The sequence below is a fragment of the Heptranchias perlo genome, chromosome 18 (assembly GCF_035084215.1).
Source record: "Heptranchias perlo isolate sHepPer1 chromosome 18, sHepPer1.hap1, whole genome shotgun sequence".
NCBI classification, from domain to species: Eukaryota; Metazoa; Chordata; class Chondrichthyes; order Hexanchiformes; family Hexanchidae; genus Heptranchias; species Heptranchias perlo.
The window spans coordinates 42574605-43728037 of record NC_090342.1 but is presented as its reverse complement, the minus strand read 5'-3'; the positions used below and the strand labels follow the sequence as shown (position 1 = coordinate 43728037).

General features: G+C 42.9%; 9 protein-coding genes and 1 long non-coding RNA gene across 22 annotated transcripts; 8 read left to right on the top strand and 2 right to left on the bottom strand.

The window, feature by feature from the left end:
* Positions 1-32203: 32203 nt before the first annotated feature.
* LOC137334820 (actin nucleation-promoting factor WASL-like) lies at positions 32204-111116 on the top strand. 3 transcript variants are annotated; one of them, XM_067999820.1, is made up of 12 exons: positions 32204-32542; positions 64126-64260; positions 69358-69444; positions 73245-73341; positions 74238-74267; positions 81615-81780; positions 83673-83715; positions 84671-84824; positions 100981-100998; positions 103489-104027; positions 104615-104723; positions 106538-111116. In XM_067999820.1, exons 1-12 carry the CDS (start codon positions 32429-32431, stop codon positions 106597-106599), a joined length of 1554 nt encoding a protein of 517 aa, XP_067855921.1. In that variant the 5' UTR covers positions 32204-32428; the 3' UTR covers positions 106600-111116. The 3 variants fall into 3 exon arrangements, with proteins under 3 accessions (XP_067855921.1, XP_067855922.1, XP_067855923.1); XM_067999822.1 differs by lacking the exon at positions 32204-32542 and adding an exon at positions 62538-62560; XM_067999821.1 differs by lacking the exon at positions 100981-100998 and having other exon boundaries at positions 32205-32542.
* Positions 111117-126165: 15049 nt separating this feature from the next.
* LOC137334819 (leiomodin-2-like) lies at positions 126166-134388 on the top strand. The gene is made up of 3 exons (XM_067999819.1): positions 126166-126582; positions 130082-131494; positions 133802-134388. Exons 1-3 carry the CDS (start codon positions 126307-126309, stop codon positions 133826-133828), a joined length of 1716 nt encoding a protein of 571 aa, XP_067855920.1. The 5' UTR covers positions 126166-126306; the 3' UTR covers positions 133829-134388.
* Positions 134389-165605: 31217 nt separating this feature from the next.
* On the bottom strand, positions 165606-196695 carry asb15a (ankyrin repeat and SOCS box containing 15a). 3 transcript variants are annotated; one of them, XM_067999814.1, is made up of 10 exons: positions 196540-196695; positions 189756-189900; positions 189579-189631; positions 189354-189485; positions 188415-188573; positions 180708-180953; positions 180441-180612; positions 177196-177739; positions 173724-173877; positions 165606-167350 (listed from the first exon to the last, which is right to left on the bottom strand). In XM_067999814.1, the coding sequence occupies exons 2-10, from the start codon at positions 189866-189868 to the stop codon at positions 167172-167174; spliced, it is 1752 nt and encodes a 583-aa protein (XP_067855915.1). In that variant the 5' UTR covers positions 189869-189900; positions 196540-196695; the 3' UTR covers positions 165606-167171. The 3 variants fall into 3 exon arrangements, with proteins under 3 accessions (XP_067855915.1, XP_067855916.1, XP_067855917.1); XM_067999815.1 differs by lacking the exon at positions 196540-196695 and adding an exon at positions 194122-194201; XM_067999816.1 differs by lacking the exon at positions 165606-167350 and having other exon boundaries at positions 173758-173877; positions 177164-177739.
* ndufa5 (NADH:ubiquinone oxidoreductase subunit A5) lies at positions 196354-200649 on the top strand. Its single transcript, XM_067999817.1, has 5 exons — positions 196354-196796; positions 197206-197250; positions 199310-199426; positions 200079-200144; positions 200454-200649. Exons 1-5 carry the CDS (start codon positions 196776-196778, stop codon positions 200553-200555), a joined length of 351 nt encoding a protein of 116 aa, XP_067855918.1. The 5' UTR covers positions 196354-196775; the 3' UTR covers positions 200556-200649.
* A 4883-nt stretch (positions 200650-205532) lies between these two features.
* On the top strand, positions 205533-280703 carry iqub (IQ motif and ubiquitin domain containing). Of its 4 annotated transcripts, XM_067999811.1 has the most exons (20): positions 205533-205651; positions 206726-206818; positions 210328-210524; positions 213127-213243; positions 220625-220726; positions 235766-235912; positions 238131-238277; positions 239400-239540; positions 240882-241013; positions 241517-241651; positions 245515-245682; positions 247573-247751; positions 259098-259253; positions 263259-263469; positions 263772-263947; positions 265231-265401; positions 274977-275153; positions 278654-278902; positions 279608-279793; positions 280154-280703. In XM_067999811.1, the coding sequence occupies exons 3-20, from the start codon at positions 210332-210334 to the stop codon at positions 280316-280318; spliced, it is 2952 nt and encodes a 983-aa protein (XP_067855912.1). In that variant the 5' UTR covers positions 205533-205651; positions 206726-206818; positions 210328-210331; the 3' UTR covers positions 280319-280703. The 4 variants fall into 4 exon arrangements, with proteins under 4 accessions (XP_067855912.1, XP_067855911.1, XP_067855913.1 ...); XM_067999810.1 differs by lacking the exon at positions 206726-206818; XM_067999812.1 differs by lacking the exons at positions 205533-205651; positions 206726-206818 and adding an exon at positions 205681-205700.
* A 9731-nt stretch (positions 280704-290434) lies between these two features.
* LOC137334814 (V-type proton ATPase subunit S1-like) lies at positions 290435-338523 on the top strand. 2 transcript variants are annotated; one of them, XM_067999809.1, is made up of 11 exons: positions 290703-290776; positions 301706-301899; positions 307961-308087; positions 308184-308252; positions 312287-312468; positions 316776-316816; positions 318474-318559; positions 326401-326642; positions 328215-328277; positions 331936-332173; positions 336037-338523. In XM_067999809.1, the coding sequence occupies exons 2-11, from the start codon at positions 301868-301870 to the stop codon at positions 336244-336246; spliced, it is 1290 nt and encodes a 429-aa protein (XP_067855910.1). In that variant the 5' UTR covers positions 290703-290776; positions 301706-301867; the 3' UTR covers positions 336247-338523. The 2 variants fall into 2 exon arrangements, with proteins under 2 accessions (XP_067855909.1, XP_067855910.1); XM_067999808.1 differs by lacking the exon at positions 301706-301899 and having other exon boundaries at positions 290435-290776.
* Positions 338524-343872: 5349 nt separating this feature from the next.
* Positions 343873-416008, top strand: slc13a1 (solute carrier family 13 member 1). Of its 3 annotated transcripts, none has more exons than XM_067999806.1 (15): positions 343875-344593; positions 358975-359103; positions 359327-359463; positions 367517-367650; positions 367746-367869; positions 369661-369709; positions 384422-384579; positions 387664-387783; positions 390074-390172; positions 394120-394221; positions 398813-398898; positions 403406-403515; positions 405491-405652; positions 407733-407870; positions 411177-416008. In XM_067999806.1, exons 1-15 carry the CDS (start codon positions 344495-344497, stop codon positions 411312-411314), a joined length of 1785 nt encoding a protein of 594 aa, XP_067855907.1. In that variant the 5' UTR covers positions 343875-344494; the 3' UTR covers positions 411315-416008. The 3 variants fall into 3 exon arrangements, with proteins under 3 accessions (XP_067855908.1, XP_067855907.1, XP_067855905.1); XM_067999804.1 differs by having other exon boundaries at positions 343876-344593; positions 367466-367650; XM_067999807.1 differs by lacking the exon at positions 390074-390172 and having other exon boundaries at positions 343873-344593; positions 367466-367650.
* An 80824-nt stretch (positions 416009-496832) lies between these two features.
* On the top strand, positions 496833-1100461 carry cadps2 (Ca++-dependent secretion activator 2). Of its 3 annotated transcripts, XM_067999803.1 has the most exons (29): positions 496833-497414; positions 655418-655531; positions 696939-697271; positions 749872-749952; positions 751585-751821; positions 763688-763809; positions 813833-813944; positions 820753-820892; positions 895051-895117; positions 895899-896007; positions 897039-897251; positions 907354-907490; positions 928838-929025; positions 943311-943412; positions 948331-948394; positions 950460-950583; positions 969155-969258; positions 979062-979218; positions 996866-997007; positions 999721-999840; positions 1008503-1008658; positions 1014554-1014701; positions 1018246-1018260; positions 1021582-1021656; positions 1024363-1024446; positions 1027286-1027318; positions 1056814-1056921; positions 1091502-1091606; positions 1099502-1100461. In XM_067999803.1, exons 1-29 carry the CDS (start codon positions 497055-497057, stop codon positions 1099679-1099681), a joined length of 3930 nt encoding a protein of 1309 aa, XP_067855904.1. In that variant the 5' UTR covers positions 496833-497054; the 3' UTR covers positions 1099682-1100461. The 3 variants fall into 3 exon arrangements, with proteins under 3 accessions (XP_067855904.1, XP_067855902.1, XP_067855903.1); XM_067999801.1 differs by lacking the exon at positions 999721-999840 and having other exon boundaries at positions 496834-497414; XM_067999802.1 differs by lacking the exons at positions 999721-999840; positions 1018246-1018260 and having other exon boundaries at positions 496834-497414.
* Positions 1100462-1108245: 7784 nt separating this feature from the next.
* On the bottom strand, positions 1108246-1125527 carry LOC137335008 (uncharacterized). Its single transcript, XR_010966299.1, has 3 exons — positions 1125411-1125527; positions 1109914-1110084; positions 1108246-1109364 (listed from the first exon to the last, which is right to left on the bottom strand). It is a non-coding gene; the product is annotated as an uncharacterized lncRNA (long non-coding RNA).
* A 4600-nt stretch (positions 1125528-1130127) lies between these two features.
* Positions 1130128-1134024, top strand: fezf1 (FEZ family zinc finger 1). The gene is made up of 4 exons (XM_068000103.1): positions 1130128-1130971; positions 1131133-1131267; positions 1132787-1132919; positions 1133315-1134024. Exons 1-4 carry the CDS (start codon positions 1130171-1130173, stop codon positions 1133578-1133580), a joined length of 1335 nt encoding a protein of 444 aa, XP_067856204.1. The 5' UTR covers positions 1130128-1130170; the 3' UTR covers positions 1133581-1134024.
* Positions 1134025-1153433: the final 19409 nt, after the last annotated feature.

The window sequence follows — 1153433 nt, the reverse complement described above, 5'->3', positions numbered from 1 at the left end:
TTTTTTTTTATGGTGGATGATCCCCACTCCATTTAATATATTGGTCCCTATGAGTGCTATTAATCAGCTGTACATTAGCTCCTAGTCACACAGTTTCATGTTTCAGACAAACTTTATACTCAATTGCCTGTATTAATATAAATGGTTGGGGACATAAAACAGATCGCTGTGAATCTCCACTAGTCACTGCTTCCCAAACAAACCTTTTTATCATTATGTTCAGCTTATTATTGCAAAGACTATATTCAATCCAGGCAGCTATTATGCTATTAAATCTTTGAGCTTTAAGAGTTGATTTTATGAATTCGTGTTATTGGCATTAGTAGCGTAACTCAGGTGTCTGATCCCAATCAGAGGGCATTTCACTTGGAGTTTGCACCAACCAGAGTATAAATTCAGCCCAATGCAAAATCCCAATTCAAAAGTGCCCAAGCAGCCTGTTGGGCCTCCTGGGAACTTTTAAAACTTTGAACAGAATGTGTTTAATGCTACAAGTGACCAAACACTCCTGCCTCACTCTCCTAACATTGCAAAATAGCAGTTGAAAGGTCATCAACCTGGAACGTTAACTCTGTTTCTCTCGCCATAGATGCTGCCTGACCCGTTGAGGTTTCCAGCATTTTCTGTTTTATTTCAGATTTCCAGCATCCGCAGTATTTTGCTTTTGTATTACAAAGTTGCTGCCAGGGATTGGAGCTATATGAAGCATGGATGCAAGGGTCCCAATGTCACTGCACCTTGGTCGGTGTACAAAATACCATGGGTCTGCCGATTGCGCATTGCAGTCAGCAGATACCTGTGTCAGGTTGCTAGCTGCAGCCTGCAAGTAAGGCAAGTGTACAAATGTTGCATGATGTGGAGATGCCGGTGATGGACTGGGGTGGACAAATGTAAGGAATCTTACAACACCAGGTTATAGTCCAACAGTTTTATTTGAAAATCACAAGCTTTCGGAGCTTACCTCCTTCGTCTGGTGAGTGAGTGAAGGGTTATGCAATTTTAGAACCCTTCACTCACTCACCTGACAAAGGAGGTAAGCTCCGAAAGCTTGTGATTTTCAAATAAAACTGTTGGACTATAACCTGGTGTTGTAAGATTCCTTACAAATGTTGCATGGGTGCAGAAAGCTGTGTTTTTTTTGGTTGAGTCCAAGGAACACTGTTGGGTAAGAGCAGCCTGAATGTTACTCTGCATTTAACTGTGCAAACTTTGACCTACAAGTGCTCAATATTTACATTGAGTATCTAAAATGGAAAGCATTCCTTTTCCAAGCATGAACAACTCTCACCTAGATGAGCACAAAAATTCACCCAAAAGTGCAAAAGAAATTTCTGACACATTAGGTTGAAGAACAGCGATTATGGGAGACATAAAATCTATGCTTAACAGTGCAAAATAAAAGATTGCAATAATATCCCTCAAAACCTATGTAAAGTTAATAAAGAAGTTAAAAAAGTTAGTAAAGGCAATAAAGTGATTGACAATTCCATAATATTCAGATGACTTTTTAAGTAATGAGTGCTAAAATAAAATAGCCTTCCAAAAATCTGAATGCTGATGCTGAAAGGATTGAAAAGGATTTTAGTTAAAAAAAATTAAATCAAATTTTTTGGTTTCAACATACAACATTTTCCCACACAAGAGCCATAATCCTAAATAAGCACTTTAAATCAGTATGGGGTGGTGTCAAAGTGGAAACCTTGCTACCCTGGCCGAAGATTTAAGATTTGACGTGTACAAAAAAAAACACTGCTCGCTCCAAAATAAAGTAAGTGTCTGAGGGAAAGGAATTAGTTGGTGGCTGAAACCAGTTTTTCAGGACAAATGTTTACTGAATCCTTGTTTCTCACACAGTAGGAGGGATGGATATTTGGGAAAAAAGAAAATGAAGTGTATTAATTGTTTCAGTTTGCCAAACCCAGTCCAGATGTAAGGTACGTTTTCCTTTCTCCCCACATACTTGTATATGTGCACAATTCTCTACATGTAAAATCCATGTATGCACAAGAAAGTAAAAAAGTGCCTCAGAGGATTGTTTCAACTTGAAACTTTGTAGTTGAAAAATATCATACCTTACTAGTTAAAAGTGGCTCCCAGGCACAGGGCCAATTGTCATGACTCAATTATTTCAACTGAATAGGTTAGGGAGGATCAGGGGTCAAGCTTACAAGTTATGTAAGGGCAGAATGGATGTTAGGCGGTACTTAATTTCCCAGAGAATAGTGGCCCTGTGGAACAGATTGCCGGCTCGTGTGGTGAAAGGTGATTCACTGTATTCCTTCAAGCGAGAGCTGGATCTGTATCTGGCTGGGGCGGAGATCACCTCATACAAGAGATAGGTATCCTGTAATGTAAATCAGGATCTCCTGGACTAGCTTTGATTGCCTAAGGGGGTCATAGAATGGTTACAGCACAGAAGGAGGCCATTTGGCCCATCAAGCCTATGCCGGCACTTTGTAAGAGCAATCCAGTTCGTCTCTTTCACCATAGCCCTGCAAACTTGTTCCCTTCAAGTATTTATCCAATTCCTTTTTGAAAGCCACAATTGAATCTGCTTCCACCCCGGAGAGGAATTTTCCAGTTTTTTTCCCCTAATTGGCCTGGATTTTAATAAGGCATCACGGCAAAACGGGACAGGCTGCATGGACCAGTAGGTCTGTTCCTGTCCATCATTTTTGTATGTTCGCACTTATCATTATCCATTGCCTCCTATCTATGAGTGGACATTTGTTACAGAAAGGATTAGGTTAAACTACAATTACCCTCTACAGATTTTTTTTAATGTTAAAGTTTTCAACAATGAGCAAGTATTTGCGGTACAAGCTCAGTTAAGTATTGAAGTATTTGAATATATATGTGGAATGGGAGACTGTCTGGTGTGGACAGTTGGAATTACGCCTAATCCACACAGGTGGAACGACAGTCTTCTGTCTCAGCTGGCTATTGTATAAGATAAATATTTGCAGTACAGTGACTAGTGTTATAAAGGCAAACATGACAGGCATTCTGTCCCAGCAATTAGATAAACGACCAGCTAATCTGTTCTTGTTTGTGATACTCTTTGACTGTAAGGAGTCTTACAACACCAGGTTATAGTATCTGTGCCTTCTCAAAGCATGATAAGGGATTTTTAATATCCACCTGAACAGGTCACTAGGACCTTGGTTTAATAGCTCATCTGAAGGTGATACCTCCGACAATGCAGCAGTCTCTCGATACTTACTGGAATGTCTACCTTGGTGATGTGCTCAAGTCTTTGTGATGGACCCAAACCCACAGCCTTCTGACCCAGAGACAAAGTGCTAATAACCTGAGCCAAGCGATACGTGGTAGTTTTATTTAGAGAACTTATGAAAATACAAATACAGGGGTGAGCTATATACATACAGAAACTGGAAGAGCTACACCGAGGAAAATAAAATCAGCATGAAATGCAGACTTTAAATAATGATTAGAAACAATTTTGCCAGCAATTTCCTCTAAAGGGGGAAGTTTCCTGATCAGTCGCCATAACTTCGGAGGAAGATTGGCAAAAGCTCTGTTTACACGCGTAAATGAGGTTTCCACTGATGTTCTGCTGAAGACAGTGAGAGATAGTGAACCTGAGGAAGCAGCCTGGGAACTACAAAATCAGTTAGTCAAAATAAGTAAATGTATGGAATAATGGCAGATGAAATTTATTATTAACAAGTGTGAAGTACTACACAAAGGGAAAAAAATTAGCCTAATTTAAATTCACCAGGCGAGCTGCAGGTCGGCAAACAGGTGTTCCAACGCAGCTTGTCAGATTGAACACTGGAAATCGAACTGGAGTTGCCGCCAGCAAGGTAAGTTGTGGTCGGGGTCGCAATCACGGAGGGTGGGCATCCCGGTGCGGCAGCGGCCCAGATTCTTTCTGTGGGCCCTGGAGGAGAATTCCTGCTATTCCGGAGTCCACAAAAATAATTGAACGCGTACCTTTAGAGGGCCTCTTCTTTTCCAACACCCGTGGAACTGATCGGAGCCTGCACTGCACAGGCTCTGACCAGCTCCTATTTACATCATGGGACTCTGATTTCCATATTAAAAGGGGCCTATCGCCTGAATCAGGTGGGCACTTTGGACACCCAGCGGTAGGCCACTGTTAAAATGGAGCCGGCTGCATCGCCAATGTTAATAGGGCAATAAGACTACCAACCCCATTTTGAGACTGTAACCCCCCCAGTTAACGCCAGGCAAGGGCACTCACAATATACTCCAGTGGGACTGATTTTTTTCTACAGATGTAAATCAGTTCTAAACACTGGTGCAAATCCCACCTGATGGGTCAAGTACTAAATAGCAGTCAATTCCCTGGTCACTATGCTCATTAGCATAATTATTCACAGCACCAGGTTCAGACTCAGATGGGGCTAGGGAGCAAACTCAAGATGGGAAATGAAAATTGTGTGCAAGTCAAAATTTAAAGGAATGGGGTTAATTAAAGGGCAGTGCTCCAACAGGGGGTAAAAAAATTCTGCAAGTCTTTGGAGGGCTTAAAAAGGCATCTTAACCCATTAGAAGTCTTTGCCAAGGTTGAAGGGGCATAGAAGTGGCAGGCAAAAATTGAAGGGAAAGGAAACCTTAGGTGCAGGCATGAGTTTGCAGACAATTAATGAGCAGCATTACACCTGACTCACCCTTAATGGCTGAAGTCAAGGTGATACTGTATGAGGTGCTTGTGAGGAGGGTTGTCCTCTGTCACTCCATGATATCATCCCTATAAGTCAGCATTGCAGTGTACCTGCAACCAACTTTCAAACCACAGCTTCCTGTTACTGTCTCTACCATTGGGGGCTGTTGGCATAGCTTCTTTTGAGAAGAAGAATCTTCCCCAGCTTTACGTTTGCCAAAGCAAAGTAATTCACCTCTGTCTGCAGATGTGGGTGTGCAGGTACTGGTGGGAGGGCATGACATACCTCCTGGGCAGCCTAAACTCCCTGGAAATCCCTCCACTGGTCCTCTCTTCTTCCAAATACATCAGCTCAGAAGATTCCCATTGAGGAATCCATTGGTACCAGTAATGGTGCTAGGGGCAAAAAAAATTAACAACTGCCATACACGTTCATGAAAGCCCAAGCGCCAGCAGATTTTTAAAGGGCAACAACAGCCTAAAAATGGCCTAAAAACACTTAGTTTTCTATTGAGTGGTCTTTACTTGAATTCCCAGTTGATCCATCAGCCCTTATCAAATCTGGACATCAAGTTTCCTTGGCACAGGTTGCACCTAATGTACTGCATGCCCACATATCAGGAAATGCATTGCAGAATGTCCCTGATCCCTTTTGCCTGCAATAATCCTCTTCACTCCACCTTTAGCTGCAGAGCCTTCAGTATTCTTGGCCCACATTTTGGAATGCCTACCCTATACCCCCTGCCTCATTAACTTCTTCTAAAGCCACCTTGAATTTTACCTTCTTGACCATGCCTACAGTCATCATTCTTATTCGTTTCACCACGACTGCTTGGTAGCCGGTTAATTTTGAAGTGATTTGGGACATTTCAGGTCCGTTTTAATCCTTGTTGTCAAAAAGGAAAGCAAAAGATGATCTTGGGAGATGTGGTTTAAAAGGGTCACATTGCATGAGAAACTGTGAGTTTCACCCTGCATGCTTAATTAGGCCTGACCCAGGAAACTGGTTCTTACACAGCAGTTCGTGGGTGAAGTCTCGCCCAACCCACCTCCACTTTCTGGAGAAAAGTTGGTGGTTTCTATTGGTAATGTGATTGAACGTACAGTGGACGAAAGAGCAAATCTATATTATTCATCACCACTGAATTTGAAATCAAACAACACTGTATATCCAAACTGCTTAAAGCTAAAGGACCTCAGAATTTGAACAGTCCTTTACGACTGTACTTGTTGCTATTTCTAAGTATGATGCTATTTCTAAGTATGATGGCTTCGAGGAGTTCCTGACATTTACCTGAGGAAGGAGGAAGCCTCCGAAAGCTTGTAAATTTCAAATAAAATCGTTGGACTATAACTTGGTGTTGTAAAATTGTTTACAATGAGTAGACACAGAATCAACCTGAGTAAGAGGTTTGCAGTGAACTGCTCAAAAAGTGATTTGCAAAGTGCAACAGCACCAGCTGCTGGTCAACAACTGCACTGCTGTATAAGAACAAAATTTTTTTTGCCTCCACTATAAAGGCTAAGTTCTCACTCCATCACTGATCATTAAACAGCAGAAATCTGAATCTTTGCTGATTCTTAGAAGGAATGATTTACTTCAAAATTTACTCATCAAAAAACAAATCTCCCACTAAAATTAGTTGTTTTTAAGTGAGAAAGGACCATTTAAGTAAACTAAAATAGCTAAATTTGAGTAATTTACAGATTAGTGAGTTTTACCCATATGAAAAGAAAATTCAAATGTGTATATGCATAGATATCTGTTCACAGTTGGTATCGCTACTGTAAATACAGTGAAACCTGTAAATTAGGGACACCTAAGGGTCTTGCATCAGGTGTCCTTTATTTGCAGGTGTCCCTATTTTCAAAATGGTCATTGTATGTGCAGTGAACCAGATAAGTCAAATATCCCGGGATTGGCTGTGTATCCTGCAGCGTTTCTTCTTTTTTTTGCCCTCACTTGGGATCGTGCCTAATTCTGGAGCCCCGTGATTTCAGTTCATTTTCTTTTCATTGGGATTCTCAGTTCATTGCCATCCCGGGGTCCTTTTCCATTGAGGCAAGGGTATCCTGATACTGGGATCTGCTATGTTGGCAGCATGCACAGGGCGAGGTGGCTGCTGTGGGGCCAGAGTGCCTGGGAGATCCCAGCCAAAATTGGGGGGGGGGGCGGGGGTGATTAATGTCCTGCAGACCCACCCCATCCGGGACACCCGTCTTCTGTGTGCTGTATATGCTAATGTTTAAAGTATTGGGAAGTGGGTAGGGGGTAGCTAGCAGCATTTCAGTACCTGACGTACTGGTGGAGTAGGGTTGCCAACTCTGGTTGTAGCCATCATCATGTGATGTTCTGACCATATGACATCTGACTATGTGATGTCAGATCACATGACTTCTGACAAATGTTACTGGATTTACCTTATAAAGGTTGGGTTCCCTGTAATTGCAAATCTTAATTTATGGTTTTGCACCAGCAGCTGTTGTGTGAGAAGTTCCAAGAACCAGGAGGCCACCCATGAGCAGGCGAAGAGGGGAAGCTATTCTCTCCATCTCTCCCCGAGCCCCCATTCCCCAGTCTCCCTCTCCCCCCAACTTTTGAGCCCCCCCTCATGACGGCACCGAGCAGTAACCAGTGACAAGCTCCTTGGAAAAGGCGGGAAATTATTCTGTTTAAAATTAATGTGGTTTAACTCCCGACGCCAGGCTAACAGTTAATCATTATTTACGGTACCTTAAATAAGTGTCTGTTTTTCATGTGGAGTGAGATTTGATGTTGCCCGGTGCAGTTCCCGGCTTTTGTGGATTGGGGAGTTCTTTACCCAGCATCCATAGCGGCAGAAAAACCACTCTGCCATGCAAGCGTTCAATCCCAGAGACAGGGAGGTTCCTCTGGGATAGAGCCGTGCAAGCATTCAATCCCAGAGACAGGGCGGTTCCTCTGGGATAGAGCCGTGCAAGCATTCAATCCCAGAGACAGGGAGGTTCCTCTGGGATAGAGCCGTGCAAGCATTCAATCCCAGAGACAGGGAGGTTCCTCTGGGATAGAGCCGTGCAAGCATTCAATCCCAGAGACAGGGCGGTTCCTCTGGGATAGAGCCGTGCAAGCATTCAATCCCAGAGAGAGGGAGGTTCCTCTGGGATAGAGCCGTGCAAGCATTCAATCCCAGAGACAGGGCGGTTCCTCTGGGATAGAGCCGTGCAAGCATTCAATCCCAGAGACAGAGCGGTTTCTCTGCTACTACGGATGCTGGCAAAACAGCTCCTCATTCCCCAAAAGCCGTTTCTTTCATCCGCTGCCACCTTGCACTTACCTGTGTGTCCCATGTTTCAAGTTGTAAATGAACTTGGTGTATTGAAGGCGATCCTTAGTTCATAATTTGCGAGTGTCCGTTGTTTCAAGGAGCAGCTTGTATATTTTACCATTATTTGGGACTGTCAATGAGTGTCAGTTTTTTGGAGGTGTCCGATTGTACAGGTTTCACTGTATAATCAAACTGTTTAAGACTATAACTACTGAACTAGAGGACAAGTGTGTGACATGAACGAAGCAGTTCTGTCTCAATTTGGCTTTGTAGCAATTCCTTCCATTCAATCACTAATAAGGAATTTTTAAAATAAAAATTCTACAGCCAGAATCTTGATAAACTCGATAAGAATGTTGCAAGTTTTGTTTGTTGTGGTTTACCCTCTGCCCCAAGCAAGATTATGGCCTCTTATCCCCATCCCGATCCCCGCCCAGTGAACAAGATTTTCGTCCACCTGTCCTATGACAAACAAGATTTTGTCCCCCTCCTCTTCCACTCCTGCTGGCTGGATTTGTCATTACAACCAACCAACTGAAGCCGCTGACAGCCAATAACCTCCCCCCAACTCCGAATGGCTGCAGCTCCTCCTCACAGGTGAACCATACCCACTTCATATTTCCCCTCCTACAGTACCCCACTTCCACACTGGCTGTAATTCCTCTCTCCTGATGACTGGTTGTTCCGACTGGCTGAATCCCCCTAATCCCCGTCACTAATGTTAAGTTCTCTTCCTCAGCACACTCTTCTCCCCGTTTCCTTCCTCTCTTCCTCCCCTCCTCTTGACTACCCATGTGCAACGCCATGGGAGATCAACTAGTATATTAAATCTTTTGCATATAACGCCCACTTCCTGTAAACATCATACTTACTTTCTGTAACACTTTTCTCCCACATTATTTCCAAACTCACCTTTTCCATCATACCTGTCTGACACACTTTTCAGTCATAATTAAACATACCTGTTCATTTTATTTACCTCTGAGTCCTCCAAGCTTCTTCATGAAGGTAAGTGGTGCTGTTGCACATTTACCTCTGAGACATCCTAGCTTCGTCTCCATGATAGGTGGTGCTGTTGTCCACAGTGCCACATATCTTGGAGCTTTTAAAATCAGGCCTGTGGCCTGATGTTGCCTGTCTCCTCGGTGCTGCCACCTCTCGCAGGTGCCATGCCCCGCACTCCTATAATCCCACCTGCCCTCCATAACTGGAACTCACCCAATGCGACCAGATCCCGAACTCCAAATTACAAACCGAGCTGAGCTCGAGCCTCCAGCCGTGGACTGAGAAAAGCCACATTGCCGGCCACTACTGGGAACCAGCTTAAAGATTTTTAAGCACTTTCAGCGCTCTTGGCACAGTTAAAGAATTTTAAGCTGGTTTAGGTAATGTAAGGGAATACAGCTTTCCTCATTATGGAGGAGGGGGAGGGTGGGAGGAGGGGGAGGGTTGGGGGGGGGGTGGAAGAGGAAAACAGATTGCCAAAAGGGGTCTCCTAACCGTGCTTGGAGAAACCCTTATTATTTAAAATTGATAATGCTGAGTAACAGAGGTTTCCCTAGTTCAATTTTAAACTCAGTGCTTTTGGAATGAGAGTTTTGCTCTTCCTCAGATGACTACTGTTTGTGTCAGGGTTGTTCATTGAACCAGCAAAGCCTTTACTTACTGTTCCAAACAGCAGGGGAAAGAAAGAATATAAACACATATATGCAGTTGCAGTGTATAAGGAAAACACAATTTCTTTTAAAAATCCTGTAGATCTTCTGATCGGGAGCAAGCTCAACTGGAAATAGAGTGCAGCCCTATTTGCAGCACCCAACATTATGAACAAGGACCCTGCTGTCATTTCTGGGGATCAGCTCATTACGTTATTTAAGGCGAGCGCCAGGGATTGGAATTGCTTCTTACCGGCAGCTTGCCTGTTGGGGCCTGGCATGTGTTGCTGTAGGGTTTAAAGGCTTGCAGCAGCCTAAAACGAAAGGGATCATTAATAACAACAAAATTTCCTTTAATGTAATGTAAAGTGCCTTTAATGTAAAAACACCCCAAGAAACTTCACAAAATAGAAATAACTGAAAAAACATATGCTGAGCCTGGAGAGAGAGATTTGAAGGGGTGACTGAAAGCTTGAATGAAAAGATAGGTTTTGAGAAGATTTTTAAAGGTGGAAAGAGAGGTTGAGATGCAAACGGATTTAAGGAACAAGTTCTAGAGAGTAAGACTGAGGCAGTTGACGGCTCTGCCACCAATGGTGGGAAAAAGGAAGGAGTGATGGACATAAGGCAACAGTCAGAGGAACAAAGCATTTGGGAGCAAGTATAGGTCTGGAAAAGATTTCAAGGATTGGGTGGGATGAGGCCATGGAAGAACTTGAAGCCAAGGACAAGGATTTTAAATTTAATGTATTAGGGTACATGGAGCCAATGCAGCCATGCAAGGGAAGTTCCACAGAACTGAACATCAGAAAAGGCAATGCAAAGGGATGGTATAGTGAACAGAATCAAAGACTCCAGAGGTCGAGGAAGACAAGGAGGGATAATGCTACATAGTCACAATTAGAGGATGTCATTCATGAATTTAGCTGCAGCCATTTTGGTGCTGTGGGAAGGGCTAGATTTTGAAGGGATTCAAGCAGTGGTACGTGGACACAGAGGTAAGAGGTGATGACCCTTTCAAAAACTTTAGAGAGGACATGGTGGTAAAAAAATAGGTTGGTAGTTTGAGAGGAAGGATTGAGCGGAGGGTGAGCTTTTTGAGGAGGGAATAATGACAGCGGTTTTGAAAGGAACGAGAACTATCGGTGACGTGCAGTCAGGAGCAAATCCACGGCACTGTGGGAGACTCGGCTGCACAGGGGAGCAAAGGAAATGCAGTTGTTATAGGAGATTTGAAAGTCGGGGGATAGACAGGCGTTTCTGCAACTGCCAAGTGAGTTCCGTGTGGTGTGTTGTCTCCCTGGTGCCAGGGTAAAGGACATCACCGAGAGGGTGCAGAACATTTTATGGGGGGGGGGAAGGGGAACTGCCAGAAGTCATGGTCCATGCGGGAACCAATGACATAGAAAGGAAAAGGCTTGAAGTCCTACAGTCAGAGTTTCAGGAGCTAGGGAGGAAATTAAAAAGCAGGACCTCAAAGGTAGTAATCTCTGGATTATTCCCAGTGCCACACGCTAGTGTTGAGACATGGATTAGGGGAAGAAACAGTGTGAAGACTGATAGGGTCGAATAGCCACCCAATGTCGGAGAAGTCGAGACATGTCCTTGCCTAGCAATTGACTTCCTATTGTGTAGATGCAAATGGTGTCACTCGAGACCACGTCTAATCTCGTTAACTATTAAAATACCTTAGGCACCTTTGAACTTACTACTTGGTGAGAAACAATCAGAGCCATCAAGTCAAAGGGAAATGGGACAAACCACAGTGATCTGCATAAGATCAAGTTCTGGAAAAATACATAAGATAATTAGCTTTGAACTTGCTACTTGGTGAACGACAAACGGAGACAGCCAGTCTAGGAAACAAAGATGAATCAAGTACAGGGAAGTCACACTTCACTGTAGATAGGACACAGTAATCTGTGTGAGATCAAGCTTTGATGGGAGAAATGTCACACATGGTTCGAGTGAACAAAGACACAACAATCTTTGTGGGGAAATGGCCATACCAAAGCCAGTTGTCTTTAAGTGGTGTCTGAATTACAAAGACTCTCAGTCTATGTGTACTAGTTGGGTTTCGGTGGGTGTGTTCAGAGTGTGTGGAAGGGGGTAGCATAAAGGAACCATGCTTTGGCTGCCAGTGGTGTACAATACTGAAGCTGTTGTCTTTGTATCCAAAGGCAGGCTGGAATTAAATAACGCAAATCTATGTTTGATCGTACCCTGATTGTTAAAACTGCTTTTAATAAAGGATAGACTTTCTTTTAATTCTTTTAACTAGTGCTAATGGGGGAGGCTTTAAACTCAAGTCTCAGGCTTCTGACAAAGGAACCGGCCTCTGACTGAAGGCATTGTTAAAGGCATTTCACAGGCACTTAATTTGTTTAAAATAATGCCAACGTGTTAATTCTACAAAGTTTTTTTTGTGATTCAACGCAGTTAAATATTTGGAACACATAATTTATTCTCAGCGTTATAATGTATATCGTTTATTAATAGAGAACTGTGACAAAAAATGTATTTTGTCAGTATTGGATTATTTTCTGCAAGCTGGAGACAATCTACATTAGTCTGGCTATTATTCACACTTGAGGGAACAACGGGGACATGTACTTGGTATGCATAGTCCAGTACGCGGGTCTTTGAAGGTGGCAGGGCAGGTTGATAGGGCTGATGGAGGAGCATGTGGAATCCCTGGCTTTATGGATGAAGACACGGAGTGCAAAAGCAAGGAAGCTACAAAAATGCTGGATTCGAAATTGGCTCCAATCCTGCAGCCAAAAAGTTGTAGTTAGTGGATGTGGTTCAGCCTGGAGGCACATTACTAGTGGTATCCCTCAGGGATTGGTCCTAGGACCGTTACTGGAGAGGTGGGGGGAACTGTTTAGTCATGATGCTCCGGCCATCATGACTGTGGGGCAGGCTTGATGGATCAGCTGGTCTTTTCCTGCCCATCAATTTCGTATGTTCATAGGTTACTAATCTGGCAGGGGGGCGGGCACCAGGATGAAACATTGGAGAGGAGAAACAAGGTGCAGTGAGGACTGGGAGGGACAAAAGCACTAGAGTACAGAAGAGCTCAGAAATAGGAGGGGCCAGACAGAGGGCAAATGCAAGACAGACTAAGATGAGTTTGGAGTGCATGTGGGTAAATGAATGTAGTGCGGACTCGATGGGCTGAATGGCCTCCTTCCATGCTGTAAACTTTCTATGATTCTAAATAAGGTTGGTGAGCTGCAGGCTCAAGTCGCCAAATGGGACATGATACAGCAGCAATAACAGAGACCTGGCTCAAAGAAGGGGAGGATTGGTTACTTAAAATTTCCTGGCCACAAGACGTGGTGGGGGGGATGGTGGCAGTATTGATCAAAGAAACTATTATAGCACTGGAAAGGGATGATGTAGTTGAGGGGTTAAAGATGGAATCTATTTGGTTAGAATTAAGGAACAATAGAGGAGCTATTAAGCTATTGGGTAAATACTATAGGCCAGCAAATAGCGGGAAGGAGATAGAGGAGCAAATTTGTAGGCAAATTACAGAAAGATGCAAGGACTATAGAGTAGTGATAATGGGGGACTTCAATTATCCCAATATAGACTGAGACAGTAACAGTGTAAAGGGCAAAAAGCGGGAGGAATTCCTGAAATGTGTACAAGAGAACTTTCTGGAATAGTGTGTTTCCAGCCCAACCAGGAAGGAAACAGTGCTGGATCTAGTTCTGGGGAATAAAATGGGGCAGGTGGAGCATGTATCAGTGGGGGAGCATTTGGGGAACAGTGATCATAATATCATTAGGTTTAGAATAGTTATGGAAAAGGACAAGGAACAATTAAATGTGAAAATACTTAACTGGAGGAGGGCTAATTTCAGTGAGTTAAAAAGCGATCTTGCCCAGGTGGATTGGAATCACAAATTGGTGGGGAAAACAGTAATTGAACAATGGGAGGACTTCAAGGAGGAGTTGGTTCGGGTACAGAATAGACACATTCCCACGAGGGGGAAAAGAAGGGCATCCAAAGCTAGTACTCCCTGCATGACTAAAGATATAGAGATTAAAATGAAACAGAAAAAGGAGGCTTCTAGAGATTTACTAGAATGGTACCAGAGATGAGGGACTTCAGTTATGTGGAGAGACTGAAAAAGCTGCGATTGTTCTCCATAGAGCAGAGAAGGTTAAGGGAAGATTTGATAGAGGTATTCAAAATCATGAATGGTTTTAACAGAGTAAATAAAGAGAAACTGTTTCCAGTGGCAGAAGGGTCAGTAACCAGAGGACACAGATTTAAGGTGATCGGCAAAAGAGCCAGAGGCCACATGAGGAAACATTGTTTTACGCAGCGAGTTGTAATGATCTGGAATGCACTGCCTGAAAGGGTGGTGGAAGCAGATTCAATAGTAACTTTCAAAAGAGAACTGAATAAGTACTTGAAGGGAAAAAATTTACAGGCCAAGGGGAAAGAGCAGGGGAATGGGACTAATTGGATAGCTCTTTCAAAGAGCCGGCACAGGCGTGATGGACCGAATGGCCTTCTCCTATGCTGTACCTACTACGATACTATGATGTCAGCTAGCATGGGAACCAGAAGGGGGAGCTGAGTGATCAGGAGTTGAATGGGGGTAGGATCAAGAGAGAAAGAGATGGGTCTCATGGAAGAAATGAATGAGCTAGAAGAGGGCAAGATGGGAGATAGGGGAGAAACTGAGAAATGGCAACAATTCAGGGCTTGACTGGATTGAGATCTGGGAAGGAAGGGGAAGAAGATGCAGAGGCAGCTGACGGATAAGACTCGATCTTAGAGATGAAGAAATCCATGAACTCCTTATAATTAATATTGGTGAGGATGGAGGGGGTGGGGAAAGAGGTTTCAGGAGACAGCTACTCCTGGAGAAAAGGAGCCAGGGGTTGTGCTTGCCCTCCAGAATGATCCTTGTAGTAATAGGTGGTTTTGACTGAGGATAATGAAGCTTGATGTGGTTGAGTCAAATCTGGTGATTGCTGAATAGGTCATAGTGCCAGGTACGCTTGAGTTTGCATCCCACTTATTTGAGGGATTGAAGTTGGGGTCCGCATTGTGGATACGATAGAGGTCATAGATATTGATTTGTTGGGAACAAGGGCATCAAAGACAGGCGCAAGGGAACAGTTTGGCAGAGCAATAGCAGCAGAGGTGTTGTGATAAGTGGAAGGCCCAAGGAGACGAAGTTAGGGAATTGACAGCGAATTAGTGAGGGAGCTAGGGGAGAGATTTTTGCATGGGCAGATGGCGAAATGGTGTCATTGGGGTAAGGAGGGGGATGTGGTCAGAAAACGAGATGAGGAAATGGTCTGGCCTTGATAAGCCACGTTTCAATGCCAGGATGTCAGTAGATTTATGAATGACAAGGGTCTTGTTCACGAGGGAACAAACTTTCTGGAGAGGTGCAGTGATTGTCAATCTGCTGGTGGGGTCAGAGGGGACAGCATTGGAAGCAATGAGCGGGGTTGGGAGGAGGTTTAACACCTGAGAAGTTGCTGGATGAGGGAAGGATGGGCAGTTGGGGCTTTTTCACTGTGGGATAGCCACTGATTGATGCCACAGTGAAGAATGCCAAGGAAGGTGTAGAGTGAGGTGTTGGTATCATTTAAGAGGGACTTGAGTCTGAAAAACAGCGGAAGGATGTATGGTAGTTTGAGGAGTAGGATCAGGTGGGAGGAAGGGTAAAGGTAGGCATGGTGTTGGAGAAGGGAAAGGTGAAAGGGGCTGTGGCTTGGTGAAAGAAAGAGAGTGGGGCCAGGAATGGCTGAAAAGAAAAAATGAGAGAAAGGAGATTTGGGTTCGGGTCTGGATCCGGGTCCAAATAGTTCCTGTTTATGTTTAGGAAAAGAATGTCCGAAACCGGAGTGGCTGCCACAAGAGCGTCTCTCTGATAGGACAAGAGAAATACTGCTGCAGGATTAAGGCAACGGAAGGACATAGAGCACCGCAGGGCCTCAAAGAGAATCGTGTAGGGGCAATGGTAAGAGATTGATCGAGCAGTGAGGGCCAACCCCATCACTTAACCAAGCTGTGCCAAAAGGAGTTTAATGTCTTCCCAAATCTGTGCCCATCTTTCCCGCAGCTCCATGTTTGAATCCCTCCAATCAGATTTCCTCCCCTGCCACGGTACTGAAATGGCCCTTATCAAAGTCAGATATGACAACCTATGTGACCCTAGTAAACTATCCCTCCTCATCCTTCTCGACCTGTCTGCAGCCTTTGACACAGTTGACCACACCATCCTCCTCCAACACCTCAACTCCATCGTCCAGCTGAGTGGCACTGCCCTCGCCTGGTTCCATTCTTATCTATCCAGTCACAGCCAGAGAATCACCTGCAATGGCTTCTCTTCCCGCTCCCGCACCAAGGATTTATCCTTGGCCTCCTCCTATTTCTCATCTACATACTGCCCCTCGGCGACATCATCCAAAAACACGACGTCAGGTTCCACATGTACGCCGACAACGTCCATCTCTTCAACATCACTACCTCCCTCGACCCCTCCACTGTCTCTGATTTGTCACACTGCTTGTCCGACATCCAGTACTGGATAAGCAAAACTTTCCTCATACTAAATATTGGGATGACCAAAGCCATTGTCTTTGGGTCCCCACCACAAACTCCGTTCCCTAGCCACCGACTCCATCCCTGTCCCAGGCCACTGTCTGAGACTGAACCAGACTGTTCGCAATCGTGGCGTCCAATTTGACCCAGAGCTGAGCTTCCGACCACATATCCTCTCTATCACCAAAACCACCTACTTCCACTCTGCAACATCGCGTGTCTCCACCCCTGCCTCAGCTCATCTGCTGCTGAAACCCTTATCCATGCCTTTGTTACCTCTAGACTTGACTATTCCAATGCTCTCCTGGCTAGCCTCCCATTTTTCACCCTCCATAAACTTGAGTTCATCCAAAACTCTGCTGCCCATATCCTAAATCACACCAAGTCCCGTTCACCCATCACTCCTGTGCGCGCTGACCTACATTGGCTCCCGGTTCAGCAAAGCCTTAATTTTAAAATTCTCATCCTTGTTTTCAAATCCCTCCATGGTCTCGCCTCTCTCTATCTCTGTAACCTCCTCCAGCCCTACAACCCTCCAAGATCTCTGCACTCCTCCAATTCTTGCCTCTTGCGCATCCCCAATTTTAATTGCTCCACCATTAGCAGCCGTGGCTTCAGCGGCGTAGGCCTTAAGCTCTGAGAATCCCTCCTAAACCTCTCCGCCTCTCTCCTCCTTTAAGACGCTCCTTAAAACCTATCTCCTTGACCAAGTGGTCCTAATATCTCCTTATGTGGCTCAGTATCAAATTTTGTTTGATAATCGCTCCTGTGAAGCACCTTGGGACGTTTTACAGTGTAAAAGGCGCTATATAAGTGCAAGTTGTTGTTGCATGCACCTGTCATCACACGCATTATGAGCTACATACACCGGCATGACTTTATGTCATGGTAATAAAAGTTAATCCGCAATTTTTCCATTATTTTTCTAGAAGACAGCCCATAACACCAGAAAGAGAGCTGTAACGGGTAGAAGCCCTGCAAACCTCCAACCTTGCACCATCTATGAGGAATAAGCATACAGATCCCACAGAAGGTGACCATACAGGATGTCAGAGGCTGGGAAGTAGACCAGGTACCAGTTGGACATCTAGTGCTAGATTATGAACATTAGTACTGAGTGGACTAGAGAAACAATGAAAGGAGGATTCTTTCCCCAGAAGAGGCCTGAATATCAGTAAGAAAAAAATCAATCAACCCTGATATCTTTACTTCTAAAACGTAAAGGAAAAATTTGTTGTAACCAGTGAAAACTTTACAATATTTTCAACTTTGAGAAACAAATTATAAAAAGTTACATTACAGTATTTTGGTTCCAAATTCTTGTCACCCTTCTCTCCCCTCAAAAATATTTAAATATGTTAATTTGGGTTAGATTATTATTCTAGCCCTTTCTCACTAATCTGCAATTTGTCACTTAATATCTATGCTGACCGTTGTGCAAGTCAGTCTTAAAGAATGGGTACGGTTGGGCGCACCATGGAACCAAAATGAACTCCAAACAGCACAGAAAAGCCAGTAAAACAAAAAGAGAGCAAGAATGCCTAAAATGGTGAGGGTAATTTCAGGGCAGCAGCTCAACAGAAACGAATCAATTCTTCTGTGGAATTAAATAAAATGGTCTGAGATTCTTTACTTTGTGTCAACTTCCTTGTACAGTTCTTATTAAAACATTTTGCAACATTTTATTGACAATTGTCTTATGTTTCAAAACTTCTTATAAGCAACATGTTATAAGTCATATCCCACAAATACTTGAAAATTACTTGTTTGGTAAATATTCACCTTCATTTTCAAATGCGATTGATTTTTAAAAAAACTTCCTATCTATAAACTGAGATGAATAACACACCATAGTGCGAAGGACATACTGTGCATTACCTCATCCTGCTCAAGGTCAACAGAACACAGCACAAAATTAAATCATAATAAGCAAAGCATCTGGCACATAACAATGGCCTTGTCTCATGCAGTCTTGAGGGATAACAGACATTCAGGTTATGACAAAATGAACAAACTTTTTTAATTCCCCAATTTCAACACAGAGGAGTTCTAAGAGTTGATACAAGCAACTTTTACAAAATAGGGAATGGAAGGGAGAGCAAGACTCCGCACACACTTGAAGCATCAACACAGTAATAATGTGATGTGAATGAGGAAGCACGTAATGAAACACATGTTACTGATAATGAACAGATGACAGATATGAGAGTTAATGAGCAGGTATAGGGTAGAGGTCCAATGCGCCCAGAAAGCATTCATTGGAGTACAGTATTTTCTGCACCCACTTCATTGTCTGAGGTTTCCACCTTAGTGGAAGAAGAGGGACCTGGCTGAAGAAATTGTGGTCAAGGGTGAGGGAGGACTGTTCCCTTTACAAAGAAGGGCCTGCAGTGGAAGATGCAACAAAGGAGGGATTCAAGGAGCATGGTCCTCAGAAGCATGCAACATGGTGTCGAGGGATAGGTCATTGTGCAGGTCAATGTGGCGTCCCTGATTAGGTACATCATGAGTTTAATGAGCTTTACACATAACTACTGTGCAGGCTTGAAGCACTGGAAGTGTTTTCTGCTCATATTTGCATGCATGGATGGATTAGGCCTCACCCCATGATAATACAGGGCTCCAGCACCCAACACACCACAGCGTTATAGGTGCCTCCAATCGCGGCATCCCCTTCCCAATTGTGTTATATACTTTATGATGGTCCTGCCCCTATAAAGCAGCACATTCTCTGATTCATCATAAACAGCACTATGGGAAATTTGTCAGTAATATTATAAAAACAATACGCCTAGCTCGCAATTTCTGGTCATCTCACTTCTCTATCATACCCCAAGTGTCACAATTAATTATCTGTGTTACACTTCAAGTAAAAGTACAAAGAAACAAAACTCTCCAGGAACACAAAATCCCAGAACCAAAATTTCTGTACCTTTTTAATTGACTTTTGTATGAACTCACCCAGTGTTTACTTTACAGCAGCTTTTTTGTTGACCTCTGTATGAACTCATCCAGTATTTATTTAACAGCAATTAAACTAGAGACACATACCTATGCTTTACCAGAAGAATATATTAGGTAAGATTTTCTCCTTCAGTGCTCCCAATATACATTGAATGCACAGATGGGGACATTGGACACTACCAGTCTGTGTTTTTCCATCCATTAATTTTATTAACATGTGTTAGGAGCACCAAAGAGGAAAATAACTCCGATTGTGTTTTATCTGGCATAATGTTCCAGTCCTTATAAAACAGTGCACTGTCTGATTTACCATGAGTAGTGCCACTGGAGATTAAGTAATAACATATTAACACATGTAGACATCACAATGCCGCTGTCACTTTGTTACAGATGCAAACAATCAAGGCTGCTGTATGTTTCTGAGCTGAGTTCTGAAACTGACAAATACAGTTGGCGTGTATAGAAACAGCAGATTTTGCACTTAAAAACAGGCTTAAGGGGACCCTCCACTCCAGTGCTGTCAGAATCTAGTGCCATCCAATGCTCCCAGACCTCTCCCCCTTCATACCTAGGACACCCCAGTACTGATAAAACTAGGAAACCATCCACCATTATTGCCAGACTCGGGTATCACCCACTAAACCAAGCTCCAGGTTCCCCCACCACAGTCTTTCCATACCCCAGAACAATCCCCCAATGCTACCAACTTCCAGCAATCTCCATGCTGCTGCTAGATGCTCACGGAATTCAATGCACAAAGCACCAGTAAAAGTTCTATATACCATGTAATAAAAATGGAATTTGACTTATTCAGTGCCATAATAATGCTCGTGGGTTACATATAACACCTTATCATATCATAAAACAATATATCCTCTGACTCATCATCAACATTGCCAGTATGTCAGTATGTGCAGATGTCACGTTTCAGATGCAAAATAATTTTAAAATACTTCTGTACTACAACCTGAAACTGACAAGCACATTCCAATCTGCAAAGTTTCCTGACCAAACATCAATTAAAGTTTGACTGACCTCAAGCTGTCTTTAGTTTCTACAATGAGATGCTTTGCCTTAAAAGGAACAGTATAATACTGCTGTAATTATAAAATGGTATAATGAGTTTCACCGTGAACAAATTCACAGGTGATGCACTAATATAAATGTGGTATTTCGCATGCAATTCCTGTAAGTCACTTCCAGTGTCACACTCTGGTGATTAACAAGTGCTCTTTTTCTATTATAAATCGCTCACTTAGACAACATCTATTTACATATCTGTGATTTCTCTGCTGACAATTACAAAGCAGAACAGAAATTGTTTATCACGAATGTATTTCTTTTTCCCAGTTGAAAGGCTGAACATTTAATTAACAAAATCTCTCTCTTCTGAACTATTTTTGGGGTTTATTTTTTTTAAAATTAAAAACTGGGAAACTGCATAATCAATAACTGACCATTTAATGAGGCAGGAACTTTTTTTCTCCCCAATATTTTGATTTCATCTAATTTGGATTCAAAAAAAGATTTAGTATCCATTCCCATCAATGAACACATTAGTGCAGTTAACAAATTCAGAACAAATGCAATTTTCCCTTACTGTTCTTTTTCATCTGATTAAGTAGCAGTGTCATGTCCTTCCCAATATAGAACTGAGTTTTCAAATGACAATGAGAAATGTTGCAGACTTCGTTGTACGCTTTCCTTGGATTTCACATTTTGAATGACAGGCAGTCAGAAAAATCTATTCACTCTGCCTAAAGGCCAGTACATTCTTGTCTGGAGTGAATAGATTTTACAATTCTGTCATAATCAAAACGATTGTTCACTTATCTCTTGCCATAATTTATTGAAGAAAACTGGTACTCCTAATCATCTTAGGTAATTGGGCTATATACATTTTATGGTCTATTCCTATCAAGATAGCATTGTAGAATCATACAGCACAGAAGGAGGCTAATCAGCCTATCGTACCTGTGCCGGCTCTTTTAAAGAGCTATCTAATTAGTCCCACTCCGCTGCTCTTTCCTTAACAGTTTCTCTTTATTTACTCTATCAAAACCCTTCATAATTTTGGACACCTCTATTAGGAACATAGGAACAGGAGTAGGCCATTCAGCCCCTCGTGCCTGCTCCGCCATTTGATAAGATCATGGCTGATTTGTGATCTAACTCCATATACCCGCCTTTGGCCCATATCCCTTAATACCTTTGGTTGCCAAAAAGCTATCTATCTCAGATTTAAATTTAGCAATTGAGCTAGTATCAATTGCCATTTGCGGAAGAGAGTTCCAAACTTCTACAACCCTTTGTGTGTAGAAATGTTTTCTAATCTCACTCCTGAAAGGTCTGGCTCTAATTTTTAGACTGTACCCCCTACTCCTAAAATCCCCAACCAGCGGAAATAGTTTCTCTCTATCCACCCGATCTGTTCCCCTTACTATCTTATAAACTTCAATCAGATCACCTCTTAACCTTCGAAACTCGAGAGAATACAACCCCAATTTGTGTAATCTCTCCTCGTAACTTAACCCTTGAAGTCCGGGTATCATTCTAGTAAACCTATGCTGCACTCCCTCCAAGGCCAATATGTCCTTCCGAAGGTGCAGTGCCCAGAACTGCTCACAGTACTCCAGGTGCGGTCTAACCAGGGTTTTGTATAGCTGCAGCATAATTTCTGCCCCCTTGGACTCTAGTCCTCTAGGTATAAAGGCCAGCATTCCATTAGCCTTATTGATTATTTTCTGCATCTGTTCGTGACACTTCAATGATCTATGCACCTGAACCCCTAAGTCCCTTTGGACATCCACTGTTTTTAACTTTTTACCATTTCTATCCTTTTATGATCCAAAGTGGATGACCTCATATTTGTCTACATTGAATTCCATTTGCCACAGTTTTGCCCATTCACCTAATCTATCAATATTGCTTTGTAATTTTATATTTTCATCTACACTGCTTACAATGCCACCAATCTTTGTGTCATCGGCAAACTTAGATATGAGACTTTCTATGCCTTCATCGAAGTCATTAATAAATATTGTGAATAACTGAGGCCCCAAGACAGATCCCTGCGGGACTCCACTAGTCACATCCTGCCAATGTGAGTACCTACCCATTATCCCTACTCACTGTCGCCTTTCGCTCAGCCAATACCCTAACCAAGTCCGTACTTTTCCCTCGATTCCATGGGCTTCTATCTTAGCTAACAGTCTCTTATGTGGGACTTTATCAAATGCCTTCTGGAAGTCCATATAAATAACATCCATTGACATTCCCTGTCCACTACTTTAGTCACCTCTTCAAAAAATTCAATCAGGTTTGTCAGGCACGACTTACCTTTCACAAATCCATGCTGGCTCTCTCTGATTAACTGAAAATTCTCGAGGTGTTCAGTCACCCTATCCTTAATCATAGGCTCCAGCGTTTCCCCACAACAGATGTTAGGCTAACTGGTCTATAATTCCCTGGTTTCGCTCTCTCTCCTTTCTTAAAAAGCAGAGTGACATGTGCAATTTTCCAATCTACAGGGACAGTTCCTGAATCTAGAGAACTTTGAACGATTATAGTTAGGGCATCTTTCAATGTGCTCACCTACTTCCTTTAAAACCCTGGGATGGAAACCATCTGGTCCTGGGGATTTGTCACTCTTTAGCGTTTTTATTTTCTTCATTACTGTTGTTTTACTTATGTTAATTTTATTGAGTCCCTGTCCCCGATTCAATATTAGTTTTCTTGGGATTTCCGGCATGCTATCCTCTTTTTCTACTGTAAATACTGATGCAAATAATTGTTCAACATGTCCGCCATTTCCCCATTCTCAATGACAATATCCTCACTTTCAGTTTTTAAGGGGCCAACACTGCTCCTGACCACCCTCTTTTTCCTAATATAACTATAAAAGTTCTTCGTATTGGTTTTGATATCCCTTGCGAGTTTCTTTTCATACTCTCTTTTTGTAGCTCTTACTATCTGTTTTGTGACCCTTTGTATCTTTCCCATTCGCCAGGATCTGTGCCATTTTTTGCCTTTTTGTATGCCCTTTCCTTATGTCTTATACTGTCCCTTTCCTCTTTAGTTGTCCATGGCTGTTTTTTATGATAAGTAGAGTTCTTGCCCCTCGGGTATAAACCGGTTCTGTATCTCGTTAAATGTTTCTTTAAACATTTCCCACTGATCATCTGTCGTTTTACCCATTAACAGATTTGCCCAGTTTACTGTGGACAGTCTCTGTCTCATCCCATTGAAGTCGGCCTTACCCAAGTCTAGAATCTTAGCAGCTGATTCACTTTTTTCCCTTTCAAACACTACATTGAACTCGATCATGTTATGATCGCTATTGGATAGATGTTCACGCACAGTTAAGCTGTTAACTAAATCTGGTTCATTACTCATTACTAAATCTAGTATGGCTTGCCCCTTTGTTGCCTCTCGGACATACTGCTGTAGAAAACTATCCCGGACACATTCAAGAAATTCACTACCTTTCTGACAGTTGCTAGTCTGCTTTTCCCAATCTATGTGAAGGTTAAAGTCCCCCATTAAGACCACTATGCCTTTCTTACATGCTTGTCTAATCTCTGCATTTACAAAATCTAGCACTTCAGAGCTGGTGCCAGGGGTCCTATACACAACTCCCACTATAGTCTTAGATCCTTTCCTATTTCTCAATTCAACCCATAAGGTCTCTGTTGGCTGCTTACCTTTCGTTATATCCTCCTTTATCATTGAAGTGATTTAATCTCTAATCATTAAGGCTACTCCTCCCCCTCTTCCATTTTCCCTATCTCTCCTGTAGACCTTATAACCCAGTTTATTTAGTTCCCAATCCTGACCATCCTGCAGTCATGTCTCAGTAATAGCTATCATGTCATACTCTCCAATTTGAATTTGAACCTGCAGTTCATTTAATTTATTCCTTATACTCCGTGCATTTGTATATAGAACTCTTAGTTGGGCCACACATCCTAGCCTGACCTTCAGCTTTGATGCTGGGTTAATTGCCTTATGCCTTCTAGTTTTCACTATATCTGTATTGCCTAAAGTACACTTGCTTTCTGCTGCTCTACGCTTTTCCCTTTCACTTGTTCTTGAACAACTGTTTGTACTATTTGTATTGTAAATTTCCCCTGGGTCTTCCCCTCTCTTGCTGCTTTCAACTTTACTCCCTTCTGACTCCCCGCTCAGGTTCCCATCCCCCTGCCACTCTAGTTTAAACCTTCCCCAACAGCACTAGCAAACACCCCCACGAGGACATTGGTCCCAGTCCTGCTCGGGTATAACCCATCTCGCTTGTACAGGTCCCACCTTCCCCAGAACCGGTCCCAATGTCCCAGGAATCTAAATCCCTCCCTCCTACATTATCCCTGCAGCCACGCATTCATCTGGTCTGTTCTCCTATTCTGATACTCACTAGCACGTGGCACTGGTTGTAATCCTGAGATCACTACCTTTGAGGTCCTGCTTTTTAATTTATCTCCTAACTCCTTGAATTCACCTTGCAGGACCTCATCCCTTTTTTTACCTATGTCGTTGGTACCGATATGGACCACGACTACTGGCTGTTCACCCTCCCCCTCCAGAATGCCCTGCAGCCGCTCCGTGACATCCTTGACCCTAGCACCAGGGAGGCAACATACCATCCTGGAGTCATGTTTACGGCCGCAGAAACGCCTATCTATTCCCCCTACAATTGAATCCCCTATCACTATAGCCCTGCCACTCTTCTTCCTCCCCTGATGTGCAGCAGAGCCACCCGTGGTGCCATGAACTTGGCTCTTGCTGCTTTCCCCTGATAAGCCATCTCTCCCAACAGTATCCAAAGCGGAATATCTGTTTGAGAGGGAGGTGGCCCCAGGGGACTCCTGCTCTACCTGCCTAGTCCTTTTACTCTGCCTGGCGGTCACCCATTTCCTTTCTGCCTGCGTAATCTTTACCTGCGGTGTGACCACCTCACTGAATGTGCTATCCACGATAATCTCAGCATCGCAGATGCTCCACAGTGAATCCACCTGCAGCTCCAGCTCCGAAATGCGGTTAGCCAGTAGCTGCAGCTGGACACACTTCCTGCACACATGCTCACCAGGGACACTGGTAGTGTCCATGACTTCCCACATAGTGCGGGAGGAGCATATCACGGGTGCGAGCTCTGCTGCCATGACTTGCCTTAGAGTTACACTGCGTTCACCTCTCAGACTCTCCTCCCGCTCTCGGTCTCTCCTTTTATACTGTGCTCACCTCTCGGACTCTCCTGCCTCACCTGCGACGTTACACAGTAGTTTTCTCTTGTTACAGGTCTGCTGCTGCTTTTGTTCCAACTCTCGGTCTTCTGCTGCTCAGGTCCGCCGCTGCTCTGCGGAAAAAGTTAGGAAAAGCAAGGCAAAGCGGCACCTCCTTCCCCCACTTCACCGAACTCCCACACTCACCAAACTCTCAGCTGTTTCACTCAGTGCTCCGCTGCACTCCGCGCTCCAAAGAGAACAATCCCAGTCTCTCCACGTAACTGAAGTCCCTCATCCCTGGCATCATTCTAGTAAATCTTCTCTGCACCCTCTTCGAGGCCTTGGCATCCTTCCTAAAGTCTGGTGTGCAGAATTGGACACAATACTGCAGCTGAGGCCTAACCAGTGATTTGAAAGGGTTTAGCAAAACTTCCTTGCTTTTTCTTTTTTTTAAAAACAGGCTTATCAACTTGTTCTGCCACCTTCAAAGATTCGTGTATGTGAACTCCCAGGTCTCCCTGTTCCTGCACCCCCTTTAAAATTGTACTATTTAGAAGATAGAAAGCCTAGATTTTTTTTAACCTTACAGTCACCGTGTTTTCTCTCATTCTCTTTTTATGGATTGTAACTGCTGTTGAGTTGAACCCACATGCTTATCTGTATACTAGTGGTTTCACCAACAATGTATTCAAAGAAACTCTTGTAGCAATTGAATGTAGTTTAGTGTGCATTCATACCAGATTTTCCAGTATTTTTTAATATTGTACAACCTTGTCAACTGTTTCCAATTTAGTGGTAGGCCAAAATTCTGTCACAACAACACAAGAATGCTTCCTTAAATACATTAGATTCACTGTTTCTGATTATTCTGATCAACAGAAGCACCATTGTTCAATATATTTATTCCATTGTATTATTAACCTCATTGTTTTCAGAATACATGACTCAGTTCCCTTTTTTGACTGTTTTTTGACCAGTCGTTCACACTACATAATTCCTCATACTTCTCCAAGCCCACTGCAGTCACCAAAACATCTCTTGCTGGAATGTTCATGTCAGAACTATTACTTGATCACCTGAAAGGGGACTTAATTATTTTAACTTCTGACAAGGATTCCTTGGCTGAAATATGGAGATTGGAATCCTGTAATGTGCAATTTAGAAGTTGCTAGTCTGGTAGTAAAAATATACAGTAAATAATTTGAAAATGTCACTTGCTACAATCTTTTTCTCTCCTCTTCCTTCACCCCCCAAACCCAAGATTTAACTTCTTGTAATCATCATCTTATCCTGGATTTAAAGTATTAGCAGACATAAAAAAACAGCCCTTTGTTTTCTTTTTAATTCGCATTCTATGAATTAGGTGACAGATCTTTGCACCAGATAACAATTTCCCTCCAGCTGCTTCAGCTGTTGGCTTCCTAATTTTGAAACATAGAAAATAGGAGCAAGGGTAGGCCATTCAAAATGATCATGGCTGATCGTCTAACTCAGTACCCTGTTCCCGCTTTTTCCCCATATCCCTTGATCCCTTTAGCATTAAGAAATATATCTATCTCCTTCTTGAATACATCTAATGACTTGGCCTCCACTGCCTTCTGTGGTAGAGAATTCCATAGGTTCACCACCCTCTGATTGAAGAAATTTCTCCTCATCTCCGTTCGAAATGGCATACCCCCTAAACTGAGACTGTGACCCCTGGTTCTGGACTCCCCAGCCATCGGGAACATCCTCCCTGCATCTAGTCTGTCTAGTCCAGTTAGAATTTTATTTGTTTCAATGAGATCACCTCTCATTCTTCTAAACTCTAGTGAATATAGGCCTAGTCGAACCAATCTCTCCTCATACATCAGTCCTGCCATCCCAGGAATCAGTCAGGTAAACCTTTGTTGCACTCCCTCCATGACAAGGACATCCTTCCTCAGGTAAGGAGACCAAAACTACACACAATACTCCAGATGTGGTCTCACCAAGGCCCTGTGTAACTGCAGTAAAACATCCCTGCTCCTGTACTCAAATCCTCTTGCAATGAAGGCCAACATACCATTCACCTTCCTAACTGTTCGCTGCACCTAAATGCTCGCTTTCAGCGAATGGTGTACAAGGACACCCAGGTCTCGTTGCACCTCCCCTTTTCCCAATCTATCACCATTCAGATAATAATCTGCCTTTCTGTTTTTACAACCAAAGTGGATAACCTCACATTTATCCACGTTATACTGCATCTGCCATGTTCTTGCCCACTCACCCAACTTGTCTAAATCACATTGGAGCCTCTTTGCATCCTCCTCACAGCTCACGTTCCACCCCAGCTTTGTGTCGTCTGCAAATTTGGAAATGTTACATTTAGTTCCCTCATCCAAATCATTGATATATATTGTGAATAGCTGGGGCCCAAGCACTGATCCCTGCGGTACCCCACTAGTCACTGCCTGCCACCCGGAAAAAGACCCATTTATTCCTACTCTCTGTTTCCTGTCTGTCAACCAATTCTCAATCCATGCCAGTATATTCCCCCCAATCCCATCTGCTTTAATTTTGCACACTAACCTCTTGTGTGGGATCTTATCAAAAGCCTTCTGAAAATCCAAATACACCACATCCACTGGTTCTCCCCTATCTATTCTACTAGTTACAGCCTCAAAAAACTCCAGTAGATTTGTTAAGCATAATTTCCCTTTCATAAACGCATGCTGACTTTGTCCAATCCCGTTAATGCCTTCCAAGTGTTCTGTTATCACATCCTTTATAATAGACTCTAGCATTTTCCCCACCACTGATGTTTGGCTAACTGGTCTGTAATTCCCTGTTTTTTCTCTCCCTCCTTTTTTAAATAGTGGGGTTACATTTGCCACCCTCCAATCTGTAGGAACTGTTCCAGAGTCTATAGAATTTTGGAAGATGATCACCAATGCATCCACTATTTCCAGGGCCACTTCCTTTAGTACTCTGGGATGTAGATTATCAGGCCCTGGGGATGTGTCAGCCTTTAGCCCCATTAATTTCCCTAGCACTATTCTTTTTACTAATACTGGTTTCCTTCAGTTGTTCCCTCTCACTAGACCCTTGGTTCCCTAACATTTCTGGCAGGTTATTTGTGTCCTCCTTTATGAAGACAGAACCAAAGTATGTGTTTAATTGTTCTGCCATTTCTTTGTTCCCCTATTTAATTTCCCCCATTTCTGACTGTAAGGGACCTACATTTGTCTTGACTAATCTTTTTCTCTTGACATATTTATAGAAGCTTTTACAGTCAGTTTTTATGTTCCCTGCTAGTTTACTCTCATACTCTATTTTCCCCCTCTTAATCAATCTCTTTGTCCTCCTTTGCTGAATTCTGAACTGTTCCCAATCCTCAGGCTTGCTGCTTTTTCTGGCATTTTTTTACGTCTCCTCTTTGGATCTAATACTATCCATAATTTATTTTGTAAGCCACGGTTGAGCCACCTTTCCTGTTTTATTTTTGCGCCGTATTGAACATCCTCATCAAAGCTTATAAAATGATGAATTGTACTGAGTAAATCTAGATTATTATTTCAAAGTATGCCCAGAAAATAGGACAAGAGGAAATAAATGATAACTAATCAAAAGTAAAATTAAAAATTATATTTTCGAAATCATCTTCGAAAGGCAAGAAACCAAAGAAGCACAGCTTTATGCAGCACAGGCTTATCTGAAACTGGGAGAAGTGAGAATAGAATCTGAAAACTACTACGAAATCATCTTCATTCAGAATGATATTTTGAATAATCTATGAAGCAAGCAATAGAGGCAAAAACATCTAGATTATTCAAAATGCACTTGAGTACCATAATGTACCAGAGGGATGAGCTTCAGTGCCTTTTCGCATCCTTGCCTTTTCTTAGGCTAACATACGAGCATTACTTCACGTTTATGTGCATTAAACAAATAATTTACCAACGCACCTATTGAGTCTTGTCAGTTCATGTTGAATATCTGCCTCCAATTAGCTTCTTGGTATTCACACAAATTTTGTATGTTTTAATGTTCCTGTATAGGTTGTTTTCTGCTCATCATAAAGAGTAGATGTCCAAAAACTAACTTCTGGGTGTCAAGTCAGCATTCAGTCCACTTTGCTTTATCACTTTCATTGCAATGCTGTTATGAGGATAATCCATTAAGGTGGTTATATTGAGTACAACCTAGAAACTTTGTAGGATATGATCTACTATTCATAAATCCATAATGGCTCCTTGTGAATTCCTTCAAATAGTTTGTTATTGATGTCAAAATCACCAGCCTATCGCTCCCAGGATCATGGTAAAAATGTTAAATGTTATTAAAGTTTGGTGCCTCATTAAGCATCTTCCAGTCCTCTGTCTCCTCTCTAGTTTTTAAAAGCAAAACTGGACATATCTGTTGGCACTCCCCTGTTTTCTCTTTATTTCCTCTCACATCCTATCATGCCTTATTATCTTATCTACTTTTTTTTTAATAAACATAAGAACATAATAGGAACAGGAGTAGGCCACATGGCCCCTTGAGCCTGCTCCCGCTGTTCAATCAGATCATGGCTGATCTTCGACCTCAACTCTACTTTCTTGCCTGATCCCCATATCCCTCGAAACAATCTTGCATAAAACACATGTAACACATCTATTAATATCTTCCCTCTCTGTTCCAGTCATCAAGCATAATTACCTTTTGTAACTACTACCTCTTGAACTTGCATGGGTGATAAACTAGAAGGCAAGTATCAAAGGTGAGTTTTTGGTGAGGTTTGTGTGCTACAAATCTGCCATTTGTCATCTTCAATTGTGAAATGTAGTAGAGTAAAACTTGAGAGCATATTCCAAAAATTTACCTGCTACTGGATTTGAGATGGAAAGCTCTTATGAATCTTTCAATACATTTTCCTGAAGAATTACTGTTTAATAATTCATCTGATAGTTTCTCCCTCCTTCTTGCCCCAGTCTCCTCTTCTTTCTACCCCTTCCACTTTATTTCTCCCTTTTCCTCCCTTTCCCTTCAGTTCCATTCCTCCCCCGCCCCATCCATCCTCTCCCAGTCCTCCCCTTCCAAATGATTCCACTCTTCTCTCCTGCTTCTCTCTTCTCCTCCTTGTCCCATCCTCCCTCTCCTTCCACATTATTCCTCCCATCTCTTGCTTCTCTCTCCTCCTCCCATCTCCCTTCAGTTCCTTTCCTCCTCTCCTTTCCTCTCTTCATTCCACCAATCCTCTCCAGGTCCTTCCCCTTCTTCTTTTCCTGTACCTCTCTCCTCTGTAGTTCCCTTCTTCCCTCTCCCCATTACTCCTCAGTTCTTCACTCTCCCATCCCTTTGCTCCTCTCTCAGTTCTCCTCCTTTCTCTCTGTTCCTTTCCTCTGCTCTTCGCCCACTTCTACCCCTCTGCTCTTCGCCCAGTTCGCCCTCCTCTCTTCCCCCAGTTCTCCCCCTCTGCTCTTCCCCCAGTTCTCCCCCTCTGCTCTTCCCCTCTGCTCTTCCCCCAGTTCTCCCCCTCTGCTCTTCCCCCAGTTCTCCCCCTCTGCTCTTCCCCCAGTTCTCCCCCTCTACTCTTCCCCCAGTTCTCCCCACTCTTCCCCTCTGCTCTTCCCGCAGTTCTCCCCACTCTTCCCCTCTGCTCTTCCCCGAGTTCTCCCCTTCTGCTCTTCCCCCAGTTCTCCCCTCTCTTCCCCCAGTTCTCCCCATTCTTCCCCTCTGCTCTTCCCCCAGTTCTCCCCACTCTTCGCCTCTGCTCTTCCCACAGTTCTCCCCACTCTTCGCCTTGGCTCTTCCCACAGTTCTCCCCACTCTTCCCCTCTGCTCTTCCCCCAGTTCTCCCCACTCTTCCCCCAGTTCTCCCCTCTCTTCCCCCAGTTCTCCCCACTCTTCCCCTCTGCTCTTCCCCCAGTTCTCCCCATTCTTCCCCTCTGCTCTTCCCCCAGTTCTCCCCACTCTTCGCCTCTGCTCTTCCCACAGTTCTCCCCACTCTTCGCCTCGGCTCTTCCCACAGTTCTCCCCACTCTTCCCCTCTGCTCTTCCCCCAGTTCTCCCCACTCTTCCCCCAGTTCTCCCCTCTCTTCCCCCAGTTCTCCCCACTCTTCCCCTCTGCTCTTCCCCCAGTTCTCCTCATTCTTCCCCTCTGCTCTTCACCCAGTTCTCCCCATTCTTCCCTTCTGCTCTTCCCCCAGTTCTCCCCACTCTTCCCCTCTGCTCTTCCCCCAGTTCTCCTCATTCTTCCCCTCTGCTCTTCACCCAGTTCTCCCCATTCTTCCCTTCTGCTCTTCCCCCAGTTCTCCCCACTCTTCCCCTCTGCTCTTCCCCCAGTTCTCCCCTCTGCTCATCCCCCAGTTCTCCCCTCTCTTCCCCTCTGCTCGTCCCCCAGTTCTCCCCACTCTTCCCCTCTGCTCTTCCCCCAGTTCTCCCCACTCTTCCCCTCTGCTCTTCCCCCAGTTCTCCCCACTCTTCCCCTCTGCTCTTCCCCCAGTTCTCCCCACTCTTCCCCTCTGCTCTTCCCCCAGTTCTCCCCACTCTTCCCCTCTGCTCTTCCCCCAGTTCTCCCCACTCTTCCCCTCTGCTCTTCCCCCAGTTCTCCCCACTCTTCCCCTCTGCTCTTCCCACCACCAAACTGTATTCATCATACGTCAAACAGGTCGAAACCATTTGCGAACAGAAGCGCACCAATAAATAAATAAAACCACTATCAATATTCTCTCACTCCAATTTCTCGCGGATATTTATTTAAATAAGACAAATTTTGAAAAAAAACTACACAGACACGGAGGCATATTTTCACTGGAGAAAATGCGGGTGTAGTTGAATGAATTTTAATAAAAACGTACCATCTTCCCCCCGCTTGGTTGGTGTGCGCCGGGAGCCATGTTGGGTTTCCGTTGGGCAGAAAGTTGAAGAACAAGTTTGAATGTTTGAAGCCCGGCGGCTGGTGATGGTGAGCGTGCGGTGATTGGGATCGCGGGACGGACACGTACTGGCATCGCGCCCTGTCGGCCATGGTATCGAGGAGCAGCTGAAGGGAGAGGAGAGGCGAGGCCGGACCGCTTGTTTAATAGAGCGTCGAGTGTGTGAGGAATGATTTCCAACCAGCAGAGTGGCAACCGACCGCGGGCCACTAACAGCGGCTCGATGCTTCTCACCCCGCAGGAGAACGAGTGTCTCTTCAACTGCCTGGGGAGGAAGTGCCTGGTGAGTCCATGGTACTTGCAGGGAGCGGGGAGGAGAGCGGAGCTCGGGCATGGGCTACGGCCAGTCCCTGGTACCTGCGCTCTACTGGGAGTGCGGCTCGGGCCTGTGGTACCTGCAGTGCGCGGAGGCAGAGCTGTGGCCCTTATAAAAGTCCCTGAGCTAAAACTCGGGCCTGAGCAAACCGCGCGGAGAAGCAGGAGGATGATGCAAAAATAGATTCCAATTGCCGGTGTCGGGATGAAAAGAGAGAGAGGGCGGAGGCGGAGGGGGAGGGCGGAATTCGGTTGCTATGCTTCGGGTTAAGAGGGAGGGTGCTGCCCGGGGCCTCTCACAACAAACGTCTGCGACCACGTCAAGAGAGGAAGCAGTTCACGTGCAGTTGTGTTAAATAATACCACAAGCCAGCTAAGCTCGGTGAATTCCCGTGATCAATTTAAGAGCAAGCAGCTCTTCTTTAGTTATTGTACTGCGCAGTTGGGAGCTACGTTAAAATAATCTGCAAAGAAAAAACCGTATATTTTACGCACTATTATCAGTGAAGTTTCTGTTATGATGTGTCAGATGGAACACACTCCAAAAAAAATGCGCTTTTACAGTTCAAGAAGACGTAGTGTAAAAATTTCGTGCACGACTTATGCTTTACTGAAATCCTCGTAAGGTTACGAGTATAAATTTGGGATTTTCCTGTTGGGGTATCACGTTTTTTGATATTGTTTGACATGAGGATTCGTGTATTTGTTTACCGAATATCAAGAGGGTGCTATTTCATTATAAAATGAAATCTCAATAAATATAAACTAGTCACTACATAGCGTACTGGCATAGCTTTACTTTACGCTGTCTTTCAAAGAGATTTGCATCAAGTCGGTCTGTACAGTGTCCTTTTTACCTGTTAAACACCAGTGTCGAATTTGTGCCAACGGGAAGCTGGTCCTATAGGTAGATTGCCTTTTACAAAATACTGCAAAGCAAGAGGGGTAAATTCCTATGTCGAAGTAAAGTTGTTTTCAATACATAATAAACCATTTAATTTGTGTTAGCATAGTTTTTGCGAGTGCACTGTTAAGCAGTTTGCCAGATGTGATTGTAAAGTGCAAGATGTCATTGTAAAGTGAAGGTTTTTAAATATACATGGTTTGCTTCATAAATATATATGACTTGAATACATTGTGATGCAGAGAGTTGCAAAGAATGGGCCCATAAGTAATGTTATTTCTGCATCTTTCACTCACAGTAAAAGCATAGCCTATTAATACGTGGCTTCCCCAAAACCTAGTATGAGTGCACATAGAATGGCCTCCTTCTGTGTTGTAACCATTCAGCCTGTCGAGTCCATGCCGGCTCTCTGCAAGAGCAATCCAGCCAGTCCCACCCTTTCCCCATAGCCCTGCACATTTTTTCCTTCACGTACTTATCTAATTCCCCTTTTAAAGCCACGATTGAATCCCTTTCAGGCAGTGCATTCTAGATCATAAGCACTTGCTGTGTGTAAAAAAAAATATTTTCCTTGTTGCCTTTGGTTCTTTTGCCAATTACCTTAAATCTGTGTCCTCTGGTTCTCGACCCTTCTACCAATGGGAAGTGCTTCTCTCTATCTACGCTGTCTAGACCCCCTCATGATTTTGAACACCTCTATCAAATCTTCTCTCAACCTTTTCTGCTCTAAGGAGAACAACCCCAGCTTCTCCAGTCTATCCACGTAACTGAAGTCCCTCATCCCTGGAATCATTCTAGTAAATCTCTTCTGTACCCTCTCTAAAGCCTTCATATCCTTCCTAATGTGTGGTTCCCAGAATTGGACACAATACTCCAGTTGTAGTCGAACCAGTGTTTTATAAAGGTTCATCATAACTTCCTTACTTTTGTACTCTATGCTTCTATTTATAGAGCCCAGGATCCTGTGTGCTTTTTTAACCGCTTTCTCAACCTGTCCTGCCACCTTCAGCGATTTGTGCACATATACCCTCAGGTCTCTCTGTTCCTGAACCCCCTTTAGAATTGTACTCTTTAGTTTATATCACCCCTCCTCATTCTTCCTACCAAAGTGTATCACTTAGCACTTCTGTGCGTTAAATTTCATCCGCCCATTCCACCAGCCTGTCTATGTCCTCTTGAAGTCTATCACTATCCTCCTTACTGTTCACTACACTTCCAAGTTTTGTGTCATCTGCAGAATTTGAAATTGTGCACTGTACACCCAAGTCCAAATCATTAATGTGTATCAAGAAAAACAGAGGTCCTAGTACTGACCCCTGGGGAACACCAGTGTATACCTTCCTCCAGTCCAAAAAACAACCGTTCACCACTATGCTGTTTCCTGTCACTTAGCCAATTTTGTGTCCATGCTGCCACTGCCCCTTTTATTCCATGGGCATCAACTTTGCTGACAAGCCTATTATGAGGCACTTTATCAAACGCCTTTTGGGAGTCCATATACACCACATCAACTGCATTGCCTTCATCTACCCTTTCTGTTACTTCATCAAAAAAACTCAATCAAGTTAGTTAAACACGATTTGCCTTTAACAGATCCGTGCTGGCTTTCTTTAATTAATCCACACTTGTCCAAGTGACTGTTAACTTTGTCCCGATTATCGTTCTAAAAAGTTTCCCCACCACCGAGGTTAAACTGACTGGCCTGTAGTTGCTGGGTTAATCCTTGCACCCTTTTTTGAACAAGGGTGTAACACTAGCAGTTCTCCAGTCTTCTGGCACCACCCCTGTATCTAAGGATGATTGGAAGATTATGGCCAGTACCTCTGCAATTTCCACCCTTACTTCCCTCAGCAACCTAGGATGCATCCCATTTGGACTTTAAGTACAACTAGCCTTTCTAGTACCTCCTTTATCAATTTTTAGCCCATCCAATATCTCAACTATCCTCTTTTACTTGGCAGCATCTTATTCCTTGGTGAAGACAAATGCAAAATATTCAGTCCCTCAGCCATACCTTCTGCCTCCTTTTTGGTCCCTAATCGGCACACCCCTCCTCTTACTACCCATTTACTATTTATATGCCTATAGAAGACTTTTGGATTTCCATGAATGTGTTGCACTTCCCAATTTGCATGGGCTCATGAAGTGGATTTTCTGAGTCACACCCTTCACACCCACAGGCTCACACACTGTATACACTGTCTCATATTTGCCCAGTGCTCCCATGACCCAAAATTCCTCCAGTGCACCTATCCCTTACTACTTCCATGCCCTCAGTTGTTCCCAGCACACATTCCCACCTCCCCATTCTCCCGACCCCCTCCCTAACTGCCTACGGACCCCGAGCTCCGGAGTCCTCCCAATCTTCAAACATTCACTTTGAACGCTGCAAAGTTTTGTTCGCCTACCCTGAATGGTTCTCGGTCTGCCTGCCTGACCTGGGGGGTTCTTCGCTCATCTCGTATGCTATCTTGTCCACCTGCCCAGATTGTTCCTCAGCTTGCCAACTTATTTATTTACTTGCATTGAGTGGTTTCTGGTCCATTTGTCCTAAGTGCTTCCCAGCTTGCCCTACCAATTAAATACTACCCTGCTGCTTACTGTTATTCACTTTGGAAGGAACAGTTGAATATTTTTTTAAATGGTGAGAAACTATTAAATGTTCAGAGGGATTTGGTTGTCCTTGTACACAAAACACAAAGTTAACATGCAGATGCAGCAAGCAATTAGGAAGGCAAATAGTATGTTAGCCTTTATTGCAAGGGTGTTGGAGTACAAGGGTAAGGAAGTCTTACCACAATTGTACAGGGCTTTGGTGAGACCACACCTGGAGTACTGTGTACCGTTACCGAAGGAAGGATATACTCGCCTTAGAGGCGGAGCAACGAAGGCTCACTAGATTGAGTCTTGGGATGAGAAGGTTGACCTTTGAGGTGAGATTGAGTAGAATAGGCCTATTCCCTCTGGAGTTTAGAAGAATGCGAGGTGATCTCATTGAAACATATAAGATTCCAAGATGGCTTGACATGGTAGATGCTGAGAGGCTGTTTCCTCTGGCTGTAGAGTCTAGAACTAGGGGACATAGTCTTGGGATAAGGGGTCAGACATTTAGGACTGAGATGAGGAGGAATTTCTTCACTTGGGGTTGAATCTTTGGAATTCTCTACCCCGGAGAGCTGTGGATGCTCAGTCGTTGAGTATATTCAAGACTGAGATCGATAGATTTTTGGACTGTAATGGAATCAAAGGATATGGGGATTGGCGCAGGAAAATGGAGTTGAAGTTTAAGATCAACCATGATCTTATTGAATGGCGGAGCAGGCTCGGAAGGCCGTACAACCTATTCCTCCTGTTTCCTATGTTCTTAAGTTACCTTGTGTGCTTCATATCTCACCTGTCGGGCTTGAGTGTTTCTTGGCTTTCTCGTGTGAAAGAGAAGAGCTGAAGACAGTGAGAAGTAGAGACACATATACAGTGGTGAAAAAGGATATGGGGAGAGAGGGAGACGAGTGGTGGTGGGGGAGAAGAGAAAATGAAGTAAGTGGAGGGAGAGACTTTGCAGACCTACGAGTACCATAATCTTTAGCTAGAAGGATGAAGGCAGAATTGAGATGGATTTTGGAGGGAAGGAGGTAGAAGTGAAGTAATTTAGGGAGGAAAGAGCACCCAATGGTGGGCCTCAGAGCAAGAAGTTGCCTGGTATTACAGGAACAGAGGGTGTATACTGGTCTGTAATGCTGGAGGAGATTGCTACGGTAGGGTGAGGTGAGGCAATGGAGAGAGTTCAAAGTGTGGATGGCAATTTTGAAATTTATTTGCTGGGGCACAGGGAGCCAATGAAACAAACAGAAAATGCTGGAAATGCACAGCAAGTCAGTCAGCATCTGTAGAGAGAAAAAGACAGGTTAATGTTTAAGACAGCATCTTTTTTTTGATCGTGGGATGTGGGCAACACTAGTAAATGTAGCCTTACCAATCATCCCTGGTTGTTCTGAGAAGGTGGTGGCGGGCCTTCTTAAACTTTGTGGTGATGGTGCTCCCACAATAGTGTTAGGCAGGAAATTCTGGATTTTGACCCACAGCAATGAAGGAATGGTGATCTATATCCAAGTCAAGATGGTGTGTGAACTGGAAGACAAGTTGGAGGGATTGTTCCCACCACATTGCTACTCACCACATTGTCCTTGGTGGTAGAGATCGCAAGGGAGGAAGGTGCTGTCAAAGTAACCTTAGAGTTGCACTAGTGCATCCTGCAGATTGTACATACTACTGTCACAGTGCGCAGTGGTGGAGAGGTGGATAGTGAATCCAGTGGCTATGGCACCAGTCAAGCAAACTGCTCTCACCTGGTGTTGAGCTTTGACTGTTGTTACGACTCCAGGGGAATGGTGAATATTTCATCACACTGCTAACTTGAGACTTGTAGATGGTGGATAGACTTTGAAAGGTCAGGCAGTGAGTCATTTCTCGGAGTACCCAGCCTCTGCCCTGCTCTTGCTGACAGTGTTGACATAGCTGGTCTAGTTAAGTGGTAACCCCTAAAATGTTGTTAGTGGGGACTCAGCGATAATGGTGCCATTGAAGGTCATGGGGAGATTTCTGGTCTTTCTCTTGTTCGAGATGGTCATTACTCAACTACTTATGTCGTGTGAATGTTACTTGCCACTGTCAGTCCAAGCCTGGATGTTATGGAGGTTTTCTTGTGGGCTGGGATGGGGTTCTTCATTATTGGAGGGGTTGTGAATGGAGCTGAATACTGGATTTATCGAACAGCGCCGCTCCTGACGTTATAACAAGGGGAGGTCATTGAAGTGGCTGAAAATGATTGGACTGAGGATACTCCAGTCTGGAATTCCACCCCCCCCTCCCTCCCCCCCCCCCCCCCCCCCCCCTCCCCCAAAACAAAAACCTCTCCACCTCTCTTAAGGGTCTGCATCCCAAAATGTTAACTGGTCTGTTCTCTCCATGTGCTGCCTGATCTGTTCAATTACTCCTTTGCTTTCCTTGCTCCCTCCCTATCCGCTAACTCCCCATAAAGTCCAACTTTCCAAAACCCAGCTGCTGTAATCCTGTCTTGCACTAAGTCGTACTCCGCAATCACTCACATCCTCCCAATCTCCCAACACACTGAATTTAAAATCTTCATCTTTGTCTTCAAATCCCTCCAGGATCTTTGTGCCCTCTATCTCTATAAACCCCTCCAACATTGTTTCCCCTCCTGCACACTTTGATTCTTCAACTCTGACTTTTTGTGCGCCCTGCCCTTTGGTCACCCACTATTGGTAGCAAAGGCTCCCAACGCTCCCTCTTAGGCTTGACGCTATTCCTTGATTTTTTTTTTCTCTTGATCTCTTTGCTCTCTTCTCTCCTCCCCGCCCCCCTCCCCCAATCCACTGTAATGCAGTATGAAATGTTTTCTATGTTAGAGTGCTATACAAAAGCCTGATGGTGGTGGTGATGTCCATTCATATCAGGGACTACACAGTTTAAAACAAATCTAATTGTGTTATAATGTCTGTAATGTACAATCCATCATCTTTTTCAAAAAACCAGTAGGTCTCCTGCGGCATTGCACAAGTACAGTAATTAGGTTAAACACAGTTGGAGGGTGGGGGGATAATTGGACCATGGCAGGAGATGGGGAGGGGGAGAGCATAGGATAGGGGGAAGTGGGAAGAAGTGGGGTGAGGAGGACCAGGGGGCAAAGCAAGGAAGCTACCTCAGCAGGAAGGGGTGGCCCGAATGTTCACCTAAGTTGGCATAATTGGAGGTGCAGTAAGCCTTTTCTTCATCCAGGGCCCACAGTTGCTCTATATGGGAGGGGAGGGAATTTTGCTGAGTTACTTGTTTGATTTCCACCCTCCCACCCCAAGCAGATACATTTGTGCCACCTTTGAGCAGGAAGACAGTTGATAAGGGGAAAATCCTTCATTTCTCCCAGGATCTGATTTCCATTTGTTTTTGTGTGCAAGGGAGGAAGGTTGGCTTTCTCCCAGTACAGCCAGACTGCAGAGTCTGTGATTGATAGAGGTTTTACTCATTTCATTTAAGATTTCCTGCAAGCGAGAATTATTCATCTGATAATGGCAGCTTAAGGGGAGGGAAGCTTTTTAAAAAGTACACATTCTGAAAACTGTCAATAAAGTTGCACTTTGGAAGATTGAAGGGGGATCAGGCTTCGATGAAAGGGGGTGAGCCACACCTTGCGCTGTGCCGGGATGTGCGGCTAGGCTTTGAGTGCGGGTGGGAAAGCAACATGTTCAGCTAGCTGACAAGCAGCTGGCTGCTTGCCAATGTGTGGAACTTTAGATCGATTCACAAAAATCTCTTTCAATATCAGCAGCCACTTTACCTAATGTTAGTATGACCTATTTAAAATAGAAATCAACCATTTACATCGCTATCTACAGACATAACTGTTACTGCAAATATATGCTGGCAGTTTTACAATTTTTTTTTCTCTAGACAAAGGTCTGACATTGAGATTTTCAATGCATTTTGAAATGGAATCCTATAATCCATGCAACAGTTTTAATATATGTTACATAAGGGCTCTGACTTTTAGATCAAATCTAATTATTGTAGTCTAGTGTGATGTAAAGTTTATCACGTGATATTGCAACATCACAGTTGAGACTGTATTAATACACCTATGGTACAAATGTCAATCATCCAACTTTTATTGTCTTCATATCTACCTGCTAATCTATTCTACTTTTCCGTTTTTCTCTTTCCTCCCAATGAAGATTTTCTGCAGTATTTTTGTTCCTAATCAGCCACTTAGCTTGCTGTGTCCGTCTCTTGATCGGCTATATTCATGATTGCTGACTCAACTAATTCCACTGCCCACTCTCATGTTTTGCTTCTTTCTAGGCCATTGCTAATATTGCTGCAATGCTTCTGTTTTGCCTACCATCCTCCACACCCCTTGAAAATTGTATTAACAAACTCTGCTGCTTCCTTCTCCGATGTTATGTCAATACTCCAGCCATAGAATGGCTGAATCAGCTGCCAATGACTTGTGGGGTGCAGCATATTGTGATGTTGTGCCAACCATTCTGTCATCTTTGTGAAATATGCTCTTAGTTAGCAAAAAAAAAAGACATTTGAATATAACTTTGGTATTGCAAAACAGAATGCTCTGTTGTGGTGTTTAATCTTATATGCCAGTTTTATTTGCTTGAAATAAATTTAGAGTAATATATTAAAATTTTCGGTTACCCAATTTCTTAAGTCAGTTCAATATTTCCGAACTATAAATCTTTCACAACAGTTGAATCGCAGAATTAAATAATTGTTACACAGCTAGTATAATTAGTCGACTGTGATGTTCCATTAAATCTATGATTGCCACTTCATAAATATCTAGGCCATCTCAAAATAGGAATGTTGGGAGAGGTCAGGTTGTATTTTTTTGTAGCGATTGACTTTTTAAAAAAAAAGTTTGCTCACACTTTGTTTTGCCACTTTTCACTACAGAAGATCTCCCTTAACTGAGTAACTTCAGTTTGAAAATTAAGTGACTATAAATTCCCTATACAACATGCATTTATGGCTTGGGCAATGCATAATTCTGTTTTGGGCCCATTTCTAAATTCAAGTTGGTGCAAGCTATGCACAAAAATGTGCATATAAGAATGATTTGGCATTTCATTTTCCATTCATTTAGTGTATACCTGATAAAGTATGTATTTGTTAGCTAGAATTCACTGTGAGCAGTTTGACATTAGACTCATTGGGATAAAGTGCATAGCCCACTTATAACTGGATTTTTATTGAGTTCATGTTGTACCTGTTTGTTTAAGTAGACCCGTTGTTAGATCTGTCATGTTAAAAGTAATTGAGCTGATATTTTTCATGTATTTTACATGTCTGTCTTGCCGCCCTTCCCCATACTCCCACCAGACGTTTCAACCCTCCTGGAAATTATATGGACAAAAAACTGCTTTCTTGTAGCAATTCATGTCTGCAAAATATCTAACATTTATATAGTACTTGAGGAAAAGGACATTTACCTGTTTTACAAGAGGGAGAGATAGATGCTAAGTAGTAAATAAAGGACTTGTTGGTAGGAAGAAAGATTAAAGGCACAGAAAAAGTGGTATGTTTTTGGATGGCTTCAGAAGGCAGGTAGCAAGGCAAAGTGATTCTGGAAGAGTTCCAGAAGACAGGATTAGCCTTTGGTGGATTCCCTTCAAAGATAACGGTGAGGGAAACAGTTGGGAAGAATACAGGAACCTCCAACAAAAACTTTTTTTTAAAAGGCAGAGGGGAAAAGAGGGAACTAGAAGTGAACATAGCTGCAGAAGCTGAACACAACGGTAAGATATTATAGTAGTCGAACAGCAAAGCATGATCAAAGAAGAATTGAGATTCTTTAAGGATGAAAATAGGGTTGAATCTGAGGATGAACTAAAAATAGCTAACATACTCAATATTTACTTCTTGAAAGTATTTGCTGGAGAAGTATTAGTAGCGTGATATTCACCATAGGAGGTTCTACAACTAAACTTAGTGACTTTAATATCACTTGCTTGTACATTCTAAGCAGGTTTCAAGAGCTGCTCAAAACTAAAATCCCTCGAGTTCGGTGCTACGTACCCAAGAGTATTAAGTGCGATTGGGGACAAAATATGCAAAATGCTGACAGCCATTGAATTCTGGATTGGGAAAAAGCCTATTTTTAAGAAGGGTGATGAAATAAGCTCAGGTAACTACAGAATCATTAGTCATTCATTAGTAATTGACACAAGAATGGAAATGATCATTTGATATTATTCGGGAGTACCTATATGAACATAACCTAGCAAGTGGTAGCTAACTTGAGAAGAAACAGAATCATAGAATCATAGAAGTTACAACATGGAAACAGGCCCTTTGGCCCAACATGTCCATGTCGCCCAGTTTATACCACTAAGCTAGTCCCAATTTCCTGCACTTGGCCCATATCCCTCTATACCCATCTTACCCATGTAACTGTCCAAATGCTTTTTAAAAGACAAAATTGTACCTGCCTCTACTACTGCCTCTGGCAGCTCGTTCCAGACACTCACCACCCTTTGAGTGAAAAAATTGCCCCTCTGGACCCTTTTGTATCTCTCCCCTCTCACCTTAAATCTGTGCCCCCCTCGTTATAGACTCCCCTACCTTTGGGAAAAGATTTTGACTATCGACCTTATCTATGCCCCTCATTATTTTATAGACTTCTATAAGATCACCCCTAAACCTCCTACTCTCCAGGGAAAAAAGTCCCAGTCTGTCTAACCTCTCCCTATAAGTCAAACCATCAAGTCCCGGCAGCATCCTAGTAAATCTTTTCTGCACTCTTTCTAGTTTAATAATATCCTTTCTATAATAGGGTGACCAGAACTGTACACAGTACTCCAAGTGTGGCCTCACCAATGCCCTGTACAACTTCAACAAGACATCCCAACTCCTGCATTCAATGTTCTGACCAATGAAACCAAGCATGCCGAATGCCTTCTTCACCACCCTATCCACCTGTGACTCCACTTTCAAGGAGCTATGAACCTGTACTCCTAGATCTCTTTGTTCTATAACTCTCCCCAACGCCCTACCATTAACGGAGTAGGTCCTGGCCCGATTCGATCTACCAAAATGCATCACCTCACATTTATCTAAATTAAACTCCATCTGCCATTCATCGGCCCACTGGCCCAATTTATCAAGATCCCGTTGCAATCCTAGATAACCTTCTTCACTGTCCACAATGCCACCAATCTTGGTGTCATCTGCAAACTTACTAACCATGCCTCCTAAATTCTCATCCAAATCATTAATATAAATAACAAATAACAGCGGACCCAGCACCGATCCCTGAGGCACACCGCTGGACACAGGCATCCAGTTTGAAACACAACCCTCTACAACCACCCTCTGTCTTCTGTCGTCAAGCCAATTTTGTATCCAATTGGCTACCTCACCTTGGATCCCATGAGATTTAACCTTATGTAACAACCTACCATGCGGTACCTTGTCAAAGGCTTTGCTGAAGTCCATGTAGACCACGTCTACTGCACAGCCCTCATCTATCTTCTTGGTTACCCCTTCAAAAAACTCAATCAAATTCGTGAGACATGATTTTCCTCTCACAAAACCATGCTGACTGTTCCTAATTAGTCCCTGCCTCTCCAAATGCCTGTAGATCCTGTCCCTCAGAATACCCTCTAACAACTTACCCACTACAGATGTCAGGCTCACCGGTCTGTAGTTCCCAGGCTTTTCCCTGCCGCCCTTCTTAAACAAAGGCACAACATTTGCTACCCTCCAATCTTCAGGCACCTCACCTGTAGCGGTGGATGATTCAAATATCTCTGCTAGGGGACCCGCAATTTCCTCCCTAACCTCCCATAACGTCCTGGGATACATTTCATCAGGTCCCGGAGATTTATCTACCTTGATGCGCATTAAGACTTCCAGCACCTCCCCCTCTGTAATATGTACACTCCTCAAGACATCACTATTTATTTCCCCAAGTTCCCCAACATCCATGCCTTTCTCAACCGTAAATACTGATGTGAAATATTCATTCAGGATCTCACCCATCTCTTGTGGTTCTGCACATAGATGACCTTGTTGATCCTTAAGAGGCCCTACTCTCTCCCTAGTTACTCTTTTGCCCTTTATGTATTTGTAGAAGCTCTTTGGATTCTCCTTTGCCTTATCTGCCAAAGCAATCTCATGTCCCCTTTTTGCCCTCCTGATTTCTCTCTTAACTCTACTCCGGCAATCTCTATACTCTTCAAGGGATCCACTTGATCCCAGCTGCCTATGCATGTCATATGCCTCCTTCTTCTTTTTGACTAGGGCCTCAATCTCCCGAGTCATCCAAGGTTCCCTACTTCTACCAGCCTTGCCCTTCACTTTATAAGGAATGTGCTTACCCTGAACCCTGGTTAACACACTTTTGAAAGCCTCCCACTTACCAGACGTCCCTTTGCCTGCCAACAGACTCTCCCAATCAACTTCTGAAAGTTCCTGTCTAATACCATCAAAATTGGCCTTTCCCCAATTTAGAATTTTAACTTTTGGGCCAGACCTATCCTTCTCCATAGCTATCTTAAAACTAATGGAATTATGATCACTGGTCCCAAAGTGATTCCTCACTAACACTTCTGTCACCTGCCCTTCCTTATTTCCCAAGAGGAGGCCAAGTTTTGCCCCCTCTCTAGTCGGGCCATCCACATACTGAATGAGAAATTCCTCCTGAATACATTCAACAAATTTCTCTCCATCCAAGCCCCTAATGCTATGGCTGTCCCAGTCAATGTTGGGAAAGTTAAAGTCCCCTACTATTATCACCCTATTTTTCTTGCAGCTGTCTGTAATCTCCTTACATATTTGCTCCTCAATTTCCCGTTGACTATTTGGGGGTCTGTAGTACAATCCTATCAAAGTGATCTCTCCCTTCTTATTTTTCAGTTCTACCCATATAGACTCAGTGGGCGAACCCTCGGATATATCCCCTCTCTCTACTGCCGTGATGTTCTCCCTAATCAAGAACGCAACTCCCCCTCCTCTCTTACCTCCTGCTCTATCTTTCCTATAGCATCTGTACCCTGGAACATTGAGCTGCCAGTCCTGCCCCTCCCTTAGCCATGTTTTAGTAATAGCTATAACATCCCAGTCCCATGTACCCATCTATGCCCTGAGTTCATCTGCCTTGCCCATCAGACTTCTTGCATTGAAATAAATGCAGTTTAATCTAGACTTCCCTTGGTCTTTGCCCTGCTTTCTCAGACCATCTGTCCGATCATGTTCTGTACACTCTCCCTTACTGCCTTTTGTTTCTGTCACCACTTTATTTCCCACTGACTTCCTGCATCGGTTCCCATTCCCCCTGCCACATTAGTTTAAACCCTCCCCAACAGCACTGGCAAACACTCCCCCTAGGACATTGGTTCCAGTCCTGCCCAGATGCAGACCGTCCAATTTGTACTGGTCCCACCTCCCCCAGAACCGGTTCCAATGGCCCAGGAATTTGAATCCCTCCCTCTTGCACCATCTCTCAAGCCACGTATTCATCCTAGCTATCCTGTCATTCCTACTCTGACTAGCCCGTGGCACTGGTAGCAATCCTGAGATTACTACCTTTTGAGGTCCTACTCTTTAGTTTAACTCCTAACTCCCTAAATCCTGCCTGATCAACCTCCTTTTTTTTTCAGGAAGTGACAATCCCAAGAGAATAGTGGGAAGCCCTATGTTAGACTTCTGGAAAGCTCTTGATAAAATTCCAAATGGAACAGGCTGCTACACAAACTTGAAGCATTGGGTATCCTAGGTAAAAATTGGTGGTGGAGAAAATTGGCTGAAAGAGAGGAAAAGAAAGACTTGCATTTATATAGTGCCTTTCATGATGTCCCAAAGTGCTTTAGAGCCATTGAAGTACTTTTGAAGTGTAGTCACTGTTATAATGTAGGAAACGTGGCAGCCAATTTGTGCACAGCAAGGTCCCACAAATAGCAATGAGGTAATGACCAGGTAATCTATTTTGGTGATGTTAACGGATAAATATTGGCCAGGACACAGGAAAGACTCTCCTGCTCTTCTTTGAAATAGTGCCATGGGATCTTTTATATCCACTTGAGAGGGCAGACGGGGCCTTGGTTTAACATCTCACCCAAAAGACGGCACTCTCTGACAGTGCAGCACTCCCTCTACTGCACTGGAGTGTCGACCTGGATTTTGTGCTCGGGTCTTTGGAGTGAGACTTGAACCCATGACCTTTTGATTCAGAGGCGAGAATGCTACCAACTGAGCCACAGCTGCACCTAGGTAGCAGTGGGGGGCAGCTTTAACCTAACTGGAGGCAATAAACCATTGTGAGGAACCAGATGTAGTAGGAATAACCGAAACATGGCTCTATTTAAAACAAAAAGGAGTGGCAACCAAATATTGCATGTTATAACATAATCAGAAAAGATGGGGGGGGGGGGTGGAGTAGCTGTACTAATTAGGGATACTAATGGCTGTAGAAAAAGGGGACATAATTAACAGAAGGATAGAAACAGAATCCATATGGATTGAAATAAGATATGGGATCAATCATGCTAATAGGGGTATACTGCAGACCACCTACTAAGGCCTGTAAAGGATGTAGAGGAAGAAATATGTAAGCAAATATGTGAAATGAGTAAAGGACATAGAAGAATAATCATGGGAGATTTCACCTACCCCCCAAATAAACTGGCAAGAAGAGGTAGGTAAAGGGGTACAGGGAATGGAGTTTTTATAATGTGTGCAGGACTCCTTTCTTACCCAGTATGTAAAAAGCCCAAAAAGAGATGAAGCACTGCTGGATCTATTAATGGGAAATGAACCAGAGCAGGTGAGAAGTAAGTTTAGAGGAACATCTAGGCAATAGCGATCACAACATAATAAGGTTTAAGATAAAGATTGAGAAGGACATAAGACAAAGACCAAAGTAATAAATTGAGATAAAAAGCTGATTTTTAAGGGGATGAGAATGGAACTAGGGAAAATAAACTGGAAAAATTTACTGACAAAGAAATAGAACAGTAGTGGGAAACATTTAAAACAGTGATCAATAGAGTCCAAGAGAAATATATTCCCCTAAAAAGCAAGAACAAACTAGCCAGTAATGATACACCATGGGTAAATAAAGAAATACAGGCAAAATCGAAACTAAAGAAAAAGGCATATACTAAGTACATGGACAACAGAGGAGAGGATTACAAAAAGGTTAGGAAAGAAGCGTTTTAAAAAAAAATTAGGAAGGCAAAGAGAAACTACGAAATTAAATTATCAAGGAATATAAAAAGAAATAATAAAGTAGCCTACAGACACATAAATAACACAAGAAAAATCAGGATAGGGCCACCAAAGGATACACACAATACACTCAGGTAATGACAGCAAAGTGGCAGAAATATTAAATAATTACTTTGCCTCAGTATTTACCAGGGAGACTAACATGGTGGGTATGACGTTAGAAGAAGAGATCAAAAAAGATAAGAAGACATTTAAGATAGAAAAGGGGGAGATAATTGATAAACTAATCAAACCCCTGGTCCGGATGGAATTTATCCGCACATATTAAAAGCAGTTAGGGAAGAGATAGTAGAGGCACTGTTACATAGATATATAAAAAATCATTAGAAATGGGAATAGTGCCAGAGGACTGGCAGACAGCTAATGTGATTCCTATATTTAAAAAAGAAGATAGGACAAGTCCAGGGAACTAGAGACTAATTAACTTAATGTCGGTGGTAGGAAAGATAATGGAATCCTTATTCAAAGATGTAATAGAAAAACATCTAGAAACCGATAATATAATAAAGAATAGCCAACACAGATTTTAAAAGGGGACGTCATGCTTGACCAACCTTATTGTGTCCTTTAAAGAAGTAAGAGACAGGGTAGACACAGATAATGTAATACATTTAGATCTTCAAAAGACCTTCGATAAGCTAGCAGACTCATGACTAAGGTCAAAGCATGTGGAGTCGGGACAAGTAACAATGTATAGCGAACTGGCTACAAAACAGAAAACAGAGTAAGGGTCAAAGATAGTTACTCAGACTGGCAAAAGATGGGAAATGGTGTTCAACAGTGGTCCCAGCACCGATCCTTGTGGTTCACCATTTACTTAAACGATTTGGATTCGGGAATCAGAAATACAATTTCACAATTGGCGGATGACACCAAATTGGGGGGTATAGTTAATACTGAGGAGGACTGCAATAAAATACAGAAATACATTAATAAACTTGCAGAATGTGCATATAATTGGCAAATGAATGTCAATATAGATGTGAGATATTATACTTTTGGTAGGAAGAACAAGAAAGCCACATACTCCTTGGAAAATAAGAGTCTAAATGGGGTAGAGGAGCAGAGGGATCTGGAAGTACAGATACACAAATCGCTAAAAGTAGCGACGCAAGTTAATAAGGCCATTTATAGAAAAGCAAACAAAGCACTGGAGTTCATTTCTAGAGGGATAGAATTGAAAAGCAGAGAAGTTATGTTAAACTTGTATAGAAGCATGGTTAGACCATACTGTGTACAGTTCTGATCTCCATATTTTAAAAATGATATGGATGCACTGGAGAAGGTGCAAAAAAGATTTATTAGGATGATAGGCAAAACCTCTCAGTTTTGGTATCAGGAAAGATTGAAAAGGCTGGGACTCTTTTTCTCTAGAAAAGAGAAGACCGAGGTGACCTTATAGAGGTCTTTAAGATTATGAAAGGGCTTGATAGGGTAGACGTAGAGAAGCTATTTCCACTTGTGGGGGAGACCAGAACTGGGGCCATAAATATAAGATAGTCACTAATAAATCCAATAGGGAATTCAAGAGAAGCTCTTTACCCAGAGAGTGGTTGGAATGTCGCTTCAACTACACAAGGAGTAGTTGAAGCGACTAGCATAGATGCATTTAAGGGGAAGCTAGATAAACATGAGAGAGAAAAGAATAGAAGGGGATGCTAATAGGGTTAGATGAAGCAAGGAGGGCGGGGGCTCGTGTGCAAGCATGGACCTATTGTGCTGAATGGCCTGTTTCTGTGCTGCACATTCTCTGTAATTCTATGTATTCCGCCTGTCGGCAAACTGACGGGATTGGATGCAACACTGGCTTTACACCCTGCCCAATGTTACTGTACATTGAAGTCAATGGAGTAATATTGGGCCGAGTGTAAAACTAGCAATCAACCTGATCCGGTTTTTATGCCGCCTGGTGTGTTAGGTTAAAATTACCCCCTTGATGTCTGGCTGAGGAGATGCCTTGAGTGGAGTGCCTCAGGGATTGGTACTGCTCTACTGCTTCTGATCTACATAAATGAATAGCTTTGGAAAGAATGCAAGTTGGTGAGATTTGTAGATGTTGCTGAACTAGTGGAAGCAGTTGAGTCTTATGAAGTGGTCAAGGAGTTACAGAATGATCCAGACATTGTTTTGAAGTGGGCAGAACTATGGTTGATTAAAAAAATTGATGTGTATGGTCTTGCACATTGGAAGAAAAAGACTGGAGAATTTAATGAACAAATTGGACAAATTAGGGGAGAGGCTGAGAGATCTGGGAGTGCGAGTAAACTTGACCGACCATGTCAAGTCACTGCAGCACATGATATTTGAATTCCTACTGATTTCTAGAAGTGGAAGTTGGACCAATCAGAGCTGCTTCTGGGGCATAGTAACACTGCACCAGAAGCAGCTCTGATTGGTCCAACTTTTAGAAATCAGCAGGAATTCAAACATCCTGCTCTATGCTGAGTGCGCTCTATGCGAGGCAGCACCTGTATACACTTTTGCTTTGAATTTAAATTTAAACTGGCTGAGTTTCTTTAAAATGTAAAGAAATTCAGACTTTTGATGGACATCCTCTGGCTCTGGTGAGGTTGCATCAGAGGCTTTCCTTCTCGGCCAGCCTGTTCTCCTCACGGCCCTCCCCTGATATCCTTGTTGTGCCCCCCCCCCCCCCCCCCCCCCAGTTTGGGAACCTCTGCCATATGCTGTGATTACAGATGATGACCAATGTGTAAAAGTAGTACAGGTCTTAACGATGAAACGCTCACCTTTTTTCTTTCAAGAAGTTATGAACATAAGAAATAAGAGCAAGAGTAGGCCCTATGGCCCCTCGAGCCTGCTCTGCCATTCAATCAGATCTTGGCTGATCTTCGACCTCAACTCCACTTTCCTTCCCGATCCCCATATAGCTTGATTCCCCTAGAGCCCAAAAGTTTATCTAACTCAGCCTTGAATATGCTCAACGACTCAGCAACCACAGCCCTCTGGGATAGAGAATTCCAAAGATTCACAACCCTCTGAGTGAAGAAACTCCTCCTCATCTTAGTCTTAAATGGCCGATATCCTGAGACTATGCCCCCTAGTTCTAGACTCTACAGCCGGGGGAAACAACCTCTCAGTATTTACCCTGTCAAACCCCCTCAGAATCTTATGTTTCAATGAGATCACCTCATATTCTTCTAAACTCCAGAGAATATATGCCCATTTTACTCAATCTCTCCTCATATGACAACCCTGTCATCCCAGGAATCAATCTAGTGAACCTTTGTTGCACAGCCTCTAAGTTAAGTATATCCTTCCTTAGATAGGAGACCAAAACTGCACACAGTACTCCAGGTGAGATGATTATGATTTAAAAAGGAATGTTTTTAGGTGCGACTTATTACACACTGCTGTCAATTATTGTTTTCCTGCATTCCAAGATCATGTTTGAATGTGTTAATTGATTTATTATGTGAGTGAGGGGGTGGAAAGAGAATAACTTGGCCTTTTTCCTTCTAGCTGTCTCCTGTAGATTTCTGAAAGCACTGACTTCTTCCCCAGAGTACATTTCCATGACTTTTCACAGCCCTATGCAAGGAGATATTCTTCGTGGGAGCTTCTGCAGTGATTAGGTGCTATTTGACCATTAGTAGGTACTTTCGGGAAGTTTTTAAAATACAGTTTATTCCTGTTAATTCAAAGTTTTTTGTTCTGGGGGGAAAAAAATTTGGAATTATCCAGTAGTTCGAATAATTTGCCGGAGCTATCTTTTGAATAATTTCAATTTGAATTAACATATAATTTGAATTAAGCAACTTCAAATTAAGACAAGTAGACTATTAGCTATTTACCCATTTTGTGATTTCTTTTATAGTCCAAGATACATTAGTGCATAATAACAATTTGATTATGCATAACAACAATTAATGCATGCAAAGTTTATAAACGGTTTTTCAAGATTTCACACCATGTATGATTAGAAGAGGCATCTTTCATGTGGCTAGCAATTGACTTAGTATGTGTTGTTTCAGTTCCTGCTTTCCTGACCACATATATATGTACAAACCATTTGATGTGCTCTTCTGTGCATTTTATAGGAGTATGGCATAATTGTGACCTAGCACATTTAGAAATGTTGTACTCTGTGGTTATGAAAGGAAGTTGAGCATTGATCTCTAGGCCACTATTGCTATAGACACTTCTCTTGTGTGTTAGTTAAAATTTTAAGATGGTGATAGATGTACCACTCACTGCACTTAAAACAGAATTTTTAATGACTATAATTGGGCAGCACCCATTTATTTAAACATAGCATCTATATTCAAAAATATTTAGGAAGAACCTTATGATTACAAAATTCCAGATGTGATAGTCAGACAGCTTTATCATCAGAATATCATCCATGATCAAAGCACAAATTGTATGGGTTGTCTGAACGAGTGAAAATTGGATTTTGGAGGAGTCTCCTGACTTCGTATGTTCCTATTCTTTCAAATAACTGGCTATTGTGTAGGGAAGCAATATTGAAAAGTGATGGCAAAAATCTTAATTGTGATTTATAGAATACCAATCAATGCAGTATTGGCATACTTCACTCCATTATGCCCAGAATATTACTTGTCATATCAGCTTTACTGTAGGTTTTGCTTGAGCAATTTTATATTAATGCTTAAAATTTGGAATGAGCATATATTGTAAAAATAGAATATTGAAAATCGGATAAACCTCAGCCTTTGGTACTTTTCTTTTCGTCTGGTAAGTTTCAATGTCAGTTGCACAGTCTTCATTCTGTTCTGAATCCTTTTTACCTTGTCTCCACAACTGGAATACAGTGATCACAAAAGTGACAATTGTGGTGCCACAGGGGAAATACTGGACTTCCTCTTGTTTGAAATGATGATTACAAGGCACTTGTGTGGTGTGACTGTTACCTGACACTTGTCAGCCCAATGCTGAATGTTATCCAGATCCTGCTACAGGCTGGTATATGCTTCTTCATTATTGGAGGAGTTGGGAATGGAGCTGAACTGTGTGGAATCGTCAGCAAACAGCATCACTTCTGACCTTGTGATGGAGGGAAGGTCATTGATGAAGTAGGTGAAGATGGTTGGGCTGATGACGCTTCCCTGAGGAACTTCTCCAGTGATGTCCTGGGGCTGTAATGATTGGCTCTGACAACCACAACTGTCTTCCTTTGTGAAGAATGGGAGCCCACAGGAACAAATCAGAGCTAGCTCAGCATATGAGTGAAAAATTCCCAGCAGAAGAGCAAAAAACTGAGGATGCAGAAGCAGACCAAGTGCTAGCATAGAGGCAGACCAGAGAATACAGTCTCCGTAGAAAGTAGTGGCAAGGTAGAGGTCACAGTGAAGTCCAGAAGCCAGAGGAGAAATGGACTTTGACCAGGAGAAAGTGGATTTCTGTCCCAGACCCAACACAACAGAAGTTGAGAAGCCAGTTCCGATCTCAGCAGGAGGTAGGGATGGGTACTGTAGTCTGGAACAGGTTACCGTAAAACTTGAAGCGTGACTGACGGAGCAGAGTCACAGCAACAAAGTCTTGCAATGTAGTCCAGCAGAGTAGTGGTGTTATGGTGGCAGAGGAATCCAGGAAATAAAATTTGAGCAGAGTTCCAGCCATTGAAAAGAGCACAGTGAAAACAGAACAAACAGTGTCAGGGGATGGGCAATATGCTCTTTACGTAAATCGTAACAATAGACCCCTTGTGTGCAGGATACTATGAATTTGAACGTCCGCCACGTGTGTTGTCCTGTCTTTTTGGAAGGTAGATGGAAAAGTGCTGCAGTGAGATGTGGCCTATTTGTAAACTAACAAACTTACTTGGAGCACATGAATGAACAGAATACAGTTTTCCAGTGAGATGCACCCATGGAAAATGAGAGTTCTGTGTGAGAGGAGTGTAGAACATAATCAAGAGTTATACATTTGCTTTATAGATTTTTGAAAAGGTCTTCAATAAATTGAACTGGATCAAACTAACGGAGGTACCAAAGAATATCTGTATGAATTGAAGAGAGAGACGCCTGATTAAGGCTTTGTATATGGGACAAACTACAAGTGTTGGGGTAGCAGATGGAGAGTCTGAATCAGGAATGATAGGAAAAGGAATGTAACGGGTGCTGCTTGGTACCTTTGTTGTTTCAACATGTATGCAGAAGCAATGTTAGAAATGCTTAATCAGGTAGAGGAAGAAGTGAAAGCTGAAGGTTAGCTAGTGAAAGCTGAAGGTTAGCTAGTGAAAGCTGAAGGTTAGCTAGTGAAAGCTGAAGGTTAGCTAGTGAAAGCTGAAGGTTAGCTAGTGAAAGCTGTCGGTTAGCTAGTGAAAGCTGTCAGATTTGCTGATGACAAAGCTTTGGTTGTAAGTACAATGAGTGGGTTATGGAATGAAGATCAATGTAGGTAAGACCAAAGTTGTGCAGGTGAAAGATTGAAAAATTTAATAAGTGCGGAACAGTTGGATCAGGTGAGCCAATTTAAATATCTGGGAAGTATAATGACCGAAGATGGCAGATGTGCAAAGGAGGTGAGAGCTAAGATTACAATGGGAAAAGTTGCATTTAATAGAAGGAAGAGGATATTGACTGGACAATTGAATAGAGAACTGAAGAGTTTGCTGTGGTGCTGAAACGTGGACGCTGAGTGAAGAGATGGTCAGGCTTCTAGACAGCATTGGGATGTGGGTTTGGAGATGCATAGAAAAAGTAAAGTGGATAAATAAGAAAATGATGAGGTGTTGGCAATGATAGTAGAAGAACATCATTTGATTATCAAGAAAAGGCAAATGAATTGGATTGGGCAGGTGCTGAGAGGGGAAGGGATGTTGAAAGAGATGTTAGAAAGACTGATGGAAGGAAGAAGACCAAGAGGGAGGATAAGAAGGATGCTTCTGGATCACCTAAAGAATGGGAGATTGTATGGAGAATTGAAGAGAGAAGCAAAAGACAGTAGTTTAGAGAAGGGAGAATTGAGCCAGCACCTGCCTTAGGCAGACCACTGTTGGTGACACCCATTTTCTGTGGCTTCTCTTACCATGTAAAAACAATAAAATGCAACTTTGGCACTTAGACAGAACCAACTTACAAACTCCCTAAACTAGCTGGCCCCTAGATTTCCTGCCACAGGCTGCTCACGTTCATACCTCAGCCTGGAATTCCTCTTGAGACTGACTGCCTCAGACTTTCGTTGACAAACAATCCTTTTTTTAATTTCACTAACGCATGATGGGTATCCCCACGTTGATTTGAAAATCAAGGAGTCCGAAGACATTTCCTTGAGGACATGACCACTTGCCCCTGTGGCTTACCTTGTTGTCTCAAAGCCATAGTAATAGGCATAAATATGCTGTTTGGCTATTTTCTCTGAGACCCACTTAATCATTCTAAATGGTTTTGTATCTCTGGGAGTGGACCCCTTGTAAACTGAATGTGACATTGTATCAATAACATAATTCAGTATAAATTAAACCAAAAATTCCTTCCAGGCCAAAAAAGCCTTAAGATGTTACAGTAACTTGTACTATTACTGTGGGAGCTGTACTGGTCTGACATAACTTGGAAGTCCCAAACTAATATACTCGGGTTCAAATAGCTACAGCTTCTTGAATATCCCCCCAAAATTACCTAGATTTGAATAACTTGTCACCCATACTCGTAAATAACTGCCGGTCATACACAACTGAACATATTAGTTGTCTTGTTCAAAACCAGCTTGACTCCTCTCTCAAACTTTGCAGATTATTGATTACATTTGTATTAAGTTAAACTTGGGACAAGATTCTGACTGGTTAGTTATTTTTAAACTCCTTATGATTAGTGACTCAATTAAAGGACTTCTTTACAAAGCTGAAACAAGACAGAACTGCTTTCATTTTTGTCAGTCAATTCTGATGACCTTCAGATTACATAAACAGTGTGATACTAAATAGATGTTTTTCAGTATTAAATTACAGATTCATCTGGAGGGATAGAAACATAGAATCAGTTTCCAAAAGCTACAATTAATCAAAAACTGAGTGGCTAAATTTCCATTAGAACTAATGGCTTGTGGAAGCTGATATGATTATTTCAGAGACTATTGTTCTGCCAGATCTCCTTGTGCAGTCAGGGACCAAGGGTTTTGCCATTCTCCTTTCATTGCACACCCTCTCTCCATCTGGTCACACCCCTACTTTAGGCCAAGCCACAAATATGGAGAGTGCTGACACCACTTTCACATCCTTTAAAATTACATCAATTTGAATTTTACATTCTGCCCGGGGTGGGGGGGGGGTTTCCCTGATTGCAGCCCCTCGGTATACAATGGCGGGAAGGCTCTAAATGGTTGCCTTTCCCCACAGAGCTTTTGCGGCAGCCGCACCCATCCTCAGTGCATCCCTGAGACCTTGGAATGTGCCAGTCTGCAATATTCTGTCGAGTACAGCTCCGTGCACTGGAAGACCAGCAAGTTTCGGGCAGACCAAAAGGCGTCTTTCACCGAGTTGATGGTCTTCCAGCAGCAGTTGATGTCTGTCTCAGTGTGCGTCCCCGGGAACAGCCCATAGAGCACAGAGTCCTGTATTACGGAACTGCTCGGGACGAACCTGGACAGATACCACTGCATCTCTTTCCAGACCTTCCTTGCAAAGGCACATTCCAGAAGGAGATGGGTGACAGTCTCTTCTCCACCGCAGCCTCCTCGGGGACAGCGCACGGTGGTGCAGAGTCCGGGAGTGCATGAAGGATCTGACTGGAAGGGCCTTTCTCACCACCAGCCAAGCTATGTCTTGGTGCTTGTTTGAAAGCTCTGGCGATGAGGCGTTCTGCCAAATGACATTGACAGTCTGCTCGGGGTACTAACCGACAGAATCCATCATCTCCTTTTCCCACAGGGTCTCGATGACGTTATGTGCGGACCACTTACTGATCGCCTTGTGGTCAAAGGTGTTTTTTTGCTTGTTCCCTTAAAGATCTCGGCCACAGCTGACAGTCAAGTTCACTAACAGGCTGGGGCCTGATTCTTTGATCTGTGTGACCACCTTTAAAGTTATACTGAAACAAAAAGCTGTATCGCATTTCAGTGTTAAATAGATCACTAACCATTGACTGTGGAAAAGCTGTCTGCCATTTCGTTTGATCTGTCATAACTGGGAACTTAATGTCTCTGCATCTAACCTCATTAACATATGAGAACATCTTTCCTTCACAGAGACCATGCCGTGAAGCAAATTAATTGACCACCGTCTGTTGTAATGTGCATTTTCTTTGCAATGTAGACCCAGCTCACCAAAAAACACCATTTACCCTGTAATAACTATTAAAACTATACAAGTTAAAAAAATTCCATGCAAACGTAAAGTACAATTTTGACATGGGTGCATTATCCCACTCGAGCTTTATATAAAGTGGGGAGTGGGTTTTGGTTCATAGAAGACGTGCTCTGCTTCTCCGCTGGAGTTACTTTTCTGGAAGCGCGCCGGAAACCCCACTTGCGTGCGCAAAAAGGGTTTCCACAGCACTTCTGGCAAAGTAACGGAGCTGAAGCAGCTCCGAGAAATTTTCCTGCCAACATATCATCTGGTAGAGCCCATAGTTCATAAGTTATTAATTCTTAAAATGCTGGTCATTCTATTTGTTGACATAATCGAATGTATAAAAAAGTGTCAGCTTGATGCAATTCGTAGCACTCTGTTCTCAGAGTCAAAATTTGTAGATTCAAGCCCCACTCCAGGACTTGAGTTCAAAATCTTCGCTGACACTTCATTGCAGTATGGAGAGGGAGCTGCATTTTCAGAGATGCTGTCTTTCCAATGCAAAGTTAACTTGAGGCCCTCTGCCTCTTCAAGTGGGCATACAAGATGCTGTAGCACTTTTTGAAGATGACCTGGGAATTCTTTGCATCCTGGCCACTCTTCCTCCTGCAACTAACACAACCAAAACAATTTGGTTATTTGTTTGTGGGACCTTCCTGTGAAAATTGGCTATCACATTTGCCTACTTAACAAGTGACAACAATTTAAAAGTTATTCATCATCTGTGAAGTGCTATAGGATGTTCGGAGGGCAAGTTCTTTCTTTAAAAACTGGATCTGAACGTTTTTTCTCACTCTCTAGATAAGGGTTTAAAAAAAATCTCAAACGCTTCTTGGCCGTGGTTTTGCAGTTTCAGTAAAAGTTGAAGTATATAAATTAGACCCTCCAGGATTTTTTTAAATTTCACCATCATTTTCAGCTGTCTTCAGATTTTTTTTTAACTATTGAATTATATGCTCTCTTCATATAAAATCATTGAAAAGTTTTAGTAGTTTATATTACTACTTAAAATCTGATATTGAGACTGTTTCAGATCAAATTACTAAGATCAGGCAACATTCCAGGATGACTTTTACTCACTTAAAAACTATTGAGTGCTACTCCTGTGAGCTTAATTACATCAACTTCCCATGGGTAGATTTGTATCAAGTAGGTTTCAACAAGACTGGGGTTGGATATGTTTTTACTGTATACTTAGATTACCTAATATTTTTTTACAAAGTCTTACTATAGCACTTTGTGAAAGTTTTAGTATATGTAATGGTTTTCCTGTGGTGACTCAGGCAGAAGCAACAGTGTGGAAGACTTACTGACATTTATTCATTCTTAGCATTTCTGGTTGAATCTGGGCAATGGACCAGTGCACGCAAGTCAGGCTTCAGTAATGCGCATCTCCCATTTCTTCGCTGATCAGCAATCTTGTTTGCAGGAAGTGGTCAGGGTTTTTTCTTTTCCCCCTGAGAAATGTCAACTGTTTTTGGTAGGCACAAATGTCCAACTTACTAAAGATGAAACAGAAGGTCATTTGTCTTGATGAGGTGAAGTCACTTAATATACATTGTTTCTGTAAGTACCTGTAAAAATGTTAGCTTCAGGCCCAGATTTTACTGAACTGTTCAAAAATATGGGAACACTTTATATGGCAGACTTGGATGTCAGCAGACTGATGCAAAATTAATATTTTAAGGGGAAAAAATTGTCAACGGTAAATGTCAGCAGTTGAGACCAACACTGTCCTCTGCAAAAGGTTCTTAATTGTGTGTTACTACGTTCTGGAAAAAGTCCAGCTTGTAATACTTTAGGGATCAAATATACCATTGCTTCCCTATCATGTACTATTTTCTGGGAAGGAACTTAGGAACAGGAGTCGGCCATTTAGTCCCTCGAGCCTGTTTCGCTATTGAGATCATGGCTGATCTGCGACTTAACCCCGTATACCCGCCACAACCCCATATCCCATAATACCTGGTTAACAAAAATCTATCAATCTCAGATTTAAAATTAACAATTGAGCTAGCATCAACTGCCATTTGTGGAAGAGAGTTCCAAACTTCTACCACCCTTTGCGTGTAGAAGTGTTTCCTAACTTCACTTCTGAAAGTCCTGGCATACTTAGAATCGTAGAAACGTTACAGCACGGAAGGAGGCCATTCGGCCCATCGAGTCCATGCCAGATCTATGCAAGAGCAATCCAGCTAGTCGCTCTCCCCCACCCTATCCCTGTAGCCCTGCAAATTTTTTTTTACTTTCCAAGTACTTATCTAGTTCCCTTTGTGAAGGCCATGATTGAATCTGCCTCCACCACCCCCTCGGACAGTGCATTCCAGATCCTAACCACTCGCTGTGTATAAACGTTTTTCCTCAAGTCCCCTTTGGTTCTTTTGCCGATCACCTTAAATCTATTCCTCTGGATCTTGACCCTTCCGCCAATGGGAACAGTTTTTCTCTGTCTACTATGTCTAGACCCTTCATGATTTTGAATACCCCTATCGAATCTCCTCTCAACCGTCTCCGTTCCAAGGAGAACAACCCCAGCTTCTCCAATCTATCCATGTATCTAAAGTCCCTCATCTGTGGAATCATTCTAGTAAATCTCTTCTGCACCCTCTAAGGCCTTCACATCCTTCCTATAGTTCAGGGCCCAGAACTGGACACTATACTCCAGTTGTGGCCAAACCAGTGTTTTATAAAGGTTCATCATGACTTCTTTCTTTTGTACTCTATGCCTCTATATTTATAAAGCGCAGGACCCCGTATGCTTTTTTAACTGCTTTCTCAACCTGTCCTGCCACCTTCAATGATTTGTGCACATTTACCCCCAGATCTCTCTGTTCCCGAACCCCTTTTAGAATTGTGCCCTCTAGTTTATATTGCCTCTGCTCGTTCTTCCTACCGAAATATATCACTTCGCATTTTTCTGCGTTAAATTTTATCTGCCACGTGTCCGCCCATGCCACCAGCCTGTCTATATCCTCTTGAAGTCTGTCACTATCCTCCTCACTGTTCACTACCCTTCCAAGTTTTGTGTCATCTGCAACTTTTGAAATTGTGCCTTGTACACCCAAGTCCAAGTCATTAATATATATCAAGAAAAGCAGTGGCCCCAGCATCGACCCCTGGGGAATACTACTGTACACCTCCATCCAGTCCAAAAAAAGAACCATTCACCTCTTCTCTGTTTCCTGTCACTTACCAATTCTGTATCCATGTTGCTGCTGCCCCCTTTATTTCATGGCCTGCAATCTTGATGACAAGCCTATCATGCGGTACATTATCAAACGCCTTTTGAAAGTCCATATACACCACACCAACTGCATTGCCCTCATCTACCCTCTCTTACCTCATCAAAAAACTCTTATCAGGTTAGTTAAACACGATTTGCCTTTAACAAATCCATGCTGGCTTTTCCTAATCAATCCACACCTGTCCAAGTGACTGTTAACTTTGTCCCAGATTATAGTTTCTAAAAGTTTCCCCACCGCTGAGGTCAAACTAACTGGCTTATAATTGCTGGGTTTATCCTTAGACCCTTTTTTGAACAAGGGTGTAACATTTGCAGTTCTCCAGTCCTCTGGCACCACCCCCGTATCTATGGACGTTTGGAAGATTATGGCCAGTACCTCCACAATTTCCACCCTTACTTCCCTTAGCAACCTACGATGCATCCCATCCGGACCAGGTGACTTATCTACTTAAAGTACAGCTAGCCTTTCTAGTACCTCTTTATCAATTTTTAGCCCATCCAGTATCTCAACTTATTCTTCCTTTACTAAGACTCTGGCAGCATCTTCTTCCTCGGTAAAGACAGATGCAAAGTACTCATTAGTACCTCGGCCATGCCCTCTGTTTCCATGAGTAGATCTCCTTTATGGTCCCTAATCGGCCCCACCCCTCCTCTTACTACTCTTTTACTATTTATATGCCTGTAGAAGACTTCTGGATTCCCTTTTATGTTGGTCGCCAGTCTATTCTCATATTCTCTCTTTGCCCCTCCTTATTTCCTTTTTCACTTCCCCTCTGAACTTGTGTTATCAACCTGACATCTGTCACTTTTAAGGCTTTGTCCCCTAGTCCTAGACTCCCAAACCAGCTGAAATAGTTTCTCTCTACCCAATGAGTTCACCTTAATATCTTGAAAACTTCGATCAAATCATCCTTAATCTTCTAAATTCCAGGGGATACAACCCTAGTTTGTGTAATCTCTCTCCTTGTAATTTAACCCTTGGAGTCCAGGTATCACTCTAGTAAATCTGTGCTGCACTCCCTCCAGAGCCATTATATCCTTCCAAAGGTGCAGTGTCCAGTACTGAACACAGTACTCCAGGTCTAACTAAGGTTGTGTATAGCTGCAGCATAACTTCTACCTCCTTATGTTCTGGTCCTCCAGATATAAAGGCCAGCATAAATGCGTGACTCAAAGAATGGTGGGGGAGGAAGGGTTTTCGATTCATGGGGCACTGGCACCAGTACTGGGGAAAGAGGGAGCTGTTTCGTTGGGCGGGTTCCACTTAAACCAGGCTGGGACCAGCGTCCTGGCGAATCAAATAACTAGGGCTGTAGATAGGGCTTTAAACTAAAAAGGGGGGGAAGGGATCAGGTGAGGGGAAATTTAGAAATCTGATGAGAAAAGTTAAAACAATAGAACAGTGTAGTGACTTGGGTAAAAATAAGCAGAGTGTGGCAGGAAGGGACAGAGAGTTTACCAATAATAGTGCAACAACAAATATGATGAAAGCAGGAAAAAATAGTTTAAAAATCAAAATTACAGGCTCTTTGCATGCACGGAGCTTTCGGGACAAGATAGATGAATTAATTGCACAAATAGAGATAAACGGTTTTGACCTAATAGCCATTACAGAGACATGGTAGCAAAATAACCACGGTTGGGAACTAAATATTCCAAGGTACATGACATTTAGAAAAGACTAGCAGAATGAAAAGGGAGGTGGGTGTAGCTCTAAAAACAAAGGATGACATAAAGACAGTGGCGAGACAGGATCTTGGCTCGGTAGATCAGGAAGTAGAATCAATATGGGTGGAAATTAGAAATAACAAGGGGCGGAAAACGCTGGTGGTAGTAGTTTATAGGTCCCCGAGTAGTAGCAATACCATTGGACAGAGTATTAATCATGAAATAGTGGGAGAATGTAACATGGGAAATGCAGTCATCATGGGGGACTTTAATCTGCATATAAAGTAGGCATATCAAATTGGCAAAGGTAGTTTGGAAGACTAGTTCATGAAATGTATTCGAGACGGTTTCCTAGAGCAATATGTCATGGAACCAACCAGGCTATTTTAGATCTTGAATTATGTAATGAGATAGGGTTAATTAGTAACCTCGCAATAAAAGAACTTTTGGGGAAGAGTGATCATAATATGATAGAATTTCAAATTGAATTTGAAATTAATGTACTTAAGTCAGAAACTAGAATCTTAAACTTAAATAAAGCCAATTACATAGGTATGAGGGGTGAGTTGTCAAAGGTGGATTGGGAAATTAAATTAAAGGGTTTGACCGTTCAAAAGCAATGGCAAACACTTAAAGAAATATTTCAATATTCTCAACAAGTATACATTCTATTGAGAAATAAAAACTCCATGGGAAAAGTGATCCACCCGTAGCTAACTGAAGAAATTAAGGAGAGTATTAGATTGAAAGAAGAGGCTTATAATGTTGCCAAGAAGAGTAATAAGCCTGGGGATTGGAAGAGTTTTAGAAACCATCAAAGGACAACCAAAAAATTGATGATAAGGGAGAAAATAGAATATGAAAGTAAACTAGCAAGAAATATAAAAATGAATTGTAAGAGCTTCTACAAGTATGTAAAAAGGAAGAGAGTAGTAAAAGTAAACGTTGGTCCCTTAGAGGCTGACACAGGAGAAATTATAATGGCGAATCAGGAAATGGCAGATGTATTAAACAAATTTTTTATCTGTCTTCACAGTAGAAGATACAAAAAGCATATCAAAGATAGTGGGGAACCAAGGGGTAAATGAGGGTGAGTAACTTAAAACAATTAATATCACTAGAGAAAAAGTATTGGACAAACTAATGGGACTAAAAGCCAACAAAACCCCTGGACCTGATGGCCTACATCCTAGGGTTGTAATAGAGGTGGCTGCAGAAATAGTGGATGCATTGGTTATGATTTTCCAACATTCTCTAGATTGTGGAACAGTCCCAGTGGACTGGAAGGTAGAAAATGTTACCCTGCTTATCAAGAAGGGAGGGAGAAAGAAAACAGGGAACTACAGGCCAGTTAACCTGACATCGGGAAAATGCTGGAATTCATGCTTACCATGCTGCCTACCTTTTGTGTCATCGGCAAACTTGGATATGTGGCTCTCTATCGTGGATTTGGGAAGGCAGGCTGTGGTTGGGGAGCAGTTCATATGCCTTATGTGATCCTTCCTTTCTAGCTAAAGATAATGTGTAGTAGTAAGTAAGCTTTGTAGGGAGGTAAAATGTCTCAAAATTACTACTAAGTTAATAAATTGTCTATTGTATTTCCGTAAGTCAAATCTAACTCAGTTATATTAGAATTATTGTTCCTGACAATTTTGTGATATTTTCATAGCCAGCAATATATTTGGAATAAATAAGCACTTTTGTTCAACTTAGCCAGAAAACCAGGTTAACTTGCAACCAGACAATATAGATTGTGGTGGTGCTACAAAATAAAATGCCTAGAGACTCCGATTGTATAAAATTACTGGAGTATTTGTTGGAATGTAGTTCAACTTAAAAGGTGAAGATGTGGCTAGTTAATTTTAATATGCAGGCAAGACTGCAGCTTTAAGCTAGTCAAGTGTAGTCAGATGTATATTTGTAACTGTAATGTTTGATTTACAACTGCAATATTGTGATTGTGTTGAAAATATTTGCTAAATGTTTCCCATGGTTCTGTGAGCTATACTTTAATGAGCTCTCTAAATCGACTCCAAAATCTTTCAATATAGGTGACTGAGCAATCGTAAGCAATTCTTAATCCTTCCAATTGAGCTCACTCACTGGCTCAACATGTTGTATTTTTTCTCTCTCCATTGAGGAGCTGAGCTGAGCCATTTGGATCAGGAAAGTTCCAGGCTCATTGCACCATCTGTACTGAATCAGCAGATCTCAGCTGGGTAGTTCGACTCGGCACCCTTAAGTTAGGGAGGAGAAAATTGATCAGGGCTCTCACTTGTGTCTCTACCAAGCAATCCTTGCTGGAAGTGAAGTGCCTAGAGGTCTGATAAGGATAGGATCGGGTGTAGCTGTAATGCAGCCTATAGTTGAATACTCTGTGGACAGTCATGAATAATGGCCACTTGGCAAGGGAAAGAATATGTATTTATTTTTTGCTGAAAGGCTGAGAGTATATTGAGGGCTGCCTTGACGTTCAGACAGTTCTAAACTGTTCAGTTCACTGCTTCAATTTGATGTCGCCTGTCTCAGTCAAGTGTGTCACAATCTGCATGTGTTCCTGTCCATCTGTTATCCTTAAGCTACTGTTTCCTTCATATTTTTCAGAAGAACTTGCCTACCTTGCTAAACACTGACTTTACGTTTTTTTTCTTCCAGACATTATCGTCAGCTGTTGTTCAAGTGTTTGCAGCAGAGCGCAGTTCTCATTGGACAAAAAAATGCTGTGGAGTTGCCTGCCTTATCAAAGACAATCCACAAAGGTCTTACTTTATCCGAATATACGATATAAAGGTAAGTGCAGTGGCAGAGCAAGTTGGATCAAGCTTTTATCCCTGGGATTCTATCCAGACTAGTGGTATAAAAGAAGATATTCTCGAGCCTCAGCCAAGGATCTAATGGCTGTGGATTTTCAGATCAAAACTGCTCATAAATTGGCAAACACAAGATAGTTATGAATAAGGAAGGCCATTCAGCCCATCTTTCATTCATCTAGAAAGATCCTAAAGTCCCAACATTTCAGTATCGAATTGTTTCTTAAAAGATTTAAGTATTTGCCTCCACTACTTTTCCTAGAAGTTTATTCTATACATGGATCACTCTGTGAAGAATTATTTCATGATCTGAACCCAAAATTTACCTTTTACTAATTTGAATCCGTCTACTTGTCCTACTCTTACTATTTGAAGTAACATACTGCATCTACCTTTTCCATTTCCTTAACTATCTTGCATACCTCTAAGATTATCAGTTGCCTCCCTTCCAGGATGCAAAGCCTAACTCTCCAGCCTTTCCACATAACTCAGACATTTGACACTAGGAATCAACCATGTGGCTCTTTACTGCACTACCTCCGGTGCTTGACTCTCCTTTTGTCTTGCCAACCAGACCTAGACGTAGTACTCGAGGTGCATTCTGACCAGAGCACAATACAATTTGGTTATGACTCCCTGTGACTTGTGTTCTACAGTTTTGTTTTGGCTATGTAGTTCAACATTCTATTGTCTTTGTTAATTGCTGCTCTGTATTAGTTAGCCATTTATTAAAACTAGAAACAGCAGTGGTCCCCAACACTAAACCTTGACACCCTACTCTATATTTCTCCCTTCCTATCCTAATGTACTTCCTCTAATGACTACTTTTTGTTTTTTATCCATCAGCTAATTTATCCATTGCTAGAGTTTACCCTGATCTCCTAAAGCTCTGCATTTAACTAATAGTTTTTCATGTGGAACTTTGTCAAACATCTTTTGAAAGTCTAGCTACACCACATTGTAGGGCTTCCCATAATTCCACTTGGATTGTCACTTCTTTAAAAAGCAAGGAAATTGGTCAAGCGGGATCTTTCCCTTCTGAATCCCTGTTGACTGCTTTTTATCAGCTTTTTTTCGTTAGAGATAGTCCTCAAGTTTACTCATGATTGATTTCTTTATTTCACACTGAATGAAAGTAAGACCCAAAGGTCTGTAGTTGCTTGTTTTGTCCCCTTTTTTGAATATGGCCACCATGTTATCTTGTTGTCAATCTACTCATTTATATCAAAATGTGATAAGTAGGTTATCTGTTTAGGGAGGGCATGTAGTTGATGCCTTCCCATGTGAATACTTAGAGAAATATTTACTATTTTGTGTTTTCCTCAGTTTCAAGCCAGTTTAGGGTTTTCACCTCCTCTGACTATTTTAGTACTGAGAAAAAGAAAAAAAAATCAAATTTTGTCATTTCACTGCATGTCTAATTTGGGTCTCGCAGCCACTCTTCTGCTTGGTATCTTTTCTCTTCCAGTGCCCCCCCCACAAAATCAGAAATCTGTCACTGTGTTCAGTCTATACCCCATGTTGTGGCCCATGTCTTTTTTATTCGTTCATGGGATGTGGTCGTCACTGGCAAGGTCAGCATTGATTGCCCATCCCTAATTGCCCTTGAGAAGGTGGTGGTGAGCCACCTTCTTGAACCGCTGCAGTCCGTGTGATGAAGGTTCTCCCACTGTGCTGTTAGGAAGGGAGTTCTAGGATTTTGACCCAGTGACGATGAAGGAACGGCGATATATTTCCAAGTCGGGATGGTATGTGACTTGGAGGGGAACGTGCAGGTGGTGGTGTTCCCATCCGCCTGCTGCCCTTATCCTTCTAAGTGGTAGAGGTCGTGGGTTTGGGAGGTGCTGTCGAAGAAGCCTTGGGGAGCTGCTGCAGTGCATCCTGTGGATGATACACACTGCAGCCACTGTGCGCCGGTGGTGAAGGGAGTGAATGTTTAGGGTGGTGGATGGGATGCTAATCAAGCGGGCTGCTTTGTCCTGGATGGTGTCGAGCTTCTTGAGTGTTGTTGGAGCTGCACTCATCCAGGCAAGTGGAGAGTATTCCATCACACTCCTGACTTGTGCCTTGTAGATGGTGGAAAGACTTTGGGGAGTCAGGAGGTGAGTCACTCACTGCAGAATACCCAGCCTCTGACCTGCTCTTGTAGCCACAGTATTTATATGGCTGGTCCAGTTAAGTTTCTGGTTAATGGTGACCCCCAGGATGTTGATGGTGGAGGATTCAGGGATGGTAATGCCGTTGAATGTCATGGGGAGGTGGTTAGACTGTCTTGTTGGAGATGGTCATTGCCTGGCACTTGTCTGGTGCAGATGTTACTTGCCACTTATGAGCCCAAGCCTGGATGCTGTCCAAGTCTTGCTCTCGTGCTCTTTCTCACCTCTTTCCAAAAAGCTTCCTACCCATCCTTTTTGGCAATGCCAATGAGTCTTAAATTCCAGTGCTCACTCCATGGAGCTGTTCTGTACACTGCGTGAACTGTTCAATTGCATTTAAATGTATACAGACAAAAACACAAATCTAACTTGTACCAAATTTCTATAAGAAGTGGGGCGTCAACTTGAAGTGATTTTGAAATGAGGGCAGAGGGGAAGTTGGCTGCAGCACAATGTGACAAAATGCATTATTTCCAGCATGTTCTGTTTTTAGTCAGCAGATCAGGTAACGTCTGTGGAGAGAGAGTGTTAAGGTTTCAGGTCGATGTCCTTCTATCAGAACTGAAATGTTGGGCGTCATTTTAGCACCTGCTATCGGGTGCGTTCCTGGCGGGGGGGCTCTGAAAATCAGAGAATCCCGGAGCTGGACCGGAGCCCGCCCCGAACCCGCGCACTTCCGGGTTCCCCGCTGACGCGTCGGCGTGCGCGCGCAGCCCCCGCTGGTGGGAATCCCACAGGCAATTAAAGCCAGTGGGATGCCACTTGAAAGTATTTATTTAGGTATTTCAGGTCATTAACTGACCTGATTAAGGGATTATGTGAGGAGGGGTGGGATTTTAGAGCAAACTGGGACTGTTTCCCACACTGGGGGAAACACTCCCAGGTCAAATGGACGTGTTGCAGCTGTCAGCCTGTGGCAGCTGCAAAGGTCCATTTGACAGGTGGGGGGTGGGGGGAGACCCTCACCCATTGCAGGAGGCCACTCTGTCACTTGGGACAAAGTTTGGCCTCCACCACCCTCCTCCTGACAGTCAAAGTCACCAACCTGCACACTTACCCCAGGGTCCGGAGACATGTACCTACCTTGCGGACCCCCTCAGATGTACATCTTGCGGATGGGGGCCGCCGTAGCTGCAGTCATGACCTCCTCGGAGGGCGAACAGCCTCGCCATCCACGCCGTCCACCTCTGACACATGGAGCTCCACAACACAGTGCTGTGACACATCCACCTGTACAGCAGGAGGGAGGGCTACCGCAGAGAGAGATGCGTCGCAGAGGGCACTACCCTCGCCACAGGGTCCACAGACCGAGGCTCAGCCTCCTGGACCTCTCTGAGCAGCAGTGCACAAGGAGGCTCAGAGTCACCCGACATGTAGTAGTGGACATCTGCAGCCTCCTTCATGCCGAGCTGCTCCCGGCTGGCCCGAGCACCATCTTCTTACCTGTTGCTGTCAAAATCACCACTGCCCTCAACAACTTCTCCGCATCCTTCCAGGGTGCAACCGGGGACATCGCCAATGTCTCTGTCGTCTGCGCAAAAGAGCCCTGCAAATACACCTACACCCACTCTGCAGTGACACAATGGGTGGCATCAGTTGTGGGTCCTCATAGTGATCCTCAGGAGAGGGCATTATTGCACAAACCAGACAGGATTCATGAAGACATGGCAGTAGTGGTGCCAATATAATATGTAATGTGAGTTGGTCAGAAATTCAATATAAGTAACACCCATGACAAACCCTCAAACACCCTTGTGCATCCCCTTCATGCTCACGACACGTTTGCCTTACGCTGCCTACTGCACATATGTGATGCATGCCCTGTGGCTGCAGCACAGGTAGTGGCAGGTTGAGTGAGGCTGGCCGTGAAAGAGATGCATGAGAGGGTGAGTATGAGATAGAGCCATGAGATTGTATGAGGATTGTGTTGAGTGGTAGTGGCGGGATGAGTACTGGCGAGGTGAGTAGGTGCAGGTAAGATGAGGATGAGGTTTGAGTGGGTGCGAGGGGTGATGTGACAGAGTAGTGTTGGCAGTGCAGAAGGAGATGTGAGGTGGGGGCAGTGATGTGGCAGACTGAGTGTAGGGGAAAGACTACGTGTACTCACTTTGGCTGACCTACTGAGGTCATTGGAGCGCCTCCTGCACTGTCTGCAGGTGGGCGATATGTTGGTTGTGCTGGTGACCCCCTCTGCCACCTCGAGCCAGGCCTTCCTGGTGGCAGAGGCAGGCCGCTTCCTCCCGCCCGCCGGGGGCGAAGATCTCTGTCCTCCCCCTCCTCCTCACCCCATGTATTGATACCTGGAGTGAGGCATCATTAAACTGGGAGCAGCCTTCCTCCTGGGCTGCTCCATGCTGTAATTTTTGCTATTTGTTGCAGCATCTGTCAGTGGAGGACTGCCCCTTTAAATAGAGCTCCTCCAGCTGACAGATCTTACTGCGCATGCGCAGCCCGCCCGACGCGCAGATCAGCAGTGGGGAACCCGGAGGAGCAGGTAAGTGGATCTAATTAGTGGATTGTCTGCTACAATCGCGCGGGAAGCTGACTAATTTCACCGGGCGCGTTACCCACGCGCCCGATAGCCCCCCCCCCCCCTGCCGAGAACCCGCAGCCCTGCTAACATCGGGCCCGTTAACTCTGTTTCTCTCTCCACAGATGCTGCCCGACCTGCTGACTGTTTCTAACATTTTCTGTTTTTATTTCAGATTTCCAGCATCCGCAGGATTTTGCTTTTGTAGAAAACAAATCTACTTTGTCAACATTTACAATCTTTTGACTTGTACCCTTATTTTAAATCTAATTTAGTATGAAAGTGAGAAAGCTTCAGATTTCATGGAGAAAATTTCAATTGTCCAGACCCATATAGTACCAATTCTTCTCTCTGAAAATTAACAATTAACTAACTTTTGTTTTTGCCATAGGATGGGAGACTAATGTGGGAGCAGGAAATTTACAACAATTTTGTTTACAATCAGCCTCGATCATACTTTCATACTTTTATTGGTGACGTAAGTTATTCTTTTTATTGTTTTGCTATCTAATCTTGTGAAGAATATTTTTAAAAAGTTTCAGTGATAAACAATCATGCAGAATTCTGTGTGATGAGGATGAATATTCCTTAAAAACATGTTTTTCTAATTAGCCATGTGGAAGTGGTTATTCAAGATTGCATGGGTGGATTACTTTGGCAAGGTTAAGAGGTGTACAATAGTTTAAAAATAGAATACCATCCATCCTTATTGATATAAATGGCGTTGCCATTACTTTTTTTCATCTTTTTAGTATTAAAAGAAAGGAGAAAGACTTGCATTTATATATAGTGCCTTTCATGACCTCAGGATATCCCAAAGTGCTTTACAACCAATGAAGTACTTTTTGAAGTGTAGTCTCTGTTGTATTGCAGGAAATATGGCAGCGAAATTGCGCACAAACGTCCCACAAACAGCAATGTGAAAATGACCAGAAAATCTGTTTTATTGTAATGTTGGTTGAGGGGTAAATATTGGGGAGAACTCTCCTACTTTTCAAAAAAAAAAGTGCCATGGGATCTTTTGCGTCCACCTGAGAGGGCAGATGTGGCCTCGGTTTAATGTCTCATCTGAAAGAAGGCACCTCCGACAATGCAGCATTCCCTCAGTACTGTACTGAAGTGTCAGCCTCGATTTTGTACTCCAGTCTCTGGAGTGGGACTTGAACCACAACCTCTGACCCTGAGGCAAGAGTGCACCATGGCTGACACTCGTTAGTTGATCACCTAAGAATTAGCTCAGAGGGAACAAAATTTATATTTCTTCCTGTAACTGTCTAATTGTCTTCCACTCTAATTCTTTCCATCTTCTAATATTTCTATCTCTTTCCCACTCTTACTGGTTTGTATTGACTCCGTATATCCTGATCTTCCTTTCTCTGTCTCCCGCACTCTTCCTTTCACGTCCAGGCTGTGACATTTCAGTGCAGAAATAGCGTCTGTAGGTAGGAAACCACAGCTGTCTACTTGGGGATCAGCATGCTCCTGCAATTTCAAAAAAATCTGACTACAACAGCAACATTTAAGTCATATTATAGACCAGGAAATAGCTTCTATCACCACCTCCCATTCCTGCCTCCAAAATTGGCTGAACTTTTTGTAAATTACTTTCTTGGAAAATTGGGAAATGGGTTTGTGAGGGCTGAGAGGGCCCATGTTCATCCTGATCTTCCTGACGAGTCACGATGCCTGCGTTACTCAGCTAACTGAAGGAAGCTCATAACACAGTCATTTGAAGGCAAACGGCCGTTAATATCTCTCCCATCCGCAGCAACAGGCGCAGGAAGATAGGATTAGGAGTAGGCCATTTAGCCCCTCGAGCCTGTTCTGGAATTCAGTTAGATCGTGGCTGCTCTGTACCTCAACTCCATTTATGCACCTTTGCTCCATATCCCTTGATACCATTACCTAACAAAAATCTATCGATTTCAGTCTGGAAAATTTCAGTTGACCTCGCATCCACAGCCTTTTGGGGCAGAAAGTTCCAGATTTCCACTGCCCTCTGTGAAAAAGTGCTTCCTGATTTCACTTCTAAGTGGCCTAGCTTTAATTTTAAAATTATGCTCTCTTGTCCTGGATTCCCCCACCAGAGAAAATACTTTTTGTATCCAGCAAATCCCTTTATCATTTTAAAGACCTCTATTAGATCACTCGTCAAACTTCTAAACTCAAGGGAATACAAATCAAGTTTATGCAACCTGTTCTCATAATTTAACCCTTTAAGCTCTGATTCACAAGGGTATTAAGGGCTGTGGAACCAAGGCGGGCAGATGGAGCTAAAATACAAATCAGCCATGATCTAATTGAATGATGGAACAGGCTCAAGGGGCTGAATGGCCTACTCTTGTTCCTATGATTCTAATTCCCACATTACAACAGTAACTATACTTCAAAAGTATTTTGGGACATCCTGAGGTCGTGAATCTGTGCTTCCAAGGCCTGTATATCTTTCCTACGGTTTGGTGCCTAAAACTGAACACAGTACTCCAGATGGGATCTAGACAAGGCTCTGTACAACTGAAGCCTCACTTTTGAATTCCGGCCTCCTTGAGATAGTGGCTTAAATTCCATTAGTCTTTCTGATTACTTTTTGTACTTGTACACTAACTAGCTTTTAGTGATTTGTGTGCATGGACGCCCAAATCCCTTCGCTTCTCCACTGCTCTTAGTCTTTCACCATCAAGAAAATATTTGATTTGTCTTTCTCTGATCCAAAGTGGATGATCTCACACTTTCCCACACTGAATTCCATCTGCAGTAGTTTTACTCACTCACTTTCTCTGTCTATATCGCATTATAACTTCCTGCTCTCATCTACACAACTTAATAGTGCCTCCAAACATGGTGTCATCTGCAAACTTGGATTTAGAACTCCATTCTTTCACCTAAGTCATTAATATAGATGGCGCAAAGTTGAGGCCCCAGTACAGATCCCTGTGGCACCCTACTTGAGACACCCTGCCAATCATAGAGAAACTGGGCCAGGGAGTTTGGACCTGAGGTCACAGGTGGCCTGGGGTTGTGCATTGGGAGAGAGTACGTGGCCTGGAAGCCATTGTTCTTAAATAAAAATGAAGATTTTCCCTTTTTTTTAAATTAAAGACATTTTGTACTTTAAATTTGCCCACAGGTGTGCCTAGCCTAGCTCCTCTGCCTACGTGTAATGATGGGCAGAGGCAGATTGCTTTGAGTCAAGAAAAAGCTGGATGCCATTGGGTGGATTCTGAGGCTTTATGGCTGGAGTAATGCTAGTTACTGAGTACACTGCAAAACATTGGGGAAGTGAGACAGTTGCGCAGTCCCAGCTGCAGCTGCCCATTTTTAATTTTTGCTCCTTTTGGAAAATGGAAGAAAATGTGCTCCAAAAACAAGGCAACAAGGGCTGTGAAAGGAGTAACATTGTTTCCAGCCACGGAGGGCTCGCCACGAGTATTGTCTGGTTTTGTTGTCTGAGCACCATGGATGAGGGCTGTGTTCCCTGCTGAAAAACAAGGGAGTGATTTCTTCTGGAAGTTGTATTTGAGGTAGAGATTTCATTCCTTACTAGGGCCATATCTAAGGTTCTGTCAGTTTTGAAAAACTTAGAGGGGGAACAAATAACTAGGTTGTTCCTGGTGCTTCAGTTTCCTCTCCCTCCACTCCTAAAATCAAGGGAGATTGGATCAAGGACATTCCACAGCAACTATCTTTTTAAGGTTCAAAATCAATGAAGTACAGTATAAATTCAGTATGCAACTTCTCAGCCTGACTTCGGCATCAAAGGCTTTTCTTAAGTGTCGTGGCAGCCTTTCGTAGGCAGCAGAGACTTTTTGCCTGCACATGGCTGAATTTGAAAGTTCTCTGCTTCCTACATTACAACAATGCCACACATTGGCTGTAAAGCACTTTGGGGCATCCTGAAGTCGTGAAAAGCACGATATAAATGCAAGTCTTTCTTTTCTCTTCAGTAACAGTCTATTGCGCTACTACAGTGATTGGGATTTGTGGTCAATTCAGAAAAATACTGTGCATAGCTTTGTGGCGTCGTACAAAGTTGTTCACAGGGCCCTACAATTGACTGACTGGGCTGTGATTGCAGTCCTCGGCACCATCACAAACAACCAATGGCTAATCGTTATATGCTGCTTGAACCCAGAGATTATGGGAATCCCACGCGTATACACGCATGTCCAGTAGAATCTACTTTTGTGTAGGTTTTAATGACCGATGTGGGTAGATAGACTTGAACAGCATTACTTGCTTTTTTATTTAAACATTCGTTTTGCAATTACCTCCCCCCAGACAAGTCAAATTGGACTTAATTTTGCAAGTGAAGAAGAAGCAAGAAGATTTAGATTTGCGGTCAATGAAATAATTGGAAGACGCCAAAGGAGAACTGGTGCGTGTTCTGACTGTTGTATATGTGTTGTATTTTAATGGCATGGATAATGTGCTTTGGCAGCTGCTCACTTTTTTTTAAATAACCTTCAATGGTTCAAAATTGAATTTTTTTTTGTGTGGTGGTTTTGAGGTTCATGAGGTAGAATACTGTCCCCAATAATTGTAAGATTGATTATACTGTTGGACAAGAACTGATGAAATTCATTTTAAATTTGGGCTGCACCTCCCACTTCGTGTTGTCACTGAATCCAAACTTAAAGATGTTGTGGCGGGATTCTGCACAATTCTGTTTACGTACATTTGATTTTTAGATCAGTCGCCATACAATGGCTTAACAATTGGCCATTGAAGTGAATTCAATTCCCTTTGAGTAAGTTGTACACATTTTTTTAAAAACCTAAATTTATAGTTTCAATTTTATATTTTTTGTTATTTGGTGGTGCAATTATTTTTCTTTTAACAACTAAACCAAACTAGAATAGGGTACTCATCTGCTATACTTATAATAAACAATTACAGGTCCAATTGAAGGGCATCTATAACTTTTAAAATAACAAAACAAAATCTCCCTCTTTCTCCTCTTTACCTGCCAGTTTCAATTAAGGCTCCTTACCTTCAAAGTAATTTTCTCTCTTTTTAAGAGCTACTTAAATTTTCAACTTAATAGGTTGGCTTAACACTTTCGGAAATCAAATCTGATCTTGAATTGTGGGGTTTTTTGTGCCCTAAGGGGATAAAAGTATGTCGCTTCAGTTTTCAAAATGTTTTGGTGGGGCAATCAAATAGTGTTGCAACTATTTATAATGTATATAGAACTATACAATTTAAAAGTAGGCTCAAATTTTCTTTCTTTATAGATTTCAATATATCTTTAATTTGTTTTTGTTTCAACAGAGAAAAGACGAGATCTACCACCACTAAATGGTATGTATTTAACTCCTGGGGCCAAAGCATTAATTAATCTAAGCTAAAGCAAAACATTGCAGATTCTGGAAATCTGAAATAAAACAGAAAATGCTGGAAAACACTCAACAGGTCAGATGGCGCCTGTGGAGAGAGAAACAGAGTTAACGTTTCAGGTTGATTGATCTTTCATCAGAACTGGAAAATGTGAGCGATGAACAGCTTTTAAGCCAGCGCAAAGCCAGGGAAAGGAGAGGGAGTAGTAAAATAACAAAAGGTAGAGAGATCTGTGATAGGATGGAGGGCAGGAGTGATTAAATGACAAAAGTGCAAGGCAAAATGAGGTGATAATGAGACAAGTATAGAAGCAAAAGATGGATCCAGAGTAGATGTAAATGGCTACAACAGAGGAGGAGGAAGCATGGAGAATCTGGTAAAGAAAGGAAGGATCCCGTGGCCTGGTAGTTTCTCAGAAGAAAGGCAGGGAGACCTCGGGGGCGTGGACCACTCTGCCAGAAATCCCCATCCCAAGCATCAGCCCACACCTCCACTCCCGGTGGCTCTGGTGCAGCCAGCCTCCATTACCAGCACCTGCTGTCAGAGAAAATGGGAGCAGTGGTTAAGATCTAAAGTGGAAAGATGAGATGCTGTTCCTCGAGCTTGCGTTGAGCTTCATTGGAACAGTGTCGGAGGCCAAGGACAGAGATCAGAGTGGGATGGAGAATTAAAGTGCAAACGACTGGAAGCTCAGGGTCACGCATGTAGACTGAATGGAGGTGTTCAGCAAAGCGATCGCCCAATCTACGTTTGGTCTCAATGTAGAGGAGACCACATTGTGGGCCACAAATACGGTGTACTAAGTTGGAAGAAGTACAAGTAAATCACTTTCGCCCGGAAGGAGTGTTTGGGGCCCTGGACATTGGGAAGGGAGGAGTTGAAAGGACAGGTGTTGCATCTCTTGTGTTGCCAGGGGAATGGAGCAGGAGTTGGAGGCGATGGAAGAGTGGACCAGGGTGTCATGGAGGGAACGGAATGGTCCCTTCGAAATGCTGATAGGGGAGGGGAGGTAAAGATGTGTTTGGTGGTGGCATCGTGCTGAAGATGGCATAGGATGATCTGTTGAATTGGGAGCCTGGTAAGGTGGAAGGTGAGGACAAGAGGGACCCTTTCATGGTTCTGGGATGGAGGAGAAGGGGTGAGGACGGAAGCGCAGGAAATGTGACGGACACAGTCGAGGGCCCCGTCAACCATAGTGGAAGGGAATCCTCGGCTGAGGAAAAAGGAAGACATTTCGGAAGCTCTAAGCTGTTTGGCAATAAATTGCAAAGTACTCAAGGATAATTTAGAATGTTGAAGTTAAATCTATTACTCTTGACCCCTTTTGGTCAACTGGATAATACAGTTCTGGTTTTCATAGAGGCTTGCTAGACATCCCAAACTAAATATAACAACAACTTGCATTTATATAGCGCCTTTAATATAGTAAAAACATCCTAAGGTGCTTCACAAAATTTTAAATATGAATCCCAAGCCAAAAAGAGCTATGTGGTTGGTTAGTGGGGGGGTGGGGGGAGGTGTTGTAGTTGTAGGTTGAGTGAGTGTTTTTGGTTGAATTGGAGTTTATGGAGCATGGAGGAAGGAAGGCCAGCCAGGAAAACATTGTAACAGTTGAGTCTAGAGGTGACAAAGGAATGTATGATGGTGTCAACTGCAGATGGGCTGAGGCAAGGGCAGAGGTGGAAGTAGGCAGTCTTTGAACTAGAGAGGATATGGGATCGGAAACTCAGCTCGGTGTTGGAAGGACACTAAGGTGACAAACGATCTGGTTCGGCCTGAGACAGCAGCAAGGAGGGGATGGAATTAGCAAGCGTACGGAGTTTGTGATGGGGGCCAAAAATTTTATTATAGCTTCAGTCTTTCCAGTATTTAGCTGAAGGAAATAGCGTTTCATCCAAGACCATGTCTGACAAGCAGTCTGACAACACAGAGGCAGCGAAGGGGTCGAGAGACGTAGTGCAGAGGTCGAGCTGGGCATCCTCAGCATAGATGTGGAAGCTGACCCTGTATCTGCAGACTATGTAGATGAGGAAATGAAGGGGACTAAAGATAGATCCTTGGAGAATGCCAGAGAAAATGATGTGGGGAAGGGAAGAGTAGCCATTGCTGCAGAGATTCTGGCTACAGTTGGATAGGTAAGAGTGGAATGGAGCGAAGGTAGTCCTGAACAACAGAGAAGAGGCATGGGAGAAGGATGGTGTGGTTGACTGTATCAAAGGCTACAGAGAGGTTGAGGGGGAGTAATGTACCATGGTCAGTCACAGAGGATATAATTTGTGACTATGGTTAGGGCTGCTTCAGGCACTGTGGCAGGGGCCGGCTCCTGATTGGAGTGATTCAAACAGGAAGTTGCAGGAAAGATGGGCACTGATTTGGAAGGCAACAACACTTTTAGGGACCTGGAGAGGAAAAGGCGATCGGGGCAATAGTTTGCCATGACTGAGGGATCGATGGTGGAGTTTTGGGAGGGGAAGGTGATGGTGGTTTGAAAGGGAAGGGGACAGTACCTATTGTAAATGGTTCCCTCTCCATGTCGCCCAGCATGGGAACCAAGAAGGGTGTTAATTGTATGATTTATGTCAATTAGTGTTAATTGTATTCAGGTGGTGGGTATCAACTGGGGATACTCGTATCCTTTTTATAGGAGATGTGCGTGCGCATATGTGTGGTTGGAAGCAACTACATGCCAGGCTGTAGTATTTGATCCTTCACCACATGGCTATCCAACGTTATCAAAGGGAAGTAAGTGGTCAGTAGATTAGTGGGTATGGAATCAAGGGAGCAGGAGGTGGGCCTCGGGGACACTATGAGCTCAGAGAGGGTATGAGGGGAGATAGGAAAGAACTTTGAGTTATGGGCTAGAACAGGGGGAGGCTTGGCTTGGTTAGAATGGGGAAAGGGAGAGGAAGATGAACGGATAATCTCAAATCTTAGTAACAAAGAAGTCTATGAGCACTTGTTGGAAGTGTGGGTAGAGGGGTTTAAGGAAACTGCTGGTAGTGAAGAAAAGAAGCTGGGTTTATCTTTGCTCTCCAGGTTGATCCTGGAGTAGTAGATGGTTTTGGCAGAAGACAGTGAGGCCTGATAGTGTTTGATGTGATCCAGACAGATCTGGATGGCTAAACCAGCTGTACGCCAGATACGCTCAAGTCTGTACCTCTCCTGTGGGAGCGAAAATGCTGACCATACCAGGGGAATGATCAGGATACAAAAAAATTGTGTAATCATGCCTTCAGCATACGTTTATGAACTGCAACCAAATCTTTCTAAAATTAGCATCTGGGGAAATAATAGAGGGGATCCAAAACATACTACTTCCTGTTTCACTATTGAAATAATCCGTTAGCAGCAAAATCACAAATAAGCCTTGTAAATTACTGCCTACAGTGAAATAGAGAGAACAGTGCATATTAGAAAATAGCTTTATTGTAATCTAATTCAGGGCTTTAAAAAAACTTCAAATCTGCAAGAATAAGTATATAGCTCCCCATTTTTTTTGTGTTTATTTATGGAGGATGGATCGTCAAACAGGGTGCAGCAAAGAACAATATTTGAATTGCTAATTGGCCAAATATTGAAAGTGGTTGTGGAGGAGCATTTTGAGCTTTGCACGTGAATGCCACTAACCATGCATATCAGGAAATCATCAGCAGCAGTTTCTTTGCGTATGACTGGCGGGCAAGGCTCCTTGCTAGCAGTGCTGCAGAATTTATTTGTTAAGTATTACATCTATTAAACCCATACTATAGTTTGAGATGCCACAGTTTAATAAATTGCGTTTCAAAAGTGTGCATGGTACATGCTTTGATTGAAATGTCATTGAGAATATAGTTAGTGATACAAATATCAGTGTAGCATAAAGGAGCAGATGCTGAATTGATTGGAAACGCAGAAATTTTGCTGCTGGTAATTCTTAGGTCTTTGTTTTCTTGTTACAATAAATTGTTTATGTAAAAGTAGGTCCGAAAAATTTCCGAACAAGAATTTAAATCTCCAGTGACCTTAATGATCTTATACCAACACAATTTGAAGTGTGGTTATGGTTTTTATGTAGGAAAATGTGGCAGGCAATTTTCACACAGCAAGATCCCACAAAACAGAAATGAATGAATGACCAGTTAATCTGTTTTTTGGTGGTGGTGATTGAGGAAGGAATGTTGGCCAGGTCGCTGGGAAAACTCCCTGCCCTTCAATTAGTGCCATGGGATCTTTTAACAGGCATGCAGAGCCGTGGTATAACAATCTCCAAAAATGCAGCACTCCTTCAGAACTGCACTGAAATGTCAGTCTTGGCATATCAAAATCATGTGTTGTCTGCAATTTTCTGATGTGCACTAGTAGAGGGCGAAGCACTTCACCGACTCAGGAAATCTACCTGTACATGTCAAAATCTAATGTAATTTAGCAACCATGCAATTTCAAGAGATTTTAAAAAAATAAGCAGAATAGTAGGATAAGGAAAGATTAAGTTGGGCATTAACGATTATGTAAAATGTACTGATTTGTAATTTCCTAGGATTTACTGTTTTCTAAATGGTACAAGCCAACTACTTAGTCGAGTGCTCTGATAGAATAAGTCGGTGATTACATTGACCAGAGAAACTCATTTTGGAGCAGAACAATAATCTGATGCAGAATTATTCATAGTGAAAGGATCTTTATAAAGTCATGTGAGCCTTGTACTTCAGTGGCACCCCTGAGTCCATTGACCAAATCTCGAAGATTTAGTGTCTGGTTTAGAAATTGAGTGGCAAAATGTTCTGCAGCATTTTCTGCTACAGCTTCAGAGGATTTTGTTTTTGGTACCAGTAAGTGTTTCACACCTCTCTCGTGCCAAGTTATAACCTAGGATGAACTTTGTGCTACTGCCCTCCTCTTGTTTTGCGCTTTAAGTATCTGCTGAAAAAGTCCTTGGCTAATGATTGGAGGGGGGGGGGGGAAGTTGCTTGAGTAAATATGGATGATAGTGAATTACAATACTGCTACTTGTATCCCATATGCGCAGAAGAACAGATCTAAACTAAAAGGTATGCTTTCTTTATATTTATCACCATTAGTGTAATTTGTATACTCGTAGCTTGTCTTTTCACCAATATTGAAGCTTGCCAAGTAGTCAATCATACTGTGAAACTTTAATGTTCGAGGGACGTAAGTATCGTGGAAGTCGGTCCTTCACCATTTTCCCCTTACATTTGTTTTAATATGCACAGAAAAATTGTCATGTGCATTGGGTTGGCAGGGAATCTATTCTTGTATAACATTTTTCTACAATGAAAGTTAATTTTGCACTGAACAACTTGTTAACTTTTATTCCAATAGTAATTTGCATTTAAATAAAACAACCCCAATGAGCTTCAGAGGTAAAACTGGACAGTGGGTAGGGATGGGAGGAGAATTGGGTGAGATGACTGATGGTATGGGCCAAGGTAAGTTTTAAAGAGGTTTGTGAAGGAGTTGAGATGGGTAGCAAGATGGAGCGGTTTACGGAGAACATTCAAAAGCATGGGGCCAGGATGGCTGAAGGCTGTGCCATCATAAATGGGAAATGCAAAGGAACCTAATCAATGAGTGGAGGGCTCTTAATAATATACAGGGCTGGAGGACAGAGCAGAGATAGGGATGGTCAAGGCATGGAGGGCCACATACAAGGACAAAGATTTTGACTTTGATGCATTGAAGGAAAAGGGAACCATTGGAAATGGGTGAGAACAGGATGATGGTGAAAAGAACTTGTGTAGGATAAGATGAAGCTTATAAAATGCTTTGGCCTGTTCAGGGTTGAACTCTGGAAGCTAGCGAGGAATGTGTCAAGTGTTTGAACATGGAGGTGACAATAGTGGATATGGGTTTAAGTTGCACTGGAGATGAGATGACAGCAGAAATGGATGAAGCTGTAATAAATGTAAACAGGCAGTCGTGGAGGCAACAAGGATGAAGTGTTTGAAGCTCAGCTAGGTGTAAAACAGGAGATATGGGTTGCATTCCTTAAAACCCCCTCCCCAGCGGAGCATATATCAGGAACCCCCACCCCACAGAATAAAGAAACAGAAGAAGCCAGTATGTGCATTGACTAGCAGTATAATTGCCTGCAACTTCAACAAGTGGGGTGGGGGGGGGGGGGTGGATTATTCTCTTTCCCTTTGCGATGCAATGTAGCTGTTGTGCTGGTGTTTGGCTTGTCAGATTATACTCGGTCCAGCATTTAGCTGGAATAGATAACCTAGTGGCCTATTTGGCTCTCCACAAAGTCACTGTTAATGAGCAAAGATTGGATCCCACTACCTTGCAGAAGCAATCTGCAGTCACAATTTAGTCAATTACTGTGTCAGAACTTGATCATTCTGGTTGACAGTGTAGTTATAGAAATTTGATAACTGTTACATAAAGGTCTTCATTCCTAAATTTGATTTAGTTCCTACAAGGCATCCACTAATCAAGCATATAACACAAAATGTTCATGGTGTTCTACTACATCTGCAAGTCCCCTTTCAGGTGATCTTTCAATGTTGCTTTAAGACCCAATTTATGTGGAGATTTGCTTTTTACAACCCACTTTCAATTTTGAATAATTTGGTCACTTTGGTGCAGTTGCTGAATGTATTAAATTATAATTGAAATACAATTTTTTTTTTGTTTTTCTACTTCTGTATTCACTATATATGAACTAAAAAGCTCCAGACCATTTTTTTCTACCCTCCCCAAAACTTAATATACCGATTGTTCAAAGAGCAAATTATATTTTTTTGTATCACTTAGTATGGTGACTCTCGTACAATGAGTTTTTAATACTGTTATACAGAGGTTATATTTTGTTATTTTTAGACTTTAGATGTAATTTCAGTATTTAGCTAGGTTGTTCTGGAGGAACTGAAAGTTTTACAAAGGCTGAAGCTTTTTATCTTAAAGCTGTTTTCTGCAGTAACCTCAAATACTGGAAATTGTAACAGATTATTCTTTAATCTTTGGTAGACCCAAATATAAACTACCTTGCTGTCAAGGCTGCCTTATCTTAGAGGATAAATATTCAAAATGACATGAGTTTCTTGACTCTCCGCCAAGCTATTAAATGTCATTGTCTTCCAATTTCTACTCCTTATCTCTCTCACTCCTATTTCCCTCCACAACCACAATCATCAGCAGGTTCACATACACTGTGCAGCCAAGTCACTATGGGTGGAAGGGTTGAAAAAGTCTGTGTTCCAGATCATCCTTGCCCCCTTTTTCTGCCATCCATCGTTAGCTGAAGAAGGAAGTATGAAGGTGGGAAACCAGCAAGTTACTGATTAATTTCATGTTTTTTTTCCTTCTTAGGACCAGCTCTTCCTATGGCTACAGTTGACATTAAGAATCCAGAAATTACCAATGTTCGATATAATGCACAAGTTAACAACGTTGGATATCCCAAAGATAAGAAGAAAGTAAAAAGTAAAAAGAAAAAATTGACTAAGGCGGACATTGGCACACCAAGTAACTTCCAGTAAGCGTTCTTGATCGTTCAGTACTTCCTTAAAAATCGTTTCTGCATGTAGGCCTCAACAATTTTTTTTTTAATGATTCTGTGTAGAAGGATGGCTATACAGCGTAAACTATAATTGTTATGCTGGCTCAAGATTTCTGACGTGCACCTCCAAGCCAGCAAAGAACTCTGCTCGGCTGATTAATGCTGTAAGCAGTTTGTTTTGTAAGCTTTTCCTTTCTTGCCTCAGATTTTCTATTTGCAAAATGTTTTCAGCACCACTTTTAGTAAATTTAAATACATGTGAGCATCTCATAGCAGATAAAGAACAATGGGTAAAGTTGCAGTTCAGAAATTTAAAATCTTCTAGTCAGCAGGCATAATGGCAGAAAAACCTGCAAGTTGTAACTGCATTCTTGTAGATGGATATCCTTTTCAAAGCTAAAGCGAATACCGTGTCTAAATTTTTACTCCAAACAATTGTCAGGAGCAAATGTAAGTAAATGCATGTAGGAACTAACCCTTAAACAATTATTCACAATATAAATTGTTTCAAATAAAAATTATTGTTGATCTCTGTGCTCTGCAAATGCAGCATTCTCTAACTGTTCCAGCACACAAAATAAGCTGTGGCGTATACATGGTAATGAACTTCAGTTGTGGTTCTTACCATCTACTATTTTTGTGTATACCTCCACTTGCTTCACTGGTGTCCGATATCCATCATTACACGTCATCTGTATCCTAAACTTATTTAGATGTAATTTTATTTTTTTTTTAAAAAAGGGAGTTGAAATGAACTGTATGATGAAGTAGCAAATGGTGTAAAGAAAACCCATTGTTCCATATATGTGGTTTATGATTGTCAGGTTGTATATACAATTCTGACTACTGTTTGTCCATATAATGGCTGAGGACCACTTTGGGACTATAAAATTTTGCATCATTATACATTTAGTATGTATATTGAAAGCATGTGGTAGCTGATGGAAATTTATTCCATGACTAAGGTTACCTAATAGCCTATGATGGAACTCACATTGGAAATTAACCCTTTGTGTAACCCATTTAACGAATGGAGCTATTGGCTGTAGTGACAATTATTCATTGTCAAAATAATTATTGCATGGCTTTACTTCCATAATTTTTAGTTGTTTGTGAGGATGAGAAATGTATTAATGAAGAATTTGTTACTATTTTCTTTAACCATTTGAATAAGGTAAAATTAAAGTTCATGATTCTTATAAATCATCTGTTTTTTAAAGAAACACAAGCATTGGTACCACTAAAGTCAAAGTTGAAACTTCAATATGTTGAATTTTTGAAAAAAAAAATTGTTGGTCATGAATTTATACTAATGAAGTCTGACTGCTGTGATTGAAAGCAACATGAAAGAATGTTTTTACAATTTAAAAAAAAATCATTTATTTTTACCGAATCAATACCAACCAAATTGCCTCTACAGTTGAGCTAAGGAAGGGGAAAAAGTCGACCAAGGTTCCCACTTGTGGCTGCCACCCAGCTTGCTGTTGGTGCTAGGGTGCATGTGAGGATGCCACATGAAGGCAAGGTTGGTTTTTAACTCTGCCTCCAGTTCAGTTGCCCACCAACATGACTGTTGGACTTGCATGTGAAGGATAGCCACTTGGGGAAGGCACTGAAGAGCCACCATTATCTGTGGAATTGTACTGACCTGAGTCACTACCTTTAGAGAGGAGGAAAATAGGGGGAAAATTGGAGAGAAGAAATTATCCTTTTAAAAAGTTTGCTTGAATTCACATTAGTAGTTGTCTCCTGACTTGTGTTTATCTATTTCCTGGTGTCAGTGTTGCTTTAAAAAGACCTCTTTTAAATTACATCTCATTTTCTTGTATTGTAAATTTGTATATGATTTGTATCTGCTCTAATTACAGGCATATAGGACATGTTGGCTGGGACCCAAACACAGGTTTTGATGTAAGTAAAATGGTCTATTTTGAGTGACTTTTTTAACAAATTTGCAAATCTTCACATATCTAGATAACGAAGGGTTATTATCATGAACTCGCATAGGCATGTTTGCATTGTGCCCTGTTTGAAAGTGTGCTCAAAGGCATGCTGTTCCTGGACTTCATCCCTATGACTCCATGATTCTGTGCTCATGGGGAAAGCGAGGTGGAAAATCAGTCCTATCTCGTGACCTGGATGTGTGGCTCCCTGTTGGGATTGTAGAATCACCCCTAATGTGTCATGCAAAACGATGCCTGTTGGCCTTTTTGCTGAGGTTTTGATATTGATATTTTGATATTGGTTGCAGGCTCACTGCAGAGTTGAGACAGCAGCGATTCTTCCATGTGCTCAAGTTTTTGAATTGAATTAAACAGCTTATAAATGACCTAGGTGTCGCTTCCTGTGATTTTTTTTATTTTTACAGAAAATGAAGGAATTGATACTTGCAAGATGAAACCTTATGTACCCATTGTTCGAATTTGTACTTTGTAACAAGTTGCTTAAGTACATTATTTGCATTGGCTACAAGTACTCGGGAGACATCCCTGTTCTTGTCCCCAACGTCTATGTTGATTTCGTGTCCAAATGTAAAGTTGTGACTGGACAAAAACTTCTCTGATGTCGCAAAGCAGTAAACTAAGACAATTAGAGTGGTGAAAAAGGTTATACTTACAAATGAATATCCATCAAAAATTTGGGGTTTGATTCTTGGATAGGTCCTGTAGTGGATGTGCCTACTATATAAAGTAACCCAATCTAGCATTGTTGTGTACTTGGTGAATGCAACCTCAACGGTGGCACAGGATGAGAATAGGGGCCACGTATGGTGAAATGCAGTGGAACTCATTTTAATTTATAATCTGTATTTCTGTTGAATCGAGCATCATTGATGCCTAAATATCCATGCTGATTTTATTTGCAGCTGAATAATCTGGATCCTGAATTAAAACATCTGTTTGACATGTGTGGTATTTCGGAGTCCCAGCTGAAGGACAAAGAAACATCAAAAATTATATATGATTTTATAGAGAAAAAGGGAGGAGTTGAAGCTGTGAAAAATGAATTGCGTAGACAGGGTAAGTTAACTACCATATTCAACTGTATTTTCAGAACCAAAGTTTGTTGACAAATTTCAATGTGTGCCAATATTGAAACCAGAACAGTGGTTTATCAATGTTCTTTGAACTGAAATTTCACGTTTTGTAGTGAAATCCTTGCACTAGATTTTCTACCATACTGTGATCTTTATATTTCTTGGTAAAAATGTTCAGCTTCAAGTTCCATCCTAGCCGCTCTCTTGATTCTTTTCTGACCTGGGTGTGACATGTTGATTTTGTTGCACTTCATCTCACTCTTAATGTTACATTTCGGATGTTTTTTTTTCTACTGTTGCTCTAGATTTTTTTGACTCTGTATTTTGGTTCTCCAAACTCTCTCACCTTGGAGATTGCCTTCACTAGCTTTGGTGTCTATGTAATCTATCAGTAATGTGTTCTAGGTAACAAACTGAGCAACCTTGCTAGTAATTGATTTAGCTTCTGGAAAATGTCTTATGCCTCCAAGATTCTTCTCTTGCTTTTGAAAGCAAGAAAGCATCACATCAGATCTCATTTTAGTCTTAAACTATTAAGTAAATTTAAAAACATAAATAGGAACAGGAGTAGGCTGGACGGCCCCCTCAAATGTGCTCCGCCATTCAATAAGATCATGGCTGATCTTCTACCTCAACTCCACTTTCCTGCCCTTTCCCCATATCCCTTGAGTCCCTTAGTGTTCAAAAACCTATCGATCTCAGTCTTGAATATACTCAATGACTGAGCATCCACAGCCCTCTGGGTAGAGAATTCCAAAGATTCACAACGGAGTGAAAAAATCTTTTCCTCATCTCGGTCCTAAATGGCTAACCTCTTACCTTGAGACTATGACCCCTAGTTCTAGACTCTCCAGGAAGGGGAAAGAGCCTCTCATAATCTACCCTGTCAAGCCCTCTCACAGTCTTATGTTTCAATGAGATCACCTCTCATTCTTCTAAACTCCAAGAATATAGACCCATTCTACTTAATCTCTCCTCATAGAGCAACCCTCTCATCCCAGGAATTAATCTAGTGAATTTTCAATGCACCCCCTCTAAGATAAGTCTTTCTAAGGAGATCAAAACAGTACTCCAGGTCTGATCTCGCCAGAGCCCTATATAATTGCAGCAAGACCTCCTTACTCTTGTACTCCAACCCCCTTGCAAAAAAGGCCAACATACCATTTGCCTTCCTAATTACTTGCTGTACCTGCATGTTAACTTTCTGTGATTTGTGTGCAAGGACACACACATCCCTCTGAATATCAACATTTCTCAGTCTATCACCTTTTAAAAAATATTCTGCTTTTCTATTCTTCCTACCAAAATGAATAATTTCACATTTCCCCACGTTATACTCCGTTTGCCACCTTCTCGTCCACTCACTCAACCTGTCTGTCCCTTTGTAGCCTCTTTGCATCTCCTCACAGCTTACTTTCCCACCTAGCTTTGTATCGTCAGCAAACTTGGATACGTTACACTTGGTCCTCTCATCTAAGTCATTGATATAGATTGTAAACAGCTGAGGCCCAAGCACTGATCCTTGTGGCACCCCACTGGTTACAACCTGCCAACACGAAAATGGCCCATTTATTCCTACTGTCTTCAGACCGTTAACCAATCCTTAATCCATGCTAATATATTACCCCCAATCCCATGAGCCCTTATCTTGTGTAACAACCTTTTTGTGTGGCACCTTATCGAATGCCTTATGAAAATCCAGATATACTACATCCACTGGTTCCACTTTATCTACCCTGCTAGTTACACCCTCAAAAAAAACTCTAATAGATTTGTCAAACATGATTTCCCTTTCATAAAGCAGTGTTGACTCTGCCTAATCATATTATGATGTGGAGATGCCGGTGATGGACTGGGGTTGACAATTGTAAACAATTATACAACACCAAGTTATAGTCCAGCAATTTTATTTTAAATTCACAAGCTTTCACAAGCGTCAGGTGAACGATCGTTCACCTGACGAAGGAGGAAGCCTCCGAAAGCTTGTGAATTTAAAATAAAATTGCTGGACTATAACTTGGTGTTGTATAATCATATTATGAGTAACAGGACACTTAGAATCTATTATTAAGGACATATTTTCTAACCTTTTCCCTACTACTGATATCAGGTAACTGGCTTCTAGCTCCCTATTTTTTCTCTCCCTCCTTTCTTGAATAGCAGGGTTACAATTGCTACCTTCCAATCCATGGGGACCGTTCTAGAATCTAGGGAATTCTGGAAGATCAAAACCAATGTATCCACTATTTCTGTAGCCACCTCTTTTAAAATCCTAGGAAGTAGCCCATCAGGGGATTTGTCGGATTTTCGTCCCATTAATTTCTCCAGTACTTTTTCTTTACTAATATTAATTACTTTAAGTTCCTCACTCTCATTATAGTTCCCCACTATTTCCAGTATGTTTTTTGCTGCTTCTACTACTGTGAAGACAGATACAAAATATTTGTTTATTTGCCATTATAATTTCTCCTGTCTCTGCCTCTCAGGGACCCACATTTACTTTCACCAATCTCTTCCTTTTTACCTACTTGTAGAAGCTCTTACAATCTGTTTTTATATTTCTTGCTGGTTTACTCTTAAATGTAATTTTCTCCCTCTTTATCAATTTCTTGGTCATCCTTTGCTGATTTCTAAAACCCTCCCACTCCTCAGGCTTACTACTCTTTTTGGCAACATTGTAAGCATCTTCTTTTAATCTAGTAATATCCTTAACTTCTCTAGTTAGCCATGGTTGAATCACTTTGCCAGTGGAGTTTTTATTCCTCAAGGGAATGTATATATATTGAGAATTATGAAATATTTCTTTAAATGTTCACCATTGCTTATCTACCATCATATCTTTTAATTTCCCAATCTACCATAGCCAACTCACTCCTCATACCTACATAATTGGCTTTGTTCAAATTTAAGACCCTAGTTTCGGACTTAACTACATCGATCTCAAACTCAATATGAAATTCATCATATTATGATCACTCTGCCCAGAGGATCCTTAACTATAAGATTACTAATTAACCCTGTCTCATTACACAATACTAGATCTAAAATAGCCTGTTCCCTAGTTGGTTCCTCGACATATTGTTCTAGAAAACTGTCTCAAAAGCATTCCATGAACTCGTCCTCCAAACTACTTTTGCCAATTTGGTTTGCCCAGTCTATATGAAGATTAAAGTCCATCACAATTATTGCATTACCCTTGTTACATGCTGCTCTAATTTCCTAATTTATACTCTGACCAACACAACATCTACTGTTAGGGGGCCTATAAACTACTCCCACCAGTTTTTTCTGTCCCTTGTTATTTCTTAGCTCCACTCTTTCTGATTCTACATCCTGATTTTCTGAGCCAAGATCCTTTCTCACTACTGCCTTTATCGCATCCTTTATTATCAGGGCTACCCCCCTCCTTTTCCATTTTGCCTATCGTTTCTAAAAGTTAAATTTATGAAACTATGAACAAGCAAATATATAAACAATACAGGCATAGCAGTGTAACATTCTTTCATTTCCTGCAGCAGCTTTCCTGTGACTTTTGAATGAGGTTACAATATGAGGGCAGTTTTGTGGGCCCACATCCACAAGGAAATGGATTGAAGTCACCCAGTCTCATTTCATATAGGACATTTACAGGCAGCAAAGAGATGTGCTTTCAAACCAATTTGATCCCAGCTCCTAGAAAGGAAAGGCTAGTGTTTACTCTATTGTACTATTCAATCCTCTGAAATTCAGTATTTCGAACACATTAAAGCTAAATGTTCAACAGAATTTTAAATTATGCCTTTAAGTCAAACATTTAGTTTGAACATTCAGTAGTTCTGAGGGCCAGGCTTTGTGAATTATCATGGTACAGAAGGCGGCCAATGATTCTGTGATTTAATTCGGCCCATAATGCCTATGCCAGTTCTACCTTAGAGCTGCTTATTCTGATCCTTTTTCCTGCCCCATTCCCGTATCCTTTTATGTTCTTCCTTTTCAAATTTTGTCCAATTCCCTTTTAAATTGTTACACTCTCTGCCTCAGTACAACTTGTGAGGCTTTCCATATTCGAACCATGGACGTTTCTAAAAATAGAAGACTGCTTGGCCCATCATGTCTGTGCTGGTCTTTTGCTAGAACCATCCAAAATTAATTCCGCTACGTTGCAATCTTTTCCCCCTCCCCCTGACCCACATAGCCCCATATTGACTACTTTTCCTTTAAGAGGAATAATCTTTGCCACAAGCACTCCCTTTGACAAAGCCTTCTGTACAATATTCTGCATAAAGCAATTTTGTCTAACTCGTTGTCGTCAATTTTGAAATGATGATCTCTCGTCACTGACTGCCCAAGCTGAGGAAATTGTCTTTTCCCCATTCACCCCATCAAAACCCTACATAATATTAAATCCCCTTAGTTTTCTCAGCTCCAGTAGAAATAATCCTAGTATCTTCAGTCCCTCCCATCTAATAACAAATTTCCTGTCCCTGGTGAATCTAACCTGTACATTTTATCACTTTAATGTCCTTATTATAATAGTGTCCAAAAATGGACATAGTACTTTAACTGTGGCTAAACAATTGCCGTGTGTAAATTTATCATTATCTCTTTGCTCCTGTACTCTGTTCCTCTAGTCATTAAACTCAAAATGCTTTTTGACTGCTTTATCTACCTGCACTCATCTTAAGAGTTATATATTTGAACCCTTAGATCTCTTTTTACAACTACACTTGGGTGACTTTCCTTTGAATGTATTCCTTGTCTTCCACCCAAAATGCATTGCCTGCTCAACATTAAATTACATCAGCCACCTTTCTGTCCATCTCACTAATCCTTCTATGTCTTCTTGAAGTTTTTAGTCATTCTTTTTCAAATTTTCATTCTTTCACCACTGGCTGCATTACCTGTTCAAACTCTCCCTTTCCTCAGCACTCTCTTCCTCTCTCCTCTCACTGTCTTCTCCATTTCTCCTCCCCATCCCTCACTTGGGTACTATTATCCCCTAAATCTGTCCAACTTGAAAAATCCAAATTGGTCTTGACTACCCATGTGCAACATTAAAGGTGATCAACTAGATCAATTTTTGTAACACTCCTCTTGAGATACCTTATCAAAGGCTTCTGAAAATCCATTACATCACCTCAACTTCATTCTCCTTATCTATCCAATCAGTCATTTAAATAAAAAACACTCTCAAACATAACTTGCCTTTAACAAAACTCTTGATGTTCTTGATTACATTTTTAAATGCTCACTAATTTTACCTGGAATTTTGGATCCTAAAAGTTTGACTCCAACCGACGTTAAATTAACTGGTCTATTCTTACCTGGTTTATCCGTTTTTAACGCAAGTGTTGCCATGGCTACCATGCAGGCCCCTAATTTATCTCTGCCTCCACAAATAGATTTCTACCTTCATCTGCAAGTGATACAACCCTCTCTTTTTATTCTTTTACTTTTAATATGCTTATAAAAGCCATACTCTTTTTACTTTTATTATCTGCTGGACATTTTTCATATTCCCCTTTTAATCTCCTTTTTAATCTATCCAGTGCGCTTTCTATATTCTTGATTTTCTTTAGTACTGGTTCATCTCCTGTGGTGTTGCACATGAGTTGAGACCAAGTGCCGTCTTTGAGGGTAATTGGATTAGGGCTTGTAGATGATGATCCCCGTTATAAATTCTGCCATTGTATTTATATTTGCATTATGTAACTTCATGGGCTCAATTTTAAAACTGAGCCGCGAAGGGAGTGGGTGGATCAAATTGAGGGTGGGAAACCCATTAGTATGGGTTTCCCAGACGTCTGTACGATTTTGACGTAAGCACTTTTTTTTTGTCTGTTTCCCATCCGACTGACCGGCCTGATTGACAGGCTGGTCTCAGTCGGACGGGAGTCCAGCCAGGGAGAGGATGTGTTCAGGTAAGTCTGCAGGTAAGCCTTTTGTTTGTATGGATGACGGGGGGCATGGGTGGGCATAGCTTGGCACGGGGGTCGTGAGTCAGTCACTCGGGTGGGGGGGCGGTGTCTGTGTCGAGATCAGGGGTCATCGCGGGGGTCCACAATCGTTGAGGGGGAGGATTGGGAGTGGGAGGGGAGGGGTGGGAATCGTGGGTCCGCGATCGTTGCGGGGGGGCGGTGCAGGTAGGCTTGTTGGGCCTGGGGGAAGCACTCCTCCTCCAGACCCACAAGCTGTGCCTTTCTAGGCACCCACCAGTTAGTCTCCTTTCACGAGGCGTAAAACAGAAGGCCCAGGAATCCCGGCCCCCCGGGTTGAAATCGGGAAGTCCAGAAAAATGGAGGCCTGAAGCCTCCTTGATGGGTTTTAAGGCCCGACCCGCCTCCTGGGAGAGGTTTGGTCGCCCGCCCCGGTGAAAATCGGAAATGGGCGGGTCTGAAATGGGGCAATTTTCAATGCCTCCCGCCCCTCACCTGCCCTTTTTTCACTTTGAAAATTGAACCCCAGATGTCCACATTTGTAATGGAAACTGCCGAAATAAAAATGTCATGCTGTAATTACACACTCTCACCCGTGATGGTGCTGCAGCATCATCACCAAAGGGAGTGCAATTATAGCGTGAGCAGTTCCCATTATAAATCATAGAATCATAGAAGTTGACAACATGGAAACAGGCCCTTCGGCCCAACATGTCCATGTCGCCCAGTTTATACCACTAAGCTAGTCCCAATTGCCTGCACTTGGCCCATATCCCTCTATACCCATCTTACCCATGTAACTGTCCAAATGCTTTTTAAAAGACAAAATTGTACCCGCCTCTACTACTGCCTCTGGCAGCTCGTTCCAGACACTCACCACTCCCCTCTCACCTTAAATCTATGCCCCCTCATTATAGACTCCCCCACCTTTGGGAAGAGATTTTGACTACCTTATCTACGCCCCTCATTATTTTATAGACTTCTATAAGATCACCCCTAAACCTCCTACTCTCCAGGGAAAAAAGTCTCAGTCTATCCAACCTCTCCCTATAAGTCAAACCATCAAGTCCCGGTAGCATCCTGGTAAATCTTTTCTGCACTCTTTCGAGTTTAATAATATCCTTTCGATAATAGGGTGACCAGAACTGTACACAGTATTCCAAGTGTGGCTTTACTAATGTCTTGTACAACTTCAACAAGACATCCCAACTCCTGTATTCAATGTTCTGACCAATGAAACCAAACATGCTGAATGCCTTCTTCACCACCCTATCCACCTGTGACTCCACTTTCAAGGAGCTATGAACCTGTACTCCTAGATCTTTGTTCTATAACTCTCCCCAACGCCCTACCATCACTGGACATAGCAAGTTATAATGGAAAAAGTTGACAGGCATGTGCAGACGTAAGATTTTTAATATAGATTGTTAGCCTTGGTTTTATCATATGGCTTCTTTCTAAGAATCTGTTTAGTTTTAATCTCCATTTATCTGCAATCTGTTCTTTGTACCCCCTTTTTGCCTTATAGTAATGTATCTATTTTGTACTCCCTAGCTCAGATTTCAAGATTCCCCACTGCTGATCCATATACCCATTTGCTAACTTTTTCACCCAATTAGTTTGAGCAAGATCCTTCCTCATCTTACTGAACTTTGCCTTTTTCCAGTCTAACACTTTACCGTTGATTCTTCTTATCCTTTCTATTCTTGCATTGAACTTAACTATGTTGCGGTTGCAATTTCCCAATTGTTCTTCTACCCTCGCATTAGTTACTTGCCACCTTTTCATTTCCCATAACTAAATCAAGCAGAGCATCTTTCCTTGTCAGATTAGAAACATACTGATATAGGAAGCAATCTTGGATCCATTCTGAAAAGCATTCCCCACTTTGACCACATGCATTACCTTTGTTCCAGTCTATTTTGTTGTAATAACCCTATCATAGAATCATAATGTTACAACAAACAGGCTGTTTGTTCCATAAGAACATAAATAGAAGCAGGAGTAGGCCATATAGCCCCTCGAGCCAGCTCCGTCACTCAATCAGATCTTCAACCTCAACTCCACTATCCTGCTCGATCCCCATATCCCTTGATTCCCCTAGAGTCCAAAAATCTATCCATCTCAGCCTTGAATATACTCAACAACTGAGCATCCACAGCCCTCTAAGGTAGAGAATTTCAAAGATTCACAACCCTCTGAGTGAAGAAATTCCTCCTCATTTCAGTCTTAAATGGTCGACCCCTTAACCTGCAACTGTGCCCTCTAGTTCTAGGCTCTCCAACCAGGGGAAACAACCTCTTAGCCTCTACCCTGACAAGCCTCCTCAGAATCTTTTATGTTTGAATGAGATCACCTCTCATTCTTCTACACTCCAGAGGGTATAGGCCCATACTACTCAACCTCTTCTCACAGGACAACCGTCTCATCCCAGGAATTAATCTAGTGAACCTTTGTTGCACCGCCTCTAAGGCAAATATATCCTTCCTTAAATAAGGAGACCAAAACTGTGCACAGTACTCCAGGTGAGGTCTCACCAAAGCCCTGTACAATTGTAGTAAGACTTCCTTACTCTCGTACTCCAACCCCTTTACAATAAAGGCCAGCATGCCATTGCCACCTTCATTGCTTGCTGTGGCTGCATGCTAACTTTTTGTGGTTCTTGTACCATGACACCCATGTCTCTCTGGACACCAACATTTAATAGTTTCTCACCATTTAAAAAATATTCTGTTTTTCGATTCTTCCTATCAAAGTAAATGACCTCACATTTCCCCACATTATGCTCCATCTGCCACCTTCTTGCCCACTTACTTAATCTGTTTATAATCTCTTTGCAGACTCTTTGTGTCCTCCTCACAGCTTACTTTCGAACCTAGCTTTGTATCATCAGCAAACTTGGATATATCACACTCAGTTCCTTCATCCAAGTCCTTAATAGAGATTGTAAATAGCTAAGACCCAAGCACAGATCCTTGCGGTACCCCACTAGTTACAGTCTGCCAACCTGAAAATGACCCATTTATCCCTATCATCTGTTTTCTGTCCCTTAACCAATCCTCTATCCATGCTAATATGTTACCCCCAACCCCATGAGCCCTTATCTTGCGCAACAACCTTTTTATGTGGCACCTTATCGAATGCCTTTTTGAAAATCCAAATATACTACATCCACTGGTTCCCCTTTATCTACCCTGCTAGTTACATCCTCAAAAAAACTCTAATAAATTTGTCAAACACAATTTCCCTTTCATAAAACCATATTGACTCTGCCTAATCATATTATGATGTTCTAAGTGCCCTGTTACCACTTCCTTAATAGTGGATTCCAGCATTTTCCCGATGACTGATGTCAGGCTAATTAGCCTGTAGTTCCCTGTTTTCTCTTTCCCTCCTTTCTTGAATAGAGGGGTTACATTTGGTACCTTCCGATTCGCTGGGACCGTTCTAGAATCTGGGGAATTTTGGAAGATCATAACCAATGCATCCACTATCTCTGCAGCCACTTCTTTTAGAACCCCTGGATGTAGGCCATCAGGTCCAGGGGATTTATTGGCTTTTAGTCCAATTAGTTTTTCAGTACTTTTTCTCTATTTTCAAGTTACTTTTAAGTTCCTCATTCTTATTAGCCCATTGGTTCCCCATTATTTCTGGTATGCTTTGTGTCTTCTACTGCGATGACAAATACAAAATATTTGTTTAATGCATCTGCCATTTCCTGATTTCCCCATTATAATTTTTCCTGTCTCAGCCTCCAGGGGACCAACATTTATTTTTGCTACATACTTGGAGAAGCTCTTGCAATCCGTTTTTATATTTCTTGTTAGTTTACTTCCATATTCTATTTTCTCCCTTTTTTGTCCTTGTTAGTTGCTAAAACTCTCCCAAACCTCAGGCTTACTACTCTTCTTGGCAAGATTATAGGCTCTTTTAATCTCTTTAGTTAGCCATGGGTGGATCACTTTTCCTGTGGAGTTTTTATTTCTCAATGGAATGTATATTTGTTGAGAATATTGAAATATTTCTTTAAATGTTTGCCATTGCTTTTCAACCATCATACCCTTTAATTTAATTTCCCAATCTACTTTAGCTGACCCACCCCTCATACCTATGCAATTAGCTTTATTTAAGATTAAGATTCTAGTTTCAGACTTAAGTATGTCACACTCAAACGCAATGTGAAATTCATCATATGATCACTCATCCCCAGGGGATCATTTACTGTGAGATTACTAATTAACCCTGTCTCATTACACAATACAAGATCTAAAATAGCCTGTTCCCTGGTTGGTTCCATGATGTATTGCTCTAGGAAACCGTCTCAAATACATGCCATGAACTCGTCCTCCAAACTACCTTTGTCAATTTGATTTGCCCAGCCTATATGCAGATTAAAGTTCCCCATCATTACTGCATTACCTTTGTTACAAGCTCCTATTATTTCTTGATTAATACTCTGTCCAACGGTATAGCTACTATTAGAGGGCCTATAAACTACTCCCACCAGTGTTTTCTGCCCCTTGTTATTTCTTATTTCTACCCATGCTGATATTACTTCCTGTTCTTCTGAGCCAAGATCCTTTCTCACCACTGTCCTTATGTCATCCTTTATTATTAGAGCTACACCCCCTCCTTTTCCATTTTGCCTGTCTTTTCCATACGTCATGTACCCTGGAATGTTTAGTTCCCAAATTTGCTCATTTTGCAACAATGGGCCCGATATTACCATGGCGGGGGGTCGATTGAATCAGTCTGCCCCGCGCGCAATCGCAGGCTGATTGGATCCACTTACCTGTTGTTCCCGGTTCCCCGCTGCTAAGCTGCACAGCGGGCGGACTGCGCATGCACAGTAAGGTCTGTCAGCTGGAGGAGCTCTATTTAAAGGGGCAGTCCTCCACTGACAGATGCTGCAAGAAATAGGAAAAATTACAGCATGGAACAGCACACGGGGAAGGCTGCTTCCAGGTTTCATGATGCCTCACTCCAGCTCTTACAGGATGGGGTGAAGAGGAGGGGGAGGACAGAGATCTCTCCCCCCCCCCCCCCCCCCCCCCCCCCCGGGAGGAAGCGGCCTGCCTCTGCCACCAAGAAGGCCTGGCTTGAGGTGGCAGAGGAGGTCACCTGCGCCACCAACATATCGCGCACCTGCACACAGTGCAGGAGGCGCTGCAATGACCTAAGGAGGTCAGCCAAGATGAGTACACTTACTCATTCCCCTACACTCCGTCTGCCACATCACCGCCCCCACTCTACATCTCCTTCTGCACTGCCAACACTACTCTATCATGTCACTCCTCACACCCACTCAAACCTCATCCTCATCTTACCTGCACTTACTCACCTCGCCAGTACTCATCCCGCCACTACCACTCAACCCAATCCTCATACAATCTCATGGCTCTATCTCATACTCACCCTCTCATGCATCTCTTTCACAGTCAGCCTCACTCAACCTGCCACTACCTATGCTGCAGCCACAGGGCATGCATCACATATGTGCAGGAGGAAGCATGAGGCAAACGTGTTGTGAGCTTGAAGGGGATGCACAAGGGTGTTTGAGGGTTTGTCATGGTTTTTACTTCTATTTAATTTCTGAGCAACTCACATTACATATTATATTGGCACCACTACTGCCACGTCTTTGCGAATCTTGGCTGGTTTGTGCAATAATGCCCTTTCCTGAGGATCACTATGAAGACCCACAACTTATGCCACACATTGTGTTACTGCAGAGTGGGTGTAGGTGTATTTGCAGGGCTCTTTTGTGCAAACGACTGAGAGACGTTGGCGATGTCCCCGGTGGCACCCTGGAAGGATGCGGAGGAGAAGTTGTTGAGGGCAGTGGTGACTTTGACAGCGACAGATAAGATGATGGTGCTTGGGCCATCCGGGAGCAGCTTGGCATGAAGGAGGCTGCAGATGTCCACGACTACATGTCGAGTGACTCTGAGCCTCCGTGTGCACTGTTGCTCAGAGAGGTCCAGGAAGCTGAGCCTCGGTCTGTGGACCCTGTGGCGAGGGTAGTGCCCTCTGCGACGCATCTCTCTCTGCGGTAGTCCTCCCTCCTGCTGTACAGGTGGATGTGTCACAGCACTGTGTTGTGGAGCTCCACGTGTCAGAGGTGGACGGTGTGGATGGCGAGGCTGGTGATGCTGTTCGCCCTTCGAGGAGGTCATGACTGCAGCTACGGCGGCCCCCATCCGGAAGATGCACATCTGAGGGGGTCCGCAAGGTAAGTAAATGTGTCTGGACGTCGGGGTAAGTGTGCAAGTTGGTGAATTTTCTTGTTAGGAGGACGGTGGTGGAGGCCAAACTTTGTCCCAAGTGACAGAGTGGCCTCCTGCAATAAGTGAGGGTCCCCCCCCCACACACCTGTCAAATGGACCTTTGCAGCTGCCACAGGCCGATGGCTGCAACACGTCCATTTGAACTGGAAGTGTTTCCCCCAGTACGGGAAACTCCCAGTTGTTTGCAAAATCCCACCCCTCCTAAAATATCATGTTAATCAGGTCTCTAAACGACCTGAAATACCTAAATAAATACCTTAAGTGGCACCCTGCCGGCTTTAATTGCCGGCGGGAGTCCCACATGCGGGAGGCTGCGCGTGCATGTCAGCGCGTCAGTGGGGAACCCGGAAATGGGGCGGGTTGGAGCTGGGCTCCCGACCCGCCCCGGGAATCCCTGATTTTCGTAGCACCCCTCTGCCAGGAATGCACCCGATCGCGGGTGCTAAAATCGAGTCCCATGTCTCTATAATGGCTTTTAGATCAAACCTATTTATCTCTATCTGAATGCACGATAGATGAATTAGTTGCACAAATAAAGAGCCTTTAATTTTGACTTTTTACCTTTTTTTTTCCTGCTTTGACCTTACTTGTTGCTCTATTATCGATTAAACTCTCTCTCCCTTCCTGCCACACACTGCTTATCTTTATCCAAGTTATAGTCCAACAATTTTATTTTTAATTCCACAAGCTTTCAGAGGCTTCCTCCTTCCTCAGGTGGAAGCCTCCGAAAGCTTGTGGAATTAAAAATAAAATTGTTGGACTATAACTTGGTGTTGTAAAATTGTTTACAATTGTCAACCCCAGTCCATCACCGGCATCTCCACATCATCTTTATCCAAATCACTACACTACTCTTTGCCTTGACTTTTCTCGTTAGATTTCTAAATTTCCCCTCACCTGACCCCTCCTCTCCTCCTTTTTAGTTTAAAGCCCTAGCTACAGCCCTAGTTATTCGATTCGCCAGGACACTGGTCCCAGTCCGGTTTAAGTGGAGCCCATCCCAACAGAACAGCTCCCTCTTTCCCCAGTACTGGTGCCAGTGCCCCATGAATTGAAACCCCTGTCTCCCACACCACTCTGAGCCACGCATTTAACTCTTACCTTTTGAGGTTCTGCTTTTTAATTTCGATTCTAGCTCGTCAAACTCCCTCAGCAGAACCTCATTCTTAGTTCTACCTATGTCATTTGTTCCTACGTGGACCATACCAATTGGATCCTCCCCCTCGTGCTCCAAGTTCTTTTCCAGCCGCGAGGAGATGTCCTTAACCCTGGCACTGGGCAGGCAACACAGCCTTCGGGACTCTCGGTCGCGGCTGCAAGAACCATGTCTATCCCCCTGACTATACTATCCCCTACTACTACCACATTCCTTTTTACTCCCCCCACTTGAATAACCCCAGTGCCGTGGTCAGTTAGCCCATCCTTCCTGCAGTCTTTGCTCTCATCCATACAGGTAGAAAGTATCTTGTACCTGTTGGACAAGGTCAAGGGATGAGATTCTTCCATCACTAGATCCTGGGCCCCAATACCTGCCTGACTCGCAGTCACTACCTTCTGTCCCTGACCACCAAATTAATCTAAACTACTACCTAATCTAAGGGGCGTGATTGCCTCCTGGATCAAAGTGTCCAGGTAACTCTGCTCCTCCCTGATGCATCGTAATGTCTGCAGCTTGAGTTCCAGCTCAAGAACTCTGAGCTGAAGTTCCTCGAGCTGCAGACACTTACTGCAGATGTGGTTGCCGGGGATCATGCTGCTCTCCACAAATTCCCACATGCTGTGTTCCCACACGCCACCTGCCCTGCCATCGCTTGTTGAACCAGAATTTATTTATTTACTTTATTAGAGTTTTTAATCTCTCGCTATTCTTCGTTTTATTAACTAATTAATTCATGTAGTTTAAGTTATTTATTTAAGCTCTTAGTTAAACCTCTGCCCTAACTTAGAGAGGAAAGAAAACAGTAATACTCAGTAACCAATCACCTACCTGCTGTCCTGTGACGTCTCTCAGTTTCTGCCTGTGGTGAGTTGACTCGCACTGTGTAAGCTGCTGCTGCTTTATTGCCTCCTGCTCTCGCTCCACTTTCGCTCTGGCTGGCAGACGGCCTGAGAGTAATCACCTACCTGTTGTCCTGTGACGTCACTCCTTGATTTTTTTTTTCAATCCCACCGAATTTATCCTGAAGATTTACCGCCTCTGCTGCTCCAAGTGAGTTTAGGGCTTCGATCCCCGACTTTCATTTACCGCCTCTGCTGCTCCAAGTGAGTTTAGGGCTTCGATCCCCGACTTTTATTTACTTGCCTCTGCTGCTTTGGTCCCTGCTCCCACCTCGGCTGCTCTCAGAACTTTTCCTCTCTGTTCACTGCCATTCCCCCTCTCACCATCAAGTCTGCACCATTGTTTTACTCCATATAAGCAGCCTAGTCTAATCCCATTTTCCTGTTCATTCCTAATGCTCTTTAATCCTTTTTTCAAGCAGCTAATTCCCTTTTTGAAGAATTTATGGACTCTGCTTCAACAACAGTTTGTGGCAGAATATTTCACAATCAAATCAATTTCTACATAATAAATATTTCTCTAACCTTGTCTTTAATTCTGTGTGAAAAAGAATTGTTCTAACTGCTCCCTTCGTTGTTCTAATGATACTAAGTCTATAGCTCCAGTTACTGACATGACACCCAGTGGTAACAATCTATCACTACCTCCAAAACCATTCAATATTTTGAATGGTTGTGCATTAGATTGCCCCTTCATCTTCTCTGTTCCAGTAACAAAAAAGGCCCAATTTTTCACACCTTTCTTTATAATGATGAATCTTTGTACCTTTTCCATGGTTGTAATATCCTTCCTTTAACAGAGTGCCCAGAACTACACATGGAAATTATGCCCTCCCAGTGGTGAGCCGTGCTAGCATGGAGCATGGGTTGAAGAACTGGGGCCACAGTGTTGTCCTGTCTCTGACCCACGCTCCCTTCAAGTTGGGTTTTTCTCCATGGAGCATGGAACTAACCCTAATATCCCAGTTTAAGCCTAACAAATGTCATGTACAAATTTAATGTCACTTTCTTGCTTTTGTATTCAGTGCTGCTTTGTATAAATCTCATTTACCTTTTTTATGTTCTTTCCTACTAGTACACCTACCTTTTTAAAGATCAAGATATCGGCAGCTCTAGATTTATTTTCTCCTTCCACTGTTGGCGTATGCTTCCTTTCACTGTTTTTCTAAAAATGCACTACGTCACATTTCTCTACATTGAACTGCATCTGCTGTGTATCTGACCACTCCTCTAATCTGTCTGTCTTCCTCACAAATTATCATGCCCCCTAATTTGGTATCATTAGCAAATTCTGTGCCTATGTCCAAATCCATTACACACAGAAAAAACGAGAGATCCCAGTCCAGATCCCTGGGGCACACACTAACCACGTCTTGCGTGGCACCTGCTGAAAATCCATAAATACAACAAGCACCACATTTCCTCTCTCTAGGCACTGATTTTCTAGAAAACTTCAATTACATTAGTTGAGCAGATCCTGTCTTTTTACAAATCCATGCTAACTGACCCTGATTTAGCCAAAGCCTTTTTTAAGTGCTTACTTATTTTAGCCCATATTGTGGACTCTAGAATTTTACCTACAACTGAGGTAAAACTACGTGGCCTCTAATTTTCTGACTTATTCTTTTCCCCCTTCCAGCCGGGGTGTAACATTTGTTAACCTCCAGTCCTTTGACATAATTCCTCTTTCTAAGGAATCTTGAAAATTAAGGTTATACTTGGCTATCTCCAATTTCCTTGAGTATTCTGGGATACATACCATCTGGGTGGTCTTAATTTTTAGTCCCTCTAACTCTTTAGTGTCCTTTTGAATACTTACCAATAGTAGTGGATCTTAGCACAAAATAAGTAGTAATTTTTTCCCATTTTGCTTCTCTAGGTTCACCACAGTGGTTTGGTAGGTGTTTGGGCAAAAAGTGTGCGTGCTTGCATGCAGTTTCCTTTTTTAAAGTTTGCATAGATCAAAACATAACACGAAGTGTGTGTGAAAGGAATGCACTAACAGCTGGATTTCATTTAGAAGATTCCTGATTTCTGGCCTTAAAATACTTCATGTTAAAACATGCAATTTTTTTTCTTGATTACACAATAATTAGCTTGACCACATATTGGTTACGCTGGCTGATTTTGTCTAAAGTTCATTTTGTTGTGTGTCATTATTATCTTCCATGTGTTCTTTTTAGAAAGTATATTTTGTTTTGTTTTGGTTACACTGATGTACAATGTGGATTTCAATTCTATGCAAAACTGATTTAGCTATCAGCACTAACGATGTAGCCTAAAGATTAAGCATAGCCTATAATTAGTACACCAGTTCAGAATTGATGTAGACTTTGTTATTTTTATAAGTCCTTTGCAGCTTCCTCATTTGGTTATTTGATTCTTCCCACCCCCAGAAATTCAGAGTACTACCTGCTTAACCAGAGAAATGGGTACTGCACCACTTTACTCGAAACCAGATCCCCTTTGCAGAAGATGTTTTTGGAATTCTTTATTACAATATGTTGGAGGCCTATAACAATAAGAGCTCAGTTGCAATTTTGGCACTTACTGGGTAACAGCCGGGTCACTGGTTTTAACGTTTGTTGTATTATTGGCAAGATTTTACACTTATTCCTAGCCAGTGGATGGAAAATCAGCTCATGTACCTGTTGTATATCCCTATTCCCCAAGATGTTCAAGCACTAAAAGTAAAAATCAGGTTTTTCTAGTTTTTTTTTCAACACCTAACATCCCATTCCCTTTTTAACAAAAAAGGAACCTTCACTAGATTCACAGGAATGTCAGTTTCCTGTGCCAACTCATCACCAAACTTGAATGTTTCTCCAGATTTCAAACATGGCAAATATTATCCATTTGTCATGCATCAGGATTCCTTTTTAAGGTTATTTGAAGCAATCTGTGTCTTGCTTATACATTAGTAGAAGAAAAAATATTCTCATTCTCCATTGTGATATGCCTCACAGAAATTATCCAATCTTCATTTGGTTCTGGGGAATCACTTGTCTTTTGTTCTGATGCCACTGGGATTGTTCCCTAGGTGACCCCTTGCTTCTGCCATATGTAAAGGCCTGGGGTATGCGAGACCTTTCACCAACTACATTCCAGTTGCCAAGTGCGTGATCAAGCAAAATAAATCAAGGCTGTGGGCTGCTGACAGATTAGCTCTGCCTCTTCACAGGTTAACCTGTTTAATTGGGACTTTTTTTCAGTCCAGCATTGTGTTGAGACACCTCAGAGCTATTGTGCAGATTCTGGGCCTTTACACAGGGCAGAGCAGGGAGGCTACATGGAGAAGTGGCCCCTAGTTGTCATCAGGACAGTCAAGATTAGACAAGTTCCTATGGCTTGTAAAAGTTGCTATAATTCAAAGGTTTCCATTACATTTGATTTGATATGTGAGTTTTTTTGTCTGAATTCTCTGGTCAGATTTTTGATTCACAATCTTAGGGTAATCTAGATTCACTTCATACTTCAATCAAGCCGTAAACCTGTCCTTAGACTTCATTAGATTTCAACTTCATTTTTAAGGGTCTTTTTGTTTATATATTAAAAACTGCTCAGATGTAAAGTACATGTATTATGCTTTGAAACTAGTCTAAAGCACAACTGTCCTGCTTTAAAAATTCTTGAGAATGTGATGCTTCATATAGATACACACTTGCATACCTGTATACTACTTGTGACTTCTCAAATGTTACTTTTCTCTCTCTTCCCAATCCTCTCATCTCTATTAACACACTTGTAATACAGTGCCAGTGTGCTCTACCACACTCCCAACACTTAATTTGCATCTGTTCACATCTGATAACGCATCACGAGTCAATTCAGAGTTCTATAATTACACAAAACAAATGTTGATTTTTCAGTTTAATTTTGTAGAAGTACCTTACATTATCACGTTTTTATGCATTATAGAGTTAATATAAAGGGCTGTGAAATCACTTCATGTGATAACTAGTAGTTGGAAACAAGCATGAGTTCTGAATAAAGCTGAATGATGTGCTGTATGCTCAATAAATCTAATTTGATGTGCAAATAGTAGTAACCTCTACAAATCCCATGATGCATTATCGGTCAGAGATGGTCATAACTGGGTACAAATGTTCCTTTGGTAATTCAGATCACTAAGCTTCAGTTGTGTTATTAAAATGATCCTAGTATGTATTACACTTTAAGTGAAAGTTTAAAGTGGTAATTAAATCTCCATTTGAATTTTTATTAACTACATGAGATTTTGTTTTGTGTGAAGACCTCAGGCCTTATGACTACAGTATCCATTGTTTCTTTTTTAGTAATTCAATTAAATCTATGTGTTGGGGTCCTTAACCTGTATGATTCTTGAATTCATAGGATACTAATTGCTTGTTTTCTTGCTTTGTTACAGCTCCACCTCCACCTCCACCTTCCAGAGGAGGACCACCACCACCCCCTCCTCCACATAGTTCAGGACCCCCTCCTCCACCTCCTGTTCGGGGGCGAGGTGCACCACCTCCTCCACCCCCTTCAAGAGCCCCATCGGCAGCTCCTTCTGCAGCTCCCCCACCTCCACCACCTTCTAGGCCAGGTGTAGGAGCACCACCACCACCACCACCCCCCAGCAGATTATATCCCCCACCGCCACCTCTACCAGTCCCATCAGGTCCCCCACCACCACCACCTCCGCCACATCCTGCTCCTGGAGGTCCTGGTGCTGCTGGGCCACCCCCACCACCTCCACCTCCTCCACCTGGTCCTCCTCCACTCCCTGCAATGCTCACCGACAATGATGCTCTACCTTCACCTACTGGGAACAAATCAGCTCTTCTGGATCAAATCAGGGAAGGGACTCAGTTGAAGAAAGTTGAACAAAGCAGTCGGCCAGTGTCTTGCTCGGGAAGGGATGCACTGTTAGACCAAATACGGCATGGTATACAGCTTAAGACTGTAAGTAAATGTTCTGTGTGATCAATTAGTTGAAGTTGTGACTGCATATTATGAGAAGGTTTAATATTTTATGCACATTACTGGACTTGTGCTTTGCAGAGCAATGTAAATGCAGCCAAACGCCAACTGCAATGTAAGGATAAAACAGAACATGAATTGTTTTGCCACAAAATAGATTTTAATATCAATGAACAAAACACATCACTTTTTCTTCCAAAATATTTATGCCAGTCACTCATACTATTTGAATTGAATCTAAGGCCTAGCATTTATCTGCTGCAAGTTGTCTTGGGTGAGCTTTGATACTGTAAAATTAAACTAAATGTGTAAACTTGAGAGACTGATAAATTGCATCATAATTTCCCAGCACAAATGTTTTTTGCAGTCCCTTGTTGACTTCAGAATGTTAATATCTAGGGCAAAGAGTCAATGAATTCAAAATAGCCACTTTTGCTTGATTGCTGTTAGGACTTGCATTGCAGGTCATGTCAGTTAGGAAGTAAAACCTGCAAAACTATATTTTAACAAAGTTGCTAATGCATTGCGTGTTCTACACTTCAATAAATGATGTGTCAATTCCTTTACAGGTAAATGACCAGGATTCTTCTTCTCCTCCAACACCTACTCCTTCAGCAGGGATTGTAGGAGCACTGATGGAGGTGATGCAGAAAAGGAGTAAAGCCATTCACTCTTCAGGTGGGGTTTTTAAATAATCACTGACTGTCATCTCCATATATTATGTGTGACTTTTCAATACCAACTTTAACAATAAGCATCCAATGTGCAAGAAAAGCTGCGGCGGTAGTTGCTGTTGCTGTAGTGAAAAATATTGCGTTATTGCTGTAGACTAGCTACAGCAAAGAGGGTATCTTAAAGTTTCAGAGGTATGTGGCTAACATTTCACTAACCATCCAAGAATATTTTATTGTGGTAGCATGTGATAATGCTCCAAATTGTACACTAGCACTGAATAATGTTACCACAAATGTTGGGTTGTGTGTGCATCTTCATTTTTTTTAACACCATATAAGATATTAAGGGGAACGGATAGGGTGGATAGAGAGAAACTATTTCCGCTGGTTGGGGATTCTAGGAGTAGGGGGCACAGTCTAAAAATTAGAGCCAGACCTTTCGGGAGTGAGATTAGAAAACATTTCTACACACACAGGGTGGTAGATGTTTGGAACTCTCTTCCGCAAATAGCAATTAGCTCAATTGCTAAATTTAAACGTGAGATAGATAGCTTTTTGGCAACCAAAGGTATTGAGGGATATGGGCCAAAGGCAGGTATGTGGAGCTAGATCACAGATCAGCCATGATCTTATCAAATAGCGGAGCAGGCATGAGGGGCTGAATGGCCTACTCCTGTTCCTATGTTCCTATATAAGCATTTTGTATGGCCAATCTATGATCTTTGCTCAAAACGCCCCTCATTTCTGTATACTGAAACCCAGAAAGAAGTGGTACCATATTTGGTAATAAAACGTCTGCCTTTTTGTTCTTTGGAGTTTATGCATCATACAACTTTGCCCATGTATTTGCATTTCATGTAATGACCTTGGACTAAAATGCCATCCTAGATTCAATGAAAATCCATTATGCATTTTCACTCTGTCCGGCTGCTTGTCAGACATTCAGTTTTGGATGAGTTGTAATGTCCTTCATTAAGACCAAAGTAAACATCTTTGGTCCCCAACACACACTGTGTACCCTCACCGCTGACTCTCTATCTCTTCCCAGCTGCTGTCTTGGAGCTGAACCAGACTGTTCTTGATCACGGTGAAATGTTCAACCCCAAGTTGAGTTTCTGACCCCATATTCTCCATCACAAATATTATATACTTTCACCTCTAACATTGCCTACCTCAGCCCATCTGCCACTGAAACCCTCATTTATGCCTTGGTCACCTCTAATCTCAATTACTCAAGTGATCTCCTGACTGGCCTCCCAAACTCCACCCTTCATGTACTCGGTCATCAAAATTCTGTCTATTTTGTCCCGCGCCATCGCTTCTGTCCTCACTGACTTACGTTGGATTCCAGACCCCCAATACTTCAAATTTAATATTCTCATCTTTGTTAAACCCCTCCCTATCTTTCTAACCTCCTCCAGCACACAACTTTCCCCCACCCGTCTCTCCGTTCCCCTGATTCTGCCGCCTTCTATTTCCTCCCCTTCCACCATTGGCAGCAGTGTTTAGGTCCCATGCTTTGGCATTCCCTCCATAAAGCCCTCAATCCCTCCAATTCCCTCTCCTTAAAAACCATCTCTTTGATCAAGTTTTTGGTCACCCCTCCCAATCTTTCCTCCTTTTGGCTTAGTAATCGTTCTTCCTTATGCCTCTGTAAAACACCAGGGGTGTTTATCCTCCATTTAAAGGTGCTATATAAATGCAAGTTGATTGAGCCGAGGTGGTAAAATGAAATATCTTGAAGTATTAGTGCTGAAGAATGGTCGTCAAATGTTATTTTATGTTTATAAACTAATTACAATACAATAATGTTTTCAGATGAAGATGAGGATGAAGATGAGGAGGAAGACTTTGATGATGATGATGAATGGGAAGATTAGTTTTTCTTAGCAAGCAAGACCATAAACCTTCCTGTCTTTCTGAATCCTGTAAAATTGTCCTGTAAATGTTCTGCAGATTTTGCTGTATATTTTTGTTGCCTTTTGCTCTTTTTCATAATCTGTGCAATACCTCGTTTAATAGTACATTTGACAAAGCATTGTGGGTAAAGCTACTCCCTATGCAAAATTAGTGTTGGGACATATAAGGAACTGCATATGAATGTGTTCATTCCAGCAACAAAAAAAATTGAGTGCGATGGCGCAAAGTTGACATGAAGTTTAATTATGCTTGTTAAAGGCCAGAATAGTAACACTATTTTTTCAAAACCCTGCATTTTCTGTACCTAAGAAACAACTCATATTAAAACTTTGCATAGCACTATGACTTTTTTAAATACAGCTCTTCTATTTGGTATCGTCGGTGCTTCATTGTTGCTGAAGCTGGTAGAATTTTGCACACTTTTAAGTAATTCACTACAAGAATGCACAGCTTACAGGCAACTCATTTGTGTCTTATTGTTCAGCAATACTGTCCACCCTGTCTTGAGTGATTCTATACAAAGATGCACAGCAACTTATCTGTGATGAGTGTCTTATACTGTATGCAGCAATACTGTCTATCACAACTATTTTCAGTTGAAATCCCCTTACTTATAATGTCAGTTACATTGTTAAATATTTATACTCCTGGCTGCTTCCATGTCTGTTTGGAAATTAGGTCAAGTGTTTCAAATAGGAATTCAGGTCTTCGTGTGAAAACTCTAAACACAATTGGGGACAAAGATTTTTAACCCTTAAAGTGCTAAGTAATAGCATTTCTTCTAATCATACAGCATGCATATTTAGCAGTGTAAGGGTTAATGGACAATAGTCTCATCTTCAGTTTTTATAGAGGTGAAGGCTGTGATTAGGAATTTGCGTTTTATGTATTCATAAAGGGCTGTGCTTAATGCTTGTTAAACTGCAGTTTTGGGAATGTTTGGAATTTGATCTCATGTAATAATGAATGTTGATATCAGTATCTTTACATTATAGTCCTTTTGATGACCTTGCATCAGAATCAAAGAGCAAACTCTCAATACAGATTTGCAATTATGGAATGGAACTTTTAACTGAAAAGTATACCTAAATAAATGTTTAAAAATCACCAAAATCTATCTTTCATGGCTTTTAAGATTTATTATAAGGGTGAAGGTGCATTACTGATCACTGATGCTATTGTCGTTATAATCTTATAGCTGCTGTCATTGAACCTCATTATTGCCCACCACCGATCACCTTTCTCCTATGCAGACTGTTGCCTTCCATCCACTATTTCTCGGATAGTGCATGCAATGGATTGATTCCTGATTTCTGGGACCGCTGACACAAGTGTTCATTTAGGATCTCTGGCCATCTGTTGTGCATGCCAAAAGTATTGTGGCTGTCTTGTTTCAATTCTGTTCACCAGAATAATTTCCATATTGATGTATCTTCATTCTGCTGTCTGTAATATCTTCCACCGTCTTCCATAAGCAGAACATTCTGAAATGAAAAATGTTGTTCTTTTCCACATTTTTGTTTGTGCCTCACTTCCTTAAAGGATGATGGAGATTGAGACATTGATAAAGCCTTAGGTTGCAATGCTCTCTCTCTTGATTTTCAGATGGTATCCAGGATTTTTAACTGTTATAATGCAATTGAAAATCTCTGATGTCTCTTGAAAGTATCTACTAATCCCACCCAAAGAGAGAAAATAATTTACTCGTTTTAGTTGGTGATTCATTGTCCTGATGTGCATGTCTATTCTCTTTAATAGGCACTCAGTCTTTTCGTGGTTTGTACAGAGCCTAGTTATTTCTGCTTCAACTTTTGTTGCAGTAATAATCTGCAGGTTATCATAGTCATTTGTGACTAATGTTTAATCATGTACAGTTTGCCTGTGACCAGATTTTTATCATACATTGTTTATTTCAAGTATTGTATAGAAGAAATAAGGGAAAATGTTTTTGTTCATATTGTGGGATAAGTGTATGTTGTACGAGCACTGGTATCACTAGCTTATCCCTTTCTAAGTTTAAAAATGCTGTAACAATACTATTAACTAACATTTAAAGAAGCATGGTTACTGCAAAGTAATGAAAAAAAATTGCTAATGTGTTGGCATGATAATTGTTAAAATGTTATTGATGTCGTTACATCTCACATGACACATAAAATGATGGCTAGGCTTTCTTCCCTGCTCAAAATTGTGACTATCCCTAATATTTCCCTTTTAATGACCCCTCAGGTAGACACTTGGGTTCCAGTTGAAAATGTTCACACTTCGCCACGTCTCTCCCATTCACCTCCCTCTTAAGACAAAAATCTTTAGTTACTTGCCTTTTTAAACATGGGTAATAGTACAAACTACACTATTTTAAAAATAACGTACCCAATTTAGTACATTTGGCACAAGTTTTTAAAAAAATAAACACACACGGCCCTATCCATTTGCATGTCATGATGTTTTGTTTGCTTTTCGAATGATTTGTATAACACATCACAGCCCACACTGGGAGGGAAAGGAGTAAAACAGCATCAGCTCCTTCGTGGAAATACGATGCCACATTTACATGCAGATTTAATCCAGCTTAGTTGAAACACTGAAGCTAGATTTCGAAGCGCCACTGATTTTTGAATTTGAAGGTTCAAATTTCTTCCAATTTCTTCTCTCTGAAGAGGCTGACTTACTGAAGTATGGTTCTGTGGCCTTAAACGTGACAATTCTTCAAGCATGAGCACAGACAGTGAATGTTGGTCAATTATTAAACCGCAATGCTGCATCACTGCCAAGTCCAATTCTGTCTTCACCGTCTTTGTGTGTAGTTTTCCAGCAGGGGCCACTGGATAGCCCATTAAGTGCAGGAATCTTTTTCTTGTTTCTGATCCCACCCCTGCTCAGGGGACACAAAGGCCAATTATGTCCCCAATGCTGCCCTAGCTGAAGTCACTTGACTATACATAGACCTAGGACTTAACGTGCTCTGTAGGGCTCAATGTTATAGCTTGTGGTTTATTAACTAACTGAGCCTGAGTAACCCCAGGCTGAAGAATTTAAATGTTTTTAAAATTGGATAGACTAGCAAAATTGCTTTCTCTAAACTGATGTCTTTGCTGTTACTGCAGAATTTCCATTTAGTGTCCTTTTGATCCAACGGTCCTTTACTTAAAAATACATAGGATAAAATTACTTAGTAATACAATCTTCATTTACTACTAAATCAGGGATTCTCCAAGTTTAAGAGTCCATGTCGCTGCTGGGAAATGGCAGTGGGGGAAATCTTGTCTGGTGTCCTCATTTACTAAAGGTAAATTCCACATTCCTTTTCCACAGGTTGTACTCAACACATCTTTTTGGACTTTATTAAGCTCTTTTAAGCTTAGTTTTTGTCGCTGAAGAAAATTACTTTACTGGCTTTGACCTAGCAGAGAAGGTTAGTGAATTACATGTAGAATTATCTTTCGGTCTATTCTGGCCAAGGCAGTTTACAAAATCCAACAATCCTATATTCCTTTTTGCCTAAGATTGAATTTTGTTTGCCTCAGGAAATCAATCTGGCACCTTGAGTTTGTTTTTCTGTGTGGTCTTTAAAAGTGTTAGTGCTGGGAATGTAATTTCTACATTTCAGACAGTGTAGACACCATGGGTACTCCCAGGTCAAACAGAGCACATGAAGAGCATCCTGTAGTACACTAGTGTGACATTTATCCTATTTCTCACACCAGCTATTCTGTAGTTTCTCAGAGATTGCCAATTAGTGCCAAATTAAGGACAGTTTTATACTGTAGGTGCATACTTATGAGGATCTGGATGGAGACTGCCCAAATTCAATTCAGGTAGGATCTTTACAACTAACACACGAGACTTTCATCGCATCAGCCTGTGCTGGATTTAGACTTCAGTCCCAGGGGTGAAATGTTAGTATCAAACCCGCTGCCATGCAGTTCCCTCATTTTTATCCTTGAATGGGTGTATTTGTACAGAGAACAAGCCTTTTAAGTAGGATGGAAGGTACAGACAAATTTTTACCTTATTAAAGAACAAAACTTAATGTAATTCTGTTGACAAACTGGGTAGTGGTGTTTATATCTTTCTGTTAATTCACGGTCAGGCAGAACTTCTAAAGTTAAGAGGCCATTCCGTTTGTGCAGTGGCCATATCTTGGGCCAAAATGATGATCTGATGCAGTAATCTACAGAAGGTAATTTAACATTGTTTGATGGCTGCTGTCTTCAAAGATAATTAAGGATGAGGGAGGCTGTTCGACCCACCTGTTTATCCATGCAGAACCAACCATAATTCTCATTGGAGCATCCAATTGGTTCTTTAATGATTGCGGCGTTTTTGGCTTTAGCACTCTACCCTAGTAGACCATTCCAGGTATTGATCATTCTTATGTGTGAAGGAAAACTTTCTGATGTCAGTTCTAATTTTACCTTGAACCTGTGTCTCCTTGTCCTATTCACGCAATTTACATTAAAGTAATTTTTCTGAATTCTGGATTAATTTGTTTTTGAATACATTAGACAGAGGACAGTAGTGATCATTTTGTGTGAAATTAGACTGTTTAAAAGATACTTTATGCTTGGTTGTTTTGGGCTGTAGTGCTCTGGGATGGTTATGAATTTTGTGTGTAATAGCGATACACTTTAATGCATTACCTCTCGGATGAGCCCACCCTATAGCCTAGTTTACTTACCTGCAATTATGCCAAAATGCAAGTGGGCAACTTAATAGGCTACTGTAGCTAAATTTATTTCTAAATGAATTTTGTGTTCCACAAGGTGTGAGATATGTATGAGGGATGGAACCATTGTATTGTTGACAAATGTTGTTCTGTAGTGCATTGCTGAGACAGAAGTTAAGTGTTTTTATAACTCTTAGTGACAAGACATCCAACACAGGCTCTCCAAACAGTATTTCAATTTACAAACTTGTTTGATCGTCATAGCTTACTTACATACCAATACCAATGACACTAAGAGGTCATATAATAGACCTTAAATAGATCTCAGTACTCTAGTTTGAAATGTAAATGCATTTTTAACCTGTAACACTTTCTCCTGAAGGCAAGTTACACCTAACTGAATAAGTTACTTTAAGACTAACCTACTGCCAACTCAATAACTACCCCACAGTAGCTTTTTAATTCTCTCCCCCCCCCCCCCCCCTCCCCAAATATAGTAAATGATCCTATTGTGTCAGCATTCTGAGTAGTATACATATTGTCTATATTGTCATGTTTGAAATGCATCTACATACTTTCAGTGAGTTTCCAAATTTTTCAACTTAATTGTTGAGGACTCCACTCAGATCTTATAAGTTTATTTCAGACCCTTCATTGACAGAAGTTGAACTTCACTGCATGCCTCAGTTGGTGAAGTCACTAATACATAAAATCATAGAAAGGTTACAGCATGGAAGGAGGCCATTTGGCCCATCGAGTCCATGCCGGGACCAGCACTGATTTTATATTTCCTGATGATTCATAGGTAGATTAAAAGATAACACATCCCCAAGTGATACCTACGCTTTATTCCTGATTTGGCCCAGGATCTAAAATGTCTTCAAATTAAGTACCCAACTCAGACACAATGGCTGAGGTTTTGCACTTGTGCGCTCACAAGCTCATTGTTTTCCTGCCCATTAAAATTAGTGGGAAGAAAAATCAGAGTGGCTAGCGCACAAGCGGAAACCCCTGACCTATAAGTTAGAAACTAGACAACAAAGGAGTTTGGCAGTCTTAATGGTACATACCTCAATGCAAGGAGTATAGTGAATAAGGCAGATGAGCTAAGGGCACAGATAGACAAGTGGAAGTACGATATCTTGGGTATTACTGAAACATGGCTTAAATGGGCAGGAATGGCAGCTCAACATTCCTAGTTTATAGGGTTTTCAGACGAGATAGAGAGGAGGATAAAAAAGGAGGGGGGTGGCAATATTGGTTAAAGAAACAATTACGACTGTGAGGAGGGATGATATGTTAGAAGGATCATCAAATGAGGTCATATGGATTGAGTTAAAGAACAAAAAAGGGGCAGTCACACTTATGAGAGTGTACTATAGACCTCCAAACAGTCAGAGAGAGATAGAAGAGCAGATATGTAAGCAAATTTCTGAAGTGCAAAAACAATCGGGTAGTAATAGGGGATTTCAACTGCCCTAATATTAACTGGGGTACAATCAGTGCAAAAGGTATAGAGGGTGCAGAATTCTTAAAATTGCATTCAGGAGAACTTTTTTAGCCAGTACATAGCAAGCCCAACAAGAGGTGATGGGTGGGGGGGTCTGCATTTAGTTTTAGGGGATGAAGCTGGGCAGGTGGAAGGAGTATCAGGGGGAGAGCATTTTTGTGGTAGTGATCATAATTCAGTTAGATTTAGCATAGTTATGGAAAAGGACAAAGAATCAGGAGTAAAAGTTCTAAATTGGGGAAAGGCCAATTTTTAACTAAGCTGAGAAGTGATTTAGCAAAAGTGGATTGGAAACAGCTACTTGAAGGTACATCAGTGGGAGGCATTCATGGGGGAGATTCAACGGGTTCAGAGTAAATATGTTCCCACAAAGAAAAAGGGTGGGACTGCCATATCTAAAGCCCCCTAGATGACAAGGAGCATACAGGGAAAGATAAGGTAAAAAAAGGGAAGCTTATGTCAGACACCGAGAGCTCAATACTGCAGAAAGCCTAGAGGAGTGTAGAAAGTGCAGGGGTGAAATTAAAAAGGAAATTAGGAAAGCAAAGAGAGGGCATGAAAAAATACTGGCAAGTAAAATTAAGGAAAACCCGAATGTTTTGTAAGTACACAAAGAGCAAGAGGATAACTAAGGAAAGAGTAGAGCCTATTAGAGACCAAAAAGGTAACCTGTGTGTGGAGGCGGAAGATGTGGGTATGGTTCTTAATGAATACTTTGCGTCTATCTTCACAAAAGAGGGGGACGATGCAGAGATTGTAGTTGAGGAGGAGGAGGAGTGTGAAATATTAGATGGGATAAACATAGTGAGAGAGTAAGTATTGAGCGGTTTAGCATCTTTGAAAGTAGATAAATCGCCAGGCCCAGATGAAGTGTATCCCAGGCTGTTAAGGGAAGCAAGGGAGAAAATAGCGGAGGCTCTGACCATCATTTTCCAATCCGCCCTGGCTACAGGCATGGTGCCGGAGGATTGGAGGACTGCTAATGTTGTACCGTTGTTTAAAAAAGGAGAAAGAGATAGACCGAATAATTATAGGCCAGTCAGTCTAACCTCAGTGATGGGCAAATTATTGGAATCCATTCTGAGGGACAGCATAAATCGTCATTTAGAAAGGCATGGGTTAATCAAGGACGGTCAGCATAGATTTGTTATGGGACGGTCATATCTGACTAACTTGATTGAATTTTTTGAGGAGGTATCAAGGAGGGTCAATGAGGGTAATGCATTTGATGTGGAGTACATGGATTTAGCTAGGCTTTTGACATGGCAGACTGGTCAATAAAGTAAAAGCCCGTGGGATCCAAGGGAAAGTGGCTAGTTGAATCCAAAATTGTCTCAGTGGCAGGAAGCAAAGGGTAATGGTTGACTGGTGTTTTTGCAACTGGAAGGCTATTTCCAGTGGGGTTCTGCAAGGCTCAGTACTAGGTCCCTTGCTTTTTGTGGTATATATTAATGATTTGGACTTGAATGTGGGGAGCTTGATCAAGAAGTTTGCAGATGATACAAAAATTGGCTGTGTGGTTGATAGTGAGGAAGAAAGCTGTAGACTGCAGGAAGATATCACTGGGCTGGTCAGGTGGGCAGAAAAGTGGCAAATGGAATTCAATCCAGAGAAGTGTAAGGTAATTCATTTGGGGAGGGCAAACAAATGAATTACCGTTGGAACCCAAGCTGATCTTCAAACCCTCTATTGTATCCATCACCAAGGCCGAGTCTTTCATCTTAGCATTGTTGTCAATCTTTGTCCTTCTCTTTCGCTGTTGATGAAATCTTCATCTGGGTCTTCAATGCTTCCAGACTTGATTTCTCCGCTCCTTTCAGTAGTCTCTTGGGCTCCACCCTACCTAAAATCTTAACTCACTGCATTACGTCCCACTGCCCTGTTCTCACCAAATTTCATTAGCTCCCTGTCTCCCAGTGTATTAAATTCAAGTTTGTCGTGTTCATCTACAGATCCCTTTAATAGCCTCATACGTCTCTACCTCTACAACCTGCTCTAGTTGTATGTGGCAGTCTGTTCTCACTCTTCTGACGCTGGCTTCCTTTGCAACCTCCACTCCACCTCCACTTCAGTGGCACAGCTTTCAGCCATTTTGATCCGACACTCTCAAACTCTCTCCCCTAAGCCCCTCTACCTTCCGACCTCTCCACCTTTTTAAAAGCTACTCAAAGTTGTTCCTGGTGGCTCTTAGACCATGCCTTCAGTCACAACTTCTTGCATTTATATAGTGCCTTTAATGTAGTAAAACATCCCAAGGCACTCCTTTATCAAACAAAATTTGACATAAGAGCCACATAAGGATATATTAGGACAGGCGACTGAAAGCTTGGTCAAAGAGGTAGGTTTTAAGGAGCGTCTTAAAGGACGAGAGAGGCGGAGAGGTTTACGGAGGGAATTCCAGAGCTTAAGTGTGTTTTGGACGACTTACTGAGGGTGTAAGTAACTTCCCTCAGATCTTCACCTGGTACTTCTTGATGCCTTTATTGTGTCTTCATGAAGCACTTTAGGATGTTGTGCTACATTGGAAGTGTAATATAGAAAATAGGAGCAAGAGAAGACCATTCGGCCCTTCGGGCCTGCTCCGCCATTCAAAATGATCATGGCTGATCGTCTAACTCAGTACCCTCTTCCTGCTTTTTCCCCATATCCCTTGATCCCTTTAGCATTAAGATATATATCTATCTCCTTAGGAACATAGGAACAAGAGTAGGCCATTCAGCCCCTCGTGCCTGCTCCGCCATTTGATAAGATCATGGCTGATCTGTGATCTAACTCCATATACCTGCCTTTGGCCCATATCCCTTATTACCTTTGGTTGCCAAAAAGCTATCTATCTCAGATTTAAATTTAGCAATTGAACTAGTATCAATTCCCGTTTGCGGAAGAGAGTTCCAAACTTCTACCACCCTTTGTGTGTAGAAATGTTTTCTAATCTCGCTCCTGAAAGGTCTGGCTCTAATTTTTAGACTCTGCCCCCTACTCCTAAAATCCCCAACCAGCGGAAATAGTTTCTCTCTCTCCACCCTATCCGTTCCCCTTAATATCCTATAAACTTCGATCAGATCACCCATTAACCTTCGAAACTCCAGAGAATACAACCCCAATCTGTGTAATCTCTCCTTGTAACTTAACCCTTGAAGTCCAGGTACCATTCCAGTAAACCTATGCTGCACTCCCTCCAAGGCCAATATGTCCTTCCGAAGGTGCGGTGCCCAGAACTGCTCACAATACTCCAGGTGCGGTCTAACCAGGGTTTTGTATAGCTGCAGCATAACTTCTGCCCTCTTGTACTCTAGTCCTCTAGATATAAAGGCCAGCATTCTATTAGCCTTCTTGATTATTTTCTGCACCTGTTCATGACACTTCAATGATCTATGTACCTGAACCCCTAAGTCCCTTTGGACATCCACTGTTTTTAACATTTTACCATTTAGAAAGTACCCTGTTCTATCCTTTTTTGATCGAAAGGTAGATGACCTCACATTTGTCTACATTGAATTTCATTTGCCACAGTTTTGCCAATTCACCTAATCTATCAATATCCCTTTGTAATTTTATGTTTTCATCTACACTGCTTACAATGCCAACAATCTTTGTGTCATCGGCAAACTTAGGTATGAGACTTTCTATGCCTTCATCTAAGTCGTTAATAAATATTGGGAATAATTGAGGCCCCAAGACAGATCCCTGCGGGACTCCACTAGTCACATCCTGCCAATGTGAGTACCTACCCATTATCCCTACTCACTGTCGCCTTTTGCTCAGCCAACTTCCTAACCAAGTCCGTACTTTTCCCTCGATTCCATGAGCTTCTATCTAAGCGAACAGTCTCTTATGTGGGACCTTATCAAATGCCTTCTGGAAGTCCATATAAATAACATCCATTGACATTCCCCTGTCCACTACTTTAGTCACCTCTTCAAAAAATTCAATCAGGTTTGTCAGGCACGACCTACCTTTCACAAATCCATGCTGGCTCTCTCTGATTAACTGAAAATTCTCGCGGTGTTCAGTCACCCGATCCTTAATTATAGACTCCAGCATTTTCCCCACAACAGATGTTAGGCTAACTGGTCTATAATTCCCCGGTTTCCCTCTCTCTCCTTTCTTAAAAAGCGGAGTGACATGTGCAATTTTCCAATCTAGAGGGACAGTTCTTGAATCTAGAGAACTTTGAAAGATTATAGTTAGGGCATCCACAATGTGCTCACCGACTTCCTTTAAAACCCTGGGATGGAAACCATCTGGTCCTGGGGATTTGTCACTCTTTAGTGCTATTATTTTCTTCATTACTGTTGCTTTACTTATGTTAATTTTATCGAGTCCCTGTCCCCGATTCAATATTAGTTTTCTTGGGATTTCCGGCATGCTATCCTCTTTTTCTACTGTAAATACTGACGCAAAGTAATTGTTCAACATGTCCACCATTTCCCCATTGTCAATGACAATATCCCCACGTTCAGTTTTTAAGGGGCCAACACTGCTCCTGACCACCCTCTTTTTCCTAATAATATAACTATAAAAGTTCTTCGTATTAGTTTTGATATCCCTTGCAAGTTTCTTTTCATACTCTCTTTTTGTAGCTCTTACTATCTGTTTTGTGACCCTTTGTTGATCTTTGTATCTTTCCCATTTGCCAGGATCTGTGCCATTTTTTGCCTTTATGTATGCCCTTTCCTTATGTCTTATACTGTCGCTTACCTCTTGAGTTGTCCATGGCTGTTTTTTTTTTGGCAAGTAGAGTTCTTGCCCCTCGGGTATAAACTGATTCTGTATCACCTTAAATGTTTCTTTAAACATTTCCCACTGATCATCAGTCGTTTTACCCATTAACAGATTTGCCCAGTTTACTGTGGACAGTCTCTGCCTCATCCCATTGAAGTCGGCCTTGCCCAAGTCTAGAATCTTAGCAGCTGATTCACTTTTTTCCCTTTCCAACACTACATTGAACTCGATCATGTTATGATCACCATTGGATAGATGTTCAGGCACAGTTAAGCCGTTAACTAAATCTGGTTCATTACTCATTACTAAATCTAGTATGGCTTGCTCCCTTGTTGCCTCTTGGACATACTGCTGTGGAAAACTATCCCGGACACACTCAAGAAATTCGCTACCTTTCTGACAGTTGCTAGCCTGCTTTTCCCAATCTATGTGAAGGTTAAAGTCCCCCATTAAGACCACTATGCATTTCTTACACGCTTGTCTAATCTCTGCATTTATACAATCTAGCACTTCAGAGCTGCTGCCAGGGCTCCTATATACAACTCCCACTATAGTCTTAGATCCTTTCCTATTTCTCAATTCAACCCATAAGGTCTCTGTTGGCTGCTTACTTCTCGTTATATCCCCCTTTAATCATTGAAGCGATTTCATCTCTAATCAGTAAGGTTACTCCTCCCCCTCTTCCATTTTCCCTATCTCTCCTGTAGACCTTATAACCTGGTATATTTAGTTCCCAATCCTGACCATCCTGCAGCCATGTCTCAGTAATAGCTATCATGTCATACCCTCCAATTTGAATTTGAACCTGCAGTTCATTTAATTTATTCCTTATACTCCGTGCATTTGTATTTAGAACTTTTAGTTGGGCCACACATCCTAGCCTGACCTTCAGCTTTGATGCTGGGTTAATCGCCTTACATCTTCTAGTTTTTACTTTATCTGTAGTGCCTAAAGTACACTTTCTTTCTGCTGCTCTACGCTTTTCCCTTTCACTTGTTCTTGAACAATGTTTGTACTATTTGTATTGTAAATTTCCCCTGGGTCTTCCCCTCTCTTGCTGCTCTCAACTTTACTCCCTTCTGACTCCCCGCTCAGGTTCCCATCCCCCTGCCACTCTAGTTTAAACCTTCCCCAACAGCACTAGCAAACACCCCCACGAGGACATTGGTCCCGGTCCTGCTCGGGTGTAACCCATCCCGCTTGTACAGGTCCCACCTACCCCAGAACCAGTCCCAATGTCCCAGGAATCTAATTCCCTCACTCCTGCACCATCCCTGCAGCCACGCATTCAACCTGTCTATTCTCCTGTTCCTATCCTCATTAGTACGTGGCACTGGTAGTAATCCTGAGATCACTACCTTTGAAGTCCTGATTTTTAATTTATCTCCCAACTCCTTAAATTCACCTTGCAGGACCTCATCCCTTTTTTTACCTATGCTATTTGTACCAATATGGACCACGACTACTGGCTGTTCACCCTCCCCCTCCAGAATGTCCTGCAGCCGCTCCGCGACATCCTTGACCTTAGCACCAGGGAGGCAACATACCATCCTGGAGTCACGTTTGCGGCTGCAGAAACCCCTATATGTTCCCCTTACAATTGAATCCCCTGTCACTATAGCCCTGCCACTCTTCTTCCTCCCTTCCTGTGCAGCAGAGCCACCCGTGGCGCCATGAACTTGGCTCTTGCTGCTTTCCCCTGATAAGCCATCTCCCCCAACAGTATCTAAAGCAGAATATCTGATTGAGAGGGTGATGGCCCCAGGGGACTCCTGCTCTACCTACCTTTTACTCTGCCTGGCGGTCACCCATTTCCTTTCTGCCTGCGTAATCTTTACCTGTGGTGTGACCACCTCACTGAACGTGCTATCCACGATAGTCTCAGCATCGCGGATGCTCCACAGTGAATCCACCCGCAGCTCCAGCTTCAAAATGCGGTTAGCCAGTAGCTGCAGCTGGACACACTTCCTGCACACATGGTCACCAGGGATACTGGTAGTGTCCATGACTTCCCACATAGTGCAGGAGGAGCATATCACGGGTGCTGCCATGACTTGCCTTAGACTCTCAGACTCTCTTCCCGCTGTCGGTCTCTCCTTTTATACTGTGCTCACCTCTCTGACTCTCCTGCCTCACCTGTGACGTCACACAGTAGTTTTCTCTTGTTGCAGGTCTGCTGCTGCTTTTATTCCCCAATCTCAGTCTTCTGCTGCTCAGGTCCACTGCTGCTCTGCGGAAAAGCAAGGCAAAGCAGCACCTCCTTCCCCCACTTCACCAAACTCCCACACTTACCAAACTCTCAGCAGTTCACTCTGTGTTGGCCGCACTCCTTCTTGAATACATCTAATGACTTGGCCTCCACTGCCTTCTGTGGTAGAGAATTCCACAGGTTCACCACCCTCTGAGTGAAGAAATTTCTCCTCATCTTGAATCTAAATGGCATACCCCAAGACTGTGACCCCTGGTTCTGGACTCCCTAGCCATCGGGAACATCCTCCCTGCATCTTGTCTGTCTAGTCCTGTTAGAATTTTATATGTTTTGATCAGATCACCTCTCATTCTTCTAAACTCGAGTGAATATAGGTTTGTCGACCCAATCTCTCCTCGTACGTCAGTCCTGCCATGCCAGGAATCAGTCTGGTAAACCTTTGTTGCACTCCCTCCATGGCAAGGACATCCTTCCTCAGATCAGGAGACCAAAACTGCACACAATACTCCAGATGTGGTCTCACCAAGGCCCTGTATAACTGCAGTAAAACATCCCTGCTCCCGTGCTCAAATCCTCTTGCAATGAAGGCCAACATACCATTTGCCTTCCTAACTGCTTGCTGCACCTGAGTGCTCGCTTTCAGCGACTGGTGTACAAGGACACCCAGGTCTCGTTGCACCTCCCCTTTTCCCAATCTATCACCATTCAGATAATAATCTGCCTTTCTGTTTTTACAACCAAAGTGGATAACCTCACATTTATCCACGTTATACTACATCTACCATGTTCTTGCCCACTCATCCAACTTGTCTAAATCACATTGGAGTCTCTTTGCATCCTCCTCACAGCTCAAATTCCACCCCAGCTTTGTGTCGTCTGCAAACTTGGAAATGTTACATTTAGTTCCCTCATCCAAATCATTGATATATATTGTGAATAGCTGGGGCCCAAGCACTGATCCCTGCGGTACCCCACTAGTCACTGCCTGCCACCTGGAAAAAGACCCGTTTATTCCTACTCTCTGTTTACTGTCTGTCAACCAATTCTCAATCCATGCCAGTATATTCCCCCCAACCCCATGTGCTTTAACTTTGCACACTAACCTCTTGTGTGGGACCTTATCAAAAGCCTTCTGAAAATCCAAATACACCACATCCACTGGTTCTCCCCTATCTATTCTACTAGTTACAGCCTCAAAAACTCCAGTAGATTTGTTAAGCATGATTTCCCTTTCATAAACCCATGCTGACTTTGTCCAATCCCGTAAATGCCTTCCAAGTGTTCTGTTATCACATCTTTTATAATAGACTCTAGCATTTTCCCCACTACTGATGTTAGGCTAACTGCGCTGTAATTCCCTGTTTTTTCTCTCCCTCCTTTTTTAAATAGTGGGGTTACATTTGCCACCCTCCAATCTGTAGGAACTGTTCCAGAGTCGATAGAATTTTGGAAGATGATCACCAATGCATCCATTATTTCCAGGGCCACTTTAGCACTCTAGGCTGAAGATTATCAGGCCCTGGGGATTTGTCAGCCTTTAGCCCCATTGATTTTCCTAGCACTTTTTTTACTAATACTGGTTTCCTTCAGTTCCTCCCTCTCACTAGATCCTTGGTTCCCTAACATTTCTGGGAGGTTATTTGTGTCCTCCTTTGTGAAGACAGAACCAAAGTATGTGTTTAATTGTTCTGCCATTTCTTTGTTCCCCATTATAATTTCCCCCATTTCTGACTGTAAGGGACTTACATTTGTCTTCACTAATCTTTTTCTCTTGACATATTTATAGAAGCTTTTACAGTCAGTTTTTATGTTCCCTGCTAGTTTACTCTCATACTCTATCTTTCCCCTCTTAATCAATCTCTTTGTCCGCCTTTGCTGAATTCTGAACTGCTCCCAAATCCTCAGGCTTGCTACTTTTTCTGGCAATTTTATATGTCTCCTCTTTGGATCTAATACCATCCCTAATTTCTTTTGTAAGCCACGGTTGAGACACCTTTCCTGTTTTATTTTTGCGGCAGACAGGAATGAATAATTGTTGTAATTCCTGCACAGGTTCTTTAAATATTAGCCATTGCCTATCCACCGTCATCCCTTTTAGTAAAGTTCCCCAATCTATCATAGCCAACTCGCACCTCATACTTTCGTAATTTCCTTTATTTAGATTGAGGACACTTGTTTTGGATTCAACTACTTCACTCTCCATCTTAATGAGGAATTCTATCATGTTATGGTCGCTCTTCCCCAAGGGACCTCACACAACAAGATTGTTAATTAATCCTCTCTCATTGCACAATACCCAGTCTAGGATCGCCTAATATAAATGCAAGTCAGTTCTGATGCTGTGCGGTGCAATTTGATATGACTAGGAATAGCAACTCGAGAGAGTTTTTCAGAATGGAATCTGTCTTCTCAAGGCTTCAAAATGGCAACTAGTGTTGTCTCTGCTGCAGGAATCAAATCAATTAAGTTAAAGGTGCCTTCAACCAGGTGCAAATTGGATGTATCTAATTGAGAGTTGAATTGAATTGTGCCCAAAACTCGGCAATGTATATTTACAGACCTCATCAAAACTCCGTGTGGCCATCTTTAAAGGTAGTAGCATGGTATTGCTCAACCAATCATCTTTGACTAATTTAAAAGCAAATGCCCCTTTAGAAAATGATTTTTAAATATTAAAAAGGAACATTGTATGTATGTTAGGTCATCTTGCTGTGATGCACTTAAGTAATTCTATCAAAGACCATATTCTGATTTGTTGAAGAAAAAGATTTCATAGTTCTTTGTGAGAAGTATTTTGTTTCAAGATCTGCAAGGACAGCTAAAAAGAGACGGCAGTCTGGTTTATTTGCAAACTGTCTCTAGACCTCTAGTACTGTATCGTTGTTTCACTTCTTGCCTGCTTCTGTAAGCAATTCTATTTGTAAATAAATCTGATTTGATAAGTTAGCATGTTACAAAAAAATGACTCACGGCTGATATTACCTGGCTTTTGAAGTCTCCCGATGTGTTGGAATCCTATGTACTATCCATTAGCAATTTTACCACAAAAGTGTAGATCATCATCCCTGTAACATGCTGGTACCATTCACTGCACACTCTACAATCGGTTTTGGCTCAGAGGGTGTGCGTGTTAGCCTATAGAAATTGTGAAATTGTTACAATTTGGCTCAAGGCAAAGTCACAGCCACAGTTCATCCCTTTTATCTCTACCGTTGTCATTCTTATTTAGCTATTCCTGTAACATAAAATGCAAAACTTGTCTTGAGTGCAGCTCAACAGATTTTACTTGAATAATATTCAAAACAGTAACCTTGTGTGTCAACAAACACAGGACTGTGGTAGGATTGTGATCCCTCTCATTTTGTACCTTTTCTAATGTACTAGTCCATGATTAATTCACAATTTTATATAGACTATCTTTGCAATCTGGAAGTTGCAAGAATTGGAATCACTTTTGGCCCCAGTATCCCTATCGATGGCTTATAATGTCATCAAAATATACAGATATCGGTGGAGCTTCTGTAGGTCAAATACAATATCCAGTGCTTCATTTTTAACCTCTCGGTTACCAAGATATGGGACAAGTAAAGAAACAAAAGATGGGTCTAAAGGAGCTGTAAATGGCAACAGCAGAACCATTACCATCACCTGCAGTCCAAAAAAATGGGAGTAGTGGTTATGATCTGAAGTTATTGAAATCAATGTTAAGTCCGGAAGTTTGGAAAGTGCCTAATCAGAAGAGGACGTGCTGTTCCTCGAGCTTCCGTTGAGCTTCATTGGAACAGTGTAAGAGGCCAGAGAGGTCAGAGTTGGAGTGGGATAGGGAATTAAAATGGCAAGCGACCGGTAGGTCAGGGTCACGCTTGCAGACTGAATGGAGGTGTTCAGCAAAGCGATCACCCAATCTGCGTTTGTTCTCCCCAATGTAGAGGAGACCGCATTGTGTGCAGCGGATACAGTATAGTAAATTGAAAGAAGTACAAGTAAACCGCTGTTTCACCTGGAAGGAGTGTCTGGGGCCCTGGACAGTGGGAAGGGAGGCGGTGAAGAGGCAGGTGTTGCATCTCCTGTGCTCACACGGGAAGGTACCTTGGGAAGGCGGGCCAGTGTTTGGGGTGATGGAAGAGTGGACCAGGGTGTCGTGGATGGAATTGTCCCTTTGCAATGCTGAAAGGGGAGGGGAAGCTGTGTTTGGTGGTGGCATCATGCTGGAGATAGCATACCTTGAATGTGGAGGCTGCTGGGGTGGAAGGTGAGGACAAGGGGGACCCTTATCAATGGTTCTGGGAGAGAAGGGAAGGAGTGAGGGCAGAAGTGCTGGAAATGGGACGGACACGGTCGAAGGCCCTGTCAACTAGGGGAGGGGAATCCTCCACTGAGGAAAAAGGAAGACATATCGGAAGCACTAGTGTGGAAGGTGGCATCGTCAGAACAGATGCGACAGAGACGGAGAAACTGGGAGAAGGGAATAGAGTCTTTACAGGAAGCGGGGTGGGAGGAAATGTAATCAAGGTGGTTGTGGGAGTCGGTGGGCTAATAATAGGCACTAATACTGAATGGCGGTTCACTTATAAAGAACACGATAATCTTTTAAGTTTTTTTTCCGTCACGATCAATTTCATTGAACAAGAGCTCCCAACTTCTCCAGATGTTCCTAAACATTCCGACAAGGTCCCACAGATAATTGTTTTTTTCATAATTCTTTAAATGCAACGCCAAAAATTGAACAAGTTGAAATGTACAAAATTCGCCGGGTACTGGTGATACCCGGAGCTTGTAATTCAGAACAAACTGGCTAAAGCGGCTGAAGTTTTAGATTATGTTTAAAAGGACAACCAAACTTTGAATTAATTTCATCAAGAATAATGTTGCAAAACTTCGAGGTCTTCACTAACCCCGAATCTTCAGTGGCCCGATGTTAATTTCTTTGTAAAGGGAAAAGTCTGGATAGTTATACACCGCTTAACAGGCGCAGACCAATAAAGTCGTGTCTGTAACGGTTCCAATGTGAATCATTTTCCCATTTTCTAGACGAGGCTGAGCCGTTTCCAATTCTGCAGTTGCCACGTTGCTTCTCAGTTTACTCGTTGTTTCGAAACCCGGCATGTGAAGCCGCGTTTTATTTTTGGTGCCTCTCCGCGTCATGGTATCACTGAAGAGCAACAACCCCCAAATCCCAGTCTAGCGCAATTCGGCTCCAAATCCAGCCCGTGTGATCCGTTCGCTGCATCTTACCGAAATCTGTTGTCACATGTCTGCCATAATTTGAAGTTCGCGTGTACTTTGGATTTGACATTCTTTATACCCTATCGCATTACATCCTTCCAGCCCTGTTACACTGTGCACACACCAGTTAGTTAGTGACGGTGCGTTATTTACCTGAAACGTTAACCTTTTCTCCCTTTTCACAGCTGCTGTCTGACCTGTTGAGTGTTCCCATCCATTTTCTTCCAGTTATTTAGTGTTTGGCGTTTTATTGTCCAGCCGTAAGTTTATTGCATTTCAGAGTTGTGGCTATGTTAAGTGATCAGTAACGAAAATGAGAATCATAAAGCTCATAATATAACATCCCTAAATATCGGGTGTAAATATGCAAAATGTATAAATGTACAAAATATTATAAATATGGTTGGGGCCTGTAATGCAGTAAATCTAAAAAGACAGACTGATATAATGTACACAATCTATAAATAGCCGGAGTGTATGATAAATGGGTGGGGTTTAATGTACCAGGTCTTATAGTGAGGATTGCAATGTACAACATATATAAATAGCGGGAGTTGTGATGACCTATGCCCGGTTTCTATTGTACATGTGTAGGTATACGCCTGTTTTTATCACACCTCTTCATTCTCCTTCCCCCCATTTTCATCCGCCAGCCATGGTATTTTTTAAACCATTAAACTTTTTATAAGTTTTTCTTTTTACATTCTGTATTTCTAAATACGGTCTCACATTTTTGGTCTGATTTTTTTTTCTGGCGCTGGTCCTATAATTTCACTGAGACTGCCCAAAATCTTTTTTTTAAAAATAAAAATCTGATCTTCATTTTTTTTTTTGCTTGTGGTTATGATATTGTATTTAATTATATAAAATTACTGTAGAAATGAGCCAATAAAAGACGTTTTAAAGAGCCCAGGTGTTGGGTTTTTAATGGGGTTTGGAGTGAGGGGCAAGAGCTGAATGCTGAGAGTTGCTGCAGTAATTCAGGTGAAATGTATCCCTGGAAGCTGCTCGCACTGTATTTGGTCAAGGCCAGTGGACAATGCGGCCAGTGCTTGCTGTACCGCGACGTGCCTGGAAACGATGCTGTTCCTTTTCTCTTGTTTGAAGTGTTTCGGGTGACGTGTGTTACCCAAATCGGGAACATGCTTTCATACATTGTTAGAGCAGCGGGCACACGATGACCTCACCCCAGCAGCCTGCTTTAAAAGTTACCTGCAACAACCGAGAGACCCATCCAGCCGCTTCGAGGAAATCTGAGCGCAGCCAGAGCGCATCAGTTAGAAATACTTTTTAAAATCTTCTTCCATAAAATAAGATTTTGTTTTAAAATGTCGCAGTTCGGTTACAGGAAAGAACTGGCGAAGTACGAGGACATAGACGAGGATGAAATCCTTACTTCCCTTACTTCAGATGAGCTGAAACAGCTGGAGAGGGAGTTGGAGGATATGGACCCGAACGAATATGTTCCCATTGGGCTGAGGCAGAAAGACCAAACTGATAAAACCCCCCAAGGAACGTTCAGCAGGGAGGCTTTGATGGCATACTGGGAACACGAAACACAGAAACTGCTGGACAGCGAGAGACTTTCTGCCGCACCAAACCAGGTGAGCGATTAATCCAAAACTTGACATAAAGGCAGGGTAAGGACAGCTCCAGATCTAGAATCATAGAAACATTCGGTACAGAAGGAGGCCATTCGGCTCTTTGAAAGAGCTATCCAATTAGTCCCACTCCCCTGCTCTTTTCCCAAAGCCCTGTAAATGTTTCCCTTTCAAGTATATATCCAATTCCCTTTTGAAAGTTAATATTAAATCTGTTTCCTCCACCCTTTCAGGTAGTGCATTCCGAATCATCGAGAGTACCAAATCACTCCTTTGTATATTGTGCCCTCCTTTAAAAATCTTTAAATCTAGCTTTCAATCACCTCTCTTAACTTGTCTCCCGTGGCTCCCCGTCGCTTCCTCTTATTTCACTCTAAAGCACCGTGGGATATTTTGTATATTCTAGTTGCTATACAATTGCATGTTGTGTTATATCTTTGTATAGTAGTGCCTTGTTAATTCTTTCTGTGAGGAAGACCCCGTGCAAACATTGACAGGCTCCCGAGCACTCCCTACCCTAATCCCCAAAACACAGTGTTAGCTACCTAAAGGAATCTAAGTCATTGCAGAAAGCATGTTCTATTAACAAACAACAGCAAACTAACCTGCTTGTAAGTCAACAAATTCAGAAAAATCTAGAAATCTGATGGACAGACACAAACCGATGACCTTGGATAGCCTCTCTAGAGTGCAGGGCCCCAAATTTGATCGACTATGTTTTATAGTTGAGGATAAAGAATTTTCACTCATTGTACACCTCAATATGCAATTGGTGAATAATGTGAAAATATGAACCTTTATAGATAATCACTATGATCAGACTTCAGTATGTAACAATTAGGTTGTTTGCATCAAAGCAACAAAAATTCTTTGAATAATAATTGGTTAAAGCTTTCAATATGATATATTGACTTTTTAGGGGTTATCTATAATTGCAGTTACTGATTGCTGCTCCATGCACAAATCACTTTTTTACAGTACACTTTTGATAGGAGTACACAAGTAGTCTTTCACTAAGAAAAAAACCCATGTTATTGATGTGGCCTAACTTGACTGTTGTTGGTATATTTATATGTAGAATGACTGAAGTCAGAAGTGTAATATACAAACATATAAGAAAGGTGAGAGAGAGAAACCAGGACATTATCGAACTGTTAGGCTAACATCTGTTGTGGGGAAGTTATTGGAATCTATAATTAAGGACAGTGTGACTGAGCACTTAGAGAAATTTGAGCTGATTGGAGAGAGCCAACCTGGATTTGTGGTCATGTCTAATGAATCCAATTGAATTTTTTGAGGAAGTAACTAAAGTAATAGACAAGGGAATGTCTATGGATGTAGTTTATATGGACTTCCAGAAGGCATTTGATAAGGTTCCACATAAGAGACTGTTAGCTAAAATTGAAGCTTATGGAATTGAATTCATATTATTGACCTGGTTAGGAGGTTGGTTAGGCAGTAGAAGACAGAGAGTAGAGATAATGGGTATGTATTTGAATTGGAAACAAGTGACTAGTGGTGTCCCATAAGGATCTGTGCTGGGGCCTCAACTATTCACTATATTTATTAATGACTTGGATAACACAATAGAGAGCCATGTATCCAAATTTGCTGATGACACAAAGATTGGTGGCATAGTAAGTATTGTAGACAGGAGCACAAAATTACAATGGGACATTGATAGATTAAGTGAGTGGACAAAACTGATCATTTAGGAGAGAAGTTAGGAAACACTTCTTCATGCAAAGGGTGGTAGAAATGTGGAACTTTCTCCCACAGAGAGATCGATAGATTTTTGCTAGCCAAGGGCATTAAGAGATATAGAGCCTAGGCGGGTGGTTGGAGGTAGGATACAGATCAGCCATGATCTCGTTGAATGGTGGAACAGGCCCAAAGGGCTGAATGGCCTACTCCTGTTCCTATACGATAACAAAGGACAGGAAAAGACCAGTTGATCCATTGAGCCTTTCTTATACTATCAAGCTGTAACTTTTGCATACCATAATCCCTATCTGCCCTCCCACCAGCCACACAAGCTCCTGAGAGAGACAAAAAAAACCATTAGGCTAATTTAAGAAAAAACTGAGTTATTCCTCTCAGACCCTGAAGGCAATCAAAAAAGTTCCAGTGACTGGACTACACACCCACCAATACCCAGCTACCTTTTATCACATAGTTATGTTGGTCACACTCAGGATCTCATCCAGCTCCCTTTTGAATGTTTTCAGGGAATGCACACTCACTGCACAAGCTGGCAACTTGTTCCATAGGTTGCAACTCAGAGCCATGTTGAGATTCTCTGATGGCCCTTTCTCTATCAAAGTGCTGATATAAACTATCTCTAATGATCCCATCTAGCATCTTGCCTATAACTGTTGTCAAACTAATGAGTCTGAATCATTGTCCTTTTTAAATATTGGCACCACATTGGCCTCCCCCTACCCCAATCCCAGACTCCAGTGAGCTGTTAAATATATCAGCAAGGGGCTCGAAGAGCACAGCGCTCATTTCTTTGAGCACCCTTGGGTGAGTGCCATTAGAGTCAGCAGTCCAATCTCTTTTGAGATCCCTTATTCTAGCCAGGACTATATCTGCATCCAAAGCCTTGCTGCATCCAAAATCTTGCTGCTATGCAGTTCAGCACTAGAAATTGCAGTAGTTATAAGAAGTACGCACTGAAATATATGCTTGACCTTTCTCCAAACTTTATCTCTCACAATAGTTTCTAAAAAGAAACCACAATAAGAAAGCTAGCTAGACAGTGAGTGAACTGCTTAAAAATGAAGGATTGTGATGCAGGCTTAAGTTCCATCGCGTATTACAATAACACAATCAGGACAGTAGACAGCAAATTTAGAATAGTCCTTCCAGAGCATGTTCACCTGGAAATTTTGTATTAAAAGCAGTATATTCTAATTAATTTAATTTTTTTTGTTTCACAGTTGATAGATTTTTAATCTAAAAAAAATATAGGAAAGATAAATGACACTTGGGTTTATCCATATTTAACATTCCGGTTTGGTCTCTACCAGTGAGATTTCTGGTCTCAGAGAAGAAAGCAGCAGCATGATGCATGCTGATGACCATTGCCACACTAAAAATGATCAAGCAGCACAGGTCTCAATAATGAATAAAATTATATCATGGTAAATTTGGTCTTTGCATAGCTTGCACCTTATTTACAACAACGACATTGTAGAAATAATTAATCACTTTAAATATTAATTCTAGACACTGATATTGAGCAATATAATCAGTCAGTTTTGGTGGAGCATGAGACTAAAAATTAATATTTATGTTTATTTTAAAGTGCAATGAATTAATAATCCACCAGCAATTATCTATAACCAAATATAGAAAAGTTAGAAAAGATTTAGGGAAGTTAAACATTTATACAAATTGGGGGAACCTGACATTAATTCTAGGATGAAATCCAATAGAATGGCTGAAGCAATGTGTATTCTGTGTACTCATGGTATTTATTTTTCAATGTTAACTTCAGACACAAATCAATGAAGCTAGCAAAGAAAATACCGAAGAAGACTATGAAACAGAAAGTGAAGATGATCAATCAGAGAACGAAGTAGACATAGAAGCATGTGTGTCTGAAGAAACAGAAGATGAAGGTGAAATTGTAACGGAGGAAGAGGAAGAAGAGGAGGAGGAAGCAGTGAAGGAGAATGCACAAGAGAATGATGACAAAACTTTAGATACTAGATCAACTAGCAGTAATGGACAGGATGAATCACACACATGTAATGGGTACGTTAATGTCAGACCAGTCCTAAATGGCCATTGCAACAATGTTATGCAGCACAACAAAGAGAAAACTGAAGATGATCCAAATCTCAAAGTAATTGCTGGCCGACCATGTGGAAACACAACTATTATTGAAGATACTCTTGACAGCATCAAAAATAATGATTCTGAGAAAACAGAAATCAATCTGAATAACATTGAGAACATAAATACTGCAACCTTCATACTCTTTGCAGAAGCTCTGAAATATAATACGGTTGTCAAAATATTGAGTTTGGCCAACACACATGCTGATGACCGTGTGGCATGTGCACTAGCTGACATGTTACAAATTAACAGAAGCATCACCAATCTTAATATTGACACAAACTTCATCACAGGCAAAGGAATCTTAGCCATCATAAGAGCCATACAACACAATGGTATATTAACAGAACTGAGATTCCACAATCAAAGACACATATGTGGAGGGCAGGTTGAAATGGAAATAGCCAAACTTCTGAAAGAAAATACAACTCTTATGAAATTAGGCTACCATTTTGAACTGCCAGGACCCCGGATGTCTATGACAAGTATCCTAACCAGGAATCTAGATAAACAGAGGCAAAAACGCCTCCAGGAGCAAAAACAGCAACAGGAAATGGACAAACTGCTTGGTTTTGAGGGGCCAACAAACCCAAGGACGATCGCTTTGCAGAAAGATTCACCAAGATCCTCCCCACGTGCTTCTCCAAAGAGCTCACCCTGGTCATCTCCTAAAGTAATCAAAAAATTTAATTCTGAGAAACCTGCTGTTCCTCCTCCACCACCCCCTCCACCTCTTCCAGAGAAACTTGTATTTCCTCAGCCACCACCTCCTCCACCATTGCCAATACAGACTACCCCGAGTAGAAACATAGCTGAAGCCATTAAGCTTCAAGAGCTGACCAAGATGAAATTACAGAATGACCATCAAAATGCCAAAGTCAAGAAAAACAAAAGCAAAAACAAAAAACTAAACAAAGAGAACCACATTTTGAAAGAGTTCAAAAACTCTTTAAAACCAATTTCAGACAAAAGATCAGAAGATGGGTCCAGACCAGGAACTCCTCAAAGGACTTTCCATGATGAACTCATGTCAGCTATCCGGTCAAGCAGTATAAAACAGCTAAGACCAGTAAGTTATAACAAGGAGGAAAATGGTCTGTAGGACAAACATAAAAATAATAAGAGACAATTTATCTTACAGGTTTATATAACTGAATTCTTGTGCATGTACAGTTGGAAGTGCTGTTCAGTTTGGCAGGAATCAGAAGTTAATTGAAGATGTGTTAGCAAAGAATTTGGAACGCATTCTAATTCTTGTAACAACATTCTCTGAACAGGAAACTTTAAGCTATTTTTTATTTCAGTAATGTTTAAAATTAGTTAATCCCCCCACCATATTAACATGATTTAAATTTACTGTAACTTTCAATGAATGAGGTTGATCAAATTGGAATGTATGATGACAAAAGGGGTCATTTGCTTGTCTAAATATCACCTTCTGTACAATGGCCCTGCATTCATTTATTTAACCAAGTCATTATCACCAAATTTCACAGCCAATTAACTTCCTATTTTACAAAAAAAATTAAAATGAATGTTTTAAGAATGTTTCTGAACAAGGACATATGATATGGCTTGAAGTGAGGTTACCAAGATTCTATTGCAATGAGAGTCAGGTAATTGATAAATTAGCATGTAAATGCTTTAAGTTGGAAAGAAACCCAATTAGAATCATAGAATCTTACAGCACAAAAGGAGACCGTTCGACCTGTCGTGCCTGTGCAGGCATTTTGAAAGAACTACCAATTTAGTCATATACCCCAGCTTTTTCTCCATAACCCTGCAAATTAGTCCTCTTCAAGTACATGTATAGAATCTTACAGCACAGAAGAAGGTCATTCAAATGTAATTTTTAAAAAATAGTCTCACCATCCAACCAGAGACATATGATTAATTGAAAACTCAATTGGGGTTCAAATTGCATTATGCCATGTTAGAAATGAACATGTCAATACGTTTGTATCAAATTTCTTGGTCTACAATTTTAACAAATGTGTTAATCTGTTTACTTAAATAGGTTACAATGTTGGCCAGTGGAATTTTGTACAAACGCACTGATGCGTTTTTACTAATGCTGCACGTTGGAATTTCAACCCATTCATCCCCAATGTCTGTGACCTTTGACAGCTTGGAAATTTAACCTGCTAACATATTCTGTCCTTCTATCCTCAAGAATATAGTAAACCCTGGTTTCTATTATTTCTCCAATGCCAGAGAATTCATGAAAAGTAGATTTTGTTTTGTATTTTATTTTAAAAACATAAGAACATAAGAAATAGGAGCAGGAATAGGCCCTACGGCCCCTCGAGCCTGCTCCGCCATTCAATCAGATCATGGTTGATCTTTGACCTCAACTCCACTTTCCTGCCTGATCCCCATATCCCTTAAATCCCCTCGACTCCAAAAATCTATCTATCTCAGCCTTGAATATATTCAATGACTCAGCATCCACAGCCCTCTGGGGTAGAGAATTCCAAAGATTCACAACCCTCTGCGCGAAGAAATTCCTCCTCATCTCAGTCTTAAATGGCTGACCCTTATCCTGCGACGATGCCCCCTAGTTCTAGACTCTCCAGCCATGAGAAACAGCCTCTCAGAATCTACCCTGTCAAGCCCCCTTATAATCTTATGTGTTTCAGTGAGCTCACCTCTCATTCTTCTAAACTTCAGAGAGTATAGGTCCATTCTACTCAACTATTTTGTTCATAGACCATGGAGTGCACTAAAGTTTGATATATTAAACTTAATGAATAACAATCAAATTAACTGTGCTCACTTACAAAAATTGAACAAAAAGGGAGAAATTTCCAGTCAATCACACATCATAAGGTGATTTTTGTATTCTTTTTGTGGGCAGTGGAACATTTTTACTTCTTTTTGTACCTGTTATCAGCCAATACAGAGTAGAGCGCCCTTCACTTTGTGCCAACAATGTGCTTTAACCCCAGCCTCAGAAAAGCATCAAACGCTGCACCAGTGTGAATTTTCTCCTTTCCATATCAGCAATCCCCATGGCTACTCTGTTTGAGACTCCCAGATTATAAGCAGTTCTGTGCTGTGTGTACTTGTCCTCATGGAACAGGCTTGAGTCTGCCTGAATTCATCCGCTGCACCTGTCAGAGAGAGGTGACTCTTGACCTATCTGTCTGAGAGGTGAAAGAACAGTGCTATCAAACCCTCTGCACTATCCAGTCCCCTTGTCTGTAATGACTTAGTCTCTATTGTCTATAATTGGTCTCCATTCCTACAAAATGTTTAGACTATTCACAAAGAAATATCAAAAGGTGAATTCATTTTAACTACGTCATAAAAGTGAGTATGTGTTGTCTAAAGTAATTAATACAAATTTGATCATGTGCATTTTACTATTTTTTAGGTTGAAGTTCCAGAATATCTTCGGTGATTAAATAATTTGTCTATTCAACAAGAAGGAATGATTCAAATCTATTCAAGAATGGGTCCTGCAAAAGAAGGAAAAACTGCTGTTATTAAAAAGATGCCAGCTCTGATCTACTTGGAAGCTCAGTGGAGCATCGTGTGCACTTTCAGACTCGCAACTCGACAGTGCTGGGTATTCTAACGTGTGAAGTGGTCCTTGAGTTCTTTCTTTAGCTTTAGTCAATGGACGCAGAGCGTCTTAATGAAAGAATGACTATCATTGAGTAAACGTATTTATATGTAAATATGTGAGCATCAGATGGATTTTCTATTTAAGTAGATAATTTGCATATACTATAAAGTGTTGAATGGTGATAAATATTTTGGAAAATGATTTAAGAGTTAAGCATTGTAAACTGTACATCAGTGACTTTTAGATTTTAAAACTTTTAATGCGGATACATAACTAGTTCACTCTTCTGCCTGTAGAATAATTGTCTGATAAACATGGAATACATCATTTAAAATTCATTTTCATGCCTATGATTAATATTTAGGCAGCAATAAAGATGTCTCCGGGTAAAAGCAATGCCTACTTTTGGTGTGCCGTTGAAGTTTTGCAAGATCTGCCCTTTTTTCCTCTGGAGGTGCTGGGTCATACTATGGTTTGGTTCTATAAGCCCTGCCAGCCTTCTGGTACCTCATCTAAAAGGCTATTCTTTACATATGAGCCTGAGCAGTGAGTGATGGCAGTGTGTTCGGCCGTGGTGAGATTTGGAGGAGGACATAGCCAAGCATGATATTGTCTTAACTTGGTCAACCCCCATTTTGTGTGTCAAACCAGGAAGAACTGCTGTAGGAGTTGTCCATGACGCAAGCAACCCGATTTTACCTGGCAGTAACTAGTCTGCAGCAGTACAAGGGTTAAACGCAAGTTTTATTTCTCAGCAGTTCCTCATACAGTGAGCTTCTAATCCCAGCCAGACCATCAGGAGTCGACACCATACTTTCTCACACTGTCTCCCAGCACCATTCTTGTGCACCTTTTGATAGCTATTAACACAAGTACAAAGACGGAGACTTGGGACAGTCAGCCACTATTTTTTATAAAAGGGGTGAATATCATCTTAAGATGGGACAATAACAGGCAAAAGGCTTTAGTTGTGTTTCACTGCATAATTTCCAAAGTAAATCATTCAAAACCAAATAAATAATTTTTATCATGTTATAACATTTACAATATTACATTTTGCTTTTTGCCCAATTATTTTGGCTTTGCCCTTCATCTTGTTTGGGTTTATTGTCCTTTTTAAATCAAGTCTTAGTATTACTACTGTAATACTGCCCTAGTACCTTCTGCTGTAATGCAGAAGATGCTGCCAAAGTCACAGTAAGTGAACAGGTAGTTGAGATACTGGATGAGCTAAAAATTGATGAAGAGGAGGCACTAGAAAGGCTAGCTGTACTTAAAGTAGATAAGTCACCCGGTCCGGATGGGATGCATCCTAGATTGCTGAGGGAAGTAAGGGTGGAAATTGCGGAGGTACTGGCCATAATCTTCCAAACATCTGTAGATACGGGGGTGGTGCCAGAGAACTGGAGAATTGCAAATGTTACACCCTTGTTCAAAAAAGGGACAAAATTAACAGTCACTTGGACAAGTATGGATTATTTAAGGAAAGCCAACACCGATTTGTTAAAGGCAAATCATGTTTAACCAACTTGATTGAGTTTTTTGATGAGGTCACAGAGAGGGTCGATGAGGGCAATACAGTTGATGTGGTGTATATGGACTTCCAAAAGGCGTTTGGTAAAGTGTTGCATAATAGGCTTGTCATCAAAGTTGAAGCCCATGGAGTAAAGGGGGCAGTGGCAGCATGGATACGAAATTGGCTAATAGGAAACAGAGAGTAGTGGGTGAACCATTGCTTTTTGGACTGGAGGGAGGTGTACAGTGTTGCTCCCCAGGGGTCGGTATTAGGACCATTGCTTTTTTTGATATATATTAATGACTTGGACTTGGGTGTACAGGGCACAATTTCAAAATTTGCAGATGACACAAAACTTGATAGTGTAGTGAACAGTGAGGAGGGTAGTGATAGACTTCAAGAGGACATAGAAAGGCTGGTGGAATGGGCGGACACATGGCAGATGAAATTCAACGCAGGAAAGTGCGAAGTGATACATTTCAGTAGGAGGAATGAGGAGAGTCAATAACTAAAGGATACAATTCTAAAAGGGTCCAGGAACATAGAGATCTCAGGGTATATGTGCACAAACCTTTGAAGGTGGCACGGCAGGTTGAGAAAGCGGTTAAGAAAGCATACAGGATCCTGGGCTTTATAAATAGAGGCATGGAGTACAAAAGCAAGGAGGTTATGATGAACCTTTATAAAATACTGATTCAGCCACAACTGGAATATTGTGTTCAGTTCTGGGCACCGCACTTTAGGAAGGATGTGAAGGCCTTAGAGAGGGTGCAGAAGACATTTAGAATGATTCCAAGGATGAAGGACTTCAGTTATGTGGATAGACTGGAGAAGCTGGGGTTGTTCTCTTTAGAGTAGAGTAAGTTGAGAGGCGATCTGATAGAGGTATTCAAAATCATGAGGGGTCTAGTCAGAATAGATAGAGAGAAACTGTTCGCATTGGCAGAAGGGTCAAGAACCAGAGGACATGAGTGCTTGGCAAAGGAACCAAAGGCGACATAAGAAAAAACTTTTTTACTCAGCGAGTGGTTATGATCTGGAATGCACTGCCTGAAAGGGCGGTGGAGGCAGATTCAATTGTGGCTTTCAAAAGGGAATTGGATAAGTACTTGAAGGGAAAAAATTTGCAGGGCTACGGGGATAGGGCGGGGGAGTGGGACTAGCTGGATTGTTCTTGCAGAGAGCCGGCACAGACTCGATGGGCCAAATGGCCTCCTTCCACATTGTAACCTTTCTATGATTCTATGTAACTAGGATGTTTATATTTTACAAGTAGCATTTTGCGCACAGGCTATGTACAACTCAGACAGATTAATAGCTGGATGTACAATCAGTACTTTCATTATTTATTCTGGCTGCTGACTTAACTGAGGAAAATTTATCTGTAAACTACATATTCACTGAAATCATCTTGTTTATTTCAAAACAATCAAGTAGCATTTTACCCACAGACTTTGTATAACTCAGTGACAGATTTAATTATTCTGGTCGCTTACTTAACTGAGCCAAATTTATCTGTACATATAAAAATTCACCAAAATCATTCTTGTACTATTGCTATCAATGCTTCAATAATAAATGTTTCATTCTGGCTTATGATAAAGCATGCCTTGCAGTTAAAGGGTCAACGTCTACATCAAAAGTACTTCACAAACTTTTCTCCATTTCTTTTATTGATAGACACTGTATTGCGATATGTAAACACGCATTTGTAATGCGATAATATATTTTGCTATCTTTATGTTAAACGTTTGGTTTTCTCTTCCTCCTAAAGTCTACAGACTTTAAAGGCCCAAGCTCAGCATCAGTTAATCATACTTTCCAATTTATCTTGCTTTCTCTCCCACTCTTTACAGGTTCTCTGGTGTCCTGTACTACAGGCCCTGGCTCTTCAGTTAGGTTTCTCAATTAAAAAAAGACACACACAATGCACGATAAGTTGTAATAAATTACATTATCTACACTTTAATGTGTTTAATACTAAATGGTCAAACCCTGTGTGAATGGGAACAAAGGCTAAAGAAAGGTATTATTTGAAGATGAGGATCTGTAGAGGATGCCACTGTAAACCAATCCTTTAACAGCTATCATTGTGGGTAGTTATGTGTAAATTTAAAAACAACATGAGGCGCTTGCTGGCCACAGCAGTGTTTCAGCAGGAATATCTTCTGGCTGATTGTCAGTACCTTGCTCTGGTCTTGGCTATTGCACCTCTTCTTCTACCTGCTGTATTGTTGGGCCTCGTTGAATGGTAAAGTTGTGCAGCAAACAACGGACAGCAATATTCTTGGAGACCCTGGCAGAACTATGCCAGAAAATGTCCCCAATCTGTCCAGGCAGCTGAAGTTCTACTTTAAGATGCCTATGGTGTGTTGGATAATAATCCTGTCGGCTGCATGGGATTCATTGTATCTTCACCCTACTGTTGTCCATGGCTGTCTCAATGGTATCATGAGCGAGTGCTGATAACCTCATCCTTAATGTCTGCTCTGCTGCTTCAAATAGCACAGGCACAGAAGACTGACTTCAGATGAAGGCATCATGATTCCTGCCTGGGAAGCAGGAATTGTTTTATATGATCACAAACATGAGTACAGGTGGAAGAGGCCATTCGGCCCATTTAGCTTTTCCTTCCATAGAAACCTATGATCCTCCCCATCAAAGAATCTAATTGCTTCTTGAATCACTTCAGAGGTTTAGCCAGTGTACCTGCACATTGATGGATTAGAACCCCTTGGGGTTCTTGAAGGCTATGGGATTGTGAGCAAGAGCCTGAATGATCACATGGGTGTCATCATTAACACCCTGGTATTTGGGAAATCCTTCAAAATGAAAAAAATGCGTGGCACTCTCATTTTCTTGCTAAGGTTCAATGAAAAAATTAAGTCATTTGCCGTGGAGAACAATACATCAGTGACCCGTTTGATGCATCTGTGAACTGCAGATTGATAGATGTTGCTGATGTCCCCTGTGATAATTTGAAGGGAGCCTGAGATACAGAAGCCCTGGGCTGTAGTGACCTTGACTGCCACTAACAGTGTGCCTTCTGTTTTGGAGGTTGGAGGGCAGATTGAAACAGATGACACCAGCTAAGTCACTGTGTAGTAAAGTGGAACCTGGGAAGGCAGTTTCCTTTAGACATTCCCAGATAGGAATAGATGCCTGGGTCTATAGACACCACTGCATGAGTAAGAGCAGCCTGCATCTGGTGCAGTCAATAATGCTTTACGTTCCTCTTTTCATCCTCTTCTCCCTCTTTCAAATAATATGAAAAGAGGGGACTCTCAATTGGAATTCCAGATCCAGAATTTTATTTATCGTAATGATAAATCTTATAGGCAAAATCCTCCAAAAATAAACACAATGCTAAAAATTTCTTTACAATTCAGCTATGACGAACACAAAATTCAGGTCCATTTAAAAAAATATTTGGTCCAAATATGCTACTGGCTTTTTTAAACAAGTGACATCCTCAGGCAGAACATGCCTGACCCTGCTCACCTGTTTCACACAGGCAATCTCAGCTCATTGCCCATGAGGAAATCAGGGGCTCATATCTGAGCTAATTTCAATAATATTAACGTTCATTTTTATATTAAAAAGAAGCTGTGGCCCACTATAGCAAAAGCACTTTAGGCCGGTGTAAAGGGTTGATGCATGGCGCACAACTGGCGGAGTTATTGGTGAGAGTGATCCGTGCCCAATTTCTGGGCTCCTGATCAGCCTTTCCACTCCAATATCTCTGGTCCTATTATTCTGGCTGATTGTGTTGCACAGTGCCATTGGTTAAAGTCCATTAAATATTAATAATTCAAGATTTCTATTTCTCAGTGCTTTTATACTGCAGTTGTCTTTTCATTCCCGTGAGCTCGTGCGGATTTTATGTGGATCGTAGGTGATCCACGTTCCCATCAGTTACTGGGTAACATCTCAGGTCTATTCTAGCTTTAATTTGGGAAAGTGTTGCTTCTGATATCAGGCAGGATCGATTAAGTTTAAAATGGGAGCCCTTCTAGCATGTGATTTGACCCTGATAATTGAAATCTCTGAAGGAACATGACCAGATTGGCCTTCACTTAAAATATTAAATGAAATATGAGCTTCAAGTCAATAGCATCGTGCATGTTGGAGGAAAGCCAGGCCTGTATTTGGCAGGTCCTCCAACTCATTAACGTAGCTCTTTCGTTTTAAACCTCAAATACTCCTCACAAAATAAGATACATTGTGAGTGCTCTCATTTGAATTTTTAAGAAGTCCAAATTTAGTATTAAAATTATATGTAAACGTGCATATGAGTTGCTAAAAGGAAGTTCCTCCCCTCCCCCATTGTCTTCTTTTGTCTGTTGGAGCAGTGTGTGACATTTTCCTGCTCTCTATATCTTTTGCTGATTTGCTTCCTTTTCTCTGATGTGTTGCTCATATTGCAAGGGAAGTTTTTTGCCTCATTTGCTCCAGGTGAGCGAGGTTAGAAATAGTGCATTGGGAGAAATTTTCTCATCGGTATGTGTTATCGTACATGTGTGCATCCAGTGCCATGGTGGGGGGGGATGGATATTTTCACCAACTGTGAACTGACATCGCGCTCAGTTTTATGGCCAGGTTGTACTGGTTTCACGGACAGCCAGCCTCATTTATGGCTACAAAAATTATGTCCAATCTGCTAAGTTCATCCATGGTTCTATCTGTGTTGTTGAAAATCACCTCTGCCTTGAACTTCTACACAACTGATTCCTCTTAAGCTGCCTTGGATAACATCTGTTTCATCAGGCAGTCCAGGCACCGCTGAATACATCAGATCGCTAACACCTTGTTTGCCAGTGCTAATGACTTCATCACCATTCCCACGGAAAGCAGCAAGGGTGGGCTCGGCACTCTTTCAGGGTGGCCACGTTCCCATGAGTGACGGGCATCATTGACGGAACTCGTGGCCATATGGGATTCTTTCAACAAAGCTGTGGCACTTATGAACCAGGACAGGGCATTGTTCAATTAACGTACATGTGACCATCAGCACCACATGGTGCAGATGGATGTCAGGTACCCTGGTAGCTCCTAACTCTCCCACCATGGCTCAGCCTCCATTCCTTTATCCTATTAGTTATTAATCCCCCCTCACCCCACTTTTGATTTATGGGGCACTGACACCAGTACTAGGGAAAGAGGGAGCTGTTCCGTTGGGACGGGCTCCACTTAAACCAGGCTGGGACCAGTGTCCTGGCGAATCGAATAAATGGGGCTTTAAACTGAAAAGGAGGGGTCAGGTGAGGGGAAATTTAGAAATCTAATGAGAAAAGTCAAGGCAACAGAGCAGTGTAGTGATTTGGGTAAAAATAAGCCGAGTGTGGAAGGAAGGGACAGAGAGTTTAACGGTAATAGTACATCAGCAAATAAAGTCAAAGCATGGAAAAATGGTATAAAGTTAAAATTAAAGGCTCTTTATGTGAATGCATGGGGCATTTGTAATAAGAAAGACGAATTAGTTGCACAAATAGAAATAAATGGGTTTGATCTAATAGCCATTACAGAGACATGGTTGCAAGGTGACCAAGGTTGGGAACTAAATATTCCAGGGTACTTAACGTTCCGAAAAGACAGGCAGAATGGAAACGGAGAGAGTGTAGCCCTGATAATAAAGAATGACATAAGGACAGTGGTGAGAAAGGAACTTGGCTCGGAAGATCAGGAAGAAGAATCAGTATGGGTGGAAATAAGAAATAACAAGGGACAGAAAACATTGGTGGGAGTAGTTTATAGGTCCACTAATAGTAGCTATACCGTTGGACAGAGTATTAATCAAGAAATAATAGGAGCTTGTAACAAAGGTAATACAGTAATGATGGGGACCTTAATCAACATACAGACTAGACAAATCAACTTGGCAAAGGTAGGCTGGAGGATAAGTTCATGGAATGCATTCGAGACAGTTGCCGAGAACAACACGTCATGGAACCAACCAGAGAACAGGCTATTTTAGATCTTCTACTGTGTAATGAGGCAGAGTTAATTAGTAATCTCACAGTAAAGGATCCCCTGGGGAAGAGTGATCATAACATGATAGAATTTCACATTACGTTTGAGAGTGACGTACTTAAGTCAGAAACTGGAGTCTTAAACATAAATAAAGCCAATTACATTTGTATGAGGGGTGAGTGGGTAAAGGTAGACTGGGAAATTAGATTAAAGGGTATGACATTAGATAAGCAATGGCAAACATTTAAAGAAATATTTCAATATTCTCAACGAATATACATTCCATTGTGAAAAAAAACTCCACAGGAAAAGTGATTCATCCATGGCTAACTAAAGAAGTTAAGGATAGTATTAGATTAAAAGAAGAGGCCTATAATGTTGCCAAGAAGAGTAGTAAGCCTGAGGATTGGGACAGTTTTAGAAACCATCAAAGGACAACCAAAAAATTGATAAAAATGGAGAAAATAGAATATGAAAGTAAACCAGCAAGAAATATAAAAACAGATTGGAAGAGCTTCTACAAGTATGTAAAAAGGAAGAGAGTAGCAAAAGTTGGTCCCTTAGAGGCTGACACGGGAGAAATTATAATGGGGAATAAGGAATTGGCAGAGATGTTAAACAAATATTTTGTATCTGTCTTCACAGTAGAAGCCACAAAAAACATACCAGAAATAGTGGGGATCCAAGGGGCTAATGAGAGTGAGGAACTTAAAGTAATTAATACCAGTAGAGAAAAAGTACTGTCGAAACTAATGGGACTAAAAGCTGATAACCCCCTGGACCTGATGGCCTACATCCTAGGGTTCTAAAAGAGGTGACTGCAAAGAGAGTGGATGCATTGGATGTGATCTTCCAAAATTCCCTAGATTCTAGAACAGTCCCAGTGGATTTGAAGGTAACAGATGTATCCTCGCTATTCAAGAAAGGAGGGAGAGAAAAGGCAGGCCAGTTAGCCTGACATCAGTCGTCGGGAAAATGCTGGAATCCATTATTAAGGAAGTGGTAACAGGGCACTTAGAAAATCATAATATGATTAGGCAGAGTCAACATGGCTTTATGAAAGGGAAATTGTGTTTGACAAATTTATTAATGTTTTTTGAGGATGTAACTAGCAGGGTAGATAAAGGGGGATGAGTGGATGCAGTATATTTGGATTTTCCAAAGGCATTTGATAAGGTGCTACATAAAAGGTTGTTACACAAGATAAGGGCTCATGGGGTTGGAGGTAATATATTAGCATGGATAGAGGATTGGTTAACGGACAGAAAACAGAGAATAGGGATAAACGGGTCATTTTCAGTTTGGCAGGCTGTAACTAGTGGGGTGCCGCAAGGATCGGTGCTTGGGCCTCAGCTATTTACAATCTATATTAATGACTTAGATGAAGGGACCAAGTGTAATGTATCCAAGTTTGCTGACGATACAAAGCTAGGTGGGAAAGTAAGCTGTGAGGAGGACACAAATGGGTCGATATTAGGATGGCCGAGCGGGTGCGTTCGTGGCTGGGGGGGGGCTCCGAAAATTGGGGATTCCTGGGGCGGGTCCGGAGCCCGGCTCCAACCCGCCCACTTCCGGGTTCCCCAATGACGCGCTTAGATGTGCACGCAGCCTCCGCATGCGGGACCCCCGCCGGCAATTAAAGCCGGCAGGATCCCATGTAAGGCAACTATTTTGATAGTTAGCAGACCTGATTGGAAGGATATTTTAGGAGGAGTGGGATTTTCAGGTCAACTGAGCGTGTTTCCCGCACTCCCAGTTGAAACAGACGTGTTGCAGCCACCAACCTGTGGGAGCTGCAAAGGTCCATTTGACAGGTGTGGGGGGAGACCCTCACTCATTGCAGGAGGCCACTCTGTCACTTCGGACAAAGTTAGGCCTGCACCAGCCTCCTCCTAACACTAAAATTCACAAACTTGGAACCTCAACCCCGGTGTGCAGACACATTTACCTACCTTGCGGACTCCCTCAAATGTACATCTTACAGATGGCGGCCGCCATAGCTGCAGTCATGACCTCCTCGGAGGACAAACAGTATTACCAGCCTCACCGGCCATGCCATCCACCTCTGACACGTGGAGCTCCACAACACAGTGCTGTGACACATCCACCTACTCAGCAGGAGGGAGGGCAACCACAGAGAGAGAGATGCATCGCAGAAGGCACTACCCTCGCCACAGGGTCTACAGACTGAGGCTCAGCTTCCTGGACCTCTCTGAGCAGCAGTGCACACGGAGGCTCAGAGTCACTCGACATGTAGTCGTGGACATCTGCAGCCTCCTTGATGCCGAGCTGCTCCTGGCTGGGCCGAGCACCATCTTTTTACCTGTCGCTGTCAAAGTCACCACTGCCCTCAACAACTTCTCCTCCACATCCTTCCAGGATGCCACCGGGGACATTGCTGACATCTCTCAGTCGTCTGCACAAAAGAGCCCTGCAAATACACCTACACCCACTCTGCAGTAACACAATGGGTGGCATCAGTTGTGGGTCTTCATTGTGATCCTCAGGAAAGGGAATTATTGCACAAACCAGACAAGATTTGCAAAGACGTGACAGTAGTGGTGATAACAAATTTTAATGTGCTTTGCCAAACAAACGAAACTAAATGAAAAACATGACATTCTGTCATACACCCTTATGCATCCCCTTTGTGTTCACAAAACCTTAGCCTTACGTTTACGGGAATCCCTACGTGATGCTACCCCTTCAGCAGAGGTAGTGGCAGGTTGCTCTTGTCCATGCCCTGACCGATGAGATGCTTTGCACAGACGCCCTCTGGGTTTAGGTGCCTGTGAGGGCCCCCCCAAAGACTGCTCCACCTGCACCTGTGCAGGGGCAGACTCGGCCACCTGGAGAGGAGGCAGCATTGCGGGTACTGGTTGAGGGGGGGCAACGGGTGAGACGTGGAAGCGCTTTGAGTGGCATCCCCACTTCCATGTCCCCTTTCACCATCATCCCTCTCCTGGGCCAGGTCCACATCACTCCTTCCACCCTGCTGGACGACAGTTTGGAGGACATGTGTGAAGCCTTGGAAGGTCAGTTGTAAGGTATCTGTCAGCCTGTTTAAGGCGGCAGAATGTTGCTCACCCTGAATCCGAATGGCCATTGTCAGGGCCTGAATGGACTCATTGTTGAGCTGTGCTTGAAGCTTGATGGAGGCTAGCCTTTCCTCCATCGCAGACATTCCCGCACCTACCCACGACACTATCTCAGAGATGCCTTCACGTCCCTGTGACAGTATCTCGGAGATCCTCTCCTGTACCTGTGCCACCATTCCACTCATGCAGAAGTTGGACTCCTCCATCCTCTGCGCGATTGTGGAGAGTGCCCGTGGCAACTGTTCCAGTACCTCAGCAATGTGCTGCTGTCCCTCGATGACTCTCCTTTTCAAGGCTGGCCCCCAGGGTTCAGCATCTGGGTCCAGCTGAGCAGAGCCTGGAGAAGAGTGCTCCCACTGACGTGGACTCTCCACGGCTGCCCCTGCCACCAGGGTCTGCTCGTGCTCACATGTGCGTGGTGACTCACCATGTGCAAGCCCAACTAACTGAGGACGGGGACCCACCGAGGTGTGTGTATTTGCGCTGGTGGATCGCTGGCTCAGATGTGATGATGCACCCTCAGAGGCCGGCAGGTCCTCTGAGGAATCGCCCTCTGCAGTCACGGCGGTCGCAGATGGCCCTGCAAGAGAACAGAAAGCAATATTAAGCATGTGGAGATATGTTGAGGTGCTGCAGATGCCAAGTGATGTTAAGATCATTCGCTATCATGAGTGCCGAGTGTTAGATTTCTGTCACCAGCCGCTTGTGCGCTCCCAGTCTCGGCGTCCGCCATGGACAGGCACTCCAGCGTCTGGCTTAGTTCCAATGTCTGCTGCTCCGCGTCCGTTAGGACCACCTGGTGTGGGGAGCCCCCTCCGGTCCTTGCCCTCTCCCGGGCATTCTTGCATCTCTTCTCCTATCAAGGCAAAACACAGAGAGGCGCGATTGGGTGATGGTTGCAGAGTGACCGGCTGCATACATTGGTGTGGGTGGGGTGACCGTGAGGGAGATGCATGGGAGGGTGCGTGTGAGACATAGCCATGAGATTGTATGAGGATTGGGTTGCGTGGTAGTTTTCCAATGGGAACTGGGGCGGTGAATAAGTGCAGGCAAGGTGAGGATGATGGTTGAGTGGATGTGAGGAGTGATGCGAGAGCGTTGTGGTGGCAGTGCAGAAGGAGCTGTGTGGTGGTGGAGGTGATGTGGAAGACGGAGTGTGGGAGAATGCGTGAGTATACTCACTTTGGCTGACCTGGTTAGGTCATTAAAGCGCTTCCTGCACTGGACCCATTGCTGCTGCTGCTGACCCCCTCAGCCACCTCGAGCCAGGCCTTCTTGGTGGCAGAGGGAGGCCACCTCTTCCCATCAGATGGGAACAAAATTTCTCTCCTCCTCCTCACCCCATCGAGCAGCACCTGGAGTGAGGAGTCAGAGAACCTTGGAGCAGCCTTGCCTCTGGGCTGCTCCATGCTCCCAAAATGGTTCTTTGCTGCAGGAGGAGCATTGGAGAACTGCCCCTTTAAATAGGGCTCCTCCTGCTGACAGCCTGTGATGTGGGTGCGCAGTGCGCCCGCTGCGCAGGTCTAGAACGGGAAACCCGGAAGCACGCGTAAGTACCTTCAATTAGGCTGCGATTGCATGCGGAGCACACCAATTTCACTGGGCACGTTACCTACGTGCCCAGTTGACCCCCCCGCTGCCAACCCTCCTCCCTCCTAATATCGGGCCGAAAGAGTCTGCAAAGGGATATAGACAGATTAAGTGAATGGGCAAGAAGGTGGCAGATGGAGTATAATGTGAAATGTGAGGTTATTCACTTTGGTAGTAAGAATAGAAAAACAGAATATTTTTTAAATAATGAGAAACTATTAAATGTTGGTGTTCAGAGAGATTTGGGTGTCCTTGTGTTCGCACAAAATGTTAGTATGCAGGTACAGCAATTAATTAGGAAGGCAAATGGCACATTGGCCTTTATTGCAAGGGGTTTAGAGTACAAGAGTAAGGAAGTCTTATTACAATTCTACAGAGCTTTGGTGAGACCTCACCTGGAGCACTGTACAGTTTTGATCTCCTTATCTAAGGAAAGATATACTTACCTTTGAGGCGGTGCAACGAAGGTTCACTCGATTAATTCCTGGGATAAGAGTGTTGTCCTATGAGGAGAGATTGAGTAGAATGGGCCTATACTCTCTTTAGTTTAGAAGAATGAGAGGTGATTTGATTGAAACATGTAAGATTCCGAGGTGGCTTTACAGGGTAGATGCTGAGAAGTTGTTTCTCCAGGCTGGAGAGTCTAGACCTAGGGGGCATTGTCGCAGGATAAGGGGTCAGTCATTTGTGACTGAGATGAGGAGGAATTTCTTCACTCAGAGGGTTGTGAATCTTTGGAATTCTCTACCCCAGAGAGCTGTGGATGCTGAGTCGTTGAGTATATTCAAGGTTGAGATAAATAGCTTTTTGGACTCTAGGGGAATCAAGTGATAGGGGGATTGGGCAGGAAAGTGGAGTTGAGGTCGAAGATCAGCCATGATCTTATTGAATGGCGGAGCAGGCTCGCGGGGCCATATGGCCTATTCCTGCTGCTATTTCTTATGTTCTCAAAGTTCACTGTGACAGTTTCTATGTTAAATGAATTACGTAAGTGCAAATCGTTGCTGCAGTCTTTGGAAGCAAAAAGAAAGGCAGAGCCTTCAAATCTGGTGTAATGAAACAGTGGTTCAGGAGCAGCCAAGAACCCCACTAATTACTAATGCAGCTATGGAGGCAGTGAACAAAAGGAGGCTGGCCCTGCAGCAGAACACCACATGGAGCAGTCCACGGAGGAGGAGATGGCAGAAAGCGTAGATACAGCATCGGACACTCAGAATGTTTGGGAAGAATTTTGCTAGCTAGCCCCTGAAAATTTGCAAAGGTGCTACCTGGCATTTACCTGTGCAAAGTAGATAGGCAAAGTATGCACCCTCAAAGTGTTTCCTTTCAATTTGTTATACCTTGACTGAAACCACATGTATAGCCTTACATAGTTTCACAAGTTTGGCCATACTGAAACAGGACAAATCTTTCAACTGTAACTATTGTCACTTTAACATCTCTAAAGTTGAGTATTTTAATGTATGTTCCTCTTCTGTTCATATGCATATCCCCCAAGAACTAGCCAGAGAGAGCAGTGGCACAGAAGAAAGCCACACTTCACAGCACCCACTGTTACTCCATCTGTTTCAAGCACCAGCACAGGTACATCTAAGCTGGGGGATTTAGATAATCAGTTTGAGGAGGGAGGACTAGGTGAATCTCAGGGCATGAATGAGCAGGTGTGTGTGGTGATGGCAGTGGAGGAACTGGAACCTGCTGGTCAGAATGCCAGCTCATAGCCTTTCTCAGCTGCAGTTCCCATGGGACTCAAACCTCATGATGCTTGCATATAATAGATGGTTGCTACCTGAGCACAATCGTTATCTGCAATCATGTGCATCTATCCAAAGCACCATACAAGGTGCAACGGTGTCTGTGGAGAAGCCCACCTTCCACCTCTGAGGAGACTTGCACGATGGCTCATCGGCAGGATAAAGCAATAAAACATAGCAAGTTCAGGGGCTTCTACAGTTGAGCCTGCAATGATAGAGATATTTTGCACAATTGGTGTATCTCTCATGAACATTCACACTATTGCTAGCTGCCTTAAACTCTAAAGTACAGCAAGATTTCTTGTCTTTCTTGAACATGCTGAGGGGCCAGAATGAAAGAGCCATTACCAAAGATACGCCAAAAAGGGGGACAGGACCAACCAGTCGACACAGCATTGGTCATCTCGTGACTCAGTGACCCATCACCAGGAGGTACAGAGTGACGTCAGTCCCAGGAGATTCCCACTAACATCCAGCAGCCAGACACTTCACTTGCTTCTCCCACTGAGGAAGTACCTAGAAGGAGCATTAGGTTACATTCAAAAAGGTACACAATCTTACACCGTCACCATGGGAAGCACTGGGGTAAAACACATGAGCGACATCACTTCTACTAAATTTGGTTGCACTTTATTTCAGATTTATCTAGAGAGTTTACTTTTGTTGGTGCAGAATAAGAAAGCAACAGATCAAAAGGTAGACACAATAGTTGAGATAGTATGGAGGATAATCTTGGTGAAGGTGTAGTGGACCACTGCATAGTGCACATGCGCACACAATGTCTAATGAATTGGGTGACTCAGGTCTCATTTCTGAGAGTTTGGCCTACAATTTTTTCTGTCTGAAAAGGTGTTCCTGCAGAGATATCTTCATAGTCATTGTCAGTGTCTATGTTTATGGGTAAACCTCCTTCTCCATGTGTATGCCTCTGCGAATGGCAAAGTTGTGCATAGTGTGTAGTAGATAACAATAATCTTGGAGACTCTTATGGTGTATTGTACGACAACTCATCTGTCCATGCATCAGAAGCACCGTCATTTTTTTTGAGTTTTTTGAGGAGGTAACAGAGAGGGTTGATGAGGGCAATGCGGTTGATCTTGTGTATATGAACTTCCAAAAGGCATTTGATAAAGTGCCGCATAATAGGCTTGTCATCAAAGATGAAGCTCATGGAATAAAAGGGGCAGTGACTCCATGGATACAAAATTGGCTAAGTGACAGGAAACAGAGAGTAGTGGTGAACGGTTGTTTTTCAGACCGGAGGGAGGTTTACAGTGGTGTTCCCCAGGGATCGGTACTAGGACTACTACTTTTCTTGATATATATTAATGACTTGGATTTGGGTGTACAGCGCACAATTTCAAAATTTGCAGATGACACAAAACTTGGAAGTGAGGAGGATAGTGATAGACTTCAAGAGGACATAGATAGGCTCGTGAAATGGGCGGATATGTGGCAGATGAAATTTAACGCAGAGAAGTGTGAAATGATACATTTTGGTAGGAAGAACGAGGAGAGGAATTCATAAACTAAAGGGTGCAATTCTAAAGGGGGTGCAGGAAAAGGGAGACCTGGGATTATATGTGCGCAAATCATTGAACGTGGTAGGATAGGCCTACAGGATCCTAGGCTTTATAAATAGAGACATAGAGTACAAAAGCAAGGAAGTTATGATGAACCTTTATAAAACACTGGTTCGGCCACAACTGGAGTATTGTGTCCAATTCTGAGCACCGCACTTTAGAAAGGATGTGAAGGCCATAGGGAAGGTGCAGAAAAGATTTACTAGATTGGTTCCAGGGATAAAGGTCTTCAATTACATGGATAGACTGGAGAAGCTGGGGTTGTTCTCCTTACAGCAGAGAAGGTTGAGAGGAGATTTGATAGAGGTATTCAAAATCATCAAGGATCTAGACAGAGTAGATAGAGAGAAACTGTTCCCATTGGCGGAGGGGTCAATAACCAGAGGACATAGATTTAAGATGATTGGCAAAAGAACCAAGGGCGACATGTGGAAACACTTTTTTACACAGCGATTGGTTATGATCTGGAATGCACTGCTTGGGCTGGGTGGGGGGGCGGGGGGTTTGGAGGCAGATTCGGTTGTGGCTTTCGAAAGGGAATTGGACAAGTACTTGAAGGGAAAAAATTTGCAGGGCTATGGGGATAGGGCAGGGGAGTGGGACTAGTTGGATTGCTCTTGCAGAGAGCCGGCATAGACTCAATGGGCCGAATGTCATCCTTCTGTGCTGTAACCATTTTATGATTCTATGATCTCAAGATACCTCTATTATGTTTAGTAATAATTCTTGTGGGCCTTGTTATATATGTGTCTCCTGGAAGCCTAGCAGTCATCCTTCCAGTCAACCTTCTCATTCAAATAATCCAGGCACAGACGATCATCTTAAAATAAAGCAATTCTGACTGCTACCTAAGAAGTAGGCATTGACCTACATCATCCTGTGTCACTAATCACCTCCACATCGATGGAGTCGAATATCTTGCAGTTCATGAAGGCCATGACATAGTGTGTAGGGGCCTGGATGGCCACATGGATGCCACCAATAATGCCCTGGACTTTGGACAGCCCTGTAATGTGGAAGAATTGCAATGCCCTCTCATTTTTCTGTCGGTTTACCATGGGGAAAGTGATGAAGGTGTTTCCCTGATGAGCACCTTCATCAGTGATCTGTTTGCATTCGCTGTGTAAAAAAGCTTTTCCACATGTCGCCCTTGGTTTTTTTGCCAATCATCTTAACTCCATGTCCTTTGGTTATTGACCCTTTCGCCAATGGGAACAGTTTCTCTCTATCTACTCTGTCTAGATCCTTCATGATTTTGAATACCTCTATCAAATCTCCTCGATTGATGTTGCATTTGTCTGAGGTAGCTTGTAAGGAGCTGGAGCCACGAATGTTTAGTGTTGTGGTCACCTTCATAGCCACTGGCAATGCCGTCCCTGTAGTTGACATCTGCCAGTCAGATTCCAGCAGTTGGCACAACCAAGCTACTGCCTCCTTGGTAGCAAAGCCTGTACTCTTGACTGCATGGGTAAGAATGGATGTGGGCAGTCCTCCACTGGTGTAAGTAAACTTGCCTCACATCCATCTTCTTCCACCTCCAAAAGCTCTGAGAGGAGTATTCAATCCAACACCCAATTTAAGTATTTACCTTGTAGCAATGAAAAATCCAGCAGTTCAGTTTTGGGTGCTCACTTCCTAAAAGACCAAAACATAACTGGGTCTTTATCACATATTTAAAATGGGGTTGCAGATGCACAGCACACTCCCAATGAGAAGACCAGGAATTCACGTTATTTAAATACATTTTTAATTAAATTCCATATGATAATGATGGCTTTGCACAGAAGATGCGAGAGTGCTTTTGGCTGACATAAAAAGCCTGCCTGTAGATCACATGCAGCACAAATTGAGCAAGAATCTGGTGAAATAGATCCTGTCCAATTTCCCAGTCCTCTCTCGCCAATTCTGTGTAGAAAATACACACCGTAAATCAAATTGTAAGAGTGGATACATAAAGTATCTTTGTGTCATTTTACCGCTGGTTGACAGTTTTGGTTATAGTGAAGTGCAGGAGTTTATCTTTGTCTCCATTCCAGCTTATCTTAAAACATAGCTGAGATAATTCAAATAAAATTAGGAACTCTCGATATAACTGAAAGGGGAGCCCGCTGTTAATCTACTCCGCTATACATGTGTGTTACTTGGAAGTGCTCACTCCGCATAGATCCAATCTGTATCTGTTCCAAGATGGATAAAAATTAGATGTAAAATGAGTTATTGCTTGAAATTAGTGCATTGATTCTTCATTAATTTCCCAGTCTAGGAAAATTAAAGCATCCTCTGAGTGGCGTGTGGCATGTGACTGGTCAGTAATATCTGTAAGTGAAGTGCTATGTCATCACAAAACAGAAATAAATTCTTTATCTGTACTGAACTCAATTCTAGGCGCTGTTAGTAAGTGAAATGGTATGCTGTGCCTTTCTATTTGTCATGGATTAGATGAAGATAAACCTTCCATAGCTGTCTGATTTAGTCATTGCTTGCTTCTATATTGACCTCTCATGTAACCGAACTTTATAAAACAGATCCACTGCCCAAACATAACCAATATATTATGAAAGGGTTTGATAGGATAAACATAGAGAAGATGTTTCCACTTGTGGGGGAGTCCAAAACTATAATACAAGATAGTCACTAATAAATCCAATAGGGAATTTAGGAGAAACTTATTTTTCCAGGGTGTGGTTAGAATGTGGAACTTGCGACCACAAGGAATGGTTGAGGCGAATAGCATAGATGCATTTAAGGGGAATCTAGATAAGTACACAAAGGAGAAAGCAATAGAAGGATATGTTGATCAGGTTAGATGAAGTAGAGTGAGAGGAGGCTTATGTGGAGCATAAACATCGGCACAGACCAGTAGGGCTGAATGGCCTGTTTCTGTGCTGTAAATTATATGTAATACATAATAGTTCCTTTATATTAGCCTAACATTGAATTTTTAAAATTAAAATGCATATTTCTCCTCATTTCTCGGTTAACACATTGCAGTTTCTTTAAGATAATTTGTGAGATTATTTACCTTATTAAGCCTTTTTAGCATTCCATTCTATTTTCAGTACTTTACAAATATTATTGCTTGTATAGGAGAATTTTTGGGAAAGTAATTTTATCAAAAAACGTTATGAGGAAGGGAATGGGTGATGTAGTGGATAAGTATGGAAGTATTTATTTACATTATGGGGGAACAACAGCTGGATTGGGTTGCTGGAATGAGTGATTGAGCTCAGGAAACAGGACTCATTAAAGAAACAACTGCATGATGTAATGGCAAGAGGCTAGAATTTGTACTCTGGAAGGATAAGATTAAATGGGTTGAAGGGCCCTTTTCATCCGAAATTTTGTGAGGTCTCCTAAGTTGGTTGTAAGTGTCTATGGTTGGGCTTGGGTGGACAATACAAAACTACCCAATCTTCCTTAGAGAGGTCACAAGATTGGCTAGCTTGGGAAAGAGGAGTGTTATGCTAATGCAATGGGGAGTCTTCTTATGAGCTTTGAGTTAAATCACATAGGAACAGAGGAACAGGAGTAGGCCATCAGCCCCTCGAGCCTGCTCTGCCATTCAATTTGATCATGGCTGATCTGTATCTGCCTTGGCTCCATAACCCTTAATACCGTTGCCTAACAAAAATCTATCAATCTCAGTTTTGAAACTATCAATTGACCTAGCCTCAACAGCTTTTTGGGGAGAGAGTTCCAGATTTCCACTACCCTTTGTGTGAAGAAGTGCTTCCTGACCACCTCTGAACAGCCTAGCCCTTGTTCTGGACTCCCCCACCAGAGGAAATAGTTTCTCTCTGTCTACCCTATCAAATCCTTTAATCATTTTAAACACCTCAATCAGATCACCCTTTAATCTCCTATACTCAAGGGAATACAAGCCCAGTCTATGCAACCTGTCATAATTTAACCCCTTTAGCTCCGGTATCATTCGGGTGAATCTGCTCTGCATCTCCTCCAAGGTCAATAAACCACGTTGTTAATATTAAGGGGAACATTGCCATGCATATTATATCTGACTTGGCAAAGCTTGATGTTGTGTTCCATGCCTCAACTCTGAAATCTTTCACCTTGATGAGTACAAATATTGACCTAAAAAAATTAGGCTACAATTTTCCATGAAGTTTAGGTTTAATCAGGGATAATACTTCATTTTAGCTCGCGCATTTATGTGGGATGCAACTCAATTGGGGAAGTTCAGGGATGATCCTGAAAAATAAGTGGCAGTTGGGACCTCTGTACTTAGGTACTCATGGGACATTAAGTACATGAGAATTCAGAAAGTTATATGTTAATTGACTGAAAGTTGCAAAGATACAATGTGAATTATAGTAGAACCAACTGGTAAACAAGGAATTATTTGTTTATATTTGAATTCTGATATATCAGTTATTCTACCAACAAGAGTAAGAGCAAACATTTTAAATAATTCCACTGTATTTGTATAGCACGTCGACCTCTGGCCGCTAATCCACTTTTGACCTTGACCTGTGGTTGTCTTTGTTCAGTACGTGGCAGCAGATTGCTGGAGCCAGTCAGCAGCTGTCATTTCCGTTGACAGGACATGGTGTTACATTCCTTCACTTAACTTGTTTACTCAGCAGCACAAGCCAACTTTCCAGTGAAACTAAAGCCCACTAAAGTCTGAGAAAAAAGGATAAGTACTGAGTCCGTAATTTTGCACCCTTGAGGGGCATTAAAATTTAGATGATGGACTGCAATTTTCTCCTATGTGTATATCCATAAATTTTGTGCTCCTCAAGTTCACGGATTAGTGTTGGGCAAGGGAACATTTCTATTTCGAGTACCCAGTGGGAGAAGTTGGTAATGGGCGATAGTGCAAATTAAGTGGTAGCAAGTCAGTGGCCTGTTTTACACTCCGCCCAATTTTCCTTTCCACAATGCCGATTCACTATCGCCCATTTTGCCCAAGACCAATTTCACTCCCAAAGCGTCAGCATCAAGCACTAGAAAGTCAGATCCAGCACAGTTAGAAGTAAAGTTCCCTCCATTCTGCCCCAATAATGTGCCTCAGCCCCAACTTCAGAGAGCACCTCCTACCTGACTACTGTCACATTTCTCTCAGTCTGAGCTTAGATTTCGGAACTATTTTAATATTAGCGGTAACTGCTGGCATGAACACTGATTGGATAATCTAGGATTAGCCATTTTGTGGCCTGTCTGAGTGAGATTGCCAATTACTGCTGACTTAGGGACAGTTGTACCATGTGGACCCATGCCTCTTAGGAATTGAATTGAGATTGTCTAAACTCATTTCACATAGGACTCTTACAGACTGGCCTTTCACCTCAGGGATCAAATTCAGTACAGACTGATATATTTAGATTCATAACACAATCCTTTTCACAAAAAATAGACCCTGATTTCTGCATTTACAATGGAGCTTTTACATCCAACTGACAGGGTAGACAGGGCTTTGGTTTAACATTTCATCTGAAAGACAGCTCCTCCAACAGTGCAGTGCTCCCTCAGTACTGCACTGGAGTGTCAGCCTAGATTTTGTGCTCAAGTCCCTGGAGTGGGACTTAAACCCACAACCTTCTAACTGACTCAGAGGCGGGATTGCTACCACTGAGCTACACTGACACTGCAGATATTCTCCAAATCTGACAAAGTACAATGTCTGCGCATGCAATAAATTTAGTGCAACCAAAATTTTACGGTACTGTAGTCCCTTTTTGTGTGAACACCTACCCATTCCGGTGTGAACAAATTTCTAGTCCACTCTCTTCTTGCCAGGTGACAGAGGCTTTTGTTTTAAGCTGCAGCTCATGGCTCAAATGCCAAATCTCCAAGTCCCTGGACAAGTTGAATTTGCCATGTTCACATATCTCTGGGAATTCCTGCATACAGATATGGGAAGGAAAATATGGGAAATTGGCAATGTATGTGGAGATTGGCAGATTGTCCAGGTGATCATTAATATGTAAATACTCTGTAGGGATGTAGATTTCAAGTGAAAGTGCCACTTGTGTGTTAATGTGGGTATACATCAGCTGGAACTATTTCACATTTTACAGTTCAGAAAAAATACATCAACTGGATAATTCTCAGTTTTGTTCTGAATGGATTTCCACTCACTGACATACAGGGAAAATCAATGGAAAATTATCAGAGATTCAGGTAAAAAAAGTATATAGTCCACCAGAATAGGTTGTTCATGATTGGGCAACACTGGCTTGTCATAGAACACACGCCAGTACATGGATAGTTACGGGCTGCATGCTAGGAATTTCAAAAATGAGGTACGGATATTTTGATTTCATTGGGCAGATCATTGTACAGCTCTGGGAACTGCTGAGATTACTTTGTTGTCTGTTGCATCCTTGACAACAAGATAATACGTTGTGGCATTAACGTTGAACTGTCACAGGGCAAACAGCAGTCACACAAAATAAGAAGGCTAGACATTTTGTATTATGAACTTCGATCATTTTAAAGGAATATTTTGTAACAGCTTTAAAGAAATATCCTGGAAGCTGGGTATATTCTGCACTTCTTTTGCTTAAAGGAAGTGCGATTGTGGCAGGATTGTGCGGATTATTTTATAGATTATATTTTGCCTCACCTTTTAAGACTAAGCTGTGAGCCTTAGCTTCATATCAACACACTGCTACAGTTAAAGATCAAGGCCTTGAAATTACACTGTTCATATAGGAAAATAAAACCCAGATTCATATGAATTTCTGTTTAACATAGTAGTTAGCCTATTTAAAATAAAATGGACTAACGTCACCATTAACATAGAGAACTAAAGAATTTCATACAAATATGTCAAGCAGTCACATGTAGAATTTCAAGGTTTAAGTTTAAAATACACATATTTATATTTTATATTTAAATCTATAAGTGTAGAATGCAGTCATTTAAAAATTAAAAGTAACGCATAAAACATTTACATTTAATTTTTATCCTTAAGGACTGTTGGATACCAGGCTAAGGCTCAAAAATACAATTCTTGTGAGCCCTTTTTCATTATTCCTTTAAGGATTATATTAAAATTATAAGTAAGTGTTTGAACATAAACATTTTCAATGCAATTTTTTTTCAAATAGTATATATTAAACATCAGGTTTCTTTTTTTGTCTGAGGCAGAAGTTTTTTTGGTCAATTAGATGTCTGACATGAGCAGAATTCCATCATAATGTTTAAAAGTCTCCAAACCAAGCTACTGAGAATTTCAAACGGGTAAAGTTTATTGGTCCGCAGGAGTCATACCCCCACTTACCCAAGTCCAGAGAGTTTAGATGCAGGCCGGCAGGGCCAAGCCTTAGAGGCCCCAAGTGTGTGCAAGGTTATTGCTGTGGTTTAACCAGCTAAAACCGCACAGCTTACTAATAGACAGCACTGGTAAGCTTCTTGCTCCTTGATGACACAGGGCCACCCGACTCATTATGGTATTGACCTGCATGAATATTTCCAAGTGGGAAAAATCCCAATCTTCAGTGATGGAATTAACCCCTCCAAGTTACATTAATAAGCTAGGCTGGCCGGTCAATCATCAATAGTGGCCAGGAGTACGCAGACTTGCCTAGGTCAAGTATGAGATTATCTATGGAGGGTTGACTTGATTCTAAATGTCCATTGCCAGCATTCATCTTAGTGTCGCCTTGACCCCAAAGAGACCCACTTACCTCCTCCATACCCCCTACTGTCAACTGACAAGCTTAGATATGAGTCCTCGCTAGGTGGACAGCAGGTACCTGGAACTCCTTTCAAGGGGCATGGTGAGCAGTGCAGTGAGTACAATGTCACCATTATCCTGATCTAGAACATGGCCACAGTTAATACTCCATCAAAAGGTGGTTCCACAGTTGTAGGTGTGGAGCTTCAGCAGCAGTTGCTGGCCTCTCTATAATTCAATCATGGTAGGCACTGATCCCACGATATATGAGTGCACGGTTATGCTCAGCCTCCAGGTAATGCCCCTCAGAAGCTGTAGTTTCAGTCTCATCATCTATAAGAAGGATATCTGCCTTCAGAACGGTGAAAGGAGCCAGACAGAGAAGCTTGTAACGTGTCAGCCACCTTAATGTTCTAGATATCTTAGTCATCACTAATTGCTTAATACATGTCCTTTGTCAAAGAGGCATTCCTGCCATAAGCATGACTCCCCTTCGGGTTATTTGGTGACAGTTGGGTGTATGCAGGAGTCCTCCCTCCCTGCAGCTATATACCTTTTTTGCCACAAATCCACATGATAGTTTGGTCCGGGATCCTGTACACTGATTGATGGTAGCTCTTCTGTTGAATGCCTAGATGTTCTGAACCATGAAGGAGAACTGTTTGGGCACATGTTTTATATGCTACAAACTTAAGGCAGCATTTTGTTTCTCGTGGTGAGTACTGTGATGAGCTGCCTCCTTGCTCCTCCATGGCTTGGGATACTGGACCTGAGCTGCCTAACCAACAGGACCACTAATGAGAGTAGGTATAGATGTGTGCCTAGAGGATATGGAAGAAGCACTGAGTCTGAGTGTAGTTTTATTTCATGAGCTATAAAACTACTTTATTTCTTGTATTCTCTTCACAAAATGTTCAGTGATTCCCTCATGCCTCTTGTCACATTCTTTATGCCAATTACCTTTAGTCTAAACTTCCTCATGCTATTTGTCACCTCTCTAATATTCTGTATTGAATGGTCTGCTGTCATTTTACCCTTCCTTCTAATTCAGTGCTTACCAGATACATGCCTTTTTCTGCAGGTCCGGGTACTATTTCTCAAAGGTGTCAGTATAGCACTATTTACGACCATAATGGGAGACATCCAATGTGACATCTGAGTGTATCATCTGGGTTTTCATCACCATGGCGCAGAAGATGGTGAGGGGTTGATGCTATTATTTCATTTGTTCATCTGGATCTTCTGCTGACTGGTAGGGACCCTACGGATGGCAATGTGAAAAAACACATTAAGCTGTATAGTGTTCACCAAATTAGGGAAAGGACATTGATTGCTCCGCAATGGTGTGGTGTGTTAATGCATCTTCTGGTGTAGTACTGAGGCTTACATACTAGCAAGGTTCCCAGTCTGTGCTGAATTAACTAATTTCAACTGGGGTAGTATCTCTGACCAGGTATGGGGAAAATCAGACAAGGTTCTCACAACTGATTAATATCCAGTGACCCCCGCTAACATTTGATGTCTTGTGAGCACAGGATCGGTCTCAAGTACCTCAGCCTTCAGGAGATAAGGGGCAAAATTGAGGAGAGAAAAGGGTCATGCATGTCCTGTGTACTTCATGTGTTTTTTCTGTGGTGGTAACTGAAGCATTAATTATGGTACTCTGTACTCTCTCACATCCAGGCAATGAAATATTTGCAGCATCTGCATTAGAAATGGAGAGCTCACATAAAGATACTGGTTTGTCCTCTGTGTTTGATCCTATGAAAGTCTCCATCATACTAACACCCTGTTTCTGTTTGGCAATGGAGGAGGTCTGGGTGCAACATGCCCAAGAGCCTTCTCGGATACCTTTGCAACTCTATCAATAAACAGGTACGTTGCATGAAAAGGCCACTGAGATTATTTTTAAGACATCCCTCATACTCAGAGAATCATGTGTTTGCTTCGTTCAAAAGCTTGGGGATGCATTTACATGACAGGTTCAGTATTGGTGCGAGGCGGTTTCAGCTTTGCTATATTCCTGGAGTATAAATCAGATGGCAAGTCCCAAACTGACTCTGGGTCTCACTCCGTCTCGCTCCGGTGTCAGATCGGCCTCCAACTCTAGATTCAGGCTGCATTTACATTTCAGTGCAGCATCAGTGTGAAGCAAAACAACCTTGCACAGACACTGCAGTTGTAGTGTGAATGCACTGTAAGACTTACACAAGTTAACTTACATATCCATTGGTAGTCCTTTTAAGTTAAAGGTACTTTTCGTCTTTATTCTGAAATTTTTCACCAAATGTCTCATAAAACACCCATGTAGCAAAACATCACGTTACATTCATCCTGCTGTCTGTTTTGAAAGTCATTGGATCATACTATATGCTATAAATAAACTCTTGAATGGCTCACTTCACAGGTTTGTTTCCCAAAGCCCACCACCACCCCCCCGCCCACCCCCCATCACCAGAACAAAGCAACTCAGTAGAATTTAAATCAGAAAAGGACAGGAGGACATGTGTTATCATTGTGAGTCTGTGCCAGAGTCCTGGGAAGTTATAATGAGCCCCTGTGTGCCTCACCTGTCATCAAGAGCTGTAAAGGCACAATATGCTGTCATTTTAGATGTGAACTTGCAGGCCCTGTGACACTGCTGTCAGTAAAGTGAGACACTCATTTAACAGAATGTCAGCAGAAAAATTTAAAGCCAATATTTAGCATTAAAGATTCAAAATATTTCATTGCCATCTATTGAATGACATTGTGTTTACTTCACATCTCATTGGGAGAGTATGCATTTATAGAAACAGCTTCAGAACAGCTTCAGCTGTTTCCACAGTCAAAAAATAAGGTGTTTGAAATAACCTACCAAACTAGTTAAGTAGAAAAAGCATTAGGGGCATTCAAATATTACACCCTTGTTCAAAAAAGGGTGCAAGGATAAACCCAGCAACTACAGGCCAGTCAGTTTAACCTCAGTGGTGGGGAAACTTTTAGAAACGATAATCCGGGACAGAATTAACAGTCGCTTGGACGAGTGTGGATTGATTAGGGAAAGTCAGCACGGATTTGTTAAAGGCAAATGGTGTTTAACTAACCTGATAGAGTTTTTTGATGAGGTAACAGAGAGGGTAGATGAAGGCAATGCAGTTGATGTGGTGTATATGGACTTTCAAAAGGCGTTTGATAAAGTCCCGGATGGTAGGCTTTTCATCAAGATTGCGGCCCACGGAATAAAGGGGGCAGCAGCAACATGGATATAGAATTGGCTAAGTGACAGGAAACAGAGAGTAGTGGTGAACAGTTGTTTTTCGGACTGGGTGGAGGTGTACAGTGGTGTTCCCCAGGGGTCGGTGCTGGGACCACCGTTTTTCTTGATATATATTAATGACTTGTACTTGGGTGCACAAGGCACAATTTCCAATTTTTTTTTTTATTCGTTCACGGGATGTGGGCGTCCCTGGCGAGGCCAGCATTTATTGCCCATCCCTAATTGCCCTCGAGAAGGTGGTGGTGAGCCGCCTTCTTGAACCGCTGCAGTCCGTGTGGTGACGGTTCTCCCACAGTGCTGTTAGGAAGGGAGTTCCAGGATTTTGACCCAGCAACGATGAAGGAACGGTGATATATTTCCAAGTCGGGAACGTGCAGGTGGTGTAGTTCCCATGTACCTGCTGCTCTTGTCCTTCTAGGTGGTAGAAGTCGCGGGATTGGGAGGTGCTGTCGAAGAAGCCTTGGCGAGTTGCTGCAGTGCATCCTGTGGATGGTACACACTGCAGCCACAGTGCGCCGGTGGTGAAGGGAGTGAATGTTTAGGGTGGTGGATGGGGTGCCAATCAAGCGGGCTGCTTTATCTTGGATGGTGTCGAGCTTCTTGAGTGTTGTTGGAACTGCACTCATCCAAGCAAGTGGAGAGTATTCCATCACACTCCTGACTTGTGCCTTGTAGATGGTGGAAAGGCTTTGGGGAGTCAGGAGGTGAGTCACTCGCCGCAGAATACCCAGCCTCTGACCTGCTCTCGTAGCCACAGTATTTATATGGCTGGTCCAGTTAAGTTTCTGGTCAATGGTGACCCCCAGGATGTTGATGGTGGGGGATTCGGCGATGGTAATGCCGTTGAATGTCAAGGGGAGGTGGTTAGACTCTCTCTTGTTGGAGATGGTCATTGCCTGGCACTTAGCTGGCGCGAATGTTACTTGCCACTTATGAGCCCAAGCTTGGATGTTGTCCAGGACTTGCTGCATGCGGGCTCGGACTGCTTCATTATTTGAGGGGTTGCGAATGGAACTGAACACTGTGCAGTCATCAGCGAACATCCCCATTTCTGACCTTATGATGGAGGGAAGGTCATTGATGAAGCAGCTGAAGATGGTTGGGCCTAGGACACTGCCCTGAGGAACTCCTGCAGCAATTGCAGATGACACAAAAGTTGGAAGGGTAGTAAACAGTGAGGAGGATAGTGATAGATTTCAAGAGAATAAAGACAGGCTGGTGGCATGGATGGACACGTGGCAGATGAAATTTAATGCAGAAAAATGCGAAGTGATACATTTCGGTAGGAAGAATGAGGAGAGGCAATATAACTAGAGGGCACAACTCTAAAAGGGGTACAGGAACAGAGAGATCGGGGGGTATATGTGCACAAATCGTTGAAGGTGGCAGGGCAGGTTGAGAAAGCGACTTTTTAAATAGAGACATAGGGCTTCATTTTAGCACCCTCTATCGGGTGCGTTCCTGGCAGGGGGGCTCCGAAAATCGGGGAATCCTGGAGCGGGTCTGGAGCCCGGCTCCAACCCGCCCACTTCCGGGTTCCCCACAGACGCGCCGACGTGCGCGCGCAGCCCCCGCATGTGGGACTCCCGCAGGCAATTAAAGCCAGCGGGGTGCCACTGAACGGTATTTACTTAGGTATTTCAGGTCATTAACAGACCTGATTAAGGGAATATGTGAGGAGGGGTGGGATTTTAGAGACAACTGGGACTGTTTCCCACACTGGGGGAAACACTCCCAATTGAAATGGACGTGTTGCAGCTGTCAGCCTGTGGCAGCTGCAAAGGTCCATTTGACAGGTGGGGGGGTGGGGGAGACCCTCACTCATTGCAGGAGGCCACACTGTCACTTGGGACAAAGTTTGGCCTCCACCACCCTACTCCTGACAAGAAAATTCACTAACTTGCACACTTACCCCGGGCTCCAGAGACATGTACCTACCTTGCGGACACCCTCAGATGGGGGTCGCCGTAGCTGGAGTCATGACCTCCTCGGAGGGCGAACAGCATCACCAGCCTCGCCGGCCACGCCGTCCACCTCTGACACGTGGAGCTCCACAACACAGTGCTGTGACACATACACCTGCACAGCAGGAAGGAGGGCAACCGCAGAGAGAGAGATGCATCGCAGAGGGCACTACCCTCGCCACAGGGTCCACAGACTGAGGCTCAACTTCCTGGACCTCTCTGAGCAGCAGTGCACACAGAGGCTCAGAGTCACTCGACATGTAGTCGTGGACATCTGCAGCCTCCTTCATGCCGAGCTGCTCCCGGTTGGCCCGAGCACCATCTTCTTATCTGTCGCTGTCAAAGTCACCACTGCCCTCAACAACTTCTCCTCCGCATCCTTCCAGGGTGCCACCGGGGACATCGCTGACGTCTCTCAGTCGTCTGCAGAAAAGAGCCCTGCAAATACACCTACACCCACTCTGCAGTGACACAATGGGTGGCATCAGTTGTGGGTCTTCATTGTGATCCTCAGGAAAGGGCATTATTGCACAAAGCAGACAAGATTCGCAAAGACGTGGCAGTAGTGGTGCCATTACAATATGTAATGTGAGTTGGTCAGAAATTAAATATAAGTAAAAACCATGACAAACCCTCAAACACCCTTGTGCATCCCCTTCATGCTCACGACACGTTTGCCTTACGCTTCCTACTGCACATATGTGATGCATGCCCTGTGGCTGCAGCACAGGTAGTGGCAGGTTGAGTGAGGCTGACTGTGAAAGAGATGCATGAGAGGGTGAGTATGAGATAGAGCCATGAGATTGTATGAGTGGTAGTGGCGGGATGAGTACTGGCGAGGTGAGTAAGTGCAGGTAAGATGAGGATGAGGTTTGAGTGGGTGTGAGGAGTGACATGATAGAGTAGTGTTGGCAGTGCAGAAGGAGATGTGGGGTGGGGGCGGTGATGTGGCAGATGGAGTGTAGGGGAATGAGTAAGTGTACTTACTTTGGCTGACCTCCTTAGGTCATTGCAGCGCCTCCTGCACTGTATGCAGGTGGGCGATATTTTGGTGGTGCAGGTGACCTCCTCTGCCACCTCGAGCCAGGCCTTCCTGGTGGCAGAGGCAGGCCGCTTCCTCCCACCCGCCGGGGGGACGATCTCTGTCCTCCCCCTCCTCCTCACCCCATCTAATGATACCTGGAGTGAAGCATCATTAAACAAGAAGCAGCCTTCCCCCTGGGTTGCTCCATGCTGTAATTTTTGCTATTTGTTGCAGCATCTGTCAGTGGAGGACTGCCCCTTTAAATAGAGCTCCTCCAGCTGACAGACCTTACTGCACATGCGAAGCACGCCCGACGCGCAGATCAGCAGTGGGGAACCCGGAAGACCAGGTAAGTGGATCCAATTAGGCTGCGATTGCGCGCGGGGCAGACTGATTTCACCGGGCGTGTTACCCACGTGCCCAATAGCCCTCCCCGCCGCGAACCCGCAGCCCTGGTAACATCGAGCCCATAGAGTACAAAAGTATGGAAGTCATGATGAACTTTTATAAAACACTGGTTCGGACACAACTGGAGTATTGGGTCCAGTTCTGGGCACTGCACTTTAGGAAAGATGTGAAGGCTTTAGAGAGGGTGCAGAAAAGATTTACTAGAATGGTTCTAGGGATGAAGGACTTCAGTTACATAGATAGACTGGAGAAGCTGGGGTTGTTCTCCTTACAGCAGAGAAGGTTGAGAGGAGATTTGATAGCGATATTCAAAATCATGAAGGATCTAGACAGAGTAGATTGAGAGAAACTGATCCCATTGGCGGAAAGGTCAAGATCCAGAGGAATAGATTTAAGGTGATTGGCAAAAGAACCAAAGGTGACATGAGAAAAAACTTTTTTACACAGCGAGTGGTTAGGATCTGGAATGCACTGCCTGAGGGGGTGGTGGAGGCAGATTCAATCATGGCCTTCAAAACAGAACTGGATAAGTACTTGAAAGAAAAAAATTTGCAAAGCTACGGGGATGGGGCGGGGGAGTGGGACTAGCTGGATTGCTTTTGCATAGAGCCGGCACGGACTCGATGGGCCGAATGGCCTCCTTCCGTGCTGTAACCTTCCTGTGATTCTAGGAAAATACAATTAGGTTCTATAATGGCAGGATAGCTGGAAGATTTGAAGATATAATAAATGATTGTTTCCTTGCACATGTTAGTGAGGAAACAAGGGGTAAGCAGACACTAGATTTAATTTTTATAGTGGTACCGATGCAGCGTCGGACCTTCACATGGGGGAACACCTGGGTAACAGTGAGCACAATATTATTGGATTCAACTTGATCAGCCAAACCAAAGCTGCTGAAAATTTAATGCTAGTACCAGATTTCAAGAGGGCTAGATTTGCAAAGACGGAAGATAACTTGAACAGGTCGATTGGACAGCCCTACTATGCGGGGACATAACCAACACAGAAGAAAAATGGATGCTTTTGAAACTATCTTAATGCAAAAGGAAGCTATATGGTGGAACAGTGTTTCTGCCGAACTTCCGCCAAAGTAATGGCGGTGGAGTGGGAGAACCCCCAAAGAAATTCACTGCCTTTGGTACTGTTCCAATTGCATGATGGGATAGACTAACTGCACAGAACCCTGAATCCAAAATGGTGGGCCTAGCAGTGTCAAGGACACAACTGAACAATAAGATGGATTTCATAAAAGAAAAATTATATCAAACCCAAATCCCACCTTGAGAATGCCATTGTGTAGCTCATGCACGTTATCATAACAATGTGCAATGAATGTCAGAAATTATGCACAACTCCATTAAAACTGAGCAATTCACTTCCCCTTCCCAAAAAAAGCAATAATTGTTCTTTACAACTTGTTATAGTCAATCCACCCTCAAACTTCACCTGGAGGGCACAGTATACTTTAACAGTCTGGGTACTTATATGGAAAACAGTTTTTTTGGTAGGTGTTTATCTTCCGTCATATTACGATAGATTTGCTGGAGATTTTTTTAAATGGGCTCGTTTGCAAACTGTTTGTTTTTAATTACAATCTGTAGAAATACTGATCTAGGCATAAACGGTCCTGGCAAATTAGTTGTTGACTGAAATGTCCTGTGTTCACAGGAAAATGGGCACAAATCACAGGCAAATCAACCAACCAGCTCAGTTGTTGTTAGAACTAACATTCCAGGGAAAAGAATTGGTGCCTTTAAAAAAAGCAAAAATTAGGAAACAAGAGAAACAGTGATCGTTTAAAAAATAAAAGTAATTTATTTTGTGCTAAAGAGATTTTCTACATATTCTTCTTGACTACAAACAAGAATAATGAGAATTATACAGAGATATGGAGCAAGTTGGTAATTTACACAATTCCTTGAATAAACTAAAATGTTTTTTAAAAACAACATTCTTTAAGCTAGAAATATGTCTGCAATGTTTAAAGGACAAGTCTTGATTTTTTAAATGATTCCATCAAACAGTGTGGGCGTCTGGTATATAAAAAAAGACTAATAGTTCCTGTAGCCTATTAATCTCTCAGCATGACGCAAATGGAAATTCTTCAGAATTGAACCTGAACAAAGTGCGGAGTGATTTGCTAGGACTATACTGATATTAGGGGACCTGTTGAATGAAGGGACCAAATGGACCACAAGATATAGTTTCAGCATGGCATTCCAATGTCTGCACTGGTTGAGTACGTGGCTTCCCTACCAGCTCGAATTTTCATTCGTCCATTGGGTGAGGTCCAGCTGTTCTTGGCAAGATGGGCAGTAGGTCAAATGCCATCCCATGCCAGTATGGAAAGGGTGCAACCTTGCTGTTCTACAGTCAACCAGTGGGAAATGGCATTCAAGCATGGGAAAATTTATTGACAACTGGTTCATCAATATTAGTTATTGAATATCTTTAAAACCTCGTTATAAACTATTGGTACTACTGCCACACCAATACCAGTATAGAGGGACATGGGATGCTGGCAGACCCCAGTTATATTTCACACTCCCATGTCACTCTCCAGCCAGTTCCATATGAATGCAAACTGACCCCCATCACTTTGAGTTTTGATCATTATCCTGGCATATAAAGTGCTTGCTTGTGGACATCTGGTGAAGGTGCCCTCTACATCCCTGTTAAATAGACAGCCGATAATCACTATCAAAGCTCACACACCAAGACAAGGTATCAGAGGCCTGTGGACACCTATAGAACCACATTACAGCATGAGTAGTACTGCTTTCAGCAAAGAAGTGGAGAAAACTGGAAGAGAAAAAGAAATGGAGGGGCCAAATAGACTGGAAGATACAATTTCGGTACTTGAGCTGTCACACACAAAGCTTAACTTTGAAAATTGTATCAAAACATAAAAACATTCATCAAAACCTTTCACCAAATGAATGGGATTGTGTATGGCAGAGTAATGCTTATTAGTGAATCTCCAAGTATAAGTTATGCTATCTGGTCAACATTTAATGATGCAAAAATACTGATGTAGGTCTTTTCTGTTGGACATGCATGAGTTATCGTTTAAAGAAGGCTTTAAGTGCGCTCAGTTTAGCATTGGGAAAGCCCTATACTTTTAATCTTGTGCGATTTTCAAATACTGTAATTGCAAAGCTGTTCAACCAGAAGTCCTTCAACACTTAAAGCTGTGGAGATGTCATTTGTTGCACTAACTGTGTTGGCTTATTCAGCAAGATGAAGGCTCATGCGTTGCTGCATTTGGTAATCCAAAGCTTTTATGACAAATTATTTTCTTAAATTTTACAATGCATGTGAACCTCAGCACTGTACAATAACAACATTAACACACAAATGATTACAGTTCACATAAGCTAAGACCTCTTCCATATAGGTCATATTCCTTATACAAGATGTAGTCCGCCAGTATTGGTGGAAGAGGAAGCAATGCTAAACATGCAGGGCTTTGCAGTCGTCTTTGCCCCATGTGTTTACGTATCATCAGTCGGCACAAGTGCTTCAAACAGCGAGGGTTTTCTGCAAGTAAATCAAAGTTTTTTTCAATTTTGATCCCCAGTGAGTGACGTTTAAACAGTACTTTGAATACTTAATGTAGAAAAAGTGCCACTGAGACTCCAATAACACAGATCATAATCTGTAAGGTAGTATAATGTTCTTTGTATGTCTTTGAAAGCAAATTGAGGAGCAAGTATTGAATTCTTTGGTTTGTTAAAGCAGACCACACTGGCATTACAAGTTAAAAATATAACTTTAAATTCCCCTAAACAAGAGCCAGTGCTTTTTTGATGGCTTTAAAGGGGTCTGACATTTAATTCAAGCTGTGTTGAGTTTATTGGTCTTAGCAATGGCAAAGCTAGGACTGCAATGTAAGTCCTCAGTACCCCTGGTTGGGGAGGGGAAATGTCAGCTAGATGTCCTATACCCGTGTGCTACTCAATGACTCTGGTTAGTTAATGTAGGTGTGTGGAGGTTGGTTGAGGATAGGAGTGGACTGAGCTGTAATGCTCTTCACTGTTCAACAACCTGCTGATACTCGATCGTCTGAGCACCTGGGCAAGGTACCAGAGAGCTGCCATTAGCAGGAGTGCTTCCCCCCTCCCCGGCCCTTCAAGCATACCATCTGCCGCGATCTCTCCCCCTCCGTGATCTGCCGATTCCCCCGCGATCTCTATCTCTTCATCTCCACGATCTCTGTCTCTTCGCCCCCCGCGATCTCTGTCTCTCTCCCCCCGCGATCTGTCTCTCCCCTTCCCGCGATCTCTGTCTCTCTCCCCCCGCGATTTCTGTCTCTCTCCCCCCGCGATCTGTCTCTCTCCCCCCGCGATCTCTGTCTCTCTCCCCACCGCGATCTGTCTCTCTCCCCCCGCGATATCTGTCTCTCCCCTTCCTGCGATCTCTCTATCTCCCCCCGCGATCTCTGTCTCTCTCCCCCCGCGATCTGTCTCTCTCCCCACCGCGATCTGTCTCTCTCCCCCCGCGATATCTGTCTCTCCCCACCACGATCTGTCTCTCTCCCCACCGCGATCTGTCTCTCTCCCCCCGCGATATCTGTCTCTCCCCACCACGATCTGTCTCTCTCCCCACCGCGATCTGTCTCTCTCCCCCTGCGATCTCTGTCTCTCCCCTTCCTGCGATCTCTTTCTCTCCCCTTCCTGCGATCTCTCTATCTCCCCACCGCAATCTGACTCTCTCCCCCCGCGATCTGTCTCTCTCCCCACCGCGATCTGTCTCTCTCCCCCCGCGATATCTGTCTCTCCCCACCACGATCTGTCTCTCTCCCCACCGCGATCTGTCTCTCTCCCCCCGCGATATCTGTCTCTCCCCACCGCAATCTGTCTCTCTCCCCCCGCGATTTCTATCTCTCTCCCCCCGCGATCTGTCTCTCTCCCCCCGCGATCTCTGTCTCTCTCCCCACCGCGATCTGTCTCTCTCCCCCCGCGATATCTGTTTCTCCCCTTCCTGCGATCTTTCTATCTCCCCCCGCGATCTCTGTCTCTCTCCCCCCGCGATCTGTCTCTCTCCCCACCGCGATCTGTCTCTCTCCCCCCGCGATATCTGTCTCTCCCCACCACGATCTGTCTCTCTCCCCACCGCGATCTGTCTCTCTCCCCCCGCGATATCTGTCTCTCCCCACCACGATCTGTCTCTCTCCCCACCGCGATCTGTCTCTCTCCCCCTGCGATCTCTGTCTCTCCCCTTCCTGCGATCTCTTTCTCTCCCCTTCCTGCGATCTCTCTATCTCCCCACCGCAATCTGACTCTCTCCCCCCGCGATCTGTCTCTCTCCCCACCGCGATCTGTCTCTCTCCCCCCGCGATATCTGTCTCTCCCCACCACGATCTGTCTCTCTCCCCACCGCGATCTGTCTCTCTCCCCCCGCGATATCTGTCTCTCCCCACCACGATCTGTCTCTCTCCCCACCACGATCTGTCTCTCTCCCCCCGCGATATCTGTCTCTCCCCACCGCAATCTGTCTCTCTCCCCACCGCGATCTGTCTCTCCCCCCCGCCCCCCGTGATCTCTCCTACCCTCCCTCCTCGCTGCCGCGCTCCGAGCTCCCACCCCCTCCACCAACCCTCGATCTTCTCAATTGCCGAGGATCATCCCCAGCAGTCCCTGGCTGCGACCTTCTACAGCAGGCTTTCCCTCCCAGCACCCAATGAGCCGGTCAATCTGGCCGGCTGCCGTGTGGGAAACGGAGTAAAAAAATTCTAATAAGGTCCTGCCGTATTTCCGGGTTTGCCGGTGACACATGTCCCCGCTCCCTCCCTGCTTCTCTGTAAATATCGGGGCCATGATCTCTATTTCAAATCACTAACTCTAGTAGTGCATTTCACAGCTTCACACTGTGTGTAAAACATTTCTTCTGCTCTCATAGAGTCATAGAGTTATACAGCACGGATAGAGGCCCTTCGGCCCATCGTGTCCGCGCCGGCCATCAAGCCCTGTCTACTCTAATCCCATATTCCAGCATTTGGTCCGTAGCCTTGTATGCTATGTCATTTCAAGTGCTCATCCAAATGCTTCTTGAATGTTGTGAGTGTTCCTGCCTCCACAACCCTTTCAGGCAGTGAGTTCCAGACTCCAACCACCCTCTGGGTGAAAAAGTTCTTTCTCAAATCCCCTCTAAACCTCCCGCCTTTTACCTTGAATCTATGCCCCCTTGTTATAGAACCCTCAACGAAGGGAAAAAGCTCCTTAGTATCCATCCTATCTGTGCCCCTCATAATTTTGTACACCTCAATCATGTCCCCCCTCAGCCTCCTATGCTCCAAGGAAAACAAACCCAATCTTCCCAGTCTCTCATCATAGCTGAAGCGCTCCAGCCCTGGTAACATCCTGGTGAATCTCCTCTGCACCCTCTCCAAAGCGATCACATCCTTCCTGTAGTGTGGCGACCAGAACTGCACACAGTACTCCAGCTGTGGCCTAACCAGTGTTTTATACAGCTCCATCATAACCTCCTTGCTCTTATATTCTATGCCTCGGCTAATAAAGGCAAGTATCCCATATGCCTTCTTTACCACCTTATCTACCTGTTCCGCCGCCTTCAGGGATCTGTGAACTTGCACACCAAGATCCCTCTGACCCTCTGTCTTGCCTAGGGTCCTCCCATTCATTGTGTATTCCCTTGCCTTGTTAGTCCCTCCAAAGTGCATCACCTCGCACTTTTCCGGGTTAAATTCCATTTGCCACTGTTCCGCCCATCTGACCAACCCATCTATATCGTCCTGCAGACTGAGGCTATCCTCCTCGCTATTTACCACCCTGCCAATTTTTGTATCATCAGCGAACTTACTGATCATACCTTTTACATTCATATCCAAGTCATTAATGTAGACCACAAACAGCAAGGGACCCAGCACCGATCCCTGTGGTACCCCACTGGCCACAGGCTTCCAGTCACAAAAACAACCTTCGACCATCACCCTCTGCCTTCTGCCACTAAGCCAGTTTTGTATCCAAAGTGCCAAGGCACCCTGGATTCCATGGGCTCGTACCTTCTTGACCAGTCTCCTGTGGGGGACTTTATCGAAGGCCTTACTGAAATCCATGTATCCCACATCCACTGCGTTACCCTCATCCACACGCCTAGTCACCCCCTCAAAAAATTCAATCAAATTAGTCAGACATGATCTTCCCTTGACAAAGCCATGTTGACTATCCCTGATTAATCCTTGCTTCTCCAAGTGGAGACTAATTTTGTCCTTCAGAATTTTTTCCAATAATTTTCCTACCACTGATGTTAGGCTCACTGGCCTGTAGTTCCCCGGTTTTTCCCTACTCCCCTTCTTGAATAATGGTACTACATTAGCGGTTCTCCAGTCCTCTGGCACATCCCCTGTGGCCAGAGAGGTTCTGAATATATGTGTTAGAGCCCCCGCAATCTCCTCCTTTGCCTCACACAGTAGCCTGGGATACATTTCGTCCGGGCCTGGGGATTTATCCATTTTTAGGCCTGCTAAAACCGCCAATACCTCCTCCTGCTCGATGTTAATATGTTCGAGTATATCACAGTCCCCCTGCCATATTTCTATGTCTACATCGTCCTTCTCCATAGTGAAAACAGATGCAAAAAATTCTTTTAGAACCCCTCCTACATCTGCCGGCTCCACACACAGATTGCCATTTTTGTCCCTAATGGGCCCTATTTTTTCCCTAGTCATCCTCTTACCCTTAATATACTTATAAAACATCTTAGGATTTTCCTTTATTTTGCTCGCCAGTGTTATTTCATGGCCCCTCCTTGATCTCCTAATTTCTTTTTTAAGTATCCCCCTGCACTTTTTGTACTCCTCTAGGGCTTCCTCCGTCTTTAGCCTTTTGTATCTGCCAAAAGCCCTCCTTTTTTTCCTAATCCATTCTCGTATATCCCCTGACATCCAAGGTTCCCTGGAGTTCTTGGAACCACCCTTGACCTTTACGGGAACATGTTGCCATTGTATGGTCTCAATCTCCCTTCTGAAAGACTCCCATTGCTCCGATGCGGATTTTCCTACAAGCAGATGATCCCAGTCCATTTTGGCCAGATCCTGCCTTATCCTATTAAAATCGGCCTTCCCCCAATTTAGAACCTTTATTTCCGGCCCCTCCCTATCCTTTTCCATGACCACCTTAAATCTCACCGAATTATGGTCACTGTCACCAAAGTGCTCACCTATTAGCACTTCTTCCACTTGGCCGGCCACATTCCCTAGAATTAGGTCCAGTACCACCCCCTCTCTTGTAGGACTTTCTACATGCTGGCTCAAAAAGCTCTCCTGGATGCACGTTAAGAATTTTGTAACCTCTAAGCCTTTTACACTCTGAGTATCCCAGTTAATATTGGGGAAGTTGAAATCCCCCACTATTATTACCCTATTATTTGCACAATTTTCTGAGATTTGCCTACATATCTGTTCCTCTATCTCCCCCTGACTGTTTGGGGGCCTATAGTACACTCCCATCAAAGTGCTTGCCCCCTTTTTGTTTTTAAGCTCCACCCATATGGTCTCATTAGAGGAACCTGCTAATATATCATCCCTCCTTATGGCAGTAATTGATTCTTTAATTAATATTGCGACCCCCCCTCCTCTTATACCTCCCCCTCTGTCTCGCCTGAAGATTCTGTACCCCGGAATATTGAGCTGCCAGTCTTGCCCCTCCCTCAACCATGTCTCTGTGACAGCAACAATATCATACTCCCATGTGTTTATCAACACCTTCAGTTCATCCACCTCTCTGTCCTAAATCCCTCACATTTAATCTTATATCTATGTCCCTGCGTTCTAGACCCCTCAACTACTGGAAAAGTGCCCTGGAAGAGTTAATGAGCCCAATAATATCAGCGAGCTGAAATAACATCCGCAGAGATCGTCATGAGCCCGAGGTTTGTTACAACTCTGTTCTGCTGCTTCACAGGGATCCACTGAGCTAGATTCCCAAATGATATTATTAGGCACTCACTATTTGAATAAAAATATTCAAAATGGACCAATGAAAAACAATATTAATGCTAACTGTAAATATGTGATTTTGAAAAGAGCTTTGAATGGAGTGACACTCCTCAGTTTAATAACCATACTGCCAGCGCCTATGCTGGGAAAAAGTCCAGCTCTTTCAAAGAACACTCGTTTTACAGCTAGCTCATTCTTTTTCCATCTGGGAAAATATTCTATTTCTTGAATGGAAAATTATATGGATATTTTCATTGTCCTGCATCAAACAGTAACTCAAGATCAGAAAAAGGAAAACAAACAGGCAATACTATGACAGCATGGAGTGTGCAGATACAGGAAAAAAACAGATTTCTATTTAAAATGTTGATAAGACTTGTAAATGCAGGTGGCAGAGAATTGCAGGTAAGCTTCAGTAAGGTGCTTTTCTTGAATTTCCCTTTTATCATGAAATTCTAATTATCCTGTTTGATGGCCTAGTTGCACTGCAAGTTTGGTGCCCATCAATCTGGCATGGTACTGATGCCAATCTTAATGTAAAATGCTGCCAACTTCTGAGAGACTGGTAATTTGGTGTTGCTAGTGAGACTGCCTGAAAGTGATAGCCCTTGTACCACTAGAGCTGCTTATTAACTGCAGGATATTGACAGATATTGTGGTAAAGCCAAGCAATACAATCTTAAAAAAAAGAGAAACTACAAATACTCAAAACCTGAACTAAAAGCAGAAAATACTGGAAAACACAGTAGTTCAGTCAGCACCTGAAAGAGAAAAGGTAGGTTACTGTTACAGGTGGGGAGCTTTCATCAAAATCAGTTCTGAAGAAGCACCTCACTCAAAAGAGTAAAGCATTTTGTGTTCTTTTGCATGCTGTGTTTCTCCATCATTTTCTGTTTTTCCTCAGTCTGCATACCGCAGTTTCTGAGTGAGGATAGTGAATGAAACCAGATTTACCCATGATGTCACGGATCTCAGGCCACTCCTTTTGCTTCTCAAGAAGAGTTTTTAATTTCACGCAGAAGGAAACGTAATCCACGTAATCTATCAGCACGCGCACTACCCTGCCGACCAAATGACTCATCCAGGAAACGGTGATGAACTCGCAGAACTACAAACAAAATGAAAGAACAGTCACTTTGAGGGCATGTTAGTACATTAATTAGACAACAATTGACACTGAACCAAAGAAGGAGATATTAGGAGAGGTGACTAAAAGCTTGTTTTTTTAAAATTCATTCATGGGATGTGGGCGTCACTGGCAAAACTAGCATTTATTTCCCATCCCTAATTGCCCTTGAGAAGGTGGTGGTGAGCCACCTTCTTGAACCGCTGCAGTCCGTGTGGTGACGGTTCTCCCACAGTGCTGTTAGGTAGGGAGTTCCAGGATTTTGACCCAGTGACGATGAAGGAACGGTGATATATTTCCAAGTCAGATGGTGTGTGACTTGGAGGGGAACGTGTAGGTGGTGGTGTTCCCATGCGCCTGCTGCCCTTGTCCTTCTAGGTGGTAGAGGTCGCGGGTTTGGGAGGTGCTGTCGAAGAAGTACTGGCGAGTTGCTCCAGTGCATCTTGTAGATGGTACACACTGCGGCCATGGTGCGCCGGTGGTGAAGGGAGTGAATGTTTAGGGTGGTGGATGGGGTACCAATCAAGCGGGCTGCTTTGTCCTGGATGGTGTCGAGCTTCTCGAGTGTTGTTGGAGTTGCACTCATCCAGGCAAGTGGAGAGTATTCCATCACACTCCTGACTTGTGCCTTGTAGATGGTAGAAAGCTTTCTGGAGTCAGGAGGTGAGTCACTCGCCTCAGAATACCCAGCCTCTGACCTGCTCTTGTAGCCACAGTATTTATGTGGTTGGTCCAGTTAAGTTTCTGGTCAACGGTGACCCCCAGAATGTGGATGGTGGTGGATTCGGTGATGGTAATGCCGTTGAATACCAAGGGGAGGTAGTTAGAGTCTCTCTTGCTGGAGTTGGTCATTGCCTGGCACTTGCCACTTATCAGCCAAGCCTGAATGTTGTCCAGGTCTTGCTGCATGCGGGTACGGACTGCTTCATTATCTGAGGGGATACGAATGGAGCTGAACACTGTGCAGTCATCAGCGAACAGCCCCACTTCTGACCTTATGATGGAGGAAAGGTCACTGATGAAGCAGCTGAAGATGGTTGGGCCTAGGACACTGCCCTGAGGAACTCCAGCAGCAATGTCTTGGGGCCGAGATGATTAGCCTCCAACAATCACTACCATCTTCCTTTGTGCTAGGTAAGACTCCAGCCACTGGAGAGTTTTCCCCGATTCCCATTGATTTAAATTTTACTAGGGCTCCTTGATGCCATACTCGGTTAAATGCTGCCTTGATGTCAAGGGCAGTCACTCTCACCTCTGGAATTCAGCTCTTTTGTCCATGTTTGGACCAAGACTGTAATGAGGTCTGGAGCCAAGTGGTCCTGGCGGAACCCAAATTGAGCATTGGTGAGCAGGTTATTGGTGAGTAAGTGCCACTTAATAGCACTGTCGACGACACGTTCCATCACTTTGCTGATGATTGAGTAGACTGATGGGGCGGTAATTGGCCGGATCGGATTTGTCCTGCTTTTTGTGGACAGGACATAACTGGGCAATTTTCCACTTTGTCGGGTAGATGCCAGTGTTGTAGCTGTACTGGAACAGCTTGGCTAGAGGCACGGCTAGTTCTGGAGCACAAATCTTCAGCATTACAGCCAGGATGTTGTCGGGGCCCATAGCCTTTGCTGTATCCAATGCACTCAGCCGTTTCTTGATATCACGTGGATTGAATCAAACTGGCTGAAGACTGGCTTCTGTGATGGTGGGGATCTCGGGAGGAGGCCGAGATGGATCATCCACTCGGCGCTTCTGGCTGAAGATAGTTGCAAACACTACAGCCTTGTCTTTTGCACTCACGTGCTGGACTCTGCCATCATTGAGGATGGGGATGGTCACATAGCCTCCTCCTCCCGTTAGTTGTTTAATTGTCCACCACCATTCACGACTGGATGTGGCAGGATTGCAGAGCTTTGATCTGATCCGTTGGTTGTGGGATCGTTTAGCTCTGTCTATACCATGCTGCTTCCGCTGTTTAGCATGCATGTAGTCCTGAGTTGTAGCTTCACCAGGTTGGCACCTCATTTTTAGGTACGCCTGGTGCTGCTCCTGGCATGCTCTTCTACACTCCTCATTGAACCAGGCTTGATCCCTTGGCTTGATGGTAATGGTAGAGTGAAGGATATGCCAGATCAGAGGCAAATTTTAAGGAGGGTCTTAAAAGGAGGAGACAAAGGTGGAGAGGTTTAGGGAGGAAATTCCTAGGCCTAGATGGCTGAAGGCATGGCCGCCAATGGTGGGGTAAAGGAAAAGGGGGATGCACAAGAAGCCAGAGTTGGAGGAACGTGGGGTTCTCAGAGGGTTGTAGGGCTGGAGGATGTTACAGAGATAGGGAGGGGTGAGGCCATGTAGGGATTTGAACAAGAGGATGAGAATCTTAAAATTGAGTCATTGGTGGACCAGGAGCCAATGTTGGTCAGCGAGGCACATCTACCTGAGAACGTCTGAGGAAAAGTGCCTTCACAAATTCTGCTTCACCAGGGAAGTTAGCCTGCAGACAACCTTGACCAGGCCATTCAGGTCAGCACAGCCCTGAACTTTTCTGTCTCAGGATCATTCCAAGCCACCCAGGGGACATCAGCAACATCAGTTAACTTGCAGTGCACAGATGCTTTATTGCCAGGACAAGCAACTTCATCAGTTGTCAGCCTTGGCTCAGTATTTGCACTCTCGCCTTTGAGTCAGAAGGTGGTGGATTCAAGCTCCACTCCAGAGCCTTGAGCACATAATCCAGGCTGATACTTCAGTACAGTACTGAGGGAGTGCTGCACTGGTGGAAGTGCCATCTTTTGCATAAGATGTTGAATTGACACCCCATCTGCCCTCTCAGGTGGATGTAAAAGATTCCATGGTACTATTATTAGAGCAGGAGAGTTCTCCTGGTGCCCTGGCCAACTTTTATCTCTCAACCAATGCCACTAAAATAGTTTAATTGATCATTTTTCACATTGCTGTTTGCGGGTCCTTGCTGTGCACAAATTGCTGCCATGTTTCCCTACATTACAACAACGACTATACTTCAAAAGTACTTCATTGGCTGTGAAGCACTGTGGGACATCCTGAGGTTGTGAAAGGCACTATATAAATGCAAGTCTTTCTTTTATATAGAACCTTATCACATCTCAGAAACTTCTCAAACGCTTTACATGCATTGAATTACTTTGAAATCCAGTTATATAGGCATACAGGACAAAAAGTGAGAGTAAACATTTCCTGCGTTGCAAGATCAATTCATACTAAGGATTTACTATGATTCCTTTTTCAAAGCTCTTACCATGCAATACAAACCAGGAGTGGGTCACTTACTGAGGTGATAAGGGACTTTGGTTCAATCATAGGCTGGGGAAGAAACCTTCCAAAGCTTTCAGGGTGAATGCAGTCAAAACACATCGGCACATCGTAGCCGTTATTGAGCAAGAGCCTCAGCATCATTTCGTCATTTATAGCGTACATGATGGCAGTGGGAAAATGAGTATCGTTAATCAGCATGAAGTAGCTGTTGACATTGGCACCATGGCGTAGAAGCAAACGCACCAGTTCGTGATTCCCTGCTCTTACTGCTACAAGGAGGCAGGGGAGTGGATCTCCGTTTGGCAATGCGCCCTCTTTCAGCAGGAGTTCGGTGCATGCAATATGGTTATTAGACACAGCAAAAAACAGAGCGGTTCTCCGTTTATCGTTGTAGCTTTCGGCTATCTCTTCATCTAAAACTGCATTAACATCAAATCCACTTTCAATCAGTAATTCCAGGCACTGGGCACTGCCACTGTCAGCAGCCGAATGGATTGGATTTATCCCACTTCTCTTTATTGCAGATTTCAGAGTGACTGAAATGAGAAATTTCAGGGCCCTGCAGATAAAAATACAGCATCAAACACAAGTTTACAAATGAATTAGAGGTTGATCTTTGCAGAAAGAATTCACAAATTAACCTTTTCGTTATCAAATGAATTCCCTGACAACCGACAGCAAATTATGTCTCAATGATGTCAGCGTTACTATCAATCTTTTCACGTGCACTTCATTGTTCATCAATAACATGCATCTCACTGACAGCCCGTGCCCCTCCCACATCCACCGTTAATGCAGAAATGAATCCTAAGAGAATAAGACCTCTGTCAAAATGGACATTAGATATCAAAACAATACAGGATACTTTAGTGTAATATTAAGGTTAGAATCTTCTCAGGGATCGGGTGAGAGATATAAACACTTAAGCTTGACTCTCACTGTTTTGATAATCTGAAACCTCTTGATGAGATTACTGCCTTGCTTGTACTCAGGCATCCATTCTTATTTAAATGAAAGGGTTGAGTTTTTTTGCTCTATTTTGTTCTTTTTGCAAGTTGCACGTCACGTAAAAAAGTGGGATGGTGTTATGAGCCTCTACGTGACCGACTTTGATGAGCTGTGATTAAAGCTTATTGAGCCAATGGTGGTTTTCCCTGTCTCAAATCTTTCTTTCTGTGTGAGGCTTCACATAGTAGGATGAGCAAAGAGTTAATGACAGGGCTCCAACCCCACTGAGATAAATGGATTCAGGACTTGTGGAACCCACAACCTCCATCTCCTGACTCAAAACCTTTCTTTATTGTCAAAAACTGTGTTGAGAGACAAGAATTCTAAACCTTTTGCTGCTAAATTTCCTTTGTAATGTTAAGCACAACGTTGTCAGCCGTGGCCCAGTGGTAGCACTCCTGCCTTAGAGTCAGAAAGTCGTGGTTTCAAGTCCCACTCCAAAGACTTGAGCACATAATCAAGACTGACACTCCAGTGCAGTACTGAGGGAGTGCTGCAATGTCAGAGGTGCTGTCTTTCTGATGAGATGTTAAACTCAGGCCCTGTCTGCCCTCTCATGTAGATGTAAAAGATCCCATGGTACTATTTCGATGAACAGCAAGGGAGTTGTCCTAGCCAATATTTATCCTTCAACCAACACCTGAAACAGGTTAATTGGTCATTATCACATTGTGGTTTGTGGGATCTTGCTGTGCACAAATTGGCTGTAAAACACTTTGGGATGTCCTGAGGTCATGAAAGGTGCTATATAAATGCAAGCTCTTTCTTTTATGTAATGTAGATATAGGTGTATGTTGCTAGTGATTATTATTATTCCAATCATAGATGTACATGCTGATCTCCAGTCTGTTTGGTGGACGTACCACACTCGGAGGTCCTTGGCTGATGTCAACTAACAGCATCCACTGTCACAAGATACTGGCCTGAGGAGTAGCCTTCTGCTAAAGGATTCACACTCACAGATACGAGCTGATGATCAAATTTGCTTGAGTGAGACTTCGATTGAAAGTACCTCTTAAAAAAGCTGCATAATAAGTGAACCAACATCCAAATGAATTTAAAGGGCACTGTTTTTATAAAGAGTGTGGCAAACTCCCCCCCCACCCCCCCGCCCCCCGTTTATACATAATACAATGAGAGAAAATTCATTGAAATGATTTAGTGTGTCATTTGCGCATAACATTATTGCATCAAAGATGATGCAGGGTGACACTGGCTCACCTTTAGCTCAAAAATAAATGGTAGTTCCGCCAAACTTTAATAAAGGAAGAAGAAAAATGATCTTACTCAAGGGATTGGATAATACATTTCCCTATTCTGAATGTAAATTTGTTTCGATTGAACAAGCGATCTCTAAGAACACTTTATTTGTTACGTATAGGCATCCATCAGTGATACTGTTAAGATTCTTGTTTGCTTTACTCACGAATATATGCTTTTTGCCTTCTTGCCAGCTTTCACCCCTCTCTCCTCTCCTGACTGGTGACACCTGGCTGCGGTACGGTTTTGTGCCTCTCGTATGGCACCTCCCCTAGTGACCAGTCATCATGTGTGAGACATGATATGAGTTTCGACAAGCTTCTCAGTTACAGGGCATCAAGCCAAGCTCAGTCCTGACTTCACCCGACAAACTCATTCCAGTAGGGGTCACTGGATAGTTACCAAGAGTGGGAATCCGTGCCAAATTACTGTTCCTTAGCCCAGGGGAGAAGAAGCCAAATATGGAGTCCCTACCACCATCCCAACTAACCCAGCATAGGCCAAACCTGGGACCGTCCTGATTTGTATTGCTCAACTACTAACCGAAAGAACTCATTCAGCCATCAGAGGAGCACCCCACATTGTATGCATAACAATGTGGAGGACTCCAAAATTAGGGGCCATAAATATGATAGTCACTTAATAAATCCAATAAAGAATTCAGGAGAAACTTTGTTACCCACAGAGTGGCTAGAATGTGGAATCTGCTACAAGGAGTAGTTGAGGTGAATAACATAGATGCCTTTAAGGGGAAGATAGATTAAATATATGAGGGAGAAAGGAAAAGAAGAAGATGCAGAGAAGGTAAGATGAAGAAGGGTTGGAGGAGGCTTGTGTGGAGCATAAACACCAGCATAGACCAGTTGGGCTGAATGGCCTGTTTCTGTGCTGTAAATTCTATGTAATTCTATGTAACATTAGATAACCAGCTGAGCCAAAGTAGTGTATTGGTTTCAGTGCATGGTGCTTTAATGAGTTATTCCATTACTCACAGGTAATGTCCCTCCTGTGCTGCTCTGTGGATCGGAAGGTGGCCCGAGTTGTCTGGTTTGTTGGGATTGGCTCCGTACTCCAGCAGTACTGTGATACAATCTGGATTCCCACCTTCGGCTGCTTCATACAGCACTGAGGCACCATCATCTGCTTGAGCATGAATATCGCCTCCTGCAGACGAAACAAGGCATTCCATGATGGAACAAACAACCTGGATAAAGGTCACACTTCTTACAGGCCGTGTTAGTGACACTTTCTTATGGTACCTTTATGAATCAGATGCTCCAACACACTGCAGTGTCCAAATGCAGCGGCAGTGGCAACAGGAGTTACTCCATACCCATCCTTCTGATTAACGTTCCCATTGCTCCTTAGTAGCAGTGCCACCATGTCATCATGCCCTTGTTTGGCTGCTTCATGCATTGCTGTCCACCGTCTAACACAGGGCCGATTTATAAGCGCCCCATGTTGTAACAGCACTGATACCATCTTAAAAGCATTCTTCCTCACGGCTTAAAAATGTACAGCAGACAGAAACACAAGAAGAAATGTCAATTTTTTTTAGAAACAAGTAACTTTGAAATACAAAATAAAACTGAATAAATTCTAAAGTGAATTCCTAATAGATGAGTGTATAGTACAAGGTCATATCACACTTTATGGGACTGGATGATATCAGAAACAGCGACAGCAAAGCCTGAATGGTTAAAGACTGCGATCTGAAGTCCAAGAGTGTGTTACACTCAGACATTTTTAATTCTTTATAAAGTAATGTACATCTCCCTTAAATAAATTTGCATATATACCTGAAAAGCAGATTTTAAAAGGGACCAGTGAACCCATCCGAATCCCATGTACTCTAGGCGAGTACTGAGCGTCGACAGCACTTAACTATGCTTTAGCTTCCCCCTTGACAAGGATTTTAAGATGTGAAATGGAATAATCTTATATATTCCAGCAGCCTTTAGTACAAGTCCGAATACAGCCAAGTAACCAAGGCCCTGAATTCCAGTATGACATTCTATAATATGCTTTATGCTGGCCAGTGTAACACTAGCATTTTGTACTTTATGAGATAGGTATGCAAAGTAGTCTACATTCTCTAGAATCGTTCCATTGATGATTACTGGTTGGGGAGAAGCTGAAGTACCATAAACAGGGTTGTTTTTTATATGAGAACTTTGTGCTAAAATGTGTCTTTCTGGAATTGGTTTACAAAGACAACAAAATGCTCACCAAAGACGTGGCCAATCTTAAAACTCATTAAAAAAATTTTTAATGCTGAGAAACAATCTTACTTGCTTATCGAGGGATTGCTAAGGATATACTTTAGGAGGGAATGAGATAGCTCGATTCCTTACCACAAAGTACTTATGAGTGCTTTAATTCACACAGGGCTGTGGTATCAATAAACAAAGGCCTGGAATTGAAACACAGAAAATACAGCAATGGTCTGCCCTCTACTGGGTGATTTACAAATTCACTTATTAATCACGATCACTTGTCATGGTGATTCCAGTGTAAATACAAGGTTTTAGAAACCATTATAGACAACTGGGAGAACATGGGTTGAAGGATATATATTAATTATGGAATAGAACAGCTGAAAAAAAAATGATTTTTTTTGCTCAAGAGCTCCACTCTACCAAGTTGGAGATTCATCCTGAAAGAATGAGATGCCTAATTCCCTGTGCACTCTGTAGAACCTTCTGTTCCAATCAATAATTACATGAATAATAAATCTATAAGTTATGGTCCATATTTTTTCTGTAGAGTGTATGTATTCACATGCAAGGTTTGAAAAATACATTGTATGCTGTAACCTCCTGGAGAGGAAGGATGGTAATGCTGTAGGACATTTCCTGTTCAGACAATGAGCAAGGCTTCAGGTCCAAGATCAAAAAGAATAAAGCTACCCTTTAGCCCATGTAACGCAGCCATGGAATATTTCCTGCACCAAGGAAAAGATCACTATATTGGTAAGAAAAGCAGCTTTCAATGAATCTGGTAATACCAGAGGCCAAACAGCGAACTAACGGATGGCTAGATGTGGAATTTCTGATGCAATCCCATCTTTGACTTCAGATCATGTTTGAGCTTCACATTTAGAGTGTATGATGCCACCTCAATCTCTCAATGAGATTAATGCCTTGTAGTCCACGAACAGCTTTCTATTATCCTCCATGGTATCAGGAGCACTTTATCTTAAAGAGACACGAAGAAGCATATAGCAGCACTTTAACAACCATTAAAAGGTACATGGTTGCAAGCTGAAGTATTCCACAGAACTATTTGTACACAGAGAAACAAGAAATGGGGTGCTCTGAGTATTGCCTCACTGATACTGTCTGACCATTTCCATTAAATTTGTTTTAAAACTAAAATGAAAATAAAAACAAATTCCAATGCAAAAGTGTAAGCTGTGTCAGATGCAGCTTTTGCAAATTTCCCCGTGACCAAAAATTCAGGATTTGAATTTTCAGAACAGGCTTTCCCAAAATCCAAACCAGCCTGAAAATTCCGCAGTAAGGTGACCCTTTTAACTACCCGTTGTCATAATTGTGACAGGTTTCAGAAGATGGCTGGAGAATTAACCCTGTCCTTTACACTGCTGTTATTGTTCTGCAGTTGGTACATGTTCTACAGTTGTCATATTCCAGACTGTATTCACAATATTTGAGTAGATGCACAATCTCTCAGCTCATGTTGTTCAACATCACGATCTGATGTGGACAGGTGCAATGACTCAACCCTGTTCATTTTTAGAACAGGGTCTCTATTCAAAGAGTACCAGCTGCATTTAAATCCCATGGGACCTCAAATGGCACAGCAGCAATGGAACAAATTTCAGGCAGAGCAATTGCTAATGGTATTATTTTAGAATATATATGTATGGGACATAGAATTGCATTGTAATCAACTGCAAATTATTTCTGGATAAACCAATGGTAATGATGGTGTATTTGTTAATCCTCATCATTTGTTATCACATATCAAAGATAGCGGTCCCGATTTTAGAATGGAGGTGGGATGGCAGCCGGTGGGGGGAGGGAGGGTGAATGGGCACGTAGGTAACCCAACCAATAAAATATGTCCGTTTCCCACGCGATTGCAATTGAATTAGTGCCACTTAACGTGGCTTCCGGGTTTGCCGTCAGAAAGCTGCGCGGTGGGCGGGCTGCGCACCCACATCACAGGCTCTCAGTGGGAGGAGCTCTATTTAAAGGGCCATTGCTCCAGAAACCACAATGGAGCAGCACAGGGGCAAGGCTGCTCCAAGGTTCAGCAACGCCTCACTCCAGAAGCTACTGGACAGGGTGAGGAGGAGGGGGGAAGTGTTTTACCCCACGGACGGGAGGAAGTGCCCTGCCTCTGCCACCAAGAAGGCCTGGCTCGAGGTGGCAGAGGAGGTCACCAGCAGCAGCAACATATCCCACACCTGGATCCAGTGCAGGAAGTGGTTCAATGACCTAACTAGGTCAGCAAAGGTGAGTACACTTACTGATTCTCCTACATTCTGTGTTCCACATCACTGCCCCCCTCATCCCAAACTCATTCTGCACTGCCAACACTCTATCACATCACTCCTCACACCCAGTTAAGGCTCATCCTCTTACCTGCACTTCCTCACCTCCCCATTAGTCACCCCATCACTACCACTCACCCCAATCCTGATCCAATGTGATGTCTCTGTCTCGTACTCACCCTCTGATGCATCTCTTTCACGGTCAGCCTCACCCAAACCAATGCATTCGTCGGTTGGCCACTACACCATCACTCACTCACTCAAATCTGTTCTTTCTCCCCTTCTAGGAGAAAAGAGTGCAAAATGCACGCGAGAGGGCGAGGACTGGACGGGGGCCACAACGAATAGTGGTCCTCAGAGACGCAGAGGAGGAGGAGCTGGAAATCAGCCGCACCCTCGAGTGCCTGTCTGTCGGGGACGCCGAGACTGGACCCCACAAACGTATGGTGACACAACTTTAACATTCATCACACACAATATGAATTGATGTTAACAATACTTGCCATCTTGAACACCTCAGTATGCTCATCGCAACATGACACATCTGTGATGATGCTTAATATTGCCTTCTGTTCTCTTACAGGCCCTTCAGCGACCGCAGTGATGGCAGAGGGTGATTCCTCAGAGGACCTGCCGGCCTCTGAGGGCGCACCATCATATCTTAGTGAGCTATCCACCAGCGCAAACACTCACACCTCGGTGGGTCCTAGTAGTGAGTTAGTTGGGTTGGCACCTGGTGAGTCACCACACATAAGTGAGCACGAGCAGACACTGGTGGCAGGGGCAGCTGTGGAGAGTCTGCGTCGGTGTGAGCACTCCGCTCTAGGCTCTGCTCAGCCGGACGCAGATGCTGAAGCCCGGGGCCATCCTTTAAAAGTAGAATGATCAAGGGACAGCAGCACATTTGCGAGGTACTGGAACAGGTGCCAAGCACACTCTCCACAATAGCACAGAGGATGGAGGAGTCCAACTTCTGCATGAGTGGAATGGTGGCACAGGTACGGGAGGGAATCTCTGAGATAGGGTCGCAGGGACGTGAGCAATTCTCTGAGATAGTGTCTCAGGTAAGTGCGGGAATGACTGCGATGGAGAGAAGGCTAGCCTCCGCTGAGCTTCAAGCACGGCTCACAAATGAGTCCATTCAGGCCCTAACAACAGTCAATTGGACTCAGAGTGATCAACATTCTGCCGCTTTAAACAGGCTGACAGACAGACAGATGCCTTCCAACGCATCACACATGTTCACCACTCTGTTTTCCAGCAGGGTGGTAGGAATAATGTGGGCCTGGCCCGGGGGAGGGATGATGGCGAAAGGGGACGTGGGACTGGGGACGCCACTCAAAGCGCTCCCACGTCTCACCTGTTGCCCTCCTCCCAACCAGTACCCACAATGCTGCCTCCTCTCCAGGTGGCCGAGTCTGTCCCTGCACAGGTGCAGGTGGAGCAATCTTTGGAGGAAACCTCACGGGCTCCAAAACCCAGAGGAAGTGGGCTGAAAGCATCTAAGCAGTCAGGGCATGAACATGAGCAACCTGCCACTACCTCTGCTGCAGCCTCAGGGGATGCACCACGTAGAAGTAGTCGGAAGAGAAAGGTGAAGGTTTTGTGAGCACGAAGGGAATGCACAAGGGTGTCTGACAGACTGTCATGTTTTTCATTTATATTTGTTTTTTGTTAAAGTTACATTAAATGTTGTGATTATCACCACTCCTGCCACGTCTTGCCCATTCTTGACTGGCTTTTGTGATAGGGCCCTTTCATGAACTTCACCATGAATGGCGACACTTGATGCCACCCAGTGGGTCACTTTACAGTGGGTGTATGTGTAATTGCAGGACTGTTTTGCGCGGGTGGTGGGGGGCGGCTGGAGTTGACGCTGGTCTTTCCAGGTGCTCTGAGGACTGGACTCTTCTCACTTTCTGATGCTAGGAGAGCTGTTCACATTTTTTTAAAAATTCATTCATGGGATGTGGGCATCACTGGCCAGGCCAGTATTTATTGCCCATCCCTAATTGCCCTCGAGAAGGTGGTGCTGAGCCGCCTTCTTGAACCACTACTGTCCGTGTGGTGAAGGATCTCCCACAGTGCTGTTAGGAAGGGAGTTCCAGGATTTTGACCCAGCGACGATGAAGGAACGGTGATATATTTCCAAGTTGGGATAGTGTGTGACTTGGAGGGGAACGTGCAGGTGGTGTTGTTCCCATGTGCCTGTTGCCCTTGTCCTTCTAGGTGGTAGAGGTCGTGGGTTTGGGAGGTGCTGTCGAAGAAGCCTTGGTGAGTTGCAGCAGTGCATCCTGTGGATGGTGCACACTGCAGCCAAGGTGCGCTGGTGGTGAAGGGAGTGAATGTTTAGGGTGGTGGATGGGGTGCCAATCAAGCGGGCTGCTTTGTCCTGGATGGTGTCGAGCTTCTTGAGTGTTGTTGGAGCTGCACTCATCCAGGCAAGTGGAGTGTATTCCATCACACTCCTGACTTGTGCCTTGTAGATGGTGGAAAGGCTTCGGGGAGTCAGGAGGTGAGTCACTCTCCACAGAATACCTAGCCTTTGACCTGCTCTTGTAGCCAGAGTATTTATATGGCTGGTCCAGCTAAGTTTCTGGTCAATGGTGACCCCAAGGATGTTGATGGTGGGGCATTCGGTGATGGTAATGCCGTTGAATGTCAAGGGGAGGTGGTTAGACTCTCTCTTGTTGGAGATGGTCATTGCCTGGCACTTGTCTGGCGCGAATGTTACTTGCCACTTATGATGTTGTCCAGGTCTTACTGCATCATTATCTCACGAGCAGCCAGGTGAGCCGCTGCTCTGCCCATGGGTTCCTCCTCCTCCTCCTCCTCAACGTGGGTGGCAGATGTGGACGGGGCCTCCTCAAGCAGCACCCCTCTCTGTTGTTCCATGTTGTTAGGGCACAACTCACTACTATAATGCGTCCCGCTCTGTCTGGTGCACATTGAAACGCTCCCCCAGAACGATCAAGGCACCTAAATTGCAACTTGAGCAGCCCTATAGCATGCTCAATTGTACACCTGGTGGCGATGTGGCTGTCGTTATATCGACGCTGTTGCTCGGTGATGGGGTTCCTCAGAGATGCGTCAGTGGGGAACCCAGAAGTCTGCAGATTGGAGCCGGGTTCCGAACCCACTCGGGATTTCCCCAATTTTTGGAGCCACCCCGCCCCCAACACACCCGCACTTGGATTCGAAAATCGAGCCCATGGAATGACCTGATAGTACTTGTCATCTGTACTGACGGGTGCTGTCAAGTACAATTGTTTTTTTTAAATTTAAAAGGTTGGTCTTTTGTCAGAAATGTATTTCTAACGTTAAGAGTGCATTTACATTGCAAGTTTAGTACCTGTGTGAAGTAATTTCAGCTCCATACCTCTGCTAAATTGGTAGTGTAAATCTAGAGCCAGAGCCTAAGCCCTGAAAGGGGTAGTCTCTCCTCGTTTTGGCTTGAGTATCAATCCAGTATGGTGTCATACCTGCTTTATAAAGTGCTCACGAAGTCCAGGGTCCTCTGGATCCCCATGCACTTTGTGAACCCACTTAACCTCAATTAAAACGCTTCAGGAGCAGGGAATGTCCACTCCCCACTTACCCCTGGAATTTCCGTGGGGCTTCTCCTGGTCTAAGTTTGACGGAAGATCGCTGGAAACCCCGACGAAACTATGTAAACGGCCAATGAAGCTGTTTCTCCGGAGTTTCCACCGATCTTCCGCCAAAGACTAAAATGACAGTCTTTTGACCCCCGATTTGTCTATATTAATATGAGGCCCCACCTGAGCGGACCTCCAACGGGTAGTCAGCGTGTCAGGCCCCCGCGTGATTTGGGTCCCACGACCATCCCATTTTGGGGCGGTAGCAAAATGAAAATCATCCCGTTATCTTTTAGTGCCAGCTGAAGAAGTTTGCACAACATGCCAGAATATTATCTTAATCCCAGGTTTGATCCTTGGCCTATGCTAGGTCAGGTGATCTCAGCTAGATCAGTAGTCCTGGCCAATATTTATCCCTCAATGAACATCACTACAAAAGATTATCTGGTCATTATCACATTGCTGTTTGTGGGATCTGTTTTGTGTAAATTGGCTGCCTAGTTTCCTACATTACAACAGTCACCATATTTCAAAAGTACATTTCATTGGCTGTAAAGCGCTTTGGGATATCCTGAGGTTGTGAAAGGCGCTATATAAATGCAAGTTCTTTCTTTTCTTTTTAGTAGGGGTACTACTATTGGCCTCAGCATCCATGGATTAGGGAGGGGCAAATCGATAAGGAAAATCAGCCAGAGATCCCTGCTAAAAATGCGCATGAGTGGATGTTAGGTAAGAACACGATCAGGTTTGACATCGATGTGTCCCCTCCGCCAGCGTTTGATCCGTACCCCAGCAAGAAGTTAGGAAAGGAGGGGAGGGGGAAAATTAGTGAGTGGGAAAAATCTACTTACCAATCAGTAGTGGTGTTTCTCCCCTGTTATTAGTAACATTGGGACAGATTCGCTTCTCCAAAAGAGCCTGCACATTCCCCAACATCCCAGCTGCAGTAGCCAAAGTAAGTGGGGTATCACCTTCTTCAGTCTTCTGATGCCATATTGTTTTATAGGATGCTGCAATTAACAGCAAAGAAAATAAAAGCTTTAGTTTATATACCGTTTTAATCCAATCGTAATTCCCATTTATAATAACCAACATACAGATTAATTGAATCCTGGCAACTCATATTGGCTTGAAAGAGTGGGCACTAATATGCCATAAAAGACTATTCACAGAACAGGCACAACTGCCATGGCTTGGCAGTAACTTTAACCTCTTTGCTATATCACCGAAAAGACACCACAGCATTTGTTATACCCACAGTATTTGCCGAAATTTACAATTAACAGGTGGAAAATAATTTTATCCCAATCACTTGGGAAAAGCTCCATTTCAATCATAACACTATTGTTCCTCCTGAAGTAGAATACTATCCCTTAGCCGTATGGACCAGGAACGCCCAAGTTCGATCACTGGTTTGTGCTGAATTACAAACATTGAAATTGGCCTCAGCATCCCTTGGAAAAGCTGATGTGAGATTCTACTCCACACTGCTCTCCAGCACCCCTTGCTGGAAGTGCAAATGTGTGGACATCCGCTGCAGACAGGATTGGGCTCAGCTGTAACAGCCTCCATAGTGTGATACCTGTTGGCATTCACTGTCAAGGCTCACACATCAATAATGGCCAATTGGATGAGGCACTGGACTGCGATCTTGATCCATGAAACCATACTCAATATCTTCAAGAAAGGAAGGGAGAAGAGAAATTTGAAAATATATATATATTTTTTAAAATAAAAAGTCATTGGTAGTGTTCGACCACATTATGGCCTGATATCTAATGTCAACTTACAGTCCAGTACAATCTCAAGCACTTGCTGAATGGGCTGGACAGCAGCTTCGTGCAGTGGAAACCATCCCCTCTCATCTGCTTCATCGAAAGCAAATTTATGTTTAATCAACTGCTGTAGTTCAAAGACTTCTCCTAGGAAAAACGGGAGAAAAAAACTTCTTGCTGTTAGTGTTATTGAGATCTATAATGCTACAAACCACATAGCATGTAGGTCAGACACTGTACCTTGCCTGATTGATTCCACTATTTGTCTGTTTTCTTGACTGGGTGATAAAAACCTATAAAAGAAATGGCATGAGATGGGCAAGGTCCCTATTCTGGATTAATAAAAAATTAACTAAATGGAGTCAAAGTAATGTATCTTTTTGTTACAAATTTAGATTCTGCTCCACGTCAAATTACCTTTCATTATAATGAGGTGATGAATGATTATTGGCTTCGATGCTCTCTTGAATACTCAGCTGGATTGCATACTGAGTCAGATGGTCATTGACCGAGTCAGTGTTCACATCCATTATCTTGGAAATAGGACAATCTGCACTATGACCTAACAAGGAAGGGATAAAATAAAAGAGTAATGGTTAATTTATGTACAGGATAACAGATGCTTATCAGTGAGTTATGAAACTATAATTCAATTGAGAAGTCCTCTAACATTATACAAGAGCTTATAACAACAGGAAAAGACCACTTGGTCCTTTTTTACCTAAACTTATCCCACCTCTCACCACAATTCTCTCTCAAGAAATACCTCCAAGTGTCCTTTGAACCTATGTCTGCTTCAATTTAAAACCTATGTCTGCTTTAAAAAGTTCTATCTGTCTTATTTTCTTACAGTAATATCCATTTATATTTAATATAATGAAGTGTCCTAAAGCACATCATAGAAATGAAAATAATTGGATACCAAGCAGTGATGGTAGAAGAATTAAGTAAGGTGACCAAAGACTTGATTAAACCCCACCCTCTGCCCCCTCCAATGACAAATGGAAGGAGCTTATGGACTTCTTTGTCACTAAGTTTGAGACCATCCATTCGGCTACCTCTTCTGCTTCCCTCCCTTCCCTTTTCCCACCAAACCAAACCTTCTCCTACGCCCCGACCTGCCCTAGCCTTGAACCTGCATCTCTCTCTAATCTCTCACCCCTTTGCCCTCATGCCCTCTCTAAACTTATTTTGTCCATGAGATCCATCTCCTACTCCCTTGACCCTATTCCCACTAAACTGCTGACCACCTAATTTCCACTCCTGGCCCCCATGCTAGCTGATATTGTAAATGGTTCCCTCAGCTCAGGTATTGTCCCCCTCCTTTTAAAACTGCCATCGTTACCCCCCCCCCCTCAGAAAACACACCCTCAACCCTTCTGTTCTTGCAAACTACCATCTCATCTCCAATCACCCTTATCTCTCCAAAAGAAGATTGAACACAATACTCCAGCTGAGGCCTAACCATTGTTTTATAAAGGTTTAGCATAACTTCCTTGCTTTTGTACTCTATGCCTCTATTAATAAAGCCCAGGATCCCATATGCTCTTTTTAAAAAAAAACAGCCTTCTCAACTTGTCCTACCACCTTCAAAGATTTGTGTATATACATCCCCAGATCTCTCTGTTCCTGCACTCCCTTTAATATTGTACCATTTAGTTTATATTGCCTCTCCTCATTCTTCCTGCCAAAATGCATCACTTCACAGCATTAAATTTCATCTGCCATGTGTCTGCCCTTTTCACCAGTCTGTCTATGTCCTCCTGAAGTCTGTTAGTATCCTCCACATTGTTTACTACATTTTTGAATTTCATGTAATCTGCAAACATTGAAATTATACCCTCTTTACCCAAGTCATTCAGGTGTAGCAAGCAGTTAGGAAGGCGAATGGTATGTTGGCCTTCATTGCAAGAAGATTTGATTACAGGAGCAGGGATGTCTTACTGCAGTTATACAGAGCCTTGGTGAGACCACATCTGGAGTATTGTGTGCAGTTTTGGTCTCCTTATCTGAGGAAGGATGTCCTTGCCATGGAGGGAGTGCAACGAAGGTTTACCAGACTGATTCCTGGGATGGCAGGACTGACGTATGAGGAGAGATTGGGTCGACTAGGCCTATATTCACTCAAGTTTAGAAGAATGAGAGGTGATCTCATCGAAACATATAAAATTCTAACAGGACTAGACAGATTAGATGCAGGGAGGATGTTCCCGATGGCTGGAGAGTCCAGAACCAGGGGTCACAGTCTCAGGATACGGGGTATGCCATTTAGAACCGAGATGAGGAGAAATTTCTTCACTCAGAGGGTGGTGAACCTGTGGAATTCTCTCCCACAGAAGGCAGTGGAGGCCAAGTCATTAGATGTATTCAAGAAGGAGATAGATATATTTCTTAATGCTAAAGGGATCAAGGGATATGGGGAAAAAGCAGGAACAGGGTTCTGAGTTAGACGATTAGCCATGATCATTTTGAATGGTGGAGCAGGCCCCAAGGGTCGAATGGCCTACTCTTGCTCCTATTTTCTATGTTTCTATGTAAGTCCGGATCATTAATATATATCAAAAAGAACAGTGGTCTTAATACCGACCCCTAATGTATGCTGACAATACCCAGCTCTATCTCTTCACCACCTCTCTCATCCCTCCACTACCTCTCTGTTATCAGAATGATTGTCCAAAACCCAGTCTTGGATGAGCCATAATTTCCTCCAGTTATACATTGGTAAGACCAAAGCCATCACATGTGGCTACTGCCACTAATTCTGTACCATGCCCACTGATTGCATCCCCTTCTCAGGTTACTTTCCAATCCTCTCACTCAGCCTCTTTTGCAACCAAAATCCTCCCTATGCTCCAGCACTGTCTCTGTCCCTTTAGCTGCCTTGACCCCATGCTCTGGAATTTCCTCCCTTAACCACCAACTCCATCCCCCCACCCTAATTCCTCATTTAAGGCCCTACTTAAAACCCAGCTCTTTGACCAAGCTGTTGGTTATGCCTCTTAATATCTCCTTCTTAGGCTTGGCACCCACTTTTGTTCTTATGCCCCTCTGAAGCAATTTGGGACTTTCTTGTCATACATTAAAAGATATTATATAAATGCAAGTCATTGTGGAAAATAATTTTTTTGGGGGTAGAAAGTGATTGATGAGAGTGTGAATTAGAAAGCAGACACAACAGACACGTGACCAATCAAAACAAGGATATCTGCATATTGCTTTGCTTTCTCTGCATTTCCTGGAAATCTGATTTCTGACTTAACTAACTTTCTCTCGTGTTCCTGGATAGACAGAGTTTTGAAGTAATTATTTGATAACTTTGCTGTTTCGTTGTCCCCAGATTTCAGTAACCCACTGTCATTTTCAAGTGGACCAATGTTTACTTTCACCTTTTGTTTACCGTGAACCTATTTGAAAAACCATTTAATCCTTCTCGAGATGTTCTCAGCAACCTTACATTCAATGTTTCTGTTAGAGACTCCTGTTATTTTTTTCCCAATGCTCCTGCCCACTGGGTTCCTTGAATTTTTTTGGAAAGCCTTCTGTTTATCTTCCATACTATTCTTTACACTGCTACTAAACATTGCTGATCTCCATTTTCTTTTGTTTTTAAACTTAGCCAGCATGAATTTCAATTGTAGCTCACCAATATTTCCTTAAAATAAGTTCCACTTTTCTACTGTCAATCTCGCAACCATTGTGTCTTAACTGTTTAACCCCATTTTTATTGTCTCAAAGTTTGCTCTTTTGAAGTGCAATATTTTTGTGTCACTATCATTTTAGTAAACTTTCACAAGCCTTTCAATTCCAACTATATTATGTTTGCTACACCCCTGCTGCTCCCCTTCATCTGCCTTGGGTACTGCGCCTACATCATTACCAAAGCTTAGTTCCAGAATAGTTGCTGGCAACATTGGCTGTTTGACAAACTGCATAAGGAAGAAATTCTGTACCACCTCTGAACATTACCATAAACCCAAAATCAAAACACTGTTTTAAACTGTGTGACAGCCAATTGTCATTGTGTATACCACATTCTGAATAGTTTAATTTTTCTAAAAGCTTGTTTTTGTCTTTGTACAGTGGATGCAGTATGAAGTAGGTTGAAGGGAACAAAGATGAAGGACCTGAAGGTATATGACCATATTTATTGAAAAAAGATTTTTTTAATCAACAGATAATCAGTAAACAAAAATTAATACTAAAGTATACATTATGAATAACAAATCCTCTGGATTATATTGTTAATGATAGACTTCATTGCATTTGTGGGACTTTAAGTGCTTGCAAAAGGAAAGATTGTTATTAATTAGGAAAGTCAGGCTCATTATTATTTCCTCAAAAGCTAAATATCCTATGACAGATCTGAAGCAAAGTTACTTGTGATATGGATCCAGTTTTTAGATTGGTTTTGAATCAAGAACCCATTCAACTGTGCTAATAACTGAGGCAGCTTGTGCATAGCAACTGAACACTAATATTATAAATTAAGAATGGGCAATGTACCAACTGGACCAAATGTTTAAGCAGGTGTAGTCTGTGCTGACTGCGTGTTATGTGATGTCTCCTCCTCTTCTGGCATGGTGTTTCTACTTGTAAATACATGTATGTAATTAACATGCCAAATGGTGGTGATGGGATTTAATTTTAGTATATGTTATCCTTCTCTATATTTTCAAACAAATGAACCTCTGATTCAAAACAATTAAGTGAACATGCCATGTTTTATAATTTCATTGTTTAATAACCACAGAGTGAAGGGAAAACGTACACCCTGAAAATTTACCCTTTGAAGATCTTCCCGATTCAGTCCCAACAGTGCATTTGCCTATAGAGAGAACAATTCAGGCCAACTCTAGTCAATGTTGCAATAACTAGATGAACTATAGGTGGGTGTATTTTAGAAACACATTAGAAGATCTTGTGTGCCAACCTAGAAAACAAAAAGGTTGACAAATGGCTTTAAAAAATGCTTACAATTCAAACAGCAGCCAAAAACAGTCCTGATTCTGGCCATATAACCAGGACCACTGCCTTATGGTGACAGAAGAAGTTGATTTCCATTTTATTACATGGGATTCCAGGATTTTCACCAATGCTTCAGAATCACTTCACAATTTGGACCCTTTTTGACAAAAACTAAACCTAAAGATCTTGCCTATGTTGTTAACACCAGTGGTTATACAGAGTGTGCAGTGGGACATGAGCTGGTTGTAATTTAAGCTGTAGGTATACCCAATATATCCAACACTTGTACTGCAGGGAAAACTAAAGTACACTAAAATGCATACTGGATCTAGAAAAGGGACTACTTATCTCTAATTTACCTGTACATCCAGAAAATATTGACTTTTGATATATTTTCTAGCTTTTGGAGTGTACTGTGTCAGCCTTGGCTCAGTGGTAGCACTCTCGCCTCTGGGTCAGAAGGTTGTGGGTTCAAGTCCCACTCCAGAGACGGGGAAAGTGCTGCACTGTCAGAGGCCCCATCTTTCGGATAAGACATTAAACCAAGGCCCTGTCTGCTCACTCAGTTAGATGTAAAAGATCCTATCACACTATTTGAAGAGCAGGGGAGTTTTCCTTGGTGACCTGGCCAATATTTATCCCTCAAGCAACATCACCATAGAAGATTATCTGGTCATTTCTCATTGCTAGTGGGACCTTGCTGTGCGCAAATTGGCTGCCACTTTTCCTATATTACAACAGTGACTATACTTCAAAAGTTCTTCATTGGGTGTTAAGCATTTAGAACATTCTGAATTTGTGAAAGGTGCTATATAAATGCAAGTTCTTTCTTTACTGTCATTCAGCCCTTGAAGACAAATATAATTTATTTTGGAACATTACAGTTCTTACAAGTTACAATTGACTCGAGTTTTCTGCCATCAGAAGGCAAAACACAAGAGTATAACGGTTAATATTAATACAGATATACTTTTTTCCACAACAGCACAACATTGTTCTCCCAACCTCCATGCATGCCCACAAATTTTTGACATTTATTCATGCACAGAACTTTGATGGTTCATGCAACTTTACTGCTTCATTCATGTGGTGAAAGTTCCTCAAAAGTGCACAAATTTTCATCATTCGTAAAACTCCATATGAATGCAAGGAAAACACAGTGCATTCAGTGGCATCTTTAACAAAAAATGCCTCAGGCTGTTAGAAACAAATATGCTGATTTAGGTTAGCAAACGCTACCAGGGCTTGGAAACAAAGGCCTGTAAAATACTGATGTTTGGCATGTATGGAAGTTGTGTTAAAGTATTGGAGAAAGCAGGAAAGAAGTCGTGAAAGAGGAAGCAAAAAAAATGGTTCCTGCACCAACCATGGGAGGGGGTAAGAAGAAATCAACCCGTTCTTTAACCAAGGCTTAGATTTTCAATGTTACAATTCAGGTAAAATAAATTTTCCAAGGGGAGCCCTGATCAGATTTCACTATGAAATGGGAGGGAGGCGGGACTTCCACTGGGGCCGCCGCTCACTGCAGTGTTTCTCTATCAGATGATGTGGAGATGCCGGTGATGGACTGGGGTTGACAATTGTAAACAATTTTACAACACCAAGTTATAGTCCAGCAATTTTATTTTAAATTCACCAGCTTTCGGAGGCTTCCTCCTTCATTCACCTGAGGAAGGAGGAAGCCTCCGAAAGCTTGTGAATTTAAAATAAAATTGCTGGACTATAACTTGGTGTTGTAAAATTGTTTACAATTTCTCTATCAGAGGTTGGGCTGGAATTTCAGGAATGACATTTTGAGGAAAAGACCAGCTGGCCCCGCCCCGGGCCCGCCCTCCAGGGCAGACCCCGCCCCCTCTCGGCCCCGCCCTCCAGGGCAGATCCCCGCCCCCTCTCGACCCCGCCCTCCAGGGCAGACCCCGCCCCCTCTCGGCCCCGCCCTCCAGGGCAGACCCCGCCCCCTCTCGGCCCCGCCCCTCCCGGGCCGGCCCCGCCCCCTCTCGACCCCGCCCTCCAGGGCCGGCCCCGCCCCCTCTCGACCCCGCCCCCTCTCGGTCCATAACTCACGCACAGGTTCCCACATTCAACACAACGGGGACCGATGACGGGGACCGCTCACCCACCCGGCACTGACACCGATTACAGACCGGCCAGCGCCGGGCCGAGCGCTCCTGCTCTCCGCGGTTGTTAACAGCCCGTACTCCAGTCGCACTGACCCTGCCCGAACCCCGATCCTCACCTCCTCCAGGGGCACTCCCTTTAACAGCTGATCCCCTCTCCTCTCCCTTCCTGCTGCGGTCAGGCTCGGATAGGGCCCGGCCCGGCTTCACTTACTCCTCAAACTAAACCTCTGACCACCTGTCAGCGATCGCAGGCTCGGAGTTGCGCTAATCGGGTCTGGTTGCTGGGATATCGCGACAGCTCGGCACTCGTTTAAATGGGCTGGAGGCGGTCCCACAATGCACTGCAGCGACAATGGCTGGAGTCTTGAAAAAGGTGAGTGGAGGTCAAAGAGAAAGAGATATATAAATATATAGGAGAAAGATAGGGGGTATGATAGGGTGAGAGAGATACAGATACAGGAGATAGAGGGGGGGAGCGATAGTGGCGAGAGATACAGAAAAAAATAATAGATATATGGGGAGAGAGAGATGAATATGGGGCGAGAGTAATGGAGGGAGCAAGAGATATGGGGAGAGAGTGAGAGAGAGATGAATATGGGGGGGAGAGAGAAAGAGAGAGATATGAATATGGGGGGGAGAGCGATGGAGGGAACAAGAGACACATGAGGAATGATAGAAGGAGCGATATAGGAAAGGGGGAGAGAGATACATGGGGGAGAGAGAGAGATACCCTTGAGAAAACTTGTAACATATATTAATCTTATTTGTTTTCTTTCCTGCAGACCACTGGGTTGGTGGGTCTTGCTGTGTCCCAGAATCCACGAGAGGTATAATTTTTGTAAATTTTTGTTTTCAGTTCTGTAATATGTACAATTCCATGAGTTGTAAAATAGGACTAGAATGGGGTTTGATCTGGTACAGTACTTGTCATTGTTGAATTCCTTATCATGAAGCCTAGATGAGAATGACAAACATGGTTGGAATTAAAACATCAGCTTCCTTTTGAAAAACACACTTTATCAGTCTTGTAAACAATTTTACAACACCAAGTTATAGTCCTGATGTGGAGATGCCGGTGATGGACTGGGGTTGACAATTGTAAACAATTTTACAACACCAAGTTATAGTCCAGCAATTTTATTTTAAATTCACAAGCTTTCGGAGGCTTCCTCCTTCGTCAGGTGAACGATGTGAAAATGAAATCCTCGAAATGAAATCGCATTTATAATTCACAGAACAATGCTTGGTGAGTACAGACAGTTTTTTCAACTGCCCGTTGCCAAGGCAATCAGTGTGCAGACAGACAGGTGTTACCTGCCAGGTCTCTCAGAATATACAAATCACCAAAAAAAAAACAACAAACAAAAAAAAAACAGAGATAGAGAGGTAGAAACATAGAAAAGACAGCAACTGACCCGTTATATTAAAAACAGATAACATTTGTTCGCTGGTGGGGTAACGTGTAGCGTGACATGAACCCAAGATCCCGGTTGAGGGCGTCCTCATGGGTGCGGAACGGAACTTGGCTATCAATTTCTGCTCGACGATTTTGCGTTGTCGTGTGTCTCGAAGGCCGCCTTGGAGTTATAGTCCAGCAATTTTATTTTAAATTCACAAGCTTTCGGAGGCTTCCTCCTTCCTCAGGTGAACGATGTGAAAACACCTGATGAAGGAGGAAGCCTCCGAAAGCTTGTGAATTTAAAATAAAATTGCTGGACTATAACTTGGTGTTGTAAAATTGTTTACAATTGTCAGCCCCAGTCCATCACCGGCATCTCCACATCATGTTTCTCAGTCTTGGCCAAGGAGGGAGAGAGAAAACACTCTCTGTTGCATTGAAAATCACCTGTCTGGCTGGTTTTCAAGCTGTATTAGTAAACAAGTAGTAGCATGCTTTCCAATTAAAGGCTGAATCTGATATTTGCATGATAGCCAAAAGCTAGTGAATGCACTGGATGTCAGTGATACTTGAGTTATGTCATATGAAGAAAAGATTTTCTGTTGAACCTCAGGAATGTATTTCTTGTAATAGTTTGGTGTAATATATTAATGGCCTGGTTGCTGAATCATGGAGTGCTTTCATATTGGTTTCACTTGGTGAGTCCCTGCATGGCAATTTCTGATTTTGGTGAAGAAAAAATGGGAAGGGGAATGAGCCTGCTTTTTGTACCAGTGAAAGTTGGTGGCAGAAATCTGGGAACAGACAATCTTTGTAAAAAATGTAGTAAAAAAAAAACTGTATTTAACTGTAGAAAATTTAGTAAAAAGAACTATAAAATTGCTCTCCAACTCCCAAAGACAATCAAGCAAGCTATGGTAACTGATATCAATAATTACAGCTACCTGTCCAACTACCTTCTATAACTGGAGATATCAACTGTCAGGAACTTGACCAGCTCCCTTTTGAAGGACTGCAGTGAATCCATACTTGCCACATGTTTTGGTAATTGATGACTCTCTGTGAAAAATACTTCCTGGCATCTAACCTGACTCTGTTTTCATATTTAATCTTATCCTGCTAGTTTTTCCCATCCCTTTCTAACCTATCCACCTAAACCGAATCTATTCCCTTCATCATTTTAAAAACCTCAATTACATCACCTCAAAGTCTATGCTCCCTAATTTCAAACCGTACAGCCATTGGGAGGCACCAGAAAGAAGATGAATGTTTCTTGGGAAGAGGGAAAATTGAAGGCCAGTGACCCACGCCTTCTCTTGTAGCTTCCTGCAGACAGCAATCTGGTGGGACTGGCGGGAGCCTAGAATTTCAGGCCTACAGCCTATCCTGTCTGCCAGAGAAAGTGTGTGGTTTGGGGAGACTAAAGGAAGAGAAATTAGCCATGAAAGAGTCCATGCTGCAAAGGTTTTTGTTTTGTCTTCTTTCAGACATTGAAAATTCTATACACTAGGATCCTTACTGCCCTGCAATCCATGCCTCAGGATGCAGCCTACAGGAAGTACACCGAGCAGATCGTCAATGAAAGGCTTAACTTGATAACATCGGTAAGCTTGTTGGATTTAGCTGACTGTGGATGAGGTGTTGTTTGCCTAGGTTGATCTGTTATGTTTCATTTGAGTATTCCCTTATTTCAAGGCCTCTAACTGGCTTCCTTTTGAAAGACTTTGTAAGATTCATTGTATGTAAATATGATGTACCATTGTGATGCATTAAAAGAAAAATGAATGTTGTGAAACAAATTAGGGGCATCTGTTTGTTTTCATGTGTATTGGGACAAAACATTAATTCTGCATGCCTTACAGACAATTGCAGAGATCAAGTTTAATAAAGTGATACCTAAAACAATAGGTAATGGTATTTAAGGAATACTTTTCATAATTTTAGCTTCCATAAAAAAAATTGTAATGCTCATTTTACTGAAAATATATTTTCCTTTACATTTTAACTTGTGAAGGATTTGGTGAGCTACCCTGAATTTCTCTACCAAGTTTGACATGTTTTATGATGTGTAGCAGGTACAGATTTGGTTGTTTTACCCCCAGCAGTTTGATTTGATTCCCTCTGTCAATATTTTATTGGTTGTCAAAATCAGATAAAGGATGACACTTGTGTGATGGATAGTGTATATTCACAGGGAGTGAGACCCTGTATGCAGGTGGTCGTTTCAAGTCACCTCTTCTGTATCGTATATTGCAGGTGCATGATGTTCAAAAACTAGAAGACAAAATCAATTGTGGCCAGATAGAGGAAGTTATTTCACAGGTATGTCACTGCTAGAGTATTTAGGGTTCCACATGGAAATCCAAAGAATGTATTTATTGCAGACTTTGCATATGTTCTCAGCAGCAGAAGGAACCAGCAACAGAAGGAAATATCTGTAACTATCATGTTAGTTCAAAGGAGTTCCTCTCAAAATGGAGAACTCCCTTCCATCAATATCATTGCTGTCCTGTGTCTTGTTATGTTTTTCTTTGCACATGGTGGGGGTGGCGGGGAGTTGAAAGGCAAAAATCAATTGAAATATCAAAGTGTTGTGTTAGAAAATGATACTGACTTATATTTGAATTGCAGGCTGAGAATGAACTTTCTTTGGCATATAAAATGGCCAAGTGGAAACCTTGGGAGCCATTAATAGAAGAAGCCCCTCACAGCCAATGGAAATGGCCAATTTAAACTTATGTAAATTACATTGCTGTATTTGGCAAACCTTACTGGCTGTTTTGTCAATTCCAAGTTGTATAGATATTATTAAAATGATTATCTGAAACATTATTTGCATTGTTTTAAATTTTGCCATGCCATAATATTTGATGTGAAATATAAATATACCTTTTCTTTCCCTGCTTACACAACAGAATAATCATTTTTGCTGTGAACCAGCATTTTCCTTCTTTCTGCTAGTTTGCTCTCTCTTCTCACCTCCTCACACAAAGGCACTGGCCTATTGCTGGAGTGTGGATGCCAGTGACTCTCTGGTACCTTGCCAGAGTAGTCATTGTTTTGTGTGTGAGCCTGGACAGTGAGTGTCTGCTGGCGTTAACCACAGAGGGCATGTCAGTAAACCCATTCCTGCCCTCACTCAATATCCAGGTGCACTTAAAAGAGGGGTCACTAAATCATGTACTGCAGTGGGAATTATGGCTGTTCCCCTTTTCCTCTCCTTGACCTAGCAATGCCTGAAGAGAAATTTGGTTATTACCGGGAACTGGCTCGAAATTGGCGACATATTGAAAATGCACACCCAAAGGTCCGAGGCTCACTCCAAATTGGGCTGCATCTCCATATCACCAGCGAGCAACAGATGCTACTTAGGCATCTCCGTGCTACTTGTCGGTCTGGGACTTCCCAAAATCGTCCAGCTCTGATGCCATGCCAGCCTGCAGGTACATCCTGGAACGGTGGGGAAGGCAAATGGGAGGGGGTAGTATTGCTGTGGAGCCAGGAGAAGCACTCCCTTTCCTTCTAGCTCCACATTAAGGTAAGTGAAAACCGAAAAACTTACCTGTTCTTAAGCGACCAGTTTTTGCCTAATTTGGCAGTGGGATACTAGGCTCCTGATTAGCATATTGAAATGGTTAGTGCATGTTTTAGGCAGGTGCCCTGGGCACTTGGAAGTCGCTAACTGCCAATTTGGCAGCCGGTGCACTTCTGGAGGACAGCGGGCCCGGGGGTTTGCACTGGAAATTAGTCTCCCCCAACGTCCCTTTTGCACCCAAGAAACTGGTGCGATGTGGCCCAGTTTCCCCTACTGAGTCCAAATATAGAAGCCCGATCACTGACACATCTGAGGCCATTATACTCAGTACTGATGAGGGATCAAACCTGAGAACTTCCTGATCTGTATAATTCAACTATTCACTGCTTTGACTGGTTGAGCTGTACGGGGAGCCTGGACTAGTATTTTTAAATAAACTCCTGTGAAGCTGCAGACAGTAATTAGCTATCACCAGTGCAAGATTTCACGATTCAAAGTAACATTCATGAGTGGAAAGGATGCAGGTGGATTTAGATCAAGGTTATTTTCAATCCTCCATACCCAGGAAATTCAAACAGCCTGCAGAAGGTTATACGAGCATGCATACAGCGAAGAAAGAACCCAAAATCAAAAGCAAAATACTGCGGATGCTGGAAATCTGAAATAAAAACAGAAAATGCTGGAGAAGCTCAGCAAGTGAGGCAGCATCTGTGGAGAAAGAAACAGAGTTAATGTTTCAGGTTGAAGACCTTTCATCAGAATTGGAAGATGTTAAAAGAGTTAAAGTTTTGAGCAAGTACAGAGCCAGGGAAAGATAGGTAGGTGGGTGGGGAGGAAAGAACAAAAGGGAAAGTCTGTGATAGGGTAGAGGGCAGGAGTGATTAAATGACAAAAGGGATGATGGTGCAAGGCAAGGAAGCTGGTAATGGGACAGGTTAAGATACAAAAGATTGATCAAGAGTAGCTGTAAATGGCAGCAGCAGAACCATTACCAGCACTGGCTGACCGAAAAAATGGGAGCAGTGGTTATGATCTGAAGTTATTGAAATCAATGTTGAGTCCAGAAGTTTGTAAAGTACCCAAAACGAAAGATGAGGTGCTGTTCCTCGAGCTTCATTGGAACAGTGTAAGAGGCCGAGGACAGAGAGATCAGAGTAGGAGTGGGAAGGAGAATTAAAATGGCAAGCGACTGGCAGTTCAGGATCACGCTTGCGGACAGAGCGGAGATGTTCAGCAAAGCGATCCACCTGTCTGCGTTTGGTCTCTCCAATGTAGAGGAGAGTGCATTGTGGGCAGCGGATACAGTGTACTAAATTGAAAGAAGTACAAGTAAACCGCTGTTTCACCTGGAAGGAGTGTTTGGGGCCCTGGACGGTGGGAAGGGAGGAGGTGAAAGGGCAGGTGTTGCATCTCCTGCATTTGCACGGGAAGGTGCTGTGGGGAGGAGAGCAGGTGTTGGGGGTGATGGAATAGTGGACCAGGGTGTCGCGGAGAGCAGTCCCTTCAGAAGGCTGAAAAGGGAGGGAAGGGGAACATGTGTTTGATGATGGGATCGCGCTGGAGGTGGCGGGAATGGCGGAGGATGATATGTTGAATGTGGAAGCTGCTGGGGTGGAAGATGAGGACAAGGGGGAACCCTATCGTGGTTCTGGGTGAGAAGAGAAGGGGTGAGGGTAGAAGTGTGGGAAATAAGACGGACACGGTCAAGGGCCTTGTCAACTACAGTGGAGGGGAATCCTCGGTTGAGGAAAAAGAAAGACATATCAGAAGCACTGGTGCGAAAGGTCGTATCATCAGAACAGATGCGACAGAGACAGAGAAACGGGGAGAAGATAATACAGTCCTTACAGGAAGTGGGGTGGGAGAAAGTGTAATCAAGGTAACTGGGAGTCGGTGGGCTTATAATAGATATTTGTTGACAGCCAATCCCCAGAAGTAGAGGTAGAGAAGTCGAGGAAGGGAAGAGTCAGAGATGGACCATGTGAAGGCGAGGGAAGGGTGGAAATTGGAAGCAAAGTTGATGAAATTTTCAAGTTTGGGGCGAGAGCTGGAAACGGCACTGATACAGTCATCAATGTACTGGAAAAAGAGGTGAGGGAGGGGACCTGAGTAGGACTGGAAGAAGGAATGTTCCACGTAGCCCACAAAAAGGCATAGCTAGGACCCATGCGGGTTCCCATAGCGACCCTTTTTATTTGGAGGAAGTGAGTGGAGTCAAAAGAGAAGTTGTTCAACGTAAGAACAAGTTCAGCCAGGCGGAGGAGGGTGGTGGTGGATAGGGAATGGTTGGCCTCCGTTCAAGGAAGAAGCGGAGGGCCCATAGGCCGTCCTGGAGGGAGATGGAGGTGTAGAGGGACTGGACGTCCTTAGAACTGTTAAAGTGGCAGAGGGCGTCAGAAGAGTCGCGGATCTAGGTTGGAAGAGACTGGACAAGTGGAGAAAAAATAGTGTCAAGATAGGGGGAAATAAGTTCTGTGAGGCAAGAATAGGCTGAAACGATGGGTCTCCCAGGGCAGACCTGTTTGTGGATCTTGGGAAGGAGGTAGAAGCGAACTGTGCGGGGTTGGAGGACGATGAGGTTGGAGGCCATAGAGGGAAGATCTCCAGAGGAGATGAGGTTAGTGAAGGTCTGGGAAACTACGGCTTGATGTCTGGCAGTGGGGTCACGGTCCAGGGGGAGATAAGAGGAGATGTTGGATAGTGGCGTTCAGTCTCCGCAAGGTAGAGGTCTGTGGTCTGTTTGCCACACAACAACAGCGCTGTCCTTGTCAGCAGGTTTAATGACAATGTCAGGGTTGGACCTGAGAGAACGGAGTGCTGCGAGTTCAGAAGGAGGTAGGTTAAAGTGAGTGAACGGAGTAGAGAAATTGAGACAGCTGATGTTGTGCCTGCAGTTCGCAATGAAAAGACCAAGAGAGGGTAAGAGGCCAGAGGAAGGGGTCCAGGTGGAACAAGAATTCTGAAGACGGGAGAAAGGGTCCGCTGTGCGGGGTGATGACTCCTGGCTAAAGAAGTTGGTACAGAGGTGAAGGCGACGGAAGAAGAGCTCAGCGTCGTGTCGAGCTCGAAATTCATTGAAGCGTAAGGGCGTAAGAAAGAACCCAAATGGGCTTTGTGATGGTCGACCTTGGCCTGGATCTGGCCCCTGGCTATCTCTGAGGACGCTTTAATTTTAGAATGGATCCCTACTACTCTGTACTTTCGAACTGGAACTGCAGAAGACGGTTCACACTGGTTATGAAACCAATGCTCCTGGGGGATTTCACTTCTATTACTCTATTACAATCTGCTGTGAAATTGCTTGGCTGAATCTTTGTGGGACTTTGTTATTTGCAGATTTGCGGCCACACTTGCTTATATGAAAGACTGCACTTCAAAAGTAGTTTATTGGTTGTAAAACACATTGGAATGTCCCAAGGAGATTACGGTGTTATAAAAATGTAAGCTCTTTCATTCAAAGTGCACCCCAAGAGAAATTAATAACATCTCAGAACAGATTTCTGTTGCTGCACATTTTACTCCCACAACGAGTTAAAAAAACTAACAAAACTGACATTGATCGGACTTTACAAGACTGGCAAATAGCTTCCAACTGTGGGATAGATGTGCTGAAGGGATTTATTCACAATGTATCTCCAGAACATGCTGTCTGAAATTATTTTTAGGGTTGCAGGTGTTTCAGTTTTCTTTAGTGACTCCAACGCTATGTGGGGGAAATAAAAAGTGCTATTTCCCATGATCTTTCCCTTTTGCACATTTTTTTGTTTATAAACACATTTCTGATGAAGGGTGCACACCTGAGACAAAGCCTTAACTCCAAAAGATGCTAAATGACCACTTTTTTCCAGTTTTTGTTTCAGCATCATGGGCATTGTGTGTTGGTGATATTTCGAAAAAGGGGTTTAGGAGAGCCACCTTCTCCGAAAATTGCATCACTGCAATATTCATATATTTCATTTATATATATTTCAAGAATTTATTCGAAAGAGAAAGCCTTGTTGCCATAAAAACTGATTTTTCTTATAATCAAGCAGTGTAACTTGTACACTGGAGAGGATATATGAATTATTGTAGTTTTAAAACATTAGGCTCTGCGCTCAATACCTTGCTCTGGGGAGCGTGCAGACACAGCGCGCGCCCACTTTAACGACATTCGGCGGGCGGGCGAGCGCACGCACACAAGTCACGCGGCGGTTGCCATGGCGCCGCTGACAACAGCAGCTTGCTGAGGGGAGCACCTGGGCTCGAGCCTTTTTCACCGGACCGGATCGGGACGGCGCCCGCCTGCCCGCAGGTAGGAGCCACCGAGCGGGTACAGCGTAACCCGGACCGCCGTGCGGCAGGTCTGCATCTTCAGGAGCTTGTAGGGGTTCGTGTCTTCGTACCGTGGGTTTTGTCTCGGCCACATCCCCCCCCCCCCCCCCCCAGCAGCAGTCATGGTCCCGGGTCTCGCTTGTAAAAGAACATGTCTAGGGGCCTGTCAAGTGACCCCAAGTTCAAACCTATTTGGCGGATGTGGTCCTGATTGCTGGTTTGGGGTTGTCTACACCCCGGTGGTCCAGTGGCCTGGGGCTGTGCGTCAGTCCATTGGTCTAGGCCTTGGTGAGGGGGTTAGGCCTGAGCATGTCTGCTGGCTGGTGAACTGTTGCTGTCCGTCGTCTGGACTGCCAAGAAGTCAAAGAGTGCTTTTAGGGCCACGGGGTTTGAAGTAAGCCCGCGGCTAGAGAAGAAAGGTAGCGGTAGCAGTAGCAATACTGTGGCTGCAAGGAAGAGACCTAGCCCGCACAGGACGGTAGATTCACAAAGGCTGTCATTATCGCAGGCTAGGCATCTCCTGTAGATACTTGTCTTTATCTTCAGCGGCGCTCTGACCTGATCCCATGATGTCAGGTATCTGGGCGACGAGCACGTGTGTGCAGATTTGCAAATATGGTATAAGCCGATTTTAGCAGCAAAAAAAAATGGCCTTAGGCTGAGAACAGGCCTGAGACGCGTGGAGTGATTTGGAGAGGGACTGATGGGACAGTCACATGTTGAGGTCGGTGCGTGGAAGAGGGGCTGGATGTTGGACTCCCTGAGGATGAAGGAATCGTGGCAGCTGCTAGGGTATCTGGCGCACACATGAAGGAATCTCTTGCGGTGGTCACAGATGAGCTGAGTGTTGATGGAGTGATACCCCTTCCCGTTGATGAACAATCCTGGCTCGTGTGGAGGTGCTCGATTACACCCTGCACCTGTGGGAAGCCAGCCACAGCGTGAAATCCCACTGCCCTCTCCGTCTGCCTGAGGTCATCCATGGGGAAGTTGATATAGTGCGAGGCCCTGCGAAACAAGCCGTCGGTGACCTGCCTTATGCACTTGTGTGCAGACGACTGAGCGACCCCGGCGATGTCCCCGGTGGCACCCTGGAACGATACGGAGACGAAGAAGTTGAGGGCAGTGGTGACTTTGACAGCGTCAGGTAAGAAGATGCTGCTCAGGCCAGCCGGGAGCAGCTCGGCATGAAGGAGGCTGTAGATGTCCGCGACTACCTGGCGACTGACTCTGATCCTCCGTATGCACTGCTCCTCAGAGAGGTCCAGGAAGCTGAGCCTCGGTCTGTAGACCCTGTGACGAGGGTAGTGCCTCCTGTGACGCCACTCTCTCTGTTGTTGCCCTCCCTGCTGTTGTGCAGGTGCCTGTGGCGCAGCACTGTGTTGTGGAGCTCCACATGGCGGAGGTGGACGGCATGCCTGGCGAGGCTGGTGATGTTGCTCGTCCTCGGATGAAGTGATGAATGCAGCCATGGCGCCCCCCCCCCCCATCCTGACAGTGTGAGTTTGAGGGGGCCTGCAAAGTAGGTAAATGTATTTGCACTGCAGCGTTTAGGGTATAAATTAATAATTTTGAGCAGAAAGACAAAGATGTTGCAGCCAAAACTTTGTCTGAAGTGACAGAGTGCCCTGCTGCACTAAATGAGGTATTCCCCCCAACTGTCAAATAATCCTTTGCATCTCCCACTGGCTGCTGGCTGAAACACGTCTGCTCCAATAGGGAGTGTTTCCCACATCACGGGAAACACACTGAGGATCCTTCAAAATTGCACCCCTGCCAAAATCTCCAGCCAATGAGGTCTGTCAAGTACCTCAACTACCTAAATAACAATGTAAATTATCATCCCGACGGCTTTAATTGCCGGTGGGAGTCCCGCATGCGGGAGCTGTGCGCGCATCTGAACGCGTCATTGGGGAATCCAGAAGTGAGCAGGTTGGTGCCGGGCTGTGCACCCGCTCCGGGATTTTCGGAGCCCTCCCCCCGCCCCCAACGCACCCGCTCGGCCATCCGAAAATCGGCCCCAAAGTACTTGTTAAGTATCCTCGCCCATTTTAACTTAACCTCTACTAACTCATTATCGTCTCCTCTCAGATCCCACCTTACATTTGACAATTCCCTTTTCACTGTTCTTTTTAACATTTTTTTGAGCTTCTCTCCTCATACTGTTTTGTTGCTTTTGTTATCTCTTAACCTCTCCTTATTTTCTCATACTTCCTCATTTTTATTTTTATCCTACCTATAGACCAGTATGCCCTCTTCAGTTTTAGTTTGTTTCTAACCTCTTTACGGCATTCTGAAACTTAAAGTAGTCTCTTTTTTAATGGTATATATTTTGCAGCTCTGCAATCTCCTTTTAAAAATTATCCCATTATTGATTTATAGTCATGTGTGCCAATTTCTCTTCCACCTCACCTCAGCTGGCTCACTCCCCATCATTCTATAATCTGCCCTATTTCAATCTGTGTTGTACTAATTTTTTCCCATTCTATTTGGACCTTAAACCGTATCATATTATGGTCACAATTCCTGATCTCACATTTTACTCATCTGCCTGATCTTTTTTGTTACCCATAAGATCTAGCAATGCTTCTTTAATTGTAGGCATATGAACACAGTCCTTGAGAAAGGAGTCATGAAAACATTTTAGGAATTCCATTCCTCTTTCTCCATTTTTCCCTTACCTGTCCCAATCGAGGGGTGGATAATTAAAATTGCCTAGAACAATAACTTTCTTATTCCTACTCATCTGTCTGATCTACCTACAGATTTCCTCTTGTATTTCCCTCCCCAGTAAGGGGGTCTATAGTGCAACCAATGTAATAATCGCTTCTTTTTATATTTGATCTCTAACCATATTGAATCTGTCTGAACCTCTTTTTTGGTGTACATCAGTCCTCTCTACAGCATGTATTTCCTCCCCAGTGTTGCCCCTCTTCCTTGCCAATTTTGTCCCTCCTGAAAATATCAACGACTTAACATGTCTATTTTCCACGCCTGGCCAGTTTGCAACCAAGTTTCTGTTAGTGCTATTAAATCTATATCTTGACAGAAGTTAGGCCTTGTGATGGTGCAAAAACATAATACATGCATTTACAATAGGAGTTGAACAATTTCATAGGTTGAAATATTTTTTGAAATTTTTTAACTTTTTCATGTTAGGTTACAATTTTTACTTTTTAATGTTTGTTTAGTTGGCTGGTTGAGGAACAAAACTGGCAACAAAAAAAATTCAGATAGTATTTTGAACAGATTGATTTATTTGACTTCCTTTCATTGGTAGGTTCACCTGACTGATCACCAAGGATTGGTTGTTTGGCAGATCCTTGGTAATTTCTCATTTGTAGTTTTCCAATACTTGCCATGGTGTGACAGCTAAAGAGTGACAGGCAGGCAGCGTGTGTAGATATATGGATTTGACAATATAGATTATAGATAGATGGGGGCAGAGTTATGTGAGAACAAAAATGATGGCTATCATGCCACCTAAACTCCAAGCTGTGTTGCAGCTGTGAAACTTAGAGACTAATTTTCCTAACCTTTGCTCCTGGGGGCACTTATTCCCTGGCACAAAGGCTAGGAATAAGGGGGCAGAGCCCTATAACATCGAGTCTCTGCCCCCTTTGCCGTGCCCCATTATTTCTCAGGCTTCCTCGGGGGCATGGAGCTGGGCTTGTGCCGGCAGTAGGTGCAGGCCCGGCAACGGCATGTATATGAGGGAAGAGGGGACTTTCCTTGACTTGTTTTTCTTGTATCTGGATGCCTCATGGCCACAAGTCCAAGGGTGCTGCAAAAAATGGCTTTAGGTTTGCAGCGGGAACCCCCTCCGATGGGGTGGCTAGGCAGCTCAGCTAAAGAGGAGCCCGAAGTTATGTTTTCTCTACTATCCAAGCAGATCTTTAGGCTTTGGGGCCTCCTGGCTGCTGATGTCAAATTCCTGATTTCAGCGCTAGCTTCCCTGCTCTTTAGAAAGTAACGAGGAGACCAAGTTTAAAGCATTCTATTAGTTGAATAAATATTTTTCTTGGTATGACATCCAAACCTAGACTGGGAGACTAGCCTCAAAAACAATCAGGAGCTTTAAAAGCAGAGTTTTCAGAACAAAAATATCTTGTACATATAGTAAGGATTTTGGCCTGGCCAAATATCATGTTTGAAGTGGTTTACATGGTCCCTCCTGTGTATTGACCCTACCACACTGGTGACACATCTGCACACTAACTTGAGACAGCAATGCTGCAAACATCCATGCCTTTAGCTTTGAAAGGGAATAGCAAAGAAGAAAAGAAAGAGCTTGCATTTATATAGCTCCTTTCACGACCTCACGATGGCCCAAAGTGCTTTACCGAAGTAAATGAAGTATTTTAGTGAAGTACTTTTGAAGAATAGTCACCATTGTAATGTATGAAACTCATTTAGAAGAAGATTCATGCCTAGAATAGGCCTTGCAGAATTTCATCCCAATGGAAATATTTTGTTAATGATGTCTGGATTGGGGAAGTAGTTCCTGTTTCCTACATTTTAAAGGCACTGTGCCAATAGATGAATTGACGAGTTTATTCTAAGGCAGTACATATTATATTTAAAAAATTGGGCTGCACTTAGTACTTGAAAGAATGTAAGAGTTGTCATAAGGATTTAACCTTTCTTTTTGTGCAGACAAATGGCAGAAAATGAAAACCACAACCAGGAGACTGAAGAACAAAGCAATGCATCTGAGAAAAAGGAGGACCCTTCTGATCAACCCACAAAAGCTGTTCATGAAGTGTCAGCAGAGGGTCCTCCTGAAGAGCCAGCCGATGGAATAGCTGATACAACAGTGACTATAAACTATATTACCGTTGAGTCACCTGCAGGTAAAATTGAATATAAAAACTCTTAAACTTAATTTTTACTTACTACTAAAATACTTACTTGTTTTTCAGCTTTCAAATTACTTAGTTTTTCAAGGAACAATCTCTGTGATAATAATAGCATGTTACGTTGCTGCGGTGCAGAATCAATTGAATTATTTAAAAAGGAGATAGATATTTGGAAAATAAACGCCTTGAGAAATACGTAGAAGGGGTGCGCAAATGAGATAAAAAGAATAGATCTTCCATAGCTTACAAAATTGCAGAGCAGGCTTGACCAGGCCAAATGGCCTACTTCTGTTCCTATATTTCAATATCATGCAACCTGCAGATAATTTGCTGTGTTTTTACTATCCTACTCTTCTCCTTAATGGTGTATCTATGGAAATAATTGGCCTCCACATGATGCCCTCTTGCCCCTCGATAGCATAGCTAACAATGGGGAATCATGAGTGAAAACATGTACCTTCCTGCTGCTGCAAAGACTGCGAAAGGAATTTAATTCATTGGTCAGCAATAAAAAACTACTGATTTGTTCAATTTTACTTGTCATCCTTCATGTTACTGGATAGAACATTAATATTGTAAGTGCTAGTACCGCCACAATAAATATTACATTGGAGTAACAAAAGATTCCTTAGGTTTGTTTTTAAATTGATATGAAGCCTCATTTTGCTTTTTCAATTAATTTCTCCTCACTTTCCTTTAGGCCGTTTGATGCAATGTATTATTCCCCGACAAGGGACAGAATCAAGTGAACCATTTCTCATCCCCTAGGAGGTGCATGAGAGCCACATGGGATGGCTCTGTGAGGAAAGCAGAACTTTGTCTTATTTCAGTTGGTGAAAATTGCTGTATTGCCTTTTGTATATGCCTTTAGATGGACAGAATAAGGTGGTTTAAAATTTGGTTTTCATTGGCTATAGCAGATATATAGAGCTTTATTGTCTTTTGGCCCAAAGGTTTAGCTAATATGAAAAATTGTCTTATTTCAGTCGCATTTAACTGAAGCATCTGCCCAACTAGAGGGAACAATATCAAAGTTTGCTCTTCGCACCAACTTGCTGATGGTATGGGATATTGTGACGAGGACTATGAAAGCAGTAGGAAGACATTGATAGGCTAGAAGTCTGGACAAATTGGTAGCAGATGCAATTCAATATAGAAAAAAATATGAAGCATTACATTTTGGAAGTAATAGAGAAAGGAAATGCAAAAAGGCTTGTTATGTACAATCTCAAATATCTGATTATGTGAAGATGGCTCCTTGCAATACCTAATGGTCCAGGGTGTCTCTCTATTATTTCATTCACACAGTGGAGGGCTTAGCCAAGCAAACATTTGGGAGCTTCCTGATCCCAATTCAAAGATTGAGTTCTCATCTAAGGGGAGTAATTTCGATTGATATGTATTTCTGAGTCCCTTGCTGAATTGGTTGGCTGAAGCCCACTGTGATTGACAGGTCAGTGGGCAGAGCCTCCCCCTTGCACAGACTTAAGGGGGCAGTTCACAAAGGCAGTCTCCCTCTGTCACAGTGTTTTTTTTATAATTTTGCAGCTAGCAGAAAAAGACTGTATTTTACAGCCTATGAAAACATAGCACCAAAGAGTTAACATAAGAAATAGGAGTAGGCCATATGGCCCCTCGAACCTGCTCCGCCATTCAATCTGATCATGGCTGACCTTCAACCTCAACTCCACTTTCCTGCCCGATTCCCATATCCCTTGATTCCCCTAGAGTCCAAAAATCTATCAATCTCAGCCTTGAATATACAATCAGCCTTGAATATAGAATAAATGGTCTTCTGTCTTAGGACCCATGTTTGGAAAGAAAGAAAGTAAATTGCGTCTTTATTGTTTTCATAAACCAAGGTGCGTAGGGAAATATATGTATGTTTGTGTATCTTATGTAAATTAGTCATGGATCCAAAGTCTATGCCTCATCTCGATAGAGTTTGTATTGAATCCACGTCTGTAAAGAAAGGAGAATTTATACAGCAGCACGTTTTATATTTCAGTAGCCAATGTTATGGAGTAAGTATTCTTTGTTATGATTCCTGGGTCATGCTATTGTGTAACTACATATTGTGCAGAAAAAGGAGCACCTTGGATGGTAAGTAGACATATGGGAGTGACTGGTGACACTGAACTCGAGAATATCTAGTCTAAAAACTGAGATTTTGAAATAATGAGATATTGAAATAATGTCAGATAAATTTTTTGTACTGTACAAGGTATCATTTTTGTGGAATCATAGAATTTCAGTACAAGGAGACTTTTGGCCTAACTGTATGATATCATTTGTATTAAATATTTTTACATTCATTCTGAGATCAGGAACTCAACATGTTGGTGAATTTGAGCACCGATACATATTCTGTCACTAAATAGGACAATACATGCACCATGCCAGTGTGTATGCCAAACTACTGTGCCACTGGATTATTTTGTTCTGATGTGGTTGGACAATTTTTTCCCCAAATATATTGCATGCCAACAGCCATATATTTCTTCCAACTATATGTATGATAACCTATTTTTTTCTCTTTTTTTAACCTCCATACCTCAACATCAACACACAAACATAAATTGATTTGCTGGAATAGAAAGAAATGTAGGAGAATCTTCCGCATCTGCAGTTACTCTGATTGATGAAGAAACAGCAAATAAAACATCACAAGAGGCTGAATTACCAGAGGTTGCTGATATTATCAAACCTACAGGTATTGTTGATAGAATAAAATTAGTGTTCATTGACTAGTAAAGTCCTATCTTTCAAATCACCGTGACATTTCAGTTGAAAGGTTGTGTGCTGGCCTGCTGGTACTAAGTGCAGATATGTTGCGTTGCTGCCGTAGAACTTGTTTTCATTAATATTTTTCCACAGTTTTGTAATTTTTCCAACTGTCCATTTGGAACCCACATGTCTTGCACCACACCCCATTCATCTGTGGATAGGTGGTTTGTTTCCAGGTCTTAACCCTTACTGTGTAGTAACTAACTGCAGTAGATGCACAAGTGCACCCCAAAGTAGCTCACCTGATTTTTTTGGTAGGTCGTAGGCCTCTCCTCCGATGCTTCCCCCCTCCCAAATTTTGGCCAACATGAGGAGCTTGTGTGAAATCATGGGCTCAAATCTATGACACTGACTAGAGGTGCCACTGTGCAATCAATTGCCAATTTCTTTTGCTGCTGTCATTCAATTATTTTTGTTTGGCTGAGGATGGAGTAGACTTGAGGCTTGTTTGAAGAGATGGGTTATTTGGAGGCCTTTTAAGGTAGGGAGGGAGATAACAAAGTTGTTTTGTGCAAATTCTAGAGGGCAAGGGTATTATGACTGAAAGAGCAGTGTCCCTTGGTGGAGAAGAGGGACAGAGAACAAGGAGTAACCCTGGGCTCGATTTTAGGGTCGGGTTTCCTGCGGGTTTCCAGCGGGGGGGCCCCGAAAATCCCGATATGAGGTCACGTGACCAGATCGCGCCGCGATCCCGACCACTTCCGGGTTCCCCGATGACGTGCGGGGCTGCGTGCGTGGCCCCCGCTGGTGGGAATCCCGCAGGCAATTAAAGCCAGCGGGGTTCCACTTGAGAGTACTTACCTTGCTTGTTGAGGTCAGTTAATGAGCTGAATCAGCTGTCAAAAGAGGAAGTGTGGGATTTTACCTGCATCGCAGACTGTTTCACACACTGGGGGAAACAGTCTCTCTCCAACCAGGCGTGTTGCAGCCAGCAGCCTGTGGCAGCTGCCCAGGTGCACTCCACGGGGGAGAGCCCTCACCCACGCAGGAGGCCACCGCGTCACATAGGGCAACCCATGCCCCCCACCACCCCCCGCCAAGCCAGAGGACAGACCGACACGAAACCGCAGCCCCCGTCCGAGGAACCACCCACCTACCCTGCACAACCCCTCAGACCAACACCTGCCAGATGGGTGGTGCGTGGACACCCTCGGAGGACGAACAGCATGACCAGCCCCAGCAGCCTCGCAGTCCACGCGGTCGGCCGCAGAGACGTGGAGCCCCCCAACACGGTGCTGTTGCACGCCCACCTGCACAGCAGGAGGGAGGGCTACCGCAGAGAGAGACGCATCGCAGAGGGCACTACCCTCGCCACATGGTCCACAGACCGAGGCGAAGCTCCCCGGACCTCTCCGAGCAGCAGTGCACACGGAGGCGCAGATTCGCTCGACATGTAGTCGTGGAGATCTGCAGGCTCTTTCATGCCGAGCTGCTCCTGGCTGGCCCCACCACCAAGTGCTTACCTGTCGCTGCCAAAGTCACCACTGCCCTCCACAACTTCTCCTCTGCATCCTTCCAGGGTGCAGCCGGCTACACCGCCGATGTCTCTCAGTGGTCTGCGCGGAAGAGCCCTGCAAATACACCTGCACCTACTCTGCAGTAACACGATGGGTGGCATCAGTGGTGGGTCCTCATAGTGATACCCAGGAGCGGGCATTATTGGACACAACAGACAGGATTCGCGGAGACATGGCAGTGGTGGTGCCAATATAACGTGTGCTGTTTGTTGCTCTGAAATTCAATATAGGTAACACCCATGGCAAACCCTCCGACACCCTTGTGCACCCCCTTCATGCTCACGAAACATTTGCCTTACGCTGCCTACTGCACATATGTGATGCATGCCCTGTGGCTGCAGCACAGGTGGTGGCAGGTTGAGTGAGGCTGGCCGTGAGGGAGATGCACGAGAGGGTGAGTATGGGATAGAGCCATGAGATTGTATGAGGATTGGGTCGCGTGTTAGTGGCAGGATGAGTACTGGCGAGGTGAGTAGAATCATAGAATCATAGAAGTTACAACATGGAAACAGGCCCTTCGGCCCAACATGTCCATGTTGCCCAGTTTATACCACTAAGCTAGTCCCAATTGCCTGCACTTGGCCCATATCCCTCTATACCCATCTTACCCATGTAACTGTCCAAATGCTTTTTAAAAGGCAAAATTGTACCCGCCTCTACTACTGCCTCTGGCAGCTCGTTCCAGACACTCACCACCCTTTGAGTGAAAAAATTGCCCCTCTGGACCCTTTTGTATCTCTCCCCTCTCACCTTAAATCTATGCCCCCTCGTTATAGACTCCCCTACCTTTGGGAAAAGATTTTGACTATCGACCTTATCTATGCCCCTCATTATTTTATAGACTTCTATAAGATCACCCCTTAACCTCCTACTCTCCAGGGAAAAAAGTCCCAGTCTGTCTAACCTCTCCCTGTAAGTCAAACCATCAAGTCCCGGTAGCATCCTAGTAAATCTTTTCTGCACTCTTTCTAGTTTAATAATATCCTTTCGATAATAGGGTGACCAGAACTGTACACAGTACTCCAAGTGTGGCCTCACCAATGCCCTGTACAACTTCAACAAGACATCCCAACTCCTGCATTCAATGTTCTGACCAATGAAACCAAGCATGCCGAATGCCTTCTTCACCACCCTATCCACCTGTGACTCCACTTTCAAGGAGCTATGAATCTGTACTCCCAGATCTCTTTGTTCTATAACTCTCCCCAACGCCCTACCATTAACGGAGTAGGTCCTGGCCCGATTCGATCTACCAAAATGCATCACCTCACATTTATCTAAATTAAACTCCATCTGCCATTCATCGGCCCACTGGCCCAATTGATCAAGATCCCGTTGCAATCCCAGATAACCTTCTTCACTGTCCACAATGCCACCAATCTTGGTGTCATCTGCAAACTTACTAACCATGCCTCCTAAATTCTCATCCAAATCATTAATATAAATAACAAATAACAGCGGACCCAGCACCGATCCCTGAGGCACACCGCTGGACACAGGCATCCAGTTTGAAAAACAACCCTCCACAACCACCCTCTGTCTTCTGTCGTCAAGCCAATTTTGTATCCAATTGGCTACCTCACCTTGGATCCCATGAGATTTAACCTTATGTAACAACCTACCATGCGGTACCTTGTCAAATGCTTTGCTGAAGTCCATGTAGACCACGTCTGCTGCACAGCCCTCATCTATCTTCTTGGTTACCCCTTCAAAAAACTCAATCAAATTCGTGAGACATGATTTTCCTCTCACAAAACCATGCTGACTGTTCCTAATTAGTCCCTGCCTCTCCAAATGCCTGTAGATCCTGTCCCTCAGAATGCCCTCTAACAACTTACCCACTACAGATGTCAGGCTCACTGGTCTGTAGTTCCCAGGCTTTTCCCTGCCGCCCTTCTTAAACAAAGGCACAACATTTGCTACCCTCCAATCTTCAGGCACCTCACCTGTAGCGGTGGATGATTCAAATATCTCTGCTAGGGGACCCGCAATTTCCTCCCTAACCACCCATAACGTCCTGGGATACATTTCATCAGGTCCCGGAGATTTATCTACCTTGATGCGCGTTAGGTGGAGGTAAGATGAGGATGGGGTTTGAGTGGGCATGAGGGGTGATGTGACAGAGTAGTGTTGGCGGTGTCAAAGGAGATGTGGGGTTGGGGCAGTGTTGTGGCAGATGGAGTGTAGGGGAAAGACTTCGTGTTCTCACTGTGGCTGACCTACTGAGGTCATTGCAGCGCCTCCTGCACTGTATGCAGGTGGGCGATATGTTGGTTGCGCAGGTGACCCCCTCTGCCACCTCGAGCCAGGCCTTCTTGGTGGCAGAGGCTGGCCGCTTCCTCCCGCCCGCCAGGTGGAAGATCTCTGTCTTCGCCCTCCTCCTCACCCCATCTGATGATACCTGGGGTGAGGCATCATTAAACTGGGAGCAGCCTTCCCCCTGGGCTGCTCCATGCTGCAATTTGTTCCATTGGTTGCAGCATCTGTCAGTGGAGGACTGCCCCTTTAACTAGAGAGCCTCCAGCTGACAGATCGTACTGCGCATGCGCAGCCCGCCTGACGCGCAGACCAGCAGCGTGGACCCCGGAGGAGCAGGTAATTGATTCCTATTAGTGTGTTGCCTGCTACGATCGCGCGGGCAACCCACTAATTTCACCGAGCGTGTTGACCACGATCCCGAAACCCAACCCGCCGGAAACCCGCAGGCCTGGTAACATCGAGCCCCCTGAGTCAACAAAGCAGAGGACAAATCAGGAATATATAGCCAGAGAAGATTAAGATAGTGAGGAGCAGAGCCATTGCGATTTAATATGAGGACAAGGATCCTGATTTTCCTCAAATTAATTTGGCGGAGTAGAAGATTCTGAAATTGTAGAAGCACAGACAGCCTTTGGTGACATGAGAGTGATGGGTGTACGGGATTTAGTGCGGTAGAAGCTACAAGCTGGGGAGTTCTGGATTTGCTGAAGTTTATGAAGACTGAAGTTGGGGAGGTTGACGAGGAGAGCAGTTGAGGAATCGATCTGAGTGTCAACGCCAATTCACTGTGCATACTAATCCTCCCTATGATAAGTTTATTTTTGGTTTGATGTTGTTAGACAATTCCACCACCCCCCCCCCACCCCCCACCAAAGGAAATGGCATTCCAAGCAGGGAAAAGGGAGGGACAAAGCAGAGGGGAGGGGGTGGAGTTGGGAGGGTCCAGGAAGGAGGGGAATGTGGATAGGAGAACAGGGGTAGACAACCTATCTCACAAATGACAGGGCAACATGGTGACTTTTTCCCTTTTTGCAGCTGGCATGTAAAATGTGCACAATAGTGGATCAAGAAGACTAATTTGCCAATTTGCCCATACTTTATGTGGGGAAATATCTGACCTCTTCACCTTCCCCAACAATCCTGCTGAGATCGGCAAATCAGCTTGAAGAGACTTGTGAACCCATATGTATCCTACAACTCAATAGGAATGTATGTAATCCTGTCAGTTCCTGTGACAAGGCGTACAGCAACCCAGCATGCTAATCAATCACTCTGGTTTTATATGGTTAGATTATGTTTGCCCCAACTCAATGGCTTTCAACAGCTATGCATTTATTCTACTCATGATGTGGAGATGCCGGTGATGGACTGGGGTTGACAATTGTAAACAATTTTACAACACCAAGTTATAGTCCAGCAATTTTATTTTAAATTCACAAGCTTTCGGAGGCTTCCTCCTTCGTCAGGAGGAAGGAGGAAGCCTCCGAAAGCTTGTGAATTTAAAATAAAATTGCTGGACTATAACTTGGTGTTGTAAAATTGTTTACATTTATTCTACTTGTACAACCTAATTTTTCTCAAATTCATTTGATGGAATAGAAGAATCTGAAATTGTAGGCCACGATGTTGGGGAAGGTCCAAATGATGAAGTCACAATAGATATAACATTGGGAGAAAAGGATGTTACAACACAAGAGGCCATGTCACCAGATCATGCTGATATTACCAAACCAGGTAATATTGACATTCTCACAATGTAACTTAGTGCTCATATCCAGAAAAATACCATTTCTTTCCAGGATTACTCATTATCTTTCAAGTTACTTAGTGACATTTTAGTAGCAGAAGTCATGTGCTAGTGTCTTTGATTTGAGTGCAATATATTTAAAGATCTTTAAAATCAGTTCTTATTGCCTATTTAAAAACCTGTTTTTTCTCGGGTGCTTTTCATTTTTTTAGCATCAAAATCCAGGAGAAAATCAGTGGAAAGAAATTAGAGCCCCTACCCCCCCACAAAAGGATACATTTTGAGAAAATCAGTTTTTGTTTTGAACATCATTAAACCTCAAGAAAGCAAGCAAAAGACTAACCAGGCACAATTATGACAATCAGCAATCATCTACTCAATTCATGGACAATACTTTTTAATGTCCTCATTGGTAGTTCTGAAAGTAATGTAATATGTTTCCATGATCACAAAATACTGTCGAGCTGTTTTAGCAGTTAAATACATTTATAGTATTTGTGGCCGACTACACTGCAAAATCATCATGGTATCATGAAGCCAAAATATTTTTCAAGTTTGGCTGAAATGTGCAATAGTTAATGTAAAATTTAATTTTGCAGTTTGTGCAAAAAGTATATTGCAATATTGTATGCAGTGTATCCATTTTGTTAATAACATAGTTGTAGTCATTATCAAAACTCTTCAACTTGCATCCTGACATTACAATTGCAAATGTGTGTGCACCTCTGAACCTGAGTTTTGGTAAGAAAATAATGGAAAATTTCAGTGGATTTTTTTCAGGAGCAATCAATTTTTACTGCTTCACCACTCAAAATAAATGTTGGAATTTACCAATGGAAATTGGTAAAACCTGAAATTAAAGGTCTCTAAATGTACTGTGTTGCTGCTGTGGAACCTATTTTTTTTCATTAATGTTTTTCCACATTGTTCTGCAATTTTCCCTGTTGCTTTCTTTTGGTACCCCATGTTACGCACCATTCTCTGTGTGGGTGACTTATTTCCATTCCTTTACCCATTCTGATTAATAGTTAGCTGCTAGAAGATGGACAAGTGTGTGCTAAGGAGTATTGCCTGCTGACCTTTATTTCCTTGCTATGGGAATATACCTGGCAATATGAGGAGATTGTTTGGAATTGTAGGCACACATTTACTATTATTCCATGGTACTGCGCTGATTGACTAAGTAAATTTGTTGCTGCCATTGAATTTTTTAAAAATGCTTTAATTCCAGCAACTTTGCATTTCTACAAATCCCCTTTATTTCACTGACATTTCTCCCTTTTTCTCTTCTAATGTTGCCACCTGAAGAAATCAATATAAATTAATAGGGTAGAGTAGAAAGCCCTGTCACTGTGGAAAATAATGTTGGGCAACTTCCTGCACCTGAAATTACCCCAACTTAAAAGACTGACCAAGAAAGATGTTAATGTCCATGTCAAATGGCTCAAGCCACAGGTACTGTTGAATGCTGAAAGAAATATTCAAAGACCAAGTAAGAACCTAAGCAGGTAGATAAACTACCTCTTTGTAAATTGTAGGTAGAATACGTATGGGAAGCCTCCTGGCTTCAGCTTACCACCTCCCCCAGCGAGCCTTGCTGGGCACAAACACATATCCTAGCCCTCCACGAGACAGTGTGCACATCAACTTTCTGTGCTACTGAATCATTTTCTCGTGGTTACAACAATTTTATCAGGAATAAATAGCATTCGAACAGCTATGTATTTGTTCCGATCCACCTGAAATTGTACATGATGATGTTGAGCACCTTCCTGCATTTGCAGATACTCCAACTGATGAACTTTCAACAAAGAAAACTGAGGAAGAAAAGGATGATACAACACAAAAGGCCATGCCACAAAATCTTGCTGGTGTTATCCAAATAGGTAATGTTGATATCTGACAAAATATTCTCAAATTGGTGACATTTTGAAATGAAAGATTGTTAGCGAGTGCCTCTGAATTGAGTGCAGTACTTTGTGTTGGTATTATGGAACTTATTTTTCTCCCATTTTCTCTCCTTTCATTGCATCCGAATGAATAAATGTTAACTAAAATGGTATTGTAAAATGCTGTGTAACTGTAGAACATGATATTAGACAGCTTCCCAAGTCTAAAACTATTGCAACCTGAAACAATGTATAGGGGTGCCCTTGTGAACAGTTCTTATGAAATTTACTTAAACTGCAGGTAATGTTGACCACTGATGGAAAAGAAATTTGCATTATAGTATTGCTAAATTATTCAGTTTTACTAGTGGTCTTTGAGAATTTCATTGGTTAAGGGTTGTGAGCCAGTATCTTCAAAGTGAGTGCAGCATATTTCATTGTGATATCTTTTGTTTTAACTTGATGCCCTAACAAATAGTCCTTTTTAAAAAAAATACTGCCTCCTTCCCTCATTACATTGTAGGATTCCAAAAGTCCATTGTATTATTGGTCATATGAGTACTGTACCATCATTCAGGCCCCTTGAACAATGCTATAGCCTTCATGAACTGCAAGGACTTACATTTTATCAATGTGCAGGTGGTCAATGACCAGCAAAATAGGATCATACAGATGAATGCCTACTTTCCAGCATGTGGAGATGCCAGTGATGGACTGGGGTTGACAAATGTAAGGAATCTTACAACACCAGGTTATAGTCCAACTGTTTTATTTAAAAATCACAAGCTTTCGGAGGCTTTCTCCTTCGTCAGGTGAGCGAGTGTGGGATTCCATGGAAGGTTACCGCATTTATATTCAGAGAACAATACCTGGTGATTACAGATAATCTTTCCAACTGCCCGTTGTCAAGGCAATCAAAGTGTTCAGACAGAGTGATGTTACCTACAGGACCACCGAATACACAAACGGCCAGAACACAAAACAGAGAGAGAGGGAGAGAAACATCCGAAAGGAAGAGAAAGACAGAGAATGACCCGTTGTGTTAAAAACAGATAACTTTTTTTCGCTGGTGGGGTCACGTGTAGCGTGACATGAACCCGAGATCCCGGTTGAGGCCGTCCTCATGGGTGCGCAACTTGGCGATCAATTTCTGTTCGATTTTGCGTTGTCGTGTGTCTCGAAGGCCGCCTTGGAGAACGCTTACCCGAAGATCGGTGGCTGAATGTCCATGACTGCTGAAGTGTTCCCCGACTGGGAGGGAACCCTCCTGTCTGGCGATTGTTGCGCGGTTGAACGGACTATTGCAAAGAAGCATACTGACAACTGGACAACCAGGAACACTACAGACGGTTACCCGCAGATCCGACCAAGGAACACACCCACCAGCTCAACAAACTGATCAAGACCTTCGATCCAGACCTTCGAAGCATCCTACGCGCTCTCATCCCACGTACTCCCCGCGTGGGAGACTTCTACTGCCTCCCAAAGATACACAAAGCCAACACACCCGGACGTCCTATCGTATCAGGCAACGGAACCCTGTGTGAGAACCTTTCTGGATACGTCGAGGGCATCCTGAAACCCATCGTACAGGGAACCCCCAGCTTCTGTCGTGACACTACAGACTTCCTACAAAAACTCAGCACCCACGGACCAGTTGAACCAGGAACACTTCTCACCACGATGGATGTCTCGGCACTCTACACCAGTATCCCCCACGATGACGGCATCGCTGCAACAGCCTCAGTATTCAACACCAACAACAGCCAATCTCCAGACGCCATCCTACAACTCATCCGCTTCATCCTGGATCACAATGTCTTCACCTTCGACAACCAGTTCTTTACCCAAACACACGGAACAGCCATGGGGACCAAATTCACACCCCAATACGCCAACATTTTCATGCACAAGTTCGAGCAGGACTTCTTCACTGCACAGGACCTCCAACCAACGCTATACACCAGATACATCGACGACATTTTCTTCCTATGGACCCATGGCGAAGAATCACTGAAGAGACTACACGATAACATCAACAAGTTCCATCCCACCATCAAGCTCACCATGGACTACTCCTCAGAATCGGTTTCTTTCTTGAACACACGAATCTCCATCAAAGACGGGCACCTCAGCACCTCACTCTACCGCAAGCCCATGGACAACCTCACGATGCTCCACTTTTCCAGCTCCCACCCTAACCACGTCAAAGAGGCCATCCCCTATGGACAGGCCCTGCGAATACACAGGATCTGCTCAGACGAGGAGGAACGCAATGGACACCTACAGACGCTGAAAGACGCCCTCGTAAGAACGGGATATGACGCTCGACTCGTCGATCGACAGTTCCGACGGGCCACAGCGAAAAATCGCATAGACCTCCTCAGAAGAATAACCCGGGACGCAACCAACAGAGTACCCTTCGTCGTCCAGTACTTCCCCGGAGCGGAGAAACTACGCCATGTTCTCCGCAGCCTTCAACATGTCATCGATGACAACGAACACCTCGCTAAGGCCATCCCCACGCCTCCACTACTCTCCTTCAAACAGCCACCCAACCTCAAACAGACCATCGTTCGCAGCAAATTACCCAGCTTTCCGGAGAACAGCGTCCACGACACCACACAACCCTGCCAGGGCAACCTCTGCAAGAATGCCAGATCATCGACACAGACACCACCATCACACGCGAGGACACCACCCACCAGGTACATGGTTCATACTCCTGTGACTCGGCCAACGTTGTCTACCTCATACGTTGCAGGAAAGGATGCCCCGCAGCATGGTACATTGGTGAGACCATGCAGACACTGCGACAATGGATGAACGGACATCGCGCAACAATCGCCAGACAGGAGGGTTCCCTCCCAGTCGGGGAACACTTCAGCAGTCAAGGACATTCAGCCACCGATCTTCGGGTAAGCGTTCTCCAAGGCGGCCTTCAAGACACACGACAACGCAAAATCGTCGAACAGAAATTGATAGCCAAGTTCCGCACCCATGAGGACGGCCTCAACCGGGATCTCGGGTTCATGTCACGCTACACGTAACCCCACCAGCAAAAAAAAGTTATCTGTTTTTAACACAACGGGTCATTCTCTGTCTTTCTCTTCCTTTCGGATGTTTCTCTCCCTCTCTCTCTCTGTTTTGTGTTCTGGCCGTTTGTGTATTCGGTGGTCCTGTAGGTAACATCACTCTGTCTGAACACTTTGATTACCTTGACAACGGGCAGTTGGAAAGATTATCTGTAATCACCAGGTATTGTTCTCTGAATATAAATGCGGTAACCTTCCATGGAATCCCACACTCGCTCACCTGACGAAGGAGAAAGCCTCCGAAAGCTTGTGATTTTTAAATAAAACAGTTGAACTATAACCTGGTGTTGTAAGAGTCCTTACTTTCCAGCACATCTACTGTCATTTAAACAGCATAGCTGGATGTGCTAGATGTAGCTGTGGAAGCTACATCATTAGATAAATTTAAAACAGAAATAGACAGTTTCCTAGAAGGAAAGGGAATTAGGGGTTATGGGGAGCGGGCAGGAAATTGGACATGAAGCTGAGTTCGGATCGGTCAATGCCCTGTGGGTGGCGGAGAGGGCCCAGGGGCTATGTGGCCGGGTCCTGCTCCGACTTCTTGTGTTCTTTAGATTTGTGGTTGGGATCAGATCAGCCATGATCTTATTGAATGGCGGAGCAGGCTCGAGGGGCCGATTGGCCTACTCCTGCTCCAATTTCTTATGTTCTTATGTTCTTATGTAGTAGTACCTTGAGAGACAACAGCTTCATCTGTGCCTACTTTAGGCATTCCCTCCCACTGAGCACTCCCTCACCCTGTCCACTAATCTTGGCAAGATGAAGGGCAGAGACACCCTATGTAGAGGCTCTCTATCTGATTCCTCAACATGTTAAAGCCAGATAAACGAGCTTCCTGGAAACCGGAAGTCAAGGCCTCCAAAACGGCAGTGTGAGCACTCTCAAGATACTTTCACCATGGAAAAGATCTCTGTTACTGAGACTCTGTTGCAGAAGTCCCGTGGTAGATTGTAATTGATATTAGTGGTTATTTAAGAGTGCACCGATGGAGGTTGTGGACTCCATAGTTGCCATTAGACTTTGCAGCGTATTTTGCACATTCTCAAATCACTACGAAAAACATTCATGGTCAGATTGTAGCAGCCTTACTTTTAAATGCAGGTCCTGTGAGCCTCAAACCCCATGGTCTCGATTTTCGAACCCGCGACCAGGTGCATTCATGGCGGGAGGGCTGCGAAAATCGGGGATTCCCGGGGCGGGTCGGGAGCCCGGCTCCAACCCGCCCCATTTCCGAGTTCCCCACTGACGCGCTCACATGCGCGCGCAGCCCCCGCATGTGGGACTCCCACCGGTAATTAAAGCTGGCGGGGTGCCACTTAAAGTACTTGAACAGGTACTTCAGGTTGTTTACAGACCTGATTGACCTGTTATTTTAGCAGGGATGGGATTTTGCAACTAACTGAGACTGTTTCCTGTACTGGGGGAAACACTCCCAGTTCAAATGGACGTGTTGCAGCCATCAGCCTGTGGCAGCTGCAAAGGTCCGTTTGACAGGTGGGGCGGGGGGGTGGGGTGGAGACCCTCACTCATTGCAGGAGGCCACTCTGTCACTTTGGACAAAGTTTGGCCTCCACCACCCTCCTCCTAACAACAAAATTCACCAACATGCACACTTACCCCGATATCCAGACACATTTACCTACCTTGCAGACCCCCTCAGATGTACATCGTCCGGATGGGGGCCGCTGTAGCTGCAGTCATGACCTCCTCGGAGGGCGAACAGCATCACCAGCCTTGCCGGCCACGCCGTCTACCTCTGACACGTGGAACTCCACAACACAGTGCTGTGACACATCCACCTGCACAGCAGGAGGGAGGGCAAAAGCAGAGAGAGATGCATCGCAGAGAGCACTACCCTCGCCACAGGGTCCACAGACCGAGGCTCAGCTTCCTGGACCTCTCTGAGCAGCAGTGCACACGGAGGCTCAGAGTCATTCGACATGTAGTCGTGGACATCTGCAGCCTCCTTCATGCCGAGCTGCTCCCGGCTGGCCCGAGCACCATCTTCTTACCTGTCGCTGTCAAAGTCACCACTGCCCTCAACAACTTCTCATCCGCATCCTTCCAGGGTGCCACCGGGCGCATCGCCGACGTCTCTCAGTCGTCTGCACAAAAGAGCCCTGCAAATACACCTACACCCGCTCTGCAATGACACAATGGGTGGCATCAGTTGTGGGTCTTCATTGTGATCCTCAGGAAAGGGCATTATTGTACAAGCCAGCCAAGATTCGCAAAGACGTGGCAATAGTGGTGCCAATCTAATATGTAATGTGAGTTGATCAGAAATTAAATATAAGTAAAAACCATGACAAACCCTCAAACACCCTGTGCATCCCCTTCATTATCACGACACGTTTGCCTTACGCTTCCAACTGCACATATGTGATGCATGCCCTGTGGTTGCAGCACAGGTAGTGGCAGGTTGAGTGAGGCTGACCGTGAAAGAGATGCATGAGAGGGTGAGTATGAGATAGAGCCATGAGATTGTATGAGGATTGGGTTGAGTGGTAGTGGCGGGATGAGTACTGGTGAGGTGAGTAAGTGCAGGTAAGATGAGGATGAGGTTTGAGTGGGTGTGAGGGGTGATGTGATAGAATAGTGTTGGCAGTGCAGAAGGAGATGTGGGGTGGGGGCAGTGATGTGGCAGACGGAGTGTAGGGGAATGAGTAAGTGTACTCACTTTGGCTGACCTCCTTGGGTCATTGCAGCGCCTCCTGCACTGTATGCAGGTGGGTGATATGTTGGTGGTGCAGGTGACCTCCTCTGCCACCTCGAGCCAGGCCTTCTTGGTGGCAGAGGCAGGCCGCTTCCTCCCGCCCGCCAGGGGGAAGATCTCTGTCCTCCCCCTCCTCCTCACCCCATCCAATGATACCTGGAGCGAGGCATCATTAACCTGGGAGCAGCCTTTCCCCTGGGATGCTCCATGCTGTAATTTTTCCTATTTCTTGCAGCATCAGTCAGTGGAGGACTGCCCCTTTAAATAGGGTTCCTATAGCTGACAGCCTATGCTGCGCATGCGCAGTCCGCCCGCCGCGCAGCTTAGCAGCGGGGAACCCGGAAGAACAGGTAAGTGGATCCAATCAGTCTGCGATTGTGTGCGGAGCAGCCTGATTTCACCGGGCACGTTACCCACGCGCCCAATCTACCCCCCCGCCGCCATGGTAATATCGGGCCCCATGGTTCTGAAGCCGAGGAAGGATGTGAGCTGACCCTCCAGCCAACAGGCTCCTGTGCCTCCTGTCACCATCCCATGCTCATGTTGACTTTTGCTCGATGATTCTTCCAGTGTACCCTCCTCAAACTGACTAAATCCCCAGGGTGGATGTATCTGTGCTGTTATTTGGTGGAGTGGGTGATGCAGGGTGCTATGAGGTGCTAGCTTGCTTCATTTCTGTTACAGTAGTTCTTGGAGATCACCTATAGAAACAGGAGGTACATGTGTATAACAGGAAAAGAATGGTACCAGCCCTGAGCTTGAGGGAAGCCTCTGGTTTCATCTTCCCCACACCCTCCATGTTCTCCTGTCCCAGGATATCAAGAATGGTTTCTTTGAATGAACTGAAAGGTTTAAAGTTCCATGGCCATTGTGCTGTGCAACCTTGCTTCCTCCTATTATGTGCCACCATGTCCTGAAAGCAGAGAAGTAGAGTTAAGTGTTGGAACAGCATATAGAGTAGCACCCAAGTGTCTACCTGCATCCCAGTTAGTGCAAGAGCAAATGAACATGCATCAAGCTGCCAGATATTGTGGATAGATTGCTTTGTGAGCTTACCTGTACAGATGATAATGTGCCAATAGTTCCAGTTTTAATTTGCAATTAGAATGTTTGCCCTGCTGCAGCGTGAGCATGCATGTGAAGCTATGAAAGGTTGGATGTAACTGCTACAAACTGGACGGCCAGGTGGTGAAGAATAGAATACTAGAATACGCGATCCCACCATCAAACACATCTTCCCCTCCCCTCCACTTTCAGCATTCCGAAGGAACCGCTCCTTCTGCGACACCCTGATCCACTCTTCCATCAACCCAACTCCTGCTCTCTTCCCCAAGGCACCTCCTGTGCGAGCGCAAGAGATGCAACACCTGCCCCGTCCCACCATCCAGGGCCCCAAACACTCCTTCCAGGAGAAACAGTGGATTACTTGCACTTCTTTCAATTTAATATACTGTATCTGCTGCACACAATGCGGTCTCCTCTACACTGGGGAGACCAAATGCAGATTGGGTGATCGTTTTGCTGAACACCTCCGCTCTGTCCGCAAGCGTGACCCTGACCTGCCGGTCGCTTGCCATTTTAATTCCCTGTCCTACTCCCACTCTGACCTCTCTCTCCTCGGCCTCATGCACTGTTGCAATGAAGTTCAATGTAAGCTCCAGGAACAGCACCTCATCTTTTGTTTAAGCATTCCGGACTCAACATTAATTTCAATAACTTCCGATCATAACCACTGCTCCCATTTTTTCAGACAGTACATTCTGCTGTTGCCATTTACAGCTACTCCTGAAATCTTTTGTTTCTTAACCTGTCCCATTACCACCTTCCTTGCCTTGCACCATCATCTCTTTTGACATTTAATCACTCTTGCCCTCTATCCTATCACAGACCTTCCCTTTTGTTCTTTCCTCCTCTCCCCTCCCTCCACCACCGCCCCCCCTACAACTTCCCCTGGTTCTGAACTTGGTTAAAAACTTTGGGCTCGATTTTCAGATGTCCGAGCAGGTGCGTTTGTGGCGGGGGGGGGGCTCCAAAAATTGGGGATTCCCGGGGTGGGTCCGGAGCCCGGCTCCAACCCGCCCACTTCTGGGTTCCCCAATGACGCGCCTAGATGCGCGCGCAGCCCCCGCATGCTGGACTCGCGCCGGCAATTAAAGTGGGATCCCCCTTAAATCAATTCATTTGATACTTCAGGTCGTTAGGAGACCTGATTTGGAGGATATTTTAGGAGGGGTGGGATTTTCAGGTCAACTGAGCGTGTTTCCCGTACTGGGGGAAACACTCCCAGTTGAAATGGACGTGTCGCAGCCACCAGCCTGTGGCAGCTGCAAAGATCCATTTGACAGGTGGGGGGGAGGCCCTCACTCATTGCAGAAGGCCACTCTGTCACTTTGGACAAAGTTTGGCCTGCACCACCCTCCTCCTAACACAAAAAATCACAAACTTGCAACCTCAACCCTGGTGTGCAGACTCATTACCTACCTTGTGGACCCCCTCATACGTACATCTTCTGGATGGGGGCCACCATAGCTGCAGTCATAACCTCTTCCGAGGACGAACAGCATCACCAGCCTCGCCGTCCACCTCTGACACGTGGAGTTCCACAACACAGTGCTGCGACACATCCACCTGCACAGCAGGAGGAAGGGCAACCGCAGAGAGAGATGCGTCACAGAAGGCACTACCCTCGCCACAGGGTCTACAGACCGAAGCTCAACTTCCTGGACCTCTCTGAGCAGCAGTGCACACGGAGGCTCAGAGTCACTTGACATGTAGTCGTGGACATCTGCAGCCTCCTTCATGCCGAGCTGCTCCCGGCTGGCCCGAGCACCATCTTCTTACTTGTCGCTGTCAAAGTCACCACTGCCCTCAACAACTTCTCCTCCGCATCCTTCCAGGGTGCCACCGGGCACATCGCCGACATCTCTCAGCCGTCTGCACAAACGAACCCTGCAAATATACCTACACCTACTCTGCAGTGACCCAATGGTGGCATCAGGTGTGGGTCTTCATGGTGATCCTCAGGAAAGGAAATTATTGCACAAACCAGACAAGATTTGCAAAGACGTGGCAGTAGTGGTGATAACAAATTTTTGTGTTTTTTTTCAAAACAAACGAAACTAAATCAAAAACATGACATTTTGTCTTACACCCTTGTGCATCCCCTTTGTGCTCACAAAACCTTTGCCTTACGTTTACGGGAACCCCTTCATGGTGCTTCAGCAGAGGTAGTGGCAGGTTGCTCTTGTCCGTGCCCTGACCGATGAGATGCTTTGCGTGGACACCCTCTCTGTTTTGGTGCCCTTCAGGACCCCTCCAAAGATTGCTCCACCTGCACCTGGAGAGGAGGCAACACTGCGGGTACTGGTTGAGAGGGGGGCAACGGGTGAGACGTGGGAGAGCTTTGAGTGGCGTCCCCACTTCCATGTCCCCTTTCGCCATCATCCCTCTCCTGGGCCTTCTGGCATCTCTTCTCCTATCAAGGCAAAACACAGAGAGGCATGATTGAGTGATGGTTGCATAGTGACCCGCTGCATGCAATGGTGTGGGTGGAGGTGACTGTGAGGGAGATGCATGGGAGGGTGCATGTGAGACATAGCCATGAAATTGTGTAAGGATTGGGTTTTGTGGTAGTGTTCGAATGGGAACTGGGGCGGTGAGTAAGTGCAGGCAAGGTGAGGATGATGGTTGAGTGGATGTGAAGAGTGATGCGAGAGTGTTGTGGTGGCAGTGCAGAAGGAGTTTGTGGTGGTGGAGGTGATGTAGAAGACGGAGTGTGGGAGAATGCGTAAGTATACACATTTTGGCTGACCTGGTTAGGTCATTAAAGCGCTTCCTGCACTGGACCCAAGTTCGGGAGATGTTACTGCTGCTGGTGACCTCCTCTGCCACCTCAAGCCAGACCTTCTTGGTGACAGAGGCAGGCCACTTCCTCCCATCCGCTGGAGCAGCCTTGCCTCTGGGCTGCTCCATGCTGACAATTTGGTTGTTTGCTGCAGGAGGAGCATTGGAGGACTGCCCCTTTAAATAGGGCTCCTCCTGCTGACAGCCTGTGATGCGGGTGCGCGGTGCGCGCGGTGCGCCCGCTGCGCAGGTCAAGAACAAGAAACCCGGAAGCACGCGTAAGTGCCTTCGATTACGCTGCGATTGCGTGAGGAGCACCCCGATTTCACTGGGCATGTTACCCATGCGCCCAGTCGACCCCCCCCCCCCCCAGCTGCCAACCTGCCTGCCTCCTAATATCGGGCCCTTTAACATCTTCCAGTTCTGACGAAAGGTCTACGACCAGAAAGGTTAACTCTGTTTCTTTCTCCACAGATGCTGCCTCACGTGCTGAGCTTCTCCAGCATTTTCTATTTTTATTTTGGATATCCAACGTCCGCAGTAATTTGCTTTTGGTCTCTGTGTTGACCCTTTGTTTCACCTCTTGCTAAGGTGGATGGGAGAGAGAAGCAAAGGTGCCCTTCAATGCCAAATGGGGCAAATTTCCTTTTGCCCACTTCCTGAAAGAGCAGCTCCACAACTGCGTTAATAAATGAGGGATTTGTTGTGGGCATTATCATTTTTAAGAAACTAGAAATATTTCCTGATACTTTTTTGGTGCAGAAAGAAATCATTTCACTATTACATTGCTGCTGCAGCCTTTTAAGAGTTTCTGCTATGACAGATTCTTCCCTTTCCAACTAAACAATCTCCCAGCAAGAGGCTCAATCCAGCCCAAGACCTCATGTTGAATAGATAATTTGGCCAACCCTTTAAGATTCGAGTGAGTCAACCATTCTTAATTAATGTGACTGCACTGCTTTCAGATCCCAAGTATCAGAACAAGAAAGATTCCTCTAAGGATTGTGCACCTACCAAGATAGAAATAAATAAACTATACTGAAAAGAAAAAGGAAACATTTTGGCATTGTACTCAAGAGAGTATTAAAAAAGTTGTCTGAATTATGGAAAGTATTTTGGTGGATTCTAACAGAATGTTTGCAGCAGCTACCAGTGAAATATCTTTGCCGGTACAAAGTGTTTTTTCATTGGATCAGCATGGAAAGGACCAGTATTGCTGATGCCTAACCTCATAGTTATTGGCAAGATGTGACTAGAGATTAAAATCAGTCACTGACATCAATTGTTGAAAAATACATAAATATTGTAGATAACCTCCAACAAAAAAAAATTGATTGAATTGTTCAACTTTACAAGTTATCTTTCAAATTACAGAATCTCACAAGTGAGAGTTGTGAGCCATTATTTCTGTAGTGAATACAGTGTACTACGTCGATGTTGTGAAATGTTGTGGTAGTTTATTGTACAACTTAACTTTTTTTTATGTGCACCATTCCCTGACTGTGAAGACCATTTCTCTGTTGTTTTGTGACCTTGCAAGAATGACTTGAGCAACTTGCCATGAGAACATACCTGGCCTCAGGTATCATAAAATTCCCCCAATGTGTGGAATTACATCAAGCCCCCGGCACCACCAAGGTGCCTGGTTTGCCACAGTTTGCCACATTTTCTGTTCAATTTTATTCCAGCATTATACTTGAAAACATATTTTTCCTGTTTTGTTCTTTTGTTTTGCCACTAACCCTTGTAGCAGGATGTGACAATGGTGTTCCTCAAGGATCTGTACTGGGGCCTCAGCTATATATTAATAACTTGGATGAAGGAATAGAGAGTTGTATATTCAAGTTTGAAAATGACACTAAGTTAGGAGGCACAATAAATTGTGTAGATGGGAGCACAAAGTTACATAGGGACATAGACAGACTAAGCGAGTGGCAAAACTATGGCAGATGGGGTTCAATATGAGGAAGTGTGAGGTCATCCACTTTGGATCTGAGAAAGGCAAATTGGAATATTTTCTTAATGGTGAGAGACTAGGAGCTGTGGAGAAGCGAAGAGATTTAGATGTTTGTGCACACATCACTAAATGCTGGTGTGCAGGTACAAAAAGTAATCAAAAGGGTTAATGGAATGTTGGTCTTTATCTCAAGGAGGTTGCAATGCAAAAGAGAGGAAGTGATGCTTCAGTTGTACAGGGCCATGGCTAGACCCCATTTTGAGTAGTGCGTTCAGTTTTGGGTACCGAAGCTCAGGAAAGATATATTAGTCTTGGAGGGGGTACAGCACAGATTCGCCAGAATAATACTGGGCTTAAAGTGTTAAATTATGAAGGCAGGTTGAATAAACTTGCTGTCTATTCCCTTGTGTTTAGAGTGTTCGGGTGAAAATCAAGATTTTCAAAATGATGAAGGGATTCGTTGGGGTAGGTACAGGATTACTATTTCCTCTGGTGGGGAATCCAGAACAAGGGAGCATAATAAAATAATAGCCAGGCTGTTTAGGAGTGAAATCAGGAAGCACTTTTTCCACTTAAAGGGTAATCTGGAACTCTCTTTCCCCCAAAAGGTTGTGCGTGCTGAGATAGAGAGATTTTTGTTAAACAAGGCTATCGAGGGATATGGAGCAAAGGCAGATAAATGGAGTTCAGGTATAGATCAGCCATGATCTAGTTGGTGGGACAAACTCGAGGGGCTGAGTGGCCTACTCCTGTACCGACGTCCCCAATATGTTAGACCAGAAAATCAAAGTTACACATAATGCTAACTACTGAACGTATAGAATTTGATGCATACAAACTTACCACCAAAATAGTGTTGGACTAATTTTACTAGTTTTTGTTTAAATTATTGGTTAGAGTTTTATTTGTAAGTGTAGTCAACCAATATCCTCACATCACAGTGTGTTTCTATTGTGGAACTTCTTGATGGTTTGCTTATTTATGTTTCCCCTCATGTTTTAGTAATAGCATTTCAGCTATGCACCATTCTCCTGCGCGTTTTCAGTTGTCTGCCAGGATTGCCATGAAACCATGCAAGAATGGCACATAGTAATTCACTTGTTAATTTTTCCCTCCATCCCTGTAAAGAAACACCTGGGGCCCGATGTTAACAGGGCTGCGGGTTCTCGGCGGGGGGGCTATCGGGCACGTGGGTAACGCGCCCGGTGAAATTAGTCAGCTTCCCGCGCGATTGTAGCAGACAATCCACTAATTGGATCCACTTACCTGCTCCTCCGGGTTCCCCACTGCTGATCTGCGCGTCGGGCGGGTTGCGCATGCGCAGTACGATCTGTCAGCTGGAGGCGCTCTATTTAAAGGGGCAGTCCTCCACTGACAGATGCTGCAACAAATAGAAAAAATTACAGCATGGAGCAGCCCAGGGGGAAGGCTGCTCCCAGTTTAATGATGCCTCACTCCAGGTATCAATACATGGGGTGAGGAGGAGGGGGAGGACAGAGATCTTCCTCCCGGCGGGCGGGAGGAAACGGCCTGCCTCTGCCACCAGGAAGGCCTGGCTCGAGGTGGCAGAGGAGGTCACCAGCGCAACCAACATATCGCCCATCTGCATACAGTGCAGGAGGCGCTCCAATGACCTCAGTAGGTCAGCCAAAGTGAGTACACGTAGTCTTTCCCCTACACTCCGTCTGCCACATCACTGCCCCCACCCCACATCTCCTTCAGCACTGCCAACACTACTCTGTCACATCACCCCTCATACCCACTCAAACCTCATCCTCATCTTACCTGCACCTACTCACCTCGCCAGTGCTCATCCCGCCACTACCACTCAACCCAATCCTCATACAATCTCATGGCTCTATCTCATACTCAACTTCTCGTGCATCTCTTTCACGGCCAGCCTCACTCAACCTGCCACTACCTGTGCTGCAGCCACAGGGCATGCATCACATATGTGCAGTAGGCAGCGTAAGGCAAACGTGTCGTGAGCATGAAGGGGATGCACAAGGGTGTTTGAGGGTTTGTCACGGGTGTTACTTATATTGAATTTCTGACCAACTCATTACATATATTGGCACCACTACTGCCATGTCTTCGTGAATCCTGTCTGGTTTGTGCAATAATGCCCTCTCTTGAGGATCACTATGAGGACCCACAACTGATGCCACCCATTGTGTCATTGCAGAGTGGGTGTAGGTGTATTTGCAGGGCTCTTTTGCGCAGACGACTGGGAGACATCGGTGATGTCCCCGGTGGCACCCTGGAAGGATGCGGAGGAGAAGTTGTTGAGGGCAGTGGTGACTTTGACAGCGACAGGTAAGAAGATGGTGCTCGGGCCAGCCAGGAGCAGCTCGGCATGAAAGAGGCTGCAGATGTCCACGACTACATGTCGGGTGACTCTGAGCCTCCGTGTGCACTGCTGCTCAGAGAGGTCCAGGAGGCTGCGACACATCTCTCTCTGCGGTAGCCCTCCCTCCTGCTGTACAGGTGGATGTGTCACAGCACTCTGTTGTGGAGCTCCACCTGTCAGAGGTGGATGGTGAGGCTGGTGATGCTGTTCGCCCTCCGAGGAGGTCATGACTGCAGCTACGGCGGCCCCCATCCGCAAGATGTACATCTGAGGGGGTCCGCAAGGTAGGTACATGTCTCCGGACCCCGGGGTAAGTATGCAGGTTGGTGACTTTGACTGTCAGGAGGAGGGTGGTGGAGGCCAAACTTTGTCCCAAGTGACAGAGTGGCCTCCTGCAATGGGTGAGGGTCTTCCCCCCCCCCCACCTGTCAAATGGACCTTTGCAGCTGCCACAGGCTGACAGCTGCAACACGTCCATTTGACCTGGGAGTGTTTCCCCCAGTGTGGGAAACAGTCCCAGTTTGCTCTAAAATCCCACCCCTCCTCACATAATCCCTTAATCAGGTCTGTTAATGACCTGAAATACCAAGGTAAATACTCTCAAGTGGCATCCCGCTGGCTTTAATTGCCTGCGGGATTCCCACCAGCGGGGGCTGCGCGCGCACGCCGGCGCGTCAGCGGGGAACCCCGAAGTGCGCGGGTTCGGGGCGGGCTCTGGTCCAGCTCCGGGATTCTCCGATTTTCGGAGCCCCCCCCCGCCGAGAACGCACCCGATAGCGGGTGCTAAAATGACGCCCCTGGTCTCAAATCGGCAACTACTGCTGTAGCCCAAATGAGATCAAAAACTCAGTGGATGCAGAAGTGTGGGAAGAAATAAGTTTGCAGCACAATGTATGGGCCTATTTATCAGTCGTGTTACCGCATCACATCAGTTTACTATGGTTATCCAGGTTTATAAAAATCAACTTTTATTCAAACAACAATGTATCCTGTCAAAATTTCTTTTTAATTAACATTTTCACTTGCCCTCTTTTTTTTCTGTTGAACTCTCCTGAACAAATGAATACAAATAAAGATACGACAACAGAAGGACTTATAATTATAGATTGTAACAAAACTGGTGTGGGAGAAGATGCTATATGTTTGGGCCATACCAAATATACTACACCAGAATGTCCTCTCCCAATTGTTTCTGATGATCCATCAAATGAAAAGCCAGTAGGTAATGTACAATTTTACTTATTAGTTAAGTGCTTTTGAGTTGTTTGGTTTTACTGTAGTTCAAATTATTAGCAGAGATTTGTAAGCAAGGATTGTGAGCTTGTGTCTGCAGTAAGCACAATATATTCAATCACGACTGTGCAACTTGTTCATGAATTTTTCCACACGTAAAATAGTGATTTATGTGTACTTTTTCAATTATTCCTCTACATCCATTTCAGCATGCACCATTTTGCCAGAGAATAGATTGGTTCAGGTGTACTATAAAGATTTTATGGCACTTTTCTAAGAGCAGGGAGTTTTCAGTGTCTTGGCCAATACCCCTTTCTCAATCTACACCACAAAAAAAACAGATTGACCGCTCATTCATTTCATTGCTACTTGTGGGATCTCGCAGTGTGCAAAACGGCTGAAATGTTTGCTTACATCAGTACATTACAATGTAATTCATTGTATTGGAAGTATTTTGAAATGGTTCTAAGTGGCACGATAAGACGTTTCTGTTTCCAAGCATCTGCCCATGTAATTGTGCAAATACTCACTAGAGGATTCATGAGACATCTTTAGGGGCTTTGCTAGCAATTTTCATTTTCACCCTGTAGGGGGATGAGTGCTTGGACTTGCCCTGTCCAACTGGCCCTTCCCCCTTTGCTGAGCCCTAGAGTGATAATGTGTGGATATTGAAGCTTTGAAGAAAGTTAGACTGACCACAGCGTGTTTCTGTTGTGGAACTTCATGATGGTTGCTTATTTATGTTTCCCCTCTTGTTTTAGTAATTCCACTTAAGCCATGCACCATTCTTTTGCGTGTTGTCAGGAGTCATAGAATCATAGAATCTTACAGCACAGAAAGAGGCCATTCGGCCCATTGAGCCTGTGCCGGTTCTTTGTAAGAGCAATCCAGTTAGCCCCATTCCCCCTCTCTTTCCCCGTAGCCCTGCAAATTTTTTCTCTTCAAATATTTGTCCAATTCCTTTTTGAAAGCCATGATTGAATCTGCATCCACCACCCTTTCAGGCAGCGCATTCCAAATCCTAACTACTTGCTGCGTAAAAAAAGTTCTTCCTCACGTCGCCTTTGGTTCTTTTGCCAATCACCTTAAATCTGTGCCCTCTGGTTCTCGATCCTTCTGCCAATGGGAACAGTTTCTCTTTGTTTACTTTATCTAAACCCTTCATGATTTTAAACACTTCTATCAAATCTCCTCTCAATCTTCTCTGCTCTAAGGAGAACAACCCCAGCTTCTCCAGTCTATCCACATAACTGAAGTCCCTCATCCCTGGAACCATTCTAGTAAATCTTTTCTGCACCCTCTCTAAGGCCTTCACATCCTTCCTAAAGTGCAGTGCCCAGAATTGGACACAATACTCCAGTTGTGGCTAAACCAGTGTTTTATAAAGGTTCAACATAACTTCCTTGTTTTTGTACTCTATGCCTCTATTTATAAAGCCCAGGATCCTGTATGCTTTTTTTAACTGCTTTCTCAACCTGCCCTGCCACCTTCAGCGATTTGTGCACATATACCCTCAGGTCTCTCTGTTCCTGCACCTCCTTTAGAATTGTACTATTTATTATATGTTGCCTCTCCTCGTTCTTCCTGTCAAAATGTATCACCGGGGTTGCCGTGAAACCGTGCCCCAAGAAGTGTGCAAGAATGGCACACGGTAATTCACTTGTTGATTTTTTCCTTCCATCCCTGTAAAGAAGCACCTGGTCTCAAATCGGCTACTACCGCTGTAGCCCAAATGAGATCAAAAACTCATAAGTGCTTGGACTTGCTCTGTGCAACTGGCCTTTCCCCCTTTGCTGAGCTCTAAAGTGGTAATGTGTGGATATTGAAGCTTTGGAGAAGGTGCAGAGGGGAATGACCAGAATGATGCCTAGCCTTAGGGCTCTTACTTATGAGGATAGGCTTCAAGAATTAAGCTTACAAAATGCAGGCTTAGAGCAGATATGATTGAAGTTTTTAAGTGGATTAAGTTGTAAATTTTGAGTGGATGCAGAAGTGTGGGAAGAAACAAGTTTGCAGCACAATGTATTGGGCTATTTATCAGTCATGTCACCGCATCACATCAGTTTACTATGGCTATCCAGGTTTATAAAAATCAACTTTTATTCAAACAACAATGTATCCTGTCAAAATTTCTCTTTAATTAACATTTTCACTTGCCCTCCTTTTTTTTCTGTTGAACTCTCCTGAACAAATGAAAATGAATAAAGATACGACAGCAGAAGGACTTACAATTATAGAGTCTAGCAAAGCTGGTGTGGAAGAAGACGATATAGGTTTGGACTCGACTAAATATACTCCAACAGAAAGCCCTATACCAATTGTCTCTGATGATCCATCAAATGAGAAGCCGGAACGTAATGTACAATCTTACTTACTAACAAAGTGCTTTTGAGTTGTTCAGTTTTACTATAGTTCATATTATTAGCAGAGATTTGTAAGCAAGGATTGTGAGCTTGTGTCTGCAGTGAGCACAATATATTCAGTCACTACTGTGCAACTTCATAATTTTTCCACACATAGAATAGTGATTTGTGTTTAGTTTTTCAATTATTCCTCCCTATCCCTCTCAGCACACACTATTTTGCCAGAAAATAGATTGGTTCAGAGGTAATATAAAGATTTTATGGCACTTTACTAAGAACAGTGAGTTTTCTCAGTGCCTTGGCTGATTTCGCTCTCTTATCCTATACCACCAAAAAAAAAGATTAACTGATCATTCATTTCTATGCTATTTAAGCGATCTTGACATGTTTGCTTACATCAGTACATTACAAAGTAATTCATTGTACCTGAAGTGTTTTGAAATGTTTTTGAGAGGCATGATAAGGCATTTCTTTCTGTTCCCAAGCCTCTGCCTATGTGATTGTGCAAGTGCTCACTAGAGGATTCGTGAGAGCTCTTTAGGGGCTTAGCTGGCATTTTTTGTGTTCAGCCTGTAGGGGTTAAGTGCTTGGACTTGTTCTGTGCAACTGGCTCTTCCCCCTTTGCTGAGCACTAGAGTGGTAATGTGTGGATATTGAAGCTTTGGAAAAGGTGCAGAGGGGAATGACCAGAATGATGCCTAGCCTAAGGGCTCTTACTTATGAGGATAGGCTTCAAGAATTAGGCTTATTTACTTATGAGAAATGCAGGCTTAGAGCAAATATGATTGCAGTTTTTAAAATGCTGAAGGGATCGGACTTAGTCTAGTTAGTTATTTGAGATGGATAGGGATGGTAGGACTAGAAGGTGTGCACTGTTGGCTGAATGGGTCAAGCTTGATGGACCCTGATGGTCTTTACTCACTCTTTTTGTATTTTTATATATCTGTGAATCCATTTGCTAGTATGAACATACTACACCCCTGGATTGCCTTGGTTTGCTGTATCTGTCCATGTTACTCAAATTAGTTACACCAGCAACTATGGACTTTGCTTTCCTTTTGTTAGTTTTTATTAAAACTGTGTTGTTTTCTCACCTACTACTTTACCCTGTAGAGAGTCCAGTAATTGAACCTTCTGTAACTTGTGAAGAATTGAGAGAGAAACTAGAAGCACAGATGCTTGCTATCGAGGCTATGCATGGTAAAATAAAACCAGCAGAAACCGAGTCACCAGATCTTGATTCCAGAATAAAAGGTAAAGCTGACAACTGAAGGGCTTGTTTTTACAGCTCATTTATAAGCAAAATACTATTGAATTGCTCAATTTTATTGGCTATGTTTCAAATTATTTTTAGAAATTTCCACCGCAAATGCCATTTTCTAGTGACCTGTTCCTAAGTCAGCTCTACATTCAGATGCTTGGAAGTATCTGAACAGAATTATCAAACAAAATGTTTTTATTCATTTCTCCAGATGGTTCATGGGTGTAAATCTGCTTGCTCCCATTCCACACACAGTGCCTTGGCATACCCAGGTTACAGTTTGTCAAAAATTAATGTCAGTTCTACTTTATTCAAACTGCTTTGAAATGCTCAAATATGTTACAGATCGCAAATTGCCACATTAATTAAAAATCACCGAAACTATAGTTCTGGGAGGGAACTCTCAATCTGAGCCTTGGAGCCTAGCTGTTTAAAGCACTAGTGAATGGAGTTTGTGTAGATGAATGTAACTTCAGCAAATTACTGTACATTTAACAATGTCTGCTCAACTCAGCCACACTTTAAACAGATCAGCCACTGGGAGAAGAAGCTGAGCAGTGGGGTGACGTCAAAATGCCTGATTTTTATTGGAAGAAGCTAGCAAACTAGGCTTGATGTGCAGTACAAGGGGGAGGAGAGGCTGAGTAATGCATCAGAACTGGCCAGGTTGGCATCTGATCATTATTGTGTGCATTCAGCTCAGTGTCCAGCAAGTTTATTCAATGAGCAGTTGAGCTATACCAATCAAGCAGGTCCTAGTTTTGCTCCCCAAGTCTTCACTGAATTAGATTTTCTCCACCAGGACAATGATAGAAGCCTGAGAACCCTGGGTTAAGAATGGGAAAATCAGCCAGGGCTCCTGCTTCTGTTGGGACTTCCTATGATCACTGTATGAACATCTGGGAAGTACAGGATCAGGCACAGCTGTGACCTCTCCCACAGCTGAATAGCACACTGAAACTTTTAATCAAGACTCGCATATCAATAATGGTGACCAGTGCCCATAGAACTGTACCCCGGCAAGGAGTCAACTATAGCAAATAAGAATCTTTTTTTAAAAAAATAGAAGAAGACAACATTGACAAGAAAGAAAGAGGCAAATACAATGGAAATCTGATGTTTTCTGTTCATTTCAGTCAATTAGGAAAGGAGAAATGTATGAATTAATCATTGCAAAAAACAGTGGTAATGCAAAAAGCTGTACCATTCTCCAGTCATACGGACTAATGGGATACGAATTTAAGGAGCCCATCTCACTATATTGTACCAGCTATGTATTTCTTCATATCTGTTAAATTTTACATTATCTTTTTCATTTTCTCCCTGCTGTTCAGCTATTGAATGTTTGCTTTATCAACCTCCTACAACTGCCGCTGATAGAGACTTAAAAAAGAGATCGGTATTGCAGTCATATCCTGCACCATCAAAGACTCCATCACCAGACATTGCAAGTAGTACAGCCACAGGTAATGACTGCCAAAGGTTTGAACTTAATACTGAATTACCAGGTCGAATTTATGTATATTACATTAGTATCTGATTTGACAGCAAGAGTTGTAATTTTATTTCAGTATTTTAACTAGTATAATATATGGCTGTTGGGAGGTATATAATGGTTTGAAAGATTTGCCAAATTTTAAAATTTGCATAATCTGACTGAATATTCATAAATTCTGTACACCAGCAAGCTGATTAAAGAATGGTCAAAACTGTACAGAAGCAGAAGGATTTTGAATTCTACAAATGTGCATTTCCAGTTAATTTTAATTCTGATACAAAAGCTTTTTCTTAAATATGCTAATTTTTGGAGGGGCTGTTGCGGTAGTGGTTTTGTTAAGCAAGCTTATAGTATAAATAATGAAGTTTTGTTTGCTTTTAAACAATTCAAATGTATGGCCTATAGAACACTACTAAAAAATTATACCTTTTTTCAGGTGTGCAAACTAATTTATTGTATTTTTAAATTTAGTTAAAGTTGCCCTACTTCCTACTGGTGATGTTATGACAGTGGCACTCCCCATCTGCCTTACGGCAGGGAAGCTAAAACTGCGATTTGGAAAAGAATTGAAATTACCGGCGCGCATGCTGCAAATAACGTGTGACAGTAAGCCTGAAGCAAAAATAAGTCGCTGATATGAAAACACCTGACATGCATGTTTCCTGAATTTCTGCAAAATGTATTGCAGAGCAAATGTATTGTCAATCATAGAATGTTCCAGCACAGAAACCGTCCATTTGGCCCATCAGCCCTGTCCCAGTGTGCCACCTAATCCCACTCCTGCTTGCTCCCCAAATATTCTTATTCCATTTCAGACAACTTTCCACTTCCCTTTTGAAAGTACTCATGGTCTCTGCTTCAACAACAATATGTGGCAGAGAACTCTACATTCCAACCGCCTGTGTAAAGAATTTTTTTTTAACCTTCCATTTAATTCACTGGCAGGTTAAATTGTGATAGGTTATGATCGGTGAAAATAATTTTTAATTTTCGTGATGCCCTTTATCAGGTCAATCCCCCCCCCCAACCTTTTGCAACCCCTCAGATAATGAAGCAGTCCGTGCCCACATGCAGCAAGACCTGGACAACATCCAGGCTTGGGCTGATAAGTGGCAAGTAACATTCACGCCAGACAAGTGCCAGGCAATGACTATCTCCAACAAGAGAGTGTCTAACCACCTCCCCTTGATATTCAATGGTATTACCATCGCCAAATCCCCCACCATCAACATCCTGGGGGTCACCATTGACCAGAAACTTAACTGGATCAGCCATATAAATACTGTGGCTACAAGAGCAGGTCAGCGGCTGGGTATTCTGCGGCAAGTGACCCACCTCTTGACTCCCCAAAGCCTTTCCACCATCTACAAGGCACAAGTCAGGAGTGTGATGGAATACTCTCCACTTGCCTGGATGAGTGCAGCTCAAACAATACTCAAGAAGCTCGACACCATCCAGGACAAAGCAGCCCGCTTGATTGGCACCCCATCCACCACCCTAAACATTTACTCCCTTCCCCACTGGCGCACTGTGGCTGCAGTGTGTACCATCCACAGGATGCACTGCAACAACTTGCCAAGGCTTCTTCGACAGCACCTCCCAAACCCACGACCTCTACCACCTAGAAGGACAAGAGCAGCAGGCACATGGGAACACCACCACCAACACGTTCCCCTCCAAGTCACACACCATCCCGACTTGGAAATATATCGCCGTTCCTTCATCGTTGCTGGGTCAAAATCCTGGAACTCCCTTCCTAACAGCACTGTGGGAGAACCTTCACCACACGGATTGCAGCGGTTCAAGAAGGTGGCTCACCACCACCTTCTCAAGGGCAATTAGGGATGGGCAATAAATGCTGGCCTCGCCAGCGACGCCCACATCCCATGAATGAATAAAAAAAACCTTTTGAGCATCAGTGAAGAAAGCCCTAACTACTGAAGTCTATGTACATAATTATAAACCCTCATCCCTGGTATCTTTCCTATAACGTGTCACAGTCCTGACTGAAGAAATACAGACCAGACTAAGCCAAATTAAATGAGCTTGATATACAATTCCAAGTGGAATGCAATCCCACAAAAAATCTGCAATCTTTTTGGTGGCTTTGGAGCACAGTCGAGATAAGATTTTTCTCTCTTGGACCGGTAGCCATTTATACCGGGTCTCCATCCTGTTCATAGAATCATAGAAGTTACAACATGGAAACAGGCCCTTCGGCCCAACATGTCCATGTCGCCCAGTTTATACCACTAAGCTAGTCCCAATTGCCTGCACTTGGCCCATATCCCTCTATACCCATCTTACCCATGTAACTGTCCAAATGCTTTTTAAAAGACAAAATTGTACCCGCCTCTACTACTGCCTCTGGCAGCTCGTTCCAGACACTCACCACCCTTTGAGTGAAAAAATTGCCCCTCTGGACCCTTTTGTATCTCTCCCCTCTCACCTTAAATCTATGCCCCCTCGTTATAGACTCCCCTACCTTTGGGAAAAGATTTTGACTATCGACCTTATCTATGCCCCTCATTATTTTATAGACTTCGATAAGATCACCCCTTAACCTCCTGCTCTCCAGGGAAAAAAGTCCCAGTCTGTCTAACCTCTCCCTGTAAGTCAAACCATCAAGTCCCGGTAGCATCCTAGTAAATCTTTTCTGCACTCTTTCTAGTTTAATAATATCCTTTCTATAATAGGGTGACCAGAACTGTACACAGTACTCCAAGTGTGGCCTCACCAATGCCCTGTACAACTTCAACAAGACATCCCAACTCCTGCATTCAATGTTCTGACCAATGAAACCAAGCATGCTGAATGCCTTCTTCACCACCCTATCCACCTGTGACTCCACTTTCAAGGAGCTATGAATCTGTACTCCCAGATCTCTTTGTTCTATAACTCTCCCCAACGCCCTACCATTAACGGAGTAGGTCCTGGCCCGATTCGATCTACCAAAATGCATCACCTCACATTTATCTAAATTAAACTCCATCTGCCATTCATCGGCCCACTGGCCCAATTTATCAAGATCCCGTTGCAATCCTAGATAAACATCCCTGTTCCAGAAGCACTGTAGCAGGGATGTTCTAGCATCCATTAATTTGCAGCTTGAAGTCACAGATGGAAGTGGTATTGGCAAGATTACATTGCCTACTAGAATTCCTGCTAGTCCTGCCTCTGTGCCACCAACATGTTTTGTGTTTCAAAATTCTGAAAATGACCCGCTAACTCCATTACTTTGAAGTGGGGCCCACAAGATTTTTTAAAGCCGGTTTCCTTACAGCAGCTAGTCTCAAAGTGATCAGTGACTTTCCAACCTCCCAGCTGATACTGGCATGGGCAACTGCCCATTGTATGTTAATTGCCTGGAATTCCAATAGGGTCAGGCACATAAGTAAGTGGCGTAATGGAAGCCCTGCCCCTCCATTGTTACGATGACAAAGCAGGAACATGGGTTTTTGGGGCCAATGTCTTTTGTAGCCATGATTTTAAGTTTATCTATTTTTAACTGGTTTGGAGCTTCTGATTCTTGATAAATTCATGAAACTGCAAATCTGAACCCCCACTGAGATTTATGTATGGATTTATATCGGATCAGTTTGGTTCAGATGCAGGCTCATTCTTTTGCTCTATAAGGTTGAATAATCTCTGTTGATTTGTTTAGTGCATTTATGATGTGCTTGCCTTTTTCTGTCTTGAAACCATTTGCAGTGAGTGCCTCTGAGAGATTGTTGCTGCAGTATAGTGGGGAGAGGGCTGATTGGCCAAGAGCCACCCTAAATGCAATGCAAGCCTCCCTCCAGGACATCAATATTAATAATACTGTGGGGTGTTTTCATCATTCCTGCAGATTTTACCTGCGAGGATGCATAGAGGGTTGCTGGCAGGAAGGTACTTGCCTGCATGCCCAGCCAGTGATTTTGTGGTGGAGCTCTATTCAAGATAATGATTGTTTGAAGTTAGGGAGACCATGCCAGTTTTGCTGCTTGGAGAGTTGCAGTCTGCAGACTCATTCTTGGATGCCTCACTGCCGAGAGAAAACTGAGAGAAGTGTTTATTGGGGGCCCAAATTGTTGCGCTGGAAGCCCACACAGAGTATCTGGACGAAGGCAAGGGTGTGTATTCTTTGTAATGCTGCTTGTGCCTAGCAGAGAGATGGGAACATTTGCCTTATTAGCTGAAGTTTGAATCAGAGAAACCGAAGCAGTATTCTGTAGACTGTAATATTATGATAAATTGTTTGAAGGTAATAACTTACCAGAATTGCAATTAAAGCAATATTTTTTCAAAATGTTATGAAGTAATTAGATTTTGAATGTTTTCACTATATTATGAATGCTGTGCTATCTTCGTGTTGAATGAATGTATCATGAAATAGTTTTTGAACCTCAGCCTAGTACATATTCCAAAGGTTTGAGCATCCAATGAAAATTTGAGTGTTGATGAACTAACATTCTTTTCTGTTTTAGGCAGAACAGTTAAGGATCATGAAACACTGGTAGATTTAGGAGTCAGGCCACATGGAGCTATCCAGGTTGAACTGGCATCTACTGACCCTGAAAAGTACCCAATCAAACTAATCAGACCACAACAGGAGTCTGCCACATCTGATGTGATAACTGTCAAAGTTCATAAAGGTAGCGCAAAAGCAGCATCCCCATGGATATTACAGATTTCAACAAATCTATTCAGATTTATATAAGACTGCTTAGCTTAAAATGCAGTTACTGTTATAACGAAAGAGTTAAGGTATTGGAGAGAATGTCATTAATGAGCCAAAAGGCCTTTTTTTTTCATTCTTGATCTGTTGGCTCCATTTCCGTTTAAGATGTGTGGACGGCCTGACCCATGTTGTCAGCTCATAAGTGTCTGACCAGTTGCAAGAAAAATGGAGATGTGAGTGACGTAAGTCCCAGAGCCATAGTTGGCCCAGAAATTGCTCGGAGTCGCAATCCAACAGTGCTCACCGCTCCATAGATGTATACTAACCCATTAACTTACCCCGGTCTTTACTGGGTGCACTTCCTCTATTAGGAAGCAGAGAAGAGCCCAGCGTTAACTAGTACTCATGGGAGAAGCAAGAAGAGCACACTCTCCCCTCGACCAATCAGATTGCAGCATTTTTGACAAGCTGCGAACATTTTCTGCAAGCTGGAATGTAAAATCCAGGAAGCAAAAGGTACAACACTAAAATCATTTGTAAAAACAGTTATAGACAGCGAGGAAAAAAAAGAGGGTAAGAAATAATGGAATTAAATAAAAGATACAGAAGGGAAACGTTTTTAAAAAAAAATTTAATAACCAAAAGCTATTAAAATAAGAAGTAATGAGATGCCACATTTTTGAAAGTTAATATTTAGTTGTTTGGCAGTCATTAAGACTTACTGTTAAAACTTAGTTTAGACCTGGTATTTTTAAACGTACCTGTTTTGTGGCAATATTAGTTACTTTCTAGCTGGGTAGAAGAGCACGTCAGTGCTGTACATTGTTTCCACTGATTCTAACCAACGATATCCCTTTAATTTGAAGCAGTCATATTGCCAGCGAACCAGGAGGAGCAAGTTCCAGATTTCTGCAATTCACTGTGCATGTGCGAATGCCGAAACTTGTTCCTCGATTTCACCACTAACAACAGTGAGCGCTGTTGAGCTCACCGTTCTTTTTAAAGCAATTTCTGGGCCATTGTCTCACTATAGATATTTTAATCTCTCTGAGTAGCCAGTGGTATGCTATGCTAGTGTACTGACATGCTGTACCAAGGAATAGTAGAACATGGTCTCACACCTGCAATTCCTCACTCAATAAGCTTACAGTCTCAGCTGAGCTGTCAGCACAGTTTCATCTTTTACTAGAGACGGGAGGATGGTAAGGAAAAATCAAAGGGCAGGTTTCTCTCACCTACTCAAGCAGCACACGCAAGATGCCTGGGAGAAGGTTAATAACTGTAAAGCTATGTGCAAATACTTGATTGATAGATTTAATATTTTGTATTCAATTAATTATAATTGTTTCTGTGATAGAACTGAGATTGCACTGTTTTAAATTATACAATGTGAACATTATGGGGCCAATTATGTAGCCAGATGTGCTGCGAGGCAATTGGGGGTGGTATAGTCAGGTGCTAGAAGCCTTATTTGGATGGGCTAAATCCTTGATCATTTTCCCCATGGAGGACTGCACTTTTTCCATCTTGTAAGTTTTTCCTAAAGTTCAGTGCATTACCGATGGCTGCATGTGTCTAGTGGCCCCTGCCTCGAATTCCACAGTTATCCTGAACAGCACAAGGTTCCACACCATTAATTCAGCTGGTATATAATCATGTTCTTCGTTATAGTGAGGTATTTATTACAACTAAAACAAGAATGTAAGATGTCATTTATACATTCAATAAGTCTAGTATGCAAATTTCATTAAACCAAATTATTGGAGAAAAACAGACAGGATTAAAAGATTTGCATACAGACAAATGGATATTCTGAAAATGTGTTTTTTCTCAACAACAAAAAAGTAACACTAATTTCTTGTAGATGACAAGACATGTTGCTCTGTGGTGGTAGAGATTGAAAGACTTGCCTATCACAAGCCATTTTTGGGTGGCTACAAGCACAAACTTACAGGAACAGAATTCCATCATGCAGGAACACAGACCCCATCAAAAAGGAGAACAAACTGTTGTTCTGTGGAGAAGTTCTGCAGGGAGACGCAGGTAGAATGAAACCCTTTAGTTGTGTAATTTGTCAGATTTTTTTTTAAAACTTGCAACATTATCAGCTTTAATCTGCTATTTTGTTATGTAAGGACTTTATTTATTATTTCCTCTCTGCCTGTGTAATTTCTAGACCAATATGTTGAGGAACCAACTAGAGAACAGGTGATCCTAGACTGGATATTGTGCAATGAGAAAGGATTAATTAACAATCTTGTTGTGCGGGGTCCTTTAGGGAAGAGCAACCATAACATGATAGAATTCCTCATTAAGATGGAGAGTGAAGTAGTTGAATCCAAAACTAGGGTTCTGAATCTAAATAAAGGAAATTACGAAAGTATGAGGTGTGAGTTGGCTAGGATATATTGGGGAACTTTACTAAAAGGGATGACCGTAGATAGGCAATGGCTAATATTGTGTGCAGGAATTACAACAATTATTCATTCCTGTCTGGCGTAAAAATAAAACAGGAAAGGTGGCTCAACCGTGGCTTACAAAAGAAATTAGGGATAGTATTAGATCCAAAGAGGAGACATATAAAATTGCCAGAAAAAGTGGCAAGGCCTGAGGATTGGGAGCAGTTTAGAATTCAGCAAAGGAGGACAAAGAGATTGATTAAGAGGGGAAAGATAGAGTATGAGAGTAAGCTAGCAGGGAACATAAAAACTGATTGTAAAAGCTTCTATAAATATGTCGAGAAAAAGATTAGTGAAGACAAATGTAGGTCCCTTACAGTCAGAAATGGGGGAAATTATAATGGGGAACAAAGAAATGGCAGAACAATTAAACACATACTTTGGTTCTGTCTTCACAATGGAGGACACAAGTAACCTCTTGGAAATGTTAGGGAACCAAGGGTCTAGTGAGAGGGAGGAACTGAAGGAAATCAGTATTGGTAAAAAAAAATAGTGCTGGGGAAATTAATGGGACTAAAGGCTGACAAATCCCCAGGGCCTGATAATCCACATCCCAGAATACTAAAGGAAGTGGCCCTGGAAATAGTGGATGCATTGGTGATCATCTTCCAAAATTCTATAGATTGTGGAACAGTTCCTACAGATTGGAGGGTGGCAAATGTAACCCCACTATTTAAAAAAGGAGGGAGAGAAATAACAGGGAATTACAGACCAGTTACCCTAACATCAGTGGTGGGGAAAATGCTAGAGTCTATTATAAAGGATGTGATAACAGAACACTTGGAAGGCATTAACGGGATTGGACAAAGTCAGCATGGGTTTATGAAAGGGAAATTATGCTTAACAAATCTACTGGAGTTTTTTGAGAAGGTAATTAGTAGAATAGATAGGGGATTTTCATAAGGCTTTTGATAAGGTCCCACACAAGAGGTTAGTGTGCAAAATTAAAGTACATGGGATTGGGGGGAATATACTGGCATGGGTTGAGAATTGGTTGACAGACAGGAAGCAGAGAGTAGGAATAAACGGGTCTTTTTCCGGGTGGCAGGCAGTGACTAGTGGGGTACCACAGGGATCAGTGCTTGGGCCCCAGCTATTCACAATATATATCAATGATTTGGATGAGGGAACTAAATGTAACATTTCCAAGTTTGCAGACGACACAAAGCTGGGGTGGAATGGGAGCTGTGAGGATGCAAAGAGGCTCCAATGTGATTTAGACAAGTTGGGTGAGTAGGCAAGAACATGGCAGATGCAGTATAACGTGGATAAATGTGAGGTTATCCACTTTGGTTGTAAAAACAGAAAGACAGATTATTATCTGAATGGTGATAGATTGGGAAAAGGGGAGGTGCAATGAGACCTGGGTGTCCTTGTACACCAGTCACTGAAAGCGAGCATTCAGGTGCAGCAAGCAGGAAGGCGAATGGTATGTTGGCGTTCGTTGCAAGAGGATTTGAGTACAGGAACAGGGATGTCATACTGCAGTTGTACAGGGCCTTAGTGAGACCACATCTGGAGTATTGTGTGCAGTTTTGGTCTCCTTATCCGAGGAAGGATGTCCTTGCTATGGAGGGAGTGCAACGAAGGTTTACCAGACTGATTCCTGGGATGGCAGGACTGACGTATGAGGAGAGATTGGGTCGACTAGGCCTATATTCACTCGAGTTTAGAAGAATGAGAGGTGATCTCATTGAAACATATAAAATTCTAACAGGACTAGACAGACTAGATACAGGGAGGATGTTCCCGATGGCTGGGAAATCCATAGCAAGGGGTCACAGTCTCAGGATACGGAGTATGCCATTTAGAATCGAGATGAGAAATTTCTTCACTCAGAGGGTGGTGAACCTGTGGAATTCTCTCCCACAGAAGGCAGTGGAGGCAAAGTCATTAAATATATTCAAGAAGGAGATAGATATATTTCTTAATGCTGAATGGATCAAGGGATATGGGGAAAAAGCGGGAACAGAGTACTGAGTTAGACTATCAGTCATGATCATTTTGAATGGCGGAGCAGGCCCGAAGGGGCCGAATGGCCTACTCTTGCTCTTATTTTCTATGATTCTATGATTACTTTTATGAAAAATTCAACATACTTTTCAAAAGTCCTTTCCTGTCAGGTGACCCTTCAGGAATGGCATGCTGCTTCACTGCTAATTTCTCCACATCCATTTTGAATAGTGGCAGGAACTGTAAATCAAGTGGTGAGCACACTTGTGTTAGTTTTCCTTTCCCCAGATGGAATGCTGTATTCCCATGCGATATTCCATTGAGAAGCCCGGCCAATAAACTGTAAAGAAAACTTTTTACCCAACTGAGGCAGGTAAAGCGACAAGCAACTGTTGTTTTGTTTCTTTAAAGCAAACCCAATCAGAGCTGGAGTTGGAAATATCTCAAAAATATAATCAAATTGGGTTGAAAAAAAAGAGAAAGCTGAGGGGTGATCTAATAGAGGTCGTTAAAAATTATGATGGGGTTTGATAAAGTAGACATGGAGAAGATATTTCCACTTGTGGGGGAGACCAAAACTTAGGGGACATAAATATAAGATAGTCACCAATATTTTCAATAGGGAATTCAGGAGAAACTTCTTTACCCCAATGAGTGGTAAGAATGTGAAACTCGCTACCACAAGGAATGGTTGAGGTGAATAGCATAGAAGGGAAGCTGGATAAGCACATGAAGGAGAAAGGAATATAAGGGTATTCTGATGGGGTTAGATAAAGAGAGGTGGGAGGATGCTCGTGTGGAGCATAAATGCCGCCATAGACACTTGGTTCGAATGGCCTGTTTCTTTGCTGCAGACTCTATGTAACTACTCCTGGTTTTATGTGCAGCATTATAGGGCATGTAAGGCCAATTTTCTAATGTTTTTCATCAGTTACAATGTTGTTCTTGCAGGAACATTATCAAAATCTTTCTAGGTCCATCTAAAATGAGTGAATCTGTTAAGTCACTTTGTGGCCTTTCAGAGCTCCTTGTATTTGAAAGAAGTGTGTCATATTGGTTTCTGCTTCCAGTTGACCTTGCTGTACTTTGTTTGTGTTGAACTGGGACTCGGGACGTCCCAAAATGCTTTACAGCCAATGAAGTGCTTTTGAAGTGTAGTCACTGTTGTAATGTAGGGAAACACGGCAGCGAATTTGAGCATGGTAAAGTTCCACAAACAGCATTGAGAGACGTTACCAGATAATCTGTTTTTAGTGATATTGGTTGAGGGATAATACTGGCCAGGACAGTGGAAAAACTCCCCTGCTCTTTGAATACTAACATGGGATCTTTTCTATCCACCTGAGAGGACAGACGGGGCCTCGGTTTAACCTTTCATCCAAGAGACGGCACCTCCAATAGTTCAGTACTGCACTGGAGTGTTAGCCTGGATTATGAGTTCAAGTTTCTGGAGTGGGGCTTGAACGCACGACCTTATGACTCAGAGGCAAGAGTGCTACTACTGAGCGAAAGCTTTTAACTGTAAGTTGCAGCATGAGTGTGTAGTCTGCTGGAGTATGGGTATGCATAAAATGCATTGAAAGAGCTGTAAGGTTGTGTGAGGGCTTTGCATAGGTCAGCATGAAAACACAGAACAGGAGGATGGTACTGCTGTTTTGATAGATTCCTTAAGTATGCCTTCTACTTTTGCCTCTGTTTCCAGGTAATACAGGTATTGCTTTGAGCCTGGTCATCACCTTCTGCCAGGCATCATGTGCCATTGTTGTCTGGGGAGAGTGCTGTGGAATACAAAACAGGACAACCTTCCTTGCACTAACCTTATGAAGCAGCACCTCTACTTTGCCAGGCATTAAACAGGGGTCTAGTGCTGCATCGCTCCATCACATGTTGCAGACTTTTATGCTCCCACATTGGGTTTCAGTTACAAAATCAGGTCTGCCATAGATACCTTCTTGGGTTCAGTGGTAGCGGTTGTTCCTTTAATGTGCTGTGCATCTTACTTTTGTGGGAGTTGACTTGTGCTACCCTGTATCTACTTGCATAATAGAATCCAATAACCTTTGGACTGAATACTCATGTCGTTTGCATGTGTACTTCTTAAATCTCTCCAAAAGCAGATTGAGTGTACACTTAGTGAGATAAGACTATATTTGAATTATTAAGCAGCTATATTTTCCGTGAGGTGAACATGCAGAGCAACAATTATGATCTGATTCACTTATTTCCATCAATACAACTTGTTTTCACTTAACATAAAAATAGTACATATGTTATGCTAACCCACTTCATTGGGTCATCTTGCTTGACTTAAAGTTATTTTTTTTAACTCCTCCCTCCTGTATTTGATCTTTCTAGCAACCCTTTGCTGCCTGACTGCTTCTAGGTTCCACAGCTTTTTTTTAAAGCCTGTTTGCTTTTAATCAAACTGACTATCCAACCTCTTGCCTGCCTTGGCAATGGCTCATGCTGAGTTCAAATGATTAGGGTAAACGCAACAGCAATGAGTGGGAATGACCACCAGAATGTCAAACTATCTTCCATTGTCTCCAGCATGCTGGTCCTGTCTGACACCTAGGGCTCGAATTTAGCAGGCCTGCGGGTTCCCAGCGGGTGGTCCTCCGGGAGCGTGGAAAACGTGGACGGCTAATCGTGTGCGTCCCCCACGCGATCGCGGGATAATTGGACCGATTAAGCCCTGCTTCCGGGTTCTGCGCTCCCCAGCTGCGTGCCGGCCGGCTGCGCATGCGCAGTACCGTCGACGCGATGTAGGAGCTCCAGTTAAAGGGGCAGTCTCCCAAAGCCCCTCCTGCTACAAGCAAGCGGTTTGAGACGATGGCTCAGCAAAGGGGAAAGGCTGCGCCCCGTTTTTCAGATCTGGCACTGCAGCTGATGCTGGAGGGCGTGAGGAGGAGGAGGGAAACACTCTTCCCAGAAGATGGGCGCAAGTTCCCTGCCGCCGCAACCAGGAAGGCATGGGCAGAGGTGGCGGCGGAGGTGAGCAGCAGGGGCAACACCCCAAGGACTTGGGAGCAGTGCCGCAAGCGCTTCAATGACCTGACTGGGTCTGGCAAGGTGAGTACACCAACGCACCCTCCCACATCCCGTCCCCACCATCACGCCAAGCAGATCACAACCCCCTCCTGCACAGCCACCACTGCGCTCCATCAGCAATCCTCACAGCCACTCATTCACCATCCTCGCCGTGCACGCAAGTACCCACCATCCCTGACCCCACCCGAACACGACCACACACCCCAATCCCCATGCAATGGGATGGGCACGTGGCCCACGCTTCCTCCCATCCGTTCCGCGCCACGCTCAACCCAACCACACCGATGCTCGATGCGTCTCACGATGCAAGACACACCCACTCACACATCTGTGTTTTGCCTTCACAGGAGAAGAGAAGCAAGAACAATAGGGAAAGGGCACGCACCGGAGGTGGGCCGCCGCAAGTGGTGGAGCTCACCGACGCAGAGGTGGAGGCGCTCGACCTCGCCCGCACGCGACATTGCCTGTCGGTGGCCGATGGCGAGTGTGTCGCTGCCGAAACGGCCGGTAAGGGAAAGCTGACACTCAACACTCATGATCGCGAGTTACCGTCTCATCACCTGCCATCAGGCGCACTGTCAAGTTGGTCCACATGCCTCAAAGTGCCCTCTTTTCTCTTGCAGGTCCGTTTTTGGGTGAAGCGATCGTGGAGGGCGATTCCTCAGAGGACATGGCGGTCTCTGAGGGTGCATCGTCACATCAGAGCCAACCATCCACCAGCGCAGAGACACGCACCTCGGTGGGTCCCCCTCGCCAACTAGTTGGGGTAGCACTTGGTGAGTCACCGTGCACGAGTGAGCATGAGCAGACCCTGGTGGCAGGGGCAGCCGCGGAGGGTCCGCGACGGAGGGAGCACTCATCTCCAGGCTCTGCTCAGCCGGACCCAGATGCTGAACCCAGGGGGCCACCAGTGAAAAGGAGAGTCGTCGAGGGCCACCAGCTAATTGCTGAGGTACTGGCAGAGGTGCCGCGCGCATTGTCCACAATAGCGCAGGCGATGGAGGAGTCCAACTCCTGCATGTGGGCATTGGTGGCGCAGGCACAGGAGGGTACCGGCGACACAGTGTCGCAGGTAGGTGCGGGACTGTCTGCGGTGGAGGACAGGCTGGCCTCCCTCGAGCGTCACGCACAGCTCCAGATCGAGTCCATGCAGGCCCTGACAACGTCTGTACGGATTCAGGGTGAGCAACATTCCGACGCCACCAACAGGCTGAGGGATACACTAGGGGTGGCCTTGCAAGGCCTCACACATGCCATCCAAACTGCCGTCCAGCAGGGTGGAAGGGGTGATGTGGGCCGAGGCCAAGAGAGGGATGATGGTGACCGGGGACATGGAAGCGGGGACGCCTCTCAAGGCGTCCCCACGTCCCACCCGTCGCCCACCTCTCAACCAGTACCCGCAATGGTGCCTCCTCTCCAGGTGGCCGAGTCTGCCCCTGCCCCGGTGCAGGAGGAGCAGTCTGTGGAGGTGCCGTCACGGGCACCGAAACCCAGGGGCCGTCCGCCAAAAGCATCTACCCGGTCAAGGCAAGAAGACGAGCAACCTGCCACTACCTCTGCTGGAGCCACAGGGGTAGCACCACGTAGGGGTTCCCGGAAAAGAATTGCAAAGGCCTTATAATCACAAAGGGAATACACCAGGGTGTTTATTATTTTGTACTTTTTTTCTTATATAATGTCACATTCGAGATATTAAATAGTCTATTCTCACCACTCCTGCCACCTCTCGTCCATTCTTCCGCGGCTTGTGCAATAGTTGCGTTCCGTGGAGGCCATCATGACGGCGAACACCTGCTGCCACCGATTGGGCACACTGCTGTGGGTGCAGGATTACTGGCAGCACTCTTCAGTGGAGGGGGCTGGTATGGCCGCTCGCATGTGCAGGTGAGGAGATGCGAGCGCCTCGCAGTGTCTGACTCTAGGAGAACCGTTGACGTATGAGTGCCTCCCTGGCCCGGCGACCATCCCGGTGAGTCGCGGCTTGGCGCATGGGTCATCCAACATCCTCTGGCGCGTCCTCCTCCTCCGCCTCCTCCTCCTCCTCCGCCTCCTCCTCCTCCTCCTCCTCCTCCTCCTCCTCCTCGCCCTCGCCTTCCTCAATGTGGGTGGCGGGTGTGGATGGGGCCTCCTCCAGCGGCACCCCTCTCTGTTGGGCCATGTTGTGCAGGGCACAGCAGACAACTATGATTCGTCCCACTCTGAATGGTGTGTATTGGAGCGCTCCCCCAGAACGATCAAGGCACCTGAAGCGCATCTTGAGAAGCCCTATGGTCTGCTCAATTGTAGACCTGGTAGCAGTGTGGCTGTCATTGTACCGACGCTCCGGCTCGGTGATGGGGTTCCTCGGAGGTGTCATGAGCCACGTGTGTAGGGGATACCCCTTGTCGCCGAGGAGCCAGCCGTTGCCGGCGTTGGGTGCCTGCAGGATGGGCGGGAGGGCGGACTCCCTGAGGATGAAGGCATCGTGGCAGCTGCCGGGGTATCTGGCGCACACGTGTAGGAATCTCTGGCGGTGGTCACAGATGAGCTGGGCGTTCATGGAGTGATACCCCTTCCTGTTGATGAACAGCCCTGGCTCATGCGGAGGTGCCCGTATTGCGATGTGGGTGCAGTCGATTACACCCTGCACCCGTGGGAAGCCGGCCATGGCATGGAATCCAACCGCCCTCTCCATCTGGCTGCGCTCGTCCATGGCGAAGTTGATGTAGTGGGAGGCCCTGCGGAACAACCCATCGGTGACCTGCCTTATGCACTTGTGTGCAGAGGACTGACAGACCCCGGTGATGTCCCCGGTGGCACCCTGGAAGGAACCGGATGCGAAGAAGTTGAGGGCAGTGGTGACTTTGACGGCGACAGGTAAGAAGATGCTGCTCGGTCCATCAGGGAGCAGCTCATCGTTAAGGAGGCTGCAGATGTCGGCGACTGCCTGGCGATTGACTCTGAGCCTCCGTATGCACTGCTCCTCGGAGAGGTCCATGAAGCTGAGCCTCGCTCTGTACACCCTGTGCGGAGGGTAGTGCCTCCTGCGACGCATCTCTCTCTGCGGTTGCCCTCCCTCCTGCTGTGCAGGTGGGTGTGCCGCAGCACCGTGTTGGGGGGCCCCACCTCTCCGAGGCGGACGGCGTGGACTGCGAGGCTGCTGGGGCTGGTCATCCTGTTCGTCCTCCGACGATGTCAACGCACCACCCATCTGGCAGGTGTTGGTCTGAGGGGTTGTGCAGGGTAGGTGGGTGGGTCCTCGGACTGGGGCTGCGGTTTCGTGTCGGTCTGTCCTCTGGCTTGGCGGGGGGTGGTGGAGGGCAGGGGTTGCCCTATGTGACGCGGTGGCCTCCTGCGTGGGTGAGGGCTCTCCCCCGTGGAGCGCACCTCGGCACCTGCCACAGGCTGCTGGCTGCAACACGCCTGGTTTGAAAGGTACTGTTTCCCCCAGTGTGGGAAACTGACTGCGTTGAACCTAAAATCCCACACTTCCTCTTTTGACAGCTGCTTCAGCTCATTAACTGACCACAACGAGCAAGGTAAGTACTCTCAAGTGGAACCCCGCTGGCTTTAATTGCCTGCGGGATTCCCACCAGCGGGGCTTGCGCGCGCAGCCCCGCACGTCAGCGCGGTACCCGGAAGTGGCCGGGATTTCGTCGCGATCCGGTCACGTGACCGGAGATCGGGATTTTCGGGGCCCCCCCGCTGGAAACCCGCAGGTAACCCGACCCTAAAATCGAGCCCCTAATTTCCACCTGCAAGCCCTGCTTTTCTATGAATTTAACCCTTTAAGAACTTAGTTTAGCTCAAAGTAGCATTTTTAACACACATTACATCATGCTGGGATAGTTTGAAATTCCAAAATGTGGCAGATTCCTTTCACTTTACTTTTTAATGGCACTTCCTTCTGCCCCTGCCCATCCTATTCTGCCTTGGCAAAGGCTAGCCAACAGGTTCAAGTGCATGCGTGTGTGCTTTAACCTTTGTGCGTTTGTTGGTAAAATGGTAAGATAAAAAGCAGAATGTGCAAATGCTTTTGATTGCTGTGAGCTTTACTTCCTTGGTTACTAAATGGTGACAGATGTTTGTTAAGTAAATATACATGCAAAGTACATTTGCCTGTATTGCATTTGTAAGGTGTTTTCTACTTAAATTAGTGTATGTGGCTAAAACGGTGTCACCGTAGTGCCTAGTCAGCAATTTCTATCGGACTGCACAGCTAAGGATTTTTGCATCCCTATGCGGCCTTTAAGTGGTGGTATAACTTTAATTTGCAGCAACAAGGTGATTTCCAGTCCCAGTCATCAAGCTAGCTCTCTGAAAATAATTGTGGGAAACTCAGTGTGCTCCCAAATCCGTGCCCATCTTTCCCATCACTCCATGCTTGAACCCCTTCAATCAGGTTTCTGCCCCTTCCATAACGCTGAAACGACCTTTATCAAAGTCACAAATGACATCCTATGTGACTGTGACCGTGGTAAACTGTTCCTCCTTCTCGACCTGTCTGCAGCCTTTGACACGGTTGACCACATCGTCCTCCTCCAAAGCCTCTCCTCCATTGTCCAGGTGGGAGGAACTGCCCTCGCCTGATTCCATTCCTCTCCAGTCGTAGCAAGAGAATCACCTGCAATGGCTTCCCTTTCCACAAGGTTACCTCGAGTCCCCCAAGGATCTATCCTTAGCCCCCTCCAATTTCTCATCTACATGCTGCCCCTCGGAGACATCATCTGAAAACACATCAGGTTCCACATGTACGCTGACAACACCCAGCTTTACCTCACCACCATCTCTCTTGACCCCTCCATTGTCTCTGATTTGTCACGCTACTTGTCTGACATTCAGTATTAGATGAGCAGAAATTTCCTCCAATTAAATATTGGGGAAAACCAAAGCCATTTTCTTCGGTCCCCACCACCAACTCCGTTCCCTAACCACCAACTCCATCGCTCTCCCAGGCCACTGTCTGAGGCCGAACCAGACTGTTCGCAACCTTGGCGAGCTATTTGACCCTGAGCTGAGTTTTCGATCCCATATCCTCTCTATCACCAAGACTGCCTAGTTCCACCTCCGTAACATCGCCTGTCTCTGCCCCTGCCTCAGCTTATCTGGTGCTGAAACCCTCATCCATGCTTATATTACCTTTAGACTCGACTATTACAATGCTCTCCTGGCTAGCCTCCCACCTTGCACCCTCCATAAACTTGAGCTCATCCAAAACTCTGCTGTCCATATCCCAAATTGCACCAAGTCCTGTTCACCCAACACCCCTGTGCTCACTGACCTGCATTGGCTCCCAGTCCGGCAATGGCTCAATTTTAAAATTCTCATCCTTGTTTTCAAATCCCTCCACTGCTTCATGCCTCCCTATCTCTGTACCCTCCTCCACCCTGCAGCCCTCCGAGATCTTTGCACTCCTCCAAATCTGGCCTCTTGCGCATCCCCGATTTTAATCGCTCCACCATTGACTGATTGCCTTCAGCTGCCTAGGCTCTAAGCTCTGGAATTCCCTCCCTAAACCTCTCTGCCTCTCTACATCTCTCTCCTTCTTAAAACCTACCTCTTTGACCAAGCTTTCGGTCAGTTGTCCTAATATCTACTTAAGTGGCTTGGTGTCAAATTTTGTTTGATGATGCTCCTGTGAAGTGCCTTGGGATGTTTTACTATGTTTATTATGTACATAAGTGCACGTTGTTGTTGTTGCTTTTGGCTAGCATTGTGCTAGCTGCTTGCTGGTCCCAGAAAATTGGCCCTTGCATGCCTGGAGTTAATTAACATAATTATTAGCATGGTGAAGTATATTAAGAAATAAATTATTCATGTGAAAATCAGAAAATGGATTTGTGATGGGTTTGTTAGTTCTCCACAAAGTTTTAGATCACTGCACTTCTTGTAAAAATGTTTATTTTCCTGGTAAATTTAAATAATAAATGTTATCTTTTTTGTATAGACAGTTTCTGAGAAGAATCAGTACCAACAAACAGCAAATCGCACCTCCACACAGATGACCAAAATTGGCTGTTATGTGTCCAATATCACAGATAAATTGATTACACCAGGAAAGTATTTCACTGCTGCACAATACCATGCCCAGAGGTTGAAAGCGGTGAGTTATAGTTAAGGTTACTGGCTACATTGTAAACTTCTTTGCCAATATTTCATTACATTTCTAAATCAGACATACAGCTGCACAATTCTGGCACTCTATTCCCACAAATGACAAGTCAAATATCAATTTGTTGGTTTAGTTACACCAAATAATCTTCATGGATAACATTAATATAAATTATATTTAAAAGGGCTTCAGGGTGCTGCAACTATGATGTGTTGTGCCACAGTGCGGCAAAGTGTGGCTTTATGCCAACAATTCTCCTTATGGTGGGTTGGGGCGAGTGGGAGTTGAAAACAGTTGTTTTTTTCGGTCGCAACTGCAAAATTTTCGGACTTGGTGTTCCCAGTGGGAACCTGTACTTTTACGTGTTGACGTTAAACCCGGAAATAAAGCCGGGTTGCGGTCCCAACCCAAAAAGCAACTATTTTCAACTCCCACCCGCCCCATACCCACCCGTTCTTGGGGTTTAAAATCACCTCCCAAGTGATTCCACAGGATTGGAGAGTGTATCAGAGGACAACTCACCCTGTGCCACTCTTGTGCGCCTCCTCGTGGTCTTGCCTGGGGATGAGAACTTTCAACTTTTTGATAGACTTCACATTTCTCCCATCTTCCTTTCTTTGACTCTTGTTGCCTTGGAACTTCTGTTTTATTCTAAATTAAAGGAGTGTTTATGCAATGCTAGTATGCAGTTACTAGATGCTGCTGCTCCTTCTATTTACAAAGTAAAATAGAGGTGTAGTCATTAGAGGATAATATTCCCAAGCACGAGATGTACCACAGCCACCCTGACACTTTGGTACACTCTTAATCCCTGCATGCTGCAGATAAACAAACCTTTAAAGACAATAATAGCTGTGTGTTCTTCACATATTAGCCAGCTGAAAGCATCTGAATAATTGAACTGACAAGAATTAGATTGTGAATAGACTCAATTTGCTGAACTGTACTGTATGGTATTGTGAACCCATTTTTTTCTGCTCTCACTTTTATTTATTGTGCATTAAAATCTCTGATAACAAGGTAGTATTTTGTCTTTCATGAGCCTACTTCACTAAAGATGAAAATGGATGTCAAGTTCACCTAACATCCATATTCTTGTTGGTTGGTGAAATTGGTTTTGTATTGGGCTGGTTTCACAAGCTGGCGGGTAGGGAAACACAGCTGCTGCAGCCTCCAACTGTCACCATCTCTCCCATTGTGTAGAAATTGCCTGAAGAATATCTGAAGAAAAGTAATATTATTGCTCATACACAAGCTATTATGTGTAAAACATATTTTCTCCATTGTGGAAATGTGACACAAAAGATGAGTCCAAAATGGCAAACAGGAAATATTTTTGGAGCCACAGCTGATAGTTATCATTAAAAGAATTCTTCACAGCAATCAAATACTGGGATGCATCTCAAGAGTATTTGACCATGGATCAAAACAAGTTATTCTACTACAATAACTGCATTTAAATAGCACCTTACATACCTATTATACAGCTGTTTTAAAGAGGGCCTTAAAGGAGGACAGTGTGGTAGAGAGGTGGAGGGATTTAGGGAGGGAATTCCAGAACATGGAGCCTAAGCAGCTGAAGGCACGGCCGCCAATGGTGGTGCAAAGGAAGGGGGTGATATTTCAGAGGCCATAGTCAGGAAGTGAAGGTTTGGAGTGGGGATTCTGTATAGCTGGAGTTTACAGAGATTAGGAGGGGCAAGGCCATGAAGGGATTTAAACACTAGAATTAAAATTTTAAATTTGAGACGTTGGGAGACTGGGAGCTAATGTAGCTGAAGTGGATTTGCAGGAAAGATTGGCACAGATTTGGGAAGCAATATACATTCAGGAGCTTGAGAGAAAGGAAAGGTCAGAGAATGTGCATTATTGTGATGCCATATTTGTAATCTTGAGTATTGAGGGGATGAATGAAAACCTCCTGCATTCTGTCTTAAGAGTTCAGACCACAGCTATTCTTTGTGCAGCCCTTTGTGTTATGCAGCCTGCCTGCTAGTGCAGCGTCCTGTTTCCAAAAGCATGACTGCCTTTTCTGGTGTCAGTGATTTAATTGTAAAAGCATCTCAATCTGTATCAAAAAACATGTTCTCTCACAGACTGAGAGAGATCAAAGGGTTTTCCAACACAACACTGAGAGGTGTCTTTTCAAATACCCAGGCAAACTAATGAGTTGCTTATTGTCTCGGAGGCAAGCAAGTTCCAATTAGCAGTTTAACCATCTGCATTAGGTGTAAAGTTCTTTGGGATGTCCTGAGGTCGTGAAAGAGCTATTTAAATGCAAGACTTTTTTGTCTAGGTACCTCCTTTTTTTAAAAACTCATGAGAATGCCCATAGCTTTTAAAAGGTCATTATTAAAAGTAAATCTTTTTCCAACACCAAAAAATGTTCAAAAAGCATATTATGGTATGCTGCCAGTGTTCTTCTCAAGAGCACAAGAGACAAGGATTTAGAAGCAGCTGACCATATCTCATAATCCAGTGAATGATAACGACTTGGATTTCAGAAGGCTTCTTATAAAGTTCAATATGTGAAGCTCATCAAGGAAATAAAGGCTCGTGGAATTAATGGCAGATTCCTGATGTGTGCTGCTGGTTCCTTTTAATCCAGTGTGTGCTCGGGAAATTACCTTCCCCATAAGGCAAAACAAATTATTCTAAATCTGTACAAGTCATTGGTAAAGCCATATTTGCAATGTGATATGTATATTTAATAGACTACTTCCAGAGGAAAATTAATGGGTGGAAAAGGTTCAGACTAGAACTAGAGGGATAATTCTAGAATTTAGGGCTCAAATTCTGAATTTATTTTCATTGTGAAAATCAGACTAAGGAAGCATGACATGATTTTGGATTTATAAAATGCAAGAGTTATGGATCATGCAGGCAGGCGATTTATCTTGTACTGTGAGTTCGAAACCAGAAGATGCCAGTACCAAATTAGCAAGACTTAATATAACAAAGAACTTACCCTTCCTCACAGCACAGGAAATGTGGAACAGATTCCCAGCTGAACCATTAAATACTCTTTCATTTTAGACTTTTAACAAAAGTACTGGATAAAATCTCTGGTCAGGAATGGGATTGAGTGTTACAAGAACAAAGAAAAGATTGAATATCCAGAATTTTTGTTCAGAGCAACTTGCTTCTTTGTTAAATATGTAACTTTATGCCTAGTATTTAGAGCCTGATGGCTACCCTCAATAATGTTTTCTTTGTTTGTAAGTTTATTCATTTTCAGTAGCAAAATGGTTATGGAGCAAAAATGGATAAATGGAGTTGAGGTACAGATCAGCTATGATCTACTGAATGGCGGAATAGGCTCGAGGAGCTGAATGGCCTACTCCTGTTACCATGTTCCTATACAAAATATTAATATATAATGTGCAAATTAGTTGAGAAGGATTGTCTTAGTAGATTGGGAGTTCAGATTTTAATGTAGCTTTGGAGGGAAATTCTAGAATGAAAATGTATTTGAATGTTGATCTGAAAGGGAAGAATTTATGTGCTATTATGTAATTTTGTTCTGTTAATTGTGTTTGAGTGTTAATGTTGATTGAAGTCAGAAAATTATGGTCCCCTCCTCCAAAATCATGGCAGGTTAAACTACTAGGAAAATAATTTTTTTTTATTCGTTCATGGGATGTGGGCATTGCTGGCAAGGCCAGCATTTATTGCCCATCCCTAATTGCCCTTGAGAAGGGCAATTATTAAACATCATGTATTCTGTACAGATGTCTTGCATCGTGTAGAATCCAAGATAATTGTAATCTGCTTTTCCAGGTTTTGATCATCAAATAGAATTGTGGTATCTGATAAAATAAGAGTGGTTACGATAGCTGTAAAGAAAAAGCCTCGTCACCTTTACAAAAAGCTTTTTTTTTCTAGAAAATGTCAGCATTGATGGAAACCTACAATTTACTGATGCATTGTGATACTGTTTTTGTACAAAAGTCCATGTCTGATGTTTAGCTATAATGTTTGTTTCTCATGTTTCAGATAATTGTGCTGCAGACCTACTTTAGGCGCTGGTATGCTAAGAATTATGTTCAGCAACTGAGAATGCAAAAGAATAAGAGGCTGCAATGGGAGCAGGAGCATGAACTGAAATTTAAAATGGAAAAGCAAGCTTATATAAAGAAGCAATATGAAAGAAGGATGAATCCTAAGACAAAAGCAGATTTTGATCTACTTTTTCATGCATTGGAAAGTATGTTATGGCTTCAAGGTAGACCTTTATTGGTCTTGCTGCCTGTAGTGTGTACATAATCATTTATTGTTATAAATGTTATTGGATGTTTAAAATGGGAAATTTCAACTCTAGCCAGAGATGGCATTTACTTTCAGTTGAAAATTCTGATCATCTGGAGTTCTGAAGTGTTTTCAAATACTCTTTCTGATTGTTTTATTTGATCATTCATTCCTTGTGCTTACAGCAGAATTATATTTTCCAAGTTGCAGTGGGACTGAAAAATGAGGTGACCTTTATGTGCTTTGTCTGTGTATATTTAGTGTGGAAGCAGGAGCAGCTGAGTAACATAAACCGTTCTCTTACTGGACCAGAGAGAAAAGCTGCTCTTTACACGCTTCTGGAACAAGAAGCACAGCTCATTGCATCTATTACTCGACACAGAATTGATGCTACTAAGGAGACTGGGCCAAAGTTAATCCGGATCCTTTTGAATAAGGTCAATGTAGCAATATATTATTTATTGTGTTAAAATAATTTTGTATAAAATCACATTTTATTTGAATCAATTTGATCAATGTGCATTATTTGTCAGGCACTGCTGCAGGGAAATTAGATATTCTCTGAACTGTACCTCTGGTACCACTTGGAACAGTATAAAATCAAACAGCACAAGCAAAAAGTTCAGTTGATAGAGTTTTTCCAGATAATGCCATCTAGAACTCATCCTTGTATGCAAAAGTTTAAATGATTGTCACTTGCTAAACCAAAGTAGTTCAAACGTGTTAGTCTATCGAAAACTACTTTTTGCCCATTGGCTCCCCAGTACAGTTTGTCCAATTCTTTTTGTACTCCCAGCAACGAGCAGGGTCCAATTTATTAGATATCTTAATTCTAAATCCCTCCAGAGTACTGTGTGGTTATGAGCGTAATATTAAGAAGAAAATCCAAAGTATACAAATTAAGTATACTGAATAAGTGACAAAATTCATGCTAGTTCAGCTTAGAAATGAGGTTCAATTCTTGACACAAGAATGTGATAAAAGTCATCTTTTCATCTAATATATTTATGAAAAGATAGTCGGATTCACACCCTGTCTGCTTTGATAAATAATAGGATTCCAGTCTAGCCAGGATGAAAAGGCACACAGGACTGCTCTTGCATAAATCTTGCAAAAAGCCACACATTAATTAATTTCTTACAATGTCAGCCAACCACCATTTCAACATTGCAGACGCAGAAAAGTGTTGAGAAAGCCGAACTCTTCACCTTGCAACAATGGTAGAGCGGAAATAATGCTGAATTTTCCATGATTTCCATTAGCTATTATCTTAATAAGCGCCAGATATTTTGTCTTAATTTCAGTTTTCTTTCATCATCAGACGTTGGTTACTTTATTTCATTTTGCTTTGGCTCAAATTTTGTTAATCTATTGAGTGTTAGTGTTTTCAACTACCATCTGCAAAATTTTGTTTAATTAGCAATTTAGGTTAATAAAGAGTGGAAACTGGACAAGAATATATTGTACCACAAACATTTCTTATTTCTCTGTGTTCTTCAAATAAATGAAGTGTGCTGCTCTGTTACTCAAAGCATTAAAATAATGTGATGGTATGCATTTTATTCACCACAAGGTGTCGCCAAATTTGCTGTGTTTTTTTCTGTTTTCAAAGTTAAGTGTTGGAGAGGTTTTAATTATAAATACACTTGTGTATATTTTTTAAAAAGCACTTTAGTGTGAGTTGTGAAAAATTATTTTTGATATATTTTATCTGTTGTAGTGTGCAGACCCCATAAGGTGGAGAGCATATGATGGGAGAGTCACTGAAATGGACACACAGTTCACGATTCGGGCCAGAGAGCTGCGTGATATTTACAACAGTATTAACATGAAATACGTGACCCAGGATGAGAGGCTAGATGCTCTATTAACATTAAAACACACAGTCAAGGTAAGGAAATGTCTAAAATAAATATAGAACTGGTTATGTTGGTGCCTAACAGACAGTAAACTACTGATGTTGGGTGTTTTTTTCCAGTTGAATACTCAAAGGCAAGCCTGGAAAAGCGCTTTCAAGGATGAGCAGATAGGATGAGGTCTAAATGATTTTTAAAAACGAATGGCTGTTTCTGTTGGTTGAATTTACTGTCACTCTTCAGAGACCTATATTGAAAATCACATTTGAAATAACTGCAGATGTTTAAATTGGTATATCTCAGACTGTAAATGGGGCATTCTGGTTTTAGTTTTGGGCTAGATGCACTTCCACAAGTTTTAGTAATCTTGTGTCCCTAATTGATTTTATATAAATTAGGAATAAATACAAACATAAAAATTATTTATGCATTTTTTTTTGTAAGATACAGAAACCAGAGATGTCTGCCTGCCTAATTGCAGTTATGAGAAATACAGCTTTAATGTTCTTTGTTCTGATCTAACTTTAAATGAAAAAGGGCTATTTCTTTGCTGAATTGCTGTCCGTGTGTGTTGAAGTTAATACTTCACGTTTTAATACTTTCTTACCCATGTCTGCTAACAGTAGGATTCTTGCCAGAAGTACATTGGAGTGGGACATATATCTGCTGGGTGTACCCTAGGTCTGACCCTGGCTTATCTTCTGGGCTCAGGATAATTTGAATATTAGTGACAGGCTACCAGTGGTGTTTGTGGGACCGCTGTATCATCCGCCTTAGGTGGGAGGGGGGAAGGAAGGGAGAAAATACATGCAGCTCCTCAACGTGTAGCATCTTCACTGGTGCCAGGTAAAGAAAATCTTTTTTAAAGTCTCCCACGTTGCCGAGTGAAATTGATTGCTGTGCTATCAATTACATGGGGTAAGATAGCCTTTTATTCTGGAATTAAAACCTCTTAGCAAAATTGGATGTCACGAATGCCGCGCACATTCAATGTATACTGTCACTTCTGGCAGAAAATCCAGGATGTGGTGACAAACCTGAGGGAACCGGTTGAAGGACTCCCCACCACAATTCCTGCTCCTTCCACCCCAAAACTAGTAGGAAAAAAATGAAAATCTTGGCCCATTTCTCAAGCGGTGGACAGGAGAGTGACCAAAACTGTAGTATCCTATTTCACATTATTTTATAGTTTCAGAATGATCTGCACCAACTGTTAAAAGAAAACATTTTTTAAAAAGTAAAATAAGGCTTGTGCTTCTTTCATCCTCACTACTAGAGGTAAAACTGTTGTCTGAATAAATACTGGGAATTAGATATTTACAGTACAGAAGGAGGTCATTTAGTCCCGTGTCTCTCACTGCTCTTTGCTAGATCAATCCAAAACTAACCCCACTGCTCCGCTCTCTCCCTACAGCTTTGTATCATCTTTGACCAAATATTTATCCAATTTTCCCGTAAATTTTACAATGGTCCCTGCCTCAACCACTCACTGTGACAAAACATTCCATGCTCCAACAGCTCACTGCAAAAAAATAAATTTCTACTCTCTCCTTACTGTCTTAGTGACATTTTTACATTGATCACCTTTCATTACTTATTCCTCAACCAGATGAAAAAGTTTTCCCCTATTCAATCTATCAAAACTTTTAATAATTTTAAAAACCTCCATTAAATCTTCTCTTAGTCTTCTCTACTCCTAGAGAAATAGTCTCAGTATTGCAAGGTTCCTCAAAAATAATTTCTCAATGCGCCCTGTATGCTCTCTTTGTCCTTTCTATAATGGGCCATCCAAAACTGCACACAGTAAATAAGCAATGTTTTGCACAAATTTATCATCACTTCCTACTCCTGTGCTCTGTGCCTTATTTGTAAAAGGCGTAAATGCAGTTGGCTTTTTTTATGGCTTTATCGATCTGCATTTTGCACTTTCAGGAACTTGTGTACTGGTGTCCCTAGGTCTATCTGTTCATTCACACCTTTCAGTGTCTTTCCATTGAGTATATACTACTAGTCCTTGTTTTTCCTCCTAAAATGTATTGCACCACACTTAACCACAATAAATTGCATCTTCATGGTTGTCCATTCCACTAATCAACCTGTCCTCTTGAAATCTTTTACAATCCTCTTCACTGTTTACCAAACCCCCTACTTTTGTGGCATCAGCAAATTGAGAGATTGTGCTCCTTCTGCACAAATGCAAATCATCTATATATAAAATTAGAGCTAGGTCGTTCATGCGTGATGACAGGAAGCACCTCTTCACAAAAAGGGTAGTGGAAATCTGGAACTCTCTCCCCCCAAAAAGCTGTTGAGGCGAGGTCAGTTAAAAATTTAAAAACTGAGATTGATAGATTTTTGTTAGGCAAGGGTATTAAGGATTACGGAACCAAGGCGGGTAAGAACATAAAAAATAGGAGCAGGAGTAGGCCAAACCCTAAATGGCCGACCCCTTATCTTGAGACTATGACCCATAGTTCTAAACTCTCCAGCCAGGGGAAACAGCCTCTCTGCATCTACCCTGTCAAGCCCTCTAAGAATTTTATACATTTCAATGAGATCACCTCTCACTCTTCCAAACTCCAGAGAATATAGGCCCATTCTACTCAATCTCTCCTCATAGGACAACTCTCTCATCCCAGGAATCAATCTAGTGAACCTTCGTTGCACCCCCTCTAAGGCAAGTATATCCTTCCTTAGGTAAGGAGACCAAAACTATATACAGTACTCCAGGTGTGGTCTCATCAGAGCCCTATATAATTGCAGCAAAACCTCCTTATTCTTATATTCCAACCCCCTTTCAATAAAGGCTAACATATTATTTGCCTTCCTTATTGCTTGCTGCACGTGCATGTTAACTTTCTGTGATTCGTGTACAAGGACTCCCAAATCCCTCTGACTACCAACATTTCTTCGTCTCTCACCTTTTAAAAAATATTCTGCTTTTCTATACTTCCTACCAAAGTGGATAATTTAACATTTCCCCATACTATGCTCCATTTGCTACTCTCTCGCCCATTCACTTAACCTGTCTATATCCCTTTGCAGCCTCTTTGCGTCCTCCTCACAGTATACTTTCCCACCTAGCTTTTTATTGTCAGCAAACTTGGATACATGAGATACAATACTTGCATCTCACTCTCTAACCAGTATTCAGTTCTGAATACTGGAGAGGGAAAGGGTTGCTCTGCGAAGTGCAGCCAGAGCCAAGTCCATAGCACCATGATGGCTCAGCTGTACGGGGAGGGGGGGGCGGGAGGAGAAAGGTCAGGAGAGCAATAATGATAGGAGATTCTATAGTTAGGCAGCAGGCAGGCGTTTCTGCAGCCACAGACGTGTTTCCAGGATGGTATATTGCCTCCCTGGTGCCAGGGTCAAGGATGTCACTGAGCAGCTGCAAAGCATTCTGGAGGGGGAGGGTGAACAGCCAGAGGTCATGGTCCATATCAGTACCAACGACATAGGTAGAAAGAGGGATGAGGTCCTGCAGGCAGATTTTAAGGAGTTAGGAAAGACATCAAGAAGCAGGACCTCAAAGGTAGTAATCTCCGGATTACTCCCGGTGCCACACGATAGTGAGTATAGAAATAGAAGGATAGAGCAGATGAATGCGTGGCTGGAGAGATGGTGCAGGAGAGAGGGCTTTAGGTTCCTGGGGCATTGGGACCAGTTCTGGGGAAGGTGGGACCTGTACATGGCGGACGATTTGCACCTCAACAGAGCTGGGACCAATGTCCTCGTGGGTGCTTTGGGGGGGTTTTAAACTAATTTGGCAGGGGGATGGGCACCAGGATGTAGCAATGGAAAGGAGAAACAAGGAGCACAAAGGATCGGGGGAGAAAGAAAGCACTAGAGCAAGTAATAGTACAGTATTAGGTGGGATCAGACTAAGAGAGAGTACAAGAAAGTCTAAGACTCGTTTTCAGTGCATGTGTGTAAACGCATGAAGTGTGATAAACAAGGATGGTGAACTGCAGGCGCAAATAGCCACATGGGAATACGATGTTGTGGTGATAACGGAGACCTGGCACAAAAAAGGGCAGGATTGAGTACTAAATATTCCTGGATACAAGGTGTTCAGGAAAGATAGGGAGGGAAAGAAAGGAAGGGTGGGTGGCAGTATTGATTCAGGAGAATATTGCAGTACTGGAGAGAGAGGATGTCCTGGAGGGGTCAAGGACAGAATCTCTTTGGTTAGAGTTAAGAAATAAAAGAGGTGCCATTATACTACTGGGTGTATTCTATAGGCCACCAACTAGTGGGAAGGATATAGGGGAGCAAATTTGCAGGGAAATTACAGAGGTGCAAAAGCTATGGAGTAGTGATAACTGGAGACGTCAACTATCCTAATATAAACTGGGATAACGAGTGGATGATCCATCTCGGCCTCCTCCCGATATCCCCACCATCACAGAAGCCAGCCTTCAGCCAATTCGATTCACTCCACGTGATATCAAGAAATGGCTGAGTGCACTGGATACAGCGAAGGCTATGGGCCCCGACAACATCCCAGCTGTAGTGCTGAAGACTTGTGCTCCAGAACTAGCTGCGCCTCTAGCCAAACTGTTCCAGTACAGCTACAACATTGGCATCTACCCGACAATGTGGAAAATTGCCCAGGTATGTCCTGTCCACAAAAAGCAGGACAAATCCAATCCGGCCAATTACCGCCCCATCAGTCTACTCTCAATCATCAGCAAAGTGATGGAAGGTGTCGTCGACAGTGCTATCAAGCGGCACTTACTCACCAATAACCTGCTTACCGATGCTCAGTTTGGGTTCCGCCAGGACCACTCGGCTCCAGACCTCATTACAGCCTTGGTCCAAACATGGACAAAAGAGCTGAATTCCAGAGGTGAGGTGAGAGTGACTGCCCTTGACATCAAAGCAGCATTTGACAGAGTATGGCACCAAGGAGCCCTAGTAAAATTGAAGTCAATGGGAATCAGGGGGAAAACTCTCCAGTGGCTGGAGTCATACCTAGCAAAAAGCTATCTATCTCAGATTTAAATTTAGCAATTGAGCTAGTAACAATTGCCATTTGCAGAAGAGAGTTCCAAACTTCTACCACCTTTTGTGTGTAGAAATGTTTTCTAATCTCACTCCTGAAAGGTCTGGCTCTAATTTTTAGACTGTGCCCCCTACTCTTAGAATCCCCAACCAGCGGAAATAGTTTCTCTCTATCCACTCTATCTGTTCCCCTTAATATCTTATAAACTTCGATCAGATCACCCCTTAACCTTCTAAACTCTAGAGAATACAACCCCAATTTGTGTAATCTCTCCTCGTAACTTAACCCTTGAAGTCCGGGTATCATTCTAGTAAACCTACGCTGCACTCCCTCCAAGGCCAATATGTCCTTCTGAAGGTGCGGTGCCCAGATCTGCTCACAGTACTCCAGGTGCGGTCTAACCAGGGTTTTGTAAAGCTGCAGCATAATATCTGCCCTCTTGTACTCTAGTCCTCTAGATATAAAGGCCAGCATTCCATTCGCCTTATTGATTATTTTCTGCACCTGTTCATGACACTTCAATGATCTATGTACCTGAACCCCTAAGTCCCTTTGGACATCCACTGTTTTTAACTTTTTACCATTTAGAATGTACCCCGTTCTATCCTTTTTTGATCCAAAGTGGATGACCTCACATTTGCCTACATTGAATTCCATTTGCCACAGTTTTACCCATTCACCTACTCTATCAATATCCCTTTATAATTTTATGTTTTCATCTACACTACTTACAATGCCACCAATCTTTGTGTCATCGGCAAATGATATGAGACTTTCTATGCCTTCATCTAAGTCGTTAATAAATATTGTGAATAATTGAGGCCCCAAGACAGATACCTGCGGGACTCCACTAGTCACATCCTGCCAATGTGAGTACCTACCCATTATCCCTTCTCTCTGTCGCCTTTCGCTCAGCCAACTTCCTAACCAAGTCTGTACTTTTCCCTCGATTCCATGAGCTTCTATCTTAGCTAACAGTCTCTTATGTGAGACTTTATCAAATGCCTTCTGGAAGTCCATATAAATAACATCCATTGACATTCCCCTGTCCACTACTTTAGTCACCTCTTCAAAAAATTCAATCAGGTTTGTCAGGCGTGACCTACCTTTCACAAATCCATGCTGGCTCTCTCTGATTAACTGAAAATTCTCGAGGTGTTCAGTCACCCTATCCTTAATTATAGACTCCAGCATTTTCTCCACAACAGATGTTAGGCTAACTGGTGTATAATTCCCTGGTTTCCCTCTCTCTCCGTTCTTAATAAGCGGAGTGACATGTGCAATTTTCCAATCCAGAGGAACAGTTCCTGAATCTAGAGAACTTTGAAAGATTATAGTTAGGGTATCTGCAATATGCTCACCTACTTCCTTTAAAACCCTGGGATGGAAACCATCTGGTCCTGGGGATTTGTCGCTCTTTAGTGCTATTATTTTCTTCATTACTGTTGTTTTACTTATGTTAATTTTATTGAGTCCCTGTCCCCGATTCAGTATTAGTTTTCTTGGGATTTCCGGCATGCTATCCTCTTTTTTTACTGTAAATACTGACGCAAAGTAATTATTCAACATGTCCGCCATTTCCCCATTGTCAATGACAATATCCCCACTTTCAGTTTTTAAGGGGCCAACACTGCTCCTGACCACCCTCTTTTTCCTAATATAACTATAAAAGTTCTTCGTATTGGTTTTGATATCCCTTGCAAGTTTCTTTTCATACTCTCTTTTTGTAGCTCTTACCATCTGTTTTGTGACCCTTTGTTGATCTTTGTATCTTTCCCATTCGCCAGGATCTGTGCCATTTTTTGCCTTTTTGTATGCCCTTTCCTTCTGTCTTATACTGTCCCTTACTTCTTTAGTTGTCCATGGCTGTTTTTTTTGGCAAGTCGAGTTCTTGCCCCTCATGGGTATAAACCGATTCTGTATCACGTTAAATGTTTCTTTAAACATTTCCCACTGATCATCAGTCATTTTACCCATTAACAGATTTGCCCAGTTTACTGTGGACAGTCTCTGTCTCATCCCATTGAAGTCGGCCTTACCCAAGTCTAGAATCTTAGCAGCTGATTCACTTTTTTCCTTTTCAAACACTACCTTGAACTCGATCAAGGTATATGATAGTACACCTGGATAGACTGGCGGCCATAAAAGGGAATCCAAAAGTCTTCTACGGGCATGTAAACAGTAAAATGGTAGTAAGAGGATGGGTGGGGCCGATTAGGGACCATAAAGGAGATCTACTCATGGAGGCAGAGGGGATGGCCGAGATGCTAAATGAGAACTTTGCATCTGTCTTTAGCAAGGAAGAAGATGCTGCCAGAGTCTCAGTAAAGGAAAATATAGTTGACTTACTGGATGGGCTAAAAATTGATTAAGAAGTGGTACTTGAAAGGCTAGCTGTACTTAAAGTAGATAAGTCACCTGGTTCGGATGGGATGCATCCTAGGTTGCTGAGGGATGTAACGGTGGAAATTACGGAGGTTCTGGCCATAATCTTCCAAACATCCGTTGATACGGGGGTGGTGCCAGAGGACTGGAGAATTGCAAATGTTACAAAAAAGGGTGCAAGGATAAACCCAGCAACTGCAGGCCAGTCAGTTTAACCTCAGTGGTGACGAAACTTTTCGGGACAGAATTAACAGTCACTTGGACGAGTGTAGATTGATTAGGGAAAGCCAGCACGGATTTGTTAGAGGCAAATTGTGTTTAACTAACCTGATAGAGTTTTTTGATGAGGTAACAGAGAGGGTAGATGAGGGCAATGCAGTTGATGTGGTGTATACGGACTTTCAAAAGGTGTTTGATAATGTGCCACACGGTAGGCTTATCATCAAGATTGCGGCCTATGGAATAAAAGGGGCAGTAGCAACATGGGTACAGAACTGGCTAAGGGACAGGAAACAAAGAGTAGTGGTGAACGGTTGTTTTTCGAACTGGAGGGAGGTGTACAGTGGTGTTCCCCAGGGGTCGGTACTGGGACCACTGCTTTTCTTGATATATATTAATGACTTGGACTTGGGTGTACAGGGCACAATTTCCAAATTTGCAGATACAAAAGTCGGAAGGGTAGTAAACAGTGAGGAGGATAGTGATAGACTTCAAGAAGATATAGACAGGCTGATGGCATGGGCGGATACGGGGCAGATGAAATTTAAAGCAGAAAAATGCAAAGTGATACATTTCAGTAGGAAGAATGAAGAGAGGCAATATGAACAAGAGGGCACAACTCTAAAAGGGGTACAGGAACAGAGAGATCTGGGTGGAACAGAGAAGATTGAGAGGAGATTTGATAGAGGTATTCAAAATCATGAAGGGTCTCGACAGAGTAGATGGAGAGAAACTGTTCCCATTGGTGGAAGGGTCAAGAACCATAGGACATAGATTTAAAGTGATTGGCAAAAGAACCAAAGGTGACATGAGGAAAAACTTTCTAACACAGCGAGTGGTTCGGATCTGGAATGCACTGCCCGAGGGGTTGGTGGAGGCAGATTCAATCATGGCCTTCAAAAGGGAATTGACTAAGTACTTAAAAGGAAAAAATTTGCAGGGCTATGGGGAAAGGGCAGGGGAGTGGGACTAGCTGGATTGCTCTTGCATAGAGCCGGCGCAGACTCGATGGGCCGAATAGCCTCCTTCCGTGCTGTAACCTTTCTACGATTTTACATTACACTCAGTTCCCTCATCTAAGTCATTGATATATATTGTAAACAGCTGAGGCCCGAGCACTGATCCTTGCGGAACCCCACTAGTTACAACCTGCCAACCCGAAAATGACCCGTTTATTCCTGCTGTCTATTTTCTGTCTGTTAACTCTTTTTATCAGACAGATTGGTTAAGATACAGATCAGCCATGATCTAATTGAATTGGTGGAACAGGCTCGAGGGGCTGAATGGCCGACTCCTGTTCTTGTGTTCCCATACACTCAAGAACAAAAGTGGACTCAGTGCTGACCGCTGGGATACATCCTTCTCCAATCCCAACAATACCCATTTACCCTTAATCTTTGTTTTCTATCCATTAATGAACTTTCCATCTATGGTACTACATTTCCTGTTAGACCATGCACCTACATTTTTTCTAACAAGCTTTTTGTGAGAAGCCTTATCGAATGTCTTTTGAAAAGCCATGTACATTACATCCCCTTTATCCAATTAGTCACCTCTTCAAAAAAAACCTTATTAAAATTATCAAGCATGACTTGGCTTTAACAAATCCATGCTGGCTGTCGTTGATTAACCCATGCACGTCAAAATCCTCACTAATGTTAATGGGACCTTGGTATGTGCAAATTGGCTGCAGCATTTCCTACATTACCACAGTGACTATGCTTAAAAAATACTTTATTGGCTGTCACAAAAGGCCAAATGAAAGTGCTTTCTTTCTAATTTTATTTTGATTTATGGATTCTAAGAATTTGCCTGGTTTATCTTTTCTCCCTTCTTAAACAAAGGTATTACATTAACTATTCGGCATTTCCATGGCACAGTTTGAATTAAATTGTGACTATTTCAGTTCTAGTCTTCAAAAGCTTTACAGTGTTTAAGGTTACATCATCTGATTCTTACAGCCAAGCCCTAATATCAATTATTTTTCTTTCTGTACAGGAGCATGACTGTACGTTAACACATGAAATTGTGGAATTGATCGACAGAGAGGCAGATCTTCTCATGAGACAAGTAAAGGAATCTTACCTAGAAGGTCTCAGACAGAGAATATCAACACTCTTTCTTCAGTACATCAAAACACCAACATTTAACCCAGAAGTTGCCAGATTCCTTAAGGTACAAAAAAAATCCAGTTTGATTTTAAAGGGCATAGGTAGATTCAGATGTGACATTTCGTGCACTTATGCTCTTTTTTATTGTTGTAAAAGTGATCCCATATGCTTCACTTTCCAATGTCCGGCTAGAGGCAGTGGGAACCATGTTCACCGGGGCTGTGCAGAGTTGCACACACCTGACCCTGCTGAATCCTCCCGGGTCAGGCCTCAGTATCCATGCACGGTCAGCTGATCAAAGAGAGTCAGCATGGATTTGTGAAGGGTAGGTCATGTCTGAGTAATCTAGTTGAATTTTTTGAGGAGGTCACTAATATGGTGGATAGGGGAGTGTCTATGAATATTATCTAGATAGACTTCCAGAAGGCATTTGATAAGATTCCGCACAAGGAATTATCAGCAAAAATAAAAGCGCATGGAATTGGAGGTAACCTTCTGTCATGGGTTGGTAATTGGTTGGGAGGTGACAATTGGTACTCCCTAGGTCTCAACTTTTCACCATATATATAAACAACTTCGATGAAGGAATAAAGAGTTCTATATACAAGTTTGCAGATGACACTTGGTTACGAGGCACAGTAGGTTGTGTTGATGGGAGCAGGAAGTTACAAAGGGACGTAGACATGTTAAATGAGTGGGCAAAACATTGGCAAATGGAATTTAGCGTGAGGTCATCTACTTTGGATCCAAGAAAGACAAATCGTAATATTTTCTTAATGCCAAAAGACAAGCAACAGTGGAGGAGCAAAGGAATTTGGGTGTCCAGGTGCACCAATCAATAAAAATCTAATGCACAGGTAGAAAAAGTAATCAAAAAGGCTAATGGAATGTTTGCATTTACCTCAAGGGGGCTGGAATACAAAGGGGAGGAAGTTATGCTCAGTTGTACAGAGCCTTGGTCAGACCCCATCTGGAATACTGCATTCAGTTTTGGGCACCGTACTTCAGGAAGGATGATTACGCAGGACCCTCTCCAAAGCCAGATACACCAGAATGATACTGGAGTTTAAAGGGTTAAATTATGAGAACAGATTGCATAAACTTGGCTTTTATTCCCTTGAGTTTAGAAGATTGAGGGGTGATTTAATTGAGGTGTTTAAAATGATAACTGGATTTGATGGGGTAGACACAGAAACCATTTCTTCTGGTGAGGGAATCCAGAACAAGTGAGCACAATCTTAAATTAGAGCTAGGCCATTCAGGAGTGAAATCAGGAAGCAGATTTTCACACAAAGGGTAGTGGAAATATGGCTCTGGATGCTGTATCAATTGATATTTTCAAGACTGAGATCGATAGATTTTTGTTAGGTAAGGGTATCAAGGGATATGGATCAAAGGTGGGTAAATGGAGCTGAGGTACAGATAAGCCATGATCTGACTGAATGGGAGAACAGACTCCTGTTCTATGTTCCTCTGATCTTCCAACATGTAATACATCAGCAATTGGGAGCTCATTGTTTTGAGAGAGGAATGATACTACAGGAATTTAAAGTCCTGCAGCATCATTTTAAAGATTTTTGGTGAGCAACATAGTCAAGACATTTGAAAACAATGGCACAATGAAGCAGATGTGCGGACACAGAGCACATGGGAGAAGGTAATACTCCAAGTGAATGCTGTTTCCAAATCCCAGAGGACCTGGTTGCAAATTTGCAAGAATTTTAGAGACTGCTCCAAATCGTCCAAGGTAAGACTACCCACCCTTACCTTAAACCAAGTATGCATTACCATAAATCATTTCCTCACACTCACATTATCTTGCAGCTCTTTAAATGCTTACCATGTTCACCAATTCTGCAGCAGGACATGCATTGTATCTAGAATCTATGCCTGGAACTCTTGCTTCACTGACTTCCTTAAAGGGCTTCTAACAAATCTTTCTAACAAAATATAGCATTAATGTATGTATATGTACTGTGGTTAACAGTGGGCTGCAGGATAGCCACTTGGATGTCACCCTTTTTTCTCTTGACACATCCAACCTCTCTGCTTGAAGGACAAAGCACATAATAGCAGAAATTTGCTAATCAGAGGAGAGCCTGTAACATTAAGCCCTAGAGTTCCTTTGAAGCAACCAAACTGGGAATCATTGATAAGCAGCACATGGAAGGAGTGGGGTAGCATGAATTTGGAAGCACAAGTATTCTCTTGTTCTTTTGGTATGCCACAAGAAGCAGTTGCAGCTCCCACTGGCTCCCAAGAAGCAAGCACCCTTGCATCATTCATTCCACATGTCGCAAGCACCAACACAGGTACATCCTTCCTACAGGATTTGGGTAGGTGGTGGCAGTAATGGAAGAGGAAGAATCTGCTGGCTGGATGGCCAGCTCATATCCTTCATCAGCTGCAGAGCACAGGAATTCAGACCCCATGGATCCTGCATTTAAATGAAAGACGATATCTGAACACCAGTGTTTTCTGCAGTTAATGGAGAATATGCAAAGTATCTGCAAGGTCTGGCAGTGAGTACGTTCTCTGCACTAAAATCTACCATGGAGTGTAGGGCAACTCTGGGACTCTTGTAGCAGAGCCTTTGATGAAAGAGCTTGTGTGCCACATTAGTGGCTGTCATTAATGCTCACTGCTGCTTTAGAGGCCTTATACTTCAGTCTCCAGCAGAATGTTTTGTCCATTTTCAACATGTTGGGGCGATTGGATAGAGGGAGCCATTTTTCAGGGCTTCTCTGCTCATTGTTGCCCAGAGGTTTGTTCCCATACTGATCAATGCACACGCTAAAGAAATGCCCAGCAGCAGGAGCATGGCTTGAGTAGATACAGACAAGGTTGCTGTCTCTCAAGGTGACATCACATCTGGTCCCTCCTCAAATGGAGCATAAAGAATTCAGACCCAGACAGCCACTGCAGCAAGACTTCGTGGAAGCAGTTTCAGGGCTATCTCGTTTCCCAGCACAAGAGCGCAGGGGGCCACCTCAATCCCAAGAGGCTTGCCACTCAGGAGAGCTCAAGATTAGGAAAGTAAACATGGAAAACACATTATGACCAAGGGGAGCACACTATCACCAAGGGTAAAATACACTGAGCACTTGTAGGGAAACAAATTAGATTTAATTTCTTACTTCATTCAGAGAATTTCTTTCTGCCTGTTAGATTAAGGTGCCAACAAATGACCTGTTTTACATTGTAACAATTAAAGCATAGAATACAATGATTAGGATGCTTTCAACATAGTGCCCATAATGAAGGTAATTGTGGCTAGTCAAAGGGCAGCAACCTCTATAACTTCCAATTGGATGCCACTATTTGATTGTTGTATACTAAGATTTCCACAGCACTTTTATGCTAGTCTGTGTACACATGCATTGTGACAATCCTAATATGACTTCAATTTGGTATTGGAGACTTGTATTAGATTTATTCTTGGTGGAAGGTAAATCTGATCAGCTGTTTTGATGTTGCTTTTTCTTTTTTCTTTGGGTACTGTGGGAGGAGTTGAAGATTTTTTTTAGCTCTATATAGTGAACTTTTTATCTCTTTTTTTTATAGGTTCCACAGGATCCAATGCAGTTGCGCAAAAACATTTACTTCTGTTCTAGTTGTGGAAGTTACTTACCATCCACAGAGTTCCCCTTGTCACTAACTTCACAGACTCTTCGTATATGTCGACAATGCATTAAGCTGGATAATGAAGCTCGTCATCGTGAAGAATCGACCCAGTACAAACTGATTCTTAAGCGGCTGAGGAAAGCTGAGGCAAATTTCGGAGATGGAGCCCAACTGGCATTCTTATTGCAGGTACAAAATGACTTTTATTGCAGCAAATTTTAAACAAACACTATTGGGTACATTTTTTTCCACTTAATGTTAGTGGAAAAGTGTGTGAATATAAACCTGGTCTGCTCATTTTATACTCTCTCTAAATCAGTTTTCAAATGTTGGCAAATAGAGAAAAATATTTTCAATGGCTTGAGGTAACTGTAGAGGCATGTACTTTTAATGTAAAATTCATAATTTTACATCCCAAAAAGCAAAATACTGTAGATGCTGGAAATCTGAAATAAAAACAAAAAATACTGGAAACACTCAGCGGGTCAGGCAAATGCTGACCAACCTACTGAGAGTGCCCATCATTTTCTGGTGTTATGTCCCATATTCCAAAGGCCTGTATTTATAAAGCATCTTATCACCTCTGAAAGTGCTTCATGTACAGTGAATTACTTTTAAATTGCAATGGCTGTTGTTATGAAGGTTAACACGGGCCTTTTGCACACTACAGGATTCCACAAAGAGATGAATGGCCTGATATCTATTTTTTGTGCTGTTGACTGAAGGAGGAATATTGGCCAGAACAAGATTTCCTTTCTGCCTGACACCTCCATAATAAAATTAGTTATGGAACTTTTTTTTTAATAAAGATTATGGTTTAACATTTTGATCCATTATTTTGAGCAGCTATTTTTATTTTGAAATAAAGTTACAAACCAGGTATTATATTGGCAGGAACAAGATTTGAAACACCTGGTTGACAATATTTGGGGTACACAGTCTGCACTGAGTGATTGCGGGAATCTGAATGATCTAACAATGATCCGGTGGGATAAACTGTCTGAGTGGTCACCGTGGAACTGCATCCTCCTGACAGAAGAGGAAGCTGTGGCTCATCTTAAACTTGACAACATTGAAAAGGTACATAAACTAATTTCCCCTCTCTTTTTACCTGCTTATTCTTCCCATGTTTAAGCACTTGCTCGTTGCTCCTTCTAATCCTTTGCCTTTTCCCTGGGCTCATTTGCCTTACCTCTCTAGGTTTAGGGTCTCATTGCTTGCTTGTTCATCTAATGTTTCCCGTTTTTGTCATCTTTCCATGCACTCATTATCCTTTCATTCTGTACTCTCGTACTCTTAAATTAATTTTTAACATCCATGGTGCAAATGAAAAGTACAGATATATATTTACAATATGTCAATGAAAACCTCATCTATTAACCTTCAACTTGAAATCATCACAGTGACTGACATAGGTTTATGTTTTTATTCACCATGCAGGATTATGAGGCCACATTTATTCGCAAGATCAAGCACCGACACACTTTGGGAAAGAGCTATTTTTCTCAGATTCATGACATAGTGAATTATGCGCACACTTGCATGATGCAAGACTTGACTTCCAGGAATGACCTTGTAATTACAAATTCATTTCCTTCTAACTGAAAGTCATACTTCATCAACTTCTTCAATGGGCTATGTTGGACAACCTTGATCTCAATTAAAAATTACAACTTTTTGTTGAATAAAATGTTGCAATGGTATTCCATAATCATAGATTATAGGTACATTAACAAAAGCATCTAATTGAAATGATATAGTTTATGGTTAATTCTTTATTTTACATCAATCTCTTAGACTTGAGAAAGACAAATAAACTGAAGTATAACAGGAATAAAATTTGAAATCCTTTTTATATGAAGTATTCTTTATATAACCCAATGGTGTCCTTTACAATATGGACTTCTTTCCAATATTTGCTCAGCACAAGAGTCATTTCCACAGGCAAGACTGAAGCTTGATCTAATGCATGAAATATCTGGGATCGTGTTTTCATTTTAACTCTAGCCAGTTCAGAAAAATTATTCACCGAATTCCCATATATTATAAGGGTTATCCCTTGATCCGGCAGTCCCGACTGGGTGCGCATCTCAGGAAATTGCGTGTGTAGCCTGTGATTTTCCGTCCATTAATTTTAATGGATAGAAAATCACCAGTTGTTTCCCGAGATGCATCCCCTGCGATTGCAGCTTCTTGCTGGAAGTATGGGATCGCAGAATCAGCTCTAATATTTAATCAAAGGTAAATGAAGAAATACATAAAACAGTATTATAATTTGAACCAGGATGGAACTTCACCAGGTAAATTAGGATTTTTGCTGTATTGTCCCATGAACCTTGGGCAAGAATTTGCTGTCAAAATAAAGTGTTCAGAAATAGGAGGGATCAGACAGGGGGGAGGCTATGCAAGGCAGACTACGATGGGTTTAGAGTGCATGTGGGTAAATGCAAGGAGTGTTGTAAATAGCAGGTCAGAGGCTGGGTATTCTGCGGCGAGTGCCTCACCTCCTGACTCCCCAAAGCCTTTCCACCATCTACAAGGCACAAGTCAGGAGTGTGATGCCTGGATGAGTGCAGCTCCAACAGCACTCAAGAAGCTCGACACCATCCAGGACAAAGCTGCCCGCTTGATTGGCACCCCTTCCACCACCCTAAACATTCACTCCCTTCACCACCGGCACACTGTGGCTGCAGTGTGTACCATCCACAGGATGCACTGCAGCAACTTGCCAAGGCTTCTTCAACAGCACCTCCCAAACCCGCGACCTCTACCACCTAGAAGGACAAGGGCAGCAGGCACATGGGAACAACACCACCTGCACGTTCCCCTCCAAGTCACACACCATCCCGACTTGGAAATATATCGCCGTTCTTTCATCGTCGCTGAGTCAAAATCCTGGCACTCCCTTCTTAACAGCACTGTGGGAGAACCTTCATCACACGGACTGCAGCAGTTCAAGAAGGTGGCTCACCACCACCTTCTCAAGGGCAATTAGGGATGGGCAATAAATGCTGGCCTCGCCAGCGACGCCCACATCCCATGAACGAATAAAAAAAATAAGGTTGGTGAGCTGCAGGCACAAGTAGCCACATGGGATTATGACATAGACCTGGCTCAAACAAGGGGAGGAATGAGCACTTAATATTCCTGGCTACAATGTATTCATGATGTGGAGATGCCGGTGATGGACTGGGGTTGACAATTGTAAACAATTTTACAACACCAAGTTATAGTCCAGCAATTTTATTTTAAATTCACAAGCTTTCGGAGGCTACCTCCTTCGTCAGGTGAACGAAGGAGGTTCACCTGAGGAAGGAGGAAGCCTCCGAAAGCTTGTGAATTTAAAATAAAATTGCTGGACTATAACTTGGTGTTGTAAAATTGTTTACAATGTATTCAGGAAAGATAGGGAAAGAAAAAAAATGAGGTTGCGGGCCGGGGGGTGGGGTGTAGTATTGATCAAAGATTCTGTTACAGCACTAGAAAGGGATGATGTATTTGCAGGTTCAAAGACGGAATTTATTTGTTTAGAATTAAGGAACAATAGAGGAACTATTATGCTGCGGGGTGTATACTATAGTGTAGGCCACCAAATAGTGGGAAGGAGATAGAGGAGCAAATTTGCAGGCAAATTGCGGAAAGATGGAAGAACTTTAGTGATAATGGGGTCTTCAATTAATATAGACTGGGAAAATAACAGTGTAAAGGCCAAAGAGGGGGCGGAGTTCCTGAAATGCGTACAAGAGAACTTTCTTGATCAGTATGTTTCCAACCCAACAAGGAAGGAAGCAGTGCTGGATCTAGTTTTGGGGGAATGAAGTGGGGCAAGTGGTACATATTTCAGTGAGAGAGCACTTGGAAAGCAGTGATCACAATATCATTAGGTTTAGAGTAGTTATAGAAAAGGACAAGGCAAAATCAAATGTGAAAATACTCCACTGGAGGAGGGTTAATTTCAATGAGTTGAAAAGGGATCTAATCCAGGTGACTTGGAATCAAAGATTGGCAGGTAGAACAGTAAATAAGCTACTTACTCCTTCAAAGAGGAGATAGTCTGGGTGTAGACTACACACATTTCTAGAAGGGGGAAAGAAAGGACATCCAAAGCTAGAACACCCTGGATGACTAAAGATATAGAGCTTAAAATGAAACAGGAAAAGGAGGCTCATGATAAATGTCGGGTTCATAATTCAATAGAGAACCAAGCTGAATACAAAAAGTACAGGGGAGAACTGAAAAAGGAAATAAGCAGGGCAAAGAGTGTATGAGAATAGATTAGCAGCTAACATAAAAGGCAACCCAAAAGTCTTTTATAAATATATAAACAGTGAAAGGGTAGTCAAAGGAAGGGTGGGGCTGATTAGGGACCAAAAAGGAGATCATCTTGTGGAGGCAGAGGGCATAGCTGAGGTACTAATTGAGTACTTTGCATTCATCTTCACTAAAGAAGAGGATGCTGCCAATGTCACAGTAAAGGAGGAGGTATTAGTAAAGGAAGAAGTAGTAGAGAAATTGGATAGGATAAAAATAGATAAAGAGAAGGTACTAAAAAGGTTGGCAGCGCTCAAAGTAGAAAAGTCACCCGATCCGGATGGGATGCATCCTAGGTTGCTGAGGGAAGTATGGGTGGAAATTGCAGGCGCTGTGGCCACAATCCTCCTTAGATATGGGAGTGGTGCCAGAAGACTGGAGGATTGCAAATGTTACACCCCTGTTCAAAAAAGAGGAGAGGGTTAAATCCAGCAACTACAGGCCAATCAGCTTAATGTTGGTGGTGGGGAAACTTTTAAAGGCAGTAATCTGGGACAAAATTAATTGGCACTTGGAAAAATGTGGGTTGATAAATGAAAGCCAGCACCAATTTGTTAAAGGCAAATCGTGTTTGACTAAATCGAAAGCAAAATGCTGGAATTCTGAAACAAATACAGAAAATGTGGGAAATACTCAGCAAGTGAAGCTGTGGAGAAAGAAATAGAGTTCACATTTCAGGTCAATGATCTTTCATGAGAACTAGAAGAAGTTAAAGAATTAACAGTTTTTAAGCAAGTAGAGAGCCAGGCAAGGGTGGGGGGTGAGGAAGGGGAGGGGAGGAAAGAACAAAAAGGAAGGTCTGTGATTGGATGGAGGGCAAGAGTGATTAAATGACAAAAGGGATGATGGTGTAAGGTAAGGAGGATGGTAATGGGACAAGTAAATAAACAAAAAATGGATCTAGAGGACCTGTAAATGGCAACATCAGAACCATTACCAGCACCTGCTGTCCAAAAAAATGGGAGCAGTGGTTATGATCTGAAGTTATTGAAATCAATGTTGAGTCCGGAAGGTTGCAAAGTGCCCAATCAAAAGATGAGGTGCTGTTCCTCGAGCTTCCGTTGAGCTTAATTGGAACAGTGTAGGAGGCCGAGGACAGAGAGGTTAGAATGGGAATGGGATGGGGAATTAAAATGGCAAGCGACCGGCAGGTCAGGGTCATGCTTGCGGACAGAGCGGAGATGTTCAGCAAAGCGATCACCCAATCTGCGTTTGGTCTCCCCAATGTAGAGGAGACCGCATTGTGTGCAGCGAATATAGTATACTAAATTGAAAAAAGTACGAGTAAATCACTGTTTCAGCTGGAAGGAGTGTTTGGGGCCCTGGATGGTAGTAAACAGTGAGGAGGATAGTAACAGGCTTCACGAAGACCCTAGACAGACTGGTGAAATAGCAGACTCATGGCAGATTAAATTTAACGCAAAGAAGAGTGAAGTGATGCATTTTGGTAGGAAGAATGAGGAGAGGCAATATAAACTAAATGGTACAATTTTAAAGGGAATGCAGGAACAGAGAGACCTGGGGGTGCACATACACAAGTCTTTGAAGGTGGCAGGACAAGTTGAGAAGGCTGTTAAAGAGGCATACGGGATCCTGGACTTTATTAATAGAAGCAGAGAGTAGAAAAGCAAGGAAGTTATGCTAAATCTTTATAAAACACTGGTTAGGCCCCAGCTGGAGTAATGTGCCCAATTCTGAGCACCACACTTAGGAAGGATGTCAAGGCCTTAGAGAGGGTGCTCAGGATACTAGAATGGTACCTGGGATGAAAGACTTCCATTACATGGAGAGCCTAGAGAGTCTGGGGTTGTTCTCTTTAGAGCAGAGAAGGTTAAGGGAAGATTTGATAGAGGTGTTCAAAATCATGAAGGGTTTTGATGGAGTAAATAAGGAGAAACTGTTTCCATGGCAGAGGACACAGGTTTAAGGCAATAAAAGGAAATAAGGAAAGCAAAGAGGGGGCATGAAAAAATATTAGCTAGTAAGATTAAAGAAAACCCAAAAATGTTTTATCAGTGCATTAAGAATAAGAGGATAGCTAAGGAAAAGGTGGGACCTATCAGGGATGATAAGGGTAACTTGTGTGTAGAAGCAGAGAAGGTGGGTAGGGTTTTAAATGAATATTTTGTCTCCGTATTCACAAAGGAAAGGGATGATCCGGACATAATGGTTAAAGAGGAGAGATATGAAATATTGGATAAGGTAAACATAATGAGAGAGGAAGTACTAGAGGGACTGGAATCCTTGAAAGTTGATAAGTCACCAGGGCCGGATGGATTGTTTCCTAGGCTATTGAAGGAAACCAGGGAGGAAATAGCGAATGCTGTGAGGATCATTTTCCAATCCTCACTAGATACAGGGGAGGTACCAGAGGACTGGAAGTCTGCAAACGTAGTACCATTGTTTAAAAAGGGTATGAGAGAAAGGCCGAACAATTATAGGCCGGTCAGTCTTAGCTCGGAGGTGGGCAAACTATTCGAATCAATACTGAGAGATAGGATAAACTGTCACTTAGAAAGGCATGGTTTAATCAGGGATAGTCAGCATAGATTTGTTCAGGGAAGGTCATGCCTTACAAATCTGATTGAATTCTTTGAGGAAGTGACAAGGAGGATTGATGAGGGTAGTGCAGTGGATGTTGTCTACATGGATTTTAGTAAGGCATTTGACAAGGTCCCACATGGCAGACTGGTCAGAAAGGTAAAAGCCCATGGGATACAGGAAAATGTGGCGAATTGGATCCAAAATTAGCTCAGAAACAAGAAACAAAGGGTAAAAGTCGATGGATGTCTTTGCAAATGGAAATCCATTTCCAGTGGTGTGTCACAGGGTTCAGTGTTGGGTCCCTTGCTGTTTGTGGTATATATTAATGATTTGGACTTGAATGTAGGGGGCATGATTGGCAAATTTGCAGATGACACAAAAATTGGCTGTGTAGTTGATAGTGAAGAGGATAGCTGTAGACTCCAAGAAGATATCAATGGGTTGGTGGAGTGGGTGGAAAAATGGCAAATGGAGTTCAACCTGTAGAAGTGTGAGGTAATGCTCTTAGGGAGGGCAAACAGTAAAAGGGAATACGCAGTAAACGGGAATATATTGAAAGGGGTAGAGGAAGTGCACAGGTCCCTGAAGGTGGCAGTACAGGTAGATAAGGTTGTGAAGAAGGCATACAGAATGCTCTCCGTTATTAGCCGAGGTATAGAATACAAAAGTAGGGATGTAATGATGGACCTTTATAAAATGCTGGTACGGCCACAGCTGGAGTATTGTGCGCAGCTCTGGTCACCACATTACAGGAAGGATGTAATTGCTCTGGTGAGAGTGCAGAGAAGATTTACAAGAATGTTGCCAGGGCTTGAAAATTGCAGCTACGAGGAGAGATTGGATAGGCTGGGGTTGTTTTCCTTGGAGCAGAGGAGGCTGAGGGGAAACTTGATTGAGGTGTACAAAATGATGAGAGGCCGAGATAAAGTAGACAAGAAGTACCTGTTTCCCCTAGCAGAGAGTTCAAGAACTAGAGGACATAGATTTAAGCTGATTGGCGGAAGGATTAGAGGGGACATGAGGAAACACTTTTTTAACCAGAGGGTGGTGGGTGTATGGAATTCGCTGTCCGAATTGGTGGTAGAGGCAGGGACCCTCAACTCTTTTAAAAAGTACCTGGACCTGCACCTAAAGTGCTGTAAACTGCAGGGCTACGGACCGGGTGCTGGAATGTGGGTTCTTCGAGCTGGCGCGGACACGATGGGCTGAATGGCCCCCTTCTGTGCTTTATCTTTTCTATGGTTCTATGGTAATTGCAAAAGAACCAGAAGTGACATGAGGAAAAACATTTTTTACACAGCGAGTTGTTATGATGTGGAATGCACTGCCTGAAAGGGTGGTGGAAGCAGATTCAATAATAATTTTCAAAAGGGAATTGGATAAATACTTGAAGTGGAAAAATTTGCAGGGCTATGGGGAAAGAGCAGGGGAGTGGGACTAATTGGATAGCTCTTTCGAAGAGCTGACACAGGCACAATGGGCTGAAAGGCCTCCTCCTGTGCTTTATCGTTCTATGATTCTATGAAAATAATGGTGAGGCTAATGGCATTCATTGTTATTTAGGTGTAAATGGTACAGTAAGTTCAGGCAAGGGGCAGATGTGCAGTTCAACGTGGATATCCAGAAGTTGCTGTCCGAGATGCGCTGCTCTGCCGTTAGCTTTGTGTAAACGGCATCTCGCTGTCTACCTCACCATTGAAATGCATTGAACGGCGTGAGTTCCTGTATTTGCGGTGTTTAAACTAATGAATAGTCTAGACATTGTTCATATAGACAGATTATTTCAATCAAATGGTTTAGGGAGAAACAAGGGTCATGCATGTAAGTTACGCAAAGGTAGAATCAGGTTAGAATTCAGGAGGTTGTTCTTTTCCCAGGGGATGGTAGACCAAAGGAACAAGTTGCCGTTTCATGGAGTTGAGTGCAGATTTGCTACATACCTTCAAAAGAGAGCTGGATCAGTTTCTGCTTGGAGTGGAAATCACAGTATGCAAAAGGTAGGTGAGGTACTGAGTAATATTAATCATGGTCATAGTTTTGATCATCTTAGGGGGTCGGAAAGGAATTTCCCAGATTTCTTTTCTCCCGATATTGGCCGAGGAGATTACATGACTGCTAGTGGGTGGGCGGTGTTGGAATCATGATGCTAATATGACTGTATAGGGTAGACTCAAAGACCAGCTGAGAGAATATACTTACCAGGAAAGGTTGAACAGGCTGGGACTCTTTTCTCTCGGATGATGAGAAAATGATGGAATTATCATGTCCATCATTTTTGCATATTTCTTATGGCTACGAGGATTACATCGTTTTACATTCGGCCTAAGTGGTCTATGACGGCATTTATACTCCACATGAGCCTCCTCCCACCCCTCTTCTAACCCTATCAACATATCCTTCTATTCCTTTCTCTCTCATGTGCTTATCTAGCTTCCCTTTATATTATCTATGCTATTCGCCTCAACTATTCCTTGTGATAGCACATTCCATATTCTTACCACTCTGGGTAAAGAAATTTCTCTGAATTCCCTATTGGATTTATTGGTGATATTCTTATATTTATGACCTCTAGTTTTAGACTCCCCCACAAGTGGAAACATTTTCTCTATGTCTACTCTATCAAACCCTTTCATTATCTTAAAGACCTCAATCAGGTCACCCCTCGGTCTTTTTTCGAGAGAAAAGAGTCCCAGCCTGTTCAACCTTTCTTGGTAAGTATATCCTCTCAGTTCTGGAATTATCCTTGTGAATCTTTTTGCACTTTCTCCAATGCCTCTTCATCCTTTTTATAATATGGAGGCCAGACTGTGCAGAGTACTCCAAGTGTGGTCTAACCAAGATTCTATACAAGTTTAACACAACCTCTCTGCTTTTCAATTCTATCCCTCTAGAAATGAACCCCAGTGCCCCGTATGCCTTTTTTATGGCCTTATTAATCTGCATCGCTACTTTTAGTGATTTGTGTATCTGTACACCAAGATTCCTTTGCACCTCTACCCGATTTAGACTCTTATTATCCAAGCACTATGTGGCCTCCTTGTTCCTCCTACCAAAATGCACCACCTCACATTTATCTATATTGAAATTAATTTGCCAGTTACACGCCCATTCTGCAACTTTATAATGTCTTCTTGTATTTTGTCGCATTGTTCCTTTGTATTAACTACACCCCCCAATTTGGTGTCGTCCACAAATTTTGAAATTGTACTTCCAATTCCTGAGTCTTATTTAGTAATGTAAATTGTGAACAACAGTGGTCCCAGCACCGATCCCTGTGGAACACCACTTCCCACCTTTTGCCAGTCTGAGAAGCTCCCCTCAATCCCTACTCTCTGTTTTCTGTTTTGTATCCAGCTTGCTATCCATTCTGCTATCTGTCCCAATTCCACATGCTCTGACCTTAGTCATGAGTCTACTAAGAAGGCCTTTTGAAAATCCAGATTACATCTACTGCATTACCTCGTCTACTCTTTCTGTAACTTATTCAAAGAATTCAATAAGGTTGGTCAATCACGACTTTCCCTTTTAAAATCCATGCTGACCACTCTTTATTATATTTTCGGTTTCTAGATGTTTTTCTAATAATCTTTGAGTAAGGATTCCATTATCTTTCCTACCACCAACGTTAAGCTAACTGGTCTATAGTTCCCTGGACTTGTTCTATCTTCCCATTCAAATATAGGAATAGCATTAGTTGTCTGCCAGTCCTCTGGCACTACTCCCTTTGCTGATGATTTTTTATAAATATGTAATAATGCCTCCGCTAACTCTTCCCAAACTTCTTTTAATATGCATGGATGCAATCCATCTGGACCAGGGTTTTATCCTCTCTAAGTCTGATTAATTTATCAATTATCTCCCCCCTTTGTATCTTTAATGTCTTTATATCTTTTTAGTCTCCTTCTAATGTCGTGCTCATCTTGGTAAGCATGGTAAATACTGATGCAAAGTAACTATTCAATATTTCTGCCATTTCGCTGTCATTACCTGTGAGTTTATCTTTTGCATCCCTGAGGGGCTCTATCCCTATCTTGATTTTTCTTTCGTTATTTATGTGTCTGTAGAATACTTTACTATTTCTGTTTATATTCCTTGATAATTTAATTTCATAGTTCCTCTTTGCTTTCCTAATTGTTTTTTGACTTCTTCCCATTTCCTATTCCCTTTTGTCTTCCTCTCCTTTATTGTCTATGTATTAGAGAATTCCTTTTTCTTTAGTTTCAATTTTACCCTTATCCTCTTTATTCATCCGTAGTGTTTCATTGTTGGCTATCTTGTTCTTGTTTTTTAGAGGAATATATTTCTCCTGAATTCTATTGATCACCGTTTTAAATATTTCCCACTGCTGTTCTATCTCTTCGTCAGTTTTTTTGCCAGTTTACCTTCCCTAGTTCCATTCTCATCCCCTCAAAATTAGCTTTTTTCCAATCAATTACTTTGGAGCAATTATATAAATGAATCACTTCGAGGACAATGTAAGTATTTCTGCACCAAAATCAGAAATGTCACGAGCAGCAGATTTCTTCTGTACGCCAAGCGTAACAAAATCATGAACCATTTGCGAAGTACAGATTTATGATTTAATTACATATAGCGCACTGAGGAAATCTTCACCCCCAAATTTTTTATTTTAGTTTATTTTGAAAATATTATACATTTGTTATGGCTCCGTGCAACTCTCTAATTTCCCTTTATAGCATTCTCCCTTGAAAGATTCCAGAAAATCAGTTTAGAAATTGAGCACAAAAGGGAAGGGTGCATATTTTTGAAGCTGGTCTTGGTGATTAAAGAGTTAAGCAGTTTGTGTTCTCATTACTGATTGCAAATTCACTCACACCCTCGTTTTTGTCAATGCTCCATGACACATTAGTAAGGGTTAAATTATTTTTATTTTTTTTCAAAATGCCCTTCAATTACATTTTCTTTTCCTGCACACCCACTTGATCAGTGCTTTCTTCCTAAACAAGAAGATACCAGACGAGCCTGGTTGGCTCTGGACATCACAGATCTGACCAGCGGAGTTCCATTTTAAAAAAATATGTGCATTTTTATTTTCAGTGGCATTTAAACGGAGACGAGTCCCTCTGAAAGTGCCATGGGTCGAGATCGTTGCTGTTTGCATTTGCTGCTTCGCTGTACTTTAGCCAGCTTTTTTCAGGGTACTTTCGCTGTGGATCATGTCCCCGTACTCATGTGGTCGACCTTCAGGTGAGTTTGAGACCAAAATCTCATGAAAACAAAGGTGTTTTTCAGCCTGGAAAATTACCAGGTTGTAAGTTCTTTCTATTCACGGCAGCCTACCGTGGGCCAGCATTCTGCTGTAAAATAATGTCAGAGGAGGTGAGTTTTAAGTTAAAAAGTAAATTTCTCTTGGTGAGTAGGAAAGAAATTCCAAATTAGCTATTATCACGATTGTGTAAATGTGAGCTAATTTTCTTCAGGAAAATCCAAACACCAACTTCAAAATGTTGCCGTTAAAAATTTCTTCCTGTCTCATCGTATATTTCTATATTAATTTGGTTGCTTTTATTTTCTACATCACATTTAACCTAAATCAATCAATACAAAGAATAAACGGGCAGAAAATTACTATGTAACATTTTATTTAACATTTGAACTGTATATGGCCAGATGTTTGAACTTTCTGGCGATTATGTATTCGTTTTGTGACTGTTAAAACTGAAAGAGAAGATAAACCTTCTAGGTAGTATTTTTCAGCTTTTTAATTACAATCCTGTTCAGTATTTCCTTTTACGAGTCTGCTTCAGTTAATAGTACATTGCCAAATTACCTTATGTATTTGTATAGTATTGTCTGGTGCACAGTGAGTGGGCCAACATGCGTCAATGTCAAGGGTGCGTAACTAGAAATCTAAAATCAGCATTGAACACATAGATGGGAGTCCACTGCAAGGTTTATCACAGTTAAGAAATTCTGATTATGCAGGATATTGGAATAGTGATGGTTTGGTGTGGTCATCATAAATCATTAGTGAGTTATTATTGTTTATTTTTTATTTAGAAAAAGAAAAATCACATACCACAAATTATCACAACTCTTGGAACACCCCAAAGCACTTCATGTACAGTGTATGTCACAGTTGTTATGCATGTGAATGTGGCATCCATACTGTGCACAGCAAGGACCCACAAACATTAATGAGTTAATGACTCGTGATCTTTTTTGCTATTGGTTGAGGGCGGAATTTGGCCTTGACATTGAAAAGATTTCCTGCTCTTATTTGAATAATACAATGGGATCTTTAACATACACCTGAACCAGCAGATGGGATTTTGGTTTAATATCTGATCTGAAGGACCGTCTGATATATTTATATGATTTTAGAAAGACAGAGTAAATGTGAGTTAACTTTAGCCAGTGATCTCTCTGAATGAAGCTCATTACTTCTGATCAATTCATGTAACTCATGTAGCTCAATCAAACTGTGGCAATTGGAGATGCCTGTCCTGGTTGGATTTCCCCACAAGTTGTGCTCTCATCATGACTGTGGTACTGAATGGTACGGCTGTAATTTGAAAGGTTTCCCTTTGCATAACAATGCAGCTGTGCTTACTCAGCCTTAGTTCAGTGTGGAAATTTGAACTCCATTAAATTTGCATCATCCACATACAACTTCATATTACACAATAAATGGTAAGACATTGAGAAGTGTAGAGGAACAGAGGGACCTTGGAGTTCATGTCCACAGATCCCTGAAGGCAGCAGGACAGGTAGATAAGGTGGTTAAGAAGGCATACAGGATACTTTCCTTTATTAGCCGAGGCATAGAATATAAGAGCAGGAAGGTTATGCTAGAACTGTATAAAACACTAGTTAGGCCACAGCTAGGGTATTGCGTACAGTTCTGGTCACCACATCACAGGAAAGAAGAGATTGCACTAGAGAGAGTACAGAGAAGATTTACAAGGATGTTGCCAGGACTGGAGAATTACTGGAAAAACCAGCTATAAGGAAAGATTGGATAGGCTGGGATTGTTTTCTTTGGAACAAAGGAGGCTGAGGGGAGACTTAATTGAGGTGTATAAAATTATAAGGGGCCCAGATAGAGTGGATAGGAAGGACGTATTTCCCTTAGCAGGGAGGTCAATAACCAGGGGGCATAGATTTAAAGTAATTGGTAGAAGTATTAGAAACATAGAAACATAGAAAATAGGAGCAAGAGTAGGCCATTTGGCCCTTCAGGCCTGCTCCGGCATTCAAAATGATCATGGCTGATCATCTAACTTAGTACCCTGTTCCCGCTTTTCCCCCATATCCCTTGATCCCTTTAGTATTAAGAAATATATCTATCTCCTTCTTGAATATATCTAATGACTTGGCCTCCACTGCCTTCTGTGGTGGAGAATTCCACAGGTTCACCACCCTCTGAATGAAGAAATTTCTCCTCATCTCTGTTCTAAATGGCATACCCCGTATCCTGAAACTGTGACCCCTGCTTCTGGACTCCCCAGCTATCGGGAACATCCTCCCTGCATCTAATCTGTCTAGTCCTGTTAGAATTTTATATGTTTCGATGAGATCACCTCTCAATCTTCTAAACTCGAGTGAATATAGGTCTAGTCGACCCAATCTCTCCTCATACATCAGTCCTGCCATCCCAGGAATCAGCCTGGTAAACCTTTGTTGCACTCCCTCCATATCAAGGACATCCTTCCTCGGATAAGGAGACCAAATCTGCACACAATACTCCAGATGTGGTCTCACCAAGGCCCTGTATAACTGCAGTAAGACATCCCTGCTCCTGTACTCAAATCCTCTTGCAATGAAGGCCAACATACCATTTGCCTTCCTAACTGCTTGCTGCACCTGAATGCTCGCTTTCAGCGACTGGTGTACAAGGACACCCAGGTCTCATTGCACCTCCCCTTTTCCCAATCTATCACCATTTAGATAATAATCTATCTTTCTGTTTTTACATCCAAAGTGGATAACCTCACATTTATCCACGTTATACTGCATCTGCCATGTTCTTGCCTACTCACCCAACTTGTCTAAATCACATTGGAGCCTCTTTGCATCCTCCTCACAGCTCACATTCCACCCCCGCTTTGTGTCGTCTGCAAACTTGGAAATGTTACATTTAGTTCCCTCATCCAAATCATTGACATATATTGTGAATAGCTGGGGCCCAAGCACTGATCCCTGCGGTACCCCACTAGTCACTGCCTGCCACCCAGAAAAAGACCTGTTTATTCCTACTCTCTGTTTCCTGTCTGTCGACCAATTCTCAATCCATGCCGGTATATTCCCCCCAATCCCATGTGCTTTAATTTTGCACACTAACCTCTTGTGTGGGACCTTATCAAAAGCCTTCTGAAAATCCAGGTACACCACATCCACTAGTTCTCCCCTATCTATTCTACTAGTTACCTCCTCAAAAAACTCCAGTAGATTTGTTAAGCATGATTTCCCTTTCATAAACCCATGCTGACTTTGTCCAATCCCGTAAATGCCTTCCAAGTGTTTTGTTATCACATCTTTTATAATAGACTCTAGCATTTTCCCCACTACTGATGTTTGGCTAACTGGTTTGTAATTCCCTGTTATTTCTCTCCCTCCTTTTTTAAATAGTGGGGTTACATTTACCACCCTCCAATCTGTAGGAACTGTTCCAGAGTCTGTAGAATTTTGGAAGATGATCACCAATGCATCCAATATTTCCAGGGCCACTTCCTTTAGTACTCTGGGATGTAGATTATCAGGCCCTGGGGATTTGTCAGCCTTTATTAGAGGGGAGTTGAGGAGAATTTTTTTCACCTAGTGTGTGGTGGGGGTCTGGAACTCACTGCCTGAAAGGGTGGTAGAGGCAGAAACCCTCAATGCATTTGAAAAGTACTTGGATATGCACTTGAAGTGCCACAACCTACAAGGCTACGGACCAAGAGCTGGAAAGTGGGATTAGATTGGATAGCTCTTTTTTGACCGGCACAAGCACAATGGGCCGAATGGCCTCCTTCTGTGCCATAAATTTCTATGATTCTATGATTCATATCATGAAAGTCTCCAGAAGATGATTTCATCCAAAAGTTCTGTTGCTTATCAAGCTGTGTAGGAATTACACACTGAAAAATATATTTTTAACACCTGTGGACTGATTCTATCTTTATTGTTTTTTATTAACTCACTGTGTCTTAATGCCATTTGCATTCCATTTCTAAATAGATCTGACAATTAGTTTTAGTCCACACTTTGGTCTGACAGTGTTGCATATCTCCATTGTTTGAAAAATGCAAGTGGAATATAGTAGGAATACACTGTAATCTTCAGTAGCTAATATCATAATAAAATGGTCATAGTTACATTGAGTTTCATAGAATCATGGAATCATAGAATGTTATGGCACAGAAGGAGGCCATTCAGCCCATCGTGTCCGTGCCAGCTGAAAAAGAGCTATCCAGCTTAATCCCACTTTCCAGCACTTGGTCCGTAGCCCTGTAGGTTAGGGCACTTCAAGTGCTCATCCAAGTACTTTTTAAATGAGTTGAGGGTTTCTGCCTCTGCCACCCTTTCAGGCAGTGAGTTCCAGACTCCCACCACCCTCTGCGTGAAAAAATTTCTCCTCAGCTCCCCCCCAATCCTTCTACCAATTACTTTAAATCTATGCCCCCTGGGCACTGACCCCTCTGCTAAGGGAAATAGGTCCTCCCTATCCACTCTATCTAGTCCTGTCATAATTTTACATACCTCAATTAAATCACCCCTCAGCCTCCTTTGTTCCAAAGAAAACAACCCCAGCCTATCCAATCTTTTTTTCACAGCTAAAATTCACCAGCCCTGGCAACATCCTCATAAACCTCCCCTGTACCCTCTCTAGTGCAATCACATCTTTCCTGTAATGTGGTGACCAGAACTGTACGCAGTACTCAAGTTGTGGCCTAACCAATGTTTTATACGGTTCTAGAATAACCTCCCTGCTCTTATATTTTATGCCTCAGCTAATAAAGGAAAGTATCCTGTAAGCCTTTTTGACCACCTGATCTACCTGACCTGCTACCTTTGAGGATCTGTGACATGCACTCCAAGGTCCCTGTGTTCCTCTACACCTTTCAGTATTCTCCTATTTATTGTGTATTCCCTTGTCTTGTTTGCCTTCCCCAAATGCATTACCTCACACTTCCCTGGATTGAATTACATTTGCCACTTTTCTGCCCACCTGACCAGTCCATTGATATCTTCCTGTAGTCTACAGCTTTCCTCCTCACTATCAACCACACGGCCAATTTTTGTATCATCTGCAAACTCCTTGATCAAGCCCCCCACATTGAAGTCCAAATCATTAATATATACCACATAAGCAAGGGACCTCGCACTGAGCCTTGCGGGACCCCACTGGAAACAGCCTTCCAGTCGCAAAAAAACCCGTCAACCATTACCTTTTGCTTCCTGCCACTGAGACAATTTTGGATCCAATTAGCCATGTTCCCTTGGATCCCATGTGCTTTTACTTTTTTGACCAGTCTACCATGTGGGACCTTGTCAAAAGCCTTGCTAAAATCTATGTACACTACACCAAACATGTTACCCTTATTGACCCTCCTTGTTACCTGCTCAAAAAATTCAATCAAGTTAGTCAGACACCACCTTCCCTTAACAAATCCATGCTGACTGTCCTTGATTAACCCCCGCCTTTCTAAATGACGATTTATGCTGTGCCTCAGAATCGATTCCAATAATATGCCCACCACCGAGGTTAAACTGATTGGCCTATAATTACTCGGTTTATCTCTTTCTCCCTTTTTTAACAACAGTACAATGTTAGCAGTCCTCCAGTCCTCTGGCACCACACCTGTAGCTAGGGTATACAGCACAGAAATAGGCCCAACTGGTCTATGCCAGTGTTTATGCTCCACATGAGCCTCCTCCCTCCCTGCTTCATCTAACCCTGTCAGCTTACTCTTCTATTCCTTTCTCCCTCATGTTTATCTAGCTTCTCCTTAAATGCATCTATGCTATTCGCCTCAACTACTCCTTGTGGTAGCATGTTCCACATTCTTACCACTCGTTGGGTAAAGAAGTTTCTCCTGAATTCCCTATTGGATTCATTAGTGACTATCTTATACTTATGACTTCTAGTTTTGGATTTCCCCACAAGTGGAAACATTTTCTCTGCGTTAATCCTGAGCATATCTGTTATCTCAGACATACCATGTGTAAGGGAGCAGGTTTTGGTTCATAGGAGTTTCAGTCTGCTTACAGAAACTGCTTTTTTGCTGTGAACTCAAGACAAATCTGTTGGGAGAAAGCCCGAACCACAACAGACAGCACCTCTAACAATGTATCTGATGGGCCGAATGGCCTGTTTCTGCATTGTAGCATTCTATGATTCAGTGGAATGTCAGCCTTGTTTATATGTTCAAGTCCTGGAGTGTGTGTTAAACCCAAACCTTCTGACTCGGAGGCAAAAGTGCTACCAACTGAATCAAACTAATATGTACCAGCTGATTTCTAATATATCTTCTATTTATACAATATGAACAGTGTACTTTTGTTACCCTCTCAGTCTTTGTCTCACATTTTCAGCTTAATTTGCACTTTTGATTTCTGCCTTTTTCAGGTGGATTTAGCAATGTGGCTTTAAATAGAAGCCTGCACTGTTGTGATTGATGTGATATGGTCTTGAATGTTTCTGGAACTTTGTTTGCTGCCAGTTTAAACTGAACTGAGTGAAGTCAGCAAGTAGCAACTTTGTTTCGGTCATTTTTATGGCAGTAGTAAATTTAAATTTTAAAAAGCCATCCAATAGGAATTTAAATTGTACATTGTTCAGAGCAACAAATTGCTGCGTAAGGCATCATTGATATGGTAATTGATTATCAACAGTATTTTGACAAAATGGACATTTTCTAAGGTCAAACTGCATTTTGCAGTTGGTCGGCAATTCCTTGATCGTCATTCAGCCAATATCCCAAACTCCAATTCTCTATTCATAATTATACACACTTCTCACTGAAATACTGTCCTGACAAATTTCAGCTGATTCTGTTGTTCACCCATAAACTTATGGTATCACACCTGTAATGAATTTATTTACAGATTAAATGGAACATTGCTGAAAGAGTTCAGACCTACTGTGTTGAATTTGAAAATAATTTGAAAGTCACCTCATTGACTTAAGCAGTGTGTCCAGTGATAATCTGCTCTTATTACATAGACTAACATCCCGCCTGGGATTGGGTGCCGAAAATGGAGCTATCAGCATTGCAAAAATTCAGTATTGGTTGGGCACATCCCAGTAGCTGCTGATTCTGATTTACCCTCCCAGTCAGCCTCTAGGGCTGAGAAGAATGACTATCATTGTTGCTTATTAAAAGAACTGCTAACTGATAGTGCTATTCAATAAAATGGAACCTTTGCTGTGTCTGGAGACTTAAATGATAGGTGTCCATGAAAGGGCGTAAATGTTTTAAACGTCTCCACCGGGGTCTTTTAAAAATTTATTTTCTTTTTAACTTACCTAGATAGAAAGAACACCTTTCCTTGAAAGTACTCTTTCTCCCTCCCCCACACTGACCTTTACTAAATCGTGCCTTTTCTCATGGTTTCCCCCCACCTTTTAAAAGTAAAATAAACAGGATACTTATTTCCTCTCCCCTAATTGCTTCCCTGTATGCGTTTTGGGACATCCTGAGATCGTGAAAGGCGCTATATAAATGCAAGTCTTTCTTCTTTCTGTATAGATGCCATTATATTGTAGAAGGTGACTTCACTGTGATATTCCTGGATAATTCAGATACACTGGCTGTGGATAGCTGACCTTCGAGACTAGCTGACCTTTGAGAGTCCCACAGTCTGGAGCCGTGTGCTACCTATTGTGTTAAGCGGCACATGCTAAGACTTTGAAATTTTCAAATACCACTATGTGGGATCTTGTATGTCTGCTCTCCTAGCTCTTAATCTGCCAGTTAACAGGTGCACTGTTAGGAGACCAGCTTATTGTTTCCAATTTCCTTTTCTGAGGAATGTTGCCATTGTTGTTGATGGTAAAGCTTTTGAAAATTGGGCCCTCTGTCTTATTGTAACAACTTAATTATAATACCTTCATTAACTAATTTGAAACAATCAGTAATAGATTCTAAAATTGTTTTTTGAAATACAATGCAGGTCACCTTTCTTTTCTAAATAATTGCCAGTTAATGACCCATAACTGGTTCAATTCCTCTGGTTCTTTGTAAAACATACTGTTGACTGATTCTTATAAAGGCTTTTGTTGGTTAGCGACATTGAAAATTAGGGATAGACTACACAGGAAGCACAATGCAGTCTAAAGTAATCAAACCTGTGAATTCAGTATTGTAAGCCATGATTCTTGAACAAACTGATGGAATGCAATATATTCATCCAAGCTCTCCAAAAGTAAGCAGCCGATTTATCATCTATGTAGACTTTGTCTCAAGGTAAACAGGAGAACATACCAACAGTGCTTTTTAGGCTGGAGTCCTGTTTGAATTGTAAACAAGTCTGTATCCAGTTAAAGGAAGATTCTTTCCTGTTCAGTGTGGTTGTTTCAGCGCAGCCAGTTGAGTAACTTGTAACAGGTGGTAAATGTGTATTGTAACTTCTTTTACTGCCCTAAAACCTGCCCAGGAACCAGTGCATGAGGAACATATGGAAAGTTTGCCATGACCTTCATATGCACAGCTGTATGACTTGATACAAAAATATATCTAAGTATATAAGGTGGTAAGGCATGTAATTATTTTTTATTCGTTCATGGGATGTGGGCTACGCTGGCGAGGCCAGCATTTATTGCGCATCCCTAATTGCCCTTGAGAAGGTGGTGGTGAGTTGCCTTCTTGAACCGCTGCAGTCCGTGTGGTGAAGGTTCTCCCACAGTGCTGTTAGGAAGGGAGTTCCAGGATTTTAACCCAGCGATGATGAAGGAACGGCGATATATTTCCAAGTGGGGATGGTGTGTGACTTGGAGGGGAACGTGCAGGTGGTGTTGTTCCCATGTGCCTGCTGCCCTTGTCCTTCTAGGTGGTAGAGGTCGCGGGTTTGGGAGGTGCTGTCGAAGAAGCCTTGGCGAGTAGCTGCAGTGCATCCTGTGGATGGTACACACTGCAGCCACAGTGCGCCGGTGGTGAAGGGAGTGAATGTTTAGGGTGGTGGATGGGGTGCCAATCAAGTGGACTGCTTTGTCCTGGATGGTGTCGAGCTTCTTGAGTGTTGTTGGAGCTGCACTCATCCAGGCAAGTGTAGAGTACTCCATCACACTCCTGACTTGTACCTTGTAGATGGTGGAAAGGCTTTGGGGAGTCAGGAGGTGAGTCACTCGCCGCAGAATACCCAGCCTCTGACCTGCTCTTGTAGCCACAGTATTTATATGGCTGGTCCAGTTAAGTTTCTGGTCAATGGTGACCTCCAGGATGTTGATGGTGAGGGATTCGGCGATGGTAATGCCGTTGAATGTCAAGGGGAGGTGGTTAGACTCTCTCTTGTTGGAGATGGTCATTGCCTGGCACGAATATTACTTGCCACTTATGAGCCCAAGCCTGGATGTTGTCCAGGTCTTGCTGCATGCGGGCTCGGACTGCTTCATTATTTGAGGGGTTGCGAATGGAACTGAACACTGTGCAATCATCAGCGAACATTCCCATTTCTGACCTTATGATGGAGGGAAGATCATTGATGAAGCAGCTGAAGATGGTTGGGCCTAGGACACTGCCCTGAGGAACTCCTGCAGCAATGTCCTGGGGCTGAAATGATTGGCCTCCAACAACCACTACCATCTTCCTTTGTGCTGGGTATGACTCCAGCCACTGGAGAGTTTTCCCCCTGATTCCCATTGACTTCAATTTTACTAGGGCTCCTTGGTGCCACACTCGGTCAAATGCTGCCTTGATGTCAAGGGCAGTCACTCTCACCTCACCTCTGGAATTTAGCTCTTTTGTCCATGTTTGGATGAAAGCTGTAATGAGTTCTGGAGCCGAGTGGTCCTGGCGGAACCCAAACTGAGCATCGGTGAGCAGGTTATTGGTGAGTAAGTGCCGCTTGATAGCACTGTTGACGACACCTTCCATCACTTTGCTGATGATTGAGAGGAACTGATGGGCGGTAATTGGCCAGATTGGATTAGAGGAATATTAGAGGAATGGATGGAGTATTGACTAGATTAGGAAGGCAACTGCTCCCTCCCTTTTCCTCATGTTGTCTCTGACACTTTCACTCTATTTCTCTTCAGCAATTACTTTGTTGCTAAAATGTTTCTGCCTGTGTTTCTCCTTGTTTTAGGCCCTCCCAATCAATGTTTCTCCCCAATGTTTACCTGTTTACTATTTTTAAAAGCCCTGTCTAACTTTCCAATGTTTATTCCTCAAATTAAAACTGAAAGAAAAATCCTAAAAACACATAAAAATTGTTGATCTGTACCATAAACCAAAGTAAATATTTAAAGAGACGCTGGTCCGGAGTTTACTTGGAGCTGCTTTTGCTCTGCCGCCATAACTTCACCCTGTTTACGTGCATAAAACGAGGTCTCCAACGTACTTCCAGCGAAGTTACGATGGCAGAGGAGCAGCAGTTCCAAGGACATTCCGGGCCGTTAATTTCTTCACTGGAATTGCAATGTTCCACCATTTTCTTCAGCGTGTTGCTGCAGCAGTGTATTTATTCATTTATCAAAGTTGGCATATGCTGCGAAATACTTCGTAGAACTGAGATTTGTGTGAAATTCACCCGCATTTGCAAATGGTTTGATTTTTAGAGATAGGAAAAAATGGATAGGAATAAAATATCACAGTTTATCATATCGCTGAAATGTCTCAGAGTGCTTCACAGAATGAATTACTTTGGAGTGCAATGTTTATAAGGTTAATGATACTATTTAACCTCAAGAGGGCACCTGTTGGTATACTGGAATTGAACATAATGTAAATGGTAAGTGTCATCTTACATCAAGCTTCCAAAGTGCCAGCACAGTCTTCAATTGTTGCAGCACTTCTCAAAATACTAAACTTCCAAGCTTTGTGTTACATCTTCGCTTGAAATGTCCAAGTTTAAGTTTTGATAACTGTAAACAAAATATTTGAATTTAATGGAAGAAAGATCCTTTGCAGGACCAATTCTGTAACAAGTTAAAACTACATGCACAAACACTTCCCTAATCTCCTTTTACAGATATTCTGCTTACCTAACCCAAATACCAGTACATACTCCCACCTGTTCTCAGAAATAGAAGCGTCCAAATGAACAAAGTCCTCAACAGGATAATCATTTTGCCTCCTCCACAGAAAAGTACATCTACGAAGAAATAAACTCTCAACCTAGCCAGATGTTAAAATGCATTCACAACTATTTCCAAGTGACATGAGGTAAATTGAATGAATGCACATAAATGTTGAAAATTAAAGGATAAATTAACACCTTTCGCTACCAACAACAGCTTACATCTATCAAATAGCACCTTTAATGTTGAAAAATGTCCCAAAGCGCTTCACAGAGACTTAATCAAAAAAATGGTCACCAAGCCAAAGAAGGAAATGTTAGGAGAGGTGATCAATTGCTTGATCAAAGAGGTGGGTTTTAAGGTGGGTCTTAAAGGAGGAGAGGTTAGTGGAGAGGCAGAGGGGTTTAGGGAGAGAATTCCAGAGTGTGGGGTCTATGCAGCTGAAGGCACAGCTGTCAGTGGTGGGGGAAGGGTGGGGGATGCACAGGAGGCTAAATTCAGAGGAACGGATTATTTGGGGGGAAATTTGTGAGGTTGGAGGAGGTTATGGAGATATGAAAGGGTAAGGCCATGAGAAGGGTAAGAATTTTAAATACACGGCGTCGGCAGACAAGGAGCCTTTATAGGTCAGAGAGGACAGAGGTGATGGGCGAGCATGACTTCCGCACCAAGGATACGAAAAGCAGAGTTTTGGATGAGCTGACGTTTACAGATGGTGGACAATGAGAGGCCATCCAAGAGAACATTGGAATAGTCGAGTCTGGAGGTGAAAAAGTCATGGATAAGGGTTTCAGTGGCAGAAGGGTGGAGGTAGGCAATATTGGGAGATGGAAGTAGGCGGTCTTTAGGATGGAGATGATATGAGCTCTGAAGCTCAGCTTGGGGTTGAATAGAATGCTGAGATTGCAAACAGTCTGGTTCAGCCTGAGACAGTGGCCAGGGAGGAGGATGGAATTGGTGCCAAGAGTGCCCCATATCTGCAGCTGATGTCACCAAGGGACAGCATGTAGATGAGGAAGCAAAGGGGCCAAGGATTGTTTTTGGGGACCTGTGGAGATGACGGCAACAAGGATAGAAGAGAATCTATTGCTCAGGCTACAATCTGATAGCTAAGAGCAGAATCAAGTGAGGGCAGTTTCACTGAGCTGAACAACGGAGGAAAGACATTGGAGGAGGACTGTGTGGTCGACCTTGTCAATGGCTGCAGAGAGAACAAGAAGTGATAATATATCACTTCACAATCCCAGGGAATCTCATTTGTGGCTATGGTTAGGGCCAATTTGGTGCTATGTGTGGGGCGGAAACATCCTTGGAGAGATTCAAACATGGAGAGATGGACACAGATTTGGGAGGTGAAACATATTCAAGGACTTTGGAGAGGAAAGGGAGGTGGACATGGGGTGTTATTTTGCAAGCCCAGAGGGGTCGAGATTGGATATTTTGAGGAGAGGGGGTGATGATGGCTGTTTTGAGGGAGAAAAGGACAATACCTGAGAAGAGGGTAGCTTGTGGGACAGGAAGGGAAGTTGGATGGTCAGCAGTTTATTTGGAATTGGGGTCAAGGGAGCTGGATGTGGGTCTCAAGGACAAGAAGAGCTCGGAGAAGGCATGGGAGGAAATGGAAGAGAAATTAAACAGGGATGTGTTTAAGGAAAGCCTGGCGAGAGGTTTGGCTTGGTGGGCAAGGATAATGGGGGGCAAGCAGCAGAGGCAACTGAACGGGTGGTTTCATCTTAGTGATAGGAAGTCCATAAGGTCCTCACACTTGTTGTTGGAGGTGAGAATGGAGGGGGGCATGGGAGAGGAGGTTAATGAGATAAGGAGACAGTTGGAATTGAGAAAAGAACATTTTCCTTTCTTTACAGATGCTGCCTGTTTTTAGCATTTTCTCCTTTTGTTTCAGATTTCCAGCGTCTGCAGTATTTTGCTTTTTGGCAGAAGTTGCCAGCTACACATTGTGCTACCATTCTTAATGGGAATAATCCATCCAAATTGTTATTGAAATCAATGTTGAGTCCGGAAGGTTGTAAAGTGCCTAAATGAAAGATGAGGTGCTGTTCCTCGAACTTACATTGAACTTCATTGGAACACTGTAAGAGGCCGAGGACAGAGAGGTCAGAGTGGGTTTAGGATGGGGAATTAAAATGGCAAGCGACTGGCAGGTCAGAATTACGTTTGTGGACAGATTGGAGGTGTTCAGGAAACCGATCACCCAATCTGCATTTGGTCTCCCCAGTATAGAGGAGACCACATTTTGGGCAGCGGATACAGTATACTAAATTGAAAGGAGTACAAGTAAACCACTGTTTCACCTGGAAGGAGTGATTGGGGCCCTGGACGGTGGGAAGGGGGGAGGTGAAGGGGCAGGTGTTGCATCTCCTGCGCTCACACGGGAAGGTGCCGTGGGGAGGAGAGCTGGTGTTGGGGCTGATGGAAGAGTGGATCAGGGTGTCGCGGGGGCAGCGGTCCCTTCGGAATGCTGAAAGGGGAGGGGAGGGGAAGACGTGTTTGGTGGTGGGATCGCACTGGAGGTGGCGGAAATGACGAAGGATGATATGTTGAATGTGGAGGCTGGTGGGGTGTGAGATGAGGACAAGGGGATCTTACCATGGTTCTGGGAGGGAAGGGAGGGGGTGAGGGCAGAAACGCGGGAAGTAGGATGGACACGGTCGAGGGCCCTGTCAACTACAGTGGAGGGGAATCCTCAGTTGAGGAAAAAGGAAGACATGTCGGAAGCACTGGTGCGGAAGGTGGCATCGCCAGAACAGATGCAACAGAGACAGAGAAACTGGGAGAAGGGAATAGAGTCTTTACAGGACCAGAAACTAAACTGCACCAACCACATAAATACTGTGGCTACAAGAGCAGGTCAGAGGCTGTGTATTCTGCGGCGAGTGACTCACCTCCTGACTCTCCAAAGCCTTTTTACCATCTATAAGACGCAAGTCATTTGCCTGGATGAGTGCAGCTTCAACAACACTCAAGAAGCTCAACTCCATTCAGGACAAAGCAACCTGCTTGATTGGCACCCCATCCACCACCTTAAACATTCACTCCCTTCATCACTGGCACACAGTGGCTGCAGTGTGTACCATCCACAGGATGCACTGCAGCAACTTGCCAAGGCTTCTTCTACAGCACCTCCCAAACCCGCGACCTCTACCACCTAGAAGGACAAGAGCAACAGGCACATGGGAACAACACCACCTGCACATTCCCCTCCAAGTCACACAACATCCTGACTTGGAAATATATCGCTGTTCCTTCTTCTGGGTCAAAATCCCGGAATTCCCTAACAGCACTGTGGAAGAACCTTCACCACACGGATTGCAGCAGTTCAAGAAGGTGGCTCACCACCACCTTCTCAAGGGCAATTAGGGACGGGCAATAAATGCCGGCCTTGCCAGCAACGCCCACATCCCATGAATGAAAAAAAATAAAAGTGGGGTGGGAGGAAGGGTGGGTGGACCCATATGGACCCCAGCTGTGCCTGCCTTTTTGTGGGATACGTGGAGCAGTCCTTGTTCCAGTCCTACTCACTTACAGTTCCTCCCACCCCATTTCCTGTAAGGAGTCTATTCCCTTCTCCCAGTTTCTCCATCTCTGTCGCATCTGTTCTAACGATGCCACCTTCCACACTAGTGCTTCCAATATGTCTTCCTTTTTCCTCAACCGAGGATTCCCCTCCACTGTAGTTGACAGGGCCCCCGACCGTGTCCATCCCATTTCTCGCACTTCTGCCCTCACCCCCTCCCTTCCCTCTCAGAACTACATTAGGGTCCCCCTCGTCCTCACCTTCCACCCCAACAGCCTCCACATTCAATGTATCATCCTCCGCCATTTTCGCCACCTCCAGCGTGATCCCACCACCAAACACATCTTCCACTCTCCTCCTCTTTCAGCATTCCGAAGTGACCGCTCCCTCCGCGACACCGTGGTCCTCTCTTCCATCAACCCCAAACACCCGCTCTCCTCCCCACGGCACCTTCCCAGACGAGTGCAGGAGATGCAACACCTGCCCTTTCACCTCCTCCCTTCCCACCATCCAGGGCCCCAAACACACCTTCCAGGTGAAACAGCAATTTACTTGTACTTCTTTCAACTTAGTATACTGTATTCACTGCTCACAATGTGGTCTCCTTTATACTGGGGAGACCAAATGCAGATTGGGTGTTGGGTGATCGCTTTCCTGAACACCTCTGCTCTGTCCGCAAGCGTGACCCTGACCTGACGGTCGCTTGCCATTTTAATTCCCCGTCCCACTCCCACTCTGACCTCTCTGTCTTCGGCCTCTTACACCGTTCCAATGAAGCTCAACATAAGCTTGAGGAACAGCACCTCATTCCTCGTTTAGGCACTTTACAACCTTCCGGACTCAACATTGATTTCAATAACTTCAGATCATAACTACTACTCCCATTTTTTCGGACAGCAAATGATAGTAATGATTCTGCTACAGCCATCAATCTTTTGTTTCTTAACCTGTCCCATTACCACCCTCCTTGTCTTGCACCATCATCCCTTCTGTCATTTAATCTCTCGTGCCCTTTACCCTATCGCAGACCTTCCTTTTTGTTCTTTCCTCCTCTCCCCTCCCTTTCCCTGGCTCTGTATTTGCTTAAAAACTTTAACTCTTTAACATCTTCCAGTTCTGACGAAAGGTCTTCGACCTGAAACATTAACTCTGTTTCTTTCTTCACAGATGCTGCCTCACTTGCTGAGCTTCTCCAGCATTTTCTGTTTTTATTTCAGATTTCCAGCATCCGCAGTATTTTGCTTTTGAAAAATTTAGTCTCATTGCCTTGCAAAATCTAGAGGCCCCAAACCAACCCTTTGCACGGAGACTCCGCAAGGCAAACAATGGCCCTGATATTTATAGGGAGACAATTTAATGGCAGGATCTCAATATCATTTTTTAACTCCATTTCTCGCCCCACATTTGGGCTGGCGGACTGCAGGGCGGGAAAGCCAATGTTAGAAGGCCGCAGCCAAGGATCGTTGGGGATGGTGCCTGGTGACCGGGAAACGTTGTGGGTTGATGGGGAGGTAGAGGGTTGGTCTGGCAATTGGGAGGGACGGGGGACCGGGAGAGATCGTGGGTTGGTGGGTGAGTCGGGCTGTCAATTGGGAGGAAGGGGGGACAGGGAAATAGCGCAGGTTTGTGGTTGGGGGGGGGTCGTCCAATCGCGGCAGAAGATTAGCTTAGGGGGCCGTGGGGAAGCACTCCTGCTCCTACTGGCCCAAGAGCAGTGCTGTAAAAGCACTTACCTGCTGGATCTGGCAGCTCCTGCCTCCTTTTAGCTGCTGAGTTTTCAAGGCCTTGGGAAACCCGGCCTGCAGCTGTTAAATTTAAATCACTGTCAAAATATCAGGAACGGAGCCTCAATAACATATTATAATGATGGACCCGCCTCTCCAGAGCAGGTTACTCGGACGCCCTCAAACCTGCCGGGGTTAAAACAGAAGTAGGCCCGTTTGTGTCAGGTTGGGGTAAGGTTTTGCTAATTTGCCGATTTATCCCCCCTCTCCCAAACCTCTCCCACCTGTCGTGGAAGGGGAGGGGGGTAAATATTCCCCCCAATGTTTCTGACAACATGATAGGGCAGGCAAAAGTAGCCACAAGGAGATAATGCAAATGTATAGGCAGGCCAGGGTGGCTTTGAGAAACAGGTGCACACGATGTTTTATCAGTGGTTTTAACATAAGCACCAACTAAAAAAATGCATTTGTTGGGGTTTTAACAGTTAAACCAACTAAAAGGCATTGAGGGTCAAAGGCTAGACCACTGCCCTTGTGTATTAAAAATAAGGAGAAATACTGAGGCCATAGTAGAACTTTGGCACCATTGTATTGCAGGCAAAACTAACCTTGTCAAGGAATCAATCACAATTCAAGACAGTATGGGCTGCCTTTTTCAAGTCAAATCACAACATCTGGTACTCCAACATACTCAAGAAAATTTTACAATGAACTTAAAATGTTGATGTACAAGGGGGTTTGACATTATTTTGTACATATATTTGATTTTATAGTTAGAGTAAAAAAAAGAGCTAATTCATCTTTCTGGTCATAGCCAAGTAAAGTGTGCAAATGAATCCCCTTTCTGTGTATTCAATAATATTCATATGTTCAGTGCACTCTTTATAGCATCTGCATGAGAATACTTACACAAAACCCCTTTGAAATGTGTTGTGATTCACTTTCAGCTCTTTATGGAATCTGAGAAGTGCAACATACGAAGGTCATATCATTAAAAATCATGAACTCCATACATTCCTGAAACCAATTTTTAACCAAGGTTCCCAGATTGTTGTTCTCTTTCTTCAGAATGAGGTTAGTAATGTTTATTTCTATCATCAAAGTACATGACACAGTCTTTGTTAAATGATTTGTGATGTGTACTCCTTGACCTTTCCATTTGTTCCACAGCTTAGTGTCGAAGACTTCACACGCTATGGTTCTGATTATGGAGGCAATGAGACATTTTGCAATATCCAGGTAAATATAGTTATGTCATGCAGTATCCTACTATACATGAATATTAAATAGTATAAATGGGGTCCATGATAGCATTTCCTACATCTGATTCCACACTGGTAACTACAACTATTTAGATTAAGAAGAAAAAGCCATTTTCTGTCCTTCTAAGAAACTTCATTAAATCCCAATAAGGCATGACTACAATTCAACAGAATATAAAAATAGAAAGAAATTGCATTTATATATAGCACCTTTCATGACATCAGGGCACCCCAAAACACTTCACAGCTAATTAAATACTTTTGAAGCATAGTCACTGTTGTAATGTAGGAAAAGCAGCGACCAATTTGTGCACAGTAAGGACCAACAAACAGCAATGTGATAAATGAGCAGATAATCTGTTTTAATTATGTTGGTTGAGGGAGAAATATTGGCCAGGACACCAGAAGAACTCCCTTGCTCTTCTTTGAATAGTGCCATGGGATCTTTTACGTCCACCTGAGAGGGCAGATGAGGTCTCGGTTTAACGTCTCATTCTAAAAGACCGCACCTACGACAGGGGAGTAGTGCACTGATGTGTCGGCCTGGATTATGTGCTCAAGTCTGTGGAATGGGCCTTAAACCAATAATTTGCTGACTCAGAAGCAAGAGTGCTACCACTGAGCCAAGACTGACGCCTGGCCTGCTCAGAACTACAATTACAAGAGCCTCAGCCATTCTGCCACTCTGTTCTCTTTTTTTAAAAATGCTAGTTAGATACCAGTAAGGTCTAAAAGTGCGGCATACACCGACTTCCTGCAGGCCAGTATCCTGTATACGTAGGCTAATGTGTGTAACTGTGGATTTGGGGAACTGTTCACTGTTCCTTCCTGTATATGCACTCAACATCGGGGAAAGTTAGGAGTGAGATTTTTCATCAGTAAGAGTGAGACTGATTTCAAAAGGCACTGGAACTGCCTTTATTTTTTAAGAGTAAAACATATTGAAATAGGTGCATTTTTAAACAAAAATGAGTGAATTTAATTCCAAACAACTGAGATTTGGACTATTCTGTATACATGCTAACAAGTAAACACTGCACATCTAATTTACTGAAAAGTGACAGCTGATTATGTTGCAGTTATTCATTCTTGTTAGCATGCCTCAAATACATCAGACCCAAACTAATGTCTATGATGACTCCCAAAGAACTTACCCAAATCCAGAATAAAACTACTGCCATCAACTCAGCTTTTAAATGATAACAGACAATAAGAGTGATTGTATGTTGCTGTGACCTGATTACAGGGTTCAAGTCACTGATAAACCAAATGTCATTGGCAACGCAAAATAAGATTATTGACTTATCACAATTAATCTATGTTTAAACATAAGCTATAAGTGACTGAAGAGATTATTCATAAACTGCTGAATGTTGTATCAGTTAACTGTCTAACCTATCACAAACCATTAAAGCAGCTTCTATGTCAAAAGGACAATTCTTGACAATGACAACACGGGTAACTGGGGACACCTTTCCTTAGGTCAAGTTCTGTTTTGTGATGAGGTGTGACTGAAGTCTTCACTTTAGGGTGGCCTTTTTATATGTGGAGAAAAGAAAAAAACTTGCAAAATATCACAAAATGGCAATATGTCAATTAAAACTGAGCTCCTTGTGGCATATGGCAAACTAGGGGAAAATCAAAGAAACATTAATACTACTGAAAGGGTTTTCAATTGTTCATCCTTAATAGAATTAACCTGAGAGCTTTTATTAGGATTGATCTACAGACTAGGTCCCTTCTTCAGCTCAAAATGACTGACTCGTTATGAAGGGGAAACGAAGAGTTACAATTTCCTTTTTTAGGAAGAAAACTTTTCTTCTGGTATTTAAAAAAATGTAGTGATGATCATTCAAAATCAGAGCTGGCAGCAATTTCACTACCATTGTGTTCATGAAACACAAATTCAATTGTGGTAATGGGAAAAAGTAATCACAATGCACCGGAAATAACAAAAATATAATGAAAAAAAACTGCAAAGGCTGAAAACCCGATTGCACTGTCAGCACAGCTTTTAATTAATTTAGATTATGTTGGAACTTGCTGTATTAATTTGGTAATTTGACTTATTTATTCCATTTGTGCAGCAAAATAACCTATCAATCCCAATACAGCAAAATAACCTATCAATCCCAAAGCTGAGCCTTCATAGGAAATATGGAAAAATAGAAAATCTCAAGACCAGAAAAGACCATAGTCCACCTTCCTGTTATCCTAGCAGTTGTAACCCATCATTTGTTTTTCTTCAAAGATACTTGTCCAGTTTTACCTATTGAAAGATGGGAAATAACATTCTGATTTGTACTTTACACTTAATTGCTGTTGGTATAATATACTCATTAATTCACAACCATTAGAACTAATGATGTTCATGTGTGTAATGCTGTATATTTTCTGTCCAAAGCTGAAGGCTATAATTTACATTCTGAACATGCAAGAAATTAGGGAAACAATTGCTAAACATTTTAGATGAAAAGGAGGTGCTCCCCCAGGTATGGACACTGTGGATGCCTGTAATAAATGATTTAAAACGCATCAGATTGTGACCATACTCACAACTATATTTTTGTTCTATTATTGAAGGCAGCAGAGTAAAGGCTTCATGTTGACGATGTGACAATAAATACCGTTCAATCACTGCATTGTTATGACCTTCCATCATTTTTTGCTTCTTTTCTGTACCAAAGTCTTATTAAAATGAATGTTTTAATACGTGGAGTGTGACGCTATTTAAAAGTAGATTGTAAGCTGTGGAAATATCAGCAACATATTTATACATTTTTCCTTTTTTAACCCTTAATTCTGATCATGCCATCACAGTTGTAAAGCAAACACCAGCTACTGTAAGAAGCTCTGTCCTTTGCCCTGATGGTTTCTTCCGATGAGAGTCTGCCTTATGTTGTTTCTGTTCAAATACCTATTCCTTCCAGGTTGAATGATTTATTTAATTACTCCCAGATCTCTTATTTTCAGTGCTATCAGTCCCTAATCTATTCTAAACATTTTAAGTCAGCATATGAAACAGCTGTCAATCCTCAGCTTTGAACCATGTATCCATTACATATCTTTCCCAATACTTGGCCTTCAAGCTCCAGTAACTTGCTAGTGATATGAGTATTTATTATCGTAACTACTTAACTGTATCAATATTATGCTAATCCTACTATGTGGTCCTTCTTTATTCAGTAAACTTCTTAATTTGTTAACATCACCGCCCCTGTCACAGCCATTTACCCCATGGTTATGTTTTCTTCCATTCTCCATCTCATGCTTCTCTATCTTCTCCCTTAAGTTTTCTAGTTTAGATGTTTCCTAATCAGAATCGATCGGATTTTTTAGTTTAAGTCTATTTCCTCTAAATACCCCATGCTTTGCACAAAACCCAAACCAGATCTAAGCCTGAACTACCTAATCCATATGAACAGGTATGCACACACCACCAGATCATGTTCTTCAGGCTATTGTGTAAATTGCAGTGGTCATTTCCACCATCTTAATTCGTTAGAATGGATCGAAATGTCCTCCCCCTGTTCCTCTTCTACAAATGTATAACATGCAAACCTGTATTATAATAATAACACTGCAGGCCAACTGAGCAAAAGGCTTACTTGCCCTTCCTTTGTATTACTAACTCCTTTTTTTAAAGAATGCAAATTCAGGATACACTTTCTATTTACTTCCTCCCCAAGCATAAAACTGCACAAGTTTCTTAACAGAGGCCTTTCCAATAACAAGCTATGTTTATTCCACTACTTCCCTTGTGATAGACCGTGAGCAAAACTGAGATGCATAATAATAAAGGAACTAACTTCTGTTTAGTCGCATCTATATTCTGTTGCCATAAACAAGCAGAGAAAATTATACTCCAAAGTGAATTAAAATATGTAGGAAATATACTTTTTTCAGTGAAATTTTTAATATTATCGGATGTTTTAACTTTCTCCTTTACAGGCAAATGGACTTTTGAAGTTTATTCTCTGAATTTGATCAGTGGAATATCTTTCTTTCCAGCAATTGCTTGAATCCTCAAACTCGTCCTTGATTCTGCCAGCAGTTGACTGGAGGGCCATAAAACATCTGCAGGAAAATCTAAATTGGACCAAAGTTCAAATTGACCATTTTCAAGAGACAGAACTGGAAATAGATCCCTCAAAACCAAACCTGATTGTAATAAAATTAGCACCAGTCGACAGGTATGTGTTATAATACCTAACCTTATCTGCATGATACATTGGCATCTACTATTTAGATTGTGACTAGACAAAGAAGCATCTGACTGAGTCAGAATTGTTATAAACCATCCAATAAATTCAGTGAAAATCTTTCTTTGAATCTTTCATTATCTCTGAAAATAAATGTTGTTACTAAATAAACATGTGCATCACCATATTCTAACATGTTGAACCTAATGATAAAAATGCACTTTGTTCATTTGTTATCTGATTCCCAGTTGTTTCCATTGATCCATAATGCTAGCAGACTTTGGTCTAGAAAAAGGCTATTCCAGTGAGAAGGACATTCGTAACACTTACCCCAAAAGCCTATATTTTTAAGCATCCCCCAGGACAAAGCAGCCCACTTGATTGGCACCCCATCCACCACCCTAAACATTCACTCCCCCCACCACTGGCGCACCATGGCTGCAGTGTATACTATCTACAAGATGCACTGCATCAACTCGTCAAGGCTTCTTCGACAGCACCTCCCAAATCCGCAACCTCTACCACCTAGAAGGACAAGGGCAGCAGGCGCATGGGAACAACACCACCTGCACGTTCCCCTCCAAGTCACACACCATCCCGACTTGGAAATATATCGCCGTTCCTTCATCGTCGCTGGGTCAAAGTCCTGCAACTCCCTACCTAACTGCACTGTGGGAGTACCTTCACCACACGGACTGCAGCGTTTCAAGAAGGTGGCTCACCACCACCTCCTCAAGGGCAATTAGGGATGGGCAATAAATGCTGGCCTTGCCAACGACGCCCACATCCCATGAATGAATAAAAAATATATAATCTTTTGAAGTTCCCTCTAAGACATATTGCTGGGGAAGAAAAGAGGATGCATTATTTCTTAATCAAGTCCATGTCTAACCGACAAGTGCTTGCACACACAAAATTTATAAACTCTTCTTTGGCCATGATCTGCATGTAGCGTATTGATTTTTTTCTGTTTCAATGCAGTAGAATCTGCCGGTAATGATCATGCTGATATAAGACTTTCATCTTTCCTGGCAAAACTATTTGGAGCCTTCTGGCCAGATTTTCCTTCAGTTGCACTGATCAAGCTGTGATAAGCTGCTGGGCTGTTCTAAGCTGCTGGTTACTTTAAACAGCTTGTAAATCAGATGCTTTCCTTCTCCATTCACCTACTCCTCCTATTTATTTAAATACTATTGAATTGGTGCCATTCATATAATCCCCATCCGACATTGCCTGGAACGCTGCTCAGCACTATCCAACAATTTAAACAGCTGAATAGATTTTTTGTTGAACAGTAGATAAATGATGCTGAGTGGCTTTGGTTGCCTCCTATTCATTGAAGTAGCAAGCATTGTGAGCTTGACAAATATTAACACCTGTGACATATTTGTATATTTGTTATATTTAATGTAAGATGTTTGACAAGTAACTATTTACTTATCCAGCAGCAGAACCAATCAAACAAACACGCTTCAGTGTCTCTAAGTAGATCTTACAAACTTCTTTCCAAATTCTTTCATATGAAATGTGCACCCCTAACCCACTGCCACACCACAGCCCTCCCCCTTTGTAACAGTATAACCCAAGCCCATCACCACCTACTTCTCCTCTGCCACCCAACCCTCCATTTTCTCTCTCACTTCTGTGTCATCCCTCGCCTCTGAGATAACTTCCCTTCACCTGATCCTGGTACCTATCTCCCACTTGGTAAATCTTGCCTACCATCTTCTGTATTCAAAAAAGGTAAGGGATAAAAATTAAACACATAAGTAAAGGAAGATATACCGTTTTCACAGAAAAAATGGGGAGTTTGGAACTCAATCCCCAAACTGCTGGTAAAAATCTCAGCATACCATATAATATAAACAGAATTTGACTAAGTAAGTTGCCATTACTCAGTTACCCTGGTACTACATTGTGCATTGAATGGTGGAACACTTCTATTGTTAGTAAAAAGTGTCACAGTGGCTCCGCTAGTATATATGTTTTAAAAAATTGTATCAAGCACATATTTTCTGTATGACTTGTGCATTTCTGTGTCATACTTGCACCTGATTGGTTCAAATTTCATATTCATAAAACAGCAACATATCACAGCTAAACACCGAGGGAATGTACCAACCAGGGAGTAGGATACATGAATGAAAATCACTAATTATGAAGTTCAAAAAACTATGAACTAAAATGGGAAACTGCTACCAATAAAAGAAGGTGGCAAACCAATCAAATTGCTGAAAATATTTTTTGTGCTGCCATCTTGGATACTGCACTGGGCTGAGGACTTACTTTTTGAAAAGAGATTTGCAACATAATGACATAAAAATATATGATTAAGCCTATTATAAAATAGCATTTTCTGTGTTTTAGATGCCTATCACAATGTTTTCTGTCAGAGGTCTGTGCCTTTGTGAGAAGCTTCAGCTTGGAGTTGATAGGACTTCCCAGCGCCCTCACTCTAAGCTGAAAACAATCACCGAGTTGCAGGCTACAGATCCCAACGTGCACCTGCAATATTATTTTAGGAGTGACAGCAAGTCTGGCAATTCATAGAACACATCAAGACTTGCTATTTGTAAGCCCCATCCCTTCCTGCACTCCTGTGTATCAATGATAAATGAGTGCAGGCAGAAGTCCCCACGGTACCACTTTAAGAAGTAGTTACAGTCATTTCAATTAGATTTTTCTGCATAAAACATCACAAGCAATATAAAGCATGAACTCTTCAACTTTTTCCTGAGACAACTTTGAAAAAAAAATGATCTGTGCTATTGTACTAGCTGATCTTCTGCAAATATAGTACAATAAAGGAGCCAAACGCAGACACAGAGCTAAGAAGAAAATCAACAAGTGGGGAAAGAATTGGGCAGGTTTTTATATTTTATGATGTATTCTAAATGGATATAAAAGCTGCCTTTTATATATATATTTATTTTCAGAACTCAAGGAATTAATTGTTCGTATAAATAAGTAGCAAGTACTAGAAGGACTTTAGCATTATTTCAGTTTGGAGGAAGATTCTGAATAAAAATCCTGTATTAAACATGGAAATTTAAGTAGAACATTTTGGTAATTTTAAGTAATGCTACAGAGCCATTTGGTAAAGAAGCAAAGAAGCAAATTAGTTTAATCTTTTCTTAAGTTTTATACATTTCTTGATATTTCTATTTTCCTAAACTAAGAGAATAACCATAAAAAGCTTTTCCTCATATTACATACAGATATTTATTTATGTGAAGCTGTGGTTTTACTTATTTATGAATCTATTTTACAGCACATAAGAGAAACACAATTTATTTCCCAGTATCCCACTAAAAACATTTCACTGTCTCGGGGGAGAACTCTCACAAACTTCTACCCAAATACTTTCTGGGGAGATGTACAATCTTCCCAAATTCCACACCTCAGTATCCTCTCCATGCACCAGCGTTATCACTGACTGACCATGAGCAACTCCACAGGAGATCTTCTAGTATTTTTTGTAAAAAGAGCGTGATTTATTTTGGGTGAAGAGATAGAAGGAAGTGGACAGTTTTATATTAAAGCAATTTTTATTTGTTTTTGGTGATGGAAGGAGCATGTGGATCTCACCATGAACCTTTGAGAGTTCAGCTTGCTGGACCATGAGTTAATTCTACAACATAACCCTCAATGACTAGTAACAAAGGGAATGGAACAAATACTGCTCTCAATGGATACGAACATACGAAATTGACGGGCAGGAGAAGACCAGCTGGTCCATCAAGCCTGCCCCAAGCCACAATAGCCAGACCATCATGGCTAAACACTTCCCTCCTCCAACCTCCACCCACCACCCCCCCCACTCATCCCCTCAGCCATGTAATCTCCTGGGAGAGGCAAAAGTACAGAGAAAAAACCCAGGGCCAATAAGGGAAAAAATACTCTGTAAAATTCCTCTCTGACCCCTTCAGGCGATCAAAACTAGTCCAGAAGATCACATGGACCAAGTCTATAAAGACACTTACCTTCTATATGATGTGATCTCTGCCCCAGTCAGGAACCGATCCAGCTCCTTCTTGAAGGCATAGAGACAAGGAGAAGAACCGCCTAACATCCAGTCTATTCCTACTCTTACATAGTTTATATAGTTTAAACTGTGGTATAGATGGTACTTATTTGGCATCTACAATCTCCATTGCAGTGTAGTGTATTAAATATTACTTTTGCTATGTAGCAAAAAATAAGAGTGCAACTCATTGAATTATGCATAGCAATTGTGTTAATGATTGTCACAGTAGCACACTAAAGATATTAACAAATTTCTCTGTCTTAATGAACAGCACAAATAACTTGAAATTGGCACAGAGTCTGGGTGACAATGGTAAGACTGATTCTTATTTGTTACTTTTTCTTACTTTAAATATGGTAAAGACTGAATTTAAAATTAATGCCCACCCGGTGGGTTTTGATGGATGTACTCAAACATTTCACGGTACATGATGATTCCTGTACTATTGAAGTTAGAAGGGGTGGGGTTTTGTCCGTAGAAGACAACAGGCCAGGGTTAATAGTGGAGATGTGGGTACAGTTAAGTATTCCAGAGTTTTACTTCAGTATTGATGCACAACCTTCCCTCAGGATGAGGTAAAGTTTGTGGTGGAATAGATAATGGAAGCAGCTGGCTTGAAATGCTTTCTTATGTTGTTAAATAGCACAGTGTTCACGTGTCACTTTTAATTGGCTCTATCCCATTAAAAGACAATCATTAAAAAAGGAACTGAACAATGTTTAAAAATTGCTCCTTTTCAATAGTTCATTTGAAAAGCTGTTTTGCAGTGTTCTGATTTGCGTGTAGTACCTTTGGAAAACTAGGGATTGGATGTTGAGGTTAGCATCAAAGGACTGATGAACTTATTAAAAATGATTGTAGAAAACAAGAAGGTTTGGGAAGGAAATGAAATTAAAGTTTTCATGTTTCCAGTGTCAGATGAAAAGTGATTCCACTCCTTCAACTGCCTTTGGCAAGGTTTTAATATGTTTTATGTAGCAATTGTTATGGCATGAATTCATATAACTCCAAATGCTCTCTCAAACAGAAAGAAGTAAATGCGAAAATGTGTTTAGATCAGTACAAATTATTTTATGGTTAACTACTTATTGAGAAGTTTCTTTCTTCACAATGAAAATCGTTAGCAAGATCGACCACTCACAAGTTAAATTGGTGAACTATTTCCTGCCAAAGATTAAATGGTCTAATTGCAACTTTTGTTTATAATTAACTAGTAAATCAGCATTATTGTTCCACTTGTTACCTTACAAACATGTTTTGCTGTAATTCAGACACTCTGAGAAAGCTTAATGCACAAGTTAGAACTGGTTTCAACTGGTTGCCCACAGGTTAATTTTGAGTCCCATTTTTGGAAGTGTTCCAGGACAAGGTGGATTGCACAAAGATGGTATAGACCTATACCATGTTTCCACTTTGCACTGCACTTGTGTTATTTGTGTTTTGTAGGATATGTGTATGTTTGAGTGAATAAAACAGTGAGTGCTGTCTGTGTTTGCTTCATTCCAGATCTGTGTTCTGGAAGTGAATTTCGGTGATACATTTTAGGCAAAGTAGACAACCTACCAATGCTTTCCTTATCAGCATTGCTTTCACCACCCTCACCCCCCAAATAAAAATGGTAACAGCTAAAATCACATGAAAGGCTTAAACTTGCTATCCCATTTCATTCTCCAGCTGGGGGTGTCTAGACGGCAGTTGTCTCGATACGTCCCTGTGATCTGCTGACAAGAAGTCAATATTGTATTTTTTTCCCTTTTCTGTGGTCTAACCCAACCCTGTTAAAGCAGTGAGTGTTGGGTACCGTGCCTAATTTTAGATAAGCATTCATTCAGTAGTCAGGCCAGTATTCATTCCCCTCATATTGATGAATTAAATGTACTTCAACCATTTTGGAATGTTAGCGTTGACTGACCTTTTTTTCAAATGTGCATGTTTTGGATATCATAAATCATTTAAATTCCAATTCTAGATAAAGTAATTGGGATGACAACTAGTACTTTGAGAAGGAAAGGACTGAACTTTACTGGCATTTATACAGCTCTGAGACCTTCCGTGGTGAGTAATAAAACAGAAACAAGACTTCTGACTTTTAATTATGGCTGGAAATTCCTCCTTGCATTGCATTAACCCATTGGCCATTGATGGTTTATATGCTCTTTGTTAAATAAATGGCTTGAAATTTCTATCCTATTTCATTCTCTAGCTAAGTCTGGATGACAGATGTCTCAATGGTTCTCTGAGCCAACATTGTATTTTTTTTGTTTTCTCCAAATCTTAGTATTCCTTGGTATCCCATTTGAGAATGTATTGATTCTCAGAAAGATTACTATGATGTTGGAACAATTAACTAACCATTAAGGTTAGTACAAAACTTAAGTACAAAACTATTAGCAGCAATAGTAAAATTATCAAAGTGTTCACAAGATGAATAAGAGTGAGGAGGGTCATTCAATCTTAGATCATCCATCTAAAAAAAACTGCAGTAGCCCAATCACAGCATCCAATGTCTCTTAAATGATTCCAAGATTGCTGCCTCCACTATTCCACCTGGAAGGCCTTTTCACATGCTGATTACTCTTTATGTAAAAAAATACTCAGCCCTAAAAGTTGTCATTTTGAACCTATACCCCTTGAAGCAGTGCTCCTTTCAAGGCTGAGGAGGCCAAGTTTCTGCAGTGTTTTCTTATAACTCAGTCCTCCAACACTGGGATTCAGCCTCACAATTGTTCTCTGCATCACCCACTGGGTTTGAATTCAAAATTGCTTTTATTTGTTACCAGTATCACATAGCATTGTGTTTCCAATGGAATCTATGTTGAAAGCATTGGAGCCCTTAATATAAGCTGCGAAGGCCTGCATGATATTTTTATCTATAAGTGAAAATTCTACAGCTATAACTTTCTTAACATGCTGTACAAATGTAGATCAGACTTCCTCCCCTCCCATTCACCCTCCCCTCCCCTCCCCACTCCCCTCCCCTCCCCTCCCCCCCCATTCCCCCTCCCCCCCCCCATTTCCCCTCCCCTCCCCCCCATTCCCTGTGACATCTAAGATCAGCATCCTTCCCGGTCTTGGTTCTTGATCCTAGTTTGAAACCACAATTGATTGCTGATTCATAGTGAATACAATGAGAGCTGAACATCATTGGGAGTGACCTTATTCCAGCTTCTAACCTGACAGCTCTCCATCAGGCTACCTTGTACCCCAGCATGTTTGGAAATGCTCCTCACAAATGGGAGAAATTCAAATTGAACCTCTGTTTCACAATTATGAGAGACATATGACAGATTAACATCCACAATATTGTTCCCTTCAATCACATAATCCACATAAATGTCTTGTTCCACTATCATAAATTTAGCACGTTTTTTCCCAGCCTTTTTTTCCCGATATTAACATTTAAAAATGATATTATAATGAGTGAGTGTAGCTTGTCGTTGCACTGTTCATTTTAACATTGATTCATCAAACACAGTCTATATAGTCAGCCACTCATGTTAACCTGTTCAGAGAGAGCGCAAGGACATGAAGTATAGAATGAAAAAAGTCTCCTTAGTTCTTCAAACTTGTTCCTTCCAAGAAACATGGACAATTTACTATATTATAGATTCTGGCCAATTTACTCAATCTCTGCAAATAATCACAGTGAAATTTCCAAGAAGATGAAACTCTGAAATTTCACTTTGACCCACAAAGATAATTGAGTGAACCTACATGTATCAATCTAATGTTGCACACTATATTTTTCAGCCATAACCAGTTCTATTCAACAACATCGTTAATAATGCCAGCAGCACAGGAACTACTGTATTCTGTATAGTGTCAGACCATCGACGTCTATACTTGCAATCTTTAATTGCATCCTGCACCAGAAACTCATCCAGTTGTTCATTGAAGGAATTAATCAGTATAGCACTAACTGCTTTTTACTGGAGTCTATCCACTCATCTCCCCTAATTTCATATCCCATTTGAGGCTTGTTAATATTGCACTCATGTCCCTAAGTTCTTCAATCCCAATCTGTTAAATAACCTGTTAAGATTTACATTATCTGCATGCTTCACAATTTTAAAGCTGGGCCATGTCGCCTCTCAATCTTTTCTCCAATGAAAGAAATTTCAGTTCTGTGAGTCTCTCTTCAGAATTTAAACTCATAATCATCCTTGCCATTCTTGTCTAAAATCTCCAATATGTCAATGTCCTTTTGATGATGAGGTGCCCAAAACAATATATAATAATATTGACAAGATAATTTTAGTGAATGGTCAATTCTAACTCCAAAATTCTTTCATTTTGCACCTTTGCTGATAGTTGTCCATTCGTTCTGTGCAGAAGTTTTATATTTCCTTCTCTAATATGCATTATTCTGCATTTACCTACATTAAATCCATCTTCAGTTCATCACTCTATCTATTTAATTTGTCCACTGATCTGCTTTACACTAATCGCACAGCTTCATGCGTTCGGTAAATTTTACCATGTTACTCAAAGTGGTCTCTTCTACAGTATACAATAGGCTTCTGTGGGACTCAAGATATTCCCTTGCACTCCAAACAGGCCCCTTATCTATTTATCTTCACAACCTGCTTCCTGCTGCTAAATTAGAGAGTTCACTGGTTCCAGGTTTTGCCTGTTCTTCCTGGCAAAGTTACCTAAAGTCTGTTTTCTTGCTGTATCATGAAGCCAGACTCTCAGGTCACATTATTTATGGTTACTCATTAGCTAAAATAAACCTGCTGTTGTGAAGTATTTTGAATGCAATTAATAATTCTGCTGTTGTTATCCACTTGTGATTTAATTCTACTTATGAACCTAAACAGCAACAGCCCAAATCACAGAACGTGAACTCACACCTCAGTAGGGCATGCTGCCAACTGAAATAGGAATTTCTAAATACAATGGGATTTTGTTGCACGTGACTGGTCTTGATAGTCAAAACCATTGGGCATGGCCAGACAGGCTGTATTGTGACTGACTACAGGTCCCATTCTCAAACATTTTGTGTTTTGCTGTGCTGCACATTGCTTTGGAGTAAAATATAAAACTTACTCTCGAGTGATTGTGACTCTGCCTCTAACTGCTTGTTACATTGAAAATAATGGTCGTGAATGATTTGAATTTGGACACAGACATCCCAATTTGGACCATTGTTTGCTGAGTGACACTATTTGACCATTGAGTGAAAGCAGACATTGTGGCCCTGATATTTATGGGGAGGCGGGGAGGAAACGGGAGCGCCTGTCAGCGGCCAGGAAACCCAGAAAAACGGGAAAAAAGGAGGTCCTGCTGAATTTAACGGCAGGATCTCATTAGAATCTTTTTTACTCACTTTCCTGCCCGTCAGCCGGCCAGATTGGGAACCTGGCTGGCTGCTGGGTGGGAAGGCCTGCTGTACAAGGCCACAGCTGGGGACCGAAGAGGAGGGAGGGAAGGAGAGAGAGATCGCGGGGGGTTGGTGGAGGGGGGGTCGTTGGCCTGTAAAAACTGTAGAGATGCAGGAAACTTCTTCATTCCACTAAATGCTTTTTTAAAGATTTCTTTACAAAAAAGGTCTTTTACCGTTTCACCTCTCAATACTAGCTGCTGCATGAATCCAAGTGGCTTAATGTGTGATATTATCGACTGGAGCTGCACAATGCAGAGAACTATTAAAGTTTGCTGCACAGAAAGGGGGCATTTGGCTCATCATGTCTGGACTGGCTCCATGCTAGAGCAATCCAAATCTAAACCAACTTCCCTGCATTCTCCCCATAGCTCTGTTACTTCCTCTGCTTCAAATATTTATCCGTTTTTCCCTTAAAACATTCAATGCTCTCAGCCTCAATCACTCCTTGTGGCAAAACGTTCCATGTTCCAACAAACCTCTATAAAGAAACTTCTCCTAATCTCTTCCTTCACTTTCTTAATGCCAATTTAAAATTGATGACCCCTCATCATTTACCCAACCAGAGGAAATAGTCTTTCCTTATTCACTCTACCAAAGCTCTATTAAATCATCTCAGTCTTCTCCGCTCAGGTGGAAGTATCTCAAGTTCTCTCCACATAACTATAGTTTCCTATTCCCACCATCATCTTGATGAATCCACGCTGTATACTCCCTATGGTGCTTTTTATAATGTGGCACCCAAAACTGCACACAGTACTCTAACTGTGGCCTGAGCATGTTTTGTATAAATTTATTAATACTTCTTTAATCTTGCACTCTATGCTCCAATTTATTGTCCTCTTTTGTTGTTTTGTCGACCTGAACTTGCACTTTCGGGGAATTATGTATTGGAACCCCTGGGACTCTCTGTTCATCCAGACCCTTCAGTATCTTTCCATGGAGTAAGCTCCCATTCCTTGTTTTTCTCTCAAAGTGTATTTCCACCTATGTGTCCACTCTGCTAACCTGTCTATGTCTTCTTGAAGTTTTATACAATCCTCCAGTTTGCCAAACTTCCTGCATTTGTGTCATCAACAAATGTACAGATTGTATTCCCCATGCCCAGGTCCCAATCATATATGGGGAGCCTTGCTTTGGAGTATAGGTCAGAGAGTTGATTTTATAGAATTGCAGTGCTATCTATAACCTGTGCTCCCTTCAAATGGGGCTCCTCACTGCAAGTATGGGATAGAATATTTTACCTTCATATGACATCTGTAGTACTTCAATTATGATCTTTAAACCAAGTAAACATGAAATGGATTCATTTTAACATCTGAATTAATCGTCTGTGTTTTTATGGGTGAAGATAATTGAGGGAAGGTTGTTTGGGTTTAGTCCACATTGCGCAATAATCAACTCTCCATGTTAGCAACACATTTGGACTCAATTAAACAAAAGCAAGACTGCACAAATCTTGGGTTTTATTCTCCATTGATGGCATGGACTGAAAAATGGGAAAAATACATTGAGATCAGAAAAAAAAATCAGGAATAATTTCCTCAAGTCAGTGGTCTAGTTTGAAGAGAAGTTTGACTGAGTTGCAATAGGTGAATTTTTACACAGTGGATTTCTGGAATTCAGCAGAGTTGAATAAACTGACTGGTACTCACTGGTGCAAATTCCTGACTTCCATTTGTAAAAGATGGTCTCCTATACCTGCATTTTTAGTTTGTGCATTGTAAGATTTAATCAATGAAGCTTTCTTATTAACTTGACTTGGTCATCAGTCACAAAAAATATGGAATAGTTTCTTCAGTTTATTCAAATAGTATTGTTAAATAAGTAACCACATTACTGTAGTGGAACAATCTGTAATCTTTTAAAGGATTCACAGCAGAATGCTCTCAAATCCATATCCGGTACAAGTGAAAATAACTCTGGTTTGATAGCTGAAATGTAACGTGTTAGACCAGCAATGTACTTTGAGACCAATACATGATATTATAATTGTACTTTGAAAAGAGCTGACGTGTCCTCAGTGGGTGGGTGGAAGATCAATTTGAGCACTTGCTTGAACCTGGAAACTGTTGGGCCTGGGCACTTCAGTTAATACTGGAACAAATGGACACAGATGGCCCAAATCCAAAAACTTCAGGTCCCTAATAATCTGACTCTCCGATTTACCAGTCTGAAAAACAAAAATATTCACATGCAAGCCATCCAATATGCAGCTGAATTGAAATCTGAAGTTGGTCTTTTCTGGCTCCTCTTAATAGTATCTGCTTTATCATTCTATGTTTTCATCTATGCAATCACCATTGTGATTTCTCCAACAACAAACTATTTTCTTTCAACAATTGACTGATAAAAGATCCTGGCCCAATGATGGCAGGACCTCAACTCTTACTCTAATGTGAGGTCAACTCATTAGAATATCATTGCTTTGCTCCCAGCACACAGTGCCATAATACACTGGGATTACACCAGGTTCAAGGGGTCACTGTTAAAGCTGTCCTGCTACTGAAGAGAGGGAGAAATGGCTGTGGTAAAGGCCTCATATTAGAACAGCTCCATTGACTGATGCAACTTTGGAAGTCCTTTCTGATGCAGAGAGCCATTGTCCACCGAAGGCCAATGCCACAGCAGTGTAGCAGGATGGGACTGAAAAAGTGAATACTGAACCTGGGAGTAGGTGAGGAAGAAATTTGCTGCCTTAAGAAGGTTGACAAGGCAAGTATGCTCACATTTTGTTTAATTTTACAATGTTGCTGTACAATTCATCTTAAAAACACTTCAGTGTAAGCTTGGTACAGCGTTACAGAGCGTTACACCATTGTTGCATTTATTTTTCAAATGTTTCACCAGGACACTCTGCATTACTGCCATGATGGTGCTTTTGAGCTGCGAGCCATGAAATGTGGCCAGCACAAAGTACCTGCATTCTACATATTCACAGACTGGAATAAGATGGCTGCTGGACTTGGCATATGGGTGACAAACATCTTCTCCCTTATGCCTTCTTCCACACATGTTACTTTTCTATCTGCTTGCTGGATAAATTTGCACATATTAAGAGTGGGAGGCGGGGTGGGGGGGTAGGGGGTGGGTTTAGTAATCTAATCTAGGACTCTTAACTCCTCACAAGGAAAAGGCCCTGGAGATTCCGGGTCTGGAGGAAAAGGACAGAGTTGAGGAGAGGGAGGTCGGAAGTCTTCCCCACACTCATGGCTAGTATCATCCTTTGTTTTGCATCCTTTCTTTCCTTACTTAATCATTCACTCCTTGACACGTAGACATACAGTACAATGCTGCAGTAATACACACTACTAGAATGTCTTGCCCTGTAAGCTCCGTGTCAAGGGGTGACTTACTGTCAGCACTCTAACATATGTTCTTCTTTTGCCCCTCCAGGTGCCCAAGAGCAAAAGATGGCAGAGCTCAATTTGCAAACTCAGCCTACCACCTCACAGCACCTTACAATAGCAAGCATGAGCTCAGATATATCCACTCTGCAGGGATCAGTTAGTAAGTTGCAGAAGGTAGTACTTGGCAAAGCACAGAGCAAGAGTAAGGAGGAGCAAATGCAGATGGAATTGGAGCAGGATAACCTGGTGGCTGGAAGGTCTGCTTGAGGGCTTCTTCAGCTGCTAAGTTCAGGGAACCAGCCTGCACAAGGCCTGCCTACAAATGCATTTTAGGGGTTCAGCAATTGCAATTCATGCAGTTATTTGAGAGTGTGCCCAACAACCTGCACAGTTTAGAGGCATCTATGGAGGAATCTACAACTCACTTCTATGTAGTACTGGATGACTGCCTGACAGAGTTGCAGATCACTAGGGAGAGCACGGCCACTACAGGCCCTACTCCAGCGAGCTCATTGCTGCCCATTTTCTGCTGCTACACAGATCCCTGGCTATGCTGAGGGGCTGACCAGCAGCAGAGCTGGCGCAGATGACAGAGACACCACATCTGTAGCATGCAGCCGCCTCCCTCAAAAGACTGCAGACGTATCAGATTGCATATAAGCCCAGGCAACCACTGCATCAATCCCCATGGCAGCGGTAGTTGCAGGGACATCCACTGATCTAGCACCAGGAGATACTGGGCCACCTCCATCTCTAGATGCAGACACTGATACGCAGTTGTCATCCACCTCATTTCCTCCTCCCAATGGTGAAACACTTAGAAGGAGTGAATGGTTAGGCTGTAAAAGACATGCAAAGGGGAACACCATACTGAACACATCTACACCACAACTGGGGTAAAAAGAAAATGGTTTAAGTGGTCCTGTATTGTTGTGACACTTGATTTGGAATAGGCCAGAATAAGATAGTTGGGGAGAAATGGTGTTGTATTCATGAGTCCTGAGGTAAGCCTATGGACCATGGCAGTAATGGTTTATTCAGCCAAAGTAATGCATAGGTGCAGATGACTGGCGCATAAGTGAGTGGGTCGTCTGTTAGGCTCACCGGTTGCTACTGCCTGTCTTTAAATTGCTTCATCAGACATTCTCTTTTTACTGTTTCAGGTTATTAGAAGGACGACCGATGCAGCGATTCAAACTGGACGCCGATTAATGGGCACGGTTTCAACCAGTTCTGTTCCATACCCGCCCCTGAATGTAACGAACGGCACAAACACGTGCATTCTCTTTCATGCTGCCAGTCTGCAACTAACAGTCAATGGAACATTAATCGACTTGACCAATGAAACCTTTATTTCCAATTCAGTCGACTCCAGTAGCTCCATATGTTCAACCACTAATACCACGTAAGTTGAAGAAATCGCAATACTAAATGTAGATACCAGCTTCTTTAGGCTTGGCAGCTGATTTTTTTTCAAACATTTTGCAATGTAAGGCCGTATATGGTTTGCAAACCCTGTTGCTGATTGACTTTGTAACATGTGTCTGAGGCTTATTTTCAGCAGAGTGGATGTGAAGTTGTAGCAGCTTATGATGTAACTAGGTGTGTGGGGCGGGGGGGAGCTGGGGAAGATTCATTTTATTTTTCACCTTGTATTTTGCTAAAACCTCTAAGGTGTGTGAGCTCTTCCTCTATATTTAGAGCTCATATCAATGTGGTCAAACGAGCAACTTATTTATTGTATGTAGGGTATTTGTGATGTGACATCAGTGAATACAAGAGATAAGTCTGTATAACAACAACAACTTGCATTTATATAGTGCCTTTAACATAGTAAAATGTCCCAAAGCACTTTACAGGAACGCTTTCAAACAAAATTTGACACCGAGCCACATAAGGAGATATTAGGACAGGTGACCAAAAGCTTGGTCAATTCAAGCATTGACTTCAATTCAAGCAATTGGTCAATAATTCAAGCATTGGGATCATGTCACCAGCAGAATGATAACTTTTAGATGAGGTGCAATGGTTATTCACTCTGGGGTAGATAGTGCAGTCCTAGCACAGTGGCACCTGTGCATCAAGCACAGTGCACACTTGTAGAGCAACAGGCTGAGCTTGTGCTATAATGTGAGGGCAGCTAATTATATACCTGATGCTCCTAGTGCACAGAGCATGATGCACTGGGAGTGTTACAGGATGAAGTTCTAATTAATGGGTGCCAGCAGCGCTTAAAGGGTCACTGGTCACCCTTAAAAGCTGTCCTGCAACAAAGGGGGGAAAATGCCTGGAGGCAGACGATGGAGAGAACTGCCCCAGTTAGTTTGACGGGTTTAGAGGTCCTGCTGCAGGATATTCTACAGAGAGGTGATTGTTTTGGAAGTGAGGGCCACCTTGCAACAAAGAGCAGCATGGATGCAAGTGAGCGAACAAGTCTCACCCATACTCAGAACTTGGGAATAAATGAGGAACAAATTGTTGACATATACAAGGTTGCCAAGTGTGGTAATATGTGCATTGCATTTACAATGTTGGTTTACAATGCATCTTAACTGCATTTTACTCTGAACTTGGTGCACTATCACAGCAACCATGCGCTGTACTTTGCCAACTGTTTATCTTTCCAATTGCACAGGAATACTTACGTTCTTCCTGGGAACTGTGCAATGTTGCCTTGTCAGTGTCATTGCTGCACCCTCCCAGTGCTGCACTGAAGTGTCGACCTAGATTTTATGTTCTCAAGTCCCGGAGTAAAGATTGAATCCATATAACTGTTGGAGTATTACTTTTCAATAACAATTTTATTCTAAGTTCCCCAAATTTGTTGATTTTGTAGGACATTAGTCATTTCAGAGTTATCCAAACTGAGCTTTTCTTGTGTTTTCAAATTTGGGCAAAGATCTCTGAATTTCAATTTTAAAACTTGCTTTAATAAAAACACTTTATAAATCTCATCTTTTCATGTACTTTACATTAGGTTATCCCTCAAGTATTCACTACGAAAAAATCCAAGTATCAGCGTTAACACTCTGGAAATCAGGTAAGCCTGTACCATTTCTCTAAAGCGGCTTTTAAATTGTTCTTTTAATTCACACTCTGGCTCCTGACATTTATGTTGTTACATTTGTTTTCCCTGGTTCAGTGGCAGATTTAGAGACCTAGTGATATTGGTGAATCTGGACAGCAGGGGCCAACTGAGAAAAGGTGCATGTCCCAAAAACAGGGGAGCAGGTTTCAACAGGCAGGAGGCATGGAGCATGCTGATTGCCACGATGAAAGATGCTGAGTGGGAGGTGTGGCCTGAACGTCAAATATGAGAAGTGACCGGTGGACTCGGGTCAAAGTCATTAGGATTGCTACCCACTCAAGGCAGAGAAATAAAGGCCCAGATTTTGCTGTAGCAGGGCATCTAATGTCATCTGCTGTCAGTTAGACTTGCCCTTGCACGTTTAGGTTCTTAAATTTTTGGTGTGCCAAGTTGCTGAAGGTGCGAGCTGATAATGGGGCAGCGAGGGCAACAGGGCATCTGGGACCTGAGTGAACGGGGTAAGCAACTGGGTATCTCCTTAACCAGTCAGATTGAAGGATTGAGAAATGAACAGCGCAGAGACTAAGAAGGAAGTGTAAATTAGAGTGGGTGAATTCAATGTCAAATCAGGTACAGAAAGAGAAATAAAGAGAGGGAGAAAAAGATTGGATTAAGAGAGAGAGTGAAAGAGACAGAAAGAAAACGTTTTTAAAAATTATTTATAATTTTATGTTTGTAAATCTCCAACAACAGTTAATACCTGAAGGAATCAGACTCTACACTTGTAATAGTTAATTTTCAGTGCCAGAGGTTGATTGGCATAACTAACACTTATCACGTCGTTAAAAGGGTACTTACTCTTGAAATGACAAGACTTAACTTTCCGGGGCGAATTTAGTTTGTATCTAATGCGCAAATACAGCAACTTCACGCCATTCAATGCATTTCAAAGATGAGGCAGACAGCGATGGAGTGGTGCAAGTCGGACAGCAACTTTTAGATATTGGCATTTAAACATGCATCTGCTCCTCGCCTGAAGATGCTGTAGCACTTATGCATAAATAATGGTGAGCGCCATTAGCCTCACTGTTACTTTGACAGCAAATTCTGGCCCAGCATTTTTGTGGAGGCCTTTGGCAGTAGGCAATCAGTCGAGTGAGCAGCAAGTGATCAAACTGGAGACAGTCTGAGGGGAACGAGGCTAGAAGCTTTTGGAACCAGAGGTGGGAGAGGGGGGAATAAAAAGAAATAATCTTGAGGACGGAGACTGAGCTTGAGACACCACCCACAGTCTAAAGGACACCTCTGGAGCAGTAGGAAGGGTGGACAGGTTAGAAAAGGGCTGCCTTGAGACCTGAGGCTGCTGACTGCATCAGCGGCCACAGCACCATTAAATAACAGGGAGCTGCCGCTCAAAGCAGCAAGAAGCGATTTTTAAATCAAAAAAAAAATTATTTTCTGGGGGAGAAAATAAAGGATTGTTTGATATTATCTGACACTGCAGCACCTCCACTGGTGGGAATGCACAATTATAGGGTGAGAATTTTACAAGGGCATTTCCCATTATAAATGTGAACATAGGAATTTATTATGTAAGAAATTAATAAAAAGTGTGTTCAGATGCAAGATGTTTAATATATTGCTAGTTGACCTCCCATGATGCACATGGGTCATCAAGACCAAATGTAATCTTTAAGTGCAGTGGGGCTAAAGGGCAGGAGATAATGGGACCAAGGCTTGCAGACATAATTCAATCCCAATTTTAAAGTCACACAATTTATCCTTATTTTTACATAATACATTTATTTTATATCATCACTATTTAATATCATGGCATTTGCACACAATGGGCTCAATTTTAAAATCAAATTGCGGGGGCAATTAAAGCCGGCGGGATGATAGTTAAAGAACCAAATGTATCTCGTTGAGGAATTTAAGGTACTTTATTTCTGACATAATAGATAGTTAAAACGATTTTAAACTTACCTGGGCGGCTTTCCCATAGCTTCTGATTCATGCCTGGTGAAACCAGGAGCGAAGGATCGGATCAGGCAAAAATAAACAAAATAAACTAAATAAAAAACCATTGCACAAAGTTAAAAAACAAAATAAACCTGCCTTTCCACCCTGTTCTGATGTCCGATGTCTCTCCCTCCGACGTCCTTCTCCACCCCCACCCCCCCACGATGTCCCTCTCCAATCTCCCACCCCCCCCCCCACGATGTCCCTCTCCAATCTCCCCCCTCCCCCCCCCCAATGTCCGTCTCCGATCTTCCACTCTCCCCTCCGATTTTCCACTCTCCCCCACCCCGATCTTCCACTCCCCCCACCCCCATCTTCAGTGTCCTCCACTCTCTGTTCCAGCGCCGGATGACGCCTTGCTCTCTCTCTTCCCCCCCCCCCCCCCCCCCGCCTCTGCATTGCAGCTCCTGCCGGCAGCCAGTCTGTCAGTCAGGCTGGCTGCCGGGCTTCAAACCCGGAATGAACTTTAATCACCATCAATTACATCGCAATCGCATCGGAAAAGGTAAGTTTTTTTAATTTGGGTTTGCCACGCGTACCTTCACCCCCCCCCCCGCCCCACTGCCAACTCACCACCATTTCAAAATTGTGCCCATTAAGTCGAATGTGGTCCTTCCTTATCTGTTGCTTACGACTTTTTGTTTCTATTCCTCTCTGTCTCTCCTCATTTGCTTCTGTCTCTATCTTTCATTTAGGCTTCTCTTGCCTTAATCACCTTTTTTGCTCTCTCTGTCCTTTTCTTCTTTTCTTTGTTTTCAGGTAGGAAATGGTGGGGGTCGTATGGCGTGATATGGCGGGAAGGGAACTACCAATGGCTGTAGGTTGCAATGGGGGTGGGGGCTGCAGGGAAAATGTGGCCTTGAGTGGCTCCTTTCCTATCCCCTCCCTCAGTCACTCATGCTTCCCCCATCTCTCGTTCCCAATGCGACCCCAACTTTTCATTCCCTTTCTTACTACCCCCTCAATCCCAACCCTACCTCTTTGATTGACTACCTGAATCCCTGTATCCTCCAGTCCTCCTTGTTCTACTGTCACCCATCTCATCCTTAACCCTCCATCCACTCGATCCCCCCAAGGGAAGGTGGCAAGATGCCAGAAACCCACTCATCCTCAATCAATTTTCCTTCTCCCCTTCACCTCTTATACTTCCATCCTGTTTCCCTCAAAGAAGCTGTTTGCTTTCAAAATTCAACTTTTTTTTTCATATCAGATTTCAATAAGGAGAAAAAACTGCGTGTTTGCTTTTCTCTCAGTGTCTTTACTCAGAGTGTTAAATACTTGCTAAGATCTACTAGGAAATATAATTGAACCAAAGACATTATGGGAGTTCATGATACAGTTGTATAGTAGGCTGGGTAAATTGAAATACTAGAAGCACAATCTTGGGCCGAATGGCTTTTTCTCACCCTGATGTTTTCTTATATGTGCTTAATTTCTTCACTGTTTTGGTTTTCGTTGCCATTTGAAGAAAATCTGTCATGCGGGCCTGAAGGTTTTATCAATTCAATAATATTGCATCTGTGACATTAACAAGTTATTTTTGATGGTGTGTTACAGGAAAACTAAATTCTTTTGAACATATAATAATTTAACAAACAATAAGGTGTTGTAAAGAAATAATTGATGTGCATTTTGTTTTCCTTCAAAGGTTTCTAATGAGGAACAATTTCTACACTGGATCTGCTAGAAACTGGTTCACTTTGGATTTTGTTGAAATTGTGCAGGATAAGCTAAGCGTCGCAATGTTTAATGTGTCCAGTATCTCAGCACCACAGGAGTATTCTTTCCACTGTCAGTTGGTAGGAACCAGCAAGCTCTATGGTGCAACATTTATTGCAGCTAACAAGGCAGCCCAAGCCTGGAGCATCACCATTTCTGAGTTTCAGGTAAATAGGTGACATTGAAAGAAGCATTAGTGCAACCCTATTTATTATGAGCAAGTGCAATTGTTGATTGGTGATGGATATGAGAAATTGGAAAATGGTTGATTTTGTAACACTGCCAATCCTTGCAAAATTCACACCCCCTTCTAAAAAAATAATAAATTGACCTGGAATCCTAATGATTTTTACATTCTCATTATGTTGAGGATATTTGGAATCTCTGGCATGCAAGCTTGCCACTTAAATAATTTCCATGGGCCGTAACTGATTTTCAGGTTAAAGACCATGTTTTTGTTTCTTTTTCCTTTGCCTCTGTTTAATTCTTTCCTATATTGTACTGAGATGCGATGTGTATGGAATTAATTAAAAGAAAACTTTTTTTGAACATGGCTCCACTGTACAAAAGCATGTGTTAAATAAGCAAAACTTATCTGTTGGCAAGTGGTGGCAATTTTCCGAAGTGAACTGACTTTCAATATCTGAAGCAGCATCTGATTTAGGTGCAAGGGCTGATTTCGCTGAACGTATTTACATATCGAATTAAGATTCCAGATTTGCAGTTCACTTCCATTTCTGTACACTTCCCTGCATTCCTTTTCAGAACTCCCACCGCTTTGAGAGTTGTGGTCTCTGATCTCCCCCCACCTCCGAGAAATCAGAGGTGATCAATTCTTTATAATCTCAAACAAGAGCAGAAAATGCTGGAAACACTCAGCAATTTGGGCAGCATCTGTAATCCTGGAGGATAAGCAACCCTGCCACACAAGAGCTGAAGGATGGGGATTTAAACACCATTTTGTTAATTGTATCCATGTGATTTATATCAATTAATGTTAATTGTATTCAGGTGGTTTGTATCAATTGGGGCTCTTGTCTCCATATAGAAGAGAGCTAATCTAGGATGTGGTGTGGGTAATGTGGAGCTCTGTGAATAAAGGGTTGGAAGCAACTGAAGACCAGGCTCTAGTATTTTATCCTTCACCATTGAGCTATCCAGCTTGTAATATATTTCACCCTCCACTTCAATGAAAAATGACAGGGAGAAAAAATGTATTCAAAGGGGGGAAAGAAAGGCCAGCAATGGTTTTCACCACCTCATTCTCAAAATGACCTGATAATTCCCTCACAGGTAGGCTACAGACTTAGGAAAAGATTAAGCGATAGTCGGGGAGGAGGGGAGGCAAATGGAAAAATGAACTGATTGGAATAGTAAAGTTACCACAAATACTTACCTAAAATGGCTACTGCTGCAGTCAAAATACAAACAGCTGTTATTTGGGAAGTTTACTGCCTTTGCTTCAGTGCAGGCTAACTTGCTAGTGTAAACCCACCCCTGTATGCTGGAAACACTGATCCCCATCACCAGCCAGGCCACACCCCCAGCCCCTGTATGCACCCCTGTAAACCGGCCCAGCTTTAATCCTTCAAACAGACCACAATACTGACACCATAATCCACTTGCATGATAGTATTACAGATCTTCCAGTCAGTAAGTCTCCTCCTCCTCATCCATCACTAGGTGGTGAGTTACAGGCTTCTCTTCCCCCATTTAATGCTGGCACTCTTCCCCACCCCCCAGTTAAAGCTGACGCTCTTCCCCACCCCCCAGTGAATGCTGGCACTCTGCCTCCCCCCCCGCCCCCTCCCCCCCAGTTAATCCTGGCACACTTCCCCCAGTTAATGCTGGCACACTTCCCCCAGTTAATGCTGGCACTCTTCCCCACCCCCCAGTTAATGCTGGCACTCTTCCCCACCCCCCCAGTTAAAGTTGACACTCTTCCCCACCCCCCCAGTTAAAGCTGACACTCTTCCCCACCCCCCAGTGAATGCTGGCACTCTGCCTCCCCCCCCCCCCGCCCCCTCCCCCCCAGTTAATGCTGACACTCTTCCCCCCTCACACTTAGTTAATTTGGGCACTCTTTCCCCTCCCCCCTCAGCTAATGCAGACTCTCTTCCTCCCAAGTTAAAGCTTGTATTCTTCCTGTGTAAACCAGCCTGATAGTTTCACGAGTCCTCCACAATCGATAAATCTCCTACTCCTCGTCCATCACCAGGTGGTGAGTGACAGGCCGCTCTGTTTGCACCGCTTGATTATGTTAAATTACAATTGCGCTGTATAATCGGCATGCTCGTGCTGCTTACTGGCCCACTCACTTGTACTGAATCAGCACTGCAGAGGACTGGCCTCCACGCCCACACATCAAAGCAATGCCTCCTCTTGCTGGTGCACTGGCGCTGCCCATCACCTGTACTTCCCTATTTTCTCCTGGGTTGCTCGCAGCACTGCCCAGGCCATCAGTCCTTAATTGTGGGAAACTCCCGGACAATTCGGGAGGGTTGGCAACCCTAATTCTTGCCCAATCTGCTATGTTTAGCCTCCAGAACAGGGACAATGTATTATTGGCCTGTAGGGGCTGAGAAGTTCATTCGTATGTGGCCAAAACCCAAAATGGCAACCTGATGGCCAGGTCCCAACAGCACAAACCATTTATACTTGGCACTGTCCACAGTTTCAGTTGGAGGCAGCAGCTAAATCTTCATTCCATGACAGTTTTGCTGCGTTGGGTGATTTATACCCCTGAGTTGCCTTGAAAGGCACTCTCACTTTAGGTAATATGAGAGGACAATATAGATCAGGTTTCATCACTGCCAGTGAACAGACTGATCAGATTTCAGTGTTTGTCCTTTGTTACCTTGAGAAACTGTAAACAAGCTGCCCTGAATGATGACCCTTTAACCACCCTCAACAAAAAGTGAAATAATGCTATTCGTATACCTGCTGGTGTATTACTGACACTATCACAATGATGTGAGCAGGAGTCACCATTACACTGCCCCCTATGGAGTAGGAAATGGCAACTGCATACATTCTGACCCATGAGTGAAGCACAGCTTAGTGGTGTTGGACTGTAGTTGGTTTTTGGTGATTGAGAAGAACCGAAGACCTAGCTCTTCATAATTAAAGAAAGAACTTGCTCTTATAATGCATTCCACAACCTCTGGACTTCTTGAAATGTAGTCACTGTTGTAATCGCGGAAGCTAATTTGTGCACAGCATGATCCCACTAACAGCAATGAGATAAATGACAAGATGATCTGTTTCTTTTAGTGGTGTTGGTTGAGTGATAAATGTTGGCCAGGACACCTTCCCTGCTCCTCTTTGAATAGTGCCGTAGGATCTTTCACGTCCACCTGAGATAGAAATGGGACCTCATTTTAACATCTCATTGGAAAGACAGCATCTCCGACATTGCAGCACTCCCTCAGTACTGCACTGATTATTTGCTTAAATCTCTGGATTAAGGCTTGAACCCACAGCCTTCTGGCTCTGGGTTGAGAGTGCTACCACTGATCCGAGGCTGACACCTAAATTGGTCAAAATTGAAGCTAATTCTGTGAAAGACCAACTCCTAAGTGTTATTTTGCTTACACAGTGCAGGTCTGCACCAGCAGGTTTGTAAAGCACTTCTGGGATTAGTGTACTGAAAAGCTCAGTGTTGCACTGACACCAGTGCATTGTAAAGGCTGCATACATTATACTTTTTGTGTACAACCATCTTGGACACTAAAATTGATGGTCTCTTCATAGACAATAGTTACTTCCTGTTAGCAGGCTGATGTTAGAGTGACATTGGACTCTCGGGTGCACTATAAGATGACATGTATCATTATGCATCCAATTAAGCCTAAAGTAGGTTATGGAAAGACCTTAAACGAGGTCTCGTCTGAATCAAGCTTCCAAGCTAATTTACCTGTTTCAATTGCACAATGCAAGAATTGTTGCAGAAGCCAGACAAAACCTTTATTCACCAAACTTAATCTTGATTAAAATACTAAACTATTCTTATGTCCTTTTGCCTCAACAGATTCAAGGTTTCAATGTGGAGAACAACCTATTTGCTTATGCAAGTGACTGTACCTCATTCTTCACTCATGCAATCTGGATGGCCCTAGTGACATCGCTGGTTCTTTTGTGCATCCTTACCTATGGCATCCACATGATCATGCAGCTGACAACTAATGACCGTTTTGATGATCCCAAAGGCCAGGCTCTAATAGTTCCCCAGACTGACTAAGTTTGTGTTACTTGAGCTGAATCCACTAAATCTTCTTTAATTGTCTTTTACATTAGCTGAATCAAATTTACGCAACATAGTATTTTACAGATTTCACATGAGGTTAGTTATAATTTTAGAGCATTAGACCTCCAAATCCCATTCTGAGCTGATATTTATGCTGGAACTTCCAGCAGTTGATGGGGAAAATTGACCAGAGGAAACACCATCCAAAATGCTCAATCGCAACAGTTTTTGGACTACCACAGAGTAGGAATAAGAACAGCCACAAAAATGTTCACAGGTAGGGCTCTCCTGACCTTTTGACAGAGGAAAATAGTTTGGAGGCAAGAAAGTCGGGAGGAGATGGGGGATAAAATTACAAGAGCAAATATAGATGAAATGTCTCCGGTTGAAGCTAATTTGGGTCTGTAGTCAAGATGACAGTCTGAGGAACATGACATATCATGTTCCATCATTAAATAGGAGATAGGGAAAACAAACTGCATAACTCCAAAGTACTGCCCCCCACCCCAACCCACCTGTTTTCCCATTTAAAATCGTGGCCCTGGAGTGGATTGGCTTATTAAATAAATTCTAGTGGAGCCATAAATCAGTCAACATACCACATGTATAATTTAATCACTATTATTAGCAGACGCACAATGTTAGCACTGTCTTTGCACCCTTGGGATTTGGTTTCAAATCCAGTGCAGACAGGTGAAATTAAAATTCCATTCTGCAATGGTCTTAAGCACCATCAAATTTTGGCAGGTAAAATCCAGTTACCAACAAATGAGATTTAATTGCCCAAGACTACTCTGAGTCTATATTACTGCACTTCCACATTATTGGAGGTGGTCAATAATGCAGAAACCAGTGAAACAGAGTGTGGGAGGTTGACATTCAGTGCTGCAGGAGGGAGTGCTCTTCTATATTTAGTGGTTAATGGTCAGTCCAAGTATCTGAATCCTTAGATTGTGTTTGATTGGACCTATTTTAGATGCATTGCGCTGGTGTCACTGAGCCAGGTAGAATGATTTGTTCTCTAATGTTCTTGTCACCTTGGCAAGCACTCTTCAAAAAATGTATCTTGGTCAAATCATCTATTTGTCCTCCAAGTAAGAATGGTGAAATGTGTAAATGCGAGTGCTGTGTGGTTAATTTCTTTATGCAAGTTTAAATTTAGATTATGTATTTAAATAAAAACAATTTTAATCGAGTGGCTAATATTAGACTTTCAGTGCAGGTAAGGAGTGCTTTAACGTAGTATGGGGTGGAATGCTAGCCAAGCACCAGATGGATTTAATTTTAATAATGATTTTTGAGGCTATTTGGCATATTACAATGTAGATTCAATTGGAGCATTGCACAGCAAGATTCTTTTCTTAAAATTTTGATTGGAATTAAAAGCTTAATTGTCAATGCTGGCTCCAATCTCTGAAGTATCTACCTGCAATCCAGCATCTTATATATGTGAGACTAAACTGTTACAGATTTGAAGTGGAGAGAGCCATTGGCTGTATAATGCTATCCAGAGCAACCTGAGGTAAATTCATCGCTAAACTCTCCCTAAACACAAGTGGAACAGGTGGCACATACTGCATTTGCCAGTCTGATGTTTCTTTGTTTGTGAAGTTGACACAACAATCTGTTGGCAGAATGCTGGTACATTACACTTGTCAATCCGACCGCAAAATTAGACACAAAGATTCCAATTCACTGCCTTTTTACGTGATCGTTTAGTAATGTGGAGTGTAAGACTACATTTAGTAATTAAAAATGATGACAATTTGTAACTTTATTTTTCTGTTCTATCATAATTTTTTTAATTCACTGGCATATGGAGCTAAGATGGTGTTTGTTTTACAATTCTTATATAAATATAAACCATATATGAAGGAGCCTTAATGCCTCTGTGACCACTGCACAAAGTTGTTGGTGGGGGAGTGGTGGGGGTGGGAATTAGGCTGCACTAAATTTTACTTCCCTCAAATACGTAACTTTCTCTCTATCTCTGCAGCCATTTTTGAAAGAGAATTGTCCCTCCAGGCCCTCTTGTCCATCATCTGTCATCATTTGTGCCAGGAGTAAACCAGAGGGTGGGCCCACATACTAGTCTGTCCTGACTAAGGACTGGGCTGTAAAAGAGTGGTAAAACTCAATGCAAGTTCAATCTCATGCTTCTGTAGGGAAAATTAGAATTTGTGCTGAAGGAATTGGAGGTTGGAACATACTCAGAATGCCATGTCAACTAATGATTATGTTTTGCTCAGTAATAAATGTTTTGGCTGGTAATCTGTAAAGTAATGGAATTTATTTAAAGTGGAATCAATTCATGTGACTTTAATTAAGATATGACAAATAAAAGTAAATACTCAGATTTCCAAACCATCCTACTGCCAAATGGGTTATCTCATTTTTAAAAAATTCATTCTTGGGTTGTTCTTCGTTATCAAGGCCAGCATTTGTTGCTCATCCCTAGTTGCCCTGACAATTAGAAGTCAACCACATTAGTGTGGGACTGGAGTCATATATAGGTCAGACTGGGTAAGGGCGGCAGGTTTCCTTCCCCGAAGGAACCAGATGGATTTTTACTACAGTCCAACAGCTCCATGGTCACTTTTACTGATACCAGCTTTTCATTTCCAGATTTTATAAAAACTGAATTCAAATTCTCAAACTGCCATGATGGGATTTGAACTCACGTTCTCTGGATTATTAGTCCAGTAACATAACTACTACACTATCCTTTGTTGGGATGTAAACAATTTTAACACTCACCACATTTAAGGCAAAAACAGCAATATCAAAAAGAGGGAGAGAGCAAAACAAATGGATATCCTATTTTGCCAATGCAGACGTCAACTCAGTCCCAAATCCTCATTCTCTGCTTTACGATGATAAGACATTATCATGAGAATGAGCATGCTGACCTCACTAAAACCAGGATCTATGTCTAATTCTTTATTAAAATGACTGCAATGTTCAGGAACTATCTGCACAATTAAATGGAATTGCATAAAATCTATAGCACAGAAACAGACCTTCGGCTCAACTGGTCTATGCCAATATTTATACTCCACACGAGCCGCCTCCCACTCTAATTACCTCTTCCCACCCTGCTCCTGCGACCCTCTATTTGCTTCTCCCTCACGTAAGCCTTCGCTTAAATGTGCCAATGCTATCTGCTTCAACCACTCCATGCGGCAGTGAATTCCACATTCTCATTACTTTGTGTGTAAAGAAATCATTTGCAAAGTGGGTCTGGATACCAAAAGAATACTAAACAACTCAGTGTCTCCAAAGCATTGCATTGTACTGTCTTCTTAATTTAATCATGAAATTGGATCATAGCTTCCCTTCCTTCCTTCCATCATCCACATCTTCTGAAACCATTATTCTCATGAATATGAGAAGTGGCCACATAATGGTGATGGCAATGTTAAGTTTTAGAATTTTAGCAAAGGTGGAAGGTCGAGGGAGGAATGGAAGTGATTGCTAACTCACAGTTTACATGAAAGAGTGCACGCTGTTTATCAGCCCACCACTGTAAGTCTGAAATGGAGCTCTGAGGGGCCAGTGCTCCCTTTGCTGGCAAAAAACTGCCCAAAGAAAAGGAAAGTCTGGAGCAATTCCCTTCAGGTAAATTCACCGATCCTGCACTCCCCAGTTGGGAGCAACACTCCAAGTGAAGAACAGGGTTTGTTGAACCAGCAGTAGAGTGTTGTATCTCTGCCTCCAACTCGCACTCCCTTCAAGTGTGACTCCTTGCTGTGAGCATAAGACCAATGAATTTACCCTTGTATGTTTAGAAGCTATGGGATTCCCCTGTGTCAGACAGTAAAATGAACACGTGGTACAGCAACAGCAGCCTCCGTTCTGTTGCTTTCCACCATGATCCCTGCACCAGCAATAAAAAATAATTAACAGTACATTGAACACTGGAAAAAAATGGGAGAAAACACTACAGAGGCCATTTCCCAAATCTCCAATCCCAGAGTGAAGCCTTGCTAAATGGGAATGCAGATCACAGAATCAGTCCTATAGTGTTAGAGCTCTATAGTGTTATGGTCCTTTGACTGCAATCCCATCCATGCTGATGGCACAAAGGTAGGTAGGAAAGTAAGTTGTGAAGAGGACATAAGGAGTCTACAAAGGGCTATAGATAGGTTAAGTGAGTGGGCAAAAATTTGGCAGATGGAGTATAATGTGGGAAAATGTGAACTTGTCCACTTTGGCAGGAGGAATAGAAAAGCAGTATATTATTTAAATGAAGATGTATAGAGGGATCTGGGTGTCCTGGTACATGAATCACAAAAAGTTCGTATGCAGGCACAGCAAGTGATTAGGAAGGCAAATGGAATGTTGTCATTTATTGCAAGGGGAATGGAATATAAAAGTAGAGATGTTTTGCTACAGTTGTACAGGGCATTGGTGAGACCCCATGTAGAATACTGTGTGCAGTTTTGGTCTCCTTATTTAAGAAAGGACATAATTGCTTTAGAAGTGGTTCAGAGAAGGTTCACTCGACTGATTCCTGGGATGAGGGGGTTATGTTATGAGGAAAGGTTGGACAAGTTGGCCTGTATACATTGGAGTTTTGAAGAATGAGAGGTGATCTTATTGAAACATATAAGATCCTGATGGGACTTGAAGGAGTAGATGCTGAGAGGATGTTTCCCCTAGTGGGAGAGACTAGAACTAGGGGCCACAGTTTAAAAATAAGGGGTCTCCCATTTAAGACGGAGATGAGGAGAAGTTTTTTCTCTCAGAGGGTCGTGAGTCTGTGGAACTCCCTTCCCCAGAGAGTGGTGGAAGCTGAGTTAGATAGATTTCTGATTAACAAGGGAGTCAAAGGCTATAGTAGGTAGACAGGAAAGTAGGGTTGAGGTCACAATCAGATCAGCCATGATCTTATCAAATGGCAGAGCAGGCTCGAGGGGCCGAATGGTCTACTCCTGCTGTTAATTCGTATGTTCGTATCTAACCAGACTCCACACTGAGAGCAAGCCTTGCAAAATGTCTCCTTATGTTTCTATACATCATATAAAATAATATACTCTAGAGTGTGCTCATGGCAAGAAAACATCTTGGGGTTAAGATTACCTTGACAAACTGCTTAAGCTCCATTCTCGCGATTCTCAGTCTCTTGATGCTTAATATCTTTGTAACACACTGCAGGCTGGGTTATTCCATATATGATTTTTTTTTAAACAAAAGGCATAAATGTCTTTAAAAGTAAAAAGTGGTATCTTAAATTGCCCATGATGAATCATAGCTGATTATCTTTTTCAGTTGGCCACAGAGCTACACTATGGAGCCAACATGGTCTTCCATTTTAGAGCAGCAGATGAACTGGTGTGTCACAGGGCAGGCAAATTCACTAGGTGTCATCGGTATCAGTGCAATCAGTCCATTTATAGATCAATCATAAATAAGCGGTTGCTTTATTTGATCATAGTACCTCTACCCTCTGCATAGTACAGAAGTACGAGCGTAAAAAATATCACATTGAATTATTTTATCTGAGAGCACAAATCATTCTTTTTTTTGGAACTTTGTATCACAAAAATTATAAATTCACTCTTGCGGTATTGGTAAATCACTCCCTTTATCCCCAGAACATGATTTGTTTGAGACACACTGATCTGGTTCAAGAATGTCCCATGGATTAGCCAACTTTGGAAAATTCAGAAATGCTTATCAGTTACGTTTTCAGATTCCACCAAATAAAGAGCTTTTCTTTTGTGCAATCTGAGAATGTTTGGGAGAAAAAAAAATCTTAATTAATTTCACAACAGCACCTGTTGAGAAATTTCCCTTGGAAGAAATCCCAATTGGCCTTGAAATGTATTTTTTTAGGGATGTTACAGGTTCCACAAGATTGCACTGTACCAAAATAAAGACACTTTTATATGTACCAAAGCACACAGTGCTGGCTTTGTGTTCACAGTGGTGTCTGTGCGCATACTACCTACTTGTATCATGGTGAAGTTGGAGAAGGTGGAATCTGCTTTCTGATCCTGCCTGTCACAGCGATTGTTAACAAATTTTTCCTCAATAATTTTCTTTGTCAGTCTTCTCCCCTCACCTCAAGGCATTGACTCCTTGTTGGGGTATGATTCCACAAATTCCAGTTGCCCTCTTGCACCTTGCCCAGAGGTCGTTGTTCCATGTGTGAGCCTTGACCATGAGCAGATTATTCAATGGTGGTGGGGGGGGAGCATCAAAACAAGGTCCAACCCACAAGGCTGCTGATTTCCAGATTTTATGGAAAAAGAAATGGAATCATGGAATACCAAAACACCAGTAAAAACCCCAGAACACCATCTAATAATAGAAATTGATTTATTCAGACACTATAAACCAAAGGCCCAAATTATAAAATGAACAGAATCATTGAATGCGATTCCAAAATGGTGATAAAAATCCTGTGACGAAAAGAGAACTTCACTGAATGGGGGTCATTTTCTGAGCACTTTTCCAATTATGTGCTGGTAGCAGACGAGTCTGCCACTGCTGGGATGTACTCAGAAAGTTACCCCCCATCCTGTCACTGTAAAGCAGTGGACCCGATGATCAGGAGCAGGAACCCCAGCTGATTTTTCCCGTGTAACACAGGAATGCAGTGGCCTGTTGTAGTGCCCCTACCACCAACCTGGTTAAGATCAGCTGACTCAGCAAAAACAACAACAACTTGCATTTATTATAGTCCCTTTAGTCCCAAGATGCTTCGCAGACAGGTGCTAGAAACATGAATGCTGAGCCAGGAATTTTAGCAATTTACTTTTAATTGGAAGTTCCCACTATTCTATATTTTAGCCTCTGCACACCAATGGCATGAAGTCTGCTCCTTCAGGCAGAATGCTACTGCAGATTTGCCCATTTTATACTACAAATTTGGCATGAAATTAGTCCCCAAGACAACATGCATTTATATTGTGCCCTTAACACAGCAAAACATCTTAAGGGGCAGAAATGAACACCGAGAAGTAATAGAAGAATTAGGAGAGGTGACCGAAGGCAAGTCAAAGAGGTAAGTTTTGAGGAGACCTTTGAAGATGAGGTGAGAGGGAGCAGGGCAGAGACCTTTAAAGCTGAATTTCTAGAGTGTGAACCAAGGTGGCTAATCACTTTGCCACCAAAGGTGGAGTAGAGGATGGGAATCCAAAGAAGGCTGGAGTCTGAAGAGCGGAGGGCATGTACTGGTACTAGAACTGGAGGAAGTTGCATAGGTAGAGAGGGGCAAGGCTATGGAGCAATTTATACATGAGGATATGGATTTCAAATTCAACATATTGCGGGGCAGGGAACCAACAAAGATTGGTGAGGACAGGGGTAATACGGAAGTGAGATTCACTACACACATGGTGTGAGCAGTGGAGTTTTGTATGAATTGGAGTTTATATAGGATTGAATTTAGGAAGCTGATGAGGAGAGCATTGGAGTAGTCAAGCCTGTAGGTAATGAAAGAATGGATGAGGGTTTCAGCAGTGGGGGAGAGGTGGAATGCTTAAGGCAGAGGTAGGCAATGTTGCTATGGTGGAATTAGGCTAGGATACCGGCTTTGAAACTCAGATTGGAGTCAAATCGGACACTTCAGATTCAGCCTCAGTGAGCAGCCAGGGAGTGGGATGGAATTGGGGATCGAGGGGAGATAAGGTGCAGAGTTTATGCCAAAAGTACAGTATAAAAAAATATAGGAATTGCTGCATACTGGTGGCAGTGCATGTTGATGTAGATTCATGCCTATGTGTTCTCAATCATAATTTCTTAATCCCAGCTAGCCCATCACAGGTAATTAGAGTTAACATAGCTGTAGTATTCAAGAACTGTCTGCACAGTTGTCTGCAAAGGTGAACAGTGGGTGCTTTACTATATTGAGGGAAGGTACAATCAGCTAAGGCAACCCATTTTTGACATTCCCCAGCACTCAGAAATAGAGCTGCACAGAGCAACAGATTACATGCTTGTTTTCTTAACCCCCTCAAAAAACAGTTGGAGCATTTAAAATCCAGCGTTTCGACGCAGGTCACTGTTACCTATTTCAGTCAGACAGGTAATTTCAGTAATGTGAAATTTACAATACAAAATTTCACAAAATCCCCAATTAAAACAAAGTTACAAATCAACAGTGTTGCAATAAGCAACTGAGAAATCGTTAACTGAAGGTGAGGTGTTTCTTAAAGATTAACTCGTGGAGGACTATTTAAGCCTGTGAAGAGCCTGTCAGAGGCAGATAGAGCTTGTCAACTCATCTCCAGCAATGGGCTTTCTCAGGAATCTTTGGTGCTATCGGAAGTTGATAATCCTTTTACTCACTCCACTGTTGCTCCTGCCACTGCCTCTCATCATCAAGACTAAAGTAAGGGATTTGTTACCCAAATACTTGCTAGCCTGAATAGTTTTGTTTAGTTTTTCCTGCTTTTTTGTTAAACGGTGCTATTAATTTTGTCTGCAATATGTTGCATTGATCTTTCTGCATAGAGACTGCCAACACTTTCTCAGTTGGTAATATCAAAGCATGAATTTAATTTTCAATTGGTTTTATTTTGATTTCGCCTCCCTCCTCTTTGAAACATCTGTGCCAGTTCCCGGTTTGATAATTTCCTTTATTAGTTTATCCATGTTCAGTCTTCTTGAGACAAATTTTCCAAAGTCATATAGTTGGTGTGATGCAAAAACATCTCAAGAACAAAAACTATGAAATTAAAAATGTTTGGAGATCGTGCTCTTTAATTTGACCCTTTAAGTTTCTGATCCGTAGAAGCTGGAGCTACAAAAGTGCGTACCCTCTGTTATTCAGAAACAAGTATTCAAAAAGTTTTCACATTAGAAATCAAGATATCAGTCAAAGATGTTACTGACTGAACATTATATTGGAGGGGTCATGTAGTCGATAAGGCTTTTTAGCCAAATGTATGGCTGGACTGGTTTTAATGCTTGATTTTAATGTTCTCTATGAGGCACGCAATACAGTCTGTGTGTTGTCATCAAACGCAATATGTAATATTGCTGGAGTATAACTTTCCTTAATCATTCATCTCAAAATTAAGATGAACTAGCCAGCCAGTTCTTATTGAAAAAATAGAAATGTCTAACAAAAGAGTTATGTACCTTCTTTCCACTTTGCAAACTTTCTAAATTGAAGCATCTTGAATTGATGTGACACAAAAACAGTAACAGAACACAGAAAATGTTTGCGAGCAAAATATCTTGCATATGAAGAAAATGATACACGGGTGGCTATACAAAGCAACCTTTCTTTCTGTGAGGTTCTCATGATTTAATAAACTGCAAAACTGAAAGGAAACCAGGTTATACATTCCTGAATTCCTAAGTGTGAATTACACCCTTCTCCCAGGTTATTTTTCTGCTTTATATAACGAGATACTAATGTTTTAGTTCAAAGTTCGGTCCTGACTGCTACTCAGGAGTCTATCTCTATGCTGTCTAACTTAATGACTGCTGCATTTTTCCTTCAAAATATTTTTGTTTTATATTCTATTCTGTGACTGTCACAAAACCTAAGGCTCAGAAGACACAAATATAAGTTTAATTTGATGGATAAAGTCATTAAAAAAAATTGTATATTATTGTAATTTTTAATTATTTTCTCAATTTTCAACTTCCTCCTCTTCTCAAATGGCATGATCATGAGAATCTTATCACATTTGGGAAAAATATGCACCAACTTTAATTCTCGGCCCAATTTATTGCTACATCAACACATACATCAACTGTGTGCCATTCCGAAATTGTGATGTTTTCAGTTGGTATCTTTATTCAAATTTGGATTGATTTGGAGTGCTATTTGCAGTGATATAAGAGACAGAGTATAATCAAATGTGGCACTTGGTTAAATCTGTGTACTTCCATTGGGCACCTGGGTTTGAATCCTCCTTGAGCTGTTGGAATAAAATTGTCCTCTCTCTGTTGGCTCAAAAGGTCCCATATGAAATGAAGCTGAGAAAATCTATGTATACTACAAGTTTATTGTTGCCGTGAAGTGGGTTTCAAGTTCATACCAATGCTAAACTTGTATATTGCAAACCAGGTGTTACGGTTTGAACTGACTCTGAAACAAAGCGAAGTGAGACCCGTGATATGCTCCTCCCGCACTATGTGGGAAGTCATGAACACTACCAGTGTCCCTGGTGACCATGTGTGCAGGAAGTGTGTCCAGCTGCAGCTACTGGCTAACGGCATTTCGGAGCTGGAGCTGTGGGTGGATTCGCTGTGGAGCATCCGTGATGCTGAGACTATCGTGGATAGCAAATTCAGTGAGGTGGTCACACCGCAGGTAAAGATTACGCAGGCAGAAAGGAAATGGGTGACCGCCAGGCAGAGTAAAAGGACTAGGCAGGTAGAGCAGGAGTCCCCTGGGGCCATTTCCCTCTCAAACAGATATACCGCTTTGGATACTGTTGGGGGAGATGGCTTATCAGGGGAAAGCAGCAAGAGCCAAATTTGTGGCACCACGGGTGGCTCTGCTACACAGGAGGGGAGGAAGAAGAGTGGCAGGGCTATAGTGATAGGGGATTCTGTGGCCGCAAACGTGACTCCAGGATGCTATGTTGCCTCCCTGGTGCTAGGGTAAAGGATGTCACGGAGCGGCTGCAGGACATTCTGGAGGGGGAGGGTGAACAGCCAGTAGTCGTGGTCCATATTGGTACCAACGACATAGGTAAAAAAATGGATCAGGTCCTGCAAGGTGAATTGAAGGAGTTAGGAGATAAATTAAAAAGCAGGACTTCAAAGGTAGCGATCTCAGGATTACTACCAGTGCCACGTGCTAGTGAGTATAGGAACAGGAGAATAGACAGGATGAATGCGTGGCTGCAGGGATGGTGTAGGAGGGAGGGAATTAGATTCCTGGGACATTGGGACCGGTTCTGGGGAAGGTGGGACCTGTACAAGCGAGATGGGTTACAGCCGAGCTGGACCGGGACCAATGTCCTCACGGGGGTGTTTGCTAGTGCTGTTGGGGAAGGTTTAAACTAGAGTGGCAGGGGGATGGGAACCTGAGTGGGGAGTCAGAAGGGAGTAAAGTTGAGAGCAGCAAGAAAGGGGAAGACCCAGGGGAAATTTACAATACAAATAGTACAAACAGTTGTTCAAGAACAAGTGAAAGGGAAAAGCATAGAGCAGCAGAAAGAAAGTGTACTTTAGACACCACAGATAAAGTGAAAACTAGAAGGTGTAAGGCGATTAACCCAACATCAAAGCTGAAGGTCAGGCTAGGATGTGTGGCCCAACTAAGAGTTCTATATACAAATGCATGGAGTATAAGGAATAAATTAAATGAACTACAGGTTCAAATTCAAATTGGAGGGTATGACATGATAGCTATCACTGAGATATGGCTGCAGGATGGTCAGGATTGGGAACTAAATATATCGGGTTATAAGGTCTACAGGAGAGATAGGAAAAATGGAAGAGGGGGAGGAATAGCCTTAATGATTAGAGATGAAATCACTTCAATGATAAAGGAGGTAAGCAGCCAACAGAGACCTTATGGGTTGAATTGAGAAATAGGAAAGGATCTAAGACTATTGTGGGAATTGTGTATAGGACCCCTGGCAGCAGCTCTGAAGTGCTAGATTGTATAAATGCAGAGATTAGACAAGCATGTAAGAAAGGCATAGTGGTCTTAATGGGGGATTTTAACCTTCACATAGATTGGGAAAAGCAGACTAGCAACTGTCAGAAAGGTAGTGAATTTCTTGAGTGTGTTCGGGATAGTTTTCTACAGCAGTATGTCCCAGAGGCAACAAGGGGGCAAGCCATATTAGATTTAGTAATGAGTAATGAACCAGATTTAGTTAACGGCTTAACTGTGCGTGAACATCTATCCAATAGCGATCATAACATGATCGCATTCAGTGTAATGTTTGAAAGGGAATAAAGTGAATCAGCTGCTAAGATTCTAGACTTGGGTAAGGCCGACTTCAATGGGAAGAGACAGAGACTGTCCACAGCAAACTGGGCAAATCTGTTAATGGGTAAAACGACTGATGATCAGTGGGAAATGTTTAAAGAAACATTTAACGTGATACAGAATCAGTTTATACCCATGAGGGGCAAGAACTCTGCTTGCCAAAAAAAACAGCCATGGACAACTAAAGAGGTAAGGGACAGTACAAGACATAAGGAAAGGGCATACAAAAAGGCAAAAAATGGCATAGATCGTGGCGAATGGGAAAGATACAAAGATCAACAAAGGGTCACAAAACAGATAGTAAGAGCTACAAAAAGAGAATATGAAAAGAAACTTGCAAGGGATATCAAAACCAATACGAAGAACTTTTATAGTTACATTAGGAAAAAGAGGGTGGTCAAGAGCAATGTTGGCCCCTTAGAAACTGAAAGTGGGGATATTGTCATTGACAATGGGGAAATGGCGGACATGTTGAACGATTACTTTACGTCATCATTTACAGTTGAAAAAGAGGATAGCATGCCGGAAATCCCAAGAAAACTCATATTGAATCGGGGACAGGGACTCAATAAAATTAACATAAGTAAAACAACAGTAATGAAGAAAATAATAGCACTAAAGAGTGACAAATCCCCAGGACCAGATGGTTTCCATCCCAGGGTTTTAAAGGAAGTAGGTGAGCACATTGCAGATGACCTAACTATAATCTTTCAAAGTTCTCTAGATTCAGGAACTGTCCCTCTAGATTGGAAAATTGCACATGTCACTCCGCTTTTTAAGAAAAGAGAGAGAGGGAAACCAGGGAATTATAGACCAGTTAGCCTAACATCTGTTGTGGAGAAAATGCTGGAGTCTATAATTAAGGATAGGGTGACTGAACAGCTCAAGAATTTTCAGTTAATCAGAGAGAGCCAGCATGGATTTGTGAAAGGTAGGTTGTGCCTGACAAAACTGATTGAATTTTTTGAAGAGGTGACTAAAGTAGTGGACAGGGGAATGTCAATGGATGTTATTTATATGGACGTTATTTATATGGCATTTGATAAGGTCCCACATAAGAGACTGTTATCTAAGATGGAAGCCCATGGAATTGAGGGAAAAGTACAGACTTGGTTAGGAAGTTGGCTGAGCAAAAGGCGACAGAGAGTAGGGATAATGGGTAGGTACTCACATTGGCAGGATGTGACTGGTGGAGTCCCGCAGGGATCTGTCTTGGGGCCTCAATTATTCACAATATTTATTAACGACTTAGATGAAGGCATAGAAAGTCTCATATCTAAGTTTGCCGATGACACAAAGATTGTTGGCATTGTAAGCAGTGTAGATGAAAACATAAAATTACAAAGCGATATTGATAGATTAGGTGAATGGGCAAAACTGTGGCAAATGGAATTCAATGTGGACAAATGTGAGGTCATCCACTTTGGATCAAAAAAGGATAGAACAGGGTACTTTCTAAATGGTAAAAAGTTAAAAACAGTGGATGTCCAAAGGAACTTAGGGGTTCAGGTGCATAGATCATTGAAGTGTCATGAACAGGTGCAGAAAATAATCAAGAAGGCTAATGGAATGCTGGCATTTATATCTAGAGGACTAGAGTACAAGGGGGCAGAAGTTATGCTGCAGCTATACAAAACCCTGGTTAGACCGTACCTGGAGTACTGTGAGCAGTTCTGGGCACCGCACCTTCAGAAGGACATATTGGCCTTGGAGGGAGTGCAGCGTAGGTTTACTAGAATGATACCCGGACTTCGAGGGTTAAGTTACAAGGAGAGATTACACAGATTGGGGTTGTATTCTCTAGAGTTTCGAAGGTTAAGGGGTGATCTGATTGAAGTTTATAAGATATTAAGGGGAACGGATAGGGTGGAAAGAGAGAAACCATTTCTGCTGGTTGAGGATTCTAGGAGTAGGGGGCACAGTCTAAAAATTAGAGCCAGACCTTTCAGGAGCGAGATTAGAAAACATTTCTCCACACAAAGGGTTGTAGAAGTTTGGAACTCTCTTCCGCAAACGGCAATTGATACTAGCTCAATTGCTAAATTTAAATCTGAGATAGATAGCTTTTTGGCAATCAAAGGCATTGAGGGATATGGGCCAAAGGCAGGTATATGGATTTCGATCACAGATCAGCCATGATCTTATCAAATGGCGGAGCAGGCACGAAGGGCTGAATGGCCTACTCCTGTTCCTATGTTCCTATGACCCCCAAGTCTGGAGAGCCTTGCACTGCGTTACTCCAGTGTCAGGTTGGGCCCTGACTCTATCACAGCACTAGCACATAAGGATGTTCTAGGGGATTATGTTAAGACAGAATTTATATTGAATAGAGTCAAGGAATAGGAAGAGAAATGGTACAATTTTTGGTTTGCATTTCAGGCTACCGAACACTGGAGAAGAGATTGAGGTGGAGATTTGTAGACATTTCTGAAAGGTATACAAGAAAAAGCAAGGCAATAATGTTGGGTGATTTTAATTATCCAAAGGTGGACTAAGATAAAGGTAATGCATGTGGTCAAAGTTGGATACTCTTTTCAGAATGCTTTCAAAACTGCTTTTGAGATTTTCTTAGATATGCAAATTGTTTTGGAGATTAGAGGGCAGCCAATGTAACACATGAGTTTCAAGTCCAACAAGGAAAGAAGCATTGCTTCACTTAGTTCTGGAAAATGAGGGACAAATAATTGATGTGAGAGTAGGGAACAATTGGGAAATAGTTAGATTCAATGAGAAAATAGAGAAGAATAATGAAGAGTCAAAGATAAGTGTGTAGGATTGGAAAGGGCAAAGTTCAGTGAGATAAGAAGAGATCTGACCCAAATTGACTGGGTAGAGAAGTTAACAAACAGGATAATGGATTAGTAATGTGGAATCTTAAAATATGAGATGGATACAGTACAAAATAAATATATTCTTACAAAACAAAAATGGATTGCATGAAAGGATACCGTTCAACGGATAAATACTAAACTGAAACTTAAAAGGAAGACATATTATAAAATGAATGTCAACAATACTAACGAAAATCCTAAGCAATATATAGACAGTGTTATGGGAAGGTTAAAAAGATTAGAAGTGCTGAAAGGGAATATGAAAAAAGGCTAGCAGATAATACAAAAGGAAATTGTAATAGCTTTTGTAAACATATAAAAAGTAGATGAATAATTAAAGAGAGTATAGGATCACTCAGGGATGAGGGGACAATCCAGTTGTGGGCAATGAAGATATAATGGAGATATTAAATAAATATTTTGCATCTGTATTTACAAATGACAGTAAAAGTGAGAATGTAAATGTATTAAAGGAGAATGTGGAGCAATTGCAAGCGATAACTGTAGAAAGGGAACTGGTTCTGAAAAATTAGCAAAATGAAAAGTGGATAAGTCACTGGGTCCTGAAAGCAAGACTCGTGAGAGATGTCAGAGAGGAGATAGCCGAGGCTCTGCTGACAATTTTTCAATCCTAAGATATACAAATTGTGTTGGGGGATTCGAGGGCAGCCAATGTGATGGGATACTTTCCACTTGCCTGGATGAGTGCAGCTCCAACACCATTCAAGGAGCTCGACACCATCCAGGACAAAGCAGCCCACTTGATTGGCACCCCATCCACCACCCTAAACATTCACTCCCTTCACCACCGACGCACAGTGGCTGCAGTGTGTACCATCCACAGGATGCACTGCAGCAATTTGCCAAGGCTTCTTCGACAGCACCTCCCAAACCCATGAGCTCTACCACCTAGAAGGACAAGAGCAGCAGGCACATGGGAACAACATCACCTGCACGTTCCCCTCCAAGTCACACACCATCCTGACTTGGAAATATATCGCCATTCCTACATCGTCGCTGGGTCAAAATCCTGGAACTCCCTTCCTAACAGCACTGTGGGAGAACCTTCACCACACGGACTGCAGCGGTTCAAGAAGGCGGCTCACCACCACCTTCTCAAGGGCAATTAGGGATGGGCAATAAATGCTGGCCTTGCCAGCGACGCCCACATCCCATGAACGAATAAAAAAAATGTAACACCTCAGTTTAAGAAGGAAGAGAAAGATAAATTAGGTAACTAGTCTAAGGTCAGTTGTTGGCAAACAATTTGAAATCGATTGGTTAAATACAGGCCTGTTTGACAAATTTAATACAGCTTTTGAAGGAGTGACTGATTGTACAGATAAAGGGAATGCAACAGATATAGTGCATATGGATTTTCAGAAGGCGTTTGATGAAGTGTCTCACAGGAGGCTATTACAAAAATTAAAGCATTGATGTACGATGTTTGGTACATGTAACACCTAGAGGTCATATCTATGACTGACAAACTCAGCCTCCAGTAAAAGCTCAAGTGCAAATGTTAATTGAGACTGAGATGTGAGTCCAATGCTCAAATGCTGTAGTTACCTGGCCCATTGAACTTAATATAATCTTGTTTGTGCCATGCATAATAATAGGAGAAATCAAACACTGCCAGATTTGAAAAAAGGATGTGGAACCTTATTACAAGGAGAGAAGTTGATATAAGCTTTCTATAATAGAAGGAGCCATTTTTGTGTCATGCTGTGCTATGACAGAGAAAGACAATGTGGGAAGACTGTATTGATGGACAGCAGTTCTGATTGTACAACTGTTGTGCTAAAACTCAGGGTAAATGCAGTTTATTCTGCTTTTAAAATTACTTTTAATAAATGAAGTAAAAGTCATATAATGAAATAGTCATTCTAAAGAAGTGGGTATGGTCTTATATAAAATAACATTTGCATTGATATATTGCCTTATTACGTTGAAGCATTTCAGAGTGCTTCACACAACTAAAGTAGGGGCCATAATCCACCAGCAATAACTCACAAAAGGCAACAAAATGAATGACCAATTAGTTTTTTGTACTTCCTGCTCTTCTTTAAATAGTCCCATGGCATCTCAAATGTCTACTGAAACCATTGGAATAGGCAGATAGGATCTTGTTTTGATGTCTTGTCTGAAGGAATATTGGATTAAAAGGTGTGTATGTTTAAGATCCAGCTTTTACACTGCCTCGGAAAGTCGGGGGAGGTGGTTCAGCTTTTCTTGTTGGATATGGTAGCATAGTGGTTATGTTATTGGACTAGTAATCCAGAGGCCTGGAACAATAATCCTGAGTTATGAGTTCAAATCCTGCCACAGCAGCTAGGGAATTTAAATTCAGTTAAAAAGTTAGTTTCAGTAATGGTGACCATGAAACTAACGGATTGTCGTAAAAACCCATCTGGTTCACGAATGGCCCTCAGGGAAAGAAACCGACTGTCCTTATCCGGTCTGTATTATATGTGACCCCAGACCCACAGCAATGTGGTTGATTCTGAAATGGCCTAATAAGCCACTCAGTTGTACAATGCTGCTACAAAAAGTCATAATAAGAATAAAACCGGATGGATCACTAGGCACCAGACACGACAAAGGTTAAAGGCAAACCAAACCCAATCAACCCTGCAAAGTCGTCCTCACTAATATCTGGGGACTTGTGCCAAAATTGGGAGAGCTGTCCCACAGACTACTCAAGCAACAGCCTGACATAGCCATACTCACAGAATCATACCTTTCAGCCAACGTCCCAGACTCCTCCATCACCATCCCTGGGTATGTCCTGTCCCACCGACAGGACAGACCCACCAGAGGTGGCGGCACAGTAGTATACAGTCAAGAGGGAGTGGCCCTGGGAGTCCTCAACATTGACTCCAGACCCCATGAAATCTCATGGCATCAGGTCAGACATGGGCAAGGAAACCTCCTGCTGATTACCACTTACCGCCCTCCCTCAGCTGATGAATCAGTACTCCACCATGTTGAGCAAGGGCACAGAATGTGTACTGGGTGAGGGACTTCAATGCCCATCACCAAGAGTGGCTCGGTACAACCTATATCCTGAAGGGCATAGCTGCCAGACTGGGACTGTAGCAGGTGGTGAGAGGACCAACACAAGGGAAAAATCTACTTGACCTTGTCCTCACCAATCTACCTGTTGCAGATGCATCTGTCCATGACAGTCCTTGTGGAGATGAAGTCCTGTCTTCACACTGAGGACACCGTCCAACGTGTTGTGTGGCACTACCACCGTGCTAAATGGGATAGATTCAAAACTGGGCATCCATGAGGCGCTGTGAGCCATCAGCAGCAGCAGAATTGTATTCCATCACAATCTGTAACCTCATGGCCCGGCATATCCCTCACTCTACCATTACCATCAAGCCAGGAGATCAACCCCAGTTCAATTAGGAGAGCATGCCAGGGGTGGCACCAGGTGTACCTAAAAATGAGGTGCCAACCTGTTGAAGCTACAACATAGGACTACATGCATGCTAAACAGCGGAAGCAGCATGCTATAGACAGAGCTAAGCGATCCCATCACCATCAGATCAAAGCTCTGCAGTCTTGCCACATCCAGTCGTGAATGGTGGTGGACAATTAAACAACTAACAGGAGAAGGAGGATCCGTGAAGATCCCCATCTTCAATGATGGCAGAGCCCAGCACGTGAGTGCATAAGACAAGGCTGAAGCATTTGCAACCATCTTCAGCCAGAAGTGCCAAGTGGATGATCCGTCTCGGCCTCCTCCCGAGATCCCCACCATCACAGAAGCCAGTCTTCAGCCAATTCAATTCAATCCACGTGATATCAAGAAACAGCTGAGTGCACTGGATACAGTAAAGGCTATGGGCCCTGACAACATCCTGGCTGTAGTGCTGAAGATTTGCGCTCCAGAACTAGCCACGCCTCTAGTCAAGCTGTTCCAGTACAACTACAAGACTGACATCCACCCGACAAAGTGGAAAATTGCCCAGGTATGTCCTGTCTACAAAAAGCAGGACAAATCCAATCCGGCCAATTACCGCCCCATCAGTCTACTCTCAATCATCAGCAAAGTGATGGAAGGTGTGATCGACAGTGCTATCAAGCGAAACCTACTCACCAATAGCCCGCTTACCGATGTTCAGTTTGGGTTCCACCAGGACTACTCGGCTGCTGACCTCATTACAGCCTTGGTCACGTGGACAGAAGAGCTGAATTACAGAGGTGAGGAGAGAGTGACTGCCCTTGACCAAGTGTGGCATCAAGGAGCCCTATAGAATCAGAGAAAGCTTATAGCACTGAAGGAGGCCATTCGGCCCATCGAGTCCGTGCCGGATCTATGCAAGAACAATCCAGCTAGTCCCACTTCCCCCACCCTATCCCTGTAGCCCTGCAAAATTTTGCCTTTCAAGTACTTATCCAGTTCCCCTTTGAAGGCCATGATTGAATCTGCCTCCACCACTCCCTCAGGCAGTGCATTCCAGATCCTAACCATTCGCTGTGTAAAAAACTTTTTCCTCATGTCCCCTTTGGTTCTTTTGCCAATCACCTTAAATCTATGCCCTCTGTTCTTGATCCTTCTGTCAGTGGGAACAGTTTCTCTCTATCTACTCTGTCTAGACCCTTCATGATTTTGAATACCTCTATCAAATCTCCTTGCAACCTTCTCTGTTCCAAGGAGAACAACCCCAATTTCTCCAGTCTATCCACGTAACTAAAGTCCCTCATCCCTAGAATCATTCTAGTAAATCTCTCCTGCACTCTCTCTAAGGTCTTCACATCCTTCCTAAATGTAGTGCCCAGAACTGGACACAATACTCCAGTTGTGGCCAAATCAGTGTTTTATAAAGGATCATCATGACTTCCATACCTTTGTACTTTATGCCTCTACTTATAAAGCCTTGGATCCCGTATGCTTTTTTAACCGCTTCCTCAACCTGCCCTGCCACCTGTGATTTGTGCACATATACCCCCAGATCTCTCTATTCCTGAACCTCTTTTAGAGTTGTGCCCTCTAGTTTATATTGCCTCTCCTCGTTCTTCCTACTGAAATGTATTACTTTGCATTTTTCTGGGTTAAATTTCATCTGCCACATGTCCGTCCATGCCACTAGCCTGTCTATATCCTCTTGAAGTCTATCACTATCCTCCTCACTGTTTACTACCCTTCCAAGTTTTGTGTCATCTGCAAATTTTGAAATCGTGCCCTAGTAATATTGAAGTCAATGGGAATCAGGGGGAAATCTCTCCAGTGGCCGGAGCCATACCTAGCACAAAGGAATATGGTGGTGCAGATTGGAGGCCAATCATCTCAGCCCCAGGACATCGCTGTAGGAGTTCCTCAAGGCAGTGTCATCGGCCCAACCATCTTCAGCTGCTTCATCAATGACCTTCCCTCCATCATAAGTTCAGAAATGGGGATGTTCGTTGATGCTTGCATAGTGTTCAGCTCCATTTGCAACCCCTCAGATAATGAAGCTGTCCATGCCGGCATGCAGCAAGACCTGGACAACATCTAGGCTTGGTCTGATAAGTGGCAAGTAACATTCGTGCCAGACAAGTGCCAGGCAATGACCATCTACAACAAAAGAGAGTCTAACCACCTTCCCATGACATTCAACAACATTACCATCGCCAAATCCTCCACCATCAACATCCTGGGGGTCACCACTGACCAGCCACATAAATAGTGTGGTACAAGAGCAGGTCAGAGGCTGGGTATTCTGTGGCGAGTGACTCACCTCCTGACTCCCCAAAGCCTTCCCACCATCTACAAGGCACAAGTTAAGAATGTGATGGAATACTCTCCACTTGCCCGGATGAGCTCAGCTCCAACAACACTCAAAAAGCTCAACACCATCCAGGACAAAGCAGCCCGCTTGATTGGCACCCCATCCACCACCCTAAACATTCACTCCCTCCACCACTGGCACACTGTGGCTGCAGTGTGTACCATCTACAAGGTGCACTGCAGCAACTTGCCAAGGCTTCTTCGACAGCACCTCCCAAACCCGCGACCTCTACCACCTAGAAGGACAAGGGTAGCAGGCATATGGGAACACCACCACCTGAACGTTCCCCTCCAAGTCACACACCATCCCGACTTGGAAATATATCGCCGTTCCTTCATCGTCGCTGGGTCAAAATCCTGGAACTCCCTACCTAGCAGCATTGTGGGAGAACCTTCACCACACGGACTGCAGCGGTTCAATAAGACGGCTCACCACCACCTTGTCAAGGAGAATTAGGGATGGGCAATAAATCCTGGCTTTGCCAGCGACACCCACATCCCACGAATGAATAAAAAAAAGATAGTCAGTGCTTGGCACTTAGTTGGCACAAATGTTACCTGTCACTTGTCCGCCCAAGCCTGGATGTTATCCAGGTCCTGTAGGTGGGAATGGGCTCTGTCATTATTGGAGGAGTTGTGATTGGAGCACATGAACAATGCTAGCATTGGCAGGGCTATGTGGTGGTCATATTATCAGCTCCATTGTATTTATCAGTTGCATCTCCGTGGAATACAGGGGCTTCTTTAACATTTCATTTCACTGCTATATTTAGCTTAGAAAGAGCCAAACCTGATTCTACCAGGAAGGTTGTATTGGCTCTGGATTCACGCTCAACCTTCTGAACCCCACTGGACCCCATTGGGAAATAATAGTCACTAACATGATTTCCCTCCTCTATGTTAACCCTTTACCTGCTGTTTTTTGTGGTCACTTGCAGATATATAAAGATACATATATAAAAAAACACACCTTACAAAATAAACATTACATATTTCAAGTGCAATTTTTCATTTGTCACCGTGAGCAGCTGCACTCTTTTAAATTACATTTGAACTTATCTTGCTCTAAACTGTTCTTCAAACTGGAATTAATTTTTCTATTAAAGTTGTTAATTTCAGGGTTGTTCTCAAAACAACCTGAAATAAGATTTTTAATGTCAGGGGGGTAAATTTTCATCTTCACTGCATGAGTGGTAATCTGGTGTCCCGCCTTTAACAAAACCTGCCCAATTTTCATTCGATTGAGATCGGATCAGATTCCACAACGGGCGGGCGATCCCAGAATGTCATTTCCAGCAGTGCGTCAGTTTTAAATCTGTAGCAAGTTGAAATCATTCCGATCAGGCAGTTGTAGATGACCAGATACAAATCCCCACACTATCTTGCTGTACAACAAAGAACATGTGTTGTATGATAATGTGGCACTGTCTGATGTACGTAATGTTTCAGGGAATTGTTACCGCTGTGTCGATACTGACCAGGTTTTGCAACCAAGGAAAACAGCATAAATGAATCTGTGAACTAACTTTATATTTCATTCTACATTTCAGTCGGCATTTCACTGCCTGCAGTGATTGGTAGGCCAAGTACAAGTACATTCGGAACCGCTAGTATATCTTGCATCCATATTGTATGTGGACATGAAAAGAGAAAACTTCAACAGATTTGGATAAGGGAGGTCACTTTATGACAGCAATAAAACTCTGTTTTCGGAAGGGCAGTTAAAAATCAGGCACGGCTAATCCTGCGTAGTAGAAACTGATCAATTATCACCCAATGATTGACTAATATTGACAGCAGCATTGACCCAGACCTCTGAACGAAGGAAAAAATAAGTGAATGAAATTGGGGTGAGCCCAGGCATCAGAAGCACCTCTGATTTGGAAGGCGGCGGGGGGGGTGCAAGAACTAGTTTGCTGCTGGCAGATTTAAATGCCTGAAGCAACTTAAGGGGGCAGGCATCTCGAAAAATTGATTAGGAGCAAGTTGAATTTAAAAGTATTGCCTGGAAGGAGTAACCCCAGATAGACAGGAAAACGGGGTTTCTGCCGAAGTTATGGCGGTTGATGGGTAGAACCACCGAGGAGATTCCCAGCGGTATTTGGGAATAAAAGATCAACTTCATTGCCTCTTCGTATGCTTTGAACATGTAACTGTTGATGCTGTTTTTTTCCCCCTCTTCTGGTCATTAGGAATCAGAATGTGCATATACGATGCTTGTGGTCGCGATATATTGGCTCACGGAAGCAATGCCTCTTTCTGTAGCAGCTTTACTCCCAGCCCTCATGTTTCCTCTCTTTGGCATCATGCAGTCCACAGAGGTGAGTAATGGTACAACTTTCTTGGAAATGAACAGAAGTGTACATTCCAATAGATGCATCTTTTCAGCCTTTTTAAGTATTAGCTAATCAACGGTGACTTACACCACAGTTTTGATAATATCAGCAGTATATTTAAAAAATGAGTCACATGTGCACACTCTGCATGGAAGGACAGTTTTCTCCACAAAATTATTTCAAATAACTATTGGATGAATGTTTTCAGGTTGCATCTACCTATTTCAAAGATTTCCATCTCTTGCTGATTGGCGTTATTTGCTTGGCCACATCAATTGAAAAATGGAATCTACACAAGAGAATAGCCCTGAGGATGGTGATATTGATGGGAGTCAATCCTGGACGGTAAAGACTTGTACAGAGAATAATATGAGTTTATTTGATGATAGACAATAATAACGTTGACTAATCTTTCAAACTAGTGCGATGTTTATATCTTGATGCACAGAGTGCCCTCCAATCTTAAGGTTTTCACAGCTGCATGCGGGGAGAATGGCTTCTATTCTTATGGATGTGCAGGTCATTACCACAGATTACTAGCACGCATTAATCACCAAATGCAGCCAAGTGTTAGAAACAATTAATGTATATCACTGGACTATTAATCAATAAGCTCAGCCCGAAAATAGATGGCACTTGTCAGACACCACAGGTGGTCATCCCCATACTTTTGTTTGTGTTGGAACTTGCTGTACTGTACTTCCATCTCGCAAACTGACTGACTGACTAGTTCAGAGGACATTTTAGTTATGAGAACCTGACAGTTTTGATATACCAGTTAATTATGGTTTTGACCTAGGTGCAACAGATGCAGAACAAAATGGACTCTATGGGTAAGATACCTACTTAATTCCAAGAAAGACTGCAATCAGCATGCTATTACCGCACCCCCCCCCCTCCTTTCTACTGTCAGAAAATGGGTGTTATACCATGTCAACTTGTATCACAGCAATCGACAGCCTTTAAAATTAAATTTGTTACATGTCCTGAGGATCAGGTTGTGCATAAGAAATTGGTGGTGAATTTTCAAATACGTTGTTAAAAAGGTGCACTAAAAGAAGGAAAGCTGCATCAAGGGTGGTGAATCTTTGGAATTCTCTACCCCAGAGGGCTGTGGATGCTCGGTCATTGAGTATATTCAAGGCAGAGATCGATATATTTTTGAACTCTAAGGGATATGGGGATCGGGCGGGAAAGTGGAGTTGAGGTCGAAGATCGGCCATGATCTTATTGAATGGCGGAGCAGGATCGAGGGGCCGTATGGCCTACTCCTGCTCCTGTTTCTTATGTTCTTAGTACTACAACAGTAACAAAACATGGAATCAATCTAACAGGAGCCTGATAAAAACAACTTGCATTTTTATAACACCTTTAACATAGGAAATTGTCCTATCAGGACTTAAAAAAAAATCTTTCTGGGTTTATAGGTGTCACTAGCAACGCTGGCATTTATTGCTCATCCATTGTTGCACTTGAGAAGGTGGTGGTGAGTCGTCTTCTGGAACCGTTGCAGTCGGTATGGTGAAGGTGCTCCCACAGTTCTGTTTGGTAGGGAGTTCCAGGATTTTGACCCAGTGACCATGGTTTGCCCTCTCCGATAAGGAACCAGTCTTAATTCCCGGTAGTACTATTGATTATTGAACTAAGCTTAGCCTTAATATTGGGCCAGAATTTGCTGTCAAAATAACGGTGAGGATAATGGCATTCGCCGTTATTTATGGGCAAATGCTACAGCAACTTCGGGCGAGGGGCAGATACGTGATTAAATGCAGATATCCAAAAGTTACTGTCTGAGCTGAACTGCTCCACCGTCAGCTTTGCAAAAATGGCATCTCTCTGTCTGCCTCACCATTGAAATGCATCCTAGGTTGCTGAGGGAAGTTAGGGTGGAAATTGCGGAGGTACTGGCCATAATCTTCCAAACCTCCTTAGATACGGGGTTGGTGCCAGAGGACTGGAGAATTGCAAATGTCACACCCTTGTTCAAAAAAGGGTGTAAGGATAAACCCAGCAACTACAGGCCAGTCAGTTTAACCTCAGTGGTGGGGAGACTTTTAGAAACTATAATCTGGGACAGAATTACCAGTCACTTGGACGAGCGCGGATTGATTAGGGAAAGCCAGCACGGATTTGTTAAAGGCAAATTGTGTTTAACTAACCTGATAGAGTTTTTTGATGAGGTAACAGAGAGGGTAGATGAGGGCAATGCAGTTGATGTGGTGTATGTCGACTTAAAAAGGCGTTTGATAAAGTGCCGCATGGTAGGCTTATCATCAAGATTGCGGCCCATGGAATAAAGGGGGCAGTAGCAACATGGATACAGAATTGGCTAAGTGACAGGAAACAGAGAGCAGTGGTGAACGTTTGTTTTTCGGACTGGAGGGAGGTGTACGGTGGTGTTCCCCAGAGATCAGTGCTGGGACCACTGCTTTTCTTGATATATATTAATGACTTGGACTTGGGTGTACAGGGCACAATTTCAAAATTTTCAGAAGACCCCAAACTTGGAAGGGTAGTGAACAGTGAGGAGGATACTGTCTTCAAGAGGATATATGTAAGGAATCTTACAACACCGGGTTATAGTCCAACAGTTTTATTTGAAAATCACAAGCTTTCGGAGCTTACCTCCTTCGTCAGGTGAGTGACCTTCACTCACTCACCTGACGAAGGAGGTAAGCTCTGAAAGCTTGTGATTTTCAAATAAAACTGTTGGACTATAACCTGGTGTTGTAAGATTCCTTACATTTGTCCACCCCAGTCCATCACCGGCATCTCCACTTCAAGAGGATATAGACAGGCTGGTGGCATGGGCGGACATGTGGCAGATTAAATTTAACGCAGAAAAATGTAAAGTGATACATTTCGGTAGGAAGAATGAGGCGATGCAATATAAACTAGAGGGCATAACTCTAAAAGCGGTACAGGAACAGAGAGATCTGGGGGTATATGTGCACAAATTGTTGAAGGTGGCAGGGCAGGTTGAGAAAGCAGTTAAAAAGCATATGGGATCCTGGGCTTTATAAATAGAGGCATAGAGTACAAAAGTTAGGAAGTCATGACGAACCTTTTATAAAACACTTGTTCAGCCACAGCTGGTGTATTGTCTAGTTCTGGGGGCACCGCACTTCAGGAAAGATGTGGAGGCCTTAGAGATGGTGTAGAAGAGATTTACTGGAATGATTCCAGGGATGAGGGACTTTAGTTATGTGGATGGACTGGAGAAGCTGGGGTTGTTCTCCTTGGAACAGAGAAGGTTGAGAGAAGATTTGATAGAGGTATTCAAAATCATGAAGGGTCAAGACAGAGTAGATAGAGAGAAACTGTTCCCATTGGTGGAAGGGTCAGAACCAGAGGACATAGATTTAAGGTGATTGGCAAAAGAACCAAAGGTGACATGAGGAAAAACTTTTTTACACAGCGAGTGGTTAGGATCTGGAATGCACTGCCCAAGGGCATGGTGGAGGCAGATTCAATCATGGCCTTCAAAAGGGAACTGGATAAGTATTTGAAAGGAAAAAATTTGCAGGGCTATGGGGATAGGGCGGGGGCGTGGGTCTGGGTGGATTGCTCTTGCATAGAGCCGGTGCGGACTTAGTGGGCCGAATGGCCTCCTTCCGTGCTGTAACCTTTCTATGATTCTATTCCATGAATGGCATGAAGTTCCAATATTTGCGCAGTAGATACGCACTAAACTCACCACAGAAAATTAAGTCTTGTCCATTTTAGTCTAAGTACCCTTTTAAGGATGTGATAAGTGTTAATTACTGCCAGTCAACTTCTCTGGCACTGAAAATTAACTCTTTCAAATGTGGAGTCTCATTCCTTCAGATTATAATTGTTGTTCAAGATTTTAAAAGTATAAAATTTAAAAATGTTTTCTTACTTTTCCTTTCTGTCCCTCTTTTCTCTCTCTCTATTAATTCAATCTTTCTTTCCCTCTCTTTATTTCTCTTTCTGTACCTGATTTGATATTGAATTCACCCACTCTAATTTTCACTTCCTTCTCAGTCCTTGCACTGTAAATGACTCAGTCCTTGCAATCTGATTGATTAAGGAGATACCCAGTTGCTTGCCCCGTTCACACAAGTCCCAGATGCCCTGTTTCCCTCGCTGTGACGTTAGCAGCTCGCACCTTCAGCAACTTGCCACACAAAAAATTTAAAAACCTAAACGTGCAAGGGCAAGTCTAACTAACAGCAGATGCCATTAGATGCCCTGCTACAGCAAAATTATGGCCCATTAATTTTATGCTCAAGCCAAATGGCTTGATCACCAGTACTTCCAATAGGTCTTCCTTTTTCCTCAACCGAGGATTCCCCTCCACTGTAGTTGACAGGTCCCTCGACTGTGTCTGTCCCGTTTCCTGCACTTCTGCCCTCACCCTTTCCTCTCCTCCCAGAACCACGATAGGGCACACCCTTCTCCTCAACTTCCACCCCACCAGCCTCCATATTCATCATCCTCCGCCATTTCTGCCACCTCCACCGCCATCCCACCACCAAACACGTCTTCCCCTCCCCTCCCCTTTCAGCATTCCGAAGGGACCACTCTCTCCACAGCACCCTGGTCCACTCTTCCATCACCCCCAACACCCGCTCTCCTTCCCCCGGCACCTGCCCGTGTGAGCGCAGAAGATGCAACACCTGCCCTTTCACCTTCTCCCTTCCCACTGCCCAGGGCCCCAAACACTCCTTCCAGGTGAAACAGCGGTTTACTTGTACTTCTTTCAATTTACTATACTGTATCCGCTGCCCACAATGCGGTCTCCTCTACATTGGGGAGACTAACCGCAGACTGATCGCTTTGCTCAACACCTCCGTTCAGTCTGCAAGCGTGACCCTGACCTGTCGGTTGCTTGCCATTTTGATTCTCCATCCCACTCCCACTCTGACATCTCTGTCCTCAGCCTTCGACACTGTTCCAATGAAGCTCAACGGAAGCTCGAGGAACAGCACCTCATCTTTCAATTCGGCACTTTACAACCTTCTGGACTCAACATTGATTTCAATAACTTCAGATCATAACCACTGCTCCCATTTTTTTAAACAATTTTACAACAGCAAGTTATTGTCCAACAATTTTATTTGAAATTCACAAGCTTTCGGAGGCTTCCTCCTTCCTCAGGTGAATGTTGTGGAAATGAAATCCTCGAAACCTTCGCATTTATAAATCACAGAACAATACCTGGTGATTACAGATAGTCTTTCCAACTGCCCGTTGCCAAGGCAATCACAGTGTGCAGACAGAGAGTTGTTACCTACAAGTCCACCGAATATACAAACCACCAAAAAAAAAAGAGAGAGAGAGGCAGAAACATAGAAAAGACAGCAAATGACCCGTTATATTAAAAACAGATAACATTTGTTCGCTGGTGGGGTAACGTGTAGCGTGACATGAACCCAAGATCCCGGTTGAGGCCGTCCTCATGGGTGCGGAACTTGGCTATCAATTTCTGCTCGACGATTTTGCGTTGTCGTGTGTCTCGAAGGCCGCCTTGGAGTACGCTTACCCGAAGGTCGGTGGCTGAATGTCATTGACTGCTGAAATGTTCCCCGACTGGGAGGGAATCCTCCTGTCTGGTGATTGTTGCGCGGTGTCCGTTCATCCGTTGTCGCAGCGTCTGCATGGTCTCGCCAATGTACCATGCTCTGGGGCATCCTTTCCTGCAATGTATGAGGTAGACAACGTTGGCCGAGTCACAGGAGTATGAACCATGCACCTGGTGGGTGGTGTCCTCTCGTGTGATGGTAGTATCTGTGTCGATGATCTGGCATGTCTTGCAGAGGTTACCGTGGCAGGGTTGTGTGGTGTCGTGGACGCTGTTCTCCTGAAAGCTGGGTAATTTGCTGCGAACGATGGTCTGTTTGAGGTTGGGTGGCTGTTTAAAGGCGAGTAGTGGAGGTGTGGGGATGGCCATAGCGAGGTGTTCGTCATCATTGATGACATGTTGAAGGCTGCGGAGAACATGGCGTAGTTTCTCCGCCCCGGGGAAGTACTGGACGACGAAGGGTACTCTGTTGGTTGCGTCCCGTGTTTGTCTTCTGAGGAGGTCTATGCGGTTTTTCTCTGTGGCCCGTCGGAACTGTCGATCGACGAGTCGAGCGTCATATCCCGTTCTTACGAGGGCGTCTTTCAGCGTCTGTAGGTGTCCATCGCGTTCCTCCTCGTCTGAGCAGACCCTGTGTATTCGCAGGGCCTGTCCATAGGGGATGGCCTCTTTGATGTGGTTAGGGTGGAAGCTGGAAAAGTGGAGCATTGTGAGGTTGTCCGTGGGCTTGCGGTAGAGTGAGGTGCTGAGGTGCCCGTCTTTGATGGAGATTCGTGTGTCCAAGAAAGAAACTGATTCTGAGGAGTAGTCCATGGTGAGCTTGATGGTGGGATGGAACTTGTTGATGTTATCGTGTAGTCTCTTTAGTGATTCCTCGCCGTGGGTCCATAGAAAGAAAATGTCGTCGATGTATCTGGTGTATAGCGTTGGTTGGAGGTCCTGTGCTATGAAGAAGTCCTGCTCGAACTTGTGCATGAAAATGTTGGCGTATTGGGGTGCGAATTTGGTCCCCATGGCTGTTCCGTGTGTTTGGGTAAAGAACTGGTTATCGAAGGTGAAGACATTGTGATCCAGGATGAAGCGGATGAGTTGTAGGATGGCGTCTGGAGATTGGCTGTTGTTGGTGTTGAGTATTGATGCTGTCGCAGCGATGCCGTCATCGTGGGGGATACTGGTGTAGAGTGCCGAGACATCCATCGTGGTGAGAAGTGTTCCTGGTTCAGCTGGTCCGTGGGTACTGAGTTTTTGTAGGAAGTCTGTAGTGTCGCGACAGAGGCTGGGGGTTCCCTGTACGATGGGTTTCAGGATGCCCTCGATGTATCCAGAGAGGTTCTCACACAGGGTTCAGTTGCCTGATACGATAGGACGTCCGGGTGTGTTGGCTTTGTGTATCTTTGGGAGTATCTTTGTGTATCTTTTTTTAAACAGCAGGTGCTGGTAATGGTTCTGCTGTTGCCATTTACAGCTCCTCTAGACCCATCTTTTGTTTCTTTACTTGTCCCATTATCACCCTCCTTGCTTTGCACCATCGTCCCTTTTGTCATTTAATCACTCGTGCCCACTACCCTGCCGTTTAAGGCCTGTTTAGTTATGCGAGGTTAAGACAGTGTGTTGGATGGAGTGTGGAATTCCAACATAGCAGTGGTCCTTTTAAATCACACTGATCTACGTCATAATCTCCCTACTCTACATGCTTCTGGCATTCATTAGGTGTGTGTGCACAGCCACCTTTACCACGTGACGTTGGAATTGTGTGCGTGCATCTCGGACGCCATTTTCGGGGATTAGCGCCTACACATTGAGTGCTACGTGGCCCAATTTCGCCCCCATTTACTCCTAGTTCTAGACTCTCCAGCCAGGGGAAACCACCTCTCAGTATCTACCCTGTCACGCCTTCCAAGAATTTTATACGTTTCAACGAGTTCACCTCTCATTCTTCTAAACTCCAGAGAATAAAGGCCCATTCTACTCAATCTCTCATCCCAGGAATCAATCTACTGAATCTTCGTTGCACCACCTCTCAGGCAAGTGTATCCTTCCTTAGATAAGGAGACCAAAACTATACACAGTACTCCAGGTGTGGTCTCACCAAAGCCCTATATAATTGCAGCAAGACTTCCTTACTCTTATACTCCATCCCCCTTGCAATAAAGTCTAACATACCATTTGCCTTCCTAATTGTTTGCTGTACCTGCATGTTAACTTTCTGTGATTCATGTACGAGGACACGAATCACAGAACCTGGAGTGCCGTGACCTACAATGCTACGGACCAAGTGCTGGAAAGTGCAATTGGGCTGGGTGGTTCATTTTCGTCCGACGTGGACATGTTGGGCCGAATGGCCTCCTTCTGTGCCATAAATTTTCTATGATCCTATGTCACCCAAATCCCTCTGAATAGCAACATTTACTAGTCTCTCACCTTTTAAAAAAATATTCAGCTTTTCTATACTTCCTACCAAAGTGAATAACCTTACATTTCCGCACATTATACTCCATCTGCCACCTTCTTGCCCACTTACTTAATTTGCCTATATCCCTTTGCAGCCTCTTTGCATCCTCCTCACAGCTTACTTTCCCACCTAGCTTTGTTTCATCAGCAAACTTGGATACATTACACTCTGTCCCCTCATCTAAGTCTAAGTAGGGAAACATAACATTTTCCCAGATGCAAAATGCACCCTTTTTGCCATCAGTCTTTTTTGTTTTACAGAAACAAAGTGACTGACACTATTACTGCCAGGTGAAGTTTTCTGGAGAGCCTTTCTGGTAGTGGATCACTATGTTCTGTGTTTAACAGGTTAATGATGGGTTTTATGCTCAGCTGTGTTTTCCTCTCTATGTGGCTCAGTAACACCTCCACTGCAGCTATGGTAATGCCAATCGTCGAGGCCATTCTTCAACAGATTATGAATGCAGAAGCAGAGATTGATATCACTCAGAATGCTATGAATGGAGTCACTAACCAAGCCTTAGAATTGAATGGTAATGTATGGAAGGCCGAATTCAGTTTTATATAGAAACAGCAACATTTTTTCTTCAGCTATCTGGTTTTATTTGTGCACTCTTTTAAATCAAAGAAAAAGAACCCGAAATGAAGAAGCTGGAAGCAGAAGAAGAAATCGGATTTGAGCTGAACAAACAGGACATAATAAAGACAAAGGAAAATGAGGCGATGAAACAGGAAACCAAAGAGAGGGATGGGTAACGTATCTCTCTGCAACTGAGACTGTCTTATTAGCTCACATATTTATCCTTTCCCACCTGGGTGTGATCGAGTGGGGCTTCCTTATTTATATTCGAGCTTTATAAGGTAGCCCCACATCACAGCTAATGTTACCACGATACTTTGAGGACCAGATAGTCTTTTTGTAAGTTAGAATTTTGAATGAGTAAACTTCAGTTGCTAAACCATTCAGGGATTTTGCATATTTCTTCAGTTGGATTATTACACAGGCCGTAGGGACCAGCCTCTGTGTTGTTTCCATCCAGTTCAGGCCTCCTGAGCTTTTTCAGAATTTGCCTGTTCAAACAGGTCAAGGCTCTGATGGCCGAGTGCAGTGGTACAGTTCTATCGATAGATAACTAACATTTGAAGTTGCATTGTACCAGTCTTGGTCTAGAATTTAAACTTGGATGTCAGCAATATGTTCAAGTCATTTTTGTCAATATGTAACAGAAAGCCCAAAGTTTTCTTACTGAAAGAGGAGGACATTTTTGGGCAGAAGAAATTTGTGCCAAGCATCAGTGCAAATACAGTGATTGTGGTGATGGTTTAGGGGAATGAGACCTGCCACTCAACATTGAATACCCTAGATTTAAATTTCTTTGCCTTTTGGTAGCCAAAGTAGCATTGGAGAAAGACTAAAAGAATGTCTTATTTCTGCAGAAGCAGAACTTAATTTTAAGAATAAATCGAAAGCAAATAGCATCCTGACTCTGGAAAAGAAAATTCTGTTTTTAGTCATAGCAAATGCAAAAATATTTTGTAATGTTTTGGGAGAATTGGACACTTAGGTTTCTTTGCATCCTGCCTTCCTAGGTCTGGTCCTCATTGAGGTAGCATTGGAGATGCCCAATAATCATTTTAAAATCATAACAAAACTGGAATTAGTAGTGCCCACAGGTGATGCTAAGAGTTGTGTTTGTGTATCCAAGTGTAATTCCCATTTGATTGTATCACATAAATGACATATGTGCCAGACATAGATAATGAGGCCCAATGTGAATACATATTTAGAAAGCTGCACCAGAAATTGAATCTTTTCAAATGTCTACTTTTAATAACTAGCATTAAATGTTTGAACCTTTCCTTTACAACCAACTAAAGTCAAAATTACTACATAATTTCTTAAAATACAGCTATGAAAATAAAACCTATCCAGCTCGTGATTGATATTTACATCCAGTGCTTAAAGTTTTGCTTACATCTTAAATGTGTGGTTATAAACAGATTACATTATAGAGAGCATGCGATACTATTCATATCTCACTTACAGTACTGATCGTAAGTCACTCACATTTATTGACAGTTGTCAGGTCAACCCGCTCTTGAGCTACAAATTCTGTAAGATGTGAAGTTATTTGCATAAGTTATGGTTTAATAAATTCTTTGTTTCCATCATCCCCTTCCATACTTTTGGTATACCGTTATTCAATTTGTTTTATCTGAGAAAACATGGATTACGAAAATCCATGGTATTTCATTAATATTCCACTCGTGGGGCAAGGCATAAATTCACTCTCAATTATTGTTGCCTATGAGTTTTCCAGTCAGCCAACTCAGGTGATGTGCTGTGGTTGTCATACATTCATGATGGTTCTGTTTTCTCACACATACTGCTGCTGAAATTCAGCTTCAAGACTTAAAGTTAACACCTGCTGATTTGGAGTCAAAACACTCAGCCACTTGAACGACCGACCACACTATCCCAGATAATCTGCTAAAAAGTCATGTTTGCATCAGATGCCTCATTTCTATTTCTTTTCATCCAGCTATTACAGTGATGGGGACTTTCATGCATACAAGATAGAACCTGATGAGGTAAATCCCTTTATTATTAAAATGTTATTTAACTTTAACTACAATCACGTTCAATCCTAAAGATAACCACCTTGTTGCAGAATTACATTTTATGGTGTTCAGTTGTAATCTTGTTGGTTTAATTTTTTCCCAGCATCAGATTGCTTGTGCAACCAAGCATTCCCTCCTCTCCTGAAGCTGCTGACTCAAGCTGGTACATGGGTTCAATGGGTATAGTTGTCTTCAGTACCTTGTTCAAATAGCTATTAGGAACATAGGAACATAGGAATAGGAGTAGGCCATTCAGCCCCTCGTGCCTGCTCCGCCATTTGATAAGATCATGGCTGATCTGTGATCTGTGATACCTGCCTTTGGCCCATATCCCTTAATACCTTTGGTTGCCAAAAAGCTATCTATCTCAGATTTAAATTTAGCAATTGAGCTAGTATCAATTGCCGTCTGCGGAAGAGAGTTCCAAACTTCTACCACCCTTTGTGTGTAGAAATGTTTTCTAATCTCGCTCCTGAAAGGTCTGGGTCGAATTTTTAGACTCTGCCCCCTACTCCTAAAATTCCCAACCAGCGGAAATAGTTTCTCTCTATCCACCCTATCTGTTCCCCTTAATATCTTATAAACTTCGATCAGATCACCCCTTAACCTTCGAAACCCTAGAGAATACAACCCCAATTTGTGCAATCTCTCCTCGTAACTTAATCCTTGAAGTCCGGGTATCATTCTAGTAAACCTACGCTGCACTCCCTCCAAGGCCAATATGTCCTTCCGAAGGTGCGGTGCCCAGAACTGCATGATATAATATGTGTTAAAAATGTTACTTTGAACTAAACTAAGTTCTTAAAGGGTTAAATTCATAGAAAAGCAGGGCTTGCGGGTGGAAATTAGGTGTCAGACAGGACCAGTATGCTGGAGACAATGGAAGATAGTTTGACATTCTGGTGGTCATTCCCACTCTTTGCTGTTGCATTTACCCTAATCATTTGAACTCCGCATGAGCCATTGCCAAGGCAGGCAAGAGGTTAGGTAGTCAGTTTGATTAAAAGCAAACCGGCTTTAAAAAAAAGCTGTGGAACCTAGAAGCAGTCAGGCAGCAAAGGGTTGCTAGAAAGATCAAATACAGGAGGGAGGAGTTAAAAAAAATAACTTTAAGTCAAGCAAGACGACCCAATGAAGTGGGTTAGCATAATGTATGTACTATTTTTATGTTGAGTGAAAACAAGTTGTATTGATGGAAATAAGTGAATCAGATCATAATTGTTGCTCTGCATGTTCACCTCATGGAAAATATAGCTGCTTAATAATTCAAATATAGTCTTATCTCACTAACTGTGCACTCGATCTGCTTTTGGAGAGATTTAAGAAGTACACATGCAAACGACATGAGTATTCAGTCCAAAGGTTATTGGATTCTATTATGCAAGTAGATACAGGGTAGCACAAGTCAACTCCCACAAAAGTAAGATGCACAGCACATTAAAGGAACAACCGCTACCACTGAACCCAAGAAGGTATCTATGGCAGACCTGATTTTGTGGGAGCATAAAAGTCTGCAACATGTGATGGAGCGATGCAGCACTAGACCCCTGTTTGATGCCTGGCAAAGTAGAGGTGCTGTTTCATAAGGTTAGTGCAAGGAAGGTTGTCCTGTTTTGTACTCGCCAGCACTCTCCCCAGACAACAATGGCACATGATGCCTGGCAGAAGGTGATGACCAGGCTCAAAGCAATACCTGTATTACCTGGAAACAGAGGCAAAAGTAGAAGGCATACTTAAGGAATCTATCAAAACAGCAGTACCATCCTCCTGTTCTGTGTTTTCATGCTGACCTATGCAAAGCCCTCACACAACCTTACAGCTCTTTCAATGCATTTTATGCATACCCATACTCCAGCAGACGACACACTCATGCTGCAACTTACAGTTGAAAGCTTTCGCTCAGTGGTAGCACTCTTGCCTCTGAGTCATAAGGTCGTGCGTTCAAGCCCCACTCCAGAAACTTGAACTCATAATCCAGGCTAACACTCCAGCGCAGTACTGAACTATTGGAGGTGCCGTCTCTTGGATGAAAGGTTAAACCGAGGCCCCGTCCGTCCTCTCAGGTGGATAGAAAAGATCCCATGTTAGTATTCAAAGAGCAGGGGAGTTTTTCCACTGTCCTGGCCAGTATTATCCCTCAACCAATATCACTAAAAACAGATTATCTGGTAACGTCTCTCAATGCTGTTTGTGGAACTTTACCATGCTCAAATTCGCTGCCGTGTTTCCCTACATTACAACAGTGACTACACTTCAAAAGCACTTCATTGGCTGTAAAACTGGGACTCGGGACATCCCAAAATGCTTAACACAAACAAAGTACAGCAAGGTCAACTGGAAGCAGAAACCAATATGACACACTTCTTTCAAATACAAGGAGCTCTGAAAGGCCACAAAGTGACTTAACAGATTCACTCATTTTAGATGGACCTAGAAAGATTTTGATAATGTTCCTGCAAGAAGAACATTGTAACTGATGAAAAACATTAGAAAATTGGCCTTACATGCCCTATAATGCTGCACATAAAACCAGGAGTAGTTACATAGAGTCTGCAGCAAAGAAACAGGCCATTCGAACCAAGTGTCTATGGCGGCATTTATGCTCCACACGAGCATCCTCCCACCTCTCTTTATCTAACCCTATCAGAATACCCTTATATTCCTTTCTCCTTCATGTGCTTATCCAGCTTCCCCTCTATGCTATTCACCTCAACCATTCCTTGTGGTAGCGAGTTCCACATTCTTACCACTCATTGGGGTAAAGAAGTTTCTCCTGAATTCCCTATTGAAAATATTGGTGACTATCTTATATTTATGTCCCCTAAGTTTTGGTCTCCCCCACAAGTGGAAATATCTTCTCCATGTCTACTTTATCAAACCCCATCATAATTTTTAACGACCTCTATTAGATCACCCCTCAGCTTTCTCTTTTTTTTCAACCCAATTTGATTATATTTTTGAGATATTTCCAACTCCAGCTCTGATTGGGTTTGCTTTACTCGAGCTGTTCAGTCACCCTATCCTTAATTATAGACTCCAGCATTTTCCCCACAACAGATGTTAGGCTAACTGGACCATAATTCCCTGGTTTCCCTCTCTCTCCTTTCTTAAAAGCGGAGTGACATGTGCAATTTTCCAATCTAGAGGGACAGTTCCTGAATCTGGAGAACTTTGAAAGATTATAGTTAGGGCATCTGCAATCTGCTCACCTACTTCCTTTAAAATCCTGGGATGGAAACCATCTGGTCCTGGGGATTTGTCACTCTTTAGTGCTATTATTTTCTTCATTACTGTTGTTTTACTTATGTTAATTTTATCGAGTCCCTGTCCCCGATTCAATATTAGTTTTCTTGGGATTTCCGGCATGCTATCCTCTTTTTCTACTGTAAATACTGACGCAAAGTAATTGTTCAACATGTCCGCCATTTCCCCATTGTCAATGACAATATCCCCACTTTCAGTTTCTAAGGGGCCAACATTGCTCTTGACCACCCTCTTTTTCCTAATGTAACTATAAAAGTTCTTCGTATTGGTTATGATATCCCTTGCAAGTTTCTTTTCATACTCTCTTTTTGTAGCTCTTACCATCTGTTTTGTGACCCTTTGTTGATCTTTGTATCTTTCCCATTCGCCAGAATCTGTGCCATTTTTTGCCTTTATGTATGCCCTTTCCTTATGTCTTATACTGTCCCTTACCTCTTTAGTTGTCCATGGCTGTTTTTTTTGGCAAGTAGAGTTCTTGCCCCTCAGGGGTATAAACTGATTCTGTATCACGTTAAATGTTTCTTTAAACATTTCCCACTGATCATCAGTCATTTTACCCATTAACAGATTTGCCCAGTTTACTGTGGACAGTCTCAGTCTCATCCCATTGAAGTCGGCCTTACCCAAGTCTAGAATCTTAGCAGCTGACTCACCTTTTTCCCTTTCAAACACTACATTGAACTCGATCATGTTATGATTGCTATTGGATAGATGTTCGCGTACAGTTAAGCTGTTAACTAAATCGGTTTCATTACTCATTACTAAATCTAGTACGGCTTGCTCCCTTGTTGCCTCTAGGACATACTGCTGTAGAAAACTATCCCGAACGCACTCAAGAAATTCACTACCTTTTTGATAGTTGCTAGTCTGCTTTTCCCAATCTATGTGAAGGTTAAAGTCCCCCATTAAGACCACTATGCCTTTCTTACACGCTTGTCTAATCTCTGCATTTATACAATCTAGCACTTCAGAGCTGCTGCCAGGGGTCCTGTATACAACTCCCACTATAGTCTTAGATCCTTTCCTATTTCTCAATTCAACCCATAAGGTCTCTGTTGGCTGCTTACCTCTCGTTATATCCTCCTTTATCATTGAAGTGATTTCATCTCTAATCATTAAGGCTACTCCTCCCCCTCTTCCATTTTCCCTGTCTCTCCTGTAGACCTTATAACCCGGTATATTTCGTTCCCAATCCTGACCATCCTGCAGCCATGTCTCCTTAATAGCTATCATGTCATACCCTCCAATTTGAATTTGAACCTGTAGTTCATTTAATTTATTCCTTATACTCGATGCATTTGTTTATAGAACTCTTAGTTGGGCCACACACCCTAGCCTGACCTTCAGCTTTGATGCTGGGTTAATCGCCTTACACCTTCTAGTTTTCACTTTATCTGTAGTGTCTTTGTGCTGCTCTACGCTTTTCCTTTTCACTTGTTCTTGAACAACTGTTCTTCATATGTGAGCCTGGAGGGTGAATTGTGGCAAGCTATTCAACCACAGACGATGTATCATCGCTGAATCCAATCCAATCCTCACCTGAAGTCCACATATATGTACTTTCCAGTATTAATCAGGGGTGGAAACACTGTTGGATTTTTTTTTTCCCTCTCTGCCTGGTGCAGAATGCTGATCCCAATTACAATCTCCTGACCACTGCACTAGGTGAGATTAGTTAACTCAATACAGACCAGTGGTCAATCTGGGACCTCCCTGGTCTCTGTTTCCCAGTAATATGCTGGAGGAAGCAATGCATTTAACCACTGAGCTATTGAACGTGTTCAGCATGCTTATCGCCAGTTAAAGACAGTAACAGGAAAGTAAGCGGAACTATATACAAGGGTACAAATTAACTTCCTTCATCCCAATTATTGTACCAAACTGCTTTCAAAAACAGTTTTTAATGTTTATTGCTCTGCTGGTAAAAGAGTCCCATTTATACTTCAGGGCATTTTATCAGGATGAGAGCAATACCAGTGGTCAGAAAAGTAATGATGTCTACTAGGCTGAAAGCCTGAAGCCTTCTCATTCCTCTGTACTATCAGTGCAGCAATTTCAACAACAACGCTGTGCATTTAGATAGTTGTAAGGACTTGCACAACACCAGGTTATAGTCCAACAGTTTTATTTTAAATCTCAAGCTTTCGGAGCTTTCCTCCTTCACCACCTGACGAAGGAGGAAAGCTCCGAAAGCTTGTGATTTAAAATAAAACTGTTGGACTATAACCTGGTGTTGTGCAAGTCCTTACAGTTGTCCACCCCAGTCCATCACCGGCATCTCCACATCATTTAGATAATGCCTTTGATGTAGTAAAACATCTCTAAGTGCTTCACAGGATGTAATCAGACAAAAATTGACACTGAGCCAAAGAAGGAAACATTAGGACAGGTGACCAAAAGCTTGGTCAAAGAGTTACATCAAGTCTACAGCCAGAAACAGGCCATTCGGCTCAACTGGTCAATTCTGGCATTGATGCTCCACACAGGCCGCCTCCTCCCACCCCACTTCATCTGACCCTATCAGCATATCCTTCTATTCCTTTCTTCCCCATGTGCTTATCTAGCTTTCCCCTTAAATCTATCTATGCTATTTGCCTCATCATCTACTTGTGGTAGCGTGTCCTTACCACTCTCTGGGTAAAGATGTTTCCCCTGAATTCTCTATTGGATTTCTTAGCGACTATTTTATATTTCTGACCTCTAGGGCTATAAATTGGGCCATTTAGCTTTTAGCGTGATGTGCGCTGGACACCATCTTGATAAAGGCGTTTGCACACGCTCAGATAACGTATACCAGCAGCATTTAAAGTATTGAGAATCTGCGGTAGATCAGTGTGAAATGCTGATTTAAAGGGACAGATACGATTTTGGAACTCAACACTCCAGCACAGCTGAACAGATCTTAAACAGCATGGTGGACCCCTCCCCCCCCCCCCCACCCCGCCCCCCAACAACCCTATTTGAAGGGATCATGCAGGATTTACAGGTTAGTTGCTGGATTATTGCTTCTGGCTGCTGATCCATTTGTACCTGTTTTTGGAGGTCTCCTATACTTAAATACTGGACTTGGGGACATAGCCTAAAAATTAGAGCCAGGACTTGCAGGAGTGAAGTTAGGGAACACTTCTACACCCAAAGGGTGGTAGAAGTTTGGAACGCTCTTCTGCAAACGGCAGTTGATGCTAGCTCAATTGTTAATTTTAAGTGTGAGATTGATACATTTTTGTTAACCAATGGGGCTAAGCCGGGTGTATGGAGTTAGGTCACAGATCAGCCATGATCTCATTGAATGGCGGAATAGGCTCAAGGGGCTAAATGGCTTACTCCTGTTCCTATAATAAAGTTTCAACACTCTACAGGGAGTGGGCTGGCTCGCTGACAGGCAACAGCAAGGGCACTGGCAGAATGGCAGGAGTGGGACAGGAAAGCTGTCCTGTTGAGAGAGGACAGCAGGTTCATAAATCACAGAACGACTGCCACTTGCTTCCTCTTGTTTTTCGCCACCTTTTCCCGCAAGAAAACGGGACGTTTGTTGATGAGTGTCCTGCAGGATGTTTGGGTGATATGTCTGTCGTGGCCAGTGTGTGTGTGTGTGTGTGTGTGTGACCCGTGTGTGAGTTGTGGGTATGTGGCTTGCAACAGTGGTAATGTGTGAGGGTGAAATGAAGCATCTGATTGGAAGAGTTGAGTACTGATGGAAAGAGTTTGTTGGTATGTGGGTGATGGGGGTGTAGTGCGTGGAGCAGTGGATGCGGCTAGTGGTGCAATTGGTAGGAGATGCCACTTGACAGTTGACCTCACTCACCTTGACCACTCACGTCAAAGCATTGAATTTCTTCCTGCACTGCATCCATGTTCGTGGTGCTCTGCGCCTGGCATTGACTTCGTCCCCTACTGCCTCCCACTGCCTCTTGACCATATGTCTGGAGGGCATCTTGCCCTCCCTGCGGATATAGGATGCCCCTGCTTCTAATCACCTCTTGCACCAAGGCCTCTAGTACATCATCAGAGAACCTTGGTGCATGCTGTCTCGCAGGCCTGGTACAAACTCAGATCGGCAGATTGGTGAGGTCTGGCGTGCAGATTGGAGGATGTGGGATTTAGTAGTGCGTAACCTTTATTCAATTTTTTAACATAACTCAACAGTTTGTAAACATAGGGATGAGACCTGCATCTGTGTTTTATGTGTGCAATGTCTGATCTCCATTCAGAGTCCGTGCGGACCCATATCTTATATTTTGCAAATAAGAGGTGCAGGCTGCCTTTACGTGATGCTAGCCACTCGTGCGATATCAGGGGCCCCTGCTGGCATGCAACAATGCAGCTAGGCCTGGCTGCTCACAGATATCAAGTAAATGACCAGGCTGCATGAATCTCGCGTGCTGCCTGCACCTCAACATCCGGGCGCAATCCGCACCACGACCCCCATGCCCCCATTCGGGGGTTATCGAATTTAACCGCTCAAGTTTTGGACTCTCCCACAAGTGGAAATATTTTCCCAATGTCTGCCCTATCAAACCCTTTCATTATCTTAAAGACCCCTATCAGGTCACCCCTCAGCCTTCTCTTTTTTTCTAAAGAAAAGCCCCAGCCTGTTCAGCCTTTCCTGATAAGTATATCCTCTCAGTTCAGGTATCATCCTTGTGAATCATCTTTGCACCCTCTCCAGTGCCTCTACATCCTTTCTATAGTATGGAGACCAGAACTGTGCACAGTAATCCAAATGTGGTCTAACCAAGGTTCTATACAAGTTTAACATAACTTCTCTGCTTTTCAGTTCTATCCCTATAGAAATGAACCCTAGTGATTGATTTGTCATTTTTATAGCTTTATTAACCTACATTGCTACTTTTAGTGATTTGTGTATCTGTACCCCAGATCCCTTTGCTACTGTATCTCATTTAGACTCTTATTATCCAAGCAGTGTGTGGCCTCGTTATTCTTCCTACCAAAATGCACCACCTCGCACTTATCTATATTGAAATTCATTTGCCAATTACAGACCCATTCTGCAAGTTTATTAATATCTTCTTGCATTTTGCAGCCCTCCTTTTGTATTAACTATATTCCCCCCAATTTGGTGTCATCCGCAAATTTTGAAATTGTACTTCCAATTCCCAAATCCAAATCGTTAATGTAAATGGTGAACAACAGTGGTCCCAGCATCGATCCTTGTGGAACACCACTTCCCACTTATTGCTAGTCTGAGTACCTAACCTTAATCCCTACTCTCTTTTCTGTTTTGTAGCCAGCTTGCTACCCATTCTGCAATATGTCCCCTGATTCCACATGCTCTGACCTTAATCATGAGTCTACTAAGCAATATCTTATCAAAGGCCTTTTGAAAATCCAAATTACATCTACTGCATTGGCCTTGACTACTCTTTCTGTTACTTCTTCAAAGAATTCAACAAGGTTGGTCAAGCATGACCTTCCCTTTTGAAATCCGTGTTGATTATTCTTATATTTTCATTTTCTAGATATTGTTCTATTACATCTTTGAGTAAAGATTCCATTATCTTTCCTACCACCGACTAATTGGTCTATAGATCTCCGGACTTGTTCCATCTCCCTTTTTAATGTGGGAATAACCATAGCTGTCTGCCAGTCCTCTGGCACTATTACCTTTTCCAATGAATTTTTATATATATGTAATAGTGCCTCTGCTATCTCTTCCCTAACTTAATATTCGTGGATGCAATCCATTCGGACCAGAGGTTTTATCCTCTCTAAGTTTGATAAGTTTCTCAATTATCTTCTCTTTCCCCCACCACCCCCCACCCCCCGGCTTTGTATCTTAAATGTTTTAATAACTTTTTTGATCTCTTCTTCTAATGCCATGGTCACCTTGTTAGTCTCCCTGGTAAATACTGAGGCAAAGTAACTATTCAATATTTCTCAACATTTTGCTGTCATTACCTGTGAGTTCATCATGTGCATCCCTTAGTGACCCGATCCCAATGCTGATTTTTCTTGTTATTTATGTGTCTGTAGAATACTTTACTATTTTTATATTCCTTGATTATTTAATTTCATAGTTCCTCTTTGCTTTCCTAATTGTTTTTTGACTTCTTACCTAACTTCTTTGTATTCCCTTTTGTCATCCTTTCCTTTATTGTTCATGTACTTAGGGCCCGATGTTAGCAGGGCTGCGGGTTCTCGGCGGGTGTGCTATCGGGCGCGTGGGTAACGCGCCCAGTGAAATTAGTCAGTTTCCCGCGCGATCGTAGCAGGCAAACCACTAATTGGAGCCACTTACCTGCTCCTCCGGGTTCCCCACTGCTGATCTGCGCGTCGGGCGGGCTGCGCATGCGCAGTAAGATCTGTCAGCTGGAGGCGCTCTATTTAAAGGGGCAGTCCTCCACTGACAGATGCTGCAACAAATAGCAAAGATGACTGCATGGAGCAGCCCAGGGGGAAGGCTGCTCCCAGTTTAATGATGCCTCACCCCAGGTATCAATACATGGGGTGAGGAGGATGGGGAGGACAGAGATCTTCCCCCCGGCGGGTGGGAGGAAGCGGCCTGCCTCTGCCACCACGAAGGCCTGGCTCGAGGTGGCAGAGGGGGTCACCTGCGCCACCAACATATCGACCACCTGCACACAGTGCAGGAGGCGCTCCAATGACCTCAGTAGGTCAGCCACAGTGATTACACGTAGTCTTTCCCCTACACTCTGTCTGCCACAGCACTGCCCCCACCCCACATCTCCTTCGGCACTGCCAACACTACTCTGTCACATCACCCCTCATACCCACTCAAACCTCATCCCCATCTTACCTGCACCGACTCACCTCGCCAGTACTCATCCCGCCACTACCACGCAACCCAATCCTCATACAATCTCATGGCTCTATCCCATATATACCCTCTCGTGCATCTCTCTCACGGCCAGCCTCACTCAACCTGCCACAACCTGTGCTGCAGCCACAGGGCATGCATCACATATGTGCAGTATGCAGCGTAAGGCAAACGTGTCGTGAGCATGAAGGGGATGCACAAGGGTGTTTGAGGGCTTGTCATGGGTGTTACTTATATTGCATTTCAGAACAACTCACATCACACATTATATTGGCACCACTACTGCCATGTCCTCGCGAATCCTGTCCGGTTTGTGCAATAATGCCCGCTCCTGAGGATCACTATGAGGACCCACCACTGATGCCACCCATTGTGTCACTGCAGAGTGGGTGTAGGTGTATTTGCAGGGCTCTTCTGCGCAGACGACTGAGAGACATCGGCGATGTCCCCGGTTGCACCCTGGAAGGATGCGGAGGAGAAGTTGTGGAGGGCAGTGGTGACTTTGACAGCGACAGGTAAGAAGATGGTGCTCGGGCCAGCCAGGAGCAGCTCGGCATGAAGGAGGCTGCAGATGTCCACGGCTACATGTCGAGTGACTCTGAGCCTCCGTGTGCACTGCTGCTCAGAGAGGTCCAGGAGGCTGAGCCTCGGTCTGTGGACCCTGTGGCGAGGGTAGTGCCCTCTGCGACGCATCTCACTCTGCGGTATGTGTGGATGTGTCACAGCACTGTGTTGTGGAGCTCCACGTGTCAGAGGTGGACGGTGAGGCTGGTGATGCTGTTTGCCCTCCGAGGAGGTCATGACTGCAGCTACGGCGGCCCCCATCCGCAAGATGTACATCTGAGGGGGTCCGCAAGGTAGGTACATGTCTCCGGACCCCGGGGTAAGTGTGCAGGTTGGTGACTTTGACCGTCAGGAGGAGGGTGGTGGAGGCCAAACTTTGTCCCAAGTGACGGAGTGGCCTCCGGCAATGGGTGAGGGTCTCCCCCCTCCCCCCCCCCACCTGTCAAATGGACCTCTGCAGCTGCCACAGGCTGACAGCTGCAACATGTCCATTTGACCTGGGAGTGTTTCCCCCAGTGTGGGAAACAGTCCCATTTTGTTCTAAAATCCCACATAGTCCCTTAATCTGGTCAGTTAATGACCTGAAATACCTAACTAAATACTGTCAAGTGGCATCCCGCTGGCTTTAATTGCCTGCGGGATTCCCACCAGCGGGGGCTGCGCGCGTACGCCGGCGCATCAGCGGGCAACCTGGAAGTGCGCGGGTTCGGGGCGGGCTCCGGTCCCGCGCCGGGATTATCTGATTTTCGGAGCCCCCCCACAGGAAACGCACCCGATAGCGGGTGGTAAAATTGAGCCCTTAGTGTATGTTTTTTTCTTTAGTTTCAATTTTGCCCTTATCTCTTTATTCATCCATGGTGGTTCATTGTTGGCTAGCTTATTCTTGCTTTTTAGAGTAATACATTTCTCCTGAACTCCATTGGTCATCATTTTAAATATTTCCCATTGCTGTTCTATCTCTTTGTCTGTCAAATTCCACTCTCACCCACTCGAAATTAGCTTTTTTCCAATCTACTACTTTGGTCTTTGTCTTATTTATGTCTTTCTCAATCCTTATTTTAAACCTTATTATGTTATGATCGCTATTGCCTAGATGTTCTCCTATGCTTGCTTCTCTTATCTGCTTATTCCCTATTACTAGATCCAGCAGTGACTCCTCTCTTGTTGGGCTTCTCACATATGGGTAAGAAAGGAATCATGTGCACACTGTAAAAACTCCATTCTCTTTTCTCCTTTCCCTACCTCTTGCCAGTTTATTTGGGGATAATTGAAATCTCCTATGATTATTATTTAATGTTTTTTACTCATTTCATAGATTAACCCACATATTTCATCCTCCACTTCCCTTCCACTATTAGGTGGTCTGTAGAATATACCTATTAACCTGATCGATCCCTTCTCATCCTTTGTCTCAATCTATATGGATTCTGTTTCTATCTTAATGTCTCTTTTTTTTCTATTGCCTTTGTGTCCCTAATTAGTACAACTACCCTCCAACCCCCACCCCCCCACTTCTTCCTTCCCTACCCTTTCTAAATACGTTATATCCTGCAATTTTTAACTGACAGTCCTGTTTCTTATGTAGACATGTTTCAGTTAGCCCTACTACATCTGGCTCTTCGCTAAAAATTATTCCTCCAGTTCCCCCTTTTTGTTTCGAATGCTATGCACATTGCTGTACAGTTAATGTAATTTGTTTTTAATAATAGTTCCCCTTACTTTATTTTTAACAGTCATTTTGTACTTCTGTTCTATAACTGTATTTCTTGCCTGACCGTTTCTTTAACCTTTATTCCTTATCTTGGTCTGACCTCTAGTCTCATTTCCTATTTCTTTTATCTTTAGACTTATGTTATCCTTACCAGATCCCTCCTAAAAGGTAGTTTTCAAGCAGCGTCATAAAGGAGGAGAGGGAGGGAGAGAGGCGGAGACTTTTAGGTAAGGAATTCCAGAGCCTAGAGCCTAGGCGGCTGGCATGGTCGCCAATGGTGGGGTGAAGGAAGTGGGAGATGCAAAAGAGGCCAGAGTTGGAGGGACGCAGAGTTCTCAGAGGGTTGTAGGGCTGGAGGAGGTTGTAGGGAGGGGTGAGGCTATGGAGGGATTTGAACGTGAGGATGAGAATTCTAAATGTAGTTCAGCAAGCGCAGGGATGATGGGTGAATGGGACTTGGTGCGAGTTAGGATACGAGCAGCAGATTTTTGGATAAGCTTAAGTTAATGGAGGGTAGAAGATGGGAGGCTGGCCAGTAAAGCATTTGATTAGTCAAGTGTAGAGGTAACAAAAGCATGAATGTTTATATTGTTTATATTCCACAGCAGGAGAGGAGCAGAGATGAGCGATGTTCCGTCGGTGGAATTAGGAGGTCTTGGTGATGGAGAGGATGTGGGGTTGGAAGCTCAGCTCAGCGTCAAATAGGACGCTGAGGTTGTGAAGAGTCTGGTTCAGCTTGAGACAGTGGCCAGGGAGGGAGATGTCGGACAAGCAGCGTGACAAATCAGAGGCAGTGGAGGGTCGAGAGGTGGTGGTGAGGTAGAACCTGGTATCAGTGTGCATGTGGAATCTGTTGTCGTGCTTTCTGATGATGTTGCCAAGAAGCAGCATGTAGCTGAGAAATGTCACTCATACTGAGTATGCCGCTGTCACAATTAGAGTTTTTAAACCATATTTCTTCATTCAAATAGCCTGACAACAGTTTCTGTAAACAGATCACGTCCCTTACGATCTCAAATCTGCATCTTCTGCTCTCTACCCTTGCAGATATAACGTAGCCTACGCCTACAATTTAAGCCTGATTGTGGTAAATTGTATAATAGAATTTATATGGGATTGCCGTGGCATCTTCAGTTTATCAGATGCCAAAAGAAGCCAGATTTCTACATGCTAAAGTAACAAAACCTTTTATTAAACACCTAAATATTATATAGAAACATAGATATTAAATATATCCTAAAAAGTACGTGGAATTTTAAAATGAGTGCATAGATTATCCATGCGAGCCAATTGAAGCTTCCGTTCCTCCTTAGTCTTTTGGAATTAAGTAATATTGTGGAATTTGAACAAATACGATATCAGTAAATTATGGCGTTTCACCTGAAATGCATAGGTCGGATACTTGTTGAGTTCTTTAAGTTGAAAAGCCTTCAGAAATCAAATACGCAGTAAGGAACCACAGAAAAGTCCTGACATTTATTCCCCTAATTCCTTGAGGAAGAAAGCAATTTTATCGATGTAGGAACCAAGACATCTTACAAAGATATTATCCATCAGTGATACAATGGGGACGTCTTTTTCTGCAATCAGAATCCACCATACGTGCATTCACACAGAGCAGCTACTTTATGGAAATCACATTCTTGTCTGAGTTCAAACCATAAAATTCTTATAAATAAAACTTCAGACACAGAAATCTATTAGCTGTTACAGAGAACTAGATTTCACATGGCAGAGAACAATTCCTTACCTTATGTTTAAAAGCTGCCTTTACATTGACCTTAGAGAGGTGCTTGTGCCAATGGTTCCTAATGCATAAGACTCATGTACCTGGTGGTGACCCCTTGGTAATTTGCTAAGACCAGCCATTGGGAAGACCTGGCTTTTATCAGCAGTACAAATATCTCTCTAAGGCCAATGTAAAAGCAGTGTGAGGCACTTTTTATGTTAACCAGGATGGGGCAGTTGAACTACTTTTTGAAGTGGAGACAATAGGTTTAATTTGACTACTCACCGTTTGATATTTTTTGGTTTCTCATCCAGTGGCCTAGGGCTGTCATGAATTTCAGTCTTTGTCATATACCAGTGAGGGCACATTAGAAAGCAATAATTCCTTTGCCATTGCCAATTTTTAGGTTTTAACCAAATATTATCGGGAAGTCTTAATCAAAAACACACCCTGTATTTGACTGAACATCATTATCACTGCCATCCATAAATGGCAAAATATTTACATTTTGGAAGTGTGGACTGCTGTGTTAGCAAAGCAATACATATCCAAGAAACACAGACTGTGTAACATACGTTATAATCTTTACTATCAATTATCTGCTGTTTCTGATAGGCATCAAAAGAAGAAGCTGTGAGCAAATACAGAAATGAGAAAGATCACAATTTATGTAAAGGAATGTGTCTGTGCATTGCTTATTCTGCTACTATTGGAGGACTAACTACTATTACTGGCACTTCTACTAACCTCATTTTTGCTGAGCAGTTCAACACGTGAGTAAATCACAGTGTTTCTGTATAATTTTAATTGAACTCTCCCAGCCAGTGCTGTTTCCTTCCTTATTGTGGTCACATTTCCTTCCTTTGTGATATCCAGTGTCAACAGTTGATATAATTGCATGATAGATGGAATTTAGCCAATAAAACACACCACAAATGTGGCTGGTGAATGGAAGTGTTAGTTCTCCCCGTCTTGTGTTTGCAACCATGGTAATTTCTGATCAAGAGCTCAGATACTATACCTTACTTTGTGAGGGAACTGGGTGGCACGGTCAGTTAGATCCCTGTCCTTTAACTCCAGGATATGGAGGAGCATTCTACCCCGACTAATTTGATGACTGCTTGTTTTCTCTTTGCTGGCTATAAAGGTCCTAAGTGAAATGAATTTGGTACAATCTCAATCAAAGTGAGTGTGAATCCACAGAAAAAAGTCACTAATTTTCACATATCTGGCGCTGTTATTCGGAGAGATCCAAAGGATGATGGAAAAGTCATAGAAAGGAAAGAAGATGGAAATTGCATTTATATAGAACTGGAGTAGGGTTTGGGTTAAGTAGTGTTAAAACTGGATAACCATATGGTGAAGGAAAGAATACTAGAGCCTGGTCTTTAGTTGCTTCCAAGCCTTTATTCACAGTTTCCTCTTGCACCCACCCTAGCTAAGCTCTCTTACAAAAAGGATCCAAGAGAGTCCCCCATCGATACCCACCACCTGAATACAATTAGGCCCAATGGATACAAATCATACAATTAACAAGTAGTATGGAGTAATGTTGAATAAAGCTTTCTCCATATCTAACCTATAATGTACCTGACTCAATAGTTACCCTGGGTTCAAAAAATGGAAGTGTTCCAATTCCTCTGATAAACACAGATGTACTCTGCTTGAAAGTTTACACCATGATAATGCTGATAACAGTTACACAGGGCCTTGGTGAGACCACATCTGGAGTAATGTGTGCAGTTTTGGTCTCCTTATCTGAGGAAGGATGTCCTTGCCATGGAGGGAGTGCAACGAAGGTTTACCAGACTGATTCCTGGGATGGCAGGACTGATGTATGAGGAGAGATTGGGTTGACTGGGCCTATATTCACTAGAGTTTAGAAGAATGAGAGGTGATCTCATCGAAACATATAAAATTCTAACAGGACTAGACAGACTAGATGCAGGAAGGATTTTCCCGATAGCTGGGGAGTCCAGAACCAGGGGTCACAGTCTCAGGATACGGGGTATGCCATTTAGAACGGAGATGAGGAGAAATTTCTTCACTCAGAGGTGAACCTGTGGAATTCTCTACCACAGAAGGCAGTGGAGGCCAAGTCATTAGATGTATTCAAGAAGGAGATAGATATATTTCTTAAAGCTAAAGGGATCAAGGGATATGGGGAAAAAGCGGGAACAGGGTACTGAGTTAGATGATCAGCCATGATCATTTTGAATGGCGGATCAGGCCCAAAGGGCTGAATGGCCTACTCTTGCTCCTATTTTCTATGTTTCTATGAATAACTGAGAACCATTACTTGAATATGACATTAGGTGGCAATGTTTCTAATCAGGATTCAATATGTGTCTCAGTAGTACTCAGGTTCTATCGATACATGCTAACAATGGCATTTGCACGCCTGGTTCAGTCAGTGCTGCTATGTACCTCTTCACTGCTGCAAAATTGAGTACAGGTGTAAAAGCATGTGAAACTCTTCCAAAAATAGAAATGGTCTAAATCACAAAGGATGTGCTGGAACTTACGTGGCATAAATCAAAAATTGAATGTTGACACATAGGATGTAAAACGGTAGTGGGGAAAAAAAACAGAACTTGCATTTTTATAACACCTTTCATATCCTTAGAAGGTCCCAAAGCGCTTCACAACTAATGAATTACTTTTTAAAGCCATGTTGTTGCTATGTAGGCAAATGCAGCAGGAGGTTTGGCTTATGATGGAAAAGAGAATAAGGGCAATAGAAAGACAGATTTTGAGGGGATCAGGAACGAGCTAAGGAAATTGGACTGGACAGCACTATTACAGGGAAAAAGCATGGGAGAAAATTGGATTATGTTTAGAAAAACTACACAGTGTGTAGAGTAGATATAAACCTCTAAGGAAGAATATTAAGAGGGAAAAGACCTAAGTGGGCTACAATGGAAGTATTGCAGAGAATAAGGGCAAAAAATAGATTTTTCCCAAAGTAGAAAGCTACAGTTACTATGGTGGACTGAGGCGAATATAAAAACAAGGTAGAATAGGTTAAGAAACTCATCCAAAGAACTAAAATAGAAAATGAGGTAAGGATAAAAGGGAATAATAAAAGAAATATTAAGCATTTGTATAAATATTTCACAGCTAGCAGGTATAGAAGGAAATCATAGGGCTAATGAAAGATCCCAAAAGTGGCAAGATATCAAATGACAAAAGGATAGCAAATGTACCAAATGAGTTCTTCTTTTCTGTGTTCCATAATTGGCAGGACCTATAGAACCTACTCAAGCCTTGGATAACTGTGGGTTATGAAATCAAGGCACAACTTTGAGCCTGTCCAATTTTATTTTGTTTTGTGGCTTTTGTCCAAATTAATTTCCTTTATTTTTAACATTTCCTGTTGAAAAGGATGACTGGTTGGTACAAATAGAATCTTTTTTTGCCTCAGAATCATAACTAAACAATAGTTTAAGTCATGCAAGGACTGTTATGAATAAATGTCTTAAAATATATATCCATAGATATTTTAATTGAATTGTACAAAAGTTACACCCTTCATGGGTCATGGCACGTTCCAAATTCCATGGTAATGCAACTACATGCATTGAGGGTCAGGCAGCCCCATGCACTTGGGTGACAATACTTGCTGAGAAGGCTGAGCAAGATCTCATTATTAATAATATTTTCATGGCTGAATTGCTTTCTTTCATCATCCTTGGTACTCCAATCTGGTCAGGATGTTAAGAGAAAGTTACGTTTAATAAGCAGAATTCCACTAGAAATACCTGAACCAAATGAGTCAGTTGCGTTAAGCACACTTTCATTCTGACTGAATAGCAGTTGGTTGTTTTCACGTCCTAATAATGTAATTTCTCTCTCAGGCGCTACCCCAATTGCCACTGTATAAACTTTGGGTCTTGGTTCGTGCTGGTGTTCCCTATGACTGTGATCATTCTGCTTTTATCCTGGGTCTGGCTGCATGTGATTTACTTTGGCTTCAAGTAAGTAAACTGTTCTAAATTTACAGTCAGTTCCACTGAAGTGAATATCTGTGTAATAAATACTTGTGTCAATTGAATTGGGAAAAATTAATTTTCTATCCACACATACCAAGAATTGTTAACTGAATAATTATGGCACAAAATGAATGCTTTTTTTTCCATGAAATATATATTTTGTTATATTTACAACCCAAATTATTTCTATCTCTGATTAAAACATTTTGCATTCTTTCTGATATCTATGCAATCTCAAACAAGTTATAAGTAGCTTAATGAAGCAGTACATTTTAGACTAGTTGGTATGCCTGCAGGAACATACTGTATATGAGCATCAAGGAGAGGAAAATCCGCAATGTTGTTGGCAAGATAGGGGCATAATGTGGACACGTCTCAATTCTGAGGGTTGGGTTTTAGGGTGGGATACATTTCCACAAAGCTTATGCCCCATTTTCATTGTGAGTCAATTTCTAGTCTGGGTGGACGGAGCCATTTCTTCCACCTGCCCCTTCACCAGCGCACACGTGCAAATGAGATGGATAAGGTGTCGGAATTCCTGTCATTTCTGCCCCACTAGACATTATGCCCTTCGATGTAACTTACAAGCAGAAAAAAGAGACATAACCATCTCAGGAGCAGATCTATCCGATGGAAGTTGCCTGGACAACTTTTGTCCGTATCTCAGATTTGCCTCATCATTTGGTAATCTTATTTTTACTTTGGGAAGCTACAGAGCTTCATTTTGAACTGCCAGAGTGAAGAACTCTCTGGTCACCTGCACACTTTCAGCCCCCGCCCATAGAATAGCATGAGTTTTCTTATGAGGATTCACCAGTTTGCAAACTTGATGAAGAAGGAGGAGAACATAAAGAACTCATCAATATACTTTAACACCAATCTCAGAAGACCATGCCCCTACTGCATATATTACATCATTTAATGTTGCAATGAACTTTTTAAGCAGAGAATATTGGAACATCCAACTACTTCTGTTTATTACCCTATCATTCTTTCTGTTTTGTGGTGTCATGTACTCATTTTTTGGATTACACACCAAGAACCAACCTTCACTAACTTGGGTTTCATTTGTAAATGCAGTCTAAGCTTTTCACACCTAACATTACCTTTAACCTCTGACCATTGAGTCAATCATTCACTCAACCAAGGCAACTTGCATTTCTGTAGCACTTCAAGTCTGTTAATTGTATCCATGCGATTTATATCAATTGGTGTTAATTGTATTCAGGTGGTGCGTATCAATTGGGAACTCTCTATCCATTTATAAGGGAGCTGATCTAAGGTGGGGTGGGTGTAATGTGGAGCTCTATGAATAAAGGTTTGGAAGCAACTGAAGACTAGGCTTCCATCTTTCACCACCTGGTTATCCAGTTTATAAATGTAAGGAATCTTACAACACCAGGTTTTTGTCCAACAATTTTATTTTAAAATCACAAGCTTTTGGAGATTATCCCCTTCGTCAGGTGACGTTGTCATTCACCTGACGAAGGGGATAATCTCTGAAAGCTTGTGATTTTAAAATAAAATTGTTGGACTATAACCTGGTGTTGTAAGATTCCTTACATTTGTCCACCCCAGTCCATCACCGGCGTCTCCACATCCAGTTTATAACAATGTGCAGAGAGATGCCTCAAAATGCTTTACAGAGTAGACACCAGGAAAGGGATAAATAGGGGTGGGTGCTCAAAAGCTCCTTAACACCTGATTTACCCCATTTTCAACCCTACTCTCTCATTTGTTTAGTTCAAGAGAGAACATCTGCCTTCCCCCTTTTCTTTGCTCTTCTTTACATTTGAATTTGAGTTCTGTTTCTACTCTCAAATCCAACCAAACTCACTAATTCTACAAATCTGTTGTCATCATATCCTGATATGAACAAACCTTTCCCTGCAATTTATGCACACTATTGAACCATATGCTACCTGATCGCAGACCTGGTGCTATTATGAAACTATATCCCACTCATGCCTGATCTCTCCCACACTGTTCACCTCATTGCAAAAATTTTTAATCCTACAAATTACTGATGGTGATATTAGCAGATGAATGCTTAAGGCATTTATATAACATTTCTTTATCTGCTATTTTAATTTAGGCACCAGCCTATTTATTTTAAATGAGTTACTGCCTCTGTTAAGATCGAGGACAGAGAAAAATATCTTATGAGTCTGTTCAAGCTTTGTTCATTAATATTGCCAACAGAAGCTTGTCAGCTTATTTTTACACTACTAACTTACAGTATTAAACAATCTAACTGTTCTCTAAAATATCACAGCTTTTCAGACACATTTAAATTTGGCAAAGAAAAGAACAGCAGAGAAAAAGCATCAATAAAAGTGATTGAAGAGGAGTACAGGAAGCTTGGACCCATGGAGTAAGAAAGCTATTATAATAATTCATTTTAACTACTGATAAAGTAAATCATGTTCTTGAAATTATGCTGTGAGATAAAAGCATACAAATGCTTAACTCATTCGTCTGAAATTCATTTGTCTGCTAATCTAGTGGAGCCAATAACCCACGTAATTAAACAGATTAACGTCCCCACTCAATAATGGATAAAAGATTTTCGGACAGTGTGTTTGTGTGCTATTATCCCAAAGTGTAATTTCAGGGTATTTTTTTATTTTAGTGATCAAATGCATTCTCATTCTTATCTGAAGCTTTTAAGGTACGAGCCCATGGAATCCAGGGTGCCTTGGCACTTTGGATACAAAACTGGCTTAGTGGCAGAAGGCAGAGGGTGATGGTCGAAGGTTGTTTTTGTGACTGGAAGCCTGTGGCCAGTGGGGTACCACAGGGATCGGTGCTGGGTCCCTTGCTGTTTGTGGTCTACATTAATGACTTGGATATGAATGTAAAAGGTATGATCAGTAAGTTTGCTGATGATACAAAAATTGGTTCGGGTGGTAAATAGCGAGGAGGATAGCCTCAGTCTGCAGGACGATATAGATGGGTTGGTCAGATGGGCGGAACAGTGGCAAATGGAATTTAACCCGGAAAAGTGCGAGGTGATGCACTTTGGCGGGACTAACAAGGCAAGGGAATACACAATGAATGGGAGGACCCTAGGCAAGACAGAGGGTCAGAGGATCTTGGTGTGCAAGTTCACAGATCCCTGAAGGCGGCGGAACAGGTAGATAAGGTGGTAAAGAAGGCATATGGGATACTTGCCTTTATTAGCCGAGGCATAGAATATAAGAGCAAGGAGGTTATGATGGAGCTGTATAAAACACTGGTTAGGCCACAGCTGGAGTACTGTGTGCAGTTCTGGTCGCCACACTACAGGAAGGATGTGATCGCTTTGGAGAGGGTGCAGAGGAGATTCACCAGGATATTACCAGGGCTGGAGTGCTTCAGCTATGAAGAGAGACTGGGAAGATTGGGTTTGTTTTCCTTGGAGCAGAGGAGGCTGAGGGGGGACATGAATGAGGTGTACAAAATTATGAGGGGCACAGATAGGATGGATACTAAGGAGCTTTTTCCCTTCGTTGAGGGTTCTATAACAAGGGGACATAGATTCAAGGTAAAAGGCGGGAGGTTTAGAGGGGATTTGAGAAAGAACTTTTTCACCCAGAGGGTGGTTGGAGTCTGGAACTCACTGCCTGAAAGGGTTGTGGAGGCAGGAACCCTCACAACATTCAAGAAGCATTTGGATGAGCACTTGAAATGTCATAGCATACAAGGCTACGGACCAAATGCTGGAATATGGGATTAGAGTAGACAGGGCTTGATGGCCGGCGCGGACACGATGGGCCGAAGGGCCTCTATCCGTACTGTGTGACTCTATGACTCTCTATGACTCTATGATATCATTTAACATGTTAAACTAGTTTATGACTGGCCGCATTTTGTATCGACATTTTGATGTCAAAAGAATTACTTTAAAATTTATTTAAGATGCAAGTACTGCTTGAGACACACGATGACTGTGTAAAACACAATTTATTTTGACAAAGAATGCTATTTTCAAAATATTTGTGAAGCCAAAATGGTTTTTCTGGAAACTTTTTTCTCTCCCACATAGAAAAAGTTGTAACCAGGGTTTTCATACCAGTATCAGTGCTTTCTAAATGCAGGCCCAGATTAACACCAATGCTTTGCCTTGGATTTGCTTTGCTTGACTCTGACAGGGGAGGCAAATTTAATTTAACCTGCCCGTCGGGAAACTGATGGGATCGGATGCAATGCTGGTTTTACATCCTGCCCGATTTTACTTTCCACTGAAGTCAGTAGAGAGTCAAATCGGGCCGGGTGTAAAATTGGCATTCCACCTGATCCTATCAGTTTCCCAATGGGCATGTTAGGTTGAAATTGCCTCCATGTAGTCAGTACACTAATATAATGCTTCGGCCCTGTATCCTTCCTGTGCAACTGAATTCTAAGGGTCAGGGTCTGGAGTGGTAGGAATAATCCAAACTTTCAGAGTGCAGCCATTTTGGGTATTACTGCAAGCACTGTTTTAATTTGCAGAGCTAGGCTATATGGTTTCTATAGGATCCATGCTCTCTGTTCATTGTAATGTTCCCCCAGCTGTTTTTAGTTGCATTTTTGCTTAACCTGATGGAAAATGCTCTTGTGAAGGCAGGATAAAAGCTCAAAGTCCTTCTAGATGTTAAAGACCTGTGACTAGTGAGATGCCACATCGCGCAGAACCACTGAAAATAGCAATGATGCGCATTGGTCCACAATGCTGATTTTGTTGGTTACCAGTCTATTTCCGTGCTAGTGAGAATCTTCCTCCCCCCTCCCCCCCCCCCCCCCACCCCCAAATTAAACTTTAGAGAGAAATAATGCTCAGAAACTTGTCCAATATGATGAAACGATTGACTTTTCTAAGCATTCTCATTTGTGGAAACAGAACAGATGATCGATATTTAATTGGGTTGCCATAGTAGACAAAGCCTATGCCTCCAGTGTCTATCAGCTAGCTTCTCTTTTCGATGTATTGCACGTTTGAAGTTATTTGAGGTGTAGTACAAATTGTACGGTAAGGTAAAAATTAATGTTTGAGGTGAAATATGAAAAAGGAGTTATATTGGGAAGGCTGTGAGTAACAATCGTACATGAGAACTGTTAGTGCAGATGGTAGAGTTCCTGCTTCTCAACTCAACACTATAGTTAGTCATAGGCAGAACTGAGAATTGAATTTGTGGCTGTCATTAAAACTTATTGGCAGCAGTGGGAGCAGGGTTGCTACGTGAGATGATTCATAACAAGTAGGCAATCTATGTTAAGATGGGGTGGAAAATGAATACACTGTCCTCAGTGATCAAGTGCACCTCCTATTAAATAAACATAGAGTTCAATTGATGGCTGTCAAAAGAGAAATCAATGGCCAGGTTGAATGATCTCTGAGTGGAAAGACATTTTTATCATATTAAGTGTCTTGTGTTGGGATATAACGATGGAAAAACCTGAGGTCAAAATGAAGTTGAAGAAAGGTTTGTGCAGGCTTGTTTTGTATGGCTGGTGCAGCATCATTAGTGATCTTCATCTATCATTTTTTGTTACTGCCAGTGATGATATCCTGCATGGGTTTCAACAACAGTCCCAACATTCTAAAATGGTGGAATTGAAGAGATAAGAAAAAGATAAAATCATCACAAGTGTGGCAGACGGAGAATATTTTGTTTTCAACTGGTGTGATAAGCTTACAGTTCAATTCGTAAACTCAGAGGAATGGAGAGTTTGGAGTCGGGAATGTAACAGTGGAGAAGGTTATAGAGGTATGGGGAGCAAAACCATAGAGGGATTTAAACACAAGGATAAGAATTTTGAATTTGAAATGTTAGGGGACCAAGAGACAATGTAGGTCAGTGAGGACAGGGAAGATGGGTGAGGGGAACTTGATATAGGATATGGGCAACAGAGTTCTGGGTGAGTTGAAGGTTACCAAGGGTGAAGGATGGGAGACCGGCCAAGGGAATTAGTCCAGTCTGTAAGTGACAAATTTTTGGGTGAAGGTTTTTTTTAGCAGCAGAAGGATTGAGGGAGGCACATGGGGGGTATGGGGGGGGGGGCAGGAAGTTATGGTGGCCAATCGCTGGAACCCCCAAGGAAATTCCCAGTGTTTGTCTTGTACCTCATCCTAAACCCCTCTACATCTCTTCCCATCTTAAAATCTACCTCTTTGACCATACTTCTGGCCACTTCCTCCACATCTCACAATTCTGCTTGGTATTCTATTCCTCCCACCTTGTGAGCTACCTTGAATGTTCTGCTACATTTTAATGTCATAGAAAACAATAACTTCTGCTTATATCAGTAGTGACCAAAGAGAAACAAATATAAACCAAAGATTTCTTTTGTATGTTTCAGATATCAGGAGATTGTTACCCTCACTATCTTTTGCGTTATGGCATTGTTGTGGTTTACACGAGATCCTGGATTTTTCCCTGGCTGGTCCTTTCTCTTCCCACAGTAAGTGTAGGCAGAATAATGAGTTTCCACGTCTGAGAGCTATACAGATTGAAATTTTTAGATGAAATACGCGTTGAATAAGAGTGGTGAAGAAAACATGCTGTTTGTGCACCCAGAAAATCACATCCAACCATTTGTTATGATGATGTAGTGGAATCAATTAGACAGCTGGAGTGTGGTGCAGTGTTTATAATGCAATTTGTTTTTGACCACTTAAAACAAAGGAGCTGATTTTAATTCGGAGTGGGTTTTGGCTGAGTGTGACTCTGTGACACGAACCTTCTGTTCTAAATTTCAAACTGGGGGAATTTAACCCCCGGACCTTATTAATATCTGTCTGGTGGACTTCCCACCCGATCGTGTCGGAAACGTGAAGGCTGCCCAATTTCTGGGCATAATTTCCAGCGGGCCTCCAGGGCCCTATTTAAAGTGGGAATGCATCTCTTGAAGGGAGGCTGTATTTCCTGCTGGCTCATTGCTCTGTGAGATTGCTGCAAGAAAGTTTTCTGCAGAAATGAGTCGGAAGCAAGCCGCCAGGTTTTTTGAGGCCTCCTTGGAGGTCTTTGTGGAAGAGGTGGAGGCGAGGAGCGACAAACTCATTCCCATGAGTGGCAGGAAGATTGCAAAGATTGACATACCAGGTCTGGAGAGAGGTGGCAGAGATTGACAATTCCTGGACCTGGGTGAAATGCAGGAAATGTTACAGTGACCTGTCAAGAGCTACAAGGTTGAGTACAGCTCTTCATTTCTCCATCTCTCTCAATACCACATGGCAACAGTCCTTTCCCCCCCCCCCAACCCCACCCCACCCCCAGCACTCTGAACAGTTCCCTCTCCTGCATCACATTCTTGACCACCCATCACATGGATACATTATACCACCTCTCATTCTCATTCCAAACACACACTCACTCTTGCTTGTTTTCCTCACAGCAGAATTCTTTTCTCATTCTGTATCCTTTACGGAATCTGCAACTTCTCTCAAGGCTCACTTCATACTCCACAGACATGCTTTCCATTCAACACCTCCCCATCATCCTTGCATCTTACTTCTTCTCCCTCTCAGCATGTGCACCACAAGCAGAAGCTCCACACCCGTGCAGTGTCCTTTTCAGTAGCCACTCACTAGCTCTCATCCTCTCTGCAGGAGAAAATGGTGTCGAACACAAAGGAGAGGAGTGAGATCGAGAGAGGAACACCCTGCATCATGATCGTCTCCGAGCTACAGCAGCAAGCTGTCATGATCAGTGGCCCCTCGAGAGCTATCCGCATTGGAGATTTCAAGGTTGGGGGCTTATCCGAACAGGGTCTCTGACTATTACTTGTACCACATCATGTACTTCAGAAAAACACACATTCAGCCAGCTTGACAACACCAAGTTGCACGGGTGATGCCTGTTATCTGCTACTGTGCAACCTGTCAGTGCCAGGCTAACTCTTGTCTCTTTTCTCTATCCTCTAGGTCTTCCTCAGCAGCAAGAACCTCCAGAAGAAGACTCCTCGAAGAAGGACAGTCTTTCTGAGGAAGCACTGTCATGCGTTCCATCCTTCACCAGCACCAGCACAGAGATTGGCACTCCTAGTGGATTGGAGAGTGAGTTACAATGGTCTATGTGGTGACACACCCAGCACAAGTGAACAGGAGCAGGTAGTGGTGGCAGGGACAGTCCAGGAGACGGCTCGCTGGAGAGCGAGGTACTCTCCCAACTCTGCCGAGGGGGACAGAGATATGGGCTTCAAGGGCCCAGACTTCAAAATGAAACTGCTTGCCTCACATAGCAGTTATACAAGGTATTGGAAAGTCTGCCAAGGTGTTTCACCACCATGGCTAAAAGTATGGAGGTGGCCGCTTCCAACTTGTATGGTGCCATCTCACATGGCATCACCACTCTGCAGTCTACCTTGGAGTATGTGGCCAGTTTCTGGGATGCTGCAGCTGGGCCCACATAACAGGTTCTATGTTATCAGCCTTTGTACCTTTGGTAGAAGTTCAAATGGCTGCCATGCAGACTCTGGGCTCCACCTTGGAGAGAATAGCGGACCATATGGTTTCAAGGTGTCACTCATCTCCTGCAGTCTGCTATTCCGCAGATCAGTGGAACAGATGAGCTGCAGGCCCATGGGAGCAGCATTGACCCAACAGGAGCGGCACGCAGTGGCCTCCCTCAGGATGTCAGCACATCTGCTCCCTTGCCACCCCCTTAATCAATACCCTCCACAGTGCCAGAAAGCCAGCTGGGCCAGACTGCCCTGCCAGCAGCTGAGGTGCTGCCATCTGCAGCCAGGCCCCTCACAGGCTCGAACACCCGGAAATCACGGGCCACAATCATCTCAACATGAGCAACAGCAGACTTCCACCAGTTTATCTGGGAGAGCACCTCGTAGGAGTAATCATGCTGATGAGTGACCACTCGGACCAACACCAACACCAACACCAACACCAACAACAACAACAACAACAACAACAAAAACAAAAAACAACTTGAATTAAATAGCGTCTTTAATGTAGTAAAATGTCCCAGGGTGCTTTACAGCAGCGATTTTCAAACAAAATTTGAAACCGAGCCCCATAAAGCGATATTAGGGCTAAAAGCTTGGTCAAAGAGGTAGGTTCTAAGGAGCATCATAAAGGAGGAGTAAGAGAGAGGTAGAGAGGCGGAGAGGTTTAGGGAGGGAATTCCAGAGCTTAGGGCCTAGGCAGCTGAAGGCATGGCCGCCAATGGTGGAGTGATTAAAATCGGGGATGCGCAAGAGGCAAGAATTAGAGGAGCGCAGAGATCTTGGAGGGTTGTAGGGCTGGAGGAGCTAACAGAGATTGGGAGGGGCGAGGCCATGGAGGGATTTGAAAACAAGGATGGGAATTTTAAAATCGAGGCCTTCCCGGACCAGCAGCCAATGTAGGTCAGCGAGCACAAGGGTAATGGATGAATGGGATTTGCTGTGAGTTAGGATAAGGGCAGCAGAGATTTGGATGAGTTCAAGTTTTATGGGGGGGTGGAAGATTGGAGGCCGGCCAGGGGAGCATTGAAATAGTCAAGTCTAGAGGTAACAAAGGCATGGATGACGGTTTCAGCAACAGATGAGCAGAGGCAGAGGCAGAGGCGGAGACGGGCAATGTTAGTGGTGGAACTAGGTGGTCTTGGTGATTAAGTGGTATGTGGTTGGAAGCTCATCTCTGGATCAGATAGGATGCCAAGTTTGCGAACGGTTTGGTTCCACCTCAGACAGTGGCCAGGGAGAGGGATGGAGTCAGTGGCTAGGGAACAGAGTTTGTGGCGAGGAACGAAGACAATGGCTTCAGTCTTCCCAATATTTAGTTGGAGGAAATTTTTGCTCATCCAGTGCTGGATGTCAGACAAGCAGTGTGACAAATCAGGGACAGTGGAGGAGTCGAAGTAGGCGGTGGTGAGGTAGAGCCTCACGTAGTATACCGCAAAATGGTATAAGAATGCTCTTGTCATCCGGAGATCATGCTAAATATTTTATATCTCAGCAATGAAATGCCCATCTCTACTTAACCAAATGTATTGACTCATATCATGGTCTCCCACATAAAGATTGTAATTGGTTTTGAAGTATCGCCGCTGTGAACAGAAGGATTGCTTATTCAAGAAAGAGCAAGGCATTCACTCAGTGTTTTAGCCAAAGATTGCTTCCTCAATCAATAGCACAAAAAAACAGGATCAACTGGTCCTTCAGCTCATAGCTGTTCATGAGATGCTGCTGGTGCAGAAAGTCATTGGCAAATGTCTATTTAACAACAGTTATTGTGCTTCAAATTTAATTAATTGTGTGAAGAACTTTGTGGCATTTTGATATGATAAGTTTTATTATTTTTAGCTCTGACACTAACAACATTATATAATGAGTGTTTGTAGTTTCTATTTTAGAAGCAACTGTTGATATGCCTTTGGATGCCTTATGTTCAAATGTCTCAGAGATGGTTAACATTCAAATTATACACTGTAGAAAGAGTACAACATGCCAAATAAGAACATAAGAAATAGGAGCAGGAGTAGGCCACACTGCCCCTCAAGCCTGCTCTGCCATTCAATAAGATCATGGCTGATCTTCTACCTCAACTTCACTTTCCCACCCTATCCCCATATCCCTTGATTCCCTTAGAGTCTAACTGGACAGCTTGTGAGAATAAAGGTCGGTGCAGTGTGTATGAGCACCAATGTGCAGTGCCACAGAGGAACGGAATGTGAATTTATCCCCGCAACACCTTCCCTTCTGAGATGCCACTTCCAGCTGCATTTCTGTAGAGAAGCAGTGAGTGGAGGCCAGACACTATCTCACATGGGGAGCATAGATCCGAGGAAGAAATGTCACTGAACCGTTGTCATACATCAGTGGTCGCCCAGGACAGAATTGATAGACAGCTGTGAGCAGTCAGCCACCTGCCCTCTATACCATAGTTGTTTTATGGGATGCAGAATCAGATTGCCTTGATTTTTTTTTCCACATGAAGGTTATTTTAGAACATGCCATGAGATATTGTTGCTACTGTGATAGTTTTTAGGAGCAGGACAGTTTCTGTCAATTAGAAAGTCCCAATGCAAACTAAATGTAAATCGTTCTTCTGCAGGTACAAAGGTTTTGCCACAGATTCCACTGTAGCCCTCCTGCTGGGACTCCTTTTTTTCATCTTGCCTGCGGAGAAGCCTACTTCAGGTATAAAAAAAGAGTTGGGTTGTTAGTTCAAATTTTTCACTTTATTTATAAGTTTTCATTACAATCTGAGCAGGTTAGCATCAATTCCAACAACTGCTTTTCACATCTCAAAATTCAGGCTGTGATCAGGCCCACTGAAAGAGAATACCACAGGTCAACTGAGTTTCATTATGTACTGTATTTAGGGTTATTCACTAACTTGTTGTAAAGGGCCGCAATCTCAATATCTTGCATTCGGCAAAATCCCAAAGCTGAGGCCTATGGATGGAAGGTTAGAGACACAGGGAGCTAAGGGTCACAGGTGGGAGGAAGAGAAAATGTGACCTGAGCAATATTATGAGTCATGAACGTGGCTACAGAACCCGTGGAATAGAATAAAATTGTGTGCATCTGGACAATGTTCCATTGCAATAGTCTGCCTCCAGTTCAATCGCCCAAGAACTTGCATCTTGATACAATGGCATAATAGTTTACCAATTCAGATCCCAGTGTTCAAACAAACACATTTTAGCTTAGTTTTTAAGAGTGTTTTTGTATAATAACAGTGCTTTTATAGAAATGTTGCAGTTGAATTCTGCAGGATTCAATGTACAACAACTGCATGTGGCCAATAGGGATGATCAACAGTTAGCACTTCAGTTAACAGAGACTTCAGTTATGTGTAGAGACTTGAGAAGCTGGGATTGTTCTCAATAGAGCAGTTTTAGAGTTGTTCAAAATGATGAGGAGTTTTGATAGAGCAGATAGGAAGAAACTGTTTCCACTCTCAACAAGAAATTTAAGATAATTGGCAAAAGAACCAGGGGGAAGAAGAGGAGGATTTTTTTTACGCAGCGAGTTGTTACAATCTGGAAAGCACTGCCTGAAAGGACGGTGGAAGCAGATTCAATAGTAACTTTCAAAAGGGAATTGGATATATACTTGAAAAGGAAAAATTTGTAGGTCTATGTGGAAAGAGCAAGGAAGTGGGACTAATAGGAGAGCTCTTTCAAAGAGCTAGCACAGGCATGATGGGCTGAATGGCCTCCTTCTGTGCTGTAAGAGTCTATGATTCTATGAACTGGGACATTTTAAAATATGCCGCTAAATTAAGACATCACTTGTTATCAACTGTGACATTAACGTTAGAAGGCATTTTGAAAACCTATAAAGACTAAACTGGTATTAAAAATGTTGAATACTATAAGTATTCCCAGTGCCAACAGTTGGAAGACTTTAATCAAGGGGGAGGCAACATAGAGAAAGGGAGAAGTAAGAACGTTGTTTTATTTTATCTATTTGCATCATTATGGGAATTCAGAATCGCTGAATAACAAGGGTGAATGAAAGTTGAAAATGTCATGAACTGAGGCAGGTGCCTTGCTCTAACTGTAACTTCCTTCACATTCCTTCCATCCACAAAAGATGTCTGTATGAAGGATGAAAATTACACTGGGTCTTTTTATTTCTTAGCAAATGTTTCATTGATAAATTTATTCATAAAGACATTCTAATAAGAATAAAATTCATGTTTATGTTGGGGGTTCTTGCTTTTTAAAAATAAAAATTTCTGAGGGTATGTTACTTACTAATATGCGACCAAGGCACGTGACTTGTTACAAGTCCAATACCATTGTTGCACTGGGTTGTGTGCTAGGAAAGTACAAGATCAACATAATGCTGACTCTTTCTATTCCCCACCCACACACAGTAGAGGGCAGGCACTTAACTTTCACTCAGCAACTCCCACGGGTGCATTGAGCATTCCGTGAATCAGCCTGCTTCAACATGCTGCGTCAGTGTCTTTGCTTCTGTGCCAAAGTGTTCTTTCATTTTTTTTTTCTTATTCAGTTAACATATCACATTCTTGGAATAGGAGGGGGAGCCTCAAAGAACACTGTTAAACTAAAAAAGCAAGAAATTTTGACACAACTTATACACGAGTCATGGGTGATTTTCTCATGTAATCTGGTCGGAATCCATTTTCCATGAGGGCTAATGAGATCATAGAATCATAGAAGTTACAACATGGAAACAGGCCCTTCGGCCCAACATGTCCATGTCGCCCAGTTTATACCACTAAGCTAGTCCCAATTGCCTGCACTTGGCCCATATCCCTCGATACCCATCTTCCCCATGTAACTGTCCAAATGCTTTTTAAAAGACAAAATTGTACCCGCCTCTACTATTGCCTCTGGCAGCTCGTTCCAGACACTCACCACCCTTTGAGTGAAAAAATTGCCCCTCTGGATCCTTTTGTATCTCTCCCCTCTCACCTTAAATCTGTGCCCCCTCGTTATAGACTCCCCTACCTTTGGGAAAAGATTTTGACTATCGACCTTATCTATGCCCCTCATTATTTTATAGACTTCTATAAGATCACCCCTTAACCTCCTACTCTCCAGGGAATAAAGTCCCAGTCTGTCTAACCTCTCCCTGTAAGTCAAACCATCAAGTCCCGGTAGCATCCTAGTAAATCTTTTCTGCACTCTTTCTAGTTTAATAATATCCTTTCTATAATAGGGTGACCAGAACTGTACACAGTACTCCAAGTGTGGCCTCACCAATGCCCTGTACAACTTCAACAAGACATCCCAACTCCTGCATTCAATGTTCTGACCAATGAAACCAAGCATGCTGAATGCCTTCTTCACCACCCTATCCACCTGTGACTCCACTTTCAAGGAGCTATGAATCTGTACTCCTAGATCTCTTTGTTCTATAACTCTCCCCAACGCCCTACCATTAACGGAGTAGGTCCTGGCCCGATTCGATCTACCAAAATGCATCACCTCACATTTATCTAAATTAAACTCCATCTGCCATTCATCGGCCCACTGGCCCAATTTATCAAGATCCCGTTGCAATCCTAGATAACCTTCTTCACTGTCCACAATGCCACCAATCTTGGTGTCATCTGCAAACTTACTAACCATGCCTCCTAAATTCTCATCCAAATCATTAATATAAATAACAAATAACAGCGGACCCAGCACCGATCCCTGAGGCACACCGCTGGACACAGGCATCCAGTTTGAAAAACAACCCTCGACAACCACCCTCTGTCTTCTGTCGTCAAGCCAATTTTGTATCCAATTGGCTACCTCACCTTGGATCCCATGAGATTTAACCTTATGTAACAACCTACCATGCGGTACCTTGTCAAATGCTTTGCTGAAGTCCATGTAGACCACGTCTACTGCACAGCCCTCATCTATCTTCTTGGTTACCCCTTCAAAAAACTCAATCAAATTCGTGAGACATGATTTTCCTCTCACAAAACCATGCTGACTGTTCCTAATTAGTCCCTGCCTCTCCAAATGCCTGTAGATTCTGTCCCTCAGAATAGCCTCTAACAACTTACCCACTACAGATGTCAGGCTCACTGGTCTGTAGTTCCCAGGCTTTTCCCTGCCGCCCTTCTTAAACAAAGGCACAACATTTGCTACCCTCCAATCTTCAGGCACCTCACCTGTAGCGGTGGATGATTCAAATATCTCTGCTAGGGGACCCGCAATTTCCTCCCTAACCTCCCATAACGTCCTGGGATACATTTCATCAGGTCCCGGAGATTTATCTACCTTGATGCGCGTTAAGACTTCCAGCACCTCCCTCTCTGTAATATGTACACTCCTCAAGACATCACTATTTATTTCCCCAAGTTCCCTAACATCCATGCCTTTCTCAACCGTAAATACCGATGTGAAATATTCATTCAGGATCTCACCCATCTCTTGTGGTTCCGCACATAGATGACCTTGTTGATCCTTAAGAGGCCCTACTCTCTCCCTTGTTACCCTTTTGCCCTTTATGTATTTGTAGAAGCTCTTTGGATTCACCTTTGCCTGATCTGCCAAAGCAATCTCATATCCCCTTTTTGCCCTCCTGATTTCTCTCTTAACTCTACTCCGGCAATCTCTATACTCTTCAAGGGATCCACTTGATCCCAGCTGCCTATGCATGTCATATGCCTCCTTCTTATTTTTGACTAGTGCCTCAATCTCCCGAGTCATCCAAGGTTCCCTACTTCTACCAGCCTTGCCCTTCACTTTATAAGGAATGTGCTTACACTGAACCCTGGTTAACACACTTTTGAAAGCCTCCCACTTACCAGACGTCCCTTTGCCTGCCAACAGACTCTCCCAATCAACTTCTGAAAGTTCCTGTCTAATACCATCAAAATTGGCCTTTCCCCAATTTAGAATTTTAACTTTTGGGCCAGACCTATCCTTCTCCATAGCTATCTTAAAACTAATGGAATTATGATCACTGGTCCCAAAGTGATAGAAATCTATTGAGATCTGTTGCATACAATCATCAAGCAGTGGGGAGGGGGAGACTTCCTTATGCAAAATAAAAGAAAAAAGAAACTACTTCTTGGGAAAAAAAGGCAGTTTGCATTAAATTTGTCTGTAATTAGAACTGAATGATGGGTTTTAAACCAGACTATTGTTACAGAATGCATGTGTCAGCCAGGGTACCAAGGTTTTCCTATGTCTTTTGCCACCTGCTTTTGATCCTCTTACAGAGAAGAAGGAGTACACTACGCTTATTACTTGGAAAGAGTTCCAGTCGTGCATGCCTTGGGAAATATTATTACTTGTTGGTGGCGGCTTTGCCCTGGCAAAGGGTTCTGAGGTAATATGGTCTGTATATGTTTTCCTCTATAAAAGAGCAAGAGCAAAGCTCGAAGGAGTGATGAACTTCACCTGAAGCCCTTGATTAGATGTTAGCCCTGAAATCGTTTTCTGTGACGTGCTGTTATTTCAAGAGATATTTTACCTTGTTTGCAAATCTTGCTTTTGTCCATTTGTGCTGCTACATAGTTAGTGAGATAGCAATGTCGCACTGTCTGGTAAATATGGTAGCTGAAAGTAATGGTAATTGATATTCACTGTAGGGTATTAAACAATGTTTGTAATGCAGGTTGATCAAACAATAATCTGCAATCATGCAGGAACATTCTTGGATTCTCGTCTTCACGCTATTGGACTCAATGGAACGAAAATCCAGTGTGTTCCATAACAGGCGGGCGATCCGCTTCGCCACATTACTGCCCATGTGGTGAAGATGAAAATTTACCCCTCTGTCTTTAGTACATATAATTAATAAATGATCACACCACATGCCTGACAAAAGTACAACCTTTGTTGCATATTGCATTGTTATCCCAGCTTGGCTCAGTGGTAGCACTCTCCCCTCAGAATCAAAAGGTTGTGGATTCAAGCCCCACTCAAGGACTTGGCTGACACTTCAGTACTGGGGGAGGTGTCACCTTTTGGATGAGAAGTTAAACAGAGGCCCCATTTGCCTGTTCAGATAGATGTAAACGATCCTATGGCACTATTCCAAGGTGAGTGGTAGAGTTCTCCCAATGTCCTGGCCAACATTTGTCCCTTAACCAACATCACTAAAACAGATTAACCGGTCATTTATCTCATTAAAGCTGTGAGCAAATTGCCTATTGCATTTGCACACATAACAACAGTGACTACACTTCAAAAGTAATTCATTGGCTGTGAAGCATTTTGGGACATCTTGAGGACAAAAAAAGCACGATATAATTGCAAGTTCTTTCTGTATTCACTAACTACTATATTTATTGTAACTGGAGAACAGCAGATGGCTGATGGGGTGTAAAGGCTGGACAAAAAAATAGAGCAGTTCAGGTGAGGCCATAAACCACATGAGTAATGTTTAAACAGTCAGAAAAATGGTGATATTGTGTTACAGCCATAAATACTGTCCCCACCGCATATAGTGGGCGCCTTCGTGCTAACACGATTTGCCCGCTATACACATTGGGCGGTTTAAAGGGGTAGCATTATTACAGTACTCTACCATTGAACAAGAATGTAGTAGATCACTATTGAATATGCTACTGCAGTCAGTGCTCAGTGCAAGCTGTAACCCCACACCATTTAAAAGGGATCAGAGGGGATTACATAAGGTACAAAAGGTAATTGGTCCTTCAATGAGGTGCTATTTCTAATACTGCGGATGCTGGAAATCTGGGATAAAAACAGAAAATGCTGGAACAGCTCAGCAAGTGCGGCAGTATCTGTGGAGAAAGAAACAGAGTTAGTATTTCAGGTCGAAGACATTCCCCTCTGCAATATTAGGTGGCCTGGAATGCAGCTGGCACTGGCACCAGCTGTGTTCAGGAAAACCTGGTTTCTAACTTAGCTGAATGTGGAGTCGGAAGGAGCAGATGTGCCCCTCCCAACCGTACGTTTAAACCACGCAAGACGCTGCTGACTAATGCTCCCCCGCCAATCTCAACCTCGACCCCTGCCCTCTCCTCCAATTGCCACCACTACCCCTCCAATCGCCACCACTACCCCCCACCCCAGCAAACCACGGTCTCTGCCCATCCCAATCACTGCCTATGCCCGCTACCCACTCCCTCCCAGCCAACACCACCCTCCGGTAAATTTTGCCCTTTTTGTTGTGAAGGCACATATCTTCCACTGACACCTCTTTTTTTTTCAATGGGTGCCTATATTTCGCATGGGTGTCCAAAAGATGTACTGTAATGTACGGTGTACCAGCTATCCTTTTCTGATCAAGTCTAACAAAACATGCATTCGCTTTCCCCACCCTCCCCCAACAGGTATCTGGGCTTTCTTTATGGGTGGGAAGCAAACTGGAGCCACTTGGCAGCTTGCCAGTATGGGTCATCGTCCTGGTGTCCTGTTTGATTGTTACAAGTGTCACAGAGGTTGCCAGCAACCCAGCTACTATAACGATCTTCCTTCCAATTCTAGCTCCTTTGGTGAGTACTGCAGCTGCATTTTACATATTCTATTTCGAACTGTAGTTACCAAATGATACCCAGAACAGGTGAGTGGAAAAGTTACTGCAGGACTTGAACATTGAGGATACAGAGGCAAGCTGCTATTAATAAAACTAGATGCTAATTATGAAATCATCCAAGTTGAAGTTCAGATATTATAAATGAACATTAAACAGTCCAATTCTTGCAGTGACTGTGCTACCTATTTAGTTCACCATTCCTGTGTGCAGAACAAGAGAACTTTCTGGATAATATATTGCCCCAAGTTCTGTTCCAGTACAGCTACAACACTGGCATCTACCAGACAATGTGGAAAATTGCCCAGGTATATCCTGTCCACAAAAAGCAGGACAAATCCAATCCGGCCAATTACCGTCCCATCAGTCTACTCTCAATCATCAGCAAAGTGATGGAAGGTGTCATCAACAGTGCTATCAAGCGGCACTTACTCACCAATAACCTGCTCACCGATGCTCAGTTTGGGTTCTGCTAGGACCACTCGGCTCCAGACCTTATTAGAGCCTTGATCCAAACATGGACAAAAGAGCTGAATTCCAGAGGTGAGGTGAGAGTGACTGCTCTTGACATCAAGGCAGCATTTGACCGAGTGTGGCACCAAGGAGCCCTACTAAAATTGAAGTCAATGGGAATCAGGGGCAAAATTCTCCAGTGGCTGGAATCATACCTAGCACAAAGGAAGATGGTAGCCATGATGTGGAGATGCCGGTGATGGACTGGGGTGGACAAATGTAAGGAGTCTTACAACTGTTGGACTATAACCTGGTGTTGTAAGACTCCTTACAAAGGAAGATGGTAGTGGTTATTGGAGGCCAATCATCTCAGCCCCAGGACATTGCTGCAGAAGTTCCTCAGGGCAATGTCCTAGGCCCAATAATCTTCAGCTGCTTCATCAATGACCTACCCTCCATCACAAGGTCAGAAATGGGGATGTTCATTGATGATTGCACAGTGTTCAGTTCCATTCGCAACCCCTCAGATAATGAAGCAGTCCATGCCCGTATGCAGCAAGACCTGAACAACATCCAGGCTTGGGCTGATAAGTGGCAAGTAACATTCGAGCCAGGCAATGACCATCTCCAACAACACCTCCCCTTGACATTCAATGGCATTACCATCGCCGAATCCCCCACCATCAACATCCTGGGGGTCACCAGTGACCAGAACTTAACTGGACCAGCCACATAAATACTGTGGCTACAAGAGCAGGCTGGGTATTCTGCGGCGAGTGACTCACCTCCTGACTCCCCAAAGCCTTTCCACCATCTACAAGGCACAAGTCAGGAGTGTGATGGAATACTCTCCACTTGCCTGGATGAGTGCAGCTCCAACAACACTCAAGAAGCTCGACACCATCCAGGACAAAGCAGCCCGCTTGATTGGCACCCCATCCATCACCCTAAACATTCACTCCCTTCACCACTGGCGCACCGTGGCTGCAGTGTGTATCATCTACAGGATGCACTGCAGTAACTCGCCAAGGCTTCTTCGACAACACCTCTCAAACCCGCGACCTCTACCACCTAGAAGGACAAGGGCAGCAGGTGCATGGGAACAACACTACCTGCACGTTCCCCTCCAAGTCACACACCATCCCGACTTGGAAATACATCGCCGTTCCTTCATTGTTGCTGGGTCAAAATCCTGGAACTCCCTATCTAACAGCACTGTGGGAGAACCTTCACCACATGGACTGCAGCGGTTCAAGAAGACGGCTCACCACCACCTTCTCAAGGGCAATTAGGGATGGGCAATAAATGCTGGCCTTGCCAGAGACGCCCACATCCCATGAACAAATAAAAAAAATGTAATTCACAGGTGCTGCTGAAAATGGGCTGCTGGTTAATATTCTTCACAGAAAAATCTTGTTTACAGTTGCAATCTGAAAGCTGAGGTGTCCTAATTTCATCACTAACTGTACAATAATTTACAAATTTAATGACCAGGTATCGCTATTCTAGTTGTCTCATTTGCTTTTGCTGTTGCTTGGTACAATCTTTTAGATTGTTTTTATATTTTCTCTGACTGATTTCTCTTGCAGGCTGAGGCCATTCATGTAAACCCTCTTTATCTACTGATACCTTCAACTCTGTGTACTTCATTTGCGTTCCTGTTGCCAGCATCCAATCCTCCAAACGCTATTGTGTATGGTTATGGCCATCTCACTGTCATGGATATGGTAAGATTTTGATGCTAGTGTCAGCATTTTCTTGAATGATATTTTCTGCAAATGTTATTTGGCTCAACATTGATGAAGGTCAAACATTTCAATAATAGAGATAATTATAGTCCATAGCTTAACCAAGGGTACAAAAGTGCAGATTTTTGCAAAGTAATTCTTGTCATTCTCAGTTCAATTTCTTTTAGTCTGGCTGTAGTGTCTTTGTTGTGGGGTATAATATCCTCGGAATAGAGTGTTACAAATAGGTAGATGTGCGTGAACAGGCGAAGAATGTTGATCTTTATCGTAACCGGACTGCCAAACGCATTATTCACACTAAAATGTGCATTCCTCCCTTGAGCAAAGTGCTGAACTGCAAATTACAGAATGCAAAAAGGAAACACATACTCATTACAAGCCAGAGGTGCGCTACCCGCCATATTGGTGTGGGCAAAAAAATAGACTTCCAGGGCCCACGACAGAAGCAGGCGTTAGGCCCCTTTTTGAATATGCACTTTCCCCTCTGCAATATTGGGTAGCCTGGAAGGCAGCCAGCACTGGCACCATCTGTATTCAAGAAAACCAGGTCAACGTGCCATCTAACTTAGCTGAATGTGGAGTCAGAAGAAGCAGATGTGCTCCTCCCAATCCCACATTTAAACCACGCAGGATGCTGCTGGCTAACGCTCCCCCACCCATCTCAACCTTGACCCCCGCCCCCCCCTCCCCAATCACGGCCTCTGCCCTCCCCAATCACAGCCTATGCCCGCTACCCACCCCCTCCCAACCACCGCTACCCTCCCAACCCGGTTGGCCCCCCCCCCCCGGTCTCTTTTAACAACTTACCTGAGGGCTGCTGCTGGTGTTGTAGTGGCCTGATCTTTGATTCTTCTTCTCCGGCGAGCTGCCTGAGACGCCTATTATGTGTCCGCAGCTTGGCGTCTCATGGTAGTGAGGCCCGAAGCCCAATGTCACGTGCACCTCGGGCCTATTCATTCAACTGCAGAGATCGATCCCAGGGTCTCCTGCATTTTGAGTGTGCTCAAAATTCCAGGCCTTAATGTTTTAAATCAAATACTCACGACATCAAGATTAATAAGTGCAGAGTTGATTAATTCAGAACGTGAACACGAATATAAATTCAAGTCAGCCACTCTTTATTTGGAGAAATGAAATCCAGAGTGGTTAAATGACTAACAAAACTCCTGAAAAATTACACCACATGATCAGTCATCCCATCCATACCTACAAATGTCCTCAGCAATTAAAGACAGATAAAAAGGAACATCCCAGAAAATCAAGAACAGAAAAACCAAGAAGGTTGAATGAACCTGATCCCTAAACTTAAATTTTCTTTCTTTGCCGCAAGAAATTAATTATGGACTATTATTTCGATTCTGTATTTAGTTCAACAGAAATTAAGCCCAACTCCCCACCCACTCAACCATGCTGAAACAATGGGGTCGATATTAACCCCCCCCACTGGCAGGAGAGGGTCGGGTGTCAGGGGTGGGGGGGGTTAAAAATGCAAAATCGTGAAACGTGACCCCAACCCGCCGCATATGCGCCTGACACCACATTTACTGCGGCGGGTTGTGAGGCGTGTCTGTGACGGAACATTTCATTATAATATTTAAATCAGGCTCCCACAGTGCAGTTGAGAGCCTGATTTAAAATTAATGCTGGCCAGCCAGATTTCCCAGGGCTCAGGAAACCTGGCAGTTAAATGGACGACGTCAGGTTCCACGTGTACGCTGATGACACCCAGCTCTACCTCACCACCGCCTCTCTCAACTCCTCTGCTGCCTCTGATTTGTCACGCTGCTTGTCCGATATCCAGTATTGGATGAGCAGAAATTTCCTCCAATTAAATATTGGGACGACTGAAGCCATTATCTTTGGACCCCGACACAAACTCCGTTCCCTAGCCACCGACTCCATCCTACTCCCTGCCACTGTCTGAGGCTGAACCAGACCGTTTACATCCTTGGAGTCCTGTTTGACCCTGAGCTGAGCTTCCGACCCCGTATCCTCTCCGTCACCAAGACCGCCTACTACCACCTCCGTAACATCTCCCGTCTCTGCCACTGCCTCATCCGCTGCTGAAACCCTCGTCCATGCCTTTGTTACCTCTAGACTCAACTATTCCAGTGCTCTCCTGACCACCCTCTGTAAAATTCAACTCATCTAAAACTCTGCTGCCTGTATCCTAACTCGCACCAAGTCCCATTCATCCATTACCCTAGTGCTCGCTGACCTACATTGGCTCCCGGTCCGGGAAGGTCTCAATTTTAAAATTCGCATCCTTGTTTTCAAATCCGTCCATGGCCTCACCGCCCCCTATCTCTGTAACCTCCTACAGCCCTCTGAGATCTCTGCGTCCTTCAATTCTTGCCTCTTGCGTATCCCCGAAAAGCTCTGGAGTTCCCTCCCTAAACCTCTCTCCTTTTTAAGGCATTCCTTAAAACCTACCTCTTTGACCAAGGTTTTGATCACCTGTCCTAATATCTCCTTATGTGGCTCGGTATCAAATTTTGTTTGATAACGCTCCTGTGAAGCGCTTTGGGACATATTACTACATTAAAGGCATTATATTAAAGTTGTTATTGAGATCAGTGATTTCAGTTTTTGCCTTTATCTCTAAAATGTACATTTACAAATTATTTAAGTTGTCATTTTGAATAATAATGGAAACAACATTAGAGTGTCTTTAAAGCAATGAAATATCCCAAGGTGCTTCACAAAGTAGGATGGGGCAATCAGACACCAAGTAGGAGTATTTGGAGAATATTTAGGGGGAGCGGCTTAAGTCATAGAGGTAGGTTTTGAGGAGGCCTTTGGAAGGTAGAGAGAGATGTATCAAGGCAGATGAGTTTAGGAAGGGAATTACAGAGTGGCGTGCTGTGGTAGTTGAAGATTCAACAGTAGTCTGGACTCCGAAGGGCAGAGGTGCAAGCTGGGACATAGAGCCATCGGGTGTGAGGACGCTGCAGGGCTAGTGTGGTGGAAGATCATGGAGAAATTTGTACCTCAGCGAGGGACTCAACACCTTCAGGAGAAATGGGGAGAATATTAGAGAGGAAAAAGTAAACAAATTAAGTGGATAAATACCGATAGTATATGCAATCTTGATAACTGCAGCCAATATTTGTGAAAGTCACATTTTCTATAGTGATATTCAGAACCAAAATCAGATGTTTTCACATTTGATTTTGGGTTTTAGAAAATGCTTCACTAAAAGGATGACTATGAATAATAGGGAGATTTACTCAATGATCAAACTCCAGATGGATGTACATTTCTAACCTATGTTTTCTTCCTCAGGTAAAATCTGGATTGGGTGTTAATATAATCGGCATTTTAGTCGTGATGATTGCAATGTCAACTTGGGCTATCCCTTTGTATGATCTCAAAACATATCCTTCATGGGCACAAGACCTTGGAAATGCAACAATTCCTTAACATTGGCATAATGTACGAGCAGGTGAAACCTGGCTGAGAATCAGATTGTTAGTAACTTGAACGAGGAAAACTGACGGTGGGAATACAATTTCCTGCGGTAAATCTGGTCACCGTGTCGAATGCAGCAACTTGTCCAACAAGGATAGCAGCCTGTTCAAGTCCAGACAGTGTTCCAACTAAACGTGCAAACAGCAGCATAGAATTCAATGGAAATAGTGACTAGAAAACTGTACAGGAACACAGATGAAATTCAGATGAAGCTTTTTTAGGATATTCATTTAAGAAAATTGTACATACTAGATGCTGTGCAATATTTCTGTTGAGCTTTTGTGATAGCAGTATAAGATTTACAACTAGTTTTTATATATTGTGTAAGTTACATGAAATTCCAGCTTCCCAGACTGATGTAAGTCTTTTCCTGCTTAACCATGTCACATTTCACCATCTCTTTTGAGATTTCTCAGCAACTTTATTTAATCCATGAGGCTACTTATCTGAAGGTGCCATTATTTGCCTAGATTCTGGGACTTTGGGACATCCTGAGGTCGTCTAAGGTGCTATATAAATGCAAATTCTTTGTACCAATTATCATCTAAAAAGAATGTGTTGCATATCAACCAACTGTACCATGGAGAAGACTTTCATCAATGAGTACAGAGACAGAAAGACACAAGTGTAGAATTTTCTTTGAAAAAGTTGACTGTGTACATGGATAATTAGACGCTGCCATATTTAATTAATTTTTCGGCTTCTGCCAACACCAATGTACATTTAAATATCAGCCAACTGCTTGTTAGCTGTGACATATGATTTGAATAAGCTACATTATGTTAGACACAGCACGATATAGCAACGTTTCATTATTTAGCAGTTTGATTGTGTTGTTTTCCAATAATTCACTCAAAGCAAGTGCATTGAATAAAATAACAAATCACACAATAGAGAGAACTGTCAACATGTAAATGCAATCTGAACCAAAATATGGACATTCAGAGAACTCTCCAATTCTGGCCCATTGGTGCATTGGTTCCTGTAAGTAAACTTGCTTTATCTAGTCAAGGAATTTGACAAATGATGAAGTCAGCCCAAAGGGCATCACATTATTATTCTCTTGTGGCATTTAACTTGTCTAATGATGGAATAAATTATAATGAAATTAAAGTGCAAACAAAGATGAGCCAAGTGATAGAAACAGATGAGGTAACGAGTACCCTCACCTCGCTGGGTAAAAGTTGAACTGATCAAATTTACGATAATTCCTAAATTTTCTATGTTGCATTCCCCAATAGAAATATGTTTTTCAGCACATTCAGAAACAATCCTGGGCAGTGATGTCCTAAGAGCCATTCAGTTTCTGATGTGGCCTAATTTCTACATAGGCTTCCTCCTACACCTCCATGGTTAGGCCTCCTTAAATAGCAAAGATGTGGACCGTGCTGCAGACCAATATTACCTTGGGGACAATAGTGAAGCTGTGTTGTAAGACACTTCCTAATTTATGCAAGCATCTGAAGATGGACCAGTGGGAGTAACACTGGTTTCCCAGATGTCACGACAACAACAACTTGCATTTATATAGCACCATTAACGTAGTAAAACATCCCCAGGAACTTCACAGGAGTGTTATCAAACAAATTTGATACCGCGCCACATAAGGACAAGTGACCTAAAGCTTGGTCAAAGAGGTAGGTTTTAAGGAGCAACTTAAAGGAGGAGAGAGAGAGATAGAGCAGTTTAGGGAGGTAATTCCAAAGCTTAGAGCCTAGGCAGCTGAAGGCACGGCCACCAATGGTGGAGTGATGGAAATCGAGGATGTGCAAGAGCTAGAATTGGAGGAGTGCAGAGATCTCGGGTGGGTTGTAGGGCTGAAGGAGGTTACAGAGATAGGGAGGGGCACGGCCATGGAGGGATTCGAATACAAGGATGAGAATTTTAAAATCGAGGTGTTGCCGGACCTGGAGCCAATGTAGGTTAGCGAGCACAGGGGTGATGGGTGAACGGGACTTGGTGTGAGTTTGGAGAACTCTGCTGCCTGTATCCTATCATTCTCCAAGCACTCTCCTTTTGGTACAGTGCACTAATAAATTCAGCCAATCCACTGAAACTGAAATGAATTTCAGGTACCTACACCTTCCAGGAATGATCTATGATGCTGTGAATCCCTTGTAGGGTGCCCACCGGTCACAAAAGTTTTTGTATGAACCGTTGGAAACTGCATGCTTCTACTCGATGGCCACCTAAGCACATACAAATGCATCTAAAATGCATCTGAAGCAATGTATGCACATAGCTACTTGTTGGCAAATTCAGTGTGAGGTGCAGCTGGCAGTATAACTTGGGTCTGGCAGCTGAACATCACACTGTACAAATATACTGAAACTGATCTCTGTAGTACAATTTCAGCATTAATCATGAATAAAAACAGAAAATGCTGGAAGTACACATCTATTAGTATTTGAGACAGGCCTCCATTCAAAATGTAATCTGCCCTTTTTCTTTTGGATCCCAACAGATCTGCAGTGTAGTTCTAGAATTTTCCGTTTTTATATCAGATTTCCAGCACTGATTTTTTTTCTTCTCTTTTTTGCTCTTAATCGTTGCTAGGTAGTATGACTCTTAATAACTGTATTAGTTTCTGCAGCATTGGTCGTTCTGACACTCAAAAGGTGTTTATAAAGAGTCACCTGTGAATAGGATGTGATTTACTAAGAACCTGCTCCTGTTCTAAAAGCTGTTAACAGCTAAGGATTGCAACTGCTTGCTGAATGTTTCTTATGCAATGTAAGAAAAGCTTACAATAAGCAGAGAAGAACCTTTTCCCATTATAAATTGTGCAGATAATTATATTGTTACAGCTAAGCAGAATAAATATGAAGGTTGCTTATTTTTTGTTCTTTACTCTCCAGAGGAATGAAAATGTACTTGTGAGCTGTCTGATTGTTAATTGAGGTATATTGCTAAAATAGAATTCACCTGTAGCACCTGGTAGTTACAATTAAGAATGCCTGAATTTGGCCAAAGATAAAAATGATTCTTTTCTCAGGAAGACTAGCTGGAATGGGTGAGCAAAGAGTTTCTGTTTCTGGGAGGGTGGGCTAAAGCTCACTTCAAAGCAAGTACTGAATTGGTACCTCAACTGTACAAGAGCCCACTCACCCCCTTGGAATGTGACTGATATTGTAGTATGCAAGAAAAGTTACCAAGACTACAGCCCAAAATCTCTCCAAACCCGATGGTTCTCAAACAGTCTTCCTGCTCCCCCAACTCTGCCTCACAATTCACAGCCTTTGTTCCTGGATTTTGGGTACAAGGGATGGAGGGAAGTGGAGAAGAGAAAGATTAAAGTCAGGAAAAAGATGTGAAAGTTAAAAGTAAATAAACAAATGAAGTTGCTATGTGGTGGGTTTTTGACAGTGACTGGCACATTGCTGCTCAAGGTTGTGAACCTCAACCAATTGTTAGTGAGCATCCCTGAAAGATATATAGAAGTATATGGTCGAGTGTGCATGAATAAAATCTGTGGTTTCTACTTCAGTTTCACACTCTAGAGGCTGCACAGTTAAAGGAAATATAACAGGAATAGTTACCGTAGATCTGAGCTGTGCTACTGTGCCCCCTAGTGACACCGCATGAGTCTTCCTGCAAACTCAACTCCTAACCTCAGTTGTGTCACCAGGAGCAGGTAAGTGAGGAGCACAGCAGAAGCAAGACACTTCCCCAAGAAAGGGATATAGGGAATTCAAGGGAAAGTCTTTAATTTGCTTCTCTTATAAGGACTGCCTGCTTCCAGTACCTGGAGCACTGCCACTTTGCTCATCTAAATCCTTTAATGAGATGCTGTTGTACTAAGTTGTAATACATACAGCAGAATTCAAAACTCAAGATGAAAGCTGTGATGGTAATAATGGTCATTTTTAAATGTGGGTAGCCTTTGAGTTTTTTTATATTTAATTGCATCAAATAGTCAATTACAGATACCTAATTTCCAACAAAATCCCAGGAATGTTCATCAAAACAAACACTGTATAATGTTAAGTTAAAGCTTGAAAAATAAATTTGTTTTCTAGATGACAATGCATGTGCATTACAATGTATGCTGGGGTATGCAGTTTCCCCAGTAATGTTTTTTGCCTGTAATTGTAGTGTATGTAATTTACGGTACAGTGAAGGGAGTGGAGATATGACGTGTTAACTCAAAGGAACCTGGTGTCAGGAAGCTAACCTTACAGATATGCAGGAGCCAGATTCAAACCTGGATGGAGGATTTATCAAAATGGTAGAGTGTGCTTCATTTTCATGACCTAGCTCTCTTTATCTGCTGGGATCAGTCACTATAGTCTCATAGAAACAGAAAATTTTGGATGCAATATTTTACTGAATGCGGGCAACAGAAGAAATGCAAAATGAGACAATAGAATGATTGAAGCACGTGTATTGGTTCTTGATGTATTTAAGGTGAAGCTAGATAAACACATGAGGGGGGAAGGAATAGAAGGTTATGCTGATAGGGTTAAATGGAGGGGGGGGGGGGGGGGGGATGGGGGGATGGGAGAAGGCTCGTGTGGAGCATAAACACTGCCATTGACCAGTTGGGCTGAATGGCCTGTTTCTGTGCTGTAAATTCTATGTAATTCTTGTATTCGTCTGAACGAGTGTTAATGAAATGATAAATAAACAGTTAAGTCCCAGAGTGACCATGTCTTCAGGCACTGTTGCCAATTTAGAGGCACATGTTCACTAATCCAAACAAAACAGATATTTTGCAGAAAAATAGTTTTGTCATTAGCTGTGTAGTGGATAGATCAACTTCGATTTAAAAAAAATATTATGATAAAAAAAATTCCCATGGTAACTGCAGCTGTATGAATGTGAGCTCATTGCATAAATCCCAGCAGGATATTACATCCTGCATATTTATTCTCATGGAAGAAATCAAAAGAATTACAACACAATTTTTAGCAAATGTTTTTAATGCAGAATATGTTCAACAACACACAGCAAAACATACTGTAAGTGCTAACACATTAAGGATAGTGCCGTATAATTATATTTTGTTACTTCTAGCAATTTAGCGACTTCCTGCTGTTTCCTGACTGCAATAACTATCACTATACGTGACCTTTACTTGAGATTTCATGGCAAAGACCGCACATGATGAAGGGCAGGAAGCTTAAACCATCAGTAGTTTACGAGGTCTTCATTCAGTTGGTCTTTCATCAACACATGGTGAGATGTGATCTCTCGATTCACTAACATTTCGTTATGCTTCCTTAGAGTTGGCCATACCAATTTTAAATAAAACAATAATTACAACCGTTTGGTTTGGAATTGCAAGACCTCTGTCGCTCTTCACTTTTCTCCTGCTGCCCTGCCAGAACGCGAACCATGTGATGCTGCACCGTGCACACACCAACACTGAGATGCTGTGACCTGTGCAGTGATGTCATGAAGCGCAGGATCCCTCATTTTGTAAGCCCGAATGCAGACAAATGGTCCAAGCACTGGCTAGACAGTTGGTATGTATGCTCACACCTCAATCTGGGACCTGACCTCACTCCAAGCCTAAGTGCGAGCCTGGACCTTCCACCCAGGCCGCCTCCCACATCTGACTTCACAAATTTCACACTGACCCTAGCACCTGCACATCACAGCGTGATCTTTAGTCCAACAGCAATGCCATTGCAAGATCCATGAATAATAAATAAAACACTCTCTTAAGTAGTCCACTTGTAGTGATTTTTTTTATTCATGATAATTTCTATTACCTAATGCCTGCCTGCTTGCCCTGCTCCATTTCTGCTTGCCCTGTTTTGTGGTCTTAGCCAACCCAATTGTGTGCCGATTCACACAAAGTTTGGCTAATGACTGCCCACACCGTTTTTGCCAACTGGCATATGGATTCAGATAGCTTTCATCACACTGCACTTTGTATTGGCAGGGTCTGGTGCCGTGTACTTCTTTGCTACAAAATGGCTAACTTGTTACAAGCTCTAAGTTAAAATAAGAAAGTTGTTGGCTGTGTTTGTTCATGTTAAAGGTGGCAGAAACTGCTTCTCAAACCTGGAATGGACTATTTCATGACCTAAGCTATTCACTTTTAGAACAGATTAATGTTGGGATGTAAGACTTGTGTGAGAATGTATTGTTATTCAATATTATGAAAGATTGTGGCTAGACATAAGACATGGGATTGAAAAGTGGTAGATACCTTTTGAGAATAAACCTGAAAAATCTCAGCCATGCACAGTGAAATTGTCTGGATGTGGCCAGAGGGATGTATGTCCACAAAATGTAGTGTGTCCTCAATATTTCAGAAACAGGAATCATAGAATCATAGAAAGTTATGGCACAGAAAGAGGCCATTTAGCCCATTGTGTCTGTGCTAGCCAAAAAAAGAGCTATCCAGCTTAATCCCACTTTCCAGCACTTGGAAGGTAGCCCTGTAGGTTACAGCACTTCAAGTGCACATCCAGTGAGTTGAGGGTTTCTGCCTCTACCACTCTTTCAGGCAGTGAGTTCCAAACCCCCCACCACACTCTGGGTGAAAACAGTTCTCCTCAACTCCCCTCTAATCCTTCTACCAAGTACTATAAATCTATGACCCCTGGTTACTGACCCCTCTACTAAGAAAAATAGGTTCTCCCTATCCGTTCTATCTGGTCCCATCATAATTTTATAAACCTCAATTAAATCTCCCCTCAGTCTCCTTTGTTCCAAAGAAAACAACCCCAGCCTATCCAATCTTTTCTCATAGCTAAAATTCTCCAGCCCTGGCAACATCCTCGTAAATCTCCTCTGTACCTTCTCTAGTGTAATCACATCTTTTCTGTAATGCGGTGACCAGAACTGTACGCAGTACTCAAGCTGTGGCCTAACCAATGTTTTATACAGTTCTAGCATAATCTCCCTACTCTTATATACTATGCCTCGGCTAATAAAAGAAAGTATCCCGTATGCCTTTTTAACCACCTTATCTACCTGTCCTGCTATCTTCAGGGATCTGTGGCCATGCACTCTAAGGTCCCTTTGTTCCTCTACACCTCTCATCCTCCCTTGCCTTGTTTGCCCTCCCCAAATGCATTACCTCACACTTCTCTGGATTGAATTCCATTTGCCACTTTTCTGCCCACCTGACCAGTCCATTGATATCTTCCTGCAGTCTACAGCTTTCCTCCTCACTATCAACCACACTGCCAATTTTTGTATCATCTGCAAACTCCTTGATCAAGCCTCCCACATTCAAGTCCAAATCATTAATATATACCACAAAAAGCAAGGGACCTAGTACTGAGCCTTGTGGAACCCCACTGGAAAGAGCCTTCCAGTCGCAAAAACACCCGTCAACCATTACCCTTTGCTTTCTGCTACTGAGCCAATTTTGGGTGCAACTAGCCACTTTCCCTTGGATCCCATGGGCTTTTACTTTTTTGATCAGTCTGCCATATGGGACCTTGTCAAAAGCCTTGCTAAAATCCATGTACAATACACCAAACGCGTTACCCTCATCAACCCTCCTTGTTACCGCCTCAAAGAATTCAATCATGTTAGCCAGACATGACCTTCCCTTAACAAATCCATGCTGACTGTCCTTGATTAACCAGTACCTTTCTAAATGATGATTTATGCTGTCCCTCAGAATGGATTCCAATAATTTGCCCACCACCAATGTTAGACTGACTGGCCTGTAATTACTTGATCTATCCCTTGCTCCCTTTTTAAACAACGGTACAACATTAGCAGTCCACCAATCCTTCGGCACCATGCCTGTAGCCAGGGAGGTTTGGAAAATGATGGTCAGAGCCTCTGCTATTTCCTCCCTTGCTTCTCTTAATGGCCTGGGATACATTTCATCTGGGCCTGGCAATTTATCTACTTTCAAAGATGCTAAACTCCTTAATACTTCCTCTCTCTCACTAAGTTTATTCCATCCAATATTACACAGTCTTTCTCCTCCTTAACTACAATCTCTGCATCGTCCCCCTCTTTTGTGAAGACAGACGCAAAGTATTCATGAAGAACCATACCCACATCTTCCACCTCCACACACAGGTTACCTTTTTGGTCTCTAGTAGGCCCTACTCTTTCCTTAGTTATCCTCTTGCTCTTTATGTATTTATAAAACATTTTTGGGTTTTCCTTAATTTTATTTGCCAGTATTTTTTTATGCCCTCTCTTTGCTTTCCTAATTTCCTTTTTAATTTCACCCCTGCACTTTCTATACTCCTCTAGGCTTTTTGCAGTATTGAGCTCTTGGCATCTGACATAAGCTTCCCTTTTTTAACCTTATCTTACCCTGCATGCTCCTGGTTATCCAGGGCATTCTAGATTTGGCAGTCCCACCCTTTCTCTTTGTGGGAACATGTTTACTCTGAATTCTTTGAATCTTGCCCTCGAATGCCTCCCACTGCTCTGACACCGATTTACCTTCAAGTAGCTGTTTCCAGTCCACTTTTGCTCATCAAACAGGTCCTGGAAAGCCTTCAGAAGGCAGAGGGGAGGCCGTCGCAAAGCACAGTATTGTAGTTGTTGGAACTCCCTATACGTCCTGCTCCTGAGAGAAGATAATGGCTTCTGTGTTATAGGAAGACCCCAGACCAAAGTCCAAAAATAATAAAAGCAAAAAGTTCATTGTGTCAGCTTTTAGACCTAAAAAGTCGACTGACTTAACTTCTGTTTCTCCACAGATGCTCCTGACCTGCTTTTTCCAGCTCATTCTGCTTTTGTTTTCAGATTTCCAGCATTTGCAGTATTTTGCTTTTTGGATCGATAAATTTTGAGGTCTGATTAAACGCTAGGAATCAATTTACATTAACAGGTTTACAAGTTGTGGGGGTGTTGATAGAGAATTGTTGCGAAAGTTTAACTGCACCAGTTATAAAGGTGTGGGGTAAGATTTTATTTTTAATTGAAACATTTAGTTGAACGGCCAAGGCTTATATTGTGCCTGTCACCAAAGTTGCAAAGAATTGGAGAGAAGACAGAGTAAATCAAGAAATGATGGTTAAACGACGCCAAAGCTTGGATTTTAAAAGCATGTCGATTTTAAGGGAACATAACTACTTTTCTGCCATATCATGTCTCTCAGAAATGCCTCAACCTGCTTCTCATGCAATGAATTACTTTGAAATGCATTTATTGATTTTATGTAGGGAAACAGGCCAGTCATTTTTGTTTACAGCAAAATCGCACAGTCAGCACTGAGATGAACAAACAATTAATCTATTTTTGATGGTGTTTGTGAAGGGAACCATGCAATGATGATTGAATAAAATGGAGGAATGTCAAGTGGACAGTAAATGAAACACTATAAAATAGGCTGATGAATTAGATGTGGTGTATGTGATATTTTTAGATATATCTATCTCTTGTGGCAATGTTCATTGTAAGTCAGAACACTCATGCTCTCGGTTGGCTTCTGCTTTTACTCTTCTCTTTAGCTTAGTTCTTCTTCTCCTCTCTCCTCTCCTCTTTCCCCCCTCCTCTGCCGTTTTCTGACTTTTTGTTTTTTTATGCTTTGCTGTCTCTCTCCTCTTCCATCTTTTTGTGTGGAAGTTGCCAATCATGCCAAGGGACAAAAGCAATGTGAAGGAGGTTGCCATTTACCAGGGAGATGCAAATTGGCAGCTGGAAAGACTGAAAGGTAAGTATAGACGGGAGATTTAAATCTCACCAGGCATGACAGAAGTAGTATGATATGACCTTTCTGTAAGTACAGAAAATGCATGCTATACATAAAACTATTAAAATCGGTATGGCTGTTGCATTTCCATTGAAATGTCCGAGGTAACCCTTTTTCCTGTGATGCCTCTAGGTGGTGCTGTAAGAGGAGTTTTCCAGCTTATTTTAGATTGGGGTAGTCTTTTGGCTGTCACAAAACCATGTGATGCTTTGAAAACCTGTTTCATCTTGTCCAGTACAGTCAAACCAGAGGATATGGCCTGTGTTTGAAGAGGTTAAATTCGAAACTAATCTGCGGGACAATATTTCAATGAGTGAGTGGCCAATCTGGAACAGACTGTTTAGGTAGACAGTGGAAGCAGTTAGTATTGATTCATGCAAATGCAAATTAAATAGATTTCTTTCAGAAATAACATTTTGGGATACAGTATGTGAGTAATTTGAGAGATGACGTGTGGTAAGTGTAACATGCTTGGGAGGAACAGGTGACTTTGGACTTATGGTTCTCTTCTGCTGAGGTTTTCCTCGTGTCATGTCTGGATCTGTTGAAGACTAATTGATAGAGGTTGATTGCTATGATTAGTGAACAACTCTATTATCATTGTATCATGCGCCTGCCAGGATGGTAGAAGGTGAACTAGATGGACCTTGGTCTTTTTTCATTTAACAATTCCTATGTTCCTATACCATGGAGGTCAAGGAGGGTGATTTTTATTTCTTTTCCATCCTGCTTGTGCTTAAAAATGGGACGGGACCAAAATAAGGCAGAAGGTCGTTATGCCAACTTGCCACTGAGTTGCTTTCCATCCCAATTTTCAGGCAGACCTCCATTTTAGCACCCGGAGCTCCTGTTGGGAATAGATTGGAGGCTCATGCAAATATGCTAATTGGGGTCAGACGATGCTGTTAGGACCACCAGTGCCATTTTTGCCTCGGCCTGCCTGAATTTCCTGCTCCAGCCCACCAACCATAGGTGGTACAAGGCGCTTCACAGCAGCAGAATCAGACAAAAATGGATGCTGAGCCAAAGAAATTGATATTAGAACACAATAGGAGCAGGAATAGGCCATACAGCCCCGCAAGTCTGCTCCACCATTCAATCAGATCATGGCTGATCTTCGACCACAACTCCACTTCCCTGCCCGATCCCCATATCCTGTGATTTCCCTAGAGTCCAAAAGTCTATCTATCTCAGCTTTGAATATACTCGATGACTGAGCATCCACAGCCCTCTGAGGTAGAGAATTCCAAAGATTCACAACCCTCTGAGTGAAGAAATTTCTCCTCATCTCGGTCTTAAATGGCTGACCCCTTATCCTGAGACTATGACCCCTAGTTCTAGACTCTCCAGCAAAGGGAAACAACCTCTCAGCATCTAACCTGTCAAGCCCCCTCAGAATCTTATCTGTTTCAATGAGATCACCTCTCATTCTTCTAAACTACAGAGAGTATAGGCCCATTCTACTCAATCTCTCCTCATAGGACAACTCTCTCATCCGTGGAATCAATCTAGTGAACTTTCGTTGCACTGCCTTTAAGGCAAGTATATCCTTCCTTAGATAAGGAGACCAAAACTGTACATGGTACTCCAGGTGTGGTCTCACCAAAGCCCTGTACAATTGCAGCAAGACTTCCTTACTGTTGTACTCCAACCCTCTTGCAATAAAGGTCATCGTGCCATTTGCCTTCCTAATTGCTTGCTGTATCCGCATGCTAACTTTCTGTGTTTCTTGTATGAGGACACCCAAATCTCTCTGAGCAAAATTTAATAGTTTCTCACCATTTAAAAAATATTCTGCTTTTCTATTCTTCCTACCAAAGTGAATAACCTCACATTTCCCCACATTATACTGTATCTGCCATCTTCTTGCCCACTCACTTAACCTGCTATATCCCTTTGCAGACTCTTTGTGTCCTCCTCACAGCTTACTTTCCTGCCTAGCTTTGCATCGTCAGCAAACTTGGATACATTACACTAGGTCCCTTCATCTAAGTCATTAATATAGATTGTAAATAGCTGAGGCCCAAGCATTGATCCTTGCGGCACCCCACTAGTTGCAGCCTGCCAATGTGAAAATGACCCGTTTATCCCTACTCTCTGTTTTCTGTCTGTTAACCAATCCTCTATCCATGCAAATATATTACCCCCAACCCCATGAGCCCTTATCTTGTGTAACAATCTTTTATGCGGCACCTTTTGAAAATCCAAATATACAACATCCTTTACCTAATTACAGCCTCAAAAAACCCTAATAAATTTGTTAAACATGATTTCCCTTTCATGAAACCATGTTGACTCTGCCTAATCATTATGATTTTCTAAGTGCCCTGTTACCACTTCCTTAATAATGGATTCCAGCATTTTCCTGACGACTGATGTCAGGCTAACTGGCCTGTAGTTCCCTATTTTTTCTCTCTCTCCTTTCTTGATTAGCGATGTTACATTTGCTATCTTCCAATCCGCTGGGACCGTTCCAGAATCTAGGGAATTTTGGAAGATCACAACCAATGCATTCACTATCTCTGCAGCCACCTCTTTTAGAACCCTAGGATGTAGCCTTCAGGTCCAGGCAATTTATCGGCTTTTAGTCCCACTAGTTTCCCTAATACTTTTTCTCTACTGATATTAATTACTTTAAGTTCCTCACTCTCATTAGACCCTTGGTTCCCTGCTATTTCTGGCATGCTTTTTGTGTCTTTTACTGTGAAGACAGATACAAAATATTTGTTTAGCGTCTCTGCCATTTCCTTATTTCCCATTTTAATTTTTCCTGTCTCAGCCTCTAAGGGACCAATGTTTAGTTTTGCTACTCTCTTCCTTTTTACATACTTGTAGAAGCTCTTACAATCTGTTTTTATATTTCTTTCTAGTTTACTCTCATTCTGTTTTCTCTCTTTTTATCATTTTTTGGAGGTTAAAATATTTGGAGGGATAACTAAAACCTTGGCCAAAAATGTTGGATTTTAAGGAGGATCTTAAAGGAGCAGAGGTGGGTGGAGAAGTGGAGAGATTTAGGGAGAAATTCCAGAGCATAGGGCCTGGACAGCTGAAGACACGGCTGCCAAGGGTGGGGCGACTGGAGTGGGGGATGCACAAGCGTCAGTTGAATGCCGATTTCTCGGAGGGTGGTAGTGCTGGAGAAGGTTACAGAGGTAGAGAAGGGCAAGGCCCTGAAGGGATTTAAACACGAGGGGTCAAATAGGATGGCAAGGTTGTGAACAATCTAGTTCAGCCTGAGACAGTGGCCGGGGAGGGCGATGTAATCAATGGCAAGGGTATGGAGTTTAACATGGGGTTGAAGACGATGGCTTGGGTCTTCCCAGTGTTTAACTGGAGGAAGTTGCGCTTCATCCAAGACCGGATGGCATACAGCAGTCTGACATACAAAGGCAACGGACGGGCCAAGAGAGGTGGTGGAGAGGTAAAGCTGAGTGTCATATGGTGTTGCCAAGGGGCAGCACGTAAGTGTCCTAAAAGGGGACAGTTGAGTTTGGAGTGGGAAAGAAGGGCAACTTGGGAAAATATACTTCTCCCTTTTTATAAAAAGAAAGGTATTGATTTGAAGAATGACTCCTCTGAGGAGTACTATTGGTGCATTATAGGGTTGTTCTTGGGACAGCTGTAAAGCTCAGTGGCAGAAAGAAGTAGTAACAGTATGTGCTGCTGTGTTTTTTAAAAAAAGTGAATGCAAAAATTTACTGCAGTTGCACCGAAGCCTTGCTATGCTGTTTTACAGACAGCAGAAAGCGATGTTTCATATTCCAAGTGATGCTCATTATTAATGCATCGAGGTTAAATATCACTATTAAATCAGTAGTAAATTAAAGTCACCAATAAATCCAATAGGGAATTCAGGCGAAACTTCTTTACCCAGTGAGTAGATAGAATGTGGAACTCGCTACCACAAGTAATTGAGGCGATTAAACACATGAGGGAGAAAGGAATTGAAGGTTATGCTGATAAGGTAAGATGAAGGGGGAAGGCTTGTGTGGAGCATAAACACCGGCATGGACCACTTGGGCCGAATGGCCTGTTTCTGTGCTGTTAATTCTATGTAAATATATTAAATTCTACAGGCTTTGATCAACAGATGCTCAGAAAATGATACTGCAAATAATGGCTGCCTGATTTATTTCAAATTAACTCAATAGAGTGAGTCATTTTAAACTAATTAACTTGTAGACCCGAGTAATAGTTTTTATATGCAAATCACTCCTTTATGCGACAGAAGCTGGTGGTGCATTCAAGGACAAGACAGGTGTTTAACATTTGTGCTCCTTCAGTTGGTGGGAGTTAATGCTGGAGAATTTTGCACAGTGTGAACAGCAAGTGCTACAAGATTGGAAACAGCATGGGTCAAATAAAAGTTTCCTAAACTCTACCGCAACAAGTTGCCTTAACCACAATATCAGTGCATTCTCTCCTATACCGGGGATTCATTTCCCTTTCCTAAGCAAGACTTTCACTCCAGTCTGAATTAGTGCCAGATTCTAGCATTGTGGATCTGTGTCCATTAAGAATTGGATTAAAACTAATTAAATTCACTTTTTATGAAGACAATGCCCTTTTAAGGGTTACTTAAGGTAAAGAAAATTCACTTTGTTTTTCATCCTTCGGATGAGACATTAAACTAAGACCCTGACTGTCCTCTCGGGTGAATGTGAAAGATCCCATGGCACCTTTAGAAAAGCGTTGGGGTGTTTTCCCTGGTGTCCTGGCCAAGATTCATCCCTCAAACAACATCACAAAACCGATTATCTAGTCATTATCACATTACTGTTTTTGGCACCTTGCTGTGCGTAATTTGGCTGCTGTGTTTCCTTACATCGTCGCAAAATCGTCGAGCAGAAATTGATAGCCAAGTTCCGCACCCATGAGGACGGCCTCAACCGGGATCTTGGGTTCATGTCACGCTACACGTTACCCCACCAGCGAACAAATGTTATCTGTTTTTAATATAACGGGTCAGTTGCTGTCTTTTCTATGTTTCTACCTCTCTATCTCTGTTTTTTTTTGTTTGTTGTTTTTTTTTGGTGATTTGTATATTCTGTGAGACCTGGCAGGTAACACCTGTCTGTCTGCACACTGATTGCCTTGGCAACGGGCAGTTGAAAAAACTGTCTGTACTCACCAAGCATTGTTCTGTGAATTATAAATGCGATTTCATTTCGAGGATTTCATTTTCACATCGTTCACCTGACGAAGGGGGAAGCCTCCGAAAGCTTGTGAATTTAAAATAAAATTGCTGGACTATAACTTGGTGTTGTAAAATTGTTTACAATTGTCAACCCCAGTCCATCACCGGCATCTCCACATCCTTACATTACAACAATGATTACACTTCAAAAGTACTTCAATGGCTGTAAAGTGCTTTAGGGCGTCCTGAGGTCATGATAGGCAAGATTTAAATGCAAATTCTTTCTCTAATTTAAGGTATTTCTCCTATTTGTTTAGGTGGAGTTTGACACAGAACCTTAACATAAATCTGAGATTGTTATGCTGCAATTTTCTTTAATAAGTAATTTGTTGATTTTATTTTTGGTAACCAGTTTACTAAATTATTGTACTTAGGATTTGCCAAACATATGACCAGAGCAGTTCTTTCTTAGTATCTAATGTTAAAGTTTGCTTTTCCCTTTCCTCCTCCTAGTGTTGCTATTTACATTCAATTAAGTATCTTAGTAAATTTATACTCCAGACTAATTTAAAATATATATGACAGAAAAACGCTTGTCAGCTTTTACAAGTGACAGCTGCAGCATCTGACTGAAATATAGGCAAGTTCACTTAAAGGGGCATTGTCTTCGTGAAAAAGTGTCTGGCAAAACTTTTTAGCTTCCAGGAGCAGAAATGCATAGGTCGTTTTCATCATAACATTACATGCAAATGCTAATCTGATGTATTTTGCCATAATGTATACAGTTGCATTTTGAGATTGTAAATGAGAAATGGTTTCCCAAGACCTTTTCTTGAACAATGAAAGTAGCCGCCTTTAAACACAAATCTGCACCAAGTACAGATCAGATCATACTCTCAGTAATACTATAGTATTCTTATTAATCACCTGTTGCATAGCATACGCCTTGGAAGAGATCAGAAGTCTATTCATAAGGTGTTTAGAATATAAATTCTGGTAACACATGGCTATGGCTAACAGATTTTACCAATATTATGGCTGACAGAATTTGATTTTTTTCTTGTAACCTTCCTGTACAGAAGCATTTTTCAAAGGAGGATTTTATCTATAAATACAAAATTTTGGACTAACGTGCAAAATTATTTCCCAAAGAGCAATTTTTGGGGCAGAAGAATGTTGCATGCGCTGGAGTAGAACTGTAAACACTAAAAGCTGCCTGGTCTATTGCTGGGGTCAATAACCCTCTCAGGTTTAGAATAGCTATGGAAAAAGACATGGACCACTCTAAAGTAAAAATACTCAATTGGAAGAGGGCCAATTTCAGTGGGATCAGAACAGATCTGGCCTGGGTAAATTGGAATCAAAGATTGGCAGGCAAAACTGTAATTGAACAGTGGGCAGCCTTTAAAGAGGAGATGGTTTGGGTACAGTCTAGGTACAGTAAGATTTCAGTAAGGCCTTCGATAAAGTCCCCCACAGGAGACTGGTCAAGAAGGTACGAGCCCATGGAATCCAGGGTGCCTTGGCACTTTGGATACAAAACTGGCTTAGTGGCAGAAGGCAGAGGGTGATGGTCGAAGGTTGTTTTTGTGACTGGAAGCCTGTGGCCAGTGGGGTACCACAGGGATCGGTGCTGGGTCCCTTGCTGTTTGTGGTCTACATTAATGACTTGGATATGAATGTAAAAGGTATGATCAGTAAGTTCGCTGATGATACAAAAATTGGTAGGGTGGTAAATAGCGAGGAGGATAGCCTCAGTCTGCAGGACGATATAGATGGGTTGGTCAGATGGGCGGAACAGTGGCAAATGGAATTTAACCCGGAAAAGTGGGAGGTGATGCACTTTGGAGGGACTAACAAGGCAAGGGAATACACAATGAATGGGAGGACCCTAGGCAAGACAGAGGGTCAGAGGGATCTTGGTGTGCAAGTTCACAGATCCCTGAAGGCGGCGGAACAGGTAGATAAAGTGGTAAAGAAGGCATATGGGATACTTGCCTTTATTAGCCGAGGCATAGAATATAAGAGCAAGGAGGTTATGATGGAGCTGTATAAAACACTGGTTAGGCCACAGCTGGAGTACTGTGTGCAGTTCTGGTCGCCACACTACAGGAAGGATGTGATCGCTTTGGAGAGGGTGCAGAGGAGATTCACCAGGATGTTACCAGGGCTGGAGCACTTCAGCTATGAAGAGAGACTGGGAAGATTGGGTTTGTTTTCCTTGGAGCAGAGGAGGCTGAGGGGGGACATGATTGAGGTGTACAAAATTATGAGGGGCACAGATAGGATGGATACTAAGGAGCTTTTTCCCTTCGTTGAGGGTTCTATAACAAGGGGACATAGATTCAAGGTAAAAGGCGGGAGGTTTAGAGGGGATTTGAGAAAGAACTTTTTCACCCAGAGGGTGGTTGGAGTCTGGAACTCACTGTCTGAAAGGGTTGTGGAGGCAGGAACCCTCACAACATTCAAGAAGCATTTGGATGAGCACTTGAAATGTCATAGCATACAAGGCTACGGACCAAATGCTGGAATATGGGATTAGAGTAGACAGGGCTGATGGCCGGCGCGGACACGATGGGCCGAAGGGCCTCTATCCGTGCTGTATAACTCTATGACTCTACATTCCCACGAGGGAGAAAGGTAGGGCAACTAAAGCCAGAGCTCCCTGGATGATAAAAGAGATGGAGAGTAAGATGAAGTGGAAAAAAGGGGAGTATGACAGATGACAGGTTGATAACACAAGTGAGAACCATGCAGAATATAGAAAGCACAGAGGAGAAGTGAAAAAGGAAATAAGAGGGGCAAAGAGAGAGTATGAGAATAAACTGGCGGCCAACACAAAAGGGAACCCAAAAGTCTTCTACAGGCATATAAATAGTAAACGGGTAGTAAGAGGATGGGTAGGGCTGATTAGGGACCATAAAGGAGATCTACTCATGGGGGCAGAGGGCATAGCCGAGGTACTAAATGAGTACTTTGCATCTGTCTTTTAGCAAGGAAGAAGATGCTGCCAGAGTCTCAGTAAAGGAAGATATAGTTGAGATACTGGACGGGCTAAAAATTGTTGAAGAGGAGGTACTAGAAATGCTAGCTGAACTTAAAGTAGATAAGTCACCCAGTCCAGATGGGATGCATCTGAAAGTTGCTGAGGGAAGTAAGGTTGGAAGTTGCAGAGGTGTTGGCCATAATCTTCCAAACATCCTTAGATACGGGGGTGGTGCCGGACGACTGGAGAATTGCAAATGTTACACCCTTGTTCAAAAAAGAAAGCCAGCACGGATTTGTTAAAGGTAAATCGTGTTTAACTAACTTGGTCGAGTTTTTTGATGAGGTAACAGACAGGGTAGATGAGGACAATGCAGTTGATGTGGTGTATATGGACTTTCAAAAGGCGTTTGATAATGTATCGCATGGTAGTGTTGTCATCAATATTGCGGCCCATGGAATAAAGGGGGCAGTAGCAACATGGATACAGAATTGGCTAAGTGACAGGAAACAGAGAGTGGTGGTGAACGGTTTTTTTTCGGACTGGAGGGAGGTGTACAGTGATGTTCCCCAGGGGTCGGTGCTGGGACCACTGCTTTTCTTGATATTCAAGGGTTAAGTTACGAGGAGAGATTACACAAATTGGGGTTGTATTCTCTAGAGTTTAGAAGGTTAAGGGGTGATCTGATCGAAGTTTATAAGATATTAAGGGGAACAGATAGGGTGGATAGAGAGAAACTATTTCCGCTGGTTGGGGATTTTAGGAGTCGGGGGCACAGACTAAAAATTAGAGCCAGACCTTTCAGGAGTGAGATTAGAAAATATTTCTACACACAAAGGGTGGTAGAAGTTTGGAACTCTCTTCCGCAAACGACAATTGATACTAGCTCAATTGCTAAATTTAAACGTGAGATAGATAGCTTTTTGGCAACCAAAGGTATTAAGGGATATGGGCCAAAGGCAGGTATATGGAGCTAGATCACAGATCAGCCATGATCTTATCAAATGGTGGAGCAGGCACAAGGGGCTGAATGGCCTACTCCTGTTCCTATGTTCCTATGATATATATTAATGACTTGGACTTGAGTGTACAGGGCACAATTTCAAAATTTGCAGATGACACGAAACTTGGAAGGGTAGTGAACAGTGAGGAGGATAATGTAGACTTCAAGAGGATATAGACAGGCTGGTGAAATGGGCGGACACGTGGCAGATGAAATTCAATGCAGAAAAATGCGAATTGGTACATTTCGGTCGTAAGAACAAGGAGAGGCAATATAAACTAGTGGGCACAATTCTAAAAGGGGTACAGAAACAGAGAGATCTGGGGGTAAATGTGCACAAATCTTTGAAGGTGGCAGGGCAGGTTGAGAAAGGGGTTTAAAAAAAGCATACGGGATCCTGGGCTTTATAAATAGAGGCATAGAGTAGAAAAGTAAGGAAGACATGATGAATCTTTATAAAGCACTGGTTTGGTCACAACTGGAGTATTGTGTGCAGTTCTGGGCACCGCACTTTTGGAAAGATGTGAAGGCCTTAGAGAAGGTGGAGAAGACATATACTAGAATGATTCCAGGGATGAGGGACTTCAGTTACGTGGATAGACTGGAGAAGCTGGGGTTGTTCTCCTTGGAACAGAAAAGGTTGAGAGGAGATTTGATAGAGGTATTCAAAATCATGAAGGGTCTAGACAGAGTAGATAGAGAGAAACTGTTCCCATTGGCATAAGGATCAAGAACCAGAGGGCATAGATTTAAGGTAATTGGCAAATGAACCAAAGGTGACATGAGGAAAAACTTTCTTATACAGCGGTTATGAATTGGAATGCATTACCTGCGGGTGTGGTGGAGGCAGATTCAATCATGGCCTTCAAAAGGGAACTGGATAAGTACTTGAAAGTAAAAATTTTGCAGGGCTACAGGATTGGGGCGGGGGAGTGAGACTAGCTGGATTGCTCTTGCATAGAGCCAGTGCGGACTCGATGGGCTGAATGGCCTCCTTCCATGCTGTAACCTTTCTATGATTGTCCTGGAGTCTCCTGGAATTAAAGGTTCATCAGCTGGACACTGTTGTGAACAACCTGGGAGAAAATTCATAGGGGCAGTAAAAAACATTGTGTGTTTTTCTTCATTTTCATTGAACACTTTTGTTTATTAGGTATAAAAATATTGGAGATGGGTAGAAAAGGCTGTTTGACAGACTGGAATCTGGAACTCTCTTCCCCAAAAAAACTGTTGAGGCTAAGGGTCAATTGAAAATTCCAAAACTGAGATTGATATATTTTTGATAGGCAAGAGTATTAACGGATATGGAACCAAGGCGGGTAGTTGGAGTTAAGATACAGATCAGCCAAGATCTAATTGAATGGCAGAACATTCGACAAGGTGCCACATAAAAGATTATTGCTCAAGATAAAGAATCACTGGATTGGGGGTAATATTCTGGCATGGGTGGAGGATTGGTTATCTAACAAGAAGCAGAGAGTTGGGATAAATGGTTCATTCTCGGACTGGCAACCAGTAGCCAGTGGTGTTCCGCAGGGGTCGGTGCTGGGTCCCCAACTCTTTACAATCTATATTAACGATTTGGAGGAGGGGACCGAGTGTAACGTATCAAAGTTTGCAGATGATACAAAGATGGGAGGGAAAGTGGAGAGTGAGGAGGACATAAAAAACCTACAGGGGGATATGGACAGGCTGGGTGAGTGGGCGGAGATTTGGCAGATGCAATACAATATTGGAAAATGTGAGGTTATTCACTTTGGCAGGAAAAATCAGAGAGCAAGTTATTATCTTAAAGGTGAGAAACTGGAAAGTACTGCAGTACAAAGGGATCTGGGGGTCCTAGTGCAAGAAAATCAAAAAGTTAGTTTGCAGGTGCAGCAGGTGATCAAGAAGGCCAACGGAATGTTGGCTTTTATTGCTCGGGGGATAGAATATAAAAACAGGGAGGTATTGCTGCAGTTATATAAGGTATATGAGACCGCACCTGGAATACTGCATACAGTTTTGGTCTCCATACTTAAGAAAAGACATACTTGCTCTCGAGGCAGTACAAAGAAGGTTCACTCGGTTAATCCCGGGGATGAGGGGGCGGACATATGAGGAGAGGTTGAGTAGATTGGGACTCTACTCAACGGAGTTCAGAAGAATGAGAGGCGATCTTATTGAAACATATAAGATTGTGAAGGGGCTTGATCGGGTGGATGCGGTAAGGATGTTCCCAAGGATGGGTGAAACTAGAACTAGGGGGCATAATCTTAGAATAAGGGGCTGCTCTTTCAAAACTGAGATGAGGAGAAACTTCTTCACTCAGAGGGTAGTAGGTCTGTGGAATTTGCTGCCCCAGGAAGCTGTGGAAGCTACATCATTAAATAAATTTAAAACAGAAATCGACAGTTTCCTCGAAGTAAAGGGAATTAGGGGTTACGGGGAGCGGGCAGGAAATTGGACATGAATTTAGATTTGAGGTTAGGATCAGATCAGCCATGATCTTATTGAATGGCGGAGCAGGCTCGAGGGGTCGATTGGCCTACTCCTGCTCCTATTTCTTATGTTCTTATGTAACAGCTTCCAGGGGCTGAATGGCCTACTCCTGTTCCTATGATAGTCAAGAATCATCCAATCAGGTCTGTTCATGTTCTAATTTGGCATTGGAAGATGGTGCGGCGCAACGATGGACGTGTCGGGTGACCTGTGGGAGGTCATGTGATGAAACCTTCTGGAACATGTCCATGCCAGAGTTGGCAACTCTTTCTGTCGCATGGTAGAAAAGCATACTGTTCTCTTGTGACAAAAATGCGTGTAAGAGTGGGCAGCGTTTAATTAAAAAATTGCAAGTGGCAAGCAATCTTACTTAAACAGTTTTGACAGTGTTTTGAAGGATAAAGATTGGTTGATCCTAGTCTCACTAAGCCTAAAAAGTCCAGAGGGATGGAACTGGTTCTCGAGCCCAAAGGTCTGACAGAAAAATAATTTTCTTCATCTCCTTGGAGCCTTTTCGAAATGTGTTGGCACTTGTCGTGCTGTTAATGAATACAAATGCAAGAAAATACCTTGTGACTCCAATTTACCAAATGTGATCAGACAAACTGCGACAATGCAAATTAGATGCAAACAGGACCACAAGTGATGCTACTTGATATAATGTACGAGTCATAATTTCTCTGACAAGTTAAAGTCCATAGTCTTAAAAATTTGCAGAGTCTCCACATTAACCCTTCTGTACTTGGACACATACACTGTTTCAACAAACAATTTTTTTCCCCAATTTCTGCAAATTGGTATTTTTCTTGGGGGGGAAATGCAGTTGCATATATTTCCTAAATGTGCACAGAATCACAATAAAAGAATGGGGTATCCTGAATGATCATTGTCTGGGTGCACATTTTGGTTATATTGGTTAAAGCAAATTTGGAAGAGCAGGTTAGACTCAATAAAATCCAGATCTAATGGGTGGGCAGAGATCGCCACTCATATAGCAGCACAAATATCACAAATGAGACTGACTGAAATTTATGAGTGATCTGGTGGAGAAAGGATGAGAATGTCATTATCTTTGACACACATTCCATATTGGCTTCTGAGTGTTGTATGTAGCCATTATTTTTAGCTCTAATAAACATGCTAGTAAATTTAGAGCTAAGATCAGATGATCTAATGTAATTTAGAACAATTCTTGGATCCTTTGCTGAATGAGTGAGTTAATCCAATGAGTAATTAAGCCATGAGAACCAGAAAAGCTTCCTGTTTGATCCAGCAGTTGGTGCTGTGTTAGCTGACCTCAGTGAGGGTGGCATTAAGGGTGCTACAATTGACTTCAGTGCTAATGGTTTAGAGGGGAAAATCCATCATTGTTGCTCCTAATCTCTATCCAACAACCACTGTTTGTGGAAGTCAGTTCAGGATAGGTTTGGGCATGGCTGTAATGTCTTCCCATGGTGGAATAGTTTATATCTAGGTGACCTCTGTCTCTGCTGATGCACCAGAGGACAAAGTTTGAATTATCTATGAAATGTGTCCTTTTACACAGCTTGCAGTACTATTTCCAGAAACCTCCACTTCACCATTTAAGGTTGATTAGGTAGCATGGCAAGGTATACATTGAACAGAATCTCCACAGTGTTGCATTGGAATTCCATCGTCCTCTGCTATTGTATTGCTGATTGAATATTCCCTTTTCTGGAAATAAATGTAAATCAGATGTACTTGCTAACCTCTTATGCTGGTTAATTTTGCTGCTGTTGTTTCTCAGTTCCGAAAAGGAGAGCTCATTCTTTGCATTGTGAAGGCTGTTGTTCTCACTTATTTATTCTCTTTGTATATCATTTGCGCATTGATATTATGTTTTAAAAGGCAAAATGTTGACATGTGATGAGCATACTAGGGCGAGTAGCAAAGCACAAGCTTATAGTGCAAAGTTTTTTTTTACCATGTTAAGACAGGGAATACAAAATTCTGAGAAACTCTGCCTTTTTTGCATGCTCAACTTCTTAGGCTGGTCTGGAAAAATTGCTCCTAAACTGAAATTTTGGCTGAATGTCATACTTGGTGTCTAAGGAAAAAGATCAGTTATAGACATTGAAAATTGGACGACCTGTAGTGCAACATGAAGGAAAATGGGGTACATCAAAAAGGATTGAATACAAAAGCAAAGAGATGATGACTCTGTACAAATGATGGATAGGTCATATCTGGAATACTTGTGCAGTTCTGGGCTCCTCACTATAGAAGGAATATGGTAGCCCTGGAGAAAGTGCAGTGCAGATTTACAGCATGATATCATTTTTTAAAAAAAATTTTTTTTTATTCGTTCACGGGATGTAGGCGTCGCTGGCAAGGCCGGCATTTATTGCCCATCCCTAATTGCCCTCGAGAAGGTGGTGGTGAGCCGCCTTCTTGAACCGCTGCAGTCCGTGTGGTGACGGTTCTCCCACAATGCTGTTAGGAAGGGAGTTCCAGGATTTTGACCCAGCGACAATGAAGGAACGGCGATATATTTCCAAGTCGGGATGGTGTGTGACTTGGAGGGGAACGTGCAGGTGGTGTTGTTCCCATGCGCCTGCTGCCCTTGTCCTTCTAGGTGGTAGAGGTCGCGGGTTTGGGAGGTGCTGTCGAAGAAGCCTTGGCGAGTTGCTGCAGTGCATCCTGTGGATGGTGCACACTGCAGCCACAGTGCGCCGGTGGTGAAGGGAGTGAATGTTTAGGGTGGTGGATGGGGTGCCAACCTTGTATTTCATACTCCTTATCAGGGATAAGGAGTATGAAATACAAGGAAAGGCTGAATTATTAGGCCTATTTTCTCTCAAACTCAAAAGATTGACAAAAGGAATAGATATGATAAACATAGATCGATTATTTCCATTGGTAGGTAAATTTTGTGACTGCACATACATCTGCCTTCCATCCCTGAAGTTCTCTACTCTTTCCTCCAAATTGTCAAAGCCAGCCAAAATGGTTTCTGTGGACACAATGCGCACTATGTCAGCATACATCTGAGAAGACTCTGCTCCATGGCTCTCGCCAGTTGGCCTATATTGGTGGAGACCTGGATCACATGCTTTTGCATAGCTTCAAGAGCTGCACTCAAACTGTGCTCCATTGATCCAAATGAACAATGCGCACTGACAACATGTTGCCAGGGATCTGCATAAAGGTCTCCATCCCTAGGCAACACAGAGGTGGCAGCAGGTGACATGGACCTCTGCGAAAAGCCTGCCGCTGCCTTTGTAGACTGACCAGGGCCCACTTCCTGGCCTTTGCTGTGTTACCGTCACTGCGAATAATCTGGTCTTGCTAAGAAAGTGAAGTGCCCGAGCTCCTAGGACTATGAGAAGTGCTGTGCGAGAGTGACCGTTTTCTAGGGAAAACCTGATTTTTCAGTGATTCTTGAACATGGACAAAAGTCCAGCAAAGAAAGTCATCCTCACAGTAGTTTTGTTAATCAAAAGTAATTATTTAATGATGTTATAATTCATACAAGCATTCATGAAGCAAAATCAAACTATACATATGTCCTCACTCTACCCGTTATACATTTAGTAATTTTCAATGTTATTATTTAATAATTTAACAATTCATACGAACATCAGGCAAATCACATAATACATATACAATCTTAAACCAAGGGTTTTATTCATCAAGGCCTGAAGTGATCACTTTTCGGCATTTAAGGTTCTTTTCTTCTTCCTGTTGTTGGACCTTCCTATTAGCTCTTCGACTGCAGTGAGGGAGTGAGAGAGTGAGACTGGTTTCGTTGCAAAGTCGTCTTTTTATATTGTTTTGGACCAATGAGACGTTGAATTGGGAGAAAGTATCATTCTTTTTGTCCAGTCGTTCCATTTGTTACTAGGACTATGTCTCTTTGATGTAGTCAAGGCCATGTGCTCAAGCCATGGTATGTGGGAGGCCCCTTTATTATCTTTGTTTATGGCCTTTCATGCAGAGATCGGCCCTTCCATTTCTATACACAGACTTTCTTAATGGTCTTGACATCTTTAATTCTAGTTACTTCAGTGGTTTCAAATCCGTTCCTTATACCATTGGCTTTTATAGTATATCATATGCTGGATGCAACACTCTGATGTTTTACAAATCCCAATTCTTTGATCAGATTACCAGATAAGGATGAGAGGCCCATGCTCACAGCAATCTCCTTCTCTTTCATCACTCCCTGCTGTGATGAAAAGCTTGAGTTTTAAAAACCTAACAGCCCTTTAAGCTCAATATTATCCATCTAGTTTATTTATTTAATATCCGCACAAGTACAATGTCTTCGGTCCTGAAACTCATTCTCTTCAATGTTATCAGCGTCATTGAGGGGAAAGAACAGGATTTGCGAGAATATAGTTTAAACCAATTCTGTCTAAATTACTGTGTTTGCAGTTTTTCAAATGTCTTAGTTTAAAAGGAGCACAGTTAACCCTTTTCCCTCAAATGGTCTTTTGTTCCAGGGGTTTTTAACCCCACAGTTTGGATGGCTGTATACATGTGCCCATCTTTCCCAGGCTACTGGGCCACTGCCTTCATCTGTTGAAAGAGCACAAAAGATAGGAATAAGCAGTGGAGTACATGGCACAATGTACCTGCGGTTATAGAAATACCACTGAAATAGAAGAGAGATCTGCATGCTTCTGAAGGCTGAGTACACCTACTTTGCTCTTATCAGATCTACAGCATGCATCACAGCAACTAACCGAAGTTACTTCGACAGCACTCCCTCATTTGCGATCTGTGCCACCAAGAAGGACAAGAACAGCAATGTTGTGGGAACACCATTGCCTCAAAGTTCTCCTCCAAGTCTCACACCATCCTGATTTGGACATAGATCACCATTCCTTCAACATTCCTGGGTCAATATCTTGTAATTCCCTACCGAATAACATTGTGGGAGTACTGTGACCACAAGGACTGTAATGGTTCATGGAGAAGGCCTAGCACTACCTTCTCCGGGCAATAAATGTGGCCTTGCCAGTGCTGCCCACATCCTGAGCACAAATAAAAAATATATTCCACACAAACATTTGTATCTATGTGGTTTTGAACCATCATCTCCGGGGGTGGGGGGAGCACCCATGTGAGTGTTGCAGACCCACACCCACTGAGTGCATCGTTGATCTGTAGCAAGCAGAATGATGGCAAGATCACTGTAAGGCACATTATGGCATAAAGATCACACGTATTTAGTTACCTGTGTGTTGCTTTACCTAACTACCCTGCACCTATTCATATGGTTCCTGAAATGAAAACATTAGCTGACCTTCCCTGATCACATTGTGGCCCTATATATGCTCGAAGTCCTGAGCTGTATCATGCTGCACAGGTTTTCATAGATTATGATAATTTATATGACCCATTCATAAGTGTTGAACCCATTTCTTTATATGGTTCAACCAAGAAATTCAGTGCTATTGAACTGGTTCTGTGACTTCCTCAGGTTGTTGAAGTCACTTAGTGAGATTTGCTTGACTCCACAATCTCTTATCTTTATCTTTATTGATTATATAGTGGATGGCATCAAAAGAGAGAATCTTTTGCTGATGATACTGCCTTCTATAGAACAGCTAACTCCCAGTCTGACAGACAAGAATGACCAACACCCTACAATCAGATACAGACAGCATTGAACAGATAATGCTGTATTATCTTCAATGCTCAGAAGTCAGTCAATGATTCTGCCAAGAAAGGTAGCCCATCCACCTTGACCTCATAAATGTTGCAAGATCTGTTCAGTTACAAACATTCAGCCTATTGGCATAGTAATCACATGGAATCTTCGCTTCAACAAAGAATGGTGAAGATGACTGGAAAAGCCGCTACAATAATGCAATTCCTCACACAGATGCTCAGCCACACTTCTTTTTGGTAGCTTCCGGAAAGTCTGCATTTGCCCAATGATAGAGTGGTGGAGCCCTGTTCTGCAGGCTGCAGATAAAACCCATCTCTTTCTCCCAGACTAAGTAAAATCAAAAGACAGTTCAATGGCTTACTCAATGCCAAAATGTACCTTCTTCAACATCAGAGAGATATGGCTGATATGCTCTGCAAGATATGCTCTGCAAGACTATGACTGGGGCAGCACTACCTGAGAGCTAACGGTTGAACCAGACTCTGTCTTTACACCAGGAAGACAAGAGTTGCCACAGTTGCATTGTCCATCAATCCAAAAGGTCTGCACTCTGGGATAAATGTTTGTCTTTAGCTCTCCCGGCATACAACTTGGGAGTGCTGGGAGCAGATATTGGGAATTCTGATTTTCTGTCCATTAAAATTAATATCTGATGTGCATTCCTGAAGCTCCGCGGTGAAGGTGCTGAAGGTGAAAGTTTACCCCAGTGTGGCAGCCACAAAGCTTTCCACCTGCGACAGTCTTTCCCCCCCCCCCACCATCTGTGGAACTTCTAGCTACAATTCTGGCCTTTGTATGAAGAACATTAAGGTATTTGCCAGACCAAGGTCGCTGAAGCGTGCACTGGGCTAGGAGAAACCTGCAGCATGTTGGTGCCCCAGTACAATTTCTACTAATCTTTTTCCAATTCAAGCAAGCACCAAGGTGCATTTTGTAAGACATATGGAAATGACAGGCAGGAAGAGACCAGCCGGTCCATCAAGCCTGCCCCACAGTCATGACAGCTAGAACACATGACGAGACACTTCCTTCCCCACCCACTCCCCAACCCTCACAGCCATGTAATCTACTGGCAAAAAAAAAGAGGAAAAATCCAGGGCCAGTAAGGAAAAAAATACTCTGCAAGATTTCTCTCCAACCCCCTCAAGCATTCGAAATCAGTCCAGGGATCACATGGACCATGTGTTATCTGCAAAAGATACCTGTACTTGTTATAGTTGCCTATGGCTGCACCCTGATTTTAGCAAATTGTTGTCAGGGGCATTTTAAGGACAGAGCTACGGTTTGTGATGATAGATCAGCAGGAATGTAAAATGGTACGTGCATTGATCGAGAGTCAATAACAGAGACTGAATGGTGCCTGCCATTTCATTGGTAGTTGCCGCAGAATCACACTTTAAGCAAATAAAATATATAAAGACTTTTGTGAACAACAACCAGGGTATGATTTGTACTTTCTAGCTTTACCAATAGGTGGTGTAGTGTAACTATGGTTGAATGCCTTATGACTCAAACATTTCAAAAGTACACTCCTGTAAAGTGTCCAAATGGTTTTCTGTAATTTTCTGTACTCTTACTCCAGGCAAATACTTGAAAGTATGAGATGGTTATAAAACACACTGTAGTACAAGAACTAATTGATTTGGAGAAATGGTGGTTTTACGTTGCACCATCTGAAGAGCTTTATTTTCACTGGAATCTGCTAGAATCTAGTAGATGAACATTTAAGGGATTAGCATTTGCAATTTTACACATGTGGGTTTGCACTGCAAAATCATGCACATAAAAGAAAATTGTCCTTATATGTGTAAAACAAGTAGGTTTCCATAGAAACTGATTGATAGAGGAAAACTAAAGGTTTCAACACATTGTTTAATATAAGTATCTACTTATAGTAGATTAAGGGTGCATTTCTACTATAGTTGGCACAAAGCAGCTTTGGCTTTGCATTGACAGTAAATTGATGTGGTACAAGTCCGGTACTAAGGCCCTACCTTGTTCCTGAGTCAAGCAAAGTGACTTTATTGGAGCAGTGTATCGACTCTGCTTCACTGCAGCGTTGGCTTGGGCCCTGATTTCAGATTTAGGTTGCATTTACATCATAACTGTAGCATCAACAGGTATGGTAGTGTCGTGGTTTTGTTACTAAACTTGTCTCCAGAGGCTTGAATTCAAATACCATCATGGCAGTTTGAGAATTCCATTTAAAAATAAAAGCTGGTATTAGTAAAAAAAAAAGTGATGGTGAGGCTGTCAGATAGTCATAAACCCAACTGATTCACTAATTTATTTTTTATTCGTTCATGGGATGTGGGCATTGCTGGCAAGGCCAGCATTTATTGCCCATCCCTAATTGCCCTTGAGAAGGTGGTGGTGAGCCGCCTCCTTGAACCGCTGCAGTCCATGTGGTGAAGGTTCTCCCACAATGCTGTTAAGTAGGGAGTTCCAGGATTTTGACCCAGCGACGATGAAGGAACGGCGATATATTTCCAAGTCGGGATGGTGTGTGACTTGGAGGGGAACGTGCAGGTGGTGTTGTTCCCATGCGCCTGCTACCCTTGTCCTTCTAGGTGGTAGAGGTCGCGGGTTTGGGAGGTGCTGTCAAAGAAGTCTTGGCGAGTTGCTGCAGTGCATCCTGTGGATGGTACATACTGTAGCCACAGTGCGCCGGTGGTGGAGGGAGTGAATGTTTAGGGTGGTAGATGGGGTACCAATCAAGTGCGCTGCTTTGTCCTGGATGGTGTCGAGCTTCTTGAGTGTTGTTGGAGCTGCACTCATCCAAGCAAGTGGAGAGTATTCCATCACACTCCTGACTTGTGCCTTGTAGATGGTGGAAAGGCTTTGGGGAGTCAGGAGGTGAGTCACTCGACACAGAATACCCAGCCTCTGACCTTTTTTTATTCGTTCATGGGATGTGGGTGTCGCTGGCAAGGCCAGCATTTATTGCCCATCCCTAATTGCCCTTGAGAAGGTGGTGGTGAGCCGCCTTCTTGAACTGCTGCAGTCTGTGTGGTGAAGGTTCTTCCACAGTGCTGTTAGGAAGGGAGTTCTAGGATTTTGACCCAGCGACGATGAAGGAACGGCGATATATTTCCAAGTCCTGCTCTTGTAGCCACAGTATTTATGTGGCTGGTCCAGTTAAGTTTCTGGTCAATGGTGACCCCCAGGATGTTGACGGGGGATTCGGTGATGGTAATGCCGTTGAACGTCAAGGGGAAGTGGTTAGATTCTCTCTTGTTGGAGATGGTAATTGCCTGGCACTTGTCTGACACGAATGTTACTTGCCACTTATCAGCCCAAGCCTGGATGTTGTCCAGGTCTTGCTGCATGCGGGCTCGGACTGCTTCATTATCTGAGGGGTTGCGAATGGAACTGAACATTGTGCAATCATCAGCGAACATCCCCATTTCTGACCTTATGACGGAGGGAAGGTCATTGATGAAGCAGCTGAAGATGGTTGGGCCGAGGACACTGCCCTGAGGAACTCCTGCAGCAATGTCCTGGGGCTGAGATGATTGGCCTCCAACAACCACTACAATCTTCCTTTGTGCTAGGTATGATTCCAGCCACTGGAGAGATTTCCCCCTGATTCTCATTGACTTCAATTTTAGTAGGGCCGCTTGGTGCCATACTCGGTCAAATGCTGCTTTGATGTCAAGGGCAGTCACTCTCTCCTCACCTCTGGAATTCAGCTCTTTTGTCCATGTTTGGGCCAAGGCTGTAATGAGGTCTGGAGCCGAGTGGTCCTGGCGGAATCCAAACTGAGCATCGGTAAGCAGGTTATTGGTGAGTAAGTGTCGCTTGATAGCACTGTCGACGACACCTTCCATCACTTTGCTGATGATTGAGAGTAGACTGATGGGGCGGTAATTGGCCGGATTGGATTTGTCCTGCTTTTTGTGGACAGGACATACCTGGGCAATTTTCCACATTGTCAGGTAGATGCCAGTGTTGTAGCTGTACTGGAACAGTTTGGCTAGAGGCACGGCTAGTTCTGGAGCACAAGTCTTCAGCACTACAGCTGGGATGTTGTCTCAGCCGGAACTCAGCCGTTTCTTGATATTTCGTGGAGTGAATTGAATTGGCTGAAGACTGGCTTCTGAGATGGTGGGGATATCGGGAGGAGGCCGAGATGGATCATCTACTCGGCACTTCTGGCTGAAGATGGTTGCAAATCCTTCAGCCTTGTCTTTTGCACTCATGTGCTGGACTCTGCCATTATTGAGGATGGGGATGTTTACAGAGACTCCTCCTCCCGTTAGTTGTTTAATTGTCCACCACCATTCACGACTGGATGTGACAGGACTGCAGAGCTTTGATCTGATCCGTTGGTTGTGGAATCGCTTAGCTGTCTATAGCATGTTGCTTCCGCTGTTTAGCATGCATGTAGTCCTGAGTTGTAGCTTCACCAGGTTGGCACCTCATTTTTAGGTATGCCTGTGCTGCTCCTGGCATGCTCTTCTACACTCCTCATTGAACCAGGGTTGATCCCCTGGCTTGTTGGTAATGGTAGAGTCAGGAATATGCCAGGCCATGAGGTTACAGATTGTGCTGGAATACAATTCTGCTGCTGCTGATGGCCCACAGCACCTCATGGATGCCCAGTTTTGAGTTGCTAGATCTGTTCTGAATCTATCCCATTTAGCACGGTGGTAGTGCCACACAACATGTTGGACGGTGTCCTCAGTGTGAAGACGGGACTTGTTCTCCACAAGGTGGTCACTCCTACCAATGCTGTCATGGACAGATGCATCTGCGACAGGTAGATTGGTGAGGACGAGGTCAAGTACGTTTTTCCCTCGTGTTGGTTCTCTCACCACCTGCCGCAAGCCCAGTCTGGCAGCTATATCCTTCAGGACTCGGCCAGTGTGATGCTACCGAGCCACTCTTGGTGATGGACATTGAAGTCCCCCACCCAGAGTACGTTTTGTGCCCTTGCTACCCTCAGTGCTTCCTCCAAGTGGTGCTCAACTTGGAGGAGGACTGATTCATCAACTGAGGGAGGGCGGTAGATGGTAATCAGCAGGAGGTTTCCTTGCCCATGTTTGACGTGATGCCATGAGATTTCATGGGGTCTGGAGTCAATGTTGAGGACTCCTAGGGCCACTCCCTCCTGACTGTATATCACTGTACCACCACCTCTGGTGGGTCTGTCCCGCTGGTGGGACAGGACATACCCAGGGATGGTGATGGAAGAGTCTGGGACGTTGGCTGAAAGGTATGATTTTGTGAGTATGGCTATGTCAGGCTGTTGCTTGACTAGACTGTGGGACAACTCTCCCAATTTTGGAACAAGTCCCCAGATGTTAGTGAGGAGGACTTTGCAGGGTCGACTGGGCTTGGTTTGCCTTTGTCGTGTCCGGTGCCTAGTGGTCTGAAGCCGGGTGGTCCATCCGGTTTTATTCTTATTATGACTTTTCGTAGCGAGATTTTACAACTGAGTGGCTTGCTAGGCCATTTCAGAGGGCGATTAAGAATCGACCACATTGCTTTGGGTCTGGAGTCACATATAGGCCAGACCAGGTAAAGACAGCAGGTTTCCTTCCCACAGGACGTTAGTGAACCAGATGGGTTTTTACGACAATCCGGTAGTTTCATGGCCACCATTACTGATACTAGTTTTTTTATTCCAGAATTTTATTTCATTAATTGAATTTAAATTCACCAGCTGCCATGGCTGGATTTGAACTCATGACTCTGGATTATTAGTCCAGGCCTCTGGATTACTAGTCCAGTAACATAACCACTATGCTACCGTACTCCGGTAAATGTTCCACACCCCCTTAAATGTTCTTTGATGAAGAAAACCTGCCGTCCTTACCCGGTTTGGCCTTAATGTGAAACCAGTCCCACACCAACGTGGTTGACTCTTAACTGCCCTCAGTCATCAGGGCAACTAGGGATGGCCAATAAATACCAGCCTTGCCAGTGACATCCACATCCCAAGAATTAATTTTTAAAAATGAATCCTAAGCAAAACTGCTTTGTAAATGCCCCCCAATAGATATGAATGTCCCAGAAGATATATCAACGGCAGTACCTATTATTGTATTAGCAGGAATTAACCCAACATGTAAAATGGAGGATTTTACTTCTGCTGGCTGAGCACATATTGTGAAGCTGAACACAATTGCTGAGTGTTCTTTTGGTTTCTGGTGATATAATTTGAACTCCTTGTTCAATGTCATGTCCCTGTAACAATCTCCAAGCAACAACTATTTTCTACATTATATCCATGGCTGCAAGTTTACCGTGGAGATTTCAATAATGGGTGCCATGGACAATGGTTTTATGTCTGTGTTTAAGCAATGCCTGAATGCTCTCAGTGTCAGATTGGATGCAAAGTACTTCTGTAAAATCTCAATTGCATTTTATCTATGACATGAAGGTGAATGGAAGAATTGCCCAATTAATTTCTAACATCAATTAATTAAGGCATTGTCGCTTTTGTTTTGGGTTTTCAGTTAAGAGATGTGTTTGAACTAGTCATGTCTGATACAATTAAGAAAATAGAATTCTTTCCCTTAAATGGTGCAATTTCAATCGATGTTCTAAATACACACTATGTAAAAAGCAGTAAAATACTGTTCTGATTATTGGGGGTGTAGCCGATGGATGTTCGTAACTCATGCTACTGCTCTAAAACTCGTTCATTATACTTGGTAAGTCTTGGATGAATTCCAGAAGCAGAATAATTATTCAAAATATGCCTGTTTTATACGCCAGAGGGGGCAAATGCGAGGCAGTCTAAAATGAGATTGGAGTGCATATGTGTAAATGAATGTAGTTTGGTAAATAAGGTTGGTGAGCTGCAGGCTCATGTTGCTACATGGGACTATGATATAATGGCAATAACAGAGACCTGGCTCAAAGAAGGGGAGGGTTGGGTACGTAATATTCCTGGCTACAAGGTATTCAGAAAAGATAGGGAAGGAAAGAAAGGAGTTGAGGGGGGGGGCGGTGGGGGTGGCAGTATTGATCAAAGAAACTATTATAGCACTGGAAAGGGATGATGTAGTTGAGGGGTCAAAGACAGAATCTATTTGGTTAGGATTAAGGAACAATTGAGGAGCTATTACTCTACGGGGTGTATACTATAGGCCAGCAAATAGTGGGAAGAAGATAGAGGAGAACATTTGCAGACAAATTGCAGAAAGATGCAAAAACTAGAGAGAAGTGATAATGGGGGATTCAATTATCCCAATATAGACTGGGGCAGTCACAGTGTAAAGGGCAAAGAGGGGGAGGAATTCCTGAAATGTGTTCGAGAACTTTCTGGAATAGTTTGTTTCCAGCCCAACCAGGAAGGAAACAGTTCTGGATCTAGTTTTGGGGAATGAAGTGGGGCAAGTGGAACATGTTTCAGTAGGGGAGCATTTGGGGAACAGTGATCATAATATCATTAGGTTTAGAATAATTATGGAAAAGGACAAGGAACAACCAAATGTGAAAATACTTAACTGGAGGAGGGCTAATTTCTAGTGAGTTAGAAAGCGATCTTGCCCAGATGGATTAGAATCCAAAATTGGTAGGGAAAACAGTAATTGAACAATGGGAGACCTTCAAGGAGGAGTTGGTTCAAGTACAGATTAGACACATTCCCATGAGGGAGAAAGGAAGGGCATCCAAAGCTAGAGCTCCCTGGATGACTAAAGGGATAGAGATTATAATGAAACAGAAAAAGGAGGCTTTTGACGAATGTAAACTTTATATGACAGTAGAGAACCAGGCTGAATACAGAAAGTACAGAGGAGGTCTAAAAAAGGGAATAAGAGGGGCAAAGAGAGAGTATGAAAATAGATTAGCGGGTAACATAAAAGGGAACCCAAAAGTCTTTTATAAACATATAAGTAGTCAAAGGAAGGGTGGGACCAATTCGGGACAAAAAAGATCTTCTTGTGGAGGCAGAGGGTATGACTGAGGCACTAAATGAATACTTTGCATCCATCTTCACTAGAGAAGAAGGTGTTGCCATTGTAGCAGTAAAGGAGGAGGTAGTAGTGGTGTTGGATAGGATAAAAATAGATAAAGAGGAGGTATTTAAAAGATTGGTAGTACTCAAAGTAGAAAAGTCATCCGGTCCGGATGGGATGCATCCTTGGTTACTGAGGGAAGTAAGGGTGGAAATTACAGAGGTTTTGGCCACAATCTTCCAATCCTCCTTAGATATGGGGATGGTGTTGGAGGACTGGAGGATTGCAAATGTTACAATCCCCATTCAAAAAATGAGAGCAGGATAAACCTTGCAATTACAGGCCAGTCAGCCTAAAGTCGGTAGTGGGGAAACTTTTAGAGACAATAATCTGGAACAAAATTAATTGGCGTTTAGAAAATGGGCTAATAAATGAAAGTCAGCATGGATTTGTTAAAGGAAAATCATATTTGACTAACTTGTTTGAGTTCTTTGATGAAGTAATGGAGAGGGTTGAGGAGGGAAGTGCAGTTGATGTTGTGTATATGGACTTTCAAAAGGCATTTGATAAAGTACCATATATTAGACTTGTTAGCAAAATTAAAGCCCATGGGATTAAAGGAACAGTGGCAGTGTGGATACAAAATTGGCTGGATGAGAGAAAGCAGAGAGTAGTGGTGAATGGTTGTTTTTCAGACTGGAGGGAAGTATACAGTAATGTTCCCCAGGGGTCAGTATTAGGACCATTGCTCTGTTTGATATATATTAATGACCTGGACTTTGATATAGAGGGTATAATTTCAAAGTTTGCAGATGACACAAAACTCAGAAATGTAGTAAACAATGTGAATGATATTAACAGACCTCGGGGACATAGACGGACTGGTGAAATGGGCAGACACATGGTAGATGAAATTTAACTCAGAGAAGTGTAAAGTGATGTATTTTGGTAGGAAGAATGACGAGAGGCAATATAAAATAAATGGTACAATTTTAAAGGGGGTGCAGGAACGAAAGGACTTGGGGGTATATGTACACAAACCTTTGAAGGTAGCAGGACAAGTTGAGAAGGCTGTTAAAAAAGCCTATGGGATCCTGGGCTTTATTAATAGAGGCATACAGTACAAAAGCAAGGAAGTTATGCTAAACCTTTATAAACACTAGTTAGGCCTCAGCTGGAGTATTGTGTTCAATTCTGGGCATCACACGTTAGGAAGGATGTCAAGGCCTTAGAGAGGGTGCTGAAGAGATTTACTAGAATGGTACCGGGGATGAGGGACTTCAATTATGTGGAGAGACTGGAGAAGCTGGGGTTGTTCTCCTTAGAACAGGGAAGGTTAAGGGGAGATTTGATAGAAGTGTTCAAAATCTTGAACGATTTTGACAGAGTAAATAAGGAGAAACTGTTTCCAGTGGCAGAAGGGTCGGTAACCAGAGGACACAGATTTAAGGTAATCGACAAAAGGTGACATGAGGAAACATTTCTTTATGCAGCGAGTTTTAATGATCTGGAATGCACTGCCTAAAAGGGCGGTGGAAGCAGATTCAATCGTAACTTTCAAAAGGGAATTGGATAAATACTTGAAGGGGAAAAAATTTACAGGGCTACAGGGAAAAAGCAGGGGAATGGGATTAATTGTATAGCTCTTTCAAAGAGCCAGCACAGGCATGATCGGCTGTACCTACTATGATATTATGAAATTGTATATTTAAATAACGTCTTTATGAGGCTGTTGTTAGATGTTGAGGGATTAATTTTAGAATTTCTGCAATGTCATTAACTCTACATGTCCCACATAATTTGGGGTCTATTGAAATTTATTGACATTGCAATTAAATTCACAGCTTTGTAAAATACTGTATGTGTGCTGTGATCCGCTGCTCCAGCACTTTGGTAATGAAAGACCGTCCAAATAAAAAAAAAATAATTGCTCCCTATTTCATTCCAAATTCTTTACTGGTCATAAATTATTTTCCAAAGAAGGACGTTTCAGGCCAACTCTTTGGTGCAACACAATTTTTATCCAGTCACTAATGCTTCGCTTCGAAATTGGTAACTGACTTTTCCTGTACTGTGCATTGTTGTTCCTTCCTTTCACTGTGGCTAGAATTGGAGGCCTCAGTGCAAAACCACTGCAAAAGACCAATTATTTAAATATTGAAATAATTGCTGATCATTTTACAATCTAAAGGACTTGACATGGCTTTGAAATTCTTATCAATATTTTTTTTTATTCATTCTTTGGACGTGGGCATTGCTGGCAAGGTCAGTATTTATTGCCCATCCCTAATTGCCCTTGAGAAGGTGGTGGTGAGCCGCCTTCTTGAACCGCTGCAGTCCGTGTGGTGAAGGTTCTCCCACAGCGCTGTTAGGAAGGGAGTTCCAGGATTTTGACCCAGCCACGATGAAGGAACGGCGATATATTTCCAAGTCAGGAAGGTGTGTGACTTGGAGGGGAACGTGCAGGTGGTGTTGTTCCCATGCACCTGCTGCTCTTGTCCTTCTAGGTGGTAGAGGTCGCGGGTTCGGGAGGTGTTGTTGAAGAAGCCTCGGCGAGTTGCTGCAGTGCAACTTGTAGATGGTACACACTGCATCCACGGTGCGCCTTATTATGTTATGATCACTATTGCCTGGATGTTTTCCCACACTTCTCTTATCTGCTCTGGTTCATTCCCCATTCCCCAGCAGTGATTCCTCTCTTGTTGGGCTTCTCAGATACTGGGTAAGAAAGGAATCATGTGCTCACTGTAAAAACTCCATTCCCCTTTCCCTACCTTTTCTTGCCAGTTTATTTGGGGGTAATTGAAATCTCTCATGATTATTATTCAATGTGTTTTACTCATTTCATAGATTTGCCTACATATTTCATCCTCCACTTCTCTTCCACTATTAGGTGGTCTGTAGAATATACCTATTATTGTGATTGATCCCTTCTCATCCTTTGTCTCAATCTACATGGATTCTGTTTCTATCTTAATGTTACTTATGTCTCTTTATTTCTATTGCCATAATGCTGTCTCTAATTAGTACAGCTACCCCACCCACCTTCTTCCTTCCCGATCCTTTCCAAATATGAAATATCCTGCAATATTTAACTGCTAGTCCTATTCTTTTATGTAGCTATGCTTAAGTTATCCATACTACATCTGGCTCCTCGCTACAAATTATTGTCTCCAATTCCCCCGTTTTGATTTGGATGCTGTGCACATCGCTGTACAGGCAATTTAATTTGTTTTTAAGAATTGTCCCTCACACTTTATTTTTAACAGTCATTTTGTACTCAAGTTCTATAACTGTATTTGTTCCCTTGTGTTGCCTTTGTTCTATACCTTGGTCTGACCTTTACTCTCACCTCCTATTTCTTTTATCTTTAGACTTATTTTTACCAGATCCCTCCCCCTGTCTTACTAGTTTAAAGCCTCGCCCACAGCCCTATTTATCCTTTCCACTAGGACACTGGTTCCATTCTGGTTCAGGTGGAGCCATTCCGGTGGTCCACCTCCTTCCTGTCCCAGTTCAGATGCCGGTGTCCCATGAAATGGAACCCCTCCTGCCTACACCACTCTTTCAGCCACGCAGTCACCTTCTTTATCTGCCTATTCCTACATGATGTGGAGATGCCGGTGATGGACTGGGGTGGACAAATGTAAGGAATCTTACAACACCAGGTTATAGTCCAACAAATTTATTTTAAAATCACAAGCTTTCGGAGATTATCCCCTTCGTCAGATGAATGAGTGAAAAGGTTCTCAAATCGCATATCTTATACTAGGCTGGGACAGCATCACACCAATCAAAAGGTGTCGTTGTTATTCAAACAGGCCAGTCACGGAGAACAGCACGTCCCAGTACACTGGATATACATTGTATAAGATATGCGATTTGAGAACCTTTTCACTCATTCATCTGACGAAGGGGAAAGCTTGTGATTTTAAAATAAATTTATTGGACTATAACCTGGTGTTGTAAGATTCCTTACATTTATTCCTACATGGTTCGGGTAGTAATCCTGAGATTACCACCCATGAGGTCCTGTATTTTAATTTAGTTCCTAACGTCTGATATTCCCTTAGCAGGACCTCCTCTCTTTTCTTCCCTATGTCATTGATCTCAACGTGGACCATGACAACTGGATCTTCCCCCTCCCTTTCCAAGTTCCTCTCCAGTTGCTCCGAGATATCCTTAACCCTTGCACCGGGTAGGCAACACACCCTTTTGGACTCTCGGTCGCGACTGCAGAGGACGCTACCTATCCCCCTAATTATTGAATCCCCTATGACTACAACCTTTCTAGTCTGCTCTTCCCCCTCTTGGACTGCCTCCTGCTCCATGGTACCATGGTTAGCATTCTGGCTGTCCACCCCACAGCCTGCATCCTTATCCTCACAGGTAGCAATTACATTGTTGTTGTGGGAAATCACCACTCGGAGTCAGACTTAAAGATTCAACATGCAGTTTATTGAACAAAGCTTTGGGAGAAGCGCTTGGCACTCCGCAGTGCACGTAATCACCTTCTCAATTTTAAAATGGTCGTTGAGCTTCTTTTATACATTACAAGTACAGACATTTAGCAGTTATTACATTATTAGCCTTGGTTAGTTACACATTAGCCAATTAGGCCCCGACAGCAACAATAGACCTCCAATGACATTAAAACAACTGTTATAACTTAAGACAGTCTGGTCTTTGTCTGTTCCGTAGTTTTTATCAGTTCGTTGTGGAATGTCTTTGTCTAAGTCAGCACTTTTTAATGTCTTTTCACAGATTCCATTTTGTTCCACAGAATCCATTTTGTTTAGCAATACACTAACTTGTTAATCATCATATGTTATGCTTAAGCTTTTAATTATGGTTCGTGCAAGGCGCAGCTCAGTGTGGTCTCGGGGTAGCGACCGCAGCCATGCACACATTAGTCGCCAAAGGTCATCTTTGCCGGTTTAACCTAACAGCTTAAATTTTACTTTAACAGTCCTGCTTTTGGTCATGATTATGGCTTAATAATCATTTAGACCAATAACGATAGAGTTCATGCAACATTGGTCCAGCACTCAATACACAGCCTTTTCGGGTATCTACCTTCTGTGATGTTCTGTGCGTATGCCTAACCTGTAACTCACAGGTTACATGTTACAGATAGATGTCTTAAACATTCGATAACCAAGCATAATAAACTTTCAAATAACTCCCTTGTACATTCCTCCAGTGATACTGCCACCTCCCTAATGATTGATGGCCTCTAGGTGCTTATCAGCCACAGAGGCCTGCTCTTTTACAAGGTCGTAAAAAGCTTGTTTGATAAAGACAGCAAGCCCTTTATTCACAGCTAACTAACGTATATTTTACTTTAACATAAGGTTTAGAAAGCTTGTATAGTGAATCAGAAGTTTGTATAGTGCTTTTCTTACATTCCCTCCTGTTCAGCCTACAGGAAAATTCCTTTTAGGTTCATACCTTGGTAAAACAAACTGAGCAAGGGTTAGAAGAGAATTCTAGCCCAGGGATGTTGTCCTTCATTTTATACTGTTTCCATGCATGATTCGAAAGGGTAGATGTCCCTTTTTCAATGTTAGCATTGCATTGTTTCATTTCAGTCTTTCAATCTTAACCTCCAACAACCCCGGGTGACCTCACATGGCCTTATCTAATGTCCTTATTTTGTCAGCATCACCTGCCGATCTGAGCCATTTGCTCTTTTGGTCTATGTGGGCTGTGGACTTCCGACTGTCCCCAGAGGTTCTAATTTTGGGTGCAAAGTGCCCTATCTTTATTCTATTCGGCTGTTGGGGCTGCACATACGCATTTCTGTTGTAAATTATCCCACCCTGTGCTTCTGGGCTGTGTCCAACACTATGTGGACATACAGTGACAGCATGTCTAGTAACACATCCCTTTAATTTTATTCCAGCCAATCAGCTTAAATCTATGTCCTCTAGTTCTTGAACCCTCTGCTAGGGGAAACAGGTACTTCCTGTCTACTTTATCTGGGCCCCTCATAATTTTCTAATTTTGTATCCATCGTGTGGATATCTTCTAAGTATTGTTTCTCTCAATTTCATTGTTAACTGATGGGAACCTAACTCTGAATTTTGGAAATCCAAATTACTATGTCCCTCTTTACTTTAATTTCAGTCCTTCTGATTGGTACCAGTGTTTCCTGACTGTTTCATTAATTAGTTGGTTTCTCTATGGACCATGTGTCAGTGCCTTGTTTAAAAGGATTTCTCACTCGCCTGGACCACATTAACCATTTCATGTTGTGCTGTTGTCAAGTAACTGAGCCTGTCTGAGACTCATTCTTCAGTGTATCTTCTTCATGTATTTCCGCATACTAGCAACATATCATAGGTAGTGTTCTTGGATATTAACTTTCTGCTGGCCAGTCTCTTTTTCCTCATGGTATTTCCGAACGTGTTTTCCATGGCACACATCATATGTCCAGTAGGATTCAGTCCTGTAAAAGCAACTGGTTTGTTTAAAGAGTGGTTCCACTAGCTCACCAGGCCATAGGCCTTTGTAATCATGTTCTTCATCCTGGTCTCCGTTTCAGATGATGGCAACATACATTTGTATCTTTTATGTCCACTGTATCCATTCTTATGTTTTCAGGTTATCTTATCAAAAAGATCAGGGGTGTCTAGAGTGCTTATCTCCCCCTGCATGGTCCCGATGTCAGGGTAGTGGCCAGGCTGTTGAATGTAGCTTTCTCATTGTTCATTATAGGCAAGGACACACATATCTCCACGAGAACGCTATCAATTGACTATTCTCAACTACACTTTCCTGACTTTCACTAGATTGTATATTTATGAATTGTTGAGTTTTCTTAGCATTCTCAATGCGAGTTATATAATTTGTCAGGGAAGGTCTTCCCTCCTTGGTCAGATCTTGTATTGGAGCTACTATTCGTGAATAGTTTCAAATAAAATTGAATAGCCCCAGAACTTGTCGAACTTCCTTATCATACTGCGGCGGGGTAAAACTGATAGGCGTTTAGTACCCTGTGTCAGTACATAGCTCAAGTAATGGACTTCCAATTGTCCAGCCTATGCTTTCTCTTCATATGATTTGTTTTACATTCACCTTTCTTATCAATTTTTTTTCAGTGTGGCATTGTCTGTGTGGAAACTTATATCTCAGTCAATTGTAGCCTTTGGCATTTCCGAGTAATTGGGTCAATTTTAATAATATAACCTATACCAATTGTTACCTCGTGTTCACCTGTGTTCTGGGCAAGCCTCAGACAGTTCTCAACCGACTGGGTCATTTCTATCTGTTTGAACTGCTCTTGGCATGACAGTCTGGCTTCTTGGGATGGAAGGGGTTAACATTAACTGGCTCTCATGGTAGCAGTAATTTGATACTTCTCCCTCTGAGATTAAGTTTCCACATTCCACCTCCAAAATTTCTCTTCACACAGGTTTGACTGATTTTTTTTTCATTTGTGGATTGCTTTACACTATATTTTGCATACTATTTTTGAGATTTATTTTAATCATAGTGTTTTCTCCAATGTTTCTTATTAACCAACTTGTTTGCTTGCAGCTTCTTTACTTTCTTTTCAGACTCTGCTTTAGCTTTGCAAACAGCCTTTTCCCTAATCTTATCTTTCAGACGACAATTAAAATCCAATATGATCATTATCGCCATCTCTTTTTTTTGTTAATTTATAACCAGAGATCATCCTGAAACTGTAACTTGTAATTCTTTAAATCTGCACTTTATCTTTTCTTTTACAATTAAACCTCATTTTGTCTTGGTGAATTGAAAACAGATGTTGGTGTCCTTGGAAGGGGTTAACTTTTTTTTTCAGTAACAAAACGACGGAGCCAGATATCAGATTCACGCAGCGTTCTCAGCATACGTCAACGTAATTTTCACATAAATTCTTTTTTTTAAAATTCATACCGGGAAATAACATCTCCCATCGTACATTTTAGTTTATATCAACTTTTGTTTTAGGTACCCCTCAATTTTCACATTGCTTCGTAAGTTTTATAATTTGCTGTCCAATTCATTTTTTTTTACATACTTTTCGTGGGTATGATTACAACCAACTCTCCGAGCTGTTCCAGCTTTCCGACTTTTCCTATCACGGTGATACCAGATAGCTTTTTTTATCTGTCCCGTTAATTTTTCTTTAACCTTTTTTTTTAACCACAGCCAATCACAAGATAAAAATTCAAAATGCCAATTTTTTTGAAGATCCCATGTCTGGAATTTAACATGCTCACATTTTATAAGAACCAGAATTTAATAGGTCACTTAACCTCAATAACTCCAATTTTAATTCAACAATATCAGAATTAAACAGAAGACAAAACAGATACATTACACAAAAGAAGAAAACACATAAGACGCAGTAAGAAGGGGGCGTGGCCCACAACACCGACAGAAAACACTCACAATAAGGACAGGCTTTTTAAAGAGACAGTAAGACAGTACACTAAAAACAAAAGAACCTTTCTTTTCCGGGTCTCTGTCTTTTAAACATTTTAATTGATTCCTTTTTTTCTAATTCCCTTACCCTAGATTCTAATTTCTTAATTTTGTCCTTGTCTTCGCTCCACTTTTTAGTGGAAGCGGCCACTTGTCCCATTAGTCCAGTTAATTGATGTACTAATAATACCCCTGCCTTTTTTGTTTTGTCTCTCTTTTCCCCATCTACCCACTTTCTCTGTTGTTCTACGGTCTGAGAAACATCCCAGCCATCCTTTTGCATCTTTTTAATCAACGAGTGTCTGTCTGTCATATATTTATCAATAAGGAAACCCGCAGGTCCCCACTTAGTTTCCCCACCTGTTATACTCCCGGCCACGATTACCGACTCGGTAACGTGTTTTCTCCACCGGATCTACTTATACTCCCGGCCACGATTACCGACTCGGTAACGTGTTTTCTCCACCGGATCTACTTATACTCCCGGCCACGATTACCGACTCGGTAACGTGTTTTCTCCACCGGATCTACTTATACTCCCGGCCACGATTACCGACTCGGTAACGTGTTTTCTCCACCGGAGTCCGGCTCTAGGTCAGGGTGATCAGCTCCTTACCGCACCGTTTAAAACTTCAGACAGTACACACCGCAAATTCTTATACTCTAACTATCTCTGCGTTTGTTCGCCACTACAGAGTTTGATGCCGGATGGTCCTTACTACTTGTGCTTCACGATCCTAAGTGCCCTTGTGCCTCTACACCCACTTCATGGTCCTGACCATCGCGTGGGGGATCTCCCCTCTTAACAACCGGTCTAAGGCTGCGCGTTTGAGACAGGCACTTCCTTGTCCTTAGTCGATCAGCACAAGCAATCAATTCCTGTTTCTACCCATAAATTCCCCTAATTTTCACCCGTTTTTAACTGCATTGTTGGCTCAGTCTGACTCCCACAGTTCAATAATCTCTACTCCAGTTCGCCGATCGAGGCCAACCGATCAACTCACCAGCAGTGAGATCCTGCCGACTACGCCAATTTGTTGTGGGAAATCACCACTCGGAGTCAGACTTAAAGATTCAACATGCAGTTTATTGAACAAAGCTTTGGGAGAAGCGCTTGGCACTCCGCAGTGCACGTAATCACCTTCTCAATTTTAAAATGGTCGTTGAGCTTCTTTTATACATTACAAGTACAGACATTTAGCAGTTATTACATTATTAGCCTTGGTTAGTTACACATTAGCCAATTAGGCCCCGACAGCAACAATAGACCTCCAATGACATTAAAACAACTGTTATCAACTTAAGGCAGTCTGGTCTTTGTCTGTTCCGTAGTTTTTATCAGTTCGTTGTGGAATGTCTTTGTCTAAATCAGCACTTTTTAATGTCTTTTCACAGTGTCCATTTTGTTCCACAGAATCCATTTTGTTTAGCAATACACTAACTTGTTAATCATCATATGTTATGCTTAAGCTTTTAATTATGGTTCGTGCAAGGCGCAGCTCAGTGTGGTCTCGGGCCAGCGACCGCAGCCACGCACACATTAGTCGCCAAAGGTCATCTTTGCCGGTTTAATCCAACAGCTTAAATTTTACTTTAACATTGTAAATGTTGTACAGGACCAATGTCTGCAGGACCTCCTCCATTTCCCCTTGGTTCCCCTTGCCCTGCTGACTGACAGTCACACTCTCCCCTTCCTGTACCTGTGCTTTCCCCTGAGGCGTGACCGTACTCTGTTGAAAACTATCCAAAAACTTCTCCCCTTCCTTATGTGTCGGAGTGTCTCTAACTCGCACTCTAGCTCAAGGGCTCTGAGCCGGAATGTTTCAAGTTGGAAACATTTCTTGCAGATATTGCAATCTGGGACAGCCTCACTGTCTACAAACTCCCATATATTACAGTGCCAACACATAAGGCTGAACTGCCATTTCTAGTTTTAATTAATTATTGTATTTATTTATTAGTATTAATTTAGTTCTAGATATAGTACAATTACTTGAGATCTAGATTATATTTAGTAGATGGATTTAGCTTAATTTCAGATTAATTTGTAGCTAATTAGCTTTGTTTTTTGTTTATTAACTTTACTATTTCCTTAACTCCTATTTATTATTTATATATGCCAGATTTTAATGTAATGAAATTCAGAACCCTTTAATGTTAGTATCCTCTATTTAGTTAATTCTAACCCCTTAGATCTGATTAATTAATTAAACACCTAGTTTAATTATATAATAAATTAAACACTTATCTCATTTATATAGTAAATTAAACACTTGACTTATTTATATAATAATTTATATAATAAAATTAAACACTGCGCTATTATTCCTCCCTCTGCTCTGACGTCACCTTTTCAGATTCAGATTTATTTCCCCAGATTTTCCCTGCGTTTGTCTTACTGTGCTCCTCTCAGCCATTGCTCCTGTGCTTTCTGTGCTCCTCTCAGCCTCGCCTCCTGCACTTTATAGTGTTCCTCTCAGCTGCTTCACCTGCGCTTTATAACTTCACCTCTTCTTTTATGAAGACAGGTGCAAAGTATTGATTCAGTACCTCAGTCATGCCCTCTGCCACCACAAGAAGATTTCTTTCTTTGCCTCTAATTGGCCCCACCATTCCTTTAACTGTACTTTTACTTTTTATATGTTTATAGAAGATTTTTGGGTTCCCTTTTACGTTATCCACTGATATTTTCTCATACTCTCTCTTTGCCCTTCTTATATTCTCTTTCAATTTCCCCCTGCACTCTCTCTATTCTGCCTGGTTTTCTACTGTATTCTGTACCTAACATTTGTCATAAACTTCCTTTTTCTCTTTTATTTTAACCTCTATTTCCTTTGTCATCCAGGGAGATCCAGCTTTGGATGCCCTACCTTTCCTCTTTATGGGAATATGCTTGGTTTGTATCCGAACTATCTCCGCCTTGAAGGCCTGCCATTGCTCATTTACTGTTTTCTTGGCCAATCTTTGTTTCTAGTCGACCTGAGCTAGATCCCTTCTCAAATCATTGAAACTGGCTCTCTTCCAGTTGGGTATTTTCACCTTTGATTTTTCTTTGTCCCTTTCCGTAACTATTTTAAACCTAATTATATTATGATCACTATTACCCAGATTTTCCCCCACTGAAACACACTCCACTTGCTCCACTTCATTCCCCAGAACTAGATCCAGCACTGCTTCCTGCCTCATTGGGCTAGAAACATACTGATTAAGAAAGTTCTCCTGTACACATTTTAAGAATTCTTCACCCTCCTTGCCCTTCACACTGTTTTTTCCCCAATCTGTATTAGGGTAATTGAGGTCCCCTACTATTACTGCACTATTATTTTTACATTTCTCTGAAATTTGCCTACAGATTTGCTCCTTTATCTCCTTCTCATTATTTGGGGGTTTATAGAAAACCCCCAGCAATCTAACAGCTCCTTTTCTGTTCCTTAACTCTAACCAAATAGATTCAGTCTTTGAACCTTCTAGTATATCGTCTCTCTGTAGAATTGTGATATTATTCTTGATCAATACTGCCACCACCACCCCCCCTTGCCCCCACTTTCATTTTTCCTTCCCTATCCCTCCTGAATACATTGTAGCCAGGAATGTTTAGTTCCCATTCCTGCCCATGTTTAAGACAGGTCTCCATTAGAGCCACTATATCATAACCCCATGTGGCAACTTGTGCCTGTAGCTTATCAACCTTATTTGTAACACTCCTCACATTAACACACATGCATTACAACACCATGCTAGTCTGCTTTGCTTTTTTCTTCCATCTAATTCCTGCTCTTTTTATACTGTTCTATATTTTATATTCTGTTGCTATTTGCCCCTGCAAGTTTTCTATGCACCTCTCTGCTACTATGTCTTGGTTCTCCTCCCCCTGCCAAATTAGTTTAAACCCTCCCCCACAGTACTCGTTAACCTCCCCGCGAGGACATTGGTCCCAGCCCTGTTCAGGTGCAACCCGTCTGGCTTGTACAGGTCCCTCCAGCTCCAGGAATCTGAAGCCCTCCCTCCTGCATCACTTCTCTAGCCATGCATTCACCTGCACCATCTTCATGTTTCTGTACTCACTAGCAAGTGGCACTGGGAGTAATCCAGAGATTACCACCTTTGAGGTCCTGTTCTTTAATCGTTGTCCTCTCTCCTGAAACTGTCTGAAGGACCTCAACCCTTTTCTTACCTATGTCATTGGTTCCAACATGGTCCATGACTTCTGGCTGTTCCCCTTCCCCTCGCAGAATGTCCTGCACCCATTCAGTGATATTCTTAACCCTGGCACCAGGGAGGCAACACACCATTCGGGACTCACATCTGCGATTCCTGAAATGCCTCTCTATCCCCCTGACTATCGAAACCCCTATAACAACTGCATTTCGACACTATCTTGTGCTCCCCTGTGCAGTTGAGTCTCCTACGCTGCCTGCACTCCCCTGAGATATCATCACCTTCACTGGCACTCAACACTGAATACAGGTTTGTGAGTGCCACACTCCCAGGGTATTCCTGCACTGCCTGCCTCTTCCTCCTAGTCTGTCTAGTGGTCACCCGCTCCCTCTCCTCCCGAACTCTCTGTAGCTGCGGGGTGACCACCTCCTGAAATGTGCTATTCATGAAACTCTCAGCTTCCCGTATGCACTGTAGTGATGCCAGCTGCTCCTCAAGCTCAGAAACTCCGAGCACAAGCTTGAGCAGTTGGCGGCACTTCCTGTATATGTGGTTTTCTAGGACACACGAAGTGTTCTGGAGTTCCGACATGGCATAGGATGTGCATGCAACAGGTCCCAGCTGTCCTGCCATGTTAGCGAACAGTTATTTGAAACTGTTTGTTTAGCTTTAAGGCTATTTAACTGTTTAGCTAACACTAAAACATCGGTCAACATAGTCAACAATTCAAGACAAGCATGCTCATGAAACCAAAATAAGAAGGGTATTTGTGGGCAGCCTTATCAAAAGAGTGCAAACTAAATATAATAAACCTTCATTTTATTTATCTTCTGATAAAACATGAAATCTGAGACAACAAATATTGGCACTCAGATAATGATTTACATCTAATACAGTACTCCAAACATCAATCCCTTCATACCATTCTTGTAAGGCACATAAACATTGGTACTGTAAAGGGGATTGTCTGCATTGAATGAATATTTTGCTTAATACAGGTACATTACAGAAATTAATGTGGTTGAAATTTTGATAACATTGATTGTTTAGGTTGAACTTGAATGATAGAAACCGAAAACAGGCTAAAATCAATGAGATGTGTTAAGTGCTGAAGAAGAAAGGCAAACATTTTTAAACCTGAATAGCAGCTCATAAATAATTTTTACTGTGGAAAAAGGCTGTGAAGTGAGAGGGTTTCTGCCTGGAATCTTAAGCAGCAGAATTCTTTGGTGTACTTGAGTGACAAGGGAGGCTCCAAATGCTAGACTATACTACAGATGGATATAATCTGTAACTGCAACCATGGCGCATCATACCTCCTCCTCATTCTCTTTGCAGCCTTTGATACAATGGACTAGACCATCCACTTCCACCATCTCACCTCTGCTGTCCACCTTTATAGTCCTGCCTGTTCCTATGTTCTACTCCTGTTCCTATAAATTTTCAAGACTGATAGAATTTTGTTCGGTAAGGGTATCAAGGGATATTGGACAAACTATGGGCAAACTAATGGCCAACAAATTCCCTGGACCTGATGGCCTACATTCTAGGGTTCTAAAAGAGGTGGCTGCAGAGATAGTGGTTTCATTGGTTATGATCTTCCAAAATTTAGAACGGTCCCAGTGGATTGGAAGGTAGCAAATGTGACCTTGCTATTAAAGAAAGGAGGGAGAGAGAAAACAGGGAACTACAGGCCAGTTAGCCTAACTTCGGTCATCGGGAAAATTTGGAATTCATTATTAAGGAAGTGGTAACAGGGCACTTAGAAAATCATAACATGATTAGGCAGAGTCAACATGATTTTATGAAAGGGAAATCGTGTTTGACAAATTTATTAGAGTTTTTTGAGGATGTAACTAGCAGGGTAGATAAAGGGGAACCAATGGATGCCGTATATTTGGATTTTCAAAAGGCATTCGAAAAGGTGCCACATAAAAGGTTGTTACACAAGATAAGGGCTCATGGGGTTGGGGGTAATATATTAGCATGGATAGAGGATTGGTTAAAGGACAGAAAACAGAGAGTAGGGATAAACGGGTCATTCTCAGGCAGGCTGTAACTAGTGGAGTACCGCAATGATCGGTGCTTGGGCCTCAGCTGTTTACAATACATATTAATAACTTAGATGAAGGGACCAAGTGTAATGTATCCAAGTTTGCTGACAGTACAAAGTTAGGTTAGGCAAGCAAGCTGTGAGGAGGACACAAAGAGCTCAATTTTAAATTTCAACTGCAGGTGCGTGGGGGCAGGGGGACTGCGAAAAATGCAAAAATGCAGAGCGGTTTCGGAAGCCGGCTCCAATCCGTCAACTTCCAGGTTCCCCACAGACGCACCTGTGTGCTCGCGCGCTTCCTGAATCCGGAAGTTCCGCTGGCAATTAAAGCCGGTGGGATGATAGTTAAAGAACCAAATGTAGTTCATTGAGGTACTTAAGGTACTTTACTTGTGACAATTAGGTGGTTAGAACGATTTTTAACTTCCCTGGGCGGCTTTCCCACGGCTTCGGATCAGGCAAAAATAAACAAAATAAATTAAATAAAAAACCATTGCACAAAGTTAAACACAAAATCAACCTACCTTTCCACCTTGCTCCAATGTCCCCCTCTCCGATCTCCCCCTCTTCCCCCGATGTCCCTCTCAGCCCCCGATGTCCCTCTCCGATCATCCCCTCTTCCCCCCCCCCCCCCCAATCCAGATGTCCCCCGATCTTCCCCTCTGCACCCACCGATCTTCCATTCTCCCCCCCCACCCCGATCTTCTGTTCCAGCGCCGGATGATGTCTCACTCTCTCTCTCTTTCTCCACCCCCCCCACTGGCGTTACAGCTGTCATCAGGCTGGCTGCTGGGCACGAAACTCAAAGAACTTTAATCACCATCAATTGCATCCCGATCGCATCGGAAAAGGTAAGTTTTTTTTTATTCGGGTTTGCCACGCGCACCTTCATCGCGCCCTCCCACCACCTTTTCAAAATTGAGCAAAGGGATAGAGACAGATTAAGTGAGTGGGCAAGAAGGTGGCAGATGGAGTATAATGTGGGGAAATGTGAGGTTATTCACTTTGGTAGGAAGAATAGAAAAACAGAATCCCATGCTCAAGAGCATACAGGGTAAGATAAGGCAGAAAAGGAAAGCTTATGTCAGACACCGAGACCTCAATACTGCAGAAAGCCTCAAGGAGTATAGAAAGTGCAGGGGTGACATTTAAAAGGAAATTAGAAAAGCAAAGAGAGGCCATGAAAAAATATTGGCAAGTAAAATCAAGGTAAACCCAAAGATGTTTTATAAATACATTAAGATCACGAGGATAACTAAGGAAAGAGTAGGGCCTATTAGGGACCAAAAAGGTAATCTATGTGTGGAGGCCGAAGATGGTGTTATGGTCCTTAATGAATACTTTGCGTCTGTCTTCACAAAAGAGGGGGACGTTGCAGACATTGTAGTTAAGGAGGAGGAGTGTGAAATATTGGATGGGATAAACATAACGAGAGAGGAAGTGTCTTTGAAAGTAGATAAATCACCAGGGCCGGATGAAATGTATCCCAGGCTGTTAAAAGAAACAAGGGAGGAAATAACGGAGGCTCTGACCATCATTTTCCAATCCTCACTGGATACAGGTGTGGTTCCCGATTATTGGAGGACTGCTAACATTGTACCATTGTTTAAAAAGGGAGCGAGAGGTAGACCGAGTAATTACAGGCCAGTCATTCTAACATTGGTGGTGGGCAAATTATTGGAATCCATCCTGAGGGACAGGATAAACCGTCACTTAGAAATGTACGCAGTAATCAAGGACAGTCAGCATGGATTTGTTAAGGGAAGATCGTGTCTGACTAACTTGATTGAATTTTTTTGAGGAGGTAACAAGGAGGGTGGATGAGGGTAGTTCATTTGATGTAGTCTACGTGGATTTTAGAAAGTCTTTTGACAAGGTCCTACATGGCAGACTGGTCAAGAAAGTACAAGCCCATGGGATCCAAAGGAAAGTGGCAAGTTGGATCCAAAATTGGCTCAGTGGCAGGAAGCAAAGGGTAATGGTCGACGAGTGATTTTGTGACTGGAAGGATGTTTCCAGTGGGGTTCCACAGGGCTCAGTACTAGGTCCCTTGCTTTTTGTGATATATATTAATGATTTGGACTTAAATGTAGGGAGCATGATTAAGAAGTATGCAAATGATACAAAAATTGGCGCTGTGGTTGATAGTTGTAAGATTCTCAAAAATTCACAGATCCCCCAAAAACTCAGAGAAAAACCCTAAAGAAATTCACCTTTACCCTGAGTATGGGAAAACTTTGGCCATTGACTATAATCCTAAAATGGAAGGATAGTTGAGAGGTCACCAGACGAAATCCACAACCCACACGTGGAAGGTGGGAGAATTACTGCTTCAGACATGTCTCTGTTTTCATGCAAAACCGACCGCAGGGGGTCCACAATCACTCCCATTGAAAGAGGCAATGTTTTCCAGACTGGTGGGGCCGTGCTTTTGTTTTAATGCAAAACCTATCAACACCTAGGACGTTGGATACAAAAGGAAGCCTTATGTGACAAGCTCTAAATCAGAATTAAAACAATGACACATTGGGAGAAGCAATTTGCAATATGATTGGGACCATCAAAAGGCATCAAAGAACTTTGTAAGAACTGTTTAAACAGACCATTGTAAGAGAGACAGCCACAAGGCGAAAGCTCTCTCTCTCTCTCGCTCGCTCTCTGGCTTGCTGGCTCTGGTAGGCTGCTTGTGTTGGTTCTGCCTGTGTCTGGAAAGAAGAGCAGTTTGCAGTTTCCAGCAAACAACAAGGCGAGGGGAAGGCAGTTTGACAAGGAAGATCAGCAGCTCTAGAAGCAGGCCGACACACAAGAAGAAACTGTCTTGGTTCTGCCTGTGTCTGGAAAGAAGAGCAGTTTCCAGCAGACAACAAGGAAAGCAGTTCGACAGGGAAGGTCAGCAGCTCTAGAAGCACGCCGACACACAAGAAGAAACCAGAGCAACAGCCCCAGTGACCATCAGACACCTCGCGGCAACAAGGGCCTTACGAAACAACCAACCGAATATTACCACCAACCAACCGGGTAATATTGAGCCACCGCGACCAAAGAGAACCAACTCGGGAGAAAACCGAAGACCCGCAAAGTTTCCATTCTACAATCTATTTCTGACTTACCTCTGGGTGAATTACTGTCAAGGTTTCATTTGGTGAGCATTATCCCTGGTCCTTTAGAGTCCAACCTAGCTAGTGAAGTGGGATTAGGAGGGGTGAGGTATCCTTCTACTGTAATTTCCCTCGCGTGTACTGAAGTGTTCCCCATTTTATTAGAGTGTTAAGATTGTTGTGTTGTATTTCCTCTCTTGAATAAAGGTCAAAGTTTCTTGCACCAAAATCAGTTGTCTGCTGCACTTTGTCACAACCCCCAAATAAGTCCAAGGTCTAGAACCCAGGGAGTGGGAGCGATTCGGACCGCTCAGTAGTCAGAGGTGAAGCTGACACACACCACCACCCCCTACATAGTGAGGAGGAAAGCTGTAGACTGCAGGAAGATATCAATGGACTGGTCAGGTGGGCAGAAAAGTGGCAAATGGAATTCAATCCAGAGAAATGTGGGATAATGGGGAGGGCAAACAAGGCAAGGGAATATTGAGAGGTGTAGAGGAAGTGAGGGACCTTAGAGTGCAAGTCCACAGATCCCTGAAGATAGCAGGACAGGTAGATAAGGTGGTTAAGAAGGCATATGAAGGCAGAGGAGACTGAGGCATAGAATATAAGAGCAGGGAGGTTATGCTGGAACTGTATAAAACACTAGTTAGGCCACAGCTTAAGTACTGCGTACAGTTCTGGTCACCACATTACAGGAAAGATGTGATTGCACTAGAGAGGGTACAGAGGAGATTTATGAGGATGTTGCCAGGACTGGAGAATTTTAGCTATGAGGAAAGATTGGACAGGTTAGGGTTGTTTTCCTTAGAACAGAGGAGGCTGAGGGGAGATTTAATTGACGTATATAAAATTATGAGGGGCCTAGATAAAGTGATAGAAAGGACCTATTTCCCTTAGCAGAGAGGTCATTAACAGGGGGCATGGATTTAAAGTGATTGGTAGAAGGATTAGAGGGGAGCTGAGGAAAAATGTTTTCACCCAGAGGGTGGTGGGGGTCTGGAAGTCACTGCCTGCAGGATGGTAGAGGCAGAAACCCTCAACTCATTTAAAAAGTACCTGGATGTGCACCTGAAGTGCCGTAACCTACATGGCCATTGACCAAGTGCTGGAAAGTGGGATTAGGCTGGGTGGCTCATTTTTGGCCAGTGCGGACACAATGGGCAGAATGGCCTCCTTCTGTGCCGTAAATTTTCTATGATTCTATATTTTTTAAATGGTGAGAAACTACTAAATGTTGGTGTTCAGAGAAACTTGGGTGTCCTCATATAAGAAACACAAAAAGTTAGTAAGAAGGTACAGCAGGCAATTAGGAAAGCAAATGGCATGTTGGCATTTATTGCAAAGGGGTTGGAGTACAAGAGTAAGGAAGTCTTATTACAGGGCTTTAGTGAGACCTCACCTGGAGTACTGCGTACAGTTTTGATTTCCTTATCTAAGGAAGGATATACTTGCCTTGGAGGTGGTGCAACGAAGGTTCACTAGATTGATTCCTGGGATGAGAGGGTTGTCCTATGAAGGGAGGTCAAGTGGAATGAGCCTATACTCTCTGGAGTTTAGAAGAATGAGAGGTGATCTCATTGAAACATATAAGATTATGAGAGGGTGTGACAGAGTAGATGCTGAGAGATGGTTTCTCCTGGCTAGAGAGTCTAGAATTAAGGGATATAGTCACAGGAAAAGGGGTCAGCCATTCAAGACTGTGATGAGGAGGAATTTCTTCATGCAACGGGTTGTGAATCTTTAGAATTCTCTAACCCAGAGGGCTGTGGATGCTGAGTCATTGAATATATTCAAGGCTGGGATGGATAGATTTTTGGACTCTAGGGGAATCAAGGGATAGGGGGATCGGGCGGGAAAGTGGAGTTGAGTTCGAAGATCAGCTATGATCTTATTGAATGGCAGAGCAGGCTCGAGGGGCCGTATGGCCTACTCCTGCTCCTATTTCTTATGTTCTTATGCTATGGAGCCAAAGCGGGGAGTTGAGATACAGATCAGCATGATCTCATTATTCATTCTGCAGATGTGGGCATCACTGGCAAGGCTGGCATTTATTACCCTCCCCTGATACAACTGAGTGGCTTGCTAGGCCACTTCAGAGAGCAGTTAAGAGTCAACCATGTTCCTATGTTCCTAAACACAGATGCATCTTAGTAGCAGAATAATACAGTCCACACATTAAGTGGTATAGCACTTCTATTGTCACAAAGCAACATATTATCTGACTTCCTGTGATCTATACCACAGGAGATCTGCTGGTGATTATATCTAAATTAAGTGTATATTTTATTGAGGGTCTTTTGCAGAGCTTCACATTGGGGGAGGGGCTGCAGATTTTCTCGGTGTAATTTATTGAGTAATCAATCATAAACCATTTATTGATAAAGAGCAATGATTTCGTTGCACATGGTGCACTGAGGGAATCTAGTGTCATCTCCCTTTTCACAGAGCTACAGAGACTACTCTTATATTCAATCATACTTAATAATGTGATTTGCAAAAATGTAAATCTGCTCAGCTGCTCATTTATTCATATGTATGAAATATTGATTTATTAGAAACCACGAACAAAAAACATTCTTAAAATATGTGACCCGATACCTTTCTAATGCCTTTTTTTTCTCGAGGATTTCATTTTCACATCGTTCACCTGACGAAGGAGGAAGCCTCCGAAAGCTTGTGAATTTAAAATAAAATTGCTGGACTATAACTTGGTGTTGTAAAATTGTTTACAATTGTCAACCCCAGTCCATCACCGGCATCTCCACATCATTTCTAATCACAGTTGGTCATGTCATTGAAATCCTATTCAGTCAAAATTTGATCCACCTGATTTAAAGCTCTATGTTAAATCTTCTTGTAGTTAATGTGAATCCAGTTAATCCCGAGAGATTACAACAACAACTTGCACTGATATAGAGCCTTTTAACGTGGTAAAACATCCTAAGGCACTTCACAGGAGTGTTAAGACCAAAAAATGTTTGAAATGCAAAATAATTCTGGTAATAACATATTCCATATTGACGTTTTTTAATTGCATTGCTTTTGATATGTTATTCTTTTAGTCCCTTTTTGCTGTAGCAGATCTTTAATTGATTGACAAAGAGGGACAAGAACGGGATGTTGTTTGTCACTGCTACTGTTTGTGGCGTCATCTTGGGAATCCAAGAATTGCTGCCACTGGCCATCATTTCACGGATGGACCCACGTGTCTGGAGTTTTGAAATGAAGGGCAGAGAATAAGTCTGTTAATAATGGAACAACGTGTTGCCACTAAATATCAGAGAGAAAGTGCTTCAAGTACTGCAAAAGCTCAAAGAACATGTGATCATATCAAGGAACAGAAGACGAACTGGAAGAAATACCCACCGATGCCTCTCAATAACAGATTCACCTTGATTTAAAAATGTAGCAGCCTTTCATTTCAAGTGGATAGGAAAAGGGATGAATTATTTACAGGTTACATTTAACCCCATCCTTAAAAGCTGTGCGGAAGTTCATCTTGTTCTAGGTTAATTCTGGAAAGATGGAAGTCATTGCTCCAGGGGAAAACATAGTATTCTTAGAATAAATGTGATGCTCTGATTGAATTATACTTTCATGATGATCACAGTAGAGATTCAACCCCACTGCTTCATCGAGCTTAAAAGATTGAAAGAAAGTTGTTTCTTTTTTGAGAGGTTAACTCGCACTGGAGTGACCGAATAAAATGGAACGACAGAGAATGAAGGTGTGGAAAGATGATTTCTTTACAATATGACTTTCTAATTGGAGAACTACTGTAGAAAATAGACTATGCTGGAACAAGGGGAAGCACAGTTGGGAGTATTGCAGTTTTATAATGCTTGTGTAGAGACAGTGGGTGTCACTGCTACCTCCCAGGGCAAACTGCAGTCACAAAATATCTATGCTTACCACAAACCTTAGTTCCCTCATTACCAAAATCAGATGCAAATGCAGCTATGTAAATGTGGTGGTTTATTAAGATACAGATAATTCACAGCTCAGTCTGCCTCTCTACCTCTCTCCTTTAAGATGTTCCTTAAAACCTACCGCTTCGACCAAGCTTTAGCTCACCTATCCTGATATCTCCTTATGTGGCTTGGTTTCAAATTTTGTTTAATGATTCTCCTGTGAAGTGCCTTGGGATGTTTTACAATGCTAAGGGCCCTATATGAATGCAAGTTGTTGTTGTTGTCTTACCGCAGACTACTCAAGTACACTGTGCTTTCTCTCCAGGTTGGCTGTGTCAGATTATGCTTTGGTAAACGTTCAGTAAATGACATGCTTATACATCTCTTTCAGAAATATTCTGATTCCCAGCACAGCTCATAGTCAAAACATTGTAGTGAGCCCATTTAATCTGGATTTCTTCGCACTTTTTAAATGGTATTAGTCACCACAGATCAAAACATTGGGTTTCATCACACCGTGTGGATCCTAATGCAGCATTTCAAGCACAGAGCTTGATCAGATTTTACTACACATTCAAAACAGAACAGTCATTGCTACTGTTTTAAGAAGAATATAACATTTTGTGGATGCAATTGTTCTTATACTTTAACACAAAACCCAGACTGTTCGCAACCTCGACGTCCTTTTCGACCCCGAGCTGAGTTTCTGACCCCATAACCTCTCCATCACAAAGACAACCTACTTTCACCTCCGGAATACTGCCTGTTTACACCCCTGCCTCAGCTCGTCTGCTGCTGAAACTCTCATCCATGCCTTTGTCATCTCCAGACATGACTATTCCAATGCCCTCCTGGTCAGCCTTCTATCTACCACCCTCTGTAAATTGAAGGGTCAGGAGGTTAGCCACTGGCAGAGTTCCCAGTCTCTTTCTTGCTCTTGTTGCCATGGTGTTGATATGGCTGCTCCAGTGAAGTGTGTGGTCAGTGGTGACCCCTGGGTTGTTGATGGTAGGGGACTCAATGGTGGTGGTGCCGTTGAAGGTAGCGGGAGGTGACTGGGCCTTTCATTGTTGGGGAAGGTTATTGCGCACCATTAATGTGGTGCCAATATTACCTGCCACTTGGCAGCCCAAGGCTGGATGTTACTACAAATCCTGCCGTAGGCTGGCATGGGCTGCTGCATTATTGGAGGATTCATGAATGGTGCTGTACACTGTGGAATCATCAACAAACAGCCCGCTCCCGACCTTATGACATAGAGAAGAACATTGATGAAGCAGCTGAAGATAGTTGTGCCAAGGACACTGCCCCGAGGAACTCTGGCAATGATGTCCTGGGAATGTAATGATTGGCCTCTAACAGCCATTGACGTCAATGGAAATGAAAATTGGCAGAGATGTATAATGGGCAGCTGAATTGATTTTGCCCATTTTACATGATCACCTAAAGTCAAAATTATCCCCCCCCCAATAGGTTTAGCTCTTGATACAATCATTTTTAATAAACGGTTCATAAATTTCTTACTGAGAAATCTTCAGTGTTATTGTTCAACTTGTTCGCTTATAATCAGTTGCAGCCGCCCTTTCGGATAAAGTTCATTTCTAACACCTGTATAGTTAGCAAGTTTAATGGTTACCTCCTCCAGAAGCTGCGACCAAATCAGTTAGAATGTCGTTGCTGCACAGTTTTTTTTTCCCCATATGAACAAGTATCAAGAACAACATGGTCTGCATGTGAGATTCTGCAAGATGATGGATTCATGTATTTGCAGCTGATGTCATGTGATATAATCACCCACATGCCAGTTCTGATACCCAGCAAATCCATCCCAGTATGAAATCTCTACCCTTGATTTAGGGTCAGGAGTTAGGGTTGCATTCAAGATCAGGGTTAGAATTAGGGTTAAGGTGACTTTATTTGGGGTAGGAACATGATTTCATTGATGTGTGGAGCTTTATTGGCTTCATTAGGACAAATAAAACTCCACACATCAATGAAATCATGTTCCTACCCCAAATAAAATCACCTTAACTCTAATTCTAACCCTAATCTTGAATGCAATCCTAACTCCTGACCTAAATCTATGTCCTAACTGTAACCTCTAATCTTAAATCATATTTCTATTGCTGTGATCAGTGGATCATTCAGGGAACCTCACAGCATCTCACCATATGTTGTAGTGTCAGCCTTAGGCATTCCAACATTCTCATGTAGAAAATGAGTTGGCTTTGATGTGGAGGCCAAACACAATTCAATATGTGGAAGTCTTATTTAGAACTTGTTTTAGGACTAATGAGAATCCAACATAATAATCTTATCAATGTTCTAAACAACGTAGCCTACAGCAATGCAGTGTCTGCTTACACACTCTATCTAGGAATCTGTTACTTGTGCAGTCTGGATCTAACTGGTTGTTTAATGGATACATTGTCAGCCTCTGATTGTTAAGGGACTACCGAGTGCCCAGCTCTGTAAAACCTACCGGGGAAGAAAAAGAGGTCCTCTAAAGTAAGTCAAAACCTTTCGTTAATGGGGCCAGGAGGAGTAAGAGTGCTTCTCCAGGCCCCACAAGGTAAGTCTTGGGCTCTGCAGCCCCAGACTCCCACCCGGGAAACAGCTCTGATCCCCCCTTCCCCTCGGTGCAACGGGTGGCCTCTGAGCCCTGCCATTTTGACCTGCTCAAAACTGGTCAACTATCTCTTTCCACCTGTTTCAGGCGGGCAGCTGGCTGACCAGTTGCAAATGAGGCTCAGCCGTTAAAATGGGCAAAGGTCTCTCACGGAGACTCTCAGGCAGGAAGGCCATCGGAGCCTCCTCCCTCCGCCTGCCATGCCCCCACTTCTGCCCCCCCCTTCCCCCCTCCCGCCTTCCCACCCAGGAGTTAAAATCCACCCTTTAGTTTCTGTCTGTTGTTATTAGTTGTGTCCTCTTCCTTATTCTGGGGGTGGGGCGTTTGTAAATGCTTATGATGACATTGGGCTTAACCAATCCCACTAATTATTGATCTGCGCAAAACAAGTCACTTACTGAAGGAAGGGATTATCTCTAAATCACATACTCAAACTGAAAGGGCATTTTAGGTACATTTCACTTATTGTTTAAAGTGTATTAAGTAATTATTGTTTAAAGTGTATTAAGTAATTATTGAGTCACAGTCGCTCAGCTAGTTTGAAGATGCGATCAGAATAATATTGATTCATTAAAAACCTGGAGTATCTCTAAAGGATATATTACCATATTACTGTACATTGGTGATTGTGAGGGGGTAGGAGTCAGGGTCAGCAAAGCAAAAGTGGCAGTTGGATTTTAAAAACTGGACAGGATTTATTTGTACCGTGTACAAGTGATTTCTCCCTAACTATCAGCCCAGTACAGACATGAATGATGACCTCACCCTGCAGAACTGAGGGGGAAGGGGAGAAGTCTTAATTTTACAGCTGGCTCCAGTTATTGGGCTGCCGGCATACTCCCACCTAAAAACCTATTGGGGCGGGGTTTATACCACTCCCGACAGGACTCTCTCCAATTACATGAAAAGGATCAGCATACCCTTTTCAAACTCAATGAACACAATGAAACAACTCCGCTGCCCTGGACCGATTGGAGCCTGTTTCATTGGGATCCTATTTTAAAGCAACACTTTCCTTCACGGAGCAGGGAAGGAGGACCATTCTGGTGGTGCACTTCCAGCTCTGCATCAAAACATTGATGCAAACAACTTTATCATTGACAGGGAACAAACTATAACTTTACTGTAACATTAATGTAATGCTGCCAAAAATGTACATCTCTAAACAAGAACATTCCACAGAAACAGGGCTGATCATTCCATTCTCACAGAGTGATTTACCTACCCAGATACTAAAAATTTACTTGTTTAGTATTACTCAATTTGTGCACTTATATTTAGCCAGCATCCCCATACTAACAAGGTGAAATATTTATTAAACGTTCAATATTGTGTAAAAACTTTTTGTTACAAAATTGGAGCTCTTTAAATTCAAATACATTGAAATCCTTTAACAAAAAAGGTGTCATGTTTGGTAATGTGCATCTTAATTAAATAGAAAATGTTATCTTGAGGAAGAAATGTGGACGTGCACAGGTTACACTTGTCTCAATCACTTTAAGGAATTATGTAAGAGTTTTTTTGTACAATGCTAAATGAAATGTTTGTGTGGGAGAGACTTAAGCTAGAAAATACTTTTCAGAGAAACATATGACAAGACCCGACCAAACTTTTTTTACATTTGAGGCCTACTTCATGACGACTACAGGCATGGGTGACTAATAACAATTTTTGGTTTCTATGAGGCCTCATTAATTGATCTGTAGAGGTGTCTGAGAGGTCATGGAGCAACTTTGAGAGAGAAGCCTTCAGCAGCCATGGTTGACACTACATAAAAATGTTGGGTAACAGGTACTCACAGTCTTGTTTTGTCATCCTACAAACTGCTCTTTAATGGGATGGGTTTGGCCAGGAAGAGGTTTAGGTTCTGTGCTGTTTTGAAGGGGTGGAATGTGCAGCACCAGTGACGCCTCCTGTGGAGTTTGCCGTATGAGTAGGTTTAGGAGTAGAAGGAACAAAAAGTAGGGGGAGTGTAAGAATTCTGAGCTTTTTATTACCGTTCTCATTTGTTTAAATGTTTGTAGCTGCTGTTGTAAAGTTGTAGGGAAGGGAAATGTCTTGTTAGTAAGAACATCAGCCCGACAAATGTCAAGCCTGGATAGTCCTGACTTGCACACAGCTGTGATTTGACATTTGTTGCCACTGGTAATTTTGAAGTCTGGTTGCAGCCCTGATTAGTCAGTTTGCGTGACATGATAATTAAATGCCCAAATTAGAATGAATATTGTGTCAGTGACAGTGTGCAACTGCTGGAAGTCCCATAATTCACTCATGCAGCAACTATGATCAGGTTCTGAACGTCTTTCCCATGAGGGAATGAACAAAATGAATGCGTCATTGCCCCTTTTGGCATCCTGTTTACTTGAGGGGCATTGTTAGGCTGGGATTTAAAATAACTCAAGATCACAAAGCTGACACATTTTTGTTCTTCCTCAATTGTGTGAAATAAATATGGAAGACAGTACAAATAACATTAGTTTGCAGAGAATCAAAGTCTTTGTTGACTCCAGTGAAAAAGATACAATCGGCCGGATTTCCCTGAGCGGTGAATGAACGGCGCCCGCCACTCATTAGACTTACACTTGCTCATAGACTTTCATGGGCTTTTTCATGACAAATTCCTCTCATGGACCCTCAATCCAGAGCGGTGCTCTCTACAGGGCATCTGTGGGCTGTGTGAACGGGGCAAGCAACTGTGTATCCCCTTAACCAATCAGATTGAAGCACTTTAATTAGCAGCGCAGATACAGAACCAGGAATTGTAAGGTAGAACAGTGAATTCAATGTAAAATCAGTTACAGAAAGCAAAATAAAGAGAGGGTAAGAAATATTGAATTAATAGACAGAGATGAAAGAGACAGAAAGAAAAAGTAAACAAAAATAAAAATTAAAAAATGTTTTTTTTTAAATGTCCAACAACAATTAAAATGTAAAGTAATGAGACTCCACATTTGTAAAAGTAAATTTGGCAATCATTAAGACTTACCACACAGTTAAAATTTTGGTTACACTTTAAAAAGTTGACATATCTTTTTCTGGCGAGATCAGTTTGTTTTCCACAGGGCAGGAGAAGAACTTTGTGCCACTGCAGTCATTTCAACAGTGAGTCAGCCAGCAAGCGGTCCTTCCCATGAAGCTTCTGGAGAAGGGTCACATCTGGTAAAGGAACTTCTGGATTTCCGCATTTAACTGCGCATGTCCGGTCACCGGAATTTCCTCTACCATTTCTACTGAAATAACAAGGCTCACTGTTATTTTTAGAGCAAAATTTGGGCTATTATAATGGATTATTTTAACTTTTGGTGATAGTTTGAAATGGGCGATATCTGATTAGCTGCCCGTTATACATTTTTCCCAATTTCCGTTTCCATTGACTTCAATTTACACCATCGCCAAAAGTTAAAATTGCCCTCTGTGCATCCCAGCGCATAAATATTTTAATGAATTGAAGATTCTGTTTCCCACTTCCCTTCCTCTCCCCATTCTGCCCCATCCCAGTCCTTAAACTCAGGTCCCATCAGCCTGTTCAGATGGATGTTAAAGATCCCACTTCATTACTCAAAGAAAGGCAAGAATTCTGCTAGTGTCCTGGTCAACACTCATCCTTCAACCAACATTACTAAAAACATATTAACCAAGTTAAACATCTGATTGCAGCTTGTGAGATCTTGCTGTGTGCAAAATGGCTGCCCCCTTGCCTACTTTACAAGTCGCTGCACTTTGGAATAATTAGTTGCATGTGAAATGCTTTGAGATGTTTCTGAGAGACTTGATAAGGTGGTGTATAAATTAGCACAGTACTGAATGGAAAAGGGCAAATAATTTCAGCCTTTTAACCAACTGTTGCTAAGTACTAAGGTGAGATAACACATTGAATGAAGTGCAGAAATAACTGTAGTCAAAAAATAATCCTCCTATCTGTATCATGTTCTGGGAGTGTTATAATAGTGGAAATACTGCCAGGCTGGGGTGACTAGACATGGTAAGAGCAGGATCTTACTAGGGCTCAGTTTGAGGAAGACTTCCATAGAAATATAGAAAATAGGAGCAGAAGTAGGCCATTCGGCCCTTTGAGCCTGCTTCGCCATTCAATATGATCATGGATGATCCTCTATCTCAATACCATATTCCTGCTCCCCATATCCCTTGATGCCTTTTGTGTCTAGAAATCTATCCAGCTCCTTCTTAAATATATTCAGTGACTTGGCCTCCACAGCCTTCTGTGGTAGAGAATTCCACAGGTTCACTACCCTCTGAGTGAAGGAAGTTCTCCTCATCTCAGTCCTAAATGTCCTACCCCATATCCTGAGACTGTGACCCCTCGTTCTGGACCTCCCAGCCAGGGAAAACATCCTCCCTGCATCCAGTCTGTCTAGCCCTGTCAGAATTTTATATGTTTCGATGAGATCCCCTCTCATTCTTCTAAACTCGAGTGAATACAGGCCTAGTCGACCCAATCTCGCCTCATACGACAGTCCTGCCATTCCAGGAATCAGTCTGGTGAACCTTCTCTGCAATCCCCCTATGGCAAGTGTATCATTTCTTAGGTAAGGAGACCAAAACTGCACACAATACTCCAGGTGTGGTCTCACCAAGGTCCTGTATAACTGCAGTAAAACATCCTTGCTTCTGTACTCAAATCCTCTTGCAATGAAGGCCAACATAGCATTTGCCTTCCTAACTGCTTGCTGCACCTGCATGTTTACTTTCAGTGACTGGTGTACAAGGACACCCAGGTCCCTTTGTACATCAACATTCCCCAATCTATCACCATTTAAAGAATACTCAGCCTTTCTGTTTTTCCTTCCGAAGTGGATAACTTCACATTTATCCACATTATACTGCATCTGCCATGAATTTGCCCACTCACTCAACTTGTCTAAATCGTATTGAAGCTTCTTTACATCCTCCTCACAACTCACGATCCCACCTAGTTTTGTGTCGTCAGCAAACTTGGAAATATTACATTTGGTTCCCTCATCCAAATCATTGATATATATTGTGAATAGCTGGGGCCCAAGCGCTGATCCCTGCGGTAACCCACTAGTCACTGCCTGCCACCCCGAAAAAGACCCATTTATTCCTACTCTCTGTTTCCTGTCTGTTAACCAATTTTCAATCCATGCCAGTATATTACCACCAATCCCATGTGCTTTAATTTTTCACACGAACCTCATACGTTCGACTTTATCAAAGGCCTTCTGAAAATCCAAATAAACCACATCCACTGGTTCTCTCTTATCTATTCTACCAGTTACATCCTCAAAAAACTCCAGTAGGTTTGTCAAACATGATTTCCCTTTCATAAATTCATGTTGACTTTGTCTAATCCCGTTGATATTTTTTAAGTGTCCTGTTATCACATCCTTTATAATACTCTAGCATTTTCCCTACTACTGAATAGGAGAAGGTCTTCCAGCAAGACCTTCTCCTATTCCCTTAATGCTCTCGTAGCTAAGGATATCCATGGCGGCCTTTTCCATGGGAGTTGAGGGCTTGAACTTTCTGAGCCCGTCTCCAGTTCAGGGTTGTTCTCTCTTATGTGCCATCTTGCTCTGCAAGCACAGTAATAGTCTTCCGTGGTTGTAAATTGAAGACACACGTGTGCCTAACCTATGACCCATCCTGTGTGTCAGTAACTCACCAGGCATCATGCAGCTAAAGTGTTTTGAAAGGGTTTGCTGTGTGAAGCCCTTTTAAGATTTCAGTGTGGGAACAATGTTAGCTGTACGTTGCCACATTGCTGTAAGGCCATAAATGCTAAGTTGCTTCAATCCCCTTCCCTTTTATTAATTTCGGATGCAAGCCATTTGAATATCTGCAGCACTACTTTGAAATTCCTGTACAATGGGCATTAGCTCCCACAGGCAGCCCACTGTGCAGGAGGTAGCTTGCCTAGAATAGAAAATTTATTCCAATCGCAAATTTCTCACAAAAATGGGCTTGTGCTGGAAGTTGGCAATATCTCCCACATCACACTGATCTGCCAGAATCATAGGCATGCAGGAATTTCGACCCTGTAATCACAAATGAAGAGAATTTGGGGCATTTATTTATACTCGAGTCCACTTTTGTTTTGCATGACACTATTCGAGTCATGGCCAATATTTATTCTTCAACCAACACCTAAAACAGATGATCTGGTCATTTATTTCACTGCTGTTTGTGGGACCTTGCTGTGCGCAAATTGGCTGTCACGTTTCCTACATTACAACAGTGACCACACTTCAAAAGTACATCAATAGCTGTAAAGCACTTTGGGACATCCTGAGTTTGTGAAAGGTGCTATATAAATGCAAGTTCTTTCTTTTTTCAAAGCTGGGAATTTCAACCCTATTTGTTTCCTGATATTATTTAGATTCTCTGCTTCGTGCTGTCACCAATCTAATTGTTCTTGCGTTAAAATAACAGCTGGGAGACTATTTTCATTTGAGGTATTCAGTTGAACGATGATTGAATTGTGATTGCTGAATCACATTCTTTTCTTTAATAACACTGGCATTACTCCATGTCTTATTATTTAGAATCCTTGAATTTTATAACATGGAAGGAGGCCATTTGGCCCATCGCGCCTGTGCCAGCTCTCTGGCTGGTGACCCCCACAGGAATACTGTGTCCAAAACCTTAGTTTGAGCAGGAAGATAATTGCATCTTCTGTAAGGACACCTGCAACTAACCTCCGTCAAAGAAAAGGTGATGTTGGTGGCCGTCTAGGTGACCTTCACCCTCAACTTCAATGCCTATGACTCTTCCAGGCTCACAAAAGGACGATCTGCAGTATCTGCCAATTTGATGCCTACAGGGTAAGTGATGCATTGTGAGCAGGGCCAATACTTTAATTTCCCTTCTCACTGGCAACAGGAGCATGACATAACTGCCCGATTTCACTGCACTGCTGGATTTCAAATACAGGGGTTTGTCATGGCAACTATGTGACAGTAGTAAAGCAGGTTCCTGCCACTCCTCTGACACCATGACTTGTTTCTCCACACTTGTGCACTATTATTTACCTGCACCACCTCCTTAAGGTCACTTTCTGCCTCCTTCAAAATGTGTTTAGCTGATCACCTCTATCAGATCTCCTCTATAATGAAAAGAATCCCTAGTCTCTCGTAGCTAAAGCCTTTCATCCTTGACATCACCTTTGTGAATCTTTTCTGCTCTCTCCCCATGTCCTTGACATCCTTCTTAATGTACGACACTCCTAACTGCATACAAAGGAGTAAAAGTCCCAAAATGCCTATTCCTGGCACACACTGGTGGTGCGTATTGCAAAATTGTGCACTTCCAGCCTGTGATTTTCCATCCATTGAAATTAATCATGGGCTAGAAGTGCACAATTTTGCATTCAGTGCCCCTAGTGCATGTCAGAATCAAGGCATTGGAAGTTCCACCCCAATATTCTAACTACAGCAGTAAATGCAGGAAACATCCAGTGATTTCTGATACTACCTTCTCTTTCCACATGCAATAATATTCCCGTTAGAAAATAGCCTCACTTGGTAAACACATCCATGTAATCTCAGTCAGTTTTCATTAACCATACATTGAACTATCCAATCCAGTTCTTTAACATTTAGAAAGCTGCCACGCAAAGGAGATGTGATGGCAAAGGACTTTAAATTACTCTTGCTATGCTATTTGTTTAAAGATGATCATTAGCTGTGACTTTTGAGAATGTAATATCCTTGTGTTTTCCTCCTGATGGTCCAGAAAACTGAGAATGAATATGTTGTTGTTACAGTTGTGAGTGTGTGTCTGTGTGTGGAAGGGGAGCTGTATTTATTTGTACAATAGATGTAATGCATTAAATGTGGTAGTGTTGTTTGAATGTTCTTTTTCTTGCAGTGTGAGAGGGAGATGTATGCTTCCAGAGTGAAATTATGCTTATCAACTGAAAATAAATCATTGCTTTTATCACTTTGTCACCTTTTCTTATCATTTATTTAAGTTGAATGATCTTTAGCTTTTTCTCCTTATGGTCAGAGCTCTGCTTGTTCAGCTGTTTACACTGGCCTGGCCATTTTAAGTGTAAGAGCACTACTATGGATTTATATTTCCCATATAAAAAGAGTCCTCCCTCCATTCATGACAATATTATAACCTTAAGTAGTAACTTTAACGAAAGTGGTATCATGGGGTCATGCCTTGCACAGAAATGCTTCAGTCAACAAGCGATGCAGCCAAGGACAACCAAGACAAGGATACAGTTCCCACAATAAATAACCCTGTTATTTGTTGGGAGCACACAAAGATTTGGAAAAATCTTACTTGGGCACTATTTTTGTACCACATCCTAATGGATGTGACATATTCCCTGTGATTCTACTGCTGAGGCTTAATTTGCTCCTAAGCTGTGTGACTTCAAAGACTTTTGGTGTTGAATATAATTAGAATTGTTCTCAGCTTGCCAGTTGAAGTTACAACAAATCAGTAAAAAAAAATTAAAAATAGGTGCAATATAATTTTTATTATGAAAGAAAGAAGTTGCATTTATACAACGTCCTTCACGACCATAACGTCCCAGAGTGCTTCACAACCAATGAAGCACTTTTGAAGTGTAGGTACTGTTATAATGTAGGCAAATGTGGCAGCCAATTTGCACACAAGAAGGCCCCACAAACAGCAATGCGATAAATGATCAGATACTCTGTGATATTTATAACCCTTTTGGTCACCCCTCCTAATACCTCAGGGGTAATTTTGACTTTGTGCGATAGTGTAAAATGAGTGATAGTGAATCGGCAGCCCGTTTTACATCGCTCCCGATTTTTATTTCCGTTGTAGTTTTACCCGTTTCACACGATCACACAAAGTCAAAATTACCCCCTCCTTCTTTGGCTTGGCATCCACTTTTGTTTCATGACCCCTCTTCAAAGTACCTCGGGACTTTTTCTATGTTAAATGTGCTACATAAATGCAAGTTGTTTTTAAATTTATATACATGTAATTTTACAAATTAATATTCATGTAAATAATGACTATGGCCTGGAATTTCCTGGAACATTTTGGCTCAGCTACAGTTTAAGAGCGGCGTTGTGCGTATTTTTCCGAGGAAACTTGAACGTAACTGATTTGTGACAGCTTTACGCTGAAATATCGGTACGCACAAATTTCCTCGATTATTTGCGCCACTTCCAAGATATGTCTGCCAAAACCCTCTGCTGCTTATTTACCCCATCCCCACGCAAAAGACCAGCTCACGTGTGTTTCCTGCATTTACACCAGTATTGCGCTGGAATGTAGATTTACGAACAAACATTTGGGCGTAGAACAGCCCCAAGTCACCTGGTATCAGCATAACTGAGATTTCTGGAGTTTGATAGCGATTCTCTTTGTGATTTAAAAAAAAAATTCTTACGGAGACCTGCACTATACTGAACCAAGTGCGGTCATTCATCACACCCAAAATGTTTCGGACCCCTCCCCCCCCGCCCCCACTTCACCCCTCTGATGCGTTCAGAAGGACTAAGCAGCTGCAATGGCCTCTCCAATGAGAATACCCCTGTTCTGCATTATAATGGAAGCGGAAGAGCAGCAACAGAGGTTTTGTCTCATGTTTGAAATGCTGCAGAAGAATCCACTACTTTTAGCACGAACAATACAGTGAGTTCCATCCCCTCTTTGTGCTTCTTACTTTACTGCAACAAAATATTCTGAATATAAATAATTTTTTAACATCTAAATGCCTGAATTCATGGAGCATTTCCTGCTTTGTTCTATTTTTCATATTTAGAGAGGTACTGGAATTAAACTGAATTGTGATGGAGGTGACAGGATGCAATTCCAGAATGCCCAACATTATGAAATAAGCCTGGTGACACCACAGTTAAAGACATACACCGTTCTGATTAATGTGTTTAAAAGAATAATCTCTTATGCTTTTAATTATCTACTACATTTTGAATGTACTTTCTCCCAAGATGGTCTTTAGAAGTGGATCAGAGGTCACAATCTCAAGTTATGTAAGGGCAGAACTAGATCAGATGTTAGGAGGTGGTTCTTTTCCCAGAAAACAGTGGAACAGGCTGCCGGCTCGTGCGGAGAAGGCTGATTCACTGAATTCCTTCAAGCGAGAGCTGGACCTGTTTCTGGCTGGGGCGGAGATCACCTTGTACAAGAGATAGGTACCTTGTAACTTTAATCAGGGCCAGAATGGTCACCTGGCCTAGTTATGTTTACCTAAGGTGATTGGAGAGGAATTTTCCACATTTTTTTTTCCCTACTGGGCCTGGGTTTGTATCTGTTTTGTCGCCTCTCCCAGGAGATTACATGGTGGAGTGGGGAGTAAATGTATCGTGATGCACAAGACATCACAATTATATGGGACAGGCTGGATGGACCATTAGGTCTTTTCCTGTCTGTCATTTTTCATATGTTTGTGAGTCCTTCAAGCCTTTGTGTGCTTGGTCAAAAAGCCTGTTGTAATTATCAATGCTGATATAAATCTAAAAGACTGCAAAACCTGAAACCTTCAACCCAAAGCTTTCTCACTTAAGAGCGAGCAACCTGGTTTTAAGCAACATGCAATAGTCGGCCAAGCGATAGTTCTCCCAGGAAGCACAGGCAGTTTTCAGTGGATAGGATGGAGCAGGCAATCTGTGTTATATGAGCTGTGCTAAGTATTGTGCGACAATTTATTAATTGTGCACACCCAAAATACTTTAATTTGTCATATAGCCATAGACCATCAAGTGCCATCAATGATACAATTCGTAAAAAATACCAAATAAAAATAAACAACATATTGTTTCAGCAAACTGAAATTATAAATAAAATGAACAACAAGGAGTAATGTTTAACCTAAAAATAAACCTTTGCATGCTACTGGACTATGTAAGCTACCTACCCACAGGTTATGTGTTTGATCCTGCATGGCGACTGTTACTACTAAGTCACTTTGTTTGATTGTACCATATACTGGTCCGTGAATAGGTATGTTGCATTTATTATTAGCTTGGAACTGAGCCATATCTGTCCTGAGTTAGGTGATCTCGGCCAGTAGGAGAACCACTCAATTGTCCTTGGCATTCCTGAGCACTCAATTAGCCTCAACGTCCTGGCCAAGAATCAGCCAGTACCCACTCCTGATCGCTATTCGGTAACTCTTGTATTGAAAGTGTGGGCGTGGACAGAATTAAGTATGGGCTGTGATGCTCCATGCGGTCAAATAACCTGCTGATCCTCCATGTGTAGGCTCGCACGTGAAAGATGACTACTTGAGTGAGGGTGGGCAGTGCTGACGGTTTCACAACCCAGAGGGCATTATGGGGAGGGGAGGAGTAGGAATTTTTAACTTCATTTTGAAAATACAAATATTTTATGTTCAATATTTTTCTATTTGCTTGAAGTTTGATGGCAAGAAAAGTTAATGAATCAAACATTGGTGTACGTACTACAGTCGTACAGTGCCACACTCGACATCAAGCCCGTTTTATTGTAATTTTGCCACTGAGGACCAAAGACGGGGAGATGCAGGGAAACAGACTGACTGATTTTGAGGCTAAACTGAAGACCCTGCTGTTCAGAGGCCTGGTAAGGAATATCTCCAATGTTTTACTTTGAACAAGGTCCAGTTGCATGGGAGTTTATGCTATCTGGTTGAATGATAGTGCAGAGGGAACTGCTACCTTGTGATTGATGTCTGCATGCCAAGCTGTAACCTGCCAACGGGTTTCTGCGCTCGCCATGCTACCCAAGATGATTCTGAATGGCAGCAGCCGGGTTGTGGCATGCCTGGCACATTCTGGCCTCTGTGTATCTTAGGGCCAGTTGTTCTTGGCATTATTTAATGCCTGGATTTATGTTTGAATGCTCTGGGTATTGTTACATTGGTTGAGAAGGGATTTATTTTCCATTGGTGCATTATATTCTTTATCAGATTCCCTCTGGCATGCAGGGAGTATTCATTGTAGGAATTGGCTCTATGTTAACGAGGCACTAAAGTTGACTAATATTTCATTATCTTTGACAAACTGAATCAGTGTCAACACAGTGTAAGAAATTTATGTTGTTGATATGCCTCTCTCAAATGAAAACCATCTGGGCTGAGGAAATTATTACTGTAATCTATCACGGGATGATTGTATTTATCATTTTTACAGTAATTCTTGAATAATAATGTAAGCTAATGGATGATCATTTGGACATAAACTATTGTGTGTGTATTTTAGTGCACAAGAGAAATAATTGTGTGATGCTGGGAAAAAGACAGTTGCCCTGATAAAATCTAATAATTAATGGATAATCATGCATATTATTCCTAAATACCCCATTAAATGATGGTATTAAAACATTGGATGCTGGAAATTTGCTTTCTTTTTTGGATAAGCCAGTCGGATGGTCTCTCCAGTGTCGTCATGTTGTGAACACATATAAAGAAAGACTTGCATTTCTATAACGCCTTTCATGACCTCAGGACATCCCAAATCGCTTTAAGCCAATGATGTAATTTTGAAATGTGGTCACTGTTGTAATGTAGGAAACATGGTAGCCAATTTGCGCACAGCAAGGTTCCACAAACAGCAATGAGTTAAATGGCCAGATCATCTGTTTTAGTGATGTCGGTTGAGGGAGAACTCCCCTGCTCTTCTTCGAAATAGTATCATGGGATCTTTTATATGGAATACTTTCCACTTGCCTGGATGCGTGCAGCTCCAACAACACTCAAGAAGCTTGACACCATCCAGGACAAAGCAGCCCACTTGATTGGCACCCCATCCACCACCCTAAACATTCACTCCCTTCACCACCGGCGCACTGTGGCTGCAGTGTGTACCATCCACAGGATGCACTGCAGCAACTCACCAAGGCTTCTTCAACAGCACCTCCCAAACCCGCAACCTCTACCACCTAGAAGGACAAGGGCAGCTGGTACATGGGAACAACACCACCTGCACATTCCCCTCCAAGTCAGACACCATCCCGACTTGGAAATATATCGCCGTTCCTTCATCGTCGCTGGGTCAAAATCCTGGAACTCCCTTCCTAACAGCACTGTGGGAGAACCTTCATCACACGGACTGCAGCGGTTCAAGAAGGCGGCTCACCACCACCTTCTCAAGGGTAATTAAGGATGGGCAATAAATGCCGGCCTCGCCAGCGACGCCCACATCCCATGAACAAATAAAAAAATATATACACTTGAGAGGGCAGATAGGGCCTCGGTTTAACGTCTCATCTGAAAGACAGCACCTCTGACAGTGCAGTACCCACTCAGTACTGCACTGGAGTGTCAACCTAGATTTTGTGCTCAAGTCTCTGGAGTGGGACTTGAAACCACATCCTTGTGACTCAGAGTAGAGAATGCCATCACTAAGCCACAGCTAGTAGTAGCACACTGAAATTTGAAGAAAGCGGTCATGTTTTATGCAGGAATTAAGATAACTGCAATACAAATCATGTAAATCTGAAATCATTGGCATTATAAAAGTATCCAATTATCTTTGCACAATCCAAGAACATGTTTTTACCACAATCTCCAATATCCTCCAGTATCCCCCAGGCCTGGATAGCCTCCTCTTCCTTCCCCCGCCTATGATATTAATTTCCTTGTCGTGGATAAGAGGTGTTAGATGCTACGAGCGACATTAGATCAGTCCCCCTGCAGCCAGCATAACAAGAAGTAAAAGTGCATCCTAAGAGTCAAGAGTAAATATAACCGATAAATATAACCGATAAATATAACAAGATCAATGGAATGGCAGTGTTACATTGATGAGATTCCACAAGATTTAACTTATTCCAGTTCACAGACTTAAATCGATGAGAGATAGTTTTCGTCTCACTTTTTTCTTTGTTTCTCTAGAAGCAAAATATCACAATGGAACAGATTATGAGTTGGAACAGGAAAACTGGCAAACATTTAATAATGCACTGCTGTGTATTCTCATGTCGATATAGTACTGGTGTATATTTTCACGCTGATACGATACTAGTGTACATTTTCACGCTGCTTTAGTACAAAAGAATTCGCTACAATATTGTGTTTGGAATTAAAATCATCGGGGGAAAAATTGGATAAGGGCCATTTTTGGGCGGGGGTAGCGTGATGTGCTAGTACCCCTCCGCTACCCGCGCTGCTGAGAGGCTGCACGGAGAATGAGGAAGTTGGAAATGGGGCGTGCGCAGCGCACGTCATCAGCAGCCTGCACCTCTTAAAGGTGCAGGTGCACATTTCAAATGGCAGATGCACAGTTCACTAGGAGGAGGGAAAGATGGCTGCGAGGATAGCAGGACTGGCGCGAGAGAGGGCTCCACGCTTCTCCGATGATGTACTGGAGGCCCTGGTGGAAGGGGTGGACGAAAGGAGGGCTGACATGTACCCATAGGGTGTCAGGAGACCCTCCAGACTGCAGCTCTGCAGGCAGTGGCGCAGGAAGTCAACGCCAGGAGCACGGTACCATGCTTGTGGCTACAGTGCCGAAAGAAGTTCAATGATTTGACACGAGTGGTCAAGGTGAGTGAATGCAAGTGTCAAGTGGCACATCCTACCAACTACACCACTGCTCCACGCATCACACTCCCCGTCACTCACCCATCAACAAACACTGCCCATCCATATGCAATACTGCACGTGGCATGCTGCATCTCACCCACACATAATACCACACTTGCCGACCACACAACCACCACTCACAGGACACACACACTGGCATCTATTCAACTGCAACAGGCACATCACCCACACACCTTGCAGGATACTCACTGACACACTGTCCTCTGTCTTGCAGGAGAAGGTGGCGCATAACAGCCGGCAGCAGGAGAGACCTGAGGGTGGACAGGGACGCTTATACGTCCTCACCCCCCCCTAGAGGAGACAGTGCTTTGGATCATTGGGCGGGCCGTCAGTGCAGCCATGACAACATGCTGCGCTGGAGGTCCCGATGAAGGGGGTCTCTGCATATCTAATGCTCCTTCTCATTTCCCACATCTCCCTCCTCCCATAATCTTTTCTGACTCACATGCTGCAGATGCTGTCAGCACGCTGTCTTCCTTGCTCCTCTCCCCACTCCACAACTCAACCTGTTTCCATTCGTCATTGCAGATACCCAAGAACACGTGGCGGCACCATCCAAGGAGAAGGTGGAGGAGGGGGAGAGGGGTCACTGAACCCACACCGTTACTCGATCTGACACTTGCTTCCACCAGCTCAAAGAGTGACACTGCGCGTCCTTTAGAGAAGAGATCTGCACGTGGTGAGACACCGGGCATAAGTGCGCAGGAGCCGGGGCGGGGGGAACAGATACTGCAGGTGCCAATTCGCTGGAGGGTGAGGTCGCTCACTAGTTCTGCTGCAGAGGAGTCAGATGAGGACTTCGATGGGCCAGGCTACAGAAGACGGCTGATGGGCATACACCACCAAATGCTCGGGGCACTGGAAAGCCTGCCAGACAGCCTGCATGCAATAAGAAGGGGCATGGAGGAGTGCAGCTCCAACTTGGCACAGGGCTTTGCGCAGAGCATAGAGCCCATCCTTTCCAACATGGAATGGGTGGTCACCACCATCAGCACACATGTGGAACCCGCCATGATACAGCGTCTGATGACTGATGTCACAGCTTCCGTTGCAGCACAAACATCTGCCATCAAAGGTCTGACTGCTGCCTTGGAAGCTCAGACTGCTGCTATCGTGGCTCTGGATTCTACTGTGGAACGGGGCTTCCAAGGCGTCACAGCACTCCAGCAATCCGTTCTCCAGCTAATCACCAAGATTGCTGAGGTGCCACCCTGGGAGAGTGGCAGTGGCGCCATGGCAGTCGAACCTGCTGTCCTCTCTCAGGATGACAGCATTCCTGCTCCCACCCCTGTCATTCCGCCAGTGCCCCTGCTGTTGCCTATCGGCCAGCCAGGCCAATCTGCTGCAGCCTATGCTGAAATGGTGCAGTCTGAAGCCAGGCCCTCCTGGCCCAGAGATGCTCGAGGTCATCCTCCAAGGCCATCTGCACGCTCCTCCATTGAAGGCCAGCAGCCTCCCACCACCCATGCTCCAGCCACTGGGGAAGCACCTTGTAGGAGCTCTAGGATAGGTAAAGGCACACGAACAACAGGCACTAAGGGAATGCACAAGGGTGAATAATTCTGTTCTGTTTGCACAATTTAATTCATTCATCGATAAATGTGACTTTGCATTTGCGTTTGGTGGTGATTTTTATTTGTGCGATGAGCTGAGGGGGAAACCAATGTGCAATCAGATGGAGGGCGATTTGATTGTCTTGTGGGAGCGGAAAGGCAAGGAGTGTAGGGCTGTTGGTGAGTTGGGGGATGTAGTTGACATTATTGATAGCGGGCACGGATCAGGCGAGCACACAGAGCCCTTGCCGACAAGGCGTGTGGTTCCTGTTGCACCCTTGCATCTTCCTCCACTTCCTCTTCTGGCTCCTCCCCCTCCTCCTCCTCCTCCTCCTCAGCCACTTCCTCCTCAGCCTCCTCCTCCTCCACCTCTGGCTCAGGGTCTTCTCCGATCATTGGTGGCAAAGGCTGGTCCCTCATGATGGCGAGGTTGTGCAGCATGCAGCAGACCACCACAGACCTGCCCACCCACTCGGGATTACTGTAGGGCTCCTCCAGAGCGGAAGGGTCGTTTGAGGAGGCCTATGGTGTGCTCCACAATGTTGTGTGTGGCAGCATGGCTCTCATTATAGGCCTGCTGTGCACGTGAGCATGGGTTCCTGACCAGAGTCATGAGCCACGGCGTAAGGGGATAGCCCTTGTCGCCCAGTAGCAGCCTTGGACTTGCCGAGCGGGTGAAACATAGCTGGCACGTTGGATGGCCGGATGACGAAGGCGCCGTGACTGCTCCCAGGGTAGCGGGCATCAACCTCCATGATTTGATGTGCATGGTCGCACACCAGCTGCACGTTGAGGGAGTAGAAGCCCTTTTGGTTGACGAAGACGGCCGAGTTGATATGCAGGGCACGCAGGGCAATGTGCATGCAGTCAATGGCACCCTGCACCATGAGGAAGTCAGCAATGCGAGCGAACCCCCGTGCTTGCTTGTTCTGCTTATCTCTGTCAAGAGGGAAGGTGATGAACCTGTTCCTCATGTGGTACAGTGCATCTGTGACCTCCCTCATGCAGCAGTGCACTGCATACTGCAAGATGTTGCACATGTCGCCAGCAGAGGCCTGAAGTGATCTTGAGCCGTAGAAATTCAGCGCCACAGTGACCTTCACAGCCACGGGCAATGCTGTCCTCGCCCTGCTCTGAGGCTGCAGTTGTGGCCACACCAGTTGACAGATCTCGGTGACAGCTTCCTTGGTGAACCTCAGGCATTGGATACAATCCTCCTCGGTCATGTTGAGGTAAGAGAAATGGTCCCGGAAGGCCCTTATTGGGTACGGCCTCCTGCTTAGTGCCCTGCACCTCTTCGTCCTCCCTCTCCTTGCAGCTTGACCTGCTCTGCGTGGCCTCTCTGCATGCTCCCAGTCTTGCTCAATGCCCAGCGGGAGCCCTAGCAGACCACCCATGGTTGCTAGGAATGTTGTTCAACCACGGTTGTAACTTTCCGAACCGTAAGGCAGTACCTGCCAAAGCACTCTCAAATGTACTCTAGGAACTCTCAGTAAGTATAGGGAGCTTCAAAAAACACTTCCTACTCCACCAGCAGCCAGAAGCAATAATCCAGCAACTAACCTGCAACACCTGCTGGTCCCTTTAAATAGCGCTGGTCAGGGGTCCTTCACGTAAGACACGTTTGGATGGTCGGGATTAAGACTGTGCGTTGAGTTAGGTGTTAAGGTCCAAAATGGTGTCCGTCACTTTAAATCAGCTTTGCACACTGATTGCACGCATTTTCTCCATACTTTACATGCTTCCCGCATTTGGTATCTGCGCCTGCGCTAACTCCTATACCAAGATGGGCTCTGGCGCACGTCACGCTGGAAATGTGTGTGCGCAGCTAAGACGCTATCTTGGATGTCGGAGAGGCCGTGTAGCGCTGAAACGACAGGCGCTACACGGCCCAATTTAGCGCCCAGTATCTTGATCACATTTGGTACTTTGGTCTTTAGTTTCTTTTGATTGCAATTTGTTAGTCTGTATTGTTAGAATATCATTGATATAGAGGTTGGATGACTTGATTCTGTATTTAATGCAGAATCAAGGGAGTGATGAAGGGGTAACAAGAGCTGTTAATGCAGCAGAAGGACTTTTCTGTCACTTTTTGGGTAAGGGGATTGAGCAGGTTACCAAAAGGCCTCTCCAACCACAATGTGTTGTGCTGCCCCTCCTTCTTGTGCTTCTCCTGCACATTCATCCAATTCTTCCTTGTGTGGTGATGCATCTTCTTGCCACTGTGCCTCCTTCAACTCTAACCCACTTTACATTGTCAGGTTGTGCAGAATGTAACGCTGCAGCCCACTTTGTCTGGGCTATATTGTAGGGAGCCCCAGAGTGATCAAGGCACCTGAATCTTTGCTTCAAAATGCCAGTGGTATGCTCTATGATGTTCTTGGCGGTCCCATGGCTCTGATTATACCTCCTTTGTTTAGGCATGGTGGGATTGTAGAGGGGTGTCATCAGCTTTGTCCATACTGGATATCCCTTGTCCCCTAGCAGCTATTCTCTGACGTTCCTGGATGAATGGAAAAGTGGGGAGATGGATGAGTGTTGCAGGATGAAGACATTGTAGCAGGTGCCAGCGAAACTGGCACACACTTGCAATATCTTTCTGTGGTGATCACATACCACTTGCGCATTGATGGAGTGGAAGCCCTTCCTGTTCATAAAAGCCCTGGCTCATCTTCTGGTGCCCTGATAGCTGCATGAGTGCAGTCTATAATGCAGTAAACATGAGGGACACCAGCCATTGCTGCAAATCACAGAGTTCTCTCATTATGGCTGTGGGCATCCAACAGGAAGATAATGTACTGGTTTGCTCTGCAAGGAGGGCTTTGGTAACCTTCTTGATGGAAATGTGCACTGCAGACTGGGAGGTGTGGGTGATGTCCCCTGTAGCACCCAGGAAGGAGCCTGTGGCGAAAACATTAAGGGCAGTAGTAACTTTCAGTGCCATTGGCAAAGCATAGCCCCCTGGTCCAGCAGGCAGCATGTGTTGCTGCATAGATCAGCAATAGTCTCTCTGGTGAAGTGCAACCTCCTCAAGCACTGTGCTCCTCAGAGATATTCAAGAAACTGGCCCTTCACCTGTCGACCCTGTGGGCTGGGTAAGGCCTTCTAAGAGCAGCTCTCCTCATCTGCTATCTTTAGAAAGCCCTACCTGCTGCTTGTCCTGATTGTTGAGGCTGCTGTTGCTGCTCCTCTTCCTCCAACTATTCCTCCATCCAAAGGAATGAAGCAAAAATAGCACTCATGATGAGCAGGGAGTGCTTAATCAGTGTGAGTAAGGGAAAAAATCGGAAAGAATTAAACTCCAAGCTCAGAACTGCCTTTGAAGTCCACAAATCACAATAGCGCACACAGATCCTAATGCTCTGAGAGCGTGCAGGTGAGTGTCTCTTTAAATTCTGTTTCCAGTCATGTCAGCCAGTTTGCTGAAGCCAGTCCCATTAGGTTTTACTCAGCGGGTTTGTCGCTGGGCGGGACTTCTGACCTGCCCAGTTAAAATCGCGTCATGGTCCTAATAATGTGATAAGAGCCTGATTTACATTTATTAATGAGGCACTCATCTGTTTCCAGCAGGTGCTTTTGCTGCCTCAGTCTGCTGCAGATTTAAATGGCGGTCGTGGTGTTTCTGGGCAGGAACCGGCGGTAAGTCGATTTTCACTATTTTAACCACTCACCCTCCCGGTTCCCACCATTGGGTTAGAAATCTGGCTTAGGTTTTAATTAATTTTACTCTATATTTACTTACTTTTGAGCTTGTCCTTCTTCAGTACTGTTAGAGTTTAGTTTTTACACACACGATTTGGAAAGCAGCCCTGAAGTACCTTATAACAAGGGCAATATTATAGTGATATTCCCATATGTTCCCCATGGAGAGCAAGTTTCGTTTTAGTGGTCATTTGAAACCACCAGCACTCGTATTGAGATATTAATCACAGAAAGACTGGTGACATAATGCTGCTTCTCAGTGGGGCAGAGGGCAAAGGCTCTGTTTCTGCTGGGTCATGAGGCCATGCCATTACTATTGGAACCTTGGATTCTGTCCTGGTTGATTACTGCTATCCCTGTTCTGTAGTCTTCTTGGGGGATGCTGCTGAGAGGGGTGAATGTGTCATCATCCCGAGGGATCAAGTCCTTATCAGCCTTTCCTTCTCCAATACCCCAGCTGCTGCCTGCATCTTGTAGACAACAAGGGATCTGTGTGGTGACAGATTGTTAACCACCACGAATGGAATCGGAACCTACCATCAAGATGCTCTCAAGCTGATCCCCTAGCTTCCGTGGACCTGAAATGAGCCTCATGTGAGTTGGAGCTTATGTCATTATAGCAACAAACACATAGTTTGGTGAGCTAAGCTACATCAGCACTTAAACCTTCTGTCATTAGGGACTCCCCTGCAGGATACTTGAGAGTTCTGCTTGCATGTCTACACAGATGTCAGAGCAGCACTGCTGCATTTTGTCTGACGTTACATGTAGGGAGCTCTGAAAATTTTGAAAGGAGTGCATGAAGAGGTTCTCCTCATTAATGAATGCAGCTTGGATTAAAAGACTTGCATTTATATAGCGCCTTTCACAACCACAGGATGTCCCAAAGTGCTTTACAGCCAATGAAGTACTTCTGAAGTGTAATCGTTGTTGTAATGTAGGAAACGGTATGCAGCCTCTGTAAGGTACGAACGTGTAGACCCCGCAGAACCTGCCTGTCTGCCCTAACCCTTGTGTTACTGCTTATCTGCTTTCACCTCCACGTGCTCCTCCTCTTTGGTATGTATGATGTAGAGATGCCGGTGATGGACTGGGGTTGACAATTGTAAACAATTTTACAACACCAAGTTATAGTCCAACAATATTATTTGAAATTCACAAGCTTTCGGAGGCTTCCTCCTTCCTCAGGTGAATGTTGTGGAGAGTATCTTTGGTATGTAGTACTTCACTAGTATAGCCCTGTCTTATTCCCCTGGAATGAACGATTCTGGGCTGGTGCTTGCAGGGCCTGGAGTGTTTGTCAGCTGCTGGTGTGCTGGGGATGATTCCTCCTCCTTCTCCCGGTTGCTAGCATTCTTATCTTGGGAGACAAAGAAAATAAAGCAAAGTCTAAATGGTTTCTTGTCACAGAGGAACAAATGTGGTAGCCTCTCAGTCACTGAATGAGTGTTAGGTATTATCAGGAAGAGGAATTGAAGTGAGGCTTTGCATTGATGGGGTGGCAGTGAAGCCACAACGTTCTCACTCATCCACTCACTGGATGACCTCCTCTCCAATTATTTGAAGGGCTTGCTCCTCTAAGCAGCTGAGGAATTGTAAGTTGGTTGCTCTATGCTACTAATTATGTGCAGCCTTATCCTTTGAAAAAGAATGAAGAGACCCTTTGAGCGTCAGGAGGCAGTATGTGGTGAGCTCCAGTCAGCAGTCTAATTCCACCTCACGTGAATGGGTGAGAGGAGAGCATGCAAGTAGTTCTAGGGCCCAAGTAGTGAGCTGGTAAGAAAACAGGGTAGAGTTGTGTGAGTAAAAGGCAGCCTGTCCCTTACCAGCCATCAAGTTGGAGGCATAGCTTTAGATTTAGGATGTTTTAAGAAGCGAGAGGTGGAGCTAGTGCATTGCAGATGTGATAGTGTACTTTGGATTGACTTCCTGGTACATGCATAATCTAGTCATCTTCTGGCTTTTAGTGGGCATCCATTAGTGCTCCCTACCTTGGTGCTCTTCCTCAGTCCATAGAACTTTTTTCTCATTTGCTCCCATGAGCGATGTACTGAGCAGGCAATATTCACAAGATTGAATGCCTCCTGCCGTGCTCACTGTATGCTGGCTCTATTTAGAGGATTTCCCTCTGCCCCAAAAATTGACATTTTCCTCAGGACCACCTCCTCCAATAAAACACGCAGACTTTCGCCGAAGGGGGCCGTACTGGAAGCTCCTCCAACCATATTGTCTCGTAAGTCAGCCTCCAAAGAAAAATGCTGCCTCCATTTATGAGTGCAGCAGCCCTTTCAGAGCTGCTGCATTCTCAGCTTCCCATTCCCAGCTAACACAACACTCCATGTTTCGGAAAACCACGCAGGGAGCTTATGTAGATTATGTGACCTCACAGAATTCAGTGCGGGTGGCGCTGCACACATGAGCACTGGAAAAGTGGGCCATTTTTTCACCTGACCGTGGAATTTGCCCTAACTTTGTTATAATACAGGGTATCTGCCGACACAACATGAGCAATGTATGTGATTATATTTATATCATCAAACTAAAAATATTGTAAAAACTGGCCACTACATTTCTAATTTGTACCAATTTCTGTAACAGCCATTTTGAAAATGCTAGAACATTCTGTCCATCTGGGCTTTCGCTCTTCCCACTACTGCATTGCTCCTCTCATTCAATAGCTCTCCTCATCTTATGGAAATAATCATCATCTTAATGGAAATAATCTACTTCTAAGGTAAAAGTTAAAAAATATTTATGAAACTGAAGGCAGACCTACCATAGAGACAAATAAGACAGCGTATCGTGACATTATGACCAAACGAGCCATTTAACATTATTCAAATGTATCAGAAAATAATCTGACGAAAGTGCGATTTGTTTTTCCTTTGCTTGTGTAGTTGTAGTCGTAGCAGTGATTATACCAACTTTCAATGAGGTAGTTTAGGTTCCACTTTTATTGTATTCATTGGTGACATTGTGGTCGGCATGGCAACAATCACTGTTAAGCAATCCATTTCTCTAGCTTGCAGACGAAGGACAAACAACTGTTTCAAACTTGAACATTCAGAATATTTCCTTCTATAAAGAACTACAAAAAAAAATCCATAAAGAATCATTTATGATGGATGTTATCCCAAGGGCTAAGCAGCAGACCATAGACTGATCTCTCATACAAAATGTTCAACCTTTGCCTGTCAGCTCAATGGACAGCTAAAATCTTGACAGTCCCACACCCCATAAACACAGCCAGCAGCTCTGTTACATTATCCAGTGACCATTAATGAAGTGGTTCTGTAATATAGCCAGTACTGTGGCTTCTGCCCTCTTTATATTCCAGGTAGATAAATCAGATTTATAGAAAAAAGAACGGTAAATGTGCAAAGTTTGTAGAAAATTCATTCACGAAAACATTTTTTTTCAGTTTCACAAATCAGGCTTTTAAAAATGCATATTATTAATTTAAAAATACTTAATTTCACTCCACAAAAAAGAAATTAATCCCTGCAAATTATGTTGTGGAATTACAAATATAGCCGCATTTAAAAGATTAAAGATGAAGAAATAAGTTTAAAGGAATACAGCAGGGATGATTCACAAGAATTGTTTTCATCAGTCTTTCCCTGGTATTTTCCAGCGTATTAGCTAAAGATGGATGTAAATCTTATCTGGGTCTCACTTAGCTTTCCATTGTTCATGTACTACAAATGTATCCTACTTTTTGTATGTTTTTGGAGTGCTGCAGTTTCTCACTATTACCTGGGATGACTTAAAATTTCCGAAGGGAGTCCTTGCTCCACTGACTCAAACACAAGCAGCATTATATTGTACTTACTGATTTGAGACATGCTACAATTGATAAAAGGTCAGCAGACTTGAGTTATACTGCCAGTTCTGCATCACTCTCTGACAAAGGAAAACAGATCGTTAACATTAAAGAATCAAGTTTTAAAAAAATGACTAGCTGGGAACTTTTTAAATTGTGCTCTGCACCTACTATAGTTGTACTAGAGATGATGTGAAGCCAGGACGATGTACCACCAGGAGCTGGTCTCACATCACCTGCCTAAATGTGATTTAGGTAACTTTACATCCAAATTACACAGCACTGTTTTAGATTTGCATGGAAGCAAACTACATAATATCATTTTTCTATTATACTTTTACACGAGATGAAAAGTATTAATGGATTGTGCTGGGACTGCAACATATCTATGTAATAATATTTCATGTCAGATTAGAGCTAGCGATGAGCATATAGATTAATTGTCCAGCAGTTCCATACCATCCTGTGCCATTTTCAAATACCTTATCTTTCCACAAATGAGCAACTATTGGGCTTGCTCTGGCTGCCTGCCTCTCTTCCACAGCCTTGTCTGTGCCGGGTGGCCCTGGAGAAGGAGCAGGTGGTGCCCGCCGGTACGCTTGAGGCCATCCACAACCAGTGGGCACTGCAGGGACTGGAGGGCATAGTGGCTACAGGTGACAATATTATTATTTAATTTTATAAATTTCCTTTGTTTTATGGCGTAGACTTCTATTCGTTGTGCCCCTCCAAAAAGAGGGCACTTTTGTTTCTTTTTTTCCTTTGATGACACGTAGGGAATCCCAGTGTGTCCTTGTGGATTAATTAAGAAAAGGCAACTAATGGGCCAAATGGTCCTGATTTGGGATGATAACCATTGGAAACCTTAAAAATAACGCAGTTTTGCCCTTAAATCCTCTTTTTTACCAAACTAATTGTGAGGTAGAATTCTTATGGCACCAGATAATGTTCCCTCAGATGTTAAATGATATCACCCAGCAAAGTATTTGCTTGTAAAGAAGTAGATGACCATAGAATCATATAGCACAGAAGGAAGCCATTCGGCCCATCGTGCCTGTGCTGGAGGGATCACGTTTGGCACTTCAACTATATTCACATAAAAATGTTAATATAGTAAATGGCAGAGAAAAGAAAAATGTCATCCCATTATCTGACAATTTTCTTCTCTCTCTTGCTCTCCAGAAGGCATGTAATGACACAGGTTTGGATGGTCGCATTATTCATTAGTGATCTTAGACAGTGTACGTCAGCTGACTGTTCAAGTGTGTGTATGTGTGGTGGGGGGGAATCTTTGCCTGCTCCTGTCCTCACCGGATGGCCTCAAACATGCACTTGCTGCAGATGGTCACCAGATAACAATCAGGAACGGGAACCCTGGCCAGTTTCCCTCCCTCCCTAACCTGGGCCACTGAAACAGATTGTACCGTTGCTACGACCGCGCCAGCTGAGATCAGCTAACTGGGATTGAATCCGAGGAAAGAAAAATTGCACTCACAATGATATCGGTTCCATGGCCAGTGACAGTGACAGAATTCCAGAATGTATTGGATAAATATTTGAAGGGGAAAAAATTGCAGGACTGTGGGGAAAGAGCAGGGGAATGGGATTAATTGGATAGCTCTTTGAAAGAGCCGGCACAGGCACGATGGGCTTTATAGCCGCCTTCTGTGCTGTATGATTCTATGAATCCATGATTCTATTCCCCAAATCACCAACAAAAAAAATCCCAGAATCGGAACTGGATTAAGAATTTTTCAGGGCCCCTCCACACACCCCACACTAGCAAGTTTCATTATTAAATTTCTGACAGTAATATTAAATGCTGAAATATTTTGATCCAGCGGTTGTGTGTAGTTTTTCTGTGCTATGTTGAGTTTTACTGGGGGCCCAACATTTGCTCTGATCCCCTGGCGGGGGCCCCACATTTAGCTGGGAGGGGGGAGGTACCGGCCCTGTAGGCCCTGTGTCAATCCAGCCCTGCCTAGAATTGCATGTAATAAAAACAGATTTTGATAGTCAGGATCCCTGATCATTTCTCTTTGTGGGTACTCATCCACTATTCACTTGTTCTGTTTGCATTTTCAATACATTCCCTTTAATGACTAATTTTTTTTTTTAAAATGTGCTTTTTATGGCCAATATTTACCTTGTTCTCTGGATGAGATTTTTTAAAAATAAGGTACTTAGTGTCTCTGTCACCATTTGACACTTAAAAAGTTAATAGTAGATGGTTTTTAAATCCTCGCAGTCCTATTTGTTCAAGATGTGGAGATGCCGGTGATGGACTGGGGTTGACAATTGTAAACAATTTTACAACACCAAGTTATAGTCCAGCAATTTTATTTTAAATTCACAAGCTTTCGGAGGCTTCCCCCTTCTCCGAAAGCTTGTGAATTTAAAATAAAATTGCTGGACTATAACTTGGTGTTGTAAAATTGTTTACTATTTGTTCAAATCAGTAAACAGAGCCAGCTCACCTACTGCAGTGTTCTGGTCTATTTGTAGATTGTGTTCCATTGATATTATATTTTTTTAAACAAAGAACACACAGGTGACTTTTACTTCCAACTCGGTGGTATAGAGATAGGAGTGGGATGAAGAGGTCGGTGCTGGAAGTTTACTGATATTTGTGTGTGCTGAGCCCCACGTGTTGCACACTTGCCAAGCTACAGGTTGGGTACCTGTGACCGTGCTTCCTGCTGGGCTGGGAATCTCCATCTGTGATAGGTCTAGGCGAGCAAATCGTCCGGGAGTCTCGGAGCACCAACTCCGGTACACACCGCCTCCAAACTCCGCCCTATCTCAGGCTCCACTTTATTAAGAAGCAAGTGGAGAGAGAGAGAGACACACACACTCTCTCTCTGTGTGTGTGTGTTGTGTTAAACTCGGACGTGTCCACAAGCTGAAGTGAGGTCCCCTCAAGATCTCAGCTCACCTGGTGGTACCTCCTCCACCTTCTCGGTTCCTCTGGTTTTCTTTTTTTCTTCTTCTAGGGAGGGAGGGAGGGAGGGGGGCGATGTTGGACCCGTCCTCCAGCGAAGAGGAATCGGACGACTTGCTGGAAGGGGATCCCAGTAAGGACGCGCCGGTTGCCGGAGGGAGCGGCGGCAGCAGCGCCAGCACCGGCGCTCGGTCTCTGCCAACCAGCCGGGGCAGCGACGGGCGGGACTCGGGCCGATCGGGCAGCGCTCGCTCCGTCAGCCCCAGTCCGTCGGTGGCCAGCGAGAAGGAGAGGGAAGAGCAGGAGAGGATCCAGCGGGAGGAGGAGGACACGAAGAAGAGGAAGGCGCTGCAGCTCTACGTGTTCCTGCTGAGGTGCATCGCTTACCCTTTCAATGCCAAGCAGCCCACAGACATGGCCAGGAGGCAGCAGAAGGTGAGTGAGTGAGTGAGTGCCTTGGGCATAGGCGAGCTCCGCTTCCACTGCCCTCTGCTTTAACTCAGGTGAAACACATCCTGTTGTGCTGAGAGGGTAACAGGTGCTCCGGATCATTGGAAAGTCTGCTCAGCACACTTGGAGATTTGTTTTTTTAAAAAAAGTTAGGAGCTCTCGTTTTAGAATCATAGAAGTTTACAACATGGAAACAGGCCCTTCGGCCCAACATGTCCATGTCGCCCAGTTTATACCACTAAGCTAGTCCCAATTGCCTGCACTTGGCCCATATCCCTCTATACCCATCTTACCCATGTAACTGTCCAAATGCTTTTTAAAAGACAAAATTGTACCCGCCTCTACTACTGCCTCTGGCAGCTCGTTCCAGATGCTCACCACCCTTTGAGTGAAAGAATTGCCCCTCTGGACCCTTTTGTATCTCTCCCCTCTCACCTTAAATCTGTGCCCCCTCGTTATAGACTCCCCTACCTTTGGGAAAAGATTTTGACTATCTACCCTATCTATGCCCCTCATTATTTTATAGACTTCACCCCTAAACCTCCTACTCTCCAGGGAAAAAAGTCTGTCTATCCAACCTCTCCCTATAAGTCAAACCATCAAGTCCCGGTAGCATCCTAGTAAATCTTTTCTGCACTCTTTTTCTAGTTTAATAATATCCTTTCTATAATAGGGTGACCAGAACTGTACACAGTATTCCAAGTGTGGCCTTACTAATGTCTTGTACAACTTCAATAAGACATCCCAACTCCTGTATTCAATGTTCTGACCAATGAAACCAAGCATGCTGAATTTCCTGTGCTTATTTTGTCTAGTTTGGGTTTGCAGGTGTGAGAAGGAACCCCCTTTTTAATCCAATGTACATGATTTGTTTTCTTGGATTAATATACTCCTTCCCACTTTTATTTGAGGAGGTCTTGCCTATTTATTTGCTGTGCCCTGCTACTTCTAAGTGGAGAGACTAGAGAAGCTGGATTGTTCTCCCTTGGAGCAGAGAGGGTTAAGGGGCGATTTAATAGAGGTGCTCAAAATTATGAGAGGTTTAAATAGAGTAGATGGGGAGAAACTGTTATCACTGGCAGGAGGGTTGGTAACCAGAGGACAGATATAGGATAATTGGCAAAAAAAAATCCAGGAGGGAAATGAGTATTTTATGCAGTGAGTTGCTATGATCTGGAATTCACTACTGAAAGGGTACTGGCATCAGATTCAGTAGTAACTTTCTTTGCAAGGCTATGGGGAAAGAGCAGGGGAGTGAGACTAATTGGATCACTCTTTTTCAAAGAGCCGGCACAGACACTGGCCAAATGGCTTCCTTCTGTGCTGTATGAGTCTATAGGCTGCTCAGTGAACTTAGGTTAAAGCTGGATTCTGCTATGTGTTCAGTTGGGATTAGTTCCATAGATACTAAGTGGATCTGCCTTGTGAACCCTGCTTTAGTTGAATACATATCTGTATCAAGTGTAATTCTGTCAATTCATTCTGAGCAATGTAATTCAATGAGTAGCTTCTCAAGTGCAAGCTCATAATAACCTGCACAGTAACTTTAAATGCCTTTTGCTCTCTATTGTAGTTTAATAAATGTTGTCTCCATATTGTCATGGCATTTTGATTCCATTCAAGGCATTGCTTTTTTTTCCAGAACATCCAATCAATAGCAAAATATTTGCTACTTAGTAAACAACTGCACACTTTTCAGTGTAACTATTTCTGTACTGTTTATTACGATACTGCCTCTCGGAGTAGACAAATAGAAAACTCCACACCCAGGGCTTACCTTTTAACTATCATCCTGTGTTTAAACTTGTCAAAGTGCAGAGGTGGAGAAGGGTGACGTGTTATAACATTTTTTTAAATCATCAATTCTTTACAAAACATTGATATTTCTCTGGCTGTAGAAGCTGTATTTTGTTTTTTTTTAAATATAACTTTGAAGTGCTCCCACCAATCCAGCTAATTCTGCTTCCCCATAAATCATCTGAATTAATGAGATGTGATGGGCTCATAATCACATTAGACATCATACCAGATAGTGCCAGGGAAATGGAGCCTGGATATGTGCAGCTTTTAGTTTAGCCCACCCACAATCATTATGATATGTCCTGCCTTGACCATCATCACTACATGTTTTTTTATTAGCTGGGTTGTTGATGGCAAAGTGACACCCTCGTGGTGACATCATACGAATGTGTCAGCTTTCTTTTAACAAATACTAATGGGTCTCCTGCTGTATTGCTCACAATAATGTGCTGCTTTACAGGAACTGGATTTAATGCACAATATATTTCTTCTGCTAAGGTAGCTCTAAGGCTATGGAAGTTATTAAGTAAACAGAGCTTGGGTGATTTGGAGTTTAATTGTTTTGTGAGGGAATTATGCTGATTGGGAAGTACTTGAGTTTCAGCCCTCATGTCCGAAGTATTCAGCATTAAGTGACTAGCTTTTTTTTAAAAAAGGATTGCTTTGCATCCATAGCTAAGTATAATATCTGGTGCATGTATGGTGGGCAAAATGCACTGGATGTAATTCATAAACTTGTGGATTACTTTTTATAACTTTTTATAAATCTTGTTGAGGCATACTGTACTTCCAAGGTATTTTGAACTCCTGCTAGTTCTGTGCGGCCACATCTGTATCTGTGTATCTCCATTGAGTCACTGAGATGTTTTCTGATTGCCAGGTTTGGCTGTTTATACTTAACCAGCTGCCACCATGGAAGGAATCATTGCAGGTCATGTGCAGTGACTTCATTCCTCTCCACAGAGAGCAAATATCTTTTAGGTTTTATAATATGCACGGCAGCTTTTAATATGAATAAGAATGTCAAGGGACCATTACAAAAAAAATAAAACGGTATGATTCATTTTGGTGTTATAGAGGGTGATTTATAAATGGTGAGGCAGCTTGATAGTTTTTATACTTGTGCAGCTTTTTTTTTAACTTCAGTAAATCCTGTTGTGTTGACCTGCATAGTCTGCAGGGTGCTAGAGATAGGCTTGTTCGCTTTATCCCTGTACCCTTTGGGTGCTGCAGCAAACCAGCTGATTCCATTATGGCCAAGCTTGGATTGCAAGTGACCGAAAGTGGAGTGTGCACAAAAAATGACCAAACAAAGCCGGCAGTTAAAGTGGGCTGAATTTTTCTGGGTCTTGTCACCGGAATATATCTAGGTTTCAGAAGCACCACTTTCTTTACCAAAAAAAACTAAATCAACTTTAAGGTTTTTATCACATTGAGCTGTAAAATTTTTTAGGCTGAAGAGCCCTCTGTCCTGGCCATGGTTGGATACCTGGAGGACTACCTTGCTCTGGCAATGGATACTGATTTCTCTTTTTACCTCTTGCCTATGACTGGAATTTTAACCCTACTTGACTGGAAGGCTACTAGTTGAATAGTGATTACAAATTGTCCTCTGGAAGCTCAGTGGTGGTACTGGGCAAATAGATTTTTCCATTCCCAGGACCACTATTTAAATCACTCATCTTAACAGCAGGCTATGCCCTGAAATTTCAAAATACAAAGAAGATTCCTGTTTCTGTAAATGAATTGCCCCCAAACAAAATCACATTTTCAGAAATAGCAAGTTTCAAAGATGTAAATTTCCAACTATTTTGTCAGTGGACTGTTTAATTATAGAGAAAATGGGCACTTGCACCTTTTCGTTGAGAATTTTCAGCTCATGTGAACTTTTCAACTTTTGCAAGAGTTCAGCTGATTTAATGAGGGAGTTTCTTTGCCCACATACCTTTTTGAAAACTAAGTAGGTGAGCAGATATTGTGATTAACCACTAACTGGTTTTGGAATCGCCAATCTTTTTCAAATCACCCGCACTCCCGGCAATTCAACAAATCTATTGTTTTTAAATCTAATAGCAAGAATTTTCCGCTGCCATACGGGTCGGAGCTTTGGTTCTGGTTCAGCTAAGCAGATTTCAGCTGAGTTCCTGCCCATCTTCAGTCTGCTCCATTACCTGAACGTTGAGACCGTGGCAGAGGTTACAGACTATTTCACCACAGCTGAAGTGTGGAAGGTGGGAGTGCAACCAGCTGGATTGGAAGGGCATTATAGCGTCATCCTTTGGCTTTTACCCACATTGGAATATATTTTGCTCATTTTTGGGAGGGAGAAGGCATCCCACTTCATTTAATATTTTTTATTGTCTTTTTAAAAATATATCTTGCTTGAATTGTGGAAGCAACATTGTACAGTGCTACCTTGATAGGATTACTGAGCCCAACAATGCTGAACTAACATAGTATTCAAACGGCCAGATTGGCAAAACCGCCTGGGGTCATGTATGTACTGGCAACTGTCTCTCTCAATTAGGCTCAATAATTCTTCAGTCAGTTCTTCCTCCCATTCCCCTTTCACCTACTCCTGATGATTTTACCAACACTACTTAATCCACAAAAATAGACTCTTAAAAAGATGTTAAACGTAATCATTACTGCGACATTCTCCTTCTCTTCTGTAACGTTCCATACTTCTTTGCATCTTGAGACCAAAACAGTTCCAAAATGAACACATCCAGTGGTGTCAGTCCATGTAAGGTCAGAAATGAATTGCTTTCCAACATCACAAGCAGTTGTCTTTGTAATCCATCAATTCAGAAGAGTTAAGAATTCTGTTGTGCTAGTGTAATTCTAATTTCTGTTTTGAGCATTGGGTTGATTTTTTTTTCCCAGGATGTTTTAACTCACTGGCTTGAGACTGAGTTCCCATGAACAATATCCTGAAAGGGTTTCCACCTAGCACTGCACTGGAAACAGGGATAAGGCGGAGCCTCAATGAATTTTGTCAGTTCTCAGAATGCAAACTCTTTCACCAAATAGACACATTTTTTCTGTTGAAAGATGCACCATTGAAGGTGCAGGAATGGCTCTGTTGACTTCTCTCTAGATCTTGGAGCATTTTACTTCTCAATCAAGGGTCAGGACTGCAGTACCATAAAAATGCAATGATGTTTGATCAGTGGCATTACCTAGACATCAACAGACCACTGTTCAAATGATCTTCATACTTTTTTTTTCCCCTCCCCATCTCTCCTGAAATGTTAATGCCTTACTGGGGTACGATTCCAAAGGCAGCACTTGCCTGTTGCTACTTCACTCAAGTGGCCCTTACTTGTGCATCAGCTTTAGAGATGAATGGCATCAGGCTATTTGACCATGGAGGGTACCATGGCTGAGTAATAGCCCAGTGTTCACGCGAACATGCTTCCAACGAGAGTTGATGGACAGTGATTAGTTGCAGGAACCCTGGTGGATTTTCCCCTCACTATCGATAGCACTGCCTCAGCAGAGATCAGCAAACTTAGCACAGACTTGGGATCAAATCTAGGACCAAGAGGGCCTCAGCTACTTGCTATATAAATTCACGAGTCATCTGGAGAGTCTGATCTTCATGCTTTAATATATAAGAAAACTGTGTACATGTCCCTGAAGCATTTGATAATGAATAGATAGGGCCACAGATGGAAATGTAACCCCTAAAGAAAAAATTAATTCTGAATTCCAGGATTCTTGTCAAAATACTAGGAGTTTGCACATATAGTACGTGACATTCATACATTATGTTATGCAAGGAATTGTATTAACTCTTTCCCCAAAGAGTTCTTCCAGACTGCATCAGAAATCTTTGTTTGAAATAAGTGTGATTATCATAGAAAGTTGATACAGGAATCTGCTCATTCTCCTCCAGTTATAGTGAGACTTGAGAAGTTAGGACTTTTTTTCCACTAGAGCTGAGAGGCTTAAGGGTGATCCGATAGAAGTCTTCAAAATTATGATCGGGTAAATTTTTAGCCATGGACCATTTCCACTGGCGACCTAGTAACAAAAGGCCCCAAATTTAAGGTGATCATAAAAAGAGCTAAAGGGGAGGTTAGAAAAAAACATCTTTACACAAGATGGTGAGAATGTGGAATTCTCTGCAACAAATCATCATTGAAGCAGAGTCCATAATTATTACAACAATTCAGTTCTTTTTTTAGTAGAAAGAAATATTAAAGATTGTGGAGAGTGGGATATACAAGGTGGCGAATCAATCACCTGTTTCTGTTTGGTAACATTCAATGATTCTCCATAGTTTTAAACCTTTTGTAAGTTTGCACGTTTCATGCCTAAAGGAGAAGGAGGAGATGGGGAGAGGTGGTGGAAGAGAAAATGAATCTCTTCTGGCTTTCCTTTGGAATGTCTCTCCTTGTCACATGATGAAAACTGTCTCCTAATGCAAGGAGTGGTGGGCCCCATAGCATCATTGAACTTGGTAGTGTTATAACAAGCAAAACTTTTTTTTATAAAAAGTAACCGTATGTCTGGAGAGAGTTATGAGCAGTAGTAAATTTTGCGTTTCAAGGGTTCAACATTATTTGATGGTGCCTTACACAGTAATGGGTGGGATTGACACCACAAAATCAGCAGATGATCTTATGCAAGGATTCAGTGGGTGATATAAACCATGAGAGGAAAGCGGATTAGAGGGCACAGTGTTTAAATCTGAGACCAAAATAACTTTTGTATTCACTTAATTTTAAATAGACTTTAACATTTAACTATTTGCCGGGGGGTGGGGGGGAGAAACCTGACTTGTTCCTACAAATAGAAAAAACACCTTTTTGCCATTGAGTGTCATGTCCAACATTGATAGCAAAGGATGATCCAGTCCATCGATGAGTGATGTCACTGAAAAATTACATTATACCGCAGAAGCAATACAAAATTGGTGGTGGTTAGTCTACGGTGGGTTAGTGGCAGCAACATTGTTCTTTATATATCAATGTATGTGAAATATATCTCTTACCTATAACTTTCTATGCAATGAAATGCCATAGGAGTTGCATAAAACATTGTAACCTGACTCATGCTATTTATACATGTGTCCCATTTATACATGTTTTTTTTGCATTTTGTGCTTATGGTCCACGAAAGATGTAAGGAATCTTACAACACCAGGTTATAGTCCAACAGTTTTATTTGAAAATCACAAGCTTTTTCAAATAAAACTGTTGGACTATAACCAGGTGTTGTAAGATTCCTTGCATTTGTCCACCCCAGTCCATCACCGGCATCTCCACATCATGTCCACGAAAGATGATTGCTTGATGTCGTCAAGTTAATGAGTTTAACAACCACCTATTCAGATGTACTGAAATTTTGCTCCCATGGTATAATTTGTTTTTTTTATTTTCAAGGGTATTTACACAATTATTTGTGTTTTTAAAGTTGTATAATTTTAGAATAATCACATTTTGCTGATCATGCTGGGCCTGACCAAATAAAAGGAAGAATAATTTTGTCTTTGTGCAAAAATGATTTTGATTGCCAAGACAAAGAACCTGATTTTCCATTAATATGCAATTACGCCACAAATCAGATTCACATTATCTGTGTTCCTGTGAAGTAGTTGAAGAGCCAAAAATTCTGGGGTCCTTGGGGACCAATTCAGGGGTGTGACCCCCCCCCCCCAGCCCCTTCATTTGTAGCCTAGCAACCTGTCACAGTGAGTTCTTTTTGGCTAAGCTTTGCCCAAATGATGCAAAATGGGGGGGGGAAATTAAAATGCTAACTTAAGTTTTTTGATTGGAAACACCTTCCCTTGTGTTCTATAGCATTTGGGGATTGGAGAGATTTTTATTATGTTTCTTTGCATTTTTCCCTGCTTACTGGACGAGCGCAATTTCCCCTGAGTTTGAATCTGCAGAGGATAAGTGGTGTTGCAAAGGTCATCCTTCAGATCACCTGTTATTTAGGTCTGATTTTAGGTGTTCATTTGCAGGCTGCACTTTCTGTACAAAGTTGCAAATATTTTGGGGGAAAAAACATCCCCCCCCCCCCCCCCCCGTGAGTTTCTTGGGAAAATCTGCTGAGGGGTGATGCTGCTGTGACATCTAGGGCCACATTTAGATGACCATCTGATATTAAGCAGTGGAGTTAAAGCAGGATGTCTAGTCTGACATTGGTAACATGAAACACTGATCTCTGTTTTAAGCAGCCAGTCACTCAATATATTCTCATGTTGTTTTTTTTTTCCTCCCTTTTTTGGTGCCTGATATTGCTGTGGTTACTTATTGAAAATGATCCTGATGGTGGCATCCAGCCTTTTAAAAAGAGAATTGTTTCTTGGTTCCCTTTTTAATGCTTTGAGTTGTACATATTTATGTCTGTTTTTAACATTTTTTTGATTTAAATGATTACCAATAATATACATGGTAAATAGATTGTTAAAATAGAACAGGGTGGTTGTTCCCTAATTTTTTAAGAGGTCCTGATGCGACTTTAGTAGAGAAACTACAGTTCAGCTGTATTAGTACAGGATTACCTGTATGACTTTCCTTTGCCCACTATTTCACCAGACGTGTTACCCCATTTAAAGCAAGCATTTTAATGCCACCATTAAGATAGTGACAGATACATCATATATGAATGTTAATATTACAAATAGTAACATAGAAACTTGTCACACATCAAACTTGTAAAATTTAAGGAGAATAAAAGGTAAATTCAGCAATCCCAGCAGGGAGCTGAGCTCAAAATGGAGTGTAGGTCGGAGTCAGAGCTACAACACTCCCAACGCCATTCTCCATCACGTGCTCCCTTCGAGTGGTGCTCCCCACAGGGAGCGCCGGATCACTTGAGTTTACCCTTTAGTCTCATCCTTTCCAGCAGATAAGCATTGGATCAGCTATTGCTCTTTACAGTCCTATAGATTTAATTTGAAACCCATTGTATTGTTAAAATGACAGTCTCATTTAATATTTTGATTTATATCTGAACTTTGTAATTTTTCAATTTTTTTTGCAGAGGGTTTTGAATTGAATTTGCGATTGTGGTGCAAATTATGCTTAATTTACACTGAACCAATTGCACTAATTACAGCATCTGGGTGGCGGTTGCTATGGTAATGTCACATTCCAAATAATGCAACTACGTGCTGTTTAACCAGACTCTCTGTCAGTGTAAGGCAAGGACTGATGCTTGCAGTGAAAACATACCTACCTATTGTGACAGCACCTAATTCATATCCCAGCTTGGATTTAAACTGCATCATATCAAGCGTAGGCTGCCAGTAAATTTTGTGAAGAGCTAACAAAACCTGTATGTTCACCACCTTTCTTTATCTGGTGAATACTTAATGGATGGCTGTTGGTTTGGACAGCACTTGACTGTAACACTGAGCCTGGATTTTACCTTTTTTCCTTCTTTAAAATCTTTATTTTAGTATGGGGCATGGTTTGTAAGTCTGGTGCTAACAGAGATCAGGAGCAGGAGGTATTTTAAAAAAAAAAACTTTTAGCAAACTGTGCAAATCCTTTCATGTATCTTTTTTAAAAACTCTTGCCTCGCTGCCCCTTTAAATTATTTCACACCTTTTGATGTGTTACGATTATAGCAATTTACAGATCAAGGATCAGGATGCCACCAGAGGGCTATGCTTGCTGACACAGATCTCTGAACAGCTGGCAGTATTTTTGGTGATATGGGTACACTTGTGTTTTTACAGCGGTGTATGGACATGTGACCAGCAACTTCACTTCTCCCACTTTCTCTTTAAAAGCACAAGGAAACTTCTCTCTTGATATCTATGTGTCAAGGCAGCATGTAGAAGAGGCCTCCCTATCTCTGTAACCTTCTTCAGTCCCACAAGCCTCCGAGATCTGAGTTTCTCCGATTCTCATCTCTTGTGCATCCCCGATTTCCATCACCCCACCGTTGACGGCCGTGCCTTTAGCTGCCTAGGCTCTAAGCTCTGGAATTCCACCCCCCATCCCCTGCAAAATCCCCTCTCTTTCTCTCCTTTTTAAGATGCTCCTTTAACTCTGTGACCAAGCTTTTAGTCACCTGTCCTAATGTCTCTTTGTGGCTCAGTGTCAAATTTTGTCTGAATGCTCCAGTAAAGCACCTTAGGACATTTTACATGTTAAGGGCGCTATACAAATACAAGTTTTTTGTTGTGATACTAATGCATGTTAAGGAAACATTACCAGACAAGTGAGTTACTTTTTCATCTCTTGCCCATCCAAGGGCGCAGATAAACGTGGTGTTTTTGAATGCATTAAGTGTCACTGCACAACAGTGACTGGAGACAGTCTTCCCCCACTGTTGGCTGTGTCACTTGTCCACTTGGAAGACAGAGCTCACCAGCATCCAAATGCCTGTTAAATTTTAAGAGCAAATTGCTGACTGGGCACTTTGCTAACACTGAAGTCATTTTAAAAAAAAATCTTGTTTAAACAAGTGATTTTGGACATCCTCCTCGTTTTCTATTGGTGCTTTCTATTTTCAGCGAATGCTGTCAGACCATGAACTTGGTGACTCCACTTGAGTTACACAACAGATTTTGCATCCGCACCAAGTGGCATTGGCCTTGCATCAACACAATGTGTAGTACAACAATCCTATTCACTTCTTGTTTCCAATCTCGTGTGTTTATGATCTATGTTATACTCCAATTGAGTGTCTGTCAGTGGGTGACTGTAACTACCTGACTGGATTTCCGTTCTGTACAACACTCTGTCAGCAGCTTGTCATGTTGCTTAAGCAATGTATAGTAATCTATGAAAGACACTAACAAGTGTGACTGAATTATACAGCAATGGCTTGTTCTCATTTTGGATAGATTCTTGTTTTTTGGGGGAAACCATGTGAGTAATCTTTTAAAAGTAACATGAGAAAAGCTGCAGTAAACATTTAGCAACATCGCGTTGTAATAATGGTATCAAAAATGATTTCTATAGTGGAAGGTGCAGCTTGCCTGCGGAAAGTGATGCAGAGGATAGCGTTTTCATTGGAGGCGGGAGAGGAAAGATGAAGGGCCTGATTTGTGTTCCATTGATGAAACTACAGAAAATTTATTAATTCACAGTTCATCCACATGCCTAGAGTTCTCTGGGATTAAAAAACATGTTTTCAGTTACCTTCACAGAATGAGTTAAAACAAAATTGAACCGAGGAGTGAGAAAGGTGTCAATAATTGCGTTTAGAAGAAGCTTTGCTTCGAACACATGCCGATCAGAGGCAGTACTTCTACTTTGGTGCTAGATTCCACACTGGGAATCTTGTCGTTTTGTTTTACTTGCAGCAGGGCCCCTAGTGTTCTGTGGAACAGATTCTCTTGTTTTTTTTGGTACTTTGTTCATTTGCACCGTTGACGTTATCTTAGTTTGATTCTCACACTGTTGCTATTCAGTGTCTTGTCTTGCCCTGTACCCATAGGGTGAACCAACCCCAGTTAGAGAGGTTAGACAAGCACCTCTCTTTGCTGGCAGCTAAGGGGCTCCTCAGTGTCTGGGGTTCTTTGTCTTTTTTTTGTTTTTAGTTTCATTTCTGTTCCTGTGCAGAAATGTCTTTCCCAAGACTCCAACTTGAGATTGTTTTGCTAACTTTATTTTTCTTCCTCAAGCCAAAGCCAGCTCTTGACTGAGCAACATTCTAAAGTCAATGGAGACCCTGCAGTATGACTCTGTCTTTAAATAGTGTCCATGCACCAGCACTTTCAGCTGTGGTTGCTGGTTAAGGATTGATGGGTTATGATAGAATTTCACTTCTCTTAACCTTCTGTCAAGCTGAGGGACACTGAAACCAACTGTAGTTCCCCAGTGCTGCTCCAGCACAGACCAGGGATGCTTGCTGCTACCTTCATGACCTGTGCTGTACAATGTGGTATGTTTGCCCACTGACATTTACTTTGTTCAGTGTCTGAGCAAGCCATATGAAGTCAATGTTGGAGTGTTTATTTTGGCAAAGGTAAAAATTTAATTTTGTTGACCTGTTGCAGACTAAGTAATGTTACATTTGAGGGTGACCGTATAACTTGATTAAATGAGCTCCTGTTATGACTCAGTTGGTAATCGTGCCTTACAATGCATGAAGGTCCCAGGTCTGATTCCTGTACTGTTAGCCAGGACAACAATAGGAGTGTCTGAGTGATTTAAAAAAAAAGAGTTCCTGCTTCTGATTGCAATCCAATGACCCCTGCTGGAAAGTAGATATTGGATAAGGATAGAACCCCGGGAAGATGGGGGGATTGACTTTTTTTATGGTTGCCGCCATTGATCAAAAAGGTTGCTACCACCCAACATCTAGACTTGTACATTAAGATGTACCTGTTTACTTGAGTGAGGTGACGCAAAGCAACTAACTCCCATGGAATATTAACCCAATGAGAAGGGGTGAGATTTGAACATTGTCCTGTTTGGCCACTATCATCTTCATCTGGGCCATTTTGTACCTTGAAATAATAATTTTAAAATCCTTGTACTTTAACAAAGATTCCTGCTATTTTTCCAGGGCTCTTTCCATGAAAGAGTGTCTAATTTTATGGCAAAAATGGTCCAGGTAATGGAGATAAATTTGCAGTTGTCTGACTCTTACCTTTTGTCAATTGAAACATTTTTAGTCAAATAAATTTGTTACAAAAATTGAGTTGTTTTTCAACCTTATTTGTTTCCATGATGCACAAAGTTAGTGATGATTAATTCAGTGGATGGTGAGGCATTATGTTGTTAACGACATTGAGGTGGCTGGTGTTTCCATGGATACCCATAACTTGTAAACTAGGATGTAATGTTTCCTACTCATCCTGTTTTTTTTGAAGTAATGATCTTTAGTAATGAGTTACTGCAAAGTTTGGATGTTTTTAACCAATGGCAGACTAGTCACATGGCAACTTTATGTAAATAGAGCTATAAGGGTACAAAAGTGAAAAATGAAACAATGGAATGCAGCACGGAAAAGTGTGCCTAATATTTAATGTAAGGAGTCTTACAACACCAGGTTATAGTCCAACAGTTTTATTTGAAATCACAAGCTTTCGGAGGCTTCCTCCTTCCTCACCTGACGAAGGAGATAATCTCTGAAAGCTTGTGATTTCAAATAAAACTGTTGGACTATAACCTGGTGTTGTAAGATTCCTTACATTTGTCCACCCCAGTCCATCACCGGCATCTCCACATCATGCCTAATATTTAATGCAGTGTGTGCTTGACCACAAGAATTGGGCGATTTTTAACTCTATCCACCCGGCAGAAGCCAGATGGGTATATGTTTAAAATGCCCCGAATTACTTGACCACTCTAACATCGCCAAGGTCCCATCGGCGGTGGTTTTAACCTGCTCTTCTGAGCAGGCAGGAAGGACACCTGCCCAAAACCGGCAGGGTCCTTCTTTACACAAGCTTGTCAAGTCCTGATGGCGTCATTGGGACCCAACTGCAATTTTAACGCGGGCCTGACAACAATGACTCAATGCTGCCAACACTGAAGCAACTGAGGCTCTTTTGCTAAAATTATGATGTTTGTCGTTCAAAACTTCAATAAAATGGAGGCATAACCACGTAGAAAGAGTTGGAGGGGGATGCAAATGTCAGCAACAAATCTGGGATTTGGAATAGGCAGGAGAGAGGAGGACATAACCCAAGTCAAAGATATTTTTGGGGTTTGGTGGGAATACATTCTTCCTATACCTTCTCCCTGAGTTGAATCAGGAACTGGATTGAGACAGTTCAAACTCATTATTAGTTGAAACTTCAGGCCTTGGCACACTACCTGACAGTGACCTAAGGATGACTGAAATGAATTTCGACTGTCTGTCTAGTTTCTGGTGGACATAGCCACACAGCTTCAAACCGCTGCCTAGTCTGTACAAATTGGCACTAAATTGAATGTCGCACTTGAAAGCCACAGTATGAGTGTTTTGAACATGTCACACTGCTGTAGCCAGGGTTGCTCTTCTGAGATTGGGTCTGTGACATATCTGGGACAGAGCTGAATCTTTGCCCCAAATATGTGTAGAATTTCTCAGTCTCCAATGCAGGGTTAATAGTCAGTTGCTGTCCGTACGAATACCCAGACCAACCTTGGAGATTTTTTTTTACAATTTAATACAGCAGCAGAGAATTAAACTGCTTTCAAAAACATACTGGCTTCCAGTAAAGGTGAGCATAAAAGTCAAAAAGATGAACACATGACATTGGACTGCTCATTGGAAATTTGACAAATTACACTGTAATTTGCTAGAAAATTGAACAGACCTTCCCTCGCTCCAACAGATATTGTGCTCATCTTGCCAGAGCTGGATTGTAATTCTAAATTTACCTACGAACTGTGCCAATCCAACCAGGGTGGTAGCTTGTGCACTGCATTAGCCGCGAGCAAAGGACACTAGTTCTTCAGGTTGGAAAGGGGGAAGAATGAGGGCAACGTTTATTTCTCCCAGAATCCTAGCCATGCACAGCTTAAAGCTATCATAACTCCCTCTGAGTCAATCGATATAAACCAACAGGTAGGACTGCTTAACACTTCGCCCACAAGCAAGAATGAGCTCGTTTTCCGCAACTCGAACAAGATATGATTATCAGTGCATCAGAATTTGCTAATGTAAAATATAGGCAATTTGATAATGGAGAAACTGGTGAGTTCTGGCTGTGTACACTTCCTCTTTTGGTGTAAAAGATGTTGCACCTCTTGTTACTTTCACTTTGCATGGTCCCATTTAATCGAGATGTGGAGATGCCAGTGATGGACTGGGGTTGACAATTGTAAACAATTTTACAACACCAAGTTATAGTCCAACAATTTTATTTTTAATTCCACAAGCTTTCGGGGGCTTTCCCCTTCCTCAGGCGGTGTGGAAATGACATTTTCGAATCCTTCGCATTTTAAGATCACATAACAATGCCTGGTGATTACTGCCCGTTGCCAAGGCAATCACAGTGAGCAGACAGAAGGGTTCTAAAAGAGGTGGCTGCAGAGATAGTGGATACATTGGTTATGATCTTCCAGAATTCCCTAGATTCTAGAACGGCCTCAGTGAATTGGAAGGTAGCAAATGTAACCTGGCTATTCAAGAAAGGAGGGAAAGAGAAAATAGGGAACTACAGGCCAGGTATCCTGACATCAGTTGTCAGAAAGCTACTGGAATCCATTATTAAGGAAGTGATAACAGGGCACTTATGATTTTCTATGATTAGGCAGAGTCAACACGGTTTTGTGAAAGGGAAATCGTGTTTCACATTTATTAGTTTTTTGGGGATGTAACTAGCAGGGTAGATAACGGGGAACCAGTGGATGTTGTATATTTGGATATTCAAAAGGCATTCAATAAGGTGCCACATAAAAGGTTGTTACCCCCAACTCCATGAGCCCTTATATTGTGTAATATTAGCATGGATAGAGGATTGGTTAAAGGACAGCAAACAGAGTAAGGATAAATGGGTCATTTTCAAGTTAGCAGGCTGTAACTAGTGGGGTACTGCAGGGATCAGTGCTTGGGCCTCAGCTATTTACAATCTATATTAATGACCTTAGATGAAGGGATCGAGTGTAATGTATCCAAGTTTGCTGTCGATACAAAGCTAGGTGGGAAAGTAAGCTGTGAGCAGGACAGTTTGCAGAGGGATATAGACAAGTTAAGTGAGTGGGCAAGAAGGTGGCAGATGGAGTATTATTATGTGGGGAAATATGAGATTATTCACATTGGTAGGAAGAATGGAAAAACAGAATATTTTTTTAAATGGTGAGAAACTATTAAATGTTGGTGTCCAGAGAGACTTGGGTGTCCTGGTACAAGAAATACAAAGTTAGCAAGCAGGTACAGCAAGCAATTAGGAAAGCAAATGGCATGTTGGCCTTTATTGCAAGGGGTTTGGAGTGCAAGAGTAAGGAAGTCTTACTACAGTTGTACAGGTCACTGGTGAGACCTCACCTGGAGTACTGTGTACAGTTGGTCTCCTTATCTAAGGAAGGATATATTTGCCTTTTTAGAGGCGGTGCAACGAAGGTTCACTACATTGATTCCTGGGATGAGAGGATGAGTAGACTGGGCCTATATTCTGGAGTTTAGAAGAATGAGAGGTGATCTCATTGAAACGTATAAGATTGAGGGGGCTTGACAGGGTGCTGAGAGACTTTTCCCATGGTTGGAGAGCCTAGAACTAGGGGGCATAATCGCAGGATATGGGGTCAGCCATTCAAGACTGAGCTGAGGATGAATTTCTTCACTGAGGATTGTGAATCTTTGGAATTCTCTACCCCAGAGGACTGTGGATGCTGACTCGTTGGATATATTCAAGGCAGAGAGCGAGAGCGCGATTTGGACTCTAGGGGAATCAAGGGATATGGAGTTGAGGTCAAATCAGCCATGATCTTAAGAATAGTGGAGCAGGTTGGAGGGGCAGTATGGCCTACTCCTGCTCCTGTTTCTTATGTTTTTATGAGGACAAGCATGTCATGTTTGACATGAGGTCATATTGTATGTCAATGTTTTGTGTATTTATAAGCAAATGATGAAAGGTTCACTACACTTTCTTGAAGATGGTGCCCTTTAAGGAGTGAAAGTTAATTTTTGTTTGTAACATAATTACAGAGATGTAAAAAAAATATAATGAAGTTACACAGTTGATGTAGCTAAATCTCACTGCAAGGTGCTACTAGATGGAACATTTGTTTTCTCAGTGCAGGAGTGTCTGTTGTGCTAGTCCCAAGTGAGATTTCCTCCTTGCTCTTGAACAAATCCCAAATCATTTTCTTTTCCAGTATCAGTTTGCATACAACTGGGACCACTGTTTTTCTCTTGGAAAACACTATTCCTTGACAGCTTTGTTGTTAAATTCCTGAGATTGACATGTTGTTGCAAGGTGCAGACTTCTATACCTTACATTTATAAATTCCCATTTAAAAATAAATGGTAATAACCAGTAAACCTGACTTGCTCTGTCATGCATTATTAACTCATACAAATATTTTGGTGTTAATATCGGAATGGGTTTTGATTGCTGCACTGATGAGGTTGTATCAAGAGCAAAACCAATGTAAGTAACTGACCGAGAAACTGCATGGTGTTCTGGGTATGAAACTCCAAAATAGACTTTAGCAGCTAACAGTGACAGAATTTCATATCTGTCATTTTCTTTCTTTGTCACAATTTCTCCCAGTATCAAAATAACATTCTCTCAGGACTCTCTCCATTAATGCTAAAACATGGTGTCACAGTTCAGCATTGTTGGACCATTTTTCCACACAATGGAATGAGTTCTCTTTTACTGTCCTGTTTGGAAAAGAGGCTTAAAAAGCCACAGGCTACAGCACTGAGGCCTGAGAGTTCGAGGTGTTAATGTGCCAGGCACTGAAGAGGCCTTCACAATGACCGGGGATGGTAAGTAATTTGTTAACTTGTCTCAGATGGTCGACAAATATTCACACCCATTGCGTTGAGTGATTCTGTTCACGTGGGCACAGTGTGAGGTTTATGTTGGGAATTTATTCCTGAATGAGGAAGTATTCGATCTGGGCTCCAGGGCGGGGACCCAGAGCGGGAAGCTAAAATGTAGGAGGTCAGTTTTGCAGTTAGAAATGGTCTAGATGATAATGCCAAAAACAAGTCAGTCCATGAAAGGGATAGGCACATTTCTCTTCCATTTCTCGTGGAGAGAAACGAGATTTTGTAACACTGCACAGTTACTTGCTTAAATTGGCTTAATGATTCATATCAGGTCTTCTCTCACTGTTTCTCAGTCCACCTTCATAAAGATTGGAAAAGTGCATGTGAAGGCACTATATCCAGTACAGATCACAAGGGGGGGGGCCTTATTGTTACACCATGGACTACGTTATCATATAAATAGATATTGGGCAGTACGGGCACATTCCTGAACATAAGATGCTCTGATCACTTATGGAAGTGATTTGCGCCATTATACTTGAGAGACTACCTAAGACAAGCCCGAAACTTGTAACAGATAGTTTGTCACCTGAAAGCATTAAGTTAGACTTGTGTGTTTTGAACACATGCTGCTGGGACATGTTTGTTCAGAACATTTGTGTAGCAATGCACAAAGCATTCAAAACAATATTGGAGAGTTAGAAGCATTCATAATTGATTGATGTGACACAGCAGCTGTAACAGATGTGGCTTGGGTTTGGACAGAACTGGCAACTTAATATTCCTTGTTCTGGCAGTGTTAGTAAAGGATTCTATCAGCGCAAGAATATAAGTATGTGCTAGGTGCTTCCAAGACAGAATCCATATGGATAAGAATTAAGAAATAAAAAGGGAAATAGTGTAATTCTCAGTGTGCATTACTGGCCAACAAACAGTGGGGAGGGGTGGGGGGGGGGGAGATCTGTAGACAATTAGTGATATGTAAGAACAAAAGGACAGTAATGTGTGATTTTAACCATAGACTGGAATAACGGTAATGCACATGGTCAAAGTGGGCAATGCCTTTTTTTTGAATGTTGCTAGGACTGTTTCTTAGATCGGTATTTTTCTGGTCCAATGAGGAAAGTAACATTGCTTGACTTGATTCTGGGAAATGAAGTGGGGTAAATAACTGAGCTGCCAATCAAAATTACCATCTGGAATGAAATTCTGTCCCCTTAGGTGTGCGCTTAAGCCACCTGTTTGTCTTGTTTGGCCAAGCCCCCTGCTGGGCTCAATAAATCAAAACCCATAGATCATCAAGGTAAGAAATACCCAAGACCAGATCTTAATGACCCCCATTGTTATAAAGCTAATGTGGTGTAAAAGTAAACAATCTGCTGTCCATGATGGCTGGCCTGCCTGGTAATGCACCCTGGAAATCTTTCTATCTCCAAGGTGCGAGCTGGGATTGGATGCACTCGACAGCTTCCTATTGTTTCCTAATTAACAACCGAGCCTATTCGGATACATTTTTTAAAAAAAATGTCACTGGGAGTTAACACTTTGTAAGCGGAATCTAACCTTTTTATAGCATATTAAAACAAAGTGTTACAGTTGTCCAGTGGGGACTGTTGCATAGCGATTGGGAGCAGAAACCCTCACTGTTTTTCCTTCCTAACCCAGGAGCACTGAGGCCAGTTGTAGTGTCCCGACCACCACTGCCTGATATTGGGTCACTCAGGGCAGATTGGGAATTGAACCATTGGTTCAGCTACTCACTGGATAAACTAGCGAGGCATCACTGATTGCGTGGCTGAAAGAGTGGTGTTTGAAGGAGGCATTTCATTTCATGGGGCACTGGCACCAGTACTGGGACAGGAAGGAACTGTACCGCTGGAACGGGCTCCACCTGAACCAGAATGGGACCAGAGTCCTAGCGGAAAGGATAAATAGCAAAATAAGGAATGGTACTAATAACAATAGCCTAAAGATAAAAGAAACAGGAGATGAGTGTAAAAGTCAGACCAGGGTAAGGAATAAAGATAACACACAGACAAGGAACAAATACAGTTATAAAATAGAAATAAAAGGACTGTTAAAAATAAAGTGAAGGGAACAACTATTAAAGACAAATTAAACTGCCTGCACAGCAATGTACACAACGCCCAAAAATAAAATGGGGGACCTGGAGGCAATAATCCTTACCGAGGAACCAGATGTAGTAGGGATAACTGAAACATGGCTACATAAAGAACAGGGCTGGCAACTAAATATTGCAGGTTATTACATAATCAGAAAGGGAAAGAGGGAGGTGGTGGAATAACCGTACTAATTTTGAAATAACATAGGCAGTAGAAAAAAGGGACATAACTAACAGAAGGGTAGAAACAGAATCCATACGGATTGAAATAAAAGATGAGTGATCAATCACTCCAATAGGGGTATACTACAGACTGCCAAATAGTGGAAAGGAGGTGGGGGAAGAAATATGTAAGCAAATATGTGAAACGAGTAAAGGACATAGAAGAATAATCATGGGAGATTTTAACTACCCCCAGATAAACTGGCAAGAGGTGGGTAAAAGGGGTACAGGGAATGGAGTTTTTATAATGTGTGCAGGACTCCTTTCTTACCCAGTATGTAAAAAGCCCAACAAGAGAGGAAGCACTGCTGGATCTAATAATGGGAAATGAACCAGAACAGATAAGAGAAGTAAGCGTAGATGATCATCTAAGCAATAGTGATTACAACATAATAAGGTTTAAGATAAAGATTGAGAAGGACATAAGACCAAAGTAATAAATTGGGGGGGGGAAACTGATTTTCAGGGGATGAGAATGGAACTAGGGAAAATAAACTGGAAAAATTTACTGACAAACAAAGAAATAGAACAGCAGTGGGAAACGTTTAAAACAGTGATCAATAGAGCCAGAGAGAAATATATCCCACTAAAAAGCAAGAACAAACTAGCTAGTAATGACATGGATGACACAGAAATTGAAACTAAAGAAAAAGGCACACACTAAGTACATAGACAACAAAGGAGAGGATGACAAAATGTTCGGCAAGAAGTTTTTTAAAAAAATTAGGGAAACTATGACATTAAATTATCAAGGAATATAAAAATAAAGTATTCTACAGACACATAAATAACAAGATAGGGCCACCAAGGGATACACATGATAAACTCACAGGTAATGGCAGAAATATTAAATAATTACTTTGCCTCCGTATTTACCAGAGAGACTAACGTGGCGGGCATGACATTAGAAGAAAAGTGCAAAAAAGATATGAAGACATTTAAGATAGAAAAGGGGGGAGATAATTGATAAACTAATCAAACTTAGAAGATAAAACACCTGGTCCAAATGGATTACATCGGCGCATATTTGAAACAAGTTAGGGAAGAGATAGTAGAGGCACTATTACATACATTAGAAAAGGGAATAGTGCCAGAGGACTGGCAGACAGCTAATGTTCTATCTCTCTTTTTTAAATATAAGAATCACCAGTCCAGGGAACTATAGACCAATTAGCTTAATGGTGGTAGGAAAGATAATGGAATCCTTAATCAAAGATGTAATAGAAAAACATCCAGAAACTGAAAATATAAAAAAGAATAGTCAGCATGGATTTCAAAAGGGAAGATCATGCTTGACCAACCTTAGTGAATTCTTTGAAGAAGTAACAGAAAGGGTAGACAAGGGTAAAGTAGCTGTAATATATTTGGATTTTCAAAAGGCTCATGACTAAGGTCAGAGCATGTGGTGTCAGGACAAGTAGCAAGCTGGCTACAAAACAGAAAACAGAGTAGGGATTAAAGGTAGTTACTCAGACTGGCAAAAGATGGGAAGTGGTGTTCCACAAGGATTGGTGCTGGGATCACTGTTCATCATTTACATTAACGACTTAGACTCTGGAATCGGAAGTATAATTTCAAAATTTGTGGATAACACTAAATTGGGGGGTATAGTTAATAGAGGAGGGACAAAATACAGGAAGAAATGAATAAACTTGCAGAATGGGCGTGTAATTGGCAATGAATTTCAATATAGATAAGTGTGAGGTGATACATTTTGGTAGGAAGAATAAGGAGGCCACATACTCCTTGGAAGATAAGAGTCTAAATGGGGCAGAATAGTAAAGGAATCTGGGGGTACAGATACACAAATCACTAAGTAGGGATGCAGGTTAATAAGGCCATAAACAAAGCACTGGGGTTCATTTCTAGAGATCGAATTGAAAAGCAGGAAAGTTATGTTAAACTTGTATAGAAGCATGGTTAGACTGCAGTTGGAGTTCTGGCCTCCATATTATAAAAAGGATATAGAGGCACTGGAGACGGTGCAAAAAAGATTTTACTAGAATGATACCAGAACTGAGAGGTTATACCTATCCGGAAAGATTGAACAAGCTGGGGCTCTTTTCTCTAGAAAGAGAAGATTGAGTGGTGACCTGAGTGAGGTCTTTTAAGATTATGAAAAGATTTTGATAGGGTCGACGTAGGCAGGATGTTTCCACTGGTAGTGGCGACCAGAATTAGGGGCCATAAATATAAGATAGTCACTAATAAATCCAATAGGGAATTCAGGAGAAACCCCTTTTACCCAGAGAGTAGTTAGAATGTGGAACTTGCTACCACAAGATGTAGGTGAGGTGATTAGCATAGATGCATTTAAGGGGAAGCTAGATAAATACGAGGGAGAAAGGAATAGAAGGATATGTTGATAGTGTTAGATGAAGTAAGGAGGGAGGAGGCTCGTGTGGAGCATAAACACCGGCATGGACCTGTTGAGCCGAATGGCCTGTTTCTGGGCTGCACATTCTATTTTTTTTTTAAATCAAAAAATCCTATTAATTTTGTACCTAAGCATTGAGAATTGCATTTGTGGTTTGCAAATTTAAAATGTGATCTCTGCTGTGGGGATTTTCAAGAATTTTAGGCTGCCATGTTTTGTAGAGATGACTTGTGCAATATGATGCTCAGCAATAAACTGCCCCATAGCGTTTGCAATCATAATTCTTATTAAGCTAACTAGGAAAGAAAGCAAACCTGTTGCAATTACTTAAACATGTGTTACAGCATTTGCAACAGAGGTGTGTGAAATGAGCACTTTTCTTCCACATTAGAACTGCTTGTCCCTGATCTTTATCACTCTGGAGCTCTCTGAATTACCCCTCTCATAGTGGTAGAAACCCATTATACTGTGTCCTAAGTGTACTTTTTGTTTTTTGTCTTTTTCCCGTGGTCTGAAAATCATAAACTGTTGAGCTTTTTAATTGTGCCGTCACTCCCTGGGGGTGGGGAAAGGAAAGAGTGTAGCCATGGTCAGATCCAGATATGATATTACAATCCTACCTCACAGCATGCAGCCCTGTGTCCATCAATTGGTGAAAAGCCCTTTTTTAAAATAAATGTTTGTAGTCTATAAATGTTATCCAGCAAGAACAGTATTGGGCTCGGATGTGATGTCCTCGATGGTCAATGGCCTGTCTACACTTGCTGTTTGGATTAACGTAACAGAAAAGAAGCTGTACACTGCAATTCTTTTTCAAATATGTTTGGTTGGCTCCTGTTCCTTTCAGCCCCTCAAGCTGTTCTGCCATTCAATTAGATAATGGCTGATCTGTAACCTAACTCCATCTACCCGCCTTGGTTCTGTAACCCTTAATACCCTTGCCTAACAAAAATCTATCAATCTCAGTTTTGAAATTTTCAATTGATCTAGCTTCAACAGCTTTTGGAGGAGAGTGTTCTAGATTTCCACTACTTTGTGTGAAGAAGTGTTTCCTGATATCACCCCTGAACGGCTTAGGTCTAATTTTAAGTCCTTATTCTGGACTCCTCAACCAGAGGAAATAGTTTCTCTCTCTCTATCAACTCCTTTTTAATCAGCTTAATCATCTCAATTAGATCACTCCTTACTCATCTATACTCAACAAGTGCTCGAGGGCAGTAGAAAATCAATCTTTTTTTATTGCAACAAACCTTTTGCCGGAATTAAATAGATGCATGCAATCCGGTTACATTTTCTAAATATATTGCCTACAGTGGCTTGTTCGAAATGTAGGAGATATGTGGGATGTTCCATGTTTTTTATCATTTTAAAATTAATGACCGCTGTCTGAATTTACCAGACATGACATTTTAATCTGGGCTGCAGGGGGAGTTTTAATATGCCAATTAATGGAACCAATTTCAGATGTAGGTGTGATGAGATGGTAACTTGGTGAAGACTTTCTTTCTTTCCCCCAGGAATTGATGGGCTACCCTATCTTGCAGGCAAAATTCTTGGACTGGGGAGGGTGGTTCTGCTGTGGAGGGGAGGAAGGAATTTGGGGTAGAGCTGAGATCTGTCAGGGTTCAGCCCTGTTGGAAATTCCGCCGCTTTTGGGCTGGGTCCATAATACGTATGACCCAGGGTGGGTGCATTACAATCCAATTTAAATGAGGGGAAATATTTCATGTTTTTCCCTCAGTTACACTCTTAGCAATACTGAATGCCAGGGATCCCTAGGAGTCCTTGGTGAACAGCGTTGGTGAGGGAGGTAGTTTGTGAAGAAGCCAGCAGCACCTCATTTTTAAAAAAATGAAAATGATGCAGAGTGCTGCTGACCCTGTGCATTGGTGCAACCACAGGGCACCCCAGATGTGCTGGAAACAGCTTAGGCATCCACCTAAAATATTTTTAAAAGAGCTACACCCTGGGATTTCCAAGGGGGTCAGGAAAATCAGCAGTGGGCAGGCAGAAAATCTGCTCCACCCCAGATCCTTCAATGGCTGCCCCAGGAATTTCAGGGCACCGTACCTAAGCATCATTGGATGAGATTGTTGTCCTGCTGGGTGGCAATGGCTTCTCCCAGTTCCTGCACCGTTACCTCTGAAGTCCCTCCGAGGAGCTATCCTTGACCCCCTCCTATTTCACATATGCATGCTGCCCCTTGCCAAAAACACGAGGTCAGGTTCCACATGTATGCTGACAACACCCAGCCCTACTTTACCACCCCCCTCCACCCCCCCCCCCCCCGACTTGTCTCACTGATTGTCCGATATCCAGTATTGGATGAGCAGAAATTTCCACCAACTAAATATTGGTAAGACCAAAGCCATTGTCTTTGGTCCACGTCACAAACTCTGTTCCCTAGCCACCAACTCCATTCCTCTCTGGCCACTGTCTGAGGCTGAACCAGACCATTCACAACCTTGACATCCCATTTGACCCTGAGATAAGCTTCTGATCCCATATCCTCTCCATCACCAAGACTGCCTACTTTCACCTCCGAAACATCGCTAGTCTCCTCCGCTGCCTCAGCTCATCTGCTGCTGAAACTCTCATCCATGCCATTGTTACCTCTAGACTTGACTATTCCAATGCTCTCCTGGCTAGCCTCCCATCTTCCACTCTCCATAAACTTGAGCTCATCCAAAACTCTGCTGTCCATTTTCCTAACTTGAGCCAAGTCTCGTTCACTCATTACAGCTGTGCTTACTGAGCTGACAACGCCTCTTTTTTTTTAACAAAAAGAATTCTCACCTTTGTTTTCAAATCCCTCCATGGCCTCTCCCCTCCCTATCTCTGTAACCTTCTCCAATCCTCCAAAATCTCTTCGCTTCTCCAATTCTGGCCTCTTGCGCATCCCCAATTTTCATCGGTCCACCATTGGCGGCTGTGCCTTCAGCTGTCTAGGCCGTGAGCTCTGCAGTTCCCTCCCTAACCTATGTGCCTCTACCTCTCTGCTCCTACAAGGTGGATGGGTTGTACCTCAACAGGGCTGGGACCAATGTCCTCGCAGGGAGGTTAACTAGTGCTGTTAGTAGTTACAGTGGCAATAAGAGACTTGGCTCAAACAAGGGGAGGAATTGGCACTTAATAATCCTGGTTTCAATGTATTCAGGAAAGATAGGGAAGGAGAAAAAGAAGGGTGGGTGGCAGTATTGAACAGTATTGGAAAGGGATGATGTATTTGAGAGTTCAAAGACAGAATCTATCTGTTAGAATAAACAAACAATGGAGGAGCTATTACGCTGCTGGGTGTCTAATATAGGCCACCAAATAGTGGGAAGGAGGTAGAGGAGCAAATTGCAGAAAGATGGAAGAACTTCAGAGTAGTGATAATGGGGGACTTCAATTAGTCTAATATAGACTGGGAAAATAACAGTGTAAAGGCCAAAGAGGGAAAGGAGTTCCTGAAATGTGTATGAGAACTTTCTGGATCAGTATGTTTCCAGCCCAAAGAGGAAGGAAGCAATGCTGGATCTAGTTGTGGGAAATGAAGTGGGGCAAGTGGAGTATGTTTCAGTGGGTGAGCATTTGGGAAACAGTGATCACAATATCATTTTGGTTTAGAGTAGTTATGGAAAAGGACAAGGAAAAATCAAATGTGAAAATACTCCACTGGAGGAGGGCTAATTTCAATGTGTTGAAAAAGGATCTGGCCCAGGTGGATTGGAATCGAAGGTTAGCAGGTAAAACAGTAAATGAGCAATGGCAGGCCTTCAAAGGGGAGCTAGTTCAGGGGAAAGGAAGGGCATCCAGAGCTAGAGCTCCCTGGATGGTTAAAGAAAGAGATTAAAATGAAACAGAAAAAGGAGGCTTATGATAAATGTCCGGTTCATAATTCAGTAGAGAACCAAGCTGAATACAAAAAGGACATGAGGGACAAAGGATGTGTCTGAAAATAGATTAGCAGCCAACATAAAAGGCAACCCAAAAGTCTTTTTAAAAACACAAAAAGTAGATGCTACCAATATCACAGTAAAGGGGGAGGTAGTAGAAAGATTGGATAGGATAAAAACAGGTAAAGAGGAGGTACTAAAAGATTGGCAGCACTCAAAGTAGAAGTCACCTGGTCCGGATGGGATGCATCCTAGGTTGCTAAAGGAAGTAAGGGTGGAAATTATGGCGGCTCTGGCCACAATCTTCAAATCCTCCTTTTTAGATATGGGAGTTATCCAGAGGGCTGGAGGATTGCAAATGTTACACCCTTGTTCAAAAAAGGGGAGAGGGATAAAACCAGCAACTACAGGCCAGTCAGCTTAACGTCTATGGTGGGGAAACTTTGGAGACATCACTCTGGGACAAAATTAATTGGCACTTGGAAAAAATATGGATTAATAAATGAAAGCCAGCATGGATTTGTTAAAGGAAAATCGCATTGGACTAAATTGATTGAGTTCTTTGATGTAACGGAGAGGGTTGATGAGGGTAGTGCGGTTGATGTTGTGTATATGGACTTTCAAATGGCGTTTGATAAAGTACCATATAATAGGCTTGTTAGAAAAATTGAAGACCACTGGATTAAAGGGGCAGTGGCTCTGTGGATTGGCTGGAGTGGCTGCTGTGGCTCCAAAGCCATTGACTTTGATCCTCGCTGCAAACTCTGTTCCCGAGCTACTGACTCCGCCCTCTCCCTGGCCACTGTGGCTGAACCAGACTGTTTGCAACCTCTGCATCCTACTTGATAGAGATGAACTTCCGACCACGTATCTGCTTCATCACCTGGCTGCCAACTTCCACCTCTAACATTGCCTGTCTCTGCCCCTGCCTCAGCTCATCTGCTGCTGAAACCCTCATCCATGCCTCTGTTGCCTCCAAACAGGACTATTCCAATGCTCTCCTGGCCGGCCTCCCATCTTCCACCCTCCATAGTCTTGAGCTTATCCAAAACCCTGCTGCCCGTATCCTAACTCGCACCAAGTCCCGTTCTCCCATCACCTCTGTGGTCGCTGACCTACGTTGGCTCCCGGTCTGGAAACAACTCGCTTTTAAAATTCTCATCCTTGTATTCAAACCCCTCCATGGCCTCGCCCCTCCCTATCACTGTAACCTCCTCCAGCCCTACAACCCTCTGAGATCTCTGCGCTCCTCCAATTCTTGCCTCTTACGCATCCCCAATTTTAATTGCTTTGCTATTGGCGGCCGTGCCTTCAGCTGTCTAGACCATAAGGTCTGGAATTCCCTCCCTAAATCTCTCACTTTGGTAGGAAGAATATAAAAACAGAATATTTTTTAAATGGTGAGAAACTATTATGTTGATGCCCAGAGAGACTTGGGTGTTCTTGTACAAGAAACACAAAAAGTTAGCATGCAGGCAAGAGTAAGTATTACAATTGTACAGGGCTTTAGTGAGACCTCACCTGGAGTATGGCATACAGTTATGATCTCATCTAAGGAAGGATATACTTGTCTTAGAGGCGGTGCAATGGAGGTTCATTAGGACAACCATCTCATCCCAGGAATTAATCTATGAGGAGAGATTGAGTAGAATAGGCCTATACTCTCTGGAGTTTAGAAGAATGGGAGGTGATGTCATTGAAACATAAGATTCTGAGAGGGCTTGACAGGGTAAATGCTGAGAGGTTGTTTCCCTTGGCTGGAGAGTCTAGAACTAGAGAGCATAGTCGCAGGATAAGGGGTCGGCCATTTATAACTGAGATGAGGAATTTCTTTATTGAGGGTTCTGAATCTTTGGAATTCTGTACCTCAGTGGGCTGTGGATGCCCAGTCGTTGTATATATTTAAGGCTGAGATGGATAGATTTTTGGACTCTAGAGGAATCAAAGGATATGGGGATCAGGCGGGAAGGTGGAGTTGAGGTTGAAGATCAGCCATGATCTGATTGAATGGCGGAGCAGGTTTGAGGGGCATAGTCTACAAAATAAGTAAGTTATGCTAAACCTTTTTATTTAAAAAAAAACCAACTGTTTAGGTTGGAGTATTGTGACCAATTCTGGGTATCTCACTTAGGGAAGGATGTCAAGTCCTTGGAGAGAGTGCAGAGGAGATTTACTAGAATGGTAACATGGATGAAAGACTTCAGTTTTCTCATTCTAGTTTTCAAATCTCTCCATGACCCTGCCTCTCCCTATCTCTGTAACCTCCTCCAGCCCTACAACCCTCAGATCTCTGTGCTCCTCCAATTCTTGCCTCTTGCGCATCCCCGATTTTAATCGCTCCACCATTGGTAACCGTGTCTTCAGCTGCCTAAGCTCGAAGCTCTGGATTTCCCTCCCTAAATCTCTCTACCTCTCTCTCCTCCTTTTAAGACTCTCCTTAAAACTTATCTCCTCAATCAAGCTTTTGGTCACCTGTCCTAATATCTCCTTATGTAGCTCCATGTCAAATTTTGTTTGGTAACACTCCTGTGAAGCACCTTGGGATGCTTTACTTTGTTAAAGGCACTATATAAATGCAATTGCAGCCAGTTGTTATGGGTTGGATTTCTTGACCTGGCAAAATTGTTGAGTATTTGCTCCCGCAGCACTGTCCTAGTCCCTGGAGCAACAGCAGCATCAGGCAGCAGAGAGAGGGTTGGCATTGAAGGGTGGGTGAAATAGAGGGTTGGCATGTATATTTTGGTGATGCAGTAATCATTTATTATAAATGAGCTATTGCCCCTGTTAAAATAGTAGGCAGATGAATGCCACACACTCGTATCAGCACTAGTATTATCCAGACTTGGACCTTCAATGAGTTTTTTTTAAAAAATCCTTTATTTTTTTAAGAGTACTTGTGTTGAAATTAATATATTTATTGGAAACCTTTTAATTAAAGTCCTAACTGCAGGAATATTAGAAATGAAGCTATTCGGAAGATGATTTTGGCTCTGCCATCTGTCCTTATTTCACTTGTGCATCATGTCTGCAGGCTATTGTGACCTAGGACTGGAAATATGCCTGCAAGGGCCACTGGCAGTGCAGAGAATATGCTAGTTCCCAGAGAATGCTTGCCAAATTATCTCAACATTGTTGTTCACTGATTCAGAGTGTTTACCTCGACCAGGCAGTCTCCACACTCTCCAATCAGAGTCGGGGGTTTCTCTTGGTTTTCTCCCCCCTTATTTGAAGAGCCAACCTTATCTCCTGCTCTAGTTGTGCCTAGAAATTTGGCACTGCCTGTTTGCTGCAATCCAAGTACTTTTGATGTTTCCAGCTGGTAGGTCCTGGCTGAAGAGCCCCAGGATTCAAATTTAGGCCTTGAAATTAGGCTGTGAATAACATATGAATGCTTAATGTGTTAATGTATAATTATTTTGTTAGCTATTTTAAGAGTTATTGTAAAAATAAATGGGTATTATCACTCTTTACATAGTGGATAAAGGAATAATCTAATATAGTTATTGCTAATATTTGGACACTGTAATTTGAAGGCCTTTGTTGCCATCAAAAGCTTGTAATTAGAGGTCTGTTAAGTTTTAAAGTTGTACCCCTTTAAACTGCTTGTCTTGCTAGGAGCTGTTGTATAAATAAAACTTTAGAAAATGTGATCTGGCTTGAGAGTTCTGCTGTTAATATAATCATTCTGAACTGGTTGCTAAATATTGCACATACCCTTCCCTCTTAAAGGGAAAGGCAACTCCTGAAGTAAGTACTTAAAAAAAAAAAGGAATTAGTTATTAAGAAAAAAATCTTTTTTTCTTGACAGAATTGATATCTGGGTCATGCAAGTGGCTTGTCCAGGATGAGGCTAATCTAATGGGCCAAGATTTCTCCTCCCTTTATTCCCCCTCTCCCCAAGTATATTCATATTTGTTTCAGAGAATGTAAATATCTGCAAAGAATAATCGCAAGTGAGTGGGCATAACTGGCAGATGGAATTCAATGTGGGGAAGTTTGAGATCATCCACTTTGGATCCATGAAAGACAAATTGCAATATTTTATCAATGGTGAGAAACTAGGAACTGTAAGGGATTTTTGTGTCCATGTACACACATCACTAACAGATTTTGCACAGGTACAAAAGGCAATCAAAAAGGCTAATGGAATGTTGGCCTTTATCTCAAGGGGACTGGAATATAAAGGGGAGGAAGTTGTGCTTCAGTTGTACAGAGCCCTGGTCAGACCCCATCTGGTATTCTGCATTCAGTTTTGGGCATCGCACTTTGAAAGATATATTGGCGTTGGAGGGGGTTGCAATGCAGATTCGGCAGAATGATACCGGGGCCTTGAGGGTTACATTATGAGGACAGGTTGTATTCCCTTGAGTTTAGAAGGTTGAGGGGCGATCTAATCGAGGTATTTTAAAATGATAGTGATTTGATAGGGTAGATGCAGAGAAACTATTTCCTCTGGTGGGAGAATCCAGAACAAGGGAGCATAATCTTAAAATTAGAGCCAGGCCATGTAGAAGTGAAATCAGGAAACACTTTTTCACACACGGGTAGTGGAAATCTGGGACACTTCCCCTCCTTAAATTGCTATGGATGCTAGGTCCATTGAAATTTCCCAGATTAAGGTCAGTAGATTTTAGTTAGGTAAGGGTATCAAGGGAAATTGAGTTGAGGGACAGATCAGCCATTATCTAATTGAATGCTGGAACAGGCTTGAGGGGCTGAATGGCCTACTCCTGTTTCTGTGTTCCTACACCGTGCTGATGGGTGGACAGGCTGATGTGATCCCCTTGTACCTGACCATCTTAGCATATTTTCTCTGTACAGGCTGCCTGAAATAACAGGCTCCTAATGGATGGACTTATGTATTTTTCACATATGGACTTTATTGGAGGTAAAGGAGGAATTTTAGAGTTCAGCACTTATCGTGATGGAAAATCTGTTGGAATCTTTCCTTTTTATTTTAAAGAGGGCCCAGCAAATGTGTATGGAGAGGGTAGGGATACAATTTTCGACATTAAGTTCTCTCTGCTTCAAAAGCTGAAAAAGTTTATCCAGTGAATAGCTAATCCAAATAGACCAGGTCAATACCAGGATTGATTCCTGGTCTGTGCTTAGTTAGCTGATTTCAGCAGGGGCACAGTAATTGGGGTTACACAGAAGAAAATGGGTCTAGTTTACTCTGCCTGGTTGCTATCCAGTGCCTTCTGCTGGAGGTGTGTGAATGTCAGGTGAGGACAAGATGGGGTTTGTTTGTAATGCCTGCTTCATTCCAATAGAGCCGGCCGACCCTCTCTCCAAACTCATGTGAATAATGGCTAGTTGCATAGAAATTACAACATGGAAACAGGCCATTTGGCCCAATCAGTCCCTGTTGGTATTCATCCTCCACATGAGCAATAGTCCTAAACCCATGAGCCTGCCTTGTTCCCATATCCCTTTTATTCCTCTTTACTTCAACCATTTATTTCACCTACTAAAAGTTGACATGTTCTCTGCTTCAATCACTGACTCTGGTAGTGCATTCCATTGCTTCACAACCCACTGTTTCTCCTGCTCTCTGTCCTAAACCTCGTGCATTAAATCTTATATCTATGACTCCTCGTTCTAGAGCCCTCAATTGCTGGAAACAGTCTATTTCTATCTGCTCTGTCTCATACCTTCATAATTTTGAACACCCCTATCAAATCACCCTATCTTCTCTTTTCTGTTTTAATGAACATAGCCCCAACTTAACCAAGGTAATGGATGATGCCTGCCACATATCAAGTCCTATCCCAGCCAAGAGTCCGTTCAGAGAGGGGTGAAGTTAATGAGAACGGATGAAAAGAAAATGTTCTCTCTCGCTTTTTGTAATCTGGAAAAATGTCATACATGGTAGGTGATCTGTATTTTAATTCTCTCCCCCTCCTTTCTTTGGATCTCCATATACAGTTAGGAGCTCCCACTCTGGTATCTGAGTGTCTCCACAGAGAATCATACAGCACAGAAGGAGGCCATTCTGGATACCACAATATAGCCTGATCTGTCATCTGAGGCAGTCATACTGTCACCTAGTTATGGTACATGACCTGGAGTGGGGAAAAAGGGAGGGGAAAAAACTCAACTCTTATGAAAAAAAAATTACATTTGTAAATTAGATTAGTATCATCTCAAAAACTAGATTCAGATCATGTGGTAGAGTATATTCAAAATATTATTGCTCATTATTATAGCTTTGAAAGTTGGACTGGTTTGTTTTTTATTCAAACAAATTAAATGAAGAAAAACACAACGCCTGTGTCTGACAGCTGTAATCAATTAAAATGTTTACACTTTCGAACTGTCAGCATAACATAGTTGATAATCAGGCAGTTCTGACAGTCAAGACAGGACGAGTGATAATCGGGAGAAATAATTAGAAGCGTTTTGCTTCAAGTTTCAATGAGGAATGACTTTTTTTTAGCTTAATGCAGTTTCTGAAGTCCGTGGCACCACATAGCACTCCATAACTAATTGGAAAAGTATTTGATTTCCTATGTTCAAGTTACAATGATGGGTAAGTTAAGAATTGCATTTCATAATAGATACAGCACAGGAGGAGGCCATTTGGCTCATTGTGTCTGTGCCAGCTCTTTTGACAGAGCTATCCCATGCTCTTTCTCTGTAGTCGTGCATATTTTTCCTTTTCTAGTATGTATCCAATTCCCTTTTGAAAATTCCTATTGAATCTGCTTCCTCCACCCCTCCCTTTTTCCCCCACTCCAGGTCATGTACCATACCTAGGGTGATGGTATGACAGCCTGATCTGTCATCTGAGGCATTCCAGGTTATAACAACTTGCTGCATAAAAATAAATTCTCCTCATCTCCCCTCTGATTCTTTTGCCAATTATGTTAAATCTGTGTCCTCTGGATACTGACTGTCCTGATAGTGGAAACCGAGCAAATAAGGAGAAACTGTCAAAACCCCTCATAATTTTGAACACCTATTAAATCTCCCCTTAACCACCTTCTCTGCTCTAGGGAGAATAATCCCAGCTTCTCTATTCTCTCCACTTAGCTGAAATCCCTTATCCATGGTATCATTCTGGTAAATCTCCTCTGCACCCTGAAGGCCTTGACATCCTCCCTAAAGTGTGGTGTCTGGAATTGGACGCAATACTCCAGCTGAGACCTAACCTGTGATTTTAATAAATATTGCACATTGGCAGCGGGAAGAATCCAAGCTGGCAAAATTCAGTAGTGGACCAGTGCGGTTGTGCAGCTCCATACTATCAGTCAGCAGGGCCTTGAATAGTAAGTATGCACTACAACACCAGATGTCCATATCAGCACAGTATAATGCCCAACACTTCCAGATGGAGCTGTTTGTTTTCATGTGTGAGCCAAGCAGGTGTCTTGGAAGCTCTCACTGTCATTACTGGAGGGCAGTAATTGTAATGCTCTTGATGCAGAACTTAGAATATTTTAAGCCTTGGGCTGAAATAGTTGCTATAAAAAGTAGGAAGCCAATCTAGTCAACATGCAGCAATTCTTCTGAGGACCTGCACTTCCTTGGGTACAAAATGACTAACAGTATTTGTTTAGTCTGCAAAAAGGTACATCGTCTAATCTCTACAATTTTTGCCTGTCGCTGTTTAGTAGCAATAATTTGTGGTCCGTTTAATGAAGTAAGCCAAGTGGATATGTCTAACGCTTTAAGCTGTTCCATTTTGATGCTGCTTTAATTTTGAAAATAAGTCGATTTCTGTGCTGCTGGGGGCTTAATTTTTGCCAACCTGGTGAAGCTACAACTCAGGACTACATGCTTGCTAAACAGCGGAAGCAACATGCTATAGACATAGCTAAGTGATTCCACAACCAACGGATCAGGTCAAAGCTCTGCAGTCCTGCCACATCCAGTCGTGAATGGTGGTGGACAATTAAACAAATAACAGGAGGAGGAGGCTCTGCAAACATCCCCATCCTCAATGATGGCGGAGTCCAGCACGTGAGTGCAAAAGACAAGGCTGAAGCGTGTGCAACCATCTTCAGCCAGAAGTGCCGAGTGGATGATCCATCTCTGCCTCCTCCCGATATCCCCACCATCACAGAAGCCAGTCTTCAACCAATTCGATTCAATCCAAATGATATCAAGAAACAGCTGAGTGCACTGGATACAGCAAAGGCTATGGGCCCTGACAACATCCCGGCTGTAGTGCTGAAGACTTGTGCTCCAGAACTAGCTGCACCTCTAGCCAAGCTGTTTCAGTACAGCTACAACACTGGTATCTACCCAACAATGTGGAAAATTGCCCAGGTATGTCCTGTCCACAAAAAGCAGGACAAATTCAATCCGGCCAATTACCGCCCCATCAGTCTATTCTCCATCATCAGCAAAGTGATGGAAGACGTCGTCGACAGTGCTATCAAGCAGCACTTACTCACCAATAACCTGTTCACCGATGCTCAATTTGGATTCCGCCAGGACCACTCTGCTCCAGACCTCATTACAGCTTTGATCCAAACATGGACAAAAGAGCTGAATTCCAGAGGTGAGGTGAGAGTGACTGCCCTTGACATCAAGGCAGCATTTGACCGAGTGTGGCACCAAGGCACCCTAGTAAAATTGAAGTAAATGGGACTCGGGGAAAACTTTCCAGTGGCTGGAGTCATACCTAGCACAAAGGAAGATGGTAGTGGTTGTTGGAGGCCAATCATCTCAGCCCCAGGGCATTGCTGCAGGAGTTCCTCAGGACAGTGTCCTAGGCCCAACCATCTTCAGCTGCTTCATTAATGACCTTCCCTCCATCATAAGGTCAGAAATGGGGATGCTCGCTGATGATTGCACAGTGTTCAATTCCATTCGCAACCCCTCAAATAATGAAGCTGTTGACCAGAGGTCACCGGTTACGGTTACTGGCTTAGTACACCGAGCAGAAGAGTCAATTCTCTCTTAATTCTCAATTCGCTTTATTAACGTTGTTAGATCATGTACATATAGCTCATACGTCTGGTTAGATATAGGCACGCAGTTTACAGCAGGTTATACAGTTTTATACTCAAACTAGGATTTAAACGCACACCCACTAGGTTTCTCTGACAAACACTCCCTGAGTGGTCACAGATAGAAAGGATATTATATTACCCGGAAAGGAGAGCTGACGCTGGCCAGGCGTTCGGTTCTCTCTCTCTTTACGTCGTCTCTCCGTCCCTGAGGTAGGGTCTCTACTTCCGCGATGGTTAGTCTCCGGAGTCTCGCACACAAACTGGCACCAAGCCTGCAATTCTTCAGTCTTCTTTCCAAGTCTGTCTTTTCAAATGATGCTATCTTTATCCGGTTGGCTTAAAGTTCCTCGAGTGGTCGGTACTTGTATCCTCCTGGAGTGGGGGGAAGCGGTCCTATATAGTCTATCTGTAAATTAGTCCAAGGCCCTTCTACTGGTCTAGTATGTCGGAGGGCCCCTTTCTTAACATTTCTATCGGGGTTGTGTTGTGCACAGATCAAACAATTCTTGACAGTGTTCCACGTCACCTGTCATTCCGGGCCACCAACGCACCTCCTTTATCCTATCTAGGGTGCTTTCCGTCCCTTTATGTCCCCATAGGTCATGGTACCAGTGGATTATTTGGTTTTGTCCCCCCTCTGGCACCACAAATTTTCCTTCACACAAAACCACTGCATCTTGAATATAGACCCCCTTGTGCCTTTTGTATGTGTCTGACTCTGCTCCTCTATTAGTTTTTTTAATTCTCCGTCTTTCTTTTGCTCCTCCGTTAAATCCATTACTTTGACCTGCTTCTCTTTCTGGCCCCCGATTGCCCCAACCAGTGGCTGCCATTCCTGTCCACTTACAGCACCTCGTTTGGCTAATTCATCAGCTTTCCTGTTCCCTTTGGGCGATAGTTTTGAATGAGCTTTCACTTTTGTGACCCCATATCCTTTCCCCTGTGCTTCTTCAAAGATGTACCGTAATAGCGGGGCTGATGGAAGGGGCCTTCCATCCGCTGAGACAAATCCCCTCGCTTCCCATAGGGGCAAATGTTCTGTGAGGCTATTACAGACATACATGCTATCAGAATATATGACTGATCTGGGCGGAAAATATTCCGGGTGACCAACCACATATGCGACGGCTGCTAATTCTGCTACCTGCGCACTCAGTGTTAGGTAATTTCAGAGCCGCACTAAATCTTTCCTGTCCGTGGTCATCCTCCATGTATATCCCACAGCCAGTTCTCCTTTCCCCATTCTGTACTGATGAGCCATCCACAAAAATTTTAATAGGGTTCTTCCTTTCCTGTTTCTTTTGTCTTTCTGCTTTCAGGCCCCGTCTTACCCCCTCCCTTTTGTTTTGATACAAATGGGCCCTTGGGGTCATTTGTATCATCAGTTGACACTCTTGGTTTTTCTCCCTGATAAACTAAGTTGTCTGCTAACATAGTGGTGGTTTTTACCCCCTTTACGGTTATATTTCTCCCTTGCAGCAACAATGTCCATCTAGCGATTCTATTTTGGCTAACTGAACCATCCTTAATCCTTCCGTCTAACAGTAACTGTACTGGGGTGTGTTCTGTCAATATTGTAAGTGGATTTAGTCCCACTATATAAGTAAAATGCTGCACTGCCCAAAAGACAGCTAGCAAGTGTCTTTCGCATACCGTATACCCCTGCTCTACTGGTGAGAGCATACGTGAGGCGTACGCTACTGGTCGTAATTTCCCGTGTGTCTCCTGTAATAGAACTGCTGAGAGGGCGGTGTCTGTGGTAGCCACCTCCAATGAAAATGGCTCAGTTGGATTTGGGGTTTTTGGAGCAGGCGCGGCAGCTAGTGCTTGCTTTAGATCAGTCATAGCCTGGGTATGTTCTGTTTTCCACTCCCAGGCCACATTCTTTTTTAATAATTCCATCAGCGGGGCCGCCTTTGTGGCGAATCCATCAATATGGTCCCTGCAATATCCCACCAACCCCAAGAAGGACCTTAATCCTTTTACATCCCGCAGAACAGGGAGTCTACCAACCGTCTCTACCCTTCGCTTGTCAATGTCCCAATGTCCCTTTGTCCCGGCGTCAGAATCATTCCCAAGTAAGTAACTTTTTGTTTCATGGTCTGCGCTTTTTTAGGGTTAATCTTCAATCCCAATTCATGCAACAACTGCAGTAATTCACTTAGCAGTTGATAATGTTCCTTCTTGGTTTCAGTTTGTAGGAGTAAGTCGTCTACATACTGCACTAGACATTCAGGCCTCGCGAATCCTTTTAACCCTTCCCTCAGCCGTTGGTGAAATATGGACGGGGAATTGTGAAATCCCTGCGGCAGGGCGGTCCATGTATATTGCTGTCCTTGGAAAGTAAATGCGTATTTATATTGACGTTCTTTCTCCAGTGGAATAGACCAAAAACCGTTACTTATGTCCAAAACCGTAAACCACTGTGCATCCTCATTTTGTCGAACTACTGTCTCTGAGCTAGTTGCTACAGTAGGGGCTGTTAGCGGGGTGACTTTATTTAATTCTCTGTAGTCTATCGTTAGTCGCCAGCTACCGTCTGGTTTCCTTACTGGCCAAATAGGTGCGTTATTAGTAGAAGCTATTGGTCTTGGAGTCTGCTGCAGCAGACTCTGTCACCTTCTCTATCTCTTCTGCTTGTTTTGGGAAACCATACTGCTTCTGTGGTTTGGGGTCTGGACCTTGTATACACACACTCCCGGTCATTTTCCCACAATCGTGTTTATGTCGGGAAAATACAGTTGAGTTTTGTGCAATAATTTGTTGTACTTCACGATCGTTACTCATTTCTCCTGGTTCTATCCATATTTCCCCGATCGTGCATATCCTATCCTGATATTCCCCCACCGGGAGGAGTGTGATTTATACTGCCCATGCCCAAAGGCATTTGCCAAATCATACAATTAACAGGGTCGAAGCAAAATCCTGCTTTGGCCATATAGTCACTCCTTAATATATGTTCTTGTTCTCTAGGTAATTTAATCAGGACCACTGAATGCTCTATCACTATGTCTCCCACACCGACTTCCAATAGTACACTCACATATCCCACTTGTGAATCCGCTTAGAATAATTTTGTTTTGAATTTTCCAATCTATGTCATTGATCTGAGTGGTGTTAACGGTGGTTCGGGATCCCCCCGTGTCCCAAAGGAATGTAAGAGGGCGGCCTCTGACCCTACCATTCACCCGTGTCACCCGTCTCACACCCATAACTGAGAGGCCTGAGACCGTCATTGCAGTTCGGGGTACAACCCGGAACTCTGATATTTCTATCGTATCATACTGAGGACTTGGTCCATTTGGCCCTTCCACGGGTAGGCTCTGATTTCTTCCCCGACCTGCATTCTCTCGTCTCTGGTTCGGGCAGTCCCTTGCGAAATGTCCCTCTTGGCCACAGTTATAGCATTTGGACACCTCGCCTTGAGTTCTCCCCGTTCCCGAGAAGTTTCCTCTTCCACTACCTCTTCCCACTGTCTGATAAGCTGGAGGGGGTTCCCCCTGAGTAGGTCCCCTCCCTTCATTTCTCCAGGTTATCGTCTGATCTTTAACAGACATTGCTCTGTCCCCGGATGCCTTGGATCGTTTTGGTGTTTCCCTTTCCCATACTCTAACCATCTTCCTAATTATCCAGGGTTCCGTATGTGTGTCATCAGCGGGGTCAAACTGACCTAGTGCCTTCCTCGACTCAGTGCCATGCGACACTAGTGTTCTCAGCCATCGGTTCCTAACCTCCTGCTGTAAATTATTCCTGTCCAAGTCTGTGCCGTAGACCCCTTGAAACAACGCCCAAATGCGGGCCGAAAATACAGTGGGGTGTTCACCTTTTCTTTGATAGCATTTCATTAGCGCTTCCATTGGATCCCCTCTGTTATCGCCCATGACAGATAATACCTGGTCCTTTTTAAGGCCTCATTTGTGCCTCTACCAAGTTTTTGTTCCTCCAGTAGGGCGGAGTGTATATGTGGGTGTAGGCACATTTAGGATTAATTTTCTTTCTTCAGCATCATCTAAGCCGTGTATCGCTCTCTGTTGCCTGACCGCTAGGAACAACTCCCGAGGATCGTCCCCAGGCGCACACGTTCCAATATCTTTTGCAATAACCCTCAGTTCTTGTACCCCAGGTGGGGTGGAATATGTCATATCCTGGCCATCTTCCCCCATCTGTGCTCTAGTGGTTACAAGGGGGGCCATTGGGGCAGACTGTTTTTTCGGCTCTGGAGCATATGCTGGCGGTGGGTCCCCTAGTGGAGGTTCCCTATCACCGCTGCTGTATCGATCCGCCTCGTCTGCTTAAATCATCCCAATCTACATCCCCTAGACCACTTTCTTCACCTCTTCCGGGTGCAAAAGCACACAATATGCCCCTCTGTGCGGCTAGCTGATCTTGCAGCCTCCCTATCAGTTTCTGACACTTTGTGTGATCGCCAGTACTACTCCTCTTCTCCTGAGCTGATCTGTGAATCTCATTCATAGCAGTTTTTAAATCACTACATTGTTGTTTCCATCTCTCCACCTCAGCTTTAGCTGCTTGGGCTTCTCCCTCTCTCTTACTCTTTTCATTAGTTAATTTTTCACACTGTAACTGATATTGGTTCATGTGCATCAAATCTGCACTTCTCTGTCCCTGTAGATCAGTTACCGTCTCACTAAGGCGGGCTATCTCCTCACGGAGTTTTTTATTCTCTTCCCCTAATCCATCTTGGATTTTCTGATTTTCCTCCCACTCTCTCCTAGCCTGCTGTCGGCATTCTATCCATTCCTCAAGTAAACATCCGATCGCTACGGACTTCTGTATCTTTTTAAATTTCCTATCTGACATCTTTGTTTGCGCAATTCTCCAAAGGACCTCCCCAACAGACGTTCCCTTGTCTCCAATGTGACCCGCATACTCCCTGTATTGCGGCCACTTCCCGATTACGTATATTTGGAGGAGTCCCTTCCAGTCAAAACAGTCCAAGTCCCCAGGGCTTGGTGATTTCCCTTTATTCGTCATCTTATGTTAATAGCTATGAATTAACCCAAACTCCTGTTCTCTGTGTACTTTGCCAATTCGGTTCGGCTCGAGTCTCCCGCTGACTCAACGGAGAGATTTATACTCGCGCGCGCCCACCCAGGGACGCCAAATCTGTTGACCGGAGGTCACCGGTTACGGGCTTAGTAATAGAGCAGAAGAGTCAATTCTCTCTTAATTCTCAATTCGGTTTATTAACATTGTTAGATCATGTACATATAGCTTATACGTCTGGTTAGATATAGGCATGCAGTTTACAGCAGGTTATACAGTTTTATACTCAAACTAGGATTTAAACGCACACCCACTAGGTTTCTCTGAAAAACACTCCCTGAGTGGTCACAGAATAGAAAGGATATTATATTACCTGGAAAGGAGAGCTGACGCTGGCCAGGCGTTCCGTTCTCTCTCTACGTCGTCTCTACATCCCTGAGGTAGGGTCTCTACTTCCGCGATGGTTAGTCTCCGGAGTCTCGCACACAAACTGGCACCAAGCCTGCAATTCTTCAGTCTTCTTTCCAAGTCTTTCTTTTCAAATGATGCTGTTTTTCTCCGGTTGGCTTAAAGTTCCTCGAGTGGTTGGTGTCATCCCCTGATTGTATCTGTTCCAAGTGGTTAGGTAGCATCACCTCATTACTCCTTTTCTAAATAAGGACTGGTGTCTCATCAGAGCTCCTTTGTCCCTTAGAAGCGTAACTAATTCAAACCGGTTCCAGCCAGCTCAGACCAGTGACTGAACTTCAGATCACTTCAGTTCAAAAGTCAGTGTCTTTGTTAGCAATTCGAAATAAACTCAGTAGTTTTCTGCAGCCCCTGGCCTACAAAGCAGTCCGAGCCCGCATGCAGCAAGACCTGGACAACATCCAGGCTTGGGCTGATAAGTGGCAAGTAACATTCGTGCCAGGCAATGACCATCTCCAACAATAGAGTCTAACCACCTCCCCTTGACATTCAACGGCATTACCATCGCCGAATTCCCCCACCATCAACATCCTGGGGGTCACCATTGACCAGAAACTTAACTGGACCAGCCATATAAATACTGTGGCTACAAGAGCAGGTCAGAGGCTGGGTATTCTGCAGCGAGTGACTTGCCTCCTGACTCCCCAAAGCCTTTCCACCATCTACAAGGCACAAGTCAGGAGTGTGATGGAATACTCTTCTTGCTTGGATGTGTGCAGCTCCAACAACACTCAAGAAGCTTGACACCATCCAGGACAAAGCAGCCTGCTTGATTGGCACCCCATCCACCACCCTAAACATTCACTCCCTTCACTACTGGCGTACAGTGGCTGCAGTGTGTACCATCCACAGGATGCACTGCAGCAACTTGCCAAGGCTTCTTCGACAGCATCTCCCAACCCGCGACCTCTGCTACCTAGAAGGACAAGAGCAGCAGGCACATGGGAACAACATCACCTGCACGTTCCCCTCCAAGTCACACACCATCCCGACTTGGAAATATATCGCTGTTCCTTCATCGTCACTGGGTCAAAATCCTGGAACTCCCTTCCTAACAGCACTGTGGGAGAACCTTCACCACACGGACTGCAGCGGTTCAAGAAGGCAGCTTACCACCGCCTTCTGATGGGCAATAAATGCCGGCCTCGCCAGCGACGCCCACGTCCCATGAACGAATAAAAAAAAACTGAAAATTCTCGGTGTTCAGTCACCCTATCCTTAATTATAGACTCCAGCATTTTCCCCACAACAGATGTTAGGCTAACTGGTCTATAATTCCCTGGTTTCCCTCTCTCCTTTCTTGTATGTTGAGCCAGTGTATTGGGAGGGCCAGTTCAATGAGATTCTGCTCCTGATGGGGCGCTTCGCCTGTTGGGAGCACACATGCAGAATCCGGGCACCAGCTCCCCATGATTTTCTGTCCCTTTTCGTGAGATCATTCCTTAGATTTCCCCCACACACTATGCCACAGAGTCGCAGGATACACATTTGTGTCACCAATTCTACAGACTGCATGTTTTCAGATTGAATGTGCACTGACTGTTATATCCCAGTAATCAACTTGTGATCGTGACTATCATTAATCCCTCAGTTCAGACGTCATCACAACAGCTGCATGCAGGGTCCTAATGATTGCCGCATGGATTAACAAAAAGGGTTGGTATGGAATTTATGGAGCTGATTACTTCATATGTATCTTTTTTTTTAAATCGCTGAATGACACCCCAGGGGTGATTAGAAGTACATAATCATATCAAGGGCTTTAGATTAAGTTATAAACCATGAGACTGATGTTCAAATGGTTCACAATGTTTATCTGAACCCTAAGATGCGATTATTGCCTTCTATGCAATCTGGCAAAAGCGACAAATAAAATGGTGTTGAACCTCATCCCTCTACGATGCTTTCTGTAATTTATGATAATGACTCTAATGGATGATCCCTAAATTGTTTGGAACTTTTAGTCAATCTAATTGACATCTTACATTTCCTACATTGCAACAATGACAACATTTCAAAAATATTTCATTGACTGTAAGGCGCTTTAGGGATGTCCTGAGGTTGTGAAAGGCGCTATATAAATGCAAGTTTTTTTTGTGTCTCTGTCTGTCCTCTTTTTTTTCTCTCTCTGTTTCTGTCTTTCAGGCTCTCTTCTCTGTCTGTCTCGTGCGCTGTTTTTTTTCTCTGTCTGTGCAGGATTTTTAAAAATGTTTTGCAATAAACTTTAAGTAACAAAGCTCTGCAACACACTCTGAGACTCTGCAAGAGTAACTGATAAAGATACAAGTTCAAAATTTAATGGAATATTGAATGTTACATTGATGCCAAGTCTCACTATCATTTTTGGAAGACACAGCTTACAGGGAAGTGGAATTTCTATACCAGAGTTTTCAACACATTACTATCTAGAAAATAGTTTCAAATTTTTCTATGAGTGGGAGGTAAAACCTTTCACGGTGAGGTGCAACAAGAATGACTTGCATTTATGTAATAACTTGAACATGGAAAAATATCCCAAGCAGCTTCAGAAAGGAAGAGGTGAATGGGTTTCGGGCCTTAATGGGGGAAGTAAAGGAGTGACTGAAGGCTTGGTCAAAAAAGTGGACTTAAGAATACTTCTATAAGTGAAGAGTGGATCGAAGCAGAGGGTCTAGAGAGGGATATATTAAACATCGATCATGTTTTTATTTGAATGCAGGGTAAAAAGTGCAGAGAGTTCAGGAATACAACCCACTCCAATAGTATCATACAGCTGTGTTTCTGTCATAGTATTTTTCCCATAAAGTAAGTTGTTAATGGTGACTATACTGTTTGGACATGGACTCAGTGTAGGGGTCGTTTTTTTAAAATCTCCAGGCAGGCAGTGTGGCTGGGTGAGTGCGAAACACACTTGCTGGAGAAAATTTTAGACTCCGGCTATTATAACTACTGGCCTCATTAACCTGAACGGGCGGGAAGTAGCTGCCAACCTCCGGAAAATCGGATGGCCCTTGGCTGCCAGCTGGCATGATGTTCGTTGTGGGCAAGGGGGTTCCGGGAAGATCGTGAAGGAGCGGTTTTGGGGGGTGAGGGGGGGGTGGAGTTCTAGGCAGGAGAAGCCAAGACTTGTAGGGCACTCCTCCTCCTGGACCCACAAAGGTCATTTAAAAAAAAAAGTACCTGTTTGGGCCTCTTCGTCTTCCCAGTAAGTCCCAACTCTCTTCAGCCTGGCAGGAAAGCTGCATCGACTTTCCCGCTCAGGCCTGAGTTAAAATCGCAGGTGGGGCCTGATAATGTCACGGTGCCTCATCTACATATTTAAAGAAGCACCCCACCAGCTTAGGATGGGTGGCTTAGCTATCTAGAAGGTTGAGTGAAAATCGCGGTTGGCGGGATCTGCGTGGCTTTCTGGTAGGTAACTGCCCACATGCCCGGTTTCTGCCATGGGTGTAGGTTAAAATCGCCCCTGTGGTGTCTTTTTAAAAAAAACATTTCTGCTTCTGTCATGTTGAAAGAGATTAAACAGATGGGAAGATTGACTTTGCCATGGGGAAAATATACAGACCACCATTATAGCCTTGGTAGAATGTGACTAAATTAAATTGTGACTTTAGCCCTGTAAAGAGAGCATCTTAATCATAGTTTTTCCTCCCCTTCAATGCCAGTAACTATAGCATAGGAAACTTTAACTGCTGATCTGGTGTTGCTTTTAGTTACTGTAGGTTTTTGTGTGTTACAGGTTGACATCCACAATGTACTTCAGGCGACACGCTCAATGAAGGGAATGTTGGCTGCAATCTGCAACAATCAGACACTGCTTAGTTCCCATCGTGTTTCTAATTAATGTTCTGTGGATTGATTTTTACAGAACATTTGTTGTAGCATTTTGAGGTACTTGTCTTGACTAATGCCTCACAGCCCTAGAATGAGAGCGAGTTGCACAAAGTCATTATCAGCAGAGGAGTGAGGGCATCGTTCAATGCTGTCATAGAATTGTGTTGCAACTTGATGTAATTGTAGGGATTTGACTTAAATCTTGGTGGAAGGGGAGCCTGTCCTGTTGCTGTGTGTGTGTATGAAAGAGGCACTCGTTTCCTGGCAACGCTCAGTGGATGCTCAGTATGAAATACTTAATTGTTGTAATGCACTTGAAAGAAAATGTCACCAAAACTTGGCATCTCAATTCTGTTTTTGAAACAATTGAAGGAAATGGTTACAGTTCAGTATTTCCCCTTCACAATATGAACACAGACCAGGGCATTCCGTTCGTGACATTTTTTCACTGGTCTTGGATCTTTCTAATGATTTACAGTTTTTTCTTCTTGGTATACAGCTGTAGCTCGATTGTCTGAAAGTTGATTGCTGACAGGGTTGTTTCCTTGCAGTTGGAGCTCACTAATAAAATTGAGTTTGAATAGAATCCTGTAATGTCTTTATTGCTTAAATACATACACAGAAATAAATAAAAATGTGAGCATGGAATGAACAGATACCATCTGTGTGAGAAGAAACAACGTGTGACGATTTTCATGGTCTCATTCTCAATTCCATTGATTTTAGTCTCTTTAGTTGAACATCTCTGGCCTGATCCCACGATGAGAAAATGAGTTTTTTTTTCCTCTAAGAAATTAGCAATTAAAAATTATTGAAGTCACGTGTTTAACTCCAAAGATAGAAAAAATAATACATTTATACTCTGCCTTGTACGTTCGCTTCTGAAGCGTAGACTCTGCTATCATTTCTGCATATAGCAAAGTCCCACAAACAGCAAATGAGATGAATAACCAGTTAATCTGTTTTTGGTGGGTGTTGGTCAGGCTCCCATGAACATCCCCTGCTCTTGATGTTTTACATTCACATAACAGGCAGACTTGCTTAAAGTTTCATCTGAAAGATGGCACCTCCAACAATACAGTGCTCCCTTGATACTAGGCTGTGTTCTTAAATCTTGGAGTGGAGCTTGACCCCACAACCTTCTGACTCACATAAGAGTGCTACCAACCGAGCCAAGCTGACGCCCTAAAGATGGACTGCACTCATAGGGAATTCATGTGGATATAGCACGCTGCTTTGGTCCCGCAATTAAGGGGTCATTTTCCGAATCCATGCTTCTGACTGGAGTCTTTCTCCTCAAACTATGCAAATTGACTACTGCGTTTCCCTACACTTCAAAAGTACTTCATTGGCTGTAAAACGCTTTGGGATGTCCTGAGGTCATGAAATGCAAGTTTCTTCTTCACACAAAAGACAGTCTTGCATTTATATAGCACCTTTCACAACCTCAGGCCATCCCAAAGTGCTTCATAGCCAATGAAATACTTTTGAAGTGTAGTCACTGTTGTATGTGGCACCCAATTTGCACACAGCAAGGTCCCACAAACAGCAATGAAATAAATAACCAGATAATCTGTTTTAGTGATGTTGGTTGAGGGATAAATATTGGCCAGGACACTGGGAGAACACCCTTGCTCTTCGAATAGTGCCATAGGATCTTTTATATCCACCTAGGAGGGCGGGCGAAGGGGGCTTCGTTTTAACGTCCCATCCGAAGGACAGCACCTCTGACACTGCGGTAGTCCCTCTGTACTGCGCTGTTGTGGCAGCCTAGACTCGAGTGGGGCTTGAACCCATGACTTTCTGACTCTGAGACTGCTACCACTGAGCCAAGGCTGACACCCAGCGTGTAATTGGTGATGTGTTTCAAACCTATTTCTCTCCCTAATGGTTTACCTGTGCCAAAGGAATTTCTCTGTTACCAATTTTTTTTTAATGTCTTGCAGACATTCTGAACATTTGCTTTACATATTAGTTCATGTTTCTTTTGGGGAGAGGGAAACCTTTTCCAGCCGGCACCAGTACTTGAGCAGTGTTTGCCAGAGTTTATTGCTGTTCAGCTACGCAATTCAAAATATAACTAACTAGGTGACCGGCCTTCCAACTCCAGCAACAGTATGTTTAATTCGCTCTGTGCTCTATTCTTAGTGCATTTTTTTAACCTTTTTTGTCTTAAATTCTGATCTGCATTATTTTAATGCAATTGTTAACTAGTTTATTTTAACAATTAGTAGAGAATATTTACCATCCTATGTCCTTGCAGTTTTATAATGGACTGATTCTTCAACAGAAACTGTGACGAGAACCTTAAACATTTCAGTTGTGCCTTGTAAACAGCTTGATTGGAAGTAACCAACCTTGTAAAAGACATTACCAATTTATTTCCCAGCAACATTGTACTGAGCTTTACCACAGACTTTTCATGCCTATTGGTCACTTATTCCGCACCAAAGGGCAATGTCTTTGAGTGAGCTTACATAATATAAAACCTCTCCTCCTTGTGTGACTGCGAGCAAGATCACTCAATTAAAAATCAGAGGGGTTTTGTAGAGATCAAAACTTTCATGGAATACAGACATGCCCAGGCACTTGGGTTTGTGCAGTTTAATCCACAAAATGTAGAAAAATCTTATATAAATGAACAGTGCCCATGTCACTTACAAATCCAAAGGATCATTAATCCAAGGTGCCAGTCTGAGGGCTGAACATGAATTTGTTGATCTGGCAACATTCCTTTCACGTTATGTTCAGATTCCCTAGTTTAGTTTCTTTTGAGTTTAAGTATCATCTAAGCAATAACAAATGCCATTGGATAGATCAGCTGAAGAACTGATGTGAGAAAATACCCTCCCTCTCCAAAAACTGATATCACTGAGGACTAGTGCCCAGTGATAAGTGGCAATAACAACACAGCACAAACTATTGCCTGCTGATGTCTCGAAGCTCAAGTTATAACTTGTGCAAACTCAGGAAAACACTTCCTTTTTGTAACGCAAACTGTTTTGAGCAGGAAGATGGAACCATTGCCTTTCAGATTACAGAAGTGATTTCAAGCAGTTGGTCTTGGACACCCAGTCTGTAATTTTTGTATCCCATGGATAATAATTTCTCGCTGGAGCCCTTGACTTGATTCATGTATTTTGTGATGTATTGATCTTTGGAAGTTATTTCTGCTCTTAATTGAAAATGACAAACTCCCCTTCGACCACTTTTAAGCACAGTTGAGCTCAATTCAAACAAATACTGCTGTGTATTTGCTCTTCTACTCATTGATCTTTAATTCATGCCCAGGAGTTTCATTATTGTTCTCTCGAGCTGCCTGTTGTTTACTGGAATTGCATGAAATGGATGTCAGTGTGGTTAACACAGGAAATCCAGACCAAGAACCCAGCACATTGAAGCATCATTACTCCAGACTCCTGCGAGGACCATCCCTTGAAAGTGTCAGTTGCGGTTCAGTGGTAGCACTCTCACCTCTGAGTCAGAAGGTTGTGGGTTCAAGTCCCACTCCAGAGACTTGAGCACATAATCTTGGCTGACACTTCAGCGTAGTACTGAGGGAGTGCTGCACTGTTGGAGGTGTCTTTCGGATGAGACACTAAACCGAGATACGGTCTGCCCCCTTAGGTGGACGTAGAAGAAGAGCAGGAGTGTTCTCCAGCATCCTGGCCAATATTTATCCCTCAACCAACACCTAAAACAGATGATCTGGTCATTTATTTCACTGCTGTTTGTGGGAGTTTGCTGTGTGCAAATTGGTTACTGTGTTTTCTACATTACCACAGTAACTATACTTCATTGGTTGTGAAGTGCCTTGGGATGTCCTGAGGCTGTGAAGGGTGCTATAAAACTGCAAGTCTTTCTTCCCCTTGATCACAGCACAGCAGCTAGATAACTTTTCAGGCTGGGAGCATGATGTGCTTATGGTGTATCATGCAATTTACAGTAAAATTGTGCCAGGCAAAGATTCATATTAGTCACAATATATTATGGTCTATAAAATAAGGATTATATGCCAGTAATACTTTAAACAGTTGCTAGTAGGTGAACCAGAATAGGGCCGACCTCTTCTCAGCCATTTGCAAAAATCTGTGTTGAAGTTAGAAAGTGCTGGACAATATTTCTGGGCTACATTTTATTTTCTCTCCTCAGGGACTATCCATTGTCCTTTCAAAACTGTCATCATCATCCTCAAAAAAAAAACATTACTACTTGAGCCCGTGCAAATTGGCATAGGGTCAAACAGATCAGTGAGTTAAATGCGTGGCTCAAAGAGTGGCGTGGGAGATAGGGTTTTCAATTCATGAGGCATTGGCACCAGTACTGGGGAAAGAGGGAGCTGGTCTGATGGGACGGGTTCCACTTAAATTTGGCTGGGACCTGTGACCTGGTGAATCGAATAACTAGGGCGGTAGATAGGGCTTTAAACTAAAAAGTTGGGGGGAGGGATCAGGTAAGGGTAAATTTATAAATCTAAAGAGAAAAGTAAAGGCCACAGAGCAGTGCAGCAATTTGGGTAAAAATAAGCAGTGTGTGTCAGGAGGGGGCAGAGTTTATCAGTGAATAATGTCAAATCAGGGAAAAATAGTAAAAAGTTAAAATTAAAGGTGCTTTATCTTTGTCTATCTTGTTACGAATGCTTTATGCTTTTGTAACAAGATAGATGAATTAATGGCAGAGAGATAAATGGGTTTGATCTAGTAGCAATTACTGAGATGTGGTTGCAAGTTGTCCAAGGTTGGGAATTAAATATTCTAAGGTGCTTGACTTTTCGAAAAGACAGACAAAAATGGAAAAGGAAAGGGGGTAGCCCTGATAATAAAGGATGACATAAACATAGTAGTGAGAAAGGCTCTTGGCTTGGAAGATCAGGAAGTAGAAACAGTATGGATGGAGATAAGAAATAACAAAGGGCAGAAAACGCTGATGCGAGTAGTTTCTAAGGCTCCCAATAGTAGTTATACCGTTGGGCAATCAAGAAATAAGAGGAGCATATAACAAAGGTAATGCAATAATCATGGGGGACTTCAATCTTCATATAGACTGGGCAAATCAAATTGGCAAAAGTAGTTTGGAGGATGAGTTCATGGAATGCATTCGAGACGGTTTCCTAGAACAATATGTCATGGAACCAACCAGGGAACAGGCTATTTTAGATCTTGTATTGTGTAATGAGACAGGGTCAATTAGTAATCTCATAGTAAAGGATCCTCTGGGGCAGAGTGATCACAATATAATAGAATTTCACATTGAGTTCGAGAGTAATGGACTTAAGTCCGAAACTAGAGTCTTAAACTTAAACAAAGCCAATTACATAGGTATGAGGGGTGAGTTGGCTAAGGTTGATTGGGAAATTAGATTAAAATATATGATAGTAGATTAGCAATGGCGAACATTTAAAGAAATATTTTATAATTCTCAATGGATATACATTCCATTGAGGAATAAAAACTCCACGGGAAAAGTGATCCGTCCGTGGCTAACTGAAGAAGTTGAGGGTAGTATTAGATTAAAAGAGGCTTATAATGTTGCCAAGAAAGGTAGTAAGCCTGAGGATTGGGAGAGTTTTAGAAACCAGCAAAGAATGACCAAAAAACTGATAAAAAGGGAGAAAATAGAATATGAGAGTAAACTTGAAAGAAATATAAAAACAGATTGTAAGAGCTTCTTACAAGTATTGGAAAAAGGAAGAGAGTAGCAAAAGTAATTGTGGGTCCCTTTTTAGAGACAGACAGGAGAAATTATAATGGGGGATAAGGAAATGGCAGAGACATTAAACAAATATTATGTATCTGTCTTCACAGTAGAAGACACAAAACATACCAGAAATAGCGGGGAACCAAGTTCTGATGAGAGTGAGGAACTTAAAGTAATTAATATTAGTAAAGAAGTAGTACTGGAGAAATTAATTGGACTAAAAGCCGACAAATCCCTGGACCTGATGGCCTACATCCTAGGGTTCGAAAAGAGGTGGCTACAGAGATGGTGGATGCATTGGTTGTGATCTTCCAAAATTCCCTAGATTCTGGAACGGTCCCAGCGAATTGGAAGGTAGCAAATGTAACCCTGCTATTCAAGAAAGGCGGGAGAGAGAAAACAGGGAACCACAGGCCAGTTAGCCTGACATCAGTCATTGGGAAAATGTTGGAATCCATTATTAAGGACGTAGTATCGGGGCACTTAGCAAATCATATGATTAGGCAGAGTCAACATGCTTTTGTGAAAGGGAAATCGTGTTTGACAAATTTATTAGAGTTTTTTAAGGATGTAACTAGTAGGGTAGATAAAGAGGAACGAGTGGATGTAGTATATTTGGATTTTCAAAAGGCATTTGATAAGGTGTCACACAAGAGGTTGTTACACAAGATAAGGGCTCATGGGGTTGGGGGTAATGTATTAGCATGGATAGAGGATTGGTTAACAGACAGAAAATGGAGAGTAGGGATAAAGGGGTCAATTTCTAGTTGGCAGGCTGTAACTAGTGGGGTGCCGCAAGGATCTGTGCTTGGGCCTCAGCTATTACAATCCATATTAATGACTTTGATGAAGGGACTGAGTGTAATGTATCCAAGTTTGCCGACCATACAAAACTAAGTGGGAAAGTAAGCTGTGAGGACGACACAAAGCATCTGCAAAGGACTATAGACCAGCTAAGTGAGTGGGCAAGAAGGTGGTAGATGGAGTATAATGTGGGGAAATGTGAGGCTATTCGCTTTGGTAGGAAGAATAGAAAAGCAGAATATTTTTTTAAACGGTGAGAAACTATTAAATGTTGGTATTCCGAGGGATATGGGTGTCCTTGCACACGAAACACAGAAAGTTAATGTGCAGGTACAGCAAGCAATTAGGAAAGCAAATGGCATGTTGGCCTTTTTTGCAAGCGGGTTGGAGTACAAGAGTAAGGAAGTCTTGCTGCAATTGTACAGGGCTTTCGTGGGACCACACCTGAGTACTGTGCACAGTTTTGGTCTCCTTACCTAAGGAAGGATATACTTGCCTTCTGGGTGGTGCAACGACGGTTCACTAGATTGACTCCTGGGATGAGAGGGTTGTCCTATGAGGAGAGATTGAGTAGAATGGGTCTATATTCTCTGGAATTTAGAAGAATGAGAGGTGATTTCATTGAAACGTATAAGATTCTGAGAGGGCTTGACAGGGTAGTTGCTGAGAGGTTGTTTTCCCTGGCTAGAGAGTCTAGAACTAGAGTGCATAGGCTCAGGATAAGGGGTTGGTCATTTAGGACTGAGATGAGGAGAAATTTTTTCACTGAGGTTTATGGATCTTTGGAATTCTCTATTTCAGAGGGCTGTGGGTGCTGAGTCATTGAGTATATTCAAGACTGAGATATAGATTTTTGGACTCTAGGGGAATCAAGTGATATGGGGATAGGGCAGGAAAGTGGAGTTGAGGTTGAACATCAGCCATGATCTGATTGAATGGCAGAGCAGGCTCGAGAGGCCATCTGGCCTATTCCTGCTCCTGTTTCTTATGTTCAGCTCTCTGCTTTTTTCCGCCCCTCCCCCCCCCCCTCCTCTGAACATGTTCAAGGACTTTTTACTTCTTTGATCTGTGCCTATTCCTGCCACAACTCACACAACGTTTGAATCCCTCCAATAGTGTTTCCACTCCTCCTGCAGTACTGAAACAGCCCTAACCAAAATCATGTGACATTCTTGTGACTGCGGTTCATTATCTCTCCTCAACCTCTTTGCAGCTTTTGACTCACTCCTCATCCAACATCTCTCCTCCACTATCCAGCTCGGCAGGACTGCAATCGCTTGGTTCCAATATTGCCTATCTGATCGTAACTAGAGCATTTCTATCAAAGTCTTCTCTTTCCATGCCGTCACCTCGAGTTCTCCAAGGACCTGTTATTGGCCTGCTCTTCTTCTCTACCCACCTGCTGCCCCTTGGTGTCAGTGCTCTCTGGCATGGGGTCAGCTTCCACATGAATGCTGATGGCACTCTGCTGTACCTCCATTATCCCCCCGCTAACTCTTGTCAGTCAGACTGCTTGTTTGATGGCCAGTCTCGGATGAGCTGCAACTCCCTCCAGCTAAACATTGGGAAGACCGAAGCCAGCGTCTTTGGCCCCCACAACAAACTTTTCACCTGTGCCACTAAACTGTATTTGAACTCAAAGTTAAGCCTTAAGGTGGGCCTTAAAGAGCGGTCACCGAGAGCTTCATTTTAGTACTTAATATGTACCCCATTGCATTACATTTAACATGCTCAATTTCCAATGCAGCCCTGGAGTTGCCATTTGCTCTGTACTGGACTACATTTCTGTTAATGGTCTTGCATAGCTGCAGAGATGAAGGTAATGGACTTGTCCACAGTCACCACCAGACCTTGTAGGTGCTTTGATAACTGAAGCAAACCAGTGCTCAGACAGCATCTTTCAGTTAACTGTTAAACTGTGTAGGGTCCAGATTCCAGGGTTCTGCAGATTTCTCTAACCCCACCCCCGGCCATTTCCTGTGGCTCCACCATCTGCTTTTGCTCACTTGGGTTTGGTAAAGTTTTGGCCCAATGCGCACACTTTTTAGTTTAGATATAGAAGTAAACAACTTGTTTTATGTTCAGATTGTCCTCACGGCCACTCTTTAAAGATTTCCAGTTTGCCCTTTGCAAAGTATTTTCAATTAATGGCCATTGTTGAAGGCTAAATGCTCTTGATGGTTCTTTGGCTGGGTTTGACTTTCAGACATTTTTGGACAATTTGTTCTGAATTATTTCTGTTTAAGTAAGAGGAGACAGAAAGTGATTGTGCGCACTCTTATGGAAGATTTTAGCACGTTGAGATTCATTACTGGTGACAGAACTGTGGAGGGAGTAATAAGTGTCGCCAAGGTCAATATCTGTATAATCCACAACCCAAGACATAATCTATTAGCAGATAAAGATTCATTATGCCCATTGGAAATGAATTCTCCTCTTTTTTCCCCCGCCCCGCTTCCTGTTTTACTGATTCCTGAAGTGAGCAATTTATATAAAGCCTCAAGAATGAAGGTAATTAGTACCTTTTAAGTTTATCACTGTAATTTGTGTTGCATGTATATTAGGCTTTTGTGATTATGTCAAAGTGGAGTTTGGGCCATATTACATTTGTTCTGGGTATATCAATTGGAATTGCCCTGTTAGCGATCATTCCCTAGTTGTTTCTGTATTAGAGCTGGGAGCTGCAATATCTGTGGGGGAGGGGGAAGGAATGTCTCAAAGCCAAGTTTTTGATGTGTGGGAATTGCGGAACAACGATTGCTGATCACTGCAAAAGTTAAGAGGAAAGGGGAAATGGTGAAAGGAAGCTAAGTTTCCATTATAGTCTGCATGGTTTACTGTAAGTCATAGCAGATACTTTTAACAGTTGTACCTACAAAAGCCCACACAGCCCAAGCCTGATCAGTAAGGTATGAAATTGTGTGTGTGAGACTTTTTTTTCCTTGTGCTTCTGTGAAGGGTCTGGGATCTTTTCTAGGTTAAAGGAGCTACATTAGAAAAGCCTCTTTTAAAGGGAGCCAGGTATGGAAGTTCTATTCCAATATGTTGCATCGGCAGTTGGGAAAACTCTACCTGCTGCACTGCCAAATGCTGAATCATGGTTTCAAATAAAACATTTTGACTTTTTTCAAACACAAACATACCTGAAGAAATGCTATCCTAAATCTTTTGCCAGGACGTTGGTGCATCTTAAAACAAACTGTGCAGACACATTCCTTTAAAATTTTAATTGAGAAAATGTATTATTGAACAGGTTACAATGACTTCTTAACAATGGGCAACTTATTGAAATGGAACAAGCTATGTCGGTAGGGTTGCCAACTCTGGGTGTATTCCAAGAGGTTTCATCACAATACCTCCTGCTATTTGTCCATCCTCCAGGCACACTGCCTTCCCATGCCGATTGGGAAGGGAACAGACTCTTCGTTACCCGATTGGGGAAAAAAGTCAAGAATCACCCAATCTCCAATATGTTTATAACTAACAAATTAAAGTATTCAAAGAAAATGAAAAAAACCCAATAATTTTACTCCCGGGTTGCTTCCATCGGTGTCCTGGAGATTCATTATCAATTCCTAGAGACTCAGGACATTCCTGAAGGCTTGGCAACCCGATATGTTGTGGTATTTATACAGTGCACCTTAGGAGCACTGCTGCCTAAAGCTTAGGAGGCGTCAGTTAATAGCTCCTTCTGTAAGTGGTGCTTCAGTGGACACAGGATCCCCAGTGAATCTGAAAGGTTAACCGAGGTTATCTACATTTGATTTCTTTGTGAACTCCAATATTTATTTCTATGTCTGTCTTGAGGATCGCTTTGTAGATGCCTTGGCCTTTAAATTTTTTTTCTCTTTATTCCCCCCCCCGCCCCCCCACCCCGCCCCCACCAAAGACAATCGGGGCAGTTGATTCGGCAGCAGTGGAAAGCCTGTCAAATTTATTAGACTGACCCTGAACTTGGGAGCTCAGTCGGGGTTAGGGGCGCAAGCATAGGCGAGTGGAAATCCTGCCCTGCAAAAGTTACACCACCACTGTGCCCAGGAAGAAAATCCACCCGCCATCTTTTTGAGAAGGCACCAATCTGTTTCTGTTGAACAGGGTTCGTGCATTTGTTAAAAGAACAGCAAGAGGATTCTCACATGGACCTGTCCATGTATTCGTATGTTAATACCACGTAGTGCAATTTTATTTCATTTACAAGATTGAGGGGTAATCTGATCAAGGTGTTTTAAAATGTTAAAAGGATAGGGTAGATACAGAGAAACTCTTTCCTCTGGTGGGGGAATCAAGAATAAGGGGACATCATAAAATTAGAGCTAGGCCATTTAGGAGTGAATCAGGAAGCACTTTTTCCACAGAGGGTAGTAGAAACCTGAAACTTCCCCAAAAGGCTGTGGCTGCTGGCTCAATTGGAGGTTTCAAGACTTGGATGGATAGAATTTTGTTAGGTAAGGCTATCAAATAATATGGAGCTAAGGTGGGTAAATGGAGTTGAGATACAGATCAGCCATGATTCGATTGAATGACGGAGCAGGGTAGAAGGGCTGAATGGCCTACTCCTGGTGTCGCCACTGGGTTTTGTCAACATTAGAAAACTGATCCTCAGTTTTTTTTCCTCTGATGTAGGACACTTAATAACTGTCACTAAGTGTGCTACATTACACATCACCTGCACAATTTACAAAGCAAGTAGCAATTCTGCGAAAATATGTATCTCGCTACCGTGTCACCAGTCGGTACCACACAGCTGGAACAAAACCTGTCCCCTTCAAACTGTTTTGCCATAGAAAATGAAGTGATCTCATCTGATTCTATTTGCAGCTTCCAAACTCCAAATTTCATTTAAGAGTGTGCCCCTGTTGATAGAATGAAAGCTGTGCAGTGCTGATAATCTACAATAATTCACTTAACGTTTCAGTGTAGCAAGTCTGACTTACAGTGTCTACCAGGACACTTGAAATGAATTAACATTTCATTCTCCCTTTTTTAACCTAGAACAATTAAATACCTTGTCAAACGTTGCCTGGAAGGGGTGAAATCTTAATATAGTTACACAAAGGCTTGGCGAGTTATCATTAAATCCATATTAAAATGACAACCTTTGGGTGCTTTCCTGTTTTTTGTAAAATCACAAAATTAAAGTCTTATGGGAAAAATGCAATAGTTTTTACTTTTATATTTTTGGATAAGTTGGGCAAGCATTTCATCAAGTCATTAAATAAAAGATGCGAGTGCAGGTTGTACGTTTCCTTTCGTATTAAGTGTAGACTTTACTTGCCAATCTGTAGAGGACAAAAAGATGTTGAATGCACTCTGTGGGGTGCACACTACATCAACAGGTTTAGGGTTTGCCAGGGGACAGACCATACTGCAGGAATCCACTTTGTTTCAGTTCCAGAAACAGGCATTAACCTCTCCTGTTCCAAATGGGTTAACACCTCTGTTAAAGTAACAGAGAGAGGAATTTGTCACAAGCACGGTAAGTTTGCACAATAACACCGTGCGCGGTAAGTTTGCACAATAACACCGTGCACAGTAATTGCCATTGGGATACCCTTCTAAATCAAGGGTTTATTTCTAAATTGTACACCGTTTGTTACAGTTGGCACTTTGGGGTAATTTTCCAAGTCCACACTCCTGGTGGGGAGCCCCGGCTGACAGCTGGTAAATCGTAGGCTGCGTGCTCCTGATCCACACTGCCAAATGAGGCTTTCCTTCGAGAGTGAACATTTTCACTTCATTTAAATATTTATGCTTATCTAGATGGTGTTTTTCCACTTTGGGTATCCACTGTTGCTATCAAGCAGTCCCCAGGTCAGTTGGATGGGTGTGTTGGTTTTTTTTTTTTGGGGGGGGCGGGGGAGTGGTTATGAGAAGATGGGTTGGTGCTTGGGGTGGGGACTTGTGTGGTAACACTGTGCTGGCAGGGTGGTCTGCACTGCTTTTTTCCCCTTCTGTTGGAGCCTGCTCCGCTTCATCAGTTTTTCTTGTTTCCATTTCTACCTGTCTCACTCCCCACTGCGTCAGCTATTCACACGTTCTCTGTGGCTCATAACTTTTTAATTACTCTCATTGGACCTCCTAGTATCTCATGTTAATATCATTTCAGGTGTGTGTGTGTGTGTCTGTGTGACGCCTCTGTTCCTTCTGCAGATCCTGAGTGTTGCTACTTCTTTTGTGTTGTTGCAGTTGGACTTGCTTTGGCGTGAGCAAAAACTCACTAACAATTTTCTTTAAACGCCAGCCTCAGAGAAACAGTCCCTATTACATCAGATATCCCCTTTATATTGACTTAGTGGGGTGATAAGACCACCTTTTGTGCAGGTCTTGCACAGGGAGCAAAATCCCTTTGTAATATCAAAGTTCCTTGATCTGGCTGGTTTACTCTGGGTTTTCAAGCACTTTGCTGATTTAATGAGTAAGATGTCTAATTGCTGACACTGAGCAGATTCATTTGTGTTTTGTTGAGCAGTTAGGTTAAAAGAAATCAATTCAGTACTGAAGAATCTTTTTTTTTCCCCCAGTGTGTTTAAGTACTACAATAGGCCCAAACCTCATCTGTTATATAATGTCTTCCAAAAAAGAGGGAAAGCTTTCTACAAATATTTTACTGTCTTGGAGAATGTTCCAATGGATTCATAAAATCGAAATATTTAACCTTTTTACTTGAGTTACTATGACTGCTTTCCTTGATATATGTTAAGAACTTAGACTTTCTCCAGGGTCAGTGCTGGGACCACTGCTTTTTTTGATATATATTAATGACTTGGACTTGGGTTTACAGGGCACAATTTCAAAATTTGCAGACGACGCAAAATCTGAAAGGTTAGTAAACAGTGAGGAGGATAGTGATAGACTTCAAGAGGATATAGATAGGCTGGTGGCATGGGCGGACACGGGGCAGATGAAATTTAATGCAGAAAAATGCAAAGTGATACATTTTGGTAGGAAGAATGAGAGACAATATAAACTAGAGAGCACAACTCTTGAAGGGGTACAGGGACAAAGATTTGGGGGTTTATGTGTACAAATCATTGAAGGTGGCAGGGCAGGTTGCAAAAGCGGTTTAAAAAGCATAAGGGATCCTGAGCTTTATAAATAGAGGCATAAGAGTATAAAAGTAGGGAAGTCATGATGAACCTTTATAAAACACTGGTTCGGTCACAACTGGAATATTGTCCAGTTCTGGGCACCACACCTTAGGAAAGATGTGAAGGCCTTAGAGGGCACAGAAGAGATTTACTAGACTGATTCCAGGGTTGTAGCACTTTAGTTATGTGGCTAGACTGAAGAAGCTGGGGTTGTTCTCCTTGGAACAGAGATGGTTGCGAGGAGATTTGATAGAGGTATTCAAAATCATGAAGGGTCTAGACAGAGTAGATAGAGAGAAACTGTTCCCATTGGTGGAAGGGTCAAGAACCAGAGGACATAGATTTAAGGTGATTGGCAGAAGAACCAAAGGTGACATGAGGAAAACTTTTTTACACAGCGAGTGGTTAGGATCTGGAATGCACTGCCCGAGGGGGTGGTGGAGGCAGATTCAATCATGGCCTTCAAAAGGCAACTGGATAAGTACTTGAAAGGAAAAAAAATTACAGGGCTACGGGGAAAGGGCAGGGGAGCGGGACTAACTGGATTGCTCTTGCATAGAGCCGGCACGGACTCGATGGGCTGAATGGCCTCCTTCTGTACTGTAATCTTTCTATGATTCTCGTCTTCTCAATTACAGCAGATAATCTTCATACCATTCCTTGCTTTAACATTAATAATGGGCTTTAAATAGTCCTTTTGCTTACCAGTGCTTCCCCCACCTCAGCAGGTTGTATTTCTCAGAGAGCTTTGCTTGTAAGTCACATTGTTATGATTGGCATTTTACACTGCAGCTTTCTTCAAACTATTCCATTTTATTGATGGACTGAAGACTGGGATTGGAATCCCAGCTACCATCACTTAATTGTTTTTCTCTAGAACCAGCAGAATTCCCATGGAATTGTTCTTGGTAAGGTAGATGATGCACTGTTTTATAAGTATCTAGGGCTACAGATTCATAAATCAGTAGAAGTAGCTGTGCAGGTTAACAAAATCATAAATGCAAACAAAGCACTGGGGTTCACTTCTAGAGGAATAGAATTCAAAAGCGGAGAAATTATGTTAAACTTGCATAGAACCTTGGTTAGAACACTTTTAGAGTACTGTGCACAGTTCTGGTCTCCCAATTTACAAAAAGGATATAGAAGCCACTGGAGAGAGTGCAAAAATGATTGATAAGGATGATACCAGAACTGAGAGGGTACAATTTTCAGGAAAGATTGAACAGGCTGGGATTCTTCTCTAGAAAAAAGACTGAGAGGTGATCTGATAGATGTCTTTAAATTATGACGGGGTTCAATAGGTTAGACATAGAGAAGATGTATCCACTTGTGGGGAGTCCAAAACTAGGGGCCATAAATATAAGATAGTCACCAATAAATCTAATTAAGAATTCAGGAGAAACTTCTTTACTCAGAGTGGTGAGAAGGTGGAACTCGCTACCATGTGGAATGGTTGAGGTGAATAGCATAGACACATTTAAGGGGAAGCTAGATAATGAGGGAGAAAGGAATAGAAGGATATGTTGATACAGTGAGATGAAGTAAGCTGGGAGGAGGCTCGTATGGAGGCCGAATGGCCTGTTTTTGTGCTGTAAAATTCTACTGTTTTTTTAAAAAAAAGCACGAGTGTTTAAAACAGTGTCATGCATAATGTATTCTGCTGTTAAAGTGGAACTGTTCCCCTTTAAAGTCATGGTCTGTTTACTTTTCAGTAATCAGAGGCCAAGTTTATTCATGAGGGATGTCTGCAGATTGGAATGTGCTTGTATGCTTTGGCCTCCAGGTCAGAAGAATTCATCTTGGAATACATGGCATTTTTTTGCTTTGTAGATTTGATTTTGCATCTGTAACAGTATATGATACTTAGAAGCACCATGTCTGCGGTGTGATGTACATTTGCTGGGCATAAGACTTTAATCATTAAAAATCACAATGAGGAAAGACATCATCTGAGCTTAGTTATAGAACCCAAAAAAAGCTACAAGAGGTCTCATTCTCTAAAACAGACATTTTATTAAAAAAAAACTCAATTCAAGATTTTGAAAATTGCCCTCTACCTTTTTATTCAAATAATTTTGAAAAATTTTTGAGCAAAAACTACCAGAAGAATATTCCTCAACTGAACAATACTGATGCATCCTGGGAAAATGGGTACTCTGCACATATTAATAGTATTTCTAACTGGTTGCTGTTTGATTGGCACGGTCCAGTCCCGTTCAGTTATGATTTAGCTCAAATCTCATTCATAAAACAGCAGCAATCAGTTTCAAGTGTGACATAAAAATTTGCATGTAAAAGATATCTGAGGTGTAATGAACATCGGTGCACTTGAATTTGCAAATATATAGTTTTCTCTTCCCACTTTAAATGTTGTTGCAGTGTCCTTGTTTTGACTTTCATCGGTCTTGTTTTTTTACTCTATAATCTGTTGGTGGTTGTTCATTTTCTTAAGGGTCTGCTTTATAATCTATTATTTCTAAGATTTTTTTTTATCTTGTGATTGAAATCTTTAAAATAAATCTCTTCTCCCTCTGGGCCTGAAGATTGACTGATTACATTTTGAGTACCAGAGAGTGATTTTTAAAAAAAAATGTTACTTTAACTTTGCAGAACAGTGTTGCTTGAAATTAAACTTCAATTTCACAGCAGCGTCTTAGTTCGAGGGCTCTTACCCTTGATCCATTCATCAAAATCAGTGCAAAAACCAGAGAATTAACATTACATTCTTCAATAACCCACCCCTCTTCCCCGCAGTGCAGCTCTGCGCAGGTAACTGGGAAGTAGATGTGTGAGAGTAGCTCATTGGCAACTCTCTGTCCAGTGTAGAGGGAAATGTTTACTAGATCGGATATATCAAGATACTATTTCAGCTATTAGAAACTTATCCTTTTCATCTAAATGATTTGGACAGTAACAGATCAAACCTGTCATAGAGATCACCATCTAGCCTGAATTTGGTGTCGCAGTGTTGTGGTCAATGGCCACTTGCTACTGTATTAAAAGTAGTATCTCAAGTTCTAGACACTGGTAAATCTTGGTGTTATAATGTGTTCCAGATGGCTGGACAGTGTGACCACCTTCTGCCATGTGTTATATCTTCTGATTTTAGTCAACGCTTACTACCGGACTGGTTTGGCGAGATTTTTTTTTATCCGTTCATGGGATATGGGCAGCGCTGGCAAGGCCAACATTTATTGCCCATCCCTAATTGCCCTCGAGAAGGTGGTGAGCCGCCGCCTTGAACCGCTGCAGTCCGAATGGTGAAGGTTCTCCCACAGTGCTGTTAGGTAGGGAGTTCCAGGATTTTGACCCAGCGACAATGAAGGAACGGCGATATATTTCCAAGTGAGGATGGTGTGTGACTTGGAGGGGAATGTGCAGGTGGTGGTGTTCCCATGCGCCTGCTGCCCTTATCCTTCTAGGTGGTAGAGGTCGCGGGTTTGGGAGGTGCTGGCAAAGAAGCCTTGGCGAGTTGCTGCAGTGAACCCTGTAGATGGTACATGCTGCAGCCACGGTGCGCCAGTGGTGAAGGAAGTGAATGTTTAGGATGGTGGATGGGGTGCCAATCAAGCGGGCTGCTTTGTCCTGGATGGTGTCGAGCTTCTTGAGTGTTGTTGGAGCTGCATTCATCCAGGCAAGTGGAGAGTACTCCATGACACTCCTGACTTGTGCCTTGTAGATGGTGGAAAGGCTTTGGGGAGTCAGGAGGTGAGTCACTCACTGCAGAATATCCAGCCTCTGACCTGCTCTTGTAGCCACAGTATTTATGTGGCTGGTCCAGTTAAGTTTCTGGTCAATGGTGACCCCCAGGATGTTGATGGTGGGGGATTTGGTGATGATAATGTCGTTGAATGTCAAGGGTAGGTGGTTAGACCCTCTCTTGTTGGAGATGGTCATTGCCTGGCACTTGTCTGGCACGAATGTTACTTGCCACTTATCAGCCCAACCCTGGATGTTGTCCAGGTCTTGCTGCATGCAGGCATGGACTGCTTCATTATCTGAGGGGTTGCGAATGGAAGTGAACACTGTCCAATCATCAGCAAGCATCCCCATTTCTGACCTTATGATGGAGGGAAGGTCATTGATGAAGCAGCTGGTTGGCCCTAGGACACTGTCCTGAGGACCTCCTGCAGCAATATCCTGGGGCTGAGATGATTGGCCTCCAACAACCACTACCATCTTCCTTTGTGCTAGGTATGACTCCAACCACTGGAGAGTTTTCCTCCTGATTCCCATTGACTTCAATTTTACTTGGGCTGTTTTTTGCCAGGCTCGGTCAAATGCTGCCTTGATGTCAAGGGCAGTCACTGTTATCTCACCTCTGAAATTCAGATGGTACCTTCATTATTCTAGGAGGTTGCCACAGAAATCCTGATCAAGTCATATTAAATTGAGGCATATTGAAACTATTTCGACAAAGGTGATTCTATTTTTAAAAATAAAGTTTGGCATAGTAGTAGTCCCCACTAATGTGTCACAATAGGTATAGTCATTTTTCAAGGTAATATCAAATGATCTTAGGGGCAGCACATCGTGTCAGCAGAGTGCTGGAATCCTATTCAGAGGACCACTCAAACTCCTTAATGATTGACCTGGTTTCAAAGTCGCCTCATTAGCAGAGGAGGAAGGGCTGGTACAAATGGCCTTTCAAGCAGAAATTTGTGTCTTGTTGAGTGATTGTAGAGCAGCTGACAGCTCTGAGCTCCATTGTCCCACCGTCCTGAAAGAAGAGCAACAACCAGAGGAAGGAGTGAGAGGATTTGAGAGGGTAGATCAGTGTCATCTAATCATCCCATTCCTTAGCTATTAGTTACCTCACTTATAACTGGCGGGTTTCAGCATCAGTTCACACAATGATCCGAGCTGATGCTGACTGTGTTTGCTGTGGTGGTGGGCCATTCAAAGCTATGGTGTCTTTTTTTTCTTATCTTCACTCTCTCTGCCCTTTTCACCTTTTACTGATCTCTAAAAGAAAAGAATGAAGGCAAGAATGTGCAGAGACCTATTTGGGTGAAAAGCAACCCTAATTGATGTTTCTCTTACAAGCTAATTATTTTTAGCATGTTGGTATATCTAGATGGCATGATTTAAACTCTGGCCACTTGGATTCATGAATACCTGGCTGGTTTTTGAGTCAATGCAGTGACCACTAAGATGAATGGAGTAAGTTTTATTTTTTTTCCCCCTCGTCTTACCCATTATTCTGTCCTGAGGCTGGAAGCTTGTATTGGGGTACGGTTACATGAGTAGTATCACCCCTTTGGTAGCTTGCTCAAGTTTTTTTTTCCCACGTGTGACTCTAGATGTTGGAAGGCGGTTTGATCGTTGAGGCCATTAAAACTGGAGCTGACAATCAACATGTGCACTTTCAGCAAAGGTACCCGAATGGCATTTGTTTTTTTAAAATAAGAATTAGTTTAAAAAATCATTCACTTTGGGGATATGGGTGTTATTGCTCATCCCTAGTTGCCCCTGAGAAGGTGGTGGTGAGCTGTATTCTTGAACCACTGCAATCAATTTGGTGGAGGTGTTCCCACAATGCTGTTTGGTAGAGAGTAGCAGGATTTTGACCTAGCGACCATGAAGGAATGAAGATATGTGTGTGACTTGGAGCTGACCGTGTTCCCATGCACCTACTGCCCTTGTCCTTGGTGGTGGCGGTTGCCGGTTTGGGAGGTGCTGTTGAAGAAGCTTTGGGAAGTTGTTGCAGTGCATCCTGTGGATGGTACACACTGCAGCCCGGTACAGCGGTGGTGGAGGGAGTGGATGTTTAAGGTGGTGGATGGGCTGCCGAACAAGCGGGCTGCTTTGTCCTGGATTGTGTCGAGCTGCTTGAGTATTGCAGCTGCACCTGTACAGGCAAGTGGAGCGCATTCCATCACACTCCTGACTTGTGCCGTGTAGATGGTGGAAAGACTTTAGGGAGTCAGGGAGGTGAGTTACACACCGTAGAATACCCAGCCTCTGACCTGCGCTAATGGACACGGCATTTGTGGCTGGTCCAATTGAATTTCTGGTCAATGGCGACCCCCAGGATGTTGATGGTGAGGGATTTGGTGATCAGATTGGGAACACCCTGTTTCATTTTGTTACTCCCTTCAAGGCTAGGGGGTGCTGAGGTCAAAGGCAGCATCATCTGAGATCAAGCTAAATCATCACAAGAAAGGGATTGAACCTGGGACATCCTGGCTTTATTGGCTTAGTGCCCTATCACACTAGGGAAAGATTTCCTGTTTGTAGCAGAGCCATAAATGCGAGTATAAAGAACAGAGGCAGAGGAAATCTCCATCCTTTGTGCAACTACCTGCTAATCCAAAGAATCATGAAAAATGCAGCTCAAAAAACAAATGGTTCTTAAGAGAAAATATTTACCATAAAATTGGCTGCAAACCAGGCACTTGCATAACTTGGTCTGTTGATTATCATCATACAAAATGTGACTTAAAAACAAAACCTGTTTGCTATCAAGGGGATAATAAGCGGTAGTAACATGGTACTTCCACTCCCCTATTGATTCCGCTATAACAATGTCTGATAATCAGAAAGAGGTTGGCAGTGGTCCAAACAGATTAACCAGTTCCACAAGCTGAGCCGGAAGCTACGAATTCACATTTTGTGTCATGCACTGAGCTGTGTTTCTGTTGAGAAGCCACTTTTTTATTGTTTTCTCTTTAGATTAATTATTTGTCTGGAACTGTAAAAGGAATCAGTTGGCTTTGAACGGAGCAGTAAGAGCTAGAAAGGAGACCGGTGGAAAAGATTGTAGTGTCTCTGCCCGCAATTTGATTTATAACCTTAGATTGATCTAATTGTTGGCTGGTTTTGGAATTAAATTGGGCACAAGAGTTTCTGGCTTCAGTATTGCAATTTGATTCCAGAACCGGGAGAGATTCTAGTACCTTTTACAGTAGCCAAATGAATAAGGGAGGAAAAACTTGGATATTATAACTCCTATTTGCTAGCATCAATGCAGAGATGCAAAATATAAATTACATTAAATGTAATCTTCATAAAGCTGATGATTTTCACTTTCCTGCCACTATGAAGTATAATGCGGTAAAAAGAACTGCATTTATTGGTGAAACATTGGCCAGAAAGCCTCCCTGCTCCTCTTTGAATAATGAGTCCTGAGTCCCGTGGCACTAATGTACGTCTGGAATAGTCTTATCCGAAGGATGGTCCTGCCAACAGTGCTGCAGTACTACACAGGAGTGTCAGCCTGGATTGCTTACTCAAGTAATTTACTTTAACTATTTGGATTTGAGAATCGGAAATACAATCTTGATTTGCGAACGACACCAAATTGGGGGGACTAGTTAATAGTGAGGAAGACTGTGACAAAATACAAAGACATGAATAAACTTGCAGGATGGGTATGTAATTGGCAAATGAATGCCAATATAGATAAGTGTGAGGTGATGCATTTTGGTAGGAAGAATAAGGAGGCCACATACTGCTTGGATAATAGTCTAAATGGGGGAGAGGAGCAAAGGGATCTAGGGGTACAGATACACTAAAAGTAGTGATGTAGATTAATAAGGCCATAAAAAAGCAAACAAAACATTGGGGTTCATTTCTAGAGGGATAGAATTGAAGAGAAATTATGTTAGACCACAGTTGGAGTACTGTGCACGGTTCTGATCTCCATATTATATAAAGGATTATAGAGGTACTGGACACAGTGCAAAGAAGATTTACAAGGATGATACCAGCACTGAGAGGATATCCTTATCAGGAAAGATTGAACAGGCTAGAGCTCTTTTCTCTAGAAAAGAGAAGGCTGGGGGGGATGATCTTATAGAGACCTTTTTAAGATAATGAAAGGTTTTGATAGGGTAGATGTAGAGAAGATGTTTCCACTTGTGGTGGGGACTAGAACTAGGGACCATAAATATAAGATAGTCACTAATAAATCCAATAGGGAATTCAGGAGAAACTTCTTTATCCAGAGAGTGGTTAGAATGTGGAATTTGCTACCACAAGGAGTAGTTGAAGTGCGTAGCATAGATGCATTCAAGGGGAAGCTGGATAAACACATTAGGGAGAAAGGAATAGAAGGTTATGCTGATAGGGTTAGATGAAGAAGGGTAAGAGGAGGCTCGTGTGGAGCATAAACACCGGCATGGACCAGTTGGGCCAAATGGCCTGTTTCTGTGCTGTACATGCTATGTAAGTCCTGGACCAACAAAATGATCACGCAGAGGAAGGAGCATTGCTAATTAAGCCAATCTGATGCACGTGTAAAAGCAAAATTGAGCTGGTCGAACCGAGCTGATATCAGCTTGGCTAACTCCTTCACTCTCACTTGCGGCCTGAGCACAACAAAAGCAGTTTTTACATGAGCAGCTTGCCACGTGGTTCCTGTGTATTGTGTAGAACCATCCTGCTTGGAGTACAAATGAGGCATATCATTGAACAACCATTTGTCTTTAGAGTTACCTGCCAAGGTTTTGAGATTATATGCACCACCAGGTTTGTCAAATGACATACTTTGTTTTTAAAATGTAAAGGACGTTGATTGTGGTCAGCCTCAAATCAGGCTGGTAATACAGAAATAATGTGAAGCATGGAGGTGGCATTTGGTAATGAAATTGGGCTGTAATGGAGTTCACAAGATACTTCTGAAGAAGAAAGGCCAGTCTTAGTACACCCATCGAGTAAAACCCTACACTTCCTTTCCCTAACCCCCCCCCCCCCACCTCAACTACAAATTGCTGCATCTAGCTATTTCTTGGATGAATCTAGGGTTTTCGCCTCGAGCAGTGCCCCGGAGGTCCACTCCAAATGTTGATCACTCTGTGAGAAGAACAACCAGCTGATATCAGTCCTCAAGTTACCTTTTTACTAGATTGAACCAATGTCCAATTGTTCCGCTCCCACAGTTTTTAATTTAAAGTAATATTCCAGATTAGCCTTTTCAATACCAATGTGCAGTTTACAAGTGGAACACTTCGATGAAAATACAGAGGGTTAGGAACATAGGAACATGAGCCGGCCATTCAGCCCCTCGAGCCGGTTCTGCCAGTCAATTAGATCATGGCTGATCAGTATCTTCATTCCATCTCCCACCTTGGTTTCGTAACCCTTAACACCCTTACCTAACGAAAATCTATCTATCTTTTAGTTTTGAACTTTATAATTGATGTAGCCGCAACGGCTTTTTGGGGGAGAGTTTTCCAGATTTCCACTACCCTTTTGTGTGAAGAAGTGCTTCCTTGTAGGATATTTTGTCGAGATTTTTTTGCCTCTGGGATTTTCCTACGTAGGCATAACTGGGCCTGTATCTGCAATACGTCAAGGCCCTGTGTTGGTGTTCAAATGTGGCTGGAGGGGGAAATTCCTGGCCCTGCCACTTCACTTTCCTCTGTTTGCCTGAGGAGCACCAAAATAGAGGGGTACTCTCAAAAATCTGGAAGTGGAGCTTGCACTGGGACCCTCTACAGACTAGAGCCTGCAGGGGTCCCGAGAGCATTCCAAAGGCAGACAGGCGAGTGTCTCTTCCACTCCAGAATGACCTTGGGGTCCCGGGGAAGAGCAGCACCCAGAAGGCCAGTGGCCAGGAGCCTGTATGCGTACTCTTGTTTCCACCCAATCCTTCCCCCGCCCCCATTCCATTCCCAGTATAAGGCCCTGCGAGGAAGGGTTGCCAATTCTAGTCGGATATATTCTGGGAGGTTTCATCACATGAACTCCCGCCTCCAGCCACCCCGCCCGGTTAAATATCCTTTTTTCCCATCGCAATATTTTTATCTCTAATAAAGTGCTTAAAGAAAATGAAGAAAAAAACCCACTTTTAATGCCCCTATGATTTTCCTCCTGGGTTGCTCGCAGCAGTGCCGGGAGATTAATCTTTAAATTCTGGAGACTCCAGGAAATTCCTGGCGGGTTGGCAACCCGACTGCCAGGGTGTGGGACTGCAATGCTCCCTCGGCAGGTGTAACTCCAGTTTGCCGCATTGACTGGGCAGGAGAGGAAAATAGGCTCCTCTTTGTCAGTGTACTTATTTTGATGATGTGCTGCCCCCTCCCCGTCGTCACCAGCCTAGCTGTTGATGATTTAAATAACATGGCTAGAACAATTGCAAAAAGGCCTTTTTCTCTGCATAATAATTTAGAAAATGGCAGGATTAATGGAATTCTAGAACAACTTGTATTTACATAGCACCTTTTAAACATAGAAAAATGTCCCAAAGTGCTTCAGAGGCTTAATCAAAAAACAAAATGGATGCAGGGTCAAAGGAGGAGGTATTGGGGGAGGTGACCAAACGCTTGGTCAAAGAGAGATTTTAAGGAGGGGAGGGAGGTGGAGGGGTTTAGGAAGGGAGTTCTAGAGCGTGGCCCTGAACAGTTGAAGGCACAGCCACCAATGTTGGGGCAAGAAAGACTTGCATTTATATAGTGCCTTTCACAACCTCAGGACGTCCCAAAGCGCTCTACAGCCAATGAACTACTTTTTGGAATGTAGTCACTGTTGTAATGTAGGAAACACGGCAGCCAATTTGCACAAAGCAAGCTCCCACAAACAGCAATGAGATAATGACCAGATAATGTTTATAGTGATGTTAGTTGGTACAAAGTTGGGGGGGGGGGGAAGATTCACAAGAGGCTAGAGTCAGGGGAATGATGGGGGGTGTTGAAGGAAGTTAGAGATAATGTTGAGTATTAAATTATTGGGATAATTTTCCACCTGCTGCAGAATAAATCATTTAACATGTCAACATCTATGTATGTTCTCCCAGAACCCCTTTCATCTGGTCTTGCAGGAATTGTGCTAAATACAACTTGAAGATTCTGCACGTTATGTTTCCCAGTCAGGGCCTTTGGGCCTGTTGTTCTCATTGTACTCCTATCACCAATTGCTGCTATGGAGACAACGCAGCTGTGATTTCCCCAATCTACTTATGTTCTAACTTCACAGGACGCCATAGGTCAGTAGGGTTGCCACCTGGGGTTGGATGTATTCATGTAGGTTTCATCACATGACCTCCCGCCTCCAACCGTCCCGCCCAGTCAAACAGCCTTTTTTCTCCATTTCCAACTAATAAACAAAAATGAAAAAAAACACTTTTTTTAATGCCTGTATGATTTTTCTCTTGGATTGCTCACACCAGTGTCCAGGAGATTAGTCTTTAATTCCTGGAGGCTCCAGGACAATCCTGGAGAGTTGGCAACCCTAAAAAATGCAACTCTGTAGTCAGTCGACCTGCTCAAGGTAAATTTGGTGACTTCTTGTATAAAGGGACTCTGGCTGCCTTGCAGTAATCTATATGTGTGAGGTTAGTTTGACTATCAAGGAGCTATGCAGTGAAAATATAAATGGCAAAATATAGGTCAGAACTTCATGTAGTTTAGTAAGGTTAGAGATGCAGTGATTATTCTTTTCCCTCCCTGTTCCGGTTGTTGTTTTGTTCTGGTTAGACCCTTGTCAATTGGACGAGCACAATGTTACTAATTATAAACACCATATTTGTTAAGGAATTTAGCAGTAGTTAGAAAAGCAGACCAGGTGGGATACTTTTGTGATCTAATTGACCTGTAATGGGAAAGTGCAGTGCTAGGTAAATTGCAATCTGGTTCTTGGCAAAATTGACATAAACCTAGAAAGATGGATCTGTCTGTCACTGCCCCTTGCTGTCTGTGCTGCCCAATTTCAGTCATTTGAAACATTTACCTGAGGAAGGAGAAAATCTCCGAAAGCTTGTGAATTTAAAATAAAATTGCTGGACTATAACTTGGTGTTGTAAAATTGTTTACAATTTTAGTCAGACAGTATGTGGGGGGAGGGATGTACCATGGAGTTGCCAATCTCAGTCATGTAGTTCTATTGAGGAAAATCTGGAGGTTCTCCTAGAAAGGTGGAAGCACTGGGTTGGACCTCTTTTTGACCTGGGTTCAGGGCTCTATTTAACCCACTGCACCCATAGTGTGCCTTTTAAGAAGGGGAACTAATTGAGCCCGTGAAACAGGATCAGTCTTAAACTGCCAAAAGGGGCTTCATTTCCACATCTTGGTGGGTCTACCCAGTGAGCAGATGGGTAATACAGACCAGCAAGGTCTCACCAGCATAAACTAAGTTAGCTGATCTCAGCCCTGGCAATGTTGAGGCATAGTGATTTGCCTTAAATGAGGATGGAGATGTAAACCAAGGGGGGTTCGTGCTCCAGATAATTATCAGTGACCCCTGCTGGTAGTGTGCATGTATGGACATCAAGTGTGCACAGGATTGGGCTTGATTGCAATGACTCATGGAACAATAGCCTGGTAATACACTCATTCCAAGTCTGGCATGTGAATATTGACCAGTTGGTACTGCAGATTGCCCAGCCACCATGGACTATACCCCCAGCAAGGAGTCTACGCTTCCCACAGAGGAGGGGTGAAAATTGCTGGAAAAAGGTTGATTCATGGCAAATTACCTGCAGATTAACTTCCAACTTTGGGGGTATAAACCGGGTAGTAGTGGATTGGCTGCCCATTGTACACCTTGCCTGATTTTCCTTTCCATTTGTGTCTTATGCCCCCATCGAAATTGAAAGTTCCAGTAGGTGTGACGTCCTTGAGAGAAAAGAAAGTACCTGTGGAACTCCAAGGTGTTAAGTTGGAATGTCTCTCAAAAAGCGATCAACGCATGGAGTGGACTTGAATAGAGCAGTGTTGGTGAAAAACGTGGTGTCGTTTATAAAAAATAAATAAATTTAGGGTTCCAAAAAAACCCAAAAGACTTTAGGGGTCGCTCTGGATGGACGAACCAAGATGGACCAATGGCCTTCTGATCTGTATTTATCTTGTAATCTACATAATGGTATTTGGTTGAAGAAAGGGCTGTTGTGCCTGAATAATGTCGTTGGGGAAGGAGTGCTTGACAGATTAATGCAACTGCAGAATACATTTTGTGCCTCTGAAATGCCATTTGTTCAGTCACTTCAAATTAGGTTGGCAGTGATGCGTGTTGTGAGGCAGAGAGCTGGAGTGCACACAGTAACAGACTTAATTCAATCAGCTTTTGGACCAGATACATAAAGTGATTTAAAAAAAAATCTTGTCATTTACTTTTATCCAATCTAGACTGGGAAAGAGTCAGTTGTACACAAGTTTGGAAACAAGAAGGAAGGTTTAAGTATGGAAAATGCATATGGAGCTTAATAGTGCTGTAGCAAAAACAGCTATACTTTTGGAGATCATTTCTATAGTTTGTAACTTGAGAAATGCATTCTAAAGGGCCTGGCAACAGAGGAGATCATAATTTTGCCCGCAGCTTATTTGACCCCCTAAAATATTATGTGACTAATATGTGTCAGTGATGCGGTGGGGGCAGGTATTGCCTCGTCTGGTTCTATGGGAAGTGTTAGAAAAACTGGAAATCATAAATGGGGATTAATAGACTGCGCAAGGAGAGGTTTAATATGTTTTCATTGGTACAGAAAAGAATGTCCTTGCACTACTGCAAAAATAATGAGACTCCACTTAATAATGAGGTTGTTTGGCCACCGATCCAAGTTAGCAAGTTATATTCTATGTGCTGGATTGGACTGAGATGGATATCTCTCTTATTTATTTATTGATTGATTGAACACTAGTGAGAGGGGCACTGAAGTGAGGTGATGATGGGGATGTAATAGGAGGCTGGAAGGACCCTCAAGCATTAGTTTAAAGCTGCAGGCATAATGCCTATCTGCTTAGAAAGAGAAAAAGTTAGCAGGATAAAAGAAGGGCTACAAGATACAGTGATACTACCATTTTCACTTCGATGTGAATTAGTTTTGTAGGCACATTAATGCAAACCTGGCAACATAACTCTAGTCAGATCCCAACCTGACTCCCAAACATACTGAGAACAAGCAGTGCGACTACCCTCCAAGAGGTTGTCACTCATTGCTTGGGTTCCAACTCTGATTGAAAATAAGAATGATGCCCAGCGTGAAGCAGAGTTTAAAAAGTGCTTGGGACATCCGCTGAATCTCATGGGTAGTTTATAAACTTACTATTGAATTGAAGTTACTGTCCACTCTCCTAACATTAAAACTAGCTCCTGGCAGAGTGTAGTAGAACGGAGCTCTGTGTATGCATGTAAACAGGCACACGTGGAGCTCTTAGCTGGAAGAGTGTAGGTCACAGCCTGCAGTATAACTCTGATCTCAGTGGAACTTCTCACTCTACAGTGACCAGTTCCCAGGTATTCACCTGTAGGCTCAGTCTGTAGGCTCAGTCTGTGAGGACGGGTAATATGCCTATAAGTTGCTGTCTGATTATGGAGGAAATAATGTGCTGAATGTATTTTCCATGCAATTTTATAATCTTGAGCTGTGCACTGTACAATTTATCAAGTGAAGAAAAACTTCAATATTATTTGGACATTTTGAATGACCTTAAAACTTTTCATTTTTTTAATCATCCAAGCTTTCTGGGGTTGAAAAGTTAATTGTAGAAGGTAGCATTAAAGGTCAAATGATAGGCTTGAGACATTACACCATGAAGAAGGCACCAGTTTATATGGAGTTGGTGTGGGAGAGCAGTAAGGTAGCAATCTTCAATTTGTTTTTTTTAAACAATATTTTGACTGGGAATAATGAGTCACAAAGCTGCAATTTTTAAACTGTCTCTGTGGCAATTTAATTATATTCTCTGGGCTCTTAACGTCACTAGGCGCTTAATGGGAATTTCAATTAGGGGCCAAACCCTTCTGGAAAGAGCTGAGACATTTCATTAACCTATGAGGTATCAGAAAGCCCTCTGCCTTCATTATCCACATAAAAATCAATTTAAATGGCATTAAAAGATAGAAACTACATATTCTAAGGTGTTAAAGAGGAGAGAAATGTAAGCGGGGAGATTTGCTATGACATTGACCAGAACATCTTTGCCGATTTTCTCACTTGCCGCCTTTAATTCTTTCTTGAATTATTCCGTTTTCCTTTCTGAAATACTCTTCCCATTACAATAATTGATGCAATTGAATATCAGTGGCAGCACAGGCCATATGTCCAATTTTATATCCATTATAATATTGCCTAATCAGACCAGAACAAAATGAACTGGAGAGATTTTCAAATGAATGTTTCAAAAAAATAAACGTTAAATTCCAAAACTGTCAACTGATTGACAAGACTGACAGCCCACTTAACCAATCAAAATGAGATGCAGAAATTTTACTGTCGATCACAATTCTTTGGCTGATTAACCACATCATCTGTCAATCAAAATTGGACCTCACCATAATTGAATTGCACAGACTGAAAGCAAATTGTACAGTTGTCTCTTCAATTTCAGTTGACTTTTTTTTTACCTTACACTAAGCAAAATGTTCTCCTTGTAGATGAGGGAGAATAACAGAACAAAATAATTCTATCCTACAGAACTCTGGCTCGAGCTGCCAACTGTGATCCAGCTGTTTTTATTCTTCGGAAAGTGGCTAAGTGCTATTATATTAAAACGCTTTGATGAAAACTAGCTGCCTGTACGGTTCTAGGGTCCCTGTCTGCCCAGGGATTGTGCAAGGCAAGAGACTGCAAGTGGCAATCCTCAGGGATCGCATCCCCCCAAAAAAGTAGTGACTTTGTTTTGGCAATTGTAATACAAATTTTCTCTCCTTCCCTTCTTGTGCTTTTTTTCCCATTAACTACAACACCAGATATCATCTTAACTTAAATCATTCTCTGACCTCACTGTCTTCGGTCTCTTACATTGTTCCAATGAAGCTCAACGTAAGTTCAAGGAACAGCACCTCATCCTTCGTTTAGGCACTTTACAACCTTCCGGACTCAACATTGATTTTAATAACTTCAAATCATAACCACTGCTCCCATTTTTTCAGTCAGCTAGTGCTGGCAATGGTTCTGCTGCTGCCATTTACTGCTACTCCCAACCAATCTTTTGTTTCTTAACCTGTCCTATTACCACCTTCCTTACCTTGCACCATCATCTGTTTTGTCATTTAATCACTCCTGCTCTTGACCCTATCACAGACCTCTTTTGTTCTTTCCTCTGCTCCCTGGCTCTGTAGTTGCTTAAAACCTTTAACTCTTTAACACCTTCCAGTTCTGACAAAAGGTCTTTGATCTGAAATGTTAATTCTGTTTCTTTCTCCACAGATGCTGCCTGACTTGCTGAGCTTCTCCAGCATTTTCTGTTTTTATTTCAGATTTCCAGCATCTGCAGTATTTTGCTTTTGATGACATGACTATTGCCTGCCACACTTCATTTTAATTATTACAGGGGTCACTTATTGCTGACAAGTGGAAGATATTATTACCTAAATGCGGTGGGGAAAGCACTCACTCAGATGTGGAGCCATCTCTGGTCAGATTCTGTTCCTGTTGCCTTGTTCTGAGGCCCACCTCAGCCCCTGCCATTACCAGCAGCAGTCCTGCCATGTACCTGGGAATACAGTTTGGAATATTGAGTTTTTTCTGTGGATCTAGACATTGTAACAGTCTTTTTTGGTGACCAAATCGAAAATACTGGTGTTAGCTTGAAGATATCTACCCAGAGGAGTTGATTTAATTTCCCTCGGGATCAACTTCATTAGCCTTCCAGGCTTCCCTGACATATGGGCTGCACCATCTCCTTTTCTATCTGCTATCTCTTTTTTCTGAACACTTTATACCCTCATGTTGTATTAGCTGGCACCATCCTCTGGAGTCAGCCATGTTTCTGATACCCTACCACGTCATCTTTTCCTACAGCCTTGCAGTTCTGGCATCTTATTCCTATTGCAGCTAGCATTTGTAAAACAATTACCAAACTAATAAATTGGAAAAAAGCTGATTTTCAGGGGTTGAGAATCGAATGAGGGAAAATAAACTGGAAAAATTTACTGACTAACAAAGAAATAGATCAGCAGTGGGAAACAATTAAAACGGTGATCAATAGAGTCCAGGAGAAATCTATCCCACTAAAAAGCAAGAAGAAACTAATCAATAATGCTACACCATTGATAAATAAAGAAATACGGACAAAATTGAAATGAAAGAAAAAGGCATACACTAAATACATAGACAACAAAGGAGAGGATAACTAAAGGGAATACAAAAAGGTTAGGAAAGAAGTTGGAAAAACAATTAGGAAGGCAAAGAGAAACTACAAAATTAAATTATCAAGGAATATAAAAAGAAACAGTGAAGTATTCTGCAGACACATAAATAACACAAGAAAAACCAGGTTAGGGCCACCAAGGGATACACATGATACACTCACAGGTAATGGCAGAAATATTAAATAATTACTTTGCCTCAGTATTTACCAGGGAGACTAACATGCTGGGCATGACATTAGAAGAGGAGATCAAAAAGGGTATAAAGATATAAAGACATTTAAGATAGAAAAGGGGGGCAGATAATTGATAAACAAATCAAACTTAGAGAGGATAAAACCCCTGGTCTGGATGAATTGCATCCACAAATATTAAAAGAAGTTAGGGAAGAGATAGCAGAGGTACTATTACATATATATAAAAATTCATTGAGGTTTGGTGGACAGTTAATGTTATTCCCATATTTTAAAAAGGTAGATGAAACAAGTGCAGGGAACTATAGACCAATTAGCTTAACATGGGTGATAGGAAAGATAATAGAATCCTTACTCAAAGATGTAATAGAAAAACATCTACAAACCGAAGATATAATAAAGAACAGTCAGCACGGACTTCAAAAGGGAAGGTCATGCTTGACCAACTGTAGTTCATTCTTTGAAGAAGTAACAAAGGGTAGACAAGGGTAATGTAGTAGATGTAATATGTTTGGATATACAAAAGGCCTTTATTAAGGGACTAAGGTCAGAGCATGTGGAGTCAGGGGACAAGTAGCAGAATGGATAGCAAGATGGCTACAAAACAGAAAACAGAGAGTAGGGATTAAAGGTAGTTACTCAAACTGGCAAAAGGTGGGAACTGGTGTTCCACAAGGATCAGTACTGGGATCACTGTTGTTCACCATTTACACAAACTATTTGGACTCTGGAATAGGAAGAACAATTTCAAAATTTGCAGACGACACCAAATTTGGGGGGTATAGTTAATATCGAGTAGGACTGCGACAAAATACAGGAAGACATTAATAAACTTACAGAATGGACATGTAAATTGGCAAACGCATTTCAATATAGGTAAGTGTGAGGTATTACATTTTGGTATGAAAAATAAGGGGGCCACATACTGCTTGGAAAATAAGAGTTTAAATGGGGTAGAGGTGCAGAGGGATCTAGGGGTACAGATACACAAATCACTGAAAATAGTGACTCAGGTTAATGAGGCCATTGGGGTTAATTTCTAGAGGGATAGAATTGAAAAGCAGAGAAGTTATGTTAAACTTGTATAGAACCTCGATTAGACTACACTTGGAGCACTGTGCACAGTTGTGGTCTCTATATTATAAATAGGAGATAGAGGCACTGGAGAAGGTGCAAAAAAGATTTACTGGGATGATACCAGATATAACCGCTCAGTTCTATCAGGAAAGATTGAATAGGCTGAGGGGTGACCTGATGGAGGTCTTCAAGATTATGAAAGGGATTAATCTGGTAAACTTAGAGAAGATGTTTCCACTTGTGGCTGAGACCAGAACTATTAGCTGTAAATATGATAGTTACTAATAAAACCAATAGGGAATTCAGGAGAAACTTCTTTACCCAGAGAGTGGTTAGAATGTGGAACTCGCTACCGCAAGGAGTAGTTGAGGTGATTAGCATAGACTCATTAAAGGGGAAGCCAGCTGTTTCCTCTGGCTGGACAGTCTAGAACTAGGACATAATCTCAAGATAAGGGGTCGGACACTTAGGACTGAGATGAGGAGGAATTTCTTCACTCGGAGGGTCATGAATACTTGGTATTCTCTACCCCAGAGGTCTATGGATGTTCAGTCGTTGAATATATTCAAGACTGAGATCGATAGATTTTTGGACTCGCGGAATCAAGGGATATGGGGATCAGGCGGGAAAGTGGAGTTGAGGTCTAAGATTAGCCATGATCTTAATTAATGGTGGAGCAGGCTCGAGGGGCCGTGTGGCCTACTCCTTCTCCTATTTCTTATGTTTCTTATGAAGCTAGATAAACACATGTGGGAGAAAGGAGCAGAAGGATATGCGGATGGGGTTAGATGAAGTAGGGAGGGTGGAGGCTCGTGCGGAGCATAAACACCGACATGGACTATTCGCAGGTTGACAGGGAGCCAAGAGGATTGATTTATTCAGTTGGCACTTGACCGTTACAAGCACCCTAGGCCACTCTAGCTAATTAACTGCTACGTCACCCTGAAAAAAGCCAGCAGCATGCAAGCAGAGAGTGGCCATTAGCTTCACTGTAACTTGCAAGATTGTAATAACTCTTGGATGACTTATCGTGCTGTCCATACGTCTACCCAGACAGAGCTAGAAAACTACATGGAGGACAGTACACATTGTGGGAAAGGATATTTCCTTGATCATTACATTTTCTCTTCAGCAACTTACAACATTAACATATAGCCCCAAGCCGTCTCTGCAGCCTGACAACGGTTTGCCTTACCAGCTTTCATTGTGTTTGTTTAGCGTTAAGTCCAGGTAGAATCTGACTTCAATTGCTGCAGGGATTTGTTTTTTTTTAGAAGACTAAAATAGCACAGGAACATATTCTACATGAGCATACTTTACACTGTCTCATACACTCTGCCCCCCTGCTCATTAAGATATTCAGAGAGGAAAACTGCACTTGAAGTTTGCATTAACACTGGTTCGATTTGTTAAAGGCAAATCATGTTTAACTAACTTGATTGAGTTTTTTGATGAGGTAACAGAGGTTTGATGAGGGCAATGTGGTTGATGTGTATATGGACTTTGATAAAGTGCCAAATAATAGGCTTGTCACCAAAATTGAAGGTCATGGAATAAGAGGGGCAGTGGCAGCATGGATACGAAATTGACTAAGTGACAGGAACCGGAGAGTAGTGGTGAGCGGTTGTTTTCGGACTGGAGGGAGGTATACAGTGGTGTTCCCCAGGGGTTGGTACTAGGACCACTGCTTTTTTTTGATATATATTAACGACTTGGATGTGGGTGTATAGGACACAATTTCAAAAGTTACAGATGACACGAAACTGGGATGTATAATAAACAGTGAGGAGGATAGACTTCAAGGGGACATAGACAGGCTGGTGAAATGGGCGGACATATGGCACATGAAATTTAACACAGAGAAGTGCGAAGTGATACATTTTGGCAGGAAGAATGAGGAGAGCAATATAAACTAAATGGTACAATTCTAAAAGGGATGCAGGAACAGAGAGACCTGGGGGTATATGTGCACAAATCTTTGTAGGTGGCAGGACAGGTTGCGAAAGCAATTTAAAAAAAAAAGCATACGAGATCCTGAGCTTTATAAATAGAGGCATAGAGTACAAAAGCAAGGAAGTTATGTTGAACCTTTATAAATCACTGGTACGGCCATAGCTGGAGCATTGTGTTTAATTCTGAGCACCGCACTTTAGGAAGGATGTGAAGGCCTCAGAGAGGGTGCAGAAAAGAATGACTAGAATGGTTCCAGGGAAGAGGGACTTCAGTTACGTGGATAGACTGGAGAAGCTGGGGTTGTTCTTCTTAGAGCAGAGAAGGTTGAGAGGAGATTTGATGGAAGTGTTCAAAATCATGATGGCTTTAGATAAAGTAAAATAAATGGAAGCAGATTCCATCATGGCTTTCAAAAAGGAATTGGATAAATATTTGAAGGGAAAAGATTTGCGGGGCTATAGGGAAAGATCAGGGGAATGGGACTAGCTGGATTGCTCTTACGAAGAGCCAGCACGGGCTCGATGGACCGAATGGCCGCCTTCTGTGCTGTAGCCATTCTGTGATTCTATGGTTCGCAGCCAGATGTAAAAGAAAATGTGCAAAGCTAAGCACCAGCTCCATTAGCATCTTAAATCTGGTAAATGTAAAAAAAAGGTTCAATCGGGGGGCGGGGAGAATATTGTGCACCAAATCTGAGCGCTGGAAATGTACTGGGAGCAGGTTGAATGGTATTTCCCATTTGGGAGGCACTAAGGAGGGGGACTGGAAGCTTGTGCTATAGGAATCTGTGACCCTCAATAGGCCATCAAAAAATATGTAAATGAAGGTGGAGCCCTCTGCTTCACTTTCCCCCATGGTTTGCTCTACCAGATGGACGAAGTGTCTTCCTGATCATCTTAAAGCCGTGTGCATCCATTGGTTTTGTGGGTGATTGAGAGGTTATTTTTGGCCTTTTTGACTTCCTTTTGTTCAATTTAGTCAGTGCATTTTTTTGGCATTTTGGGTTAGTTTTGCCTTTTTTACTATTTTAAAAACTTATTCCCTCTTTTTGCCACCTACCATTCAAGGGCGTTTCAATGGGCTATAATTCCAAAAGTGTGGTAGCGAATTGGCAGGCCACTTCACACTCCGTCCAATCACTGAAGGCAATGGAAAAGAAAAATCGGGCAGAGTGCAAAGCAGGCTGTCTATTCGCTGTCTTTTGTGATTTGCAAAAGTGCTGCCCCCCCCCCCCCCCCCCCCCCCCAAGTATTCTGGGCATTCCTTTTGGAAATTCTTCTTGTCATCAGGGAGTCAGAGGACAAGGAGTTGCAGAAGGGAGGCACCTAAGGCAGATTGCCCAGACTCACCGATACCTAAGTAAGTAGGTCCACAGACCCTACCGGAGCTTCTTGGGCATCTCTGAGGCCTTCACTACCTACTCTTGACCAGGAAATCCTTTCTTCCAACTGGGAGTATGCCAACTTGTACAAGAAGTTGAAGGAGCGCATGCAAAGTGACAGACATTTACACAACCTGCATGTCAGTAAGTCATTGTGCAGCTGGTTGTTCAACAAAAACATGAGGTGTCGCACCCTTGCAAGATATGTGTGGCAAGCTTTTAATTGTATACTGCATCTTGAAGGTATGTGCTACTAAGAAATGGATGCATAGTTGTATGAGGGCCTGGCATTGGTGAGCAGCAGGCGAACTAGTCAACACTCTGGCATACAATCTATGTGATAACTGGCACCGTTGGGTAGTCTTTACTTACCAGATTCCTTTAAGTGTGCCACCTTCTTGTGCATGAGTTCCCAGGTTCTGCAGATAGTGCACAGTGTTGAGTATGACTACCGCCTGCAGTCAGGAATGGTGTACTGCTATCCTCTGGGGAGGACGGCCCTTAAGTTCCAAATAGGACAACCCTTGATGTACCCACCTCATGTAGCTGCACGCCCATTTGGCCATCCATCAAACAGAGCATTGGATACTGTAACACTCTGTCACTTGCCCACGGAATCAGTTTTGTGCCTCCACATCGGCCCTAATCTCTAACTTCTGTCCAATAATGGCAGCTGCACTCAATGGTCATACTCGCTGCTTATGGACAGTATTTGCATTCTTTCTGCATTACAAAAGTACTCCACCTCATCGCTGTTGCAGTCTTAAGAAACAAATTGAGAAATATTGTATTGTGATTGATCATTTGGGAAAAATCTCCAATGTGTCTTGTGACCTTGAAGCAATTAAGTTGAAGTGCTGCTGCATATAAAGGGCAATTGTACGCTCATTGATGAGACTCTTCCTTTTACAATAGGTGGTTGCTTATTTTTCTTTACTAGGCATCCTTAAATATTCAGTGATTCACTATAATTAAACATTAAATATTGATACTATTTACATATTTGCTGCAGTTGCTGGTGAGTTTTTTTACATGCTAGAACAAAACATAATTTCATATTAAGGCTTATTGCAGAATTCACTGGAGTGCAATACCTAATTTCTTTCCCATCGTACACACTGGTCATTTATCCTATTAGTAATCTGCAGCTTTTCATTTCTGAAATATTGACAATTTCCCAAATGTTTCTATCGACTAGAAACGACTACTGGTGATATTAGTGGATTAATGTTTATGATGTTCCTCTGTTATTTTTAGCAGAGGCGTTAATCTGTTCAACACAGGCTTTCACCTGTTTATTTTAAAATAGCAGATCGAGGAATGTTACAGAAAATACAGTTACAATTAATTTGCTTATTTTCTGTATTTAGAAAACGTTCAACATTTAAGTAACCGCTTTATTAAATATTTCTTCCCAAATATGAATGGACTGCTTTTTAAATAGACTTCTCTGTTCTACACATTCACAAATTGTGAACTTTAAGGCTCTCCGTATTTTACTGAAAACAGATCTGTTCAATGGTTAATGCCTCAAAAATTTGCTATGCAGGCACCATGGCTGTGGTTTTCCACCTCTTGCCAGCTCACTATTTTATGCCCATTCATTTTAATGGCCCATCTCACTAACGCCAACTACAACTCCAGGCACTTTGTAGCCTTCTGGCCTTAATATTGACTTTAATAACTTCACACCTTAACTATAGCTCCCACTTTCTCTGTGGCAAGAATTATTGGCAATGTGAAACGGGTGTGCCGGAGTTTCTGGGAATGGGGGGTGGGGGCGGGGGAGGGGGAGGGGGGGAGAGGTGGAGGGGAAGAGCAGGCTGGTGCTCGGGATGGGGACTCTTTGTTGGAACACTGCTGGCGGGGTGGTCTGCACCCTTGGTGTCGACCTACATTTTTCTTCTCCTGGGCTGCTGGAGCTTGCTCTGCTTTGCCGGTATCTGATGCTTCCCTTTCCACCTGCTTCATTCTTTCAACTCTTTTCAGTTTTCACAACATTTCTGATGGAGACCTTTTAACTTTTCCGTTCGCTTCCACGATGCTGCTTAACCTGCTGAGTCCTCCCAGCATTTTTTGTTTTTCTATCTATAACATATACTTACCTTAGCCAGTCAGCCCTCTTTTTCACTATGGAGAAGAACGACGTAGACAGAGAAATACGACAGGGGGACTGTGATATACTCGAACATATTAACATCGAGCGGGAGGAGGTATTGGCGGTTTTAGCAGGCCTAAAAATGGATAAATCCCCAGGCCCGGACGAAATGTATCCCAGGCTACTGTGTGAGGCAAAGGAGGAGATTGCGGGGGCTCTAACACATATATTCAGAACCTCTCTGGCCACAGGGAATGTGCCAGAGGACTGGAGAATCGCTAATGTAGTACCATTATTCAAGAAGGGGAGTAGGGAAAAACCGGGGAACTACAGGCCAGTGAGCCTAACATCAGTGGTAGGAAAATTATTGGAAAAAATTCTGAAGGACAAAATTAGTCTCCACTTGGAGAAGCAAGGATTAATCAGGGATAGTCAACATGGCTTTGTCAAGGGAAGATCATGTCTGACTAATTTGATTGAATTTTTTGAGGGGGTGACTAGGCGTGTGGATGAGGGTAACGCAGTGGATGTGGTATACATGGATTTCAGTAAGGCCTTCGATAAAGTCCCGCACAGGAGACTGGTCAAGAAGGTACGAGCCCATGGAGTCCAGGGTGCCTTGGCACTTTGGATACAAAACTGGCTTAGTGGCAGAAGGCAGAGGGTGATGGTCGAAGGTTGTTTTTGTGACTGGAAGCCTGTGGGCAGTGGGGTACCACAGGGATCTGTGCTGGGGCCCTTGCTGTTTGTGGTCTACATTAACGACTTGGATATGAATGTAAAAGGTATGATCAGTAAGTTCGCTGATGATACAAAAATTGGTAGGGTGGTAAATAGCGAGGAGGATAGCCTCAGTCTGCAGGACGATATAGATGGGTTGGTCAGATGGGCGGAACAGTGGCAAATGGAATTTAACCCGGAAAAGTGCGAGGTGATGCACTTTGGAGGGACTAACAAGGCAAGGGAATACACAATGAATAGGAGGACCCTAGGCAAGACAGAGGGTCAGAGGGATCTTGGTGTGCAAGTTCACAGATCCCTGAAGGCGGCAGAACAGGTAGATAAGGTGGTAAAGAAGGCATATGGGATACTTGCCTTTATTAGCCGAGGCATAGAATATAAGAGCAAGGAGGTTATGATGGAGCTGTATAAAACACTGGTTAGGCCACAGCTGGAGTACTGTGTGCAGTTCTGGTCGCCGCACTACAGGAAGGATGTGATCGCTTTGGAGAGGGTGCAGAGGAGATTCACCAGGATGTTACCAGGGCTGGAGCGCTTCAGCTATGAAGAGAGACTGGGAAGATTGGGTTTGTTTTCCTTGGAGCAGAGGAGGCTGAGGGGGGACATGATTGAGGTGTACAAAATTATGAGGGGCATAGATAGGATGGATACTAAGGAGCTTTTTCCCTTCGTTGAGGGTTCTATAACAAGGGGGCATAGATTCAAGGTAAAAGGCGGGAGGTTTAGAGGGGATTTGAGAAAGAACTTTTTCACCCAGAGGGTGGTTGGAGTCTGGAACTCACTGACTGAGAGGGTTGTGGAGGCAGGAACCCTCACAACATTCAAGAAGCATTTGGATGAGCACTTGAAATGTCATAGCATACAAGGCTACGGACCAAATGCTGGAATATGGGATTAGATTAGACTGGGCTTGATGGCCGGCGCGGACACGATGGGCCGAAGGGCCTCTATCCGTGCTGTATAACTCTATGACTCTATGACTCTTGTATATTGCTAAAATGAACATTCCGTCTGTTTGGTTGTAGACCGTCACTACTATTTGGCAGTTAAGGGGAAGATTACAGCTGAACCCAATCCTGGGCTCAACCTGTGACACCTTGTCGGAGGGGGCAGGCGGTGGAATCGCTTTGATAGTGATCAGGACCAGGAACTCTTGGCTGATATTTTCCCTTGTTAGCCCAAAAATGCTGAGGCAATAATAGTACCCTTTCTGTGGCCCTGCTTGAAATTGGGAAACTCTGCACAGACAGCATGTTAAGCCTAGGGCCTTTCCGGTCCCTATTGCAAAGTACCATAGAAAGTGGTGGAATCTCTGCAGAATGCGGAGAATCAGATCACCCTCAGTAAGGCTTTTTTGAAAAATAAGCTCTAGAGCACAAGTGAATTATTGAAGCTGTGTTACCAGCCTAATAACTACATCTTAAAAGAAAGAAAGGTTTGCATTTATATATAATAAGCATTCACATAAGAAACCTTTTTATGTTTACAAAATAAAATCAATTAATGAAGAGAAAAATTATGTTTTTAATGCTATATCTTTGCACCATAATCTTGATAGAAAAGCAATATCAATGTACTTACATGAGTGCATTTAGTAAATAGTAATATAATTCAAAGGGATGTTAAAGACACCAAGGGGCAAAGCATCATTGTCGTTGCAACTTTTTCTGCTCTTTCATAAAATCTTTGAGTCTGATGTTATATCCCAAAAACTAGATGTGAATCATAGAAATTTTGGTGCAGAAGGAGACCATTTGGGCCACTGTGCCTCACTGGAGTTTCCTAATCCCATTTCTCTCCTCTTTCCTGGCATCTTTTATCATTTTCCATCTTGAGAGTGATTGATTAATTCTCTCTCAAATGCTGTGATTTATTCAGCTTTAATAGCAGAGCATTCTAAATCCTAGTACCCATTTGTGTGGAAAACTCACTTATTTCCAAAATCTGAGCTTAATTTGGAAGAAATGTACAAATGTGAGAATTCAGACTTCCAGCCTGGTCCCAGCTTCAAGGAGCCCCACACGGGTAGATTTGATGTCCGGACTAATCTAGAAGTAGGAATGTTGACTTTGATTCATGGCTATATATTTTTTTCCACTTCTCATGCATACAGTATCATGCATAAATGATGTAGCTATGGAGATATCCAGCTGGCAACCAGAAGTACAACTGTGACGGTTCCAATCCATCTGCCTGCCAAGATTTGTGTATTGTGCCAGAATTATTTCTCAGTACAAGGAGAACAAGAATGGGCTCCTGCTTTCAGATACCTAGATCCAGTTTCAGTGTGGCAGACAGAAGTCAAGTTTGCTAGCTTTGTCTGTCTGGAACACTATAAATGTCCTCAACTCTACCAAACCTTTGAATGGGCCTGGATCTGCTTTATGCCTCCGACATGAGACGCATCTGAATCCTGGTCAGTAACTGGCCCTAGGCTCCACTCCCAAATGGCTAACATCACAGCTACTCCCATCCTTCCATAGCTGGCTTGCATCTCTGTTCAGTGATTTTAATCTTGCCCAAGGGTGGCAGTAGGACCGTGCAACAAGGGCAGTTACACGGGATTCCAAGCGGATCCAGTGCTGAGGATTTAGTATCATTGTGCAGTAAAACGTAAGGGCCCTGTAATGAACCTTTTGCACAGGGCCCCTGCAAGGCAAACACTGCCTTCTGACCTTGCCTTCTTTGGGCATTTTACAAGGCCAAGTCGGAAGACCTGGAAAAGAGCTATTGAGTGGGGGGAAACAAATGCACAAGCATTACACATCAATGGATGTAAGCTTAACACATGGCTTGTGCATGTGTCTTATCTTTTCCCTTTGTGTTTAAAAATTAAGTGGGAGCTGGCTTTGGGAGGACTTGTTATGGTGCGAATCAATAGCTCTTTTTCCTCTCGCCAACCTGTTGGCTCTGATGTAAATGGGGCAAGTTCCCAGTAAGCAGGAACATGGATGTTGGATTCATATGTAGGGGGGGCAAAAAAAGGCCCATCTGCACAGACATTACTGTAACATGTGGCACGGCACTACACTTAGTTTTACAAAAGTGGAGTTCTTCTGCCTTCAGAGGGTAACCATGTTCTTCAATGCAGGAATTGTTAAAAAAAAATTTCCCTCAAATTCTGTATCCACGGTTGGGGGGGAGGGGGGGGGGCGGCGGCAAGAGGCCCTCCAGACATATACTCAAAAGACAGTGGGAGGCAGCGGGGGACGAAGTCAATGCCAGGCGCACAGCATCATGAACATGGATGCAGTGCAGGAAGAAGTTCAATGCTTTGACATGAGTGGTCAAGGTGAGTGAGGTTAACTGTGAAGTGGCGTCTCCTACCAACTACACCACGGACTACACCCCCATCCCCCACATACCAATAAACTCTTTCCATCAGTGCTCAACTCTTCCAATCAGATGCTTCCTCCCGCCCTTACACATTACCACAGTTTCAAGCCGCCCACCCACAACTCACAGGCCACACACGCTGGCAGCTATTCAACCATGACTGGCACATCATCCAGGCACACATCCCGCTTTCTTGAAGGGGAAGGTGGCGCATATCAAGAGGCAGCAAGTGGCCATGGCATTTAGCCCCTCGAGCCTGTTCCACCATTCAATGAGATCATGGTGGATCTGTGACCTAACTCCATATACCCGCCTTAGCCCCATATCCCTTAATACACTTGGTTCGCAGAAATCTAACAATCTCAGATTTAACATTTACAAGTGAGCTAGCATCAACTGCCATCTGCAAAAGAGCATTCCAAACGTCTCCAAACGAGTGAAGCATTTCCTAACTTCACTCCTGCACGTCCCGGCTCTAAATGTTAGACTTTGTCCTAATATTCAGTGTAGGAGACCTCTAAAAACAGTTATAAATGTCTCGGCAGCCAGAGGCAGTAATCCAGTCACTAACCTGTAAATCCTGCAAGGTCCCTTTAAATAGCACCGGTGGGGGGCTCCTCCAGGCACTCTAAGACACGTTCAGATGGTCGGGGTTAAGACTGTGCCTTGAGTTGAGCGTTAAATCCCAAAATGGTATGTATCACTTTAAATCAGCGTTGCACACTGAAGCCATTTTCTCCCTACTTTACATGATTCCAGCATTCGTTCTCTGCACCTTCGCAAACTCCTATGCTAAGAATGACGTCTGGCGCCCGTCACGCAGGAAACATGTGCGCGCATCCAAGACGCCATCTTGGATGTCAGAGAGGCCGTGTAGCGCCGAAACAACGGGCGCTACACAGCCCAATTTAGCGTCCATATTCCCCATCCAGGAATCAAACCCAGGTCGCGAGGCTGAGAGTGCAGTATCCGAACCACTAAACCAGCAAGGAAGGCTTCGTGGCCTAGAAATTAAAGCAGTCCATGCACTTGAATGATGAGGCCCAAGGCGCAGCTGCCATTGGGCCTCGGGCCTCATTGTTATCGAGCCATCAAGCTGTGGACACCGAATAGGTGTCCCCAGGGAGGCAACACACCAGCTTGCTGGTGAAGAGAAATGGAAGATCAGACCACTGCGACGCCAGCAGCGGCCCTTGGGTAAGTATCATAGTAGGTACAGCACAGGAGGAGGCCATTTGGCCCATCGTGCCGGTGCTGGCTCTTTGAAAGAGCTATCCAATTAGTCCCATTCCCATGTTCTTTCCCCGTAGCCCTGTAAATTTTTCCCCTTCAAGTGTTTATCCAATTCCCTTTTGAAAGTTACTATTGAATCTGCTTCCACCACCCTTTCAGGCAATGCATTCGAGACCATTACAACTTGGGTGCGTAAAAAAAAAGTTTCCTCACGTCGCCTCTGGCTCTTTTGTCGATCATGTTGAATCTGTGTCCTCTGGTTACCGAAGAGTCTGCCAACCGTCTGGAAACAGTTCCTCCTTATTTACTCTTGTCAAAACCGTTCATGATTTTGAACACTTCTATCAAATCTCCCCTTAATCTTCTCTGTTCGAAGGAGAACAACCCCAGCTTCTCCAGCCCCTCCACATAACTGAAGTACCTCACCCTGGCACCATTCTAGTAAATCTCCTCTACACCCTCTCTTAAGGCCTTGATATCCTTCCTAAAGTGTGGTGTCCAGAATTGAACACAATACTCCAGCTGAGGCCTAACCAGTGTTTTATAAAGGTTTTGCATAACTTCCTTACTTTTGTTCTCTGTATGCTTCTATTAATAAAGCCCAGGATCCCATGTTTTTTTTAACAGCCTTCTCAACTAGTCCTGCTACCTTCAGAGTGCCCCCAGGTCTCAGTTCCTGTACCCACTTTAAAATTGTACCATTTAGTTTATATTGCCTCTCCTCATTCTTCCTACCAAAATGCATCACTTCACATTTCTCTGCGTTAAATTTCATCTGCCATGTGTCTGCCCATTTCACTAGTCTATCTGTGTCCTCCTGAAGTCTTACTATCATCCATTGTTTACTACATTTCCAAGTTTGGTGTCATCTGCAAACTTTGAAATTATACTCTCTATACCCATGTTGAGGTCATTAATATATATCAAAAAGAGCAATGGTCCTAATACTGACCCCTGGGGAACACCACTGTATACTTCCCTCCGGTTTGAAAAACAACCATTCCCCACTACTCTCTGCTTTCTGTCCCCCAGCTAATTTTGCATCCACGCTGCCACTGTCCCTTTTTAATCCCATGGGCTTCAATTTTTCTAATAAGTCTATTATGTGGTACTTTATCAAATGCCTTTTTGAAAGTCCATATACACATCATCAACTGCACTACCCTCATCGACACTCTCCGTTACTTCATCAAAGATCTTAATCAAGTTAGTCAAACACGATTTTCCTTTAACACATCCTTGCTGGCTTTCATTTATTAGCCCATATTTTTCCAAATGCCAATTAATTTTGTCCCAGATTATTGTCTCTAAAAGTTTCCCCACCACCGACGTTAGACTGACTGGCCTGTAATTGCCCGGTTTAGCCTTCTCCCTTTTTTCAAACAGGGGTGTAACATTTGCAATCCTCTAGTCCTCTGGCACCATGCCCATATCTAAGGAGGATTGGAAGATTGTGGCCAGCGCCTCTGGAATTTCCCCCCTTCCCTCAATAACCTAGAATGCATCCCATCTGGACCAGGTGACTTTTCTACTTTGAGTACTGCCAATCTTTTAAATACCTCCTTTTATCTATTTTTATCCCATCCAATATTGCTACTACCTCCTTTACTGCTACAATGGCAACACCCTCTTCTCTAGTGAAGATGGATGCGAAGTATTCATTTAGTACCTGTCATGCCCTCTGCCTCCACAAGAAGATCTCCTTTTTATATCCTTAATCGGTCCCACCCTTCCTTTGACTACCCTTTTACTGTTTGTGTTTATAAAAGACTTTCGGGTTCCCTTTTTATGTTAGCTGCTAATCCATTCTCGTACTCTCTTTGCCCCTCTTATTCCCTTTTTAGATCTCATCTGTACATTCTGTATTCAGCCTGGTTCGTTACTGTATTATGAACTTTACATTCATCATAAGTCTCCTTTTTCTGCTTCATTTTATTCTCTACCTTTTAGTTATCCGAGGAGCTCTACCTTTGGATGCCCTTCCTTTCCCCCTCATAGGGATGTGTCTATTCTGTACTCAAACCAACTCCTCCTTGAAGGCCTCCCATTGTACAATTACTGTTTTGCCTACCAGCTTTTGATTCCAATCCACCTGGGCAAGATCGCTTTTTAACTCATTGAAATTTGTCGTACTCCAGTTAAGCATTTTCACATTTGATTGTTCCTTGTCCTTTTCCATAACTATTCTCAACCTAATATTATGATCACTGTTCCCCAAATACCCTCCCACTGAAACATTCTCCACCTGCCCCACTTCATTCTCCAGAATTAGATTCAGCACTGTTTCATTCCTGGTTGGTGTGGAAATACACTGTTACAGAAATTTCTCTTCACTTGAACACATTTCAGGAATTCCTCTCCCTCTTTGTCCTCCTTACAGTGTTACTGTCCCAGTTTATATTGGGATAATTGAAGTCCCCCAATGTCACTACTCTATAGTTCTTGCATCTTTCTGTAATTTGCCTGCAGATGTTCTCCTCTATCTCCTTCCCACTATTTGCTGGCCCATAGTATACATCTAGTGGTATAATAGCTCCTTCATTGTTCCTTGATTCTAACCAAATAGATTCTGTCTTTGACCCGTCAACTACATTATCCCTTTCCAGTGCTATAATAGTTTCTTTGATCAGTACTGCCCCCTATCCTTCTTGAAATCCTTGTAGCCAGGAATATTAAGTACCCGACCCTCCCTTTCTTTGAGCCAGGTCCCTCTTATTGCCACTATATCATAGTCCCATGTGGTGACTTGAATCTGCAGCTCACCAACCTTATTTACCAGCTACGTGCATTTATGCACATGCACTCAACTCTCATTTGCCCTCTCCCTGATGTCTCTTATTCCTGAACTATTCTTTACACTCGTGCTACTTGTCCCAGTCCTCCGTGCACCTTGTTTCTCCTGTCTAATGTTTCATCCTGGTGCCCATGCCCCTGCTAAATTAGTTTCAACCCTCCCCCCACAGCACTAGTTAGCGTCCCCGTAGCGACATTGGTCCCAGCTCTGTTGAGGTGCAACCCGTCCATCTTGAACAGATCGTTCCTGCCCCAGAACTGGTCCCAATGCCCCAGGAATCTGAAGCCCTTGCTCCTGCACCATTGCACCAGCCACTCATTAACCTGTCTTTTCCTACTATTTCCTATACTCACTAGCACATGGCAGTGGGAATAATCCAGAGATTACTAGCCTTGAGGTCCTGCCTTTTAACTTCCTCCCTAGCTCCTGAAACTCTGGCTGCAGGACCTCAACCCTTTTCCTTCCTATGTCATTGGTTCCCACATAGACTACGACTTCTGGCTGTTCCCCTTCCTTCCCCCCCCCCCCAAAATGTTCTACACCCTTTGTGATGTCCTTTATCCTGGCACCAGGGAGGCAACACACCATGCAAGACACATGCTGAAACGCCTGTCTAACCCCATGACTGTCGAATCCCCTATAACAACTGCATTTCCTTGCCCCCCCCCTCCACCTCCCCCGTGCAGCCAACTCTCCCACGGTACCATGGATTTGCTCCTGACTGCACTCCTCCGAGGTGTCAAGACCCTCACTGATATTCAACACTGAATACTGGTTTGTGAGTGCCACACTTCCAGGGGACTCCTGCACTGCCTGCCTGTTCCTCCTAGTCTGCCTGGTGGTCACCCACTCTGGGGAGCGATGGCTGGCAGTACCACTCCTGCTCCTTCTGGCTCCACATTCAGTTAAGTATATTTTAAACACCTACCTTGTTGGTTGCGACCCCTTTTAAGGACCGCATGTTAGGCCACGTGTAAACCTAGTTCTCCTGAGTGCAGCTGGCGCTGACTGCCTCGGGGCAAACCAGTTTTGCAGTGCGGGCCTCAAACAGGCATTGGGGCCGTTACTTGCATTTGAAAGGGTCTAATTTGAAAGTTTCTGGCAATGGGCTCTGCACGTGATTTTTTTTTGCCTTTTACCAATATGGCAGGCAGCACACTTCTGGCTGGTAATGAGCGAGCACTTCCTGCCCGCCATACTGGCGGCTGAGGAGGCCGTTTCACGGCCAAAAAATGGGTGCTGTGCGGCCGAATTTCTGGTCTCATGAGTCTGTCTGGAAGGGGATTGTTAAATAAAATTGTTTAATTGAAGCAAACCGTTGTTTAAGCAGAACAATGTCGCCAAGACAGCCACAATGCAGCTATTTAATCCTGTCACTTGTATTTAAATAGGAATAAACACCTGTAATTAATCTCACTAATGGTTTCAGATGGCTTTTATGAAGAGCCAACTCTGCGGAAAATGTGCCTATTATTTTAAAATACAATTTGTGTATGCTTGGCAGAGTTTAGTTATATAACTAGAGGAGAAAAACAAAGCGAAGCTGCTGCTGGATCTGATAGTGGAGCGGCCTGTTTTAATGCATTGCCCCTTCCTTCTTCTAACATCCTTATTTTCTGTTGAGAAAGCCATTTTACTGATGCAACTTCATAGTTGTGCATTCTTTGTCAATGCTGCCTGGAAGGAGGACGTACAAATACGAAGAAAGACTTGGGTTTTTTTTCAGTTGAACAACTCCGACCATGGAGTAATCTGATAGAAATGTTTAAAATTATTAAAGGTTGGGGTCGGGTAGATAGAAGCAGACTGTTTCCAGCTGTTGAGGGACCAGGGATACAAGGTTAAATGTCAATGTCCAAGATTATCTACAAACATACGAGTATGTCAGACAGGAAAAGACCTGGTGCGCCATTCTGCCCCAAAAAGTCTTGACACCTTATGCATCATGTGAAGAGACTCCTTATTCCCCTAAATGCCATGTAATCTTGTGGGAGAGGGGTAAAACCAGATCAAAAACCCAAGGTCAATTGGGGAAAAAAAATCTGGAAAATTCCCCTCTGATCCCTCTCGGTGTACGAAATTAGTGCAGGGGATCACATTGACCAAGATTTGGTACCTACCTGTTATATGATGCGATCTCCGCTCTAGCCAGAAAGCAGTCCAGCTTTCTCTTGAAGGTATACAGTCAATCAGCACTTGCCAGCAACTCGTTCCTTAGATTGGATAGGTTTATGAAGGAGAAGGGTATGGGCACAGGGTGGGTAAACGTGATTAGGACTATTTGCTTGCGTGGACCCTAAACGTCAATATGGGCTGCTTGCATCAATGGCCTGTTTCTGTGTTGTAACTTCATTGTATTTCTAGCCCAAAATTTGGATTCAGCTTTAGACCAGGCAAATTTCATTCAGCCTGAAGCTGAAATCCAAACAGTCATCCCAATTTGTTAATCAAATTATAGCAATGTTTAAAAAAGCAGTTGATCCAACTATCCTGGGGTTTTAAATAACTCAGGATAGTCAATTGTATCTTAATCACAAGAATGTTCAGTTAAGCCTGGCTCTTGTCGGGAATTTGCATTTTCATTATACATAATCAATATTAAACGATGCAGTGGTAAATTGCTCTTAAAATAGATTTTGTTGTTAACAAAGATATATCCAGTAAAAAAAGAAATTTATCGTAAATGTAAAAATCCTCAGTGACATGAAGGGAGAAATCCAGGAATGCAGTTACGCAGATCCTTAACAGGATTGCAGATGGAAAAAGCCAGTGTTTTTCTTTAAGAAAAGGGCATATGGGATTTTGGATTTGATGTATCGGGCCATTGAAGATAAAAACCAAGGTGATGATGAACCTGTACGTGAAATTGGTTAGGGGATAGATGGAATACTGAATGCAGTTTTGGGCAACCCATGATAGAAAGGATATTGGAGCCATGGAAAAGATGCAATACCAACTGATTAAGATAATCCCAAGATTGAGAAAATATTATCGTGGTGAGAGACTTGGTTGGCGGGGGGGCGGAGTGCGATGGAAACTGGGACTGTATTCACTGGAGCAGAAAGGTTACATGGATATCTGATAGGATTGCTAAGTTTTAAAAGGGTCTGAGACAGAAATAGTGAAAAATTATTGGTGAATTGTTAAAAAGAGGACATCAAATTTAGAATTCGCACTAAAAGCATGAAAGGGGAGGTGAACTTTTTCAAGCAACATTCGAAAATGGTGTGCATTACCACAAGTGGCTATTGAAGCTGTGTCAGTCACGGCATTTGAAGAGTAATTATGATAAACACTTGAAGCCAAAAAGTATTAGAATACAAGGACCGAACTGGGAAAAGAGATTAGAGCTGATAGCTCGATGTGGAGCTGATTCTGGCACAGGCACAATGGGCCAAGTGGCTTCCTTCTGTTCTGAAATGTTTGTGATTCTATGAGTACAGTAGGATTGTGAATCAAAGGTTTTTTTTTCAAGAGAGCTGAAAGTAGCATAGAATTTGGTGCCATAAACTACAAACAATGCAAAACACAAACAAAATATCTTAATATCCAATTTAATGTGAAATGGAGAGGCCTGTCTCATCTGGATCAAATGTATCACTAGCAGTTCATGTATATCAATGAGCAGAAGCTTTGTCAGACAACTTAAAAGCTTAATCTTTACCACAATGTTTTGTATTTGGTGTTCTTATTACAGTGGCTCTGGAGCATTTGATTTTTTTTAAAAAGTAAACTGCATTAGTGAAGGGCTGTGTATGAATAAATTAATAAATACTCATCAGTTAATGTTTCTTGCTTCTAAAGAAACAGCATTATATGAAAAAGGCACTTGCTTGCTGGTGCATTTGTTCATTAAGTACCCCAGGACTTTTCTTTCCTCACTTGCTAAAAATCAAGCTTAGATTTAAAAAAAATTGATCCTCAATGGACCAGACAGTTCACCCCTCCCCCTGATTGATTCAGCTGTTGTGTTTGCGCTCTAGCGAGCTCCAACCACACTCTATTGTTTCCGCTACTTCTCACTGATGCATTACTTTGTTCTCAAAGGTAGACTTCCTTTGTTCTTCTCCCCCAAGGGTCCCCAGACTCCCCACCAACTGCGGTCCCAGGAGACTTGCTCCTTGTCACCACAGAACTATAGCTGACCGTTAGAAAGCACTTGGATGACAATTAGATGACTCTCCCTCCTACTTAACCTATGCTTAGTGTCATCCTACAGTGAGGCAGCTGATATTGAGAGCTTGTTGGTGTAGGATGATGCAGCCTACATTTTGTTGTTCATGGAGCACTGTACCCCAGATCTTTCACTGGGATCTGGAATCTAAAATAGCGATCTCTCAAAATTTGAACTTGTTAGCACTCCAATCCTTGTAGCCTGACCTTTTCTTTCACAAGAAAACAGTACCAAATATAACCTGATGACCTGTATAGACATCTGAGGATGCCAGCACTCACGCATACAAAAGACGAATGAGGAACAAAATGAAAATAATTGGCATGTGGGTGAGTGCTTGAAAGCTGCAGAAGCCCTTTTCCAGTGTTGTCCCTACTGAGTTTGACAAGTTTAATAACTTCAAACTCAACTAAAACCATGATTGCTGTACAATCAGAGTGAGTAGTACATTTCAAACTTTTTTTGAAAGAGGAAAGATTTAAGATTGGCCTTCAGATGTAGAAGGATGTATATTATGACTTGAACACTGGGTCATGGAAAGGAATTGTGCAGCTTTTTAAAATCTTTAAAGCTGTAAAGATGTGCCTTAAATAGACTTGCTTCAGTTACAACACATGGAAATTTGTCTGTAGAATAAAAAGCTCCATGGTAACCTTCCAGGAACTACAATTCTAAAGCGGATGCAGGAACAGAGGCATCTGGGGGTATATGTGCACAAATTTTTGAAGATGGCAGGATGGGTTGAGAAAGCAATTAAACAAGCATACAGGATCCTGGGCTTTATAAATAAAGGCATAGAGTACAAAAGCAATATGTTGAATCTTTATAAAACACTGGTTTGGCCACAACTGGAGTATTGTGTCCAATTCTGGGCATCACATTTTAGGAAAGTTGTGAAGGCCTTAGAGGATGCAGAAAAGATTTACTAGAATGGTTCCAGGGATGAAGGACTTCAGTTAGACTGGAGAAGCTGGGGTGGTTGTTCTTAGAGCAGAGAAGGTTGAGAGAAGATTTGATAGAAGTGTTCAAAATCATGAAGGGTTTAGGTAAAGTAAATAAAGAGGAACCGTTCCCATTGGCGGAAGGATTGAGAACCAGAGGACACGGATTTAAGGTGATTGGCAAAAGAACCAAAAGTGACATGAGGATAAACTTTTTTACGCAGCAAGTAGTTATGATCTGGAATGCGCTGCCTAATAGGGTGTTGGAAGCAGATTCAATCGTGGCTTTCAAAAAAGAATTGGATAAATACTTGAAGGGAAAAAATTTGCAGAGCTACGGGGAAAGAGCGGGGGAATGGGACTAACTGGATTGCTCTTACAAAGAGCCGGCATAGGCTCGACGGGCCAAATGGTCTCCTTCTGTGCTGAAACCATTCTATGATTCTATGATCTTCAAGGATAAGTGGTGCATCGAGCCCCGCCATTATTTCTTTACAGTACATGTGCAGGGTAATGGCTCCCCCAAAAACTGCATGTTTTGACTTTTATTTTGTATTTCTGGCATTGGGGGAGGATTTTCCCTGGGCACAGCGTGGAAGGAAATCGTGAACCCGTTTATAAAGGATTGTGTTATATTTAGTTCAGAGGAACTACTTGTTTTCACAGGTCAGGGCTGTTCTTGAATTGTCAGTTTTTGCGTGGTCAGCTTGTACTTGTAGGTTGATTTGTATGCTTCAATACTAACCACATTTTGTTGAATAAACTAACTGCAGCGTATATTGAACTCCATTCCTGCCCAACGTATCTTTAGGCTTTTAACCATACCCTCTCCCTCCACATACTCCGGACTAGTTACAACCTCTGGGTTCTTCTTCACAAGTGCAGTTCTGTGAAGTGGGCTTTGAAAGGGGTGCTCTTTGTTGGACCTTGATGCACTGAACACCAGGGTCACTTTCGACCTAAGAACAGAGAAAAATAGAAAACCTGGAGTTGGGTTTGTACAATCTTCACCAGGATGTGGAATATGTGCCACGATCAGCGTGGACCAAGTGTCTGCACTGAAAACTTATGGCTGATTTCAGCTCAACGTTGTGTATTGAGTATCATAAACCTTCACGGCTCACTTAGTTCCAACAACTCTAGGCAGGGAAGATTTCTTATGGGAAGTTGCTTCAACAACTGTAAAATTTACACGCTGAAACATGGAATGCTTTGCCACAGGGAGTAGTTGAGGCAGAGATCATTGAATCTTTTATGGGAAAAATGGGCAATAAATATTTGAAGTGGAGGGATATAAAAGGCTCTGGGGAGAGTGTTTGGCAGAGGAGTTAGTTCTCGCAGACACTGGTCGGAATAGACACCTTCTGTACTATAAACTTTAACTTTAAATTGAAACCAGAGGAAATCTCCATGCGGTGTTTATAATGTCACCAACACATAGCAATCAGAGGAAGTCTTCCCCCAATGTGTTTACATTTGTTTTAAAGAAACACACATCTGTATAGATTGGGTTTGCAATCTATCTCACTGCATTCAACAGTGTGACCTTGGTCTTATTGGCATCCACAAGTGAAAAGTTCAGTTTTCTCCGTTCCTCAACAGCCGGACATCCTATTTTATCTCCAATAATAGTGTATACATCCATCAGCACACGTGCTGCGATCAGTGTGTAAAACATTTCAAGATAATAGGGTTTTTATTCACAAAAGCCAACACTGTGCAGTACTCTGTATGCATGTGATGAATACACGGTCTCCGAGGCACAGACATTACAACAGCCTATTGGCCGTCATTTGTTTTGTGTTCTCTTCTTACTTTAAATCACAATTTATTGATTTCCTGTAAGTAGGGAATCACTTCATTTAAACGTATGATTAACTACTTTGGATTAGACACCTGAGACCTCTTAAGTGAGGTAATGACTTGTCAGTTTGAGTTTGCGTGATCCCGCATCTCCACTTCATGTTGCTTGACATCTGAATGATGGAAATCTAAATCCGTGTCCCAAATGGGGCCTCTATCAATCACTTCCTGCTTGTTCAAAATATGGGTGTCTGCAGGCTAGCTTGTGAGATTAGATTGGAGTTTTGTTCATTTAAACTGGGTAAGAGCAGCTGATACTAATCTGACTGTATTATCTCCCACATGGCTTCATTTCTTCACTGAATCGTGCCATTTCTCATGTATCCCCTTGACGCCTCATTTAGATTCAACATTCTGGCCACCATTGCATGCATTGGGTCCAATGAAAATCAACAACGGACCACTTCTCAGTAATTGGTCCTTCAGTTATTGCGTACATTCTATTTTTGTCCCTTTTTTTCCCCGTACCTTTCCTTTAGACCTTGTAGAAAGATTTACTGTGATCTATTCTAGGGCACATTTGATTCCAGGCAATTTTTTTGAAACTTTCCTATTTAGCAGTTGATCCAATTGTTGCATCTATTGAAAACGAGGAAAACCTATTCTTCAGCTACATTTATCCAGTGTTATATAAGAAAACATTTTTCATGTGTTTATTTCAAGGGAATGCTTGCAGTTGTTCCTATTCAGTTCGTATTTAAATGACACTTAAAAAGGCAGTAAGATATTAGAAGAGGATGTTTTTAGATGTTTTTAATGAGAATGATACTTGAGAGGATGAAATGTTTGTTTAGTCACTGGAAACATGGTAGGATGACTGTGTTGAGCACTCTGGTTCTTGGGAAGCGAGTGTTTCACTAGCTACTGAGTTGTTAGATCTGGCTGTAGCAGCCTCTCCAGAAAATGTTATTTTCCCACTGACTGTTGGCTTATCTTTCATCATGCACTGTGACCAAACAGTCCCCTTGTGCCCCATCCATTAACGTCTCTGTTTCAAGAGACAGCCTCCCTTTGCCTGCCTGCACAATCCCAAACTTTAAAAACATTTGATTTCTTTTTGTGAATTTTTAAACAGGTATAAACTTACATAATTCTTTTATTTCAACCAGTTTTCAGAATGCTTTGTCAGGCATTTCAGTCTTGCCGTCCTTTAGGGATTTGCTGCACGCATTCGAAAACGTTCTAAAGCATTCAAAGACAACAAATAACAAAATAAGTAAATGGTGGTTTTAAATGCTGTCGAATCAAAGTAACGACCATTGGGGAGTGAATTCAATCTGTCCAAGCCGAGCAATTGGTGTTCTCCAAACCCTAACAAGAGGTGCTCGCTTTTTCAAATGAATAAGAGGAATGGTCCAATTTGTGATTTCATAGGATAAGGAGGATATACATTATTTGACTGCATTGTAATAAGGGTACTTTCTTAGATTTAGACTCAGAGTCTTGTACGAAAGTACCAAGAACAATGCTACGTGGACTTTGAACTTTTTTTTGTCCACTATCAGTTGAACCTAGTTATGGTCAGCCCCAGGGAGAAAGATGCATGAAATTTCTGTAATCTTCCAATTGAGACCAATTATGTTCAGTCGGGTATGTGGCGGTCAATTTGCTGCCATTAACAAGTAAGTATGGAGACTCCAGCAGTGGTGTGTTGAGAGGATGATTGCTAACCTGTTGTAAACTAAACTGTTTTCATTCATTTCTCATGAAGCTGCTGATGAAATTTAAGAGTTTCAAAGCTTGCTTTCCTGCAGTGGATATCTTTTATGCACTACAGATTATCCGTGAGTGACTCATTCTTCAGTTTAATTCAAATCGAAAGTGACCTTGCTTGATTGATCAATCTGTAAGAAATTACCTGCACTAAAGTCAATCAGATATACCACTCAAGGCAATATATTTTAGTGCACAATCAATGTACCACTTGAATGTGTTGTTGGAAATGACATTGATCATCTGTGTAGACACAGCTTCCTGATTTTATTTTTGAGAAAAAAAAATTCCTAAATTATGCATGTTAATCTTGATTAGTTAGAACAAGTTAGCTCTTGCAAAGCTTACCAACACCCAAATAGTTTTTATTATAGTATCTTGCAAGTTCTCTGCATGCCCAAACATGCACCCAGATTTATGGATGATTCATCCAGGTCAGTGATTTTTTTTTTGACTAATTATGTAGGGAAACTTAGCAGTCAATTTGCACATAAATAACAGTGGGATAGATGACCATGTAATTTTTTTTAGTGGTGTTGGTTGAGGGGTAAATGTTGGTCGGGACATCAGGAGAACACCCCTACTCTTCTTGGAATAGTGCCATGGGATCTTTTACATCCACCCAAGCGGGCTAGCTGAGTCTCGCCTCATCCGGAAGAGGGCACATCCCACCATGCAGCACTCCATCAGTTCATGTCAGCTTAGATTATGTACTCAAGTCTGTGGAGTGGGACTTCAATCCACAACCTTCTGACTCTGAGGCGAGAATGCTATAACCAAGTTGAAGCTGACACTTAAGTCTAGTTCTCTTGTATATTATTAGGTTTGATTTGAAAGCTACAGTCAGCGTGCTTCACTCATTCATGCTGGCATAATCATTTCGACCTTTTGTTAGGTGGATACAACACCAAACATGTCAACCTATAGTACTAGCATAAGTTGACACAGCCCCTAAAGAGCTGACCACACAAGAACAGCTCTGACAAGTGAAAGCAAGGAGTGACATGGGTTTTGTAAGAAGCAGCAGGAGTACAACATATTGGAGCAATAAAAAAAATCATAAGGCTGAAGGAGAAATCTGAATGTCTCAAAATCGCTGGTACATTTCTGGAGAGGGAGAGGTCTGGGGATATGCTACCCTGGGAAAATTTGGATTTCTTGCATTTCCAAATGGTGCATTCTTCTTAAGTGCTTTTATATTTCATAATCACTAGACTTTTAATCTTAAATAAAGAGAAAACAAACTGACATTTGGATTTTCAACAGACGAACCAAACTTGTCCCTACCCCAGTGGTCACTGTCACATCCAACCGCCTCCCACCGCAGATCACATCTGCACTTTACACCCTCCCGATCCAGTCTAGAGACGGTACACCCTATGTAACGCCTCACTATTTCACAGAGGCACTGGGGTAGATTTTCCTTTTCAGTGCTGGGACAGAAGAATGTAGTAGGGCAGAAGCTCGTTATCACAGAAATTGGGCACAAGCTGCACATGATTTTCAAGCCATTAAAAGGAAAGCAGAAAATCGTGAGCAGTTTGTGGCTGATTTTGCAATAAGAGCAAAGAGGACGCTGAAGAGGAAAATCTCCCCTATTCTCTTCTCCTCCAACCTTCCCAGTTTATGCTGGCACTCTCCATCCTAGCTTCTTAGCTAATGCTGCCAATATTGTTCCTCTCAGCTCAAAATGCTGCTATTAGCATCTCACCTCTTCCTTCCCTAAAGCACTGCACCCAGGTTCTGTTTCCCCTCCCCTTCCTTACCAATCATTTCTCCCTTCCCTCTATTACCATGCATTTATTTTGTCTTCCATTCCCCCTTCCCCTCCACTTCATTTCTCCCCCTCCCCTCTATTTCCACCCATTACCCTCTTCCTGCTATCCATTCTTCCCATTTCCCCCATGCTAACCATTCTCTCCTATCCCTGTCATCCATTCTCACCCCCTCCCTTGTACCAAATATTCTCCATCCCCCTCCCCTCCTTCCCCTTGCCAGCCATTTCTCCCAGTTCCACTCCTAGATGAGTCAGTTGGATTATTCACTGGACAGTTCCCGTATCACCTGCCAGCGTGCTTCTGATATTAATGGCCCAGGTTGCCGCCTCTGTCTACGGTGCATAGGAACTTCTGTTCTCGCAAAGAGTTCCCACCTACAGTATGTAGAAGTGGCGATTTGAACAGTCAGTGCTGGGAGTGTGGTGACTGGAGAAATGGGGCCTGTCTGGTGTCTATGCCAACGGACATAAAAGGACCAGGGACTGGACAGGATGAGCAGGACCAATGGGGCAGAAGGGTCTCAGTTATGCTGACGAGTCGTCAATCATTGACTAGGCCTCAAATGCTGATTGTGCAAGATGCTGATGGTTGGCATGTGTGCAACATTCACAGTCTGCTTGAGGCTAGCAATTTCCCCAACATAATTCATATCTAATGTCAATGGGAGTAGCAGTATTTTAGACATATGAAGATTCTGTCAAAATTGGCAGTAGGTTAGGTAATCGTAGTAATCTTGCTACGGGCTGTGTTTTAAAGAGTAAGTGAGGTGAGTGTGGTGTTCTTTCTCTGAACAAATTTGTTTTGTTTAACTTTGAAAGACTGAGGCATTGTATCTGTATGTGATAACACTACGATCAACAATGCTGATGACCTGTTTAGCTCTGTGCTAATAAAGCTGTCCGTGGCTAGTTTGTCGAAGTATGACTTGCACCTGAATTGAGATGTCAACTTAATATGGCTCAAGCTGAATAAAACTGTCAGATTAGCAACAGAATGCATTAGGGAGCCCTCTAAGCTGTATTCATACCACACATTGGACTTAATTTGGTGGATGCCAAGTTGAGCACTATTCATTTTTGGCAGTCTGTACTAAAGGGCTGAGCAGGTTTAACATGAACGGTTTGGTTTCTAAATGCAAATTATGAACATTCGACTCGCATTCCAATTTAGAGGAGGGTTTTATGCAAAGGAAGTGGCACATTCACTGCCAGGTCAATCCATTTAAAGGTCAGGGTGCAAAAAAAAAATCGCGATGTCATTTTATTAGTTACTGCGCTCTAGTTATAATCCAAAAATTGCCAGCTTCTAGTCCTTTGACTTCAATTGTGTAGAAGCAGTGTAATGTGTCTCAGTCGTTGACCGAATCAGTTATGAACTGTTTAATGCTGAACCATGCATTGACTCAGCTTTACTTTTTTAAAATATTCATTTCAGTCTTTGAAGATCGCAGTCCTGTTTTGTGACATCGGCAGTTACTTTCAGGTCAGGTTCACACCTAAAGAAGCGGAGAACACAGCACTACCTTTGGAGCAGGGACTCTGTGCCAAGAAAGCAGCTCCAGTTTCTCATAGAGCTCACACTTGGGGGGTGATTTTAGGAGGCATATGTGGGTGCGTTTGGGGCAGGGGGTTCTGAAAATCACAAATCCCATTGGGATTCGGAAGCCGGCTTCAACCCACCGGCTTCCGAGTTTCCCAGGGACCCAGCTGGGTGCGCGTGGGTGACCCAAAACCGGAAGTCCCGCCGGCAGTTAACATCGGCGGGATGACAGTTAAAGAGCCTAATGTACCTCATTGAGGTACTTAAGGCACTTTACCTGTGACAGAGTAAGTGATTAGAAAGATTTTTAACTTACCTGGGCGGCTTGCCCACTGCTTCTGATTCATGCCTGGTGAAACCAGGGAACAAGAAACAAAATAAATTAAACCTGCTCCGATGTCCTCCTCTTCACCCTCCCGATGTTTTCACCGCCCCCCCCCCCCAGTCTTCCAGTCCAATACTGGATGACGTCTCGCTTTCTCTCTTCCCCCCCCCCCCCCCCCCCCACACCTTGCGTTGCAGCTCCTGATGGCAGCCAGCCTGTCAATCAGGTTAGCTCCCGAGCGCGAAACCCGGAAAGGACGTTAATAACTATCAATCAACGTGCGATCTCTGAAACCGTAAGTTTGGTTCATGCGGGTTTGCCTCACGCCCAATCGCCCCCCCACTGCCAACCTGCCTCCTTGCTAATATCGGGGCCTTGATGTCAGTTGAATTTATTATATTTATCCTTTTGGCTCATAACTGCCAGCAACTTAAACACTGGTACTACTGGTACTCCTAATATAGTGAAATGCGGCAGAAAAGAATCAACTATAAAAAGGATGTGGTTTTTATGCCTTGTCAGGGATGGGGCATTGTACTGGCTGCTTTTGAGCTTTATCAGCTTCAGTGGCATCTACAGCTTTCATCACTAAAAGAATAGAACTAATCTGAGGGAAAAAATGCATCTTCCCAGTTGGTTTAAATTTTTGAAAGCTTTTATATAACGGCCTGCATAGCTTGAGGTTGTTCACTGAAGAAGGCACTGTCTAAGAAGGAGTAAAGCCTCTTTAAAGTGACAATATAAGGATATATCTTTACAAGCCATGAGTCCTGAGGAATACAGAAAGCTACATTTATTGTACGATATCTATGCTGTGTTGTTTTTTCAGGGAGTGGCGGGATATCTGAGACATTGGTGGGAATTTTAACTCCCGAGCAGTAAAGCAGCCCAGCGAGCAGCCAGCCTGTCTGGGAGCAGCACTGGGAGGTCCAGGCCCATTTTAATAGCTGGGCCCCATTAACATACTGCTGGCCGACTTTTCACTCAAATGGGAGGGAAGTCGGCGGGTAGGCAGGCATCCCGGAGGCTGCTGGCTGGGTTCAAGGACAGTGCGGGGATGGGGGTTCTAGGATGCTCAGTGGTTTGTGAAGGGAGCGGAGTCTGGGGCAGTGGAGGCCTACATGTTCCTTGTGGGCCTGGACCTGCAAAGGAAAGTTTTAAACTTCCCTGCAAAGGCCTCTTCGGTCTTCAGACCTGGTCGTAGCTGCCAAGGTGGCCGCTCCACATTTGACCTCCTGATTTCAGCCATGGCAGCAATAAGGGCACTACTGTTGGCAGCACCACCCCTTGGTTAGGGAGGGAGATGTGGACCATGGTATCTGATCTTGATCACACTGTACAGTGGCTCCTGCCAGTGACTGTGGAGGTTTATTGAGCCCCAGGATCAGGCCTGACTTATGGTTTCTCCAGTAGTGAAACACCCTGATGACTCACTCTGTCGAAGCTGATATAAGGAGAATGGGTATTTGAATGAGATACTTAAAGGTTATGACAACATGCTCTGGCAGGGAGTCAACGCTATCAGGAGAGGAGAGAAGAAAATTGGAAAGACAAGTGGGGAAAAAGAAACCAGCTGCTCGGAGTTGCAGGGAGAACAACCGGGAGAGGAGTCGCAGTAAATTAAACCTTAATGTGCCTTATTTTTAACTTTTAAGAGTGCTTTTTTTCTAAAAACAGTGTTTGTCTCGCTGAGTTCAGGACTTCAAGCTACATTATTGGCCCAGACAGTTGTCTTTAACAATGGCCACAGACCAACTTCTGCCTTGCCTCCCTTCACTGCTGGTTCTATCTCCTGAAACTCATGGCTAATCATCAATATCACCTGTTCTCTTCCCTCCTTCCCCATACTTTCCTATATATACAGGGAGGAAGAGAAGGGAAAATGTGGTCATACCCAGTTTTTCTACTGTACTGTACCAAGTTGAAATCGAGTTCCTGCCAGTCATATCACCTGGCTGGGCATTGCCTTGCTGGAAGACTGAATTTTGTGATTAAATTTACATTGGCAAATAGAATTTAATTACAAATTCAGTCTTCCAGGAATGTAATTTTTCATGATACACTGTGTCCCCGAAAAGCAGAATTCTAAGCACACTGCTGTTTCAATTAAGTTACTGACTGGCTGCTGTCTGTATTTCAGAGTCAAACCTATATTCCATTATCCTGCCTCGAACATGAAACACGATTTGTAGACTGACTTTATTCCCCAAGGTTGTTTGTGAAAATTTATGATCTCTTGCAGCCCAGTGAATGCAACCAAGTCTTGCATACAGTAACTGACCATTGTGCAGTTTACCATGTCCCGCAGCACATCTGATTCACTTGAGTTTGGTTGAGCTAAGATGGAAAATAAAATCTTTTTAAACAATTGAATGGTTGTCTGAGGCTGAAACAGGAGACTTAGCACGTCCATTTTGTCTGTAGATTCTCAAACAGGAGTGTTCTCGGGAGTTCTTCACATTTCTATCTGGGTCAAGCATTTTTCATATCGTGGGTACAGTGCTTTGAGAATTCTGTATCACATTTTTTTGAGCTATATTGACTTACAATCACATTATATCTGTTGCATAATAAAACATTTTCTGCACTGTGTATTCTTTTGGGTAGCCAACATTGCCTTTTGGAAGTTAGGACAGAGATTATGCAATTTTGATGCATGCAAATATATATACTTGCATTGTTTCTGGGGAGGGCTAGGAGTATTTCCAGGGGGTTGTCAGGAATGTATTGATACTTGTGGGGTCTCTGATCGTATTAATGGTCCCCCAGGACTGTGTAATCATTTGCAGTGGGTTCACCAGCAATGTGTTGACATTTGCTGAACACTCTGGGAGTGTTCCAGTATTTGCAGCAGGTCTCCCAAGAATGTGGAAGTATTTGGTGGTCCCATGGATTGTGAAAGAAAGAAGAAAGAACTTGCATTTTTATAGCGCCTTTCACAACCTCAGAACTTCCCAAATGCTTTACAGCCAATGAAGTACTTCTGAAGTGTAGTCACTTGTAATGTAGGAAACGCGGCAGCCAATTTGCGCACAGCAAGTTCCCACAAACAGCAATGTGATAATGACCAGATGATCTGTTTTTAGCTGTTGGTTGAAGGATAAATATTGGACAGGACACTGGGGTGAACTCCTCTGCTCTTCTTCGAAATAGTACCATGGGATCTTTTACGTCCACAGGATAGGGCCAATGGGGTCTCAGTTTAACGTCTCATCCGAAAGACAATGCAGCGCTCCCTCGGCATTGCACTAAAGTGTTAGCCAGGATTATGTGCGCAAGTCTTTTGGAGCGGGACTTGATCTTGTATTGTGTAATGAGACAGGGTTAATTAGTAATTAACCCTGTCTCATCTGGGGAAGAGTGATCATGATATGGAATTTCACCTTGAGTTTGAGAGTGACGTACTTAAGTGTGAAACTAGAGTCTTAAACTTAAATAAAGCCAATTACATAGGTATGAGGGGTAAGTTGGCTAAGGTAGGTTGGGAAATTAGATTAAAGAGTATGATGGTTGAAAAGCAATGGCAAACATTTAAAGAAATATTTCAACATTCTCAATGAATATACATTCCATTGAGAAATAAAAACTCCACGGGAAAAGTGATCAACCCATGGCTAACTAAAGAAGATTATAAGAAGAGGCCTATATTGTTGCCATGAAGAGTAGTAAACCTGAGGATTGGTAGAGTTTTAGAAACCAGCAAAGGACAACCAAAAATTTGATAAAAAGGGAGAGGATAGAATATGAAAGTAAACTAGCAAGAAATATAAAAACAGACTGGAAGAGCTTCTACAAGTATGTAAAGAGGAAGAGAGTAGCAAAAGTAAATGTTTGTCCCCTAGAGGCTGAGACAGAAGAAATTATAATGGGGAATCAGGCAATGGCAGATACATTAAACAAACATTTTATATCTGTCTTCACGGTAGAAGACATAAAAAGCATACCAGAAATAGTGGGGAACCAAGGGGTTAATAAGATTGAGGAACTTAAAGTAATTAATATTAGTAAAGAAAAAGTACTTGAGAAACTAATGGGACTAAAAGCCGACAAATACCCTGGACCTGCTGGCCTACATCAGAAGGTTCTAAAAGAGGTGGCTGCAGAGATAGTGGATGCATTGGTTGTGATCTTCCAAAATTCCCTAGATTCTAGAATGGTCCCAGCAGATTGAAAGGTAGCAAATGTAACCCCGCTATTCAAGAAAGGAGAGAGAGAGAAAATGGGGAACTACAGGCCAGTTAGCCTGATATCAGTCATTGGGGAAAAGTGCTGAAATCCATTATTAAGGAAGTGGTACCAGGGCACTTAGACGTTATATGATTAGGCTGAGTCAACATGGTTTTATGGAAGGGAAATTGTGTTTGACAAATCTATTAGAGATTTTTGAGGATGTAACTGGCAGGGTAGATAAAGGGAAACCAGTGGATGCAGTTTATTTGGATTTTCAAAAGGCATTCGATGAGGTGCCACATAAAAGGTTGTTACACAAGATAGGGGCTCATGGGGTTGGGGGTAACGTATTAGCATGGATAGAAGATTGATTAATGGACAGAAAAGAGAGTGGGGATAAATGGGTAATTTTCAGGTTGGCAGGCTGTAACTAGTGGGGTGCCGCAAGGATCGGTTGCTTGGGCCTCAGCTATTTACAATTTATATTAATGACTTAGATGAAGGGACTGAGTGTAATGTTATCTAAGTTTGCTGATGATACAAAGCTAGGTGGGAAAGTAAGCTGTGAGGAAGATGCAAAGAGCCTGTAAAGGGATAGGTTAAGTGAGTGGGCAAGAAGGTGGCAGATGGAGTATAATGTGGGAACATGTGAGGTTATTCACTTTGGTAGGAAGAAGAGCAAAACACAGTTTCTCACCATTTAAAAAAAAAAAATTCTATTAAATATTGGTGTCCAGAGAGACTGGGTGTCCTTGTACAAGAAACACAAAGTTAGCATGCAAGTACAGCAGGCAATTAGGAAGGCAAATGGCATGTTGGCCTTTATTGCAAGGGGGTTGGAGTACAAGAGTAAGGAAGTCTTACTACAATTGTACAGGGCTTTGGTCAGACCTCACCTGGAGTACTACATACAGTTTTAGTCTCCTTATCTAGGGAAGGATATACTTGCCTTAGAGGCGGTGCGACGAAGATTCACTAGATTAATTCCTGGGATGAGAATGTTGACCTGTGAGGAGACGTTGAGTTGTATGGGCCTATACTCTCTGGAGTTTAGAAGAATGGGAGGTGATCTCATTGCAACATATAAGATTCTGAGGGGACTTGACAGGGTAGATGCTGAGACGTTTTGTCCTGGCTGGAGAGTCAGGGAGCATAGTCGCAGGATAAGGGGTCGGCCATTTAGGACTGAGATGAAAAGGAATTTCTTCACTGAGGGTTGTGAATCTTTGGAATTCTCTACCCCAGAGGGCTGTGGATGCTCAGTGGTTGAGTATATTCAAGGCTGAGAGATTTTTGGACTCTCGGGGAATCCAGGGATATGGGGATCGGGCAGGAAAGTGGAGTTGAGGTTGAAGATCAGCCATGATCTGATTGAATGGCGGAGCAGGCTCGAGGGCCCATATGGCCTATTTCTATTTCTTATGTTCTTATGAACCCACAACCTTCTGATTCAGAGGCCCAAGTGCTACCACTGAGCAAAGACTGATACCTAATGTATCAGTATTTCCCCAACCCACCTGCTCCACAAAAGAATTTGAAAACCACTGGCTTTATCGACCTTGTTCTATGAGGGATTAACCACAAGACTTGAATTGCTTTGCTTGGACTGCAGTGTTTCATTTTATTGAGTAAAATGTTGTGGTATTTTTAAGATGATTCAACACTGTTAATGAAGTGACAAAATAGATAGAAGTAGGTTTCATTACAATCGGCTGAATCTGCCACACAAAAAAAACTGAGGTGATCAAATCAAACATTTTGAATGATTTAAAAAAAAATAATTGTGCATGTGGTATCCAGGCCAGTGCAAATAGCTGCAGAGTTTTGTAAGCCTCCCAAGAACTTGCTGGAAGCAAAGATCATGTTAAACATGGCTATTGATGTATACACTTCCCAGGGACTTGTACTGCTATATTTGCTGACTTTCAATTGGGGAATATCAAAATGAACCCGAGCACTGACTGGATGCTTTAAACATTTATAGTAACATACTTCTTCTGTTGATCGTGTGGGCTGAGTCCGTCATTTATATCATGAGCGTGATACTGTCAGTCAAATTGTATTCTTCCTCATCGGTGATATGTTTAAGTCTTTGTGATTTTTCTCCTTTCTAATCACAGATTATACAAAGTTATTTGCCTTAATTTCAATTTTCTCCCCAATTACTTTGTGGGGCACAGCCACCATGACAGTTCCTACCACACCCACTACATACCCCTGAAAATAAAACGAATCACATGACAAACAAGGCTATGAACTTGCCTATAAACCTAGCTCCACTCCAGCTACTTCCCCCACCCCCCACCACCCCCGCAAGTGTTCCACAAAAAGGACATGTGTTGCCGGACCTCAATTCTGAACTCCCAAAACATCATCCTCCTGCCTCACTCCATACTTCACAAATCAAGTGGTTTCTGTAACACTCTGTCACACTTAAAAACAGATGATCTGGCCTTCACCACATTTGTTTGTGGGACCTTGCTGTGTGCAAATTTTCTGCCGTGTTTCCTACATTACAACAGTGACTACACTTCAAAGTACTTCACTGGCTGTAAAGCGCTTTGGGACATCCTGAGGCCGTGATAGGCGCTATATAAATGCCACACGTGCGCGCACACACCTGATACCCTTTACCTTTCATTATTAGGATATGAATGCATTGCTAGAAGTGGCCAATGAAGTTGAGTCAGTCCTGACATTTAAGAAGGTATTAGACACACACTCATCAAAAAATATTAAAGAACGTTGGGTTCAGAGCAGATTGCTGTGAAGTGGAGCTGGCACTGGCATAGCATGATGGGTGAAATGGCCTCCTTCTGTGCTGAAATTTCTTAATACTATGATTTTTTTCCCCATTTAATTGAATAGTATAGTGAGAGACATGTATTTGTGCAATGAAAACCTCCTAATGAGCTATTCATTCCTTTTTTTTTTAAGTGACTACCTCTCTTCCAAAACATTTTGACATTTTTATCTCACTGTGCCAAATCTGCCCCCATTTACAATACAAGAAAATTCAGCAACTACAGGACATACTGCACATGTGTAAGACTTACTAATGAGCATTTTCCCACAGTTCCAGGCTTTTCATCGTTTGTGAACTGAGACCTATTTTTGTCAATCATTTTAGTTTCCACATTTTTTGTGATATGCTGTCTCTTTTATCTAATTTTAAAGGATTAAATTCTATTTTCTGAAAGTAAACTCCTGGAGCTTTGTATGAAAGATAATCAAATTTGACTGTAATAAACATCATTTTAGATGATTCTTTAATGGAGCTGAGGTGGAATTTTTTTTAAATGTTGAAAGTAATAAAATCGCTAATAGACAGGAAAATCATTCTGTTTCATCTCGCCGAGTGGATCAGTCATCTTTTGAAGCAACTTTTATAGCAGTGCAAACAAATAAAGTCTGAAAATGAGAGGGAATTGAGATTGATAGATTTTTGTTAGGTAAGGTTGTCGAGGGATGTGGAACAAGGGCGGGTAAATGGAGTTGAAGTACAGATCAGCCATGATCTAATCGAATGTCAGAACAGGCTCGAGGGGTTGAATGGCCTACTCCTGTTCCTGTATTCCTATCACCGTAGTTCTTTCCTGTATTTTAGATGAGTACTTATGGTGCCCCTCTCTTCTCAGCTGAAAGATACTGACCAAATGGGGGCGAATGATGTGTGTTTATATTTTAAAGGGGTACTACCTCTCTCCCTAATTCATTCCCCCCTTTTTTGGTTCCTCCCATGCTGGATAGCTGATAAGCCATGTTGGCAGGGGCTGACTGCTCTCCGCCCACTGCCAATGCTGGCTGATTCCACTCTTTAAATATGCATTGACCCCCATTCATATTGGAATAGTCCAGGAAATGTTTGTGGACATCAAATGATACCCCCGCTGGATGCAAAGCTTAAGAATACACTTCAAAGCCCCATTGGAGGTACACTCTGATGTACCGTAATCTCCTATGACATCACTAAGGCACAGCTCTTCCTAATAGACAAAGTATTTGAAGTTGTCTCTGTGACATGTTCCATTTGGCATTGGATTAGGCACAAATTCTATTTCTCAGATATGTGAAGGAAAGAAATGAAGATTTGTATTTATATAGCACTGTAACACTTCATTGAACTGTATCAAAATGTATCACAGTGGAGTGATTTGTTATGTGGGTGGATGTGGGAGTAAAGTTCTGCAAACAGTGGTGAGATGAATGAACAAGTTAATCTGTTTTGGATGATGCAAGTTGAGGGAGGAATGTTGGCCACAACATCAGGAAAACTCCCAGCTCTTCTCCAATTAATGAAATCTTTCACACTTACCAGAACGGGTAAACAGGATTGCAGTTTAACATCTCAGCTGAAGGGTAAATTCTCCAACAATGATGCACTCCCTCAATGCTGCACTCTGGTGTCGGTCTAGATTCGGGCTCCCATCCTGGAATGGTGTTTGAACCCACAGCTTAGGGATGAGAATGCTACCAACTGAGCCAAGCGCCATACTTGTTTTGTACTACAGAATTTGCATGTCATGCTGAATTGTTGATTTCTGTAATGAAACTGATGTTTTTCACCAGACATACAGAACATATGTGACCACTAAACAAATTTACAGGAAATTAGGAAGGAGATGCTTTAACACCAAAACATTGAGGCTAGAATCAGAACTGAGTTGGTTGGCCACATTTTGAACAAGTGCCTTTTTTATATGGAAGATATCAAATGTGAAATTAATTTGCTCTTAGGTTTATTGCAGCTAGATCACATTACATGGCTTTTTGTTTTTTCCCAAAATAATATTGGAATTACAAGAGATTAGATTAACACATCACACATTGATCCCAGTACTTCCTCCTCTTTCCAGCACTAAGTTGCTAACCTGTCACAATTTTCCCCTGGCTTTTAAATGGAAATAGCACTTCACTCATGGAGTCCTAATAACCTCCGGGTGTTGATATTGGATGTATAGCAGCACATTTATAATGCATTGACTTTCGCATAGATTTGTTCAAACTGCCATGAGACACAGATAGGAACATAGGAATTGCTAGACGAAGAAAGACCAAGCTCCATCTAGTTCGCCTCTACCATCCTGGTAGTTGTACAATACAATGATAATGGAGTTGTTGACTAGTCATGGCAATCAATCTCTATCAATTAGTCTACACGACATGACACAATTCCTCCAGTGTTGGAGAGCTTGGGGAACTATAGGTCCAAAGTCACCTGTTTCTCCCAAGCGTGTTACACGAAGCACATGTCACATCTCAAATTACTCATATACTGTATCCCAAAATGTTATCTTCTGAAAGAAGTCTATCTAATTTGCTTTTGAATGAACCAACACTCTCTGCTTCCACCATCTCCCTGGGGAAGCCTGTTCCATAGATTGACCACTCACTACCTGAAATATTGGCCTGGATTTTAACATCGAGGTGGAAACTCAGTAGGTGTGTGGATTTGCGTGTGGGGAACCCAGAAGCAAGTGAGTGCGTTTAAATCGGTGATTGGATCTCGATTGAAGTCATTTATCTTTGATTCCGCGTTTCCCATGTGACGGCTGGCTGGCTGGCAGGCGGGAAGGCTGGGGATTGGAGAAGAGGGACGAAGGGATCGTGGGCCGTGGAGGACATAGGGAGGTGGGGGGGTCTGATGCCGGGGGTGGAGGGTGACTGATCCTGGGAGGAAATCGAAGGCAGATGAAGAGCAACAACTATAACCTGTCTTGACAGCTGATGAAGATATTTGTTTAACTCTCTCCAGAGCTGCTATCAAATGACAGGACTCCGACCTCCACCTTCCAATATAATAGCTCCATCCCATAATCAATACAAATCCTCCTAGTCAAACCTGTTGCCATATCTTCAGGAGAAGAGATCAAGGGCTCGATATTACCAGGGCAGCGGGTTCGCGGCGGGGGTTCTATTGGGTGCGTGGGTAACACGCCCGGTGAAATCAGTCTGCCCCGCGTGCAATCGCAGGCTAATTGGATCCACTTACCTGGTCTTCCGGGTTCCCCGCTGCTGAGCTGTGCGTCGGGTGGACTGCGCATGCGCAGTAAGGTCTGTCGGCTGGAGGAGCTCTATTTAAAGGGGCAGTCCTCCACTGACTGATGCTGCAAGAAATAGGAAAAATTACAGCATGGAGCATCCCAGGGGGAAGGCTGCTCCCAGGTTTAATGATGCCTCACTCCAGGTATCATTGGATGGGGTGAGGAGGAGAGAGAGGACAGAGATCTTCCCCCTGGTGGGCGGGAGGAAGCGGCCTGCATCTGCCACCAAGAAGGCCTGGCACAAGGTGGCAGAGGCGGTCACCTGCGCCACCAACATATTGCGCACCTGCATACCGTGCAGGAGGCGCTGCAATGACCTAAGTAGGTCAGCCAAAGTGAGTACATTTACTCATTCCCCTACACTCTGTCTGCCACATCACTGCCCCCACCCCACACCTCCTTCTGCACAGCCAACACTACTCTGTCACATCACCCCTCACACCAACTCAAAGTCCATCCTCATCTTACCTGCACTTACTCACCTCGCCAGTACTCATCCCGCCACTACCACTCAACCCAATCCTCATACAATCTCATGGCTCTATCTCATACTCACCTCTCATGCATCTCTTTCACAGTGAGCCTCACTCAACCTGCCACTACCTGTGCTGCAGCCACAGGGCATGCATCACATATGTGCAGTAGGCAGCGTAAGGCAAACGTGTTGTGAGCATGAAGGGGATGCACAAGGGTGTTTGAGGGTTTGTCATGGTTTTTACTTATATTTAATTTCTGACCAACTCAGATCACATATCATATTGGCACCACTACTGCCACGTCTTTGCGAATCTTGTCTGGTTTGTGCACTAATGCCCTTTCCTGAGGATCACAATGAAGACCCACACCTGATGCCACCCATTGTGTCACTGCAGAGTAGGTGTCGGTGTATTTGCAGGGCTCTTTTGTGCAGACGACTGAGAGACGTTGGCGATGTCTCCGGTGGCAACCTGGAAGAATGTGGAGGAGAAGTTGTTGAGGGCAGTGGTGACTTTGACAGCGAAAGGTAAGAAGATGGTGCTCGGGCCAGCCGGGAGCAGCTCGGCATGAAGGAGGCTGCAGATGTCCACGACTACATGTCGAGTGACTCTGAGCCTCCGTGTGCACTGCTGCTCAGAGAGGTCCAGGAAGCTGAGCCTCGGTCTGTGGACCCTGTGGCGAGGGTAGTGCCTTCTGCGACGTATCTCTCTCTGCGGTTGCCCTCCCTCCTGCTGTACAGGTGGATGTTTCAAAGCGCTCTATTGTGGAGCTCCACGTATCCGAGGTGGACGGCGTGGCCGGCGAGGCTGGTGATGCTGTTCACCCTCCGAGGAGGTCATGACTGCAGCTACGGCGGCCCCCATCCGGATGATGTACATCTGAGGGGGTCCGCATGGTAGGTAAATGTGTCTGGACCCCGGGGTAAGTTTGCAAGTTGGTGAATTTTGTTTTTAGGAGGAGGGTGGTGGAGGCCAAACTTTGTCCCTCCTGCAATGAGTGAGGGTCTTCCCCCCCCCCCCCCACCCCGCCTGTCAAATGACCTTTGCAGCTGCCACAGGCTGATGGCTGCAACACGTCCATTTGAACTGGGAGTGTTTCCCCCAGTACGGGAAACAGTCCCAGTTGTTTGTAAAATCCCACCCCATGTAAAATATCTCCTTAATCAGGTCTCTAAACGACCTGAAATACCTAAATAAATAGCTTAAGTGGCACCCCGCCGGCTTTAATTGCCTGCGGGATTCCCACCAGCGGGGACTGCGCGTGCATGTCAGCGCGTCTGTGGGAAACCCGGAAGTGGGCGGGTTGGAGCCGGGCTCCTGAACCGCCCCGGGAATCCCCGATTTTCGGAGCCCCCCCCACCAGGAACGCACCCGATAGCGGGTGCTAAAATCGACCCCCAGAGGTCGGGTGAAGAGTCAGAGGAAGGGTGATGTCCACCATGGCGGGGGGGGCGTGGTCGGCCAGTTGCGCCAGATGAGCATGTTGCATCTGGATAAAGCACTCCCGCTCCTCCTGGCCTACAAGCAGTGCAATAAAGGCACTCACCTCATGGGTCCGGCCCTTCCCACCACCTCTCAGCTGATGAGAATCAGAAGCGATGGGAGACCCATGCAGGTAAGGTTAAATTTATTTCACCTTTTATAATACACAAAAAAATTAAGTGCTTCAACTATTGCAATGAGGTGTATTGCCCCTTTAACAATCCACCCGGTGGCATTAAGTGGAGACAGGACTTAAGGCTTTCCAATGAGCGCATCCAAACCCGCAAGTGGGTGTTTTGGAGCCGGGTTGCGGTCCCACTTCAAAAAACTAATTTTTTTACCTCCCATCCGCTCCCAACCCATTCTTTGGGGTTAAAATTACCCCCGTTGTTTCCGCAGATTAGTTTTGAATTTTGTTCCTGTACAGCTTTAGATTCTCAGCTGGGAGCCTGGAATTAAATTTCAATCTTTGTTGCTATTTAATAAAGCAGGGTTATTGAATAGCTTTTAACTGCGGGCCAAGGACTGATGTGATGGCTCGTCACAAGGTCACGCTCTGTGTCCTGTAGGAAGACCATATCTAGCAGTGAATGCTAAACATTCTACAAGGTTTCCTTGAAACTGCAGTGCTCCTTCGCTCTACCACACAGTAGTCTTATCCATAACTGTCCAGTTCCTGACGTCAACTGGCCGATCTATGGCAGACATTGAGCAGAGAATTGGCAAGGCCTGGGAACTGATCAGCCACTCTGTCAGTAGTGGAGAGGGGGTGGGGAAAGGCAGAAAAAAGTTAAGTGAGAGAAGAAAAAAATGCATGACCCTCTCGAGAATTAAATATTTCCCAGGTACGATCTTTGACAACACAATAAAGATGAGGCAGGAAACACTTTGACTTCCTGTGCTATGGAAAGCAAGCTTTTTGTGTATTATAGGTCCCACATGAGGCTTTAAGAGAAAATTGGGTGAGAGGACCCTTTTCACATTGTTCTATTGTGATTGCTAATTGGTCAGTGAAAGAAGTATGTTGTCAACGGAGAAATGTTTGGGGTTTGAACCTTTGGAAGAATTTTTCAATGTGGGGGACCAACCAGTGTGGGAGAAAATAGGGAAACCATTGCCACTGTCCCTCCTTCCCTCCCAAAAAGCATGTTTACCGATATTTGAAGCGTGTTGAATTAATAGACTGACAGTATACCAGACAGATAACAAAAATACATATTCCCCATCCATTCTTTCTAAATATAAACTTCATTTAACTTTGTGCAGCTGGCCATCAGGGCATGACAGATAAAAGATGCTCTTTATGCTTGGCCATCAATTTATTCAGCGGAATATCTCAGACCATAAGGAGGCTCATCCAGGGATTCAGCTTGACTCTTTAATTATAGCTGTCAAATTGATAGTGTGCGAAGCAGCCATTCCATTCTCATATAGCTTCTTGCAATCAACTCAGGACAGCCAATGCATGAATTAGCCAAAGAGATATCGCCTCAAATCCTTTTTATTTGACTTATTAGAAAAGGACCCGGTGCATCAGCTTTGAAATGATAAAAGCTGAAAAGCGTTTTTCCTAATTGCTTGGCTCTAAAATTGTTCTGCACAATACAAGTTATTGGTTTGTGGAAGGAATCACCTGTGGCTGTTTAGAGTGTAAAATGTCCTATGGGAAGATCAGACTGGTGTGCAGCACTGACTCTCTGAGCTTGGTTCAAAAGCTGTTGGCTGTTCCAGGTTCACCAACTGTTGTTTACAAAATATATTTAGATTGAATGTTTCATTTGCTGAGGTATGGTCATAGGACAGCTCCCAACTCCCATCAGGATCATTTTAGAATTGTTCCAAATAAATCTTATTCGCAAACCTGCCATCATGGCTTAGTTTTCTTGAATAAGACTTGTTTACAGAAGGCCTGGCTGCCTATTTTGCACCAAGGGTCACATAGATTTCCTATCATCTAGGATGTCACTCAACTTGGAAAACTGTTAAATAATACATTTCCAATTGCCTGTCAGGAACATGCAGAAGGCAATATATCTTCTACGAGTATAGAATACGTGTAAATCATTTTAGTCAGAACTGAGGTGTAATAAAATAAAGCAAATTATTACCAGTGCCTCTTTACATGTAATGTAGTGTTTGTAATGGTTGCCAGTTTAATCAACTTGAGGTAGGTATCTTTGTGAATGAAAGTTTTTGCTACTTATTTACGCTTCTTAATTTGGCCTGGGAAGTGAGAAACATACAAAGAGAGAGCGAGCGAGAGAGAGAAAGAAGAAACGAACCATCTACAAGGGCAAACAATCGGGATTTGCCCGAGGCTCCAGACCATGGGGAGAGGGGTCATGTCTGCAAGGGGGGAGAGGCCCACATCTGAGCCACTGCCCAGGGCTAAGTTCTAATGCCGGCAGAGAGAGAGAAATGTACATTACTGGTAGACGTGCAGAGTCTGGGAAAACAGGAGAGACAGAGAAGACAAGAGGGCTATAAAGTCTTGTTGTCACCCTCTTTCCACAAGAAACGAGAGGTACAGAGATGCCAATAAGAGAAAATGTGTGAGCATCATAGAGAAAGAAATAGGAGACTAGCAGGGCAAAGAAAAAGATGTAGTTTTGTTTTTAATTTTATCTGTCAGCAAAATAATGAGGTCTACCAGTTTAGAGTAAAAATTTGCTAGTATCGTGTTGACTGTTGCACATTGAACTCACGACTTCCTCTCCTGCAGCTGTTGACTCTCCTGCTGGGATGTGATTCCACAGATGACAGTTGCCGTCTGGTACCTCATCCAAATAGCAATTATTCATGTGTGAACCATAAGTGTGGAGGACATGACAGTCAAACTCCATCCTGTCTTCACCTAATGTCCGCACACAGACACATTTCCAGCAGGGGTCAGGGGGTAGCAATCAGCATCATGGGTGCTTGCTGATGTTTCCCTGCCCCCAAAGTGGTACTGAGGCCAATTAAAGCCACCCTGGCTGAGATTAATTAACTCAACACAAGCCAGGGACTTAGGACCTTCTTGCTCAGTATGGCTCAGCTACTTGCTGGATAAACTCATTTGAGTGATGGTGGAGCATATTCCTGCATTACAACAGTGACTACACTTCAAACGTACTTTATTGGCTGTAAAGCGCTTTGGGACATTCTGAGGTCATGAAAGGCACTTTGTAAAAAATCAAGTTCTTTTATTGTGTTGCTGTCACTTTCTCGGCAACTCGAGGCTTTGCCACACTATAAGCAAGAGGACAGATGGGCAACCACAAGCCTCAGCCAATGCCACTCTTGAACCAGCTGCTTGGAAGAGGAGGAGACGGTGACTTATCTACCGGGTTTCCCATCTTTTGATGCAAAGGCCTGAGCTCTGCTTGGTGTCAATACCATCGCATCGCAGGCACAAAAACGTGGATGTAGTCAGGCTATGCTGTGACATTGGCCTTTCCTCTGGTAAAAATGAACTTGCCATGCAGCGGTGAGAACGTCCGCTGCTCTTAATGCTATAGTTGAGAAAACTGACTTATTTAATCATGGATAATATTTGGCAGGGGGTCGAAATGCTGCTGTCATGAATCCACAGCACAAATTGGCCCACAATTTGGCACATAACTGGTGATGATGAAAAAAAATGTTATTAAAGCTTTCATCTGTGAGGTAAGATTGTAACTTCATTGGGCTTAAATGGATTTTTTTTTCAAGTGCAGCTACGACATAAATAAGACCACATTTATCTGTCATACAATTACTGCGTGCTCCATGTAGTTGAAGTGCTGCGTGATTGCTGCACTATACTTTAACATAGAACATAGACATAAAATGTACAGCACAGAAACAGGCCATTCGGCCCAACTGGTCCATGCCGGTGTTTATACGCCACACAAGCCTCCTCCCACCATTTCTTCATCTAACCCTATCAACATATCCTTCTATTCCTTTCTCCCTCGTGTTTATCTAGCTTCCCCTTAAATGCATCTATGCTATTCGCCTCAACTACTCCTTGTGGTAGCGAGTTCCACATTCTAACCCCACTCTCTGGGTAAAAGGGGTTTCTCCTGAATTCCCTATTGGATTTATTAGTGACTATCTTATATTTATCGCCCCTAGTTTTGGTCGCCGCCACCAGTGGAAACATCCTGTATACATCTACCCCGTCAAAATCCTTTCATAATCTTAAAGACTTCGATCAGGTCACCCCTCAATCTTTTTCTAGAGAAAAGAGCCCTGGCCTGTTCAATCTTTCTGGATAGGTATAACTTCTCAGTTCTGGTATCATCCTAGTAAATCTTTTTTGCACCTTCTCCAGTGCCTCTATATCCTTTTTTTATAATATGGAGACCAGAACTGTTCACAGTATTCCAACTGTAGTCTAACCAAGGTTTATACAAGTTTAACATAACTTCTCTGCTTTTCAATTCTATCTCTAGAAATGAACCCCAGTGCTTTGTTTATGGCCTTATTAACCTGTGTCGCTAGTTTTAGTGATTTTGTGTATCTGTACCCCCAGATTCCTCTGCTTCTCTATCCCATTTAGACTCTTATTTTCCAAGGAATATGTGGCCTACTTATTCTTCCTACCAAAATGTACTACCTCTCACTTATCCAAATTGAAATTCATTGCCAATTATACACCCATTCTGCAAGTTTATTAATGTCTTCCTGTATTTTGTCGCAGTCCTCCTCAGTATTAACTATACCCCCCAATTTGGTGGTTTCTGCAAATTTTGAAATTGTACTTCCGATTCCAGAGTCCAAATCGTTTATGTAAATGATGAACAACACTGGTCCCAGCACCAATCCTTGTGGAACACCACTTCCCACCTTTTGCCAGTCTGAGTAACTACCTTTTAACCCCTACTCTCTCTTCTGTTCTGTAGCCAGCTTGTTATTGATTCTGCTACTTGCTCCCTGACCCCACATGCTCTGACCTTAGTCATGAGCCTACTATGGTGTACTTTATTGAAGGCCTTTTGAAAATCCAAATATATTACATCTACTGCATAACGCTTGTCTATGCTTTCTGTTACTACTTCAATGTATTCACTAAGGTTGGTCAAGCATGACCTTCCCTTTTGAAATTCATGCTAACTGTTCTTTATTATATTTGCCTTCCCCTCTGCAGCCCTACAACGAGCCGTACAAAATTGAAGTCCATTGAGCATCGTGACAGCCCACAGCACCAGAAAGCTTTCATGCTTTCAATTCCTACCTTTTTCTTTCCCCCTCCACCTCTTGTACATTTATTTTATGCCTCTCGTTCCCTTGAAGTGTCTATGCGGCGAGTAATTTATTTAAATTACCTGTAATGTAGAATGGCAAATGGTGGTTTGTAATCGTTTAATTGACAGCAAGTGTTTGAGATAATGGCTTAATCAACCGAGAGGCCATGCAGTAATTACCGTGTTGTTCATGAGGGCACAAGCTGATTACTGCTTGCTTTCCTGTTGAAAGTGTCCTGTCAAAATGATGACAATTGATCATTTTTATGTATCATTTTACATAACAAAATTGAACAATGACCAGCACACCCTTCTCCACCCCCAGAGAATCCATGCGGATGGCAGTTACGGATGCCCCCATATACTTGCGTAAGACTTTATTCAACAACAACAACGTGCATTGATGTAGCGCCTTTAGATTTGAACGTAGTAAAACATCCCAAGGCACTTCACAGCAGCATTATCAGACAAAATTTGACACCAAGCTACATAAGGAGACATTAGGACAGGTGACCAAAAGCTTGGTCAAAGAGGTTTGAAGGAGTGACTTAAAGGAGGAGAGCTAGGTAGAGAGGCAGAGAAGTTTAGGGTGGGAATTCCAGAGCTTAGGGCCTAGGCAGCTGAAGGCATGGCCGGCAATGGTGGAGCAAAGGAGATCGGGGATGCACGAGGCCAAAATTGGAGGAGCATAAAGATCTCGGAGGTGCCTTCAGTCCTGTACATCTGTAAGTCCTGCCAACTGTTTTCACTTTTCTATTTTTAATTTTCTCTTTGATTTTATTTTCCCTGCTGCTTTCTCCCCTGATGTGGAGATGCCGGTGATGGACTGGGGTGGACAAATGTAAGGAATCTTACAACACCAGGTTATAGTCCAACAGTTTTATTTGAAAATCACAAGCTTTCGGAGGCTTTATTAATAGTGATAGCTGTGACAGAGTGCCGACAAGGCCATTGGACAGTGGCGAATATCACCCCCAGGCCCCAGTCTGTTGTTATCTGATGTCCACGAAAGCACCCTTTCCAACAAAGGTCGGTGGACAGCCAACAGAAATGGGATCTGTGCCCTGTTTATTTTTCCCCTTCCTATCCAGGATCACAACAACCATTAGTAGCATCCCTACTACCAGCATGTTGATGATTGATGATTATAATTGATTGATGATGAGGAGGAGGAGCATTTATATAGCACCATGTTAATATACAAAAATGTTCAAAGGCCCTTTACACTAGCTTCATCAGACAACAATAATAGACCAAGCCAAAGGAGGTTTTAGGAGGGGTGACTAATAGCTTAGTCAAAGAGGTGAGTTTTAAAGAGGTTCTTCACGGGGGAAGAGGTTTAGAGAGGAAATTCCTGAGCTTAGGGCTTAGACAGCTGAAGGCACAGTCGTTAATGGTGCGGCAAGGGGAGTGGGGGATGCACAAGGGGCTAGATTTGGAAAAACACAGAATTCTTGGAGGAATGTGGGACTGGAGGAGATTAGAGATGCGGCATGGTGAGGCTATGAAGAGATTTGAACGTAAGAATGAGAATTTTAAATTTGAGGCGGCGGGGAACGGGGAGCTAATGTGGGTCAGTGAACGCAGGAGTGATGGATGAGTGAGACTTGATGCAGGTTAGGAATTGGGCAGCAGAGCTGAATTTTATGGATAGTGGAGGATGGGAGGTCGGTCAGGAGAGCATTGGAGTAGTCAAGTCTGGAGGCGACAAAGGCACTTTAAGACTTAAATTTTTTAACTTAAGTCTTATACTTTTCTGTGCGTGAATCTCCAGACCTGCATTAGAATTTAGCATTTCCTCAGTTATGTTTTACTGTAGAATTCATCCAACGAAGCATGTAAACCATGATATTTCATGCTTAATAGCTGAACTTCTTTGTGAGGTGAGGATCAATCAGATACTGATGTGTAGCCATGATTCTCCAATAGTTTGTGAAATTCATTTCAGTAGCTGCGAGCGTTGTCAAGTGTAACCATGGTGAAGCAACCAGTTGGACAGCTGCTTCTGCACAGTGAAGACAAATGAGTGTTACCCACTATTCCAAACTGTACACATTGCTTATTTCTTCTCAAAGTATTTAAAATTGGCATTTTTGTGGAGAACTGGCATGTTTGCCACATGTTGGGCATTGATACTTTAAAAGTTCTTTCTGCAACTGGCATGTGAAACTTTTTCCAACATGTTTGGAACACAGACGGTGCCTTGGCAAAATCTGTTGTCATTACAGCTCATTTGATGAATCTCATTTCAATTGTAAACAAACAGTTTGACAATCCCCCTTTTAAATTGGAAGTGGTTGTCATTTGAAAATAACCTCTTATTATTTTCAGCATTTTTAAGGATTTGTAACCTGCAATTTGTATAATTTTATTGTCAGTGCAGTTGGAGAACAGAATAATTTGGTTTGTTTAGCACGTGCTTTTCGGGTGGAAGAAAATGTGGGAGGCATTTAAATGCATCTCAATGTTTTAGCTCGTACGTCTCTGCTTTGTAAAAAGAAATAATGAATGCTCTACAATTTTTATCGTGCTGTGATAATTCTATTTAAAAGAATATATTTTAAAATCTATCATAGTTCAGTATTAGCAACTGCAACATTATTCTTTGCACTGTGGTGTTGTTTACCTCTCACTCTCCTTGGTCCATCTCACATAATAGGGTAGATCTTAACTTTGTGAGGTAGTGTAAAATGGGTGATAACGAGTCGGCAGCCCATTTCAAATCTGTACACTGACTTCAATGGATATAAAAATTGGGAGAGGTGTAAAACGGGCTGCTGACTTGCTATCACCCATTTTGCACTATTGCACAAAGTCAAGATCTACCCCAGTGTCTCATGGAGTATGTTTCCACTACAACTGTAGCATTGGTGCAGTTATATGGTAAATGCAGCTTCACATTGATGCTGAAACTTGGGAGTGCAAATCGGGTGTGAAAGCCCAAACTGACTCTGAAGAGAAATGGAGTGAACCTTTATCCCAGAGTTTTACTCCACTGTGTTCCGGTGTTAGGTTAACCCCTGACTCTAGATTCAAGCTGCATTTACACAATAGTTGCAACCCTGATGTGGTGTTCTCATTGATTAAGCAGTGAGAGGAAGGTTTCCCTGATGATTAAGCAAGTTTATCCAGTGCGTCGCTGTGTCATGCAGATTTGGAAGGTCCCAGGTTAGATCCTGGTTTATGCTGAATTGGCTGATCTCATATGGTGCAGCGGATGGTTCACAGCAGATGGCTCAGATGCTGCTGGCCTAGGAGGGGAAAATGGGCCAGGCCGGCTTCTGATCGTAACTCAGCAACCTCGGCTGGATCCGTAAACTTGAGCTCATCCAAAGTTCTGCTGCCCGTATCCTAACTCACACCAAGACCCGTTCACCGATCACACCTGTGTTCACTGACCTGTCCAGCACCAGATCCCAGTCCAGCAACACCGCAAATTTAAAATTCTCATGCTTGTGTTCAAATTCCTCCATGGCCTCGCCCCTCCCTATCTCTGTAACCTCCTCCAGCCCTACAACCCTCCGAGAACTCTGCTTTCCTCCAATTCTGGCCTCTGGTGCATCCCTGATTTTAATCACTCCACCATTGGCGGCCGTGCCTTCAGCTGTCTCGGCCCTAAGCACTGATATTCTCTCCTCCTCCTTTTAAGACGCTCCTTTAAAACCTACCTCATTGAGCAAGCTTGTGGTCACCTGTCCTAATATCTCCTTATGTGGCTTGGTGTTAATTTTTGTCTGATTATACTCCTGTGAAGCATCTTGGGATGTTTTACTATATTGTGCTATATAAATGGGTGTTGGGTTGAGGACAGGATCAGGCTTGACTATGACATCTTCCCCCATGGGGAATAGTCACTTGAAACACTAACACACGAAGAATCGCCACTTGGGTAAGCTACAGGAGAGAGACCTGTGCCCAGAGAACCATGATCCAGCAGGAATCAAGGCCTTCAAGACAGGAAGGGAGCAAAATGGGAGAGAAAAGAAAATGTAGAAGAAAAGTGGAAAAATGTGACAACAATAGGGTAAAGTTTTTCTTGCAGTTTTCAAAGAACTGCAGTTCTGGCAAAAAAGTTTTTTTTTTAAGACTACTCCAAACTTTAACAGTCACAGCATTACCTAGTTCCTGGCGATTGTTTTTATTTTTTCTGCACAGTTTAAAAGATGCACTTACTGTTGTGGCCACCATGAGCTATTTTGGAGCAATCAGCAGGACCCGCCCACCAGATGATGTCACTGCTTGCTGCTGGCTGCTGAAGTGCCTGAAAGTCTAAAACTCTCAACGTGGGAGATGTGCTATTTAGTCGGGAGATTTTGCAGATTTTTTAACTTTACGGAAGTATTTCTGGCCAAAGAGTTTTTAATGTACAAATGACGGCCTGTTATGTGGGTTGACTAATATTTCCTAACAGTCTCGTGAATGCAGTTAATAAGTTTGAGGTGGTGCATTTTGGCAGGAAGAATAAGGAGGCTACATTTTGGATAATAAGAGTCTAAATGGGATAGAGGAGCAAAGGGATCTCGGGGTACAGATACACAAATCGCTAGAAGTAGCAATGCTGGTTTAAAAAGGCAAATCAAACACTGGGGTTCGTTTCTAGAGGGATAGAATTGAAAAGTAGAGAAATCATGTTAAACTTGTATGGAACCTTGGTTGGACCAGATTTTGAGTTGAGCATAGTTCTGGTCTCCATATTCTGGTAAGGATATAGAGGCATTGGAGAGGGTGCAAAAAAGATTTACAAGGATGATACGAGAACTGAGAGGATCTACATAGCAGGAAGGGCTGAACAGACTGGGGCTCTTTTTTCTCAAAAAGAGAAGACTGAGGGTGACCTGATAGAGGTCTTGAAGATAATGATAGGGTTTGATAGGGTAGACGTAGAGAAAATGTTTCCACTTGTGGGGAGTCCAAAACTAGAGGTCATAAATATAAGATAGACACTGATAAATCCAATGGGGAATTCAGGAGAAACCTCTTTACCCAGAGAGTGGTAAGAATGTGGAATGAGCTACCACAAGGAATAGTTGAGGCAAATAGCATAGATGCATTTAAGGGGAAGCTAGATAAGCACACGAGGGAGTAAAGAATAGAAGGGTATGCTGATAGGGTTAGATGAAGTGGGGAGGCCGGAGGCTCGTGTGGAGCATAAATGCCAGCATAGACCAATTGGGCCGAATGGCCTGTTTCTGTGCTGTAGTTTTGATGTAACTCGATGATGTAATGATTTCTGCTAGTTACTTATCCCTCTTCCACCATCAGAGGGTGATCTTTGAGCCACTAAATCCTTCTTCCAAAATCTTCCAAGCCCACATTGTACTGTTAATTCTCTCTCTGCCTTTGTGTATTCCTAGGTCATAAAGCCAAGGCCAACTGATTAGCATAATTTTCTGGCAGGTGGCAGTGGCGGCCTCCCCTCATTCCATTCTGAATGGCCGCTGGATGGCTGGAATGCGTTATGGGTCTGTTGCCTAATTTGCATAGAGGTCTAGCCCTCCTTCACCCCCACCCCACATGGGCATGCTGAGCACCTAGGGCATGTTGTAGCCTGTAGTCTTCTGCAACTGATAATATGGTTGAGAATGTGCCCAATGTATTCCATCAATTAGGGAACGTGCCATCATATCTCCGCCCCCGCCTCCCATGAAATGCTTTCATTTCTCTTCATAAGATTTCTCATAGGAGAAGTGGACTTTCATGAGTGGCAATATATGAATGCATGTTGTATTGGCTAATTTGGATACATCTATTTTAAACTTTTTAAAAAATCATTTTGTCTATTTCTCTAAATGGAACATCTGCATGCATCTCCTTTCTTTCACGGCCTGGCATTCACTTTGTTGATTGGGCTAACATTATAACAGCAGCCATTCTAACCTGAGGAGATAGGGAACATGTGAATCAAAAGCAAAACAAGTGGCTCGAACCTGCCAATGGAAAACTCCCAAGAGCTTATGAATCTTGAACAACCAGTCAGGAGAACCTACCAGTAACAGAAAGGAGAAAGCGAACCAATCAAAGCACTTAAATAGTCCTTGAATTTTTTTTGTCCGCCATTTTTTTCCTTAGCCTGCTGACCACACGCAAGTATGAAATGCAATTTACAAGAAATGTTTCAACTAGCTCCTGTTAGAAATGTTTCTCAAGTTTTAGGCTGCATATTCCTGGCTAGAATGGAGATGATTGGGTAATCCACCCGTCAATCATGCCTGGAGAACGCACTGCTGTAAGTGACAGGGATTGATTTTACATGCATAATTTGTGTCCTCTAACTATCCTCCATTTTGCTGGAGAAATAATCAATTTGTATTGTGTAACTATCGTCCACTCACTGCATTTTGCTGAAGAAATCACCCAGCTTTTATCGGGAGAAGTTGCTGTAATTTTGTCATAAGTTCTGTTTCCTCTAATTGGTAGAGACTCTGTTTAAATAGACTCTGTAGTCTGCTGTAGTATGCTGTTTAAATAGACTCTGTTTGCTTAGTAGTAAACTCTGTTTGCTTTGTTGTTTGGTAAGTAAATAGACTTTGCTGTAAAATAGACTGCAAAAGTCCTGCAAATGTAAGGAATCTTACAACACCAGGTTATAGTCCAACAGTTTTATTTGAAAATCACAAGCTTTCGGAGATTATCTCCTATGTCAGGTGACCTGACGAAGGAGATAATCTCCGAAAGCTTGTGATTTTCAAATAAAACTGTTGGACTATAACCTGGTGTTGTAAGATTCCTTACATTTGTCCACCCCAGTCCATCACCGGCATCTCCACATCATAAGTCCTGCAGTAAGTCCTGTCCTGCCTCCACTCTAAGTTTTGACCCCTTAAGCCTAACCTCTTTCGGGGGCATAGGGCTTGAGTTGCTGTCCCAACACACACACTTCCCAGCCTACTGTGCTCTATTTTTGACACGTTCTGACCTGCTCTGGCCCATTCCAACCTGGTGCATTCTTCACTTGCCAAGCCCACTCCTGACCTATTATGCTGCCCAGAACCATTATGCCAGATTCCCTTTATGCCATACTGTATAAAACGCGAATAGGACTGAAAACCCTTTCAGGCTGGCAACGGCCGAGAGGCTAGAAACGGGTCAATACAGGGCCAAGCAAAGGCTTGGAACTAGTTTGCGAGGGATTGGAGGCCAGGTAAGTTGGCAGTTTGTGAAAGTTGGAGCAGTAGTTCTTGTCACAATCAAATAGTTTTGTTGATCTTTAGGAACTATGAACAATGGGGAAAATCACCCAATAACAATCTCTGAAAGCCTAGGGTTTAAGTTGATATTCTTCCCAGAGCTATCATTTTGTCAGTTGAAAGATTTAAAAACTGTACCTATGCTTGACATTCCCATGATGTTGCCGTCTGCATGTGCACTGTGGAGAATCATCCAGCATGCATCAGTGCGATAATATTATCTAATCTGTACAACAAATTGAAATGTGCCTTTCCTCGGGCAGTAACGATAATTGAGTTGGCTTGCTTTTTCAAATGATTTCAAAACTAACTAGGACGTGAACTTTACAACCCTTCTGAAGTAAGGTTTGATGGAAACTATATTCAAATGTTCATTTTTACTCAGGAGTGTTAGTGGATTTTCTCCTGTTACTGTCGCAACTATGGGTTGTTAATCCATCAACAATAATCTCCGCTTGATTCTAGCCCGAGTGGTTATAAAATAACAAGTTTAATAGACTGACATACAAGAATTGTATTACAGCTGTCTTCAACATTACTTTCAACAACTGTCTATAGATTACATTAATGATAAGCAATCAATACAGCCTGATCTGTCCGCTGAACCTAAGTTGATCAGACCTGACCTCTGCGGACCACCCTGTGGCAGTGGACTTCCGACCATCCCCTCTTGAGAGCTCTAACTTTTGGAAGGGAGCATGCACTATCTTTATACTATTCGGCCACATTGTTCTGTACGTAAGCACCACTGCTCTTATCTCCTGTTCGTAAACTATCCTACTGTGCTGACTCTAAAACAAAAACTACCAAGGATTGTTTAATGTTATAGTGTTTACATAGCCTTTTACTGTTATCAGGTCTTAGTATGTTTATACTAGGTTAGGACACCCTGATCGTGAATCTTACTGTTCTTCACTGGAAGAGTGTTGGGGGCATTAGAATAATGGGTTTCTGTAAGTTATTTTCCTCAGAGATACAGATCTTTGTCCTCCTATTTTCTATGCTTGTTTTAAACCATATTCTTGCAGGGAGGGACAAAGAAAAACAGAGGGAAGATGGTTTCCTTTTCTGCCTATTTTCTTAATGAGAATTTGAAGAAAAAACACATTATTCACAGAACAGATCTAGTAATGCAGCAGTGGTATCTATTTATTTAGTTAATTGCAGGGCTGAAGAAAGCAATAATTATATATTTTCCAGGAAGTAATCAAAAAACACTTACTTCACTGTCTCCTGGTAGAGCACGTACAAAAGGCAGTCCAAATGCTTCCTACTTGAACATCTAGTACCTGGCCCTCGGAACATAACCTGTGGATCACCATGAGCATTGCCACAGGAGTTCTGCTAATACAAATAACATTTATAAGAACATTGACTAAAGGTATATAATTTCAGTATAAGATACACAATTCATAAAATCTATTGTAGTGACGTGATTATGTGCATTATAGGGATACAATCTATAATTTTGTAGACATAATCTATAGACATATACATTAGACAGACATACATTAAATGCCCTTCACTGAGACACAGCTTCTTCCATCAGGCACATGTTTATTCGGTGCAGCATTATCATCTCAAACTCTCTCATAAATACAAAATTCTGCATCCCACCACAAACCTAATTATCTACTAATTCTTCCACATAACATGAGACACAGACCATGAGAGGGGGCACAGGTCAAATTCCAAATTTTACAAAACAAAAGTTGCTGAATATTTGAGTTTCTCCACAATTAGAGACTCAGTATCAAAATTGCGCAAATATGCAGCTTTGAAATTCTGAGAGTCATTCTGTTGGTGTATTGTTAATTGCAAGAAAAAAAACAGGCATTCTCCTATTTTGGTTGAGAGAAATATCTTCCTTATTTTAGCACAAGGCAGGGAATATAATTCATATAGTATGAAAGTCATTAAAAATAATATTTAAGATTTCAACTCTTTAGAGGGTAACTTTGCATAGCTCCGCTCCCAGTGTGATAACGGAGATAGAGCTACAATGCAATCCATATTTAACACCATTAAACATCTTGCCCGTGTTTGTTGCATAACACCTCTCAAAGATGTCACACTTGAAATTTGGCCCTCAGAGGCTTGACAGCTCCAAAGTGTTGTACCTCAGGGTGTTGCACCTCTGGGCTTCATCCCAGGCCTGTTAAAAATTGGATATCCAGGTGGTGCAGGCTAGAATACTAGAGCCTGGTCTTCAGTTGCTTCCAAGCCTTTATTCACACAGCTCAACATTACACACCCTCCTATAAATGGATACAAGAGAGTCCTCAATTGATACCCACCACCTGAACACAATTAACACTAATTGCTATAAATCACATATACAATTAACATCCTGGATTATGAAGGATGATTTGACCAATTGCTGGTCATTGGACTGCTCAGTGGAATAAACCTCTGGGCCAGCCCAATGATGATAAACTACAATTCCACTTTGGAAAGCAAGAGAGAAAAATAGATCTTTTTTATATCACATAAGTAACTGAGTAACAAGGGAGGTTTTGGAGAGGTAGGAGGGGCAAACTACTTGCATACTTGAAGAAAATATTCCAAATCAACAATAGGAGGTGGAATAAAAATATTTTAGAATGTAAATAACTGGGAATGAGATTTTTGGCAAGGAAGATTAATCCTAATTACTTGCACCTTGAGTAAATTTTGAAAAGTGATAGGTAAATAATATTTCAAATATAATACTTGTGTGTGTGTGTGTGTGTGTGTGTGTATATCTTTCAGTATCAGGAAGCCATGTAATGTGTTTTCTCTGAGCCAGTAAATTTTCTGTATTATAGTGATGGATAAACCACCGATGTGTTTAGACTGCATCGGGATCACAGTAAATTTTGTGGACTAACCATGAGCAAAGTCATGGGAGATCTACAAGTGTAGATATATAAAATTTACAAAAAAATGATTAAACTTATACTCTATACTGCATTTGAAATAGCTCAGTGTTTTTTTATTGGAAGACTGAGGTTCTCTGCAAAGCCTGAGGCGTTCAAATTTTTGATCTTGCTTTTGGTCACCACCATTAGTCCTTCTCCCTTCCTTTCTTAGCTCTGGTAATTTTTGCCTCGTGAAATACTGTGGGATGTTTTATTACGCTGGAGGTGCCATCTAAATGCAAGCTGTTGTTGCCACAACATGCTGTGCAACTTCTTCTGCCTGAATTGTTGCGTGGAATTTTACTTTGATGGTCACCTTTGCACCTTTTTATAGTTGGCCAGATCCCCACCTTAGAGATTGCGGTCTGTTTCAGCCTGACAATATATTCTTCAGAATCGTGCGGTACATCCCAAATCAAATTGTCTGAGGCCAGCACTGTTTGACGCGGAGGATGCAGGTAATCCTCACACCAGTGGTATTTGTTGAATAAACAGCAACTCATGCATTGAGTGTAACAAATGCTGTGATCATTGTGTAAACTAATAAACATCTACCCATCAAAATACCTGCTTTTTTCACTTGTCAAGAATTGTTCTGTAGAAAGGTCTTTTATTACCTTAAGGGGAAGCTCAATTGGTTTTTCTTTATTTTTTGCAGCAAAGGATCAGTAGGTTTGTATTAGATTGTCATTACCAGGCACAGTTTGCTACATTGCGTCTCTACCCATCTGTGCCACATAGGCACAGAAGAAGCACCATATGCATGTTAATCTGGAAACAGACTTTGAAAGCCAGACGGTTGGAGTGATGGACTCGCTACAGTGAAAGTCCTGGGCTCAATTCTATTCAGCTGTATCTCATTTAGTGTTAATGGAATGTGCTAACTTGGGTCAGCTCTGTGCTGATTAAAGCCTGACTAGAAAGTAATACAGTAGATTCTTAGATGGACACAAGTCGTGGTGAGAAGTGACACTCGAATAGCCAAAGATGTCACTGGTGCTATCTTAGTGACTGAAAAAGAACATTGTGTCTTCTGTGGCTCGCTGCTGATGAAACATAACTTCATCATCCCAAAAGACCCTGGTTTGGAATGGGGCCTTTGTATTTGTTGTTAAAAATAAATCCATCAGCTGATGCAGCCCACTTAATTTTTGACAGTAAACTGTCTTATTTTGTTCTCTTTTTCCCTTCTCTCCCTCTCTCTCAAGTCCTACTGGCTGTGCACACCCAGGCCTCTGCCAGCATTACTCTGTACCCAGCAAGAGCAGCCTGTGGGGAAGTGCCCATCCTTTGTTTGGTGCATGCTTCCTTGGTGCTTACCACACACAGGCCTACAGGTCTGTAGCTGCATCCTTTCATGCTGTGCCCCAGTGCTTTGCAGCACCAATGTGACATCCCAGTTGATGTTTTCATGTAATCTAATGAGAGTGGCTAAATAATTCACTTTTTTGACAAACTGGGGAGGGAGTAAATGTGGCATAAGAGTGACATTTTTAACAACTTGATGATGTGGTACCTAAATGGTGATGCCATATGGTTGAATCTTGCCCCCCCCCCCCCCTCCATTTTGAATTCTTTTGCGTGAATAGTTGGAGTGTAAAAATTCATGTTTTGTACTCTGGTGTGAAAAATAAACCACTTTGGTAAAGAAACGTGACAGCTGATTTGTGCACAGCAAGATCTTACAAACAGCATCACCAGAAGAACCTAGCAAGAAGTGGCAAGAACCTTTTACATTCACCTGAAAGGGCAGACTGGACCTGGGTTTAATGTCTCATCTGAAAGACGGCACAGCTCTCCCTCGGTACTGTGATGTGTCAGCCTAGGTTGTGTGCCCAAGTCTCTGGAATGGGACTTAAACCCACAACCTTCTGAATCACAGGTGAGAGTGCTAACACTAAGCCATGGTAGACACTTGTGGTTGTCACAGCCCAAAAATGGTGTATTAAGGTTGCTATAACATCCTTCTATGAAAGTAAGTCCTCGCAAAAAGACCAAGATTTGCTCCCATATTTCCAATTTTTTCAGTTTTTTAAAAAAAGCACTTTTTGAGTGCTGTAAATGAAGTGACAAGATTGTGGCTTCTCGAATGAACATCTCATTGAAATGTTTTCAGCTTGTCTTGTGACATTTAATATGATGTGGAGATGCCGGTGATGGACTGGGGTGGACAAATGTAAGGAATCTTACAACACCAGGTTATAGTCCAACAAATTTATTTTAAAATCACAAGCTTTCGGAGATTATCTCCTTCGTCAGATGATTGAATGAAAAGGTTCTCAAATCGCATATCTTATACGATGTTGGGACAGCATCACACCAATCAAAAGGTGTCGTTGTTATTCAAACAGGCCAGTCACGGAGAACAGAACGTCCCAGTACACTCGATATACATTGTGTCTTTTACACAGGCAGGCAGAAAGAAACTTAAAATGGCAGAGAGAGAGAGAGAGAGAGAATTTTAAAAAACATATAAATTTTTTTTTTTCCCCCTTTTTGCTGGTGGGGTTACGTGTAGCGTGACATGAACCCAAGATCCCGGTTGAGGCCGTCCTCATGGGTGCGGAACTTGGCTATCAACTTCTGCTCGACGATTTTGCGTTGTCGTGTGTCTCGAAGGCCGCCTTGGAGAACGCTTACCCGAAGATCGGTGGCTGAATGTCCTTGACTGCTAAAGTGTTCCCCGACTGGGAGGGAACCCTCCTGTTTGGCGATTGTTGCGCGGTGTCCGTTCATCCGTTGTCGCAGCGTCTGCATGGTCTCGCCAATGTACCATGCTCCGGGGCATCCTTTCCTGCAACGTATGAGGTAAACAACGTTGGCCGAGTCACAGGAGTATGAACCATGTACCTGGTGGGTGGTGTCCTCTCGTGTGATGGTGGTATCCGTGTCGATGATCTGGCATGTCTTGCAGAGGTTGCCGTGGCAGGGTTGTGTGGTGTCGTGGACGCTGTTCTCATGAAAACTGGGTAACTTGCTGCGAACGATGGTCTGTTTGAGGTTGGGTGGCTGTTTAAAGGCGAGCAGTGGAGGCGTGGGGATGGCCTTAGCGAGGTGTTCGTCATCATCGATGACATGTTGAAGGCTGCGGAGAACATGGTGTAGTTTCTCCGCTCCAGGGAAGTACTGGACGACGAAGGGTACTCTGTTGGTTGCGTCCCGTGTTTGTCTTCTGAGGAGGTCTATGCGATTCTTCGCTGTGGCCCGTCGGAACTGTCGATCGACAAGTCGAGCGTCATATCCCGTTCTTACGAGGGCGTCTTTCAGCGTCTGTAGGTGTCCATCGCGTTCCTCCTCGTCTGAGCAGATCCTGTGTATTCGTAGGGCCTGTCCATAGGGGATGGCCTCTTTGACGTGGTTGGGGTGGAAGCTGGAAAAGTGGAGCATCGTGAGGTTGTCCGTGGGCTTGCGGTAGAGTGAGGTGCTGAGGTGCCCGTCTTTGATGGAGATTTGTGTGTCCAAGAAAGAAACCGATTCTGAGGAGTAGTCCATGGTGAGTTTGATGGTGGGATGGAACTTGTTGATGTTATCGTGTAGTCTCTTCAGTGATTCTTCGCCGTGGGTCCATAGGAAGAAAATGTCGTCGATGTATCTGGTGTATAGTGTTGGTTGGAGGTCCTGTGCAGTGAAGAAGTCGTGCTCGAACTTGTGCATGAAAATGTTGGCGTATTGGGGTGCGAATTTGGTCCCCATGGCTGTTCCGTGTGTTTGGGTAAAGAACTGGTTATTGAAGGTGAAGACATTGTGATCCAGGATGAAGCGGATGAGTTGTAGGATGGCGTCTGGAGATTGGCTGTTGTTGGTGTTGAGTACTGAGGCTGTTGCAGCGATGCCGTCATCGTGGGGGATACTGGTGTATAGTGCCGAGACGTCCATCGTGGTGAGAAGTGTTCCTGGTTCAACTGGTCCGTGGGTGCTGAGTTTTTGTAGGAAGTCTGTAGTGTCGCGACAGAAGCTGGGGGTTCCCTGTACAATGGGTTTCAGGATGCCCTCGACGTATCCAGAGAGGTTCTCACACAGGGTTCCGTTGCCTGATACGATAGGACGTCCGGGTGTGTTGGCTTTGTGTATCTTTGGGAGGCAGTAGAAGTCTCCCACGTGGGATGAGAGTGCGTAGGATGCTTTGAAGGTCTGGATCGAAGGTCTTGATCAGTTTGTTGAGCTGGTGGGTGTGTTCTTTGGTCGGATCTGCGGGTAACCGTCTGTAGTGTTCCTGGTTGTCCAGTTGTCGGTATGCTTCTTTGCAATAGTCCGTTCTGTTCTGTATGACAATGGCTCCTCCTTTGTCCGCTGGTTTGATGACGATGTTTCGGTTGGTCTTGAGAGCGTTGATGGCGTTGCGTTGTGCTCGGGTGACATTCTGGACTGTCTTCTGAGTGCGCCTGATGAATCTGGCATTGACGCATTTCCTGACAGCTTGGGCATACATGTCAAGCTGAGGGTAGCGACCCTCCGGAGGAGTCCAGTTTGACTCTTTCCTCTTCGGTTGCTGTACCGTGGATCCCTCTGTCTGCTGTTCTGGATCATTGATTGTCTCATTGGGTTCACTGTTGAAATCTTGGGGTTTGTGGTAAAATTCCCGGAGCCTCATTCTCCTGATGAATTCCTCTGTGTCCGCCGCGAGACCGATGCGGTCCATTTTGGTGGTGGGGCAGAAATTGAGCCCTCGGCTGAGAACCCACGCCTCCACTGCTCGCCTTTAAACAGCCACCCAACCTCAAACAGACCATCGTTCGCAGCAAGTTACCCAGTTTTCATGAGAACAGCGTCCACGACACCACACAACCCTGCCACGGCAACCTCTGCAAGACATGCCAGATCATCGACACGGATACCACCATCACACGAGAGGACACCACCCACCAGGTACATGGTTCATACTCCTGTGACTCGGCCAACGTTGTTTACCTCATACGTTGCAGGAAAGGATGCCCCGGAGCATGGTACATTGGCGAGACCATGCAGACGCTGCGACAACGGATGAACGGACACCGCGCAACAATCGCCAAACAGGAGGGTTCCCTCCCAGTCGGGGAACACTTTAGCAGTCAAGGACATTCAGCCACCGATCTTCGGGTAAGCGTTCTCCAAGGCGGCCTTCGAGACACACGACAACGCAAAATCGTCGAGCAGAAGTTGATAGCCAAGTTCCGCACCCATGAGGACGGCCTCAACCGGGATCTTGGGTTCATGTCACGCTACACGTAACCCCACCAGCAAAAAGGGGGAAAAAATTTATATGTTTTTTAAAATTCTCTCTCTCTCTCTCTCTCTGCCATTTTAAGTTTCTTTCTGCCTGCCTGTGTAAAAGACACAATGTATATCGAGTGTACTGGGACGTTCTGTTCTCCGTGACTGGCCTGTTTGAATAACAACGACACCTTTTGATTGGTGTGATGCTGTCCCAACATCGTATAAGATATGCGATTTGAGAACCTTTTCATTCAATCATCTGACGAAGGAGATAATCTCCGAAAGCTTGTGATTTTAAAATAAATTTGTTGGACTATAACCTGACATTTAATATGACAGTAAGAAGAGGCTGTAAGGAAAACACTTCAACACACAGGTTGTTATTTTTTCACATTCACTGCATAAAAACTTTAGACTCCTACCTCTGTTTTTTCGGAAACTCAAAATACGAAAATATAATGAAAATAAATGTCTGTTCTCTCCCATTGGGCAAGGTGCCAAGCCAAATACGATCCCATGGTACCCACATAAATGATGCCTACTTAAAGTAATCATGTCATTGTGCTTAAATTAGAGCAGAATAATTCTGCACTGGTGCATGAGACCTGAAAGTCTCTGATAATCCTCTGAGATTCCACAAAAACAAAGTGTGAGCCTGATTTCCATTGTACATTTTCTGAAAGTTAGACTCTCTGACTCTTGCCGATTAAAGTTGTTACTTCATCATTGACTTTTCTATGTTTGAAAGAAATCTTTAAAGAATTAGTTTTTTTTGGTCGGGCAGCTGTTTAACACTTTTGGAAAACCTTCATCACTTTAGAGTTTCCCAGCTAAACTACCAAGATTGCCACATGGATAGTGCTTACATTTGCCTGTTACAGACTGCCTGCTCTCTTCTGCTCCCCCCCTCCCCCAACCACCTATAGGGGAGACCATGCATCTAAAGTCAGAGAACTCAGCCTTGGGTTGGCAAAAGCCTGGGCCAAGAGACCTCCCCTTCCTTTTCTATTTCTATAGTTTAACCAGCTGATAAGCTTCCCAATGCTTGTTCAGCTATGGCCACTCTGTCCATTACAGTATTGGCTTGCAAGGTTATCTGGAGCTGAGTGGGAAGAATCACAACTCTTAGTCAACTCCTCAAGGTCCCATTAGTGAGCCAAGCTGGCTAGTTAAACGTCAGCAGTACCCTAGAGTACTGTGGACCTGCCTGGCTCAGGTACCATGGATTTTTTTAACCATGTATTAAAAGAAAGAACTTGTAGTTATATAAATATTATACTTTAGAATAAATCTTTGATATACTAGTGGATCTTCTGTGTTATTGCTTCTGGTAAGTCAGAATGTTTTCATAGAATCATAGAATCATAGAAGTTACAACATGGAAACAGGCCCTTCGGCCCAACATGTCCATGTCGCCCAGTTTATACCACTAAGCTAGTCCCAATTGCCTGCACTTGGCCCATATCCCTCTATACCCATCTTACCCATGTAACTGTCCAAATGCTTTTTAAAAGACAAAATTGTACCCGCCTCTACTACTGCCTCTGGCAGCTCGTTCCAGACACTCACCACCCTTTGAGTGAAAAAATTGCCCCTCTGGATCCTTTTGTATCTCTCCCCTCTCACCTTAAATCTGTGCCCCCTCGTTATAGACTCCCCTACCTTTGGGAAAAGATTTTGACTATCGACCTTATCTATGCCCCTCATTATTTTATAGACTTCTATAAGATCACCCCTTAACCTCCTACTCTCCAGGGAATAAAGTCCCAGTCTGTCTAACCTCTCCCTGTAAGTCAAACCATCAAGTCCCGGTAGCATCCTAGTAAATCTTTTCTGCACTCTTTCTAGTTTAATAATATCCTTTCTATAATAGGGTGACCAGAACTGTACACAGTACTCCAAGTGTGGCCTCACCAATGCCCTGTACAACTTCAACAAGACATCCCAACTCCTGCATTCAATGTTCTGACCAATGAAACCAAGCATGCTGAATGCCTTCTTCACCACCCTATCCACCTGTGACTCCACTTTCAAGGAGCTATGAATCTGTACTCCTAGATCTCTTTGTTCTATAACTCTCCCCAACGCCCTACCATTAACGGAGTAGGTCCTGGCCCAATTCGATCTACCAAAATGCATCACCTCACATTTATCTAAATTAAACTCCATCTGCCATGCAACTTTAATTTTAATCAGTTTTAAAGTACTGGTCTTGGGCCTCTCAGCCTGCCTAAAAGTGAAGGAGATTTCCAGCTTACTGTATAGGTTACTGTAACAGCTACACATATTGTTGGCTCGGTACTCTACATTCTAGTGCTTTAATCCAAATTCTCATTTTGAACAATTCCAATGAGCTTAATGCTTTCTGTCTATATGGCCAGCAGTAACTGTAAATAGTGTGGATAATTCATGCCCCTCCCCCCTCTCTTCCCACCCTCCTTCTCTCTGTAGAAACAAACCTTAGAAAATAAGTTTTCCTGTCAAAAGTTACCTCAAAGTTGATGCTTTATCTTGTTTTGAGGTCTTTAGGAAAAACAAATTCACAATTACTGATATTGCCTGTCTTTCTTAAGGCTTTGTGCTGTGCATGGATTGCCTGAAGAGAATCGTACTGATGCGTGCTGGGAGTTCTTTGCAACAAGGCTGTGGTCTAGGGGGAATTGAAACATCCACTACCAGGGATGGCTCTGGGAAATCCATGAAATCGAGCATTAGGCTTCTCAGAGATATAGGCCTTTGATGAGTGATGACCTTTGAATGTTGCTAGACACATTTTCAATACTGAAAATGTTGTTGTATATGTGAGCTTAATCTTTTTTTAATGATGTTACCATATTTTTAGTAAATTTCTCAGCTAGTGAATGTCTGAAATGGTGTCTAATGGAAATATTTTGAGTGATTTTAATTGGATTGCCTTTTCTGTTGCTGCCTGCCCATTTTTAATTCGTACTTTTTTAAACTTGACGATGAATGGTTTCCATTCTTCCTTACTACTTGTTAATTGACACATTTCCTACCTGTTTTATGATTTGTTGCTGTTTTTATGTATATGGAATTGTAGCCAAAGTGTGACAAAAAAAATTTGCCTGAGTAACTGTGTGATGCCAAAGTGTGACCGATAATATGTATGCTAAAGATACTATTAATGTTATGTTGATTATAGATAGATTTATTATTGAACCAAAGCAACTGAACAGTTAAACACTCAAATCAGAACTCATACAGGAAAATGTTAACAAACTGAACCATTGAGCTCTCCATGGAAGATGTGATGGGCACCTCCAAGTGGCAAACAAATTGGTTGAATTTTTTTTCTTCATTGCTAAAGGTATTTGTACATCACTTTCCAATACAGTACGGCACATCCGATCTGTGGACTCGGGGTCCAGGTTGCAATGAGATCCTGAAATTTTTTGTTTTATGTGTGTGAAGTCCTCCGGCAGCTGGTCTTGTTAACTGTGAGCCTCACAACTTGTAAAGTATGGTTACATTCGAAGAGCAGAATTTGCTGGAACCTTTTTCAGATTCCCAGCTAGTCACAGACTTTAGTGCTGCAGTCTGTATTGCCGCTGTGTGATTCCTTCTGATGAATTGTGATAGCAATGGCAATATTGGGAAAGGTTTATTTCTTGCCTGAAACCTATTTCATTACATGGATAGCTTATTGTTGTTTGGGGAAGGACAGGCGAGTGGTCCATCTGATTTATTTTTTGCCAGTTTTTTTTCCCTTGTCCCCTGAAGGGTCCATATTTACTCTTTGGGGTTAAGTTCTCCGGCTGTAGAACCTCACACGTGTGTGAGCCTTGATGGTGAGTGTTGGTTGGCTTTCCACTCTGAGAAGAATCACAGCTGTTCCCAATCCTGTACAAATCCAATGTCAATACAGATGCACGTCCAGCAAGGGTCACCGGATAAGGAACAAGAACAGGTGCCTTGGCTGATTTTTTTTTTTCGCCTCTCCACTTCTTACCCCAGCAAGCTTTAGTATACTGATCATTGCCCTGTTCAACTAACTCAGCACAGACTGGGTTTGAACTAATCGTCCTGATCTGTATAGCTCAGTTGCTCACTAGATAGGCTATGGAGTCATTGGGAGAGCAGTAGATCTGAGTTAACTGACAGAAGTGAGAGTTGATCATTTTTTTTATTCATTAATGGGATGTGGGCATTGCTGGCAAGGCCAGCATTTATTGCCCATTCCTAATTGCTCTTGAGAAGGTGGTGGTGAGCCGCCTTGAACCGCTGTAGTCCATGTGGTGAAGGTTCTCCCACAGTGCTGTTAGGTTGGGAATTCTAGGATTTCGACCCAGCGACAGTGAAGGAACGGTGATATATTTCCAAGTCAGGATGGTGCATGACTTGGAGGGGAACGTGCAGGTGGTGGTGCTCCCATGCACCTGTTGCCCTTGTCCTTCTAGGTGGTAGAGGTCGCGGGTTTGGGAGGTGCTGCCAAAGACGCCTTGGCAATTTCCTGTTTTGTTCCTGTCTTTTACTCTGGGCTGCCTGTTGGTGATAGGGAAATGAGATAGTTCAATTACTATTGAGTTATGGGCTACTGTAACTCTCCTGGGTGGGGACACATGAAGGTTGGAGAGTAGCACAGATATTGGAGATAAACAGCAAATTCTGAACCTAAAGCCATCCAAATTGACTGATGTTTTTGGGTCAATTTGCATACTGCTGAGATTAAGCCCAGTTCAGCAGCTTTAAATTTGAGTCTGTCTGTAACTCCTTTCCCGAACAGCTGGAGAACTAGAGTCCTTTCATGAGAGCAACAGCTAGGAAATTAAAAACAAATAAAAGCATTTTTAAGCTAGAATGACCAGAAGAGTAATTTTGCAAGGCTTCAGGCACGAAGCCTCACTAGATGGAAGTGCCAGAGTAGTATTTGGCCCTGTAGTTGTAAGGCCTATCTATCGACCATCCCTCATTTACCTTTTAAAACAGTGACTACACTTTAAAAAAAATAATTAATTGACTGTAAAGTGCTTTTGAGATATCCTGAAGGCACGAAATGTTCAATATAAATGCAAGTTTATTTGGTTTTTTTCCTTCCTCCCCTCCCTGCTTCCCTTTCTTTCTTCCTTCCTTCTTTCTTTCCCTATTCTTCCATTCCATTGAGGCTCCATAGTGGGAGTGAAGCCTTTCAAAATTCTGTTACATTTGCTGTATTGTCCTGATTTTGGGCCAAATGTGATCATAAACCAGCATCTTGAATAAGAAAGGAGAAAGCCTGTGTGCCCTGTCTACCCGTAGTTACCTTTGTGCTCATGGTATTTTTTTAACCCTGGGTTTTATGTGCTGAGTTTTGAGGGCACTCACACTGAGTTTTAGTTGGAAATTGTATCTTCAAAATTTATGAAGCATTTGGTCACAGTGGAAATTATAGTTCAGTGAATTTTATCTGTAGTAATAAACTTGGCATTTATTCAAGTCAATATTGCATTTATGAAGACTGTACACGACTGTGGGCTATACCAGCTTATTGAAATGCAAAAATTTGAATAAGCTGCAACCTGTATTCTTAGCAAAATGGTGCTGCGACTCCACGCGTGTGGGACAGAAATATTTGGGTGAGACTGACTGTACATTTACAAAGAGGGCTAAGAGGTGTTTGTTTAAGATGATTAGAGTGATAAACTGGATTCTTTACCCCTCAGTCTGGTTCAGCAAACACTGAGTCGAATACACCTTTAAAGTTCAACACAACTTTAATAGCAGGACTTGATCTGCAGCTTCGGTTTTGACTCCCGATGGAGTCTTGTCGATTCTGACAGAGTAAGACAACTTACGTACAAAAGTTCGCATTTTTATACAGAATCAGTAGAGGTTGGAACATCCTTAACGAGGGTCAACACCAATCATAAGCTGGCCATAGGTTGGCCATGCGGGGTTACACCAATCATAGGTAGTCCATAGGTAGTCCATGTGCTGATCATGCCGCAATGACCTCAGCAGAGGGGATACATCCTTATCTTCTCACTAGGAATGTTCTCCCCTGTCCCTCCTGTTCCTTATCTCCTTGCTTGGAATGTCTTTTGGCCTTGCTAAGCTCGTTACCGATATTGATTAGCCCGTTGCATGGAGACACCCAGACCAGACCTGAATCATATCAAAGATTCCTACATTGATGAGACAATGCAGGCCTGCTGACTACGCAAACATGTGGCCTAGAAGGGGGGCCCACTGTTCCAACTTCAGCTACCAATTAATTAACCCTTGCCTAACCATTGCATTCTGCTACTTTGCCACGTAGGCATTTTAATACTTTACTGGACACTGACCACATAGGGATTCTCAAGAGGAGTTGATAGGGTAGATAATGGAACAAGGAGGCATAACCTTAAAATTAGAGTTAGGTCATTCAGGGATAATGTCAGAAAGAACTTCTGCACACAAAGTGTAGTGGAAATTTGGACTCACTTTTCACCCCTCTTATCCTTCCACCACCCCCCCCCCCCCCCCAACCAAAACAGCTGTTGAGGCTAGGTCAAATGAAAATTTCAAAATCGAGATTGACAGATTTTTGTTAGGCAGCAGTATTAAGGGTTATGGAACCAAGGTGGGTAGATGTTAAGATATAGATCAGCCATGATCTAATTGAATGGCGGAACAGGTCTACCCCATTCCTATTATGGCGTTGATTTCCAACTTTCCGCCCAGGTGTAAATCTGGCGTTGTGGATTGGCCTTCTGTTATCATCTTGTACCATTTTTATATTGAGACCTGGTGCTGCTTATTCTGTATTTTTGAGGGTAAGAAATTTCTTTGAGATTGGAAATGGAGTCTGTTTACCTGTTTATACTGACTGACTCTGTCTGCCAACCTTGGCTGGATTGTGGAACCTTGCTCAGAAATGGAAGTTGCAGGTGATTTATGAAAGCGTTTTGTTGAATTGAGATTCAGCTGCAATTTGGGAAGTTTAAGGTCCCATCTTCTGCCAGGAGCTGGATGATTGTGCCCTTCTTCCAACTCTTTCCATCCCCCCTCCCCCAAAAAAAGTGGAACTACCATTTAATAGATTAGAAATTAAGTAAATGCCAAATTAATCTAACATCCTGTGGTCAGTTTATATGTACTGTTAGACTGTGCCACCAGCTCTTTTTTATGTTTTGCTCGAGTGTTTTAAAGCTATGACAATGAGGATTATTGACAATGAAATGAGGCTCATTTGCAATTTACGTATTACATGTTTTATACTCCAGAGGCCCTAATGTATTCATTTTATTTTTCACCTGGAGGCAGTAGAAGGTTGACTGTCTGTATTAATCCAACAAATTTATTTTAAAATCACAAGCTTTCGGAGATTATCTCCTTCGTCAGATGATTGAATGAAAAGGTTCTCAAATCGCATATCTTATACGATGTTGGGACAGCATCACACCAATCAAAAGGTGTCGTTGTTATTCAAACAGGCCAGTCACGGAGAACAGCACGTCCCAGTACACTCGATATACATTGTGTCTTTTACACAGGCAGGCAGAAAGAAACTTAAAATGGCAGAGAGAGAGAGAGAGAGAGAATTTTAAAAAACATATAAATTTTTTCCCCCTTTTTGCTGGTGGGGTTACGTGTAGCGTGACATGAACCCAAGATCCCGGTTGAGGCCGTCCTCATGGGTGCGGAACTTGGCTATCAACTTCTGCTCGACGATTTTGCGTTGTGTGTCTCGAAGGCCGCCTTGGAGAACGCTTACCCGAAGATCGGTGGCTGAATGTCCTTGACTGCTAAAGTGTTCCCCGACTGGGAGGGAACCCTCCTGTTTGGCGATTGTTGCGCGGTGTCCGTTCATCCGTTGTCGCAGCGTCTGCATGGTCTCGCCAATGTACCATGCTCCGGGGCATCCTTTCCTGCAACGTATGAGGTAAACAACGTTGGCCGAGTCACAGGAGTATGAACCATGTACCTGGTGGGTGGTGTCCTCTCGTGTGATGGTGATATCCGTGTCGATGATCTGGCATGTCTTGCAGAGGTTGCCGTGGCAGGGTTGTGTGGTGTCGTGGACGCTGTTCTCCTGAAAACTGGGTAACTTGCTGCGAACGATGGTCTGTTTGAGGTTGGGTGGCTGTTTAAAGGCGAGCAGTGGAGGCATGGGGATGGCCTTAGCGAGGTGTTCGTCGTCATCGATGACATGTTGAAGGCTGCGGAGAACATGGTGTAGTTTCTCCGCTCCAGGGAAGTACTGGACGACGAAGGGTACTCTGTTGGTTGCGTCCCGTGTTTGTCTTCTGAGGAGGTCATCGATGACGACGAACACCTCGCTAAGGCCATCCCCACGCCTCCACTGCTCGCCTTTAAACAGCCACCCAACCTCAAACAGACCATCGTTCGCAGCAAGTTACCCAGTTTTCAGGAGAACAGCGTCCACGACACCACACAACCCTGCCACGGCAACCTCTGCAAGACATGCCAGATCATCGACACGGATACCACCATCACACGAGAGGACACCACCCACCAGGTACATGGTTCATACTCCTGTGACTCGGCCAACGTTGTTTACCTCATACGTTGCAGGAAAGGATGCCCCGGAGCATGGTACATTGGCGAGACCATGCAGACGCTGCGACAACGGATGAACGGACACCGCGCAACAATCGCCAAACAGGAGGGTTCCCTCCCAGTCGGGGAACACTTTAGCAGTCAAGGACATTCAGCCACCGATCTTCGGGTAAGCGTTCTCCAAGGCGGCCTTCGAGACACACGACAACGCAAAATCGTCGAGCAGAAGTTGATAGCCAAGTTCCGCACCCATGAGGACGGCCTCAACCGGGATCTTGGGTTCATGTCACGCTACACGTAACCCCACCAGCAAAAAGGGGGAAAAAATTTATATGTTTTTTAAAATTCTCTCTCTCTCTCTGCCATTTTAAGTTTCTTTCTGCCTGCCTGTGTAAAAGACACAATGTATATCGAGTGTACTGGGACGTGCTGTTCTCCGTGACTGGCCTGTTTGAATAACAACGACACCTTTTGATTGGTGTGATGCTGTCCCAACATCGTATAAGATATGCGATTTGAGAACCTTTTCATTCAATCATCTGACGAAGGAGATAATCTCCGAAAGCTTGTGATTTTAAAATAAATTTGTTGGACTATAACCTGGTGTTGTAAGATTCCTTACATTTGTCCACCCCAGTCCATCACCGGCATCTCCACATCATGTATTAATCCATGTATTAATCTTTTTTGCCTAGCATCCCACCCAGTGAACAGCATGCAAGCTCCAGGAAGGAGATCTGTATTGCTTTCTCTATTTGTCTATGCTTTCTGCAGCCTTGACAGATTAAGGGCAAATGAATGTCGCAAAGCTTAGAAATTATGTGGCAGAATATCTGTTCCTAAAGATGGTCTTTGGTAACAGCCCCATGCTGGCAGCTCCAGTTTGGAGAAGATGGACATCATAATTAGAGAGGCGAAGATAAGAAACAGTCCTGCTCTGTGCTGTTGCTTCCTGCTGGGCCTGTGATTAACTGTTCTTCCTGCAATATTGGAAATTAGAAGCAGATGGAACAAAGCAGGGAAGAGTCACAGGTTTGTTCGCTTTACAAACCTGTGGCTGAATTTGGAAATGTGAACTTGTAATCATTCTATTTCAGCTACCAGTATTGAGGACATTAGTCATGAATTTATTCTTGACAAATATTTTAAAACCTTTTTGGTCCTCTGGTTGGGTTGCAGACATGCACTCCACACCCTTGCACAGCCATAGAGGTGAAATGTGGTTCTGGCCTATTACTGCCTTCTATTGGTCTGTCCCATCAGATGGAGGTGATGAGTGGAAGCTGGACTTTTTCCCCCACTGGGAGGAAAGAAAAATCATCTCAAACTTTTGCTGGCCCACCCTTTTGGAGGGTGAAGGGTGTCTGGTGCTGTGGGTGAGTGCACTGACCTTTCAACTCCAACACGTGTTTGAATCCATCTCAGACTGATGGCATGAAAGTCTCCTCTGTCTGTTGGTTATAGGAGTTGTATGCAAAATGGGTTTGTGCAGTCCGAACACATCTTCTAATGGGCATGGGACTTTGGCATAAAAGTGTCCCTGAATTGGCAATTTCATCAAGGGATGCCACAAGGTAGCCAGTGTAGAAAATTAAAAATAACATGCCAGTGCAGTAGGGTATGTTCTTCTGAGGTGTGAGTAAAGCACATTGTTTAGAGAGAGATGCGGTAGCTTTACTTTGCATCTGTGTTATACCTGACCTGGGTGTGCTGGATGCTGAGACTGGGGTGCCTGAAATGGACATGTGTTCCAGTTTCCAACGCTAATATCCCTTACTTTGATACACACACAACCTCCCATTGGTTTCCTTACTAACACCCCTATCTACCTTTTCCTAATAGGAACTCATCCAGTTCTTTTTAAAATAATCCAAAGTGTTTTATTCCGTCAACCCCTGCTGACGAGTAGCATTATGGAACGTAGTTAATGGTCCGGATTTTGTGCTGAGCAGTGAACGAATGGTGCCCTTCGCTTGTTAGATTTAAATTTATCCACGGGATTTTGGGCATCAACTTACTGCAATGGGGAGCCGAAAAAAGTGCAGCGTCCCCTCCCGGGCATGTGTGAGCAGGGAAAGGAACTGTGTATCTACTTAATCAATCAGATTGAAGCATTGTTAACCAGCCGCGCAGACACAGAACCAGGAAGTGTTTGTTAGAATAGTAAATTCTATGTAAAATCAGTTAGAGAAAGCAAAATAAAGAGAGAGTAAGAAAAATTGATATAAGAGACAAAGGAAAAGTTTATAAAAAAAATTCAAAAAAAATTCCAAAGAACACACCCACCAGCTCAACAAATTGATCAAGACCTTCGATCCAGACCTTCAAAGCGTCCTATGCGGTCTCATCCCACGTACTCCCCGCATGGGAGACTTCTACTGCCTCCCAAAGATACACAAAGCCAACACACCCGGACATCCTATCGTATCAGGCAACGAAACCCTGTGTGAGAACCTTTCTGGATACGTCGACGGCATCCTGAAACCCATCGTACAGGGAACCCCAGCTTCTGTCGCGACACTACAGACTTCCTACAAAAACTCAGCACCCACGGACCAGTTGAACCAGGAACACTTCTCACCACGATGGACGTCTCGGCACTCTACACCAGTATCCCCCACGATGACGGCATCGCTGCAACTGCCTCAGTACTCAACACCAACAACAGCCAATCTCCAGACGCCATCCTACAACTCATTCACTTCATCCTGGATCACAATGTCTTCACCTTCGACAACCAGTTCTTTACCCAAACACACGGAACAGCCATGGGGACCAAATTCGCACCCCAATACGCCAACATTTTCATGCACGAGTTCGAGCATGACTTCTTCACTGCACAGGACCTCCAACCAACGCTATACACCAGATACATCGACGACATTTTCTTCCTATGGACCCACGGTGAAGAATCACTGAAGAGACTACATGATAACATCAACAAGTTCCATCCCACCATCAAACTCACCATGAGTTCCATTCTTGGACACACGAATCGGTTCCATTCTTGGACACACGAATCTCCATCAAAGACGGGCACCTCAGCACCTCACTCTACCGCTAGCCCACGGACAACCTCACGATGCTCCACTTCTCCAGCTTCCACCCTAACCACGTCAAAGAGGCCATCCCCTATGGACAGGCCCTGCGAATACACAGGATCTGCTCAGACGAGGAGGAACGCAATGGACACCTACAAACGCTGAAAGACGCCCTCGTAAGAACGGGATATGATGCTCGACTCGTCGATCGACGGTTCCGACGGGCCACAGCAAAAAATCGCATAGACCTCCTCAGAAGACAAACAGGGGATAAAACCAATAGAGTACCCTTCATCGTCCAGTACTTCCCCGGAGCGGAGAAACTACGCCATGTTCTCCGCAGCCTTCAACATGTCATCGATGATGACGAACACCTCGCTATGGCCATCCCCACGCCTCCACTACTCGCCTTCAAACAGCCACCTAACCTCAAACAGACCATCGTTTGCAGCAAATTACCCAGCTTTCAGGAGAACAGCGTCCACGACACCACACAACCCTGCCACGGCAACCTCTGCAAGACATGCCAGATCATCGACACAGATACCACCATCACATGAGAGGATACGGCCCACCAGGTGCATGGTTCATACTCCTGTGACTCGGCCAACTTTTTCTACCTCATATGTTGCAGGAAAGGATGCCCCGGAGCATGGTACATCGACGAGACCATGCAGACACTGCGACAACGGATGAACGGACACCGCACAACAATCGCCAGACAGGAGGGTTCCCTCCCAGTCAGGGAACACTTCAGCAGTCAAGGACATTCAGCCTCCAATCTTCGGGTAAGTGTTCTCCAAGGCGGCCTTCGAGACACACGACAACGCAAAATCGTCAAGCAGAAATTGATAGCCAAGTTCCGCACCCATGAGGATGGCCTCAACCGGGATCTTGGGTTCATGTCACGCTACATGTAACCCCACCAGCGTAAAAAAGTTATCTTTTTAAGACAACGGGTCATTCTCTCTGTCTCTGTCCCTGTCTTTGTCTTTGTCTTTGTGATGTGACCCCTTGTGTATTCAGTATTCTTGGATGTAATGTCTCCCTGACTAACCTGTCTGAACACCATCCACTCCTTTGATTGCTGAGAGTATCTCTCTGCTGAGGTGTGATAACGGGCAGTTAGAAAGATTATCTGTAATCATCAGGCATTGTTCTCTGACTATACATGCTGTGCCTTTATGGAACCCTTCAATCACCTGACGAAGGAGCAAAGCTCCGAAAGCTTGTGATTTCAAATAAAGCTGTTGGACTATAACCTGGTGTTGTGCGAATCCTTACATAAAAAAATAATGTGCAACAACAATTAAAATCTGAAGGAATGAGACTCCACACTTGTGAAAGTAAGTTTTGTTTGGCAGTCATTAAGGCTTACCACGCCTCTCAAAGTTTGGTTAGACTAAAAAAAAACTGGACCTACCTTTTTCAACTTCGCGCTGGTCCATTCATTCCAGTCAGCCGGCGAGATCTCCTTCCCACGCATCTTTCGGGGGAACAGGGCATCTGGTAGAGCAACCTCCGGATTTCTGCGTTTGACTGCGCCTGCGTGCTCGCGGATGCTTCATCATTTACCCTGAAATAACAGTGACCCCTGTCAGGATCGCCGTTATTTTTAGAGCAAATTCCGGGCCACTGACTTTTCAGGTTCACCTTGAACTGCTATTGATCAATTTTCTGTTTACTTTGTAGCAATGTCGTGTTTTTAACCTGACTTACTGGATTTAAATTCAGACAAAACTGACATGCCTTTTTGTAAAGTAAATGATACAGGCTCCATACTTCTGAATTGACCTGGATCTAACTCAACACTGTCTAAATCCTGGATCAACATAAAAGGTTTTGTTGGGGGGGAGAGTGTTTAGTGGGTCCACAAGCTCAATTAAAGGAAAGAAAGACTTGCATTTATACAGCAATTTCACGATCTAGGACGTCCCAAAGCTCTTTACTGCTAGTGAGGTACTTTTGAAGTGTAGTCACTGTTGTAATGTAGGAAATTCCCATATGCAACGTGCCTAAAAAGATAACTGCCACTGCCTGGCCAGCTGCAGGTTTTTCCTTGCAACCTTGCCCCACAGGGTATTGTTTTTTTTCCACCTCCATGAATCTCCGTGTTCTCTGCCCCACGAAATTGCTGGAAATACACAGCAGGTCAGTCACCAACTGTAAATAGAAAAATTAGGTCAATGTTCCGGGTATAGCCCCTTCATCACAGTTGGGAATTCTGGTGAAGGGTCTGCTCCCGAATCATTAACCAATCTCTTTCTCCCTACAGATGTTGACTGACCTACGTATCTCCAGTAATTTCTGGTTTTATTTCAGACATGGTCAGTGACCACCAAGGCCATTTCCCACTACATGATTGTTCATGAAATACAACAATGCCTTTTTAATGTAGAAAATATTCCAAAGCACTTCAAGGTGTAAGGAAAAAAAATAGAAGTGAACCAAAGAAGGACATATTAGGAGGGATGACCAAAAGCTTGGTCAAACATGGTCTTAAAGGAGGAGAGAGAGGTGGAGAAGCAGAGCGGTTTAGCAAGGTAATTCTAGCGCACTGGGGCCTTGATAGCTCAAAGCACAGCCACCAGTGAAGGGGCGGAGTGGGAGGAATTGAGAGTTTGAGGGGTTGTGGCGCTGGAGGAGCTTGCAGAGATGGGGAGGGGCAAAGCCATGGAGGGTTGTATGTGCAAGGAAGAGAATTTTAAACTTGGGGCATTTAGAAATCAGAGCCACTGTAGGTCAGCGAGGACAGAGTTGCTGGGCGAGCGGTAATTGGTATGGGATGAGAGATGGGCAGCAGAGTTTTTGCTGAATTGAAGTTTACGGAGGGTGAAGGATGGAACGCTGGCCAGGAGACCATAGGAATAATCAAGTCTGGAGGTGACAAAGGCATGGTTGAAGGTTTCAGCGGCAATGGGCTAAGGTAGGGCCAGAGGTAGAGAATGTTAGAGATGGAAGTAGGTGGTCTTTGTGATGTAGAGGATAGGGGTCAGAAGCTCAGCTTAGGGTTGAATAAGACACTGAGGTTGTTAACGGTCTGGTTCCGCATGTGACAGTGGGTGGTGAGGATGTGGAGTTTGTGGTGAGGGCTGAAGATGATTGCTTTGTTCTTTCCAATGTTTAGCTGGAGGAAATTATGGCTCATCCAAGACCGATACTGGACAAACAATCTGACAGCACAGAGGCAGTGCAGTGGAGGAGAGGTGAAGCTGGGTGTCATCTGTGTACATATAGAAGCTGACCCCGTATCTGGATGATGTCGCCAAGGGGCAGCATGGAAATGAGGAAGAGATGGGGGCCAACAATCGATCCTTGTGGGATTCTGGAGGGGATGGTGCGGGGACGGGAAGAGATGCTGTGGCTATGATTGGATAGGTAAAAGTAAATCCAAGCAAGGGTAGTCCTATCAAGCTGGACAGTGGAGGAGAGGCGTTGGAGGAGGATCATCTGGCCGACAGTATCAAAGGCTGCAGAACGGACGTGAAGCACAAAGAGGAATAATGCACTACGGAGGCTGTACCAGAAGAATGAAAGGGATGGGAGGCAGTGAAGGTTTTTCTGGGGACAAGGGCATCAAAAGCGGAGGCGAGGGAGTGATTGAGCAGATCAGTAACCGCAGAGGTATTGTGGTGAATAGAGGGCCAAAGGCTGGGCTGTTGGGAATTTGAAAGTGCAGCTGCAAGTGACTTTTGGGGAGAGTTTTTTTTTTGTCCGGCATGGAGTTGCAAGGGAGTAGGGAGATGTTGGTGTTGAGGGACACACGGAAGTGGTCAGAGCAAGAATGCAGACATGTGTGAGTTCTGCCATTAGTATCAGTGGTGAACAAGTTACTTGAGGCCTGAAATGTTGTAGTTGTGGCTTGTTTCATCTCTAGTTTTATGGTGTTGACAGTTGTGAAGGCCACATTGCAGTAGTTTTTGTGGCTTCGAGGCTTATTTCATTTCTGTGAATTGTTTTGAGACTCATTTTGTCAGCTCCTTTGAGGCCTATAGTGCCATTTATGATTTGTTCTGAAACCTGCATTACAGGCCCGTTATATAGTGGCTTTGAGACACGAGGTCCACAATGTATTGGTACCTATAATATACTGGTTCGAATGATTGCATTTAACAGAAATATGTCACATTGTACTAGTATTTAATTTACAATCATATTGACCTGTAACTACAATAAATTAAAGCCATAACAGAAGCTGAATTGATAGTGTTCTAAAGCACCAACCTTACAAACTAAATGAGCATGTTATATGCGGGACAATTGATTGATGTCTTGCTATCCTTAGGGATTAAATCAGAAATTCGGTGACAGTGTTAAATTGACTCTAGACCCATGAACCAGAGGCTATTTTGCAAAATGAGGACATGATGACCCCTAAAACACTGTATAGTCCTACCCACTCCTCTCAAACCCGTTTGTCGTTATAAGGTGGACTGTCGACAAAAAAAAGTGAAGTCCCGGTCCCATCTCCGCACATTCGTACTAAAGACTTACCGTTCGTCTCAACATCGATATAAACTCTGGCGCTAACAGCATTCAAGGCTTATATCTACAAGCATACTCTGCTGCTCTGACATAAGTGGGCAGGACTGTGCAAGTTACCGAGCAGTGGAGCAGCATATGGAACGGCCAGTGTACAGACCCCCATGGATGTGAAAGCTGCTCGTCCTCCTGTTTTGAAGTCAAAATCATTTGTCTGCCAGTATATTTGACGTGCACATTTGACTCCCAATACCAGAGCAAGGTGGCCAAACAGCTTTCAAATGTCACATGGTGAGTGTTACATGGTGAGTTCCCGATGTGCCAGGAGGGCAGTGGGCCGAGGTTGGGATTGTGGGGTGGGAGGTAAGGTTACCATCTGTCTGGTTTAGAAGAGGACAGTTCAGGTTTTCAGTGGGCTTTTGCAGAAATTTCTAAATGTAAACTGGAAGTCCAAAGTCTGTTTTTATAAATAGCCCAGGAATGCTTAACATGTTTGTATGACTTCCTCTGTCTGCTATTTGAATGCAGGGTTTAACTTGAGGTCCACAGCGTCGCCCAACTCTGCAAGTGTCTCGTCAGAGCTGTGCCAAACAGTGACTTTTAAAACAGCTCCTACGCGTGCCTTCCATGCAGGCATCACCGTGTTTATATGTAACTAGTTTTTATACCAGTAGAGGCGTTGTCGCACTTTGTAATTACTTGTACGGTGTGTATTAAACCAGAGCTATCCAGAAGTCACCCCTGTGATGTGATTCTCAAACAGTGCAGTAGGAATCGCGAGGTGGCCATTTCCTGGCCAGCCTTCCACCTTGCACTCTCCATAAACTTGAGCTCATTGAAAACTCTGCTGCCCGCATCCTAACTCACCCATCACCCCCTGTACTTGCTGACCGACACTGGCTCCCAATTCGGCACTGCCTCGATTTTAAATATTCTCATCCTTGTTTTAAAACTCGTCCATGGCTTTGCCCCTCCCTATCTCTGTAACCCCCTTCAGCCCTAGAACTCTCAGTATAAATCTCTGCACCCCTCCAATTCTGGGCTCTTGCGCATCCCCGATTTTAATCGCTTCATCATTGGTGGCTGTGCCTTCATCTGCCTAGGCCCTAAGCTCTGGAATTCCCTCCCTAAACCTCTCCACCTTTCTCTCCTCCTTCAAGACTCTCCTTAAAACCCACCTTTCTGACCAAGCATTTGGTCGCCTGTCCTCACATCTTCTTGTGTGGCTCGGTGTCAATTTTTATCTGATTACGCTACTGTGAAGCGCCTTGGGACACTTGACTATGTAAAAGGGGCTATATAAATGCAAGTCGTTGCTTATTTTAAATGGGTTAACACCTCCTCTAAAATAGTGGACAGAAGAATGATCTACAAACTTGTTAAATGTGCTTAGACTAATAGCAGCTGTAGTCATTTTAAGGCTCATATATTCCATTTGTTTCTGTGTCTTATGATGCAGAGACCTTCATTATCAAGAGACGTCTTAATAAATGTTTGCAAGAATATAACCCATACTTTTGCCCTTCCTCTGCCGCCATCCTATTCTGGTCTCCTAGAAAAGTGGGCAATCCTTTTTGGAGGGGGTGCAGGAAGTACAAGTTGGGCATTTCCATGCTGGGAGGTAGGGAGCAATGCAGGACAAGTAAGCCTGAAACATAAATAGCTACTTAACCAGGAGATAGAGGCCCTGGTTAATACTTTTGGAAAATCCATAATTGCTAGAACTGTATGTGTGGACTGGATAATGACTCATCCAAATTTGATTGAAAGGGGAGTCTCCTTTCTCTTCAGAAATACTGATATGTGAAATGAATTTGACAAGTCACAATCCAATTTGTTGTGGTCATGGTCCCACAGTCTAAAGCTGCACCTATTTTGGTACTTGTATGTCAAGAGAGGCCACAGGACTGACAGTGTGAGAAATTCAAACAAGGTCACACTCACGCAGTAAGAAGTGCTCTTGTAAAGTTGAGGCAAGAGTGGAGGGAGCTTTATGTCACGTAGCGGTGCTATACCTGACATGGAAGTGCTTAATGCTGATATTTGCAGGTAGAAATTGGATTGCACTGGCCTGGCCGATCGTAATGTCAGGGCCTCATTAACATAAAAGCTCCTGGACTCCCACCCGACACCTGGCCCGATCCACTACCTTGCCGCTGAGTGGGAGTGGGAGGAGGGGTCTGGAGGCAATCGGTTTTAGGGTGGTGAGGTTTCCACTGCGATCGGGGGTGGGGGGGGGCGGGAGGCCGGGGCTAGGGATGCCCAATGACTCCTTGCGGGGTCTGGGGGAGCGCACCTGCTCCTCCTGGCCCACAAGGAGTTCTAAGAGAAGTAATATTTTAAATCTTACAGTGGCCTCTTCTTGGTTCTGCTGCTGGGCTCCAGACAGTGCAGCACTCCCCCAACTTTTAGTTGAGATGATGTCGCAGCGCTGATGACGTCATCGGGCTGCGACTTTTGAATCTTAAGTAGCTCCCCGCCAGCTTGTAGCGGGAGCCTCAGCAACTCGAAAGCCAGCGAAGATAAGATTGCGTCGAGCGGGAACGGAGCTACCTCAAGCTCGTAAATCCACTCGGCCTAATTTTAACCCACTCCCACGCACCATTCTCGCTGGGTGAGGTGGGTTAAAATCGAGGCCGATATATTTCTTTAGAATAATACAAATTATTTTCATTCCCCAATTTTATTTTGAAGGTTATTTTTCGCTTCCTCCTTTAATTCCCTCATTCCTTTGGCGTGCAATATTGCTGATGGTCCAAGCAGCCCTGTGTCCCATGGACCTCCCAATATAAATGGGAAGTACAGGATTGCATGGTGGCTTGGTTATGTATGTATAGGGCGCAGGTGCCTTTCCCTTCTGGGTTACATTTTGTCAATGGTGACTGTTTTGGACATATGCCATCTTATTGCTTGGTCTGTAAGGTTGGTAATTTCATCTCTTTCAAGATTAATCTGGGCCACAATGGAGAAGATGAATGTACGTTTATAAAATGTTATAGGTTTGGCAGATAGCCTTTAACATCTTGCAGTTTATAGAGTTCTGAGATATTTGTAAGTACATGGAGAGTACTCAATCAGAAGCTGGTGAGTATAGATTAGTTCAAAGCGAGGGGAACGGACTAACTTAATATACAAAATCCATATTCATTGGTTGAGTAACTTAATCAGAAAAATAATGTACTACTGTATAAATTTAATTCTGGTCGTCAGTAAACTGAAACTACTTAAGCACTTTCTATTTCTTGTCACCTCTCTCGAAGATTTTGTCCATCATTTTAAAAATCCATTTGGTGGTGATTAAGGTAATATATTATGGCAGTAACCGACTTTAAAACAGTCGAGATCATATGCCCAAATTGCTGATTTTGCTGAAAGTGATGATTTTGCCAATAAAATCATCAACCTGGAATTTTGTCACACAACTTGTGATCATAGAGAGAGTTTAAGGGTGTTAAATTAGGCCTCGTAGCACCCATTTTTCAGGTACTACATGGCCACCTAAAGCTCCAAAAAGGCGGGCAGGAAGCGCACGAGCACAAGTCCGACTGGAAGTGTGCTCCCCGCCATAGACGGTAAGGACAAACAAGAGGTGTCCTTTACCCACTCCTGAAGCAGGCATTGGGCCCTTTGCATATGCAGATGAGGGGCCTAATGCCTGCTTCAGGTCCATGCTGTAATATTGGTTTGCCCCGAGGCAGCCAGCGCCAGTATTGGGAAAACCAACCCTAAACATCGCCTACACAAAAAAAGATAAGTATTTATCACCAAACACCATCACAATCGCCGCTGCTCCCGGCCCCAATCTCCCTTCCTACCCCCCAATGCCTCCCTCGCTGCCCCAAATTCGCACTCCCAAATTTTTCTCTCTCACAAGTCTGTGACTCTGATGATACACTTGTCAATCTATCTGGTGCTGGGGTGTGCCCTACTCTGTCAATAAGAGGCACATGCTCTCTGTCTCAGTCCCTGCCATTTTAAGATACATTTTGGGAGGCTTAGCATTGCCAAGGTGGGGGCGGGGGGGGGGGCGCGCTGAAGGGGTAGCAGTGCTGGGCATAATTAACATCTGTGATACGATAGAAATTGCTTTCAGGTAAAAATTTCTGAACAATCCATTAGTCCACAAAATGTCTCCATTTCTTTTTTCTCCTCAATTAAATCCTAGAGGCTGACTGCTATTAACACCAAAGATTTCTTTTGAAAAAAAGACTGTCTTAATTACCAGAAAATATAATAGAGATTGCAGAATGAAGAGATTGTACAGCTGGTGCTGGATTATGTGTTACTGATGTGTGACTGGAGCACCAGAAAGTAACTGTCTTTGCTGCTTCCTTATAGGTTGATCCAATAATGTACTTTTTTTTTGTAGTTTTAATTAAAGTTTGATTTCAGTCATGACTGAATCGCTCAGGCATGTAATTTAACTGTTTTAAGATGAATTCAGTATTACAAACATGAAATGAGGGGAACAAGTTTGACCATTTTCAAAATTTCCTCATTCATTTGGCTTCACAGAAACATGAACAGGTTGTCAATACAAATTACAAATCATTTATATAGAACTCCATTTACTTGGCATTCATCTGTTTTCCATGTTTTGAAGCAAATGGTTATCATGGCAATCCGGAGCTTACATACCCTATGGACTTGAGGACAGTGTCTATTTTAGTAGACTCTTCGTTGGTCAAATATAAAGCTAGGTTTCTTAACTAGTGAGCTCTGGCCTTGTTTGTTCTGGTTTTACTCCACTGTGTAGTTACTGAAACCACGGAGACTTTAAACTTGCCATTGGGATAGCTTATTGACACCTTTGATTATAACTTGTAAGCATCGTGTTTTTTTTTTGACAACCTGTGCATTGTGACCGCTGACTCACGAAATGAACTGTGGTTAAAACTAAATGACCTGGTTCGATGGCTGGTTTAGTGGTGGATACATTGAATAAAAATTCCTCTCAGCACATTGCAACATCTCTTTCTTGTCTTTTAACAAAAACAATCCCCCTTCCTGGATTGTGATGGGAGTAAAAAGGTGACTTTGGACCTGTGGTTCCCAAAGCTCTTCACCACTGGGATTTTCCTTGTGTCATGTTTGAGTCTGTTGCAGACGAACTGATTGATTTAAAAACAGAAAATGCTGGAAATACTCAGCAAGTCAGGCAGCATCTGTAGAGAAAGAAACAGAGTTGACATTTCAGGTTAGAGACCTTTCATCAGAACTGGAAGATGTTAAGAGTTAACGTTTTTAAGCAAGTACAGAGCCAGGGAAAGGTGGCGAGGGAAGAACAAAAGGGAAGGTCTGTGATAGGGTAGAGGGCAGGAATGATTAAATGACAAAAGGGATGATGATACAAGGCAAGGAGGATGGTAATGGGACAAGTTAAGAAACAAAAGATCAGTCTAGAGGACCCATTACCAGCAGTTGCAGTCCAACGAAAAAAAAAATGGGACCAGTGGTTATGGTCTGAAGTTATTGAAATCATGAGTCCAGAAGATTGTAAAGTGCCTAAATGAAAGATGAGGTGCTGTTCCTCGAGCTTCTATTGAGCTTCATTGGAACAGTTTAAGCGGCTGAGGACAGAGAGGTCGGAGTGGGACAGGGAATTAAAATGGCAAGCGACTGGCAGGTCAGGGTCACACTTGAGGACTGAGTGGAGGTGTTCAGCAAAGCGATCACCCAATCTGAGTTTGGCCTCCCCATTGTAGAGGAGACCGCATTGTGTGCAGTGAATACAGTATACTAAATTGAAAGAAGTACAAGAAACTGCTGTTTCGTCTGAAGACAGTGTTTGGGGCCCTGGATGGTGGGAAAGGAGGAAGTGAAAGGATAGGTATTGCACCTCCTGTGCTCACATGGGAGGGTGCCGTGGGGAGGAGAGCGGGTGTTGAGGGTGATGGAAGAGTGGACCAGGGTGTCGCGGAGGGACCAGTCCCTTCAGAATGCTGGGAGGGGAGGGGAAGATGTGTTTGGTGGTGGGATCACGCTGGAGATGGCGGAAACGGCGGAGGCTGGTGGGGTGGAAGATGAGGACAAGGGGGACCCTATCATGGTTCTGGGAAGGAGGGGAAGGGGTGAGGGCAGAAGTGCGGGAAATAGGTCAGGCACGGTCAACTACAGAGGAGGGGAATCCTCGGTTGAGGAAAAAGGAAGACATATCTGAAGTACTGGTGTGGACGGTGGCATCGCCAGAACAGATGCAATGGAGACGGAGAAACTGGGAGAAGGGAATAGACTCCTTACAGGAAGTGGGGTGGGTGGAAGTGTAATCAAGGTAGCTGTGGGAGTCGGTGGGCTTATAATAGATATTGGTTGACAGCCTAACCCCAGAAATGGAGATAGAGAAGCCGAGGAAGGGAAGAGTCAGAGATGGACCGTGTGAGGGCGAGGGAAGGGTGGAAATTGGAAGCAAAGATTGGAGGTTGATTACTGTGATTAGTCAACAGCTCCATCATTGTTGTATTTTGCGACTACCAGTATGGTAGAAGGTGAACTAGATGGACCATGGTCTTTTCTCGACCAGCAATTTCTATGTTCCTATTCCTCTTCCAAATGTGTCTGTGAATATCAATAAGCTGCAAAATTGTGCTGTACATGTTACATATCTCCCATATAATGATTGGAACTCTTTCAGATTTTTGATTGATGTCAGGATGTGGTGGTGAGCCATGTTTGCCTGGTTGCTGGACCTCAGTGTTACTTTTCTTGTTAGTAAAATAGAATGACCTGGTTTAAAAGCCTATTGATGTCTTGTCTTTTCTTTAAATTGCTTGCTTCCCCTCTTTCTTTGGGTCTCTATTGCTACTTCCATGTGCCATATTGAGATCAGCTAATTCAGTATAGATCAGGGATGAGCAGGGTCTTAGGTTACAGCATTTCTTAATTGACCAATAAAATTGTATGCAAGGAAGGTCACAGCTAATGAATTTGCTCCTACACCCTGCCCCACCACCCCCCTCCCCCTCCCCCCACCCCGGCACCCAAGCAACATTTCTTTTGGGCTTCCCACTTATAGAAACATTTCAAAGCACTTTCGAGGACAGAGGAAACAAGTGGACAGGAAACAGAAGGGAAATAGGAAACAAAGAAAAGGTTAGGGAGAGGCATGGTCGAAGGGAAGTGTTTTTATTAGCCTTTTGAAAGCAGGGAGGTGGCAAAGCAGGAGGCTTTAGGGAGGGAGTTTTTATGGCAAGGCTGACCGACTGGCTGACCTGGTGGAATGGGGAAGAGCTAGTAGTAATCGAGGGTGCATGTGTGATAGTTGGTCGCTTGGGTGAGGTGCCAGAGGGCTGCCAACCCCAGGAGAAGTGAGTGTCTTCAGAAAAGGGAGACAAGATCTGAAAGAAAAAGAAAATATTTCATGCTTTGTGTGGCTATGCGGATCAGAATTATTACATCAGCAATTTGTACCTCAAAGTACGATTAGAAAAAGTCATGCCTTTTAAACCATATGTTTAAAAAAAAATTCAGCTTTATTTTTTATCTAATTTTTTTTGGTCAAGGATTGACAGAGTAATGTTATGAACTTTCTCTTTTGCAGCTGAACAAACAACAGCTCCAGACAGTTAAAGAACGATTTCAGGCCTTCTTGAATGGTGACACACAGATTGTTGCAGATGAAGCATTTTGGAATGCAATTCAAAGTTATTATGAGGTACGTGAGAAGCTTATTAATTTGCCTCTTTAATTGCTGGGTCTTTGGTTGTCTTGCAAGTCTTCCCTCCCTTCCTCTCCTGTCCTGAAGGCATTGATGCTCTGCTGCTTGTGGTTTCAAGGTTGCCCTCTGGTACCTTACCCAAGTGGCCATTACTCATCTATGGACCTTTGACATTTGAGTGTCAACTTTGGAGGCTGAGCCTGATCCTGTTCTCATCCAACATTTACATATTTGCACTTCCTGCAGTGGTTCCTGGATAGCATTCAGGAACGGGAATCATGGATCATTTCCCCCTCCCTAAACCAGGGCACGAAGGCGAGTTGTAGCACCCCCACTACCACCTGGCTGCTATCAATTAGCTCAGCACAGACCTGGGATTAGATCTGGGACCTTCCTGGTCTGTATGGTTCACCTGTTCACTGAACCATTGGGGGCGCAATTGCCACCTTTTACTTTGCAACTCCAATCATTTTGTTAAAAATATATTGTGTGGTAAATTTCAGCAGAAGCTGCACATGTAATAGGAGATTCCCTAAGTGTCAGCAGTGGTTAAAGGAAAATCAATGGCTGATCTATGTCTGGAATGTTTTTGAAAAATGCCTCCAGAGGGATTTCTACCAAAGGTTCTACCAGTGGAATCGGAAGGAGTGTTCTAAGCTGGATATGAAATTAGCTGGACACTAAATCTGGAGGTTAGTTATAAATAGGTATATTACATGTGGACGCAGTCTTTTATAATGGGAAAAGTTGACCGGAAGTGCCTGTAATCGCAGGATTTTTAATATGTGAGACGAAATGTATAACGAAACTCTTCCCTTTCAAGAGAATCCTGTATAGAATTGCTGTCCTGTTCCCTCCTGCCTTTATTGGTATGGAGATAGAGGAAAATTTACAGCTCTGGCTATGGACATAAGATTGAAGAATCCAAACCCAGTTTTTGTTAGTTAACAGCACTCGTTGAGCTTGTGGCAGACATCAGGTTTAATTGGAATCTCACCTATCCTGCAGTGTTCGGTGGTTTCACGGGGCAGGGCAATGATCCTCCTCACAATTTCCTCTATCAGAATGGAGGTTTGTTAAAACTTGTATGTGGTAAAGCATAAAGAGGAAAAACACCATTCTTCAAAAGTATGTCCATTAGACTCCCCCTGAGTGCACAGCCTCTGAAGTCTGTTGTAGATTTGTTTCTTCAGAGAAATGTGAATCTGGTGCATAAGTTTCTAAGATCTAATATTATGTGATCCATATGTTCTTGATTTGCACCAAATATTAACGGTATACACCACAGATTTACCCTTGCACATTACAGCTTTCAATTAGCAGAGAGTCCAACTGATGGCAGCTAAGAAGGAAGTTAATTCTTTTTTAAACAAAGCTTGGTTTTAAAATGACCACCATTCCAGTTTCCTTACCTGAAGATTAGGAGTTTCTCCAGTCCTCTCCTGTGTTGGCTGGGTGGTGATAGGATGCTATCACTTTAGTTGTTGGTCAGGGTTTAGGATTTTTTTTTTAACCGCGCTCTGCTATTCGTGTTATTTTAAAATGCAGAGCAATATTGAGTTTGGTGGAGTTCAAATATGTGATTGTGACCTGCTCACCCAATTATGGGTGAATTGGGGAGTTTAAAATGGGGCCATTGTCACAGGAGGGAGAGCGTGCTTCCCACTTTTCCAATACAAAAGCGGCTGTTTCCACACATATTCTACATAATTTCTGCAACTGTTTTAGTATCTTTTCATTTTTAGTGCTTTTTTTTCTCTACCTTTCTTCCTTCCCTCTCTCCCACTTCCTCCCTACCACTATTAGGCACAGGAGTCAGTAGTTAAAACAACTACTTTTATTCAGCCACACAGTTGGTTTTGTCAAGACGAGTCCAGCACTGTTTGGAGAATAGATGTTTCCTCAGGAAGTGTGTGTGTGTGTGAGAGAGAATTCTCTCTTTATCCGACACGTGCTACATAAACTAAAGCTCAGGACCAGGATAGAGCTCTCTGCTTAAACCAAGTTTTTCTTTCAGTTCTGGTCACAGCTTTAAACAATAATATTCTGCCTTCAGGGAGAAAAGTTGGCCAATAGCCAATGATCCCTGCTCGATGTACGGATGTTAGCTGAGCATAGGATCTGGCTCCTCTGCGATGTGTCCTGCAGTTGAATAGTTTGCCGCGACCCATGCTTTCACATGAGGAATTGCAGCTGGCCGAATGACATCCAAAGGAGTCTAAAGAGAATGTTGATCAGTTTTGAGCTTGGGTCTCCTCGGTCAGAGTCCAGCGCTGCAGAATTATACCTATTGCACTGCCCAAAGTGTATTGGCTTAGAAAAGTAATTTAACTAATGGCTTCACTTTTACCCCGTTTGAAATATATTTTGCAATTGATCTAAAGCATTTGCTTGTGATCTGTCAAAAATTGTTCTTCTAACTGATGGGCTGTGCTGCAAAATGTTGCCTGCATTGAGCCAATTGGTGGAGAGCTGCTATTAATATGAAAAACTTCTTGTTCAGTATTTCAATATCACTGCTTCACAAAGCAGTGAGCAGAAGGAACAGCCAGACTGCCAGTATAAGTCACTTCTAACACGGTCACCCAGCAAGCTAGAAAATAACAGTAATCGCCATAAAACAGAATTACTCATTTAACGTTGTCCATATCATTTGCTGCTGTGGTATCATTAAGCATTTTTTGTACATTTTAAGATTTTGTGGTTGAACTGAACCAAAATTAATTGCTCCAAGTTGGAATGAAAGATCTGTGGAGGCACACACACGAGTGAGAGAATACCAGAAGCTTTCAGTGAATGTTATCATCTCCCTGCTGTGAAACATGGCAGAAGGAAGGTTGGTGACCTATTATAGTTGGGTTTAGTGTGCACTGGTGCAGTGAAAATTATGTACGCTGTGGGACCTGCTTCACTTCACATACAAATGTGTCTTGGAGACTAAAATGACTGTCATTGCCAAGAACATTAATTGACCATGGTTTAATTTATCTTCCTCATTTGGGATGATTTAATGCCAGAAAACTGGAATGAGTAATTCTGTTAATCCCAGTTCTAAAACCCAACCCTGTGTGTGATGTGTGAATTTTCAAAAGGACTATAGAGATTATCCTACCCATTTCAAATTGGATCGCGGCCCACAAGTGCAAGAGCATTGCGGCTCGCAATCTAGGAAGAACTGACTAGCTTCACACATCTGTTGTTTGCACACTGACTTTTAAAGAGACCATTGCTGTTGATATGAATCCCAACAATAGAAATTGTTTTCATATTTTTCCTAAGTTTCACCATTTTCACTTAAACCCCCCCCCCCCCCCCAGCAGATGTTTCAAAGCTTAGTGAAACTTTGAAAGTTTGGCCTTTGAAAACTAAAATTCTTTCAAATGTAGCACTTTGGACACTGAAGGAAACACCGTTCAGGGGACAAGTAGTTTTAAAGATCAGATGGCAACAATCCAGGAGCAACGAATGAGAAACTGGTTACAAAAATAAAGCATCTCCTGTACCCTTTTCTGAACTCAGTGTGTTGTGGCAAATTAAACTGTGATTTCAAATTGGATCAGTACGAAGCTAAGCAAAATGGGCAGCCTTTGTCCAGCGTTACCAGAGATGCACTGATGTGTCTGGGCCCTTTTCCGAACTCAGTGCAACTTGGTCTATTTTTTCCCCCCTTTCACCAACAGAAATCTGCATTTGATTTTAAATATGTGAGACCTGAATGAATACTTTCTGCTATCCCCACAGTTCAACATTGGTCACCCTGTTCTGGTCCAGTTGAATAGTCCCTTGCAATTCATATTAACTGTCATCTCTGAATAAACCTGTGCATTTAACCATCGTACAGTGGCTAACCCTGTATCCATCGTGTTTCAACATTATGGAGCATGCTGGCCTTCGCTATGTGCTATCGGAATTGATGTCAGCAGATGGTCTAGTCATGTGCCATGGAGCAGTGGGATGTGAATTTATGTCTGGAATCCAACGTTCTACTGAGTTGCTTGTCTTGATCATGATACAGTGGGCAAATGCTAAGTAGAGGGAGGCCAGCTGTTTCCCAGGGGGGTGAGGAGGGAGTGCTTAAAGGCTGTAGCTGCTATTTAAAGGGCTGCTTGATTGTTTGCCAGACAGAAAACTGCAAATGGCTGCCAAACGATGCAGGGCACTTCCATGTTCAGACACTACTGCAAGATGTGATGCAAAAGAGAATCGCCCTGGATCGCCCAGGGCACTGTTCACACAGGAGAATTATACACCCTGCTTGGCAGGAGGTGGTAGATACGGTAAATGCTGTGTCAAACAGCCAAAAAATGTGGGAACAAATTAGAAAAAAAGGTTAATAGTGTCAAGTAGTCTGCCAAGATAGGGCTGGAGAGTATTTTGCAACACAGGCAAATGATGTCTGTTAGGGTTTCCTCTCATCCTGCTAAGCTATGACTTGAGACAGTACGCTATACCCTCACAGCAAATCTTTCCAAGATTCACATGCAAACCCGTACTATAGCAATCCATATTTTATTATTGTCTTACAAAATGGGAATGTGGTCAGTTATGATCTTGGTGGCTACATGGGCCTTATTGTATTTTTCCATTGCTATTTGTGGCTGAAAAAGGTCATCCTGGAGGCCATCCTTGCTGTCTGCCTTCACGTTCAAATGTCCCAGGTTCAGAGATTAGGGCCTGGATTCTCTTAATTACCATCCAATCTGGAGCGGTAAACACAGTAAGATGCATTCTTACGGGTAACCTCCTCAAATATACACCTGCATTCCCCTCCCAAAAAACCACCAGTTCCCTTTTAAGGCCCGCCACAAGACAATCCGGCGACATTTAAATGGAGCGTGACTAGCCCTTTGCCCCAATTCCTTCCACTTTACCCCAAACCCGTCCCTAATGATTACCACCATTTATATCTGCTGTAAGGTATCCATGAAGGGGATACCACACTGAGGAGGCCATTTTGTGTGCTGCTACTGAAGCTGCTGTTTCTTTGCCTGCATAGGGCTCTTTCTAGTACTTTGGAAATTGAGTCGGAGCTTTTGCTGCTACTTTTACTTAGCTCTGCTCCAAGTACTGCTATTGCTTCTAGGCATGGGTTTCTCAATGGGAATCCTGTTGTTTTGATGTGGAGAATAGGCGAGGTTAGAGTCTTTTAAAGTCAGTGATCACCAAAGATATCTCTTCCCTACACTCGCTCACCAGGGTCTACAGATCAAGTTGATCTTACTTGGGCATCCTCACAGCAAGGGGAGGGTGCACAAGGAGGAGAAGAAATGGAACAGTGGAGCCAGCTGCCAGAGCAAGGAAAGCACAACCGATGGCCAAGAACTTGTAGCAACTAAAGTCACTTAACACCCGCCTATTCACAACCCACTCTCTGGGATTCCTTTAATAAACCCTTCCATGTCTGCACTCTCCTTAAAACTCATCTCACCCCTCCTAAAATTGTCATCTTTGGCTTAGCATCCATTTATTTCCGTACGTTTAGATGCATTTAAAGAGAAGCTAGATAAACACATGAGGGAGAAAGGAATAGAAGGATAGGTTGATGGGGTTAGATGAAGAAGGGTGGGAGGATAAACACGGGCATGGATCTGATGGGCTGAACGGCCTGTTTCTGTGCTGTACATTTTATGTAATCTCCATGAAACGCCCTGGGCCATTTCTCTGTTAAAGATGTTGTGTAAATTCAAATTGTCACTACGTGTGTGACTGTATCCTGATATTACTGGCAGAATGGAGACACTCCAGATTCTATTGTAAAATGATTGTTTACTAAACTTTCTCACCCCCTTTATACCTGAGAACCATGACCAGAACAGCAACTCAAAAGCTGGGTGCTGGTAGCACCTTTGGCTCTGGAGGGAGGGAAGAAAACCACTTTGAGACAGTGATCCCTCGTACGACCCCTCTTATATTATAGGGCTGCTTCATGTGACAGTGTTGTAATATAATCTGAGTTTTAACTAATTCTGCTGTAGCACAATAAACTAATTCCTTTATTCTGCTCTCCTCCTGTGAATCATGATGCAGTAATACTCTAGCTGTGCTGATGACAAAATACACTCCTAGATTTTTTTTCACACCAGAAGGAGGGGAAGGAAAAAAGCGGAAGGTGTTGTTTCCTTGCTGAGATCGGTTTTCAGAGGTGCCAAGCATCCTCCTCTACCTTGCTCAAGTAATCATAATTCATATGTCAGCCTTGATGGTGAGAATTTATGGGGGAGGGGCATCACTGCCAAGCCAGATCCTGTCCTCACTTGACGTCAACGGACGCACTTCCAGCAGCTAGCAGGAATCTTGGCCAGGGAGTTGTGGGGAAGATGAGCACGGATTTAGGAGGTGACAACACATTCAATGACTTTGGAGAGGGAAGGGATGTTGGAGATGAGGCAGTAGTTTACAAGGATAAAGGGGACAAGGGTGGGTTTTTTGAGGAGGGAGTGATGAAAGGGAGGGGGACAGTACCCAAGAAGATAGAATCATTTTTGCAATGTCAGCCAGCATGGGGACCAGGAAATGAATTTGTGTAGTCAGCATTTCAGTGGGAATGGGGTCTAATTTAGTGTGAGCTGGGTGGGCCAGGGGCATGTTGCAGTTCCAACTTTTTGCAATGGTTTCTTGAGAATAGATATTCACTAATATTCAGAGTTCAGATGATGCCCATCTGACCCTTGACATGAGTTCTGAATTGCTGGAGTAAATAATATTTTTACTGCTGCTCTATTGTTATCATGCTTGTTTATTACTCCTATCTTCCTACTCAATCTTGTGTTACAGGCTCTGTTCTAGCTCTTGAATGGCATTGTCTGGTGTACTAATCACTTTGTATCTCTGATAGCCATTTCACTAAAACTTGGCCTGTTAGTCACACCCCATATTTGGAGAACTTAAACCAGACAGGAAAATCTGATCTACCCACCAGATAATAAGGCATATGTACCAGGCAGATGGTTTCCATTAAATATTTATTTTTTGGCAAATGCGTAGTTCTGATTCTGTGAAAAATAATGAGCATTAATAAAATTTATTAACGAGAGCAACGCTGTGTACTTTCTAAGTGCCTTCGAGAAGCTTTCTGCTGCCAGCTACACTGCTTCTGTGCTCTTTTGAAAACAGAGCCATTGGCTATGTGCTTTCTACCAGTTAATCAGCATCAATGAAAAAGAAAAAGTGGCTGGCTTGTGTTTGTGTGTTGAATTCGGATGTGGAAAAGTATAAAATGTTTCTGACCGTACAATGCATTTTTGTACCATTTTTTCCTTGAGCAAAGCTTGGGAAGGATCCAACGTGTTCACCCATCAACAGAACAAGGTTTCTAACTTCCATGGAAATAAAAAGAAAAGAAAGATTTGCATTCATATGGTGCCTTTCACAGACTCAGGACACTGCAGCCAACACTGAAGCACTTTACAGTCAATGAGGTACTTTTGAAGTGTAGTCACTGTTGTAATGTAGAAAACACGGCAGCCAATTTGCACACAGGAAGGTCCCACAAACAGCAAGGTGATAATGACCAAATAATCAGTTTTATTGATGTTGGTTGAGGGAAAAATATTGGCTCGGAGACTGGGGAAAAACTCCCCAGCTCTTCTTCGAAATAGTGCCAGGGGATCTTTTACCTCCAACGACGCACACTCCCTCAGTACTGCCCGTACTCGCACCAAGTCCCATTCACCCAACACCCTTGTGCTCGCTGACCGACATTGGCTCCCAGTCCAGGCACGCCTCAATTTTAAAATTCTCATTCTTGTTTTCAAATCCCTCCATGGCCTTGCCCCTCACGATCTCTGTAACCTCTTCCAACAACTCTGTGCACCTCCAGTTCTTGCCTCTTGCGCATCACCGATTTTAATCAGCAGCCATGCCTTCAGCTGCCTAGACCCTCCCTAAACCCCTCTGCCTCTCTCTTCTCCTTTAAGACTCTCCTTAAAACCTATCTCTTTGACCAAGCTTTTGTTTACCTGTCATAAGATCTCATGTGGCTCGGTGTCAGATTTTGTTAATTGCTCCTGTGAAGCACCTTGGGACATTTTACTACGTCAAAGGCGCTGCTATAAATGCAAGTTTTTGACTGAAGTGGGACTTGAACCCACAACCTTCTCACTCAGAGGCAAGAGTGTTAATGCTGAGCCATGGCTGACACCTGAAACGAAGGCCATAGGAAAGGTGGAGGAAAAGAAGTAAAGTGCTGTGTTTCTGCACACTACTGGGACTGAAATCCATGCTCATTGTGCAGATCTGTAAGGACTCACTGAATAAGGCTACCCCATTTAGTCCACTGCTGCAATCTTTACCTAAATGCACATTTCTGTCCCCACTTAGATGACAGGCAGACTGTGTGGGAGTTGGTACAGAGTCGATGCAGTATAGGGGAGGTAGGTATGCAGCCACGGCAGAATGAGACTGTGACCCGACAAATTATTTTCTGTTTCATTGTCTCCTGAATTGGTCCAAATGTGAGATTGAGCCTAGAAGTTGGTGCTCGAAGCTGGGGCTAAATCACAGCATGTAGTTTCTTGTGTTTGTGCTGATTGGTTCTATGCCATAACTGAAATCTTAAGACAATTACACATAAATGCTCGAGGAGTCCTGGGGTTAAATCTGCCAATTACCTAGATGTTTGGAAGACAGGTGCATGCAGGAGAGATATGCTGGACTGGGTCTCTGTGTGAATGCCTATTTACTGCCAAAGGGAGTAGAGCTCATTTGTATGCGTTGGCACAGCTTAACTATGATGTACTGTGATGCACAGATTGTGAGGGCAAAAGAGGCTTGTGTGCACAATTTATGTAAACACTCTTGCTTCCTGCAGCATATGAATTCCCATCCATCATTGGCAAGAAACTGTTTATTGCATCACAATATTTATCTTGGAGCAGCTGTACGCATGAATAAGTGAAGTCAGAAGGTTTCTACTTAAAATCACTGCATTAAGAATTACTTTTTAGATTCTTGGTGAATGTTTTTTTTTTGAGATTATGATCACTGGTTGATTATCCTCGCTATCACCGTGCGTGTTTTAATATTATAATAGAGAGACCGAATAATTGCTGTCTGGGTGTAAGTTCCAGGCTGATACCTAAACTCTGGGGTTCATGTTATACCTTAAACTGTAAGACCTGTTTATAATAGTTAACTGAAAACAGAAATTAGATTTCAATCAAGTATACACTCTGGTACATTTTTTTGTTGAATGCATTTGGTTCCACTCATTTGTGTGCTGTTATTTTTGACTTTGGGTTTAGTGAACTCCATTTATTTCAGTGGAAGTGGACAGCGCCCATTACTTTATTGGTTTCCAACCAAGGATGTTGATTTGTTAGGACTCACTTAAAGAGCATTGTTTTTTAAAAAATTTAATGATTAGATTGATTTACCAAAGTCCATATAAATTGTACATTCATACTGTCACTTGGGGGAGGGGTGTTCTCTGTGTGTTGAAAGTCTAGTATCTCAACATTTTCGCTTGCAAGAATTGGCTTACCAGTTCCTTGCCAAGTGACTCGAGTCAAGAGACTACACTATTAACACAGAGCAAACCAACTCTAGATAATTATGGAAAGTTTTTATAAATCATTTTACCATCATGACTTGGATATGTTTTTTCTAAATTGTTGGTGCAGTAACTTTTTACCAAATGGGTTTAATTGTAATTTTGAAGGAGCACAGTATGAAAGGAAATACAATGAATGGCAAGTCTTTAGCTTTAAGGTGTGTTGACTCTAGTTATCATCTTTGAGGAATTAATTTTGGAGACCCATGTTACTTGTTAGAAGGTAAGATGTATAGAATCCATGAGAGTTCTACAAATGGAATTAACGATGAAGAAAAAAAGACTCATGACGTTCTGTCGTACCTGTTGTAGTATCTGGAACTTCATTCAGTAAAATGGCTGAGTGCTGAAGACGTCGTTTGTTCATGTTTCTAGTGCTTGTTTCTAGTCTAACACCTTGGCTCAGTGGTAGCACTCTCGCCTCTGAGTCTGAGGTTGAGGGTTTTAAATTGCACTCCAAAGTCTTAAGCACATAATCCAGGCTTGGCACTTCATTGCAGTACTGAGGTGTAACTGCACTACCAGAGGTGCCATTTTTCAGATGAGACGGTAAACTGAGTCCCCGCCTGCCCCCTCAGGTGGATGTAAAAGATCCCGTGGTACTATTTCAAAGAAGAGCAGGGGCGTTCTCCCTAGCCAATATTTATCCCTCAGCCAACATCATTAAAACAGATTATCAGGTCATTATAATGATGTTTGTGGGACCTTTCTGTGTGCAAATAGGCTGCTGCGTTTCCTACAATACAACATTGCCGACACTTCAAAAGTACTTCATTGGCTGTAAAGTGCTTTGGGATGTGCTGAGGTCATGAAAAGCACTATATAAATGCAAGTTCATCTTCTACTTAATAGGTGCTGGTTTGCTGAGCATCTGCGATTGCCTGGATACAGAGTGCATGGCTGCCTTGGAGGAAAAGTGGCACCTCCTGTTTGCTGAATGTACTTGTGTTTGAAGCAGTGGTCGGATACTGTTTGTGGTGGTGAGCTGATGGACTGTGCCACAAAGTAATTATCCATTAATTAAAATGTTTAAACTCTTGAGACTATTTTGTGGAATAAGTAAATATTACTTTTTATTGATCACAAGTCAAATAACACTTCAGAGTAAATCTGGAGTCTTCTAAAACAAGGATTAAGGAGCACATCGTCCAAAATTTATCATCACCGATTTTTTTTTTTGCAATAATTTTGTCACTTGATGAACACTGAGAGCAGTTTCTGCAGCAACCTTAATCAGCACTGGACTGCTATGCAATGTATCACACTGGAACACTTGGGTATTTGCCCAATTATAACACATTTTGTCCTTTCTCTAGACAGCTGAATTTTAGATGTAATCAGTGTAATGTGTAACAACTTATTTCAAAATCTTTGAGCAATATACTGGATTAGTATTTAACGCAGTACTCTCATGAAAATCATTTTGCTACTTGAAATATTATATATCAGAACACTGTTATACTGACTAAATAATTTAACCTATGTTCTAGAAAACTAAGGATGATTTGTTTAGGTGATCAACAGAAGTGCAGTACTTGGCTAATAGCAAGCTCTGTAGCCAGGCAGCAGAAAACACATGCCAACAAGAGTTCTGAAGAGGATTGGGTGAAGGAGTGGGGGTTAGCATACTGTCCTTCCAATGTTGGAACCTGAGCTCAAATGCAGGGGTGGGGGGGCGGCATGGGAAAGGAGAGGAGAAGGAAAGCTGGCTGTATGCAAAATGAGGATGGCTAAACTCATCTCCATTCCTTCTGCAACTGAGTAGACTGCACTAAAGGAGAGCTTTACTTGGAACGGCGCACACAAACACTCATGAGCATTACTTGTGTTACAGGCATGTAGAGGGGACCTCCTGATACTTTCTGAGGTCCCCTTATTTAAATAATTGTGTAATGCTCCCAGCACTGATGGGAGTATGGTGGTCAAGGAGGGTGGAATTTCTGCTACAGAAGAGCTGCTGCTGCACCTCAAGCAGTACTCCCTGTGCCGTTAAAGGGACCTGGGCATTGTTTGTTTTTCTGGATTGTTAGAGGAGCCTGCATGGGCTCAGGAAGGAGGGAGGATTGCTTCCTTTTCAGACTGTGCCCCAGGGGTCCTGCTCAGTGAGGTGAAAGTAGGGGGGTTGTGATCTTTGGGCTGAAGGAGCATCCTTCTCTAAAAGGTGGCTGTCTGAGATGTGTGGAAAGAGGTGGCAGAGCAGATAAATACGGTGTCTGTAGCCTGGAGCTCATTGTATTGGCTGAAGAAATGTGTGACAAAGAACATGTTGCAGATTGCAGTAAATGCTACTTACCATTGTGTTTCCGTAGGTGTGGCTGAGGAGCAGTGGTATTTAGAGCCTGGGACTGCAGGGGCACCTACCTCACAATGCACTGAGGCACTGGGCTCGATTTTAGCGTCGGGTTTCCTGCGGGTTTCCAGCGGGGGGGCCCCGAAAATCCCGATATCCAGTCACGTGACCGGATCGCGCCGAGATCCCGGCCACTTCCGGGTGCCGCGCTGACGTGCGGGGCTGCGTGCGCAAGCCCCGCTGGTGGGAATCCCGCAGGCAATTAAAGCCAGCGGGGTTCCACTTGAGTGTACTTACCTTGCTTGTTGAGGTCATTAAATGAGCTGAAGCAGCTGTCAAAACAGGAAGTGTGGGATTTCAGCTTCAAGGCAGTGAGTTTCACACACTGGGGGAAACAGTCTCCCTTCAACCGGTCGTGTTCCAGCCAGCAGCCTGTGGCAGCTGCCAAGGTGCACTCCACAGTGGGTGGGAGAGCCCTCACCCACGCAGGAGGCCACCGCGTCACGTAGGGCAACCCCTGCCCTCCACCACCCCCTGCCAAGCCAGAGGACAGACCGACGTGAAACCGCAGCCCTAGTGCGAGGAACCACCTACCTACCCTGCACAACCCCTCAGACCAACACCTGCCAGATGGGTGGTGCGTTGACATCCTCGGAGGACGAACAGCATGACCAGCCCCAGCAGCCTCGCAGTCCACGCCGTCCGCCTCGGAGACGTGGAGCCCCCCAACACGGTGCTGTGGCACACCCACCTGCACAGCAGGAGGGAGGGCAACCGCAGAGAGAGATGCGTCGCAGGAGGCACTACCCTCCGCACAGGGTGTACAGAGCGAGGCTCAGCTTCATGGACCTCTCCGAGGAGCAGTGCATACGTCGGCTCAGAGTCAATCGCCAGGTAGTCGCCGACATCTGCAGCCTCCTTAACGACGAGCTGCTCCCTGATGGACCAAGCAGCATCTTCTTACCTGTCGCCGTCAAAGTCACCACTGCCCTCAACTTCTTTGCATCCGGATCCTTCCAGGGTGCCACGGGGGACATCACCGGGGTCTGTCAGTCGTCTGCACACAAGTGCATAAGGCAGGTCACCGATGGGTTGTTCCGCAGGGCCTCGCACTACATCAATTTCGCCATGGACGAGCGCAGCCAGATGGAGAGGGCGGTTGGATTCCATGCCATGGCAGGCTTCCCACGGGTACATGGTGTAATCGACTGCACCCACATTGCAATACGGGCACCTCCGCATGAGCCAGGGCTGTTCATCAACAGGAAGGGGTATCACTCCATGAACGCCCAGCTCATCTGTGACCACCGCCAGAGATTCCTACACGTGTGCGCCAGATACCCCGGCAGCTGCCACGATGCCTTCGTCCTCAGGGAGTCCACCGTCCCGCCCATCCTCCAGGCACCCAACGCCGGCAACGGCTGGCTCCTCGACGACAAGGGGTATCCCCTACACACGTGGCTCATGACGCCTCTGAGGAACCCCATCACCGAGCCGGAGCGTCGGTACAATGACAGCCACACTGCTACCAGGTCTACAATTGAGCAGACCATAGGGCTGCTCAAGATGCGCTTCAGGTGCCTTGATCATTCTGGGGGAGCGCGCCAATACACACCATTCAGAGTGGGACGAATCATAGTTGTCTGCTGTGCCCTGCATAACATGGCACTACAGAGAGGGGTGCCGCTGGAGGAGGCCCAATCCACACCCGCCACCCACATTGAGGACGGCGATGAGGAGGAGGAGGAGGAGGAGGACGACGCGGACGCGCCAGAGGATGGTGGACGACCCATGCGCCGAACCACAACTCACCGGGATGCTCGCCGGGCCAGGGAGGGACTCATACGTCAACGGTTCTCCTAGAGTCAGACAGTGTGAGGCGCTCGCATCTCCTCACCTGCACATGCGAGGGGCCATACCAGCCCCCTCCACTGAAGACTGTTGCCAGTACTCCTGCACCCACAGCAGTGTGCCCAATGGGCGGCAGCAGGTGTTCGCCGTCATGATGGCCTGCACGGAACGCACCTATTGCACAGGCCGCGGAAGAATGGACGAGAGGTGGCAGGAGTGGTGAGAATATAGTATTTAATATGTACAATGTGAGATAATATAAACAAAAAGTGTACAAATTAATAGACACCCTGGTGCATTCCCTTTGTGCTTATAACGCCTTTGGATTTCTTTTGCGGGTACCCCTACGTGGTGCTACCCCTGTGGCTCCAGCAGAGGTAGTGGCAGGTTGCTCCTGTTCTCGCCCTGACCGGGTAGATGCTTTGGGCGGACGGCCCCTGGGTTTCGGTGCCCGTGAGGGCACCTCCACAGACTGCTCCTCCTGCACCGGGGCAGGGGCAGACTCGGCCACCTGGAGAGGAGGCACCATTGCGGGTACTGGTTGAGAGGGGGGCAACGGGTGGGACGTGGGGGCGCCTTGAGAAGCGTCCCCGCTTCCATGTCCCCGGTCACCATCATCCCTCTCGTGGCCTCGGCCCACATCACCCCTTCCACCCTGCTGGACGGCAGTTTGGATGGCATGTGTGAGGCCTTGCAAGGCCACCCCTAGTGTATCCGTCAGCCTGTTGATGGCGGCGGAATGTTGCTCACCCTGAATCCGTACAGACGTTGTCAGGGCCTGCACGGACTCGATGTGGAGCTGTGCGTGACACTCGAGGGAGGCCAGCCTGTCCTCCACCGCAGACATTCCCGCACCTACCCGCGACACTGTGTCGCCGGTACCCTCCTGTACCTGCGCCACCAATGCCCGCATGCAGGAGTTGGACTCCTCCATCGCCTGCGCAATTGTGGACAATGCGCGCGGCACCTCTCCCAGTACCTCAGCAATTAGCTGGTGGCCCTCGACGACTCTCCTTTTCACTGGTGGCCCCCTGGGTTCAGCATCTGGGTCCGGCTGAGCAGAGCCTGGAGATGAGTGCTCCCACCGACGCGGACCCTCCGCGGCTGCCCCTGCCACCAGGGTCTGCTCATGCTCACTCGTGTGCGGTGAATCACCAAGTGCTACCCCAACTAGTTGGCGAGGGGGACCCACCGAGGTGCGTGTCTCTGCGCTGGTGGATGGTTGGCTCAGATGTGACGATGCACCCTCAGAGACCGCCATGTCCTCTGAGGAATCGCCCTCCTCAATCGGTTCGCTCGCAGACGGCCCTGCAAGAGAACAGAGGGCACTATGAGGCATGTGCACCAACTTTACGGTGCGCCTGATGGCAGATGATGATACGGTCACTCACGATCATGGGTGTTGAGTGTCAGCTTTCCCTTACCGGCCGTTTCTGCAGTGACAGACTCGCCATCGGCCACCGACAGGCAATGTGGCTGCGGGCGAGGTTGAGCGCCTCCACCTCTGCGTCGGTGAGGTCTACCACATGCGGCGGCCCACCTCCGGTGCGTGCCCTTTCCCTATTGTTCTTGCTCCTCTTCTCCTGTCAAGGCAAGACACAGATGCGTGAGTGGGTGCGTATTGCATAGTGAGACGCATCGAGCATCGGTGTGGGTGGGTTGAGCGTGGGGCAGATGGATGGGAGGATGCGTGTGCCACATGCCCATCCCATTGCATGGGGATTGGGGTGTGTGGTAGTGTTCGGGTGGGGACAGGGACGGTGGGTACTTGCGGGCACGGCGAGGATGGTGAATGAGTGGCTGTGAGGATTGCTGCGGGAGCGCAGTGGTGGCTGTGCAGGAGGGGTTGTGATCTGTTTGGCGTGATGGTGGGGACGGGCTGTGGGAGGGTGCGTTGGTGTACTCACCTTGCCAGACCTAGTGAGGTCATTGAAGCGCTTGCGGCACTGCTCCCATGTCCTTGGGGTGTTAGCCCTGCTGCTGACCTCCGCCGCCACCTCTGCCCATGCCTTCCTGGTGGCGGCGGCAGGGCACTTGCGTCCATCCGCGGGGAAGAGCGTGTCCCTCCTCCTCCTCACACCCTCCAGCATCAGCTGCAGCGCTAGGTCTGAAAAACGTGGCGCAGCCTTTCCCCTCGGCTGAGCCATCATCTGTAGCCTACTGATTGCAGCAGGAGGGGCTTTGGGAGACTGCCCCTTTAAGTGGAGCTTCTACATCGCGTCGACGGTACTGCGCATGCGCAGCCGGCCGGCATGCAGCTGGGGAGCGGAGAACCCGGAAGCAGGGCTTAACCAGTTCAATTATCCCGCGATCGCGCGGGGGACGCACGCAATTAGCCGTCCGCGTTTTCCACGCTCCCGGAGGACCACCCGCTGGGAACCCGCAGGCCTGCTAAAATCGAGCCCACTATCTCCACCTGCAGAAAGCACCAGCCCAGGGATAACCACTCTGGGGTTTCAGCTTCAGATTTGGAGTGAGTGAGGGGAAGCAAGTGCAGAAGAGCAGGAAGGAATTGGGCAGAGGGACCAGTTCAAGGCCATCCTCAGCTTCCAAGTTCTGGGATGGGTACCTGGTGCCCAATTTTCCATAGCCAGTATGAAAATGCACTGCTGGTGCATGAAAGCAGAAAATGTTCCCTTAAATTGGCAGTCACACTCTGACAGGCAATAAGGAGAATACATGGGAAATGGATGTGCCATTAATGCAGTAAGGTAGCTTTCCTGAGTATGGGCATTAAGGTACATTGTGGGGGCAGTGTGGAGGGAGAATTGCTCTGCATTTGACTTGTGAAATGCCTGAACCATCTCTAGCATCAATAGCTGAAAATTCACCCTCAAGCAAATTTATTAAACTATGCTCCAGACAGAACATTATTGTAATTAATTATATCAGTGGGCTGTAGACTACTTTGCAAAGGCTTGAGGAATCCAGTTCTCACTATGCTGGCATAAAACCAGACTGATATCAGTCCTGAGTGTCGATGAGGCTGTGAGCTCATGTGCAGCTACTGAGAAAGATGACACTGAAAGCTTCTCTTGGGGGGGGGGGGGGGGGGGGGGGAAACAATTAAATGAAATGGTGAGAAGATTTTACCTGTCGAAATGAGTTAATAGGGTTTCAACTTGTTTTTGCATTTAGGAAGGAGTGGCTTGAAAGTGAATGTGCAATATACATATTTTCTTAACCCTTACTGCTGCTGTGAACAGGTGGAGAAGATTTATTGTGGTCTGTGCCAGGCTAGATTTATATCTTGTTTATGCTCTTGAGCTACTGACTGGATAAATTGGTGGCTCCATTGGGAGAGCAATTTTCAAGGGGTTTTGACAGTGCTGACCTTCAGTTTGGCTCCACTTCACATCATTGCAAAATGGAGCTATAACAGTGACAAAGACACTAGTGTGTGCAGCATGTTACTGCATGAGGAACTTTTATAAACTGATTGTAGAGCCCATGAGTGTCTGGATTGGTAGTACTATACATTTAGAGAAGTCGGAATGAACAAGGCTCAATGAGCTTAATTTCTTCTGAACGATTTACAGCATAGAAGGAGGCCATCCAGCCCATTGTGGCCATGCTGGCTCTTTGTTAGAGTGTGCTAATATTAATATGTAGTACATATTGAGGTATACAGGAGATGAATCATTCACTTTTTAAAATACTTAGTTCCTATTTGCTTCTGTAAACAAGGTATCAATTTTCGAACCAATCTTCTGTCGGTTGGTATTTTTGACTGGAATATCTGACAATAACATCTGCTGGTGACATTAAAAGGTGAACCTGTAACGTGTTGATAGGATATTCCTCTGTCCACCACGATAACGGAGAGAAAAATATCACCAACAGTAATTTACAGGTTAACAACCTTTTCTATCATAGCTAACCAATGTTCTGAAAACCAGTTAAAGCAGGGTCCAGAATAAGTAACAACAGAAATCTTTTTAATTAGACCTAACTAGTATTTTGCTGGAACTTGTAAAAAGTTTAATTGTAAAATATACTACAAAAGCCTTTTAACAGAAGCACATTAGTAGTGTGCAAAATGTCCCCTTTATCCAATCGTTACTGTTAAAAATACATGATATCATGTATTTTTATGTCTGTGCATGTTTCATTTACATACAGGACACATGACAGTGAAAGGTTCAATTTGTACTCACATCTTAATTTTTAGGGGGAAGAAAAGAACTAAACAAGAACATTGAAAATTAACAACACTGATGTAGAACCTTCTTGGTATCAGTGTCACTAGTTCACATAGTTTATACATCTGTAGAAAATATTCAGCTTGGTAAAGACCTCTAATGGTAGGAAGCACTAATTTTAAAGTCAGCTCATTGACTTGATGTGCAGTAACAGAGGGATTGGCCCAGTACTTGACTGACTTCATATTTTAGTATGAGAAGCAGAGCTGAAAAATTGGTTATAAATAATCAAAGACCAATAATTTAATTGATATTTTTCCATCTGCTGATGCTGGGATTGAGGTCGGCGGTCATTTCACCCAATCTAGAATGGGCCTAAGAGAAGTTCCATGAACAATGGAACTCTGAAAGGGTCTGAAGTGTTTTAGCCTTTTTTTTGTTTTGCAGTGCATTTTTAAATGTAGGCTTTTATTAATTTAGAATCATAGAATCTTACAGCACAGGAGGCCATTCGGTCCATTGTGCCTGTGCGGCTGTCAGAAAGAGCTATCCAATTAGTCCCACTCCCCTGCTCTTCTCCCATAGCCCTGCAATTGCCTCCCCTTCAAGAATTTATCCAATTCCCTTTTGAAAGTTATTATTGAATCTGCTTGCACCACCCTTTCATGCAGTGCATTCCAGATCATAATAATTCGCTGTGTAAAAAAAAAAAAATCTCCTTTTTAGGAGTCTCTTTTTATCCCCCCCCCCCCCCCCATAATTTGGAACCTAAACTCGTCAATTATTGCCTTTTGTTTTACTGGAAAACTGTCTGAAACTGAAGCATTCGATAAAACTTTACCAGGACAGGAAGAGCTGAAAAAACAGGACATGAAAAGGAATTCTTGTGATACAAACTGTTTCAGGGAGCTTCCATCTATTTAAGTGAAGTTGAAGTGACACAAGATAAAAGAAGGCATACCAGGCCCCAGAACTCGACTGCCTGCACATACCATTATGCCATCAACTGTATTTGCAGACACTGGCACACCTATTTGGTAATGGCTCTAATTGCCTCTGCAGGCTCTGGATGAGCATGGAGCCAGTTGCAGATCTGTACCATCTGCTGTACTATCAGTGACAATCAAAGTCACCCCTCCTGCAACTGCTTTGCTGCGATTTCCAGTTAGGCAGGCTGCGCTGTGACCCTTTGAGGAGAATGCCAAACAGGGCAACCCTCGTCACACTCACCTCACACAACAGCACCTTCACTTCACCAGCCATCTAACGGGTGGTTAGGCTGCTCTGTCACTTATCCATAGATTCCATTTCCTGCCACCGTATTTATTTTGTCAGCCACTTTTGTGTTCTAAATAACATTGGGAAAAGCTGAAATATACAGTAAAAACATTTACAGACTTTTTCAAGGATAAACTTGTTTGTCCCCATATGTGACCACTTAGTTTAACTTCCCTTTAACTTTCCCAGGAGCCCTTTAAGGGCTGCTGGTGCATGTAACTTCCTGTCCTGCTCCTTTAGTGAGCTCCTAGTGCCAGCCCCAATATGAGCGGGGAGATGAGTTCAAACCCACCATCTGGTTACTCCCTTCTCAATTCTGCATTGAACCACCGGAGGTCAAAAGATCAGGGGGGGAAAAAAGTTTGTTGGCACCTGGGACCTGAACATGAGCTCATACAGAGTGGCATTCTATTTAAAGGCACACTGTCTTTGCGAAAAGTGCTTCGCAACCTTTTTTCACTTGTTTACAAATATATTATGAGTTGTATTGAAATGCATCATTGTTTTCCTTGTGTGTGATGCCATCATGGCAGTAATAACCCCTGGCTATTTTGATTTTCTCCCTGCTCAAAAAAAATTAATTGCCAAACATTATTTCATGCAGATAGTAACCCTTTAAAAGAGCAGGTTATAGAGTCATAGAGTCATAGAAGTTTACAACATGGAAACAGGCCCTTCGGCCCAACATGTCCATGTCGCCCAGTTTATACCACTAAGCTAGTCCCAATAGCCTGCACTTGGCACATATCCCTCTATACCCATCTTACCGATGTAACTGTCCAAATGCTTTTTAAAAGACAAAATTGTACCCGCCTCTACTACTGCCTCTGGCAGCTCGTTCCAGACGCTCACCACCCTTTGAGTGAAAAAATTGCCCCTCTGGACCCTTTTGTATCTCTCCCCTCTCACCTTAAATCTATGCCCCCTCGCTATAGACTCCCCTACCTTTGGGAAAAGATTTTGACTATCTACCTTATCTATGCCCCTCATTATTTTATAGACTTCTATAAGATCACCCCTTAACCTCCTACTCTCCAGGGAAAAAAGTCCCAGTCTATCTAACCTCTCCCTATAAGTCAAACCATCAAGTCCCGGTAGCATCCTAGTAAATCTTTTCTGCACTCTTTCTAGTTTAATAATATCCTTTCTATAATAGGGTGACCAGAACTGTACACAGTATTCCAAGTGTGGCCTTACTAATGTCTTGTACAACTTCAACAAAACATCCCAACTCCTGTATTCAATGTTCTGACCAATGAAACCAAGCATGCCGAATGCCTTCTTCACCACCCTATCCACCTGTGACTCCACATTCAAGGAGCTATGAACCTGTACTCCCAGATCTCTTTGTTCTATCAGGTTGCATTCTGATCTGAATTAGGTAAGGTTTGGATCTCCAGCATCTCTTCCCCCCCCCACCCCCGAGGCTGAATTGGAATGAATCTGGACTCAACGCTTCAGATTTGCACTCAGACCAACTGATTGATGATGGCACTTCTTTCTGCAGTTTTGATGATGTTTGTGTCTTTTCACTGAGGGATTAGTCTGATTTCAAAATGATTAATTATGCATTAAAATGAATTTGGAATATTCCATGTCAGATTCAGTACATTTAAAAAAATAAAGACAATTGCTGAGGCTAAAATTGACCAACACAAGTAAATTGAGAGCAGGGACCACGTAAATGGTTAAATATTTCACTCAGCATCATGGCAATGCAAGCCTGATTATCACAGTTGTGGGTAGCTGATTAATTAAAACCTCCTCTGGTGCAAAATGGCCACCCAAGGCAGTTGTTAGCAGTGCCAGTTACACATCACTCACCATTGCATAATTGCATATCTCAAACCACTCTAAAATAATTCTGTTTGCCCGCAGTATATCCTGTGGTTACAAAATTGCTTGGAAGTTCAAATAAAATAACCTTTCCTGGTGCCCAGCCACCCTGCCATTCATGCAAATAACTGCTGCTTCACAGCAATTTAGAAAACATCAGGGAGTGCGGTTTCACGCTAGCTGGCATTACAGTGATCCAGCAGGAGCTCGCAGCCTGCAGATCTCTAGGTAAAGGCTGCTTTGGGGATGGTTTGTTCTGATGCTGAAGACCCTTTTAAAAGTTTTTCCAATAGGTTAAGTACGCATGGAATGGAAAACCAAGGGGAGGCCAACTGCATTCCAGTTTTTGAACCTTAGAAGGAAGAAAGAAAGAACTTGCATCCACGTAGTGCCTTTCACGACCTCAGGACATGCCAAAGTGCTTTACAGCCAATGAAGTACTTTTTCAAGTGTAGTCACTGTTGTAATGTAGGGAAACGCAGCAGCCAATTTGCGTACAACAAGGTCCCACAGTCAGCAATGAGATAAATCACCAGATAATCTGTTTCTAATAATGCTGGTTGAGGGATAAATATTGGCCAGAGAACTCCGCTGCTCTTCTTTGAAATAGGGCCATGGGATCTTTTGCATTCACCTGAGAGGGTAGACAGGGCTTCGTTTTAACTTATTCGAAAGACGGGACCTCCAACAGTGCAGCACTCCCTCGATACTGAGGGAGTCTAAAGTGTCAGCCTAGATATTTGTGCTCAAGTCTCCGGAGTGGGACTTGAACCCACCCCTTCTAACTCCAAGGCGAGAGTACTACCAACTGAGCCACAGCTGAAATCTTAGATGATATCCCTTTTCAGTGAGCCATAACTCACGATTACGGAAGTTAAATAATTTGACAGTTGCCATGTAGTCTTGAGTAATGAGGCAAACTTTGGTGTTGAAGGGCAGAGGCCATACAGGATCATATACACTTGAAAAGTACATGGTGACCTCCTTGACCTATCCCTCTTCATCCTTCTCTACCTGTCTGCAGCCTTTGACACGGTTGACCACACCATCCTCCTCCAACGCCTCCTCCGTCATCCAGCTGGGTGGGACTGTGCTCGCCTGGTTCCATTCTTATCTATCCAGTCGTAGTCAGAGAATCACCTGCAATGGCTTCTCTTCCCACTCGCGTACCATTACCTCGAGTCCCCCAAAGACCGATGCCATTGTCTTTGGTCTCTGCCACAAAATCCGTTCCCTAGCCACTGACTCCATCCCACTCCACGGCCATTGTCTGAGGCTGAACCAGACTTTTTGCAACCGTGGCGTCTTATTGGACACTGAGATAAGCTTCCGACCACATTTTCACTCCATCACCAAGACCGCCTACTTCCACCTCCGTAACGTCGCCCCTGCCTCAGCTCATCTGCTGCTGAAACCCTCATCCATGCCTTTGTTATTTCTAGACTCGACTATTCCAATGCTCTCCTGGCCAATCTCCCCATCTTCCACCCTCCATTAACTTGAGCTCATCCAAAACTCTACTGCCCGAATCCTAACTCACACCAAGTCCTGTTCACCTATCACCCGTGCTCGCTGACCTACATTGACTCCAGGTTCAGCAATGCCTCGATTTTAAAATTCTTATCCTTGTTTTCAAATTGTTCCATGGCCTTGCCCCCCCATCTCTGTAACCTTCTCCAGCTCCACAACCCGCCGAGATCTTTGCACTCCTCCAATTCTTGCCTCTTGCACAACCCGATTTTAATCGCTCCATCATTGGCGGCCGTGCCTTCAGCTGCCTAGGCCCTAAGCTCTGGGAATCCCTCTCCAAACCCTCTGCCTCTCTACTTCTCTCTGCTCCTTTAAGACCTTAAAACCTACCTCTCTGACCAAGCTTTTGGGTCACCTGTCCTAATACTTCCTTATGTGGCTCAGTGTCAAATTTTGTTTGATAACGCTCCTGTGAAGCGCCTTGGGACATTTTACTATGTTAAAGATGCTATATAAATGCAATCGTTGTTGATATTGACCTGCATCCCAATTTGACTTAAGTCACTGAGGGAGAGTGTTTACTCCTCAGCCAGATGTTGTGACATTCCACAGATTTGAGGAGTGTACCTGATGAGTTCACTGGGCAGCTGGCACCGAGGAGAACTTTTCCTGGCAATGGCATTGGAATTGACTCGCTGGAGTTGCTGCAGCAATGCTGGTGCCTCCTCTTGACAGTTTAATGTTGACTATTTAATGAGATATATTTGTATGAAGTTTTCTATTTACAAGGATTATCCAATAAGATATAAGGAAGCCTTTTACAATTTAGTTCCACTGAACAGAGCGTGATGAGAAAGAAACAAGATTGTCCAAGTTGAAAAGATTGCCTATGTATCAGGCCTGGGTCCATATGGTTCAGTTTGTATCAGTGGGACCGTGAGTTCCTGTTGAGTCAAGTTCCTGATGTTAACTGTTTAATGGGGAAGTACATGAAGCTTATGAAAAATTATTTGGCATGTCTGGTAAATTGTGCTGGCAAACTATCTTTTGTATTCTTCTTCCCTAGTGATGAAGACAGCTCTCCTTTTAAAAGGACTCTTTCAATCGGACCTTTGCATGAGATGTGATTTATCATCCAGTTTAAAACGTGCAGCAATGGTATTGCTGGTTTTAGGTAGAAGTAAAAGCTTTGCATTTCTTTTAGAAGTGCAGCAACAAAAATGTGAGAAAAAAATAACTTTAATTCCTCTGGAGACAGATTTTTAATGCATTCTTGGAAGGCAAGCACAAAGACTAGTGTTAAATAATGTAAAGAACTGTTGATAGCTGTAACATTCAACAATTGTGTGGGTATTGTTGCCATATGTTCAAGCTGTGAAAATCTACTTGCTTTCCCCAATTTCCTGTCATTTTTGTTCTGCTTGGTTGCTGCTAGTTATCAATAGGGTGTTAGTCATAGAATGCAACAGTTACATAGCACTTAGTTTCACCATTATTTGATTAAATGAGTGCTCATTCCTGAACTCTAATTATGTCTAATAGCATTGTTCCCATAGTTACTGGAGGGGGTACCTTTTGTTCCCATAGCTACTGGAAGGGGTACCGTTAGTGTCCCATTAACTAGTTTGGGAGTGATTTAAATACTGGACTCCTGCTCAGTGGCCACTATGCCTCAACTCTGACGCCCCCCCCCACCCCCCCGTTTGGCTTGTATCTGCAGAGACACCTCAACCCTGCTTAGGAAATGCCCACAACTATGTGCGTAACTACCTTTGGGTATTTGTGAATGCCACATGACCGTACATATACTCCAAATCATCTAGATACATAAAAGCCACAATGTACTTGTGTATGAATGCTATGTAACACTAGATGAACCATGATGTGGAGATGCCGGTGATGGACTCGGGTTGACAATTGTAAACAATTTTACAACACCAAGTTATAGTCCAACGATTTTTATTTGAAATCTACAAGCTTTTGGAGGCTTCCTCCTTCCTCAGGAACATTTACCTGAGGAAGGCGGAAGCCTCCGAAAGCTTGTAGATTTCAAATAAAAATCGTTGGACTATAACTCGATGAACCATGACCTACCTGGATGTATAAAATGTATCTATTTGAGTGATCTTATGTGTTCCATGCTTTATCAAGATATGCATACCTTGCAGGTAACAATAATCTAGCCAGAAATTACTGCTGATGATACCTCTTTAAAAGCCTTGCCATTTTAAATGCTAAAAGAACAAACCCAATTGCTTAGTTGCCCAAAAGGCTTGGAACTGCCTGCCAGGGATAATTAGTAGCCTACCCATTGCCACATACGAGATTTAAAAAAAAATAGCAAATGTAGTTTTCATACCCACATTTAGCACATTATCTTGCCTTGAAAGGGTCTCTCTTTTTACACTAGTCAAATTACCAGTGATCTATTTCCACATTACCATGCTGTTGACTGCTGTAGAGCTTTAACCATATTCCGCACTTAACCAGTCAGCCCATCAGAAACTGGTGCAATCTAGTCAACATTTTCAGATGGCAGCACCACATGCGGAGGCTGGGGATAGCCCCTGGAATTTTCCAACCCCCGAGAGAAAGAATGCCAAATATTCAGAGCAACAGCTGCTTAAATTATGTTTTGTGATAATTGACACCTAAAATGTACAATTTTATTTACCGGCTCCATCAGCGCTGTGACAATAACCGACAGTTTAATTAGAGTCAAGAAAGAGTCTTACTGATGCTGGTGCTGTATGTGGTTTTTAAGGCAGAAGATGTATTATTAGCTTTTGTCCTGCGGCTGTGGGCTGTGTTGTTCCCAATGGAGGTCTTTGTACAGGAACTGAAGAGCAGCTGCAGCAAGTTGGAGGGAGTATTGGAAGAAGCCATTACAAATCAGCTTGTCTGTCACACTTAACATCAAGCAGGCGTTTGAGTTTCAGCGGATGTTAAAGCAGCAGTTGACATTTTGTACTTGCAGTGTTGTCACTGGTTATTAAGCGTAGTCATATCGATGTACTGGAGGGAAAACTTGTGCCAGTGCGTTTCATTGTTGTGCCAACTCGCTATTCTTCACTCGCTATATCTAATTGATCCGATAACTAACTACCACCAGCAACATCTCTCAGCCGAGCTGCTGGTTTCATCTCTTTGTCAGTCGGTTTGCTTACATCTTCCCTTTACAGCTGGGTCCCTTGAACAACCTGAACTGCCAAATACTTTTTTGTATCTTCGTCCTCTTACTGTTGAACTTGCCAGTCTAAAACCAGTGATCCAGCCCTTGAGCTGACTGGCTTTTAAGCAACAGCTGCTTAGATCAACAGCTGATTTTAATACTACATTCATGAGCTGGCTCTATCATGTACGTAACCTGTTGGCACCAGTGATTCTGGCACTGTCCAACTTCCTTACTCAGCTGACGGTGCTTTCCTATTGACTAACATACCCACTACGGTTTGTCTAATAGGAAATTCTTATAATGAGAATGATTGTGGTCTTCCACAAACATCCTCCTCCTACATCACTCAAAAAGGATGTGGAGATAGTTGGTGTACAAGGAGTGCTCTTCAAAGGTTGGGATTTAAGGCACAATGATGAAGCAGAAGAGAAGGTTAGTCTGTAGCTGGTTCATGCTCTAGGAACTGCTTGGTGCTGAAATCACTTAATACATGCCTCAACTTTTTTTCATAGAAATTATCAAAGACCGAAATCGCATCCCAAAGTGGAAAAGTGTTTCATAATTTCAACAATGAAGTCCCATATCTTGAACAAAAATTCCATCCCCCTAAAAAGAAACAACAAATGAAGGAGGTGTACTGGCTGGTACTAGAACGGGGAATATTTTGGTATATCTTCAACAGTTTCATCCAGAACTGATTTTAAAGTAGCTCCTCAGCAGTGTTTAGTGAGCTTCAGAGATGGGCAAGCCTGAGCCAACAAACCATGGTCAGTTGGGAGGCAAATGGCTTATCACCTGACCCATCTGTCTTTGTTCAGCACTTTAATGTTTTTGGGACTGCAGTTTTGTTGTCTTTAAATAAGCGCAATGCACCTTCTACATCCCCAATTATCCTATCACATTAGCAAACAATCGCTACCTTGTCGGGGTATCCTTAGGCAAGTTGAACTGACCTTCATTAACAACAGAGTACAGCTTTTAATATTCAAAGCAGATGTTACAGAATTTAATATTAAACAGTTTGAAGTCCTTCCTTTCTGACTTCTGGTTATGTATTAAAGGATATACTGCAAAATTAATGACAATGAGTCACTACTTTTTCTAAGGTAATTTGCACGTTTGATTGAAATGTAATGAATTGGAAGTAATTCTTTTAAAAACACACACATTGTTAGGAACAGGAAATGGCCAATAGGCCCAATTAGGCTTGAGTATTTTCACTGGGCAACCACACCTAACGACAACAACAACCAGAACAACTTGCATTTATATAGCACCTTTAACATAGCAAAACATCCAAGGCACTTTACAGGAGCGTTATCAGACAAAATTTGACACCGAGCTGCATGAGATATTAGGAAGGGTGACCAAAAGCTTGGTCAGAGGTAGGTTTTAAGGAACGTCTTAAAGGAGGAGAGAGAGGTAGAGAGGCTTGGGGCCTAGACAGCTAAAGGCACGACCGCCAATGGTGGGGTGAAGGAAATCGGGGATGCACAAGAGGCCAGAATTGGAGGAATGCAGAGTTCTCGGAGGGTTGTTGGGCTGGAGGAGGTTACAGATAGGATGGGGCGAGGCCATGCAGGGATTTGAACTCAAGGATGAGAATTTTAAATTTGAGGCATTGCTGGACCGGGAGCAAATGTAAGTCAGCAAGCACAGGAGTGATGAGTGAACGGGACTTTGTGCGAGTTAGGATACGGGCAGCAGAGTTTTGGATGAGCTCAAGTTTAATCCTCTTTCCGGAAATGCATCCAGTTGTGTCTCGAACCCTCTTACACTGTGAACTTCCTCAGTAACTTCTTCCACCACTCTATATTACTCATTGGATGTAAAAATTTTGCCTGACTTCCTTTCTTCCTCCCAACCTTCTAATGTCCTCAAGTGTTTGAACCTTAGGCCACAGTGAATGATTGTTTGCTTGGATCAGTTGCCCATTCTCGTTGTATTCTTGAAGATTTCAGCCAGATCACCTTGAAGTCCCCTCTTTTTTTTCTTTCCGGAGAGTTGTAATAAAAAAAAATTAGATGAATTAATTTGTGAGGTGGATTTCCTAACTAATATTTGAACATTCTGAAATCAAAATCTCTTGATGCAGAAGTCAGTGAAGCCTCAAATGTACTTTTTAATGCTGCAAGTTATTTTTTTGCTATTGAATAGCGTTTTTATATGTATGAGCCTTTTGTGCTGACATTGGATTAATTTGTTCAGTAAATTATTACAAATCATTTGCCTTAAAATTAAAAAAAATATTCCAGTTGGTTCCTTTTGATCTGTTTAATACACCTCGGGGGGAGATAAGAAAAATCAGGGAAGAGAAAAGGCTATTTGGCCCATCAAAGCTCATCCCTCTGATCCATTAACTCTCCCATCATTGCATCTGATTGTATTTTGAATAACCCCAGTGCTTTTGCCTCAATTACCTTGCTTGGCAGATTGCTGCGAATATTTATCACTCCTTAAGACTATATTTTCCGATCAACGGCACCCACAAAGTGGATGTCACCAATCAGAAAAATGGGCTTCATCCAATTCTTTTGGTCTGGTTCCAGAACTGCCCCCCCACCCCAGATTGGAGTTAATTGTATTAAAATTAGCCCCTAATGATGTAATTCAGACAGACATTCACATTCTCCTGGTGTTCAAGCTTGGTATAGCACACGTTTATCTACTCACCTTTAAAGTAACTGCCAGGATATGCTGATTACAAAAGTACATTTGAAGGATGCTATACTAAGATTTATAGCAGAATTTTAAGGATATTTCTTGACTTTTTTTTGATTCTTTCCCATTTTCATTTAGTTGGTGGGGGCTTTGTGCTAAATATTTTTTTTATTCGTTCATGGGATGTGGGTGTCGCTGGCGAGGCCGGCATTTATTGTCCATCCCTAATTGCCCTTGAGAAGGTGGTGGTGAGCCGCCTTCTTGAACCGCTGCAGTCCGTGTGGTGAAGGTTCTCCCACAGTGCTGTTAGGAAGGGAGTTCCAGGATTTTGATCCAGCGACGATGAAGGAACGGCGATATATTTCCAAGTCGGGATGGTGTGTTACTTGGAGGGGAACGTGCAGATGGTGTTGTTCCCATGTACCTGCTGCCCTTATCCTTTAGGTGGTAGAGGTCGCGGGTTTGGGAGGTGCTGTTGAAGAAGCGTTGGTGAGTTGCTGCAGTGCATCCTGTGAATGGTACACACTGCAGCCACTGTGCGCCGGTGGTGGATGGGGTGCCAATCAAGCGGGCTGCTTTGTCCTGGATGGTATCGAGCTTCTCGAGTGTTGTTGGAGCTGCACTCATCCAGGCAAGTGGAGAGTATTCCAGCACACTCCTGACTTGTGCCTTGTAGATGGTGGAAAGGCTTTTGGGAGTCAGGAGGTGAGTCACTCGCCGCAGAATACCCAGCCTCTGACCTGCTCTTGTAGCCACAGTATTTATATGGCTGATCCAGTTACGTTTTTGGTCAATGTTGACCCCCAGGATGTTGGTGGGGGATTCGGCGATGGTAATGCCATTGAATGTCAAGGGGAGGTGGTTAGACTCTCTCTCGTTGGAGATGGTCATTGCCTGGCACTTGTCTGGCACGAATGTTATTTGCCACTTGTCAGCCCAAGACTGGATGTTGTCCAGGTCTTGCTGCATGCGGGCTCGCACTGCTTCATTATTTGAGGGGTTGCGAATGGAACTGAACACTGTGCAATCATCCGCCAACATCCCCATTTCTGACCTTATGATGGAGGGAACGTCATTGATGAAGCAGCTGAAGATGGTTGGGCCTAGGACACTGCCCTGAGGAACACCTGCAGCCTATGAATCTACACTGCACCTACACTGTACCTATTCCATTGCTTTTATAGCCTTTCTATAAAGGGGTGCCCAAAATTGTACACAATATTCTTAACTATGGCCTAATTGATTGTTCAAGTTCAACGTTACCTTCTTGTTTTTGTATTCTATGGCTAAGACTCGAGTTATGCTGACGCCGCGGCATAATTTGTGTGGAATTTTGCAGAGATTCCTCTGCGAGTTGCTCCGGCAGCTTGCCCCCGCCATTTGTGGCACTTTTTGCTGAGGCGACCTCAGCCGTATAATACAGCCAGCCAAATATAGATGGCTGATTATAATTACAAACAATCGATGGAAGTATGTCACACAATGTATTTCCTGTCATTCATTCCTTGGTGATGCAGAGCTGAAAGGAAGCTTGTTCATTCCTGGCATCCAGCATTGCTATGGACTGTTTAAATTTTAAAGAAGCAAAAAACCATTGGAATTCATTGCAGGGTATTTGGTTGCATATGCTTAGATGCACTTGTATTGTAGCCTAGAAATTACTATTGGTGATAGTGTGCTTAATGCCCAGACTCTCTCCTTTCCTCTACATTTTGTCTTCCATTGGGCTTTGCTAACCAATCCTTTTTGCCTCTTTAGAAATCCAAAACAATTTAACTCCCCCGCCCCGCCCCCCCCACAGCATGCAGCCATCTAACATTAAGAAGGCACCTCCTGTTAAATTTTGGCAGTAGCCCTTCAAGAGCTGCTCCAATTTGCAATTTCCTGTACCCCCTTTGGTGAGGTCGCAGTGCCAGGGTCAATATCATCCAGGAGCTTGCCATGAATAACTAATTAATCCCTGCCTCAGGAAACCTGGCCCAGTGCAATTTCGGCAAACACTAGTGTCTGCATCAGAAAATTCAACCTAAATGCTTTTGTGGCTACTGATATTGTAGTAAAATTGGAAAAGGAGTGTAGCTAAAGGCAGGTGCTGCACACTGCACCCTCTCCCTACTGTGATTTTTAACAATTAAAATAAATGTTGCCAGAGCTTGAAAATTGTAGCTACGAGGAGAGATTGGATAGGTGGGGTTGTTTTCCTTGGAGCAGAGGAGGCTGAGGGGAGACTTGATTGAGGTGTACAAAATTATGAGGGGCCTAGATAGAGTAGACAGGAAGTACCTGTTTCCCCTAGCGGAGAGTTCAAGAACTAGAGGACATAGATTTAAGATGATTGGCGGAAGGATTAGAGGGGACATGAGGAAACACTTTTTTTTACCTAGAGGGTGGTGGGTGAATGGAATTCGCTGCCCGAATTGGTGGTAGAGGCAGGGACCCTCAACTCTTTTTAAAAAGTACCTGGACCTGCACCTAAAGTGCTGTAAGCTGCAGGGCTGTGGACCGGGTGCTGGAAGGTGGGATTAGAATGAACACGCAGTTGTTCTTCGAGCCGGCGCGGACACGCTGGGCCGAATGGCCCCCTTCTGTGATGTATCTTTTCTATGGTTCTAAATTTGGGCACATCCATTTTGGGTGGGGGAGGGGGAGGCGGGGGTATTCAGGGATCGATCCATATGCCTGAACGGTGAGGCCTGAGGCGCCCTTAATATTGGGCCTCATTTCTATCTAGCTGGTGAACTGGAGAAAGCAACTGGTAGCTTGCTGGCGAAGTGCGATGGAAGATCGGACCACTGCTGACATCAGGAGGTAGTGGAGGCCACTGAAGAGGGGACGGTGGCAATCGAGGATTGCTTGTCGGGAGTGGCTTGCGTTATTTGAATGTGGGGTCGAGAGGTGCATTCCTGCTCCTCCCGGCTCGACATCCAGGTAAGTATATTTTTAAAACCTACCTTGTTGGTTGTGGCCTGCAGCAGTCCCTTTAAGGACTGCATGTTAGGCCGCGTGTAGGTCTGGTTTTCCTGAGTGCAAACCAGACTTGCAGTGGGGTCTCAAACAGGCAATAGGCCCCTTATTTGTATATGCAAAGGGACTTAACGCCTGTTTCAGGCATGGGCACCGCACACCAATTGTTTGGCTCTTACCAATAGGGCAGGCAGCACACTTCCGACTCAATGAGCATGTGCTTCCTGCCCACCATATCGGAAGTTTAGGAGGTCATTTAGCAGACTAATTTCTAGGCCTCCATGTTTTACTCGGGTCAAATTTTCAGTCAATGAGTTTAGTGCAGAATCACCAAAGGAGTAAATAGTACATAACTTGGTTAGAGTAGCTGTTGGCAAATATTGATGATGAGGAAGAGTGGCTTGTAAGGACAGAGGATGTGGGAGGGGAGTGATTTACAACAAGTAAAGACGGTGGGGGTAGGGAGGACCATTGCATAATGAGTCTCAGGCTGACTAGGTAGACTGTAACTGGGGTGTGGACCTGTGCCACAAAGTTCCACAGGGACAGTCAACCATCTGCTACACACTGCCAGTGGAAGTGAAGGTCATTACTGCCCTTAAATTTATGCCCCAGCTTTCTAGCTACTCATGGGATACCATGGAATCAGCCATTTTGGCTTCTGGACAACTGATGATTTAATTTTCTGCACAATAAACTTTTAGTCAGTGCTTGTGGTGTACGTTTTTCATGTGTTTTGCCGCCAGAGTATCGTGAACTTCATGTTGCTTGTGAGTATGCCCATCTACAAAGTGCTCCACAGTTCAAGAAATAGCAGTGGTGAGAAGCCGTGCAGCCAGTTGGCGAACTGCAGGGGGTACGGGAGGCCTGCTACCTGCATTGGGGTATCACAACTGTTGTTGAGCCGTTATCCTCAAATATCCATTCTGCTGCTGTGTTAATGAACTTTTCGACACTTAGACTGGTTAAATGGCTCATTAGGTGCTTGAGAAGTGTTAAGGGATTATTATTGCGAATGTGTTGTGATAGGCTGTTATCTAATTGCGAACAGAGCATTCCGGCAGTTTTGTTAATGGGTTGTAAATTGTGACGACGAGCAAGTATTTCTGCTATTTTTTTTGATAAGTGGAAAATTTGTATTCATGGTGACTGTTCTTTGTCAAAGTAAAGGTTGTTGGCATTGGGAAATGGAATGGCTTTTCCTCTTCTATCATCTGTCAACATCAGGCACTGCAGGCTCAAGTACAGACTGACCAATGAGAGTGCAAAGTTCCCTGTGCTCTGGTGCAAAACTATGCCCAAAACCCAAGCTCAGAAGAGTACCCCCTACTATATCGAACCAGTGGGAATGTTTCCACTCTCCACATGGATCTTTCTTGTGACAGCTGAGTGGGATTTCTGATGTAGTTCACAATTGTGCTTTGTGTCTATTGCTTTGATCCCAGGGGTGAAAGGAGAGTGTGCGAACTCGCTACCCAGCGGTAAATTTGATTTTTAAGCTTACTGAGGAGCATATTCTCGATTAGATTTTAATACAGAAGATATGTGCCCAGATTACAACTGTTAAAAACACATTCCTTCAGTAGTGGTACTGGGTTGGAATCCAGTGCAGCAACTGAGATGAATGTCTCTTCATTTTGCTGGCTGTGACAGAATAAAGTGGTTGATTAGCATTGATCCATTTCCTAATGGACATTGATTCGAGATTAAAGAAACTAACCTCAGAATTACCCATTGGTATTATTACGCCCTAGCCCCTCCCCCACCACTGGGCTCAAAAATGTCTCAACAGTTTTTCAAATCAAATGTGCGACTTTCAGCAGTCTGAATGATTTAAAATGTCTAATTATTTGGCCCATTATATAGAATTCCATTTTGCATTCTTGAGCATATCCTTATCGCTGCATTTTGAAAGGCAAGATGTCAATTTTAATCAGATACTGCGCTGAGCTGGAGGCATATTGAAAAGCAGCAGGTGACAGATTGGGTTCAAGTAGCACTGCCATACTGAGCTAAGGTCTAAGTTGTTGGCCACTTCTGGATTCCATCATGTGATAATTTAAACAGCTATCAAACAGCTATGAAAAGTTTGTTTTCTGCACAGCACCAAGGAAATTTAGTTAAACAAAGGTTGCTAGCAGTGAATCTTGTATACTTATGGTACTTTTAACATCTACCTTATGGTTTCCAGGATCATGGTGATCTACCAACAGGTTGCCCAATTTCTGGTCTTCCCTCAATCTTGCTTGTACTGAGAGCAAGAGCAGGAGGAAACAGCAGTAGGAACTATCACAGTGGGAAGGCGACACAGAATCATATATGGTAACTAGGAGCTCCCTATTTGTTGGGCATTGGCAGTCCAGGTTCTCAATAACAATGTCAGGGCGCCCTGTTTATATCTGCACTTGTGTAAGAAAAGCACTATACAAGCTTTCTACATTATTATAAACCTTATGTTAAAATAAAATACATGTTAGTTAGCAGTGAACAAAGGGGTTGCTGTCTTTATCAAAACAAGCTTCCTACGTCCTTGTGAGAGAGAAAGCCCTTTTGGTTAACACGTACCCAAACCATCTTAATGGTGGTATCACTGGAGGAATGCAAAAGGGAGTTAAGATATGGCTGTGGGAATCAGAAACAAGTGTTGCTATGCCAAATTTGGGAGGAAGGAAGTGGGACTGATATCCGCCCCCCCACCCTCCCTTCAAGACTGAGAGGATGATTGATGGGAAGCTTATACAGACATACAGAGCTTATTGTGTTTGAACATGTATAAGTGAGGTGCTTTTTGGGAACGAATCAGAATGTTCTCTGGGCACAGCTGGACTGCCCATTAAGATCAGGCCTTGAGTAGGCTGAAAAGGGGCAGAGGAATAACCACTGTGTGGACACAAATAATAAGAAATTAGAGATTGAGTTTATTGCAGATTTGATTGAGTAATAAATTACTGCTGGAATGCTATTACTTTAATTTACCAGGGCAATGATATTACTAAGATTTATATATTTTTCTGCTTTATCACTAGTTTGATATTACCTGACGTATTTGAAAGAAAATCAAATAATAAATTCCAGCATTTTGTCTACAAGCACTCAGTTTAATAACCGTTATCTGTGCGATCTATGCAGAGCGCAAACTAAATATTAAGGCCATTTTTCAACCAGCACAATTCTTGATGCATCGTTTAGATATTCTTGGAGTTGATGTGCTCATTCCCACCCCCACCACCCCCTGGCCAAAACATGGACACTTCTGCATACGAATTTTAAATGATTAAAGTGCTTTTGCCCAATTAATCAACCTTTCCCCTACTATGACTATCAAGTACCCTAATCCATGGGTAAAAAGAGTTAGATATGGGCAACACGATGCAGCAAGAATCAATTTGATTGCCAGACCAACCAGCACAGACCAAATTTCAAGCTGACCTTCAGGTTAAAGGGCCTTTGGTTTTTTAAATTGTATTTTCACCAACAGAAATTAAGTTTATCTTGATTTTAATGTTTCAGCCTTTCAGATCGGCATAAAGTTATCCGATTCTGTGATGTATTTTAGCAAGCTGGCTGACCTATTGCTGAATCAGTGAATAAGCAACAGGTGTTGATGTACAGAATGTGAGAAAATATGAGATGGACAGAGTACAAAATAGATTTGTTCCTATATGACGGAAAGGACGTGCTTCAAAGAATAGAGTTCTGCAGATAAATAGATTAAAACGTGAAGCAAAAGCATTTGATAAAACTGGACTAGCAATGTGAAAGAAATTCATGATGAATATAGAAAGTGCAGTGGGAGGTGTAAAATAGATTAAAACGGGTACATTTGGGAAAAAAGGTCAGATAACATAAAGGGAAATCATTAGGGTTACATAAGAACATAAGTAATAGGAGCAGGAGTAGGCCATACAGCCCCTCGAGCCTGCTCCTCCATTCAATAAGATTAGGGCTGATCTTCAACCTCAACTCCACTTTCCTGCACTATCCCCATATCCATTGATTCCCTTAGTGTCCAAATATCCATTGATCTGTCTTGAATATACTCAATGATTGAGCTCCACAGCGTAGAGAATTCCAAAGATTCACAACCCTGAGTGAAGAAATTTTTCCTCATCTCTGTTCTAAATGGCCGATCCTTTATCTTGAGACCATGCCCCCTAGGATGTAGGCTGTTGGGTCCAGGGGATTTGTTGGCTTTTAGTCCCATTAATTTCTCCAGTACTTTTTCTTTACTAATCTTCATTATTTTAAGTTCCTTACTCTCATTAGACCCTGGGTTCCCCACTATTTCCGGTATCTTTTTTGTGACTTCTACTTGAAGACAGGTGCAAAATATTTCTTTAACGTCTCTGCCATTTCCTTACTCTCCATTATAATTTCTCCTGCGTCTGCCTCAAAGGGACCCATGTTTATTTTTGCTATTCGTTTACTTATAGAAGCCCTTACAATCTGTTTTTATATTTCTTGCCAGTTTCCTCTCATTTAATTTTCTCCCCTTTTATCAATTTCTTGGTCAACCTTGCTGATTTCTAAAACCCTCCCAATCCTCAGGCTTACTACTCTTTTTGGCAATATTGTAAGCCTAATTTTAATCTAATACTATCCTTAACTTCTCTAGTTAGCCACGGTTGGATCATTTTTCCCGTAGAGTTTGTATTCCTTAAAGGAATATATATTCATTGGGAATTATGAATTATTTCTTTAAATGTTTGCCATTGCTTATCTGCCGTCATATCTTTTAATCTAATTTCCCAATCTACCTCAGCCAACTCGCCCCTCATACCTAAGTAATTGGCCTTGTTTAAATTTAAGACCCTAGTTTCGGACTTAACTACATCACTCTCGAACTCAAAATGAAATTCATCATATTATGATCACTCTACATCAGAGAATCCTTAACTATAAGATTAATAATTAACACTGCCTCATTACACAATACTAGATCTAAAATAGCCTGTTCACTAGTTGGTTCCTCACAACATTGATCTAGAAAATTGTCTCTAATGTATTCCATAAACTCGTCCTCCAAACTACTTTTGCCAATTTGGTTTGCCCAGTCTATATGAAGATTAAAGTCCACCACAATTATTGCATTACCCTTGTTATATGCTTCTCTAATTTCCTGATTTATACTCTGTCCAACAATATAACTACTGTTATTTAAAAAAAGTAGTTAAGGAGAGGGTAGGGCCACTCGGGCTGGGGCTATCGATCACCTCTCTCGATCTCTCCTTTGGTTTGGACTCTGTTTTCCTCACACCTCTATGAATCACCTTGGGACCTGGTTCTACATTAAATCAATGCACGTTATTGGGAAAACCTTGTGAAGGGTGAAGATTTTGGTGGAAATCTTAAATAAATATTTAGCATCAGTTTTTACAATTGATGGTGGAAGTGATGTAAGTGAGAGAGCTTAGGTGCAGGTTGACAGAGCCAAGGCTTGGGTTCCGCAGGTAACCAGAGGGTATGGCTGGAGTTTAATCTGCTAAAGCCATGTAGCTTACCAGCACAGAGCACTGGGAAGCTTCCTGCTGCTTGTCAAGCTAGGGCCATTCTAGCCTTTAAGGGACTGGTTGGCAGGATTATCTGGAGCTGAGTGGGAAGAATCCTAACCTCCTTTGAGAGGCCCACGCCTCCAGATTCCATTAGAAAGCCAGACTGGCTGGTCAATCATCAGTGGTGCCCTGAAGTACTGTAACCTGCCTGGTTCAAATATTGGATTACCAATTCTGGCACAAAGGGCTAATTGATTCCAAACTTTCATCACTAGTCAAGTTATCTTGAACCACTTTGACATCAAAGAAACTTTGTTTTCCTCCTCCCACCTAAGGAGGATATTCACTAGTTGGTTAATGGATAGCTGACAAAAGTAGATTTGAACCCTTGCTAGGTGGACAGCAGGTACAGTGAGTTACAAGTTGAACAGTACAACATACCATAAAATCTGTCAGTCCATTGCCAGCATCCACCTGATCACAATGATGAGACATACCGTAACCCATGGAATGATAACTCCACCAGTTGGAGATGCGGATCTTCAGTGGCAGCTGCTTTCCTCTCTGTAACCCATTCATGACAGGCACCACCTTGGATATGTTAGTGTGTGTGTTCTTATACCTGGCCCCCAGGTAATCTCTTCCACCAGCCTTTGTCCCAAGTCTTCTGCTCTATCTTCCGCTGCTTTCCAAAGATGCATGGCCTACATTTTTGGGTTTTTGCACCCGACTTTTTCCTTTACCAGCTATACGTAGTCTTTGAAATAATGTGCGTAGCCCCTCCCATTGTGCCTTGAGTGTAGTGCGCTGTGCTTGGTCTGCAAAACTAGAAGTCAGTGTTAACATGGAAACACCATTTTGTATTTTTAAAACAGGCCTAATTTCCATTTTGAACACTTTATTGGCAACTAGTTTGAACGGTCCAGATTTTAGAGTAGCCCCGCCTATTTTGCCATCCCACACAATTTCAGATACAAACTTTTAGTAGTGATTGGCCTCCCTTTAAGACAACAAGTGTTCATATGCTGACCATATAATTGTAGAGTTTAGATTTAGCACAGAATTAACAGAGCTGTTATGTCCACAAAACATCCGGTTATGTAAAGATTTGCCCACAACAACGGTCACTGCAGTTCAAAAGTAATTCATTTTGTGAAAGGCTGTGAGATGTTCTTGGATTATAGGTGCCATATACATGCAAGCATTAATAAAACTAGCTAATGCTTACTTTTTAAAAAATAAAACAGGCAGTTACAACAGAATTCTAGTATAGAGGGTTAAGTACTAAGATTTGTAGTGCTTATTCCAAGATGAGAGCCAGTCATTTTAAAATTTGAATCTATTGGGTTTAATTAATCCTAGTTACAAGGCTTTTCCCCGGCCTGTTGTTACACAGCGCTGGAAACAGATACTTGCTCTAATTTAAACAGGCGGTGTTTGTATTTGGGGAAGGCAACAAGTGTTATCATCATACCAGCACATATTGAAAGTGTTAGCCTCAGCAATCATGAAAGTATTTGATTCCTTTTCCAGTAGTTGTCCCATTGAAGAAAAATTGTAGTATTGGGTTAAAATTTTAGAACCATTTTTTAAAAAAAAACAAAACCACATGTGCCCTTTTTATTTGTTTGAGAATATCGACCTTATTTCCTGCATGGCCCACCCTTCATTTGACTGGTGCTGGAGTCATCTTGTGCTCCTCAGGCTCAGGTGAGAGACTGGGCTTTTCACTTCGGCCACTGAAGTGTTGCCACGGAAACGGCATGTGCCAGGCAGCAGCCAGCTGCGGCATCCATACTACAACTGAGCCAAAATGGCGCAACCAGGAGCAATCCAGGCAGGACCTCATTGAAAGGGAATTTCAGTGCAAGGACAAGTGCTTAGAATTGTAGGGAAAAAATTCTATCAACATGATCTTGTGTGCTGTGTAATAAATACTGACTGGAGTCTGGGGTGAAAAGACTATCCACAGTTGTTTTTTAACAGGCTGATAGTGTTCAGGGTTGTGTTAAGAAATGAGCACAGTATGAAAGAATGAGTTTGCCCCTTTTCACCTCAGCTTGTCTGCATGCATTGAAATGGATGAATATTTACAGGACTTCAAGGAGCAAACCTTGAGGATGGGACAAGGGAGCATTAAATGATGTGTGCTTTCTCCACCCTTTCCATTCTTGTGTAACACAACGGGCGATGGAAATGCCTTGTAATTATGATTAATTTAAAACTAATAGATTCAAATTTTAAAACAATTGGTTCTGATCTAGGAATAACAAACCTTAACATTTAACCCTACAAATCAAAATTTCTTTTTAATTGTCTTTCATTTTAAAAAGTAGATATTATTAGTTTAATAATGTTTGCATTTATTTAACACCTATAATTCAAAATGCCTTGAGAATTTCACACAATTAATTACTTTTAAAGTATAGTAACTTATTAAACGGGCTAATTTTCATATAACTGTCTGTGATAATAGCAATATTAATTCTCTACTATGTCTGTGCATCTGGGTTTGTTAAATGTTAGCTGTGGAATCAAATAGTCATAACCTATACATCATCCATCTGTTCACCTACTGTCTTAAAGGGTGGTTAAATGCTATTATACCTATACAGAATATTACAAAACTGCAGCACGCACTTCCTTTTTTCATTATAAATTCCTATGTCCACGTGTATAATCAAAATCATCTATGTAAACTTGTGACACTAATTACAGCGCCACCACTGGAGGCAAGTGTAGCACCTCAGTTTTGTGTCTCCCAGCTCCTCGGCTTGCACTGCTGAGAAACTCCTGTACTCTGACCAACTCTACTTCTGTGCTTCTCACCTTGACATTTATTGATATGTTTTACTATTTAACCGTCAATCATATAAAATCAAAAGTATTTGTAAAACTAGGACAAAATATATAACATTAAAATAAGGATGGAATAACGCCAGCATGCCCTGGTCCAATTATCCCTGGACCTTTAATCCCACTTCACCTGAATATTGCACTTGTTCTCGCTATGGGAGACCCCTATGTCTTCAAACAAAAAAAAAGCTGGAAATCTGGATTGAAAACAGAAAATGCTGGAAACTTGTAGCGGGTCTGCCATCATCGGTTAGGAGAAAAGACAGTTCATGTTTCAGATATATACACTTCATCAGAACTGAAAGAGAAGAAAGCCCCTAAATAGCGATGAACACGAAAAAGGGGGACAAGGACGTTAACTTCCACTGAAATAGGACGGTTTTTTGGCCTTTTTCCTTATGGGCTGAGTTACATTTTTGGGTATTTTCTATGGGAGATTTTACAGTAGAATCAGACCCATAGGTGAATCTCAACACTCTGACTTCAGGAGTAACTTCACGATCCTTGATGGCTGAGCAAGCTTATGGTAATCTGTCCAGGATAACAAACAGAACAACCTTTCTGATCATTTTAACTACTGGAATTAACCTGTGGCTGCATTGGATTCTACCCTTGTGTTTGATGAGGGGTAGACTATCATAAGTCAAACCTCATTGTTAGGTTTAAGCTGTTAAGTGAATTTGAACTCGCTACCACATGGAGTGGTTGAGGCGAATAGCATAGATGCATTTATGGGGAAGCTGGATAAGTACATGAGGGAGAAAGGAATATAAGGATACCTTGATAGGGTGAGATGAAGTAAGTAGGGAGGAGGCTCGTGTGAAGCATAAACACCGCCATAGACCTGTTGGGCCGAATGGCCTGTTTCTGCGCAGTAAACTTCTATGTAGTTCATTGACAAGTGAATTAATAACTAATATAACACATTTACAGTAGAAATAATACTATCTAGCTCCTCAAAAGGAAAAATCATAATAGGTTGTATTCACTACACTAAATAACCATTCTTTTGAATTAACATTTTATCTACACAGGATTCTTTTCTTCAAACTGTACTAGCCTGACTTGACACTTGGAAATTGCAAGTAGTTTCAACTCAATTCCATTCAGCTCAATTCAGGCACATGTATATTCCACAGCAGTTGTAGATTTAAGTAATTGTCAACTGGATTCAAAAATAACTGGCTGTCATATAGAGAACTGAACAAACCGCAAGGTGATGTGTCCATTTGAATGTGGCTAGTCTTCTCCCCTCAAGCCTACAGTTCAAAATCCGGATTGAACTATTTCACACAACACTTATCTTGATCTAGTCTGAGACATGGATTTTAAAACATTAAAATTAATTGAAAACTGGCTTTTAAACTCCTTTTTATATTGTGACTGGATTTAAAAGGATAGCCACCAAGCCAAAACTAGATAAGAATACTTTCAATTTTTTCCACAGGCCTTTCCCGTGTCTTTTCAGCACCTTTTAATATCCTTTCATACCCTCACTAAGATAATCTTTTGTATCATTTACCAGTTTCCTGCTCTTCTGATAAGTAGTGTGCAGACATTTCAACCCATTAACTTATTTTGCAATTGGAATACTTATAGTTTCTCCCCCTTTTTTGAGTTCAATACTCAATACCTAGAGGCTTTTCAGTTTTCAGTCTGACAAAAGATCTATACCTGAAACGTTAACCTGTTTTTTTTTTATATATCTCTTTTCTGATAATGATGATGATGATGAACCTGCTCTGCATTTCCACCATTTTCTGCTGCTTGCTGTGTGTTTATCCTGTTAGTCATGTGCTGCTGCAATTTAATGTAGAGTATTCCTTTTTTCCAAACCAGATCTTTCTCAAAAGTGACCGTGTGTCGAGGATGGTTCACAGCGGAGGGTGCTCTGCAAACGACTTTCGAGATGTCTTCAAAAAGAATATTGAAAAACGTGTCCGCAGTTTGCCAGAGATCGATGGCCTTAGCAAGGAGACCGTGCTCAGTTCCTGGATGGCCAAGTTTGATGCTATTTACAGAGGGGAAGAGGATCTGCGCAGTAAGCCTGCCCGAATGGCCTTGAGTGCTGTGTCTGAGCTCATTCTCAGCAAGGAGCAATTGTATGAAATGTTCCAGCAGATCCTTGGGATTAAGAAAATTGAACATCAATTGCTTTATAATGCTTGCCAGGTAAGCTGCTAAACCAGTTTTCATATTGACCTTAAAAAAAAGCTTATTCTCAAGAGGGAATGCAACCCAGGTCACACATACTATATAATGCACCAGATTTTGCTGTAAAGATAGCGCTCACCGTTATTTATGTGCAAATCGAACAGTAACATCCGGTGACCGCATGTGCGCAGTTAAACGTGGAAATCGGGAAGTTGCTGCTTGAGATGCGCTGCTTCTCCAAAAGCTGCGTGAAAGCAGCATCTCGTCAGCTGACTCACCATTCAAATGGATTGAACGGTGTGAAGTTCCTGTACTTACTTCATAGATATGAACTAAACTCGCCACAGAAAGTTAAATCAAGTAATTTCAAGTCTAAGTACCCTTTCAACGGCATGGCAAGTCTTAATTACTGACAAGCAACTAATCTGGTACTGACAAGCAACTAATCTGGTACTGAAAATTAACTTTTACAAGTGTGGAGTCTCATTCCTTCAGATTTTAATTATTGTTGGACATTTAAAAAAAATTAAATACAATTTTTTTAACTTTTTCTTTAGAGGGCACCACATCGTTTGGCTGTCCCGTTGACAGTAACTTGCCGTGCAAAAGCTCATAGAAAGTCTATGGGTAAGTGCAAGTCTAATGAATGGCTGGTGCCATTTGTTTGCTGCTCACAGCAAAATCCAGCCCCATATCTATTACAGCGATGATAGATACATCCTTACGGTACCTATGATGGGTTTTATTTCCCTTTATAGTTCAGGCTCACCACCACCTTCTCGAGGGCAATTAGGGATTGGCAATAAATGCTGGCCTTGCCAGCGACGCCCACATCACATGAACGAATAATAAAAAAAGTAAAGTAAAAGTTCATGTCGTGGCATTTTGTATAATATCACTTTCTTGGGAGTATGGTTAAAATAAAGAAAGGACTTGTATTTTTAAAGCGCTTTTCATGCATCCCAAAGTGCTTCACAGCCAATGAAGTACTTTTGAAGTGCAGTCACTGTTGTAATGTAACTGCCAATTTCTGCACAGCAAGGTCTCACAAATAGCAGTGAGATAAATGACCAGATAATCTGTTTTAGATGTTAGTGAAGGGGTAAATATTGGACGGAACTCCAAGAGAAATCCCCTGCTCTTCTTCAAAATAGTGCGGTGGGATCTTTTATGCCGACCTGTGAGGGCAAAGGGGACTTCAGTTTAATGTTTCACCCAATAGGGAGCGCCTCCAACAGGTGACAACGAGAGGAGCACTTCATCGTGCACTGCAGCGAATCTCCCTGCCGCAGAGTCAAGTCTTTCCTGGGTTGGGCACTGGGATGACGAGGGTGGGAATGCTGGGTCCTGGGGCCAGCAGATCAGCTGTGTTAGCAATTGCTGAAGGATCCCGTGAGTGCGCATGCTACACTGGTTTAGCAGTCGCTTCTGTTGCTGTTGCACTGGTTAGAGGAACTGGAGCAGGTTCTTTTAACATCGAGCCTGTTCTTCTCCTGGTAGGCAGGTTGACAGATCGGGGACTCCAAGGGGTGGTGGTATGTGGGGAGATGGTGATTGAGGTAAGGGGGAGCAGCGCATTCAGGGCAGCGGTTTCCATAAAGGAGTGCTTGCTGGGTTTTATTTTCTGGCTTTTCGGAGATGCCATAGTCCAGTAATGATATACCACCTTGTCATTTGTCCAGTTCTGTGAGTGAGAGTAGGCTTGCAAAAATTGACGTTGCGGCCCAGAACTCCTGGCTTAGGCTGCTGGGCCAGGTCATGATGCCCTGGAAGTCTGCATTCTTTGTTTTTCCAAAGTGATTTTCTTTGCCAGCAGTGGGTGAGACAGCAATTAGTTACGGGTGACAGGCTGCTGTGATTGAACTGCATGATTGGAAGTGCTGTGCTTTTATATCACGTGAGCATCCCTAACTGTGCCAGTGTGAATTAATCCCACACCAGTCATTTTTGAGGCCTGTCAGACTGAGCTCACTAATTGCAGTGCCAAATTGTGGACAGTTTTACGCTGTGGGCTCCTGTAAACTAGGCACCAGGTTCCAATTTCCTGAGCTCATTTCATTTAGGATCCTTGTAGCGGGAATTTTTTGAGGAGGTAACAAGGAGGATCAATGAGGGTAGCGGGTTTGATGTAGTGTACGTGGATTTTAGCAAGGCTTTTGACAAGGTGCCACATGGCAGACTGGTCAGAAAAGTAAAAGCCCATGGGATCCAAGGGAACGTGGCTAGTTGGATCCAAAATTGGCTCAGTGGCAGGAAGCAAAGGGTAATGGTTGGCGGATGTTTTTGTGACAGGAAGGTTGTTTCCAGTGGGGCTCCGCAGGGCTCAGTACTAGGTCCCTTGCTTTTTGTGGTTATATTAATGATTTAGACTTAAATGTAGGGGCATGATTAAGAAGTTAGCAGATGATACAAAAGTTGGCTGTGTGGTAGATAGTGAGGAGGAAAGCTGTAGACTGCAGGAAGATATCAATAGACTGGTCAGGTGGGCAGAAAAGTGGCAAATGTAATTCAGTCCAGAGAAGTGTGAGGTAATGCATTTGGGGAGGGCAAACAAGGCAAGGGAATACACAATAAATGTTAGGATACTGAGAAGTGTAGAGGAACAGAGGGACCTTGGTGTGCATGTCCACAGATCCCTGAAGGTAGGAGGACAGGTAGATAAGGTGGTCAAGAAGGCATACGGAATACTTTCCTTTATTAGCTGAGGCATGGAATATAAGAGTAGGGAGGTTATGCTAGAACTGTATGAAACATTAGTTAGGCCACAGCTAGAGTACTGTGTACAGTTCTGGTCACCACATTACAGGAAAGATATGATTGCACTAGAGAGAGTACACAGGAGATTTATGAGGATGTTGCCAGGACTGGAGCATTTTAGCTCTGAGGAAAGATTGGATAGGCTGGGGTTGTCTTCTTTGGAACAGAGGAGGCTGAAGGGAGATTTAATTGAAGTTATAAAGTTATGAGGGGCCGAGATAGAGTGGATAGGAAGGACGTATTGCCCTTAGCAGAGATAACCAGGGGGCATAGATTTAAAGTAATTGGTAGAAGTATTAGAGGGGAGTTGAGGAGAATTTTTTTCACCCAGAGTGTGGTGGGGGTCTGGAACTCACTGCCTAAAAGGGTGGTAGAGACAGAAACCCTCCTCGCATTTAAAAAGTACTTTGATATGCACATGAAGTGCTGCAACCTACAAGGCTACGGACCAAGAGCTGGAAAATGGGATTAGGCTGGATATCTCTTTTTCGGCTGGCAGACACGATGGGCCGAATGGCCTCCTTCTTCTGTGCCGTAAATTTTTATGATGCTATGAGATGCTACTTGTGCCAGTTTCTGTGCAGCAGTCGGGGAAGAAGAAGGCAAAACCCCTTGTCAGATGGGTGAGGTGGCTTGTAGAAGTTAGATGTGCAGGTCCATTACTGTTTGGCACATGTAATAGGATGGCTTTGGTATCATCAGGTAAATGTTTCACATCGTGGGTACAATTCCATGCTGACAACGGTGGAGAGTGCATTTTGGGAAATTGCTCAGCTCCAGACCGTGATTTGCAGCCCATTAAAATGAATCTTCATTTTCTGCTCCTGACTTAGTGCGTTTCTTCCTTCTTTCCACTTTGTCAGCTTTGCAATGAGAATTTTTTAATTCCTGAATTATGGCCTTCCTTTTTTCTTCCTCACCAAATTCTATCCTGCCCTTTCTTCTCTCTTGCTCTTTCCCTCCCTTTGTTGGCTGTGCAGCTATAGAACAGCCATTCATCTGGGCACCCCATTATAGGAAGGATATTAGAACCATGGGAAGGGTGCAGTGAAGATTCACTTCAGTGCAGTTTTGATGGAGTGCAACAGTGTCAGAGGTGTCATCTTTCACATGAGATATTACACTGAGGCACCATCTGCCTGTTCCAGCGGATGTTGTAGATCCCAAAGCACGATTGGAAGAAAAACAAGGAGTTCTTGCCTGCCTGCCCTGGTCGATTTCTTCTTTAACGAACACCACCAAAAACAGGTTAACTAGTAATTCATCATCTCTTGATGTTTTTGGGAATCTTGCTGTACATAAGCTGACTATTCTACTTGCCTACATAACAGTGACTGTGGTTTGGGATGTGACAAGTTGCTACAGGTGAAACAGAGAAGATTAACGGGGATTGAATAGTGCTTGTCGGGATTGTGAAAGATATATACAGGGTAAATTGAGAAAGTTTGATTTCATTGGCTGGTAAATTGGTAATAAGGGTGCATAGCTCAGGGTTATTGCTGGAAGACTATAGGGGAAGGTTTTCACAGAGGGTCATTGGAACATGCAATGCTTTACAATAAGTGGTTATTGAGGCACAAACTATAACATTGCTTAAAAGGAATTAGATAAGTATTTGAAAAGTAAGTATAAATGGTAAAAGAAGGGAAATAGGATTAGAGTAGATAGCTCCAGTTGAAAAGCTGAAACTCCACAGGTTCGATGGGACAAATGGTCTCCTTCTGTGCTGTAATTTCTATGATTGCCTGGGAAATTGAGTGGAAGGTTTCAAATTATTATGCGGGGGGTTAAGACTTCACAGCGCAAATGTTCTCTTTTTGGCTTTCTTCTCTCCCTCCATCTCACTTTAAATTATTATTAATTGAACATCAAGTATCAACACTGCTGATGAACTAGCTGTATAATGATGTCTTAATGAATGAACACTTACTTCAGCTATTCTTACTTTTCTGCATGAATGTATTGATTACGGTTTAATTTCTTACTGATTAAATAGATTCTGTGCTATCATTTACAGGCTACCTAGTTAATTTATCTCAATGAAATTTGCATCTTGCACATCTTGCTTGTAAGTTGGGAGTCCTAATTAAGTGCCCCGCAAAGACATTATAAGTATCAGAAACTGGAAGATGAATCGCCTTGACAATTAATCCACCATCTATGTTGTGGAACTGCTTCTAGTGACACTGCTTCCGCAATAGGATCCGGGCACTTTAAGAATTCACGCTGTTTCACTGTGGGTTGTGAATGGGAACAGCAACAACTTACATTTATATGGTCCGTTTAACATGGCAAAAACTTCTCCAGGTGCTTCATAGCTTGATGTCGAGCCCAAGTGAGAATGGGAGGGAATGGTTTAAAGGACCTGGCTGAAGGCATGGTCAAAGAGGTAGAAGTGGAAGAGCGGAGATTGAAAAGATAGTTGAATGCGATTGAAGAGGTGAGGAGTTAGCAAGGCCATGAAGAGATTTGTAGACGAGGATGGGGATTTTGAAGTTGATGTGCTGAGGGACAATGGAAACCAGCTAGGGCAAGGTGAGCAGGACTGGGCACGCAGCAGCGTTCTGGATGAATTTGAATGAGGGTTGGATTTCGGGAGGCTAGCGAGGAGGGCTTTGGAGAATTCGAGTCTGGAGCTGACAAACGCAAGGATGCACAAAAGTCATATTGTCACAGTCACATTTTCCAACTTGGGGAAAGGGGGGACGGGGGTTGGTCGTGAAAGTCTGTTTTGGTCAGCATTATGAAATCTGCATTGCTGACCAGTACTGGTGGGCTGAGAGCTTAGATTAACATGGTGTCACTGACGCCTGACAGCTAGCAGCAACAAATCAAGTTCAGCTCTGAGAGTCTTCAGTGTATTGCTTTCCCTTTGAAAACATCAATTCTAGATTAATTATGGACTCGGATGATTAAGTACTCTATGCTGATGGGGCTTGATGGGGTGCTGGTGTCGCCTGTGGATGAAAGATGGTTAAAGTGGAATAATGGAGACATGTAACGATAGAAGTGCCTTAACTGCCTCATTATCTTCTGGGATCAGGAAGCATTAATAACAGATGGGGTAAAGAATGTGATGGATTGGATTGTAACTGGCCTATAGAAGTGTCCTAGCTTCCTTGTGTTCTCGTTGCTGCTGACAGTTACAATTCCATGGCATAGTTTTGATGTTACGATTTATTCAATATTCTCCTCTCCCTGTTGATGATAGTAAGGAATTAGATAAGAAGGGGTAGCATGAGTTACTTCAAAAAAATCAATTAGTTTATGTATTAGTTTCCGTGTCAGTTTTGGCTCAATGGTAGCACTCTAGCCTCTGAGTCAGGAGGTTGTGGGTTTAAGCCCCACTCCAGAGATGTCAGCGCATAACCTAGATCAACACTTCAATGCAGTACTGAGGGAATGCTGCATTGTCAGAGGTGCTGTCTTTTGGATGAAACATTAAATCAAAGCCCAGTATGCCCTTTCAGATGGATGTAAAAGATCCCATGGCACTATTTGAAGAAGAGCAGGGGAGTTGCTTTGGTGTTTCGGCCTACATTTATCCCTCAAGCAACAACACTAAAACAGATTATCTAGACATTTATTTCATTGCTGTTTGTGAGACCCAGCTGTGAGCCAATTAGCCGCCACATGTGCCTACATTATACTAGTGACTATGCTTCAAAAGTACTTTATTGGCTGTGCAGTGCTTTAGAACATCCGAGGTCATGAAAGGTGCTTTATAAATACAAGTTCTTTCTTCTTCCTAACTTAGCTGTATTTTGCTTGATTTCTTCTTGTTATGAAGTATATCAAAACCTCCAAGGTTTAACATCCTCAAACAGGTGAAAGTAGCCTGGTGGTTTTACCTTGGCCTCAAGTTAAATTGTGAAGTGAAATCAGCTACGCTGCCAGTGGCATCATTTTAATTATCGCTGCTAATGAGCAATGTCACCATTTGAGACTATTGATGCTGATGATCTTTAACGTGGATGAAAAGCTGCAGAATTCGGCACCAATTGTCTTTTGAAGAGACGTTGACAAAGGCCACAAAATGTCAGACGCACTGGGCTGTAGCTACTGTTGCGTTTCAGCAGATGAATGAAAAAGCTATTCACTCCCACAGGAAGCAGCAATTACCTTGGCAAGAATCGATCTGTAACCTTAGACCCAATAATTGGCGGTGTGACTATATTCTAGTTAATGACAAATTACTGGCAGGTCGCATGATTTACATTTCTTGAATCTATATTTAAATTGTTAATTGAAAGGCAGATTGCCTGACAAATATTTTTACAGGATGGACGCAAATGATTTATTCAACTTTTTGGACATAGTGCTCAAAGACATTCTATCGGAGTCCAGCTTTTTTTTTAGTTTCTTAAAATAGTAAATTACTATGTCACTGATACATTGCATTTATGCAGACTTGCATTTATATAGCGCCTTTCACGACCTCAGGACATCCAAAACGCTTTACAGCCAATGAGGTACATTTGAAGTGTAGTCACAGTTATAATGTGGGAAACGTGCGTACAAACAGCGGTGAGATCGTAACCATAACAATCTGTTATTAGGTGTTGGTTGAGGTAAAAATATTCGTCAGGACACCAGGGAGAACGCCCCTACTCTTCTTTGAAATAGATCTATGGGATCTTTTATGTCTGCCCGAGAGAACAGATGAGGCCTCGGTTTAATGTCTCATCCAAAAGACGACACCTCCATCTGTACTGCATTGGAGTATCAGCCTAGATTTTGTGCTCAAGTCCCACAATGTGCAATCTTCTGACACAGAGGAGGGAGTGTTACCACCAAGACACAGCTGACACATGTTAATATAGCAGCTTGTATATATCATCATACCGATAGATTGCTGCCATGGAGCCTGTTACAGTCATTACATCACATTTGGTTGCTGGTCTGGATGAGAAACTCCATATTACCAGACTCATCAAGTGGTCATGAATTACAGGCTCACTTTGCTAAATACCGTCACACATTTTTAATAAAAAGAGTCCACTTTTTTCCTCCGCTGTTTTACACCCTCATATTTTGAAGGTGCTGAGTCTTTCTGAGATATGGTTTCACTGTCGCCAGTTGCCATTTGGTACTTGCTGAAGTGGCCATTTTTGAGTGTCAGGAAAACTGTAGAGTCACGGTGGGTTAACACAGTCCAGTCTCATCCTGTCCTCACCTGATAAACCACTCATGCACTTTCAACAGAGGTGCCTGGGTAGTGACCAGGAATAGGATCCCTGACAAAGTTTCCTTTCTCTAGCCCCAGGCTATTGAGGCCAGCTGTAACATCTCTACCACCATCTAGGCTGAGATCAACTACCTCAGGACAGACTGGAGATCAAGTCGGGGACCTTCTGTTCCGTATGGCTTAGCATGTTGAAAACCTAAGCCAGCTAAGCAGGCAGCCGACCTGTTTACCCACTAGGCTATTGGAGAATTTGGGAACAGCATAACTCCATCTCGGATTCTTTTACAGGGCCTGTTAATTGGAATAAATCCTGACGTAACATTGATATCCATTTTCAGCGGTACAAATAGAACTGCCTTTTAAAATGCGTACTCCAGCCTAAAGATAGAAATGGCCCTGGGTGTAGACACAGGCTGTTGGCGGCAGTTGTTTTTCATAGATATGGTGATGGTGATGCAAGGTTCCACAGTGCTGGCAGACCTCTGGTACCTTGCCCGTGTGTCTCATTTTACTTTTGTGAATCTAGACAGTAAGGATGTGGAAGGTAATTTTACTGTGGTATGCATCACAGCTGATTCTAAAACTGTCCTTAGTAGATATCTGCGCTCACAGTTCTGGCCAGAGGTGGTATTTTAATGGACATGAGCATGAGTTCCTGGCTGATTTTTCTTTTCTCCTTTTTGGCCTGTGAGTGCCCAGGTATTTGTTACATTCCCACTGCTGACTTGGCTAAGATTGACTAAATCAGTACAGTCCAGGAGCTTTTAGCCTGTGATTATCCTAGTCTGAAATAAAAACAGAAAATGCTGGAGAAGCTCAAGAGTGAGGCAGCATCTGTGGAGAAAGAAACAGAGTTAATGTTTCAGGTCGAAGACCTTTCATCAGAACTGGAAGATGTTAAAGAGTTAAAGGTTTTAAGCACCTACAGAGCTAGGGAAAGGGAGGGGAGGGGAGGAAAGAACAAAAGGGAAGATCTGTGATGGGTGGAGGGCAACAGTGATTAAATGACAAAAGGGATGATGGTGCAAGGCAAGGAGGGTGGTAATAAGACAAGTTAAGAAACAAAAGATTGATCAGGAGTAGCTGTAAATGGCAGCAGCAGAACCATTACCAGCTGTCTGAAAAAATGGGAGCAGTGATTATGATCTGAAGTTATTGAAATCAATGTTGAGTCTGGAAGGTTGTAAAGTATCTAAACAAAAGATGAGGTGCTGTTCCTGGAGCTTACGTTGAGCTTCATTGGAACACTGTAAGAGGCTGAGGGCAGAGAGGTCAGAGTGGGAGTGGGACGGGGAATTAAAATGGCAAGTGACCAGCAGGTCAGGGTCACGCTTGTGGTCAGAGCGGAGGTGTTCAGCAAAGCGATCACCCAGTCTGCGTTTGGTCTCCCCAATGTAGAGGAGACCGCATTGTGTGCAGCGGATACAGTATATTAAATTGAAAGAAGTACAAGTAAACCCCTGTTTCACCTGGGAGGAGTGTTTGGGGCCCTGGACGGTGGGAAAGGAGGAGGTGAAGGGGCAGGTCTTGCATCTCCTGCGCTTGCACGGGAAGGGGAGGAGAGTGGGTGTTGGGGGTGATGGAAGAGTGGACCAGGGTGTCACGGAGGGAGCGGTCCCTCTTCTCTCCCCTCCCCCATTTTCCTGGCCCTGTACTTGCTTAAAAACTTTAACTCTAACATCTTCCAGTTCTGACGAAAGGTCTTTGACCTGAAATGTTAACTCTGTTTCTTTCTCCACAGATGCTGCCTGACTTGCTGAGCTTCTCCAGCACTTTCTGTTTTTATTTCAGATTTCCAGCATCCGCAGTATTTTGTTTTTGATTATCCTGGTATGTATGGCTCTGCAGTACGTGGGGTGATACATTTATACCCATTGAGCTATTAAAGATGATATTTGTGTCAATGTCCAAATGAACATTGTCGAACAGTCTGGATTATCGAAGACTTGCCCACAATTTTGAGTAGGTTTGAGATGCTATTCAAATGTTGGTGATGGGTAACTATACACAACTTGTTTGTTATCTGAATCCTTTTCTCTTCCGCCCCCCGCCATCTTGTTTACCATAACACCTTGCTTTGTATTCATTAGATCTCCTATCCGTAAGGTACTTGTGTGTTGATCTAAACGGTGAGACTTTTGCTTTATGCCATATTTAGGGAACAAAAGCTTAGTTAAATAATGAGCAATGTAACATGGCTGTTGCAAATTAATTATTTGTGTGATTCTCAACTGGGGTGCTTTCTCATGTTGGTTGCAGCATTCATTAATGATCACTGGCTGAAAAGCTTGACCCTTGCTGTTTACCTTTTGTTGCTGTTTATTCTGGTGAAACGATCTGTGCAACCAGTGCTCGTTGCAGCCTGACTGCAGTAATCTGTCAGATGTAATGTATTTCCAGAGTGAAGGTTTGCTACTACTATTTGCTTTGCCTGACCCTTTTTGCTGAGCAACGTTGCAATGTAAATTCAATAATAAAAGTAGTCGATTGCTGTATAAACTAATAGAGCTCCGAGCAATGGGATTGCAATGCTGTTGTCATTCTTGATTGAGTCACAGTCAGCCACATCTCGAGTGTGGCAAGTAGATGATGAATAAGAATAAAATATTGATTATATCCATGCCTGGAATTTTTCATAAATGATGCATGCTTAGTTTGGACTGAGATGATAGTCTTTGAAAGTTAATTCTGCAGCCCAGCAGAATTGCAATCAAACTAATGCACAATCCCACCACAGAGGAAGACATCATCCCCGAGAAAGGACACTTGAGAACAAGTTAATCAAAGCCCACACAACTTATAACCAAATGAAGCATTACAGCTTCCAAAATACACCAAACAAAATCTGCGATGCACTGTTGTGAATTTCCATGTACTCATATACTATGCTCTGAAAGTTGGTGAAATCACTAATGGCAAAATGCATAAAACTTCCAAAACATAACAGGAGATATCCAAACCCACTTTCCCCCAGGTGTCTAGAATATATCTTTTTCTTTGTATAACATATTCAAATTAAATGCTTATAAAAGAGATGCCTCTATGTTGCTGCCACAGACTTACGTAACCTTAGCAAATGAAGATTTGTGTTGTTAAAGCACTTTCAAATAACAGTTCTATAAACTAGTGATTAATAGAAAAATTTGAGAGTTCAATTTTTTTTGAAGTTATTTAAATGGTGTTACAGACCGCTATTGTTAAAAGTGGTGTTTGTCTCACTTTTGAGAGAGTTGGTTCTGTATTTAAAAAAAACTCATTTACAGAAATAGACATCATTAGGCTTTAGTTCAAACTGCTCTACTTGTTCTTACAATACGATAAGTCGAGGGATCGTCCTACAATAACTTCAAGATTGAAATTGACATGAACTACAATTAAAATGGTCCATCACCAGATGATGTGTCCTGTGTGTCACAATGAGCTCTTTTACTCAACGGTTTCTCTCTAAATTGTATTCTGAAATGTTGTGGTTTTTTGCATATCACTTTTTTTTTAAAAATGCTCTTTCAAAAGTGAAAGAAGTTCAATATCCTTGTGGTGAATATAGATGTTTAAATATTAGGGGGTGGAGAATTTTGGAAGATCATAACCAATGCATCCACTATCTCTGCAGCCACCTCTTTTAGAACCTTAGGATGTGGGCCATCAGGTTGAGGGGATTTATTGGCTTTTAGTCCCATTAGTTTCTCAAGTACTTTTTCTTTACTAATAATTACTTTAAGTTCCTCACTCTCATTAGCCCCTTGGTTCCCCACTATTTCTGCTATACTTTTTGTGTCTTCTACTGTGAAGGCAGATACAAATTATTTGTTTAATGCATCTGCCATTTCCTGATTTCCCCATTCTAATTTCTTCTGTCTCAGCCTCGAGGGGACCAATATTTACTTTTGCTACTGTTTCTTTTTACATACTTGTAGAAGCTGTTACAATCCGTTTTTATATTTCTTGCTAGTTTACTTTCATATTCTATTTTCTCCCTTTTTATCAATGTTTTGGTCGTCCTTTGCTGGTTTCTAAAAACTCTCCCAATCTTCAGGCTTACTGCTCTTCTTGGCAACATTATAGGCCTCTTCTTTTAATCTAATACTATCCTTAACTTCTTTAGTTAGCCATGGGTGGATCACTTTTCCCATGGAGTTTTTATTTCTCAATGGAATGTGTATTTGTTGAGAATATTGAAATATTTCTTTAAATGTTTGCCAAATGCCTCTATTTATAAAGCTAAGGACCCTCTATGCCTTTTTAACAGCCTTCTCAACTTGTCCTGCCACCTTCAAAGACTTGAATACATATACCCCTAGGTCTCTCTGTTCCTGTACCCCCTTTAAAAATGTACCATTTAGTTTATATTGCCTCACCTCATTCTTCCGACCAATATGAATCACTTCACACTTCTCTGCGTTAAATTTCATCTGCCATGTGTGTGCCTATTTCACCAGTTTGTCTATGTCCTTTTGAAGTCTGTTACTATCCTCCACATTGTTTACTACATTTCTGAGTTTTGTGTAATGTGCAAGCTTTGAAATTATGCCCTGTATACCCAAGTCCAGGCCATTAATATATGTCAAAAAGAGCAATGGTCCCAACACCATTGCACACTTCCCTCCAGTCTGAAAAACAACAGTTTACCACTACTCTTGGCTTTCAGTCCCTTAGCCAATTTCGTATCCAACAACTTGCATTTACATAGCGCCTTTAACGTAGTCAAATGTCCCAAGGCACTTCACAGAAGCGATATCAAGCAAAATTTGACACCGAGCCACATAAGGGAGATATTAGGACAGGTGACCAAAAGCTTGATCAAATAGGTAGGTTTTAAGGAGCATCTTAAAGGAGGAGAGAGGGGTAGAGAAGTGGAGAGGCTTAGGGAGGGAATTCCAGTGCTTAGGGCCTAGGCAGCTGAAGGCATGGCCACCAATGGTTGAGCGATTAAAATTGGGGATGCGCAGGAGGCTAGAATTGGAGGAGTGCAGAGATCTCGGAGGGTTGTAGGGCTGAAGGAGGTTAGAAATAGGGAGGGCCAATGCCATGGAGGGATTTGAAAACAAGGATGAGAATTTTAAAATCGAGGTGTTTCCGGACTGGTAGCCAATGCGGGTTAGCGAGCAATGGGTGAAGGGTGAACGGGACTTGGTGCGAGTTAGGATACAGGCAGCAGAGTTTTGGATGATCTCAAGCTTATGGAGGTTGGAAGATGGGAGGCTGGCCAGGAGAGCATTGGAATAGTCAAGTCTAGAGGTAAAAAAAGGCATGGATGAGGGTTTCAGCAGTAGATGAGCTGAGGCAGGGGCGAAGACTGGCGATGTTTCGGAGGTGGAAGTAGGTTGTCTTGGTGATGGAGTGGATATGGGCTTGGATGCTCATTTCAGAGTCAAATAGGACGCCAAGGTTGCGAAAGGTCTGGTTCAGTCCCAGACAATGGCCAGGTAGAGGGATGGAGTCAGTGGCTAGGGAAGGGAGTTTGTGGTGGGGATCGAAGACAATGGCTTCAGTCTTCCCATATTTAGTTGGAGGAAATTTCTGCTCATCCGATACTGGATGTTGGACAAGCAGCATGTCAAATCAGAGTCAGTGGAGGGGTCAAAAAAGATGGTGGTGAGGTAGAGCTGGGTATCGTCAGTGTACATGTGGAACCTGGCGTTATGTTTTCGAATGATGTCGCTGAGAGGCAGCATGTAGATGAGAAATCGGAAGGGGCCAAGGATAGATCCTTGGGGGACTCATGAGGTAACAGTGCGGGAGTGGGAAGAGAAGCCATTGCAGGTGATTCTCTGGCTGCGATTGGATAGTTAAGAATGGAATCAGGCGAGGGCAGTCCCACCCAGCTGGACGTCAGAGGACCAGCATTAGAGGAGGATGGTGTGGTCAACCGTATCAAAGGCTATAGACAGGTTGAGAAGGATGAGGAGGGATGGTTTACCATGGTCACCGTCTCATAGGATGTCACTTGTGACTTTTTTCATGTCATTTACTTACCTAGCTTCCCCTTAAATGTAGTATTGAAATGGAGTATTTGATGCTTTCTGCCTCAAATACCCCTTGTGGGAGTGAGTTCCACATTCTAACCAATCTCTGGGTAAAGAAGTTTCTCCTGAATTCCCTATTGAATTTATTAGTGACTATCTTATATTCGTGGCTTCTAGTTTTGATCTCCCCCACAAGTGGAAATATCTTCTCCATGTCTACCCTATCAAACCCTTTCATAATCTTAAAGACCTCTATCAGGTCACCCCTCGGCCTTCTCTTTTCTAGAGAAAAGAGCCCCAGCCCGTTCAATCTTTCCTGATTGGTATAACATCTCAGTTCTGGTATCATCATGTTGCACATGCTCAGTAAAATCCTGACCCAGAAGGTTGAGCTGACATTGGGCATTGATCTTGTCTTTCCATAACAGCTGAGGATCAAAAAGGAGAATGGGATTCAGGTTTCAGGTTTATACTTGGCTTTGCTTTATCTGAACAATACCAAGCACTCTTTAAAGCCAGTTCATTCCTGTCAAGATTGAATGATGCCTTCATACTGGTTGATGAAAGACCTGTGTGTTTACATTGACAACCAGACATCAGTCTGGACCTTATTTTGTTGTGTACAAATGGGACTTAAAAGAGACTGTGTAGCAGCAGAGGACTAAGAGTATGTGGGATGTCAATACAATTGGAAGACTTTTGATTTTGGGATTGCTGAAGTAGTGATTCAAAGCTGCCAGTCTTGTTTCATGACTACAAGTGAGATTTTATGAACACAATGACCAAATTGGATTTCAGCTCGATATGGATGCTGAATAGAGGCTTTAATTTCCAGTGAGTGGGATAAGAGGTACAGCTTACAGTTGAAAATAGCATCAGACCAAAATAAATGAAGTTGAAGTACTTTCTGTTCAATTTCATCTATTAAAAAAAGAAAATTGTAACATTCATTATATTAGTGCAGAATTACATTTGCAGTTCTCAGAGAAATGGCCCTTTTGAGAAAAGGATCTTTCTTGACTTGGAGAAAGGTGGGTTTTTCTTAAAGGCTACTGTTTCCTGAAACGAATTGTTGATTAACACTAGACATTGCAAAACAGAGAGTAAAACCTACATGGAGTATTCCGTTCATAATGCACTTGAAGTAAAGCACTGATTATGAACTTGCCTTGCTTCACATGCGGTGTAGAGCTGTCACTGCAGTCAGTAATCGGAATGCATGACAGGTAACCACCATAATGAAAAAGGAAAAATCGGCTGAGAGATCTGTGATCAGAAAATGTCTTTTTTCTGATGATGGATCCTGTTCATCCTACCTCTTGCTTGTTGTACAAAGTATGATATTTTATAGAAGAATTCAAACCGTAACAATTACCTTCACACTTCCACTATTAGATGTTGCCCTTGAACTTTCACAAGAGCCTCACACAATGTTGGTGATTTTATTTTGTAAAATTTTCCACCGAATATAAAATGTACAGGACCGCAATTGTTATATTCTTGGAATAGGGTATGGCAGCATAGTGGTTATGTTACTGGACCAGTAATCCAGAAGGCCCAGACTAATAATCTGGAGTCGTGAGTTCATATCCTGCCACGGCAGCTGGGGAATTTAAAGTCAATTAATGAAATAAAATAATTAAATAAAATCTGGAATTAAAATACTAGTATCAGTAATGGTGTCGTAAAAACCCATCTGGTTCACTAATGTCCTTTTAGGGAAGGAAACCTGCCGTCCTTAACCGGCCTGGCCTATATGTGACTCCAGACCCACAGCAATGTGGTTGATCCTTAATTGCCCTCTGAAATGGCCTAGCAAGCCATTTAGTTGTACAATCTCGCTTAAAAAAAAAGTAATAATAAGAATAAAACCGGACGGACCACCCGGCATCGGACCACTAGGCACCGGACACGACAACGGCAAACCAAGCCCAGTCGATCCTGCAAAGTCCTCCTCAGTAACATCTGGGGACTTGTGCCAAAATTGGAAGAGCTGTCCCACAGATTAGTCAAGCAACTGCCTGACATAGCCACACTCACAGAATCATACCTTTCAGCCAACGTCCCAGACTCTTCCATCACCATTCCTGGGTATGTCCTGTGTCACCGGCAGGACAGACTGACCAGAGGTGGCGGTACAGTGGTATACAGTCAGGAGGGACTGGCCCTGGGAGTCCTCAACATTGACTCTGAACCCCATGAAATCTCATGGCATCAGGTCAGACATGGGCAAGGAAACCTCCTGCTGATTGCCACCTACCGCCCTCCCTCAGCTGATGAATCAGTCCTCCTCCATGTTGAACACCACTTGGAGGAAGCACTGAGGGTAGCAAGGGCACAGAATGTACTCTGGATGGGGGACATCAATGTCCATCACCAAGAGTGGCTCGGTAGCACCATTACTGACCGAGCTGGCCGAGTCCTGAAGGACATAGCTGCTAGACTGGGCCTGCGGCAGGTGGTGAGCGAACCAACACGAGGGAAAAGCTTACTTGACCTCGTCCTCACCAATCTACCTGTCGCAGATGCATCTGTCCATGACGGTATTGGTAGGAGTGACCACCGCACAGTCCTCGTGGAGACGAAGTCCCGTCTTCGCACTGAGGACACCATCCAACGTGTTGTGTGGCGCTACCACCGTGCTAAATGGGATAGATTCAGAACAGATCTAGCAACTCAAAACTGGGCATCCATAAGACGCTGTGGGCCATCAGTAGCAGCAGAATTGTATTCCAGCACAATCTGTAACCTCATGGCCTGGCATATTCCTGAATCTACCATTACCAACAAGCCAGGGGATCAACCCTGGTTCAATGAGGAGTGTAGAATAGCATGCCAGGAGCAGCACCAGGCATACCTAAAAATGAGGTGCCAACCTGGTGATGCTACAACTCAGGACTACATGTATGCTAAACAGCGGAAGCAACATGCTATAGACAGAGCTAAGCGATTCCACAACCAACGGAACGGATCAAAGCTCTGCAGTCCTGCCACATCCAGTCGTGAATGGTGGTGGACAATTAAACAACTAACGGGAGGAGGAGGCTCTGTAAACATCCCCATCCTCAATGATGGCGGAGTCCAGCACGTGAGTGCAAAAGACAAGGCTGAAGCATTTGCAACCATCTTCAGCCAGAAGTGCCGAGTGGATGATCCATCTCGGCCTCCTCCCGATATCCCCACCATCCCAGAAACCAGTCTTCAACCATTTTGATTCACTCCACGTGATATCAAGAAACGGCTGAGTGCACTGAATACAGCAAAGGCTATGGGCCCCGACAACATCCCAGCTGTAGTGCTGAAGACTTGTGCTCCAGAACTAGCTGCGCCTCTAGCCAAGCTGTTCCAGTACAGCTCCAACACTGGCATCTACCCAACAATGTGGAAAATTGCCCAGGTATGTCCTGTCCACAAAAAGCAGGACAAATCCAATCCGGCCAATTACCGTCCCATCAGTCTACTCTCAATCATCAGCAAAGTGATGGAAGGTGTCGTCGACAGTGCTATCAAGCGGCACTTACACACCAATAACCTGCTCACTGATGCTCAGATTGGGTTCCACCAGGACCACTCGGCTCCAGACCTCATTACAGCCTTGGTCTAAACATGGACAAAAGAGCTGAATTCCAGAGGTGAGGTGAGAGTGACTGCCCTTGACATCAAGGCAGCATTTGACCGAGTGTGGCACCAAGGAGCCCTAGTAAAATTGAAGTCAATGGGAATCGGGGAAAACTCTCCAATGGCTGGAGTCATACCTAGCACAAAGGAAGATGGTAGTGATTGTTGGAAGCCAATCATCTCAGCCCCAGGACATTGCTGCAGGACTTCCTCAGGGCAGTGTCCTAGGCCCAACCATCTTCAGCTGCTTCATCAATGACCTTTCCTCCATCATAAGATCAGAAATGGGGATGTTTGCTGATGATTGCACCATGTTCAGTTCCATTCGCAACCCCTCAGATAATGAAGCAGTCCATGCCCACTTGCAGCAAGACCTGGACAACATCCAGGCTTGTGCTGATAAGTGGCAAGTAACATTTGCGCCAGACAAGTGCCAGGCAGTGACCATCTCCAACAAGAGAGAGTCTAACCACCTCACTTTGACATTCAACGGCATTACCATCACCAAATCCCCCACCATCAACATCCTGGGGGTCACCATTGACCAGAAACTTAACTGGACCAGCCACATAAATACTGTGGCTACAAGAGCAGGTCAGAGGCTGGGTATTCTGCGGCGAGTGACTCACCTCCTGACTCCCCAAAGCCTTTCCACCATCTACAAGGCTCAAGTCAGGAGTGTGATGGAATAATCTCCACTTGCCTGGATGAGTGCAGCTCCAACAACATTCAAGAAGCTCGAGACCATCCAGGACAAAGTAGCCCGTTTGATTGGCACCCCATCCACCACCCTAAACATTCACTCCCATCACCACCGGCGCACAGTGGCTGCAGTGTGTACTATCCACAGGATGCACTGCAGCAACTCGCCAAGGCTTCTTCGACAGCACCTCCCAAACCCGCGACTTCTACCACCTAGAAGGACAAGAGCAGCAGGTACATGGGAACAACACCACCTGCATGTTCCCCTCCAAGTCACAAACCATCCCGACTTGGAAATACATCGTCGCTGCTTCAAAATCCTGGAACTCTTCCTAACAGCACAGTGGGAGAACCTTCACCATACGGACTGTAACGGTTCAAGAAGGCGGTTCACCACCACCTTCTCAAGGGCAATTCGGGATAGGCAATAAATGCTGGCCTCGCCAACAACGCCCACATCCCATGAATGAGGAAATCTTTGTGTTTTTCTGTTCGAATCCTTTACGGCTGAAATCATTTCTAGTTCAAGGTGCAGTCAACTACAATTCTTTTTTGTCAAATTTTTCACTTGAATGAAAAAACTTATCAGAATTTTCTTCTGGCAAGAGCTTAATTTAAATATTTAAATCAGTCAAAATAGGATGCTAATGAGCACTGACCGGATTGCTCGATTTTCTTGCGGGAAAAGTACATTGTGCTCCGTTTGCCAATAAAATCCGTGAAGGAGGTCAGATACTTTGTGAGCTCTCAGCAAACAAGTTCTTAAAGGGATACGTGGATTTTTGACAGGAACACTTTTAATTGTGACTAACCATCTGCACATTGAAGTCCATGAAGGCCATGGCATTGTGTCCCAAAAGGCCAGATGGGTGCTAACAATAATGCCCTGGACTTTCGGGAAACCTGTGGAAAAACTTGACAGCTCTCTCGTTCTGCTGCTGGGATTCCATGGGGAAAATGATGAAGTTGTTTATCTTGGTGAACAACGCATCAGTGATCTGCTTGATGCATCCTTGCACTGCAGATTTACTGGTGACGCTGATGTCCCCTGTGATGGCTTGGAATGAGCCGAGGCCTTCTAGGTTCATGGCTGTGATGACCTTCACTGCCACTGGCACTCCATATGATGGAGGTTGTCTGCAGGTTAGATTCCAGCAGATGGCACAACTCTGTCGCTGCTTCCCTTGTAAAATGGAAGACGTGAAAGCAGTTGTCCTCAGACAGTCACAGGTAGATATGCCTGAGTCTGTTGAAACTGCTGCATGGGTGAAGTGGATATGGGCAGTCATGCTTCTCCTGACCCCATAAAAATCAGTGCCACAGTGTTTTTTTCCCCCATTTTTGGAGCGGCCTGCAGCTGTCCATATCATCGCTCAAAGCATGCTCTCCATCCAGTGCCATACCAAAATTGCATCGGGATCCTACATATGACGTAGGACCCTGATTTGCATATTGAAGTGGGCTCTTTGTTGTTTTGAGTGGGCCTGCTCGCCTGCTTCTCGACCCACTCCAGAATTGTGACCACCCTGGCATCAATGGGAATGGGGCACTAAGTGCCTGGCAGTGATCTTTGACCTGCTACTGCCCCGTGCCTGCCTGAAAATGGGGAAAACGTTCAGATCTCAAGATACGTGCAATTACCAGAATCATTATTGAGCGTGCTTCAGGTAGCTTATAAAATCGGGGGATGTATTACACAATAAACCAAAAGGATCTCCAAGATTGTCATTGTCTGTTGAATGCTGCACAACTTTGCTGTGGAGAAGGAGGAGGAGGTCCAACTGCAGCAAAGAAAAGAGCGCATCCAACTACATGTCGCATCCACCCAAGCATTAGCAGTCCTATCTACATGTGCACAATGCAGCGGCACAATACATCTTCACACATGAAATTTCCTTGGATGCCCATCCTTTGAAATGCTAATGCCTTATTCTGCACCGTAAGAAGAAAATTCTGTGGATACAGTTGAAATAAAGTTACATTTTTATACACTAAATATGATAAAGGTATGTGCCTAATGTGTTTCAGATTAAAAATAAAAGCTAGGTCAAATGTGAAGAGTATGTGAAAGCTACAAAAAGGAAGATTAGAAAGGCTAAGAGGAAGTATGAGAAAAAATTAGCCAAAATTCATAAAGGGCAATAATAAGGCATTCTATAAGCGCAATAGCATTAAGAGCGTAGTCAAGATGGGACACAGCTGATGAGAGATGAAGGAGGTAGACTTGTAGTGGCGAGTGAGGGCAATACTGATTAAGAACTTTGCCTAGATGATTATAGAGGAGGGGGATATTGGGATTGTAGAACCACCAGAGATGGGTGTGGAAGAATTAGTTTGAGGCTTCTACTTAAAGACAAATGATTCATAAGGCAACCCATTTCTTCTACTACTGTCTATCCAGGGCAAAATATTTGACTCCATTGGAGTATTATCTTGCTTTACATCCGGCAGATTATGGTTCTCCACAGTTGATGTTTATATTTGCAAGTCTGCACCAGACTCGTCTTGTCCCTGGGTTGTTTCTGTTTTAAAAAAAAAGGCATTTTTACATGGACGAGTTGCTAGCCTGACTCACAACCCCCTACCAGGTGGACCAGCCTTTAGTCTGGTCCTCCCTTTCAACCTCTCTGGCTATGATGGCCATACCAGGAGTTATAATCCCACCTGCATAGGTCTCCGGATCATAGGAGCATGCAAACTTTCCCATCATATCAAGATGCATTCCCTAGGGAAGGTTCTTTCATAGTGGCATAAACAGAAGTTTTGAAATGTGACACCATCAATAGTTTTCACATCTGTATAGGCTGGTCGTTTCGATAGGCTGGTCTCTGGTTTCGTTCAGGTTTAGTACTCTTGTGGTGTAGTAAGAATGAGCAAAATGTTGTGTTTGTTCTTCACTGGTTGTCTTCCAGAATTCTTGAGTGATCCAAGATTAAGATTTGTTATCCTGCACTCCATCACTAACCTGGCTGTGCTGATGCTCTCATTTGTGTCTAGTAGCAAGATGAATTTCATTCTCAAGCTGCTTTATGTTTCCACCTACGTGTAAAGTTGAGTTATAACAGAGCAGGGAAATTGGAGCGCACTATTAACTTGATGAGAATGTTCAGTGATTCAGTGCATTGTAGGAACCACTTCTGCATCGGAACAGCAGGAAGTGTTCGATAACAAAGTGTTTTTTTTGGCACTTATGATATAATAGTCCCATTAAATAAACCTCCCTAAACGTGTTTTAGTGGATCTCAGATAATTAATTGGGAAAGTAATTCTGTGATATAAAACTCCAGGATTGACCATCTTCCAGTCACCATCAGGAATTGTACCTTATTTCTAAACAGGCCAAACAAAAATCATGTCTCTAGAAAGAAAGAATGAATGAAAGGCTTGTAGCACCTATCTTGACCTCAGGAAGTCCCAAAGCTTTTTACAGCCAATGGTGTACTTTTGAAGTGTAGTCACTGTTGTAATGTAGGAATACATTTGTAATGTCAATAAATTATTTAAGTCCCTTTAGAAAAAACATAGATAGGTGAATAAAAGACAACGGGACCACAGAGAGAGGCAAGAATGAATTTGATAAATTGCAGTGTAAATAGATTTTTTCTTTGAATAATATACTGTGTGCATTACATCATGTTTTCAATAAACTGTATTGACTAACCACCTAAATCAATACAACTTCAAAATGTAAAAATTTCAATTTTCCAGGTTAGTCCAGGTAAACATTCCTTTTGTTTTCTTTAATATTTGTGTTCTTGTCAAGCTAAAACATTTTAACAAGTGGCATGCCTGGTTTATAGATATGTTGCCTTTTTAAAAAAAAGTGCAGTGGCATGTTTTGTATGTGCATGTGTTCTGGTAATATAGATTGTAAAGGGGTCCTCTCCTGGTGAGAATGGTGTGCAAGAATGCCCACAGATCCTTGAGATTACAAAAGGAAAGGCTAAGGTTGCTGAGCTCCTGGTCTTGGGACTTCATCTTTAAACGGGCTCTTGTTTTTGGTTTGGGATGGGGGAGGTGGGGTGTTGGGTGGGGAGAGGATGCTTTGTGCTTAATGATGTGAATGTGTTAATGCAGCAGATGGGATTTGAATTTTGCACAAATAGAATTCACTGCACAGTAACACTTGAAATTCACATCAAAAGCATACAACTGGAGACACTGAAGAAAATGTATTACAAAGTTATGAAAGTACTTGCACGTTATTATCATCATAAAATTGCATCTACAGGCTGGTCCACTTAATCTTGATGAGAGTAGAATCCTCTCTGAAAGATATTTGCTCTTTATGATTAAGGACAGAGTGACTGAGCACTCAGAGAAATTTGAGCTGATTAGAGAGTGCCAACATGGATTTGTAAAGAAGTTTCTCCTGAATTCCCTATTGAATTTATTAGTGACTATCTTATATTCATGGCTTCTAGTTTTGGACTCCCCCAGAATATAAAAGGGAAGAAGTTTAGCTACAGCTATACAAAGCCCTGGTTAGACCACAGCTGGAGTACTATGTACAGTTCTGGGCACGCACCTTAAAGTATATATTGGCCTTGGAAGGAGTGTAGCGCAGATTCATCAGAATGTTACCAGGGCTCCAAGGGTTAAATTATGAGGCAGCTCAGTGAGGCATCACAGGGAATGTAAACTCTGGCCAATTTCACTGAGTGTCACAGTCTGCAAATATCAGTCTGAGACTATAACTGCAACCAAATTCCTCGTAAGAGAAAAGTGTTCCTCTCCAGGGATGAGTTATTTTTTCTCCCATGTTGCAGAAACCAGACTGTGATGGCAAGCAAACTAGTATTGTCTCTGAGTAAGATGCCCAGCTGAGGGCTATCTCAAATTTTGCTGTGTTGAATATGTTTCTGCATTCTGAAACACCATTTCAAATCTATACCTCAGGTCAGATGTCGATAAGCGTCAGTTAAATGGTGAATCCAGAGAGGTGAAAGTGTTTCCTCAGCAAATTGAGTATCTTCCTAACTGAAATCAACTATATTTTCCTGTGTCCTATTTGTAGCCACTAACTTGGTCAACTCACCACTGCCAGTGTGAAGACGGGGTTAAGTAGAATTAGGGTATTTCCTGCAGGGAATAGATGTTTCTGTGATAAATATTTTAATTTTATCATTTTGCTTTCTCTTTACTAAACGTTGCATGTAATCTTACCTGTGCAAGTGAAAGATCAAATAAGACTTGCAAACAATCACTTCGAAAATACAGAAATAACGATGAAGCATTCAAGTTATTTTCATGTTCCAGTTTTAAGATGCATTTGGTTTAAGATGTTTGTCGATTTGATTTATGTTTTTAGTTTGGGATATTTGTGGATTTGATTTTCCGTATCTCGTTTTGAGACATCAGTGATTTTGATTTCTAAGTTTTGCTTTGAGATGTTCATAGATTTGATCTCCATAACTTGGTTTGATATGGCTATGACTTTGTATGAGATGTTTGTCGATTTTGAATTCCATGCTTTGGTTTAAGATGTTCATGAATTTGATTCTGTGTATTGGCTTGAGACATTCATGGATTTAATGTCTAGGCTTAAGGTGTTTGTGGATATAAAGTACAAATAAATGAACATAACTTTTGGTGGCATCACATTCCTTCTTCTAAATTGTGCAATACATCTACAAACAGTAATGCTGTAAATTGAAAAGGCTGCAAATCCAATTATTCCACCTATTTCTTATTACCTATAGCCTTCAGGAAGCTTGGTTGAATGAATACCATATTGCCATTTTATCACCCCTGACTTGGATAAGTCTGTCTTTAAGGTAAGACAGATAGAATAATTCCAGTCCAATCTACCTTTTATATGCACATTGGCACTTCTATTATAACATTGAAAATATTATCCTTTGTTTTATGAAAAAAGATTGTAAGTAAGTGAGTTTTCCACAGCTAATTTTCTTGTCCTTTTCTGCCACACATCTGAGCCTTTTGTGATACCACATACAGGAGACACAAAGTATAAGCCAACCATTTCCATCCTCGCAAAGGACCTGAGATTGGGTTGCAGTTTTGCAGACACTTAAATCCCCAATTCTATATTAAATATGAAGCTGGGAAGCCCTTGGCAAGTGATGCAAGATGAATATTTCACATCATGTTGTGCAAGCCACTCTTATGCCACACTAAGGGATGCAGTACCCATTCTTTTCATAGCAATATGAAGGTAGAAGTGTGTTTCCACCATCCACATCAATCACTGGTGAAGTTCATTGAAGCATGGCGTACTGTTTGACTTCTGACTTCTAGAATCATAGAAAGGTTACAGCACGGAAGGAGGCCGTTCAGCCCATCGAGTCTGTGCCGGCTCTATGCAAGAGCAATTCAGCTAGTCCCACTCCCATGCCTTATCCCGGTAGCCCTGCAGATTTTTTCCTTTCAAGTCCTTATCCAGTTCCCTTTTGACAGCCATGATTGAATCTGCCTCCACCACCCCCTCTGGCAGTGCATTCCAGATCCTAAACACTCGCTGTGTAAAAACGTTTTTCCTCATGTCCCCTTTGGTTCTTTTGCCAATCACCTTAAATCTATGGTTCTTGACCCTTCCGCCAACGGGAAAAGTTTCTCTCTACTAACTCTGTCTAAACCCTTCATGATTTTGAATACCTCAAATCTCCTTGCAACCTTCTCTGTTCCAAGAAGAACAACCCCAACTTCTCCAGTCTATCCATGTAACTAAAGTCCCTCATCCCTGGAATCATTCTAGTAATTCTCTTCTGCACCCTTTCTAAGGCCTTCACATCTCTCCTAAAATGCGGTGCTCAGAACTGGGCACAATATCCCAGCTGTGGCCGAACCAGTGTTTTATAAAGGTTCATCATGACTTCCTTACTTTTGTACACTATGCCTCTATTTATAAAGCCCAGGATCCCGAATGCTTTTTTGTAAAACCGCTTTCTCAACCTGCCCTGCCACCTTCAATGATTTGTGTACATATACCCCCGATCTCTCTGTTCCTGTACTCCTTTTAGAATTGTGACCTCTAGTTTATATTGCCTCTCCTCATTTTTTTCAACTGAAATGTATCACCTCACATTTTTCTGCGTTAAATTTCATCTGCCACGTGTCCGCCCATGCCACCAGCCTGTCTATATCCTCTTGAAGTCCATCGCTATCCTCCTCACTGTTCTCTACCCTTCCAAGTTTTGTGTCATCTGCAGATTTTGAAATTGTGCCCTGTACACCCAAGTCCAAGTAATTAATATATATCAAGAAAAGCAGTGGTCCCAGCATCGACCCCTACACCACTGTACATAAGAACATAAGAAATAGGAGCAGGAGTAGGCCAATCGGCCCCTCGAGCCTGCTCCACCATTCAATAAGATCATGGCTGATCTGATCCTAACCTCAAATCTAAATTCATGTCCAATTTCCTGCCCGCTCCCCGTAACCCCTAATTCCCTTTACTTCGAGGAAACTGTCTATTTCTGTTTTAAATTTATTTAATGATGTAGCTTCCACAGCTTCCTGGGGCAGCAAATTCCACAGACCTACTACCCTCTGAGTGAAGAAGTTTCTCCTCATCTCAGTTTTGAAAGAGCAGCCCCTTATTCTAAGATTATGCCCCCTAGTTCTAGTTTCACCCATCCTTGGGAACATCCTTACCGCATCCACCCGATCAAGCCCCTTCACAATCTTATATGTTTCAATAAGATCGCCTCTCATTCTTCTGAACTCCAATGAGTAGAGTCCCAATCTACTCAACCACTCCTCATATGTCCGCCCCCTCATCCCCGGGATTAACCGAGTGAACCTTCTTTGTACTGCCTCGAGAGCAAGTATGTCTTTTCTTAAGTATGGAGACCAAAACTGTATGCAGTATTCCAGGTGCGGTCTCACCAATACCTTATATAACTGCAGCAATACCTCCCTGTTTTTATATTCTATCCCCCGAGCAATAAAAGCCAACATTCCGTTGGCTTTCTTGATCACCTGCTGCACCTGCAAACTAACTTTTTGATTTTCTTGCACTAGGACCCCCAGATCCCTTTGTACTGCAGTACTTTCCAGTTTCTCGCCATTGAGATAATAACTTGCTCTCCGATTTTTCCTGCCAAAGTGAATAACCTCACATTTTCCAATATTGTATTGCATCTGCCAAATCTCCGCCCACTCACCCAGCCTGTCTATATCCCCTTGTAGGTTTTTTATGTCCTCCTCACTCTCTACTTTCCCTCCCATCTTTGTATCATCTGCAAACTTTGATATGTTACACTCGGTCCCCTCCTCCAAATCGTTAATATAGATTGTAAAGAGTTGGGGACCCAGCACCGACCCCTGCGGAACACCACTGGCTACTGGTCGCCAGTCCGAGAATGTACCATTTATCCCAACTCTCTGCTTCCTGTTAGATAACCAATCCTCCACCCATGCCAGAATATTACCCCCAATCCAGTGATTCTTTATCTTGAGCAATAACCTTTTATGTGACACCTTGTCGAATGCCTTCTGGAAGTCCAAATACACTACGTCCACTGGTTCCCCTTTATCCACCCTGTACGTTATATCCTCAAAGAATTCAAGCAAATTTGTCAGACATGACTTCCCCTTCGTAAAGCCATGCTGACTTTGTCCTATTAAATTATGTTTATCCAAATGTTCCGCTACCGTCTCCTTAATAATAGACTCCAAAATTTTACCCACCACAGATGTTAGGCTAACTGGTCTATAATTTCCAGCCTTCTGCCTACTACCCTTTTTAAATAAGGGTGTTACATTAGCAGTTTTCCAATCTGCCGGGACCTTTGCCGAGTCCAGAGAATTTTGGAAAATTATTACCAAAGCATCCACAATCCCAACTGCCACTTCCCTCAAGACCCTAGGATGGAAGCCATCAGGTCCAGGGGATTTATCCGCCTTGAGTCCCATTATTTTACTGAGTACCATCTCTTGAGTGATTTTAATCGTATTTAGCTCCTCCCCCCCGAGAGTCCCCTGTTTGTCCAGTGTTGGGATATTCTTAGTGTCCTCTACTGTAAAGACTGAAACAAAATATTTGTTCAGCATTTTTGCCATCTCCATGTTTCCCACCATTAATTTCCCGGTCTCATCCTCTAAGGGACCTACGTTTGCCTTAGCCACCCTTTTTCTTTTTATATAACTGTAGAAACTCTTGCTGTCTGTTTTTATATTTTTTGCTAATTTATTTTCATAATCTATCTTCCCTTTCTTAATCAATCCTTTCGTTACTTTTTGCTGTCTTTTGAAGACTTCCCAATCTTCTATCCTCCCACTAAGTTTGGCTACCTTATATGTCCTTGTTTTTAGTCGGATACTATCCTTAATTTCTTTACTTAGCCACGGATGGCTGTCATTTCTTTTACACCCTTTTTTCCTCAGTAGAATATATATTTTTTGAAAGTTGTAAAATAACTCCTTAAATGAACACCACTGTTCATGTACCGTCTTACCCTTTAAACTATTTTCCCAGTCCACTTTAATCAATTCCACTCTCATACCATCATAGTCTCCTTTATTCAAGCTCAGTACGCTTGTTTGAGAACCAACCTTCTCACCCTCTAATTGGATATGGAATGTAACCATGTTATGGTCACTCATTCCAAGGGGATCCTTAACTAGGACATTATTAATTAATCCTGGCTTATTACACAGGACCAGGTCCAAGGTTGCTTGCCCCCTTGTAGGTTCAGTTACATACTGCTCAAGAAATCCATCCCTAATACACTCAATAAACTCTTCCTCAAGGCTACCCTGCCCAATTTGATTTGTCCAGTTAATATGATAGTTAAAATCCCCCATAATTATAGCTGTTCCCTTATTACATGCCCCGACTATTTCCTGATTAATATTTCTTCCAGCAGAGTTGCAACTATTAGGAGGCCTATATACTACACCCACGAGTGTTTTTTGCCCCTTATTATTCCTTATCTCTACCCAAACTGTTTCATTATCCTGATCCTTTGTCCCAATATCTTTTCTCTGTATTACAGTGATTCCTTCCCTTATTAACATAGCCACCCCACCTCCCCTTCCTTCCTGCCTGTCCTTCCTGATTGTTAAATACCCTGGCATATTTAATTCCCAGTCGTTGTCAACCTGCAGCCATGTTTCTGTAATGGCCACAAGATCATACCCATACGTCGTTATTTGTGCCGTTAACTCGTCCATTTTGTTACGAATGCTACGTGCATTCAGATAAAGAACTTTCAAATATGTTTTGTGACACTTAGTTCCTGCTTTTTCCTTTTTTAACATTTTACCTTTTACTCCATACCTTCTGTCCCTTCCCGATACGCTTTCCTCTATCTCCCTGCTCAGGTTCCCAACCCCCTGCCACAGCTTTGATGCTGGGTTAATCGCCTTACGCCTTCTAGTTTTCATTTTATCTGTCGTGCCTAAAGTACCTAAAGTGCCTAAAGTACACTTTCTTTCCGCTGCTCTATGCTTTTCCCTTTCACTTGTTCTTGAACAACTGTTTGTACTATTTGTATTGTAGATTTCCCCTGGGTCTTCCCCTCTCTTGCTGCTCTCAACTTTATTCCCTTCTGACTCCCCGCTCAGGTTCCCATCCCCCTGCCACTCTAGTTCAAACCTTCCCAAACAGCACTAGCAAACACCCCCGCGAGGACATTTGTCCCGGTCCTGCTCGGGTGTAACCCGTCACGCTTGTACAGGTCCCACCTTCCCCAGAACCGGTCCCAATGTCCCAGGAATCTAAATCCCTCCCTCCTACACCGTCCCTGCAGCCACGCATTCATCCTGTCTATTCTCCTGTTCCTATACTCACTAGCACGTGGCACCGGTAGTAATCCTGAGATCACTACCTTTGAAGTCCTGCTTTTTAATTTATCTCCTAACTCCTTAAATTCACCTTGCAGGACCTCATCCCTTTTTTTACCTATGTCGTTGGTACCAATATGGACCACGACTACTGGCTGTTCACCCTCCCCCTCCAGAATGCCCTGCAGCTGCTCCGTGACATCCTTGACCCTAGCACCAGGGAGGCAACATACCATCCTGGAGTCACGTTTGCGGCCGCAGAAACGCCTATCTGTTCCCCTTACAATTGAATCCCCTATCACTATAGCCCTGCCACTCTTCTTCCTCCCCTCCTGTGCAGCAGAGCCACCCGTGGTGCCCCGAACCTGGCTCTTGCTGCTTTCCCCTGATAAGCCATCTCCCCCAACAGTATCCAAAGCAGAATATCTGTTTGAGAGGGAGGTGGCCCCAGGGGACTCCTGCTCTACCTGCCTAGTCCTTTTACTCTGCCTGGCGGTCACCCATTTCCTTTCTGCCTGCGTATTCTTTACCTGCGGTGTGACCACCTCACTGAACGTGCTATCCACGACAGTCTCAGCATCGCGGATGCTCCACAGTGAATCCACCCACAGCTCCAGCTCCGAAAGACAGTTAGCCAGTAGCTGCAGCTGGACACACTTCCTGCACACATGGTCACCAGGGACACTGGTAGTGTCCATGACTTCCCACATAGTGCAGGAGGAGCATATCACGGGTGCGAGCTGTGCTGCCATGACTTGCCTTAGACTCTTAGACTCTCTTCCCGCTCTAGGTCTCCCCTTTTATACTCTGCTCACCTCTCGGACTCTCCTGCCTCACCTGTGATGTCGCACAGTAGTCGTCTCTTGTTGTCGGTCTGCTGCTGCTTTTAATCCCCAATCTCAGTCTTCTACTCTCAGGTCCACTGCCGCTCTGCGGGAAAAGTTCGGAAAAGCAAGGCAAAGCAGCACCTCCTTCCCCACTTCACCGAACTCCCACACTTACCAAACTCTCAGCAGCGCACTGTGTAGTCTGCACACCGTACACCTCCCTCCAGTCTGAAAAACAACCGTTCACCACTACTCTCTGTTTCCTGTTACTTAGCCAATTCTGTATCCATGCTGCTACTGCCTCTTTTATCCCATGGGCTTCAATCTTGATGACAAGTCTATTAGAATCATAGAATCATAGAAGTTTACAACATGGAAACAGGCCCTTCGGCCCAACATGTCCATGTCGCCCAGTTTATACCACTAAGCTAGTCCCAATTGCCTGCACTTGGCCCATATCCCTCTATACCCCTCTTACCCATGTAACTGTCCAAATGCTTTTTAAAAGACAAAATTGTACCTGCCTCTACTACTGCCTCTGGCAGCTCGTTCCAGGCATTCACCACCCTTTGAGTGAAAAAATTGCCCCTCTGGACCCTTTTGTATCTCTCCCCTCTCCCCTCTCACCTTAAATCTATGCCCCCTCGTTATAGACTCCCCTACCTTTGGGAAAAGATTTTGACTATCTACCTTATCTATGCCCCTCATTATTTTATAGACTTCTATAAGATCACCCCTAAACCTCCTACTCTCCAGGGAAAACAGTCTCAGTCTATCCAACCTCTCCCGAAAAGTCAAACCATCAATTCCCGGTAGCATCCTAGTAAATCTTTTCTGCACTCTTTCTAGTTTAATAATATCCTTTCTATAATAGGGTGACCAGAACTGTACACAGTATTCCAAGTGTGGCATTACTAATGTCTTGTACAACTTCAACAAGACATCCCAACTCCTGTATTCAATGTTCTGACCAATGAAACCAAGCATGCTGAATGCCTTCTTCACCACCCTATCCACCTGTGACTCCACTTTCAAGGAGCTATGAACCTGTACTCCTAGATCTCTTTGTTCTATAACTCTCCCCAACGCCCTACCATTAACGGAGTAGGTCCTGGCCCGATTCGATCTACCAAAATGCATCACCTCACATTTATCTAAATTAAACTCCATCTGCCATTCATCGGCCCACTGGCCCAATTTATCAAGATCCCGTTGCAATCCTAGATAACCTTCTTCACTGTCCACAATGCCACCAATCTTGGTGTCATCTGCAAACTTACTAACCATGCCTCCTAAATTCTCATCCAAATCATTAATATAAATAACAAATAACAGCAGACCCAGCATCGATCCCTGAGGCACACCGCTGGTCACAGGCCTCCAGTTTGAAACACAACCCTCTACAACCACCCTCTGTCTTCTGTCGTCAATCCAATTTTGTATCCAATTGGCTACCTCACCTTGGATCCCGTGAGATTATTGTGTGGCACTTTGTCAAACGTCTTTTGAAAGTCCATATACACCACACCATCTGCATTGCCCTCATCAACCCTCTCTGTTACCTCATCAAAAAACTCAATCAAGTTAGTTAAACACGATTTGCCTTTAACAAATCCGTGCTGCCTTTCCCTAATCAATCCACACTCGTCCAATTGACTGCTAATTCTGTCCCGCATTATCGTTTCTAAAAGTTTCCCCACCACTGAGGCTAAACTGACTGGCCTGTCGTTGCTGGGTTTATTCTTGCACCCTTTTTTGAACAAGGGTGTAACATTTGAATTTGAATTTTTGAAAAGAGTTGATGAGTTTATGAAAAATTAATAAAAGGAAATGTGAGCATAGTGTTAAAACCACTCAAGTTTGTTTTCTGGTTTAATTTGAAAAGTTGCCTTTTTGATGGGAGTCACACCAAGTGCTTTATTATTGCAACTGTTGCACATCATTTGTACAGGACTACTTTTTCCAACTGGTCTTGTTGCCAGTCTCTCAGGTATACATATATAAATTTAAAACTGCACTTGTAACATTGGTTGTATGCACCACGCAAAAGCATCATTATCTGGGTGCAGAGACTCTGCTGAACTCGCCCTCTGTCACTGAGACAAGATCGGAGGTTTCCAGCTTCCCAACCACTGAAGACTGCAGGCCTTTAAATCCTGTCACAAAGGCCTGTGTCAGTGCATTGTGGTGAATGTCACATGGTTTGAGATATGATTTTAATGCCCCAGTGACATGCAGGCAGAAGTAAAGAAGCAAAAATCTATGACTCTGTCCAATTTTCATTTATGGAGCTTTCTAAATGCACCCCTGTAGCATTCGCCTTCTCTGAAAGCAGTGTTTTGTTGAAGTCCATTATCGTATACATCATGCATCCAGAATTTTTGGGTTATTTCAGTTGAACATTCAATCATTTACAAATTGGAATTGAAGGCTAGGATAAAGGTTGACACCAAATTTATCACCAGTGTGCTCGCCTTGCTCAGGGATGAAAAATATCCTGAAATACTTTGTGTGTAGGGCTCTAAAGGGCATTGAAATATACGCCTGACAAGTCCCTCGATGGTAGAAAGCAATTTTTGTTCATCATTTTTTTTCTAGAGCTGGATTAGTGCTGGATGTTTTGGGTGCATTTGTGTACTCTTAAATAATGAGAAAATGGAAGTACTAATGGATGAATGTGTGATCCTGAAATTTGTAACACTGGTCTGTCATCAATTTTTGAATCGCACTATGTGCTATGAGGAATTGTACAGGAAACTGTCTGTTTCAGCCATAATGTACAGTGAGACATGCGTGGACACATACTGGTTTAAATTTTGACATGTTTCACAAAACCAAAGGGATTTCAAAGCACAGATTTACATGGTCTGGAGCAGTACACTGACAGTTTTTGAATATGGGCCCTGCTTCCAGTGATAGTTGCCAACACGCAGCAACTTCACACTGTGATGCTAACAAAAACCTGTTGAAATGTCACCATTTGTGGCACCATTGAGAGAAGATTTTCGGAAGGTTTTTCACTTTCCAAATCAACACCACCCAACTGTTTGTTTCAGTAGGCCTTTCGTATCACTGACATTTTAATGTAAATGAAGATGCTTGATAAATACAAATTATACGTAGGTTTAAGCATAAAACGATGCTTATTACAATAAACAGCCAATATAACCGACCGCTTTTTTTATGGTAATGTGCTGAGCAAAAGTTTTTTTTTGTCGAGCGATGAGGCATGTGCCACTCTAGTCATGATGTGATATACAAATGATGTATTGCTGCTTTTTGATAGAGTTTTATCACTACATCAGCTGACCAGAAAGCACCAGGAAATGTTCTTTTCCGAATACTTTTGTCGAAGTAGTGCCCTTTAAAGAAGAGGTTCGTGCAAGTGTGTGTGTCACTATATAGTAACTCTGCCCCTATGAATTGATGGGTTGTTCAAGTACTCACCCCTCATGGATTACTACACTTCAGACTGTCCTAGGACCGGAGGATTGCAGGTTTAGGAGTGAGTACCATGAACTGAAAAAACTCCATAGCTCCAATTCTGACCCTTGGCGGGAACGGTGTGGACGGGGGCTAAATTGGTTAAATTGTGTCTGGCAGGCTGTAGATAGAACCTACTTTTTTGCCTGAGCTGATTAGAGCCCAAAGCTAAGCACCCATTTGTCTTAATAAAGATGGCTAACTCAATGCCAGAGTCCATCCCCTGCAGGGGTTCAAATGCTGGTTTGAGTTTCACTTCACTCCCAAATGTAGATTTCACCTTCACATACTAAAGCAACCACTTCCAGCAACCACTGGGATCACCTGACCTCCTTATAGTTGCCTCTGGATGCACCCTGTTATGCCATCTCATACACAGGCATATGCAAAATGACTGAACGGCATTGTACACAGAATAGAATTACAAAAGTACACAATCAGTAGCCTAGAAGTTATGCTGCACAAATGTTACCATACGCACATTTGTATGAAATTTGAGCATTATTTTAACAGAGCTATTAATCATCAAGATTTTGCAGATACAGATAGAGTCTTGAAAATGAGTAACTTCCTTTGAGACTTTGACAAAATGGTGGATCTGTCTTTGTAAATGAAGCACTAAGAAAATGGAATTTTGGGTGGCCCTGCTTCAAATGTATTTGAGATGCTACTGTTTCATATCTGATATATTGGTGACATTTTTCCTAATGCACATGGAATGTTCCAAAATGCCTTGAAGTATATTCAGGATTTGTGCAGGTTTCAAAAACATAGTATAAATTGAATTAGACAGTTGGGAGACATTCAGATGATAACTACCTTCAGTATATATCAGGGCTATATGCAAATTATCATTTCATATACATTAGTAATAACCCAAGGCAAAAAATTTACCGATTCTGACACTTAATAAGTTTGATAGATGATTGCTGTGTGACGATAACTATTTAACCCTTTCAACAGCATACATCTATATTTAGCTTTGAGCAAAGAGACGGGCCTAGATCTGTTCATACCACTGGCTTTAAAATCAATAGTTTCACAAGCGTGAAACATTTCAGAACATAGGAAAATAGGAACAGGAGTAGGCCACTTAGGTCCTTGAGCCTGTTCCACCATTCAGTTAGATTCTGGCTGATCTGTGACCTAACTGCATGTAACTGCCTTAGCCCCATATCCCTTAATACCTTTGGTTAACAAAAATCTATCAATCTCGGATTTAAAATTAACAATTGAGCTGGCATCAACCTCTGTTTGCGGAAGAGAGTTCTAAACTTCTACCACCCTTTGCGTGTAGAAGTGTTTCCTCACTTCACTCCTGAAAGTCCTGACTCTAATTTTTAGGCTATGTCCCCTAGTCCTAGACTCCCCAGCGGAAATAGTTTCTCTCTATCTACCCTATTAGTTCCCCTTAATATCTTGAAAACTTCGTTCAAATCACCCCTTAATCTTCTAAATTCCAGGGAATACAACCCTGGTTTGTGTAATCTCGCCTCGTAATTTAACCCTTGGAGTCCAGGTATCATTCTAGTAAATCTACACTGCACTTCTACCAAGGCCAATATATCCTTCCTAAGGTGCGGTGCCCAGAACTGAACACAGTACTCCAGGTATGGTCTAACCAGGGCTTTGTATGCCTGGAGGATGACTTCTACCCACTTGTATTCTAGTCCTCTGGATATAAAGGCCATCATTCAATTTGATTATTTTCTGTACCTGTCATTCACATTTTAATGATCTATGTATATGGACCACTAAGTCTCTTTGGGCCTCGATTGTTTTGAGCTTTTCACCATTTAAAAAGTACTCTGATCTATCCTTTTTAGGTCCAAAGCAGATGACCTCACACTTGCCTACATTGAAATCCATTTGCCACAGTTTTGCCCATTCACTTGATTTATTAATATCTCTCTGTAATTTTATGTTTCCATCTACACTGCTTACAATGCTGCCTATCTTTGTGTCATCAGCAAACTTGGATATGTGGCTCTCTATCCTATCATCTAAGTTGTTAATAAATACAGGGAATGGTTGAGGCCCCAGTACAGATCCCTGTGGGACATCACTAGTCACATCCTGTCAATTTGAGTACCTGCCTATTATCCTTACTCTGTCTCCTGCCGCTCAGCCAATTTCCTAACCAGGTCAATAATTTGCCCTCAATTCCATGAGTTTCAGCTTTAGCCACCAGTCTGTTATGAGGGACTTCATCAAATGCCTTCTGGAAGTCCATATAAATAACATCCATTGACATTCCCCTGACCACTACTTTACCTCTTCAAAAATAATTCAGTCAGGTTCGACAGGCATGACTTACACTTTACAAATCCATGCTGGCTCTCTGATTAGCTGAAAACGTTCGAAGTGTTCAGTCACTCTATCCTTAACTATAGACTCTAGTAATTTCCCGACAACAGATATTAGGCTAACTGATCTATAATTCCCTGGTTTCCCTCTCTCACCTTTCTTTAAACAGCGGAGTGACGTGCAATTTTCCAATCTAAAGGAACGGTTCCTGAATTGAGAGAATTTTGGAAGGTTATAGTTCGGGCATCTGCTCTAAGGGAATTGGCTGAGCGGCAGGAAACAGAGAGTAGGGATAATGGGCAGGTACTCAAATTGACAGGATGTGACTGGTGGTGTCCCACAGGGATCTGTGTTGGGGCCTCAACTATTCCCTGTATTTATTAACAACTTAGATGACGGGATAGAGAGCCACAAATCCAATATTCTCACCTACTTCCTTTAAAATCCTGGGATGGAAACCATCTGGTCCTGGGGATTTGTCACTCTTTAGTGCCATTATTTCCTTCATAACTGTTAATTTGCTTATGTTAATTATGGCTGTTCCCACCCCTGATTCAAAATTAATTTCCTTGGGGTGTCTGGCATGCTATTCTCTTCATCTACTGTAAATACTGATGCAAAGTAATTATTTAACATGTCTGCCATTTCCTTCTTTTCATTTACAATATCACCATTATCAGTTTTTAAGGGGCCCACATTGCTCTTGACCACCCTCTTTTTCCTAATGTAATTGTAAAAATTTTTTGTGTTGATTTTGATATCCCTTGCAGGTTTGTTTTCATACTCCCTTTTTGTAGCTCTTGCTGTCTGTTTCGTCACCCTTTGCTGTTCTTTGTATCTCTCCCAGTTGCCAGGTTCTGTGCTATTTTTTGCATTTTTGTATGCTTTTTCTTTTAGTTTTATGTTGTCCCATTCCTCTTTTGTCGTCCATGGCTGTTTTTTTGGCAAGTAGAGCTCCTGCCCTTTAGGGGTATAAACTGGTTCTGTATCACGTTAAATTCTTTTTTGAACACCTCCCACTGAACTTCAGTCGTTTTACCCATTTACAGATTTTCCCAGTTTACTGTGGACAGTCTCTGTCTTATCCCGTTGAAGTCAGCCTTACCTAAATTTATAATCTTAGTAGCTGTTACAGATTTCTCCCTTTCAAACACAATGTTGATCTCTATCATATTATGATCGCTATTAGATAAATGTTCATGCACCGTTGGCTCATTACTCATGATTAAATCTAATATGGCCTGCCCCCTTGTTGGTTCTAGGAGATATTATTGTAGAAAGTTGTCCTGAACACACAAGAAATTCGTTACCTTTCTGACATGAGCTCGTCTGCTTATCCCAATCTATATGAAAGTTAAAATCCCCCATTAAAACCACTCTGCCTTTGCTACATGCTTGTCTAATCTCTGCATTTATACATTTTGCCACTTCATAGCTGCTACCAGGGGGCCTATACACAACTCCCACTACAGTCTTAAATCCTTTTCTATTTCTTAATTCTACCCATAAAGTTTCCACTGCCTGCTATCCTCTCATTATATTCTCTCTTATCCTTGAAGTAATTTCACCCTTAATCATTAGGGCTACTCCTCCCTCTTTACCAGTTTCCCTATCCTTCCTATAGACCTTATAACCTGGTATATTCAGTTCCCAATCCTGACCATCTTGCAGCCATGTCTCTGTAATGGCTACCATGCCGTACCCTCCCAGTTGAATTTGGTCCCACCTGAACCCTGGTCCCAGCCCGGTTCAGGTGGAGCCTGTCCAAATGGTACAGTTCCTTCCTGTCCCAGTACTGGTGCCAGTGTCCCATGAAATGGAACCCCTCTCTCCCACACTACTCCTTCAGCCACCTGTTCACCTCCCTAATCTTCTTAGCCCTACACCAATTTGCTCGTGGCTCGGGTAATAATCCAGAGATTATAACCCTTGAGGTCCTGTTTTTTAATTTAGCTCCTAGTTCCTGGTACTCTCTGAACCTAGGAATTCACAATAAGCAAAATATGGTGCTATTCTGTGGGCATCTCCAAAACTCAGAACTGACCAGTGAAAGGGTTAATAAGAATTTGAGGGAAAAGCAGTAAGGCAATGGATCTCAGGAAGAGATCTCAGGAAAAGAATGCAGGGGGTTGGTACTGTAATTAAGTCCTTTGTCTGCACTATTTACCCCATTTTCTGAAATTTTTTTTGAGCTTCACTTGGCATAACACACAGATTTTTTAAAATCAAACGTCACCTTTAAATGTTCCTGTACTTCCTTAAACAAGCATTTAGTGCACAAGAGGCTAGGGTTTCTTTTGGTGAATCTTAATTACTGTAGGGGAAGGGAAGTGAAATGATCATCAGAACACAGTGTGTACCCTTGATCATCATTAGCCTGCTGGTCCCTTTCTTTTCACATCTGTGTCGTACCTGACTTCAGCAACAACTTGTGCCATTAATGTACCATTAATATAGCGCCATTAATGTAGCAAGACGTTCCTCAGAGAATGGGGAAAATTGAACTGAGAGTAGGAACTGAGAGAAGAGGAAATGGAGGTGATTAAAGGCAAGGTGAAGAGAGATGTAGCAAGGTGCAGGGTAATTGGGAGAGAATTTGCGTGCAGGGCCGTGATGACTGAAGGTTCTGCCACCAACATTGAAGCGGAGAGAAGGAATTACATATCATTCATGAGGTGGCCATTGAATAGAACCCCTCAATGCATCCAAATAACACATCGTGCCTTTCTACAAGGTGATTGCTACGATATGCAGTAGATTAATAATGGGCTGCTATTCCAGAATCACAAGTGAAAGGGGAGAAGTAATATGAAATAATATAACATAAAGACCAGCTAAATATAACAGATCTAATTTTCAAAAATTACACGGATACCTCAGCTACCACACTGACGTGTTTCTATCCTGAACATTTTTGTGTCTGATAAACAAAATACTGAGGCAAAATGCATGGAGGATGATTTCATAGATATTTTAATAATGCCATAATTACTAACCTGTAAGCTTTAGTAGTTCAACAGTCAGCAGTGCATCTCATCTTCCCCCCTCCCCCCGCACCTTCCCGTGTATGATAGTCTGGGGTCTTCATTAAGCAGCACATTCAGGGCTACACTTTTTTTTAAAAAAATTTGTTTTAGGAGTATTGATGCATGAACAATATACCTGTAGTAAGACATTCCTATAACCCATGAGGGCAAGGTCAGGTATCACCCAATCAGGCTAGTTATACAACAACATTGTGGGGTAAATTTTAATCCCCAAGAACGGGTGGTTTGGGGGTGGGTGGGAGGTTAAAATAACAGCTTTTTAGAGCAGGGCCACATCCCGGCTCCAACTCGCCCACTTCTGGGTTTAACCCAGGCAGGTTTGTGTGCGTGTGGAGAACAGACACCAGGAAATCCAGCCCCCACTTAAAGCCGGCAGGCCGATACTTAAAGGGACAATGTACCTCATTGAGATACTTGAGGTACTTAATATTTTGTGTATTGGACAATTAAAATGCATTTAACCTTAACTATTCGGGCTTCCCATCACCTCCGATTCACGTCAGGTGAAAGCAGACGGGAAGGGCCGGATCTATGAGGTGAGTGCCTTTATTGCATTGCTTGTGGACCCGGAGGAGCAGGAGTGCTTCTTCCAGGCCCAACAAACTCACCTGGCCGACAGGACCCTGCGATTAGCCTCCCCTCCTCCTCCGTCCCCTCCCATGGTTGACCCCCAACTACCTCCAACTCTTCACCCGACCTCCGACCTCCTCCCCAGACCGTGATCCCAACCTCCCTCAGATCCCTGGCTGCGGCCTGCTGCCTCAGGCCTTCCTGCCCGACAACCAGTCAACCTGTCAATCAGGCTGGCTGCTGGGCGCAAAACCCAGAAGTAAAATTGATTGGCCTCACAATCACGACCTGCTCACTTTACTTCCGGGTTTCGCACCCGAAAATCTTCCCTCCCCACTCCCTTCCCTGCTGCAAGTTAAAAGTTACCCCTCTAAGTCAATATTTTGTTCAAGTGCGTAATTACAGCACTAACCATGTTTTCATTTCTTTTTTGAAGGGTAAATTGATTTTTGCGACGGGTTGACAAGCCGTTAATATGATGGTTTAACACTTACATCAAATAGGAAATGTTGTTTCAGTTTTTGAATCTATGATTAAAGGGGTGGATTAGTTTGAAACGGCTAATTACTAAACACAATACCGATGTTGACTCCTCAGAACTGCCTCACAAATAGCCCATTTGATCTGCCATGGCACTCTTTTTTGTGTATTGTTTAGCTCTGTTATCTGGTGCTGTCATTAGAATCCATGTTAACAAACCTCACTCGTGGCCTTTTCTCCCACATAACTAATTTATCAATTTATACCAAAATGCCCCTGCTCTCCCATCTGTACTTTGGTAACAGGTATTGACTTTGATCTATCAAACAATTCAATCAGAATTGAGTTTCAGCTTTGCAGAGACCTTCAAAAGGAAAGTCTGATGATGGGTGATTGAACTGTTACAATGATGTAGGCATGTTACGGCTGAAATTGGAATCATTCGCTTATTTCAAAGCTTTGTTAAATCACAGTGTTTTCTCTGATCAGTTTTTTTTTCTCTCCTGAAGGCATTGATCCCTTGTACCTCATCCAAGTGACCAATATTCGGTGTGAGCCTTGGGAGTGATCATTGACAGGTTGTGAGGGACATCACAACCGGACCTGATCCTATCCTCACTTGACTACCACACACATGCTCTTTCCAGCAGGGGCCACTCACTAGTGATCAGGAATCGGAATCCTGGCACCTATTCCCCTCCCTAACCCAGCGATGCTGAGCCCAATTGTAGTACTTCCTATTCCTGCTGTAGGAATTCAGCACAGACAGGGGATTCAGCCTGTGACATTCCTGGTCTTTATGGCCCAGCTATTCACTGGACAAGCTTCTTGAGCCATTGAGGGACCCTTAAATAATACTGCTAATTGCCAGTGCTGCTGAGTAGTATAGCAGTAGTGTAAGACTGGAAGGCCTCCTCTGTCTTCGTATAACTGGAGTTTTTAGATGCCAGTTCTTTCAGCTGACCTTGGTAATCTGTTTATCTAATTGGGTGAGCTCGATGGATTCTGATTGGGAGCATTTGGAACATCTGTAGGAGCTTGGGTAGGAAGTTCATTGTGAGAATAAGGACCCCTGACAGGAGCCGTTGGTGAGGATGAAGATTGTGGAGGTTTTGTTGGTAGTTACTGTGGATATAGGGCTCATATAGTGGAGGGTGATGAACCTGTCACTGAAACCCATTTCATTAATATTCTTCTTGGGTTATCCCTTTCCACAATTGAATGCTTTTTCTGGATCCAGGGCCATCACAAGGCTCAGTGCTTTATGGGGGAGGATGTGATGACAGATGTTGAAATGCTGGACATTGTCTACTAAGTGTATCCGTTAGATATTTCTGTCCTCCTTATCTCTCTCAAAATTCCTCTAAACGTATAGCTCAGTGATCCAATATATACTAAAACAGAAAAAAATTATTGGCAGTTGCTGGACATTGTTTTATTGAACAAGTCTATTTATTATCTCACCATAAGCAAACTGGATAGCTTTATATAAAGAGCTTCGTGTCCTTTTAACTCTAACTGCATATCTGTTACCAGCTAACAATTACTGAAATGGGTTTATTATGGATGGGTTTTGTTTATAAATAGATATCAATGTTCTTAGAGTTGTGGTTTTCCTTGGCAACAAATAACAATTTCATTAGTGACCGTTGCCCTTTGGGTTTAAATTTCTCTGATCGAGAATAAAAAAAAGTACTACTTTTACTGCCATGTAGCTTCAGCAAGCTTTAATTTACAGGAATCAAACCTGGGGCTGCATTTTCTATTGTCTCCACATTCTTTTCTTCCACCTCACTTACCCTTCATTTCATGGGTATCTATAATTCATGAAAGTTATACCTTCTACTTCTCAGGAGTTTAAGCAGCAGTAGATGATTCCTGTGCTAACCAAATACTGGGGAGGTGGGTCAAAGTGCCGAATGTGCCTATTCCTTTTTCTATTGGTGAAAACAGAGACCCTGCGTATACACAAAAATGGACAAATTCCATGCTTAAATATGTTAGTACTTTTAATTAGTGTCAAATCTGAGGCATTCTGCGCAGTGTGATCTTGAGAAGGAAACTTCCATTTGTTTACTTTTGCCTGATTTCAATGCAAAAATTAACAACACTGCACCTTTGATCAAAGCACGCAAGCTTTTTGCTGCCAAAAAGGCATTGAAAGGATGTGGCAGGATTATTTCATCAACCTGTTCAGACCATCTTTGGGAGACGCTCGGTTCTAATTATCTTTTGACTATCCCCAGCCCACTGTACCACACATCCCAAGCGATCCACTTAGTCATCATCAACAACTTTGGCATCTTCATGTCCTGTACAGAGCCTGAGTGCTTGCTGATGGGAGTGGGGCAAACTTGATTTGTTTGTGCTGCCTCTATTACTACAAGCTGTCATCCCTGCCCTTATGTGTGCTGTGCCATTGCATCCATCTTCTGCCTTGACACTGCATTTAGAGTAAGGCAGCTGCCAAATACCCAACACAAACACATTCAGTCCTTTGCACTATTTTAGTGCCAAGATTATAGCAGATACATAATATCACATCAATCTTGCAATCTCACAAGGCATATAAAATCTTCAGTAAATAGAGCAGAATCAAGCTTCTAATAGCAGTGTTCAGTCTACTCCCAATGTTAGCAAATCAGTTAAGTCTTGCACACATTGTTTCCTACTCCTATCCTGCACGTATGTAATGGTGCCCTGTTGTTGCTAACTGCGCAACAATTTAGCAATCATCGCCAGTGTCCAAAAGGTACTTATGACATAGCTACCCATTGCTGTGTTGTTACATAATTTTGCTTTACAACCTATTCACAATTAGAGCCAACTGTAATGCAAGATAGACCCCTCAGCAAGGCCATTTTTTGGAGCGACCATAAGTGAAGAGAATGTTTTTATACGGCTTCTTTGTTAGAGAGTAAGCTATAACCATGCTTGTTACAGTAGAGACTATGATCTAGTAACAATTCCTCTAATGAGTGTCACTTTAATCCTGTTGTTAATTTGTATATCCATTATTGCAGTGTTTTGTTTTTCTCTGTTTTTTGAGATGCCATTTCATTTCAAATCATGACGTCTATGGGCCCAAAGTTCCGGGGGGCAGGGAGGGCATTCAGCAGGTAAATCACCTGTGGAGGGGACCACAGTTTGGGGTGGAACCTGAATCGGTCAGGTTCCAATGTGTCCAAATATGTCCAAAATTCCAGTTAGGGGTGGGGGGAAGGGAGGGTGGGACAGGTGAGTCTTCTGACCACCCACCTCATATCAGAGAACTGCTTTGGAGGTGTCTTTGGGGAGTCCTCAAGCTTCTCAGGGAATTCTGTCCATTACATTCGGCCTAGGCCCAACAGAACTCAAGCCGGCTGAGAGCAGGTGTGAGTTCTATTGTGGACCTAGTAAAGGCCCAAGACTGACCGAGAAAGGTAATCCATCCCAGAGAGGATCGGTTACTTTAAGAGGTCTACCCTGTTGGGATGATGAAATTTTAAAAAAGTTAATTATGCAAATAGTCATAATTATTCACAGGTACATGTTTGGGAGGATTGAGGGCTATTAGCACTTGACCTTTCAGGTGTTATTTGCATCGGTTCTTAACCATTTAAAATTGACTTACATCAGTAGACTAAAGTTGGCGTCATTGCGCATGTGAAGTCGCACTTTGGTTTGTTGAAAGGGAGGGCTCGTTAATGGGAGTGGCCCTTGACGCTGAGCATAAGAGTAATATCTGGAGTAAACATAACAACCAAGTTATGACCTATATTTTTTGGACATGTTATAGATGAATCATTTTTTAATCTGATTTACAAAGGATCTCCAAATCTTGCATGCTTTTGGGAGGGGTGAGGTGTAACATTTATCAAATTGGATAAAAATGATCTTGCCCGTGAATGTGGGATTTTGTACACACAACTAGGAAAGAACATTAAAAGTTGACGGTATACACATTGAGTTTTTTTTTGGGGCGTAATATCATTAGGGTTCTGAGAGGTTGTTAGGAGAAGCTACTGACCCTGACCATGGAAAGAGGCTGAGTTAACATCTGTACAGAATAAGGTTTTTAACCCAAGGTGTGTCACTAAACCTGTTATTTATCTGTATCTGACGATTGAGCTCCTCATACAGTCAGGCGAGTAATTCCTTCAGCGTCACGTCTAAACGAAGATGAATAGAAATATTAACAAATAAAAAAAAATTATCACGACCCTCCAATTCTGAGTTTTATGAAGAATCCCATTTTAGCCCCGTCATGCGATTGACCTAAAAATGTAACCCATTTTGACGTGTTTCACAGCTCTTTCTGTTTAAATGGGTTTCTGCTCTGTTTCATTCTTTGATCATAAATCTCGCTTGTAGCATTCACCAAGATTGATAGCTCTGCTGATGGTATTCAGATAGTGCGACTCATCTTTAAAGCTATATACACAGTGAATATTTGAATTATTATTAAGTTCTAGAGGATTTACAGAAACCTTTTGATTTATATGTTAGGAAAGGAAAAATGCATCAGAGGAAAAAAAAGACTTTCAATTCACAATACTTTAGTCTTACATAATCAGGAACAGGAAATCTATTCAGACCAGGGTGCTATAACTCATTTCAAGTAATGGCTAGCTTGAAGCATGCTTGCAGTGGTTGTTTGTTCCTATGGATGTATAAATAAACTATATGCAACGTGGGAATGTAGTTAATTATCTGCATCATCAGTGCTATCAATCTGACCCCATGCCTTGCCGTTTTTATTCAGAAAGTACACATTAGGAACACATCGGTTGATTCATTAAGGATTAATCCCCAGGCATTTCAGATGCACACTCTCTAGGCATGCTAGTTAATGTTAAATTATTTTATGTTTATTTTGTGACCATTAAGTATGATTAGCGCTTGAGTTTCAGAATCCAATTTGGAAATAATCGGATACCTAATATTACAGACTGTACTTTGGCAGTGTGAGAAGTGTACAAATTTAATAGTCCAATATCTTCTGCCAAAGTCAATTTATAAGTTGATTCTGGCAAGATATTTGTCTTTTTTGGGGTGGGGGGTGGCGATAGTACACCCTTTTTGTCAGTCTTGGCTGAGTAGTAGCACTCTCACCTCTGGGTCAGAAGGTCAAGGGTTCAAGCCCCATTCCAGAGACTTGAGCACATAATCTGGGCTGACACTTCTGTGCAGTACTAAGAGTGCTGCACTGAAGTGGGTGCCGTCTTTCGGATGAGACATTAAACCAAGGTGGATGTAAAAGATACCATGACACTATTCGAGGAAGAGCAGGGGAGTTCTCTGACCAATATTTAACCCTCAACCAAAAACAGATTATCTGACCATTTATCTCACTGCTGTTCATGGGACCTTGCTGCGTGTAAATTGGCTGCCATATTTCCCTACATTACAACAGTGACTACACTTCAAAAGTGCTTAATTGACTGTGAAGTGCTTCGGGATGTCCTGAGGTCATGAAAGGCGCTGTATAAACAGAAGTTCTTTCTTTCTTCAACTGTTTGGCATATGTGCAAAAATGTTATTTTGCTACAGGGACTTATGTTTGAATCCTCTCCTAACAGGTGAGGTAAAAGTCTTTTCATTCTCCTTCTCTTAATTATCTTCAGTGAACATATATGCAGTTCATAAAGTTTCAGGGCTATAAATTGGGCTGTGTAGCGCCCATTGTGTAGGTGCTACGTGGCCTCCTAGGAACCAAAATGGCATCCGGAATGCGCACGAGCTTCTAGCGTGACATGCGCCGGATGCCAACTTGGTAAAGGCATTTGCGCACGAGCAGATAACTAACGCCGGCAGCATGTAAAGTAAGGAGATCAGAGCATTAGATCAGTGTGCATGGCTTATTTAAAGGGACAGATACGATTTTGGAACTCAACACTCCAGCCCAGTTGAACGGGTCACAGCGAGCCTAGAGGGACCCACCAGTGCTATTTAAAGGGATCTTGCAGGTTAGTTGCTGGATTATTGCTTCTGGCTGCTGATGCATTTGTATATGTTTGTTGAAGCTTCCTATACTTGGAGAAAGTTGCAGTAGTCTACAGAGAGTGGTCTGGGTGGTCATGCAGTACAGTTGGTGGCATTTACAACAGTGTGTTTTTTTTATTTGTTCATGGGATGTGGGCGTCGCTGGCGAGGCCGGCATTTATTGCCCATCCCTAATTGCCCTTGAGAAGGTGGTGGTGAGCCGCCTTCTTGAACCGCTGCAGTCCGTGTGATGAAGGTTCTCCCACAGTGCTGTTAGGAAGGGAGTTCCAGGATTTTGACCCAGCGACGATGAAGGAACGGCGATATACCTCCAAGTCGGGATGATGTGTGACTTGGAGGGGAACGTGTAGGTGGTGTTGTTCCCATTTGCCTGCTGCTTTTGTACTTCTAGGTGGTAGAGGTTGCGGGTTTGGGAGGTGCTGTCGAAGAAGCCTTGGCGAGTTGCTGCAGTGCATCCTGTGGATGGTACACACTGCAGCCACAGTGCGCCGGTGGTGAAGGGAGTGAATGTTTAGGGTGGTGGATGGGGTGCCAATCAAGCGGGCTGCTTTGTCCTGGATGGTGTCAAGCTTCTTGAGTGTTGTTGGAGCTGCACTCATCCAGGCAAATGGAGAGTATTCCATCACACTCCTGACTTGTGCCTTGTAGATGATGGAAAGGCTTTGGGGAGTCAGGAGGTGAGTCACTTGCCGCAGAATACCCAGCCTCTGACCTGCTCTTGTAGCCACAGTATTTATATGGCTGGTCCAGTTAAGTTTCTGGTCAATGGTGACCCCCAGGATGTTGAAGGTGGGGGATTCGGCGATGGTAATGCCATTGAATGTCAAGGGGAGTTGGTTAGACCCTCTCTTGTTGGAGATGGTCATTGCCTGGCACTTGTCTGGCACGAATGTTACTTATGAGTCCAAGCCTGGATGTTGTCCAGGTCTTGCTGCATGCGGGCTTGGACTGCTTCATTATCTGAGGGGTTGCGAATGGAACTGAACATTGTGCAATCATCAGCGAACATCCCCATTTCTGACCTTATGATGGAGGGAAGGTCATTGATGAAGACACTGAAGATGGTTGGACCGAGGACACTGCCCTGAGGAACTCCTGCAACAATGTCCTGGGGCTGAGATGATTGGCCTCCAACAACCACTACCATCTCTCCAGCCACTGGAGAGTTTTCCCCCTGATTCCCATTGACTTCAATTTTACTAGGGCTGTTTTTTGCCACACTCGGTCAAATGCTGCCTTGGTGTCAAGGGCAGTCACTCTAACCTCACCTCTGGAATTCAGCTTTTTTGTCCATGTTTGGACCAAGGCTGTAATGAGGTCTGGAGCCGAGTGGTACTGGTGGAACCCAAACTGAGCATCGGTGAGCAGGTTATTGGTAAGTGCCGCTTGATAGCACTGTCGACGACACCATCCATCACTTTGCTGATGATTGTGAGTAGACTCATGGGGCGGTAATTGGCCTGATTGGATTTGTCCTGCTTTTTGTGGACAGGATATACCTGGGCAATTTTCCACATTGTTGGGCAGATGCCAGTGTCGTAGCTATACTGGAACAGCTTGGCTAGAGGCGCAGCTAGTTCTGGAGCACAAGTCTTCAGCACTACAGCCGGGATGTTGTCGGGGCCCAAAGCCTTTGCTGTATCCAGTGCACTCAGCCATTTCTTGATATCACGTGGAGTGAATCGAATTGGCTGAAGACTGGCTTCTGTGATGGTGGGGATATCGGGAGGAGGCTGTGATGGATCATCTAATCGGCACTTCTGGCTGAAGATGGTTGCAAACGCTTCAGCCTTGTCTTTTGCATTCACGTGCTGGACTCCGCCATCATTGTGCTGAACAAGATTTCTGCCAACCGTGGGTGGCATGCTCGTGCTCCTGCTGGGCATTGAAAACGACTGGGAGCATGCAGAGAGGCCATGCAGAGCAGGTCAAGCTGCAAGGAGAGGGAGGGGGAGGCACAGGGCACTGAGCAGGCCAATGAGAGCCTTCAGGGACCAATTCTCTTACCTCAACATGAGCAAAGATCAGTGCATCCAACGGCTGCAGTATACAAAAGGGGTTGTGACGGAGATACGTCATCTGCTGCAGCCTCAGAGCAGGGCAAGGACAGCATTACCGGTGGCTGTGAAGGTAACCATAGCGCTGAACTTTTACGGCTCTGTTTCCTTTCAGGCCGCTGCTGGCACTATATGCAACATCTTGCAGTTTGCAGTGCACTGCTGCATAAGGGAGGTCACTGAGACACTGTACGAGCTACGCAACAGATTCACAATCTGGCTTGACACAGAGAAGCAGAATGAGCGAGCATAAGGCTTTGCTCGCATTGCAGGCTTCCCCATGGTGCAGGGTGCCATTGACTGCATGCATATTGCCATGCTTGTTCATCTGATCTCGGCCGTATTCATCAACAGAAAGGGGTTCCACTCCCTCTGTGCAGCTGGTATGCAACCACATGCATCGCATCATGCAAGTCATTGCCCGCTACCCTGCCAGCAGTCATGACGCCTTCATTATGCGCCAGTCCTATGTCTCACCCATCTTTCTACCGGCATGTCAAGTCAAAGGCTGGCCACTGGGCAACAAGGGCTATCCCCTCATGAGGTGGCTTATGACTCCGGTCAGGAACGCCAGCACGCACACACGCAATGTAGGCCCACAATGAGAACCATGCAGCCACACGAAACGTCATTGAGCACACATAGGCCTCCTAAAGCAACACTTCCGCTTGGACCGTTCTAGAGGAGCCCTGCAGTACTCCACTGAGCAGGTGTTAGGAATCGTCGTTGTATGCTGCATTCTGCACAACCTCGCCAATGTGAGAGGACAGCCCTTGCCACTGGCAAGACCCTGAGCCAGAGCCCGAGGAAGAGGCGAAGGAGGAGGAGAAAGAGGAGGAATAAAGGAAGAGGCAGGAAAGCAACAAGGTGCACAGGCCCCGTTTGTCAGGGCTCTGCGTGCTCACCTTATGAGCGGTATCAGTGACCTCATCAGCACCTCCTGAGTCACCAACAGTCCTACACTCCTCACCTTTCCTCTCCCAAATAACCATCAAATTGCCCACCATATGATTATACATTGCTTCCTCCCGCAGCTCATCACAGAAATACAAACCACCACCGACTGCGACTTCAAATACAAATTTATAAATTTGAACACTGAAATCATGTATACAACATTACACTATTCACCCTTGTGCATTCCCTTAGTGCCTGTCAATCGTGTGCCTTTTCCTTTCCTTGTGCTACTACGAGGTGCATCCCCAGTGGCTGGAGCATGGGTGGTGGAAGGCTGCTGACCTTCAATTGAGGAATGTGCAGATCGCCTTGGAGGACGACCTTGAGCAGTTCTGGGCCAGGAGGGCCCGGCATTAAACTGCACCATCTCGGCATGGGCTGCAGCAGTCTGGCCTCGCTAGCTGACATGCAACAGTAAGGGGAGTGGCGGATGAGAGCAGGAATGCTGTCATCCTGAGCGAGGACAGCAGGTTCGACTGCCATGGCACCTCTGTCGCTCACACGGGATGGTGCCTCAGCACTCTTGGTGATCTGCTGGAGAACAGATTGCTGGAGTGCTCTGACGCCCTGGAAGCCCAGTTCCAGAGTGGTACCCACAGCAACGATTGCAGCAGTCTGAGCTTCCAAAGCAGTAGTATGAGCTCCAAATGAAGCATGCAGACCTTTGATGGCATCTGTTTGCGCTGCGATAGAAGCTGTTTGTGTGACGGCCTGCCCAATGATCCCCAGCACGGTCTCCGGGGGGTGAGGACGTGTCGGCGTCCCCGTCCTCTCTCCTGTCTTTCGGTCTGTCGGCTGTTATGCGCCACCTTATCCTGCAAGACAGAGGGAATTGTGTCAGTGAGCAGTGAGTGTCCTGCAAGATATTTGGGTGATGTGCCTGTCATGGTCGAATAGCTGCCAGTGTGTGTGACCTGTGAGTTGTGGGTGTTTCGATTGCAAGCGCGGTACTATGCGAGGGTGAGATGCAGCATCCGAAGTGCAGCATTGCGTACGGATGGGAAGCGTTTGTTGGTGGTTGGGTGACAGGAGATGTCTAGAGTGGAGCAGTGGTGCAGTGCTCCATGCAGGATGTGCCACTTGACACTTGCATTCACTCACTTTGACCACTCGTGTCAAATCATTGAACTTTGTCCTGCACTGCATCCACATGCGTGGTGCAATACTCCTGGCATTCACCTCCAGGGCTACTTCCTCCCACTGCCTCAGCATCTGTTGTCTGGAGGGTCTCCTGCCACCCTGTGGGTACAGGATGGCCCTCCGTGTGTCCACCTCATCCACCAAGACCTCCAGTGCGTCATTCGGAGAACCTCAGTGCACGCTTTCTTGCAGGTCTAGCCGTTCCACTTGTCCTCCTCCACTGATTGCATTGACAGTGCACCTCCCCTTTAAGAGATGCAGGCTGCTTTTAAGTAGTGCTGGCCACGCCCCACATCGGGCCCCTGCTGGTGCGTGCAACCACTCATCAGCACAGTTAGCACTGGCTGCACACACAAACCATGGAGATGATTCGGCAACACGAATCTCTCGAGCTGCCTTCATCTCAACCTCCGGGCGTTGGTTAATCGCGCACCACGAACCCCGCGTCCGGATTCAGGGGTTATCGAATTTAACACCCTCGGTCTCATTCTCATTGGAGAAGACAGCACTTTGCAGACGTTCAGCAACACCACACTGATGTACAGCCGACCATTCGTTTAAGAGGTTGGGCTTCTCAAACTGAGTTAATTCTTCTCCCTGTATCGAAACCTTGCTGTCCGGGAGTCCGAACCGGAGAGTCGGGCATGGGCATCAGTGCGCTTGATTTTGTGGTCTTTAAAATTTCAGACTGGAGAAACGGAGGAATAAATAGCATGTGCTGGTCTCCACGTCCAGTTCTTCGATCTGCACTCCTAGCAAGTCAGGGTCCGTGCCAGGAGCCTTGTCTGGTTAAATTTACCCAATGTCGATCTAAGAACGGGGGGAGCCTGTAAATTTTCAGTGTTTTCTTTTTGTTGAACCCTCCAGTTCATGATGAACGTGGATAACAGTCAGGCTGCAGTTTGGTTTACTTGTTGATGAGGTGAGAATGTAGCATCATGGAAATCTCAGCTCAAGAGGAGGTCATTTGGTCCATTGAGCCCGTGCTGCTGTTAGCTTCCCCCATCCGGACCATCTACTTTAATCACATTTCCCTGCTTTTCCCTTGTACCCTTTAAATAATTTTCTTTTTCAGTTGTTTGTCAAATTTCCTCTAAATGGATTTGGTTCAGTAGCAAAATCAGCATTTCCGTGTGGCGCAGTTGGGTTCAGACTTAAAGAAACTCAGCATCCCCCCCATACTTTCTTAATGTGTGTGAACAACATGTATTTTTAAGAAAATCCATTTCCACGTTCCAATTAATTGTCCAATTGTTGCCTGCCATCCTACTTTGGTGGAAACTTATTGCAGACTTCTTCAGTGTCTGTGGAAGATTGAACTCCGTGTTTAAACTAAAATGCCTTTGGTTCTGTGTACATTTAAATATGAATAATAAAGAATGTGATACACAAAATTATTCCATTTGTTGGTGAATGAAACTAACATTTTATATTCTCTCCACCTAAGAGAGGACATCTGGACTAGCTGGAAGGCAAGCTAACCCCTGATGAAAGGTCATCGACCTGAAATGTTAACTCTGTTTCTCTCTCCACAAGGGTTGCCAACCCTCCAGGATTGTTCTGGAGCCTCCAGGAATTGAAGATTAATCATCAGGGCACAGCTGCAAGCAACCCAGGAGAAAAATCAGAGGATCATTTAAAAAAAAATTGTATTCTTTTTCATTTTCATAGAATCATCGAAAAATCATAGAAAATTTATGGCACTGAAGGAGCCCATTTGGCCCATCATGTCTGCGTGGGCTGAAAATGAGCCACTCGGCCTAATCCCACTTTCCAGCACTTGGTCAGTAGCCTTGTAGGTCACGGCACTTCAGGTGCACATCCAGGTACTTTTTAAATGAGTTGAGGGTTTCTGCCCCTACCACCCTTTCAGGCAGTGAGTTCCAGACCCCCACCACCCTCTGGGTGAGAACATTTTTCCTCAGCTCCCCTCTAATCCTTCTACCAATTACTTTAAATCTATGACCCCTGGATATTGACCTTTCTACCAAGGGAAATAGGTTCTTCCTATCCATTCTATCTAGGCCCCTCATAATTTTATACACCTCAATTAGATCACCCCTCAGCCTCCTCTGTTCCAAAGAGAACTACCCCAACCTATCCAACCTTTCCTCATAGCTAAAATTCTCCAGTCCTGGCACCATCCTCATAAATCTCCTGTGTACCCTCTCTAGTGCAATCTCATCTTTCCTGTAATGTGGTGACCTCAAGCTGTGACCTAACCAATGTTTTATACAGTTCCAGCATAACCTCCCTGCTCTTATATTCTATGCCTTGGCTAATAAAGGAAAGTATTCCATATGCCTTCTTAACCACCTTATCTACCTGTCCTGCTATCTTCAGGGATCTGTGGACATGCACTCCAAGGTCCCTCACTTCCTCTACACCTTTCAGTATCCTCCCATTTTCCATGATCACTTTTGTTTTAGTTATAAAAATATAGGAGTTGGGGAAACAAGGCTGTTTGACAGTCGAAGATCATCCAATTGAGTCAAGAAGAGTCTGTTCGCTTTCCAATTGGCGAGGGAAGGTAGTGTGCCATGAGGATGGATGTGTTGGGCAACCAATGGTGGGAGCATACGGGTGGGCCAGTGGGAGGCAGGACATCATGTAATGAAACCTCCAGGAATACATCCGACCAGAGTTGGCAACCATACTCTCCACAGATGCTGCCTGACATGCTGAGTGTTTTCCCACCTTTTCTGTTTTTGTTTCAGATTTCCAGCTTCGGCTGTATTGTTTTTTTTATGCGCTAACTCCAGTGATGTGTTCTGTACTTTAGCTGGACAACGCTGATGAACAAGCAGCTCAGATTCGCCGGGAGCTCGATGGGAGGCTGCAGATGGCTGAACAATTGGCCAAAGTAAGTGTTGTCTGAAAATTAATGTTTCGTATGACCATCTAGTGCCATTAGCCTGTTAGCTATATAAAAAAATGTAATTTTGCACTCTTTTTGTACACTTATCTGACACGTGGCGTGCAAAAGTTTCAGCGATTGTGTTTTGGGATGTTTTCCCATTGAGATGACTGAACATCTATCTATATGTTATTGAAGATGGTGGATAAGACACACACTTCCTGTCTACAAACATTACTTCCCTCATGTCTATAATATTTGACGCAAGCCATTTGGGAAAAGCTAATCGGGCTGATTTTTCTCCCTTTTGCATCTGAGAATGCTCAGTTCCCCAGGTGCAAAGCAGAGAAAAGGTCAGAGACCCGTTGCACCAGGTCTCTGCCCCCCCCCCTTCACATTGCCCAGTGATTTCCTAAGGATACCCCAAATGTGGGTAGAGTGGGTACACCCCCAGAAGGCTCCGCCATGCTGACAAGGTGGCCGGGGGTTGTAAAATGCCCTACCGCCTCAATTTCCTCACTAACACGGGAAAGGTGCCTATTCACCCAAAAGAAATTGGCCCTGGACCCCATCCCCAGCCCCACTCTGGTAAGTAAGTCCTTTTTTGTTTCTGGGGCAGTGGGACAGGCATCCGAGATGGACACCTTTGGCTGCTGTTTTCAAGAGCAGCCAAAAGGCCCCAAATATGTTGCCAACTCTAGTTGGACGTATTCCTGGAGGTTTCATCACATGACCTTCTGCCTCCAACCTCCCCACCCCCAACCTCCTGTCATTGGTCGCTTGACACTTCCATCCTCACAGCACACCTTCCCGTGCCAATTGGGAAAAAAATAGATTCTTTGTTACTCGATTGGATGATTTTTGACCCTCAGTCAAATAGCCTTTTCTTCCCAACTCCAATATTTTTATAATTAATAAGAGAAAGTTTTGAAAGAAAATGAAAAAGGCCTCTTGAGCCTGCAATAGTGGTTCCAATTTGTCCTATTCCCAGGCACAGGATCCTGCTCTGTAACGTCCTCCAGCCCTACAACCCACCGAGATCTCTGCGTTCCTCCAATTCTTGCCTCTTGCACATCCCCGATTTTAATAGTTCCACCATTGGTGGCCGTGCCTTCAGCTGCCTAGGCCTTAAACTCTGGAATTTCCTCCCTAAACCTCTCCAGCTCTCTACCTGTCTCTCCTTCTTTAAGATGCTCCTTAAAAAATTACCTCTTTGACCATGCTTTTGGTCACCTGTCCAATATCTCCTTATGTAGCTCAGTGTCAAATTGTGTTTGCTAATGCTCCTGTGAGGTGTCTTGGCATGTTTCACTATGTTAAATGCAAGTAGTAGTTGTGGTTGTTGCCAAGGGACAGGCCTGTGTCTAGGATATATTGGGCTTAGAGTAATGAATTGAAGCTACCAATAAGGGCATATTCAGGCCACATTAGACCGAGCACACTTCGGGTACACTTCTGATGAGCACCCAACTGCAACTGGAAGTGGGGGATGGGTAAACTGGCCCCACTGTCTTTGTTATATTAGTATTCCATTCAACATAAGCTATACTTTCCCTTTGCCACATAGAGAATGTCAGTGGCACCATGATGTGCATCACATCTAGATTAGTTCTTATTCTACTCTCAATGTTTTTAAAGGAGCGAAAATTTCTCAAGTTTGTCCAGAAGGATATGGAAAATATGTACATCGAAGAGCTGAAGTCTTCTGTCAACCTGCTCATGGCTAACCTGGAGAGCCTGCCAGTGGCTAAGGGAGGCCCAGAGTTTAAACTTCAGAAGCTGAAGCGGGCCCAGAATTCCTCCTTTTTGGACATTGGAGATGAAAATGAAATTCAGCTCTCAAAATCGGACGTTGTGCTGTCATTCACACTGGAGGTGAGTTAATTGTCTAGCCCATGGGAATTCATATGTTGTTGTAATTTTTAATTCGCTTCTGCCAGATTGTTGAATGATTTGTTATCGTGTTGACATTTATAGCAAAGAAAGGATGAATCTGCTCTCTTCTGAGGTTTTGCTATATAACCCGCTGACAGCTGTGTTTGAATGAAGCTGAGAGAATGGAGACAAACGTGATTCTTGGATTTGGTTTTGAAATGGTCGCAAGTGAAACAACTTATTAGTCACGATTCATTTCTCTTTGAATAGAACCACGGATTTGACATTTTTTGGTACTAATTTGATAGTCAAACTGTCGTAAGCTACAGAATGGAGAATGTGAAGAATGGAAGTTCCACTTTTAGCCCAGCAGAAGGTGGTCTTCCAGAGTTTGAAGTGAGGTGAATTGTCAGGAGTGAAAAGGAGGAAAGCCATCAATTGCAAAGGCTATTTAACTGTGTGATTCTTCATCACCCAACATTCTAGCAGGGGTTGCTGGATAATGGTTCGAAACAGGAACCCCCTCCATAACCAATGGGTATTGAGGCCAGTTGTTGCACTCTTACTGCTGCCCCGCTAAGATCAGCACAGACGAGGGTTCAATCCTGGGGCCTTCCTGCTCTCCTGGTAAATTTACTGAACTGTCGGAGAAGCCCCAGAACATCATTTTTTCTAAGCATGCTGAGGACTAATGACACCAAATAAATGTGAGACTTTTGTTTTTGCATTATTGTGCAGGCTGAACCATGTTTTCAAGGTATTTCTTTGTTTTATTCATAATCTGTTCAACAGTCTTAGAGGCAATGTTACAAATAAAGATAGAAGTAGCTTAGTCATCACATTTTTCCAATCCTTAATGATAAATAATATCACAAATGTTCTTGATGGAACATGATTGAAAATAACCACGCTTTTGTCTAAAATACATACGATTTCACCCTTTTAAATTGAAGTTTTAGTTCTTTCCACAAAGATAATGCACTTTGAAAATATTGATCCTACATATCATCACAGCCACACTCAAATGCTAATAAATCTGTGGAAAGTTCTCCAGTTTGTACATGCAATGGGTAAAAAAAAGTTCTAAAAATGCATTCAAACACATTCATACGAAACTCATGTAGACTGCTCCACGTGTAGGACTTTTCTCAAAATATATTCAGCAAAACTGCAAAAGAGATGGGGAGAAGATGGAGGGTGGAGGAAAAGTGTGTTGGATAGCCTATTTGCAGCTTGGGAGGAACATGATTGGAAAGTTCAGCAAAGCCATCGTTACATTTATGAAATGAAGAGACATGGGAGGTTTTGATGGAGAAAGTGGGGTGGAGGTTAGATGTGAGAGAGGACTCACCCATCAGACAAAAAGAGAGTGGATCTTGAGCCTCCATCGCTTCTCAGTGCAATAGTTCAACCATAGCATAGTGATCTCCTCATGCCCTTCATTGGGGCAAGGAACAACTTCTTCAAAGGTGTTAGCCATGGAATTACATTGTGATGTTTCTCAATTTTCTTGCATGTACAATCTGAAAACCTTTTTTTTTCCACCAGAGTGTGGCGGGTTAGGACTCCTGCCACAAATATGACCCCGCAGTAACCCCATTCTATTTTCCTGGGGCAGAGCTAGTTTGGTGTGCAGGATTTGCTTACTGTTGCTAAAAATGAAGGAAGGGAAGTGCTTTGCTGCTGCAGTGTGTAAAAAGCTGTGAATGCTTAAAAGGGCAGATGATTAAATCTAGGAGGCATAGACAGTGCAGAGAAGCCTGCAAAGGTCTGAAGGAGGAGCAGCTTCAAGTGTAGCAGCTGTGGCCAGATCCCTCAGTAGACAACCTCATGGTAGAAATAAGGGCAGTGGCTCCTAGAGCCTGAGGAGAAGGAGCCCAACAAAAAAGTTTGTATGGGTTATTGCATGACTTGGGAGGGAGGTCCACCTCCTTGTTTTTATTCCTTCTCTTCCATCCTCCATAAACTTGAACTCATCTAAAACTCTGCTGCCCGTAACCTAACACGCACCAAGTCCTGTTCACCCATCACCCCTGTGCTCGCTGACTTACATTGGCTCCCAGTCCGGGCACGCCTCGATTTTAAAATTCTCATTCTTGTTTTACAAATCCCTTCATGGCCTCACCCTTCAGTATCTTTGTAACCTCCTCTAGCCCAACAACCCCCCGAGATCACTGAGCTCCTCCAATTCTTGTCTCTTTCACATCCCCGATTTTAATCGCTCCACCATTGGCAGCCATGCCTTCAACTGCCTAGGCCCTAAGCTTTGGAATTCCCTCCGTAAACCTCTCCAGCTATCGTCCTTAAAATCTACTTCTTTGACCATGCTTTTGGTCACCTGTCCTAATATCTCCTTATGTGTTTCGTGTCAGATTTTGTTCTGTGAAAGCTCCTGTGAAGCGCCTTGGGACATTTTATTATGTTAAAGGCGCTATATAAATGCAAGTTGTTGTTGTTGTTACAGTCAGTTTTCTCCAGCAACCAGAGTACAAGAAGTGAGAAGTTCCTATTGTCATGGTGACATTCATTGATGGCCAAATTTCAATATGCAGGCCAGAGTGGCTGCCCCTGACACTTGCATGTTGCAATAGTATCCTTTTAGTTTGAACGAATGTAAAGATGTGGGTAAAGGAACACTTCCCGGTGTAAAGATTGGTTTTACAAAGTAGATCTTGCAGTATAAAGGGCATTCGTGATGAGCATTGAAAATATTTTAAGATAGTATAATATTATTTGTAAGTGCAATGCTTACTACATGGCATTTGTGGAAGGTAATGGTTTCTTTCGTGTATCTTGGCTGACCTGGTAAGGTCATTAAATTTCTTTTCTACATTGTCACCAAGTACACGGTATGTTGTTAAGTGTTGACACTGGTGTACATCACTTCACATTCCCCCTGGGCTTTTCCTCTTGGGGTCTGCTACAACACGTAATATCCTCCCCATCAGCAGGTGAGCTTCCATTCATGGTTGTTTTCCCTGAATGAAGCTTCCGTACATTATTCAAATGGTGCAGGCCCTGGAAATACATGTGGGATTATAATGCAAGACTGTGGATGGGTGTGATTCTTGCACCGTCCCACTTACGTTTCAACTTGCGCCTAATCAGAAGACCTATGATACCCGCTGCTCCTCCAGTGCATGAAGTTGCCAGGCTGTAGTCGTGTTACGCAGTGACCTAAAATGTTTGCTGTTGATGAGTCAGCACTTTATCCACCACTACAGGTACAGCCTCAACAGTAAAACATGCTTTCCTGAATCAGAGAGCTGTCACAATCTTTCCCTTTCCACCATTCTCCACAGCTGTTTCAGTGGCTTCAGGCTCTTTTATCACTGAAGGAGCAAGTTTTATCTCAGAAATTTATCCTAGCTCTTTCCAGGAATCGACTGCAGTAAAGGACAACTTGTATCTTTAACTTCTTTAGTTAGCCATGCATAGTGCGTTCTTCCCCTAGAGTCATTCTTTCTCACTGGAATGTATCTTTGCTGAGTGTTACAAAATATCTCATTAAATGTCTGCTACTGCATCTCTACTGACCTATCCCTTAATCTAATTTCCCAGTTCACTTTAGCCAACTCTGTCTTCATGCCCTCATAATTGCCCTTATTTAAGTTTAAAACACTCGTCTTCGACTTACTCTTCTCTCCCTCAAACTGAATGCAAAATTCAATCATATTGTGATCTTTAACTAAGGAAGTTGAAGATAATATCAAATTGAAAGAAAAAGCGTACAATTCCGTGAAAATTAATGGCAGGTCAGAAGATTGGACAGAATATAAAAAACAGCAAGGAATGAGTAAAAGAATAATAAGGAGGGAGAAATTAGAATACAAGAGAAAGCTAGCTAGAAATATAAAATACAGATAGTAAGAGTTTCTAGAAGTATTTAAAAAGTTAAAGAGTAAGTAAAATGAGCATTGATCCTCTAGAGAGTGAGTCTGGGGAATTAAAAATGGAGAATAAGGAAATGGCGAATGAATTGAACAGATATTTTGCGTCTGTCTTCACTGTAGAGGATACAAGTAAGATGCCAGAAATAATTGTGAATCAAGAGGTGAAAGGGAGGGAGGAACTTAAAACATTTACAATCACCAGGGAAAGGGTTCTGAAAAAAAAATTAGAACTAAAAGCTGACAAGACCCCAGGTCCTGACTGACTTCATCCAAGGGTCTTAAAAGAAGTGGCTGCAGAGATAGTAGATGCATTGGTATTAATTTTCCAAAGTTCCCTAGAATCTGGAAGGGTCCCATCAGATTGGAAAACAGTGAATGTAACTCCTCTATTCAAGAAAGGAGGGAGACAGAAAGCAGGAAACTACAGGCCAGTTAGCTAAACATCTGTCATAGGGAAAATGCTAGAATCTATTATTAAGGAGGTTATAACAGGGCACGTAGAAAATCTCAATGCAATCAGGCAGAGTCAACACGGCTTTGTGAAAGGGAAATCGTGTTTGACTCATTTATTAGAGTTCTTTGAGGAAGTAACAAGCCATGTGGATAAAGGGGATCCTATGGATGTCATGTACTTGGTTTTCCAGAAGGCTTTTGACAAAGTGCCACATCAAAGGCTACTACACAAAATAAGAGCTCATGGTGTAGGGAGTAACATATTAGCATGGATAAAGGATTGGTTAACTAATAGGAAACAGCGAGTAAGCATAAATGGGTCATTTTTAGGTTGGCAAGATGTAATGAGTGGAGTGCCACAGGGATCAGTGTTTGGGCTTCAACTATTTACAATCTATATCAATGACTTGGATGAAGGGACCGAATGTATGGTTGCTAAATTTGCTGATAACACAAAGATAGGTAGGAAAGTAAGTTGTGAAGAGGACATAAGGGGCTCAGTTTTCCCGGGAAATTACAGGTGCGTTGTGGGGCGGGGGGGGCTCCGAAAACTGGGGAAATCTCGATCGGTTCGGAACCCGGCTCCAACCCGCAGACTTTCGGGTTCCCCATTGACGCTTCTGGGTGCGCGCGCCTCCCGAATGCGGAAGTCCCACCGGCAATTAAAACCGGCGGGATGATGCTTTACACGGTTGTTGAAATTGTTTAAGTAGTTGAACTACTTAATTTTGTTCACTTTAAGGCAGGGGTGCGATTTTGAAGCATCCTCAGCGTGTTTCCCGTGCAGTGGGAAACACTGTATGTTGCAACAGACGTGTTTCAGCCAGCAGCCAGTGAGACATTCAAATGCTTATTTGACAGATGGGGAGAAAAAGTCACTTATTGCAGCAGGCTTTTGCAACAAAGTTTTTGCTGTAAGATCGTTGTGTTTTCACTGAAAATTTTTAATTTCCACTCAACATTCTTCTGTTCAAACATATGTAATTATTTTGCGGACCCCCTCAAACTCACACCGTTAGGATGGGGGAGCACCATGGCTGCATTCATCACTACATCTGAGGACGAGCAACATCACCAGCTTCGCCAGGCACGGCGTCCACCTCCGCCACTCAGAGCTCCACAACACAGTGCTGCGCCACAGGCACCTGCCCAAGAGTACAGAGGGCAACAACAGAGAAAGCGACGTCACAGGAGGCACTACCCTCGCCACAGGGTCTACAGACCAAGGCTCAGCTTCCTGGACCTCTCTGAGGAGCAGTGCATATGGAGGCTCAGAGACAGACGCCAGGTAGTCGCAGACATCTGCAGTCTCCTTCATGCTGAGCTGCTCCCAGCTGGGCCGAGCAGCACCTCCTTACCTGTCACTGTCAAAGTCACAACTGCCCTCAACTACTTTGCTTCCAGATCATTCCAGGGTGTCACCGGGGACATCACCGGGGTCTCTCAGTCGTCTGCACACAAGTGCATAAGGCAGGTCACCGAAGGCTTGTTTCGCAGGGCTTCGCAGTATATCAACTTCCCCATGGACGACCTCAGCCAGACGGAGAGGGCAGTGGGATTCCACTCCATGGGTGGCTTCCCATGGGTGCAGGGTGCAATCGATTGCACCCATATAGCAATACGAGCACCTCCACACAGGCCAGGACTGTTCATCAACAGGAAGGGGTATCGCACCATCAACACTCAGCTCGTTTGTGACCACCACAAAAGATTCCTTCACGTGTGTGCCAGATTCCCTGGCAGCTGCCATGATTCCTTTACCCTCCGGGAATCCAACATCCCGCCCCTCTTCCACACACAGAACACCTTTAGGCTGGCTCATCAGGGACAAAGGATAACCCCTACACACGTGGCTCATGACACCTCTGAGGAACCCCATCACCGAGCAACGGCGTCGATATAACGACAGCCACATCGCCACCAATCTACAGTTGAGCATGCTATTGGGCTGCTTAAGATGCGATTTAGGTGCCTTGATTGTTCTGGGGGAGCACTTCAATACGCACCAGACAGAGTGGGACGCATTATAGTGCCCTGCACAACATGGCACAACAGAGAGGGGTGCCGCTTGAGAAACGGTTAGAACTCATCTGCAACCCACATTTAGGAGGGGGAGGAGGAGGAGGAGGAACCCATGGGCAGAGCAGTGGCTCACCTGGCTGCTTGTGAGGCCAGGGAGTCACTGATATGTGAACGATTTTCCTAACATCAGAGTGTGAAAAGTCCAGTCCTCACACCACCTGGATAGAGCAGCGCCCACACCAGCCCCCGCCTCCCCCATTCCTCCCTGCACAAAACAGTCCTGCAACGACACATACACCCAGAGTGATCCAATGGGTGGCATCAAGTGTCGCCGTTCATAGTGAACCTCATGAAAGGGCCCTATTACAAAAGCCAGTCAAGAATGGCCAAGACGTGGCAGTAGTGGTGACAGTCATAATAATTAATGTGAGTTTAACGAAAAGCTAATATAAATAAAAAAACATGACCAACCGTCAAACACCCTTGTGCATCCCCTTTGTGCTTACAAAACCTTCACCTTTCTCTTCCGACTACTTCTACATGGTGCATCCCCTGTGGCTGCAGCAGAGGTAGTGGCAGGTTGCTCTTGTTCATCCCTGACCGCTTTGGGCCTATGCCCTCTGGGTTTTGGTGCCCATGAGGGCCCGTCCAAAGACACTTCCACCTGCACCTGTGCAGGGGTAGACTCGGCCACCTGGAGAGGAGGCAGCATTGCAGGTACTGGTTGAGAGGGGGGCAACGGGTGAGACATGGGAGCGCTTTGAGTGGCGGCCCCAGTCCCATGTCCTCTTTCGCCGTCATCCCTCCCCTGGGCCAGGCCCACATCATTCCTACCACTCTGCTGGACAACAGTTTGGAGGACATGTGTGAAACCTTATAAGGCCAGTGCTAGTATATCTGCCTGCCTGTTTAAGGCAGCAGAACGTTGTTCACTGTGAGTCCAGACGGCCGTTGTCAGGGCCTGAAAGGACTAATTTGTGAGCTGTGCTTGAAGCTCAATGGAGGCTAGCCTTCTCTCCATTGCAGACATTCCCGCACTTACCCTTGACAGCATCTCAGAGATTCCCTCCCTTACCTGTGCCACCATTCCACTCATGCAGGATTTGGACGACTCTATCCTCTGTGCTATTGTGGAGAGTGCGCGTGGCACTTGTTCCAGCATCTCACGAATGCTGCTGTCCCTCGATCATTCTCCTTTTAAAGGATGCCCCCCAAGGTTCAGCATCTGTGTCCAGCTGAGCAGAGCCTGGAGAGGAGTGCTGCCACCGACCCGGACGCCCCGCAGCTGCCTACTGCCACCAGTGTCTGCTCGTGCTCACGTATGTGGTAACTCACCAGGTGCCAACCCAACTAACTGAGGACTCGGACCCCACGAGGTGTGAGTGTCTGCGCTGGTGGATGGCTCGCTAAGATGTAACGGTGCATTCTCAAGGCAGGCAGGTCCTCAGAGGAATCGCCCTCTGCCGTCACCGGTCGCTGAAGGCCCTGTAAGAGAACAGCAGGCAATATTAAGCATCATCACAGATGTGTCATGTTGCGATGAGCACTCTGATGTGTTGAAGATGGCAAGCATTGTTAACATCAATTCATATTGTGTGTGATGAAAGTTAAAGTTATGGCACCAGACGTTTGTGGGGTCCAGTCTCGGCTTCCCTGATGGACAGGCACTCGAGGGTTCGGCTGAGCTCCAGCGCCTCCTGCTCCGCGTTTGCGAGGATGCTGATTTGTTGCGGCCCCCTCTGGTCCTCACCCTCTCCCATGCATTCTGAGCTCTCTTCTATAAGGGGAGAAAGTACAGACGCGTGAGCGAGTGATGGGTGACGTGGCCAACCGATGAATGCACTGGTTTGGTGCGCCTGACCGTGAAAGAGATACGTTAGAGGGTGAGTATGACACAGAGCCATGACATTGTATGAGGATTGGGTTGAGTGGTAGCGGTGGGGTGAGTAATGGGGAGGTGAGGAAGTGCAGGTAAGTTGAGGATGAGCTTTGCGTGGGTGTGAGGAGTGATGTGATAGAGTAGTGTTGGCAGTGCAGAATGAGTTGGGGGGTGGGGGCAATGATGTGGAAGACGGAATGTACGACAATCATTAAGTGTACTCACTTTGGCTGACCTAGTTAGGTCATTGAAGTGGTTCCTGCACTGGATCCAGGTGCAGAATATGTTGCTGTTGCTGGTGACCACCTCTGCCACCTCGAGCCAGGCCTTCATGGTGGCAGAGGCAGGCCGCTTCCTCCCGTCCACCAGGTAAAACACATCCCTCCTCCTCCTCACCTTACCCTGTAGCGAGGCATCATTGAATCATAGAGCAGCCTTGCCCCTATGCTGCTTCACTGTGGTGTGTGGGTGTTTGCTCCTGGGAAAGCCATTGGAGGACTGCCCCTTTAAATAAAGCTGCTCCAGCCGACAGCCTGTGATGCAGGTGCGCAGTCCGCCCGCCGAGCAGCTTTCGGAGGGCAAACCCGGAAGCCACTTAAAGTGGCACCAATTGACTCGCGATCGCGTGCAAAATGGACATTTTTTATTGGGCGGGTTACCCACACGCCCAATCACCATCCCACCTCCATTCTAATATCAGGGCCAAGGAGTCTGCAAAGGGATACAGATAGATTAAGTGAGTGGGCAAAAATTTGGCAGATGGAGTATAATGTGGGAAAATGTGAACTTGTCCACTTTGACAGGAGGAATAGAAAAGCAGTATATTATTTAAATGAAGAGAGATTGCAGAACTCTGAGGTACAGAGGGATCTGGGTGTCCTGGTACATGAATCACAAAAAGTTCGTATGCAGGTACAGCAAGTGATTAGGAAGGCAAATGGAATGTTGTCATTTATTGCAAGGGGAATGGAATATAAAAGTAGAGATGTTTTGCTACAGTTGTACAGGGCATTGGTGAGACCACATCTAGAATACTGTGTGCAGTTTTGGTCGTCTTATTTAAGAAAGGACGTCATAGCTTTAGAGGCGGTTCAGAGAAGGTTCACTCGACTGATTCCTGGGATGAGGGGTTATGTTATGAGGAAAGGGAGGACAAGTTGGGCCTGTATACTTTGACGATTAAAAGAATGAGAGGTGATCTTATTGAAACATATAAGATCCTGAGGGGACTAGAAGGGGAAGATGCCGAGAGGATGTTTCCCCTTGTTGGAGAGACTAGAACTAGGGGCCACAGTTTAAAAATAAGGGGTCGCCCATCTAAGAGGGAGATGAAGAGAACTTTTTTTTTGTAGGGTCGTGAGTCTGTGGAACTCCCTTCCCAGAGAGGGGTGGAGGCAGGGTCATTGAATATTTTTAAGGCTGGGTTAGATAGATTCCTGATTAACAAGGGAGTCAAAGGTTATAGTAGGTAGACGGAAAAGTAGGGTTGAGGTCACAATCAGATCAGCCATGATCTTATCAAATGACAGAGCAGGCTCGAGGGGCTGAATGGCCTACTCCTGCTCTTATTTCGTATGTTTGTATGTATTTGTAGAAAACCGGAGCTTGAAGATGATTTGGTCAAAAGACAGAAAGAAAACCTACAGCTGGTGTCAGTCAGCACATTTAGATAATCTGCATGTATCTTCTTTTAGAACAGGTGCCCCCTCACAGAGATGTTAGCAGTACTGTGGAGAAATACACTGCCCTGCTCTGTCGGGTTTCCTGGTTCGATGATTAGAAAAGATTAGTGGCCAAAGTGAAAAGCAGAGGTAAAAATTTAAATGGAGTGAACAGCAAGTAGGAGATTTCTATAGTAATGGGAGTGGAACTGGTAAATAAAAACAAAAAATGCTGGAAATACTCAGCAGATCAGGCAGCATCAGTGGAGAAAGTAACAGAGTTAACCTTTCAGGTTGATGACCTTTCGTTAGAAGATCTTTTGACCAGTTCTAACGAAAGGTCGTTGACCTGAAATGTTAACTTTTTTTTCTCCACAGATGCTGCCTGACTTGCTGAGTATTTCCAGCATTTTCTGTGTTTATTTCAGATTTCCAGCATCCGCAGTATTTTGCTCCTGGGAAACAATTAACAATTCTCAAAAATTGCGGCATTTGGATTCTGCAGATTAAAAAAAATTCACTCATTGTAAATGTTGTACCTCAGCCCCTATCGGATCTTTCGCTCCGCAATCACTCGAAACGGAAACGTGTACATAAGGGCTGGTAACGCAACCTTTGCACAGCACTTTTGATGTCAGTGTTATTCAGGTGCTACCCTCGCCCACTAGCATGAGGCCAGCTTATTTGAATAATTTTCTGGCATCTCCGAATGCAACGCTCATGATGCACCTGAAGTGCCAGGACCAGATGTTCAGGTGCCAGCTGCTGGTGAAGGGTCACTGGATGCCCATTCATGAGGACTTCTCGGCAGGAGTCGGGGTGGGGGAGGGGTTTCGGGTACTGGGCAGGGTTGCCAGGATTTTGGAACTTTTAAAATTATAGCTGGAGTGCTGTTCAGGCTGCAGCCACACAGTTTCAAGATATTTTTGGGGACCTAATGAGGCTTGTGCTGGACACTGTGCGCACGTTGCGGATCTCTGTGCCCGATTTATTGGAAATGAGTGCCCAGTGTGTTGGGTGCCTGCCATCAGTCCCATTTTGTACACGAGCAATTTAAAATTTGAACCCTTGTCTTCCAGTGACATTTCTCAGTGAACAGGCTTTACTGTTGTGAGCCTAAACCAAACTGGATCATTAGGGTCCATTTACTCAGATCAGGAAAATAGTTTGGTGCATTGGATCACACTTTAACACTTAAGTTAACTGAAGGGACTAATATTTGATAGAAGCAACATTTCTGCTGTTTACTTTTCTCTGACAGCGTGTATTTCCATCTGAGATCACTTTTACAAATTAAAAATCAACCTATGCCTCTGGGAATGAATTTATTGAGCAGCTGAGTAATTAGCTTTACTCAATCTACCCTCTCCAGAACACTTGATATTTGAAATAGATCACCAACAAATGCAGTTAATGCTGTATCTATCAACACGTTTCAGAATGGTATGAGTATCTCGTTATGAATGACATTGAGGGATATCATGATAAGTACTGATAGCGACACATGCCTATTGAAATTAGATGATTCCTAAGCTGCTGGGGATGATAGAAATGTCAATGCTAAGGAAGGAAACTGGTCTAGGCTATATGACATAGAATGCAAGGTTCAGTGGAAATTCTTTTAGGGCATTTTCATATTTCTGATTGGGCTCAAAGATAGCCCCACTCAACTAGAGGCCTGTATCCAGGCACTGCTATCCCCTTTTTACTGCAGCTGTGTGCCACTGTTCCTCATTGGAGGGTTGGTAGAAAGAGGCCAGTGCTTTCTGTGCCTCCAGTCTCAGCACCCCTAAAAGTCAAGTTCTGGGTACCATCGCTGATGTGGACCTCAACTCCTTTATGTAGTAATGTGTAGGATTACTGTGCTTCAGCCAGTGCCAGACTTAAAGTAGCTCAAAACCTTATGTTTTCAAAGATCTTACCTTGCTGTTCCTGAAACCTCTTTATTGCATTTTTAGATTGTTATAATGGAAGTTCAAGGATTGAAATCAGTGGCTCCCAATCGTATTGTGTATTGCACAATGGAAGTGGAAGGTGGAGAAAAACTTCAGACTGACCAGGCAGAAGCCTCGAGGCCACAGTAAGTGTTTCTGTTTTGACCTTGCACATTTATTTTGTATGCAGTGAATTTTGAACATCAACACCCAACTGTTTTTCTTGTTGCACAAACTCAGACTTAGATCAAATTTGTTGGTAGAATGCCAATTGAATCAGGCAAGGATTTTGGCTCAGTCATACATATAAGTGTCACATTTGCAAACTGCGTGCCATGATTTTTTGTAAACAATCGTTATATCATTCTCAATGCATTGTACTCTCAAATGTCACTTGCTTTGCTATAGTGGGCCTACATGGTGCCCTACTTTACAGTATTCATGCACTGGAATTCTTAGCTACTGCGCCGTGTACCATCACATACATATCTTTGTTCTTCAACCATTTTCTGCAAGTTTCTCTTGAAGAAGTTGACTCCTTGCTGTATTATGGTTCCATGGATGTCCGCCAGTAACTTGTCCCCCCACCCCCAACCGTGATCGTTGTTCATATGTGAGCTTAGGCAGTCAGGGCAAGCAGGCAATTCAACTGTGCCTGGCAATATAGTTGAGCCTGATCCTATCCTCACTCGATGTCCAAGCACAGACTCTTCCAGCAAGGATAAGGGGAGCACTGATTGACTTCATCCTTCCCAGCCAAGCTCCCACAGGCTACTTGTAACAGCCCTACTGCCGCCCTGGCTGAGATCAGGTAGCTCAGTACATAATGTACCTGGGACCTTTTTGGTCCGTTTGGCATAGCTACTCACTCGATAAACTTGCTAAGCCATCAGGCGGACAGCAATGTTTGTTTTAAAAGTGGCCAGAAAACATACACCTGCCAGCAATTGCGCACATGATGTTCGTGAGGGAAATAAACCAGGAACAGGTGTAAAGAGGAGTCTTTCATTTATCAAACATGTTCATAATACATCACAGCTTTTAAACTGTGCAGCAATCTCTTTTTTAGTCTTAATATACTGCCAGGAGAAAAGACCTCTAAGGCTTTGAAAGTTCAGTGGATTAGCTTGTAACATACACCAGTTGAACAAAAGGTGCTGCTGTGTTGTTCTCAGTGTTGAATAGAAACAGAAACCACAGCAGAGATGTCAGCTGAATCATTAAAGTTCAATATTAAATGTAAATTTACTTTTTATGCCTATTCTTTTTATAACTATAGCTTTTCAGAATGATGCAGTGTAAATATGGCCCTCTCTCTATCTCAATACACAAAACAAATCCAGCTTTTGGGAAAGAAAGAACGATCTAATGGGACACTAATAAGTATTTATTTAATTGCTATTTTCATCAGTAGCCTGCAATCAAAATAAACATCTTCCATTTTAGGTAATTAATAATTTTGCTGGTGCATTTTGCAAGCCTATTGAATACATTTCTTTTTAACATTTTTAATTGAGAAGACTAGATGAAGTGCGATCAAGGTTGTAAAGAACAGGAAAGATGATGAGGAAAATCAGAAAGTGAGTGCAGGTTTAAAAAAAAACTTTAGGGTGTCTGAGGAAGGAAAGACTGAGGGAGGTAAGCAGGCCTACAGTTTGAAGTGCTGGGAGAGAATGAGATGGAATAGGAAACAGTGGAATGAATCTTGATTTCAACCCCTTGAGTTGCACGGTGCAGGAATGCGCAGGATGACTTAGTTGTAAGTCTTCCATGGCTCACCATGAGTCCACAAAAGTTTCAAATCCAGAAAACAAATGACCAGGGCCAGAGAAAGCCTTCGCCTGATTGTGATAGAGCAGACCAAAAGAAAGGTCAGAAGCTGGGTATTCTGCGGCGAGTGACTCACCTCCAAAGCCCTTCCACCATCTACAAGACACAAGTCAGGAGTGTGATGGAATACTCTCCACCTGCCTGGATGAGTGCAGCTCCAACAACACTCAAAAAGCTCGACACCATCCAGGACAAAGCAGCCCGCTTGATTGGCACCCCATCCACCACCCTAAACATTCACTCCCTTCACCACTGGCGCACAGTGGCTGCAGTGTGTACCATCCACAGGATGCACTGCAGCAACTTGCCAAGGCTTCTTCGACAGCACCTCCCAAACCCGCGACCTCTACACCTAGAAGGACAAGAGCAGCAGGTGCATGGGAACAACACCACCTGCACGTTCCCCTCCAAGTCACACACCATCCCGACTTGGAAATATATCGCCGTTCCTTCATCGTCGCTGGGTCAAAATCCTGGAACTCCCTTCCTAACAGCACTGTGGGGGAACCTTCACCACACGGACTGCAGCAGTTCAAGAAGGCGGCTCACCACCACCTTCTCAGGGGCAAGTAGGGATGGGCAATAAATGCTGGCCTCGCCAGCGACGCCCACATCCCATGAACGAATAAAAAAAGTGTAATTTAACCCCACTTACTGGGGCAGTATGGTGTGGTTTATTATTTTCTTTATTACCAGGAGGAACTGAAGATAAAGTGCAGTAAGGTGAGATTTGCCATAACTGTTACTCTGTGCACGCACTTACTGACTGTAAAATGATGCGGCTTAATTGACCATATCTGCCCTTGTCTCATAAAGTGTTAATTAGCCTGCTTTTTGGAAGATTGGAGAAGTGCACAAGAGGAGAACTGCAGAATGTTATGGTATCCAGTCATATAAGTGGCAGCTGTGGCTCAGCGGTAGCCCTCTCGCCTCTGAGTCAGAAGCTTGTGGGTTCAACTGCTACTCCAGAGACTTGAGCACCGAATCCAGGCTGACATTCCAGTGCTGTACTGAGGGAGTGCCGCACTGTTGGAGGTGCCACCTTTTGGACGAAACGTTAAATCCATGCCCCGTCTGCCCTCTCAGGTGGACGTAAATGATCCCATGACACTATTTGAAGAAGAGCAGGGGAGTTCTCCCCTGTGTCCTGGCCAATATTTGTCCCTCAACCAATATCACTAAAACAGATTGTCTAGTCATTTATCTCACTTATGCTTATGGGACCTTGCTGTGCGCAAATTGGCTGCCACATTTCAAAAAGTACTTCATTGGCTGTAAAACGCTTTGGGGTGGCCTGAAAGGAGCTCTATAAATGTGTCTTTTTTATTATATAGCATGAGGGTCTCATTATTAGTGCCCCAGATCACACTATCGTATATCTAGATATTGGGTAGTGAATGTAAAATCCTTGTTTTACGGGCGAGGCCGGCATTTATTGCCCATCCCTAATTGCCCTTGTGAAGGTGGTGATGAGCCACCTTCTTGAACCGCTGCAGTCCATTGATGACACTTAACCGAAGAGAATATCTCGAGCAGACCCAAAATTTGTAAGACCCATTTATATCCCACTTCTGTAGTTGGCTCTAACAATTGTTCCCTGGCCTCCTTTTGTACACCTACATTCTCACTTCCACCATCAAGTGTAAAAACAGGTGCCATTTTCTTTTTTAATATCACTGCCATACTTCCATTCTCCAAAAGTAGATTTTCTCCTTCAGCTCTCCGAAACATCTTAAGGGCTTCACAGTGAATTACTTTGATGTGCAGTAACGGTTGTTGTGTAAGCAAACACAGTAGCTATTTTTGCACACAGCAAGTTCCATAAATAGAAGAAAGAAAAGAAAGAACTTGCATTTATGTAGCACCTTTCACAACCTCAGGACATCCCAAAGTACTTTGCAGCCAATTAAGTACTTTTAAAAAAAAAAATGTAGTCACTGTTATAGGAAAGGTGACAGCTAATTTGTGCACAGCAAGGTCCCACAACCAGCAGTGTGACAATAACCAGATAATCTAAGAAATAGGAGCAGGAGCAGGAGTAGGCCATGCGACCCCTCGAGTCAGCTCCGCCATTCAATAAGATCATGGCTGATCTTCGACCTCAACTCCACTTTCCCGCCCGATCCCCATATCCCTTGATTCCCTTAGTATCCAAAAATCTATTGATCTCAATCTTGAATATACTCAACGACTGAGCATTCACGGCCCTCTGGGGTAGAGAATTCCAAAGATTCACAACCCTCTTAGTGAAGAAATTTTTCCTCATCTCGGTCCTAAATGGCCGACCCCTTATCCTGCAACTATGACCACTAGTTCTTGACATTCCAGCCAGGGGAAACAGCCTCTCTGCATCTACACTGCCAAGCCGTCTAAGAATTTTATACATTTCAATGAGATCACCTCTCATTTTTCTAAACTTCAGAGAATAAAGGCCCATTCTACACAATCTCTCCTCATAGGACAACCCTCTCATCCCAGGAATCAATCTAGTGAACATTTGTTGGACCGCCTCTAAGGCAAGTACATCCTTCCTTAGGTAAGGAGACCAAAACTGTAAACAGTACTCCAGGTGTGGTCTCACCAGAGCACAATATAATTGCAGCAAGACCTCCTTACTCTTATACTCCAATCCCCTTTTAGTGATACTGGCCAGGAAATAGTCTTATTGACTTTGTGTGAGTGAGTATGTAGTCTCACAGACTTGGTTAGGACACCGGAGAGAACTCCTCTGCTCTTCTTCGAAATAGTGCCATGGGATCTTTTACGTTCACCTGAGAGGGTAGACGGGGCCTTAGTTTAACGTCTCATCTGAAAGACGGTCCCTCTGACAGTATAGCACTCCATCACTGCATAGATTTTTTGCTCAAGTCTCTGGAGTGGGCCTTGCACCCACAACCTTCTGACTCGGGCGAGAGTGCTATTGCTGAACCATGGCTCTAGAAATGAGATGAATGTTCAGTTAATCTGTTTTTGGTGGTGTTGGTTGAGGAAGACGCTCTAGCGAGGGCACCAGGATAACCACCTGCTCCTCTATGTATAACTAATAGGGATTTTTAACTGCTCTGGTACTTAAATCCTATTTTACTTCAATGTGTCAGATAAATATTTGAACTATTTAGGGGAGATTCTGTGTCTCTGATTCTCCCAATGTTCTGCCTGTAAATCACATGCTGGCGTGCTCGGTTTCCCAATGTGTGCTCCTGGTGGGTGCAGTTCAGAAGTGGGAATGTCCAAGGTGGAAAATCTCCCCTATATTCGTGTCACCATGACCGTTATTCTGAGTGGCATTGCTTGACGATAGCAAAAATTTAACACATTTTACTAACCTTAATGCTCTACGTTGGATGCGTGAATATTTTTCTTTACTCAGTAGATGCTGATAACTTCACCAGGGGCACTGCTTCAGAGGGATCGCTGTGTGCACAGCATGGGACCTTCATTAAGTAATACAGCTGCAATGACAGGATTGCTAAAGCAGCCTACCTATAATGATTGTGTCATCTATTGTCAATTCAACTCCTTCACATTCACTGACTTCTCCAAAACTATATGTAATAGGGGGAAAAAAGCCGACAGAAAATTACTTTTTAAAAAAAATGGTTTTAATGAGCCACCTCCTTTAATGTTCCTTTACTATAGAGGAGTTTCCTTATATACAGTCTCAGGAATCTTGCACGAACCAATTCAGCTTCTTTTGTGACTGATTTAGTTTCGGCGTCCTGTATCACTTATTGTCATGATATCCTGAAGGATTAAAATGATGTGAAATTTGTTGCAGCTGCAGTTTTGTATTCTTGTTCGCCGAGATTACAAACTGAGTTAAGCCACACCTAGTGAGCACAGCCCGTGTGATCAGTACAACACCGAGGCTTTAACCTGACTTTGCCAAAGCACATAGAAAGAAGGTGACCTTGCATTCATAGAGCACCTTCTTGTCCTCAGGGCATCACAAAGTGCGTCACAACCAATGAATTGTTTTTGAAATGCAGTCACTGTTGTCATGGAAGCACCAACCAACCCGTAGCCAGAAAAAGAAGGCACAAGTTGTGACTTTGTATATGCACAATTGTTTGCCTACTGCTGGTGGTAGTGTGAAGTCTGGTCTGCCGTGTAAATGGGACATATTCCACAGTGCCAGCCATCAAAGCTATGACAGAATTGCTTCAAGTAGAATTCCATCACATTAGTCACTGATAATACTAGAATGAGCTACTGAGCAGCAAACCCATGGCTGAGAATGGAGACTGGGGCCGAATTATCACCCCACCTGCACAGCCCACCCTTCCTGTGCCCTCAGAAAATATCGACAAGTCCAAAAACACCCAAATCTTATGCTAACCTCTCAGTCTAAAGGAAGGTCGGTACCTCCTTGAAAGTCTTCTCAGCTCTCTCAACACTCTTTATTTGGCACAATGGGAAGCTCGCAGGAACAGTCCCCTCAAGTGGATTTAGAGTCCGACATAAGAGAGAGAGTGATCACCAGACTAGGTGGGTCCTTCCATGAGAACCAAATTGTGCCCTGCCACCTGTTAACCCCAAACATCATCTCAATGACCAACATGATTATCTGCAGAATTCAGCATTTCTTTGCAGTCACCAATGTGAGCTAACTCCCTGGAACTCTTCTTTCACTATACAACTGACCCCAACAGACACATCTGCACCCTGTGCACAATGCTCACATCCATGCAAACCTGAAGGGGGGCCTTGGAATGATACCTTGGCCATCAGTTAATAAGGAAAGAGAGCGGTACGGAGAGAAACCCTCAGCACCAGCACCTGAAATAAAATGCACAAGGGCTAACTTAAGATCATATGCTACTCAAGCTCTAGAAGTTTCACCCCACCATACCAGACTATTGCTGAAGGGGCTGAGGCCAGAAGGGTAACATGCTGCACATATTCTGGTCATACCCGCACATTCAGCATTCTGGAATGCAACTATCGAGACCAGGGCTGGCCTTGCAATTGAGCAATATCCAGCTCTGTCTGGGAGGTTGTAGCCTTCTGCCAATTTCTGCAGTTGCAGAAGTGACCATTCATCTATATTCGCAAGAGTTACAGTTTGGAAACGGGATTGGGGGAGATACCTTCTTGGCATTCTCGGAATTCTTGCACATGAGTCTTTGCAACTGAATTTTGAACACTGCATATAGCAAAATGTTAAAGTGCTAATTACAAAACATTAGATCAGCCATGATCTAATTGAAGGCGGAACAGGCTTGAGGGGCTGAATGTCCTAGTCCTGTTCCTATTTTCCTACCCCAAGCCTGTATGCTTGTCCCTCCTTACTATTCTGGTGAAGAGCTTGTGATTTGTCCCATTCTATTTTTCTTAATAGATAAATTAATGGTTAAGTATTGGATTGGGTATTTTCAAGGACAGATACTTCTATAAAATAGAAGTGTTGATTCCACTTCAGCTGGATTGGAGTTGAGAACTGTGTTAGAAGGCATTCAGGATGGGTTTGTTGTACCGATAATTGGCAGTAGTGGGAAGATGGTGAAATGGTTTCCAAGATATTATGTGCTCTTCACCTGTCAGTAGATGGCACGGTTAAACTTTCAGTGAAATGAACAAAGCATCAAAGGAACCTGAGGCAATTTTTATATTCCTATTTGAGGAGTTTTACAGTGGATGCAGACTTGGGATCAAGGGGAGTCGTTCAGGTTCCCTACCTCCATATTTGCTTCTTAATCTGGTCTCGTTCTTATTCAGTCATGAACAACGAATTTAGGACCTAAATTTGTCCTAATTTGATTTTTTTACGTGCATCTGGAGTCAAGTTGTCACTTTTATCTGGAAATGCTGCGTCATTGCCTGCTGTTAAATTTGTTCATTAAACTGATTATAACTGTGAAAGCAAACCTGTGCATGTTTGAAATTTTTATTTTGAAGCAGAGGCTCAAAATTAATTGTTAGTTCATCAAAGGATCAATTAAAACAAATATCATTGCCATGCTCTCCTGTTGCATAGATCTTTTAAGCAGAACCCTGGTAGCATTCAATTTGTAAATAAATGAAGCACTTTTTTTAATTAGAAGCCCAGGGGAAAGACAAAGGCAGGATATCACCAAGTAGGAGAGAAGATGAAGTGGATCAATAAATAGTAATTTGGTGAAGCCAGGCTTGGGTTTAAAAGCCTGTGAGGTCAGAAAGAGTAAGGGAGGCAAGGAGCATGGTTAAGGAGAGTTTTCATCCTGCATCAAATCAGAAAACACTCTGTCCTATATTATTTTCCACCTGGACTTTAGATAGACATGGCATATGTAAATGAAAAATTGGCTTCAGGCAAGAGCAGCTGAAAGAGGACTTCAACAACAGCAAATACTTTCATTTATATAGCGCCTTTAAAGTAGTAAAACATCCCAAGGTGCTTCACAGCAATGTTATCAAACAAAATTTGAAACCGAGCCACATGAGATATTAGGACAGGTGACCAAAAAATTGGTCAAAGAGGTAGGCTTTAAGGAGCGTCTTAAAGGAGAAGAGAGAGGCAGAGAGGTTAAGGGAGGGAGTTCCAAAGTTTGGGGCCTAGGCAGCTGAAGGCACGGCCATCACTGGTTCTTTGTCTTTGTGACAGAAGATGGCCAATGCACAAAACTGTCCTGCGCCATTCAAATTTTGAACAACAAAGAAGCTAGAGGTGGATTTTACTGTTTGTTGCACCTTGAGAACACTTAGTTCCCAGGCAAAGCAAAGAGATTGTAGGGGCAGAGATCCATTACACCAGTTCTCTGTCGCCACTGCACTGCCCCTGGAATTATTGGGCTTGCCAAAGGTACAAAGAGCAAGGAAGTGAGACTAATTAGACAGCTCTTTCAAAGAGCTGGCACAGGCACGATGAACCAAATGGCCTTCTTCTGTACTGTAAGAGTCTGATTCTACATTAAGTGGCCTGTGCTTGGAGTGAACGTAGGCCCAGCGTTACAATGCTAATAAGGCGGGTAGGGGTGCTCACGACCTCTGACCTCAGCTGACAATTGAGTGTCACAGTGGTGGGGCACCTGAAGAAACCTGGCAATAGGGTTGTGCTGGGATGCATTTGGACTAGAGGGTCGATTGGGGTCCTGGAGTTAGGCTAAAGATTGAAGAGGAGACTGGTGCTATAAAATATTAAAGATTGACTCACTTTCCAACCCCTGGATAATCTTCAGCCTGTAGCTGGGCTCTTGTTTCCTTTAGGCACTAAGCTCAACCAGGGGGCAGTTCTGTGCTGTGAAAATGACGTAGGCAAGGAAATCTGAGTGCTTCCCTCCTCTGACAGGCGCAGTGCACCTCAGCTACAGAGTGTCTGTCGGGCATCCAGCACAGGGTAGCGGCTCAGAGGAGAATCAGCGCTTAGGATTTCCTCTTCCGCCATAAGACCTGGACAACATCCAGGCTTGGGCTGATAAGTGGGAAGTAACATTCGCGCCAGACAAGTGCCAGGCAATGACCATCTCCAACAAGAGAGAGTCTTACCACCTCCCCTTGACATTCAACGGCATTACCATAAGATCATAAGAGATAGGAGTAGGCCATTCGGCCCCTTGAGCCTGCTCCGCCGTTCAATGAGATCATGGCTGATCTGATTTTTACCTCAACTCCACTTTCCCGCCCTTTCCCCATATTCTTTGACTCCCTTTCTGATCAAAACTTTGTCTAACTCAGCCTTGAATGTATTCAATGACTCAGCCTCCACAGCTTTTTGGGGTAAAGAATTCCAAAGCTTCACAACCCTCTAGGAGTAGAAATTCCTCCTCATTTCCATCTTAAACGGGCGACCCCTTATTCTGAGACTATGCCCCCTAGTTTTAGATTCCCCCAGGAGAGGTAACATCCTCTCAGCATCTGCCCTATCGAGTCCCCTCAGAATCTTGTATGTTTCAATAAGATCTCCTCTCATTCTTCTAAACTCCAGTGAGTATAGACCCAACCTGTTCAATCTTTCCTCATACGACAAACCCTTCCATACCCGGAATCAACTTGGTGAACCTTCTCTGAACTGCCTGCAATGCAAGTATGTCCTTTTAAATAAGGGGACCAGAACTGTATGCAGTACTCCAGGTGTGGTCTCACCAGCACCCTGTACAGTTGTAGCATAACTTCCCTGCTTTTATACTCCATCCCCCTAGAAATAAAGTTGTAAACAATTTTACAACACCAAGTTATAGTCCAGCAATTTTATTTTAAATTCACAAGCTTTCGGAGATTTTCTCCTTCCTCAGGCAAATGTTTCAAGAACTCCTTGAAGCCTACGCATTTATACATATAGAACAATACATGGTGTTTACAGACTGCCCCTGCAACTGCCCGTTGCCAAGGCAATCACCGTGTTCAGACAGAGAGGTGTCACCTGCAGAACCCCCGAATACACATTCAACAAAAAAACAAACAGGGAAAAAAAACAGAGAAAAAAAACACAGAGAGAGGCAGAAACATCCGGAAGGCAGAGAGAGCCAGCAAATGACCCATTATATTAAAAACAGATAACATTTTTTCGCTGGTGGGGTAACGTGTAGCGTGACATGAACCCAAGATCCCGGTTGAGGCCGTCCTCATGGGTGCGGAACTTGGCTATCAATTTCTGCTCGACGATTTTGCGTTGTCGTGTGTCTCGAAGGCCGCCTTGGAGTACGCTTACCCGAAGGTCGGTGGATGAATGTCCATGACTGCTGAAGTGTTCCCCGACTGGGAGGGAACCCTCCTGTTTGGCGATTGTTGCGCGGTGTCCGTTCATCCGTTGTCGCAGCGTCTGCATGGTCTCGCCAATGTACCATGCTCTGGGGCATCCTTTCCTGCAACGTATGAGGTAGACAACGTTGGCCGAGTCACAGGAGTATGAACCATGCACCTGGTGGGTGGTGTCCTCTCGTGTGATGGTGGTATCTGTGTCGATGATCTGGCATGTCTTGCAGAGGTTACCGTGGCAGGGTTGTGTGGCGTCGTGGACGCTGTTCTCTTGAAAGCTAGGTAGTTTGCTGCGAACGATGGTCTGTTTGAGGTTGGGTGGCTGTTTAAAGGCGAGTAGTGGAGGTGTGGGGATGGCCATAGCGAGGTGTTTGTCCTCATTGATGACATGTTGAAGGCTGCGGAGAACATGGCGTAGTTTCTCCGCTCCGGGGAAGTACTGGACGATAAAGGGTACTCTGTTGGTTGCGTCCCATGTTAGTCTCCTGAGGAGGTCTATGCGATTTTTTGCTGTGGCCCGTCGGAACTGTCGATCGATGAGTCGAGCGTCATATCCCGTTCTTACTAGGGCGTCTTTCAGCGTCTGTAGGTGTCCATCGCGTTCCTCCTCGTCTGAGCAGACCCTGTGTATTCGCAGGGCCTGTCCATAGGGGATGGCCTCTTTGACGTGGTTAGGGTGGAAGCTGGAAAAGTGGAGCATCGTGAGGTTGTCCGTGGGCTTGCGGTAGAGTGAGGTGCTGAGGTGCCCGTCTTTGATGGAGATTCGTGTGTCCAAGAAAGAAACTGATTCTGAGGAGTAGTCCATGGTGAGCTTGATGGTGGGATGGAACTTGTTGATGTTATCGTGTAGTCTCTTTAGTGATTCCTTGCCGTGGGTCCATAGAAAGAAAATGTCGTCGATGTATCTGGTGTATAGTGTTGGTTGGAGGTCTTGTGCAGTGAAGAAGTCCTGCTCGAACTTGTGCATGAAAATGTTGGCGTATTGGGGTGCGAATTTGGTCCCCATGGCTGTTCCGTGTGTTTGGGTAAAGAACTGGTTATCGAAGGTGAAGACATTGTGATCCAGGATGAAGCGGATGAGTTGTAGGATGGCTTCCGGACATTGGCTGTTGTTGGTGTTGAGTATTGATGCTGTATCAATACTCAACACCAACAACAGCCAATCTCCGGAAGCCATCCTACAACTCATCCGCTTCATCCTGGATCACAATGTCTTCACCTTCGATAACCAGTTCTTTACCCAAACACACGGAACAGCCATGGGGACCAAATTCGCACCCCAATACGCCAACATTTTCATGCACAAGTTCGAGCAGGACTTCTTCACTGCACAAGACCTCCAACCAACACTATACACCAGATACATCGACGACATTTTCTTTCTATGGACCCACGGCAAGGAATCACTAAAGAGACTACACGATAACATCAACAAGTTCCATCCCACCATCAAGCTCACCATGGACTACTCCTCAGAATCAGTTTCTTTCTTGGACACACGAATCTCCATCAAAGACGGGCACCTCAGCACCTCACTCTACCGCAAGCCCACGGACAACCTCACGATGCTCCACTTTTCCAGCTTCCACCCTAACCACGTCAAAGAGGCCATCCCCTATGGACAGGCCCTGCGAATACACAGGGTCTGCTCAGACGAGGAGGAACGCGATGGACACCTACAGACGCTGAAAGACGCCCTAGTAAGAACGGGATATGACGCTCGACTCATCGATCGACAGTTCCGACGGGCCACAGCAAAAAATCGCATAGACCTCCTCAGGAGACTAACACGGGACGCAACCAACAGAGTACCCTTTGTCGTCCAGTACTTCCCCGGAGCGGAGAAACTACGCCATGTTCTCCGCAGCCTTCAACATGTCATCAATGAGGACAAACACCTCGCTATGGCCATCCCCACACCTCCACTACTCGCCTTTAAACAGCCACCCAACCTCAAACAGACCATCGTTCGCAGCAAACTACCTAGCTTTCAAGAGAACAGCGTCCACGACGCCACACAACCCTGCCACGGTAACCTCTGCAAGACATGCCAGATCATCGACACAGATACCACCATCACACGAGATGACACCACCCACCAGGTGCATGGTTCATACTCCTGTGACTCGGCCAACGTTGTCTACCTCATACGTTGCAGGAAAGGATGCCCCAGAGCATGGTACATTGGCGAGACCATGCAGACGCTGCGACAACGGATGAACGGACACCGCGCAACAATCGCCAAACAGGAGGGTTCCCTCCCAGTCGGGGAACACTTCAGCAGTCATGGACATTCATCCACCGACCTTCGGGTAAGCGTACTCCAAGGCGGCCTTCGAGACACACGACAACGCAAAATCGTCGAGCAGAAATTGATAGCCAAGTTCCGCACCCATGAGGACGGCCTCAACCGGGATCTTGGGTTCATGTCACGCTACACGTTACCCCACCAGCGAACAAATGTTATCTGTTTTTAATATAATGGGTCATTTGCTGGCTCTCTCTGCCTTCCGGATGTTTCTGCCTCTCTCTGTTTTTTTTCTCTGTTTTTTTTCCCTGTTTGTTTTTTTGTTGAATGTGTATTCGGGGGTTCTGCAGGTGACACCTCTCTGTCTGAACACGGTGATTGCCTTGGCAACGGGCAGTTGCAGGGGCAGTCTGTAAACACCATGTATTGTTCTATATGTATAAATGCGTAGGCTTCAAGGAGTTCTTGAAACATTTGCCTGAGGAAGGAGAAAATCTCCGAAAGCTTGTGAATTTAAAATAAAATTGCTGGACTATAACTTGGTGTTGTAAAATTGTTTACAATTGTCAACCCCAGTCCATCACCGGCATCTCCACATCTAGAAATAAAGGCCAATATTCCATTCGCCATCCGGATTACCTGCTGCGCCTGTCTGTTGACTTTTTGTGTTTCATGGATGAGGACACCCAGATCCCTCTGTACCGCAGCAATTTGTAGTATTTCTCCTTTCAAATAATATTTTGCTTTTTTATTTTTCCTCCCAAAATGGATGACTTCACATTTTCCCACATTATATTCCATCTGCCAATTTTTTGCCCATTTGCTTAACGTGTCAATATCCCTTTGCAGACACTTTGTATCCTCATCACAACTTGCTTTTCCACCTATCTTTGTATCATCAGCAAATTTGGCCACAAGACACTCTGTTCCTTCATCCAAGTCATTGATATATTTGTTGTCAATAGTTGAGGCCCCAGCACTGAGCCCTGCGGCACCCCACTAGTTACAGATTGCCATTTTGAAAATTACCCTTTTATCCCGACTCTTTGTTTTCTGTTAGTTCGCCAATCCTCTGTCCATGCCAGTATATTACCCCCAACACCATGAGCACTTATGTTATGCAGTAATCTTTTATGTGGCACATTATCGAATGCCTTTTGGAAATCTAAATATATGCTTCCATTGGTTCCCCTTTATCCACCCTGCCCGTTACTTCCTCAAGGAACTCTAATAAATTTGTCAGACATGATTTCCCCTTCATAAAACCATGTTGACTCTCCTTGATTGTATTGAGTCTCTAAATGTCCTGCTACTGCTTCCTTAATAATGGATTCTAGCATTTTCCCAATGACAGATGTTAGGCTAACTGGTCTGTAGTTATGGGCTTTCTGTCTCACTCCCTTCTTGAATAGGGGTGTTACGTTTGAGGTTTTCCAATCCGCTGGGACCTTCCCAGAATCTAGTGAATTCTGGAAGATTACAACCAATGCATCCACTATCTCTGTAGCCACTTCCTTTAAGACCCTCGGATGCAAGCCATTAGGTCCAGGGGACTTGTCAGCCTTTAGACCCATTAGTTTACCTAATACTTTTTCTCTAGTGATAGTGATTGTTTTTAGTTCCTCCCTCCCCTTTGTCCCCTTGATTTTCTACTATTATTGGTATATTATTAGTGTCTTCTACTGTGAAAACGGATACAAAATACCTGTTCAATTCCTCTGCCATTTCCTTGTTTTCCATTATTATTTCCCCAGTCTCATCTTCTAAGGGACCAATGTTTACTTTAGCTATCCGTTTTCTTTTTATATACTTGTAGAAGCTTTTACTGTCAGTTTTTATATTTCTTGCTAGTTTACTCTCATAATTTATTGCCTCCCTCTTTATTATTCTTTTAGTCATCCTTTGCTGGTTTTTAAAGTTTTCCCAATCTTCGGGCATACCAGTAATCTTTGCTACGTTGCATGCTTTTTCTTTTAACCTGATATCATCCATTACTTCCTTAGTTAGCCATGGTTGGTTCACATTTTTTGTGGAGTCTTTCCTCCTCACAGGGATATATTTTTGTTGCGAGTCATAAAATATCTTTCTAAATGTTTGCCACTGCTTATCCATCATCATACCATCTAATCTACCCAGTCCACCTTAGCCAATTCCACTCTCATTCCTTTATAATTGCCCTTATTTAAGTTTAATACGGTAGTTTCAGACCCAAGATCTTCGCTTTCAAACCAGATGTGAAATTCTATCATGTTATGATCACTGCTTCCCAAGGGATCCTTTACTTTGAGATCATTAATTAACCCATTACCAGATCCAAAATGGCCTGTTCCCTGGTTGGTTCCCCGATGTATTGGTCTAATAAACAGTCCCTAATACACTCTATGAACTCCTCCTCAGGGCTATTTTTGCTAATTTGATTTGTCCAATCTATGTAAAAGTTAAAATCGCCCATGATTATTGCATTAACTTTTTTACAAGCCCTTATTTCCTGATTAATATTTTGCCCTATAGTATAGCTACTGTTAGGGGGCCTATATACTACTCCCACCAGTGATTTCTTTCCCTTGCTATTTCTTACCTCCACCCAAATTGATTCAACATCTTGATCTTCTGAGCCAAGATTATTTCTCACTATTATACCAATTTCATCCTTTATTAACAGAGCTACCCCACCACCTTTACCTTTTTTCCTATCCTCCCGAAATGTTAAATAACCCTGAATATTTAGCTCCCAACCTTGGTCACCTTGCAACCATGTCTCTGTCATGGCCACGAGATCATACCCATTTGTTTCTATTTGTGCCGTCAATTCATCTATCTTACGAATGCTGCGCGCATTCAGATAAAGAACCATTAATTTTGTCTTTTTACCATTCTTTCCTACCCCGGCCCCATTTGCTAGTGCACTCTTATGTTTGTAGGCTCTGTCCCCTCCTGACACACTCTGTTTATCATTACCCCCATCACTTTCCTGTACTACTTCCTTGTCTTTTCTCTTTGTTAATCTAAACTTCGCCGAATCCCCCACCATCAACAGCCTGGGGGTCATTATTGACCAGAAACTTAACTGAACCAGCTGCATAAATACTGTGGCTACAAGAGCAGGTCAGAGGCTGAGTATTCTGCAGCGAGTGACTCACCTCATAACTCCCCAAAGCCTTTCCACTATCTACGAGGCACAAGTCAGGAGTGTGATGGAATACTTTCCACTTGCCTGGATGAGTGCAGTGCCAACAACATTCAAGAAGCTCAACACCATCCAGGACAAAGCAGCCCGCTTGATTGGTACCCCATCCACCACCGTAAACGTTCACTCCCTTTACCACCGGTGCACTGTGGATGGAGTGTGTACCATCTACAAGATGCACTGCAGCAACTCGCCAAGGCTTCTTTGACAGCACCTCCCAAACCAGTGACCTCTACACCTAGAAGGACAATGGCAGCAGGTACATGGGAACAACACCACCTGCACGTTCCCCTCCAAGTCACACACCATCCTGACTTGGAAATATATCACCGTTCCTTCATCGTCGCTGGGTCAAAATCCTGGAACTCCCTAGCTAACAGCACTGTGGGAGAACCTTCACCACACGGACTGCAGCGGTTCAAGAAGGTAGCTCACCACCACCTTCTCGAGGGCAATTAGGGATGGGCAATAAATGCCGGCCTCGCCCCCGACGCCCATAACCCATGAATGAATTTTTAAAAATTGCCTCCAGAATGGTTATTGGTGGGTTTTAGACAGACCAAAATAGAAATGGGCTGCTTACACCTGATATGTTTCTCCTAATTAACATAACTTCAAGTGCAAGTTTTGAGAGATTTAAGGAGAAGACTAGTGATGCATTTAAGGGAAAGCTAGATAAACACATGAGGGAGAAAGGAATAGGAGGATATGTTGATGGGGTTAGATGAAGTAGGGTGGGAGGAGCCTTGTGCGGAGCATAAACACTGGCATGGACCTGTTGGGCTGAATGGACTGTTTCTGTGCTGTATGTTCCATGTAATTCTATGCAAGGGGAGCATTGAGTCTGTCAAAGTTAAAGGGATGTGGACAATTAAAGTGATTGTCACAATAGAGGAACAAAAATTCAAAAAGCCTTTGGAAAGCTTTAGAAGGTAGCCCAGCCTATCAACAGCCTTTGCCAAAAGACTGAATGTGTAGGGTACTAAGAAGAAGTTGGGGGAAAGATGAAAGGAAAGAGAACCCTTGGTGCAAGAATGAGTCTGCAGACAAGTGATGGAGCAGCTTAGTACTTGATGAATGCCTGCTGAAGTGGACATAGTGCTGCATAAGGTGGCTGCGAGAAGGTTTGCCGTATATGCCATTCGATGGTATCATCTCCATAGATCAACATTGCAGCCTCCCTGCAAGGAGATGCAGCCCATGGTGTCACTGCATGTGCCTGCTCTATGCTGCATGGACACAACAGGTGTCCTTGCAATAAACGTCACAACACTGCATCTGCGTCTCTGCTGACGCAAACCCTGACAAGACAGGTACGTGTGCCAGGTTGGTGGGTGTGGCCAATTAGGCAACACTGGCTATTGATCACCTTGTCATGCCTCCTTTAATGGAGTGCCACTGAAAGCATGACATTCTGCTATTGGGGTGCATCTGAGGAAGCACCCCAATAGCAGAATGTCATTAACAACATTATGGTTAGTCAGACATTCACATACCTTAATGATCCATTCGGGGTCTGCTAGTGCAACTTCCCTTGGGAAGAGCGAGCCTCCACCAACATTGTCTGCCAAAGCTAGGTTATTTCACCTCTGTCTATTGATGCATATGTCCATGTACTGGCGGGTCGGAACAGAGCATCCGTTATGCTGCCTGACCTATCTGGCATACATCCATTGGTCTTCTCCTTTTCCAGACATACGAGACATATCAGTGGAAAACCAATTGGTGTCGGGAGTGATGCTAGTGATAAAAAATAAATAAGTTACGTCAACTGGCACAAAGGCTCAGAAGACGCTATGTGCCAAGAGGGAAGAAACATGAAAATTAGAGAAACTAATTAAGAAATGCCAAAAATACACTTGCCTTTATATTGTGAGCCCTTTCCATGACATCTTGGTTGTTTACTGCTCCTAGCAACCCTGAAGATAAATTTAGAATGGACGTTCTTTACATCAGGCATCCGGCACATCCAGAAATGGGAAGACTGGTGTGCAGATCTAATGACCCCAAATTAATATTCAAATGAAGTGCCCACCTGTTTGAGGCAGGCGCTTTTAAAACTGCTGGTCTCGCCCACTGAAAAACGCATGGAGATGCTAAGCTGGCACATTTCTGGCAGGGCAGGACTTCGCCATATTTACTGCATCCGGCTGCCCAATAACACCCAAATATTAAGGTAGTAAGAGGAGAAAAATCCTGCCTAAGATGTCTGTGAGAGCAGGCAGGTTGTATAGTAAATGTTTTATATATATATATATATATATATATATTCTGGATTCAGAAGCTTTGTTGGAGATAATTGAATTAATGGTCCCATGAAGGACAATGGTATTAGGTTTATAAACTCAAACTCCTGTCCATCAGACATTAGAAATGGTTCTGATTCCTGGAAATGATGACATGTATGAATTTGCAGTCTGGGAGAAATGAGCAAATACATTATGCTTTGTGGTTGACTCATTAGAGAATATACTTCAGAATAAGATGGCTGATATCTCAAGATTAAACACTTGTGGCATGAAAGGCTTCTTTTGGCATAAAGGCATTACCATAGCTGCTTCATTTTAGTTCAGTCTTTAGTATCTTCATCTCAGCTTTCGTTGCAGTTTCTGGAAATAGCACTTGGACTTCATGCAATGGATATTACTCCTTCCCATGTACAAACACTGCATCAGGGAGTCAACAAAAGACTATTTCCTTCCAAAATTGTGGGGATAATTCAACTGTGTTAAGAATTACATTCTGAAGAAAATACTTTAAACTCTTGTGACTGATTCATTCTTTATTGTTTAATTGTTTATCACCAGTGTTATGCTGTGTTTTTCTGATCATGATACTTTTATTTACAAGTGAAATAATTAATATTAGTTTAGCTTGAATGGAAAACCCTGACAGTGTGGTTATTACCCACTTTTGGAGTAGCCATAAAAGGACAGGCATTCCATAAGATCTCCAGGGTGTCATACCATAATTGAAGGGTAATTATTTGTCTCATCGTACACTATTCTACTCACAGCACTTATAATGGTGCAGATTTTGTATAGCTCCCTTGGTTACAATTATGTTGTCTTTCTCATAGTGTGTCTCAGAATAAATGTGGATGTTAGTGTTCTATACATCTGTGTGTATATATGTCTTGTGCATCTTAGTGTGGTACGTTTGCAAAATGTCATTTTTCCTGTCACAGTTGTATTGTCTCCGATGAGAACATTTCTATCTACACATTCCATTGAGCATTCCAGAATGCTTTGCATGGTAGACATAAGATCGAACACATGAACTTGCATTTATAAAGTGCCTTTTACGATCTCAATGTCCCGAAGTGCTTCACAACCAATGAAGTAGTTTTGCACTGTAGTTACTGTTGTAATGCAGTAGCCAATTTGTTCACAGCAAGGTCCCACAAACAGCAATGAGGTAAATGATCAGGTGATATCGGTTGAGGGATAAATATTTTGTTTGGACTGCGCCTGCAGAATTCCCCTATTCTTCTTTGAATAGTGCTGTGGGATCTTTTACATCCATCTGAGAGGGCAGACGGGGCCCCAGTTTAACATCTCATCCAAAAGCCAGCACTTCTAACTCTACATTACTCCCTCAGTACTGCACTGAAGTGTCAGCCTAGAATCTGTGTTCAAGCCTCTGAAGTGGGGCTTGGCCCCCATGAACTTCTGACTCAGAGGCGAGAGTGCTATCACTGAGCCAAGGCCGACACCATGACATGACATCAAGCCATATCAGCCACAAATAATTGATGAGAATTCAGAATATTGTAAATTTAAAAACTCAGCACTGCCCCTGCACAAAGGGGCCCCTAACTCCATACCATTGCCAACCAGCATCTGTCCTATCTGGATTTGAGTAAGTGGAATATATCTCTACAGGAAGAGAGAGTGCATTCCATTTTGGGCAAATAGAATGGGTATCGTAATGTAGTGATTATGTTGCTGTAATAGTAATCCAGAGACTTAGACTGATAATCCAGAGAACGCGAGTTCAAATCCCATCATGACTGTTTGAGAATTTGAATTCAGTTTTTTAAAAAAATCTGGAAATAAAAAGCTGATATCAGTAAAAGTCATCATGAAGCTGCCGGATTGTCGTAAAAACCCAACTGGTTCACCAATGTCCTACATAAATGCAAATTGTTGTACACAAATGTATTAAAAAGAACAAGTAAATAGTAACAGCAATGTAACGTTTTTAGAAAATTATAAACCGTTCACAGCTTCCATGCTAATCTGTGATGTAATTCATTTTCTTATAAAACAGTACTTTCCCCTTTTTCCACCAACTGCAAAAGTTATCTTGCTTGGTTAACTCTTCGGAAGTTCTAGGCCGACTCTCTTCAAAGACTCCAGATACTGACTGATTTTCAGAAGACAAGTTGGTAAATACCTTAGGAACAGTTACCAGGACCAAGCAGAATTTAAAGAACTGTCTACTCAATTTTAAACGAGCTGGGACTCAAAAGCTGATAAGCCTCCCTGTCCCCTCCTCGATCATCCCCATTTACCAAAATATTTCTGCCTTTGGATGAAAGCAACACACCTTTCGTTGATTAGGAGTATGTACCAATGTGAATGCCAGTATCTTTAGTGTGAAATGTGGCACTCTGTAGCATTTAATATTTTGTGAGCCATGATGATGTCCAGATCTTTTGTCTAATATAAATAGGATGCCAGTACAAAATAGCAAATTCCCTGGGTTAAGTTGAGGCCCATGAGCTACTTGTGCTTTATGTTTGTCATTTCTAACATCATTGTAATTCCTTGATTATCTTACAGTATTATTGCTTATTCCCAACCATCAATGTGTTTCCTGAGAAACCATAATCAAGTACCTCAAATGTTTCAAACATATTTGAAATGTGTTTAACATTTAAAAGAAAAATAGGTTATTAGGTGAGTGCCAGCCATCTTAACGAAGAACTGATAATCCACATTGATGATAGGGGCAAGCCAATAATTGCTGCATAACATGGGGCCCTTGTCCCCTTTAGGTATATACAGTCACTGTTACTACCTTACCCCATTACTTCAGGGTAGTCAAGTTCTTTCTCACCAATGCCTCATTTATAAGTAACTTATCTATGAAACATATATATTTTTATTCTTGTATCAATTTTTGACCTTCAGTTTGATATTTATTGGAAGTGAGATTTTTATGCTCAGCAAGGTTGTGGCGTCATTGCTGGGAATGTAAGATTTTACTATTTTTGCCACCCAATGCTAGCATCAAACAATTATCGGTCAGGTATGTCACAGACTGGAGGAACTTGTATTCATATAGAGCCCTTTACGACCTCAGGACAACCCAAAGCATTTCACAGACAATGAATTAATTTTGAAGTGTAGTTACTGTTGTAATATTGGGAAACATAGCAGCCGATTTGCGGATAGCAAGGTCCCACAAACAGCAATGAGATAATGTCCATAATAATGGTCTGGAAATTCGATGGTGCCGTGCCCGTTTTTCAGACGCAAAATGGGCACCCGGGCATCCAATATGGTGGGTGGGACATGCTTGCTTATTACTCGCCGGAAGTGTGCCATCCGCCACATTGATGAAGGCAGAAAAAGAGGCGTCCAGGGCGTGCACCTGAAATAGGTGTTAGGTCCTTTGCATATACAGATAGGAGGCTGAATGCCTGTTTGAGGTCCTCTTTGAAAAATTGGGCTGCGTTCAGGAGAACTTGATCTGCATGCAGTCTAACCAGCGGTCTTTAAAGGGACCACTGGAGACCTCCACCAAAAAGGAAAGATTTTTTAAAAATACTTAACTGAATGTAGAGCCGGGAGGAGCAGGAGTGCTCCTTCCAGCTCCACTGCAATGCTGAAGACTGTTGCCAGGCCCTCCTCAGTCCCGTCCCGATCGCTGCTCCCCTCTTCTACCGATCACTGCTCCCCCTCTTCTACGGATTTCCCCCCCTCCTGATTGCTTCTGCCCTCCCTCCCGATTTCTTCCACCCCTCTTTCCCGATTGCTTCCACCCCTCTCTCCTGGGACCTACCTGACAGCTGTTCTGGCCCAAGGCCTAATATCAGCTGGGCCTCGGGCATTTCTGTTCTGGCCCAGGGATCGTTCCCTGTGCTCTTGTTTGTGCCAATAGGTAAGTCTGTTTTAGTGATGTTCGTTGAGGGATAAATGTTGACCAGGATACTGGGTGAACGCCCCTGTTCTTCTTCGAAATCCTGGCATGGGATTTTTTATATCCACCTGAGAAGGCAATTGTGGCCTCTGTTTAATGTCACCTCGGACAGTGCCGCACTCCATCAGTACTGCACTGAATTATCAGCCTAGATGATATGCTCATCTCTGGAGGGGAGCTTGAACCCACGACCCTTTGACTCATTGGCGAGAGTGTTACCCTGAGCCAAGGCCGACAACTAGTAAAGCCGTTGATACTCCCTCCCCCACCCCCTCCCCCAACCTCACGAGTACCCCTTACTCTGAGTTTATTTTCCATTTCCAGTGCTAGCTATCCTTCTAGCCTTCCTGAGTGGATTGCTGGTTCAGTAATAGTGCATTTCTGATCCAAAGCACTCCTCTCAACACTAATTGTGGTTAAGTGTCTTTCATGATGTTTGCTAATGGTGATTTTTTCAAAAGCATTGGCATGTATTCGGTGGGAGACGCCTCATGAACCCCAATTATAGAAGCTGTCGTGCTTTTTTTAAGGCACTTTGCCATTTCCCGATGAACCCTTGTAACCTTTTCATTGGAATTGAAAGTAGTCTGGTAACAGCGGCGTGGTCAGAGTGATGGATGAGAAGAATCAAATCTTGTTTCACGTAATATGTAGGCTTGTTGGAGCTGTAACCTAAAGACATGATAATGCAAATGTAACATTGTGCTTCTCAGGTAATGTTATTTTTCTTTTGTTGACCATTTCCCCCCCCACTTTTAACAGGTTATTTATATGACCGTTGATTCAATCTATTTGTGTGCACATTGAATCTTGACAGCTAAAGGTAGTTTAAATGGCATTTAGATATGCAAACCTGCTGGAACAAATGAAGCTATTTTGAGCTACAGGGGTTAGCTTTTCAGCAGATAGAGCAATGAATGGATTTAGTGAGAAACACCCATTATGGAAAAAATAAAGCAGAAGACAAGTTCATACATAGTTGACTATTATTTTAAACCGATATTTCAGATTCCAACATCTTTGAAGATTTTAACTGTTTACAATGAGTACAAGAAAGGCAGTTGCATGTCTTGGTTATTTTTACCCCAGATTGTATGTGAAAACAAATGGAAATGAAACTATATAAATTCTGTGACCTGATTGCAACCTGAATTTTTTTTAAATTCAGTCTCGGAACGTTGGTGTGGGTGGCAAGGCCGGTATTTATTGTTCATCCCATAGTTGCCATGGATTTAACTTAGTGGCTTGTGAGGCCATTTCAGAGGGCAGTTAAGAGTTCACTGTTCACATTGTGATGCCTCTGTGAGGGGTGCTCATGTTTCTTTCTAATGATGTAGGAGGGATATTCAATCCTGTTAGTTTGCAATGTTTACGATTTAAACCCATCATGATTTTTTTTGGGCAAATGAAGAATAAATGTGTTTTCTATCACACAATTTCAAAACCAATATTATGCAGATCTAAAAGGTGGAATGTAGCTAGGTTTTGTGTTGGCAGGAACAATGCAGGACATGGCTTTACAGCAGCAAAGGTTCCCGTTAAAATGCAAGCCTTGAAAATCCACAGGCTGTGATGCCAGTTGTTGCATCAGGATTGTGCCTGCTGGTGTCTTCTATTTGTGGGATCAGTGGGAGGGCACCTAATCTACATGAGGCCGATAGATACCCATAACATGTTCCCTCGGTGCAGCCAATGGTGGGGGGATGGGGAGTTGCCTTCCCCTCCCATTTAAGACCCTGCATAAGGGGGCCAATCATGAAATTATAAATTAAAAGGAAGATTCCATTCATCAAGCGTTCAGGCTGCTTGCCTGGCCCTTCCCAGTGGGGCCCATTTCCACCGACCTGGAGGTTGGTATACCTCATCTCACCAGGTATATCAGCCTCCAGCAGTACCCTGGGTCCCAAATGAGCTCAGAAAGCAGCAACTGCTGACATAGGAGGTGCAATTTTAGATTCTAGCATAATTTGGGTGGGTGATGGGCAGGACATGTACTCCGCTCGGCCGCAAGAGTCGGCGTGGGCCCCATACAAATTTTCTTGGTTGGGCCTCATTTAAATGAATTCAGCAAGCTGCCAGCTCGGAAATGTGGGGGTGAGAAGTCCAGTCGGGCAGCCAAATTTGAAAGGCCTGCAGCAGCCCCTTAAAGGGGAAGAGGTGGTAATGTCAGGAGTGAAAGGAAGCACCAGTCTTGAGGGGGAGGTAAAAACTTTGGTAGTACCTATAGCAGCAAGGATATTAATTACAGAATCCTTTACTCCTCAAAACCCACAAGCGACTGTCGAACAAAAGTGTGCAAAAGCTGTATCTGGTTTTTCTTGACAGCAGCTGAGGAAAATTACACTCTTTAATTTACACTCAAAATTGGCACTTCCCAACTTCTATCACCCATGCTTGGTGGGCGGGAGTAGAAACCAGCAGTAATCCGGTGAGCAGAGACGAAAATGGTGGCGGGGGTTGTAAATACGTCACCTGACCCCACTTACCATATATTCATGAGGCTCTCAGCTTTATCCGGCAGGAGCTGTGGTCACCAGGATCGGGGTCCGACCGAAAGTCAGAACGGACGGCACCTCGGGTGGTAAGTCGGCCCTTCTGTTCTTCCGTTTGCCTTCCCATTTTGGGCCCACTATTACTCCATTTTTAGGTGCAACTGAGGTGGTAGGGACATGGAAATTGCTCCCGGGGAGTCTCTACTCCCCTGACAGCATTTGCATTGCAAAGGGTCAGTGGAAGTTCCAGCCCTTACAGAGCAGACAGCAAAATCCAGGAAGGCTTGATACAACCGGGTCGTGCTGTTTTCCAGTGAGTTACGACGGTCTCTGGCTGGAGACTGGCGGAGCCCTCAAGCTAATTCGGGGCCAACATTTTCATCTTCACTTTTAGAACTATCGGCCTACCAAGTTAGTTGTTCTAAGGTAGCCAAAACCAAAACAGTTTACATCATTACATCTCAGTCGCTGTAAATTTAAAGGACATCTTTTTTTCAAGTAAGGAAAATTTTAGAGCTAATGGGCCAGAATTTACTGTCAAAATAACAGTGAGGCTAACAGTGCTCACTGTTATTTATGTGCAAATCATACAGCAACTTCAGGCTAGGGCAGATGTGCTGTTAAATGCAAAAATCCAGAAGTTGCTGTCCGAGATGCGCCACTCCGCCTTTAGGTTTGCGAAAACGGCATCTCGCTGTCTGCCTCACCTATTGAAATGCATTTAATGGCGTGAAGTTCCTGTATTTGCACGGTCGATCCGAACTAAACTCGCCACAGAAAGTTAGGGCTTGTCCATTTCAGTCTAAGTACACTTTTTAACGGCGATAACTCTTAAAACAGCCCCTTTGGCAGTGAAAATTAACTTTTACAAGTGTGGAATCTCGTTTCTTCAGCTTTTAATTGCTGTTGAAGATTTTTTTAAAAATTAAATTCCTTTTTTTTACTTTCTGTCTCTATTTTTCTCTCTATCTTAATCCAATCTTTCTTTTCCTCTCTTTATTTCACTTTCTGGTCCTGATTTGACATTGAATTCACTATTCTAACTTACACTTCCTGGTTCAGACTCTGCGCTGTGCAATCCTCAATCCTTCAATCTGATTGATTAAGGAGATACCCAGTTGCTTGCCCTGTTCACACAGGTCCCAGATGCCCTGTAGAGAGTCCTGTGCTGTTTCCATCTCCCACTTACAGAAACTTGCAGTGCAAAATCTCATGGAAATTAAACGGGCAAGGGCAAGTCTAACGAATGGCGGGCGTCGTTCATTTGCCGCAACAGTAAATTCTGGCCCATTCATTAGAATTCCATAAATTTTCAAAACGGGAAGCAGTGCAGCTTTTGGAATAATCGTTCTGTGCTCACTCACAAAGTTTTATATACAAACTTGCTTGTTTCTCATTTCAAAAGAAACTTTTCTTTAGTGTTGCAACTTGCATTTGCAGAGGAGAATCAATGTTTTAGCTCTAACCCCAGCCATTTTGGTTACTGTAAAACAAGCTGACAAGCTCAACAATGATATTGGTGGCAGACATCCTTAGTGGAGTCGAGAGTTGCCGTGGAAACGCAAAGAAAGGTACCAGAAGTACAAATTTCCTACTAAAGAATTAATTTGGATCCTTTTAGATTAATCTAATAGCAGCTCAAAATAGCTAGCTGACTTTTGAAATGATATAATCTCAGAAGCAAATGAAATACGATTTATTACGGTCACTGGGTCTGGAAACTAAAAGACATGTCAGGACCACAGTATCAACCTTCTCTAACGTTAATGAACTCTCATTTCACAGCAAATCAAGCACTGTACCGATAAATTTTTTATTAAGGTTCAGTGAGCACACAGCCCATTAGAACTGTCATTAAGCTCTGCTTTTATTATAAGGTTGCTTCCCAGCAAGGGATTACTAATAACCGGTGCTCTGCATTGGACTCAGAGAGCTTGCTGCTTTGAGCTGCAGACTTCTGAGCTTCACTAACTCAAAGGGGCAATTTTTGATCCTTAAATGCACAATAGCAGGCTATTAAATATGCAATGAATTCTTAAGTTTCTTAGTCTCGCCTTGCTTTAAATGCTTGGTCTCCAGTGGCTGGTAGGCAACATGAGGCACAGACAGGGGAAAGAAGTGAGAAAAAAAATACGATGAAATTAAAGAATGACTGGATTATTTAGAGCATATCTATTTTGAGCATTTTAACATTTTGGTGCTGGCATTAAGATTTTAATTTGCTATATTTAACTTCTAGGTGCATTGAGAAAATGTATTTCTACGGCTGAAGTGACAGAGTTTTTATTTTTCCTCAATGATAGTCCAGGATCCTTCATAATTAAAATGTTCTGGCCCTCTGGCATGTATAAAGGTCTGCTTGGCATGTTAATGCTGCAGTACCAGCATTGGGCCGGTGCGGGCATTTGGTTATGTAAAAATAACAACAACAATTACTTGCATTTATATAGCGCCTTTAACGTAATAAAACGTCCCAAGGCACTTTACAGGAGCGTTACCAAACAAAATTTGATACCGAGCCACATAAGGAGATTAGGACAGTTGACCAAAAGCTCAGTGAGTGAATGGCATGGCCACCAATGGTGGAGCGATTAAAATCGGGGATGCGCAAGAGACAAGAATTGGAGGAGCGCAGAGATCTCAGAGGGTTGTAGGGCTGGAAGAGGTTACAGAGATAGGGAGGGGCGAGGCCATGGAGGGATTTGAAAACTAGGATGAAAATGTTAGATTCGAGGCGTTCCTGGACCTGGAGCCAATATAGGTCAGTGAGTACAGGGGTAATAAGTGAATGCGACTTGGTGCAAGTTCGGATACGGGCAGCAGAGTTTTGGATGAGCTCAAGTTTATGGAGGGTGGAAGATGGGAGGCCGGCTGACTTGAAATAGTCTAGTCTAGAGGTAACAAAGGCATGGATGAGGGTTTCAGCAGCAGATGAGCTGAGGCAGGGGCGGAGATGGGCAGTTACGGAGTTGGAAGTAGGCGGTCTTGGTGATGGAGCAGATATGATGTCGGAAGCTCATCTCAGGGTCAAATATGACATCAAGATTACGAATGGTCTGGTTAAGCCAGGGAAAGGAATGGAGTCGGTGGCTCGGGAACGGAGTTTGTGGCGGGGACCGAAGACAATGGCTTCGGCCTTCCCAATATTTAGTTGGAGGAAATTTTTGCTCATCCAATACTGGATGTCGGACAAGCAGTGTGACAAATCAGAGACAGTGGAGGGGTTGAGAGGTGGTGATGAGGTAGAGCTGAGTGTCGTCAGCATACATTTGGAACCTGACGTCATGTTTTTGGATGATGTCGCCGAGGGACAGCACGTAGATGAGAACCAGGAGGAGGTCAAGGATAGATCCTTGGGGGACTCCAGAGCTAATGGTGCGCGAGTGGGAAGAGAAGCTATTGCAGGTGATTCTCTGGCTACGATTGGATAGATAAGAATGGAACCAGGCGAGGGCTGTCCCACCTAGCTGGACGATGGAGGAGAGGAGTTGGAGGAGGATGGTGTGGTGAACCATTTCAAACGCTGCAGACAGGTCGCGAAGGATGAGGAGGGATAGTTTATAACAACTCAATGTGGCAAAAGGCTATTCAGCCCATTGAGTCTACTATTTCCACAGTTGATGTTCATCTATGAACTTTACCCCATCCATGTAATCTCCTGAGTAAATGCTCCTTTATGGCCAAAAATAATCAGGCAAAGCTGCACAATATTTATCCTGCTCCACAATATTTATCCATCCTGACATCTCTGTTATGCAACCCTGCCCTGTTGCCCCTCCCCATGGATAACAACCTTCCAGGCAAAATTAAAAGGCATTTTGATTTACTCTTCCGAGTCTTGCAGCTGCTTTCTAAAGGGTTTCTTGCTCCGAGGAATTTTCCATCATTCTCTGCAATCAGTTATTTGCACGAACTATCCCATCCCAAGGCTGCAGCACTCTTTAACTGAAGAAAATAACAAGTCAGTATTGCCAGAAAAAGCAGCAATGTTTGCCCCTGACTGCACAGGATTTGTTATCGTATGAAAATGTAACAACGCCATCCAGGTGAACATAGAGGGCAAGACAGTGTGAAAAAATAAAATGACAAGGTTTAATTATACGATTTAAAAATGGAATGCAACCTTTATTTGAAGGGTCAATTCCAAATAACAGTGTTTAGCGTTTTGTGTGCTGAACGACTTCTGGCATCTTGCTTAATGAATCCTTCACTGCAGTGACTTGAGTTAATCATGTGTTGCTTTCTGTAAACTGTAAGGGAGAAGAACTTTGTAATAAATCACCTGATTGTGCCAATTTTAAATACATTAGGAAATTGGTCATCCAGATAAGAAAAATGTTTAGTAATGTTAATTTTGTTTTAATGACTCATTGTCCTAGAGGTAATGCAAACAAAAGCAAATTGGCCACATTATTATTTTAATCCTATTAAGTTTGGTTTTATATGTATATGTAATTTTTCTTGTGCTTATCAAGATGATGGACATCAGTGCTGGCAATGCAACACTTCTCCACTTGAGGCATCCAAGAGTAGGTTTTCAATTGATGGCGGAGGAGCAGATGGTGCGGATGATGGGAGGGCTGAAACAGCTGGCGGCATTCCCTATTGCAAGCTCTCAATCCATAACATGCCATAACACGTGGGGGGATGGGGGGAGTAGAAGACGACAAAAATAGGTAAAAGTTTCATTTGAATATTAAAGTGAACTTCAATCATGTGCTAATGAGCGCGCACAATTTCCCATGATCTTTGCCGGGAATAGGCTGTGCATTAATTTTCCCCCCTGTATATTGGGCGCTTCAAGGAGGCCCCATTCTGTGCTGACAGGAAGTCAGCATTTAAAGGGAGGCCCATGCTTTTTGATTGCTGGAAATGGAAACTGCAGTTTAGGTAGTTATTTGTTAGGTTATTTTGACTGCTTTTGTTGCCAGGTTATGTTTGTAGGTTTCAGGCCACAACTTTTGCCTGCAGTATTTTTAGTTGCACCATTTATCAGGGAGATTTTCTGCTTTCATGCCGCTAGCCTATGCCAGGAGTTCTGATGTGGAAAATCTCCCATGTAGTTTACAACGTGGGCATCCCAATGAGAACTCCATTATTTTTGTGTTGTTTGGAGGAAAGGAAGGAGGAATGTCGGAGATTATTCCTGAGACGGACTGCCCGCATTCACCGCTATCCATAAACCGATATTTGAAGGCAGAGGTGCACACCTACCCTGGCATGTGGGAGGGAAAGTGTCTTCAGAGGCCAGGCTTCACTTGAGAGGCAGGAACCAGAGTTGTCTTCTGCTGGAATCTGACTTCTAGCTGCACTCCTCCAAATGGACAGCACTGTCAGTGGCAGTTAAGGTCACCATGACCCTGAACTTTTAAGTCTCAGCTAATTCCAAGCTACCAGAGGGAACATCAGCCAATCTCCCGTGCATCTATGGATCAAACAGGTCACTGAGGAGTTGTTCACCAGGACAAAACCTTCATCACTTTCCTCATGAATATCTAGCAGCAGAATGTGAGGGCTCTGTATTTTTTTCTCCAACATCAGGGCATCATCAATAATATCCAGCTGGCCCTATGAGTTTCTGCACACTCCCATCAATATGCAGGCCATCTGTGACCATCAAAATAGGATCATGCAAGTGAATGCCTGTTCCCAGGTAGCAGTTAGAATCATAGAATCTTATAACACAGATGGAGGCTATTCTGCCCATTGTGCCTTTGCCAGCTCTTTGAAATAGCTAACCAATTAGTCCCACTCCCCTGCTCTTTCCCCAAAGCCCTTCAAATATTTCCTTTTCAAGGATATATCCAATTCCACTTTGAAAGTTGCTATTGAATTTCTTTCCACAACCCTTTCAGGCAATGCATTCCAGATCATAACTGGCTGCGTAAAAAAAAAAATTCTCTCCATCTCACCTCTGGCTCTTTTGCCAATTATATCTATTTTCTCTGGTTACCGACCCTTCTGCTAGTTTCTCCTTATTTACTCTATCAAAACCGCATGTTTTTTTAACAGTTGGGATGCCTTCCCTTTAATGTAATCCACCATGCTGGGATTATTTGAGCCACAAAGAAGAGTACAAAGTTGGCTTCTAAGAGATCTCTTGAGCCCTGAGACAGCCATAAACAGCAGCAGAGCACTGATCCACCAAGGCCCATGTAGCCACCAGTAACATAGTCAAGCACACTATAGGCATCTTGAAACAGCACTTACAATGTCTGGTCACATTGGAAGATATCCTACAATACAGGTGTGTCGAGGTATCCAAAATCAATTATAGTGTATGACATGCTGTGCAGTTTTGTTTAGGTTTATGACCTAAGAGACATAAAGATGGAGGACATCCACCTGCAACCAAGAACCAAACAAGAGGAAGATAAGGAGTCTGAAAGGAGTCTTGCTGAGCCATCTTTCCAGGCGGCTGCAGCAATACAGCAATTCACTCAGAGGGCTGTGGATGCTCAGTCATTGATTATATTCAAGACTGAGATCGATAGATTTTTGGACACTAAGGGAATCAAGGGATATGGGGATAGGGCGAGAAAGTGAAGTTGCGGTAGAAGATCAGCCATGAACTTATTGAATGATGGAACAGGCTCGAGGGCCCATGTGGCCTACTCCTGCTCCTATTTTTCATGTTCTCTCCCCAACGTGCCTCATCCACCCAATGCATTTTCACTTGTGCCATGCAGTGGCCAAAAACATACTCACCAACAAGGGCTTCTAACTTAACCACCAAGGAAACCATTCTTCTAAATCTGCTAAAAGGGTGGTAGAAATTTGGAACTCCCCAGAAGGCTGTGGATGCTGGGGCAATTGGAGCTTTCAAGACTGAGATAGATAGATTTTTGCTAGGTAAGGGTGTCCAGGGATATGGAGCAAAAGCAGGAAAATAGAATTAAGGTGCAGATCAGCCATGATCCAATTGAATGGCGGAGCAGGCCTGAGGGGCTGAATGGCCTACTCCTGTTCCTAAATCTGTATTCTACATCCCAAGAAAACTCTCTAGACACAAGTGAAATAAATTGTGACTAAATATAGTTTTCTCAAATGAGTAATGTGTGTGGGTACTGTTCCCCCCCCCTCCCCACCACCCAGTGCTCCCCCTTGGTGACGGTGCATGATTTGTGTGCTCTGGAATCTTAAACCAGTACTCTTCTTCAGTACTCCCTGGTGTAAGTGAGACAGACAACTACACTGGCCTCAGTGGAAACCTCTTGAGATTGACTTGGCTCCCGCCTCCTTCTGGGTCACGAGATGGCCTGCAACTGTTTCTGCCAGACCCACTGCTGCAGTGGCTGCTTGGTACAGCTCACGTTTTGACATATCTACTGCCATTTGAGTGGAATGACTAGAGGAGTCTGGTGTTACATCACCCTAAAAAGCAGCAGCATCATTCATGTCTACTCTAGCCACACCTGGCCTTTATGCTTTATGCGCTGTTCAGTGATCTGTGTGGGAGCAGACCTATTGGCAGCAATGGAGGCAATGAAACCGTGCGTAATGTCTTTCTTCATCTGATTCCCCAAGTATGTTGGAAGATGTACAAGACAGTCCCTCTAGACTGGAACACAAGACTTTTATGTTCATGAGGGCTACTTTGAATGGACTGGGGTCTCTGCTGCAGATGGCTGTGGAATTGCCACCTGCTCCACTAGCTGCATCTGTGCAGTTGTACTAAAACGTTTTGGACGACTGCACAGATGTTGTTAGCAGACTGCCCCACACTGGCCATCAGTCCTTGCAACATAGGTAGCTCACTTTCCAATTACTGCCAAAAATGTTGGTGAGATCCATATCCCAGGGCTCTGTAGCTGAGGATGAATGTGAACTCGCCCTCTGCTCACTTATGCTCTCAGGAAGCATCAACAATACAGTTAGGCATTCACGTATCTTTGTGGTGCCATCAGGTTTGCTCTCCCAGCTTCCTTTTGGTCCAGCAGCCTCCGCCCGTACTAATTGTTTGCCAAACTAAAGTAACTTCACCTCTTGTCTGTAGATCCCAATGTGCGGATATTACTGGGTCAATACGGAGCATCTCTTCTGCAGCCTGACCTGTCTGACATTCCTCTGTTAACCCATTATTCTTCCAAACACCTCGGATAGGGGGAAATACCACTGGGGAAACCATTGGTGCTAGTAGTCTTGCTGGAAACAAAGAATAATTAATTTACAACAATTGGCACAAAGGCTCAAAAGAAGCTGTATGCCAGCAAAGCACAAAAATTAAGAAATGCCTGAAATTCCCCTATCTTAACATAACTCTGTTCTTTCCATGACTTTCTATATAGTTAGCCCCACTTATCAACCCCGGATGCCATTTCACTTGGGTATGACTTGCAACAGGCGTTCAGAGCGACAAGAAATAGTGTGCTGGATGAGCATGCCTCCAGATTAATGAAGCACTTGCATGTTTGAGGTGGGCCATTCCACTTCCACCCCTGAATCTACACCAAGGCCATAAGGTGGGTGGAGTTACAGAGGGATGGAACTTCTGCCTATTTTGTTCTACCTGACGGTCAATTTATGATGCAACAACAGGCAGCTGGCCTTGGAAAATCCAGGCCATTAAATCGGCAGAGCAGTCCCAGAGGCTTTAGCTCTGGCTAGAGATTCTTGCGTGTACCATAAATTTTTGTCATCAATGAATAACATGGCATGGAAGGTCCATGAAAGATTGTTTCATCCAAAAGTACCATTGCTTTTCAAACATTTTAAAAAGGGGTATTTTTAAACCCCCTACGTACTGATTCTACCTTTATTCTTTTTACTGACTTAAAGCACTTTACTCTTAGTAGGTTGCTGTCTCATACGGCGCTACATATTATTCAAACTCCAGATAAATCTTTGTTTTACCCTGCACACATTGATATGACAGTGGTATTTTCCATCGTTCAAAAGAGTTAGTGGTGGGCATCCCATGTGATCTCCAGTGGTCGAAACAATTAGGAATGTAGGAACAGGGGTAGGCCATTCAACCCCTTGAGCCTCCATTCAGTTAGATCATGTCTGATCTGCACCTCAACTCCATTTACCTGCCGTAGCTCCATATCCCTTGATACCCTTATCTATCAAAAATCTGTCGATCTCAGTCTTGAAAGCTCCAATTGTTCCAGCGTCCACAGTCTTTTGGGGGAGAGAATTCCAGATTTCTATCACCCTTTGTGTGGAAAAAGTGCTGCCTAATTTCCCTCCTAAATGGCCTAGCTCTAATTTTAAGATGATGCCCCCTTGTTCTTGATTCCCCCATCAGAGTAACTGATTTCTCCCTATCTACCCTATTGAAGCCTTTTGACATTTTAAACCAAGGGTAATTATGGGGTAATTGATAATCCTGGCTGTACTGTCACAGGTTTTGGATCACAATGGTTCTCCAATTGCTTGTGGAAGTTGTCTTATAACTGTGTGTACAAGGCAAAATATCAGGGGAAAGACTGAACTCCAGCAGACTGTATTAATATTGTTATGGCACAATTTGAGCTGTGAAAACTATTCACAATCTAAGGCCTCACTTAATAGACCACTGAATAAAACCGTATGCAGTGGAACTCATTTAAAGGTCAACAGATACAAGACCACTTCCCTATTACAGATCAGTTTTTGCCTAGGAGATGCCATGATTTATTAGTATTAGTTAACGGGGTGATTTTCTGAATTTTAATGGATGCAAAATTGTGGTTACAGTGCGCCTACGATTTATCTGATGGGCAGTGCTCCTACGATTTCTCTGATGGGCAGTGCGCCTACGATTTCTCTGATGGGCAGTGCGCCTACGATTTCTCTGATGGGCAGTGCGCCTACGATTTCCCTGATGGGTAGTCATCCTACGATTACTCTGTGGGCAGTGTGCCTACGATTTCCCTGATGGGCAGTGCTCCTACGATTTCTCTGATGGGCAGTGCGCCTACGATTTCTCCGATGGGCAGTGCTCCTACGATTTCTTTGATGGGCAGTGCTCCTACGATTTCTCTGATGGGCAGTGCGCCTACGATTTCTCTGATGGGCAGTGCGCCTATGATTTCTCTGATGGGCAGTGCTCCTACGATTTCTCTGATGGGCAGTGCTCCTACGATTTCTCTGATGGGCAGTGCTCCTACGATTTCTCTGATGGGCAGTGCGCCTACGATTTCCCTGATGGGCAGTGCGCCTACGATTTCCCTGATAGGCAGTGCTCCTACGATTTCCCTGATGGGCAGTGCGCCTACGATTTCTCTGATGGGCAGTGCGCCTACGATTTCTCTGATGGGCAGTACGCCTACGATTTCTCTGATGGGCAGTGCGCCTACGATTTCTCTGATGGGCAGTGCGCCTACATTTTCCCTGATGGGCAGTGCGCCTACGATTTCTCTGATGGGCAGTGCGTCTACGATTTCTCTGATGGGCAGTGCGCCTACATTTTCCCTGATGGGCAGTGCGCCTACGATTTCTCTGATGGGCAGTGCGCCTACGATTTCTCTGATGGGCAGTGCGCCTACGATTTCCCTGATGGGCAGTGCGCCTACGATTTCTCTGATGGGCAGTGCGCCTACGATTTCTCCGATGGGCAGTGCGCCTACGATTTCTCCGATGGGCAGTGCGCCTACGATTTCTCCGATGGGCAGTGCTCCTACGATTTCTCCGATGGGCAGTGCTCCTACGATTTCTCCGATGGGCAGTGCGCCTACATTTTCTCCGATGGGCAGTGCGCCTACGATTTCTCCGATGGGCAGTGCTCCTACGATTTCTCCGATGGGCAGTGCTCCTACGATTTCTCCGATGGGCAGTGCTCCTACGATTTCTCCGATGGGCAGTGCTCCTACGATTTCTCTGTGGGCAGTGCTCCTACGATTTCTCTGTGGGCAGTGCTCCTACGATTTCTCCGATGGGCAGTGCGCCTACGATTTCTCCGATGGGCAGTGCGCCTACGATTTCTCTGATGGGCAGTGCGCCTATGATTTTTCTGTGGCTACAGTGTGATGTTTCTGCTGCATATATTAAAAGGCAAATGGTTTGCACCCTAAATTTGAGAAAGAACGGCTGTTTTCTTTAAAGAATTTAATTTTGAAAAAAAAATGCATGCATAAATACAGTTTATTAGAATGTGGTCCCTAATAGTTGTTTAGTTTACAACAGTCAGAATTTCCTAAAAATTCTTTGATATAAAGGAAGGAAGACTCTGACATTAGTCTTTATTTGGCATAAAGTGCCTTATAATTGTGATGTTAACCATCCGCCCCCCCACCTTTCTGTTTCAGATAGCCAGGCAACACTAGATCAGTGTGGCAACCACTGCACAGACTCTGCAATCTATCAGAAGGTTTGTTCAAATTGAATGCTCCGAAAGCCTTCAATTTCTGAACCTGCAAGCCTATATTTAGTCATCCTTACTTTTGATAGTTACTTGGCTTCTCTGCTAGTTAGCTGAAAAAACTGTTAATTGTCAACAAAGTACAAAAGCAAATGTAATAGTCTTGACATTATTTGAAAGCAAAATATTAGTCGAATCAGGGCTACACAATGCAGAACATCAAGATAATGAATGTAGAAGGGCACGGAATCTGTTTTGTACTCTGCCAAAAAGGTTCCTCCCCCCTTAATTCTAACTGATGACCTGAGCCAAAATGTACATCTGCAGAGCCAATCACATTTATTCCTTTGCTTCAAAGTATTCTCTGATGGGCATTCTGAGCTTTTGCCTACAGTGGCTGGAGCTGTGTGATTGATAGGTATTTCAATGCCGCACACGGTCATTTATTTGTACCATTACGTCGACGGCTTGTACAGGTGCTTCAGCTGTTAGTGGGGAGAGGAGCTCAGCTCCAGGGAGAATGCTTTACTGGCTACTGGTGAACCAGCTCAGCAATCCTGTGTTGAGCTCCGAGAGCGAAAGAAAATTGCATTTGAAACCAAAATTGACAGAGTGACTGCAATTTCTCTGCCTGAACCAAACCTTGTTGTTTACTATAATTTCCAATGCATAAATTAATTATCCTGTATGCTGCTGGAAGGAAATGGAAATAAAGCATGCCTCGCATAAAACACAGTCCAAAGTGATGTATGTTGAATTGTGCAGAATATGAACAGTTTTGCCATCGCTCAATATCTACATAAGCGGTGTTGAAACTATAAAATGCGATTTTGTGAAGGGAAAGGAGATTTGATAAGGTTGACATTCTGGATATTGGAGTTCTTGTACTATATTGAAGACGAGTGATTCTGTTAACCTTTTATTGAGTACATGAGACATGTCAGCCGATCAGTATAAGTTTTTCTACAAGGTGGCAGCAGGTTTGGGAGACTTCAGAAACTCGCTCCACGGTGTCACCCAGTGCCCAGAGTCTGCAACTACATCATGGCAATTGACTTGGCAGAATTGAATGGGTGATGTTCACTTAGATACTTACAATGATAAGTGTTGACAGAAAAGTACGACTAAAAATGTTTTGAGAACGGACAGTAAAGGTTGTGGACAGAAAGTGGGTGCCCAACGCTCGATTTTAATAATATATCGATATATGATTTTTGGCCTACTCATTCATTTGGAATAATTTTATTTTCCACACGGAAATATGTCATCTGACCCATGGAATGCCTGAAGATCATGAATATGCTGCAAATGTGCTTATTATTTTACTTTGGTTCTGAAACTAAACTTGGATGAGGTAAAAATTGGACAAATTTTGTTTGAACATTGCTGACTCATTTGTCACATCTTCCAGCAGGGGCTCGATGGGCCAACTGGCGGCCTCCTGTGCAGTAACCATTCTATGATTCTAGCTATTCATTTACCAGCCATTTTATGCATCATATTTGCTTGACAGTATGGTAAGGGAGGGGGGGGGAGGGATTTTCGACTTCCGCCAGCCGTCCCTTTAAGAGCCGCCTTCCAGGCTGCTCACCGCCTGGTACAGCGGGCACAGTATGCGTGGCGCACGCTTTGCCCGTTTGTACCTGAAAATAGCAAAGAGGATCCTGCAACTGACGTAGGACCCCAGTTTGCATATGTGAATGGCGGGCAGACGTGCTGCTCACCTATTTACAGACCCGGCTGAAAAATTAAATCAGTCGAGTTTTGGGCATCAGTGGATTTTGAACTGTTCGCCTGTTTATCGCCTGAAAAAACAGGCGGCTGGCATTTGAAAATCGCACCCTGTACCTCTTTGGACAATTGGGTGGGTGTTTGGGGCTGGAATACAATTTTCTGTAAAACCAGCAAATCTCTGATTCATACCACACAGCCGTGTCAGCCATGACTCAGTGGGTCGCACTCTCGCCTCTACGTCAGAAGGTTGTGGGTTCAAGTCCCATTCCAGAGACTTGAGCACAAAATCTAGATTGACACATCAGTGCAGTACTGAGGGAGTGCTGCATAGTCAAAGTTGTTGTCCTTTGAATCAGAGGTTAAACTGAAGCCCCATCTGTCCTCTCAGGTGGACATAAAAGATCCTGTGGCACTATTCAAAAATCAGTAGTAAAAGATCTTTTCTGTGGAAATGAAAACTCGACACTCCTGAGACTCTCTCCGTTTGTTGTCAGCCTTATTATACAGTCTGTGAGCCACCTGAATTTAGTTTTAGATGCTGCCTTACTCATGGATTAAATGCTGATTCATGAGGAAGAATTGACATTAATACATCCAGATACTCTTCGTCTAACGGCTTGCTAAATGTCACCATTTCCATAATAAGCTGAAGTGTCTGCAGACACCTGAAATATAAAGACAAGGTTAGAAGAACTTTATTTTTGCTTTAAATTCAGCTTGCCTGTCATCAATTTTTTTATTTAAATCGTTATTCACTGTATTTTGTTTTACCAGGAAGGATTAGTAGGCTACCTTAAATCCCAGTGACCAAAAGTTGTTGCCTTGATATTCCTCTCCTAAGTACCTGGGGATAGCTCAATTTCCAAGTGCAAATGAGAGGAAAAGGGGCAGAGACTCTGTTGACAGGTCTCCGCCTCCTTTACGTTGCCATGGACATTCTGGGTCCACCCCTGCACCTCGAACAGGTGCCGACATTGTAATAAAAAGAAAGACAGACTTCATATAGCGCCTTTCATTACCTCAGGGCATCCCAAAGTGCTTTACAGCCAATGAAATACTTTTGAAGTCACTGTTGTAATGTAGAAGATGCGGCAGCCAATTTGTGCACAGCAAGGTCCCACAAACAGCAATGTGATAATGACCAGATAATCTATTTGTGATGTTGGTTGAGGGATAAATATTGGCCAGGACAGCGAGGAGAACTCCTGTGCTCTTCCTCGAAATAGTGCCATGGGATCTTTTATGTCCATCTGAGAGGGCAGACGGGGCCTTGGTTTAACGTCTCATCCTAATGACAGCACCTCCGACAGTGCAGCACTCCCTCAGTACTGCACCGGAATGTTGGCTTAGATTTTGTGCTCAAGTCTCTAGAATGGGACTCGCACCCACAACCTTCTGACTCAAAGTTGAGATTGCTCCCAACTGAGCCATGGCTGACACCTCATCTAGTCAATACCACTTTTTCCTGTGAACTCTCAGGCCTATTTCACAAACGTAAAAAGAGAACATGTGCATTCCTTTAACCTGTGCTGCGTGTATCATTTTAGCTCAGCTGATTTGCTTGGTCAAGACTGCATTAACTTGCACATAGTTCTGATTTTACCTGTTTCATAAATATTCATGTTCAGACGAAAACTAATCTATCATCTCTACACGCCAGAGTGCAAACCAGTGGCAGTGAAGTCAGTGGCTGTGCTCCCTCATCAATGTACTGCTGCCTTGATCTGTGCTTTTTAACACCTTGTTTTTATTTTGCTTGCATATGATGGTGCAGACGAGCCACCATAGTCCCCAGGACTAATGTACTTTCAAACCGGGTGAGCCAAGCCTTCGCTAAATTATACAGGCCACTGAACTTCACAAAAGACGTGATGATTTGCATGGTTTCAATTTCCTCTTCGGCTGGTGTCTGTGAATTGCCGTGCTAATCAGTCAGCCTTCAAGTTGCTGACCCACAATTCAGCTCGTCTTATTCCGAGATGGAAGGCACACCTTTGTACTGCCACACAGACAACTTTATCACAAATGACAAGTCAATTACAACGCTCCCGTTTTCATAGCCAATTTCTTTCACTGCTTTGCATTCAGTCCAACAACTCGCAGCTTATAACAGGGCCAGTGACAAACCCAGGAACAGCTGCGGCTCGATTCCCCGAGTACTGCAAGTATTTGTGTGTCTGCCAGAGAGCAATGTGAAAAATTAGATTAATGTACAGTGCATGTTACGAATCCGGGCAAGTTCAATCTACAATATGTAATAAGGTAGTAAGGATCGGTTCTAAGTCAAATTGTGGGCCAAGTTTGACTAGTTTCACTTAACCAGACAAAAAATGTTTGCAATTTAGAATCATACAGTCTTGTAGTGCAGGAGGCGACCATTCAGCCCGTCGGCTGTTTGAAAGAGCTATCCAATTAGTTCCACTCTCCCTCTCTTTCCCTGTAGCCCTGCAAATCTTTCCTTTTCAAGTAAATATCCAATTCCCTTTTGAAGGTTACTATTGAATCTGCTTCCACCATCCTTCCAGGCAGTGCATTCCAGATTACCTGCCTGTTTAAATAGAAATGATAAGCACCACACTGGCTCAGTAGACAACTGCACACTGTGGCGTGGTACCAACCCAGGAAGGTGCCGCATTCCATTGTTGGCCTCTTCTAGGCGCCACAGTTGGGTTCTATATCTTTGGATTGGAGGTTGGAGAAAGTAGCCAGGTATCCTGGTCAGTATCCAACAAATCCTGAAGAAAGGACTAGATTTGTCTGTGATACTTCCCTTGGCCAAGTAGCCTGCTTCCGGTAATTGCCAATGGTCACTTGTGAAGAGTGAGTGTTTGGGCATACAGGCGATTGTGATGTTGGCATTTTCAGCATTGTTCCTGTTTGTGGTGAGGGCTACTTCATTGTAAAATTGTGAGGCTAGCCCTGCCTCTAATTATAATAGGCTCTGAGTGCCTGGAAAATGGGTGCTGGGAGTTAAGTCCAGGAACCAGCATCACTCTAGGAATGGTTGGTAAAGAAACTATGGAATAATGCCAAAATGACAGCTTCCACAATGAAATAATCCAATGAATGGAATAAAATGCCACTAATTTGCCCATTTAATAAGGGCACGGCAAGCTCTGCGGGCATAGCCCGCCTAAGCACCTTGAGTTTTGATGTGGGACCTCATTAACATAGCTCCTCCTCCGCTAAGGAGGTGAACGTTGCCCAGCAGCATCGCCTCCCTCCGTCCCACTTATTTTCCTGTTGTGAACTACAGTGCGAAGTGAGGTGGTGCACACCTGTACGTGCCCAGAATCCCCATCTGCACTCGGCTGGGGCGAGGCGACGAGCCACCAGTGGGTTTTTGGCATTTTGGGGCTCGGAAGCCAATAGAAGTCTGGGAGAATGATGCACCGAGACCATTTTAGCAGGGCTTTCCTGGGATTGATCGATTAGGCAACAGGGACTCTGGATGGTGGAAAAGGCCCTGGTGAAATATGTATGGAATATTTTATGTTTTAAAATTAAATATTTAATTGACGGTTGATTACCCAACATCCCAAGTAGTTAGGGTTGATAACTCTGGTTGGATGCATTCCTAGAGCTTTCATCACATGACCTCCTGCCTCCAATCGCCCTCCCCAGTCAAACAGCCTTTTTGTCCATTTCCAATACTTTAATAACTAGTAAGCAAAAGTGTTCAAAGAAAATTTGGAAATACACAATTTTTTTTAATGCCTCTATGATTTTTCTCCTGGGTTGCTCGCAGCAGTGTCCAGGAGATTAGTCTTTAATTCCTGAAGACTCCGTTGGCAATCCTACAAGTAATCTAGTGGTACATATGTGTCCATTTTCATTGCTCGTGCAAGTTAGTGTGCTAGAGATGGGGTGTATGCACGCAAATCCTTGTGGCCCAGGGGTACATAGGAATCTGTGTTACCCTGTTATCTAGTGCAGAAAAGTAGAAATGTCTCTTGTCATTTAACGAATATCTTATGGACGATATTTTACTGCTCATGACTGTAATTTTGTTTCAACTGAGAATGTATATAGTAGATGTTTCACTTGCTCCTTAACTATCTTGGAATCCTATAGTGCTGGCCATTTGAAAGGAATATAGCAAAACAAGTGGAATTGTGAATCTTTTAGCCATGATTCTAAATAAATATTAAATTAAGAATGATGATGAGCAATCTTAAAAACAAATCTCCCCAAAGAAAGGAAACTGTTTCAAAAATTATTATTCCAGAACTCCCTTGATAGCAGCTCAGTGGGTAAACATACATTGTATGGTGTTCTGCTGAGCCATACAGACCAGGAAGGGCCCAGACTTAATCCCTGGCCTGTAGTTTCCTGAGGTGGCAATAGAGGTCAATACAGGTGGCCTCTGCTGTAGATAGGAAGGGTCCAAATAGGCCATAGTTTGCTACTTCTGGCTGACAACCGGATTGGGCTCCTTGGTGAAGCCTATTGTGGTTGAATAGCCCACTGTTGCTCACTGCCTGGCCTTGCACATGAAAGAATGGCCACGAAGGTGAGTTGCCAGAGAATTGCTGGCACCTGCGAAACAGGGCCTTCATGACTATTTGTTTAACAAAAAGAAAATGATTAGCCTATCAAGTCTTTCAAGCTGCAGCCCATTTAGCACTGCCATTGACTACATGTTTGTAAGCAGCTGCTATCAAAGGTACCATGACAAAGCCTCATCGAGAATGATTTCTCAATTCCGGCAGCTATCGGCATGATCACAGAATTAACGATGGAGCTCTGTGATGGCGTTGTTGGTTTGATCTTTTTAAGCTAGTTGCCTCCAACATGGTTCAGCACTTAAAAAATTTGAAGCGATATAGATTCTGACCAATCTATTGATTCCTATTTTGAAGGCTACGATGTGGGTAACACAGAGGATGATTCATAGCAGCAAGAAAACTGACACCTTTAAAGGCTCTTAAGCTGCTAAATCAGTAAAATAACTATGGTCTTTGAAGTCTAAACATGACTGGGAGAGGCACTGAAGTCTGGCACCCGTCAGCAGGAACAATTTAGTTGCCAGGCTTGTGCAGTGACATCACAACTCAATTGGAACACCCATCCAGCTTTGGGCTACAATTGGATTCTGATCTAATTGTAATCATTAAGAACAAAATCACTGTTCCCAATGGGGTGCCGGAATAATCTACATTTAGCGCTCTCATTCTGGTGTGTCGCTATAATTGTACACTACTAGTCACTTCAATCTCCAGTTAAACAGCACAGTGTTCACATACTTCATGGACAACTGTTACAAACTCAAGAATGTGGCTGGAGGTCCATGGGCTGGATTTTGATTGAGTGAGATCAATAACATTTTTAAGAGAGTCCCCTGCTGACTCCAGTGATAAATGCACTGCTTGGTGTAGCCGTACAGAAGTGCCCCCCAAGTCTGTGCAGAGCTACCTGATGGCAGCCACAGCAACAGTGGAGGTGCTGCAGTTGACCAAGGGGCTCAGGATCCCTTGGGTTAGAGAGGGTGAAAATCAGCCAAGGTACATGCTCCTGATCATCAACTTGTGAAAGTGCAGGTAAATAACATCAAGTAAGGATAACTTTAGGTTAGCTGAATTGCCCCTACAGGTTAAATATCCTGCCAACACCTACTGTCTAGGCTCTGACTTGGAGAATGACCACTTGAGTGATGGGTGCCCAAACGTGAGTTAGTATCTTCAGGGGAAGAGGAAAGGAAATTGGGAAATATAGAGGAGGAAGGAAGTTTGGATCCCAATTTTGATTGTCATTCGATCTAGTCTTCTCTCAGTGGATGAATTTCACGAAGACAAACAATCCATCTAGCTCATCCTTCCGTATAAACCTACAGTCTCATCATCATAGCAACTAACTGCCTCTGATTCCAGACCTTTTGCCTCTATTACCATAGCTAGAAGACCACTCCAGGTATTAAACACTCTTTGCATGAAGAAGTTCTTCTTTACATTACCCTTAGCTTGGGTGCCAGTTTGTGTATATATCCCCTTGTCCTGCAATTGTAGTTTAACATGAAATAGTGCTCCAGATCAACCATTTTTGCTCTATTCTGTATCTTGTTTATCTCTGTATGATTCCTTCTCATTCATTTCCTTTCATGACAGAAGAGCCTATATTTTGCTAGCCTTTCATCAAAACAAGATCCTCTGAATTATCGATCAGCCTTAAGGCTATTTTCCGTACTACTTCCAGGACCTAGATGTTTCCCTTGTGTCTTATTGACTACAGTTTCCGCGTGACAGTGTAAGACTTATAATCTAAAGAAAGAACTTGCATTTATATAGCGCCTTTCGTGACCTTAGGATATCGAAAAGTGCTTTACAGCCAATGACGTACTTTATGAGATGTAGTCACTGTTGTAATGAAGGGAAATGTTCCAACTAATTTGCGCAAAGCCAGGTCCCACAAACAGCAATGAGATAATGACCAGATTATCTGTCAAAGTAATGTTGGTTGACACCAGGGGAGAACTCCCCGACTCTTTTTCAAATAGTGCCATGGGATCTTTCATATCCACCTGAGAGGGCAGATGGGGCCTTGGTTTAATGTTTCATCCAAAAGACAGCATTTCCGATAGTGCAGTGCTCCCTCAGTATTGCACTAAAGTTTCAGCCTAGATTATGTGCTCACATCTCTAGAGTGGGACTTGAACCCACAACCTTCTGACTCAGAGGTGGGAGTCTTACCACTGAGCCAGGGCTGACAGCTACTGACTTGGCAGTATAGCTCAGAATTCTGTTTGCTTTACTGATTACTGCTCTGCAATGACTGGACATAGTATTGAGTCTTCTATTCACCAATTCTTAGACGGGCAGAGTACTTCATCTGGAGTGGAAAACATTGGAGGCAATCTGTTTCTCTCACTTTAGCATTGTATTACTTGCGTCCAACTCTTGTACATGTATATTGTAAACAAGGTAATTTGATCCCCACTGTAGCAGAGGGGGCAGTATAAGGGAGCGTGCAAAGCTGTTATTTATTGATATCGCATCTCCGATTGGTACAGTGTATAAATGGCATGCACAGCTCCTGTATGAAGCTTGTGTGATACACATATTAGTGCAGGCTTCTATGCAGTGTGTATGGGAGTGGATACAAAATAAAACTGGCAGAAACTGTCATGGGGCAAGATGAATTGCTTGGATGAAGCAAAGTCAGCTCAGATGTAGACTCCCAGTTGAACAAACCAGGCATTAAAACATATCCCTTCACTGATTTATCACTGAGCAGTGTGGAGATTTTTCTGGTCCAGTCTAAGTGTGACAGGAATGTGCTGGTGGGAGTTGGCACTGACAGTTTGAAAAGGTGTTGTCTATATGATTTGTTTTTAATACTGTAGCGGAGGGGGCAGTATAAGAGAGTGTGCAAAGCTGATATTTATTGGTATCGCATCTCTGATTGGTACAGCTGTATAAATGGCATGCCCACCTCCTGTATGAAGCTTGTGTGATACACATATTAATGCAGATGAGAAAGCGTTGCTCAGCATCTCACTGTCAACTACACATATAGAGAAAAGCATCAACTCAGCTTCGAATGAGAAGTGTGTATACACATGAACATCAACAAATGACAAATGCACGTCATCTCTTTCAAAAACAAAATCTTGCCGGTAGAATTGCCAGCACTTTCTTTCAGTATGTTTTGTAGATCCTAGATCTACTAAACATACTGAAGTAGATTTCACAACTTGGTGCACAGGATTCAGCAACATTATATTTGCAAAATCTAACTATTGCTGTTGTGTAGGGCTCCTCAGAAGTGATATCTCAGCCTCTGTAATGATGTTGAAAAGTTAATTTGCCATGCTGTGCTGAGTTGTGTTTATTAAGGGCACTGTATCTTCCTTTAGATGATTGATGTGGTGAGACTGCATATTTAAAATGAAGAAGACTGGAATCAGGGACCTAGATGTTGGCCATTGATATTAGCTAGCGCTGTATTATATTACTATGGTCCTGGATGCTTTCAAATTATTTATATTGAAAAATGAGTTTAATCTTGGCTGGAAATAAAGTGCTTTTTTAAATCTATGATGGCGACTCGGCATGAAGAGTTTGATTGCATTTTTCTCATAGAATTTTTGGAGGAGGCCCGTCAACAAGCAAGATAAATAGAAGGATATGCTGATAGGGTTAGATGAAGTAGGGATGGAGGAGGCTCACGTGGAGCATAAACACCGGCATGGACCTGTTGGGCTGAATAGCCTGTTTCTGTACTGCACATTCTATGTAATTCGATGTAAATGAAGTGATGACACAAGTAGCTTCATAAAACGCTGCATGTGGCTTCTCATTCCGCTGGAGTGTGAGAGGCAATCTCTTCACTTCGAGTATGCTAACAACAAGTTGCATTTATACTGCGCCATTAAAGTAGTAAAACATCCCAAGGTGCTTCACCGGAGCATTATCAAACAAAATTTGACACCGAGCCGCATAAGGAGATATTAGGACAGGTGACCAAAAAATATGATCAAAGAAGTAGGTTTAAAGGAGCGTCTTAAAGGAGGATAGAGAGGCGGAGAGGTTTAGAGAGGGAATTCCAGAGCTTAGGGCCTAGGCAGCTGAAGGTACGGCCACCAATGGTGAAGCGATTAAAATCGGGGATGTGCTAGAGGCCAGAATTGGAGGAGTGCAGAGATCTCGGGGAGTTGTAGGGCTGGAGGAGGTCATAGAGATAGGGAAGGGCAAGGCCATGGAGGGATTTGAAAATGAGATGTAATTATGCCACCAATGGATTATAATAAATGGGTTTCTCCCAGAACACTCCCTGTGCAGAACCAGCTGTTAACAAATGTCTTTGTGGGTGAGATTTTTTGTTGAACAACTTCCCAAGTTTAAAGCGAGCCCCACATTGAAACCTTTTTTTTTTATTTGTTCACGGGATGTGGGCGTCGCTGGCGAGGCCAGCATTTTATTGCCCATCCCTAATTGCCCTCGAGAAGGTGGTGGTGAGCCACCTTCTTGAACCGCTGCAGTCCGTATGGTGACGGTTCTCCCACAGTGCTGTTAGGAAGGGAGTTCCAGGATTTTGACCCAGTGACAATGAAGGAACGGCGATATATTTCCAAGTCGGGATGGCGTGTGACTTGGAGGAGAACGTGCAGGTGGTGTTGTTCCCATGTGCCTGCTGCTCTTGCCCTTCTAGGTGGTAGAGGTCGCTGGTTTGGGAGGTGCTGTCGAAGAAGCCTTGGCGAGTTGCTGCAGTGCATCATGTGGATGGTACACACTGCAGCCACAGTGCGCCGGTGGTGAAGGGAGTGAATGTTTAGGGTGGTGGATGGGGTGCCAATCAAGCGGGCTGCTTTATCTTGGATGGTGTCGAGCTTCTTGAGTGTTGTTGGAGCTGCACTCATCCAAGCAAGTGGAGAATATTCCATCACGCTCCTGACTTGTGCCTTGTAGATGGTGGAAAGGCTTTGTGGAGTCAGGAGGTGAGTCACTTGCCGCAGAATACCCAGCCTCTGGCCTGCTCTTGTAGCCACGGTATTTATATGGCTGGTCCAGTTAAGTTTCTGGTCAATGGTGACCCCCAGGTTGTTGATGGTGGGGGATTCGGCGATGGTAATGCCGTTGAATATCAAGGGGAGGTGGTTAGACTCTCTCTTGTTGGAGATGGTCATTGCCTGGCACTTATCTGGCACGAATGTTACTTGCCACTTATGAGCCCAAGCCTGGATGTTGTCCAGGTCTTGCTGCATGCGGGCTCGGACTGCTTCATTATTTGAGGGGTTGCGAATGGAACTGAACACTGTGCAGTCATCAGCGAACATCCCCATTTCTGACCTTATGATGGAGGGAAGGTCATTGATGAAACAGCTGAAGATGGTTGGGCCTAGGACACTGCCCTGAGGAACTCCTGCAGCAATGTCCTGGGGCTGAGATGATTGGCCTCCAACAACCACTACCATCTTCCTTTGTGCTAGGTATGACTCCAGCCATTGGAGAGTTTTCCCCCTGATTCCCATTGACGTCAGTTTTACTAGGGCTCCTTGGTGCCACACTCGGTCAAATGCTGCCTTGATGTCAAGGGCAGTCACTCTCACCTCACCTCTGGAATTCAGCTCTTTTGTCCATGTTTGGACCAAGGCCGTAATGAGGTCTGGAGCCGAGTGGTCCTGGCGGAACCCAAACTGAGCATCGGTGAGCAGGTTATTGGTGAGTAAGTGCCGCTTGATAGCACGACACCTACCATCACTTTGCTGATGATTGAGAGTAGACTGATGGGGCGGTAATTGGCCGGATTGGATTTGTCCTGCTTTTTGTGGACAGGACATACCTGGGCAATTTTCCACATTGTTGGGTAGATGCCAGTGTTGTAGCTGTACTGGAACAGCTTGGCTAGAGGCGCAGCTAGTTCTGGAGCACAAGTCTTCAGCACTACAGCTGGGATGTTGTCGGGGCCCATAGCCTTTGCTGTATCCAGTGCACTCAGCCGTTTCTTGATATCACATGGAGTGAATCGAATTGGCCGAAGACTGGCTTCCGTGATGGTGGGGATATCGGGAGGAGGCCGAGATGGATCATCCACTCGGCACTTCTGGCTGAAGATGGTTGCAAACGCTTCAGCCTTGTCTTTTGCACTCACGTGCTGGACTCCGCCATCATTGAGGATGGGGATGTTTGCAGAGCCTCCTCCTCCCGTTAGTTGGTTAATTGTCCACCACCATTCACGACTGGATGTGGCAGCACTGCAGAGCTTTGATCTGATCCGTTGGTTGTGGAATCGCTTAGCTCTGTCTATAGCATGTTGCTTCCGCTGTTTAGCATGAATGTAGTCCTGAGTTGTAGCTTCACCAGGTTGGCACCTCATTTTTAGGTACGCCTGGTGCTGCTCCTGGCATGCTCGTCTACACTCCTCATTGAACCAGGGTTGATCCCCTGGCTTGTTGGTAATGGTAGAGTGAGGAATATGCCGGGCCATGAGGTTACAGATTGTGGTGGAATACAATTCTGCTGCTGCTGATGGCCCACAGCGCCTCATGGATGCCCAGTTTTGAGCTGCTAGATCTGTTCTGAATCTATCCCATTTAGCACGGTGGTAGTGCCACACAACACGTTGGATGGTGTCCTCAGTGCGAAGACGGGACTTCATCTCCACGAGGACTGTGCGGTGGTCACTCCTACCAATACTGTCATGGACAGATGCATTTGCGACAGGTAGATTGGTGAGGACGAGGTCAAGTAAGTTTTTCCCTCGTGTTGGTTCGCTCACCACCTGCCGCCGGCCCAGTCTAGCAGCTATGTCCTTCAGGACTCGGCCAGCTCGGTCAGTAGTGGTGCTACCGAGCCACTCTTGGTGATGGACATTGAAGTCCCCCACCCAGAGTACATTTTGTGCCCTTGCTACCCTCAGTGCTTCCTCCAAGTGGTGCTCAACATGGAGGAGGACTGATTCATCAGCTGAGGGAGGGCGGTAGGTGGCAATCAGCAGGAAGTTTCCTTGCCCATGTTTGACCTGATGCCATGAGATTTCATGTGGTCCAGAGTCAATGTTGATGACTCCCAGGGCCACTCCCTCCTGACTATATATTACTGTACCGCCACCTCTGGTGGGTCTGTCCTGCCGGTGGGACAGGACATACCCAGGGATGGTGATGGAAGAGTCTGGGACGTTGGCTGAAAGGTATGATTCTGTGAGTATGGCTATGTCAGGCTGTTGCTTGACTCGTCTGTGGGACAGCTCTCCCAATTTTGGCACAAGTCCCCAGATGTTAGTAAGGAAGACCTTGCAGGGTCGACTGGGCTTGGTTTGCCGTTGTCGTGTCCGGTGCTTAGTGGTCCGATGCCGGGTGGTCCGTCCGGTTTTATTCTTATTATGACTTCGTAGCGAGATTTTACAACTGAGTGGCTTGCTAGGCCATTTCAGAGGGCAATTAAGAATCAACCACATTGCTGTGGGTCTGGAGTCACGTATAGGCCAGACCGGGTAAGGATGGCAGGTTTCCTTCCCTAAAGTAGAAGACTGGCTGGGCTTGTGTCAGGAAAAATTGCACCACTTCATCTCTTTTTTTGGCACCTGTCTGTGAAGAACATCATGCTAACAATAACAAAGGGGCATGATTTAGCTGTGAGTTGAGGAATCCCTGTTACAGCAATTCTTCCTGAAACTCTGTTGAAGACTTAATAAAATGAAAGAGGAAACTAGAGTACCACCAAAATGAACTGTTTCCCTCACTGGTTCATGGTTCCTGTTACTAGTGTGTTAAAGCCTGTTGGAACTTCATCCATGTCTTCAATGTTCTGTACATTGGCATCTTCCATGCTCTTCAGATGAATCCAGGATTTTGGCAACCTTCTAATGGCTGGTGTGAGATTCAGAGGAAAATAATGTGCCACTTGCTGCGGGCAAGCATAACTCTGCTGACACAAATGAGGTTCTGCCGGGTCATGTCCATCCCTTGCAACTGCAGCACAAATTGTTCATGTAACCGGATCTGTGTTGGTCTGGTAAAATATTCTTCATGTCTGTGAGGTGAAATAACAGTGTGAAATTCTGGCCATACTAAATCTGTAACTGTTAAACGTATTTCTAAAATGGAAAATCACTCTTTGTCTTCTATCTGTTGCAGGTGGGGCACTCAGGGGGATTTTACCACCACACATCCTCGTCCAGTTGTCAAGATTAAACTCTTCACAGAGAGCACAGGAGTTCTTGCCCTGGAAGATAAAGAACTGGGGAAGGTAAGACTCGTTTTTATAGTTGGGATTTTCATTTTTGTATTGAAAATCCTGGGCTTTTTTTGTGCAGTTGTTCTCTTGATACATAATTAAAATGGCTGCACAAGGCAAGCTCGACTTTCTGTTTACAAACTGAAGGACACAAAATCCCTTCAGCATTTTCTGCTTCTTTCAACCAGAACTCTTATGTGAATAGCAGGCATCCGGGGATCACACGATAACTGCGCTCTACGTTGAGGGGATATGGCTCAATTGTTGACAATCCCATCATACTTTTCTCTTCCTCCTAATAAGCTCAGAAAAAAGAAACTGATTTGTTTGCCTGGCATTTGGAATAGAAACAGTGACCCCAGCTCAACTACTGCATCTTGTGAAAAATGCTTCAGATGCCTGATAGAAGGAAACTAGTGAGAGGTAGACAATGTCACTAATTGGGACTTCTCGCAAACCGCCATCGGATTGCAGTAGCAGTCAATATTGAACCGTAATGAGATTTGGTCATTTAAGGACAACTGTTACTTAAGGACAGTCCTCATGCTGTTTTTCTGCTTCGACTTTACAACAAAGGATTTGTAGAAAGATATTTTTCACATTGAAGAAGGGGCGTTGCATAGAAGCTGAGAATGCCTTTGAGTGTTCAAAGGTTTGTGAAAGTAGGAAAAAAATGGAGGTCAGACAAGCATTATCTTAAATAACTCATCTTAATGTCCACATCAAAACTGAGGCATTTACTTAGATGTAGCATCAAGATTTTGCAAATCAATTTTCCCTCCCTTTGGTTATTTCTTCCTCTCCAGTTAATTTTTTGATTTCTCCCCCGTGCCACTTACTAATCAACAACCAAACAAATGGGCTTTGTTAGCAACTGTACGTTCTAAGTGACTTTTAGATCTGCACAAGCAGATTATTAAACTTAAATTATTTTAAAGGTGTTCTGCCCAATGTCTGAAATGAATGGAAGCAGGAATTTCAAAACTGTTGTCTGCATTGCTGAGGTACAAATAAACCCCCATACAATCCCAAGTCTTCTGTCTATCTATCGCACATATATTGTGTCACGCCTTTTAAAGGCATCACTTCTTACAGTGTCATACTTCAGAGTGACACACCTACTAATTAAAAGTAATATTTATAGCTTAACAAACATATAAAACATTAAACAATTAATGCCTAAAATGCTTATTCCTAGTCATGGAGCCGCTTGTTTTCCTGCAAAAGCAAATTCCCATGTCGGGAGCATGTGGCTTCATTTGGAGTATTCAGTTTTGAGCTTTAGTTAGCGAGTTGGGCTTTGTTGACCATTTGTTGTCTGCAAATGCCTTGGCCCCGCCCAGGACCAAAGCCAATCACTGCAAGTCACTTCCCTCTTTGTTTTGGCTCCACCCCACACTTCAGTTGAATTTCAAAGGCCCAGCCTGATCTGACCTGTCTGGAGTATTTTCCAACCTGCCAGCATCCTCTTCCAGACCCATCTGCAGTTCTTGAAGTTTGGTCTACCCTACCTGGAGTTAATCTTGGCCTGTGCTGCCCCATTTATATGCTTTGAAGAGGCTTTTAAAAGAAGAGAGAGAATTAGCAAAGTGGGGGAAGAGTTCCAGAGAGTAGGACCATGAAGGTTGAAGGCTCTGGCGGTGGAGTGAAAGGAGGGGGGATGCCAGGCAAGAAGTGCAAGAAACCAGAACGAAGGAGAGTGAAAAGCGAAGAAGGAGATCAAGGTGAAGGTGGGGCGCACTCTGGCGAGCCACCTCCATTGTATTCGCAGCCAGCTTCTGTTCTCCATGCTTGGGTATAGCCTCTCCTGGAGAGGAAACAGAGAGTCCAACAGAAAAAAATGATAAACAGATCAGGTAGAGTAAAATAAACACCAGAAAGAGCAAAATGTGTTACGACACCGAGAGAAAGAGAGAGCGAGCGAGAATTAAGGAGTGGGAAAGAAGAAAAACATTTTTAATCTGTGAACAGTAGGACAGGACAGTTTGAAGAAGCAAAGTATTTGGTCAATGGCTCAGGTTAGTTTAGATTCTTGCTAGTGCTGCTAACTAGGGTGAGCCTGACCGGGTGAGGCATGAACAGATCCACAGAATGTGGAGTCTGTGCAGAGAATAGTGGCTAGCCTGCATTGCTTCACTGAGGATGCACACATGTTTATGATCTCTTAAAATGTTTTCCCTGATTTTCCCCTTTCTTGCTCCTCCTCTCTTGAAGGTGCGGACGCTTGCTGTGGTTATGGTTCCGTAGGCCCTCTGGTATCTCACCTAAGTGACATGCTGCACAGACAATGTTGGCAGCTGGGAAGTGTTACAAATTTACAACACCATAAAAAAAAATTCTAAAACAGGTTCAGAAATAATGTACAGTATGAACAGGAGAGTGCCTTTCACTTTGCAATATTGTCAGCACAGACTCTTACTGAAAACAACCATGTGATGTAGATTGCCAGTGTGACGTAGCAAAGTATTATATTTGAAGTATCATATACTCATACTATTTAGCATGGCTAATCACAACTGCATATATCTTAAAAACTGGTATCTGCCCAGACCGCAATCAAATCAACTGAAGACTTAGTTATACGAAATGAATAGAGGAATACAATAGACTGAATCAGTTAGCTTTTTTTCTATGATGTTCAACAATTTGCTCAATTACTCAAACCCATTTGCTAGTTCTTTAACATTAGAGCAATTTGCTAGTTCTTTAACATTGGAAAGGGAGTAACTTCTAACTCAAGCAACTTGTACAGTTTCAAGGAGGCCCTCAAAAATGATATTTCCTGCGGTCTGCCATATTTCATGATGCACGTTATTGGGCTAAGATCCACACCTTTTGCCAAGTTGGGCTCAGATGTTACTCGTTAATGAATTTGAAAATCAATGCACTGTTGCCATTCTTGGACAATTTTCAATTTAGGAAGGATAGCGTGTTTAATTTCTAAAAATGGAATGCAATAATATGAATTTAGGATATTGTCTCTTATTCATTTTTCACATCAGGATAATACAATATAATTATGCTGTAAAAGTCATCTGAGGTAATTGTTAGCTTGCTATGATGAGGTTGTCAGTAATAGTACCATTCTTACTAATAGCTGAGTTTTGTTAGTGTATTTTCTATAGAGAGTGAAGAGGACTACTGAGATTCGAGGTGTCTGCTCAGCGGTACACCCTCATTTCTCAACTGTCAAATGTGTGGGTTCCTGTTGTGCTGTTAATCCAGTCTGAAGTGTCTCAGGAGGAGAACTTGTTAATGGGTAACGTGAAAACAACAATTTGTCAGAAAATAAATGAGTCCACATTAAAAACACATCTGTTATCCATTTGATGAAGTCAATGGGTTTATTCGCCACGGTAACTACACTTACAGACATGATATAAATGAAATAAGACATGGTGACTTATTCAGTTGGTCACAGTATGATACATCCAGCTGGTGCTTTGTTTGTTTACAGCTTTTTTTTACATTTGATATGTGCATATTCTTCTATTGTATAGCCAAGCTGTATTGATTACAGATGACTTACAACAAAATTATTTGCACAAGATACATTAGTAAAGCTGTGTCCTGCCCCTTTCCTCTCTGTCTTCCTTATGTGTTCTAGTTGAAAATAAGTCACATCTGTCCATATATCGCACATTGTCTTTTTATGAGATTGGTTGAGTAAGATCAATATATAAATTATAATATATAAATTATACACTGGAATAGAATTCTTGGAACTGATGTCATCACCAAGATAGATAGATATATATATATATAGATATAGACAGACATAGACACACACACATTGGATATCAATACACATTGACATTAGGGTTAAAGAAATCATAGAATGATACAGCACAGAAGGAGGCCATTCGGTCCATCGTGGCTGTGCCGGATGGTGGACTTGTCTTTAAAACTTATCCAAAATACTTCATTGCTAAAGGAGACACCATGTGACCTGAGGTGTGCCTGCCTCTCACATGATAGTCAAGTTTAAAGACTATTTATGTTTCATTGTTGACTGCTGTAAGAGAAATCAGTGAGTTGGTGCTCTCTGCCTCTGGTGCTGCAGGAGCCTTGGATGCTGCGTCGCTGTGAAGCTCATTACCTTCATTGCTTGGTTGCAGGATGAACTTGTCTGCTTGTCCGTGTGGTAAAAACCCTTTGAGATAATCTCTTCTGGCTTTAACATAAATAATAGCACTAAACAACAGATACATTTTCCAGTAGAGCAACAGTGGTTAATGGATTCTAGTACAAAGATTTGCAAAGAAAATTAAACAAACAAACCTTACAGATGTTAGAAAAAAACTCTTTAGTAATGAGAAAACGCTTTGCTGAATTTTCAATATCTTCGGGCATGAGATATGCGTCTTAGAATGATAAATGTACTCCTAATAAAAATATTCGCAATTACAAACCAACCAAATTAATTTTTACCACCATTATCCTTTGGTTTACGGTACTTATATTTTATCGTCATCTATTCAGTGAAGAGCCCACTTCTGTATTATTTCAAAATGCATAAAGCTTATTGTCAGTTAGATTCTGAATTTATTAAGTTCAGTGAATGTCAAAACAAGAAGACTCATTGTTGCTTTATGAATAATGTTTTGCAAATGTATACTTTTTTCTGCAGTTTCCAGTAGTTCATCACTTTAATTCTTCACACAACGAGCAGCTGTTTGAATAAAATGGATATAAATGCACCATTTTTAAGACCAATATCTAGGTGTTATGTGCATTTTTAAGAGCTTCAGAGGACTTTTTAAATTAACATGGTTGTTGAGAAAGTTTATTACCACACGCTCGCTTGAAGAAGACAAGATGTTTAAACATATTCTGCACAACATATAACAAATGATCCAGCATTAGATATCATATGATCATAGATTCTAGCCTGGACACTCCTACTGGTCATAAGTTTACTACCCAGTTGTTTTTTTTTTAACCAGTAATATTGCTGAAATGATTTGCTGTTGGCAGCAATTGGCTAACACGAAAGCATTAGCATAAGGCAATTAAACCAGGGTTTGTAGAATTCCTGAGCTGCTTCTTAATTTTCCATCCATAGCAATTTGCTAACCAGAGATTAGAGATAACTTCGCAACCATTTGTTTATTATTTTAAGCAGCCTGTCACCTTGGATACAACTGATATGGTGCTGTGTCCTCTTAAGAGCAGAGCTCTAACTATGCTTTCAGGTGGTGAAAAGGAAGGATTGCAATAAAGAAACATCCCCTCTTGCAACCTGATGCCCTCCTTATCTACTCAAGTAAACTTATTGCCTTCTCGTACCTCCTGTAGTTGTCCTAATTCTGACCTGGGTACTGTCAGAATTCTGGTGGGTGGACTTTGGAATATTTTATACCCTCTCCACCCTCTCCCACCACCACATCTGATTTCCTTGTCCTCTACGCCTCCTTCAATGTTCTCTCCAAACATGGCCAATCCCTCATCACACGTGTCTTTGAGACCTTTGATCACTTCTCTATCAGTGCCATACTTCCTTATTATCACCTTCCATCCCTAAAAAAACTAACCCTAACTCCCTAACCCATGCCCTTTCAAACTTTAATCTTGTCCAACTCTGATCCACCATCCAGGATGATAGCAATGCTTCTGTTAATCTCCTCCACAACGGTCTTGATGCTCTTGTTTCTATAGTATCCCAGCCAGCCTCCCAGCCCTATGACTCCTCCGGATACAACAGCCATCTCTGCAGTCCGGCTACCTCAAGTCCTTAAGTTGTAAGCTTGAATGTACATAGTGAGCAACCAGCCCAGCCAGAATGGATACACACCACCTTTAGCTCAATTGTCACTCCCTTTCCAATACTACTCAAAGAACATCCTAGAAAGTAGGAATAATTTCAAACTTCTCTTTGCTATGGTATCGTCCAATCACCTCTCACTGGACCCGCCATCCCATCTCTCCCTATTCGAGGCCCTTGAGTCAGGCTTCCACCACGCCCACAGCATTGAGACCATGCTGGTCAAAATCTTCAGTAACATCCTGTGTAACCATGACTCTGGCTCGCTGACCCTCATCATTTTTCTCAACCTCTCTGTTCTCTTCGACACCATTGGTCACTCAATCCTCCTCGAATATGTCTCTGTCAGTCCACCTCCATGGCACTGCTCTCCCATTGTTCAACTGAGACCCACATCCCCATCACCCTTGTCCTTACCAAGCTCCACTGGATCGCTATGCCCCAGAGAATTGATTTGTAATATCCTCACCGGCAAATCCTTCCATGGTCTCACCTTTCTCTACCTCCACAGTCTCCTCCAGCCGTATGTCCCTTTTTGCACCATCTGCCCTTTCGACACCAGCCATCTTCTCATTTTCCACTGAACCTTTGGTGGCTCGTCCTTCAGCCATTACACTCCTGTCCTCTGGGACTCTCTCCATCATCAACTCTGCCTTATCACCTCCCTCCCTGTTTTCAAAGCCTTCTAAAGAACCTTAAGTCAACCGTGCTTTTTTCCACATCTAATCCCTCTCTTCCTCCACCTTATTGTCTACTGATCCACACTCTGTAAAATGTCCTGAGACATCGCTTTACACGTGTGGAGTGCTATAGAAATCTACGGTGTTGTTAACATGATGGTTATTGCCAGTAGCCCAAAATGCAGAAGGCAGCCAGATTTGCTGCAGGAATATTAACAGCTGCTAAAAGAAAAATATCCATCTGAACTCAGCTTGACTTTCAGTGAGCTAACCAGAAAGGGTGAAGATGGGGCCCGCTTATTATAGCAGTACAGTCATTAAAACATGCTTTCACCTGCACTGATGTGAAGCTTGTCCATGTATTTTTGTCTTTCAGGTAATTCTTTATCCAACTCCAAACAGTCCAAAGACACCAGAATGGCACAAGATGGTCATTCAAAAAAATAGCCAAGATTCGGATTTGAAAATAAGATTAGCCGTGAGGATGGATAAGCCTCCAAACATGAAGCACTGTGGGTAAGTCACATTAACAGTACTTCTGACAAGTTTTGGGCAAAGCTGCACATTGGCTCAGGCAGAACTGACTTTAGGTACTCACAGAACCTATAGAGGGAGAAGGGAGGTGAGGGGGTCAGTCCAGTGATGAAAGTGTTCACACCAGGATCAGCATACTCTCAGTAGCAGCCAAATCCAGGGCTTTGGCTATTCCTTGTTATAGCTTAGGGTGTATATAATGTACATAATGGGATGATCCATCGTTCCAGGTAGGAGATTCAGCAATTTATAAATAACAAATACAGCCTTACTGTTAATGTTGGAATATGTGATACGGTGTCAGTTTTCCATTGTGTGTGCTGGGACTTAGCCTCCCAATATTTAACTCATCAATTTCTCAGATCTCCTAATGAAATGAAAGACCAAGAGATCTCTTCTCAATAACATAGCAAGTATAGGAGCAGTGGGCTTGTGATTAAGCATTATTTTTCAAACGATGCCTTTTTTTCTTATCTCCACTCCCCTCCCCTCCCAAAAAATTGTTTGGAAATAAGGAGCTGTTAAATTAGGAAAAGATGCAGAGAAAGAGGCAGGCTGAGCAGGGGACCCTCATGATTAACCTTGCTAAGGGCTCCCAAAATGCTAAAGGTGGGCTGTCGCTCAGGGGATTGCTTGTAGCACTAAGACTGGAGATTGTTTGTGACACTGTTCTGTCCCACACACACACTCCTACTGTAAGCATTTATCACTGTGATCAGTACAAAAAGACTGTAGAACTTACTATTCTTGTGCCAATATTTTTTGCACTTGTCAGCCGAGCTTCCAAAGTAGCCATTTACAGAGAGTGTGACAGGAAGCGGAAGTTAATCTGTGATTTTAAATCTACCATACTGTCATGTGACCACCTCCCACCCGTGCACAATTAATCGGTTCGAAAGTAAGCTGCACGCATCTCAGTCTTGTGAAAACCAGGTTCACTTTAGATTTATTATAGTAATGATTCTGTGCTCCCAGTTAGAAGCCACCCTAGAAGGGAGTGTGGTTCAGAAATCAGAGATACAATACTGCATCCCAATCTCTGACTCACTCTCCCTGGGATTGCAGCTTCCCACTGCGATGGGCAGGATTGCAGAATCGCCCCTCGTATCAATAGATAACCACAAGAGTTTTTATTTTATTAGTAATGCAGGATATCTGGACTGAAAGATAATCAAAAGATGTCAGACAAGCGATGCGGTTAGGTGGGAGTCTCCCTCAGTCGTGAGAGCAAACAATAAAAATGGTTTGGTTGCACAAAGTAACTGTTGACTGACTATCAGCCAGGGAGTCCCAACCGAGAACGAGGGGAGAATGTAGGTGGGAAAACATTTCTAAGAAGCTTGTAGCTCAAATTGTCTCAGACTCCAGAGGTGAATCACAGGATGGTTCTGCAGGAAGAATGTGCCCAGGATACATGCTGGGGAATTATAGTTTACAGAAAACAAATCAAGGAGCGTGGCGTCTAATCGCCTACAAGCGACACAGGTATGAGTGAGTAATATGCCCAGCTTCATGTTGCGGATCAGAATCGTAGCAACTCTGGGACATGTTGTTCTAAAATTGGTGCTAATTTCTGGTAAATATTTTTAAAAATATAGCACTGAATTAGCCTTCTTGTTGCTTTATGTTTCTAGTTCTGACATGCAATTCAGTGAGCTTGGAACTTGCTGAGCATCATTTGTTGAGAGTAGGCATGGCGCTGCTCTTTTGTCAAAAAAAGGAAAGACTAGCTTAAAGATTACTGGTTTGGAGTTTTATTCATTACTGTGTACGTTGTGTATAAGGTTATAAATATAGGTCACTGTAAGCAAATGAATATAGGTCACTGTTTGGGACTGAAAGTCTCATATTCCAGTCATTGTGGAACATGGTTCTGTAGCTTAGTTTGGGCAATGACATCCTGCCCCAGTCCCGCTATCTCTGTTCTCTTCAGAGCCAGTCACCTCTCTCGGACTAATGGGGGGTAATTTTAACCCCAAGAACAGGTGGGTTGGGGGCATTTGGGAGGTAAAAGTAGCAGCTTTTTGGAGCGGGACCGCATCCCAGCTCCACTTCCGGCTTTGACCCAGGATGTACGTGCACAACAGAAACCCGGAAGTCCTGTCCCCACTTGAAGCCAGCGGGACGATATTTAAAGGGGCAATTCAGGTAGTTGAAACACTTTAGGCACTTAACGTTTTGTGGATTCTGCAACAGAAACGGATTTCATAACACGCCATAGAAACGGATTTCATAACACGCCATTAAAACGGAGGTGAGTTGTAGCCAAAGCTCATTTGGTCTTTAAACCAGTGATTGAGACATCTCAATAAAAGGAGCGTTATTGCAGCTGGGCACTCAGTTCCCTCAGATAAACATTTGGCTGGGAGTTCTTTGTGTTTAGACTGAGATTTCTTTGTTGAGACTGAAAATTCTTGTGTTCAGACAAATTTACCTGCATTTTGGAGCCCCTCAAACTGACAAGATCAGGATGGGGGAGTGGGGGGCAATGGATCTATTCCGCAGTACGGCTGAGGAGGAGGAAAATGAAGATGGGGATCCCATCGCCAGAACAGCCGCGCACATTGCCTAAGATGCCAGGGATCCCTCATCTCGAACAGGTTCTCATAATGAGATGTGCAAATTGAAGACTTTGAAATACTCAGGCCGCCTGGAACAACCACCAATCCCTCCCTCCCCCTCGTACAAAACAGTCCTTCAACCACACATACACCCATTGCACATGCGGCTTGGCATTCATGATGAAGCACATGTAAGGGTCAATTCACAAAAGGGACTCAATAATGGCCGAGACATGGCAGTGGTGGTGATAATGATTAATGTGCCATAACAAAACAAACATATAAATTAACAACATGACAGCTCGTCAAACACCCATGTGCATACCCTTGGTGAATAACAATTGCATAGCCTTTCTCTTTCTACCGCTGCTATCCCCTATTGCATCAGCAGAGGTAGTGGCAGGTTGCTCAGATTCCTACCCTGATTGCTAAGATGCTCTCAGCCTACAGCCTTTGGGTTTTGGAGCCTGTGAGGGCCCCACCAAAGACTGCTCCATCTGCATCTGTGAGAGGAGGCAGCATTGTGGGTACTGGCTGAGATGGGGGGGGGGGGGGGGGCAACAGGTGAGAGGTGGGAGAGCTTTGAGTGGAATCCCCACTTCCATGTTCTCTTTCGCCATCAACCCTCTCCCAGGCCAGTGCAACATCACTCCCACCACTCTGCTGGCCAGCAGGTTGGTGAGCAGATCTGTCGCATTGTAAGGCTGCAGCTAACGTATCTGTCTGCCTGTTTAAGGTGGCAGATGTTGGCATCCAGAGGCTGCACGGCCGTTGTCATGGCCTGCATGGACTCATTTGAGAGCCGTGCTTGAAGTTAAATGGAGGCTACCATTCTCTCCATCAAAGACATTTTCGCACTTACCTGTGCCACCAAACCACTAGCGATGGAGTTGGACTCCTCCATCCTCTCCGTTATTGTGCAGAGTGTGTGTGTCACTTTTTCCATTACCTCAGAAAGTTGCTGCTACACCTCTATCATTCTCCTACTCAACAATGACCCCCGGGGTTCAGCATCTACGTCTAACTGAGAGAGCTTGGAGACGACTGTGCCTCCCGTCGCAGACTCTCCACAGTTGCCCCTACCACCAGTGTCTGCTCATGCTCACTTGTGAGTGGTGAATCACTAGGCGACAACCCAACTAACTATCTAATATGACCCACCGAAGTGCGAGTATCAGCGCTGGTGCATGGTTGTATGTCCTGTGACGGTGCACCTCAGAAGGAATGTGCTCCTCTGAGGAATCGCTTTCTTCCATTTCTGCTGATTCCTCTGAAGGCCCTGGAAGACACAAGAAAGCGATATTAATGATTCATTGCAAAAGTGACAATCTTTCCACTGACCAAACTGAGGTCTGGCACAGTTATATCATTGATAAAATCAATTCACCATTGTGAGTAAAAGATGTTAAAATTCTGTCACCAGCCACCTGTGGATTGCCAGTCTCTCCATCTCCAGGCATGCGACAATCCGACTTATTTCCATGGCCTCCTCCTCCACATCTGTCACCTCCACGATGTGGTGGGCCACCTCCAGTTCTGCTCCTCTCCCTTGCGTTTTGCGCTCTCTTCTTCTCCAAGGGGAGAAAGAACAGTCCTGTGAGTGACTGAAGGTGACGTATTCACCCTATGAATGCATTGCTTTGGGTGAGGCTGACCATGAAAAGTTGCATCAGAGGGTGACTATCAGACAGATACATCACATTGCATCAGGATTGGGGTGAGTGGCAGTGGGGGTGAATAAATGGGTAGTTGAAGAAGTGCATAGAAAGTGAAGGATGGTTGCTGCTGCTGACACTTAAGTGGGTGTGAGGAGTTATGTGATGGTATATGCGTGCCAACATAGAGTGAGAGGGGAGGGGGTGGGGGGGTGTTGAACAACACAGGGTGTGGGTGAATCAGTAACTACTCCATTTCCTGACATGGTTACATCATTAAAACGCTTCCTGTACTGAACCCAACACCTGGACACCGTGCTCCTGCTGCTCACCTCTTCTGCGATCTCCAGCCAAAGATTTTTGGTTAGAGCCAGGTTTCTTCCTGCCATCCACTGGAAACATTACCTCCCTCCTGGCTCTCACTGCAGCCAGCAGTACATCCAGGAAGACATCATTAAATCTAGGGGCAGCCTTTGCTTTCCTGCACTCCATTTCTCCTTTCTCCTTCAAAATCCATTCTTGGACTGGCCCTTTAGATAGTGGGCTTTAAATCGCATCATTCAGGTGTGCAGTATGCCCGCTGCACAGCTTGGAGACGCGAAGCCCAGAAGCAAAGGTAATTGACTGCAGTCGAGATACGATCGCAGATTTAAACACACTCACTTTGCCTCCGGGTTCCCCATGCGCAAATCCACTCACCCGCTGACTTCCCACGGTAAATGTGAATCTTGCTGGAAAGTGTGCGTGTGTTTGAAGACAGGGCTGAACTTAGGTCTGAATGCCCCCCTCCTCACGCTCAAATGACTTCCAGTGTTTAGGATTCCAGCTTCACGTATGAAAAATGGGTGAGGTAATTACATAGAATTTACATAGAAATTACAAAAGCAAGCCATCCGGTCCAACTGGTCTGTGTCAGTGTTTATGCTTCCACATGAGCCAATGTAAGTGATTTGTTTAGAGGTTGGATCAGAAACAGGATGCACACATGTTCTGGGGAATATGGGAGGAAAAATTGTGCCAATGGGAAAGAAAGTCATTGGAAACCGATAGATCACACACCTGGTATAAATTGTGATACATTTGTTCAGTATTAACATTAATTCTGGGGTAACCACTGTCCACACTGTTAGGACACTAGTTACTGATCTGTAATTAGTCATTCAGCAGAGAGTTGATTTTGCTAACTGGTTTAGTTTTAAGGAATGGATAAGGTGGGGCTTAATTTGGATTACCTCGGTACAGTGTAAGGCTGCCAGTACACTATATTACACTGATCTGAAACCTGTATCTGTAGAGTGCAATGCAATGTGCAACAGCAGACTTGAGTTATACTTCTAACTGCAGCTCGCTGGGGGCAAAACTGAGCTTAGTGATAATGGAGCCCTCTACGTGTGTGCACAGAATCTGCTCCCAGGTGACTAATCTTTACTCTTAGTAGAATGGGAGTGTTCAAACAGTAAAAAAGACTCCATACTACTTTTAAAAAGTAACTTTTAAAACATGGCTTTGACTTTGTCTGGAGTTATGCTGCACTTGGTGGTGTGAAACCGGAGCACAGTGAGACTTCCTGATTGGAGTAGTCTTTGGTTTTATTGCAGTCTGAAGTCAGATTGGGACCTGACTCACGATTTGTATTGCTGCTTTCGAGTCAATGTGAAGATGGAACCATTTCACATTCACTCGAATGCCCAGATTTTCTTTTCAGGACTTGTTGTCAGGAAGCACTGTTCGAGTAGGAACAGGCAACATCGGTTATTTAAAATTTCACGTTTTCATCCGTTTAATGCAAAGGACTGACTCACCCCTTGGATTTTGCAGCTACCTTTAAGTTGCTGACATACATGGCCATGTGTTTAACTTAGTTCTTTCACTGGTGTCATCCACCGTTCCAACGGGCTGTGGAATTAAACTTCCAAAGTTAGTGGTCAAGGCAGAAACTATGGTCAACATTCTAAATTAGATTAGATAGATCGATGATGGGATATGGAAACAGGGTGGATAAATGTGATTAGGACTATTTGGTCCTGTGACGAGTAAATGCTGACATTAGCTGGTTGGGCTGAATGGCCTGTTTCCATGTTGTTAACTTCTATGTATTTCTGCGTATTTATGTAAATTCTCTTTTGCTCCCATACAATTAGTTGCCACATTGATATTTCCTTACTTGTGATCGGTTAGCCCTCTGTACCAGTGAAAGTCTGTAATGGTTGAGCTCAGAAGAACTTGTTCTAATTGTTTTTCAGGATTTTTTCCCCCTAGCAGATGTATACTGCTCAATTTAGTACCAATTACTTCCTCTGACCTCAGTCAACTGTCATCTCTCTTCTCACCTCTGATGCAAGTGCGTTAAGCTCAGTGATTTTCTTTGCATTCAAAACTTAAGCTATCTGTTCAGCAGCCTCAGCCTTTGTCTCATTATGCATTGTGAATCTTTTAGTCCCTGCTATTTATCATGCATCATGTGTATTTTATGACGGAGAATGTTTGAGAATCTATCCAAACAGCATGTCCATTCTTCTTCGAATAATGTGGCCTTCCACCACTGTGACCCAAGATCTGTAAGACTTTTTTCTATTCTCTTCTTGCAATTTCTTTGCGATATTTCTATGCATTTGTTTGCATTGGTTTATCAGAAACCTGCAAAATATGTAACGCTACTTATTGGAAAAATATCGGCACAGACTCGAGGGACCGCGTGTCCTCCTCCTATGCTGTAATCTTTCTATGATTGTGGAAAACCACTGCAGATTGACAGACAGTGAGAAAAAAATGACTTTTAAAAAAAAAAATTGGTCCCAAAATATGTGTGAAAATATTCCAATAAGACTTTTTCCCCAAAATAGACACCACCATACAATTGAAGACTGAAGTGTTTTGCTGAGATGAACATTGCCATCCTTATCCTCTGCTCACTGGTTTTCACTTGCATTCCAACAATCTTTTGAGTAAAAAGTGCTGAAAACCGTAACAATCTGCTGTAATGTAAAAGTGGGTACTGGGCTGAGGATGGCAGATAAAACAATAACACAGAAAGAAAAGCCTTCCATTTATAGAGTCATAGAATGGTTACAGCACAGGAGGCTGCCATTCAGCCCGTCGATTCGCGACGGCTCTCTGCCAGAGCAATCTGGCTAGTCCCACTCACCTGCACTTTCCCCATAGCCCTTCAAATTTTTTTCTTTCAAGTACTTATCCAACTCCCTTTCGACAGCCATGATTGAATCTGCCTCCACCACCCTTTCAGGCAGCGCATTCCAGATCATAACCATTCACTGCGTGAAAAAGTTTTTCCTCGTGTCGCCTTTAGTTCTTTTGCCAATCACCTTAAATTTGTGTCCTCTGGTTCTCGACCCTTCCGCCGATGGGAACAGTTTCTCTCTATCTACTCTGTCCAGACCCCTCATGGTTTTGAACACTTCTATCAAATCTCCTCTTAACCTTCTCTGCTCTAAGGAGAACAGCCCCAGCTTCTCCAGTCTATCCACGTAACTGAAGTCCATCATCCCTGGAACCGTCCTAGTAAATCTTTTCTGCACCCTCTCCAAGGCCTTCACATCCTTCCTAAAGTGCAGTGCCCAGAATTGGACACAATGGGGATGATTTTAACGGGTGGGTTGGGGGCGGGTGGGAGTTGGAAATAGTTATTTTTTGGGTCGCAACTACAACCTGGCTTTATTTCCGGGTTTAACGTCAGTGCGTAAAAGTACAGGCTTCCCACTGGGAATGCAAAGTCCAAAAACTTTGCAGTTGCAACACAAAACAACAACAATTTTCAACTCCCACCCACCCCCAACCCACCCGTTCTTGGGGTTTAAAATCACTCCCAATACTCCAGTTGTGGCCGAACCGGTGTTTTGTAAAGGTTCATCATAACCTCCTTGCTTTTGTACTCTATGCCTCTATTTGTAAAGCCCAGGATCCCGTATGCTTTTTTAACCGCTTTCTCAATCTGCCCTGCCCCTTCAATGACCACGTATACCCCCAGATCTCTCTGTTCCTGCATCCACTTTGGAATTGCACCCTTTAGTTTATATTGCCTCTCCTCGTTTTTCCTATTAAAATGTATCACTTTGCACCTCCCTGCATTAAATTTCATCTGCCACTTGTCCACCCATTCCACCAGCCTGTCTATGTCCTTTTGAAGTCTATCACCATCCTCCTCACTGTTCACTACACTTTCAAGTTTTGTGTCATCTTCAAATTTTGAAATTGTGCCCTGTACACCCAAGTCCATGTCATTAATATATATCAAGAAAAGCACTGGTTCTAGTACCGAGCCCTGGGGAACACTACTGTACACCTCCCTCCAGTCTGAAAAACAACTGTTCACCACTACTCTCTGCTTCCTGTTACATAGTCAGTTTTGTATCCATGCTGTCACTGCCCCTTTTATTCCATGGGCTTCAATTTTATACAGCGCCTTTCATACCTCAGGACTCCCAGAGCGCTTTACAACCAATGAGGTAATTATGAAGTACAGTCACTGTTGTAATGTAGGCAATGCGGCAGCCAATTTGCACACAGCAAGATCCCACAAACAGCAATATGATAATGACCAGATAATCTGTATTAATGATAATGAGGGTTAAATATCGGCCAGGATCCCTGCTCTTTTTCAAATAGTGCCATGAAATCTTTTGCGTCCATCTAAGAGTACAGACGGAGTCTCAGTTCAACGTCTCATCTAAAAGATGGCACCTCAGACAGTGCAGCACTCCCTCAGTACTGCACTGGAGTGTCAGTCTAGATAGATTATACGCTGAAGTCTATGGAGTGTGACGTGAACCCATAACCTTCTGACTTAGAGGTACGAGCGCTACCACTGAGCGAAGACTGACAAATAAAGGCTGGATTTTCTTCCATGATCCAGCAACGGTGGAAAATGGGGCAAAATTGGGCTTCAAGGCCTATCACTGTCTCCCACCCCGACCTCAAATTCCCTTCCCATCAGTACGTCACTACTACTGCTGGCCCTTCCCCACTCGCCACATGCAAATGCCGGTGGGAAGATGGGGCCCAGCTTCCCTACACATTTCAATCCTATGCCCCTCCTCCTCTTGCTGCCGCTCCCAGGATCATCGAGTGAGGCCTGCGTGTAGTCCTTAGGGTAGTGGTGGGAAAGTCAGTTGATGGCGGTAGAGTCCCCAGTAGGAGTCCCTCCATTTCAGCCAGATCCCATACCTGCTGAAGGCCTTGGCGTTGGCTGAGGTCTTCTGTAAATCAATGTACACAAATCTTAAGGGCTCGTCTTTTAACAGGCCTTCTGGTGTTTCAGCAGAAGTCCCGCTGCGCCTGGGCTCCACCTTCGTGGCAGGGATCCTGCCAGGAGACAACCCTGCTTACCCCTAACCTAGAAAAATGGGCTGGGGGTACAGTGGGGTCACAGTGGTGGCCAGAAGTCCCTGCCCCACTGCAAAGAGAAAATCCAGCCCTAAAATTGTTCTAAATTGAGGAACAGCTCAAAATGGACTTTTCTATGGTGTGTTGATACTAGGGTTGGAAAGGCCAGCAAATTCCCAATTGCCTTTTTTGTCTTTGGTATGTCAAGTACATAGTGTGGTACAGTTTTGTCAGATTCTACCTGGGCTAATAAAGACACATTGACTGCAGTTGACAGCTATTGACCTGTGAGTTACAGAAATGATAAGAGCGTGTAACAGTGTGCAGAACTGAAGCCCGGTGAGATTACTATACACTTGGTGTTGCTTTGAAACTAAAAGTGGGGGTGGGGAGAACCAGTGTATCAGTTGTAGCCTTAAAAACATCAGCTCATGCTTATTTTATTATAACCAATGAGCCTTCCTTAATAGGGCAGCTTTCTTCAGCTGTTTAGAACAAAGTTGATGTTTTGTAAATGTTGGAGGAGGAGGCAGTAATTTCCAGATGTTGCTGCAGACTGTTAGCTGCTGAATACTGAATCATGCAGTGCATTGTTCAGTCCATGAGACATCTCGATTGACACTTTACTGGTGGCAGGGGGTAGACTATGGTCTTTCCGTTTACAACACAGCCTACCTGCAAGTTTCTTAGTTGGATCTGCCCGATGGATATTTATTGTAGCAAATAAAACCCTGAGTTTTTCTGAAAAAAGAACTTTTTACTGTTTGCATAATATGGTTTTTTCTTTCAGGATTATGTTCACTCAACGATACAATAATTTTTAACCTTAACCCTTTCACATCAAGTTACATTTTGTCCCTATGATTTAGGGGGTAATTTTAACTTAACCCGTCCAGCAGTAAAGATGAGTTTTACACCCTGCCCGACTTTACTTCCCTGCGCTCTTCTCCTAGGCCTCTGCCAATGTCCCCACTAGCGGGCTGCCAGGAAGTACCGGAGACCATCCAGACATGATTCTCCCCCCACCACCTCTGCCTACCCCCCCCCACCCCGACCTTCCCTACCGCCTGCTGGGAGATCCCGCAGGTTATACTCAGTTTCCTCATCAGTCGACTCAGCTCAGATTAGGAACTGAGCAGAGCAGGACTTAAAACCTCTCCCATTTCTTCTCTGATGCACCAAGTTGTAGCATACCAATGCTCAGCTATTTATGTTTTAATGTTTTATTTATACATGGAGAGATAGATATTGCTGAGATGACAAATTTGAATGAGTTACAAATCCTGACAGTGTGAAGGATTTGAATTGATACCAGTACAGTTATTAATTCGGGGCATTTCACAACTGTATGTGTTGATGCGAGGGGGCTGAATTTGTGCCATTACAACTGTGTCTAAATTCAACTTCCTCACATATTACAACAGTGACTACACTTCAAAAATACTTTATTGGCTATAACGTGCGTTGGGACACCCTGAGGTCATGAAAGACGCTGCATAAATGCAGGTTCTTTCTTAATGCACAGTTGTGGTGACATGGTGACTGAATTAATGGCGGTACAGTTTTTAATTCAGCTCCTTCATGGTGTCGGGCTTCATAATTTATCCAAGCCAGTTCATTCTAACGCCAACAGCACTCAAAAAATTTAAATATTAAATATGTGATGAAACAAACAGAAGGGGGATGGGGGGGGATGATAAAGTTTATGACAATTTATTGAAGCTATTTGATTTGATGATACAAAGGTAGGTAGGAAAGTAAGTTGTGCAGAGAACGTAAGGAGTCTGCAAAGGGCTATAGATAGGTTAAGTGAGTGGTCAAGAATTTGGCAGATGGAGTATAATGTGGGAAAATGTGAACTTGTCCACTTTGGCAGGAGGAATAGAAAAGCAGTATATTATTTAAATGGAGAGAGATTGCAGAACTCTGAGGTACAGAGGGATCTGGGTGTCCTGGTACATGAATCACAAAAAGTTATTATGCAGGTACAGCAAGTGATTAGGAAGGCAAATGGAATGTTGTCATTTACTGCAAGGGGAATGGAATATAAAAGTAGAGATGTTTTGCTACAGTTGTACAGGGCATTGGTGAGACCACATCTAGAATACTGTGTGCAGTTTTGGTCTCCTAATTTTAGAAAGGACATAATTGCTTTAGAGGCGGTTCAGAGAAGGTTCACTTGACTGATTCCTGGGATGAGGGAGTTATCTTATGAGGAAAAGTTGGACAAGTTGGGCCTGTATACACTGGAGTTTAGAAGAATGAGAGGTGATCTTATTGAAACATATAAGATCCTGAGGGGACTAGAATGGGTAGATGCTGAGAGGATGTTTCCTCTTGTGGGACAGACTGGAACTAGAGGCCACAGTTTAAAAATAAGGGGTTGTCCATTTAAGACGGAGATAAGGAGAATTTTTTTCTCTCAGAGGGTCGTGAGTCTGTGGAACTCCCTTCCCCAGAGAGGGGTGGAGGCAGGGTCATTGAATATTTTTAAGGCTGGGTTAGATAGATTCCTGATTAACAAGGGAGTCAAATGTTATAGTAGGTAGACGGGAAAGTAGGGTTGAGGTCACAAGCAGATCAGCCATGATCTTATCAAATGGCAGAGCAGGCTCGAGGGGCCGAATGGCCTACTCCTGCCCTTAATTCGTATGTTCGTATGATTTTTAAAAGGATTTGTGATGAGGAAATTCCCTCTTTTGTACATTTCTAAACAGCGATATTAACTTAATCCCCTGTTTATTAGCAAGTATACATTTTTTTAAAAACCTTGAAGAATAAACTCAGCCCTATTTGGACGGTGGAAAGCATCTGCAGGGATGACCATGTGCGGTAAGGCTAATCAACAGCTTAATATTGCCTGATACATGGATGAGGCTCATTCTGTAAACTGCCTGATTGGTACTGCACACAGCACAAGCACCTGGTGCGATCTTGTTTCCAGTGTGACAGAAGGGACCATGTGGAATTGATTGACTGATTAGTTGGGCAATGGGATGGTTCCTGCGTCAAGCATCAGCAGGCTGCTTCAGTTATTAATCCTGCACCATTTCCTGTTCCTGCTGCTTTATAACTCTAAACCCTTTTAATTTTGTCTCTGTAATTCAATAACACAATGTATTATGATTTAAATAGAACAAAATGTTCATGCCCCCGACAGGTTTTGTTATAAACACAGCGTTAAACATGAGGGAAAGATTTAAGACTGCATATCAGAAAAATTAAAATCCATTTTTCTGTCATTTATTCTGCACTGTGGTCTGGAGAGGATGATGCATCAAAAAGCTTTGTCTAGAAATTTATTTTGAAAAAGTTTACAACTTTGGTGCCAAAAGTTCAGCCATCTGAAAGGTGGCTGCCCCATGTTGAAAGTACATCTTGAAGCTGTGATTTGTATGGGTAGTCAGGAATATTTCAACTGTAGACTTTTATCGGAGGGAAGCAGAGCGGGAACACTCAGAGGCCTTATCAAATGTTTTACCCAATATATTGAATAAAAGCAAGTCTCTGTACTGTTTCCTAAAAGAGTTTCAAGCTATAATCATTTTCAGCTCTGCCGCCAACTAAAAACAACATGTGGTCATCACTAACACAATCTCTGATGTCCCACAGTATGTGACATACTATTGAGAGGCCTTCATTAACAGCGAAACCTAATCCTCTGACCCTACATGGTAACTGGTTCACTGTATTTCTGCTACACACCATTTTATTGAGGCAACCTATGTAACATTAATTCACTACCAGTGATATGCACTAAGGCTGTCAATGAGTTGTGCAAGGTGCAACACTACTGCAGTTGCATGTTCCTTAATTTAAATTTCAATTACTATCAAAACAATTGTACAAATTGCTAACAATTGAATGATGTAGCAAGGTGAATTCTTATGCTAAAGCTTAGATAGACATTCCTAGACAGCACCATCTGGTGCACAGGCTGAGCAATTACCTGGGCCTGCAATTATAGAAAGCTCCAGCCACGGTGAAAGCTGGGAGGCCACTTTTCTGAGTTTTTGCCACCAGGGACGGGTGCAGCCTTGCCTGCCGACGGTGCATATTAGGAATATTGGAGGGTACTGCCCGTGAATTCTTGTCCATTTAGGCCTAGAAATATGGGCAGTGCACTCCACTTTCCTGATGTGCATGGTTGGCAGACGAAGCTCCCCTCTGGCATGTGAATTGGAAAAATGACCCCTGAGGCAGTCTTGTTTGGAAATAGAGTCCCCTGACTTCTCCTTCATGAAACAAAGCATCAGAGGGGACAGACAACTGACGACAGACAACTGACATCCTTTTGGACAACTTGGTTTGATTGCTTTTCATTTTGTCAAGAGCTTAAAAAGGAAACGGCACAATTACGAACAAGGTATTATAACTCAGGGAAGCAAACACAACCTAAAGGTGCAGCTTCAGTTACGTGAACTGCAGGGTGCCTCTCCAAAAAGAAAACTCAAGATGAGAAGAAAGAAGGCCCTTTAAGCAGTAACTTTTCTAGGTGCTGTAAATCCCCAGTGCACTGACTGAATTGTCACTCGCAACACTACCTCAGAGTCAACACTGTGGAGAAGAATGCTGAAGTTTCCTTTGATGCAATATAATAATGACAATCATACACAACACAGTAGAGTTTCCCTCAATCGGGAAATTGCGCCCCAATTGCACTGGTTAGGTTACACTTCAAATTTCTGCCATAATATATTTGCATAATCACAAACGTAAAATCTTCTATGAACCAGTGTAATCAGGCAGCGCAATAGAACGTAATTGTTTATTTTTTTTCTTTGCATTAAAAACTATTCATTGATATATTTAAGAATGGTAACCTGGTGCAGTTTTATTAATACAGATGTAAATGGGTTTAAAATCAGCATTTTTAATAAGCGCCCAGTCCTCCAACTGTGAGTAACCTGATTTTAAATCACTGAAAATGACTTTTAAAAAATTATGCTGAACCATTTAATAGTTTCATTGGTGTATACTAGTCAGTTTCTTAGTAAATTAAATATGTTTTGGTATATAAAAACTTTTAAAACGTGCCTACTAGTGCCTTTGCGCCTAAGAAAATGAGCCTAATTTGAAGAGCCTTCCCTAATCAGTGCAATCGATGGAAACTCGCAGTGTTGATCTTGGGGCATAGCCATTTTTGTGGCCGGGGCCTGATTTGGGCGAATTGAATCTTAAACCAGCATAAAAGATCAAGGAAAGCACGAACACGAGTGGTTTTGGGCGTAAGTCAGAGTTAAAATTCCCCGACCCTTTGCGCTGGTTCGGCCGATTGTGCTGGAACCTGAGTGCAAAACTAGTGGAAACAAGCGGAAACTCCACCCCCACATGTTTAATGGCTGTTGCAGCTTGTAACCAAACTTCATTGATGTGTGGGAGAAATTCCAGCTGAACTGAATTCAGAAATGTTGAGCCAGAAATTGTGCACAGCGACTTGGCAAGGCTCTCCGCACGTCCTGTGAGAAAAAAGGAACGAATATACTTACTGCGGGGTCCATGACGTCAACTTCCTCCATCTTGAAGTTTTCTCAAGCTGTGTGTTATCAAATCAACGTAAGTATGAGACAGGCTGTGGGGATGGAAGCCACGCCCACAGAATCTGTCAGGAAGAGAAGTCACACCCACAAGCAGGCAAATAGAAATCATTCATTTAAAGTAAACTTCTTTGTAAATGTAAATAAAAATTTACAGTGTACAGTCAGTGTAAATAAAAATTTTACTTTTTTTTATAAAAAGCCAAGCAAATAATTGCATTTAATTTTTAAAAAAACAGAAGTTAAAAGTTTAAAAAAATGTTTTTAGCTTTTTAATTTTTAATTTTTTTAAATAAAATGATCAAAAAATATTACAATAAGAAGTAATATGACATTCCACATTTTTAAAATTTAATGTTTAGTTGTTTCTCAGTCATTATTAGTCATTCCACTTTTAAAAAGTGGTGTAGACCTGGTATTTTTCAGTGTACCTTTTAGTGGCATGAGTATTTTCGTTCCAGCTGTGCAGATGGTCAAGTTTACGATTTTTCATGGATTTCCGTGATTGTAGCGTAGCATGCCCCTTTAATTCACAGCTGTCAAACCGCCGGCAAATCAATGGGAGCAACTTCACGATTTCCAGGTTTTAGTGCGCATTCGTGAACTTACTTCATCGATTCGCCAGCGGAGAGAGAGGACGACATTGAGGGACAGCGTCCCGACGTGAGTAATTTCTGCTCCAACGTGTTAATTCACGAAGAGACACTTAAAAAAACAATTAAAATAGATGTGCAACTGAAGATGAGAGAAACAAGAAAGCTTCAGTGGCAAGAAAACCTCCAGCAATGTCCATTGGATTTTACAGGCTGCCACAGTGTTTGCGTGGTTATTCACTAACTGAAAATCCAAGTTTACAATACATTATTCAAAAGGCTTTGAGGTTTGTGGCCCGTGATTGAAGTAGTTAGTAGCCCAACATATGTTGTAGCACACTTGCTGCCGTGTTAAGCCGCTCCTTAAAACCGACCGAGCTTTTGATCACCTGTCCTAATATCTCCTTATATGGAATGGTGTCAAATTTTGTTTGATAATGCTCCTATGAAGCACCTTGAGATGTTTTACTACGTTAAAGGCGTTATATAAATGCACGTTGTTGTTGTGTTTGTAGGTAGCATAAGTGATTCGAACAGCACCTTGTTGCTGAGGAATCACTGAGGCACTTGCAGAGGCTAGTTCTAGTTTGGCCATTCTGCTGCTGAAGTGTACATATGAACATACGAAAATGACGGGCAGGGAAAGACCAGCTGATCCATCAAGCCTGTCCCACTTACATGATCCCTGGAGCATCGTGAGTAGACGCTTCCAACCACCTCCTCCCCCCCCACCTCCAGCAGCCGTGTAATCACCTGGGAGAGGCAAAAAAAGAGAAAAAAACAGGGCCAAAAGCATAATTTTGAACAAATAGAAACATAGAAAATAGGAGCAGGTGTAGGCCATTCGGCCCTTTGAGCCTGCCCCGCCATTCAATACGATCATGGCTGATCCTCTATCTCAATACCATATTCCCGCTCTCTCCCCATACCCCTTGATGCCTTTTGTGTCTAGAAATCTTTCTAGCTCCATCTTAAATATATTCAGTGACTTGGCCTCCACAGTCTTCTGTGGTAGAGAATTCCACAGGTTCACCACCCTCTGAGTGAAGAAATTTCTCCTCATCTCAGTCCTAAATGTCCTACCCCATATCCTGAGACTGTGACCCCCTCATTCTGGACCCCCCAGCCAGGGGAAACATCCTCCCCGCATCCAGTCTGTCTAGCCCTGTCAGAATTTTATATGTTTCAATGAGATCCCCTCTCATTCTTCTAAACTCGAGTGAATACAGGCCGAGTCGACCCAATCTCTCGTCATATGACAGTCCTGACATCCCAGGAATCAGTCTGGTGAACCTTCGCTGCACTCCCTCTATGGCAAGTAAATCCTTTCTTAGGTAAGGAGACCAAAACTGCACACAATACTCCAGGTGTGGTCTCACCAAGGCCCTGTATAACTGCAGTAAGACATCCTTGCTCCTGTACTCAGATCCTCTTGCAGCGAAGGCCAACATAGCATTTGCCTTCCTAACTGCTTGCTGCACCTGCATATTTGCTTTCAGCGACTGGTGTACAAGGACACCCAGGTCCCTTTGTACATCAACATTCCCCAATCTATCACCATTTAAATAATACTCTGCCTTTCTGTTTTCCCTTCTGAAGTGGATAACTTCACATTTATCCACATTATACTGCATCTGCCATGTATTTGCCCACTCACTCAACTTGTCTAAATCGCCTTGAAGCCTCTTTGCATCCTCCTCACAACTCACGATCTCACCTAGTTTTGTGTCATCAGCAAACTTGGAAATATTACATTTGGTTCTCTCATCCAAATCATTGATATATATTGTGAATAGCTGGGGCCCAAGCACCGATCCCTATGGTACCCCACTAGTCACTGCCTGCCACCCTGAAAAAGACCCATTTATTCCTACTCTCTGTTTCCTGTCTGTTAACCAATTTTCAATCCATGCCAGTATATTACCCCCAATCCCATGTGCTTTAATTTTGCACACTAACCTCTTATCAAAGGCCTCCTGAAAATCCAGATAAACCACATCCACTGGTTCTCCCTTAACTATTCTACCAGTTACATCCTCAAAAAACTCCAGTATGTTTGTCAAACATGATTTCCCTTTCATAAAGCCACGTTGACTTTGTCTAATCCCGTCGATATTTTCTAAATGTCCTGTTATCACATACTTTATAATAGACTCTAGCATTTTCCCTACTATTGATGTTAGGCTAACCGGCCTGTAGATCCCTGTTTTCTCTCTCCCTCCTTTTTTAAATAGTGGGGTTACATTTGTCACCCTCCAATCTGCAGGAACTGTTCCATAATCTATAGAATTTTGGAAGATGACAAATAATGTATTCACTATTTCCATGGCTACCTCTTTTAGTACTCTGGGATGCAGATTATCAGGCCCTGGGGATTTATCGGCTTACAGTCCCATTAATTTCTCTAGCACTATTGTTTTACTAATATCCTTTAATTCCTCCTTCTCACTAGTCCCTTGGTTCCCTAGCATTTCTGGGAAGTTATTTGTGTCCTCTTCCGTGAAGACAAAACCAAAGTATTTCCCTGTTCCCCATTATAAATTCTCCCATTTCTGACCGCAAGGGACCTATATTTGTCTTCACTAATCTTTTTCTTTTTACATACTTGTAGAAGCTTTTACAGTCCACTTTTATGTTCCTTGCAAATTTACTCTCATACTCTAATTTTCCCCTCTTAATCAATCTCTTGGTCCTTTTTTGCTGAGTTCTAAACTGCTCCCAATCCTCAGGCTTGCTACTTTTTCTGGCAACTTTGTATGACTCCTCTTTGGATTTAATACTATCCTTAATTTCTTTTGCTAGCCATGGTTGGGCCGCTTTTCCTTTTGTGTTTTTGTGCCAGAAAGGAATGTATAATGGCAATGTCTCTGCCATTATACCCTAAGAACGGGTGGGTTGGGGGTGGGTTGGGGGCGGGTGGGAGTTGAAAATAATTGTTTTTTTGTGTTGCAACCGCAAAATGTTCGGACTTTGCATTCCCCGTGGGAAGCCTGTACTTTTATGCACTGCGTCAAGCCCAGAAATAAAGCCGGTTGCAACCCAAAAAACAACTATTTTCAACTCCAACTCACCTGTTCTTGGAATTTAAAATCACCCCCACAGTGTTTTAAATGTGGTTCCGAGTCAGAGAATAGAGTAGGAACTAAAGAAAGCACATATAATAGTAGTCCTGCTCTTAAATCACTTTCTAATGACAGCCTTTATTACTCACTATCATTTTCAATCCTCGTGCTTTACAATCCATCATCATTGTTGCCTGTGCCACTGTGACTTTCGTATACTATTCATCTTGGGATCTAGTTTCAGAATGCTCTGACGACATACTAAAAGCAGTTTGTACAGCCTCAATCACCCCAATGGGAGCTGCACTGATGACTAAGCCTTGAATTTCTTCCTCTCTGAAGAAAGTGACGAGCCTCTGGTCAGTTCCTCCCACGTTGTACGGCCATAATGAAAACTCAGCATGTGGGGATATCATCGGCCTGTACCTATTGGAATATCCCAGACTTGGACCTATTAGGTAGGCTGTCATGTGGATGAGTCTGGAGGGGTAACAATGGTGTGAAACTGTTTGGCTATCATAGGCGTGAACCTATTGGGGTATCTTGGGCTTGAATCTATTGGGCTTTTAATGGATGTGAACCTTTTAGGGTATCCATGGGCGTGAACCCGGTGGGGTATCCATGGGCGTGAACCCGGTGGGGTATCCATGGGCGTGAACCCGGTGGGGTATCCATGGGCGTGTACCCGGTGGGGTATCCATGGGCGTGTACCCGGTGGGGTATCCATGGGCGTGAACCCGGTGGGGTATCCATGGGCGTGAACCCGGTGGGGTATCATGGGCGTGAACCCGGTGGGGTATCATGGGCGTGAACCCGGTGGGGTATCATGGGCGTGAACCCGGTGGGGTATCATGGGCGTGAACCCTGTGGGGTATCATGGGCGTGAACCCGGTGGGGTATCCATGGGCGTGAACCCGGTGGGGTATCCATGGGTGTGTACCCGGTGGGGTATCCATGGGCGTGTACCCGGTGGGGTATCCATGGGCGTGAACCCGGTGGGGTATCATGGGCGTGAACCCGGTGGGGTATCATGGCTCAATGTGACTCAATGTGTTGGTGCACCAGTGCACTGTGTAAAAACAACATGGCAGATTTTACTTGGGAATAAAGCATCTCCTGGTTGGAGTGCAAAAAGGAAAATTGGGCTGGGAGGATCGCACGCCCACAACATAGCCCAGCCAACTTTCTGTCCGTTAATGTAAACGGACGGAAAATTGAGTGAGCTGCATTATGGAAATGCAGTCTTCCCTGCCCAATTTCTCTCTTTACCATCCCTCAGACAATGCTTTATGTCCAAGCATTAAAGAGGGAAATCTGCCCCAGCATTGCCACTCTGTTTATGCATTCTTCAAGAGTGAGAAATAATGTACTGATAAATCCTCCAGAAAGTAGCAATATTGCCATTAACATGGCTCTTGGCTAATTGGGAGTTCTGGCAAAAGCTGATTGATCTGGCAGTCATTCTCCCTTTGTGACAGTTTTTGATTGCTTTAATTCCTTTAGATGGTTAACAATCTAATGCACAATTTCTTTAATGGATTCTTTAATCTGCAGATGGCTGCAGAGCAGGCTGTGCAGCCGATGAATGATTGTGTGTGCAGAAAATGATGGATTTACCAATTCGTAGCGCTCGCTGTGGTGCCCAGCTGTAATGTTTTACCTCTCTCGCTCATTCAGCTGTTGATTGCACAGCAGCTGATGTTGGTGGCCCACAAGGACAGGCCAGTTGCAACTGGAGTAACCACAAGGGGCAACTACGCTAGTGTTTTTTTTTGCTAGAAACCCATTCTCAACCAAAGTAGCTCTGAAACTGCACGTCCGCCTGTCAGTTTAACCCCACTAAGAACCAGCCTAATTCTCCTCTGTGCACCTTCATTAGTTATTGAATGTTAAAGGCAGGCTCCAGCCGATATTAATACCCTTTATCGGAAGTCTTCCCGGGGTCGCAGGAAAACCCAGTGGTGCCGCAGCAGCTGAAAGGGCAAAGTTATAGGACTGGATATCCCCCCTCCTGGGATTTCCCTCCTCCACCTGGCCCCGCCATGACCGTAGCCCAGTTACCTGGCTCGGGGGTCATTAGGCAGTCGTGAGTTGTTGGTGGGATTCTCATCAGCAAGTCCGAGTCAGCCGGACCGCCGCTGCAACACCAGAAGGGGTGGGAGCTGCATTAAAGGAGGAGAAGAGCCCCGGAGACTTAAACAAATCTCTCTCTGAAGGCCTCAGCCAAGACCCAGGCCTTCAGCAGTTAAGTGCTGCGGGGCGAATTGGGGGGAGAGGAGGCTGCTACCATCCCCTTTTCCTGTCAGCTGGGGACCTGGGTGGCCTTCCTGCTTTCACCCCAGGGACTACCAACATGCCTCACCTGACAGTCCGAGTGAGCGGTGGGAATAGGGGGCGTACAGGAGGAAAATGGCCGGGTATTTCAGGCGGAATAGCAGAGGAAAATACAGCCTATACTATCACATCAAAAGTCTAATGCACCGAAATACAGCATTTCAGAATTTCAGACAATACAAGGCTGGATTTTCCTCTTCTATTGCACTCGAAATTATAGCAGCAGAAAAGAGGGCAAAATTGAGCGAAGAGGCCTACCACTGCCTCATTGCCCCAACCTCAATTCCACTGCCTCCCAGGACGGCCCCTTGCTGTTCCTTCCCTCCCTGCCCCCCCCACCCCCTGCCTGCAAATGCCAATGGGGAGGGGGTAAGAGGCAGGTCCCGGATTCCCAGCACATTTCTTTCCTGTTTTTCTCTCTTCCTGCCGCTCCCCAGGATTGCTAGATGAAGCGAACAGTAGTTCCTGGCAGGAAGGCCCTGCAGTCTTCTAATGGAGGGAATTGGTCAAGTAGCAGCCTCCTCTCTCCTTCCATTTTTCCTCTGGCATTTTCCTGCTGAAGGTCTCATTCTTGGCTTGCTGGGGAGAATCCCACTGGGAACCATCCGTCAAAATTTAATGACCTACAATCCAACCCTTCGTGTCTTTTCCCATATTCTTGCCTTAGAAATCCAAATGTACCAGTTTGAACTAACAAGTATTTGGGATTATTGATGGCTGTGATTCTTAATCAAGTGAAAAACACTTCATTTAATTGAGAGGAAACTAAAAACAACAAAGCATGCCACAATAGCTCACACAGACCCCTACATTCACAAGAACAAAGAACTAGAAACAGTCACAAAATGATCAACCTGCTAAACTCCTGTAACTATGTGGATGAGAATTTTAAATTTGAGACACTGGGGGACTGGAAGCCAATGTAGATCAGCGAGGACAAGGCGATGGGTGAGTAGGTTTTGGTGCGGGCTAGGATATGGGCATCAGAGTTATGCATGAGCTGGAGTGTACAGAGGATAGGGGATGAGAAGCCGGCCAGGAGAGTGTTGGAATAATCGAGTTTGGAGATGACAATGGCATGATGAAGGTTTTAGCAGCAGATAGGCTGAGGTAGGGATGTAGAAGGGTGATGTTACAGAGGTGGAAGTCGAGCTGTACTTGTGAAGGAGAGGCGATGGAGTCAGAAATTCAGTTCAAGATCGAATATAACGCTGAGGTTGCTAACAGTCTGGGCCGGCCTGAGACAGTGGCTGGGGAAGGGGATGGAGCTGGTGCAGAAATTGTGCTAAGGTCCAAAGATGATTCGTCTTCCCAATGTGTAGCTGGAGGAAATTACAGCCCATGCAAGACTGGATGTCAGAAGATAGCATGGAGGTAGTGGAGGGGTTGGGAGAGGTCGAGCTGTACATGTGGAAGGTGACCCCATGTCTGTGGATAATGTCATCAAAGGCAAAGCATGTAAATGAGGAGGAGGGCACAGATGGATTCTTGGTGGACTCCTGAGGTGATGGTGCATGTTTCTTAGTTGCAGCCATCTTGATCTTACTGCATCAAATACCATCTGCAGATGACCACCTATGTGCAGGAAGTACCACAGTACTCTTCAAACCCTCTTTGTTTTGCAAGTGTTCCTTTTGTTGACCGGAGGTCACCGGTTACAGTTATTGGCTTAGTACAAAGAGGAGAAGAGTCAATTCTCTCTTAACTCTCAATTCGCTTTATTCACGCCGTTAGATCATATACATATAGCTTATACGTCTGGTTAGATATAGACATGCAGTTTGCACCAGGTTATACAGTTTTATACCCAAACTAGGATCTAAACGCATACCCACTAGGTTTCTCTGACACTCCCTGAGTGGTCACAGAATATAAAGGATAATACCCGAAAAGGAGAGCTGATGCTGGCCAGGTGTACCGTTTTCTCTCTCTCTCTCTCTCTCGACGTTGTCTCTACGTCCCTGACGTAGGTTCTTCCACTTCCGCGATGGTTGATCTCCAGAGTCTTCGCTCTGGCTCCACGCCCCAGGTTCTTCATTCTTATTCCGAATCTTATCTCTTCAAGCTGTGCTGTCTTTCTCTCTTTGGTTTAGGCTTGCTCGCCTAGCCTGTGTCTTCTCCTCATTGGCTCTGTCCCAAGGATTTAGGTAGCATTACCTCATTACTCCTTTTCTAAATAAGGACTTGTGTCTTATCACATCTTCTTTGTCTTTCACAAAACTTAGTTAATTCAAACCGGTTCCAGCCAGCTCAGGCCAGCGACTGAACTCAGGTTACTTCAGTTCAAAAGTTGCTCTTGCCTGTGTGTCAGCAGCTGATGTCTCAGGTTCTTTCTGCAGCCCCTGGCCAACACTTTGCTCACAGCTAAACAGTTGGGAAAGCCCATATTCTTACACCCAATAAGGAATGCGTTTTGAAACTTGTAATGTGTTCCATATGATGGGACGCAGTGTCTTCACTCTCTCTACTTTCACCTTAAAGAAGAAACGGCCCACAAACAAAGGCAAGGAAGTAGCACCTCAACCCCCCCCCCCCCAAGGCTCCGTCAACCGGCCACCTCAGAACCTGCTGCCTACTATGGAAAAGAAGGAGACTAGGATTCAAAGGCCCACAATAGGAGGCACCAAAGGGAGATACGGGGTGGGGGAGGGGTGAATTGTCACTTTTACCGCTGGGCAGAAAACGGGTGATAGCGGATCGGCCGCCCATTTTACACACTGCCCAATATTTTTTTGACTTCAATGGAAACGAAAATTGGGCAGCGTGTAAAATTGTCGGCAGATCTGCTACTGCCCAATTTGCACTTGGTGGCAAAAAAGTGTGAAGGTTGTTGTCAGATTTGTTTTCACGGAGATGTTTTGTTGTTAACGGGGTATCTGTGGAACGGATTCAAGTAAAGATGCCTATGTGTAGGAGTAGCAGAATCATCACAAGACAGGAATCTTGATAGTTGTGGAGGAGAACTACATGTTAGCAAGCAATTGGAGTTGAGTTTGTTGCCAAATGGGAACCATGATGGCAGGACTCATTTGGCAATGGGCTTGGGTCTTGGTCAGCTGAAGGTCTCCCTCGTGAGTCTGTGCTACAGCTGTTTGGTAGCTGGAACAACTCAATTAATGCTTTGTGAGGGAGGCAGTGCCTTCTCAAGCATTGCCAAAAGGTCACAAAGTAGCCCCACCATGGATCTGCAGACAGGGAAAGGTGGGTACCGGCAGGGAGGGGCTGGAGGCTGCCTGCAATGCCCGTTCACCCTGGTGTGTCTCTGCAGTTGTTCTCCTGATCCTCCTCATAGCAGAGAAATGGAGCTGGACATCTAAGGGAGACCAAGGTCCAGTCTGCAAGCTTAAACTTGAACACTTAAAATGATCTTTTAGAAGAAACTTACTTGCAGCTTGCTCCACGCTGCTTGTGGCCTTGAGGAATAACAATTACCTGGATTTTCCTCTGAAAATAACGGTGGGCCTAACATTGCCCACTGTTATGTCAGTGCATCTGGTACACCAACTTCTGGCAACTGCACATGCGCAGTTAAATGCAGAAATCTGGAAGTTCTCCGACCAGATACCCTGCTTCTCTGGAAGCTTCACGAGAACTGCATCTCACCAGTTGACTCACCATTAAAATTAATGCAGCAGTGGAGTTTCCTGCACTGACCTGATGGAAACGTAGTAATCTTGCCAAAAAAAAGTACGTTAAGTTTTTTAAATCTAAGCAAACCTTTAACTGGCACGGTAAGTCTTAATGACTGCCAAACAACCTCTCTGCCACTGAAAATTAACTTTTACAAGTGTGGAGTCTCATTCCTTCAGATTTTAATTGTTGGACATTTTTTTAAAAATATAATTTTTTTTACTTTTTCTTTCTGTCTTTTTTATCTCTGTCTTTTAATTCACTATTTTGTTATTTCGCTTTCTGTACCTGATCTGACATTGAATTCACTATTCTAACTTCCTGGTTCTGACTCTGTGTGGCTTATTAACATGCTTCAATCTGATTGGTTAAGGGGATACACAGTTGCTCGCCCTGTTTAGACAGCTCACAGATGCCCTGTAGAAGGTGCCGCGTTGGATTGAGGGCCCATGAGAGGAACTTGCTGTGAAAAAACCCATGAAACGTCTATGGGCAAGTGCCAGTCTAACGAGCGACAGGTGCCACTCATTCTCCGCTCAGAGCAAAATCCGGCCCATTAATTTTGGTTATTATTGATCATAATTGTGAATACTCCTGGCTGTGGAGCAACTTGCAAAAAGCTTCCATTAACAGAACTCTTTTTGTCTTCGGCTCCTTTGGTTGCCAGAATTCCTGTCTTCAGTGAGTGAGTGAGGTGGGCAGTCGCAGTTGGAACAACTCACTTCTGTATTTACAGACTCTACACTCACCACCCCCTCCCCACCCCCACCTTCCTTGCCCAAATGGCACAGTCAAAACTGGTTCCATTTTAGACTGTGGCTGTTGCATTCTCCATTCTGAATGTTTCTTTCTCTTCCCCCTCCCCCACCACCACCCACCCCCCGCCCCTTGCTGCATGGCCCCTGGACATCTTGAGAACTACTGATCTATGCTTATAATCTATGGAACAATCTTTACGATAGCATGGGAATAAAATGCAACCGATCAGCCTCGAATAATGTCGATTGTGCTGTTAGGTGGACATTTTAAGGCATTTGTTTGATTAATTTGGAGATTTAGGGGAAAGTTCAGAGAGTTCTCAACTCTGGGAAGTGGTTATTGACCCTTTCAGAAAAACATAGCTACCTTCAGGAGCTGAAATAAATCAGGAGAATTCTTCACGATTGAATGGAATGAGTGCGATCGATGAGCTGAATGGCCTTTCCTTTTATATGTGACAGATTACTAATGGAAATAGGAGACTAGCCCTTGAAATAGTCATGAACTGACTCAAGCATGGTGTAAAATTAGATGTTAAATTATGCAGAATGATAGAATTTTTAATATATTCTGTTCTGGCCTTTTTCAAAAAGCCTCCATATTGGTCTGGGTACTATCCATAAGAAGCTATGCTTACTATCTGTCTTAACAAGACAGCTAGAACCTAGCCAGCTTTTGAACCTAGCTTGCTGTAAGAATGCTGGCATTGGTACCCTGACAAGGATATTTATCAAAGGGTACTGGATAAATACTTAATCCCTCACCGTAACTGCTCAGTCTAGGGTTTAGTGCCCAGCCTATGCCTGGGAGAGAATGACAGCTACAGTGGACTTGCCGGAATGTCTTACATCAACCAGCTCAGATTATATTAACAGTTACACTACCAACCTCCCATCAGGATATGCATAAGCTACTGAGCGAATGAATTAACCCTTTCTTGCCAAATGATCAAAAAAGAAGCCAGACATAAAGACTGGAAGTAATATTTCTGTATTAACTTCATGATCAAGCAGCACTTTTACTTAGACATTAAGTATGCAAATTACAGGGTTAAGTGACAGAATGGATAACAGAAGTTACAAAGGTAGTTCAGTTATGTCATCGTAATTCAGCATTAACTGGCTTGCTCAGTACAAGTTGACAGTTAAGATTATTATCTGGAATTAATATAAATTGGTGAGATTAATTTATGATTAGACTCTCTTGACTCGCTGACAAATTAACAGCATTAGACAGCAAGTCTATTGAATAGATTAAAGTCTCTATGATCATAGTTAGCAATGTTTCCAGAACTTGCATGATCTTGCCTCTCTCTGAGAGTTCAGTGATGAATCTCTGTCTGTCGAGCTGATATCTGCTCCCTCTTGGATCCTGTGCATCTAGGTAAATTCACTTTCTGTGCTGTTAGCTGTATCTGGATTAGCTGTCTTAAATCTCACCTCCCTTAGGGAAAATTGTACATCTAAGTGACATCTAAGTCTACCTGTATCTTGCTGCTACAGCCCTAACATTTTAACTTCTGTTATCAATCAGTCCCAATCTCTGTCTGCCTGTTCTTCTCTCTCTCTTTGTCTCTGTCTCTCTTTCTCTTTTCTTTCTTTGTCCTGACAGAGGATAAGGGCTGACATTTAAGGCATATACTTAGGGCAATTTTCCAGGAAATCAGGCTTCACTGATGCCACGTAAAGGCAGCCGGCACCTCTTAAAGAGGAGGTGCACTCTGGCTGTAGACAGCAGGGAAACTTTGCAAGTGGAGAAATGGCTGGCCACTAGAGTAGGTGCCTGTAATTGTCTGCAATGTTCTTTGATAGTGGGCTATATGCATTTAGCTATTTAAAGATGGAAGCCAATTACATGATTCTGAGGAGTACGTGTTTAATAGCTGCTCAGTAATGCTGGTAATTATTTAGAAGACACCAAAATAAATTGGACAACTTGTAATCATGTAGGTATGCCAGAAGGAAACCCTTCAACAGTTAGGGCTGGATTGTTCATTTTAATTCCCCTACACTGTGTGGCATTCTTTATAACCTAGAGTTACTTTTTTGTTTTTTGTCAATAGTTGTTCAGTGGCTGTGATGCTGTTCTTACCATAAACTAGACTGTGGGAAATATGTTTGATGTCACTGTTTTTTTGTTTCATTTGAGTTAGCTCAGTGCGATGGAGAATGCTAAGGAACACAAGTGCTGTGCCATATCACTCGGATACTTTGGAAACTGAGTTATGGAAAACCTTTGCATTGTGTATATCAGGTATTCATTAATCTGACTGTTGTGTCATAGGATGTTGTTACATTATAGGTGCCATGTTGAGCCTTTTTGAACGTGACCTGGCGCCAGCAAAACCAAGTCACACTATCGGCTCTGTGTCACCGGATTATAGAAATTGGAAAATATGTGAGCTCCTTAGTAGGACAGGGCAAAGGAAAAGGTGAGAGAGAGAAAACAGGAGGTAAAAGTCAAGTCAGGAATGCTGAGTACTGTCAAATAGAGGCAGTTATTGGGTTAAATGGTTGGTAAATAGGCTTTATAAAAAGCTAAAAAGAGGTCCAAATTGATGGATGATAGGTAATAAACATCTCAGTGAGGCAAAATGGAAATAGCTAAGTATGGCACAGGAAAGGCACTCAAGTACCCTACACAAACACACCTTGCATAACTACCCTTATTGTTTCTGAAGCTTGTGTTGCACTTGGTTGGAACAGGGAAAGAGGCCAAAGATGGAAAGGTCAGAGGTGGACCTGATGTTGTGAGCCACAGGGAGGTGAGGATCAAATTTATTAACAGAATGGAGATGTTCAGCAGAGTGGTCACCCAATCAACATCCAAATGAGGAAATGGTCTTTCTGGAAAGCAGAGAGCTGAGGGGAAAGGAAGATGTGTTTGGTTGCGAGACCATGTTGTACATGGTGGAAATGGTGGGCAATAATCTGGTGAATGCAGGTACTAAAGGGTTGAAAGATGAGGGTAAGAGAGACCTGTCTTTGTTGTAAAAAGAGGGAGAGTGATGAAGTAAGAAGCCACAGAAAGTAGGATAACTTGGTCAAGGTATCTGATCATCACAGCTGAGTGAAAACCTCAGCTGAGAAAAATGGAAGACATTTCAGAAGTTCTGGTGTGGAAAGCAGAATCATCAGAACAGATATGGAGACAGAGAATCTGAGAGAAAGGAATGGAACTGTTACAGGAAGCAAGATGGGAAGAAGCATAATCCAAGTAATTTGATAATCTGTGGGTTTGATGTATATGGCGATGGAACGCCTGTTGACATCGATTGATAAAGAGAGAACTCCTGGAAAGCAAGGGAAGAGTCAGAGATGACCAATAAAGATAATGGATGGGTGGAAACTGGAAGTGTCAATTAATTTTTTCAGTTTGAAGCAAAAGCAGAGAGCTCCACTGACATGGTCATCAATCTAGTGGAAAAGAAGGTCAGGGAGGAGGACTGAGTACAATTGGAAAAAGGAATGTTCAACATACCCTTAAAAAATACAGGTATAGCTGGGACTTGTGAGTTGACATCTTCTGTCTGTAGTTACGAGAAGTTGTTCAGGATGAGAATACGCTCAGCCAAGTGGAGGCAGGCGATGGGATATGGGGACTGGCTTGGCCATTGTTTGAGAAAGACCATCATTTGTGATCAGTAAGTAGAATCATAGAATGGTTACAGCATAGAAGGAGGCTATTTGGCCCATCAAGCCCATGCCGGCTCTTTGTAAGAGCATTCCAGTTAGTCCTATAGCCCTGCAATTTTTTTTCCTTCAAGTATTTATCCAATTCCCTTTTGAAAGCCACAATTGAATCTGCTTCCCCCACCCTTTCAGGCAGCGCATTCCAGATCATAATACTCACTGCATAAAAAGGTTTTTCCTCATGTTGCCTTTGGTTCTTTTACCAATCACCTTAAATCTGTGTCTTCTGGTTCTCGACCCTTCCGCCACTGGGAACAGTTTCTCTTTATTTACTTTATCTCTAAACCCTTCATGATTTTGAACACTTCTACCAAATCTCCTCTTAACCGTCTCTGCTCTAAGGAGAACAACCCTAGCTTCTCCAATCTATCCACGTAACTGAAGTCCCTCATCCCTGGAACCATTCTAGTAAATCTTTTTTGCACCCTCTCTATGGCCTTCACATCCTTCCTAAAATACAGTACCCAGAATTGGACACAATACTCCGGCTATGGCCGAACCAGTGTTTTATAAAGGTTCAACATAACTTCCTTGTTTTTGTACTCTATGCCTCTATTTATAAAGCCCAGGATCCCGTATGCTTTTTTAACCGCTTTCTCAACCTGTCCTGCCACCTTCAAAGATTTGTGCACATATACCCCTGGGTCTCTCTGTTCCTGCACCCCCTTTAGAATTGCACTATTTAGTTTATATTGCCTCTCCTCATTCTTCCTACCAAAATGTATCACTTTGCATTTCTCTGTGTTAAATTTAATCTGCCATGTGTCCGCCCATTCCACCAGCCTGTCTGTGTCCCATTGAAGTACAATTTTGTCTTTTAAAAAGTATTTGGACAGTTACATGGGTATAGAGGGATATGGGCCAAGTGCAGGCAATTGAGACTAGCTTAGTGGTATAAACTGGGCGACATGGACATGTTGAGCCGAAGGGCCTGTTTCCATGTTGTAAACTTCTATGATTCTATGATTCTAAGTCTTGAAGTCTACTTGCTCAATTGGCCCATTCTGGTGTGGAGAGACTGGATAATCTAGGATTGTCCTTCTTACAGCAAAGAAGGATAAGGGGAGATTTAATAGAGGGGTTCAAAATTATGAAGGGTTTTGATAGAGTAAATAAGGAGATGCTGTTTCCTGTTTGCAGAAGGGTCAGTAACCAAAGGACACAAATTTAAGACAATTGACAGAAGAACCAGAGGGGAGATGAGGAGAATTGTTTTTTACAAAGCGAGTTGTTATGATCTGGAATGCACTGCCTGAAAGGGTGGTGGAAGCAGATTCAATAGTAACTTTCAAAAGGGAATTGGATAAATACTCGAAAGGGGAAAATTTGCGGGGTTATGGGAAAAGAGCAGGGGAGTAGGACTAATTAGATAGCTCTTTCCGAGAGCTGGCACAGGCACAATGGGCCAAATGGCGGCCTCCTGTGCTGTAAAATTCTATGATTACTATCCTCCTCACTGTTTACCGCACTTCCAAGTTTTGTGTCATCTGCAAATTTGGAAATTGTGCCCTGTGCACCCATGTCATTAATATATATCAAAAAAGCAGTAGTCCTAGTACCGACCCCTGGGGAACACCACTGTATACCTTCCCCCAGTCCGAAAAACAATCGGTCACCATTACTCTCTGTTTCCTGCCACTTAGCCAATTTCATATCCATGCTGTCACTGCCCCTTTTATTCCACGGGCTTCAATTTTGCTGACAAGCCTATTATGTGGCACTTTATCAAACGCCTTTTGGAAGTCCATATACACAACATCACCAGCATTGCCCACATCAACCCTCTCTGTTACCTCATCCAAAAAGTCAATCAAGTTAAACACGATTTGCATTTAAAAAATCTGTGCTGGCTTTCCTTTATTAATAATTGTCCAAGTGACTATTAATATTATCTCGGATTATCATTTCTAAAAGCTTCCTCACCACCGAGGTTAAACTGACTGGCCTGTGGTTGCCGGGTTTATCCCTGCACCATTTTTTGAACAAGGGTGTAACATTTGCATTTCTCCAGTCCTCTGGCACCTTATCTAAGGAGGATTAGAAGATCATGGCCAGCACCTCTGCAATTTCCACCCTTACATGCCTCAGCAACCTAGGATGCATCCCAAGTGGACCGGGTGACTTATCTACTTTAAGTACAGCCAGCCATTATAGTACCTCCTCTTTATCAAATTTTAGCCCATCCAGTATCTCACTTAACCTCCTCTTTTACTGTGACTTTGGCAACATCTTCTTCCTTGGTAAAGACAGATGCAAAGTACTCATTTAGTACTTCAGCCATGCCTCCATGCGTAGATCTCCTTTTTGGTCCCTAATTGGCCCCACCCCTCCTCTTACTACCTGTTTACTATTAATCTGCCAATAGAAGACTTTTGGATTCCTTTTATGTTAGCCGCCAGCCTATTCTCATACTCTCTTTTTGCCCTTCGTATTTCCTTTTTCACTTCTCCTTTGTAATTTCTATATTCAGCCTGGTTCTCACTTATATAATCAACCTGATATCTATCATACGCCCCCTTTTTCTGCTTCATATTACTCTCTATCTCTTTTGTCATCCAGGGAGCTCTGGCTTTGGTTGCCCTACATTTCCCCCTTGTGGGAATGTACCTAGACTGTACCCGAACCATCTCCTCTTTATAAGCCGCCTATGGTTCGATTACAGTTTTGCCTGCTAATCTTTGATTCCAATTTACCCAGGCCAGATCCATTCTCAACCCAGTGAAATTGGCTCTCCTCCAATTAAGTATTTTCACTCTAGATTGCTCCTTGTCCTTTTCCATAACTAATCTAAACCTTATGATACTATGATCACTGTTCCCTAAATGTTCCCCCACTGACACTTGCTCCACTTGACCCACCTCGCTCCCCAGAACTAGATCCAGCAATGTCTCCTTCCTCGTTGGGCCGGAAACAAACTGATCAAGAAAGTTCTCCTGAACAGACTTCAGAAATTCCTTCCACTCTTCGCCCTTTACACTAATGGCGCCTCTATTGTTTCTTAACTCTAACCAAATAGATTCTGTCTTTGACCCCCTCAAGGATAGCTCCAGCACTGTAATAGTCTCCTTAATCAATACTGCCACCCCCTCCTTTTCTTTTCCCTATCTTTCCCTGAACATCTTGTATCCAGGAATGTTTAGTACCCAATCTTGCCCTTTTTTTGAGCCAGGTCTCCATTATCACCATTACATCATATTCCCATGAGGCTATTTGTGCCTGCAGCTCACCAACCTTATTTGCTAGGCATCGTGCGTTTACACACATGTACTCTAAACCTATCTTAGACCTTCTCGTATTCTCTCTTAGTCTGATCCCACCCAATACTGTACTATTTCTTACTCGAGTGCTATCTGTCTTTCCCAATTCTTTGTGCACCTTGTTTCTCCTTTTTAATGCTACATCCTGGTGCCCATCCCCTGCCACATTAATTTAAGCCCTCCCCCGCAGTGCTGGTGAGTCTCCTCGCGAGGACTTTGGTCCCAGCTCTGTTGAGGTGCAACCCGTCCGCCTTGAACAGATCCCTCCTGCCCCAGAACTGGTCCCAATGCCCCAAGAATTTGAAGCCCTCCCACCTGCACCATGTCTCTAGCCACGCATTAACCTGCCTTACCTTCCTATTCCTGTACTCACTAGCGTGTGGCACTGGGAGTAATCCAGAGATTACTACCTTCAAGGTCCTGCTTTTTAAACTTCCTCCCGAGCTCCTGAAACTCTGAACGCAGGACCTCATCCCTTTTCTTTCCTACGTCGTTGGTACCCACACGGGCCACGACTTCCGGCTGTTCCTCTCTCCCCCCCCCCCCCCACAGTATGTTCTGCACCCTCTCCGTGATGTCCTTTACCCTGGCACCAGGGCGGGGTGGGGGGGGGGGGGCAACACACCATGCAGGACTCACATCGACGGTCACAGAAACACCTGTCTGTCCCCTGACTATCGAATCCCTATGATTACTGTATTTCTACACTTCACTGTGCCCCACTGTGCAGTCCTTTGCCCCATGGTGCCATGCTCAGGACTGCACTCCTTCGAGGTGTCGACACCCTCACTGGTATTCAGTGCTGAATACTGGTTTGAGAATGCCACACACCCAGAAGATTCCTGCACTGCCGGCCTCCTCCCACCCTTTCGGATAGCCACCCACTTGCTATCCCGAACCCTCTGTGGCTGCGGGGTGACCACCTCCTGGAACATACGATCCAGGAAACCTTCAGCCTCCCTTATGCTCTGCAGTGACTCCAGCCTACCTCAAGCTCAGAAACCTTCAGCTTGAGCTCGAGCAACTGGAAGCATTTCCTGCATATTTGGCCCTGCAGGACACATGAAGCGTCCTGAAGTTCCCACATGGTGCAGGAATTGCAGCAATGGGTCTCAGCTGCCCGTCCATTATATTTAGAAACCTTATTTTTTTAAAACTCGTTTTAGAAACTCGATTATTATTAATTTACTTCGTATTTACTTACCCCAATTAACCTACCCTTTTGTTCCGGGCCTCTGAGCTCCTCCTCTCTTCACTGTGATGCCACTCTCTCTGTTAGTGAACGGGGAATGGGCTCCTCCCCTGGAGCTCAGCGTTGCTCCTCTCGACTCCACTCTGCTGCCGCGTTTGTCCTGATACCTGGGGCTCCTCCCCTGGTGCTCAGCACCACTTCTCTTGACTCCCAGGCCCGCTCTCACCGCCGCTCCTCTTGTTCTTCCTGTTGTTGCCTGTTTATTGATCCAAGTGTGCTTGACTTTTCTGTTGCATCAGTTCTTCTCTGGCATTCAATCAATTGGTAATATTCACCAGTAATATTCCATGATAGTTACTGATCGAGACACGAGCATGCTTTTTTCCATTCCCATGGTAACACTGTTGACGGTATATTGTGATATTAATGAGGAATATTTAGCCAACTGCTCGAAATGCTGGAACAAGAGCACCATCTAGGGCACACCTTCCTTCCTACAGGCTTCTCAGTACAAATGTCTTTGTGTTTTGCCGCTTAATGGTTTATTCTGCCACTGGAACTTTTTGAATGTTGTTTACAAGTATCGCACTGATAAACATTCAGCCAGAAAATACTTCGAAAAATATAACGATGTCAATTATAGTACAAATTTGATGATCTAGAATATACTTGAGGCACCAGGTTTTCACCCATTGAACCAACGACAAGGCACTTCTTAGGCCCGTCCCCGTAATGCATCCCCATAACCTTGCACATCTCGGGGCATTCCCAGGCTGCTCCAGAATTCCGCCCAGCTCCCTCCCGAAAAGCCCAGTGGGTTCTACACCTTGGAGCAGGCATAAGGGCCCTTCTGGATCCGAACAAGGCCCCATCAAAGCAGAAAACAATCACTGAGGGGAATGTAAAGATAAAATTTGTTGCCTCGTTTCTTTGTCTTGACTTGGGTTTTGGGTGCCCCTCCTCAGAACAGGAGGGTGTCCCTCCAGTTTCTGCCTCCTCAGAACAGGAGGGTGTCCCTCCAGATCCTGCCTCCTCAGAACAATAGGTGTTACTCTAGATTCTAGCTCCTCAAAACGGAAGAGTGTTACCCCGGATTCTGCCTGAGAACGGTGGGGTGACCCTCCAGATTCTGCTTCCTCAGAACAGTGGGGTGTCACTCTGGATTCTGCCTCAGAACAGTGGGGTGTCACTCTGGATTCTGCCTCAGAACAGTAGGGTGTCACCCTGGATTTTGCCTCCTCGGAACAGTAGGGTGTCACTTGGGATTCTGCTTCCCCAGTTGCAGCCCAACAGGTGCAGGCGCCCTCCCAAGTATTTAAATGATCCCGTCCCCAGGATGTGGGACAGGGCCAGCGTCAGGATGCGCGCCTATACCCTTTGAGAGTCCACAGAATTTTCACCCTCTTTACTTTGGAATGTTGTCTGTGACACTGGAGTAAATTGAATTATGGAATCATACAGCACTGGAGGAAGCCATTTGGCCCATTGTGCCTGTGCCAGCTCTTTGAAAGAGCTATCCATTTTAATACAACTTCCCCCTGCTCTCTCCCAATAGCCATGCAAATTTTTCCTTTTCTCCCTCATCTTTGCAATTGAACTGTGGCCTAGAAATCCCACTGTGTGAATTTAAAGCATTGGTATCAAATTCCTCTTGACGGGTATTTGGACAGAGGTGTGAGCCCATTCATTTGAAGTAGGTTACCAGCTCTGTTAAATAGCAGACAGAGGAATTTGATAAGCCTTTGTAAGTTGTCACATGTCGTAATTCCCTACAGTTTTATTGGAAATATTTGTTACAATATAATTTTTGTCAGAAGGTGCTAAGATTTGTCATTTTATCAAAACAAACTTGTGATAGTTTTTTAAAAAACTGTAGAATCAAACAGAAGACCGTTCTGCAGGTGAATGCTCCTGACACCATGCTCTCATTCAATGAGCAACTCTCCGATTTTACCTTATTTTCTTTCTCCCTTCTCACCAAGTTCCTTCCCTTCTCCCCCTACCTGAAAGTATTTTCTCTCTGATGAGATACAGTTCGGTGGGAATTGGTTTCCCTCCATTATCTCGCCCAAAATGACCATTGTGTGTGATCCTTTACAATCAGTGTTAGCAGGCTATTCACCGTGTAAAGTATATAGAGCCGAGTCTAAACCACTCCTCACATGCTGGGCACATATTCACTGGAGGTTATTGGGTCACGATCAGGAGTGGAAACCCTGGCCAATATACTCCTTCCCCAACCCAGGGGCACCAGTGCCAATTGTAGCACCACCTACTGCCTCAGCTGAGATCAACTAACTCAGCACAGGCTGAGTGAGAATCGAACCGGGGGCCTTCCTGGTATGTATGACTCACTAGATAAACTCTTAACCAACATGGTGGCCGTCAATTTTTGTTTTTGCCACATTTCAATTTGCTAGCTTTCCCAGAGCTGCAGTGGATGCAGATACACTAGAGTGACAGAAGGCAAGGAATCTCCTTTAAATATTCCAACCAGAAGCATTGGTGCTGGTGTTTACAGTCTCTCTGGACAGTAATCGTATGATTTCCTTTCCCCACTTCACAGCTAAGTACTAAAAGCGACATATGGGTAAGTTGGTGTCACTGATCATACGTACCTGGGGAAGTTACCTTCCTTTGAAAGAGAGATGAGGTACCCGTGCAAGGAGTCAACCCCTTGAGGACAGGAAGAGAAACTGTCTGAACAGAGCAACCCTCCTTCCCTTCATTTCCATGTTTTCCAGTGGAGGTCCAATTCGACATCAGATTCCTGGCAAAACAAGGGTAGCTCTGTGCAGCAGTACTGATACTTAAATTTGGGATTCAGTCGATCAAAAATGTGGACTCTCAAAGTTGAAATATATAAATATTAATTCCAAGCGATGGGGATATCTGATTTATGATTAGGACAATGAAAGATCCTTGTAAATCAGTGTCCAGTGTCAATCTGCGTATGAAACGGTTGATAGTCTGAAAAGACTCATTAATACCAAATTGTAGATGGAAACCAACATTTTGACACAGCCGAGGTAGAAAGATTCTTTCCCATTGTGCTAATTGCAAACAAAGCAGTACCATGACCCTGGCGAATGCTCAAGAGTCAGCTTGACACTAATTATACCCAGAAGAATTGTCATTCTGTCTCATTACTGTAATGGGAAAGGTGTTGAAGTGCATCTACATCAATGAAGTAATAGTTACATTCCTGTGCTGTACCAGCTTGTATTAATAACTCCATCAAGAAATTATTTTTCAGTGTCACAATATGTCAAAAACAAACTTACCCACTGTCCTCCCTTCATTTCAGCTTTATGAACAACATATAGGGCCACAAATTACTCACCCGAGGAGGCCGTCCTCTTTGATCGCCAGCGAATCATTGGAGTAAGTTCGCGAATGTGCACATGCGCAGTAAAACCCCGAAATCGCGAACTTGCTCCCATTGGATCGCTGGTGAGTTGACAGTTACAAATTAAAGGGCCACCTATGCTACAAATCAAACACAATCAGGAAGCAGTTGTAAACTTGCCCAGCTGGAACGAAGATACTTACACCACCAAAAGGTACGCTGGAAAATACCAGCCCTATGCTACTTTTTCATGACTGAGAAACAACAAAAATTAATTTTTAAAAATTTGGAATGTCAAATTACTCTTTTTTTAATGATCAAAAAATATTAAAAATTTTTTTAAAATTTTTTTACTTTTAACTTCTGTAAGTTTCATTAGATTAAATCATTTCCTTGGCTTTTTATAATATGTTACATTTTTATTTACACTAACATAGAGAGGTTCACTTTAAGTGTTACTTGCCTGCTTGTGGGCGGGGCTTCCATTCTCACAGCCATTTCCCATGTGCAGCAGCTCACGCTGTTCAAAGGTGGGCTGGTGTCACGATTTCTTTCCAGTGTTTTAATTCAAGCAATTCCATGCCACGGATCTGAAGTAAGTTAATTTGTTCATTTTAGTTGTAGGGGCTGCTGCAGAATTTGGCACACCCATGTGAACAATTTCCAGCCCGTAGTATTTCTGTCTTCTGGACGGTTAAATTTTTAAAACAGTGAGATAATCAACATAATGGGCCAGATTTTACTGTCAAAATAACGGTGAGGCTAACAGCGCTTGCTGTTATTAACGCACAAATCGCACAGCAACATCAGGCGCGTGGAGATGTGAAAATCCGAGATGTGACGCTCCTCCATAAACTGCGGGAAAACGGCATCTCACAGTCTGACTCACCATTCAAATGTATTGAACAGCGTGAAGTCCCTGTACTGACACCATAGATACGGACTAAACTCACTACAAAATGTCAGGGCTTGTCCATTCCAGTCTAAGCATAACTTTTGACAGCTTGCTAAGTCTTAATTACTGCCAAACAACCTCTCTGGCACTGAAAATTAACTTTTACAACTGTGGAGTTTTATTCCTTCAGCTTTTAATTATTGTTGGAGATTTAAAAGAAAATGTAAGTAAAGCATTTTTTTACTTTTTCTTTCTGTCTCTTTTCTCTCTCTCTTAATCTAATCTTTCTTTCCCTCTCTATTTTGCTTTCTGTACCTGATTTGACATTGAATTCACTATTCTAGTTTACACTTTCTGGTTCAGACTCTATGCTGCTCATTAACGATTCTTCAATCTGATTGGTTAAGGGGATACATTTGCTTGCTTTGCTCACAGGAGGTCCCAGATACCCCGTAGAGGGCACCGCGCTGTTTGGATCTCCCGCTGACAGCAACATGGCGTGCAAAATCCCCATAGAAAGTCTATGGGCAAGTGCAAGTCTAAGCCGTTCATTCACCACTTACAGTAAATTCTGGCCTAATAAGTCTTGTAATACAATCCAACAGTGACATTTCCAGCAAATATCTGGATAGGTAAAGAAAGACTTGCATTTATATAGTGCCTTTCACAACCTCAGGATATCCCAAAGTGCTTTACAGTCAATCAAGTACTTTTGAAGTGTAGTCATTGTTGTAATGTAGGAAATGCAGCAGCTAATTTGTGCACAGCAAGGTCCCACAAACAGCCATGTGATAATGACCAGATAGTCTGCTTTAGTGATGTTGGTTGAGGGATAAATATTGGCCAGGACACCAGGGAGAACTCCCCTGCTCTTCTTCAAAATAGTGTCATGGGTTCTTTCACATCCACCTGAGGGGGCAGACAGGACCTTGGTTTAGCATATCAACCGATAGTAAAGCTCTCCCTCAGTACTGCACCAGGAGTGTCGGCCTAGATTCTGTGCTCAAGTCTCTGAAGTGGGAATGGAACCCACAACCTCCTGAATCAGAGGCGAGAGTGCTCCCCACTGTGCCACGGCATCATCTGCAGTGATAACAGCTACAATTTGAATGATATAAGATATGATAATATCATCTGTTAATGCAAGACTATCGCCCAGAATTTGATGTCTGCAAGATGTTAACTTTTCATATACCTGTGAACATAACTACATTTAATTTCTAAGAGTGCTCTGCTGGGCTGTGACCACTTTTACATGATTAGTTTTGGATAAGCCTGAAGTTTTAAACTTCACAATGCACCATAACTTGCTGGGAGTGCGAGCTGATAAAGGTGCAGTGAGGACAACAGAGCATCTGGGACCTCAGTGAGCGATAGGACAAACAATGTATCTCCTTAACTAATGAGATTGAAGGATTGAGAAAGAAACAAAGGAACTACAGAGAAGGAGGGTGAATTAGAGTCAAATCAGGTACAGAAAGAGAAATCATAGAAATAAAGAGAGGGAAAGAAAGATTAGATTGAGAGAGAGAATAAAGCGACAGTAAGAATAGAATTTAAAATTAGAAATTTTTTACATCTCCAGGAAGAATTTACTACATGCAGGAATGAGACTCAAGAGTATAAATTGTTCCCTTTCTGGATCGGAGAGATTGATTAGCATTTTATTAACAATTATCATGTTGCGAAAGGGTACTTACACTGTTAATTATGAGCCCTAACTTTCTGTGGCAAGTTTAATGGGCAATTAATGTGCAAATCCACCAAGTTCTTAAAAATAACAGGGAGGTTAAGGGTGAGATGCTGTTTGTGCGAAGCAAATGGCGGAGTGGCGTAAATCAACCAGCAAGTTCTGGAGTTTTGCAACTCACGGTGTATCTTTTCATCCCTTGAACTTGCTGGCCGATTTGTGCATTAGTAACGACGTGGGTCATGAACTCGCTGTTATTTTTTCAGGAAGATTTGTCCTAATATGTTTATTGTAAAATTAATTGCCCATGTCAGGTTAGGTGATTGTGTTGCATCATATAATGCATTCTGCCATGACCCACCTGTACGGGCCTCAGACCCCACCCCACAATTGGAGAACCACTAGATTATTCATGATAAAGTGTTTGCAAGCCTTTTCTTAAAATTTCATTTTTTAACTCCCCACTGTTGCCAGAATAGCTGTAAACAATTCAGGACTCCGGGTAGCTAGACTATCCCATCATGCAGTTTAAAAAAAATCATTCTCAGGATGTAGGTGTCGCTGGCAGGGCTGGCATTTATTAAAAGTCAACTAGGTTGGTGTGGGACTGGAGTCATATATCGACCACATATCATGCAGTTGGTAGATCAACATAAGAGCTTGTATTTTTAATTTGGATGCAGTGGCTCTCACATGGTGTTCCTCATGGTAAATCAGAGGATGTGCTGTTTTGTATGGACAGGAGCATTAAACCATGTCATGTACAATGTTTTATTCTGCTGCTAACATGTAGCCGTGTGCTTTGATTGCGTTGCCATCTTGAAATCGATGCTCAGATCTGTTATAGGTCAGACTGCAGCCTTTTAAAATAAATTTATTGTAAAGGAAGCAGAGGCAAAGGTGGCTCAGTTTCATTTTTTTCAGCCAGGTACATTTTGCAGACTGGGAAGTGCTTGTCAATTTTAGTTGCAGGTCAAAAGCATCCAGCATTAAGTTGCTGGGTGATTGTGACCTGCACCTTCTCTTTTTTTTAAAGATTGTTTTTGCAGCTGTAACAAAATGTTACATGTGTTCTGAGCTGATACACCATGCTTAGTATATCACTCGGGCTTCCCCCGTGGCATTGCTCACCGTGAGTCAGAGACTGCACTGCTTTGTAACAATAGGAGTGTCATGCCAAGTAGCGCACATTGCTACTTGGCAGGACTACTGATTTATGAGTGGCCTTAATGCCAATGATAGTTATATGTCCCTTGTCATATGTATTTGATTTTTGTCTCTTGCCATTCTTAAAGCTCAGGATAGACGAGAAGTTGATAAGCAACGTGCAGCAGATCGGATGTAGGTATGTAGGGTTTAATGGTAGTGGAGACCACTGTTGGAGCAGTTATGGGGAATGTTGGGCTTTGATAACATTCAGGGCGATTCTGGAAAATGGCAGTATAGTGGTGGAAGAACCTGTGGTTGGATTGTGGGGTTTAAGATGCAGTGCAGGGAGGTCCTGGCGTCTGTCATCACTGGCAGCAAGGATTATCAGGGGGTGCCAACACTGGAAAGAGTGCTGGGAAGAGGAGCACTGAGAGAGTCCCTAGAGTGTGCCAGAACAGGTGGGGCAAGGGACTCATGGTGGCAGTATTGCTGTACTAAGGGAGGACTCAAAATTGTTCCGGGGGGATTATCCCAGAATTGGGGAGGACTGGGAAGGGAAGTTCAGAATCTGATGCTGCGGGGAAGAGGTATGGGTCTGAGCGCATTGGGAAGGGGAGTTGGGGTATTGGAGTATTGACAGGGGGTTCGTTACCAGGATCTCAAAGTGCTGGGAGGGCTGGCTTGGCATCTGTGAGCAAAGTGAAGGATGTACCCAAGTCTCTGAGCACTGAGAAGAGATCCTCAGTTCTGGAAGCTCATGGGAATGGGATTCTGAGATCCAGGAACATATGGGAGTGGGCTCCTTAAATCCAGCAACATTTGGGGGAGCCAGGTTCTGGCAGTATTGAGGTGGCCATTGTCTGGTAACGCTAGGGGGATCCCAGACTCTGTCCGAAAGCATTGGGCAGGAAGGATCTGGCGCCATTGGGGGGCGTAGGATATGGCATTATTGCAGAGGGGAGGAGTATTAAGGAGGAGGAGGGGCTAGGAGAATCTAAGCAGAGCTGCCCGATAGACACCTCCCACCACTGATCCTGGCTTGAAGCTGGTTTTAATTGTGCATTAATATGGTAGATGCTGCCAGTTCAATCATTCCTGCCCTGTCACCTTTTCTTTCACCCTCTGGTCATGTCCCACTGCTGGTTGTGTCTCTCTAACTGGCGCTCCACATCCTCCGTTGTAAAATACAACCTGTGGCCTATGTCCCATCAACTACTCACCAGCAGCAACCTACAGCCCAAAAGACACCTGTGACCCGCTGGCCTGTGCCATTGGCCAGACGGCTCCCTGCCCGGCTCCCTGCACCAATCACCACAAAATGCTGGTTGCTCTGCTATACCACACACCACCTTCAACAACAACAACTTGCATTTATATAGAACATAGGACATAAGAAATAGGAGCAGGAGTAGGCCATATGGCCCCTCGAGCCTGGTCCACCATTCAATAAGATCATGGCTGATCTTCGACCTCAACTCCACTTTCCCGCCCTATCCCCATATCTCTTGATTCCCTTAGTGTCCAAAGATCTATCTATTTCAGCCTTGAATATACTCAATGATTGAGCATCTACAGCCCTCTGGGGTAGAGAATTCACAACCCTCTGAATGAAGAAATTCCTCCTCATCTCAGTGTTAAATGGCCAACCCCCTAACCCAAGACTATGCCTCCTAGTTCCAGACCCTCCAACCAGGGGAAACAGCCTCTCAGCATCCACCCTGTCAAGCTCTCTCAGAATCTTTTATGTTTCAATGAGATCACCTCTCATTCTTCTACACTCCAGAGGGTATAGGCCCATTCCACTCAATCTCTGCTCATAGGACAATCCTCTCATCTCAGAAATTAATCTAGTGAACCTTCGTTGCACCACCTCTAAAGGTAAGTATATCCTTCCTTAGATAAAGAGACCAAAACTGTACACAGTGCTCCAGGTGAGGTCTCACCAAAACCCTGTACAATTGCAGCAAGCCTTCCTTACTCTTGTACTCCAACCCCCTTGCAATAAAGCCAACATACCATTTGCCTTCCTAATTGCTTGCTGTACCTGCATGTTAACTTTCTGTGTTTTGTGTACAAGGATACCCAAATCTCTCTGAACACCAACATTTAATAGTTTCTCACCATTTAAAAAATATTCAGTTTTTCTATTCTTCCTACCAAAGTGAAGAACCTCACATTTCCCCACATTATACTCCATCTGCCACCTTCTTGCCCACTTACTTAACCTGTCCATATCCCTTTGCAGACTCTTTGTGTCCCCCTCACAACTTACTTTCCCACCTAGCTTTGTATCATCAGCAAACTTGGATAAATTACACTCGGTCCCTTAATCTAAGTCATTAATATATATTATAAATAGCTGAGGCCCCAGTACTAATTCTTGCAGCACCCCTTTGGTAACAATCTTTGGTAAAATGACCCGTTTAGTCCTACTTTCTGCTTTCTGTCCATTAACCAATCCTCTATTCATGCTAATATATTACCCCAGCCCCATGAGCCCTTATCTTGTGTAACAACCTTTCGTGTGGCACCTTATCGAATGCATTTTGAAAATCCAAATATACTACATCCACTGGTTCCCTCTTATCGACCCTGCTAGTTACACCCTCAAAAAACTCCAATAGATTTGTCAAACATGATTTCCCTTTCATAAAACCATGTTGACTCAGTCTAATCATATTATGATTTTTTAAGTGCCCTGTTACCACATCTTTATTAAAGGATTCCAACATTTTTCCGACAACTGATGTCAGGCTAACAGGCCTGTAGTTCCTTGTTTTCTCTCTCCCTCCTTTCTTGAATAGCGGTGTTACATTTGCTACCTTCCAATCCACTGGGACCATTCTAGAATCTAGGGAATTTTGGGAGATCACAACCAATGCATTCAGTAACTCTGCAGCCACCTCTTTTAGAACCCTAGGATGTAGGCCATCAGGGCCAGGGGATTTATCGGCTTTTAGACTCATTAATTTCTCCAGTACTTTTTCTTTACTAATATTAATTACTTTAAGTTCCTCACTCTCATTAGACCCTTGGTTCCCCACTATTTCCGGTATGTTTTTTGTCATCTACTGTGAAGACAGATATAAAATATTTGTTTAACACCTCTGCCATTTCCTTATTTCCCATTATAATTTCTCTGTCTCAGCCTCTAAGGGACCCACGTTTACTTTTGCTACTCACTCCCTTTTCTGCATACTTGTTGAAGCTCTTATAATCAATTTTTATTCACATCTGTATGACTGAGAGACAGAGACCTTTCAACCATCAGTATCATTGATAGCTGGTGTTCATTTCAAGCTGGGGGGGTGGTGAGGCGGGCGTGATAGGTTCTTTACGTGGAGGTGGCAATTTGTTAGGAACTCGGTCCACTCTAGGGACTTGAGCACAAAATCCCGGCTGACACTCTAGTGCAGTGCTGAGGGAGTGCTGCACCGTCAGAGGCACCGTTCCTCAGACTAGACGTTAAACCAAGGCCCCGTCCGCCCACCCAGGTGGACGCAAAAGATCCCATGGCACCATTTCGATGAAGAGCATGGGCGTTCTCCCCAGTGTCCTGGCTAGTATTTATCCCTCAACCAACACCCACAAACAGACTATCTGGTCATTATAATCACATTGCTGTTTGAGGGACCCTGCTGTGTGCAAATCGGCTGCCACGTCTCTCACACTACAACAGTGACCGCACCTCAAAAAGCACCTCATTGGCTGCAAAGCACCCTGGGACGTCCTGAGCTTGCGAAAGACGCTATAGAAATGCAAGTCTTCCTTTCTTTCTTCATTTATCATGCTACGCTCTAGTTCGAGCAAATATTGGTCCTGGCAGGTCACTATCCATCTTTTGCTGCACAACATCTCTTTCTCTTCCTTTCACCCCCACCCCTTGAGAGTCGTGTATATTCTCCTGTATACCAAGAACTGATACAATTCCTTTAATGGTTTGATAAATTGCTTAAAAATAAAAATTGGGGAAGTGTCACAAAACTGTAAAGAATCCTGGTGGTGTACTGGGGGTAGCAGTGTTCTTTTAATCTGAAATACTAACCCCCAACCCCCAGAAATGTTACAATGTATATTTGTGATATAATTTGAGCCCCACTATGTTGGATCTTCCGATATAACGCCTTTAATGTCCTAAGACGCTTCACAGGAGTGTTATCAAACAAAATTTGACACCGACGGATACAGATATTAGGACAGGTGCTCCAAAAACTCGGTCAAAGAGGTAGGTTTTAAGGAACGTCTTAAAAGAGGAGAGATTGGTAGAGAGGCGGAGAGGTTTAGGGAGGGAATTCCAGAGCTTAGGGCCTAGGCAGCTGAAGGTACGGCCGCCAATGGTGGAGCGATGAAAATCAAAGATGCACAAGAGGCCAGAATTGGAGGACACAGAGATCTCGGAGGTTTATAGGGCTGGAGGAGGTTACAGAGATAGGGAGGGGCAAGGCCGTGGAGGGATTTGAAAACAAGGATGAGAATTTTTAAACCGGGAGCTCATGTAGGTCAGCGAGCACAGTGGGGGAATGGGTGAACGGGACTTCCAACCAAAAGGACACGAGAGAAAAACTGAAAAAGAAGACAAACTAGATGGACCTTGGTCTTCTTTCGTCTAGCAATTCCTATGTTCCTATGTAAATTAGAAACAATAGTGGTCCCAGTGGTGAGCCCTGAGGCACCTCACTCGGTATTTCCCCCTACCCTTCAACCAGTTTCTTATCCATTCAACACACTTTTATCATTAAATTTTTATTTCTTTCTCCTTTTTCACCTCTCTGGGCCTCGATGTTGGGCGCCATTCTGCTGTTGGGACAGTGTCAGGTGATCGGTTCCCAGTGCCTCTTTGAAACCGATCACTTGGAGGTCTGTCGATGGTTTTGTAATGAAGGCTGCACGGGCCTGGATGTTAACATGGAGCTGGGGAGAGCGAGGGTTGGGGGAGGAGGAGGGAGTTTTTCCGACGTGGAACCCGGAAGTGAAGTGAGCAGGCGTAATGCACACCCACATGATGTGATCTGATGTCCACTATTTACAGGGCCAATGCAAAAATGGATTTTGGAGGAGAAACGAGGAAGTGAAGCCATGGATTCACATAGAGCAAGGCCAGCACCCAGGTTCACAGATGCTTCCCTTGGAGCACTGCTGTGTGCATTGAGGACCAGGAGGGAAAAGATTAACCCCAGCAATGGGAGGAAGAAACATGGTTCTGCTATCAAGAAGGCATGGCTGGAGGTAGTTGAGGAGGTGAGCCGCAGGAGCATGGTGCCCACTCTTGGTTGCAGTGCAATGACCTAACCAGGTCATCAAAAGTGAGTACAGTTGCTGATTCACCCACATCCTGTGGTGTACAGCACACCCCTTCTCACTCTGTCTTGCCAAGCCTACTCCATCACATCATTCCTCACACCCACTTAAGTTTCAGCAGCATCCATCCTTCACTTTCTACACACTTCCTCACCTCCCCCATGTATCCATCCGTTGCTACCACTCACCCCAATCCTTATGCAATGGGATGCATCTGTCTGATAGTCAGCCTCACCCAAAGCAGCGCATCCATCGGGTGAATACATGATCTTCAGACACTCACAGGTCTGTTCTTTCGCCACTTGTAGGAGAAGAGAGCGCAAAACTCAAGGGAAAGGGCGATGACTGGAGGTGGCCCTCCACAAATAGTCCAGCTCACAGATGTAGAGGAGACACCATTGAGATTAGTGGCACATCTGAATCCCTCTCAATCGGAGATGGAGAGACTGGGAACTCGCAGATGTCTGGTGACAGAATTTAAACATGTTTCACACACATGCTGACTTTATTTCATCACTGACTGAACTATGAGAAGCCTGAGTATAGTGATTGGCAAGATTATTACTTTGCCAGGACTAATTCATATCGCTCTCTGGGGCTTCATGTGTACAGGAAGAATCAGCGGAGATTCATCACAACGATTCCTCAGAGGATCTCATTCCTTCTGAGGGCACACCATCACAGGTCATACAGCCATGTACCAGCGCAGATACTGGCATTTCGATGGGTCCTGTTACTGAGTTAATTGGGTTTTCACCTGGTAATTCATAACTCACAAGTTAGCACGAGCAGACACCAGTGGCAGGGGCAGCTGTGGAGAGTCTGGGCCAGAGGGTGCACTCCTCTCCAAGCTCTGCTCAGTTGGACACATGCTGAACCCCGGGGGCAATCATTGACAATGAGAATGATTGAGGTACAGCTGCAGCTTTGCGAGGTACTGGAAAATGTACCACGTGCATTCTCCATAATAGCAGAGAGGATGGAGGAGTCCAACTCCAGCATCAGTGGATTGATGTCGCAGGTAATTTTGAGAATGACTGCCATGGAGAGAATGGCTGCCTCCTTGGAGCTTCTAGCACTGCTTTCAAATGAGTAGGCCATGGCCACGGCCGTGCAGACTTTGGAAGCCAGCATGTCTGCTGCCTTAAACAGAATGACAGATACCTTATCAGTGGTCTTACTGATGAAAACTCCTGGATCATGTGATGGTCCTCGGATTGCCATGTGCGTGCAATCAGTGCCCCATCTTCACCTTGCTCACCATCCTCCTCCTCCTCCTGTTCTTCAATGTTGTTGTCATCAGAGGATGATTGACGAGCGCCTTCGTCGTCCTCCGCCTGTAATCCTCTCTGCTGCGCTATGTTGTGCAGGACGCAGTACATAACTATGATTCTTGACACCCTCGCTGGCGAGTACTGAAGGGCATCTCCAGACCCAGCCAGGCACCTGAAGCATATCTTCAACATGCCGATGGCTTACTCAATGACACACCCGGTGGTCATATGGCTCTGGTTGTAGCGGTCTTGCACCTGGTTGGTGGGGGTTCCTCACAGGTGTCATTAGGCAAGTTTGAAGGGGGTATCCCTTGTCTCCTACGAGTCCTTAAATGTGTCTCCTAGTAGGAAGAGGTCTGGAATGTTGGACTGCTGCAGTACAAAGCATCATCTGGCACACACCTGCATGAATTTCTTCTTGTGGTTGCACATCAGCTGTGCATTGATGAAAACTCCTGGATCATGTGATGGTCCTCGGATTGCCATGTGCGTGCAATCAGTGGCACCCTGTACCTGTGAGAAGCCAGCCAGAGAGGCGAAACCGACGGCCCGCTCATTCAGGCTATCGTCTTCGCAGGGGAAGTTCACGTAAGTGGACAACTGGCAAACAACCCACCCGTCACCTGCCTTATACACTTACATGCAGCCGACTGACACACCCTGGAGATGTCTCTGGTGGAGCACGGGAAGGAGCCAAAGGCAAAGAACTTGAGGGCAGTGGTGACTTTTACAGCGACGGGCAATGCATGGCCACCAGGTCCAGCAGGGAGCAGCTCTTCTTGAAGAAGGCTGCAGATGTCAATGACCACCTGCCAGCTCAATCTGAACCTGTGTAGGCACTGCTCTTCAGATAGGTCTAGGAAGCTGAGCCTCTGCATGCAGACCCTCTCACGTGGATAATGCCTCCTGCGACCTTGACCCCTTTGTTGCTCACCTCTCTGCCGTTCTCTACTTAGCTCTTTTTTCTGCTGTTCTCCAGATCTTTGTTGTGCACCTGCAGGTCCTAACACAGCAGAACATCGCTGCCTTGGATGGACATTTTCTCCCTCCTTAGACGTCCCCTCGAATACATCCATTGCGTTCCCCCCCACCATCCTGATCTTGTCAGTTTGAAAGACTCCAAAGTTTTGAAAAAGCTTTATCAACACAAGAACTCTCTGCCAAACGTTTGCCAGACATCAGGTGTAATAACTGACCTTTTATTCAGATAGGGCAATCACTAGTTTAAATACCCCCATGAACTGCAGCTCAATCTCGCCTCCGTTTCACTGGCGAGATTCACGAGCCCTGGGAAACCCATGCTGGAGACGTTAAATTTAAAGTTCAGTCAAAATCAACTCAACAAGTCCTACTTAATGTTTCACGAGGATGTTAATTGCTGTGATAAATACCCGCCCACCTGAACTAATTAAGGTCCCAACTGCGATGAGTTGGTTACTCGCACGCATCCAAACGTGCCTGGGTTAAATCCGGAAGTGGGTGCATTGGAGCCGACTTGTGGTCGCACTCCAAAGATCAAATATTTTAAGCTATCTATCCACCCCCAACCCACCCGTTCTAGGGGGTTAAAATTCCCCCCCACGGTTCTCCCACCACTGATGGCACACACCAATATAAAGCTGGGGTCCTCTGGAGATCCAGCGACATTGGAGACCTAGATGAACTATCATCTGTCTACACGTGGGTCTTAATGGTAAGACTTTTTCCATGCCCTGCAAGAGAGAGTGACACAGAACCCACGGGTCTTCGGTGGAGTATCGCTCTCCTGGTTTTGTATATATTTGAAAGAAAATTGACTTTTGTGCACTTTCCTCCAATTTTCTTTGCCTCCCACCAACTCCACCAAAATTAGATGAACTGGTCGCTCAGTCGTTTGCTGTTTGTGCCACACTGTTGTTTGCAAATAAGCTGCACAAATCGTAGACTCTGCCCTCTTTTTGTAGCTTAATTTGCCTACATAATTGTGCCTGCACTTCAAAGGTAATTTGTCGGCAGTGAGGCACGTTCAGATGTCCTGATGACACTGTAAAGTACGATATAAATGCTGAAATCTGGAAAACTCTGCGTTGGAAATCGTTGACCTATGATCTGCCACTTCGTGGTACAACTGTGGGAGTCGCAGAATGTTCCAGGTTGGAGAAAAAATGTTAAAAGAATCATAATTATTTGCAATAATTCAATTTATTAGAGCCTATTTTCCAGCGTAGAGCGTCACCTGCTCACTGACTATGATTTTCCACCCATTAAATTGGTTCCACACCAAGTGCAGCAATTGAAAAATCGGCCTTACCGATTATGGCAACCCTCTCCTAAGGATCAGTGAGGCAGTATAATTGAAAAGCTCGTGATGACTTCACTTTACATTCTCTGGCTACTTAACACATAAAATTCCTGCAGTGAAAATCAATCCAGAAATGAAAGCAATTGCTTTGATTATTTAAGGGATCACTTTAGTGTGGTCCATTGACTACGCCAGTGTAAGTATCATTTTTGTACCACACAGTGGCAGCAGACTGCAAATCATTTCACTGCCTAGCTTTACAATTTTGCACCTTCTAAAAGACATGTAAGATCCTATTTTATCAGTTCAGCCCAAAGGCTACAAAGTACACAAATCTGTAACGCACAGAAGAAGTATCAAAAATGTAATTTTGATTTCAATTGAATACTTTTTCTCTTGGGAAGCAAAATTGTTTTTCAAATATTGGGGCACAATCCGTGTCACAACCCAGCACTGTGTCATTAGTGAGAGATATCACTGTGACAAATTCACTAGCCTCCATCCACAGTACGGTACTTTACTCAGAATGTTGAAAAGAGGCTGTTGGAGGTAGCTTGAAAATATTCAATTTAAGTGCAATTATGCCAGTGCTCATATATGTACAAAGAAAATAATATCTGATTTCTGCAGCTTAGTGGCTAGTTTAATATTAAAATATTTGGGACTGTTTTAACATTGCCCCAGTTTATAAACCACTTTCAGTGCATTTCATCAATGAGGTATCAGATCACCAAAGCAACCATTTTATAACCCGTTTAATTTTGTAATTCAAAGGTAGACGGTATGTATCTAGATAGGATGTCTTTTCACTCTCAAGGCATACTTGTGCTGTACCCACAGTGTAGCCAATTTATGATATTTTTTCAGTCTAAGCACTGCTTTGTGCATTGAAATGGATTTACAACTGATCAGTATAGGATGTGAGTTAATATTAACTCTAGCGCTCACCTATCAAGGGTCTCATGGCACAAAAAAGCACCTTCCACATGTCATTTTAGACTTTCTTTCATTTCTGGTGCTTGTCTATATTGTCTGATCAAACCCCGTGCCACCCCAGTATTTTCTATTGAATCCCAGTGTTGTCCACAACAGTGGCAAGCTGAACCCCAGTGGCATCAATAACATGGAGAGAATTAGAAAAAGAATAAAAGAGGTTGTTTTTCACATGATGGCCTGCCAGAAATTTCTCATCATGCACTATTAATATTAAAGGGTTTAAGTGCTGAACTTTTCAAAAATGCCATTATTCCAAAAAGTCATTGCAGTTTCAAGCTTCCATCATAATATTTAAAAGTACAGTTTGATTATTAGCATTGAATATTAATCCTAGATGAAGGCATTAAAAAGAATTTCTCATACACGGGCCAATGCGCGATGCTTGACATGCTGTATTATTGGACACAAAGGCCTGAGGCCTACCACTCGCCTGGTGAGCTCCATTTCCTCCAGTGCGGGATCCCAGCTCTCAGCCTGCGCATAAACTGTGCCTAACGCTAGTTAAGGTCCCAAGAATTATGCAAATGAGGGACTGTCCCATATTGCAACTGGAGCATGTGAGTCGCACTCCAGATACACAGTGCCTATTCCTAATGGGTGCTGAAGAGGACCTCAAAAAATGTTAATTTTGATTCGGGTTGGACCTCTCTTTACAGGGTCACCTTTCCTTATTTGTCGCCTTCAACGGCCAAATACCTGCAGGGAATCCTAAATACCCACTGCATTGAAGGCCCAAACAAAATGCAGGCTGTTGATACCTGATATCCTGACCTCCAATCCCCATGGCACTCTGAGCAGTTCATGCTCCCTGCACTGGGAGCAGACAAAAAATATTTAAATGAGGTGGCCATGCATTAAGGTGCTTAACATCTGTATGTACTACAGCTCATAGCACACAGGAGTGGCCAGCGCCTCATAAGTGGATGTCGGCCCCATTGCATCATCATCCAAATAAAATAGTGGCTGAATATTTGAGAACCCCCTTTGTTGCTTAGTATTTCAGGAAAAAAAACTAAGAACACTTTTTTTCCAAAGCATTGTACTAAAAGAAGAAAAATAACACTGGTTGAATAATATTCAGAAAAAAACATTTTGTGGTTAAACTTTGGTTATCCCAATTACATAGGTTTGCCCTCGTGCTTTCTCTTCTGATAATTGGCTGAGCTTGGCTGCAGTCGTGACCAAGAGGTGGATGCCTCTTGCCCCTCTCACAGAAGGATGGATGGCTCCCCCTTGTGGAGGTCAGAGGAACATCACTGATGTGCCTGCTGTCTTCTCTGCGTGGGCCAGCATCATTGGTAGAAGCCTGGCTCGTGTCCACCATCTGCTCGTCTGGTCTCCCATCCAAAGCACGTATCCACACGGTCTTTGCAAGAGAAAATTTCAGAATTGTTGAGGGGGATGAAACAATCAATTAACAAGTGAATGTATTAAGGGCTCCATCAGGGAAACAAATGAGATTTGACTGTAGGCTGAAGGATTGTTAAAATGCGTTCCAGCTATGTATTGAGGCTGCAAGCACCCAAACTGTCAAAAGTGATGGTGAAAATATGAGGACAGATGCGAATGTCTGTAGCGTTGGTCCACAAAGAGACTAATAACCTCATTTTGTGCTTCATTAGAATGTTGATGCAGATCAGTGAGAATGGGATGCAGCCTGGCAGCTGAACTGGTGCCACGAGGTGCCAGATTATATATAGAAAGCGATTCATTAGCATCCTCCGTGCCATTTGAATATATCATGCCAAAATGATTAGTATTTTAGCCGTTTAGTTTAAAAGTGGTTGTAAAATATTGGTTTGAGCTCTTATTTTGTGCACAGTTGAATACTCCTAGGTTAATTATGAATGTGCCTGAGTACAGCCAGTTCTAACAAACTTATAATAATGCTTATTAAAAACGCTCACAATTTTTGTCCTTCAGCACATGCTAAATTATTACAATCTTTTTCTCCATACACTTTGGCATTGATTTAAATATTTCTCAGTGATCTAAATGTCACCACTGCGAATGAAGATATTGCTTTCGTTAGACTCCCTCTTTGTTTTGCTTTAGGACCTGTGTAGGTTTAGAAAGTCCTGCAGAAAAAGAATGAGGAAGGAACTCAGTGATGAGGAACAGGGCGGCATTGCTGTTCCGTTTTTACTTTTCCCCCCTTACAAACAAGGAACAACAAGAAAAGTAGCTGTAACAGAAAACTCACAACGACCACTATGTGGCAGAGCATGTTGGAAATGGAAGCCAGATTCGAGGATGCTTAACATCTGTCCATACTAGAGCCTTGAAAACAAGCGCTGAGCTGTTATGGACAAGTAACAGAGAGGAAAGATTAACTTTCATTTTTAGTGCAACCTCATTTCATCAGACTAGCCTGTCCTCTTTGGAGTTTCTGATTGCCTGTTTAGCTCTGTGGCAACAATTGTGTGAATTTTTTACATGTAATAACAACTGGCCAGTAGATTTTTTTAAAATTTCAAAATATACTTTATTTCATAAAATTTAAGGATAGTCATAGTTCAATATAAATATCATAATTACAATTCAAAACAATACAATACAGATCGTACACACTACGATCCCATTATTACAATTCAAAACACAGAACATAGCTCCAAATACATAGTGTACATTTCAAAGATAGGATGGCCTTACATGGTGGCCTTTCCCCATAGGGTCTTTGCATAGGCTGCACCTCGCTTCAGTGCTTCTCGCAGCATATACTCCTTGACCTTCGAGTGTGCCAGTCGGCAACACTCGGTCGTGGACAGCTTCTTCAGCAGGTTTCAGGTGGATCAAAGAGCCTCCTTCACCGAGTTGATGTTCTTCCAACAGCAGGTGATATCTGTCTCAGTGTGTGTCCTGGGGAACAGCCCGTACAGCACAGCATCATAGAATCATAGAAAATTTACAGCACACAAGGAGGTCATTGGGCCCATCATATCCGCACTGGCTGAGGAACGAGCCACCCAGCCTAATCCCACTTTCCCGCATTTGGTCCCTAGTCCCGCAGGTCACGGCTCTTCAGGTGCACATCCAGGTATTTTTTAAATGAGTTGAGGGTTTCTGCCTCTACCACCATCTCAGGCAGTGAGTTCCAGAGCCCCACCACCCTCAGAGTGAAAAAACTTTTCCTCACTTCCGCTCTAATCCTTCTACCAATCACTTTAAATCTATGCCCCCTGGTTATTGACCCCTCTGCTAAAGGAAATAGGTCCTTCCTATCCACTCTATCTAGGCCCCTCATAATTTTGTACACCTCAATCAAATCACCCCTCAGCCTCCTCTGTTCCGTGGAAAACAACCCCAATCTATCATCATAGCTAAAATTCTCCAGTCCTGGCAACATCCTCGTAAATCACCTCTGCACCCTCTCTAGTGTAATTACACCATTCCTGTAATGTGGTGACCAGAACTGTGCGTAGTACTCAAGCTGTGGCCTAACTAGTGTTTTATACAGTTCCAGCATAACATCCCTGCTTTTACATTCTATGCCACAGCTAATAAAGGAAAGCATTCCATATGCCTTCTTAACCACCTTATCTACCTGTCCTGCTACCTTCAGGGATCTGTGAACATGAACTCCAAGGTCCCTCACTTCCTCTACACCTCTCAGTATCCTCCATTTATTGTGTATTCCCTTGCCTTGTTTGCTCTCCCCAAATACATTACCTCACACTTCTTCGGATTGAACTCCATTTGCCACTTTTCTGCCCATCTGACCAGTCCATTGATATCTTCCTGCAGTCTACAGCTTTCCTTCTCACTATCAACCACACTGCCTATCTTTGTGTCATCCGCGAATTTCTTAATCATGCCCCTTAAGTTTAAGTCCAAATCGTTAATGTATACCACAAAAACCAAAGGACCTAGTACCGAGCCCTGCGGCACCCCACTGGAAACAGCCTTCCAGTCGCAAAAACACCCGTCAACCATTACCCTTTGCTTCCTGCCACTGAGACAATTTTGGATCTAATTTGCCACATTCCCTTGGATCCCATGGGCCTTTATTTCTTTGACCAATCTGCCATGTGGGACCTTGTCAAAAGCCTTGCTAAAATCCATATAGATTACATCAATTGCCCTAGCCTCATCGATCCTCCATGTCACCTCCTCTAAAAATTCAATCAGGTTAGTCAGACATGACCTCCCCTTAACAAATCCATACTGACAGTCCTGTGTTACCGAACTGTTGGGGATGAACCGGGACAGATACCAACGCACCTCTCTCCACACCTTCTGTGCGAGGGGGCAGTCCATCAGGAGGTGGACGACGGCCGCATCCCCACTGCAGCCTCGAGGCCATCTCGCAGTGGCATTAAGATTACATGCATGTAGGAAAAACCGCACTGGGAAGGCCCTTCTCACCACCATCCAAGCTACATCCTGATGTCTGTTGGTCAGTTCCAATGATGAGATGTTCTGCCAAATGGCTTCAACCGTCTGGTCGAGGAACTGCCCGATCGGATCCACCCTCTCCTTTCCCTGCTGGATTCTCAGAACATTTTGTGTCGACCACTGTCTGACGGCCTTGTGGTCGAAGGGGTTCCTCCTCAGGAACTTCTCCACCTGGGACAGGTGCTGGGGTACGGCCCAGCTGGACGATTCACCCCGCACCTGCTCGGCCAGCGTGGCCAGACCCAACCATCTCAGTGTGTTGGACAGGTAGGAACTCAGCATGTAGTGACACTTGGTGTTTGCATACTGGGACTCTACACATATCCTGAGGCAGCCACACACAAAGGTGGCCATCAGGATCAGGGTGACATTCAGGACGCTCTTTCTCCTCCCTGCCCACCCCCCACCAACCCTTTGTCTGGGGGCTTGTACGTGGTGGCCCTGCGGACACAGTCTATCTTGGACCTCCAGACAAAGTGGAAGATAGCTCGGATGACTGTGGCAGCAGGGAATGGGCCAGACCTTGGCCACGTAGAGCAACACCGTGAGCACCTCACACTTTATCACTAGGTTCCTGCCAGCCATGGAGAGGGAATGCCACCAACCCACCCACCCCCCAACAATATACCGCCTCTGTTTGGCCTTGGCGACCCGTTCCTCCCTGTTCTTGGTGCAGGCCTGGGGCCCCCTGAACCAGATCCCTAGCACCTTCAGGTAGTCGGACCTGACGGTGAAGGGAACAAAGGATCAAGTCTCCCACCTGCCAAAGAACATGGCCTCATTCTTACTGAGGTACACACTAGCCCCCAAGGCCAGCTCGAAACAATCGCAGATGCCCATTAGTCTGTGTACCGACTGCTGATCGGAGCAAAAGACGGTGACGTCATCTATATACAGGGTGGATTAAGCTGAGAGCCTCCACTTCCTGAAATCATCACCACCACCCCTGATACCTGCGTCCTTCCTGATGGACATGGTAAATGGCTCGATTTAACACATGAACAAGACCGCGGAGAGAAGACAGCCCTGCCTGACGCCAGATCTGATCAGAAAGCTCTACGCCTCCCAACTGATGATTAGGACTGCGCTACAGATGTCCCATAGAGCTGTCAGATCCAATCATGGATTCCATCCCCAAACCCCATTTTGGAGAGCACATCCATCATGTACGTGTGGGATATTCTGTCGAAGGCCTTCTCCTGGTCCAGGCTGATGAGGCAGGTGTTCACTCCCCTGTCCTGTACGTAGGCGATCATATTCCCAAGTAGTGCAAGACTACCAGAGATTTTCCTGCCGGGTACAGTACAGGTCTGATCCGGGTGGATCACCAGCTCCAGAGCAGGCATGAGCCTGTTGGTGATGACTTTAGACAGACTCTTGTAGTCGACATTTAGCAAAGAAATGGGTCGCCAATTTCTGATTTCTTCTCTCTTCCCCCTTCCGCTTGTAGATAGGGTGATGATGCCTTTCCTCGTGGACTCTGACATGCTGCCTGCCAGAAGCATACCCCCGTACACTTCTAGTAGGGCTGGGAATATCCAGTCCCACAGAGCCGAGTACAACTCGACCAGTAAACCGTCGCTTCTGGGAGTTCTACTCTTCTCAAAGGATCAGGCGGCCTTTGTCTGCTCGTCCAAAGTCAGCAGCCAATCCGTGTTCTCCCGCTCACTGTCTTCTAAGACCTCCGTGATAGAGGACAGGAAGGATTGGGAGGCCGTGCTGTCTGTGGGCTTCGCGTCATACAACCCGGCATAAAAGGATTTGCTGATCCTCAGTATGTCAGCCTGTAAAGACGTCAGCGAGCCATCTTCCTCCTTCAGGCTGCTGATCACAGAGTCTCTCTATGCACCTTCTGGAAGAAGAAGAGCGAGCACTTCTTGTCCTGCACAATGGAGTGGACTCTGGACTGGAAGACGATGTTTGAGGCCTTCGAGGCAAAGAGCGAGGTTTGCTGGCCCTTCACCTCTCAGTTCCTCCCTGATATCAACCTCCATCGATTGCAGCTGGAGCAGATCCTGCATGCTTTTCTGCAGCTGGGACAATTCCCTCTGTCTTTCTCTCACCTTCTGATTACCCTTGAGGATGAAGAACCTCTTGATGTTGGCCTTGATCGCTTCCCACCAGTGCAGCGTGGAGTCAAAGAGAGGTTTCACAGTCCTCCAACCTGTGTAATCCCTCCTTAGTTCCTCAATATTCTCTGTGGTCAACAGTCTCACGTTCAGCTTCTATATCCTCCTGCCCGCCTTCTGGTCCTCTAGCAATTGACAGTCGGCTAGTAGGAGGCAGTGGTCAGAGAAGACCACTGGCTGGACATCGGTGGATCTGACCTTGAGCGTTGGGGACAAAAATTGTAAGTTTATCCTGGAAGGGACAGGCCCCCAGCTGCCCTGGACCAGGTGTATCTCAGCGGCGCTCCATCTGCAGCGTTGTTGAAGACGTTGTGAAGCTTTGCATCTTTCACCGCTTCCTTCAGGAGTTTGGACATGGTGTCCAGTACTCAGAGGGCCCTGCCGGATCGTCCAGCCGCATCAATGATGCAGTTAAAGTCTCCACCGAGAACTTCCGGCATGGAGATCGCCAACAGCATCGTCGAAGTGGGGCATGCTTATACAGTAGATGGCTCTTTATCATTTATTTATCTGTTGTAAATGAATTGATACCTGAGTTTTCTGGCAAACCATATACAGGATATCACCTTTAAGCAAGGGTGGGGCAGTTCTCTTGAGTGCAGCAGACCCATCCATCACTTAGTGCTGAGATCCAGCGATTTGTTTCTTTTCTCAAATCAAAGACTAGCTTCAGTTAACGGGAAAGGGAATCTCCACACTGTGTTTCCTAGTGTCCCTGGGCAAAATTCTAAAATGAGACTTTTGAATGTATGTGCATCATGCACTGCTATTATCCAGTAAACTTAAAATATGGAAGATCAGCATCCTGTGGGTAGAGTGTAATAATTCCAATCATGTCTGTAGTGTATGTTTTCCAGATGGAAAAACCTACGTGCCGCAACCAACTCTGAAAGCCACATTGTCATTTTCTGAGCTGAATTTTTGCCTTCTGATGCTTGTAAAGACTGTATCATGTTTGGTGCTGATTTTAAATGTTTGTGACAGGGATAATAGGCATCTGCGCTTCTGTACCAGGAGCTGACTTTGAAACTTTTGAATGGGGTGATGGGTTAACAGGTTGATACTTCTTGTGCCACAGTGTGAGGTATTTTTATTTGGCTCCAGTAGTGAATTTGATCAGTTCTCAGTATCTATCCATCCATGCACACTTCCCGCTTGACCGTCCTTTGACAAACTTCAGCCCCCTGCTAAACTACAAGCCCTGGGTCCAAATGTTGAAACAATTACAGCACCAATAAAGCTCTCAGTTGCTTTGTGTATTATTTCTGGATAATCTGTGTGTTTAGAAATTTTTTAACGCCTTCTGAGTCAGAAGGTTGTGGGTTCAAATCCCACTCCATTGACTTGAGCATAAAATCTAGGCTGACACTCCAGTGCAATACTGAAGGAGGTGCCGTCTTTCGCATGAAACGCTAAACCGAAACCCAGCCTGCCCTCTCAGGTGGACGTAAAAGACCCCATGGCACTATTTCGAAGAAGAGCAGGGAAATCTCCCCCATATCCCTCAACCAACATCACTAAAACAGATGATCTCTTATTTATTTCATTGCTGTTTGTGGGACCTTGCTGTGTGCAAATTGGCTGCTGTGTTTCCTATATTAAAACAGTGACTACACTGCCAAAAGAAAAGTACTTCATTGGCTGTACAGTGCTTTGGGACATCTTGAGGTTGTAAAAGGTGCTATATAAATTCACTTTTTTTTGGTGAATCTTTGTACTTATTAAGACGAGGGTTGTTAGGGCTGGCAAATAAACTTTTTGGGCAGCAGTGTTAACATCAAACACTCCCAGGTCCAATACAGCACTCTTAGGTGCATGCTAAAACTTTTATTCTCCCCAACAACCTATCTCAATCCCAACCTTGGAATAGAGCTCCCTCCTATGCCACTGTGACACTTTCTGTTTCCCACAACAGCCATCCTGAGGCCTCTCTGAGTGAGATTATCGATTTTGTACTAATTTTGGTCAGTTTTGTGCTGTGAGCCCACACTGAGTGGAATTGGATTGAGACTGTCCAAACTAATTTCACATAGCCTGCAAACAGAAGAGTTTTTCATCCCATCAGTCTGAGTTGGAGTTGAACCTAAATTCCAAAGGTCAGTGGCTAATCTCCAACCCTCTGCAACACCCTCTCCTTGGGTGTACTATTTTGTATATACTCTGGTGAAACCAGAACTCACCAAGGGATTAGTTGTACTAAATGTTGTTTTGTGGCATGAGCATTGCAGGGACTCAACATTCTCCTTGAAGACACTTAGTATGAAACAGCCTTGCAGCAAGTGCAGAGTTGAAAAGAACTAAGTTTCTGTCATGCTACATGTGAATCCATTGTAGGCCCACAAGCCTAAGTCTCTAAAGGTAACACCCATCCGATACTTCTATTAAGTTGCGCTGAAGTTTGGAAACAATTACTTCTGTCAAATTGTATGGACATGTGGAGTTAATTTGAAATCTATGGGACTAGGGTACGGTAGCGTAGTGGTTATGTTACTGGGCTAGTAATCCAGAGGCCTGGACTAAAATCCAGAGTCACGAGTTCAAATCCCGCCACGGCGGCTGGTGAATTTAAATTCAATTAATTAAATAAAAAATCTGGAATTAAAAATACTAGTATCAGTAATGATAGCCATGAAACTACTGGATTGTTGTAAAAACCCATCTGGTTCACTAATGTCCTTTAGGGAAGGAAACCTGCCGTCCTTACCCGGTCTGGCCTATATGTGACTCCAGACCCACAGCAATGTGGTTGATTCTTAATTGCCCTCTGAAATGGCCTAGCAAGCCACTCAGTTGTAAAAAAATCTCGCTAGGGATGGGCAATAAATGCCGGCCTTGCCAGCGACGCCCACATCCCGTGAACGAATAAAAAAAAAACTAGAATTGCAGCAATGGAAATTTCCTTGGATCATGAAAGTCACGTTATCTGAACAAACAAGCTCGTTGCAGAAGTCACAATTTATCATTTGGTAGTAGTTTGGGAGAGGCCATTGGACCACCAGAAACCTGATAGATAATTGTGTGGAAATGAGCTTCTCCTGTGAAGCCACTTGGGACATTTTACAATGTTAAAAACTCTATATAAAGGCAATTTGTTATTTTAATGCCTCCAAAAAGCAGATTAAAAAGTCAACAACAAGCTTTCTAACAAGCTCAAGCCAACATGCAGTTCTGAAAATGCCATCAGGCTTAGAGCGGAGATGTTGCAGGACTTGGAATATTGTATTTTTGTCTCACTCTCTTCCCTTTTTGAAGAAACATCGCAAGCTTCTTATGACACTGCACCCCATCATTTTCAAAATTTCTTGGAATCAAAATATGTCACATGGTCACTTTGCAACAGAATTGCTTTTTTGAAATGACTTTCATTCCAATCCCAATGAAAACCAAATGCAAGAACCCTTTTAACAGACGTTATTCATGCGTTCAACAGTTCAACATGCACTTACTGTCACTCTCTGAACATGAATCAATATTTAGTGAGCCTATTATTTAGCATCAACAGGTTTTTCACACAGATCAAGACCGCTGCCCTGAAGTATTATGATACATCCATATAGCTTATAAGGATAAGCAACTGGAAAATGAAAACGCCTATATAGATCAGCATAGTGATGGTATCGGGGGGTGGGATGGTCCTTGAGTTGGAGGTTGGCTGCATTATTACAGTAATGCAAGTGATCTTAAGTGTTGCCTGTGACCTGAGCTGGCAGTGCCTGATATTGCCACTAATTACAGCTCAGCAAACATTTCCATTACCCAATACTGTTATCCCTCATTTTGATTTGAATAATTGAAAACAAATTTCTACCATCAGTGCCCATTTAAAACATCAAACCATTGTGAAGATTTGAGTTTTTCTAACAACATTTGTTTCTATATTGAGTTTTTTGTTGTTGAATTTTTGATCTTTTGAAAATGAAGGCTACTATTCCTGGAGAATAAAACACTTTAGGCACTCAGTGTCAGCACTGAGAGCTCTCAATCGGGTATCGCAAGACCAGATGCAGAGTAACTCAGCTCAATAATGGGCCTTCACTGAAAATCTCAGACAATTGCATTGGACCAGTCTGGATGTTTCCATTGCCCACACCAGCCCTCCTTATGATTTCAAAATCACAATACTAGTTTTAGGTGCTGCAGGTCCATCTTACTTAGAACTGGGCTAATACAACCTAGACTCCTATTCCATTAGACACTTAATGCCAGCAGAGAATGGAGACTTTCATTTCATTGGTTTGGGCTGGATTGGAGCCCAGCTTCCAGAGGTAAAAGAAAAACAGTGTGCAAACCCACTGTACCACCTAGTTATTTTTAAACAGTGACTGCCAATGACTATATTCAGAGAATTTGTTTGAAGTAATTAGAGAGCCTGATGGTGTGAGAAAACAAAACGAATGATCATGCAAATAAAAGGTTTTAGTGCTGGCAAACTTTGTGATGGAAGCTTAGCTCCATCCTGATGCAAATGATAAAATTGTGATACATGTTTTATTTCTCACGTTCCTTTTATATATATTTATGAAAAATGTGGGTCCTACAAATGGAATATACCTACCTTTGCTCCTGATCTGACTTCACTGGAACAAATGATTTGGAGAGGATCTACCTGCAGTGCATTTGGGTCTGGAATGGCACAATTGATGCTGTGTGTGGCATGGATCATGGATTCCAGAGTCTCGAAGTCCTTATATTCAAAAAGAAAATTAGGAGAGGCGGGATAATTGTTCCGAAGGACTGATTCCACAACTGGGCTATCAATAAAATGGTGACATGAGAAAAAAAGAAAGCCATCTTCCTAACCAGTCAAAGTTAAACCACAGAGTTTTTTTGAGACGTACCATGTTTGAAAATGTTGTTGCACAGCTGACATCCATTTGTTAAGTCAATTATATTGATAAAAAGTAACAGATTAGCTTGCTCTAATGACTGAAAAATTGTTCAGCCAGCCAGACTTTGATTTTAAATAACTCAAGAATGTGTAATTATAGATCAGTTAATGTGGGTGTGGAAACCTTTCAGCATTGCATTATTTTTACTAATCTGGGATCAGGCTGCTGTGTTACATTGATGCTTTTACAATGTTCAAGTGGCGAATGAGGAATGGACAAGGTGGACACTGCTGGAGCAAGCAACGACGATAATTCCAGGCATGAGGAATCTAGGTTATGAGAAAAGGTTCAGGAAGTTGACCTTCCTCCCAACCTCTCCTTCCTCATACCTCTGTGAAGTACTTTGGGACATTTTTCCACGTTGAGGCCCTACGTAAATGCAAGTTGTTGTTGATTCCTTTGGAAAAGAGGAGACTACAAGGTGAAGTTTTCAAGATTAGAAAGGGAATTTTCAGCATTGATCCAAGCAAGTTGTTCATTATGATGAATGGTTAAAATGCCAGGAGATGTTGGGAGTAAGAAGGTAAGTCAGACAAAGCTTTTTTGCACAAAGTGCAATAGAATTGTGAAGTAAGATACTAGGGAAGTCCACTGAAGAGGGCAGTATAAATGGTTGAAGAGATAAATAGATGGGTTTCTGGAGAGAGAAAGGGTTGAAGGAATGATGATAAGATGGACAGGTGGGGTTGATCATGAAAAAATGGTCAGTAAATGTTCATCCTAATGGCTTTTTCTGTTTCTAAAAGTTATTAGTCTGGATTTTCCAATCGCCATCAAACAAAATGGGTAACTTCCAGCAGTGGGGTAACACCAATTGTCAATCTAGGCTTTTCTCTTCTTTTATTTTCTGATCTGAGTGCCCTTGTGAAAACTGGTTGAGACCCATAATTATTATCTTTCTTTGCAAATTTAAAGGTAAATTTATTTTAAAGTTCTCTCCAATCATCTATTAGTTTTGAAATAGAATACTAATATTTCACATATTTACTTTGTTTAAACCTTTTAAAAACAGTGTAGTGCCATTTAATGAACTATGAAAGCTGCAAGCAAACTTCATTACAGGGATAGTTTGACGTTAATTCCTCATAACATGTTACAGGTTGAATCTTACTCACTTTTTAAAAGTTTTCTATTTCTGACAGACACTGCATGTGTAGAAATGGTGGTGTTGATGTGTTGTGGTAATCAGATCTAAGGAGTGCTGGTGTAACTACTACCTAGGAGGGTTGGGATAGTCCTGGCTAACATCTAGTGGGAATTGTAAACAATTTTACAACACCAAGTTATAGTCCAACAATTTTATTTGAAATTCACAAGCTTTCGGAGGCTTCCTCCTTCCTCAGGTGAATGTTGTGGAAATGAAATCCTCGAACCCTTCGCATTTATAAATCACAGAACAATACCTGGTGATTACAGATAGTCTTTCCAACTGCCCGTTGCCAAGGCAATCACAGTGTGCAGACAGAGAGGTGTTACCTACAAGTCCACCGAATATACAAACCACCAAAAAAAAAGAGAGGCAGAAACATAGAAAAGACAGCAAATGACCCGTTATATTAAAAACAGATAACATTTGTTCGCTGGTGGGGTTACGTGTAGTGTGAAATGAACCCAAGATCCCGGTTGAGGCCGTCCTCATGGGTGCGGAACTTGGCGATCAATTTCTGTTCGACGATTTTGCGTTGTCGTGTGTCTCGAAGGCCGCCTTGGAGAATGCTTACCCGAAGGTCGGTGGCTGAATGTCCTTGACTGCTGAAGTGTTCCCCGACTGGGAGGGAACCCTCCTGTCTGGTGATTGTTGCGCGGTGTCCGTTCATCCGTTGTCGCAGTGTCTGCATGGTCTCGCCAATGTACCATGCTCCGGGGCATCCTTTCCTGCAATGTATGAGGTAGACAACGTTGGCCGAGTCACAGGAGTATGAACCATGCACCTGGTGGGTGGTGTCCTCTCGTGTGATGGTGGTATCTGTGTCGATGATCTGGCATGTCTTGCAGAGGTTACCGTGGCAAGGTTGTGTGGTGTCGTGGACGCTGTTCTCCTGAAAGCTGGGTAATTTGCTGCGAACGATGGTCTGTTTGAGGTTGGGTGGCTGTTTAAAGGCGAGTAGTGGAGGTGTGGGGATGGCCATAGCGAGGTGTTCGTCGTCACTGATGACATGTTGAAGGCTGCGGAGAACATGGCGTAGTTTCTCCGCTCCGGGGAAGTACTGGACGACGAAGGGTACTCTGTTGGTTGCGTCCCGTGTTAGTCTTCTGAGGAGGTCTATGCGATTTTTCGCTGTGGCCCATCGGAACTGTCGATCGATGAGTCGAGCGTCATATCCCGTTCTTACTAGGGCGTCTTTCAGCGTCTGTAGGTATCCATCGCATTCCTCCTCGTTTGAGCAGACCCTGTGTATTCACAGGGCCTGTCCATAGGGGATGGCCTCTTTGACGTGGTTAGGGTGGAAGCTGGAAAAGTGGAGCATCGTGAGGTTGTCCGTGGGCTTGCGGTAGAGTGAGGTGCTGAGGTGCCCATCTTTGATGGAGATTCGTGTGTACAAGAAAGAAACTGATTCTGAGGAGTAGTCCATGGTGAGCTTGATGGTGGGATGGAACTTGTTGATGTTATCGTGTAGTCTCTTTAGTGATTCCTCGCCGTGGGTCCATAGAAAGAAAATGTCGTCGATGTATCTGGTGTATAGTGTTGGTTGGAGGTCCTGTGCAGTGAAGAAGTCGTGCTCGAACTTGTGCATGAAAATGTTGGCGTATTGGGGTGCGAATTTGGTCCCCATGGCTGTTCCGGGTGTTTGGGTAAAGAACTGGTTATCGAAGGTGAAGACATTGTGATCCAGGATGAAGCGGATGAGTTGTAGGATGGCATCTGTAGATTGGCTGTTGTTGGTGTTGAATATTGATGCTGTCGCAGCGATGCTGTCATCGTGGGGGATACTGGTGTAGAGTGCAGAGACGTCCATCGTGGTGAGAAGTGTTCCTGGTTCAACTGGTCCGTGGGTACTGAGTTTTTGTAGGAAGTCTGTAGTGTCGCGACAGAAGCTGGGGTTTCCCTGTACGATGGGTTTCAGGATGCCCTCGATGTATCCAGAGAGGTTCTCACACAGGGTTCCATTGCCTGATACGATAGGGCGTCCGGGTGTGTTGGCTTTGTGTATCTTTGGGAGGCAGTAGAAGTCTCCCACGCGGGGAGTACGTGGGATGAGAGCGCGTAGGATGCTTTGAAGGTCTGGATCGAAGGTCTTGATCAGTTTGTTGAGCTGGTGGGTGTGTTCCTTGGTCAGATCTGCGGGTAACTGTCTGTAGTGTTCCTGGTTGTCCCATCTAGCGGGAGCTGAGTTGTCAATTTTCCGCTCCTTGACCTTTCTGTCTTTGTGTATGTGTATGTGTGTATACGTGTATGTGTGTGTGTGTGTTTATATGTATGTGTATAAAGTTCTGCTCCTCCACTGGAAATGTATTCCAGGTGCAGTGTCAACTTGGCTCATTTGGTAGCACTCACCTCTGAGTCAGGAGGTTGTGGGTTCAAACCCCACTCCAGAGACTTGAGCACATAATCTAGGTTGACATTTCAGTCTAGTACCGAGGGAGTGCTGCACTGTCAGAAGTGTCGTCTTTTCGATTAGGGCTAGAAATTCAGCCAAGTAATGCCCGTTTTTTGGGCGCTAAATGGCCTCCTAAGCCTCCAATAAGGCGGGCAAGCAGTGCACGCTCATTACGAGCCGGAAGTGCACCACCTGCCATATGGGTAAAGGTCAAATAATCGGAGTGCAGAGACCACGCCTGAAACATTCAGCCACCCCAGTAATTTTAATGGGTAATATTGGAAACGTCACGGTACCAAGGTCAGACTATTGTAAATGATGAGTATTCCTTCCTCAAACATGTAAATCTTTTCAAATGAACATACCTGTAACCTTTCTTTCCCACTATTTGGTAGTCAGAGAGAAAGAACTGTCTCACCAAAAAGAACTTGAACCGAGCCGCAACATATTTGAAAACAAATTCCACTTTCATGTGGAACCAAATCCTTCAATGGTGGAACAAAAATAGAATGAATTAATTAAAATCCCAAATAAGCACTCTGAGGTGCTTATTTAACAGGATGATGTGCACACTGAAACTTTGAGCTACTGACATTGGCATGTGCTGCAGTGGAAGATTTATTGCTTTTATTTGTTTGTTTGACTCTTTATCGGAGGCTGGGTCTGACTGGTTCTCAAAACACATATAGCCTTTTTATTGCGCTTTTTTCAGAAGTCTTCCTCCCTGGCTGGATGAGAGATCTGCCATCCTCCCCTCAGGTTCCCCTTGTGGCAATCCAACACTGTAATAAACAGGAGAGAGAGAAAAGGAAGTGAAGGGAAGAGTGAAACACAGAAGTGAGAGGGAAAGACTGACAGAAACAGAAAAGAGACTCTTTTTTTTTGCAACCTAGCCGACCAGTATCCTTAACTAGAGGGATTGAGTCCAGCCGAAAAAAAGTTTGAGAATCAGTGAGTCAGATAATTTTGTTCACATTTATTGTTAAGAATGACAATTGGCTTGACTAATTTGAGCAAAGGTATGTGTGCGGGGGCTTATGCGTGGGTAGGCCTCTTGTGTCCCTACCATCATTTTGTCAGTGGTTGCTAAGAGACAGTGGGAGAGCAGCTCATCAAGGGAACCTTGAAAGTGAGGGGTTCATTTTAAAACTCTGTTCTCTTAATGGAAGTGTCACAACTAGTTTTAAGGCACATCCTCCTAATTTAAAAATATAATTGCATATGGCTAGCTTCTGAGCAAACTATTTTGTTCCTGAAAGTTTATCTCAATTTTCTTTCTGACAGCAGTTTGAATTTTTGAAAACAGTTAAATTATTTGAGTGTTGATCATCCAGTCTCCTGGCCTTGTTTATACTATGAGTTCACTTCTCTCTCTCTCTCTCATTCTCGCTTCTGTGTCGCTGCATAAAGATGAAAATGGCTTACTTTAGCAGCAGCGAAATAAAAGAAGGAATGTGGTATTTGGTTGGCTCCTTTCATGCACGAAGTATAGAATGTGCAGTGAGGACTGAAAGTGCCTCTGGCCGTTCGGTCCCCATTGGCTCTGACACTGAATGCTGCGATGCCCAGAGATATCTTGTATTGTTATCAGCTAAATGGGATCATGAGAGTCTGAAAGGTGTTTGAGAATGAACTGAAAATCATTTTCACAAGTGGATGATTACTTTTGCCAGCTGTTAACTGAACTCGATCAGAATGTCCTAGATTTCTTAGACTGCATTAATTGCTCTTTGGACCTTGACTGAGAATTTTCTTTAAGGGAGCTCTTACAGGGGAATATAGCTATATGTATTGATTTCTATATGCATTGATTTTCAGTGCATTTTTCTTTCATTATTTGAGCTTATGAAACCTTGCACAAAAAATGAGCTAGTAATTCAAACAAGATTGCTGCATTCCTCAGAAAAAAAGGCCAGCTCAAATAAAGATCTACCTTCTCTTTTTTGCAATACCGTAATAATTTTGTTGCTAATCAGAGAAATATATTTTAAAATTCCAACATTTTTTTTATTATGAATTTAACCATGTCTCATCTTGGTGTGAATCAATCCATCAGAAATCAACCTTCTCTAATGGTGCACTTATATAAAAAAATAACTTGAAAAAACAATAATACAGAGCTATCCAACCGACATCATCAGCCCTTTTAAATGGGGAAAAGAAAGAAAGAACTTGCATTTATATAGCACCTTTCACGGCCTCAGGACAACCCAAAGTGCTTCACAGTCAGTGAAGTACTTTTTGAAGTGTAGTCGTTGTTGTAATGTAGAAAATGCGGCAGCCAATTTGCGCACAGCAAGATCCCACAAACAGCAATGTGATAATGACCAGATAATCTGTTTTTTAGTGATGTTGGTTGAGGGATAAATATTGGCAAGGACACAGGGAAGAACTCCCGTTCTCTTCTTCGAAATATTACCATAGGATCTTTTACGTCCACTTGAGAGGACAGACGGGGGCTCAGTTTAACGTCACACCTGAAAGACGGCACCTCCAACAGTGTAGCACACCCTCAGTAGTGCACTGGAGTTTATGCTAGATATTGTGCTCATGTCTCTGGACTGGGACTTAAGCCTACAACCTTCTGACTCAGAGGCGAGAGTGCTACTACTGAACTATGGCTAACACACTTTAGAAAGAGATTTATTTGCAAAGTTAACTTCTGAGGGAACCCTATACAACAACATTTGGGAGAGAGTCCTGGAGTGAACCCTATCCAATAATGATTGAGGGAGAGTCCTGGAGTGAACCCTATTCAGTGATGATTGAGGGAGAGTCCTGGATTGAACCCTATCCAATAATGAATTGGGAGAGAGTCCTGGAGTGAACCCTATTCAGTGATGATTGAGGGAGAGTCCTGGAGTGAACCCTACCCAATAATGAATTGTAAACAATTTTACAACACCAAGTTATAGTCCAGCAATTTTATTTTAAATTCACAAGCTTTCGGAGGCTTCCCCCTTCGTCAGGTGAACGATGTGAAAATCACATCGTTCACCTGACGAAGGGGGAAGCCTCCGAAAGCTTGTGAATTTAAAATAAAATTGCTGGACTATAACTTGGTGTTGTAAAATTGTTTACAATTGTCAACCCCAGTCCATCACCGGCATCTCCACATCATGACTACCATCAATAATGAATTGGGAGAGAGTCCTGGAGTGAACCCTATTCAGTGATGATTGGGAGAGAGTCCTGGAGTGAACCCTATCCAATAATGATTGGGAGAGAGTCCTGGAGTGAACCCTATCCAGTAATGATTGGGAGAGAGTCCTGGAGTGAACCCTATCCAGTAATGATTGGGAGAGAGTCCTGGAGTGAACCCGATCCAACATTTGGGAGAGAGTCCTGGAGTGAACCCTATCCAATAATGATTGGGAGAGAGTCCTGGAGTGAACCCTATCCAATAATGATTGGGAGAGAGTCCTGGAGTGAACCCTATCCAATAATGATTGGGAGAGAGTCCTGGAGTGAACCCTATCCAATAATGATTGGGAGAGAGTCCTGGAGTGAACCCTATCCAATAATGATTGGGAGAGAGTCCTGGAGTGAACCCTATCCAATAATTGGGAGAGAGTCCTGGAGTGAACCCTATCCAATAATGATTGGGAGAGAGTCCTGGAGTGAACCCTATCCAATAATGATTGGGAGAGAGTCCTGGAGTGAACTCTAACCAGTAATGATTGGGAGAGAGTCCTGGAGTGAACCCTATCCAGTAATGATAGGGAGAGAGTCCTGGAGTGAACCCTATCCAGTAATGATAGGGAGAGAGTCCTGGAGTGAACCCTAACCAGTAATGATTGGGAGAGAGTCCTGGAGTGAAACCTATCCAGTAATGATAGGGAGAGAGTCCTGGAGTGAACCCTAACCAGTAATGATTGGGAGAGAGTCCTGGAGTGAACCCTATCCAGTAATGATAGGGAGAGAGTCCTGGAGTGAACCCTATCCAGTAATGATAGGGAGAGAGTCCTGGAGTGAACCCTAACCAGTAATGATTGGGAGAGAGTCCTTAGTGAGCCCTACTTGATTTTGAGTAGAAGAGAGATTTGGAGAAAATCTATCTGACTTTGATTGAAATTCCATTTGTGAAGCAGTGCATATCCCCTCAACTTGTAATAGATTTGAAAAAGGATATGTCATAGGTATGTCTACAGGTGTAACCTCAGAGTAATGTCAGAGTGCATGAGAGGCTGTGGTGGGAAAGTTACACTTCATATATCTGGGCCGTACCCAAAGGTCCAGCTGTACTGGCAAGAGTTGCTGCATGACATCAGAAGTACTCCAGCGACACCAGATAAGGCAGACAGCTTCCTGGGCTTCTCTATAGTGACCCCACCCCCCAGGCTAAGTATGGGGAAACCTTGTGTCTCCTCTGAACGGCTTAGGATTGGTCACAGTAAACTTCCTAATTTTCAGGGTTTCAAGCTAAAGCCTATATAAACCACAACATACTCTCCTACTATCTACAGTTTAGACTTTCCTGAAAGGTTTAACTGACTCCTTTAAAAATAGTTTGTGAGAGTCCAGGAGAACTTGCGTGAGGAATTGCAACTTTTGCACAGGTGCCAGAACAGAGCAAGTTGTTCTGCATGAACATTTCATTTCAGTACCATCAAATGTGCCACTTTACCCATGTTACTTCTCCTGTGCAAAAACGTTGTACTTTTGCTAGACACTTCATTTGCACCATCTTGGGGATGGGGAGAGGGGGAGGGGAAATTTTGCCCATCTCACGTTAGCTGTGATTTCAATAGCTTTGCACTGGTTAGCGAAAGGATTTGAATGCTGAAATTATCTTGCTATGTTGATACTAACTTTGAAAATCCTAGTGCTGTAAGGCTGTGAGCCGTGTTAAATCCCAGCTTTGTATCAGTGGTGCTAATTTCTTTGTCAGCTAATCCTGTGTAAAGTAAGCAGATTGCAGGCTTTAAGCAGGCTGCCATTTGGAATAAATGGGCACTTGAGACCAGTTATCTTAATCAGCTGGCAAACAAAGGACAACGGTAATGTAGGACTGCTTGGAATTACGAGCTGGATCTGTCTAACGTGCGGCACGTACATTTAAATGGCTTCACCACCTTTGAATTGCACACAGATTGGGGTTGCACCTCCTGCTGCTAAGGGAGCTTTTGGACATGTTTGGCTCTTCTGGCAGCCAGGACCACCTGCTCTTTGGATGCACTAGTCACAATGCTATGCAAGGTAACCTTGAGGTGTGACACCCAATATCTCCTGTTGCAGTGCAAACTTTTAAGGAAATAAAGATGGTCATATTATGTGACAGAATGTCAAGAGCAGTTTATACAGGAACTGCCCTCAGCAATGTGCAAATCCTGGTGATTAACTGAACTACTGGAGCAAACCAAAGACTGTTATGGCTGCTGTTAGGGACAAGCAGAATCCAGCGCATGTTGTTTGATATAAATAGAAAATGATCAGTGCATATTTGCTTATAGAGGGCCCAGGCTACCTATATTGTATTTTATGGTGCTCTAATTTAATTTATTTCTTTGTACATCTCCATCTGACTGTACAGTTACCTCATTTACACAGCTCATTAGCCAATGTTTATTTTTTTTTAACAGTCAAGTTATTTCAGGTTACAGTGCCTTTCATGGAACTGAAAGTGTCTGTGACAGGATGATAGTGCACCTGTCTTTCCCATTTTGGTTTACATTCAGATTATGGTAGAAGTGACGTGTCGGCCCAGTCCACGTGTCCAAGATAATGCGTATTGGAGCTGATTTGCATCACTGCTGCAGTTTAATCCTGGTTAAGAACTGGTGCAAACCTAGCCAGAATGATATTGTGATAATGGCACACAGTTTTCCAGATCAGATCATTTGCATAATTATTCACAGCTCCAACTATACATTTGGGGAGGTAGCCTTATGGGAGCAGAAAATTGTATGTGGGTGAATTTTAAAGGGATGCAGAATTAGGGAACAAAAATCCTTTGGAAAGCATCAAGCGGCATTTTGACCCATTGATGGCCTTTACCAAGGCTGAAGGGAGAGAGAGCTAAGAGTGACAGCAAAAATGAAGGGGCAGGAAGCCCAAGGTGGAGGCATGAGACTGCAGGCAAGTGATGGAGGAGCCCAGCATCTGACCGCCTGTTTGATGGCAACTGAAGCAGAGTTAGTGCTGCATGAGATGGTTGTGAGGAGCACAGCTCTACTTGCTTCTCCATGGTGCCATCCCCATAAGTCAGCATTGCAGCATGCCTGCAAGGAGATGCAGGTAGGTTTTATGAGGCCACAGTTAACCGATATCGTCACTTGCTGTGCCAGCCCTATGGTGCATGTTAGCTGCAGGTGACCTTGTGGCAGATAGCACAGGTCAACATCTGATGGTCTGCTGACCAGGACCCTGTGAAAACGATTCCCCATGGTAATTGCCAGGTAGATGTGACAATGCCTGCAGATACGCTTGATATCACCTTGGCTGGTATGTCCAAGTGGGTTGCTATGGCTGTTGGTCACCCTGGCATATCTTCTTTCATGCAGTGCCACTGTAAGCAAGACATACTCTGATTGGGGAGCTTCCAAAGAACCGATATTATTACTATTAAATTTTTCATTAGTTAGGCCTTTGCATGTCATATTTGTGCTAGCGAGCCTGCTATCAGAATCTAGTCTAAGAATTGCAGCCTTTGTATGCACTACTCTCTGCCAAAGCAAGGTATATCCCCCTCTGTTAGTAAATGTGGGTGCGAAGGTACCAGCGGGTGGATACACAGCACCTCTTTTGCATTCTTTCCTACCTCACTCCAATACTCTATACCTCTTCACCCTCCAGAAAGTTTACAGACGGTGGTCATTCCCATTGGGAAACCCATTGCTGTCTCTAATGGAGATGTAGATTTTAAAAAAGAGCAAGTTTAGAGCAATTACTACAAAGGCTCATAAAATCCTAAGTGGCAGCAGAAAAAAAAATGTAAGAGAACGCTCCAGAAATAACCTTAGAGCTGCTAACAGAATCTTCTTGTTACGTCCTTTATTTGAACTTTCATCTACAGCTAATCCCTTAGGAACCCTAGACACCTGTCGTATATTAGCAGGATTTCACCTGACGTTCTTCATGCTCAAAGTTCGGAAAGCAACGTACAGGCCAAGATGACATCATCTCAGTCTCATTTTACTATTTTAATGAAACTCTTGCTAATTTCTGGTGTGAGCTTTCTGGCTTTTTTTAAATGTCAGCGGAATTGTGTACGATGTGCAAGCAGGACGGAGACCCAGCATAACCGCTCTTGGCACCTTTTTGCAGCCCACTATGCCCCATGTTTATCAGTTCATGAAGCAGGATGGGCATTAAAGTCAGAGTGTCATGTCTTAGATCAGCAGGGTAAGATACCCACTCTCAATATCGTGGCTGCATTTGGTCTATTGTTGGACAAATGGAGCGAGTGATTGTGATATGAAACTTGCCTTGTACAACAGTTTATTACACACCTAGTTCTTCAGAGCTGTAACTGTTACTGCGTCTGTCAATATATTACAAATGGCAGTACATTTTGGAGCCTTAGTTCAACAGATAGGTGCACCAATCCAGCACGACAAGGAATGATATATCTACCGACTCACACCTGTAATTTGATGCATGACAAGTTCCTAATCTCATCCGAGACATTCATGAGAGGGAGAAAGTGCTTCAATGAAGCAAGATGCTTTCCTACAAGGAGAAAGGGAAAGCTAGAGAATAGGCCCCTGCAGACTGCTCTCAGCGGACATATATTGCGAAGAACTAGTCAGAATGTCCCCAACTACATAATTGGCTGTGGTATAACATGTGACGTGGAAATGGGCCTAATTAGAGAAAGGTGCCAGAAACCAACTGGAGAGAGAAAATAGTTAGTATCTCCGAAAATGTTGCTGTGTGTTTTGGAATTGTGTCGTAATGCATAGCGATAGTAGCTGAAGGTACAGTAATTGGCTGAAAAATATTATTTTCTGTTTTTGTCTCTGTTTTTCTAACCTTTCATGATAAATATGATACATCTTAATACACAAAAATGGTGCTGTGATCCTCCCAACTATCAATTTTTTTAGCTCACCAATTTTCTCCACTCCTGTTCTTTCTTGGAGATTTTTGATTTCCAATTGTTATGATTCAGGTGTGCTCCAGGTACTTTTTCTTTTTCTCGTGTCCAGTGCAAAGCACTGCTCCCACAGGCAAGCCCACACTTACTATGAACTAAAACATGACCTTCTGCATTAAGTAATCTTGGAAATAGCCTGTCCAGGGTGAACATTAAACCCCTCATGCTACTGCTATTGTATGAGCACTCTCTGATTACTTTGATAGATCAGGAACCCCAGCCGATTTTTATTTTTTTCTCCTAATCCCTGGGGCATTTGTAATTGTAATGGCCCTACCAATGCTCTGATTGAGATCAGCTAAATCATCATGGATCGAGGGTTAGACCTGGGACCATCGTACCTTGTACAGCTCAGCTACTCACTGGATAAACTCCCTGAGCCATCGGAAGACCCCCCTCTCTTTCTCACTGTGACATAAACAAATGCAGTTGGATTACTCTAAATGACCTATTGGGTTTTTTTTCCTTGAATAATTCCTCTTATTTTATATTGTGTTGAAAATGATTGTTGTCTACATAGAGTAAAATCTTGTTTCTTGACTGAAGGTACCTTTATGCACTTGGACAGAAGGTTTGGAAGAGGTGGAAGAAGCGATACTTTGTCCTGGTTCAGGTTAGTGAGTGACTTTTTCAGGTTAATTCATCATTCCTTCTAAGTTTGCCATGGGTTTGCAGATATCTTTGACTTTGTGAATATGGAGAAGGGGAGTAGTGGATTGAGTTTTTTCCCACCACATTCATGAGCAACAGAGTAATTTCAGCACAGCCATTGGTGAGAAGGGATTTAGACCTGAAACCTCAACCGACTTGTCGGATTCTGTCTGATCTGCTGACTGTCTCCCGCGTTTTCTGTTTTTGGCCATTGGTGACCCGGGCTCAAAGGAAGCACAGGTTGGAGAACAGGCACTACAGTGCTGTAACTGTATCGCTGACCCACTCTCTTAGGCTTCCTGCCAGAAGTGTGGTTCTGCTGAATTTACTCTAACATCTCGAAGAGTGATCATTCTGTGCCTTTCAAGATCATGATAAACAGTAAATGCTGTCCTGAGGGAGTAGGAAATGTTTATTAAAAAGGAGGGTCTGGATTCAAAGATTCTTACAACTTTTTAACCACTGCAGTTGTAAATTTAGAAGAACGGAGTAGACTGGAGCATTAAAGCTGCTTTTATGGAGTACGAGTGCATTACACCTTCGTACATAAACTCCGCCAGTCAGATGATCTAACCCAAGAAGGTGTTCTTGCACATAATAATTATTCCAGTACTGAGCCTTAAAGCATTCCATCTAATTTTGCAAATAAGTAAATAGTCCTGTATTTATGTGTTGTTATATATGAATGTGGGATCTGGTGTAATATGTCCTTGTGGTTAAATCTGCCTTGCCTGTTGTTTCAGGTTAGCCAGTATACGTTTGCTATGTGTAGTTACAGAGAAAAGAAGTCTGAGCCCCAGGAATTAATGCAACTGGAAGGATATACAGTGGACTACACAGAGCCACAGCCAGGTATTGCTGTCAGAGGGGAAGAAACGAATGACTACTTTGTGCTTGCGAATCAGAATGTTTTAATGGGATGGAAGGGGGATGGAATACACTGTGGACTTGGCTTTCAACAAGTGTGTTTCTTGGTGTAGGAGGCATGTGGATTACAGTCAGGCTATGCAGTTTCTGTGGTAAAGTGCAAATATGCTATTTTCAGCAGCTTTACACTTTTTGTTTGCTGCTGCTGTTTTTGGATCTGTTCAAACACGCACATTACAATAAAGAAATGCAAATAGCACATCTTGTGATGCTTCAAGTCAAATGTGTCCTTTTGTTTTCAATTGTACCAACTAGGGAAGGAAAAAGACAGTTGCAAAAGTGGGACTAATTGGATAGTTCTTTCAAAGAGCCAGCACAAGCTCAATGGGCCGAATAGCCTCCTTCTGTGCTGTATGATTCTATGAAAAGTAGAGTTGGGTCAGGCTTTATCCATCAAACCTTTCCTTTAATAAAAGCCTTTCTGGGTGATATAGTATTAAAGGAGCTGTCCTTCCAAGAGTACATTACTAAGGGTCTTAGCAACTCTATACCACTAATGGTGGAAAAAAGCGAGTCAAAGTTTACCTACTCACCAAGCAAAAACAGAAATTTCAATGAATCAAATTCAATTAGCACAGGTAAACTTAAGGCATCGCACTATCACAGTCTTTACAAAGTGGAGAAGCAATTATAAAACACTAATGGAATATGAGGTTATATAGTCAGAGCAGTAGAATACATATTTACAGTGGTTATGCCAAGGGTTCACAACGCACTAGTCAGACTGAAGTACTATGTTCAGATTTGGTCAGTGTGCACAAAATGTACTTGAATTAGAAAGGGTACAAGAAAGGACAACAAAACAGATCCCAGATACAATTGGATGAATGTTGAGGAAAGATTAGAAAAATTTAAGCTTTCCAGCCACGAAAGCCAGTCGGGAAGAGTTGATTCTTTAAGCAAGAAGTGAGCATGTAAAAGGAAGCTATAACTTGATCCTGGTAATTTAATTACAGGTCTAGATGGTGGCCGGGCATTCTTCAATGCAGTTAAAGAAGGTGACACAGTAGTGTATGCGAGTGATGACGAACAGGATCGAGTGCTGTGGGTTCAAGCTATGTACAGAGCTACAGGCCAGTCCTACAAGCCTGTCCCTCCGTCCCAGGTCCAGAAGCTGAATGCCAAGGGAGGAAGTGCACAGCTGCCAGATGTGCCTATCTCTCAGTTCTGTGAGTATGCCAGAAACAATTTAATTTGAATTCTAATTTGGATAGAAGTGGCGCTGTGTCACTGTTTTCCAGTCATACAATCCTTACTGTCCAAATGGCATTGGAAAATAAGACTCCTGTAGTCTTTTCAATAGTGCCATGTTTCAAGTGTTAAGGTTTCCACGTTTAGTCATCATGGCTGTAATCATTGCTATTGGAAGCGATTTAAGCTGTTCCTGATTCAGCAGTGGGTAAAAGGATAGGTATGAGGGTGGGAGGGCAATGGAAGTGGTTTGCACACGCCCTGAATGAGGACCTAAAGGAAAGGCAACCTCGATGGATAAAAGTTTCTTTTTCTCAGTCTTTTTTGTCCGAAGCTGTTATCGTAACACAACCCTTCTGAACAGCATGATAGTTCACTGCATACTTCAGGCTGCACTTTATCCTGTTGTGAAATATTGGAGTTAAGAGATGAAGTTTTGTGAACCTGTATTCATAAAGGGGTATTGTCACTCAGTGAATGTTTCTTTCTTTGTGTTTGCAGACAAAACAGTATGTTAAGATAAAATTGTCTTGTCACTTTGTGTAGCAATATCATAAATATAAGATTTTCTGAGTTTTTATTTATTTTTAGCAAAGTCGTAAATGTGTGGATTATAAGCTCATTAAGATATCGTCAGATATATTTGCCATTCACTAAGGTGCAGGTGTGAAACAAGCAGGACCAGCATATCTGGCTCAGATCCATATAGCCAGAACTGTACCACTTAAATTGATGGTGGCCATGTTGCCATCTTGCATCCCATCCTGTGTGTTAGTCAGTGATCATCAGCAAGGTTGTCTTACAGTGCTTTTATATATGAAGCTCTTTTAGATGTGAGTGTGCCAATACTATTGGTCGTAAATTGCAGCTTGAATTTGTTCCCTGCTGGAGTATGAGCATGCATGATAAATCGCAAAAGAGCGTTTGTGTGAGGGTTTGGCTTGGGCTAGCAGTACATGTCGAACAGGCTGACGTAACATTTTGCAGCATGCATACTTGGGCCATCTACCTAGTAAATTGTACTGTTGGAAAGTCTTATCTTGGAAGTCTCCTTAAGATGTGCCATTATCTTTTGCACCTATGGTTTAAGTGTTTGGAGGAGAGGGCAGGGCTTCCAGGAAGGGGCCTGGACTATCCAGGCTTTTTGTATCAACTGTGATTTTGTTTAACTTGTACCCAGCAAAATCATGAGGTAATCCCAGGGCGCACATACCGTTGGTACAGTACCCATTACTTTGTATTTTATATATTTTGTAGCGACAGGTCTTGATCACAGAACTATGGCTCACTATTTTTCACACTTCTGATATAGGTTTGCTTCCGATTTTCCCATTTTAAATTCCTCCTCCCGTGTAATGGTAAATCTCTGGACTATATGGACACAGGATCTACATGTCTATAGTATGCTTTTGTTTCAGAAATCTGTTTTGTAGGTAATAGAATTTGCTTAGGCAAGTATTGTCTAATTAGCATTGTTAAATAGTATCCCTACTGGCGCATTAAATATACCATTCAAGTTCATAAGAGGACATTTCTTGAATTATTAAAGAAAAAATGGAGGAGCTTTCATCAATACACCTAGTATTCCCTTTGTTCAAACATTTCCCTTTTGCGCAGGTGAAGAAATATCAAAACCAGTTTCCTGCCAGTGTTATAACCTCGATAAAGTTCTCAGCCATACCACACACCAGGAAAAAAATCCACAGCAGCTAATCTATCTGCTCATCCTTCAGAGAACATATAAGCTTCTATCCATTAGTGCCTTGTGGCCTACATACCAGGTTCAGTGTCTGGGAAACAGAATTGGCATCTACCAGTTGATATCGAGCTCAAGAAAGCTCTTGCTCATCATATCAGTCAGCACAGCAAACATCACGGGTACCTTTGGTACCTTTGATCATTGTGATCTCAGTACTGTGAGCATGAAGAGAAATGGACTGCAGGGTCTTATCCAGGGAGTGGCGGGAGAGGTTGCTGCAGAGTCATCCATGAAGTGGCAATTTCACTTGGAGGGAAGACAAGAATGGGTCGTTTGAAAAATAGAATAATTCACACTGGTGCAGTAGGGAGGTTCTCTAATGATATGATTTCCTCTGGCCAGTACTTGTATCAAAGTCATGAATTTATAATTTTGCTGCAAAGCACAAAGAGGAAATCTCTCACTGTTGTTTGGAAGTGTAGAGGCAGCTTTAGGATGCGCCTCAGCCTGATCTTGTATGGCACATTACGGCACTTCTTGATATTGACTGGAGGCTAAATGAAAAATAAACTTCCATTTACCAACATCTGATAATCACCAAAATCACCACAAAACGAAACTTTGAGTTTAAAAAAAAACTTTGCTGACAGATCAGAGGTAGTTCTGTTGCTTTCTGCTTCTGAATGTTTGCATGTTCCTCATGTCTTGTACAATGTTGACAATGATGCAAAGAAGCAAGGGGTTAGATTTTTCCTACATGCGGTTTCTGGACGGGGGGTTGGCAGAGTGCGCCAGCCAGCTGCCCAAATAGTGCCTACAGAGGCCCAATCCATTTTGAGGGCCAGGCCCCATTAACGTAGAGCCAGTGAGCTGCGGGCAGAAAATGAGCATCCCAAGACTGCCTGCCAGCTCCTAGCTGCCACAATATTGGGCAGCCTCCTGACCCCACAAAAATAAATAAGGACTTACCTATGGGCTCCTCTTCAGCTGGACTGCCAGCTGTTACTGGGTGGAATGTGTACGGCGCACCTGCCATCCAGTTGAGCCCTAAAATGGCATGGTGGTCCAGTTGACATCATGGGACACCGATTTAAATACCTAAATTAGCTGTGCAATTACTTCAGGCTGCCCCCTGGGCTGCCTATTCCAAGGACCCTGACAAAATGGCGATGGCCACAGCAACGGCAAGATTGGGGCAGTAAAGTTCTTCCCCGCGAATTTCAGGCACTATCGCTCGGGTTCTGCTGGGTAGGAGGCCACAATATCTCCCCCAAAATGTGCTAAGCTGTACTGTCTTAAAGGCCTTATGTTTACTTATTTCTGTCTAGTGCAGTGTTTCGGTAAATAAATATACTGTGTTCATTCTTTTTAATGTATCTATGTTTCACCCTCTCCATTTCTAGGATCTTGCACCACCTGTCAGTATGTTTGTGCATCAGTCAAGTTTGAAATTTAATTTTGGTCCAACAACTTACCATGGAATTGAATCTTCATTCAGTTAATGAGCTAGTTAATTGTGTATTACTATATAGTAAACTCTCCTAAAAATGATGCAATCTCCGGTCTTAATGGGTTTTCTATTCCTGTGCAATAATGTCACACCAAAGGCATCCTTCGAATTCCATATTTTCAGCCAGGACAGATCTAAACCCAGAATGCATTTGGCTGTTTGAATTGTTGAAACCGTCGTGGCAGCATTTTTCTATGTGATACGTTTGAAATATCCAGGCCCAGTGTGTGTGTATGTGGAGTATTTTATCTCACCTGTCATCATTGGCTCAGTGACGAGCTCAATAATTGTTTTTGTGTTTCTTTTTCTGTCTGTCGGTGTTTACAGGGGCAGTGCTACTCAGTAGGGGAGTGTCGGGCAGGATTCATTTCTGGACCAGCCCAGCAAACATTCTGTTGCATCGCTGCCTTGTCGTACACTGTGACAAGTTTGTTTTGGGCGATATTGTATCTGTGTCGTTTGTGCATTTTAATCTTAGTTTTGTCTTAAAACAATAAAAAATAATGATTTTATGGTGCCAGACGTGATCAGCAACTGGATGCCATAACATCTGGCTCTTCATTGTAGCCGCCTCTGTCCAAGGACATGTTAAAGTGCTCTGCCAAACACTTCAACCTGACACCGAAGACCTTTAATCGGTTGCATCAGTTCTGTTTGATCGGCACAGCCCTACATCTGTGTCCTTTCTACTGTCGATTTGTTTCACCTCAATATGCTTTATTCTCCTTGCTTTGCTAACATGTAGCCGGAGCCAAGGGTAAGTGCTAGGCGTACGCTGCCAACTGTCTCTCTTGAGTGGGCTGTGTGAGCTGTCATTATAGGCTCGTGCTAACATCTTGCTTTACCACTGTCTGCTAAACACTGCATGTGGCAGAGTCCGCTCCTTCACGTGTCTGCGTGCCGTGGCCCTCTGCCTTGTCACATTTGTGCTTTTAACTTGCTCATGCAGAAAGCTTGTTTGCAACCGAAACCCTTGTGGCTTTTGCTTTGGCCGTCAGTGCAGATCCTAATGGAGAGATACTGAATTTACTCATGATCTATAAAGAACGGTGGCAGTATTAATGTGTCGGTTGGAGAGCCTTGTTTAGCGTAGTGTTTTCATTGCTGTGCAATTTTTTGGGAAATATTCAAATTCCTATTGTTATAGATGCAGCCAGTTCCAATTTAAACAAACCTAGAAGGAGTGAGCATTCCAGGAATATTAATGGAAAATTTATTACTTTAATTTCTTTAAATATGAAGGAAATATACAATTGTGCTTATGAGTGAATTAAGACCAAACCATCAGGTAGGCTGCATCTTAATATATTAATTCAAATACACCAGATAAAGGGATCTGACATGACTGGAGGAGAAGGACCCAGCACTGATATACCTTCTAATGTGCAATAATTGTACAGGGATCGATGAAGATGATCCCAACTGAAGTTTGCTCAGTAAGTTCATAACTTCTGAAAGAAGAGAGTGTGAAATACATGGGATGGGGGAATGGGAGTAGAAGGATCCCTGAAATAATGAGGGCTTTTTCCCAATAAGTTTATACGTGTCTTGGAATATTGGTAAGTCTGATGGATCAGATTACTGCCAACATAGCTCCATGAGGAATGATGCAGGTCTCAGAATCCATTCTTGTCCAGAAATGCCTTCGAAGGGTAGTCAGAGGTTCAGGAAGGTATCCTGAATTTGTCCACCATTTTCTGTATTCCAAGAACGGAGTGAAGGGAATACATGACTCTCTTGGATTGGGCTGATTTTCTGGAGCATCTAGCTGGAGTATTGTATCCAATTCTGGGCACCACACTTTAGGAAGGATGCCAAGGCCTTGGAATGGGTGCAGAGGAGATTTACTAGAATGGTACCAGGGACGAGGGACTTCAGTTATGTGGAGGGACTGGAGATGCTGGGATTTTTCTCCTTAGAGCAGAGAAGGCTACTTGAAGATTTAATAGAGGTTTTCAAAATTATGAAGGGTTTTGATAGAGCAGATAGGAAGAAACTGTTTCCACTGCAGGAGGGTTGCTAACCAGAGGACAGAGATTTAAGATAATTGGCAAAAAAACCAGGGGGAGCTGAGGAGAATTTTTTTTACGAAGCGTGTTATTATGGTCTGGAATACACAGATTCAGTAGTAGCTTTCAAAAGGGAATTGGATATATACTTGAAAAGGAGAAATTTGCGGGGCCATGGGGAAAGAGCAGGGGAGTGGAACTAATTGGATAGCTCTTTCAAAAAGCCTGCACAGGCACGATGGGCCGAATGGCCTCCTTCAGTGCTGTACGATTCTATGATCTGGATCTAGTCAAATAGTGTTGGCAACACTATCTGATGTCACTTGATCAGCAGTTTCACCCATTTAACGTAACGTACATCCACCGCATCCAATTGATGGCAGTTCTCGTCTGTACCCCGAGTTATAGGTGAAAGCTTGAACTCCATATTTAGACTTTCCACTGATTTCCATTGACCCTCGATGTGGCCTCATGGCTGATGATTAAAGTCCAACTTTCTTTTTCCCCCATCCAGTTTCAGCAAGTGTTCAATTAATTTTGAGCAGTTAAAGTGACGTGTTTATAACACAAGTGAATAGATTAGCTTTTGCAAAGGTGACAACAGTGGGTATTAATTTGCTGTATTAAGTGTGTATTGTGCGTAGGAATTGCCAAACTATGTGCTTAACCCTTTAACTGGCACAAACCTGTATTTAGAGGTGAGAAAAATGCCTCCTGCACAGATTTCGCACGTCGCTCTGCTTGGCCTGCTATCTCTTGTCTTTGTTCAGTCGCTGAAATTTGACACCTTAGTTATTCATATATTAATATAAGACTCAAAGGAAGCAGGGCAGAGGCTCTGGTGAGTCAGATGTAACCCAATATTAATTTAATCCCCTGAACCTCGGTAATTAAGGAGAGAGAAAGAAAAATAAACCCAGCCCTTTTGTAAAATGCTGGGATATTTGATAAGTCAAGGTAACATCCCAGTTTGTTCTCGTGGGCCCCACTTGTTCTTTAGCAGAATTATAGAGTCCACTGTTGAAATCGAGGGGAATTGCTACAGGGACGTCTCACTAAAACCACGGGATAAATTTTGAGTTAGCTTCTCAGTGCAACACCGAGCTTCATTGACGGGAGAGCAGATTGGCAATCAGATGCGGAGGTCAGTTTACCCGATTTGCAGGCCTCCTGATTTTTCGGCCTTTAAAATCAATAAAGGGAAAATTGGGGAGAGCTGCAAACTGTCATAGCTGACCTCCCAATCATTTGTCCGATTTACCCTCCAGTTGAGTGAGTCTCTTGCTGGGAGCGCTAACTCATAAAATGCACCCCCTTTATCTGCAAGTCCCAGCTAGTTTCATCAATTGAAAACAATTAGGATTAAGTTTGCCTCCACTTTAGTTTATAATTCACAAACAACTGTCCCACATTTCATTGAAGCCATCTTAGGGATTAGAAATCCTCGGGTCGCTAGGTGCAGTGATGTCGTAATTACATTTGTGAAGACTACTGACAAAATCGTAAACTTTCTTTTAGGAATGGGATCACTTCTTCACTAGAAATCCTAAACAGAGGAAATCATCACAAACGTATTTACTATGTCATTGCACACAACCAGCAGAGGATCTCTTACCCCAGGGACTTTCCATCCTTCTGTTTGGACGGGGGAGAATCTGCTGGTGCCCGTACAATGCCGCCTTTTTTTTTCTTTTTCAGCCCCCTGTGACTTAAGCCCCCTTACAGGATTTGGCCAGTGAAGGCTGGGAAAACAGCAGCAACAAGGAAGGTGGCCCCATATTAAGGAGAAGGCCAACCAGGAGCAATTATTTTAAAATTTCCGCCTCGTTCCCCTTCCGGGCTCCCATTAGCTTTCCTTGAAGGACCCATTCCAAATGGACACTTAGTGTTCAAGCGCTCCAGTCACATTCTGAGATGAATTTTGTGCACAGGCTCCCAGTCTGCTCGGCTCTGTGCTTGATAGACCTCAGGCCTCCATTCCTTATGTGTGAGGTTTAACAGCAAGGGGTCAATATTGTACTGGCAGGCAAACGCTGCAACCCTACAGGTACCTGTCACCACCACATTATCAGCCCCTCTATGTTGAAACTCTTACTAGAATTACAGCTATTTGGGTGAGGTGCTGGAAGGTAACTGACATCTGTTGAACCTTATCCCAGCAAGAAGTCAACACATTCATGGAGGGAGGAGGGAGTAAGAGGAGTAGAAAAAAACATCTGTGCAATAGGTAACCCTGATGTCATTGGTGTGTTTAGTTTCAGAATTAAAACCAAATGGGTGCAAATATCAAGTCAGAACTTGTTACAATCTTATGGGGACCAGCAAAGGAACTCTTCTGATCAGGTTCATCTGATCAAAGTTTGATCTCCCTCCTAATGTCTCAGTCAGGGCCAAAATTAAAGATGCCCCCAGTTTGTACCAATGACTAACAATGCAATGAATCCATAATTCAGTGGAAACTCCAAGGTGGGAGTTTATTGCAGAGTCCTTTGGTGCTCCGTGAAGACTTGCTAATTCTGAAATGTTCCCTGGACATGATGTGCTGGGAATGCTGTGGGGTTCGGGGTTGGGCTTTTGGGGGCCAGCAGCTTGTGAAGGGCTGCTGGTGCCTGTACAATGCCACCTTTTTTTTCTTCAGCCCCTTGCGACTTAATTCCCCTTGGAGGATTTTGCCAGTGAAGGCTGGAAAAACAGCAGCAACAAGGAAAATAGCCCTATGTTAAGGAAAGGGCCAACCAGGAGCAATTATTAAAACACTTCTGCCTCTTCCCCCTCCCTGGCTCTAATTAGCCTTTCTTGAAAGACCCATTCCAAATAGACACTTAGGGTTCAGGCGTTCCAGTCACGTTCCGAGGAGAATTTTGTGCACACTACAGACTGAGTTGGGCAGCTTGGTTACTTCACGTGTGTCCTTTTTTTGTTTGTTTGTTTAAATCACCAAACCTGCTGGTCCTAAGATAGATACAGAGTATAACTAGTACTGCTTGTGTTTTCACAGACTCATGGTCATACCTGAAATCCTATTAAGCTCTGCTGTTAATGCCGTCAGGAGCTGTTACATGCTACATCCGCCTTTGAAAGATCTGTCACATAGATTTGACTCTTGCTTTGACGCTGCAAAGCTGAGTAGGATGGATCATTTTGTCAGTCCTTTCAAACACGTGACACTGTGGATCCTTCAGATTGTATTACACATGTCCTCCATCCTCCCTTATTGCTGAATGTTGGACTTGACATGGATCAATATGATCTGGGGCTAAATTTCTAAAAGTGACTGAATATGTTAACATCACATCTACAGATCAATAATAAGTTTTATCATGAAATTCACTGTTACTGGGTTTTATCTATAAGCTTTTGTCTCCATTTCTGAAGAATATTTTTGTCAAGCAGTTCAGTGCACTTGCATTAAACAATTATCTTGGAATCCAAACTCGCCAAAGCTGCACAAATACATTAAGGATTATACATTTTAAGTAATGAACATAAATTGACCTACTTTGGAATTAAAGGAAGAAGGACTCAAGTCAGCATTGAAAGAAAGAAAAATCAATTTGAAGCTGATCATAAATTGCCTTATGGTACGATAGACCCAATAAGAGATGAGATTCTTGGAAATAGCTGGCCCCTTTTAAGCAGCAGTGGAATGCTTTTCCCTCTCTGTGAATTGGTTGACAGATAAAACACATCTGAATTGTGGACAAATAGGTGATGCCAATCAGAACAATTACTGTGATTCGCTTTTTTGATAAACCCGCAGGGGCTGAAGACGCCCGAAAATGTATCTTCAAAAGACACAAAATCAATGGAAATGCGCGAATGGACAGTCACTCTGGGCAGCTGTAGGTCAAAGGGACACTGTTGATGGGAAATCCTGATTATAAACCAAAGGCAATTCAAAGGATCTTAGACAAACTAAAAAAAAATATTATTTTGGAAATTAACTTAATAAATGGGCAATAGATGGCCTGAGCTTATTATTTCCTGGTCATCAGCTATGAATGGTACTCTTGACAGGGTTTGTGGCTTAGAGAAGTTACAGAGTTAGGCAGTGCTGGAGAGATTAAAAAGAAATCATATCGTCTGGAGAAGTACTTTCAATTAAAAAAATCCCCTTTTTAAAAAAAATAAAATTACTAACTGTTAGATTGTTACCTGCACCCCAATCCCAATTCCCATCCCCATCCCCATCTACTGAAGCAGACTCAGATTAGTTAAAGGTTTTTGGTGATGAGTGCCTGAAAGAGATTTGCATCCATTTTATTCTTCAGTGCCAATCCAGAGCTGCAATTAAGTTCCTAAACCACTCCCAGAGTAACTGAGCAACAGCAGACCCTCTAACCAACGTGAACACCACATCGACGAAGGTGGGGACTGACGTTACTTGTCACGTTGCTGCAGCATCTCCTGGCTGTTCGCAATGGAAACGAGGTTCAGTGTTGCACGTGATAGGCATTTTGTGCTTAATGGAGACCAGGTTCCATGAGTAATTACTCCCTCAATAGACCATGTGGCAGAGGGGAAGTGACTTTTATAGCCTCAACATCACAAAGGTGCATTTTCCCAGAAACCGTTGCATTCGAGTCATCCATCCAGTTTATATTAGGTTTTGTGTGCTTGCAGCAATAGTTAAAGAAAAGTATAAATCACTGCCGTGCATGTGACATCACCTGTGCTGCTCCTCTTTAGATGTAAATACAAAAAAAGGCCCCCCCTTTATAAAGTAAACAACAGCTTTGAGCATTCCAGATAAAGATTCTGCTTGTGAAAAGATTTTTTTTTTAAATCAGTGCCTGCATTTGAATCTGGATTTAAAACAAACATGCCACATACTGAATACCATTTTGCCATTACTTCTGCAGATGCAGATCGAGCTCAGAAGCATGGAATGGATGAGTTCATCGCTGCCGATCCATGCAAGTTTGACCATTCGGCCCTGTTTGAAGTGCTTCAAAGGAAAACATTAGAGCACAGGCTGAACGATTCATATTCCTGTCTGGTGAGTAACCTGCTGAGAGAAGGTGGTTGGGACAAAATGATTCATCCCACCAGGCTTGTCCTTTTAAAAACCTCCCACCAGGATTAAGGATTCTCACCAATTGGTTTCAGACTTGAAAATTATACACTTGAAGGCAATTACTGCGTCACTGAATGGGGAAGAGAATCGAGCAAAGACATGATGTACTAGCTAGACAAGGTCCTGCATAAGGACAGAAAGCTTTTAATGAACACACAAAGTGCAGACACTGGCTTTGCAAATATTTGTACAGGTGTTTTAAGACACAACCCTTGATCAGCAGATGCCCTATGTCTACATCTGCTATAACCCTTTAGTCAGAGACTTCAAAAGGGTGACAAATGTTATGTGGTACCATCCCTGTAGTTGCTGCAGGATATAACATGCATTTACTTACCATTGAGGAATTTTGTTAACGTGAGGAAGTCTCCTCGGATCATGGCAGCTGGTAGAAGTCTGGTTGCTTTTTGGTGTCACTCATCTCTTCTGGTGAAATAGCCATTTTCTAGGAGACTGTAAACATTGTCCAAATTTTCACTGAGTTCTAAAACACACTATCTCCCCCCACCCCTATCATCATGACTGCTCACTGACAGCAAATACTTCGTCTGCAACCTTGTTTAAAAAAACAACTTTTTAACTGGTCCCAAAAGTTCCATTTTCTTGTAATTCAGTTTGTTTATTATGGATAGCAGCGAAATGCTCAGCATACCTGTGAATATAAAATGAATCAATTTTCAATCGGTAAAACCACATGGATGATAATCACAAAATAATTAAACACGCGGAGAATGTCAGCAATCAGTTTTTAACTGCTCAATGAGATAGCTCATTTTGATTTGTCTAATATTGTTCATTTGAAGTATGTATTAAGTCCAAGTTTTCTTTAAGTTATAGCACTCTATAATTTAGAATATCCAACAGTATAAACAGGATCTACTAAATGGAGACATGAGGAAAAGGCTCACCAGAGGGACCATAAACCTCTATCATTTAGTATGTCCTATTGACGCTGGGGGAATGGGCAGATTGTCCCCTCTGATTGTGCTCCCTGGGTCTGAGGCAGAGGCATCTTTCAGTAATCTGTATCTTCTAGTGTTACTGTATTTAGCACTTTTTAAGTCTCTGATTTCTTGTCACTGTGAAGATGTTCAGAGGTTGCAGTGCCTCTTTCTCTGAGGCCTCAGAGGTTCTACTTTATCTTGTAACAAGCAAATCTGCTCACATTTCTGAATGCACATTAATAGCGATAGCAAATTCTGTGTCCTCATAATACTGCTCTTGCTCAGCATTTCTTGTATCTGCACCATCAACAGTTCAGTGTTAAAAATACAGTCATCTTGGAATAATTTTTAAAGTAATGCAATGTTTCTACTTGCAGTGCTTCAAATCATAGACATTAAATTTTGGTTTTCTTACAATCCATAATGTAGTTTTTACACTGTTAAACGTGGCTCATTAATTTCATAAATTATTTGCTATAGGTTAACAGTTTTGCCACACAGTGACATCAGTATAAGTCATTGGGTACCGCTCAGCCACTTGCCAAAGCATAACGTGGGGTGCCATTATACTGCAGACTCCAGTCATGAGCTATATAGTGTTATGTGTAGCCAGCAGACCCGTGTTAAGCTGCTGGCTATGAATCTCACAGCAGCAGAGTTGCACTGCATAGCCACGCTTGTTTTAATGTAATTAGAGAAACATTTACAAAGTTCCAGGTATGCCAACTGGAAAGGCTACCTGAGCACCTTTAAAACATGACTGTGCACCATGCTGGAGTTACAATGACCCCTGTTTGAAACCCAAGTTATGTGAGACTTTCTATTAGAGATGGTCTCACATCTCCTGGCTTCATGTTCTTAAGACTTGGATTGCCTCCTGACTCCTGAGAAGCACAGATAGCCATTCATGCATCAATGTGCATCCAAAACTGCTTTGCATGTATGTAAAAGTGATAATATAAAGGCATTGTAATACGTGTGTAATTTATATTTAAATGGCATGAACACGGTAAGGGTAAATGAATGGATTGAAAATTGTCATGACTCAGTCATGCAGCTGAATTCTTAAAATGCATAAAACACCAGGAGCCCTCGATGAAAATTTACCATGTAGTTGATTTCTTTGGAATAGCATATTTTGTGCAATTTGTGAAATAGAATGGTGATGGACAACCAGGCAACTAATTGGAGGAGAAGGGTCCAGAAGTGCTTACAAGCATCTTCAGCCAAAATTGCTGAGTAAACAATCCTACTCGGCCCCTTTTCAAGGTCCTCACCATCAGAGATACCAGTTTGGTTCACTGTTAAGAAGTGGCTGAAAGGACTGAACACAGCAAAGGGTATGGGACCTGACATCATTCCAGCTATAGTGCTGAAGACCAATGCACCAGGGCTAGCCGCTCCCCTAGCCAAGCTGCTCCAGCGCAGCTATGCCACTGGCATCTGCTTGATAATGTGGAAGATTGGCCAGGTATTTCCTATTGACAAAAAACAGGATAAATCAAACCCAGCGAATTACCCCATCAGTAAAGTGATGGGAGGAGTCATCAATAATGCCATTGAGCTACCCAACTCACCAATAACCTTATCACCAAAACTCAGTTCGAGTTCCACCAGATCAACATGGCTCCAGATTTCATCATAGTCTTGATCCAGACATGGACACAAGACCTGAATACCAAAGGAGAGGTGAGAGTAGCTTCCCTCGACATCGAGGCAACATTCAACCAAGTGTGGCATCAACAGTACTGATGAAACTGAGGTTAATGGTGGTTAAAGGACAAACCTTTCAGTGGCTGGAATCATACTTGATGCAAAGGAAGATGGCTGTGGTTGTTACAGGCCAATCATTGCAGCTCCAGGACATAACTGCAGGAGCTTCTCAGACAGGCTTCCTTGTCCCAACCATCTTCAGCTGCTTCATCAGTGACCTTTCCTCCATCATAAGGTCAGGAGTAGGACAGTTTGTAGACTATTCCATAGTGTTCAGCACCATTCATAACTCCTTTGACAAGTGGCAGATAATATTTGTGCCAAATAAGTGCCAGGTAACGGCCATCTCGAACAAGAGAAAGCCGAGCCATCTCCCCTTGACCTTCAATGGCATCACCATCGCCGATTCACCCACTATCAACATTTTGCGGGTTACCGTTGACCAAGAACTAAAGTGGACCAGCCATATCAACACCATGGCTACAAGAACGAGATAGAGGCTGGGTTTTCTGCGATGAGCAGCTACCTCTCAACTCTAAGTGTGATGGGATACTCACCACTTGCCTGGATGGGTGCAGCCACCACACTGAAGAAACTCAATGCATCCAAAACAAAGCATCGTGCATTGTGACTGCAGTATGTACTACCTACAGGATGAACTGTAACAACTCACCTCACTTAGTTCAAGAGCACCCCAACTCTGCAACCTTTACCATAGAGAAGGGCAAGAGCAGCAGTGTCATGGGAACACCATCACCTCCAAATTCCCCTCCAAGTCATACATCATCCTCACTTTATGTATATCACCATCATTATCATCTCTAGGCCAAAATCCCAGAACTCCCGACTGAACACTATCATGACAACACCAATCAGCACAAAGACTAGCTGTTCAAGAAAGGCCAACTGCAACCTTCTCAGGCAGCGAGAGTTAGGCAATAAAAGAGTGCACTGTCAGCGAAGCTCATATCCCTTGAAAAAATATATTAAAAAAGTAGCTATTCTTTGTGTGTAATATTTAGTTAGGTTCAGTAGTATAAATATTAGGGCCTACTGAAGGGGAGACTCATCTAACGGTCGTACATGTGGAGAAATTGCAAGCGCACTGCCGCCAATGTGCGGTACATTCATTTTAACAGCCAGAAAGTCATGGGCAGCACATCCGCAGTCCCCCAGTTGGTACATCTGGGGGAGGAGAATAGGGGAATGTCCTGTCTGTAGCACACCTCCAGAAAATCAGCCCCATGGGTATCCAATGGGGTTGTGTTTGTGTACAGTATATAAATTCTTGAAATGGTTACAGGAGGCAGGTAAAAGGAATACACATTCCAATATTTCATTAACACACTAACATGCCCTTCAACAAACTGATTGATTAGAAAGTATTTTCAAACACAGCAAAGAGGAGGTCTCACGTGCAGTCTTCAGAAGGTTAGTGTTGAGGTTGAGTCTCATTATAGCTGCAGCCTGTTCTTGTTTTTTCACACTTTTATTTGTTTATATCAGGAATAATCATCACTTCTTAGAAATTCAGAACAAAATGTTTGTATAACTATCCTTTCATTCAATTTTGTACATATTTTAAATGTAAAGAAATAATTCTGTAAATTGTTGCTTTTAGTTTGCTATGCTGTAAAAATAATAAAGTTATGCATCTCATACATAAAAGTGACATGGTGTTGTTTTGAATGCCAATCCAGTCAGAAAAGTATTAACACATCAGGAATTTATAGCCAGTATAATTCAGGTAATGGATGTAGACAGAAAAAGGGTCTGGAATTTCAGCCTCTACTCACAAAAGAGAAGCATTCATTTATCAGGTATGGACTTAAGTGGAGGGGACTGTATAGTTTTCCAGAACTAAAGCAAAAATGGCCATGACTTAACTCTGGGAAGCACAGTAGTGCATTGTCCGGTTAGCCACTGGAAGGCCCTCGGGCAGGTGATAGTGAGTTAGCAGAAAGCAATTGTCACTTTTCAGAAAGCGCTTATCTTCTCAACAATGGAACCACAGGAGAGGAAATCTTTTCTTTTTCCCCCCATGTTGGGATTCACATTCTTGTCATCGTTAAAGTACTAATGTTACAATCCCCGTTTACATGGCAGAGAGAGTTGAGAGCCACTCGGTCAGAAATAACTTGTTACACCTCAATTCCCAATGCATTCATATGGTAAGAGCTCAGTTGGAATCTGGAGAATTGGGCCCCTTTACACTTTGTGCAATTTATTGCAATAGTCATTGGACCCAAATTTGCACATGTTTCCTGCCCGATTTTCACCTGTTGGAAAATTGTTGCAGAGGCCTGAGGCTATCAGGTACTAATGCAGTCAACGTGTGTGATTGCCTGGTTGTGCTAGTTATTGCATAATTGAAAGAAAGACTTGCATTTATATAGCACCTTTCAGAATCTCAGAATGTTCCAAAGTGCTTGCTGCCAATTTGCACACAGCAAGGTCCCACAACCAACAATGAGATAATGACCACATAATCTGTTTTAGTGATGTAGATTGATGGATAAATATTGGCCAGGACATTAGGGAAAACTTCCCTGCTGTTCTTCGAATAGTGGCGGTGGGATCTTTTACGTCCACCTGAGAGGGCAGACGGGGTCTCGGTTTAACGTGTTATCAGAAAGACTGCACCTCCAACAGTGCAGCGCTCCCTCAGTACTGCACTGGGACGTCGGCCTAGATTTTGTGCTCCAGTCTCAGTTTCCAGTCTGGAAACAAAGCCAGAATTGAAGGCAGACAATGACGGTGAGGATGCAGATCTCAAAATACCAGTGCAACCAGGCTGACTGATGCATCAGGTGTTCATCTAAGCTACATATGGCTCAGTAATTGAACTGCCCCTTTGAGGAATCCTTCTGTCTGCATATACCAAACCACCACGCCAATGCTGTCCTCTGGACTGGCTCAATGATCATTCTTTGCTGTTCTGGTACATTATTCTGCAAAAACACAAAAGACCTTCTCAGCATAAAATGCACATTGATGCAGCCAATTTGTTTTCTACTTTGTGTAATGTGTCAGTGATGTCGGTGTGTTTTCCCATAGTAGTTCCCCATAGTACTGGTGGATTGTGTTCAATGCTTAGCCTATTATTTATAAGTAATTTGCCTGAGGAAGGAGTACATGGGTTTCAGGGTTTCAGCCAGTTAATATTTTGGTAACCCAATATCTCCATGGACTATTTCTTACAATGGCCATGCAACTGATTCAGCCACATCTGGTGCTGTACCTGGCAGGTTCTGCCTGCCCTCTGACACATCAACGATCACTTGAGTAAGGACTACCCTGAGTGAGCTGATGTGTCATCGCCCAGGTGACAAATCTAGGAATGGCCCTGCTGGGCACTCCCTAACCAAGGGTTGCTGAGGCCAATTGTAGATCCCCTGCCACCACTTTGGCTAAGATCAGCTAACTCAGTACTCATCAAGGACTTAACCTGAGATCTTACTGGTTTGTATGACTTGGCTAAATAGAGCCATTGGAGAATGTAATACTAATTTAATCCATTATGGATCTTACTGCCTTGCAATCACTTCTGAGGATGCATTGTTGCTCTGTAAGTCATATAATATGTATATTTTATAAGGTGGTGCATTCCATTTTTGGCCTGTTTGTCTCTAGTGCCAATCATCGATGAAGACAGTGTTATTAACGTACAATGTTGATCCTACTATCATTACATATTTGTTGCACATTTATCAGGAATTCACTCTTGACTGATTTCTATAAAATTCTGTTTGTGTCATATCCCAGACTTTCCACAGTTTGCTAAGTGGGGAAATTTGGATTCTACCTGGCTTTATGAACAGTTGAGCAGGATTATAAGAACATAAGAAATGGGAGCAGGAGTAGGCCATACGGCCCCTCAAGCTTGCTCCGCTATTCAATAACATCATGGTCTATCTTTGACCTCAACTCCACTTTCCCGCCCGATCCCCATTTCCTTTGATTCCATTAGGGTCCAAAAATCTATCGATCTCGGTCTTGAATATACTCAATGACTGAGCATCCACAGCCCTCTGGGGTAGAGAATTCCAAATATTCACAACCCTCTGAGTGAAGAAATTCCTCCTCATCTCAGTCCTAAATGTGTGACCTCTTATCCTGAGACTAAGTCCCCTCGTTCTAGACTCTCCAGCCAGGGAAAACATCCTCTCAGCATCTACCGTGTCAAGCCCTTTCAGACTCTTATACGTTTCAATGAGAGCACCTCATTCTTCTAAACTCCAGAGATTATAGGCCCATTCTACTAATCTTTCCTCATAGGACAACCCTCTCATCCTAGGAATCAATCTAGTGAATCTTCATTGTGCAATTTCTAAGGCAAATATATCCTTCCTTAGGTAGAGATCAAAACTGTATAGTACTCCAGATGTGTCTCGCTGAAGCCCAGTACAATTGCAGCAAGACTTCCTTACTCTTGTACTCCAACCCCCTAGCAATAAAGGCCAAATACCATTTGCCTTCCTAATTGCTTGCTGTACCTTCATGTTAACTTTCTGTGTTTTGTGTACAAGGACACCCAAATCCCTCTGAACATCATCATTTAAAAAATATTCCGTTTTTCTATTTTTCCTACCAAAGTGAATAACCTCATATTTCCCCACATTATACTCCATCTGCCACCTTCTTGCCCACTATCTAAACCCGTCTATATCCCTTTGCAGACTCTTTGTGTCCTCCTCACAACTTACTTTCCCACTTAGCTTTGTATTGTCAGCAAATTTGGATACATTACACTTGGTCCCTTCATCTAAGTCATTAATCTAGATTGTAAATAGCTGAGGTCCCTGTGGCACCCCACTAGTTACAACCTGCCAACCCGAAAATGACCCATTTATCCCTACTCTCTGTTTTCTGTCCGCTAACCAATCCTCAATCCATGCTAATATATTACCCCCAATCCCATGAGCCCTAATTTTGTGTAACAACCTCTTGTGTGGCACCTTATCAAATGCCTTTTGAAAATCCAAATATCCAGTGGTTCCGCCTTATCTACCCTGCTAGTTCCACCCTCAAAAAAACACTAATAGATTTGTCAAACACAATTTCCCTTTCACTCAGCCCAATCATATTATGATTTTCTAAGTGCCCTGTTACTATTTCCTTGATAATAGATTCTAGCATTTTTCCTACTACTGATGTCAGGCTAACAAGCCTATAGTTCCCTGTTTTCTCTCTTCCTTCTTTCTTGAATAGCAGGGTTACATTTGCTACCTTCCAATCAATGGGGACCATTCTAGAATCTAGGGAATTCTGGAAGATTAAAGCCAATGCATCCACTATCTCTGCAGCCACCTCTTTTAAAACCCTAGGATGTAGGCCATCAGGTCAAATGGTTTGTCGGCTTTCAGTCCCATTAATTTTTCTAATACTTTTTCTTTACTAATCTTAATTACTTTAAGTTCCTCCCTCTCATTAGACTCTTGGTTCCCCACTATTTGTGATAAGCTTTTTGTGTCTTCTACTGTGAAGACAGATACAAAATATTTGTTTAACGTCTCTGCCATTTCCTTATTCCCCATTATAATTTCTGCACTAATGTTATTAAATGTTATTAAATTTTAATGAAATATCTTTCACTGAACTGCATGATATTTTCATTTATATATTTACAAGTAAACATTACAAACACATTGTTCTTTTGGTTAATTTATTGGAGTCTCTCATACAGTTTCTTTGCATTTTGTGACAGTTTTAGGTACATCAATTAGAAGTAAGGCAGCTGTGGCTCAGTGGGTAGCACTCTTGCCTATGAGTCAGAAGGCTCTTGGTTCAAGTCCCACTCCAGAGACTTGAGCTGCTAATGCTGGCTGATACTCCAGTGCAGTACTGAGGGAGTGCTATGCTGTTTTTTGGATGAGATGTTAAACTGAGGCCCAGTCTACCCTCTCAGGTGGATGTAAAAGATCTCATGGCACTATTTGAAGAAGAGCAAGGGAGTTCTCCCCAGTGCCCTAGCCAATATTTGTCCCTCAACCAACATCACTGAAAACAGATTATCTGGTCATTATCTGGTCATTATCACATTGCTGTTTGTGGGACCTTGCAGTGCGCAAATTGGCTGCTGCGTTTCCTACATTACAACAGTGACTACACTTCAAAGTACTTCATTGGTTGTAAAGCACTTTGGGACGTCCTGAAGTCATGAAAGGCGCTATCTAAATGCAAGTCTTTCATTCTTTCTTTCGAACTGCAGACTCAGGTTTTGCCCACAACTAGGACCTGCTGTGACTTTCCAAACATAGCTCCTCAGTGGATGGGTGTCCTGTGGTTTACATATAATTACATATAATCTACAGCACAGGAACAGGCCCTTCAGCCCAACTGGTCCATGTCGGTGTTTATGATCCACACGAGCCTCCTCCCACCCCTCTTCATCTAACCCAATCAGCATATCCTTTTAATCCTTTCTCCCTCAATGTACTTATCTAGCTTCCCCTTAAAGGTATCTATGCTAGCCGCCTCAACTATTCCTTGTGGTAGCAAGTTCCACATTCTAACTACTCTCTGGGTAAAGAAGTTTCTCCTGAATTCCTTATTGGATTTATCAATGATTATCTATATTTATGAACCCTAGTTTTGGACTCCCCCTCAAGTGGAAACATCTTCTCTCCTTCTACTTTATCAAACCTTTAAACACTTTAAACATTTTCCTCCATTATAAAAAATGAGAGAAAAATATGTGCATCTTTCCTTTATTAAAACTGTGTTATTTCTGGAAGTGAGTACAATGTGGGCAGTGCAGACGTGAAATAGTACAAATGAGTCCATGCTCATGACTCCTCATGCATTTAGTTCTCAATCTCAGCCATGCATTTGGAGGGAGAGGTGCAAGACAGAATTTGAATGCTCTTGTCTGGCAATGGATGGAAAATCATTTGAGTCCTTTACCCCAGGGCTGTTGCTGCACTGCTCATAGTGATTGGTTTAAAAGTGGCATTCTCAAGAGTGCTAGAGATTACTTGCCCTGCCTGTGCCAAGGAATAGTGCAGTGGGTAATCAGTGATGAGAGGTCATCAATTTAAAATTGTAACTATGAGAGTGAGGAGAGGGGTTAAGAAAAATCTCTTTACGCAAAGGATTGTTCAAGTGTGGAATACTTTGACACTGGTACTGGTTGAGGCAGTGATTATTGTATCTTTTAACCAGAAATTTAATAAATACTTAAAGTAGAGGAAGATACAGGACTATGGGGAGAGAGTAAGACAGTAGGATTAGATTTGGATTGCTCTAGCAAAGAGCCAGCATAGACATGATGGGCTGAATGGCCTCCTCCTTTTGCTTTAAACATCCATGGTTCTATAGTTCTCCAAAGGCTTTAGTTGCCGCTTTGCCTTGATAGGTGTTTGTGCTAAATATGGGTATGTTACCATCCTTTACGAAGGGATTTGGCAGGCTGCTGAGAGAGAAGGACATTGGACGTATCTGGGATGTGTGGGTTAATTAGATTTGCCCAATAATGCGTCATAGCGAATCCTGCTTTCCTGAAGCTTGCCTGATTAAGTAATGGAATTGGAAGGAATTTCTCACGCGTTTTTCCAGAAATTGGCCATAGTTTTTTAATTTGCTTTCCGCAGGAACTAGCATTACTCACAGTTGTGCTGTGCAAGTTTCTACCGTCTAGTGAATAGTGTTAACATTGTTGGACCTGATGGTCTTTTCTTGCCCTTTTTCTATGTTTGTAAGAGCCATAAACAGGTTATTTTGCAACAGTCAAATGAATTACTTCCAACTTTTTAGTCAATAATTGCACATCATTTCAATCAACTTACCATTGGAGGCTTAACTTGAAAAAGATGTAAACCAACAAGCTCAATTTGTTAGAAAATTCCTTTTTTTGGTTTGGCAGCAACTCTTCAGTGTTACCAATCAGCTAAAAGTACTTAAACACCCACTAATTTAAATAACCACATGTGGCTCAGTGGTAGCACTCTTGCCTCCGAGTCAGAAGGTTGTGGATTCAAGTCCCACTCCAGAGACTTGAGCACATAATCCTGGCTGACACTTCAGTGGAGTGCTGCACTGTGAGAGGTGCCATCTTTCGAATGAGATGTTAAAACGAGACCCTGTCTGCCCTGACAGGTGAATGTAAAAGATCCCATAGCACTATTTCAAAACAGAGCAGGGGAGTTCTACCTGGTGTCCTGGCCAATATTTATCCCTCAACCACATCATTATCTCATTGCTGTTTGATGTGTGCAAATTGGCTGCAGCATTTCCTATATTACAACAGTGACTACACTTCAAAAGTACTTAATTGGCAGTAATGCACTATAGGACGTTCTAAGGTCGTGAAAGGCACTGTATAAGTAGAAATTCTTTCTGTTCTTTTATATATTCTTTAAAGTGTGTTGCTTTTATCATTTTAATTTTGGCATACAGTCCATCTTGCTTGATGCAACAGGCAAAGTGGCTTCTTATACTACACTTGTGCTGCTGTCTTCAAAGTTTTGTTCCTGCTTCCATTTCTCCAGAGCTGACAATTTTATATGATGTGTTTTTCCCCTAACTGTCATAGTATAACCACAGAAAGGAACCATCAATGAAGCAGCAACTGACCATTCAGCAGTAAACCTTTCTCCATTTTGTGGCAAATAGTGCATATGTGCACTACTTTTTTAATAAGGTCCTTTCAAATGCAATGCATCACTTAGTTGAATGATTCAACACATGAATCAACCTTTTCTTAAAGGCTTGAACATTGAAAGTTCTTAATTCAATACTTTCCTGCAGAAAAGTTGATGAAAATATATATATTCTTTCTCTCCTACTGCCCTTGGCATATAAGGAAAGAGATAATAGAGATTGCTCTATTGATTGCGTGTGTGAGTTGATTGTATTTTTCCTCAATATGAATTGCTCCCATGGAACAATTCAGAATCCAACCAGAAAAACACTATTACAGATATGCGGACCTCAGCATTGTGAATAATAGCTCTTTCCAGATACTGTGCCCTTGCTTCTTTTGTACCTGGTATGAGGCTCGTGCTGTTTACTTGTGATTTTCTTGTCATTGTGTCCCATTTTCAGGTTTGTCAAGGCTGGGATTCATTGCACAAAGTGGATTGTGCATGAAATAAATAAATGACTAAACTGAATATTGAAGTCACTATGTATTGTGGAAACTTTTTACACATTGAACAAAAGAAGTTTTGGCTTATTTTTCATTTTTTGTCTTTAAGTGTATGTTGTGCTAACATTGTAATGATCGGGAAGTTTAAGACTTCATGTTCTCATTCCCACAAGACCTTGCATTTACTCGGCATTGACTCTTCTTGTAAGTCGAATATTGGTCCATGAGAAAATGAGTATTACTAATGCTTTCTCTCAACAATTCTGATTCCTGGAGAATGCTTCTAAGTAGGTATTTTACCAGGTCTTGCTTCTAGTACATGATGTCCCGGAATGTTTCTAATTATTTTGGGATCCTCATTCCATGATTGTGTCCATTTATAATCGGGATCGCAGATATATTGGCTGCAAAGCCCTTTAGGACGTCCTGAGGTTGTGAAAGGCGTTATATAAATACAAGTCTTTCTTTTTTGAATGTCAAATTTCAATTACACAAAATGATAGGGGTTGATTTTACTGACATAGGAACATAGGAACAGGAGTAGGCCATTCAACCCCTCGTGCCTGCTCCGCCATTTGATAAGATCATGGCTGATCTGTGATCTAACTCCATATACCCGCCTTTGGCCCATATCCCTTAATACCCTTGATTGCCAAAAAGCTATCTATCTCAGATTTAAATTTAGCAATTGAGCTAGTATCAATTGCCGTTTGCGGAAGAGAGTTCCAAACTTTTACCACCCTTTGTGTGTAGAAATGTTTTCTAATCTCGCTCCTAAAAGGTCTGGCTCTAATTTTTAGACTGTGCCCCCTACTCCTAGAATCCCCAACCAGCGGAAATAGTTTCTCTCTATCCACCCTATCCGTTCCCCTTAATATCTTATAAACTTCGATCAGATCACCCCTTTACCTTCTAAACTCTCGAGAATACAACCCCAATTTGTGTAATCTCTCCTCGTAACTTAACCCTTAAAGTCCGGGTATCATTCTAGTAAACCTACGCTGCACTCCCTCCAAAGCCAGTATGTCCTTCCGAAGGTGCGGTGCCCAGAACTGCTCACAGTACTCCAGGTGCGGTCTAACCAGGGTTTTGTATAGCTGCAGCATAACTTCTGCCCCCTTGTACCCTAGTCCTCTAGATATAAAGGCCAGCATTCCATTCGCCTTATTGATTATTTTCTGCACCTGTTCATGACACTTCAATGATCTATGTACCTGAACCCCGAGGTCCCTTTGGACATCCACTGTTTTTAACTTTTTACCATTTAGAAAGTACCCTGTTCTAACCTTTTGTGATCCAAAGTGGATGACCTCACATTTGTCTACATTGAATTCCATTTGCCACAGTTTTGCCCATTCACCTAATCTATCAATATCCCTTTGTAATTTTATGTTTTCATCTACACTGCTTACAATCACACCAAATCTTTGTGTCATCGGCAAACTTAGATATGAGACTTTCTATGCCTTCATCTAAGTCGTTAATAAATATTGTGAATAATTGAGGCCCCAAGACAGATCCCTGCGAGACTCCACTAGTCACATCCTGCCAATGTGAGTACCTACCCATTATCCCTACTCTATGTTGCCTTTCGCTCAGCCAACTTCCTAACCAAGTCCGTACTTTTCCCTCGATTCCATGGGTTTCTATCTTAGCTCACAGTCTCTTATGTGGGACCTTATCAAATGCCTTCTGGAAGTCCATATAAATAACATCTATTGACATTCCCCTGTCCACTACTTTAGTCACCTCTTCAAAAAATTCAATCAGGTTTGTCAGGCACGACCTACCTTTCACAAATCCATGCTGGCTCTCTCTGATTAACTGAAAATTCTCGAGGTGTTCAGTCACCCTATCCTTAATTATAGACTCCAGCATTTTCCCCACAACAGATGTTAGGCTAACTGGTCTATAATTCCCCGGTTTCCCTCTCTCTCCTTTCTTAAAAAGCAGAGTGACATGTGCAATTTTCCAATCTAGAGGGACAGTTCCTGAATCTAGAGAACTTTGAAAGATTATAGTTAGGGCATCTGCAATGTGCTCACCTACTTCCTTTAAAACCCTGGGATGGAAAGCATCTGGTCCTGGGGATTTGTCACTCTTTAGTGCTATTATTTTCCTCATTACTGTTGCTTTACTTATGTTAATTTTATCGACTCCCTGTCCCCGATTCAATATTAGTTTTCTTGGGATTTCCGGCATGCTATCCTCTTTTTTTACTGTAAATACTGACACAAAGTAATTGTTCAACATGTCCGCCATTTCCCCATTGTCAATGACAATATCCCCACTTTCAGTTTCTAAGGGGCCAACACTGCTCCTGACCACCCTCTTTTTCCTAATATAACTATAAAAGTTCTTCGTATTGGTTTTGATATCCCTTGCAAGTTTCTTTTCATACTCTCTTTTTGTAGCTCTTACTATCTGTTTTGTGACCCTTTGTTGATCTTTGTATCTTTCCCATTCGCCACGATCTGTGCCATTTTTTGCCTTTTTGTATGCCCTTTCCTTATGTCTTATACTGTCCCTTACCTCTTTAGTTGTCCATGGCTGGTTTTTTTGGCAAGTAGAGTTCTTGCCCCTCAGGGGTATAAACCGATTCTGTATCACGTTAAATGTTTCTTTAAACATTTCCCACTGACCTTTGACCCAGGGCCCTGAGATTTGCAGGTCCATCAATCTCATGCAAATGAGGTGGAGAGGGGCATTCCCGACCCTCCTGCCTCAATTTCCTATTCTCTTTTTGATTGAGCATCCATTTTCAGAAGAACCCAAAGAAGATGTTGGACCTTAGGGGATCTGAGGGGGTTCAGCAGCAAGGCCGAAAGGTACGTACTCAATTTTTACCTCGAGGCCAAGATTCATTTTTGGGCCGGGAAATGGCTCCTGTTCTTCATTAGCACTCCGAATGTCCTGAGACCCCCTGTTAGTGCCCGGGGGCTTGGACAGGCACAGAGCATTTTGGGTGTGCTGCTCCTGTCCATCACCAGGGCTGGGGGAGGAGTGGGCCAGAAAAAATCAGCCTATTTTAAGTTTTTCATCAGTATTTTGAAGACCACATTGTGCGATTATATCCATTTTTAACTGAAAACCACAAACATTGCTATTTACTTATGACAGTTCATATTTAAATGCAATTTTTTTGTTCAGAGAGGAATTGAACATTCTTTTCCAGTTGGGACTCCTTTCTTGTAGACAGAGCATTCACAATATTCTCAAGTCAAGGATGCAGTTTTTTTTTTTTATTCGTTCACGGGATGTGGGCGTCGCTGGCAAGGCCGGCATCTATTGCCCATCCCTAATTGGCCTCGAGAAGGTGGTGGTGAGCCGCCTTCTTGAACCGCTGCAGTCCGTGTGGTGACGGTTCTCCCACAGTGCTGTTAGGAAGGGAGTTCCAGGATTTTGACCCAGCGACAATGAAGGAACGGCGATATATTTCCAAGTCGGGATGGTGTGTGACTTGGAGGGGAACGTGCAGGTGGTGTTGTTCTCATGCGCCTGCTGCCCTTGTCCTTCTAGGTGGTAGAGGTCGTGGGTTTGGGAGGTGCTGTCGAAGAAGCCTTGGCGAGTTGCTGCAGTGCATCCTGTGGATGGTGCACACTGCAGCCACAGTGCGCCGGTGGTGAAGGGAGTGAATGTTTAGGGTGGTGGATGGGGTGCCAATCAAGCGGGCTGCTTTATCTTGGATGGTGTCGAGCTTCTTGAGTGTTGTTGGAGCTGCACTCATCCAGGCAAGTGGAGAGTATTCCATCACACTCCTGACTTGTGCCTTGTAGATGGTGGAAAGGCTTTGGGGAGTCAGGAGGTGAGTCACTCGCCGCAGAATACCCAGCCTCTGACCTGCTCTCGTAGCCACAGTATTTATATGGCTGGTCCAGTTAAGTTTCTGGTCAATGGTGACCCCCAGGATGTTGATGGTGGGGGATTTGGCGATGGTAATGCCGTTGAATGTCAAGGGGAGGTGGTTAGACTCTCTCTTGTTGGAGATGGTCATTGCCTGGCACTTATCTGGCGCGAATGTTACTTGCCACTTATCAGCCCAAGCCTGGATGTTGTCCAGGTCTTGCTGCATGCAGGCTCGGACTGCTTCATTATCTGAGGGGTTGCGAATGGAACTGAACACTGTGCAGTCATCAGCGAACATCCCCATTTCTGACCTTATGATGGAGGGAAGGTCATTGATGAAGCAGCTGAAGATGGTTGGGCCTAGGACACTGCCCTGAGGAACTCCTGCAGCAATGCCCTGGGGCTGAGATGATTGGCCTCCAACAACCACTACAATCTTCCTTTATAGAATCATAGAATCATAGAAGTTACAACATGGAAACAGGCCCTTCGGCCCAACATGTCCATGTCGCCCAGTTTATACCACTAAGCTAGTCCCAATTGCCTGCACTTGGCCCATATCCCTCGATACCCATCTTCCCCATGTAACTGTCCAAATGCTTTTTAAAAGACAAAATTGTACCCGCCTCTACTATTGCCTCTGGCAGCTCGTTCCAGACACTCACCACCCTTTGAGTGAAAAAATTGCCCCTCTGGATCCTTTTGTATCTCTCCCCTCTCACCTTAAATCTGTGCCCCCTCGTTATAGACTCCCCTACCTTTGGGAAAAGATTTTGACTATCGACCTTATCTATGCACCTCATTATTTTATAGACTTCTATAAGATCACCCCTTAACCTCCTACTCTCCAGGGAAAAAAGTCCCAGTCTGTCTAACCTCTCCCTGTAAGTCAAACCATCAAGTCCCGGTAGCATCCTAGTAAATCTTTTCTGCACTCTTTCTAGTTTAATAATATCCTTTCTATAATAGGGTGACCAGAACTGTACACAGTACTCCAAGTGTGGCCTCACCAATGCCCTGTACAACTTCAACAAGACATCCCAACTCCTGCATTCAATGTTCTGACCAATGAAACCAAGCATGCTGAATGCCTTCTTCACCACCCTATCCACCTGTGACTCCACTTTCAAGGAGCTATGAATCTGTACTCCTAGATCTCTTTGTTCTATAACTCTCCCCAACGCCCTACCATTAACGGAGTAGGTCCTGGCCCGATTCGATCTACCAAAATGCATCACCTCACATTTATCTAAATTAAACTCCATCTGCCATTCATCGGCCCACTGGCCCAATTTATCAAGATCCCGTTGCAATCCTAGATAACCTTCTTCACTGTCCACAATGCCACCAATCTTGGTGTCATCTGCAAACTTACTAACCATGCCTCCTAAATTCTCATCCAAATCATTAATATAAATAACAAATAACAGCGGACCCAGCACCGATCCCTGAGGCACACCGCTGGACACAGGCATCCAGTTTGAAAAACAACCCTCGACAACCACCCTCTGTCTTCTGTCGTCAAGCCAATTTTGTATCCAATTGGCTACCTCACCTTGGATCCCATGAGATTTAACCTTATGTAACAACCTACCATGCGGTACCTTGTCAAATGCTTTGCTGAAGTCCATGTAGACCACGTCTACTGCACAGCCCTCATCTTTGTTCTAGGTATGACTCCAGCCACTGGAGAGTTTTCCACCTGATTCCCATTGACTTCAATTTTACTAGGGCTCCTTGGTGCCACACTCGGTCAAATGCTGCCTTGATGTCAAGGGCAGTCACTCTCACCTCACCTCTGGAATTCAGCTCTTTTGTCCATGTTTGGACCAAGGCTGTAATGAGGTCTGGAGCCGAGTGGTCCTGGCGGAACCCAAACTGAGCATTGGTGAGCAGGTTATTGGTGAGTAAGTGCCGCTTGATAGCACTGTCGATGAAACTTTCCATCACTTTGCTGATGATTGAGAGTAGACTGATGGGGCGGTAATTGGCCGGATTGGATTTGTCCTGCTTTTTGTGGACAGGACATAAAATATTGGACCTGCACCTAAAGTGCTGTAAGCTGCAGGGCTACGGACTGGGTGCTGGAAGGTGGGATTAGAATGGGCACCTGGTTGTTCTTCGAGCCGGCGCGGACACGATGGGCCGAATGGCCCCCTTCTGTGCTGTATCTTTTCTATGGTTCTGTATCTCAGCATGGAACATAATGAATATTTTGTAACTTTCTTATGTCCAGCAGCTTTATCAATCATGTCAGTTTAATAGTTAACTCAAAGATCAGGGGGTAATTTTAACCCCAAAGAACGCGTGGGTTGGGGACAGGTGGGAGGTAAAAATAACAGATTTTTGAAGTGGGACCGCAACTCGGCTCTAACCCAGTTTAACCAAAGTGCATTTGGATGCGCATACATCCGAAACCCGGAAGTCCTGTCCCTACTTAATGCCAGCGGGCGGATTGTTAAAGGGGCAAGTTACCTCATTGCGATAATTGAGACACTTAATTTTTTGTGGATTATAAAGGTAAAACATACTTTACCTTACCTGCACGGGTTTCCCATCGCTTCTGATTCACGAGAGGAGGCAAGAAGGGCCGGATCCGCGAGGTGAATGCCTTTATCGGATGGTAGACCCCCCCCACCTTAATAGCCGAGACCCCCCAATGACTGACCCCTGCCTCCTCCTCTGATGTGAGGGAACCTCCCCCCCGTCCCCGATAACTCTGAACCCCTTCCTCTACGATGTCATCGATCTCCCCCTCCTCGGCAAAGTGTCCGAACCCACCTTCCGATGTCTCCGACCCCTCTCCTCCTCCAATGTCATCAGCTCCCCCTCCTCCAATGTCACTGACCCCCCCCGCCCCGCAACGATGTCTCCCCCACCGATGTCTCCGATCCCCCTCCCCCCACGATGTCTCCGACCATCCTCCGATGTCTCCAACCCCCCCATCTCTGATGACTCCAACCCCCCCTCCACCAAATCTCCGAACCCCTTCCTCCGATGTCTCTGACCCCTCCCCCTCTCCTCGGATGTCTCGAACCCCTCTCCTCGGATGTCTCCGACCCTTCTCCTCCAATGTCTCCGACCCTCCCTCCCCGATGTGTCGGCCTTCCCCACCTCCGATGTCTCCAACACCCCTCCACCAAATCTCCAACCCCCCATCCTCCAATGTCTCCGAACCCCCCTCCCCTGAGGTGTCTCTGTCCCCTTCCTCCGATGTCTCCAACCCCCCACTCCGATGTCTCTGACCTTCCTTCCGATGTCTCTGACCTTCCTTCCGATGTCTCCGATTCCCCCTTCCGATGTCTCCGACCCCCCTCCACTGAATCTCTGACTCCCCCTTGACCGATGTTTCCGACCCTCCCTCCCCATGATGTCTCCGTCCCTCCCTCCCCATGATGTCTCCGTCCCCTCTCCTCCGATGTCTCTGATCACCCTCCCCCTCCGATGTCTCCAACCCCTCTCCCCCTCCGATGTCTCCAACCCCCCCTCCAATGTCTCCGACCAGCCTCGTGATGTCTCCAGCCTTCTCTGGCCTCCAACTGTTCTCCGGACCTGATCACCTCCCCACTCCCCCCCCCACCCCCCCCCCCACCCCCCCCGATGTCGTCCATGGCCCACAATCTCTCCCTTCCTCCCTCCTGTCCAATTCACGGCTCCTTTCCCTCCCACCTTTCCCTCCCACCTGTCAATCTGGCTGACTAGCGGGGGGGAAAGAAGCATAAATAATTACCACCAATTGAGTCATGATCACAAATTGCGACGCACTCACTTGACTTCCGGGTTCTATGAGTGAAAATTGTGCCCCAGCAGTTTACAACACTAAAGCCTAAGTTTCCTGAACAACACCTAATGTTTTGCATCTTCAAACAAGAAGACTCCTGTTGTTTGATCATACCTTTGCCAAAGGCATCATCTTTGATGTTGGGCGGAGTTTTGGAGCTGTCCAGCAAAAGCTACTGCACAGATCACCCTTCAGAAGAGTGTAGCTGAGTGGAAGATTAGCCTCCCTTAGTCAACATTGTCATATTGGGATCCTCAAGATATCCTGCCTGCCTGCAGAAAACATTACAAAGTGCCAGCACATTCTGAAATGCATCAAGATATCAGTGAGGTGTCCATCTACCATCAGCCCCTTCGGGTTTGTGATACCCCTCTTTATTGTCTGTCTGACGCTCCTTAAAACCTATCTCTTTGACCAAGCCTTTAGTCACCTGTCCTAATGGCTTTTTTGGCTCGGTGTCAATTTTGTTTTATTACACTCCCATGAAGCGCCTTGGGATGTTTTACTACGGTAAAAAAGCCCTTATATAATTGTAAGTTGTTGTTTCTTAACAGGAGGGAGCTTTACTGAGATATTAGGTCAGTCCTCACTGTGTTAAAAAAAACCGAGCTTCTACTTTCCTTGGGACAAGATTTCCTCTGTATGCTATGTGTAATGAAATCATAAATCTGTTCTTTATAAAATAGCCTTTCAAATTTCCTACACGTAGCACACAGAAGAATCTCTGCCCATCCCCCATCACTGGATAATGTATTCACACTAAATATTGATTTGTTGATCTGGATAACTCGCACATCTTACCCCAGGACATCACTAACTCATTTGCACCGTGATCAGGGCATTTGGCTGCATCATTGTTTGTATCATTCTAATGGGTAATACCATTCTGCCAAATATTTCTGGTTAGTTGCTAAAAAATATTATGAATTTGAGCAATCATAATGGGATTGTTACTATGCAATGTATAAATCAGTTGGCCAATTCTGAAGTGAGCTCATAAGTATAAGCATATGAATAAGTCCTGTTTATAGAGAGGGTGTATTATAAATATACTATTAATTGGGAATGCCTAGGTTTGGGCTAATCTTACACTGAGTGACACTGTTGATGAGGAGAATCACTGTTTTTGTTACTGTTGAGTTTCATGCTGCTGCTGTTGCACAGTTTACTACTTAGATGGTTAAGGAAATTTATCTGACTGTTATTATCCCTGTTCTAACTTAGAAGCTGTAGACAACTCTGCATGTGTTTGAGTACATGGAAGAGTGTCCTGAAAAACAGTTGGTTCTCCAATATTAATTGAGCCCTGGACTGTAATAATTATACAGATTTTGTTTATTATTGAGGACTTGTTGTGGTTTTTGTTAGGTTTGATTTTCTTTTGTGTTGCTGGTATGAAAAAATAGAACAAGGTCCTTCACTAGTTATAGCGGTTGAAATATTTCGATGATTGGCGAGTTTGAATCCTGGAGTTCTCGGACAGCCGGATTCATGCAGTGGTTCGGTGGGTTCTGTCAATCATTATCCAAGCCTCAGATTGTGAATAGTGCATCTCGCAGAGGCACCAAGCTGGTCTTCTTGTATTTGAGTTATATCTGTCATCAGCAAGATCAGCATTCTTGCCTTCCCTGCTGGAAAGGGGTCCATGGTGACAAGTTGCCTGTACACAGAGAGAAATGAAATGATTGGAAAAAATAATTTATCTAGTATGGACCTCAGCCAGTTAAAAGACTTTATTGAAGAGTACTCCTAATAATTTAAATGTATTTTTAAAATGAAATTATTGTGTTTGAATTTGAGGCTCCAGATTTGCTGTACAGTCAGATTGAAACACCCAAGATTAATTCTAAATTGTAGCACTCTTATAATTTGGAATTGTATTCTATTTCCCCCCCAGGGTTGGTTTAGCCCTGGCCAGGTGTTTGTGCTGGATGAATACTGTTCTCGCTACGGCCTACGAGGTTGTCATCGTCATCTCTGCTATCTCAAGGAGCTGATCGAACGTGCAGAAGGTGGTGCAATGATAGATCCAACGCTGCTGCATTACAGTTTCGCTTTTTGTGCCTCTCACGTCCATGGCAACAGGTAATTTTAGAAACCAAAGCTCAACGGCAAAGACCAATGGTAGTGTGCAAAAAACCCCACAACAATACAGTTCCAAGAGCAGGAAGGACTTACGATTCCTCCACCCCTGCGTATTTGACTGATTGTACAACTGATAGTTGTCCAAAGATTGCTGCACAGTTGTGTGATTTAGAAGTGATTAGTACGCAATTGTATTGTTTTATTCTTCACTTAAATTCCAGTGTGGATTGTGGGTGCTGTACTGCACCATGACAGCCATTAACAAGAAGGAAGAAATAATAGTAACCACTGGTAATAACTGCATTGTCCAATAGCCTAATGACACTCACTGTCAAGGCTCACAGATAAAGATTGGGCATTTGGGTGAGGTACTGGAGACTAACCAGCATCATTGAAACTGTACCCCAGCAAGGACCCACGGCCTTCAGAGAGGAGCTGAGAAAATTGGTAGCGAAAGGCGAATTTTGTTTTAAAAAAGCAGCAAGGAACCTGGCATGTTATTTTTCTGGGTCAAACATGTACTTCCGAGAAACAAACCCAAGCAGAATTCACAGGGGTCTGTAACATATTATTTGCCCCTGCTCTTTGTTAAGGAACGGTCCATTCAATTGGCAGACCTAAAGATATGGAGAAAAATAATTGAGCTCACTCTCTCTTGCTTTATTCCCCACTTTTATTTGTACTTAACGTTTATTTGATTGACTGGAAGAGAGAATCCTTGGTTAATTTTAAGGCTGACTCTCCAATCAGGTGCTCCCAGTGAGGAGCAGTGCTTATAGGGAATGTTGATCAGGAAATTGTGGGCCTGCAGCACCTAATTTTCTGTTCATTGTAAATTAATGCAATTTTTGAGCTGCCGTCCCACAACTCCCTGAGTAGTGGCCCTGCAGTTTCTCACAGAGAATGCCCAAGTATATGATGAATAATAGGTCTGTGGGGCAGTAATGGATAACTCATTGAAACCATCAGTACAGTGTGTGCCAGCACTAAAGCGGACAAGGAACAGCAACAACTTGCATTTATATAGCTCCTTTAAGGTAGAAAAACGCCCCAAGGCACTTCACGGAGGCTTAATCATACTAAAGCAGATGGCAAGCTAAAGAAGGAGATATATGATGGGGTGACCAAAAGCTTAGTGAAAGAGGAGGGTCTTAAGGAGGAGAGGGAGATGGAGAAGTGGAGGGCATAAGGGAGGCCTAAACGGCTGAAAGCTGCCAATAAATGGCTGCCAATAGTGGGGCGAAGGGAGGGGAATACATTAATGGTCAGTCAGTGGAACAGAGAGCTTGGGATGGTTTGTAGGGCTGGAGGAGTTAGAGGTGGCTAGTGGCTAGGCCATGAAGGGATTTAAACACAAGAATTTGGTGCAGGATAGGATAAGGGCAGCAGAGTTTTGGATGAGCTGTAGTTTACAGATGGTTGAACGATGGGATGCTCCTCCGGAGAGCATTGGAATAGTAGAGTCTGAGGTGACAAAGGCATGGACGATGGTTTCAATGGCAGATGGGTGGAGGCAGGTGATGTAATCAAGGAGGAAGTAGGCGGCCTTTGTGATGGAGAATAGCTTAGGGTTGAATAGGATGCTGAGATTTTGAGCATCTGGTTTAGCCTGAGACAATTGCTAGGGAGGAGAATGCAATCGGGGAGATGGAGTTTGAAATCAATGGAAATGAAAATGGGGAGAGATGTATAACGGGCAGCTGAATTGATATCGCCCGTTTTACACTATCATCCAAAGTCAAAATGACCCCCATTGAGTGGTACAAGAAATAAGGGGCTAGATCTCCTCCTTTTTCCCTTTGGGCATAAATAATCACCTGGATGGAGCACATAGAGGAAAAGCAGATGAGGAGGATCACACCCCTGTAAAGGAACCTGCCCAATTATCCATCCATTCATTTAAATGAATGGAAATCAGGCAAGTTGACGGACGGACCACAATGGTCTTTCCAGTCCTGTAAATTCCTGGTTCTTCAGGCTCCTAATCCTACAATTGTATGAATTTCATTGCTTGCATTCTCCAGTGTTCACAGCTCTGAAATTAAAGGAATGTTTTTTTTCTTGTATGTCAAATATAAAAACAGGAGCAGGTTGTAACAATCACTTGCAATCCAGAAGTGATTAAATAATGTATTTGGGGGTCAAGGTGATACCTATGTCTCGTGACTCTAAAGAGCTGATTTTTTTTCTGACAGCAAGCTCCTGAAGTGGGGCCTCACCGTCTGGTAGCACAAAAGCGCAGTCCTCAAGGTTTTCAGTTTATTAATGGGATCAGACCCACAATTTCCTGATGTACACTCATAGTATGTGAGGCTGCATGCCAGGAGCATGCATTTGGAAATCTGGCCATTATAAATGTAGAGTTTTTCATTCCAGCTTTAATTGTGAGGTGTAGCTGTGATCAGCTGAAGTGTTTTAGCGTATTGTAAGCAGACTCCCTTACTGCATTAAAGGAGTAGACTAACAAGAAATAAAGGAATAGGAAGTGTTTGGAGTTCAACAAACGGATTATGATTTCTAATGATGTAACCAGATTTCACTATTTATGATGGTATGCCGTTAAAAGCCTATTTTTCCAATAAAGAGACCAGCAATTAAAAAATCATACCTAATGACTGCAGAAGTAGTAATATTTTCAGAACAATGCGTGGTACTGAAAGACCATAGAGATCTTATAAATTGATTTGCTTTATTAGGAAATGCATCTAGTTGAAGGTAACAAAAAAGCACGGTGCCGTTAAACAGACAGGATTAATCCTTTTCTGCTTTAGTCTTCTCCATACAAATCAGCACAATAGTGTGAGTAGTGCCTATTGTGTTGGATGTGTGCCTATAATCGACTAAATATTTCGCACTGGTTTGAATCAGAATTAAACGTTTTGTTTGGGGATGAGCACTGAATTAATCAAGAGTCCAAACGGAGCTAGAATTAATGCACATTTTCCCACCGTATGTACAGAATAATGCATAGCTCAGGGAGGTCTCCATGATAGCAACAAATCCAGAGATTAAAACAACATACTGTATTTGTGGTAGAAAAGCCTCGGAGAGGCATAATGGACAGCGAGCAATGGTGGAAGAGTTAGGAGAGTTGGCCAAAAGCGGGAGTAGTAATATTTTTAAAGCATGGTCAAAAACATAGGTTTTGAGGAGACTTTTCAAACAGGGGAGAGTTAGTAGCATGGCTGAGGGGTTTAGGGATCGTGCTTCAGAGAGTGGGGCTCAGCGACTGATGGTGGGTGGGGGGGAGGAAAGGCATAGGAAGCCAGAGTCAAAGGACAGAAGGCCTGGGATATCAGTAGGAAATTGAGAGTAGCGTGGGGCAAGACCATGGAGGGATTTGTGAAGGAGGACTGGAATGTTGAATGCATTGAGGGACAGGGAGCCAATGGTGGACAGGGGTTATGGGCAAGTGGCAGTTAGTGTGGAATGGGATGCGGGAGATATAGTTCTGAATGAGTTGGAGTTTGTGAAAGGTGGAGTTCTGAAGTCCAGAGAGGAGAACATTGAAGATGATGAGACTTGAGATAACAAAACAATCTCTAGCTCCATCCTGGTGGGGAAGAAGGGTGTGCGCTCGAAGGGGCTCTTAAAAAAAAAAAGAGAAGTAAGAAAGTGGAGACATTGAGGCATATCTCCTGAGTGTCCATTGCTGATGGGGAGGGACATCGTCTAGTAGCACATACTGCGGCATCATAGGCGCACTCCCCATGATTTTACATCCATTTGTTTTAATGGATTGAAAATCATGGCGAGCGTTCCCACAATCTCCCGATATACAATCCTGGCAGGCTTGGCTCTCCACCATTGGTGCACATTCACAAAATCAGCCCTCATAACTAACCCTCGCCCCTCTGCCCCCCCCCCCCCTCACCTCCCAAAATATTTTTTTAAATAAAGATAATTGCAGAATTGTACAGTTCTGACGCTGCAGTTTCCTACATTACAACAGTGACTACACTTCAAAAGTACTTAATTGGCTGTAAAGCGCTTTGGGACGTCCTGAGGTCATGAAAGGCGCTGTATAAATACAAGTCTTTCTTTCTATTCTTATACCTAATGCGTTCTATTTCAAATTAATTTCCCCATGCATTCTTTGTCAGTTAAAAAGTACAAACCTCTCTGGGTTCTGGAAATAAATTTCTCTTCGTAAATAGTGCAGCGGTGTTTCATAGTTTCCATTACAGAAAGCTTGGCTTCCTTATGCGACATGACAGCACTTGTCTGAGCTGCTATCCAACTCTGCGACTGAAGTGACAGGTTCTCGACCGTTTACTGATTCTCGTTTTAAGTGCAGGTCGTCAGAAGTGACATCTTCCTGCAATCACCTTTTTCACCTAACTGGCTCTTGGCAGCTGTGGCTTAGAACTATCACCTGCTAGAGCGAGCTTGAATATGACAGATTCCTCCAGCATCTCAGCACTGACTCCAATCTGCTCTGACAACTCATGAACAGAGTGAACGTTAGTCAGGGATTACCATCTCATATCTGTCATTGCCATCTTGTCTGCACAGGGATATCAAGGAGATGTTACTCACTAATTCATGTCATATTTATCTCAAATTGTTTTGATATAATACACAGATCCTCTTGCTCTGATCCCATCACTGCTGTGCTTTCACATCCTAGGTTCAACCTTGTCAATCTACTTTGACCTAGCAGGTCAATAATTTCTGAGCGAATGAAAAATAAAAAAAAGAAACCATTTCTTTGCATTTAAGATAAGTTTTGCCATTAAAAGGTGACAACCTGTGCCTCTAGCAATGGCTCGCATGGTTTTAAGGCACGTTTATATCACTGTAACCAGTTAATCTGGCATGACCTCCTTTGATACTGGGTCACAGTTGTTCTGACAAGACGACTTGGCTTCACTTCACTGGGACACTTCTTTGTGCCCAACTGTTGGTTCTTTGCTGAGGGATTCTAACATGTGCAGTGAAGCCTTCTGTGAAGGACGATCAGATTTGACTGTTACGTGTGGTTTGTCTAAATCTGCATGAATTGGTATTCATTTGTTGAGCAGTGTTCATCCAAGCACCAAGATTGAAGTCAGAGATTCAACACCCGTTTATAATTAATAAGTTTTTTTGTCATGAAATAATAAGATCATTTTTGACAGACACGTTACACTGTGATCTGTTGAAACTGATTATATTTTTTAACGTGAGGAAGGAGGTCTAGATTATCCTTTAAAGTACTGAAATCTTCATAGCTGCCCAAATTATCCAACCTATGTTTTTGGGTTGGTGTCAAGTAAATGGGTTACCGCCAATCAGAAAATCTACCCTTTCATGTTTTCCAGATGATCTTTGCCCATTTTTGTTCATTCACCTCAAGATCCTCTTTAAGGAGTTAACCCTCTGCTAACTCACTCAAGTAGCCATGGTTCACATGTGTGCATAGAAGCGAGTGCCAGTCGACTATCTGCCCATGAGAGATGTCACCGTTGAGCTTGACCTGATGTTTATGTTAACTTTCCAGCAGGAATCACTGGACAGACATTGGGAGCAAGGAGCCTGACTGGTTGTTTTCCCCCTTCCTTAGCTCAGGAATGCTGAGGCCAATTGTAGCGCCCTAGCTCTTGTCTGATTGAGATTAGCTAACTTGACACAGATTGGGAGTCAAACCTAGGACCTGCCTTTTCTGCATTACTTTCTGCGACACCGGGCAGTGCCTTTATCCATTAGGTCATTGGCGGAGCTCGTTGGATTCCTTTGTGCACCATTTCGTAACAGGTGATCTGCTACCAGGCTTTGGGAGCTGCTCGTGTTGTGTGAGAGTGGTTTATGGGTAATTTGGCTGAAACACTTTTCCCTCTTGTTCATATCTGCTCTCCATCTCCCCTGGCAGATTGGATACTCACAAACTGCCATCCCACAGTGCAGCAGAGCACCCATGTACTGTACCACCTGCTTGCCCATTAATTCTGAACAGCAGAGTGCATAATTTATTGGGGCAATGGTCTGAGATTTAAACTGATGTATAATTGTTTTTTTATTCATAAATTGACTGCTATTGGGCATTTACAAATAAATAACAGTAAAATGTTCAATTTATATTTGGTTAAGTATAATGTTTTGTGCTGCAGACATGGGAAAACATTCTTAAAGTCTTCTTTTCAAAAATCACTATTGTTGGGCACATTGAAAAGAAAAAATGTTAGAAACAATATTCAGCTGCATAACCTTCTTCAGGAGGCCAGGTGGAAAACAACCAATTGTACCTATTTGTATTTAACAGTTTCTTTAGATTATTAGTAGGAGGAATAAGGAGGCCACATACTCCTTGGAAAATAAGAGTTTAAATGGGGTAAAGGAGCAAATGGATCTAGGGGTACAGATTCACAAATCACTAAAAGTAGCGTCGCAGGTTAATAATGTCCATTTCTAGAATTGAAAAGCAGAGAAGTTCTGTTAAACTTGTATAGAACCTTGGTTAGACTACACTTGGGAGTAATGTGAACAGTTCTGGTCTCCATATTATAAAAAGGATATATAGGCATTGGAGAAGGTGTAAAAAAGATTCACAAGGATGATACCAGAACTGAGAGGTTATGACTGTCAGGAAAGACTGAACAGGCTGGGGCTCTTTTCTCTAGAAAAGAGAAGGCTGAGGGGTGACCTGATAAAGGCCTTCAAAATTATGAAAGGGTTTGATAGGTAGATGTAGAGAAGATTTTTCCACTTGTGGAGGAGTCTAAAACTAGGGGTCATAAATATAAGGTAGTCACTAATAAATCCAGTAAAGAATTCAGGTGAAACTTCTTTACCCTGAGAGTAGTTGGAATGTGGAATTGGCTACAATATGGAGTAGTTGAGACAAATAGCGTAAATGCTTTTGAGGGGAAACTAGATAAGTAAATGAGGGAGAAAGGAATAGAAGGATAACATTAGATGAAGTAGAGTGGGAGGAGACTCGTGTGGAGCATAAACACTGGCCAGTTGGGCCGAATGGCCTGTCCCTGTGCTGTAAATTCTATGTAATTCTATGTGATTATAATCTTGTCCTCTGGCTCTCTTCCAGTTTCAACCAATCAGATTCTGCAACTCCTTCCCCCAAATATCCCTTTGAACATCCCTGATGATTCAGTCAGGCTATCCAGTGAATAGCCATGCCACAAACACCAGGAAGACCCCAGGTCCAATCTTTGACCTGCACTGAGTTAGCCTATCTCAGCAGGGTGACAGTGACAGCGCTAGAACTGGCCTTGGAGGCCCTCGGTTAGGGTGGGGGAAATCGGCCTGGGTTCCTGCTCCTGACTGCTAATGTGTGGACATTCGGTGAGGATGGGTAAGGTTTGGTTATCATACCACTTTGAATGAACTGTCCACGAACGCTCACTGTCAGAAAATGGCTGCTTGGCTGAGGTACTAGAAAGCGCTCAGCACCCGTGTATTCTGCCAAGGAATCCGATAGCTTAAGCGGGGGAGAAAATTGGCAAGAAAACAGTTTTATTCAAAATTGTAAGAGTTATTATGAATATGGTTCATATAATTAATACTGGTTTATGTTCAGAAGTAAAGTTCAGAATTTCACTATTGCACTTTAACAACTAATCGATCTGTCTTATTTATGGTCAGGGTTTCTTCTGGAATTATAAAAGTCATTATCAAACATTTAAGTTTAAATTAGCAAAAGCTCATTAGGCCTACTGTACTGAGGTTTTATCTTTCCACTTGGTAAAGGTTTTCGTAAAGACTTCAGATTAATTATTCATGTATTTCTGTCTGTCTGTCTTCTTGCAGAAGTTATTTCCCTAAGTTTAACACACCTCCAAATTTAAGTGTAGAATCACTGTCAATAACTGTTCCATGCAGACTGATGAAATAAAGTCACACAGCAGCATTAAAAGCAGAAATTGGGAAAAAGTAGTTGGTATGTTTTAAAAGGATCGCAGTGTATTAGAAAAATAGTCTGACAGAAGTTCTGAACTATTATGCACAATTTTGTATTGCAAGCCAGTCCTAATCCGTAGTCCATGTCTGAATTTGTTTGTGAAAGAAAGAAAACTAAAAGCAATTGGAGCCTTGTTGACCCGGGTCCATTGTGCTGCCATTCTACTGTTTCCAAGCTTTGGAGAGCAGTAGAGTGACTCAGAGTTTCATAGAATCATAGAAAGTTATAGCACAGAAGGAAGCCATCAGCCCATCTTGTCCATGCCGGTCGAAAAAGAGCACTTTCAAGCACTTGGTCCGTAGCCCTGTTGGTTACCGAATTTCAAGTGCACATCCAATAACTTTTTTAATGAGTTCAGGCAGTGAGTTCCAGACCCCCACCATCCTCTGGGTGAAAACATTTCTCCTCAGCTCCCCTCTAATCCTTCTACCAATTACTTTAAATCTATGCTCCCTGGGCACTGACCCCTCTGCTAAAGGAAATAGGTCCTCCCTATCCACTCTATCTCGTCCCGTCATAATTTTATATACCGCAATTAAATCTCCCCTCAGCCTCCGATGTTCCAAAGAAAACAACCCCAGCCTATCCAATCTTTTCTCATAGCTAAAATTCTCCAGCCCTGGCAACATCCTCGTAAATCTCCTCTGTACCCTCTCTAGTGCAATCACATCTTTCTTGTAATGTGGTGACCAGAACTATACGGCGTACTCAAGCTGTGGCCAAACCGATGTTTTATACAGTTCTAGCATAACCTCACTGCTCTTATATTCTATGCCTCGACTAATAAGGGAAAGTATCCCATATGCCTTTTTAACCACCTTACCTACCTGTCCTGCTACCTTCAGGGATCTGTTTACATGCACTCCAAGGTCCCTTTGTTCCTCTACACCTCTCAGTATCCTCCCAATTATTGTGTACTCCCTTGCCTTATTTGCCCTCCCCAAATGCAATACCTCACACTTCTCTGGATTGAATTACATTTGCCACTTTTCTGCCCACCTGACCAGTCCATTGATATCTTCCTGCAGTCTACAGCTTTCCTCCTCACTATCTACCTCACAGCCAATTTTTGTATAATTTGCAAACTTCTTGATCAAGCTCCCCACATTCAAGTCCAAATCATTAATATATACCACAAAAAGCAAGAGACCTAGTACTGAGCCTTGTGGAACCTCACTGGAAATAGCCTTCCAGTCGCAAAAACACCCGTCAACCATTACCCTTTGCTTCCTGCCACTGAGCCAATTTTGGATCCAACTACCACTTCCCTTGGATCCCACGGGCTTTTACTTTATTGACCAGTCTGCCATGTGGAACCTTGTCAAAAGCCTTGCTAAAATACATGTAGATTACATCAAACGCGTTATCCTCATCGACCCTCCTTGTCACCTGCTCAAAAAATTCAATCGGGTTAGTCAAACACGACCTTCCCTTAATAAATCCATGCTGACTGTCCTTGATTAACCCATGCCTTTCTTAATAACGACTTATGCTGTCCCTCAGAGGTTCGATTCCAATAATTTGCCCAACACCGAGATTAGACTGACTGGTCTGTAATTACTCGGTCTATCTTTTTCTCCCTTTTTAAACAATGATATAACGTTAGCAGTCCACCAATCCTCTGGCACCCCCTGCCTGTAGTCAGGGAGGATTGGAAAATGATGGTCAGAGCCTCCGTTATTTCCTCCCTTGCTTCTCTTAGCAGCCTGGGATACATTTCATCCAAGCCTGGTGATTTATCTACTTTCAAAGATGCTAAACCCCTTAATACTTCCTCTCTCACTATGTTTATTCCATCCAATATTTCACACTCCTCCTCCTTAACTACAATCGTCCCCCTCTTTTGTGAAGACAGACGCAAAGTATTCATTACGAACCATACCCACATCTTCCACCTCCACACACGTTACCTTTTTGGTCTCTAATAGGCCCTACTCTTTCCTTAGTTATCCTCTTGCTCTTTATGTATTTATAAAACATTTTTGGGTTTTCCATAATTTTACTTGCCAGTATTTTTTCGTGCTCTCTCTTTGCTTTCCTAATTTCCTTTTTAATTTCACCCCTGCACTTTCTATTCTCCTCTAGGCTTTCTGCAGTATTGAGCTCTCGGTGTCTGACATAAGCTTCCCTTTTGTGCCTTATCTTACCCTGTATCCTCCTTGTCATCTAGGGGGCTCTAGATTTGGCAGTCCCACCCTTTTTCTTTGTGGGAACGTGTTTACTCTGAACCCCTTGAATGCCTCCCACTGCTCTGACACTGATTTACCTTCAAGTAGCTGTTTCCAGTCCACTTTTGCTAAATCACTTCTCAGCTTAGTAAAATTGGCCTTTCCCCAATTTAGAACTTTTATTCCTGTTCGATCTCTGTCCTTTTCTATAACTATGCTAAATCTAACTGAATTATGATCACTACCACCAAAATGCTCTCCCACTGATTCTCCTTCCACCTGCCCAGCTTCATTCCCTAAAACTAAAGATTTGGAGGGGTTTGTTTCACAGCGGGCTGCTGTTTGGGAGGATGACCGAACGGAACATGTACAGCTTCCACTTTAAGGGCTCCTGAAAAGGGATTTACTTTTCACTGTGTACAAATGGCCAGAAAATCTCCAGGCAACATTGCACCTCTTAAATAACAATGCCAGTGTGGAGCGGCCTTTTCTTAGGAAAGGATAAGAATTCAGCTTCCTTTTTTCTTCAGCGTGGATTACAGTTCCCTTTTGAATTGGTGGAAGGCTCCTCAGTTTATTGGCAATCTGAAAACATTGATTGGAAAACTGCATGTGAATACACTAGAAAATTACATACACATTAGAAAATTAAATGCAGCATGAAGTGAGATTCAGCTGGATAAAACCCTGGCTAATTCACATGGGAAGAGGGCCATTTCCTGTTTCTGTTCCTATTTTCCAGTCTGTAATGTGAGGCACACTTTCTAAGTGAAAACAATCCATAGATTTCAATCTTCTCCTGCCTGACCTGCTGAGTATTTCCAGCATTTTCTGTTTTTATTCCATCGATTGCAAGTTGCATTCACCTTTTAAAGATGCTAAAATTAAGATATCCAGCACTTGCTCATTTTACATCTCTGTCACAGCAGAAGATTAAGCCCAGCTCAAAAAAAAGTGATCAGTCTTCATGTCCACTGAAGACCATTTATGGCCTCTGCTCAAATTGCCCTTGATCTGCCCTGCAAACCCACGTGACCCAATTAAGTTCCATCCTGATGTCCTTATGATCCATGTTAGTGAGGCTGCTTACTCAATGTGCTCTACACTGACATCAGTGCATGGTTAACATTCATGCCATTGTGATGTGTGTGAAGCAAGCAGCTAGTTAGACTGATTTTTTTTAAGAGATGTGGTCACTTAAAGCTGAGTGGTTGAATTTTAATTGAAACAAAATGTCTCCTTTCCAGAGACTATAAGCAATTGAACATTTTCTGCCACTCTTCCCAAAGCCATTTTGGAGAAGTTATGCAACCTTTCAGGTCCGATTAGCAGGAGAGGCACAATAAAAAGAAAAGTTCGATAATTTATATATAACTTGATATTCCATATCTTTTAGACTAATGGCGCATTGGTACATACAGAGGACAGAGAAAAATTGGCCAATGTTCTGAATGTTAATACCAAAACTAGTGCATAGTGAACGTGTGTGTGTGTGCGTGTCCCTTTTAAGCGTGACAAGGATGTAAGTTGCAGCTTGAAATGTGTGCCCTGCTTTGAGTATTGTAAACAACAGACGAGCAGTAATGTCTGAGGGGTTTGCAGGGCCAGTAGCATATGTGTAGCAGGTTGGAAGACAACATTTTGTGGCACACATAATTAGTCCATCTATCTGGTATATGGTAATATTGGGTAACATTACTTTGCTCCTTTTCCTAACTTCTGCCATCTTTTTTCACATCTGTTCCCAATGACCTGCTTAATGCACCTCTGCACTGCTAATTGACTAACGTTACAGATGTCCCTTGTCGTAACCCAACGTAACTGAATGACATAGTCATTTACTGGCATAGGACGGGTTGTCGTTTGGGCAGATGCCAGTCACTGGGCAGATGCCCATCACTGGAAGGGCTCCCTCAGCTTACAATATCTTGAGACTACATCTCTGCATGATGCCAAACAATACAAGGAGCAGATCCTTGAACTGGAGGAGGGTCCAGAAATTACAGACTTTTGACCATCTTTGAGATAGCCATTCTTACCTATAACACCAGTAAGAGAGTAGCGAAAGGTGAAGCCAAAAGTTTTCCCCAAACTAAAGGACTAGTACCACTCTACCCTTATATCTTGTCATGTTTATCACTCATGCATACAAAACCCCAAAAACATCACATTTAGTATCTCTCAAGCTCCATTTAGAGATATCGCTTTGTCATTCGGAATAGCAGTCTGCTAGTGGCCCAGAACAAGTCAGCACATTGCTTGCTCATCGCAAAACAGGGCAAACTGGTGACATTTGTCTTCTGAAGAAAACATCAACTTGATGTACCTGCTCCCTGCTAATTGACTAATGTTTCAGATGTCCCCTAAGATAACCTGGAAGGAACCAGATGCATAGAAGTTAAGGACATTAGTCACCTTTACTGCTACTGGCAGCATTGTGCCTGTGGTGGAAGCAGTCTGTAAGTCGTTTTCCAGCAGATAGAACAACTCCATCACTGTCTCCCTAGTGAACCTTAGTTTCAGTGTCCTCACTGCCATCTTTGACAGACGATCACAGTAAGTTGCTTCAAACGTGTTGAACATGTTGGTCGAAATATATTACTCGCTTTTACTGAAACAATCAAAAAGTTCAACTATACAAGCTTTCAGGATGCCATAGGTTTGATTAGCAGAAGAGACACAGTAACAAGAAAAGTTCAAGAATTTATATACAATTGGATATTTTATATCTTTTCACTATTGAAGGCAATGATCCATGCAGAGGACAATGATAAATTAGCCAGTGCTTTGAGTGTTAATACCAAAACTATTGTACTATGAACGTATATACGTTGAACCTGTGGGCTGAATATGTGGAACTGCACAGCAGCAACTTGTAAGAGCAACACTAAATATAAGATAATCAAACTCATGGTCAGTTTGGGCTGTTCTACACTTGTGGGACTGAGCAGTCAATTGGTTGTAATACGATGTTTACCACATACGGCACTGGATCATGCATATAATCCCACAGGTTGTAGATACACATTGCAAAAACATGCTTGTAATAGTTCTTTCTCTTTTTTATGCACACCATGAAAACTAGCAAAAGCTGACAAAACCTAAAAAAAAACTGCAACTCAAAAACAGCCCTGAATTTAGTTAGGCTGAATGTGCAGTAGGATACAGGCTTGTCATAACTTAAGCTGCAGGTATAGCCAACATTTTATCACTTGTATAGCTGAAGATTGTAGGAAAAGAAGCAGGATTTTATTATTTCTTGCCAAAAAAAAATGGATTATTGTGGATATGTACTGTTACTCCCTGTTAAATCTGATTGTTGCATTGTTTGAAGTTGTTTTTATATGGTTGTCACAGTGACACAGAGGCATCTGCACCCCCTACTCCCAGTTCACAGAGCCACTTTTCTTCTCCCTTTTCACTCCCTGTTTGCAGTGGTGCTCATCTTCCTCTCCCCTTTAGTTCCTCCTGGAAGTCTTATCTCTCACCCCCTTCAACTTAAATAGGCACTCTTTCCCCATTTCCCTCAATTCAAACAGTTATCAAAAATAAATGCAGTCTTTGAATGCTGAGTATGATGGGATGCAACAAGTGGTTTTAACAAGCTTTTTTTTTTTGTCCTATTCACTCACTTAACAAATGACCAATCATTAGGAAGAAAAAAGTCTATTTATGCAGGACTCTTGTCAGTGAACCCTAAGGTGGCAGAAAGAGACGAATACAACAAATAAAATAGAAAAAGGAATTATCGTGCCTGTTTCTTCAATTTGTTTTCTTAAGAGGAAATGGATGAATATCTGTTTCATGTAATTATTTCATTTAAATGTAAGAAAACCCAGGGCTTTTCTTTAAACTGATGCTTTTAATTTAAAATTCTTCTATTTTTCGTTTGAAAATCCGCTAAAAGAGTATTGGCGGAGTTTTCCGATTTTTCTTTCTTGACCTGGAGCCTTCAATACTGAGAGCGTAAATCAGAAATCTGGACGTGCAAGCCCTTGATTTCCTGATCAAAACTGTTGGAAGATTATGGGGAGCATCTGCCTAAATTTCTGATATGTTGTCGATTCTGTTAGCAAGCGAGGCTCCCTGACAGGAATCCAGAATTGTAGAATCACCCCTATTGTTGCCAAAGAGTATGTATAACATCAATGACGTTTCTTATCACTAAGTTTCTGTTTTGATCAATTATGTAATAGGGTACCTTTTCTTCTCTTTTTCAGACCTGATGGAATTGGAACTGTAACAGTTGAAGAGAAAGATAGATTTAATGAGATTAAAGAAAGACTTCTGTGCCTCCTTGAAAATCAGATCACTCACTTCAGGTAATCTGGTTTCCGTTTGTGGTACCTGATGTTATATATCACTGTGTTATACAGTCTTCCTGTCTGGATCCATTAGCCCCAATTTTAACTCGGGGTGCATTCGAGGCGGGCAGGGTGTACCACATGGACTTCTCAGCGTGAGGCCCAGGCCTTTTTAACTCCCAGGCCTCATGTGTCTGCACTCTCTCCTGCCCGAAGCCACAGGAATGACATCCAGACCGACGGGTGGGAGCAGGAATTGGGGCAGGAGCCAGCATCAACCAGGGTCCAAGGGAATGGTTCCCTCCATAAAGTAAATGCTGCGGGGGTGGGGGTGGGCGTGGGCAGGGTGGTTGTAGATCCAATGCCGGTCATGGGAGTGCAAGGCAAGATTGCAGCAGGAGAGGCCCAAGGAGTCTATGTGGGGCCCAAAGCACACCTGCTCCTCTTGGCCCCCAAGGAATCTTTCCGAAAGCTAAGAAATTTCACTTACCTTGGCCTCTTCTGCTGACTCCACTGGGGAGAGGGTATAATTACAGCATGACAACTTTACGCAGGGAGTTTGCATTATAAATACGGACATAGGCATTTATTATACAGCTGCATGCCCTGGTCCAATTATCCCCTTGCCTTTTACCTCAGTTCAGTTGAAGACTACACTTGGTCTTGACTGGCTTGCCGGCGCCTTCATCTTCGGAGAGGGTGTGTAAGGTGGATCAGCGGCTTCTTATACACCCAGCCCGAAAATCAGGCGTGTTGTACAATGGCGCCCGATCCGATATCACCAGCTTTACACGCCCGCCAAAGTTGAATGTTTCAGTCACTGTGTGCGACTCTGCAGGAGATCAACTAGTAAGCCTAGAAATGACATTGTGAAATATTGGTGCATGACTGTTCAATGCAGTCACACAAATTACTTTGTTCAGTATTTTAATGAGACTTTTAAAGCTGGGTTAATGCATCTGTTAAAATAGCAGACAAAGACATTTCATACAAATACGTTTTCACTCATTTTTATAAAACCACACACTTTAGACAGAATAGTACACCTTATAGGGGCACAGTTAAATTGACAAGCCTCTCCTCCAACACTTTCCCTGGCAATTAGGCCAGTACTCTGCTCCATTTCCAATTAAAAATAATGACAGTTGCTGAGGTCGCTGCAAGTAAAAGAATTAGCGTGAATTGGTGAGGATTTAATGTTGTGGGTTTCTCAATTTCTGTTCATTTGATCTCAATTCAGTAATCTTTAGGAAATGAGCTTCGGTTTGGCCCTCTCTTTAAATCCAACATTTTGCATCACATGAATGGATTTTTAATTCTAGCTATTTTAATAAAACCACCAGCAACTGGCAGATTCAGTTTGATATGTTATATATTGCTATGACTGTATTCATCTGTAGCCTGTAAATGGGCCGTGAGATGTGCATGAATACAACACAATAGCCTGTAGCTACCGTCAGCTACTGCTTATATTGTTAATACCTAGAGTGGGTTGAAATAATATGTCATTTATGAACACCAGTAAAGATACAAGCAAAAAGTGGATTGGCCTCGCATTGCTTGATATCATTAAAATTCAATCAATTTTCAGAAAATTGTTTACCCATTACATCATCAAGAGGTATTAATTTAGTGCAACTGTTCAAATACATACATACAAAAAGACGGGCAGAATAAGAGCAGCTGGTCCATTGCTTCTGTCCCATTCAACCATGTTGCAACTAAGCAACACGACCATCAATAGTCCAAACCCAGCAGCAACCATGTAATCTCCTGGGAGAGGCAAAATAAATATTTTTTAAAACCCTAGGCCAATTCGGGAGGAAAGAGAATTCTGGGAAGTCCCTCTCCAATCCCCAAAGGCAATCAAAATCCAGTTCCAGGAGACAATAGTGACCACGAGGTACATTACCCAACATCCCACCTACCGTTTGTATGCAGCGATATCAACCTCCTGTAGAAACTTGTCCAGCTCCCTTTTGAACGTTTCCAGTGAATCTGCATACAGTGCATGAGCTGGCAACCTATTCTACATGTCAATAATGCTCTGGGAATAAAATAGTCTCCTGCCACCTACTGAGGACATCTCTTCACAAGGCACGCCATTCTGTCTGAGCACAAATCAGTGGGCATCTATAAGGTCTTGGACTCCCTTCTTTATGGCTACTTGTAACCATTCTCCAAGTGAGTTGAAGCCAGTCATGACCTGCATCTTGGAGGTTGGATCTGAAGCCTCCGCAACAGCAGTGGAAATGTTAATGAGAGATACTGCTGCTGTCCCTTTGGCCCGTGTGACAGAGGTGTCCACTGAAGATGCCACTGGTGTTGCCACATGCTGAACAACAGATTGCAGTGCAGGGAACCATTAATAATAAAACAGGGGCCAATGCAAAAATAAAGAAAGTACTTAAATTTATATAGTGCCTTTCACATCCTCAGGATTTCCCATATTTGCAGTGTAATTATTACCAGCCCACTAAGATCACAGCTTTGATGCTGTTACCAGCATGGCTTCCTGGAGAGCATAGTATGTTGCCTGTGAGAAATAACTGCTCCATTAATCAATGTCAGTTCCACAGTACAAATGCATACTTCAAAAGTGCACTGTTTGGTCACTGGTGAAATGTAATGCAAAGAGCAATATAATTCTTTTAATATTTGCATGTACCATTTAACGTTTTTTTTAAATGCTGAGATAGGGGAAAATTGCCAATAAATGATTTTTAAAAATCAATAGCTGAAGAGTAAAGCATCTGAACTAAATTGTCGGCGGGAAGACTAAGCACTGATTTGATTTGTGTGATCAAGGATTAAACCTACGCAGAAAGCAGGCTGTGCTATTTACATAATCATCAAATGTTGATCAATCTCCAGAACATCCGCAGTGGGACCTCTTTTATTTGCAGTAGCACGCGTAATCCCTGGGACCTGTAGCATTCAGTCAGACATTGTATCTCCCACAGGTTAATGGGAGCAGATAATGGGCAAAACAATACACAGATGCATCTCTTCTGCGGAAAACCAGGCTAGAGGAGGGAAACACAACAGCAAAACATGTAGCTCATTTATATAAAAAAAGATTAATTGAACAGGGATGCTGATTAAGGTTATTTTACTAATGGGCTAGTACTCCAAAGGTTGGTGATGCAACTCGAGGATGAATAATAGATACAGACTTGATTGATTAAATACATGACAGGAGTCTATAATAGATATATATTGATACTGATACGAGATTTAACATCATATACAGTATTTGATGGGAGTTAATCCTAACATATCTTTCACTGATCACTACATAAATTGCAGATTCTTGAGCAAGTTTGACTGGATTTAGAGTTGTTCTTTATTCATTATTTTGTTGCAATCTTTCTAACTCTGGTATGTGTGTACCCATTTTATTAAATCAAGTTCTAATGCAATAAGTATAGTCTGTGTTATGACATTCTTCCCCACCCAATTCTGTTAACTGGAGGAGAAGAAATTGCACAATAAAACTGAAAATGCGTCCTCCTTAGGACGGGATTACAGCTTTGCTACACAAAGTGTACAATGGAAATCCCCCCTGTAGAAGGGGAAATGATCAGAGAACCACACATTGCAAAGCAGTTAGAGATATAACAATGGATGTGGCCCGGTATATTAATTAATCCTTAAATTGCCACCAATTCCAGAGAAATAACAGTCTCCCTGAGCCAACCAGTTTTATAACTTTTCAGCTCGCACACTGAAATTCATACTTATTACGGTAATAAAGCTGCTCAAATATTGTGCATGGCTTTATTACTGTAATTTTAACCCTAGCCATCAGCAATGTGCATTTAAAATATAGTTTTAAATAAAAATATTTTAAATGTTTAACCACTGCTTGCTGTGTCTTTTGGTCCCCTAATTCTGTCTACTTTCCCTCTCCCTATAACTTGAATTTTTACTTTTTTATCTAATCTAACCTAATCTGTCCATTCTAACCTTTTTTCTCCTAAAAAAATAACTTTAAGCCATCGTGCTTTTCATATTTCAACAACAACTTGCACCTTTCATGTAATAAAAACGTCCCACGGCTATTAATTTCCTTTGGTGTCCTGTTCCCAAAGTCCATTTTGGATGTGGGAGCAAATTCCAAAAAAATCAGACTTTCATTAGTTGAAAACTAGCTCCAAAAGGTATTTGGTTAGTCAATGTAAACCTCAAAGACTGATGATTGATGCAATGACCGTTAAACACTGATCTCACACTTCCAACAGGGAGCCACAATCAAAAAGAACACAGGTCAGAAATAGGAATACAATACCGTAGCTCCCATTCTCTGATTGGCACTCCCTTCAAGCATGGCTTGCTGTTGGGGGCACTGAATTTGTCCTATAGACTCAACAAGACTAATCTTTCACACGTAGAAATATGTCAAATGTGGAAGGGCTGCTAGCAATTGATTTGAGTTGCCAGCTCGATAAGGGTTTTAAGTTTGGCGGCATGTGAAGACTTGAATGCACGTAGAGTCTTTCAGCCACCAAACTGCAGTGAGGTATCACAACACTGTTAGAGCTTTGAATGGTGTGACTTTACACTACTGTTTTAATTTTTGCATTATTTTCAGATCCATGTCACTATTCCGTCTCTTGGGTTGCAGCCCTTCAAATTGGTCACTCCAGGAATTTATCAACCAGCTTTAAACCGCATCTTATTTACTATAATTATCATGAACTTAATGCTGAGAGTTACAAAAAAAATTAATTCTGCTATATATATGTAAACAAAAACTTAATGCAGTTTTTTTTAAACCAAGTCCAGTTTGTTCTTCACCTATTCAGTATTGGCCATTTTGTGGAAGCCTTGTAACGAGTCATGTTTTGGGTCTGTCCTGTCCTATGATGTTATAGAATTGCACTGTATTGATGTTTAACTTTAAAGACTTCTAAATCCTTTGTTACTGTCCCAGGTACTGTTTCCCATTTGGACGGCCAGAAGGTGCACTCAAAGCCACTCTATCGTTGCTTGAAAGGGTACGTTCAAATTATAATGGAATGTACTCTTAATTCTTGGTTTCTCAACATGTTTGTCTTTTGTCGCTTGCAATAGTTAATCATTTACTAGAGGAGGTTCAAAAAACATTGTAGTTATTGAGATCTGTTTTTTATACTTCAAAGCTGCTTACTAGCACTGTGGCAGGATTTCTATCATGAGTTTGGCCAGGGTTGTTCATCTTGACGATCCAGATATAGATGGGAAGGGTTCCAGCAGTTCAGAAGCAGACACTTTGCTGGGCTCCACCAGCTGGAAGAATCTTCCCTTTCTGGCTATTGGTTATATCCAATGAGGCAATGTGCCTTAACCAGATTTTTCTTCAGTTAAATTCAGGTAGTCCCCCTTTACCCATTATTGCAGGCATCAAATTCAGGGATTCTATGGTGGCCATTTTTGGTTTGTCAGCCAAAAATTGACAAGTAAACATGAAGTGACACAGAAGTGTTCAAAGGGAACCATTTTGTAACACAGTAAGTACATTTGGCACTTTCACAGTTTGCTGTAATTCTATGGAGGTTTTCATTATTTTGACCATTAAGGGAGAACTGTGAATGATTAGCTGGTTGCATTTGGCAGGTGTGATGGGAAAAAAAATGTATTTATTCATGAGGCTATAATATATTCATGAACATGTTCATTGTAAAGTGATAATAGTGGGACAGGTCAATAAAACCATCAGCACAATGTACCCAGGTTGTTAAAAAAGCAAATGAAATGTTGGGATGCATAGCAAGGGGTATGACATAAATCAAGAGAGATCATTTTAAAACTATATTTGATCCTGGTGAGACCACATCTGGAGTACTGTGTGCAATTTTGGTCTCTTTATTTCAAAAAGGATATTCAGTTATTGGAGGGGCTACACGGTTGATCCCGGAACTTAAGGGAACGATGTATGAGGAAAGATTGACTCCCCTGGGTCTTCTCTCTCTTGAAAAGAGAAGACAGGGAGGGTATATGATAGAAGAGTTTAAAATTATGAAAGATTTGGACAAACTGGATCTAAGTAAGCTTTTCTACCATGTACAGAATTTAAACACAAGGGGCCATGTTTTCAAATTAAGGACAACAAGAGAAAATAGGAAATGCAGATTGGACATTTTTATATAAAGCTGGAAAGTATGTGGAACAGATTACCAGCACGGGTGGTGGAACAAGAAACCTTAATGTGTTTCAAGAAGGAACGAGGCGGGTTCTTGTCAATGAATGGGATTCAGATTATTAAAAGTGCACCAAAGGAATACTGTAGATGGGTGGGCTTGATGGACCGAAGGTCTTTTCCTGCCTGAAACTGTTGCTATGTTACTACCTGAGGAGTTTGTGACACTCGCAGAAGGAGGGTGGAAGTTAAAAATGGGCAAGAGAAATGCTCCTATGGATTATAAATTGTATTCAGTTTCTGAGTTACATGACATACACTTCTTGAAAAGACTGGCAGCAATAATTAGCTGCTCAGATATTGGCATCCTCATAAAAAGCAAATTTATGTAACTGAACTTTTATTTACTGAACTTCTGTTTACCATCAACCAGTCAGAGTAGAAGTTATCCTTAGTTTCAAGGTACATCTGGGCTGGTTCTTTTTCATACATTAAAATGAGAATGTGTTTACTTGATTCATAGTATAGAAGCATAATAATAGGACCATATTTACATGGGGTCTAAGCAGTTAGAATTTTTTTTCCAATTTTGTTCCCTTCCCTCCTTCTCCTCTCCTATAGATGTTGACTCCATATTGGGGTACACTTCCATGGACACCAGCTGCCCTCCACTACTAACGTGTCCATCGGCCATTCTTAGTTTTGTGAACCTGGACAGTATTCAATTGCACTGGGTATCACAATCAAGTCCATTCCTGGCCTCACCTAACTTCCACACATGTACATTTCCAGTAGGGGTCACTAGATAGTAATCAAAAGAGGAAACTTGGCACAAATCAATCTTTTCAAAACAGCAAAGAAGAAAGGGGGAGTGACGTATTGGGAGAAAAGAATAGGTGCATGTAGTACAATTTTTATGGATTTACTGATTTTCTTTGATAAAGGTTCTGATGAAAGACATAGCCACCCCTATGCCACCTGAAGATGTCAAGAAAGTGGTGCGTAAGTGTCTGGAGAAGGCTGCCTTGATCAATTACTCTCACCTTTCAGAGTATGCCAAAATAGAAGGTTGGTGCATTTGATATAACCATCCATGTAGCAGAGAGCGCCAATTGGGTCCATTAACTGAACACTTTGTGACAAGTCTTTCTTTCCCATTGAACAAACCCAAGACTCTGCAAATGTGAATGCCTCATTAAAATCTCAGCTGGTGAACTGCAGAGTCTTTTTCTATTCATTGCTTTAATCTGCCTCCTGGGACCCCCTTCCAGCACAGAAAACCCTTCAGTAAAGCTGTTCTCTTTTCCAGTCCCTTGTGAAGCCTTGTAAAATAAATGGTTTTATTATTTTACATGGATATTTAAATTATGTTTTTTTTTGCTCACTAGCTAATTTACTTTCTCTTCTTTCTACTCTATTTTGTCATTTCAAGCAGCCAGTGGAAAGGAACCAGGTAAATGGATGCATGCATCAGTTGGTGGTTGATTCTCTTTAAACAGATTCCATTATGTGACAATATCTCTCAGATACTTGTCTTACATTGTCATTCAGCACGTCTTTTTTTTCTGGAGGAAGATTGTTGTTATTCATTTGATTTGCACCCAAATATGTTGAAAAATGGTTAGTTTTCCTTTTTAGAAATTCTGCATTCCGTATTTAACAACTTAAAGGCACTTTGTCGTCTTGTAGGAAATGCCTGCAAGACAACCTGCTCCATTTACAAAAACAATACATACAGTAAGATTTCTTTCAACCTACGTGGCCAGATGGTGCATATCCAACTCTTTCTGATGGAAGTTATGGTGGCGAAAGCCACAAGTATTGAGGCAAAGGCGCACTAACATTTGCACTCACAAAAGAGGAACCAAGGTACTGGGGATTGAAAGTTGGGAAGGAAGTGATTGATTTGGATTTTTTCAAGCAAATAACAAATTGTATTGAGAAAGGAATTGTGATTGGTTTTAATTAAATTAAATAAGGAATGAGTATGGGCATCTTAAAGAGGAAACAACATTTTGGTGTAATGCATTGAATGATAAATGAGGGAGAAAGCTGTATTTTAAGAGAAACTGAGGAGCAGTTGAGCAGAAGCCATCATACTGTCATTAAATTCAGTATTATCACAAACAAGAGGCAATAAGATGAATTGCAGGGAACTGGTTTTAAGGATAAACTGGGAAGGAAAAATCAGGAAGTGGCTTCAATCCAAACTGCTTCCCCCCTCATAAAAAGAACACTTAAAAACATGTTTTTATTTTTCTCCTACCTGAATTGCCTTAAAACATGTGTTGGAATGTAGCTATGAGCACTTGATGAAATTAGGTTAAATCAGAGGATGTTATGGTGCAAATGCCTCATTGTGGTACATAAAAACTGGGAAATCTAACTGGTCATATGTAATCTTTAGACAAAGGCCAACATTATGATCCTACAAATTTACTTGACATCTATATTGTAGTCTGATCATTATTGGAGTCTTATCATAGTACCATAGTAGGTACAGCACAGGAGGAGGCCATTCAGCCCATCATGCCTGTGCCAGCTCTTTGAAAGAGCTATCCAATTAGTCCCATACTCCTGTAATTTTTTTCCCTTCAAGTATTTATCCAATTGCCTTCTGAAAGTTACTATTGAATCTGCTTCCACCACCCTTTCAGGCAGTGCATTTCAGATCATTACAACTCGCTGCGTAAAAAAATGTTTCCTCATGTCGCCTCTGGCTCTTTTGCCAATCACCTTAAATTTGTGTCCTCTGGTTGCTGACTCTTCTGCCACTGGAAACAGTTTCTCCTTATTTACTCTGTCAAAACTATTCATGATTTTGAATACCTGTATCAAATCTTCCCTTGACCTTCTCTGTCCTAAGGAGAACAACCCCAGCTTCTCCAGTCTCTCCACGTGACTGAAGTCCCTTATCCCTGGTACCATTCTAATAAGTCTCTTCTGCACTCTCCCTAAAGCCTTGACATCCTTCCTAAAGCGTGGTGCCCGGAATTGAAAACATTACTCCAGCTGAGGCCTAGCTAGTGCTTTATAAAGGTTTAGCCCAACTTTCTTGCTTTTGTACTCTGCGCCTCTATTAATAAAGCCCAGGATCCCACATGCTTTTTCAACAGCCTTCTCAACTTGTCCTACCATCTTCAAAGATTTGTGTATGTGTACCCCAGGTCTCTCTGTTCCTGCACTCACTTTAAAATTGTACCATTTTAGTTTATATTACCTCTCCTCATTTTTCCTACCAAAATGCATCACTTCAGACTTCTCTACCAAGAAAATAAATAAAGTCAAATCAAAATGAGATTTTGAATGATGGGTCACATCTTAAAAATACATTATTGGAGTCTCTTGAGGATGTAACTGATGGTAATAACGTTGCTTTCAAAATGCAACCAATGAGTTCCCCCACAAAAGACTTGTGACTAAAATCAAAGTTTGTAGGATTGAGAAGGAATTGTAAATTTGGTAATGAATTGGTGATATAGAGGGTATTTATCAATACTTGGATAGCAATGATCAACAAATTCTCTTAAGGCTTTATCAAAGAATTATTAATATTCCTGACAGCATAAAGATGAATATTGGAAGTAGAGTACAACTATATAATGTATTGGTAAACAGGATGTTCTGAGGAGAGATAGATAAATGAACAAGATCTACAGAGACTTAACAGCTAGGCATATTAATGACATCTCATGAGAAATGTAAGGTGAAACGCATTGGGGCTAAAAATAGTAAATGTGAATACACAATGAAAAATATATTGTTGAATAATGGGAACAAGAAAAAGACTTGGGTGTGCTAATTGGCTAAAAGCTGAAAATGTTATCAAATTATATGTTAATGATTGTCAAAGCAAATAAGAGCATCGCAATATATTAATGAGTGTTAACTCACACTCTAATGCATTGGTGAGACAATACTCATGAGTTTAATATCCTTTCAGCTTATTTCTTTTCAGGTTTGTGTAATGTTGCTTTGCACACTATTTTAGCTCGCTCGTTACCCTATTTACCTTAAACTTTTTAATGTTAAAATACGCCACAAAGGAATTTTGACCACATTAAGCTCTGCACAGCTAGAGAAAATTAAAACCTCTAAAACCTTTTTTCCCAGCTTTTCCCAACATGCAAAATGCACAGAAACACCAGCAAACAATTCATAAAAGGATCTCAATGAGTGATGCGTTTTGGAAGGAAGAACAAGGAGAGGCAATATAAACAAAAGGTACAATTCTAAAGGGGGTGCAGGAACAGAGAGACCTGAGGCTTCACATTCACAAGTCTATGAAGATGGCAAGGCAAATTGAAAGGGCTGTTTTTAAAAAAAAAGCACAAGGGATCCTGGGCTTTATAAATAGAGGCATAGAGTACAAAAACAAAGAAGTTATGCTAAACATTTATAAAACACTGGTTAGGCCTCAGCTGGAGTAGAACCTTGGTTAGACCACACTTGGAGTATTGTGCACAGTTCTGGTCTCCATATTATAGAAAGGATATAGAGGGTGCAAAAAAGATTCACAAGGATGATACCAGAACTGAGAGGATATACTGATCAGGAAAGGCTGAACAAGCTGGGGCTCTTTTCTCTAGAAAAGAGAAGGCTGAGGGGTGACCTGATAAAGGTCTTGACGATAATGAGAGGGTTTGATAGGGTAGACGTAGAGATAATGTTTCCACTTGTGGGGGGAGTCCAAAACTAGAGGTCATAAATATAAAATGTCGCTAATAAAGCCAAACGAGAATTCAGGAGAAACTTCTTTACCCAAAGAGTGGTTAAAATGTGGAATGCGCTACCACAAGGAGTAGTTGAGGCAAATAGCATAGATGCATTTAAGGGGAAGCTAGATGAGCATGAGGGAGAAAGGAATAGAAGGGTACACTGATAGGGTTAAATGAAGTAGGAACAGAGGAGGCTCATGTGGAGCATAAATGCCGACATAGATCAGTTGGGCCGAATGGCCTGTTTCTATGCTGTAGTTTCGATGTAAATTCTGGGCACCACATTTTAGAAAGGATGTCAGGGCCTTGGATAGGGTGCAGAGGAGATTTATAGAATCATAGAAAGGTTACAGCATGGAAGGAGGCCATTTGCCGGCTCTATGCAAGAGCAATCCAACTAGTCCCACTCCCCCGCCCTTTCCCCGTAGCCCTGCAAATTTTTTCCTTTCAAGAACTTATACAGTTTCCTTTTGAAAGCCATGATTCTGCTTCAACCACCTACTCTGGCAAAGCATTCCAGATCCTAACCACTCGCTGTGTAAAAAAGTTTTTCCTTATGTCACCTTTGGTTCTTTTGCCAATCACCTTAAATCTATGTCCTCTGGTTCTTGACCCTTCCGCCAATGGCAGCAGTTTCTCTCTATCTACTCTGTCTAGACCCTTCATGATTTTAAATACCTCTATCAAATCTCCTCTCAATCTTCTCTGTTCCAAGGAGAACAACCCCAGCTTCTCCAATCTATCCATGTAACTAAAGCCCCTCATCCCTGGAATCATTCTAGCATATCTCTTCTGCACCCTCTCTAAGGCCCTCACATCTTTCCTAAAGTGCGGTGCCAAGAACTGGACACAATACTCTAGTTGTGGTCGAGCCAGTATTTTATAAAGATTCATCATGACTTCCTTGGTTTTATACTCTATGCCTCTATTTATAAATGATGTGGAGATGCCGGTGATGGACTGGGGTGCACAAATGTAAGGAATCTTACAACACCAGGTTATAGTCCAACAGTTTTATTTGAAAATCACAAACTTTCGGAGGCTTTCTCCTTCGTCAGGTGAGTGACTCACCTGACGAAGGAGAAAGCCTCCAAAAGCTTGTGATTTTCAAATAAAACTGTTGCACTATAACCTGGTGTTGTAAGATTCCTTACATCTATTTACAAAGCCCAGGATTCCGTATGCTTTCGTAATTGCTTTCTCAACCTGCCCTGCCACCTTCAACGATTTGTGCACATTTACCCCCTTTTCAGAATTGTGCCCTCTAGTTTATGTTGCCTCTCCTCATTCTTCCGACCGAAATGTATCACTTCGCATTTTTCTCAGTTAAATTTTATCTGCCATGTGTCCGCCCGTTTCACCAGCCTGTCTATATCCTCTTGAAGTCTATCACTATCCTCCTCACTGTTCACTACACTTCCAAGTTTTGTGTCATCTGCAAATTTGGAAATTGTGCCCTGTACACCAATTCTAAGTCATTAAAATATATCAAGAAATCCAGTTGTCCTAGTACTGACCCCTGGGGAACACCACTGCACACCTTCCTCCAGTCCGAAAAACAACCCTTCACCACTACTCACTGTTTCCTGTCACTTAGCCAATTCTGTATCCATGTTGCTACTGCCCCCTTTATCCCATGGGCTTCAATTTTGATGACAAGCCTATTACGCGGTACTTTATCAAACACCTTTTGAAAGTCCACATACACCACATCAACCTCATTGCCCTCATCCACCCTCTCTGTTACCTCGTCAAAAAACTCTATTAGGTTAGTTAAACACGATTTGCCTTTACAAATCTGTGCTGACTTTCCCTAATCAATCCACACTTGTCCAAGTGACTGCTAATTCTGTCCCGGATTATCATTTCTAAAAGTTTCCCAACCACCGAGGTTAAACTGACTGGCCTGTTGTTGCTGGATTCATCCTTACGCCCTTTTTTGAGCAAGGGTGTAACAATTGCAATTCTCCAGTCTTCTGGCACCACATCTAAGGATGTTTGGAAGATTATGGCCAGTACCTCTGCAATTTCTACCTTTACTTCCCTCAGCAGCCTAGGATGCATCCCATTCCACCCTTACTAGAATGGTACCAAGGATAAGGGAACTTCAGTTACATGGAGAGAACCTGGGATTTTTCTCTTTAGAGCAGAGAAGGTTAAGGGGAGATTTAATAGAGGTGCTCAAAGTTATGAAGTCTTTTGAGAGAGTAGATAGGGAGAAACTGTTTCCACTGGCAGGAGGGTAGGAAACCAGAGGGCACAAATTTAAGATAATTGACAAAAGAATCAGAGGGGAAATGAGGAGAAATTTGTTTACACAACGATTTGTCATGATCTGGAATACACTGCCTGAAAGGGTGATGGAAGCAGATTCAATAGTAACTTTCAAAAGGGAATGAGATATATACTTGAAAAGGAGAAATTTGCAGGGCTATGGGGAAAGAGCAGGGGGTTGGGATTAATTGGCTCGCTCTTTCAAATACCCGGCACAGGCACGTTGGGCCAAATGGCCACCTTCTGTGCTGTATGATTCTATGAGTGGATAGTGATATTTAATCTTCTCTAATTGGGGAAAAAAAGTTTAAACAGGAATGGGTAAGGACTTAGTGTATAAATACACTTTAAAAAAAAAATTGTTCTCAGAATGTGGGTCACACTGGCAAGGCCAGATTTGTTGCTCCTCCAGGGTTGCCCTGAGAAGATGGTGTTGGGCCTTTTCTTCGAACCGTTGCAGTCATTGTGGTGATGCTGCTCCCACAATGGTGTTAAATAGGGAATTACAGGATATTGACTCATGTGATGAAGGCATATGTGTCCAAAAGTCAGGATGCTGTGTGACTTGGGAGAGGAATTTGTATGTGATGGCAATCTTGCTGCGTTTGTTCTCCTTGGTGTGGCACTAAAACATACAGACTATAAAGTTACTTCTCCATCTGTGTTGAGTTAGCTGACCATAGCCGGGATCACAGTGGTGTGCTCCAATTATCCTCAACGTCCTCTTGACTATTGAGGGAAAAGTCAGCCAGAGCTTTTGTTCCTGTTTGTTGTCCAGTGACCCCTGATGAAACCTCAGGTGATGACAGGATCGTGCTCATTTGTGATGCTATTTGTGGTCGAATCAATGTTGCCCTCATTGTTTAGGCTCAGACATGAAGAATGCCCACGAGGGCAAAGTATGGGAGGACTGCTGACACTTGTGGAATCATGCAGCTATACAAAACCCTGGTTAGACCGCACCTGGAGTACTGTGAGCAGTTCTGGGCACCGCACCTTCGGAAGGACATATTGGCCTCGGAGGGAGTGCAGCGTAGGTTTACTAGAATGACACCCGGACTTCAAGGATTAAGTTACGAGGAGAGATTACACAAATTGGGGTTGTATTCTCCAGAGTTTAGAAGGTTAAGGGGTGATCTGATTGAAGTTTATCAGATATTAAGGGGAACAGATAGGGTGGATAGAGAGAAACTATTTCTGCTGGTTGGGGATTCTAGGAATAGGGGGCACAGTCTAAAAATTAGAGCCAGACCTTTCAGGAGTGAGATTAGAAAACATTTCTACACACAAAGGGTGGTAGAAGTTTGGAACTCTCTTCCGCAAACGGCAATTGATACTAGCTCAATTGCTAAATTTAAATCTGAGATAGATAGCTTTTTGGCAACCAAAGGTATTAAGGGATATGGGCCAAAGGCAGGTATATGGAGTTAGATCACAGATCAGCCATGATCTTATCAAATGGCAGAACGGGCATGAGGGGCTGAATGGCCTACTCCTGTTCCTATGTTCCTATACTTCAGCACCCTCAGGGTAGGACATGAAAAATGGGACAGAGTTGGGAAGGAAAAGCAAAATTTAAAAAATGAGAGCGAGTGGGGGGTGGTGAGTGGACGGGACGTAGTGTATAACTGCATCATGTGGTGTGGTACCAAGACATTGAGACCAGGGGCATTCCCAGGTTTGCTTCTCGATCCATGCTAAGTAGGCTGATCTCAGCCAGGCAGCAGTTAGGTCACTATAATTGGCCTTAGCCTAGGAAGGGGAAAAATTTGCCATGGTTCCTATATCCAATGAAGTGTGTGGATGTTGGGTGAGGACAAGAATTGGCTTGGCTGTGATGCTCTTTGCAGACGAATGGTCTACTGACACTCAATTATCTAGGCTTACACAATATTTATGTTTTCTTACTTGTGGGCTACTTAATAAACTAAATGATACTGTGTCTTTTGTGGGATTATATGGCTGACATTTTCATGTTGGCCTGGTTAGGTGTCAACCCTACAATGAATGCAGACTCAGCTAAACCATTCAAAAAGGAAATGAACAGATTACCGATTCAATAGGGAAATAGAAAACAATGGGGGAAAGAAAATTGGATGGGGCCTATTATTGGGCGGGGGTAGCGCAATCTATTGCCCCGCGCCTAAAGGCCCCTGCGCAGGCAGGGCGAGACTTTTGTCAGGCCTGAGGACTTACCAGCAAGCAGCGTTCCAAATCAACGTTGAACGAGGATTCAATGCAGTTCACACTTTCCACTAGCAGGGGGAGCTCCAATCTCTTAAAGGCAGGCTGTTCCTTAAAAATCTCTTAAAGGTAGCTGGTACCTGTGATTTGCTGAAAATAACAGTCTGTAGTCTGAACGGAGATCAGACATCACACATGCAAAACACAGATGCAGCTCCTATCCCTATGTTGACAAACTGATGAGTTATGTTAAAACATTGAATAAAGGTTGCCCACTACTAAATCCCACATCCTAAAATCTGCATGCTAGACCTCACCAATCTGCCGATCTGAATTTGTACCAGGCCTGCGAGAGTGCGTGCTCCAAGATTCTCTGCTGATGCACTAGAGGCCTTGGTGCCAGAGGTGGTCAGAAGGAGGGACATCCTATATCCGCAGGGTTGGGGGGTGGGGTGGGGGCAAGAGGCCCTCCAAACATATACCCAAAAGGCAGTGGGAGGCAGCGGGGGACGAAGTCAATGCTAGGTCAATGCTAGATGCACAACATCATGAAACATGGATGCAGTGCAGGAAGAAGTTCAATGCTTTGACACGAGTGGTCAAGGTGACTGAGGTCAACTGTCAAGTGGCGTCTCCTACCAACTACACCACTAGCCGCATCCACTGCTCCACGCACTACACCCCGATCACCCACATACCAACAAACTCTTTCCATCAGTACTCAACTCTTTCAATCAGATGCTTCCTCTCACCCTTACACATTAACACTGTTGCAAGCTGCCCACCCAGAACTCTCAGGCACAACTCACTGACACAAACACTGGCAGCTATTCAACCAATACAGGCACATCACCCAGACATGCGACCCGCTTTCTTGCAGGAGAAGGTGGTGCATATCGGAAGGCAGCAAGTGGCTGTGGCATTTAGCCCCTCGAGCCTGTTCCGCCATTCACTGAGATCATGTTGGACCTGTGACCTCACTCCATATACCTGCCTTAGCCTCATATCCCTTAATACGCTTGGTTCACAGAAATCTATTAATCCCAGATTTAGAATTCACAATTGAGCTAGAACCAATTGTCGTTTGCGTTCGAAAGAGTGTTCCAAACTTCTCCCACCCTTTGCGTGTAGCAGCGTTTCCTAACTTCACTCCTGCACGTCCTGGCTCTAAATGTTAGCCTATGTCCCCTAGTCCTAGTATTCAAATCTAGGAGACCTCCAAAAACAGTTACAAATGTCTCGACAGCCAGAAGCAATAATCCAGCCATTAACCTGTAAATCCTGCATGGTCCCTTCAAATAGTGCTGATGGGGGGGTCCTCTAGGCACTCTAAGACACGTTCAGATGGTCGGGGTTAAGACTGTGCGTTGAGTTGAGCGTTAGGTCCCAAAATGGTGTCTATCACTTTAAATCAGCGTTGCACACAGATTGTATCCATTTTCTCCTTACTTTACATGCTTCCGGCGTTCGGTATTTGTGCACACGTTAGCTCCTATACCAAGATGGCGTCCGGCGCACGTCACGCTGGAAACGTGTGTGCGCAGCCAAGATGCCATCTTGGATGTTGGAGAATCTGTGCAGCACCGAAACAACGGGCGCGACACGGCCCAATTTAGCGCCTGATGTGTTTATGTAGATCGTAAAACCAGAAGCAATGCAAATTATTATCAGTGGTGTAACAGGACTAGCTGTATAACTCTATTAAGAATGTTATATTAGCATTCCTTTATTGTTCACACTTTGAAATATATCAACAGTAATTTTTGAAGTAACTTAAAATTGATAAATGTTAGCATTGTTAGCAGGTATTTGAGGAACTTCTGGTTGTAGGCAAGTACAAAGGTCTAAATCTAAAGGGTCAGGTGCTTTACAGTGAGATCTATAGCCTTCTTGGTAGCAGTTAAGACAGATCCCTCAATAATATTACTACCAAAGAGAATGATCTTTGGGAAAAAAAAGTCATGTTAAAAGTAAGTTTACGTTTAAATTGATTTTTGAGTCTTTACAGAAAAGACGTAACACAGTGACACTAGTTTGAAAATCCGCGTTAATCTTCAGATGGTGCTGCAGCTATGAGAGGAATCACAATGGTTAAATTGCTAAGATAGTACTCTAATGTTATTTGGAAGGAAATAATATCCTCATTTGGACTTGGAATTCCAAAATATAGGATATACTGAAAGCAGGCTGAAGATCCATAGGATGTTGCCCATCATCGGATCAATACTCTGGAACCACACCTTCCTGCTTGTACACTTCCAGTGTTTTCAAAATGAAAGAATCTCTCTCATTAGTTGCTGGACAGTAATTAGTTACATTGAACAGTGTTTGTTTTGTGCAAATAAATGCACACAAAGAGTAGAGTAAATAATGTAACTAACTCGCCTGAAAAGGTGAAACTTTGGCTTAGTGTAAGTTTTTTTTCCACTTATTTTGTATTTTGTTTTACCTTTTTGTTATAAATCAATTTTTTTTTTACTCCTCCTTTAAAAATATAGATATATTTACTTCTCCCCACTCTTCAGACTGCCCTGCACCATTCAACCTCCCCAACAGAGAATGGGCATTTGATCTGCCTCTAGACCTTTGCTCTTTTCAATTTATAATGGCCAGTAGATGGTGCTTGAGACTGGCCCTGATTGACTTGCTCTCTGATTTTTCCCTCCCCAAGATTTCCAGTTGAGATAGAGAACTCGCCACGTAAGAAATCCTGGGAGTGAAAATACATTGTGATGCCTCAGGTTGGTTGCAACCGCAAAATTTTTGGACTTTACAGGCTTCCCACTGGGAATGCACTTTTACACGCTGAAGTTAAACCCGGAAATAAAGCCGGGTTGTGGTCGCGACCCAAAAAATTACTATTTTCAACTCCGACCCACCCCCAACCCACCCATTCTTGGGGTTTAAAATCACCCCCCTATTCCATGACAAAATGGCTGCAAATTACAGTCAAACTTCAAAAATGAATCCTTCTTAGAAAAATATAGTAAAACCATTTTCTGTATATAATATGGCTACAGAACCCAAAGTGGCAATTAAAACCATTCTAAAAGTCTATTATGGAGTCCACATACTTTCGTCCAGTGGCACTCTTAGGGAAACTTCACAGCCCCATCATCATTTTACATTGGGTCCAAGTAATTTTGCATAGATTTCACATAATCTAATAGTTAGGGTGGAATGTATTAAACTTCAAGGTATGTGTAATCCTGTTCGTATCACAAGGTAAGATGTGTGTATATATATGTATATATACATCATGCTGAGAAATATTTCCCCCTTTGGCAGGCATCTCATCTGCGTCACACAGCTCAGACAGCAGCGGTATTCTATCGTGTGACTCACGCTGCAGTCTTGTGGAATATATTGAGTAATATTGGAAAGTAACATTACCTTTGTACTTATTCCAAGGTTGATCAACCACTTGAGCCTCGCTGTCACAGTTTATCGTTTCAGCTGCACCTTTTGAATTGTGCTGCAGCCTTGTAATGTTCTCTAGCTTGCCTGTTGTTCTGTAAGGGTCATCCATTTGCACATTTAAATGCTTTTTTTTTATTATTTTGTCTGTGCTTGTGTCTGAAGTATTCACAATAATTGAACAGCTATATTGAGACTCAAATTTCCATGAATATATCTATTCAAAGTGCCCTTTTACCAACACTCCATTATATTGCCGGGGCTGTTAATTGAACTGCTGTGGATGCCTGGAGCCAGTGGCTTTAGTACAACTCAGCAAAGTGCATTCTTTTTAAGATATTGTGTGTTTATGCCTCACTGCTTGCCTTTGCATCAGCCTCTTCATTATTCTATTACATGGTTATTGTTTGTTCTCTCTCTCTCTCCCTTTTTTTATATATTAAAAAAAAATCATCTGCGCCTGAATATCACAGTGCAGTCACCCAAGTCTAAACAGCCTCCATGGCAGCTTCTGCCAGCCAAAAAGCAGACGAGTGTGTCCGATCTGAAGCAAAGTGGAATTTCTAAACAGAACACAAGTACTGTAATTGCTTCTTTCATGTGTCCGGCAGCCGTTGACTGTGCAGTTGGTGTTATTGTGTGGTTGATTTGCGTGGCTTCTGCATGTCCATGATTCTGCACCCAGTGGCTTTCTTCATATCCCATTTTGTGGCAGAAAGCCACATTTTTTGCGAGGCATGTGTCAAGGCTGTCCACTCTGCTGTTTCTTTAGTTTTATTTATGACAACAAAATCTCAGGGAGATCTGTTAAAATCAATTTCTGTTTAAAATGAGCTTTTTTTCTCTGGTGCATAAGAATCGACCCAAAGAGGGCTCCGCTCTCCCAATCTTCCATTGAAAAGTATTTCTGGGAACTAGATTTTTTTTTAAAGGTTAGTGTTACCAAGCTTGCAATGAGCAGAGATAATTGGATTTTAAACCTGTTGCTAATGATGCTAAAATGGAGGTAAGTGTCAAATATGTAACACTCTCGCTAGAATGTGCCTTTTGGGAGCATAGCATTACTCATCGTACTTTATAACCAAGGTCAGTGCTTATTTCATTGCTCACACTAATGGTTTCTTTGTGACTTTTTAGCAGTGGGATTGATGCACTGTGACTAGGTGTCTCTTACTGACTTGGAATAGCTATGCTAAGAGCCTGAGGACTAAATACGCCAGATATAAAGAGCTACAGAGAGTATTAACAATAAGAAAGGAAAGAAAAAAGCAACACTTGCACGGAAAAAGGGACATATCACATTGTTAAACATCTCAAAGCATGAACAGTATTGGAATAAGCAGTGCTCAGGCTGGCTCAGAGTCTTGGGATATGTTTTTCTCTGTTTAGTCAGTTTATTCAAAAAGTAGAGGGGAATGTAAAGCACTCTTCCCTGTACATATATAAGCAAAATATAGTCCACAAAAATCACTGTGAACAAAAGCACATGGAATGGAAAGCTAATTGGCTTTCCAGAACATTGCACAGGCAACAGAACAATTTCTTGTTTGCACTAAGACTAATTTTGCGAGGCGAGACAAGGCTGGCTATATGGAACCTCACTAGGCAGGAGCGTGAGTCAGTGATAGGACTCTAATACTATAGGGTCCAATTCTGAGACCATCACCCAATCCAGCAAGCCTCCATGCCAGGAGTGGAGTCTTGCAAAACTTGCCCACCCTGTTTTAGCCTTTTCAATACATTGAGTTCTATTTGTAGATAACCACAGTGCATAAATCTCTTTGCCGAATAAAAGCTAATAATCAACTAGTGGGAATCAGTGCAACAAGCACATCATGGCTCATCATCTTCTAACAACGGCGAGGAAGAGAGGGAGGAGTAGCCACAAAAAAAATAGATCCTAACAGTCAGTAGAAATTTACAATAAAGCAAAACATGTTGGAAATGCACATCATATGAAAGAGAAAAAAAAAGATGGATATAAAAGATTGATTGTACAGTCCCGAGGTCATTTTAAAATGTTATTTAACTGTTTCAAGGGATGATAACATGAACAATTCTACACTTGCATTAAGTTGTGTGTTACATTGGTTCTAAAAATGCCGTACTAACAATTCACCGAACACAAGCCCCATTAACTGCAGGTCAGTGTGAATGTTTGGATTGCTCTTGGGCACTCCAGTAAAACCTGGCTCCTGCTGTAATTCTGACAGAACATTGAGATTCCTAGTTTGAAAAGGGGAATGTTATTCCTTACTATGAAAAAAAATATTGACCTTTTTCCTCCTAGTTTTGCAGATTTAATTCAGCCTTGTCACTTGACCTTTCATTACATTGGTAGAATGCTGTGTACTTGAATAGCTAAATGGAGGCATCGCAGGGATAGACTGCATGTTGGGTTGATGCACTTGGAATGTCTGATATATTTAATGCATGCTGCTGTGTGTTAATCCTCTTGCATGGCAATTCTGTTTGTCATTTTTAGTTTGAATCCATTTTGCCTTAACACGAATGGTCTTGACGATTGTAGCAGGTAGTTTTTGATTTCCATTATCTATAAAGGATGTTGAATACGGTACTGAAGTGAAAATCTGATGCATCAGTAGTGATAGTGTACGTTAGAAATTGCAATTCTGAAATAGCTAAACGATCAGCAAAGGTTCCAAGTTAGAGGTGAGGTGAGTCCCTCAATAAAGAAGGGAAAACGCAAGTAAGTGATCCATGGCCACTTGAGTGTCTCTAGGTAGCCAGTTAGATAGTATCAATGGCAGAGGCTTGGTAATAGGGCCTCTCCACGTCCCCTCTGAGGGAATTGTAGATAGATGGGGACATCAAAAGCAGAAAAAAAAGTTTGCTTTTATATATTATTGAATTGTAGGCCTTAAAGGGTTAAAAAATATTCTCTAAATACAATGAACTGGAAAATTCCAGTTCTGTGAGGCTTTTGGACAATGTGCAGAGATTCTGTTATAGTCCTAAGAAGTATAAATGGAGACAGATTCCTTACACCGTCAAAAGGTTAATGATCATTATATAACTAGAGCTAGATATTTTAATGAGACAATATTTGTTTAGCTCATCTAATCATGGATTCAAACCTGTCAGAAACAGATATTCAGAGCACACTTTATTAAAAATGCTTCAGCTTTCCTAGCAGCTCCTTTGGAAATTCATTTCCCTTGAGTATAGAAGATTAAGGGGTGATCTGATCGAGGTATTTAAAATGATAAAAGGATTCGATAGGCTAGATACAGAGAAACTATTTCCTCTGGTGGGAGAATTAAGAACGAGGGGGACTTCATCTTAAATTGAGAGCTAGGTCATTTAGGAGGGAAATCGGGAAGCATTTTTCACACAAAGCGTAATGGAAATCCGGGAACTCTCACCTTAAAGGCTGTGGATGCCGGGTCAATTGGAGTTTTCAAGGCTGAGATTGATTGATTTTTGTTTGGTAAAGGTATCAAGGGATAAGGAGCTACGGCAGCTAAATGGAGTTGAGGTACAAATTAACCATGATCTAATCTAATTAAGCAGGATCAAGGGGCTGAATGGTCTGCTCCTGTTCTTATTTCCCACACTGCAGTGTAAATATTACAGGCTTGTGAACAAAGCTGATGGTGGGTGATGTTTTCCAGTAATGTACTGATAAAACCACTCAGTTGACATTGCTGGATAAGGAACTACTAAGTTTTTCCATTACCTGAAGCTCAGATTCCTCAATGTGGGATGACCTTTGTAAGTTTGTGGAGGTATAAAGTGGGTGGGAAGGTTGTGTTTCTCTCATCTCTCAGTCTGCATGCCTCCCATTGGCTGATCAAACAATTGCAGTGGCTTTTGGAGTGGTAGAGGAGTAGGTGATTCATGTGTCTACCCTGCCAGCTGAAGAGGAACCAAGACACTGCAATGTAGATTTGACAGCAGTTTGGAATTCTTGATGTTCAGGCTTGCCTGAAGCTCGGTACGATTCACCAGCTCTGAACAGGGCTACTAGATGGAACACCGTGCAATACCAGAATGCCTTGGGAGGGGGAGATGGATAAAGCATTGAAAGAATCACTCCCAAAATACAGAAACATTGAAAGAATCACTCCCAACACACAGAAGCATTGAAAGAATCACTCCCAACATACAGAAACATTGAAAGCATCACTCCCAACACACTGAAGCATTGAAAGAATCACTCCCAAAATACAGAAGCATTGAAAGAATCACTCCCAACATACTGAAGCATTGAAAGAATCACTCCCAACATACTGAAGCATTGAAAGAATCACTCCCAACATACTGAAGCATTGAAAGAATCACTCCCAACATACTGAAGCATTGAAAGAATCACTCCCAACATACTGAAGCATTGAAAGAATCACTCCCAACATACTGAAGCAGTGATACAGCAAAGACATTTCAGACCCAGAATGTCCTTTGCTTCCAACCGATGGAGGCTACATGGCAGTAAATGGGACCAAATAAAAATGGTAGAGGAGTGGTAAAGTATAAATGGGAAATTAAAGATAATGATAGCCGGGTGTACTAGGAGATGGTCCTGTGCATTTAGGATTCGACTTTAATATTCTGTTGTTCCTGGGACCATGTGCTAACAAAAATCTGAAGGCACAACAGATTTTTTAGTGTGGTGGGGAGGAGGGAGAGTGGGGGCACAAATGAGTAGAGTGCAACATCCAGTTATTCATTTATGGAAAAGCCTTTTGATAGAAGTGAGAATCGAGCCTTTTATGATGAACATTTGTTATATTAGCCTGGAAGTTCCTGTGAGTAAAAAGTGCTTTTGTCAGTGAGAAATGTGTGTGCAAGGGATTGAAAAATGCGATATCTCAACTGACGTCCTTTCCACTCGTTCTAAAACTTTAAATTTCTGACCTGTTCGTCCATACGGAATGTGTAAGAGCAGCATTAGCAGTTCAAATCTCATTCTAACTGCTGCATAATAGAGGAGCCTGTGACTTTTCTGGATTCCTCCACCACACATGCAGTGCACTAAAACTTGCCCATTTTAAATGGGCATTGAAGGCCAGTCAGTGTGTTTTGAGCAGATCCCTCAAAGCTGCATTCCTCATTCCTTTTTGCTGCCACAAACTTGTACGCTATGGGGATTTATCTCATTGCTGCTTCATATTGGATTTAATAGAAAAAGATGCAGAGGAGCAAAGAATGGATGCTGGGGAGATCAGATGGTACCAATGACAAACTAGCTGCACTCGCCAATGTAACAGCAACTGTATCTGTAGGCCCAGACACAGCTGGCAATAACGGAACTGTCTTCATATGCTTTGATTCACCCAGGATGCAGTTATAGAACTTTGCGATCTGCTTCAAGGAGACCTGCAGCCAACCTGCACCATAGGGACAACATTGCCAGTGGCAGTCAAGAGGACCACAGCCCGTAACTTTTTTGCCTGATTCTTTCCAGGCTGGAGAAAGGGACATCAGCAGTGTCAGCCAATTTGCTGTCCATAGGTGTATCAAGCAAGAAACTGATACACTGTTCAGCAGGGCCAACAATTCCCTTTCCTTTCTCTCTTAATGGCAACAGCATACAGCTGCTCAGTTTCACTATACTGCTAGACTTCCCAAGGTACAGGGTATCATTGATAATACTTGTGACCATTCAGACCACTAGGCACAATGCTATGGCTGACATGAACAGATAGTGGTTTGACTCTTATCAATGTCTAGCTGGTCACTGACCACCAACACCATATCTTGCAGGTCAGCGCTTACCATCCAGGCAGTAGCCACAGTGTTTTCTTTTTAAGACAACCACCAATGCCAGACTTATTCGAAGGCTAAGCTAAACCCTCCTTGCAGACCAAGCCTTTCCTTTTCAGCCCTATTTATTATTTTATTTTATTCATTCTTGGGATGTGGGCATCGGGGGCAAGGTCAGCATTTATTGCCCATTCCTAATTGCCCTCGAGAAGGTAGTGGTGAGCCACCTTCTTGAACCGCTGCAGTCCGTGTGGTGAAGGTTCTCCCAAAGTGCTGTTGGGTAGGGAGTTCCAGGATTTTGACCCAGCGACGATGAAGGAACAGCGATAATATTTCCAAGTCGGGATGGTGTGTGACTTGGAGGGGAACGGGCCTGCTGCGCTTGTCCTTCTAGGTGATAGAGGTCGTGGGTTTGGGAGGTGCTGTCGAAGAAGCCTTGGCGAGTTGTTACAGTACATCCTGTGGATGGTACACACTGCAGCCACAGTGCACTGGTGGTGAAGGGAGTGAATGTTTAAACATAGAAACATAGAAAATAGGAGCAATGTAATGTCATTGAATGTCTAGGGGAGGTGGTCATTGCCTGGCAATTGTCTGGCGTGACTGTTACTTGCCAAGGAAGGTGCCCTTCAGTGCCAAAGAAGGCAGCCCTCTTTTCACCTCCCTTCATCTAGTATAAGCTCCAGTGAAGCATCTGGCAGTTCATGGGTGAGAAGCTTGCAATGTGCAGGAGTTTTGCAAACCCCTTCCCTCATGTTGTAGCCAAGAATCGATCCACTGTGTGTGAGAGCTCGCACAGAGAAGGTAATCTATGCAATCCCGAAAATCAGGAGTAAACAACCATGGGAATGCAGGCAGCGGAAGCGCTTCCATCCACTTCCCGGTGACTTGCACACGATCAGGAATTTCCCGGCTGTTGTTGCTGCTTCCTGTCCTTGATAGGTAGAGTATGACATATAGGATGGTGGCCAAGTACCTTTATATTTCCTTTGGTCCTAAAATGTTAGCTTCCAACAAAGCATTGGAAGAATGTAAGGGGCCTGCACAATATTGAATTCTTCATTGCCACTGAAGTATTGCCATTGTAGGTTAAGTGGGAAATCTGTTCAATTTTCTGGCACACACCCAAATAAACAAGCAACATTTTGCTAATAATATTCTTTGTATTTTCAGGCAAATTAAAATATTACCATGATACGTCAGTAAGTTGTTGCTTGTGCAGTTTTATACTGAAGTTTTTGCTCGCTTGTGCATGTAACACCATATACCTAATATCCATAAACAGATGTGTTGAAGTTCTTTTCATTTGATGACAACAGAGACCTTAAGCCAGGGAACTCCTGCCAGAAGACTGGAAGATGTGATTCGGCTGGCAGAACTGTGCATTGAGGTACTTCAGCAAAATGAGGACCACCATTCAGAGGTGAGGTTTATTTTTTCTCAACAAAACAGATATGTCATTAACAAGAACACTAAACATTTGTTATCTAAATCTTGCTAATACCTGACACAATTTCTATTTTAGAAAAAGTCCTTTGACACCATGGGCTAGATTTTCAACTCGCTGCTCGAGTGTAAAACTGTCTACAGATCGGCAAATTTTCATTTCCATTGATTTCAACTAAAATAAAAATTGGACGGTTTCTATAAAGGCCGGCCAATCCACAGCGCCAGTTCGATACCCATGTGGCGAGTTGAAAATCTACCCCCTATCCTGACTAACTGCAGTAGTAGCTAGGAACAAGTTAACTTATTCAGAGTATTAATGGCACTCATATTACAAGTTATGGTTTCTCAGTTTGATTTGAATCCAGCAATTCTTATCACTACTATTAAAATGACTGACTCATGCATTAATTCACCCCCTTGCCTCTGTGTTTCCTGCACAGTAACACATTATTGGCTCCAGGCTCTCACTTGTAAGCTGTCTTGTTACTCATGATGTACATAGAACCACGGCTATATCCATGTGCAGTTATTATAAGTAAAACATCTCACTGGTAACTTGAGTTGCCATTACTGGGTTTCATGTAATTGGGCACCTCGGTCCTGCAAATGGTTAAGATGTTTGTTTCACATCACTCTGCCTGCCACATTAGTCCATCATCCATAGCTTTTTGTAAGTTCTTAGGAAGCTAGCAAATGGCCTTGCAAAAGCTAAATAACTTACTTCACTGGGGAAGGGGAGAAGCACAGCGAATTGGCCAAAGAGCACTAATCCTCACTCTACATCTCCCTTGCTGCCATGTTGTTCAATGTAGCCCAATTTTCATTTTTAAGATTCAGTTGGTTCCTCCTCAAATATATGTTAAATGTTTGTCACAATGAAGCAAAAGGATTTAAAATAAATATGCCTAGATGCCATCAAATTTTAAGATATAATGAATTGAAAATACTAGACATTAATGTCATTTGCTCAAAAATATCTTCATAAAACCCCATTTATTATTAAATATCTACATGATAGGCTCAACCCCCTTGAGTACTGAATTCCATTTATACCTTTCAGAATCCAAATGCATTTTACATCAGTATAAAGATGGTGTTAAAATGATGTTTAGTACCACTGAACCTTGTGGTAAATTATATTTTTCCTTGTGATTCTTTACTTTCCTACTTTAAGGACAGGCTAAAAACAATATTTGAACAGGTAAAGGAATATGCATTTTGATACATCAATGTTTTGAGCAATTTTTAATTACAGCTCTGTCAGCTGATACACCTTTGATTTGAAGTTGAGATGTCGGAGCACTGTGCAACATCATTAGTGTCAATAGTCTATTCCCAAACCATTGTACTGTACTTACAAAGCATAATGAAGTTAATCACATGCTTTATTGCCTTATTGGGGATTTGGATCATGGAAAGCAAGAATGAAGGTTGAAATACTGCTGAGCTAATCCCAAATCAGGATTTTGATTGATGGGGATGACATGTATTTCTGTGGGTGCAGCTATTGATCTGAAGAACATGTCCAATGGGGCTAAAACATCCACAAGCAACTGGCCCCCGCTGACTCAAATTAAGAACTCAAGCCAGCCACTGCAACCATAGAATATTATTTCCCCCTTCATCCCTCCATTCATCACCATCAGTACTGAGTTTTTTCAATTATACAGTTTTTATACCAAGCAAAAATTATCCTGGTTCTGTGCTGGTAACAGGGTCATTTACCTGAACCAAAATTTTCAAAAGATCAATATTTACAAGATCGCAGATAATTACAGATGAAGAAGACTATTTGACCCATATTAGTTCATCTATCCAGAAACACCCTACAGCTCCCTGCCTATTGCAGCATCTACTTGTTTCTTAAATGATTCCAAGGTTTTCGCATCCACCATTTTACCGGGAAGTCCATTCCAAATGTTGATCGCTCTCTATGTGAGGAAGAACCTCCTGATATCAGTCCTAAAGTTAACATTTACAAGTTTGAAACTCTTGTCCAACTCTCACAACTTAACTTAAAGTAACATTCCTGATTTACTTTTCCATACCATTTACTATCTTATATAGCTCTGTAAGATCACCTCTCAGACACCTTCTTTCCAGAAACTAAAAAGTCCGAGATTCTCCCATCTTTCCTCATAACTCAGACCCTGACACCTGGAATTGGCCTTGTGGCTCATCTCTGCACTGCTTCCAGTGTTTGAGAGTCTTCCTCTGTCTCGGCAATCAGAACTGGATGCAGTTTTCAAGGTGTGGTCAGATCAGAGCACTATACAGTTTAATCATAGCTTCCTCTTACTACGGTGCTGTGCAGTCTATGTAGTTCAACCTTCTGTTGGTTTTGTTGATTGCTGCTTTGCATTGGTTGAACATGTTGAGCATCGAATCTACTAAGACTCCTAGGTTTCTTTCCACTTCACCTGTAACTATTGAGTTTCTGAATCCAGGTCATTTATATAAATGAGAAACAGTGATGGTCCCATTGCCTCGCTCTGGGTCACCCCTCAGTGCTACCCCGTCCTGCCCATCTCAACATAACTCCTCTAATGAGTACTCATTTCTATCTACCCTTCAACCAGTTTATTGTTCGTTCCCAGGGTCTACCCTGAATCCTCACAGCTTTGAGCTTGAATAAAGACGTTCATAAGGGACTTTATTAAATGGCTTTTCAAAGTCAAAGGGCTTTCCACAGTTGGGATGTTACTTGCTCAAAAAAGTTAAGGAGGTTGGTCAAGCATAATCTTCCATTAGTTTTACATGGAATGGATGTGATACTGTACCTATTATATCCCTCTTTTTGCATATGGACATGACATTGGCATGTCTCTAATCTACTGATACCTCCCCAGTATCCAGTGATTCAGTCATAATGGTTGTCAATGCCTCATCAATCTCCTCCCTAGTCTCTTTCAACACTCAGAGCTAAATACCATCTATCTCTGTGACTTATTTGTTTTGAAACTTTTTAGTCTGCTGAGGACTTCCATCTCATTTATATCAAAGTTGTTGATTTTACTTTGGTTATCTCTGTATTGGGAGGGCATGTTACTCATGTCTTCCCTTGTGAATATTTGGAGGAAGTAATCATTCAGGATATGAATTATTTTGTGCTCTTCCTCATTTTCAAGCTCCTTTGCATCTTTTATCTCCTCTCTGACTACCCTTTTGCTGTGTGGTACTGAAATAGTTTTTTACTCTTATGATGCTTAACATCAGCTGCTTTGCTTTCTTCCCAGGTCTCTCTCTGCCTGTACGATCACCTTTTTAACATGCTCCTACCAAACCTTGTATTCGTCCCAGTGGGCCCCTTCTCCTTTCACCCTGCAGGATCTGTACATGGCGTTCTTCCGCTTTACCTCACTTTATATTTGTTTGCTAATCCATTTAGGGTCACGTTTGAGATCGTCGGTTTTGGGAATGTATTCATCCTGCTTGCTGAAAGGGTTGAAAGTCCAGATGTCTTCGCTGTATTGGAGTTCTAATTATTGTTCATATCTGAGCCTTCTGAGGCAGGATACTATTGTAAACAAGCCATCTGACTGAATGGGTTATCTTGTGGAGATGCATTTTAAGAATCCTGGCTCAGCTGGTAGCGCTCTCATCCCTAAGTCAGAAGGTTGAGGATTCCAGCCCCACAACTACAACAACAACTTACACTTATACAGAAACTTTTCCATAGAAAAAATGGCCCTGATCGTTTCACAGAAGGGTAATCAAAGAATGGATGCTGAGCCACGGGATATTAGGAGGGGTGACAAAAAAGTTGGTCAAAGAGGTGGATTTTAATGAGAGCCTTAAAGAAGGGACGAGGGGTGGAGGTGTTTACGGAGAGAAGTCCAGTGCATGGGGACTACAGTGACGTTAGTCACTAATGTCAATGGTGGGGTGAAGGGAGAGGGTCATGCACAAAAGGACAGAACCAAATGAATAGAGAGTCTTTAAAGGTTGTAAGGCTGAAGGTGGTTAGAGAGATGAGGCCATGAAGGGATTTGAACAAGAGGATGAGAATTTTACATTTGAAGCATAGGGGTACCAGGAGCCAATGTACATCAGCAAGGTGAGTGGGTCTTGGTGCAGAATAGGTTAAGGACAGCAGAGTTTTGGATGAATTGAAGTCTATGGAGGATGGGAATCTGGCTGGGAGAGTATTGGAATAGTCGATTCTGGAAGTGACAAAGGCACAGATGAGGGTTTAAGGAACAGAGGGGCTGAAGTAATGGCAGAGGCAGGCAATGTTATGGTGGTGGAAATAGACAGTCTTTATGATGGATAGATTATGGGTTGAAAGCTCAGCTCGGGGTGAATAGGTTGTGAACAGTCCGATTCAACGTGAGACAGTGGCCAAGGAGAGGGATGGTTTTGGTGGAAAGGGTACAGAGTTTGTGGCGATAGCCAAAGATGATGGCTTCGGTCTTCCCAATTGGAGGAAATTGCAGCTCATTCAAGACTGGATATCAGATAAGCAGTATGACAACAGAGGCAGTGGAGGGGTCGACTGAGCTGATGGAGAGGTTAGAGTTGGGTGTCATTGGCGTACACGTGGCAGCTGACCCCATGTCTGTGGATGATGTCGCCAAGCAGCAGTATGTAGATGACAAAGAGTATTAATTGTAGCTACAAGAGCAGGTCAAAGGCTGGGTATTCTGCGGCGAGTGACTCACCTCCTGACTCCCCAAAGCCTTTCCACCATCTACAAGGCACAAGTCAGGAGTGTGATGGAATACTCTCCACTTGCCTGGATAAGTGCAGCTCCAACAACACTCAAGAAGCTCGACACCATCCAGGACAAAGCAGCCCGCTTGATTGGCACCCCATCCACCACTCTAAACATTCACTCCCTTCACCACCGGTGCACAGTGGCTGCAGTGTGTACCATCCACAGGATGCACTGCAGCAACTCGCCAAGGCTTCTTCGACAGCACCTCCCAAACCCACAACCTCTACCACCTAGAAGGACAAGAGCAACAGGCACATGGGAACAACACCACCTGCACGTTCCCCTCCAAGTCACACACCATCCCGACTTGGAAATATATCGCCATTCCTTCATCATTGCTAGGTCAAAATCCTGGAACTCCCTTCCTCACAGCACTGTAGGAGAACCTTCACCACACGGACTGCAGCGGTTCAAGAAGGCAGCTCACCACCACCTTCTCAAGGGCAATTAGGGATGGGCAATAAATGCCGGCCTTGCCAGCGACGCCCACATCCCATGAACGAATAAAAAAAAGTATAAATAAATTGCATCAGTTGATGAATGATTAGGTTCAGGTGTATGAGCAATTGGACACTCTGTCTCCCATATATAAGGGAGTAGGCTTGGGGAGAGGGATGCATTGGGTGTATTGTGAATCTTAGGAAATAAAGTTTATAAGCAACTAAAAGTATTCAGTTCTTCACTGTCTGGCTATCCAGTTTTAACAAAGAGGAGGTGGCAAAGTATAGATCCTTGGAGGACTCCAGAGCTAACGTTGTGGGGGGTTGGAAAAGAAGCCATTGATTGGAGCTGGAAAACAGAGGAGAGGAGAGGAGAGGGAGGAGGATGGTGTGGTGGATTGTGTCAAAGGCTACTGAAAGGTCATGGAGCGATATTGCACCTTGGTCACAGTCACAAAGGATGTTATTTGTCATTTTGATTAGGACTTTTCCTGTGCAGTGGCAAGGGTGGAAACCTGATTGTACAGATTCAAACATGAAGTTGCGGGAAAGATGGGTACGGATTTGGAAGGTGATCACACGATTAAAGATTTTGGCAAGAAAAGGGGGGTTGGAGATGGGACAAGGTTTGCAAGGACTGAGGGGCTGCAGTTGCATTTTTTGAGGAGGGGGATTTGAAGGTGGTTTTGAAAGGACAGTACCTGAGGAGGGAAACCATTTAAATGTCAGATACAATGGACGTCATGAAGGGAAGAAACCTCCAAGACTTGAGTACATAATCCGTTCTGACATGTCAGTGCGGCAGTGAGGATGTTCTGCCAATTCTGCCTGTTTCAGTGGTTCAGATGTACATTAAAGATCCCATGGAACAATGCTTCTGGTGTCCTGGCCAACATTATTCCCTCAAACATGATCAATAAAACAGATTCATCTCATTGCTGCTTGTTGTGCAAAATAACTGCTGCTACAAAGCAATGACAGCAATTCATTGTATATGAAGCCCTTTAGGATATTTATGAGAAATGTAATACGGTGCTATATATGTGCAAGTTATTTCTTTCTCAATCTAATTTTGAACGTTCTCTCTCTATCCAAAATTGATACTTGTAACTGTGAAGAGGAGATAAAAGTAGACATTCCTAATTGAATTCAGATCAATTCAGATAAATCAACTTCTCCCTAAAATGAATAGCAAATGACCATTTAAAAACATAGGCTGTTCATCCTGCAATGTATCCCTGACATTTGTCTTGTTAAAGGGAGGAAATGTATCCTTTACTGTAGGACCCCTGTGGAACTTGTGAAAAGTCTTCCTGCTGCCCCAGCCGGTGTCTGCGATTGTAACATCATCCAAATTAAGGCAATTAATAATGGAAGACAAGTATCCCATGCAGTTTTTGTGCTTTCAGTTGGAGTTATAAGTATGGCATCTGCTGCCCCGTATTTAAAGCGAGACAATGTTGACATTCCAGAAATAATTAGCCTGGATTGTGCCTAATCTGATTCACATTTAGGTTTTCTCTGTCATTAAATTTATATGGCTAGAACGAGCCTCGGAAATTTGAAGACAAAGAAACAAAAATCCAAATTAGATTAGGCACAAGACAGGCTAATTATTTCTGAAATATACAAAACTTGCATTCCTTTATAAGCACATAGCAGAATATTGTAACAGCAAGAAGTTTCAGCCATGACTCTTAAAACTAGATTAATGATGTTGCCTATATTTTAGTTATTCTATTATACAATAATTAGTGTTGGAAAATGATTAAAATTTGACAATGTCAAGAAGCAAATAACTTTGCATTTTGTTGAAACTGTAAAAGGAAATTCAGCAAATATCAGAACTATTAATGGAAAATATTCATTACATTTCTTGGCTGTTAACACCTCCTCTGCGTATACAAGCTGCAGAATAGAACTGATTAACTGTGCATTTTGTAGGAAACGTGCATGGGGGTTAATTACATTATGGGTAGAGCATGAGTGCTTTTTCACACAACACTTCATTTGTAAGAGCTCATAGAACAAAGTTTCTGAACAATTGGATCAATGGCTGGACTTTGGGTGGACAGAGAGGAAGATGCAAATACAACGTTGGTTAATGGATGCACGTCTTGTGTTTTCAGGGATATATGACGTGATTCTCAAATGACAGTTATTAACTTTTGTTTAAATGTTTGGATTCTTTTTTTTATTCAACAAATACTTGCACATGTGCGGACTCATAAAGGGAAGAGAGGTACGTGACCAGCGGAGATTCCGCCATTGGGCATGTCTTCACGTTTGCTACCATAGACGAGGCATGCATACTCTTTACAATCATTTTAAAAAGGCAATACCTGAGCAAGGAAGTAGTCTTCAATATCCTTCCCCTTGTTTATGAAGGTGGGGTATCCCACAGTTGAAATTTTAAATGCATTTTATCCTCAACAAAAACCGTATTGCATGGAAAATTTTGAACTGAGACATTAATTGGCCCGTTTTAAGTTTGATTTCAGCTTGGTAAGTACTTCACTGGTGAAGAACATCTGAAGGTTAATTTTAACTTCTCTTACGCTAATAAATTAAACTTTACTCCAAATTTTATTATGGATTTCAACATGTGCAAGTTGCGTCTTACCAAATGACGATTCTTATTAACGAGTAAGGGTCCCAATTACAGATTGTATTTTCAGTAAGCATGAATCTGCATTTTCCCCCACGTTATTATTCCTGTCTCTTTCTCCCCTCCCCCTATTTTCCCCATTAGGGTATGGAATGCAATTGTATGGGATTTATGGGAAACAGTAAATGGGAGAGGGAGAGGAAATAAACAATTGTCAGTTCAATTGCCCCTTTTCTTATTCCTGTCTGCAGACTCCTGGGTATATGTAAAGCTCATTGTGTGTCTCAGATATTTCAGTATGTGAAAAAAGGTTGACACTAAAAGGGTGATGCTTTTAGTCTGTGTCCTAGATTTTCTGAAAGAGAGTTACTTGTACTAGGATCCTTCATGGCAGAAGATTTCTCATTTTTTCCAATTGATCTCCCTGAGTTAAATTTAGGGAGATAACAAAAACTGAGTCTCAGTGTCATCCATTTTTCCCTGTTTGTGGCTCTATATTTTCCTAAACTGACCGAAATAGAATATGTACCTAGATCTTAGTCCCTATGATACTGTGTTTAAACAGCTTTTGATATGAATAAACATAGAAATTTTCAACAGCTCTTTTGTTGAGATCAATAAAATCATTAAACATGGTTGATCATAACTGATCATAAATAAAATGCGTTAGTGTACATTTTTGGTCTAAGAAACATAATTTTGTTTGCAGTTCTCTCTAGTAGCAGTTTCACCTGAAAGAATGTGTCAGAAAGGCCAGTGACTATCACAATGGCGCCTTAAATTCATCAGGAAATGTGGCCCACCAAGGTGGAGGATGAGATTCTAAGACCTGGATCGTCTGTGCAAATTCAGGCAATTTTGAGGCATAAGAGCGAGCATAATAGTTCCAAAATGTTCCACCAAAAGAATTGCCAGTCGGTATTGCTGCCCACCCAACCTTATGTAAATTCCCACCCTACCTCTTCAACTCCTCTAGCTCTATACCCAGTTTTCACCCACTGCTCTTCTTGGCATCGCCCACTTTCGTCTGTGCCAGCGTCATGATGCTCTACACTCTGGAACTCTCTTTATAAACCCTTCAGCATTGCTACATCTCTCCAACCACATGTTCAGTCACTTCCCCACCTCTTCTAACTTACAATCAGTGTCTATTCTTCCCCTCCCCTTGGGACGTTTCACTATATTAAAATTGAAAGGAGCTATACTTGATCTCTCCCCAGTTCCTGCATAGAAATACCAATATAGCACATGGCCGAAAATAGAAGCCACTTATACCAGACTTAGATCTACTTTTTGTATTTATGTCCATAGGGTGGGGAGAAAGGGCCGGAAGGGGATGTAATTGGAACGCTAAAATTCTACAATGCGAAGTACTTATGTGGCACACAATGTTTAAACCTCCTGCCTAATATGGTGCTAAACTGAGGAAACCAGAATGAGAGTAAAGTTATTGCCTTTTTAACCTCCTTTTCTAGCCAAACCATTGTAACAGCCAGCCGACTACACTTAGGAAGCAGCTGCCATGCACAAATCAGTTGCTAATGCAGTATATAACTAAATTTTAATCTAGTTAACTGCACAATTACATTTTGTGTATGGTGCTAATCCCGTGATTGCCGCACTATCATGCATGATGCATTAATGAAATAACTCAGACTTTTTTCAATAGCCTCCATGTAAGGCCAGACAATTTCCAGTCAAGGAAACGTGACAAAAGCAATGAGGGCGGGTTGTTCATATAAAGTGTTGTAAAACTGGGAGCTGCTGCTTGGAGCTTTGGACAACTGAAAACCACAATTATGTATTTGGTTTTACAAATTTTGAAGGATATACGCACTTCTGATGGAAATTTTTAAACGGAGGAGCATTTTACAGATCCCCTCATTTCTTTTAACGTGAGCTATTTGCAAAAACAGCAGGAGAAGTGGCAACGAGGAGATCGGATCTAAGAATTGTCTGGCCTAATTGTCATTTTATAACCTTTTATCTGAGGTTTTCAAATTGTCTCGTAGGCCTTTGCCTGGTGGCCTGATCTAATGGCGGAGCATGCAGAGATATTTTGGTCACTCTTTGCTGTTGACATGGATGCGACCCTTGAAGCACAGCCCCCAGACTCTTGGGACACCTTTCCACTTTTTCAACTTCTCAATAATTATTTGAGGAACGAACGTAAGTATCTGTTGGATTTCTTCTTTTTCCGTAGTTCTGATTTGATCTTTTAAGATTTGCTGTAGCATCTTTACATAAAACCTTCTTTTCAAAAATATTGTATATATCTTGAATTATACTTTGAACAGTAGTAATTTCCACGTAAAGGTAGATTTTACGTGCTGACGCTCCAAGAACAGAGTATTGCCCACTGGGAGGACATAGCAGAATTTCAAGCTTTGGCAATTAGCTGGCCCCACAGGATTTTCTGCCCATTAAAATCAATGGACAGCAAATCCCGTGAGGCCCACTGATCTCTACAGCTCGAAATCCCAATCTTGCACTCCTAGAGGCCGAAGATTCTTGCCATTTGCGCACATTCGTAAAATCTACTGAAATACATTTTGTGTGCTATTTGAAAATAAAGAGGCTTACTTTTTGAAAACTGAGAAGACATTTCACTCCTCAAAGGGACAAGCTCGTTTGAGATCAAATTCCAGTCAGCACAGCAAAGTAACCATGTGCTAGAAACTGAATGGGTCCTTGTTCTCCTATTAAATGTTAGACCTAGACCTCAGTAACTTATCAAATTAAATATTGTAGCAACAGCACTTTGAAGAACCAACATGTGTTGCCCTGGTGTGGAAGCCCGGAGTAGAGAGACACTGATTCCAGTCCGCTAGATTTGGGATCTTTCCTGCACTGCTACAGAGATTCCTTCCAAATAATTAGGATCTTATGCAATGGATTGTCAGACTGCTGTGCCGACAATTTGAAGTATTATTGAATAAGAATTCTGCTGGAAAACCAGTGTCATTGTACCAAAAGTCCCACAGCGGTTATGGTTTGTTACTTACAATCTTACAGAATTTGCTTAAAAGCCTGTATCATGTGTTAAGGATTTTAAAGTGATTTTCACATAAGCGATGCTTGCAAGTTGGATGAAATGTTTTGTAGAAATGCTGAAAAGAGGAGCCAATATACATACGAATTCCTGTGGCATTATCATCATAACAACCAAGATGCATGCAATATAGTAAAAGTAGAACGGTGGCTGCAAAGAGCACATGAAGCTCATATTCTGGGTGTACTTTTGTCCTCATACTGGTGTATAATTCAATTAATCTGTAGTATTACTTAAAACCTTTACCAATGCAAAGATCATATTTAAATAATATATATACACACAATAATACATACAAAAATCAAGCCAATGGAAAGCAGCTAATTAGCAATTAATATGTGGATGGTCAGGATATCCAAATTGTCTCTGTAATTTTTAACATGTGAAACATGATTTTGATACATAATCCAAATTAATTAACATTGGAAAGGCCGAAGCCATTGTCTTCATCCCCAGCCACCAATTCTGTTCCCTCGCTACTGATTCTTTCCCCTTCCCCAGCCATTGTCTCAGGTTGAAGCCGACTGGTCGTAACCTCTGCGTTCTATTCAGGATAAGGATAGGGCCACGAAGGGATACACACAATACACTCACAGGTAATGACAGCGAAATGGCAGAAATATTAAATAATTACTTTGCCTCAGTATTGACCAGGGAGACTAATAACGTGGGCATGACATTAGAAGAAGAGATCAAAAAAGATATAAAGACATTTATGATAGAAAGGGGGGAGATAATTGATTAACTAATCACACTTAGAGAGAATAAAACCCCTGGTCTGAATGGATTGCATCCATGAATATTAAAAGAAGTTAGGGAAGAGATATCAGAGACACTATTATATATATATAAAAATTCATTAGAAAAGGGAATAGTGCCAGAGGACTGGCAGACAGCTTTGTGATTCCTATATTTAAAAAGGGAGAAAGAATGAGTCCAGGGAACTATAGACAAGTTAACTTACATCGGTGGTAAGAAAGGTAATGGAATCCTTACTCAAAGATGTAATAGAAAATCATCAACAAACCGAAAATATAATAAAGAATGGTCAGCATGGATTTCAAAACGGAAAGTCATGCTTGACCAACCTTAGTGAATTCTTTGAAGAAGTAACAGAAAGGGTGGACAAGGGTAATGTAGTAGATGTAATATATTTGGATTTTCAAAAGGCCTTCGATAAGGTACTGCGTAGTAGACTCATGACTATGGTCAGAGCATATGGAGTCAGAGGACAAAGTAGCAGAATGGGTAGCAAGCTGGCTACAAAACAGAAAACAGAGAGTAGGGGTTAAAAGTAGTTACTCAGACTGGCAAAAGGTAGGAAATGGTATTCCACAAGATCGGTGCTGGGACCAGTGTTGTTCACCATTTACATAAATGATTTGGACTTGGGAATCGGAATACAATTTCAAAATTTGCAATGACACCAAATTGGGGGGGTATAGTTAATACTGAGGAAATCTGCAACAAAATACAGGAAGACATTAATAAACTTGAAGAATGGACATGTAATTGGCAAATGAATTTCAACATATTGTGTGGTGGTACATTTTGGTAGGAAGAATAAGGAGGCCACATACTCCTTAGAAAATAAGAGTCTAAATGGGGTAGAGGAGCAGAGGGATCTCGGGTACAGATACAAAAATCACTAAAGTTAGCGACAAAGATTAATAAGGCCATTTTAAAAAAAGCAAACAAAGAACTGGGGTTCAATTCTGGAGGGATAGAATTGAAATGCAGGGAAGTTATGTTAAACTTGTATAGTACCTTGGTTAGACCACACTTAGAGTATTGTGAACAATTCTGGTCTACCAGAACTGAGAGGTTATACCTATCAGAAAAGATTGAACAGGCTTGGGGTTCTTTTCTCTAGAAAAGAAAAGACTGAGGGGTGACCTGATAAAGGTCTTTAAGATTATAAAAGGGTTTGATTACGTAGACGTAGAGTAGGTGGGGGGAGACCAGAACTAGGGGCCATAAATATAAGATAATCACTAATGAATCCAATAGGGAATTCAGAAGAAACTTCTTTACCCAGAGTGTGGTTAGAATGTGGAACTCGCTACCACAAAGAGTAGTTGAGGCGACTAACATAGATGCATTTAAGGGGAAACTAGATAAACACATGAGGGAGAAAGGAATAGAAGGACATGTTGATGGCGTTAGATGAAGAAGGGTGGGAAGAGGCTTGTGTGGAGCTTAAACACTAGCATGGACATGTTGGGCTGAATGACCTGTTTCTGTGCTGTACATTCTATGTAATTCAATCTAAGTTGAGCTTTCAAACCCATATCCACTCCATCACAAAGATGCCTACTTCCACCTCCATAACATTGCCCGTCTCATCTCCTGCCAAAACCCTCATTCGTGCTTATGTCACCTTTGAACTCAACTATTCCAATGCTTTCCTGGCTGACCTCCCATTCTCCACAATCCGTAAACTTCAGCTCATCCAAACTCTGCTGCCCATATCCTAACCTGCACCAGGTCCCGCTCACCCTTCTTGGCTCCCAGTCGCCCAGCCCCTCCAATTTAAAATGCTTATCCTTGTGTTCAAAACCCTCCATAACCTTGCCCCTCCCTATCTCTGTGAGCTATTCTAGCACTAGATCCCTCCGAAAACTTTACATTCCTCCAACTCTGGCCTCTTGTGCATTCCCCACTTCCTTCGTCCCACCATTGGTAGTCGTGCCTTTAGCCTCCTAGACCATAAACTCAGATAAAAAGTAAAGAGAGCGCTCTTCATTTAATATTTGGAATTGCTAATAGGGTATTAAGGGTTATGGAAACAAGGAGGGTACTTGAAGTTAAGATACAGATCGGCCATGATAAGGGGTTGACCATTTAGGACCGAGATGAGGAAACATTTCTTCACTCAGAGGGTTGTGAATCTTTGGAATTCTCTACCCCAAAGGGCTGTCGATGCTCAGTCATTCAGCATATTCAAGATTGAGATCGATAGATTTTTGGTCTGTAAGGGAATCAAGGGATATCGGGATAGGGCAGGAAAGTGGAGTTGAGATAGAAGATCAACCATGATCTTATTGAACGGCAGAGCAGGCTCGAGGGGCCGTACCACCTACTCCTGCTCCTATTTCTTATGTTCTTATGATCTAATTGAATGGCGGAACAGGCTTGAGGGGCTAAATGGCCTACTCACGTTCCTAATGCAAGAATGGGATACATTCATAGATTCTTTTTGTCCTGTTGATTGTAATTTCTGTGCTATTTTTATGTCTTTATAGAACCAATGTTTTCTGCACAAGTACTGATTAAGCTCTCAAAATTAGACCGGGTGCACATTAATAAGTGTGTAATTGGGTATGAGTGCAACTTATTTGAATAGCTCTTGTCAATGCAGCATGACCGCAGTTAGTTCCTGGAAGATGTTCAAGTGTTGAATGGGATAACCTTATTTTTCCATCCTTCCTTTCTCCCTCAAGAGAAATGGGGAGTTACCTTGGGAACAACCGGACGTAACATGAATTTGCAATATGCTCCATTCTGTGGTACACCCCTTTTTCTTTTAACTATTGTGCAGTTGAGTCAAATTATTATAAACTCGAAACCTTTTCATCCATTTGCATCCTTGTCTGAAGATAACATAATCAACACAACTTAGTAAGATCTGCAAATTACTCAAATATTTTCTAAAAGCAACATCAGCCTTTAAACCAGTGGGTAATTATGCAGTTTTAAAAAATGATGAAACGTGCAATTGGTTTTCTAACATTTTCACTGAAAATTAAAAAGTGGTTGGGAAGAGCTTTAGATTTCTGTTCTTTCGCTATATTCAGGAACCTTGGACTGCTGCGTTTTACTAACTGAAAGCACGTAGCAGGACACGCTGTTTGCAAGCATCAAATGACCATTCTGGAGGGAGTTAGCTCCCACATGTATCCAACTGGAAGACTCATTCTCTAATTAAGAGATTTTTATGTAGCTAGAAAAAAGATCAATGTAACTTTGAAGGCTTAGCAGATAAGAATTGCCAGAACAGATGTTCATCTTTTATGAAGCATTTTAAAATCAACATGCTTGGCTTTCCATTGAAGCATTTCTCTTCAAAAAAAATATATAAATAGGTGAATGACAGAATGTGGTCTCAGGACAATAAAAAGGCTAGTGTTAATAATTAGCAGGGATAGTGAAGTGGAATCAAATTAACCATAATAGAGCCCAGAGTGACTGAGAAAGTCATCTCTCATCAGACTCGAATTATGAAATGAAAAGTTGAGGCTCTCAGTGGATTACTTTTGCATTGAGTCCATTACAGAGATATTGGGGCAGAAATTGCTCGGAGCAGCAAAATAACGGTTACCGCTGCTCCGTAATTTTAAATCAACGAACTTACTTACCGCTGATTTTACTTCGGGCACTTCCTCTAATAGGAAGCGGAGAAGAGCCCAGCATAAGTTCAAGCAAAGGTAGAACCCATGAGAGAAGTGAGAGGAGCGATCTCTCCCCTCAACCAAACAGATTGCAGCATTTTTGACAAGCAGCGAAACTGTTTCTGCAGGCTTGGAACGTGAAAACCAGGAAGTGAAAGATACAACCTTAAAATCATTTTGAAAACAGTTATAGACAGTGAAAAAAAGAGAGGCTAAGAAATAATCAAATTACATTAAAGAGACAGAAGGGAAAAGTAAAAAAAATTTTAATGACCCAAAACTATTAAAATAAGGAGTAATGAGATTCCGCATTTTTAAAAGTTAACTTTTAGTTGTTTGGCAGTCATTAAGACTTGGTTTAGAATTGGTATTTTTAAGCGTACCTGTTTTGTGGCAACATTACTTACTTTCCAGCTCTGCAGATGAGCAAGTTGGCCCTTTTTCAATGATTTCACTGATTGCAGCCTGCGATATACCTTTGATTCGAAGCTGTCACATCGCTGGCGAACCAGGACAAGCAAGTTCCGGATTTCCGTGTTTCACTGCGCATGCGTGAACACCGGAACTTGCTCCCCGATTTCGCCACTAACAACGGTGAGCACTGTTGAGCTCACTGTTCTTTTCCAAGTAATTTCTGCCCCTAAATTTTTTCAAGTTGATTCAGCTTGAGATTCCAAATCAGAAAACTGCACGAGGAGATTTCGCAAACTCTCGATGCAGAACAATCCTGCACTCTTGACACCATGGCTTCAATTGAGGTATTACCAATACTGCCTCTCTTGTGGGCTCGAAGAATGAGCTTTTGGGACTGATGCTCAAATTAAGACAGTGAAATACAGAAGGAGTTTGACAACGCATATGCAGACCGTGTGAAAGAAATAATCCACTAATGATTTCAAAGTCAGTCTGAGCAGGCATTCATTAAGGTAAATTACTGCATCTATTTGCCATGACAGGTTATTGGGTGGTAATATGATGATGCCCATGGCTAGTCACATGATGCTAATCAGTATCTGTGATAACCATATATATTGTTACAGTTTTCAATTAATTTGCAATTTTTCCCCTTCATTTCATTGCTCTTGAGCCTTCTATAAAAGTGGATACTGTTAACTATATCTGTTGAAAAGCACATTCTTTTCAGTCCTGTGCCAATGTTGTTATTTGAAGTCCCTATTCAGTAGAAGTAAAAGTATTATTCCACATTCAGTTTGATTTTTACAGCATCTCAAAGCAATTAAAATGGACAGTAGTGTAAGAATAAAAATTATTCAGTGTATAAATTTTATGACAATTATTATTCAGCCACATTTCAGAATTTTGGATTGACAAATGATCATTTTCTCATTAAGTAAACCAGTCCAAATTCATTAACATCAATTTTTTATAACCGTTACTGATTATGTTGCAGAGATTGTTTATGATAGAAAAATGCATCTGGTATATTTTTAACTTATTTACTTAAAAGCCAGTACCATTTATTTTAGACTCTGCATGTATTACTTGATTTTGAAAGTAAACAAATTGGCCTGCAATAGAAAGAGTAAAATTATCATTTGAAAGAGCAGGGACACCCGTTAAACAAACAAGGAGATCAATAGAATGTCTAGAGCCCCCCATACAGAAAACAAGGAAACCAGTAGAAAGAGCAGGGCTGCCATTAGAGAGAGCAGGGGCATCAGTAAAGTGAGCAAGAAACTTAATAGTTAGGGTCGTCAAAGTTAAAGATCAAGACAACTCTAACAATACAAAATAAAAAATACTATACTAGCCTTGTACAAGGTCTTGGTTAGGCCTCATCTGGATTACAGTGTCCAGTTTTGGGCCCCTCACATGGTGGGTGATATAAAGGCCTTGGAAAAGGTTCCGAGGAGAACCACTAGATTGATACCTAGTTTACCACAACAGGCTTAGAGAGTCGGGGCTTTTATATTGTAGAAAAACATAGATCTTTAGGAGATTTGAATGAGGTCTTTAAAATAATGAAAGCATTAGATTCGGTCCAGGTGGATAGGCTATTTGAGTTAGGTAGGTTAGGAAGACCAGGGGACATGCATATAGAAACATAGAAAATAGGAGCAGGAGTAGGCTATTCAGCCCTTCGGGCCTGCTCCGCCATTCAAAATGATCATGGCTGATCATCTAACTCAGTACCCTCTTCCTGCTTTTTCCCCATATCCCTTGATCCCTTTAGCATTAAAAAATATATCTATCTCCTTCTTGAATTAATCTAATGACTTGGCCTCCACTGCCTTCTGTGGTAGAGAATTCCACAGGTTCACCACCTTTTTGAATGAAGAAATTTCTCCTCATCTCGGTTCTAAATGGCATACCCCGTATCCTGAGACTGTGACCCCTGGTTCTGGACTCCCCAGCTATCGGGAACATCCTCCCTGCATCTAATCTGTCTCGTCCTGTTAGAATTTTATATGTTTCGATGAGATCACCTCTCATTCTTCTAAACTCTAGTGAATATAGGCCTAGTCGACCCAATCTCTCCTCATACGTCAGTCTGGCCATCCCAGGAATCAGTCTGGGGGTAAACCTTCGTTGCACTCCCTCCATGGCAAGGACATCCTTCCTCAGATAAGGAGACCAAAACTGCACACAATACTCCAGATGTGGTCTCACCAAGGCCCATTATAACTTCAGTAAGACATCCCTGCTCCTGTACTCAAATCCTCTTGCAATGAAGGCTAACATACCATTCGCCTTCCTAACTGCTTGCTGCACCTAAATGCTCGCTTTCAGCGAATGGTGTACAAGGACACCCAGGTCTCGTTGCACCTCCCCTTTTCCCGATCTATCACCATTCAGATAATAATCTGCCTTTCTGTTTTTACAACCAAAGTGGATAACGTCACATTTATCCACGTTATACTGCATCTGCCATGTTCTTGCCCACTCACCCAACTTATCTAAATCACATTGGAGCCTCTTTGCATCCTCCTCACAGCTCACATTCCACCCCAGCTTTGTGTCGTCTGCAAACTTGGAAATGTTACATTCAGTTCCCTCATCCAAATCATTGATATATATTGTGAATAGCTGGGGCCCAAGCACTGATCCCTGCGGTACCCCACTAGTCACTGCCTGCCACCTGGAAAAAGACCCGTTTATTCCTACTCTCCGTTTCCTGTCTGTCAACCAATTCTCAACCCATGCCAGTATATTCCCCCCAATTCCATGTGCTTTAATTTTGCACTCTAACGTCTTGTGTGGGACCTTAGCAAAAGCCTTCTGAAAATCCAAATACACCACATCCACTGGTTCTCCCCTATCTACTACTAGTTACAGCCTCAAAAAACTCCAGTAGATTTGTTAAGCATGATTTCCCTTTCATAAACCCATGCTGACTGTGTCCAATATTTGTTACGTAAGGATATAACTGGGTTAGATGTCTGGTGGTTTTTCTTTTCACAGAGGGTTGTTGACCTTTGAAACAAGTTGCTGGCTTATGCAGTGAGTGTGGATTTGCTGCAAGTATTCAAAGGGGAGCTGGTCATATCCCTAGCTGTGGCTGAAATCACCATGTACAAAATGTAGGTGGGGTATTGGGCAGTGTGTCTCCTAGAACTTGTTTGATCATTTTCGCAGGGGGGTGCGGGAGAGGATCAGAAAGGAATTTCCCAGATTTTTTTTCCTTGAATTGGCCTAGGATTTTTTCTCTTTTTTTGGCTCTCGCCAGGAGATTACGTGGCTGCTGGTGCATGGGAGGAGCAATGGGGGGTTATGGTGTTAAGTTGCACCGTGACGGTATAAGACCGGCTAAATGGACCAGCTGATCTTTTCCTGTCCGTCATTTTCATATGTTCATATAATGGGTAGCAGAAAGGGGTGAGTTCTAGTCACCGAACAAAAGAAGTTCGTAACAAGGAAAAGTCTTTCAGCTCATCCAGCTGACTTTTAGCTGCTTCTATATCCTTTTAATTTGGATTCCGGGAACCCGGTGTCTGGGAGCTGACTCTCATTTATCTGTTGTTTATTGCTGTGAAATCCACTTTCTGTAGCCTGGCACCAGACTCTTAGGCCCGAGTAAAACAAACACTTGACCCCAAGAGTCTGAATTAGAAGAGCACTACAAAAGCAGCTCGGTTCATCACCTGCTGAGGTTACGTTCATCTCTACCCTGGCTTGTAACTAACTGTTCTATCCTTGGTCTTTATACATGATAAGAAAATATATTACTGATTCCATCCTTGTGCATTGTGGTTATAGCAGCCTTTGAAAATATTTCCATCGTACATCTAACATATGCATTATGTACGAGCGCACACACATATTAGCTTATATTTACATGTCTGTGTTACAGTAATATACCATACAGCTATCGTCTTCCATGCTGCAGATAATTACAATTGTGAAGCACATGTCCCTGATTGATGATGACTCCACAAAGTTATTTTATTCCGTACACTGATTGAATTATATGGGTTTATTTCAGTTTTTTTGAAGATTTAGCAGATCATAATGAGGCCCTCTTAATGACTGCGAGCTCCTGGCAGGAAGCCTTGCCTGCTGGGAATGCGTATCAAGAAGTCACAGGTATGCTCCGAAAGATTTTCCATCTATTAATTCATAATGGATGGGAAATCATGGGGAGCAGGCCTGCCATTTCAGCAAAGCTGGATATTTCAGCAAAGATTAACTCATTGTAACTGATAGAAAATGTTGGCATCAGGCAACACCATTTTCAGACTGGCCTATTTCTACATGTGACACATGATGCTCACATGTTTGGGATCCAAAAAAGTACTGATTGATGACCGGAAATAAATCACTGATGTTCAGTCCATCTGTGTGATGTGCTAGAGCTTCTGTCCATTGCCTGTGAATGGGCAGTGATTCCAGCCCATAATTTTTACATTCATTTACACTCAAAGTGACAGGACAAGGCTCTGAGAATGTTTGTGATTAGGAATTCTTAAGTGTAGACCTTCTAAGCGTACTAGTACGATAACGCTCCAAGTGAGGCATGTTTGAGATGGATCCCAAAACAGACACGGCGGGGAGGGGAGGGGCAGGAGGATGTCATTAATATGCTCCTGGTGCAGTGCTGCCAGGACCACTGCCCCTCAGGTGCTGTGTATACCTGCGCCCAAATGAGCAGGTAATGCCAGATCAGCTCATTTTAGTGGTGGTATCAGCATTTGGCACATAATGGAGATGAGTGGCCAGAATGTCAGGCATCATGGCAATGGAAGGGTTGCTGGTTGTGTACACAGCTGATTTTTTTTCCACAATATGTGGATCAGAGCACAATGATTCCTTTCAATAAATGGCCATTGAAGACCAAAGAAGAGACGTAGCACACAGAAAGGCTGTATCCCTGTTGGAAGGAGAGGAACACACCCTGTGGGCAAAGTAAGTTCCTCTTTGGTGTGGGCCTGTCCTCGAGCACCGTTCCAAACGAGCGGCGTGCATCTGAAGCGCTGTTCAGATCCCCCACGGACATTCTGGGGAAGGCCCCTCATTTGAATAAAAACCAGGGCCCTTTATAAGTTTAGCTCATGGAAAGTGCACATTGTAGCACAACAAGTGAACACCACTGAGCAGAACTCAAGCTTCTGAACCCCATTGCACAGGGATGTCAGTGACTGGAGCTTGTCAGTGCTACAAGCATAGAGTGTTGCATTATCGCACACTGCGAAGTGATACATTTCAGTAGGAAGAACAAGGAGAGGCAATATAAACTAGAGGGCACAATTCTAAAAGGGGTACAGGAACAGAGAGCTGGGGGTATATGTGCACAAATCATTGAAGATGGTAGAGCAGGTTGAGAAAGCGGTTAAAAAAAGCATACGGGATCCTTGGCTTTATAAATTGAGGCATAGAGTACAAAAGTAAGGAAGTCATGATGAACCTTTATAAAACATTGGTTCGGTCACAACTGGAGTATTGTGTCCAGTTCTGGACACCGCATTTCAGGAAAGATGTGAAGGCCTTAGAGAGGGTGCAGAAGAGATTTACTAGAATGATTCCAGGGATGAGGGACTTTAGTTACGTGGATAGACTGGAGAAGCTGGGGTTGTTCTCCTTGAAACAGAGACGGTTGCGAGGAGATTTGTTAGAGGTATTCAAAATCATGAAGTACCTAGACAGAGTAGATAGAGAGAAACTGTTCCCATTGGTGGAAGGGTCAAGAGCCAGAGGGCATAGATTTAAGGTGATTGGTGAAAGAATCAAAGGTGACATGAGAAAAAACTTTTTTACACAGCGAGTGGTTAGGATCTGGAATGCACTGCCAGAGGGGGTGGTGGAGGCAGATTCAATCATGGCCTTCAAAAGGGAACTGGATAAGTACTTGAAAGTAAAATATTTGCAGGGCTAAGGGGATAGGGCGGGGGAGTGGAACTAGCTGGATTGCTCTTGCATAGAGCTGGCCTTCCATGCTGTAACCTTTCTATGATTCTATGATCAGTCCCTAAATTCACTCCAGATTCAACACAATTTAAATGGGGATCCAAAGTAAAACTTGAATTAGGTTTTCCACAGCAACAATTTGCATTTCTAGCGCACCTTTACCATAGTAAACCACCCAAGACGCTTCGCAGAGGAGAAACAGATGCCAAGTGGTAATAACAGATGACCAAAAGCAAGGTCTGCAGGAAGCTTTTAAAGGAAGGAAGAGGGTAACAAGGTGGAAAGTTCTGGGGAGGAAGTGTCAGGGAACAGGCCTGAGGCAGCTGAAGGCTCTCCTACTATTGATGGAGTGAAGGGTTGATGGATGTGCACAGGAAGCCAGTCAGATAGCCAACTGGTACTGGCTGGGCCATGGGATTGGAGGAGAATGCAGAAATAGTTAGCGGTGAATCCATTTAGAGATTTCTAAGTGAGGGCAAAGATTTTTGAATTCAGTGTGTTTGGGGGCTTGAGGAACTGACTATATAAAAATCCCCTATATCCACTCTGGGGATTCTGATTAATTTTTTAAGGGTTTATTACCATCTACAAAGTATACATTTCTGCATGAGTTACTGTGCGTATAGGGTCACGTGACACAAGCTTTTTATGTAACTGGCAGAGGAATGACATATAAAATCATAGAGAACTCACACTTTGTAAACGTAAAGTCGCACATCATTCACAAACATCTAAGAGATAAATATACAGATAGATATTGGATGCATTTAGATTATAGAAGTGCAGCTAACTGCAGACCCACAGGCTGCACTCCATCGTGGCAATGAGCCCAGGTTCCAGGAACCGACAGTGGTGTAATCCCACAAGAATGTGAGTCTGCCGTCGGGATAAGGAAGCCGGTTTCAGTTTTGGAAATACAGGAAGTTGCTACTGTCGGTTGCTGTCTGTGTGGGTGTCCATCGTAAACCCAGCGTGCCGACGGAGACCGACTCCCCAGTCCGATTGTACAGGCGGAAGAGCACTGCCTGAAGGCCATTGCCCCAAAATGGGATTCAGTGATTAGCACAAGCACCTTTAGACAACACTGTGAACAAAGGTCTCTGGTTGGTTGTCAGTTGGCTAAGATTCAGCTCCACGTTTTGCCCTAATCTGCTGCCAGGGAAACCGAAGGGGGTGACTGAAAACAAGACGTTTAATTCCGTCGGAGCAGATTGGAAATGGACTCCTCGTTCGCCTTCACACAGCGCAAGTAACATCTGTGTAGAAAATAAAGTGTGCCTACTCTGCAGAAGATCTTGTTTTGCTCGGTCTTGAGGGATGTGATAACTAGTTAGAGCAACTGTGAAGGCAGTGCAGCAGTCACAGTGTCTCAGTGGGTGGCAATGGCAACAGTAATGACAGTGATGCTCGCTGAAACACACAAAGCACATACAGTGTGCTTTTGTAGAAACAGCCTTGTTTTTGTAACAATGAGGCGGTGTGCTTTTACTGCCAGTGCATTCAGAAATGGAAAGTAGCACCTGAGGAGGTTTGGGGACTGTACGTGTTATCTTTTGTGTAGCCACATATCTCTAACCCCCACAGCCGCACTAGGTCTGTTGCTAAATCTGTGTTTTTTCCCCCCGAACTTGTGATGATTATCATGAAACAGGTTCTGGTATAATTTAATGAAGGCGTCAGTAGGCATGATATAATTGGCAGTGCGGTAATGATATAAAAACGATCACAGTATATTAAAAGTATCCTCAAAATGTAGTTAATATATCCAAGTGAAACGTTTCATTATGTTTTAATCCATTTACTGTTAGATCATCAGGATTATTGCAATTCTTATCATGTTTAATTACCAGGACATGATATGTACCAATGTACTTAATATGAGGTTTAATGTACTTAATAGATCTTCTAAGGCTGCCTCTTTCCAACTTGGATTTTTTGTGATTAATTTTGATTTATTTCATTCTTTAAAAATAAACAATGGTTGAATTATTTAAACGGGCTTCTGAACTGCCTCATTCATTCTGATAATAAATCACACACATGACGTTTTGTCAGCATGGCCCCTCTGGGATAGTATGTTTCTATTTTACAATCGATTTAGCCAGCAACAATACAGTGAGTGCAGTACTTCAACATGAGGTGTGTTGCACTGTTTGTAATTCGACTTCTGAACACAATCACACAACCGTAGGACTATGTGTAAGACTGCAGCTATCAATTACAAACCATTAGTATTGAATCTGCACATTAAAAAATACCACAAGATAGTGATATATGCATAAAAATAGCAGGTACAGCAACATTGTGACAAGTTCATAGCCACAACACTGGAGTGTTAGACCTATTCAAGTTGTTGTTGTTGTTATTCAAGTTTAAATCCTAGTCGATATTAACACACCGCTCCCAGTGGGGCACAGAGGCCATTAAAATCGATCAATCCGACTTACTGCCCCGTTCCCACTGTCATCGCGCTGGCCACCATTTTAACTCCTGACTTCCTTTAGATGGCTGAGGCACCCGATTTTAACTGGGTGGTTCAGCGACCAACCCGCTGAGTAAAACCGCGTGGGATTGGCTTCAGGCACTGACTGACTGGAAGCACTTTATAAAGGGGCACTAAGCTGCGGGCACTCGTAGGGATTTTTGAATTTGGAGATAGCTTGTTTCAGTTTTTTATTCCCTTCCCTACTGTCATTAAGCTCTCGCAGATAATCATGGGTGCCATTTTTGCTTCATTGCTTTTGATGGAAGATCATTTGGAGGAAGAGAAGCAGCAGCAACAGCTTCAACAATTAGGACAAGCAGCAGCTGGGCCTGTTAGAAGACAGTAGGTGAGGGGATCTGCTGGTAGAAGGCCTGACCCAGCCCACAGAGTCTCTAGGCCAAGAGTCACTTTCCTGGATATGACTGAGGAGCAATGCATCAGGAAGCTGTGCTTTACCAGGCAGCCTATTGCTGATCTATGCAGCCTCCTGCAACAGTATTGCCAGTGGCTGTCGAAAGTCACCACCGCCATTAACTTTTTTGCCTCAGGCTCCATCCAGGATGTTACAGGGGACATCACCCACGTCTCCCCATCTGTAGGGCACAGCTGCATCTTTGCCAGGACAACCAATGCATGACCTTTCCCATGGGCAGCAACACTCATAATTAAAGAGCTCTGGGATTTACAGCAGTGGTTGGTTTCACTCGTGTCCAGGGCGTTCTACACTACACTCATGTAGCCACCAAGGCACCAGAAGACGAGTCAGCAGCTTCCGTCAACAGGAAGGGCTGCCAATCAATTAATGTCCAGCTTGGTGTGTGATCATCACAGAAGGTTCATGCAAGTCTGTGTGAGTTTTTCAAGCAGCTGTCACGACACCTCCATCCTGCAACACTCATTTATCCGCCCCACTAATCCACCCTTCCAGGAATGTAAGAGGATGACTGCTTGGGAACAAAGGCTACCCCCTGCGCACACAGCTGACAATACCCCTCCGCACCCTACCACACCTGAATAGCTCATGGGACCACCAGGAGCATCATTGAGCAGGCTATTGAGCTATTGAAGCAAAGGTTCAGGTGCCAGGTCTGGGGGCTCCCTGCTGTGTGCCTACACAAAGTCTGTTGCATCACTGTAGAATGCTGTGTGTTGCACAACATGGTGAAACAGAGAGGATTGCAGTTGGAGGAGGCAGTGCAACAGGAAGAGTAATCATCTGATGAGGAAGAATTGAAGGCGAGGGAGAGCAGAACAAGGAGGATGGCACACCGAGGAGCAATGAAAGACGTTACTGATTCTGCAAAGGCTACCAAGTGAAACCAGGGAGGCTTCAGAAAACCCTGGGGCTTGCCTGCGACTCATTTCTGACCAAGTCCACTGCCTTCCCGAAACCTGCTCCAGGTTAAAGTTGACCCCATAGTCCTGACTAACGTTTGAACTTGGCCTTCCTTGTGATTGAGTTTCTCTAAGTCTTCCAGGAGAGGCTGTTGATCATGAAGTAGTCTTTGGTTGACTTACCAAAGGCCTTATAGGTAAGTCAATCATAGAGTGGCATTCTGGATTTGATTCCGAGCTAGATCATCACTCCACACCAAACCACCAGAATCACATGGTTAGAGATGTAGAGAAAAAAGGAATTGGCTAGGGAGAAAATAGGAACAGGCGTAGGCCATTCAGCCCCTCGAGCCTGCTCTGTCATTCAGTTAGATCATGGCTTATCTGTACCTCAACTCCATTTACCTTTCTTTGTTCCATATCCCTTGATACCCTTACCTAATAAAAATATATCAATCTCAGCCTTAAAAATTTCAATTGACCCAGCATCCAGAGCCTTTTTGGGGGAGCAAGTTTCAGATTTCCACTACCCTTTATGTGAAAAAGTGTTTCCTGATTTCAGTTCTAAATGGCCTAGCTCTAATTTTAAGATTATGCCCTCTTGTTCTAGATTCCCCCATCAGAGGAAATAGTTTCTCTGTATCTACCATATTACATCTTTTTTATCATTTTAACTACCTCGGTTAGATCACCCCTCAAACTCCTGATCTGAAGGGAATAGAGGCCAAGTTTATGCAAACTGTCCTCATAATTTAAACCCAGGAATCATCTTGTGAATCTACACCGAACCCCTTTCAAGACCAATACCTGTATATCTTTCTTATGGTTCTGTGCCCGAAACTGAATGCAAGTGAATGCCTCCATTTTTTATCTCTTTTGTTTAATGACCATTCAAAGGTTCAAAGAAAAAATATTGTTCCTAATGATGAGTTGTGGCATTTTTTAAAAACATCTTCAAACTCATTCAAAAGCAGCATATAAATTGACAGAAACAATAGACTAAGTAAATGGATAAATAATCGGCAAAATACAAAATCTGAGGGAGAAACAAAGTCAGGCTACCCACTAGCCAGGATTTTAAAAAAGCATATTGAAATATCAGATAAGAGCACAGTAAACAAAAGGAGAAAAGCAAATGAAAAGACCGTTCTTGGCTTCTTGTAGGAAATGCAGCAAGTGTGATTGTTACCAGCACTCCAGGGCAGCACACAGCACTGTAAAACCGTATATGTACAAGGCAGTCGGGCCAACTGAATGAAAATCCTGATGTCGCGATCTGTAAAGAACAAAGGAAATAGCCTGGAGCTGGGGGACATGAAACCAAAGCCTGGAAATTACTGTCAGTGATATAATTGTGCGAATGCTTAATGTGCTTCTTTCAAATTCCTTTCTCAGTTGTTTTAATGAAGGTCCTAACCTGTTTACTTGAAATGGCTTCAATCTTCCGCTAATAAAGTGGAGAGAGGAATTTGATGCAAGTGCATTAAGTGTTCATGGAATTTACGGCACAGCAACAAGCCATTCGGCCCAACTGGTCTATGCTGGAGTTAATGTCCTACGCAAACCTCCTCCCACTGTGTTTACTTCCTCTCACCCTATCAACATATCCTTCTATACATTTCTCCCTCGTGTACTCATCTAGCTCACCGAGGTGGGGGTGGGGGAGGAGCTGTATTGTCACACTATTAATAAGTTTATTTTGGGGCAGATCAATATGAAGCTCTGAAGGCTCAGATGTGAGACCTTTGAACTCTCAATGAACTATCAGTTGTAGTACAACTTATTCAGACATTGCCAAAAAAGGGGGGCTATGCTGTAATAAAATAGTCTGTTGTGAAATGTTTCTCTGTTTAAGTCACACCCTTGGTGAATGCTCATAAAATTTGTTGGTTGTATGAGCTTGGCTTATAATAAATCACAGGCGAGGTAATGGCATCTGTTGGACTTGCTCATCTCAGAAGTGTTTTGGTTCTAATTTAAACGCTTGCAGCTTCTCTGATTTCAATTCCAAGTATAATTAAGCTGCCATGTTTGCCTTATGATCCCGAGTGGAGATATGTTTCTTTTGCAGTTGTATTCATTTAAAAACTTTATTTCCATAGATCCAAATGATGCATGATTGCATTTGTACTTAAAATGTCTATTCATAAATCTACAATGTAATTAATTTCATTTACTCTTCTTTCAAAGCTCATTTGTGCAATGGAAAATATCACAAGCATTTGCAAGAACTCTTTGTTCCTCTGGTGGTTCGTTACGTTGACCTGATGGAGTCAGCGATTGCTCAGTCCATTCATAAAAGCTTTGAACAAGAAACATGGCAACCTGTGAAGTAAGTGCCTCAGAGATGCTTCCCCTCATAACAGTTTTCCCTTTTCTAGTGATACTTGCCTGTTCGTTAGGAGTTAGCTTTAACAGTACAAGAGTTTAAACATGGCATCATGCTAGAAGGTGGGCCTATAAGAAATAGATAGAATGGTGACTCAACACATCCATTGCAGCTAGCTGCCCATTATGTTCCTGCAAGAAGGGCATGTGAATTACATTAGGGATCTTGCAAGAGGGATCCAAGTTGATCTAATGAAGACCTGCTCACACACTGGAAGAACACAAGGAAGTGATCCAAATTGCAATCACACTATTCATTGGTAAAATATATCCTTTATCATTTTTTGAGATGTCTGTCTTGCCTGTTGCTCCTCCTCTTTACTATGAAGAAAGACAAGTAAAAGTTTAAGATTACAAAGCCTGAATTGAGGGAATGTTACTATTTTCTTGTACCATGTTTGCTGGTACTATTTTAAAGAGTGTTTAGAGAAGTTTCCAGCCAAGATTATACATTTTCTTGAAACTTAGTTTCATTATGTATTAACTATAATGTGTAAATGTTCTCAATGGTCTATTCCAGTGATATTGCCACAGGTTGATATTTGCCCACACTGCTTACATTGCCTGCTAAAGCATCAAATCATTCAGTGGAACAATTCACACAATGAGACGAAGACTAACTTCATTTTAACAATCAAAATTAACAGTGTAAAAAAAAAACTATCGCCTGTCAGAATTTTTTTAAGGTATGCTGTTTTGTTGGGTTTATGTTTTATTTTAAAAGAATAATTTCTCAAATACTGATTCATTCCTTGTATACTCTATGAAAGGTTTATAGATCAGAACAATGGACTAGAGTGGGTATTTTAGATGCTGATTCTTAGCCTTGTAACAGATAGAACATCTTATTCAAGCTTAAACACCATAAACAAAAGGTAGTTTGATCTGCACATACTTAATCAAGTAACCATTGTGTTTTCCCAGTTAGTTCTTAAAATCATTGATGCTTTGAAATTATGCTGTTTGATATCACAGTGATATTACAGTAGGGACACTTAACACTTTTGTTTTAAATGGATTAACATCTCTGTGCAAAAGGCAGACAAAGAAATTTCATATGAATCTAATATCAAACCGTGCAGTTTTCGAAACCTAGAAGAAGTTTTAGTGAAGTCAATTGTCCAACTGTACTTTCCATAACCAATTGCCTCAGTAGCTCCTGTCTAAAGAGTTAAACACAAACATTTTACATGCTGTGACAGTTTGGCTCAGTTGATAACATTTTTGCCTCTGAGTCAGAAGTTTGTGGGTTCAAGCCAGCTCTAGGACTTGAGCTCCTTTTCGAGGTTGACATTTCAGTGCCTCAGTGAGGGACTACTGCATTGACGAAAGTGCTGTCTTTTGGATGACATTGAAACAAGATCCGTGTCTACCTGTTTGAGTGGATGTCAATGATTCCATGGTACTGCTCACAAGAAGAGCAATGAGTTCTCCCTGTGTTCTGGCCAATATATCTCCTTTATCCAACACCACCAACACAAAGTAACTGGTCATCTATTTTCTGTTTTTGGGATCTTGTGTGCAAATGAGTTGCCATGTTTACCGACATAATAACTTCAAAAATAATTTATTCAATGCGAAGGACTTTGTTGTGTCTTGAGTTCTTCTGTCAACAAATACCAACGAGTTGCTAGGAACATGTTTTATATAGTATGGATCTGGTGGCCACGAAATAATGGCATTTTGGAGCCAACTGACAAATGGGTCCTGTTCTTAGATCTGTCAGATTGCATCCTCAGGAAGAAGCTAGGACAGCTGAAAGGTCACAATCCAACAGTGTGCACGTGTGGAGCTCTAACCTGTGTGCATGTGCAGATTGGAATTGGCACATGTTTGCTTACATTATCCGTTCAACCCATAACATCATTCAGTGGATCAGTTCACATAAAAAGAGATCAGTAACATGATTTTGCTTACATCACATAACCTGATGGCTTGACAACCTCATTGTGCAGCAGTATTTGTGATTTGAACATCATCATAATACTTCACTGTATGGTGATCTAATCAAAGTTTGGGGGAACTGAAACTGAATTATGGAGGATTCCATGACCAAGATCCAAAACTGTGCAGATTTCCTAGTTAAAGGGGTCTGTGGGAAGAATTGGGGCAAAATTGAGGAAATTGGGAGAAAAAACTTGAACTAAAATATGCAATAATGTCCTTTGTAATTCTAAATAGAGGGTATGTCAGCGAAGGTCTGATATACTTAACCTGTACTTCAGAATAATTCTAGAGGATAGCTGATTGAGTAACTGATGTGGAAATTTGTGTGTAATATATTCTTGGACACACCACAATGTATATGATCATAGGGAACATCAACTAATACATTGAATTATTTTTATAGTGTGGACCACCTTAGATTATCATTTCTGTCAGCCTTAAATATTATCATCTTTAATGTTGCCTTTATAAGGTGGTGACTTCTATTAATCTGTAGCTTCTTCAAAAGGTTATTCTATAATCTAATTGCCTTGTAAATCCAGCATGTTTGATCTTAGTGAGTCAATTTATTATGAAGATGCAACTGGAAGTCAACCTGCTTGCTTGAGCTGGAGCACACATATTCCCCATTGCATTGAATGAACTGCTTTTTTTTACTTAATTCTGGCAGTTTGATTCCTCTGATGGTCTCACGATTCTTTCTTCCACAGGAACCTCACCAATAACCTCGCTAGCGTGAGCCTACCAAAAGTCCCAAGTCTGCCTCTTAATCTTCCACAAATGCCTAGCTTTTCTGCACCATCTTGGATGGCCTCTTTATATGATTCCACGTGTGTATACTGCAGAATTGTGTAGCCGCTTGCTTGTGAAGTCTGCATGCTGTGTTCATTTGTTCTTGTGCCTAATGTGTGTTTGGCTGTAGGCATGATGCAAGCTTATATGCTCCCGTTATTGCCTGAATATCTTAGTTCATGAGCACTTGGATGTCAAGAGGGGATCTTTTGTTGTTTATAGAGGAGCCCGTGCATGCAAAAGCTGCTGAGAATAGAAGCAAATCATTGAAATAAAATGGTGTAAATGTTCCCCATTTCATACTGAATCTAATTCATTCATCATAAAATTACTAGAGTCATTATACAGAGGACACATTAAGAGTCAGGACTGACTTCTACTTTAAGGATGTTTACTTGACATATCTCTCCTGTATGTCATAAGCCAATGGACATCTTAGACTATTTTCATCAGAGAGGACAGAGGCTTGGTACTTCAGCAAATTCTGTTCTACTCAACATATGTCACTGACGGTATTGATGATGTGCCCGCCATGCCCGCCCATCACAGCATCTGGGAGGCCACAACCACTCACGTGTTCGGGCCTCATTAACATTTTGTTGGCGAGCTATGGGCACCAAATGGGTGCCCGGCTGCAGCTCACCAGTTTCCTGCAGCGGAAAATCGGCCAGGCTTGTTGGGTGGAGCGGACGCCCCAGGGGAGAGGGGCGGGAGGGTGAGCACGAGCCGGAAGATTTTTGTGGAGCCAGGAAGAGAAACTCTTGCTCTTCCAAGCCCCACAAAAATCTTTTTAAAAAAAAAACAAAATACTTCGCCTCCAGCAGTCCCTTTAAGGCAAGGCCTCTCAACACCTTGAGTAATCAGACTGGCATGCTTCACCCACATCTCCTTGAACGTTATATTAAAGAGTCCTACAACAGGCATAGGACCCCAATTTGCATGTCTAAACAGCCACCCTTCTGTTTTGGGTGTGAGAGTTGGGCGTCCATTTAAAGGCCTGCCTGAAAATTGATTCAGGCAGGCAAATACATGCACAAAGTCCTTACCAGATTTTCAACTGCCGGTCGCCCATTTTTCAGGTGAAAGGCAGCCAGCAGTTAAAAATTTCTTCCATAGATTCTGTGACTAATGTTTTTATTTCAATGAAAGACATTTGACAATTTGCTAATCGTGATCAGAGATGTGAATATTAATTAAAAGTCCGAGAAGTAAAGGCTGATACCAGTAGTACATTTAACAAGGGAAAGAAAAATACAAAATGCCTGAGCTTGTTTTGATATGCAATAGCCCAAGAACAGCAATATTATATCTCATCTGAAGCATCAAAGAGGTATGTCTACGGTGTGTCACTGCTACTGTTCACTTACTCATTCACATAAATTTGTTCGGAAGCTTATAGCCCAAGCTGCAATCTAGTCATGTATTTATTCTACTGCGTTCCAAAGTCAAAAAAGATCACATGAGGGCACGTGACGTAATCAATAGCTGAAATACAATGACAAGAGTTTCTGCTTGACCCCTGGGCTTGCTACAAATGTCCTAGGTATTGGGCAAGTAAAGGTACACTCCAGGTGAGAGAGAGTGGTCACCTACAGGAGTGAGCTGAGACAATGGGGCGAAGAAAAAATATATAGAGTAAAAACCCCAAAATGTGACAACAGTAAGAATTTTAAAACTGAGAGATGAAGAAATGTGAATCAAATTGTACACAGTTATGTATAAAGGGATCAAAGTGACAAGCCCATCCTTTTAAAACTAATTTAAATAGGCAATCATGTGTTTTATTCTGACTTTGCAAGTTGCTCCCTGTTCAAGTACAAGCCCCAACCAGCCTTACAAATGAGTCTCCGCTAACTATATCTCTCTAACAGTTTGGAGACAATTCAGGCTTTTTTTTGGTCACATTTTAGCTTTTGTTTTAAAAAATTGAACCATCGGCTTTCAAATCAATTACACAGAATTTACAGCACTGAAACAGTCCATTCCCCCCAACTGGTCAATGCTGTCATTATTGCTCCACACAAGCCTCCTCCCGCCCTTCTTTATTTAACGCTACCAGCATATCTGCAATTGGCAGGTGGTCAATATTAATTTCCAAAATATTGTGTTGCAAATATTTATGCCACAGTAAAGAGAGCAATGTGGAATTAAAAATTCAATATCTTGTTGGTATTTGTAAAGGGGAATATGATCTGTGAGCTGAAAGAATGTAATCCTGTTGGCTTGATGCCTTTCTGTACAGATGTTTGATATAATTGCGAGGAGGAATGAAGTTGTTGCAAACACTTCCTGTACAGTTGATAACTAATCAAAACTGTGGATTGCTTGCAATTAGAAGTTGTCATCCATCACAGCCAGCAACATGCATAATGCAATAGTTTCAAACAACTTGGCGGCCTGCTCACTGGTTTATTGGCATGAGTTCTGTAGACCAGACTCCAAAACCTAGCAACATTAAAGGGGGGATTCTTAATTAGTGCACAAATCGAGTTAACTTAAAATAACCGGATCCAAGTGATTTAATGACAGTTACAGTATAACTTAAAGAAGTTCACTTGGTATCTATATCGTATTGACTGCCAATCACCTGCTGTCATATGATATCCGTACTCTGCCAGAGAGAACTATCAGGTATCCCTCTTTCACTATGAGGAACAACATGACTCTGAATGTGTGTGCATATGTTTGGTATGTGTCTTTTGTCCTCTTTGCACACTGTCTTTGCTAGGAAATTGATTGCTCCATATTTCATTACACAAATCTGGATCTGTGTGGCTAACACTTGTACTTTGCTGATCCCTTTCTGAATGGGTTTCAGTTCATTTTAGGAGATTTAGATTTCCATTGTTTTCACAATGCGCGTTGGTTTATAAGCCTACTAAAGTTGGGCAAACTCTTAATATGTTTGTCAACACAAAGGTTGCATGCTGACATAGGGGACAAAGAGCTAATTAAAGTATGAGGTTAAAAACTCAATGCTCTAATTAGTTCACAGTCCCCAGTTCCAGAATAGAACCCATGTGTGTTCCTCTCCTATGGCCATTTCCCACGTGTATGCAGTTTGGCACAGGTCCCTTTAAGGTGACACGGAGAACTGCTTTTAAAATTTTAAGTTTTTGGAATGTAGGATGTTATCTACACTCAATCTTCATTTGCCAGCCAATCTTACTGTGTTATTTCCCAAATGTATTGGACTTAATGAATGTAAGTTTATTCATAACCAAAAATCTGTTCAAAGTGAAAAGTTCTTAAAGTGAGACAATCATCATTAGGAAAATATTAGGAACAAGGTTTATGATCAGCAAAAGCAACATAGCTTGCAGGTCTATTTAAATATATGGAACTGTGTTAATTTTCAAGAGGGATGGGCATTAAAATAGGTTACATTTTTAAACCAAAATGAGTGATTGTCACTGTCAATGTGTGACACTTCGAGGATTATTAAAGGGAGATGTATTGTAAAGGATTGTCTCACGATGAGCCTTGATCAGCCACACTTTAAAAAAAAATAATGGTGATTCCATCAGAGTTCCTCTGCAGAGGAGATTTAAACTTCATAGGCTGAAAATTACTGCGAGCGATGTAATTGTCTGAACATTTAATGCAGTGGTATCAAATTCCTTGGACCATTATTTAAACATATGTGTTGAAAATAAATGGGCTTATGCTTCTATTAAAATGACGGAAACAGGAATTTGATATGAGTGCATAAAGTGTTAATATTAAAGCATCACTCACTGTAATTTCCAGACTCAAAGAATATCAGAACCAAGCATAGGTGAATTTTTTTGTCTCAACTCTGAGTCCCTGCTGTCGGAGTTTCAGACAGCCTGCCAATTTCTGCGTCACTCTGAATTGTCTGTTTTTAATGTCCATCCAAGTACAAGAACTGTGATCTACTTACTATTACAATTATCGTGGTCTAACTAATGTATCCCTACAGGGTGGGAATATGAAATTTACTGAGCAGCAATGATGTACTCACAATTATATAAACCCAGCGCTGACAATGAGGTGTAAAAACAGTAATAGTGAAGATCTTAGATTATTAAACTTTCAAGACAATGCATATCTCTAATATATTTTGAATTAATAATTGATCATTCTTACACTGTGTTAGATACCCAGTCTCCTCCACTTCCAATGAGTCAGTGTTAATCACAAGGTGACTACATAGTTTATGTTGAGGATAAATTAGGTTCAGATTAATTTTCTGTATCGGTACAGAGTGGTTATAAGCAGTGTGAAACATAAGAACAGGAGTAGGCCATTCAGCCACTCGAGCCTGTTCCGCCATTCAGTTAGATCATGGCTGATCTGTATCTTAACTCCATTTACTCACCTTGGTTCCATATCCCTTCATAGCCTTACTTAACAAAAATCTATCTATGTCAGTTTTGAAATTTTCCTAGCCTCAACAGCTTTTTGGGGGAGAGTTCCAGATTTCCACTACCCTTTGTGTGAAGAAGTGCTTCCTTACATCCCCCCTGAATGGTCTAACTCTAATTTTAAAGTTATGCCCCCTTGTTCTGGACTCCCCTCACTAGAGGAAATAATTTCTCTCTATCTGCCCAGTTTAGAGTGACGCAAAAATTATCAGGTTTTCTAAAACCCCAACAGCAGAGACTCAGAGTTGAGACAAAAAAATTCACCTCAGCTCGGTTCTAATATTCTTTGAGTCAAACATTTATTACAAGGTCGTCAGGAGCACCAAAAGGTCAGAAAGAGTGGCAACAAAGCCGCTGCCGGTGGCAACAAGGAAGGACAGTGTGGAGGTGACAGGTGGGAGGGTTTGGTGGGGAGGATAAACAAAAACCAATAAAATGTTAAAAAGGGAGTCTTGCCTGCTTCTTTAGATCACTGAACTAGGAGCATGTGGCAGTAAAGTAGAAGAACCAGGAATGAAGCAGATGCGCAAAATTCTGTTTTTAATCGCGCAAAATCCAACAGGCCAATGAGAAAAGGCCAAGTTTGGAAAGCCTTTTAGAAAAATCAAGAGCTAGTGTAATAAGTACCCAATCAGCCAAAAGCTAGTGCAGTGTTCCAAACCATCCACTGCAATTCCTGGCTGGAAGGCACCTCCACCTTTTAGTAGCAAGTCTCTCTATCCATGATGAGAATCAGCACTAAAAGGGTTAATTAACATTGGCATCAATTATTCTTACTGTCTCAATTTTCCTAATGGCATATTTGAGTTTGCATATTAAGAACTGGGAGATCTTCGGGTGGTTTTTACGTTCTACTCTCAAATGATTTGTACTGATTGATCCGGTGGGAATCTGACCCCGCAGGATCTGTTGAGGAGACACAGGGAGCTTTGTGATTTATTGGCAGGTGTTTGTGGAGGGAGAGTACTGAAGGGAGAGAGTGTTGGGACATATTGTTGAGAAAAAAAAAGTGCTTTTAATTAGCTTAGATGGGAGGTTTTTTTATTGTATTAGGGTAATTATGCCTTACTTCTGTAAACATGTTATATTGGAAATTTTCTCTGATATGTTTTCCTTCAAACATTTGATTGAGGTGAACTGCTTTTTATCCCAGAATTTTAAAACATCAAATGATGTCCTGTCCATCTCTCCGTGATTTGACCTGTAATTAAGCCTATTTAAAGATGCACATTTTGGTTAAATCGCCTCAGCCAGTTACGAGTACAGTTTGTACTAACCGAAAATTTCCTGCTGGTCAAGTGTAGATGATGCTTCGATCGTTAGTCTGACAGTATGTGCATTAGTGACATAGAGCACTACCAGTCAATGCCAGCAGAAAAGCAAACCAAAAATTAAATTAACCCCTTAGCTGCACACCAATTTTATGATCCATGTCATTTTACATTTTAATTGATAGCAAGGAGCGATTTCAAGACCGTAATGTAATTTGGGGGTTAAGCTTAGAGCTGCAAACCATGAGAGTTTTGCTTTTGTGGTTTATGATGTCACCTGAACCCCACGATTAAATTACTGCCTGGTAATCACTTCCAAAGATCCATAATTCTCTGTGTAATATGCAGACATGCGTTTGTCTAAGTAAGTAGCAGATGTAGGGCAGTTATGTGTGGGCATTATTTTTGACCACTTGTGACTTTGGCTCAGATAAATAAGCTAATACCAAGTAACCAGGACATTGTTGTGGGATCACTACATTTCCCGTATCAACCCACCAACCCTTTAATCATCAATTCAAAGGAAAGTACCTTTTCTAACCAAGATGTGAATTGCCCTATCGACAGCTCCGTGATTACACAAGTGTTTGAATAACCCTGACCATTGAGTTAATCCCTTAATCCTTTCACACCTGCTTCTCAACATCCCTGGAGCCTTCTCTCCCTCACTTCTTTATTTTACCTCACACAACACATTTGTAATTTTAAAAAAATTGGCTATCCACCTTTTGTTTAAACATTTTTGGGCCTCATTTGTTTTTTCTTATTCTGACATCAAATTGGATCTGAGGGGGGTACAGTGACAAAAATAAACAATCTGAGTTATTTGTTGTACTTGTTCGGTCTGTAGAAAACTTGTGGGGGGTTGGGATGGATGGAGATTTGAGAAGAACGTTTGGATCAAACATTTCACATTCACAAAGTGCAGGACTAAGTATCAGGCCTATATATTTTTATACATTCAGAAGGTACTCAGTTGGATCTGTATGGACAATATTATGTTCGCAGGTTCTTGTGAATCTTGAACTGTCACTTGCTAAGCACCTGATATTTTCTAGCTCTGCATTAGAATTTGAATCAGGGATTAAGAGTAACACTCATTTCTTTGTGTGTACAAATTAAAGATGTGCATGATTTTTTTTTCCTTCTCTGCAAACGTTCTCTCCTTCTGAAGGCATTGAGTCATTGCTGGGATATGGTTCCTTGGGCACTGGTTAACCTCACCCAAGTGGTCATTTATTATGTGTAGACCTAGACAGTGAGTGTCAGCAGGCTATTTGACTATGAATGGCTCATAACCACCTTCTCCTGACATCCATATGTGTTTCCAGCAGCAGTGATCAGGAACAGGAATGCGAGACAATTTTTCCCTCCCCAACCCAGGTGCACTGAGGACAATTATAGCACCAGTTGACTCAGCACAAACCTGGGAGTGAACCTTGGCCTACCAGTCTGTATAACTCAGCTATGCATCTGCTCAGCTTGTTAAGTCATCAGGAGTCCTAGGGAAGAATTTTTGCAGCCAGTTTATTGATGTGACTTTTTTTGAGAAATACATTTGTTTCCAATAATTGCACTTAGTAAAAGTTGACCAATCAGTGGTACCAAATGCTTAACCATGCCTCAGACAAATGAACATTAGTCCAAGTAATTAGTTCATTGTCCTGGGGCCACTACATTTCCCCCATTGACCCACTAACTGTTTACCAGGAACCTGGAGCATTGTAGAATTCGGTCTGTTCAGTACTTTTACCAAACTCCACTCTGAATTCAAAACCCTTCAACCTACTATCAACCCTTTTAAACTTCTGACCTTGCCTGCCCTCCCTACTTAATCTTCCATCCACCAGGTAACACAGGGACAGCCATTTGTAACCAATAACTTGTCAGAAAATGATCCCCTTCTTGTATTCTATCCCATGTACCCAGGTGCAAAAGGCATTGGTGAGGACTCATGTAACAAACTCTTGTCAATTAGACACCATGGGCACGATTTTAAAAGGGAAAAACAGGCGGTGGGGGGTGGGGGAAATCAAAATCGCTGTTTTTGGGAGCGGGCAGACATCCCGGCTGGAACACGCACATTTTTGAATGAGATTCAGGCAAATCTGTGTGTCCGCACATTAGTCACCAGGAAGTCCCGCCCCCACTTAAATCTGGCTGGCTGATAATTAAAGGAGCAAACGTACCTCATTGAGGTACTTAAGGCAGTTTATTTTTTTATTGGATAGTTAAAAAGATTTTAACATTGCCTGGGCGGCTTTCCCACGGCTTCCCATTCACACCTGCTGAAACCAGACAGGCAGGGCTGGATCAGTGAAAATTAAATGAAATAAAATTTCCCGTTGTAAACAAATTAAATAAACATACCTTAAAAAAACAATGTAGCCTGGAACCCCCCCCCCCAATCCTGATCCCGATGTCCGATGTCTCCCCTCTGATCCCGATGTCCGATGTCTCTCCTCTGATCCCGATGTCCGATGTCTCTCCTCTGATCCCGATGTCCGATGTCTCCCCTCTGATCCCAATGTCCGATGTCTGACCTCAGATCCCGATGTCTCTCCTCTGATCCCAATGTCTGATGTCTCCCCTCTGATCCCAATGTCCGATATCTGACCTCAGATCCCAATGTCTCTCCCCTGATCCCAATGTCTGATGTCTCCCCTCTGATTCCAATGTCTGATGACTCCCCTCTGATCCCGATGTCCGATGTCTCCACTCTAATCTTTGTTTCCCCCTCACCCCATCTCTATCCTAACTGCCGATGAGGTCTCTCGCTCTCTCTCTTCCTCCCCCCACCCCTCCCACCCCGCCCCCCCAGGATGTGCAGTTTCTGCCGGCAGCCAGCCTGTCAATCACTCTTCCCGCCAGCATATTAAAATTGTGCCCCATGTAACTATGTTGAATACCTGTGTTTATAATGGATGTTACTTTTCTGTTGTTTGCTTGTAGCTAGTCTGTTTTGCTGGTTAATTGGTCTCCAGTGACATGGTCTGTGAAACAAAAGGGTTCACATGTCTCACAATGCTCTTCTGCTTTAGGAATGGTTCCTCTACGTCTGAGGATCTCTTTTGGAAGTTGGATGCGCTTCAGATGTTTGTTTATGATTTGCACTGGCCAGAACATGAATTTTCCCAGCATCTGGACCAGAGACTCAAACTCATGGCCAGTGATATGATCGAGGCCTGTGTAAAAAGGTATGAATGTACAAACTGGTATTACGGGAGCGGTTAATACAATAGCTGTGCACCTTACAGCAACGTGCAATGAAGTGCTACATCGTAGAATGAGGTTTTTCTGAAGAGATTATGGCCTAGGAATTTGATTGCACCCAAAGAGGTGACTGGGCATGTGCAGGATGCACAAAGAGGCAGGTGGCAGGACCATGGCCAATTGGTTCGCTGGTCTCATTTGTATGTTACAAGTGAGCTACGGCCAGTCACAGCCCTGGAGGCAACTCGCCAGTTACATGGGAGGGAGAAGGAAAGTGAGATTGGCCGGCTGGGATGCCGGCCAAAAGCCTAAGATGAGTCTGGGGAGGGGGGGGTGAGTGCGAGCTGGCAGCGGCCTGCAGAGATAATGGGGAGCCAGGAGCAGCACTCCTGCTCCTTCTGACTCCTCATTCAGTTAAGTAAAAAAAATGGTAGCAGTCTCTCTTTAAGGACTGCTGGTCTGCTACTGTGCACCTGAGTAACTGCCCAGGGTGTATGCGGTGGTCAGCTGCAATCAAATTTCACAAAGGGGTCTGAAACAGACATTATGCTCCCTATTTGGATAAACAATGAGCCTACCGCCAGTTTCAGGCGGGCGCCCTGGACGACTACAGAGCGCCTTAACCAATATGGCGTGAAGCACACTTCCAGTGCAGACTGAGCACCCACCCTGCACGCCATATTGGGCCCTGCTGCGGCCATTTTTCAGCTGGAAAACAGTGGTGTGCAATTGAATTCCTTGGGGCCCGTATGTTTCTTGTAAATCTTCATCGGGGACAAACATGAGCAAGTTCTGTCTTTTTGGTTGATGGTAGATGTTCCCATCCTTTGTTAAAGAAGAAACATCACCATCGGGATTGAAGTGTGTATTTTTGCAGAAGCTTTATCCATATGTCCATAATGCCCTTCAACAATAGTCTGTGAAACATTTAATTTTTGAAATGTATATTTTTTTAATTGAAAGTTTGGGTGCTCTCTTTTCTCCCCATTCCCCTGGTCTCCCCAGACAACTAATTAGCTGTGGTCAGGAGGACAAGTAGATGACCAGTTTCCCAGACTTCTGCTCATGGCACTCCGAACTGACCTCCAGAACCTGCACACATATGAATGCTGCAGATGGGGAAAAGCTACATCCTTATCAGGACTTGTTTTAAAAATCAAATGGTGGAACGGAATTGTTGTTACCTTTAAAATGCTTTCTTTCTCCCCACCTCTCTTTTTCTGTTGATATTCAAATTTTCTGTAAACCCTGAATGCTAGTGACATAATCAGAGGAAACTCGCGAGGTGTTCAGCCTGGTGGTGATGGGAGCACATTTAACAGGAGCAGGTAGTCATTTAATCCAGGGTGCTGCAGCAGTTTTGTTATTTGAACTGTTTGCAGTAAGCCGGCTCCCTCTTACTGTGGGACTGAATAATTCCTCTCTGCCAACTCTTCCAGTGATGTCGTTTGGATTCCCTCTTCAAGCAAAAGCAGAAACAAAGAGAAAAAATCCTAGATATTTAAGGGATCCTGCTAATAAGATTCCCTCTTCAAAGAGCGATCAGTACCTGGTTCGAACTTTCTATGAAAGATCTCCTTCACTTTTCTGATCTTTATGATTTAAAATTAAATGTTTCACAGGCTATTGTTAAACAGCATTAAGAATGCATGGATGAAGCTTCTGTACAACTAAACCCTTCAAGGAATATTCTATTTATGCACACAGTGAAGGAAGCACTTTGAGAACAAATGTTTCAGTACTGTGCTTGGATTTGTAGTCCAAATTATATTTTCAATATCAAAAATGGCAGTTAAGCTGCACGGTGCAATTTGAAAGATAAAACCTACACAATTTATTTTTTAAATTGGTTTTATGAAACATTCACAAGTGACATAAAAGGTTGATGAAGGTATTTGTTCAAAGATGTTGATAATAGCATGTAGAACTTTTGAAACTAGATGGCAATTTTAGTCCACCCTTTTTATTATTCCCATCTCCTCTTCTGAATGTAGCAACTCACACTTTAGTAAGGATTGATGGGCGCCAGTCTCCGTGTGTGAGCTGGGCAGTGAGAGCTAGAAGGATGTATTCATCTACGGGGAGGGGGGGGGCATCACAGCCAAGCCCAATGCTGTCCACACCTGACATCCACATGAACGCCCGCCTGTGCACACGCTTTCCAGGAGCGGTCCCAGAAAGTGATCAGGAGCAGGAATCGTGGCTGGCTATTTTTCCCCCTCTCTTAGTAACTTAGGGACACTGAGACCAACTGTGCTGCCTGACTACTACCCCAGCTTAGATCATCTTGCTTTACTCAGCGCACACTAGGCATTGCACTGGGACCTTCCTGGTTTGTATGGTATGGGAGGGATTGCTATTGTAAGAAAAATCTTTACAAAGTTACAATTTTTTGTTTTTTTTAGTTTAAAAAAACTTGACGAGGAAGAATATTCGGATAAACCAAGCTGTGCTTTATGAAGCAAGTTCAAAGCTATTTTTTTTCCCTTGGATGTGATAACAAAAGGGAAATGCTGTCTCCAGGGAATATAATCCTTTCAGTTGCAGTTCCATAACCTATTTAAAGAATAGTAATCGCGTCTGTTGAGAGAGAGTGACAGGTTAATGAAAGCCTCATGATTCTGGGGCTAGGTTACGTGTATATAAAAAGGTATTTGTTTCTGTTATAACAGTACGCTAAGCTCCACTGATGGCTCAGCGAGTTTATCCAGTGAGTAGCTGAGCCATACAGACCAGGAAGATGACAGGTTTGATCCCTGGTCTGTGTGGAGTAAACTGATCTGAGCTGGGCCGAATGGCCGCCTTCTGTGTGTTAACCACTCTATGATTCAATGTGCAGCATTAGGGATTCAACAGTTGATCTCAGCATGTCTGGATTAAGAAAGGGAAAGTTAGTGACCCATGAAAGCCTTGATGGAAGTCTACCTATGTGGACTTCAGGGGAGGACTACTCTGGTTAGACATCTCACATATGAAAAAATTGCAAGCTTACACTAGGGATATGCTACAGATCTCCAAATCAGCATAAGGAAAGACCTCCAGATGTCCCAAAGCGCTTTACAGCCATTGAACTATTTTTGAAGTGTAGTCACTGTTGTAGTGTAGGAAACGTGGCAGCCAATTTGCGCACAGCAAGGTCCCACAATTGGCAATGTAATAATGACCAGATAATCTGTTTTAGTGGTGTTGGTTGAGGGATAAATATTGGCCTGGACACCAGGGAAAACTCCCCTGCTCTTCTTAGAATAGTGCCATGGGATCTTTTACATTCACCTGAGAGGGCAGACAGGACCTAGATTTAAGTCTCATCGGAAAGACTGCACCTCCAACAGTGCAGCACTCCCTCAGTATTGCACTGGAGGGCCAGCCTGGATCTTGTGCTCAGGTCTCTGGAGTGGGGTTTGAATCACAGCCTTCTGCCTCAGAGGTGAGAGTCCTACCCACTGAGGAAAAAAGTTTGCACCAGGAAAAGATAGCAAGTGTGTGAGAGAGCAGGAAAGTTATTTTAGTGGGAGATTTCAATCAACAAAATATAAGCTGAGGAAAACCCAAACAATTTAGAGTCATAGTTGGTAAATGTAATACATGGCTACTTCATTACCCAATATGTCAAGAAAACCACAAGAGGCAGTGCTCATCTTGACCCAATATTTGTAAATGACCCAGACAACATACAGGAAATGGAAGTCATAGAACCCCTATGGGATAGCGACCACAGAATGATCAGGTTTAACACGAGCCGGAAATCAGGTACAGAATTTTGTATGGGCTAAATTCAAAGAAATGAGGGAACAACTGAAGCAAATAGATTGACTGTAGGTTGCTGAATTACATTTCAGTAGAGGGCAAGTGAATCATCTTTAAAGGTATAATCCTGAGCAAGCCGAATAAATACGTTGCTCAAACTAACAAGTTCAGACTAAGCAAGTGGTACCCTAAATGGATTAACGGACAGACTAAAAATGAAAGAGAAAAACAACTGCGACAAATTCTGCAGAGAGGAAACAGAAGGGGTTAATTGGGATGAATATAAGAAAATGTAGAAAAAATGTAAAAGCAGATTAGAGGAGCAACGAGAAACCTAGAAAAAAGGACCTAACAGGAGCAACATCTTTTTTCACTACCACAACAGCAAGAGGACAGTTAGAGAAGGAATGAAAACCTTACTCAGAGGGTGTACCTTTCTTTGGGTCTCTGTGCATTGTGCAGCATCCCCTAGAAGCAGGCAGATGATCTGTTCTACGCCTCTGCTACTGCTGCACCAGAGGTGTTCAACAGCAGCCTGGGGTCCCTCTCTGCATTCAAACCTGATTGAAGACAGTTAGGTTTAATTGAGGAAACCCTTTTGAGACACTAACAGGTGGCAGAGTGTCAACCAATCTCCCGTTCAGCATGCCAGCAGTAATACTTTTCTGTTGCCAACTAAGCCTAGGCAGCAGTTTTTAACAGCTGTAAAAGCACCAGAGAAACAAAATAATAATTAAAACGAAGCTTGGCAGAAACGAAATGAATGTCAATAATGGGGCCCACCTGTATTGTCTGTACCTTATGGAAAATTCAAAATAACAGGCAAATTAACGGACTACAGTCTCGTCCTTTAGATCAGCCTGCCTGTCTTGAGTTTCCTGTGACAATATTACTTTAATGACCCATGGAAGTGTAGGTGGGTGGGATTGGGATAGTTATTAATTCAAAGTATCTTCATCCCCACTGCAACAGTTTTTGCTCCCACGCACTGTTCAAGCTAAATATCAATATAGTGGAGAATTTAAATGGGCACTTTGTATACAGAAATTAAAATGATCTCAAGCACTCTTTCAATCACAGGGTTGGTAGATTTCATTGTTTAGGTTTGCAGAGCCCTCTCGTTGTATTGGAGTCGTGCCCTCTTAAAGGGAAATTCCAATGAAGGGTTTAGTGCTAAACTTCAAACCCTTCATATCTATTTTTCAAATTGTAAAATTGTGTTGACATCCTTGCTGTTTGAAGGGTGACCTTTTGATCAATAGCATATATTCTGTCATACCGCAGAGGAGCACATACCCTCTTAACAGAAAAGAGGCAATATTTAATAGGTTTAATGCTATTAAGGTCATTTATTTCTATTTTAAACATAGACTAAAGTGTTTAATTTCTTTATTGATCATACAAGTGGAACTCGATGTTGTAGAATTTATTTTACCAAGAGTATTTTATATTGGAGTAGATGGAAGTGTTTTTAATCATGAAAGATGTTTGATCTTAAGAGCTTGGGCATGGAGTTTACCACATTGGAGCAACAATATTCAATATTACAGAATGCCAGGACGCAGACTTGACTACACGTTACTGGGTTGTATAACTCAGCTGGGCCAATGTGGGTGGTGCAAAGTGTGGGGGGCAATAGAGAGTGCGAGCAAATCAAAAAACAAGTGATTCATTCGCTGCTCTCATACACCTCCCAGAGGTCAGTTCACAGTACCATTGGTGGAGGCCTGGGAACAGGCCGCCCATGCATTTGGCTGTAGATGGTGTGTGGGAACATTAAAATATAAAGTTTACCCGCCAACATTAAAAAAGAGAGAAATAAAAACAGAAAATGCTGGAAATACTCAGCAGGCCAGGCAGCATCTGTGGAGAAAGAAACAGTTAACGTTTCAGGTCGATGACCTTTCGTCAGAAAAAGAGAAGTTTGATCATATCAAAGTTGATTGTAAGTGGGCTCTCCTGCATTGGATTCAGGTAAGGCCCAAGGATACAGCCAAGCTGATCTCATCTATAGGCTTTCATATTCCCTGCTCTTTAACTACTAGTAGGTAGTGGCTTTGCAGTGACTGTTTGTTTATAAGGATCAGCTGTCGCTATGGAATGACTGTGTTCTTTTTGTTTACATCAAACAGAACAAGAGTTGCATTTGAAGTCAAGTTACAAAAAATGAGCAAGTCAACAGATTTGCGTGTTCCTTCTTCTGTCTGTACAATGTTCAATGTGCTTGTGGAGGCCAAGAAACAGTCTACAAAACTGTGCATTTTAGAAGGTGCCCAAGAGGTAGGCATTCATTTTCATTTATTATTTCACTTCTATTTGTGTTTTCCACTGTATTTGAGTGTTTTGCAGTTTTTACAAATGGTTGTTTTCACTTCAACAAATGTTTTACAAATCAGATTATTTCAAAGCATCGCATTTACATCTTGGATCACCTTGGAGGGAGAAGTCCTACTAGTACCCAACCCTCTCCCCATAAAGCCCCCAATCTCTCACCTCTTGGGAATGAATAATGGCTTGCAGTGCAGGGTTGTTCCCTGGAGGAGAATATTTTCATTTGTATTATATGTAACATTGCAGTGCGATGATGTCACTTCCCCAGTGGTATAGTTTCCAACAGCAATGCCAGTCAGGGTTCATTATTTAAAGTGAAGCCAGGACGGTATCCTTTTTATCTGCTTTAGAGGCAAACAGTATGTGGGAAGCTGGCCTCAATGTGATCCCAAACCAGAAACAGAGTAGAAATCATTCTGCATACAGCAAAAGAAAAGTCATGGATGATTTAAAGCTGCATACTCAAAAAAAAAATTGACCTTTGCAATGAAGTTAAATAAATATCTCAAATGCTGTATAATTCCACCATTAGTGAAAATCATGTCAGGGAGAAAATTACAATGATGGAGAAAATATAAAACTTAAATTATATTATTTAGTGCATTGTCTCACCATCAACATCCTATTCACAAAGTGACTGTAGTTTAAAATATTTTTAAATTACTATTTAACAGTCATTAGTTAGCTTTAACAGGCATTGAAAAATGTTTTGCAATATTTACTAAGTGATCTATTTATGTTTGATCGAATGTTTACCTGCATTGTCATGACAAAACCTGGGGAGCAATCAGTTAAGATCAGTTTTTTGTTTTCTGGCAAGTAGGAATTGAGGTTAAAAGGACCGCATCACGCTCTGATCACCCCACACATGGGGCTCGATTTTCAGAGATCCGAGACGGCGGGTTTGTGGCGGGGGGGCTGCGAAAATCGGGGATTCCTGGAGCGGGTCTGGAGCCCGGCTCCAACCCGCCCACTTCCAGGTTCTCAAGTGACGCGTTTAGATGCGCGCAGCCCCCGCATGCAGGACTCCCACCGGCAATTAAAGCCGGCGGGATCTCACTTAAACCAATTAATTAGATAGTTCATGTCATTTGCAGACCTGATTTGTAGGATATTTTATGAGGGATGGGATTTTCAACTCAACTGAGACTCTTTCCCGTACCGGGGGAAGCACTCCCAGTTGAAATGGACATGCTGCAGCCACCAGCCTGTGGGAGCTGCAAAGGTCTATTTGACAGGTGGAGGGGGGAGACCCTCACTCATTGCAGGAGGTCACTCTGTCACTTTGGACAAAGTTTGGCCTCCACCACCCTCCTCCTAACAATAAAATTCACAAACTTGCACACTTACCCCGGTGTGCAGACACATGTACCTACCTTGTGGACCCCCTCAAACATGCACCTTCCGGATGGGGGCCGCCATAGCTGCAGTCATGACCTCCTCGGAGGACGAACAGCATCACCAGCCTCGCCATCCACGCCGTCCACCTCTGACACGTGGAGCTCCACAACACAGTGCTGTGACACATCCACCTGCACAGCAGGAGGGAGGGCAATCGCAGAAGGCACTACCCTCGCCACAGGGTCTACAGACCGAGGCTCAGCTTCCTGGACCTCTCTGAGCAGCAGTGCACATGGAGGCTCAGAGTCACTCGACATGTAGTCGTGGACATCTGCAGCCTCCTTCATGCCGAGCTGCTCCCGGCTGGCCCGAGCACCATCTTCTTACCTGTCACTGTCAAAGTCACCACTGCCCTCAACAACTTCTCCTCCACATCCTTTCAGTGTGCCACCGGGGACATGGCCGACGTCTCTCAGTCGTCTGCACAAAAGATCCCTGCAAATACACCTACACCCACTCTGCAGTGACACAATGGGTGGCATCAGGTGTGGGTCTTCATTGTGATCCTCAGGAAAGGGCATTATTGCACAAACCAGACAGGATTTGCAAAGATATGGCAATAGTGGTGACAATATAATATGTAATGTGAATTGATCCAGAAATCAAATATAAATAAAAAGCATGACAAACCCTCAAACACCCTTGTGCATCCCCTTCATGCTCACGACACGTTTGCCTTACGCTTCCTACTACACATATGTGATGCATGCCCTGTGGCTGCAGCACAGGTAGTGACAGGTTGAGTGAGGCTGACCGTGAAAGAGATGCACGAGAGGGTGGGAATGAGACGGAGCCATGAGATTGTATGAGGATTGGGTTGAGTGGTAGTGGTGGGATGAGTAAGTGCAGGTAAGATGAGGATGAGCTTTGAGTGGGTGTGAGGAGTGATGTGACAGAGTAGTGTTGGCAGTGCAGAAGGAGATGTGGGGTAGGGGCGGTGATGTGGCAGACGGAGTGTAGGGGAATGAGTAAGTGCACTCACTTTGGCTGACCTACTTAGGTCATTGAAGCGCCTCCTGCACTGTATGCAGGTGCGTGATATGTTGGTGGTGCTGGTGACCTCCTCTGCCACCTCGAGCCAGGCCTTCTTGGTGGCAGAGGCAGGCCACTTCCTCCCGTCCACCGGGGAGAAGATCTCTGTCCTCCTCCTCCTCCTCACCCCATCCTAGAGTAGGACCTGGAGTGAGGCATCGTTAAACGTGGGAGCAGCCTTCCCCCTGGGCTGCTCCATGCTGTAATTTTGGCTCCTCTCTGCAGCATCAGTCAGCGGAGGACTGCCCCTTTAAATAGGGCTTCTCCAGCTGACAGCCTATGATGCGGCTGCGCAGTCCGCCCGCTGCGCAGCTTTCCAGCGCGAAACCCGGAAGCCAAGGTAAGTACCTTCAATTAGGCTGCGATCGCGTGCGGAGCACCCTGAATTCACTTGCCGCGTTACCCACGCGCCCAGTCGACCCCCGCTGCCAACCGGCCTCCCTCCTAAAATCGAGCCCATGGTTTCCTATTCTCAACCATGCTGCGTGAATAGGCATCAAGCAGGGGGAAACACATCTCCTTACAGGAAGAGAAGGCAGGAGGGAGAGTCACATGGGCTTCCGTTGCATACGTTCTAATGGCTCATTTCAGAACAGCATTGGTGGAGGGCTGATTAAAGGCATCCCTTAGCCTGAATGGTGCAAGAGCCAGAAAAATTAAAGAAAGAAAGTAGCTTTTTTACCCAAAGGAAGTATTTTATGGTCGTGTTATTTTCCAAATCAGTTTTAAGATGATTATGTTTGAAAAACGGCACTATTTTACAATCATTGCGTTCTGGGGACATAAAAATATAGAGAAGCAATTGTCTGACTCCTCAGTACATGGCGTCAAACACAGTCTGTTTCTCTTGCCCATATCCCTGCTGGGTGAGACTGAATGTACTTCATACTGTTTTCTCATTTGCTTGGTGTCTTAATGTCATCATTTAAGATTAATTTATTTTCATTTTAAGATATAACCACCTGATTTGCAGAGTCATTTGAATTTTGATTTAATGTTCATCATTGTCCTTTTGCTTCTTCCTGTGTACTGCATTTATGTTTCCCATCTCCGGTTCCAGTCTAGTAAGCAATGGGTAAGTGTTGTTTTTTTAAATTTATTTTAAATGCCATCTTTTTTTTTAAAAAATGTGGCACTCAGTATGACCTCTAAAAGTGGGTGGGAACTTCAGCTTTGAATGGCCAAGCCAATTTTGGGGTTTCTGACAGGTTGAGATTCGGAAAGTGACACAGATCAAGAAAGCTCCGACCACCTGACTTTCACTCGGTCCAAATACCAAAGGCATTGCAAAGCTGAGGACTAAGCCCTCGTTCTTAACATTGAGCCTGATTTATTTATTTTTTGGCTGGTGTTTTAAGACCGTGTACTGATACTCAAAAGGTGCAAAAAGAATAATAACTGAAATTAAACAATGTGCAACAGTGCTTTTTTTATCATATTTGATAACACACAACTGAAAGGAATCAGTTCCTTTATCCAGCTCCTGTCAGAAGTTGTAGTGAAAATGATCAGTGACTCTTCATTCCTAAGCCTCGTACGCAATAACTGTGTATATCTGTGTTGTACAGCAATCCACTTTGTAGCAAGCCTGCTCTCTCCCCTGCCCCGTCACCAAGAGCTCTCTGATCCTTTGCATTTTTCTGCAAAACATTCCGGGTATTCTGACCTCATTGTGGACTTCGCACTTTTTTTTCCTGAAGCTGCCCTGCAAAACTTCTCGCACAACAAATTAAAACTATTACAATCATTTTTAAATTGTTTATTTTAATAAATGTGTAACTACAACTAGAATTTTGAAATGCCAAAACTTACACTTCGTTAGATTTCTTTTGGTCTAGGAATTTTGCCTTTTTTTTCCACTCGGCGTTGGTATCAAGAACTCCTAGGTCAGGTACACCAGAAGTTAGGCAGAAATTGACGCTGCTTGTACCCAACTCAACATCATATCTTAATCTCAAACTCAGAACGTTCCTATAATGTACCCACTTTCTGCACACTCTCTATGGCCTCTCTGAATAATATAGGCAGTTTTCTATATACTCTCACCTGCTTGAGATTTCCACAGCTCACTTAGGAGCCTTACAGCAACTAAAAAAGAGGTGCTGTTCATCCCATCAGTTTGGGCTGGATTTAAGTCTCAGTCACAGAGGAAAAAGGACAGTTTAGTTTCCTCAATTCTTCCCTCTACTGCTCTAAAGGCGCTGATTCATGCCTGGTCTGTACGGAGTTAGCAGCTGTGAAGTCCGATTAAAGTAGGGCTCAACAATTGGCCTCTGCTCCTGAGATTTGGGAACAAAAGGGAGAAATCAGACATGGTGCATGCTTCTGGGATGTGTGTGTGTGTGTGCGCGCGCTTGTTTGTTTGTTTGTTTAACCTTCAGTACCTGGCAAGTCATTTTGACCATATGGTCAAAGTATCACAACCAAGCCCAATTCTGTCTTTGTCTGATGCCCACACATTCATGCTTTCCAGCAGGGTCAGTGGGTAACAGTTAAGACCAGGGACCCTGGCTGGTTTCCCACTCCCTAGCCTAAGGTGACTGAGACCAATTGTAGATCCCCTACTTTCACTCTGGACTTAGATGAGCATAGACTAGGGCTCAAACCTAGGACCTTCCGGCCTGTGTGGCTTAATACCACACCAGCTGGTGCATATATCCAGCGAGCCATTGGGCATCACTTTATCCTTACATGCCAACTCTTTTCTGACATGTTATAGAAAGAATATACAAATCAGCGAAGTTCACAGATAGTGCCAATAGGTATGAAATGGAGGCTATAATTAGCAAAGAAAGATTACTTTTAGAGGAGGCATGCGCAGGAGAAAATTTAGCTAAAGAAAGTTTAATTATTAACGTAAAAATTCAACATTAATATGCAATTTATTGCGATATTTCACTTTGTTTTAAAAATAACCATAAATGTTGGCTTCATTTGTGAGCCCTAATCCTGTGAACATTTTATGTAGCTAAGCTCAAAATAAATAGACCATTACTGTGTTATCATAATCTGAATGCACTGCAGGACGGAGAAGGAATAGGGTGCTCCTTTACAGTGCTGCAAATTGGCTGTGCTTCAATTCGGATTTGTCTGTAATGCAACAGCATGTGCTTAAGAACACTGGACGTAGGTCTGTGCAGTTGGAGTGTAAAGTACAACAAAGGACAACAACTTGCATTTGTATTATGCTCCTCATGTAAAAGAAACGTCTCCGAGCGCTCAACAAGGCAGAAAGGTGGACACGAGGCATGAAAAGGAGGAATTAGCGAGGGGGATATCAAAGGCACAATCTAAGTGAAAGGTTTTTAGGAGGCTTTTGAAGGCAGATGTGGGGGGGGTGGTGTTGGGGGTTGTACAGCAAAGTGGTTTTGGGAGAGAATTCCAGAGGGCAGAGATGCAGTGTCTAAATGATCAGGCTCTGATTCTACAGCAGTGAGAGTGGGGAACAAGCATTTATTTAGAGATGACGATTGACGAGCTTACCAATTTGTATAAAGGGTAATGATTTTGCCCTTAAATGTTTTGGACTGCTATAATTAAGGAATGAAGGCAAAGTTAAATGGCAGCTGAAGAGTTTTAGTTTTTCAATGTACAGTCCTGGCAACCTTGAATTTTAGGTTAGTCCTTACAAGTAAAACTCCCTACAAATAACTCTGGAGACCAAGGGGGCAATGATGTTAATGCTGTTAATGAAAGATGGAGCCTTTTGGATTGATTATTAATCATAACAATTTAAAGCAGCTCACAAAGAAAAAGGACGAGTACAGTTCTTGGAGGATGCTTTATTTGGCTGCATATCACCTGTTAATTTGATACTAACCTTTCTGCTTTGTTGACTGAAAAATTTCAATTTCATGATAAGTTAAATTTATTGTCAGCAAGAATTCTGTGAACCCAAGTGAGCTGCTGCTTGCTGTGTGAATGCATAGTCCCTTGTGTAGCTAACAATCAGGGTCTCTTTTTTTTCACAGAACAGCTTAAATGACTTATGAATGAGAGTTGTCAGACATAAAATGTTGCATTAATTGAATCTTCTCCTAGCCTTTCACTCACCCAACTGGATGGGTCTTTAGAAAAAGCACATGGCTGTCCTAATTGCAATGAAGCTGACAAAAAAGTATCCTTCACATTCCTGTGCCTGAATGAGGTCTACAACTCAATTCACTCAAATAATAGACCTATTAGCTGCTTAACGCGACAGTGTACATGGGAAGCTTTCCAGCACTGAATGTAAAACAGCATTGGGTGGGGAGATTGTGTTCAAGGTTTTCTTTTTGAAGTCCCCCAATTATAGTTTTTAATTGTGTTTGAGGTGGAACAAGACATTGTTTTCACAAGCGTTCCCTTTTTTTCCTCCATCAAGTTGCAAGACTTTATTCTCTTTTTCAAATTACAGCAGCAGTATCACTCAAAGATTGATGATTTGATTGAAGAAACCTTTAAAGAAATGATTTCCCTCCTGGTTTCAAAGGTAAGAAATAATTTGAGGAACTCGCTGATGTTCCCCCACCCCCCCTTGAGTGTTGGGAAGTGTTTGTTCGCATTGCACTACCCAGTCGATGCAAAGGTGCTGGAAGTTTCTTTTTGCTCGCGACCACTGCTTAGGGACAAGGTGATGTAAGGTTACTGATTCCTCATGGATTAAAACCCTAACATGTTGGAGTTTATTGTGTGCCTTTTGCGGCCTTCAAAACACCCACATTTCTGCCCAGTAACCTCTGTGGAATGAACTGAGAATTCATCTGTTTCTAATTTCTACAGCTGAACCAGACTCCATGGATTATACAAATCTCAGGAGGATTTCTTGATTAGCTGTATATTCTAAAAGTTATGTAGTCGTTTACTGTTTATCCTTCAATAGCTGCATATATGGCACACCAGCTATGGGTACTTCTGATCATTTAGTTGTCATTAGTCAAAGAGCGTTCATTCTTCCTGTTTTGCAGGCCCAAGGCAGCCGCTAATAATATCTGAAACAGTTTGCCCAGCATCAAATGTAGTGGGATCTACTTTGTTTTAAATGTCTCCTCTCACTTTCTTCTACAAGTAGATGATGATTCGTACTGCAGTGCAGTCTCTCATTTTATGAGCAGCAACATGTCACTTTAATAATCCAGAAACCTTTTATCAGAATGTCACCAAGTGATATCCTCCTTTCAGAACGCTGGCATCAAACCCTGCAGTAGTTAACGTTTTTGCATCGTTTATAGGCCAGTTGTACCACTGTTTCTCCATCAACGCAAAGAGGTTTCAATATACATTGGTGCCACAATGGTAATATAACTGTGGAACCAGCTTGGTCATCTCACTGCGGACTAATCAAAGTCAAAAGATATGAGACAACTTCCAGACAGCAGTCTGTCTCACACTGCTTGCATTTTACCTCAGATGCCCTCCAACTGCAGCCTGGTGCAAAACAACTTTTTAAAGTTAATTTTGATGTTTAGAATGTTAGAGGGCTGAAACTCCCATCGACTCTCTGCTAACTTTAAAAATGTAACTTGCTGATACTCGCTGCCTGGGCTGGCACACGAAGAAAGGCCACTTGGGAGGGTTACTGAGGAGCTGTTAGCATCTGTGGAACTGTCCCCCCCAATAAAAGTCAGCATCACCGACAACAATTTGTATTTTTATAGTGTCTTTTACATAGAAAAATGTCCTAAAGAGTTTCACAGAGACTTAAGGAAAAAAATGGATGCCAAGCCAAAGAAGGAGATATTAGGATGGGTGGCCAAAAGCTTGGCCATGGAGGTAGGTTTTAATAAGGATCTTAAAAGAGGTGAGGGAGAAGAGAATTAAGGGTTGAGGGAGGGAATTCCAGACAGTGGGACCTGGACGGCTGAACACATGGCCACCAATGATAGGGCAAAGAGAGAATGGGGATGTACAAGAGGCCAGTTGGAACAGAGTTTGGTGGTGGGTGGGAGGTTGTAACACTGGCAAAGGTTACAAAGAGGGCAGAAGAGGGATTTTAACACAAGGATGAAAATGTTAAATTTGAAGTGTTGGAGGACAGGGTGCAAGGACGGGGGTAATGGGCAAGCGGGACTTGGTGAGGGATAGGATACAGGAAGCAGAGTTGGATGTGCTGAAATTTGCGGAGGATGGGAGATTGGACAGGAGAGCATTGGAATAATTGAGTCTGGAGGTGACAAAGGGATGAATGAAGATTTCCGTGGCAGATGGGCTGAGGTGGGGGTGGAGGAGGATTCTGTTATGAAGATGGAAGTAGGCGGCCTTTGTGATTGAGAGTATATGGGGTCAGAAGTTCAGTTTGGGTTGAACAGAATGCCTAGATTATAAACAGTCAAGATCAGCCTGAGACAGTGGCTCGAGAGAGGGAGAGATGAAGTGGAGGATGAGGTACAAAGTTTTTGGTGAGAGCTAAAGATGATACCTTCAGTCCTCCCAGTGTTTAGCTGAAGGAAATTATATCTCATCCAAGACTGGATGTTGAACAAGTAGTCTGACACAGAGATCATGGAGGGGGTCAAGCGAGCAGAGGAAAAGAGGAAACTGGCAAGAAAAAGAACATGTCTTGACGGTCTGTAATCTCTCTGCGGTTCTTACCTCTTCACTTTGACTCTCAGTCTCAGCGTTCTTCTTCCTGAATGTCCTACTGTGGCCGCAGGTTACTGTCCCTCTGCCTTGTATCCGGGCACCATGCTCAATTCAAAAGCAAAGCATCTACAGAAAATATGATGAGTAAAGAACAAGTGAGGTGAGCACAGCAAACCAATACAAACAGAAGAGGAGGAAATTGGACATGAGGCTCTGTAGACAGAGGCCACATGCAGCACTTCCCTTATTCTATTAACATTGACCCAAACATGTTTAGAATGTGTGTGTATATGTGCAGTGTACATGGTGAGGAACCCATGGGGTAGGGGATTTATCTCTCCTGAGAGGGATGACTTGTAACTCCCTGTTCAGTTTTAATCAGTGCAAGATCATATTCCACAGCTCATCCTCGTGTATTCTGCTTATACCATATATTTGGCAACTAACTAATATGATAAAGGTTTGGATGTAACATTAATTCCTGGCCCATGTAGCTGACATACCTTTGGTGTGTGTACTTTCTTTGTTGAAGGAATCTGTTTGCCACTGAACTGCATGATTTACAGTTTCTTATATGGTTACAAAATTTCCTTTCCCCCCCCCCCACCCCCCTAAGTTTGTGTTCGTACTGGAAGGTGTGCTATCCAAATTGTCAAGATATGATGAAGGAACCTTCTTCTCCTCAATCCTGTCATTTACTGTAAGTAATCTGAGTAATTCTTGCATGTCTTCTATGAATAATGTACTGGAACTGTACTGATTGAATAGTAACACTACAAAGTGGGCATCAAATAAAACATTTGCTTTATTCTTTCTCACAGAATCCATGAGTTCTAGGGAGTCAGTTTTACCTTCTGAGCGGCTGACAAGCGGAGGGGCAGCCCGCCCGTCCCAGCTGCAAAGAGGCCGGTGCCATTTTGTGGCCAGGGCCTCATTTAAATAGAACCAGCGAGCTGCAGGCGTCTGGCCGGCAGCAAGGTATGCCCAAGGCAGAGGGAGGAGTCTGGGGCGGCAGAGGCCTAGATTATTTTTGCGGGGCCAAGAGAAGCACTCTTGCTCCTCCTGGCCCCACAAAAATAATTTAACAGTTACCTTTTCAGCACCTCTATTGCCAGTGAAACTAGCCAGTTCTATTCTACAATGGCAATCACGGTCCAACTTGCAGATTAAAAGGGACCTACCGCCTGAAACAGGCTGTGTTTCGGCTGCCCAGCGGTAGGCCCCTGTAAAAATCGCGACAGGCCAATGGTCTGGTAGGCGGTAGATCTTCCAACCCCATCCTGAAGCCATTACCGCCCCATTTCAGAGTACGCGCAGGCAGTGGGAAATCTTTCCCCCCATCAGTGCTTGTCGAGAAATCGCACTGCGCAATATGGACCGGGACAGCCGAGGTACCCCAACTCCCATCCCCCACCCGCTAGCCACACTTGGAAAATTATCTCATCATTTTAATACTTCTCTGATTCCAGGACTGCACCAATTTTTTAAAAAATCATTCTGGTATATTAACGAGGTCACATTGAAGTGCCTGCTCTTTGTTACTTGGACGTCCTGGCTCTGTACTTGGGTGCGTGACGGGGCTCTGTACAGTTTGTTCCATGTTCAGAATTTGAAGCCACCAAGTGCTCGGGGGGGGAGAAATATTTTATAAAGTCATCCCAAAACTTCCAATGATTATTAGAAAGGAAGTTGACGTTTACTCCCTGCCCCTCACTTTGTAGATTTATTTCACTGTTTCCTGAGGCTTGCCTCACTCTACATAATGCTTACCAATAAGGGAGGAGCCAGACAACTTGCTCCCTAGGCTAACAATGTTGCTCCACCCCTACTGATAGGAGCTGTGTGAATACAGCATAGGTTTGCTCACTGTCTCTTGTTTCATAAACAAAACGCAAGTCCATTCTTTTTTCTACAAAGGGGAGTATGACTTTGGGCGGGGGTGAACGCTTGAAAATTAACAAGCTTACCAAGGAGAAACTACTACCTTTAGCTAGTCCTAGCCAGCAGTGAATTCTTTTAACCCCCGGAGCTCTGAGATTGATATCCAGTGTTGCAGTTCCACACTCCTGCAATGAGAGTTGTTTAGTACATTGGAGGAATGTTTTTTTTCCGGGTCTCATGCTTCGGGCACACTGCCCCTTCCTCGAGCATTGGGTCATCCCTCAGACTTTCCTTTCCTGCTGGATGGAACCACGACTTGTCTCCTTCAGAATAGCGGCAGGCCTGACCGTTATAGTTCCACTTGGCTTCTTCTGACTAAAAAATCACAGGAGGATAAGGTTAAGCCTTCATCATCCAAGTCCCGATGGTGCATTGCATTGGAGCACTAATGGCCGACTGTAAACATTTCAAGGCGGTCACCTTTATTTATGCCACAGCAACTTCAGGCGAGGAGCAGATGCATGTTTAAATGCCAATAGCTAAAAGCTGCTGACTGAGTTGCACCGCTCTGCGGTTAGCTTTGTGAAAACAGCATCTCGCTGTCTGCCTCATCTTTGAATGCATTGAATGGCGTGAAGTTGCTGTATTTGCACATTAGATGCAAACTAAACTAGCCACAGAAAGTTAAGTCAAGGCATTTCAGGTCTAAGTAACCTTTTAACGATGTGATAAGTGCTAATTACTGCCAATCAACCTCTCAGGCACTGAAACTTGTCTCCATACTTGAGACCAGTATGGAGTCTCATTCCTTCAGGTTTTAATTGTTGTTGGAGATTTAAAACTGTAAAATTTAAATTTTTTTTTTACTTTTCCTTTCTGTCTTTTTTTTCTCTCTTAATCCAATCTTTCTTTCCTTCTCTTTATTTCTCTTTCTGTACCTGATTTGACATTGAATTCACCCACTCTAATTTACACTTCCTTCTCAGTCCTTGCATTGTTAATTTCACAACCCTTCAATCTGACTGGTTAAGGAGATACCCAGTTGCTTGCCCTGTTCACTCAGGTCCCAGATGCCCTGTTTCCCTCGCTGCGACGTTATCAGCTCACACTTTCAGCAACATGCCACTCAAAAAATTTTAAAACCTAAACATGCGAGGGCAAGTCTAACTAACGAAGATGCCATTAGATGCCCTGCTATAGCAAATTATAGCCCATTGTTGTTGAATGGAAATATTGTTCTGGTGGGACTGCAACTTTAAATAAGCAGCTCAATGTACAGGCTGCAGTTTCTATATGCCAAAGAATGACCAGAAATTTGCTTTCAGGGGTTGACAACACCCGATGGCAAATCTCCTGGTTCGCAGCTCACTTTAATCCTGGCATCCAGAGATGGGGTTTCTTTTTATTTGAAATCACAATTGAGGTAACTCAAGAGCATCTGAGTTCACGTTTATACAACAGGGATTGGCTGCAAATTTGAAACAAATGTAATCTTGCAGCTGCCAAGCAGAGGGCTCGAGGGCAGTAACAAAAGCAATTTGGTGGAAAGGAGTTCAAGGGGTCGGCTGATTTTCACAAGGTTACTGTAATCTTCTTTTCACACTTGTATGTGTAAATACTGCCATGTGGTCAATTTTTGTTCTTTTTCTTCCCTTAAGGTAAAAGCTGCTGCAAAGTACGTTGACGTACCTGTGAGTATTGCTCTCCTTGCTGTTTCATTCTATCCATATAGAAAATCAGTGATACCTGCTTTTTTTTGGGTGCATTTGCTATCAACATTTAGGCCCAATATTTGATTGGTCGGCCAGCCCGAACGTGGTTTCCCTCCCACCCATCCCCAAAAGGTGAACCACCATCTTTTTCAGCATATTCTGTCGATCCCAATGAAGGTCAACTCCCTCTTGAGAATCACTTGTCCACTGAGCCAACTCGCTATCATTCACCTCAGGTATTTTGTTTTCAATCCAGCTCAGTGCCTTTTGTCTGCTACCTGTAAGGGGTCCTGTGCAAAATGAGTTATGACAGTCTTAATCCAGTTCCTAGTGAGCATGAGCCCACAATGCAACACTGCTCCTAACTTGGTACTAATCGGTATGAGTTGGCAATTTCACTCAAAAAGAAAATGCCTCAAAGTTGGCTGATGTGAGAAGCAGAAGCAGTCACCGTAATAAGTTAGAGGATGATCGCAAGCAAAAGTTGAGGCACAATGCTGGGGTAGGGTAGCAGGAATGTTCCAATCTAAGCAATCCGTAACCAGGGAGTGCTTGACATTGACGCTGTATCCTTGAAATAAAAATGTGTTACATTGATGCAAACACCCCTCACCTGCATGTGTACAAAAAACTCACCAGAAAAAAAATGCTTTTTTCATTGCTTCAGTTTGTCTGAAAGCATTTTTAGCTTCTCATAAGATCACAGCCTTTTTAGTCCTGCTTTAATAATGGAGCTGATCTTATCAGGATTCCAAATGATCTGATACAGGAAAGTGCAGGCCCTTTCCTGTTTGTGTTACAGAAACAACCTGGGTCGATGGCAGTAAGTAATTTGTCTTTGTACATCAATTATTTGTTTCATGGTGGGTGGGGAGTGAGACAGGGGGCAGAAGTGGAAAAGAATATATAGTCGCTATTGTATTAATTCTTTATGTCTGAAGGGCTGTTACAGAATGGATTACTGTAAACTTTCCTACCTGTTCATATTTTTGACTGTACTCTGAGTTATTGTCTATCCCGTATTTTGTAAGAAATGGAGAGTTTTTATTTAGTTGGGTTAGTGATGTCAGGGAAGTTTTATTTTTAATTAACTCAGATGGAAAGCCACAGCAAGCTAGTTTTTTAAAAAAAAAATGGTAACAATATCACAAGCGCAAGAAGGCTTTACATTCCCTCAAATGCTTGCCAATCCGATCTTAATGAGGAGAAAAGAGATTCCTGGCTATCAGAACACAAAGTTGAGAGAAGTGTACGCTGTATGTGTTCATGTATTCAATAGACTGCAGCTTTTCAGCTGCACAACACCACTCTTGTTATCCAAAGTGTGCTTTATATAGCATGTTATTATTGAGCTAGTATAGAGAAGAATGGATATCTCAGATTGTGCTACAAGGCTGAACCTTAAGCTCGGGTTTCGGATGATGTCACATATAGCAAGAACAAAACTTGAGCAGTTTCTAACAATCGTTTCAACCTTTAGGTCAGAGTACAGCCTTGGAATCGCTCCATTGGATTGGTTATAATATTTATTACACATACGTTCTCTGGACTTACATTTCCTCAGGGTCAGCCACATCCCTGGGGTGGAAATCTGGTGTAAGGCAACTAGCAGGGCTGGAAAATGGGGCGGAACTCGAGGATCATAGTCAGGGTATTCCCAATGGGAGCTGGGGCATTCCACACATTCCATGGAGGCTTGGCATGACAAATGGAGGCTGGGCTGGCGAGATGGTGTCACCACCCGGATCTCTCGCTGATCCGACTTCCTGAGCACCCAACATACTGTACTCTGGGAAACTACGGGGGTATATTACTTGTGAATGGTGGAAGTGGGGCCACAGGTGTTTCCAGGCCTGAGTCTTGGACTGGAGCACCCCAGAATATTGATTGCAGCTGCTTTGAAATCGGCCTGCTGCTAAAGGGGACTCCAGAACATGGCAGCCATTCCTGCCAGGTTTGAACTGAATGCAGCTTCCCAGCACCGCATTTTGCTCTACCCTCCTCTCGTGGGTGTACATAATATGCCCATACTGGTGTAGGCGCTGCCTGTTTTATTCAAATTTCCTGACCCTGCCCTGCTGCTGGAATCTCTGGAAGGGTCAGGATCTGCCCACGCTGGTGGATCACGACTCCCACTCCACTGTAGTTATGGTGGTGGAGCAAGATCGCATCTAAAAATCACGTGATCTTGTTTCACATGTAAATGCATCATATTTTGTGCTGCACGTCCTGGACGTTCATGGCATCTTCAAAAGGGGATTAATGAGGCCATCATTGCAGGTTTATCACTCAACCATCGTCACCTGATTTCTTCTTTGTGTGTTGTGGAGTTCGCAGGAGAAATTTGATTCCACTTTCTATCTGTTTCTTTTTGCCACAGAGGGTTTCTCGATCGACACCAATGCTTCAATTGGCTGATGTGCGAAGATTTACTTGTTGAGGGATTAATAGCTGTGACATTCTCATGCCAAATAGCACTGTCTGAATACAGAAGATGATTCTGGATATCCATATGTTAAAATTCAGATCTCGCCAGTGGGCTGACTTAGTAACCAGTGAACGACAAACTCATGCATGAGTTAGGATTGGTGAAGTTTGTTTCTGAATTCTTTACCATACATTGGGGAGGTTTTTTGATTGGTTCTTGTTGGTGTGACACAGATATCTGTGGGGAGGGGGGGTGGTGTCAGGAGATGAGGCGATAATGTAAATCGTCAGCTCCTTGCTAAAAATGTACAAAATGCAATTTTCCGATCTGGTTGACTGCCCGTCTTGATCACTCTCACGCAGAATGTGCGAGAACTTAATTCAAACAGGCAATTCAACAATTGCAATTCAGAACCTGAGTACAGCATTGAATGCTGTTCTTTCCTTGACCTTTTTGGAAGCAGATGATTCAATTGCATCAAGGTACGACATCATCAGTCGTACTCACTTTACTCACAGGGCTATGTTCATGGACTCGAGTACAGCTACCTGGATCCATTTATAGTCTCAGGTTCACCAGGGAGGAGGTGACAGAGTTGTGCAATATGGTACAAGCTGACCTGTAAGCTGTCTTGCCCACGGGGTGGCACTGCCCTTTCAGGTTTTCAGAGATCATTGTTGCCTGCTGCAAAGAGGCTTAACTATGAAGGAGGAAGAGGCCCATCCACGGGCAAGGGCAATCAGGACACTGACTCTAACCCATAAGATGACACAAATGAAATACCTTTGCATAGAAGGGTTGTACTAGCCTAGATTACCACAGCTCTGAACATTTATGCCTCTGGCTCCTTCCAAGCTGAGTCAGTCAATACACAATGACCAGATGCATAAAACAAGTCACTGATGCTTTGTTCACCAAGGCAAAGACCTTCATCAGTTTCCCAATGGTAAAGCAACTGCAGAATTAAGCATGGCACTGAAGTTCTTTTGTATGGCCGGATTCTTCAGCCTAGGAAGATGTTCATGGCACCCATGTGTCCATCTAGGCCTGTAGATACAAACCTATGTCATCGACGATCAGCAAGGGCTTCCACTCCATCAAAGTCCAGGCAGTCAGTGACCAGCAATGCAGGATCATGTAGGTTTATGCCTGCTGCCACACAGTAGTCATTGCTCTCTTATTTTTTCTCAAGGGCAATTAGGGATCGCAATAAATACTGGCCTTGCCAGCAACGCCCACATGAATATAAAAAAAAATTTTAAGGCAATATTCTGTTCCTCATTTATTTGAAGAGCAAAGCTCCCACAAACTTGAAGAATGGCTCTCAAAGAGACCAAAACTACCCTTTGTACTGGATAATGGCACAGTTGTGCCTGCCATGGACAGAAGTGAAGTCCATGCATCCACTATCGTGATGTTAAACAAATGGAGGTCGAAGGCCATCCACTGGTAAGACTAAGCAGGACACTGGCAAATAACCCCACAGTGACGTCAATAAAGCACTTTTGCAGCCTAAAGGAGTTGTACTCTCATAGAACAGACGTTTATCAAAGTGTCTGAGCTGTCCATTTAACTAACGTTTGCATATCTGCATAATGCAGTGGCCCAAAGCACCATCACAAACGTTGTCCTCTGAACTACCTCAACTAGCAGTAATGCCCATCCTTCGATGTGCTGCTACCTTATTCTTCATCATCAGGAGGAAACTCTCTGAACAAAATTTCCCTATTAGTGATCTGTGTATATGCATTTTGTGTTCTTTCTTTTGGTGACAGCATATGATGTGTGCCTCCCAGCGCCTGCTCTAGTGCTTCCCCATTGGCAAGAGTGGTGGCCATTTAGGTGGGCCTGTACTTCCTTTGCTGGATCATGAAATGTCCAGCAACAGGTTACACTGTGTCCACTGTTACAATGGCTAGCTGGTTCTGCCTGCTTTCTGACACATGTACAGTCATTCAAGCGCCCCCAGGCTGGCAAAGGCATGGATGAGACAGAAATCTTGTGCGTGGAAGCTGACAGAAGAAGGAAAGAAAGAATCAGGACATCCAAAGTGCGTCACATATAATAAATTACTTTGAAGTCCAATCATTGTTGCTGTGGAGGCAAATGTGGTGGCCATTTTATGGCAACGAGGTCCCATAAACAACGTAGAGATGAATATCCAGTGCTGGTGGTGGTTGAAGAAGCAAAGTTGACCTGGACATCTGGAGAGTTCTCTGCACTTGGAATAATGTCAAGTATATCTTTGTGGGATGCCACTGGATTGCAGAAGGCAGCAATGGAGTCAGCGAAACCACATATCACGGCTCTTTTTGTCTGATTCCCACAGACTGGTGAAGCTGGGCACAACAGCCCCTTGAATAAGGAGCCCAAAGCATTCACGAGTGAGGTTCCCACTATGCTCAGGATCTCTGACACCAGCATCTCTGCTAAAGATGTCATTGAGATGCCACACTCCATGGTGGACTGCAAGGCCGAGAATCCGCTCTGAATGACTGCGTAGATGCAGTTAGTGAAATTCTCTTATGATGGTAACCACGCCTTGCAGGATACATTTGATAGCCTCAAACGGATGCATAAGATGATCATTCTGAGATAGTTTTCCTTTACAAGCAGGTCCCGTGATATTTGAATCCCTGGGCTGTTCAACAACAACAACATGCATTTATATAGCGCCTTTAACGTTGTAAAACGTGCCAAGGCGCTTTACGGGAGCGTTATCAAACAAAATTTGACACCAAGCCACATAAGGAGCTATTAGGACCGGTGGGTCAAAGAGGTAGTTTTTAAGAAGCGTCTTAAAGGAGGAGAGTGAGGCAGAGAGGTTTAGGGAGGGAATTCCAGAGCTTTGGGCCTAGGCAGCTGAAGGCAATGCCGCCAATGGTGGAGTGATTAATTCGGGGATGTGCAACAGGCAAGAATTGGAGGAGCGCAGAGATCTCTGAGGGTTGTAGGGCTGGAGGAGGTTACAGAGATAGGGAGGGGCGAGACCATCGAGGGATTTGAAAACAAGGATAAGAATTTTAAAATTGAGATGTTCCCTGACCGGGAGCCAATGGAGGTGATGGGAGAACAGGACTCGGTGCGAGTTAGGATACGGGCAGCAGAGTTTTGGATGAGCTCAAGCTTATGGAGGGTGGAAGATGGGAGGGCAGCCAGGAGATCATTGAAATAGTCGAGCCTAGAGGTAAAAAAGGCATGGATGAGGGTTTCAGCAGCAGATGAGCTGAGGCGGGGCAGAGACGGGCAATGTTACCGAGGTGGAAATAAGCGGTCTTGGTGATGGAGCGGATATGCGATCGGAAGCTCATCTCAGGTTCAAATAGGATGCCATGGTTGCGAACAGTCTGGTTCAGCCTCAGACAGTGGCCAGGGAGAGGGATGGAGTCGGTGGCTAGGGAATGGAGTTTGCGGCGGGGACGAAAGACAATGGCTTCGGTCTCGCCAATATTTAGTTGGACGAAGTTTTTGCTCGTCCATGTGTCGGACAAGAAGTGTGACAAATGTGAGACAATGGAGGGGTCGAGGGAGGTGGAGGTGAGGTCAAGCTGGATGTCGTTAATGTACATGTAGAATCTGATGTGTTTTTGGGGCATCATGTAGATGAGAAATAGGAGGTGGCCAAGGATAGATCCTGGGGGACTCCAGAGGTAACGGTGTGGGAGCGGGAAGAGAAGCCATTGCAGGTGATTCTCTGGCTACAACTGGATAGACAAGAATGAAACCAGGCGAGTGCCTTCCCACCCAGCTGGACTTGGATACAGACCAATACAAGTTGGCCCTCTTGCCCGCAGGTTCCTGCTCCTCTCCAGCCCTCACCACTTAGTCCTCCTCAGTCAAGCTTCTCAATTCACATGTTGCTCATTACCTAAATTCCACAGGGTTGGTACCTGAGCTGATGTCTGCAACAGGTGGAGTGAGTGACACGGGGTACCAGGGGAAGCTTAGAGAAATACAAGAGTTGCATAAATTAGAATGGTGGCTAGCTGACACCCCATCCAATAATACTTGCATGTCAATATACTGTAAGCCATGATGTTGTGCTTTACTTCATGTGCTTGTGTGACAGTGAGTGAAGGAAGAAGAAATAACAGCCTGAGCCTGAGAGAGGCCTCTGGCTATACCTTCCTGCACCGCTTCAGTGCTCTAATAGGAAAGGATATCCAAGATGGCTTCCTCAAAAGTAGTCAACGACTTGTAATTTTTGAGCTATCCTCCTGTTGCCTTGTATTAGATGCCAACTGGTTGTGCAAGCAAAGAAGTATTCTGGAGTAAGTTGTAAGTTGAAGGAGCATGAACAGTGACAGACCTGTGCCCAACCAGCAGTCCATCCTTTGCACCAGTAACTGATCATGCATCATGCAGCTAGATTGTGTCACAGTGATTTGCTGTGTGAAACCCTTACAAGATGTCACTGTGCCTGTGGTTTCAGTTGTAAACTGCGATGTGTAGTATGGTGCAGTATTGGCCTGCATGGTAAGTATCGGAAGAGCTGTAAGATTGGCATGGACCATTGATAAATATGTTTCAGCACTTACTTGTGCCATCTACCTGGTATTAGTACTGTTGGGTAGCCTTACAGTGGCAGCTTCATTAAGGTGTGCCATCTTCTTCTGCACCTGTTCCACAATCCTGCAGCTACCGTGCACACTATTGACCCTGGCCACCAGCTGCTACCAGGCATGCTGCGCTGCAGTCCTCCTGAGGACTGCCCTAGAGTACTAAGTAGGGCAATCTTCTTCATACCCGCCTCATGCAGCAGCATCTCCATTTCACAGTTCATCAAATATGGAGACTGGGACCTGCATCATTTGCCCAGAAAATCCTTCTTCTGCCTTCATTTTTTTTTGTTATCTAAATGCATTTGCTAGCCAAAGATTTTGTGTTCTCCACATTTGGCCGTTTACCTTTATGTGATCATTTTCCCTTTGAATGGCTTCCGCCGCTGTCTATGTAACTGCAGCAGCACAGAAAATTCCATCTCCCCTCCCCCTCCCGGCACCTCCCATTAGTAGGCACATTCTGTGAGTGCTGGGACTGAAGATGTAGCCCATTTTTTAAAAAAATAATCTGGTGGTGAATTAGATGAGATCTTCATGCTCTGTATGGTTTGGTAGGTAAATTCAGTAACTAGTGTAGCACTAAGCCATGTAGTTCAGACAAGTCCCAGGATCAGTCCCTGGTCTGGACGGAGTCAGCTGATCTTGGCTGGGATGGCATTTGGTGTCAATGCCCTCTGGGCTAAGGAATGAAAGAGTTACGCCGAACTCCTCCTGATCACGATTCAATGACCCCCTGCTGGAAAGTGGGTGGACATCTGGTAAGGACAGGATTGGGCTCGGCTGTAAAGTTCTTCTCAGTCAAATAGCCTGCTGACACTCGCTGTCTGGGCTTGCACCTGAATAGAGGCTACCTGCGCAAGACACTGGAGAGCCATCAGTACATGTGAAACTTTACCCGAGCACGTATTAGACAAGACTGGGAGAACAAAGAATGTTAATGCTTTCCATATTAGCATCAACTGTATATTCAAAAGAAAAATATTTCCAGTAATTAGAATGAGTTGTGATATAATGAGCATGAAATGTAAAAATAAAACAACCACAATAGCACCTTTAACACAGTAAAACGTCCCAAAGCTCTTCACGGGAGCATTATTGGACACATAAGGAGATATTAGGGCAGGTGACCTATCATGGAAATTGCACTGTATGTGTAGTATAAGCATTCCATATAAATAATATCACACAAGTCATTTAAAACAGGTAGATTGTGGATTTCTAAAGAACAGGATGCTAGAACTTGGTGTTATTTTGAATCTGCAAAACTAAAAACCAAGCAATTGGACCAATCTGTGGTATTTTCTCCAGGATGCTTGTCAGCCAAGCAGCTCGTGTTCCATCATCTGCGAGTGCCCTCACTGACTGCCTTTGCTTTAACCTAGCCACCTGACTCCCAACTATCTCTGTTTAAGATCAGTGATTGATAGGACAACGTCAAAGACCATCAACTGAGATTGGCTGCAGAGCCGCTGTTATATATGTAGTACAATGAATCTAAATGACATTTTCATACAAATCAGCCAATATCTCAACAGTAAATCTTTGCCATGAACATTTCCGTTCCCATTCTTCAGAACCTTAAGCTTCCTTTGTTTGTTTGTGTGTGAGCTGCATGCATGAACAAGTATTGGAGCATAATAATTAACTGTGAGTATTACATTTCCCAGCAGTTTTTCAGAAAAGAAACTTTGATTTCATTACTTGATCAACTCAGTTTCTTTTGGTCGAGGGTGCACTTATCTTTGTCGTTGGTATTGGACACAGTTAAACAGGGCAATTCTTTTTTTTAAACTTCCATTTGTTCCTTTCGTGAATTTGTGCTCATCAAAATGAGAATGGAACATTTTTGCACCTTGTCAGTGTCAAGCACTTGTGGGTCAGGTACAGCAGTGGCCAGATGCAAACTAAAGCTTTCTAATTGCATGAACAGTGTACGCAATCTCCAAACTCAGCATGAGTTTTTCCACTTCCCGCACTCATCACTCTTATGAGATTACTAATTTAGCACCAATTTGTGTCAGATTATAGGAATTTTGTACTGAGGACTTGACACCCGAGAATGAGATCGGCAGTTACTAGGGGCGCTTTCATTCTCGGCTCCTGAAGCCAGCAGATAGATAGGAGACCTTCACCACATCAGTTGGGCAAGATTCAAACACAAGTTGTATAATTATGGAATCACTGTAATTACAGCACTGGAGGCCATTCTGACAATCACGCCTCTACTAGTGCAAGCTCCTCAACTGGATTACCTACTTCAGTCCCATTTCCCAGCCTTTTCCCTGTGTTCTTTTATATCCTTTATTTTTAAAACATGATCCAGTTCTGTTTTATAATCTCTGCCTCAGGAGCCAACTGTGGAGTATTCCACATTCTAATAATCTGCTGTGTGAATAAATATCTCCTAACTTTCGCCTTCGTTCCTGAGATAATTCTGAGTCTGAGCCTTGGCTCAGTCGTAACACTCTCACCTCTGTTTAAGGTCATAGGTTGAAGCCCCACTGCAGAGACTTAAGCACATTATCCAGGCTGATATTTCAGTGCAGTACTGAGGGAGTGCTGTCCTGTCGAAGGTGCTTTCTTCTGGATAAGATGTGAAACCAAGGTCCTCTCTGCCCTTTCAAGTGGACGTAAAACATCCCATGGCACTATTTGAAGAGCAGGGGAGTTCTCTTAGTGTTGCAGCCAACATTTAACCCTCAACGAACATCACTAAAACAGATTATCTGGTCATTTATCTTATTGCTTTTTGTGGGACCTTTCTGTGTGCCAATTGGTTGCTGTGTTTCCCTACATTAAACAATGACCACACTTCAAAAGTACTTATAAGAACATAAGAAATAGGAGCAGGAGTAGGCCTGGCCCCTCGAGCCTGCTCCGCCATTCACTCAGATCATGGTTGATCTTTGACCTCAACTCCCACTTTCCTGCCCGATCCCCAAATCCCTTGATTCCCCTAGAGTCCAGAAATCTCTCTATCTCAGCCTTGAATATATTCAACGACTTAGCATCCACAGCCCTCTGGGGTAGAGAATTCCAAAGATTCATAACCCTCCGAGTGAAGAAATTCCTTCTCATCTCAGTCTTAAATGGCTGACCCCTTATCCTGCAACTATGCCCCCTAGTTCTCGACTCTCCAGCCATGGGAAACAACCTCTCAGCATCTACCCTGTCAAGCCCCCTCATAATCTTATATATTTCAATGAGATCACCTTTCATTCTTCTAAACTCCAGAGAGTATAGGCCCATTCTACTCAACTTCGCCTCATAGGACAACCCTCTCATCCCAGGAATTAATCTAGTGAACCTTTGCTGCACTGCCTCTAAAACAAGTTTATCCTTCCTTAGATAAGGAGACCAAAACTGTACACAGTACTCCAAGTGAGATCTCACCAAAGCCCTGTACAATTGTAGTAAGACTTCCTTACTTTTGTACTCCAACTGCCTTGCAATAAAGGCCAACATGCCATTTGCTTTCCTAATTGCTGGCTGTACCTGCATGAACTTTTTGTGATTCTTGTACGAGGACACCCAAGTCTCTCTGAATACCAATATTTAATAGTTTCTCACCATTTAAAAAATATTCTGTTTTTCTATTCTTTCTACTAAAGTGAATAACCTCACATTTCCCCACATTATACTCCATCTGCCACCTTCTTGCCCACTCACTTAACCTGTCTATATCCCTTTGAAGACTCTTTGGGGGTGATTTTAGGATGCAAATACTGATGCGTTGGGGGCAGGGAGGCTCCGAAAATCGCACGAATCCCATTCGGGTTGGGAAGCTGGCTCCAACCCGCAGGCTTCCGAGTTTCCCAGGGACCCACCTGTGTGCACACGGTCGACCCGAAACCTGAAGTCCCGCCAGCAATTAAAGCCGGCGGGATGACAGTTAAAGAGCCTAATGTACCGAGGTACTTAAGGCACTTTACCTGTGACAGATGAAGGGATTAGAAAGATTTTTAACTTACCTGGGCGGCTTGCCCACCGCTTCTGATTCACGTCTGGTGAAACCAGGCGTGAAGGGCCGGATCATGCAAAAAGAAACTAAATAAATTAAATAAAAAACCATGCAATGAAGTGAAAACACTAAGTGCACCTACCTTTGAAACCTGCTCCGATGTCCAATGTCTCCCGCTCCGATGTCCCCCTCTTCACCCCCTCCTGATCTTCCCCAGATGTCCCCCAAATCTTCCCCCTCCCCACAACCTTCCCCTCGCCCCCCGATTTTCCCCTTTACCCCCCCTGACTTTCCCCTCTGCCCCCCTGACTTTCCCCTCTCCTCCCGATCTTCCCCTCTCCCTCCCCGATCTTCCCCTCCCCCCCCCCCCCCCGAGCTTCCCCTCGCCCCCCGGTCTTCCAGTCCAGCACCGGATCTTCCATTCTCTTCCCCCCCCCCCCCACCCCGGTCTTCCGTTCTAGCGCGGATGACTTCTGTCTCTTTCCTGCCCCCCCGGGTTGCAGCTCCTGATGGCAGCCAGCCTATCAATCAGGCTAGCTGCCGGGCGCAAAACCTGGAGAGGACGTTAACCACTATCAATCAACGTGCGATCACGTCGGAAATGGTAAGTTTGGTTCATGCAGGTTTGCCATGTGCCCAATTGCCCCTCCCCCCCCACCCTGCTGCCGTCCCGCCTCCCCGCTAATATCGGGGCCTTTGTGTCCTCCTCACAACTTACTTTCCCACCTAGCTTTGTATTGTCAGCCGAAAAGCGCTTTGGGGTGTCGTGATGAAATGAAAAGCACATTATAACTGCAATTTCGTTCTTTTCTTCCTGTGCCTCCATGTTATTGATTCATCAACCAGTATCTTTGACTATTTAGTTTCTCAATGCCTTTATAATTTAGATAGTAGATATTAGATTTCCCTCTTAACCTTCTCTGTTCCAAGTGAAAATTCTTTCAAAACTTTCTTCATAAATTGTAACCTTCATTCCTTGTTTCATTCTCGCAAATGTTTCCTGTACCTTTTCCATGGCCCTAATTTCCTTCTTTACATGGTTTGCTTAGAAATGCATGCAATACTGCAACAGTGACCAGTTAAGCCTGTCCCTGTTCCCCCTTTACATATACATATCTATCAGAAGTCATGTGGGAACAGCAATTGGGAACCCTACAGCAGAATGTAGTACTCTCATTGATACGCAGCTAAGATCAGATAAATCAGTAAAGGTCAGGAATCAAATATGGGACTTTCCTGGTGTCTGTATGGCCCAATCTGCCATGGTACATCTGTCCAGTGAACCCACGCAATGCACTTTTCATATAGAAATTTTAGAATAATTTTGATAGTTTAGAAATCTTAAGTACTAGTATTTATCATTATTGTACCTTAAATACTACAATCACATAGCAATAGGGATGACCATGCTGGAGTATCAGTGCGAGTCCTTAGGTTTGCAATTAGCCATTCAAAATATACTAGCGATCCTATGAGGTGCATCAAACTCGAACTTCAGCTCATGTAAAATTGGCATTGTGCTTTCAATTTAATAGATACACATATGCCAACTCTTTGCATTCTACATGGACAGTCGGTGTGTGGGCAGGCCATTCGTTCTGCCCAGGTTAGGGTTGTGCCCATTCTGACTTCGTGGTTGCTGCCTCCATGGAGCTGCTCCATCTGCTGCTACAGCTCTGTCTTTCTTGTGTGTGGGATCAAATGGCTTCCGTACTCAGCAGGGCAGAGGTCGTGGCACAGAAGGAGAGCAGTCATAAAGAAGTGGCCACTTAGGTGAACCTTCTCTGTTAACATGCAAGGGATCATTGTACATGAACATTTGGCTTGAATGTATCCAGAAAAACCCAAGTTATTAATTTAATGATCTCAGGTGGTTTTGATAGATATACAATTACATGTAATGCCCCTGGGGAACCACATGTAATTGTATATCTATCAAACCCTATCATTGTATTATGTACATGTACTAACAGTCATATAAAGGAGAATATGAGGTGGGCCCCCAACATAACATGTTGGCCGAATGCTGCACCGAATAGAGCAGCGGGACCAAAGCTCTTGAATCCTCATACGACGAGTTGGTCCTCTGGAGAGGCAACAAGTAGCAATAGGATAGCGATCTGGAAGGAATAGGGCAAATTTGAAGTAGTGCGAGCCTTCTTTGCTTACGTTCACAGTTCAAAAGTGACATTGTCGGAGGTCTGCATACATGCCACCCATCTGTGTTTCAAGTGGACGGTCAGTGTTTGTCCACGTTCAGACTTCAAAATGGGCATGGAGCTGAGACCCAGCCGCCCTCACTGGGTTCCTGAACCACCTCGTTGGTCTCTGTGGCTCACTTTTTAATGTATATCTGTGCACAATGATGCATCATATAGTTCCTGCACTCAATGGAACAGGTGAAGTTTTGGCTTGTGGTGAGTGAGAAAAGTTACCTAATTCAAACCAAGAAGGCCCTGATCTGTTTCAAAATGAGATGGGTGATATAACTGCCAGTTTTAACTGTAAGAGACCATTATGATAAGTAAATGAATCAAGAAATCATGTTTGCTCGTGTGTTGATGAAGAAACAGCACACAACACATGCTAGCCATTTGAAGACCAAATAAATTATTGCAGTTTTAAGGAGCTCGCCTTTCATCAGCAGTGAAATCTTAAATAAAGTCCACATATAGGTGATATTTAGTTATTATCTGGTGGCAGTGGAAGGAAATGTAATATGTTGTGAAGAAATTGAATTGCTTGAAGTAACTAAATATAATTATATGGCACAATCCTTAATGCGTTATAATTTACAGTATGCTTTGCCATGTGTTTATTGCATATATTCTGCAATAAGTACACTTTACAAAATTATGCTAGATTTCTTTTGACTTCTTATGTTAGAATCTACCTGCAGGAAGTGATACCCTATTGGGATTTACACAGTGTGATCTGTTCTTAAAGCTGCAGTTACCATGGGAATTTATTTTTTACATAATTTTTTTAATATTCAAATTGATCTACCCAATATGCAGCTAGCAATAAAAACAATTTCCTGTGAAATATATGTTTTGCACAAATAATCTCCCTTGTTTGGATTTGTAAATGTGTGCTTCTAAATTGTCATCAGTGCCTGAGGGCAGGAATTGTCGTGGTTAGACAGCATTGGCCTGGTAGCAACTGGAATTTCTAGACTATTTTAATTATCATTTCACACTCATTCAGATAACTATAAGAGAGAAAGAAACGATCATGTGCGCTTCACTTTAATCTCTTCTGGTGCCTGGGCTCAATAACATTTTTCCTTTAACTAGTTGCTATGTCTAAACTGACCATTGCATCTGTTTCATTCTGTCAGTAAAATGCCCTGGTCGATATACCATTCCAACATGCTGAATAGACTCCTGGAAAATGCACCAAGTAAACTGCCAAAAATTAATATTTTCTGGGGGATGATGCCCCTGACATCCTCCCCCCCCCCCCCCACCTCAAAATAAATATCACACCTTCAGCTTTCACAATCCCCCTTTTGAAATTTCTATATCACCATTGCAAAAATCATGTTTTTTTCTACATTTTAACTTTTTTTTCATACAATTTGCAATGATACAATGGATAAGTTATGGCAAAGTCCATGTCCCATCTCACTTTCAGTGGAACTACTCATTTCCATATGTTATAGGCATATATTCAGGGTTTTTGTTTCAGCTGTCAGCTTTTCTGGGCATATGCCAGCTTTTTTTTGAAGCTGTTGGTCAGTTTTATCTCATGTTCTAGGTTGGCATGTGTGAAGATGAATATTCCAAATCTCATGTCCAGCATATCAACAGCTAAAGTTAAGGAGAAAAATGAGTGACAGGCCTGCAGAGCTATCAATAAACCAGAAGCTGTGAGTAAATAGTCACCTTTTCTTCATTATAATCATAGAATTATGATGTGGAGGAGTGCAGCTTAGAGCATAATAATCAAATTGGAATGGTATGTTTTATATTCCATTCCGCTTCTTAGAAAATAACACCATGACAATGTTTAATCTCACAATCAGTGTACTTTGACCTCCAGTGAAAGGTTAATCAGTTAGTTCTCAAGCTAAATCTGTTGCTGTGAAAAGGCTGAAGAGACCAGCCCACCTAACAGTAAACAGCCTGAGATACAGAAGCTGCACCTGTGGGATTAGGTTTAACAGCAGGAAGTGAGAGGCTTTGCAGCATATAATTAAGTGGGGAATTTTTTGTTCATTTAGACCATGTGTTCATCTGGTCAGGTTAACTAGTGATTAACCTTCACCAAAGCTACTGAAGTCTACACCCAGAATTAGACTTGCACAAGCCATTCTACCTGTGAAAAGCCATTCTTCTAGATAACAAAGCTGCTTAAGAAAAATAAGACTAAACAAAACAACTTTTTCCTTCTGACTAACAAAAGTTCATTCATGCTTGCAGCACATCTACCTTGTTATGTAGACCCGTTTCCTAGTGATTGCGTACGTGAATGAGTTCATTACTAATTAATACCCAAGATTTACAGGTGTAGTTTAGAAGTGCTGAAATGTTATATTATACAAAAGGCCTGTGTACTTGGTCGAGTTAAAGTGTGTGATGCATAGCTTCCATCAAGAATTGGGCAAATATTAAACAGTCTGGACCCCTTTCTTTGAGGCTCATGCAGCAAATAACCTTTCACAAATCCCGCATTACATCCTCATCAAAAGTGAAGGAACCCACAACTCCTCAAAGGGAAGGATGAGTTGATGCCAATGACAGCACAAAACTATTGGTTGCCAGTAGTGCAGGAAGCGTAACCCAATCCAAAGAAACCCCTACAAAAGGTATGATAGCCCATGTATACCTGTATCCAGGTCTGCCCATGCCCACCCCCTTCTGAAGCATTTTAAACAACCATGCACACATGCGCAATAACCCATCAATGTGCCCCTTTATAAATCCTGCATTGAGAATAAGAATATAGCAACTTAGGAATGCTGTCCATCTGGCTGGTCCCAGTGAAAATATATACCACTCCTAAATCATTGTGAAAGTCTCCTTATCCCCCCTCTGGTTCTTTTGCCAATTATCTTAAATCTGTGTCCTCTGGTTACCGACCCTCCCACCAGTAGAAACAGTTTCTCCTTATTTACCCCTCATAATTTTGAACACCTCTATTAAATGCCTCCTTAACCTTCTCTGCTCTAAGGAGAACAACCCCAGCTTCTTCAGTCTCTCCACATAACTGAAGTTCCTCATCCCTGGCATCATGGTAAATTGAACATGTTCATTTTGCGGGCCTGGATATTTCGGAAGACTGTTGTGTCTTGATTTGTCACATTTGTAAATTAATGGGAAGAGGGATTTAAACTTTGTGTGGCCCCTAGGCTCCATGGTACATATCTACATAGCCCACATAAACAAAAAATTGGAGACCTCTGACGTAATAGACACAGTGGAGGTGAAATTGGCGTTAGACGGTAGGGCACAATGGGCGATAGCACATGGGCAGTTCAGTTTGCACTCCAACCGATTTTTTTTTCCGTTGACTTCAATGGAGAAGAGTATCGGACAGAGTGTAAAACAGACACTTGATGAGCTATTGCTCATTTTGCATTACCGTCCAAGACCAATTTCATCCCCCCCCACCCCCCCAGCCCCGGTGGTTCTGTTGTTTCGTAAAGTACATTTCATACAAAAACCATTGGATATCATGGGTTTTTTTTTTAAAAGCAATGCTGCACTCGAACAAGATTACTGCGTTTTAATTATTATTTCATTTTGTGGCCTGTAGGTAACTCTCTTCTTTTGTCGTTAGGGATGTTGGGACAGGAATCAGCAGGTTGCTTTCTAACAGCTGTATTTGGAGGACAGCCACAAGTCCCTGACTACTGCAACCATTACCGTCTCTGCAGGCCTCTCAGGCCTACAGAGATACACTGTCTTCTTGCCCCACCTTTAGGCAATAGGTCCTGCCTAGGGCTGGACTTGCACGGGGATGTGAGTGGGCCCTGTTAATGATGCGGCCCACCAAATTCTGGCCCTTTTGAGACCTGGACAGGCAGAGTGCATTTCAGGAGTGCTCCATCTGTCCAACGCTGGGCAAGGAGAAGCAGGAAAATCAGCCCTTGTATTTTTAGCGGGGGGTTGAGATTGGGTGGTGCTGGTTTTTGAATTAACTTTCACCGTGTAGGAATAACTGTGGAGAATGTATTGAGGCTGCTCACCTCTCACTGATGTGAAGATTAAAGCAGTCAGAAACCAAATGAAGGCTGGCTCTTGTAACTCATGGCACATGGGACTTGGAAGTAATACTAGGTTCAGAAATAATCCACAGCAAAAAAACCTCTAATATTCAGTTTGCATCTATGGTGTAAAAATGCATTGCTGATCTGTGTGCCTGTATATAGACTTTTTGGACAATAGTGCAAATATATGGCGATAGTGCATCAGCCGCCCGTTTTCCACTCGGCCCGATTTTGAGTTCATTGGAAAAGAAAATCAGGCAGAGTGTAAAATGGACTTGACGATTTGCTTTTGCCCAAATCGAATTTCTACCCCCTAATGTCCCACGCTTATTTATATTGACTTGATGGAAATTCTGTTTGGGATATATTGACCAATTTTAACTTACATGCACTTGAGGGACCTGATATAACCGGGATTTTTTTTTCCAGAAAGCTACATTTTAGGTTATTCATTAAAATATATAATGCAGTTGGAGAGATGAGTTGTATTTGCTAAGCGGGATGAATGATCCATTGCCCAAGTGTAGTTCTGCTTCATATCAATGAGGCACAATACAAAAATTAAGCAGGGACTCGGGCTTGGAAGGCGGGAGCCTCTGAGTGTTTAAGAGCATATCCAGGGACTTAATTGGTGACGTGTGGGAAAAGGATTTGCCTGTACACTGCAGTGAACAGATCACTAATGTGTGAAATGAAAGTCGGAGGTTTCACTTGCACTGCCTGTAAAAAAAAAAGAACTCTGCTGGGGTCGGCCCTGCTGCTCAGACTCAAGCACCTGAGCCTTTGATTCCTAATACTGCCTGTCACTCCAACTCAGTTGCCTCATGCTTGATGAGTTTTAACACAGCTGGGCTGGGTCACTGGATGGAGCACCACAAGTATACAGATGTGAAGTATTCCATCTCTGTGGGTGAGGCAATCTGCCCTTTTAACCAACCACTGAACACTGCTGAAGGACTGCACAGTTCAAAGTTCAGGTCCTGAGTGGTAGTGAGCAGCTTACAAAGGGCAAAAAGAGACAAATGGAAAATTGCTATTAGCGATTTTAAAACATGCTGGACTCACCGTTAAAACCTGCGGCCTAGCTGTGGATCTCCATTTCTATCCACGTTGGATCTGGGCAGCAAGAGGACTGAATAGAAAGGTTGGCAGCACAATATGGAGGTCATTCCCTATTATAATTGTGGTTTACATTGCTGCTTTATCATTTAGTTCAGCAACCAAAGGGCCTGGAGATATACAGGAGATGGCATTCAGATTTCCTTGTTTAACAAAGAAAACAGCCAATGGAAAGAAAGTTTCCAGCTGGTAGGCTATGCCATGCCAACACGGAATGTGCATCGAAATGTTGGGAAAATGAGCTAGATTCCCTTCCACTCTAACTGGCCAGCCTTGGGCTGGTCTAAAGTGCTCCTGTAGAAAATGTACAAGAATTTATTTATTTTTGTTTTTTTATTAAATTCTCAAAAGTGCTTTCATATATTTATTTTAAGATGCTACATTTGAGAGCTTCATTTTAATAAGCTAATGGCCTCTAGCACTGTGCATCTGTTCACCCATCTGAAGTGGGTGTAAAGGGCAGTTCCATGCACTAGGGAACTCTTTATGGGGCAGAAATGCTTTTTTTTTCTTAACTTTTTTTTCAGGTCAATTTTTTCAGGTGCTTTTTAATTCTAGTTTTGGGTTTTATTGGCATCAGAACGGGTAGGGAATGTTTATGTACAAACAAAAGCTGGTCCAGTATTGATTACATACTCTCCAGAAAGCCAACTGCAATTAAGGCATTTACAAGAGTTCAGCAGAACAGGAAGACCATACAGGCAGAACGGGTATGAAAAGGGGCTCTGACAGGACAAACTTTCATTGCAGTTTGGGGAACAACAAGGCATCTAAAAGCAAGCCACAGAATCCCATGCCAGTTGTCAAGTCAACTTAAATTTAATGACGGGGGTTGCTTTTAACGTGCCCTAAATGCTGTATTTTATGATTGTAGTAGTGCAAAATGAAAGAAGACACACATGCCGGGCACCAAAGCCAGACTGCCCGTGCTCAGCATTATGTCACCGACCACCCACCTGGAAATGACCAAGCACATCTGCAAGCCTTGCGCCAGCACAGAGACAGTCATAATGCTGTGCCATCTGCAGTGAACCTGCAACATAGAGATGGCACTGCTAGCGGCAGTGAAGGTCACCATTGTCCTCATCTTTTCTGTCTCCGCCTCCTTCCAGGCTACCGTATGGATCAACTGCAATATAAACCAATGACTAGTCCACATCTGTACCAAACAGGTAACTGTTGGTCAGCATCTGCTTTCCTAGTGAAGCGCAACAAGATCATAACACCGTTGCCCAATGCCACTGCAATACTATATTTCCCACAGTACAAGGTCATTGATGGTATTTGGACCACCTCACCCCTGCACTGTGTGTAGCTTTATTGGTCCTTGCAAACAGGGTAAGAGAGAAACAGAGTGCTGAGGTGCTGACTTGTTCTGATCACTGGTAGTGCTGGAAGGCTGCTGTCCAGGAACTACAGTGACCAAAACAGAACAAGTGGTAGAATGCTAGGTCCAAGTCATGCCTTCAAACAGAGCTTGGATTAAAAGATACTGTAATCTTTGTGATTGTGAGAATGCCTGTACGTGATTGAGAAGTAAGCAAGACCTGTGCTCCATTGTGTTGCATGTAAGGGTATGGCTATGTAACCGTGAGGGAGGGAGAAGAAAGAAAGAAAGAAATAACTTGCATTTATATAGCGCCTTTCATGACCTGAGGACGTCCCAAAGTACTTTACAGCCAATGAAGTACTTTTGAAGTGTAGTCACTGTTGTAATGTAGGAAATGCAGCAGCCAATTTGCACACAGCAAGGTCCCACAAACAGCAATGTGATAATGACCAGATAATCTGGAGAGGATGGTAGCAGCACTAAGTGTGAGTGAGGCCTCAAACTTCACCTTCCCATACTCCCTTGATACTCTTGTAGACAATGGTGCCCAAAGGTGGCTATCTCAAAGGGAGTTAAGGACCTGCAATTTCCTGGTCCCCCTCCTATTCAGTTGTTCACTTGTATTAGGTACCAGTTTGTCATGCAACCAGGATAGTAGTCTTGAGCTGTTGTAAGTTGAAGGCCCATACACAGTGGCAGACATCTGCCCAATCTACAGCCCATCCTGTGTAACAATAGCTGACCATCCATCGTTTGATTAGATTGTATAACAGTGATTTGCTGTGTGACACTCTTACAAGATGTTAGTGTGCCAATGGTTTCAGTTGTAAGTTGCAATTGCCCTACTACAATATAGGCACGCACGGTAAGCAATGAAAGAGCTACAAGGTTGTCCAAGGGCTCCGCGAAGATAAGCAGTAAAATTGGAGCAGGTTGATAGCCATCATTTTGCAGCATGCATGCTTGAGCCATCTACGTTATATTGAACGGTTGTGAAGCCTTAACTTGGCACCTCTTTTTAAGGTCTGCCGCCTTCTTCTGTATCGGTTACCAGGTCTTAGTATATGGAAATCGGAAATACCGGCTGCCAAACATGCTTCACTGCTGTCCTCTGAGGCAGGTGCTCTGGAGTGTCAAATAGGGCGCTCCGCCTCCCACTATTTGGTGCAGCAGGATCTCCTCTTCGCCATGTATCAAACAAGGGGTTCAGATTCGACAACACTCCATAACTTAGCAATAGACCCCATTCCCTACTTCCACTCTTGTTTTTCCATCACAGCATTTGGACGGAAATCTTGGCTTGTAGCTACTTACCTTTAAGTGGGCATCCCTTTAAATCCTGGCTGCAGTCCTTCAGCAGCTGGGGCTACACTGGAAATCCTCCCCCCGCCACCCCCCCCCCCCCCACCCCACCGGCCCCTGCATCTCTTTTAGCTAGCTGTCAGCAGGAGTTCCAAACCAGACCAGGAACTCACTCTGTACATCTAATTTGAGGTGGACGTTCCTATTTCAGGTAAGCACAAAGCTCGCAGTCACCGGTCCTCCAGTCCATATATTGGGACCAGAAGATGTAGCCCACAGTGTAACAACACTCTTTCAGGGCACACCATGGTATAATGTTGCAATCTGATGATGGTTGGATGTTCAGTGTGACCCCAGCTCACTTTCATAACGCTGGTGTGAATGTGGTTGGACGGTTTATGTTTTAATCCTTACCCCTACCTACCCCTTGCCTCTCTGTTTACTTTCATTAGGTTCCAGCATTGCTAATACTGCTGGCATCTCAGCTCCTGGAGTGGATTTATTGGTTCCTTTTGTAAAAGGATAAAGACAAAGAAATAGGTGTCCTCGCTCTTACAGATAGCGGGGTAAAAGAGCAGAAGATCTGGAATACCAGAAACAAAGCCTTTCTAAAAGCAACCAACAATTAGGGATGGGCAATAAATGCTGGGCTTTGCCAGTGTCGCCCACATCCCATGAATTAATTTTAAAAAAATCTGTCAGAGTTGTTTTGAGACATTGATGCCTTGCAGAGAAATCATAACTGACATAAAGCTCCCCCCTCGCCCATGCTGTCTGTCCCTTGTTATGTTTAGGGTTCTGTACATCATGTTGATTCCATTCGGTAAAACCATTTGCACCGATTATTCCCATGGACATTCACACATTAACTCATGAAAAATAAGATGATAGATTTGAGATCAAAGTTCAAGTTGTTTGTGATTTTTTTTTTTGAATAAGCGCTAACTCAGTGCGAGAAAGCAATTTGTTTCCTCTTCATTTAACTTTGATGTAAGAGATGACCTGCACAATCTGATGAGCTGAGCTATGAAGTTTAATGGTGCTAATAATGAAAAAATTGTTTGCTTCCTTTCTTCAGCACCTTCTGACAAACCAGAAAACATGACAGTTGTTCAAGATGTGTACTAATAAAGAGTATATCTCTTAGCCATTCATTATAAATAATTACCCTTTGCAAGTTGCAGAATAGAAGAAATTGTTTTAAAGAACTGCAATTCTAATTGGTAAATGTCACCAGCTGCTGCAGTGAATCCATCTAAGTTGTGTATGTTCTTGTAATAATTAGTTACCGTCTCAAGACTGCAGACTGCATGAGAAAATCTATTCTCAAGGTGTGAAACTCCCATATGTCTCCAGGCCTGCGACAGGTAGGCAAGGAGGGGAAAATAGCTGCGGCAACAAAATAGTTTCTGTCTGCTCTTTGATATTAAAAAAAACAACCACAACAAGTCTGTCAATCAGTTTTGGATGAGATTCAGCAAATGAAGGTCAAGGCGACTAACTTCTGCCCACTTTAAAAAAAATTGTAAGTGGTGTCATTTTGGGTGATTGAGATTAATGTGGGCAATGAAAATAGGGTGGTAATAGTAGGGGACTTTAACTTTCCCAACATTGACTGGGATAGCCATAGCATTAGGGGCTTGGATGGAGAGAAATTTGTTGAGTGTATTCAGGAGGAATTTCTCATTCAATATGTGGATGGCCCGACTAGAGAGGGGGCAAAACTTGACCTCCTCTTGGGAAATAAGGAAGGGCAGGTGACAGAAGTGTTAGTGAGGGATCACTTTGGGACCAGTGATCATAATTCCATTAGTTTTAGGATAGCTATGGAGAATGATAGGTCTGGCCCAGAAGTTAAAATTCTAAATTGGGGAAAGGCCAATTTTAATGGTATTAGACAGGAACTTTCAGAAGTTGATTGGGAGAGTCTGTTGGCAGGCAAAGGGACGTCTGGTAAGTGGGAGGCTTTCAAAAGTGTGTTAACCAGGGTTCAGGGTAAGCACATTCCTTATAAAGTGAAGGGCAAGGCTGGTAGAAGTAGGGAACCTTGGATGACTCGGGAGATTGAGGCCCTAGTCAAAAAGAAGAAGGAGGCATATGACATGCATAGGCAGCTGGGATCAAGTGGATCCCTAAAAGAGTATAGAGATTGCCGGAGTAGAGTTAAGAGAGAAATCAGGAGGGCAAAAAGGGGATATGAGATTGCTTTGGCAGATAAGGCAAAGGAGAATCCAAAGAGCTTCTACAAATACATAAAGGGCAAAAGAGTAACTAGGGAGAGAGTAGGACCACTTAAGGATCAACAAGGTCATCTGTGTGCGGAACCACTAGAGATGGGTGAGATCCTAAATGACTATTTCGCATCGGTATTTACGGTTGAGAAAGGCATGGATGTTGGGGAACTTGGGGAAATAAATAGTGATGTCTTGAGGAGTGTACATATTACAGAGAGGGAGGTGCTGGAAGTCTTAACGCGCATCAAGGTAGATAAATCTCCGGGACCTGATGAAATGTATCCCAGGACGTTATGGGAGGTTAGGGAGGAAATGGCGGGTCCCCTAGCAGAGATATTTGAATCATCGACAGCTACAGGTGAGGTGCCTGAAGATTGGAGGGTAGCAAATGTTGTGCCTTTGTTTAAGAAGGGCGGCAGGGAAAATCCTGGGAACTACAGACCGGTGAGCCTGACATCTGTAGTGGGTAAGTTGTTAGAGGGTATTCTGAGAGACAGGATCTACGGGCATTTGGAGAGGCAGGGACTGATTAGGAACAGTCAGCATGGTTTTGTGAGAGGAAAATCATGTCTCACAAATTTGATTGAGTTTTTTGAAGGGGTAACCAAGAAGATAGATGAGGGCTGTGCAGTAGACATGGTCTACATGGACTTTAGCAAAGCCTTTGACAAGGTATCGCATGGTAGGTTGTTACATAAGGTTAAATCTCACGGGATCCAAGGTGAGGTAGCCAATTGGATACAAAATTGAATTGACGGCAGAAGACAGAGGGTGGTTGTCGAGGGTTGTTTTTCAAACTGGAGGCCTGTGACCAGCGGTGTGCCTCAGGGATCGGTGCTGGGTCTGCTGTTATTTGTTATTTATATTAATGATTTGGATGAGAATTTAGGAGGCATGGTTAGTAAGTTTGCAGATGACACCAAGATTGGTGGCATTGTGGACAGTGAAGAAGGTTATCTAGGATTGCAACGGGATCTTGATAAATTGGGCCAGTGGGCCGATGAATGGCAGATGGAGTTTAATTTAGATAAATGTGAGGTGATGCATTTTGGTAGATCAAATCGGGCCAGGACCTACTCCATTAATGGAGGGCGTTGGGGAGAGTTATAGAACAAAGAGATCTAGGAGTACAGATTCATAGCTCCTTGAAAGTGGAGTCACAGTTGGATAGGGTGGTGAAGAAGGCATTCAGCATGCTTGGTTTCATTGGTCAGAACATTGAATGCAGGAGTTGGGATGTCTTGTTGAAGTTGTACAGGGCGTTGGTGAGGCCACACTTGGAGTACTGTGTACAGTTCTGGTCACCCTATTATAGAAAGGATATTATTAAACTAGAAAGAGTGCAGAAAAGATTTACTAGGATGCTACCGGGACTTGATGGTTTGACTTATAGGGAGAGGTTGGATAGGCTGAGACTTTTTTCCCTGGAGAGTAGGAGGTTTAGGGGTGATCTTATAGAAGTCTATAAAATAATGAGGGGCATAGATAAGGTCGATAGTCAAAATCTTTTCCCAAAGGTAGGGGAGTCTATAACGAGGGGGCATAGATTTAAGGTGAGAGGGGAGAGATACAAAAGGGTCCAGAGGGGCAATTTTTTCACTCAAAGGGTGGTGAGTGTCTGGAACGAGCTGCCAGAGGCAGTAGTAGAGGCGGGTACAATTTTGTCTTTTAAAAAGCATTTGGACAGTTACATGGGTAAGATGGGTATAGAGGGATATGGGCCAAGTGCAGGCAATTGGGACTAGCTTAGTGGTATAAACTGGGCGACATGGACATGTTGGGCCGAAGGGCCTGTTTCCATGTTGTCAACTTCTATGATTCTATGATTCTAATAAAATAGTTGCTATTTGAAGTGTCCCTTCCTCAAAGATGTCTATGAGGTTAGTCAGATAGGTTCTTTCCCTTCTGAATCCATATTTACTGCTGTTAATTAAGTTATTATTATATAGGCAATCCTCAAGTTTCCACCTGATAATTGATTCAATTATTTTACACAGGATTGATGTAAGACCAATCGGTCTGTAGTTGCCTAAGTCTGATTTCTCACCCTTTTTGAATATAGACACCATGTCAGCCTGTATCTAGTATTCCCTCATAATGACTCTCGGTGGCTCAATTCTCCTCCCTCGTCTCTCTCAGAAGTCTGGGTATGAATGCCTTCAATCCCTAGTGACTTAATGGTTTTGAGCCCTTTTAGCTGTCCAAGACTTCCATCTCATTTATATCAAAGTCATTGATTTTTCTTAGGCTATCTATGTTTAGGGAGGACATGTTGCTCTGAATAGTTGGAGGTAATATTCGAAGTAATCGTTCAGCATGTTTACAGTCCAGTGCTCCTTCTCTGTTTCGAGTCCATTTGGATCTTTTATGCATCTCACCTCTTCTCTAACTGCCTTCTTACTGTTGTAGTACTCCAAGAATTTCTTAGTGTTTTGTGTTTGCCGCTATGCTTTGTTTTTCTAGGTCTCCCTCGGCTTCTCTCATCATCCCTTTAACACATTTCTACATGTTATATTCATCCCGGTGAACCCAATGCCCTTTCTCCCTGCTGGATTTTATAGAGGTTATTTGTTTCTTTATTTTACTTTTGATTTGTTTGTTGGTCGATTTAGTGTCATGCCTATTCAGTCTGACCATGCTGGTTGTAGGAATGCACTTTTATGCCACATGTTGAACATTATGGTCCTGAAAACTATCATGGTATGTTCCCAGCATAACTGCTGTGATCATGCCCACTGGTGCCCTCCAGCCAGAATTTGCAGAGGCCATGGGATTTGCTTGGGGCAGGCAGTGACAAGTGCCATCTCCATCAAGGTGTATCTCCGTCACCCACCTGCCCCATGCGTCTCAATAAATCTGGCGCCTGCCCATCCGTTGCATAGCAAAAGGGTGCTTAGTCCACCCCTCCCCCTCCACGACCCCAGCCATGTAACCTTCAGTGACAGTGCCACATAGTGACTCATTCTTTGTACATCAAATAACATCGAAACTACAGCACAGAAACAGGCCATTTGGCCCAACTGGTCTATGCCGGCCCTTATGCTCCACACAAGCCTCCTCGCTCCCTACTTAATCTAACCCTATCAGCTTCTATTCCTTTCTCCCTCATGTGCTTATCTAGCTTCCCCTTCAATGCATCAATGCTATTTGCCTCAACTGCTCCTTATGGTAGTGCATTCCACATTCTTACCACTCTTTGGGTAAAGAAGTTTCTCCTGAATTCCCCATTGGATTTATTAGCAACATTTTATATTTATGACCTCTAGTTTTGGACTAGAGGTCCAATCAGGAACTGTTGGGTATCACGGTCAAGATCCACAGACTACCACTGTATGTGACTGTCCTACAAATTTACTATATGAAGTGGGGTGATTGATTCTGTGATCCCGCACTTCCGGCAGGGTATAGTACTCGCATGAAGTGCAGCTCAGGAAATTATTGCACAGGTGCTCCCTGGGAACACCAGGACCTGGAATTACCCTGAACATATGTGGTATACCTTATACTAGGTTGGTTTCTTTGTAAGTAATTCCCAGGTTTCTAATTGTGTTGATCTTGAACAGTCTGTAAAGGGACATGATTATTACCAACTGCCTACACTAAAAGGGGAGCTGAAAGGTTGTCTGTCTTTCTGCTGAGTAAAGCTGCAGGAAGTCAAGTAAATTATTTAAAATGGGACTGTCACAAAATTGCCTTTCCCTTAACACATGATGGGTCAACCAAGGTGCACAAGGTTCTATTTAAAGAGGTCCTTATTCTTGAAGAGAAAACAAAACAGCCACATGGTTTTTCTTTAGCAAAATTGCAAGTTTTGACACAGAGTGCGTCATTACCTCCAAGTTTTTGCCAAATGAACAAGAAAAGGACTTGAAATTTTCAAAAGATTTTTTTTAATTTTGAGAACTGTTGAATTATTTTTCATACATAAATGCACTTTAATGAATTAAGAAAAAAAAACTTTGTTGCATCAACACTTTTTTAATTTAGGAAGTTATTTTTATATGAAGTTCCTACCCTCAGTTATAACTTCACCACACAAGGAAGAACTGCAGTGACCAAGCTTAGATAAAGTTGACTGAGTCATGTTCAATTCCCTGTCACCAGCATGGCCCAGCTAGATGAAATCACAATTGAAGGTAGCATCTCATCCAATACATAGGTATCGGCCCCGATACTAGCAGGGAGAATACAGGGGAGCGCGGTAGCATGGGGAAAACCTGGGGGACGTGGAGGTCCTGCCGAATTTACTGACAGGACCCCATTATAATTTTTTTCTTCCGTTTCCCGCCTGGCAGCTGGTCAAATTGACAGGCTGGCCAGCTACCGGGCAAGAAACCAGCAGCAGGAGGCCGCAGCCGGGGACCCTTGGGGACGGTCCCCGGCGATCAGGAGGGTGGGAGCTAGAGATTGGGGCCTGGCGGGGGGCGGGGTGGGGAGTGGTGAAGAGAAAGGTCATCGTGGGAAGTCTGCGAGTGCTGTAAAAGGCACTTACCTTCTTGAGCCAGCAGTTCCCACCTCCCTCTCACTGCCGGGCTTCTTGGGAAACCTGCATGGTAACGGTTAAATTTAAATTAGGCTCCGGATTGCATTGTGGGAGCCTGATTTAAATATGTTAATAAAGTGTCCCGCCTCTCCAAGACGGGACACTGTCATACCTCGAGCATCACACGGTTTGGACGTATTTGCAGCGGGTTGGGGATACATTCCCCATTTTAAAATTTTGAACCCCCCCTCCCGCTCGTCGTGGGGGCGGCGGTTAATATCGAAGCCATCGTTTCTGTTTTATTGTCCTTTGCAATGTCCCTTCAAAGATCGTATCTTTCATCATCCTTGTCCTATTAGGAACATAACCCTTATTGACTGAACCTTGATCAATCAGTCAGCTCTTAGCTTCAGACTTCAGCACATAAACTAGGTTAGCACATCAGTGCAGTGATGAGGGACTACTATATTTTCAAAGGTGCCACCTTATGGTGAGAGTCAAATCGAAGCCATGTCTGTCTGTTCGGTTTGATATTAAAGATCCCATGGCATGCTGAAGAAGACTGAGGAGTTCTCCAGGTGTCCTCACAACTCTCTCTCAAACCAACAAAAAAACTCAGATTAAGTGACCATTTATTCATTTGCTGTTTGTGGGTTTTGCTGGTTGCAAATTGGCTGCCACGTTTGCAAAAAGACAACAGTGGCTACATTTAAAAAGTACCTAATTGGCTCTGAAGCACTTTGGGACATCCTGAGGATGCGATAAGGCAATGTATAAATTCAAGTTCTTTCTTTCTTTTCCAACCATTTCTTATGTCGCCAGTCATTTGGCTTTCATGTTCCAATAATTAATGTTTTTCACTTCCTTCAGTGTCATTAGTTTTGTTTTGGTAATTTCAACATTTTGTGAGACACGTTGAGCCATCGATGGAAGAAAACTACTCATATTGAAATGATTCTTTCATTTTGACTCAAATGAAGACCTTTCCCTCGAGTTGCTCACAGGAGTGACAAAGTTGCTACAAATATCGTGTTTTGCACTCGCAGTGAATTTTTTGCTCAAATAAACCACAGCAATGTGTACCAAAGTAGTTAAGGCATAGCTATTATTAGGAAGCTGGAGAACTTATTTTAATATTAACGATGAGCAGTAAAGTGGGGTAATCCCATGTAGAGAATTCCAACAGTTTTCCTATGTTTACCTCAATTCTCCGTTGGCCATAAAAGGACTGATTCCTCTAGGGGTAGCACTCGCAGGAGGGCAATTGTTGGGAAATCGGGGGTCCGTTGCCCCTGATTTTTCATCCATTCATTTAAACAGATGAAAACTCAGGGACCGCGGGCCCAGGAGGTCCCAACTAGCACATCCTGCAAGCACAGCACCTCGCTGGGAGTGCCCGATTGGGGAGTGAGCCCTGCAATCTTGTGATTAAATATTCCTGTCAGAGATTGTGTTCAGCTTTACTGTGATGAAGGGCGTTCCTGCCATCTACATTGGCGCAGGTTGGAATCTCGGGGTTATTCCCTTGCCATAGTTGACCGTTGTTCAGTTTTCAACATGACCATCAGGTGAAGCACCTTGAAACAGCAGATCATACATGCCAAGAGCAAGAAAAACTGGTGCAGTCGGCATCTCAATGTTATTGCTTCTGCTTTGTGCCAGTTATGAGGGTGGTCGTGGAGTAATCCATGGCCTGGACCTTCTCACATGGATGATGGAAATTGGAATGAGTTGAGTTTCCCCCATGCAGAGGAAAAAATAGGGAAATGAGGAATGCAAATAAAGATCCAACAAGATAAATCAAATTGATGAGACATTTCTCTTTATCTATTTAATTCTAGCAACCTGGAATGGACCTAGCAGACACCTACATCACATTTGTGCGGCAGAACCAGGACATACTTCGTGACAAGGTCAATGAGGAAATGTATATAGAAAATTTGTTTGATGTAAGTATCTACCCTTGCAAGGCATGCTGAGAAAGAGCACAAGGAATACTTTCTTGAGAGGGATAAGTAGCATTTTGAAACCCAGCGTCCTGCTTGATGTTAAATGTTGATACGGATTTCCTTACTGACCCCCCTCTGTTTTGTGTGTGGGGATGCTCTCCAATGACGTACCTCCAGAACTGAGGCTGTGTTACATCAGTAACTGTTTTAATTTTTGTTATTATTTTGTGCTTTTTTTCATGGTAGTTCTCTGCAGATAATGAGCAAGCAGCAGCAAACTTGTGTGCAGATCTCCTCACAAGACACCACAGCACTGTACAATTTCCAGCTTATTGTGTATGTAATATAGATTCCAAAACTGGTGTTCCGTTGGTGGAGAATGATCCTGTGGTATATCGAGTGTAGCAACTAGATTGTCGACATTGTTTTAAAATAATTTGTCCCAGTCAGTGGTGTTAAGTGAACAAGTCATCTCTTACATATCATCTTTTTTCATATTCATTTTCTTCACTTTAATCTTGTTGAGTCACACACTGGCTTGTTAGTCTAATGGATTTTACTATTAAAGGAGCTTGAATTGTCCCACCTTTCAAAGGTGTGGCTAAATATTAAAAAGAGAACTTTTCTGGCTCCCAAACTATGGAGAGAGAGAAAAAACATTTTCATCGATTGACATCTATTTGTTGTTTGGTCTCAGTATCAACCACATGGAACATATCATAAGGTTATGGATAGATTTGGATGAAGAAGGCACATCAGCCCACTTGATCACATCCTTCCAGTACACCAACTCTATCACCTTACTTATTACAGCATCTAGCTGTTCCTTAAATGGGTTCAGTGTCCAGTGTGTAAGAAGCCAACAGGAAATATATGCCTGTTTTACACAGACACGATGCGCATGTTTTATTCAGCAGCCTTTTAGCAGTCATGGAAGAGATGGGACTTTAGCTGATGTATTTTGTGAGACGCATGTTAATGCCGCGGGTTCCTGCCCCGAAGGTCTCGCGCAGCAGGTGGCAAGCCCAAAGTAAATACCGGATTCGGTAAGGCCGGCTGCCGTGAAGACCCATTTTCTACCAGAATTTCCCAGTTGCTGGCCTTAGGGAAGCCAGCAGATTTACTTTGGGATCGTCAGAGGCTGCGTGCGACTTGCCCTTCAGGAGCCAGCGACACTAGCAAGGCGCTTAACCCAATTTAAGAGCAGCTTTCCATCTTCTCATCCTTGTTTTCAAATCCCTCCATGGCCTCGCCCGTCCCTATCTCTGTAACCTCCTCCAGCCCTACAACCGTCCAAGATCTCTGCACTCCTCCTATTCTCGCCTCTTGCACATCCCCAATTTTCATTGCTCCTCCATTGGTAGCCGTGCCTTAGCTGCCTAGGCCCAAAGCTCTGGAATTCCCTCCCTAAACCTCTCCACCTCTCTAGCTCTTTCTCCTCCTTTAAGACGCTCCTTAAAACCTACCTCTTTGACCACCTGTCCTAATATCGCCTTATGTGGCTCAGTGTCAAATTTTGTTTGATAACACTCCTCTGAAGCGTCTTGGGACATTTTACTCCGTTAAAGGTGCTCTATTAATATAACTTGTTATTGTTGTCCATCTGCACTGGATTTGAGCTGCTCAGATCATTCATTGACAGTCTCCCTAATCTTGCTGCATGTTTTGAAGACATCTTCTTTTGAGGATATTTTCTTAAAGTTACTTCAAGGGAGATCTTTTTGCTTACTCTCCTCTACATACCATGGGAAATGATCTGAATACAGTCCCCTTGAACAGCACAACATGTCATCTCACTGTGTGATTGTCCACTTTCTCATATCCTGTACACTGACCCATACCACTGATCTAAAGTTGTTTTTCTCCCACCATTGGCATTTGGCCACTGGTGTTTTGCTACTTAAACTGTGAAACAGATGGTTTTCACAATAGATTGTTTTTTTTAGCAGGCGGGCACAAGATTTAGTAATTTAGTTGCGTGTTTCCAGTAATTTCAGTGAAAATGTATATTTTAATTTAACTGGTTTCTAAGTCCTGGCCCTAAAATGGATGTAAATTTGCCTTTGCCAGTGACTGCACATATTCATTACTTTGCATCATGTACATCCCATTAAAAGTTTCAAAGAGGTACAACAAAGCATTTCCTCAAAACACCAAGGGGGTAATTTTGACTTTGTGCAATAGTATAAAATGGATAATAGCGAGTCGACAGCCCGTTTTACATCTCTCCGGATTTTCATTTCCATTGACTTCATGAGCTGCTAATTCGCTATCACCTGTTTTACACAAAGGTCCAAAGTCAAAATTAGCCCCCAAAAGTTTCAAAAATCCATGATGACTGAAGTACTGATATCTGATGGGCCACAAAGTATTCACAGGCATTGTACTTATCTTCATCATGCTTTCATTGTCTGGAAGTAGTATGGACTATCAGACCATACTAGATATCTTTTATATCTTTTATCTTCAGTGACAGCAGAAGATAGGTTTTCATAAGCTCACATATGTTGTCCCTCTTTGAAGTTATTGCTGCTTGTTTCCTAAAATACCTGTCTTGAAAGAAGCCACTAGTTTCTTCCAGGAGCATCACTGAGTTGTAGACCTTAATGAAGCCCCCTCTTTAACTCCAGCTATTGAGATAATGTTGTACTGTCATTGGCCTGCTCCTCAATTCTGACTTATGTTGGTTTTGGAGTTCTAACTGACTTCAGAAATCACTATTGTATTGTTCTTTCCTAACCATCATAGGGCAGAAGTGGAGTGGGTGCTTTGCTGTGTTTATGTTTGTAGTGTACTCCAGTAACTATGCCAGATGCTATCAAGGGATATCCTGTTAAGGTGGTAACTACTACAAGGGCGTTAAAACATTTCACCATGGGGATATCAGTAAAGTTGCTACTTGGAGCAATGTGCATATATTTATTAAGTACAATTCTATTTACCATAAGGGACATTTAAGCAAACACAATTCTGAATTTTCCAGATGCAGTCTGAGATGAATTTCACAGTATCAGAATCTTCTATTCCTTTGGGAAGTTTCAGAAACACAATGTCATGCCTCCCTTGAGCTCCTTTCAACATTACTGACGTAAAATCCAGGTTGCCATTAGTCAACCTTCTCAGCTTCTTCTCTGCCTCAAAATGCACCTCTCTGTTTCAACTTACTTGTCAGTAATGTTGGTGAGTTTGAAGTTAATTTAGTGCACTGATTTCAGAACTGACTGCTTCTAGTATTGCTTCCTTTGTGGATAGTACTTAGCAAAACCAGCCAGTATTTTCAGGTGGAGTAGGAGAATAAGACCGTTTAAAGGGATTGGCTTCTTCAAAGAATTAGAGAAGTCTGTGGAAGCTTCATCACCAGGCACTGTAAATTAAAACAATCCACGAAGGGATTGTGTTATGTACAGTTTTTAAACCTCATTTATGATGGGAGTTGCTTGTCATGAACATATGCAGGAGCTAAATAGATCAAGTGAAAATAATCACTTCAGTTGCAGTAAAAGTGGAAAAAAAGACATGAGGCAAGAATTGGACTGGTGGCAGCCATGTTTTCTCACAACATTTTTTTCTCCCTCCTGTTGAAACTCCCTCGCAGAACATGGACATGAGACAGTTTTAACAGCAAGGAAAAAGAAGCTCCACAATCCTCACAGCCAGTTTAAGCTATATTTATTTAGCTTCATGTTAGTTGGTTGAGAATAGAAGCTAGGGTAGCTCTTCTGTTGTGTTTTGTGTATTTTAATTATTGTTGTCATTTAAGCTAAGGTTTAGATTATCACACAATAGTCAAATCAGGACTGAGTGATTGTCGCACTGAGCACGTGCACATACAATATGATAGGCATTCCAGTGCACATTCAGAAAACACCAGGTTGCGTAGCTTCTTCTGTCTTAAGCAGCCGCATTCATGTGTGGTCTATGGAGGAGGCCATCATTTAGAGAATGAGAATTCCATCGCTATAGGTGAGTTATGTACCTTTATCAATGAAAATTGCATTCTGCAGGATTTTCTTATCTTTGGGCAGTTGATATTACTGCCATTAGGAAACAGTTCTGATCTTTGTAACAGTCGCTTTCCTCTACTGCTGATTAAACTAATACGGTTCATTTTGATCCTGATTTTCTGGTTATTAGAATCAGTAACCAGGAAATGGGGAAGGGTGAATATCATATACACTGACCTAATTCTCCAATCCGGAAGTAGAAACTCCAAAAATTTTACCCTAATATTTACTGGTAATATTTATGGGTTTCTTCTTGCCGATTTTCTCACTGCCTCTCCTCTCCAGAAGCCATCAACACCTTGTTGAATTATAGTTCCTTAGATAACAGTCTGATGTTTCACCCAGGTGACCATTATTGATTTGTGAGTTTTGGCTGGCTATTTTACCATGGAAGGCATCACAACCCAGATGTTGTCCTCACCTGACATCCCCACATGCACATTTCAGTGGAAGTCACTGAACGGTGACCAGAAATCAGTACTTCAACCATCTTAGATTCTAGAATCGTTTTCAGCCTTTTGAACTTTCAGCTTTCTTCTACTTCTTTCAAACATTAATGGAACGTATGTAATAAATCGGATAGCCAGGTGGTGAAGGATAGGATACTAGAGCCTGATCTTCAGTTGCTTCCAAACCTTTATTCACAGGTATCAACATTGCCCACAGTGCACCCCCTAGATAAGCTCTCATATAAATGGATATGAGAGTCCCCAATTGATACGCACCACCTGAATACAATTAACACTAATTGATATAAATCATATGGATACAATTAACAACGTACACAATGCAAAATCATCGGCCAGTTCAGGCACCAGTGGGAAGCCTGACGCATTTTCCCCTCCTTAACACGGAGCTGCCGAGGCCAATTGTAGCACTCCTATCATTGCTCTGGCTGACGTCAACTAACTCAACACGGCCTGAGAATCAAACCTGACTACTGCCCAGCCTGTGTGGCTCAGCTACTCACTGGCGGAACTCACTGCCCATAGGGGGAGATTCAGGTGGTTATTATATCACAGTCATGGGGAACTCTGTGGTACTGTAGGTTAACACATTGTCCCTTACCCTCTTACACCTGGATTTAAATCCACCCCAGGCTGATGGTATGAATGTCTCCTACACCAGCTTTTCCAAATGGCTCAGTGAGTTTATCCAATTAGCAGCTGGACTATACCGGCCAGGAAGGTTACAGGTACAGGCGAGGACAGGATCGGTTTCAGCTGTGATGCCCTCTGCAATAAAATATCCTGCCACCACTTGCTGCCAAGGCTCGCATGTAATAGCTGTCACTTGGACAAGCAGTCAATATCCTAGCAAGGAGCAGGTGCCTGTTAGGAGAGCAGGGGAGAAAATAGCTAAGGAAAAGCAAAGCCTTCATCTCGACACAAAATGAGTTTAGGTGGACCCCACTAACAACGTAAACTGTCCACAATTGTGAACAAATTTGAACCTCACTCAAGGGTAATGATAGCTGATGGGAGAATATGCAGTGATGCAGTCGGAGATGCTCTTCTGAGGTTGGAGTTCAAACACGTTGCTGGGACAACACGCCTATCCTAAGTAGCCAGCCAGTGGCCATATTATAGCTGGCCTGGGAGTCTTCAACACTCGTACTATGCACCAAAAATTAAACAAGTGTCCCAGTTCTGGGCACTAATATCTTTCACTTTGATGAGACAAATATATCCTTTGACGACGGGAAGCTCCTGTTTTCCATAAGGCCTGTACTGCAATGATACAGGTTAAATGATATGTGTGTTTAAGTAATTGCTTCAAGTGCAACATTGAATCCATTAGACTAATAGCTCCATTTGTATGTCTTTACTTTAATAGGTATGTTCTTTCATGAAAGCTTCCACTCATTTATTATGGCAATTTATTTAAATACGTGCGTCATTGCAAATGTTTTGATAACAGCAATTCACAACCATCCCTGCAACATGCTGGCTGTACTGTGTGCAAGGTTCTGTAGCAGTCTTGAACCAGATAAGTCTTGTTGATAGTTCTGTCTGTCAGAATATGGGCGACCAAAGTGAAACTTATCTCTCGTGCCAACTTTTTTTTTTAAGACTGAACTAGGCAGTTGTAACGGAAGTATTGTCAGCTGTTTCAAGCGGACTCATTGCTAATATGTGCGAAGAGAATGATTTTTCTGGAAGTGGTGATGCCCTGCAGGGGTAGAATAATTAGCATTCATCCAGCTGGCACTTCAGAAGACACCAAACCCACATTAGCAACTCCAACTTGGGTTTGGTATTTTCACTGAATCCTGTTGGCATATGCTTCATCTCTCCAGTGCTTTATTTTTGTCTTGTGTTGCAATTTGTTAAGAGCTAAATCCTCAAGAGGCAGACTGGCTGAACGCATCAAGAAAACTAGAATAGAATTAGCGTTTCCTAATCGTGACTGACAAAAACCGTTAAGCACATAACTTCCGCGAAAAGCTGTTTTATCCACTTAACACTGTTATCCGTTTAGGAGCTTTATCACACCTTGTATCGTTTGTTAGACAGCATCTTTATGCGAGAAAAGTGCTTATTTATCAAATGATCTGATTAAGTGTGTTCGACTGTATATTCAAGCTGTGGTAATGTCAGTTTTATGCTCCCAATTGATCCAAAAGATAATGAAATGCTCAGAATTGAAATCTCATTAAAATGGTTAGCTGCCATGCTGAGTTCCTGATCTTGGCTGTACCATTGGGAGTGGTGCCAAGCAGAAGCTGGACAATTCCTCAGGCCTCTGGTTTGCAACTCCGAGCATCATTTGGTGCTTCCACAGTTCGAATTGTGGGAGAGCCACATATGTCCGCCAGCTCCCCGCTTTTAAATCGCTAAAACGGCTTGAAAGACTGTTGAATGAATTTAGCCAAGAGATAGCAGAAGCTGTAACCACAATTCCTCGATCATTCTTAGATGTGCAAATTGTGCCAGAGGACAAGAGAGTTACTAGTATAACACTTCTGTTCAAGAAGGGAAAGAAGAATAAACTGGGTAATTGTAGACCTGTTAGTCTAACATCAGTTAAGGGCAAACTCTCAGATCCATAAATCCAGATAAAATTAGTGAGCATTTAGAAATGCATGGGCTAATCAAGGACAGCTGGCATGGATTTGTTTAAAACAAGTTATGTTTGAAAAGTGTAATAGTTTATTGAAGTGACTGATTAAATAGATAAAGGGAATGTAGTAGATGTGGTATATGGATTTTCAGAAGGCATTCAATAAGGTGTCACATAGGAGGCTTGTGACCAAAAAACAAAGATGTGTGGTATAAGAGGAAATGTATCAGCATGGATAGAACGTTGGTTGATAGGTAACAAATAGTTAAAATAAATGAGCGTTAAAAACAAAAAAAAGGCTTGCATTTATATAGCACCTTTCACAACCTCAGGATGTCCCAAAGTGCTTTACAGCCAATGAAGTACTTTTGAAGTGTAGTTACTGTTGTAGTGTAGGAAACATGGCAGCCAATTTGCGCACAGCAAACTCCCACAAACAGATCGTCTGTTATAGGTGTTGGTTGAGGGATAAATATCGGCCAGGACACTGGGAAAACTCTTCTGTTCTTCTTTGAATAGCGCCATGCGATCTTTTACATTCACCTGAGAAGGCAGATCGGGCCTCAGTTTAACATCTCATCTGAAAGACAGCACCTCCGACAATGCAGCACTCCCTCAATACTGCCCAGAAGTGCCAGCCTAGAATTATGTGCTCAAGTCTTTGGCTTGGGTCTTCAACCCACAACCTTCAGAGGCAAATGTAAGGAGTCGCACAACACCAGGTTATAGTCCAACAGCTTTATTTGAAATCACAAGCTTTCGGAGCTTTGCTCCTTCGTCAGGTGAAGTCTGGCGAAGTCTGACGAAGGAGCAAAGCTCCGAAAGCTTGTGATTTCAAATAAAGCTGTTGGACTATAACCTGGTGTTGTGCGACTCCTTACATTTGTCCACCCCAGTCCATCACCGGCATCTCCACATCATGGCTACTTCAGAGGCAAGGTTGACAATAAAGTACTGCTCAAATTGAAGAAGGGTTGACAGTGGTGAACCTCAGGATCCAGTGCTAGGTTTGTTCCCTGTTTACATAGATGATTTGGATTGGGGCATAGGAAGCACAATCTTGAATTTGCTGATGACACAGAAGTGAGGAGGATTCTAAAAGACTTCAGAATGGGTGACCAGGTAGTAGCTGCAATTTGATGTGGGGAACTGCGAGGTAATACTTTTTTGGGTGGAAAAACAAAAAAATGGGAATTTACACTCAAAGGAAAGACACTGAAGGATGTGGATGAAGAGAGAGATCTTGGAGTTCAAATATATAATTCCCTGAAAGTGTGAATCCAGGTAGATAGAGGTATAAAAAGGCCAATAGCATTTTGGGTTTTATAAATAGTGTCTTAAGAAATAAGAGAGAAATTTATACAAGGCATTGGTTAGGCCACATTGAGAGTACTGTGAGTGCCCTATTATAGAAGGATGTTAAAGCCATAGAGTGCATACGATATATGGATATCAGGATAATGCCAGGGATGGGAAACTATAGTTATCAGCAGAGACTTGAGGTATTGGGACTATTTCCACTGGAACAGATTTAATGGAGGTTTTAATATTATTCAGGGTTTCAATAGGGTACACAGAGAAAGACCAGTTCCTCTGGTTGGGGAGTCAGTGATGAGGAGTCATCAATTTGAAATTGTCACTAAGAGTGAGGAGAGAGTTTAGGAAAAATGTCTTTACTCAAGAATGTTGTTGGAGCATGGAATGTTTCGCCACAGGAAGTGGTTGAGGTAGAGACCATTTATATTTTAAGGGAAAATTGGATAAATATTTGAAGAGGAGAGAGACAGGGCAGTGGGATTAGTTTTGGATTGTTCTCGCAAAGAGCCATGACAGATACGATGGGCCAAATGGCCTCCTTCTGTGCTGTAAACTTTTATATTTCTATGGCAGAATCACAGACCCACATTTTTGTGCATCTACGATTCTGCCATCGAAGTAAGGAAGCCGATTTCAGTAACATGCACACAAATGCAGCCCTCCCACAACTGAAACTATAGAAGCACCAAATGTAAAAGTGCTTTGGAAGAAGCCTGAAATTCTGCTTGCACTATAAGTCAGCAATTGAACGAAGGCAAGGGGTAAAAATAATCATTAAAATACAAAGTGTTGGCTCTCCTCATCAGTGCAATTGAATGAAATAATTGGGATGATTTAATATTTTTCACATGATTATAAAATTAAAACAATTATTTTCATAGCTTTTTTTTAATATTTGGCTCTTGCCGCTTGAAAACAGATAAGGATTGCGCATTACACCAGTTTACCAAAGCTGGTTTATGAGTGTGTAATGCCAGTCATTGCTGGGCACCACTGTAGTTCCTCACATGAACATGAGTAGCACATGGTCATTGGTGCAGGATGATTTTCTGAGGCATGCCTTGTGGATCAAAATTGAAAGTAATATTCCACTACTGTGATTAATATGCAAAGTCCTGTATCGCCCTAAATCAAACATCCTGATTTTCAACAGTCCATTTCAGGAACGCACTAGCAGAGCCATTACTTTGACCCACTGCTGTCTCTACGGTTCATTCACAGCAGTGTGTGGGTGTCTAATCAGCTTGTAATAAAGTCGACATATGTCTGTGCTTTTCTGGGAACAGTGCTATGTTGATGTTTAGGTTCATTCTGCAACACTGTACGGAGCTGGTGGGGGGAGGGGGGCTGGTGGGTAAAGAACTGCTGGCAAGCAATAAACACATGATTATTGGTTTTATTTTGCACTTCAGTGAATCATCACTTATCTCTGAAGTGAATAAAAGGCAGTTAGACAGACTAAGTAGGAAATACATGGCAGGGTCGATTGAACACAGCCATGATGTGAGTACTTTACACCAGGCCCAATAATTGGATAAACGTCATAGGTCCAATTTTCCTCACCTTTTCCCCTGGAAGATGCCTGTTCCTTAGGCACAGTTGTCAAAGAAGCAAGGTGTTGGGGGGGCGGGGGGCAGGGGGGAATAGAGATCATTACCCTAGGTCTCCTCCCCCTTTACAACATCCACAGATTTCTGGGGCTTTCCCCAAGGGCAGAGTAAAATGGTAGATAATATTCCACTGCCATGAATTACATGCAGAGGCACAGGCCTTCCACCTCAATTTCCTGTCATTGCAGTCTAGGGGTACTCAGATATAGGGGGTGTCCCAAGAACATGGGCCTTGTGCCAGAACTCCATCAGCTTGGAGGACTGAGGGGGACTGGCAAAAAGATGAATAGGATCATAAAGGCAAGGTCAGACATTCTTTCAAATGTCCCATAGGATTTCTGGGCCTTGGAGTTAGACGTCTCCGTGCAGTGCAGGCCTTTCAGACTGTAGGGTTGCCAACCCTCCAGGATTGTCCTGGAGTCTCCAGGAATTAGAGATTAATCTCCTGGACACTGCTGTGAACAGTTCCTTTGGAGTCTTTCATTTATTAGTTATAAAAATATTGGAGATGTGGGATCGAAGGCTGTTTGACCCTCAGTGAAGAATCATCCAGTTAGCTAACTAAGAGTCTGTTCACTTTCCAATTGGCATGGGAAGGCGATACGCCACAAGGATGGACATGTCGGGTGACCAATAGTGGGAGCGGGACGGTTGGAGGCGAGAGGTCATGTGATGAAACCTCCAGGAAAACGTTTTCAATGTTCCATCGGTGAAATGACTACCTATTGTCTTGTGCCCAAGAAGTGAGTGCCATTGTCACAGCGCCAACAAAAATTGCATACAATGGACATTATCCAATGGATCTATTCCAGCAGAAAAATGCAGTGAAACTCATTTACCATCATTTATCATCATTAATAAGTTTACAGCTTAACTCATTACAGTAATGCAAAAACCCCCCAAACCCATTTGTTCATGCACCCATGTTTCTATCCAAGTATTAAGATCCTTTCAACAATGCCATAATCATAAAGCTTTCTTTGTTAAAGCATCCCAGCCAACCATGACTAAAATGAATTGAACAATAAATATATATCAGTCTGTTCACACTCGCCTTGGTGTGAATTACTCTATCATCGACCCAATGAAAACATTAACATATGAATAGCCTTGACCAGTGAGCAAATCCTTTAATCCCTTCACACCTGTTCTGTAGTATTTCTGTGACCCTCTTTCACACCTCCTGATTTACCATCTGATTTTGTTTCTAATGTTTTCTGTTTTAAAAAAAAATTCAGAAGCCAACTTATTGCCTAGTCCTTTTGATTATCAAAGCACTTTCAAGTGAAGCTGTTATTATATATTTATATATATATATATCCACCATATTATTTTGTAATTTCATCATCTGCTCCTGGTTGTCATTTGATGAAGCCATGCTGATTATGTCATCGTCGTTAGCCCTTCAATTTCAGCATTGTGCCGCATCAGTGGCATAGAACGCACTGCCCATTGACATCTGTCATGACAGCTGCTGCTGGTCAAAGGTAGGATATCAAACAGAATAAAGCATCTCCATGGACTTTATATATCCACATATATATGCCCTAAGAAGTAAAATGGCTGTAATCTCATCTTAATCGATTTATAAACTGCTTGACATTCAGTCTTACAGTTTATGAAATTAACTGAACTCTTCAGTGAGATTACAGTGGTGTATTGATTGAGGTTCCCATTATTTCCTGCATAATTCATGTTAGTCATACAGGGATAGAATTTCCTTAGGGGTCCCCCGATCTCTTGCCATGACCTCGGCGGAACAGCAGCGGGAACCCCGGAAAAACATCCCAAGTTATGGCAGGAGATCGGGAGAACCGCTGTGGAAATTACTGGTGACGATGTTTCTGTAATCAACTGCAGGTTATATCTCCAACGAACTGCAATAATGGCATTAAAACGCTTTTTAAACACTTCTGCAAACATCGTACCTCACAGCTACAAGGAACTAAAGTACCACAAAGTAATCTCAACTTCTGCTCACCCAGTTACCATCGTTGCTACTGATCAGGAAAGAGACAATTTTACACCAGTCGTGAATGGTGGTGGACAATTAAACAACTAACGGGAAGAGGAGGCTCTGTAAATATCCCCATCCTCAATGATGGCGGAGTCCAGCACGTGAGTGCAAAAGACAAGGCTGAAGCGTTTGCAACCATCTTCAGCCAGAAGTGCCGAGTGGATGATCCATCTCGGCCTCCTCCCGATATCCCCACCATCACAGAAGCCAGTCTTCAGCCAATTCAATTCACTCCACGTGATATCAAGAAACGGCTGAGTGCACTGAATACAGCAAAGGCTATGGGCCCCAACAACATCCCGGCTGTAGACTTGTGCTCTAGAACTAGCTGCGCCTCTAGGCAAGCTGTTCCAGTACAGCTACATCACTGGCATCTACCCGACAATGTGGAAAATTGCCCAGGTATGTCCTGTCCACAAAAAGCAGGACAAATCCAATCCGGCCAATTACCGCCCCATCAGTCTACTCTCGATCATCAGCAAAGTGATGGAAGGCATCGTCGACAGTGCTATCAAGCGGCACTTACTCACCAATAACCTGCTCACCGATGTTCAGTTTGGGTTCCGCCATGACCACTCTGCTCCAGACCTCATTACAGCCTTGGTCCAAACATGGACAAGAGAGCTGAATTCCAGAGGTGAGGTGAGAGTGACTGCCCTTGACATCAAGGCAGCATTTGACCGAGTGTGGCACCAAGGAGCCCTACTAAAATTGAAGTCAATGGGAATCAGGGGGAAAACTCTCCAGTGGCTGGAGTCATACCTAGCACAAAGGAAGATGGTAGTGGTTGTTGGAGGCCAATCATCTCAGCCCCAGGGCATTGCTGCAGGAGTTCCTCAGGGCAGTGCCCTAGGCCCAACCATCTTCAGCTGCTTCATCAATGACCTTCCCTCCATCATATGGTCAGAAATGGGGATGTTCACTGATGATTGCACAGTGTTCAGTTCCATTCACAACCCCTCAAATAATGAAGCAGTCCGAGCCCGCATACAGCAAGACCTGGACAACATCCAGGCTTGGGCTGATAAGTGGCAAGTAACATTCGCGCCAGACAAGTGCCAGGCAATGACCATCTCCAACAAGAGAGAGTCTAACCATCTCCCCTTGACATTCAACGGCATTACCATTGCCGAATCCCCCACCATCAACATCCTGGAGGTCACCATTGACCAGAAACTTAACTGGACCAGCCACATAAATACTGTGGCTACAAGAGCAGGTCAGAGGCTGGGTATTCTGCGGCAAGTGACTCACCTCCTGACTCCCCAAAGCCTTTATATCATCTACAAGGCATAAGTCAGGAGTGTGATGGAATACTCTCCACTTGCCTGGATGAGTGCAGCTCCAACAACACTCAAGAAGCTCAACACCATCCAGGACAAAGCAGCCCGCTTGATTGGCACCCCATCCACCACCCTAAACTTTCACTACCGGCGCACAGTGGCTGCAATGTGTACTATCCACAGGATGCACTGCAGCAACTCGCCAAGGCTTCTTCGACAGCACCTCCCATACCCGCGACCTCTGCCACCTAGAAGGACAAGAGCAGCAGGCACATGGGAACAATACCACCTGCACGTTCCCCTCCAAGTCACACACCATCCCGACTTGGAAATATATCGCCGTTCCTTCATCGTCGCTGAGTCAAAATCCTGGAACTCCCTTGCTAACAGCACTGCGGGAGAACCTTCACCACGCGGACTGCAGCGGTTCAAGAAGGCGGCTCACCACCACCTTCTCAAGGGCAATTAGGGATGGGCAATAAATGCTGGCCTCGCCAGCGACGCCCACATCCCGTGAACGAATAAAAAAAAAACTTAGCAATGTTCTTCAAAAAATATCAATTGCCAACATGAAACTTGTTCCTCTGCAACATGTCCACATCCCACTTTCCTGCTGCAATCACTTTCAGCCCTACATCCCAGCTCATACCCTCCGCTCTGCTGAGTCTCCAATACTGTACGTCCCCCCTTCACCCTGTTCCACCAGTGGCGGCAAAATCTCCATCTTTCACAGTCCTGCTCTCTGGAATTCTCTCCCAAGACCTCTCTGCCTTGTTCCATCTTTCCCGCCTTCAGAAGCTTTCTCAAAACGCAACCCCTCCCCCTCCCCTTGTGTGATCACTCCATGCTATGCATTTTGTAGGAAGCCGATGAGCTGTTCCTGTATCACAGACTGCTCTGCAGGTTTGCACCTGTAATTCTCCACACAGCTAAGCTCAGCAAGAGGAGCTACTAAACCGACATTGGGTATCCAGCATATGGCAGGAGTATAATAATTGGTCAAACATAGTGTATTCCTGATATGTCAGAAAACCCCACATTTTATTTTCCAGCTTCAAATGCAAAACAAAAACTTGCTAGTCCAGAATCGATTTTATGATTTTTTTTAGAAGCACTCTTCTGGCTCATGATGTAAAGCCAAGTGGTAAAATCTAATGACAATTATGTCAGACAGACAATCCTTTTACACACCATCACCTAAACCATCCTCTGATCTGTCCAGACAATAGGGAATATATTGAGATTCATTGATGGGTTTCAAGAATCACCTCGGACTTTTCATGGTGATGTTTCTGGAGGATTTTGCTCTTGTTTTTCAAATTGATCATGTGTTCACTTTTCATTTCAAATTTTCTACTACTCAGTCGTCATTTATGTACTGGGAGGGTAATTTTTCAAATTTATGCTTCCCCAGCGAGTGTCGCCCTCCGCAAGCATCTATTGAAACTTCAGACATGCAGTACCCATGACTTTCCATCCGTCAAAATTAATGGGCAGAACATCATGGGCAGCATGCTCCCGAATTGCCAACCATGCCGTGCCAGAATGCGGGTTCCCTGGCAGAAGCACAAACTCAACAAAATGTATAATCTGCCATAATAGTTATTTCAAGTGTTTAAAGAGTAGCAGATTTTAAAGCACCAAAATGATAAAGTTGGTATCTGAGGGAAGTTTCTCCTAATGGACGGAAAATAATGGGATGCGCAGGTGTGGTTTCCTGATGTACGCTCCCAGCGGGCGAAGCTCCATGCCAGGAGTGCACATTTGGAAAATCTGCCCTTTGACCTTTACTAGCTATTTGGTTGTGTTTTAATGAGTTGTATTTGTACAGAAGTTAACTTCCTACTGTGACTGAGTACTAGAAAATTGATTGCGTACTAATGTAGATGCATGAATCTGCACACTGTCTGGAAACTGGGTATGGTGAGAATCTATTGTTAATAAGTATTGTTAGAAGTATGCCCAGAAGCAGAAGCAAAGTGATGTGATGTAGTGAAGAGTGATCAAATTCTAGTTTATTTCTTCTACATCTGCACTATTACAGTATTGCATGTGGTATCACAGACTGTTCCATTATTCTAATATTTCGGAATGTAATAGCATCCTTTCTAGAAACAGTACAGTTCAAAATGAAAGCATGTCATTTTTTGAACATAAGCCATTTCCCACCATTTGTAAGGGCCTTTGCTCAGTTGTGTTTGCTGCAATTTTCCCATTGACTGTAAAAGAAGACCACCTCTTGACTGCACTTTCTTTAACTTCTTTGCATCCCCCTGTCCTGATCACTGTGTGGTAATATTGCTGAGGTTGCAAATGGTAAAACTCAGTATTTTTGTAACCTCTTTTTTAATGTTTATATTACATCGACCCTTTCAAACTCTGGTCTTAGTAACAGTTGATAAACAGAAACAAGTAAGCAAATTAGCGTATTTCAGCACTGAAGACCAGATTGATCTTTTTAATTTAAACGTATTTATCGTTGATGTTAAATATCTTTGAAATACCGCAAGTAAAATATTATTTCCTCCAATATTATTTTATATTCACATAAAAATCATTTTAGACAGTATTTTACCTTGAGATCTCTGCATACATATGAACTACATGGAAAGAATGTACTAGCATCAGAACTAGTAGTATCTACCGTGCCTGTGAGTGTAATTATTTTTATGGTTCCATCAATTTCAAATGAAATTATGAATTTAGCATTTGTGCCCTCATAAAGTCATGCTTATATATAATGTTTCAAATACATGAAGAATTCATATGTTATGAATAATGGGAAGCTTTTCTAAGAACAATGAGAGGATCTCAAATGCAGTCAATGGGCAGAAGTGCACTACATATTAGTGACGTGAATTTAAGAAATATGATTTATCTAAGATTTATCCGATTCTTCGATAAGAAACATTGTGATACTCATGCTTTGTGAGCCCTTTATTGAATGTGATAATACAATACTTTGAAGTGCAGGAGGTATCAAAGTACAGGCTAGTAAGCTAAAGGGTAAATTGTCAGACTCTTCTCTCGCCCAGTGGTGTGCAAATAATCTTCTTAAAGTTATTTTCATGAAATTTTATTTACTGCAACTACAGTCATGATTTGTTCATCTGGATTTTTAATTCCAGACTTCAGTTGAAACCAAATCCAGATATTGGACCTTTGTCACCTTCAGATTATCCAGAACGAGCTCCAAAACAATTGTGAGGTCCTTTCTAATCCATACTCGGCCCTCTCAAATTGGTATATTTTCTTAAATCTAAATAAGATTCCTTTGACCTGGGTTTAAATGCAGTCAGACTAATGGGATGAAAGTCTGTTATCCTTGCTGACTGCATGTGCCCTGAGCAATATGAGTTTGGACGGTCGTTAACGGACTCTCGGGGCAGAAGACCACAACAGAAAGCTGCCCATAATGCAAGACTGGTTGGAAATCTCAAACAAGGATAACTAGGAGGTGGGAAATAGGAATAAAATTCTGATTCAGTTGGGCATAAGGAGCTTTATTGGTTCAGTTTAAAGAGGACTATTCCCTGCCTCTAATTCATACCATATATTTAGTGCTGGCACTATTCTCCAATATTGATAAGGTAAGGAGAGAGTCTAAATAAATTACAATTTAATAGAATAGATTACTGTTTAGAATTGGACCTAGAATCAACATGGTAATAACCATCCTTTTTGCATGTGATAAGCCTTTATTATGGGGCTCTCATTAAATTCTATGGTATAACATTGCATGTAATGTTTGTTCTTTATATCGTCACTCCCTTCCCTTGGAGAACAGTGTGAAGTAGTGGAAGGATTTGCAAGCTGATTAACAGTTTGACCGGCTGCGACATGAACACTCCTTCCATGGCCATGACCATCTTTATACCAGTCGATAGGGTGGTTAGTCTTAAACGGCAGGGCTGTTTTATGGGCTCCAACAACCCATGTTGTGAATATCCCGCCAGATTTCAAACCAGAATTCAGAGCCAGAGCTCCGGTCTCCATTCTTCAAGACTACCTGGAGCGGGGTTCAAACCCTGCACCTTCTAACTCAGAGGCGGGAATGCTACCACTAAAGCAATGGCTTGCTCCATTGCATGTAATAAGTGATGCTCTTTAAAATAATTAGTTTGAATATATTCCAAGACAGGAACTCCCCATATTATAGATAGTTGTGACACTTAGTGCATGATCCTCATACTTGATTAATGAGATTTTACATCGAGTCATCGGCATAGAAACAGACCATTTGGCCCAACTGGTCTATGCCAGCGTTTATGCTTCACATGAGCCTCCTCCCACCCCTCTTCATCTAACCCTATCAGCGTACACTTCTATTCCTTTCTCCTTCATGTGCTTATCTAGCTTCCCCTTAAATGCATCAATGCTATTTGCCTCAACTACTCCTTGTGGTAGCGCGTTCCACATTCTTACCACTTTTTGGGTAAAAAAGTTTCTCCTGATTTCCCCATTGGATTTATGAGTGACTACCTTATATTTATGACCTCTAGTTTTGAACTCCCCCACAAGTGGAAACATTTTCTCTACATCTACACTATCAAACCCTTTCATTATTTTAAAGACCTCTCTCAGGTCACCCCTCAGCCTTCTCTTTTCTAAAGAAAAGAGCCCCAGCCTGTTTAGCCTCTCCTGATAAGTAGATCCTCTCAGTTCTGGTATCATCCTTGTGAATCTTTTTTGCACCTTCTCCAATGCCTCTATATCCTTTTTATAATATGGAGACCAGAACTGTGCACAGTACTCCAAGTGTGCTCCAAGCAAGGTTCTATACAAGTTTAACATTACTTCTCTGCTTTTCAATTCTATCCCTCTAGAGATGAACCCCAGTGCTTGGTTTGCCTTTTTTATGGCCTTATTAACTGCATTGCTACTTTTAGTGATTTGTGTATCTGTACCCCTAGATCCCTTGCTCCACTATCCCATTTAGACTTATATTATCCAAGTAGAATGTGGCTCCTTATATTCTTCCTACCAAAATGTACCTCACACTTATCTATATTGAAATTCATTTGCCAATTACATGCCCATTCTGCAAGTTTATTAATGTCTTCTTGTATTTTGTCACATTCTTCCTTTGTATTAACTACACCCCCAATTTAGTTCTGGTTAGTGGAACAAAATTAGAAAAAGGATCCGAGATTCCAAGAGGAAAAAGCAGATATACCGAGCTGTATGTGTGATAAGGATGACGGGGATGTACACTCAAAACATCTCAAATAACAAATAGATTGTGAAATGACACAGGTCATGTTATACGGTTATTTAATACATAGACAGGAATTTCTACGGTTTAAGTTTTATAAATTCATTAGACTTGTGCGTCTGGTGAAATTGGTGGTGATAACTGTTGCCAGATTGAAAAGTCATGACTGTATCACTACTTCATTTTAACAAGTATACTTGCATTGTATCTAAGCTAAGTACTTTGACTGCACCATCAATATGCTACATATTTAGGGCTTGGTGTATTAAGGGTTGCATTTATTATCCGTTTTTTTTTCAAATCCATTTTTTATACAGTTGCATCCTCTTGTTTTGGACAGAGAATGATTACTCTGCCATTATGCCTTCATTGCTCCAGTGAACAAAGTCAATGCCGTTTCCTTCTTCATGCCATAATCATTGTTTTCCTTCTTCCACCTTTAGAAAGGGATGGATGGTATAAGTTCAATGATGTACTTGAGGCTGTTTGAGGTAACGGTTTCTTTCTAACGCCTTTGCTGTGGTGTTACTCGTCGCTTTGTGTTTCTGAAAGTTGTGTTGGTTGAACAGTCTGGTGAATTACCTACATGTCTGGATTTTTGGCCAGTGCTGAGTTCTGTGTATATGTTTTAACTTATATAACTTATGTAGAGATTCTATTAAATGATGTAGTAGTTCTTTTCAAGTTGGGATATTTTTTTAATGACAGTTTCACAAGCAGTGTCCCTCTCTGTATGCTTTACTTTCCAACTGATTTTTTTTTGTTTCTTTTTAAATTTCATTAATATATTCATGCAGCATAGCGCATGGGTTTAATCTCACCTGGAACCCAGTTAAATAGTAAAAATGTGAGATGCAAAGAAAAAGCCCAATTGAAAAATAATGTGCACTGAAATGTGTGATTTCACTTGTGTTATTAGGGTATAAGTACTTGATGTGGTGCTGCCTTATCATTCTAACCACAATACTTCTTCCATTTTGGTATAGCCATTTTGTGTAACGACTAAATGCAACTTTCTGTTGGTTTCACCTGATTTTCATCATTTGTTCCATGAGAGGATGATTAAAGTGTAATGAAAAGGTAAAACACCCCAATGTGTTCCTGTGGCAGTACAGTATGTATCCTAGTTGACCAAATCCAATCCAAGAGGTAAAGCCAAAACCACTTTGAGGGTGCAATTGCATTCCACATGAATCGCTCATTTTTAACTCTCAAAATCCTGTACCACAAATCAGGGCACCACATGGTGGTAGAGCATTCCATATGGGCAGGGGAAATAAAAATCATGAAGTGGGTGGGGAATTGAGATGCTCCAAAGCTTGGATGCTGTCAACTGATGAAGAGTGGTATTGGTATTGGTATTGGCAATGGCCAAGAAGTTGTCTGTCAGCCAAACCATTCCGGTCTCCCTCAAAGATTTATTGAGTTTCATCTCAGATAATATTGCTTAAATTTCTCTTCCTGCTGTCATTTTTACTTCAGTGTCTTTAAAATCTTCTTAACTCTAAAGTCATCTCTAAAGTGAAGAAAATTTTCCAAAAAGGTGGAGAATGATTGATTGTTTACTACATTCATTGTGATGAACATTTATTAACTCCACCCTGTGAAGGACAAGGCTGAAACAAAATTGCCCCATACCAATTATTGAGGCCCCTACCCATCCACCCCCCTCCCCCCCATTCCCCCCTGCTGGCTCAGTGGTGAAGTACTCTGCCCAGTCTATTATTGAGCCATATGGACAAGGAAGGTCCCAGGCTCAGTCCCTGGCCTGCGGTGATCTAGTTGGTTTCAGGTGGGGTAGCCATGGGTGGGACCACCACTGGCCTCTGCATGGCTCAGCTAGGGAGGGGAAAATCAGCCAGAGTTTTTGTTCCTGATTGTTATCTAGTAAGCCACATTGTCAGAGGCACAGATATCCAGATGAGCTGTTAAACCAAGGCTGCTGTCTGCCTTTTCAGGTGGATGCAAAAGACCCCATGGTGCGATTTGAAGAAGAGCAAGGGAGTTCACCTGGTGCACTGGCCAGTATTCATCTCTTAGCTAACACCATCAAAACACATTATCTAGTTATTCATTCATTTATTATTTGTGCGACCTTGATGTGTGTAAATTGGTTGCTACATTTGCCTACATAAGAACAGTGACTGCATTTCAAAATTATGTCATTGGCTGTCAATTACCTAGGGATGTCCAGAAGATGTGAAAGTTGCTATATAATTGCAAGTTCGTTCTTTCTTTTCTGGGCCATGAGCATATGTAGGTATTTGATAAGGGCAGGATCGATTTTGGCTTAAAAGCTTTCCATGATCGAATAGCGTCCCGACACTCACTGTCCAGGCTTACACGTGAAGAGTTACTGCTTTAGTGAGGTGCCAGAGGGCTGCCAATACCACATGAATCACTACCTCCAGGGAAAATCAAAGAAATATTGTACAATGGATACCTAAGAGATATTACAAACAATAATCAAACATAAGGGTTTAGATGATGTCCTGAACCACAAGAATGTACTTTGGACTAATTAGATTCAAGCCTTTAAATCACTCCTCAACACCTATTATTTTTATCAGTAATAGATTCTGTTTACGTGTAATACTACGGATGCATTCAATGGTAGAACTATTCTTTGGTTCCAGTTCTGGCCATCAGTGTGATACCAACTTTGAGAGTCAGTCATGAGTGTTCACAGTGACACTTCTTTGATTGTGATGCCACTACTGTAACTTATTCACTCACTGCACAGCATAAAATAATCTTGTGAAAAAAGTATGAAGCTTATTAAATTGGACGGTGTGCGGACTGTGGCAGCAAAGGTGTTGTTTGGCTTTAATAATGATTTTATAATTAGACAAGTGTCACATGCTGAAAACAGAGGGACTGCTGCAGTAATGAATAGAACAGCAGGGCTGTTCACTCTATTCTTTGGTATATTAGGTATCGTCAGTTTGGTCTTCTGCTTATATTCTGCTGTTGGTGTTGTCATGGAATCAACAACAACTTGCATTTATATAGTGCCTTTAATGTAGTAAAGCATCCAAAGGCACTTAACAAGAGCGTAATCAGACACAAATTGATACCGAGCCAAAGAAGGAGACATTAGGATGGTGTGACTAAAAGCTTGGTAAAAGAGGTTGGTTTTAAGGAGCATCTTAAAGGGGGAGAGAGAGGTGCAGAGGCAGAGAATCCTTCTGCAAGAATTAATGATGTTGTACTCCTGTTGAAATCCTCTAGGTTAGTGGTGTTTAATGCAGCAACTTCTGTCTTAGGCCATGAGGAAGAAGCCCTTCGGCAGCACAGATTACTTGCATATACATCTTGTGCAACAGTATTTTCAATTAGTCTGAAGCTACATTTCTAATTTTGCAATGGATGAATCGTTTCCATCTTTTATTACGATTTTTTTTGACGGATCTTTATCCTGTGCATCACAATGACCCATTCTGCGGATAGGAATTATTCCGATCCCTGTTACATTTCATAGAAATTCAAGTATTACTTCTGCTGGTGAAAGGATTTTGATCAATTTGGCTAATCGAAAGATGAGGCAAATTCCTGAAATCTGAGAACGTCTCTCTGGTTCAGAGCTATTATTTGGCATGAACCAAAAAAAAAGAAAATACAATACTCCACATGTTGCAGCTGGTCATGTGTAGCAGGGAAGGTAGAATTCAGCTAATTAACACGGCAGACTTAAACAGGCACCTCATCTGTCAGTGTAGTTAGTCGCCTGTTGGTGCTCAGCAGGAGTTGGTAGTGCTTCTCATTCTTTCCTTCTAATGGTCTGCTGCCCACCTAATTTCGCCTTATTGTCAGTCACTACTTACCACAGCTTGAGCTCCTCCCAGGAGGCTAAATTATTATCAAAGGATTAAGGAGATGCAGCCTTGTACCTCTGACATTTCTGCCTCCTTTTCTATGCCAGAACACTAATTAGCTGTGACTAATTAAGAGAAATGTTCCCACTATAGAAACCTATGCAGGGAGCCGCGGAGTAGCAAGGGAGCGCAATGGCAGTAGTCGGATTTGCTGATCTACTCGGGTTTACCGCACAGAAAGAGAGGAGAGAACTAGATCACCTTTCAGTGCAACCGGAATGAAAGGCTTTTGATATCAGGGTAGCTGTTGCGTCAGCTGTGCTTGTCTGTGAGGAGCTCAGAGGAAGCTTTGCTGGTGAAAACAAATGTTTTTCCTGACACTTTCTGGTTGTCAAATCTCTATTTAGCACCACGGTTGCATGAGCAATTTGTGCGTTGCTCTGTGTGCTACACAAAATATTACCTGCTGATCAGCACAGGCCCCGTTATTAGAAACTTCCTGCCAGTTCACTGCCAAAGTCAGTGTGTTACCAAAGTTCAGCACGGAGGAAACGTGAGGGGCTTGGTTTTAACCAGAACGGATGGATTTCATCTTACTCTTTATAGCAAAATTTTGTTTTCTTTTTTAAAATACAAAACGATTCTTAGAATTGGATAATTTTTTTTCCAGAGCCACAGTATTACTGGTCCAATGAGCTGCCTTTTTTTCTTTTGTCAATTTCATTTCTGCTTCACAAATCCAAATGAAACCAATCAACATTAGCCCAGCAGTGCTTGCTCCTCACAGTCTAATTGAGAGAGCTGAATCTTTGAATCCCAGCCTTGACTGAGGTGTCAATTCAATGAGTTGCATCGGCTCAAGGCCATGCAGGGAGATGGAACATTCTCTGATGGCAAAGCATTCAAGAAAGTACACGAAAATTACATGGAGTGATTCACCTTTGGATCTTTTGGGGAAGGAAGGAAGAAAGAACTTGCATTTATATAGGGCTTTATCATACACAAAATGAATTATTTTTAAGTACTCACTGTTGTTACGCCAGCAAATGGAGCAGCCGGTTTGTACACAGTAAGATCCCACAAAGAACAAATTAATTCATAACCAGATAAGCTGATTTTAGTGGTTGAGGGATAAATGGCAGCCAGGACATTGGGAGAGCTCCCTGGCTGTTCTTCATATAGTGCCACGGGATCTTGTATATCCACCTGATCAGGCAAACTGGGCCTTGGTTAGCATCTCATCCGAAAGATGGTATCTCTGACAATGCAGCACTCCCTCAGTACTGCACTGAAATGCCAAACTAGATTATGTGCTCAAGGTTGAGGCTAAGTCAGAGGCAAAAGTACAACCAAATGAGCCAAGGTGATACTTTTCATTTCCTCTGACTGCATAGCCTTGGTTAGAAGCTTTACATGTGTGGGATCATAAATTCAGATCCTTGAGCCTCATGATATTGCAACTTACAGGGGCAATAGTTGAGGCCTTTAAAGAGAGTAAATATATTGCACTCTCAAAACAGATTCAGGTACTGTGATGGAAACTATGTAGAATGGAAAGGACCTTCCTTTGAAAAGAAATCAAGGGTTGTTATAAGCCCTGCAACCAGCTCTCCCGCATGAATCTTTTTCTCATGACACCTCTTTCATTCTTTTTGGTTTTTGTTGAAAGAATTGTATTATTTTCAGACCTCTACTTAAACTGATTTTGTCTTGTGAATTTTTGTGTTATAAAAATAGATCTTGATTTGACAGCGACCTTTAGGTTGTTCATGGTGCTTGTTGGAGTTACCATAGATCATTGGTTTGCACCAAAATTTGCTCTTTATAGTTTGGTGGGGGGAGGGGAAGTATTTTTTTTGTACTTAAAAGGGTAAGGAATGTCAAAGCTGGGAAATGAAACACTTTTCCATCTTTGACACCAAATGTCAGCATTAAACTCTTCTAGGTTATGTTTAGCCTGGGCCAAATTCAGGGTATTTATGCTGTTAGGAACATGGGAGCAGGAGTAGGCCATTCAGCCCCTCGAGCCGGTTCTGCCATTCAATGAGATCATGGCTGATCTGTAACTCCATCCATCTGCCTTGGCACCATATCCGTTATTACCCATGGCTAGCAAAAAATATCGAACTCAGATTTAAAATTATTAATTAAACTAGCACTTCTTTTTGTGGGAGAGAGTTTCACACTCCTGCCACCTTTGTGTGAAGAAGTGTTTCCTAACTTCTCTCCTGAATGGCCTGGCTCTGATTTTAATGTTATGTCCCCTATCCCAGACTCCCCCACCAGTGGAAAAATTTTCTCTCCATCTACCCTATCAGTTCCTTTCAAAATCCTAAAAACCTCAATCAAATCACCCCTTAACCTTCTATATTCCCGAGAATACAAACCTAGTTTGTGTAATCTCTCCTCATAATCTAATCCTTGGAACCCTGGTAATATTCTGGTGAATCTGCACTGCACTCCTTCCAAGGCCAATATATCCTTTCTAAGGTGCGATGCCCAGAACTGTACATAGTACTCCAGATGTGGTCTAACCAGGCCTTTGTACAGCTGTAGCAAAACTTCCTCCCCTTTATATTCTAGCCCTCTAGTTATAAAGGCTAACATTCCATTAGCCTTTTTAATTAGTTTTTGTACCTGACTGCTACATTTTAATGATCTGTGTACATGGACCCCTAAATCTCTTTGGACCTCCACTGTTCCTAGCTTTTCATCATTTAAAAAAATACTTGGATCTATTCTTTTTTGATCCAAATAGATTACCTCGCACTTACCTGTGTTGAAATCCATCTGCCGGAGTTTTGCCCACTCACTTAATCCATCAACGTCCATTTGTAATTTTATGCTCCCATCTACACTACTTACTTTGCCATCAATCTTTGTGTCATCTGCAAACTTGGATATATGGCTCTATTGTGTTATCTAAATCATTAATAAATATAGTGAGTAATTGAAGCCCCAGCACAGATCCTTGTGGGACACCATTGGTCACTTGCAGCCAATTCGAGTACATACCCATTATCCCTACTCTCTGTCTTCTACCGACTAACCAATCTCCATACCAGGTCAATAATTTGCCTTCAATTCCTTGAGCTTTAATTTTAGCTAACAGTCTCGAGTGGAACCTTATCAAATGCCTTTTGGAAGTCTATATAAACTACATCCATAGGGGTCAGTACTAGGAGCACTGCTTTTCTCAATATTTATTAATGACTTGGGTGTACAGGCACAATTTCAAAATTTGCAGATGAAACAAAACTTGGAAGTGTAGTGAACAGTGAGGAGGATAGTGATAGACTTCAAGGGGACATGGACAGGCTGCTAGAATGGGTGGATCAGTGGCAGATGAAATTTAATGCAGAGAAGCGCGAAGTGATACATTTTGGTAGGAAGAATGAGGAGAGACAATATAAATACAAGGGTACAGTTCTAAAGGGGGTGCAGTAACAGAGAGACCTGGGGGTATATGTGCACAAATCATTGAAGATGGCAGGGCAGGTTGAGAAAGCGGTTTAAAAAGCATACAGGATCCTGGGCTTTATAAATAGATGTATAGAATATAAAAGGGAGGAAATTATGTTAAACCTTTATAAAACACTGGTTCAACCACAATTGGAGTATTGTGTCCAATTCTGGGCACCGCACTTTAGAAAGGATGTGAAGGCCTTGGAGAGGGTGCAGAAAAGATTTACTAGAATGGCTTCGGGGATGAAGGACTTCAGTTACGTGGATAGACTGGAGAAGCTGGGGTTGTTCTCCTTAGAGTAGAGAAGATTGAGAGGAGCTTTGATAGAGGCGTTCAAAATCATGAGAGGTATAGACAGAGTAGATAGAGAGAAACTGTTCCCATTAGTGGAAGGATCAAGAACCAGAGGGCACAGATTTAAGGTGATTGGCAAAAGAACCAAAGGCGACATGAGGAAAAACTTTTTTACACAGCAAGTGGTTATGATCTGGAATGCACTTCCTGAAAGGGTGGAGGAGGCAGATTCAATCATGGCTTTCAAAAGGGAATTGGATAAGTACTTGAAGGGGAAAATTTGCAGGGCTATGGGGAAAGGGTGGGGGAGTGGGACTATCTGGATTGCTCTTGCAGAGAGCCAGCATGGGCTCACCGGGCCAAATGGCCTCCTTCTGTGCTATAAGCATTCTATGATTCTACATTCTCCTGTCTACTACTTTAGTTACTTCCTCAAAAAATTCAATTAGGTTCTTTAGACATGACCTACCCTTTACAAATCCATGATGGCTCCCGCTAATCAGCTCAAACTTCTCTAAGTGCTCAGTCATAGTGTCCTTAAATATAGATTCCAATAACTTCCCCACAACCGATGTTAGGCTAACAGGTCTATAATTTCCTCATTTCTCTCTCTCACCTTTCTTAAATAATAGTGTTACATTTGCAATTTTCCAATCTAAAGGGGCAATTCCTGAATCAAGAGAGCTTTGCAAGATTATGGCTGAAGCATCTACAATTTCCTCATCTACTTCCTTTAAAACCCTGGGGTGGAAACCATCAGGTCCTGGGGATTTGTCAGTCTTTAATGCCATTTTTTCTAATACTGTTTTCTTGTTTACATTAACTTTAGTGAGTTCCAGTCCTTGATTCATTATTAGTTTCCCTGGAATGTCATATATATTATCGTCTTCCTCTACTGTAAAGGCTGACACAAAGTAATTATTCAACAAGTCTGCCATTTCCATATTTCATTTGCGGTATTACCCGCATCTGTTTTTAAAGGGCCCGCATCACCCTTGACTACCCTTTCTCTTCTAATGTAATTGTAAAAACTTTTTGCGTTAATCCTGATATCCCTCACAAGTTTCTTTTCATATTCCCTTTTTGCAGCTCTTACTATCTTTTTTATCTTCCTTTGCTGTTCTTTATATTTCTCCCAGTCCCCTGGATCTACACTATTCTTTGCACTTTTGTATGCTCTTCCCTTTAATTTTATGTTATCTCATCTCTCTTGTCGACTGTGGTTGTTTTATTTGATAAGTCGTGCTCCTTAGGGGTCTATACTGGTCCTGTATTAAGCTAAATTCTTTTTTGAACACCTCCCACTGTTCATCTGTAATTTTACCTGATAACAATTTTGACCAGTTTGCTGCTGTTGGTCTATATCTCAGCCCGTTAAAGTTAGCCTTACCAAAATCTAGAATCTTAGTAACTGTGTTAAGTTTCTCCTTTTCAAACCTAACATTAAATTTCTTGCAATGTTAACTTCATCCAACTCTCAGAAGAAGCCCTTCTCCTCCAACACATCAGTGTTATATTTCCATTTCCCAAACTAACAATCCTTGCAGGGTTTTTGAATGAATCTACCATTTCATGCTGAATTATGGGCAGTTTTACGCTGCACACAGAGAGCGCACATTGTGTATTCTAGCACACGCCCGATTCCTGGGTCCAAGATTTTATGCTCATTTTGATTTACTATACTGCTATGTTTTCCAATCACAATGGCCAGTGGCACGGGTGATGACCAGGCAGATCTGTGCCACTTTAGCGTCAAGTGTGATCTGCTGGTGGGCCTTTTAGACTGGCCTAAAGTAGTCTTATCAAATAATGAGCTATAGCTTCACTTAAATATTACAATGCATTAACATGAAGCCTAGCACAACTTTCCATCCGTTTAGAGTGTGATTACCATGAGCAATGGAACTCTTAAAGGGTCAGAGACTCTTAAGCCATTTTTTATATTTTTAAAAAATCGTATACATTTTTCCTAACAGTATGTAATGCTTATGCATAACCTAAAATTGCCTGCCAATTCCCTCTAAGGCCAAATGTAATTGAAGTATTTACAAGGCTTTAAGAGAAAAAAGGAGATGGAAAAGGAACTTTTGCAACACAAGCTTTCATGGGAGCTCAGGGAATGGGAAAGCATCTAAATGAAGAGTCCCACAGCCATCAGCAAGTCCAGCAAAAATTAATGTTGGGATTTAGTTTTAAAACATCTCAAGTACACTATTTCACAAATGATCTGGCACAAGAAAAAAGAAAGCAGGCACCAGAGCCGGACTGCCTCACACCCACCATTTCGCCACCAACCTTATCAGCAGGGTCTGGCTCACCTACCTGGTAATGACAGTGGGGAACTGACTCTGCAGGCACTGGGTCAGTGCAGCACCAATTGTAGAGCTGTGCCATATCCTGCAAGCAATTTGCTTCATTGGGATGGCAGTGCCAGTGGCTTTGAAGGCCATCTCCTAACTCAGCTTTTTTTTAAATCTCCCTCTCCTTCCAGACTAGGGTAGAGGTCATCAGCAATATCAACTAATGTGCTGTCTGTACACTGCTGTCACCGTACTGCTGCATTCCCCAAAGTAGAGGATTGATTGATGGCAGCCATGTGACCCTCCTGTTTGTCAGCCATTGGCCATGCATGGTGCATATAGGTTAATTTACCATGTAAAGCCCGTTGAAGGTGCAAATTTGTAATGAGGTAGCAGTTGTAAGTTGCAACTTGGATGTGTGCCCTGCTAAAGTATAGGCATGCATGGTAAGTAATGAAATATTTGTAATGCAATGATAGGGCATGACAGTAGTAAAAGTGGAAAGGTTGTCGGGCAATGCTTTGTGACATGCATACTTGGACCATTTACCTGGTAAATGGTACTGGTGGGTCAGCGTACCACTGCAGCTTCTAAAGGTGTGCCATCTTCTTCTGCATCTGTTCCTAGGTCAAATGAGTAGTGCATATGGCATTGACTCTGGCTTCTGCCACCTGCAGACATGCTGCACTGCAGTCCTCCTGGAAGGGTACCCAGATATGCCAAACAAGGCAACCTCTGCATGCAGTAGCACCTCCACTTCACAAGCTATCGATTGGATGCTATGTTACTTCATCACTTGACCGCAGATTCCGTTTCCAGCCTCGGTTTTACCTTCCCCTGGTTTTTGCCCAGCCACTTCTCTTGTCTCATATAGTCATTGGAAAGGCTAAAAAATATTTGCAGCCTTTGAAAGGGCTGAAACAATTTTTTTTTTACTTTTAAGTGTCGGCAGCCCTTGAAGGACTGTTGACATGCACAATTGTCTGCTTATTCCTTTTAGCAAACTCCCAGCACCGAGCCCAATATGGGTTAGAGCTCTCAATTAATAAATCATTAGGGCAAACCTGGGAAAACCCGTCAAGTCGGCCCTGCACTCTATCGCCAGGCACTAAGCTCACCATTCTGTGGTCTCCCTACTTTAGCACATATTAAAATTTCATCCTTTGTTGTTCAGAGAGCAAAACATGTCAGACCATGTAAGGTTTTAGCGTTTATACAGGAGGACTGATTCCCCGATTGGGCACTCCCTGTGAAAAGCAGCACTCGCAGGGAACACTGGTCAGAAAACCACAAGCCCACAAACCTTAAGGGCAAACCAGTCTTGTAGTGGGGGCCTCAAACATTCATTAGGCCCCTTATTTGCATATGCAAAGGGCCTAAAGCCTATTTCAGGCATGAGCACTGCACGTTGATTTTTTTGGCCTTTATCAAAATGGCGGGCGGTGCACTTCTGGCTCATCATGAGCATGCATTTCCTGCCCCCAAATTGGAGGCTTAGGAGGCCATTTAGCGCCCAAAAAACAGGCGCTGCGTGGCCGAATTTCTGGCCAGTGTCTCTCCTGTGGAAATTTCTAAGCAAGCATGAAAGTATCTGGTGCAGGATTCTGAGAGAGTCGCTTTGTGACTTGCTGAAACTGGACTTGGTGGGGATTACAAATCCAACAGCTCTGTCAAGCACAGACTGTTTTATTATTGATGCCTCATCCTGGCAACTGCACCAGGACAGATCTCAGCACCCCTCCCCTTCATCGGTCACTTAGATTGGCTGAAGCCAAAGTAATTTTTTAAAAAACAATGAACAAGAGCAAAAAGACTGCCGGGCTTCTATGCTCCCAGCCTTTTACAATAATAGTAATTTGAACGTAAAGAGTGTTTATGAAATTTGACTGTAATTAATTTGTTAAGTGCCAGTTCTCAAGCCGTACGCTGAGAGGACCATCGTCCAGATTAAAAAAACCATCTCCACTGTTTGTGCAATAGAAGAAAGGTGATGGGGAGGAGTGAAAATACCTAAAATATACAATTTCTGATGAGTAAATATTCCATTTTAATTTCAGTGCTTGCTCAGTTATGTTGCTCTTTAGTTGGGTGCAGCTTGCCGTCAAATATGTTGCTAAACCTCATTTTCAGTTGCCATCCGTGGCAACCTCCCTAATCCTTGTTAGGAAATTGCAGAGTCTGGGGCTGACAAAGAGCTTGCAATTGTGGAGTTCGCGGGCTGCGAGTGAAGCCTCCGCAGCTGTAAGGGACCCAGCTTGGCTCAGCTGTAGTATTTAGGCAAGTGCAGTCTCCCGGCTTTGTCACTCTCCGCCAACAATGGGGGGAAAAAGTCTTTCAGTGCCTGTAGCAATGCTGAACACAGTTGGGGATCAGTGCCGGGCATTCATGCCGCACCTCTTTTCATTGCAATAGATTATTAATTCAAGACTAAAGGTCTGCGGGGGGTGGAACGGTGCCGGGGTGTAGAGGAGTTAAAGAAAGATGATGAAGTGAGAGTGCTTGTAGCCCTGTTAAGGTAATTTTCATACTCATTGGTAACCATCAACACTGAGGGTGTTGTATCCCTATTGACCCGTTCATTATTAAAAAGGCACAAGTGCCGTGGTTCTCAACATTTTAGCAGCCAGTCATTGTTGAAACCACCTTCTGAGTTATCCTTCCGGCTGCAGCTCTTAGTTGCCTCTTTTAAAAAAAACCTTTGCTCGTATCGGGTTTGAAAACGTTCCTTAAATGGTGAGATTAGACTGATGTTCTGTTTTCTGCGCTCCTGTTGATTTGTTGGACCTTTCTGGGCTGGAAAGCGAGTGGAGGCCTGATGAGGAAATGGACTGCTAATGTGACTTGCCAGTCTGGAGTCATGCACAATTGGTGTGAAGAAATACAGAGGTCACACCGTGTCAAACACAGCAGCTCTTCCTTGTTTTCTGTGGTTCTTGAGAGATGTAGTCAGAAAAATGAAGTGGATAACACATGCCCTTACAAGTGATAAGTGAAGAATCAATGGCATAATATGAGTTTTTTAATCACAGGCACCATTGGACGCAAAGTATCACAGATATAACAAAGGGAATAATAATTCTCTGGCAACATGTTGTGGTTCCTTTAGGTTTTTACTGCTTTACTGTGAGAACGATGGCCTTTGATCCATTCATAACTTTACATCTGTGATTTTAAATCTTTTTCTTACGGGCTAATAACAGCTGACAAAGTTTGAAATCAAGTTTTCAGTCCTTCACTGCTTATTAATCTTTTAAGATTCTATAATATGAACTGGTTCCTGCAGTCCCCATTTACACTGCGTGGCAGATTCAGAGATTGTCAGAAACTGGAACAACTTCATAATCTGTTCAAACCACATTGCTGACGTGTATGGGGTGGGTGGGGAGCTTAGTTTGACCCCGGCCACAATAAAATGGCAGACCCAAAACCACAGATACGTTTGACCCCATCAGCGCTTTATCTCCAGATGCACAAATGCTGCCTCAGTTATATTGCAGCGCTGCCTCTGAATTCAACAGCCCGCTGCATGAAAGTGAGGTGGAGCCGGTGATAGTGTTATTGTACGCGGTCTTGAGAAAAGGCAAGTTTGATGATTGAAATGGCCTTTTCCCATTCCACGTTTCCTTACGTTCATACAGAAAAGCAATTTCCCTCAGAACTGGATGAGCTATGTAGGTGCTTAGAAGGCATTTTAAAAAAAAATCCAACTCAGTCAGATTTGCTGGGGGTGAATGGGGTCTTGGGCAGTAGTGCAAACCGGGCGGCAGCCCGTTGTACCCCTCCCCTCCTCCAAGATTCTCTTTTCCATTGACTTCGATGATAAATAAAATCAGTCAGAATGTAAAGCAGGCTGCTGATTCGCTATCGCCCGTTTTGCGCTCGAGTCCAAGACCAATTTCACCCCCTGCTACTTTCACGTTTAGACTGATTATATCTCCATTCGCCATCGCAATACAACAAACTTAACTCAGCCATTCCTACAGTTGTTGGCCAATAGCATGATGCCTTTTTCTGTTGCATGGTCATTGATATCACATCCAGAATGGTTATTATAATGGTCAGCTTGTGACCCTCACATCGCTGCATTACCTTCCCTTACTTCCTTCAGTTGATAGCTTTTTAATTCGCTAGCTTGACATCACCTGATCAGCTCTTTTCCATTTTGTTCAACCTTGATGGTGCCCAGCTCAATGGGCCTTGGCCTTTAAATAGGTTTCCCAATATAAATAATTATGAAATGCTTTTTCGATGTCGATTTGTAACTTTTTTTTCATTGGCTCTATCATTTTACTAAGGAAAAGACTGCTGAATGTTTGGGAACTTGTGAGCATTTTGCAGATTTCATTTAAAAACCTCTAGAATTTACTGAGCATCTCTGCATATTTCAGATATATTTTCAGATTTCTACTGACACTACTGTGTGTTCTGAACTATGCAGGCATAAGGGAATTATAATGCTGCACATTTAAGGGGAAGTTCGATAAGTACATGAGGGGGCAAGGTATAGAAGGATATGCTGATAGCGTTAGATGAAGAGGGGTAGGAGGAGGCTCATGTGGAGCATAAACGCTGGCACAGACCAGTTGGGTGGAATGGCCTGTTCCTCTGCTGTAAATTCTATGTAATTTGGTGAGATAAAACATTTGAACTGTCTGTCAGAGTGGTTTTGTTCATGGGACTCCAATTCTTTTATTTCAGTGTTTTTCAAATTTGAGATTAGGCTCCTCCTATTTGCCCTTACATTAGATACAGGCAGGTGGTTGACATGAGCCATCCACTATTAGATGTACAGGAGTGCCCTGGACAAGACTGCTTTTGTGATTTTGCCTCCTTGTCTATAAGGAATCACCTGGCCTGCACTCAATGCTGCCCCATGGTAAAGTGTAAGGAGTCGCACAACACCAGGTTATAGTCCAACAGCTTTATTTGAAATCACAAGCTTTCGGAGCTTTGCTCCTTTGTCAGGTGAAGGTGAACACTTCACCTGACGAAGGAGCAAAGCTCCGAAAGCTTGTGAGTTCAAATAAAGCTGTTGGACTATAACCTGGTGTTGTGCAACTCCTTACATTTGTCCACCCCAGTCCATCACTAGCATCTCCACACCATGGTAAAGTAACTGAGATGTGGAATTCAGCATAGTGGGGTATGTTGATTCTACAATATTTAAATACAAATATTAACATTTGAAAAAGGTGTTGATGGTCCAATGTGATTCCAGCATCTCCATGTGAATTCAGGGTTTACTATTTGCATAAAACTCACAACCAACAATCCATCACATCCTGTTAAAATCTACGAGATGTCTGCATATCATTGCTAGGTTTATGGGTTGAAAAAAGATGATTAGATTTTGATTGATGACCCAGCGATGCCAAAGTTTAATAGAGAAACACACATATAGTGGGCGGTTAGCACTACTAATACCATGCCTATCATCCAAATTACCTTTATTCATGCACACTGTTTCCTGATTTACATATAGCATAAAGACCTTCAAATGGGCAGATGTCTTGGTCAGGTCAGATGTAGCACAGTCTTGTATAATGTGGTGCGGTAGCCATATTGAATTTACCTGTGTAACTACCAGAATTCTCCAACAAAGTCTGTTATAGCAAAATTACAGGATTGTGTTTTGATTTTAAAGTTATATTTTGCCTGGCTATCAATACATATCAATGTTACATGTTAAATTTGCTTGAAGTTGATCATGGCAGTGAGTTTGTGTTCCCTCTCCATGCTTATCTCTGGAAGCTAAAAGACCCAGTCAGCCAAATATGGTTTTGCCTTCCCTGTTGGTCATATTGGATTTGGTCATATGATGAGTTAGGTAAACATTTTGAAAAGGAAAGTTAAAGGGGGATTGAGGTCAAATTTAAATCAGTATTTGTTTATCTATATTTAATAAAGTTTATGCATTACTTTCCCTTTTAAGATGACTTACCTTGAAATAAGTCAACCAGTCTGTCATTTAACTATTTTACATGAGAAGTTAATAGGACTAATCAGCTGAAGACAAATTATAGATTTGTTGACAAGTCATTTTCTATGTGGTCTAAAGGGGGAAGTTCATGTGTAAAGAGCCAATGATTTGGATATCCCCAAATTATAACTTGCACCAGGTTGAAAAGGAAATGTGCTTTTGAATCCATGATGTTTTTGCTCTCATTGCTGTAGAGGTTTCTTTTTCTTTCCTCAGCAATGGTACACCAGCTCAATGAAAGTCATCTGTGTCTGGCTGACGGACCGATTGGATCTACAGCTCCATCTCTACCAGCTGAAGACACTCATCAAAATAGTCAAGGTACAAACAGCTTCTTTCTTATTTCTCAATAAGCCACTTGGAGCAATGGGGTGATTTAGTACGATATAAGGAACTTTCAAATCCAAAACAAAAGATTAACATCATATTTTGTGTAATTTATGTTGATGCTATAATAATGATGTTGTGCCCTTCTAAAGCGAGCTGGACTCCTTCATTAGTGCCATAGTGATTTATATCCATAGGCACACATTTGGCAAATTTATCTAAATTTAAGGGTACTGCTTTCATGGGACAAACAGCTTACAACTTCCATTTTGTTTGTGAAACAAAAGAGCCCAAATGTAATTTTCATCTCAGCAACATCACATGCATCTGATGCAATTATGTATTTCAATATATTTTGCATTGTCATTTTGCATGCTTACTAACAAAGAAATAGTTTTTCAGACGGGTTTTCAAAGGAAAGTAACAGCCATTTAAAAGGGGAATGCAATGAATCATGAATGATAATCAGGATTGAAGTCAAGATCAGATATGTGTTTACTTAAGCCGAATACAGAAAGTACAGAGGAGGACTGAAAAAGGAAATAAGAGGGGCAAAGAGAGTGTATGAGAATAGATTTGTGGTAACATAAAAGGGAACCCAAAAGTCTTTTATAAACTTATAAATAGTAAAAGGGTAGTCAAAGGAAGGGTGGGGCCGATTAGGGACCAAAGAGGAGATCTTCTTGTGGAGGCAGAGGGCATAGCTGAGGTACTAAATAAGCACTTTGTATGTGTCTTCACTAAAGATGAGAAGGTTAAGGGGACACTTAATAGAGGTGTTCAAAATCATGAAGTGTTCTGATAGAGTAAATAAGGAGAAACTGTTTCCAGTGGCAGAAGAATCAGTAACCAGAAGATACAGATTTAAGGTCATTGGCAAAAGAACCAGAGGCGGCATGAGAAAAAATTCTTTATGCAGCAAATTATTATGATCTGGAATGCACTGCCTGAAAGGGTGGTGGAAGCAGGTTCAATAAGAACTTTCAAAAGGGAATTGGATAAATACTTGAAGGGGAAAAATTGGCAGGGCTATGGGGAAAGTGCTGGGGAATGGGATTAATTGGCTAACTCTTTCAAAGAGTCGACATAGGCATGATGGGCCGAATGGCTTCCTTCTGTGCCATATCATTCTATGATTTTATGTCAGTGCTTCAGATCTTACAGATAACACCTGGTTTTGAAAATTAAGATACAGTCCTACTAACTTATAAAGATGCAGTGATATAATTGTGTACCGGAATTTTTAATTGATAGGATAGGAATATCTGCTGTAAATTAGGCAGATAATTACTGTTAGCAACTCAGTTCATCAGAAGATTGTACCATTATGGTTGAATGATAAATACAAAATAGAAAATAAAATCTCATGGCAAATTTAAAATCAAGAGCTGTGCAAGCCAACCAGAGTGAGTGCCCATCAGTGATGTGTTAAAATCAGTACATGCGATGCACCTTTCACAGAAAGCTTGGCCCAATGGGCAAACCCATGCTGTTCCCTGTAGTACCAGTTACGCCTATAGGAGATAATGTGATTGAATTTTTCAATTGTAAAGGAGTCACCCCTTGCCTCGGTCTTTTGGCGTGTCCTGTTAGTTAGACTTTTTCCTGCACCCTTCAGCTTGAAATTTTTTTGCACGTAACTTCCTGGGAGTGCAAGCTGATAACAGTGTAGAGAGGGCAATGGGACATCTGGGATTTTAGTGAACAGTGGGTCCAACCGTCTATCTCCTTAACCAATGAGATTTAAAGATTGAGAAAGAAACAGAGGAACGACAGCGAAGGAGGACAAATTAGTCAAATCAGGTACAGAAAGAGAAATAAAGAGAGGGAAAGAAAGATTGTATTAAAAGAAAGAGAGAAAAGAGACAAAGGAAAAATAAAAAAAAAACATTTGAAATTTGAACTCTTCTAAATCTCTTAAGAGGAATTTACCACATGCAAGAATGAGACTGAACAGTTTAAATTGTTCCCTTTCTGGGCCGGCGAGATTGATTGGCATTGCATTAACAATTATCATGTTAAAAGGGTACTTACGCTATTATGAGCTCTAACTTTCTGCGGCGAGTTTAATGGGCAATTAATGTGAAAATCCAGCAAGTTCTTATAAATAACGGGGAGGTTAAAGGCGAGATGGCGTTTGTGCAAAGCTAACGGCGGAATAGCGTAAATAGACCAGCAAGTTCTAAAGATTCACAACTCATGACATATCTCTTCATCCCCTGAACCTGCTGGCTGATTTGAGCATTAATAACAGTGTGCGTCATCAACAGCCATTATTTCTCCAGGAAGATTTGGCCCAATAAGTTTTATTTATTAATGAGAATTTATGGTTTTAAAAAAGCTTTGACTACATATGTCTTGGACACGTGCAATCTTTTAAAAATATTATTCCCCTTCTAGACCTCCCGGCCTTGTCTTTTGTCACCAACCCACTCAACTCCCTGCCTCAGACCAACCCAGAATATGTTGCAGTTAACTATTAATATTAAGCATTAAATTAGTTTCCAGTAATCTCTCAGCTATATTGCCCCCTCTCCCCATGGCTCCTCTTGTCTGTAACTTGTTTGATTAAAAGGCATTATTTTTCCATCTTCGGATCACCCCATGCAGCCGCCACATCTGCAGGAGGAATCAGCATACTCTCGCACAACACAATGCACTAAAACCAGGAATAAACGCTGCTGATGTGGAAGCCCCTGTCGCGCTCCTGCTCCCAATGCGCACTGCCACCAAGAGGATTCACGTCTTCAACTGCTGCCCGGTCTAGAAGCTTGTGATACCTCTCATGATCCTGACTGACAGCTGTAAGCCAGCTGACCAAACTCACAATGACCAGGAAAATAGCTGGAGAGTCAGTGCAAGATGTGGGTAACAGAACTTGGGAGTGGAAGGGAGAACACCCCCTCAGGCATCAAGGTTGCCCAGGATTCACCTGACTAACCTGCCCACCTTCTGTTCCACTCCTCAGCAGCCATTCAGTTCTACTGTGACTCATGCTAATCCTTCAAGTTGATTTTCAATGTTGCTGGCTTCAGTTCTCGAAAGCAGAAATTTCTGGCACACCCACCCATATCTGGTTATCACTGTCTCTATCGCACTCCCCCTCCTCCCCACCCCTCTTTCCTCCTCCCCACTTAGCTGCTCTCTCTGCCCCCTTTCTCCCTCCCTCTCACTCTCTCCCCTCCTTCCTATCTCCTCTTATCCCCTCCCTGCTTAGCTGCTCTCTCTTTTCTACCCCTCGCTTTCTATCTCTCCTCGTCCCATCCTCCTTCTCTCCTTCCGATCCCTCCCTCCACTTTCCATCCCTTCTCCCTCACCTTTCACCATTCCTTCTCACCTTCCCTCTCCCGCTTTCTGCCTCTTCTCTCCCCCTTCCTCCTCTCTCCCTCATCCCTCTCCTCCTTCCCCACCTCCCCTTTCCCCGTCCTCTTCCTCATCCTCTCCCCCTCCCTATCCCCTCATCACGACATCCCTCACCCTACCTCCTTCCCCCTTTCATTCCTTACCCCTCTTGACCTAAAGACTGAACTTGGTCTTGACTCCCTGTGTGCAATGTCACGGAAAGTCATCTAGTAATAGGAATTCCTGACAGTATATTCATGATGAGAATTTGCACTGATTTGACTTTTAAAAGCTCTGTATTACCTTATCTGCCATTTTAAGTGCGTCTATTATATTTGGGACAACCAGGGATGTATCTGGTGTAAAAACATCTAAAGAGCTAAAGCACAGGCCACCACTCTTCAAACGCAGCTACTGACATCTTGGCGTCAGCGCCTAGATTTGATGTCATCATCCCTGACTGTTTACACTCATCTGTTCCCTTGGTTGCATGGCACTTAGGTTCCGAAGCTGACCCAGATTGGCACGTCAGGCTAAATATACTAATTGTACTGTTTAGAGGCCCATTTAATGCAACAACAGTATAATGTATTGAATGTTTTATTTACCAAAACAGTACAGAAAGCTTAATAGGCTCTCTTTAAAGCCATTGCTTTTGTTGGGCTGGATGAATGGCCCTTCAACAATGTGATCGTTTTTCCTGCAACCTAGTTCCTTATTTATCTGCTTCTGCCTCGGTAAAAATCCAGAAAGTGTGTTTCTGCAGATGCACCTTAACCCTCCTGCACAAAGCAGCAGATTAAATTTAAATAAGATAAATATTCATGGTCACTAAAGAAAGGTTTGGATTGCTTTTCCCCCAGTTTTCACCCACCTCTGCTCCGACCGCTGACTCCAGATGGACCACGGATCCACAGTCAACAGGACAATCCAGTACTTTGCCAAGTATCTGCCCTTCATCTACACAGTGACTGTCATTGAGTCATTCAGTCATGAGAGGCATCAGAGCCAAGCTTGATCCTGCGCTCACCTAATGCCCACTCACACTTGCTTTGCAGTATAATGACTGGATAGCAGTTAAAGAGCGGGAACCCTGGCTTATTATTCATCCCCTCCCCCACCCCTAACCTGCTGTGCTGAGATAATTGTAACAGTTCAGCTGCAGCCAACCTGGGATATTATGGTTTGTATGGCTTAGCACCACACCATGCAGTGCTATCTGATGGGGGAGGGGCCTTACTTAACTTGATTTGAAGCTGTGTTATGAAATTATTTGAAAAATACTTTTTCCCCTTGGCCTCACTGCCATTCTCCATCCCCTGCTGTGATTGGTACGTGACTGACTGGTGCCTTTCGATCTGCTCCATATTTTCCCAGCGGGAAGTGCCACAAGAGCAGCCCTGATGTGACTGCCTCGCCAATTAATCCTAACTGTGGAGAAGTGCCTGGCTTTTGCTCAGTGCTCTCTCACAATTGTGCAGGTGAAGCTTCCCTTATATCAGCCTTGGCTCAGTGGTAGCACTCTTGCCTCTGTGTCGGAAGGTTGTGGGTTCAAGCCCCACTCCAGAGACTTGAGCACATAATCTAAGGCAGATTGAGAGTGCTGCACTGTCAGAGGTGCCATCTTTCGGATGAGATGTTAAACCCTTTAAGGGCCTTGGGAAGTTTTACTTCGTTAAAGGCACTATATAAATGTAAGTTGTTGTTAGAGGCAAGTGTGAAAATATGATGCCAGTGTGGTACCAAAGCTCGGAAGGTCCCAGTTATGTTCTCTGATATTTGATGCAACAGGTGATCTCAGCAGGGTAGTGATAGAATCATAGAATGGTTACAGGACAGAAGGAGGCCATTCATCCCATTGAGCCCATGCCGGCTCTTTGTAAGAGCATTCCATTTACTCCCATTCCTCCACTCTTTCCCCGTAGCCCTGCAAATCTTGCCCCTTCAAGTATTTATCCAATTCCTTTTTGAAAGCCATGATTGAAGCCGCCTCCACCACCCTTTCAGGCGGCGCATTCCAGATCATAACTACTCGCTGTGTAAAGAAGTTTTTCCTCATGTCGCCTTTGGTTCTTTTGCCAATCACCTTAAAATTGTGTCCTCTGGTTCTCGAGCCTTCTGCCAATGGGAACAGTTTCTCTTTATTTACTTTATCTAAACCCTTCATGATTTTGAACACTTCTATCAAATCTCCTCTATACCTTCTCTACTCTAAGGAGAACAGCCCCAGCTTCTCCAGTCTATCCATGTAAGTGAAGTCCCTCATCCCTGGAACCATTCTAGTAAATCTTTTCTACACCCTTTCTAAGCCCTTCACATGCTTTCTCAAGTGCGGTGCCCAGAATTGGACATAATACTCCAGTTGTGGCCAAACCAGTGTTTTATAAAGGTTCAACATAACTTCCTTGTTTTTGTACTCTATGCCTCTAATTATAAAGCCCAGGATCCCGTATGCTTTTTTAACTGCTTTCTCAACCTGTCCTTCCACCTTCAAAGATTTGTGCACATTTACCCCCAGGTCTCTGTTCCTGCACCTTCTTTAGAATTGTACCATTTAGTTTATATTGCCTCTCCTCATTCTACCTGCCAAAATGTATCACTTCGCACTTCTCTGCATTAAATTTCATCTACCATGTGTCCGCCCATTCCACCAGCCTGTCTATATCCTCTTAAAGTCTATTACTATCCTCACTGTTTACTACACTTCAAAGTTTTGTGTCATCTGCAAATTTTGAAATTGTGCCCTGTACATCCAAGTCCAAGTCATTAATATATATATTAAAAAAAAGCAGTAGTCCTAGTATTGACCCCTGGGGAACTCCACTGTTTACCTTCCTCCAGTCTGAAAAACAACCGTTCACCACTACTCTGTTTCCTGTCACTTAGCCAATTTCATATCCATGCTGCCACTGCCCCTTTTATTCCCACGGCTTCAATTTTGCTGACAAGCCTATTATGTGGCACTTTATCAAATGCCTTGTGAAAGTCCATATACACAACATCAACCACATTGCCCTCATCTACCCTCTCTGTTACCTCATTAAAAAACTTTATCAACTTAGTTAAACATGATTTGCCTTTAACAAATCCATGCTGGCTTCCCTTTATTAATCCACACTTGTCCAAGTGACTTAATTTTGCTCCAGATTATCATTTCTAAAAGCATCCCCACCACTGAGGTTAAACTGACTGGCCTGTAGTTGCTGGATTTAACCTTGCATCCTTTTTTGAACAAGGGTGTAACATTCGCAATGCTCCAGTCCTCTGGCACCACCCCCATATCTAAGGATGATGGAAAGATTATGGCCAGCACCTCTGCAATTTCCACCCTTACTTCCCTCAGCAACCTAGGGTGCATCCCATCCAGACCGCTTGATTTACCTACTTTAAGTACAGCCAGCCTTTCTAGTACCTCCTCTTTATCAATTTTTAGCCCATCCAGTATCTCAATTACCTCCTCTTTTACTGTGACTTTGGCAGCATCTTCTTCCTTGGTAAGGACAGATGCAAAATACTCATTTAGTACCATGCCCTTTGCCTCCATGCATAGATCTCCTTTTTGGTCCCTAATCGGCCCCACCCCTCCTCTTACTACCCGTTTACTATTATATGCCTATAGAAGACTTTTAGATTCCCTTTTATATTAGCTGCGATGATTGCTATCCAGCGTTTTCTACTGAAAGTGGCTGCGTGTGGACATCAGGTGTGGACAGGATTAGGCTCTGCTGTGTTGACCTCTACAATCAAAAATCCTGCTGACCTTGGCAAAGGTCACACATGAAGACTGGTCACTTGGGCAAGGTAATGGAGATCACTTGGCCCCTCTGGAATCCTAGCCCAAAAAGAGTCTACCCCAAGGACAGGAGTGAAAGCAAGAAAGACTTGCATCTATATAGCATGTTTCACAACCTCAGGAAATCCTAAAGTGCTTTCCAACCAATTAAGTACTTTTTTGAAGTGTAGTCACTGTTGTAGGAAACACAGCAGCCAATTTGCACACAGCAAGCTCCCACAAACAGCAATGTGATAATGACCAAATAATCTGTTTTAGTGATTGGTTGAAGGATAAATACTGGCTAGGACATCAGGCCCTTCCTCTTCTTGGAAATAGTGCCCTGGGATCTTTTAAGTCCACCTGTGAGGGCAGAAGGGGCCTCGGTTTAATGTCTCAACCAAAAGGCTGCGCCTCCGACAGTGCAGCACTCCCTCACTACTGCATTGGTCAGTGTAGATTTTGTGAAATTAGATTCAGACTCAAAATATGCCTGGTAGTCATCGGGATATTTAACGTGGTCACAATGACCAGCATTTTAAGAGTTATTGTTTTTCAGAGAATGTTGTGAATGACGAGCTGTTTGCTTTATACAGACTGTGTTAGAGCTGCAGAAATAGATTTTCTTTTCTTCAAATCTAAAATGTTGCCTTTGCATGTTTTGAAAGCTGCAAGTGACGAGTGTTGAAAGGTTCTGTTCTTACAATGCAAAACATTGAAAGATACGACGTGATCATTAAAAATCTCATTTCAAACAAAACTTTTCTTGCTTCAGAAATCGTACAGGGACTTCAGACTCCAAGGAGTTCTAGAAGGGACACTCAACTGTAAAACGCATGAAACCATCCACACCCGTCTGACAGTGGAGGAAGCCACGGCTTCGGTGTCTGAGAGTGGAGGCCTCCAGGGCATTACCATGAAAGACAGCGACGAAGAGGGCGATGATGTAAAATAGAAAAGAAGGAAGGGAGGCGGTCCCTTGGACTCTTGTTATTTTCAACCAGTGTTTGTACCATTTCTTCAGAGGACGGTGAAAAACATCATTCAAGTGTAATGAGGTTGTCTAACTTTAGAGCATAGCCGTAGAGAGGGGAGGGTACAGTGATGACTGAACTCGGTGCTGAACTGTGCCATAATGTCCGCCTGCTCCTGAACCAGGCCATAGCAACACCTTATGTAGTTCTCTCAATTCACTTGAGAACTGTGCAGTCCAGAGAGAGGGAGTAGAAGGACCTGGGATCTGACTTTCCACACAAAAAGAACAATACTCACAGCAATCTCTGACGTTTGGAGAATGTGCCCACGGCTCGGGTGCCAGGAGGACGTGGCGTACCGACCGTGTACACATTCCCAACGAAGACATTACCATCAAACATTGCGGACTCAGGCTCACCGAGTCCTCTGTAAGAAAAGTGTGCGGGGCTATTAGTCATCTGTGCTGTCTGTGGTCTTAATTGGTGAGATAAAGCGGCATGATAGAATAAAACAGCCATGTCATATTGAGATGTTTTTTGTGCCTAATGTTCTGGGCATCTTTGTAAATATAACGATGCCTTTATAATTCCAGCTTCAGTAATACTGTGCACGCTCGGCGATCTGGGGCGAGGGCAGTGCCGCTCATTAATGATCTGGAGAAGTTCGACAGTGTATAACCAGGCAATAATGAAGCAACTTGGGTCATCGCCCGGTTCCACCGGTCCAATTTAAATAAAACACCTTTCCCTGCAAAAGAAAACCCTGTACCTTGTGTCATTGTTGTGACGGAGTGTTTGTGTGTTCGGAGAGGCATCTCTCCTCCATACCCATTCCACTGCACTGTAATTTCCGAGTTGTCACAAATCTGCTGCTCATACCATTAAAAACTACAACCGTCTGTAGGAGGGGGATTAAAATACCCAGAATGATGTCGCGTTTTCTCTAAATAGTCACTGCGAATACTAGTGGAGAATTTCCAACACGATAACGGGAGTCACGAGTGTATGCAGCCTTTATAAAACACTGAACGTTAGCAAAGAAAATCTCCAATATTCCTTTATATTGAGGATTTAATTATAATAAACTCTCATCTGTAATTGTAATTTATATTCGTTTAGCAAGTCTTGCCTGGCCTATGAGAGGAGCTTTATTAGGACGCATGGGGAAAGGACGTTTATAGGATTTTTCTAAATGTGGCATTTTAAACTCATTTTCTCACACAATAGTTCCTCTCTATAACAAAATCATACCGTGTGTGGAAGGTCTAAATACTTAAAGAGGAATCTAACTTACAATTTGGAATAGTACAATAAAATCATTTATTTGCATTTGACGAGCGATAAATGGGTTGAAGATTTTTTTCAATGGTTCACCTCATTAATAACGTGTGGCAATATTTTAAATTTAGCTTTTGATTTCCAATTTAAAACACAAATATTAGTCAGCACTAATCCCTCCCTCCGTGTAGTTTAAATGAGCGGTTCAGCGCTGTGCAAAAGGTCGATATTTTTTATTATTACAACTGAATTTACCGTGTTCACATTTGCCGGTGAAAAATCGAAGCGTTGTCAGTTTGACCCAGCATCCAGAGAGCAAAATAAAATAATGCTGAGTACGCTCATAGCTGGAGCTGTGCTCTGAGTGGTTTTGTCCTGTAAATAAAGTGTGTAATACCTCACTGCAGTATGGCGATTTTAAAAATGCTGAAAAACATAAACTAGTGGAAATGCATAGCCGTTTCAGAGCGGGCTCTGCTGGAGGTTTAAACCCGGCGCGGTACCTATCTTTCGATTCGCGTGTTGCTGGACCTCCTATGCATTTTCTGGTTTTATTACACATTGCAGTGGCCTTGGGTTAAGGGATGGTCAGATATTAAGTCTGCGTGCGTTGGGTCGTACAGGTAACATTCTCCACTAAATAAAAGACGTGAATGTGTTTGATAATAAGTTGCCCAGTGAAACCAAAGCATTGTGAAAACAGCCAATTAATTGTGTACCAAAATGTACCAATCCATGCATCGTCAGCTTCTGAATACTTAGCCATATATTTTCTTTTACCGTTTCGATACATGGTCCAATATCAATAGTTGGATTTCGTTGTGGAGAAGCCATCTAAACTTAAATCATTCGTTGTCTCCAGTGAATTGGAACTGTCTTATAAGGTCAGCCGATAGCGAGAGTAATATAATGTAACTCCCGTGACTATTGATGCCTGGGCCTGATAGATTTATTAAACACAATTCGTTCATTCTTTGGTCCCCAAATCGGCAGACTCGCACTAAATTATTTTTACTTATTATAAGTAAGATTATTGATGCGTTCTAGTCAATGTTTGGGGTCAAAATGTAATTGCAGAAATAATGTGTAGTTTTGGTCACTTTAACTAGTACTGGACATTATGTGTGAACAAAACTGTTGGATACAGAAAATAGCACACCTTGCTTCCCTTAAGTGGGACTTACCTAATATGATGTACTAATTATCATTTATTTAATTTAATCTTACAAATCAAGTGCATAAACATATCTGTCTACCGATTTTAAAATTGTGCCCATTGAATATAAGCATAAGATATATTTAAAACTGTAGCTACGGTAATTTTTTTTATAGATTATAACCAGTGTCTTAAACAGTTTCAGTTCTGACTCTTTGTCCAATCTATTTTTCAAGGTAATTATCATTCTGAATTCCTGGATGTACGTGGAAAGAATGTGATTATTTCAAAGTGTCCCCTGAATTCCTAAAGCAGAACAGTGGGGGATCTTATTTTTGAGTACTGACCTTGTCTGAGGAAGGGAAGGGGAGGTTACAGACCCAATCTAAACCTGGATATTCCCTACTCTGTGTAAGCACTTTGAAACGTCTCTTCAATCGCCACAGCTGATGAATGATACATTGGATTTATATTGATGACAGCCACAACAGATGGAGATGAAAATGTACTGACGTGCTGAAATAATACCCTCCAAATGTGTCAAAAGAATGCTTACATTTAATGCAGTAAACGTGAACTGCCCGTACATCTATTTTTTAAGTATCTGCCTTAAAATGAGACGATGCTACTATAATGCAGGAGATTGCGGTCTGATTTTTGCGCAACCAGAGGTTTGTATTTCTGATCACGACAGAAATAGTTGCAGTTTAATTATTGACGCTTATTCGTTATGTTATTGACATTTTCTGTTGCCTTGTGGATTTATGCTGAAATTTCAATAAATTACATAGAATTACGTAGAATTTACAGCACAGAAACAGGCCATTCGGCCCAACTGGTCCATGTCGGTGTTTATGGTCCACACGAGCCTCCTCCCACCCCTCTTCATCTAACTCTGTCAACATATCCTTTTATTCCTTTCTCCCTCATGCTTATCTAGCGTCCCCTTAAATGCATCTATGCTATTTGCCTCGACTACTCCTTGTGGGTAGCGAGTTATTAACAGGAAAGTGGCTGCAGGATTTGTTTTGATTTGTGCTAATGATCTGATCTTTGGACGAAATTGACAGCAGGTTTATTTGTCCTTGTTTGAAGTTACAATGTAAGGCTGTAATTCCCAGCAATACACATTCAGCATATCGCCATCCAGGCAAGTTCGGCTTCGATCGTCATGTGACATGTACAAACAAGATGTAAAAGTTCCTACAAGGTGAATAATTTACCGACCGTAGCATAAATGCAATCTATTACCTGAGGGTCCTCCTATCCGATCAGTAATTACATATCATTAGGAACTGACACATGTAATAGGTGGCCATATAAACGATTGCAAATCAGCACCACGGTGATACAAAAAGTGTTTGTGCTTATTCACTGACTGAGACACTTTATTTTAACCGTGATGGGATCAAAAAGAGTCAAAGGCAGCAACTTGTATTTATACAAGACCTTTAAGGAGTAAATGTTCCAGGGTTTCACACAGGAGAAACAGAAGAATTAGGAGAGATGACTCAAAGCAACGGGCTGCTCTGCAATTCTGCGGACAAAACCAAACAAACTGACTCCACATCCGTTTATTTGTAATACTCCTTATTCAGTGCCCTTCAATATTTTCCTTGACATATAGTGCTAATAAAATGTACACTTTAAGTTAGTGACATTCAAGTAACTGCTTCTACAATCATTTTAATGCGTAGCCTTCATTTTTGAGAGACCGCGATTCCTTTTGTGTGGGTAAAATGGAAAACAGATTGATTGTAAAGGTGGAACTCCGACATACTCCTGAGCTCGACAGTTCATTTAGTTGGAAAGGGATAAATTTGGCGTCGGATAGAGGCAGTTGGAGAGTGTGGTACTCCCTGGAAACAAAAAGTTCATCATTAACTGAATGGCACAGACGGACTCCTTTTAAATAAGTGATTATTTGTGCACAAGTCACATCTCAATATGTTCATAGTCCCAAATTGGCTCTCACCTCGGGTCGTCATACATTTTTTTGACTTTCTGCCAAACTGCTGTAAATTCAGGTAAATACTTGTGTTTGTCGGTGTAAAGTTACAAACGTACGTATTTTTTTTAAAGATCTTTAGCATTAGTTTACACCATTTTATGAGCATATAGTAAAAAATCAATTCTTTTCTTGTTTTGTTGATCAAAAGGCTTAAAAGTATGATTGCCCTCAGTTAAAGTGTTGTAAATTGGAATCAGCGCTGACACTCGGAAAGGTCGTCATTTTCATAGCCGGATTTTGGTTCTTCTATGCAAACGCGTTACTACTGAAATGCAAAGAATCTCATCGCAGAAGTTAATAATTTGAGCATTTACTGTCCGCGTTTTACAACCTTAATCGTTGAGTTCTATCAGACAGGACATCTACGATGTTCAAAGCCGGGTGTTTTAAGGAAGAGGAGAGATACTCCTAAAATGTGTTCAGTTTGTTTCTGTACAATGTTTCTCTCTCTCTCTCTCACTGTCTGTCAAGAAAAGGCAAAGGGATTTCAAACACAGCAAGTGTAAATGTCCCGAGGTACAAAATTGTTCACATGTAGCCTTTTAACAGACGTTGAAGCGGCATCACATAGTACAACTTGTAATGGTACTGCACCGATGTACAATACAATAATACAAGTGCAATAACCATCAGTAAGTAGGCTCTTTTGTCAATCCTTTGTAATTGAAGTGCTTCTAGTTCAGCTGCTCTGTCAGCTTAAAAATTGCTTTGGGATACTAATGGGCATTCCATAGATTCTGAAACTGGGGCACAAAAAGTTGCTAGATATTAGAAGGTATCCTTATTGCTGTTGGCGATGTTTTTAATGCAGAGGTAATTTGGAATATTCCTCGTCGACCTTCAAAATACATTGGGTACACATACATACATACACACACACACACACACACAAACATTTTAGTGTTCAAGCTCTGTTTGTTTTCTTCTCCTAGAATCTCGTACTGTGAGACACTGTCAACAGACTCCTGTGCCAGACGTTCCCGTCACACCGCACGTTCCTGGTCAATATTCAGCGAGAAAAGTACAGATACGGGCTGAATACATGTGATCGCCCTTCAGTCGCTTAATTGGTAATAATGAGAAGCAGCAGTCGAACGTTGTGTTAACTCCCCATCAAAAGATCAAACGTAATGGGGTTTTAATGTAAGAGGGGCCAGATCCACCAATTTGACTATGTTGCATTCACAGCACGTTACCGAGAGAAATAAGTTAACGTTTCGCTGCAGGTAACGGCGCATTCAATTGAACGTTAAAATTACTAGTTGGGGCGCTAAGTTGAAGATTGAAGGATGAATGGAGAGGTTTCTATGAAATTGTGAAATTCGATCTGGACAAAACGCACATTGGTTAAAAATCTCAACGGAATAAACATATTCCAGTGTGTTATGAGAAAGTTAATACCATATTTAATAAAATTCTTCGTTAGTATTTTCCCCCATTTCTCACCCTCTTTACTCAATGCAATTTGCAAGCCTCGTTCTATTTTCTACAATTAAGCCGCTAATTTGAAAACGTCTTGACATATGTTAGTAATATAGATGCTCATCAGTAGATCTGTACACAATCATTTCCATGGTGAAACTGATGTAACCAATCCGACTCGTCCAATCGCCTTTTATATATATAAAAAACATAAAGATATCCAACTGTCTCAAAGACAAAGCAATTTTAGAATTTATTTGGGATGCTCTATTCGCCCCTGACGCAAATGCAACTAAGCATCAATTCGTTCCATAAGAAATGTCACCTTTCATTTAATCAGCGCCACAACACAAGTCTTGTTTTTTTTTAAACTGAGGAGAGGGGGAATTGAAAAGAACAGATCTGAGCAAATCATGGTGAACACTCTACAAAGAATGTAACATTCAAACAGCCTGTGGCTCCTCCAAACCTGCTTAGTGTCTCTCCCTCCTCCTCCTCCTCAATTATTTCATTCTTCTCTCTCCTCGGGCCGTTTTATGTGACCATGTCCAGCGGAGATTAATCCAGGAGAAAGTATCACGTTTAAACACAATTTTTAGAACTGTAAAAATTACATTTATGGATTAGGGTAGTATAATAGGTATGTTTTCTCCTCGTTTTTTTCCTGTTGGATTGAATTCCAACGATGCACCCGGAATCCCTTGTTTTATACTCAGCTTTCAGCTCAGTCCCTGACTTCGTACTATCGTTTAACTCTGCTTTATTGCAAACCGCGAGTTTAACATTGTCGTTTATTTGGCACTGACAATTAAACTCAGTCTTTTCGCTGTGCTCGGGTTGAACATTTTTGCAACAAACCAATTTTGGCCGTTTTTTTTTAAATGCACTTCGCATGTTAATTGACCTTGCAAACAAAACCGCCGTGAAACTGCACCACTGGGCAAAGTGGACATTACAGAACCTTTGTTAGAGTTTCTTCTTTCTTTTACAACCCGTGGGACGAGCTTTTACAAGAGGCTTCAGTCAAGATAAAATTGAATACTTGTTTAACCGCAGAACAAGTGATATCAAATTGTCACGCTCCCCTGTTTAATTATTTTCCTTTTTGAACAATTGTGTGGGGGCTTCAGTCTTTACAGATTCCAATTCCGTCAACAATGGACGTTTTTATACTGCACAAGATAACAAACCATAAGATTGCTGAACGAAATTTTAGTGTTTCTCGAATGCAAATATTTTCTGTTATATGTGATTCTGTAGGAAACACATTTTCACAGAACCATTATTCAACTTGATGAATGAATTTTGGAACGTGATACGTGAGTAAGATTCTGTTCTTAATTAATTGAAGATCTTGGTCGGCCTGTGCTGGATACCAATTTGTTTTTAATGGTACTATTTATTTCATCCTTCCGACCCCCCGGTGCTAATCTCAACCAAATCAATCTCTAACCGGCCTGAAAAAAAAGTTATTTCATAAATAAACTAAATATGCATTGCACCCTCAAAACAAACGGAATTCAAATGAAAACAGTCATGCAACATTTGTGAAAACGCGACAGAAACAATTACACATTAGCTGTTTTTGCAGCTGAAATATGCTAACGGGCTTTTAATTAAGGATTGTTCGTTTTGCTAATAAGCGTTTCTGGTCCTGTTAAAGTTACCAGGTGTTAACCGCTAGACTGTCAGCAATGTTGAACATGTGTGAAACGTACAGGGGAGTGCAGGGACTCAGAACAAGCAACATAAAATAAGAATTGAGCAGGTGATGCTGAATATGTCTGTTTTTATATATATATATATATAGCAGTTTGGGAGTTAACACACTACTGTAATCCCTTTACGTTCGCAGCGCTGAAAGATCATATTCGAAACATAGCTTTTTTTTCACATGGAATTCCCCAAGATCGCTACAATTTAGCAGCCATCTGTTTTCAGATATGTGTGTGACATCACGCTGAATAAACGGGAGAATCGGGCATCAATTTACAATAAAAACTTAGAACAAGAAAAAAAAAGTCGCAAGGAAAAATACTGATGCATTATTTATTTTAACTCTCGTTTCGTGATTAAATAGTTCAACTCCAGCCCCTTCGTTGTAATTTTGATGCTTCAACCCTTTTGAAATAGTTGGTCTGCAGGCCTTGGTGTTAAATGGGGACCTGGTTTGAGTACTTATTTCAGATACAAATAGACTGTTAAAGTTGAATTCACTGACGGTTCTCAAGAGCTGGACCTATCAGATGAGAAATCGCGACGACCCCAGGGGGCTATTTGGATAGCGGGCGACACTGTTCCATTGCATAACTAATCCTTCTATTAAACTTTAGAACTTTTAATTTGGTTAATTAGGCAAATCACCAGTAAGGACGGGCGAATTGTAACCAAGAACCTAATGCCGAAGATGTACCTATTTCCTCAAGTACAAGCGTGTACATTTGTGGGAATGATATTCAATGATAAATGCTGGTAAGTGTAATCCTGCTGCATGCTAACACAATCTGCTCAGAACATGTGTTCAACTGGAACTAACGGGCTGGATTGCGGACAACGCTGCTCTCTCTCTCTGCGACACTGGCTCATGATCACTATTACAGAACAATCAGCTACCATTTCATGTTAACAATACTCTCCTCGAAGCTTAACCTTGAAATTATGCTGCAGAACACGGATACTCGCATTTTAATTGTGAATTTAATTATCGATCTGCACACACAATTTTATTCAAAAGCACAGAGCAGTGACTGAATTACTGCTGCAATTTAGCACCGCCAACAATTAACACCACCTCCACACCAGCTTTTCTTTCACTGGAGCAGTAGTCTCTCCACACTCATCACAGTTTCACTGCACATTGTTGTTTGTACAGAAGTAACATACAGTCTGTAACATTGCAGCAGATTGACTCAACACTACTGGAATGGTTTACTGGAAGCTTGAAGCGTGTTTCAGGGGAAAGGGATATGTATGTGATCGTTGTTTCATTGAGTTACAGTCTTAAATTGAATGGGGGGAGGGGGCTTTTCGGTGACTAAAGACCCAGGGCAATATGATAGAAATACCAGAATAGTCTCAATAAACTGTGATAGATAGTAAATCTAGAGCAGCGGAAAGACGCTGCATTGAACCTGAATTGAATATTGGACTTGCTATTGTGCTGGTCCGCTTGTTTTGTTTCTGCTGAGCGCATTGCACAGTAATGTATCCATCCACAATTTGGAGTGTTTGCTCACTAGGCCAGTCGAGGAGAACTGGTCCCACCTACTTCTTGCCATACTGACTCCTGCGTGCAGAGAGACCCTTTGCAGGTGGTTGTGTCACACTGATTTGAGTTCACAGTATAACTCCAGACCAGTGCATTTAACTTCCTGCACACTCCTTATGTTGTTTTTCTGGTGTCCAAACAGGCATGCACAGAGCTGGTTGTTACGATCTGGAATTCACTGCCTGAAAAGGTGGTGGAAGCAGATTCAACAGTAACTTTCAAAAGGGAATTGGATAAATACTTGAAAAGGAAAAACTTGCAGAGCTATGGGGAAAGAGCAGTGAAGTGGGACTAATAGGATAGCTCTTTCAAAGAGCTGGCACAGGCATGGTGGGCTGAATGGCCTCCTTCTGTGCTGTATGATTTTATGATCTGTGGCTGACTTCACGTTCACACATCAAATACTGGTCTGAGACTGATAGCTGCAATATAACTGCAGCCTAAATCCACACTCTCCAAGGATAAAGAATCACGCTCCTTGATTTCTATGGTTCAGTCACATCGTGCATACATCTACACACTCGGCCATCTGTAAGAACAAGTCAATTTTTAAATAACAGTACTTGATTATTGTTGCAGATAAATTAATCAATTCTAGTTCCACTCTGGCCCCCCTAACGTTGCTGAATTAACTACCACCAAGCCACTGAATATTCCACGTTCACAATCGGCCCCTTCCCTGGGACGGAAATATTATAGAATTAGACTCTACTGTTCTGACTGAGTCCACATTCACACCCCATCTAGTTTTATATATTGAGTCCTAAACGTTACTGAACTGGACACTGGCATCTATGCTCCTGAAATTCATCTGCCTGTTGCTGAGTTGCTTGTCCAACTATCTCTTACATATTCCATGGCCAGTTCCCTCATGATTGGATATTGAAAGCTCAATAAACAGGTTTCTTTCCAGTCATCGGTAAGATGTCGAAAGAATTTATCTGCTGTTTATGATGGTCTATTGACCTGACATAACTAGGTCAATTCCACATTCAAACTCTGCCCATTCTGGTTCCACAAAACTAACTTCTAAAAGACCCGTTGCCTTGAAATAATTTGATCATCTCCATGCACTCACACTCATAGGACTATTGTGCAACAACATGAGTATGTCATGGGTGCATCCATAAAGATATCCACTGGCGAGGTTTTGTCTTGTTCAAATACAGACTGAACATTGGATAACATCTGCTGATTGGCTGCATCACACCACTTAATTCAGTTGCTTGTAGTTCAAGGCTGTGCCTAACTGTGGGTAGCAAATGAAAATAAATTCAACAGTTAAGATACTCACAAAAAGTAATTATAATACAGTATTATTAAAATGATAGTAACCTCTTTCTAAATATGTCATACAGACTCTGATCCAAATTAATGAAATAATATACAGCTAGTCAAACATAAACAATTGTCTTATTAAAATTATGTCCATGTTATTGCAGATATTGATCTATTTCTTGATGGATCCTGTTTCCACAGCAAAATAAACGCATCACTGGGGCTGACTGGCCCATTTTGCAATTGTAAAAAATTGTAATGATAAAGTTCATTGATCATCCAATGAGTGATATGTCTGATGTTTCTAGAGTGCAGTTATACTGTCCCATTTTAAACAGGAGGGGTACTTCTGCCTGTGTTTTCAGGACACTTCAAATTTAATGGCTTTACAAATGTACAGCTCTCTCCTGTAGGCAAGAGTTAGATTTGCAACTAAACAATATACATGAGGTGCTACCCATTGCAAGTAAAAGCTGCAGGTCTTAGATGGATAGTTACAGTGAAATGCAACCTAAAAAGTCAGTGTTAAAGCAGTCTGTGGACTACTGTTCATGGGCAAATAGAGTGAAACCAGCTAGCTATCTTGAGTTCTTTAGTTTAATAAACCCTGTCCTCAAGATCACTACATCAACACTGAATGACAGAGCTGTATTGCATTACCATTTTATGAGTGCTTATCAGGGGGTATCCATGTGTAGGCACTACATGCAAACCTGCACATTTGTTTTTATCTCCTATGAATGGAAAATTGACAAGGTGGTGTTCCAACAGCTGTTCTGCTGCCCCAAGAGATCTGGAAGTCACTGTTATTCCTTGATGATCTTCTCACCAAAGTCCTGGCTTCAGCCTTTCAGTGCTGTGGGCTAAAAAATAAATTTCCTGGTCTCGCCATAGATCAGAAATTCTCACATTCAGCACAGAGTGCACTCCTGGAGCAAGGCAAAGTCAGGAGTCGGGGTGGAGAAGATCATCAAGTAGGGAGGGTTGGAGAAGTAAAGTGCTTCTGTGAAGGGCAGCGAAATGCCTCCGTGAATTGGGGGAATTGGAGGGGAAAATATCTCTGAACTGGAGGGGGTGAAGCAGCTGAGGACCTCTGTGAACTGGGGAGTTAGAAAGGGAGTCACCTGTGTGACTGGTGGAGTATGTTGCTGGAGACAAAGCATATCTGTGAACTAGGTTGGCTGAGAAAAGGAGAATGATTGTCGAAGTAGCATTATGGGATGCGGTGGAAGTGTGCCAAGTTGATCTGTTGACTATGGATAAACCCAAAGTTACTTATTTTTTGATTTTTTTTAGATTAAATGTATCAACTATGAAATATAAATCTGTTTAAAATGAGCCAGAGTGGACCATTTTAATGTAAAAATTGAAGTGGCGGAGACAGGGGTTTGTGCAATTCTAAATTTGCTGCCTACCCAAAAAGGGAAATTAGAAGTGGAAAATAAATATGCAATTAACGTCAAACAGTTAGGTGTTTTTAATTATTACAGGTGAGCAGGGAATATAATATTCAGATTTTTCTCTTTGACCAAGAGAAACAATAATAATACTGCGTTTGTAGAATGGCAACATCTACAGAATGTGTTTGTCAGCTTGAATTTATTGTAAAACAATCCCACCTGGATTCTGTGCATCTTCCCCAAACTGAGAATTTGGTGCAGATGAACACATGGTAAATCTCATTCACACTGTAATCACAGGGGGGTATAAAATGACTCAATAGAGCCACACAAAGAAGAGTAAGAAGAGATCCAAATAATATGAAGTAAGAAAGATAAATTCCCATTAATGAGGCTTTCACACCAGCAGCCACTATATCCTAATGCAGCTTGAAAACTTTTGGTCTGTAGCTAATGGTTCAGACACTTACCCATATTTCTAAATCTATCCTAGGGTACGATATTGTCATGGTTATGTTACTGGGCTAGTAATCCAGTAGGCCTGGGTTAATAATCCAGGGAATGCAAGTTCAAATCCCACTGGAGTTTGAGAATTCGAAATCAATTTTAAAAAATTCAAAATAAAAAGCTGCTATCAGTAAGAGTGATCATGAAGCTGTAAAAATGCTTTTCAGGGAAGGAAACCTGCTACCCTTACCTGGTTTGGTGTGTATGTGACTACAATCCCACACTAATGTGGTTGACTCTTAACTTCCCTCTGAAGTGACCTAGAAAGCCATTCAGTTGGCTCACCACCACCTTCTCAGGGCAATTAAGGATGGGCAATAAATGCCAATCTTGCTAGTGATGCCCACGGCTCAAGAACGAATATATTTTAAAAATTGTACCAGCGACCTGGGACATCCAGCAACCAAGACACACGCCCCCCCGCCCCATGCATTTCCCTTTTCAATTCTATTATTTTAAGTGTATGTGAATGCAGATAACACTCCAGCAACACTATAGCTCTTTTCTGAGGATGCTTTTAGTTTTTGATGGAATTCACATTGGCACAGTAACTGAACATTTTCCTAGCATGTCACTTGGAGGAGTTGGATTGATGCAATAATGATGACATCATTGTGCACAATGGTATGGTAGTGTAACATGACTCGGGATATTTATAATGGTAAAAAAAAAACACAATACAATCGAATAGGAGCATCCAAATATTCAGCAGGCTAAAGAAGAACATCTTGTTCACCACTTAATATGTATGGGACAACCCCATCCTTGCACACATACGTTTGGTTTGTGTGAATGTGCATGTGTGAGAGAGAGAGTTGTGTTAATCACTAAAACAAGTCATTTTTTTCAGCGGCATTACAGGTGCCCCAAAGAATGTCACTTTTTTTCTCCATAATAGTCTCCTTGTTTTTAAATAACCCTCCTCCATCAGTGATAATATGAATGGGAAACTTCCATCTACACACACATTCACTATATATCTTCTTTCTGATCTCCATTGCATAACCCCCATTATCTGTTGTACCAGCACTGGTTGGGTGACCAGATCATGTAGTAATACCATCACTTTACACTATGGCATTGTGCATGGTGTAGGTCTTCTGGTGATTAACTCTGCCTCGGTTCACACGGAGTTGAGTAGTTCTATGCACAATGTTATTTTGTTTTAAACGCCCCACATTATCTTTTTTTATTCCATTTTTAAATGCTTCCCAAGATAATCCATTTCTGAAAAACATGGCAAACACAATGATGAATTCTGAGAGCATGTTAGAAAACTGTGGTGCAATTGAGGCACTCAGTTATCAAGAGTTACGCTTTAATGGTTTGTGAATATTACTTAAACTTTGAGATTGAATCAGAAGCTTTAATTTACCGTGTACTTAATTGTAAATAAAAGTTCCTATGTTGGTGCATACACTGTGCTAACTGCTTTCGTAGCAATTTGATTTAGAAAACACAGCAAGCCTGACCATTCCACTGTCACTACTCTCAAGTCAAGGTGAAGCAGAGCTCTCTACATGCCTGATGCAATTGATATGTAAATTCACTGGTTGGTTAGCTTTTTTAATAAGAGAAACAAAGAGGACAGGTGCCATCTCCTTTGTAACATTTGACACTTAAAGCCAGTACAGGATATCACCTGGGCAATTTTTAAAGTTTAATTTTAGAGTTGGCAAGTTAGTTTTAAAGTCTTACAACAATTAGTGCAAAGCTGAAGCTATATGAGATTATTTCCTCAAGGAGATCTCACACATGACACCAGTGATGAATTCATGCTGGTTTAATTGTATTTACAGTGAAATCTCCAATATCTGCCACAACTGGGGAATTCCATCCCTCTCCTCCATTAGAACCATAGGATCATAGAAAGGTTACAGCATGGAAGGAGGCCATTCGGCCCATCGAGTCCGCACCAGCTCTATGCAAGAGCAATCCACTACCTCGCCCTTTCCCCATAGCCCTGCAATTTTTTTCCTTTCAAGTACTTATCCAGTTCCCTTTTGAAGGCCATGATTGAATCAGCCTCCACCACCCCCTCGGGCAGTGTATTCCAGATCCTAACCACTTGCTGTGCTAGCAGTTTTTCCTCATGTCACCTTTGGTTCTTTTACCAATCACCATAAATCTATGTCCTCTGATTCTTGATCCTTCTACCAATGGGAACAGTTTCTCTCTATCTACTCTGTCTAGACCCTGCATGATTTTGAATACCTCTATCAAATCTCCTCGCAGCCTTCTCTGTTCCAAGGAGAACAACTCCAGTTTCTCCAGTCTATCCACGTAACTAAAGTCCCTCATCCCTGGAATCATTCTAGTAAATCTCTTCTGCACCCTCTCTAAGGCATTCACATCTTTCCTAAAGTGCGGTGCCCAGAACTGGACACAATATAACAGTTGTGACCGAACCAGTGTTTTATAAAGGTTCATCATGTCTTCCTTACTTTTGTACTCTATGCCTCAATTTATAAAGCCAAGGATCCCGTATGCTTTTTTAACCGCTTTCTCAACCTGCCCTGCCACCTTCAACGATTTGTGCACAAATACCCCCAGATCGCTCTGTTCCTGTACCCCTTTTAGACTTGTGCCCTCTAGTTTATATTGCATCTCCTCATTCTTTCAACCTAAATATATCACTTCGCATTTTTCTGCATTAAATTTCATCTGCCACATGTCCGCCCATTTCACTAGCCTGTCTATATCCTCCTCACTGTTTACTACCCTTCCAAGTTTTGTTTCATCTGCAAATTTTGAAATTGTGCCCAGTACAAACAAGTCCAAGTCATTAATATATATCAAGAAAAGCAGTGGTCCCAGTACCCCTGGGGAACACCACAGTACACCTCCCTCCAGTCCAAAAAACAACCGTTCACCACTACTCTCTGTTTCCTGTCACTTAGCCAATTCTGTATCCATGTTGCTACTGCCCCCTTTATTCTATTGGCCGCAATCTTGATGATAAGCCTATCATGTGACACGTTATCAAATGCCTTTTGAAAGTCCATATACATCACATCAACTGCATTGCCCTCAACTACCCCCCCCCCCCCTCCCATACTACCCCCCCCCCCACACCGCTCCCCGTTACCTCATCAAAAAACTCTATCAGGTTAGTTAAGCACAATTTGCCTTTAACAAATCCGTCCTGGCTTTCCCTAATCAATCCACGCTCGTCCAAGTGACAGTTAATTCTGTCCCAGATTATCGTTTCTAAAAGTTCCCCCACCACTGAGGTTAAACTGACTGGCCTATTGTTGCTGGGTTTATCCTTACACCCTTTTTTGAACAAGGGTGTAACATTTGCAATTCTCCAATCCTCTGGCACCACCCCCATAACTATCGATGTTTGAAAGATTATGGTCAGTACCTCCGCAATTTCCACCCTTACTTCCCTCAGCAACCTAGGATGCATCCCATCCAGACCGGGTGACTTATCCACTTTAAGTACAGCTAGTCTTTCTTTTATCAATTTCTTTATCAATTTTCTGAGACCAGAGTGACATGAGATGATGGATCTATCAGCAGATCCCAGTCTCAAGCCAACACTTGTAGCATAACAACTCTCAAATAATACAGTATTATCAAAACTAGGAAACATTGCTGATGAAGACATAACTACAATCAAGAAACTAAAACAACCAACAGTTGATACCCGAGAAAATCTGCACATAAAGGAAAAGTCTTCAGTGAATTTCTTTATCTGCCAGCAAATTCACTTGCTAAACTACTGTCAGAAGAAGAGCTCGTTTGGGCAATAGTTAGAGCAGGTAAACTGGCTACTGTTCGTACTTGCCCTTTCTTCACTGAGGTTAGTTCATTGACCAATAGTCAAATGTAATGGCCTTGACGTTACGGCATTAATACTTAAAGAGAACTGAAGGTTGCTTATTTGCAATTTAAGGTTATTTCAAAAGCTCTTTAGAAAGCAATTGAAGAAACATTCTTGGCTGAATGAATGCAGAAATTATTTTGACAATTGCGAATTTGATTTTTGTTCTACTTGTTTCTGGCAGTACAGAATTGAGGAACAGCCCAAATTTTTGATATTTTTTAAACTCAATATTGTACCATGTGTCTTTTAGGTTTCCTTGATTTAATGTATTTCTAAATGTTTTAAAATATGGTGTACTGTATAAGGAAAGCTTAATTGAAGGTTTCAATTATATAATTATATTGCATAAGTCCAGGAGTTTATGTGCCATTATGTTCATTTGATGTGTCCATAATGCAAATAGAACTCTAGATATTTTCTCTAAGTAGTGATAGGTGTTCCATGTTTGAGTGTGGTTCTGCAAGGCCCATACGGGGACCATGAAGAGATTGATTAGAAGATACAAAGGTTTTCTATCCCAATTTTAATTCATATCAGTACCTGGAGTGTGGGATGGGTGGCTTGTGTGGATGCCACCTTTGGCTTGGACAAGATTCTTTAGGACACAGCTGTGAATAGGTCAAAGGGCAATATGTCTTTCTCATGTCCTTTCAATGACAGCAAAGTCCCAATACAGGTGAAGCTTGTGGTGCTTTAACATGTGTGTCCAAATATTTCTCCATCGTGGTTTGCAATTCCTAGGACACAATGGAAAAGCTTCTTCAGATCCAAGAGAAAGCTGAGTGGACTTGTAACAAAAGTGGGAAACATTTGCAGGTAGGAATGGGCTCCAGCCTATACTGACTCATTACCCTGAAGGGAAGGTCAGTCTCACCACAGGAATAACTCTTTGCCAAAGTCCCTTACATGAGGACCTGAATTAAATAGCTGCTGATAAGTAAGCCTGGTACACAAAACTGGATTTGAATGTGTAGAACATATCAAACTGTGTGGAACATTTAAAGCTTTCCTATGTAGGTTCTTCCATCATGCTGAATTCAAATATACGTTATATTAGTGATGAAGAAATTCTGAGGCTGCAGAAAGGCCTTACCTGGAGGCCGCATATGTGAGCATGCACTCAAATCTAAGGTTCAGTGCTTTCCTTGATTGACTTGCAGAGAAGGAAATAGCTCCTGCTGAAGCTCTGCCCATCTAACTAGTAGAACCACTATTTGATGGTGTGTGGTGTGTGCACTTTTTTTTATTCGTTCATGGGATGTGGGCGTCGTTGGCGAGGCCAGCATTTATTGCCCATCCCTAATTGCCCTTAAGAAGATGGTGGTGAGCCGCCTTCTTGAACCGCTGCAGTCTGTGGTGAAGGTTCTCCCACAGTGCTGTTAAGTAGGGAGTTCCAGGATTTTGACCCAGTGACAATGAAGGAACGGCGATATATTTCCAAGTCGGGATGGTGTGTGACTTAGAGGGGGGACGTGCAGGTGGTGTTGTTCCCATGTGCCTGCTGCCCTTGTCCTTCTAGGTGGTAGAGGTCGTGGGTTTGGGAGGTGCTGTCAAAGAAGCCTTGGGGAGTTGCTGTGGTGCATCCTGTAGATGGTACACACTGCAGCCACAGTGCACCAGTGATGAAGGGAGTGAATGTTTAGGGTGGTGGATGGGGTGCCAATCAAGCGGGCTGCTTTGACTTGGATGGTGTCGAGCTTCTTGAGTGTTGTTGGAGCTGCACTCATCCAGGCAAGTGGAGAGTATTCCATCACACTCTTGACTTGTGCCTTGTAGATGGTGGAATGGCTTTGGGGAATCAGGAGGTGAGTCACTCGCCGCAGAATACCTCTGACCTGCTCTTGTAGCCACAGTATTTATGTGGCTGGTCCAGTTAAGTTTTTTGTCAATGGTGACCCCCAGGATGTTGATGGTGGGGGATTCAGCGATGGTAATGCCATTGAATGTCAAAAGGAGGTGGTTAGACTCTCTCTTGTTGGAGATGGTCATTGCCTGGCACTTGTCTGGCACGAATGTTACTTGCCACTTATCGGCCCAAGCCTGAATGTTGTCCAGGTCTTGCTGCATGCGGGCATGGACTGCTTCATTTTCTGAGGTGTTGTGAATGGAACTGAACACTGTGCAACACATGGATGTGGTGTGTCAGGTGGATGGTAAAATGCACCCTCAAACTGTATTGGGAGTTGTGCTGCTCATTGTGTCACCAAGGAGAAATTTAACTGACACCACTAAAACAGATTATCTGGTCATTATCACATTGTTTTGTGGGACCTTGCAGTCTGCAAATTGGCTGCCGCGTTTCTTACACTACAACAGTGTCTACACTTCAAAAGTATTTAATTGGCTGTAAATTGCTTTGGGACCTCCTGAGGTCATGAAAGGCGTTATATAAATGCAAGTTCTTGCTTTTTGATATCGACCTAGTAAGGACTCATAACTGTATTTGTCAATTGTCTAATGTCCAACTAGTGGCTGTCCTCCTTTGGTACAAGGTAAGCATGGTCTCTCTGGAGTTGAGTTGGCTCAAAGATGGCACACCTGTCAATGAGATATTGGAACCAAATCAATTCTCTGTGACAGACTTGGTAACTCAATACCTGAGCCAGCAGGTGTCCAGTACTCCAGGGTAGTGCTGGTGATTGACTAGCCAATCTGGCTCTTTGATACAACCTGGAGGGGTGGACCTGTCACTGGGAGCTGGGATTCTTCTCTCCCAGCTCCAAGTAATCCTGAAAGCTAATGGGTAGAGTGATCCCAGATGGACAAGTAGTGAGAAGGGTACAAGTGCTCTGCGCTGGTTTTAGACAATTAAACACCAGCTGCATCCCCTTCACACACTTGGGGCTCACCTAAGCTAGGGCTCTTACCAACCTATATCTTAATCTCACTGGGCTTAGTTTAGTGAAATGCACACCTACAAGGACAGAGTGTGCACTCCTTATCAGGCAAACAGGAGCTCTACTTATGTAGATTTCTTAGTCGTTTGGTTTGGAGTCTCAAGGATGGGAAGTGTTTCCATGTATGCCAGAAATATATGTTGACCGAAATAAACTATTTTTAAATGATGCAGCATCATCCAAAGTTACAGTGTTGGTTTCAATGCATGAAATACCTTTGCTGCGTTGAAAAGTGAGGTGGAAATTGTATTGTCTGGTTCCTTACCTATTTGCAAATCTATGTTGAAACGTGGAACAAAAATTTAAATAGAGCTTATGCAGCTGCAAAATACAGAACTGAGGAACTGCACGAATTTGAGACGTTTTAACTGTACTGATGATCCAATAATCCTTATTTCCAAACTCTCTCGTTTATTTAAAGATAGTCCTGCCCTTTATTATTTTAAGTTTCTGGCATAATTTCCCCCACCAGAAGCTTCATTTAAAAGTTATCAGAAGTTATTTTGCACTCCGCAGTGATTGAAGTTGATTTGAAAATGACGAACAAGTGGATGGGGCGCGCGTACAGCTGTAAGAAAAATAACAGGGACATTTCCTTCAAGATTATGAACCGGTATTCAATTCCCAGCGGTTTTTGTTTGGAATATACTGCAGGACGAACAATTCGAAGTACCTGACCCCCGAAACACATATCTTGTGTATACCTTGCCTCATTCGGTGGGGGGTTAGAAAGGGCACGCTGCACTCAAAGTCTGAAACTATATACTAAAAATATAGAATCTTTATACAAAAAACTAAAAGCGGCTCACAATTAATTGAGGGAGATTTTCTATAAATATGCTTAACTTGTCCTAATTATTCGGAATGAATAAAGGTTCCTTAACAGGTTCATGTGCAAAGCAACAAATGTGAATCTCTTCATTTTTATGCCTCAGTGTTGTGTGATTCTCCAATCTCCTGGATGACAATACTCAATCTAATTTAATGAAAGAATGAGTGTATCGGTGAAAAGTCATTAAAGAATGAGTCCACTGGCAGTTGCATTATGTAAAAGTGTACACACAGCCGCTGGGGAACACGGACGTGTGTGGTTCCAGGGGTGGGTGAATGGTTGAGCGGACGGTTGCCTTTGTAGGTCGTAGAGTAAAGAAGCAATTTCTACCGTTCGGTTATTTTGATGCAAACTAAGAAAAGTCACGTTTCTTTGCAGTTTGCAATGGCGGCTAAATGTTGCCATTACCATGGCAAGGACAACACTGATAAACACCCGAGCTACAGAAAGGCTGGTTTAGCATTGAACCCTGATGAGGATTAAGGACTTTTTAAAGCAGAAGGCTGGGGAATGATTATGCTTTCCAGTTCATCTCGTCTTCGAGAACTAAAGGAATTATACGTTTTATTTTTTTTTAAGAAATTAAAGCTTAACCGGCTGTGTGCTATTTATATCAGTCTAATCGGCTTTGTCGGGACGAAAATCAAATCTTTTATTTGGAGAATGGCGGAGTCGAGATCCCGATTTTGGCTCGAATCTTAGAAAATGTATTTCATATAAGGTGAAAACAAGTGAGCAACATCAGGGAGAGGAGGGGGATGAAGGGGACTCTCAAACCGATTAACTCCCTGATCTGATAATGAGAAGGAGGAAATGTCCATAAATTAGGACCGTTTATTCTGCAGGCATTCTGCCCAAATTATTTTCAATATATATTTCACACTTGATACAGGTCGCCACTTGACAAATAATCCGGAACTATGCACCATGCAATGTAAAATCTTTATTAATTATTCACCTACTGTCAAATATATTTGGACTTCTATTGTTCCTAATACAGTCTTTACAATAGTGACTACATTTAATCTCATCCAGAATTCATCTTTTCGCTAAACTGATCCTCACCATTGAAATTTAAGAAGCTCAGATGATGTAGATCCGTGTTACTAAACTCGATTTTACAAATGCAAAGAAAGTATTAGATTTTCAAAAGGGATTAAAAAATAGTTTTCTATAATTGTCGACGTTGCATCTAGAAAAAAAATCTTTGGAGAAAGTATCAAAATTTTAACATTATTTCCTCTTTTTTACGCTTGTGTACGACTAAGAAACAAGACGATTGCTGAATTAGTTTCTTTTTGACTTTCTGCCACGTCAAAGGGCGCGCACGGAAATAGCCCCAATATTGTGCTCCTAAACACACACACAATCACAATAACCCAGTATCATAGACATACTCTGGGAACAGACTGCTCCTCTGGGGTTGTAAAATAATCTTTTATCCTTGACGGAACATAGAGATTTACGGCAATGGCACAATATACCCACTTCAGTTAACTCCACCCACACAGGAGCTCTCACTGCCTGTTGCTTTCATCCTCAGCAACACGCGGTTTATGATAGTCCCTCGGTGCCCGCTGGCAATGCGATGTGAATGTGAAGACTGATTTCACTCATATCACGCGTTTCAGTGTTTTGATCGATGAATGGTTTTTATTATCATAAATTGTGATTTTTGGTTTATTTTAGTTTTTTCTCCGATCCAGTAGTAATGTGAGATCTTGCTTAAAGTAATTTAATCTCATTTAATTTACAATCGCACGTTATTTAAGAGAGGGGCATTATTTTTGGAACAAAAAGTGTCTCTACATTTTATACCAGCAGAAGAAGCGCTGGTTAATTGAATGTTGTGGGACCAGAGTACGAATCGGATTCTCCCCTCCCCCATCTTTCAGCTGTTTAAACTGAGCTGATATTGCTCAGGTGAACCCAAATCGGAGCTTCACATCATCCGTTGAACTTGATAGTCAAAGGGCTGCAATTAAAGTCTTAAAGCAAAGCCCATCTGTTCGTTCAGCCGTTGCTTTGCCCTCCCTCCGTTCCATTGTCACAGCACCGCCGAGACTGATCTCTTCGGCTGTGACCAGGTCGGAATCATCACAATTCAGCTCTGCAAACTTGCCGACTCGGCAAAAAAAACCCTGAACGATGTGTTTTTCTTTCTTTTCAAATATTTACAGCCATAATTACCTTATTGTTAGTATCAATGGGATTCCACAGACAGAAGGACTTCTGAGGTATCTCCTTACTCAATGTCCTTCACCATAGCAACACCTAACCAGGATTTCAGTTCCCTTTAGTATATAATGTATAGATTGTGTTATTTGTATTTTAGGATGTTTAAAATACAAATAAACATTTTGCTCAGTGTGGTTAATGCATTTTGCTGAGTGCATATCACACGATGCACCCATTACAGGGTTTTCAGTCGAGATAGAGAGGGGGAGGAGGAGGAGGAGGAGGAGGAGGGGTGGCAATATTGGTTAAAGAAACAATTACGCCTGTGAGGAGGGATGATATGTTAGAAGGATCATCAAATGAGGTCATATGGGTTGAGTTAAATAACAAAAAAGGGGCAGTCACACTGCTGGGAACGTACTATAGACCCCCAAACAGTCAGAGGGAGATAGAAGAACAAATATGTAGGCAAATTTCTGAGAAGCACAAAAACAATAGGGCAGTAATACTAGGGGATTTCAACTACCCTAATATTAACTGGGATACAATCAGTGCAAAAGGTATGGAGGATGCAGAATTCTTAAATTGCATTCAGGAGAACTGTTTTATCCAGTACATAACAAGCCCAACAAGGGGTTTGGGGGGGGGGGGGGGGAGCAGTTCTGGATTTAGTTTTAGGGAATGAAGCTGGGCAGGTGGAAGGAGTAGCAGTGGGAGAGCATTTTGGTGGCAGTGATCATAATCCAGTTAGATTTAGCATAGTTATGGAAAAGGACAAAGATAGAACAATAGTAAAAGTTCTAAATTGGGGAAAGGCCAATTTTACTAAGCTGAGAAGTGATTTAGCAAAAGTGGACTGGAAACAGCTACTTGAAGGTAGTGTTTGAGCAGTGGGAGGCATTCAAGGGTGAGATTCAAGGGGTTCAGTGTAAACATGTTTCCACAAAGAAAAGGGTGGGACTGCCAAATCTAGAGCCCTCTGGATGACAAGAAGCATACAGGGTAATATAACGCAAAAAAGGGAAGCTTATGTCAGACACCAAGAGCTCAATAGTGCACAAAGCCTAGAAAGTGCAGGGGTAAAATTTAAAAGGAAATTAGGAAAGCAAAGAAAGGGCATAAAATATACTGGCAAGTAAAATTAAGGAAAACCCAAAAATGTTTTATAAATACATAAATTGCAAGAGGATAACTAAGGAAAGAGTAGGGCCTATGAGAGACCAAAAAGGTAACCTGTGTGTGGAGGCAAAAGATGTGGGTATGGTTCTTAATGAATACTTTGCGTCTATCTTCACAAAAGAGAGGGACGATGCAAAGATTGTAGTTAAGGAGGAGGAGTGTGAATTATTGGATGGGATAAATATAGTAAGAAAGGAAGTATTAAGGGGTTTAGCATCTTTGAAAGTAGATAAATCACCAAGCCTGGATGAAATGTATCCCAGGCTGTTAAGAGGAGCAGAGACTCTGACCATTATTTTCCGATCCTCCCTGGCTACAGGCATGGTGCCGGAGGATTGGAGGACAGTTAATGTTGTACTGTTGTTTAAAAAGGGAGAAAGAGATAGACCGAGTAATTACAGGCCAGTCAGTCTAACCTCGGTGTTGGGCAAATTATTGGAATCGATTCTGAGGGACAGCATAAATCGTCATTTAGAAAGGCATGGGTTAATCAAGGACAGTCAGCGTGGATTTGTTAAGGGAAGGTGGTGTCTGACTAACTTGATCAAATTTTTTGAGCAGGTAACATGGAGGGTCGAAGAGGGTAACACATTTGATGTAGTGTACATGGATTTTAGCAAGGCTTTTGACAAGGTCCCACATGGCAGGCTGATTAAAAAAGTAAAAGCCCATGGGATCCAAGGGAAAGTGGCTAGTTGGATTCAAAATTGGCTCAGTGGCAGGAAGCAAAGGGTAATGGTTTTTGCGACTGGAAGGCTGTTTCCAGTGGGGTTCTGCAAGGCTCAGTACCAGGTCCCTTGCTTTTTGTGGTATATATTAATGATTTGGAGTTGAAAGTGGGGGGCTTGATCAAGAAGTTTGCAGATGATACAAAAATTTGCCGTGTGGTTGATAGTGAGGAGAAAAGCTGTAGACTATAGGAAGATATCAAAGGACTGGTCAGGTGGGCAGAAAAGTGGCAAATGTAATTCAATCCAGAGAAGTGTGAGGTAATGCATTTGGGGAGGGCAAACAAGGCAAGGGAGTACACAATAAATGGGAGGATACTGAGAGGTGTAGAGGAACAAAGGGACCTTGGAGTGCAAGTCCACAGATCCCTGAAGGTAGCAGGACAGGTAGATAAGGTGGTTAAAAAGGCTTACAGGATACTTTCCTTTATAATCCGAGGCATGGAATATAAGAGCAGGGCGGTTATGTTAGAACTGTATAAAACATTGGTTAGGCCACAGCTTGAGTACGGTATACAATTCTGGTCACCACATTACAGGAAAGATGTGATTGCACTAGAGAGGGTACAGAGGAGATTTACGAGGATGTTGCCAGGGCTGGAGAATTTTAGCTATGAGAAAAGATTGGATAGGCTGGGGTTGTTTTCTTTGGAACAAAGGAGGCTGAGGGGAGATTTAATTGAGGTACATAAAATTATGACAGGACTAGATAGAGTGGATAGGGAGGACCTATTTCCCTTAGCAGAGGGGTCAGTGCCCAGGGAGCATAGATTTTAAAGTGATTGATAGAAGGATTAGAGGGGAACTGAGGAGAAATTTTTCACCCAGAGGGTGGTGGGATTCTGAGACTCACTGCCTGAAAGGGTGGTAAAGGCAGAAACCCTCAACTCATTTTAAAAGTACTTGGTTGTGCACTTGAAGTGCCCTAACCTACAGGTGCTGGAAAGTGAGGTTAAGCTGGATAGCTCTTTTTTTTTGGCTGGCACGGACACGATGGGCGGTAACTTTCTATGATTTTATGATGCGTCCTACTTTTTTCTTAGTGGATATTTATATTATACAGGAGCATGCTCAGAATACAACTGAGGCTCCACATCTATATCTATCCATAGAGAGATAAATAGTTTGGATTTCTTAAAACTTGTCTGTATTTGGACTCTCTTGCAGTCCCCTTTATATCCAGATTAAAATGTACCCAAAAAGTGAAGGGGAAGATAAGGGTTTGAGTGAAAAGTGCAAACTAACATCAAAAGTACAAAGTTGTGAATTCTGAAAATGAGCAGTTGTTTTCACCAATAAATGATGTATGTACATTGCACGTGATTGGTATCGGGTAGTCCCTGGCATTTGTAGATTTTGGCTGGACGTGTTCACCGTTTCGCTACAAATAGCGACCGGACCGATTCTGGTCAACAATTGTTGCTAAATATCTGACTTTATAGATCGTTAAGTCCTCAAGAAAAAGTAGGAAGCATCGTGTGATGTGCACCGAGCAAAATGCATTGACCGCCACATAATGTAAGCGCTACTTATATCAGCAGATGAGTTTAGTCGCTGCAAAAATAAGGGCTTCTCAACCTGTCACTCAGATCTACCTGCACGATGAGTGGAACAAACACTCTTGGCAGGTCTAATGGAGGGTAAGAATCGATTTAGCTTTTAATAAGAACCATTGAGACATTGGATCACCCTCTGTCTTGCGTTAAAGCCCTTTGGTTTGGGGTAAGGTGCTGCTTTCACTTACCTGGTTTGGCTCCCCTTCACGGTCCACCTCGCCAACCTGCATCCCCCTAGACCTGCCTGGGCTGCGGTTTGTCAGGAATCTCGAGCTAGCAGATCAAAAGGATCCTTTCAGGGAGCGACGATTGCACACAGGAAACCCGAGCAAATATCCCGCCCCTCGTATTGGCGGCGCTGTAACTGGCTGGCCGAGTCCTTCCGCTGTCCTAACGCCGCAGAATCATCGTCTGAAAACCTGGGTCTTAAGACCTGGAAACCTAATTTACACCACGGGCTCTTCTTGTTCAGCTTTCCGAAAGACGTTGTCAAAATGCTATTTTTTTTGTTCAAATCGCAATTCCACCTCCTGCACCAGGCAATTTAAACTCTACCATTTACTGTGTTAGAATTGAACCTAGAAGCGTGCTAAATGTCTGATTGGTACAATTTCTTGGTGGTTTTGCTCTGTGGAATTTAGATCGTATTTGCTGGTCTCATTGCTTGAGATTTCCATCTCTAAATATTACACCAGCAGACACTTTCCCCCACTGTCCCTCTACAGAAAAAAACACAGCTTGTATATTTGAGTGATTTGTCATTTATAACACTGGGTAATTATCCCAGGAAATCTCTTATAGGACACGCAGCCATTACGTTGGCAGGATGTGTGTATTTTTGCAACTTTCCAGTTCGTGGCCAGGTCTTACTCAGTATTTTGCTGTTAAAGGGCTTTTATTATATTTTTAATCAAAATGTATGTCTCAAGACGAAACTAATACGTGAATTTATTGACAACAGAGATGATAAATATATAAAATATGTTTAAATAGTATCCGGTTAATGCTTACCCAGAACTATTCTAAGGTTAAGCAATTTTGCAAGTTGAAGGTTAACTAAACCAATGTCTGAGAATTTCCCACTGAGCCTTTATCCCATTACTAAATCAGAATTTTCTGAGGTTGATCGAATTTCAGAGACTCGTGTTTTACTTCGAAAGCGAGAAAAAAATTGAGGTCTGATATTTTAATTTACTTAGCATAAGTGCATTGGTATTTATCAAGCACGCATATATATTAGGTTTTTTTTTGTATTCGTTTATGTTTTAGGAAAAGTGTTCAAAGGGAACAGATATATTTTGCCTATGTCAGTTTAAGTTACAATCAGAGCTTTCTGATGGGCGGGTTTGACGATTTTAAACCACTTTTACACTGCGCCAATGAGTTTCACATCCACATTTTAGTGGAAGAGCATCTTTAAACCGTGTGTACAGATATCTGCTGAGAAGAGCTGTCAGATCCGAGTGCTCACATTGCCGACCCCAGGGAAAAATAGAGCCACATCACGCTTTTAACATCAACAAAGGGACAATTGACTCTCTTGTCAAAGGTAAGTTTTAAAAAGTTCCTAGCAGGTCCAGCAAACTTCTAAAATGTGGTTTTGCACTGGAAGGCAGCGATACCACTCAGTGTGAAATCTGAGTGGTGTGAGGTTACATCACAGAAGTGGTCTCATACTTCTAGCCTTTAGTGTGATCCGCACTCAGATCACCGATCTCACCTGGCGATCAGCCACGTGCCAATGCCATCTAAACTTCCTCACACCATTGCAACCAGTGGTGTAACTGGCCCATGAAATGCACTGCGAGTGACTTTACAACCGAATTATAGTACCATTTGTTGTCCAGGCAACGCCAAAGTCACTTCCCATTGGCACGTTGTGTCCTTGCCTGTCATTCCAGTCTGAAGCAGCTCAAACTGAATTTACGCCTTGACCGTAGTCCATTTACACTGCAGCTAACGGCGTGAGACCAGTAGCTACAGTGAGGGTTTCAACCCTATTTACTCTTGCCTGGCTGACTGAAACTCTAACAGTTCTGTACATGTCTGGATTTGTACATGTGCATTGCTGGCTGTTTAAAAAAACGTTTAGAGAGCACTCAGGGGAGACTCTGTGTATCTTAACATTTAAATTATTGTCAGTTACATCTAAAAAGTGCCCAGAGGAGCTAATGCACCCCCCGTGCACCGTGTAAACCAGATATGGCACCCATCGGATTTATACTCCGTGCAAACCTCAGCGGTGAGAGACAGGAAGTCTCGCTCGGTTTGCCTGGAGTCAGATCGGCCCCCAACTCTGGATTTACTCTACAAATTTGGATGCAAAATGGAAATTGCTTGAGATCTGCGCTAAACTTGTAGTACCCTGCATGTTGTCTCGCATTGCTTCAGCTTTGCATCAGCTGCATTGTAACTACAGCGAGTGAAACAAGCGCTATAAAGTTTAAAGGCTGTCCCAAACGACAGTCCAGGATGTTTTTAGCTTTATTTTTTTAGCCTTTTTTAATGCTTACAGCGGGTTGACTATCCCACAGACTCTTGACTAAACTTAAAATTTAACGGTTATTCGAACATCAGTAAATTAAGCATAGCCTTTTTTTGCAAATACACTTACAGTAAACTCCAATTTGCCTGGCTATAGAACCATGTGATAATAGTAAAGTTATTCGGGTATCCTTGTCCCAAATTGGTATAAGCAGGTACCAGCCTCAAACTGTAATATAAATGCTCCTTTTAAGTAGAGTTTAAATGGACTGAACTGACTGGGAAACCGTCTAACTCCGACCATGGCCTCTGTTTGCGATACTCTGCCTCCCTGCGTAACAGACTCCAATACAATTTTATACAAGTATCGCCTATCCTAACTCCCCACATAATACTTGGTAGATTTTAGGACCTTGGTAGAGTCTGAAAGGTCTTTTGTCCCACGCCTGCACGGGAGATTAAAACAATGACATATAAAAATGTACAAACAAAAGCCTCCAGACACCCACTACAGGGGGAAACTGTGCCTCGGGTAAAGCTTCATGGGGCAATATACTGTCTCAATCGCTGGAACTACAGCAAACCCCAGCAGAACTTAAGTAGCCAAATAAAAGAACAAAAGGGCTAACCGTTTGGAATCATTGACGACCGCACAAACGTCGGCTCCAATCAGCATCTGAAAGAGAAAGATAAACTAAAGTTTAGGGTGTGGCGTTCAGCAGCACTGTTCCAATTCTAATCGAAGGTTACACCCGACACTCGGCTAGTTCTGCTGAAGGATTGCCACCCCATACCTCAACCTATCTTTCTCTTTCAGATGATGACAGCGCTGCTGTGTATTTCCAGCATGTTGTGTCTTGGTTTCAAATTTACAGCCTTGGTAGTTTTCTTTTACCCACTTTTGGGTTCAGTGCCTTTTCCCGTCTAAATTGAAAGAGCATTTCGATTAATGAACGTCTATTTATAATATTATAATGGAAATGGTAGCAAACGATAATACAAACTATATCACCATGTTATAATGTCAAGCAAAAACACATTTTAAAACATGAACCCTTGTAAAAGAATATAAAGCCATCAGTCGAGTATATATTCTGAGATTTGCATTGGGACTGTTGTAATCCTGTTTCAATTGATGCTTCCAGTAACGAATTCGTTCTTCACTAACGAAAATTATTAATTCACAGAAACTACAGGCAGGACCTCCTATCCTGGAAAACGGATTTTCGAAAAAAAAACTAGATATTCTTATCTCAGTAACTCACTTATCCGGTACTGAAATTAGAATATCTAAACATTTTTTTCTAACTAAATGTTGCTACTTTTACACGCTCAAATCCGGACTTACAACCGTTTACCACCATTTCAGCAAAATTTATATCGTGTCTTTCACGACCTCAACGACCCAAAGCGTTTTACAGCCAATGAAGTACTTTTGAAGTAGTCACCGTAGTAAGAAACGTGGCAGCGCGCAGCAAGGTCCCACAAACAGTAATGAGATAATGACCAGATAATCTGTTTTAGTGATTTTGGTTGAGGGATAAATATTGGCCCAGGAAATAGTCTTGTCGACTTTATGTGTGAGCGGGTGAGTAGTCTGACAGAATCCAAAAGTATTTAAGATTGGAAAAATTCTCCATATTGGTAACACGTGTTAATCCTAGCTTGTAATTTGTGCTCGGGAACAGTCCCACTCTTTTAGGTGTCAAATATACCGGGTACTTGGTTTCAGACAATTGTTTTATTGTATCTTTTGTCAACAAGTGTTCTGCAGCAAGGGCGTATAAAAACACCGCGGATTCGTCCAAACCTAAATTGAGTTATTGACTGACATTCACTCCTGTCAGAAATGAGCAGGATTTAAACCGTTCGGCGTCTGACAGAAACGACAGCAGAAATTAATCGAGGGCTTTGAAAGCTCCTCGGGGCTTGTGCGAGGAGTTGGGCCGAGGTAATGCTCAGCTCGGCTCCACTGACTGGCTCGTCACCTTGTTCCGATGATTGGCGCTGGTGTCAGTCAAACGCCCAACAGCCTAAACCCGCTCTCCAGATTTGACGGGAACTGCCAGGCAGAAGGAAGGGATTGCGAATAAGGAGGCGCCTCTTTCCTTGGGCGGGCGGGAGTCGGGTCTCCAGTGACAAGCAAAACTGAACGCCAGCCCACTGACAACACACACAAATAAAAACTTTCATTGCCGACTGCTGCAAGTGAATTATTGGACTTTATCTCCTCATCTCCAGGAGGTAACATGAGCAAGATCTGAGGAGCGTTATTGGCACAACACGTTTTAAAGGGCAGTGGTTGGTAGGATTGGTTGCTGACTCTCACGGAGGCTGCCATAAGCTTGCAGTGTGCTGATGTTTTGTATTTCCGTCCAAATCTGTAACAAGGAGAAAAGGGGCGTCTACAAACACACACACACACAACAAAAAGAGCAAGTAGATCCTTAGCATACAAACAGATATGGACAACACTTACTCTCATCGCTATCGTGCAGAGAAGATCCTGGGAGCTACTTCTACTGGGAGAGATAGCCTACATACTGGAGACGGTATGATCAGCACTTCCAAACCCTTGGCTTTCTCTATCGAGCGAATTATGGCCAGGACACCAGAACCAAAGTCTATCCCCTACCCAAACCCACTGCAAGGAGCGGTGGCCAAGGGCGAGCCTATGCACGTGTTCCATCTGAACTCTTCTGTGCCCTGCATGATCCCACTGCTGCCCTTGGCTTATGAAACCAACTCAAAAGTTGGACTGGCCGGCGCAGAGCACCGTAAAAGCCACTTGGAGACTTCCTACGACTGCAATCACTTGGTCCACTGCGGCTTACCATCCAAAGCGGACCTGCCCAATCTCTCTCCGCCGCTGGAGCAGTATAGACTCATCCGACCACGTGTGGTCAACCAGTCGTCCTTCCATGCCATGGGGGCTCTGTGTTACCTGAACTGCGGCGATGGCCCGTGTCCTCCCCCGACTGCCACTACCATCTTCAACATGCACCCGATGGCTTCCTATCTCCTGGGCTCCCCGCTCGGTCTCCAGCAGAAGGCTTTCCTCACTGACAAGAACAAGCTGGTGCTGCCTTCGGTGGAGAGGTACCCGGCGGCTTTCAAAGATCTCTCTCCGGCTCAGATTCAGCACTATGTGAAAGAGAGCGCGCAGTTTCTCTCGGAAAAGCTGGCCTTGAAGCATTCCTCTAAACTCAGCAACAACTCTTCGAACAGCAAACCCAAAGTGTTCACCTGTGAAGTCTGTGGAAAGGCAAGTTTCTTTTTCGTTCTTTCCGTGTTTCTTTCCTCAATTCCTGCTCCGTTTCGCTTTCGGTCTCTCTATTTTGATTTAGAACCTTATAAAAATGGATCTCAGAAGGGAGTGTGGCCACTCATGGGAATCTTTTTTTTAACCTGATTTTATGTTTATAGGTATTTAACGCACATTATAATTTAACCCGTCACATGCCGGTGCACACGGGAGCTAGACCATTCGTTTGCAAAGTCTGTGGCAAAGGCTTTCGTCAGGCGAGCACTCTCTGTCGACACAAGATCATTCACACCCAGGTACGTTCTTCCCATTCTTCCAATCGATGGCAATTGCAAAGTTAAAAGCTCACTAGGCGTCCGTAAAACTTTTGTAGGTGTCATGTGAGCAGTGCTGTGAAACTGTACTGTCCTTTACTTGATCTCTTTATGAAGTGTAGTCTAAAGAAGGGTTTGATAACCTTAGAGGATATTTCAAGGATCCGGTGTAAGAAAACATGGCAAAGGAAATGGAGCCACTGCATAACACTGGAGCGATAAAGTCTATAGAGTGTGATGTGACGGGGCCCACCAGTTATTGAATGTAATGTTAGGGGGAACCTCTGTATATCCATTAATTGTGCGAAGGCTAAATAATGTGAACTGAGCCACGAAATAAATATTAAAGGAGGCTTCTAAATAAAATGGACGGCCTGCCCCCTCTCTCTCTCTCTCTCTGCCACCCCCTCTCTCTCTGTGTCCAGGAACTGCCTGCCCTCTCTCTCTCTCTCTGTCCAGGGACGGTCTGCCCTCTCTCTCTCTCTGTGTCCAGGAACTGCCTGCCCTCTCTCTCTCTCTCTGTCCAGGGACGGTCTGCCCTCTCTCTCTCTCTCTGTCCAGGGACGGCCTGCCCTCCCCCTCTCTCTCTCTGTCCAGGGACGGCCTGCCCCCCCCCTCTCTCTCTCTGTCCAGGGACGGCCTGCCCTCTCTCTCTCTCTGTCCAGGGACGGTTGCCCCCTCTCTCTCTCTGTCTTTCCAGGGACGGCCTGCCCCCCCCTCTCTCTCTGTCTGTCTGTCCAGGGACGGCCTGCCCTCTCTCTCTCTCTCTCTGTCCAGGGACGGCTGCCCCCTCTCTCTCTTTCCAGGGACGGCCTGCCCCCCCCCCCCCTCTCTCTCTCTCTCTCTCTGTCTGTCTGTCCATGGACGGCGTGCCCTCTCTCTCCCCCTGTCCATGTTGTGATGAGCGTTGATTCAGAGCCTATACCGGCAGTGAGTGATTAGCTCTTTGCGATATGAGGAGTTATCACGGGCAGTGGATCTATTATTTCTGGAGTATTTGACGTGGCATTTAAAACTGTTTAACTTTAATGATAGTGTCTGTATACTGGGGTGACTTGTTGACATCTGCCCATTTTTAGCTGATTCTGGAAAACAGAGAAACAGATCACATTATTTAGCCGTTGCACAATTAATGGATATACAGAGGTCCCCCTAACATTACATTCAATAATTGGTGGGCCCCACCACATCACACTCTATAGACTTTATCGCTTTATGCAGTGGCTCCACTTCTTTTGCCATGTTTTGTTACACCGGATCCTTGAAATATCCTCTAAGGTTATCAAACCCTTCTTTAGACTACACTTCATAAAGAGATCAAGTAAAGGACAGAACAGTTGCAGTTTTTGGGACAGTGGGAAACAGTGAAAGGGTAACGTTTCATTGCTTTGAAAACCGAAGGGGGTTTTGTAAATGTATCCAGCGCTGACCGGACCAGTGTTCTGCCTGCGGCTCCTTCCCAATCATATTGACTGAATTTACAATTTCCGTCACTTGGCAGGAAAAACCTCACAAATGCAATCAGTGTGGCAAAGCGTTTAACAGAAGTTCCACACTCAACACTCATACCAGAATACACGCCGGCTACAAACCTTTTGTCTGCGAGTTCTGTGGCAAAGGCTTTCACCAAAAAGGTAGGACTGGAAAATAGCACCCTCAAAAAGTTGTGCCCACTTAAAAAAAAGAGACAGCGAAATAGTTATCTGAAGTAAACAGAACACTGGGAACAAATTAGTGTCTATATCTATAATATATAAACACCAAGTTTTAAAACGAATGATTTAGAAAACCTCATGTATAACAGTCCACAAAACATCGCAAATATAAACGAATTCGACCTCTTTCAATAATATATTCTACTCTGAAACATTGATAGTTCCTTTAAACTATTTTTAACTATTTGATGAAACATTTATTCATCCTCACACAGTCCACAATACTACCAGAAAGACCAGCATTGATAGTTGTTAACCTGCGGTTCTTATTTTGCGTTTCTAAACATTAAATCCATGTCATGTATTATTTTCAGGTAACTACAAGAACCACAAACTGACCCACAGCGGGGAGAAACAGTTTAAGTGCAGTATCTGCAACAAAGCTTTTCACCAGATCTATAACCTCACTTTCCACATGCACACTCACAACGACAAGAAGCCCTTCACCTGCTCCACCTGTGGCAAGGGGTTCTGCCGGAACTTTGATTTGAAAAAACACGTCAGGAAGTTACATGACAACTGCCCGGGATCCCGTTCGTCAGCGGCAGACTTTCCCACGGAGGAGCAGCCTCGGAAATAACTGAGACCCGCAGACAGATAAAAACCCAGTAACTACTAAGTACAATTTGCATGCAGATTTATATTATACAAAATGAATATAGACTCATACACGAAGATTGTTGGGACTGGAGATCTTTTATCTATAACAAAAACTCGCTTCATCTCAGGCTTGGAGAGATGTAAAAAAAAGAGTACAATGTATTTATTTGGATCTATTCGTTTCTTGCTGCATGGATTTCGTCCGTTTGGATCTTATCATTTTCTTCTAATTACAGATTATATTCGCGCTCAGTAGCCACGCTGGAAATGGAGGAGTTGGGTCTTTCTGGTTGTTACGTTGATTCCTCCTCTCTCTACGATGTAAAAGCAGCCCCGCGTCTTCATTTTTGTGCTTTAAAGAAATGTCCGTATCAGGAAGAGAGATTGTTGCGACGTGACTCCGATGTATATTCTGGTGATCAAATAAATTCTTGTAATTCTCCGGACACTGGGATAATTTGGGTGTTTTGAGAATGTGATTTTAAGAGTAAAATGAGTTGAGGTTAACAATGAAATCATTCTGTACATCTACTCACTTTTAACACTATATATCTGTTCACTGTTCTATGTACACACACCTCACTATCTCTAGTATTATATATATTATTCTACACAAACATATAGACTTGTCTCACTATCTATTATATACCATGTACTGTATAAGGATTTATTAACTATGCATTTTAAGGAAGGCAATGTAAAAAAAATCCTTTCCAAGTTTCCTGCTCGTTGTAATCAATATTGGAAATTTAAACAATTTGCTTTGTGCTTCTAGTAGACTTATGGCAGAAAACGAAAGAAATGCACAGTTTTAACTGCGGAAGAGCTATTCAGTGCTCCGACGTGAGTAAGTGAAACTGTTTAGAAAAATAATAATATTCGAAAGTGATAAGAATAGATCGAATGAATCCATTTTATAGATATCAGGAGACACTTCCACTAAATATTGTGCTGTATTTTCTTGTATGTTCTGCAGGACTCGGTTTGACTGCTCTAATTTAAAAGCCTTTTTTTGATTTAATTGCAGCATGCTGTCTTTCCCCTGTTAAAATGCAAACTGTTATGACATTAATTAAGGGGAGTAATGAATAAAGTGTGGGCTACACGCGGCTGATTTGAAGGTATAATGACGAGCAATTACTTAGTCCTCTGTAAAAAAAATACACTCGAATTAACGAGTTTGGATCGGTAAGAAAACGACGTCAACTTAAATTAGGGCAACATGCACGTGGACAACTTTTTTTGGGGGGTGGAGAATGCAACATTTTCTAAATGAATGCATAGGATCCTATCTATGCATTTATCAAGGCGAGTAGAGAGCATATCCTTCATTTTATCCGATTAGAGTGAATATCACAAACAGGAGGAGATGTGTATATAAAACTAAATTCAGCTGTAACATCAATTAGAAACACGAACAGAGATACACATGGGAATGAAAAGTCAAGGCGGCAACAACCTTTATTGGTTTGACCCTATGGCTGCAGTATTTATACCGCTGTTATGTAGACTGCTATCCCAGTGTTTATTATTGACTTTTTAAATATGATGCCAACATTTGCTATTTAATCTTCGTCTGTGCAATTACAGCATCGGACCACGTACCCAAAGTCAAGAAACACATTCCCAGTAGTGAACATTTTTTGGGGGGGAAGTGGAATTGCAGAGCTGGGGAAGGGGTGCTGGAATTGCAGGGGAGGGGGTTGAATTGCAGGGTTATGGGGAACGAGCAGGGGGTGAGACTAATTGGACAGCTCTTTCAAAGAACAGGTCCGATGGACCGAATAGCCGCCTCCTGTGCTGTATGATAGTAAAGCTGAAGCTCTTGTTCGGTGGCCTCTGACCTAAATGAGCTGATAACAGGAAGAGCTACAGGGTCTTTATAACATGATTGTGCTTCAACAGGCCACAATCGGGAGGAGGATCTTGTAAATGAACCTCTCGAAACTCCGATTCAATTTAATCATCATTAGAAGTTCGACTGTCGCTTTTTGAAAATCTCTGCAACAATTACTTGAGATGGAAATGGAAGGACAGGTTCGGTGTCTGGGACAAATGGAGGCGTTGTTGAGAAGAAATGGCATTTCATCAAAAGATAATTTATGGCAATGAATGCCGAAACAGATACAGACTGGTCTCTTCACGCGTATTAATTTTAGACAGCTCAATATGCAAAGATATTAATTAAAAGTACTTGAGTTTAAACAATGGTTAAAAATGACCAAAGCTGATAAACGAATGAGATAACAAGCAATGAATTAAATAAGGAAAGGGACGGCTAGTAGACATGGCACATCTGATGGAAAGTTAATTGTGGATTACTGTAATATTTCCTTTCTATATAAGTGGGAAATGCAGTCGTTGTAAGTTGGCAGTGATCATTTCTCTTCCTATTAAGACAGGGGTCCTTCTATAGTCCGGGGGTGAAAATGGTATTTGGTGGCTAATTATCGCCGAGCCTGGAGCTGACGGAGTGTCATTATAGCGGCAGATGATCATTTCCAACTCCAATGAAAATCGTGCTACTCACTCGGTCCACTTCATCCAGAGGGAGAGTCGCTCATTAATTCGGGGCCCAACTTGTAAAACAAGCTCAGATGCGGTCGTTACTGAACCTGGATGGACGCGGCCACCGAATTAGAGGCTCAAACACGACATTCGATTTTTCCCGTGTTAATCGCACGCACTCTGCATAAAACTTCTCGCCCATCTCATCTGCTTACAATTTATTACCCAGTGCGAGAGACACGAAATTTAAGCAAGCCTGGTCTTTTAGGGGGGAGATAATTTTCGATTGGGTCGTTGAAATGTATATAGGAAAACAACCCGAACTCTTTCCCCCCCCCCCTTAACTTCTCGCTTGGAGATTTGCACCGATTTAAAAATTCTAATGATAGTTGCTGTTATGTTGTGATTTTTTGATGTTGTTGCGGTTAAATGATTTTAATTCTATCACCTCGCTATGGAGAGCAGCTTTTTGAGACGGTCTGGAAAGTGCTAATGGCCCTTCCTAAAACAGAAGAATAATAATAACGAGTGGGAATTCTCATTTCTCCTTATTACCTTTCCTGGAAATTCACAGGGAGCCTTTGATCCGGGTCCTGTCAAGGTGCATTTTATCTGTCCGTAAGTGTATGTAATAAATCAATTACAGATAATATACTTCATGGGTATTGGTAGAATTGACCAAGAGGCGATTCGATGTTGTGATTTTAAAAAAATAGATGAATGTACCTCGTCAGTAGTTATCTTGTATCATTAATATATTTCAAACAGCCTTATGGGCATTTTTAAAAAAACATATCCTATTTAAGTTTTATTCGTTTTAGAGATCCTGCAATTTATTGCTGGCTAAATGCGCTCAGGCCCAGTAACCCAGATGAAATCTAATACACCAAAATCAGGCTGGGCTCTTCTTTTAAAAAAAGACCAAAATCAGCGAACGGACTATGTAAACCCAGCCGTCTCTTTGCTTCACTTCACCCAATAGTGATTGAGCTGGACACTGGCATTAGAAAAAAAAACAAAATAGCAGAAGAATGTATCGTCATTTTATGCAGAATTATTACATTTTATTTGATGTATTATGGCATCGAAGTTGTAAAAAAAATACTTTTATACGGTTAATCGAGATCTTCTCTCCCTCCGACAGTCTGAATTATCCCTCCACTCAGCTCTTTCAAGTGCATTTATCCTCAGCAGTCGATTTGCTAAGGGTATATTATTTTAAAATGTGGATCAGATTATTACTTTGGGCTTTGAACTGTGCTGTAACCCATTCGAAAGGCCCTGGACCCCCTCATACCTGCAGTGTTCTGACCTAACATTAATATTTACTTTGTTTTGATTTGTTTAAACTCAAGTGACTGAAGTGAGACGTAACATCTACTACTTCCAGAGGAGTTACACCGTCAGATTCCAAACAGATAAGCGTTTGGGACCAACGGCAAACCCTGAAATAATTGAAAATGAAAGGCAACAGAGTTACATGTAAGGGAAAAGTAAATGGCCATTTCTGGAAACACAAACAGTCCTGGATGAGCAGGGGCTGATAGCCATTCACTGCCCCAGAATGAACTGGCAGTCATCGGTCACTTGGTTCCAGTTTAAGCTGTAGCCTTTTGGAGTGGTATATATATTTACAGATTTAAAAGAAACTTTACACAAGAACCCCGCACGTTGCACTCGCAGGACAGAACCAACAAGAGTGTGGGCTAATCCTTGAATAATGGTAAAATCGATAACACTGTGATAAATGGACACATTTTATCCCATTTATTAATAAAATGAACAAGATGTTAAGTGATTTACTTTTGAGGGAGGGAGAAAACTATTGAATGTTCAATCAATATATAACTTGCTGGAATTATGTTTTATGGATGAAAATTTAAATAAAATGTATCATTTATTCTAGAAATAATTCCATCTAAACTTTTGTAGGGCGTTGGTATTAAGAACCATCCAGATGGCACCCTCTAGTGGAAATTGAAATGAACAGCAACATTGCATCTTCACGGCCCTCTCCTCTACCCTAACACTAGACAATGCTGTTAATGTAAAGAAATAGGTTTCTGCCAATTTCCCAATAACATAATTTAGTTTTCAACAGGAAAACGAACCATCCGAAGTCTTTCCATTTAGAACCATGTTACAAATAAAATACACATTTTAGGATACAGTCAGTATATGAGTAATTTGGGAGATGACATATGGTAAGTGTAACATGCTTGGGAGGAACAGTTGACTTTGGACCTATGGTTCCCAAAGCTCTCCACTCCCGGGGGATTCCTCACCTCGTGTTTGGTTCTGTTGTAGACTAATTAAGAGATTGATTGTTATGATTAGTCAACAACTCCATTATCGTATGGTGACGACCAAGGCAAACTGGTCTTTTATCCTCTAACAATTTTCAATGTTCCTATGTTAGAACACTAAAAAAGCAAAGAAGAGAAAAATAAATTGAGTCCATCCCTGACCCAACTGTCCCATTATAGCATCCAGCTTCATCTGAACACCCCAATGTTTCTACTGCTGACTTGGCATATTGCTCCAAACCTTTAACAAGAAGCTCTCCCTAATACCATTTAAAACTATTAAAGAAAGAAAGACTCACATTTATATAGCACCTTTCAGGATGTCTCAAAGCATTTTACAGCCAATGAAGTACTTTTAATATATAGTCACTGTTGTAATCATAGAATCTTACAGCACAGAAGGAGGCCATTTGATTTATCTTTGAAAGAGCTATCCAATTAGTGCCACTCCCCTGCTCTTTCCCCATAGCCCTGCAAATTTCTCCTTTTCAAGTATATAATCCAATTCCTTTTTGAAAGTTTCCATTGAATCTGCTTCCACCACTTTTTCAGGTAGTGCATTCCAGATCGTAACAACTCACTGTTTAAAAAAAATGTCATTTCATTTTCCCCCTGGATTTTTTGCCAATTATCTTAAATCTGTGTCCTCTGGTTACTGACCTTTCTGCCAGTGGAAACAATTTCTCCCCATCTACTCTATCGAAGCCTATCATAATTTTGGAAACCTCTATCAAATCTCCACTTAACCTTCTCTGCTCTAAGGTGAACAATCCCAGCTTCTCTTGTCTCGCCACATAATTAAAGTCCCTCATCCCTGGTACCATTCTGGTAAAGTTCCTCTGCATCCTCTCCAAGGCCTTGGCATCCTCCCTAAAGTGTGGTGTAGGGATAAATATTGGCCAGGACACCAGGAGAACTCTGCTGCTCTTCTTTGAATAGCGCCATGGGATTTTTTATATCAACCTGAGGAGGCCTTGGTTTAACATCTCACCTGAAAAATGGCCCCTGCACTCCCTCAGTACTACATTGAAATGCTGTCTAGATTATGTGCTCAAGTCTCTGGAGTGGGACTTGAAGGTGAGAGTGCTACCACTGAGCCACAATTTAACTGGCTTTTAGAAACCCTATTTTCTGAATAGCAAATGAATGGCCCACTACACTATATTAAAAGTGAATTATTTTTATTCAGCTGTGCATTGTTGCATGTGTATGCATTTAATATGTTTGGCTGTTGATCCCTTGTATAAATTGGTTGTGGATATGCCTGACCACTAAATGCTCTCTATGTTGAGGGAGTGCCACTGGTAGATGGCCAACTAGTAAAGTGGCCCTCTAATTGTAGGTGTGACTAAACTTGATGGGCCCGCATCAATGCCAAAGGTTTCCTTTGCTGGACTTGGTATGGGATCATTGCTTTCAAAGGCAGCAGCTACTGCCACTTTGTGCAGGGTTTATATGATGGGTAGCACTGCCAATGCGGAGAAATGAGCATTTCCCCCTAAAAAAAAGGAATTTAGGGCCTCTTGTGGTACTATCTACTTTTTCAGTTCATCAATAAGTTTTTTTAAAAAGAGGCCTTTAACACTTCATCGTCTCCCTGTCCTCTAGTTTATTGGCCGTGCGCTAACAGCACCCAGGGGTTGTGATGATATACCCGATGATTCCTCCGGTGCTATCATGAACCAATCGCCAGACATTATGTGAGAGCATTGGACACTCGATGTCTGTGACGACCCATTCATGTGTTTGATAGAAATGTGGCATGCTTTGTAACGTTTGGAAACAAGATACCATGTTGTTGCACTTGGTGAACTTATTGGTTCTTTCCGAAGTTTGTAATCTGCACAAAGAGATTCATTTCCTAATTGCTCATAAATGAACAGAGTGTGGGCTGGGAGAAGAGACAGTCCTGGTCATTACTTGTAGTGAGAGGGTGGACAGTCCTGGTCATTACTTGTAGTGAGAGGGTGGACAGTCCTGGTCATTACTTGTAGTGAGGGGGTGGACAGTCCTGGTCATTACTTGTAGTGAGGGGGTGGACAGTCCTGGTCATTACTTGTAGTGAGGGGGTGGACAGTCCTGGTCATTACTTGTAATGGGGTGGGTGGACAGTCCTGGTCATTATTTGTAGTGAGGGGGTGGACAGTCCTGGTCATTACTTGTAGTGAGGAGGTGGACAGTCCTGGTCATTACTTGTAGTGAGGGGGTGGACAGTCCTGGTCATTACTTGTAGTGAGGGGGTGGACAGTCCTGGTCATTACTTGTAGTGAGGGGGTGGACAGTCCTGGTCATTACTTGTAGTGAGGGGGTGGACAGTCCTGGTCATTACTTGTAATGGGGTGGGTGGACAGTCCTGGTCATTATTTGTAGTGAGGGGGTGGACAGTCCTGGTCATTACTTGTAGTGAGGAGGTGGTCAGTCCTGGTCATTACTTGTAGTGAGGAGGTGGACAGTCTTGGTCATTACTTGTAGTGAGGAGGTGGTCAGTCCTGGTCATTACTTGTAGTGAGAGGGTGGTCAGTCCTGGTCATTACTTGTAGTGAGGAGGTGGTCAGTCCTGGTCATTACTTGTAGTGAGAGGGTGGTCAGTCCTGGTCATCACTTGTAGTGAGGGGGGGTGGACGGTCCTGGTCATTACTTGTAGTGGGGGGGATGTCCTGGTCATTACTTGTAGTGGGGGGGGGGGATGTCCTGGTCATTACTTAGTGGGGGGGGGGATGTCCTGGTCATTACTTGTAGTGGTGGGGGGGGGGGATGTCCTGGTTATTACTTGTAGTGGGGGGGGATGTCCTGGTCATTATTTGTAGTGGGGGGATGTCCTGGTCATTATTTGTAGTGGGGGGGATGTCCTGGTTATTACTTGTAGTGGTGGGGGGGATGACCTGGTTATTACTCGTAGTGTGGGGGGGGGGGGGATGTCCTGGTCATTATTTGTAGTGCGGGGGGATGTCCTGGTCATTACTTGTCATGGGGTGGGGGGGATGTCCTGGTCATTACTTGTAGTTGTGGGGGGGGGATGTCCTGGTCATTACTTGTCATGGGGGGGGGGGATGTCCTGATCATTACTTGTAGTTGGGGGGGGGGGGATGTCCTGGTCATTATTTGTAGTGCGGGGGGATGTCCTGGTCATTACTTGTCATGGGGGGGGGATTTCCTGGTCATTACTTGTAGTTGGGGGGGGGGGGGAATGTCCTGGTCATTACTTGTGGTTGGGGGGGGGATGTCCTGGTCATTACTTGTAGTGGGGGAGGGAGGATGTCCTGGTCATTACTTGCAGTGGGGTGGGGGGATGTCCTGGTTATTACTTGGGGAGATGAGGGGGTGGGGGTTGGACTGCTCTGGTCACTACTTGTAGTGGGGAGGGGGTGGTGTTGGCAGTCCTGGTTATTACTTGATGGGGGTGGGCAGCACTGGTCATTACTTGTAGTGATGGGGGTGGGCAGCACTGGTCATTACTTGTAGTGATGGGGGTGGGCAGCACTGGTCATTACTTGTAGTGATGGGGGAGGGAAGCCCTGGTCATTACTTGTAGTGATAAGGGAGGGAAGCCCTGGTCATTACTTGTAGTGATGGGGGTGGGCAGCACTGGTCATTGCTTGTAGTGATGGGGGTGGGCAGCACTGGTCATTACTTGTAGTGATGGGGGTGGGCAGCACTGGTCATTGCTTGTAGTGATGGGGGTGGGCAGCACTGGTCATTACTTGTAGTGATGGGGGTGGGCAGCACTGGTTATTACTTGTAGTGATGGGGGTGGGCAGCACTGGTTATTACCTGTAGTGATGGGGGTGGGCAGCACTGGTCATTACTTGTAGTGATGGGGGTGGGCAGCACTGGTTATCACTTGTAGTGATGGGGGTGGGCAGCACTGGTTATCACTTGTAGTGATGGGGGTGGGCAGCACTGGTTATCACTTGTAGTGATGGGGGTGGGCAGCACTGGTTATCACTTGTAGTGATGGGGGTGGGCAGCACTGGTCATTGCTTGTAGTGATGCGGGTGGGCAGCACTGGTCATTGCTTGTAGTGATGGGGGTGGGCAGCACTGGTCATTACTTGTAGTGATGGGGGTGGGCAGCACTGGTTATCACTTGTAGTGATGGGGGTGGGCAGCACTGGTTATCACTTGTAGTGATGGGGGTGGGCAGCACTGGTTATCACTTGTAGTGATGGGGGTGGGCAGCACTGGTTATCACTTGTAGTGATGGGGGTGGGCAGCACTGGTTATCACTTGTAGTGATGGGGGTGGGCAGCACTGGTTATCACTTGTAGTGATGGGGGTGGGCAGCACTGGTCATTGCTTGTAGTGATGGGGGTGGGCAGCACTGGTCATTACTTGTAGTGATGGGGGTGGGCAGCACTGGTTATCACTTGTAGTGATGGGGGTGGGCAGCACTGGTTATCACTTGTAGTGATGGGGGTGGGCAGCACTGGTTATCACTTGTAGTGATGGGGGTGGGCAGCACTGGTCATTACTTGTAGGGGGGGTCAAAAGCACTGGTCATTGCTTGTAGTGATGGGGGTGGGCAGCACTGGTCATTACTTGTAGGGGGGGTCAAAAGCACTGGTCATTACTTGTAGTGATGGGGGTGGGCAGCACTGGTCATTACTTGTAGGGGGGGGGGTCTAAAGCATTGGTCATTACTCGTAATGGCATCGCTAATCAATTCAAAAAGAATGTGTTTACAATTTTGCCTCACGTAGCGACCAGACTAATTCATCCTCCCAAGATGTGCCTTTTTCATTTCATTTTGTCGTTAGTCTACAGCTTAGATGAGGATTAAGTGGAATCTTTAGTATGAAGTCTGTCAGTTTTGTTTTTAATTTGGAGTCATATTATGTGACAGAAGATATCTGGATATGATTAAAAAAAAGGATTACTTCATTCTGGTTCCCACTTCCATACTGCTTGATGGAGTTGTTGTCATGGAGAACAGATTGGACACAAGATATGCGGTTATCTAATCCCAGTTTATTATATAGCAGGGAAGAAAACATTTAAAAACTTAAATGTGGGTCACAAATGATCGTGGTGCAATGCCTTGAAATTTACAAAAGAAAAGTGATGTGTTTCAGCCCCAGATTGATTCAGACAACCAATTCACACCAGTAAGGCTGAAAGCTTAATTCTCAATGGAGGGTTCAGACTAGAGCCCACTGCTTAAATATTGTGAATATTTATAATAATGTTACTGAACTCCCTCCCAATGGATTACAGCGTAGAGTGACAAGCTGCATTGTGGAACAGTGCTGCAGGTAGAGTGGTACGAGATATATAGCATTCTCACAGGCACACTATAATCAAATGAGAGAGAAATTGTCATCATTAGAAATGTATAGCTCATTTTATAATATACACATGGAATCATAGAGTCTTACAGCACAGAAGGAGGCCATTCGGCCCATTGTGTCTGTGCCGGCTCTGTGAAAGAGCTATCCAATTAGTTCCACTCCCCTGCTCTTTCCCCATAGCCCTGCAATTTTCCCCCTTCAAGTATTTATCCAATTCCCTTTTGAAAGTTACTATTGAATCTGTTTCCAGTACTCTTTCAGGTAGTCATTCCAGATCATAATAACTCGCTGCGTAAAAAAAATTTCTCCTCACCTCCCCTCTGGCTCTTTTGCCAATTATCTTAAATCTGTGTCCTCTGGTTACCGACGGTTCTGCCACTGGAAACAGGTTCTCCTTATTTACTTAAAACTCTTCATGAAACATAATACATGTCAAAACACATAACATGTGTGTGTGTGTGTATGTGTGTGTATAAAATTAGCTATAAATAGTTGAGACCAACAAGACTAATGTAAATCAGTGAGTTTTTAAAAATCATTTTACATTTCTTGCTTCTTTTAAATGGAACTTTATTTTCTTAAACAAAGACTTGTATTTATACAGCATCTTTCACAACCTCAGGATGTCCCAACGTGCTTTACAGCCAATTAAGTACTTTTGAAGTGTAGTCACTGTTGTAATGTAGGAAATGCAGCAGCCAATTTCCACACAGCAAGGTCCCACAAACAGCAATGTGATAATGACTGGATAATCTGTTTTAGTGATTTTGGTTGAGAGATAAATATTGGCCAGGACACCGGGGAGAACTCCCCTACTCTTCTTCGAAATTTGTTGGTTTCTCTGACATGATTGCTACATAGTGTATCTATTTAGATAGAATTACATAGAAATTGCAGCGCAGAAACAGGCTATTCAGCCCAACTGGTCTATGCCGGTGTTTATGCTCCACACCAGCCTCCCCCCACCTTACTGCATCTCACCCTATCAGCAAATCCTTCTATTCCTTTCTACCTCATGTACTTACCTATTTCTACTTATAAAGATAAACAATATTGAACAGTTTTACCCTGGCAACAGGCAATTAAGTTGTCTTCAAACAATTGGGACTCTCCTTTCTTTTTGTCATGCACAGGCATATAACATACAGAATAATCGTTAGCTGAGATTGATTGTTGGCCTTTAGTATGTATTTCACTGTAACAGGTTGAACATTATTTCTCACTCAATGTACCACAACCATTTGTCTTGCAACGAGCACACCTTCACACATCAAAAACACGGAGTAGCACACTGACGGCTGGTGTTGGCACTGACAACCACTGCCAGCCCAAACAGATGCACGATGGTGCAGTGATTGTAGCCATTAGATGTGTAGCATGATTCCAGCCACATTCTGCACATGTTAACATTGTTAAATATATGAATAGGCACAAAAGAGAATCCTCTACCTCTTGAATATTGGTGGATCATAAACTGAAATGGCCCAACAACAATCAGAATCAGATAATCCCCTTTCTAAATAAAAAAAATCCTACTCGACTAATGAGCAGCCCAAAGTCATATATTTCTAATCACATGACCAGATCTACATAAATGATTCACCACATTCCAAGTTTCCAGAAGTAGGATCATTTTTTAGCTGGAGGAGAAAGAGTAAATAGTGAAAGAAGGGCTGGACAGCACTGGTACCATATGACCAACATCCCAGGAACGTAATGCAGTTGGGAAAAGAAAGACCCAGGGGGCTAGCCCTGTAGTCGCGAAATCCTCCAAATGACCACCTCATTAAAGGATATGGAGACTATTTGATTTACCTAGGAAACATGAAGGGAAACATCAACCACATAGATCAAGACTTCAGCAATAAACTTCTCCCTTCACCCATTCTGATCTTAAGATAGCAGGCAACAGGAAATGCACTGAAAATGTTCTACATTGTGAATAGTTACAATACTAAACCAGTTAAAATGTGACATGACATCCTTACATCTCACTGTAATGTAGGCTGAGCACTGCTGTTTGAATTGTCAATTTGTTGACTGCATATTTTCTGCTCCCCACCAGCTTCTTCCACCTAGCTCAGAAATATTAGCAATCATAGCTCCTTGGGGTCCTCTGACTGACTCATGCCACTGAAGCTGAGGAGCCACTTCAATCCCAGACTGACTCTCTAAAGGATCCTTCCAGTGATTCCTCCTTCCTCCTTCAAGTAGTTTGTAGCTTTTAACAAGAATGATTTACTGTGACATTTACTGCTTTTTTAATACTCTAAAAAAAATCAATTAAGTTTATTTACCTTTTTGTTGATGGTTTGTTAAATGAAATTATATTTTCATCACTTCTGCCTGCAGACTTTTTTGTGTGATATTGGAAATGTGGCTATTGTTTGTAATTATTTTTTAAAGGCATGCATGCTGTCAGGCGGCCCATTGTCCTGCATGGAGTATGTCAATAAGGTAATCGAAAACAGTATTGTCTTTTTTTAAGCTTTAGTCCCTTTAAGCAATATCTGGGACTTCTGACTGGTTGGTTGATTGGAGTTGGACTGTCCAGAGTATATATAGGGATTCGTTAGTTTATCTATATTAGTAGTTCTCTGCAGAAAAATATTGGAGTGCTTTTGAAAAAGACTTCAGAATGAATACTATTTCAGAGCAACAAAATGCTTTGTATTTGTGTTTACTGGATTAAGTATTGTTTTATGATCATCAACATCTGTCAGAGAGAGATCTTCATCCCATCTGTCTAGACTGGTTTCAAATACAAATCCCAGAGGACAGTGCTTTCCACAATACTTTGTGGCACTGTTTTCCAACCCTTGGGATGCTTTTACTTTGAACGTTGTCCACTCCAATATAAAACTAAGGGCCAAAGAAAATGCTGAACCATGAGAATAAATGTTTGGAAATCTAATCAACAACATGTGTATTCATGTTATTGCCCCAAACAGAAGTTTTCATAATTTAACTTATTACAATGTAGAAACGGTACTTTGGGATGCATAATCTCATATTCAAAAGTATAGGGGAGGGGGGCATTGTTCCAAGTAATTGCAATTTTTGCATCCCCACCCATAACCCATTCTAGGGGCTAAAGGAAGATAAATAGTACACAGTGTATCTAAATGTTAAAAATTTTATTACCAAAGATGGTTATGAAAATAATTTCTCTGATTGGATGACAAATAATAACAATAACCATTAACAACACTCTGAATATTGAAATGAAATACTTTCCAGATAAAAGCAGACTTATTTTTAAGAATTAGATCATAATAGTAAATTATATTTTTTAGAACCAAAGTGTTGCACATTGGGCTGTTTTTAAAATTTATCTAATGACAAAACATTGAGCAAAGAGTACCTCTCATATGAGTTCCAAAGCAAATGATCGACATGTTGTATCCTCTCCCTGTCTTTGGGTTTCTCTGAGCTATGCTCCATTCTCTAGTCAGAATGATCCTAGCCTCTGTCTACAATATAGTCATTCTCTAACTTCCTTCCCTCCCCTTGGGGAAGCCTTGGTACCTCAGCCTCATTCCATGACCTGGCTGAGATAGGGACCTCACTATGTTCATAATTCTAGACTTTACCTCATTAAAACAATCAATGGTATAGTTGAAAAGCTCCACTAAATGAAAAAAGTTTGAGATTTTTTCTCCATTGGATCACACTTAAAGGCCATCAATCATTTCATCATAAAGATAGCAGAAAGCATTCTTTTATACCACTAAATATACCACAGGACATCCTTAACAAGTAGCACCTAGGATCACAATCAGTGAGTGACTAGATTTTTTTTGAGCATTACTTAAGTTTCAGGTTCAGTTTCAGTTTCCACTCAGTTCTCTGTTGACATTCAGGGGAGGTCTGTCTCTAAGAGCTGTTCCACCATCTGTTGTATTAACTTATCAGTACTTTGGGTAATCAATGTATTTGTGACATTGAGTTTTATCTTATGATATTTTATGATATTGTTCTATTTTGTTGAATCTAGTAGAATTATATGAGGAAAGAGTCATTAATACATAATTTCTGTATGGAGGTTGTTGGGAAGTATTCATTATGTAGATGGGTAGCTGTTCCAAAATCCCACCTCAGCAATAATTAAAAACTTTGACACTTGAATTTAAACAATAAGACAATCGGACCATTTCTTTACAATAAGCAATTTATAGCTGTATTGTGTGCTTAATGTTCCATGCTCTCAATTAATGACTATCCAAACCCATCACGCCTTGTCAACCAAAATCAAAGATTAAATCATTCAACCAAGTTTGCAGCAGATCAACATATTTTGAGATTTATCAGTGTCTGGCTCCATGACAACCATTTTATAATCCTTTACTGTCTTAATCAATCAAACATGTTATTACTGAGCAAATCTCTAATAGGATAGCATTAATAATAAAGTACCAGATTGTAAACATTTTTGTGATCAATTCTTGATAAAGCAAAGATGAGACCTGTAGAAATATTGGTATTGAAGTTCTATTTTAAAAGTATAATAATGGTGGATAATAAAATACCAGTTATATGTATAAATTCTTCTCCAACTGAGACCGCTGTAAGAAATCTCAGCAACCTTTTCCCATGAAAATGGTCAGCTGCAGAATAAAGTGAAATCTGCCCTACATGCTTGTTTACAACAACAATAACAACTCGCATTTAGATAGTGCCTTTAACAAAGTAAAACGCCCCAAGGCGCTTCACAGGACGTTATCAAACAAAATTTGTCACCGAGCCACATAAGGAGATATTAGGACAAGTGACCAAAAGCTTGGTCAAAGAGGTAGCTTTTAAGGAGCATCATAAAGGAGGTGAGAGAGGTGTGGGAGGGAATTCCAGAGCTTAGGGCCTGGGCAGCTGAAAGTGCAGTCGTCAATGGTGGAGCAATTAAATTTGGGTATGCGCAAGAGGCCAGAATTGGAGGAGCACAAAGATCTTGGAGGGCTGTAGGGCTGGTGGAAGTTACAGAGATAGGGAGGGGCTAAGCCAGGGAGGGATTTGAAAACAAGGATGAGAATTTTAAAATCGAGGCGTTGCTGGACTGGAAGCCATTGTCAGCAAGCACATGGGAATTAAGGATAGATCCTTGGGGGACTCCAGAGGCAAAGATGCGGGAGTGGGAAGAGAAGCCATTGTAGGTGATTCTCTGGCTACGACTGGATAGATAGGAATAGCACACAGTCTGCAATGTGCTACAGGGGAGAAACCATCAGAGAGCTGAGATGGCATCATGAGGTCAAAACTCATTTGATAAAATTGATTATTTATGACATGTATTATAGAATCTTACAGCAGACAAGGAGGCTGTTTGGCCCATTGTGCCTCTGTCAGCTCTTTGAAAGAGCTATCCAATTAGTCCCACTGCCCTGCTGTTTCCCCATAGCCCTGCAAATTTATCCTTTTCAAGTATTTATCCAATTCCCTTTGAAAGTTGCTATTGAATCTACTTCCACCACCCTTTCAGGCAGTGCATTCTGGATCATCATAACTTGCTGTGTAAAAAAAAAATTCTCCTTATCTCCTCTCTTTGAAATTGTACCATGCGACTTAACAGTGGTGATGTGGATGGGGATCATTTTTACTGACTGACACAGGGGAATCCTATAGCTTCCATGTACACATCAGACTTTTTAATGTGCCTTACATTTTACATTTTGCAAAGTAATATTTTGTTGGCTATTAAATAAAGCAGTTTATTTGATTACTTAAGTGTCAGCTTGGCTTACTGGTAGCACTTTCGCCTCTGAGTCAGAAAGCTGAGGGCTCAAGCCGCACTCTAGAATCTAAACACATAACCTAGGCTGACATTCCAGTGCAGTACTGAGGGACTGCTGTAGTGACAGAGGTGCAGTCATTCCAATAGGATGTTAAACCAAGACACAGCCTGCCTGTCCAAGTGGATATATATATAAAAATAAATCGGATGACATTTTTTCAACGAAGAGCAGGGAGTTCCTCTGGTGCCTTGGCCAGCATTCACCCCTCAACCAAGAACTGATGAACTGGTCATTCACTTCATTTGCTGTTTGTAGGGCCTTGTTGTGTGCAAACTGACTGACACATTTGCTTGTAAAACAGTGACTACATGTCAAAAGTAATTCATTGGCTGTGAAGTGTTTTGAACGTCCTGAAGGTATGAAAAGCGTGATATAAATGCAAGTTCTTTCTTGCTATTAAGATGTGTAAATTAAGAACAAACATGAGGGAAGTCATGGGAAGGAAACCTCATGTTCTGTCACTTCACTGTGCACCTAAAACTGCCAAAGAGCGGCTTTGTAGAGAAAAGGCTAAAACAACTAAGATGAACAGAAGCATTTAAATGTGAATGTTTTAAACAAGGTAAAAGGTGCAACATGTCTCTGTAGGAATAGTTTTCACAGGGTTTTGGACCTTGCTCTTTTTTCCTTCCTTGCACTTTGCTACAGTGAATTTTGTGGAAAATTTGTGATTATTTTATTACTTTCCCTTACCAGAAAGTGACAGGTCTCACAGGCAGCTTATATACAGATCCAGCAATTAAACTACAAAATATCTGTTCCTTGTTATATATGCCTTTTTAAATGGGATGAAAAGGAATATTATTTCTGGTTGAAAAGGGTAATGTTACCAATAGCTTCTCTCTTGGAAAGTGTAAGCCATTGACACTCGGAACGGTTTTAACCCTACCCGCCTGGCAGAAACTGGGAGGACAGGCAGTTAACTGTCCCGTGTGATTTACCCACTGGTTTCCTGCCAATCCAAATGTTAACCTGCTCTTCTAAGCATATGGCAAAGGCTGAAATCAAAGGGATCTTTCTTTAAATATGCAGATCGGGATCACTGGTCATCATAAGGTCATCGGGCATCACTGCAATTTTAACTCGGGCCTGAGTGGAGAAGTCTCTGTGGTGAAGACAGCAAGAAGTGGACCTGGGAGCAGGAAAGTCCATTTAGAGTAAGTTTTTTTTCCTACTTTCCAAAAAAGCAAGGAAAATTTAGGCCTCCCCCCCTGGGCTTTCTCTGCCACCCTTCCACCTGGCCCTCCCGAAACTCCATCTCCGTGACTCACCTTGTGCGGTGAGCCTTCCTGCGGTGCTAGCTGGCGACCTCCCACTGCCTGATCTTCCGCTCCTGCCCATCGGCCAGCTGCTTTCCACCCATTTCAGGTATGCAGCTAATTGGCAGCATGAAGATGAGGCCCAGGAGTTAAAATCGCCTGGGCCTGACGCTGCTGATGTCAGTCACGTTCTGGGCTCATCCTTCTCCCCCATGCGCTCCCAGTTAAAATTCCCCCTTGCCCAGCTTAACAGGACAGTAGATTCCAAATAAATGCATAACTGGACATTAGCTCCAAACTATAACAAAGTGGCCCTTATCTTGCTTTCAGGAAAACCATCTGAAGCATACATGACAGGAGTGAAGCAGACGATTTTTGCTGTATCTTTTCCAGCAACTCCTCTTTTTCAGGATGTAATATTTCAGGCCTTCCAGTGAAGAGCAAGTTTTCTTCATATACAGATTTATCTCCTTTTTCAGTACCAGCCTCTAGGCTGTATGATGAAGAAAGATTTTACATTTATATAACACCTTAGCATAGTCCCAGGATATCCCAAAACACTTTACAGCCAATGGTTACTTTCTGAAGTGCTTCACTATTGTTATCTAGGCATACATGACAGACAATATATGCAGCTGGAACTGTCTGAACTGAGATGTATAGTTGTTGATTAGTTAATAGATTTTTGCTGTATTTGTTAAACTGTTGGGCTGGGTTTCATAGCTTCCTGTACCTATAGTATGTGGTTGAGCAGCAGATTTCTTCTGTATGATTGAATCCTGATAGGCGCAGAGTGCACAGAGCAAATCTTTCCCACAGTACAACAGTGACTACACTTCAAAAGTACTTCATTAGCTGTAAAGCGCTTTGGGACTTCTGGAGGTTGTGAAAGGAGCTTATATAAATGCAAGTTCTTTTTCTCCCTTCTTTTCCTTCTTTCTCCCTTTCTTTCTTTTTCTTTCTTTCTTTCCCCTAGAAAGCAAAATTGTGAATCTATTCTTTATAAATTGGTTTCCGATTGAATTAGCTAATGAAGAAATGTTACAGCTGCATTCCCATGGCTTATAGATTCTAATGTAATCAATCATTCAGTATTCAATCGAAATAGAGAACAAAATGTTGTGTTTTAATTGTATCTATGTAGAAGTTGTATAAGAGGTTTTTATGTCTGTCCAATAGTAAATTTTAACTAATGTTAAACATGAATTACACCTCTTGGTTTGTAAGTCATAAAAACCTAGGAAAGTACAAACAATGCAACAGGTTTAAAAGGGTGTGTGTATATCTATAATGTATTAAAAATGTTATGTCTGTATGCTGTTCCTGTCAACTTTTTCAATTATAAATTACTATGACCAAATTTCTAATGAAAACTGCCTATATAAACTTGTCATGCTATAATTATACAGGCAGTTTCCATTGCAAATATAAAAATGAGGACAGTTTGTATGAATTTAAAATGGGTACTGAGTTACGTCTGTGTGCCCTCTTACCCTGGTTCAACTGAAGGCAAAAGTTGGCCTTGATACCCTGTTGGAGATTGACTAGTGTCTTATTAAAAATCTTGCATTCCATTGAAAAATTCCAATACTAAAATGTAGTTATTATCCCAGGCCACTAGAAGGCACTATAATGGGAATTCCAGGATTAAAGGACAACACCGATCTGTCACTATCCTCTGCCACACCACTAGGTGGCAGTGTTATCTTTTCCCCTACAAATCAGTTAAAATGCCTTCTCAGAGACCTGAGCACATAATTTTAGCGGACACTCCAGTGCAATACTGAGGGAATGTTGCACTGTCATAGATGCCATCTTTTGGATGAGTCACCAAACTGAGGTCCCGTCTGCTCCCTCATGTGGATGTAAAAGATGCCACGGCACTATTCGAAAAAGAGCAGGGGGGTACTCCTGATGTCCTGGTCAACATTAACCCTCAACAAATACCACCAAAAACATTATTTGGCCATTTATCTCATTGCTGTTTGTGGGATCTTGATGTGGGCAAATTGGCTGTCGCGTTTCGTACATTACAACAGTGACTACACTTCAAAAGAACTTAATTGGCTGTAAAGCGCTTTGGGACATCCTGGGATCGTGAAAGGCGTTATATAAATGCAAGTTCTTTTCTTTTTCTTTCCGAAAAAAGTTTGTTTTACCATTTTTCCTCTGTAGCTAAAATTTCTACGTCCACGATATGGTTTAAAAAAATGTTTACATATTTTACAGTAACATGGCTAAATGTGTCCATTCAACTGCCTTTAGTGTCACTTTTATTCCTTCATTAAAGTTTTTGCTTGAAGGCCTCAGTCTCTCACAAAAGCCCGGCCTTAATATATTTGCTCAGAGGTGTGACTTTATTAGCTGAATACATTGTGCCAAATTTCTTAGGGTAAATAAATACTATTTATTCAGCCGAACCCAGAGTTCCTGCTCCACAGTGATGCCAAAATGCCTTACATGGCATAAACGCCTGAATAAAGCTTTTCTACTTTTAAACTAAGCAGATACTTTAAGGGGAAGCTAGATAAGTACACATGGGAGAAAGGAATAGAAGGGTATGCTGATAGGGTGAGATAAAGTATGGTGGGAGGAGGCTTGTGTGAAGCATAAACACAGGAATAGACCAGTTGGGGCAAATAGCCTGTTTCAGTGCTGTAATTTCTATATAATTCTATAATACTATG

Coding starts and splice junctions, on each gene's coding strand:
- LOC137334820 (XM_067999820.1), top strand. CDS start 32,429: ATGATTTCCAACCAGCAGAGTGGCAACCGACCGCGGGCCACTAACAGC. Junction 32,543..64,125: donor GCCTGGGGAGGAAGTGCCTG/GTGAGTCCATGG, acceptor TTTTTCTTCCAG/ACATTATCGTCAGCTGTTGT. Junction 69,445..73,244: donor TTCATACTTTTATTGGTGAC/GTAAGTTATTCT, acceptor ACCTCCCCCCAG/ACAAGTCAAATTGGACTTAA.
- LOC137334819 (XM_067999819.1), top strand. CDS start 126,307: ATGTCGCAGTTCGGTTACAGGAAAGAACTGGCGAAGTACGAGGACATA. Junction 126,583..130,081: donor TTTCTGCCGCACCAAACCAG/GTGAGCGATTAA, acceptor TGTTAACTTCAG/ACACAAATCAATGAAGCTAG. Junction 131,495..133,801: donor GTATAAAACAGCTAAGACCA/GTAAGTTATAAC, acceptor ACTATTTTTTAG/GTTGAAGTTCCAGAATATCT.
- asb15a (XM_067999814.1), bottom strand. CDS start 189,868: ATGGATGTGAACACTGACTCGGTCAATGACCATCTGACTCAGTATGCA. Junction 189,486..189,578: donor AGTGGAATCAATCAGGCAAG/GTACAGTGTCTG, acceptor CGTTTTTCCTAG/GAGAAGTCTTTGAACTACAG. Junction 188,574..189,353: donor GCTTGAGATTGTACTGGACT/GTAAGTTGACAT, acceptor TGTTAATTGCAG/CATCCTATAAAACAATATGG.
- ndufa5 (XM_067999817.1), top strand. CDS start 196,776: ATGGCTGGAGTCTTGAAAAAG. Junction 199,427..200,078: donor GGCTTAACTTGATAACATCG/GTAAGCTTGTTG, acceptor CGTATATTGCAG/GTGCATGATGTTCAAAAACT. Junction 200,145..200,453: donor TAGAGGAAGTTATTTCACAG/GTATGTCACTGC, acceptor TTTGAATTGCAG/GCTGAGAATGAACTTTCTTT.
- iqub (XM_067999810.1), top strand. CDS start 210,332: ATGGCAGAAAATGAAAACCACAACCAGGAGACTGAAGAACAAAGCAAT. Junction 241,014..241,516: donor TGCAAGTAGTACAGCCACAG/GTAATGACTGCC, acceptor TTTTAAATTTAG/TTAAAGTTGCCCTACTTCCT. Junction 263,948..265,230: donor TCCGGATCCTTTTGAATAAG/GTCAATGTAGCA, acceptor TATCTGTTGTAG/TGTGCAGACCCCATAAGGTG.
- LOC137334814 (XM_067999808.1), top strand. CDS start 290,664: ATGGGTCGAGATCGTTGCTGTTTGCATTTGCTGCTTCGCTGTACTTTA. Junction 290,777..307,960: donor CTCATGTGGTCGACCTTCAG/GTGAGTTTGAGA, acceptor ATTCACTTTCAG/CTCTTTATGGAATCTGAGAA. Junction 318,560..326,400: donor CAGCTCTGAGACCTTCCGTG/GTGAGTAATAAA, acceptor TTACTGTTTCAG/GTTATTAGAAGGACGACCGA.
- slc13a1 (XM_067999804.1), top strand. CDS start 344,495: ATGGGCTTTCTCAGGAATCTTTGGTGCTATCGGAAGTTGATAATCCTT. Junction 387,784..390,073: donor GTGATTTACTTTGGCTTCAA/GTAAGTAAACTG, acceptor AAAATATCACAG/CTTTTCAGACACATTTAAAT. Junction 405,653..407,732: donor TTCCAATTCTAGCTCCTTTG/GTGAGTACTGCA, acceptor TTTCTCTTGCAG/GCTGAGGCCATTCATGTAAA.
- cadps2 (XM_067999803.1), top strand. CDS start 497,055: ATGTTGGACCCGTCCTCCAGCGAAGAGGAATCGGACGACTTGCTGGAA. Junction 896,008..897,038: donor CTACACAGAGCCACAGCCAG/GTATTGCTGTCA, acceptor ATTTAATTACAG/GTCTAGATGGTGGCCGGGCA. Junction 1,024,447..1,027,285: donor CCTCAATCCTGTCATTTACT/GTAAGTAATCTG, acceptor TCTTCCCTTAAG/GTAAAAGCTGCTGCAAAGTA.
- fezf1 (XM_068000103.1), top strand. CDS start 1,130,171: ATGGACAACACTTACTCTCATCGCTATCGTGCAGAGAAGATCCTGGGA. Junction 1,131,268..1,132,786: donor ACAAGATCATTCACACCCAG/GTACGTTCTTCC, acceptor GTCACTTGGCAG/GAAAAACCTCACAAATGCAA. Junction 1,132,920..1,133,314: donor CAAAGGCTTTCACCAAAAAG/GTAGGACTGGAA, acceptor TATTATTTTCAG/GTAACTACAAGAACCACAAA.